The 1021144-nt window shown below is 38.4% G+C and overlaps 4 protein-coding genes and 1 non-coding gene across 8 annotated transcripts; 2 read left to right on the top strand and 3 right to left on the bottom strand.

The window, feature by feature from the left end:
- The first annotated feature begins 132492 nt into the window (after positions 1-132492).
- GPC6 (glypican 6) lies at positions 132493-919202 on the top strand. Its single transcript, XM_072854005.1, has 10 exons — positions 132493-132865; positions 380876-381034; positions 566014-566405; positions 714039-714204; positions 848915-849045; positions 856935-857078; positions 861627-861656; positions 909233-909369; positions 918382-918557; positions 919000-919202. The coding sequence occupies exons 1-10, from the start codon at positions 132493-132495 to the stop codon at positions 919200-919202; spliced, it is 1911 nt and encodes a 636-aa protein (XP_072710106.1).
- A 23728-nt stretch (positions 919203-942930) lies between these two features.
- Positions 942931-960853, bottom strand: DCT (dopachrome tautomerase). The gene is made up of 8 exons (XM_072853993.1): positions 960553-960853; positions 951850-952149; positions 950227-950327; positions 949004-949170; positions 947223-947402; positions 946982-947117; positions 945348-945549; positions 942931-943112 (listed from the first exon to the last, which is right to left on the bottom strand). The coding sequence occupies exons 1-8, from the start codon at positions 960851-960853 to the stop codon at positions 942931-942933; spliced, it is 1569 nt and encodes a 522-aa protein (XP_072710094.1).
- A 12695-nt stretch (positions 960854-973548) lies between these two features.
- Positions 973549-973621, bottom strand: TRNAF-GAA (transfer RNA phenylalanine (anticodon GAA)). The gene has a single exon. It is a non-coding gene; the product is annotated as a tRNA-Phe (tRNA).
- Positions 973622-978013: 4392 nt separating this feature from the next.
- On the bottom strand, positions 978014-993487 carry TGDS (TDP-glucose 4,6-dehydratase). 4 transcript variants are annotated; one of them, XM_072849983.1, is made up of 12 exons: positions 993131-993483; positions 991913-991979; positions 991404-991472; positions 988643-988733; positions 987466-987608; positions 985724-985822; positions 984803-984862; positions 982978-983021; positions 982530-982695; positions 981571-981629; positions 979573-979670; positions 978014-979177 (listed from the first exon to the last, which is right to left on the bottom strand). In XM_072849983.1, the coding sequence occupies exons 1-12, from the start codon at positions 993358-993360 to the stop codon at positions 979077-979079; spliced, it is 1227 nt and encodes a 408-aa protein (XP_072706084.1). In that variant the 5' UTR covers positions 993361-993483; the 3' UTR covers positions 978014-979076. The 4 variants fall into 4 exon arrangements, 3 of the variants coding, with proteins under 3 accessions (XP_072706084.1, XP_072706085.1, XP_072706086.1); XM_072849984.1 differs by having other exon boundaries at positions 993108-993387; XM_072849985.1 differs by having other exon boundaries at positions 979073-979207; positions 993131-993486.
- A 182-nt stretch (positions 993488-993669) lies between these two features.
- Positions 993670-1020308, top strand: GPR180 (G protein-coupled receptor 180). The gene is made up of 9 exons (XM_072849982.1): positions 993670-993869; positions 996384-996542; positions 999827-1000021; positions 1003489-1003669; positions 1003875-1003924; positions 1007532-1007689; positions 1013970-1014161; positions 1014519-1014596; positions 1016276-1020308. Exons 1-9 carry the CDS (start codon positions 993734-993736, stop codon positions 1016432-1016434), a joined length of 1308 nt encoding a protein of 435 aa, XP_072706083.1. The 5' UTR covers positions 993670-993733; the 3' UTR covers positions 1016435-1020308.
- The last annotated feature ends 836 nt before the right edge of the window (positions 1020309-1021144 follow it).

The following is a 1021144-nucleotide window of genomic DNA, read 5'->3' as shown; positions in this document are numbered from 1 at the left end:
ACCTATTGAAGATTTCAGATTAACATTAATATTTCCATAGCATCTTCTCAGGAGCATGAATTAAAATCAGTGGTTGAAGCTATCTCTGCTTAGGTTTTTTTTAAGTTCAGTTCTACTCTGAAATAATTGTGTAAACAAGAATCTTATTCAGCAAATTATGCTTTTTTCTATGTGCTCTGAGTCACAACTGATTATAATAGAAATAAAAAAAAGTTGTTTCTAACTACATTAGACTAAAACGCTAATGTAGCTCTATAAAACCCAGATTCTCCTCTTGCAAATCTCAGCAAGTTATTAATAAAGCTCTAACTCATCATTCTTTCTTCCTGGTGATGCATGAACAAAAAGTCTGGCTTGACAGATTTTGCCAAACAAAATTTGCATGTCTGGCAGTTGGAAGCTTTACCTTTTACTTTATTTTGAAACTTGTAAACATGAAATGCTAGAGACAATATACCTGGTACCCCGTGAAGCTCTTTTACCAGCTCACATTGAAGAGGAATAACATGCTGAGCTTCTGTGGTTGGGAGGACTTGGTCGATGCATCTCATCACCCCTTACAGCACAGAGGGCTGTGCTAAGATCACCTGCTGTGCATGTCTAATTTAGGTGTCACAACTAAGTCTCTCCAGGTTTGTCAGGCAGTCTAAATCAATTGTTAGTCTCTTGAATTTAAGTCACATGGAGGTTTTTCTCAGTGGAAGTTTCTGATTTTCCTGCTTCTCTCAATGTCACTCTCTTTCCCATTCATGCTGCTACAAGAGTTTATAGGACCATGCAGTGAAACTGGCCAAGGTATTTCTGCCCCAAAAGATCTCCTTAATCCAGTTCACCTTGCATCTCCACAGACAATGGCACTGGTACAACGGACGGGGTGGCCATAGTGCGCATGGAAGTTTAGTCACACTTTTATAGCAAGTGGATACAATGTCAGGTACAACAAAACATTTTAATAGCATAAACACATAATGCAAAAAATTGTTTTCACAGTTGCACCTTGTGTAAGGATTCATACTTCAGAATCTAAAGCAGGATATGGCCACTAAAAGAATCTTAACAAAGTCTGATTTTATTCATACACATGCTGCACATGAAAGACTGTAACAGATCTCTTTTGCTGATGGGCAAAAGCATACTGCTCAATACCTACATCACTGTACCCTGAGCTGTTTCCCTTTGTTTGTCCCCTGTAGCTGTGTCTGTAGGGGATTGGTATTGTAGGAGAATGTGCTTTCCTGTTTACTTGTAGTTTACTTTACTTATCTATATAGCTAACACCTTTGTGCTGGCTGTTAACAATATTTTTCATGTCTGTTCACACTCCTGCTTTTTGGCGGACAGAGGTGTTCATGAAATCCTTGTCTTTCACCTTTTTATTTTTAAAAAGATCAGAGGTTTATCAAATAAAACAAAATATGGGATACCAGGCCTTCAAAAAGGTAAAAAGCAACATGATCCTGAAGAACAAATGTTGCTTGTCATGTATATCTTTAGTAAGCTATAAAAAATACTGTATTTGTAATTTCAGGGCATTGGTGGGACGGGTAATCAGTGCATGGGCCAGGTTCTTCTTTTAGACATTTGTAATACTACTGAATTCCATGGATATAACTGCAAACATAGCTTGACTTTGTATTATCTACATGCAAAACTGAGCTGATACATTTAATACAATAAGATTGTTTTCAGAAAGGCATCACAACATTACAGATAATATCAATTTGTATTTCTCTGCTCTATGCTGGTTATACATATACCATGACAAATAAAAATTTAATTTAGCAAATAAATATTTATATTGTGAACTCTTACTGATATGACTCTAAGGAAAAAATCATGTATTTTCCTATGAAATATGTAACTTGATGATAAAATTTTCAACATTTTAGTAATCTAAGCAAGGGTAAGAGGAAACTACTTGTGCTCAAATATGTAAGTAGATTTGCACTCTAATACCTGGTTAAAACGAGTATTTTGAAATACTGTCTTAATTTCTTTAATTTCAATCTTTTGCCCTGAAAATCCTGTTTCTCTATAACACTTTAGAAAACCACTAAGACCAAGGACAGCTGTTGACAATGGAATTTCTGTGAAAATTGTTGAGGTATACTCTTGATAGGCAAAAAGGTTTCTAAAGTGTATCACATTAGTTAGGATGTTCTATGAATAAAAAATACAAAAGATCAACTTCATGGAAAACTGTAAGTATCTGTGAAATTTCAAATCCTAGGAAACATCGCATTATGATAATATTGCATGATTAAAATAAACAACATAAAGCAACATTGCTTTAGACCGATCTGTTTCTTTAGGCAGTGGGAAAAAATAATCTAAACCCATGCATCTAGAACTTAAACTCTCACTGACTGACCCTTTTCTGCACTCTGGACCAGTCCAGTTGCTGAAACATAGGAGCCTAGTTTTACACTTAAAGTTTTGTTTATGGACAAAGAGGAAATGCACCATACATATAAAGCCAACAATTTACTGTTGGTATAATTAAAATCTTAACAATCTAATTCAAGAATCATTTTTAGTCTAGGTCTAATTATTACAGAAAAAGAAAGAAAGCATAGTCACCTGGTTAGAATATTTCTACACTGAAAAATTCTCAGTAAAAGTAATAATACAAATAAATTGTAATACATAAACTATGTAGTTTCTATCTCTTTTTCATAGTTTTATGCTCAGCCTTCCACTGTTTGTCTGGGTCTTAAAACTGATAGTTTCAGACTGCAGAAGAGGGATTATGTTGGGTCATCAGCATGTGGGGTCTTTCAAAGGAAGAATATGATGTTGATGGTTCATTCTTCCTCACCTCAGGATTCACTTTATGTCATTATATGTTTGCTAACATGCTTTTATACCTTTGCTTTTCCTTCATTCATCTGTTGATCCAGATTACATCTGAATTTATTATATATGGTGCCATTTACATATGTTAGATACTATCTCTTGGTTCTCTTTGTTACCCTTAAAACCAGTTTTGTCCCACTCCAGGTCTGCATTTCTTTAACTGACCAGGGGTCAGTTGTTTATAGCCATGGGGTCCCCAGTACCAACCTGTGCCCTGTCCTTTACCATCCCATGCCTGTGCTCCTCTACATCACACCCTGTGTCTGCATTTCTCAAGGCCTCTGCTACTGCACTAAGCCTGTATTTCTCTACATTACATCATTGTGTTAAAGCCATAAATATCTCATTCTACATAGAATAACTGCTTGTTACTACTATCTGTATAAAACTATGGTTGTCTCACACAAAGATACATGAAAATAAGGCAAATTTGCCATAGTGACCTCATAATGAAAAAAAACTGCTGTCACAGCTAAACCAAGCAAAACAAAGCTGCAGGCAAGTAAGGAAAAATTCAGACTGCAAGTCTGATGGGCGTCAGTCCGGAGGACTTGAAAACTCAGTACAAAGCTGATGGCCAGTCACTAGCCACGGCAATGCCATATCACAAGGATACGCAGTTACACCAGGACGGTCCAAGACACCTGCCCCTTTCTGGCGCTGCAGAGAGGCAGTGGCCTTCTCAGCCATGTCCTGTGTTGTTTCTGCCAGCTCCCAGCAGATGTCTTAGGCCATCTCAAAAGGTAAAAACAGCCTCTGTGTGGCCAGCTGAACTGAGCCCTCAGGATCAATGGAGCAATGGATCAATCAATCACCTTGAAAGAGTGATTCCTCTCATCCTAACAAAGGTATCTAAGGTCACATAGGTCTCTCTTGCAATGAAGAGATTAGTTCAAGGATATCTAATATTTAGTATGTGAAGTTACAAGAGATAAATTTCCTAATTCCTTCCAGCTTCTCCTTCTAGAAGAAAAAAACTTCTAAAGTGTTACCACTCTTCATTAGCTGCACAAGGAATTTGGATACTTACCCTAGCAGGACTGGTCTTCTACACCACCTGATATTCAGGTACCAACTGGATCTACCATCTAGTCTCCTACTTCTGCAGTAGCACCCAACAGGCATGATGGGAAGAGCCTCTTTACTTAAACTATGTAACCTGTAACCTTGAAAATGAGTGAAAAGAGTTATGGGAGTGTTTATTTCTTTTTAATTTGGGGGATAAAGCCAGGGAGAGACACCATTTTTGGTGAATAAAGCCTGTAGGTCAGTTAACCCTTTCTAAAAGAACTGAGCAGACACAGTACTGAGAGGGTTGAGTGGCACTGGAAGAGACAAGTAGAGAAGTTGCTGTGGGAGCAAGCAGAGGTGAAGGCAGCAACAGGCCTATCTAGCCAAACATGGCCTTGGAGAGTCCTGGCCCAGAGGGGAACTGAGTTAGAGTCCTGGTTTCAGCTGGAATAGACTTAATTTTCTTCCTAGTAGCTGGTATAGTGCTCTGGTTTGGATTTAGTATGAGAATAATGTTGATACCACCCTGATGTTTTAGTTGTTGCTAAGTAGTGCTTGCACTAGTCAAGGACTTTTCAGCTTCCCGTGCTCTGCCAGGTGCACAAGAAGCTGGGAGGGGGCACAGCCAGGACAGCTGACCCCAACTGGCCAAAGGGATATTCCATACCATATGGCATCATGTTCAGTATAGAAACTCGGGGGAGGTGGCTGGGGGGCAGCGATCGCTGCTCAGGGACTGGCTGGCACTGGTCGGCAGGTGGTGAGCAATTGCATTGTGCATCACTTGCTTTGTATATTCTATTATTATTATTATTATTATTATTATTATTATTATTATTATTATTATTATTATTTCACTTCATTTCAATTATTAAACTGTTCTTATCTCAATCCATGAGTTTTCTCTTTTACTGTTCCGATTCTCTCCCCCATCCCACCAGGGACGGGGAGTGAGCAAGCGGCTGTATGGTGCTTGGTTGCTGGCGAGGGTTAAACCACGACAGTTTGTTAGGTGGAAACACTGCTACAGAATTTACTTACTGCCAATAGCTCACATCTAATGGACAGTTAACATTGATTATGCTAGCAAAAGAGGGTACAAGCAGTTCAGGCTGTTACCACCCATGAGACCTCTCTGCTCAGTGGGAAAATGGGAATTGTTGAAGCTGAGAATGGTAGGAGAGCCCTGTAAACCACCTCTTTCAGCGGCAGCAATTGGACCCCTTTGTTTCATGGATGGACTTTGCTAAGAGGAACAGTTGGAGCATGAGGCTCGTCAATAGACTGTGAATAGAAATCCAGAAATGGACTGAGAGAGTAGTGATTGCCTTCCTTAGCCACCATGCATGACTTTGCAAGTGCACTTTGGAGAATAGTAACTTCGTCTTTCAAAGATTTCTGAGGTTTGTCAAACTGATAGGTTGTTTACACTTTGTTTCTACCTTGACCTCATTAAAGCCCTACTTAAGTAAACTCTTTTATGTAACTTATTGCTCTCTAGCAGGCAAACATCGTTCATTGGGCACACAGACAGTGCAAATGCGTTTTCCGTTCTCCTGGGTGGGTTTTTAGCCACACTTACCTATGAGTTTAATGAAGAGTACTATAAATTGAATCTGGACCTTTTTGCTTGGAATATGTTTCTGTCAAGATTAATATTGCTATAAACAACATAAGTGCTAAAATAATTTCCTTCTATTTCACCACTAAATTTCATCCTCACCTCAGTTTCTTAAGTATCCTCCTTGGCTAGTTTTGCATTTGTATGACCATCTTTGCATCTTTTCCTCATGAAACTTCACATATGTCAGCTTTTGCTGTACAAATCACAGTTCAGTATTCACACAAATGCTTTCTGATGTGTTTTTCTTAGACGTCTTTTTCTTCTTCCAGCAATGATGAATGCCACACATACAGAGATGAAACACATCTAATCCAAGGGATTTACTTTATTAAGAATGAAGCTTTTCAGACACCACATGCATGACAGCAGGAGGTACAAAAGCTAACAACCCCACCAATAAAGAGCAAGAGAAAGAATTCTAGATTATTTTATTCTCTGTTCACTCCAAATTTTAAAATTAAGCTGAAGATAAGAACAGTTTGGAAAATAAATATATTGTATTGAGCAAATTGTGATTTAGTTCTACAAAATCTTTTCCATTTTTGAGCAAATTTGAGGGTGAAAACAAGACTCCTCCAATAACAAAGTTGTATAGGTATTTGTGACAAAGCTATAAATCACATAAAAGCCATCTACTTCTATGTTTCTGGAAAATTACTGGAATTTCAGATCATATTACTTGAGAGTTTATAAACCCATGAACATACTTACTAATCTGAGCAATGATCAATTCTGTTTCAAATTTTGATAGTGTAATAACAAAGAAAATAGACCACGTCAAATTCTGTGGCTTACCAAGGAAATGCAGATGAAATTTGCTTGTGTCTATTGAGATTTTATCTTCATTCTTCTGTTAATTTAATACAAAAGCTTGAAGCCAAATTCACTGATTGTCACTCAATAAAATCAAAGCCAAAACAAAACAAAACAAAAAGACAAAAAGAGAAAAAAAATGAAAAAAGAGGGAGAATATTATATTAGTCCAATAGTTAGAAATCTGTGATGGAAGTCCTGAGAAATTTCATTCCTCTTCCCTAAGTGGTTTATGCTTTTTAAATATAATTGTTCCCAGATAAAATACTGACACGCTCTAGAGAGAAGACAGTAAGATTTCAGACTGTCTGTAAGTAAACCTCACTGTCTGTGAGCTCTGATGGTGAAGCAGCTTTTTTGTTATGTGCCTCTAAAAGATGTTGTCGTCCCCCTAGAAGATATGGTGTCTGCTCCTCAGTTGCCACAGCTTACAGACTAGCAATTTGCACAAATGCATTAGGGTCTAAATTGCTGTGGAAGGCCAAACACTCACATCACTACTGAAAAGGCAGCAATCTCCAGGAGAGAAGAGCCAAGACCAGTAATAGTTTCCCTGGTCCTAGTGGAAACTCTCTGCTAATAGGAATCAGAATTCTGAGTGCTGAAACTCTAGCCAAGTACCACTTTCAGCAAAAATAAGAAAAGGAAAATTGTGTGCTAACTTACATTAATATATATAAACATGCATTTATACATAAACAGGCACGTGCTAATGTATAAGCTAGGGATCACCAACACAATCTTTTCTTTTTTTTTTTCTTTTTTCTTTTTTTTTTTTTTTTAACAGATGTGGTTTCTTTTCCTTTGAGTAATAAGAGGATTTGGGAAGAGCACCTTTCTGTATTAAAAAAAAAAAAAAAAAAAAAGGCAACATACAACTGACTGAACGTTCAAGAAAGAAAGGCAACCTAAATGTTTACTTTCACATTTTGATCTCTAAAGAAATAAGCATACTTCATAGTTATCTCTATCAGGTGTCCATGTCCCAGTCTTCAATGAGAAACATTGGTTATCTGTGCACTAAAACATCTGGTTTCAAAGACCATAATTCGACTCTGAAAAAGATCCGATGTCATCAATATCCATTGTTCTTTTTTTTCCCAGTTAAACTTAAACCACACTGGGCCAAAGTAGTAATTAACATGCAAAACAATGTTACCCTAAATGTTTTCTAAATCCCTGCATAACTATAAACTCTGTCTAGTTGTCTAGCAATACAGATAAAAGCACAGATGTATAACTACTGACTAGTATGGATATAGTTCATCCCCACAACTGCATAATCGTTTTGTTATCTCTTTCACATTATACCCTGTCGCTCCTTTTGCATGTTAATTTTATTTAGTATTTTCTATATTTGTCAATTTTAGCATTTTATTTCTAATGTGACTGTTTGCAGAGCAGATCTGTTTCTTTCTAAGTTTGTTCATGGCCTACTGAAGGGGAATCCCAATGTTATTCAGGTTTGTAAACCCTGCTTCAAAAATTTATGCTTAAAAAATATTAATGAGGGAAAGCCAATCAAGACATCACGTACAGCATATTATTGCTGGTATGCAAAATTCAGTCTTTGCTTCCAGACACATACTTTTTATTTGGCATCTGTTGGTAATTTTAACAGATTTTAGACCAGAAATTAGAAGAATTCTCTAAATTCATAAAACTGTGAATTTCTTCATCAGATTTCCTGATGAAGCAAGTGGGAAAAACAACAAAACCCAATCTTCGTGCTTTTCAGATAGGCCTGGATATGTTTAGGGCAGTAATTATGTGATTTGTGTTGCCTGAGATAGTGGGTAACTGCATTTCATGAATCAAGAGGTCCCTCCCAGTCCTGTGTTCACAACTGCTTTTCACTCCATGATGCAGCATCCATTTTGCATTTTCTGATTCTCCTACAATGACTGTCACAAGATACTTTATTGCTCATAAGTGCTAAAAACCCCATAATTAAATAAATATTGAACCCTCAAGGGCAGATCAAGTAAGGCTGAGGAATTCCAATGAGTTCAGACACTTTTCAGTCTCAGAAGGAAAATAAGATTTATTCATCCACTGCTAAGTGGCTAGATAGGTTACACTCTCTGTATATCCATCATACATATCTTTGTAGGCAGTAATGTTTGGCAATTCTGTTTATATACACTATCTTCTTCATCACAGTCATCTTTTCCACTTTCCCTTTACTTTCATTTATTAGGGTGATAAGACATATCTTATCAGACACTCTACCAACCAGAAGAACAAATTTACTTCTATGATATGCCAGACTTTTCCAGGGAATTTAGGCCAATTATCACAGGAGCTGGATAAGCCAAGGAACTGATAGGGTGCTTATGAGATGTTTCAGTTTTAGACCGGTTATACAATTTTAGGCAAATTAGCAGCAACATCATTTGCTTTATTTGCTAGCTTTTTGCTGGACTATATTGAAGAACACTGCAGTTTTAGACATGTTGCAACTAGTACATTTGATTGGCAGTTTCAGCAAAGAGGCAGAGGTTTGAACAAGCAGAAGCTGAACTGCACCAACCTCTATCACTGATTCTTCCAAAATGGAGCTGAAGACGATGCTTTGACAGGGCAATGTCACGAAGCCTGCAGTGCTGCTGCAAGTGTTGTTTGTTCAGTGTCTAGATAAAAGACATTAGATTCTTGCACTGTCACTCTGACACATTTCAGAAACACAAAAATGGCTTGTAGAAAAGACCCATAAAGCTATCAAATGTTAAAGCAAAATTATATCTACATTTCATGAAGGTTAGTAATTATAATTTCTCAAACATTGCTAGCTGGTTTAAATAAAATATTCTTGAAGATTTGTGATCTACGGTGCATTGTATTGAAATAGCTTTACATCAAAGCCTGACACTGTTTTTTCACCAAATTATATCTTTGCTATATGATGTATGTGCATGGAGAGCCTCTCAAATTGTGAGGTTAAAAACAAAACTCTTGCTTGCAGACCTAGCTCTGCCCTTTATTTCTCTACCCTTCAGGCTGTATCTCATTTATTCAAAAAGCTTCAAAACAGTGAGTCTCTGAATGAAATTGAATTTTCCAAATTCAAATATCCCATCTGAATGTTGCCCTACCCTTTATGACACAGTAAGTACATTGTGAGATCTTATATTCTTTCTTTCATAGCAAGAATCAAACAAACAAGTTGAAAAAGAAAATCCATAGCGCAGTGTAAGCAATGGCCAGTTTCTTGTGCAGAGAACCTCTAGTAGATAAAAATTCCTAAAAGACTCCATCTTATCCCCTCCAAGAGAAGAAACTGTTAGAGGTTCACTCCTTGATGCCATACAGGTACATGGCCCAGGTTTAGATGATGAAAAGACTTTTTTAGGAAATTACTCCAAACAAGCATCCAGGAGGCCACACAGAATGTTATAGCAGATTTTTTTTCCACAGATTGAAAACGGTTGTACCAATAACTTGCAACGCCTTGTATAAGGACCTATTAATTTCAGGAGGTATGAATTTACTAAAATGTTACTTGTGGGATATGGGATTTTACTTAACTGATTAAGTCTTTAGACATAAGTATGTAATACTTGGTGGTTCCTCCCGTGGAAAGATTGAAAATGTGTTATTTGTGCCTTTGTGGTGAAGATCATATTTAGTCCTTAATACTGCATGCCTGTAGTCAGTACTGAGGATTTGTACCATACCTCCTGATCTGTTTTATGTTTCATGTTTTAATTAAAACTTTGAAAGTATGCTAAGGCTTCTCTCTACCTTTGCATGTTAATTTACATTTATGTTAGGACATTGTGAATGAATGCCCATTTTAAAATATCAGAATATTCCCCTACTCCCAGCTACACCTAAAAGTTTTTTGAGAAATAAAAATAGTTTAAAAAAACCCTTTATCCACTACTTCCTTTGAAAATAACTTTATAAATAACTTACAGTAACAGGATCAATGTAAAAAGTTTCTGGCTTCCAGGCCTATGTGCACTAGATCATACTACTCTAAATCTTTCTGGATATTATTAAATCCAGACTTCCTCCAATGCACAAGGTGCAGCCCAACTCACTCTGAACCTTCTGTCTGTTCTATCAGCAGTGTATACAAACTGTCAAAGGCATATAAGTTTCCACTGGCACACCTGAAAAACGAATGAGTGAAAAGATCCATAGTCACAAATAAGAAATATCAGCTTAAATTATAGCTTTTTTTCTGTACTACCTTCTTTTTCTCAAAGAGGTAGTAATACCTTAGCTAATGGTGAAGTTAAGAAGACTTAATTTTGAGTTCCAAGGGGAAAAAAAAAATCTCAGCCTCTAGCATTGAAGAAATGCCTCATTCTATGATAATTAGCTCAAAAAAGATGGGGCAGGGGGAATTAGGTAAGAGGTTTTAATTCTTCTGGTTAGTCTTAATCTTAAAAAAAAAAAGGAAATGGCCATTATTGAACATAAGTCTAAATACCTCCAACTCCATGCAGAAGGAGACTACTATAAACTGGAGCATGTCACATTCACAAGCAAATCCCTAAGACTATACCAGAAGACGCAAGTATAGATCTAGGAACTCTTCTAATGTATTTTCTCCAGTTGCTAAATCTTAATTTAAAAGATGTAATCATAATACAGAAGGAATTATCTAATAAATGTAAGACACAAAACAGACAGATACCAATATTCTGCTGTAACCTTAAGTATTCACCTGTTGCACTTCCACAAGTGCTGACAGCTGTAAGTTCCCACATAAAGGAAATAATTATTTATTCTGAATAACACTTCTTCCCCAAGACAGAAAATGTAACATAATTTGAGATCAAATTACATATTTTGTCATTGATTCTAGAAGTAACAGCAGTCTCTGCTTCCCTTGCAGGGAACTTCTATTGCAGAGATTCCAGCCTTTTTCATCTGTTCTGTCAAAAAACATCGGCAAGAAAACAAACCTGACTAAATTCTATGAGGTTTTCTTCAAAAAACTAAAAGTAGTATAATGAAATCTATTAGTATCTTGGAAGACAAGTACCGTTCACTGGACAAAAAATGTGAGCTATTGAACAAAAACTTTGAGAAATAAATTCTAACAGGAAAAGTCGTAATTCTTTTCCACCAAATATAAAAAAAGGTAGTTTGGACTTTTGTTTTAGGATACATGTATGCTCAAAGGAAGCACACAGTCCACAGAAAACTACCACAATAAACCTTGTATTTTTAAATCTTTCAATGAATACCCAGCCAAGACCTTGCTGGGAATGTAAAATACGTTGAGCTTGTAGGCAGAAGAGATAAAAGTCATCTCACCTAAGCTCAGTCTTCTAAAAGAAAAGTGTTTGGTCCAAGCCTGTCCAGACACTCTCTTAGTCATCTGTGAGACATTTGTAGTACATCTCATTTTAATATAAGCTTCTATGACAGGAAAAATGAATTACCCTTTGGAGATGTATGTCTTCCTCAACTCTCTGTAAAAAGAGCTTAGATGACTAAATTACATACGGTACCTATGCTTTTAGATAGCAAATAACAAGTCTCATCCCCAACTCAGGTGTCCAGCAGGAGTGAAAGAAATAACATTTACCTTAATCAACTCTTTCCTTGAACTAAAAGAATTCTAAATACAGTTACAATTATGAAAACCTTTATTAGAAGGTTGAATATTATTATGTAAGGAAATTAAATTTATAATAAGCACACAGATTAAAAATGTTGATGCCTTTCCAAGGTCTAGAGACTAAATAAAAAGCATAGGCTTAACTGCATGTATCAATACAGTTATTTTTCCAATGTGTTGATTCCAACCAACTGACACTGCAGCTATATCAGCCCTGTGGCAGGAATGAACTGGCAATAGGACTTTGGATTGGTTATATTCATAGGTCCATGATTAGACCAGGCAAAAAAAAAATTAGAAGCAGAAAGTATCATTACCTGGCCTTAGAGCTAACAATTATCACTGCTACAAACTCAGTTTGACAGGAGCACACATAAATTCAGATTTCTGCTACTAGCTGTAAACTTCAAAAACAACAAAGTCATCTCCAAGGGATATTAATGGAGATGATCTGGACATAAAAAGAAAGTTTGGTGCATTTTAGATCTTTGTTAATGAAATTAATGAACAAAGCTATAATGTCTAATGGATTAAATATTACATTAGCAGTCCATTTCCAAAGGATTGATGAGTTCCTTGCTTGTTTCAGATTGTATTTATAACTGACAAGTAAGACTGGCTAGCAATCTGAAGATCTGAACATCTCCGATTTTGTTTACTAAAACGCAATATAAAAAGCACCAAATCCACAACAACCACCACCACCACCAAAACAGCAATAAGAAAAGGCTTTTGTTGGTAAACTTCTGCGTGAAGGCAAGACTACGGAATAATGCTTCCTCAGGATCTGACTCAGTATCACAGATGCCTTATATAAAGGCTAATGAGCCTGTTGCCAGTGCTGAAAACATTATTTGCCAGTGGCAAAACTAACAGTAAGTCTATATTACCACTAATTTGCTGGCTATTTTTCTTCATTCATTACCTCATAAATTCCAACAGTGTTGCTTCTAGGGAAATATCAATTATTATGAAAAAAGGCATGTAAATATGTCATAACTCTAAGTGCTTTTGTGACAGGATTATTAATATTTGCAATTCACATATATCACTGAAGATACGAGAGTTAAACTTTTCTAAAATATTGACTCAAGGAAATCTGTTTGCTTGGATTTAGAAATGAACAGTAAAGAGGACTAAATGGCAATAAACAATCCAAGATTGTTGTAATATCTTCAAGTGATTTCTAGTTTAGTTGCTTGAGAGGAAGAAAAGCTAATGGCTTGCCTACTTGTAAACACAACAGTTTTCCTGAAAATACTGCTATACAAATAGCTTCTAATAATGCTCAAAGGGTAAATAAAATATTTATTTCTGTGGAACGTAGTTTTGTCAACTATTATTATCTTTATTGATGGAGAAGCCCTCTTAAAAAAGAATATAAAAGTTAATGGCAGGAAGTTTTGACTATATCGAACAATTGTTGTTTTACTATGACAGAGTAGAAGTGAGCAAAGGGACCCTTGTATTTATTTGCATTAGCTTGTGTTTTATCTCCAAAAAGTTTTATCTGAAAACAGTCAAGATCAGCTTGGATAACAAACATGATCTGAATTTAATGATACATAGTCAGGTATAGATTTTTTATCGAAACAGCTTGTTTTAAGTCTAAATTTACAGAAACATCTCTGCCAAAAAGTACACTTGACAATGTGTTTTCTTCCTTACCATAAAAGTTACGATATCTCCAGGGAAATTTTCTTTGTAACATGTATTAACAGCTGTTGACAAGTGAAAGAGAGGTGGGGGCGGGAGCAAGAGGACGGGCAGGAAGGAGAGAGGGAGAGAGGGAGGGAGAAGGAGAAAGAGGAAGATTGAGAGTGAGGATGGAGCAGAGAAGGAAAGAGGGAAAGGGAGGGGTGGAGGGAAGGAAAGGAGGAGTGAAAGAAGGAAAAGAGGACAGAAAAAGAAAAAAAGAAAAGAGAACAGAAAAGAGAACAGAAAAGAGAGAGGAGAGGAGAGGAGAGGAGAGGAGAGGAGAGGAGAGGAGAGGAGAGGAGAGGAGAGGAGAGGAGAGGAGAGGAGAGGAGAGGAGAGGAGAGGAGAGGAGAGGAGAGGAGAGGAGAGGAGAGGAAAGGAAAGGAAAGGAAAGGAAAGGAAAGGAAAGGAAAGGAAAGGAAAGGAAAGGAAAGGAAAGGAAAGGAAAGGAAAGGAAAGGAAAGGAAAGGAAAGGAAAGGAAAGGAAAGGAAAGGAAAGGAAAGGAAAGGAGAGAAAAGAAAAGGAAAGGAAAGGAAAGGAAAGGAAAGGAAAGGAAAGGAAAGGAAAGGAAAGGAAAGGAAAGGAAAGGAAAGGAAAGGAGAGAAAAGAAAAGAAAAGAAAAGAAAAGAAAAGAAAAGAAAAGAAAAGAAAAGAAAAGAAAAGAAAAGAAAAGAAAAGAAAAGAGAAAGAAAAGAAAAGAAAAGAAAAGAAAAGAAAAGAAAAGAAAAGAAAAGAAAGAGGAAAAGGACAAAAGAGAAAGAAAGAGACAGAAAAAAGAGAAGAAGAAAAGAAAAAAAAGGAATAGGAAAAGGAAAGGAATAGGAAAAGGGAAAAGGGAAAAGGAAAAGGAAAAAGAAAAGGAAGGAAAAAAGAAAAAGAAAAATAAAAAGAAAAAGAAAAAGAAAAAGAAAAAGAAAAAGAAAAAGAAAAAGAAAAAGAAAAAGAAAAAGAAAAAGAAAAGAAAAAGAAAAAAGGAAAAAAGAAAAAAGGAAAAAAGACGGAAGGAAGGAAGGACAGACATTTCTTTTCTCTTGACCATCTATTTAAGAACTCTGAATATTGTTGTTCATATAAACATCCCACTCACTGGATTTTGCTAAGATTTTGCCTCGGTGGTGTTATGGACAATAAAGTCCATTGGTTGATAGTACATTTGATTAAAATAATTATTTCCTTGCGTTTAAAGCTAATAACATTTTATAGGCAACAGTAACTTTTCTTTTCTTTACATTTTTACACTGCCAGAGAAGAGAATTAAACCTCCATTTTCCTTTTTCAGCTGCCTTCACAGGCAGGATAAGCCTCTTAATGAACACGTGCTGGCATCTTTTAAGTATTTCCCTTTTGTATCTTCACTGGCTGGCTAATGTTGCAAGATGTCAAGTAACATGGCATTAAGAGAAAATGTAATAAAAAAGGTATTTAAATAATACAAAATAAGGTCTAGCAGTTTGTAGAGAGAGGGTAAGACTTCATTTAATATTTTTGAGGATGAATTTAGCATGTGTATTATAGTTCATATTCCAAACTCCTGTAAAAAGCAACTATAAAATCCTATAGTTCCCTAATGAAAGGGAAGCACAAAAGTCTGCCAGAAATCACTGCAATAAAAGTATTTATCCTTGGATAATAGGCAAAAACTAGCTATATTCACTTATTTTCAGGTAAAAGAAAAATCTCTGCTGAGTTGCCCAATACTTTAAACAACATGTGCTTTGCCTATTTTCCATTTACCTGAATAATGGCTTTTAAAACCTTTGTAAATCCTTAAGTTTGGATTTCCTGCAAGGAATATTCTGATACAAGCAAGCTGTGTTAGATAACATGATGAATCTCATAAATGCCCTCCATTTCTTGTAACCAAGATGTCTAGAGATTCCTCTAAACAGCAGGCTAAATGGAGATCACCAGTTTGATTGAAAGCATACTGGGGCAAAATGCACTACCTGGAAATGCAGCGCAAGTGACACTTGTGAAAAATACTGCTGAAAGCACTTCTTTCTCCTGGGTGGCATCCATTTTTCCACTAGTGCTGGTCAGCACACTTCAGTATATTCATCTACAGATCTGTGCTTCTTGGAAGAGCCAAGTCATCATATGGCATGTTAAAGATCTTGGTTAATAAATCTACCTAAGGAGACCCTTCCTTCAAATTGTTTGTTTGTTTGTTTGTTTGTTTTATAATACAGTTTCCTGGTTTTGCAAACATCTGGGTCTGACAATGAGGACACTATATTTTGCAAAGAGATTCTGGGTCTCTATTATCTGCATCATTGACTTTCAGTGTTAGGAACCATATTTTTCTACTGATACATATCTGTCTTTATGAGATCCTGAAAAAAGGAAATGTAAAACAAAATGTGTTATTGGCAAGCAATTAAGGTATGTAGTGTTTGTTTGCTTTTATTTTTTTATTTTAATTTTTTTTCTCTTTCAAGTGTCATTCAGAAGGAAATTCGCATTCTGATTATAAAGCCAGAAGTTAAAAGCAAGTGGCAAATTAAAAAGAAAAGGATTATTAGACAGGATATACATTAAGACTTCCATCAAAACTAAACAGATACAAGCCTAGGATTTCCAGGACAGCTACTCTTTCGTATAACATCTGAAAAATATATTTTTTATATGACTTCCAATTTGTCTTATATTCAAATGACCTGCATGCACCTGTTTTGTAAAACCTAAATGGCCTCTAGGCAGTCATATAACGTCCATTTTATGTGGAGAAACTATAGCTTAACACCTTTGCTGCTACAAATAACTCTTATTTCTTTGGGATTTAAAAAATAAATGCTAAACGAACAATATGCAAAACGAACACTATGCGATTTCATTCTTTAATAGAAGACAAATCAAGCACAGTAAATCAAATAAAATTGATTTTCAAATAATAATGAAACACAAGAGTCTCAGGTAGTAAGACTTCATGGGTCTGGTACAAATACTGCCACATACTTGCATATCTTCATAGATTTCCCTACATTCTGGTTCTGGGTGTCTCTGTTACACTGTAAAAGGAAATCTCTGTTCTCTGGGTTTTCTTTTATTCACCTATGAAAATACAGCAAGGTATATATTCCCGCAGATATTTCTCAATTCCCGATGCACAAACATAAAAACATGTAGGTTTTTTTGTTGTTGTTCCTTTTTCTCTGTAAGGCTTCCTTACTGAAAGATTTCAAGCTGTGTGACACTATCTTTTGTACTTACTGCTATTTGCAGCCATACCAGTTGTTTCTGGTAACTATCCACCCATTCCACATGTGCCCCCTCATGTAGTTCTGCTACTCTTCAATAAAGCATAACAGAAAATACTTTTGTTAAATATGTTGTTCAAAATACACCAACTTCTAGCATTTGCTTTGTTGTTTTATTTCTGTTTTACTATTTACCTCATTTGTTCTTTTCTCTTTTCCTTTCGCTACTTGTTCAACATGATAAAACGGGATCTGATCTCTCCCTGTCCCCACTAGCAGTAAGGTTTCCTGAGTGCCTCAAGCCCATGTGGGACAGTGCTATGCTGAGAGTGCCAACCTCCCTCCCCTCTGTAACTGCACATTCCCACTGCCTGCTGTATTTCAGCTAACCATGCAGTGAGGCAGATCAATCTGTCGATGCTGCTGGAAATTTATCCAGCAAAAAATCAACATTTGTTTGCAGTCTCGGTGCCACTTGCTCTAGCAGCAACTGCTTGCAGGAGCACCACTTCAGATCAAGAAATGCACAGTATCCCCATCTTAGAAGTGGCTGTAGCTTGAAAATTGGGGTGATGAGGACACTCTCCCAGATCTTAAAAGATGTGAAGTTGAACCTTCTTGCTCTGTAAAGGTAGGGATCCTTCACTGATCAATCATTCTAACTGCTTCACTGTTGCATAAGAGCGAACAGGCTGTTTAGCCAGGTGGTGCCCAAAATGCACCTATCATCTGTGGCTCATGAAGAGATAAAAGTGCACACACACACAAACACGTACACCTACAGCCCTATGGGACGCTGGGATTTCTGGTACATCTCTACCATCATCATTCCTACCAGGCAGTTCCCTGCACAATGTGTGGGATCTGAGGTCTTCAGGTATATTGCGTGGGGAAATTAGCTACTCAACAAAATCTGCAGTCTTAAATGTCAGGCCTTATAGAGAATTTTTAAATCTTTAATTGAATATTGTACTCCCAGACTCAAGAACTTGGTATTATCTTTGACTTGTTTCATTTATCATTCTTCATATCAGTCCCTTACTAGAATGCGATACAATTTTCTTTTAGAGTTCCTTCAAAACCTGAGGGAGGAAAACACATCACAGCTAAAGCTCTTGATGCTGTAGCTATTTTCTGCCTTAAGAATTGTGATCTTTTCATCAGCGTCTATCTTTTGAGGTCTGACATGCTGCCACTAAAATTATCTTCTGTTTTATCATTTGGAATTTGTTTTCTACCTTTCTGCAATCTGGTCACTGACTCCCCTAATTTAATTTCACATGCACCCTCTTTAGAGCACTCTATAGCTCCACCTTCCCTGCCATCTCTCATTTTGTTTCTTTCTATTAACAGTAGAGAATCTTCCTCCTGACACAATTCGCCATGCACTTTCTATTAAATATCCCTCTGTATTGCAAGAGCAAGCTGGTAATCATCTGCTATATGACCTTCTTCTTTGTCAAATTGCTCCCTCAACCCCACTTACACTGTGAGAACTGTTCTCATTGCTAAGTACATTGTTACGGGTTTCCATTGTCCATTACTTGCATTCATTGCAATGAATGTACCTTAATGTTGTATACAGCAGTACTGTAATGAACACATTTTTTGCATTTCTTGGCTTTCTCTGTGATCACTGAAATCAGGTTTTGGTTTGTTTTTTTGTTTTTGTTTTTGTTTTTTTCTCCAGGGATTTCAGTGCTTCGATGGGCTTTGAATTAGGACCCCATATTGAGTTTTCATGAACAGCGACTTTGTCTTTTGGATATGACATTTGCGCTCAGTGTGCTTTTAAACACTGGGCATGTTACCAATGTAGTAGGGGTAGGTCATCTCAACAGAAGAGAAGGAAAGGAATTATTCTCTCCACATTTTGAATGAAACCCTGTTAAAGAAATGGCTGAACTTGCAGGAGGTTTGTAAAGGTCTTAGAATATGAAAAAGTGCTGCATGGTTAGTAAGAATGATTGATGACAAAATTTAATATCAGACAAGTTAACTGCAGCCACTTTAGAAGAGACCAGTTTCTGTAAAAGTTAAGCATCTTCTTGATATACCAGCCCAGTACCACTGGGTCTTTTCAGCTGCTCATTGAAGTGATGCTATTATGTTAAGTGTTGGTACTGATGGTATTACTATAAGTGCTACTGTTCGTAACATTACACCATGAAAAAGAGAGGTGATCATCAGGAGAAGACTGAAAGGAGAAAAAAACAGGAAGGGGAAAGAATAGTTATTTAGTGAAAATGTTAATAAATATTCAATAACTAAATAATTACTTAAATGAGTGATTTAATCATCATCATGATTTTATCTATAACAATTTCTGCTTACATTATCTAGAATTGTCTACAAAATACAGAGGAGTTGTGCCTGGTATCTATTCCTAGCATACGCCCATCAATTTTTAATATTTATAAATTCTTTTAAGTTCATTTTTGGGAAAGGTTCATTTTATATTATGGTTTTGCTTGTTTTCATACAGTAATTTTAACAAGGCTTGGACTGGCACATGGTAAACCTTCTTTCCTTGAAACCTATCTTACTAGAATAAGTGATTTTATTTGATGTTTTGTCGGAATACGGTTTAAAGTAAGCCCCAAAGTAAACTGTACTTAACTTCAGAACAATCTAAGATCAGGCTTAAGCATAAGGTCAATACCATAAGACAGTTTCTTCCTCGTTTACAACAGCAATCATTTATTTAAATGGAGTGTAAAGTAAAATTTCTTGTACCATGTGTGCCTAGAAGCAATCTCTAGTTAATATGATTGGTTATCCAAATCACTGTGTTTTCCTTGTCCAATTTATTTTCCATTCTTTTGGAAAGTTATACTGGAACAATTTTCCTGGAGAAAGATCTAGTTAAGATTTTATGACATGGGCAACTTTCAGAATTCCTTTTGAGCTTTGCTAAATTGAACATGTGAAAATAAAGTTGTCAGGTGTAAGGACAGTGGAGCATTTTGCTAGTCTGGTTTGGAGGATGAAATCACATGGTTCTGTCCTGGGAAAATTGATTTTAGTCACTGTGAAGTGCATCATTATTATTCAGTCTGATTGATCAAGGAAAGTATTCACTTCATTTAGAACAAGTAAAGCCACAACCAAATTATTCTGTACACAGTCAGGTGCATGCCTTCTATCTAATCTAAACCAATGTAATACACTTTTTCATTTTGTGACAAAAAGTAGGCTGGTTCCAGCAACGGAGAAGTAGTAAGTGGATGATAAATAACTCAATGATTGTCAGGCTGTATGAGCAGAAGAGAATGAAATAATAAAAAAGAAAGACAATTGCTAAATCTTGCAAGTTACATGGAAGGAAGGACACATTTCATTTGATTTTATTTGAAATAGTGTTGGTATCAGATAAATTAGATATACCTTCTGCCAAACTGTTCACTCAGTTTTGGAAGCAGATGGAATATTTTTATATTTTCAGACTGACTAGGTGAGAAATAGTCCACTTGGCCTATTTGTAAACAACTCTAATTCATTCCATTATTTTATTAGACAACTGTCAAGAGACTTAACATGTCATGTGATTTGTTTTTGGATGTGAAGAGGAAATTCCTGAGCTCCTGGAATGCGGAAACGAGAGGCAGTTGAACTTACAAATGTGTTTTTACAAAATTTTGCTTCATATATTTTTTAGATTCTTTGGCAAGAAAAATATATGCATTCCGAGATCTGTAATGCTCTATCTTTCATGCATCACAAGAAAGTAATTTCATTTATATTATTTAAAACAAGGTTAAAATGTGATGATGCCAGTGAGAGAACTTCACCTGTGTGGTACCTGCACATGCATTTTCTGAACTCCGTTTAAAACTCTAGTTTTAAACTAAAAGGGTGGAATGTATATAAAACTTTATTATTTGCTATATATTGACTCTGTCCTTAGCTATGTGTGAAAGAGAGCATGATTCATGCTCTAAGAAACCTGCAATCAATGAGCTAAACCAGATCATGGCCAGAGCCAGTTTCTGAAGAAAGAGAACACCTCTATAGATCAATGTGAGATTTGATCCCAGACTTTCATCCACCTACAGCAAGAACAGTATTTGAACCATTTTATCAGATTATGCAGCTTTTGCTTTTCTGCAACAGTAACTGATATTGCTACACAGTACAAGGGAGCAGGAACACAACTTCACTTCTTGCACCTCTTTAGGGTTCATCATGGATATTGCATATAAATAGACAATGCTGACCCTCAGCCAGTGTTTTTTAGTTCTGCATTTTGAGACAGAGTTTATAATATCCCAACTGACAGACTAATAATGAAACAACCATAGAAATAAATTCTACTGGAAAGTAATTATCCTGTTTTCAGAACAAGGTTTAAATAAGTAGTAAATGTGGTATAGGGCACACATTGAAGAACAGTGAGAGTAAGATAAATTATCAAATGGTCATTAGAGTTCTGTGGAAGGTTTTTTTCTGTTGCAGTTATACAATATTATTATGACTATGACAGCTGAAAGGAAGTGCCAAGCACGGTGAAATCTTTGTAGGTGCTTATCCAGAGTGTTGGCATTAACACCTTTGTAAAAATGTGTTTCCTAGCCTAACTCATTAATTTTCTCTGAAAATATGGCCAATGAAGAAGGATTAAGCAATAGCAATGAACTTTATAAGCGTGGAGAAGTCATTCAAGAAGTTTGAGGAGGTTACTCTTTCTCCCAAACTTCAATTTATTCCATGCCATCTGCCATCTCTACTACTGAAGTCAAGCCATGGTGGAGTTAAGAGTGCAAGATTCATGAGTACAGAATAAAATCCAGATCCAGAAAGCAACTGATTCTCACTGAGTATCTTGGTCCTGCCCACAAGGTTGCTACATATTTTATAGTAGACAGTCACTGAATACAATACAGTTATACTTCAGAAGCAAAGACCAAACCTCTGCCTGCCATGCATGTTCAAGGCCATAAGCACATTTCTCCAAATAATTTCAAGATCTACTACCTGAACATGAGGATTTGGGAATTTTTAGTGGGATTTTGGACTGGAATTTAGGCATTAAATTCCACTTTTAAATTCCTGTATTTTACTTTAAGCATCTTTGCAAGTGGTAAATTTTCTGAATAATAGAAGAATCCCTGTATGATCCAGCCGTTAAAGCATATACCTCAACGTAGAGGACCAAATGATGACCCACAGGCAGCTTTAATTCTAACCATTTGTATCTTCCTGAGTACTTGGTTTTGTAACTTCAACATTTTTTTAACACAAACAAGTTTACATATTTAAAGTATGTATTTTTGAGTGGCAAATAAAATTACTGGAATTTAAAAAAAAAAAAAGGCAAAATCATTACAGGAGCTAAATCCAAGAAGGATTTGTTTGATAATCCCATTTTATAAATAAAGAATGGGTCTCTTCTATCCATCCATCATATTATCAATTCTCTCATTAGATAGGAATATAAGACAGGGATATCCCAGTCCCCTGCTATTGCAGGCAATTTGCTAGCATGGTGATTCAAAGGGAAACTTCCTAAATAGATTATTTCTTCACAAAGATTAAGGAAAGTGTACTCAATGAAGCAGAGAGGTATAGCGAACACTGAGGATGGCAAAAAGAAGGAAAGGATTTAGACTTTATAAGAGGGCTTAAAGTGAAAATGCCTGGGAGATTTCTGATGGTGGTTATACTTATAGGTGAAATTTGTAACACAACTTACATTTATGAAAACATGTAGGAATAAAAATACACTTTCTTATGTATATTTAAGGAAAGGAGGGCTTATTTATGCTCCCCTGCTTGGTCTGGAATATTGAGAAAAGACTTCTTCTGTTTCCACTGTGATGAAGATGATGTGGATTTGACAGGGAATGGACAGGAAGGGGCCAGGAACCAACCTTATAAATGCTAGAAGATATAGCTGGTACAATGTTTAAAGAAAGTTAACTAGTCCAGGAAAGGACAACTTCATTTATTCTTACCCAAAACATGTGGGAAAACTGGGAAGAACAATGCACAGTACTTTATTCCAGGCAGGTGGTAAAGATAAAATCTATACACAAAGGGCCTACTTGAACAATTAGCTAATGATTAGTCGAGATTAGTCAAGTATAACTGGGTGACTGATTTTATTTAGTTGTGATATAGACACTACCTTCTCCCAACATCGACCGTTGGTTGTGATCCATACACATAATTAATTTGTTTCATCTAAGGATGTCCTTTATTATACATCATCCCCTACAAATTATCTTAAAAAAACAAACAAAAAATGAAAAAAACAACACAAATGCAAGTTTATATAGCCTATGCAAAAATACCCCAAAATAAGTAGTTCTACAAAAGCCAACCAAAGATAGAAATGGTGTATAATAGATATTGTTTCAAGGTTGACAATCTTTCCACAGTTAACATTTCATTTAATCAAGATGAATACATAAATGACTTCTTGCATTATTTACCTTTTCTTGGTCTTCTGGCATGACATGACTATTGTTAGATATAGAGCTTCCATTAAGGGACTTTTTCATGAGGTTTATCATTCTGAACTTGCTGCTGCAACTGCTAGCACTACCAGTGAACAGCAAAATTGAGAATGATATAGCTGATAGGTTTTACTCTTTATCAGCTTCATGCTAATTTAATGCAACACGGAATATTATTTGCATTACTTCAAACGTTAAAAAGATACTTCCTGTGGGATTACATCACTATTAGACATTTCTTACTCTGTGTGAGTCAACACAGCATTCAAAACAGGGATTGTACAAACTTCATTTGTGATAATAAACTTAATGAGCAGCACTGAGAAATGTCTAAAGAACTGAATTATGATGACATAGTATTTGCCAAATAGAGCTTTGTATTTTTTTGTGTATTGTTTCATTAAAGACACACTAGCTCTTTTGGCATGCAATTGAAAATGAAAATAGCAATGTGCATTTTAAACATCTGCCATGCTGGGCAATTACTGGAAAGGGAAACAATCTCCAAAACAGATATAAGATGTAAAATTAGAACACTCAAACTTGTTCCTTATGAAATAAGATGGTTATAGTGTTTTGTTATGTTTTCTTTTGCCAAATCAGTAAAATTCCTCAGTTTTAGTGTGCATTATTGACAGGGAAAGGGAGGAGGGATCAATTTATAAGACCTATTTCATTAACAGATGTAATTATAGTAGCCCAATTTAGTATCAAAGGGAATGGCTGAAAATGGTGGTACACCAACCAAAATGAATGGCACTTAACTTGGTCATTATATGCAACCACAGCAGAAAAGGAAGAAAAAGTCTTATAAGGCTTCATACCTACAGACTGGGTTTTGCCTGGTACCCAATAACCTCTCTGGACACAAACCTGAAGGACATCCTCTTTATTCACTAGCTTCCATGTCTGAGAAATTTAGCATCTGGAAGACATCATTCTGAAGAGCTACTCTAAAAGAAACTTACCCCAGGAAAGAAACACAACACAAACTTAAAAATGAAAGTAAAGACTTAATAGGAAATAGATTTGCCTGAAAAGAAACATACCACATTTTGCCCTAAGGGTATCATCTGAGACTTCTGTATGGGTCTAATAGTTATGACAAAAGACATACAGGAGACTCTTGCCCTCCAAAGTGGCATTTAAGAGCACAGAGATACACCAGAGAATGACAAAAAATTCAACTAAACTCTTACATAGAAAATTATGCAGATAGGGGGGAAAAAAGACACAGAGACAAGCTATATTAATTCTGTTATGAACTACAAGAGTTTCTATAATCTCTCTGGAAAATAATAATGCATGTCAGGAACATGAGAAAAAATAGGATAGATACGTCCCATATTTCAGAATTCATACTGAAACTATTTAAAGTTGAAAATGTCAAAATATTTTTACTTCTATTTTTCATAAATTGGAACTTTTTTTAAAAAAAAAATCCGTTTAATTTTTTGTTTGCAACATACTTTTTTTTTTTTGCTTACCTTGTCTGACAGTCTTTCTTCTGTCATTTCATTTTCTGTTTTGATATTTATCACCCCACTCTCACTCTCCTCATCCTTTTTTTCCCATCTCTGTCAGTCTGCTCTCTATACACATAAGCACATCATCACCTCTTTACTCTGAATGAAATAGCCAGCATGTTGGGCCTTGGGCATGTCAATAATTCATATTGCACAGCAAAGAGGATTTGAAAAATACTTGTGATCTCTTGTAAATCACCTTGAAATCTGATTATATCTAGGATGATAGAGATAAAAATCACCTGTGAAACACTGCATTTGGGGACAGAAAGGTGAGAAGACAGTTTTCCTAGTATGAAGGACAAATATGTATTTATTTATTTATTTTGTAGAAATGCTGGTGCAACTTCACCTGCATAAGGCTTTTTTCAGTTAATTCTGATGACCAATATTCAACTATTTCTAAAATAAATTATCCCATTTAAAAAAAAAAAAAAGGGGGTAACATGAAGGACAATTTCAGACTACATTGTTCACCTGGGATTTCATTGCTAGATAGGTACATCTTCATTTTTTCTATTTATGCTAGCTTTGCTCCACAGAACTTTGACAAGGATGTATATGAAGAATCAGTGTCTCCTGTTCGATGCCATATGTTTCTGAAAACTATTTATTTGTTTACCTTCATTCGTTAAATCCTTTAGGCATTTTGCTTAAAACAAATTGGTCAGTGTCATGTAGAATGTGCTGAAGATAAAGAATCCTTGAGTGGGATACACACAAGGTAGTCCTACTGAAACATAGCAGAAGGTTGTAGCAGATATTCGATGGGGAAAACTCTGAAGAAGCAGGAGTTGTGAGCAGAAGTTGTGAGCTACTTCTGGGAGCTGTGATCTGTGTGATCTATAATGATGTTCTTCAAAAGCCAGAAAGTGTTGTAAAGTTATAAATATGTGTTATAAAGTAACAATCATAGTTGACACTATTGATGGTAATCACAAAAGAAAAGCTAAAAGCTAAACAGAATGATGGAACAACTTGGGAAGCTTGCTTCTCTGATTCAAGGCTGAGATCATTTGGCAAATGTCCCTTGTTATTTGCATTGTAAATATCTCTGCCCGTGTTACAGTGATAAAGGCCTTGAACTACAAATTTTTCGTTTATTTCATCACCAAATTTCATCTATGTCAAGCAAATAGAGGCCATGTCTACACCGCCATACAAGACAGCTTTTCTGTGGTTCCTACGTCTTGGTGAATGCCCAAGCCACATCCCAGCCACACATTAGGACAAGTTATCAGTATGTAATAGCCCTTTCCTGTACTCCCAGTTACACAAGAGTGGACCTTTGGAGCACAAGAGTCATCGCTTTTGTGAAATGAGTACAGGTCTGTATATGTAGGGTACGAGGCCCAGGAACACACCATCAAGGCTAGTGCCAGCCGTAGAAAGCCAAAGACAAGGACCACTGCTGAAAAAACACAAAGATTTCTTTTTTTTTTTCAGGATTTCTACATAGACTCTTTGAGTCTATTGTAAGACAGAGTGAGAGCAGAAGCACTTCAGAACTCCAGATTTAATTAGCTTCAGTCTGAAAATAAACAAGGAATGGATACAGGCTGACAAAGAGAGAAAGTTAATCTATGCTACAATGCAGTCAACTGTGGGCCAAAGGTTCTTTAGTTAATAAACTGATAATTTGGACAGACTGTGTCAAGAATTCTGTGGTATTTCTGTAGTGCAGATTTCTCTAGTGAAGGTCTCCCAGATGCATGCAAGTGGAAAATATTCAGATGCTTTTTGTCAAGTAAGAAACCATTTCAAAGAGGACTCACTGTATGAATGTCATACCTATATCACTAATTTTGCTGTAATGTGGTTAGCTGAAAAATAAATGTCTCAGTCCAAATTTGTCCTATTCAATGAAGTACAATAGTCATCCTTTTTAACCTAATATTTATCAGCTGTTTAACAAACATCAGCTGCCAAAACACTGCTGTTACTTTTTTGTTCTCATAGTCCTTGGATTTTACAGTACTTATATAGAAAAAATTGTAATTTCTTACCACTGCAGGAATCATGGAGGAAGTTCCTGCTTGTGCCTAACTTATTCTAGATTATTTTCAGACTCTCTTTTTATCCTTAAAAATAATCATGGTATTCCAAACACCACTTGTTGTGGTTTAACCCTGATAGGCAGCTGAGCCCCACAGAGCCACTCATCTACAGCAGGATGGGGGAGAGAATCACAAGAGTACAAGTGAGAAAACTCATGGGTTGAGATAAAGACAGTTTAACAGGGAAAGCAAAAGCTGTGTGCACAAGCGATGCAAAATAAAGAATTCATTCACTTCTGCCTATCGGCAGGCAGGTGTTTAGCTGTTTCCAGGAAAGCAGGGCTCCATCACGTGTAACGGTTACTTGGGAAGACAACCATAACTATGAACATCTCCCCTTCCTTCTTCTTCTCCCAGATTTTGTTGCTGAGCATGACATCATATGGTATGGGACATCCTTTTGGACAGTTGAGATCAGCTGTCCCAGCTGTGTCCCCTCCCAACTGCTTGTGCATCCCCAGCCTACTTGCTGGCAGGGCTGCGTGGGAAACAGAAAAGGCCTTGACTCTATCTAAGCACTGCTCAGCAATAGCTAAAACATTGGTGTGTTATCAACACTGTTTTCATCACAAATCCAAAACATAGCACCATACAAGTTACTATGAAGAAAATTAACTCTAGCCAAACTCTATTGGCCAACACCAGTACACCACTTTATAGCAGTTAATGATAAGCCCTCACTCTTCGGTAGGGACCATTACAACGCTGCATTAGCAGAATACAATTTTTGCAGTCTACACTGTGCTTAGGGACTGTCGCTATAGTCTAGCAGGAGCTAAGTATTTCAGACTATATACAACTTATTAACTTCTTGGTCCATCTTCAAACCTGGTTAGGGGAAATGTTTACAAGAATATGTTGTATTGCTCCGCTGCAGTCCACAGAGCTGTTTTGGAAGAGCTGTTGCCTGGTTTGGTGCTGCATTGTGCTGCTAGGACAGGTGAAAGAGGAAGGTGAAAACAAGTGAGTAGTTATAAATCAGCTCTAATTGAGCCTGATCTTTGAAAATGACATATATAAAGGTTGTGAACATATAGAAAGTTTAAATCTTGTTTGAAAAAACAAATAGGTAATGAAAAAATTTAAAAGGGGGAAGTGATGATCTATTTCAAACTATTTTAAAAGATTATGTCAATAACTCTTAACAAGGTAAGTGTTTGAAAGAATCTTACTGAAATGGTACAAGAAACATCATAAAAGAAATTTATTTTTCAAATAACCATAATATCAGGCTTTTTATAAGGTGGGTCTCCCCAACAAAACATATAGTCTTATTTTCTGCTATGAGTAAATATCCTTTTCGCTGCTATACAACTGATAATCTAAGTGTTTCATGTCATTAACATATGTAGAAGTATTTAGATAATCTTGACATGAATTTTGCAGCCAAAATTAATGAAGCTGATTTTTTTCATTCTTGGCTTTTGTTGAAATAATAATAAAAATTATACCCAACAACCTTAATACCTCAATTCGTAAGTTTTTGCTTTCCAGCACATCAACCCATTTTTTGGCCCACATAAGTACATGAAAACTGAGCTACACTGTCTCAGTATAATGCAATTCTGGGAAGCCATCCAAATCTGGGAATGCTGTTTTAGGATCAGCACATCAAAAATGGATAGATAATTCATCTAAGTCAACTAAGTCTCATCTATAGTCAACTAAGAAAAGCATACAACCAAGGAGTTTGAAGCTGAGATTTTGTATTTTATAAAAATGATGCAAGAGACTTTCCTGTTTCCTTACTAAGAGTGCCAGGGTTTGTACTCTTTGAAAGATCCTTTTCCATTTACAGCTGTTTTATTAACAGGCAATGTAGTCCAAATAGTCTTTTATGCAGCCAAGATTTCTTCTATGCAAATATTAAAGATTTGCAGACAGAACCACAACACAGAGTGGTGTTGTCTACTGTGTAAAATCTACCATAGCAAAGCTGCAATTAAACAATGTCTCATTTCTTGCAAAATCTTTCCAGTCTAACAGTCTTTCTGCTTCAGTAGTTTACTGGTTTTCTCACCCTGGAATCTGAAGGTTATTTGAAAAGAAACAGACAGACAATTTGTCTTTGCAGGAGGAGTAGATTAGGGAAACAGTTTAGAAAGGATGAACTCTGGAAGTAGCAGAGCTGAGTGTCTAAAATAAATTGGAAATTGTTTTCCAGTGCTGTTTATGTTCTCTGGCTTCAAGAACATGCAGTGCAGGATGATGAGTGTCAGCTAATAAACATGACAACTCCAAGAGGGAGTCATGAAATGACAGCACAAACACCTGGTAAGTACAGCAGTACCCAGAAATCCCAGAACTTCAAAATCACAGATTTGTAACAGCTGAGGAAAGTAGCAAGATATTAAATGTGCAGCCATTCTTTCACAGGTCTGTAGCAGGTTACTTGCCATGGGAAATAACCTGCAAGTCAGGTTTTCTTGTTGTTGGGCTTTCCGCCTTGGTGATTTTGGGGCTTGTAGGATACCCAGAACACAGTCCTGCATTTCAGGTTATATTACCATTTACAGAGCCTTTATCAATGAATCATCTTAAGTAATATACTTAGTTTTAGGTACAATGCAGACTGATTGGCAATGGTTCTCTTAAAATCTTCTCTTTAACCTTTAAGCTATTTCTTGCAACTAAATGATTCTATTTCAAAAGCAAGGTTCATTATTATATCAGGTGGAAGAAAATGCTCATTTAATCTTCTCAAGTACAATTTGCTCTGTGCAGATCACCCCAAAAACTGTCAAAAGCTGAAATGCATCACACAATTTTTATTGTTTTTGCTAGAGATTGAACAACAAAGTCCAGGCTTAATTACAGAGAATAAAGTCCTCCAGAACGGTAAAGGAGCAAAAGTCACAGGTCGTCTATACTCAAATATTTTGGAGCAACAGGTTGAGCATAATAAGCACACACACAAATAATCCAAAAACTAATAAATTCCAATAAAGATAAAATCTGAAGTCTTTATTTGGAGACATTTAATAGAATAGAAAAGAACAAACCAGTTGGATGGACGAACTTGAATCAAAACATCCTTCACTCCTTGTCATGGAGTTTAAATTAAATTCAAATCAATTTCTGATCTCGTCTGCCCATCACATTCTGTGCAGACATTTCGAACCAGAGGCTAAAATTGATGAAACAAATAATTTGTAGAACAACTTGCCTTACCTTTAAAAATGCTTGTGCATATCAAAACAATAAAAAGAAATAGGGCTAGGGCCAGACGCAAACAGGAGAAAAGAGGCAGTGTGGCAAAAAGCTGTGTACTTTGCTGTTCTTCAGGAATGCTGTTTTTATATTAAATTTCATCTCACATAAATAAATGTCATTCAAAATATTGAAATGAGGGACAGGTAATGAGAAACTGTGCCAGCTGAAAGGGCAATATGACTAAAGCAAAAGAGGTGAGGTGGGGCAAGGCAGCGAAAGGGAAAGAAGGGGAAAGGGAAGGGAAGGGGAAGACGGAGGGAAGGGAAGGGAAGGAAGGGAAGGAAGGGAAGGAAGGGAAGGAAGGAAAGGAAAGGAAAGGAAAGGGAAGGCAAGGCAAGGCAAGGCAAGGCAAGGCAAGGCAAGGCAAGGCAAGGCAAGGCAAGGCAAGGGAAGGGAAGGGAAGGGAAGGGAAGGGAAGGGAAGGGAAGGGAAGGGAAGGGAAGGGAAGGGAAGGGAAGGGAAGGGAAGGGAAGGGAAGGGAAGGGAAGGGAAGGGAAGGGAAGGGAAGGGAAGGGAAGGGAAGGGAAGGGAAGGCAAGGCAAGGGAAGGGAAGGGAAGGGAAGGGAAGGGAAGGGAAGGGAAGGGAAGGCAAGGCAAGGCAAGGCAAGGCAAGGCAAGGCAAGGCAAGGCAAGGCAAGGCAAGGCAAGGCAAGGCAAGGCAAGGCAAGGGAAGGGAAGGCAAGGCAAGGCAAGGCAAGGCAAGGCAAGGCAAGGCAAGGCAAGGCAAGGCAAGGCAAGGCAAGGGAAGGCAAGGCAAGGCAAGGCAAGGCAAGGCAAGGCAAGGCAAGGCAAGGCAAGGCAAGGCAAGGCAAGGCAAGGCAAGGCAAGGCAAGGCAAGGCAAGGCAAGGCAAGGCAAGGCAAGGCAAGGCAAGGCAAGGGAAGGGAAGGGAAGGGAAGGGAAGGGAAGGGAAGGGAAGGGAAGGGAAGGGAAGGCAAGGCAAGGCAAGGCAAGGCAAGGCAAGGCAAGGCAAGGCAAGGCAAGGCAAGGCAAGGCAAGGCAAGGCAAGGCAAGGGAAGGCAAGGGAAGGGAAGGCAAGGGAAGGCAAGGGAAGGGAAGGCAAGGGAAGGCAAGGGAAGGCAAGGCAAGGGAAGGCAAGGGAAGGCAAGGGAAGGCAAGGGAAGGCAAGGGAAGGCAAGGGAAGGCAAGGGAAGGGAAGGCAAGGGAAGGGAAGGCAAGGGAAGGGAAGGCAAGGGAAGGGAAGGCAAGGGAAGGCAAGGGAAGGCAAGGGAAGGCAAGGGAAGGCAAGGGAAGGCAAGGGAAGGCAAGGGAAGGGAAGGCAAGGGAAGGGAAGGCAAGGGAAGGCAAGGCAAGGGAAGGCAAGGGAAGGCAAGGGAAGGCAAGGGGAAAGGCAAGGAAAGATGTCTTTTCTAAGTGAGAACATCTTTTGCTTTCTAATTCTGCTTCGGTTGAATTCTGGACATAACAAGGTACAGCTAATGAAGTCATTTCATGTAGTATTTGAGACTATACAAGACACTCTGACCTCATTAGAGAGGAAAAATCATGAATTAGACATCTGTATGGTGAATTACAAGGTTGAAGAAAATTGTGGCAGATGCTATACAGCATTACATGGATGGAATATCATTTTAGCAATATAATTAAAACTGCAGATATTATAGCCAAACGGAAAGTTAAGTATGCCAGTTACAATTTCAAAGGGATAGAACGAAGCTGAACCTGAAGACTTTATTTGCACATTAATTTCTGAGTAGTTATCTATACACTGCAGGGGGTGTGCATGAATACAGGATTCTGAATCCTGTGTTATGAATCATTGCATGCCCTGATAAGCAAGGTAGAGATGGTGACTAATTGTTATATATAAATACATATGTCTTTTTTAGTAATGACAGAAGCAATAAAATGTATATATTAGTGAAAATACAGGTTATCATGTGGAAGATACATACATCACTAAAGATAAATGACAATGAAAGTTACAGTACAGAAGGAAAACATGATAAGGTATGTGCATCTCAGAAATACACTGCAGAATGAAATAAGCAAGATAGCAAGTGCACTGAATATGTTAATGGTAAAGAATATAAGTGATGTCCCATCTGCTATTTCACATCAAAACCCCTTCTTCTCTCCCCGTCTCTTCCAAACTTGTCTTTATCAAACACTCTTATGTACAATTTCAAGATGCTGAAAGAGGAGTTACAAACTTTTCTTCTGGAAATAACTTCAAGATCCAATTACAGTAGTCCAGGCTATTAATTTGTGTAAATTAGTCAATGTTCCTGAAAAAGAAACAATTTTGTTGTGTACTGTGTACTTTGCTGTTCTTCAGGAATGTCATTTCTACATTAAATTTTATCTCCCAGAAATAAAGGTCATTCAAAATATTGAAATGATGGACAGGTAATGAGAAACTGTTCCATTTGAAAGGGTAATATGACTAAAGCAAAAGAGATAAGGCCTCTTTTGGCAATTTTGTTGATTTACAGTACCTGAGAATCTGATCCAGTATGGAAATTTTTGTTTCCTTTTGTTTGCATGTCCTTGTGCTATGAAGAAAAAAGCATGGCAATCATATGGAAAAAAAAAAAATTACAAGTCATCCAGACTCCTATTTTCTCCAGATGTTGCTCAGGAATGCAGAAGAAAAAGAGAAAGAAATCATTTGTTAGCAATAAGGAAATAATTTACAAACAAAAGAGCCAAAACTGCCATTCCTACATAACCCTGCTGCAAAAGTTTGGCCTGGATACAAACTTCTGGGTAGTCTGAGATTGAACAGTAACTTCAGAAATATAGAAATAAACATCAAAGTATACTTGAGGCTATAGTGTTAATCATGCTACCAATCTCATTTATATTTGTCTGTTGAAAAGCTTTAATGGGACTGACGTTGTTATATTCTAAGAGACATGTTTTAGGCAGTAGATTCAAAAGCAGCTGAGCTTGCTAAAAATCACTACAAAAATGTTTTTTCCTTTTTCTGAAAGCAGTTGGATTCAATGGGTGTACTGTTCCCATGCCTTGCAAAGCATGACAATAACTAGTGCTAGCAGACAGAAGGAAATGTGGCTACAGGCAGAAAAGAAGGCTGAATCACTTCTTTCAGTAGGAGCACTGTCCTAGTTCAGCATAAGCTAGTTGTGAAATCAAACCCTAGGACAAGTAGGGAGAACTGTCCTCTGAAAGTGCTTAAACAGGTCTATCAACTATGGAATGTACGCAAATGTATAGGTCAAAATTATCTAATTCAGGTGTCACACAAGATTACCTGAGCAAAATTTGGTTTTCAACCTCAAAATCAAGGCTTAAGTGGTTCACAACTGGATTGCGTTTTTCCTCTTTCTGTCCTGTTTGTCTTGTCCTCCATGCCATGATAACAATTCAGAGAGCATTCACAGCCCTGAAAAGAGAAGGGTTTAAGACATAGACTTCTCATCAATATTTCCTGTTAATTAGTTTGGGCTATAAATTTAGCACTCTGCCTGCTGTAAATTTCAGTGCAGGTCATTGATAAAAATGCTTCTCCTTTAAAAGCTTTCTTTCTGCGTATAAGAATGGGCTAAGGTGATGCAAACTTAATGCAGTCCATTTTATGTTCCTAAGTTAGGTACTACCATACTTGCAAAGTAGATGTTAGGGTGAGCCATGGTGATTCTGACAATCTAACTCTGCTGCCTAGGTTCCCCATAGAGTCAATATGCAGGAAATATAGCTTTGATCGTTGATTGTTTTGGGAGCCTAAGCACCTGTTAGGTTGCTAAAATGGAATGACCTAGGTAAACAACTCTAATAAATTAAAACTCAGAAATCATAAAGGTTATTAAAATCACAATCTGAAATAATGCATTTTGGTAAAATGTCCAGTTGATTTTTAAATATCTCTGAAGATGCAGGTTCCACAACCTCTCTGGGCAACCTTTTACAGTGTTTGACCACCTTTATGGCTTTTTTTTTCCCTTAAGTAGAAGGATTTTATTTCACTTCCTTATTCTGTGTTCCAGCTTGTGTCTGTTACCTCTCACTTTCCACTCCGCACCTTTGAGAAGTTTGTCTCTGTCTTCTCTACTTCCTCACATTAGATGCTTGTAGGAGGCAATAAGATCCCCCTTAGCCTCTGTTTTCCAGGCTAAACAAGCCCCATTCTTTCAACATTTTCTCACAGGGCAAGTGGATCAGCCCCCTCAACTATCTTGGTAGCCCTCTGCTGATCTTGCTCCAAAATACCTTTCCTTATGCCAGCTCTATGAACAGAACCTCGTATATACCATTGGCCCATTCTATGTATGCACCTGCAGTTTTCTTTTCTTAATTTAAGTAGAAAGAAAATATTTGCTCTTTTAATTTGCATCCTGGGTTGTTTACGAGAAAGATACTCTGCTCACCACTCCCTCTAACAGAACAGAGGTCACACATGCTTGATTATTATACAATCAACAAATGTCACAGAAAACTCTTTGGAACAATTGCCTCACAAAGTATTTTGAACAAATTGTGATGAATTAGTAACTTCTCTTAATATTGTATACTTTTAATCCTCCAGTTGCTAGGCATATAGAGCAGAATATATTATTCCCTACATACATACATATATGGACCACTTTAATTTGCATTTTCCTTTATTTCCAGGGTAAGTAAGCTAGAATAGCTCAGACTCCTTGGAGCCAGAATTTAATGAAGGGCTATAGCTTAGGCTACTTTCTTCGTTGATTCTAAATTTAGCCCTGGTACTAAACTAAATACTGAAGCAATGGGGCTTTTTTATAACATCACATCTCAACTCTTACAAAAGAAATTATTTGTACCAGTCTACTCAGAACACAAAACAGAGAACAATTAAAAAAGACTCCTTTTTACAAGTCAGAATTTATTTTAATGACCACATTTCTTTAAATCAAGACACTACTCCCATTTTGTAAGATTTCTGTATTGAGAATGCTTGGCATATTTAATGAGTTATGAAACTTCATAAATTATAGAATGGAATCAGACAATCACAGAATGATTTGAGTTTGAAGGGACCTTAAAGATCATCCAGTCCAACTCCCCTGCCATGGGCAGGGACATCTTTCACTGGAACAGGTTGCTCAAAGCCCCGTCCAACCTGACCTTGAATGCTTCCAGGGATGGGGCATCCACAACTTGTCTGGGCAACCTGTTCTAGTGTCTCACCACCCTCATTGTAAAAAATTTCTTCCTTATCTCCAAACTAAATCTACCATCTTTCAGTTTAAAACCATTGCCCCTTGTCCTGTCACTACAGACCCTGGGAAAAAGTATCTCTCCGTCTTTCTTATAAGCCCTCTTTATGTATTGAAAGGCCACAATAAGGTCTCCCCTGAGCCTTCATTTCTCCAGGCTGAACAACCCCAACTGTCTCAGTCTTTCCTCATAGGAGAGGTGTTCCATCCCTCTGATCATTTTTGTGGCCCTCCTCGGGACTTGCTCCAACAGGTCCATGTCTTTCTTGTACTGGGGGCCCCAGAGCTGAACACAGTACTCCAGGTGGGGTCTCATGAGAGCAGAGTAGAGCAGGAGACTCACCTGCTGGCCATGCTTCTTTTTATGCAGCCCAGAATATGATTAGCTTTCTGGGATGCAAGCGCACATTGCTGGCTCATATCCAATTTTTTGTCCACCACTATCGCCAAGTCCTTCTCCACAGAGTTGCTCTCAATCAATTAGTCCACCAGTCTCTATTGATATTGGGGATTGCCCTGACTCAAGTGCAGGACCTTGCACTTGGCCTTGTTGAACTTCATGATGTTCACATGTGCCCACTCCTCAAACCTGTCAAGGTCCCTTTGGATGGCTTCCCTTCCCTCAAGACTATCAACTGAACCATTCAGCTTGATATAATCTGTAAACTTGCTGAGGGTGCACTCAATCCCATTATCTATGCCATTGATGAAGATATTAAATAGTGTTGGTCCCAGCATGGACCCTTGAGGGACACCATTTGTTACTGGTTTCCACTTGGACATTGAGCCATTGACTGTAACTCTTTGGACATGGCCATCTAGACAATTCTTTATCCATCTAACAGTCCATCCATATCTCTCCAATTTAGCAGCAAGACTGTTGTATGGGACAGTATCAAAGGCCTTACAGAGCCCAAGTAGATGACATCTGTAGCTCTTTCTTTGTCCACTGATGCAGTCACTCCATTGTAGAAGGCCACCAGATTAGTCAGACAGCATTGTCTGACTCTAATCACCTCCCTGTCTTCCATATGTTTCCATATGTCTTCCAGGAAGATCTGCTCCATGATCTTACTGGGCACAGCGGTGAGTCCCACTGGTTGGTAGTTCCCAGGTCCTCCTTTTTACCCTTAAAAAAAATGGGTGCGATAGTCCCTTTTCTCCAGCCATTGGGGACTTCTCCTGGCTGCCATGACTTTTGAAATATGACAGAGAGTTGCTTGGCAAATACATCAGCCAATTCCTTCAGGATCCTGGAATCCATCTTGTTGGGTCCCATGGACTTGTGTACGTTCAGATTCCTCAGGTAATCTTGAACCTGATCTTCTCCTACAATGGGAGGGACTTCTTTCCCCTAGTCCCTACCTTGAGGTTTAGGGACTTGAGACATGTGGGAAGAGTGATTACCAGTGAAAACTGAGGCAAAATTCGTTGAGTACCTCAGCCTTCTCCATGTCAGTTGTCACTAGTTCTCCTGTCTTATTTATTGGGAGTGGGGTATATTTTCTTTAATCTTTCTTTTTTGAGCAATGTACCTGTAGAAGCCCTTATTATTATACTTCATATTCCTTGCCAAAGTCAGCTCCAGCTGTGCCTTAGTTTTCCTGATCCCATCCCTACACATCTGAGCAGCATCCCTGTATTCTTCCCAGGATAGATGTCCCTGGTTCCACTGCCTGTGCATTTCCTTCTTATGCTTTAGTTTGACCAGGAGGTCCTTACTCAGCCATGTTGGCCTCCTGCCTTCCTTACCTGATGATAAACATATATGTTATTTTGCAAGACAGAAACCAGACATTATTCAAAGGAAGAAAACTCATAGGAAAAGAAGTTCAACAAAAAAAGATTCACCAATACAATTAATACAGTCATTTGTGGGACTGTGATTTCGAATCTCAAAACAGGGAGTATGCCTAAAATGCTCTTATGTTTTCAATGGCAGATTATTAATGGAAGGAAAAAGAATGCATCAAGCTCAGGAGACTATGCTTAAATTTATTGTATTTCAGTATGTTTATAGGAATAATAAACTGATTTGCTAGGAACTGAGAGGAAATTTTGTATAGTTCTTATGTGGCCACATGTTCCATAAAAATCCCTCTAGGTATTCATAAGATTTTTTCTAAGATATTTTTATTTTTATGACTAAGGATTTGGTTTGCACAAAACATTGTATTTCTGCTTTAGTGGCCATGCTGGGTTGGGTTCAGTTGCTTAAACATAAGCACCTAATGCCATCTGAGGTGCCACAGGTATCCAGGTTGTGTGAGTAGGACTGTCAGCCAGGTTCCTGGACTTTCAGAGATATATGCCTTGCTGGAAGAGGTGCTGGAGACCAGGTGGGATGCCTCACAGCCCCTAAAATAAAAGGAGACACCTAGATGACTAAAACTAATCTCCAGGCTTGTTTTGTACTTGTGCTCTCTTAAATATTTTATGTCTTCTTTGAATACATAAAATAAATGGAATTGATTAGCATAATGCATGGCAGCTTAAGTAATAATGTAAACTGCTTTAAAAGTCACTCAGATGTTTAACACATGCAGTGTTACAGGTTTCTGATATAGTTACTTCAGTTAAAGACCTTAAAGTAAATGCAACAAATCTGACTCCTGTGTTTCTGTCTTTGACACATCTGTCTCTCTGTTCACCTCTCTTTCTCATCATCTGTTGTTCTTGTGACAATTTAAGTGAGCCATATACTTACATACACACCCCTAAACAGTCAGTCCTGTCATACAGTCCTCCTGTAGAATTCGTATAACTTACCTATGAATAATATCAGTTATCCATTACTCCAGTAAAATGCAGCAGGAAACTGAGGTTTTTATAAAATATATTTGTTGCTGTTTTTTAAAAACGTAGCTAGACTTTAGACCCTCGTATTCTTAATACTTTATTTTACTTCTACTGTACAGTTTCTGTTGAAGCTTTTATCTACTATCTGTTGTGATCAATGTGTTACTGTCTCTAAAGTGATGCTTCAAATTTGTTCTGAATTTGCAAGTCTGGTTGTTTAGTTGTTTATATCTTTTTATTAACTGACTCTACTTCTGTAATTGTTATCTGCATGAAAGTTAAAAAAAAAGAAGCATTTTGTTAAAGTCTCTTAGCTTCCTTTCAATGTATTAGACACTGTATCAGGCAATTAAGTAGTATGATCACCCCATGAGACCTTCATTGCAGTTCTGTATCCCAGACGATACTCCAGTTTGATCACTGGTTATAATGGAAACCTCTAAGTATTGACTATGAATTAAATGTTATATTGATAATACTAAATGTATCATCTATCATAACAGAAGATCTTCAAAGAGTTCAGACAACCATAGAAAATCCAAAAGTTTGATTTAGATCTCAATTTTAATTGAGGGCGGGTATAAGGTTTTACTCCTCAGTAATATGGAACACAAATGATTCATCAGCAAAATGAAATACTAAAAAAAAGTTAACAATGCTGAAAACATTGTTTACACGCTATGAAAAAAGTTGTATCATCCTATTTGGTCAAGCTTTGAATAATCTATAATGGCAACATTTTTTTTTCTATGTTATATTCTTCACTGGACAGAAACTTGAAGCACTGCCAAGTGATAACTTGATCATTTTGTGCAAATGAAATATTTATCCAGTCATTCTGGATGGTTAGGCTGGGATACATCCGATCTAATTTTGGGCAGATAATCAAGGTTCTCCCTCTTCATTTGATGACCATCCTTTTCATGACTATACATGAAGGGAGTACAAATCTGATGCTTATAGAAAATGTTAACTACCTTTGGCTCTTCTTCAGTGGTCTGGACAGAGAGGTGGATCCCAGAACACTAAACCCACAACAGTACGATTTGTAGACAAGATTTGCCCAAGAGAGCTCAAGAGCGTTCAGTTTCTAGGAAATTAATTTAGAAAAACAAAATTGAAAAGTAAAATTAAATGTAATAGAAGTTTAGGGACCTGGCACAAGCACTTGATGGTCTTGGATATCAAAGGACACCTCAACTCAACTTTTCTTCAAGAAATTGTTTCAAGAGTATCATTCATATAATAAAAGCATGCATCTTCAAATGTTCTACTTGCTCTTAAAGTCAAAATGAAAAATCTCTAATTCGAAGACAAACATGGTATTTCATGAGACCAAGAAATGCAAGAAGGCATAATAAATAATGGATCATTTGGATACACAGCAGTTTCAAAGCACTAATTCCAGACACAAGTCAGAAAACCTTTTGAGAGAAGCAAACCTTTCATTCTTTCTACCACCTGTTTCTTCATCTCAGGTTTAGAAAGGACAGGTCATTAAGTACAGAAGGAAGCCATTACATTGCAGCTACTCCATAGAGCAGCTACTCCATAGAGCATATTGCAGCTACTCCCACAGGAGAAATATCTAAAGCTAGTTGCACAGTACTAAAGCTCAGTATTTAATCTTTTAAGACCTCAGTTAATTGAAGTCAATGAGAAAGCTGAATGTTTGATAAAGCTAAATATTAGGTTACTGAGTCATGGTTGAGCATATATACCTAATTAAATAAATATTGTGCACTATATATTATACCTATTAAAACTATCATAATTTGCTATGAAGTGGCTTAAATAGTTAACATTCATACTGAAATGATCATTTATATATCTAATTACTGATAAAGGATGGCAAAAAAAATCTAATTTAATCAGACTGCTTTATTTATGAATAAACTTTTCATGCCATTTTTGCTGTAGCTCTATTTCAGAGATTTGATGGAATTTCAATGCTTTTTGTTTTATTGACAGATAAAAAAGATTTTGAGATATAAAAGTAAAAAATAAAGAAAAGCATTTAAGATGACGGGTATTTTATGGAATGTTAATTTGATTTTAATGCAATTATGTCAATTTTATTTAATAAAAAATTGTTTCTCTATGTTAGATTACTTTTTTATTTTGCAGAAATTGCCATCCTATAATTTTGAGGAAAAGCATAAATAAGAGAGATTAGGACTAAGAAGGAAATTTGTAAAAAGTTATTAGACAAATGAAGTAGCTGGTTTTTATTGCCATTTCTGTTTCTAGAAATATCTATGTATTTCAGGGCATTCTATCTCACTGCACTACCTGCTTGTTTTTATTTTGGTCAGCCTTTCAGTAAAATAATCATATAGGACTGAAATCCTATATATAAGCTGGCTATCATGGGACTCATTGTAGACTGCAAATAACATGGGTTAAAAACACTTTTGTGTGAGGAACAAGAAGGCAGTTTCCTTAAGTATCATATAAACATAGCATCTTCCCATTTTCAGGATCTGTGTGAGACTCCCTAAGCAAATAAGGGTTTCCTATTTGAATACTGAAAACATGCAAAATAAATCTCTCTGTAACTTAACATAGTATCAACTGAAAGTTCATAATTTTAAATTAAATTAATTCAAATTACTTCTAGGCTAATTCATGTAAAAAGGTATTAGTCTGTAGATTCCATTTGAACAGGTATTTATAAGAATTTGAGCCTCACTGACTAAGTTTTGACAGGAGAGAGTCACTAAGAGAATGTTTTTCCCCTCAAATGAATGCAAGTAATTCATATAATATTGTTTCCTTTCACCCATTGTAAGACCCATACCAATCCCAATTTTATGATTATTTACTGTTGACCCTGCTTGGAGCAGGAGGTTGGACTACACGACCTCCTGAGGTCCCTTCCAACCTGAATTGTTCTATCATTATTATTCTATCATTATGTACAACTATACAGGTTAAGATTAGTCTCATTGATTGCAACATGTTCTGTTTACAGCATGTGACTTTAGTATGAGTAAATACATGCAACAACAATTTTTTTGACACATGAATTCAGTTACATGTTTAATTCAAAAGTTTTCTTCCATAAAATCTTCCTACCTACACCTGTTTCCAGAAAACATATATAAAGATGACTGGGAGGTAGCTGATAAGGAGACAAGAGGTCAATACAGAACAAGCAATTTGATTAAATGATTAAAAAATTAATATATGCACTATGTGTTCCTCATGCATTTTCCCAGCTTCTATACAGTAAGCATCCAAGAAAACTCATCATTCAATCCAATATTTTAAAACATTATTGTTATAGTTACCTTTATTCTTGTTGTATGTTTTTGTCTCTTCAATTATTGGCAGCTCTTCAATTATTACAGTGTTTGTTTAAATGAGTGATCTGAACTTTTAATCGTAACTCCAATTACTCTTCTTAAAAGATATTGTTATTGCATCTATAGTAAGAGATTTACAGTTTCATCTAAGAGCTGCCTAAGACACTGATGTATTGTTTAAAAGAGCAAAGCTTTAAAAAAATAAGGCATTCAATAGCAGGAGCAATCTGTGTTTTTTAAGTAGAATGTCACATATTTTTATAGTATTAATATTTCTGTATAAGATCAACCAGATGAAGAGCAGAGGAAATGAGACAAAATATGCCAAATAACTCTGATAATTGGCTGAAGTAGCAAAGAAATTATAAAAAAAAAAAAAAAAAACCACATAACAAAGTAAATTAAAGCAGTTTTAAAAGTAGGATGTATTTTAAATTGCCCCCTAATTTGCAATTCCATTTTCTAAAGAGCACATTTACAACTATCCAGACCCCCAGCTAAGAAATAAATGTAATAGTCATTGCAAAAGTCTTCAGTTAGGAAGAAAACTGATATTAATATCCAAGTTTAAAAGTAACTGGCTTCAAAAAATTACAGAATATATTTGCAGAGGTCAACAAAAGTTATTAAATATCTTTATACAGAATGTTTTGTTTATGTTCAGTAAATTTTTATTCTATCATCATCTAGTTCATATAATTATAAATATTATAATTATATAGAGAGTTATATATATTATCATATACGTTAAACAGTTTTATACACAAAATTAAAAAAAAAACAAACCCAACTTTCTAATCTGTGCTTTGATTAATTTTCTTTAATTAGCTCTAGGAAAGGAAATATGTTCTCCCTCATGAGTCTTTTTTCCCCAAATGATTTCGGAGGAACCGTTGTTTGCATGCAGAGGCTGTGGGGGCTGTGCCAGGATGCTGACGATCCTCGCCCTGATTTTCAGCTAGACAAACTAAACCTGGTGCCTCAGCACTGCGGCGGGACAGAGGGTACCCGATTGTGATTGGCTCAGGGCCACACAGTGCCTGGCGATTGGCTGTCACCATGGCTGCTCACTGCCCGCCCCTCGGAAGGCTCTTGCGCGGCCATTTTCAGCTTTGTTACAGGGGACTTACTGGCTTGTAACTGCTCCTGGCCCTGCCAAACAGCTGTGCAGGCATGGTTTGCCCTTGGTAAAGCCATACGGGCTGTTCCTGATACCTTCTTGTCCTTCACGTGCAAGGTTTCCCAGAGAATTTAGCCCGTAACCTTCCCAGGGATGGAGGTGAGGCTGGTGGCCTCCTTCTCACCCGTCTTAAAAAGGAGTGTGAGTGATGTCTGCCTTTTTCCAGTCACCAGAGACCTCCTCCAGTTACCAGTTACCCTTGAAGACGATGACAGCTGCCTTGTGATGGCAGCCAGGTCCCTCAGCACCCTCAGGTCCATCCCCTCCGGTCCACTGGCTTGCTGTAATGGTCCCTAACTGGATCATCTTCCGCTGTGGGAAACCACGCTTTAAAAAATCCAGTAATGCTGTAGCTATGACAAAACAAAACATTGTTTTGTGTGACTTATTCTGTCTTCTCTCTGCAGCAATACCCGTTAAAAGATCAGGGCTATCAGATATCCAGAACATTTGGGGTTTGCAATTCTACTTAAAGATCCTGTGACTGGCAGGTAGGAAACCTGTGAATATAACGTGCAGAATAAGGAGAACAAATAGTTCTGACTTGAGTAAGCAGTCTATTCATTCAAGCAGCTTATACTAAAGTAAAAAAGAGAAAATAGAAACTTGATTTGCAAGCTTATATTTCTGGTTTACAAGACCCAGTAACCACAGAGGTCGTATCTGAGCTATCTGGGAATGTGTATTGGAAGCCCCCAATGCCCACAGTATTGATCACTGCTCTAATGTTATAAAGTTCTCCTTTATTAAAATCTCCTAAAAGTTCAGAAGCCATTTCAGATTTTGCAAGAACAAAGCCCTATCAAAAACTGTTTTCAAGCTAAAAAACAACAAAATAAAAAAGGTTGATTTCACTCTCTTTTTCCTGCAGTGGATAGTAAAGGTGAAAGGAAAGCCTCTCTTTTGTCTGCCTGATGTTGCAAAGTCTCCTACAGTATGCTAGTCTTGATGAAACCCTTTTATGCAGAAACATTTTGTGAAAAAGTGCAACAGTAAATCCCTTTCCTCATCTTTCAAGATTAAACGTGGATTTGAACTAGAATTCAAAATGGAGATAAGTCTTAGCAATGAACATCATTAAATTCTTGATTTCAACATTAGAATCTGTGGTCTATAGGTTCAATAAAGCAGGAATTTCTGACACATTTTGTCTGATCTTCAGAGCTACTGCAAAAGTAAAAGCAGAGTTTCAGAAAGGTCCACTTTGTTTTGTGAATGAGCCCTTTGTGGTAACTTAGGAACATGTGAACAGAACACAACATAATTAAATTCTGTCCATTGTATGCCATGGCTAATTAAAAAAAAAAAATTCTCTAATAATATGCAAAAAAAGGAAGTATTGTTAAGGAAAGATACTGTTGTCCAACAAGTTATATTTCTAATGGACTTTTGGAATAAAAGCATCAGTAACAATTTGGACATCTGTAGATGCATCAGTACATCAGCTCATTTCAAGGACCTCCTGACCTCCAGAATTAAGCAATGTAAGAGAAATCTCTATTCTACATATTTTCTTTTAAGGAGCTGCACTAAAATGTATGTACTTATGTAATAATGTATTATATTTTATATAGAATTTGCATAATGTATTAAAGGAAAATGAATGCTCTTAAATAATATATAACTCAGTGATGCACTCATTTATAGACCTAATTTTTAAGAAAGTGGCATTACATACATACTCTGTCTTTTAGCTATATACTTTATTTTTAAAGCATTTATTCATCTAGTGCCAGGAATATTTAGCTTGATTGTACATCTCAGTATATTTCAGATATCAAAAAAAGTTATGTCTCATAGTAACTCCTCTGGTAGGTTTTTCATTCTGCACATTTGTTAGGTTGGAAAATAAAGTTGATTTACTTCAGACAGACAGAGCATCTCAAATTGGACTTTGAAGGCAAATTAGTATCTAAAGGTTTTGTGCATTTTGTAGCTTTCTACATAAAGTTTCCTGGCTTTAGACTCTTCTCTGTACACAGTCCTCTTTACATCTGACACATTCTCCTCTGACACCTCTTGACGTAGTTCCACTTCAGCAGCACACTCTTATGAGAACTGTTAGCATTCTCATCAACTTTAGAGATAAGGTTGCATTTACTCACCCATCTGTGGTAACAGGGTGTTACATCCAGTCATTCTTCCAAAAGGATCACATGCATAACTGCAAATATTCATCAATTCTAATTCTGGAGCTTGTTTTTTTAAGTTTTCCCAACTTATTTTTTTTCCTTGAAATGCATTTTGAAAAAAAATGCATGCTATCTGAGTCACAAGCTATCAATAAGTTTGCAGCACTCTTACTGAGCAGAAGTAAGCTATATTTATAGAAGCCCATTTGCAAAAGATAATAAAATGAAAGTTGGAGCTCCCTGAAAAAAATATTATTCTAGAACGTATTGTTATTTTTGGCTACAGACCAAACTGATATTGCTTGGTTGTTTTTTTATTTTATTTTACTTGTTTTCATTTCATTTATGAACTATGATTGCAGAAGAAGAAAATGTGGATAATGACGATAAGAAGATAAGGATCAGCAAAAAGAAGCAAAGAAGAAAACAAAGAGGAACAGACCTTTGAGTCTTTTCTTTTTCTTAAAAGACACTGAGTGCAGGTGAAAATGGAGAGAACAGAAAAAAGAAACAGAATTGTGATGCAAGAGGAAACTGAAAAATCCCAAACCATATTTCTTGTTGATCTTATTGACTGCTAATGTGAGCAGTTGCATCAATATTAAGTGGACTTTCCATAGTATGTATTATTCTCAGTGTCAAGCATTTATAAGATTGATTCCAGAAATTTCAGTTCCAAAATTTAGTTGCAATTTCGCCTTAATGATCTGGTCTGCAGCCGCATTTTGGAAATGGTATTAGGAAGCAACTACTAAGTGCAGTATTCAGCATATAGATAGCACGATAGCAAGTGAACTAAAAATGCAGTGGAGAGACACAGTGTCAGTCCTGGATTAGACTGTAAAGGGGTTGTGATTAATAAAGAATGATGACTATTTTTTGCTGCCTGACACAACACACAGTGGAAGCAACTCACTGAAAATTTTCTGTAAGATTTCCGATTGTCTCATCCCCAAGGAGCTTAAATTTTGAAGAATGTAGAGCATAGATACATAGTACACCAATTTCTGCCTTGTCTGTTTCATTAAAAATAAATAAAACCTCAAATTACTGTAAATATGGAGGCCGATAGAAAAAATTCTTAATTTCTTTATATGCTTTCTACAGCATACCAGAAATGTGAAGTACTGAAGAATAATTCCCCAGTTCAAGACCTAAGCCAAAGAACCCTCTAAAATTTGGCTGTTACACACTAAAAGGCAGTATATTTGAAAGCCTGAAACACTTGTTGTATTTGACAAGTAATGTGCATAAACCCCAATAAACATTTAAATACATCATGCCATGGTATGGAAGTTACAGTGTTTCTAAACTATTTATCTTCTTAAATCAAAGGCTGTTGATTTGAATTCCACCTCTTTCCATGACCAAACTACATTGTTTATATGCCAAACTCCCAACCAAAAAAACACTGGAGAAGAAAATGGGAACTGTATTTAATCTTACTATAAACATTATGTCTTTTCTCACGCATTTTCACTGCTAATTCTTAGCTTTTTTTGTCCTTTACAGGAAAAGAATTTCAGCTCTGTGTCAGAATTTTCTAATAACTTTGGACAAAAGTTCTCCATTTATTCAAACTAAAATTTTTTTTAAAGGATCAGCTCTTAAAGGTCTCTCCCTTTTAAAAGCATCAAAGTTCTGAAATCATCTCAGTTTTACTTTTTACTTTTTCTATGACATGTTTAATTTTCTGATAAAACTTAATTTTTAGTTTGAAAAATCAGTTCATTTTTGAACACAAAAAAATTACAGAACCAAACAAATTCAAAAATCCCAATGACATAAAAGAATGATGCAGCTACTTTTTCATTTGGAGGTTTATCAATAATTTGAGATTTTGACGTTCCATCTTTCACGTCAACCACAAGAGTTGTGGTAACAGACACAACTGGGTCAGAGAAGAAGGCTGAGTTCAGCTATAGGATTTGACATTGAAAATGTGATTTATTCACCTAAACAAAAATATGTAATTAATTCCAGCAGGTCTTGTATGTTCATACATCCCCATATGGAGTACTTCTGCAGATAGCAGACACAATCAGTATCAGACTATAAAAACTGAAGCAGAGAGTGATGTGAAATAGAGTTCTCATTATCATGGGCAACTTGTAAAGGAGTATTATTCACTGAAGAACCTGAAACTGAAGTTACTGCAAGTGAGGGGATTCTTCAGCCACCTGCAGGAGTGCAGCAGAGTAGCTGCTACACAGTGAGTAGTTCAAACACAACTGTTCAGGCTTGCTGAATTCGGGAGCTGACAGAAGTGGCTGCTGCAGCTCTCTGTCCCCAGGTCCAACCACTACTGAGGATGAGCATGGGCTCTCAACAGGTACGCATGGACGGACACACACACTCACACACAAAATTCACACACACGGCCAGTCACCCTATGCTAAATTGGGTGGAAAATAGTGCCTTCACCAGCACCCACATAAACTCAAACAAATATGAATAGCATGGAAAGCCTGGTCCTATGCCACTTCTCCAGCTCATTGGGATTGAAATCCAATGGTGGAATACACACACACACACACACACATATATACTTATATATACATACATGTACAAAACCAAACATGGATCAGTCCAGCAGCTGGCCTTAAACACTCAGTCTATCCAGTGACTGGCCCTTGGATTCCCTGGTCTCCCCAGCTGCTGGCACTTGAACCTATGTGCCCCCATGGTTTTTGTCTCACTCACCTCTTATACATTTGTTGGCTAATCCATCTTGAAATTGGCTAATTTTCACATATATGCAGTCAGAATAGAGAGCATGCCCACACAGAACATAGTTAAAAATATTATTTAATAAGAATATGGGCTAGACTGCAGTGATGAAGTGCAGGGCCCAGATGACCTGTTTATACTTTTACCTTGTATTTCAATTTCGCTGTTTTCCCAGGCTTGTTCCATCCCTTTCCTTGCCTTCGATCCTTCCAATAAAGGTTCTACAATAAGCCTTGCACATTCTCACAGTCTCCTGAATATATTCCACAATAAGTTTTAGACAGTCCTGAAATGCTCTTTCCCCTGCATCCCATAGTTAATCCTATACCCCTCTTCAGCAATACCCCCATTCACTCCACAAGGCATTTGGGGAGGAAGCTTCTTTCCTTGACTTATCTTGGGGGATGAACACCCAGCACTGGGCTCATTGTTCTTCTTGGGCAGACTTGGGACAAGCAGAGTCTTCTTGCACTCATGGATTTACTGGGGTCCTTGGCCTGTCATTGTTCCTCTGCTCCTCACCAGGCCCTAGTGGCTGTGGTGATATAACAACCTAACACACACCGAGTAGTAGTCAAAATACTAAAAATCGAAAGATTATATGGTCACATTGGAAGCACAGGCCACTCAGAGTGTGAGCAATATGCTTGGGAGGCTTGGGAGCAGGAAGGTCAGCAAGGGCCAGTGCTTTAGCTGTGAGCTAGGAGCCATTCCCATGAAGAAATGGCTAGCTCATTTTAAAAGGAGCCTAAGAGGAAAAGAGTTGAATCAAGGTACTCTGAAACAAATGTCTCAGGGAATGAGGGTGGCTCCCTGGGGCACATGATGAAGGCGGCAGAGGTTGTCACAGCTGGTGCAACTGTCTGGAAGGAGCCATTTACCTCCCCTTACCCCAGTCCTCTGTCTGAAAAATGGGAACAATAATATTGCCCTATTTTAAAGGCTGGAAAAATGCATAATATCTGACAGATACTCAGAAGTCATGCCACTACTGTAACAAAAGGAGAAAGCATTTCTAATGGTGAACAGTGTTTCTTTATCCAGGTTGTAAAGGCTATTTAGGTCTTGTATACTAAGTCTTAGAAGTCCTGTGGCTCCTTCTCTGTCTGCATGTTTGATTTCCATCTGAAGAACAGCATGGGGCAGTGCACTTTCTCCATTGTTATTTCAATATGCAGTTGGTATTACTACTAACAATGTCAAAGGATTTGGAACTGGAAAGCACTCCCCACACCAACAAATTATGATGTGCTCTTCAGGAACTTAAAACTCTCTTCTACATGTAGTAAGTAATCATATGGCTCAGCTTCGAGATATTTTTCAGAGAAAGTGACAGCCATAGTAAGGCTGGGCTCTACTATTTACTTTTTTTTTTCCCAGCTAGAGAAAGAGAAAGAATAGGAGGCAAGATAATCTTTCTTTAAACCACAACCTTGAGATACCAAGACTTTCAAAGGAAGGATGACAATTGTGATGTGTGCTGTGAATACATAGACTTGTTTAAATGACTTACTTTCTGGCATGCTGAAAAAATTATGTCCTGTCAAGAAAGATCAAACAACTTGTTATAGAGCACTACAGGAGACAAATATAACAAATTGCCTTGCAAAGTAGCATATCAGGGAGTTCCTCTGCCCACAGCAGTTAGAAAAACACAGCAGGAAGTCAGGAAGCAAGCACCTGGTTTTAGGACAAAACCCATTTTCTTTGGATAATTAAATAAAGTAATAATAATTATGCCGTTAGAAAAGTATCATGTTAGTGTATATTTCACACATACTACACTGAGATTTAGGAGAAGCAGCTGATGTCAAGGTTAATGTAGTGTATGCCAACCCAATGAGATAAAAGTTCCTTCTTTGTGTCTCATAGTAGTACTGTATATTGTGACATCTGAAAGAAATATCATAAATTGAAATAGTCACAAATTTTCATCTGGAATTTTTCAATTTAAAAAGTCATGATTTATTGAAACAATCTCTTAGTAAGAGAGCGTCACTGAATTTTCTGGGTAAAAATAAATGTGTAACTGTCAAAGCATTTATAGCTTTTTAAAATCTATTTTCTGTTCTTCAGAAGAAAAAGACTTTTAATATTAAAGTACAAATACATTTATAAAGTGAAAAATAAAAGCCAAAACTGAGATGAAATGTTTTAGAAATTACTGCAGCAGAATGTTTTGATTAATCTTTACAGATGTTTTTCTTTCTTGCATTTTCATTAAGATATGTTTCTCATATATTCAGTGTTTGTTTCCAACTCAGAAAGAAGCAATTTAGTTGCTTAAAAATGGGCAACTAATGCCATTATAGATGCTCTAATGTTTTTTCAGATAGTTGCATGGAGCTAGCATGTCTGACCAAGGATCATGGCAGGTAAGGGACAGTAGATGGGTACCTCAAAGAGCTCTGCATGTCTACATTTAGGCAACTGAATCCTGCCTTTTGTGACCCTGCAAGCCGAAATTATTTGATAAACTTATGTAAACACAACTTCACATTCAACTATGCCACTTCTTTTGACTTTTGTTTGCTTCTTGCCAGAAACCAGGTGAAAAACTCCACTATCCTTAAGTCTAATGCAAAATAAACAAGGGAATTTGCAAAAAAAGATTACCTACTTTTACTCTGATCATATAAGTTACAAGAACATTTCATCTATTTGGGGTTTTTTAGTAAGTTCATTTTATTGATCCCAGGTTTGATGGGTAGAACTTGCAAATGGAAACTTTAACATCTCAAAGCATTGTTCTTTATAAAGTAAGAGCGTAAACAGGAATTAAGGAGGAAAAAGAAACTAAACTCCTCTGAAGAGTGTTGCTCTGATTTTACATTTCATATCTATCCATAATTTGATATTATTAAATACAAAATTTGAATGCACAAGGAAATCAGTTATTAGACCTTTCTTTGATGTTTATAGGGAGAAAAAGCAGTAGAAATATTTGCACTAAATCAAGTAAAAAAAACCAAAATAACTGGCATTTTTGTCTTTAGTGGTTAGTGTTCTGATCCATGGTTCATAAACCATATTTTCCTTTTGAGTATCTGAAACTGAAATTGGGACATTTAAAAAAAATTTGATTTTATGCTTACATTCATGCTTGCTGCAAATCAAGATTGCCTGAGACCAATACTCATATTTCAGCCATAGCAAAGTAGAACATAACACAAATACAACATAAACTGTAGAAACTTGTTTTCATTTTATCCTTAAAGCTACTTTGTTTCTAGTAGCTAATATTTTTAAGGGTTTATCTAAACCTAATTCTAAACATATTCTTTCTTTCTTCTTGGATATGTATCTCAAATACAGACATGAACACACATACACTGCCTCAGTAAAACATTTACAGCCAGTGCAATTAGAAAGAATTACAACAGTACTGCTAGAGTATCTGGGTCACTTAGCAGAATAATGTAATTGCAGAGACCAGCATTATAGTTCCTTAGAGCTAGAGGAAGTACAAAAAACATGGGCAAAATGTGAAGAATTTGTTAATTTTTTTCTTCTCACTCCTTGGAAAAGAAATACTAATTTTTTTAACATTTATTCATTGTTTTTCCTGATCAGTTTGAGGAGATCAGTGAATTATGCTCTAAAAAATTAAGTGCTTCCTCCATATTTGTTTCATTCAAATTAATGATTGCTCTGAACCAAAATCCCAGATTTTAATATATATTTACTTTCACTTTACATAGATTTGCAACTTGACAACATAGTTCCTAATCTCCATCAGAATCTCCACAGTTCTGTATCTCAGCTCTTACCAGCTTTGGATAAATGAGGACACAGCACAACTTTCTAGGTCTAACTCCCTTTACAAACTTTACAATAGTGATATATTCAGAGATCTTCACTAGTTTTGAACTAACAACAAAAAGAAACATGTATTTTCAAAACAAATAAACTTTTTTGTAAATATAGCCCCTTTTCTAGTCAGAAGAACATAGTTTCAACCCTACTAGCATTTGTGAAAGGTTTTACATATTAATGAAAATCATGAAAAATCTTGACTGTGAACAATAAAAGGATAGATGCTTGACAATATGCACAGTTATGTCTGTAATGACAAAAAAATGCTCCTAAAAATGTATGGTAAGTGAACTAACTTGTTGAAGGACTTGAAGGTCAGTTTGAGACAAGGGACTTAGTAAATGGAAGAAGTCACATTGCCCACAGAGCTGCCCTGTCGTACAAAGTATTTGCTTCCAGAACTGACTCAAAGACACTGCCTTTCCAACACAATGCATTCTTGATTTGTCAGGAATGTGACACACACTATTAAAAGTGGATAATGGTAAGTATCTTCACAGAGCAAGTTCTGCTGAACAGCCTGCAGAAGTGCCACATTTTGTTAGAGCTGCTACCCTGTCCTCATGTCACATTATGCGTGGACAACTATACTGGAGGGTATCAGTTAATGAAATTAATGCTGAAAATGAAACAAAACCTGAGGTGACTGCGTGACAATGCCACAATACATCTGCCCACTTTAGAACATGTTACAAAATAAAGGTACAGCTCTCACTATTTCAACTGGCTTCATTATATTATAATTGTTTTTGATGTATTTGCAAATCACTTTAAATGGCTGCAGAAGGAACATATTACTTCCGTTGTTTAATTTATGCAAACATGTCTGAATTTACTATCCTCCTTTCCCTCTCCCTTACATTACTCTGTCTTTTTAACCTCCTGTTATGACTTGTTAGACAACGATTTCTTCCAGTCTCTGCCTTCCTTAACTTGTCTATGCTGGCTTGAATAATCTGAGTCTAAGATGCACAACCCACAGGCACTATTCACAATATACATAATAGATAACAACAGATAGAAACTGAGAAAATAATGGAAAATATAGGAATTAGGGGTCCATCATACAGTTCTAGTGACACTAACATTGTTTTACCTGAATATTCTACATGGCTGTTATGGAGTTTTTCATTCTTGAAAGAAGAATCTGTCACTGAAGCATCTGCTAGATCATATCTAAGACAACATTTATGCTGTCTTTAGTAAGTAATGCCAGAGTGTTACTAGAGTTCCTGAGCAAAGTGGCATTCATCAGCAATAGCTGCTCTTTGGAGCATTTAAGCAAGGATGTGTCCTCCAGCATCTCTAATACAACAGCGGAGTCCTGGAGGAGTATAAGGGAGTCCACTGGTTGCACAAAATGGGTTGGTTTGTATGGTCTTCCTAAATGGCAATTCCTACTGCTCTTGGAGAAAAACACTGGGATAGATGAACCATTGGTTTGACCTGGGGGAACTTTTCTTATATTCTTGTGATAGGGCCAAACTCAAATCCTCCCAAATAACTTCCTCTTTCCTCTGCCCCTCCATTTGGAAGGTTAAATGGGAAGGGAAAGGCAAGCACACAGACGAGTTTCCTGTTGAAAACTCAGTACTCAACTACTAAGTAGAAGAGATTTTCAAGATAAGAGGGATCTTGACTTCACAGTCTAGCGCTTAAAGAACTCCATCAGGCTGTGGAGTCCTGGATTATGCTCCCTGTTTTGTGTTTTACATTTAAGAGTCATTGATTTTAAAACACCCATAGTAATATAACGGACTGATTCCCATCTGGGTTTCCTAGCCACTAGGATAACTTATAATGCTTTAGGCCTTTAGCTCTGAAGAGAGGCAATGAAGTATTCTGGGACAGTTGTTAAATAACAATATAGATTCTTTAAGTTTTAAACTTGGATCCTACATGGCTCAGTCCTACAGAGATAATAATTTATGATAGTCATAATCTTTGTTATCATCGTGCAATTCATTTCAGTTTCCCCTTAGCTCAGCACTCATGATTATAAGTTTTATAAAGTAATTTCAGTCAATATTCTGCAGGACCTTGATTCACAAGGGCATGCAGGGATGGGGAAGAGGATGTAATGTATCACATAAAAAATTACAGTTATATTTTTCTTGGTATTGTTTAGCTCACTTCCTTTTCTACTCAGTCAAGATATGTATTCTGCTGAATTTTTTTTTCTCTCTGTGTCAGGAAAAATGGAAGGGAAGTCATTTCATAGTGTACAACACATTTTCACCTGTTGTTTCTCAGGTAATTAATAAAATTATGCACATTTGGCATTTATTTAGATTGCTCATATGTTAGATTGTACTTTCTTGAATAATTCATTATGCTCCTTACAGTCACGTAGACAAATTAGGATAAGTAAGGAGTCTGGGAGAGACATGAAACTGTCAAGGAGTTGCTATGATCTGAGCAGAGGTTATGAAACAAATCTGAACCTCTAGTAAACTAAATAATGTAAAAATGGTGCAGAAATGCAAGATCTTTACTATAAAAGCTATACGTTGAGGAATTCACAATATAAAACTTTCAGGATGCAATTCTGTTAACAGAAAGGTAATAAGAGATTAAAAGATGGCACTACAGAAACACTACACTATAATTGTTAGACCAGTGCCTCACAGCCACAGGCTTTTTTAATCAGAAAGCAATCTACTCTTCTAAAAATACAAAGGCTATCTTGTGCAATGTTGGCAGAATGGTTTTCATCTTTTCATCATTTTCATTTTGATTGTTTCCTTGCCTGTATGTGAACAGGTATCATTTCACGAACCACTTGCTCAGATCCTACAGATCACTGGTAATCCAGAGATCATCAGCTGAGAAACAGCCTCAGATTTGGCTGCTCCAAAAGGTTCTTTGTTTAGTCCTTCTACTCAGACGAAGTGTCACGAGTAACACTAGCTGCTATACTTTAGGAGTTAATCTGTTTTTTGCTAGAAGCTGTCTGATAAAGCAAGGGACCAAGATCAGTGTCCTGTTACATCATTAATGTATACTGTCCATCTTCACACACATACACAAATACACATACACACATGAACATATTTTACAATGTTTTCCCTTGAGGTTTGATGGAAGTTAGTTAGTTAAAAAGATGTTTTTTGTGGCTTGATGCTAAGACATTAATGGTCTCTCTGAAGGTGCTAAGAGCCTAAAAGGTGTAAAAGGCATTGATATCACATGACACCTGATCCTGTGTCTAGAACTGTATTTCTGCAGCCATGAAATCTATTACTTTTCCTACTGACTTCAATGAAATTTGAACTGTACCTTTATATTGAAGTAAACAGGGTTAGCAGAAAGACTGACATTCATGTGAATTCATAGATGACTAGAAACTAATAATTATTTCATTCTATGCTCAATATATTATGAGATGGGGTTTTGTACTGTTTTAACTAGTATGAAAGAAATGGCATGAGATAGGGAAATAGTCACTGTTAAAATCCCCATGGAACTCATTATAAAGACGAATTGATTACAATACTGAGAAAAGAATGAAAAATTAGACTGAAAACAAAAGTGAATATCACATGGGTTTTGGCCTTATGTTTTAGGGCTTTTTTTAATATGCTCTTCTTTCATTGCATTTTGACATTTTTGTTACTTGGCCATCATAGAAAAATTTTTTGTGGTGCCAGAGAAGATTCAGAAAACAGGAGAAAGGCTGAGAGAAGTGTAATAGAACTCAACAAGTTGAACTGATATTTTGGGGAAAAAATGGATTTTCTTGTTGCTCTTCAGCAAAACTTTCATTTGGTAATTCTACAAAATATGATCCTTATTGCAGCCACAACGTCAAAATATGAGGAAAAAAATGACAAAAAAAAAAAGGTCCTACAGAATTTTCTAAGCACAAAACTAACTCTCAGGTGATAAGGGTGAAGTATTTATAAGCTTTTTTTTCTGTTTGTAACTTTGGTTACAAGGTCTTGGGCAACTGGTTCTAGGTGACTCTGCTTGACCAGAGGGGTTGGACCAGACGACTTTCAGAGGCCCCTTCCAACCTCAAATATTCTGTGATTCGATGGTTAAAAACTTTACCATCTATGTTTGACCCAAGTCAATGAACTATAGAATACATTTTTTTAAATTTCTCTTTAAGTTAACTATAGGGACCATTCAGAGGGAAATCAGATTTGTGTCATTCACTTTGTTTCTTCAGAAAGAAGTGAGTACCTAGGCAGTGTAGCTGAGCTTATTTTGAAGATGCCTGTCAAATCCATAAGAGACGGAGTTTAGTAGGGTACAAGCATAGTGTTTTCACTCCGGTGGAGTAGTGAAGTATTGTTCAGCAAAGTGAAATGGTTTGTGAATGCCAGAATCTCCCTGCCCCATTCCCTTGCCTTAAACCCTTATAATGACTTTACTTAAAGAGATTCCTGAATTGCAGCAATGTAGGAGAGATGAAAATCAATCTTACAATGCATCTATATGATCTTTGGAAGGCAAGCATAACTCTCATCTGCCTTCCTCTAAATTGGTGTCAACTTTTGTAGGCTCAGCCAATCCACACACTGTGTTCCTGTTGTTAACATAATGATTTCTCAAGCTAATGTGATAGTGAGTAGTTATATTCAATATATGTATAAGCATTTAAGCAACATGTGAAAAAAAGTAAAAACTGTTTTGACTCAAATGATGAGTTTTCTTTTTATGCAGATTACTTTTTCAAATCAGCTATGGGAATATTTTGCTTAATCTTAAATGATTTATTCATTGCATATAAAATTGTATTTATTACATTGCATTACAGTTACCTGGTTATGAATGAAGATTTTAATATCCTTAGCCATATCTAAGTGTACTTTTTCCTTTTTGTTTCCTATCAAAATTAGTTCCCTATAATCACTAAGGGAACCAATGATAAATAAGATCAGTTCATACTAACATATTAAGAATGTATCCTGTTTAATGTAGTAGAGTATTAACTCTTGTTCTAAATCCAGGTATTGAAAGATTTTATGTAAGTGCAAAACACAAACTTTCAGGGTCAGTTCCAGTTGACCAAACATAGATCTCAAGTGCCATTTGAGCTGCTTTGGGATATTCCTCCTGGTCTACAGACACCTCTTTAAAAGCACATGGGCTATCCATAGATGTCATGTCAACTAGCCCTGTGTAGATAGCTGAAATGTCCATGAGTATCCAAAATGGTACTTGGAGCCTGTGTACAGGCACTCAAATCTTACTCCAAAGTTATTATTCACCTAAGTGCCTACCTTCCCATTACAATCAAATGAGAGCTTGTATAATTTCATAATTTGGATCATTCTGTAGACTATATTGGCTACATGACAGTTGATAAGACATTGGTGACTGGCATCATTTGAAATACCATATGTTATTCTATTCAGCCCATACTCTTCCAGAAGGATATGGGACTTCCATAGATCTTGTGTAAGATCTGCCGATGTGTGACATCTCAAAAGGCACCAAAAGGCTTTGAGTAGGGACCTGAATCAAGTCTAAAATCTTCCACAAATACAGTGGCATCTTGGATACTAGCTTAGAAATGGATACCTAAATGTAGGTGTCTAAATCTGCTTTGCAACTTGTCCACATAGGCGATTGTCTTGCTTTCACTATAAAGCAGAGCACACACAACAGCTGTTTTAAAATTGATATTACATTTAATTTCCCTACAGTGCATGGTGTTTGTGTTACTTTTGTGCAGTCATTGGCTAGCAAGGCCTTATGAATTGAAAACAGAGCATCAGCTGACATTGCACGTAATTATCTAAAGGGCAAAAATTATAATAATATCAAAAAAAAAAGATAATCAAAACTGTTAATAAAAGTATCTCTTTTGCAGGAAAAAGCTTCCTTGTAATGCAATCTAAATTGAGATACTGTTGATTACAGATCCAAGATTACACGAAGCATTAAACATAGAGACCTTCTCAATTACTTTGCATTAAAATTCTCAATTACTTTGCATTGAAGTCCCTATTTGTAGCTCATGGCATTTGTGCTTAACAATATCTTGTATCTGTTGGATTAAAAGCAAAAATACTTGTTTCCTTTTTTATTTTAAATAATTAAAATATAAAACTCATCAATTCACATTTTAAATTTCCTGTGTAATTGGAAGTAGATAGGAATCTGCAGTCTTTTATCCATTATGCTAGACAGTCCCCACTTTATATGCACCACAAAAGCTTAAGTATAGTAAGTACCTGCAGCTGTTTTGTAGCAGATGGCTACAGTCAGCATCTCTTTTTTTTTTTTACTGCTATCGAGTGTACAGCACTTGATTCAATGGCCCAATTAAAAAAAAACAAAAACAAAACCCACTGACTGTTTTAGAAGATATAATTTGTCTTTTCTCTCCTTTTGCCTTATAATTGCCATCATACTATCTCCTCAGCTTGGTTAAGATTTTTTGGGGTTGGTATTTTTCAAGACTCCTGCTTGATAGTTGTTGAATTAGCATTGTATGTACCCCCTGCAGACATTCTCTCCTCTGAAGGAAACTTTTGCTGATAGTCTTAAGACTTCGTTTCACAGCTTCAAAAAGCTTACAAACATTTCAGTCTTGTTTGGAGAAGGGCTCGGAATCAGGAAGGTAATAATCAGGTGAGATTTTTCCAAGCACACTATAAACCTAAAAATTATCCACTTGGTCTGAAACACCAGAAAATGAGACAAATTAGTCCAAGCTACCTCAGGCAACTTCTAGCCCGTTGCTCTTGGAAGGGAGGAGGGACCCAGAGATTATGAGGGGTTGCTCTACAGGCTTCTTAAGCTACAGTCTGTAGTCCACTGCTGATCAGTAATGACAGTTAAAGCAGATCAGAAAAATATTGTCCTAATAACTGCTTTTTTTTTCCCAATGAAGTTCAATGCACAACTGCCTATAAAAGTGTATATATGTACACACACATATGCAAGTCATTAAGAATCTTTAACTGGACAATAAATAACCCTCCCATTAGACTGTATTTATTAATTTCTAGCTTCATGATGACCCTGATATTTTATGCTAAAGCTACAGAGAAATATATTTTCATTGAAGTTCCTTTGCTGTTCTTTACACAGATTTAGTAGGCTCTTCATGGAGAAAACTGCTCAGGTCTGGCACTTTGAGTTTCTAAAGTTTTGGTGAAGGTCAGTAATTTCTGCACTGCACTGAAGAAGGAACTGTTGGAGGCTTTGCATTCAGGAATCATATCAAGTACAAGGAGACAACTACTTCTATAAAGCTAAGTTCTGCCTCTGTAAATTTTAGGATCTTCATAAGAGCAAAGTCAGTATATCCCAAGGGGACATATTAGTGGAGTCTTCATGGATCTCTGATTAACATATAGTTTCTGTTAATCAGAGTTTGGTTAATCAGCTGTCCACTTGATTCTAGAATAATTGATTCTAGGATAAACTGAGAATTATCTAAGAAGTCTCTCAGAAGTATCTTAGAAACTACTCATATTTTGCAGGTTGATTGGTAGATACATTAGGCAGCCTTAGGCTTGCTGTTGCAGTCCTTGCAAACAGTATTTTCCTTTTCTCATTTATACTTCACTTTACAACTTGTTCTAATGCAGTCTAAGCTAGTGTGAGCATCATGAGAAAGGACAACAAAGGGAGCAACTCCAAATGAAAATTCTGCAACTGTTTTATTCTAGTCTGTAGCATACTGTCCTGGTTTCAGCTGAGATAGAGTTAATTTTCTTTATAGTGGCTGGTATGGGGCTATGTTTTGGATTTGTGCTGAAAACAGTGTTGATAATACAGAGATGTTTTAGTTGTTGCTGCACTAGTCAAGGACTTTTCAGCTTCCCGTGCTCTGCCAGGTGTACAAGAAGCTGGGAGGGGACACAGCCAGGATAGTTGATCCAAACTGACCAAAGGGCTATTCCATACCACATGATGTCATGCTCTATATAAAGCTGGGGAAGAAGAAGGAATGGGGGGACATTTGGAGTGATGGCGTTTATCTTCCCCAGTAACCATTATGCATGATGGAGCCCTGCTTTCCTGGAGATGGCTGAACACCTGCCTGCCCATGGGAAGCAGTGAATGAATTCCTTGCTTTGCTTTGCTTGCGTGCACAGCTTTTGCTTTCCCTATTAAACTGTTTTTATCTCAACCCATGAGTTTTCTTACTTTTGCTCTTCCAATTCTCTCCCCCATCCCACCAGGGGAGAGTGAGCGAGCGGCTGCATGGTGCTTAGTTGCTGGCTGGGGCTAAACCACGACACGTACAGAGGCAGATGGTCTGATAAACACAGAATTAAAAGTGGAAGAAAATCATAACAGAGACGAAGTCATAAGATCTACAAACCTTACTGAATAAAATATCAGGTGAAGTGTTTGCTTTAATACCAGCTCTCCCATGCAGATTATTAAACAGAATAATATCTTGATAGCTGGAACCCAAGGTATCTTAATTCTATCTCGTTTCAACATCATCTCTTACAGTCATTTCAAAGTTGCTTGGAGAGTTGAATTATTTCTCCCCTCTCCCACCTAGCAGGTGAACTAACTAAACATACGGAGAAATCAAGATCAGGACTCCATTATGAAAGCTGCTGTAACATAATTTGGGAAAAGCTACTTTAAAAGACAGTTGTCATACTATCACTTGGGAAAACTTGGCCGTGCTTTGAGTGGCATTTTGGAGAAGATGACCTCCAGAGGTGCCTTCCAAGTAAATAATCCTATGAATCTGTGATTCTAAAGCCTGTTTTATCTTTCAAGGAGTTTGTGGCTTAATTGAAGACAGATCACAACAGCCCAGCCTGGAAAGAAAGTAAGGATCAGAGCAAAACAAGACAAACTACCATACTACTATATCATGCAATGGTCCTCACACACAATCAGGAGGAATGATTACAAGGAGAGTGAGCTATAAGACTAATTTGTCCAACTGGAAGATTATGTCACTAACTGTCCCCCACTTAATTCAGGGCTTATGCATAGTTGCAAGAAGGGCAGACTTCAGTGCGACATGTTATGGAATCAGAGGATCATTAAGGTTGGAAAAGACCTCTAGGATCATCTAGTCCAACCGTCAACCCAACACCTCCATGCCTGCTAAACCATGTCCCAAAGTGCCACATCTACACGTCTTTTAAATACCTCCAGGGATGGTGACTCCACCACCTCTCTGGGCAGCCAGTTCCAATGCTTGACCACCTTTTCAGTAAAGAAATTTTTCCTAATATCCAATCTAAACCTCTCCTGATGCAGCTTGAGGCCATTTCCTCTCGTCCTATCGCTAGTTACTTGGGAGAAGAGACCAACACCCACCTCACTACAACCTCCTTTCAGGTAGTTGGAGAGAGCCTTAAGGTCTCCCCTCAGCCTCTGCTTCTCCAGACTAAGCAATCCCAGTTCCCTCAGCCGCTCCTCATAAAACTTGTGCTCCAGACCCTTCACCAGCTTCATTGCCCTTCTCTGGACATGCTCCAGCACCTCAATGTCCTTCTCGTACTGAGGGGCCCAAAACTGAACACAGTATTCAAGGTGCAGCCTCACCAGTGCCGAGTACAATCACTTCCCTACTCCTACTGGCCACACTATTCCTGATACAAGCCAGTACACTGTTGGCCTTCTTGGCCACCTGGGCACACTGCCGCCTCATGTTCAGCCAGCTGTCAACCAGCACCCCCAGGTCCTTTTCCACCGGGCAGCTTTCCAGCCACTCTTCCCCAAGCCTGTGGCATTGCATGGGGTTGGTGTGACCCAAGTGCAGGACCCAGCACTTGGACTTGTTAAAACTCATACAATTGACCTTGGCCCATCGATCCAGCCTGTCCAGACCCCTCTGCAGAGCCTTCCTATCCTCATGACAGGACTACTTGTTCCAGGACTACTGAGAGCTGTCAGGCTTATTACTTCACTGATAAATCCACCCAAACACAAGACTGCTGCTTCCAAATATGTAAGTACCCTGATAGACATCACTGCACTGGCTATCCTTGATACAGGTTTTTAGTGCTTTCTGTACTGTTGTGTGGGTTAGAAACTGAGCATGGTAAAGGGAAATTTTCCCTTCTCTTCATACCTTTCTTTTGTCTTCTTTAATCAAAGGTAGACAGTTCAAAAATCCTTCAGACCCAGAAAGTAAAACCTAAGCTTAGGTTTTAATCTGCCCTTGGAATTTCAAAGCATGATGAATGTAATAGAAATATTTTTTTCTTTAAAGTACCTATCGTAGTTATGCTGTTCTAATGTAAAGGATATAATTTGCTATCTTGCACAACAGCACTAAACCACATTGATCTGCTTGCATTGTATCTCCCCATCACTGTCTATTTAAGAGTACACCGAATAATTTCATTCTGTAGGAACAGACTTATTTGAACATGCTTCTCTGAAATTGTTATGGGTGCTTGAGTGATAACTGATTGGATGACCTACCTACACTCTAATAATGAACAGAATATAGAAAGTAATACAGCATATTAAATTGAGAATATAAATCTCTTTCTATTACTACTGTCTTCCACAACACTAATGGAAAGTTCAGCTTTTTATGGCAGCTTAAATAAGAACTGGAAAATGATGAAGCAGGCAGGATTAATTGAATGCCCAGGAGACATCACTATTGCTGGTCTGCTTCCTCTCTGTTGGTCTCCTGCACTCACCCTACAGTACATCTATGCGTTCACCCTCCATTTATGTTGCATATTTGTGGCAGAATGGGTTTAAGATTTTTTGCTTTGTTTGATGAGATGATTAATTTTCTGCAAACTACAGGGGCCATTCTTGTGTTGATGTTACATGTTTGTGCATAAAACTCAAAATTTCCAGCTAGGATGCTTGCCCAGTCTGTAACTACAACAAATCAGTAGTGTCAGAACAAAAGCCTTGTTGCTAAAAAGAAGAAGGCTGTGCTGGTTCTGTGTCCAGTACAAAAGCGTGTCTCAATCATTTCCCTTAACCTCAGATGCGTAAACACTCTTTGAAACTTAATGTTCTTGGGTTTAGTCTGCATAATATCCCACCTGATGTGCATATAAATTAAATTAACTCTGTGAAGAAAAACTCAACTTACAAAGTTTAAAACAAACAACTATATCTGATGTTGACAGTTTACTGTTTTATAGAAGTCTTGCAGACCTGGGTTTTTTTCAGAGCGAATTTGGCTTTGGTAATAAGAAAGAGAGGTTTTTGTTGGCTTATTAAACTCTTTTGTTGAAGTATATTGACTTAGGGTTTAACACCAATGGTCAAGATAGAAGTGAATTACTATTCAGTACCTTTAATTGCAAGCTATGGTTCAAATACCTCAGGACAAGGTAAAGCAAATAACACTTGTCACCAGTAATTACAGCCAGTTTTCACCACCCTGCCTTGAAGGCACTGAGCTGCTGCTTTCTTAAGAGGTCAGATAAATGATAAAGATAAATGAGTGAAAAGGAGATCACACTTCTAAAACATCCGAATAACACTTCCCTTGGAGAATTCTTTTCTTTATCCCCAAATATTGCTTGTTGTTCACCTTTAACATTGTTTAGGCCCAAAAAATGCATTTAATTTCTATTCTTTTGTTGTTAGGCATTCCAGGAAGTCTCTGTATCATTTACTTTTGCTTACTGTGTAATACTCACAAGGTCTGAGGTTAGGAATGAGTTGATGGTTGTGCTTTTTTTTTTTTTAACAAACTCCCATAAAGACCTAGTAGGCAAAGTACACCCTTGTAAGCAAAATGTGCAAGAGAAAAATAAACAGAAAGCTTTATAAAAATGAAATGGTCAAAGGGAGACTGTAATTGCTTCTAAAATTCACAGATACCTCTTTTTTTTCTAAGCAATATGTGTGGAAAACATAAACAAGTAAATGGAAGAAGAAAATTTACATCAAGCTGTTTCTTAATTGAGCTCTAATAGATCCCCTTTGAGACCCATCATAACAGAGAAATTCATATGTAGTCTGATTTGCATCTGTGCATTGAGCTGGCTCACAGGTGTTTACCTTTGCTATCTAGCAATAACAGCCAGTTTTTAGGACTGGCATGTGATCTAAATCCTCCTCTCATCTCTTCTAAGCAACACAGCCCAGAGCCTCAAAAATAAGTGTGCTGATAATTCTCTGTGAAACTGCATTTCCCTTAAATATCTGCACCTAAGAAGTACTATTTTTAATCTTTCCTCACAAAGTTTCTATGATGTATAAGTGAGTTGGATAGTTAAGAGTAGAAGATAGAAAGCATAAAACCAAAAAATGTCTCTGCTCGACAGTCCCTACCATCACCACCAGCTTTAGCTGCTTTCTAGTGATTATAGATTGTCACTGAGAGAAGTAAGGTGAATGTGTGGTTTCAAGACAGTCTCTCGTGAATTAGCAATTATATCACAAAATTCCTATTTACAATGTATTCGTAATTTTCATGTGTATGTGGGTGTGCATTCATGTGCACACACAGTAATGTAACCAGTTCTCCAAAATGGATTGATCTGGGAAATGTTCACACTGTTGAGAGATGAGATATTGCAAAGAGATGAGTAGAGCTTATATTGTCATTGAAACTACTCTATGCCTAAAGAGAAGGCTTTTGTTTCTGGTGCTGAGCTTCACTCACTTAGTGACCACAAACTACGTGAACTGCCTGGAATTATTGGCACCTTCCTATGAGGCTCTTCACTGACTTTATTCAGATCACTCAGGTGAGTTATGGTCTGCTAAGACAGGCTCTAAACTGCTGCTGTATATAAAAGGGATCCTAACTTTTGGACTGGTTAATGCTCATTCTCCTGGGTCATTTCTTCCTCAAATTTTCATTGGCCCCTCCTGCTCAGCTGTAGTCAGAAGTTAGTTGCAAGCCAGTTCAATGGACACTTGTTTTCTTCCTGATGGGTCTCCAGAGGTCTCTGCGTGAAGCCTGCATATGCTGCCATGTATGAACTTAAGAGGAGTAACAAGACATATTGACAGCTTCAGAATCAAAATGTTCTCTTACATGGGATCTTTTGTGTGCTTTTCTTCAAAGTTCATCATCTAACTTTGTTTTGAGATGATTTAGGTACTTGAGATGTTCAAATGTACAGTTAATACTTTCTTAGAAAGGGACTCATTTCAGTCAGTTAAATAACCCCTATGAAAGTCTTTTTGACACAAATGTAAATTGAATGTTCAGTAGAATTGCTGTCCTCAAATTCATTTCATAAACGTAGGAGTAGACTTACAGTGATTTGGAGTTGTGGAGCTCATTAGGTTAATAAATAAATATACGTATGTACATATGTATGTATATAATCTTATTATGTCATATATGTATATTCTTCTGATTTTATCAAAGTTTCCCATCAAAAAAGAAAAATCATGGAGGGTTGTCTGGGGACAAATGAGCAGGGAAGGACACACATGAAAGTGTGGGAAGAAAGGGAATGTCTGTTTACCTTAATAGGCATTTCAATTATGTCATTTTGGGAAAGATGCAGATGATCAGATGCTTACAAGTCTAAGCGTGAAGTATTTGAATGAATCAGTTTATTAAAACAGTTGCCTTCAAATGATTGTCAAAGGCAAATAATATTGAGTTTTAACTTCAGTGGACAATCGGCAGTCATAGTTTCCCAATATGTCTGAAGAGCCCAAGTATTGAATCCCCTCAACAGTTTTCATTTAAGTAAAAAAATGATCACAGAAATTGAGATATAAGCCAGAAGTTCAGGAAGTAAATAAGGTGTCTGCAAGAATTTTGAGGGCATGTTTCCATCACAAATAAATGAATGTGCTGAAGGTGCTAACCCAAAATCCTAGCAGTAGTCAAAGAAGAATGTGTTTTAGGTACTGCTAAAGATGTATTACAATGCCTCTGCCAATTCACTGCTTAGATAAAGGCTATCAGATTCACTATTTTCTCAGTGAGTAAACAAATTATATAAAAAAGACAACTTTCACCTTCAATAATGTGTACCATGAACATGTTTTAGAGACCTAAAGGTATCTTGTGTCCTTTCAATTTTCCTGACTTTTTATATAGAGACAATCATACATAAATTGCCAAGATCTGGACAAATATCAGATTAAGAGAGCAAAGAAAACCTTGAAAAATAAAGGGATTTAAGATGGCAAGCTAGTCCAGGACTATGTTTTACTTCTCTTCTATCAATTTTTACGCCCTGGAAGTTTCTGTGCATCACCTTAGCTGTGTGAGACTCCTCAGCACCCACAGCAAAGTAAAAACTCGGGGTGGCTGTGGCAGTGCATCAGATGTGAGCAGACAACAGCCATCAACAAACCTGAGCTGATGTCTTCATCACTGGTTTTGTTACACCAAGTGCTTTGTCAGCAGAGCCCCTAGCGTATATGCAGAGCATGGCCCCAGAAAGTGCTTTTCTGCCACCATAGTCTCACTAATCCTCTGAATGACATAAACTAAGTCTGACAAAGACTTTCCTCTATCAGCATAAATGTCTCCGCATAGGGTATTTTTCTGAAATAACAGTGCCCGTAAGGGGTGAGATTTTTTCCACACCCTCAGCTATGAAAGCTTTACTGATAAAAATTTTGAGTGTAATTTAGACTAAGACTAAGAAATCAACATTAAAATCCCTAAGAACCTGCTCTCCTTTGTGTCTGTGTGGAGGAAAAGCTGAGATGGCAGGAGCAGGATTTGTGAGCCACAGAAGGATAACATCAGGAGTTTGATGTGGGGCTGTAAAATTAAGTGTTCATGTCACCTTCGTTCAAAGATGATGTCAAGGAGTTTGGGGAGAACTAAGTAGTGTTTGGGGACTGTAGTGATGTTAATCTGTGATGTGGTTATCAAGACGCCACTTTCGGTACAGTGATATACTGGAAAGATGTTTCTAGGAAATAGTCCATGTAATGGAGGTTGTTTTCCTTTGCTTTCTATAGGATGCTACTGGACCTGTTGCCATTGCTCTTAGTCCAATGTCAGTGACAGTGCCCTGTAATATAAACTGAATTTATTATGAATAATATCAGAAATTATATTTCATACCTTTCCCTTCTCAGTTACCAAAAATGTGCTACTCTAATGGATACATAACAATATAGGCAAGTAATGTGCATTATATACACCATGCATACAGGTACATACATACCTACATATAGCATATACCACTATATTATATTCAGTATATGTAAACATATTGATATATATATTCATATTGTAATTAACCCGTGCCTTGAGATGTTACATTTTAGCTGATTGTTTGGACTTATTTAGTGAAGCATAAAATACAATTTTACTGGAAAAGCCCTGATATGCCACTCCCTCCAGTGACAGATTCTGAGGCCATTAGAGACACTCTAAGGTCTGATCTACAAAATTTGTGCATGTCAGTGAAATGTTTGCTTATCATTACCATTATACGATTATACAGAGATATACGGTCTTGTTCCAGTATATTCAAGATAGTCCAATTTCTTTATGAAGGTAAGGCCTAAGTTCAGGACAGCTTCTTCTCATCTAACTGTTACATTTAATTTTAACCTATAAAGTATCCCTGGAATAATTCTAGCAAAGTTCAAGCATTTTGTCCTCATGTTTGCAATTATAGTTCATAATTAATGGTACTATTATAAGGGATTGCTTTATTCATATTCAATTTTCAATTCTCTCCAGTGTTTGCTTTTGACTTCAGGTGCTTCCTGTTAACTATTTGTATTTATTTAATTTGGCATGGCTGCTTTGTCTGCAATTCATATACATTTTATTACTGCAACTAGGTAACTGAACTGATGAACTTGAACTTATCACGTAGGCAGTAAGTAACAGAGATTTTCTGGCTTGAATGTTTTTTTCTTTGAATGTTTTCTTCTGGACTGCATATTTATTGCCTGAGTAGTTGTTATCTTCATTGCTATTCTCTTAAGAGTCTTCTGACACTACTGCTAAAAGTTCATTCACATGCAGATCTGACTTCTGATTCCTGTTCACTAGGCAGTCCACACTTCAGACAGTGCCCAGTTGTATAGAAGTAATTTTTACTAGTTCTGTTTGAATACCTCAGTCAGACCATATAACCAGGGCTTCTCCCCTTGCTGTCCGTCCCTCTGGCTCAATGTCTCTTGTATCGCTGGTTACAGAGGGAAACACGTTTTCAGAAGTGGAAAATGAAAGTTCTTTCTCCAAAATACTCTAATACTTAGGGTACTGCCTTAAGAGGTGAAAGAAGAGACTGAGACTCCTCTAGGGAAAGCTGTTATTTAAAAGGTGGGAACTTACAATCTTTCGTGAGAGTTATTTCAGTTCCTCATGCCTGTGTCTGGTTAGATAAATGAATCTCATCTTTGGCTGGTAGAATACACTATATAGTATCATATAACTGTAGTATTGATCCAGTTAAATTAATATATTGTTGTCAAGAAATTATTGCCTTTCAGGAAAAATGTACAGTGTTGAATACAATACCTAGAAGTCTTGGGTAAAATTTTTATTTTAGTGTAGCAACTATTTAATCTGTAACTTTCCTTACATTTTTTTTGTGTTGTATTCCTAGATTAAAAGACATAATTTTTTTTTAGTTCTCATCTATAATTAATTAGTGTAGTAGTTTAGATAATACTGCTTTTATTGTTAATATGTAATTATTTTAATGAAATGCTAATCAAAACTAATTATATTAGCAAAGACTCAGCACTTGCACAGCTCAGATCTTCTTCAGGGATGTATAGGTGCTTTCTTTTCATTAGATTTATCAGTGATTTTAGCATGAACAAAATCTCAAGTGCACCAAGGCTAACATTAAGTTGCTGTGGCCTGCATTCCAGGTCCAGTTTGAAGTTACAGAAAAAGAAGAGAAAGGTGGAGTTAGTCTTTTCAGAACCTGGGGACAGAAAGAATAGGGAAGGGCTGTCCTCAGATCAGGAGCCTCTGGTGTTTGAAGACTGTGGACGCTGCTGCTACAGCTTTTAGGCACACGAGCACAAAGGGCATATATTATATATTACTCATCCCCTGAAACAGAGCTGAACAGGAGGGTCCCCCTGAAGAGCTCCCCACATGTGAGAATTTGTAATTTGTATTCGGACAGTGCAGCATAATACAATGCCAGGCAGAAGCTGCATCCCAGCTAGTTCTGAAACTGGAGGCACCCTCATGCTGTGCCTGTACCTGTGAGGGGTTACCTTAGTGTGCTTATGTTGCTTCCAAGGTCTAATGGAGCATAAATCTGCAATCGTAGTATGGTACCGCACTGTGCAGCCACATTGCATCATTTAGAGCTAGCTGAGGTGTTCCTAACAGACTGTGGTATTACTTCTTGTAAGCATGTCCTGAAAGCCCTAAGAGCTTGGACTGAAATCAATTCATCTGAGATAGTTGACGCCTCTAATGGCTACAATGACAATCTTATGCTATAGTGGTTATGGTATGGCTGAATGCAATTTCTTCCTAGAAAGCAGAACTGGCAGTTCCGCGGATGGACGTTGCTCTTTGGTTCCCAAAGGAACATGTGCCACATTAAGATGAATCTTCAAAACCAAGGACTGTCAGTGCAAAAGTGGTTTCCAAACTGTGCAACAAGGATTTGAAAAGCAAAACTCAGCTAACAGCTTCCCTATGACTGAGATCAGGCACATTTTTAAATCCATTTCAGTAATTTCTCAAGAATACATAGATTGTCTCCTCTTTTTCATGTGTTTGCAGCTCTGAGATGTCCATGCTATCAACGTCTTTTCTATTTCTTGAATTTTATAACTTTATTAGACTCAGTTATCTATCTGTTCTGGCCAGTTATAATCTAAGTATTGCAAGAGTATTTTGATTTGTTTCTTCTAATCACAGTTTTCTGGATGGTATCCTTGTCAACATCTCTGTATATGAGACAGTCAATATTGTCTTGAATTGTAACAACAAAATTTCAGATAGTTCACTTTCAATGCTCTCTCTCAGGCATCATTTCTTATAACAATTACTTAAACAAATTTAATATTCAGTTTCTAGAGTTATCTGTGTTTTTTTATTTATTTTCACCCTGATGGACTCTTGTTCTTGTTCCACTAGTACTGGGAACATATTTCATAGCTTTTAGCTCCAGCAGCTGGAATTTCTACATATAATCTAAGAATGTGATACCGATGATCATGTAATTGATTTTTGTATGCATAATTTCAGACAATAAATAGCTTAGCAGCTACTAAAACCTTTATAAATGTTTCCCAATTGTTTCTTAGCATGCCATGCAGTACCATTTTTTAAATTAATGTTTTTCAGGAAGCCGAATCTCTTTCACTATATCTAAACATCGACAACTACTACCGTTTGAGACTAGGTGAAACATTTGCACAGAGTTGGCAGACAGAAGGGTGGGAAGGTAGAGGATGTATAGCGGACCTGTGCCTCTCTGGAGTGGCAATAACAGACTGGGCAGCATGCTCTAGGATTATAAAAATGGCTCCAGACACCTATCTTTAAGCACCTGAATCATTCCCTAGTTGAAGTTTTGTCATGTATATAAAATATTTGAATAACTGTAGTTTCAAAACAAGATTTAAAAGTTTAAATCTCTCACAATCTATCTCATACATTCAAAAGCATTACCATAAAAGAAATTTTATGGGCATTTTTTATGCATTTAACACTTATTTTTCCTACAGATTTTATTCAAATATGCAGGACAATGTGTAGTAGGGTCTTGTGTGAGTATATGTGTTAACCACTTCATGGAAAAGCATGCACAGACTATTTCTGCAAAAAAAAAATTACACATCTGAAGGGACACAGAACTGAGGCTCCTTTGAAAAGTAGAGAAAAAAATTAGAAATAAAACTTAGTAACCATTTAGTTCTGTGCGACTGCACTTGTACAGGGACAACTGAGAATAAAGTCTTTCCTGTGAATATTAGTCGGAAGGTGATGAGATGCATTATGGATTTAATAATTATAATTAATTTTTTCCATCAATTAAAAAGAAGACTCCAGGGAAAAAAAAAAAAAAACAAACAAGGATTTTTTTTTGCTTTTGCTGGCATAAAAGTACAGCTGTCAGCTCCAACAAGAAGAAATTCCTGGCCACAATATATTCAGTATTTGATCTTGCTGTCCCAATACTGCACTGAATTAAACTTATGGGTCACTTAGCACTTCTGAAATGAACACCATTTATACCTGCAACAATGGTCTGTAATTAAGCTATTCCATGATCTCTATTATGTGCCTTACAGAAAAGTTCAGGAGAGTAATTAACACTCTTCACTAGAGCAAAAAGAGTTATTAACCAACACTAAAATAAACACATGGAAACAATTGTAAATTAATGGCTTTGTAAATTAATATGTTTGCAATGTGACGACAGTAAAGTTTAGCAGCCATTTGACAACTTACTGTAAAAACATTGCAGTATTTTTACGTTCCTAACAGCAGAGGTGAACTTTGTCTATCTTGTCTTAGGTAGACAGATAAACAATTCCAACCTAAAAATTTCAACACAGAGATGAACGTCGGTTTGAATTTGCCATCTGATTTGATAGCATTATCTCAGCTGGTTTATTTGCTATTATAGAGGATAATTTTTGAATGGTTCTTGCACCTCTCAGTAGTCACATGGGATTTATAATAATTTTGAACCAACCTGTAGGTATAACTGTAGGTATAATGAATGTATCAGAGTTCAGCTTCTGACTTGACATGTTTAATTTCTTTTATAAAGTTTGATTTTTCAAGATTTTTTTAATAAAATCATAGCATTTTTAATCTACAGATTTTTCCTGAATTTTTTGCTTGGCTTTTCTTGGAGACTTCATAGAACAAGGGCAGAAGGTACCTACCAGCCACTTACTGGTGTTAAGTGCCCTTCCTGTGTTTTAATGCTACCCTGAGTCCATTGCCCATTACAGGAATATGCCCTATTGTTTCATTAATGGTATTATTGAGAAAGGCTGAGGTTGGTGTCATGGGCCTGAATTCGCCCAGGGACTCTACAGCCCCCCTCCCTCCTGGAGGTCAGATTGCCTGTGCTCAAAGCCACCTAATCTTGCAACAGACTGCTGGGAGAACAGCTTGGGTGGCAGAAGGACCTCATGGAAGCCTTGCTGGAGGCCTTTGCCCCATCGCTCCGAAGCTGCACTTATGCTCAGGCCCTCAGCCCTGGCCCTTGCCTGAGCTATGCTGCGGGTATGACCATGCCCAACCTGAGCCCAACTTGCTGACTCGACTTCTTAGCTCCACCTCAGGCTTGAGCTCCAATCAGCTCCACCTGAGGCTCCACCTCAGGCTACTGCAGACTTGCCCACTGATCACAGGGCTCGTGGCTGACCATGGTGACCATCACTGGTCCTGCTCTGCTCTTCTTGCTCACATACTGCAGGGAGGTGCCCTTCCCAGCAAGAGCCCACTGCTCTGTCCACCTTGTTGTTGCCTTTGGCACCATGTGGTGGGAGTGGAGACAGTGACAGAATCACAGAGTCACAGAATCGTATAGGTTGGAAAAGACCTTTAAGATTATGAAGTCCAACTGTAAATTTAACACTACCAAGTCCACCACTACACCATGTCCCTAAGCACCTCATCCAAATGTCTTTTAAATACCTCCAGGGATGCTGACTCAATCACTTCCCTGGGGAGCCTGTTCCAATGCTTGATAACCCTTTCAGTGAAGTAAAATTTCCTAACATCCAATCTAAACCTCCCCTGGAGCAACTTGAGGCCATTTCCTCTCACCCTATCACTTGTTACCTGGGAGAAGAGACCGACCCCCACCTCTCGACAGCCTCCTTTCAGGTAGATGTAGAGAGCGATAAGGTCTCCCCTCAGCCTCCTTTTCTCCAGGCTGAACAACCCCAGTTCTCTCAGCCGCTCCTCATAAAACTTGTGCTCCAAACCCTTCACCAGCTTCGTTGCCCTTCTTTAGACACCTAAAGAAGTGACGTTCAGAGGAAGCCACCACTGCTGCTGAGCTTCCTCAGGTAGGGCAGCACAGGCTGGATCAGGACTGCTCTCCTGAATCAAAGGGGCTCCTCAGTTGAAGGCTGGGTACAGGCACAACTGCAACATTGCACGGGCAAAGAACAAGGGCAAGGGCTTAAATACAGCTCCTGAGCAAAGAAACGGGGATTCCCTGATGGGCTACCTGGCAGTTAGCTTATTCACTATCCAGAACTGGGGACCACCTTCTCTCACCATAATGATTTGCCAGAGCTACTACCTTTTCTTTTAACCCTTTATTGAAGATGTGTGCTTGTTTTCTCAGCTCAGGATGAAAGAATCAGTTATTACTGTTGATACAGGGTTATCGACCACTGGCACTCAAAAATCACTCTGAATCACAACCTAAATTTAAAACCAGTTCCATTAGGGTTTTTTTTTGCTCTCAGTCTTCTCAATTTATGTATTCAAGCTTTTCTATCTAATAATTTCATACTTTCATGTTTCTTTGCCTCTTTTTAATTAAAAGGTCACATTCTCAGGTAATGATGCAGAAGTTAGGACATATGAAAAGAAAATAATTGATTTTGTGGAATCTGGTGACACTGAGCAATGGTTTCATGGACTGTCATCTGAACCAAGGTTGTTTGTATAGTGAGTTCAGAAAAATCCTTTACCCACAGTTATACAATGCTTCCCCCTCTCCTCTATGTCATATTGTTAACATTATGAACGAAAACCTGAGAAACCTTCCAAAATTTTCTTTGAAGTAGTTGGCTGTCCTACGCACTGGCATTCAGCTTGCACAATGGTTGGTGTTGCAAATGATTCCTTATGTCTCTGCAATTCAGTTTGAGACCCAATCAGCTGAGTAGACCACATTCATGTAGACCAGCTGATGATGTCGGTACAAGGAAACTTATTTTTGCTTTCAACCTCACCTCATACACAAGGTAGCAGCAGCTCTGCCAGCCAATACAAATGTCTTGGAAAGGAGTGTAAAACTGGCAGTTTTTACAACAAAAGTTGCCTTAAAAATGTCCTTCTGTAAGCAAGAAAAGATACACACAGAAATGAGATGTTAAATAGCTTCCATTACATTTCTTAGAGCATACAATGTATCAGTTTTATCTCCCTGGAGCAGTATAAAAAGAAAACATAAAATAGTTTTAAAACTCAGACAAACACCGTAGATACAATTACTGGACTTTGCGAACAAAATTATTATCCATTATGAACATGTCACCTGAACAAAATGTTCACCCCTCTTCTTTGTTTTTTACAATAAAGGCATACATACAACACATAGGTTCATGTTTTTCTAATTGTGTTTTTATCAGCAAATAGTTAAACTTTTACTTGGTCATGAAGAACTAGGAAAATTAATAGGGAAAACAGCAAGTCTCCCACAACATCTAGAAAATTCTCCCTTATCCTAAAAATGCCGAGCAAAAGCAACAGCAACTTTGCTCACTCATATCTTATTTTTACCAGTAACAGTAATCCAGCATCCTGGACCGCTTTGGGAGAGCTGGGTTCAAATGTTCAAGCCACACAGGGGACTCAGATTTCCACACCAAGGCCACACTGAGCAGGGACTGGACTGAGAGGAGAACAGAGATTCCTGTTACAATCCACTAGTGCACCCATTTTCTGCAATCCCATTATGATCTGTGGCTGCATGAACATGCTCCCGTTTTCTCACCCCTGCATGCAGGTCAAGGCTGTATCTGCCTATGTACTATTGAAAAGAAGAAACTGATGCCATATAGCAAGTCCCAAAGGACCTATCATTGAGATTCACTGCTGAAAGGGCATAAATGCATGCAGAAAACAAAAAAAAAAAAGTCAATAACTGTAATCCTAAAAAGTAAAGCCTTACATATTCATCTGTGCATACTATAAGAATGAAAACAATGTGCCATGATTTAAAAAAAAAAGTATTTAGATTGTCATGTATTCTTTCCATGATTTTTTATCACTGCAACCCTCTCCAGGCAATAGCAAATTTCCACACACTGTTCCAGATTGTTTAATGTCCTGACTGGGGTGTTTTGTTTTTTTTTTTAAACGAGAAATGTGAGTCTCCTAGCTGGCTGATGTACCTTTTTCTGAGGTGCAAAAGGTATTCCAGCAAAAGCTTGCATCTGTTTAAGCTGCTTTGTTTTATTTTTTTTTCTTTTAATCTTTATGGGGTTATTTGATTAGGGGGGTGTGGTTTTTTTGGGAAGGGATAGGTTGTTTTGTTGTTGGGGTGGGGGGTGTTGAATGATCCAAAATAGCTGAATATCAGGGTCACTTATGAAATACTATCTTTTATTTTTCTTCACAGGAGAATTTTAAATTTTCTACAAGACTGTTTTATACTATATTTTAAACTTTATGTCTTTTTCTGTAGAAATTACCTAAAAGCAATATAATACTAATGGGGAAGTACAACTGAGAAAGGATTGGAATATTTATTTCATATAATTAATGCTTGAACTCTTTTTTTTCCTTAATAGAAGTAAAGCCAATGGTAAGACTCCTGATGAATGTAAATCTGATTTAAATATGAACCAGAAAGTTTCTGGCCCCGTGACTTTTAAAAAAATAATCTGTATGACCAATATTCCTAGTTTTCTTTGATCTCTTAAATTTATTTTTATTACCAGAGAGATTGCTTTGATACAATAAAAACTTTAGGGATAATTTAATCTCTTATTTTACCTGGAAATCTTTAACGATTTACTTCCTTACAAATCAGTCGATGACAGTAGATACAAATTAAAATCATTAATCTCTGTATAATGCATGCTGAGTTTGGACTGTATCCAAGAAGTATGTTACTTAAATATACTGGTCAAGACAAAAATCTTTGAAAATTATTCTGACTACAGTTTGGATACAATAAAATAAGAAGCAGCTGTCCCATTTCTACAAATTAACAGTGAAGTCATATATTTCCAAAACCTTCATGTCTAAATTCAGGTACAAGCTTTATATTATTTCAATGTCTTTCCACTTTGCTCTAAAAATTCTGCTTTTATATAAAAGGGATGGGTAAACAGTTAAAATAAGTAGCATCATAGATCAAAATGTGTACAGAAGATGCAATAATGCTCTTTGTTGCAAATAATCATCATCTGGATGACTGTATTCATACTTATCTATTTCCTGCACTTGACTAGGGATTTTGGTTGTTTTTTTTTTCTTTTTTTTTCAGATTTTTTAAGCTTTTTTTCAGGAATTTCTCTCCTAACCTTGTAGATCCATGTAAGATATCTGTTTCCAGATCTGGGATTCCCAGGCTCCTGTGACAGAAACGATCAAGTGTTTCTGACTTCAGACATTGCATCTTTGAGTTTTACTCTCCTTTTGCGTATGGACGTGCTCACATTTCCGTATGCTGTCCCCACATGTTTTATACCATCTTCCTGAGAGGAAATGGAGGAGGACAGTATATTGGCTTTGGCAGAGTGCAGTGCTAATGCAGTTGGACTGCTTCTGGTGTATGAGGTAGCTCTGTCCAGCTGTATTTTTTCTTGATTCACAGATATTTCTAAAGCTAAAATGGCTTTTGGGTTTTGTTCTTATTTCACTTGCAGCAGTCTAACTTGGACTTACTTCGGGAAATTTATACCTACACTTATGACTTTTCTTTCCTAACTAGTATTTTCTTTCTTCCTCCCTCCAAGTTTACTCCTGATAACCTTACATTTGATTTTTTCAGTCTGGAAAGGCCATGATGCCTTTCCACAAGATTTTCCAGGATACTGATCATTCTTTTGAATGTGAAGGAGTCCTGGAATTTCTGTGAATCAATACCCTTAGCTCCTCTGTGCAGCATCACTAATTCCCTAAATTCATTGAAATCTGACCACTTCAAACCAAGAACTTTTGTTACAGAACTCCTTTTTTTTTATAATTAATTTAAATTTAATGGTTTAATGTTATTTTCTATTAAATCCTTACAAGGATATCCAGATCAGTATAAACTTAGCACCACTTCTTGTTGATTCATAATGATTTAGCAAAGAAATCTGCCAGCTGTCACAAATCTGAGTAGCCCAGGCTATTCAGTGCTAATACCATTATTAGTCACATTTGTTCTCCAACACAGTATTTAAGAAGTTAAATACTTCCGTAATGATACCGTTCCTAATTTGCCATCTGTTGAATGATGATTGGTCTTTATACAACCCTTACAGCAAAATTAATATTGAAGTCTTCTATGGTGATTAAAAAATTAGTTTCTTGAGACATCAGCTATACAGTTTCACAAATGTGTCTTCAGAAAGATAAGAGTGAGAAAACAGCCTAAAACCTTTAAGAAGATTGTAAACAAATTGAAGAGTACAGCACAAAATGTAAATTGGGAAATGCTGGTGAAAAAAACTAAAAGACCCAGCCTAAAAACCTCAAGAAACTGAGTAGGATTATCCAAAAGCCCAATCACAGAGAACTAGGAACAAATTCTTATAACAGCAAGTTGAAGACTTTAGCTTAAATATGTTAGAAAGAAAAAGAGAGACAGCCAGCTTCCCAAACTAGCTAAGAGATACTGAGGCATTTCAGGAAGTACTTTAAGGATGATCTGCATTTGTATTTTCTTGCCCTAAGGTTTCTTTTTTAATGTTTTCCTTAACATAATGATTTTTTTTGTTTTAATCCCTGTCAGGCAGAGGGCAATTTTTAGGAGATCTGACAACGGTAACTGGGTAAATGAAGAATGGTGGCTGGGTAAGCAGTGAACCTGTTCTCCAAGTAGAGGACTGACCCACTGCTCAAGAGGCTTTTCCTAATTCATGTATTTGTGTGCTTGCAGGCTTACATGAGAAAGGGGATTTCTAGAGACCTGGCACATCTGTATCCAGCTGCAAAGGCTCATTTTGGGGTGGGACCTCCGAAATGTCTACGTTGTAGAGGGCTTTTACTGCCGTTGCGACAGACAAAAAGAGTATCAAAATGACTGTGGTGTGCCTGATTGTCATGTTGGTCATCATATCCAGACCTGGCTCAAGGGACAAGAGAAGACTCCCAAAACAAACCAGTAAAATCTCCTTAATTATTTTTTTCTGTTTGGTCCCCAAAAGTTTGTCCACTATCCACACCTTCTGTGTGCTGATGTCTCTATGGCAAGTAAGATTCCTACAAGAGAGTTTCTGATAAAAGGAAAAGAAATATTTAACAGAAGCATCAGTTGGAATGGGTGATAGAGGAACATGCATATTTTCCAGAGCTAAATCTTTCAAGACCAAAATTCCCGAAACAAGCTAATTTATCTTCAAAAGATGCATAAAACATAAGCCTGTACTATTTTCCAGACTCAACCTCTGTGTCAGACATAGATTTCCTAACCTGTTGTGATAAAGCAATTAGCTCAAGCTTTGAAGTCAGCTATAAGAGAAAATGTTTAAGGATTCCATAGTCTGGTGGAGACATCTGGCTGGAAGACAGAAATTAGTGCAAATTTATTGCACTAAGTTAAGATGAATTCCAGCCAACAGCCTCAACAAGGTACCTGATGCTTTTTAAAGATGAAAATATATTTTAAAAAATAGAATGTCTGTAATTACAGTGGATGTTTAGGCCCTAAAAATAAATGAAACTATCCACTTCTTTTGAATTGTCTAAACTGCCTTACATTAGGCAACAAAGCCACCAAGATGAACTGTTTAGTAAAATGTAAATATTATTTTTTCATTTCTTCTTTTACCTGTAATTGTTTTGTCCTTTATATTTCTTAAAAGCAGACCAAATTCTATTCATAACATAGGTGAAAATCCTCATGAAGTATTCAGTGATTTTCAGATCCCATAGGTGGGATACATCATTCTGAATGACCTTCCTTTGCATCACTTATGAATGTAAGCCTTCATATATAGCTTAAAATAAATGCATCATTTTCAGGGGGTTAAAACTGAGTGAGATGGATTGCACCTTTACTGATTATTTTGGTATTTGTAAATTTTGCCAGATTTTCTTTCATATTTCCATTAGCATTTTTCAAGATGCTTAAAACAATATATCTTGATTTTTTTCTTTCAAAGAAAATTAAGAGTCAAATGATGCCATCTGTTAAAGGCAATTTTCAATTTAACCTTAACTTCCTTACTTATTAAAAATAAATTTCAAACTGTGCAGAGGCACTAAAAAAAACCCCAAATAAACCCAAAACAAAAAAAGCCCAAAATTATTTTCTTAACCTGCAAATACACTCATATGGGAAACTGAAAGGTTTTCCTATCTTCATGAACAGAGACATGAACCGTTTTATCTAAGCAAATGAATGGGAATCATGAGATTAGTAGATGTAACCTACTAGATTTCCTCTTTACCTTCAGATTTTAAACCTTCTTCAATCCTTAGCATAATCCTAAAATTACATCCTTTTAACATTCACTTTCCATGTATTTTTAACTTGACTCATTTTTTTTCCTATCATGAATGACTCATAAAATAAATGTTACTATTTTTTCTGTTAAATTATCTAACCCCTTCTAAAGCTTCTATTGACACTTAGTGATTGTGACAGGACTGTACTAGAGCCTTCAAAGAGATTATTTCCTTTGGGTGGTTACCTCTTCAGAAGTAGAATACCTAAATCTTTACTTTTTAATTTAGTGATTAACCTTAGGGGTTTAGATAGCAGTTTTTTAAAAGATTAATTCAAAGTCCTGGAGTTTGTTCTATTTCCAGTACACAATAAATTATTCAGTCACACAGTTCTGACAATTTTGATGGAAATTATTTTTTCTTAAGGCAAAACCCCTATTAATTTAATTAAACATAATAATATTCATAAGGTACTTGTTTAAAAACTATGCTTGGTATGATATACCAGCTAGGTGATATTGGTATGTTGTAAGTATGCTTCTTTCTTTCTGATAACAAATTATTTAATGAACTTTTCCACTGGAACTTTAGATCATCTATTTTTCCTTTGAGCTCCATTTACATAGTCTTTGCTGACACAGAGAGCAGTTGATGTGCAATTAACTCTTCACTTAAGGCACCTTTGAACTTATCACCTCGCTATCTTAACAAGACTTAAACGATAGAACAATAAAAAACTGACAGTTTTTTCATGCTTCTCATAACACTGGTAGTAACAAGAGAGGTACACAAATTGACAACTGTGACAGAATCCCTGTTTTCAGAAGTGACTTTCCGTTGACATTGAATCATGATGAATGGGCTTGATTTCTAAAAAGCATTATGGACATTTAAAATAAATGTTAATCACTTCTGAAAATCTATGCCTTATTACAAAGAGTCTAATGTGCTTCCTTGAAATTAAAACTTAGCTTTCCATTCCTTTAATTTTTAACTATGTATGTATACTGTGACGTCTATTACTCCAAGTGATTGACATGCTACTGTCAGGCTGAAAAATACAAATAATCTTATTAAATTTGATCTTTTAAAAGGAACATTCATTTTTAGATCAAGAAGAGTTAGGTATTTTCATGAATTGTAGAGGCAGCATGTTATAAATGTCTGACCTTTTGTACAAAATTGTATTCTTCTGTTTATTGGGAAGACCAGAAATAAAGAACAGTGGTAAGGTACTTAGGGGCTAGCAAATTGACATCTGGTTTAAACTAAACTTATAGGTTTTGACTCCCCAGTAATTTCTAATGAGAAACTATATCTAAACACTCTGTATTGACATTGTGGTTTAGCATTTATATTTTCACTTCACCTGGCATCTAAGCTCTGTGTACCTGCTTTGACAATATAAGTTGTATATTTGCATTTCCGTAAAATATAGAACCAGTAAAAAGATAAAAATCTTCCCTCAGTTAACTTTTAGATATGACAAAAAAAGAAAGCATATAAAGAAGATGGGCAAGGAGATGAAACTAAAATGGTTTAGTAATATAAGCTTGTTTACATGATTAGCTGATCCTGCTTTATGAAAATCCTTTTGCCAGTAGGAGAGAGAAGGGGTTGTGAGGGCTAAGACAGCTGACTGAAATTTCCCAGTATACACTGATTCTTTTTTTCCCTTAAATGCTTTTTTTCCCCTTTGATTTCCATAACTTTAAATGATACTCTCCAATGAAAAGTAGGCACCTTTTTGTACCGAAAGGATGAATATATACAGTGATGATACAAGTGACTGTTACTGTCTACATGGAGGTAATATCTCACAGAATAAGAGGTGAAAAGAGAAAAGCTTGAAGTATACATAAAGGCTGGAATCAGGGTGAGGTTTTGGACAAGCCTCTTATGTATTTTATTGTGTGTTCGCTTTTGTTAAAAGGCAAGTCTTCAGGGAGTATCTCAACAGAGCTAACGAAGTCCAGTCCCTCGTATAATTGATTGAGAAAAAGGCAGGATCCTGCTTTGAATCATGCTCTGGAAGAATCTAACTTTATAGACTAAATTAGCAGCTGAGAAGCCTTTGTCTCTCTCCATTGACTATTAAAGAAGAAATTAAGATCAATCTCTCTAAGCACAAATTAATCCTTAAGACCTTTCACTTAATTGAATCATGCCTCTAGATGATGTCACATCACAGGATGGTTCTTCAAGTGGTTCCTCAGTGCAGGCAGCCCTGTGTGATAGCTGGCTCTAGGGACAGAGATGCAAAGACAGGGGGTAAAGGGAACAGTTAGCAAGCTATATCATGGATAGAAAGCAAAGGAAAAACCCAGGATATTTCAGAGTGGGGAGAACAACAGAGTTCTTTGGAACACAGGACTCATTTAGAAACACAGGAATTTTCTTGCTCCAGATTGTCAAGCCTTTCTGCAATTTTATTCCAGCTGTGTAGAGAGAAGCAGGACTGTGAACATATTTTTTTCTGAATAACCAGTACTGTACTGAAGAAATACACAGTTGCTATTTCCAATTGATCCAATCAAATATAAATTAATTGCATAGGCTTATGGCCAATATTTTCAAGATAGCTGATAATCTTAAATTTATGTTGCATAAGATTTTATGAACTTGGAGCTGTGTGGAGGTAGGTTTTGTTTTCCTACATGTTTGGAAAGTTTAAAAAGCTCGGCTTTGGAGGTTGTTTTCTTCTGAGACAGCTGGAATCAGATGCATTTCTAGTCAGTGATACAGATATTTGGAAATGAACTGAACGTGCACTCCGTTGCACAGAGAGGTGAAAGCTGCTTTCAGATAGAAGCAATTTTTCTCCACTAGCACTCGATTCTGCATTCATATGAAAATACAGGGATAAATGCTTGATGTCCATAACCAATCTCCTTAATCATCCGTGTCTCTAAGATAGATACAAAACTTTTGATACATATTTTTCTCTGTTAGTATATCCTGACAACACACTCACTGATGACTTACTTTCAGAAAATAAGCACTTCACTAATAGCAAGGTCACTTGTCTAGAATTGTCCGTATTTGGTTAATCAATGCTACCATAGGCAAGCTTTAAAGTAAAACAAATTCACCAGATCATTGTGTCCGTGATTCGCCCACCAAAATGTCCTGTGGAACTGTAACATTACTAGCAAAATTTGGAAAGTTTCGCTTGCCAAACCGATACCCAAACCAGCCAGGCTGTAGTTGGGTGTCCCACCATATCAGGCTACAGCTTCTAGCCACCCGCTGTGGGAAGCAGAAGCAAAACATCAAGCCCGCAGCACCTGAGGATCCTGTTTTAGACTCATGGTTCTGCATCGGCTGGGACTCCCTGCTGCCCAGAAGTGAGCTGGGAACAGTTCGCTTCAGAACTGACTGGGAACAGGGTTGCATTCTGACATCCTGAAGTGCTCCTATTGCTCTTTTCTGCTCAGCTCTATTAGCAAGGTAATTTTGTGCCAAGAGAATAAACTTTCACAATATAAGTTGCATTCACAGCTATTTAGAACACATTTATACCTATTTAAACTCCTAATTGTACAGGAGATATACACACTACAAAATGATGATTTATATACTTTTGATATTAATTACCTAACAAAAGACCAAGTAAATCACACTTCAGTCTTAAAATGTGTAAAGGATATAACTAATGGTGCTAAAACTTAATTATAATTATTTCATTGATGTGGGACTTTTTATATTATGCAATTCTTTATGTTCCTCAATACATCCCTAATTTGCTTATAGTATGATGTTTGCACCTTCACCAGTAGGAAGAACATTGTAGCAAACTACAAAATGATTATTTTAAAATGAAAGTTGTAGCTGGAATTCAAAACCAGACATTGTTCTGTTCCAAACCGGTTCTTTAAATGGTGTGTGTGTGTGTGTGTGGGGGGGGGGGGGGGGGTGTTATTTAGCCCAACAGTAAACATACCTGTACAACAAATCTCAAGTGAAAATTTCAGTTATTAGTAATGCTTATACTTATGGCAGTATTGTGAACTTTCCCTATTAATATCTCAATTTGACTGGAGTTGATCAGTTAATCCAAGTGTGTAACCATAGATAAAACTGGGAAGCCTTGCACAGCAAAAAAATAGTCCTCCTCTAAAGAGATAATGCTCATGATTAACTGATTAACTAAGATCAATTCATTGAAATTTAGCACAATGACATTTTCTGAGTTGATTTATGGACATTGACTGGTTTATCTACTTCAAACATCTAATGACCACTCAGTTTTTAAGTAATTAAACAGCATTTGAGTAAAGGAAGTAATTTTTAGTCTATGAAATGCAAAACAGTGGGCTAAATTCCCATTTCCCTGATACAGAAGATACTCATTGAAATCTGGATAAGTTTGTATGAGTGTAACTGGGAAAAAATAAGACAATAAGGCTAGAAATAATGTCTGTAGAAAGGATGAATATAATGTGATATTTGATTCTTGGCTATTTTATCAGATATATGCCCAAGCCAAAACAAGAGCTGTGACAATGACCATATTAAAAGTAGCAGTCCATCCCATTTGTAAATTCATATGTTAATGTTTGTATTACAGACAATCACTTTATTTCTAAATATTAAATGTTTTATAGCATATCTTTAACAAATTTTAAAAAGACTATATATCAAAGCTGTTTCGGGACTAACTTCTCTTTTCACAGCAGCCACAAGCCACTTTTTAAGAATTTATGAGTACAAAAAAATCATAAAGGTAATAAAACCTGAGCATATCTCAGTGGAGATGAGTAAAAGTCAAGCCAATGCAACAAACATTACATTGAACTAAGTACAAATTCAAGTGGTCTCATGCTGGAAACACTTGGAAATACACATGAGAAGTAATTCAGTCATATTTCAGTCTCTACTGAACTACCCTTGATAATGGCAGAAAAACTCCCTTTGGTATTGCTGTAGGGTACCAATTCTCATACAACTGGAGTCAAAATAATCAGGACTATTGCTGACATGAAGATAATCCATTTGCAAGCAACCATTCACACGTACATCAAGCAACGGTGTTCTTATAAGGGAAGACAATAATGTCATGAATATCTCTGTTCACATCTCCAAGCCATGATTCAACTCATCCTAATACAAATGTCAAAACCAGGTGAAATGAATTCATTCTAAAAGTGTCCAGCTTGGACTTAGACATCCAAAATTAGGAAAGGTATTTCTCATCCTATGTGATTTCAAAACAAGATCTGTTTAGGCTGTTCCTGTTGCTGAGTATCTACCAACAAGGAAGCTTTCCTCAGTAGTGAAACGTTTTGTCCTCATGGGTAGGATACATCTCACTTAACTTTAAACAACTACAATTGAACTAATTTGCAATGCTCCCTTTAGAGTTAATAGAGATAAATAGGCATCTTGAATCAGACTCATTGTCTATGAAGACAGTCTGGACAACTAATCAAATGTAGACATCCTAATATTTGAATCCCAAAATACATTGCTAATTCTAGATACAATGTTTTCAGTGACAATCAAACACATCTCTCGCTTTCCCTTTTCTCTCCCTTCACAGTTCTTATTCCTCACTATATTATGAAGAGGCTTTGCAGTCCTATTAAGAGTGATTAAATACTAGTTTAAGTAGATAATCAATGTCTGCTAAGACAGATCACCTTATTAAAGAGAAATTTAATTTTAGCCATCTCCAAAAACTGGGACATAGTATATAATAAAAACTCAGGGCAGTTCATCAAGGTCAGGTTTAGAAAGAAATGTATCAGATCAGGCAAGAGCAGAAATAACTACACACAAACAGTCAAAGTAAAAGTAAAAATCACAGATGTAGGGGTAATTTACGTCTTAACATAGGCAGAGCAGGACGATGTTTTATGATTCTCTTGCTTAACCTTAAATGACCTGCTGACTCTGCACTTAAATTATCCAGAAAGAAAGAACGTTTACTTCACTATAAGAGGGATTTTTTTTTTTTTTTGCTATGTTAATGATAAGGCCTGTAGTGAGAAATAATCAGTTACTTCAGTTGTCTGCTTGAATTCCAAGTATTTTCTTCCTTTCTGACTAATGGAGGCTCCACTTTTCTTCATTTTTATGACTTCATATATCATCTGATCTGTTTCTTTAATGATGCCAAATTGGTGGGCTATTTTGCCACCTCTGGTGTACAGGTGGCTCCAGAAGAAAACTTCTAATGATCCCTAATCTGTATTTAAAAAGCACACACCAAATGATGGATAAGAATTGGTGCACCATAAAACACGACAAAACTTGAAATTTTCTTTGCTCATAATCCTTGTGGGCATTGATAATACTACCAAGGGAGACCTTGAGCAGGTAAAGGGTGGCTCTAGGGGCTAACGTGAAAGGTATAGCTGCCCAGACAGTATCCTCCTTGATCCTGATGGTCAAAAGGAAAGGATTGCATCACAGATGATGTGTCAGAAAGTCAACTCCTAGCTGCTCAGCTGGGGGTCACTGGCAGGTCTTGTCTGCACTGACCATTGAGCCCTCTTCAAGGGATGAGAACTTCTGCAGAGAGAAGAGACAAGATCCACCCAACGAAGGCAGGAGACAAGTTTATCTATACCAGCAGGATTGCTGACCTAGTGAGAAGGACTTTAAACTAGGCTCGGTGGGGATGGAGGCCAAAAAAACCCAGAGAAAAGGGAGAACAGGGATGAGGGGAAGCTCTCTGGGCACAGCATGATGGAAAAGGGTCTTACACTCCCCTTGAGAGGGCAAGGTGGCTGCAAACTCATCTCAAGTTCCAGTAGCCTATGAAGTAATCAAAAGAAATCAGAAGCCTGTACATAGCTGCTGAGCTCTGATACCACTGGGATGAGAGGGATGTGGCAGGATAGCTCCATCACTCCATCACCTGGAGTGCGGCAATAAATGGACGTGGACAGCCTCTTACATGAACATAGGTGGAAAAGACACACAGTGTGGACCACTCCAGACACAAAGGAGCAACTATGGAGCACGGACCTCTGCTATGGAGCAGCCTATTGAGAGCTTGTGGTTCAGGATCAGAGAAGAGCCTGTATTAGGTCTGGCTGGGAAGGAGCTAACTTTCTCCATAGTAGGTCTCACAGTGCTGTGCTTTGTATTTGTTGCTAGAACAGTGTTCTAGAACACCCATATTTTGGCTACCGCTGAGCAGTGCTCACACAGCATCAAGGCTGTCTCTCCAACAGCCCCACCCCAAAGGCCAGTAGGTGAGGGGTAGGCAGGAGGCTGGGATGGGACAGAGCCAGGAGAGCTGACCCAAACTGACTAAAGAGGTATTCCATACCATGTGATGTCGTGCTCAGCAATAAAAGCTAAGAGAAGGAGGTGGGGGTGGCAGGGGAGGGGACAATACATTTGTTATTAAGGCATTTGTCTTCTGAAGCAACCACTACATTTGCTGAGGCTCTGCTTCCCAGGAAGTGGCTGAACATCGCCTGCTGGTGGGAAGTAGAGAATAAATCTTTTTGCTTTCTTTGCTTTGCTGCATGGCTTTTGCTTTTCTTTATTAAACTGTCTTTATCTCAATCCATGAGTTTTTCGTCTTATTTTCTCCCCTTGTCCTGCTGAGGAGGGTCAATGATAGAGTGGCTTGGTGGGTATCTGGCAGCCAGACAAGGTTAATCCACCACAGAGCCAAAAAGCAAGACGCTGTGGTCGGCATCTCATATAGTCTAAGCAAATCAAGAAGAAAAAGTGGATAATGTCTTCTTAAACTGGCAGAAAAAGTGTCCCATCACAGGCCCTGGTTCTCACAAATGAGGAAGAGTTTTCTAGGTATGTGGTAGTCACTGGAAGCCTTGGCTGTGGTTGCCATGAAATGGAGGAGTTTAAGATCCTGGGAAGAATACGGAAACCAAGTAGCTGACTACAAAACTGGACTTTGGGTGACCTGATTAACTTGTTCAGTTAACTGGTAGGCAGTTGTAGCAACTGGAAGATATCTTGAAGGGCAAAGGAGCCCCAGATAGTTGGTCAGTCTTCAAGAACAGCTTCCCTAAGGCACAAGAATGGTTCACCTGCATTTGAAAGCAGAAATGAAGACAGAGCAGAAAGCCAGCTTGGCTGACTGGGGAGTTCCTGGCTGAGCCCAAATCAGAGAGGATCCTATAGGAGGGATGAGCTTCACAGGCAGAGGGTAAAAGCATCACCTCTCCTATTTTCTGGGGTTAATGTTGACATTTATGCACAGAATTGAGTGTGCAAGTGAATGTAGATTAAAAAATGCAGTACTTCCCATGTGTACTTCTTGTGTCTACACTGTTGGGGTGCATCTACCTTAGTGATTTAGCTCACAGTAAGAGTCTCTTTTGATGAAAACACCCTTGTGGCTTTTCTTGTGCATGTTCAGAGCGCTTACATGCACCTCAATGTGCAGATGCTCATTTCCTTTGTGTGTAATAAAGTCAGAATGCGTGCATTTCAGTGCCATGTAGCTAGAAGTACTGCTGACAGGGACACAAGGTACAGAAACATGAAATAGATTGTGTCAGTGCTGAGGTCCACCAGCACTGTCTGATGGCACATGATTTTTCTACTGTTCCATAGGACTTGAGATTTTCAAAAGGCTGGAAAGGAGCTTAGTCTTTTGCCATTGTTTTGGCATTTTGCGTGAGACAAAGCATTATGTACGTCTATCACAGGAGCTTTCTGTGGTTGTATTTTTGGAATTAATCTTTACTCTGCATTCAGTACTGCCAAATTTCATTTCCCCAAATTTTCATCTCCTGTGTAGCTCAAAGCCTTGCAACTTCTACACCTGCAATTAGATGTGACAGCAAATGAAGAAATGAAAATCAGGAGAGGTATCTCTGTGGTGCCACCCAGACACCATCTGAGATTCTCATGCCTTTAAACCTTTGTGAAGAGAGAGTGTTCAGGGGTAGTGCGAGAAGGGAACACAGATCACAGGGCAGGATGCCAAAAATGCTAAACAACTGACTGCCATAGGTTATCTGAAGACTGATACTGCATAAAATTTAGATAGAAGAAGGTTGTTTTTCTAGAGACAAGGGGTGGCATACATGACCAAAAATTTTAGTCCACAACTTCCCCACTTATTTTGGCATGGATCGCTGTAGCCTCTGACACTTTTAAATGAACTATGGCAAAATTACAAAAAAAGCCATCTTTTGTCTCTGACCTTTGTATAACCTATGTTATCCTAGAACACGGGTAGAATCTTTTAAAGGGTGAGAGGTGGAAAATGGTTTTTTGTACCTTGCTGCTGTTCCTATAGCTTATTTCTATAGGGAGATGTATTCCATCTGTGCTTCTGCCTGCAGAACTACCACCTTTACACAGATTTCCGTGATACAGAGCTGTGTTAACTGGTAGACCCATTTCCTTTCAATCTCATGTACAGCTGGGACAGAAACTTTTGTTTTGTAAGTTTAATACTTGGAATAACAATATCGTATTTGAGTCATACCAGAGTCACAGAATAATGTGGCCATATATGCACTAGAATACTGGCATCTCCTTCTCCCCCTCTCCCTGCCCCCAACATCTGCCTAATTTACCTCTTTATTTCTGTATACTTTATTTATGTTGTTACCAAGAAGCAGACTGTGTCTGCTTTTAGTAGGCAGAGGATGGGAAAGGCAGAAAAGACTCAATTTCTACAACAATCAGGCACACAGAGTGATTTTTCATAAAGTTATGAAAAGGAAATGTTTCACACATTTTAGTATCATTTATGAGTAGAAGCATGTTGAGCAATAGACAACTATGGTCTGTTGTCCAACGAGTGAATAAAATAGAGGCAGATGGCAATACATTAACTCTAACATGTTTATTCCAAGGCACCCAGTGCCAGCTGCGCTCACCAGAACTTCCCAATACCAACTTCCTTCTCCTTCATTGCCACATGCCACCTAGCGACTTAACACTGAATCACGGCTTAAAAGCTATTAATGACTGGGAATTACAGAGTATCACAAGGAGAGTCTTGTTTCTGAATGTTTAAGGATGTAAAACTGGCAATGGAAACAGCTAAAGGCACTGCATGAAGCATAGCTTTAATTCTGAGTGCAATTTCTCTTGCAGAACTCCAAGGACAAAGAAGCAAAACAAAAAAAATCAGATGTATCCGAATGACCCAATTTTGCCTTCCATTATTTGTGCCCATGAAACTGAAATACTAAAACAGAGATCAGGTCATGCAGACGTTAAAATAAAAAATAAAATTGTAAGACAGTATGTTTGCTAAAAGATCAAGCAATAAATTCAGTTAACGTATAAAAATAACAAACATTCCCTTCTTCTGACTTAGGCTTCTTAAACATTTTACTTTACTTTCTTACTTATCTCTGCATATTTTCAACTTTTTAAAAGTCATGCTTTTATTCATATGAGTTCTGGGGTGTTATATTTTTTATTTTCTAAGAGAACACAGAAAGTGGAAGAAAGAGCCTCTTTCTGACTGTGAGCTAAGGCCATGTTAGAGATGTTTTGATTTTTGAACACAGCATCACATTTCTTACATAGAATAGTGAGAGTATGGTCTTTGTCTCAGAAATTAGAGATCTGTAAGACATTATTTTAACAGATTTACCAGTAACAGCAGCCCTAGAAACTTACTAAATGTTGTAATTATAATAACTTTAAAATCAAAAGTTTTGTGCTTGAGCAGGCACATCTAAGAAGAAATGTGGTGATCTCTGAAGATGCTTCCTGCTTAGGAAACAAAAAAGCAAACAAAACAAAACTATGGGGTACTCATGATGCTTATCAAAATACTGTGTCTGCTTTCTCTCGAGTGTATTTTGATTGAACACTGTCTGAGAGGTTCTTCATTACACAGGCAGGCCAGACATTAGAGATTCAGCATGACTTTATGTAATGCAGATCAGAAAGCATTTGATGGCAACTTAATATTTGAAATGTAATGAATAATTCACTGTGTGGATCCAGAACATCATTCTCTAACTTGCTGTTAATAAAATTACACTGCAAAGAAGTATCTTCTCAAAACAAAACAGGATACCAGACCAAATCAAAATTACATTTATCATACAAGACTGTTAAAAGGTCTTGTAAATGAATACTGCAATGTATTCTCCTTTAAGAGAGGGTTACTGTGTGACTGGTAACATAATAATTATGCCATGTTTACCTATAGTATTTTTTTCGTCGGATAACTCTTGACCTGTTGGAAGTTATCCTGTTGGAGTTATCCTGTCGGATAACTCTTGACTTGTTGACCTGTTGGATAACTCTTGACCTTGTACTGAAGGAACTGGCAGATGTGCTCACCAAGCCCCTTTCCATCATTTACCAGCAGTCTTGGCTAACTGGGGAGGTCCCAGCTGACTGGAGATTAGCAAATGTGATGCCCATCTTCAAGAAGGGCCAGAAGGAGGACCTGGGGAACTACAGGCCTGTCAGTCTGACCTCGGTACCGGGGAAGCTGATGGAGCAGATCATCCTGAGTGCTATCACACAGCATGTAGAGAATAACCAAGGGATCAAGCCCAGCCAGCATGGGTTCAGGAAAGGCAGGTCCTGCTTGACCAACCTGATCTCCTTCTACGACAAGGTGACCCGCCTAGTAGATGAGGGAAAGGCTGTGGATGTTGTCTATCTAGACTTCAGTAAAGCCTTTTACACTGTTTCCCACAGCATTCTCCTGGAGAAACTGGCTGCTCATGGCTTGGACGGGTGTACTCTTTGCTGGGTAAAGAACTGGCTGGATGGCTGGGCCCAAAGAGTGGTGGTGAATGGAGTTTACTCCAGTTGGTGGCCGGTCAGAAGTGGTGTTCCCCAGGGCTCAGTTTTGGGGACAGTTCTGTTTAATATCTTTATCAATGGTCTGAACGAGGGGATAAAGTGCACCCTCAGTAAGTTTGCAGATGACACCAAGTTGGGCGGGAGTGTTGATCTGCTTGAGGGGAGGAAGGCTCTGCAGAGGGACCTGGACAGGCTGCATCGATGGGCCGAGGTCAATTGTATGGGGTTCAACAAGGCCAAGTGCAAGGTCCTGCACTTGGCCCACAGCAACCCCATGCAACGCTACAGGCTTGGGGAAGAGTGGGTGGAAAGCTGCCTGGCAGAGAAGGACCTGGGGGCGTTGGTTGACAGCCACCTGAATATGAGCCAGCAGTGTGCCCAGGTGGCCAAGAAAGCCAATGGCATCCTGGCTTGTATCAGGAATAGTGTGGCCAGCAGGAGTAGGGAAGTGATCATGCCCCTGTACTCGGCACTGGTGAGGCTGCACCTTGAATCCTGTGTTCAGTTTTGGGCCCCTCACTACAAGAGAGACATTGAGGTGCTGGAGCGTGTCCAGAGAAGGGCAACGAAGCTGGTGAAGGGTCTAGAGCAGAAGTCTTATGAGGAGCGGCTGAGGGAACTGGGATTGTTTAGCCTGGAGAAAAGGAGGCTGAGGGGAGACCTTATTGCTCTCTCCAACTACCTGAAAGGAGGTTGTAGAGAGGTGGGGGTCGGTCTCTTCTCCCGGGTAACAAGTGATAGGACGAGAGGAAATGGCCTCAAGTTGTGCCAGGGGAGGTTTAGACTGGATATTAGGAAATTTTACTTCCCTGAAAGGGTTATCAAGCATTGGAACTGGCTGCCCAGGGAAGTGGTTGAGTCGCCATCCCTGGAGGTATTTAAAAGATGTTTGGATGATGTGCTTAGGGACATGGTATAGTGGTGGTCTTGGTAGTGTTAGGTTTACGGTTGGACTCGATGATCTTAAAGGTCTTTTCCATCCTATACGATTCTGTGATTCTGTGATTCTGTGATTCTGTCTCCCCAGAAGAAACTTCCCCTAATCTGCATAGGGGAAGTTAAGTCAAAAGAAACAAAGAATCTGTTAATGATTTTTCTGTTGCCTTATTCACCTGCAACTGTACAGTATTCAACATAGCCTGTCTTTCAACAAGATTTAGGAATTCAAATCTGAAATATATTTTCTGCTCTGTGGATTTTTTTAAGGTTCATACATAGCATGACTCCACAGTTTTAATGGTACAAAGTATTCCTTTGCCCAGCAGCTGAATGCTTACAGAGATTTCAGGCTGTATTCAATGAACAGCAGTATCTATAATCCTATCCCGTGCCAAGATCAAGTGTAACTGCATTTGAGAATTTGATCACTCGGTCTGTTTGCACTGGATAGGACCAACCAAAATTTCTTTCATTATAGTATTTAAGCTCCAGTCTTCCTCGCTTATGAAGTCTAAGATTTACAGACATAATTCAGACATGCAATTCTGAGATTAACTGGAAAAGTTTCAAAAGTCTAAACAAAGAGCATGTTTTTAATGCTGATAGTACATGAAAACAAACCTGGACTGGTGCTACAGACCTGGGCTGGTGCTTCATCAGTCTTTGACAAAAGAGAGCAGGGGAAAGGCAGTAGGCTTGAGTAGGCTTAGGCATTGATAGCAAACATTCAAAATGCTCTTTTAATTCAGGGGCTAAGTATTCTTCTACAACTGTTGGTTGTCCTTCAGCCTGTCATGGATATCAGCCTTGATAAACAGGAGGATGGGAGTGATTCATCCTTCCTAATGCTGTGCACTACAGCTGACCTCAGTCTCTCCTGAGAGTTCCCAGAGTCTGCTGAATTTATTGGTATAACCTATGGCTCATAACTAAAATTTTGAAATAATTTTTTACTGCAATTTAAATATATTACATATATGTATCTCAGTGAAGTGATATCAGAGAGGGTAAGGAGGGCAACTACATTGCGAAGGGAATCTGCCTTTGGAAGGCTGTGTTCATTTGGTGTTTAAAAACCATCTGTTTTACAGGGGAAGAAGGGAGCGCAGAGTGTAATACACCATAGGCTGTCAGTGCTGTATTTACTAGAGAAGGACAATGCCAGACAAATTTTAATGATAACTTATTCTGGACAGCTTCCTCCAGCTTCTTTGCAGGTGTGGCAGTTTGGAGAATATCTCTCAGGGCTCGACAAAGTAACGGAGTTGTTAATAATGTCTTCCAGAAACCTTATGGAGGCAGAGAGAAAGAGTGAGAAAGAAAGAAGAAGAAGAAGAAGGAAGAGAAAGAGGAAGAGGAAGAGACAGGCTTTGTGGTTTAATGACCAACTCTGGCAGGAGAGTAGGATCCTGAGCTCCTTGAAGGATATTTGCCTAAACATTGGAGAGTTTTACCAAATGGTAAAGAAACTGTGGCAACTGTTGCTTGGGGTAGGTTATTTTTTTGTTCATGAAAGTAGCAGTTTGCTGCACTGAATCTGCTGAGCATTCCCTGTTTACCATGTCTCATTTACACCCTCAGAGAGATGAAAGATAATAATCCCTCTGGAAGTATGAAAATGTACGCTAAAGCTATCAAGTAATCACTATGTTGGCCTAAAAGGGTTGCAGACCTTTTTACAAGTGGGTAGTAGGTTCGTAGCATGATTCAGGCCACCTGTATTCTCCCAAGTCCTAAAGAACTGCATGTTATCTACATTGTAAAGCAAAAGAGGCTAAGGAGCAAACTCAAGCACTGGCCCCTGATTATCCCACCACATAATTATAACTTCCCCACTATCTCACTATCCAACTATCCCAGCTAGCTTTTTCCAATGTTAAACCTGAGCTGGATGAAGGATATAGTCAATTCCCAAAACCATAAAGATAAGACTATACCAGGATTGATTTCCTCCACTCTCCACATCCTCCAACACAATCCAAAGACACCTTGCGGTCTCAAACATACCTGAAGACCCTTATCCCTTCCCCAGGGCATGCAAGTAACACCCTTAGTTTCACCCTGAGACACCATTCTGGTGAGCTGCATCACAGCCCTACATTATTTTGGACACTTAATGGAAACAGAAGTGGGGCAGTGCAGACTGTATGTGTAGGCTGTATGTGTAGGCTGTATGTATAGACTGTAGGACCATATCATATAGGACAGTCCAGTGTTCCCTTTCATAAGACTACCCATGTCTGGAGCATTTAAAACAAATGAACATGCCATCATGCTGCACTTTAGGAAAATGGTCTTGCTTGAGCTATGTTGCAGTTCAGTGGTGCAAGTGCAGGAGCCTAAACTACTCTTTAGTCTCTGGTAGGGTAAAACTGGCAGGCACAAAACATGTTCACGTGAAGTCTAACGGATCCAGGCAGCACAAAAGGCACAAGTGACTCTGCCAGTCACTGAGTAAACAGGGTCAGAGCAGTGTGGGGAAGGCACGTCCTAAAGATCTAAACTTTGTTCAGGCAGCAAGCTTGGAGTTAAGGAATAATTCACTCTACTGCTAGTGACCTGCTACGTACAACTTGTACATGGAACATTACCAGGCTGTGTGCTAAAGCAAGAATAAATTGAAAATGTGGGTTGTGTACAATCTAAAGAGTATTAAATTAACTTCTTCTAACCTGACACATTATTAATAATTAATGTTATATCACTACCATGTATCATTCTACATACACATTAGTAATCTATACTAAACAAAATCAATAACATAAATCAGTTAAGAACTTTAAGTGAAATCAACATAACTCAATCATGAGTGTGTGTTTTTTTTAAATGCAATAGTTTAATGCAGTTCAGCCAGAGGAAATTGAACGCAAAAAGTAAGCAGAGAAATAGTCTATTAACTATTCATTTACAACCCAAGATGCTTACTATATCAAAATACGGTAGATTTCAAAGCACAGTCAAGGGCTTATACAAATGAACAAGTCATTGTGGTGTAACAGCTTCACACACCTCAGCTGACTTGTGGCAGCTGCCTATATACATGCTCTTAGCTTGTGGTAAAATAATTTGAGCTAGTTTATCCTACTTTCATTAACTTCTTACCCTGTGGGAACTTCTTCATGTATTTAAACTCTCTGGCTGACACCTAACTTTCAAACTAATACATAACACTGAAACATCACAACCATCCTGGTACGAAAGCCTATCCAGATTTGAAAATGTGCACGTCATTTTAGCCTACACTGATGGAAAGAAGACTTCACAGGATCACACGATTTTCTTTGTATCTAAATAACATAATCAAGCCTTACTACAAAGTGAAACATCCAAAAGAAAGTGAAAAAAATCCAGATGCATATACTACACGTATTTTACCAAACAAAGGGATAGCTTAGTAAGAGCAGCATTCTCTAACACTGTTAAAACTCTTTCACCTTATGAAGCTGTCTTCAAGGACACATCAGCTCTTAATCATTGTCTGGCTGACTGATCTATTGAGAACCCTTTCCTTCTGATCCCTCCATAGTCTTTTGTCAAAAATGACTGAAAACAATAATAAGAATAAAAAGTTAAACAAAATAATTAAGTAAAAAAATATTCTTAACTTTAGGAGAGGGGGGAAAAAAAAAACTTTTTCCAAATGAACCCAATACCTCTAGTTTTATTTGTATTAAATATTTTATAAATATTTTTATTTTTTAATATTCCCTCAAAATAAGAGTTATTTCCTGCTCAGTTTATCCCATTTTCACAAACGACTTACCTATTTTTTCAAGTTCTACTGCTTTTATCTGGTTCATGGAAGAACTAGAAACTGTCTCTTCTGAGTCCCTTTAAAGCTCTTTATTCACAGTCCTGCTCCTCTGTGCTTCATGGTGCAACCAGCTTTGGAAGGGTTGAAAGCAGAAATGTGCTTGGTGAGGAACAATACCCCACTTTGAAGAATGAGACAGGTGTGCATACAAGTCTTTATTTTATGAATATAGGTGGGAGATGTGGAGGGAGGGGTATTATTCTCACCTGACTATAGACATCCAAAATGTTACTTAAGTCTGTCATCATCAATTTTTATTGATGACAAAGAGAAAGAGAGCTCCAAAGAACAATTTAGCTCACCCTAACACAGACACCTAAGACAGGCCAGATTAATCTGAAGGTGCCTGTTTCTTTCCATCATCATCAAAAAGAATTTAGGATTACTACTTCTGACTTAGACACCTAGCTTTCAGACATCTAAACTGTGAAAGAGGCAAATGTTGCCTTTAGAATTATTCAGCCTTACTGAACTGATTAATTTCACGCTGCTGAGGGTAATATGCAACCAAGTAAGAATGACTCCCTTTCGTAAGCATTCTATAATGTACATACTCCCAGTATTTTAAATAGCCCGTTGTTTCCATAATTTATTTAGACAAGTCACCCAGTTACCTTTTAGACTGATTTCCATAGCTTCCCTTTCTTGCCCCATAAATGCAGGCTCTTTTTTTCTACCAGACTATTACATCTGAAATAGTTTTTGATATATAGCACCCTCCTTTTAGCATCCCTCAATTAAAATACAATCTGTCTTCATATCTTATTTGAAAAGGGCATTCTCTCTGCAGTAATCTTAAACTGGCATCTATCAACTACCCAAGAAGTTTGGAAATTTCCCATCATAACTAAACTATTTAAAAATATCAATTAGCATTAAGTTAACTATATTTTAAATATGTATTATTTTAACTACTTCCTCTTATGATATCAAGAACTATTTTTTAAAGATAACAGTTCTTTAGTGTTACCTCTGTAGAACATTTCTGTAGCTATTCCTTTAAGTAAAATGGACACCATCCAAATGAAAATATGTATGTGTAAGCGGGACCTCACAAAAATATATTATGTATGACTAGGAAAGGAAAAATGAGCAGGGCTTGGAGGAATAACAGCAACAAGAGATATCACTATCAGAAATGAAATTAAATGTAGACAGGAACATCAAACAAGAATGTTGTATTATAAATAACCATGTCCCTAACTGAAACCATAAATCAGACTTCACTTATTTTTAATCTCTCTCTTGAGCATTGTAGATGTAGCTTCAGCCACAGATGTAACTACAGCCCTGACTGGCATTTGATCCTGGGAGAGTCCAGTCAGCCTTGAAGCAATGCATTCCACCTCACATTAATCCACACCCTGAACCAGATTTAGGCTTCATTTCTACTCTAAGCCATATCTCTTCCCAGGCTGCTTTTAAATGGTTCACCTTGAGGAAAATTTTGAGAATATGCATTCTATACGATTCCCCAGCAATTGTGATGCAGCCAGCGTAATGTGCCCTGGCACTGGCCCATTAAGGCTCCAGTCCTGCCTCCAAGGTCTGTCCCTGCCTGCATCTCACCTGCAGCTCCCACTTCAGCCCAACTGCCTCTGCCAGTTGCATGAGCCTTGAAGGTCACCTGGTCAATAAAAAGATCAAAAGTGAATATTTTAAGACAGGTAAAAATCACGAAGTCTAAATGTACAAAAAGGCAGCAGAAGAAAGCAATACAATTGTACTACCGGAAATAACTAACACAACTTTTGCAAAAGAAGTGGATACAATGTTAGTTATAGCTAATAAATATATGACCGCCTTTATGACTTACGGATTTCTTATGCATAACGTTTCTAAGTGAAAGCCTTTCATATCCACCCTCAAAAGAAAACAAGTAAACAACTTGATTTAATTTTCATCTCTCACTTTGATTAATTTAATTAATTTTTTGCCTTGAAAATTGCAATATCAGCCAAAAGCATCCATTCAAAATGCTCTTGCAAAGATCATTCTCCTTGTGCTCAGCTTGATCATATTGCCTGCTTCTCTGAGTCCCTTATCTAACTGTCCATTCTTAGCTCAGCTATAAGCTATTTGTCTTTAAAAGGGTTATATGTGTACACTCAACTGCATATTGTGCTTTCTTGAATACCTACCCATTAATACATTTGGGTGACTCAAACTAAACTTTTTGAGAGATTTCTGTTTGTTTCTTAAAATTGTCTAGCTTTCAAACAAGTAGTTAGTTATTGTTGAAATACAACCAATTGAAAAATGAATAATAAAAATAAAGTAAAAGTGGAGGGAGGAGAGTTTAGGAGACAATAGAGCTAAGGAGAAGTCAAATCCAAAGATTTTAGCTCCTGTGGTGCACTACCTATTGTAAAAACAAACAACATTGACATGCTCTTTTTACATGAAAAAAAATTGAATGCTGCACAACTTTTGGTATAAAATTATTTGTACTAATTGCACCACAATTTTAATAGTAACACACCTATAAATAACCACACTGAAATTACACCAAAGTAAATTAAATATGAAAAAATAATTCTGATTTATAAAATCTTTAACTAATGAACTGCTATAAAGTCATAGAATAGAAATAGTGATTGAGCTAATAAATAAGAATGTCATATGTTAAAATGTCAAAGAGAGGAAATCAAGATGAAAAAAGGATTATGTATACTACACCTAGGCTCATTAGTTTTTAATTTAAATTGATAAATATAATATGCATGGGTTTAAAACAATTATTTTCTACAGTAAAACAAAAAATAATCAGCAAAATATGGGTGCAAAAAGTAAGTACCTCTATCCTTTTTCAATGACTCCTCTATACTGTCCTGACTAATCTGCAACATCATTGTGGTGAATGAGTCAAGAGGGTAATATAAAATCAAGGTATTAGTTTTTGAGGAGTGCTGTAAGCAGAAGTTATATGAAGAGTGTGACATGTTGATGGAAGAATTTGAGAAACAAATGTAAAGAAGAGTGGCAGTACTCAGAATCTTCAAAGCTTATAATGTTGGGGGATTGAAGAAAACAGGATGTAGAACAAGACTTACAATCTCTTAGTTTTGTCAAGCCAAGTGCTAATGAGAAAAATGCAAACCATGATAGATGCATACTTCAGCTTTATGTATCAAGAAAGAAATCTAGCAGCAGGATTACCCTGTCATTTAGCATGTGCTATGACCTTTGGGGATTCTATTTAATTTCATTCCAAAATCAAGTTAGCTATTTGCTTTCCTAAATAAAGTTGTACCTGTCTTGTGCGTATCTTCCACACAACAGAAAACAAAGATGGTGTTTCCCAGTGTGATTATTATTAATAACAAACATTTATTCAGTGATCAGTTTTCTGTAACTGTTACTAAAGCAACATAGTGAGAAAGGCTGCCAGCAATTAAGATGTTTCATCATTAGTTGGTTTGAAATAAATAAGTGCAGGAATAAGGCTTCCAGAACCAAAGCTGTTGATGTAACTGAATGCCCAGGGTTGGACATCATCTAAAAGTGAACTGGAAGAATTATTTCAGGAAACTATGTGTCCATTAATCACACTTTGACAACATATATGTGGATATTTCCTAAATATATAATTAAAATCAATCTTCACTTGTTGCATATTCTATGGAGCAGATGAGTTTGTGCTGAAAGACTGGAGATTACATCAGTCAAAATAAACTGACTGGTCATCTGCCAGCTATATTCCTACCTTTTGCAAAATATTTTTTTGCATAAAACACAAGTAGAAAAATATATTTTTTGTCTTTTTTTGTTTTGTTTTGTTTTGCTTTATTAGTGCAAAGTCTTGCATTGGTATTTGAGACAACAGACATCAAGAACGTTTCAGCCAAACAAGTTGTCACGGTGGCGAACTGCAAGAGACTTTAATTCCTTCATGGAAAAAGTGTACAAAGAATTAAAGAAAGATTTGCGCCAAGTTATTTGACAAGTGAACAGCAGTCAACTCCTGAACTTGGAAGTCGAGCATTGTAGTTGCTGTCTGGGCCTTAACATCCATGACTGCTGAGTGCTCGTTCAGTTCATTTCAGAAAATTCAGGACAAAAGACTAATTCACTTCTCTTACAAGCACTTTTGACAGTTGAATAGGTTTTATTCTAACACAGACTTTAAAATCAACTACGAAAACTGAACAGAAGAATACTTTTGACTGTCATACAGACAGTTGTTCTCTGATGGCTCCAATTCTAATTTGCAAACGTCCTTATTGCAGACATTCAGTTTCTTTACCATTTTATTTTGAAGATTAATTAACAAACACATATAACAAATGCATAATTAACAAATGCATTTGCTTTTATGTGACTGTAGGTACAAAACTTGAGGACAAAGCCATAAGTTTATTGTAAATGTTATGGAACAAAAGGGTAAGCACATACTTAAATGTCAAAAATTATTCTCAGTGTGTCTCAAGGCAGTTTTAAATGCCTGCTTTTTGTTAATGTGATTAATGTGTTACCTTTGAAAAGATATTCACAGAAGAAAAGTGTGGCAATAAATTTGGTTACAAATAACCAAAAATATTTCAGGTTTTGTTCTTGATTTGCATTAAAATAAATGGTAGTTTCTATAAACTGTAATTCCTGACCAATGTATGTCCTTTGAAATTTCCAGAATGGAGATTATTTAGTCTCCTCAATGTTTAAATTGGCACATTTTCATAATATATAAAATAAATCTTCCCTTTCTGAAATTAAACCTCACATAGTCTGTCTACAGCAAACACGGAAAATGCTTTTCTTCACATCTAGCATTCACAATTGTATCTTACAATGCTTTCATTGCATTACAGGAGCATTTAATTACAGGAACATTACAACTGCAATCTTCAGGACACTTTCTACCTGGTGTTTATCTACCCTACATTGCAGGTGAAAGCATTTTAGCCAAGACCATATAAGAAGGAATTCTACCAACAAAAGCAGAAAGGGGTACATCCTGTGCCTTTGAGACAGTGTTCCTATTTATATATCCTGATAATAATCATAATTACATTTTTTGCAATTGCATGACATTAATCACTGTTCTTTAGCTTTGATCCTGATCCTTTTTTGCACAATGCTACCTAGCCTATCATTCTTATCTTTGTGAATTAGTGCAGAACTTTGCATTTGTATTTGGAGAATTGCATCCTGTTCAGATTGAGGATCTTTTTCCAGATTATTTATCCAGTTTATCAAGACAATTTTGATTTTTAATCTTATCCAACAGTGTGCTTGGAATACCTCCTAGGTGATAAAGATATATTCTCTTCTATCATCAAGTGTTTCAAGGCATTCAAATTTAAACACTTAGGATTGAGAATGTATTTTTCCAAAATGTAATATTCAGAGAAGATTCTCAATAACAGAGGTAGAAATGAATTAAAAAGAACTTTGCTGACACAATGGATTATTGTGTTGATGTATGATCATTGTCAGTGCTAGATGACAATTTTTGAAAAAATACTTAATTCAGCAAGAAGTGACATTTTGGAGTAATCAAATTCATTTGCAAATTTAGTGAGGAGTTTAAATAAAAATATTAAAAGATATATTTTGAGAATGAGTTGTTCTGTCTTCAAAATGAAAAATCATTTCTCTTTGACATTTTTAAATTAAACATTTTAATATATTGTTTCTTTTGGATATTTATCTCCATTAAAACCAGAAAGGGCTCAATAACTTGAAAATGAAACCAATATTTTCATACGACAAAAAGAAAGTATTTGACATTAGTCAAATTGGCAGAGTTTTCACGTTTCAAAAAGAAAAGGGAGGAGGTGTGGTAGTTTGACTCACAAGAAGTGTATTTCCCACAGCTATTTGGGGGAAGTATTTAGTATTAAACAAAAAATTTTTTTCCTATCTTATTCATGTTATATATTCTACTTTCATCGTCAGATCATAGGGTTGAAATCAGAATATTTCCTTTCACATTTCAAAAATATGGATAATTGTAAAATTACTTTTCTAATAAACCATGTCAGATACTTTAAATAATATTTTAAATAAGACAGTTCAATTCTAGGATCAAAGATTAAGCCAGATACAACTAAGATAATTCTTCATATTCTTCTCCTCAGCTCTCCCAATAAATATTCCGCCACTGCTACTCCAAGATAAATGTCATTTTTAATCAAATAAATGTATAAGCAATTGTATTGGAATAAATTGAAAAAATATAATAAAATCAGCCCAGTGTGCAAACACTGCTGCACCTTTTCTGGCAAGTCTTATTTAATTATGGGCTGACTATTCAGCTCTGGACAGTGATCAACAACAACTAGTTCACCACAGCAAGATTAATTCCTCCTCATTAGTTCCTTTCATTCCATTTCCTCTGATCTGAGAACTTAACTGCCTGAACATCCAAGCAACTATCTCTCCTTCCAGTATTACTGTTAGAGCAGCGAGACCTCTTTTGGCTGACAAATGACAACAGTGCTTTTCCCTCACTTAAGCGCAGTAACGTAGTCACGTAGGCTACAATCCCCCTGTGAGACCCAGGAGTCCAGCATCTTCCAATTGCATGTCTGGGCAAGAGTTAGGCACATTCATAGTCCCTGGTTCCTACGATTCCCATTGGAGGACCATCTTTTGCAACCACAGGTGCAAAAAAGAGACTTCAGTGTGCTCTAACAGTTCTTTTGGAGAGAGGCCAGGACTGCAAAATGAACTGGGGAGCTTCACTACCAACAGCTCAAAAGCAATCTCAGACTTTGGAGTTGGTCAATGCATTCACTTATGCATTTTAGTTTTATAATTTCAAGACAGCATTTTGAAATTCCAGCCAAGTTTGTCTACGTGTAATAGGTTTCAGATGTTTGCAAGATGACTGCAGTGTTTCTCTCCGGTGACAGTGAAAAGAGGAAGGCTGTAGGAGCACCAGCCAGTAATACCGCTATTGTCTAGAACTGAAAAATTTACCACGATTTGTTTACAAAAGCAGATGTTTACCAAGATTTTAGGGGACAAGTCCTCACATAAAAGCTTGAGCAAAGGCCTTCATTGCAACAACACAGGCCGAGACTTGGCCGGGGACTGTACAGTTACTGTATTATAGATAGTAATATATGGTTATTCCCAAGAGGAGCAGTCCAGGAGCTTGGAGACACACTGTACCACTGTGTGACAATAATTTATTCAGCTAGTGTCTTATCTGAAATGTCCTGTTCTTTTTTGAGTAATGCTGATACTGACTGCTTTGGGTTGTTGTCAGGAAAAAGACAAAGGACCATTTATAGTTAACCAGTTATGGAAACGAGAATTGTGAAACCATGAAATTAATTGCTGAATTCCTACATTTCACTTCTCAGGTTTCAACAGCACCCTCTTTTGAAGCTACCAGGAGCTATGTAAGAATTTGTAGCTATCATCAACAGATCTTAGTCCCATATAAAAGGCAGAACTGTCTCCCATTATGATTTCCTCCTGGAAATACTCCCTGCAGGAAGATAAACATATGGTAAATGTGAAAAAGTTAATTGGCTATATATTGGCTGTAAAAGTTAATTAGCTGCATAGTGTTCCATATATTGGTATTTTAACAATTTACCTTCAGATGTCAAAACTGGTCCTTTCATTTTCCTAGGTCTGTTACCTCAAAATTAGCTTTCAAAAAAGTTTGATGCAATAAACAGATCTTTCTGTCCAGAGGCTGTGTGCACATTATAGAGATGTGTTATACTCCTATGTTAGTCATCCCAGTGAAAAGAAGTACATCCTTGGGATTCCTGCTGTCTGAATTTGTGAATGGACAGTCAAAAGCTAACCTGAGAAAAAATGTAAGTTTTAAGCCAAGTCAGCTCCCTGAATCAATTCATTGTCTTGCCACACAAACGCAAGGGCTCAAGAAAAGGGGTAGAACAATAGTGTCAGACATGATTTGGGTGGCCTTAAGCTGCCAATAAACCATGGTTTAATTCTTCTCATATTCTGTCACTATGACTACTCCACTTTTTAGCCTCCTGTGCTCAAGCTTAAATTTGTACTGTATTTAGGCTTTGAGCAAGCTTCAAAACGTGGTCTGTGGGGGAGAGAGGGGAGTTTGAGCTCCAAAGATCCCTTAGGACAGTGCATCAGGGACCTAACTGAGATGTACAGACACCTGGTAATGGCCATAGCCACACTCTGTCTATTTCTAAATTTCTCATACTGCCTACAGATGCAACATGTGGCTAATGTCAGGCAGACAAATAGGTCAGACTTCTTCATTAGAGGTCCAGTAGGACAAACCAGAATTTTGAATTTCTTTGTAGCTGAACAAAATCTGTTGGTATTACCATGTCATGGGCCCGATTTTATGCTCCTGTGAAGACCTGCTTATGCAGAAAGCTGTAGATTCTACTGAAGATGCCAGATACTTGAAAGTCAGGTGTTAAATTATCTCACACTAGGCCTTTTATTTGGTTTAGGCCCTATCATACTCCGGAGTCTGAATTTTGCTACAAGATTGGCACTTTGAATTTTGGTATCATGCTGAACGTCACAGTGGTCGAAACTCTGGGCACTGCTAACAAACACTGTCAAGACAGAACTCAAGACCTGAACTGCTGACCACTGTGCTTATATTTTAACTTATTCCTTCGTGTCTGTTATGGACTGCTCCAGCTAGCTGTTTCCAAGGCAAAGCTGCTGTAGAGACAGATAGAACCAAGCAGTCTGGAGGCAAGATAGTGTCACTTGGATTTGAGGTCTTTTTTAATTCTTATGATAACTTATTATAATAGTATAATAATAACAACATGTTTCTCTTTTACTTACTAGAGACTCTGGACCTGACAGTGAGACCACTGAAATCTTCAGGTAGCAAGAACTGGAAAGCCTTGAGGAAGCCTAGTAAAATTAGATCTATGGGAAGGTTCTTTACTTCTCTCTCTTTTGGGCAAAGGAAAGGTAGAAAGGGGACTGCCATTAAAAAATGAAATTATTTTTGCTTTTACAGAGGTTTTTTTATGCAAAAACCTTAAGGTATTTCTGAATTTCCTGTACTCATGCAACTTGCTCATGAAGGTTAACTTTTCCAGGTCGCTAAGGGTTCAGAAGACAGCTAGCTTGTCAGTGGCAGAATATGTACTAGATCACTGAAGACACTCCTCCTGATGCCAGTTACCTAATTATTTCATAAGGAAAAAACCACTGAAAGTACAAGTTCTTAATTTGGACTGTGGTCTCAAGTTTCATCAAAGCTGGAGCTACATTTGTAATAAAATTTGTAATATTCATTAGAAATTCCCCTCATTATGTCCTCAAGTCTTCTTCAACTTCATGTGTATGATCTCTTACACTATTGATAGGTGCTTCTGCAGTTACTTTTCAAATAAAAACGTCCTTCCATCAGAATCTGAATACTCAAAGACTGATAATCTTTTTCTTTCCATTAGGTGTCTTAGTTGTCATGAAAATGAGAAAAATAAATGACTATCAGTAAATGACTACCAATGACTACCCAGCTCTTCTCACCACTGCTTCTAGTCTGACTTAATTGGCTAGTCATTCCATGATGAATGCTTTTTTCAGATTTTAATTCCTTCTTTCTATGCAGATTATTCCCAAAGAAACAGTAGAATTTTCTGGAGCATGTTAACTCTTGTTTATTTCTGCATATTTGAAACAATCCTCATTGGATTTTATATACAATTCCAGTAAGCTTTTAAATGAGAATTTACGTAGCCCAGAAAATCTGCCTTTTTACTGCTCCATTGGCAAAACTGGAGTAGTGTAAAATGATCTTGTGATGGTCAAACAAAGCATTGACCTGTTTGTTCAATCGATGTTTGTCTTTGACAAAAATCTGAGGTGTTAAACTAGAAACAGTTGAATAGAAAGACAAATCTGGACCAGCTTCAAGAAAGGCTTATGCTTCTTAAGTCAGTATAAGGCAAATTTTAAATGCCCAGGTGCAACACTAACAGCTGGCCATCTCTACAAGCATTTACTGCTGGGCACTTTGTCTACATCAGATGGTTTCACCATCGTTTGCTTTGCAGCAGCAGCACTTTAGATCCCTGCAAGCATGATAAAGTAGGTGTGCTTTAAACACATCTAATACACAGGCCTTACTAAAGGCAAATTATTTTCTTTTTAAAATACTGAGGATGAATATGCCCACTATCTTATCAAACAGATGGAGGTGATCTAGATTCCTCTCCCTCCTCAGACTAAGGGGCCATAAATCCACACCCTAAGGCTACTATTAGAGCATCAAGATAAAAACTAGTTTCTTTTCTATGCGATGAAGCTGTGGCAGTGTGTGTTGAAGAATATAAAGTTCCTGGGGCCAGAAAACAAGCAAATCAACATGTCCACTGGGAGATGAGGCTCCAATTTCATTCTAGCTGAGCAGGGAATAGAATTCAGACTTTTTATTTTGTGGTTGAATGCTTTACTAATTCTGTAAACAAGTCCTGAAAAGTGGAAAGTGTGTCACTGCCATGTTCTCCTGATCCTTCATCAGCTTACTTCAGTCTTTCAGTGCACAGTCATGTATGTGGTTTCCAGGATCTGGATCCTGTGTGGTGAAGGTGTTTGTGCATTTTTCTCTTTAATTTTGGTTTCCTAAGAAACTGGTAATTCTAAAAGAATTGGAATTTCAGATATGGGTAGCTATTGGCTACCTTTAGGCCTGCCACTGCTTTAAACATTGACATTTTTATTCTTTTTTTTTTTTTTTTTTTTTGATGGAGTGGACTTTCTCCTCTTGGCTGTATTAGGATTCCACTTCTGAGTTCCTCTCCAGCAGAGAGGAGAGAACAGGCCTTCATGGGGTTTGGCCTCCATCTCTGGGAATGATGAGTTCAAGGAATATTCAGTTGTACTATGGTACCTGAAAGTATGACTGACTAATAGTCTTTCTGAATGAAAGGGAACTTCCCTTTATCCTGTCTCTGTAACCAATACACATGTTAAAATCAGCAGGTCACTGCATGCACATCTGTCCCAGTCTGTGAGATCTGGAACTTCCTCCTAGTCCATCCCAGGTACGCTGTGAGCTTACCTCAGACGTGCATGACATCTCCCTTCTACACAGCCTGTTTTTTTATGGGAAGAAGGAGTTGCACTGCGTTCAGGTGAGTCCCCTAATCTGGAAAAAAAGATCAGAACTGTAATGTGCTCAGGGAAGACATCTGCCTCACCCTCCCAACACAGGGATAAAGTCTGCCAACAGGGAGCCTGGTTAGGACCTGTATACAATGTTTTATGTAAACACAAACCCCCTAACTTTGTGTACAAGCTACCTACCCTACAGATGGGCTGAGAGATCCTGTACGTCACTTGCTTGTGAATCGCTCCACACAAACCTATTTGGAGGAGTCTCCAAAATGCTAAAAGTTGCCCACAATGTTTAGATGTCCTACATTTGTATGCGCCAATGTTCTGAAGAACCGGGACTGGTTCTATGTTTGAGTCATATGAAAGCTCTTGCAGGTTTGCCAAGTCAATCTGTCCATCTTCAACATGAAGGAAAGCTCTCCTTTTTCGGCCTGGATGAAATCCTCAGATTCCAGTGTATAGTTTCGTGACAGATGCCAGGGACTTGAGAGAAGCTTTTTGACACCTCACACACATTGTTAGTTTTTATGAATGTCTCCACAGCTGGTATACAGAGGGCAACTGAGCCTCATTACCAAATCAGGTAGGCAGGCACAGCAGGTAGCCACAAGTCTAGCTAACAAGCCCAGCATCAAAAATGATAAAGGATACTAGGCTGGGCAGTAAAACAGAGATGTAGATCAGAAATGTTGCCTGAAGAGGCCAGAAGCTGTGTCTTGAGGGAGTTATTAGTAGACATTTGTACATTGTTTGTTTCCCTGGAACATAACTGAAGTTAGTAACGTTACATACAGTTGGACTAGTGCTTGGAGACTTTGATACTGTGAACTTCAGAAAGCTGCCAGTGGACTCTGGGTCTGCTATTTCTTTCCTTGCCTTTAAGTCTGAGTATAATGTAGCTATTGATCCTTGCTGGTTTTGCTTATTATGGATAAACATGATCTTATTATAAACTGCACTATATTTGGCTTAGCTGTCTTTCCAGAGTGGAAGCTGATCTTTGCTGTTTAATATCCTTTTGCTGTTTATACTTTTATATGCTATGTGCTTTGGACAATACAACTGCATAGTACTTGAATTATGGAAAAAGTAGTCAAATAGACTTGTCCCAAGACATCCATCTGTAAATCATAAAATATAACTTGTATTTATGCTGAGAAACACTTGCATATTCTTACATCTGAGAACTTTAATTGCTGAAGTATCATTACTTTCCACATTGCCTTTTTAACTCCTATTTTGTCGTTTTATTGGTAGACAGTAGTAAAATGGTTAGCAGCATTGAACCTCTGTTCCTAATGCTTACATTCCATAATCACTCAAAGAAACATATTTAGATCTAATTCTCTTCTTTACTGCCTTTTTGCCTATCACCTCATCCAAAGCAGCCACATTTTCCAAAGACATATGTAAATACAATGGCACTCATATTGATCCTCTGTTCCAAATGCTTAAATCCCATAATCATTCTAAGAAACATGTTTAGATATGAAAAGATCTCTGCCACCCCCTGATTTGATTTGGGGGCAGGTAGTCTGGGATTTTTTTCCCAGTTCAAGATGAAAAAAAAAAAAATCTAAAATATCAACATTTCATAGATGTCTAAATAAAACACTCTCATTCTAAAAAAAGAATGTGCATATGCAGACAGCACAAAAATGAAAGAAAAACATGATTTCAATTCTTGTTAGCTTGACAAACCAAAAATAAGTCACTCTCAAGCTAAAATTGTTTATGTATTAGTTAGGGGTAAAATCAATGCAGAACTGCGAGTAGAAAAAAAAACCCAGAAGCTCGGAACCAATTTCTTTTCCAGAGTTGAGGAAAATGGAAAACTGAAATAAGGGGTAGCTTATCATAGGCAAAAATTTGGGGTTTTTTATTATTATTATTTTTATTTTGCTGGAATACACAACTCTTCCACCCTCTTTTAAACCTGCTGACCTCAGAAGCTCACAGAATTATTCTAGCAGACTGCTTTTTTTTATGCACACTTTTGAAGTAACTTCTTGGACAAGAAAGTTGTGTCCATTTAAACTAGGGCTGTATTTAGAAACATAAAGCTGTCAGACATAGGACGGAACAACTTAATTGTTGGTATACTGGTTTATCCTTCCTTCTAAGTGAAAAATTCTATTTGCTCCTACAAAAATTAAAACAAAATTCCTAGGGCATGTCTATGAGACTGTACATCTGAGATGAAGGGGATCAAGTTGTGTCTTGTATTTTTCTTGTTTAAGGGTTTTGGAAGTTCTCAGAGTTGGGGTCAACACTTTTTCCAAAAACACAGAACTGATATAGAACTCGAACTGAATTTTGCAAGTAGTTGTGGCACACTGCTGATGAAAGTTTGCATAGCACATTGATTGCTTATTGTACTACACATCCTTTTTCATGTTGATTTTTTTTCCAGCCCTTTCAAATCACAATGTGATGTATTTACTCCTGTATATTTCATCTTTCTTTTTTTTTTTTTTTTTGATAAATGAGGAATTTTATAAAGCTAAAATAATAGATATAAGGGAGTAGGACAGTAAGTTTGATTTTTGGAGGCCAATCTTATGGTCATTTCAAGTTTCAATAATGTGTCTTGATGATGAGTTTTGGATCCAAATCTTCAAAGGAATTACACTTTCAAAATACTGATTTTGTACTTTCTGAAGGGCAGTCTGCTTTTAAAAAGTTCACAATTCAGCAACTAAAACCATTACTCTTTACAAAATTTAACACACATGCATAGAAATTCATATTTGAGTAAAATATTATCTCCTAGCTTTTCTGCACTTCCAACTAAAGGCAATGCATGAGTAAACAAGCCTGACAAACTTCTGTGAATATTCCCTGATAATATGTTTGTTCTGTTAAGCCAGGGAATTAACTCAAAATAGCTATTTTTTCATATTTTTTCTTCAGGAAGGAGGATATTGCTACATACTGAACTCAGAATTCTGATGAGTTCTAGCTGCTGTAAAGATTGGGTTTATTTTATTTAAACAGTAAACTGTGCTTGTCCCTTCGGAAGACAGGTTCTGTCAAAGAACTTGAATTGATTCAAAATCAATTCCAAATGGGAGGAAAATTAAGAGTGAAGGTGATGTTGAGATTCATTTTCTGTATATACTATCCTGCACATTATAAAAAAAAAATAGAAAGTTTTCTCCTTTTTTTTTAATGTAGAGTCAATGTTTTTAATTAGGTTTTCTGCTTTCTAGAGATAGACTCAGGTTAATCATTTAGCTGAAGTTTAATTTATAATCTGGTTATGTCCATTTTGCATATTTGGATACCATTTGCATAAACAATGCAGCTACTATTATCAGCTTTTCCCAAAAGATTACAAAAATACTAATTAATCTAATTTACATGAGGATAAAGATAGTTACCTGAGCTCTTTTTCTATTATTTTTTCCTTTTTTTTACCATAGTAAAATGCCGCTTTTTTTTTTTTTTAAGATTCACACTGTACCCTTCTAGAACTGTGTTCCTATAAACATTGTTTGAAGTTTTCAAAGATAGGGCTCAGTTCCCTCAAAACAGATTATTCTGTGATTATATTCCCTGGATATTAACTGATACCATGCACTCATTCAGCTGAAAATGAAATCTTGGGGTTCTGAGCACTCTCAGCACTATAAATAGCCTCCTCTTTAGTCTTGTATTCTCACATGCATGCTCATAAATGAAGAATTCGTGGAACAGGATAACCCCACTGCCGTGTTTGCCTTTGAACACTGAATTCCTCTTTTTTTTAACCTTTGTGCTTCTGGGTATCTCTATATGCATGTTTTCTTCCCCAAAAAGGAGATGCAAGGCTATTTTAAAGTTTGTGTGAGTGAAAAATCATTTGCTTAGTTGAGTGGCTAGCAGGGTTCGATAGATTTAAATCCCTAGATGATTGACAGGTACATTCTTCGCACTCAGTATCATTGTAGTCAGTGAGCTAAAGGGTTTCAGAGAGAGTGAAAACAAAGATCATACCCAAAGGATTGCTTGTCCCAGTACCAGCAATAATAACCCTGAGTTTTATCCTTAGGTGACACACATGAAAAAAAGGCATACATAAATAATTTACAACTATTAAACATTAAAACAGAAAAAGTGTTTTTTTGGGGAGGGTATGATGTGTCAATAAAATAAGACAAAAGGGAGTAACAGCATACTTTGCTGTACTCTCCTATTGACATCCAAACTGAAGGGAGGGTGGCAAGGACAGAATTTCCAAAGATTGGCTGTGAGTAGTTACTTGAGTTGTAAGTGTGGGCATAAATTCATATAACTAAATTCTTCTGTTATCTGTGGTATAACTTTTTTCCACGTGGTACACAGGTCACATTGTCCTGTGGGTTTATGGGTTCTCTCATCACTTTCCTGGTATAATACAATTACTATGGCTGAATAAGTAAACTTTCCTGATTTTTTTCTATTGCAAAAAATAGACATGAAGCAATCATCGCGATGATTTTATCACGCAATGTAGAGGTGGAACAGTTGCACAGGGCTCGCTGCATACTGTACTATTTGTGGTGGCACCAGCTACAATTCCGTTGGTGTCAGGTTTTCTCCTTTTGCCTACCCAGACAACATCTCCCAATTCCCATACATTTGGGTCAGACCTCATGTACAGTCTCTTGTCCTGTGCATCCCCATGGTTACCATGATGGTCCGGGTCTGGCACATGGGACTCTGCAAGGATGCTGGAGCAGATTGATGAGGCAACTGTCCTAATGCCAGTAGGAACAAGGTTTTCTAAGGACGTGAGAACAAGCAAAAAGCTTAAAATATCAAAGTGCATGGCTATGTTATCTTTCTTTAAAGGTGAACTTATTTCTTTAGACAGTGATCTTGTTTGCCCAAACTAGTTCATGTGGCTTTCTGGGCAATTAAGCGTGAATCTCTTCAGTCTTTGGCTTTTCCTTTGCCTTTAAATACATCAAATGTGTTTTCTTGTATGGCTTTCCTTAAGCTGCAGCTTATAATTCCTGCTGTTTTCCTGAACTTTCTGTGGACTCGCTCCAATACCGTGTGCAGTACCATGGCATTTCAGTCTCGGTCCTTCAGAGATGCTGCACTCTTCTACCTGTTCCCTCTCCCTCCTGCCCCAAATCGTCCCCAGACCCCTCCCTTTTGCTAGCATTTTTTCAGAAGGAAGGTGAGAAAATTAGTTTTCAGTGGGAACAGGTCCCTGAATAAATAGGCATGCTGCATTATTGCTGATGGACTAATACACAAGGAAGTAGGAGGTGATGGAAGAATGATCAGGTTTTGGCAATTACGTTGCAAACAAACTAGTTTTCAAGTTAATAATTTTTCCATACTGCATTGTGGAGTAGCTCCACGTTTATCAAGAAACTATTCTCTTGTCTGCTCAGTAAAAATTACTAATGATTTTTCATTTAGTTTAATGTTGAATGAAACAGCTAAAATTACTTTGTTTTAGAATAAATATAGATTACTTAATTAGAATAAAAATAAAGCAAGGATTTTGAGATTTTTTTAAGATCGACTTTATTTATAAACAATGCATTTTCATGCAGCAGATGTATTTTAAGGTTTATGTGTTGTACAAAGACTCATCCCTGACATATTATCTCAGCATGCTTATTGGTCTGCCATTTCTTTTCCTTGTTTTAAATGCCTCCGTGAAGTTTCAGCCTGCACTACATGAAAAAGCCACAGCATTTGAAGCCAAAACTTTCATAAAATATGAAGATGAATAATATATAGTCAAATACCAACAGGGCAGAATAAGATTCAGCTTCAATAAGATTAATTTTCTCCTGTTCTTTTTGACCATAGTTTTAGTCATGCTTTAATTGATTAAAAGTTTTAAATTTTGGTCCTTGTCTACCATTTATGCTAAAATGAAAGAGCCAAAAGAAAGAACCCTACCTATATCATGATTTTTAAATGGTATTATTTGAAAAAACAAATAAAAAAACCAAATCAACACAGCTCCATGACTCCTTGGAGGAACTAAGAATGTTGTAGTCATGGAGTTTTGGGGGTTTTTTTAGTACTAAATTATAATGCTTTCAGAGTCTTGTCTTGTTTTTAGCCTTAAGGTTGCTCTAGGACAGTACAGAGCAGCACAGTAACCAACGAAGGCCAGACCTTCAGTCTCTTCTCTAAAATTCTCCCTGACAATCCTGATGTTGTCAGACATTCGTGGGAACTTGTCATTATCCATGTCAGTTGGGCTGCAAGTGCTCTCAAGAATGCATATACATTATGGTAGCAAATAGCGCTCTGCTTTTGAATGTGGACAGTACACTCATGACTGCCCCTGAGCAGCAGCTGCAAGGAGAATGACTAGAAGGCTTTGAGATACTGAAATTGCTAGGCATGAAACAGGAACTATGTGGTCTGAAAGCCAGCAAAAATGCTTATGACCCTTGAATGAGAAGCATGGTCAAAACTAATAAAGCAATAATGACAATGTTAATTTTACATTTTATACTGCTTTAATTTCCATTTCATTTATTTATAAGAAGAAAAAAGAACAAGTGAGAAAAGGTCTGAAAAATTCAGATTCAAGTGAATTATACAAAACTTGAAGGCTGCTTAGACCATGAGAAATAAGGCGTATGTAACCTTTTCAAATGTATCTATTAAGTACTCTTAAGAGAGAAAGACAAAAGAAATACTGACCATTTTATTAATATCTTCTAGTCTTAAAAACATGAGGCAGCTATTAGTGCCTCATTTACTGATTTCAGTATGATAATTTCATGCATGCAATGTGTGACTTGTACACATACAATTGCTTGGAAATTAGACAGAAACTGTGTTGTCAACTGTTGTTGACAAGTTATTTCTTACAGCTTGGTGTACGCTGAGGTGGCTGCAAGTTTGGCAGCCAGAGTGAACTGTGAGCTTTAGAGCAAAATCACTGGGGTGTTTGATTTACAAAGTTTGAGAGACTTTACTTGGTGTAATGAGGTGATTTAATAATGATTTCATAATGTATGTTTGCAATTATAAGCATGAAAAACATAGCTCTGTGTTCCCAGATTTCCTACCTGTCCCAATGAAAAATCAAGTCCTTGGTTTTACTCACTACAGATTCTGTGTATTTTTACAGAATTTGCATTATGCAAGTAGGTCACTGATAACCTCAAAGTTTCTGTGCTGTTTGAATGCTGTTGTGTGAATGTAAAATGGAATTTCATTTGAAGATATGCAATTTGCTAAAGGGGTTTGGAGAAAATTATGAAATTATACTAAACTATTGTGCTGCACTGCATCCTTTATTTTATGCTCCCTCTCCATTAGTGAAATAAGCTTGAATGGTCAGCATGGTAAATTATCTGAATCAGCTAATATTAAATTTCTGTTAATTAAACTAATTTATAACTTCACCTACTTATTTTTATTAAGGTCAGCTCATATGTTTTAGTGTTGTTTGATTAATATTCTATCTCCCCATTTACTAAATCAATTCTGAACTGTTAGTAAAAGGACATATTTCAAAGTATTCCAGTTATATCTTTTAAATCCCCTGAGTCTGTTTAACTGAATCCACAATGTATTTTATGTCAACAAGTGACAGTCTTTACAACCTCACAATACAGTCAAGGATAACAAGTTGCATTGATATAAAGTAAATTGATTTGAAATATTGTTCTGTTATGGAAAGAATGAGTTACTGGTGTTTCTCTCAAGGGTTTGCTTCTGTATGTTGTCATATGCTACTGATGTATTTTTACATTACATACTGCCCAGTGAGTTGTTTTCTTTTCTGTTATTTTTTTATTACTGACTGAAACATAGCAAGGGCTGAGTTGAAATTTTATCATGTCAGACTGGATCAGGTGACTGAATAGTCTCTTTGTTGTTTTTGTTGTACTGGCCACATATTTGAACCCCAAATGGTAAGAAACAGGATAAAGAAATCCCAATCTCCAAGAGTATTAAATAGTCAGAAAAAAAGTGTGGTCTCAAACTGCAGAGAATCTGAAGCTGCCCAGGTGGTTTGAATCTGTCTCTTCTCTGCAGACAAAAGGTAAGCAGTACTGTTTAGGATAATGAGGAGTAGGTGTGGAAAAAGTTTTCTGATTTAGGATTATTGCTCACTCTAAAAAGTCTTTCCTATAAATTTTTAATACATTGATTATCACACTTCTGTTCAGCTACTGTATGTCTGTTAAACTATATTCCATGAACTGATTGATCTGATAAAATCTGTTTTGTAAAGGATAAGCACTTGCTCTTTTAACCTATTATCATTAACTCTACAGAGGTTACTACATTAATATGTGACACATTAATACAGTCTGATAATGCAAGCTGCAGCCACTGCGGTTACAGCAGGGAGAGATGCTGCCCTGTGGGGAACAGGTTAGGGAGGCAGGGCATCCCTGTCAGGAGCATGCTGCCTTCGCCAGACCACCCAGGGCAGGAGAGCGTGCTACAGCAGGTAACGTGTGCTACAGAGCTTTGGGTGGGAAGAGGAATTATCCTCTCTCCCATTATAATGGCTACTGTCTGTCATGTTTTCCTTCTGCGTGGCATTTTGTGACAAAAGGGGACCCAGGGCCACTTGCCAGCTACGTGTGGAAATCCAGCCTACATAAATTATGATGCATCTATTGCAGTGGGGTGTATGCATGCCCCCATATTTTTGTCCAAAGTTTCCTGGATAGAAACTTTGGGATGCAGCCCCACCCTCTAGAATCATAGAATCATTAAGGTTGGAAAAGACCTCTAGGATCATCTAGTCCAACCATCAACCCAACACCTCCATGCCTACTAAACTATGTCCCAAAGTGCCACGTCTACATGTTTTTTGAACTCCTCCAGGGATGGTGACTCCACCACCTCTCTGGGCAGCCTGTTCCAATGCTTGACAACCCTTTCAGTAAAATAAATGTTTCCTAATACCCAGTCTAAACCTCTCCTACCTTTCAGGTAGTTGTAGAGAGTGATAAGGTCTCCCCTCAGCCTCCTTTTCTCCAGGCTAAACAACCCCCGTTCCCTCAGCCGCTCCTCATAAGACTTCTGCTCCAGACCCTTCACCAGCTTCGTTGCCCTTCTCTGGACACACTCCAGCATCTCAATGTCTCTCTTGTAGTGAGGGGCCCAAAACTGAACACAGGATTCAAGGTGCGGCCTCACCAGTGCTGAGTACAGGGGCACAATCACTTCCCTCGTCCTGCTGGCCATGCTATTTTTGATACAAACCAGGATGCCGTTGGCTTTCTTGGCCACCTGGGCACACTGCTGGCTCATGTTCAGGTGGCTGTCAACCAACACTCCCAGGTCCTTCTCTGCTGGGCAGCTTTCCAGCCACTCTGCCCCAAGCCTGTAGCGCTGCATGGGGTTGTTGTGACCCAAGTGCAGGACCTTGCACTTGGCCTTGTTAAACCTCATACAATTGACCTTGACCCGTCGATCCAGCCTGTCCAGATCCCTCTGTAGAGCCTTCCTCCCCTCAAGCAGATCAACACTCCTGCCCAACTTGGTGTCATCTGCAAACTTACTGAGGGTGCACTCGATCCCCTCATCCAGATCATTGATAAAGCTATTAAACAAGACTGGCCCCAAAACTGAGCCCTGGGGAACGCCACTTGTGACCGGACGCCAAGGGGATTTAACTTCGTTCAACACAACTCACTGGGCTCGGCCATCCAGCCAGTTTTTCACCCAGCGAAGAGTACACCTGACTAAGCCATGAGCTGCCAGCTTCTCTAGGAGAATACTGTGGGAAATGGTGTCAAAGGCTTTACTAAAGTCCAGGTAGATAACATCCACAGCTTTTCCCTCATCCACTAGGCGGGTTACCTTGTCGTAGAAGGAGATCAGGTTGGTCAAGCAGAACCTGCCTTTCATGAACCCATGCTGGCTGGGCCTGATCCCCTGGTTGGCCTGCACATGCCTGTTGAGTGCACTCAAGATGAACCGCTCCATAATTTTCCCTGGTACCAAGGTCAGAGTGACAGGCCTGTAGTTCCCCAGATCCTCCTTCCAGCCCTTCTTGTAGATGGGCATCACATTGGCAAGCCTCCAGTCATCTGGGACCTCCCCTGTTTAACCAGGGCTGCTGATAAATGATGGAGAGTGGCTTGGCAAGCTCCTCTGCCAGCTCCCTCAGTACTCTTGGGTGGATCCCATCTGGCCCCATAGACTTGTGAGTGTCAAGTCTCTACTGTCTTAATAGCCCCTTTCCTTGCTCCTGCATTGTTGGGTTGCCACCACTTCTTTTCCCAAAGAACGGTCAAAGTTTGGGTCATTTTACATTTGGTTTGTTATATTATGCAACTGGAGAAGGACATCAGTGGGCAGAGCAAGTTGTGCTGGTGACCCACAGAGTGGAAAGAACATGAGAGCAAATGGAACATGAGAGTAATGAAAACTCTCCCTCTTAATGTTCTCCTTGAGGTAGAGTGAGCTATACAATTACATCCTCAAGAAGGATGAAAAAGAGACACTTCAGAAAGATTTAAATATCTAGAAAGACATATCTAGCAGAGTCTGTCCAAGTTCTATAGTGTACACAATATGACAAAACTAAAACCCGCCTCTTCTAAAAGACACTAAAAAGTAGGACATCTCCCAGAATAAACCATGCTTTGTCTCCCAGGCAAAAGTATGAGAAAGAACATTGATTTTTTTTTTTTTTTTTCATAACAATCACTTTGCATCATGCTGGATTGAACAAGTGAGAAGAAAAAATGTTGAGAGCCTTCTGCTGATGGCGGCATGTTTCCAGTCACTGATGCTCCCACCTGCTCACTGTGAGCACATCAGAAGACCTCGCTGCCAGGTCGTAGATGCATCAGGGAGAGAGAATGCATTTACATTCAAAGGTTGGAAAGACCTTTAAGTTCATCGAGACCAACTGTAAACCTCACACTACCAAGTCCATCACTAAACCTTGTTCCTAAGCACCACACCTACACGTCTTTTTAATACCTCCAGGGATGGTGACTCAACCACTTCCCTGGGCAGCCTGTTCCAGTGCTTGATAACCCTTTTGGTGAAGAAATTTTTCCTAATATCCAATCTAAACCTCCCCTGGTGCAGCTTGAGACCATTTCCATATGTGTATGATGAATTATGTTTTCTGCATGTAAAGAGAACTACTAGGTTCACTGACAGTTTCTGCCCCAGCTCAGCTATATGCAAATGAATGCTTAAAAATAGGATACAAATTTAAATATCAACATCTCGACCCTGGATAAACCTCATAACTGCATAAGATCCCACCTAATAATCTCTGTATCCAGTCTATAACTTCCATCATATTTTTAAATACATACAACTGATTTAAAGATTTTCAAGTGATAAGGAATCGACCACCTCCCAGTGTAAGCTTCCAAGGATTAAATAACCTTATTGTAAAAGAAAAATCTATGGTCTCTGTTTAGATTTGTCCAACCTCAGTTCCCTAGCATTGCACCTTGCAATGTCTTTGTCTCTTTGAGCAATCTATCTGAAATCTTTTCCTATATGGATATAGGTAGACTGTAATCTAAAACTCTTTTAACTTTCTTGTAGGTAAACTGAAGAAATGGAGCTTCTTAAATCTCTTATTATGAGAGATTTTTTTTTCATGTCCCCCCCAATCCTTTAATGATTCCATAAGTATCCTGATGGGTGAATACCAGAATTGCAGGTGGTGTTCCAGCCAGAGTAATTTATTCCCAATAACAGCTTCATTGCATAGGATATGTTTGTAAATAACTGGATCAAGCATTGTAATAAATTACCCTGCATGGTTAAAAAACACAAAAGTTGCTACCAATGTTTAAAAACTGCAGTCTTGCAGTTCTACTAAAGTCTATTCATTTTATGAAAAGGGGCCTTAAAACTTACGTTAACATACTTTAAGTATATTTTCATTTCCTTTCCTTTATACATCATGTCTTAGGATTTGCAGTTTTTTCAATCCAATAAAAGTAAGTAGGTACAGGAGAGTAGGCATAGCGTCACAAATGTGTTTTTTTGTTTAAATGAAGGATAAGGAAGGATTTTCTTGAAAACAGAAATGTTAATTTATGCCTTTAGAATCTTCTTTTCCTGTCCTCTGCTTTTTTCAGGGACAACTTAGAAGACCTTTGAATAGTGGTGAAAGCAGGAAGAGTGATGCCACTGTAAAATTTACATACTGTATCTCCTGTATCACAGAGATGGGATGTAATCTTTAAGACTTGTTCCTGTGTTGAAATTCTAAATGCTTTGTAAGCTGGGATTCAGTACGTTAAACCATCTCAGATAAGTAATAAAATTGACATGATTAAATAGTATGTACTTTTGTTGGCTTCTTTAAATAGGTAAATATTTGTCAGTAAAACTCTGTCCTTCTCCAGCATCTGGAGAATTATGCTGTGGCTCAAATGGCATTATTCTACCACCCACAGAATGTTTTTGCTCAGAGTTCACAGAGAGATGGAGATGATAAAAACATATTCTAGCAATGAATGTGCTAGAGGAAAATTTCTATTGCAAGGATGCTAAAAGTTGACTCAAAGGAACATCTACTTTAAGCATTTCTTTCAAAGAATATTATTTCCTTCCTTGTTTTCTATAAAGCTCTAGTAAAAGAAAGGATTTATTCATCCTGTATAGTATTATGGTTGTGGAATAAACATTCTGTTTCCCACTTTCCTCCTGTTACCTAAAGTTTTGCTTGCTTGCTGTGAATATTCATTGTGTATATTTCCAATTGTAATATTAAAATGAATATTGTTATTACTCTGTCAACATTTCATTCCCTCAGCATACTCCTTAGTGAGAAATAGTGTCTTGGATGAATCCAAACCAGTTAGTTTTATAAGGGTTTTTTCTTCCTAAAAAGAGCAGCTATCTTTGTTTTCTTTAAGTTGATGTGGATGAAATTTGTATAGGTGTGCTCTGTACCTTATGGTTAGTGGCATTCACAGAATATTGTATATAGGAAAATCAGAAAGCAGAAAACACTAATATGATGAGGGGTGGCCCCCAGAAGGAATATTAGTTCCACATATATTACGAGCAGTCTTTTCCTTCCCAAAGTAGCAGATGGGATAACTGATACTGGGGGCCTCATAGGTTGAAACAGTTTTCAGTTTTATATTTTGTGGGATCTTTGAGCTGAAAATGTCTGGCTTCACTCATCAACTACAATCACTAACATTCTGGATTTGCCCTTTTGGAGATTAAGATGTATTTAGTGGCTAAACAGATAAGGTAAAGCAGAAATATATGGGGTCACTGAAGAAGTCACTAATGTTTTGTTAACAATCATTTAAGCTGAGGTCACCCTCTTTCTATTTAGAGACTTTGTAAACATCATCCTCCCCCGCTGAGCTTAAATATTCTATTTCCTTTGGAAAGTAACTATCTTGTAAAATTCTGAGGTGCTAATACTTTGGCCAAGATTTGCTAGGTTCAGAACATCTCGCCTATTGCTAAACTGATACCTCCATAAATATGTCCCTTGTACAGATCTGATGGTTATTTTACACTGAGAATATTTTTGCAGTGATCCCTGTCAGGAGAGGTAAGGTCTGATTAACACTGGTCACCTTTGCTAGCTGTATCTTTAATCACAGACTCTGCAATAAACAGAGAAATGTAATCAATAAAGTTGCAGATACAATGAAGAAATATACATGGGGACTAAAAGTCTATTGATAAAATCTGGTGATTATTTCCCATCAAGACTTTAGGCTGTTATCTTCTTTACCTGTAACACAAGCCAGCAGAAGTGAGTGGCCAATTACTAATAAACATAGCCGAGGAAAAAAACATTGAAGAAGTTCCTCTCAGGTATGTTTCTTAAACCTTACTTTTATTTACTTGATCTTTTTTTTTTCTTTAAGTATTTCTTATGGCCCTTACTATGTGATTATTTGGTAGGCAAATAATTTATGCACACTAATTTGAAGTTTGTATCATTCCTCATTATAATTTTATTGTAACTTAACTTTTCAGATAACCAAATAACTTAAAGCATTTCTAGAAAATGATGAAATATTTTTATTTAACAAAGGGATCATGTTGTTTTGCTTTCCAGTAAATAGATAAGGAATGTTACAGTATATAACCTTTTTATAAAACCACAATCCAAGGCCCTTATGTTAAGTAAAGTTCTTAAGCCTAAATTTTCTCTTTTCCCCCCTCATTTTTTGTAAAGTTTGGAGGGAAAAAACCCAAAACCCAAGCAACAGTAAAAAAAATCAAACAAAACCCCCAAGTATTAAATGTGATAAATGAGATTTGGAGTTACAGCTCTTTTGTTTCTTTTTGTAGAAGTTGCATACAACTGTCAAGGATCTTCAGGGGAAAAAAAAGGGTATTTGTCTTAAGTTTGACTTCTTTATTAGCCCTAAATTTAGTAATAAATCTCTCTATGTAACAAATGCCTAAACTCAGGTCATAATCCAAAGTATATGTGCATCACATATAGAACACATGTTTGAAAACGCTAAACCTAAAGCATCATTTTAAAGAAGTAAGTTTATCATTCAAATTTCCTTTCAAAGCAAGGAATGGCACCATTGCTCTTGACGGTCAGTGAACAGATTCAATATTTTCTTGATTTTTTTATCAAATAGGATAAAAGTATGATAAATATGTCTACTATCCCATAAATTCATGATAAACTGTCATTCTTTTTCCCAAAACAATTTATCATTGGTAAATTTAAGCTAGCAACTGCAGCATAAACTTCTTGGGGATGAGCATAGCTTCTATAAAGACACTTATTGCCTATTTGCAGTTTTCAATATCTTGTCATTAATTGTCTTTAAAACAATATCCTATTTTTATGTTCAAAAAACGTACACTATCTCTGCAGTGCAAAACAGATTTCTTTCTCATGTTATCAGTGCTTACTTCCACATATACTTGGAAAAATATGAAGTAAGTTGTGGTTTTCAAATTCAGATGATCTGCCACTTTTATGAGAGCACATAAACATATTTCTAGAAGCTTTGCAAAGATATTTCAGGGCTGAATTAAAGATGACAATAGAGTTAGTGAGTGAAAGTTTTCTTACCCACCACAGCAGAAAATGTACACTGCGTGGTATTCATCCTGCTCTCTTTCACTCCAGTAACCACACTGTATTTCAAAATGCCAGTGTAACTCTATTACAAACTGACAAAAATGAGAAGATCATGTGATGCACAGATTGCATATGGAGTACGGAAATGTGCTGTTCGCCTAAATATTTGCATGTGCCTTACATGTCCCCTGCATTAAGACTGAAATTATTGAGTCTCCTGATTAATCCTTGCATTTTTGCAAGTTGTGTGTTGTTTAGTATTCAAGCGATGTTCAGACTTGTAGATTACAGATATGATGCAGCAAAGCTCTGCCCCAAACTTGTCTGACAAGATTGTATGAAGTTTTTAGCTTGCACGCAGATTAAGTTCTTGGGTAGATGCACAGAGAGGAATCACTAGGACGTGGACAAACACAACTTCAGGGGCTCCTTGAAGCTCTTGGGCTGTAGCACAGGGTACTCGGGGCATGACTCTTCTTCCCTACCAGAAACAAGGGTTGCCTTTTGGACTGGTTTGCAACACTAATCTTAAATAACCTGAAAGAGTGCACAGACTCATTAATAAGAGGAATGTGAAAATTCTAGCAGTAGCAAGGAATCTTTATGGGTTTTCCTTCACTTTTTTTCCTCACATATTTTATTCTACGGTCTAGTTAGATATCTAAGGTGCATTAGTCCTTTCTATATCTGTCAATTGTTCTAGTTGTTACTATCTATTGTTTGGCAATATGTTTTAGCATGTTATCAGTGACCTGAGTTGATTTTTCTGGCTATTGATCTGGAATTATCCCACAGCTAGAGTCATGACACTCCAGTAAATCTAACCTAAAATCCAGACAAAAGGATTCTGCACATGGATAGACTACGCATGTCTAAATGTAGCCTACTGCACATGGCTAGACTGACTATACAACATTTAGCATACCCATTTAAACATATGCAATCTGTATACATAAAGTAAGCTACAAGCAGGGACAGTATGTGTAAAGAAATCAACTGCAATAGTTCTACTGAGATTAGAGTAATTTAATACCTTTTTTTTAAAAAACTCATGGGGTTTGGAAGAGCTTTGCTTAGTTGTTTGAGCTTTGCATTTAAAAATAGGTACCTGAGGTAGGAAAAGCATCAAGTGACTGTTTTGTAGCTCTTCTCTGGAAAAAAGGGAAATCAGATTTACAAAAGGATCTGCATAGTGTATGTGCCAAGATACCAAGGCTCACTTAAACTGACATTAAGACACCTGTGGTTTCTAAGAAGGTCTCCAAAGGCACTCTAAGAATTGCGAGTTTTGTCAGATGTATATTTTGTAAATATTTATTGTGATAGGATTTATACACATTTTAGCTTGAAAACAAGCAGCAGGAAGCCATTTTAGCTAGACAGAAGAATGTGCTAATTAAAGAAACATAGAAAGGGTATGAGCTAATGCTTATTCTTGAGCCGAGATGAGTCCAGCCACTACACATGCACCAAAAGACAAGAGGAGCCAATTAAAATGTCCAGGAAGAAAAGAATACAGAAGATTGCATTCTAGGCATAGACATCGCAGAGTTGCTGCTCTGCTCAGCCTCGAAGAAGTACATCCAACTTTCAGTCCTCCCAAGCCACCTTTGTTGTTCCATTTTGACAAGCAGCAAGAAAGGAGTCGTTGCTGTCAATAGAGTCATGCTCATGACTCCTATAGCTGCCATCTGTCCTATGGAACCACAAAGAAAGATGAAGCTTGGCGCCAAGTTCTTTTCAGAGATCTTTTTGTTTTTTCTTTGTATAACTTCATTTGTCACCCAAAAATCAGCATATCACATTGAGGTCACAGAGTCATAAAATAATTTATGTTAGAAGGGACCTCAGAGTTATCTGGTCCCACCACTACTGGAAGTAGTGATACTAATGTGTAAGAATTCCAAGTTTTTTTTCTAGTAATCACAGAGAACAGTACGAATAGGCTTATAAATGACCTTCTGCATATTCAGCTATCTTGGTATACAAAAGTCCCACTGGAATCACAGATAACACAGAAAAATGTCTTTTACATTTCTTCTGTTTATTCTAAAGGAATTGATATCTGACTTGGTATTCTGACTCTGCAGAGAAACTTATCTTCAAAGGTTTGAGGCTGAAAGTGACTCCCCAGTCACTGATTTCCAGGCTCTCTCTTACTTCAGCACCTTCTCTCTTCTAGGGAAGGCAGGGCACAAGCCTGCTGTCTTCACAAATACACCACCTTAAGACTTTATCAGATAACAGAAATGTTTTAGTCAATTATCTGCAGCTTGTCAGGTTAGGCAAATGGTCTTTCAAAGGCTGCCTGGGGGCAGCTGGCCACCTGCCATGCTGCGTTTCATGCCTATGGGGTCATACACTCCTTAGGTATCACTGGGGAACAAGCCATGCGTAAGGAGCAGGTAGACTGCTGGATCCTATACAAATATGCACACCTTTATCTGCTGGGTTGCCACAGTCTCTCTCCTGTGTTTTATCTGTTTTGGAACTGATTTTATTTTTAAGGGTCACAATTTTGTAGTTGCTGCAGAGGAAACTGCAAAGAAGTACTTGCAGTGGGAAAAGAAAGTGTCCTGCTTATTTTTTTCTTGCTTTCTGCAAATAAACTCCTGCCCTTCCCACTCCTAGCACTTTTTTGAAATCCTAACATTAAGACTCTGAGCTTTGGAAAAAAAAAAGAAAGATGATGATATGATTATACTAATGATAATTTTGCTGACAGAGGTAAAAAGTATCAAAGGAAGATACACTGAAGCATCTTGATGAAGGCTTCATGTGGTGGTAATGAAAATAATCTCCAGAGAAAGAGGCATTCTCCTAAAACCTGTGAGCCTGGAAATAAAAATAAAGCATCTGAGTTACTTAACAAATACACATTTTATAATTAAAGCCAGCTACTGTCTGAAGACTGGAGGGAGTCTGAATACAATACCTAACTTTCATAGAAGAGTTAAAGGCAATGCTGGGAACTACAAAGCAGTACTGAAGCAGTACAGGAAAAGCTAGCTGCCACTAAATTAACCAACAAAGAATTGAATAAGGACAGATCAATACCCATATCTGATTTTTCTGTACCAAAATTGTAAATCAACAGAACTCCCTGAACATGAGTATTGTTAAAAGAATACAGTCGTTTCTTTTGTAACATCTGCAAAAAGTGTCCTGAAGGAAGTGGGGTAAACTTCTCATGAAAAAAAAAACTTTTTTCCCTAAGCTTGGATTTGTAGCTTGCTGAACATGAACATAAGGCTATAGCAGACAGGTATTTATCTGAACAGTAGGTGGGTAAATATCGTAGAGAGGTTCTGTGAACTTTCCTCTGCCTAGGAGGAGTTATCCTTTTATTCAATTAAATATGTGGAATTTAGTGTCCTGAGGATAAAAAAACCTAAGACTTTTACACTGATATTAATAAAATCTTAGCAGTTTTGCCATTTAAAGGTCAAATGGACATGAGCTGTGTTGAGTCAAACTAGAAACCACTGCTGGGACTGAAAAAAATTTCCCTCCTATGGAATACCACTCAGTAGCAAGTCAGGGGGACTTACTGGAAGGGAGGGATGGGAGGGAGGGAGAGAGGGAGAGACTGTGCTTTCCTATAAAGCAGAACATACTTTTAGAAGGAAGATGCTGTATTTGTCCAGTCAGTGATCTTCTAGAATATGGTAATTCCCGTGAACTGCCCTGATTGTGGGGAGTAGAAAAAAGTCAGTTTTTGACAATCTCAGTAACACTTGCAGGGTGCGGCTGGTAAACCGGAGGTTTATGGGGGATTTACAAGGCGTGCACACTTATGGGGGCATCTGCACTGCTTCCTGATGGAGGTCTGAATTAATTGAATGCATTTTAGAAACTGGTATATTTCTCCAGACCCAAAGAGATAAGCATTTATATTGTGTTTAGGTTAACTTCTGTTAACCTAAGGTTAGGTTAAGGTAAAGGTACATAAGACCAAAACCAAATTGAGACTATAAGATACGAATGGCCGTACTGGCTTTGGTCAAAGGGCAACCCTAGCAGGCTGTTCCTTCTCCGACAGTGGCCCAAAGCACGTGCCGATGGGAAGTACAGAAAAGGACAAATTTATAGAGATAATGTGTCATCGCGAGCAACTGGTTGCTCAAGTTATTCCTGAGCCAGAAGTTGACCTTGTGTATTTAGCAGTTCTCAGCTAATTTCTTTTCCATTAGCTTGTCTAGTCTCTCCATGAATCCATGTAAATCTGTATTAAACATCCATGGGAAAGAGGCCAAATTATCCATTCTTTCACATTCTATACAATATTCTCTTTTGATTATTAGGCATGCTATGCCCACCCCATGACAAGAAGGCAATGACATCATTCTATTAAAAGTGCCAAGAAAAATGAAATTATTTAACTGTGTGTGAGATGTATTTTCCTCTAATCCTCACAAGAGGTTTCTTGCCTATCTTTCTTTACCTAAGAACCTGGCCTTTCTTTCCTCACAGTCTTCCAGTACATGTGCGTGCGCACAGGAATGAATGCACCATTGCAACCTCCTCCTGCACTTCATTCGCTGATATTCCTAAAAGATGTTTTTTTTCAGAAAACTAAAACACCCAAGAAAGCTGACAAGGTGAGCATGCCAAGCAATGAAAAGAAAATTTACTCTCCAATAAAATCTCAACTATTATCATAATGCACATTCCAAGTCACGTCTAAGATGTCCCATATTTTTGCTGAATGTATAAGCTTGTGTGATTCGTTAGGCTCCCATTCATTATGAAAATAGGCCAGTAAATTACATCTTTTGCAAATGGAATCATTATAGCTGTAATTTACAAAATATATTAAGCCCTTTGATCTTTGTCAGAGAACATACCATATACTTTTAAACACATTGCTTGGAAATTGTAATTTAAAAACTATAAACCTTACATTCACAGCTTTAATGCATATATCAGACTATACTTTTCTACCAAAAATAATGTCCATGTTCTGTTTATTGCTGTTCAACTTTCAGCTGAACAGAAAAAAAAATATGATACTTCAAATTGATAAGAAATTAACAAAAATTGTCACCAATGGACACCTGTTGGCTTTTGCATTACTCAGTCCTATGATCTAAATAAAGCTAGTATTTCTAGTGATAATCTATTGCATAGCAAATATTTTCAACTCTGTAATATTGCTACAATATACACTGCAGTTTGGTATCTGATATATGCATGTTTAAAAATAAGTAATATTTCTCAAAAATATTACTCTACAGTCTAAATGCTGTTTGGTAATTAACATTTTTCTTTGACTTTGTATATCAAGTGCTTTTTTGTTTTAATTGTTACTTTCTAATGATAATAAGATGGTGCAGGAAAACAACAATAAAAAGATGCTTAGCCATTTTTAGGAATCTTTAAGGTAATCTTCTTGTACAGTTGAGAATCAGAACAGGTGTTACATCTTATCCATGGATTAACTAGAGAGGAGCAGATTCATAAAAATGTATGTTTGAAAATGAACCTGATTTTGTAGGTATTTGTTCTCATGAAAAAGATCTAGTATAATGTCAAAATCCTGCCTGAGCTGGAGACCAGTCACTTAGAAGGAAAGCATCATAACAGCACAAAAGATGTAGTACATAATATTTAAAATGCTATTCTTTGGTCAGTGTAAGATCTACACAAATATATAAACAGTTGGATTTTGGAACTTTGCTAACATTTATTCAAGCTTTAAAAATGTTTTGGACTTCAGTGAAATTGAGCATAAGAACAGAATTCATCTATATACGTGCACTTCAGTCTGATGGTTTCACTGTTTATTGTAATGAAAAGTTATGGTCTTAAACACCATTGCAATTTTCCCCTTTTTCTGCAGGTGGCCTTTTCTAAGGTAATACAAACTGTAGGCATTTTATTTAAGAGAGAATGCCACTGTGGTCCATTGTTTTTATTAAAAATGGGCAGATTAAATGACACTACCTTAAATAAATAGATATAAAAATCTAATTTTTAAAAATTATTATTATTATTATTATGAACAACAGCCCTGGATTGTTTGCTGTAATCCTCACCTAAAAGGAGCAATGGTTCTGTCCAGCCTTCACGTACTGTTGCTGCAAAGCCCAGGCATTTTGACTTGCCCATTCAGTTGCTATGCATAAACTTCTAATATTTGTTCACAAAAGGTTTCATAAAATGAACAGCTAAACTAAAATGCTGCTATTTGCCCAAAATAGCATAGCCTGCAGATTTCAAGAGCAACCACTACTGCTTATAATTAATATGATATCACTGATTACCACTTATAAACCTTTTTTATGGGAGCTTAAGCCTGCTATGTTATGCGTAACTGAGCATATGGAATCTTAGATCATTTTTTTACCTTCTGTCTCTGAAAATTTTCAGAGGAAAGAAAGTTAGTTGTATTTCATTATTCTGTATATTTAGCAGGTCTGTTTTCTTGGCCATGAGTCTGAAAACCTTTTCTAAAAGGACTTATCTAGCAGCTGTGTTGACAATTCTATTTTTGAGTGCAACTTCAAGAGCAAGATGAGTTCTTCACACCTGTGCCTCTAGAGCTTACTTTTTGGAAAGGACTGGGCTTTGCATTAATTTTGCAGCAAATACCATACAGTGCAAAGAAAAAAAAAAGTTTCCCCTCCTAGCACAGAATGATAAGAAAGAGCAGTTTGTGCTGTGTTGAGGAAGTTTTTCTATGAACGCTCTGGACACAACATGAAAAAACAGTTAAAAGCGACATTTTGATGCTGCAATGTGTATGCCTTCATTAAACTGGTCTTTGGAAAGTTTTATTGGGACAAATTGATAGCTCAATTTCATTCACAGAGTGTTACCTCATCACTGTACAATTAATGATTTCTGGGCTTTTAAAGAACCACGTCCACCTGGAGTAGATACTGTAGACCTAGAATAAGAACATTTTCTTCATGTAATTTCTTCATACTCTTGTCCACAGAGTTTTACAGAAAAAGAAGCATGTTCCTATTTCCCTGTTGGGGTGTACAGCCTGGAGTGTGGGTGACTTGGTCCTCAATAACAAGGATGTGTTCTGTACTCTAAAAAAATGCATCGGAAACCTGCGTGGGGATGGATGTCCCCCTAAGATGAGGTCAGGATCCTGCCAGCCCCCACAGACAGAGCTACAGCTGCTGCGGTGCTTCAGGGCCTGGTAGCGCCGACAGGGACTAATTGCACAGGAGCAGTCCTCCTCCTGCAGAAATCAACTGAAACATCAGAGCCACTTCACCACCAATAATTCTATCGGACATCCGAGAATCTCACCAATTATTGCCTCAACCCGTGAAACCTTCTTGCTAGAAATCCATTATGTGAGAGCTGCAAGTCTGCGGAGCACATAGATTTAACGGTGAATGTAGGAGTCAGCTTCTTTTTTTTGTGAAGTTGAGTTATAGAGCGTTTTGACATTTGCCAAAGCTTTATTGTCAACTCAGGTGAAAGATGCTTTTGTCTATGCAGTCCCCTTAATACCCGTGACATCAATGAGAGTTTTTTTATAACACCTGATAATAAATCAGTGTATCTTTCAATGTAACATCATTTATCCTGTTTCTAAAGGGAAATAACTCAAAAATATGAAAAAAATGAGCAAAAATTCCATGTACAATCTCAGTCTCACTCCTATATGCTACATGTTGTAGTGTTTAAAATCCATAATCATGTGTTTTTCCACCGTGTCTTTGAACAGTTCAGAGCTCAAGATGATGGCTGCTTAGCAAATGATGCAGCAATTCAATATTTATTTTTGTCCTTATTGTTTAGAGATTCCATAGCTCCTTTGCTGCACACCATAAAACTCCCTCAGCCATGTGGGGCAGAGCAATCCAGTGGTTGGAGGAATTAACGCTGGTTGCTGCTCCACTTTGCCTTGACATTTTTAATATGATGGGGTGTGAATGATTACTTTTAATCCATTTTTAATAGAAGTATTTGGAAACAAAGGTTAAAAATCATTTGTCTTCCACATTTTTGGCACAACTTTAGCAAAAAGTTTGCAGAAAAATCAATCAGTAGAACTTGGTATGGATGAACACCTTCTATTTGTAATAACTTAAAAAAAAAAGTCCGCTTGTGGTAAACTTGGTCAGTAGATGCATTGCAAAATCTTCATTCTAAGCGATCATCTATGTTACTACATTGAATGTGTTTGGTGGAGGGGACTCTCCAAGAGGGTAAATGATTGATTATCAGTCTGACTGCCAAGCAAGCAAAAGTATATAAAAAAAAAAATTTAAGTGCTATTATTTCTTTCCACAGAAATGCAAAAGAAGCAGAAATTCCCTGGTGATTAAAATGTTCAATTTAACTAAAAGAAAATGTTTCATTTGGTGCTTATGCAAATGAACATGGTGCTTCCCAAAATTAATGTAGGAAAAGCCAGCCTTTTACCCAACAACTTAGAAGTCTGAGCACTCACAGATATGCAGCAAGTCAGAATCAAGTCCATCTCCGGAAGACACTAATCACCATGTCAAGGAGGAGGATGGAGGACTTTATTCACCATCTTATATACATGAAATTGTTTCTAATTCAGCAACAAGTGGTCACTTGTGCCTCCTTCTGAAAGAACAAATTAAAGAGGTATTTTCACTAGTTGTGAGGTTTTATGAGGTAGGACAGCTGAAAAAGGATGGGTATGGTGTGATCACCTCAAATAGCCTAATAGTGTGGGTCCTGAAATAGGAGAGCTTTTAGCTCATGTCTATGATGTGCCTGGCAGAAGGTGTTATGTTTCCAAGGGACTGCTAAAGCCACTGGCTTAGAGCGCGTTCCGACCTGGGCTTTCTTTGGAGCTCTTCCACTTTGTACAAAATTAATTACATATGTACTGAGAACACACAATGTTTCTCCCATGTGATGAGTAGGAGATTTGTTGACGCGATAGAAATATCTGTGTTTAAACGTGAGCTCTTGGGAGAGTAAGGTGTTCCCTCAACACGCAGGACTACGATGCAACCGGCTGTCTAGGCCATTTACGTCTGAGGCAGGATTCAAGGGTGGAAACGAGCCTGATTTTCCCATAGCAGGTTTCCCATGTTATATAAAGGTTATATCATGCTGTCATCACCTTATGTAATAGTGCTATCATATTACCAATGGTATGAATTCAACTGGTATTTGCAAAAAATGCAGGGGTGAATAAGCCCCATTTTTCCTAGCAAATGTACAATTTTCTTAAAAAACAATTACGTAGATGCACTCCTGAGTTAATCACAGAATCCCTTTTGCTATTTTACGATGATTTGTGCACTTCAAACCAGTTTGCTGATTTTCTCATTTGCATCTTTGAATTTGTGTCAAATAACTTTCCTGTGGGTTGAAGAAATGTTGAAGAAGATTGGATTGCGGGGGAGTCTGTCATGCTTGTTATGTGGTAAGCTAATTCTCTGCTTTGACCACAATGTAGAGGAAAGTTGGAGCAATCCAGAAGAAATGAGGTATGTGTAACGTTTGTAACACCCTCCTGATCCTATCTCGGGGTGAACGGTATGTATGTTACATAGTCTCAGTGTAAGTGAGATACTACATATGGATCTGTCAGAACTTTTCCACATAGTAAATACACGGACCTTGCCTAACTTTTCATTAATATGGGGTCACTAACACGTACTAACAGCTTATTATTTGTAGTGGGCTGGTAACGTGGAGTTCTCTATTTGTGGGTTGCTACAGCAGTGACTTCCATCCTGTCCTCCAGGAGATGAGGCTGCGTGATAGCACTTGACACTGTTACAATACTGGTCCACCAGCTGCCACTCCCCCAAAACTAGTGCTAGCAAGGATTGTGGTATATAATTAAACCTTCCAAGCTAGCAAGTCCATGGAGCTTTAAATGGCTTCTGGACTGGGAGAAAGGAAGGAAACCTCTCTCTTTCGCTAACCTCCCTCCCAAACCTTTGCCTTCCAACTTGATCTCACTGGGGTTTGGCACCTGTCCCCTAGAGACATCTCACCTTAGAGGGAGGTTGTAGGGAGAGGTGCTAGCCGCGTCTTTCTGACCAGATTGCAGGACTCTAATAAAATCCACTGCTCACCCACCCCTTCCTGCCCGCCCGGGCCCTGGACATGCAGGAACTTTGCTAGGAAGAGGGGGGACAAGGGCTGCACACACAACTGCTGTTTCTCTGCTGTGTACACAAGCAGTGCCAGAGCATCATCACTCGCCTGGTGGGGAAAAGGGGAGGGAAGAAGAAGGAATGACAATGTGGGAGAGGGAAAAAGGTAAGGGAAAAAGGTAAGGGAAAAAGGTAGGGGAACACACAACATCAGGTGGGACCAGGCTGCGTGCGCTGGCCCAGACCTAAGACTAACACTGCAGTTAGTGTGACACTGCAGCAGTATTGGCACCTAATAATTTCGGTCTAATTTGAATGCATCTTGAATTATGATAGTGTTATGGTATGCTCTGTGGCTCCTCACTGATAAGTGAGGGTCCAAGTTGATGGTCTTTTATCTCTTCTGTTTGCCTTGGTCACTTCATCCTGGGCCTGCTATCCCTGTCTGTATACTTTTGACAAAATATCACACTTCTCTACAGTACTTATAAAAAGCGCTGCAATAAATCCTTTAAAACTGTAACTTTGGATTTTACTATAAAATACTTAAGAATGGAATATTTTTTTCTCTCTCTAAGCAGAGACTGAATTCACCTTGCAGGAATTTTCTTCACTTCCCCCTTTCAGCTCTTTGCAGATGCTCATTTGCAGGAGAGAATTTATGGTTTTGTCCCCTGCTCTCCTCTCCTAGGGTGGCACAAATTACCCAGGTCAAGGACTGCCTTTCTTGTTTCCTCCTCATTCTTCTCTGTCTGATGAAACATCCTTCCTTTTCTCTCCTTTAGACGATAGACTTACCCTTATTCTAGCTCTTCAGCTCGGGTATTTATGTGTGCAACAAATAATAACTAACAAAGAAAAAAGTATTTACAGGGCGCACTCCAAACCTGGCATTACAGAGAGCAACACCGCCGAAGAGTATCTTTTTTGACTTCTGGCTAGCAGGCAATTTGTAATTTTGGGTCTAGGAGCGGCTGGATTCGTGGTGAGGATTAAGTTTTCGGGGTGGTGGGTGCTTTTCCTTCCTTCCGCCGGCAAACAGCGATCCACGCCAGGATTTGCTTTCTGCTCCTGTATTTCGGCGATGCAATGTGTAGCACGTTTCGCTCTGTGTGTGTGTGTGCGTGTGTGCGTGTGTGTGTGTGTGTGCGTGTAGCTCTCCCTCGCTGTGTCTGTCTCCAGGATTTCTCCCTGCCTGGCTCGGGAGGCTGCTCCAGCGCTGCGCGGAGCAGAGGTTTCCCCGGATCCCGTAAATACAGGCACACGCACCCAGTGCACCACACGCATGCACACACACACACACACGCACACACGCACAGCCACACAGGCACGCACAGAGCCGCTGTCCAGTCCATCCCCACGCCGGCTGCTTTCCCCACCACCTCCAGCCTCGCAGAGGCGGCAGGCACAGCTCCGCGGCGGATCGCGCTGCCGCTGGCCCGGGACTCCGCTCGCAGCAACGCGCCTCGGTTTCAAGCTTCACAACCTACAGCCAGATTTTTACCCCCCTTTTTTTTCTTCCCCCGCCTTTTTTTTTTTTTTTTTTTTTTTTTGCCGGGGGGCGAGAGCGCTTTGCATTTGGAGAAGGAGCCGGGGGGACGAGGCTGCCGCTCTCCTGCCCCCGCCGTGCGCGCATGTGTGTGTGTGCGCGCCCATCTCCCCCCCGCCTCGCAAAAGTTTGCCTCGGCGGCCGGGGGGCTCCGGGGCCGCCGCCCCCGCAGCCGGGGGGCGCGGCGGCGGCGGCGGGGCGGTGCGGCGGCGGCGCGGGACTTGCGCGCCGCGCGGGACTTGCGCGCCGCGCCATGCCGGCGGCGCAGGGGGCTGCGCGGCGCTGCGCGCTGGCGGGGCTGCTGCTGCGGCCGCTGCTGCTACTGCTGCTGCTGCTGCTGCCGCCGCCGCCCGCGGCCGCGGGGGCCGAGGGCAAGGCGCGGAGCTGCGGCGAGGTGCGGCAGGCTTACAGCGCCAAGGGCTTCAGCCTGGCCAGCGTGCCCTACCAGGAGATCGCAGGTAAGGGGCCGGGCGGAGCGGGGCGGAGGGCCGCGGAGCGGGGGGGACCGCCGCCGCCCGGCTGCGCGCACTCCCCGCGGAAGCGGGGCCGCGAATCGCCGCGTTGTCTGCGCGGCGTGGAGCGGCTCTGCCGGCCCGGGTGGCAGCGGGGGGCTTCCCGGCGGGGCGTGTGTGTGTGTAAATAAACGATTAAATAAACATAAAAACTAAGGAGGGGGGTTAAAAAAAAGGGGTGAAAAAAGGGGGTTAAAAAAAAAGGGGTGAAAAAAAGGGGGGCGCGGGCGAGCCTCAGCCTCGGATCTGTTCGCCGGCAGAAACTTCTTGAGAGTTGCAGCCGGGCTGCGAGAGGCAGCAAGCGGTTCCGCAGTGGCTGCTGCCCCCGCTGCCGCCGTGTGCGGGGGCATAACTTTGCCCTCTGCCAGCGGGGACAGGGGCCGAGGGAGGCGGAGGAGGGTGGGGAAGGCAGTCCTGCCCCCCTCCGCCCCCCCCGGACCCCGCCGCTGCCGCGGCCCCGGGGAGCGGCGCGCCCCTTCCGAGGGGGCCAGCCCAGCCGCGCAGCCCCGGGCCGGGCAGCTCGCCCCTCGGAGCCGCAGCCGGGCGCCTCCGCTGCAGCCCAAATCGAGCGGAGGCATCGGCTGCTGGAGAGAGACCCCCCTCCATACACACCCCGCTCCGCCGCCGGAGACACCAGGCAGCCTGTTACTTAGCTCTTCCTTCTGCTGAGACATGCCTACAACAGGTTATATCTCAATCTGCCTACGAAGGTGTTGGGGTTGGTTTTTATTGTAATTTTATTTTCCTGCTTTTCCCTACGACCTTATCCATATTGCATCTTCGGGACTGTATGAATAAAAATATGTCTGGGGCAGATAATCCTTTAGCAATCAGAGAGCACGACAAAAAGAGAGAAATGATATGGCAAGGCATGCACTTGGGCTGCTTAAATTGGACTGCTCGAGCCCTCAGGAAAGATTTCTGCTTTGCCACTGGCACTTTGCTGTTAGATTCTGCTGTTTGTAGAGTGAATTAGATGCCCCTTGGTTTGCTTGCTTCCTTTTTAAAGTTGGAAGCAGTAGATTTATCTTCCTTGAGGTGAAATAAAGCCACAGTTATTCACTGTGCAGTATTTAGCACTTTACATGAGGAATGATAAATGTGGAAAATCTCAGGACAGCGAGGATGTAGTTCACAAAAATACAGGGAAGGTTGTTCCACGGTGCCAATGCAGAACAGACCAGATCTCTGCATAACCACGTTGGTTCGTTTGGACACATAGGTCTGACCCACTGATGTGCTTTAGGACAAGGCAGGAGAGTAAAGGGCCTGTGCGTGTAACTATTCCACAGGCACCTTCGTCACTCAGGCTCACCGATTCTCTGGTCCTTCTGTGCTCTTTTTTTAAAATTTCTCTTTAGGTTGCTCGTAAGTTATATCAAATCATGGAATCTCTCCTGTGAGCCGCAGACCCTTTCAATATGCAGTCATGCTTTCCCTTCACATACTGTTACTCCATCTCCTTTGAGACAGCATGGTAGGATATGCCCTGTCCCATTAAAAAAAAAAAAAAATCCAGTGAATTTCAGACTTCTAATAACTTTGGGCAAACACTTGTTGCTTTCAGCTCACAGAGAAGTTTTATTGTTTTATTTATTTTTTGAATGTACAGTGCAAAGTTGCTGTGCATTTTTTAAGGAATCCCAGTATTTGCAAGTTTCTGCTACCATGTATCAGTACAGAAAGACTCACGATAGCTAAATATTTAGTAATAGTTAAATCCGAAGTTACTCTTCAGTTTCCTGCTAAGCTTCATAAGTAATATCTACTGATATGGTTAAGAAGTACATGATTTATGCAGAGATGAGTTATTTTTTCTGAGCTTCCTATTACAAGTTGTTTGTTTTCTTTGTGGTTTATCTGCCTTGTTACTAGTTGGTGTATCAACTTTTGAGCAGTTCTGTGTGTAGCTATGCAAGCTACTCAGTTGTTGGAAGGCTAGGATTGCTTTAAGGTGTGTTTTGGGGTATGCTCTGCTCCAACGGTGGCGAGAGGTTGTGTAATAACTGTTCATGCAGCATGTGCTCTTGTTAATGTGAAAGCTATGTATTTGCAACCCGGTGCCATGTTGGAAGTTTAATTAAAGCAATCAACATACAGGTTTCAGAATAATTTTTTTTTCATTCTGTCTTTTTCCACCATACTGACTTGGTTAAGGAAGCAATTTGTTACTGTTATGAAAGAAGTGTAGTCTGTCAAATGCCTCATGTTTTCAAGAGTTCAAAGAACTTTAATTACAGTCAAACGTTGAACAAGCATTGTGTTTTCAAAAGATTTTGCATCAATGGCTTGATAATATAATGGAAAATAGTAATACGCAGTATGGTTTATGTGTTTTGATTTAACAGTAGTCGTATGTTTTCATTTGTCATTTGTTTAAAAGCTACTTTCTAGCTAGGACTGTTGAAACTTGATAAACTGAAGAGGTAGTGTGTATGTACTGATGCAAAGTGTGTACGTACTGATGCAAAGAGCTGAAGAATCTGTTTAAATTAGAGAGGCTACAGACACAGAGGTACCGCTCTGCTGAATGGAACTGCAAAGCCAGCTTGTTAGATAACTTCTGTAAAATTATTTATACTGGCACTCACTTTTGAATAGAGAAGGTAGAAGTTACAGATTTAAAAAGCTGTCTGTTTTTGCACTGTAAGGCAAGGTTTTCCTACAGTATTTTGCTGCACGTGAAATGTGTTGAAGTTGGTAATAACGTGGTTACGGTTGTCTGTTATGCTTTTATAACAATGCTAAATTGTTCAATGTAATAGTATAATACTTAGTTGTAATCAACCTGCTGCGCCTGATGTCTTGTCTGACCACCAAATTCTGGTGCTGTGACCTACATTGGAGTACAGCATATAAAGCTAGTTTCCAGCATAGGTTATCAAAGTAAGTCCTCAATAAAGGAACTTTGTCTGGGAATGGGGGAAGGAAGAAAATTCAAAGTGAATGTAATATGCTGCTGTGGGCTTAATTCTATGCATCAGTCACACGCAGGGTGGGTAGCAGTAGCTTGTGGTGTACGCTGGGCTATCCTTGTAAAATCCGCCCTCTCGTAAAGCTGCTGTGGGGTATCCTGCATGTGAAGAAGAGTTGAACTGTCAGACTCACGCTGCCGTGACCCAGCATTCACGAGCACTGAGTGGAGCTTCTAAGGACTTTGCAGGAAATGTTTTGCTGTAGGAAAATCTGTCACTTGAAAGTCAACACAAAAGAAAAAAGTCACAGCACATATCTGTTAGCATTACTTGTCTAACTCCAACCATGATTTCAATAACTTACAGCATCTTAGGGGAAGCCATAAAAATGAAACATCAAGGTTAAAGGTGGAGTGTGTCCTTGCCTCAAAGTTTTCCGAATGAAAGTGAATGTCTGACTGTTCAAAAGTAGTGGATGTGTCTGATTTGTGCCTTTCCACTTTCAGTTGATCTAGAGATTTTGAAAGGTGAAGGGTGTGGGTTTTTTGTGGGTTGTGGTTTTGTTTGGGTTTGGCTTTTTTTTTTTTTTTTTACTAGATGCTGAATAATAAGTGTATTTGGAGAAAGACCAGAAGTGTTCTGGTAAAGCGTCCAACTGTAAAGATGCTGAATTCTAAATACTGCATGAGAAGTTAGTGAGCTTTGTTCTCCTGTGCAGATGATGAACGAGGTGAGATTCTGGCAACACAGAGACACCGTAGTGAAAGTAACTGAAATGAAAGCAGAAGCAAACCCTTCATTTTGAAGGTCAGGAGTCACTTGAAATTGTGCTTTGATGAATGGGCTTCATACTGGCATAACACAGAGGCGTTGACTGAAGAAAACTAGCAAACATAACACAGTTGCTTGTAGCTCTAAAGTGGTAATAATAATAATAAAAATAAACTCAGTAGTCACTCATGCAATTGAGCTATTAGTCCATGTCAGATGTTCCCAAGGTACTCTTTCTGAATGTTTTGCTTTCCTTTAAGTAGCTTTAAAATGTAATGATAGATTGACAGGAGAACAGCAGAAAATCCTCCTGACTGAGTCTGTATCAAAGCTCTTGTTAATTAATGCCTTCTTTTACTCTTTCTCTACTGCTGTCACTGAGAGTTGGGTGCAGAAAGTGCCTGTAGACCAGGAGGCAAATGGGAATTCACAGGCACCTTGTGTGGTTGTCTCAGGAGGGTAAAAAAAGGAATAGCCTTACTGAAATCAATAATATAATCAATGCAAATTTGTGAAATCTGAATCGGGCCATTAGAGATCAGTTCACTCCTAATCTCAGTGATGACAATTGACATGGAAGATGGACATGGAATTTCATGTAAACTTGGTACTTTTCTTGTTTTAGTGCTGTTGTAGTAGTATCCTCCACATTGTGTACGACTGCTCCTCACCTCTGTCTGCGATTTCAGTAACCGCAGCATCTGAAAGGGTGGTGGCTCTCTGGTCACCCTCCCTTATGGCCTCCCTTAGTTTCCCATTGTGAGTGCATGGTGCATGCTAATAAACCGGTGTGTGCATTTAGCTAGGAGGAAGTACAGCTTTTCTAAGACCTGGCTTTGCTATCACTTTTGTACATATTTATTGGTTTGTTTGTGACTGATGCCATTAAAGGGAATACAACTTATGTATGCACATCTAAACTTAAAGGTGCTGTTTGTAAGATCAGGGCCTTTGAGGAGAAATAGCATGTTTTTAATGCTTATAAATAATTCATTTTTGACTGAGAATTTTAAATCTCAGCATCTGGAGTTTCCCGATGTGACTTTATGGTAAAGTATCTTGGAAAGAGAGACTTTAAAATAGAAAAGGTGATGCTTTAATAATTAGTATAATGATGAATTTCAGTGTATTGTACTCTAATCATCTTTTTCTTTCTGTCGTCATTTGATTTATAATGCAAAAGCATACCTAAAGCTATAATATTTCTTACACTTCTAAGTGTTCATGTGTTAAACTGTTCTAATGCTGTATTAGTACTTATTTCATCATATGCTATTGTGAAATACTCCTGAGATTAGGTGGTGTTCAGACACTAGAGAGGTCAAGCACTATGTTAAAAGCTCAGGCCATTCTTTTTATATTACTGCAATAAAGAATATATTCATTTCATTTATATTACCACTTGGCTCTCATAAAAGGTCAGTTTCAGCTGAATGTACAATTACTTGCAAATGGCAAATCTTATAACAAGTGATCAACAATAAAAGCTTTTCTGGGTAATTTGTCTTTAAAATTACCACCTGCCATTTCTTTTGAATGACTTGAGCATCTTGCAGTATCACTCGGAGATCTCTGTCTTATTCCCCACGATACATGTAAGAAAACTATGCATACTAATCTTCCTTTCTGCTTAGTAAAGTAAAAATGCATAATTACATTAAAGGTTCTAGTTGAAATAACAAGCTTGGTGCTTAAAACTCCATTACGTTATCAAAGTATCAGCACTCCCATTACTAGCAAAATGAAATTACGTTTTCAATGAACTATGACTATATGCTCCCCTTCGTACCTGGCTAATGGGTGCTATCTCCCTGGGAAGGGAACCTTCAGTCTGTGGTTTTGACTGTTCATACTACCAGGCATAATTATTTTAGCAGCTTAAATACGTGTAAAAGAATTAACACTTTTCCACAAATTCCTAAGAACAGCATATAAAGGTTGGTGTTTAAAGGCAGAATAGTTATTATGCTAAACAAAGAGAATACATTACAAGATGCAAAAGGAATTTAAAATGTGTTGCAGATGGCAGGGAAACATATGCCTGGTAAAATTCTGAGCACTTTATTCCTCTCTATGTAAAAACAGCCTAAACCCGACTGAAACTAAGGTTTGCTTTCTTCGCTACTTATTGCGCCAGAGCTCCTGCACACATCCAAAAAATAAGCTTCCCTAATAAGAAATTTTTTAGCTCTCGTTATAGGAGGCTGTCACAAAGACCACCAGCTCTCTCTGATGAGCTTCTTTCGCTAACGTGACCTTTTCCTTCCAGCAAAGTGAAACCATAGTACTTTATTCTGTTGAGCGATCGCAAAACACAGAAGGCGCGCGGCATTTGAAGGCAGGTGCCGCAGAAGAGGTGCCTGCGCTCCCGCTGACTGCAAGGGCAACAGCAATCCGGGCCCTGCCGCTACGCCCGGCGGAGCGAGTCTCCGGTGAGCAAAGTCAGGAATTATTAATAGCGGCGGGAGCGTTTGCGTCCCGCCAGCCCGCTGTAGAAACCCGGGTGCCCAGGAGGAGGCTCTACAGCACAGCTCCAGCCCCGGGATGGAGACCCGTCCGCCGCTTGTCCTGGCCTTGCTTTTCAGGGTTGGGGACAGGAGCCACTTTCGGTCCGTCAAAAAGCAGCAGCGAGGGCTGATACTCCTAATGCAAACAGCAAATTGCTCTCTGGCTCGCCTAGCCTGCGAGGTCTGTCACCTTGAGCTTCTAATGGCCTTTTAACCGCATCTCCAGCTGAGCAGCAGATGTAAAGGGTACTGAGCATCCCGAGCTGGGGTTTTTTTTCCTTCTGAAAGAGGCATTTCTACAGATGCTCGACTAACAATGGAGCCTCAGACCTGCTCGCTGACCTGTTGGGTTTAAAATAGCAGGGTAAATCTCCTGAAATAAGTGGAAGTCTCGACTGCTTTTAACAGGTGCCTTGTAGGCTGTTACATTAAATTAGGTACGCGTACAGAGTAACACAGCCGTACCTGTGCGTGTGTGTGCATGTGTGTGCGTGCAGGGGTAAAATCAAGGCTTTTACCTGGAGTGGCCTCAAAGTCACATTTAAGCCCTGAAAGAGCTAAAGAAGCTGCACATTACCAGGATAGGTATTTGCAAACCAGGTTGAAACTTTGTTTTATGGGCCCCATCTGAAAAACACATGTGCAAACACACATGAATGCAAACATATGCACAATAAAAAACTACACAGGGCTCAGTTCATATATGTCAGAAAGATCAAAGGCTAAGTCAGCCACACTAATCCTACTGTTTGGGGAGTCCAATTAGTTCAAGCCTGATGCTTGACTAAGCAGTAGGTAATATAACCTGCCCTCTAAGTCAAAAGCTAGACCTCTCTGTTGCCAGATTCTTTGTCAGTCTCCATAGCTGTAGCTCTTGGTCATAGCTGTAGGTCTATGATGGTAGCCACATATTTCTCTGAGAGTTTTGGCCACGTCTCTCTGACTTATGTGCTGAGTTTCTAACATACTAGAGACTATGGGGACACCCGTCTGGCTTTTGTCTGGCTTTGTCTTGGAGGGAAGACAACACTTGGGATGAAGCTGTTGCACATCTGGGTGTCAGACGGTCGTATGGTATAGCGTGAGGATGTATGTGGATACTGCCATGGGTGTGAGAACTATGGAGGTATGTAGCAGATCTGGCAAAATATAGTGTGTGAATGCCTTACTACAGTTCTCATGTCATATGTCTGCGGTTGGCCTTTGAGTTACGGTATCCCTTATGACCTGGAAGTTTTCCTTCGAGAGCCCATAAAGAGTAATTAATACAGGAAACTAAAATTACTTTCATAAGTGGAATTATTTTTTAAGAAGTGAAGCATTACATTAACGAAAGGATCTTTATGCACAGTTATCCTACCAAAAGTCCAATGGTGCTGTTTGATGGTCACAGCCAGGGAGGCTCCCGTCAGGTCCTGTGTACAATTCCTGTAGGTTCCTTTCAGTTCAGGATTCAGTTTCCTCTCTTCAGGAAATATTTCTCTTCGAGCTGCTCTTTTCTAAATTTCATTTTTCTGGTGATATCAATCAAGTAGTAGAGGTAACATTTTGGATAAAGTGTTGTTATTTATGGTTGTAGCATTTGAATCCTGAACAACCACTTCTCTTGCCCAGTAGATGCCACATTGATCTGTGTTTTGGTTTTGGATAGTCTTTTGTGAATGTAGCAATCTGTGGCTTTGGAGTCCAAATACACAGCTGTAGATAGAGGTAGTAAGGCCAGCAAAAACCTGACTCAGAGAATCGGGCAGAGAATATAGCGTAGGATGAATTGTTGGAGAAGGGACTGTTACTGGAAGATGAATGAAACATGAATGGGAGTACTTCTTTCTCTCATTGCTTGAGTCACTTTGCATTCATTGCGTTAGGTGTTAAGACCTTTCACGCAGTTAAAGCCCTAGGAGAAGGGAAAAAGACTGGAAAAGTGCTTTCAGGCCTTCATGCAAAGATTTGGATGAATAGGCTACAAATAAGGAGGGAGGGAGCAGAGATGCTCCATTTCTTTTTCTTTTCTTTTTTTTTTTTATGCACCACTTGGTCTTGGTCTGTACAGTCTATAGATTTCTCCTTTTCCTCACCATCTAAGTGGTTAAACAGCTCATCTCAAACAGATTGTGGCGACCTGACTGATCATGCTCCAAAATGGAAGAAGTTCTAATCAAGATGTATTGGCATTTCTATTGTTGAACGGTTCCTTCAGAGCTTGTTGCTCTGCTAAGTGGGCAGTTCTAAATAATTCAAGCTCAGTATCTAATATGTAATTGTCTTGTTGCAGAGAGAACAATGCACCTTTTGTGTGGTTCTATCTCTCATCATAACTTTATGTAACTGTGCTCCATAACCTGAGAGAGCAGACTACGAGTTTCTGGCTTATACTTCCTTTAAACCTAAAAAAAGTTGTAAAAGGCTTGGGTCCAGACTACTGAAGTATGTTTTCATTTACACCTCACCCCACTGCATAGGAGATGGCTGTCAGCAAAGTTGTGTGTTCCCTGTTCCTGCCTCTGACCTGCATCAGGTCTACCCGTCTGACACGCTGACCTGGACCAGCAAGCTGATCTGATAGCTAACCCACCAAAAAAGATCTTGAAGTTACTCAAGAGGGTATGTGGGAACGTGTGCCTGAAGTCACGATGAGAAAGTGAGGCTCACCATTTGATGGTGGCTTTCAGGTAGATGTCTTACAATTATGAAACTGCAAGAGGAAGACTGCCCGTCTTTTCTCATGTGGCAGCAAAATGCAATGCGGCAGTAGCATAGTACTCTTATGGTATACTTGAGAAGAAACTACCAGCAGCTGAGTGTTCTTGGTATTATCCCCACTTTTGCACTTGACTGTCTAACTGCATCACCAAAATTTGACAAGCCATACTAGCAAAGTCATCTGTTCTCCAAAGCTGCAGGAGCTGAACAGCTGCCTGGGATGAGGGACCATACTGAGTGCTTCACTACCATAGGGAAACTCTCTGCTTGTTATCATGTCAATGTGCGATAGTTAATGTGGTCCCTTTAGTGGGTGTCTGCTGATTTTATGGCACATTGAAATTTGGGGTTTATGAGGCAAATGGATTGGATTATTAGACTGCAGGTTTATATACTGCTATTCATTGTCGTTTTAATGTTTTTAATCTTATTTACACCTGAGGGTACCCATTCCCAGCTATATGCAGCTTTGACATAGAAAATAAAATTGTGCTCATAGTAGTGCTGAAATATAAATTGTTAAAAGTAGTGGCAGGACGTTTCTTTGCATGTCATAAGTATCCAGTCGCCAGTCATCAGACTTCAGAAACTGTTGCATAATGTTTAAATGTCTTTTAGTTTCTGAGTACCCTCATTTTTAAATGTGTGCTAGTCCCTAAGAAGCTTAAACAATGCAGTGACAAGTCAAAGGCAAGGGATGGTGGGCACCCAGCGTCCGGTGGCTAAACCTGCAGTATTTTCCATCTTTTCTCTTAAACTGACACAATATTTCACAGAGAAAGGAGCTGTAAGTACAAACAGTGACTGCATCTTACTTGGTTACACAAAATTGATTCACAGTATAAAGACATAATATAAATATTTATTTCTCTGATATTAGCTTTTGGCTTTACAACTTAAACATATAAGATAATACTGCGTATGAGCAATTTAGGTTCCTTGGATGAAAATAGCTATTTATCATTTTGTCCGTCAGCATTATCCGTGTTGTCGAGAAATATGGAAAATACCTCTTGAACAGTTTCAGACTCAGACCATATTCTCTTTAACCAGTTAGAGTCATTGCAATTTACAGTATTCTTATCTGGTCTAAACTTTGCATTACATGCATTTAAAGCATTTTCAAAAAAGTAAAAGAAGATGCCAAAGCTGACCCACAGTAAAAACTTCCTTAGTAAAATCTTCTTTTTTTTTATTTTGTGAAGCAGTCTATCCTCTGCTAGCAGTCCAGCTGCAAAAAAGCAGGGAAGACAGATCATGCTAATCAAAATTGCAAAATAGGTTTTGTTGGCTCAACAGAGATTTAGGTATTTCTGAGCAGAGAATGAAAATCTAATGTAAAAATGAAGGTATTTAAAAGAATGGTGCAGGGGAGGTTTATTTAGTGAATTGGTGAAAAGCCAGGAGCAATATTCCTTGACCGCTGCTGTTCCAAGATGGTCCATCATGCTGGCTATGGGCTGGCAATGAGCACTGTTAATTGAATACCTGGAACATAACTAAAATGCATTGATTAAATACAAACACCTGCCTTTGCAATGTAGCATGGCTGATGAAGTGAAAGGACTCCCAGAAAGAGCTTCCTGAAATTGAATGCTGAAACAGTGATTATTTTGTTCTTAAAGCTGATCTTCAGAAGTCCCGTACCATTCTTTGAATGAGAACTCCAAAGCCTCTTTCTTCTTTAATTACTGAGCCAGCATACTAAAAGCTGTGTATAAATTAACTGTAATCAGATTGGTTATGGGGCATGTGCACACTTCTGTTAGTAGTGTTTTGAGTTAAAGACCCCCAAACCTGATTTTTGCCTATCTATCTCCATTGAACGCAGCTGATGGCAGAGTTTGATTGAGATTTAATTGCAGGTTTTCTTACAAAAGTGAGTAAAGCAGTAAATGATCAAAATTCAAAATTACAATTTAATTGTGTGAAGCACTGAAGCCGTCTGCAAAGATCTTCCATTTTGTATTTATGCCAGTATTTCTTCATGAGGCTTACACAATCATAATGTCATAGTTAGGTACATACTACTTTATTCTATTACGTAAACAACAAATGTAGTACAAATACATATGCTGCTTAATTTTTTTAATTGTCCTTATGAAGGACACCAGCTTCATATCCCACTGGGATTACTACAATAATTGATGGATCCTTTGTGGAGGCATCTTTTTGCCTTGTTAATTAGTAATTTAGAGTCTGAGTTTGCTTTTTAAAGGAGCTCCAGCTGGACACTGTAAATCATTGTCTAGAGCACAATCTATGCTCAGTACAGAAACTGGCCAAACCACAAACTCTTTGCACCTTTTATACCGAAATCTGGTTGCTGACGAATACTTAAACACATAAATACAGATTATTGCTGAAGTGGAGCTTTTCCATATCTGATGAATGAATTTCAATTGCTCTTCTCTCACAATTTGCCCAAGAGACTAATGCCTTCTCTTCAACTGAGAAGAATGCACAGAAATACTATGTCCACAGTGTGTGGACATATGTACATACATTCATATACCCACGTACCTGAACAGCCTCTTACGTTCAAAAAGTGTGCTGAAATTGTATCATATAGCAGACAGCTTTTTTCCAAGGTATATTATAACACTGTGGATACTTTTGGATTATAAGTGAGGTCCAATTTTCCTTTTAATATTTGAATAATTTTCCTTTCATTGTTAGTTTTTGCTTCTTTGAGTATTCCAGAGTAATTTCCATTTTTCTGGTGATAGGATGGTCATTGCCATTACCTTCATGCCTAATGGACCTCTCAAGCTAAATCTGCTTTTGACAGAAGAGGAAACTGCAGAATTTCCTTATCTTTTTTAGCTGAAACACCAGCAAAAATCAAACTCAAGATGAAGAAAATTATATAGTTAAGAGCAGATTCATCCAGATTTTAGTCTGTAATGCTGAACAAATCTGTAAACTCCCGTTGGGCTAACGAATCATACATGTAATTTTGCTATTGATTTATATACTTTTAGCTTATTTTTTATAGTCCTTTCAACGTCATTATTACAGTTATTGTACAGCACAGACAATAAACATTTCTAGAAAGACTAATGGAGTTGGCAAATTAGGATCATCATCATTTTAATGGCTGATACATAAGTGCTAATCTTTTTGTTCCATTCTGTGGCTTCCCTGATGTTGGGAGCTGATCAGACTGTTGCGTGCAGTGACTGTTCAGATGAGTCATGTGGAAAGGACTGATGTAGCAGAATAAAACTTCTCAAAACAGTACTTAAGTTTCTACACCTTTGTGTTAATTCAATAGAGAGATACAGAGGTACAATCTTAACTAGTATAAATTGGCAAATATGAGATGAGTTATTTACAATTTTCAACAATAAGCATCTTGGGAAGATGATAAATAACAGCTAGCAGCCACATTTTCTGATTAATAGATATTCATGTTTTTGACACTCTCATATGAAAGGCAAATTCGTAAACATTACTAATATTTATTCCACAAATATTTGCCTCATTTTTATTTCACCCTGCTGTGATCTGCAAGTGCTAATCATTTGGACCCCTTTGGAGCAAAGGTACATACTAAGTTGTGTTAGATATAGCAGGAAATCAATATTCAAACAAATTTTTGTTGAAAAAACGTCTTGGTCTAATTTAACAAGAGAGCTGCATGCATGCCTTTCAACAGTGAGGAGTTAATTTGCAAAGGCAAGCTAAAGAATATATTCTGAATATTTTCTCAGTTGCTTATGGGGGACTCCTCTTGCTTTTCTTTCTAAATTATTCCTTTCTATTCTGCCCAGAATTTTTCATGTTTAGGCTACACAGACACATACATACCTCCACATTTCAAAAGAAGAAAACAATAACAGATAATTAATTTTTTAACATTACTTGTGTTTGCTGGAATACTTATTTCTTCCACAAAGAGTTAGGCCATTGCTGTAGTTACTGTACAGACCCTTATTTTTAGGCAGCTTCCTGCCTTGCAGGAGAAAGTTTTCATACAGGTGCTTAAGGCTCCAGGGTACAATGCACGGGCAGAGTTAGTCACAACTGAGTAATCAGCCAGTGAATCTAACCTAGGAGAAAAGTCCTGCGGGTGATGCTGATGAGTGCAAAAGTTGAGTCCTCACTCCTCATCTTTTGGGCAAATATCTTCAAGGCCCTTTTTGGACGGATGCATGCGCTCTTTCCTTTTGAAGCAATTCCACTGTGCATAAATAATAGCACGTTCACTAAGGCAGAGAGGATGTTTGTTTTTGCGCCGCCTGCTTGTTAGCACATCAGGGGACGCTGTTTTGAAAGAGCTGAGACGTCCTCTCAGCTCCAGTCCAACAAATGCATAAAAATTTTTGTGTAAGGTAGCTACTGGAAAACAGACTGAAACCAGCATCCTGGATCTGCAACCCTTCTGTGAGGTGAGGGCAGGCTGCACTCAGCTAGACAGTTTCTTCACTCTGTTTCTGCCCAAGAAATAATTATTGCATGCAAAGCGAAAGTATTGTAATAGAAAAGATTGAGAGCAGGTTGCCAAAATTATTTTTCTTTGCCAAGAAGAACGCTGTCTATAGTAAATCTATTTAAACATAAGGTAGCTTTGAAGTAGGCTGGCCATTGCTATTTGATCTTGAAGCGTTTCTTAATAAAAAACTTCATCAACTTGAAAATTGATCAGCATAGAAGATTTTTTCCCTTATTTTTTCCCTCTTGAGGAATATTTAAACAATTCAAATTTTCTTCCTGTGCTGATAATGTTACTTAAATTATTAGTAACCAAATAGTAGATTGCAAGCAGTCATAGATTGCAAGCAGTCAGCAATAATCTAAAAGGTGTTTGACAAATGCTTTGGTTTATGGCATAATCTTCAAGGGATTTGATGGGAAACTCATTTCTTGGGCTGTTATATCCTTAATTACACAAAGTACAATGAATTACGTGTTCCTGTCACCTCATCATTTGTCAGTAGTGGTAGCAGGCCTTTTTTCTTTAAGTACTCTAAAGGAACAAACCACAGTGAAAAGAAGCATCCACACCTTGAACTGTGAGGTTCTGTAGGGGCCAGTTTGGATTAACATGATTCCTGGTGTAGGTGGCTGCTGGCCCTTTGGCTTGTGGATTCCCAGGCGACCCAATCCCTTTTGATATATCAGTTTTGCTCCAAGCAAGCGCGTGGCCTCAGAAGGTACGTATTAACCTGCTCCCACTGTGCAGGATCCTCAAAAAGCAATGCCGAGTTGGCATAAGAGCCTACGCAGAAATAGTTTCTCTTTTCTGCAGGAGTGAGTCTTTTGTGAAAAAGCAATAGGTGTAACTATTGGAAGTGCACATGAATAATGTTAAAGGTGAGTTTTGGGTAGGCTGTAGTTCCAAAAATGGGTTGATTGTTCCTCAAACATATGCACGAAACAGGACGCATTCTTTGAAGATGTTTTTATTTTCCTGTTAGTGCGAGTGGGCAGTGGGGCAGAGTGGTTCCTCATAGACCCCTGCTAAAGGATTTAACGTTTTGCATCCTATAAATATGGGTTTTTTTAAGAATAATACTATAAAAACAAAAACCCACCCCTATTCCATGGAGACTCAGCAGCAGAAATCTTGGTGTTCTCTGCTGAATATGAAGCCATTCTCCTTCTAAGATGTTTCACTAAGGTTAAGGTAGAAGAGAGAGGTCTTGAACATCCTGTGGGTTCTGTCTGTTTCCACTAGAAGTTTTATTTGCTTTCTGAGCCTAGATACAAACTCGGCAGTGGGAATAACAGCTGCTTTAAAATTTTCTCCTGGGGAAATTGCTTGACTTCAGAAGCACCTTAGAAGGTTGCAAAGGTATGGCTGGCCAACAGGCACAAAATAATTTGATACAAAACTGAGCTCTAAATTGCTGTTGGAAACCACCAGGATAATGAGTCAGTTTCAGAAAAAAATAGGTTCATTATTTTTTAATTGGGCTGCTTCTCAAGAAATCCAGGGGCTGCTCATCAAAATGCAAGAGGTGTTCCAAATATCATAAAGTTTAAGGAAATTAAGTTCTGATGAATGCTGTATACCTGACATGATGAATCTATCGATTGTACACTGCTGACCTTCACTAGTGAGTTTTCCTACATCTTCAAATGTCTTCTCATGTGAAAAACAACACAAACATCAATTTAAGCAGTATATAAATACGAACTGAAGTAAGTACTTAAAATGAAATTTTAATAAGACCAAAAACATTTTGGCAAGATTATTTCAGGGAACAGTTAAAATAAATGAGAACAGCTTTCCTTTGTGATTAACACCATTATATTCTCATTCATTTAGGACATTATATTCATTCAGGACTTACACAGCAATTTTCAGAGGAGCTTTGTAACAACAAAATGAGGAAAGCAATAAAAGACATAGAACTAATAATATATTTGATTTTCAGGAAAAGCAGGATGCAGAGTGGGCTAGGAGGACTGGGGTATGTCTACGTTCAGCTTGCTGCAGAACTGTGATGTAGGCAGATGTGGGAACTAAAGAAGCATTTCTCATGCAGTTACATAGATATAACCATGACTGAGGAGGTGGATATTTGGTGGAATGCTGATGGGTGGACTTAAAAGGCTTTCTGAGATTGTTTTTTTGCTTTCACTTTAAGTATGAATTCCCTCTTTATTCCCATCAATCCCAAAAATAAAACTGGAATTAAACCTCCCTTGCTAAGAATTTTGTAGTCATTTGGTAGGAGCTTAGTTAATACTAAACTCAAAAATGAACATGACAGATTTATCACTTATCTTTGACTATGTGTTCCTGAGTGACTAACAACTGTATCAGTCCATTCCCTTAGGGTCTTCCGTTTTCCCTTCCTTAAACATGCCATTAGTTTTCAAGATGTCCATAGCCCCCTTGGCACATCTCAAAAAATTTGACACAGTCTCAAAACACTCTTCCCTCTGCACCCATCCTATAAGGAGTCCTTTACCTGTGTAGACAATTACCCTGTTTCATGTGCACAGCATTATGGGGGGAGACTTTCTTTCCTTGACTTATTTTTGGTTTCCTATTGGATACAACAGTCTCATCAAGTGATCATTCTCCTTGGGCAGTCATAGAAGTAGCCGACTCGGTGTCCTCTGGTTTTCACTGACTAGGTTACTGGAGTTCCTTCACCTGTATTGTTTCCCTGGTCCTCACCAAGATTTTGCATTTAATTTGTGTTGCTTTTATCATAAAGATAACCTGTCAGTAAATGCTCAGTAGCTTCACTCCATGCTGCTTTTTTCCCAGTTGCTCAGTCTTTTACTAATTTTTTTTTAAAATTGTCTTAATATTCTGCTTCTTCAAGTCCAAACTGTAGTTTTATCTGCCAGTTACTCAAAAGAGGTGTAATTGAGTGTGGTCTTCTTACATTCATGATTTAGCCTCCTTTCAGTGCATTTTCTGTCAGCCTGTGTTGGGAGTACTTTTTTACCTTGTCAGGCACAAGTTTGGTTTTATCTGTCTTTCAGGAATCATCTCTTCATATGAGAATATGATCCTTCATTGCAGCTTTTCGTGACTGGTGGATACGCTGCTGGTTTTACCAAAGTCTATGTCAAAACTCTGTTGGATTTTAGTAGGGCTGGGACTTCTTTCTTTGCCCAGAATTTTCTTTCCTGGACTGCTTGTTTTGGGAGATTTTAGTTATTTGCTCAATAGTTAAACCAATATGCAAGAAACTTTTTATCCTTGGGAATATGGAGGGAAGAGGACTCCCTTCGGTCTTTGTGAAGGAACAAAGGGTTGAAGAGCAAAAGCATGAGGTACATACGTTTGCTTCTGCAGAGCTGTGTGAAAGTAGAGGAACACAGCCCAAGTCCAGCAATATCTGCAGGAAGAAAAGAAACAATAACTAAAGTAATCTTTTGTAACTTTAGTATGTGTGTTACTACAGCAGTTTGCTTCAATTTTTACAGCACCAGAATCTTGTTTACAAACTCTGATTTTATGACCCCTCTATACTTAGTCCCTGTATTTTATTCTTAGAGCATGTCACTTAAAACCAGTAAGTTCAACCAGTAAGTTCCCATCCTTTGTCAAAAGGGATCTGAAAAGCCGTGCAGCCCACTTGCAAATGATGTGGAGTGGCCCAGGTAGGATGTCCCACCTGACTTGCAGCTCAGGAGCCCCAGGCTGGCAGACCTGGCATACATACATACATAAGTGTGTTTCTGAACTTCACAGAATGTCAGGAATTTAACCTTAAAAACACCCTTAACCACTCCTGTGCAGAATATCTTTACTTAGGTTGAATAATAACACCTCTCGCCTTATGCAGTAGTTTGATACTGTGTGGAGAATAATGCTATGCAGAGTAGAAGAGGGTATTAGGATTGGTCTGAATTTGGATAGGACATCAAATGAGGATGTTAAGAATGAGAGGTTTATTACATTTTTTTTTTCCTCACGTTTGAAGGAGGGAAAAGTATTAATAGCAAACAGCAGAACAGATGTATTTTTACTTCTCAATCATCAGCAGTTTGGGAAGAATATAGATGAAGGACAAAACAAGAAAACAGAAGTAGCAAGACAGAAGTGGTGGGATGTGTTGAAAAGGCACTGTCTTGGTCATACTGCTGCAGTCAGAAAAGCCAAAATCCACTTCAGAATACAGGCATAAAAAATGACAGTCTGCTAGACTGAAGCCTGACAAAATTGCCATGAAAATAAGCTAGCTCCAAGCAAGACACTGCTCATCTACCGTTTACCATGGTGTTGACTTTTAAGATAAAAAGTATGATGCTATATTTGGGGAGTGGAAAATTAATGTTTTCATTAGCATGGCAATTTTTAATGCCATTATTTCATAATTACTCCGCCAAGTTTGGAGCAGAGATGTCGAGCATTGCCAACAGCTTTTTCATCCTGTTGAATAACACTGAAAAATAATCAGCGGAATCAAATCCAAATGTAAAATTAATATCAAATTGCCAAAGCTTTGGCTTTTTATATTTTAAATAGACATAAGAGCTTTGAAAAAAGCTTCATTTGTAAAAAAAAAAAAAAAGTATAAATGCTCTCCTTTTATTACCAAAAGGAAAAAGTGGAGTTTTTGACACAAAGGAGACAATTTCAGAATAACGCATGAAATAAGCCGTTGCTACTTAAAAGTGTGGAACACCAAAGGCAGATGCAACCTCAGTCTAAATCAGGACTGTGCAAGCACACAGTGTGTGGCACCACAGGGCTAACTGATCTGCTTACTGCTACTTTAATCTCCTGGCCTGCACGTGGCCAGGAGAATGTTAAGAATGAGAGGACAGAATAAAAACTGTGGTTTTAGTAACAGCAAGCAAATCCAAATTTTAGAGAGAAACACCAAAACAGTTTTTCTAATTGTGTAAAAAAAAAAAAAAAAAAAGAATTTAACATGGTAGCATATTGTGATTATAACCTGAACCCATGTGATGTGAGAAGTATTGCATCGGCAAAATTGCAAAATTATTCTTACATTATATTCTGGGGTTAACATTAGATCGTGGTGGTATTCCCCACCGCCTTGTTCACCTATGACTAATTTGCCTTTATAATCATGATATAAAAAATACATGGTCAAGGTACAGCTATTTTAGTAACTCAGGTAGGCAGAACAGCCTGGAGTTCTGCTTTTTGGCATCATGCTATATATCTGTAGAGCAAGGAAACAGTTTATTTAAAAATTAAAAATCCACTTACTCATTCCTTGCAGAAAGTTGGTAGTTATTACTGATTCAGATTCTGGGCACAAACGATACATATACACATCTGAACCAGGTACTGTGATCACTATTGTTTAAAACTATTTCTTACACTACCATTCATGAACAGATATTGGTAGAAAAAGTTTTACTCTGAACAGAAACAGAGCTGGAAAAAAAATAGGAGAGGGAAGCCTGTGAATTGGACTGAGATGATGGTTGGATTTGTATTTCTGTATGATGCTAGGGACAAGTAAAAGAGGCAGATCCAAACAGAAATATACTTGGAAGGCCATTGGCAATAAGATCAAAAGGAAAGCAAATGGGAAATAAAGAGGACAGGGAAGGGGAAGAGGTGCTCCACAACAATGTACAGGAGCACGTGGAGGGAAGTGGAAGTGAAGAAAGTGTGGCATGTGGTACCTTCCCTTTGGATGTGAGGCTTTAATTTGGTTTTGCTTGTTTTGCACATGAATTCTGTAGAGTTGTATTATTTGCTTTAAAAATCTCATCAGGCACAAGTGCTTGTTGGAGTATTTCTGACAGTATTCCTGGTCTCTGAACTTCATAGTTGTGATTAGTTCCTTCAACAAGTCTTCCATGCAGTTGCTTTGATTCTTATAATTAATCACTCTCAGTCAATCAAGTACATTTTTCAAAGACTGAAATTGTTAAATATAAATTCTTCATGATCCCATAAAGAAAAGGCAATTTTAAAGGTTTTGATTCTCAATATATGTTCCTGCTATGAAGAGAACATGACTAACTGAAAAAGAACAGAGCACCATGTTCCAAGATACTCTCCATTTAAGGATAGGTTATGGGATTTTTTGTAATACATTCTTAATGGGTTAAGATGCCAGTCAGTTTCCAAATACTTGCAAAATCCTGGAATTGATTTATTAAAGATGGAATTCTGTATCATATTTGTGAGGGGTATATATATATGTATAGCTCTGTATAGGTGGTTAAAGCAAAGCTGTTCATTTGCTGACATTTGTGAAACAAGATTTTCTTACTACGCATGTGAGATTGGAGAGTCTCAGCATATGAAATGATGTGTGATGCTAGCAAATGGAAAAGCAAGTAAAATGAAAGGTGTTGTTCCACCTGGAAATGAAGGCTGGAATGGAGGCTGTATTGCAAGTGTTTTGCATGCAAATCCTATAATCCACTTATGCAGGACCTATGCAAATGCAGACCTCCTAAATTGGAATTTAAAAGGACTTTATGCAGAATTTAGATATTAAAATCTTAGAGAGCACTTGAGGCAGCTTTTTCTCAAGAACCCCATGGCCTCTGTAAAAACATAAAAAACAGCCCCCTGCCCCAGACAATTGCATTGTCTGTTTTGGGGCAGAAACTTCAACTTGCTAGCCATTAGGCTACTGAGACAGAGGAGTGCTATTCTCCTGCGTGTGTTTATCACCCAAAAATAAGTGTTTGCCACTTTGAATCCCAACTGGATTTAGGTATCTGCTTAATCAGGTTTGTCAGCACTCCTGTGCCTGGTGTTTTGGCATATGGATACCCTGAAGTTTCCCTTGGAAGTATATAGGTTTCTGTGGTCTGTATGTTTTCTTTTTTATTTTTATAGTGCATGAAAAGAAAATATAAAATATATGTCTTTTTTTCCATTGTATTTATTTGTAGTCAATTGAGAAGGGAAGACTTCTTATTAAGATGTTCTGCATCATTCCCTGGAAGCATTCAGAGAATGTACCTGCCTTAGCATTTTGGTATGAATTAGGAATGTGCTTTTGAAGTAAAGCTCCCCATTGTATCTACTTGCTGTGCTTGGATTCACATCACAGAGCAGTCTGGGAGAACGCAAGATAGACTTTTTGTTTTGAATAACCAGAAGATGTGCTCCAACCGCTGCCAGATATGCAAATCCACAGGCCCAGATCAGAATAGGTCCAAAGCCTTTAATATGTATAGTGTGGATGTCAGGTTCTCATCACCAGTGTTTTACGCTAAGGATTTGCTCCTATTGCACGGCACTGCTTGCTGATGTAGATACAAGCACAGATTTCTTCAAAGCTTTCTCTCTTTTAGCTACAGGGTGAGTCTGGTCCTCAGCACAGGCGATCTGAATCACTCTGCTGCAGTGAGGTGCCTAAATTTGAGGCACTGAAATGCTCACATTAGCTCTCTAAAAGTAGATGGTATAAATGCAGTTCATAGTGTTCATATGATAAAATAGAGCAAGCCAGCACAGGCAGCAGCTGTGTATCACTTCTTACCTCAGTCCCCTTCAGCGAGTTGTTCTCCCCAGGGGAGAATGCGATGGGGATTGCACCCCATCTATGCCAATCCAGCTCTTGACTGTTTGTTGTTTTAGAGGTAAATGATAATATTACAAAAACCACGAACCGGTAGAAAATAGGCAAGAAACCCCCTAGATTTTTGGAGACACATCTTTCTCCACACTTGCATTCAGCTGTTCGTAATCACTTGGCTAGTACGAAACAAATAGTTCGATCTTGTACTAGGACTATTAAGTAAAACATCTAAACTGTTACTAGCGTTAACTCCTGTTTCCCAGCTTGTTCTCTCGAAAGCTATTTGGTAAATCTTGTTTCCTGTCAGTTTAGACATTGTTCCTCCCTCCCAGAAAACATAGACCTCTCCATTCATTCAAAGAATAGTTTACCAGTACACATTTCTCATGTCAAGGCCATAATAAATCAAGTACAGAATGGTACAGGTGTCGTGGTTTAGCCCCAGCTGGCAACTAAGCACCACGCAGCCACTCGCTCACTCCCCCCTGGTGGGATGGGGGAGAGAATCGGAAGAGCAAAAGTAAGAAAACTCATGGGTTGAGATAAAAACAGTTTAATAGGTAAAGCAAAAGCCATGCATGCAAGCAAAGCAAAGCAAGGAATTCCTTCACTGCTTCCCATGGGCAGGCAGGTGTTCAGCCATCTCCAGGAAAGCAGGGCTCCATCATGTGTAGTGGTTACTTGGGAAGACAAACGCCATCACTCCTAATGTCCCCCCTTCCTTCTTCTTCCCCAGCTTTATATACTGAGCATGACATCATGTGGTAGGGAATAGCCCCTTGGTCAGTTTGGATCAACTGTCCTGGCTGTGCCCCCTCCCAGCTTCTTCTGCACCTGGCAGAGCACGGGAAGCTGAAAAGTCCTTGACTAGTGCAGCAACAACTAAAACATCTCTGTATTATCAACACTGTTTTCAGCACAAATCCAAAACATAGCCCCATACCAGCCACTATAAAGAAAATTAACTCTATCTCAGCTGAAACCAGGACAACAGGCTTTAGTGATGTACTTTTCTATAACTTATTGATTCTCATAAGCATTTTTAGCATATATTTCTATTTAAAACACTTAAAAATACTAATTAGCTCATATATGGCTAAAAAAGACAATATGCTAGTGTATTATTAGAAATTTAGAATTGTAACATCAAGCATTAAAAATTTAGAGAAATAAGATCGTGGCAGGAGCTTCAGTTTAACTCCCTTGTATGTATGAATAAAGATAGTTCTAGTGGTATAATCATGCACAAATCCTCGTACACAATCAATGGTGCTTATACAATTAATGATTTTCTTTGTCTTATACTAGATTTTATTCAAATTTTGTTCTGAAGACAAGACAATAAATATTCTCATAGCCTGTTCTTGTATAACTACCATATCTGGAAACTTAATTAAACCCCTTTATTTTCACAATACTTTCTGAGATGTTATTTTTCTTTTATAGGTGAGAAAGAAACATATTTTTAAAGTTTCAGATGCTCAGCTTGTGTTGTAAGAGTACTTAGCACTTTATATTTTCAGAGCATTACTAATACTGGTTTCAGTTGAAGTCTCTGAGTAGATCTTCTGCATATCAGGCTCCCTAGTGTCTGGTTTTGGACACCAGAAAGTGATTAATATAAATGGAGAATAATTTGTGAAAGTTTGGCTGAGATGTAGGAAACTATAGCAAGAAGAATGGTACAATGCAGTTCTCCATGGAAATGCTCTCGCCGTCATACTCATGAGATTATCCTTTCTCTAGCTGCAACTCCCATCTCCATTCACTAAACACTTTCCAAGTTCAGCAAAAAAAAGAGACTGAATAATACTCACTCTCGCTTATTCTAAAACCAGTTTAGTCCTATACTGTTCACCATTGTGATGCATATGCACGCAGGACAGAAGGTATGGTTTTATTGTGTGAATGTTTCATTTCCTAACTTTCATTAGTTTCAATCTTTAAACATTCATAATGAACACTTTAAACAGGACTCCTTAGATGCGTGTAAAAGTTACAGTGAAGGTACTTGAATTTAGACTTTCTTATTGCATGTAATCTTTCTGTATAAAATTCACTCCACATCTTTTCTCCCTGTGGTCTTTGTTCTGTCCAAATCACATCTTGGTTCATTAAAAGAAAAGTCCTTTATAGACCCTTTGTATTGTGATAAATTTCCCTGATATTCATATAGTAGTAGCTTAGAGAGAATTGTATTAAAGTGGACAAGGAATATGATGACTTTCATTGAAGAATGTGAGATCAGCTGCACATTTAAGTATTTTGTGACTTTGACCGGTTGATAAAAGTGGGAGATTTTCTTCAAATGATACTCAAAACAGCACCACTGGATACAGTGTGTTACTCTTGCTTTAGGAAGGTTAGGAGGAACCTTACAAGGACATTTAGGGGGAAAAAAATAAACAGCTGGTGTGCAATTGGATTCTTTTGAGCCTCTGAGTGGGATTCAGGTCCATACATGCAGGAAGAGGGTGGTTTGGGATTGGGCTCACAGTTCCGCTTCTTTGTGAAGCCTGTTCTGCTCCAAGACTGTTTGTCAGTAGGGGACCAAGAGACAACTAATAAGAAAACAGATTTTGCAAGTGGAGCAGACTTGTCAGCAGAAAGGCTGGGGAAGGCACAGTTGAAGAATGAATGTTTGGTTTATGCCCGAGCTCTTCCAGAGAGGGGAAAAATACAGTTTGTTCAGATCAAGTGGCAGCTGTTAAAGTACTGCTGTAAGCGTATTGAAGCGCCAGGTTCATATGGGACACAGACTTATTTTAAACACTCCACAAAAATGAGAACAATTCTTCAAAGTTGAAAGCTAAAGCATTCATTTATTTCAAATGTTTCTCTTAGAATGATTTACTTTTAGTAGACTGGACTCTTAGTTTACTATTGAGTAGTTTATTATTTTCTGTTTCCTATTGAGAGTTACTTCGGATATTGTACCACAAAGTTCAGGACCTCCCTGAAAAGTCCACAAGAGAGAGAAGCCTGGCTTATCTCCTCCTCCTCTCTTGTTAGTGAGGTTACAGCTACAATTGAATTACACGAGATGAGCAAGTGGCAAGGTTTAGGAGACATACCATGCTGTGATACCCCTCATCCAATGCGTTTCACTTGGTACAAGCCTCTCCGCTGTTATCAGATTACCACTTTTCCCGTTTCACATATCTGCCTTGAGAAGGTTTTTTCCTACTATTATTTCAGCCTTGTGAAGATTTTGTTTTCGTAGGTCTCAGGAACATTTTTCATTATGCTGAAGTTTGCAGCATTTCTACCTGCAGCTCCATGACCTTGTACCAGCCAGCAGTATGGTGTCAGTAAGAGATGTCACTCATTGGCAACAAATGCTCCTCCTTCTCCATAATTTTACCTGTCTCCACAGCAACTGACAGCTCAGATGGATTTCCCAGAAGCAGATCTTGCGTGTTGAAGGCTTAATTTCAAGGCTTAATTTTAAATTCTAATTCTAAAATGTGTGTGCTGCCCACATCTAATTCCATTTGTGCCTTCCCTGTGTGCTGAAAAAATTTCATCTTCTCTCTTCTCCCTCTCCTGTCTTCTGACATAATTGTAGTAGCTGGTGCCCCAGTAGATTTCGGGGAACATACTAGAGGCAAAACCCCAAACAAACAAAGCAAAACAAAATAAAAACCCCCACCCTAATATGTTTTTCTCCTATTTAACTTCCATCCTCAATCCCTACAATCACATATAACTGAATATAGGCAGAGCCTGCATCATCATCCTGAAAAGGCAGGACTAAATCAGACAGAACTAGATGGTCTACTCCAAGACATGCATACAGCAGACAATATTCCTAAAATAAAATCTATATTTTTTCAAATTAAAGTTTCTTAATCTATTTAATCTTTTCAGATATTAAGTACAGAAGCTTTTCCTTATGTTGATTCATTGTGGTCTTCCTTCTCTATACCTTTGCTGAGTATACCATCCTGTTGAAATTGTTGTGTAGACGTTGTGCATTGTAAGGTTATATAGTAAATAATTTTCTGTTTTGGTCTTGGTTTCCTATTGCTTAATTCCTAAAATTGCATTTTGTTTTTAACTGCTACTGGGCATGAAGAACAGTAATCAAAGGGTTTAAATTGACTGTTAATACTAATGAAAGTTATAGGAGTCCATGACTGTTTATCTGCAGTTAGGGCTGTCCCTTCTTGCCTTGCATATGCAGTACTTTGCAAATACCTACTTTGAATTTCATCTGTCATTTTTTTGCCAAGTGACTCAGTATTGTGAGATCCTTGTACATCTCTTCAAAAGCAGCTTTAATTCTTCCTGTTCTAGTTCATTTTTTATCATCAGACTTTCTCTTCACTCATCATCCTCTTTTCTCAAATGCCAAAAAAGGAAGTTCAATGGCACGAGAACCTGAGAGAGATTGTTGGGAACTCTTCCTTCTCTGTTGTGAATACTGACCATTTATTTCTAACATGCTTCCTATCTGCTAACCAGTTATTAAGCCAGAAGAGACTCTTCCCTCTCCTCCCATGACAGCCGGGTCTAAGGCCCTTTGAAGGACGTTACCAGAAAGAAGGCTTTGGGAAATCCAACTACGTTTTGTAAATCAGTTGCATCTTATATGCACTTTGTTTATTCTTTCAGAGAACTAATAATTTGTGAGACATGACTTTTCTTGTTATAATGCATTCAAAAATTTTCTATTAATTTGATTCATTAGACAAACTTCTGTTGATACATCTGATACAGAGGTTGGGATTCGTCTTCTGGTGTTTCTTAAATCCTGAGGGAGGAAAAAAAAATCCTTCTGTTCCAACTGCACCCTTTCTCTGGCACAGAGCTTGATTTAACTGACAAAACGGGGTGTGTTATGTGCTTCATTGTGTTCTAGACTAGGTTGGAGTGCAATGCAAGTTATGGGAAAGTGAGAACCAGAGATGCCTGAAGAATTATGAAACCACTGTTTTGTGGAGTAACTGAGCATTACCAGAGGCCTCACGCTGCAAAGAGAAATTCTTCATTCAGAGCCATCTTAGTTCAAAGAGAAAACTGAACTCATCCTAATCGTGAATCCTAGAAAGGCATAAGCAATCCAACTCTTTATAGAAAACCCAGAACTGTGTGCTAATTGCCACGATAAATAAACAGAAACACAGTTTTTAGAAGACCAGTAGGAAGGACGTGTTGTGGTTACCTGAGTTAGCACAAAAGCAGTAAGTGAAGTTGGTATACTGTGTTATCAGCATATTCAAAGAAAAGCCTCTTTCCTAGAAATGCCAACATTAAGTTTCTTCTTAGGGTTACTTCTTTTATTTCAGACCAGAAAAATTAAGAGCTTGGAACATTATTCTTACAGACCCATGAAGATCAGAGAGAGAGAGCTTTCCAGAGATACCACTGTAAGGAGGTCTGTTTGACTAGAGAAGTGTCCTGGTTTAACCCCAGCCGGCAACTAAGCCCCACCCAGCCACTCGCTCACTCCCCGTGGTGGAACGGGGGAGAGAATCAGAAGAGTAAAGGTGAGAAAACTCATGGGTTGGGATAAAGACAGTTTAATAAGTAAAGCAAAAGCTGCGCACACAAGCAAAGCAAAGCAAGGAATTCATTCACTGCTTCCCATGGGCAGGCAGGTGTTCAGCCATCTCCAGGAAAGCAGGGCTCCACCACGCGTAAGGGTTACTTGGGGAGACAAACACCACCACTCCAAACATCCCCCTTCCTCCTTCTTCCCCCAGCTTTATACGCTGAGCATGACGCCATATGGTATGGAACAGCCCTTTGGTCAGTCGGGGTCAGCTGTCCCAGCTGTGTCCCCTCCCAGCTTCTTGTGCACCCCCAGCCTACTCACTGGTGGGGTGGGGTGAGAAGCAGAAAAGGCCTTGACTCTGTGTAAGCACTGCTCAGCAATAACGAAAGCATCCCTGTGTTATCAACACTGTTTTCAGCACAAATCCAAAACATAGCCCCATACTAGCTACTATGAAGAAAATTAACTCTACCCCAGCTAAAACCAGCACAAGAAGTACACCCACAATCTTCAAGCAAACATCTTTTTTGAAGCTAGAAGCACTTACCAAAAAGATATGGGATTGCATTATTAATTCAGACGAGTACTTGTTATAACTCACATAGGGTTCATTTTCAAAATAAATCCAAATAGCTTTCTTCCTTTCAGGTAAGCATCAGAACTTTTATAATGGCACTATCAATCTGAGGCAGAGAAGTCATGACTTGTATTTTGAGAAATACAAGAATACGGGAAAATAGAAATTATATATAATATATAAGGTTTATTTTGAAATTCCATATTTAGAGTATGAACTTGCTTTCCAAGCAAGATAGATCTTTCCAAGCTCCTAACTGTGAAAAATTGCACAGTAGTTGATTTATGCACCTTAGTTTAATGGAAGGTGGAAAAGCGTAACCGTGCTTACCTGGACATTTCCTTTCTTCAGCAATAAAAGTCCTCAGATCAGAATATTCTAGAAATGCTGTGTGGAAATACGGAGATTTATGTCATTATGGTGAATTCTTATGCTCTGCAGTACTAGAAATCTTTTTTTCCTTTTTCCTCAGTGCATTTATTTGAAACAGTCTGTTACTTAGGAATGTAACACTGAATTAACTTGGTTGTGAAAGTTTGCTGATATGGATTGAAACTTCAGGGAACAAGATGGGGTATCACTTGTTTGATTTTGCCGTCTTGTTGCAAGGACAAATCTGTGCCAGTCTTGACAGACGTGTGAACTTTGTAAGAAAGGGAAATTTCAACAGTTTGCTGTCACAAGGATGGAGATTTCTATTCTTTAGCCTGTTTATTGAAAAAAACCTCAGATATATATGAGGCCCATTAAATAACCCAAGAATATTCTGTTTTGGTTTTTTTTTTAAGTGCCTGAAATGTTGACACTAGAAGACATATTAAACTTTCAAACATACTTAGATCTGCTTTCTCCGTTCCCATTTCCCCTAACTCCAGGCCCACAACTCAGCTGAGGCATTTTATTACAATATCCACTTATGGTGTGTTTGGGTTATTTAAGTTGTTATGATATGGTTTGCATATATGGTATATTTTTCCCTGGACTTTCACCTTCTATCCTCACCTCATAATGCAATATGTTGAGCTGTGGGTTTTGTTAGCCAACAGTAATGGTAGCCTGCTTTCGGTGTGTTTTTTGTGACCACATTTGAAGTGCCAAAAAAAGTTGAGTCCCACAAGATGAGGACATAAAAGATGCAAAATTCAATCCTCTACCTCATAGTCTTTTAACCACAATATTCTTTGAATCAAGGACACTATCATTATGTGCCATAAAACCTAGTATTTTTAAAGAGTGTTTCCCAAAGTAATTCTGACAGATGGGACAGATGTAATCTTTTCACCTGGTCATCACCTACCAGGGGTTTTTAAATACCTATATATGTTGTAAGAAAATAGTAAAAATGGGACTTATCACTGTAGATACTAGAACAGCTAACATGGTGATCTGGGCTCTAGATGAGCCTTTCTCAGGAGTATTTCAGCACAAACCAGTTGAGAAGCTATTGTGCTTACCAGAGATTACTGAAAAGGGATAGCTGTGCCTTGCCTATATCCTAGTACAACAGTCATGGATGGGTCTCGGGCTAAGCCAGAAAGATTTATCTTGAAGGAGTCTAGTTAAGGCAGTTTAAAATAGTCTTGGAGAAAGATGCTATTTAAGCACTGTAGAACTGGTGCCTGAGCTCATTACATAGTCCTCTATTTTTTTTTTTTTAAATACAAATGTTAAATCCCAAATATTTGGAGAACACTACTTGGTGATGTAGTGGCCCTCATGTCCTTTCCCAAAGTATCAGCACTGAAAAATATCCTCCTTGCTCAGCACTGTGATAATGCTCCCACTCTCCTCCCTGTGACAGTCAGCTGAGCACTCCCTCCCCCAGAGGAAATCAGTCCCTGGGTTTGTTTTCTGTGGCTATCAGTATTAACTCTTCCCTTGCAGCCTCTTCTTTATCAGGTGTCTTTTCTGCCTGCCAGTAGATATAGCCTTGATCAGCATCCAGCCAGCCCATTTCCAATGAGACTTCTCTCAGCTTAGTCCTCATCAACTTCTTTAACATCAGCTTCTGGCGACGGCTCATTGTGCCTTGTTTGTAGTCTAAAATCAGTCTAAAATCACTCTCCAGGCACTGTGGAAGAGTTACACTCATTTGGCCCATATTGTGAGGGTAAAAGGGGTCTTGGGGTGGGACCAGATACCCCTAGTGGGTGGAAACTACACACTTGCCCCCAGTTTGTAGGGTCTTGGGACCACAAGACGGCCCTTGTATAACCGCTTGTCCTGAACTAAAATATCCTAGCCCTAGTCCTAGCCAGCAGGACCACATAACTCTATGCTAAAGATGTTCCCAACCAGTCTCTGAGGCTTAGGCATAGGTATATATGTGTTTGCACATGAATAGATAGATATAGCTATATATATACACAGCTATATACACCTATATATCTAAGTATGTACATATACTATAGATATATACTTCATCAAAGGATAACGTTTGCCCCTGGGATGCCTCTGGCCACAGATCAAATGCATTAGGAAGGTCCCCCTCACCAGGCTGAGAAAATAAATGGCTATGAACCCTTTTTTTAAGGTAGGGAAAATGTCCAAGAAATTCCTCATTCTTTCCTGGACTCTCTTTTCCCTAACTAAACTTTCTTACATAGGGGGCTAGTCTGCCTCTTCTTCTGGTGCAGGTCCCTTGCATCTCCTTTAGCCAGCAGTCACGGTTCCTCGCTGATTCCCAAAACCTGCACATGGTTTGCTGTAGGATCAAAGCTGGCTGTTTCCCAAACTTCTTTGAGGGACGCATGTGCACTGCTGCGCTGACCATTACTGAAAGCAAGTTAACTGTGAAGACTGGGTCTTCCTCAGTAATGAAATTACCAGTTTTCAAGTATATAAATTATTTGAGAAAAATGGTTTTAAGCTGTAGTGTTTTTGTGAGCAACATAAAGCTTACACGTGACAGGGACTGTGCAGGCAGAGCAAATATAGCTGATGTGTTGTGCTCTCAGTGGAGCAGCATGGATGCTACAGCTGGTGACTACAGAAAAGTGTGAGATCTAGTAAAGTGAGGTCTGGTAATGGGACTGAGGTCAGAGAAGTGAAATCTAGTTGGACCACTTATGTTGCTTGCTAAAAGGCTGGACAGGATTTAAAATTCTTGGGTGGGGGAAAAAAAAAAGCTGTGCACGTCTCAGAATTTTATTAGTTTGTTTTCTTTTAATCCTTTTGTCATACACTAGCTTAGTTTTCAAATGTGCTCTCTACGGCTATGCAATGTGCTGGAGAGTTTTTCCTCGCTATTGACAGGAAACCATTGGAAAATGCTTCTTCCTTTCCTGTTGTTTGTGGTGCTGATTCTTAAAATATCCCATTCCAAAGAAATGTATTTGTTATTCCCTGGATGCCTGAGAAATAGCCTGTTGGGGGGCTGGGCACTTTTAAGTGTTTCAGTACCTGTGTTTAAAGATTTGCCATGTACTTTCTTCAGGAATGTCTTCTTGTCTGTCAGGTCATCCAGGCAATGTTCCCTATTTAAGAACTAAATAGCATGTCTTTAAAATATAAATTTGCATTAATGGGACCTGTATACAGAATAATACAACAACAGAATTAAGACTATGCTTAACAATAGCAACCTTCCTTGGCTGCTCCAGCCTCTCTGGAAAGTTTAATCTCTTTTGCTTTTCTGTCAAGCCAGACACTCCCTCTATTAATTGAAGCTTATCTGCAGACTCTTTTTAGTTTGCTTACAGTGAAGAAAATGTCTCCAAGAAAAAGCTAGCACTTTCCTCCTCTGCCATCCCCAAGCTAGAATGCTCCCGTCTGTTTACTCGTCGTGTAAGAAAGGCTCTTTCTTCTTTCCTCTTTGCTGAGCACTCCTGGTGATGACTACCCCTGGCACTGATGAAGAGGTGAAGGGATTACTTTACTTCCTCCCCAAGGTTCTTGGAGTAATGCTTCAGTGGCTGCTTGCTTCAAAGTGGTGAACGGAGCAGTGCCTGATGGAGACGTGTGTGCTTAATTTGTATGAGAACCATTCCTAAGAAGACTTATAAGGATTTGCCTGGGATCAACGGACTTTATAATATGCCTCTCATTTACAGAAAAGTGAATTTTGTGCCTTTTCTTTTGTATTAGAAATATATGACTCAACAGGTGTTTCAAGCTTTGGGCATAATATGTGATTTTTTTTAGGACACTCGGAATATATAGCTTTAGCTTTTATTGTAGCTTAGACAACAAAGTGTTAAAGCAAGTGCAAAATCTCAGACTGGAAAAATAAAACAGAGTAATGTAACATAAAAAAAAAGTCTGAAGTGCAAAAGTTGTAAAGATTTGTGCAATGTACATAAATGCAGAAACAATTTTTAATCTTGATAAACTATAGGAGATTCAGGTGTTGTAACTGCTGTTTTCCATATCTTATTTCTGAATATTGATAAATCATTTTAGCAATTGGGAAATCTCACCTTCGGCCACTGTTTTGTTCCTGTGTATTGCTTGGGAGAGATTCCGTAAATGAGGTCATAAAAATTCATCCATTTTTGTCTGGCAGCTCTTCAGAAACAGCAAGTCCACAATCACAAGAATACATGAGGCAGTCCCTGATCATTGATCCTACCAATTTAATTCATGTCATAATAAGCTATTTAGGAAACCCACCTTGCATCCCCTGTGTATTTAGGTTAGGCAGATGCTGGTACAGTTCAGCTTATCACACTAGATTCAGAAGAATTGTAAGACTGCTGTAAAGGTTTTGATTTCAGCCAGTGGGTCTCTGAATGGGAATGTCACCAGACAAGCAATATTAAAACAAGACAAAACAAAACAAACTTCCTTCTCCACCAACAAAAACCATCTAGGAACACAGATTTCTCACAAAATGGGAGTGATGATCTAATGGTAGTTTTTACAACAAGACAGGGGATAAAACATACCCTAGAGGTACGTTTTGATCCCTTTCAAAAGCACTACAGAATAGATGTAATTTCAATAGTATTTTCTGCTATTGCTTGCTGTGAGTAGACTGCACTCCCTCTTCTAAATGGGAACAAACTCTGTCCTTTCATATACATGTGCAGTTCCCCAAGAAAGTGATGGCTCTATATAAAGTGGTTTCTTGAAAAGGTTTTCAGCTGCTGAGAGGCTTAGGTGGAAATGGTTGAGGTACCATCACTGCTGACCTAAAAGCTATACTTTCAGGATAGAGTTTTCAAAAGCTCTTATTGAGGACCTCCATAAAACTCATGGGAACAACTAAAGGTAATTCTGTGCTGTTTTGAAAATTTGTCCTAAACATGTGAGCTCTGCAGGTGCTACATGAGAATGTGAATTGGGCTGTCCTGTCCCCAAGAAAAGCCCCTGTGACCCCTACTGATATGCCCTTACTCTGTCATGGGGGCATTTCTGCATTCTGCAGGCAGTGCAGAAATGGGAGTTGCTATAGCATCCAAGGACTGTCATAAAATTAAAAACTAGCAATTGAATTCACGTGGAATCAACTCCATTTTCCTTTATTTAGTTCAGTTTTCTGGTTCTGTCTAACAATAAAACATGTTATTCCTTCATGAGAATGTATTTCCACTGCAATTCCTCTAGCTAAATGGTACTAGATAGGTACCGATATAGGATAAAAACACTGCTAAATTAGACATTCAGGGGCACGCAGACATTCCAAAGAGCCCTGGGCAAAAGTTGAAATTGTGGTCTTTTCTAAATTGGGATTTATTATTGGTGTCATCACACAAAGCTCACTGTGCCTACTCAAAATATTGCAACCTGTCTTTCCTGCTTCCTCAGCCTCATCTCCTGGGCAGCCCTGGACTGTATTTATGAGATACTTTTTTTTACTTTTTTTTTTTTTCCCCCCTGTTTTAAACTTCTCAGTATCGTTTTTCAAACTTGAAGTGTGGCCATTGCTATTGAGACAGCGGAGTACATAGTGGAATGGTCACTTGTGGTTGGATTTAATAATAACTGGGAGGACAATGTGAGGTCCATTTATAAATTATAACAGCTTGAAATGCATTGGATATAATAGCTTGGGAAATACAGCAGATGTATTGCCCAAGTTCAAGAGCAATTGCTTAAAATACTATCAAGAGAGACGTACTTATGAGAGTGCAGTAACTCTGAGTCAGTGCTTAAATTCTGTTTTCCTGACTGCTGGATCCAACTGTAATCTCTCATTGTCTATATGCATCATAAAAGCTACATGAATGTGTTGCTGTTTCTCCCAGCCTGATGAAGCCTCATGCTGTGACACTAGGTTTTATCAAGATACAGATAATAAAGGTAACTTGCATAGATTTCATAGATATGGCATCACTTTTGGTGAGGATCAGGTCATTCATTTCATTGCTAGACTATGCTTCCTGGTTACCTTTTAATTCCTTCTCATGCTACCTGAAGTCTTTTATCTCCTGTATTATATATTGGGTTTGAAATACTATGCTAATAAGTATTTAAATATTTTATAAAAAATACGAGCTTTGTAGTTAATATTGTTCCTGCTGTTGCTGCTAGTTGACGTATTGTTCGTTCGTTCTAGATCTGAGGACAGTCTAGCTCTTAAGATTAGTCACATGGGCTCCAGTGCTCAAATGAGGTCCACAAAATGCAGAGGAGGTTCCCTGGAACTTAGTAAACCTGCCGCTTAATCACGGGGAAAGTGTACTGGCTGTGACCTGCCCATCAGCACCCATCTCTCACCTATCCTTCCATTCTAAGTAAGGTCAAATCGAGCGTGCAATGAGTTAAGTACGGTATCTTACAGACCTCAGTGTCTGTAAAAACCCTGTCTGCAGATTCCTCTTTCAGATTCCATTGTCAGTGTCACTGCTTTTATATCCTTGCCACCCCTGCAAGTATATATTTCATTTCAAGCCTTCTGTACTTTTCATGACTGCTAATTTTGTCTCTTTTATAATGCTGTTATGTCATCTGTTTCTTTGGATGGCCTTTTTAAGGAGGTTAGAAATAAAGTTGCCTTTCCAGTCATTAGAAGAATTTAAAAAAAAAACACTAATAAAAATAAGATTTAGCTACTGAATGCTGAGCATAGCTACTGACTAATCTTTAAATGCCAAGATTGGAAATTATATTAGGCATCACAGCTCTTTATCTCGTGCATGAGAATAGCATAGGCTGCAAGGGTGAGAACCGGGTGTGAGCCAGAATAACTGCTGCAGGGCAAACCGCGAGTTGAGCATTTCAAATCTGCCTCAGGAGTGGTCTAGTTCCTTATGTTAATCAACTGCTGAATACATTTCATAAATAGTTATCATGGAAGGAACTGGAGCATACTTCTCTCTCACCTGGCTGCTCTGCCCTCGAAGCTACAGAATCACGCTTTTTGCTTTTTCTTTCTCCTCTTGACTAAGGAAAAGGCTGGAGGGGGCTCTTTCCCAGCCAGAATAATGTACAACCCATTTGTGAAGACACTTTCCAGGGAAATTGGATGTCAGGGATAAAGCTTCAGCTCTCCCACCTCAAAGAAACACCAAATCCATTAGACAAGTGTATATAGGGGAGCTGGAAACATCAGATGGATTTTTACCGGTGCTGCCTAAAGGAAAAGAGTGATCCCAAGTACATTTTTGAAAGAAGGGGTTTCTTCTTCTTAGGAAAGATTTCTGCCTTGTGTATCTCTGCAGAGATCTAGAGAGGGGTAGCTCTTAAGGTATATATGGGTCTGCTTTGCTAATTGCTGGCTACTTCCAGGGTAGTTTCAGCACTGTTCTCTGAGGTTAATTGGATCCTCCATCAGCCTGGATTGAGTATCTACTTCTGTGATAATACTGTACAGTGTAAGGAGCTGTGCCACCAATACCTGATTTCTTACTCAAGTCACATAGCCTGATGCTTTGCATAACCTGCAGGGCAGTGGGAGACAGGGGCTTGAATTGCAGTAGACAAAGAAAGGGGCTGAACCGTCATCTCTTGAAAATATCCTGAGTATACCCTTGACCCACTGAATCAAGAGTTTGAAATCTTTTTTTTTTTTTATACTACTGTGGCTGAGATGTGTATCCGTAGCAAACTTAAGTCTATTGATCACAGGTGTGCTCTTCTTAGTTCTTTTTTATGGATTACACTGAGATAGTCTGTTCTTGTCTAATGCCTGCAGACTACACATTGAAAATAGGTTAAGCTATATTCAGCTATTGAAAAACAGGGAAAGCTAGCACTTCATGTTAGATTTTAAAAGTGTTGGTTAACACTGTTCTTTGGAGGTGCTTGATCCTGGTCCGGTGTGTCATAAGAACGTATAATGAATTCAGTTCTTCATGAAAGGTAGGCAGGATATTATCAACCTGATTTTTATGTTTCGATTTAGCTAAATGCTGACTTCTCAGTATTCCCAAACCTGAAGAAAATCTGTGTATGTATGCGTTAAATTAAAATTTTAGGCACCTAGGAACTTTTCAAATAGTAAAAGATTCCTTGAGTAAACTTTCATCTGAGTTCAGGTCTTCAGGACTACATTCTTGAATATAGACATCTCTGTTTTTACTGAGCCTACTTTAAGTGCCTGATTTCCTTCTTTACTTCTTTTAGTTTTTCCCATTTGGACCAACGTGGATTAACCTTACCGTGTGCCTACAAATGAGTGAGTTAATACCCAGGCTATGCCGCTAATGGCGTTGCATTTACTGCTGAACTAGGAAGGAGAATAGCTACCTTAGCATCTGGCTGCCTGTATCTGGCACCAGGTTTAATTGGACAGCAGCAGCTCCTTGAATTTAACAAGTCCTACTGGCAGCATGCACCTGATTCCCAGCATGAGCAGAGGAGATGCAAGGGAAAAGATAGCTGACGCTATGGACAAAAAAAAAACAACACAGAGAGAGATGTGGCTGCAAAAATGAGTGAAAGCAAAGCTCATCTTTTTACTCTTTTTTTCTTTTTTTTCTTGAGAATTAACAGGTAGGGATCAAACATCAGTTATATTTCAGGAACTGCTAGCTGAGAAATACTTTCTAGATTTTGAAATTTTTTGGCTGAGAACTTGGAATTTGTATCTTCTGTCTTGAGAAATCTTGGAACAGAACAGTCTTATTTATAGTAAATACTGGCAGAATATTGGACATGTAATGAAGAATTATGCTACTTCTTTGAGTAACAAATAACTTGTCATACCAGTTTCCCTAGTCAATGCATGCATTTCAACAATGAATCAGTGAGTATTTGATGGCATTTTTTGACGTATTTTTGAACCAGGCAAGGAGAAATTATGGCATAGATAATTATGCTAATAATTATGTCATAACAAATCACCAAAGAGCTGTAAAAATGGGTTTGGTGGAGGAATCCCTGTTCTTTAACCATTATGTTGCTGCTTGGCTGTAGAATATAGGAAATGAAAAGAAAATGATTTTCAGCTTTACGTCATGTATCTGCATGAAGAAGTTGGGTCATTCAATATGTTTAGTTGGTCGCAGCTAAAAAGTGAAGCTCACAATCTCCTGTATGTGTATTTGTGTGTGTGTGTCTGTGTTTGTGTGTAGGACTTCTGAACCTGGTAAAATTGGAAAGGGATTTAAATGTACCTTAGTACATAACCTTAAAAGCTGTCCATTCTTGTACCATGGTAGCTGATAAACTCCTTATTCCACCTATTTACTCTTCTCTTTTGCTACGATATGGATTTTGTATGATTCTGGTTTTCATTTAAACTGTTCCTCCTTGTTTTATTTTTTCCCTCATCAGCCTGGTATCTTGGCTGTCTAGTTAAAAGAGAAGTGCTAAAAGAACGAGAACTGAAGAGGACCAGTTTCTTATGGATTTATTTCTCTTGGTTAATAATTGAATTATAGAGGTCTTCTTTTATCTCTGAATATGCATATAGTCTGGTAATGGTATGCAGGCTGCCACACTTGACAGCAGAAATGGGCTGATAAGATTGTTAGCACCCTGCATGTTAATGCTAGGATCCTGGTCTCTCTTCTCTCCAGCAGCTGCCACTTTCAAAATTTATAAGAGCGTAACTATCTTTGAGATTTCTATCTTCTCAGTCACATTTGGTCAAAATTGGGCTACTTAGTTCAAAAATTACAAGGAGGGGACACACAAACTGTATTACATTGTTGCACAGCCTTGTTTCCATAGGAAACCAGGCTAAAAATAGCCTGATAAAAGTCAGCTTTATCTTCTGCCCCAAAAAATCCCCTCCCAATTTGTATGCTATAGACCTATAATGTAGTTGAGGATACTCTGAAGCAATTACTTTTAAGGAAGATAGTATGCCTAAGCACACATGTAGCAATGCCAAATACTCACCTTCTGTTAGCAAGAAGCTTTTCACTTGAGCAGGTGTAGATAGGAGTCACTCAACTACGGAGAGCCTTCTCTGCCCAAACCTGCCCCTGCTGTCTCCTATGGATGAGGGTTGACAACTTGTTCCATGCCTCTGTGAGGAGAAAAATTAGATGAAGGAAGGGAGAAGAGGACTACAGGAAGGTAAAACGTTGTTTCTTCCCTACCTGCCATTGAAGATCTGGATAAGTCTTTTCTTCTGCCTGCGCTCTGCCTCTCTGCTCAAAGCTTCATTTCTCTACAGGTGTGCAGGGAACATGATGAAACTAATTGGAAGTACATCATGAAAGAAATTGGAGGTACGACCTTCCAGTTGTATATTGCAGCAAGAAGAAGCCTTGCTTGTGGAATTTAACTGTTACATGACAAAGTGAAAGGAAGAATATTTGGCTAAATCGTAAAAAAACTATCAAAACCCGGCATCCTGTAGAGATACATGATTCAGAAAACAGGAATATTTAAGAATAGTTTCCCCTGAAAATAATGTTATATACAAACCACTATTGAATTGTTTAATAACATGACTTCACACATCTCAGAAAATATTAACTTGTCAGGAAAAAAACCCCCACTATTTCAATTATAAAAATGAAACTGGATTGCAAAGCAGTCAGAGTCTATTCACCAAATACAGCTGAATCAATAAATAAGAATAGCATAACCTTAACAGTGCAAAATTTGAAGAATTTTGGCTTGGCAGACTTGTCAGAAACTTGACTAAGTGTTTGCTCTTGTTCTGTATGCTAAAATATTTAACACATACAACAAGGGAAAATACGTCAGCTCTGGACTATTAATGAATTATTGAGCCTTTGGGGTAAGTACTGGTCACTCAACTCTCTCAATGATAACATGCATTGTATGTCCAGTACATGTAAGAGGCAAGGTATACATATACCAGCTTACTACCTTCACAGATATGTGCAAACTAAAGGCTTGGTCAATAGAAAACATCTCTATGTTTTTAGAAATCCAAATAATGATTGTTATATAGTAATATATCAGGAAGTATAAGTTCTGGAAATGACCTAGTACCTGTAACTGAAAGCTCTCTTAAATTGAATGCAGCCATAGATAATCCATCTCATTTGTACTAGACGCACAGAGTGCAGTAAGTTGCTTAAGGGTTAAGCATCAAGCCTTAAGTTAGTTACCTCAGCTCCCTCTGTAGTCAGTGGCGAGAAAGGGGCATCTCCAGAGTGTGGTTCATCCCATGCTAAGTGTATGACTGGCATAAAAGTGGAGAAAAAATGAAGGAAAGAGATACTCTCATTCTGAAGATAAGGAGTGTTTAAAAAAATTGTCACTGATCTTAAAGCATGTCTTTCACTTTCAGAGCAGCGCTTCAGACACATGCTGATTTTTGTTGCGACATTTGCAGCATATGACATACAAGCATGTTAAGACGTGTTTAGGCAGTGGCATAGGAACTGTGCCAGGTGAGGATTTTTTTTCTACAGCATTTTGGAAATGGACCAAGGTTATGACAAGATGCAAGGTAGGATACATCTTTCCCTCCAGTTTGCTCAGAGATACTTTGATTGGCTTATTGAGTTCTAAAAATCCTTTTTGCTCTATTATTATTTAATCAGGCTTAATACTAGCAAATATATTCAATAGCAGTTTTACCATCTGAGGAGCAGACTCTGATTGCAGATTCCCAGAGTAATGTATCCAAGAGATGATGTTATGACAACCACCATTTTTATTTCATTGATTGAGGACATTAATGAGGTCAAAATCATACATCTAAAACTGGTTCATTTAAGCCTCTAATGAGCTGTGTGTTATGAAAGCTTTTTTCATGTCTTATAGTATAGACACATACTGTGCAGTAAGAAAAATACAGAAAAGCAAAACGTCTGAAGGAAGTACATAATTTCTAAAGGCTACAGAAATAGTAAGATCATAGTAGTATGTTTTGAATTTGTTAGTCATTTTAATAACATAAAGGAAATTTATGGTTGATTAAGGAGTTGCAGTGCAGTAACTTGAGGCTGCAATGCCACATTGGCTTGCAGCCAGAAATTATTTGCCATCGTCACTGGAGTAAGGCATGTGCACTGAAACACATGTTTATGGAGTTTGTTGCTGCCCCCAGGTTGCACTGTGTATGGTCAGGGGTCCACTGTGTGTGAAGACCTCAGGAGATGCAGATCAGGACAGCGATGCTGATTAGAGTTGCAGTCTAATTTAAGATGTGATTGAAGAGGTAGGAAATACTTCTAGAAGGACAACTGAGAGCAGGAGGCTTGCAGTACCGGACGAACAAAGCCATGGAAACTAGCTCTGTGCAACAGTCTCATATGCATGTTTATATTCGTTTATTTATCAGTGTTCTTATGCCATTTTTAATTATTTTTCAAAATTTACTGTAAAATCATAGGCACTTACTTGTTTGTACCCATTAAGAGACAAGTGTGTTCACATACCAAATCCATACGTACATGACATTTCAGGTATATCACTTGTCTTTTACAGAACAGCATTCCTTTGGTTTGCAGTTTCTAATGGCCTGACATACCAGCTATCGATAGTGTAATACATACACTTTAGACTATAGTAGTTTGCAGTAGAACCACAGATGTGTGTTACTGTCTTAAGAGCTCATCTTAAAACAACCCTTCTTGTGGTACCTTGCTTCAAACCACTGAATCTATGGGGTGGAAAACAGTCTGTGGAATTAACCACAGCTAAAAGAGTTGCAATTCAGCCTTATTGTGTAGGCTAAAACCAGAAAATATTTTTGTTAAAGACAAAGATATAAATTATTTTCTTTTTTTTTTTTTTTCATTCTGCATTTATTCGTGCAATATAATGGCTACCTAGGAAGTCTGGTCTACTAGTCCCAACATACTAATGGTTTCATTCCCATCTTCCAAATCCCATGAGCAACAAGACCAGAAAATAATTTTATTTAGTTGATAGTAGTTTCTCTTTATCTTAAAAGTAAGTACTGAACTTCTAGTCTTAATAGTTATAACAAGAATGATTAAAAGAACCCCAACCCAAAACCCCCAGGCTGGAAACTTCTCCAAGTCATAACACTGTTAATATCACATCTGCCCATATTTGTCTATGATTAAAATTATTTCATATGTTTTTAAATATAGTATTTTATTCAGTATTATCTTCTCTTCCTCTTACTGTTTCTCTCTGTCTTCTAGGAAGATCACAATCTCCTTATCCAATGTTTTTTCCATAAGTGGACCTGACATTTTTCTTTCTCAGTAACTCATCTTTATACTTTTTTTTAAATGTATTTCAGGTAGATATTCTTAACATACGTTGTTTTCTTCTCAAATGCCAGTTGTAGTGTGGAGATCAAATTAAAAAGCATTTAAATTAATTCATGTTGATAAATGAAGGACAACAACTGTTTCCCTCACCTATTTATTTCCTTCAGATGATATACTGTAATGCAGAATATGTTAACTGTTTCAGCAGTGTGATTCAAAACAATTGCATTACATTCCCATCCTGAAGCCTGTTTTTTACATTTAAAAAAATTCCCGTTAAGTCAACGCCAAATTGACTGGATTTAAATCTTCAAAGATGTCTCCTGAAAGACTTATCTTCTGGTGTAGAGCCAGGCTGTCACTACTGTTTGTGTTATACTTGCCTCTCACTGATTTTTGTGGGACCACAAATAAGGCATTGGAAGATTTCTGTCCTTAGGGAGCATACCAGCCATTATTACAGGATCGTTCTATTTATTTCAGCCTCTTCCAGTGTTTTCTTCTCTGAGTCAAAGTTACCAGCCTGACCTGCCACAGAGACCAAGCAGCAGTTTGGCCTTCCTTTTCCTTTGCCCTGTATCCAGCATCTCCTCTTCTCAGGAGATGCTGGATACAGGGGCAAAGGAAAAGGAAGCAGCCAGAACCATTGTGACCGAAAGCTACGAGACGAGAAAAAGTGTTGCAGTTTTGGTGGTGGCTCTTTTTTTCCCATTGCCCTTTTCTTTTTTCTTTTTGAAAACTTGTTAATATTTTAAGTTCATTCTCATTTCTATCCTTGGCTCTTCATGCCTGGAAAAGGAGAGGGAAAATTAAGATAATTTTGAGCCCCCTTCCCTCCAGGCCTGAGAAGAGGCCCAGGATGGGCATGGATGAAGATGGATGTGCTGAAGGAGCAGAGCTACTCAGGAGGCTCCCATGCATCAGTTACCCACTTTCTTCTCCTTACCTACCTGATACAAGGCTCTCCATCCCTCCCCAATATGTTTAGTGTTCCTCCTCATCTTCCACTTCTCTTACCCAGTCTTCCCACTCTTTTTTCTGCCTTTTTCTTAGGTGTCGTTTCCATTAATAAGCCATCCGTGTTGGCCCCATGCACCTTTCTTCCCTCCTACACCTCTCTCCAGTTTACCACATCCATGTCAGCTTTCCTGTAGACTTTCCACCCCCATATATGTTTAATTCCAAGCTGAAAGCTGGGCCCAACAATGGATACTTGGATTTTTGTTATAGTGTCGGGCATCGCTCACATTTCTGAGAGCCTGAGCGGTGAGAAGGTATACCCCAGGGGATCATACAATCATAGTACCAGAATAGTTTGGGTTGGAAGGGACTTTTAAAGGTCATCTAGTCCAACCTCCCTGCAATGAGCAGGGACCTCTTCAACTAGATCAGGTTGGTCAGAGCCCCATCCAACCTGACCTTGAATGTTTCCAGGGATGGGACATCTACCAGCTCTCTGGGCAACCTGTTCTAGTGTTTCACCACCCTCATCGTAAAAAATTCTTCCTTGTATCTAGTCTGAATCTACCCTCTTTGAGCTTAAAACCATTACCCCTTGTCCTATCACTACAGGCCCTACTAATGCCCTGCTTAACCACCGTAGTCTTGAACCATGGCACATTCAGGCACTGAGGGATTTCTTGGAGCATCGAGTTGCCAAATTCATTTCAACGGTGTATGTCAGGAGAGAAGTCTTCCAGAAGAGTTTGTATTTTGTTCAGAGTCAGTACTTTTTTTCTAGGAACCACAGAAAGCAGCTTTGTTTACACGTTTCAGTTTGCTGCTCCAGAGTGTGAAGTGATAAGTTATCTGATGAGGCTGGAGAAGGAATTCGTCAAGCTTTGGCAAAGCAAATCTTTTCCTGTCTTTCCCTCTCTAATTTCAGTCTGGAATGGAATATCTGAACAAGTTTTGCATACTTAAACAACAAACCTCAACCACATAACAGGTGAAAGAATTTTTTTGTTGAAAAATTATTGGCAAAACTGGAAATTCCTGAAAATAGGGAATGTCATAGAAAATTCTGAGCAACCCAAGTGCTGAAACCTCTCATCTCCTGTAAATAGCTTCAAGGTTTTGCTTTTAGCAGTGTCTCTAGAAATAATGAGAAATAGCGCAGAAGATTAATGATAGTGCCATTATCATAATGCTGATTATAATTGGATACATATTATAATAGCTTCACACCATGATTAGCTGTTCAGATTAGGATTATTGTAGGTTTAGAGTTTTTGAATTTTACAAAGGTTTACCATGGTAGTTAGTTGCTTTCTGTGACAGATTTTGTTATAGCTTTACCAAGATTTAACAGGGAGAAGTGAAACAAAAAATGTTCTTCCTTTATGCAGACTGCTGTTATTTGACATTCTGTTTATACACTTATGACAGTGTCAGGCTTGTAGACCAAGAAAAAAAATCCTATCTTACATTTTAAAGACATTTGTAAAATTACTGCATGTTAAATCCTTCTTAATAACACTATGTACAAGGCGTAACAGGACTATTACAAGACTACTGTTAACAAATAGTCCACCTTCCAGCTCCTTTGAACTTGCTTTTAACATGTGGATATGCATATAAATTGGTACTAGAAAAATCTTTCCTGTTTTCTAAGAATTGCTGGAGAGAGGGAATGAGCAATACAGACAGACAGGTGGACAGACAGGTGGCTCTAATATTGCACAGTTTGTGTTTGATAGTCACATACCCTCCAGCATGGATCTGGGATATAATTTTTTAATGTGTTCAGCATAATACAGAGTAGATGCTGTTTAATACACATGGAAATGCTTTTTATGTCCTTTCCTCAGATGTTTTCTTGCAGAATTTTAATTTAGTTATTCATAATCCCCGAGTTCCTTAGAAACCAGTATATTTTCAGCTACCATTAATCTCTACCAGTTTGTCTTCAGATTCCTGTGTTTTTCAAGGGAAGTCCAAAAAACCAGCATAAAGTTTAACAGCCTCATCAAAAAACTAATACTGTACAATACAATTAATTTTTACATAGAGATACCTCCACCAAAGTAATACTTCATATGAAAAAGAATAATAAAGTGGTAATTCTTTAGTGAGAAGACACCATGTTTCCATGCAAAAACACTTTTAAATGAAAATACAGTCCTTCACAGAGTTTTTGTTGTTAATAGTTTGTTGTAATTTAGAGGAATATCAGGAATGCATATGAGGAGCAAAGAGAATTTTAATAATTTGCTAAAACCACTGTATTACTAGATTATGCCTCCTGACTAATCATGTCCAGTATCTATCACAGTGAGAACATCTTGCAGTCCCTTTTGTAAATATACTCAATCGTATTTTAAAAATAATGAGCATATTTTGCCCACTTACTTTTTTTATCCTTCTTGCTTACCCCATTCACCCATGCACTGTTTCATTTTCACTTAATCTTGCATGGGTATCAGGCAAAAGTATTCCAGACAGGGTGCATTACGAAACAGCACAGACTCCTAGGATAGTATTGTACTCCTTTTTGTTTGGTTTGGTTTTGTTTTGTTTTTTTTCCATCTTGTTTGCACCTCCTAATCTTCTGGGCTGGATTTCATAACGTCTAATCTGAGTGACCTAAAAGGTGAGCATCCAGTCTAAAATAGTTGTTGAAGTGGAGACAAAAAGGCATCTAGTGTGTGTGATTCATCCCACCTAAGATACCAATTTTAGTTCAATATGAATCATGAGCTAAAGATACTCTCCACTAACCGCAGAGAAATCTTCAATCACTAGTTTAAACTAGACATCTTTTAGATGTCTGAACTGGGTAAGTTGAATGTGATAGTCTGTGATCACTTGTACACAAAGACTTTTTCTTGCTTCTCCTGGTAACAAAGAGACTTCCCTTGTGCAAGAAGGCAATAGAAACACTTGTGTAAAGTGTACTGCCAAGGAAAAAGCTATGAAGAGCCGGAGGATCATTGCCTTTCTTCTTGCATCTCTTCCCTTTTCACAAGACCATATGACACCAGCTATGCTGGAATTAAGTGTGACTCCACTGAAAACATGATTACTGTCAGATTTTGAAGTAGCACACTACTGCTCTAATAAAATGAATTCTTCTGTCTATACAGTTTCCCTCCAAAATTAGTCTTGGGATAAAGCGGTGGATTTAATCTAAAATGACAGCCTGCAAAGAGCTACACGGGAGGATCGAATACTTATATCTCAGCAAAACTGAGATAGCAGACTTCTTACTATGAGAGCTGTGAAGAAATATCAGAAAGAAGTTGCAGTAGTAAAGTGGAACGTATAGTTAGAACCCTTCTTGGTATGCACATTCTGAATAACTGAATTTATTAAGAAGAATCTACATCTAGAACTCTCCAATGGCTTTCACATTTTTCAAATTTTTCAGTCTTAGTGATACCTCATGTTGCAGAAACATTGATGAAGTAAAAGCTTAATTTTTCCTAATGCTTTATATTGTATTACCAACCTCAAATATAGTTTAAAATATCTTTTAAACTTAAATAATTGTTAGAGTGTTTAAAATAAAGTTTTAACATCGGTAACTGTTGAATAAGTTACTGACAAATTTTTTTTCTTTTTACTCTTGGAGAGCTCATTCTTGTCTTTATGAGCCTGGCAGCTTGCTTAAACATTGCCAAATGATTAACTAACCTCCCAATTAAAATCAGCATTTGATAGTTAAATGCTGATACTACGTTGATATCCAGTTGTAACGTGAAATGACATTGCAGTTTTTATACATAAACCACCTTTCTTTATACCTGATGATGGCATTATAAAGTATTGCTATTAAAAGCTGCAAAATTTTAGAATTTGGGGGGAAGTAAGAGTTTTTATCTTAATATTTGAAACATTCATTAGATGTAGCAAGAATTTCCTGTTGAATAATCCCCAACCATTACATAAACATTCTTTGTAATATTTAAGGTGTGTGAAGACTTCACAGACTTCATGATACACACCAACAGGAATTTCTGAGGGCAAAGTTGAAGTCAGTGCCTACTTTTGTGTTGTGGGATGTATTATTACAGATAAAAACTATAAGTACTGTAAGATTCAAATATAGGATATAATTCTTTTGGGCAATATGATGTACAGGTTATCTAAAAGTTGTACAAATACAAACGACTACATCTTAAATATCAGTTAGCCTTAGAGAAGCTCGTTATAAGGTAACTTTAGAAAACAAATTAGTAGAATTCTAATTTTTAGCTGGTTTTCTTGTCATTGTATTTGTTATCAGTTTTACCAGTTACAAGGATCATCTTATTTCTTGCATAGCAACCAAAAAAAGTCCTATTTGTCTTCTAGTAGCAAGAGATAATTATGGGCTGGTATTTCCCTTTAATCTGGGAAATGTTGTCATTCCCAAATTAAAACGATCTCTTATCTATACTCTTCTAAATTTCCACAGGTTTGCAAATACTTGTTTAAAGTTTAAAGAAACCGTAGCTATGTTTCTTGAATCTTTTATGCTCAGATGATGGCAGGAGATCAAGACACCAAAGCTTCATGACTATTACCTGTCAAATGAGCTATGGGAACTGATCATGAATCTGTAACTGTAGCCATCTGCACTTCTGAAGTAAAATACACGAGCTTAAACCAGGGCCACTCAACCTTTCTAACTGAGTGGACGATCTTATTATAGGGCCCTAGTGACTTCTGTCAAGAAGCACCCATTAGGTGAACAGCATCAGTAGAAACTGGGACAGAAGAAGGCTGAAGTACTGGAGACTTCCCAATGGCCATAAAACATGGTAAATGTTTTGATGACCCAAGTGTTTGCTTAAATCCCTTGGAGTAGGTGGTGTCAATTTTAGCTTTTAAGTTTGATACCTGAGTAAATGAATTTCTTCCGACTTCCTAGCAGTTTGCAGGTGCCAGCTTCTACTGCCAGACTTTTTTACATGGTGTCTTTTGCTGTTCACTCAAATAAACAGTGAAAAGAGTCATGCAAACCTTAGTCTTACTAGCATAGGTAAAATGTGATGGCATGAGTTTCAGCACGTGCTGTGTGAGGCTGGTGGGATCTCTACCTGCTGGGCTTTCCTGCCAATGCTGATCTCATGGCTACCATTTCTTCACTGCTATTGCTACAGGGTCACCTGGATTAAAGCTGATGTGAGCACTCCTGTCCCGATTGTAAGTACAGCTGTGTACACTGTGTACAAATGCTCTGTTCCTGGTCGTGGGTCATCAGCTTGTCTTTCATAGTGCTGTGGTGGGGAGAATTGTATTAGTACATGGATAGTTGGTATTCATGGGATGTGATCATAAATGGCTCTCCACTTTCTGCATCAGAAATGATTTATTTAACTTTTATGCAAGTTTAGAATTTTTTGTCGTAACTGACCTTTGCCACGTGCAATTAAAAAGCTGTGCCTCTACCTGGGTTTGTGGGTTTTTTAATTTCTTTTCAAAGTCCTAATTCCTTTTATTCTTAGAAAAAAGAACTGGTATGTTTTATGTACTAGTGATCTTTTTTAATTGCTATTATTTTCATTTTAGACCATGTCCTTAACATTTCTTATGCAATATTGCTGTTTCATGGAGATGTGAGAGCACTCATACTTTGAACAATCAGCTACTCAGTCATCACGCATGTTATACTCAGTAAAAGAACTTGATTCATTTGACTCTGCTTTTTTTTTTCTTAATTCATTTGAGCCCTTGGGTGAAGCTAGAACCTCCATAAAGATATGTTGCATGTCTTTTCAGAATGAAGAGTATTTAAGTTCTGTTTGGACTTCTTTTTTTTAGAGAGAAAAATGTAAATATAACCATGCAAATAGAACCACAAATTTGTTGCTTTTAAGGCCAAAGTGGTGGGTGTGTTGGACCATCTAGAGTGTCTGCCCAGGTGACAGAGAGTATTCCCAGGAAACCTGTTTGAGACAGCTTAAAAACTAACAAAGATGAAGATGAATGCTGTACTGATACAGAAAAATACAGAAACAAACTTATAAAGGAAAGTTCTGGACACTGACATTGGTGTAAATGCACATAGTACTTGTGCTTTGCTACCAGTAGATGAGCAGGCAAATTACTGCAAGTGTGATGTAGAACTGAGGGACACAAGGAGAAATATAAAATAGTGGAGATCATTCAGCATGACTTTTGTGGAAGGAAGTTATGTCACTGTCTGCTAAAAGTCTTCTGAAAGAAGTAAAGGAGCATATGGACCAAGGCGCATGTAGTTAATATAGTCTGCCTAGATTTACAAATATCTTTCAGCAAAATTCCTTACCAAGTCTTTAATAAGAAATTAAGCTTCTGTGGAATAAGAGGGAAGATCTTTCTGTAGTTCTATGTTTAAGGATAAGAAGGAAAGAATAATAATGAAATTAAAGAATAAAAATGCTCAATATTTGCAATAGTAGAATAGTGGAATTCCACAGCTATTTATCCCAACAGAGTGAGGTGCCAAAGTTTTCCAGTGAAACTGAACTATTCAGGGTAGTATACTCAGAAGTGAACTCAGGTTTTAAGATACTGAGTCAGTAGGTGATAAAAACAGCCAATGAAATTCAGTAATGATAAATCCAAAAACAGGCGTGGAAAACCAGTCTTATCTATTCATATACAGGGACTGTCTCTAAAACAGCTGTTAAAACTGTGAAAATGCATTTTCAGGCTTGGTGGTTCTATAAAACATTGGAGAGGGATGACAGGCTTGATCACAGGTATGGAGCAGTGTCTGGGCAAGGAGATCTAACTCGACTAAGGCTTCAGTAAGAAAAAAGTGACTAAAGGTGGATAAGGTGAAAGCATATAAAATCATTCTGGGGTTGAGTAGGAAAATGATTATTCACTTTTTCTCATAAGTATCATGGATCATTAAATCAAATTAGCAGGTAGCAGGTATAAAATGAGGAAAAGGAAATATTTTTCATGCAGCGCATGATGAATTCATGGATGTCATTTCCACAGGAATTTCTGGAGTCCAAAAATACACAGAGGATCAAAGAGTGACTGAATTCATGGAAGAAGATTCCCACAAGGAGTGTCAAACCCTGAGATGCAAATCTAGTTTACAAAGTCCTGAAATCACACATTTCTGGGAACTGGGAGCAGATGTTGTGGAAGTCTTACTGTGGGATTGTTCTGCATTTAGTAGATTTGTAATGATGGTTATATTCATTATACTGTTTCAGACACAGGATACATTGAAGGGTCTTTGTTCTGGCCCAGTACTCCTGCTCATACAATCCTATAGCCTCATCTAGCTGCTTGTATTCCGTGCTTTTAAAAAGAGTGATAACCCTTGGGTACCGGATCAGACCCGGTGTCCACCTGCCCCAATCTCTTGTGGTAAATAAAACCCAGCAGGGGATGCTTAGAAAAGGGTTTAAGGTGTGCACCAGCACACAGTTATGCTTCCAGTCCTATACACTCTACTGGCTGCAATCTGTGGCTTGGAAATTTTCAAAACAGGAGCTTTTTTCTTTTTTTTAAATAGCTACTGTTGGGTTTTCTCGATCTAAATGTATCTGGTTTTGAACTTACACTTTTGGCATCTATAACCTCCTGTCGCAATAAATTTCAGCATTGCCCAGATGCTGTGAGAAGTATCTTCTTTTTCATGTTGTGGGTGAATGACCTAATAATTTCATTTGGTATCCCTCTACTACTTGTACTGTAGTGCATAGTTCTTCAGGCACATAGTTTCCTATTCACCATCTCTATAATGGTATTGATTTTACATTTTTCTTTTCCAGTTAAGTGTCTTTATTTATCTGATGTCCTCTCAAACAGAAGCTGATCCATACCTTTGCTTACCTTTGCCATCTCCATCTTTGCTGTACATTCTCCAGTTGTTCTGTAGCTGCAGAGGCACTTCAGACAGATCTTATGGTGGGTTAACGTTAGACAAGTTTTTGCAGTGCTTGCTAGCAATGAATAAAGAGAAGTCTCACCATGCATCTTGTATCACTTGCAGGCAGGCCCATGGACTTTACTAGGAGCTCTTCCAGAGCAAAGTAACTAAGTGATGTAAACTAAGCAATGTAAAAATGCAGAGATGTCTTTCACTACTCTGGGCAGAGATAAACCCATACATATACAGTACTGTCATCATGCCAAGCTTTGCATCAACAACAACAGAGAGGAATGCAGGAGTAGAATACAAATAGCTTAACTGTCTTCATGAAAACAAATATTTGGAAATAACTTTTTGTCTCAATTTTTGCAGTTACTTCTGGTAATGTAATTACCATGATTTGAAATGTAAAATGCATGTACAGGTCAGTGGAGATAAGGGTCCAAGGAGTGTTCTCTTCTGTCTTCATATGGCAGTGTACTGGCCAGCCATGGTTTCAGATTTTAGTGAGGTACAAGTATAGCTGGTTTTTTTGGTCCCATAGGCAAAAAGGCAATGGCTTAGAGTGCAGCTGAAGAAGAAGCTCTTCTGCCCTTCTTCTTGTACCTGCATAGGGGTGTCATGGGGAAGGTTACTGAGATCCCTTCTTCTCCAGTCCACGGCAGAGAAACTGCTGCTTGTTGAAGCAAGTTGTGGCAGACTGAGACCATAAACAGTGTTCTTCAGTCTTATGTTATATCCTGTATTAAGTCTTATATCATACCTGAGCTAGGATTAATCTTGGCCAGCCTGGGGGATAATGATGTTCTTATATTTCTGGTTCTCATCTGCATTGTTAGCTGTACTTACCTTTATGCAAAAGTATTATTCTTTCCTTATGTTTTTGTGCCTTCAGAACAGTATCTATCAGGAAAAAAAAAATCACTTCCTTTCCACTTGCAGCATCCTTTGCACTCTAAATTATCTTCTTCAAATCCATTACAAGATCTGTAAAATCCTTCATTGCAACATTAATCTTTTCATGGTTTCTTTTTTCTGATTTATACTTCTTTGCATTTTTGTATTTTCTTACATCGTAGGTTTTGGGATGTAACAATATAGTCAAAAGTTACAAATCAGAATCCCATAATTATGAAATTGTTCTAAAAACCACTTTAATGTTTGTAGTGGGTGTTTTTTATACATGCTTCTTAACGTTTTTTGGGTTTTTTTCCTTATAATAAGGGTGGTTTTTCAGATGAAAGTTGAGTCTTGAACAATTATGTTTAAATGGATATCTAAGGAAAATGCTAAATAATGTAAGACTGCTGATGACACTGTATACCCTTAAACCACTGATGATATTTCATGATCTGTTTGAAGTATGTTTTACATTTGCACTCTGCAAATTTACCATATTTATGTAACAGAATAAAAATAATGGATACGAGTGGAAGTTTAAGGTTTGCAGACAAGACTCTTCTTTTAATCAAGATCTTTTTAATTTGGATACTCATAAGAATTCAGATAATGTAAAGATATTCAGTCACCTTAACAATGAAAAAGAGAAAGGCTGAACGTCCTCTGTTCGACCATTGGCTCCAGAGCAGGTTTCCTGACTGACTTAAAATGTTGCTTGTGTGTTTTGGCCCTCAAATGCTGGAATGCTTTCTCTTTTCATTTTTATCCTTTGAGGAGGAAAGACATACAGGGTATATAAGGCACAGTGGAAAAAAGTAGACATTTGGATCTGTTAAGGAAAGGGTTAGAGACCTGTTGGCACCAAAAGTGAGTGTTTTCTTAAAGGCATCTTTTTCCATATGTGTACTTTTAGAGTAATAAATAAATTCATTTTTGATATTATAAAGGGAAGTAGTCAAGATAAGATTTAAAATTTTAAATCAGTTATTTTGTGGCACACCATCATCAATTTATTTTCAACAAATTACTGTAAGTATTTTTATATACTTGCTAAAAATGTACTCTAATTATATGCTAGGATAAATTTGAGGGGTTTTGCATAAATAATACTCCTTATAGAAAATTTATATATTACTTTAAAATGAAACTTTTTCTTTTACATTTGATTTACTGCATTTACTCAAACTGACTAGGTACTTTAAACATGTAATTAAAAATTATTTTTTTTAATGTGTGCAATTTAAGCAAAAAGATGGAATGATTCCCAATCCATATATCCTCTTTGGTAAATGTGTACAAATATTATGCTTTAAAAAATAAATTACAACCCTGAAAAAGTAAGATTGTTTCTTCAGTTTTTCAAAAGATTTCAAACCTGATATTATATAGGTGTTCTTGCTTTAAATAATGTTATCTGTGAAAGGTGAACAAGTAAAATGCAGGAAATCTAGTGTCAAGACTGATGCCCTACATTTATGGCTTTGTGATACTTTCTATTAAATTATGTGAAAACTAACTTTTTCTCAGAGATTGTACTGACTTTCCAGGAATTTAGACTGCTTTCTTTAAGAAGCAATTATTGTGAAAGTATCAACCCATTGCACTGGTCCATTCCTTGCTGACCCTTCTACTTATTTTTACCTCATACTCAATTTGAACTGAACAACACAAACCAGATTTTATAACATGAGTAAGAGGAAATGACATTGGGGCAGGGGGAGGATTATATTACCTGCAGTGGTACCAAGGTAAATAAACACACTTCTGATATTTTTTCCTTTTTTTTTCCTCCCATTAGCTTTCACTGCTTCATGATTTGTGTCTTACAGTTTCAAAAAAAAAAAAAAAAGCACAAAAACGCCCCTAACAAGCACAACAAAACCAGCCTATAACTGCAAGTTCAATTACTTTCATTGTGTACTACAATAACAGTAGTTATTGGTTACGATTAATGCTCTTAGGCAGTAGACAGTGATCTGCCAACATCTCTGTTGGTTTGATGTAAAGATGAGAACACAACTGTTACTTCGAGTAAGTGGAGGGAAATTAAGAGCTTCCCTTTCATAATTTCAGTCACTGTGAACTCTACAGAAGGAATTTAACCTCTAAAAAACCCCTTCTTTGGATTGGTTATATAAAAATAAATTAAACACTGATTTTCTTGAATTGCTTAAGGTTGTTGCAGCTTTTCTTTTTTCCCAACTGCAAAGAAACACACTTGTTGAAATGGGCATTGGACTTTGTGCGCTGGATTTCAAACTGTCACGCTTAGCAAAATGGTGCACTGAAATGCAGTGCCAAGATGATGTCTCGATGCCTGGTCTGATAAGGTTGGGATGGCTTCCACATATAGAAGATACTGAAGCCCACTAGAGGGTTCATGAAGTGTTTGAAGACACTGAGTTTTCCTATAGTGCCTATTCTTTCCTGCAGGACCTGACAGTGGGCCTGGAAAGCACCTGCTAGCATCTGGAATATAAGTGTAGTGAGTAAAAGCAGAGAGCTCTCAAACTGTTTTAAGGACTACTATCATCTACAAATTCCCAATATTTTAGTGTATGCACCAAGCCTCTGTAGTACCCTTATACAAATGGTGCTCCCTAAGAACCAGATTCTGCACATACTTGTGCATATGTGCGTTTTCATTTGCCAGGAGCAGTTCAGTTTTCTACTCTGCCTCCCAGCACATGATTGAAAATTCAGTAGAGATTGGATTCAGCTTCAGAATAAACACCTCAACACAAGTATATACTCCTAAGTTTGAACTAGGGGTCCAGGCTCCCCATATAGACAAAGTAGTTTTAGGCAAAACAGTCATGTGGCCAGGAACACTATTCAGCCCACGTTAAAGTTAACACATTTTATGTGATTCAGTTGGCTGTAATGGTCCCATTTGAGATGCCCAGCTGGTTTACAGATGCTACTTCGGAAGGTTACAGGCATCCTGTCTGCCAGCCCCACTGGAGCAGTTTGGATGTGCTGTAAAACCTCAGATGGCGCAAGGCTCCTGGGCAGGCAGCTGAATTATTCACTTTTGGTCAGCTGAGTAACTCTCAACCTAGAGTAAGTTACAACTTTCTAGACCATTACGATTAGCAGAATATCTATCTCTATGCATGCAGTTTTTAATGAAAGCCAAAGCAATTTCTCCCTATTGCTTTCCACAGAGAACAAATGATACGTGTGCTTAATTTATAAGGATGTTTGGTATAACTCAGTCTTTGTGTATTATCAAAGCAAACATTACTGCTGGTAGGGTGAGAACACTGGTGCTCCTTATCCCTCCTATGCTGGGCCATCTTCCCCACAGGACCAGGATGAAGATTAGCCGTTCTTTGGAGAAGACTTTCTGTTTCATTCACGATGGCTATCCATAATACAAGTGCAGTGGACTCATCAGGACTGACAATATCCTAGTACCCTTGCATTGTATATCAGCATAGTTTGGCTCTCTTGACAGAGTTTCTCTTTTAACCAGGAAAACCCTATATATCCTTTGAATAACATTATTTTAAAACCAGTAGTACCAGAATAACTCAAGGTCATCAATAATCCCCTGCTTCTATCTGAAAAATTAAATGTGAGTGTTTGGAAAAGCTATAAATGTTGATAAGCATCTAAATCTTGAGAGAGATATATATAGCATCTCATACAGAAGGGTACTACAATACAAATACCAGTGAGACACAATAAGCCATCATTAGTTTGTTCCGACTGATACTAATGATACTATTTTCATTTTTAAAGCTTTTTTTTACAAGTGGCTGCTGTGTCCTTAGGAGGAAACACAGCCTATCTTCTTAAATATCTTCTCAACAGTTTCCACTTGAGGAAGTAAAGGATTTCCAAGCCCTGAAAAAGCATTTGGAAGCACATAGCTCAAACTAGGATGAAGTCAGGGTAATCCTCTGTCCTTTATTATGCAGCAGGTCAGATTAAAGGGTCACAGAGAACTTTATGGCTTTATAATCTATGATTAACTTATTAATTTTTAACTGTGTGCTTTGTTCCAGTTCTTTACAACAATACATATAAGCATGTCTTTCTTTGGAGCAGGTGGAGCTGAAGCAGGGAGTTAAAATTAGGCAGATGTTGAAGTGCTTTGCAGGCTGGAGCTTGAGTCCTGACATCCTGAGATCTTTTTGTCTTTCAGAATGTTTGTGGTGAAATGTCTTTTTTTGACATGGTGGTCTTCATGCTTTCCACTTTACTTTAAAAAAAAAAAGAAGGTAAAACTATTAAGGTTACAGTACTTTTTCTTTGCCTAAAGAAACAATTGTATTAATTAAGTAATGCATTAAAATAAGCTTTATTTACATGGAATAATCTGCTTCTTCCTAGGATTGTTTTTTTTAAAATTGACATTTTCAGACAAAATACATATATCTCCCATAGAAATATTTTAAAAGTTCAATTTTTCTTGTGGAGATACATTAAGATAATGTAAATGACAGAAAATTAACATTATCAACCTGATTTCTGTATTTCAGGATCTAAATTAAATCTATGAACAGTTATAACACAACTAAATAATATATCTTACATTTCTAATAACCTGTTAAAGTTTTGAAAAGTAATGAAACTGAGCATATGAGATTGATATCATTCTTAGTTAGTTAATTAAACTTCAACAGTAACATTGAACTTAAATATACTGACCCCTGAAGAATATATCTGACAGCAGTAACATGAAGTAGCTGGCTTGCAAAGTGCGACTAATTCTCCAAATATGGATTGGGGTCATTACTTCCATTACAAAGTGCCTGGGCCAGCTAAAATCAATAAATTCGTAGCAGTGTGGTACACCTTGAAAAGTATTGAGGGGAGAAATAATAAATACATATGCCTATAATAAAAAGGACCTACATCTTTCTGTAGGAAGGATTCATCTTTCTATCTCTCATCCCAGCTCCCTTTGGTACTGTAGTGTACGTCTCTCCGAATGTTTCTATTACAAGTAGAGTTGCAAACGTAATTCATAGACAATGATACGATCAACAAATTTCTTTCCATTTGCAAAGTTTCTGTCAAGTTTTCCTGTATTGATTTGTTATTCATACACCCAGTACTTCCAATAACATTTTCACATGCTCTTGTCATCAGTCTTCAGGAGTCTCAGCTGTGTTGGGTTTACTGGTTCTCAGCCAGTTTTCAGCTGCCATTCTCAGCCCTGCCAGTTTTTCAGTTACTCAGATGCGATGAGTTTTGCTGGTAGGGTAGCTGCATCTACTCTGTTTCACTGGTGAAATACACCCTTTCTGCCTGACTTTGTAATTTCTGCCATCCTAGAATTCCCTCACAGTTCTTTCTTTCTTCTCCATCGGTCTCCCCTGTGTGAGTGTTTTCATGCTGTGCCTTTTCTTTCTCCCATATTCATTCCATTTCATCTCTTCTGTCTGTGCTTCCACTTGCCGCAGTCTCTTTTCTGAAACCTCATTTTCCTCCTTGCTTGTTGTATAGTTTCTCTTCTGTGTACCATTTTGCTCTCTGCATAATTATCAAGGTTTAAAGTGTTTTGCCACAGACAGCTGTAACTGTTGACCAAAAAACTGTTGACTAAAAACCAAACCGACAGATGACCAGCAAGACAATGACTAGAATTTATATAAAAGTGTGGGTGATTCCAGATGGCAGGCTGATTTGGAAAACCACCCTGTGAGAGTCTTAAGACATTATGGTAATGAATAGTTTTTGAGGTCCTGTTTCTCCTTGCACAAGCAAGTTTTGGGGTTTGAGCTGGCAAGCTGTATAATTGTCAACTGAGATGTTATTTAGGACTATGCACAGGCAGCGATGGGAAAAAGAAAGCATAAAAGCAGCAAGAGGGTTTGTCCTGGTCTGTGCATGCCTCTACCTTTTGGCAAAGTTGCACTTTTACAGTCTGGTGGCAATGTTAATTTGCAGTTCTCGGCAAGTGTACATTAGCTGTCCAAAAGTCTACACCAGAGTTAGAGTTGCCAAGGGCACTTTCAGCTCTTGAGTTCAATTACTTTAAAATCTCATACAATATAGTAGTGCATTTTAGAGCACCAGAAAGTGATGAATTAAAGTAATGCTGACTTCAAATTATGAAAAATACTTGCAGGTATGCCATAAAATATTCTAACACTGCCCTTCTGAATCAGGCAGTAGTTACTGGGAACAGTAATAATTGTACAATAGTACAGCTAAGTAACAATGGAATTACTTGTGTTGTATGCCAAGTATTTGAGTTACAGCATATGCCTTGGTGCTCCATCTTCCATTCACAGTATTAAGTGCAAATGTACTGAATAGTGGGGGATTGGTTGAAGGAGGTTGTTGGTGTCGTTGTGAATGATGTATTAAGACCATAGTAGAAGCCTGAGGCTGGGATTCAGCACCAGTTATTGTCACTTAAATATAGGTGTCTGCAAGTAAACTTTGTGAGGAAGGGTGGGATTGGACTCGGTTACCTCAGTTTACGCTATTTGAGATGTCCTGGCATACCTGAGGCATGCACGTAGAGCTAGTGAATGTGACCCAGGCCCAAATGGATATTGGAACAGTGTCTTCAAGAACATTGAGGGCAGAATTTGTTTCCTGAGTGCCATTTGAGCTGGCCTAGTGCATCCCATTGATGGCAAACTAATAAATACTAACAAAGCTTACAGGTCTTCTGTAGAGCCTATGTTGTATCTGTGGTGTTTCATCTCCATGCGTGTGTCAGTGGTACCTCACCATCTTCTCAAGTGACTTTAGATGCCTGTGTTGAAGTAATCAATTCTATATGTAACTCCATGTTTCCAACAGTGGGAACGTGTTCATATTTAGACACCTAAATGTATCTCAATGAAGAACTGAGCGTATCTCACTTTCAGTACTAAGATTCTACGTGACTGAGAAAAACAGGGTGGCATTTAGTCATCATGATGGATAACAAAATAGTGATATAGATGATACAGATCAAGGCAATAACGACATGTGAATAAAGGCACTTTGGGAAAAATATTCTTCTTGTACAAGGGAGAAGTGATGAGGTTTGCACGGGTAGGTTGTTTGGTAAGTAGTAGATTCAGAGATAGAGTGGAAACCATACTTAAGTGGATTCCTTTTAGCTTGTGCCTAATGCACTCGTCTTGCTTTCACGTAATGCTTTCTTTTCCCATAATGCTTCTATACCGTTCTGTAACATCTCCAGCAGACATGTTCTGACCCCATTATTAAAGAGGGCAGAGTTGCAGTTAACATTCTTAAATCTTCTTTCTTTGATTTTTTAGAGATTTGGGGATATTTTAGTTCAGATTGTGACACTAGCAGGTGACCCTGACTATGCATGAGCTGGTGAGTTATACCTTGGCCAGCAGCCAGATGCCCACTCTGGCCTCGCCACAGAGGCCACCCCAGCAGCCCCACCACCCAAAACCTTGCCACCTACACCTGATACAGTCAGAAACAGTAATTTCCTTTTTGTGCCAATGAAAGGAATATCCATTCTTCCCTTCTGCTGCCTGTAGTTGTTTGAAGATCGTTCTGCTGGCCAGAATTAACCCTTTTCCTACTTTATCTTATTCTCTCTTTTATCTGTACACATTGTTTGACCTTCCTCTTTTGAGATAAGGAAGTGGTGTGAGTAAGTAGGGTTTGATGAGCTAAAAAAAGAGACAGGGAAATTAGAGAGACTGAATGAGATCAGATACTATTTGCAAGAATGGAAGGGAAAAGGAGATCGTTGTGACGTACATCCCACCTGTGCAGACTTACTCCCCTCTTTATACTGTCCTGTGTTGTGCTGGCAGTACTCCTTATCTCTAGGAGTATGTTCGCTAGCAATTAGAATCATAGAATCGTTAAGGTTGGAAGAGACCTCTGGGATCATCTAGTCCAACCGTCAACCCAACACCTCCATGCCTACTAAACCATGTCCTGAAGTGCCACATCTACATGTTTTTTGAACTCCTCCAGGGGTGGTGACTCCACCACCTCTCTGGGCAGCCTGTTCCAATGCTTGACAACCCTTTCAGTAAAGAAATTTTTCCTAATAGCCAATCTAAATCTCTCCTGATGCAGCTTGAGGCCATTTCCTCTTGTCCTATCACTAGTTACTTGGGAGAAGAAACCGACACCCACCTCACTACAACCTCCTTTCAGGTAGTTGTAGAGAGTGATAAGGTCTCCCCTCAGCCTCCTTTTCTCCAGGCTAAACAACCCCAGTTCCCTCAGCCGCTCCTCATAAGACTTCTGCTCCAGACCCTTCACCAGCTTCGTTGCCCTTCTCTGGACACGCTCCAGCACCTCAATGTCTTTCTCGTACTGAGGGGCCCAAAACTGAACACAGGATTCAAGGTGTGGCCTCACCAGTGCCGAGTACAGGGGCACGATCACTTCCCTAGTCCTGCTGGCCACACTATTCCTGATACAAGTCAGGATGCCATTGGCTTTCTTGGCCACCTGGGCACACTGCCGGCTCATATACAGCTGGCTGTCAACCAACACCCCCAGGTCCTTTTCTTCCAGGCAGCTTTCCAGCCACTTTTCCCCAAGCCTGTAGCGTTGCATGGGGTTGTTGTGACCCAAGTGCAGGACCCAGCACTTAGCCTTGTTAAACCTCAAACAATTGACCTTGGCCTGTCGATCCAGCCTGTCCAGATCCCTCTGTAGATTCTTTCTGCCCTCAAGCAGATCAACACTCCCGCCCAACTTGGTGTCATCTGCAAACTTACTGAGGGTGCACTCGATCCCCTCATCCAGATCATTGATAAAGCTATTAAACAAGACTGGCCCCAAAACTGAGCCCTGGGGAACGCCACTTGTGACCGGACGCCAAAGGGATTTAACTTCGTTCAACACCACTCTCTGGGCTCGGCCATCCAGCCAGTTTTTTACCCAGCACAGAGCACACCTGCCTAAGCCATGAGCTGCCAGCTTCTCCAGGAGGATGCTGTGGGAAATGGTGTCAAAGGCTTTACTAAAGTCCAGGTAGATAACATCTACAGCCTTTCCCTCATCCACTAGGCGGGTCACCTTGTCGTAGAAGATCAGGTTGGTCAAGCAGAACCTGCCTTTCATGAACCCATGCTAGCTGGGCCTGATCCCCTGGTTGGAATCCTCCTAATCCTAGGAGTTAGGAAGAGAAAGGGAAATTTGGAGTTCTTTCCTCTAATCACAGAGCAACAAAGGATCCTCACATGAGATACTGAAACAGGTACTGAAATAAAACAGGAATTATGGGAAAATAGTATTTGTAAAGGAGTTCGTTAATGGATGAAACAAAGTCTCTTGTCTCTTTCTTAATATTTGTAGTTCTCCTTTGCCACAATTCCCAGAAAACAAAGATCTTTATTCATTGATGGGTCTTAGAAATACAATATTTTTGAAAATCTACTTCTTAATTAAAGCTATAATAACCATATCGGATTCTCAAGAACATAACAAGGAATATCCATAATGCAAGTACTCTTGAGCCCTGACTCACAGCGTCGGTGTGAGTCGTAAGTCAGGTTCGCGTTGAGAGAAGAGTATGATATTGCTCTGTCAGTGTTGTTACCCATGTGGCAGTGGAAAATTATGTCTTTTGAAAGAGATTTAAACTTTTGAACTTAAAATCTTGAACTTCAATCTTTTAAATTAAAAAAAAACCAAAGAGATTTCAAGCTACTTTCCAAATTGTGAACACCAAAATTAATGTAACATTTCAGTAATGTTGTAAATATGTCTTAATACATCCAAAAGTAGTATTTGCTGTCTTAGCTGCAGCATCACACTTTAAATACATGTTTAGTTGGTCATTTATACTTAATTTTAAGTCCTTCTCAACTTCACTGAATTCCATTGAAATTCTTCTGTCGTGTGAGTATAATCTGCATTATCTGAGATGCAACTTTGAATTTAAGCCTCTGAAATTCACATTGGTCTAGATATTCCACATTACCAAAGAATCTAAGTTTTCTTTATAGTTGACCTATTTCTTCATTGCTTTGTGTCTCCAACAACTTTGGATTATCTACAAATGTTTTCTGTACTGATTTTGTAACTAGTAAATACTTGTTCTTATCCAGGAACTACTGGGATGATTTCTGATATTGCACTGGCATGAATACCTAGAAAAACACCCAAGTTGAGGGGAACTAAAATAAATTCTAGTGAAGTAGAAAGAATTTTTTTTTTTTTCCAAACAAGTAGATTTTCTCTATTTATGTTGTGTCATTTAGGTGTGTTTCTTTAAATATATTCCTATATTTATGCAGTTTTGCTGTGGAAGTACTTTGTATTTATGTAGAAAATAACTTATGAGAAAAAAAATTAAAAACCATAAGACGAATCCAGATTTTTTTTAATCAGCTTTTTAAAATTTGAAATTTCAGATACTTGAATATGTATGCAACACTGAGTACTAGAATAGTTTGAATGTTTAATCATCTTCTTTACTGCATTCAGTTATCTTGCTGAGAAAAACAGTATGTTTATGTACTGTGGGAACACAGTATGTGGGAACAGGGATAAAAAACTTCAATTTGAATCTAGAGAAAAAAAACCCATGTGTGTACAGCTATTGCATTTTTGCTGGTTGTGCCTTAAAATATATATTTTTGTACATCTTTCACTAGAGTATTTCAGCATCAGTACATTAGTCAATCATACCAGCTGAGGATATAGCCTATGGTCTCAGGTGATTGCTGGCATTTTCTCCATACTCTCAGAGATAATACAGGGAACTTCAGTAATTTACTTTTCACACAAGCAGGATTTTCCCATCAGTAGCTTTACAAGGTTATCTGTTTATACTCCTTCCTCACTTCTTGAACATAATTTTGCTCGTAACGCTAATGTTGAATCTTCTTGTAAGGATTGTCTTCATCTTTTGTTACAGGGGTTTTAAGTAGGGTAATAAAATCTAGTGATGTGGTCATTGTCGTATACTAAAAGCCTATATTCAGGCAACTTCTGCCAGAAGTGAAATTGGAAGCATTATCAATGATGATGTTTTGTAAGATAAGATGGGTTTAATTATGTTTTATAAGCACCGATGAGAAAGAAGTGTACTTGTTAACTACCATTTCATCCAATTTATTCTCTACATGTCCTCCAGTGTACTGTATACGTTTCACAGGAAGCTCTCCAAAGACAATATTTTGAAATTAATTATTGTTATGACTTAGTCTTTTTGCTTTCAAAAAAACAACACTGCAGAGAATCCCTGGACTTCCCAAGGGCGCAGTACTGGGAGGTCTTTTGATGCAAGGAGGGTCGCAGGACAATGAGAATGCAGCTTGCACTTTTCCCTGTTTACAAACCCTATATGAAGAAGAGGATCAGTGAAACTATTGCTTAATCTGCTTGCTGGTCCATCTGAATTGTGTCCCATGAGGGTAATTCCTATGCCTCCTTGTCAACAAAGAAGAACTATTTTGTTGGATTTTATTTTTGTGAATTGGTGATGTACTTCTTGGTTTATTTTTTTTTCCTTTTGCCCTTGAAAACACAAGGTCTCTTAACTGTTGTTTGGTGAATACCCTTGTTACCCTCTTTATGTTCTACATTGTAAAGCTTGCAACAAAAGGTCTAAAATCCTCAGATAATATAAACATTTTTAGCAGGGATAAAAATCCACTGGGGACCAACAGTAGGTCAAAGCCCTGATTTTTCTTCTTACAGCTTGGTAAGTGGGTTAAATTTTAAATTCTATCTTCACAAAATATTCCCAATGTATTAGTTTATACAGTGCTCTTCAGAAGTACACTGCCTTTTCCAGAAGCTCACCTTGTGTTGGCTGAGAAATAATGGTGGCAAAGTAGCAGGGACACAAAAAGAGTTCTTCTTACCTGACTTCAGATGTCCGCATCATAGATGAACAGGGCAGTAACTGTAAATGCCATTTAATGGAAAGAAATAAACACTTCTCAAACACTGTTAATCTGGTCAGCGTTAGGATTAGATGCCTACTTCTCTCCAATGACTAGAAAAAGTGCCTAGGATGAATTCCTTAGAGGTAGATCTCTATGGTATAAACATTGGGACAGATAAATTCCCATTCAGAACATCTGTCATTTTACACTGATGAAAATACAACACTTCATTAATGCTAACTGATATTTTGCATAAATAGAGGCAAATATACATACATAACCTACATTTTTGGTATCATTTAAGGAGATATTTTTCTTCTAACTAAAAATTCTATTTAAAGATGAGTGGTTCTGAAAATCAGTTTTCAGCTTGTTTACAGGAGGATTGATTGAGTTGAGCAGATTCTGCATTTAATGACAAAATAATGTAAAGTTGTAATATTTTAATTCCAGTGTAAGACTACTTGGTAAAATATTTTAAATATGATTGGAATGCAGAAGGAAGATATTATTAAATGAATTGGAAATGTTTTAGTGATACAGAAGCACTAGTTACTAAGTGACTGAGTATATTTAGGGAACTAAACCAAGATCCAAGCTGTTTTTCAGGATATGTAAAACATTACAAGCTCCTCATTTTCAAACATTTATATATTGAGTTAAATGCAGTATGAGTGTAAACAAATCAGCAGTTTATATGACTTGCATCTTCTGAAAACTTAAGGCCATATGCCAAGTATATGCCAAGAAAATGACATATTTAACTTTGAATTTGAAAAGATACCTCAGCAGATTGTGATTTTTTTAAAAACACTTTTCTTTTCCAATACTTTTTTGAGGGAAAGGAGTGGTTTTGATATGGAATAATTTTAAATTAGAATATTTGAGTCAAGTACAACAAATTAAATTCCACGATACTATCTGATACTTACAGAAGGTAGTAATAATACTCTTCAAACAGGGACTATGAACTGAAAAACATGTTTAAGGAAAGCTATTGCTCTGATTGGTAAGGCCATTCATGTGTAGATAATAGATACCAAAGAGGTCACATTTTTAAAGTAAGTTTAGTTTAATAGATATGTCCAACAATTTGTAATTTCTTCAACAAATTGTTCAATTTAATTTTGTGTTCTGAGTCAGTAATTTTCAGGAACAGCAATTTTCAAAACATCTTCTGGTTAAGCATGATGTTATGGTAAATCCTCATATATATCAATAATGATCTGCTATTTATAGGCTATTTTTAGTCTATCAAGAATAATCAGAACCCCTACTTGCAGGAAAAAAAATGCATAGCTTCTCCCAGGCCTTCCTGGCTTGCCAGGATAAATAGGGTATGAACCAAAGGCCATGGACATTATCAGAACGATTCTCCTATACCTCATCACCTTGGATTTGGCTTGCTGCCCCTTGACTGTTCCGAACTAGCTGCATATTTTAATTATGGTTTGTTCAACTGCAAGAAGCCTTTCTGTGTGATGATGAAGAGAAAGTAGTAGCATTACTTCTGCGGCAGGGCCTGCTTTGCTGTCCGAAACATACTGAGCTATTCATCTTTCAAGAGCTATTTCCAAGCCAAGCAAAACGGTTGTAGTGCTGACAGAGGCATTAGTTTTCTTGTCAGACTGTGACATGCATCTGTTTATGGGAAAAGGGGATAATAGATGAATGTGGAGTCTTCCTTCTCTACTTCCTTTGGACCTTCCTTGGCTTTCTGGCAGCTGACTACTTTCTGAGTTGGGAAGGAGCATAGGTGTTTAGTTCAAACCTGACATTGATGGTTCATGTTTGATTTTGTGTTTTTAGAATCACAGAATCATACAACAGCCCAGGTTGGAAGGGACCTCAAAAGACCATCAGGTCCAACACTTATACTAGAATCCCAGATTGCTCCACTTGGTTTCTGTAGACCTGCAATACTGATTGTTATCAAAAACACTGCTACTGACTGATATTTTTGTACCACTTGTTGAAAAGACAGAGACTGCTTTCTAGGGCAGCATCAAGGATCTTTTCACAGTCACAGAATGGTGATTTTCCACACCAGAATATGGAAGCATGGCCCTCAAGCCTGTGGTACCCAAGCTGACCCAACATGAGTTGGTAGCATCATACAAGATTGTGTAGCAGCATGTGACTGTATTAGCTTGAATCTAAGCCTTCATTGGGTCAGTTTTGTGCCCCAGCTGATAAGCGTTAGTTCTTCATTGTTGGTCTCACCAGGCAGATTGTTGCAGTTGCAGCACTGCGGTAATAAAACCATGCTACCTCTGGCTCTGCACCTTGTGTAACTACTGTGGCAGCTGGCTTGCGCTGGCCATTGCATTTTCATTGACAGTGATACCTTTAGCTCATGTATGTCTACAACTCTTAGGGAACTCCTCATTTGTGGTATCCTCAAGCATTTATTTATTTATTTATTTAACTATTTATTTATTTATTTTATTTTGCATTTTGCCTTTACTGCTGGTGGATGTATCATCTTCTAAGCCGCAATTACTTTCATTAACAATTATGTACTGTAAACTGGCAATTACATAAATTGTGACAAAATAATTAGTTGCAAAATGTAACTACATGTTTTAACTTCCTTTAAACAGCACTAGTGAATAGAAATATTATTTTCTAATTTTAAATACAATGAGCGGAAGTACAGAAAGATTAAGTGCTTTGTCCGAGGTGACTTGACACTGCAGGTCTTCAACAGACCTATATCTAGGATCCGGTTAACCCAGGAAACAGTTCTAATGCATCCCAGATAAGTTTTATGCTCAACTGAAAAACCAGAGAAAAACTAACAGATTTGAAATCCATTACAATATATATATATTTTAAGTAGATATAAAAGCAAATTGTAGCTAACTATTCCTTTATGACATATGGACTTTGAAATAGGCAATAACATAATAGTCACAATCAGAAAGCTGTACAGGAGAAAGCTGATTATTAAGCTAATGTTTACAGTAGAAGTGCAGGATTATGATACAGCAAGAGAAAGTCTATAGGGTAAATAATGGTCTCTAATAGTGTGGCTTCATATGATTAAGGTGACATTCTGTTGGCTGTAATAACTATTATGCTCTGTATGTTGTTTTGGGGAATATTTGTGTAGAATACATAAAATGCAAAACAATATCATGTGAAAGTAGCTTTCAGAGAATATTGAGGTCCTCTTTCTTACATATTTTATTTATTTTTGTGTGCTTTTATATAATGCATAAGAATAAATTTACTCACATTTGAGAGTATAGTGTATCATTATACAATCCAAATATTTCTGTAAAATGGATTACAGAATAATAACAAAAAAGATTAAAAACATTTTTTGTGGTGACTAAACTATGAATAAGATAAAGATCTAGGAAGTAGAAGTTCTAAGAAAGGTGCATTTACTTAATTGATTAAGTTGCAAATTGAACAATTATTTTAGATTATGAAAAATACTAGGTTTTATCAGTATTGTTTACCTAGAAACCATTGTGGAACACTTATGCCTGCTAAACAGAAAGTTCCCTAAATCCTCAGTACAAATAAAAATATTCAGCCACAAAACTGTATGGGAACTGAAATTAAAAGGCTGGTGCTCTCTGATGAAGGAGAAATTTATAGAATATTAAATATATGTTTACTTTTCTTTCTTGATTATGCCATTAATTAAGAGAATACAGATAATATTTTCTTTATGCAGTCTGGGCTAGTGAATGAAAAATATACCTGCTTAGGGATCATTCTCACCCCTTCCCCCAACACCAGTAGAAGACTGAACATTTTTTATAGAGTTAGTGTGGTTTTCAGTCAGATGTGCTTCCTAATAATCGATTACATGTAGCTAAGCATTTTTTCACTTGGTTTGTTTGAAGGTTTCTAGCGTGAATCTTGTTCATATATGGCCTGACAATAAATTGGTTTAAGGAAGGAAAGGGACATCTGATATCATTGATAAAAGCTTGTTGGTTTTTTTAACAGCTGAATACTTCAGCTACTTCAGATGAATGCTGCCGTAATTCTCGGGCCATTTGACTGAAATTAATAGGCTTTCCTCCCAAAAGAAGATGACAAATATGTTGGAAGGCAGACCTTAATTTGCCTGATAAGATGAAAATATATCATTTGTTTTATACTTATTACTCTAATTCTCCAAATATTTAGTGAAATAGCAATGAACCATACATCTTTTAACAGATTTTACTGGTGCGTATATATGCTTTGCATGTATATTTGTGCAATTAGCTGCTGGCGGTGGGCAGTAAAATGGCTATTACACACTCTCCTTTCCATATGGGAATGAATTGCAGAATTAAACTTAGCTTACTGCAGAGGAAATGTGCTCATCCACTGGCAGAAGAATGTCATCTGTACCAATGACTGTCTGCTCCTCAGGAGAGCCGGGGCAGTGGTAGTGCTGACACCGGTGCCCGGCAGGTGCTGGCGCGGCAGCCAGCAGCAACACCTGGGAAGCCAGGTTGAGTTAGCCTATACTGTGTAAGTTTGGCCTTCAAAAGGTTTTACGCCTTTTTCTGAAGCTACTCCACTCTGGTTTGTCAAAAACGGAGTGCCCTTAATTTACACCAGTAACTCCTAAAAAAATTTCCTCCATGTTATGGTTTAACTCCAGCTGGCAACTAAGCCCCACCCAGCCGCTTGCTCACTCCCCCCTGGTGGGACGGGGGAGAGAATCAGAAGGGTAAAAGTGAGAAAACTCGAGGGTTGAGATAAAGACAGTTTAATAGGTAAAGCAAAAGCTGCGCATGAGCAAAGCAAAGCAAGGAATTAATTCACTGCTTCTCATGGGCAAGCAGGTGTTCAGCCATCTCCAGGAAAGCAGGGCTCCATCACGCGTAACGGTGACTTGGGAAGACAAACGTCATCACTCCAAACATCCTCCCCTTCCTTCTTCCCCTGGCTTTATATACTGAGCATGACGTCATATGGTATGGAATAGCCCTATGGCCAGTTGGGGTCAGCTGTCTGAGCCGTGTCCCCTCCCAACTTCTTGTGCACCTGGCAGAGCATGGGAAGCTGAAAAGTCCTTGATTTAGTATAAGCACTACTTAGCAACAACTAAAACATCTCTGTATTATCAACACTGTTTTCAGCACAAATACAAACATCCAAAACCAAAACTAGCTACTATAAAGAATATTAACTCTATCCCAGCCAAAACTAGCACACTCCATCAGGAGTCCTCAAGCCACTAACCTCAGCCACTGCTCTCACTATATTCAAGGAACTGCATTGCTGCAAATCCCACATCTTTTTCTTAGAGGAATGCATTTGGAATAGGAAAATGTATGGTTTTTATTTGATACTGTTCTAATGTTTAAGCTACTTCTACAGAAATTCTGCATCGAAAAAAAAAACATTTCACAGTAATGAACAGATGAAATAAAGCACATCAGAAATTATGTGCAGCTCCAACGATGGGGTAACCATTGTTTATTAGCCTTGCATAATAAACTTTGTAGTGGTGTTATTTTTTTAAATTATGAGTTAGGCGTTTGTGATGACAGTACTGACAATGTTTGTCAACAGAAATCCTTTTTTGATACATCCAGCCAGACAGAAGACTGAATGGTTCACAGGATTAGAAATAGGATAAAGAACAGTAAGCTTTGCATTCCTCATTCAGGAATGTTGTGTTATTAGTACCTATTAATTGGTATCCTAGAATTTGGTGTTGTGGCTAATTTGCAGTAGAGCTATTTTTTATAAGCAAATATTAATATCACAACTCAAAAATTTCTCAGACAGCTGAGATCATTAAATCATGGAAATGTAAAGCTTGCATTGACTTGAAGAGATCATCTAATTCATCACCTATACTGAAAGCAGGATCAAGTACATCCATATGTGACAGATGCTGGTGTATATTCTGTTCTTAAAGTGAGAAAGCTTTTCCTGAGATCAGACATAAATCTTCTTTGCTGCAATTTAAGATAATGTCTTCTTAGCCATGGCCACAAGGAACAATTGATCGCCGTGTTTTCTATGCCAACTTCTGCCTACTCCAGTTGAACACCTCTCCTCTTGCCCCTTCCCGCTGCCACTTCCTCTCAGCTGCACCTTGTGGGCTCCTTTCAGCTTTCCTTCATTAAAATTACATATTTTGGTCTTTTAGTATCTTCTTGTTTTCATTTGGGCTCTCCAATTTGTCTAGACTAACTTGCTCCAAAACACTGACAGTTCTCTGGAAAAGGTCCACTAGTGCTAAGTAGAAGAAAGTAAATACTTCCAGTGTCTCATATAAAATATTTGTTTGTTAACAAATCCAAAGCGATACTGCTTTTTTCCCTACAGCAGTGTCATGTGTACAGTATGTGATGAAGATGAAGTCATGCCGTGCCCTGTGAGCTCTGTAAGCAAAGTCTCTTCTGTACCACTCTGCAGACGCTGGATGAAGCTGGGTCCAGGACAAACTTCTGTAGAGTTATGGTTGCCCATTGTCCCACAGGTCATTAAAGAAACATCAGCAGCATTTTGTGTGTTGTTTTTCAACATGTTTTGCACCATCTGGGGTTCAACTTGCATGTCCGGTGTAGACATTAGATCTGTTTGAGACATCCTGTGTTTTCTACTTGGCTTCCAGCTGCTAGGTCTTGTGGTCCAGCAGGGTGGGGTGCTCCCGAAAGGTCTGTGTCATAGCTATGAGCCTTGCATCAGGAGACTCACATGTGCCTGGATACCTCTCTCTCTTACGCCCCATGGCTTTTCGGATGTTTCTCTAGACTATTGCCTTATTCTTCCTTTTGCCTCTGACCCTATTTCAAAACCAAATCTTTGGTATGACCAGACTTTTGATTTCTCTCAGCGTCAAAATATACATAAATATGTATTTTTTTTCTGTAGGCTCTTCTTACTGGATTTCTTCAGACCTAGCTGTAGTCTTCCTTATTGATTTTGGGAGATTTGGCATGTTTTCTTATTTCCCTCAGAAGTGGACACAGAAAGAATCCTCTGCTTCAGGTTTCTTTTCTTACGCCTTTTATTAAGATCCATCAGTAAAGCTTTTTCCAAAGACATTATTCCATTAATTTGTTAGAGTCACATTAATTCAAAATAAAAATTATTTGGTCCAGCAATTAGAAATACACTTTTTATCCCCTCAGCTGTAAAGGGAAGTCATCATGTCCAAAATATGACAGCAACCCAACTGGAATATTGTTAGACTGCAATGTCAATATGTACAGAGATGTCATACATAAGTAAAAGATTGGAATCATTGATATTATATACATTTATATTTTTGCAATTTTAATTTTTCTTTATGTTTACAAAGGATCAAGTGCTTTCAGAAGAGATCCTTTCAAACTACATATAAGCCCTGTGTAAAGACAGTCAGCAAAGCTGATAAGGATAATTTTAGAAATGAAGCTGAGTGGCTCAGTTTTTGCTACGAAAGAGATGTGTAACCTCAATAAATGAGAACATTTATATTTGGCTCGCGGGAAGAATCATTTGATTTAGTTGAGGCAGTTGTTGCTGATCTTACAGTTTCATTTTTTAATATAAATTGAAACATTCCCAGTAATGACATATATGTTGATATTAAACCTTTCACTGAAGATAGTAATCATATTGATATAAATACATTGCACAAGGATATAACACTTGGAAGTAGCATATTTTATGTTAATCCAAAATGGATAGCTAGAAATAAGTTGAAAACCCTTCTTGGGTATCATTTTTCAACATTATTTGGAACAATGGGGATTGTTTGAACCTTTTTTATCAGTATGGCTCCAGAATATATGCATTTATTTTAGTTCCCTTTGAAGATGATTGCCACAGGAAATTAGTCTTTATTATTGCATTGGCCTTATGCAGCAGAATGAAGCTTGAAAAAACAAAGTTCAAAAAAGAAAAAAAGTACTTTGCTTACTACATCTTAATTTTTTTCTCCTTCATTTTTTTCAATGGAAATCATTGGTTAACTTATGGTGAAATTAATTCCTTCTCACTTGGCAGTGTTTCTAAATTATGTTTGGGATTAAGTGAACTAGCTATAGATTGGGTAGATACTGCTGAGACTTAGAAGTTGGATATGGATTATTTTAAACATTTAAATGAACTCCTATTACTGAACCTGAGAAATCTTTGTCAAACACTAGGATTTGCCATCCACATAAAGAAATTTTTACCTTCCCAAACCCTTTTCTTTTGCATTCAAGAGTTAAACCTCCATGTAAACTAAGAAAAAAAACAAATAGCGGAACATCTGAAGGAAAAAGCATGTTTGCTCCTTGATATGTTTTAAGCGATGGCTGAATTTTGTTTGCAGTATCTTTATCATTTCTGATGAAAAATAAATGTTTACAGACATTTTAAAGACCTTGTACCACAGACACAAACTAACACATTTGGATTGTTGTAAATTAGCAAATTCTGAGGACCTCTCCACAATGTGCTGGGGAAGCCTTCATGAAAAAGAGAGGGAGACCAGATGTAGTTCAAAGGACAACTTCTGGCTGCCTTGACAGGCTCCAGCCCTGATTTGAACTCTCTGAGCTGCAGTGGAAAAGTGTGATTTATGACTGATGAAAATGATTAATGCTGCTGTACCCAAGGGTATCCAACAATCATTTTGTCTGTGGAGATACTGGCCTGCACAGTCAGACAGTTGCTGTCAGTGGTGGGGTAGAGAGCCGCTGGGATGCACATTGTCCTGACGGAGAGTGATCAGCCTCCCAGGCTGTCTTCAAGTTGCTGGGTCCACCCTCACTCCCATGTCATTTACTTTGACTTGTGTTCTTCATTCATTTATTTCCAGTGGTTGGCAAAATCCTTGCAAAATACCTAAAGCTGTATATGTGTGAGGAAAAAAGTAAGTTGACATGATGCTTCCTAAAAAACCCCACTATATCATGGCATTATAAAGCCTTTATTCTGGTTCTAGTGCCAAAGTGAATATTCAGTTTTACAAAGAAAATAAAACATCTTTTTATAGCAAAGGTAATTATGCATTTTAGGTATGGGTGCCTCAGCTATACCTCCTTCATGTGAGATTATGCCATAGAGATTACGTTTTAACAAAGGTATTTCAATAGTAAAGTCTTTTTTCTGGTGTTTTACTATTGGTTTAGGTTTCAGATGAAAGTTAGAAAATTAAGTTCCTCTTTGCCATAACAGGAGCATTTTTGTGATGAATCTCTAACATTCTAGCCTCTGGCAGGTAATGCAGTTGCCTGGAGGAAATTTTAAAAGCTTTTTGAAGTGCAGCGTTATCGGTAGATGGTTTGCAGTATCCCAGTTTCTGTTTTAAGACTGACTCAGAAATGTACAATGTTCAGTCATTATGCACAAGAATATATTCTAGTTTACCTCTAAAGCAAATGAGGTTATATGGAACAAGTTAAGCAAAAAATTCAAACGGATGACTAGGAACTTTGTAGAAGTGTTTGAAATAGAGAGGGGAAAATGAGAAGAATAAGAAAAAGTGATCGTCTTGTAATAGAAACAAACTCAATTAGTCTGAAACTAAGTTTTGTACAGTGAGTGGCAAATAACAGTAGCAAAAATTTCATTAGGTTTACAGTTTTAACATTGAAAATTAGAAGTTGATGAATGTGACCTCCCTGTCCATGGGGATGAGGATGTTTTGTGAACAACTATTTGAATTATCCAAAGCATAAATTTTCAGCTAATGGCAAACTCCAGCCATCTGCTAGGAGAGCAACACAGCAAGATGTGGAAGTGCTTGCAGCAAAATGAGTTAGGCAACATGGTGATGCGGGGCAGGGAAGAGACTGGGGTATTCAGTGCCTTCCTTGTGCTGGATCTGTGCTGGCAAGGCTTATCTCAGGTATATCAGGTGTAGGAGCAAAGTTTTCGGAGAAAGGTGCTGTCCAGCATAGATCGGGATCAAGGTAAGGAGTGGACAGCACTAAGGTGAGCTGGACAGACACAAATCCATGGTGGGCACCTGGCTGATATTATTGTGAGGTCGCTGTATTTTTGAAAGGTTATAGCAACTGGAGGACATCCCAATGAGAGAAAGGCAAATGTTACATCAATTCAAAAAAAAAAAAAAAAGGAAAGAGTATCCGGGGAGCTATACACCAGTCAGTTTCACCTCAGTCCCTGGAGAAAATATGGAGCAAGCCTTTGTGGAAACCATTTACAGATACATGAAGACAAGAAGATGATTTGGAGCAGCTGGCATGGATTTGCCAAGTGAAAATCACATTGAAACAGCCTGATTGCCTCGTATGATGAAATGGCTGTCTCTGTACGAGAAGAGAGCAACGATTGTCATTTACCTTAACTTTAGAAAGGCTGTCTACACAGTATCCCATTAGCCAAATCAGGGCAGCATGGGCTGGAGGGGTAGACTTCAGGGTGGGGGAAAAATTGCCTGAACCATCAGGCTGCAAGGGCTGCAATTAGCAGTACCAAGTCCTCTTGTCTGCTGTGGGTGTTTCTCGTGGCTGAGACTGGGGCTGATACTGTTTAACATCCTCATCGGCAGCAGTAGGAAGTGCATAGCCTGCTGTTGACAGGGACTGATCGATCCCTCTGCTTGACATGGGTCAAACTACATTTGGGAAACTGTCCAATTTTGGACCCTACTGTAAGAAATACTGGCAAACTGGACAGTGTCCAGTGGAGGACCCTTGAGACTGTTGGTAGGCTGGAGAATGATGTACAAGGAGAAGCAGAGAGAAATGGTTTGTTCAGCCTGATTAAAAAAATGCTGAGGGCAATCTAACTGCAGTTTGCCACTACCTGTAGGACATTGTAGAGAAGATGAAGTTAGAGTCTTTCAGACGTGCATAATGGAAGGACAATAAGCAACTGTCACAAATTGCAATACAAACTATTTCGACTAAGTATAAGGAAAAACAATATTTAGAGCAAAAGTGGTTTATCAGAAGAAAAAGCTGCCCAGAGAGGTGGTGGAATCAACTTCAACCTTTTCCTTGGAGGTGTTCAGAAGTACACTGACTTGAAGCCCTGAGCAATCTGATCCAGCTTTGCAATTAGCCTTGCCTTGAAGAGAAGCTTGGACTAATCACCTCTGGAGGTCCCTCCCAACCTCAGTTGCTCTGTGGTTCTATGAAGGCAGCTAGCAGGAAGCCCCTAGAAAAAATGTACCTGAAAATACAAAGGGGGTTTACTCTCACTTTTGTTAACCTGCTTAGTGAGGACATAAAATGATTTATTACATCAAGGAACAGAAAGTGCAGACCATAATAAAACCAATATACTATAAGAGAACAAACTAGTAGGGCTGATGAGTCAGATCTCACTGAAAATAAATCTAAGGGAAAAACATTTACAAGCACTGGCAGTTCCCCCTAGAAATTATATTTAAGGGAGAAGCACAAACCATCCCAATACTTGTGAAGCCTAGGAATTAGCTCAAGCTAAGTAAGCCTTAACTTCAGTGGCCTAAGGCTCAAGAAAAAAAAAATCCCTCAGAAAGTGGAAACTAGATCAAATTACCAAATTAGTGTAAATGAAGTAGCACTAATATGAAGGGTGACAAAACTGGGAAGGCCAAGGCACAAAATTATGCATGCCATAAAAAAGGACATAAAAGGGAACTAAAAGTCATTTTATAAACACGTTAATAATAAAAACAAGAAAAAAAAAAAGGTTGATATGCTATCAAACAGGGAAGGAAAGAAACTGAAAAATGGTATTAAACCTGCAAAACTGTTTAATATCTTTTTCAGTTTTCCTTAACTGGAACTCCTGTACTCAGTTAACACAACTACTAAGCCTAAGAAAGGGCTAAGCTGTCAGATTGGAATGATAAAAGGGCTTCTGAAAAAGCACATAGAGAAATTAGATATTTTTAAATGAGCCGGGTTTAATGAATTTTATTGTATAGTATTTAAGTAACTAGATGAAGCATTCTCAAGATCCATTAGCAGTTCTCTGTTGTGGAGAATGGAGGAAGTTTCAGAAAACTCAAAAAGAGCTGACTCAGTGCCTGCCTTTATAAAGGAGAGGAAGGAAGAGCTGGGGAATTACAGAGCCATCAGCGTAATTTAAATTTTGCAAAAAAAAATAGTGGAACAAATAATCAAACCAAATGAACTGTAAGCACCTGCAGAATAGCAGGGAGATGAGTAATAGCCAAAATGAATTTATCAAGGAGAAATTGTGTAATACCAGTCTAATATCCTTTTTTGACAGGGTAACAGTTCTTGAGAAGAGGATGAACCAGGAGATGTCATCTGTCTTGACAAATAAAGCTTCTGACATTATCTCACATGACATTTTCATAAGAAAGCATTAAAAAAAAAAGAAATTATGCTACTATTATGTGAATGTGTAGTTAGTTGGGAAACTATGCAGAATGCATTTTTCCCTGTCAAGCTGACGTTTGTTCTGTAGGAATCTGTCCTTGATCTTGTACTATTGCACATTTTTAGTAGTGACATGGACAATGGAATAAAAACTAGTCTAATTAAATTTCCACCAAAATGGGTGGGAGGGGAGGACGAGCTGAATCAGCAAGCAGGATGACAACTCAAAAATTGATAAGTTAAAAAAAAATCCAAAACCAAAATTCTGTGATGACAAAGGCAAGTTCTTATTTTAGGTGAAAAGAATTCCTTATACAAATACAAGGAGAAAAATGTTTAGAATTGAACCTTAGATGACCTGGGTTTGTCCTTTACAGTCACTGATGTGACTGTTATTTCCATGATTGTAATAATAATTCTTGGTCTCTTTTTTTTTTTAAGTTTCAAATAATGTAAATGAGATACTTTTACAGTACATAGTTTATTATGAAGGTAAATATGTGCAAATTTCATATAGATCTTCCAATATCTTTGACCTCTTTATAAAGTTGTTGCTAGCAAGAAAGATAGAGCTTACACTTTTGAATTTTAGGAAAATATATTTTGCTTCTTTCCAAAACTTAGAATCCAGTACATTTTCATTCTGTCTTATAACTTCTTGATTTCTAGGTAATAATTATAATTTTTCACATGCTCCTCTGGAACAATTGTGCCTGGTTTATAGTCCATGGTCATGACTTGAGACTACAGTGTCATAATATTTTTGGTAACTAATCCAAAAAATCATGCAGCGTTTATAATGTTTTCAGCCAAGAGTTTTCTAGAATATATTCCCAAGAAATGTTAAGGGCCCAGTATTTTTATCAAATCCTCATAGATGCTTTAGAAACTCTCTCTAGTGGATGCAAACGTGAATTTTAGGGCATGGATTTTCACCATTAGTAAAAGACTGTAATGATCTTCTGTATCAGTTACAAACCCATTGGAAAGGAATCAGTATTAATGTTGTTAAAATGATATTTTTATAGGTGTGGTTATTGTAGACTATTTATTATTTACATTTTTATTAACACTGCCTCAACTTTTCCATTTCCACACAGATAATTTTTTTGCATATATTTTTTCTAATTTTCATACTATAGCCATCTTATAGGTTAACGAAGTGTATTTCCAAAGGATGTCTCATATAAAATACAAAAGAGAGAGTAAAAAATACATATTAAGTTCATCTAGACTGAAAAAGGTGCATCAAATAAAATGATACAATTTATTGGTGCTCTTAAATTTTATTGAAGCTAAGCTAACCTTACTCTAAGATGAGTAAACTGAGAAAACTTTCAAACTAAGAATTCTGTGATCTCTGCTCAAAATACAAAGGAGCTAATGATAAATTTAGAAAAGAGGCATTATCTCTGGTTCATATTTTTTAGTTAAATACCACTGTGTTCTTTAAGAGGAGAGCAAAGACATTGAAGTTCCAAATGCTTGATTTCAGACACAGCATTTGGCTCTAAATGCTCCAGATTTGAAGCTGGGGGGAAAAAAACCAAAGCAAGCTGAGTCAAGACATTTGCCTCATACTTCCTATTCCAGAACATTTGTACGCACAGATAGTTTAACATTTTTAAAGCTTTGAGCAGGATATGCAGAGGACCAAGAAGGGAAACAAGAAGCTCACCACTGAAGTCAAGAAGAATTTTGCCAGATTAGTGACATTCAGGTTAAACTCTGGGACCTGGATTTACCTCATGTAATTTTAGACATCTAAGTATCACACCTCATTTATGTCAACTGGAAAATACTGTCACTGGAAAATACTTAAAGCACTGGACCTCAACTACTTCACCTAGATAAGATCCTGTTCGTAATACAGCAACTCTTCAGTCAGCAGTAATCTTATATATTGTATTGCATACTTTATATTGCAGGTTATTTATTCTACTACATCACCTTGCATACAAAGTAATGTGACTTTCAGATCAATCAGAGATGAGGTTTCAAAGATACAGCCCGGAAAGCAGGCAAAAACCACACAAATACATAAAAATAATAGTAATGCTCTACAATAACAACTTAATCATTACCAATTCCTTTGGAATTTGTTTTAATAACATTAATCATGAGGTACTCATTTGGGATTAATTTGGATGAAGTACTTAAAGGATTTCAGTGTTAATTGACCATTATTTTGAAATGTTCCTACATGAATTTTGAACTTGGCAACATCACACACTGAAGATGATTTGGTAGTAAGGTAGCTGCAGAGCTACAGAGGTATGTTCTGTATGACCATATGATTTAGGTCTGGGGATGGTTCTGCATCCTTATTGCGCAAACTGAAAACTGCACGTAGCATCTTTTGTGATTTGCTTTGGGACTTCACTAAGTTGCTGAATCAAGTAGTGTAGACCTATTTAAATCAGTTAGTACCTATGCATAAAAAGACTAAAATTTTAACCAGCAGGAATGAAGCATTTACAGCTAAATTGCCTCCATTTTGGGTAAATTATCAACCATTGGCTTTTGAATGTTGCTTTGGTTTTAATAACTTTATCTTGAAACTAAGCCGCATAGCTTCAATAGAGATTTTTGAAGTGTTAAAATTGTGGTTTTGGTTCAGGACCAGCTTATTTCATACTGAGCACTTGTCAATGGGCAGTAGATTCAAATAATCTGAAAGCAAATGGAACAATGGTGGTAGTAGCTGCAAGTGGTGATCTTTATGCTTGCAGATTGGTTTTCTATCTAACCTCCTTGTTTTTATTATCTCTTTCTCACAACTTTCTGAAACTGTCATCTTTTGGACTGCCCAAATTTATTTCTTCCTGAAAATATGTTTTCAGTTTCTGCTTTGGAAAATCTTCAGTGAAGTTTGAGGTCTTCCTGTGAAGTGACACCTTTGACTCAGAGGTTATCATTCATCTTCTGTCTTTTATAATCTCTACTGAATTGGGAAATGTATGCTTTTGTCTGAATTCGATCCATTTTTATAAGAATAGCTAAAGGTAGATGCACACTATGTAGCAGAATACAGACAAAGGTTGCTAACCTAAGTCTGACTTGCATCTACCGTGTGTCACTGTGCAGTACTCTACAGAGGCACTAGCTGCTGTCCCAAAATGCACATTAACTGAAACAGTTAAAATAGCTACCCTTTCTCACAGAGGTATTGAAAGAGAAATGAGTTTTCAAGAACTAATGTTGAAAAAGGAAAAAAAAAAGATTCATCCCCAAAATTCATGCCTGGCAAGTGATTAAGGGGATTGCTGGAGGGTGCTAGAGAAGCAAACAGAAGAGGTTATCAACCATGTTACCCAGAAGCCAGAAAGGTTGTGTGTTACCTCTCTCCATTGTCTGAAAGGAGGTCTACAGTTTGTCCGTGAGCGAGACTAGGTATGGTATTCTGGTTTTGGGCTGAAGTAACGGAACCTTGCTTTTGTAAGTGAAAAAGTCAGAAAGTAAACTAAAACCATAAAGCATTGTCATTGTTTTGTTTTAAATCTCTTGGTTTTAATCATATCCTTTGTGAATGACAAATGAGAAGAAACTTGAGCAAAATTCAGCACTTGCCATGTTGTAATTAAAAACAAAATCAGAAGCTGAAAATTACACTTGCTCAAGTTTTTCTCAGTTGTCAAAGTCCACAGGCAGAGCAGACTGAGCTGTCCATTTTGTCAATAGACAAAACAATAAATACAAATCTAGTCCAGGGTGACTAACTCAAGTTTAGAAATTTTAGACAAATAATTCAGGTCAGATATGCTATTAAAAAGAAAATTTCTTCTGTTCTTTCACTAGAGTGTGAAATACTATTTAGGAAAACAGAGAGCATTATTTATAGTTTTGCAGACTCGCTACTTTACTCATTTTGCTAAACTTCTCTACTGTAACATGAAGCAGTAAATGTTTCTGGGTAGACTTTATGAAGAAATGAAGCGGTAAATTGCATTATGTTTTGTATTATCTCTGTCTGCCACTAAACAATGCAGCGTCAAATTGAGCTCATATGTACAACAGCTTTTACTAGAAAAAACATCAGTTCTGATAAACTCATCCTGTAAATAGCAAGTTTTCTCCCTCATGCAATCTCAAGTTGGTTTTGTCTGCACTCTTTGAGTGTGTTGCACAGGACTGCAAGCCCAAGTTCATCAGTTTTTGAGGTCTGTGAAGATACTTCATTTAGTCCCTCAAACCAGCTATGTCCAGTTCCTGGGAGCTGCCTGAGATGGGGAGGGAGGATGCTGTGATCCAGCTGAATCGTGCTGGGCTGTGGCACCCCACTGAATGCCCTGTTACACATGGGTCCCTCAGCAGCCCGTCCATGCTGCAGGTAGCACACACTCAGTATAGGCATCAGTGCTAACAGCTCCAGTACTGCACGTGGGCTGCAGCCTTGGTCATGTGTCAGGAAAGGGGCTACAACCCACGGAACTCAGCTGCTGCTAAGAGAAGGTATGTGGCTCTGAAAGTCAAACCAGCTGAACCAAGAGTAAGAATTTAAAATGCATTAGTTGGGGAATGCTAAGTCAGTATCTGGATATTTTGGTAAATTAAGTGGTCTTTCTTCACAAGAAACTGGTCTACACCTGTGTGGTCGCATGCAGACATGTATTTAATACGTATTAAAGATACACCCATGGTCAATTGGCTTCACGTCCCATCTAGAAAAAAATTATTTGTTTTGGAAAAGAAAAGGTATAGAATATCAGACTGCTCAGTGATTTCTCTAAGCCCCTGCAAAGGTTAGAGCAATCATAAAGCACTTGTTTGGAGTTACTCCTTTATCTGCCTCTGAGCAGGTCAGTCTCTTCTGGAGTTAAACTACAGCGGTTATACTAATGGCAGTAAAACTCAAAGAAGATCAGGACATACTCCAGGCAAATAAATAAATAAGAGGAGCTGGAATTAAATACCTGACTGTGATATACTGTTTAATATACACTCTGTTCATGGTGAGTCACAAGTTAGAGCTGACCAATTCCAGTCATCACAGAGTTCATTATTCTTCATTACCACCCATTTAAAGATCATTATAGTGTAAGTAAAAAGCACTTTTGGAAACAAAGAGAGATGAATGCAACTTAAAATGGTAAGCACCCAGAGGTTTTTATGTTTCCCTGCTGTGTGCCACTTTTCAGTGGCCCTTATGGTATTTTTTCTTCCATTAAACAAATCACTTCTAAAAATTTGCTACATATTTCACCTCTAAAAATGAAGATGCAGTGCTCTGCATCTTTTAGCTCACACAAAAGTAGCTTGAAAGCTTTTCCTTGACAAAATCCCTTTCAACCTGTGGGAGAGGAAGAGTATGAGATGAAAATAAATGTTCTGTGTCATTGGTCTTCTAAGAATTTGAAGGAAGCCTTCCTTTTCGGCTTTTTGCTGTGCAGTTCATTTCCACAACTTCTTTATGCATGTTTTAGAAACTTGTCTGCTTTAACTGGAAGGACTTACTTTGAAGCTGATTTACTTCTTTTAATGTTTGCAGATAGTTAAAAAATTCTGAGTAAAGAAGCCTATCAGAGCACAGAGATTGGCCAGACATTGTACAGATATTATTAAAAATTAAATACAGGATTTGAGAAATAAAAACCTTGTAGCAAAATTGTGCTCCAGAAGCTGCAGTACTTGTGTAACAGAACTCTACTGATGTGAAACAATTTAACTATAAAACAGCTGTGTGCTCTGATGGCTGAAGAAATTCCCATTTTAGTGTAATGGCTCATATTGTTGAAAAACTCCACTAAAGATGATGAAAAAAAGAACAGTAAATGTTTTTTATTATAAAATATGATTAACTTTTCACATGATTGAGCCATATGAAAGAGATGGAAGAGGAAAAGGTAATTTAAAAAATAATTAAAATTGATATTTGCAAAAGGTTTATTACCTTGATTTTTATTAAGGTTTTCTGCTAGCTGCTCTACTCCCTGCTGCTCCAGATTTGTCTGCTAGAAATCCATCATAGATTTTAACAGTAATTTGCCTGTCACCAGGAATTTTAATTGTCAGTGTGATCATTTATTAAAAACCAGAGCTTGATCTGCCCTCTGCTATGCAGCATGTATTTCCATAGATTCAAATTAAAGCAATTGTGCAAGCATGTGTTATACAATAGAAATAACACTGCAGGAAGAAAAGCTGCTGTGTATTGGCAATTCTCTAGTGCTAATAATGCTGAAGGTGTAGATACCACTGAAGGGTTTAGTACTATGGGCTATGGTATAGGCTAACTTGGAGGAACTTCTTTTGTAGCACTGGGGATATTTGAAAAGTCTTTTCACCAAAGGAGTCTGTGCACTAAGAAAAAGGGACTTTTAAAGAAACTGCCCTTTATCCCAGCTCTGCTCCAGGCAGCAATGGAGCAGGAGCTGGGTGGGGACAGCTGGTGCTCTCCTGGAGTAATAGATGCTTGGGGTTGGAAATGAAAACACATGATCCTGTCTAAGAGGCTACGTGGTTAAATTTACATAGTTCCTCATTGATAGAGGCTGGAACTAAGTTATTTTTGCAGCGTGGAAAAAAAGGAAGACCCATAATGAATGGTAAATCGAGATCTATCTTTTAGGAATTGTGGCTTCTAGTCTTGTTCTTTAACTGTGGGAAAATACTGTTTCTCCTTTGTGTATATGAATTAATATCTAAAGATCTAATTTTGCTATGAAACCTATATGCATAAAGAAACATGAGCTCTTAATTGTTGGCAAGACAGGCCAGACATCCTTAACTTTACTTTAGGCACCTGCTTGAGGCACTGGAGCTAGAAGGGTAGTTGGCTACAAGCCCTCTACAATTAGAGTGCTAAGACCTGGACTGCTCTGAGGAAGAGTGTGTATATACTTCTTCATTGGCTCTAGAGGGAACTTCAGGTCATTAAGCTTCAAACTTAGATATTTCAGATTTCATAAATGTTGGACATTGTAGCCACATTTGGGGCACGGGATTCTATGGCCCTGTGTTGAAACCTAGTCTTCTCTGACATTCTCTACCTCTTTTCCCAGTTTTCCTATATAGTGATAGGTAACATTCAGGGAACAAGGAAGTCAGAATACAAGGATATATAGGTGGAGAGAAATCTTATTTACTGATTTCAAGACTACACGTATTTATACACATTGATGACTTAATGAAAACTATGCAAGTAGCCCTGAGTGCAAAGTGTCACCTTGCTCCCATATGAATGGAGAATCCAGCATGTACATCCAGCCAAATAAAGACTGAGATTGACTATGAAACTTGTTAGTCTATGTAGATTGCTGGTTCCCCTCTCACATTCTCCTTACAACAGTCTTACACCGATCTGCTTCTGTTAAATCAGATGGAATTTGACTGAAGTGGAACTGCAGCAGCACTCATCCAATCCAACACAGTCCTTCGAAATCATACAAAGGTACTTATTCAAACAGGTCACTTTTTATTAAACATGCAAATAAACAGATGTCATGATTTAGTGACCAAGAATGGCTTGGCTTTTAGCATAGTTCTCTGCCCCTGTGGATGTTGTAGCTTTCTCTGGAAAAAGGTTTCCTTTCATTGTGGGCTTGGTGGAGTCTTTCCTATGATCCAGAAATCTGCACTGTGATAGAAGGAGGATGTTGGATGTAAAGGATGAAAGCACTCCTGACAAGTTCTCAGAAATGTGTATGCCAAGGACAAACAACCTAGACCAGAATTCATTGCATGCCTACTTTGTAATATCTGGAAGTAGGAAATTACGGGGACAATGTGATGTTAAAGCAGAGATCTCTTTCAGATCTTCTAGGTATGGGAGAGGGCAAAGCTGCAGCCACACCATCAGCTAGGACAACTGACATTCGAGGTCTTTCAACAGGCTGATTATGAAGGAGTTCCACCAGGAACTTCTTTCAGAGGTTTGCTTTCATCAGAAATCTCCCACCTCTAGCAGGGAGGATTATCTAGGCACTAAAATGTAACTGCAGTATGAAATAGAATAAAACTTGTTCCCATGTCCTGCATTTACCAGGTTTTGGCTAGCAAGATATTTAAACTGGGGGGTTTAAAACGTCCCTCCAACAGAGATTTATGTTAGACTGGCAACACTGATACCCAAATAAAAAAAATACTACTGTGTGGCATGATGTCTGGAGTCCGCAGAATGCAGAATGAGTTCAAAGAGCCGAGGCTGTAATTTTCTCTTCTCCTCTGGACACTAACCAGGTTTACGTTTCCTTCTCTCTTGGTAAGGACGCTCTTTTTTTTGGTTCTTTTTTATTCTTTTATGCCTCATTAAGGTTTTCTTGCAATATTTACTGAGGCCAGGTTCCCACACACTTGGGTGACTGCCAAGAATTCAGAATTTCACTTAGCACCAAAAATTAATCTAGTTGTGATCAAGAAAAACACTTTATTGATGGAAGTGATAGTTGGGTAAATTCTAAAAGGTAGAATTTATTAAACCTTCTCCTTTTCAAAGGCTGGTTTTAAATTAAAAACAAAGGATTATGTAATCCATTTTATTATTTGTATGGAGCATCGCTTCAGTTAAAAGGAAATGCTATTAAACTAAGCAGTAGTCTAAGTCATTTTTATATGACTCCTAGCTCTTAATAAAAAGATAGCTGGTCGTGTAACTCAGTATAACGCTGGATAGCAATAAAATGTTTTCCTCATTACAATCAATACCTATGAATAGCAAAGACCTGCAGTGTGCCACAGCCTTTCTCAACAGGCAGCCTCACTTGGTGGTAAGGAAAATTGCTATCGTCTTGTATGAAACTATTTTAGCATCACCCTGAGCTTAATAGAGCAGTCTTTCATTGCCTGTTAACAAGCTGAGCTATTGCCAGAAAGTGTTTAAACTGACAAATGTTGTCAAGAGTCTTTCCTTGCAAAAATTTTTTTTTTGGTGTATTTAGTGTGTTAACATTAGTTTGAATCCTGTCAAAACATATGTTGATTATTTTATTTAACAAACCAATCAGTCCATTAGTTCAGGGTACAGAAAGTCTCTCAATAACAATAGCTGGATATCAGTGTACCTGTGGTAAATCGGAGCCAGTATGTTTGCAGTTAATTTCATCATGGTTCCAGCTGCGTAAAAATGTGGAACAGATACAAACGTTAAGGGTTGTGTTGTGTAGCCCAGCGTTTTGCTTGGTAGTCAGTCGTCGTTCCTATGCAATATATAAGAGTGCTGTTACAGCAACAACCCACATATATCAAATGTGATGGAATGACAAACGTCTCATAAAGGCCAGACATGCTGATATTCTACAGGCATTTATAATCATATATGTACTTGCAGCTGCATATGATGCATACTGATAAGAGCATGCAAAAAATAGGACAAATGAAGGTACACGATTTCTATAGAGATTTTGTGTAAGGTGAATGGTCACGTGAAGAAATTAAAGAACAGGATCGTTCCATTGTTCTGTATTCTGGGAAGGAAAAGATGAAACCTAAAACTGTCCAAATTTGTTAACAGGAGAAAAATAAAACATGAAGGCTTTTTGGGAACATACATCAATTTTATTATTTCAGCAGTTGGGAGTGTAATAAAGAGGCATTATTTGTGCTGCAACGACTTTCAAATTGCACAAATGCTCAAGCTGGCTTTGACCACCTGCCCTCCATTTTTGTAATGCTTTCACGGGCAGTTAGAGACAGGAAGAGGCAAGAGGACACGCTGAAGAAGGAGATAGGCTGGTGTATGCTGCTGTAGGCAGCTTCCTTCCTGCTTTATTTTATTTCAACCTCAATTCTATAATTTACCACAAGGTAATCCACTTCATCCTTCATGGCACAAAGCTCTACAGTCGCCTTGTACTTATCCAGCTGCCTACTTTGCTGAGTGCACTTCAGGTAGACCTGGTGGATGATATGTATTATTTTTTGAGTGTCATAGAACTAGTAGTGGTTTTGCTTGTAAGCCTTGCAGTTAGGATTTTACTTTTCAGTAAACCTGATAAAAAGAAGTCATAGTTTTTATTTTATATGGGAAATGTACTCATTTCATTCTCTGTGCCTCCCTGGGAGCCTGTAGCTTCACCAGATTTCCTAGACTGTAAAGTGGAGTTGGATGTGAAGGGGAAGGAAGACACAATTGTTAGTCCGAACCCTCTAATTTCAACTGGTTTTCAGGAAATAATTATCAAATTAATTATGTCTCTTGATTTGAGCTGGAACAAACAGTTATTAGGCTCTTCAGATAAAATCTTCTATTTTCATGCAGTCCGGAAGTGACCAAAAAGACCCTTGAAATAAATTAAGGATCTTTCATTGAGAGTTACTTTTTCACCCCTCTTTCTAATATGAACTAAGTTGTAGCTTTTCTGCGACATGTGGTTAATGTGTGGGGAAAAGTAATTCTTTAAAGATAATTGTTTTTCTTTATGCTCTAAGGAATGGTTGAAATACTGTAGTGATTAAAAAGGAGGAAAAAGAACTAATTAAATACCTTTCTTATGCCAGCTGTGGGTTCAAATCCATATTTCTTGCTACTTTTCTCAAGATACCCCGACCTACAAATAAAGCTTCAGAGCAAGAAAAAAATCTAAAAGAGATACAGAATCTCACAAAGGGGGGAATTGTCTTCCTTTCATACTTGAAAAATCACATGGAGTCAAAAGGAGGACAGAGCAGTGCTATACAGTCCCCTGAGAAACAGTCCTCCTCTATATCCTGGGGAAGGAGGATTGTGCATCAAAATCAGGCTCATGCTACAGCAAGCCTCAATACAAGCACTGTATTAGCTGAGACATGGGCAAAACGAGAGGAGGGAGCAATCAAAAGGGAAAGATACAGGAAACTCCCACTTCATTTAAAACACTTCCTAATTGCTAAGCTCCTGAAATAGTGTTTGAGACAACTCTGAAATTTCATGCATTATAATTACGTACAGCAAAATAAGATACAGGTTTTTCAAGAATCTAATCTCCATTTTTCCTTTCCATGTCTGTGAAATGCCAGTGATGGTTGAATGTACAGCCCTCTAGATCAGGGGACCAAGTTAAATTGAGTGCTGTTACTGCATAATAACTATGTTCTTCTTAACAAAATGTTCGTTACATTATGGGCCAAGGGTTTCCTGTTTCCCTGAGCGATGGGATTTAGCACAGTTCTGTTAGTGCTGAGAATTTTATGCAAAACCCAGTAATTTCCAGTAGCTATGCTTCTGATGTCATAGAGATACCATAAGTTTTAACTAACTACACTTTGTGCAGCTTGTGAGAAAAATTTGGGCACACATAATTTAGTTTCTAGTTCTTCTTCCTAAGCAGTGTTTGAAAGGCACTTTCTAAAATGCCAGACTGATTTGGTGTCGTGGTTTAGCCCCAGCTGGCAACTAAGCACCACGCAGCCGCTCGCTCACTTCCCCCCCCGGTGGGATGGGGGAGAGAATCAGAAGAGCAAAAGTAAGAAAACTCATGGGTTGAGATAAGAACAGTTTAATAATTGGAACAAAATAATAATAATAATAATGAATTATAATGAGAAGGAAAACAACGAGAGAGAGAGAGAGAGGAACAAAACCCAAGGGAGGGGAAAAAAGGGAAAAAAAAAAAAATTATACAACCACTCACCACCCGCCGACCGACGCCCAGCCAGTCCCCGAGCAGCGATTGCTACCCCCCGGCCAGCTCCCCCAGTTTATATACTGGGCATGACATCATATGGTATGGAATAGCCCTTTGGTCAGTTTGGATCAACTATCCTGGCTGTGCCCCCTCCCGTTTCTTGGGCACCTGGCAGAGCATGGGGAGCTGAAGGAAAAAAAAAAGGTCCTTGACCAATGTAAATACCGCATAGCGACAGCCAAAACATCAGCGTGTTATCAATATTATTCTCATACTAAAATCCAAAGCACAGGACTATACCAGCTACTAGGAAGAAAATTAACTCTATCCCAGCTGAAATCCGGACAGTATCTACCCCTTATTCTATACCATTTACGTCATGCCCAGGTTCTACCCTTTCTAATACAATTAATCACCACCACTTTTCCTGTCTCTTGATATATATATACATGTATATATATATATGTACACACAGTTATCATTCCCTTGGTCTATGGGCCATCCTTCTAAAATGTTTATTAAGTTCATTTAGTCCATGACTTTGGGCTCCATCTGTCATAACAGTCCTTCATGGCAGAAGAGATGGTGTGTGGTGTTGGATTGTTGCATGCTGAAGCCACTTCTGGTTCCATCACCACTGCACTTTGCTTGCTTTCATCGAAGTTCATTCTTCACTAATCTGGGTGATCCTTATTGAAATACCGTTGATATGGTGTATAGTAACCATAAAAGTGATGACACACAGTATTATATAGCAGTTAACATCATACCATTTAGTTCATTGGCTATTCTCACCCAAAATCAAATCCCCTTGAGGTACACATCGGGCTTCCCCATCCTTTCTCATTACCCACCAAGTGCACCCGGGTCCTTGAGCAAAAGCAATCCCACGAATGGGCTTGCCTTTGCCTGAGGCAGGAGTAACCCAGACTGTCTTCCCCAGCATGTTTTTTATGTGTACTACAGGGACCTTATCCCCTTCTACAGTGCATAAAAGTTTTGATTGGGCAGGACCAGCTCGATTGACAGATCCTCTAGTGTTGACTAACCAGGTGGCCTTTGCTAAATGTGTACCCCAATGTTTGAATGTCCCACCACCCATTGCTCTCAGTGTAGTCTTTAACAGTCCATTGTATCATTCAATTTTCCCAGAGGCTGGTGCATGATAGGGGATGTGATATACCCACTCAATGCCGTGCTCTTTGGCCCAGGTGTCTATGAGACTGTTTCGAAAATATGTTCCGTTGTCTGACTCAATTCTTTCTGGGGTGCCATGTCACCACAGGACTTGCTTTTCAAGGCCCAGGATGGTGTTCCAGGCAGTGGCATGGGGCACAGGATATGTTTCCAGCCATCCAGTGGTTGCTTCCACCATTGTAAGCACATAGCGCTTGCCTTGGCGGGTTTGTGGGAGGGTGATATAATCAATCTGCCAGGCCTCCCCATATTTATATTTCAGCCATCGCCCTCCATACCACAGAGGCTTTAACCGCTTGGCTTGTTTAATTGCAGTGCATGTTTCACATTCATGGATAGCCTGTGCAATAGTGTCCATGGCCAAGTCTACCCCTCGATCGCAAGCCCATCTATATGTTGCATCTCTTCCTTGATAGCCTGAGGTGTCATGGGCCCACTGAGCTATAAATAATTCACCCTTATGTTGCCAGTCCAGATCCACCTGAGCCACTTCAATCTTAGCAGCCTGATCCACCTGCTGGTTGTTTTGATGTTCTTCAGTGGCCCGACTCTTGGGTACCTGAGCATCTACGTGATGTACTTTTACAACCAGGTTCTCTACCTGGGCAGCAATCTCTTGCCACAATGCAGCAGCCCAGATGGGTTTGCCTCTGCACTGCCAGTTGCTCTGCTTCCACTGCTATAACCACCCCCACAGGGCATTTGTCACCATCCATGAGTCAGTACAGAGATAAAGTACTGGCCACTTTTCTCGTTCAGCAATGTCTAAAGCCAGCTGAATGGCTTTTACTTCTGCAAATTGGCTCGATTCACCATCTCCTTCAGCAGTTTCTACCACTTGTTGTATAGGACTCCATACAGCAGCTTTCCACCTCCGATGCTTTCCTACAATACGACAGGACCCATCAGTGAACAGGGCATATTGCTTCTCATTTTCTGGTAATTTATTGTACAGTGGGGCCTCCTCAGCACGCGTCACCTCCTCCTCTGGCGATATTCAGAAATCTTTGCCTTCTGGCCAGTCCATAATTACTTCCAAGATTCCTGGGCGACTGGGGTTTCCTATCTGAGCCCGTTGTGTGATCAGTGCAACCCACTTATTCCACGTAGCATCAGTTGCATGGTGTGTAGAGGGGACACTTCCTTTGAACATCCAGCCCAGCACCGGCAGTCGAGGTGCCAAGAGGAGCTGTGCTTCAGTACCAACCACTTCTGAAGCAGCTCAAACCCCTTCATATGCTGCTAATATCTCTTTCTCTGTTGGAGTATAGCAGGCCTCGGATCCTCTGTATCCCCAGCTCCAAAACCCTAGGGGTCGACCTCGAGTATCCCCTGGCGCTTTCTGCCAGAGGCTCCAGGTAGGGCCATTCTCTCCAGCTGCGGTGTAGAGCACATTTTTTACATCTTGCCCTGCCCGGACTGGCCCAAGGGCTACTGCATGAACTATCTCCCGTTTAATTTGTTCAAAGGCTTGTTGTTGCTCAGGGCCCAATTTGAAATCATTCTTCTTCCGGGTCACTTGGTAGAGAGGGCTTACGATCAGACTGTAATTTGGAATATGCACTCTCCAAACCCCCACAATGCCTAAGAAAGCTTGTGTTTCCTTTTTGCTAGTTGGTGGAGACATGGCTGTTATTTTGTTAATCACATCCATTGGGATCTGACGACGTCCATCTTGCCATTTTATTCCTAAAAACTGGATGTCCTGTGCAGGTCCCTTGACCTTACTTTGTTTTATGGCAAAACCAGCTTTCAGGAGGATCTGGACTATTTTCTTCCCTTTCTCAAAAACTTCCTCTGCTGTATTGCCCCACACGATAATGTCATCAATATATTGCAGATGTTCTGGAGCCTCACCCTGTTCCAGTGCAGTCTGAATCAGCCCATGGCAAATGGTGGGGCTGTGTTTCCACCCCTGGGGCAGTCGATTCCAAGTGTACTGAACGCCCCTCCAAGTGAAAGCAAACTGTGGCCTGCACTCTGCTGCCAAAGGGATTGAGAAAAACGCATTAGCAATATCAATTGTAGCATACCATTTGGCTGCTTTTGACTCCAGTTCGTATTGCAGTTCCAGCATGTCCGGCACAGCAGCACTCAGGGGCGGCGTGACTTCATTCAGGCCACGATAGTCTACTGTTAGTCTCCACTCTCCATTAGACTTTCTCACTGGCCATATAGGACTGTTAAAAGGTGAACGACTCTTACTGATCACTCCTTGGCTCTCCAGTCGATGAATCAACTCATGGATGGGAATCAGGGAGTCTCGGTTGGTACGATATTGCCTCCGGTGCACCGTTGTGGTAGCAATTGGCACCTGTTGTTCTTCAGCCCTCAGCAACCCCACAACAGAAGGGTCCTCCGAGAGACCGGGCAAGGTAGATAGCTGCTTAATGTCCTCTGTCTCCAAGGCAGCTATACCAAAAGCCCACTGGTACCCTTTTGGGTCCTTGAAATACCCTCTCCTGAGGCAGTCTATGCCAAGGATGCACGGAGCCTCTGGGCCAGTCACAATGGGGTGCTTTTGCCACTCATTCCCAGTTAGGCTCACTTCGGCCTCCAATACAGTCAGCTGTTGGGATCCCCCTGTCACTCCAGCAGTATAGATGGGTTCTGCCCCTGTACAGCTTGATGGCATTAGGGTACACTGTGCACCGGTATCTACTAGAGCCTTATACTCCTGTGGGTCTGATGTGCCAGGCCATCGAATCCACACAGTCCAGTAAATCCGGTTGTCCCTTTCCTCCACCTGGATGGAGGCAGGGCCCCCCTAATCCTGGTCATAATATTCATTACCCATTTCTTGTATATACGAGTCAGGAGTTTCTTCATTAAAATCAGAAGTAAGATCAGCCCTTTTACTCTGCCTGGGGAACTGTCCACTGGAAACCGGAGCAGCAATTTTCCTGGAAGAACCCCCTTGTGTGATTGTTTTTCCTTGCAACTCACGTACCCGTGCCTCTAGGGATGAGGTAGGTTTTCCATCCCACTTCCTCATGTCCTCTCTGTGGTCATGCAAGTAAAACCATAGGGTGCCCCGTGGTGTGTACCCTCTATATCCTCTCTCTTGAGCAGAAGAACGCTGACTCCTAATAGCTGAGACACTGGTCCATATAGGTGGGGAGTAGGACATATCTTCTTTGAACCATTGGAACTCCTGGGACAGTTTCTCCACAGCTGAGACAAGGGAGGAAGAGATACTTTCTTCATATTCCCGGAGGTTACTAGCAGCTTCATTCACTGTTGGACCATTTCCATCTTTCCAGGTCAGTATTGCCAATGAGTTGGCACACGACGGTGGTGCGTTTCGTACCAACTTCCGCCACATAGGTCTTGTGCACTGGACCTCATCTGGATCTGTGGGTGACCGCACGTCGTCCAGGTCACCATAAATCACTTCCAGCACAGCTAATTCCCTCAGGTACTGGATACCTTTTTCCATGGTGGTCCATTTCCCGGGGCGATATACAACATCTTCCTTGAAGGGATATCTTTCTTTTATAGCTGACAGGAGTCGCCTCCAGAGGCTGTGGGCTGGTTCCCCTTTTCCAATCGCTTTGTTCATGCCCCCTTCCCTAGAAATAGATCCCAGCTGCTTGGCTTCCTTACCCTCCAATTCCAGGCTACTGGCCCCGCTATCCCAGCATCGGAGCAGCCAGGTGACAATGTGCTCCCCTGGATGACGGCTGAAATATTTTCGCATATCTCACAGCTCACTCAGGGATAGGGATCGGGTGGTTTCTGTCTCATTTACGAGTTCTTCCTCTTCCTCTTCCTCTTCCTCTCCCTGTGATGGCCCTGCTCTTTCATCTTCCCTTTCTAAACGAGCTGACTTTCGCTTCCAGGATTTCTTTTTATGTATAGGGGCGACTGATACTGACACGGGTTCGTTCCCTGTTTGAACCGCAGTGCTTGTAACAGAGTTGTCCGGAGCAGCTGCAGCTGCAGTGCCTGTTGCAGGCGGGGCTGGAGCAGCCCCAGTGCCTGTCGCAGGGGTAATCGGAACAGCCGCAGTGCCTGTCGCAGGGGGAATCGGAACAGCTGCAGTGCCTGTCGTAGGCGTAATTGGAACAGCCACAGTGCCTGTCGCAGGGGTAATCGGAACAGCCGCAGTGCCTGTCATTTTGTCACCAGATCCTTGAGGGTTCTGAATAGTGTTGAACAGGGCTCGGTAGGCATGGGCCAGACCCCAGCACACTGCAGTGATTTGTGTCTCCCTAGAATTGCCAGGGTGACAGCATACTTTTTCCAAATAGTCTACTAGTTTTTCAGGTTTCTGCACTTGTTCAGGGGTGAAGTTCCAAAACACTGGAGGTGCCCACCGTCCTAGGCATTTGCCCATGCTATCCCACACACCCTGCCACTCATAACTATCCAGCCTTGGGGCAGATCTCTGAATTATATTCTTAAATTGCTTACTAACCTTGGACAAGATCGAAACAATATTCCCAAGCAATACCAATAGAAGTATCTTAACTACCCAAGGTTGTTCAAAATACTGAAAAGTTATTGTAATGAAGGAGGAAGCATTGTAGAAGAAAGTAGTGAAGGTACAATTCTGCATTTCCTCCATAAAAAACCTCTCAGAGGAAGAGGTATAATTGCGAATTGTCTCCATAAGATGATACCCAACATACAATAACGGTTTCAGTACAGCACTTAGATACCAAAGTAAACCCAAGGACAGTGTTTTAATAACAAATCTCACAGACAAAACATCACCAATTAAAGCAGAGCACAGCAAACTGCAAAAACCAACACCGATCTTTAACATGTACAGCAAAAAAATGAGCATGGTGCAGATCAGGTAAACCAATGCTAGGAACAGATGGATCAATATCACGTCCCACAACTACTAACAGATCTGAATTCCTTAATACGCTCTGGTTAATCTGTTATTATCTCAAACCCTTTGTGCCCCACGTTGGGCGCCAAAAAGGACTGTTGTGGTTTAGCCCCAGCCGGCAGCTAAGCACCACGCAGCCGCTCGCTCACTTCCCCCCCGGTGGGATGGGGGAGAGAATCAGAAGAGCAAAAGTAAGAAAACTCGTGGGTTGAGGTAAGAACAGTTTAATAATTGGAACAAAATAATAATAATAATAATAATAATAATAATAATAATAATAATGAATTATAATGAGAAGGAAAACAACGAGAGAGAGAGAGAGAGGAACAAAACCCAAGGGAGGGGAAAAAAGAAAAAAAAATAAAAATTATACAACCGCTCACCACCCGCCGACCGACGCCCAGCCAGTCCCCGAGCAGCGATTGCAACCCCCCGGCCAACTCCCCCAGTTTATATACTGGGCATGACATCATATGGTATGGAATAGCCCTTTGGTCAGTTTGGATCAACTGTCCTGGCTGTGCCCCCTCCCATTTCTTGGGCACCTGGCAGAGCATGGGAAGCTGAAGGAAAAAAAAGTCCTTGACCAATGTAAATACCGCATAGCGACAGCCAAAACATCAGCGTGTTATCAATATTATTCTCATCTTAAAATCCAAAGCACAGCACTATACCAGCTACTAGGAAGAAAATTAACTCTATCCCAGCTGAAACCAGGACATTTGGTTTTGGAAATAAAATACATTTTTGTTAGTTTATTTATAACCTTTTACCTGAGATACCTTATTTTGAATGTGTAAATGAAAAATGTCCCAAACCAAATGATCAAAAATAGTGCCTATGGGTACATCAGGCAGATAGAATGTAAAAGGTTAGTATACTGTAATAAGTTTGCATACCACTGGGGATGAGAACAACGTTTTTGTCATCTGGTCCTCATGACTATTTAAAAAAAATGCAGAAAACATTTATATACAAAGTACCATAAAACAGTTTGGAAGCAGGAATCTTTTTCTTCATAATCATGTAATTGTACTTCTGCTCCAAAATATGTTTATCCATACTCGGAAGTTTTGGAGTCTAGTTTGTTGTAAGTTCTGAATTGGACTTATAAGCATTTACACTTACTTTGAGCAGATTTTAATTTTTGGAGAAGATTCTCAGTGCTAAACAGAAGCATTTTCATTAAAGATTGCATCTGCTGTAAAGGAACAGCAAATGGGTGTTAGTATCAGTGAAGATATTTGCACATGGGGGCTTTTTTTGTTTTTTTGTGAAGTTTGCGTAAAGTCTCTGGAACATTTCTCACCTTATCTTCCTGCACCAATACATTAAAGCCTTTCCAGAACAGCAGGGATGCTTTCTTAGAGTTTGTATTGCATTCATAAAATTATCGTCAGATTTCTTTTGTTCAAGATCTCACATGATCTTTCTGAATAGCTGCAGAAATAAAATCAAACAGCTTGCTGGCCGCAAAAGGAAAGGATTTGCTGGAAATCTGAGGGTGGCCCTAGCAAAAGAGTAATGCTAGGGAGTCCGAATCCAGATCAAATAACAATCTCAAAAGTGTGGGGAACAGGGACAAACATAGGGGCTCTGTCTTCTGAGAACTGGACTGAATCTCTTTATTAAAGGCTGCTATGCTAATTGCTTAAGAAATCCTTGTTAGATTGCTTTTGGCTGCATGCAGGTGAAACTTCATTACTTTAAAAAAACAAATGAAAAAAAGCCCTTTGCAGTTTCAAGTACTTTGTGGTCAGTCTGTGATTTATGCTGTTTTATGCATTAAACTATAAACAGCATAGTTGGCTGAAGAGAGGGAAATGATCCTATGATTTGGAAGCAGATAACTGAAATCTACAATATACATTTATTTTCCTGCTTCAGTCATTCAGTCTCTTTTGGAGAAATAATTTAAGTGTGATTACAAGAAAATGTATGCACAATTTAATGTTAACCAAGGTAATGCTGAGGTCTGCTAGGAAGGAAGAGGATTTATTTCAGAGTCTGTTTGTAAAAATGCATCCTAATCAATATCTCAGGATTGTGTCTGGAATTTGGTTTCCTGTTTTGACTTCCAGTTTCACAGGATCTGCCTGCGTGAGAGCTGAATCTCTTTAAAATGCTGACATTAATTTTCAGGCTTTGAATCCAATTTTGAGGGAAACTTTTACTGTGGGGAGTTGAATTAGGACTTATAAACTGTATAGTCTGTGATGACACACCAAAAAGATGCAGTAGCTTTTTCTAATAAGGGCTTGTGTTTTCTAATACTTGACACTTTTTGAAGCTTTATAAATGCAGTCTCTTCTTTTAATTGCCCTCTGAATTCTTGCCACCCTATGCAAACCTTGCCAGGACAAACAAAAATTCTGATCCTCTCTCTTCCTCTGGAAATACTGAATGGAAACTCATAGGTAAATGTCCAGGCTTTCAAACAGGTTGTGGGGAGAAGTTTAAGGGCCAGCCTTGCGCTGACAGTTTGAGTTTAGTGCTGTTAAGGAGCATGCTATCTTCTTGCATTGCATCTAGAAATGGGGTTGCACTAATAAGCCACAAAACCTCTGCTGCTTTTCTGTTCATTTTCATGTAAGGATTGTGTTTTGTTGCTATCTGGAAATCTGCAGCTTTCAGTTCTCAAGCAGATTTTTGCCCTTCATATAGTCTGCAGTTTAGCTGTGATAGTAGAAGTATAATTTATTAACATGAATATGATTTTGAGCAATGATCATGCTGGAAATCCTTGGTGGAACTGTGTGACTACTGGGCTTCTGATTTTGCTGTCTAAAAACAGAAATTCACATCAAGTATCTTCAAGGTCAGACATTTGAAGCAGTTATAGCATTTTGTGTTAATGAAATATTGCAGTAGTATATAAATGATGATTAAGTGTTATTGACAGTCGTTGGTAAATTATTGGCTTGCGTTTGCTGCTACTGCTAGAAAAGTTCAGTTTCTGCAGACTTCCTACAGCACAGGTAAACAATTTTACATAAAAAATCAGTGATCACATAGGAGCTGCTTACAAATATGTTAACTAAGGGTTAAATTGTGTCTCATTTATAAAATATGAAAAGGCAGTATTTTGTATTGCGAGATTCATGCTTTTTTCTAGGGATTTGTGGAAATGAATTCACAATACTATCAGTTCACTAAACATGCCAACAAATATATAATCTTATTTCAAGCACAAAAATAAGTTGTCCTTTGTCTTGGAAAACTGCTTAGTCCAAAGCCTATTAAACTCAGTGGGAGTCATTTTATTGACCTTTAGCAAAATGGACTTTTGCTTCATACCTTTTCAGCTTTCCTCCCCAAACCTTCTGCTTTCCAGGCACTCCATACCTACCATAAATGCACTGCGTCTTCCATGATTATCAACAGATTCACATACTACATAATATAACAAAATATTCTTCATGCCTCTTCTGCCTGTTGTCCACTCTTCTTTTACTCATGCAGTCTCTCAGAACTGTCCGTTTTCTGGTATTTTCTAGGTAGGTCACATTTGTTCTGACAGATGTGCTACATCTGCACTAGAAGTTGGTGTGTCGAATCCTTTGCATGATTCACTTTGTTTCTTAAATGTAGGTGGTGTCAGAATTAGCCAGTCAGAACTACTGGATATGTTCATTAAACCCATGATCATAGAAATGCAGTGAGCAGATCTTTATCCATCTGTCAAGAAAGAGATCTAAAACCAGCTCCTTGGGAATGGTTTAGATTCCCCAGTGCAAAGTTGTGTCACTGAAAGACACGTCTTCATCCCTCAACCCTATCATGGCAAGCTCTGAAGCTGATCCAGGTATTTTCTAAGGAGAGAATGGTTTGTTGCGCTTTGGATATTCTGGAAATTGTGCCGAGGAGATAAAGCGCTTGTTAGCATGTTGCAATACCCACTTATAAATCTGCTAAGCAGTCCTGGATGAAAAATCCTGGCAATCACCCCTAGCTCAAATCTGTTGAAAATAAAAATGGAAAAAAAAAAGTTACCATTCTATTTTGCATGTCGTAAATGTTTCTAAAAACTGATCAATAAGTGAAAGAAAAAAATGCTTTATTTTCTGACATCAAGATTAAAACTGAAAGGTGTCTCTATGTCTGTATGCATTACATAGAGAATTATATTTTCTACATGCCGTTCAGGTTCATTTTGGGAAAGAACTGCTTCTTGGCGGGAGTGTTAGCTTTAGAACTAATCTCTTTTCTTGAATGTCAGTAGGACTTTGGATAGATTTACTTGTTCTCCTTCAGTTCTTTCTGCCTTATTAACTTCTACTTTTGTTAGGACTTAGTTTTACTGTTCTTCCAACTGAAATAGACATTTTCTTAAGGGAGCAAAGACAACTTTGACGGGTCAGGTATCAATTCCTGCATTTGACAGTCACCTCTGAGTGAATAAGGTGGGGTGTCACACTGCCCTCCTATCCGGTGACCTGCTGAAAAGCGTCTCCATCTAACAAACATCCACTTACGTCTTGTATCAGTCTATATGCTAAGAATACATTTGATGCAAACATGTATAGGGAATAATGTATGTAGTCATTACTGAGTCATGACTGTTCCTAGACACAGTGGTAACTAACCACTTTGAGAGGACAAGGAATTTATATCCTTGTCGATCTCCGCCATATTTTTTCTAACTATACCACTTCTGAATCCCATAAGCTAGTAATGAATCTAAAACCTACGAGAAAGCTGTAAGGTTCATAACACTGAGGTGCAGGTCACCACAACATATTGCGCTTTCCATAGTGCTAATGAGAATAACCATAATTCAGTCTAAAGGTGTCACAAATGTTTAGACACGAAATAAAGCCATAGCTTCACTTAAGCAGTAAGAGCGTGAAAAAAAGGTCTCAACAAGACAGATGAGGGAGACTAATGCTGAATGATAGCACTAAATACAGTAAGATTCAGCTGGAGAGTGAAAGAGATTACAGCATCTTTTCTTTCTACTGTCCCTTCTTTCCTTTTTGCCTTTTTCTCTGCCAGCCGGGTAAAACAGGAGCATCCATGTAGTGCATTGTGCAGCCCTGTATTTCCCACCCAGTGCCCCCCGCCAGTCAGTCCTGTAGCTGGGTAAATTCTGCCATCTGTAATTATTCTTTCATTATCTGTTATATGGGAAACGCTGCATTCCAGCCAGTAAGGCATAAAATTCTAATTAATTACTTTACTGTTTGTGTTGACAGAATTACCCTCAGATTAATATTATTTTCAGTAGGATAAAAGTTCTACCAAGGAAAAATGAGATTTTGTATGCCCTCAGACTCTGAAAATGAAGACTACTTTTAAGTAGAGTTTTTGAGAAGATGACCCTTAAATTTACTAGGGATGAAATTTTCTCAAATTTTCCATCTGGTTCCTATCCTTTAAAAAAATTTTGTTGGCCAAGAGACTCTCATTAATGACCTTATATATGATTCTGAATCTTTGTAATGAGCAGATGGTAACTGATACTTATGTCTGGTCATAAGTCAAGAATATTATATTATGCTACTTAAATATATCAGAAAGTTTTGGGAACCGAAGTCTACTTTAAAATTATGTTCATTGTTTCTCTGTGATGGATCTGTACCTTGAAATCTTGTGATAAAAAGCTTTTTAAAAGTTACGTCTTAACTATGTTGCTGGAATTAATTCTTCTGTAAATGGTACAAGAGTGTTAGATCCAGTATTATTTCCATTGTGGGTTTTGTGTTGTTTATTATTATTATTATTATTATTATTATTATTATTTTCTCCAGACTTCTAATAAGCATGCTGAGGTAGATCTCATTTTCTTTCATTATTGTTCCATGTACAAGACACAGTATAAAAATGTGTGTCAATATAAGGAAGGCAGATGGCTTCAAAGATGTTGAATAGCAGGTACAGAAATGCTACATCATAAAAATAGAAAAAAGTGTGATTTTAATTAATAGAATGGTTAAGAGTTGAGTGACAATAACTAGTTAGACTGAATTTTTGGATCAACCTAATGCTTCAATTTAACATGGCTCAGTTGGTAAAATAGGTGTGATAACACAGTTCTGTAAAAATACTCTTCCAACCAACTACGCAGCATCATTTTCTGGATTGCATAGTAACATAATTGTATTTCTAATGACTCAAGTGACCAAAGAATGCCTAAGAATGAAGCTCCAATGACATTGAAAAAGAGATGGTTCATCATCAAGGTGACTGAAGAAAGATGAGGCTTTCCCAGTCATCTGAAGAATGGAAAAGTCTTACAGAAGCACAGGGCCTAGACGTGTATAGATGTTTTTGGAAGGATATCTATCCTATTTGAAAAGTTAGGTTATAAATGAAACTACAGTTTTTTTCAAGGAATGCTATCATGTACCCGTTCCTAAGTAGCAGATGTGAATTTAATTTGGATTTGCTGAGGACAATTTGGTTATTACCTATGGAGACTGCAGTCAAAGATCATGTCTGACTACAAGTTTGGGAAGATACTCTTTGCCTTTGCTATGCCCGTATAACCTGGGAAGCTGGAAAATGACTGAGCTATCCCAGAAGTAGTTGGAAACATCTTTGCTTCAAATTTATACATGAAAAAAGCAAGGAAGGAATAACACTTCTGGTGATCTGAGGGGGAAAAAGTTCACTAAATTCTTAAAGTTAGTTTGAATTCTCATGAATGCCATCAAGTGCCCAAGTACTTAAATTGCATATTTTAGGAAGACAGTCAATCACATTCCAGCAGTGCTTCAATCTGTACTTTTCACTTTATGCTCTAAGTAGAGGAATGAAGTTATACTTAAAGGAAGACTATAAACATTCTGATTGCCTGTAATGGGAGTGATAGATTTTATGTTGTACATCTTTTCAGAGAGTTTTCTCAGGGACCCTTCCCCTCCACGGTATTTTAGGATTTTATGGATTGATTACTAAAGCCAAAAAAAAAAAAAAAGGTCTGTTTTGGGACCATTTTTGCTGCATCTTGCTCTTCTGTCAAATTGATATATGGACTTTGTAAAAGGAACTTTTGAGATATGTGAAAAAGGACTCTTCAAACTCTTCCTTCCCTAGTGTAAAGTGCATACAATTATTTTAATATCTCTTTGCTTGTTATAGAGAAGAGTGTTATATTATAGAGAAGTGAATAAGCAGGTGAAACGGCATTTATAAAGGTTGGCGAGAAGGATGGTGTACCAATGAAGACACAGATTCAGAATCTGGGGAATGCACAGCCTGTGTATTTGGATATGAAAGGCTGTGTCTCTTAACAGGTTTGCTGACTCTGCAACGTGGATATATATCCTGAATATAAGGAAGTAGAGCTACCACTTGAGATAAGTCTTAGGTTTTGTATCTGAGGAGGAGGCTGGAATTATTCACAGACATATAGAAAAGAAAGACTAAAGAGCTCTCAGGCAGAACAGTAAAATTAAGCGTTCTCTTTAAGCCATTATTAACTTAAGCCAATAGTTAAGAACTTCTTGAAACATATCAGAGTGTTATGTTAAAGCAAAATTAGAGAAGTAGGAATAAAAGCAGAATGGAGTGATCTCAGAAGCTGAAAGATGACTGTATTTCAAGAGAAATCTTGTGTCAGAAGTATTTGAAAAATAGGAGGGTGAAAATTAAATCTTGGTTCTGCTTTTGGCTAAGAAAAAGCACAGGGAATCTTTCTGGGAAAGCTGTGTCCATGGAATACAAGTACAGAAGTCATGCTGAAGCAGAGGAACTCCAGACAAAGTATAATTAGAGAAAAATATGAACTCAGAGATAACTGTAAGAGAATATTTAAGATGCTGGTGTCAGGGAATGTAGGCGGTTGATTATTACTTGTTTCTGTTGTGTTTTTTTGAAAAACAGAAATGACTGAGGGTTTGGACAGATATGCTCTGTCTAAAGAAATTAGTGTATTTATCTTTTGTCTCACTTCCATTCTAACACTATAAGGAGGAATAGAAAATAGCTTATGCAAGTCTTAGTTTTCATTATATTAATATTGCAGCTCCAGGGTCCAGTGTAGTATTAAATACAGTAAGATTAAAAAAATATATATATACATATATATATACATACATTTATAACCTTATCTACAATAAGAACATAAGAGTGATAGCACTGGATCAATCCAAAGAGACATGTAGTATAACACTGTACATCTGAGAGCCACCACTATAAGATGCTGAAGGAAGAGTATGAGATCAAGGGAGCATACAATGATGTCCTTGACTACTTGCCCAGACTCCAACAATTTATAGGTCTTGCGTCTTTCTTTTTTAGCAGTTCTTCATTTAATTTTCTTCCATGATTTAGGCAACATTGCATTTCACATTACAGTAAATTCGATGATGGGGCATAGCCTGACATAATCCTTTCAGTTATTTCTGTATGGAAATACAGCTACAGGTAGAAGCTGACATCTGCCTCAGTTATGATGCTACCTAACCTCTTGTTGCCACACAGAACTTTCTCTTACAGATGCTTGACTTAATACATTTCTCTTTGCATGATTTCCTTGTATAAAGTACTGTTCTTTTTTACTTACTATTATTTGCCATGATCAAAAAAGGCAGGAGGGATGACAAGATTTCAAAGGGTGACAAAAGATTAGGATTTTGTGCCTTTGTTTTGTGAAAGGTGAGAAAGTAAGGAGTAATTCTTTCTGGAAAAGATTCTGTCACCACATGTTCTTTTTTTATAGCTTTATAGCTTTGAACTTTAATAACTGTGTGGTTACACAGCTAAGTACCTCTCAGATTTCAAGGATTTGGTCTGAGAATCAATATTTTAGTGTCGGACTTTCAAACCTATTTCTCAAATCCCAGGCCTTAGAATAAAACCCCTAAACAGTTGCATGACATAAGGAACATTATATTGCTCCTGTCTTGAAATGCTATGAATCATCTTTTTTTAAAGGGATTTTGAGTGTGTCATTGTAAGATTTTTAGGGTTTTTAGTTACTTTTATTTTTGAAAAATCTGTTAAAACTTAAGCTGTGGCATTTCTCACAAGTGATTTTCTGAGTGTCTTTTTGAAAAGCAAACCCATTATTTTTTCTTCAACCAACTGGCTTTCCAAGACTTGGTATTCTACTATATAATATTCTACTATGTAATGCATCTAAAGTGCCTTCTGAGCACATGGCGCTTGAATATCATGCAACAGCAAATTCTTTCTTCTATCTTATTTTGGTGCAGGTGATCTTTTTTTTTGACAGGGAAATTAAATGTAGTTCATTGAAAGTATTATATAGTAAAGACTAGGAGGGGTGAATGCCTGCTTTTGGAAGTCTGCCATTTTAGCATCGTCTTTGCTTTATCATAAAAAATATGTGTCCGTTGCCCCCAAAGTCAGGATTTACTGACAGTCTGACTTAGTATCTTAAGGATTACTTAGGATCTTCTGTCAGTGAAGGCTGTAGTGGGCTAAATTAAAAAAAGGTAAGTCCATAAAACCACTCAATCCCTTTTGAGCAAGATGTGACAGAAACAGTGCTAATCCATGTCATTGATAGCAGATATGCCTGTACTTGAGTGAAGTTCAGACATTCATTTTGGTATTGATAAACCTAGTCACATTGATTATGAAAATTTTTTCAAGCCATACGCTTGCAATTTTGACTTCACTCCCACTACTTCAAAGAAGCAATATGGCTAATGCAGTCAGAAGAAGATTGCTTTGCTTTGCTTTGCTTTGCTTTGGTTTAGTTTTAACTCCCTGAAATACTAATTCAGTCATGGAAAAAAGGGCTGACTTTAGCTAAGTTATATCCACATATACACTCCAAGTTAGGTGATGCAGAGAAACACCATGTTGAACAGTAAATCTGTTTGAAAAATATACCTCTCAACATGCCAAGGACCAAAATTCCAGTTGTAACGTGGAACAGGGAATCGGAATGAAAGACACAAATCTAATGCAGAAAATCTTAAAATGCTCTGGGATTCATTCTTTCACAAAAAAAACCAAAACCCTCTTTCTGTAACTTCAGTTTAAGAATCTGTATTTCTGATCCAAATAATTCTTAACAGTAGAAGTAAGGAGAAAGCAAATGTAGTGGGGCATGCAGATACCTTAGGGATTAAAGATTACTGTATGACTAACATGACCTTCTTTAAGTGAGCATGAAAAATGTGACTCCCAAATTTTGCACTCACTAGAATGCAAAATAGGCTATGTAGCTGGAAAAATACATTACCAACAGCAGAAGTAAAAATCAGTGCCGCAATCTAATGTAACAGTCATTGCAAAATAATTCTTGAAGCTGTCACAAAGGAAGGATAATTTCTAACATACGTAAGTTATTTGAAGTGCCTCTAGTAAATGTTTGTACTTACAAGAAAAATGGAATTTGGGCCCATTTATTTCCATATATCTTAAGTTCATTCTTTGGTGATATTGAACCCTTCTGTAGTTTCACTATATTCAGCCTGTTTCAGGGCATTTTTATGTTAGCTGCAAGACAGCACTTTAAATTAGTTTATGCAAGTTGATAATATTTGGTTGTATTTCATTTACAGAATATGTTTGATTTATAAATAGCTTTGTTATGAACACCATGGCAGATATAGTCTGCATTTATGATATTGTTTTTTCTCCTTGAGTTATATTAAACAATTATTTTACTGTACTGTGTACAGAATCTGTAAAACTACTAACCTACAATTTGATGAAATCCTGAAATCCTTAGGAAACTCCTTACAGGCATCAGAGAACCTGCCAAAGCCAGTGAAGAGTCTTACCACACCTGGAAGTAGTTTCCTGAAGGCAGGCAGCCTTCCAGCTTGGTGAAAATGATCTGAAACTGTAATTGTGATTTAATGTTTGCTCATGCCCCTTTTACAATATTTTATAACCTCTGGAACCCAAAATGGTAAACTAGAGGAGGATACTAAGGCCCCCGGCTCATGTTAGCAGACATTTTGCAGGATGACTAAAAAAGATTTTTGTTTTCTCCTTTGCTGCCATACCTAACACTTGGCTTTACTAATGTAAAGTACTGTTGTTTTCAGTTCAGAAAATGCACAGGGCTGTGAACAGCAGTGGCATAGCAAGGTTTCCCTTTCTGCTGTTCCTCATGTAACTTCCAGCAGAGAGAGGAGCGTACAGCTTGGACGGTCACCGCTTCAGTGGTTTCAACATGTCCCATTTTTGCAAGCATTCACCATGCAAGCCTGAATCCTAGTTTTTAACTCCCTAAAAGAATGCTATGGTTTTGAAGGATGCTGAATTCTCAGGCTCTCTCTACTCTAGTAAACGTACGTTGAGGGTCATTCTGTGGCACTGATGCCACCAGCAGAGGAAGACCACATCCAGGGTATCACAGCCCAGTTCTGTGGTCACATATGCTCCTGGGGAGCTGGTCAGGAGAATGCTAGCTGGCACAGGTGAAAGCCATGACAGCAGCCATCCTAACCCTTTCACAGCATGGGCAGTCAAGTGATCGATTATTTGATAATTTCCAAACCTGAGTCTCAGCTAATAGTTATTAGCAATAATTTCTAGACTCCAGCTTTGCTTTATATATTACATGAGCATACTAGCAGAGTAGAAGACATGCACCATATCATGCACTGCATACTTCAAAGTAATGTATGGAGCACTGAGAGATGGCTTTAAAATTTGGCAAGCCTGTAAGGGTGAAGTCTTGTTGTCTATCACATTTTTCAGCCACCAAAAATGATTATATTGCCTTCTTTTTTTTCTTTTTTTTCTTTTTTTTCCCCCACTAACAGCCTCTAGGGAAAATGTGTTTATTTAAAAATATATTTGGAGGAACTATTCAAGGTTAAAAAAAACCAAAACAAACAAGCTACACCCAAAAGACTTTACTGCCGTTACACATAACGATAAAGTCTTTCCTCCGTTATTTCAATGTCCTGGCAAGTAACAGGTTAAACAATACTCTGCTTTCTGCCCCAGAGTCCCAGGCCTGAGAGGTTTTAAAAGGCATTTTATCTGTTTCAGGTGCTAAAAATTGTCCTTGAGCTGCTCAGAGTGGATGCTCTAGTGACTAGGTCTGTCTCTATTGCTAAGAAAGATAATTTCCTTCCTTCCTTCCTTCCTTCCTTCCTTCCTTCCTTCCTTCCTTCCTTCCTTCCTTCCTTCCTTCCTTCCTTCCTTCCTTCCTTCCTTCCTTCCTTCCTTCCTTCCTTCCTTCCTTCCTTCCTTCCTTCCTTCCTTCCTTCCTTCCTTCCATTGTGGTTTAGCCCCAGTCGGCAGTTAAGTACTACACAGCCACTCGCTCACCCTCCCCCCAGTGGGATGGGGGAGAGAATTGGAAGAGCAAAAGTAAGAAAACTCGTGGGTTGAGATAGGAACAGTTTAATAACTGGAACATCATAATAATAATAATAATAATAATAATAATAACAACAACAACAACAACAACAACAACAACAACAATAATAATAATATATTAAGTAATAATTAACAATATTTTGGTATTATTATTATTATTATTATTATTATTATTATATTGTAATGAGAAGGAAAACAACAAGAGAGCGAGAGAAGAACAAAACCCAGGTAAAAACAAGTTATACAACCGCTCACTACCCGCCGACCAACGCCAGCCAGTCCCTGAGTAGCGATGGCTATCCCCTGGCCAACTCCCTCCAGTTTCTATACTGACCATGACGCCATATGGTATGGAATAGCCCTTTGGCCAGTTGGGGTCAGCTGTCCTGGCTGTGCCCCCTCCCAGCTTCTTGTGCATCTGGCAGAGCATGGGAAGCTGAAAAGCCCTTGACCAGTGTAAGCACGGCTTAGCCACAACTGAAACATCAGTGTGCTATTAACATTATTCTCATCCTAAATCCAAAACACAGTACTATACCAGCTACTAGGAAGAAAATTAACTCTTATCCCAGCCGAAACCAGGACACTTTCCTTCCTTCCTTCCTTTGTCTTGTCTTGTCCCTTCATTTCCTATGAGAGACAGGGGACACTGTTCGTGACTGAGTAATTTTCTTCCCTCTTACTTACTGTTTCTCGATAACATTTTAGTATGTATGTATATGTTTATGTATATTTTATACAAACACAACTATATATATGACGTCATATGTTTATATAAACATAAACGTACACACGTATGTAAAACATTATGTGTATAAAATTATAAATATATATACACAAAAAAGTCCTGACTTCAGGCTTCTTTCCCCCGTAATTCATTTTCTCAAAATGAAATCAACATTTTGTATACTGTATCATGAGGACTGATAAACATTGGAGCTAATTCCATTGACTTGCTGTGCCATATTTAGTCTGTACGCAGGAGCCAGGGCAGGTAGGAAAGAGCAGTTAGGTGTGCAGTAAGAAGTCACCCTCATCCACTCATATTTGCTGTTAGTTTGGGAGCTCTTTCTGCAGACTCTAGGAACTAGAGCAATCAGACAGACTGGATGAAGACTGTATTGATTATAAACCGAAGGATAAGACGTAGGACTAGGTGGAATCTCCTTCTGTGCCATATGTTCAGACTACTATAATGAGAAGTTTTAAGATACCAGGAGTTCTCCTCCATTTTCTGGAATTCTTGGAAAATGCACCTCAAATTCTCTCTTAGCTGAAAGTACTTGGTCTAAACTTTCTAGACTTCATGCCACCTTAATCATGGATATCATAAGCAGTGCTCTGTTTCTTTCCATTCATTAATGAATTTTAGTTTTTGAAGTATAAAAAAATCATCTAAGTAATGAGTTCAGTTGCTTCTGCAGATTTGCTGAAAAGTGTAAAATCAAATTACTAAAGAGTCAGAGAAGTGTTGAAGTGTTAGAAATTACTTGTATTTCTATATCTCCATCCTAAACCAGAAGATACGCTTTGAGAAAATTGTCTGCCATCTTATCATTTCTGTTTGAAATGATAAAGTGTAGAATAAATAAGTGGCCATAAGAAAGGTGAAGCATTTAAAGCACTGAAAATCTTTAAACAGGGATCTAGACAAACCAAATTCATCTGACTTGTAGTCATAAAAACTATTGAGTGCTACTAAAACAAATGATCTGAAAAAATGAAAAAGTATAGATATGGGGCACTGACACGGCATTGAAATTGTCTTGTGAGGTAACTTACTTGAGTTCTAATTTCCATTTACAAAACTGAGTGATTATTGCATTTCTACATATTTGGGAGTTGGTAAATATGTTAATATATTTTTTCCCAATGCCGTGCTGTAGCGGATTGATGCACGGACTCCGATCGAGGGATAAATCGAAGACCCTTTATTGAACTATTACATGGCTTATATACTTTCTAATTGTTTGTACATGCGCTACTGAGAGAACTCTTATTGGTTTATGTCTTGTTCATGCGTCCTTCATGCGTTCCTTCAGCTAATACAATTGGCTATCTTTTTGCAACTTTGCAGTTCCTTTCTTCACTACAAAAAATCACGTGCGCCTTATCTCTCTCCAGTGCTATCCACTCCTACTCCTGACACACAGCCTCCTTCCCTCAGGCATAACCCAAACTCTCAGTACTTCAATCTTGTTAACCCTTTCACTCCTGCTATGCCTAATTCCTCCTCAATTCCCCCTTTTTGTTTTTCAACAACATATGTTTTTTACACCATTTTCTGCAGCATTCCTTGGACACGTGACAATAAACAGGGTAAAAGCAGCAAGATAAATAAAAATATACCAATAACCAATAACCAGTTTTTAATAATGATTTAAGCCACCCACTTATCTCAATCCGCAAAGCGGGTGCTAACATTACTGGTGGTAGAATTACATTTACCTGCAGCTAGCACTCCACTTGCTTCTTTTTGTATTAACCCTACCTCATCTATAGGCAATCCTACAAGACATGTATGGAATGGTTGTTCCAGTTGTTCCCTAGATACACAAAAAGCAGTTTGATTCAGCGTTCGCGCTAAAGACACCCATATGTTGCTACTGTTCTAGGTTATCATTGACATGGGGTTCGCTGCTGTTACGGTCGTCAGTGTCAGCAGTCCCTATGTCATTAGCAAGGGCAGGCTTGTTGGTGTCTTCATGATTCGCTTTTTCAAGGGCCAGTCTTACACATCGAGCGGGATGCCGACACCTCCTCCTCGCTGCTTCCTCCTCTTCTTCCTCCAAAGGCGCAGGGACAGGCAAAAGTCTTCGCGTAGCGCGCAGCAGCTCTGCGGTCGCGGGACGGCCCTGCGCGTCAGCCCCTGAACATCTCGAATTACAGGACACGCTATGAGAGCAGCAATATCCTGATAGCCACTTTTTTCGGCTTGTTGCCGCAACTCCTGCCAATGTTTCCTTGGATTATAATCTGTTTCAACACATTCAAAGTCCCCTCTGTTTTTCTCCTTGTACGGGTCCTCTGCAAATGACAAATCCATATTCATAGGTGACGGTGGCGGTGGAAAATCGGGCGAGGGAGGTGCAGTGGGCGCTAGTTCGTTAGCTGTGGCAGCCACCGCTTCTTTTTGTCTTTCTCCTACAGTGGCTGCTGCAGCAGCAGCTGTTACAGTGCGATCTGCCTTTAATTGCTTTAATGAGTCTGTAACTAAGCGCCATGCCGTTAACAAGCCCATAGCACTGGAATCCCCCCTAGTAGCCGCGTCCCATAAAACCTTTCCAGCTGTTTCCCATGTACATATTTCAAATATCTCAGTCAATTCTGGAGCTACACCTCGGCCTTTAAGCCAGGCGAGCAGCATGCGCAGTTGCGTCTCATCATACTTAATGCCGCGCTTTTCTAGTATCTTCTTAAACATAGTTACCACCAATTTTTCTTCTGCAGACATTGTTGCCCCCATTGTCCCTGGCTGCTCACCTGATCTAGGTGATTACTTTGTCCGGACTTTTCAGCTCTCCAACCGCTGATTATACGTTCAGCCAGGCTCCGCTACCGGTCGCTCTTTCCCGCGATTCTGTCCCGTAGACTTCAAGTTTCTGTCCCGCAGACTTCAAGTCTCCTGTTCGGGCGCCATTTGTAGCGGATTGATGCACGGACTCCGATCGAGGGATAAATCGAAGACCCTTTATTGAACTATGACATGGCTTATATACTTTCTAATTGTACATGCGCTACTGAGAGAACTCTTATTGGTTTATATGTCTTGTTCACGCATCCTTCATGCGTTCCTTCAGCTAATACAATTGGCTATCTTTTTGCAACTTTGCAGTTCCTTTCTTCACAACAAAAAATCACGTGCTCGCCTTATCTCTCTCCAATGCTATCCATTCCTACTCCTGACACACAGCCTCCTTCCCTCAGGCATAACCCAAACTCTCAGTACTTCAATCTTGTTAACCCTTTCACTCCTGCTATGCCTAATTCCTCCTCACCGTGCAAGAATATCCTTTTGAAAAGCATTTTACGCATACCCTCTTGTATGATTTTTAGATATAATTTCTTTCTTCTGGATTGATATCTTTAAGTTGAATTAATCAGAACTTAGAATGAAAAGTAAAATAGTTCTGCATTGGACTGTACCATTTAATAACAAGAATAGAGAAAATAACTTATTTTATTCCACTCTAGCTGTGCTGAAATAAATGTCCAGTTTTACAATATCTGCATATATTCAAATTTTCTGAATATTTAAAAAAATATATTTCCTGGAATTGCTATAAATTTTAGTTCAGTACAAGGAGCCATTTCAAAATGCAAAGTGTTGGTGTAAACATTTGCATCAGAGACGAGGATAAGCAGGCCTCTAACATGGCCTCAAAACATTATAGTACCTACAATTTATTTTCATGTTTGTGGAGCTATTGAGATTACTTTAGGGACGTTGTTAGACATGCGCTTAAATTTTATTTCTAGTAATGCTGCTTTCTAATCTGACATGTACAATACAATCTTAAAAACACTACAAAGATACATGTCTACATGAGAGTACATTTAATATTATTGTGCATACGCTGTGAAGCAGATGGTACTTTCAGTAAGTTATTCATGAAGGTTATGCTTTGCATCACCACTTGAAAGAATGAAGTATCTTGTTTGCTAGTCATATCCTTTTAAAATCTTTTTTCACCCTTTTGTTCTTGGCATAAGTGTCCAATGGGATAAAATTAATCCCTTCAACCATATGTGTTATACAGCACAGAGATCATAATATGATTTTTTTACTTTTTTAAAGTAACTTTTATGATTTTTTTCTGTATATAATTAATGATTTAGTGAGCATATGGTAGTTGAAGCCCTACAACTTTTCTTTTTGACTAGTTTTAAATTAATGTCATCCTTTTGATCATCAAAAATCCGAGAGATTCTGAGAGAAATTTGAAAATGCCTTATTCCCTAGCAGTGTTTTCAAAAAAATGCTATAAATTGATTTCACATCTTCTAAACATATTGTTAAAGTGAGTAATATGATAAAGTGAGCTTTATTGCTAACCTCAATATATGACTTTTAGCAGAAAGAGCAACAATCTGTCGAATGTGGATAGCTAAAATACTATAGGCTATGTAATATGGTGATTTGAGAAAGCAACACTATCTGGGAGGTTTAGCTAAATAGGAACGTACTTCTATAGTTGAAAGAAAGTCTTAGAAAGCTTTGGTTAGTGCCTTGGCCAGGTGTCCTCTGGTTGTGAAGTCCATTGCATTGCCTCCCACTGCATGAATGAACCCAGTTTCCTTCTGCGAGCTGCACTACCTACAGATCTCTGCCAGAAGCAGATCTCAACCTGCAGGACCTATTACCTGCAGCAATAACCAAACATAGTTGTTATCATCTCCAAGCAGAAATAACGTGCCCTTTCCAGCTGTTTTATTTGGAATGACAGGTTTCAAGCTCAGTGTCATCCTCTGTAATTAGGAGGCCTTGAAGATCTTAGCCTGGGGGTTGTTCAAGCAAAAGGTATTCTCCAGCACAAATATATTTTACCTCCAATAAAAGTATGATTTCGTGGTCTAACTGCAGTTAGTTATTATAGAGACATACACATTTAGCTTTGGGCAAACACTGTGAGCAGCATTTGTATTCAAGACAATAGGCACTCATCAGTGTAAATTCCTGTCGGCTATGCAAGGTGCATCTTTTTATCTTTTAGAAAGAGATGGAAAATTGGATGGTATTTGCAAAAGTCTTTCAGCGGAGAAATGTCAATAAAGTAATCGTGTTGAGACCAGTACATGGAATTGACTTCTTGGCGGGGCCACAGGGATGGTTACAGGTGCAGGAATGAATTGTGTAGCTCTTGATTACATAGACCGAAGTTCACAGATGAGAAATTGTGCACAGGCTCAGTGTCTCGGGGCTGTACCACAGTTTCTCATTTGACATGGCGAATTGGAGTGGAAATATCAGGATACGATTTTTCACACTTTTTAATGCAGTGTGTATGGAAATGCTTTATAAATACTTTGCCTTCAGCACACTAGTAAATACATAAAGGCAACAATGAAGTGTGATTGCACTGTTATGGTTGGTGCATGTTAACAAATGGGAGTAAATGCATAACATAATTTCTTAGTGAAACATTCTTTCACAGTCCGGCTCCCCACAAACACTCTTCCTCTGTGGATTTTTCTAAACTTGCAGTGTTTAATGTGTCCCTCTGCAGGTCACTGCTCCCTATCCACACTACTTCCGTAAATAAATAGAAATAATTGCCAGTGGTTTAAAATGATTATCGTTCATCTATTGCATGTGTTTGTTGTTAATCCATTAACTGGAAAACATTAGTGTTGTTTTAGTTTTTTAAAATAAATCTGGAAGAAGCAATCTAATGAGTATATGTAAGTCTTTTGTCCTCCTTCTTAGACATCGCTGCTTTGAATGCAACATTCTTCAAAGTTTATTCTTTTAATAATCCTGTAAAAATGTCGGGATGTTTGTGAAGTACAAACGCAAGTGCTGTACTCAGTGCAATATTGCAGAATTGCCAAGGTAAGCTGATAGTTCATTAAAAGGCTGGTTTTAATATAGGAGAGAACTAATCAAGAAGTGGAAATGAGAAAATAATCCAAATGGAAATACAGGGGAAGGGGGAAAAAAAAGGCTTAAGGGAACATGTAATATCAGTGCTTCCTTGCTAAGGTGAGCATATTGTATGTAGGAAGGAGAAGGTGGTAGACTCGTGAGTCCACTGCTAGAAATACAAAATACAGGTTTTCCTGATATCAAATCTTCAATTTTACTGATTAGATATGTCTTCTACGCTGTTCCTGGAGTAGCCAGCAGCACATAGAAATTTAACAGTGCTTACCTGAGCTGCGGAGAAGCACTTCAAAATAATCTCTGTTGTTTGCACATTAGTATCTTCCTATAGTTTTCAGTAAAGTATTTCTCAGGAAGGGATGCTACAACAGCTACTGAAGATACATATCTACATATCTAAATATGACATCTAACACTTGAGACTGACTTTTTTTTTGGCAATACAGGGCATCTTTTTGGCTATAGGATGGACCCATTGGTTCTTTGAGATTTTCACATGTGAGTTCTGGAATAGAAATATTTCATATTTTTATTTTGGTTTCTGTATTAAAGATAATGGTTAAAGAATAGCAAAAACCAGAAGATAGATATTGTTTTACAATACTTGGAGATTTCAAAGCACGAGACAGTGACATAAGAATATATGTAGCATATCAGATTAGACCAAATGTTCAGCCAGTTCATATCTTGACTAAAACAGATTAATAATAGGGTATTGACAGCCTAGGGAAGAGTCTAAGCTGCAAGCAACATTGCACAGAAATTTTCCCAGGACTTCCTGTGCCATAATGGTAGGTTTGTATTTAATGATTCCCAAATGGGCTTTTTTTCCATTAATTTGACCAGTCAGTTTTGGAACCTTTGTAAAAAGTTTACAAAGAGTTCCTTACCTTAACTTTGTGTTATGTGAGACAAGTTATGTCTTCCTTACTTTCCTTCTTTCCTTCTTTCCTTCTTTCCTTCTTTCCTTCTTTCCTTCTTTCCTTCTTTCCTTCTTTCCTTCCTTCCTTCCTTCCTTCCTTCCTTCCTTCCTTCCTTCCTTCCTTCCTTCCTTCCTTTTTTTGGGTTGTTTTTTTTTATGTTGTTGTTGTTTGTTTTAATAGTAAGTAATTCCCTTACTCCCTGTATCAGAAAAGAGAATGAACAGTCTATATGCACCTTCTCCAGACCACTGAGAATTTAATAGACCTCTATTATATCTCCCTCTCCTCTATTTATCTCTAATCCAGCTGGAGCATCCTTGACTGTTTTATAGTTCCAGATACTGAAAACCTGTAAAGAAGCCTAATATGTTAAGTGCAGTTTAATAATAAAAAAAACCCAAACTGCGTATTTTAAACAGCTGAATAGAAAGAGGTCTCTCTGGACTTCTAGAGTTCTCCCAGGCATTAGCTGATTTTGCTTATTTGAAGTTTACTCAATACTTTGTTGCTCATTTAGGAAGTGTATACATCTTTGAGTCTATCCTTTATAATTCTTCCTAGAAATATAGGTTTGATAATAAGAAACAGCAAATCTACATGATTTAAATGTGATCTTTCTGCTAATTTAAAATTCAAAAAAATCAGAGTCCCTTAACTGTGCTCTTTGACATGCACGTACCCAAATAGGGCAAGATCACCTTACATGCATTGAAGTTTATTAACTGATATGGTATGCTATTAACTATGACACTTCCAAACATTATGTTACTGTCAGGGGCTTTATTAATTCAATTATTCAGACTTGATTTTTGGAAACTTCTGTCTGAGTTCGTGTGAAAATGTAGATGGAAATTAATGATGAGACTAGAAGGAGTGAAAAAATGGACTTTATTGGCTTTTAAGGTTTGGTCTTTTTTTTTTTTAGAAGACAGAGTAAAGCAGAATTAGGGAGATTACATTTCTTGGCAGATGTCACACACAGGATTTACCATTTCCCAACTCCTAGCTTTGTGCTGAATCTTGTAAAACAAATACTAGTTAGCTCTCGGTTTGCAATTTTGAGCTGGATTTTAAATACTTTGTTGCCAACTCTTTCTATATATAATCTTACAGTTTTATGGATTCTGTGGAAACCCAAACTATGGGAAGGTGAGAAATAGAGTTAGTCATTCTGCAGTTCCCGTCTTGCTGCGATTCCTTACCACAACACATCCTTCTTGGGTGTGCAGTGGAAGAAATAGCATTAACACCCTGCCCCAGCTGTTTGGAGAGCTTAGCCAGATCCACACCTTCTCTGAATGATGCTTCTTTGATGCTAGGTAATTGTTGCATGGACAATTATGGACAGACTACTTGCTTAAAAAAAACCACTTTGGACCTTGGCATATGGTAATACTTGTGTTGGGAATGAAATAATCCAAACAGTTGATCGCTGTGTGGATGGGAATGGGAGTCTTCATTGGAAGGGTCTTTGCAATAGCATTGTTAGATTGGACAAGACTCCCCAAACAATTCTTCTAGTGGCTTGTGGTGCTACTTGAACACTCCAGTGCATGCATGGTCCATTTTCAGGAGCTATCTTAAATGACATAGAAAACATCTTCTAACCATCTTAAAAGTATGTGCAAAAGACTGTCCTACATGAACATTTCTTCATCTGCGGCAAGTTTCTACAGGCTATTTTCAAGTGGGTTACCTAGGTACAATTTTATCAATTCCCCAGTAGGAGCTGACTGGGACACTCTACTTAGGACGTTAATCAAGACATTTAAGCTTACAAATTGAACGAGGCATGGCAGGAGCTGCCTGGGGGAATCTCTACAACTCTCTGAAATTCCCACCTGGAGAGCTCCTGTAACTGTAGCTCCTCAGTAAAATAATTAATCGTGACAGAAGGTGGCTCGAAGTTCAGTCAGTCACTTAGCTTCAAGTCAGTCCCTTGTCTCCAGCCAGTCCATTAGCTCATCTGTGCAGAAGACTGGCCAGGGAAGTCCTGGGCCACTCAGTAAATTCATTACTGGGTGTGCACACAGGCACAGCCATGATATCCAGCTACACCACGGTTGCAACTGTGGACAAACTTGAGCTTCATACTTGGAGTTTATCTTCCGTAGCCCATGCCACAGAAGAGCAACAGGGGAGGTGTCTCAGCTGGAAGGGACATGGAAAGACAACAGTCATGGGCTTTGCTGCTCCCCCAAACTCTATTACTTCCTGCAAACTGTTACTTAATACTTGCAACCAAATTGCTCCTCCACCCGCAAAACCAAAATATTTTGCCCTCTTCCACATACTTATGTGACAGTGTTTCTGTTCTTAGCAGCTGTAAAAAGTCTCAATATCCCACCAAATTCTTGCTGTAGGACCCTGGGGCATAAGGAAGAATTCTGGATACCTGATAATACCACTGGCATTATTGGAGGTCCGTGTTCAAGTTTAGGGGATTAATTAGGTAATGGCCTGTGGTTCTTTTTGCTAGATTATGTGCGTTTTGCCAGTTATCAGTAGTAGGACTGGGCCTAGTGGGTATAGAAAACTGTGGTATGAGAAACAGCAGTGAAGTCTTTTACTGCTATTATGTCATTAAGAGCATGCCTCCTGGCTTGTCTTTAAAAAAAATTTGGATTAAAGTACCCACACAACATCACTCAGAAAACCCGATAGTATATCTCTCTCACTAGTGAGAGCTGACAGTGCCACAGTTCTCGGGTCAGTCACCAGTCTGTCTGGTTTGCTTTCATAAATTTAAAATACCCCCAAAGAGCCCTACAACAGTTAGACCTACTCTTCCGTGTCCTCTTGTGTTAGTGAGGATACTTCAACCATCAAATTAAGCTTGGTTTTGAATCATCTGCCTGGACTGACAGCTTGACATCTAAAATGAAATGTTATCCCATCAGAATAAATATTTTAAAAATATATCATTCAGTTTGCTAATGTCATGATTTAAAAATTAAAGTATAGGGTCAGCACTGTTTCAGAGAGCTCTTTTTTTGCTTTGACTAACTAGCCCAGATAGGTTGACACTTAGATTGTTATTATTATACTTTAGCAATACCACTAGATGTTTCTTTCCCATCTCTACCATTCCTGCAAATAAAAATTAAAAAAAAATTTCAATTTTATTGAAGTGTTACACATTATTTTGTCCTTGCCTGCCAGTCTTTCAGTAATGTACAAAATGTCAATGTGGCTTCTTCAAAGTTCTTGCGGAGGTGGTGCACTTTGAAATACATTATTCCAGACGATTGTCTCCCTACTGAAATTTGAACCCCATTTTATCTGGGACTTTATTAAAACCTCCAAAATCCCATTTACTCGAGGATGCTACTTAAAATGACAGTTCTTTAACTGTTAGATTGGTGACAAGATGCCACAGATGGAATATTTGGTATCTCAAAAAATATTTTGCAAACCTTTTACCCCTCTGGGAACGTTAGCTCCTGTTTACTATGCTGAGCTTCAGAAGCAGCTAGTAACATGCCTCAGCTAAATTATCCTCAGACATGAATGCCGGTTAAGTGCATGCCTTCCTGTCAACAATTTTAGTTGACACAGTAACTTTTTTTTTTTTAATCTGAGCAAAATTTAAGTTTAACATAACCTGGAAAGTTGACCCCTTCCTAATTGGCAGATATGCCTGGGAAATGCTGTAGCTTGTATGCCAGGGAAAGAACACGAAGACTGCAAATGAATATGAATATAAATTGATACGAACTACCACACATTTGCCTAGATTAAGAGTATGTCTGTGATATATTTAAGCAATTAACTACGTGTCTCAGTTTCTGGTCCAAAGGCCTTTATAGATTTGTCTTTTTTGTTTTGCTTTCTGTTGTTTTGTCTGACCAGTCTCTTTCTGGTTTTTTTCTTTTTTAAATAGATTATTCCAGTCTTGCTGCTGTGTCACTAATTGGTTTTGTTGCTGAAGTAGCATGATCTAAAAGTAAAACATTGTGTACTTGAAACAAGGACCTCTCACATATGCTTCACTATTGCTGGGGACATATTCTCTTACAAACCTGTACAAACCTTTACTTTAATTGCCAAAATCTTTTGAATTAGTGCAAAATATATTCACTGCTATGTAGGGCTTTTTCCATGACTGATTTTTGCGTATGTACTTCTAATGACTTGTGGTATAGAGGTATTAAATCTTGGTGACCCAGTTACACAACATTTTATACAAAATGTTTCTAGAGTGTCCCATATTTCAAAACTTGGCTCATAACTTTTCATAAACAGGTTCAAACTCACTGCCTGCAGCCAGAACTCCTTGCATTCATTTGCTCTCTTCCTCCTCCCCTATTCCATATTATTGCGGCCCTCGTGCCATCCTTCTAACTCACCAGGTTTTCTCCTGCAGCGGTGAAGCATCTCCTCATTTCCAACCTCTCGCTCCTGCATTGGTGGTGTTTGTTCCTTCACTGAGGCTAGCAGCTCCACCTATGCGTCCATCCATACAGAACTATTTACACCCCTTCGATTTCCACCCTCCCCACCTCTTTTCAGGGGTCTTCTTTGCTCCCATATTAGGATGTCAGCAAAACTCCAATGTGCCTTCTGATGGCAGCTTTCCCTAACATGGATTCCTGAGTCTCCCTCACCCAGGACATCTGGAAATCTCCTATTCCCCACCTCCCTAGTGATGGTGGCCATGCAGGGTAGGCTTGCAATGTTCATTCAACAAAAGTAAAAAGGGTTTTCTTTGGACAACTTCTTTCCTGTGGCTGTTCCCCTCTTTTGTCCATTGGGAAGCCTGTGTTAGTGCCTTACTTCTAGTTTTAACTAAGACACAGTTTTCCTTACTGAATGGAACTTTTTTCTCTAAGCGAAAATCATTCACAAGACATTTTATTTATATTAGAGATACAAAATTTAAGATATAACTGATTAATCTATACAGTAACTTCTTAAAAGTCATGGAAATATCAGAAATGTGAGCAAAAATGGGGGCTTTATTTTCCATCTATGCTTATTTTCGTTAAGCTGTTTTCATTGACTAACATCATGTGAGTAACAATATTTGAATGAAATTGCAGTTGTTTTTCATAAAGAAATGGTAGAAAGTCTGGTCTGGATTGAACAGCCAGAAGAAGAGACAGAGTAGATTAAAACTGTATGAAGCAGAAATCCATACAGGGTGACAGGAATCGATCAGACACTTATTGCCAGAAATATAAACATGAAAATGGCTCCCACAAACACATCTATACTTGCAAATACACCACAGCAAATATGTCAGCATATAGTACAAAACAAACTTTTTTTTTTTTTTTAACTGGTGGAAGAGCAGTTGTTCAGAATACAGATTATCTGAAAGTGCAATCAAGACTTTTTTCCAAGGCTAATCTAATCTTGCATTGACAGCACTGTACAACTATACAGCACAATGGTAGCTACTGCAGAAATGCTGAAGCTGGAAACATCTCACACCGACTCTGGAATCATGGAATATAAATTACAATTAAGTAATTTAAAAGCAATGCAACTGCATTTGTATGATGCCGTATCCAAACTGTATTCCTACTGAGAAATGTTCTGGTTTAGGCGTAATGTTGCATTTTTGTTAGGATATGTGCATCATGCTGAGCTGCCTCGTGCAGACATAGGATCTTAGTCAGCATTAGCTTCAGGACCTCAGTGATCTGCAGTGTGGTGGAAGGATGCCCTGTGGAGTCCCTTGTTTACACATAAGAAAAGTGCTTTCCCTGACTCTTTAAAAAAAAGATGTGTCTATCGAGCGTGCCACTGAGAAGTCTGTGCTATAATGACTTCCCTTGACTTTCATGTTTACGATGAATTATAAGTTATCAATATTCTCAGCAGTTAATTGCTGTTAAAAATCTTGGAGTCATCTAAATCTGCAGAGAAACTTATTTTCTGTGTTCCAGCAGAACATCCATCTTTGGTCAGCTACATTTCAGCAAGACCTCTTGAAGCTGAGAATTGCAGTATTTTTCACTTACAGGACAATGTCCCACTGGGAGACATCAGCAACATAAATACTGTACTGGGAAAAAATTAAAACTTAATTGTTGCTCCTCATGTTGATATTAAGCTTTGCATTTGTCTTCTCCCTTCTAATTCTCAAATTCAAATTTCTGTGCCTGTCATCAAGCATACAATGTACAGAATCTTGTAACACAACAAACTGGTATGTGAATCAAGTTGTGCAGAGAGCCAGGCTGTTGTGCTGGGAGAGCTGTTCCTGAAGGACACACCAATTTGTGCATTGTGCTTGTATGTAATTCTGCCGTGACTAGACAGATGGGTGGCTATAAATGAAGTATCTTCCTATTCCCTCTGAGATGTATGCGGTAATGTCCTTCTTTAGATGTTCTGTCATGGCAGTGCACACAATTAGCTACAGAATATTAGTTACTCTGCAGGATGCAAATCAACATCTTTCTGTAAGTGTAGTAAAGGCACAAACCTATCAAATGGTATCAAGATACCAGATTTTCACATATACCCAGCTTGTATTAGTGATTTGGTTGGTCACCAGCTGAGTCAGGGGAAGAGAGTATAATGAATGGACAGTCTTATGTTTATTTGTAATGAACCACAATTTAATGTTTTCATCTCCTTGCCCATTTAAATGCAAAAGAGTACATTTCACTTTGTAATGAACCACGTATACTGATGTACAACTTCACTGAAATATCAATTTCTTCCAAAGCTTCTCATTGAGATGTAATAGCTTCACAGTGGAGACTGACATTGTGGTTTAACACCAGTAAGAATCTAAGTCAGAAGTAGACTCTTCTTTAATGTCCTTTATATACAAAAGAGAAATACATCCTGCTGTTAAATTTAATTCTTTTTCAACCTGGAGGATTTCCCTGAAAGTCTTTGTGACCTTACCTACACCAACAGGTGTCTGGCTATCTGTTATGAGTTTGCTGAGTAGATTGCTTTAATTAAACAATAGATGGGTCTGGTTAAACACCTTAATCTGATATGTGCATATAAAGAAAGACCTAACCTCTGCCAAGGATCATCAATAGACTGAGGATCTATCGTTTTGTTCTTAGATGTGAAGTCTAACTCATTTCTCTTGCAAAATCCTGCTTTGAATCTGAATGTCCAGTGGGTGCCTTGCACTGCTGAGAATCAGGCTCTAAACTGGGATTTGAAACCTCAGGACATGACATAATTTTGGAAGCTCAAAAGAGCTTCGATAGACTCTGTAAAATGCCTACCTTTCTCAGTCATGGTGCAAATGTGGCAATTCTGTTCACTTATTTTATTGTGAGCCCTGTTGTGGAAACATCTAGATCATTCTTCTTGCATCACTTCTGTCTTGAGCAGTTAGTCATCTCACATTTCTCAGACAGAATAAAATTAATAACGCTCTGGAGGAATCCATTTCTCTCTATTGATTCTATGGTAGCATAGGGATGACCGGCTAGACGAAGGTGTCTGAAAGCTTGTTGTGCAAATTAGTGTTCCATAACCTTACCCTTAAATACAGCAAAACCTTTTAATGATTACAGTCTATGTTTTTATAATTACTTTCTGTTAGCATTCACTCAACAGAAAAATACATTTATTCTAAAGCTTGGGTATGGCTTTTGGAAGGACTAAGTCACCAGTAATTTTTAAAGCATAATACAAGTTCATAACTTTCTTTGTTCACATACACTTTTTTCACTGCATTCAGCTAGTACCCATACCCATAAACAGAGCTTCCTCTCACCTACTCCTAGATAACACTTCTGTGTGTTCAGATCTGCTTTATTTTAAGGTTTCTCTTGATATGTGATGAAGCACCACGAATTTGCATCCAAATCTTACAATTTATCGCATGTTAAGCCCTTAGAGAAGACCGACAATATTATGTTGTTAACCATCCGCTTCTTTCACATTTCCACAAGAACTTGCTGATGAGCCTTGATGATTCTGTAAAAGTAGGAAAGAGAAAATATATCCATAGCATTTAAAATGAAAAAGCCTTTGAGAAAATGAGTCTTCAGCATGATATGCCAGGAATGATCTTGAGTGTTGGCTCAATATTTCTGGAAAGCCAGAAAACTGATCTCCATATTGAAGTCAGATAGAGACCTTTAACAGCAATGCAAGCCAAATTTTAAGACACTTCAGAGAGTCTGGGAGTAGATTAAGCAGTTCATGTAGATATCCCTACTATACTCTCCTGTCACAGTTGGATATGTTTGATTGTGTTACTCATGGTAGATTTATCACTCTGTTTTCCAAGCATTTTTTCAGTCATTTTCTAACAAGTCTATTAGAGTTGTGGCTTTTTTTTGTTTTGCTTTTGTTTATTTGTTTGTTTGTTTCATACCTACTTTGCAGCAACCTTGCATTTGTTTTGGAAGAATTTTCTGTTCTGTGATTGTTAAGTAGACCTGTCTTCTGGAGCGCAAGTGTTTCTTTTTATGAATTATTTGTTCTTCTACTTAGGGAAGTATTTATGGTTGTCCAGTGGGGAACTACTGAAGGCTTTAGCATTACCCCACTTGAACTCAATCCTGTTATATTACTGCAACACTGCAAAATTTCTAACCATCTGTTAAGTCCTTTCTGAGATTCCTGACTCAAGAGAGTTCTTGAAAGGGAATAAAGCTCACCCTGGCCCCAAGCTTCTTCCAACATAGATAGATAACACCGAAAACAGTTTAGTGACTTTGACATGACCATCACCTTGTAAAAAAAGGAAAAAGAGAGCAAAAACCCACCCTCAAATCCAGATATTTGTTGGAAAGATCCATTGCCTTCTCATGTTCTTTTTCATTCTTGTGCTGTCTTCTCTAGTACATTTGTTAAGCTCTAGGAAGGTCTCAAAAGCAGGAATGCTAAAACAGAAGCACCTGCAGGAGTTCTCTTCAGGAATGAATTTTCTCTGCTGATAACAGAAGTGGTTTCTCACTCAATCTCTGCAGAAATGGATGTAATCATGGCAAACCCAAATATGCACTAGTAAGATTAGAATCATATAAAGTTCTTAATTTCTCCAACGATCCACTGGATCTAGCTATTTTATACCACCTCAGTGTTAATTTTGTGAGTGTAAAGTCAATGTGGATTACTACTTTGAAACAGATTAGGTTTATTTCCATTCAGTTTGAAGATGGGTGAACAGCCTCACACAATTTTTAAATATGTTCCTTCTAGTATAGCTAGTGTACATTAGCTATGTTTAGGTGTAATAACCAGGCTACAAGTAGCAAGTCATCCTGTAATTCTTTGTTTAATTCTTTAAATGCACATAGGCTGGTAGTGGGTATACCATGCTTTTGTCAGTACAGCCTTTGCATTAATTTCTCTTGCCTGACAGCAGCTTCATTCTCTTGCTTGGGCTTTGGCCAACTCAAATTAACTACTTACACTAAGCATGTATTACAAGGATTGTGCCGGATCTGCATAGTATTGGCAAGTTTTTGGAGAAAGCCTTGTGCCCCAGAGGTCTAATGTGTCTAGCCAATTTGGCGTGACTGTTAGGAACCCCATTCCTATTCCCTACAACCATTCATTCTGTCTGTAATTCCAGAAAAGCTCTTCCTCTGCCTGAAAGAAAAAAGAATTTTTGAGTTGAAACAGACTGATATCTCTTCCTTTGAGTGTTGGTATATTATGAATAGATGTCTTATATATATAAAATCACTTAAAGTATTATGGCAAGCTCAATTTTGTATTCAGATGACTGACTGACACTCTGTTTGTGAAACATGATTTCTGAGCTTTTAAGTTCAAGTCATAGGTCACTTCCATTAGTGAATTCAGAACAAAAGTTTGACTAGCATTGGTTATTTCATGGAAAACTTTTTAAATTATGACAGGCAGGCTGGTGGTCACTTCATCAGTTCCTCTGATGCTTTTCTACTGAAGCCTTTGATAACTGCTAATCCAACAAAGGTTTAACATTGTTTTTAAAGTCAGCTTCTTGTGTTCTCAGAAACCACCAGATGCTGCTTTGATCCCCTTTTGCACCTCTTGTCTTTTAGCCTTATTTAAAATTACTGTGTCCTTTTTGGAGTTTTTTAAACATGCTCGCATCTGCTCTTTTGTGGCTCATCAGAAAAACCTGCTCACAATTTTATCTTCTTGAAAATAAATTCTGTGTCTCCTACCAGCATTTCCCTTTCTTGAAGTGAGAAGTTAGCTAGTAATTAGAGTCCCGAGGATCCTTTGTGTTAGAGGAGAAAATGACAATGAGGTTGAATCCCTCTTTGTACTTACTTTGTGAAATAAATAGGGTTGTGTCAAAATACTGTTCCTGAAGCACAGTATGGTAAGGAGATGTGCTTTTATTCCCAGATTCGGTTCTTCCACCTGGCTGCTTTGTTGCCTGCTGCCTCTGCTTCTCTGCATTTTTTTAATCACCCTGCCTCAGAGATAGGCAAGCCTTCATACAATCCAGCGGAGCTGTCAAAACACCCTGCCCACGTCTGCCTGGCACTGGCCTTGGGACAGGGAAGTGGCCTGGGTTTGTTCTGTCCTGAAACTCCTGTTTCAGCAGTCTCCTTCCCTGGAGCTGCTCAGGGGCTGTCCCAGCCGTCTGGGAAACAGAGCGTTGGCAACAGCCCCCCCATTTCTGAGTCATTTAGCCAAAGCATAACCTATTAATACTTGCTAGCTGACAAGGTAACTGGAAGTGCTTTACGCATTTGGTAGCATGCGTAGATGGTTTGGCATCAACTTCTGCTTTGTCTTGGGCAGTGTCTGTTTTGAAGGAAGAGGTGTGGTAGGGCAGGGTAGAGAAAAGCCCTGCATTCAAAGCTGTCAGGCAAACCCTTCTGCTACTTTTACTTTGTCATTTACTCTTGCTAATTAACATCCATGAAGAAAAAGGTAATTTCATAGCCTATATAGTATGTGGAACTGACGTTTTGTGGTGAATCACTTGTTGAAATAGAAGGAGGAAGAAGATGAAGAGGACATCTGAGAAACTGTGTGTGAAACACAGCTGGGGTTGAGTAAGTTGACCTGCAGAGGTCGCTTCCAACCTTAACTAATCGCTGATTGATTCTGTGATTGTGAATAAACTCTGTACAGAAATTCCCAGATGGGAAACGTGGTGGCCCTCAGCTATCCACAGAAAAAGTGGAACTAGATACACATCTCCAGCTAATGGCCCACCAAAGATCTAATTGCTGTCTGTAAAACACTGCCTTCCTCCTTGTTGACAATAGTGGAAATGTCCCAACTACCTCTCTGCTAACACTTCACTTAGGTTGTATGACTGTCCCTTGATCCCAGGTATAGATGTAGGTATTGGAGGAGAATGGTTTGCATGAATTTGAAGCAATATCTGATTTTAAAAGACATGTATATTTGAAGGTTTCCAATTACACACTAGAACGAAGGACCTAGAAGCTGTCTGTATTAATTAATCTTATTTTGATCTGATGACTGAACATGTCTCCATCCCTTCCTTCATAACTGAACATTTTACTACTATAGCACTTTTCGTTGTATTCTACACATGTTTTGGTATTAAGAAATTGTCTTAATCACTTTGAGTATTGGAACAAAAGAAAGGCAGTTGCTAAAATCTAAACTGTACAATAAAGATATGTTCTATTTTTAATAGACAATTTAGGGTATAAATTTATATAGAGTTTGATAAACATTTGTAGCATGAATTTCTATTTCATAATACCCCTATCTGAATAATTTGGAATAGAAAGGAGAATGTAAGTCATACAATTTTTTCTGTATCTGTAGGCAATATTTAGGTCTTGAAAACAGAGCATGAAAGGAAACAATTTTTTCACTCTTAAGATACCTCTGGTATTTCAGAGCTTTTCCCAGTACTGTACTGGTTTAAAACCAGTATATTTTGGAATGAAATCAAGAGTATAAAGATGAAGTTGTACATCTGAATCAGGGAGAACACCAGTGTGAACCTGTCTCTCAAACATCACATATGAGCTTTGTGACCACCTGCCTCCTGGACATAGGAAGGTGGGGCCTGTGTATACATGTTCCCTTTCACAGATGATGACCAGTAATTCCATCTTTGCTAAAAGCAACACCACTTTTCTCTGGAAAACTTCTGTCCTCCAAATCAAATGAGAAATAATTTTGTCCAAAAATTCCAGCCGCTTTCATCTGCAACATTTTCCTTTGAAATACCAACCTAATTTATCATAGAAAAATGGAGATCCATGCTTTTATCTTTTGTTGCTTTTAAATACATTTTAAGTATTAGTTTCACACGTTACTACCTGAAAGAAACACAAAACCAAAAGCTTCTTCTTCAGATCCCCTTTTGTAACTGCTCCTCAGTCTTTCACTATGTTTTTAGTCAGTTACTCTGTTTCCATGGAGCTGTACGAGTTAGTAGACTTCTGGGTAGGGAAACAGGAAAAAAGGCACAAAACTAGAGTGCATTTTTTCAGAAGAAAAACACTGTGTTTTCTTTCACTATCAGGAATGTAAAAATGGACACATTTTGAGTGTTTTGAAAGTTTCGGTTACTCTTCAGGCAAAAGTATCATTACTGGAGCACTTCAGCAGAGCTCTTTTCTCGCCGTTGAATTGTAAACGTTCAGCAGATTATGGCAGCTGCAAGAGGGTTTAGATTTCATCCCTTCTTTTGTTGAGAGCAAAATAATTCCCTTTCAGTGAAAACAGCATTAACAATACTTCTCTATTTTTGTGGGACTTTTATCATCTTTTTGTGGTTGAGGTCACCATTCGTAACACAAGATTTTCCTTGTTGTTCAGGTATGCTGTGGCATGGTCACAGTTAAAAGATTAATCAGTCAATCAATCAATCAATCTCTGTATGCCTCTACAATGACTCATCAGTTAATCAGTGTGCTAATTTAATTGCTACTTGCCCCTTGCCAGGTCGGTAAAGATGCCATTGTGGTCCCCATAAATTAAAAATAGTATTGTGCTAATGTAATAGCAGTTGCAATTAATTATTCATAAATTCTTATTTATGTGATTATTCTTTTGACTGTGATGTAAATGATATTTAAACCCTAGGCTCTATTTTTGGAAAACTTAATGGCAAATTAAGAACTGCCACTTAATCTTAGGTGAATTGAATCTCTAAAGAATAAAGGGTGAAAATAAAAGGAACTGTGATCCACATCCAATTCTTTTCTTCAGGTCCATGGACCATTACATAGTGAAAAGGTTAACAATTTGCCTCTAGAATAACAAGCTTCAGATTGTTCTGCTTTAAAAATGCATTTTTTTATCTTCTCAAGTGCTGGAAACTACCTAGACAACTTTTATATCCTTATAGCCCTCAAGTAATTCTGAGACATACACAAAAAGCAAAAAGGTGGGAGTTGTACCCATTAAAAATAATTCAGGACAGAAGTAGATAATTAGAAGTGACAAAGTAGGACTTTCTGTCTGTGGACTTTTGTACTTTGCAGTGATTTTCTGCTGATTCTAGCAGCAGTATCTCTTGTAGCAAGGTAGGGCTCTCCCTGCTACCCCTACACTTCCACCCACAGGGGATGCAAAGAGACTTTGGGGTATTTAATTACTAACACATATATAAAAGAGAGACACACGATCTCTCTGCAATTTTGAGGTTTGGGGCAATACCATCTGGCATGTTAGAAGGTATTGGAGTTATTCAGGGTGAAAACTGAGCAGGATCCTTCATTAGTGTGGACAATGTGGATCATTTTGTAAGCAGCATTAAGATTTACTGCAGAATAGATCCCTTGACCCTGAATCCCAAGCTGTAGTATAGCTCTGCCTTCCAACTCCCTTCTCCTTTTTCATTATATTCCTCCAGGAAAAATGCCCAAATTTTTACCTAAAAACGTTAAGTGTCAGCTGCTCAAAGTGCTGCATTGTAATTGCATTTACTTCTTTGGTCTCCCTAGTTTCTGGAGAATTGTATCAGAAATCCAGGCTGACGGAAAGCACAAGGTGCTTCAGCAGAAGTGTTGACATGATACAAGTAATAGAGAAAAATGCCCACTAGATACAGTAGCCCAAAAAGAGCTGAACAAAGGAAGATGGCAGATTTCCAGCTGCTCCTGAAATTTAGTTTTGCCAACTCTCTTAAGGTGACTATCCACAGCATTCTCACTACATTAAGATCAGCGAAGACTGCATAGTCTGAATCCACGGAATATACTTTGTCTAAGAGCTGGCAAATACTCTAACCAATATAATAAAATAGAATCTCTTCTGGGGGAATCACCAGACGTAGAATGAGTAAATTATTTTTGTGAAGAATCTGCAAAATCCTATTTATTTCTGGGATTTCCTATTTTCTTTGGGTTGCTATGATAAATACATACTGTTTTTGAAAGAAAATGAGTAATATAGCTATGTTATAGAAAAAAAGGTTTTCTCTTTTTGATTAAAAGCAACACCTCACATTTGTCCTGCACTGCCCCGAAGTGCAATTGCAAGCACTTCACGCAGTCTTTTTTGCATTAGAAGCACTACATCCCTTCCCATCAGGAACATGAGACCAGTGGGGTTTGGGTTTTTCTCCTTGTAACTGTTAAAAAGGAGATGAACTCTTTTCCCCAGCTGCAATTTAAGGGGAAAAAATGAGGGATATAATGTAATCACCAGCACTGGAATCTCACCAGGATGCTGGACCTTATTTCCTTGAATTCCTCAAAAAAGTGTCATGAGACCCTCTAATTATAAGCAATCAGGACCACAGTTCCATATCTGACATGAAAGACTCTGCCTCCAGCAACACAGAGCATCCGTCTGGGCTTTTGCTCAGTACTAACTCAAAAATGCCATCTAATGACTCATAGTAATATTTTCTCATTTTTTTGTTGTGGTTTTTTTTTTTTTAATTTTGCTATATACCTAAAGCTTGTCATAATATCTTGATAACCAACATCTGTACATTTTACAACACTCTGTTCTACAGTCAGTAAAATAAGATCAGCCAGTACGTATAATCCGGTCTATACTCCTTAACACCATTTTGTAAGAGAAGTGTGTGGAAGATATAGGGCAATATTTTTGTCTTTGTTCATGTGATTTCATGTGATAGAAAGTAGGATAGAGATGGTATTTTAATTGCAAGGAGTTTTAAAAATATTCATGTGTGATAAACAGTTACAAATTCAGCAGAAAAGAACTGTACATTAGAAAGCAATGTCCCATCATACTATCCTGGCTACAAAATGTGTCACAGACTCTGTTTTACAACTCACTGAGAAAAGATATATCCATACTCCAGTTTATGTGACGAAGCTGATCAACATCTACCAATGAAAAAATTTACTTCACGTGAAATTTGAATTTCCTCATAATGTTGATTAAACAAGCCCTGTTACTCTTGTGCAAAAAGGAGTCACTGGTATTTTCAAAGAGAAGGATGGTAAACTCAAAAAAAAAAGAAGTTAAAAAGGAATTTGAATGGGCTTGCTCTCCCAGAGTTATTTTTACAACATACATCAAATAGTTGATGAAGATAGAATAAATGGATCATGGTTCATGTGCCAGTTTAATGAAATAACTGTAAATTCCTTGAGTTGAGGTGTCTAAGTGGAAGGAAGCGTGAATGTGTGAAAATCTTCCCATCCCAAACTATGAACAGCTCTAGTTTTTACTTTCGGAAGGGAGAACTGGTAATAGATATCAATTGTAGGAAGCATAGAAAATATCTTTATTCACATACTAACTAATTAGAAAAAACACAGAAGTTATTAGATAGAATGTATGTAGCTAATTTTTAATTTATCTCATTCCCATTTATGTGCAGGGGATGTGGTGAAATCAATGATCTGCATGGGTAAATGAAATCAACATCAACATGTTGACTTCATCAACATGAAAACAAAATCAACATCAGTGCTGCTTAGTGAAATCATTTTGGGAATGACTTTGATTTCTCAGGTTGTTTTCCGTTTTAGAAATCATGCTACTTAGTCTTCCTTTTCTAAAATTCCTGTCAAGCTGTTAACTTTATAAAATAGAAAAATCCCAGCTAGTGGGTGCCTGGAGAGAGGGAGGTGGACATCTCCCTTATTTTCCTGTGTCAAGGAGGAGAGTGCATAAAGAGTTTCCTTTCTTCATATGAGGAATCTGTAACGATTTTAAACCTGTATTTATTCTACTTCATCTAGCACTGAGTTTAGCTTAAGCCTGGCTTGTCTTTGATTTACACTAAGTCAGCTCCTATGTACTGTAAGGCAATAACAACATAAGGTTGTATAATAACCATTTCATAGAAGAGTTTCACCACTTTTGGACAACTGGTTTAAGTCATTAAAGTCATATTGTTGTGTCCAGTGAGATTAAAGCCTGTGTGGTTGCCTTGAATAACTCTTGGTTTTTTGTCTGGTGCTCAGTGCAGTGAGAGCCTTTTCGAAGTGATGTTGAAGCACAGTGGACATCAGTACCCTTAAAAACTGGTCACATAATCTTTGACCTCAGAATTTAGGAGGATCAGGCCCCTAGCTTCGTTACATACAAGTTCCTTTAAAGAAGCTTGCATGTGTGAAAATAGGACAGAATAAGACAGACTTTAATCTGAATTTAATAGTTAATTTTGGCAGAAATTCACCTGTAGCAATGGGGTTATCCAGGCAAATTCTTGTCTGTTTGTATCAACTAAGTTTAGATTATATTCCTCTCTGTGGGGATGTCAAGCTGAAAGCAGGTCAGGACAGATGTATTCACAGGTGTAATTCTCAAATTTTCAGGATATATGTAGGTGGCCTCCTATAAGGGAGACCAAAATTTAACAAGCCAATAAGAGATGGATAGGAAAAGTGGCATTCAACAGAAATACCATTACGTGTTTTTAAAATAAAAAAAAAAGTTTAATTAATTTAATTAATTTAATTCCTAATTGTTTCTAATTTATTTTCTAGTTAATTAAAAATTACAATTTTAATTTGTAATTTAAAAAATTAGTAATCTGAAAAAAGAAACCTGACAAGATGTTATAGAGAGAGTAATACCAAGTGCCTTGGTATGCTTACTTGAAGTAAGGGTGGTTGTTGTTATTGCTACATTGCTAACTTTTAAACAAACAAACTATAACCCAGCTCTGGAGTATTACCTCAGTGATGCTCCAGGGAATGATTTAAGTGGAACAAAGATATATTAGTCTGTTAATCGTTAGTGATTTAGTTGTACTTGTGAGATATTACTTTGCTGGACAAAGTAAGGCAAAAGAAAAGGGCAAGTAATGAAAGACATGCTTTTACTGGGAGGACCCACCTCCTCATTTAGTCAGTCAAGGGCTGTTATCCCTTTATTACCCTGTAATTTGAGGGCAAGTTCAGTGACCAGCTGTGGAGGCCATTAGGAGCTGTCATGGAGAATTTATTTGCCTTTGAATGGAAGGTGGAAGCAGTACGGCAGAGGCTGTGCTGCTTCAAAGTGGATAATTCTCCTTTTGCAAGCTTTTTAATACCGTGTTTATTGTTTCCTAGTATGTCTCCCTAGACTGTTCTTCGTTGCCTTTGCTGCTCTTGTCAGGAATAAAATTTATAGAAGTGTGGCCCAGGAGAACCAATCTTATTTTGTGTAGTGACTACACTAGCAGCCCACAGTGTGTCTTACTGGAAACTTGTAGAAAACAGTAAAATCCACACCTCTTCAGAAGCTAAAGGTCTGGTGAAATTTTTTTTTCTTCACTGCTGTAAAATACAGGTAGTTGTGGTAAAATAGACACACTGTGGTGAAATAAAACACTTTCTTACAGTGTTTTAACTCCAGAGCAAATCTCATCAAACTTTGTAAAAGCAAATTAAGTCAGTTAAGTTTAACATCCTAGTTTAACAGTGTAAGCATCTGACTTGCTATGAAAGCAGTTGTTGCTCTTGCGTTCCCTGAAGTGTAATAGACATCTTGAACACATGAAAAAAATCAGGTCCTTGCTTCAAATAATGCATTATATGAACTTAAAAGGCATAAAAAGATATGTTAATTTAGAGAAGAGACTGACAGCAATAAGATCATCCAGTTACAAACGTAGGGGACATTTATCCTGGAAGAACCGGTGCTACTCAAGAAGTGGAACCAACAATTTTGCTCCGACTGTGTTTTGAAGGTAAGCATGGGAGAGAGGGAGATTCTTTTTTAACAGACACTGTATATTAGACGTGAAAGATATCTGTAAGTAAAGATACAGTTTCCAAGCTCATGTCACCAGTACTTTATGTAATATTCACATATGCTATGGATGTGCTGTGTTACAGGAGTATTTGAGGAATGTATGTTATTTATTCTAGGTGAAATCAATCCTTGGGTTTTGAGCCACTTTATAGGTAAGCAATTTCCTTACCAAGGTTCCTCTTGCAAATGTCTCTGAGAAAGAACAAAGTCAGCTAGTGGGTTCAAAGGCCTTAAGTTCATGGTCATCTAGGGCTAGGTTTGAGTCCTGTGTATTTCTCTTCCCCAGTTCATGTCCCCATTTTTATAATAATTTACCCATTCTTCTTAATACTTTATCAAAATAGGGATTTTTAAATGGATGTCTGTGCATTCACTATCAGACTTACTCTCTGAATTTAAACACTGTTTTGTTTTCCTGAAAAGTGCAGTGTTCTTGAAATACAACTGAATGAATCTAAATTCTCTAAAAACTGTAGTTAATCTAAGTCTGCACTGTCATTCATCCGAAAAAAATGTTTACAGATACACAAAATAATTCCTGTTCATAGCTCTATTTCTTGCCCAGTAATACTCCATAATTATAGCATGAACTCTTAATAATGTTGATATACCAAATCTTCTTGTCCAGACAGAAGAACACAGTCCCAAGTACTTTATTAACTGATCAGCTGCATCAAATCAATTACAAAGGTTCTGGCACTAATTATTTTTTCCTCTTAGTTGCTTTATTAAGAAAAAATAATTAATATGAACTTTTCAATTGGGTATTTCCATGAGGCATGGACTGCTTCCTTTTATAAATACATAGACGTTATTTAAAGCATTTCTTTCAACCATTGGCTTTTAAGGCATACATTTTCATTCTGCTTTTCTTCTGCTTTTCTTTCCTTCTTTCATCTGCAGGGTTTTAAACAATTCCTAGAGGCCCTAGCAGAGGTTCCTTGTGATGTTATTGATAGCCTAAAGGGCATTTTATGGAATAGCAATAGTAGGTACATCCTAAGGTAGAAAAAAGGTTGGAGCAAAGTTGAAGACGCTAAATATTTCAAAATTGAAATTACATGATCTTCCGAAGGACAAGCAATAGTCATTTACTAACCATCATTTATTGGTGGAAAGGTTGTTGATTTTTTTTTAATTCTATCCTAAACTCTCTGTGGCAAACAGCTGTGAAAATGTAGCTATGTAGCTGTTATCCTCTATGTTTAGTTCTGGTGAACAGCAATTCCTTGGTGAGCAATGCGCTCGCCTAGTGGTAAATGATTAAATCAGTAATGGGAGAAGAAAAGAGAAACCTCTAAACATATGAACAAGCAGTATCTGACACTCCCAAGTCATCATGAGTCTGGGCTTACCTTTCGCATACTCATTTATTCAGCTGCTGTCATTTGTAGGCTACATCTACAAGGCTAAATGAGTGGGTTCCCAAGCGTTCTCCGACTCCTCAGTAGAGTGATGCAGGGTGGTCTGGCCCACGCTGGTCACGGCTAGCCTCCACTGAAGGGGAGCGATTGTGTCGCGTAACACAGTGCTTGGCTATGGGGGGTCTGCAGAGCCCCACGTAGTGCACATGCCATCCTGATACATTACTCTTACTCGTGTGTGTACAAGCATGTGTGCACAAGCATGGGTGCACGTGGGTGGTGGGGAGAGGCGAAAGCTCTTTTCAGTTCAAAGTATTTGAATTTACGTGATGGGTATTTTGCATTCCAGTATTTTTATAGCATGATATAGAAGGTATGCCATGCTCAAAGCCTGGCAACCCTCTTGTTCCCCATGTTGAAAGTAGAATCCAGTTGCTCATGTGTTACTGCGCATTGTGCAAGAGCTGGCAGTATGCTATATCCCTGTTAGAGGCACAGAGTTACCTTCATGGTCTTTATGTTTTTAAAGAAACAGTACTGGACCTTCACTACTGGTATTCATGTTCATACTTCCCAATCAGGCTGCTACCCTGAGGGGAGCAGTACTTTACATCCACGCGCTCTCGCCTGGCATGGTTCAGAGCAACAGGAGATGGCACTTCCACAGTAACAGTCTGAGCAGGGTTAGAGCTGCCAGGTGAAGCTCATTTCCATCATTACCAGTGACCACAATCTTAACTGCTGTGGCATCGTTCCCCCACCACTGGCCCTGTCCTTAGCTGTGCAACCCTCTACTCCTACCTTCACATTTTACAGAACTGCTGGCACACCAGATGTATACTTACACAACCGGTTCCTGCAGCTTCGGTGGAAAAGGACGCTTTGGATGTGTTGGCAATGTCAAATAAATCAGCTGCTTCTCTGTGAAGTGGTAGATATGTTACTTAATTCCCAGGCTCTCCAGTGAAGCAAACCAAAGTGTTTCCTCCCTCCAAGGTGAACCCAGCTGCAGTTCAGGAGGTGCTTCATTCTGAGGACAAATTGTTCCTCAGCCAGGACCATGCCAGGTTTGGTTTCTTCTGCCCTGCAGAGTCCTCTACACTATCCCAATGGGCCGTGTACTTTCAAACACACCATATGTTCTGATGCCGTATCCTTCGTTCCCTTAGCAGCATGCTGTGTACACACCACTCTGCACTGACAGATTGCATGACAGCCTTCCTGTTATTTCAGGTATTTGAACTGAAACAACTTAAAAAAAATCAAACATTTTTGTCTAACGGCCACAAAGACACTGTGTGAGGGAGTGGGACTGGACTGTACGCCACTATACTACCTGTCCAACCAAGAGGGAGGTTATTCACTGCATGGCCTGGGGCCCAGAGATGATTAGCAGTATAGATGTAGTTTTGTCCTTAACTGGCAGATGCAATTAATCCATCTGCTGCAGGATATTTACTTGCACAGTGTAGCTATGTTAGCAGAATGATGTGAAAAAGCGTATCATGTATCAGAGGTGGAATAATAACCTTACAGTGGCTCCTTTTTTTCAGCTGTCCACATTCCAGTGTAGGTGGCCAGTATCAGAAAGGTCTTCTTAGACCTCTTCACCTCCATTATGTCAGTGTGAAGAAGTAGGATTTGCAATCAAGACCTGAAAGAATAGCTACTTTGAAGTCATGCTCACACATTACGCCTTTTAATTGCCTGATTTTCACAGAATGGGTTGCTCTTGCATGTCCACAGGGCATACCGGTGTCACTTTATGGTGCATCATAGCTTCGTAGTGCACTCAGAGGGAAAACCGCTCATTAAAAAGATGAACAGTGCCTGCTTTTCAGCGCCTATTACTATCAAGACATGTCTGAAATATGCAATGCACAGTCTTAATGGGTACTGACAAAGTACTTTTAAGCACATTGATGTTTTAAATGTATATTTAGACTAATGAACAAGATGTAGCTGAAGATTAACCTTTTGAGTCTATCAAATCGGTAGGATAGCCTCCCCTGCTCCTGAATCCCACTGTTTTCTTTCTTAATGTTTTATCCATACAGTGATATATTAGGGAGATAGTGAGGTTCCAGCCCTCCTTGAAGCATCCCAGGTCATAGAGAGAAAGAGTGGTAATTCACCAGGGTAAAAAAGAACTGCATAGTAATGACATAAAGGACAGAGCACAGGCAAGCTTATTGAAGGTATGATTTTGGCCTCAGCAGTGACTTTGCAAAAATGGCACTGTAGACTCCATATTTAATGTGTGTCTCAGATTTTTCAGCTAAAACATGCTTAGTTGGAGAGTGAAGCAATGTTGCTCTTCCAGACCTGCTATCCCTACCGACCCTGCCTTAGCTCTAGTGTCCCAGCCGCTTTCTCTGGCATAAGCCACTTCAGCAGCAAGGGTGCTTCTACTAGTCGCCACCCACCCATGTGTAACCTTCACCTAAGCAATTATTTTCTGCAATTCCTGTGAAAGCCCACCAAAAGGCTATGACCATGCTCTCGCTGCATTCAATGGGCATGAGAATAACAGGTTTTAGTCATGCCATGAGTAGCGCTAGCAGGCTCCGGGAATGTATAGATTGAAGGCCAGGTGACATTGATGACAACGTATGATGGGAGCAATCTGTCTGGGATTGTTTCCTTCTGTGCAGGCTAGACTGAGGGCACAATTTGGTCTGTCCTGGCATGCAACCCATAAGCACCCATTTAGTTAGGAAAGAAAACAGAGCTTTGATTACTTGACAGTAAAAATAGGAAGAGATAGATATATTCCTGTTCAATCTGAAGTACTGGTTGCTACAGCAGTCAGTGTAAGAGCTGAGTGTTAGAGTAATTTTGTTTAAACCCTGGTTTGGTGGAAGAATATCCTATCTCCCTAATTTCTTTCCCCTGTTGTTGAATGCTCAATTGTTTCTTCTAGTTCCTAGATCCCGCTTTCTGATACAGTTTACACTTTTCTGTGCCATGTGTTTGTAAAACACATTTTCATGTGTTTCTAAAACATGTCATGATGGGACTTCTAGGCAACAGGTTCTAAGTCCTTGGATCACTTGTAAATGCAGGATCACCCACCAAGGTAAAATGTTGTGGGAGACTCCCTAGATCATAAATAGTATTGGAGTTCAGAATACGTAGAGATAAGCCTTGAAAATATATGACTTGGTTTACTTACCTTTCTACTCTATTTATTGTCTTAGTAGCAATTTTCATCACACCTAGCTTTAGGAATATTCTTGATGTTCCTAAACTAGCAGATTATTTGCCCTAGGCTTCCTTAATAATAGCTGAGGGAGATAGACATTTCTAACAGACAGATCTTCATGCTTAAATGTAAACATTAAATCTTATATTTTCTTTATCACTGCAGAGAAAGAATAAAAGTGTTTTTAGAATAGGAATCTATTAAAATGTGTGCCCCAGAGACTCTAATGCTAAGACTTGCTGTGCTGTATCATCTTTGTGTTTGAATTCTCAAGGATACAGAAATATGACTCTTCTGACTTAGATAGATCCCTCTGAATATTAGTAAAATAACTCATAATATATAAGTAGCTGCTTTAACTGTGTAGGTTTTTTACATTCACTGAGATAATAAAACATAATCATTGTAATTAAATACCTAAACTCACATATACCCATATATGTGATGTTTTTATCCATTCTTTTTTTAAAAGTATGGAAACAGTAGGGGCTTCAGTAGCATTGTATACACTGGATGTTTGGAATTTGTATTTGCAATATTGGTCTTTATTTCCAAAAAAGCCTCCCACATACTTAATGAACAGTTTTCCTTTATGTAAATTTAGTAAGAAGAAAATGCTTATGCCTGCTGATAATCTCTGTGTTTGTAAGCTTTCCAGATTTTAGCTGAATGTTTTGCATGTGACAGCTTGATCTCCTAATGAGTGGGCCATTCAGGCCAGATTCTTTCTTTCTACCTGAAACTATCTTTCTTTTCTTGTATTGACTTTCTACTTAGTTACCTGTTGCTTTTTCCAAATACATGTAGTTCCTCAAAAGTGTGGGATCCAGAAGACTAGAAGTAGTGGCAAAGGTCTGCTTTTTGGTTGATGCAGAGTTGATAGCTTCCATATGACTGGCATGTGTCCTTCTGGGACATTCAATGCTTCAAGTTAACCCAGTATGAAGGTTTGACAAAACCTTCTTAAAAGGACTTCAGAAAAAATGTGGTTTTCCTAATAAAGTGAAGAAGATAGAAGGGTTTGATTCCAACCCCATTTGCCTTAGCTTACACTGTTTAGATCAATAAGAACCAAAAGAAGTGTCCTGGTTTCAGCTGAGATAGAGTTAATTTTCTTTATAGTGGCTGGTATGGGGCTATGTTTTGGATTTGTGCTGAAAACAGTGTTGATAATACAGAGATGTTTTAGTTGTTGCTGCACTACTCAAGGACTTTTCAGCTTCCCCTGCTCTGCCAGGTGCAGAAGAAGCTGGGAGGGGGCACAGCCAGGATAGTTGATCCAAACTGACCAAGGGGCTATTCCATACCACATGATGTCATGCTCAGTATATAAAGCTGGGGAAGAAGGAGGAAGGGGGGACATTTGGAGTGATAGCGTTTGTCTTCTCAAGTAACCACTACGCGTGATGGAGTCCTGCTTTCCTGGAGATGGCTGAACACCTGCCTGCCCATGGGAAGTAGTGAAGGAATTCCTTGCTTTGCTTTGCTTGCGTGCACGGCTTTTGCTTTACTTATTAAACTGTCTTTATCTCAACCCTCGAGTTTTCTTACTTTTGCTCTTCCGATTCTCTCCCCCATCCCACCAGGGGGGAGTGAGCGAGCAGCTGCGTGGTGCTTAGTGGCCAGCTGGGGCTAAACCATGACAGAAGCTAGAGAGAAAAGGGCCTTAGTGAGCATGCAGATTTCATTGCAATAAAATTCTATTGAAAACAATGTCAGTGAAAGGCTTGTTAATTAGTTAAAAATTGGAAGAGAAATAAATATGAAATTTGGATCTTCCAGTTTCTTCTCTATTGCATTTTTGAAAAATTGTTGAAATCTGAAATTCAGCTGAAGAGTTTTGTATAACAAATAATCATATTATATACCACTACTTCTTAATTCCACAAAATATCCTTTTCTTTTAAAGTTACACATGTTGTTTCCTGATAAGCTTAATGTAAAATCTAGATAAATGTCATATTTAAAACTAGAAGTCTTGGGCATTTTTTCCTGATACAAATGATCATTTACTTTACAAGAAATTGGTGTTTCTCATTCAATCTCCTAACTTGTGCAAATCTATGTGAAGTTATTTACAATCTTCCATACTTCATTAACTGAAATTATCACCTGCAGGCTTCAACTATTTAGTCAACTTTCTCTTCCAGTACACTAATGAATAGATCTACTTAGCATATTGATGTTAACAGTCTCTCTTTCAGGAGACCATTATAGAGTGTCTTGAGTTAACCACAGGATTTTCATTTATTTATTTATGTATTTGATAAGTGACCCTCTCACAGGATTGTGATTTTTAATATTCTTTTGCATGCTAGGCCATATTTTGTTTGCATCCTTTTCTAAAATGAAGCAGACACTCTACTATTGACTGTAGTCTACAGTACTCCATATACTGACTGCTATGGAAAAAGGATTTTTTCCTGGTGCTGAATATGTAGACAAAAAAGATTTTCAATGAAATAAGGCCATTAACACATGGTATTTGCACAAGTCAAGAAATGTGGTTTTGTTTGGTTTGGGTTTTTTGCAACTGTACATGCAAGGGCTGCTCTAATTTGGCCCAATGTCCTGCCTTGGGAACTGTGGGCAATTGTCCTTTATAGTGATGTTGCTATTATATTCCTTCCATGATTTGTGGCTTCATGGCATAACTGCATCTATAGTGAATAACCTTTTTACAGAGCTATCCAAGTATCTGATTTACACTCAGTGGTTTGTTGCACTTAGGATTCTCCCTCAAGATTTCAATTTCTAAGGATCAGTTCCTGAAAAATGTCTTTAGGAGAGCACGGCAACTCCTGTCTCCTTTTTTAAGACTGACAGGAAAAAAGAAAATTAGCCACTGTGCTTTTTAACCATCTTTTTTTGGTTAGTATTTCTCCATTTGAATTGCATTTACCATATTTTCCTAGGTGTATTTAAAAAAAATACTTACTTTGTCATTATTTTCCTTTTATTGTTTGTCTTATTAAATACAGTAATGTGTGATGTCCATTTTCCATTATCTCCATTGCTCTTGATGAAGCTGTATATCTGTACACTTTTACTTTCTCCTTTCCACTCCAGGCCTCATTAAGAATTTCAGTCTGTGCAGTAATTTTAAGGTGAAGGAGATAGGAAGAGGGGCCAGTTGTGTCAGTGCTCAGCAGCAATCTCCTTATTAAGGCAAGAGGAGAGTAAGGCAAAAGCAAGTGTAGTAGTTGCTGTTGTCATACTTCCATCTGTTTTTTAAGGGATCAGTTCATTTGGGAAATAATTTCCTCTCATTGGAACAGTACCCTCTCTTGCAATGAAAGAAACACTGAATGTGTATGCATTTTGCTATTATTAACTTCCTAATGATCACTCGAAACCAGGCATCATCAGAAATTTTTAGATGGAAATTACAAGTCCATTGCACATATGTTATGAAACAAATTCATGTGTGCTTTATTTTACTCATCCCTGCATTTTTTAGTTTGCATTTTCTATTTAATGTGTCCTAGCTGGGATGGATGAAGGAGGGGAACTCTATAAAAAATATTTGACAGTTTAATGTCTTGAGCAGTTATTTCTTTCTCTACCTCACCCCAGTACATTGCTGATCTGATCTGAGACATGGCATTTGCATTTATCAAGTTGAAAATATATTGTAGGTTGCACTAATGGTTCTGAGGCCCACTGGGAGAGCAGCTTTAAAACCCACCTGGGATTACACAGGGGTCTCACGCATGCAGGGAAGAGGCAGTAGGTCGAACCTTTTCTACCAACTCTGGTTCAGTCTCTTTTTGGGCTTGAACTAGTCAGTAATGGGGCTTGTGCCTACGCCTTGCACTCTCTCTCTAGGAGAACTTTTGGCATAGATCCTGCTGCCAGGGGCCTTTGTTCTGCTGTCACAGAGATTGAAATCTGCCTATAAATGTGACAAATGTCTCCCGGGCGTAATTCCCCTGGCTTCAATACAGTTACACAAGGGATTATTTTGGACATTTTCAGCAGTACTTTGTGATTTTAATACCTGTATGCATACAGTTGGAGCACGTATTTAATCTGCACAAGCAATTTGATAGCTGTCCCAGAAAGATGAGCCACCTTTTGTCAGAATTATTGCCCTGTATATTCCACAGTTAAGAGACTATTAAATCATTTACTCTAAAAGCTTAACATACTCCAACTTTGAGACTTTGCTTTCTTCAAGGAAATATAATGTCTAGTCCAGCATTATGTAAATTTTTTCCTGTTGTTTTTTAATAAATCCTTGAAGAACTAAATAATTAATAATGCTGCGGTTGGTTTAGGACATAAGGCAAATACAGTTTACTAGGCCAAAGACCAGAAATGTGAAAGCTCTTTTTCTCTTGGATTGCTGCATTTCCAGGGTATTTGTTAGACTGTGGCCTGATATCCACCAGTCTTGTGACTAATTCCAATAGCTGTATCAAGTCCCCCGTATATGACCAGAGCCAGGAACGACCTAACAATTAAGCAATTAAGTGGGTGATGAGAGTTCCCATCCTTGAGCTTTCTCCTTGCCCTTTTTTAGTTTGCAGTATGGATATACTCAATTATTCAATCACAGAAGCTTTTAAGCTAATTGTATCTGGATACAGTCTGCATTTTTAGGTCTATGAGGCCAAATCTCAGGTTCAGAAATCCTTTCAGAGGCCCTTTGTAACTATCACTGAATAGCACTGCCTCAGCTCTGAAAAATAATGTCTGATGCATCTTGGTACTCCTTCGGGTTGCAGTCAGGCTTTTGGCACTCTGGAAATCCAGTCTGATTTATCTATTTAAAGATGATCTGCAGTAAAACAAGGCTTAGCAGAGGCCTACTCACCAGGACTTTTCAAAATATCCCATATCCTTCTGTTGCCGGCCCTTCAGTGAGTGTGATGTTTGGAGTTTGGGCAGAGGTGACTCCTGCCAGCCCTTGCTTTTATACAAGTCTGTTGGGCAGCCGGCAGTGTTTGGCTTCTGTTGAGCAGAGGACCTGCCTTTACAGAAGATATCCCTCTTTATGACCAGCAGCTTTAAATTTGGGAATGCTCCAAGCAATCCCATTTGTAATCTTATCATTCCCTATGCAGCCATCTATACCACAGATGCTTTTTTGATTTTTTTTTCCCAGTAAAATTTTAGTAGACGAAGAACAGTAGTAGCTTTTGAGCTATTCCGTAGCCTTTCCATAAGCGACCAACGTGATTTCCAGGGTAGAGAAAGCCCTTGAGGTGTCTTCAGGCTTGTGCAGGCCTGTAGAGTCACAGTGTCCCAACATTTCTAAACTCAGACCCAAAAGAGATTACAACGCAATTGAGAGGATCTGTTCTGTAACAGCTCTCCATATTGATGTTACAGCCTCTAAAGCACCGTGAGCTGGTGGAAAAGTGAATGTGCTTCATCCAGATAGGGGTTGTGACAAGTGGTAAAAGTTTATTTTTTATTTTGCTTTTAGCGAATTTTTCTTTGAAAACTGCAGAGGAATGGTCCTAGAAACATGAGAAAGCACTTAATGCACGAAATGCTTACAAGAAGGCAAAGCCGCCTGAGCAGAAGTAAAGGTTTCGTTACCATTAGCAGCAGCAATGCTAACTATTCATTAGGATTCTCCGGCACACTGGTACACTGCGTGAGAACAGTTTATTTTGTATTCTGGGTTTAATTACCGCATTAGACCTTAGACCTCTCAGTGAACGAAAGCTTCCTGCCATTCTGACAGCTTATTTGATAGCAACGATTGTTAACCTTGAAGGCACCTCGGATGACATTTGAATAGTGTTATGGATTTATACCGCGTGTCATGCTGTTTTGCTCACTCTCCATTAAACCAAACAGGACACCTCCAGAAGGCTGTATTGATTCTTGACCACAGATCCTGGCTCTGCAGGGTACTAGTCTATTCTTCAGAAAGGTCGTGCTCTCTCAGAAATCTTTTTTGCAGAAAATACATATTGCATTGCAGCCAAGAGCTGTGCAGATGACCACATAACCTAGTTTTAATGAAGGTTACTGTCCTTCTGCTCCTGCTACATCAATAGTGCAATACCTTTTGCAAAATTTGCAAACATGATTTTTCAAAGTCAGCTTTCTTAGTCTAACAAGTAGCAGACATATTAAACCCATCGTTGTTTTGTGTATGCTTCAGTGAGTTCTGCCTGCATTTTAGAAATAGAAACGTCTCATTTTCTTTTAATGTTTTTCTTCTGTTGCCCTTTACCTCTGCCAGGTAACACCTCCTCCTATGTCTGTAATCTTTTCCTGCTTATGTTCTATTTCTTCGCTCTTGAGAAAACACCACTGGGAGAAGTCACTACTCTGTTCACTCTTGACTCACCTTACAAAGGAGATGAGCCCTAGGTGTACCTTTATATCTTCTTTTGTACTTTGGAGAGGTCTGAAGACTTTTCTGCTTTAAATGTACCCCATAGACATTTTCATCTAGCTTCCTTTAGACTTTTTTTACAATTAGAGGGAAGTCCATGTTCAAATAAGTGGTCTGTGGAACATGTTTTACCATGCAGCAACCCATAAAAGCAGACAAAGCAAAACAAAACAGACAATCATATTAATGATAAATATATTTCTGGGGTTTTTATTTCTCTATGTTCAAACTACATGCATTTCAGCCTTGTAGCCTCAGCCTTTGTTTCCTGTAAGAGGTACTGCATCACCCACTCAGACAGCTCCTGATGTATTGTACTCAGTATAAAGCTAACCCCTTGTTTCCACAAAAAGATGTGACTTTGAATTCCATTGTAAACTGTCCAGAAAGTTCTGATGGACATTTCAAAATACAGGTTCATTTTTGGCTTTCTAGGCTATACTTACCAGTTGAGAAAATGATCTCTTGACTTGCAGAGTATAGATTCTGCTACAGGTGTCTAGATAATGCCATTTGCTAAACGATTTTATAATCCCATTGCAATAAACCAACATAACTGAGACCTTCTGTTGAAACCAAATTAATATAATTTTCAGAACATACTAGTCCTTGAATGATTTGTCCTGATTGTCTATTCAAGTTGATGGTGCCAGTTCATTCGTATATGTACTCCTGAATCTGATTTGCAGTTGCTGGAATATAATCTAGAGGATTGGAATTAGTAATTCTTATAGGAACAGGGTAGTCTGATAAATTCCAAAGACTGGTGAGAAATGGACTGACTTTTGGTTACAACTCCAAGGAGAAAAAAAACACTGACTGCACCGCTGCTTAATATAGGATCAGAGGATTAATAGCAGTACCCAGGATGTTAAAAGTTGATCTTTGGTTGGCCTCAAGGTGCGCCAGGGGAGGTTTAGATTGGATATTAGGAAATATTTCTTCACTGAAAGGATTGTCAAGCACTGGAACAGGCTGCCCGGGGAAGTGGGTACCATCCCTGGAGTTATTGAAAAGACGTGTAGATGTGGTGCTTAGGGACATGGTTTAGTGGTGGACTTGGCAGTGCTAGGTTAACGGTTGGACTTGATGATGTTAAAGGTCTTTTCCAACCAAAACAATTCTATGATTCTGTGACTCTATGATCTTCAGAATGAGTGCTAGCTCCCAACTCCTGCCAGTGCTTTTCACCAGGCATTATCAGTATTTTTAGTTATGATGTTAACGACAATACTAAGCTAATCATTTGTGAAACACTTTATTTTCTTTAGTGATGTACCAGCATTTTTTCAACTACTAGGCAGCAGTGGGCTACAAGCTGGTCTGTTACATTTTTCTGAAAATTGTGGGTGGTCTTTTGCTAAAACAGGATCCTGAAAAAGCCCTTCTGTGGATGGTGAGGGTTGTTTAATGTGGCATTTTAGAGCCACTGAGGGCATATGCATTTGCAGTTCTCTTGTGCTAATCAAGAATGACCTCTGGGACTTTTTAATTGTGTTTATCAAGCTAAGTCCTGAAGTTTTGGTGTAAAGCAGCTATTAAGAATGAAGGCAATGAACAGAAGTGTGTAGGTGTTGATGCATAGTAAAAAAGTTGTCTACTAGGCAAAAAAGATACAGAAAAGCATTTTCTAGAACATGTTCAGGTTAGTTTTCTTATTTTGATGTTATAGTCAACAGAAAAACTTTAAAAAGATGCTTCAATTCTGAATACACAAGTTCACGATGCTTGATGGAAAACAAAGCAAGAATCTAGAAACCTTCTAAGGTTATTTATTCTTTAAAAAGATATTCCAAAGCAAATTATTTTTTGGACTGTAGTCTTTATCTTTTGCATCTGCTATCTATTTAAATATGTGTTCATTTGCTTTGATGTTAATGACATCATTTCCCTATTTATAATAATCTAACGTAATAAGTCTAGTGAATCACGGACTTTTATTTCCCCAAGCTCCAGAATTCTTTGTATGTAAACTGAAGCAGTTGCTGATATAAACAGAATAATCAAAGCTATGAATCTGAACATCAGGCCTGAATTAAGGCCATTAAGTAAAACAATGACATTAGAGAGCTGAACTGTAATTTACTTTAAATTAAATTGAAACCGTTAGTGTTATTATACTGTAAGAAATTAAATACTTCTACCTTCTAGACATGCACAAATACTGGTGAATTTTTCTCATTGCTTTTTATTGTTACATTTTAGCAAAAATGCAATGCAACATGCATTATTTTTTGGCTCACTGAGTATAAAGGTTTCAAAAAGCAAACATTAGAAGTGACTTTCTACTAATTGAATAATGATATTGTAAAAAGACGTAAAAAATGGGGAACAGTAATAGATTACAAATTGTTTAAACAAAATATTCTTAGAGGAAAATGTAATTGACTGTGTTCCTTTTCTACATAGTGCTACTAATTACTGCCTAAAGTTAACAAGAGATCATTAGAAAATCCACAATTTTTCTTTTTTAATTTCAGATTATTGGGAAATTTTGAAAAATGGGAAGTATGAAAAGTAAATTCATCATTCTCTTGTCTTTTGGTAAATTAAAATCTTGTCTTCCACATTTAAAACACTTCCACTTTTAAAATGTAAACATATGAAATTAAGTTATTAAATAATTATGAAATATAGGAACATGTTCATATTTACTCTAGCAGTTATTTTTCTAACCAAGAATCACAAACATTTTGCAAACACATTTCTCAGATTTTTTAAGAAAATTCTGGAAATTTTTCAAATTTCTGAGGTATTTGTTTGGAGTTTTTTCTACTTCAGGGTAAAACATCTAATTTTTAGCTTATTACCTGACTATTTAGAAAAGAAAAATGTTTCCATGCAGAATTCAGAACCAGCTGTTTTACTAGTCCTTCCCAGGTTCTGCCTAGTGATAATGCCAGAGTAGCCAGCCTTTTCCCCCATCACTTCTGTGCTTGGGAAAATCAGTGTAACTGTCGTGTCGAAAGGATTGATCCTTCTGGCTCAGAATTTGGCCATGCTGCAGACAAACTGTTTATGTGAGTTGGGGACAAATATCTGTGGAGATTGTGTTGAGACAAAGGGACTATTCAGCTGCTATCACAGGGCTGCTTCTGCCCTCCCACTGCTTTTCCTGCTGACATATTTATTTGTTCGAGGCATCCAGTGGTTTATAAAATTCCTCTGGTCTCTCCTCAGTTCTTCACAGCTCTTTCCGAATACGCATGCAGACTCATTTACACACTGAAGAGATGTCTGAGAATTACAAAATGATATTCTTCCAAAAATATCCACATTCAGAAAAAAACCCCACCTCTGTTCATGGAGTCTGTGGTAGCGCATAGAGACAGGTCTTGCACATTGCTTGGTTGAATGGCAACTTATATTGAAGACACATGTACAGATTTTTCTTTTGTTACTATCTCTACTGCAGTTTACATAATGAGCCTACTTCCAATGTTTCAGAAACTGCTAACATCACCGTATTAAAAGGTACAGGTAATACTTATCTGGAGACATTGCATTTGTATCGTAAATGTGGTGGTTATATCCTGAAAATGGATAAAGGCAAATTTGCTGAGCTGAGACAGTAGTTTATTGTTAATAAATGCCTTATTGAGTTGAATCTAAGTAAGCATATTTGCTCCTTTGTGTGAGAAAGGCAATTAAAATCAGTAAACAAAGTATCAACTTGCAATGTTGAAGCTACCATGCATTGGATGTAATAAGTAATAGATGTAATGGTTAAAATGGTATACATGAAGAAGGAATAAGGAATAAGGAATAAGGAAGTATCCTCTTCTAATATTTAAGCATCCAGGTATTCATTAGTATGGTATACTATGTGTTTCTCAGAAGAAACTGAATTGTTCTGGCCTATTAGAAATCAGTCTCTTTCTGGGAAAAAAACCCCAAAACCTTGTTTCAAAGAATATTTCATTTATTTATTTATTCATTAGGCTGGTTATTACTCTTTCAAAGGAGGGAGGTAGGCGCCGCTTCCATTGTCCAATGCTGGCTGAGGTCTCGCTCCCCATGCAGGGTCATGGTGCTCCATGCACACCCCAGACACGTCTTGCACACCAAGCAGTCCCAGCTCATCCTTGGAGCTGTTTGGAGTTATTCTGGTTGCCCACCCAGAGTTGTTTGACTTCATGTGCAACACTTTGTAGTCCTGCAGATACGACTTGGACATTTAGGAAAGTCACTGGTGACATTTAGGAGATCCAGCTCTTCTGGGATTAGCAGCTGGAGGCCATGAGGGGTTGGTTCCCTGGATCATCTCAGATGGCACCAGGCACATACATGCACGCAAGTAAATTGAACACTTGATTAATATTGAGGAAAAAGAAAGACCCTTGAGGCCTGGGAGTGCTCACCTTGTGGCTGAGGCTGCTTTGGGCAGAAGGTTGGACTGGAGACCTCTGATGTCCCTTCCAAACTGAATTATTGTAGGAACCTATGAAAAGAAGTTAAATTTTGCTTTTGCACTGGTTTCTGATTACAAAATATCTCTAGGGTGGAGATGCTCCTGAGATTTAGGTATTAGTGTTGAGTCCAGATTCCTAGAGGAGACTGTCCTTCAGCCTGACTGTCTTATTTTAGTACTCATGTTTATGCATAAGTGAAATTAGTTACTGTGAGATTATGCACGGATTCTACATCACTCGTATCCCCTCTGCTGGGAAACTGAAACAATGGGTTTGTGCTTTTCCACTGAGATCAGAATTATACATTACAATCCTGCCTGTCACTGTTGGAAAGTCCACCCAGGCACCACAGAAAATGTAGGCAAGACCTGCTGGTCAGCCAGTATGGTTTCCTCCCACTGATACAGAAAGTTATCTCAGATAAGCAGCTTGCTAACTCAATTTCTTTTAAGTGTCTATAGAGGAAGATTGCTGTCATACAGCTGAAAAACTACTTGGAACGAAACCATAATAAACTGAATTGAACTGTGTTCCCATCGTGAAAAAACATGCCAATATGACCAGTCAAATATACTTGGATAATGAATCATCACTTGATGAATGCCATCCTTCTGTTCATTTCTTTTTAGCTGAGCAATAACTTGGTCAATAGAAGACCGGTATTTTCAAAAATATTTCTGTAAAAAAATTTACCTCATATCACTACAAATAATTGCGCTAATAAAAGCAGCAAGAATGCTGCAACTGTAAAAATTGTTACACGGAGTAGTACATTGTGCAAGGCAGTAAAGTCAGCAGAAACAAAGAGAGCATACTTAAGTGTTTACAGAGTAGAGATATTTCACACTCCTGGTCATTTCTGGTGTTAGCAATTCAGCCAAGACATGTACAGAAAGGCTGTGTAGGGATCGCCATGCAAAGATCTCAGGAGGCTGAGAAGATGAGCTGGGATCATTTTAATGCCATGGCTATTGTCTTCAGAGATTCCTTCTCATCGCTAGGGAATGATGGATTATGAAATAAATAATTCCTATCACCATTCAAAACAAATTTTGAAACACTGTTATGGACATCTGTGATTAGATGTTGATTATTTGTACAGGGGAATGTCAAGAAAAATATAAGCTCTAAACCACTGGTTGTTATATTTGAGATTATAGACCTTGATGAAAACATTCTCATAACTCGAGAGAAAAAATTATAATAGTTATTTAATTAAAAAGACTGTTTGCATTCTCAGCTTTCAAATAATTTAGAGCTGAATATTCCTTTTTATTGACATTTTTAAAAAGAAATGTATTAAGAATTTGTTTTTTCATAGTGGTGCCAGAACTGCCCATCCAGAATCATGCAGATTTACTACTGTGATAAGATAAGAGTGCAATGTGATCCTTGTATAATTTTGCATTATTTACTATTCTAGGAAATTTCATGCAATGGTGTAAGACGGATACATTTATGGAAGACATTCCTGTTTGAACACTCTTAAAAAAATACAGAAAGTAACATGCCCATTCTAGCAAAAGTTGACAATTCTTACTCATACGTTATTATTTATCAGACACTTATTTTGAGCTTATTTTTTGTTTTATTCTAACAAGTAAGCTTTCTCATTACATTAGTGATAAGTCTTTTTAAATTTGAAATAGTTAATTGTTAATATAAACTTGTTCTTGTGTGCTTCTGGGTTTTGTTATACCATAAAAATATATTGAGATAGAAAATTATTTTAGTAAAGGTAAATAGCTATAATATCTGTAGCTAAGCCAAACTTTTTTGGATGGTTAAATTATTTTTTTGCAATATGCAACTTTGAGCTCAATGAAAGGATTCATGAATTTGGGCCAAAACTGGTGAACAGATAAAATAATAAAATAAAATTTAAAAAATCTCTAATTTTCTAAAGACACCTTGAATTTCCATATAAGAATATTTTTAACCACTAACTAGCTAGTTTATTTCATTAAAAAATCTTTACACAAAGCTTTTTAGGGAAATCAGTTACAGCAGATGTTGGTTGGAAATGAAATATGCGGGAAAGAATTTTAGCTGTGAAACTGAAGAAAAAGCTATCCCCATGCTGCAATGAAAATTAAACAATGCTTGTTTATTTTTTACTTATTTTAGAATCACAATACTTAATAACATTGAGCTTTTACCCAGAATGTTCAATTAGCAGATCTCAAAGCATCTAGAGAGGATTTAATTGCAATTATATTCATTCCACCCAAGACCTTTGAAAATAATCAAGTATTAAAAATCTGAAAACACAAAAGAAATCAAGGAAATGTCTAATGAGACATTAAGTCTACCTCCTGAGGGAAATTTCTGCCTCTGACAAGTTTCGTGCAGAGTTTTTGTCTGAACTCTGAGAAGCAAAACCAAAAAGTATTTTGTCTTTTTAAAACCTACTTTATCAGTGTCTTCAGGCAAGGGCATGTACATCAGAAGATCTGTGACCAGACATTTAGTCTTTAAGGCATTGATCGTAAGTTACATATATAAGGTTAACCTACTGCCCACATTGCACTGCTTAATGTTCTCGGTTCTTCTGTGCTGGAGATACACTGTTTACTTTCCATACTTGTAAATATAAACTGTTATTCATCCTATTTACCAATTACACTTGATACTTGTAAATAAAAACTATCATTTATGTTGTCACTAATATAGGCACTCTGCTTGACTGTGTGGTCTGTCAGCACACCATATTGGCAAAAGCAAGAGAGCAAATTGACTCCAAGAGTGTAACACATACAAAATATTGCTACAGGGTTAAAGAAACTTGTAAATTCTGTTCTACTACAAGAATAATTTGGATAAGCAAACCATATTTCTGCTTGTAAATGTTGTTTCTAGAGATCTTTCATCCAACTGTCATATAAGGGACAAAACAATTAAATCATCTCCTCTGCTGTCATATTCTGAACTTTGGTAGTGTATGAAGACTAAGGCAAATAAACGTAATGGGAAACATTCAGTTTATCATTAATATTTCTTTCTCTTTTAGGCTACTCAAAGGCTAACTTACATTTATTCTTAAAGTTTTTTCTGACCCACATCTTTGAGTAATACTCACATGCACTATTTAGCTATTCAGGATAACTGTCAGATGTAATTACACCTCTAGCTAGCTAATTTGTTTCTTTGTTTCACTACAAATAACAAAAAATTGCAAATCAATATCTAGACAGAGATTTTTTCACAATATTCTTGGGATATTAGTACCAACAGTATTTTTTGTATATGTTAGAAGCTTCAGATAACCACCTTTAAAAAAACCTAACTTGGCGATGCATTTGTTGCTTCTTTGTAGTGAAATCATAGTGGTCTTATTTTAAGGTAACGTAATTTTAGAGAACTCTGAAAGGAGGTTTATGCGATCACACAGTCTTCTCACCTGTGTCTGTTTGGAGGCCATTGACTAATTTCCACATGAGCTTAAAGGACAGTAGAAATCTCACAGACAAATTCACAAACTTTGGGGAAAATCAGTGGTAGGGAATAGGAGAGAAACCAAAATTTATTTTCTTGATGCAATATTCAAGAGAATTCAGCTTGGCAGTGTCTGGCTGTGTAATTTTGTGATAACCCGCAGCACTGGTCTTCCTTGCCAGTGGACATAGAGAAGGAGGTGAAGCTTACTGTGGTGAGGGAGAAAAGAAAAGGACAAATATTCTTTAGTTCCTAGTGCTTGCAAACAGCGTGTTGCTCTTCTGCTGCTCTTTTACAGATGTATCACAGAGGTGCAGCTGGCACCTGGCTCTAATATTTATATGGAGTATATCCATTGGAGTGTGAACTATATGATGGGTGTAGAGCAGTCCCATTGAAGAATGCCGCTGGCAGAAGTTTATTAATTCAGGACTGGGCAATTCAGGAAGATCAATAGGTTCCTGACCATGTCATTGATTGTGGGAGCACCAAAACACTATGCTCAAATACTATTTTTGTTATCATCTGCCAATTTTAACAGCTTCTCTGGGCAGTTGACTGAAAGCCTCTTTAAAAATACAGTATAGGTTACAATCTGCAGGTCTTTCACAAGTGAGCACCCGTTGAAATCAATGGTAAAGGCAGAAATAGATTTCCTTCAAGGAAAAAAGGCTAATGAAGAAATGAGAATAAAAAAAATAATCTTTGTTTCACAGTGATATTTTATATTCAATAAAAACTGTGGTGTGGTTGGGGATGAAACAAGCTTCATACACAAATATATCCGCAATTGTTCTGATAGCTAGTTCATGGTATTTAATGCGCTGGAGAGGTAAGAAAACAATGAAAAAGTGCCTGTGCCTCTGTCGATTAGAGGAGATATACCTATTGTGCTATTCATAAAGCAAGCATTATTGGTGAAAGAGGTAGTTATATATTAGGGAGCTCATAGCCTGAAGACCTGGTGTAGAACTGTCATTAAAGTGAATACTAAATGAAGTTCATTCAGCTTAGTTCGTACATGATGCTGATGATTGATTTTCACAGTCAGGCTAATAGAACAGTTTTTGTCAGTCCTGCAATTACATGACTGTTAGAGCATTCTTAGGTTTTTTCCTTTGGTATTATGGTTTTAATAGAATTTCTGAGTCTCTTTTGTTGCTCGTAAACTTAGGTTTAATTGGATCTTGAAATCTCAATATTGAAAATTTCACCTTTTATTCTTTGGAAGAAGAACTGCTTTTTTGTATTCCCACCCCCTCAACTGACTGACCTCAAAAGGATAATCGATGCTTTCATGGTGGCAGATATTTCAAAAAAAGAAAATGCCTAAGTGGCTCAAACTCAGTCGTATAATTTATCAATGGAAATGCTTTATGAAGAAAAAAATATGATAATGTGTCTCTGTCATTTTAAGTGAGGTTAGAAGTCTGCATGTTTATATCACAATTTATAATGAGAACATATTTTGTCATGTTATTTAAGTGAACCACAGACATTGAACAAATAGTGTTTGTTTTTAACAGTTTTCCTGAAAAAGCTTTTCTTTTAAATAGCACAGATCAGACTGGTCCCTAACAGAAAGATACAAGCGTCCAAACAAAAAGAAATAATTTCAGACTGATTAAAAAATTCACAATGGTGCCTGTGATGTTGTTAGCTCTGAAAAATCAGACATACACAAATGGGAAGAAAAGAGAGCAAGGCTGACCAGTCAATCATGTTATATCATCAGGTACATACAGTTGGACAAGTACTTGCATATTTGTGTACTGAAAAATTGGCAGAAAAAATTCTGTTGTTACATTGCTATTTCACATATTGTATTCTTACTAAGAGTCAGTCAATAATCACGTCATCTTTTAATACAAAGTATTAAAAGCAAGAGTTCTCAAAGTGATGCATAGTAATTAATTCACTGAAATAATATTGAAATAGTATTTTGATTTTTTTTTCTACTTCTACTTGAAAAATATTTCTAAATGAAGCTGGAGTCATGTGGGTCAATGCACAGGCATCATGAAGCAAAGCCAGATCTAGAGGCACTATCTGTAATGTTATCACTATCCAAAGCACAATTGGTACACCCTGCATGGTCAAACAACAGAGTGTCTCCTTTGGAGTCACTTGATCTCTGTGGTTTATAATCCGTGAAAGCCAAGAAAATGCTGAATGAGAGGGGAATGTGAGTATGCATTGAACATAAACTCTTCAAAGTGAATACAGATTATGGACTTGTTTGTGCAAGAAGTACAAATGATCACCGAAGAAAAGATTTTCATATGCTAAAGCAAAAGTCTTTTGTGCTTTACACTATTGACCCTGACACAAATAAGAGGGTAAAAACAAAACAAAAAGAGAACATGTTTTACATGGTAATTTTTAAAATAGCTGGAAGTAGTTCCTATTTTATTTTCAGGTAGTTGGCCAGAAATGGATCCCAGGATGATTGTAAGAAGCAGCCATGTAAATACGCTGGGGGATAGTTTGTATCATGTAAATTATGTGCCTGGTGCAAAAGACATAATCAGCTGTACATTTGCCAGAAGAAGCAGCATGACCTTTTCAAAAAGTATTTGGGTCTGCTCCCCAGCTACTAAATCTCACAAGGCCGTCTTCATGTGTATTTACACATTGTATTTGAAGGTGTCTAAAATTACAAGAAGGTCATTGGTTTGAAAAATAATTAAGACAAAGGCATTTAATCTTTTGATGCAAAAAGTTGCATCTGCATGATGCAATTTCAGAAGGCTTAGTGTGAATAAAAATATCACAAGGAAAAAAGTAAATGCATTTTTTTGGTGATTACGTGTCAATCAAACCTAGAAATTATTGGGGTTCTTTGTCCAAAAATATTTGTAAAATGATGAGAGAGGGCACAGGAGTTCAAACACGATAAGTAAAACGGAAAGCCCTTATTAGCCTGTTTGTATTTTCTGTGAGTTCCCCTATAGCCATCTCTCCATTTCTATAGGGGTCTGCCCCAGGAGGAGATCTCTGTTCTCTAGCCAAGGGATCCAGAGAGCCTTTGTGTGTGCGCTGAGTGTGACCAGGAGGAGGAACTGTGCACTGGGACCTGTGTCCTTAGGCGTGATGACTGTCGCATGGGTGTTTCTCAAAGTCCCTGAAATAAAGTAAGGGCTGAACTACAGCCCAGCAAAGTGATATTTTCCTGGCAGGATGGTCGGTGTTGCCTTGCCTATCTTGGGATGTGGCCTGAGAAGGGCAGTGGTTCAAGGTCTGATGATATAATGTCAAAATGTAGTGTATAGAGCACGGGAGCCGCATCTATGCTTCCAATAGGAAGATCTCCGTCTAAGTGAAGTATACCAAGGATGGTGTCTGGGTTTTGGTCTTGGAGGGAGTTACTTGGTTCACTACGAAAGATAGATAATACATTTAAACTGCTGATTACCATACGACAAGAATCCAAAAGTGAATTGAGGGGTGAAGTTATTTGACCCAGTGGATTCTTACAGTGTTTATGACAGTAATCACTGTTAATACTAAGTCATAGTTTCACAGGTGATGTGTTGTGAAGGGCTCTAGCACCTGAATCTCTGTCTCCTTCTCTTTCTTTCTGTCTTTCTTACGTGATCTGGAAAATTTCCCTGCACCATAGAAGAGGTAAATCTAAGAAGAAGATTTTTCTTTATGAGGGCTTATTTTTGCAAACTCATAAGTACTTTGGGGGATCCAGCAAAAGTTCAAAGAATATTTTTAACATTAAGTGCATGACGTCATTACAGATTATGCTAATCCCTCAAATAGATTCATGTTCAACTATAGACCATTAGCACAAGATGTTATTGTCAGACTCAGGCTAGTGATTTATTATAAACCAATTGCATAAAAATAATTTGGGGGGGTCTGATTAAGATGGAGTGTGTGTATCTGACATTTATGACCCATAAACTTGAAACAACAAAATGGAAATGTGTTTTGTAGTACAAACTCAGGTTTTTATATTTCAGGACCGTGCAAAATCAGAAGCTAGTCTGAATTGTTTTTAAGGGCTTTGATAAATTTATAGTCAGCAATGACATCTGAAATTATTCCAATTCCTGAAAGATTAATAAAAGTTTAATTTGATGCATAGGAGGGAAGCTTCACATAAAACTATTTTAGAACATTGCCAATATGCATCCCTGCTTTTGTCATTATACTAAATTGCTAGACCCAGTGATGCTCGGATGCTGTCACTTGACAATGTACAGGTCAGATTCACTTGACCAAAATACTGTTATCATGAATGTCTGCTGGTTTGCAGCAGAAACAGGAGGCATGAGCTTGACACGCTGATCCTAGTCAATAGCCTGTGGAATAAAGAGGAGCCGCCTGCTTCCCTCTCTTCTCAGCTGTATCTCTCTTCAGGCGTGATGCCTGTTTGGATATTTTTTATGAGGCTCAATGTCACTGTTACTTCTGAGAAGAGCTGATAGGTGACGGGTGATGAGCTGCTTTGCGCTGATGAGAAATACTGCTGTGCTGTGGCCCTGTTGGTGTTTCTGAGCACACCGGACCAGTCGTGGGGTCCAGTTCTGCTCTGGTGCTGATGAAAGGCAAGAATAACTTCACCAGTTTATGTAATTGCATTAATTTTAACTTTGGGCAAGTATATCATAGGCAGGCTTCTGAGTTTTCTCTTACGCTTTTCTTAGCAGTCATCTTGATGTGTCGGGTATGGACATTTGTGGTTGTAACATCTGAATATTCTAAAATGAAAGAGTATTTTTATGTGAAGGGAAAAATAACACTGCAAGAGTTGTAAGAGTTTTCAAGCAATCAGGTATTGTGTTTCATAGTATGAGACAGATCACTCATTGATTTGCTGTCAGATACATTATTATTCTTATGCCTACACACCACTATAATATCATGCTCTCTGTTTTAGGATAAGTATTCAATACAAAAGTAAACCAACATTTGAACAACTGAGTGAATTTTTGAAAATTCAGCTAGTAAAACGATCAGACATTGTGTGTAGACAGTCTTTCAATCACATGAAATAACGTCCTCCTGACTTCACTAAGAATGGACGTCATAAACAACTCAGTGTGAGATTCTAGTCTATTCTTTAAGAAACCTTTTTAAAATAAATGGGCACGCATCACATTTTGTAGAAGAGTCTTGCCTGTGTGTTGAATGTAAGTGATTGTGAGAGGCAAAACCAATCATGAAGTCAGACCAAGGCTACAGAGAAAATTCACATTTTAATTAAAAATGATCCAAACACCCACTGTTAAGGGCTTTTCTCAAAGCAAGCTCAGTGGGAGTTAAAGTCCTTGACATACGAGTTATCTCCCCTTAACTAGAATGAAGACCTATTTGTCATTTTTCACTTGTCAGTACTTTTTCTCTTTTGAGTTTTTAGCAGTCTGATAACTAGAAGAATTAACGTAAGAACTTTTGAGATCAAATTTTGTTTCCATTACTGAAACTTTCCATGACCCAGTCTGTTTGTCTGTAAAATGGAATTGGGATTTACCAAACAAGGGTAATAGAAATAAATTTACTTTTTTAAGCCCAGTAAAAATAAAATGTGATAGAATATGTAATCAGTGTTTTGAACATTTTCTTACATTGCAGTAATATGCTCAGTTTCCTCTGAAAAACTTCTTCAATATAATTTGAATGTCCTATGAGTAATTTTGGGTAATCTGGGACCTTTAAACACTGATTACACCTGAACTGTTTTGCATAAATGATTTTGCATCGGTGAATGCCTGCAAGTTGGGTACCACAGGTATGTGGTCTTCAGTGGGTTCATCTTCAAAAAATAAGAAGAAAGAAAAGAAAAAAAAAGACAACGTGCTTCATCAGTGAGCCCAAAGTCTTGGTTCCTTGATATGCAACATCCTTGCACCCCAGCCGTGCAAGAGCTAAGTATTCACTGTCTCTGAATGTACCCTAATTTTCTTCAGAGGTTTGTCTTGTGTGGGCAGTAAGGGAGCCAGGATGTGACCCAATAAATGGGGGGTGGGTGTCTTGCAGAGTGCCCGTGCTCCCCGTGGGACACAGTGAGCCGGTGAGCGTGCGGCACGGGGGTCCGCAGCACAGGGCAGCCTGCGCCTGCCAGCCTGTCTAGCTGCAGACAGGGTATTCACCCACGTTAGTCTGATGGCAATTCTTCAAGAAGACGAAACAGGCCTGACACTTTTGTATCAGCTGGCTAATGAAGTTAAGCCCTCGGCTTCTGTTACTCCTTTCCCATATCAGAAGTTTCTGGCAGAGCTGAACACGCTCTTCTTGAAACGTTACCGTCCCTTGGCCGCTGTGCAGCTTACATCCAGTTCTTGGGAGGATCCCGATCATCCTTCCTCCAGGACTGGGGGGAAGGGAGATCCCATTGACTTCACTGGCCTCAGTGGAACTTAAAGATTAAAAAAAGAATAAATAATCAAATAAAACCCCAAGATCAATATAAAAAAAGAAATATGTGGTTATTTGTGCAGCCCATTGTAACTGTTTGCCATAGGCCATTGTGGGTAGCAAAACTTTACAGGAGTGCAAGGGGCAATCCCAAAAGTTAATGAAATAAATGCCATTTAGAGTTCCTAAATGAAGAGCTGTCATCCCTGAATCGGGAAATCTGTATGCTGTGGAAACACAAGGACCGACTAAGCGTTACAAAGTGTTTCCTTATATGCTTACCTTATTCATATACTTTCATTTTGGTCATTGCTGGAAACAGCTTATAGGGCTAAATACAGTGGTTTATGTTGTTATTGTGCTCAACAGAGCCAAGGTTTCCTCCTGTGTCTTTTGGTTCTCCGTGTAGGAGTGTCCTGTGTTACCCGTGTTCATTTTTTGCTGGCTTTAAGAGGAAATTACTTACCTGCATCATCAAGAGGAGGATACCACAATTATTATTTAGGAACAAGGGCAAGCCTGATGGCTGTACTAAAAAGGCTACAGAATCCTGAGTCTGTATTTCTCAGTTTTCACTGGGAACGGGGGGGTGTTTAAATTAGTGAAAACACATCTCTGTGGGGAGTTAAATGAGGAGCAGAAGCTGTGAAAGCAACAATTGGTCAGCAGCAACTCTCATAAGCCTTTGGGGCAACATTAGTGAAAATCTGCTTTCGCACGAGATAGAAAGCAAGTGTTAAGGTGAAGAGAGTTAAAGGGACGGGAATTTTACAGAACATAGAACAAGTAGCAATCTTATTCTTGCTGTTGAATTTTCAGAAAAGATGTCTTTATATGTCTTGTTTTAAATCAAGTGTTTCAATTACAATGTGAGAAGTACAGGACATCCTTTAACTCAAAATATTTACTAACAAACTTATACTTTATATACATTCATTGTGGTAGTAGTTGTAGATTTAAATAGCACTTGTAGTTTTACATAATGATCAATATTGGTTAAAATGTAAAAATGAAATAAGTTTACAGTAACGGCAAGTTTGCAACAATAGATCTTTGGAAGGAATTTTTGAAGGTATTTTTGAAGCCATCCAAAAGGAAAGTTAAGATTAAAAAAAAAAATAATGCAAAGTACCTTATATCCATGAATTCTCAAATATCCTGAGTAATTATAATTTTCCATAACACTGTGTGAATATTACAAGTGCACAGCACACCTGAAAATCAAGTGTCTTATTGAAGACATAATTATTTTGGATTTTTGCAGCAGGTGACATGTACAGCTAATTTTTTTTTTTTTCCATGTGACAGAGCTCACTTCATGAAGATTGGTAAAATAATTTTGTTCAAAGTTTTCTGTACTAGTTATGCACCTAGATATGTTTTTATAGCTGCAATTGGCCACTACAGCACCAATAAAATAATCATAACAGTCTTCCTATGTAAAGTACTTTAAAGTACTCTTGAGAATTAAAGAAATCACGACGTAAGTGTAAAGTAATCCATATGGTCACAGGACAAACATTTTGTGATAAAAATTGACATTTCATGTGTCCACAATGAAAATATTTGGTCTTGCTTTTGGAAGGCCTGTTCAAACATGGTAGTCATGGGAGCTGTGAAAAAAATGGAGGGAAAAGAGAAAAAGAAACTTTCAGGTTAAAATTCTAAGAGCATGTTTCATGCAATGGAGATTTCCAAGAAAGTTGCTTCACTAGAAAACAGAAGCTAGAAGATGATGGCAACAGACAACAAGATTAATAGATACAATTAACCACGGATCTGAGGGAAAGTAAAACGAAGGTATATGTGCGGTTTCCAGAGCGTAACAGTAAAGAGCGAGCAGACTGTCAGGGGGAGTACATGCTCTGAAAAACGTGAACTGAGAAGGACTGGAACTAACTTGAATTTACTGCCTCACAAAATGAGCTGCTGCTTTGCTTTTAATATTAAGAGGATATAGTTATAGCTCACTTTAGGTAATGTAGATGTTGAGATAAGTTAATATAATTATATTGAAGCCTTAGCGAAATGATAAATTATAGTGCTTTTAAAGTAGCCATTTATTTGTGTATTTAAAAGCAAAACATAGATGTATAAAGGGCAACAGACTGTTGTGTAATTTAAATATAATAGCAGATATTTATTTAGGAGAAATTTTTTTTTTTTTTAAAAAAGAAAAACTGGTTTCTGAGAATGCAGTTGTAAGTATAGGTCAGGAAGGCTCTTTGCAAACAACTCTGTCAATCCTTTTCATCAGTTCCAGTCCTCAACTCTTTTCTAGGAGAAGCTGTATTTTTTTATTTTTAATATTGTTTTTCTGTAAATATCAGAAATGTACATTTGAAAATTAGAAGATAGAGTGTGCAAGAAAGATGCTCTGGGGCAGTGGGACAGAGAACCAAAATTGGCTGTACACTATTTCCTATGCTGCCAAGTTTAGCTGGCCATTGAAGCAATTTATCTAAGGTCGGTTTATGTTTCCATTTTACTTTATTTTGAGTAATATAATTTAAAATCCATCCAGATAGTTTTTCTCTGACATCAGAGGAGGAAAGGCTAGGTAATTGTTTCATAGACCAGAGGCTGATATCATAAATTACCAGCTTTAGTAAGGTCAAATAAAACCCCTGATATTCAGACTCAGGGTCTTCATCTTCCTGCCAACACTGCAACGCAGACGAGTTTGGAAAGTGCCTGCCTGAAAAAAATGCGTAGAAGTTACTGTATATGAAACATCTACTTGTTCTCACATCTTGTTAAACCCTCTGCTGGTGTCTCCCCCCCCGCCGGGTTGTTCCCACCCCGCCTTACGAACGCTCTGAAGGGGGAAGGTCTGTGTTGGAATGCAAAAGATCTCATGGTGCAAATGCATTAAAGTGTAAGCTTCACCTTTTCGCTTCCACCTTTGCTTTGGAGCAGTCATCTCTGTCCTCAGATCTTGGTGGTTTGGATATTTCAGGTGAAATTGCTACTCATTTAGTGTTTTAAGGTAGTTAGTGAGGTTTCTTTGCTCATTCAGCAAGTGTTTGTTCAAATGTTCCTTCAAAATTGTTTTTTGCTGCGAGATACTATAGCCCAGTGCTACAAAATGGACAGCACTGTAGGATACAATATCAGGCTACTAGAAATTGTGTTACGTTGACAGAGATATATTTAAGACAATCAAAATTTTGTAATCTAGGAGAACATTTTATAAAATCTATATGAATTTTGGCATTTTTAAAATATTCTATTTAAAATGTCTAGCTTGTCTAAAACAGCAGTCTTTAAATGCTGGCTAACAGAGTTTGAATCTTTACATTGCAAATTGATGACCGTTTTTACAAAATGGCACACTCATGGTAACTAACAATATTTATTTTTCTCGGAAAAATCAGTAGCTTTTCAAGGTGATCATACAATCAGAAGGGATTAGTTCCAGCAAAGGACTGTGGATGTGGTAGTTCAGCAGTTTGAGCTTTGCAAAACACATGAAAACTAATAAGTCTTGTGAATCCTTACAATTTGGAGCTTCACTTTTTGATTCAATAACACACAAACATTTGTGAGCAAGGGGAAAAAAAAAAAGATGAACAGTTATTTTCTGGAAATTGTTATTCACAGAAGTCCAAGAAACCTTTTCCTCTTCTGAAAATCTATGGGGAAGCTTGACCTTGTTCTCTAAGACTATTTAATACAGTAAATTTGTTATCTGTATTTTCGTAGTGTTTAATAGCATGAACTGAGCATCATGTTCCAATTTTAATTGGTGCTGTAAAAACACAGATGGGAAAACAAGGTCCCCAGTATATGCAGAAGATAAGAACTACCAGATGGACAAATTTCAGTTGTGGAATACAAGGAATGAGTTAGCCAATGCAACTACATATTGCTGGCAGTGGTTTCATTGCAGTCTTTGGTTAGACAGTGATTTCACATGAAAGTTTGTTTCTGATCTGGAAGTGCAGTTGATTGGGTTTCGGTGAGTCTGAAGGTTAGGCCAGTGAATCTGGGTGCAATCTTGCTGTTCAAAGATTATGCGTCTGCACTGTTTTAAAATTTATGCTTTCTAAGTTCCTGTGGTCTTTCTAATTGTTTAAACGGTTCCCTTGCTCATGTTTCGTATTCAGTTTACCACATGGCAGGAATTAGTAGTAAATAGAAGAAAGGTGAAGGTTGCCTGAGTATTCTGAAGACAAAATGAAGTAGAAAATTAAAGATATTTATCTCCATTATTCTCTTTTAAACTTGTTATTAACAAATCCAAAATACAAAGAAAGTGATAAATTATTATTCAGACTCTGAGAGCAATATATGTTTTAATGGGAGGAAAAATAGCCTGCTGCTTGCATATCGTGCTCCTTTCTTTCTTTTCTGGAATAAATGAGGTTGCAGCTGTTCTGTGGACATCCCTGCCTATTCCAAGCAGTTGGTAGATTATATGATGTGCTTTTGTGGCAGACTGTACCAGTTGGTGCCAGCGGAGAGGTCAGTAATAACCAAAGCAGATTACCAGTGACAAGAAAACATGAATTGCCTCTCAAGCTCAAACTATTAATGACATTAAATTAACCCATTAATTTTTAAATATTAATAATTGTTAGATAATTTTTAAAGGAAAAAGTCTGAGATACCTTAAAAATTACATTCCTGAACATGTGATGTGTTGGATGATGTGCTTTTAGCTTGCATTTGGTGCTGCTCGCCTCATAAGCTTCACTCAGTAAAGAGCTTTTCATCATTTGGTTGCCAGCTTTTTCTCTGCCTCAGAAGAAAAGTTTGACCGCTTCTCTGATATTTGTATCTTTAAATCATGTTTGCTGGATAAGTTTACAAACACACGCTACAGCAGCCAGCATACCAGACTCTCTCATACCAGACATTGATGCCCGTGCTGTCCTGGCAGGACCCCCAGAGCCCTGGCCATGCCTCCGGTCCTGCAGAGAGGTCAGAGGGAGTTGGGCATTACGGAGGAGTCTCCAGGACATGAAACCAGGCCCCAGATCTCCTTTCTTTCACTTGCTGATTCCTGTTATTAACTGCAGCAGGGTGCAGTATGTGGGCGAGTATTTGGTTCTCCAGTAATCCCCAGGAAAAATGTTTTTCCTGAAGGATGGTAGTCATGCGGATTATAAATGCTTTGAGCTCCCTGGGGCCAGGTGGCTGCCGGACTCTTTTCTGTCTCCCTAGGCTGCACACCACTCAAAGAGAGAAACTTGGATCACTAACATAAATAACTGGAAAGTAGTGCTAGGTTTTACCAGCGGCAGTAGTACTCCTTTCTCTGAAAAAGAGTATTAGTAGTAGCTGTGCTTAACATATACCTGTTTGTTGTCAGTTCAGCTGGCTTAGCTGGCATACACTTTATCAGTGATTAGTGTACATCAACTGCCCAGCTGTAAACAGGGGTTTTTTTGGTCAGAACAACTATAGGAGTAACCCCTAAAAATTGTTTCAGGTCATATTGTACCAATTAGATTACTGCATATTGTATTTTCAAACATTCTTTGTTAACTTTGGTTGTAATGCTCCGTATTAATACTTTAAAAATACTCTAAACAAATTGTCGGTTGTCCAGGAACATTGGAGTATCAGGTAATCCTGATGGATTAGCATGTTTGCTATAAGTGTAATGAAGTGTATTTTACCTGAAAAGGTTTTAATTAGGAAAGTATCAGAGATTTGTATAACACCAAACCATTAATCTGAAAATGGAATTATAGCAAAACCAGATGAACACACCTCATCAACTAAAACCAAATTTGTTATAATTATAGAAAATGACATAGTCTGTTTAATACGTAAATTGCAAGATAATGAAATTAGGGGTCATCTACTTGAATAATAGTGATTGTTTTTGGAAAAAAACACACTACTGCACATAATGGAGTGGAAAAGGGGTTATGATAAAAGCTTTTCAAACAGTCTCTGCTGATGATCGTAAGCTGAAAAAGACAAACATGATCTTGAAGAATATTTCTAGAAAGATGGACATTAAATCATAATAATTTTGTAAGATACTTTTGTGCTCACAATATGATATATTTAAGAAGTTTTGGTAATTCTAACACAAAGAGGTATTTAAAAAGGTCTCAAAGTTCATATTCTGCAAATTGTTTTGTATTCTTTTTCAACTTCTTTCAGTCATAAAATGTACAATAAAAGGGCAAAAATTTCCCTAATGGAAGAAGTGACTTTATGACAAAAGTAGCTCTGTAAGTAACTGACTTTAAAATGAGAAAGGTTAAAAGTATTAATGATAACAGTTAAAAGTCTGTCTGTTCTATAAACTTAGTATTGTTTACTTATTTAATGAAAACCATGTCTGTGAATATCCAAGCAGATCCCAAAGTAGTTACCATTATGTATAACCAAGAGAGTTCAAAAGACCTCAAATGATTTGTAACTTCATATTATCAGAGATTAACTGTTCATTAACTTTGTTTTGTAGTTTTCATACATCTTTTATTAGTTTCAGAAAACTTGGTGTATTTTTGCCTCTAGCATAGATCTTTAAAAAGTAATAACACATTTTATCACTTTTGCCTAGGTACAATGTCCTAGGTAAGACAAATGATTCAGCTTATGAGCTCATACAAGGTTTTCAGTCATCCAGTTACAGACTTTCAGTAATCCTGATGCAAAACCAGATTCTGAGCCACCATTTCCTTTTTGCACTAGCCTAATGGTCAGTGCCCAAATCCAGATGTTCAACACCTTTACATCTGTACTGCTAACATAATCAGCCTTGTATTTTATTTTAGAGGATGAAAGTAGAATATAGTATCTGTTACTGTGGACTAACTATTATCAGCATTACTATTATCAGCATTGCCTAAATTTGGCAGTTTAGCAAAAAGCTTAGCAAACAGCAAAGGCTCTTGATAGGTTTTGACCACGTTCATGACAAATTCTGACTGTAGCTGTATTACCAGCTGGAATCCAGCTACATGTTAAAGAAATGTGCAGCATATGTGATATCACTAAATGTGTAATACTGATTATCAGATTCCTTTTGTAAGTTACAAAGTGTAACCAGATATACAGCAAGCAAATCCTCAAAAAGAATAAAAATGCCTTGAAAGGCCTAGGTTTCATTTCACGTTATGATAGATTAGTAGATCACCTTCTGAAAGTACACGTTGTTCATCAGAACAAAAAAAAAGTCCAGTGTGGCATCAGAATTCAATCTTTATAGATAATTTTTACCACTTTTAAAATATGTAAGAAATATATACATACATATATATATGTGTGTGTATATATATACACACACGCACACAAGCTTATCTAAATTAAGAAGTAAGACTCATTAAATAGAGATCACAATTTTGAGATCACAGTTTTGAGATCACAATTGACCGATCAGGTAAGATACAAGCATGACACCTAGAGACATTAAGAAGTGTTATAACCTATGCAGTCTGGTTTCACAGAAATCACAGCAGCTCTGCAAACATAATTGCATTAACATTCCTGGACACAAAAATGCCACCTCAGCCATTAATATTACTTTACAAAGAAGACCTCTTGCCTTGTAGTATTGTTACAGAACTGCCAATGCAGTATGTTCTTTGAAAATACCTTCCTTCAATATTTTGTATGCCTCAATGATTCATATGTCAAATGAAATTACATGTACATGCTGTAGCATAACATCAAATATTTTGTTCACATAACTTTTTATGACAATAATTCAAATATTTGCATGAGTCTCAGGTATGAGAATATTAATTCACAGGTCTATGTCAGTCTTAACATAGTTGTCTTTCCAAGTCATACTAATATTATTAGTTGAAACCAAAATCCAGGACAAACTACATCATAGATTGACTATTATTATTATTGGCCTTGGTATTGATATATCCATGATATGTGTCATGTACGTATCTAAACTTTAGCAGATATATAGGATTACCTGTGCAAGCTGTGCCAAAATACTATTTCTGCCTGCTGTATCCCTAAAATATGTACCACTGAGCAGCATTGTGTGTTCATATCGAAGCAGAAAAAATGTAACACTCACAACGAATTCTAGTTTTCTCTTCAAGCGTGTTATTTTCCTGTATTAGAAATGGGATTCAAAAACAGATCATAGCTACCTGTGTAGAGCTGTCTACTTTGGGGTAAGCCAAATAGGTGTCCAGTCTCCTCTGAGTATGTTGATCAGTCACTCTACTAAGCAGACAGTAGTCTAATGCCATTTTGATTTCCTGGGGCACCACAGCTGGCCTCCAGCTGCCAGTCGAGAAAGTCTTGGTGCTCATGTCGCACCTCTGTCATATCTGTGGCTGGCTCAGGTACTCCAGGGTCTCTCAAATGGCACTACATGCCTATATTTAGGTAAATGAGTCAAGCACTAGGGTTTGTAAGCTGGAGCTGAATTGTCCCCGAGATGACATTAATTTGACACACATTGCATTAGTCTTTACCAGAACCAGATTTGTGGTCAGGCTTTCTGCCTCAGTCAGAGATACAATTTTACATGGGGTTTTGTGTATTGTTTGTATTGTTTTTATGTAACAATTTTTTTCCCACAGTGATATGCATTGTGTAAGAACTTAAGCAGATATGGAAAGAGAATACAGTTACATCATGCTTGGGAAAACTAATAAGAAAATTGTAAGGCAGCTAACCTACAGAAATATTGAATAGACACAACTGCTTTGAAAAGGACTGGGGTTTCTTGTTACTGGACGCAGTTGGGTTCTTTCAGGTTGCCTACTTTAGGCCTATAGTAATTCTAACTGTTTTAGATTATTTCATCCCCATGTGCTTCAATTTTAAACATGAACAGTAATATAGTTTCTATTTTTCTATTAACTGCAGCATCTGAGAGACAGAGATGTTTAGCCTCAACATCGTGATTTTGGAGAAATTTTGATTCCTTCAGTCATTAACGGAAATACCAAGGAACCCCAAAGGACACTGAAAACTGATCCAGAATATCCAGTTGCTGTCTTTTTTTTTTCTTTTTTTGGTCTATTTAGGGAAATCAGCCACCTTTACATAGTGATTCATTTCTCCTGAGTACCAAAAACTGGACCAGCTAAGGTCATACAGAAAAAAGTTCAAACATATATTGGTGCAGAAAAGAGAGAGAAGTAATATTTAAATTATGTTAATTATTATGTGAATGTAAATTATTACATTCTCTAAGAATATTTTTTCTTCCTTATAATAAATGTCATAAATATTATAAGAACTCTTAAATGTAGAGAGCTGCTTCAGAACTTCATTGTGTGTGTGTTTGTCCCTAATGCCTTCTGGCCACAGTGTTAATCAAATGAACTAATGTTTATTGCTGCTTTAGTTTTTTCTCATCTCATTTATGTAAGGAGATGTCTACTGCTCACTTACGTAGTCTAGCACCTCTAGGCTAGTGCCATGTTAGAGTCACTACAGAAGTGTAATAAAGCATATGGGTCCACAGCAGCTGCGTACTCTGCATAGTATTAGACAAATTGATTTTATACTAATTTTTTTTTCAAATCAGCCAGAGGATATTTATTTCATTATCTTTCCTTGAAAGTTACATAAACAGAGAGATTCTCAGTCTCAGCTCTATAAGATGGTCTGTCCTTTTTTTTTTTTAACTTTGTTTTATTCTAGATTGTAATAAAAAAAGTTTATTTTAAAAAAAATCTGTCTTGCTAGATGGTAATTCTGTGCGTCTCATCTTTAGATTAAAAATTCATTTTCTATTCCTGTGTATTTCTAATGTTAAATTTTCTATTAGAAGCAGGATTTTAGGTTAACATTAAAGAAGACAATGCATCATGAACTATTCTAAAACTGTTGGGCCATCTTAATCTTGTCCTTGGCCATGAACAGCTTAGCACAGATTGCAAAACTTGCCTAAGAAGCAGGTAGACTCTTCATAATGCACTGTGTCTTGTGTCATCATGGCTAGATTTGAATACAAATGTGAGCTATATCTTGGACTGCAAACCGTTCAGTTATATTTCTTTACTGCTCCATTCAATTCCATTTTCAACCATCTGGAACTGTGTGCAAATTCATATCCATTATGAATTAAAATTTGACAGAAAACATTAACTCTGTTATGAGAAAAGTTTTGTGTACTGTGAGCTGTTCCTCAATTAGGCTTCTATACACCAGTTTCCTCCACTAATTTGTTAGGGGTTTGCATATGTAAATGCCATCCTCCAGTAAGGTCTACAAAAATACTGTGCATGGGTCAACCAGATATGCATACTCAGCCTTTCCTATCAATCAAATCTGGGATAATCAAACCCTCCAAATTCATGACTGAATGCTTCATGGACACAATATTTGTTCATACCCTTTCTACCATGAAGTTAATTTGTCTTCACAACAGTAATTGAAAACATGTCCCAGGAACAGCAGCTAAAAAGAGCATGTAATCAAATAGCAACATTTTAGAGTTTTCTCTCAAACAAGAATATTCTCATGTCTTTAATCTTCTCCACATGTCCTCCCCACTTTTTCCCTTCATGACAGTTTATGAAAGACAACCAGACAAAAAAAGAGAAAGGAATCAGACAAAGCCTACATTCAGGGTCTTCAAATTTAAACCATTTGTGAATCTACATAGAGAAAAACTTCATAGCAAATGCAAAGGGTATAAAATGAAGAACTGGATAATAATTAATATAACTGTTTACAGATATTACAGAAAGTCAGGAATTTATGGTCCATTTGAGGTCATTTTAGAACACACCCTAATTACAGAGTAGCTATGAATCAAGAAAAACAGATGAAACAGCACGATTCTTTAAGCAGTCTAAAATTACACAGTGTACATCAAGATGGGATACTCATCATCATTCATATTGTTGTATTCATGGACGTAGTTCAAGAAAAAAAAAGTTTCTATTGACAAAAAAGATTTTATTTCTTCTTATTTCAGTGAGTAAAATATAAATAACAGCTCTAGCAATCCTTCTAACCGTAAGTCTATTCATATATATGAAGTCTTTACATAACGATGAAGTCTCAGAACTTTTGTTTATACATAATATAGACTGATTTCATACTAAATACACTAACACTAAGCTATCACTATTAGAGGAATGTAATGTGAGGAAAAATTTCACAGAATGGTTCTGTATAATATTAATAGTGAAATTAAATTATTCAGAATGACAGGATGAGGCTGCAAGGTGTGAAAATTGTGTGTAGTCTGGTACACAAAAATGTGAGTGTCCATAAATTCGTTATTTTTCCCCCCTGATGTTTTTCATTGAAGAACAGTTCCAAAATGCCTAAAGTGTTGTCAAATGTAACTCAAAAGATTTGAAAGGATCACCACAAGGTATTTTTTCACTTTATTTCTTAAAGCTTCAGAAAATGCTATGGATGCTGGTAGACAACCATTATAATACTCTTCCAGGATGCAATAGTATTATAAGCATCATTATGAACAAGGGTAGACCACATGTAGTCATAATGATGTTTTGCTGCCAAAGAAAAGTGTAAGGGCAAAGGTAGCTGTTGGATACACAGACTTGGCAGTCTCCTGGATGTCAGCAGTAGAAATATCTTTCGTGGTATATGTCAGGCCTTTCAGACTATCCTGAATATTCCAGATGGACTGAGAAGACATTTGGATTTCACACTTTCACTGTGAGAGGTATTTTTAATGTCTTTTGCTAGCATTTTATTGAGGCTATTTGTCTACTCACCTGAGGTTGGAGAAGTTCTCAAACCTGTTACTCACGAAACTCTACTCTGAAGGCATGATTAGATAGCTCCAAGAAATGAAAGATGTAAGCAGTGTCATAAATGACTACTGTCTCCCAAGACATCCTCATTTTGCCAGAGGAGTAGAATATTGCAACTGGACAAATGCAGCCTCATTCTTGATTTCAATTGGAATGACTTACAAATATAGGGAATAGGTAAACATGCTGTGTCTGGAGGGCACATAAATATGACCTAGTAATAATAAGCAGCAAATCTCATTCACTATACCTCAGAAATACAGTTTTTCTTTATAAAAATTCATGGTGAGATAACAAGTGGTAAAATGCCTGTGGCATCCTTAAGGATGGTACAGTATTTTCTGTTTTTCCATTTGCTGGGTGTGCTAACACAGACTTCTAAATTTACAGATTTGCTGTGTCCTTGGTCAAAATTAGAGATTATATGGCCTGTAAACTCTGATAACTATTCATTCATTAAATACTTTTCTTCCTTTCTTCATTTCTCAAAATTGTCGCTTAAGTGGCATTGTACCTTTTCTTTTCCAAAATAAAAGTAATTGCTAGAGATTAAGGATAAAGTCCCAGCCAACACAAAATTGTAAGTGACTTCAGTGTACCTAGGATTTACATCAAGTCACTGAGTCTTCCTTGCTGTCGGGACATAAGGGCAGATTCTGAAGCAATTCAGAGAGCGCTACTAGGTATTATAAATGTAATTTATTGCTGGTAGCAAACTCGAACCCTGTTGAATGCACTAGAGAGAAAAAACATGCAAATATTAAATTTCCTCAGCTTTATCACCCTAGGTAACTTGAAGTATGGAGTTCTTTTTATCTTAGAGGGGGGTTTTTTGTTTACTTTTCAGTCTTTTATCTGAATGTATTCAGCACATTTTCAAGATTTCGGGGTTTACATTCAGGCCAAAGATCATGATTACTGTGTCTGTTGCATTCAGCACTTAAAAGCAAGTGTTTTTAATGTCATTCAGATAGAATGGGAACCAAAGCAAATTATTCATTCTGTAATAATATTCCTAGAAAATCTGTGACCTATCAGAAATACTGACATTGGACTCACTATAGCAGACAGATTCTGAAAACCAGCAGGAAAGGTTGTTTAACAGATAGTTTTAAGAAAATGTCTTCTGATGAAATATGAGCAAGAACCAACTCAGCCTTAAACAACACTAATTTAATTCTATAAAAAAGTTATTTTTAAAGTTGATATTGTACTTTAATGACTTGTTTAAAAATCTGAATTTGGTTTCCTGTAGAAATATACCTGAAAACATGAACACCAGAATTGCAGCTTTTTAAGACTTTTATCGTCTTTGTTGGCTTCATAATATGAGAGAAGTCTATGAGGTTGAACACTCTGCTATCAGAAAACATTGTATTTTCTAGTTGTATTTTTAAAATGGTAGCTGAATTTAACACTTCTGAATTTGAGAGATTAATAAATAGCACAGCCTTGAAATGGTCCTTACGGATCTCCCCATCAGCTTTACTGGTGTTCCCATTACTACTATTCTGAGCTGCTTTTGAGCAAAGACTGATTATGGGAGTGGTAGTTTGTAGTCTGTGAAACTTGAAGCAATCAATCAAAGCACAATCAAATGCATTTTTCCCTTTTTCCTCAAGGCCTAAACTTCTCATCCAGAAGCATGAATCTGGTATTCTCACTCTGTAGGTCTCAGTTATAATGTCAGGAGACCATTTAGTGATGGAGACTCCGCTTCCTAATGTCTGGGTCCTCTTATGGAAGTTGAAGCTTTATACTGTTTTTCACTCAGCCACAGAAGTAAATTACCAGACTGATTTTCTGTGCTGAAGGATGGGTAGAATGAGATCTAAGAAAAACTACACATGCACACTGTGCATACAAGTGTCCTCACATGACAGTTCCAGATATCAAAAGGTTCTTAGAGTTATAATTTTAGTTGGGAAAAAAAAAATCACTGTAAATACCATACAATTGCATACACATGAAGAGATGTCAAATGAGAGAAGCTGGCCAATACATACATGAGGAAAATTATTCAAGGACACTATCAGTTCACAAAAATGAGCTAGACTTGGCTATTCACACTCTGAAGTCAACTCTAAGTTTTTTTAGCCAGTAGCCTCCGGACCCATCTCTTGAACCAAATCACTCAGCAATATTTTGGGTTGGCTTTTATTCTGTTTTCCCTGCTTTTCTTATATTATTATGTACTGAGAAGGGAAAAGAAGAACTATGGAACAGTTACTTTCCATGACACAGAGCAGTTGATTTTTGGTCCATTTTCTACTGTATTCTCTTTTTTCTACTACATTGACCACTAAAGTGATATACAAATAAAAATACTTTCTTCCAGCAAAGCCAGAATTTAAGAAAACGGTAAAGGAACTTTGCTCAAATGAATGATGAAAGTGTCCTTTTTGTCTGTAGATTTTAATGCTAAATCTTCTTTCTCTTTTTCTTTCTCTGTTCTTTGACATTTAGCTGTTACATTCAATAGCTATCATTAGGACAAAGGTACTATTTCCGAAGAAGAATGTGACTCTTATTTTCCTTTTGCCTTAAGATTTGACACTGGCATTATTTATACTTTTATCCAATAAAGAGAAGCTTTCTAGAAAGTGATTCATATTCTGTCTGTTTAAAGAATGCGGAGGCATATACCCCATTCAAAGAAAAAAAAAAAGATTTTTAGGCCTTTTTTTATGTCATGTCTATCCTTTTTATATCATTTTAATGGTTCCTTTGGTTTTTATGGAATGGAAGCTTTATTGACTAGTCAGCCTAAAATACACCATTTACGGTGGTAAATATTATATAATATATTATATATATATTTTGCCAACTAGATGTCTGAAATATATGAAACTCCCCATTGTGATCATCTAAAGAGAAAGCTCATTTAGTCTCTGAAGAAACTATAGCAATGTTACTTCCTGGTTTTGTTGGCATTTATTGCCAGAAGCTAACGGAAGAAGTATAAAAAATTCACATCTGGGGAGAAAAAACAATACTTTAGGAAAAAATATTTGTTACTTTGATTGAAATAATAGTTCATTCCTTCCATTTTGTAAGCAATTTTTTAGATGACCCTTTCTCCAGTAACCTGAAATAGGCATTGGGCTGCAGAAGGGAAATCCGTTCTTCCGTAGGATATATCCCCATGGTATAGCAAAAATTAATATTGACTCTTTGCATGTTGTTTTCCTTCTCCAAAAACACCTCTTAAACTGGCTATTTACTTGCAAATGCTAAGGAAATAAAAGCAGCCTCCAGATGCCCAACATGCTAAGCTTGTTCTAACCCTTGAATTGCCGTATTTCTAGAGTTGTAACAACTGTAGTTGTCCTTAGGACAGCAAAGCGAGGAAAAGATTTTCCAGCTAAGGAGAGGGAACTCATGCTAAAAGACTAAAGGCTACTGTAAATAAGGTTATTTGCAGATGGAGGTTAGGTGCTACTTATGTGCAGGAGAATATATTTTGAAGTCTTTGAAGGTCTCACTACTAAAATTTACAGCTGCAGTGTTGGTGAAACTGGACACTTGGCTTCTGTCTCCAGAATCAGAATACCAGGCAACTAGTAAGATTTTTAAAAAGTTGGACCATTAAGAGAAATTTTTCCTTTTTAGGAATTTAAAATTCACATTATCAAGTTTTGTTTACAAAACTTGAGTGATCTTTTTTTCAAGGAAAGCTGCAGTGATTATGGAATTATCTGACTGCAGGTGTCAGTGGGTCTAAGGAAAACATTAAATACTATAAAACTCTTGATAAACCCACAGCAGTGACTACCCTACAGCTGAGACTGTGAGGCCTGAGCTACATTGTTGCAAATAAGGATTATCAATCAAAATGATTTCCTGAGCCAGAACATGCCTTATTCTGCTGAAGAAGGAAAATTCACATCCATTTGCAAGATAATAGGAAAGGAGGAAAAGAGAAATGGCCAAGGTTCACGTGAATCACAATAGGTTCTTTAGGAAATTACAGAATATTTGAAGTTGGAAGGCGCCTCTGGAGATTGTCTAGTCCAACCCCACTTTTCAAACCAGATCAGCTACAGCAGGTTGCTCATGTCTGTGTCCAGTTGGATTTTTAATATCTCCAAGGATGGAGACTCCAGTCCCATCGCCATTTTTGTGGCCCTTTTCTGGCCTCGCAGCACAAATAATAGTTAAAGTTACTCTATAAACCATAAGAGGAATAAGGCAAATTACAAACACCTACTTATTCAGGAATCAAATGATCTCTTCATTAAGTTTTAACGTATGGATAGATTTTGGGTGCTATTAACCAGTCTCTTGTCACTTGGAAGGCCAAAAGAATGACTGGGGGAAATTTGTCTGAGAATCTTTTGTGGCTGGGATGAGGCAAAGCAAAAATCATTAACTCATCTGATTAGCTACAAAAGAAGGTGGGGCCCAGACTTAGCACCTTTGAAGCTATTTCAAACTATTTCTTCCTTCCTTTTTGAGCAGTACTGAGTTTTCTTGCATCTTTTAAGGGCCTTGAGACAGGTCAAGTTGAAGAATGACTGCATGTAATGTCTCGACAACAGGCACATCTATATTAGCACTTTATTTAGGATGAAAAGTATTCTCTTGAAGATGTTCTGACCATCCCACCTTTCAGTGTTTTCATTACTATCATGGAAACAGCGCTGGAGTGTAGAAAGTGAAGGCTTTTTGGATGAAACTTAACCAAATGTGTTTCTACAAATCTCATGTGCACTACAAGAATGAGCTAGAATGAGCCTGTAGTAAAAACTCCTCAAAACTCAGAAAGTGCTTTGTTCTACAGAACCCTCTATTGCAGTGCACTGCTTGCTAATGTAAAGATAACCCACAATGCAAGCACAGATACAAGCCCAGGAACTGATTTTCTTTGTCCTTCACAGACAGCTAGACCATTTTGAGGTGGAAAGCCCCATCTTTTTAAGAGAGAAGTTGACAACATGATGAATCATTTGTAGTAACAGCTTCTTTGTAGCTGAACCCATACAAAGTGTTTAGATGGAGTTTGCAAGTTGCAGTTCAGCCAGCACAGGAGCTAATTTCACAGCATCTGGGCAGATGTTTGATTTCCTTCAATGCTGGTGTTGTATGTATGGGGATATGATTTGTTTCTTTGCAGATGTTGACACTGTTAAACTAATGGTCTGAGCAAACTTATCAAATATTAATGTGTACACACACACACATGCACACACAAACATATACACACACACCCCAAATGTACTGTAGTGTTCATAAAGCTCTGTACTCTACCTGCCTTCCTTCAAGTTGTTTCTTACAGAAATCTGGCTGAAGGAACTTTTGCTGGTACACATGTAAAAAAAATCAATGTGTCCTCAAACAGCTGTTTCTATGTAAAATACATTAATGCAATTAATTAGTATTGACCTTTTCGAATATTCATCATGCCATTGCTTTATTATCCTGAAAGTTCACTTTAAAGGAGGTATAGCTAGTCCTGCAGGGAGAGGCTAAAAGAAATCTCAGTTGGGTTTTATTTTTGTGCTAATGTTAGAAAAAAGTAAATGGTTTCTGCTGGGTAGCCTTAATTTGCAACATCATTACACATACCGTATTTATTTCATGTTATTGTAAACTTTCTTAGATTATATTATTCATCAGATGATTACTTGGGTAGAACATGAAGGTTATTTGTACTGAAATTGCTTAATAGTCATACGTTAGCATATTTTATTGCAGAAAAAAAAGTGTCTTTATCCAAATAAGCAAAGTAATAACAATCCCTCAAATACCATTGCAAATCCGTTGATTAGTAATTGCAAGTACTATTAGGGACTTTTTAATACAGTATATGAATGATTTCTTATAAGTCTTCAGTCAGTTTGTGTAAAGATGTATAAGATTATTGTTGTTTACTTGAGTTTCCATGTTTTCTGTTAATATTTTTCTGTAGCTCTACTGTGCAGACTTCATCTGCTGTTTTATGAAGAAACTAAAATGTGATGAACATTTGAAACTCAAACATGATTTTTAACAGTAAGCCTATCAAAAAAAGAGCTGGTGCAGTTCATAGCCATGGCTGGTCATTTTTGTACTCCCCCATTTAGTCTTCCCACATGAAAAAGAAATAGCAATCTCCTGATATGTAGTTTCTGTATCTGCAGTATCCAAGTTATAAACGTGGGTGGCAAGAAACAAACTTAAAATCTACATAAAATATACATGTTTTTGTTTTTTTTCCCCAGAGTTTTCAAAGTGCTAAGATGTACTCCTCCTGCATTTGAGGCTTGCACCTTGCAAAACCCTAGTCTGGATTTCTACAGTTCAGAATGTCTTTCAAATTCCTGCTGTTATATTGGGGTTATTCCAGTGTTTCTTACTTAACTAGGTGCTGGCACTACTGGATTTTCCAGTTTACAAGTTACTACGGTACCTACCAAAGATAGGTTTAGGGGACAGTCACTCTAAAACAGCTGCCATCTCAGCAAGGTTAATGCAAGTGTTCAATATTTATCTATGAGGTCATGTGATGAGCTAAACACATTTATCTCATTTTCATATTAGTATCAAGTGTGTTTGATAATCTCCAAGTTACCATAAAAAATGCATCTGTTTTTATAAATGTAAATGGAGTCACTGAAATTTTTGCTCTGAAATTTTTACACAGGCTGGAAAAGGAATTAGTACATAAATCAAAGAGATTGTAGTCAGTCAGTCAAGTGCAGGAAGCAACACTGATTCTGCCGCATCAGTGCTTGCATCTCTACAGCAGCAGCAGGACCACCTTCCTTTGGATGGGAGGGCTGTCTAAATCATCCCTCCAATAAGCTGAAGAGCTAAATAAATTTGGGAATTGGGAAGAATTGAATGTGTGTGTAACTCCCAGAAAGCACCTAGAGAAATAGTCTATAAAACCCAGTATGTTTCAGTAGGAACAGATGCTCATTAAGGACGTGCAACAAGAATACAGGACAGCAGAATTCCTGAGGGTGTCTCTGGGAGCTGGATATATAGAGAAATCTTGTAGGTTTGACGTTCACACATCTATTTTAAGTATAGATTACTATAAACATTTGCAAATGTTTTCTATTTTACATTTGCTTTTAAGGGCTTTTTATTCTACCTTAACTGAGTTAAAGGAAATGTTGAGGTATATCAAAACACTCCTCACCCATTTAGGGGAGAAAGAATACAAAACCCGGACTGCTGGAGACACTTTTACAATCGCCTAGCTTTGCAACAAGTTTTTTTCAGGCTTGACGCGTAGAAGTAACTTGGCCCAGTCTGAAAGTGAGCCCCAGAGAAGGCAGGAAAGCGACTTTCCCACTCAGAGATGAGTGACATTTTAGGAAGGCTCTTTAGTGTGAAATTAATAAAAAGTTCACATGAACATCCCAAGTCCCAAAGGTGCTTACAGTTGTACATACAGGAAAATAGAAAGACAGCCCTTTACTAAGTGTATTTAAAAAACTTACCACAGAGGGGCCACGCTTTGTCCGGAGTGTCTGTGTGCTGCTGTTCTGCTGCATAAATCCATTTCTGCTGGATCACACAAGAGTAAAAGTGGGCAATTTGGGCAGAGCTAGGCAGGTAAATACAAGGATGTATGGAGATACCTGTGTTCCCCTGAACCAGATTGTTCTTCAGTGTCTGGTTTAGGTTCCAGGCGCAGGCATCCAATAAAGCATAACTAAAACTCCTAATCTGATTTTGCCACTGCTGTTGTTCCTGCTGCTGCCATTCATACTGTCAAAGGACAATTAGTCTCATTAACCAAACGAAAGTACTGTTTAGGAGAATGCAAATTCAACGAATCTTACTCAGCGCTTGGCCTGTCATAAAGGTAAGCAATCTCTGACTGTCTGCTAAAACTTTACACTTCCCATGGGCAGTGAAGCGGTGAATTTTTAACCAGTGTCATGCTTCTTTCTATACCCGATGATTAATGTGCTGGTAAAAACTTTATGCACACTTAATCATTCATAACCAAACATATCTGATTCTGTGCTAAAAGCTTCAGCATTTATAATTAAATGACATCAGCAGAAAGAAACCGGCTAAATCTGGAACTAGACAGTTTGAAAGCTTAATGATAATGTTTAAATCTTCCTCCATATTGCACTGTGGCATTTAAGGGGGATTCTTGGTGGTTTTTATCATGAGGGAGGGAAGAGATAATAGCAGCTTCTTCACAGTGTTTTCTTGGGTGCACTGTGTTTTCTTGGCTAGGGAGAAAAAAATTGAGGCAGTGCAAGAGCTGCCTAAACATTTTTACAGGAATATATATTACAAAGTATGTTTGAAGCCATGGGCATGAATTTTCAGCATGTAAGTTTGAAGAAAATACTCAAGAAGACAGATGTTGGCCATGAAGATTGTAAAGAGGAGGGGAGGGACAGTCTTGAGATTTTACTTTCTCATGTAGGGACTCTTTTACTAAATTAGGGTGTTTGTCAGAAATAAATTAATGCCAAAATTACAAGACTCTCCCATCTGCCATTCCTTAATCTGCCTCTCCTTAGAAGAGAAGGAAGTTTAACTTTAATCTTGCAGCCTGTGAGACGGGGCTTGAACCTCTGAAGGACTGGGTAAAAGTTGAGGCATTGGTGCCTCCTCGTCAGGCTCTGCTTTTAACGGCAAACAGGGACTGCACAGCCAGAGGGGTATGCTTGTTCTCAGGTCACAGCCTGAGTGTGAGCTCAGTTTAGAAATAACACAGTTCATTACTTTTGACTAGATTGAACTGTCATTTCTCATAGAGTAAATTCAAGAATATAATTTTTCATATTGTTTCTGCCTATAATTTTTGTGATTTATCATAACTCATCAAATGTAACATATCTTAGATCAAAAATTAGTATTATCTAAAACATGGATGTGTATTTACGACAAATACCTATGGATATAAGGTGTTTTCTGTGAATGTTTGGAAGTAGACTTTTTGTATTTTCATATAATCCACTAAACAAATAAATAAATACATCCACTTTTAAATCCAGGTTTTTAAATGGACTTTTCACTGTTTTTTTCAGTTGGGAAGATGTTAAGCAGTAGTAAAGGGGAATAAATTACATGATGAAATGTTTCCACCCTGACTTTTTTTTTCCTTTTTTGTGGTCCCCCAAAGCAGGTGTAATAGATGGATCAGTGGTCTAATTTATTAATTCCCTGAAGCTTGAAAGAGATGTCTTAGGGCAAAAGAATATGGAAGCTATCTGAAGCAATGCAGTATTCAATTATTTATTTGCTTCTCTCCTTAAAGACTGCTTCAGTCCCAGATCTTCCCATTTCTCCTATATAATTAATGGGAAGTATAAAATACAGCTCAGAGAAACTTGGCTGGATTTGAAAGCATGTATGCATGTCATTTCTTTCTTTCATCATAGAGAGTACATAGGCATATGCATACCAGTTTCTGCATATTTGTTCAGCAAATACTTGACATACGTCACATGTTTCACTATGTCCTGAAAGTGAAGACACCTGTTTCGGCAGACAGGTTAGTTGTAAGTCTAATTTGCAGGAAGGTATCTGCATAGATATATAAAATAGATTTCTAAATTTGTAAGTGGTTATATTTATAGTATTTTTTAGGCCTAAACCATTATTTTAATTTAGTAGTACTGAGATAGACCTCAGAAAGCTACATATTCCTATTCATTTACTCACCATAGACAGTGTTTTACAACAGGAACATAAATCTTCACTCTAATTTACCGAAGCAATGAGGGCATCTTCTTGGAAGATAAAAGGTTTAGGTATATTATCCTGGCTGAGGAGAATATTGAACCCAGATCTTCCATTTAAAGTGTAGGCTCTAAGGTGACAACCACCACTGCATTCTTCAGCTGCTTCTTTGCTTCTTTTTCTTGAAAAAAAAATGAAGAAAACAACTGACTGCCTCAAGTGTCATGTGTAAAATCATTGCTAGTTGATTCCAAGTTTTTCATCCCAGTCCTAGCCAAATAGATTCCAGATCCTCTTCTGCTTTTGTTTTGTGTTAGCTTGGCATAATTAACCAGTCAACAGATGCCTTATTCCTAGACACTCTCTTTTTTCCCACCAAGGGAAATGCCCAGATGGGAATAGATAGCTACAAGCTCACACTGCCCATGCTCTGAACCAACTTGGCATCAAACTTGTGAAAAGTAAAACTTTCAAAAATCAGGGGCTAGACTTTTAAAGGTATGTATGTGCCAAAGAGTATTTTAAATATCAGGCTTTGCACAGCTGAGGAGCTGAAGCTCCACTGTTTCATGCCTGTGGAACCTTGGCTCCTAAGTACATAGAGGGTATTGAAATCCATTGACTTGCACATCTATTCATGACAGTAAATTGTAGGTAGTTGTTAGATTATAATAAAAATAAGCTTGGGTGTCAAGTAAGGTTTTCAAAATATAGAAAATGCTGGGGTTTTTTTAAAGATGTTTTGTGAAACAGATAAATGTAATAAAAAATATTTAGAACATTATAATTAGATTCCTTACTCCTGGCTGTCACATGTATTATTAGGCATAGTGAGGAAAAGAGTGTGTGTTTGTGTGTGTGTGTATGAAATTTATGAGCTGATTTCTAGACTAAGAATTCTGCAAGAAATATAAAAACTAAGTTATACGGTCGAACATAGGATATGCTTTGTATTTAGATTCCCTATGTAGTTTCTAGATAAGTAAAATCCAGTAAACATAGCATTTCACTACTGATGAAGTCTTCAGCTTCTAGAAGTCACCCATTTCCAGTAACTGAAGACTGGCTGGTCTTGTCAGGGGCACTTGTATATATCATTTTCCACAACACATATATTTAAATCTAGTGCATACTTATTGCTTCTATCTCGAAACCTATGATATAAAAAAATGTGCCTATGGATAAATGCATTCTCTTTCAGTGCAGCCCTCTCCAGGTTTGTTAGACTGATCTGCATAACTCACAAGATTCTCTGTAGGGAGACAAAAGCTCCATTGAAGTCACAAGCACTACTGTTTTCTTAAAATTCAGATCCTGTTTTACACACTGATGTACTAATCTGGGCCTTTCAACAGGAGAAAACAGATGCAAAAATCATACTATTAAGTGTGGTAAATACAGTGATTTATAGTATTCAGCCCTTGCAAGCTTTCTATACAGAGGTTAACAGAATTATTTATTTCTCTGTGTCTGGAGCTGATTTAGCACTAGAAACCTCAAAGTAAATACCGTTTGCCCTTGAACAGTGGTATCGTTTAGGAACGTAAGGCAGTTTCTTTATATTGAAAACTGCGTGAGCTGTGCGGATAACAGGTTTCTTAATTTGCACACATTAAGTAGACCTTTCATGTTGTTTTTAATGTTTAGTTTACAGTAACCCAGTTCATGATGTGTGACGCTGGAAGCAGGGTGAATGAAATCACAACCTTTCCCTCCTGTTTGTGAGAAAGGAAAGAGTGGGGAGGAAGATAAGTGTCTTAACAGCTGTCATTGCCAAAGATTATTTAAAAGCTGTAAAAGCCTTCATTTGCCTTCAGGAGTTGTGACATATGGTCAGAAACGGTTTGAAGATTTATTGTCATCTTTGTTGGATGAGATTCAAAGTGTTCTTTAACAAGGATCTTGTCCCTCATCATCCTTGGAAAAATCCTTCAGAAATTGTAAAGCATACAGAAAGCAGACAGAGAATAACGAGCCTCAGGTTTTTTCTTTTTTTTTTTTTTTTTTTTTTTTTAAGAAAGGCTGTAAGCAGAGTTTCCAGATGAAATAAAAGAAATATTCGTGGTAAAAGTGAACCTTATTTTTTACTTCCAATTCAGTTTTTTGCATGACACTATTTCATCATATGCATCAATGACAGATTGTTCCTTACCCAGTTAATTCAAATTTCAGGTGCAACTCTGCACACTACACATCACAGGGTCTTTCAGTTGTGATTTGGAGGCATAAAGCTTCTCCATGCAATTACAGCTATCCATTTTGTCTGGACTTGCCTCCCCATCTAGTTAGCAGATGTGGATTTCACATTTTGAAGGCATGATGAGACCTTTCCACCCATAAATCCCATCAAAACTTCTGAGCGACAGGAAGGTACCAAATGACAGGTTGCCTGATCAAGCAAAGTAAAGGCTAATGGCAAAGGGAAGACAATTGCCTGAGCATAGAAATGCTTAGAACCAAAAATAGCCCCAACTGTGCATCTTAAAATGGTAATGGACAAATCTTGTCTAACTTCATTTTCCAAGCTGAAGCTACATGGAGCAATATTATGCCTGCTCTCGCTCCCACTGACTGCTGCACCTGTGGGAATTTAGAATAAAGCCCATCGCGATGAATATTGAAAGGCACATTGATCTCGAGGTATACGAGGTACCAGTGAGATATGGCAAAGGGCACCTTTCTTATCCCTCTTAAATTTTGCATAAGTCAGACTGATTTAAGCTTTAGCTGAATAAAATCCTCCAATTTTAGCAGGCTTGACAAGAATTTATTGTGTTCCAGTAAGAAAATAACACAGAAACATAATACTCCAATCATATTTTTAAAGGTAGCTTCACAGTATAAAGTTATGGCGCTTGCACGGTAGAATTATAGTTACTTTCAGATTCAGTGTCCTTGGTTGTTTCCTAAATAACAATAATATATCACATAAGCGGGAAATGAATCATCTACATACGTAAAACTTCTCACTGTCTCCTAGCTGGGGTTAGAGCAGAGCCGTCACAAGCAGGAGGAGGACAGGAGATGGCCGCCGCGTTAGTGTTCCACTGGTTCATAGTGGGAGGAGGCCAAAGGCGCTATGGAAGTGTTGTATAGCGTCACTTTCGTGACGGCCTTGTGAAGACCATGAGGAAGGTGATCCAGTAGCAGTGACAGGCAGAGAAGCCATGTAAATGCATTTTCACTGGGGCTTCTTGGAGCACAAGGAATCAACTGAAGAGCATTAAGGGGAAGACAGACTTGGCCAGGGAGTTTTATCACTCCCTTGACTTTGTTGCTGTTGTCACTGAAATTTTCTGCTCCTTTTGGGAGGAGGAAGAGTGTCCAAATAACTCTCCGTTTCCAGGCTGGATGAAAGCTCAGCCAGGTTTACATAAAAATAAAACCACTCCTTCCAGCATCTGTTTACCATCCGAGACAAAACAGAAACTCCTCCATCAAATCTGCTGGAAAGTTCTGGCTACACAAGTGGTAGCAGACTAGGCCTGTCCAGAGCTGTCCTTTGGCAGTGGGGCTGTCAGGCATGCCTATTCAGCTCTTTACCTCCAGGTGTTGCTCCATGCAACATGCACAGTGGCTGCTATGTGCCACTCCTAACTCATTTTTTCCATACCTGCCACTGCAGGAAGGAAAATGGGCCATAACTCCCCTACTTCAGGGCTCTTTTTCTGATAATGTTTTAACCTGTTTTATTCTTTCTTCAAATGCCCCAAACTTTCTACAGAGCTTCATTCCTCCCGGCAGGAGCTTTGTTTTCCTAGCAGCAAGACCTTCCTAACCCTCAGGCTGTATTTTTAAGTTTTGATTTGCATAAATTTGCATAAACCCACCAATACAGGGCCTCCCATCTGCTTGCACTATTATCACTGAGTGATAGGAACAACACAAATGTTCGAAACAGAGCTGCCAAACCTGCCTGAGGTGCTCTCCTCTCTCACACAGAGGCTGCTGCAGTGCAGCAACTTGACACCAAACTTCCAGGCATGAATACCACCCACCGCAGTGAAAAATGCCCCCTTCCAGTCTATCCAAGGGTTCAGACTGGCAAATGCTGTTCCTAGAGGAGCACAGAAGCAGTGGGAACGTCACCGGCGGGGAGAAGCCAGGCAGTATAGGTCCTCACGGACTGCCCTGCTACTCTTGGTTGTGCCAGAGGGAATCCCCTGCTGTCAGAGAGGCACGGCTGTGCCAAGTACCTGATCGGCGAGGCAGCCACCACTTCTGCGACCCTGGAGGGGACTGTCTTCCTAGTGCCCATCTCCAAGTCAGGACTATGGGGTGGAAATAAGGAAGGAGTGCATAAAAACAGAGATGTACACTTCAGAGTGGAAGGGGAACCAGCCTTGATAAGGAGGAAAAAAAATTCTTTTCTCCGCACACCTACATCTCGAATAACCAAGATGAGCTATCCAAGACGATAGTGAAGCAGTCTTGGCCTTTTGTGAGAGATGAATCAACACAGGCCCGTGTATGGTGCCTCAGAAATTGCTCCAACAGGATAAGCTTCACAGTATTATTCACAGTTTCTGAGATGCAGAACTAAGCCCTAACAGTTTTCTGAATCACTTGAGATTTGCTCCTTATTAATGCTAATTTAAATCTTCTTGAGGGAGTTGGTAGCAAATCTGTCACAGGCAGAAAGTCTCCTTTTTATTTTTATTTTTTAAGGAAAGAAAGATTATACTTGGAAGCAAATCTTAGTCATTTTCATTTGATTGTTATGTGAATCACTGAGGTACCGCTCCATGACTTAAATTAACCTTGTTGATACAGTTATATAGAAACTCACACTTTTCCATGGCCTTTACTTCCTAGTCTTTCTTCAAACACCTGTTTTTGGACACAGAGCCAAGGCATATATATGACATATAATGGTGCAAATGTATTACTAGGAACTTAAAATATCCTGTCCCATGGATACTTATTGTCTCATTAAATAAGTCATGAAAAGGAGTTTGAATTATCCACACTAAATGATAGCTAGGAGACCTGCGTAATGAATTTATAAGTTTATCCTAATCAAATGCTGTTTTCCAGATATAATTTCTTGACTGAGCCCTGGGCTAAGGACAGCTCAGTAGGGGGCTAATTATAGTGGTGCTACTAGTATGAAAAATAGTTGCTTTCCCTTACGGGAAAGTTTCTGTAGACTACTAAGTCAAGATAATGAAGCACTGTTTGGCAGTCTGGAAAACTGCAAATAACAGTTGCTTTTCTTAGAAGTTGATGTAGAGGATTTTGTTGAAATTTGTGAAATTCTGTGAAATACTTGCCATTACTTTCAGAAAGTGATTCCAGTGAGTACAACAAATAGGCTACTGTACTTTATTTAAGATATTACATTACAAATGTCAGCATGAGAATAACATATCGTGTGGGTGAAGGAACCATTGCTTCTAAAAGGAAATCAATATATAATAACCACTAATATCAAGCCTCTATTCAGTGTAATGGAGGACAACAAAGAGCCTGCAATATGCTGGCAAGGAACATTCACTTAGCGCTCCAAGAATAGGTGCTATAACTGATCTTGCCATTTATGCATCATAATACCCAGTTTGTCCCTTACATTTTTGGTTTTACACAGTGAGCCATAACTCTGTAGATACAGAGGAAAGCGGAACTTTTTTGTAGCTGTACAAAAATAGACAGTAATTTTACTTTTGTGCATATATTGTAAGAAGGGAGCAGAATAACAGAGTTAGAATCTCTGGATCTAGGGTAATAAGCATGTTGGGGAAACCTGAATTATATGGATTACAGAATATTGGGACAATCAGGCTTTTGGCTTAGGCCTTAACTGCTACGTAGCTATTAGCATGTTGCATACCAAGGTCAGGGAAGATTTTATCTTACTTCTTTTTCTGGAGTGAAGACGTATATTTATGTGGTCTCAGAGGAGGAAGAGGCAAGCAGATCTGTGTTTGAATCCTTCAGTATTGATTTAAGTCTCTGAGGCTGGGTTCTGAAATTATTTTGCATGGTTTTGGTTGCCACTGCATCTAGTCTGTTTTAGTTTTAGTTTAGGGAATAGCTTAATATAGTGCTCTCAGTGAAGCAGTTGTTTCCCATTAAACACTGGCAAAATTCGAAGTACAGAGTGTAAAGTTAATGAAAAAAATACTGGTATGTGGTTTTCTAACATCAGCTGCAGTTCATTGTAGTTCTACAACTATGGTGTCTACATGGTGGATGAATGAATGTGCATGGTTTATAATGGCATTAGGTCATATGGATCTTTCTAACATCTTTGATGTCAAAGCTCCACTCTTACCTCTAAGACATTTAAGAAATCAGTCAAAAATTGTGGGAAAACAGCATGATCTTCCCAAGATGCAAAAAGTGTCAGGAAATTTCTTTATTACTATTGGTTTGGTGCTGATAGAATAATCCATATTTTTCTCTCTTATTATTTTATTACATCTTTTGTCATTAAGAACTATTTCTTAGAACAAGTTCTCTGACTTAACCTTTCTAATTGTTATAGATGGTTGGAGAAGTTTTGACTTTCTTTTGTCTTATGAAATGTTGCAAAATTGGACCTTTGAGATGTATGTGTTTTACTGCTTATCAGAGGGTGTAAAGAGAAAAAGGCTGATAAAATATAAGGCCATTCACAGATTGGAATGAAGGGCTGCTTTTCAAATGCAATATGTGACCTGAAGTGAATATGAGGAGAAAAAAATGCACCAAAAGTGGAAAACCACAGAAATACGGTGCATGATATTTGATTATAATCCCAGAATTCCTGTTCTACCTTAGGAATGCTATGAACGGTCAATTTTGCTTCTGTTTTATAATTAATATAACATTTGCAATCCTTACTAGGGACAGACAAAAGCCTCAGAAAAAAATTACTTGTCTAAGTATGTATACATAGGTACATATTTTCTACTATGATGGAAACGTGGACAATGAAGTAACTTAAATAAGAGATGAGGATAAAATAAAGGGTTTGTCTTTGTTTTAGTGCTGTTGAAAGTCTTCCTAAGACTTCACCACACAGCTCTGAGGGTTTCTTTTCTGTAAATTTTAGACCATATGCAATTTTGAAGAATTGATATGGCTCCCTCATCACTGGATTAAAATGCCAGTAAGACCAGTGGTGTATTAGCATTTGACAGTCTAGTTTAAAGAAATTCGAAGGTAAAAAGTGTATGTTTTTCTCCTTGGTGCCCAGGCATAACTGTAATGAGCTTTGGAGATACTGAGTTTTGAAGCAAACCCATTTCCTTTCAAAAGTATGAGAAACAAACTGATGTGCAGGTCTCTACAGTATATGCAAGGTATGAGTAACCCTGTCAGATTTACTCTTTCAGCATTCAGCAGACTACTTAAGGAAAGAGATATTAATTCATTTTTAATGTTAGGAAAATACAGTCATTAAAAAGCAGATAACATAAAATGCCAGAAATGCTTTTAACATTACACGAAGTGCACTACTTGCCTAAATAGCTTGCTACTTTTGGAGATCTAGATATGCTGAGGTATTAAATATTAAAATAGAGGTTGCTTTTTAAAATGCAGTGTTTCTTATCAGAAAAAGAGTTTGAACAAGCCGTGCTGTTGTATAATGCATGATGTTGCTAATAAGAGAGTCATGGAAAATCATTTTTCACGCTGTAAGAGTGACTAGTGTGTTGACTAAGAAAGATTCTTTCTCTGTTCATGTTCTCTTAACATATATATAACAGTGCTGTCTAGCTGCATGCACTTATAAATTTGCAATACATTCTGAGTCACATGAGGTCCATTTGGGCTTTTATTCTATTTTTGTATATTTACTTGTTATCAACTCTGTTAGCAGGCTATACATAACCTTGATTGGAAAGTCATTCTCAAAGAGTAGTTATCAGTGCTTCAGTGTTGGTTTAGATGAATTTATTGGAAGGGTTCTGCAGGGTCTGTTCTATGTCTAGTGTTATTTAATATTCTTGGCATTGATTTGGATGAGACAATAGGAACAATGCTTATTCAATTTTCTAATGACACTAACCTGTTCATGGTTGAACCTGCAGCATTACAGGAAAACATTCTGATATGTTGGAGAAACAATTGGGAAGAAAATAAAGTGAATTTAAATGAAAATAAAAATTAATCTGGGAGAAATAGCAGTTTAGGTGCAGGCTAGGGAATGGTTGATTATGTAACGTTTTAAAGAAAAAGGTTTCTGTGACCACAAGGCATTACAAACTGAGCAGAAGTCAAAAATGGCATGATATTGCCAAAACCCCCCGAAGTACATAGTGGGATGGATGGGCAGGAGCATTTTCAGAAGGATATATAAATATACTCTGTGCTGTGATGCAGGGGCATTTTGTCCAGATTTGGACACAACTGAGAAAGAGCAATTGCAGATAGTCCAGCCAGAGTAATAAGACTTACGAGACAATATAACCTCTGAGAAAAGGTGGAGGAAACTGAAGTTTTTCAGTTAAGAAGGAGTCTTGAAATGTGACAAAAGTAACTATTATTTAAAAAAAAAATATTATAAGTTCTCCAGATTTATTAAAAAAAAAGAAATAGGTATTCAACATCATAAACTTTCTGACACTAAGGCCATGGAAGCACTGGAATGAGAATTCAAGAGCAGATTAGACAAAAATCTTTCAATGATGGCAGAGACATTGAGAAGTGGGAGACGGATGAGAGCTGTGTATTGGGTTCTGAGAGAGATTTCCTTGGCACAAAAAGCAATTCTTGTCCAGCCCAGATACCCTTCTTCATCCTGCAGAAGACAGCAAACCACAGTCTCACTTTAGGATGGACTTGGGTTTGATAGAGCACCCAAACCTTTGACCTTATAAATCAGTGATATTTAAACTTTGCTATGATTTTTTCATGGTAGAAGTGATGTGTTGGTAAGAACCAAGTAGTGTAGCTGTGGGGGGTTTTGGGGTGTGACTTTGAATTTGTATTCAAATGGACAGACTAACATACTTTTTATCTATGTGAGTATTTCTTTTAAGCAAATTCCAAAGGCATTGGAAAATTTTCAGATCAAATAATTAGGGATGTGAAGCAGATGGGAATAACTCATTTGTTACTGTGTGCTTAAGACTATATATTAAAGTCTGGTTTTTGTTTGGTTTGGTTTGTCTTGGTGATAGCTTGCAATGATATGGCTTAAGAGCAAGTACAATAACATTTTCACTCAACATTAAATAATAAATGATCACTGTTATGGGAAAGTGAGAGACTTCAAATAAGGCCATATGATAACATGGAGCTAAATGACTTGAGAGCAAGGGACATCAGACTAGAAGGACCTGGGTACAGTTTTTGCCCTTGACTTGCCACTGACTTTGAGTAAATCACTTTGTCTCTTTCTTCCTTTCCCTTTGGCCCCACTTGCCTTATGTAAGCTAATTCTTTGGAAAGGAGTGCAATGCGTGCCTATCACTGTCTGTTTAACAACATGGCCACCCTTATTCCATTGGGTACTTTAGGGAACTATTATTATTTAATAACAACAACACTGTAAGACAGAAAAGGAAAGGTTGTAAGTCAGGTTCATATGCACAGCACACATCTAGTCTGGTTAGACACATGAGGCCTTGCAGTGAGAGATTAGTACTATTCAGCCAGAATCTGCTTTGCTACTTATTCCCTTTAAAATATTAATATTCATCACTTCCTCTGTTATTCACAGCAACAACAATAAAAGGAACTGAGTAAAAAAATTTCATAACAGTCACTCTAGTAGTCTGCATATATTCCTTGTGTAATCCCAATCCTGTTGTCTTTCATCTCTTCTAGTATTATAAGACTCTTTTTCAATAAGTACTTTAATCAAGAGATATACTTAATGCTATAAATATTAAAATTGGACGTTGAGTGTGATAGCTTGAAGAAGGTAGACATATTATCCCCAGACTATTTTATGCATACAGTGTTTTTTTTACATGTATTTACATCTTGCATGCATTTTTGTTCTAAGTCAGAAGTGTTGATCTGGTAATTTTATAACCCATTGATTTTAAAATCTACAATTCATAATAAATGTAAACTTTCCAGTAATCCATTATTTGCAAGCACTGTAAGGGAAATTTTTGGCTGCTCGTGAAAGGGATTAGGTCCCTTGAGGCAATTTTTGGGTAACTGAGTTACCTCAGTGTCAGGTAGAATAGCTTTTCTGAATTATTTCAGCAGAATAATGCCTCCAACCTAATCAGTTTTGCTGACTTAGGGGGTCCACTCTGGAGCCTATTGTGAGTCACAGCCAAGTTTTTCATATTCAACACACTTATGACTTTATGGGAATCAAAAATATTCTGGATTCTGGTGCATTCTTGACCAGTAGCTTAACTGGAAAACATTAGAATGAACTATTCAAGAAGAAAATTAAAGCTTATAAGACTGTATTAACCTTTCAAGAAAAAAGGTCTAATTGTATCTGAACTATAGTAAAAAAAGTAAATAAATCTCTTAGATTTTATAGCATGTAACATTTTGGGGGGGGATTTGGGAGGGGGAACTCCAGAAGAATAAATTGTAACTTTCAGTACTTGCTTGTAAATTATTCAGTCATTTGTTTCGGTCCAAAAATTAGTAATATTGATACATGGGATGATGATGAATGGAAAGCCTGAGATCTTTACTAACACTTGATTGAATATTTACTACTGCTAATACATCAGCACCTGGAGATCTAAAATCCTATCTAAGCGTAGTTTCTGTTGCAACCTTCAGTCTGCTCATAACTTCTCATGAAGAAGGTAGGGGCTGACCTGCAAGTTTAATTTCAGCCTTAGACTAACTTTTTTGAATTCAATTAAAAAAACAATGACTGAGGAAAACTAGATTTAACCACACTGAGATACTGAGGAGTAGTGTGTTCTCTAAATAGGCCCATTGACACTGCATTCAATAAGACTATATCAATGTGGTAATGAAGCAATGTGGCTTGCAGACCATACTCAGACTAAAGACTTCAAAAATTGGCACATTTTTTAGGGGGAACTATATTTTTATACCATTTTGATACTGCTTTTAAGATTTGGCTGCTACTGCTATGAGGTTTTTGTAAAACAGGCTCACAAAATCTTTTAGCCATTTATAATTTAAATTATTCTCAAATATTTTAATACATTTTTCTTTTTCAGAAAGATTTCTCAGTTACATTTCTCAAGATTAATGTTTACTTTCTGTGATAGCCATGCAGTATAGACTGCTTCAACTTCGTGCTTTTACATGCACATCAAGTGTCAGTTGTTTGAACAGTCTTTTGTATCTTGCAGTCACCATGGATAGCTTTAGACCATAATTTAAGTAACTGAAACTTCAGTGTCCAACCTTGAACTCCCAGCTTCCCTTTACAGTCAAGGAAGAGAGTGATTTCCAGACAGCGATTCATCCCATCATGAAATAGATATCTACATGGGTCAAACACATTTCCTTCTAGTAAGTCTATTTTTTCTCCATCATTGTACGTATCCTAACACTCAAATTTAGCCATTTAATTTTTAGATGTCTGAAATTAGAGGAGCTAAATCTTATCCCATTAGACAATCAGTACTGCACATAGAAAAATATTTATTTAACAGAAAAGTGTTACCTAGAATTTCAAATGTTGTTCTTGATAAATTTCATAAATCATTGGTTGAATTTCCAATGAGATCTGTTTATATTTGTCACATACCTTGTACTGAGAGCAGCCAGCAGTATTCAACAGCTGAGAAACATTTTGATTTCCTGCTTTGAAATATCTGAAGTTACTTATTTGCAAGGGGATATTGTATGCCTGTGTTGGTGAAAATTTTACAGACTTTTTTCATTGGCAATTGCCAAAGGTGAGAAAGTCATACTGTTGTTTCATATCAACAAAAGAAGTAGGATTTGATTTTGTACTGTCTTTCAATTGGTAATCATTTACACGTGTGCCAAGGACAGAACTTTAGCAAGTGAAAATAGTTGGCTTTATGTAATCCAGACCTGTCAAATCTCATGCATTGAACATGAGATTCCTGCCCTTCTCTTTTGATTCCTGTCTCATGCTTCTTTACGGCTGCACCTGTATATTTGCTATACAGTGCCACGGTGTCTCTCGTACTCCATGAATCCCTGCGCAAGAAGTGCTGCACTGCCTGGTCTGGCATCTGCTGACCAGCTGCGTATGCGATATGAAGTCAAGAAATAAATAAAGTATCAACAGTGCTGTAATGCTGCCAGGGCATTTCTTGTAGCCTGGTCTTGTTTCAAAGGACCCATAAGAAGGCACTTTCCCTTTTTGCAGCCCTGTGTGCAGTCATGTCACAGACATGATAACATATAGAACATGTAATCAGAAGTTTTCCATGACAGTATAGAAGAAAGCTAAGAAACCTGTCCATTTGTCTTTACTGCAGAGATGAAAATGGCAACTAAAGGTATAAGACTCTTGTGACTCGGATCCAACCGATTTTCTGAGGTTTTATGGCAATATAGATATAAAACAAATCTGAAATGAAATTCTTGGATTCTCTAGGAAATAGCACATTCAATATATTTTGTCATGTGTCAGTAGCAGTATGTGGCTAAAAGAAGCAATGTGATGTATGACAACATAACAAAAAGAATTTGGTAAAGGAAAGAGAAATCATTACCCCTTAATCCAAAGCGAAACTACTGCATAATCACCCAAGACCCAAAAGCAAAACGGTAACAAAAACAAATCAGTGAAGCCACTGCCTATCCCTTTCAGGGAGAGAAATCTACCCACAAGAAGCATTTGTTTTCCTGTATGCATGAAAAAGAAATAAATGAGACATTCAAATAATGGAAGAATCTGCATATTCATCAGTTATACGGAAATGAAATTTGCTATGTGGACACAATAAGAGTTGCATTTCAGGAGCGTTGAAAAGTGAATGTCAAAGCATACATTTTTAGGAGACAATCTGGTTACTTTGGCAACTCAAGCGTTATTAGTCACTTCTGATAAGGCATCCTTCTTTCATTACCACCTGTGGCCTTTGTCGCTCTGTTTCCTAGTAACATCAAATTGTTTTGATAAAAAGTAATTAACATATTCAGTTGTAACAAGACTATACATAAATTTGATGGCTCTTTATTGTTTCTTCTTGAGGCAGCATAACAGAATCTAAAAGTAAGCTTTGTATCCTTTTCTTTTCTTTATTCCTAACCAAGCCTGAGAGAATGATACTAAATTACTGAAGCATCTATATACCCAAGCCCATTAAAATAATAGAATTAGGTTTAAAAATGCCAGTTAGGATTGCTGCTTTAGATCAGGGGATATTTGATTAAAAAGGGGAAAAAATAGCCTTGAGTTATAATAAAATAGAAAATTATTATTGTGAGAGCTTTGAGAAAATTGCAACAATTCAGTGATAAAGAAAATAGTTAAAACCGCTTTCAAAATATAATTGTGAATTATTTCTGTTGTAAATTACCTTGATTTATTTAACCATGTTTTAAAGTCCTGGTATTCCTAAGTCAGGAAAAACACAAACTTTTTAAAAGTTTTGTACAAGGAATGTTGTTAGGTTTTATTCAGGTGATTACTCATGTTAACATACAGAAAAAAATACATGTTCTTATGTATGTATGTATGTATGTATGTGCTAGGGACTCTGTTTTTCAGGATGTAAGTTTCTTTTCTTGCTGATGCACTTAATATGGCAAAGAAGTCAAGGCAGGGAAACTACATCGCTGGTGGCAACAGCAATTCCCTGAACTGAATTATTGATTACTTCAATATATTTCAGAATTGCAGAATGGTTGAGGTTGGAAGGAGTCTCTGAAGACCATCTAGTCCAACCCCTCTGCTCAAAGCAGAGTCAACTACAGCAAGTTGCCAAGAGTGGAGTCCAGCTGGGTTTTTAATAACTCCAAGGCCCTCCACAACCTCTCTGGGCAACCTCTGCCAGTGTCCAATCACCCTTACAGTAAAAAAAGTTTTTTCTTGTGTTTAAATAGAATTTCCTGTATATCAGTTTGTGCCCATTGCCTCTTGTCCTGTCAGTGGACACCACTGAAAAGTGTCTGGCTCAGTCTTCTTTACTCCCATCAGGTACACACTGAGAAGATCAGCCTAAGCCTTCTCCCTTTGAACAGTCCTGGTTCTCTGAGCCTCTACTCATATGAGAGATGCTCCAGTCCCTTAATCATCTTTGTGGCCCTTTGCCAGACTCCGTCCGGTATTTCCCTGTCTCTCTTGTACTGGGAGCTGTGTCTAGCCCAGAGCTGGACACAACACTCCAAGTGTGGCCTCACCACTGCTGAGCAGAGGGAAAAGATCACCTCCTTCAACCTGCTGACAACACTCGTCCTAATGCAGTCCAGGAAGCTGTTGGGGGTTTTTTTTGCTGCAATGGCACATTGCTGGTTCATATTCAACTTCTTGCCCACCAGGTCCTTGCCTGCAAAGCTGCTTTCTGGCCAGTCGGCCCCCAGTCTGTACTGATGCATTCCTCCCCAGGTGCACAACTTCCCATTTCCCTTTGCTGAACTTCATAGGAGTTCTTTTAGTCTGTTTCTCCACCCTGTTGAGGTCCCCCTGGATGGCAGGACAACCCTCTGGTGTATCAGCTGCTCCTCTTTGTTTTGTATAATCTGCAAATTTGCCTAGGGTGCACTCTGTCCCATCATCCAGGTCATGTCCTTACTGAAGTCAAGATAAAATACATCCACTGTTCTCCCTTCATCCACCAAGCTAGTCATTTCACTGTGGAAAGCTATTGGTTTGGTCAAGCATGATTTCCCCTCCATAAATCCATGCTGACTGCACCCAATCACCCTCTTGTCCTTCATATGTTTAGAAATGGCTTTCAGGATTATTTACTTTACTACCTTCCCAGGGACTGAGGTGAGGCTGACTGGCCTGTAGTTCCCGGGGTCCTCCTTCTTCCCCTTCTTGAAGATAGGAGTGACATTTGGTTTCTTCCAGGCCTCAGAAACCTCCCTGACTTGCCATGACCTTTCAAAGATATTTGAGAGTGGTGTTGCAATGAAAGCAGCCAGCTCCCTCAGCACCCATGGGTGCATCCCATCCAGGTCTAGACTGTGTATGTCCATTTAGTTTACATGATCCTAACCTGAACTTCCTCCACTGAGGTAAAGTCTTCCTTGTTCCAGGCTGTCTCACAGTCTCAGGACAGGGATTGCTGAAGGCCGGTCTTGCCAGTAAAGATCAAGGTGAGGAAGATGTTGAGCATCTCAGCCTTTTCCATGTCCTGTGTCACCAGGTCCCCATTCCCATTCAGCAGTGGGCCCACACTTTCCCTAGTTTTCCATTTGCTGTCGATATACCTGTAGAAGTCCTTCTTGTTGCCTTTCCTGCCATCCCCAGATTCAGCTTCAGGTGGGCTTTGGCTTTCCCAGCTAAAAAAATTATGCAAAATATGCTAGTGTACATGTGGGTGTGTATTTATGTATGTATATTAGTGTGTATATACATATGTGTCTGTATATATTTAATATGACTGAGTAAACATAAATACATTATGTTGGTAAATTCTATTGACCATTCAAACAGACTGAAAAGGAATGTGATCCTATTCCATATATGTTACAGATTTCAGGGGCCTGAAAGAAACGAAACCCTAAAAATTAGTGCAGATAGCAGAACTGAGCATTTGACTGCCTGCCAGATTGCTGGTGTAGAAAGAAGTAACCATTCCTTGTCCTTGAAACATGACCTCCCTGCTCTTGAAAAACAGGTGTCATGGAGGGAGTTACTTGTTTAGACTAATGTTGGTGGAAACTTAGTGGCTTAGGAGCCTATTCTATATAATGTTTTCCAAGTACAGGAGCAGATGCATATGACAGAAAGGTTAAGTATCTGCCAACACCATATATAACCCGAAAGTTTGCATGTAAGTAAAAGTCATGGAATTAATTTTAAATTTAAATATATGTAATCTAATTTGTAATGTGGAGACAGCAACTCAACAACTGATTAGTCAACACTTTATACAACATTACATCCTATGCTCGTGAAAGACACAAAATAGAAAATTTGTGTCTGTATAAGAATGTGAGTTTGCGCTCTGGAGTGATGTGTATTAGAGTGTTGGTGGTATCAATCCCATTGATTACAGTCTAATAGCACTAGTAAATAGCAATTTACAGAGACATGAGAGGAATACTTTTTCAATAGCTGTAACTGAAGGCAGAGAAATTAGACAATATTTTTTTCTGTTGCAATTCAGACAGAGATATTAAATATTTTCAGTATGTGGGGTTTTTTGTTTTGTGAAAAGAAATTCTGAATATGTTCATTTCCAAAATAAAGCACTCTATTAAAACATTGTCAAAATATTTACCATTTTATGATGTCGCATGAAGTTTTTTGTTAGCAGTCATTCACATTTGTTTTTCTTTTTTTCTGTAGATCTATATAGTTGCTGCACATTGTGATCTGGCATTTTCTGATTGACTCTCCTTTTTTTATTAACACTCTGTGATTTTATTTAAGTGTCCAGAAATGTGTCAGTAAGTTCCTACTGAGAATCAGCACTTGATGAATATTGATACTAATTGCCCTGGCATTTTTTGGTATGCAATCTAGCTCTCAAAGATTGAAAAGATTAGAAACCAACTTGGGGGACTCCTGTGAATATTCTATGTGAACTTTAGTCCTCTGTGCAGTTCTCTGTAAGACAATGGCATAAAGTAAAGTAAGAGTTGTTACAGAAATTGCCATTGAGTAGTATTCATTGTTAAGTACCATTTATTGTTTCACTTCCATGATGAAATAGTTTTCAGAAGCCTGATTATGAATTTCTGTGACTTTGTACTATTTTTTCTGGTTAGCTTTGCAAACAAAACTCCATATTCTTTGGAAAGAGTGGAAGGAAGCAGCACATTTTATGTTATAATGTAGGAGTGAGATGATTGCTTGCCATTAGCTTTATTTCATATTGTTAATAACGGGGAATGTATTACAATCATGTTTATAATATTTATTCATTTTTTTAATAACAAAACCAGAAACATTTTCTCTAACTAGATATTTCTCATATTGGACTATTGCTGCAACTGAACTGGAAAGAAGCTTAATGTAAATTGTGAATTGTGTACAAATGTTAGATAGTATTTGCAGAAAACAAAACAATGCAATTTTAATTTTTTCAAAAACTATTCCCTTCACTCCTAAAATAGAATGAAACATTCTAGTCAAAATTTGTTCAAACCAGAAATACTAAAATATCAAATGTCACAATTTTTTAAGAGCACAAAGAAAAATGTATAATGAATTTTCTGTTGCTCAGTCTTGACTGTTACCTTAGAGAAGAGTATGAAGTCTTCACGACCAGAAAAAAGGACAAAATTCATCAAATCAATTATTCATTAAAAATGATTGCCCATCTATAGTGACATCATGGAGAGTAATGCTCTCTTTTTACATTATACTGTTCAGGCCAAATTTAATCCACAAGTGCATTAATATTTGAATTTGATATTCTGAACTAATTGACTCAGCATTAGGAAGTTTAATGGAAACAACAATTTAAGACCTTGCTATCTTCTATCTTGTTCTTAGAAATAGGCTCTTGCACTCATACTAGATTCTTCCCAACCTAAGTCCCTACAGGAAAGATTGGTGAAAATCCAGAGTAATGTTGAAGCTGTGATAAACATGGGAACAACTTTCACACAGCAATTGAATCCAAAATTATTATGTCATTTTACACAGTAAAAATCCTTGGTTCTAGTATCATTGAGATCAGCAGAGGTCCTTACTGTTTGTCACAGTATTGAATTTGTGCTTGGAGCTGTTGGGAATGATTCAAACACACACTAGTGTATGTGCAAAAAGACTTTTTTTCTGAGCTTAGCTAGAAGTGAGCACTACGATTCATCTCATCTAATTTCTAAGCTATTTAAATTAATCATTTTGCCTAAGTTGTCAGCTAGGATGTATTTGTAGGTAGGAGAGACAGTCAAGAATTTCTAGAAGGCAGCTAAATTATTTCCATTAACTACAGAGAAATGACAGTGGTGAATGCACATACATGTGCATCTGGTAGAAGAGAAACAAGAGATGCACTCACATGTGACTTGGAAGACTGGCAACATTTCTTTCAGTAATGTCATGATCATACTCATTTTACCCAGCGTAGACTTCTCTACTTCAGATGAATCCACCCCCCAATGCCACTTACTATCTCCTCTGACATTGAAAGTACTGTAGCTTAGGTGTAAATGTAGAGAGATATATAGTTGGAATAAATAAATCCTACCTTCTTTGTCTCTGAAGTTAAATTATATTTACAAGAAGGGCCACTGCTTATGTTATGGTAGAGTGAGTCAGAAGTTTGGTACCGAGTTCCTTGACTGCCTGGTAGAAGGCACTTGATGAGAAATCTCTGTGACTGCCAGCAGCTGGTTTCAGTTTCTGTAAATGGCAAGGGACATTTTACTGTGACTTTTGCTTTAAAAAGTTATCTGTGGTTATATTCTAGAGAAATACTTGTTACTATGGGGACAAAAAAAAGCCAAAAGCTGAATAAATTTTAGCTTAATTCCTGATCCTTTTGCAGCTCTTTACATTTCGAATAGTGTAGGAATGAATTTACTCACTATCTGCTAAAACACTGCAGCTATGTGGAATGAAAAAAGAACTATAAACTTATATGTGAATTTGCATATATATTTCTATCAGAATCTTGATCTGAAAATCACATATCCAAAGCCAGACCCTAAATACAAATTATATATACTATAACTGTACTCCCATATAAGATGTGTTGAAATTAAAGGGCTGTAAGCATAGTGCAATTTTAGGAATATAATTATGGATCAGGACTTATAATTGGAAGCAAAAATAAAACAAACTTGTCAAGCTCAAGCCAACCAATCTCAGTACTCAAAAGATGCTTCACAAAGAATTCCATCCCTTTAGACTGAGAGCTGTTTGAAAAATCTTTCTCCAACAAATACAGTTTTGTGGCAATAAATTCAGGTACACTTTTAATCCAGAAAGTAAGTTACTTGGATAAAGTAGTAACTATAGTGCATTTCTTTCCAAGGTGTAAAGGGGTGGGGACAGAATTGAATATTTATATATGTGAGGAGGAGTGTTATTAATATTCCATAATTTAATTTTTTTCTCTGTAACCTGAAACCTGATTTTGGAGTTATGTCAATGTTAATAATTCCTATGTTTATGCATTTGAAAATGATAATTTCTACACATGTTTCTACAGAGAGCTGATTAACTTACCTTGTATGTTTGTAAGTCTTATTTCTTTAAAGGGAGTCCATTCAAATGGCACTGTGTGTTGAAGTGGAGATTTGATTTACATGCTATATCTACTAACAGTACTCAGGTTTTCAACACTAAAAATGTGTTATCAGAAAGAATATTTATGCTTTGAAATTATTTTTTTCTCTGTAACTAGAGTATATTTCACTTTTGTTTGAAGCTTGTTTAAATAAGTGAAAGTATTTCAGAGACAATATTTCCACAAAAAGAGCTGAAGACAGCGATGATATCAACATGACAAGAAAACAGTTGCAGTATAGTTAATGCAGCAATATCACCTTGAGATATGGAAGCTGTATTCAGGGGACAGCAGGATATTAGGAAACCTGAGCTATGACTATAAGCAGTTGTTTAGAAAGAATGAGGCCTATGGTAGGAAAACAGATACTCAGCTTTATCCTCCTGTGTGCCTGGGAGTTGATGTAGCGGAACAGAGTACTCTGCTGGGATCAAGGAGAAATGACATGGCCATCTTCAGTAAGATGAGATGCAACTGACTCAAGAAATTCCCTTTGCAAATAAATCAGACTTCCAGGCTAAGAATAGGAAAATAATTTTGCTAATAGTATAGTACTGCAAGAATACAATGCTCCTGTCTCATCTGAGGGTATGGTCAAACTCTTTGATGGGCAGTAAGTTCGTTTAGCTCTACTGACTGATAAGCAGGTGGTAGCAGCTTCAGATAGAGGCCCAACAGATGAAAAAGAGCAAGGCAACAAGAAGTAAAACGTGAATAAGCCTTATGTTTAGAATTGGATATATTATGGTTTTACTACTTTCTGTTTAGGTTCTGCTTTGGCATATTCCTCTCGACACAGTTTTGAAAAACACTCCAGAGGGAAATACAACCAAAAGTGTGAGAACTTGAATTGCAATTGAGTGGTGATTTATTAAAAAAAAAAAAAAAAGAAAGAAACAGAATACTGGTAAAATAGAGCACAGACAGAAGACCAGCAGAGGGCTAAATGACTCTTCATTTTATTTAATTTTACTGCTTTATTTCTGGGGATGGAGTTGGAAGGAACTGCCTCAAAATTACAAGCTGGCAAAAAGTACTGTTAAAAACTAATGGTAATTGTATACCCTGTTGCTTAAATTTCCTCAGTTTCAGAGTAATTGGAGATGACAACTGCAAACTGACTGTTTAAAGGTGACCCTAAAAGACTGAGGGGAATATAGACCTGTTAGTTTCACTTCTCTACTGGAAAAGAAGTTGTAAACATATGTATAATTATGACAGAGAAGAGAATTATTCATCTTTTGTTTACAGAAGATCACAGAAAAGGGATTTATAAAGTTGTTAAATATACTTGATTTTCAAGAAGAAACTTTACTCAGTCCTCCTCAGGTTTTCTAGGGGAGTAATAACCGTTTAAAGGATAGGAGACTAAAGTTAGGAATGAATGGCCAGTTTCTCCAAAGGAGAAAGGTTCCACTCAAGCGTGAGATGAAACTTGTGCTCTTTAACCTCTTTATGAATGACCTAAAGAAAAAAAAAAAAGGTAGCAGAGGGGAGATAAAACTGAAGTGATTAAGTTGTTGATCCTATCAAATTATTAAGGGTGATAAAATAAAAAAAAAAAAAACCTAACTAATCTATGTTATAGTTATAGCTGTATGTAATAATAAGTATGTGGGTGTACAATGATGATCTATATATTAGACACTCCTTTTCAGGAAAGAGCTGTTAGAGGACAGTTATTAAATCTCATTTCTCAACAACTGTAAAAAAGACAAATAAAACTTCAGGAATTTTTAAGAATGGCCAGTGAAAAAGAAGCATCATTCTATTAATGTCCAAATAAATGTTCTGCCCTCATCTTGAACATTGCATTCAATTCTGCTCACCTCTAATAAAAAAGATTAGAAGAGCTTGAAAATGTGCAAAGGCAATCAAAAAAAGATCATCAGAAATACAGACTTCCATACAACCATAGGAAGGATTATTAAATAGATTAAGAGTCTTCAACATTGAAAGGAGATGATTGATTGAGGTCAAAGGAGATGCTGGAGATCTCCATAACATATGGAGAAAATGGCCAGGTCATGATTGGTCACCATGTTTTATTGTACAAGGAAAACTTATTGGCATTCAATTAAATTGTAAGGCAGTAAGTTTAAGAGAAACATAAGTAAGCATTCTTCTCACATGACCCACAACTGTGGAACAAGCATGGAACTCACAGGATGTTGCTGTGGCCAGATGTATAAAATCATTCAAAGAGATCATCACAAAGTTATCAGCACAAAGTCTGTTAAAACTGTAGCAAAGCTGTTAAATGCAGTTATATACAGGGGATCAGATTATCCTTAAACCACAGACTGCTGGCCGTTGGAAACATGTCTAAGGAAAGCATAACTGTACTATTCCCCTGTTCTTATACTTCTCCTCTAGGTATCTGCTATTTACTCTAATTATTATATCTGTGATGCTGAATTAAAGAGGTCTGGGACCCTTAGGGTCTGGAGGTTAAGTAGCTCATGGACTGGCTCCCGTCCATTCTTGCATTAGCCCTTCCAGGCAGATGATTGGCTAAATCTGGCTGCATAATGCTGAGTCTCTTCTCAGCCCCGTGTGGTGCTCCTGCAGGCCTAGCACACAGTTCTTGTTTTGTGTGTGTAGTTTTTTACTAAGTGTGCCTGAAATAACTTGAAAACTGTTGCAGCCTACCAGAAAAGGCTCTTCTAGGATGCTGTGGAGGGTAGGGGTTGCATGCCAGCAGGTATGGGGAAGTGATTATTCGCTCTACTCGGCAACCGTGAGGACACATCTGGAATACTGCATCCACTTTTAGGATACCCAGTATAGAACAGACATTGTCATATGTTGACATGTCGTCTACCAGGACACTGAAGCCATCTTCAGAGCTGCTGCAGTTGCATGTTGTTGTTCCATCCCAGATACAGGACTTGGTGTTTGTCTTTGTCGAGTTTCATGAGGTTTATGATGGCCCATTTCTCCACCTCTCAAAGTCTTTCTGAATAGTAGCTCTGACTCAAGCATATCAGATGTTCCTCAATGTGTCATGTGTTAACTTACTGGAGGTCCGTTCTGAAATATCATTCACATCACTGACAGAGATTCATTGATTCATTCAGTTGATTCATTAGCCTCAGAATCAACTCTTGAGAAATAGTACCCCAAATTGATTGCCAGTTAGACTTTGAACCATTAGGCTTGATTCTAATTTGCACAGCCAGTTTTTCATCCACCCTGTAATTCACACATCCAGTCCATCTTTCCCCAGCTTGGCTACAAGTATGCTATAGGAGATTTTGTCAAAAGCTCTACTAAAATCAAAATAAATGTCTTCCAATGCTTCCTCCCCACCACCTCCACCGTGCACAGAGGCTTTTAACTCCTCATAGAAAGCAAGCAGGTTGGTCAAGTGCAGTTTGCCCTTGGTAAATCTGTGACGGCTGTTCACAGTCACCTCTTGTCCTTAATGTGCTTGGAATTGGATCCATGGGGACTTGCTCCATAAGTTTTACAAAGCTTTCATATTTTCAGTTTAAACAAAGTGAACTATAAACCAAGGTAAAAGTTCTTTTCTAACAATTATTCTTTCATCCCGGTAGCACTGCTTCTGACTTACTCCAGTTTGCATTCATCTTTTTTGGGGAATGACAGATTTTGCATAGAGTATTCTAGATAAGTTTTAATATTCTACCTTACAGAGTTGCAGTAATACTTACCTTCAATTCTGCAAAAACATAGTGTGACACATAACATAGGCATGTTGTAGCCTTCATTAAGCTGGCATCTTTCAGTTATCCTCTCTTCAACAAGTAAACCTAGTTCTATCATATCTTTTGCTATTCCCTCTCCACTTAGTATTTCCTAACTATGTGGCCTTTTTTCCAATTCTGTTATTCCTGAAGATCCACGTATCCCTATATGGTATTCTTATCCTCCTGTCTTGTATCTCGAATAAACTTCATTAGTGTACTCCTGTTCTTTGTGCCAAAATCACTAATGAAAAAATTCTGAAGGAACTCCATGAGTAACTTCTGTCCAGCAAAATATGTTACTTTCTTCCCTTTAACTAATTTTGTCTCCACCTCAATTATTGTAGTAATACATGTTAAACATTTTTATATAAACTAACAACTTTTCAAGTGTTACCATATCTAATGTTTGGGGAAGTCTGAAAAAATATATCCATGATACTTCATATTTTCTAAATAATCTATTTTCTAGATATAAAGCCAGTCTGGCACCTATGCTTAGTGCATACCTTTATATCGTTTTTTCCCTTATCAACATTCTTTTAAAATATTCTTTCTTTCAAAAATTACTCTAAAACATATAATTTTTTAACATTCATCCTAAAGGAATGTACATTTGTATATGTCTTGTTTTCTCTTTCTCATAGGTTTTACATTTGCTCATGTCTAGTCATATGAAGCCCTGTGCAAGAAGCTAAAGTTTCTTGCTAGACAAGTGATAGCATCACAAAAACCTAGATGGAGAATTACAAAGTATCTTCCTACAAACAAATAGGATTGGACAGGAAGAAATCAGTGGGGCAGCTTGTCCCAGATAGCATCAACAAAAAGAGACAAGGCTGCTCACAGTCAACAGACATGTCAGATCTGTTGAGAATACTTGGCTTGTTTTCACTTGCCTTGAAAGGCTGAGAACTATCCTACCTTCTTTGAATATGCATGATGGATGCACCTATTTTTCAGACCCCAGAACAGATTTAGGGGAAGGAGAGAGTATGAAGGAGAGTCTAGCTTTTCCCATTGATGCCTCCAAATGTAGCACAGTAGTGCATTGTGGTTGTAGCTACACAGTTGCAGGGTACAAACTGTGACTGTACCAAGCACAAAGAGATCACAGGTACAACTGCCTTCACAGGGCAGGTAGAGTCACAGGGAAGAAGAGTGGTGTTGTATTGAAAATCTGTGGTCTGTAGGGATGCCTGGGATATCTCGCTCAGGCGCAACACCTGCAACTTAACAGGATCTTGATCCACACTTAGCCGAACTAACTACATTATTTGGCATCCCATATATAACATGGCTATAGTAGCAAAAACCATGGTGCAGGTGCAGGGATACCAACAATAGCATTTTGTCCTTCATTAAATCAGTGTGTTTTACCATTGTATTCAGCAGCTAAAACACAGTGTGATTTTGAAAAACTCACCTGGCATTCAAATATTAACACTTTCATTTTCTGGAATTATTAATCAAGAATCATTAAAAGATGATAATAAATAGAAAATGTGTGAGAGAATTGCCTTGACTACCCTTCCCAGATGTCTTTATTCATTTTCACTTATAAAGAAAGCCAGAAAAAAAATCAAAACATTTCCTTGTGGCTAAGAGAGTCTTCTCTTGCTTTCCTTTCAGACAAAATACGAGCTTATAACATTTACATTCAAACAGTGTTCAGATCAGTGAAGTGGAAGTAAAAGTAACAGGGTTGTTGGGTTCTTTTATAATTGTGTGAAAGGAGCAATCACGTCACTTTATGAACAGCAAGTTCTTAGGTCAGGGAGCATCAGAGACAAGCCATAAAATAAAGAATAATATAGTGAGGATAACAGTAAAATAGTAGAATCAGCACTTCTTACTCTATTTAACTGGAAAGGGATGAGGCCTGCCTTGGGAACTAATGCTTCTTAACAGTATTTGGGCAGAGAGCCAAAAGGAAAATGCATTTCAGAAAGAGAAAGACGGGCCAGTAGTTGGTAGGATAGGTAATCACGGCAAGCCACCCTAAACCAGCTAAATCCAGGATTTTAAATTGAGCATGAATGACACTTTCAAGTCCTTGTGGATGAAACTAGAAATCAGCAGTGTATTTATCAGAGTACTAGTGAAACAGGAGCTTGAAGTTTAGACATTCGCTTACTGTCCAATCCAAAACTGAATTTATGTAAGTAAATTAGTTACATAGAAATGTTTTTATAAAAATACTGAGTTTGATATTCATTTAGGTCTACATGGGCTTTGCATGATGTAACTGGAAGGTGTATTACCTTAAGGATGTGTCCATCCTTGAATAGTCCATGCAGAGTTCACAAAATCGAGTTTTTCAGTTTGTTACTGCTTCATTTTATTGTGTAGTTTGTTTATTTGAAATTTATTGTAAAGGACAATCGATTCAAATAGTCTAAGTGTAAATTCAGTTTAGTGCCCCTTCAGCCTTTTCTTCCACAAGTTGTTTTCAACTTTAATCCAAGGTTATAAATCCTTTCATAATAAGCAGCAAACATAACTCTTCAGGCACATACTAGGGATTTTTTTTTTCTCAAAAGTAATCACATTCTCAAGTTCAAACACATATGAAGAGCTGTTAGAACAGAAATCTGTGTTCACGCTGATGACAATCTTACTATAGTAGCAGTAAGTGCTCTTATGATATGTAAATAGCAAAGCTAAGACCTGAAAACTTCTGATATTAAAAAGAGTGATAATTAAGGTACAGATAATATTAGAATATCTATTTCCTTTTAACAAATATTTGACATTGATTTTAATTTGACTCCTAAATAGTGTCAGCTGATAATTAACTTTGGCATCAAGACTAATTTTGGTTCTCACATGTTAGTCTTTTTAAACAGAATATGTCTTGTATGTCTTTATGATTATTCATATGTCTATTAGCAGCATACAGAAGAAGAAACCTAATGGTCTCAAGTCTAAATCCATCCTTATATTATGAAGGTTAACAACCTGCCAAACATGTTAACTTTCATACCTTTCTGTCAACTAACAAGCCCCTCTAATCTGTTGCCCATTTATCTTCAATAACAGAGTTTAATGATATTTTAGAAGTATATGATTTGCTGTTTGTTCAAAAAGATTTCTCACACCATTGAAAACTATGCATTTTTAAGATATGATTTTTAGACATTCAGTTTGTACTCATTTATCTTAAAAACATATAATTATAATTTTCTTCCATAGCAGAGTTGTAACAGTCCTTCAATCTACTACCAATAGTTCTCTTGTCAGAGAGAGACTCTGAAAAAACTTGAATGCTACATATCCTCCACAGCACCCTGCTAGCCCCTTAAAACCCCAAACTGCATTGTATATTATGACCTAATGTGTTACCAGACTATGATAGAATTTCTCATTTTTATGAGAGGGGGAAAAAAAAGCAACAGCCAGCATTGAAAATTTCACAGCATCTATAATATTTCTTCAGTGTGAAGGTGCAGTTTTCCTTGTCATGGAAAGTGATCTTGTAACCATAGATGTCACAAATAAATAGAAATAAATAGGCATATCTGTCATCAGTTGGTCTTTAGAGTTGAAAGATTCACAATACTGTGAATTACTAGTGATGGTTTTAAATATAATAATCACTGAGTTTTGATTTTAGAACTTGTCCTCTGTTCATTTCAATTTACATCCATAGATATAGCAAAAATATATGTGAGCAGACTTTCTTTTTTGAATAAGTTCTTGTGGATTCATTTTGTTCTTTTATAATAGTAATTTTCATAGTAAATTATATAATCGATTTTAATCTTTCTGCAACTTAATATCCATCTTACGCAAGTCTAAACACTGTTCCTTTGATCTCACTCTTGTGTGTAAATCTGCACAAGCACAGGGGGAAGCTAATGAACAGCTGTGCCAAATACATGTGGTACATAATGGGGAAACTTATGGCTCTCTCTTATGAATGGTGGAGGCATTGCACTCTTTAGTTTTTCCACAAGTAACCAAACAAAAAGACTGAGCAAATACCTGAAAATTTGCTGCTGTGAAGATCTGATGTGACAGTAGGGAATTATTACAGAATCTTTGTCACTCTACCCTCACTAAAAGGCTACTGAGTATTTTCTAGAGAAATATTCTGAAAGATTGAAATTATTTTTAAGCATGTTATCCTCATATTTACTTTTATTTGTCTCATGGCTTACAAAGACTAACAAGACATGAACTGTGCTTTGGTTTGGGAAAAGTATCAAAAAAGCTGCTAATCCCGATCTTAAGTAAAGGTCTTAAGGGATAAATGTACTTAGCTCTCCTGATTTATATCATAAGTATGCTGTAACCTTTCTGCTGAGATCAGCTCTTCTACAGGTTCATCTTTCATTCTTGTCCTAAGTAAAGCAGTAACGAAGTAATTGATTATGGGAGAGTGTATAAACATAGTTAAATCTTGAACTTTTTTACCGCAGCTTCAGATACGTTGTATATATTATGCTGCTAGAACAATACTGAAAAAGAATAGGGTTTAACAACCCTTTCCCCCCATTTTATTTAAAAGCAGTATCAAAATGAGTAATGTGGCTTAATTGCCAATATTCCTTTTGGTTTTAAAATATTTTAAAGGATTTTCAGTAGACACAGCAATAGTGTGCAAAAATACAGTTATGTGTAAAAGTTATGTGTACAGTTATGTGCTGTGAAATGGATTTCACAGCAGTTTTTTGTACGCGTCTGTAGAATAAATAAAACAACACTTTCAGCATGAGAGAAAATGCAAAGTACTGCCCATAAACACTTATTTAAACAAAAGTTCTAATCTTCTAAAATTGTCTAAATATTTTTAAGTCAGTAGCCTTTTCTCCATAGGATTGCCTGTGTATTATAAATGCACAGTTGTACCACAAATGCCTGCATGCTGATCTTCTGAACTATAGAATCATGCCATCAGTATCCATCTTACATAAGAAATTTAACGTATCTTACATGTCTTATGTATGTTAAGCTATTCCACAGAAAATGGAATAGTTTCAGGAGGAGAGACTGAGAGAGAACCAACCTTTGGCATTAAATACCCTGACTGGAATTCATCTCACAAAACTTTAGGTGATGAAGAACTATTAAAGATTTTAGTCTGAAGCAGGAATTTAGTTAATAGGAAGAGTTAGGTAATGTGAAAAAATACAAATAGCCATAAGTTAAATGACTCCATCCTAAAATGGTCATCATGAATAGATTGCTGTTGTAGGTACTGACATTGACAATTAATGACATTTATACAGCTAAATATAGGTGAGATGTATCCAGCAAGTCTAGAATGGATAATTTGAGTACCAGAAGAATGTTGATCAGGTTCCCTCAGGCAGGGTAGAGAGCTGAACTTGGTTCTCTTTCGTCTGGAGTAAAGTCTCTATCCAGTGAAATACTGGCAGAGAAGCACGCCAGGCACCACAGCTCTTGCTCTTCCAAATTGTCTCTGCACCACGTAAACCCCATTGTCTCTTAAAGCGCCTACTCGCTTCGGTCATTTGAAAGCTGGGTGGAGGAATACTCAGTTTCTGAGCCCAACAGTAGTTAGATGTGTGCCAGAAACCTGCCTGCTTACTTTGGTCAGTTTGCATGCAGTCTGAGTGTGCTCAAACAGGGAGACTTTGGTGCTGGAAACACACCTGTAGTAGTTTAGGTACCTGAGGAAGCCATGTACTGCCAGTCTTAGGCAACAGTGCTGCGTGGGTTTTGAGGAGCTTAATTTTTGATTTAGGCATCTGCAAATGGCAACTGAACGCTTATGTCCCATTTGGGAATTTAGTGTAAATGAAATAAATCTGTTCTAGCTCTTTCCTAAGTCAAGTGGGAATACAAAGTCTTTGTTTTGCATATTATTTCTGATTTCTTTTGAGGAGAATTCTTGCTGTACCTTATTGCATTCCCAAAGGATGATCGTAAGAAACTATGTGCTTTAGTCCCTAGGAAAAAAACCTCTTTTTTTAAGGAAGTATATCCAGAGACTGTGAGTATATTTAAGTATGTCCTTAAAAAAGAAACACACAACAGGACAGCTCTTTGCTTTGGCCACTAAAAGCAACAATTGCGTTTTAGTCATTGAAATTGTGTTAATATACTTCATATACTGTATACTTCTGTGTACTGTATGCAGTTACCTTTATGCTTTGAGGTATATAAATGTCTCTGCATGGTACAGGAAACCTAAGAAGCTAATTTGGGATGGTGCATTTGAATTAGTCACCTGAAAATTGGAACACATCAGCTTAACACTTACTATTGCATCTCTTATTCTTTAGTCCTCAGTGATGGTTTTGGAAAAGGGAGGCTGGGAACAGTCATTTAGCATAGATTCTCTATGCTCAAATTTACAGAATGTCATAACAACCTCATTAATGATCCATACCTTTTCTTCTCCCCTCAAATCATTTCATACTGAGTATTCAGAAAGCTAGCAATTCCCCTGCTGATTCTGATTTCTGACATTAATTCTGGCCTCTGTTGCCAACCCAAGGACTCTTTTCCTTGGCTACATTTTCGTTAGTCCTAGACTCTAGTAGCCAATAATAATAAAATAGTATGTATGGGAGTCTGAATGATAAAGAACAAAATAGCATACAGAAACTAATATCTACTGGAGCAGTTCAGATGTCAATATTTTATGCCATTATCTTCTCTCTCAGATCATTAAACAGCTGATGATACTGAAATGGAGCAGAGAACTGCTTTGGCAGTGTTTTGTGTGTAGCTATTATGCTTCCCTTCCTAGACTAACTATTTGTAGAAGCATTGGGTGGAGTTCTTACTTGCCCCAAGGAAAACTTCCTTTACATTTCATAAATAGCTGCTGAATTAAATGCCCAATAATTTTCAAACTTTCTGGATATTTATGGGCTGAGTTATTCTACTCAAAGCTTTACAAATGTACAGACATTTGAATAAAATACAGCTAGTCCCCTGTTTTTTCCATCTTTTTTCTAGAAGAGAGAGTAAATGGGAAGCAACAAATAAATACTCGACAAAGCATGTGTATTATAACATTAAACTGGGAAATGTGAAAACACTAAAGTAAAATGCTACCAAAGTAACAAGAAAGGTAATATTATGCCCGATAACTGTAATAGTACTATAACTAATAGTAACTCAGTTTGTGAAACTGTGACCTAATAAACAGAGGTGAAAATGTTTTAAAATGGGCGTTCAAAAGAGATCTGAGATATACAGTATAAAGAAGTTTAGCCACCTGTATGTTCCAGAAGGACAAAGTGCCTGGAAAGCAGAATTATGGCCGGAATTTAAATAAAATGCCAGTGCATTTTGGGTTTGGATTTAAAAACAGTGCCGGGATGGATTTTAAGTATGCAACAAAGCTTTAGAATATAATTATGTGAGGTTAAAGGATGATAGGATTCCTGCCATATGAACATGGCATTGTCATATAAATTTCTCAAACTGTCAGGGGGACTGCAATGTTTGTATTCTCATGTGTCCTTCCTATTTTCAGTGAATGAGATCAATTTCATCAAATTCTGCTCATCTCTTTCTCTGTCCCATAAGATGCTTCAGAAAGTATCAGTTGCTTTGTTTCTAAGAGGCCTTTTATCCCAATGCAAGCCACAGGTGATGCACTGAACATTCTTCTAAGGCCATACTTACAGCCTTATGACTGTACCAAACTGATGCTATAAGCAAGAGAGAAAATAATAATAAAGTACCAGATAAAATTTGGAATAGAAAAAAAATTCTTTCAAAATTCAAAATAATGAACTAATGTTATAAAAGTGCAGGTCCTTACTTTACAGCTGTTGGGCTGAAGAGATAAATATCAAATAATCAGGAAAAAAAAAAGTTCTAGAAGGAACTTCAAATGTTCATGTTCCCCATTTTAATCCAAGACAGAATCCTATACCTACAACATTGCAGATCTAACCTTTTACTGAGGATGACTATTTCACAATTTCCACAGACAATCTATTCCTGTATTCCTGTATTCAATTAGCTTTACTCCTAGAGAATCTTCATATTTCTTAACTAAATTTTCCTTGCTGGAATGTAATACCATTTTTTTAACATACTGAGGGCATGGAAAGTAGCTTATTTCCTTTCTCTTTACAACTGCTTCTTAATACTGGACACCATTCTTATATTCCAGCGTCAGTCATTTTTCTTCTATGAACAATAAATCTGGCTGTTTCTGTAGGTTATGATTATTAGACATCTGGTTGCTCCTTGTAGGATCTCTCTAATTGTCCTATTTTTCTTTGAAACGCAAGGCCCAAAACTGGGCTCAGTAGACAGAGAAGGCTGTGCCCATCCCAAATAATTATTTCATGTAGCTTGCAAAAAGTATTTCTCTTTATACATCTCAGTATGATAACCTTTTTCCAGTCACCTGGCATTGACAGCTTACTATCAGTTGAGAATTCAATATATGCCTTAGACTTTTCCGTTTACAGCTGCCACCCTGCCAGTTGTTTCCCATCTAGTATTTTTGCATCTGATTATTCTGCCTCTCTGAAGAACATTGTGGGGTTTTTTTTCCATAATGAATCCCATCCTGTTTCTTTCAGACTACTTTGTCAATTCGTTGGTCCTGTTTTCCAAGCTTTTTTTTTATTTTGTTGTGTGTGAATTCAATAGATATATTCTCTATTCTATCACCCAGATTGTCAATGAAGTATGAAGACTATTGAGGTATTACTGGGCCTACATCTGTTGATCGTCATATATCCTTCCGGTCTTACAATGAACTATTGATAACTACTGTGTAAGTGCAGTTCTTAAACCAGTATTGCACATGTCAGAATAGTTTTGTCCGTAACATTCCTTGCTTATAAAAATGTCCTGTGAGGCAATGTCAAAAGTGTTTTTAAAGATAGTATATTTTCTGCTACTCTGTTTTTCATTCTGTTTTCTTACTCTTAGAAGGAAATTGAATTGGATTCGTTCTTGACAAATACATATTGGCTGATATTCATCTTTGTGTTATCTTTCAAGTTGCTAAAATTCTTAATTTCTTCCAGTATTGTTTCAGGAACTGAACGTAAGCTGAGTAGTTTATAATTCCTTGTCTCTTCCTTTTCCCACTTTATAGAGATAAAGGTTGTGTTTGACCTTTTTAAATTTTCTGAAATGTCATCGTCCTCTCCAAATTCTGAAAGATAACCACAAATGCTTCTGACATTGTTGTAGTCAGTGTTTGATGTATTCTAAGGCAAATTTCCCAAGAATCAGTTGATTTGACAACATCTAATTAAGCCAGATATTCCCTCCTCAGTTCTTTCTCTGTTTTCACCTGATTTCTTGCCTCTCTGTTACAAATGTTAGCTGCCTGATAGCTACCTGGTAAACGCAGTAACTGCCCCCTGATTTCTCCAGTACTAGTGAGATAGGCTTGTGCTTAGGAAATCAGTGCAGACTGGTTTTCAATGTTCTTGTATCTTCTTAAACCAAATTTAAACCTCTGCTTACAAATACTTTTCATGCTCAGACAGAACTAATCTCTCTCCAGGTAGCCATCACAAAATTTTCTGAAGGCAGGCAGAAACTTCCATATGGTCCCTGATATGGTGATGTTGGTCTTGTTGGTTTTTTTTTCCCCTCTTCTTTTTTTAACTGAAATTCCATTACAGAAATAAAACTTATGTCTCTAAATTGTCATTAAAGGCAGGATTCAGACTGTGATTCAGACACCTCATTGTGGGGGCTCAATACACTTGCCTAAACATAAATGCTCAGGTCTTTCTGATACATGCTACAATATCCAGAACATCCTTATAACACAGGACTGGCACAACACAGTCTTCATATGTGAGTTCAGTTCAGGTGTCTGGTACCATCTGAAATGTCCTACAACATCCTGCTTGACCTTCAGCTGCAAATTCAGAAGGTCACAGGTCTCCCATATGTCTTCGATCTTATCTGATAGCTCATGCAGTTATCCCAGGTATGCCAGAATGTCTTAGATGGGGCTTGGCACCTCTCTTTAGGCAACTGATTCCCCCTCACCATTATATACATTTAGACACCTATACCCTGTAAATTAGGTGTCTCATTTACAACTTAAATCCCACCCCAGATTTCAGAATAATACAATTATGACTGGTTGGAAATAATCCTGCTTCTCATGAAAAGTGCTTGCATGCCCTTTTCTTCAGAAACAGTTCCGTGCTTATATATATTTCATTCTTTTCCTGTATTCTTTAGTACTAGGAAAATTAAATAAGAACACCCCTCCCCCAGCCTGTTTCTAAGATTTAATATTCTTTCTGCTCTTTTGTATACTGAAGTCATAATCCTCTATTTGTGACATCAAAACTGGTTGCTGTGGAAATAATTGCACTGTTACCAAACCTGATTAAGAGTTCAAGTACAGAAGCAGCAGGAGAAACAAACAAATTCTTAGAAATATTCTAATTTAACATTAATATCGTTGGTAATGAATACAGTATTAAAGCAAAATTGTTTCTACACAGAATTGTTTTTTCCAAAGTTCTCCAAGATGTATGAATACTTTTTCAGCCATCATCAAAATTCTTATTTTTTCCATATTTCTATATAAATATGTTTAATAAGAGCAAAAGAAACAAAACAGAGAATATATATAATACAGTGAACAAAAGTGTTTCTAATATATATTCTGAAGTGGCAGAAAAAAATCCCTGAGCTACAGTTGCTGCTGGCATGCATTATTCCTGCTTCTCTTGCTGCACATTAAAACATCCAAAAGTATTTTTCTCTTAATCCCTTTTTTCACGTTAGTGACTTTTTTTTTGTGAAAGCATATGGTTTTCATTCATGTATGATAAGCTTAAAATTAATCTGAAAAAAAAATAAAATGAAACAAAGTAAAACTAGATCACTTCAATAGAAAAATGCAGTAGAGAAAAAGATTTCTTTAATAGCATCCCAAAAGCACAGCTTACTTTAGGGTAAAGTGAGTAATGTTGCCCATTTATCATCATATGTAAATAATATTGGCAAGCCTATCTCTTGTATGCTGAGAGCTCCACTAAACAGTCAGTCACAGAGGTTTACACTAAAACCCTTTGACAGCTTGCAGACATTTTAACCCAGAGACAAGTATCTCTGTGTGACCATTAATGATTCTGATGCATGAAAAGCAGCGACGGAGCTGAAACAGTAAGAGGAGACAAAGCTACTAAATTAAACGTAACTCTCAGATACTTGAAAGCATTGCTGATAGTTTCTGTAGTAGGTGTACACCCTAATTGTGAAGCGAGAGATCCAGACTCCTAAGTGCATATGATTTATTTGTACTTGAAAAGTAAATCATGTTGATGTTCTGTGCATTACTTTGGCTAAATGGGTAAGTCAAGAGGAGATAAAGTCTGAGGTTTTGTTTGATCAGATGTGCTTAGCAAACAAATGTTAGAGAATTAAACCTGGCAGTAACAATCTGCAACACTTAGCTGAACTGGCTGATCAAGTGTAATTAATGTATCTTGTGTCATAGGTGGAATACAGCTTTAAATATACTGCATCCTTTAGCTGTAAAGCAATATTACATTTGTAATGTGAAAGAGAACTATATTCAGCACTCCACTGAACAGTGAAAGGAGTCTGTTCCCAACACGGAGGAATTTACATTGCAGTCAGGTTAACTTGTTTCCGTTTCTTTGTTCCTTTCAGTTGTCAGTATCTTTGCTCCTCTGTACCGCTGTTACTGTCTCCCGCTTCTATGTCAGTACCGCTCCAGCTGCAGGAGTTGTTTTGCAGACATGCACAAAGAATGAGTCCCAGGGATCCAAGCATACAAAGAAAAAGCAAAATGTGAAGGCAGGGAAAAGAGACAGAATCTAAAAAGTGTGGAAGAAAGAGGGATGTTATGAACCATGTGTGTTTCATCTGTGCGAATTCATATTCTGGACAAGGTGTTAAAGACAAACTTCCTGAAATCACAGAGACTCTTAAGCCATGCTAGACTCTCTCCCCTGTTGCTAGCCACACCGCAAGCACCAGGCTGTATTTCTAGAATCTACCTGCAACGAAGAGTTTGTGTAGCAGCACCTTATCACTATAAATCTGCACCCTTAAGCCCGAATTATGTTAAAATATCTCTTCAAGTTCCAGTTTAAATCACAAGTTTTGTAGATTTATTTAAGAGGAACAAACCTCAGCATTCCTACCAATGCATACAGGCAATGCAAAATTTCTAATACTCATGAAGCAATAGTGACCAATCTCCCTTCCTCAAAGTTTGTAACAGTGCCATAAAAATGTCTCTAATGGTGACATGGAAAAACTCAAGTTTTAACAGATTTCTTTCATAAAATCTGTTTGCAATTGAGTAAGGAAGTTAAAATGTGGAAGAGTTTTCAGCCTACTGACTGCATTGTCAGTCAATTAATATTGCAACACCTTTATTAGGAGCATGTTTGTGCTGTGTAACAATTACAGAGAAGTAATAATCTGAACTAATTTTGATCTGAAAAGTGTAAAATCCTGAGGCCGTAGTAGATCTTGATTTCTCACTTTCTGGTACAACAACATGAAATTATTAGGTCAAACCTTAACACATATTCAGTTGAATTAAATTGAATTTGTTCAGATGAAAGAAAATATTTTCTATTTTAAGTTCTACTCCAAACTTTATTTCAAGCTTAAGAAATGCTTGGTCGTTGCAGCCAGGTTGTTCACATGTACTTTAATTGCTCCCTTGGGATCTTGTAGGGTGTCTTTAATTTGCAATTGCTGGCCCTGACAGTCAATGGTGCCTTTTAAATTTGTGACTTCTAGCACTGCCAAGAGAACATTTATCATTAACTTTCCTGTCACCGCTTTCATTTTGAGCCTTCTGTTAGGTTCTCTTTTTTTCATTTAATTTTATCAAAGTGAAGCAAAACAACTCATCAGTGGTTACTAAATAAGGGTTATGGCTATGTTAGCAAATAACGCAGTCCAGTAAGAGTAGATCTGTAGAGTGAAATAGCTGCTGCTGAGGACGTGATGTCTACATTATATGCATTTCAGGGTGTTTATTTTATTCTAGCTGTAATGGTTCTGTGGACTTTATTTCTGTTAGATGCTGGAATACCTTAGGTAAAGTCCTGGAGTGCACCTTTTCACTTGCTGCAGTTTAATTGGAAAGCAATGCAGTTTGTGCCTACTGTCTGAGACATGACGAGAACCAAAGCACCACAGGTGCAGGCACTGCAAGATTCACTTCAAAAATCTCACTCCTGATCCAAACCAAAATGCTAAAGTAGTACACCCAAAGATTAAAAGCACATAGGACCACTATGAGGCAAAAATTCCTGGGGAAAAACATTCTTTTTCTCAGAAGACAAAATGTTGCATGATTCTTGATCAAACAGTATCAACTCCAAAATGTCCAGCCTGTGTTCAAGGCGCTATTCAGCTGTGTGCAGAGGCATGCAGCAGTACTGAGAAACTTGCTTAACTCGGTATTTCACAGAATCACAGAATCACAGAATTGTATAGGTTGTAAAAGACCTTTAAGATCATCGAGTCCAACCGTAAGCCTAACACTACCAAGACCACCACTAAACCATGTCCCTAAGCACCTCATCCAAACGTCTTTTAAATACCTCCAGGGATGGTGACTCAACCACTTCCCTGGGCAGCCTGTTCCAATGCTTGATAACCCTTTCAGTGAAGTAAAATTTCCTAACATCCAGTCTAAACCTCCCCTGGCACAACTTGAGGCCATTTCCTCTCATCCTATCACTTGTTACCTGGGAGAAGAGACCGACCCCCACCTCTCTACAACCTCCTTTCAGGTAGTTGGAGAGAGCAATAAGGTCTCCCCTCAGCCTCCTTTTCTCCAGGCTGAACAACCCCAGTTCCCTCAGCCACTCTTCATAAGACTTCTGCTCTAGACCCTTCACCAGCTTCGTTGCCCTTCTCTGGACACACTCCAGCACCTCAATGTCTCTCCTGTAGTGAGGGGCCCAAAACTGAACACAGTATTTGAGGTGCGGCCTCACCAGTGCCGAGTACAGGGGCACAATCACTTCCCTAGTCCTGCTGGCCACACTTTTTTTGATACAAGCCAGGATGCCATTGGCTTTCTTGGCCACCTGGGCACACTGCTGGCTCATGTTCAGGCGGCTGTCAACCAACACCCCCAGGTCCTTCTCTGCCAGGCAGCTTTCCAGCCAGTCTTCCCCCAGCCTGTAGCGTTGCATGGGGTTGTTATGACCCAAGTGCAGGACCCAGCACTTGGCCTTGTTGAACCCCATACAATTGACCTCGGCCCATTGATCCAGCCTGTCCAGGTCCCTCTGCAGAGCCTTCCTACCCTCAAGCAGATCAACACTCCCGCCCAACTTGGTGTCATCTGCAAACTTACTGAGGGTGCACTTTATCCCCTCGTTCAGACCATTGATAAAGATATTAAACAGAACTGGCCCCAACACAGAGCCCTGGGGAACACCACTTGTGACTGGCCGCCAACTGGAGTAAACTCCATTCACCACCACTCTTTGGGCCCAGCCATCCAGCCAGTTCTTTACCCAGTGAAGAGTACACCCGTCCAAGCCATGAGCAGCCAGTTTCTCCAGGAGAATGCTGTGGGAAACCGTGTCAAAGGCTTTACTGAAGTCTAGATAGAGAACATCCACAGCCTTTCCCTCATCTACTAGGCAGGTCACCTTGTCGTAGAAGGAGATCAGGTTGGTCAAGCAGGACCTGCCTTTCCTGAACCCATGCTGGCTGGGCTTGATCCCTTGGTTATCCTCTACATGCCGGTGATAGCATTCAGGATGATCTGCTCCATCAGCTTCCCCAGTACCGAGGTCAGGCTGACAGGCCTGTAGTTCCCCGGGTCCTCCTTTTGGCCCTTCTTGAAGATGGGCGTCACATTAGCTAATCTCCAGTCAGCAGGGACCTCCCCAGTTAGTCAGGACTGCTGGTAAATGATGGAAAGGGGCTTGGTGAGCACATCTGCCAGTTCCTTCAGTACTCTCGGGTGGATCTCATCAGGCCCCATAGACTTGTGAGTGTCTAAGTGGTGCAGCAGGTCACTAACCATTTCCCCCTGGATTATGGGGGCTCCATTCTGGGCCCCGTCCCTATCTTCCAACTCCGGGGGCTGGGTACCCAGAGAACAATTGGCCCTACTATTAAAGACTGAGGCAAAGAAGGCATGAAGTACCTCAGGCTTTTCCTCATCCTTGGTCACTGTGTTCCCTCCCCCGTCTACTAGGGGCTGGAGATTCTCCTTAGCTCTCCTTTTGCTGCTAATGTATTTGAAGAAGTATTTTTTGTTGTCTTTTACAGCAGCAGCCAGATTGAGCTCTAGCTCAGCTTTGGCCCTTCTCATTTTGTCCCTGCACAGCCTCGCTAAACCTTTGTAGTCCTCCTGAGTTGCCTGCCCCTTCTTCCAGAGGTCATAGACTCTCCTCTTTTTCCTGAGTTCGAGCCAGAGCTCTCTATTCATCTAGGCCGGTCTTCTTCCCCGCCAGCTCGTCTTTCGGCACCTGGGGACAGCCCGCTCTTGTGCCTTTAGGACTTCCTCCTTAAAGAATGTCCAGTCTTCCTGGACTCCTTTGCCCTTTAGGGCTGCCTCCCAGGGGACTCTCTCGACCAGTCTCCTAAACAGGCCGAAGTCTGCCCTCCGGAAGTCTAAGGTGGCAGTTTTGCTGACCCCCCTCGCCGCTTCTCCACGTATCAAAAACTCTATCATTTCGTGATCACTCTGCCCAAGACGGCCTCCAGCTATCACATGGCTCACAAGTCCTTCTCTGTTTGTGAACAAGAGGTCCAGCGGGGCACCTTCCCTAGTTGGCTCACTCACCAGCTGTGTCAGGAAGTTATCTGCCACACACTCCAGGAACCTCCTAGACTGTTTCCTCTCTGCTGTATTGTATTTCCAGCAGACATCTGGCAGGTTGAACTCCCCCAGAAGAACAAGGGCTAGTGATCGTGAGGCTTCTCCCAGCTGCTTATAGAACAGTTCGTCAGTCTCCTCATTCTGGTTGGGTGGTCTGTAACAGACTCCCACCACAATATCTGCCTTGTTGGCCTTCCCCCTGATTCTTACGCATAGACACTCCACCCTATCGTCACCATCATTGAGGTCTAAACTATCCAGACACTCCCTAACGTATAGGGCTACCCCACCACCTCTCCTGCCTCACCTATCCATCCTGAAGAGTTTATAGCCATCCATCGCCGCACTCCAGTTGTGCGAGTCATCCCACCATGTTTCCGTGATGGCAACCATATCATAGTTTTCCTGATGTACAATGACTTCCAACTCCTCCTGCTTGTTGCCCATGCTGCGTGCATTGGTGTAGAGGCACTTCAGCTGGACTGTCGTCCGTGTTTCCTTCATAGAAGAACACCCCTTGTGTGCTTTGAGGCGTTTCACTGGCATTTCCCTCTTGGCTCCTGTTGCCTCAGTATCCCCTATCCCCTATGCCTCACTATCCCCTCTCCCCTCAGTATCATTTGGTGGATAGTGTTTTGCTCTGCCTTGAGGATACTAGTGGATGTTTGCTAGGCACCACCAGAAAGCCATCTGGCAAGATATAGTTATTAAGCAAACCGAGCAGCTAGGGAACTTTGAATCTCCAAGATCTGTTGAAAGTGAATTCAGGGTACTCAGCTTGAAATAGTGTCCTGGTTTAACCCCAGCCGGCAACTAAGCCCCACCCAGCCACTCGCTCACTCCCCCCCAGTGGGATGGGGGAGAGAATCGGAAGAGTAAAAGGGAGAAAACTCGTGGGCTGAGATAAAGACAGTTTAATAGGTAAAGCAAAAGCCGTGCACAAGCAAAGCAAAACAAGGAATTCCTTCACTCCTTCCCATGGGCAGGCAGGTGTTCAGCCATCTCCAGGAAAGCAGGGCTCCATCACGCGTAACAGTTACTTGGGAAGACAAACGCCATCACTCGTAATGTGCCCCCTTTCCTTCTTCTTCCCCCAGCTTTATGTGCTGAGCATGACACCATATGGTATGGAATAGCCCTTTGGTCAGCTGGGGTCAGCTGTCCCAGCCGTTCCCCCTCCCAGCTTCTTGTGCACCCAGCAGAGCATGGGAAGCTGAAAAGTCCTTGATTTAGTGTAAGCACTACTTAGCAACAACTAAAACATCCCTGTGTTATCAACACTGTTTTCAGCACAAATCCAAAACATAGCCCCATACTGGCTACTATAAAGAAAGTTAACTCTAACGCAGCCAAAACCAGCACAAATAGAAGGTGACTTCATGTTGTGCTTGACAAAAAAGGTATGGTAATGTGACAAGCATGGAATGACCTCTCTACCGGTTTGATTTTCTGATAATCTGCTGTCTGGGCACTTTCTGAGCAGGAAATTGCATCTGTGTCAATATATTCTGTAGACATCTTATTTGTCCAATAACTCCTGAGCCCATTCAGAATTTTACCACCCAAACAGAATATGTGGCAATGAGTCAAATACTGAATATCTACTTTTTAAATTCACTACTTGATTTGATGCCTTCTGCTTTGTGCAACATAGGATATGCCTACCTTACCAAGTAATACAGTGCAATGGAAGTGAATATGTAGAATGAAGCAGTTCATGCTGATGACCTGATACCCTACAATATGTGTTTGAAGGGGTTTTACTTCAAGCTAACTGTAGTCTGGTTCCATGAACACCTGTTAGTGGTTGGATCATTTTAGGTGAGTATCTGGAGTGCATCTTTCAGTTTATTTTCCTTTTAAAGGAATCCATCTCATGTGCACTGAAGCTGCTCTATAGTGTGAACAAAAGTGGATATTTGCTTCAAGTGTTCTCCAGATCGAAACAAAACACTTACATGGATTCACATTGCTAGTAAGAGCTCCCTACTCTTCTCTGTGTTATTCATCATTTTACAGATCTCCTTCACATTTCCTCAGTAATCTCTTTTTCTACCTGATGAGCCCTAGTTTATCTATTTCCTTCTTGTATGAAAGTATTCCATAGTTTTTATCATCCATATTGCCTTCTTAAGTTTATTATCTCCTTGGGAACTGAACTGCAAGATTCAAATCCTTCACTGCTAGGAGAGCTCTCTGACTGTGCTATAGCAGGGCTAAATGAGGAAATTGCTTTGCCCCACTCATGGGACCCCAGGGTCAGTCCCTGGAACTGAAGGCTCATCATGTTCTTGTTCCTTAGGTTGGTATACAGTCACTGTGGAGGAGAAACCTCATTCAACGACAGGGACAAAGTGGAAGAGAAGTGGAAGGAGGCAGTCAGGAAACTGGCAATTTGCAGGACGAAAGAAAAAAAAAAAACTGGCAAGGGGAAATTTGAGTAAATTAAAGATAAGGGAAATGGGAAAGACAGAGTATGGAGGTCTAAAGTCACAAATTTCCTTCAGAATTTGGAAGAAAAGTCAGTATTCCTCTGCAAATATCTGAGGCAAAATAGCATCCTGCTTGCACAACTGGTTCCGTTAGGTTGTGTCTACATTCATTGTTTGCTTTGAGGCAGAGCTGAAGTTCTGGGCAGACCCCCCAGGTCATCCCCACCTGCTGCACATCAGAGACCTGGGTCACAGAGCTGTTTGCATTTTCAGAGGAAACCAATAAAATCTTCAAAACATACCCCCTCCTGAAGAGGTCTCCTCCAGGTAAAAGCCAAATACACTCTGACCCTTCTTGGAGAGTTAAGGGTCCTTACCAACGACTGGTCCTTTGGATAAATCAGTTCCCAAATACCTGGTGGGAACACTCAGTCCAGGGGACTAGATTCAATCTCATCTGAGGTAAAACTTCTGTACCAGATATATCATTGTAAGGACCTCATTGCCATCTGTTTTGATCTGCTGATCCTGTACTGTTGCTCCAAATTACTTGCTAACGTACACATAGCCTGTGAAACTAACTGATAATTAGCTTGAACGTCCAGTGTGTCTAACATTTAGTGTAGAGCTCATTATAGTTTCACAAAGCATTTGTGACATTTACTTTCCTTTGTTTATATACAGCAAAAAAGTGACTTTTAAAAGAGCGATAGAGCCCTGTAAACAGGGTCTGGAAAGGCTGGAAAACCACATGCTCAAATGTTAGGAAATGTCAGCATTATGGTTGCAGAGGTGCCCAGCAGTCACAACTGCAAGTCAAGTCAATTAGACCAATATGACATGCGTTAAGTGTTAATGCTATTAAAACTCAGGTTCTATGTAGCTTTAAGAAAAACAGAGTATATAATTTGGATGGGTTTCCTTTCTCTTTAACAAAGTGCTTATTACTGTTAGTTCTCTAGCACTTTCAGAGTGACTCTGCTATCAGGGATGTGTGCATATATTGTGGCATAGACATATACATATAGCTCTGTGAGTTTTACCATCTTAGTCACTGGTAATCTATACCAAATTGCAATCAGAGCATTTTTGAATTACAGCCAAACTATTGCAGGACTGAGAATAGTCCTAAATAGAAGTCAGGCTGTACTGTCTGTCCTGCTGTGATCGTGTCCACCCTCCAAATGGAGCGGTGCGCTGACGCTGGGAGCGCGTTGCTGCTGGGTCACGGTTTTGCTCTTCTTCTGCAGCACCAGACATAGACTCCACTGGCGCTTCCCATGCCCAGCCTGCTGTTTCTGTTTCAGTAAATACATACTTTTTAGAGGGACTCCCAAACTTTGTCTGTTGTGTCCATGCTTAAAAATGTGATCTTCCTTTCAGATGAATTTGCCTAATTTCATATTCTAGCTGGGATGAGGGGGAGAGAAGAGAGAAATGGACATGGACCTGATACTCTCAGATTCTCTCTTATGCCCTGATATTTTTTCCAGCACTATTGTTAGCTGAACTGACAGTATCATCATGTCAAGTTTTCCATCTGTGTTTACAGACATAATGTGGAATTCTTCTTGAAGTTGCCTAGCACTGAGATTAAACATGGCTGAGTCAAATGTATTGGCTTGCAATTCTCCTGTTGTCTGTAATTTACTATTTGCTCTGATGTTCCCATGACTGACTGCGCTATAGTGGACACAAATTGAAAATACACACACACAAATTTAACTAAATACTTACTTGGCTCTAATGGGTTTTTTTGGGTAGCAAAATACCATGTAAGTCAGGTTATGAAAGGTCTTTTAGTGAGATTTTTTAAATGGTACAGAACGATAATGTGCTTTTTCAGAGACACTTCTAGAAAGATGTTTAAATAAATCTTCTTTTGTGTAGGTTTTATCTGTTTATGTAGTTTTGGAACAGAAATATAAATCAAATTATTCTAAATACCTTTGTAAGTCAAGTAAAAGACAGCGAAATACTTTTTGTGTGGAGGAGATGCTTTCAAATATCCAAGAAATGCCTGCTATCCCATTTTAATTTGCCTTAGTAAATTGACTCCTTTGTTATTTGTTTCTGGTTTGCATAATAGTTACTTCTGCTCAAACTGCTTTCTTCTAAGGAGGGTTTGCAGATGGTATAAGCACATTGATTTTTTGACGGCATATAAACTGCATTCCTTTCATAAAAAGGTAACTTAAAGATAACATTGTGGTAAACATACTCATGCCAAAATATCAGGTTTTTTTGGAAGATATGACAATCTTAATTGCCCTGTCATTGTGAATGTTCAGCTATAATCATTAAAAAAACATATTTTGATTTTGGGGGTTGTTTCCCATTTTAATCCACTATGTGAATAAGTTCAGCAATCCATGTTGAAAGGAAACCAAATTCATAGAAAAATATTGTTACATTTTTCGGTATACCAATACATAATCCAAGTGTCAGATTGTATTGTAACAAGATGCTACAGGAAGTTATCTCTAATAAGAAGTACTTGGTATGTCAAGAATTACACAAATTTTCTTGAACAACTGTTTTCTATCTTTTTTTTTGTTTTGAAATATTTCTTTATTTGTTGTAAAAAAATCTGCTTAAAAGTCTTCTATAACATGAAATTACCACTTAAGTCTGCTTTCTTATAGCACATGCTTTTTTATTATATGCCTCAGTTCTTCACATTCTCCTGCCAGTTTGACTTTCACATAAATCTCAAGCCATGCCGCCCCAGTTTCATCAGTGGCACCAGTCCTAAAGCCCAGCTGCTCTTCTGTCACTTTTGTCGTCTCTTTGCATGCCTCTTCAATGCACTGAATATGTTCCCACTGAAACACATCAAGTACAGCCATCTGCCTGTGCTAACACAACAGGAAAACATCTCTTGTCTTCTTGTTACTTGAAGCAAATCTCCTACCAGATCGCTTCTTCCTTGTTTGTGCAAAAAGTGAGTTGAAAAGGAACAAAATATCCCCAAGTTATTTCCTCCTCGTGTATTCCAAGCTTGTCCATTCTTGATCCAAAGATTTCATGTTCCCAGTGTGGATAGTCCTCCTATCACCAGGGACTACACTGCCACTTGAATAGCAATTTATTATTACCTCAAGTGATTCTGTACTATGTGTAATTCTAAATTAACCTCTTAATCTTCACAACAGTTGTATATGCAAAAATTGACCAACAGGCCCTGGTATAGGTGTTGTGTATCATCCAAGCCATGTCATATTTTCGTGTGCATTGCTTTTACTCATACTCTCAAAATCAGTAACAAACAACCAATACCAATAAAACAAGTCATGTACTATTATACTGTGGACAGAATCACCTGTATTTATGTAATAAAGATTCAGTAATTCTCTGGTAGAATTAAGTGAAGGACTACTATTATCCGAGACTGGAAAATCTCTGCAAAACAGAAAAGCAGGATGTCAAGTTAGGCCCAAATAGGTAGCTATTCAGGAAGACAGTGGTACCCGTGAGCTCAGGAGGTAGCCCTCATTTGTTTTCAGAAAAGTGGCTATGGAGCATCTGAAAAAAATGTACATGGTAGGGAGGGAGAAAATTTAGATTTGAGGGTGCAGTAGGAGTAGATAGATGTCTTGGAGAAGATCTACAGAGGTCCTAGCTATCCTGCTGGCACAGAGACATCCACAACTGTCACCACTTTAGGATATAGAATAACCCACCATTAGGGACGGACCCCTTCCTTAATGGACACATGTTCACTGTCCAAAAGTGGCACGTAGAAGAGCAGTATTTGTTGTTGCAGTGTGTAAATGTCCACATAACTGAGTGATGTGGAGGTCAGGTCTTTGCTTTTGAAATCCATGTCTCAGGGGGGCCTTTGTGCAACAGCTGCCTTTGATCCTTACTCTTGTAATGGTAAAAATTTACTTGTAATAGTCAGGCTATAATCTTAGAAGATTAGCTGAAGTATTTTGAGAGGTAGGGTATGGCAAAAGAGAAGGGGGTCAGTGAGGAGATAGCCTCACTTCATCTGATCCAAAGAAGAAAAGTTCATGCTGTGATGAAGGAATTATCTTGCTGTACAAAAAAATCATTAAATACATGCTTCAGCATGTAAATTTTAGAGTAACCTATGTAAATTTTAGAGTAACCACTGAAACTATTCTTTTTCAAAAAGCAGTGTAGTTTCAAATAAGTATTTTAATTTTTTTATTTTATCCACTTTTCAACAGTAATCTATTTTTTTTTCAGTTTCTGATATTTTATATAATCAATTATATTACATCTAATTAGGTTTAAGTTTAAGTGCAAGTAATCAGAGGAGTAGACCTTTAATTACAAGGTAATTATGAAGCTATTGTGTTGTACAATTACATATTCATCCTCATTAAAACTACCACATGGTGTATGCATAGGCAGAATTTATTTTGAAGTTCCATATTTTCATAATTTCAAAATTTCAAGAATAATTAGTCTAAATTATAGTTTTCATTGCCTTAGAAATACAAAATGATTACAAAATCTGGATGTGAAACTGTAGACGAGTTTCGTTTTGATTTCCTACTGATTCCGTAAGCAGAAAGACCCTTGACACGGCTTCAGGGTTTTTATCTTTTTAAACTTTTGGGTTTAGAAAATTATTATAAAAATCTCTTTCAGGTGAATCAAGTTTGCAGCAAAACTTGAAGCATTGCCAGCACTCAAAATCATGAAACAGTTTACTGTTATTATAGCACTTTATTTAGAAAACAAGCTGCACCGAGCTGCAGGACAAAGCGTAGTGATATGTATTTGGGTGTTCACCCCTGCTTTGGAAGTGTAGAAATGCAATTCAATTCTCAGAGTAGTTGTAACCAGTGATGCTTCACAGCAGCTTCACAAAGCAGTTCCAAACCAGCCCGCTAGCAGATGGGCTTGCTGACTTGATCAGCAGACTAGCCTCAAATCCCTGCAGTCACATCTTCTTGTTTTGTTCCTGCCCACTACTATATTTCATACTATGCTCACAGCTGACAAAAATTTACAGCAAGTGATTAGTGTTGATGAATGTTTCTTATTCCTAATGCTTTGCTGCATGGCCTTATTACATCTCCATTGCAGTGATTCAAGAAAACTTTTTAATTAAAGATTGGAAAGGAAATTATTATTTGGATTGAAATCTCCATTTTATAATACATACGAGATTTGAAACACACAGGGTTGTAGCCTTTTTCTGAATGTGGGAGCAGCGGGAAGTTGAAAGTTTGATGATAATGGTGTCTCAGAAACCTAAGATCTAAGCAATAACTAAAAGAATTTCTCAAACTGTAATCCAAATGGCCAAAAAATAGCTGTAATTAGTAATATTTTTAATTGTCCCTGTAATTTACCTGTGATGAAAATCTCAGTTTTATTTTTTCTGCTTTCTTTATTGATGGTCATTTTCAGAAGAGTAGCCCTCAGGTATCATTTTAAAAGAGCATTTCAGTACAAACCTCAGGGAATAGTCTCATTCTTTGACTCTTTCAGAGGGAGTTAAATTTGACATATTGTGCAAAGAGATAAATTCCCTCATTAAGGAAAATAAACCAAATCACCATATTCCTACTTCTCCGTATACCAATACAAACTTCTGATATGGGACCTGTGTTAGGAACCTTATCATTTGCAGATACCCGGAGAAGAGTTAGTGATGAGTTGTTGATCACTTGAAATGAAGAAATACTCATTTTTTTAATGCCTGCTCATATGAATGAGATAGATACCTAAAAATGATCACAATATTAATGTGACAGGACATCTATATTTCCTGTTTTCTGTGGCAAAGAATGACAAATGAAAGGTTCACAAGTGCCAGAGGGAGCCCACTGAAACATAGGCTGGATAACCATCAGTCCAATGCCTAAATGATGATTATGATTGTTGTTGTTGTTGTCAAACATTTACTTCAGTAAAAGTAGGTATGTAGGTCAGCGAAAACTGTATAAAAGATTTGATCTAACCTGGGAATCATTTATGCTGTGAAAAAAAAAAATCAGAGCAACAAAATGAAAGAAGGAAGGAAAATTATTATTTTTCTTGTTTGACTACCAAATAAAAAAATTCGGTGTTCCCACATTAGAGCATGATCTTTGATATAGCTGATGTTCTTTAGATACTCTACAGATAAAATACTAATGGTAAACTCTCAGCAACTTTTTTTTTCTATTTAAATGGAATAAAGACTGGTGGGAACCTACCCTGCAGCTTTCTGGTTAACATACTGCTAATGAGAAGGGGAGAGTGGATAGTCTGGCCTTTAACATTTTGCATAACATGTTTTATTCTTGAGGAAAAAACTATTTCTTTCAGTAGTCTCACAATGGAAGTTCAAAGAACTAGGAAGGAGAGAAAAAGTGAAAGCAAATCCTTTAAGTAAAAAAAAAAAAAAAAAGCCTTAACAAAAGTGTTCCAAGTAAGTTGCTGGAGCTGTCAGTCAAGAACTATAAAACAAACCAATCATCTACACTAATTGTTTTCCACTGCTTGAAAAATACATTATTTGGAAAAAAACCCGCAAAATCACAATACTGAAAGATACTTCCGGTACCTTGGGAAATCATTTCTTCTGTAAAAAGTTGAAAACGAAGGACCTATTTTTTTAATTGGCAAACACCTCTTTTGTTCTATATTAGCTGAACTCCTTTTGAAATTTAAAGTAATTGAATCTTACTGAAGAAACAACCCCAAAGCTTTAATCAATCTTTTGAAAGGTAAGCCCTATTTCAGTACTACGAAACTTGTGTTTCACTCAGTCTGACAAAGCCCACTGACGGTTACAGCTGATAAGTTAAAGAGCAGATATCATTTAAATTTTGCATTTATAAGATGAGAACTAAAATACTACCAGTAGAGTTTTCTTTTGGGTAGAGAGAGATATTTTGAGTAATGAGCAATCAACTCCTTTTAAATATAAACATATTTCATTTCATTCTGTTTGTCTCTCGGGTACTTTTGTGTCTCCAATAGTATTACTCAATATTTTTGACAGTCAAAACGCTGTAACTTAAATTGACTTTTGACAGTATCAGTACAGAAAAATAATTGGTAATGTGCTACAATCCTTCATGGAATTGTATTTTATTCTCTTAGTAGCATGTAAGAAACTTATAATAAGCAAGTATTTTTCAGTGTACTTATTATTGCCCTAATTAGACCTACAAACTTCTAACAGTAGAAATGAGAAATTGATGATATGGTGAACTGATTATCCTCTGGAAGCAGTGTTTAATGGATCAGTTTTGCTTCAGTTTTCTGCCTCCTTCTACTACAAAACTTACTCATTTCAGGCTGCCTTAAATCCCATAATGATAGAATTCCCAGAAACTTACATATGAACTCCTAGTTTAATTAGAGGATATACACATATACATGTGCACACACATACATACAGATACAGGTGCTCACACACATATATATGTATACACCCCTCAACATACACATGTATCTGTGATCAAAGAGGAAGAACATGAAGAATTTATATTACATCTATGATAACGTTCATCAGCTGAAGTTGAAGATTATCATAAAAGACTGGATGCAAAGGAAATAGTGCTTGTAGTATACAAACTGGTTTGGATATTGATGAAAGCAAAATTCCCATTGTGTGGAAGAGCACTTCTTATTGATGGGAAGAGTTAAATGACTGTGCCAATGTATTGTTTTTAGTTCAGCATCCTCAAAGCAGCAAGACGCATGTAGGAAAACTCTCATGGAAAATTTATAAATAAAGGCAAACCAATTAGCTCACAATCTCTTAGATCCCTGAAATCCATGTGAGGCACTCAGAACTGAGATTTACTGTATAGTTCGAAGATGCCATGAAGTGTGAACACCATTAGCTCAACCTCTGCCAGACTTCCCCAAAACTTAAGGTTCCTACTCTGCTTGCAAATATCAGTGTGGCAGATAATGATATTCCATAAAGACTGGTCTCCTCCTCAATGGAGAATAAATTACACAGAAAAGTATTGTTATTAACTAAATTTTTAAAAGCTTAAAACACTGTGCAAGCTCTGTTTGTAGCCCAGGCCACAGTATGTGTGGTGCTCAGGTTGAAAAGTAGATGAGAATTTCCTGGCTATAAATCAGAACAATAAATCAAGTTGAAGTCCACTGAATTTGTGTCAGTGGAGAATATACACATCAGAGGTAGTGAGCAATCCATGTAAAAATGCATTTGAGCCTGCCTACAAATTTATTGTGGCTCCTTCTTGACCTCTCCAACCCACAAGTGATGTGTGTTTTAAAAAGAACATTAACAACAGCAAACCCAAACACTTGCAACTTCACGGATTTCTGAAGAGCAGAGATCAGTTAAAGGCTTGCAGCTAAACTTCAGTTGTCCTGTTCCTGGAGAAATGCTGAAAGCAGGGATGAAGCATATTGGAGAAGTATTAGCTGTTCACAGGTCCAACTCATAAACAGGGAATGTCCTCTTTTAAAGACAGACACTGATTCTGCTGTACCATTTTAAGGACATCAGCACAGATAGTGATATTTTTGACAATGCTATGGCTTCTCTGTTTTAACTACTGCTGGCTGCTTCCCTGCCATTCATAAAAGGCTATGTTTATTTTCTTCATTTGTAGCTATTACTGTGCCCTATGCAATTTAAAAAATACTAATTTCTCTGAATTGATAACTTTTATCCTTCAATATAATGAAAACAAAAAAGGGAAAGCTGCACACACCTGCCACTTGCAGGCTTAGCTTTCTCTTGGGGTTAGGGAGGTTTTCAAAGTATGTCTCTTGATAAAACCTGAACACTTCAATGCACTAACCGCCAGTATGGCAATTTTGATGTTCTGAGCAAGAATCTATATACATCTCATTGTTCTCAGAAAAATATATTTAATGGGTCACAATGAAATAGAAAATAATCTGAAGAATCTGTTAGTGTAGATGAGGCTTAAGATGGTAATCATTCATATGTATTCTGCACCCTTATCACAGACCATGGAGGAAAGCATTGCTCAGATGCAGTTCTGAGAAGGGAATTTTTAATTTGTCCTCCTTCTACATGTACTTAGAACTGGCTCAGGAAGAGAAAAAAGTATTTTGCAATTTTCGAATGCCCCCATATGAAACTAATGGCAGCTGTTTACTGATGACTTCTATTTACAATACAAAATTGGGCAAATGTGAAATAGAGGGTTCAATTCCTAAGCATGTAGAATATTCTCTTTTACCTGAAGAATCAAAGCACAAACCTGATAGATGTAAAAATGTGCTTTCTATATTTATGCCACATAAAAAGACACTTTTTTTCCTTGGTTAACCTTTTAAAGACAGTGTAGATGCATGCTTCATAAAGAGGAAATATCATATAGTGAGGACAGTATTAAATATGCAGGTTCCCAGAGACTGTTTCTGGGATAAGAGAAATATTTTATTCCCCAAGGTAATAACCAGTGCCACTTGATGACATATGTAGTAAATGGTGTAAAATCCCAGTTTGTGATATTGTCTGAAGTACTTTTTTCCTCACCCGGTGGAGAATTAGTTTTATCTTTTATTCAACACAGACAAATTTAGGAGTCTTTTTTTTTCTTTTTCTGCTCTTAAATCTCAGAATCTTTTTTTAAAACTCTTTTATCATATATTGCATTTCATGGTTTATTTGTAACTAATAACAGGAACAACACTCTGTTACACAATACCTTTGGCTAACATGGATGGTATTTTAGTTTTTGGCAGGCAGAGAAGAAGGAGGTTTTAGAAGCTACTGGTAGCTATATAACAATAGATTCAGAATGTGTGTATGGTTTTTAATTTTAAAATATTGTTGCAGTAACCTTGATATTTCACAGGCTTTTTGATGCCAAGTCCTCTAAATATTCATGTCAGCTGTACAATTAGTCATAAATTTTCAAAACTTTCTATCAAAAAAATAATCACCTCCAGCATTTTGCAGAAAGTGTGGCTATGCAGCTACATCATCAACACTCAAATCAAAGTCCTTATCTATTACACCAGACATCCATTGGCTTAAGTTAGAATAGGACAAATTCGTAGATGAGAACACGTAATTTTCAATCAGGTACTGGATATGGACTGCTCTGCACTGATCTAGCATAAGGAAGTCTTTTATATAAGGAAATACTGTTTTATTTATATATTTAGGTAGTATTGAGTGAAGGCAAAATATTCTTCTCTCATTTTTTATGTTATCTAAATATAGTTTCACACAAGTCTCAAGAGGATTTGTTTATGTTTCCATTGGATTAGCACACACTAACAGGCATCTGCTTAAAATTATTTCTTTGGGAAGAATGACTTTTTTGCATTTTTCCCATGTGTCTTAATTTCCTTTCAGCATTTTCATTTATACAATTTATCCTATATTGTCAAAACAATGAGTACATCCTTCAGGACCAAAATACAAACATGTCAATACAGTGCTATTTATTGACACAAATGTATTTGCCTTATGGTGGGGTCTCTTTTCTTTTTTATCATCTACTGAATAAATTAATAAATAGATCTTTGGCCTTCATTATTTCTTTCTGTACTCTTAGATGATGAGACAGCTATGCAGCACTGTGCTTAGGAAATGTCAACAGTTTACCACTGATAGAACTTCCTGTTCTTCTGAGAATATCCAGGTTTGCATGCAAACACTTATGAACGGAGAGACCATATGTAGGTTTCTCCCAGCTCCCAGTTCCTTGCATTTGTAGTGCAAATTTACTCACATTAAATTTTGACATTTGTAGTGCCGTATGCTTACAATGTCAATATAAATAAGTACATGAACAATGACCTAATTTCTGAAAAAGAGCAGCATCTCAGAAAATAAATTTTCTTATTTCTGTGTAACTCTTAACTGCAAGTCTCTACTTTTCTGCTAAGCTTTAGGTCAAGATTAACATATTTAATTTACAAGGGGAAACAAATGAAAAGAAAAATGTTGCCTAACTTTGAGACTTGTTACAAAATTGGTTGTCAAAATGACAACGAAAATGTATCTTTTGTCCATAGTCACTGAGACAAAATTTTGTAGTTAGACAGTAACTGGTGATCTAGCAGGATTCCCAAACCAGGAAGGTTTAGAAACATCAATGACGCTCTGGGAACTTCCTAAACTGTAGGGAGTTCCCAAAAGTATTCTTGCAGTTGTACTTCGGGAGATGTTCTTGCTTGTCTTGTAACTAATAGAAGTTTCATCTGTTTGAGTGTATGTTGAGAGTATTCGTAGTGGAAAATTGTAATTGAGCATGTCCCAGATTGCATAGGCTCCCAAATCATAGTGAAATGAATTCATAGCCTTCTAAAGTGGTGTATATTAAAGCTGGGCAATATAAGTTTATTTTGAAATATATTTTAAATGAAGTAGAATGAATAGTCCCCCATTAGCTTCTTTGTTGATAGCGCGTTTTGCATTTTTTAAATTGAAATTTGGATATATTTAGGGGCTTTTTTTCCCCTACCATTCCTTCCTTCCTCCTTGTTTATCTAACTCCTCATGCCAATAAATGAATTTGCAGTAAATATGCGATAAATAAACTTTATTATAATGAATTTAAGTGCCTGAAGGAAATTATATTGAAAAATCATGTATTTTTTTATTTTACAAAAAAAAAATCATTTAAATATTAATTTTATACACTGTGAACTGGAAATATCTTAGACTTTCTAAATTTTATTGAAAATTAAGTTTGGACCAATATTAGCCTCTATTTTCTTGCATTTCTGTCCTTGACATAAGTGCTTTGATATGAATCTTTGCACTTTGCTCTGCAGAGATGTAAGTCCTCACAGATGTAAGTTTATAGTTTAAGACTCTGATTGCAGCAAAATGACTAATCTTTTGTCTGCACGCTTGTGAGGATTATTTATCCAATAAATTGAATCCATACAAACCTTCTACTATGTGGTAAATATGATACTTTATGTAAATAATATGCAAAGACTTCTTTCCAAGTACTATGTGCTGTTTTTTTGTTTTCAAGGACAGTGACATAAAACAAAAACAATAAAATAATTTTCAACATCAAAACAAGTTTCTGAATATTTATAAGAGATGTAACATGGGGAGAGGTGTACCCAGTAGACTATCACTTTAATAGACAGCTCATTTTAGTCAGATGTAAAAAAGTTGAAAAAGAATTTAAAATGGTCATATCTTCCTATTATTTAAATGTATTACTTAGACTGAATTAAAGACTGATCCCAAGTGAATATACAAACTGTTGGCTGTTTTCTGAAAGAAAAAGGAAAACAGAGCACTAGGAGTCAGAAAGGCAGCTTTTCTAATGTGTCACACGAAGCAAAATGCATATGGAAAATATTTGTGCAGAAGAGGTTTCATAAAGTTATAGATCTTGAAAACTGGTAAGAGAAAAGATTTTCAGTCTGATGAGTCATTCCAATCATCGTATCTGCAGTCTGTTCTACAGAATTGAACTGAACAGAAGATACAGACCACAAAACTCTCTTTTTTTTTCTGTTTGCATTAAATATTACTCAGTAAAAAAGTCAGCGTACTGAGAATAAAAATATCTTTTGTTTTCTCTCATCACTCCATGATGAAACTGGAAAACATCTTAATTCATTTTGTGAGTAAAGCATCCTAGGTAAATTTGTCCCCTGAAGGCACCTACAACAACATAATACACCCAGCATGTAAATCTTTGCATCTTGATAAGACACCATCCTTACCATGGTTTAACAATGAAAACTCTTGTCTTCATTTTAATTTCTTAGAGGTATAAGATTATGATCATGGAAAAACATTTTTAGCTTGCAGCAGTATCTAAGTGTATTATTTTAAAATACTGTATGATGAGCTGCAGCGTTTTTACCCACAGCTTTTGTGAAACCCTAGCTGCCTTTAGTTTAACGGTTTTAGTTTAACAGCTGAGTTGCCTGGGTTTTTTTTTTTCAAGTTTCTGTCTAAAACTGAGCTTTAATTCATACTTTTCAAGTTTCAGCCTGCTGCCCTTAGATAATTTATAATTTTAAAAGGCTGATTGTCCTTGAACCTAGCCCATGTAGTAGATTTCAGTGAGACCGACTAGTCAGTTCTGAAGACTGAAGACATATATATTTAGGACCATATGAATAAGGAAGACTATATACATGAAGACTTTACATGTAGCATATATCTGAAGTTGTATGCATATATCTAAAGTTGTATGTGTTTGTTTTTGTTATTGTGGTACACTGAGAAATAGCAATGTAGTTGCTATAAGTGCAACTTTAAGGCAGAAACATCAGTCAGTAAAGTAAAAAGATCTGAATGAGATTATTTAAACGAATTCCAGAAGTCTGGAATGCTACAAATTACATCTAGAAAAATAGCACCACATTTTTACTTTTCAGTGTTTCAAAAAAAGGCTAAACTTCATATGAAGAGTTATCTGCTAGCTCTTCTTCAATGATTTCACTCTTCTTTTTCACACTCCATATGCTTGATTTGTCACCCGTACACAGTTATACGAGCTCCTTGCTGTTATCCTCTTTTGGATGGGTTTTGGCATGAAAAAATATGCTAATCAACATAACCTCCTCAAAGTTACTGTGGAAACAAGGGGTCTGTGAAAAAATATCAAGGTATTGCATTCACAGCAAAGCTGTACAACATTGGGCAAAATCTTGAAAGCAGAACAGAATTACCAACTGCAGTGCATGTGTTGCAGAGCGGACCTTCAGGAAGGACGACTGCTGCTTCCTGGAGATGGGCAACTGTAAAGCTTCCATAGATCCAAACCATTCAGTCTGACATTGGATCTTGCTTTCTTAAGAACCATGTCTCAGTTAGGAAGATGTAGAAGACCTGGAGATGTTTTCTGCTTGCAAGCCTGGCTTAACTAGAAAACTGCTAACAAAAGGGGCTGATTTGTAGCCCCAAAGCATGTGGCATAGTCAAGTTCATACCCACATTACTCTACCTCTTCTGGAGCAGAAGTTGCCTACCTGATCCCACATTTCATATTCCTCAACCTTGATTCTCCTGTGGTCCCATAATGCTGTAATGCTGTGGCATCATTGGTGCATTTATTCAGGTGGCATTATTGGTGCATTTATTAGATTCAAAGTATCTAAAATAACGTGAGGGTTTGTTCTGTCTAAAGAATTAGTGTGATATGCTTTTGTATTCTACTTTAGTTGAGAGCTTATGAAAATTAAAATAGCTGTGACATGGTTCTTTCTGGACAAATGTTACATTATTTATACCCTCAATTATTAATATACTTTGTCTGTCTCTCTCTTTTTGTTTCCCTTTCTTTCAGTCCCCCTTTCCTTCTAATATTTCATAAGCATTAGGCCTTTGTTTGACAATTTAATTACACACTATCTAAAATCAAATTGAGACTATATCTAAGGGTTGTGGTCTGATCATGGGTCACAGTTGAGCCTCACAGTTATGCAAACCTATGCATTGAGTAAGCAGGTAAGTAAGGAAAATATGACAAGTTTGAATGAATTTTCTTTTTTAGGTTTGTGGGTTCATTCAAACTTGGAAAAGGACAACTTAAGCAGATCAAAACTGAAGATGATATTAGCTTGACTCTGTGAAATGAAATAGGTGAACTTTGTTTAGTTCTGAGCAGCAGAATTAAAGTGCAGAAATGATCACGCAATGCTATGGGAGCATTTAATAAAGTAAGATGTAGTTACTCAGAGATAACGTGATTCCATTGTATTTCTTTGATCAATCACGCTTTCACCAGTGTGGACATCGCTCACTGTATTACTTCCACCTTTCATCTAATTAATCTGTTCTGATGATACAGCCCCTTGTAAAGGAAATTCTACAACATTGAGAAATCTGATTTGCTCATAAAATAACTGACACAATTTCAGTTTAATCATTTTGTGCTTTGAATGTGTCTTGTCAAACAGGTCTTAGATGGTGTCTTGACTTTGAATGATGCATCAAATTAGCATTAAATCACTGCTTGCTGCTTCTCTTTTCGAAGTCTGTACTCACAGATCTGCAGCTTGACATGTAGTATGCAGTATCTGCCTTTAAAAATGCAGGAAGCTCAGTTCATATCTTTACTCTAGAATTCATCCCTGAAGGAGGCAGTTTGGCTAAAGCTTTGAATCTCTTTTTGTATTACTTATTTCATCTTCATAGCTATACTAAACTGCAAATCAACTTAGAATTATTATTGTGGGACCTTACAAGATTCTGTCACTAGCACACACGCCTAAGTCTTATTATTATATGATTATCAATTTTTTAAACTTTTAAACAGAATTTTATGTTAATAGTAATAGTAATAATAGTTTCAGATTGTTATAGGAACTTAAACCCTTTATTGCACAGTATTGCCAGTTTCTTGCACTGGAAGCTTGCCTTAAGTGTCACTTGAAAGAAGAGGCAGGTGCTTAACTTGATATTTTCTTAGATATCTTAGATATCAGTACATTAAGGTTGTCTCAGTTGAATTTATCACTAGATTATGTATCAGTAGTCATTTAAGTGTGACCACATATTTATATGTTATAATAAGGAAAGGCAGAAGCAAGGACTTTGATAATGTGATACATGAATCATGCCAGTTAATTGTATCCCAAATAAAACTTTACCTAAAAGCCAGTAGGTTTGATTCATTTTCGATCCTGTTTGGCCAAACCTAAGGAAAGCAGAGTCTCAAATTCTTGCATGGAGCTCATGATCATACCCAGAGCTTCCTATATTTTAGAGTGCTATAAAAAAGGGAAATCAATAATTCAATAATCAATAAATGATCAATAATAATTCAATTATAAATTTTAAACCCATAAATTGATAAAAATTATGTACTCCAGCAGCTTGTGCTGCTGAATTTTATTTCTGGCAGTATTTATGGATGAGTAACTTCAGGTGTGTAAGTCACCCCATAGAGCTTACTGGAACTTTCAGGTGCAGAAATTATTGCAAAATTATTATCATCATCATTGTCATCATCATCATCATCATCATTTTGAAAGTTTATTTTGAATGTTGTGGGTAGCTTTTCATATTTTAGGAAGTAATGTTAAACTGAGGTAGTTACTTTACAAGTTGTCAGATAACAGTGAATTATTAAATGACAGCAAGCAGTAGCCTAGATGGCTGTTTTATGATTTGTTTTTAATAGTTTTTATGTAAAGTTTTACAACTTTGTCTTGAGACTTTGCGGTATTAATTTTGAATGGTAACTTCATTAAGATACAATTTTAGCTTTAGATACTTGCTAACCATATTATGAGAGGGCTAAACCTACTCAACCATGCAATGTTGTTTTTAAAAAGCATGCTGTCCAAGCGGAAGGGGATTGAGAGTATTCCTAAAGCGATGTTAAAAGAATGCAAGTACTAATCTGATTTTCTCTTTAGGACATTAATCTTTTAACAGTAGTATCAGCTAAAATTGGCATTGATAATTCAATCACTCAAGAAGTGAATTTGCATTTAGCAGAAAACGGTTGGAAACATCTGCAACAAGTGCTCAAAACTGCTGTTGTGCTGAATGGATGTAGAAAATAGCCATAAAGTTTCAGAGAATATTCATTAAACACAGTATTCATTAAGCAATTTGTGAACTCCACCAAATTAATTACACTGCTTAGAAGTCACCTCCAAATACAGACATTTTTTAGAAAACAGTACATGAGGAAAAACTTTGACAAAATGCTTTTGTATTTTCTATTTAGTGGAAGATGTACAGGATTTGCTCTTCCTTTTTTACGCATAGCTTTTAGTGAAGTTAATAGCACCTGCACTATAATGTTCCTCATTATAAACCTATAAATCTCTTTCAAAAACATAAAATGCTGTGAGAGCTATTAACCGGTAGTATATTGTATTTATTAGGATCATTAATCCCTAATTTGTAATTTAGAAATGCGCCAACTCAGTGAAAAGATTATTAACTGGCAGGTGTGTATATTTTTGTATATGTCTTTTTCATAAACCATTCTGATTTGTTTTGTTGATGACTGAGTCTTAGCTTTTACAGAACATGATTTGTTGCCTTATCTCATAAACCCACTGTAAGCAGACCAATCTTGCTATTTTTCGTCACAGAAGCAGCCAAACTTCACTCCAGTTTTTCTGAGAATGGCTTTCGACAGTTTCACAGAAAGTATATTTTTTCATACTGTGCATTTAATTACATATGTAGTTTTGTGCAAATGTTCATGATTTGTACATGCTATTTCCAGATGGATTGTTTAAATCGCCGCTCTGTAGCAAAGTTCCAACTCCTGGTATCTCCTTATTGCCCATAAATCAAATCAGGAAAGAGAGACTACACAGGCTGACATTCAAGAAGTGTGACACAGTTGTGCAGTAACTTGAAGTCATATAGAAAGAGAAGGACCGTTCCTGTGACAAGCAGTGGAGACCTTCCTTTAGATATTTTACATAGTTTATCAGATAACTTAGGCTTTTTTTCTTTTTTCTTTTTTTTTTTTTTTCCCTCTGTAATTACAGACATTACGTTTACTTGCCAAGGAGACAGATACTCTGGAAAGACTAGAAAAGACAATTTAATGTTGTTCACACATATAGTTTACTAGATGTATTCCTTAACTGAAACTTGTTAGTCATCTTTTATAACTGTATTTGTGATATACAAGGAAAGTAAAATATATATGTCCTCCTTTTGATAGTCTATAAAGACAGAGATAAGGAAAAGCATAATGTGGGTTTTATTAGGATATTTTCTACTAAAAATAATTTTATTGACAGTAAAAGTCAATACTGTTGACTGAAAATATCAACATTACTAGAATTTAGCAATTACTAGTAACTTGTATTTAAAGAAAAACTTCAGGGGTATTGCCTAGTACTATTTTTTCCTCTCTTCAAGTTTTTTGCCAGGGTGACAAAAGAAAAATATTCCAGGCAAAAGATTTTAGGCATGCATTAGTCCAACACAGCACCAGAAAGTACTGTAATATATTTACTACTGCTGCTGTTGGGCCCAGAGTAGAACTATATAATTCATCCAGGGAAAAAAAAACCTCCCAAAATTTTACTCTTTCCTAAGTATAGATGATTCATATTGGTATTATGTGCATGTTGACCTAGCTCTTACTTTACAGATTTATTCTTGCTGTTTGCAGAGATTTCTATAGGTAACCATAGTCATTCCCTGTTATGAGTGTAAATGATCACCGCTTTAGCTCAGAAAGCACTTCTATTTTGGGAAAGGGACAGCAGCACACTGCACAGCCCCACCTTGGTAGTGAGGGCCACAGGGCTCCCTCTGAGGACAGCCTCGCAAGAGGAGAAGGGAGGGAGGGCAGGAAAGCAAGAAAAATTCACACTGTTTAACCCGAGGCACCCAGGGAACGCAATAGGCACTTCCACAGGGAATGATAAATCCTTAGATTTAGACCTTCAGACATAATAAGACCTGGAAGCATTATCACTGCATCTGCAATGCAGACTTGCACATTTTTATGAGTTATACAGTTGTTGGTTTTTTACAGTTTTTGGGGTAAGGTGGGCAAAGTCATTTGAGGTTTGGACAGACATGCCCAGAGATTTCTTTAAATTTCCACCTGTCATTACTGTCATACATCTTACTGTGGCTCCATCCATGCAGCAGAGGCCAGGGTATGCCTTATTCTGAGTAGTTTCTGAGGGAAGGAACCAAGAGAGAAATGTATTCAATGGGCTCTGAATTTAGACAGATGCCTTAGAGTCTTCCTTATACTAAAGAGAATAAGCACAAACAAATATGACATAGTCTGCCTACTTTCTTCCTGGCTCCATCTGCTACAGAACTGCAGAGAGTTTCCTCCATGTGACAAGTATTCTCTTTGGATGATATCTGTCCATATTATGTCAGCTGAAGCGCACAGAGTAAATAGGACTAGAGAATGCCTTGTCTTCTTTGTAGGAAATAGCCCATTCAGCCATAATGAAGAATAATTATCAAGATTCTTCAAGGAAAATACAGTGCCTATCAGACCCAGCATATGATGTTCTTTCAATAAATAAATTAAAAAAAAAAAAAAGGTTGATTGTTGTTTCAGGGCTTTTTTTCCAGAAGTTTGGGCTGTAAGGTAACCACAAGTTAACTAGAGGACACTGCTGTAAGCAGGTAGTCAAAGGCTGTGGTTGTACTGGACAAATGTGCCAAAAAGGCATGTTAAGAAGGTAACAGTAGTTCTCTGAAGGACTGATTGAACCTGTCTAGCTTATTACTGTATCATTCTATATTTAAATGCTTTGATTAAGTCTATAAAACTGCACAGAAGCCTTTTATTTTTGCAGTCAAAAATGTCCATTCAAAAATACGGTTACGTAAGAGAAGACTTCAGACATAGACAGGGATTTCCTTTCAAGCTGATCTTTAATCATAAAGGTCAAACCTCTAACATTAAAACACTTGAAGGGCAAGAAACTGTTACATTCAGTTATTGATTTTGAAGACCCTGACCCTTGCCAAGTATCACAGGCCATGGAGGGCATTGACAAAAGTACAGTAATAAAAAGAGCTAAAAAACTTGTTCAGTCTTTTTTGTGTCTAAATCCAATAACAAAAAAAAAAGGCAAAAAAACTGCCGCACACAAACAAAAAAGCCCACTGTGTAGGATTAACAATAGATTCAGATCTCAAGCACTATTGGGAATAGTGCAAATCTGCAATTGTTATGGCTAAGCTACTATCCTCTTCTCTAAAAAGCTTTGATTTTCCTTTTGGCAGTGATTACTGTGGCTGGCTGATACTATGGAAGCATAGTTTCTGTTAATTAGAGTGAGCTGAAAGTTTTCAGAGCAAACAGTGTTCTGCTAGAAAATATTTTCTTAAAGAAATATCATGATATTGTAAGCAGGTTTTTCTGTTAGACTGCAGGACTGGCTACATTCCCAAGCTTGCAGCATCAGCAGTGCAGGGCACACCTGCCCTGTATCCTCCTCCTTCAAGCCAGAAGACCTCTTAGAGTCAAGGACAATGTCATGCCTGCTCTGCCAGGCTCTCTGAATTCAGAGTCCTTTGACCTCTGAAGTACCCTACTCTAATTGGTTGTTAGAGTCATGGAATCATAGAATCATTTAGGTTGGAAAAGACCTTTAAGATCATCAAGTCCAACCGTTAACCTAACACTGCCAAGTCCACCACTAAACCATGTCCCTAAGTGCCACATCTACACGTCTTTTAAATACCTCCAGGGATGGTGACTCAACCACTTCACTGGGCAGCCTGTTCCAATGCTTGACCACCCTTTCAGTGAAGAAATTTTTTACAAATATCCAACCTAAACCTCTCCTGATGCAACTTGAGGCCATTTCCTCTTGTCTTAAGGCTTGTTACTTGGAAGAAGAGACCAACACCCACCTCTCTACAACCTCCTTTCAGGTAGTTGGAGAGAGCAATAAGGTCTCCCCTCAGCCTCCACTTCTCCAGGATAAACAATCCTGGTTCCCTCAGCCGCTCCTCATAAGACTTGTGCTCCAGACCCTTCACCAGCTTCATTGCCCTTCTCTGGACACACTCCAGCACCTCAATGTCTCTCTTGTAGTGAGGGGCTCAAAACTGAACACAGTATTTGAGGTGCGGCCTCACCAGTGCAGAGCACAGGGGGACAATCACTTCCCTAGTCCTGCTGGCCACACTATTCCTGATACAAGCCAGGATGCCATTGGCTTTCTTGGCCACCTGGGCACACCTCTGGCTCATATTCAGCCAGCTATCAACCAACACCCCGAGGTCCTTTTCCACTGGGCAGCTTTCCAGCCACTCTTCTCCAAGCCCGTGGCATTGCATGGGGTTGTTGTGACCCAAGTGCAGGACCCGGCACTGAGCCTTGTTGAACCTCATACAATTGGCCTCAGCCCATCGATCCAGCCTTTCCAGACCCCTCTGTAGATTCTTTCTACCCTCAAGCAGGTCAACAATCCCGCCTGTCAGGATCTTTGAAAAACGGCTAAGGAATGAGTTCAAGCACTGGACCCAAAATTGTTAGGTCCTACCCTGGCTCTTTTTGACTGGTTCAACTACTTTGCTCTCAGAATCATTGCATACAGAGGGAATTTGCCCTAAGAAACATGGGTGTGAGCTCCTCTGACCACATGGATCAATTGCTGGCCTCTTTTTGCCTAGGGGTATAGCTATAGCCTTTGGATGCACAGGGAAGGGTACAGAAACTTGACAACTTGACCTGAAGCAGAAGCTGAGAGGATTTCTATCTCCTATTATATAAAACATGGAAACCTCAAAGGTTTTCAAAACTGGCAAGTTCTGAGAAAGCCTTGAAACTGTAACAGGAAAGAAATCTCATAGTCCAGATTCAGGAAGCCTTCAACACTTACCAACTTCTGCTGAAGAGTGACAGCACTGTTGTCTGAACCACCTTCAGTCCAAACACCTCCAGGCTTCTATGGAGCCACACCAGCTGCCTCCCTCTTCAGAGGGTTGCCTGTGAGTCCAGCTTGCCTGAAAGTTGGGAGCACCTGGACACCCCAGCCCAGGCTCTAAGAGACTTGGTTATTGAAACTGAGAATCTGATCGCAGCAATGAACAAAGGATTTCAAGAATGTCAGGCTGCATTGCTTAATCCTGAGATTCCTAAGGAAATATCATTTATTGAAAATGTTTCAGCATTTCCTGCTTATTCATCAAAAGTTTGCCTATCTATGGTGTTAATAATAGAATGTCTAGTCTCGTGCTATAGTTGACAATATCCACAGAAAAGCTATAGACTCATACTGATAGTCAGAAGCCTTGTAATTCAGAATGTTTTTATTCATACTTTAATGCATGGGTTTTTTTCAGTTCAGTGAAGCTATATTTGTCACATAAGTGAATCAAAACAGTCTAAAAATAGTCAGAGAAAGTCAATAGAAAAAATCTTGCATAAGAGAACTTTCCATTGGCACAATCTCATTGGAAATCTGTACCCGCACTTCTTCCTCCTGTGTCAGGTAGTGTGCCCCATCACTGAAGGAGAGTCTTTTCAGCAGTGTGAATTTTGGTAGGAGTGGGCAGAAAAAGGTCTGAGTTCCTAAACTGCATAAGATTTACTGTAGGAAGTCACAGAACATTCTCTTGTGCACCTTTAGGAAAGAACTAAATGCTTATTTCTGTAGTTCTGAGGCCCTCTCACCTGAAGGAGATGCCATTAGCAATGAGAAACTTGCAGAAAAAAAGCACCCCCCCTGCTATGGTGTCTTCTCCCACTTGGCCCATCAGGAGTAGCAGCTGGGGAAGTTTTTCCCCTAACCCCTGGGAGTCAACTCTCTCTGAGTCACTGCAGAATATGCACAACTGCAGAATACAACAGTACAAAGCAATCGTTTTCTGGTTACTGCATATAATAGATAACTAGGACTAATGAGCTATGAGGCTAAGCAATAGTATGACTGTCATCGATGATAAGACACCCAATAATTCTCTGGTGACCACACAGTCATCAGTCAGGTTGGGAGTGGGCTGATCTTCTTTGTTGCTGGGTTGCCAACCTCCAGTTCATCACTTTTTTTCCATGGGGTATTATACCTTCCCATGTCAGTAGTTTTTCTCTTGAACCCTTTAACTCCCACAATCCTGTCAGTGGTTTTGCTTCCAGTACCTTGCTTGGCTTCAGCATGGACTTTCTCACACTGTAACAGCAATTGGATCCGTTAAACCATGCCAAGGACACACAAGCTTCCACCAAACTTGGCTCACAGACCATGGAACTCCTGCACAGGGGTAAATGGACATTATTTTTTGCATGTTTTGGACTCTCTTGCATTGAGTGATTTCTCTGTCCATTTTACTTAGGGCCATATTCTTAGCATGCTTCTCTGGGGAAAAAAAGGGAAGGTTTTTTTCTCCCCTATAAAGTCAAAGACAAACAAACTTGGAGAAAGTGCTTTGCTTTTTGCCTTACAACTTGTGTCACAGCAAGATTAATACTTAGGAGCTGGTAGGGGCAGTTTGTACTTTACAGTGGTTGGTTCCAAAGAGAAATGAAAGGAGAGGTGCCAGAGTTTCTGGCCCTGAAATTTCATGAGTAGACCTTGAGCCAGTGTGATAACAGGACTCTGAAGTCTTTATAAATTGTAGCCTCCCTTTTTGTACCCTCTTTTCCTTAAGCGACTAGGAAAGAGATTAAGCTGAAGAGTATCTCAATAAAGAGCTTGTGGCAGAAGCACCAAAATCTTACCACTGGTGTACCCATTACAGCCTCTGACTTAAGACCAACACGACCTATATCGTGGTTGTCTTTGTGAACTGTTTCTATGACTAGCATTACAGGAAAGCATGTAATTATCAATCAGAAGGCGGGAAGGTAGATTCTTCTGTTTAATGGTAGCATGAAAAGGTTTCCTTGGACTGACTGAAGCCATATGAATACGAGAAGAACACTGTGATTAAGGACTTTTAAACAGTTGTTGCTAAGTTTAGTATTTTAGAAACATGGATTTTATACATGACAATACAGTGATCAGCAAGGGATCTGCACAGCTTTAAAATATACTTGACAGTGCAATCAAATGACATGACTGTAGCTCATGCAGCTTTAACTTCTGCTGCATGTATATTAGTAATGGTGTAACTATCTTAAGGACTTGTTTTGGCAGTACAGCATACCCGGTTAGCCTCAGGTAACTCACTCCACTCTGTCCTACTGTGATTGTATTTCTGGGGGTACATGAACTAAGTGGAGTAAATCTGTCTCTGATATATCATGTTCTGCAATCACAACTTTGGATTTCAGTTTTATGTGACGAATGTTGATTAAAATCTTTATAAATGCATGAATGTGTACAATCTCATCCTGTTATCTTAATAATAAAATTGTTCTGAGAGCAGCTGAAATACAAAACCTGCTTGCACTGTGTTTTATGGTCATGGTAAAATGATGTGCTGCTTGTGTTCTACTTCTCACTATAATACTATATAAGATATTTCTGTTATTATCATAGGGGACATAATAAACAGCAAAAATCAATTGGGAGGGAGGGGAAGGTGGCTGCCATTCCCGGGTGGAAACATGCTTTGAAATCAGAAAATCGCAGCCATGTAGCCAGCGAAACGATGAAACTATACAGTGCTGAATCACAGCCTTACTGTTTGCTTTCCACAAGGCACTGAGCACAGTGCCAGTAATACGCACCCCAAGAGGTAACTAAAGATTCTTCTCACAAACTATGCTATCAAAACCCAATTGTCTGACTGTGTATGCTTGGAAAATAAAATGAACCTGAGTGTTGGAGTAGTGGTACTGCTTCTAGTAGTTTAGTTAGGAAGACTCTAGGGACTTCAGCTCTTTCTTTACCATCTGTATAGTCCTAGTCTGAACAGGTTTGCCCTGGCCACCACTTCTGTAACTTATTACTGAGGGCTTCCCAAGGACAACAAGGTCAGGGCTTCTTGTAAATGAATGTTCCCTGTGGGACCTGTAATGAAGAGACTGTTAACTAATTATCAGTCTGTTTGGAAGGCATTCATTTTTTAATTGACCTCAAAGCACTCAAGGAACAAAAGGAATCTGAGCAAAGATTATTTGGGTCCAAGGCAAACAAATGAGTCATTTTCTTTCATGGGGTAGTTGCACGGGTTTACTGGAGTCCACTGCACATACAAGTTTTTCAAGTTCAATATTCTGTTGATTAAAATTAGGAGAGTTGTATCTGACGATATGATCTGTATGTTACAGACAGCTTTCCCTCCCTTCCTTCAGCTGTCATTTTCTCTGCAAATATTGCTCCCGTCATAACTTGTCAGGCCAACATTACAATGGAATTAATTTAAAACGTGATCTGTTTCCTTTTAGTTTGAGTAGGAAAGTTCAATTCTGCAACTTGAATGTCATGTGCAATTTTACAGAGGCTGCTTGCAGGGCTGTTATACCCCACGGAGAAGATAATTACGAAGTCAGAAGGAGCCTTAGGACTTTTTGGTTAGGGAAGAGGTTTTGTCCAACAAAATTATGTTTTAATTTTCACTATTTGAATATTGGCTGAAATGATGAAACTTATGTTTCTAATTTACTTTAACTGCTAAATAAGTTAATGCAGAAAACATGATACTGCTGTTTGGGTTTTTTTTAAGTTAAAGATGATTGCGGGTCAAATTCTTCTACAGCACTGTTTTGCATATATTAGTGACAGAAGGGTATAAGTGTACTGGAGGAGAATAGCTTTCTATAATAGGAAATTAATAATGTGATCACTAAGAGTTCTTCCATGCTCCTGATTTCACCAGTAGAGCACTTAAATTGAAAACTTCAAAAAACAGGTGTTCAGAAATATCATTGCCAATACAAAAAAAGATCCAAATCTCAAAACAGTAGGCAAGGATTAAAGCTGAATAAGGTTTTTGTTTTAACGCTATTAAACATATTTTTAAAATAATTTAAAATAATATTTTAAAATAATTTAAAAAAATACAGAAAATGAGGTGGAAAATATTAATTTAGAAACAAGGCATTGTGGGAAAGGGAGCCTAGACAGGATTACCTAGCACCCTGTCCAATCACATCTTGAAAGCCTCCAGTGACGGGGACTCCACCACATCCCTGCAGAGGTTGTTCCAGTGATTGATTGTTCTCACTGTAAAAAATGTATTTCTTATGTTGAGATGAAACCTATTCTGGTGCAAATTGTATCCACTGCCCCTTGTCTTCTCCATGTAGCTCCTTGTGAAGAGCGAGCCTCTGTCCTCTTTATAGCTTCCCTTTAAATACTGGAATACTGTGATGAGGTCCCCCCTGAGCCTTCTCTTCTCCAGGGAGAAAAAACCTAACTCCTTTAGTCTTTCCTCAAGGGGCAGTTTCTCCAGCCCTTTGATCATCTTCATGGCCCTCCTTTGGACGCTCTCCATTCTGTCCACATCTTCCTTGAATTGTGGGGACCAGAACGGGACACAGTACTCCAGGTGCAGCCTGACAGCCACTGAGTAAAGTGGGATGATCATGTCTCTCTCTCTGCTAGTAATGCCCCGGCAGATACAGCCCAGTATGTGATTTGCCTGTGCTGCTGCCGCAGTGCACTGCTGACTCATGCTCAGCCTGTTGTCCACCAGGAGCCCAGGTCCTTTTCAGCAAGGCTGCTCCCCAGCCACGCAGATCCTAGCCTGTTCTGGGCTCTTTGGTTATTCCATCCCAGGTGCAGGACTTTGCACCTGTCTTGGTTAAACTTCATACTGTTAATAAATTACACTGCCTGCTCCTCAAATGGCTGAAGATGAGCAGGTGTGAAGAAGGTATTTCTAATTTTAAAGAACACGGTTAATGACAAAGCCCAATCACATTAATCTGATCTGCAGGATGAAGGATGTAGAGCTGTCATCTTTTCCTTTAGCCTCTGTTGATGCATACAGGGTGACTAAGTTTGAAAGCACACCTTGAATTTACCCCTTTTATTTATTAACATTTATTCATTGCTGGATTTATGAAGTAGTGTGGTGACTGTATGTTTCTATTCTCACCAGTCATATAGTTAGTCCTACCATTCTGTCAACAGAACAATATCAGTTTTTTTAATTTATGATTAGGGTAGAAACTATAAAATATTGACTGCTTCAGAAAGAATTGTTTCTGAAATTGTTAAACTTGCAACATGATCCATAAAAACATTCTGGCTGATGTAAAATATTTTATGTGATCATGCTTCCAATTCTAATAATGTAACCAATGCTTGCATCAAGTTTTCAGGAAATCTGGCAGTGAAATTGTTAAGGATAATGTTATATTCCATAGGGTTTACTGCTCCTTCAGATTGTATCTTCCGCAAGTAGTTACCATGCTCAAATCAGTTCTGGCATTTTGATACACAGTAGAAGCATTTATTCTGCTTGAGAGTTGTAAGTTGCAATTTTTTAAAGACTCTGGTGAGGTTTGTAGCATGTTATGGGGACACCAAACTGCAATATATCTGAATATAAAACAAGTGCTTATAAATGGTTTTATCACACTTCAAAGCAACATGCTAGCAGGATTGCCAAATTCAGCTGCAAAACTTGCCAATTTGGATCATGTGAAGGCAGGTGTGAGATTACAGCTGTAATAAAACCGAAATTGAATACTGGTAGCTGAATTTGTAGTAGGCAATTGACTTGATTTATATAACATAAGCCACATGAGGAGACATATGTAGGTCAGCATCTTCAGCTGGAAACAGTGGTTAGAAGAGTTGTGGTAGGTTGCTGGGAACTACTGAGTTAATACTTGTTTAGTCTGGCAAAATGCTGGTGCAGCGTAACTACATTCTGTCAAACTTGTCTGGGGAGACACCATTTACAACAAGGAAAAACTAGTCAGTTATATCCAATGCCACTTGTGCCATAAAAATCTTTGCTAAAATTAGCATAAGAATGTAGACCATATGGAGTTTCCCAGGGCAAGAATTGGTACATTAGCTGTGAGCACATTTTCAGCCTGCAAAATACTTAAGGTGTGCAAATACACAAATCAGTGATTAAACTCCTTTTAGAGTAATAGAACAATATATTACAAAATGCAAATGGTAAATTATCCTGTTCAGGGAAACAGAGGAAGCACAATCAAATATAGCCTGCAGAGTTATTTCCAATCCAAGCAGTCTGTTATACCACAGATTTGCACAAAAAAAAAACCCAAAATCCAAAATAAAGCACACACCCCTTAATTAAAAAAAAAAATCATGTCCACTTTTTTTGTCCAAGGAGTGAACTAATGACCTGGTGATTCTAACATGAGTTGATGGTTTAATAAGAACAAACACAAAATGGTAATTGCTGCTTTTAAAAAGGAAATTGAGATTAAGCATACAGAAATTACTGTTTGTCAGAGTTTCCATTCGCCATTCCCAGGAAAGGGCCCAAGGTTTTGTCCAAGTTGTGAGCATGTGGAGACTGCAGCCAGTCATGATCAGTACAAACATGCTAGGGCTTATGAGCCACAATTTCTAAATACTTCATCTTTGTAAATTATACTTGAACCTCTTAGGCCTACAAACACTGCATTGGCACAGAGCAATGGAAGATGCTTTTGCTTTATCTATAATCTCACCTGAGCCTCCAGTGCAGGAAACAGGAGGAGGAAAAAAATCTTGAAGGAGAATATGAAGAGTAGCACAATATTTACATTATTATTTCTTTCTACTAAAATGCAGGGAGTATATGGCAGGGGAGGAGAAAAGAACTAGAAATGTTGTTTTAAAAAAGCTGATTATAGTTTAACAAAGTTTTTGTAATGAAGATGGTTGGTTAGTATAGATGATGTAGAAAGTTACATCATCAGGAGAGGAAAGCAATGAGGTGGTGTAGAAGTTGTGAGCATGAGTTTCATATTTCAGCAGTCAAGAGCCTCATGAATCACTGAAGATCCAATGAATTTAAAAGAAGAAACTTAATGAAAATACATGTATAAGAAATAAGTGCAATAGGAATCTGAATGAGTTGGTAGCAGGCAAGGTAGAAAGTCATTTTTGTAGTAAAGAGAAAGACCGTAAATAAATAAGTGTGAGAAAAATGAATATTGCTACAAAAATGACTGCTATACTGAGTTCAATATGCTTTAATTTGTCATAATACTCAGCATAATATAATGTCTTCAAAATCTAGACCCATGGCTGTTACTCACTAAGCACAGTGCCTTGATGGTTAGCATTAATTCAGCTGATAGTCTGGCAATTCTGAAAAACAAACAGAGCCAGACAGAAGAGAAAAAAAACCTGAACAGAGGAAATAAAACTGAATTTTATAAAAATTTTTGACTGCAACAACACCAGAGGACATTATCATTATAGAAAGCATAAAATACCACTGTGGCTGGAACTGGGATAGTAGGTCTACCCAGTGCTTTCTAATGAGCAAAAACCCCTGGGTTTATCAAGGAAGGGGGTTACAGATGTTATGAATGGGGCTTATTTTTATTTAATCAAGCACACAGCATTGCTTCTAATGACACAACATTTCAGTTTTCGTTGTCTTTCTGACATCTAATAAAAACTCAGAACATTACTGTTACTAAAATAATTCTTATTGTGTCTTATTACAGTACGTCCACAGTCACGTTACCTGTTGTATAGTTTCACTTTAATGTGACAGCAATGTAGAGGGTAAGGCAACCATTATTTTGCCACTATCATTTGTGTTTGACAGCAGCTGGCTCACCAGTCCCTGTATGTGTTGTTTATGACTTAGATGTGTGATTTTGAGAATGGAGAGGAATTAATTTATTGTGTTGGGAGGGTGTAGTAGACATGGGAAACATTCCTTACAATATTTTGATGGTCATGGGGTATCTCTTTTTCCAGGTTTATACAATGTTTTATATCATGGTGCTTTTGGACATGACTGGGACTTGTAGGTAGTACTGCTGAACAGTAACTGATAAGTATTGCTCTGAGCTTTTAAAAAGTCTTGAGACTGCTAAAAGAAGTCTCATGGCATTATAGTTCATATATTATGAACTCTTGCAGAAAAAACAAATTAAGATGGGGGTGATGGGTCAAGGTTGAAGAATGACTAAATTTCAAATTAAAAGACTTCATTCAAAAACTGAAACAAAAATTGGAATACGGTGAGGGCAAACTCAAGACAACGTTTATTCTAAGCATGTGCAAACCTGTTTTTGATGCTGTTTTCAAAATGATGCAGCAGCTAAATGTATTATACCCCTGGGAAGAATAAACCTTAGGGCCTGATTCTCCTCACTACATAATAAGAATGGTGAAAAGTAGTCTTAAAGTAGGTATAAATTGCATTTAAATCTTCTTTACGGCTCAGCAGTGGTAGAAAGGAGCCTCAATATAAATGAGAATCAGGTCCCCAGTATTTATTTAACCCTTGGGCTTTGTATATCATTTTATTTGCACCTTTAAGAGATTTGCAGAGGGATTTTTAATCAGGATTCAGTGTACAGAGAGCTAAATGTTTTCATTGCCTTACAAGTAACTTTAATCATAGAGGCAGATCATTCTTTTTATTTCTCAAGAGGGAATGGTAGGATTTCCTGCCTTTGTACAAACTGAGCTAAATGTTTCTGACACCCATAGTACAGTGTCAATTGGAAATTCACATTTCATGTAATAACAGACCATTTTAATTTCATGAGGTAAAGAATTGGTTTCCACTTGCAAATTGTACCGAAGAAAGCAATATTGTCAGAAGAACTGGCACAGTGCTTCAAGAGATAAATCTATTGAATTAAATAAGAGGCTTTCATTACCTTTTACATTGCATTTCTGTATAACATAAGCATTAATTAAACTCTTCATTGCTTTCGCCTATTCAGCAGAGTACTTGCTTGGTCTGACAAGAAATGCTGCCCAAGAAAACATGTGGCACCCAAACACAGTCATTAAAATACACTTACTCAAGCAGAAGGGAAGGAAGGGTAGAAGGGGAGAATGTTTCAGTGTGTTTGGGCAAAGAGGGCCTATCTACAGAAATACATAATTTCTGTTTTTCAGGTTTTGACAGCAACACAGCTCCGATGGCTTGTAACAGGCCATCTCACTAGGTATTTCTCGAGGCATTTTGAATACAAATGGAAAGCAAGCAATTGTCTTTGAATTTTTAAGTATATGTCTGTTTATGAGGAAGGCTTCTCCAGCGTGAAGAATCACTTTTGTCATGAGACAGTCCTACCTTTCGAAGTATCAAAACAACTCTGCAAAGTGTGTTTCCTCTCCTGTGTGAGAAATGCCCAACTATGGCAAAGCTGTTGATACAGATTCAAAGTGTTCCCAATCAAGGAGTCAAGCCTTAAAGAGCTCTTTGCGTAGCCCACCTTCCTTAACTGAAGAGCCATCATGTATGTTTGGTTCTGACACATTTCTATCTGTATTCAAATATTTCTAATTCCTTTTTTCTTGTGATTCCAGGGGAACATTTGAGAATCTGCCCTCAGGAATATACATGTTGCACCTCAGAAATGGAGGACAAGTTAAGCCAACAGAGCAAACTGGAGTTTGAAAACTTAGTGGAGGAGACAAGTCACTTTGTACGCACCACTTTTGTATCCCGGCACAAGAAGTTTGACGGTAGGCTGGATATAATTTACTTATTTTCAAGGTTATGGGATTTAAAAGTCAGTTATCCATAATAAATTCCAATGCTCTTTTCTTTACAATTAGATATCACATTTGCAGTTGTCAGTTTGGCTAAGATAAGGGTTAACTTACAGCTGGTATGCTTATCAGCCTTGTGAGTATTGCCTTTAATTACAATGACATCAAGAATCGGACTGTTAAGCGCCTGCAGGCTTGGCTAATGTTGAAAAAAGAGATTAGATATGCATAGGGAGGTTTATAATTTTTGTCTCCTAGTTTCAAATGCAAAATTTAGGTTTGCAATTATGTTCACTGTTGCAAGATGAACCATGGGTCTCCCATGATTTTTGTTACTGCAAAGCAGTTTTTTTGTAGTCTGCCTTTTGTAGCCTTAAGGCTGTAGTTTCTTCTTGCATGATTTTCTTGTGATGTACAGTCTCCTACAGGGCTTCTGGCTTCCAAACACTGAGGCCTCAGTTGCATTTGAGAGGGAGTGTCATGCAAACCACTTAAGCAGTATCGAACATGTCTTTTATACCTAGAAAGAATTGACAAGGACAGTTTGGGGTTTTTATTTGTTTCTAATCAGTACTCCAATCTCTTCTGGTCCTCAGCCTTTGTAAGATCTTTGTAAGATCAAGGGTTCAGTGTCACAATTTGCTAAATGCTTGTCTTTAAATAATGAACATTGAGCAGTTTTTATGGTTGTGTCCATACGTACAAATCATTCTGTTGAGCTTTTCTCATAAACTGCAGATTAGCAAAGAGTAAAAGAGCTTCAGAATATTCAGTCATGGCTTTATCTAAATATGAAATTTGTATGTGTGTTGAAAGTGTCCCCCTAAGAATTTCTGCATATGTGTAAGTTGGAAAGGGTCTGGCACTGAGAGGTGTAAATCAGCATTGCAAAGAGGATTGGAGAGCTGCATCTTTCCATGTAGGTAAAAAGCCTGCAAACAGATGCAGTAAAGCTGGCTAACCCCAGGTAACGGGGCATATGCACTCATGTGGGAGAATGGTGGAAAGGTTATCCTTGAAGTTGGAAGCTTACTTTGAAACTCTGAGGTTGCATTCAGGAAAAAAGTGAAGATGTCCCTAACTCCTTAGGGTAATTCTGCATCATTCTCTTTATCCAATTAAAGATTTTTTTTTTAATTAAAGATTAATAAATTAAAGATTGTCTCAATGTGACACAGAAAGGAAGATGAATTATAAAGGGAGGGAATGGGAAATGTGTAATATGAGGAAGAGCTGGAGAAAAGTCCCCAGCAGCAGATCAGATGCTAATATAATCCTTGGAAGGACTGCAGTGTGGATGACTGTGCAGCACTCTGCATTGTGATTGCTTCGCTTTTTAATGTGAAGTTGGAACTTTTTGTGTAGTGGATTTAAAAACTTTTATTTGGCTTCAAAGGACCTAAAAAACACCCCAGAAGTTGTGAGCAGTATTACAAGATGAGTATGCAGGCAGAACAGACATTTCAAACCATCTATGGCACATATAGGGCTTTTCTCTTTTTCTAGAAGGAAACCAAGATGATCACTGCTGTTCAGTGAGCAGTGCAGTTTACTGAAAATGCTGGGCTCATTGACCACAGAGCTCAGATACTACCTTACTAATTCTTTGGCAACTTGAGGCCTTTTTATATTGCAATGAACTTAAGCACATTATGGCTTTTTCAGTAACCTGAAATTCTGTATCTTAATACTGACGGTAAGGTATATAGCTGAAAGTTACTGACCTGTTGTAAATATTGCATTCTGGGATTCTTATGGATCTGCTCTGCAGGAAGTTGGATTAAAAGACTAAGTGGTTTCTTCTGGCTTATCATTGATGTTTTAAAGGGAATTTGCAATGTGAAGTCTTTTCAAAGAGCAAGTGAACTTTGTGTACACTTTCAGTATTTTAATGCTATTCTAAAACTATTCAAAAGTTGTTCACTTATATGGAAAAACTGCTTAATCTTTCTAGAAGGGCAAATACATTAATGGAAAAATATATTCACCTAACAGGCAGTCTTTCAGTATAAAACCAGCTAGATTCGTTGCAGTTTAAAATAGGATGTCATTCTTTGGTGTAAATATTGGATTGTTAGATAATGTCAATGTTTTAATTCTTCAAGAATCATCTTTTTTTTGTTTTAATTTGATACTTTGATTGCACAAGGGAGTTCTAATACATGATTCTGCCATTTGATGCTAGTACACCACAAATAACAAAATAAATACAGCCAATTGTGATGATTTTATGGAAGTTGCGTACAGGACTTGTGTTTATCAAGAGCAGCATATCTAAGCAATAACAGAATATATGAACATTTAAGTAATGTTGAGATAAAGAGTATGTTAGCATTGCTCCCATGAGGAGTTAATTTAAACTACTATTACTGCCAGCCTCTTTGTTCATGCAGATATTTATATAATTTTGCAAACTCAAAGGACATGGAAGGTCTTGTAGATTTTTGCCATTTTTTTTCTGCTGTACCAGGCATGTCGTAGGATAATGCTAATCTTTGCAACATAAGACTTTCTAGGGGTATGTGAACTCTTTGTTGATTTACGTTCTGACCTTCATATGCCTTGCCTTTCTTATCTTACTTGATTTCTGTCCCACATCCATACACTTAAGCATAGATGGAATGATTTTCTGATTCCCATTTTGAGAGGTAATTCGAGGTCTGTTTTCCTTTTCAGGATTTTGCCCCAGATTCCTATTCATGATCTAATCTACACGGAAACTCAATCTGGTATAACTTAAACATTGTCTCTTTAGCCTCTGGTCAGACACACATTCTTACACAGAGTCACAGAATCAGAGCATGGCTGAGATGTGAAGGACCCTCTGGAGATGGCCTAGTCAACCCCCCCTGCTCAAAGCTCGGTCAGCTACCACAGGTTGCACAGGGCCATGCACAGGCAGGTTTTTAATATCTCCATGGATGGAGACTCTACAGCCTCTTTGAGCAACTTGTGCCAGTGTTGAAAATCCTTACAGTGTTTTCTTGTGTCTAGATGGAATTTTGTATTTTTTAATTTGTGACCATCGCTTCTTGTCTTAACACTGGGCTCTGCTGTGAAGAGCTTGGGTCCATCTTCTTTAGTCCCCCCACCAGACATTGATACATATTGATGAGATCCCCCTGAGCCTTCTCTTCTCCAGGCTGAACAGTCCCAGCTCTCTCAGGCTCTGCTCATATGAGAGATGGTCCTGTCCCTTCATCATCTTACTGCCCTTTGCCGGACTTGCACCAGTATGTCCATATCTCTCTTGTATGGGAGAGCCCAGACCTGGACCCTGCACTCCAAATGTGGCCTTACCAGTGCTGAGCTGAGTGGAAGGTTCACCTCTTTCAGCCTGCTGGCAATGTTCCTACATCATTTCTATCTCAGTTTTATATTTCTTTTTACCTAAAGTGCAGTACTTTCCAAATCTACAAGAACTAATCTCTATAAAAACTATAAGCAGAAGCAGATAAATATGAAATTCATAACAGACAACTTTAGAAACTATTAAGTGTTTTGGAACCAGCTATGATCAGAAGAAATGTTGTCTTTCTTTTAACTGGCAATCAGTTCTTGCATCCTAAAGCCCTGTAAAACCCATTTCTTGTTCATTTGCCTTCCACATTTCTAAGGGGCTGTCACTGTGTTGAGACTTTTAACTGCTCCATTCTTCTAGATTCATTTTTTCCTAAGGGTTTTATTCCTCATAGTATGTGAGGTTCGAAGATGTCTCAGACCCAAAGATCTGACAATAGTATTTTTCATTTGGTTTCCATATTCTAGAGAATCGGTGTGAATTAGCATGAGTCACTACACAACATAATACCAGCTGCCGACTGTTTCTTGGCTGAGCTTTAGGTGCAGATGTTTACATCTGTATTGCCCACATCTGTATATTTGCCATTACATTGCCATACTGGATGGTCATTTAAAAAAAAATCAATATCTGCAATGTCAGTAATGGGTGCATAGGGATCCAGGGAATCTTCTCCTGAGAATATTGCCCGAGAAAGCCAGCCTTGAAATGAGAAAAATTCCTTTGAAACAGTAGGTGCTCAATGTTCCTTGCAAAGAATGCACTATCTGTTTTAGCAATGGGACTCAGAAACCCTTCCAAAAACCGGGAAAAGGAACAAAAACCCTTCCAGCAGACAGGAAACACATAGAAAGTGAAGAGTTCCAGCAGATATGGATTTTTCTTTTTCCTCAAGGCTTTGGGTAGGACTAATCCAAACAAGCAGACATGTAATGAACAGCTGTTTCTTGTTCCTACCTATAGACAAGCAATCGTGATCCAGTTCTTGGACCCCCACTGCATACCTCAAAGAAGCTTGAAATATATTATGCTCCCAGTGTAGCTGTAATACTATCATCTTATTATGACCGATTCCCTTGCATAGTGGCATTGCTGAGCAGCTGTTTCACAGACAAGCCAATTTCTTGTAAGTATTGCTCCATCAGCAGCTGAAACCAGCCCTACCGGAAGGTTTTGTCATGAATGTTAATGAGGAGACATTAGCTGTTCAGTGACATTTTCTCACTAATCCTTTGAATTAGGAAAATCATAGCAAATAATTTTAATTTAAGCTAAATAGATCTGAACCTGATAAAAGAGACACTGTCTCCTTGTTCTCATTTAAAAAAGTACAGTAGTAGTCTTGGTAATGGAGTTAAAAATGAAGGAATGTCTAAGAATAGCTGTCGTGAACTTGAATGGATATGGGTAGCCATCAGCAGAATGTGTGAGGCATGATGCCATTTAAGGAAAATAACCTGAATAGCATAAGAACCGATCTGCAGCTGCATTGATCTGTCTTACAGGGTCATCATTCCCCATGCTCCTTTTTTTTTTACAGTCTGGGAGAACAGTGATCCATACCCATTAGTGCTGCTTATATTTCTTAGAGTCATTACCAGCAGTATCTGTGTAAATTACAGGGCAGGAAAGAAAGTTTCAAAGATAATCCTCCAAAACAACACCTGCAAGAATAGCTAGCATCCCAGAAACCCTGTATTCTTTTTTCTTTTCTTGCACAATTTATGAAAGAACTTGGAGAAAAATAATGTTTCTGAATGTTTCCTTGATATTAGAGCTGACAAAAATGTGTTTTGTGAAGCTGCTTTCCAACAAGTAAGAACTCTTCAATGAGATGAACTCTTGTAGCTAGGTACAACTCTCTCATTAAACTTGGCAAAAAAAGCGTGGAAAGTAAAATAAGGGAGATGCTGGAAATTGGAATACACTGAGGTTCAGTCGTGCGGCCAATGCAAGTCTTCTGCTCTCTGCTCTCCCTTCCTCCCACCCTTGCTGCCCAGCTTGCCAGCCCAGCTTGAGCCCCAGCTCATGCCTGGAGCCACACTGACCTCCATGGACTTCTGCAGAGGAGAGGGAGTGCCACAGCACAGGAGCCCACTTGCAGTCTGGTGCTGTCGTGGTCAGCAGGTAAAGGATGGACTTTCAGCAGGTTATTTTTTTCATGCTTTGCTTACTTTCAATGTGAAAGGACATGGTTTTCACAGGAAGAGTTTTGCTTTGTTTCTTTGTTTTTTGGAGGCAGGGAATCAGAAAGGTCTGCCTTTTCCACAGACCTGTTTGGGAGGCAGGAGGCTTCTAAGGAGTGTGGGAAAGTCAAATAGATATAGCATAATCTGTGTACTTTATGCAGCTACTCATATTATTCTAGTGCTGCCATGTCTGCGACAGAACGTAGGCTCCGCCATATGAAAGCTGGCATACCAGATATTTTGGTTTTAGTTCTGGGCAAGGTGGTGGTGTTTTGTTTTGTTTTCTTTGTTTGTGTTACAAGATTCCAATGTCGCTTTGCAATGTGTTTCCCATCAAATGCAAAATCCATTGCAGGACAGGTGGATTTTTAAAACTCCACAACTGTTCAGCTGTAACAGTGCTAGCAGAGCCACAGTTTCCATATAATTCATCTACTGTTTTAACACACTACATAACTTCTGCACTTGCCAAAATACAGGCCTTAGAGCAGTTAGAAGCCTTGAAAAAAGGTAACATCTGCTGGCTTGTAGTAACCGCTTGCAAGCCTTCATTGGACATCTGGCGCAAGTTTCTAAACTTTACAGAGATTCTTGATAACAGATCCCTTACCTTATATTTGACAGGAAACACTAATTTGAAAATAAAATATTCTACAACTGATTCAAATCCTATCAGAGTTTATAACAGCCTAAGAGGAATCTATTGCCTACAAATGATTTTAAGGTCTAATCCCGTAAGATTTGCGCTGAGATTACTCTTTATCAGTTTCACGTATTAAGTCAAAATTTGTGAATTACATTAGATCAAAATAAATTATTTTTTTTAAATTAACCAAAAAAGGAGGGATGGCAAGCCTACAAAACTTGGAGAGGAAGGATTGGCCCAGTAGTAAGAACAGGTTCCAGCCAGGGGTGCAAATTCCTGTAACCTGGTCAAGTCCTATACTGAAAGGCAGTGCTCTGGAAACTGGTGTCTTCTGCACGCTCCCTGCAGCTGGAAATGCACTTCATGCATTTGGATGGCTTGTTCTCTCTGCTCTTCCGCAGCTTCATTTGCTAAGTGCGGCTGGTCAGCGGAGCATGTAATCTTCTAACCGGTTCCATCAGGATTATGAAGCTGCGAAGCAAAGGACAAGCTGCTGCCCTGTGCTGGAACAGGCGGACATGACCCACTCTCAAATGAATCTCATTAGAAAGCATGTTGTCCAGATATAGCCAAATCCAAACAGGCTTTGAGAGGGCAGGCATCCAGGGTTTTTCCTGTGAAACAGAAAGCAGAATTTGCCTTGCTGAATATTAGATGTCCATGGTGTAGGGTACTCCTATAGGTTCCCTCAGTAGTTAATAGGGAATGATAGGTGTAAGTCATGCTAGTCTAACGTTTACGGCTCAAATAGGTCAGGAAAAATCTCTCCCTGAAGTGCTTATTTCACTATATTGATTAGAGAGGGCCTTTAGTTCAGACATAGATGCCTATACTGTGGACTTACGCATTTGTTCAGGTAAATTCCACCCCGAGGAACATAATATAGGAGTGAAACATCTAACACACTCTTGAGGCTTTCTTTGTGCTTTATCTACCTCTTTTACAAAAGTCATCCTCTGTTTTTTTCTGTAGTATTTTGTGGGGAAAAAGACCTGAAAAATATTGAGGCAAGTAAGCACTATGGCGGTCAGTTTTTATGGTTGAAAAAACGCTGTCCTGCTGAGTTCAAATTACATCTAATCTTCGCTGAAGCTCTGTACATTGTATGTTTTTAATATTTTATGATGGAAATTGTTTTATGAACTTAGCCAAGCCTTAAAAATACTAACCCATAAGTAAAATTACTGATTTACAAATACTAAAAATCCTGTGATTAAAAAGGTTTCATATGCATATGGACAAGAATAGGATTAATGAAGGACTCAACATCAGTCTTCTGACAATCAGCCATCAGAGGCTCTATTACCCATACCTGATTCTTACTGTGATGGTAGACGCTCACCTGACACACAGCAAGGACAAAACCAGGCTGTAAGAATCAAAAACAAGGACTGTATATAAAAACCAAGGTACAAAACAAGGATATTCATACCTAGTGTCAGCACCCTGGATAATAGGAACTGTAGCCTTATCATTTCTCATTTGTTGTCCTCAACCCTCATTAAATGCAGAAATACTGTTTTTTAGAAGCATCTCTTGACTGTAATACACAGGCATTGTCTTTTTGCTGCCCTTCTTTTCTTAATTCTTTTTCCTGTGTGTCCAAACAACTGGGAAATTAAAAGCAAACTTAAAATAGTATATCATGAAAAGGATCCTGGAATATTTGAAAAATGATTTAGTGAATCTCTGTCCCTGTATCTCTGCTTATCTAAAAGACTTTTTAGAGATTATTTATCTTAAAGTTTCCTTTTTTCCTTTTACCTCTGCTCTGTGGTTTACCAGAAAAATATGGAAATGGCTCTTTCTGGGAGGAGTGTCATAGGAATGTCACTTTGAGCAGTAAGATAGATCCTTTAGGGAGAGAAGGGAACTATATGCCTATGTGCCATAAGAATACTCTTAGAGGTAGTTTAAAAGCAGGCATTTTAAGGTCCACTTGTGCTATACTTAGAGGTAACTATGAAAATTCCATCTATAAATCACAGCTACCAGATCTTCAGAAAGAAAGTAGGAAAGATGTGGCACAGGGATATTGCTTCTGAGGTCTTCTCTGCTTGCTATACGTTAGCTCTCATTCTATCCCAACAGCTGAGAGGTAAAAATAAGCATATGCTGCCTACACTCCTATAGTGCAATCTAGCTGCTTGTCTGTATAGGTGCTGGTAGAAAGGAGCAGCAGTCAGTCTCTGTGTGGGCAGCCCCACTCGGTGCTGGTGAGGGCTGACAAATGCTGTGCGGGCAAGCTGGTTAGCGTAACACCATGCTTGCAGCACAACAGTTGTTAGATGTGACACCACCGTAACGAGAGCAGTTGCTGCTGCAGACTGCTACAGACAAAATAAAAGCAGATCACCAAGATATAAACTCTACTAGAGTATCTGTACTGCAGTATTTCTTGCTTGTTGGTACTGTGTTCGAACATTCAGGTATCGTTTCTGAAATCTTGGGACTTAAAAAAATGCATGGCTCAATAGGTAGAGGCACCTAGATTATTGAAATGTTCAAATTTTCCTAAATATATTGGATCACTAAATTTCACTGATTCTCCATAAATTTTTTATGGATTCTTTTTCTGAATATTACTGATACAGTTCTCACTCTTTCACTTGGGATATTTACATAAATTGGGATCTTTATTTTCAGCTTTCCCATCTTTTCCAAGTTATACTGAAATGGTTTTGCTTCATGTTTTTATTGTATATGCATCACATGCTCACTTTACCCTGGGGTATGTATAGATTCATTTACGAGCTTTATCAGAAATAAACTCTTTCATTTTCTTCTAGTTGTAATCTGTGCGCTTTATGCATTCGGAATGATGTATCACTGAAACGTCAGCTGAATGTTTCAGCAATGTGCAGGTCAGTTACCTATCATTAACAGCAGTGATATTGCAAGGGCAATTGTAAGGAGATTAGCTGGGAAAGGGGGGGGGGGAGAGAGAGGTAGGACCAAAAATACTGTGCCATGAGCTATCTATTATGACTATAATCATGTAAAGGACAGTATATATCTTACAGGAGCAATCTTAGATGGGTAACTTGATGCAGCTTTTGTGGAAGATGGTCTTCGTATTAGTGGAGAGACAGATGGTGGACACCATTGCTACTTCAAGTGTGCTTTGAAGCTATAACAAGAATTTTAATAAAATGAACAACAAACCTTAAGGCCTGAAATATATCTTCTTTAATATATGGCAGGTTATTAATTTAACATTCTTAGGGGAAATTATTTACTGTGAATTGATACTTTTTGTGGTATCATGGGAGCATCTAGAAGCCATTTGCGATTTCAGAGTTAGAAAATTCATCAACACACAGCTAAAAGGCTGTCCTTGCTCTTGAAAAGCTACACTCATAGTGAAAACATTAGACATATGTGAAGCAGGAAGGAGGTGAAAACAGCTCATTTCAGTAACGTAGGACATTTTCAGTCAATGAAATCTCAGCAAGATTATGGCCAAAAAAAGGCAGCAGGAGGTAGTTCTTGAGTACTAACTTCAGTGAGTAGGTACAACGTATGTGATTTAATTTTTACTCCGATAAGAGCAACTTGACTGCGCAGGTACTAAAACTGCGCTGAGGAAATTAATTCTTTTCTTATCTGCTTTTTCCTTCTTCTCACACTGAAGCATTTTCATAGGGGTGTGCAGCTTAAAGAAGGCATCAATTTATGCATACTTGTATAAATGTTGAATCAAAGTTCGGTAGCACAATGGAGTAACCGCTGGAAGATGAGGTGATCTCTGCTTGATGTGAACTAGTTTTTGGAGCATGTAAAATCTCTAGAGGGGAAAAATATGACAAGCTTACCTGTGAAGGAATACAGACTAGGAAATTTACTATTTTCTAAGAGCAATTAACTATTAAGACTAAGCAAATAATGACTGTTTGGGTTGTTTAATTTTCAAAAGCTGGAAGCGATTGCTTGAAGAAAACACTTTGTTTCAATCACCACACAAAGCAAGAAGCAAGATTTGAAGTTGAAATATGTATTTCATGTCAACAAAATGCTATACAGATTTAGTTTTGAAATTCAGTAAATTCAAGTATTTTGAAGGATTTTAAATGAATGGTAAAGGTTATTTTCAACTGAAAACTCCAACATTGGCATTTAAAAATGAGGAAACCAATGATTATAAACTTTTTTGCAATAGTATATTTTATGGCACAGTGAAATTCTATGAATTTGTGAAAAGCATCAGCACTGCATTTTTAATTTTTACAAGTTTCTGATGTTAACATTTTGAGCAGCTTTACAAGCAAATCTCAAACACTCCCAGGAAAGTAGTGTTTTTTCGTTGTCTACTGTTGTGTATATCTCCATAACTTTCCTGGCACTCCTACAAGTAAATAACATATTAATTTAAGCTCTCATTAAATAACTTGCAGGGGGAACCTGTCTCACCTTCTCTGGTGCCTAATGAAGTTTCAGTACTGGCCATGAGCTGAAGATGCTTCTAGGCTATGAGGAGTGGATTGCAGAGTCTCAGAAATCTCAGGATCATTTTTGGGCTCTACCCAAACCCAGCTAGCTGGGATCTGCTGCCTAGTGAAAAGAGCTACAGCTAGTGGAGAGCTACAGCTGTGAAATTAGTCCTGGTTTTAGTGCGATGCCCAGAAGCCATCCTCTTCCTATATGTAGTCTATCTTTGAGAGTCAGCTTCCTATTTTGATACCAAAATATACATGAGCTGATATTTTAAAAGGCCACTGTGCACTTGTAAGCATGTTGGTATTCAGCTCCTAAAAGTTATGATTTATTTATTCACACATTGGATTTTAAGTCTAAGTAAAGGTATACTGGCTTGACCATTCTCATCTAATTGTATATCAATAGGAGAGGAGATTCTTTTTGTTTGTTTCTTTTAGCTGGAAACTTGAACCAGTGAAAATTCCATGTTTAGTGAGGTTCATTACATTACCACATCCTACTTGGTCCAGTTTTACCACATTAACCCAGAATCTGATCATTCTTGGAGTTTACTTTTTAGACTCTTCTTCTAGCAGTGCAGTCAATGGGAATGGTGACATTTCAGACAGAGGCAAGATGCTGCTAAATCAAACAACCTTCTTAACTACTCCCCAGTTGTGTACTGCACCCTATACCACACGTGGCATTTTTCTGTGCCAATGTGGAGCTTGAAATGCCATGTCTGAAAAATCACAGCAGCATGAGAACGGTTTGGAGGTAGGGGAGAAGAAATGGAGAGCTGAGTGATGCTAGTAACACTTTTCCAAATAAGCTATTGAGGTATACCCAATATCACACATCCCTGTCTCTAGGATGCTTCTCGGGATTTGTTCTTGAAATGTCATTAATAAACAGAGCCTTCCAACACATTCGTCCTTAACCACTCTTTTAATGTTTTGGCATAGCCATCATTTTATGAATACCAATTATTAAGACATTGTAAAGATTCAATTTCATTCTGTTCAGTCTATTGACTTAAAGATATTACTTAGCAGATACACAGTTGTACTATTTAAATATCAATCAATCCATGTCTATGTCACACTCTTTACACTGGGCATAGATATATCCCCAAATGCCACTAAATGGATTGAAACAAATAAGTTAGTATTCTGTGGAAGCTTGTGTCCAAGTTAAAGTTATTTTAGTGTATTACATTTTTTTCAGCAGTCCACTGCCAGAGACTACTTTCTCAAGCAATTTGTATGGTGACATAATTAAAGATAGGGATAAAATAAAATGCCTTGCAGGATGGGGATCCCTACGTGACAGTTTCTCTGTTAAATAAAAATGAGAAGTTAAATATCAAGTGATCATTAAGGAAATTTAAATTAAGAATTTGTACAGCTCTTATACTGGAAATTACCCTACAACAGACTTTTCTTCCCCTCACATTTTATAGTCACAGTATCACACTCCTTGAATAACTATGGGCATATCTTTGGTATTTTTAGCAGTTTCAGTGTCATGCATTCTCTGTATAGATGTGATCATTGGATCAGGGCCTGCCTTATTATATCTACATACCCTTGTGTAAGTACTTCTTTTTATGCCAAAACAAAATATCATGAAAATAGGAGAGGCTTTGGAAAGTGAAAAAGAAACAGGAAAAAGTTTTCAAATGGCCCTTTAATAATGCTCCTTGTGGAAGGAAGGTACTGCTGGTCTGAGGAGTCTGAGTGTACCTGAATTCTATTTTTCTCTGATTTTACTTAGTTCTTGAAAAGGAAAAAGTATATTAGTTCAAAGTAATAATTGGCCAGTTCTAACAACAGAGCCAGGGAGACAATACTATTCTTGCCAGGATAATATCATGCTTAACTGTTCAGAGGGAAGCCTAAAAGCATAGGGATTTATTTGGATTTTCTGGCATCTTACATTCCTACATTCTCTTCCTTAATGTGACTGCTTTCTTTCATATGCGCTGAAATCCATGACAGTACATAAAACTAGAAAAATCCCTCTTCAGTTCTTAGCCCAAGGATAAGTCTGTGCTGGACCTAAATATACGCAGGCTTAATGCCAGGCCTTTGCATGGGGATCCATTGCATTTTCAGCTAATGCATAAAATAAAATGCAGCAAGCCAAAGCAATGTTGTGCCACCATTTTTGAAAAAGCACTTTAAAATAAAACTCCTTATCCTCACCTTCACCTGGGCTATGCTTGGGATCTATGTAGTTACATTGCTGAGAGATATGTTTCTCTAGCATGATCTGGTTTTCTACTTAGGCATCAGTAGGTTGCTTGCTAAAACTTTATCACTGTTGTAGCAGTGTGCCTAGGAGGAAATTGTTTTGTTCATCTCTTTCTAAAGAAGCGCATGGAAGAAGAGCAATGCAGAAGAGGAAGGGAAGATTAGAGGTGAGAGAAGGACAGATGAGAACTGACTATACTTTTATGGTGGCCTTAGTCCCATGAAAGGCTGGATAAGCTTTGAAACCTGGTGGCCTGAGGAAGGCTACCTCAGCAAAGGTCTCTCACGGGGCAATATGCAGGGCTTTATTGCCATTTTAGTCAATGGATTTATTTATCACAGGTTGCAGGATCTGGTAAATCATCTAAAGGTATGAGCAGGAGAAGGCGGCTGTTACTGAGGATTGTTTACCAGCAGGAAGTTTTTGTTGTTGTTGAGTATTATGTAGTATGTAAATCTGCCCTCCTCCTGGCACCTGCTTTTCCTCTTCAACTCGAAAGAGACTTCAGATTGCAAGGAGTATCTGTAATTAGGCCTTCAAATGCACAGCTTGAAAGGAAACAATCTCAGCACAGCACAAAAACAATAGCAGTTTCCTGGTTTGACTAAAATTTCTAAATGTCTTAAATTTGCTCTTCTAATGTTGCTTTCTACAAATTCCCTAAATAGAAAATGTGTTACTATGCAGACTGGCAATGCCCTTATCGATAACCTATATTGTATGTATTTATTTTTACTACTTTAAGCATACCCAGTAAGGCTATAATCCATATTTAAGTTAGGACTAGCAATGATGTGAGAGGTTTTTTATGTAATCTCTGGAATAAAAACAAATACAGCATTAGGGGGGGAAAGCATAGACCCAGTGACCATTTACAGGGATGATTTGTGCATCCCTAATGCAGTGCTATAGGTGTGCAAAAGTAGGTATCCCTGGACATTCTATTGGCAGGTCTCAAACTGAGACTCAGGCAATAATATTGCTTGTGAGTTTGTGCGGTGCTGTTCATGCCCATGTGAAAGTAAGAAGTTAATACTGTGGCCATGTCTTATTTCTTGTTTGTTGCTTGCTCAGTATTTTTGCTGGTGGCTTACAGAATTTTTTTTTTTTTTTTTTTCCATAAGGAGATGAATATCGATCTTGCATTCTAAGTGTTGTACCATTACTAGACATACTGGTAGCAAGATAATGTTCTGATGGCTATAGGGTGCACCGATAAAAGGGCAAAACAAGACATCTTTGTAACAAGCACGTTTTTAGATCAAAATATTAAAAATCATTAAGAAGAATAAATTGCTAATGAAAAAGGAAAATTTTAAATTACTTCTGCTTGCAAAGATTTAAAAGATACTGCCTGAAGTTACTCTTGTCTGAATGAGTGACCTTTGCTTTCCTTGCATACAACTTGTATACAGGACCTCAGTGTTCCTAGGTGTGAGTTCTTTCCTTCTGTCTTTTTTAAATGATCCTTTGTCTACTCAGACCTTACATATGCTTCTCACTTGAAATTTCCTTCATTAATATGATAAACATGTTTAGGCTGGTTATAGTTAAACTCATATTGTTCAAGAATTTTAGATGTTGAAGTTTAGGATCAACCACAAGGTAATCTTACTGTGATGGTCATGCGTAGCATCAGCCAACTAAATTGGTTTAGCTTGTTAAATCAGCAAAAATGTGCTGCAGTTTCTTCAGATATAAGAAAGGGGAAGAAGGGGTAGAAAGAGAAAGAGAGGTGAAAATTCAATGGTCTGGCCATGTAGTATGGCAAGTAACTCTTGGGCATAAGAACAAAATATTGTCAAGAGAGTAACAAAATTAGGAGGTGGAAATTTTGAGAAGGAGGAACTCAATAACTTAGTGCTTGGCCATCTGCTTATGTTCAGCTGTGACATAAAAACATCAAAGTACCGATGCAGATTTCAAACTCCTAGGAACGGGCCAGACCCTGCTCCCACCAATGACTTATCACTTAGTCTATTTAAAAGACTTTATTAGACTACCCAGTGAAACAGCACACTATCAAATTCACTAATAGACCATCTACAAACAAGTGCAGCAAGTTCTGCAACAGCTAAAAGGTTTCTTCTCAGCTTCTGTTTGCAAAACATGTGTGAGTTAATGGAGTATCACATTCATATAGTGCTGGGGCATTGACCTGAAGTCTCTTCAGGAAATAGATCTAGGGTTTACCTAGATGTACTGTGCTTTACAATGGAAACAGCCCACATTTTCTAATAAGACAACAGTGTTATTTGTTCATTAAATAATAAAGGTGGATGACAACTTTTCTATCCCTGAATCTTTAACATCTATGCATTACTATGCTATTCCTCCTCGGAGGGAAGTTATTATCCAAATAAGTCTCATTTCTCTGTGTTTGTCAACTTAATTATTGAGTAAACCAGGGCAGCTCAAAGTTTACAGTAATGATCCCAGTTTGTAAGACTAGGGGAAAGAAAATAATCTGGTTTTGTTTCCAAAGAGTTCAGTGCCATTTGGGAAGGAATTTAGGGAATGGTTTAGAAATGCCTAGAGAGTAGAGCACTTCTAAGGCCACATTCCTTGTGAAAGCATGATTCTGAGATTAGTCACACAGTTAATTGATAAATAGAACTTTTTCTGATGCTGGTGTCAATCTATCTGCCATATTTTAACTGTTGAACATAGAACATGCTTATGGATTGTCAGGCTTTCCTGTTAATGTTGACATCTCTTCTTAGATAACGTGAAAAAAGGCTGAAAACAGATTTAGCAATTAGAATTCAGTAGATAAATTAACATGGTCTGAAAAGTACTGTCCCCTACTCCATCCACTACCAAAAAAGACAATTATGAATTGCATATTCATTCGCTGAATGGCAGGGCTTGTTTTCAAATCTGCATCTGCTTCAAACATTTCTGAAAGTAGACTCAAGACACTTTGCTGAAAAGAAAATTTGTAGTCAGATTTTGCAGAGTTGTCCTGCATTGTCATATTTTAACCAAATACACAGTTCTCTCTAGCCACGTAGAAAGACTTCACACATATTATTTACAGGAGGATAAATATGCAAAGGATCGTTGTCCCAGAATGACAGAGATGGATATCATAGGTGTTAAATGAGAATGTAAATCACATATCCCTAAACCTTTGAACCACAAGGATGCTAACTCATTCTTTCAAGCAGTTTAACCTATCCAGATCTTGACAGTTCTTCTGTATGTAGAAGTATCTCAGATATATTTTGTTTTTCACCCCATGTATTTTCATTCTACTATTTATATTTTCTCTTAAGTTTTTTAATAATTTAAATAAAGATTGGTTAAAGTCTTGCAACTTCTCTGTGAACTAAGAAAATATTCTTATAATATTCATATACCTATAAAGATGATGAAGATACTGAGGCACATAAAGGCAATCTGACTTTCCTGAGGTCACACAATTTGGTAGTGACAAAATTGCAAATGGAACAAGGGCTGCTTTTCATCTGCATTGTCTTGGACCCTTAGATATAGCCTCACCTTTCTTGATGTTAATGCCATAAAGTTTTTCAAGTCACAGTTTTTCTTGATTTTCATTGATCCAAGCTTTTTCTGTAAGCAATAATTCTTTTTATTTTCTCTCATGAGTTTAATTTTCTCTCATAGTCACTTTTTATTACTTTTTTGTAAATTTCTTTCAGTTCAGGTTTTTGGTGCAGAAGTGTCCAGACCTATACACAATATTCAGTGAGTGCACCATGTTGCCACAGAAGGGGTTTCTGGTTTACAAAGTCCTTTGCCTTATGAATTGGAACTGATTTTTTTATCTTCCTGCAACATTGTGTAACACATTCACATTACATTTATTACCCTCAGGTAATTTGTCCCCGGGTATTCCTGTTGAATTTTTTCTTATTTGTCTTAAATGCATTCACTTGTATTTTTCTAGATAGAACCTACTTCACTACTGACTGCCAATTTTTATTTTCAATCACTACAGGGTTTTTGTCTTACCTCTATATAAGTCGTTGCAGCACCTCCCATTTTGGAATCATCTACAAATTTAATTAATGTGCTGTTTACTCCTTCTTCCAGGTTATTAATAGATGATTCATTTGAAAAGAACACCCATTCTTTATCTGACACGAGCTCTTTGGGATATACTACTAACATAACTAATTAGACTGCTGAAATACTGCCATAACCTCCTCTCATCATTGATCTTTCAAAACAACAGTGCTGTCGTTGTATCAAATTTCTGCTGTGGAACTTCATGCCAGCTTCCCACAGCTAAAGTGGATCATTGAAACCCCGTTATTTATCAAACAAAGCAAGACTTTTTCTTCAGATCTGTTACCAAATCGCAGTAGACTTGTGGCCTTCTTAGATTCAATGTTCGTAAAAACATTTAAGGTTGGCTGGCACTAAAATTGTTTCCATGAGTACTATTACTGTATTGACCACTCCATTTCCTGTATCTCACTGGTTGTTAAGATGCCTAGTATATCTCTAAAACAGGAAATAACTGCTCATCCTTGATTTCCTAAAATTTTCTCCAAAATTAACAAATAAATATGTTATTTCACTAGACCTGGCTGGGTTTTGATTTTAACCAGTAAATTCTGTCCAAGGCACCAAGCACCATTCTGTAGTGAGCTAACTATAAATAATGAATATTAAATTTCAGCATATTTTGCAGCACTTCTTATCTGTTAAGCAGAACTTCCTGACTATAGATTCTGTAGGTAAGGACTTCAAATACAGTTTCTCTATTAGAAATTTTGTTTCAGTTGCCAAATACTTTATATTTACCGTATTTCCATACAGAACTGGAAAACCAATGTTATCCTCATGTAATACCTAACAGTGAACAACAGTTCAGCTCAGTGGTACCTACTAATTCCTCCTCTTAAGACTATGTCTTCTTCATAAAGGCAAGACAATGCTGCCTTTTAGGCTGGAGAGAGGTTTTATGCTGCTTTCTTCTGGCCTGTGCATGATTTCCAAGAGCCAGCTTTGCTCATAACTTTCAGAAGAGGAAGAAGGGTAATGCTTACAACACATGCACTTAGTAAAGTGCAAATTCATTTTGTGGCAGCTTCTGGCTTTTACTCTTTCTTCCTCCTCTCCGGCTATGCCACATTATTTGTCCTCCAGGAATGTGTTCTGATATCACAGGTACTGGAAAGTGGCAGCTGTTGCTAAATAATGGTGTTTGAATGATAAGGATACTCTCTGATAGAGTTAACTATTACAATCACTGTTTACAAGATGTGATATAAAGAGCTGTAACTGCATATCCAGAATGTCAGCATACCTGTATAAAACAAACAGACAAACAAGCAAACAAAAATATGTACAGGTAAAAACAATAGAAATGGAGAAACTAACCATTGCATCTCCTTAGGACCAGAAGTGAGTCCAGAGGCAAAAGCACAGGTACACCTAGCATAGTCCTATGGACAGAAATATTTAGGAAGAAAAGATATAAACAACCAGAAAGCTGGAAAAAGAGATGTATTCTATGTCTTCAACAGATGAATATGATAGGAAATTTGTTTGCAAATACTACAAATACACTTAAATGTCCATTCCTTCAACTGACAGTGTACAATACATGTAATTAGTTTGCTGGCTGGCCTAGCACCTGCCTGTTACAGCAGTTAGCTCTGAGCTATCCAGCATCTTAAAGCTCTGTTCTCAGAGGACTGATGGGAATCAGGATGTCATCTTGAGTCTTTTCTCTTGAAATATCTGTGCAGAGAATACCAAGGTAAATGTTCTTCTATTCCTTATACAGCTATTGCTTGAAGACAGCTTATTAGTGAAATGATTGATTTATGCTTTGACCTTTACTGTTCAGTAACTGATCTGTTTGTCTTTGCCTCTGAAAGACAGAAATGCATGTCTTATAAGGCAGCCCTGCCACGATTTCAAAACATGCTATTTTAAATGGAAACAATGAAACCTGGTATTTGAAAATGCTGCATGTGGAATATCTTAATAGAGATGATTGTATTGACAAAAATACTAACAGTAATTACTGTGAATATACCTTTATGTGACCTGGGAACCTAAGATGTACGTGTATTGTGTATAGCTGTATACCCTTGTAAACACAAATAGATGTTATCATTTATTCACAGAAGATTGCAGTAAGGAATGCTTTTAATTGGATGTCTCGTAACTAATGTTTAGAACATCTGAATGACTCTGAAAACACTTTATCTGTTTATTACTCAGTAGTTTCAAGTTAATTTGATTTAGTTTTAAGGCTTGATTTGGGAAATAAAAGACAGCCCCAAAGAATGAGATGTGGAGGTATTTAGGAATTTAATATTTCTGTTATTGCTTGTTAATTTGCAAGTATGATCTTACAGAGTCTATTGCCATCCCTAGAAACAGCGCTCTGAAAAAATGAATACAAATCTATGATGTCCTGAAGTGCAGCAGGTGCTGGCTGTGTCATTTCAACATCAGTTTGGGGTTCAACAGCCTTGCAGGACTGAGATTGTCAGTTTGCAGGTGTTAAAATTAAAAGACTGTGAGGCCAGCTGCATTCAGGCACTACAAGTGTTCACGGCAGGCATTCAAGGGCAAATCATGCTTGAACAACCTGATTGCCTCTCCAACAAAATGACTGGCTCTGCGGATGAGAGAAGAGCCATGGAGGTAATATACCTTGACTTTGGTATGGCTTTTGACACTGTCTCCCACAGTGTCCTCATTTGGTAGCTGAGGAGACCCTGGCTGCCTAATCTGACTGCTGTGTGGGTAGAAAATTGTCTGGGCTGTCAGGCTCGAAGGGCAGTGATCAGTGGCTAGATGCCCAGCGGGCAGCTGCTGAAGAGAGGGTACCCAGCATGCTAGGGGACGAGTGCTGGGGCTCATAGTGTTCTGCATCGTCATCTGTGACCTCGATGGTGACATAGAACGAACTTTTTACATGGCACAAAGTTAGGGAAATGGCTGATGTGAGGAATGTGAACTTTGGTCCAAAGGCTTATCAAGGCAAACATGGATTAACTTGAGGACTAGTCAACAGGAATCTCATGAAGTTCAATGAGGAGCAGGCAAAAGCTCTGCATTTAGGAATGACAATCCACGTGCAGGCTGGAAAGCAACTGCCTGAGAATTAGCCTTACTGAAGGGACCTAGGGGTCAATGTGGATGCCAGGCTGAACATGAATAGTTTGCTTTTTGTCTTATTGTAACAAACACATGTAGTGGGATATATGAGGAGAAGCATAGCCAGTGGAGAGGAATTATAACCCCCATTTACTTGGTGCTGCTGAGGCCACATCTAGAATAATCCATCCATTTTAGGCTCCCACTTCAAAAGAGGTGTGGAGAAACAGGAGAGGGTCCAGCAGAGGGTTACAGAATGGTCAGGGACCTATATTACATGTTATACAAAGAAAATCAGAGAGAATTTAGTTTGTTTAGTCTGACAAAGAGGAGGAAAAGGGGAGCTGGAATAGCTGCTTATAATTCCTTAAAGGATATCTAGTGCCAAACATAATAGAACCAAACTCTCTTCAGAAGTGCCAGATGATATAACAAAGGACAATGGACACAAATTGCAGCTTGACAGCTTCAGGTAAAAAAAAATTCTCTAGGACACAACACAGCCCTGGTGCATGTTGCCCAGAGAGGCTGTGGGATCTATACCCATGGAGGTTTTCCTGGTCTGGCTAGACAAGGCCCCAGTTGGCCATGCTTTGAGTGGGAGGTTGCGTTAAATGACCTCTAGATATCCCTTCCAACCATCATTTCTGAGATTCTCTGGTTTGTCTGGTGGCAATCTCTGGAGTAGCCAGAACAACAAAAACTTCAGATATTCTAAAGATTTAAAAATCTTAAATAGGAGCAACAGGCAAATGGTGTATATGTTAAAAAGGAAGCAGGATATTCTTAACCAAATATGTAAGGGAGCTGTATGGGTCCAGAAGAGTTAGCCTTGTGTGGAAAGCTGGGGAAGTTTCCCTTCCTGTTGTGTTCTAGCTTCAGTGCTCTATGCACATTTATACCTCTCTTTTCTTGCTTTCCTCAGGCTTGGTAATATAGTTATTCAGAGTGTTTTCCTCTGTGTCTTTGGCAGTTAAATCTATTAATCACCTTGTTCAGTTCTGAATTATGTCTCAATGTCAATCTGTCCGTACTTTTTGCAATAACATTTCAAACACTGGCCTCTCACTTTCTATTAATTGTGATATTTATGTTGGTTGCTGTTGTTCCCAGTTCCTGATGATTCTTCTTCTTCTTTACAGAGGACTTAAATATTAAAAGTTAGTCCTCCTGATACTAGGCCTTTTCCATTTAGCTTAGTTCTTTGTGCTCTGCATCTTTCATACCTCTCCCTCTCCCTCCCTCTCTCCCTCTGTCTCTCCCTCTCTCTCTTTTTTGAATGGGGATGTCAACCAGTGCATGGATGACTTCATTTGAGCAAATTGTCTTGACTCCCTTGATAGTCAGTGGAAAGAAATAGGAACTCTCAGGGCACAATATATTTACTACTTTAGAATAGGTTAGATCAATACATCTTATATGTGGCTCCTTTTCTCTATTGACTATACGAGAAATGAAGATTAAGCCCCCCAGATGTATGTCACAGGTATCTAAAGTTAGGTAAGATGATATCACAATAAATCAGAGTGATCACAGCCAGAAAGAACAATGCTGCCACTATCCCACGGTAATAGGAGCTATTCCTTCTTCATGTTTTAAGAACTTGTCATTCCTTCCATGTTCAGATTCCTCTACCTAAATTTCCGTGATGACTTTTGTGTTTCCCCATATTTTTAAGCTTTTTTTTTTTATTAAAAGGAGGGAGACGTTACTCCCCTCCTTTTTGTGCAGCATCTTGTATGTGCATGTATCAGAAGGTTTCAGGCACTGAAATCGCTTTTCACACTCACAAAAATGATCGAGGGATCACAGTACTGGGTACCTCACTGTTGGATTTCCAGATGCAGATTTCACCCAACAGAAACAGAAAATACTTTTTTTCTGGTTATTTTCTTTCCATCTTTTACATTCCAGTTAACTTATTGGCCTTTGTTATGTTGAATACCATCAATGTTCCCCAATCTGAGAAATATTATAATGTTACTGGCTGGTACAAAATTCTCCTGCTGTGTTTTAAGTATAGCAATATACGGCCAATGAGATTTTAATGGCTCTTTATCACAGCTGGACTATAGTAATAAATGCATCAAGACTTCAGACACTTACATTCTCCTTATATATGACTGAGGACATTGAGGAATCCAAATACAGGGAAATATAATCAGAACATTTTGATTTACAATAAAGTAGCCAATGCAGTAGCACTATTTTCAGTCTCCTCAGATTAAACTTGGTTCATTTCTGATTTTAATGCACCAGAGAATCAATATTAGGCTAATTTTATAGACATAGCAGCAAACCTCCAAATTTTTTATTTCCAGATATTAATGAAATCTCTGGTGACTCTTACAAGATGAACTTTTCCAATCACAAGCAATAATGAAGCCATCTGCTTTAGAGATGTAAGATCATCAGGTATCAGGTTTCCTACTCTTCCAGATTTCATTAAAACTATGATTTAAAAGAGGAAACGTTGACCTAAAATTTGTTTATTAATTTGGTTACTGACTTTTTTTCTCCTTTCTTCTTACAGGCATTTTCTCATTGTTTGACAATCATTCTTGTAGCACAAAATGCAGCCAAGCAATTTGCATGCCTATGTGAGCATAAACTTATGTATATTATTAAGTAATATTGCACAAATATGGACACATTTGTCTTTCACTTGTATTGAAAAGTATAGAATTGAAAAGGTAAACTTGGAGCAATTCTTGGCAAGCAAGTTATTGTATGTTTTAGGTCACTGAAATGAAAGTCACTTTCAGTGACAGTGTAAACAAAGTTAAATGTGAAGTTAAATGTGAAGGAGCAACTTAGCTCTCTTCACACTGCATTTTACAAAACAGCCTGATAAAAACAGTTTTTTTCTAGCTATTATGAATTTCAGATGAGCAGCACAGTCAGAGACAATTGCAAGTCACAGAAAATACAAGACAATCTCCCGTAAAGGAAATTTTCTCATCTTTTTCAGTAAATGGAAATAACTTTACCTCTGAGGACACCATTCTCGATGTCCCATTCCTGTTTATCTCACTGAGATATTAGGACCAAAGGGTCTGCTGTTATTCATCCTGCACAAGCCTCCCTATTTTGCATTTGGTTACTTGATCAAAAAGTTTGAGTGTGACAGTAGAAAGAATGTAGTGCTGTAATGCTGCTCTAGTGTAATACTGGATGAACTATACTGGAGGTGTTTGATCTGTATCTTTCTCAGGAACAAAGATGCATTTGTATATTTGGGTTAGCCCCATATTTTGTTTTTGAATACTCAGGAACTGTCTACATTCATATTGTCTTTGATTTTCACTGCAGAGAAAAATCCCTCTTCACTGAGTCCCTATCTGCATCATGCATACATGAATCCATATCCATCTCTCTTCTGCATGATAGTGTTGCCTAGATTAATAATTTCTGATTTGTGTGGGGTTTTTTCACATACAACTGGTTCTGTAAAATCCACAGAATAAGCCTATTCTTTGTATTTTAAAAAGTATTTTAACTTTTCTGCTTTGAGTCAAATGTGATGCCCCCAAGCAGTGGTGGTGGCAAGAATTTAAATGTTATTGTTGTGGTTTCTCCAGCCCATTCTGTCTAGGAGGGTTTCCTTGTTCATTGTAAGGGTGGTCTGCATTGTGGAAATGGGAGGACAATGCTGCACGAGCTTTGTGCTCCAGAACAGACACTGACTATTTCGAAGTTCACACTCTACTAGACAAAGTGGTAAGCGAGTATTTTATAATAGGCAAAATGATAAGTCAGTATTTATAACAAAGGTGTAATAACTTGAGTTAACCACGATGCTGTTTCCTTACCACTTCTTAAATAGCTGAGGTGCTTTATATGACTAACACCCCAGTCTGAAGCCCATTTTCCCTTCCCTTTCTGACTATTACATACTGTTGTAGGTAGTTTTACTAGAAGTTATTGCTTAACCACAGTCAAGTGTTCCTTTGCAGCATACACAAGTGGGGGTTTTAGCATATTTTTGAAAATGGTACTTTTGTCTCTTTCCCCTTGAAAAGCAGAATGAAAACTTTCTTGACCCTGGTCTCTTAGCCTTCCCTTTTTTTTTTTCAATATATAAAAACGTAATTGAAAACAAATCACTACACTGCTTCTGCCTTCAGCCAAAATGCCTTTCCAGCATATTCACCATGGGTTAAGAAGAGTTTGGTCTTTTCAAAAATATGTACTTGCATGCCAAACATCTGCTATTAGATAGATTAGACTTTGTTGTGAACATATCCCAGTAACATCTCTCTATGGTCAATCTTAGGCTGCTTTACATGGCTTATTATGGCATCACATATGATTGTTCTCCTTCAAAAAGAATGATATGCCCATGGAGAATGAATTAAATTTATAAGGAAGCAAAATTTGCTTAAGGGCAGAGAAAATATGTTTACCTATGGTTATATTCACCATTTATTCCTTTGTGATTATGGGGTTAGAGGAGTTTATTGATTACCTCTCTTCTCCAAAATTAACATAACAAGTTTTTGTCATAATAAAATTGAAAACAAGAGTATGCTATTTTAACTCATTTGAGCCTCAAAATCCTTCTTTTGTTTCTAAAAATTTTTTATGAATACATTGGAAATTTAAGTTATTTGGCCTTAAACCAAAATTCTTGGGTTTTTTAATGAAAATGTGTATTTAGGAACAATACATTATAATTACATTGTCTTGTTATCTGCTGTTTTCTGCTATTCTAAATGGTTATCAAAGTTAACCAAATATGTTTAAACTATTTTGTGGAGAAAAATGTGCCTGTGGTTAGCTTTTATTCTTTCAGACTCTCAGGGTAGTAGATTGTACACCTCCAGATTGTACACCCCGAATTGCAAGGGGGGGATTCATTCACCTAAAAATAGACGTTTGCCATTTGAGATGTTTCAGAATTCCCAAAACAAATGCAGAGGTTTGGCAAATATGGTACAGTATGTGTGGGAGATGTGGAGGGGCAGCTGGACGCCGGAAGGACCCATCTCCCAGTGTTCAAAATAATACTATACCCTTATATTTCAGCAACTGATTCACATGCTGAATGTCTGCTTATGAGCAACGTTTCCTCCTAAATGCACCTAATGCCATATGAAATCCCTCCAGTTTTCCTGCCTGGCCTTCAGCTGCCCCTTCAAAAGGGCATGGTTGACCCAGAGGTGGTATGCCAGCCTTGTTAGCTCTGTAAGGATGTCTTGCGTGCCCTAAAACACCTCACATGGCACCAGACCCCTCTACATGGATAACTGAAGTGAGCCATCAGCTTTTTCAAGTGCAGAATAAGGCTAAGGCAAGGAGATATAGACTGGAAACCTAGGAATTATGGTTTTCTTTAAGAGAAATGGAAAAGGCAGTGTTTCTGTTATCAAATGACAAAGAAAAGACACAGCAGCTCAAAAGACAGTAGAAAGAGTTTGTGAGTTGTCCATGGAGCAGTCAGGTGTGTCAGGTCGCTTTAGCAGAGCATGGCAGGCACAGCACCGTAGAAGTTCATTGACATTTGTATTTTGAATTGGTGAGCGCAAAAGGTGTGATGGTTTCAGCTGATGTCTGCAGAATAATTATGTGAATACCATGGAGTCCCATCATGAGGATGTTACAGTGAATCAAAGCTGGAGTTGTCTAGGCTATGGTCAAGAGCTGGAGCAGCCAGGGACATTTTGCCTCCTGCTATATTGTGGAGGATGGAGAGGAGAAAATTAGATACCTCTTTTAAATATAGAGAAAGTATGATCTCAAAGTCACAAGCCTTAGAGGCCAGGAGGATATATGGCTTAGAGCAATACGCAATAGTGATAAGGCAGAGGGAAAGTAATAAGAAGATGACAATTTGGATGTTTTGAGACTTTTTTGTCTGTCAGTAAAAAAAATAGCAATAAAAGAAATCCTCTTGGGAAGGTGGGGTTGCTCATCAGTAGGAAGCTAATTCATGCTTGATTAGAGGTAACGTTTTTTCTTCCTGAGATTTTTTTTTTTAAAGCAATGTTTATTTTCCTGCTCTTATTTCAAAGAATGCATTTTCATTGAAGTAAAAGTCAGAATCTGCATATAAATGGAAATCCTTCAACACCATCACAGGAAAATTTCATTTTCTTGTGCAAGGATAATATTATTATATACACTTCTTAATACTGAATGAAGTGTAAACCAGAATATTTTATTTAAATGTAAATTTTGAAGAATGAATGCAAGGGTATTTCTAAGTTGATTCAGCATCAAAGTGCTGTTATTGGGTAAAATGAATAAACAAACTATACTTCTGCTTCTCTATGTATATCTTTTTATAACAAATTTTTGAATGAGTCTAAAAGCAATGCTACTCGACATTTTTATTTATGAAAAGTGATTTGTGACAGGTAGGACATAAGTCTAACTTTTTAGTTTGCTTCTGGTTTGTGTTTGAGAAAAAAAAGCAAGAACTTTCAGTGTCCTCCTCACATAAGATATTTATCAAGGAAATTACTATTGGTGTGGCTGCCAGTATGGTGCAAGAACTCTGCTTGTCTTAATCCCAGTTTCCCTACAATTAAGTATTACTACATACTTTCCTTGTTCTAAACATCTGCTATTGTATACTTGCTGTTGGAGACAATACATGGAACTAGACAGACCGTTTTAGTTTGTTTTGCATTTTTTTCCTTACTTTTTTATTTAAAGAAAGAACTGTTCTGGCTTGTTGAATCCAGAAGAGGATTCACCCAAGAGCAATAAAATGGTAGTGCCCTACTCTTTCTTATTTCCTTTTGCCGTAAAAAAGCTGATTCAATAATAGTTTCTGGTATATTAAAATTAAAGTAAGGTACTGTTTTCAGGACTCTCTCTTCTTGCATCCAAAGAAGAGCAACTAAACTGGTGAAGGGTCTAGAGCACAAGTCTTATGAGGAACAGCTGAGGGAACTGGGGTTGTTTAGCCTGGAGAAAAGGAGGCTCAGGGGAGACCTTATCAGTCTCTACAACTACCTTAAAGGAGGTTGTAGCAAGGTGGGTGTCAGTCTCTTCTCCCAGGTAACAAGTGATAGGACAAGAGGGAATGGCCTCAAGTTGCACCAGGGGAGGTTTAGATTGGATATTAGGAAAAATTTCTTCACTGAGAGTGTTATCAGGCATTGGAACAGGCTGTCCAGGGAAGTGGTTGAGTCACCATCTCTGGAGGTATTTAAAAGACATGTAGGTGTGGTTCTTAGGGACATGGTGTAGTGGTGGATTTTGGCAGTGTTAGGTTTATGGTTGGTCTTGATGATCTCAAGGGTCTTTTCCAACCTAAATGATTCTATGATTCTATTCTTAGTTATGATACACATTCAGTGTGTTGTTCACAGTCTTACCTGGCAGTTTCTATTTGCCGTTTTAAAATCGGTGTAGTATTTAGTAACTTTATTAAGCTCATGACACACCTGGTCTGAAAGAGACTGCTAAGTATTGCCAGTACCTTTTTCCTGGCTTTAGCAATTAAAAAACCTACAATTTTTGGTCACTACGGAGAACCAGGTTGCTACAATGTGATGTTTTACATCTGTAAACAGTAATTAAACATCTGTGAATAATTGTACATTAACAGACTAGCATTGAATTTTAAAAAAATAGAAAAATGTCATTAAAACACAAACTGTAGCAATACACAGTTATAAAATTCATCACTGTTGTAAAACAACAATAACAAACCCCAGCTCCCTTTCAGAGGGATTAGTGTTGATGCCATTACAGCTTTCTCACTTTCTCTGTTTTGCAGTGATGTGTGGTGGTCCACTCACTTTAACTCTTCATCTATCTGCAGTACTGGAATCTATCGTACACCAAACCTGAGTAATGCAAATCCTTTTAATGTAAAATCAATAAATCACTAGGTCAACCACCCATTCCTGCAAGTAGAGACACATTTTATTTAGGAAACAAAGCCTTCAATAGATGGCTTTGAGAGCCTTAGAGTCTGAGAGTATCCTCCGGTTCTTCTGTATTCTTCAAGGGTAGGAGGATCAGCATCTGGATCCATTAGATATCTGAGAAGGTCCATTGTCTAGGGAGTCCTTATGCAAGAAAGATAAATAAATGTCTCACTGCACCATGAGGGAAGTTTTACAAAACCAAAAAAATTAAGTTAGAAAAACACTGCCTGACATGATGAATATTGTATGACAAATATTCATCTTCTTAATAGCAATCTTTTGGAGAGCTGCAGTATCATATGGTTCTCTCCTTTAATTTTTTTTTTCCCTTTCCTTCTCTTTTCTTCCTTTTAAAAATCAAAACCAGTGTTTGGATCAAGTAACGAATAGATATATTTGAATAGCAGTATTTGCCTGACTACAATTTTCAAATATCAGGTAGTCTTGACATATTACATTTCTTAGAAGCCTATTATAACACAAGGAGTGAGCAGAAGTTAACAGAAATAACAAATATGCAGTGAAAAAGCATATAAATTGACATTAATGGATGTCTTTGGGTATAAGGAGTCTTTTTGTTGAGAACTCAAGTCCAATCTTTTTACAGTCAACAGGAGCCTTTCCACAGACTGCAGTGAGTTATGATTTATTTCTTGCTATACAGGTATGAAGAGACAATATTAAGGATATCTGTGCTTTAGAAAGGGACCTTTCAAATCCACAGGGTTTGCTTTCAGGTTATTAGGATAACACAGATTAATATTTTAGCCAATTGTAAGCTGCTAACAGCATCCGTATTATAAAAAGTTCTGCAACTTATTCTTGAAAAACTCAAAGCTTCATACGCTCTACTTAGTGAGCTCTTATTCTCCTGTTAAAAATTACCGACTCCGGTATTATTGCAAATCCAAGTAAACTCCCTGGTGATTACAGATTACAGTCACAAATCCAAAAGGTACAACACAATATACTTTTCATAGCTAAATTAATTATTTCAGTTCTGGGCAACTCAATAGTAAGAACTGAACCACCAGCTGGCTAATATGTACAGTCAAAACATTTAGCAGCAGGTTTTTACATTAGTAACAGCAAGAATCCATTTCATGGAAGACAACAGAGAATAAATGATTCTCATTTTAAGAGTCCTTAAGGCTAAAGTGCTTTATCCTCCTTAAATGTTCTGACTAACTAGCTCCCCATGATGTCATCAAGATTAATTTTATGTAGGTAGTTTCTACTGCAGAAATACAGTAGAAATGTGTACAAGGCTATAGGAAGTAGGGGAGACAGAGCAGAACAACTCATCTAAAACAAAATTTTCCAGTTTCATAACCAAGCCTTACAAGTCTTGGTTCTCTTTAGAGTGTGACAGAATCTCCTTTTTCCAATTGCTGATGTTGTGATTGTAAACTCAAAGACGGAATGTACTAAACTCCTCCCTACTCTCAGAAGTTTTCTTTTCCATGAGTCAACATGTAGGCTAGACATTTTTAGAGACTAATTTGCAAAGAAGTGGTGCCAACATTCTTCTGGAAAGCATGCAAAAGACAACATATCTAGGAATGTGCAATGTTAGTTTGCTATTCAACTGGGCCAGCAAAGATATACGGTAGGTTGGGTTATGGTGGGGCTTTTTGGTTCTATCCCCCCCCTGGAAAACACCTTTTATCATGTAGTTTGAGGAAACTATGATAGTTGTTAAAAAACATCTTATTCAACAACACAAACAGTAGTGCTTTAGCTAGCTGAACTTCCATTAAAGTCAAAGGAGGCACAAATCAGTTACTTAAGCGTCAGTGTCTAGTTTCATTGGAGAAAACCCAGAATACCCAAAATGTATCTACCAGAGTAGCAGGTATGACACAAGACTTGTTAGAGACATTGATGAGTCTGCTTTGGTTTGTGTTGGTCTTTTTCATGAGAACTCTGATCCAGGCTTGTTGCAATCAACAGGAATTTGTCCATTAATTGCAATGGAAAGATATGACACAGGACATTTTGGAGACCCACATTCTTCTGGTGTGACAGTTTGAGGCCAGGGAGATTACAGTAATGCATTTCAAATGGCACTGGATGCCTGTGATAAAGAAGTTGCAATCTAGCCAAAATCATCAGTGGATGCTGGCTTTTCTTCAGCTATCCAGTAGGATAAACTGAGTAGCTCTCCATATCCATTGAGTTTATTCATTTGCCTGAACATAGTTATCCAAACACACATACAAACATTAGACAATTATCCAGTTGCTTGTGTCAAATTCTATGTGAGATGTCCTGTATGATCCAAGATACATCCTCGGTTGTATTAGTTTTCAGCAACTGATTTTCAGAAATTAACTTGAGACCCATCAGCTTCCCAGATCTTCAGTCAATGTAACAGGAGGCTTTCCCATTCCCAGAAGATGTCTCGAATATGTTAGGATGTTTTGAATTAGACACTATATTAGATACTTGCTCTGGAGACACCTACATTTAGATTTTTCCAGTCTGAAGCTAACACTTGGGGTGGGCACCAAGAGATGCGTTTGGTGACCTAATCTGGGAACTTAATGCAGGATTTGATGTTCCCTAAAATTCAACATAGTGAGGAAAGTAGGATCTTCCAATGGGAATTTCAGAGTAGGAGCTTTAAATAGATGTTTTTCCCTCCATGTTATGCAGGTAAACTACAGCTGGGGTGGGCAGAATTCATTTGTCCATTTGGGCCATTTGAGGTTCCCTAGATTATCTGTCTCATCATCATGGGGCTGGCAGATAAACCCCAGATACACTGGAGATCCACAGCATTCCAGCATGGCAGCTGAAAGCCAGGCATAATATTTTGAGGCATCTCAAGGTGCTCTAGACGCTATGTCCAGGCATCATTTTTTCTTGTATGAGCAAATTCTATTGTACACAGAGAGAGACTCGGCAAAGAATGATATATGCCACTTATGAGTGCAAAGTAATTATGTGCTGGCTAATACACACAACAGATAGGTAGGACTAATGAGCTACTAGGCTAAGCATTAATATGATTGAGCAATGAGATACCCAAAACATCTCAGCTCAGCAACCACTCAACAGTCAGGTGGGGAACAGTCTGATGTTCAATATTGCTGCGTTTCCATTTCTGCTTTTTTCCTTTGGGTTTTATAGCTTCCTGTGTCAGTGTTCTTTTTGAATTCTTGATCTGCTAGCCAAATGCTAAGCAATTGCTCAGCTGTCTCTTTCTTTGCTTTCCTTATATTGCATGATGTAGCTAATGGACTTTCTCACACCTTCGTAACAATTTTCTCCATCAGGCTGAGCCAAACCAGGCTTGGCTCACAGAGAGCAGACCGCCTGGGCTGAGGGTTACAGAACTGAGCACAAGATCTCCAGAAGACTTGCAGTCTTCTGGGGAGGTAGCTTGAGACCAGAAAGGATACCACACTGCCTGAAATAATGCTCAGTTTGGGCAATTAAGTCCTTCACAGGTCAATATTCCTCCATAGCCTAGCTCCTTGATAAGTGCAGTCCTAGTGAAGTCACTAGTATTTTGTCCAGCCTACAATTGAAACTCTGACAAATTGTGTCTAGAAATCCTAATTTTACAAGACATCAATAAATTAATTGTGCAATTTTGCTTAGTGAAAATAATTGCAGGAATGAATAAAAGAAATTATTTTTTTTCTTTTTTTCTGAAGAACACTACGTATGTTTTAAAATCAAGACATGTTACAGTGAGAAACAGTGACAGAGAAGAAAATTGAAATATTTCTGTGGCACACAAATGCACAGACATCTGGAAGATTATATTAGAAACACTATTTTCAACATTTAACTCGTATTTCACATAACCCACATTCCTCTAACTATCCATGAAATATCTCTACAGACATTTTTTCCAGACAAGGGAGGGAGGACTCTGCTTTGTCTGTTGAAAGAAAGGGCTGGGAAGATTGCACCAAATGCCAGCACAGCATATAGGATTACATTCTTGCTAGGAATAGCAAGAACTGGTATATTATCTGCTCATTTTTTATAAACTTGCCTGTGTATTATCTGCATGGAAGCATATTAAAATATTGCCAAATTAAAAAATTTTCCACAAGTAACTCACTGGCTAAGAAATTATGATAAAAAAGTGTATTAAATAACTTTCTTACAGAAAATTAGAAGACTGTTTCAGAATCCGATGGAAGCAATTTATTAAAATATTTTTCTGGCCTACTTCTTTAACTCTTTGATGACCTTTTTTTTCTTTCATCACTGGGAGAGGACATTCTTCCACTCCACAAAAAGTGGAATGGAAATGAATAGAAATTTCATATTTTACTGTGGTGGAAATTATTTGTAATATTGTCATAATTATGGTGATGATATTATGATTGTTCTTTCTTTTTCTTTTTTTTTTTTTAATCGATAGATGTAGAATATTTTATCTAGACATCCAGATAACTTTCCGAGTTGGAGAAATGAGGATGCTTAAAATTGTTTTGGTTTGCCCAGGGACCAAAGTTCTAGGACAAAATGCATCTGTGTTTGTTTCTTAAGCGTGCACTTTTATCTCACTGGAATTAGTGGGATATAGAAAGGTGATTAAAGTTAAAGTATTGCTTGCATGCATTCCTTAAAGGCAAAAGATATAATTCTGGTCCTGTCCTGTCCTATCCTAATCAGGTTTATAGTTTTCCTTTAACTTGAAAGTTGATTAGACAAATCAGAATAGGTGAGGGGAGGATATATCAGTTGAATACACAATGTTTTCTGCAAATTTTTAATGAATCTGAGAATTAATATATTTAGAATGAAAATTTCAATTAAAATTAAACATTTTTGTGGAGATTTGGGGTATTTTAGTGTGTTTCAAATAGCATTTTAGAGAAATGACAAAGCACAAAATAATAATAGAATCATAGAATGATTTAGGTTGGAAAAGACCTTTAAGATCATAGAGTTCAGCTGTAAACCCAACACTGCCAAGTCCACCATTAAACCATCTCCCTAAGTGCCACATCTACACTTCTTTTAAATACCTCCAGGGATGGTGACTCAACCACTTCCCTGGGCAGCCTGTTCCAATTCTTGACCACCCTCTCAGTGAATAAATTTTTCCTAATATCCAATCTAAACCTCCCCTGGTGCAACTTGAGGCCATTCCCTCTCATCCTATCACTCATTACTTGGGAGAAGAGACCGACACCCATCTTTCTACAGCCTTCTTTCAGGTAGTTGTAGGGAGCGATAAGGTCTCCCCTCAGCCTCCTTTTCTCCAGACTAAACAACCCCAGTTCCCTCAGCTGCTCCTCATAAGACTTGTGCTCTAGACCCTTCACCAGCTTTTTTAATCTCAACTTAAAAAAAATAATATCCCACTTTTTTTTTTCCTGAGTTGACTCAGTTAAATTGCCCGAAATTCACAAAATGGTTTGTTTTAGGTGAACCCTATATTTTTCACAAAATGAAAGCTGAATCCAATGTTTATATTTTGCCACTTTTAGACAGGGATATCAAGTAAGCACGTGCTGAACTAATTTGCTGACTTGATGGGTCAATGTTTCAAATATCTTAGGTATTGAATCCCAAAGTCAATTTTCCAGATATTTGGGCAATAAGACATTGTGAAGGAAATTCAGAATTTCACTAGGAAAGAAAAAAAAAAAAAAGTAAAATTAGTGTTGTGATTGCATGTAAAATATTTCCAAAAGTTGAAATAGAAGACGGATGAGCACCAGAACAAGTTGGTGCAGAAAATTATAGTAGAAAGAGGTTTAAAGCAAGAGAATAACAGTAATTGTATAGTCAATTTGTCCAATCATATATGGTTTATTTGATATGATTTCTCATTTGCAGATAAATGAGCCATCAGAAACCCTGGCTGGAAAGAGAGACATAAAACAGTAAAATATAATTTTAATAGCAAAAATGGTAATGCCAAATATAAGGAAATCTAAGTATTTATATGGAAATTAATATGGGTCTTGAAATAATGTAATATAAATTCATCTTTGGAATATACCATTAGGAATACTTTGCAATTATAAAAATAATAAAATGTAATCACCTCTTCCAACAAAGATCACAGTTAAGGAATTGTTTTCAGTTTGTTTTCATAGGGCAACATCTTAGTAGGGGTTTGAAAAAAACTTATGGAAGGATATCCTGTCTACCCCAAACACTATGTGTATAACATTATTCTTTAAAAGTGAACTTACAGCGTTTCACAGAATGGCATCTCAGGGCTGTTATTACCTTTAACACGTGCAGTGTTGCATGCAAAATTTTGTTATGGTCAGAAAAGGAACACACCTTTTATATAGATCCAATGATCCAAGTCTAGTACAAATCTTACCAGTCTAACCAAATAATTATTGCTAATCCAGGTCTAATTACAGAAAAGAACATGATCTTAGAAAATAGTAATACAATTAAAATGTTATACTCATACTCCCATGTACGTGTGTAACTGTGCCTCTTTTCCCTGGGGTTATTCTCCTCTGGTTCTTATGGCCATCAGCACCCATTTTTCTCAAAAAGGAGGTGGTGGAGGGGGTGTTGTGGTGAGGTCTCAGCATCCCAGCTCTGTTTGAGCAGAAGGCCACTGCTGATGCTGGGCAATTCTTTGTCCCTGCTCCTGGGTTTGCTTGGGAGGATCTGCTTGCAAATTTTCCTAAATCTTCTGTTGAGTCTGCTTGCTTGTTTTTCCTTCATTAGTTCCCAAAGCAAAGCTGTATATGAGGTTCTACATAGGTATGATTGATCTTTGATCTTTGTTGACCTTGAACGAAACCCAGTTTTACCCCTCTCCCAAGACTGCATTGCATCCCTGTAGTGACCAGGAATTGGCCACTGGTGATTTATTCGTAGTGTTGGGGCCTCTATTATCCTCCTATGTCAGCACCTCCACAGTCTATGACCCTATCCTACGCTTGCACTGCTCTACATGACATTTTTATTCTAGAGCCAGAGATACTTAATTCTGTGCCATTTTTGTTTTAAAGCCATGGATAATGTTCATTCAATACAGAATTACTACTTGCTGTTACTATCCTTTAATTACATATATATGTGTGTGTGTATGTGTATAAATCAAAGTTACTATAACTACTTCTGTGCCACCACAGAATTGCACAGAGCTAAAGCTAGAACAAGTTAAGTCATAGGAACCAGGTTGTTAGACCACTGCTGTTAGAGATAAACCAAAAGAAGGTCCAGGCCAGAACAGCAATGCCACATCAAATGGAATACACAGTACGATCCCTTTGCTAAATGAAGAAACTTAATTTGTAATTGTAATCTAATCCCTGACTTCCAGGTAAACAAGTTAACAGACTGTTGTCCAGTTTTGACTCCTCTGAAGAAGAATTTATCTTATTTTTGTATTTTTGGTGTCAGTACAAACAGAGGGAAAAATAAGAAAAAATTCCACTAACAAATGTCAAATTAGCAGCTGCTCAAGAGACAACTAAGAGCAGATGTTGGAAAAAATGCTTTCAGATATACAAAGAGGTCTGTTTTCGGAGTTGGTCTTTACTAGATCAAGGTGGTAAAGTCAGAGCATGGAGTTAGATTGTTTTAAGGAAGATTTGAAAGAATATGACAATTTTGCTCACCACTTATTTTACATAAATACTGAAGATTTGTAGTATGGCTTCTCTCTCCTTCATATGATTGGAAGCAAGTCTGTTACATGATGAATATGTGTGTTACATTATGAATATGTCTTTGTTTCTTGCTGTCACGTAGCACTATGTGACACAATAAAATGATGAACACATGGCTCCATACAGAAAATAAAAAAGAAATTTGAAAATTTCGAGGTAAGGAAAACAAAATGAAAATGTATGGAGTGACTTTTAAAAATATAACACAGGCTTGCACAAAAAAGTTTTTTCTTAAAAAAAAACGGTTTAAGACAAAATGAAAAAGCAAAAGATTTGTATTATTTTGGATATTGGATTTTTGGTTCTTTTTCCATTACTTAACTCAAGTTTTTCATTATTTAGGCTCACATTTAAACAGTCTCACTTTTGGATAAGAGTAGGAGGAAGGCATGGATTTAATACTGAACACAGAAATTTCACAAACATACAAAGTTTAAAGAGTAAAATCCCTTAAGCTCTTTCAAAGGGTCATAGTACTTTAAACTCCAAGAAGTTTAAGCTTTCTGATAGTTTTGACCTTTCGGTTGTATTTCTCCAGAGTGTTATCCCAATGTAATTTGTTTTAAGAAGAATAAAGGAAAACAGGAACCTAGTGCAGCTCAACAAATGGAAGTGCAAAGCCCTGCACCTGAGGAGGAACAACCCCAGGCACCAGCACAGGCTGGGGCCGAGTGGCTGGAAAGCAGCTTTTCAGAAAAGCACCTGGAGGTATAAGACATGGTCATACTGGAGCAAGTCCAGTGAAGAGTCACTAAGATCATTACAGGACTGGAGCATTGGACATACAGGGAGAAGCTGAGCGAGCTGGGACTATTTGGCCTGGAGCAGAGAAGGCTCGGGTTGGGGGTGTGGATCTTATCAATGTGTAGGGAGGGTGCAAAGTGGACAGAGCCAGGCTCTTCTCAGGGACAGGACAAGAGACAATGGGCACAAACTGAAACACAGGAGCTTCCCTCTGAACATCAGGAAACACTTTTTCACTGTGAGGGTGACCAAGCACCAGCACAGGTTACCCAGAGAGGTTGTGGAGTCTCCATCCTTGGAGATATTCAAAAGCTGTCTGGACACAGTCCTGGGCAACCTGCTCTAGGTGGCCCTGCTTGAGCAGGGGGGTTGAACCAATTGACTTCCAGAGGTCCCTTCCAACATCAGCCATTCTCTGGTCTTGTGAAAAAGACATAAGATTCAATAAAGTTCATGGTGCTTTAACGTTGGTGATTTGTGCAACTGTCTAAGAAATGAATAATAATTGGGTGTCATAGGTCAGTATTTACTATCAACCAGGGCTTTATGACAACCTGCAGAGCATCTGTTGATTTTAACTAGTGCTTTCTCTGCTATTGTTTCTTAATTTGGGGAGAGTAAAGTTCATAAGCTGTATATCAAAATAGTAATGAACCAAAAAATAGCTGTATAAAGGGGAACCCCTCTCTCCCACAAATGAAGCACTCTTGTAATCACAGAACAGTAAGTACAAAAGTAGGTTCACTTTAAATACTTTGTGAAGCTGTTGTGAGAATATTTTGTAAATAATGTAAAATAAATAAATGTGTGATTTATTTTCTACTACAGCAATAAATCTATGTGAAAAACTTCTGTCTGACATTGCTGAAGCAGCCTCATGTCGTTTGAGAAAAAGCAGTAAAATTTCTGAAGAGTTTTCAAAAGGCTTTGTAAGAAGTCTTTGCCAACTGTAGACACCTGATTTAGAATAAAATTCCCACATCCCAACAAGGAACTGGAAGGTATTTTATGCGCTAACTTTAAATGTAAAATATTATTATCTCCACAAGTAAAAGTTTTTGCCACTAGTTTACAAAAGAATTCTGTGATTGTGAAAGTAAGAACAAAAGTTGCTGTAAGAGATGTGAAATTCCAAATATAATTCTACATAGTTGGGAGCATGTAATCATCTAATGATCTTTCAGTACTTAGCAGACCGAATTTGAGTTTCATCAGCATTTTCAATTTAGACAAGCAACTTGGGAAAATGCAGTTGTATGGATTGCAATGAAAATTACTTAGCACTATTTTGTAATACAATTGTCATTTTGTACTGTTGTTTTCTATATAGCTGAGATTTTTGTCCGCTTAATTTGTATGAAATAGCTGTTACCGGGCCAGAACAAGCAAAGCCGGAAACTGAACCAGGTCCCTTCCATGACACTGAAAAATACAAGTATTCTCTTTCATCTCATGATTTAAATTCTTGTGAGAAAAGTTTCAAGGAAGTAAGAAATAGACATACTTCTACAGAACTACAAAACAGGTACATTTAACTTTGAATGGCATACAGGAAAAATGCTTTTCAGTGTGTCTTTCAATTCGTGCCAATTTGCATTAGAAAAGTGTCTATAGTAGTTAACATATTTAAATAGAGCTTTGAAGAGAGGTTTTATATTCTGCATAAAAGATAGGTATTCAGCAGTGTTTACTGAATTTTTAAAGCTTTGAGTGTTAAAAAGAGTATCTTTCAAGAAGAAAATGTATTTCTTCACATACGTGCATGAAGTTTTTTTATGAAGACACTATGCTAAATGCCTGAGTTTGAGTTGATAATTTACAGAGACAATCAAACGGTATAAAAGTAATTTTTTAAAAAGCCCGTGTAATTAAGCTTGTCAAATGCAACCTCAGTAGTATTTGGGGTTATATTTGTAGCTGTGTTTATTCATGGAAATGTTGCTGAGAAACCACAAGTATTATACATTTTAAAATTAAATTATGATTAATCTGAACAGTTGTTGAAAGAATCTTTCTGAGACACCAAATTGAATTTCAAAAAAATAATTAGCAGCACCCCACCGGTGTATACCAAATACCTGTGTTACAGCATCCACTTCAAATCTAAATACTATTTTGAAGAAAAGCTTGCACACTATGAGTAGATGATATACACATGTTTGATTGTATCCTGTTGACCCCATTTTGACGGGACATTAACTTCCATTATGCAGTTCACTTGTATTTCACCTGATATGTCAGCCACAGTCTATAGTAAAGACTCAAGGCTTCACAGAGTGTTCAGATAACATAGCCAAGATTTGCTGGGATATCAAGACCAAGTATTTGCTCTGAAGCACATAGCAGAATGGTTTTAGTGTAAATAAAGTTGTGCAAGGAAGCATGAAATTGAGAGAGTTCTTGAAGCCTCTGGGAATGGAGGGAGCTAGTGCTTCTGCTACATTTGACGCTCTTGGTTGGGTGATTTGTCTTCAAAATGGGGTGAAATGGGATAAGAAATCAAGAAGTGCCCATTATGCAGACCCTTTAACTTCTTAGAAGGTTATAATGTTGAGAGCCAGTAAAATGCATGGCCAAGGGAGAAACTATTCTATCAGTAAAAGGTTATGGTGATGTGAAGTGAGTGTATCGAAAACTTTACTGCAGTTTAGTTTTAGCTAGTGGTTTTTTGTTGTTTTCTTTTAAAATAGACTAACTTCTATTACTAGCAAAATTCTTCACTATTATTAGTGCTGCCTTTCTTTAATTCTTTAAAGCAGTTCAAAAGTAGTACTTATAAATTATTTCACAGAACTTTGAACGGGTTCCTTGCCTACTAGGCGTATCACTGCAGCTCAGCCAGAGCATGCAAGAAAATTAATTAACCCGTGTTTTCCGAAAAAAGCAATTTTAGAGTGTCTGAACAAAATGCGTCTGTATGAAGTGATACAAGGTAGGAAATGGGCAGGGTGATAGTTGGAGAGAGCTCATCCAACTGTAGATTTAATCTCAATAGACGTTTACATTGAGGTCCTAACATTTCATTCAGAATGGAGAACCAATGATTGTAGATCAATTGATTTATAACAAATGGGAGGGTTTGAAGCTCTGTTTCTTGTCTTTTAATAAACTGAGCTTATATTCTTAAAGTAGTTTTGTATGAAAGTACAAGATAGAGAAAATATAAATTACTTTGCTGGTCTTCTCTATGGACTTTCTCTCTTTGGTTTGGAACCATTGGCTTCTCAACATTTAGCCATGCATGACTGGGACGGGGGAGGGGTCTAAACTAAAACATCTGTGATCACACTGAAAAAGAAACTGTAGATGGTTTAATTAAAGTACCTATAGTCATCCAGTGCCATTTGAAATGCCATGGGATACTGTTTTTGACCTCCAGATGCCACTTCAGAAAAGCACGGGCCTTGATATATCCCATGGCATAATGCCTCATATCTTGAGTATCCTAGAACATCCCAAATAACACCAGACATCTTTGTTTAGGCTCCTGAATTGACACCAAAGTTATATTACACTCTTGGAGAAGGATACAGTTGCTTAAACATAGGTGCTTGATGTCATTCAAGGCCCATGGTACTGTACATACAAGGTCACTAGAAACTTATGTTTAGGGAACAGTATTCTTTGTATGGGACTCAGTTTCAAACTGGAATGCTTAAATTTAGTTGTATACTATACAGGTGCTTACAAGTGAGCCAAGTGTCTAAATCCCTGTCATAGTCAATGGAAGTCTTAGTAAATACAGACAACAGAGTCTAACAACATGTTTATGGTCCCAATTCAATGTCCATGCCTGACATCTCAGAAGGAAGTAGACACTGCTTAGGTAATTGAACCAAGATCAGGGATTAGCTCTCAAGGCCCTGACTGAATTGGCCACAGACACCTTGTGGTTCCTGCACATAGGTGCTTAGTGCTACCTGAACCACTGCAGGCTTTCTGTGACATTTTTCCAAGGCTGCAGATATGAGACAGCACTTATGTCACTTCTGGAATAGCAGCTGAAGGGCAGGCAGGATAACCTAGAGATTTTCAAATGGTGCTAGATACTTATGTTCGGGCAAATTAATTAAAATTTGCATCCCTGCTGATGATAGTGGGAGCCGGGGCATGTAAATAAATGTAGGTATCTTTACCTGAGAGTTGAATCTCATCCTTCATGTCTGTTTTTTTTTCCCTAATGTAGTTGTCTATGCGATTTGAGACGCCTGTGGTATTCTGCTTGTCCTCTAGCTGCGAGCCCAGAAGGGCATGAATCTCTCATAAGATCTTGCATCACATCAACCAGGATCATGCCAATATCTCAGATAAAATAGGGCATGTCAAAGCGCCCTAGACACTTTAGGTTAGGCAACTGTGGGAAATCTTTAATGTATATGTCAATGAAGTGATAACACTTCAAGAGCCTCAGAATCTGAAAGTGACCCTGAAGTATAATGGCAAGTAGTTTGCAAGCGTAAGTTTGTTAAGACCTCAGAGCATTTGGAAACAGGAGAGGAAAAAATAAAATCAGTTTTACATGTCTGTATTTTAAAAATAATAATTACAATTTCTTAAAGTGTTATCCTTCCAATAAATTAGATGTCAGGTATTCCCTAAGTAAGATTTACTAAGATTTTCACAACAAAAATAGGCATACCATGTAATATATGTGCAATACACATAGTTGTTTATTTTAAACCCAAGATTTTAGGTGATCTGGGAAACAATCAAATCAAAACACTAAGGACCCAAAAGGAAAGAAGCTGATATTAATCACAGAAATGTTACTATTTTAAAAGTTGAGTGATAATCTAGAATACTTAAAGAGGATACTTCTCACCTCAAGGTGAGGAGTAGAAGGACAGCTAATTGTTTTCCCACCAACTGAGGTGTCGAATGCTGCCAGTTTCATTCTTGGCTGTATTTCCTGTAGCATTCTCCATCAAATTACTTAAGCAAAGGCTTGAATCTCCTCTGGGAACATACGAGACATGAACTGTGACTTTCTTAGTAGGTACTGAAACTAAAGAGGATTGATACTAGTATGTTTTATAGAGAAAAGAAAATAATTTGTGTTTCTACTAAATGTTGACACCCATGCATACTTTTTAGTGCACATGCTGTTTTTTTGTGTGTTTCCTGTGATATAGTGTGGCCTTTGTAGTAGCATTATCAGTAGTATGGTGTCAACTAACCGAGAATAGCTCTTTTTTGCTAGTTAGAGAGGGCAAACAAACTGGCAAAGAGCTATTTTTGGTTTTAAAAGTAGAAGTATAGATAGAGCCTTTGTGAAAGGAGAAAAAAAAAAAATCAGATTATGATATGCATAAAAGTAGATTAGAGTATAAGGACATTGGTCTGTTATGGTTCAGAGGTCTATGTCTCTTGCTTCACAAATACTTGCTGCCATGAAGAACTGCCAAGCCGCCACGTCTCTGGCAGATCAATTCTAACCTCAGATGCTCTTTTCCTTTTTTGCTTTGGGAAGTTCTTGAGCACAACCTATTACCCCCAGTAAGTCAGACAAGTCCTGTCCTATCTCTAGTCCTTACTGCTGCTTCGAAGAGTCTACTGTTTGGTTACATTCTAGTGTAGAGCTACTGGAATGCTTTTATAACTCATCATTTATTACTCATCATTTCAAATCGCTGCCTATTGCACTGCAATTAATCTGGCACTAAGTGCCTTAGATTCTCGACTGTCTCTTGCCTTTGCCGTACTTCTTGGCTTTGATCAGTTTGCTAAGTGTTTTCCATAATCCCTTGTCCCTGTAGGTTTTGTTTCTTTGAGTCTGCTGTGTTCTTACGGACTGACTCTGTAGTAACAATTTGGACTTTTTATCTTCACGGTCTGTCCTTAGGTTTCTGGTACCCAGCATTTACCTCGGTGCAAAAGTTTGGTTCCTAACTGCAGCTTCCTCCATTATATAGATAGGATGCAGTTATACATAGCTGCTTATCTGTAGATGACTTTAGGCTCTGAGTGACCGACATTCATAATCAACCATAAACTGAAACAGAAAATTGCCTGGTTTACAAACTGTACTTTTGTCTTTGGACAGAAGTGTCATTTTTATAACTAGACCGCAAATCATATTCTTTACTAATAACAAAGTTTTGGTTCTACAAATGAGGAAAAAGAAATATTTTATTTTACTCCAGAGAGACTAAAATAAATCCACAGTGTTTGGCTCTGATCTGCTAATTTTCTGGTGGTTTTGTTTTGTTTTGCTTTTATTCCCCTAATTTGGCTTCATTTAATACTGAATTAATGTGCTGTCTCTCCCTCGGTCCTAATTTCTGCATCAGAAATTCTGCTTCTAACGCCACACGTTATTGTATTTCCAAACTGCTGCTGTTCTGGGTGATGTGATTTGATACCATGTGTGAAGGACGTGGATCAAAGTAGACTTTTATTTATACAAGGCTGGGAGTCTATATCCAGTGAGACTCAGAGGTTTATCCTTACTCATTAATTTTTAGGTAAATAATTATGCTTTGATACACATTCTTTGAGACCCTTTATTCCTAAGTAGGAATTTAGAAAACCATGCCTAGGCAACTTTGCAGTACGTACATTTTCTGCTTTTTCTTTACCTATACTGCTTAGCAACAACCTATAGCCCAGGTACCTATGTCTGTAGTCTCATTGTTTGGAGGCTTCTGCTACATTGCTATGGAAAGACTGGTTCCTCTGTCCGCTAGCTTTCCATTACATGGATTCTCAGAAAGTATAAGCTGTGATTATACTTAACCTTCTCAATCTCTTTCCTAGTAGAGGATGACTAAAGAAAAGAGTATGTGAGTGCCATGAGATGTGAAAAACTTGTAACCCCTTCCAGTAGGTTTAACTCTGCAGTAACACAATAGAGCTGCTACTGAAGAGGGACTGGTGGTCCTCCGCAAGCTCTGCGTCATTTCAAAACTCACCTACACTTGTATGCACAGGTCTTGCAATTATAAGTACATGGGGATATCTATTGTAAGCTGTAATGAACTTCAAAATGTCGTCTCTAATCTTTTGCAATTGTTTAGCTTTGCTTTGTTTTGCTTTGCTTTGAATGGTATTTTTTAAAGGAACACAACCTGAATTGCTTGCAAGGTAGAGAGACACAGATGGCTGTGAACTGATCTTGTTAGAGTTTGTTAAAATAAAATGACAGATGTACCTTAGAAATTGAATACAGGTGCTGCACAGAGAAAGTTATTACTTTGTATCTGACTTTGTCTGGAGACAGCTGGTGCTGCATCTTTTTTTCTTTTTTTTTTGATAATGGGGATTCAGGCATTTTATTTGTTCTCATCTGATATGTCACTTTCAAAACATAGTTAAAGGGTTCTAAAGATGACTACCACCTGGAATAAATAAAGAAGGACTTTATTTTCAGAGTTGCCAAGTATCCAAAACTCCTACATTTCAGTATGTTTTTTTCAAATTGAGGCCCTCAATCAAAAAAATAAAATGGAATTATTTTGTTTCAAATATATTTCCATATTTGCACCTGAGTCCAGGCTAATCAATATAAACATAGTTAGACATAATGCCTATATGTTTCACAAAGGAAATGATTTTTGATATATCAAAATACTGAAAATTAGATAGTTCTGTACTTCCTGCACGGTACTTCATGTCATATCTTCAACTCCCGTTTACTCTTTACTCTGATCAGAGCTAACTGCAGAGTTATACCTTTTATTATTAAATCAGGAAGATTCTGTGGGACTTTGTGTCCATATATCACCACAATTTACAAATCAGAAAAAAAAATTAAAATCAGGGTCTTTTGTTGTATTGACTGACTGAGCTGAAGAGAAACAGGGCACTAAAGCACATTGTTTAGATGTGGACCAGAAAGAGAAAAGTGAAAAATTAGCTACCGGTTAGAAACAGTTGTGTTCAGTTTCATTCTGCTAATCGGTAAAGCGATTTGAAAGAAAAGGGTGGTTGGCAGTTGGTGAAAGAAGGTAATGTTAATAAAGCTGAGGTGGGAAGATCATTATTCTGCACAGAGCTGACAGAAGCTGGTAGTGAATGCCTATCAAATGTTCAGGGGTAGCTGGCAGGGTGTCACAGGGAAAAATGGAATGTGCAATATCTTTATTCAGTCCATAACTTTTACTGTCCGGTATAATAATGGGTTTTAGTTTCCAGGCTCATCTGTTGAAGGTATTTTATAGGTCTCACTTGACGCTCGGGACAGAGAGAACAGTGATAGAGAGATTGTTCTGTGAAAAATGGTTTCCTCCGATGACTGGATGTTTCTGTCCTCTGCCAATTGGCTCTTCGTTTTGAGATGCGGCGTTCATTTGGTTTCAACTATATGGCTTCTACAAGGACATTCTTTTCAGTGACTGAAATGTATTACAGCCTGGGATGAACAGCTATAGGCATGTAGCTTTTGATGACTCAGTTGTCCAACTAATTAACCATAGTAGCTTAGGAGGTAAATTGAAAAGTTTTACGCTTGTTGATCACATATCACTGATGTTTGTTAATTTGGGGGAATTCTCCCTCTAATACTGTTAGGTGAAGTTAGAAGATGCTTTCTAGGCTAGGGAAAAGCAGAGTGCCAGGAAATTTTCTCCAGATACATGATTTTCTTTTCTGTATAGATTGCAACGGGTTAATTACCTTTTTTTAAAACAGATTTCAGAGTAGAATGATATGTAACACTGAAAACGCTCAGTTAAGCAAGGTTGGAAGGTCTTTTTCATGGCAGGGGTCGGTAGTGTAATAAGGATACGTAGAATTCATGTATAATTCAGGTCTGTTCTAAGATACGATCCTGTTTTGCCAGAAGAGTATTGAGTGGAGGTCATCTTTCAGTTATTAAGGTAGTGTTGTCCTCAAATCAAATGCTCTTGTGTTTGAGAACCTAATTGTATGCCACTTCTTCTTTGACTTGTCTGGGTGGTTGTTGGTGCTACACATGCATAATACTCCAAGAGAGGCTTCCAGGCATTCAGCTGGGTATTGAATTTAAGAAACTTTCAAACATCCTACTAATGCTGAAGAAAGACCTTGTGACACATACTTAACTTGGAGCACCTTAAAATGAAGGCATCTAAAATTATAAGTCCTCTTTGAAAGATAACAGCATGGTCATCATTAATTTACCAAAGTTTCTTTAGAAATTAATATATAGAAATGCAGTGTGAAATTCTTCTTTCATGTTCTAAATTTGCTTATATTTTATCCTTTGGTAGTGTCGTGGTTTAACTCCAGCTGGCAACTAAGCCCCACCCAGCCGCTTGCTCACTCCACCTGTAGTGGGATGGGGGAGAGAACTGGAAAAGTGAGAAAACTCATGGGTTGACATAAAGACAGTTTAATAGGTAAAGCAAAAGTCACGCACTCAAGTAAAGCAAAACTTTACACAAAAGGTATTTTTTGTTGTCTTTTACAGCAGCAGCCAGATTGAGCTATAGCTCAGGTTTGGCCCTTCTAATTTTCTCCCAGCACAGCCTTGCTACACCCTTGTAGTCCTCCTGAGTTGCCTGCACCAAGGTGTACCTTCGAGGTGTACCTTCTCCAGCATGGACTTATCCTTGGGCCACAATCCCTTCAGAGGTATACCTGCTGCAGCACAAACATAACCATGGCCACAGATATTTCAAGATATACCTGCACTGGTGAGGACTCATCCACAGGCCAGAGATGCTTTAGGGTGACCTGCTCCTGCGTGGATTCATCCACAGGTCACAGTACCTTTGACTCGAGTTCACACTGGAGTTCCAGCCTGTCCGGTACAACAGCACAGAAACAGCAGCGATGCCCTGGCCATCTGCCAGCCCAGGTGCATGGCCATTGCTGTTATCAAAATGATCCCAGGCACAGCAGAGTCAGATGATCAGCAGTACAGCAGCACGGCAAGAGGCATAAGCAAAAAGCAGGCACTAACGAGCCCTAGACTCTAATATACAGTAAGGCAAGCAAGCCTCATGGCAAGCACAGAAACCTGACGATTAATAGCTAAACAGCAATAACACCTATAAATTCTACCTAGCACATTCCAATCAAATCTGTCGTTATCTCGAGCCCCACGTTGGGCGCCAAAAAGGACTGTCGTGGTTTAACTCCAGCCGGCAACTAAGTCCCACACAGCCACTTGCTCACTCCCCCCTGGTGGGATGGGGGAGGGAATCAGAAGAGTAAAAGGGAGAAAACTCGAGGGTTGAGATAAAGACAGTTTAATAGGGAAAGCAAAAGCTGCACACGAGCAAAGCAAAACAAGGAATTTATTCACTCTTTCCCATGGGCAGGCAGGTGTTCAGCCATCCCCAGGAAAGCAGGGCTCCATCACGCATAATGGTTACGTGGGAAGACAAATGCCATCACTCCTAATGTCCCCCCCTTCCTTCTTCTTCCCCAGCTTTATATGCTGAGCATGACACCATATGGTATGGAATAGCCCTTTGGCCAGTTGGGGTCAGCCGTCCCAGCCCTGTCCCCTCCCAACTTCTTGTGCACCTGGCAGAACATGGGAAGCTGAAAAGTCCTTGATTTAGTATAAGAACTACTTAGCAACAATGAAAACATCAGTGTGTTATCAACACTGTTTTCAGCACAAATCCAAAACATAGCCCCGTACCAGCCACTATAAAGAAAATTAACTCTATCTCAGCTGAAACCAGGACAGGTAGAAATCTACATCACTTACATTAAAAAACAAAATACCCTTTGTGTAAAATACTAAAAGTTTTTAAATAAGTAGAAAAATATATTCCGGTTTACTGATATATTTCTGATAATGATGCTGGCAGCTCTGCGCAAAATCATACTTTGTGGATAGTACTGTGAATCACTGGGTATTTTGATTAACCACTGGAATAAGCAGAGCTCTTTGAAGCACCAGTAATGCAATGCCTACATTCATATAGTCCAATAGACTTCTATCTAGATTTTGTGTAACTGGTACAGAGAAACAAATATTAGGATGGAAAGGTGCTAATCAGATGGCTAAATTTTTTTTAAATTCACAGTGATGCATTGGTAGTATTCAAAATCTGTAACTGTTAGGCATAAATACATGGCTTGTGATTACTATTTAATTTAACTGTATTTTTCCATCTGGTTTCATATTTTTTATGTTGGAAATAATATTTCCAACTAGAACTGTGGACAAAAGTTTGCTTTGAAGCCTGTTACATTAGTCCCTCTGAATATTGTTGATTAGTTCTGCTTTTTGAAGTGATAGCATAAAATCTGTTTCCTGTCGGGATTATAAGTAAAAAGAGTGAAACTGTTTTTTCAGTAATCTCACACTGTACTTAGTACGTGTCTGAATTACACTGTGAGTATCAGCAGCTGAAGATTTGCTACACTTTGCACTTGCTGTCATGTTTTCCATTGGCCACAATTGTTTTAAAGGATTTAAGGGAACAAATGAGTACATTAGTACCAAAAGCATGAAAAGAGGTTTAATTATTAAAAAAGTAATAAAAAACCCCACCACACATTTGAACCCTAAAATGACCAAAATTAATATTTCAATATGACAAATCTCCTATGGTAAAGGTGTTGGAAATGAAGAGACCCAATGCAATGTTCAAAAATGAATGAGAAGCTGCATGTCTAGGAGGTTATGGTGAGATGTACACTCAGTAACGAGCAACCAGGATACTTCAGACACTGGATCTCTGTAAACGATTAAAGTGGTGGTAAAGGCTTGTTATAGGCCTTTGAAATTATAATGATAATAATCCTTAAATGAGATAGATAAATGGCTAGGGAAAAGGCAGGACTGCATAAAAAGTACGTTGCATTTTTGAGTTTGTTCACTGCATTCTTACACATATCTGTGATGGCTGGGTAAAATTTTTAGCAGTTGAACTGAAGGTCAACAGCACCGATTTAGTTATTCTTGTCCCAGGGAAGGTTAGCTAATTGGACAGGTATCACACCTTCCCTTCCTCCTTATATAGTCTAGTACAAGGGTGGATTTAACATTGCATTCTTGCTTCATGAACTGCATTAAAAATAAAGAGATTCTTATGCTAGAATAGAGCTGTCCATAGCATTTAGATTATGCCAGTATCATTGTAACAGTTTATATCCATGTCTTGTTTTATACACATGCAACTTTCCTAGCTGGGAAAGTCCCTTAAGTTCCTTGATAACTGAGGCACTCCTGAGCCTGGGGCTTCAGGACTCCTGAGGATGCTAGTTCATACGGCTTGATCCAAAGTCCTCTGGAGTTACTGGAGGCCCATTGACTTCAGTGCACTTTCAGTCTGACTAGTATGCAATTGTGAGCCCCTGTGTAATGACATTAGAACAATCAGTTATCTATCATTTTTGCAAGTGTAATGACTGTTGGCATACTCACTTCATTATAAGGAAAGACTGCTTTGGTAGAGAGACTTGAGAAAGCCAGATGGACTTACTCAGATGTTGGCAAGGAGAAGTGGTCTTGAACATTATTCTTTTCCTTCTTTAACTCAGCAAGAATCATTTATCATCTATTGCTCTGCCTTTCTATAATATTATACCATTACTGTAATGCTGAAACACTGTTTGCATACTGTTCCAGACCATGACTGTTGGCAAATCTGTCTTGCTTCTGTGGAATTTGAAGATTACTTTGGAGGCAAATATGTCTTCGCTCCTACTTTTCAAAGTGTTTTCTGCTTTTTTTTTTCTTTTATTTTTTCTTTTTACCTTTTTCTTCCTCTGCTCTGTTATGCAGAGCCAGAAAATTTTTTTTGGTGCCTTCATATTTCATTACTTGTGACAGAGTGTGCCTCGGGAGACTGCATCACTCTAGGTAATTTCATCAGTGTCGAAATGGATGTTAGCCAGTGGCCTTGACACTGCAAGTTAGTCTTTTATGAAAGATTTAAACAGACAACAATAAGGCGTACAGTGGTATCTTTAGACTAGACCATGGAGAACTCAAATGTCAAAAGCATACAGCATTCGCTTTAGTGTTTTCAAATTTTCTTGAAGGTTTTACATTTGCAACAAGACACTTACTTTGAAAAATCAAAGCAGTAGTGGTAATTTCCAATGCGTTGTCAAATTTACATTTCAGAATCTCTCTTTCTCTCCTTTTGCTTGGATGTAATAAAATGCCATAAAGTCTGACAGTCACCCACACATACTAATATATTAAGTTCCTGTGAAGTAAAACCACAAACTTTAAACTGCTGACTTTTAGCTCCTGGAAGTGCCATGTAGTAATCACAAAAACACAGTATTTTATTTGTACAGTAAAAAAGTTAACTTAGTATATGGCATGTGGCAATACTGAAAACAATTCTGAGTCTTTAAGATTTAAACTGAAACGTTGTTAAATATTACTCAGGTTATCTCATTAATACGGAGGATAAAAAGACTTCTACAATGGAGAAGCTTATGTTGTGTGTTGTTGGTAATCAGTACGTTGTATTTCCCATTTTGTAATAAAAATTAGTCAAAAATGTGGCTTATGTAAAATTTCAGAACATATTCAGTAATAATCTGATTTTTTTGCATGTACTCATAATTATTTGGATAAATAAACAAATAAGTGATCTCAAGTTTGTCGTGGTTTAGCCCCAGCCAGGAACTAAGCACCACGCAGCCGCTCGCTCACTCCCCCCTGGTGGGATGGGGGAGAGAATCGGAAGAGCAAAAGTAAGAAAACTCGAGGGTTGAGATAAAGACAGTTTAATAGGGAAAGCAAAAGCCACGCACGCAAGCAAAGCAAAGCAAGGAATTCCTTCACTACTTCCCATGGGCAGGCAGGTGTTCAGCCATCTCCAGGAAAGCAGGGCTCCACCACACATAATGGTTACTTGGGAAGACAAACGCCATCACTCCTAATGTCCCCCCTTCCTTCTTCTTCCCCAGCTTTATATACTGAGCATGATGTCATGTGGTAGGGAATAGGCCTTTGGTCAGTTTGGATCAACTGTCCTGGTTGTGTCCCCTCCCAGCTTCTTCTGCACCTGGCAGAGCAGGGGAAGCTGAAAAGTCCTTGACTGGTGCAGCAACAACTAAAACATCTCTGTATTATCAACACTGTTTTCAGCACAAATCCAAAACATAGACCCATACCAGCCACTATAAAGAAAATTAACTCTATCTCAGCTGAAACCAGGACAAAGTTGTATAAAAATATCAGTATTTCTTCTATACTTGAGTAGTTTTTTTCCATTTATAAAGTTGTTTTTCCATCATATTTTCCACATAGTCCATTAATGATAAATGATCTGGGTACATGAATAACAAGCTATGCAAGTTGATCTGGTTACAGGCTGAAACTTCAATTTATTTTTTTTTAAAGAAATACACTGTAAGAGGTTAGTTTGCCTCCTTTTAGGGATCAGTAAATACGGGAGATGCAGCCCTACCTGATTAGGGCTGCAGATGCAGAAAAAATCAGTTCAGGTAGGTTGAGGGTAGGTTTTTGTTTAAGGAATAGATGCAGATTTTTGGTCTCCTGACTAGATTCTGTTTATACAACATAACTTTATATCAAGGACTGTCTGAGATTTAAAATAATGATTATAATCTAACAAATAGTAGAAAAGCAGTCCAGACAAACAGATTCTATGTTACTTACACAATTGGTTTCTGGGGAGACCTCAGAAGATGTGACAGGATGGTGGCTGAAGGGGCATTTCTTCCAAAGTATCACCTTTTGTATCTGCTCGCTTACTTTACGTTTTGCCCACTTGATTTACGTACTTAAAAGTATTTTTCTTTTTATCAGTTTTGATTATGAGCCTCACTTTATTTTAGGGTCCCTATTTTTGAGAAGTTAATAATCCTCCATCTGTTAGAACTATTAATGTTACTTTAGTTGGTTACCATGGAAAAATTGTCTACAGTCTGGATAGACTTAAAGAGTGGTATGTGCCCATTCTTTATCTGAACAGATCCCTTCTTTGTATTCATTACCCATAGCTCTCCATAGCACTTCTGTAAGAATGCTGAGATCTTGTATTTGAATCTTGGTTTTGGTTATTTATCCAGTAATTCCGTAGTCCCCTGTTACACATTTGTGTACAGTTATGCTATACTTATATTTTTACTATTCTTGCTGTAACATAATCTTTAGATAATTATATCAGTGCTAAGTGTATCAGTGTCCAGTGTTGATCATCTCTTGTAAAAAGGAGAACTTTTTTTTATTTTGAAGGTCACGGAAACAGCAAGAGAGCTTTAAAATGTGCCATATCTGTATCAAAAAGCAAAACATACTTGTAGCTAGTCCTTCCAACAACATGACTCGTACCAGAAGTGTGCAAGAATACAGAACGTGACATGCCACACTGAAACCCGTATCAAAATCATCCATTGAGCAATAGAGCCTGTTGACTGACAGATGAGTGACAGCAGTGAGCGCAGAGGTTTCATGTAATCAAGCCATTGCTGGGGCAGTCTTTTCCTTTGTGACTCTTTTTTATTATTAGATTTGCAAAAAAATGGACCAAACAAGATGCTATCGCAAATCTTTCTTCCGTGGAATTATTTAATTTCTAATGTAGGCAGAGGCATATTACTTGTTGATATGTAATATGTATGCATTTGCAGGCTGTTTGGTGTTCTTCTGGATGAAAGACATCCCAGTTTTAACTCATCCATCCATCCACCCAGTTTTAACTCATCCATCTCTGTATGAGTTGATACGACAATATCAAATATCTATTAAAAATAATTAACAAATAATTAAAAACAAGAAAAAAGGAAGAAGAAAAATGAATAATTTCAAACTATATGGAGGTATTTCCCTCAATAGGAAGCTTCCAATTCAGGTATTGGTGACATCATGTAAACCAGAAATGATTCTACCTTCCCATGAAGAGTTCCAGGCTCATCAAGAGACAGCTGTCAAAGAAGGTTTCTCTCTCAAACCCTCTTCTTTTTTGCATTTCTTATATTGAGCTCTTAACTTTTCAGTGTTGTGGTTTATCCGTTTGATATACTTATGTGTGACAACAGTACTCTCCTCTCTCAGCTACTGGAATTATATATTTTCAGTTTATATATATTGTAATGAGGGAAAGAAAGATACAGCAAAACAGTGTATTTAGAAAGAACAGGAAACATGAATGGGGTTTTCACTTATTTTTAACTTCTCTAAGGATATGTAGGATTCAGTAGCAAACAGGGAAACACTTCCTTATGTTTTTAAACACAAACTCAGGGAAAAAAAAAAAAGAAAACCAAACTTGAAAAGAGAGATTAATCTGCCCAGCCTTGACACATCCAAAGCATGGATGTGTAAATCTCAGCCAGTTCCCTAGGCTTCTTTTAAAGTCAGCAGGGATAAGCATTCCAGAGTGTAATTCATCTTACTCTTCTTAGATGCCTTTCTTAGCATGAGATTAATTTCCCTTTGTGGATTGTAAAGGGGGCCTAGAATGACTACTTGAGACTTAAATGCCCAATCTGGAGGTGCCTAAACTAGAGCTAACTAATCTGTCTCATAATTTAAGGTGGAAGGCACTAAATGTTAGACCATTTAATCTGAATTTCTATCTATTAAATTTCACTCAGTGGCTGAATCCAACAACTTCAGCTAAAGCTGACATGAAGCTGAGTCGATACTAAGGTCAGCTTTAGCTCATCTATTGCAGAGGCTTTTGTCATCCTGTATCAATCTGAATTCCAAAACCTGTATTGGAACAAGCGCCTCTGCAAGAAAGTGGATGGGTGAACTCTCAGCCTTCTATTTTTCTATCTCTGATGCTGAGCTATGACAAAATCTGTCCTCTATGCAAGTGAGCTGGGTTTTCTGATTGTAAATGAAGAATAGAGAGAATTATTCTATTCCAGCTACTAAGACCCTGTTTCATTGGAGTTGATTGTCTTGCCTACCTGTGGCCTGGTTCCAGACATGAAATAATTGTTGCAACTCATTGCTCTGCTTCAGACAGCTTTTTGTTCATTTCACATGCAGTAGCTTTGTTCCCTCCCAGGCAATAACTTTCAATATCCTCTCACTATTTCCATGTATTAGGTGTGAAAAAGTCCCTCTGAATGCTATGGTTTCCAATCTATTTTTGAGAATCTGGTTCTTGCTGCATCTTAAGTTTCATTTTCCCACCTTCAAAATATTGCCATATTGAGACTCAGTTTAATACCAAATGCAGCAGCTTAAATCCTGTCTGATTCCAGTCTGTCTCACTACATTACACCTGTTCAAAAAATCTCTTTACTAGCTTTCTATAAAATTTCTTATAGACTTAAAAGTGGCTTTTTTTCCCCCCTTACTAATGCTTCCACAATAGAGGTCCAGTATGCTGTGGCTCTGACCACCTTTTATCCCGTCACTAGTTCTCCATCTAGACACGTATGCATCAGACTGTTATTTGGAATGTCCTCATTATCAGCTGGATTTAGTCTTTAGCAGCTATAGCTCTGACTGCAGAGTTACCCTGTGATCCAAATTCAGCAAACTGACACTGTCCTGTCTTTCAAGTCCACATTTAAGGAACACAGGTATGCTGGAGATTTTTAATTAGTTTTTAGCCTGTCAAGCACACGGTGTCTACTGTGAAGAAAGCCCTTGATGTCTGTGATTTCAGTACTGAGAACATCTAGGATTTAATTTATGATTTAATAGTTAGCATTCACCAGAGGAAATCACATGCCATGTGATTTCCATGGGTTGGTTCTTAAAATATGTTCAGTTTCAGTAAATCACTGACTTTGCTTGGTTTCTGAGATGAGGGAAATTCAAGAGACTAGACTGGTCATCTAGTATCATTGTCTCAAAATACAGGATAACTTAAAATATGCAACAGTTGCAATATATCTAGAAGTATATCTCAGCTTGACAGTTGACAGTCTTCCTATGCCTGAAGATTATCCTTTTTTTTTTCTCATTGTTTGTCATGTTTTCATACTGATCTGCAAGTATGACAACAAGCTTTTTTTCCTATCAAACTAATTTCAGTCAACTTCTGACTCCTCAAACCAGAGGTTCACCACCAGAATGCTTAGGGAGCACAAGCTGCTTGCAGACATCTATGCAAATCCCAAACAATACACTCTTGCTTTGCATAACTGGGATTTATGTGCTCTTCCTTAGCCTCCTCCTCCTCTGGCTTGCTCACCTTTCACAGAGCAGCTTAATCTTCCCCAGCTTCATCAACCATCACTATCACATGTATACACAGTAATACAGCGGTGTTTACAGCCCTTTCATCCCTGGATGCTATCCCACTTGATAAATACCAGCAACTAAACACACTTGGAGTCACGGCATTCATCAGGGCTCAGATTTCTGCCAAACGTGAGCACTGCAGGTGATATTTATGTGAGTATTGCAGGACACAAGAGGGAAACATTCAATGAAGAAAATCCCCTCCTCTTCAACCTTTGCCATATCTTAATGTTAGTTATTGTTTTTTCCTCTTTTCCTTTTACTCAAGCTCTGGTCTAGTTATTCTGACATAAAATAAGGATAACATCAGTCAGTCAGCAGTCACGTTAGCAACCTGTGCCACAGTGGGAGAGGGTTTTTCCCGTGGCAATTGGAAGTAGAAGGCTCTCGGCTTGATCAGCAGCTCATACTTCCCAGCGGCAGTGGCTGGGGCACCAGTGGGAAAAGTAGATGCGCAGTTATGGAGAAGAAACAAGGATCTGCTTATGACTAAATGAGAAATACGGAAGTTTGAATCTACCAGGCCTGTGTACCTTCAGAAGTCTAAGAAGTCCAAACAGCTACATATACAGCAGAATCACAAGTATGTGGGGAAAGGCAGGGGTGAGGGGAACAAACAACATAGAAATTCAGGTGAGAGTTAGCAGGAGGTTGGCTGTAAGCTGGTCTAGTTAGTTCTTATTCAGCAGGAATACAAGTACCTGGTACAATTAGGAAGTTTAGTTATTTTCTTTGACATAGCAGTTCCCTGTTTCTATCAATCAGTGTATTTTGACTTTCTAGCTTCATCCATTATAGCAAATGTATTATATACTAATATTCAGTCAAAAGACAATGTGCTTCATACTAACCAATGGGAATGACAATCCTAAAATATATTTTTAAATATACTTCCAGATGATTCAGTGAGATTTGCTTATGTTCATAGCTACGCAATATAAACATATAAATGACAGTATAGGTGTATATATACTTTGTGATATATATGTGTTTTACATGTAAGTATGCAAACACTTTTAAAAAAACTATAGTAGGGGACATGACTGAATTTTTACTTAGAATTAGAACTTAGAATACCTAGCATTAGAGAATGCTAAAATTAAGGTCTGCACACATGAAGGATAATACAGTCTTTGCTTTTATGATCACATACATTTTTAACAGAAGCCTTAACCCAATGCCTTGTTCTCTCAGGCTGCATTGAAAGAAAATGCTGTCTGTAGGATGCCTGATTAATTTCTTTCTAGTTTGAAGATGTGTAACAGCAGAGATGGAACTGATGGCTGTGAAACAGGATGATACCATCATTAATGCAGACATGTTAAAAGTAGTATCTTTATAAGTGGAAAAATGAGACAAGCTTTCAGGAACCTATGCCCTTTTTCCATTCTTAAGTTGAAGCAGCAGATTTTAAAGTTGAGTACCCCTGTTGAGAAGAATTGCTCAGATGTCTATCAGTTAGAGCATCTCTGGTAGAAAGAGGTAGCCTATGGAGCAGAGAGCCACAAGAGGAGAAAGTGAGAGGTGACAGACTAGTTATCTCCTAGGGAGAAGAGAGAGACAAAGCTCTAAAGCATGGCAGAGTCTGGAGGGAAGGAAAAGGAAATTCCTGGAACCTACATCTGAATTTCAAAAATATTTCTTTCATCTAGTGCATGAAATACTCTTGTAACAATGTTTCTTACTTTCTGGATACACCATGAAAAATGTGGGGTCAGATTTGCAGAACTGTTGTGTTTCCAATTGTAAATAAAAACAATTAAGACTGCTCTGAATGACCACAATGTTATAAAGTAGTGTATGAAGAAGTCAGGTCTCAAGTGATCAAAACTGCATACCCAAAACTAGCAGGCATCTTAGTACAACTGTGATTGATTTTCAAACTGAAAAATGGCTGTAATAAATTGAATCATAGGAATTTGTATTTATGAAGCATTCATGCACTATAGCAAAAGCACCATGGAAATGATGATGAAGAAAATAATTTTACTTTCAATATGAGGTTTGAATAATGTGTGCTAAATAAGGTATGGGGTCAAACACTGAATAAGGAAAACAACAAAAAATACCACCTTGAATAACAATAAATGCAACTAGAAGCTTTGGGGAAGAAATATAATGAGTCATGTAACTAAAATATTACGACAAATGTGTCAAAGAGGCTGTAAAGTTGCATATGCATAGGCAATTTTTCTGACAAACTTCTGAGTGCTTGGATACGTAACCATGACATTCTGCTCACAAAGGGGTGTGCGTGCTCCAGATTAATAGAATACTGCATATTTCTAACTTCTTACAAAACAATCGGCCATCTGATCAGCTATAACTGTGTTGGTAATGAATTAGGATCATCAGCATTTTTCCAATCACTGCCGCAAACTGCTTCAGCTTCAGGCAGTGGAGTAAAAAGTAGCAGTAGCAGACTGTGCATCCTCTATGTGCCAGCTGCTATGGATAATGTGACATAAGGAATCCAAAGTATAAAAATATTAAGGACCTTTGAAGTTCAATTACGATTTCTTTAATAAAATGTACCTTACTGATTAGAGGCACTTCTGCCCATATAACATTGACTAATCTGGTCCTCTATTTCTATATACCTGCATATCTTTTTTTTCTCTGTCACAACTCCTATTTCTCACGCTTCTGCAGAGTATAGGCAATTGCCTCTACTCTCATTTTACATTTATACCAGGGAGTTATAATAAATAATTTTAGATTAATAGCTGAGCTCCCAGCCATAGCCAGTCCTCTCATGGAGCACAGCCAGGTTGGTCAGACACAACTCACCGTTGGTGATCTTGAGTGGGCTGTTCCCAGACCCCTTCTTGCCCTTCATGTACTTGAAAAAGGCTTCCAGGAGGATTTGATCCATAACCTTCCCAAATACTGAATGGCGCTCATCAGCCTGTAGTTTCCCTGATCCTCATTGCTCTTTTGGAAGCTAGGAGTGGCACTTCCTGCCCTGTGTGTACTGCTTCACTCCACAGACTGGGACACCTGAGAGCAAACCTGGTCAATGGAAACTGAGAAAAATAAGTCATTGAGTACCTTGACCTTTTCCACGTCTTTTGTCACTAGTTTTCCTGCTTCACTGAGCTGCGGACCTCCACGTCCCTTAGCTGCCAATATACATACAGAAACTCTTCTTGTTGCCCTTCACCTCCCTAGTTTGTTTCAACTCCAGCTGAGCTCTGCCCTTCATAACAGCATCCTTTCATGCTTGGGCAGTGCCCTTGTATTCTTCCTGGGTAGCCTATCCCCACTTCCACCTTCTCTGTACTTTGTTTCTGGTTTTGAACTTATTCAAGTGTTCCCTGTCCATCCATGCTAGCCTTCCTACTTGCTTGCTTGACTTTCTGCCCATTGGAATGGACCATTCTTGTGCTCTGAGGAGGTTTTCCTCGAAGATGAACCAGCTGTCCTGAGCCATTGCTCAGATCCCTGAGCAAGACAAATTCTTTTGAAGTTCAGTATTGTAATTATTTGTCTTGGTCACTCCTGTGAGCATTTTAAGCTCCACAATCTCATGGTTACTGCAATCAAGGTTGCCCTTGACCACCCCATCTCCTAATATTTCTTGCTTGCTTTTAAGTAGCAATTCTAATAGACCATCTTCCCTAGTCAGGTTGTCCATCACCTGTGTCAGGAAATTGTCATCAGCATACTTCAGGAGTCTCAAGGGTTTACTTAATGTGCACAGCTATTCAATTTATTCTGTTCTACTTCTATTCTATTCTATTCTATTCTATTCTATTCTATTCTATTCTATCCTATTCTTCTATTGTATTCTATTCTATTCACAGATATTTGCCCTTCCAGCAAACATGAGAGTTGTTATGTACCATAAATAACGGGACCTGTTATTCTGATGCTTCCTCTAACTTTCTAAACAAAGCTTCATCTGTTTCCTCTGCTCAGTCAGGTGGTCTGTAAAAGAAGCACACCATGGTGTCAGCTGTGTCAGTCTGTCCTCTGATCCTTACCTATAAGCTCTGAACTGGCTCATCACCAGTCCCAAGGCCAAGCTCTAGGCGTTCAGTGCACTCCTTTGCACAGAGCTCACCTCTCCTCCTCTCTTTCCCAGCCGGTCTTTCCTGAACAGCCTATGTTCACCCACTGCAGCTCCTATCAGCTGGTGCAAGCTCCCCTGCTGCACCTCCTCACCACACGTGGGATCATTTCAATGGTAATTCCAAGAAATAACCCAGCCTTTTTTAGATGACTTTTGCAACTCCGTGGCTGTTAGGGTAGCCACCAGATGCAATCATTCCTTTTATGAAATCCTGTAATGAAAAAGTTACAGTACTTTAGAGAGTCAGCAGCGATTTTGGAAAGCCATGGAGCAATAGGGACCTCAATCAGTCTCTTAGTTTTTCAGTTGGTCAACAGTACAGGCTTAAAGATTTGAGCTTTCTTAAAAGTGAGAATGCAGTTAATAGTAATTGAAAGCCTCTTTCCAAATAAATAAAAATTCAGTCTTCACATTTCATTAAAAAAATCTCAAATGAATTAACATATCACTAATGGGGCAGAAGACTAGCTTTAAATATTGGACCTCTGAGGTGTCATAAACCCCCCCAACAAGGAAATTAACGGATATGATTTAAACCATCAGATTATTACTATTATAAATTATGTTAAGTAGTAGCTACTTTGTATGCAGCTTGACTGTGTATATTCATTCATTTTACTTCAAAATAGAGGATCTGTCAGTTAAATCACACACTATATTGTAACATGTTGTGAAGGCTGATAAAATATATAATATGAGAAGCTTGCTATTAAAACTTTCCTAATATTATCACATAATATTATGCAAATCTGTGGATTGAGGAAAATCAGAAGAGATAAGATCAAGGATAAATTTGTTTCATCTGATAACTTATGTGTATTCTGGGATATACCATATAGATTTGGCATATTTTGTATGAGTATTTAATAACTATGAAAAATAGGGTTGTAAGGTTGCCAGACTCCATCCTAGTAGACACAGGAAGTAGGGGCGGTGCAAAAGAACAAAAAAAAAAGGAATTTAATTGTGTAATCACAAATTCTGAGATAAAGAGATAATAACAATGTCAACATTTTCGTGCTCATTCTGTTACCTTAAGCTTAGCAATATGGTGGTTGATTAAAGCATATAAGAAAGTGCAGGGAGAGAAAATTAAGATAGGGCGAAAGCTATGTTCTGAATTCCGTGTCATCGGGGCAATGTCATCCTGTTTTGGTAACAAGAATAGTGTGTACTGGGGACAGAGTGTAAAGCATTCCTAAGACTTTAATGGCATGCAGCTGCCCAGTCATCATATATGGCAGTATTCTTTTCTCACCATCACAATTAAAGCCCATTCATCTTGGACAGCCAATGAAGATACATTGAATAAGAATGCAACGTAGCTCTCTGAAGCACCATACTTTTTTATCAGAGTTTTATCATTGTTCCAAATGTCATCAGTTCTCAGATGCAGCAGAATATCAACATAAAGACTGGCTCACTGCCAATATATGACTCACTGCCAATATGCCATTATACCATACAGAAAAAAGCAGTGTGCCTTTACCTTGATGTGACGCTCTTAAAAGAAATGGCTGAAAGGTGATGCATTGTTCAGAAATCATGCTTTATTTTTTATTCTTTCATACTTCCCCTTTTAAAGAAATAGTTTTTAAGTACTCAAAGCAGTATTATAAATTCTTAAGTAATTTTAAAACTACTGGTGATCCTACAGGTTTTGTTGTCCCCATGTGTTTCACACCTCTTGCCAACCAAAATCAGATACTTCATTGTGTTAATCCTGCTCAAACACCTAGTAGACTAAATTCTCACTCTGAAGCCCTGATCTTTGACTCCTGGTTATGGGATATATTAGAATGTTTCTGTTACTATTTATAAGCCTTGGAACACTGCACATTTTACATAATATTTGGTACTATCCAATCATTGTGGGAAATAATTTTTTTCCTTTTTAATCATAGAAACCATCTCTCTCTCTGCCCTTCACAGAGGAGATATAGATTCATAAGCATTTTGTTTGTGTTGTTTTATGGGAGGAGGAAGTTGTACTACATTAAGACTCTTCCCGCTCCCTTTAAATCCAATTTGTATTTGTTTTACTATACGTAAGCAGGGAATTTGTTAATGCATTTATTTTTTTACTCTGTGCTGAGCTATATCCCCTATATGTTGAAACATGTCACAGTACAATAAAAAAGAGACAGAATTTAATTCAAAGAATTATTAAATGTATCAAGTTGCCTAAAGTAATTTCCAAATCTTTGTCATATTTGAGTTACATCTCCTGCAGTGATACACTCTTGATTCAAGCAATATTATAAAGAGGGAAAGTAAGCAATAGGACTAAGATACATGGAGGAAATATTACATAAAATAATAATAAAAAAATCTAGTAACTATTGTGTTACAAATCCACTTCTAAATCAACTGTTATGTCTTTCATTAACAAGGCAACATACAAACATTAAGGGCTGCTTAACCGACACCTACAATAGGTCTGTTTCCATCAGCTTAGCAAAATGCCACAAATCCCAAAAGTCACTGCAACTGTGAGGCAAGAGAGTTGTCTCTAGTATGGAGAGAGATGTGCTGCTAACAGCAGGCGTGTACATTTGAGTAAAAAGAGAGGTGGTAACTATCACTACTTACAGCACAGGTTATCTACTAACGTATCACAGAGCTTAAGCCCAGACAACACAATAAAATATCCAATCTGGCCTTTAGGTCTTTGTTTGGCAATATCTGAGCCTTGAGTAGATCTCAAGACCTCAAATGCAATTCAAATATTCATCTGTAAAGCTATATGTGACAATATAATACCTATGCAAGACATTAGTTAGATAAAACCACTCAAACCTTCAGGAGACTAGGCAGCATGCCAGAGGAAGAAAACAGTGTGCAATCAGAAGTGCAGCAAAGGAAAAAGACTATTTAGATGAGATGTGCAAGATTTGAGTGCGGCAAATCTTGCCTTTTGGAAGAAAGATTAAAAAAAAAAAAAAAGAAACCAAAAAAACCAAATTCTTTGTCTGAAGAGGGGAAGAAATTCCTTCCAGACCCCAAATTAGCAATCAGTATGATCTTGATTTTTTAGGGCTTTTATATGAAGTGTCAAGCATCCTAATTATGATAAGTCAGCAATACTGTATTGAAAAACTATTCTTTTGACAATTGCTTGTAACAGCTGCCCAATATTTCCAAAAAGAACCTGAGGCGGCCTCATGATTCCCTCTGTGTATCTAGCACAAGGAGTAGGTGGTAGCAAGATGTTCCTGAATGCTGTACTGGAATGTAATTTGCAGACATGCATTAAATCTGCATGCCTATTCCTGACCTCCCATGCTGCATTCATTTTAGTGTACCATTATGTTCTACTGGATTAAATTAGTCGTGTTGAGGACCATACTTAGTCAATAAGAGAGGGAATTTAAAAATGAAGAGATTGGTGCTCCAAATTTGAAAATAACTGTTCAGGGAACTTGTGTGTGGAGGAGAATTAAACAAAGAAGGTTACAAATGTGCTTTAACACAGCTCTTCAGTACCTTTATGAACCTTTCATGTTTTCATTTCATTTCAGAACTGTAAAGTTGGGTAAGTCTGATGAGGTTTCAGGAAGGTTTCCAAACCCCTGACATTTACTGCTATGGTCTCTGAATCCAGGTGTAAATGTGCTAGTGTATGTTGGCTCATCTGGACTTTTGGCAATGTCTGGGACTAATTCAGTGCCTCCTCCTATGTGTATTCTGGCAACACCGGGGGGCTGGGCAGCCATATGCTTCTATATTAATTTTGGCAAGACTAGCATTGCTTCACTGCACATTCCACAGCACATTCATAATATAGAGCCTACTGTTGTCCCAGTGGTGCTGCTGATGACATTACTCTGAAATCCTAGAGGTAAGGCAATAGAGGGGTTTTGTTGTTGGAAGGGGGGGTATGATTTTTGGATTTTTTTAGTTTTAAATGTTACAAGTAAGTGAGGGAAAGATGACACTTGTAAAATACTCCATATTTCTATAGGACGTGAGAACTCAAAGTCTTAGTTTTGCCTTTGGATATGAGACACATGATGAGTTAGTGCAGCTGAAGCTAGACCTAGACTGTCTGAGCCAGTTTAGAATAATATTAGTAAATTTCCTGGGTTTTAAGATAAAAATGTCTTAAAGTTTTAGTGTTCATTCTTGTTCCTAATAAAGCTAAAACTCTTATGTTGCTTAAACACCCTTCAACACGAAATAGGCTTCTGTCCATGTACTTTTGCTAACTGAACTGAGTCAATGGTTGTTCACATAAAGTAATACTAATAAAACAGAAAAAAAAGGCATTTTTGATTTTTCATTATTTTACTACTAAAAAAGCTGTCTGAACAGGTCAGACAGATCAAAATAAAATTTTTCATTGATGAAAAGCCAATCTGATTCAGAAAGATTCCTCATCAAAGAATAATTTTGACTCTTTTGGTAAAATAATAATAATTTATGAAAGCAAACTACATAGCAGAGTGGGAATAAACATAATGGACTTGAAAGTTCTTGCAGATTTCTACTTTTACTGAACAATGCATCATAAAAACAAATTCAAGTTGACTGTGGGAACTGTGGTTTATGGCTTCTTGGTCTCTAGGTGTTCATAAAAAGTGTTTTAAGAGAGCACTTTATTTTAAAGGCATTTCATTCTTAGTATGTCTCCTTGCAAGGTAGTTTTTATTTAAATGAGAACGTCCATTTTATTTTATTGTACATGCAGTTAAGAAAAGGGTAGCATTTTAATGCTGTATGACAAATAACGCGACTGAGAAGCTGAACATATACTTGAAAAAACTATAAAAATCTAGTTACTGAGGCATAATCATTTTACCTATTGTCTTGGCTTTTACTGGTATGTGAAGAAACCAGCAGTGCATCTAAAACACTGCGGAGCAGTAAGGGACATTTTAGAAATTACTCTTCTCTACAGATTGCTACTCTTTGCCAGTAATTATATAACATTAATGTAAACATTTTCATGGCTACCCTAGCCACTTCCTTCTCGCTAATTCAAGTTACAGACTGTAGCAATCAACACGGTCAGTAGTATGACCACTGTGGTAAAAAGTAGACCATAGAGAAGAAGAAACATATTATTTCCATTGAAGAAAGATACTCAATTACATGGTTTACTATCCATAGCAGTGAATATTTAAAGAATCTTTCTGAAGCTTCAGAAAAAAAATCTACACTATATTTTTTCAATATTCTTTGTTTATTTCTTCAACACAAAGCATTTGTTTTTAATTTATGCATAATACCGTGGAAGGAAATTTACTCATCAATCCTCTATTGAAGTTGATCTAAATTGTTTGATTCGTGGAATGGCTTGGAGAGGAAAATCTACCTGTCATTTGTCTCTGCAAATTAATGCAAGTTTTAGTGTAGTCGGACAAAACTTAGTTTCCATATATGCCTCATTAAACCAAGAGGAAGTGTAGATCTGTATTTTCAAAAGTGTAAAAAAGTCAAAGAAAAAGTGTGCAATCGTTCAGAGGAGAAGAATGTATAGGTCTATCATCCATAAGAAATATCTGGGGTAAGAATATTATATTAATTTTCCTTCTCCTTCAGAATTTTGCACCACAGACTTCCAGCTGACATTTCCTTGTACTTCTTGCATTTTAAGTTCTTGCTGTTAAATGTATTTTGGCTCAAGACCTCTAAGGAGTGAGGCTGAGAGGGTCATTGCATCTTCCATTTTGGGCACAACAGCTAGAGGTGTATGGTTAGTCCTGCTATATTTCTTCCATTGCATAAACCCACATCTTTGAGTTGATCATTTTTGTTTTTCAACAAGTAGCAATGACGAGGACTAATGGGAAATTCATTCAGAGATGTGTGCTAGGCTAGGTGAATATTTGCAAGAAAGACTTTGGAACCACAGCTGAACCAGTACTTTCCTATTATACTTGAATTTTGATTTATATTATGAAGTAAATCTTGCCACTGAGTGTTGAAAATGAGGTTGTACAGGAAAATATGCCTATTTTCACTGCAGTACTGAGAGCAAAATCAAAGTAAAACCTCTTCTCCATGGCTGGGTAGCACTGACCAATCTAAATGGGTTTGTAATTTACAAAGACAATCATAACACCGAGGAATGAGGAAATATAAAACTTGTTATCACAAACCAAATGGAGTTCATTGAAGGAAGGACAGACTCCACAAAATTCTGTGACTTTACAGGGTGGAAAGGTGACAGTTGCTTGTCTGTAACATTATAGATATTATTCAGTAAGCTAAATCAGAATAGTACTCTGTAAATTGTGCTGAATGTATATCTAGTGTGTAGTTTATGAAGAGCAAAATGCCCCACAGTCAGGTTTCTTGCAAATAATTTAAGGTTATTGTTGAATTGCCTAATTTCTAGACGTGAAGCAATTTAAAAGGGAGTATATTAGGTACAACATTCCCTTGACATTTCCTTTCTCCTTGATTCTGTCCTTATAATGCTACTGCTGACATTCCTTCTTTGACATTTATTTTACTCCCTTCAGTAGTTTTGTAATTCTGTAAGAAATTAACAGATTAACAGATTCCCCCTCTTAGTTTCATTCTGTATTATGTTGTTATTGGCAATACTGCTTTTTATTTGGATGAAATAAGTTTATCTTGTTTCCTGCCCAGAAATAAGTGTTAGTTAAATGAGGGAAACCCAGTGGGATAAACTAGTCTAATTCTCAAATGTTTATATTAATCCAAACAGGTAAATTTGCTTAACCACTGTGATGCATCCAAAGCCTTAAGTTAGGAAGAGTGTGGACCTTTCTCTAATTAACAAGGACCTTAAAAGTCTTTATGTTTAAAAACAGATTAAAGATAATGCACCACTACACTCAGTAAGACATTCTCAGTATAGACAGACAACTCAGTATAAAAATGAGGGTGACATATAATACTTTTTTCTTTAGTTGGTTTAATAACATTGAACATACAGCTTTCACAAATTAATTGGGAGATCTGGAGTAGCACAAAGACATTTTTATTTCCAGAGGTTTGACTGAACTGGATTACCATTTTTTTTTTGCTTTAAATTATGTATGTGATTATATATGGACTGCCCTGTGGGCTTTTCATTTTTTAAAAATATGTGTTTTTCTCTAATTAATTTTGCTATGGTTTCATCTTAACACTGATTTTTGGAACTCATAATTTTGACTTCCAAACCTCAGCAGACATCATTGTCTGTTAAACTGTTGTATTTTCCTAGGCATCATATATAGTTTGATTTTTCAAAGTTTTTTAGCCCTATGAGTTTTTGGCCTTGTGAGGGCAGTGAAATACCTGTTTTCTTATGGAGACAAGGGAAGGGAAGGGAAGGGAAGGGAAGGGAAGGGAAGGGAAGGGAAGGGAAGGGAAGGGAAGGGAAGGGAAGGGAAGGGAAGGGAAGGGAAGGGAAGGCAAGGCAAGGCAAGGCAAGGCAAGGCAAGGCAAGGCAAGGCAAGGCAAGGCAAGGCAAGGCAAGACAAGGAAAAGAATTTTTAAAGAAAAAAATCCCATGATTTTCTGTGCTTGGGATCTCATTTCTTTGCTCAAATATTATATAATATTTGGAAACTCTCACCATTCTTTTCAGAAAAACTACATTACTTATTAGATGTACCTCTGTGTATTGTATTTTACAGTTAAGTGCCATCTTAACTCAAAGATAAAGATTCTGAATATAATTTTGAGGAATATATGTTGGTCAGTATCTGCATCATCCCTATCTCTGAACAGTTTTTTCTATTTAAAAGAATAGGCATTAGCAGTCCATTTATTGAAGATTTTATTTTCTCTCCTTTTATGCATAGAACCCTTTACTCAACTTTCCCAACTGCATCATAAATTGTTGTATCTGAAATTAGGTTCTGAAATGAACTACTGCTCTTATGGACTGTAACATACAGATATTCTAGTACTTGAAACAAAGCTCAATAAAATATTTTTTATTTATGTTCAGTTTTGTCTATTTCTTAATACATAAATACATCAATGAAAAGATATGTTTTACTTCAGTCACCCCAAAAATATATAAAATTATGTTCCTTTAGCATAATTTCAAAGGAAGACTGAAGATTCCAATGGAAGATGGATTGGAAGATTTATTGAGTATCTTTCTGAGATCCACCTTCCTGAGAGGTTCTGATGTTGTTATTGTAGACACATGGGAGAGCTACTGACCAAATACAGCAAGCTGAAGGAAACTCAGTGCCAGTGACTAGAAAGCCTTCTTTCAACTGCCTCCCTAGTCTGAAACTGTTTAATCTCCTTAAGTTTCTTAGAGCCTGTGTAGAACTAGAACTTTATAGGCATAGATCTTCTCCATATCTACCTAGATCTGCTCCATAAATGCTGTCCACCTCTATGTGTGATGGAGAAACAAAATGTTTTCCAGAGACTCTATACTTCTGCCCTTAGAAATTCTCAGAATATGTTTCAAACACAGATAGGTATGACTGGTGATGTATAACATGTGGCAGCACCTTTTATATAACATAGTGAAGCTTACCCAGGAATGAGGGTGTCAGAGGGTGTGCAGTACTCAGGAGGGAACAAAAGCTGACTGGGATGTAAGCTGGGCATGGAAACTTTCCACTCCTCATAAAGTAGTTCCATTGTTTAAAAAATTTCTTCAAGTGTTGTTAAGCTAAAGAAAGCGTATAAAAGGAAATGTGAACCTGTGACCCAGAAATTAAGGAAAGCATCTATAAGAAGGGACCTTTACTGGTGCCTGATGTATGGATTAACTTTTGTACTTTACATAAAATAGTCACAGGAGAAAATATAAAAAGGACTAACCTTTTCTGGCTCATTTAAAATAAAAATAAGTTCTCTGAAAGATTTGCCAAAGATTTGTAGACTGGTGGTAGCAAATGAACAAAGAATTTTGCCTAAAGCCCAGAGCATGGTATCTGAGTCCCATACAGGAAAGGATAAGAAAGGATTGCAGAGATGCCCACTGCACAGTGTTTCTTACAGGCTGGCTCAGGTTGAGCTTCAGCATGCTAGTTGGTTTGGATCTCCTTGGCTCCTAGTATTCTAGTACAGGAATTAAAGCTCCTAAAATTCTCCTTTGGAAATAAGACATAAAGGCAGCTAATATATAAGTACCAAAATCTTCTGTTAGACTGTCATCTTATCATTGTTTGATACCTAACCTTTCCTAGAGCAGGCCACATGTCTGAAAAGTTATGCCTACAGACAGAAGGATTGCTTCTTTAATTTCCCTTTGCGGAAGGGTCTCCAAAAATCTGGAGATCAGAAGTTTAAAAAAACAATCAAGAAAATACAAAAAGTAAGAAATAAATAGTGGAATTGGACCATAATCCTGCAGTCAGATTTTCATGGCTACATAGATCCCCCTCTACAGATGCTGCTGTACAAACAGTGATTTGGCACGGTACAACTGTAAAAGGTGTCATATTTTTTTAAAGAAACAAATTTTATCCTTAATTAGACAAAGTGATCAAATGTAACAAAATCGATCTTAGTGCCATTGAAAATGACCAATAGAAAAATTGAATAAAAACAATAAATTAAGATGGTTACAAAGAGCCTGAAATGTTGCCCAGTTCTTTAAAAAACAGAAGTCAGACAGACTGTCTATGGGGCTGTAGGCTTAGTTTCTATAAGAAGAAACTAGTGGTATTTCAACCAGGTTAATTGCAGATTAATATACTTAACTATTTACATTCATTTTGAATCTGATTGTGATCTATATCTGGTCTCCCAAGTACCTCTCAATCCACTAGGTAGGAAAAATAGCTTCTTTCCCTGAATTTGGGGGCAGGGGATGTACCTCTAAACTTGTCTTGCTCTGACGGGTTTCATATGTGGAATTGGTGAGGATGAAGAATGCTTCAAGTGCTTTTTGTGTTGAAGTTCCATTCCCACATTTATGGGGGATTGAGGTCGCTGTGGCTTGTGGCTTCCTCCACGGGAGAGAATGTATTGCAGTAGCAGGAGGGGTTTCAGGGTGAAGATTGCTTTGACAAAGCAAAAGCATGGATGGAGAGTCCTGTCAAGAAGGAAGTCCTGTCAAGAGTACTGCCAAGAAGTGGACAAGTAGAAAGGCTATAGCACTCCTCCTAAAAAGGCAGTTTGTTTTAAAAAGCAACAACATTTTTTTGTATTAATAAATTCTTGATTAGAAGCTGGATGACTGAGAGGTTACAATAGTGGTGTATTATAAAACAAGACATGAGTGACTCTACATTATTCAATAGCTTTTACTAACCTGAAAGAAAATAAAACAGAAAAAAAAAAGAGAAAATACAAAAAAAAAAGGAGAAAAAAACCCTATGGAATGGTCAGTTATCTTTTATCACTTAAAACTGCAGTTTCATTTGAGGAGTATCTGCTGTAGCACAGTTAAATATAAAAAAATATTTATTGAAATTAACACTGAATGTTGTACCTGCTAGATGTATCCTCAAGTGCAGTGTCGCTGAAAAGGATCTTGAGGTCAGGGTTGAACATGAGTTACCAGTGCAGGACTACAGATAACAAATAGGCTGTAACTACCAGGAGTGATTTCCAATAACCCGAACAAAAAATGGGACTAGGGAAGAAGTATTACTTAGTATGCAGCATCAGTGATATTGTTACTGAAGTACTACGTTCAGTTCTGGTGATGATGCTTTAAAAACTGTTGATGGAGATGAATTACTAGAGGATTAAAAGAATGGTTAAATTCAGATTTATCTCTCATATTATGAATTTAAAGTAGTTCTCTAGTTTAACAAGTAGAAAGCGAAGGGTGGCTCATTCTAAGTCTCCAAATGAATAAATTATTTCTGGCAATAAACAGCTCTATAATATAGCAGAAGTAAAAATAACCTGTACATGGAAACTGAAACTGGATAAAAGATCAGCCTAGACGAAGGCATTATACTTTCATATCTGGTCATTTGGAAAATGTGTTCAGTGATATGGTAGTTGCTCCGTGACTTTAAATTCAAGCCACCGCATTTCTCTCAGACACATATGATAACCCTAAAAGAAATGAAGGGCTTAATTCCTGAATTATTGCATGACTTTTTTATAGCCTGTGTTATGAAAAGACCAGATGACTCTAAGAGTTCCTTCTGGCCTTTAAATCTAAACCTCTGCGAAGAAGCTACTGAAAAAAGAGCTCACTGAAATTGAAGCTGACACTGGAATCTAAACCCCATGAAATAAAGTGAATGAAATATTGCTCCACTGGAGAAGACGAACATTCTCTTGTGTTCTCTGATTTCATCCCACATACCTAAGTTTTTAAATTATAGTCCAAATTCATACAAAGACTGATTTTTGCTGATTGTCAGAGCATAGCAGTATGTAATATTGTCATCTAATTAAATCAGTTTCTAGATCTGCCTTCATTACTTGTGTTCATTACAAAAAATATTGGATTCATACTTGTAACAAAATACCATAGCGAAAATTATCAGATGTTAGATGTGTTTTGTTAAGTTGAATTAAATCATTTCATGTTGAAAATTTTGTAGGAAGATGAGCTGGGATATTTGAAGTTTTTGTCAGGCAGCCATAGCTGTCTAGTCAAACTTGCACTTTTCAGGTGGTTTTGCTACTGTGTCTAACCATGGGTTGTCTAGGAAAAATAATTAGATGTTTTAGAATTATGTTGCTCATGATCCATCCAAGATGAAGTTAGATGCTGTGAATTAATAGTACTAGTTCTTATGGAAAAACAGACAAGTGCTGTAGTATTTATTTTGCTATTTTATATATATATGACTAAGCTACATAAATACTTAAAGCATTAAGTAAGCCTTATGAAGATGAGCTATAGCTCCTCCAGTAGCATCATAAGTACTGATGGAAACCAGGAAAGAGACTCCCATTTTATGTTAATTAAAAATCACCTTGACAACTGAAGAAATCCCTTTATAGACTTCTTAGAATTAATTTACATGTAATTAATCAAAATGTTATTTACGAAGAATTAAATTCATTTCAAGGAAACATACAAGTGTTATTTCCTGTTTTAAAAGCATGTTTGAAGCATTGTATGAAATGCAAATTTTTTGCTAGTGACGCAAGTTTCAAAAACTTCTTTGCTGTGAGCAAATGAAAAAACAGTGGAACATTTTTGTCAATAATCTTTTAAAAATCTTGTTAATTAATAGCTATTTTCTCTTTTATGGAATACTTTTAGCATATTTAAGGACAGAACCAAATACACAGGACCATCCTAAAGATCATCCTATTTGCATGACCACACTTTAAAAGAACAATCAAAGCTATTGTTTCCTACAACAGGAATTACGTTCTGTGCCACTTGTTCACTTTCCACAAGCCCACAATCCACAAGATTGAAAAATCTATTAAGAGTCACATGTGAGTGAACCCACTAGCCTTTAATGTGCAAGCATAGTCATCAGTCATTTCTCTATCCCTTCGTTGTTCTAGTTTTACTCACTGACTAGGATCGAGTGCTGCATGAGTATTATTATACATAGGATTACCTGTTTCAGTGGCTGAGCCCCTTGAAGTTAATACTGATATGTGAAAAACATGCAATGCAAACCCTTTTGCAGTTTTGCAGCTTTGCATGTTCAAAGTAATGTGTGTCCATCCCAGCTTGCTTATTTGTGTGATAGTCCAAGAAATTTTCATAAAGCCTAATCTATTTTATGGTTGAATATAGAATTAGTCTTTTGTTCTTCTGTAGATGCAGTGCACATATCTCTTTATAAGCAAGGCAGGCTTCACTGTCATAAACAGTTTGCAAGTCTAAATCATAAAGGTGTAATATAAACAAATGAGTCAAGAAAGCAGAACTAAAGCTTGTTGGAGAGAGTATAATTTCACGTTCTCTTTAACGTGTCTCAGGGAAGAATACAAGTCATCTTAAGCTCTTTTAGATCAAGCTTTTGCAATACTTCACATTGCTTTCCGATAATCCTATGATCCTTAATCAGGTACTTCATGAGCCAGGGGTATTGTCTTTACATTAAGTCGCTTGATGGATTTTCATTTCCATCAGTAGGGCCCTTTTTGGCCCTATGCATATGCCATTCACAGTTTTCAGATGATAGAAAGGTAAAAAGAGGAAAACAGGAGCTAATGAACATCAGTCAGTGCAAATGAAGGAGAGGGACCTCCCAAGTGCAGGAAGCAAAATTTAGAAAAAATATATTAACAGTGCTTTGTATGTGTAGCCCTTCTGTTTCTAATGAGCTTTCAAAATAAATGAAACATAGGAATATGAAAGCTAAATATAACCGTCTATCGCACCTTTACTGAAATGTGGCTATTCCAGCAGCTCATGTCATCAGTACAAAAGGGTTGGCAGGAACTCAGCTGGATTAACACATCGAGCTGCAACCCAGTGTGTTTTCAGTTACCAAAGGGTAAATTCTTGTATTTGTCTATGATACAAGAATTGATGCCTTTAAATGAAAACACGTAGTGCAGTTTTACTAACTGAGCTTGGCCAGGACTGGGATTGTATTTCCTGAAATATGATGGCCCCCACATCACTGTCCTGATGCCGCTTTCTGCATCTGACAGGTGTTTTATCAAAAGAGAGGAGCAGCCATACCGGCTGAGCGTAGAGGTCTGTCTAACCCGGAATTTGTCTCTGACAGTTGCCAGTAATGGATGATTATAAGAGCGGGGCAAATAGTGATCAGTCACTACCTTGTTTAGGTTTTAGCCTACCATAGAAAATAGCAGTACTGCAGACTAGTGTGCTGCATTTTGACATATTTTAAAGCTAGCGCTTTCTGGTATTAGAAACCACAAGTATCACTTCAGCTGTTTCCTTGAGCAGTAGGAATACTGACAGCAGCTGTACAATGAAACCTGATATAACCATTGTGCATTCCCTGTATTTGTTGAAGTGCTAGCTGCTGGTATTTAGGGACTCCTCATTTCTATTTATTTTTTATTCGATCTGCTTTTGTAAGTGGGCTAGGCTGTACACTGAGTAATTTTCCCCCCACAGCTTCTGGTGATAAACACCAGCTGTCAACAGTGAATGCAGTGACATGAGAAGCATACAATGATTTTCAAGACAAGGTCAAATGACAGGTAGTTAAATAATGTAGAAAGGATAATCTTCTGAACAGGCAAAAATCTGAGGTTGGCGCAATGTTTTTCACAGAATTTACAATCAGCAGATGGCAATGCAGAGGTCAAGTTCCCAGACAGAATATATCATGTACCTGAATAAATAATTTATGTATTAATGATACTCTATGAAAACTAATTTTTGCTATTGAGATACCTACCTGACCTTGTGATGTTACTGTTAACACTCTTTAAATTGTTGTCTGAATTACATTATAAGGTAGTACTTGAAATCATATGTTGCTACTAAAGTCACATTTATATTGTTACACACATATGTTTAAAGGTCTAATAATTTTGAAAGCCTGAAGGCTGTGTTTTCTGTGCTGCTGTGTATCCTTAAAAGTGTCTTATGATGGGAACATGACAGAAATCCTGTTCTTCAGAATTTAAGCTAAACTTAGCTGGTTCTGTGATTTTGTCTGGTTGGTCTAGTGCCTTTCCTTGCATATTCCATTTTCACTTACGTCTGGCTTCTTGTGTTTCATAGTGTCTCTTGAGAGGTGTTCCTTCACATTGTCCAAAAGCCTACATTTAACTGACACAAAATTAGCAAAGTATTTTATACTGCTTCCAGAGCTTAATTTAAATTCTCCCTTAAGCAAGAGGTTCTTTAAATTTCTTTGAATTAAGAGCATCACATACACTTGTTATGAAAAAGTTTAATTGAACTCAGTAAATATCTTCTTACTACTCTTTTAGAACAAAAACAAATTAATGTTTTTCTAAAGTGGACCTCTTATGTACGTTGAAAAAAATTCAGTAAAGTGATAATCTAAAATCAGTATGTAACCATAGAACCCACAGTGAGCTGTCACAGACATAATAATATAACACTAGTGGAAGATTTTTAGTGGAAATGTCAAATACAATTGTATTAATAGGAAGTTAGCTCCCTATGACAATGTAAGTCCTATTTCATTGTCAGTTGGGAGCTTAAAAGATTCCTTTCCTTTTTTATATTATATTTTAATAAAAGAAATTAAAATATCAGTCAAAATCTATGCTAAAATAATGTTAAAGGTTTTAAGGAACTAGGCAATGTAGGAAAATTCACAGATAAGGCTGCCACAATATCCAGAGATTAAAAGCAGTGAAACAACCCCCAGGAATTGCTTGCCTTCCACGAATTGTCAGTTGATTATGAGCTGATAGCAAAGTGAAATATTTCTTCCCAGTGAGCTGAAGGTGTGATATTGACTTTTGAAGGTGCAAAGATAACTTGATTAGACTGAATTTATTCAGAATTCGCTTTCTAGTTTTAAAGAGACAATCTCCCTTTGAGTTAATGGAATACCAGTAAGCAGAACCTCATACATTATATTGTTTTTAACACCCAGGACATTCTCCAAAAGTAAAGAAGCATTTATGAATTACTGCAACTACACTGATTCTAAAGATCACAAAATCTTCTTTGACCATCATGACAGAGAAGACAGTTTTGAAGATGGAGTATACAGCTACCCTACTTACTGTTCTGATAATAATCTTACGACCTTGGTTTTGAAAAGGAAGTTAATACAGAATATGAAGAAGTGGGGGAATTTTTCTCAGGAACCAAAAAATAAATGATGCTGCATTCTTTCTCTCTGCACTCATTTTGTGCTAGTGACATTCCTTCACTGAGCCAGAAAGTGTAAATAAACTGTAGGGTTCTTATCCAGCAAAACAAGAAAAAATGTTATTGACAGCTTGAAGATTATAAAAATTACTGGCTATGAAAGTCAAGTGTTTATGTAACTCAGAGGAAACCTGTTGCTAAAATGGCATTATACTCCAGTTCTAAAAATCTTTTTTGCAATACCACTGTCAGTAGCTACAACTTTTTCATATGCAATTAATTATTATTTTCCTTTTTATAACATTCAAATAAGAGCAAGATCCATCTCACTGAAATAATAAGGATTAATTATATTGTAATATTATATAAACCAAGAGAATCATAGAGGATGTCATCAGGTTCTAATATTGCTGTTTCTGGCATTTGAAGATGACCTCCAATGGTTTAGCATATGATATTTTTATGAGCATCTCTAGGTTGAAGCAGAGAAAATTTTTTAATATATGTCTCTCTCTGGTTTAGCTGAGAAGGTTTGGAACCTAGAATGGGTTTTTTGCTTTTTAATCCACACTTTTATTATCTTTGAAGTTGTTGCACAATATTTACAAGCTGACATTTCAAATAACCTAATAGCAGTATAATAATCATTTGGTACTGGACATGCATTTCCATTGCTACCATCAATGCTTTTGAAGGATCTATTTATTCGCATAGGTTGGAAATTATTGAGAAGATTGAAAATCATAGCTGTTGTACTGAGAAGAGGATCTGTCTGCAAGAAAGAGGGTTCCACATAAATGTTATTTCTCTTGGCATAATTTACCTTTTATGATGCAAAGTTGCTAGCTGACACAACTTGTGTATCACTGACAAACCTGAGCTGGTAAAAAGCAATTGGGAAGTGAACAAAGGGGTTCAAGTTATGTGTCTGTATCTTGACTTTCTGAATAGAAGGCAGTTTTTAAGAACTGTATTTCCTCAACTGTTACATAAAATATGTGCAGATCACATTTTAAGCTCTAACAGAATTAAGGAATCACTATATTTTTTTTCTGAATCCTATGTCTTCATATCTATTCTCCAACTGAATTTAGCAATAATTATTGAAACAAAAGACTGGAGATCAGGATGCAGTTGTAGCTACATCAGAAGTGAAATTCACAGTGAATTCAATTACTGTGTGAGTATTTTTCCCCCATTTACACATTTTGGTGAACCTGGTGCTCCTGAGACCTTAAGCGATAGTCTTAAGGAATGAAGTCTTCTATTTAACTACAAAATAGTTATAACACAGAAGCAACAAAACATGTGACACATAATGATTGAAATGAATTTCTCTTCATTGCAGTACCTGCTAAAAGCAGTGAGAGAAAGCAATAAGAAGGAGCGTTTAACACAATAGCATATCATGCTTGGTGAAGCTGAGTATAATTAGAGTCTGATGCAATGCATGCTTTTAAGAGTTGTTAGCTTTTGTAAACCTTTCTTGTATAGAAAAGTGACTAGGGGAATACTTACCAGCAATTTTGCAGATTATGTTTTATATAAGGAACATTTCAGCATCAGATTGCCATAGACATTTAATCAAGTAAGTCGGTGGGGAAAGATCAAGAAAAGATTTTGATCTGAGATGTCAGGGAATTCTTCCAATCCCACTGTCTTAAAAATAAACAGTAAATATTGTTAAAGTCTTTCTGTTGCTCCAAAGCAGATTCTTCAATGCTGCCAATAATGTAAAATGTACCGCAGGTGGGGTGCCCTTACAGGGAACCGTAGTTCTCCTGTCACCCAACTTATCCTTATCTTTCATCTCTTCCACCAGAATTATGTCTTGTCTGATAGTCATTTTATATGATTCATACCATAGTTTTATAATATTTTCTGATCATAATTTTTATCCAAATACATTACAGTTTGTGTTTTTACTGAGTTGTCTTCTAATCAGGTGTAATCTAGTGTAAAAATAGTAATGTATATGTTTTATCGTGAAAGCACTCTGGAGATGTCAATCTTTATTGACTGAAAATGAAGCCTACATGATCAGTTTTAGGTGACTGCCGCCTGTTATAAGTCAAGTATAATTAGCAAAAGTTAATCCAAACCTGTGGTGTTAATCAATGTGCAACAATGTGTTTCCTTTGAAACTTGAATCTCACATAGAAAAGAAGTTTTGAAAGGAGTGATTCATATCGGTATAAACATATCCATATATGAGATCTTTAGTTAAGATATTATTAGAATATTTTACAGATCTGTTTTTAAGGGTAATTTAATTATAGAGAAGATTTATCTCCTACCATTTATGATAATGTTCATATCAGAGTTTCACTGAGATTCTTTTAGGGTATTTTTTCTCAGGATTTTTTTTTCTTTCATAGAGCTACACATTTAGTTTGGACATAATGGTTCAGTAACATGCCATATATTGAAGAAGTAGCCTTCTACTATTGTATAAGCATTCTGGGGTTTTACATCTTGCAAAAGAAAAAGATGAGAGCAAGTAAAATATTTTACTATTGCATGATGAGTTTAATAGCTATGTGACTTCCTGAATGTTTGAAGAACACAAAAATGTGAGTTCCAACCTGCTATACACAAGGTGAAGCTACAAAGAGCTAGGTAGTGTCCTATGTTATCAGTTCAGAAATAGAAGATGACAAACAGCTGTGAAATCAGGCTGATTAACAAGGTTAAGGGTAACCAAAATAAAAATAGTAGTTTCATATGAAAAATGTCACATTAATCATGAGTAGGTAGGTAAAAGTGATGCATTTCTAGATGTGCTTATTGGAAAAAGTGTTTTGCAAAACAAAATTAAAAATGGAAAAGACTTATATGGTTTTTGTTTCTTCTTATTACCACATATTCAGATGAAACTGAATATAAATTAACTTGAAAACAACTGAAAACCAACAACAAAAAACCCATAAAAAGAACATACCCCAGAATCATACAGTTTAGAAACAAAGCCACAACACCATTCCATAATCCTGTAATGCAGCAAAGGTGAATGAACCCAGTGGCATCACACTGAAGTCTCAGGGGAATGCTCAGTCTAAACTAGAATACAGTAAAACATATGCTGGAGATTATCAGACAAAGCTAAATTGTTCTTTTCTTTTACCATTTTCAGAATACGGCTCGTATGCTTGGTTTATGCTGATTTACAGGATAGGGTTTTTCAGGAACAGTAGTCCTGCCATAGTGATGATTCAGCTGTCAGAAATGTTTGCACTATGTAGTGGAAGGGATGTGGTCAAGGCTGCATAGAAATGCAGTGATTAGGATCACACTTTTTGTATTTTCCAGGGAAGGAGAAACCGTACAGTCAAGCTACAGTTTCCACCTTCATTTTCCTCTATGGCAAAATCCTGGAGAAAATGTGGCTAATATTTTACTTTATCTTTCACTCTGGGACTACTATCTGGAACACAGGAGATAGATAGCATGGGAGGAGATGTACATAATTTGTGCTGGATATGATTCTGTATTTGAAGATAATCTATAAGGAGAAACGAAAGGATGCAAGGAGGAAGTCTCAACTCATTTCATACACAAAGCTCTGTCTTCACGTATCTTCTTCAGAAGAGAAAAGTTTTTAACTGCTTATCTACCTTTAGCACCAATTAGTGGTTAAACATGCTAAAATTATAACACATGCATGAGCTCACCTCTGACTGAATACATTCTGTTCGGCAAGCTGCCTTCACATCCTTTACAGTCACATTTTTTCTATGCTTTAAGTGTTTTTAGTTGTGCATGGAGGACATTAATGTACAAAGATATCCTTGTAAAATGGATAGTGCTCTTTTCTATTTTTGTTCCTTTAAAACACTCTAAATATAAATATGTAAAAAATAGAAGTAAAAAGGCACAAGGAGAAGAGAAAGCAAGTTAAAAATACTTCAGGAGCAAAGAAGATATTCAGTCAGCAAAGTGGAAGTTATACTTCTTGTCATACGTCACTTTGAATCTTTGGAGAATACTCAGATACCATTGTGATGGGCATTAGCATAAAAATACGAATATAATTGCTGTTAAAATGCATCAGTGTGGGCAGGACTCAATTTCACTTACATAAGGAACTATGGAATAATTTATTAGCAAATTCTGGGCTGATAAGGAGGTAAGAGAAAAGAGAAGAAAACTCTGTTTCTGTCAGTCAGGATTGTAGTTGTTCTAGGGAACTGGGCAAAGACCCACATTTCGTTCTCATTGCCATTTGTAAATATGTAATTACTCAGTCTTTATATTGCAGTTGTTAGTGATATCCAAGTAATTAAATAGTCTTAGCATGTGAGAAAACCAGAGCATCCAAGAGCATATTGGTTAAACAGTTATAAGAAGCTCTTAGGGCACAGATCTAGGACATGATACAAGTAAAATGTATAATGAAAGCATGTAATCATACACTATGGATCCAAAACAAAGTAATTACCATCACATATGTAAATCATAGCTTTCTTCATGTGATTTTTTATATGTTGGTATGGACTGCATGCAATTAGTGAAAGCCATATACTTTACATGTTGGTTTGAAAGAATGTATTAGTCTGAAACTGAGTCACTGCACCTGGTGCATTTACACGTCACAAAGCAGCATTTACAGGAAAAACTGCAAACTTTATCTAGGCCACTGTCAGGGAGTGATGAATGAGGTCAGTGGTGGGGTAACCCCAATTCTTTTCCCATGGGTACAATTGGCTCCCTTGGAAACATTTGCTAGCTGGTTTCAGAATATGCAAGGTTTTCTACCGAATATCTGTGGACTAATAGCTTTTACAGGGCTTCTGAAAAGTTTTCTTGTCAATCAGGAGGGAACAGTGTATGCAGTGGTGTACTCTTTTTAACAAGCTATACAGTACTATATGCCATTAATAGAGGTAGAAAGTTGTTTGTTGATGTAAGAACATGTACAGATTCAGTCACCTATCAACTTTAAAAACTAACATTTGAATTACAGTAAATCAGAAATTTGACATTTGAATCATTTCTAAGCAGTCTGCTATACTGCCTCTCATGACTTTTTGAAATACCAACTTTATGCTGGAATCAACGGAGACATGGTAAAAATCACAGAGAGTAACTGATATAGCAAATTTTCTGTAACGGTACCTAATGTACATTTTTCTGAGCTGTGAAAAGTAGCAATTAACTGTCCTATTTTCTATTTGATTTGTGAGTTTCTTTGATAGCAAGAGGCTATATTTGTGTAGTGGCATAAATGGACTACAGACTACTGTGAAATTAAGGTTTAATTTGCATTTTGTCAGTACTCAGATCAGAATTTAAAAGAACTAATAGATGAGATTTTTAGGACCTTAGGACCTTAAATATAATGGTCCTTTGTTGTGTTGATTTCAGATCAGTGTAATTCTCTCAGTGAAATGGGCGTTTATCTCCAGAACAGGCAAGGAGATAAAGGACTGTGTTCTCTGACAAGTCCTATGCTGGACTAATGTATTTCATGTTCATACAATTTACTTCCACATAATGTCTTTCAAAAGCATCACTAGTATATATAAAAATAAGGAAAATATGTGATGTAGATCTATGTTTGTGTCTAAATTCTAAATTCTTGTGCTACTCAACTTTGTATTTACCAATGAATACCAATGCTCCCTACCTCTGCTCTACTGCTAGGAATGTTTTTATCATTGCCAAAACCATAGCTTTACAAGAAGAAAACAAATCAGATGATTAAAAATTAATGCATTCATTATAGTGGCCTTTTTCTCTCCTGACTGAAGAAATCCAGCACCTGTTAATAGTACTTAGACAAAGAGGAAGAGGGATAGAAAATGTAATTTCATTGCACTATCCATTAGCAGCAGTTTTTAAATCATCAGCAGAAAGATGACAGTATCCTTTGATTTCCTCCATGCCTACGGAGGAAACATAAGAAGTTTACAGTGAAATCAATATCTCTGATTATATGGTGATAATCTAGTTTTTGAAAAGGAGCTACCCTTATCTTCTTTATTCCAAATATGAAAAAAACCCCCACCCAACAATACAAACAAAACCCTATCAAACAAACTATGGAAGTCAGAAGTGATAGAAAACAAGGACTGATTTTTAACAGGCTGGAAAAGGACAAAAGTAAGTTGCTCTAAAATTATATCAAAAGGCACATGGCATTTTAGTTCCCACCTGCTTATTTTGTAAAATTTTTACCTTGTAGAAAAGAATGAAAAAATAAAAAAGAGGAGAAAGAAGGTAGAGATGGCTGGCTGGAGGCCTGGGCTAAGTACTGTTTCTGAAGCACTTCTGGCTTATTCTGCCCATTAATGACATGCACTGTCTATCCAGATCACAGCTGATCTTCAGCAGTTAACAAAATCTCATACTCTGGTAGTCTCATACTCTGTAATGCATGAGGCCAAGTGTGATCACGCTGTTATCCAGTATCAGCAGATTTAGATGTTAAGTGCAAGAAGTACACTGAAGTCTTGCTTTCCATGGCAGAGTGACAAGAGGTAGCAGCATCCTTTAGTGATGCTCAAAAGCACATCCTCCCGCCAACATCTAGTAAATTCTGCTCTGTGAATAAGGTATTCAAAATCATTAACACCTTTTTTCCCCAACTCCCCTTCTGTTGGTCTTATTTTCTTTTGTGAAAATGGAATAACGCACCCTACATTTCCTTTACAGGAAGTTTTTATGTCTTGGCAATGTCAAGACACTTTTTCTTGTTTCCCCCCGAAATGGCATAGGGCTTTGCGTCATCATCCAAGCTCTTCAAAATTCTGTCACTGGGAAATGTTTGCCTTTGGTTTCAGCCTCCTCACTTTTTACTCACTTCTGAGGACATTTAGTAATGCTAAATATTGATGGCAAATAGTTTCCTTTTTTACTCTATAAAAAAACCAGATGCTTGTGTTCTCAGTTCATGTGCTGTTTCTCCTAAGAGTGTGCCCATACTTTTGTGCTGTCTGTTTGTATAGGTGTGTGCATATATGCAATGTACAGTCAGACAGAAAGCACAGAACTAAAAGACTTTGTTCAATCAAATTACTGAGATGATTTGTTCATGTATGCTAATGTTCCCCAGACTCTTGTCATATTACTTCCATCAGTGTACGATTTGCTTGATGTATAATTTCAACAAGCGTTGTAAAAGTTTCAGGAAACATTTAGTAATCTAATGTATTCTGTGAGGAGATGGTATTTAAACTTTCACAAGACAATCTGGTGTCTGATGGTATGACTTGCTTGACCCTTTAATTATGCCCTTACACCTAGCTTCAGAGGGCCATTGATGTCCACATCAGCAGCTGCAGCTGGCTCATTTTCCCAGGCCTACCCAGAACCTCCCAGCTAGTCTCTTCAGCCAGTCACATCACTCCACAGTGCACATCCCTACCTCAAGTACTTGGACACCTTTCAACAGATGAAGTTTGGTTGTTCCTACCACAATGGCTTGATTCCACACCAGCTGCAATTTCAGCTTGTGAGGCTCCACAGTACGTATATGTATTTCACCTTGCGTGCTTACTATACTTCAATGTACTTGTGTGCATTTACATCTTATGTGCACATTTTGTGGCTATGATGTCTTAAGGACTAATAATACAGAACTCTTCATAAAACCTAGAGGAGACTTCATAGGATTAGAAAACTAGCTGGATTTGGTAACCTATTAAGCCTTTCCCATCTCTAAGTTTGTAGTTGCAGGTCCTGGTAGATAGCGTGTGTTTTCATTAAACTCATATGTGTTAAAACAATCTGTAGAGCAGAGAGTATCCATTCTGCTGTTATTGAACAATTTGGAAATATTAGCTCTTCATTTTCCAAAGCTGTGCTTAGATAAGACATAATAACTTGGAATGAAAATAAGGAGACCACTCAAAGAAAAAATGAACCAGTGAAGCAGACCTCCTAATTTTGTTTAAGAGAAAGAGAAAAGAAATCTGATTATTAAAAGGCAAAGTGAGATCTTCACCATTTCCTGCAGCTACAAGTTTATGTTCTCCTTTGTTGAGAATACGGACCTGTATGAGCACCCTGCTTCACCTCACAAAAGTTTGTCAATCTTCAATGACAAAAATATTATAATAAAGGGTCAGGGCAGAATCAAATGTTTCCATCTGGAAGAAATCTTGTTATGTAGGTCTGTCTGCAAAAGGACCTTCTACAACTTCAGTAGCAGCACTAGCTACATGCACGTAAAGAAAAATTCCCCCCTCTACGACAACTTTTCCTTTGCTGCAGGACATGAACTGTTAAGCTTTAAACATTGACATGTACTCATCATAGCAGTGAACGTACTGTGCTTGGAACAGCACGTGCCCTAGGAAATTTTCTTGCAGGTAGCATCTTTGTTATTGATCTCTCCTTTGTAACCTGGGACACAAAAGTTATGGTGCATTTGATTAATCTGCAGGTTTTAGAGCCTCTCTTATGCACAGCTTTGTAGCCCTGAATGACACCAAAATCTGCTAGATCTGGCCAAGGTAGACCTTTTCGGGGAAATCACAGCTATGCACTCAGAAAACTGGCCAGCACTCCTCCTGCCTATGGAGTAATGGTGACATGCAGAGCACTTTGTATGACCAAAGACAGCCAAGTTTCAGCGTCTTCATCTAAAGAGTCTTCAGTTTCGTGAGGATTTCTGCAACTTAAGGGTTTAGGGAACACTCTATATTTCATTTATGGGTACTGTAGCCAGTTTGTGTTGGCCAGTAAATCCAGAAACTTCCAACAGTTCTCTCTTATTCCCACACATTTTATTTTCCAGCACTGAGCTCATGTACCAGTAAAACCTCTTGCCCACCTAATCTGAACAAGTACAGTTGTTTGCTTGTTCTTTTTCTTGAGAGAACTCACTGAAAATATACTGAATGTTTTTAGACACACATAATAATGAGTATACGTAGAAATTAATTACACAATCTTTCTGAATAGGATACTAGCAGATTAAAACATAATTATGAAGTCAAATATAATTTTCAGTATATAGATCAAGCTTTAATTGCTAGACTAATTACAGAAAGACAAGAGACCTTTGAAATTATTTGACTGAACAATTTATCAAATGTGGGGTTTGTATTTTTTCCTCTGCTCTCCCTGTTCCTTTGCAAGTAATACCAGTCTTCACATAGTCATGTAATAAAAGCTTTTTATTTAGTCATTTAGAAGTTTAACTTCTTGGATAAGACTAATGAACCATTGCATTAATATGCTAATTGGTACTTTAAGGGGTCTGGAAATGATTAAAGTCTTAAAATATTTATTGCTGTTTTGCTTTCAGCCAATGTAGGAAGTGAGCACACAGTCTAAGTTTAAAGATTTTTTTGTGAAAAGATTCTAAAATGGAAAGAACTTTTAATAGTATTAAGAAAAATATTTCTGATTTGGATATTTCAGCCCCTTTCAGCCCCTTCAGTCAGATATTTTTGACTGAAATAAGACATTCCCTGTTGGGTATAATTTCATTCTTTTGGGATGTTTTTGCTAATTAAGCCAGCTGAAATGTGAGACAGTGTCATTCAGCAGCTCAGACTTTTTCTCCGGCTATGAAAAATAATACAGAATGTTAAGGACTGACAACGTCTATTCTAATGACAGGCTTTTCCATCAGTCCAGGAATGAGAGTCTATGGGGGCTCTGCTACAACTCACGAACATCACAGAGTATCAACATGAAACATTATACAGAAGTATTTATAATTAAATTACAGAGATAAGTTTGAACATAAAATATTTTACAGCTACAGGAAAAGTAGCTGCCTTATGAAAATCAGGATTAAATTGAGTTTTGAATTTCTTAAAAAAGTGAAAATCAGATTTTATTTTCAGGTACTATATTTTCTATAATCTGTGACTTAATGGTATGTTCTCTAAAACAGGAAATAAGTATTTAAAATAGGATTCATTTTTATTAAAAGGTACAGTATAACGTCCCCTAATCTGGTTACATAAAACCATCTCTACAGAACTGTGTGCTTTCTGAACCTGTTTGAAATAGTACACATAATATACAAGGAGCATGCTGCAGCTCGTTGTGAGGTGGTTTGCTGGAGGTGTCTTCTTTTGGAGGGGGAAACAGGTGTGTTGATTTTCAAATTACAAAGGGGGAAATACAAGAGACAGATGTTGACTATGATAAGGAGATGATGATGTATATATGATTAATATATCACTAAGTATGTTTTGGGACAGTTCTGTATGACCTCTTTATTCAGATTAAAAGTATGTGCTCTAAATAACAGTAGGCTTTTAATTTAATCAGCATTTGCCTTTTTACTGCCAGGACTCAAATGGAAATGTCATGGGCATTTAGGTTGATGAGACCTTGCAGCTACTATATCATTCTTGTTAAGGACAGTAAATGACTACATATTTGACCTTTCCGGTTATACCCAGTTACACTGTAGATTGAAAAATTATAGGAGCTGTAAATGTTGTCATTATGTGCCTTGCTAACACAGATCAAATCCTATTTTGTGAATATCTTACTTCATTGTTATTCTTGAATACTATCATTTGTTGTTCACATGGAATCATAGCCCACCCTGCTTCCATGAGACTAAATTTAAACTTATATGAAATATATTGTTTAACATAAATTCTGCATACCAATTCTGAATGAAGCCATATATTAGAAGTTTGATATCACAGTACCAGATTGTTCATAAACCCAGCAGAAATTCCATGCCTTGGAAATTAAATTCCATGCCTGCAACTTAAAGCCTTGAGTTTTATTGAAACACAATGTAAAAAGAAAGCCAGAATATATGTTTTCCATCAGACTTCACCTTACCTCAAAGTGCATATAAGAGCATGTTGTACATGACTACATTTTGGGAAATTTTTTTTTCTTATTCAAGGATCATTCAAAATCTGTCTTGATAAACAGCAAAAGTCCAGTCAGCCTTGTTATACGTTCTGAGAGTTGTACCGTGATATTGATACATAATGCAAGCAAGAAAACTACTTTTTAGAGGCAAAACACAGGTAGAGCTCTGGTGGTCTAGTGGAAGGCAGCTATGCATGCACTTCTATGATAATGCAGCCTACTTTTAAAAACCTGAATAACAGTTTCTGCAGTCTTGCAATGAATCACTACCCTGGACTGGATGGAGGTGCCTAAAGGTAAATGCAAACATTTGAATTAAGTGTCTAAATTATGTCACAGTTAATGAAAATCTAGGATCAATTCAGTTACCTAACTACAAGATCCAATGCCACATGATCTGTCCTCTGACACCCACTTTCACACCATATTATTTCTTCGTGGTGTTTTTATGGATCTTGCATCATATCTACTAGTCCCATGTGACTATTCTGGGTGTGGCAGGGCTTCTCATATGGCATTGGAAGCCCATGTGCTACCTTTATAATCAAGAGAGTGACTCATCTACTTGGTAATGGGAGAAATGTTGCCTGGAAATACTTCTAAAATCAATAGCAAGAGATGGGTAACATACATGACAAACCTACACATGGGCCTACATTCTGGACAGATCAAATTTGAGGAGGTGTAGCCTATCCTTTTTGCTTTTTTGTTGGCCTCAAACTTTTTCATAACAGTAGACAACATGCAACTGACCTAATCACTTATTTTCCACCCCATGTTATAGAAAACGTTATGATTCTTGAAAGAATTGAGTTCACATCAAGTGAAATCTTTGTACAATAGAATTTTTTTTTAATCACTACCGAATTCCTTTGATTAAAAAAAAAAAAGATGCTTATGCAATTCACTTTCACTTTATACCTGCTTTCATTTGTGTGGCTTTCATTTGTAACCCTAATACAGATAAATAAGTATTTCAATCATGATGCGCTGTTGTGAAATTCCAATAAGAAAAAAAAGAAAAAGGAAATTTAAAGTTGGACCACTGATCATAAAACATTTAGCTACTGAGAATACAAACAGAATGATCACAAAGAGAGAGAAGGGGACAAATCACTTTTCTGAGCTAAGAGTTTCCGTTTTTCTGATCTAAGAGTTCTCAGAGGTAAGAACAGAGGAGAGGGTTTCCCTGGCCTTTCTGCAAATATAGATATTACTTTATTTGATAAAACATGCAATTTTAGCACTCAATCTATTTTTCCATAATAGAGTCTCCTGGCATTCTTCTGAGCTTCTTTTTCTCTTGAGATGATGTACAAAGTCACTGTGGGCAATGGGACTGTCAAGTGGCTGTGTATCCGATAAATTAAAGTATAGGAAAATAGACTTACTCTTGAAATATCTGAATAAATTTAATAAAATTTTCAAAAGAGACCAGAAAATATACTACAAGTAATTGAAGCCTTTAAACAGTCTTATAATGAAGTTCATGCAGGCCTTAATTATACAAACCTTCTGTGAGTGTTTCCAGGCTAAATACCCACTACAGTAGGGGTTTTTTTAATGTAATGACATTTGGAAGAAAAATCTTTTTAATGAAATATAGAAGCATGAGTTTGTGAATTTCAATTCATTTCTACTTGTCAAAATTATTTTATGTTATTTATTCTGAGAAAATAGTCTTCCTAATTGCTTTAATGTATAGACTTTACAGTAGGTTTTAAGAGCACAGACCTCTCTGTAAATCTGTTTATACAGATTGCTCAGTTGAAATTAAATTTGGAATTGTGTAATATAGAGAAAACTTCAGTGGTTTTGCCAAAATACAATAGAACAGATGCAAGTTACATACTGACCTACTGTAAATCAGGAAAATATTCTCTAAAAAGGCAATGAATACTATATAAGTCTCGATCAGCAGTTTGAACCAAAGCTATTCCTTTTAAAAGGTCTCATTATAACAACATCTTTCATTTTATTACTGTTTACAAAGTTTAGCTTTTCGTTTACTGAGGGGAATCTCATCGGTTCTTTCCTCCCATGCTTTTGAGTTGTGATAGACATGAGCATGAGTATGTGTCCTGATGAAAAAAAGTTATTATCATCTGCATGAATAAGAGGTAGGTCAGGCTTAGCACAGTAATGGCTAGCTTGGGTATGTTGTATCCATATAGATGCAGAGTGAATACATACCTTTATAATAATGAAGTGAAGAGCAAAGCAGAGTAGCTACTCCCATTCCCCTTACTCAAACTATGCCCATTCCCATTCTGTGGCACCATCCTATCTGACCCTCTATCCTTCATCTATCCACAGCTAAGCTTTCTAGAGCTATACTAGAATTATACCAATTGATGGCTTCATAATAATAGAGGAATCATTTTTTCTCCCTTTTGATTAACTTTCTTCAGACAGATCTTGACTCACAGCAATATGAATTTTCTAGCTGGAGAACTTCCAGTTGAAAATGTGTTCTCTCAATCATTGTAAGATGAAATAAATATGGGAGAAATAAAAGTATAGGACTACAATGTGGAAGTTTTTAGTTTAACACCATAGAAAGGTTTGATGAATACAGACTGTATCATCTGAAATAGTCTTCTGTTGCTAGGTTTCGGTGCAGTGGGCTGTTTTGCTATGCTTGTCACTAAGCTTTCTTCTGCCATACAATTAAGTATGGAGCAGGGAACTGCAAAGTAGCACTGACTTAACTCGTTCCACAACTGGAAGCAATATAGTCGTGCTGGTATAGAACTGCATCCGAACTCATCAAAACTCCTTCTAGGCAGCAAAGTTAATTAGGACCACGCTAATGAATTTAGACTGCTTTTGGGACCTCAGGTGTTTTTTTGACCTGGTCCTGCACCAACTTTATATAATCTGTCTCCTTTAGGGATGTTTTGCATGCTTCTATACCACGCTTCACTGAAAAATACAGATACGCTAAACAAAACTGTATGAATTAGGTGCTCACAAATATGTTTGTCATAGATTAGAATATCAATGCATGATGAAATATTGCTTTAAGAAAAGTAATTTCTGTTCTCTGTTCATTAAATAAGACATGAAATGGTTTTGGTTGATTTATGCAGTTCTCTAGAATAATATCCAGATGTGTAAATGTGTATGTGCACAATTTGTGGGTGAATTAATGTAACTGAATGCAGATATCTAAAATATAGATGTCTTCATCTGAGTTAATCATACTTACTTCCACTTATAATCAGTGGAGAACAACAGAACTTCTAGAGTGTGATTCACTGCATCCTAAAATAGACTTCTAAATCTGACTAAAGGATTACAGTGCCTGTTCCTCCCCATTGACTATACAAGGATCCTACAGTGACTAGCGCAGATATAAACTACATTGCAGATATCTTAGGTCAGGAATGCCATGCTAAATGACCAAAATAAATTCTCTCTTAGCACGTACTATAAGGATCTGAGTTTCCCTGGAAATACCATGATAATGAATAATCAGTGTAGGCATTAAAATACCTAATTAACTTTATAATGGTAACATCCCTACTGTGTGTTTGTCAAAGTGCTTATGAAAATGATAAATACGTTTAACATTCTCTTAAAATAAGTGGTAGGTTTTCTTCAAATTGTATTAAGAAGTTCCAGAACAAAATTGCTGTACCACATTGTGTCAACGTGGTATTGCTTTCAAACAATTCCAGTGGGTCAGCTTGAGTAAATCTGAGTGCCTACAATGATAATATTGAAAATAATAATATGAGAAAGTAATAATAGATATGAAAATTTGAGGAATTGTTATACAAATGTGTGGTAATGGACTGTGCAATTTTTCTATTTATCTACGAAGTGTCTGGACCAAAGGATGGCTTCTCTGTTAGCAAAGCGAGATTTCTGGCTGTACTAAAGCAACCTAGCACTAGGCCATTTCCTATTATTTTTTCCATTTTTTGTCTCTCACATAGCTTTCTAGTCTTGAAATACTCGATTCAGGAGATCATCTTTATGAATAACAGCACATTTTTATCAGAAGAGACCAAGGAAAACTCTTCCTAAATTACCTAATAGTGTTTATGAATGTACTGATCATTCTTCCAGTATACAGAATTATCTGACTTGAAGGTATTGTTCCAAATTCGTGGGAGAATGAGGTTTTGGAAGAAAACCCGAGATCTACAGTCCCAATGCCAAACACCTGTTTCTGGTCCTAAATATTGTGGGACAGTATATATCAATATATAAGTATGTGTACATATAAACTGTCCTATAAAAAAATGTGCAGCATAAGGATGGTAGAGGGCTAGGTATGGGGAACATTTAAGGGTATTGCTTAGACCTAATGATAGCAGTCCCCAAGCCTAACAGATGCCTAGAAGTTTGAAGTCTGAACTTCAGCTAATGACTGTAAGTTTTAAGGTAGTCATCTCTAAAAGCCTTCCACCTTTTGGACCCTTATTTTAGGATAAATTATTTTGATTTTAGATTGATCTATTTGTCTTCAGATATATGAGGAGGGTTTAGGTTACTAGTTCAGTTTTAAGTGGTTAGCTTACATGTCCATATGTTGGAAACAGCATGCCCAAAGCGCAATTCAGCTGCCTAAAGGCCCCTCAAATCAGTAGGAGTCAGGTCCAGACTAATTTGCAGATGTATTATGACTTTCTTCTGCAAAACTGAGTTGGGCTGCTGCAAAAATTATGCCAAGAGCAAAGTGATCAGACTCATAGCAGTCAGACTTGTAAATTAGCCAGAATAGGGCATGGGCTACCCCTTGAAGCTATTGGTTATATTAGAGAGTTTCTTCTGCTCCTCCATCATAGGATGGAGGCCTTATTCTTTCTTTCTCCTGTTCTGTGCCCTTTTCAAGCTTAGAATTATCTACCTACATCTTGCTGTGAGCTACTTTTCTTTTGTTGTGCTGACTGTAGTTATCATAATTTCCTGGGATCCTCTTCTATGAAGGACAACTACATTACTGTTCAATATACAGTCCAGTAGTGATTTTGTACTCTTCAATTTAAATATCTTTATATCTTATATCACTGTCTGTTATGAGAATTTTTTGGTAGATAAAGCATAAATGGGAGTTTTAAACATTGCTCAACATACTGGTGAAATCCTTAACACTGGAAATATAAACAAGCTGTCTTTCTGGTGAATATAAATCTCAGGGGGTTGAACTACAACTATGACATGTTAGCATAATCATTGCATAAAAGGGAAATATGATAATACTGATGATAAAAGAAGCCTCTGGAATAAATGATAGCTGAAATTATTTTAATCTCTGTTGTTAAGTATTCTCTCAAACTCCCTTTTTAACACTTTTTCATAAATCCTATACACCAGATTGGTGCAGTGAGGCAAGAGCATTTTTTAAAAGAAAAAAACCTTTCTGTTGTAACTGATAATGTAATAAAAAGTGACAGAGATTGTCTCTTACTTTTGACCAATCTCAAGATATAATATTTATACTGCTTAGTGCCCAAGCAATGGGCATGTCAGTTCAGTGAATCTTCAGCAGAAATCAATAGCTGCTTATGTATACAGAGGTAAATGTAAAGAGGTTATGTATAAATAAACTGAGTACTAGGAGTTATATGGTTGCTGGCTGCTTTTATTGTAGGCAGAGCTGACAGTGATGCTAAAGCTTCCTATTACAATCAGTGTTTTCAGTAGGTTGAGGAGCTGTGAGACATCAACCAACATTTGGTTCCTGCTAAAGGCAGATATTAGTCTTTTAAAAGTTTTATTCAGCTTTATTTATGGCACTTTCTAAGCCTTACATTCTTGAATTTGAAGTATTACTCTCCTTATAAGAAGGTCGGAGGTTTTCTCATTTTATATACAGCATAATTCAATAAGCAGGAAAATACCTTGTTAGAGATAGCTATCAAAATATGTGCAGTGTTTACTATGCACTTTCCTACTGCAATACCTAGAAGACTTGCACACTTGATTTCAAAAGAAAAAAAAAAGTAAAAATATTGTTATAAATAAATTTGTAGTGTCAGAATATTTTACTGTATATTTTTTATTCTTTCATGAAGATTTGTGTAGTAGCTTCATTAAGACATTGAATCAAATGGAAAATTTTAACTTTTCTTACTAAAACCACTTACTATACTTTGCCCCTCTCTTGCACTCTCTTTAAATGCCTATCTTCAGTATATAGATTCTATAGACTTATTTAGATTTTCCTCCATTTATCAGGCTCTATTCTTGCAGCTTGAAAGGATGACTTTGCAAGTGCCATGCTGCATTGCTTCTACCACTCACAGCTTTGGAAACCTCCTTCTCTAATATAGGGTTTTCATTATTTATTGTAGCTGATATATCAGTGCATAATGATACAGTAATAGAAATGCATAAATAGGAAGATCTTTTTGCCTGGCAAGAGATGGAAATATTGAAAGAAGTAAGGCTTGCCTTTTGTGTTGGAATAAAATACCTTACTGCTTCACAAAAACTCCTGTAATTGTTGTATGTGGTAACATTTGAGGGGTAAGAAGACATTTCATCTGGATATGTTATCAAAGGGACTTTGCTGATATTGTAAGTGAAAAAGAAGGGAAAATTACAGTGAAATATTAGAAATGCTAAATTTCTTCTGAGAAATATAAAATCAGCTTACTCATCTAATGATACTTGTGGTTAATCTTGGAAAGAGAAGTAAATTAACAAATACAAAATTCTTCTGTAAACTGAAATGTCCCACAAATAAATACTTTCTTGTGGGTAGATCCCATTCTTGTAATAGGAAGGGGGAAACAGCCAGTTCTGTGGTATAGGGATGCCTTTTCTGCCTAAGTGGCCAGAGTATTGTGTTCCTCTCATTAACTCTTACCACTGTTCAGACATACTGCCTGCACAAGGCACAGAACATCAGGTAACCTATTTTCCAAATTTTATTTGTTCTTTTGTTGTTGGTGGCATGATATCCTGCCTGATTTCAATGGTCATAGTAAATACTGATTTTTTTAGGGAATGAAGGAGAAATCCAACAAACAGATTATCTTCTTACACCAATCACAGGCAAGCCAGACTAAAATATGAAGTGGTTTATGGAGCACTAAATTGAAACTGTCTTGGTTAAAATACAATCAAATGACAGTGGATGGGCGTGCTTTATTTTAGTTCATTTCCAGTCTGTCAGGAAAAATTGGGGATATCAGTCCTCCTCTCTGTTTGATTATTCTATTATCGAAAGAATGGGGAGTGCCAGAAACATACATGTTGATTTAGTATTGTGCTGATGAAACCATTCTGTTTGTGTGATGTGTCATTTTTCATTGCTTTCTTATCAAGGTGCTTCAGCTGCACCCAACCCAGGTCTTGTAATTGCTTCGGTTGCTTGTGGCAAAGTTATGTCAATGTCAATCGCTGAATAACTTTTGACTGCTTCATGCTGGATCTGTTAGAAAGGAAAGACAGTGCAGGATGGACTTTTACATACTGGTGGTGTGTCACTCCAGATTGCAAAAGAAGGCTTTCTACCAAAGAATGTGGCTGCTAGTAAATATATTAAATGTAAAGTGTTAAACATGAAACCCTGATACAGGGTTTAGAGGAGTGAAAAAATACATTTATATTGAAAAGAACTATAAAGCCAAGAGGGGATCGGATGACACATTCATAAAATATCAAGTAGAAATCTAAAGGCAAACCTTGTTATCCATACTAGGTAAAGCTCCTGAATTTCAGCAAAAGATATGTCCCCAGCTGAGATTCAGTGGACACGCAATGCTCACCTAAAGGCAGAGGTAACACCCATTTGGGTACTGTCCACAACCGTTCCTGCATTTTGTTGAAATGAGATGGCAGTGCGATAGGGAAGGACTGTGTGTCAGTGGTAATTAGCAGTTACTGGAATGTGGAAGCTTGTTCCTCCTGCTGAGTAGACAGCTGCTGAAGCAGATTCAGGAAGACAACACGATTTTTCCTGATGTCTATTAGGTACAGGGAGTGAGAACCTCAGATTCTTGTATCAGCCCTACATTATTTTAATATCATATATCAAAACAAAAATGGACTGAGTCTGAAAATTAAATGTGCCATGTGTCAGACAAATCAATGCAATATAGTATTTCTCTCTTGAAATAGTCATGTTAACTATTTAACTTACTACAAGTACATGGTCATATGTGTACATGTAAAATATAAGAGAGAGACAAGCACAACTAGCTGTTTTGTTGTGTTACAAGTTTGGAACAAAAAGTTGACCATCAATTCTCAAATTACATTTTTCAGTAACTCTATGTCCAGAAACCAACTGAAACATATTTCTAAAAATAATACCACTTTTTTACCACTCTGAATTTTTCATATCGATGACATTCACTAACTGCTATAGCTCAGGTAAGACCATGCTCAGCTTAAAGTGATTAAGTTTAGGAGCCAAGAAGCTCTGACATGCCAGGAACTGGGATCTCAGGCTGTTGTGAAGACATGCAGTAGAAGCAGATATGGGAAACTGGGGTGAAAAAGATAGGAAAAAAAGGAAGGGGCAATGGCAGATTGGTTTTCAGTATCTGCCTTTGCTTTGAAGATATGCTTTGGAAGTACCTTGGGTGCTCTGGAGTCAGAATGGGGTCCAAACCAGAAAGAGAAACAGATTTATTGACATGACCACCATTGGTGTGACCATCAGCACCAATCAGTGACCTTTGCCTGTAACCATCCAGACTTTCTCTACATCCTGATTTTGGCATACCTTAGGAATGAAAGCCACTCAGTCTGTGTCAGAGAACCTGAGGACCCTGAAAGATGAATCGCTGAGTTTCCGGGCTGATCGCAAAATAAAAATAATAAACAGATATTACCACAGGATTTCTAGGTGGCTTTGCACCCTGGCTTGAACAGGAGTGAGCTCCTACATGATGGAACCTCCAGGGCTTCCTGAATACTGCTCATCCATGTTTTCTTCACATCCACTGGGAGACACTACATTTACAAAATAGCTCTTGTGTCCTTATTCTTACTGTGAACTTTGGAACTGATTAAAGCAATATGACTCATGAATATGTGCAAATGAGATCACAGCTAATTTTCAAAGAGGAATAGAAAATGGTTTCCATTACACAGACTGGACAACACATTCTGGTAGAAGGAATATTTCTTGGCTCTGTTGCATTTCCTGAGGCTGAAATCACTACAGACATTTAGTTTTGCAGAATCTGGTCTTTAACTCAAAAATAATGTTTCCTACACACACACACACAGGGCACTACAACAGAGTTTACCTCCTCCTGCTTGCCTGTCTTCTGAGGGAGGCAATTATGAAGGTGTTGTACCTACTCAAAAAGGCTCTATAATCCATGCTTTGATGGTGGGTGCAAGAGCTATCTAGTGGTATTCCCTGGGGAATACTCCCTATTATACAGGCTTTCTTTCAGCCAGGTAAGGACCAGTAAAGATACAGGAGATAAATTCTTCAAGATATGGTACCTATGTGAAGAGGTCAGTGCTCCTAAGCCATCCAGGTGCTCCATCAATATGACAGCATTGCCCTCAGTATCTGTACTTAGCAGCCCAGTTCTGCTGCACAGAGCAGGACAAATGATCTGATTTCAATTTCCTGACACCACCAGACACATATTCTTCTTGATTCCCCCAAGTCAAATTAAGCATCTTCCAGAATCCATTAGCCTTTCTGTAACCCCACCCACCCATCCGAGTTTTTGTTGCTATTGTTGTAAATTATTATTGCACGTATATTATCCCCTAAAGTAAAATCAGTAGAGCCACCAAAGATAATAACATAAAGATTCAGATGGTATTCAAGATCCTTGGGTAAGGATCCATGTTTGTTCTCTTTTGAAAGAAAAAGGAACCATTCCAACTTCTCCGCATTGGAACAACATTAGAGATCCAGTTGCTGTACGAAATAGTGACATTTACTACTTAGATGATTTATATTTGCCAAATTAACATGAAAAGGGGCCTGCATTTCTATTGCCAACTCGTCGGAAAGTTAATTTAAACTTTAATCACAGAAAGACATTTTAAAATTCCTTTAAAGCTTTTTTAATTTGCTCTGAATGATAGTGGTGTTATTTCATTCCAGAGATGTGGTTCTAGAAAGGATATTCTTCAGGTTTTAACTGAACAGAAAGTAAGTATTTCAGACCACCTCCTTTGGCAGGATTTTATTTCTCTTTTTTCATTTAGCATTTCTTCTGAAGTCTTCAAAAGTCTGTCATTTCTGATCCATGAGATGAGTATAGAAACAAAGCAAGCTATGTCTCAGTTGGATCAAAGCAATACAATCTTCCTTTCTTGGTTTTCAAATTTTTTATTAAATAACTATATTTTTGTAGTCTCAGAGTTTCATGATAACCTACCTTTCAGATTTTAGAGCATTTAACTGTCCCATACATTGATAACCTTTGTATGTTTCAGTGGCTTCCAGGCTATTTTTGTGTGCTTTATTTTCTTATGATTGCTTTTGATACTTTTATATTCACTTAAGTCCAGTTAATTGCACTGATTTTTTGAGTCAATAATTTTAGAAGAACACATTTTCAGTTCTTTGCCTGAACAAACTTTTTTTTCCCTGGTGATTTTTAAATGCTACCTTTACTTTCATGTGCATAAATTTGTGCGTGCTCCAAGATGTTTATAAAGCTGTTGGAGACCAAGAGAAAATGGGAGATGTAAATATCTCTTTCTAATCTGTACCTGCTTCTAAGCTAAAGAAGCTGTCAGAACAATTTAATTAAGTTTATGTTTTGTTTCTTAGACACATTTCGCTGTGCAGTATCAATAGTTTACACACAGGCAGTGAAAACACTTCAACATTTCAAAAATGTTGAAAATATTTTATTTTAGTTGCCTGTCTTTTACTTAATATACACTGCTCAGCTGCTCAGAGTGGTTGGTGTGTACTTCTACAGCAGATGCCTGAACTCCCCTTTCCTTTTCACAATCACTCCACAGTTCCAGTTTGTCATTATCCTGCTTCTGAGAGGGAAGCATTTAGAAAGGTGTAAAATGTGGACTGTTGTGGACATTGATGAACCTTAAATAACCATAACTGAAAGAATAAAACTTTGTTAGAAATTAAATATTAACCCCCATTTATAAGATAGATAAATATCAAATATTGTTGTAACTATATTTATAACATCATATTTTGAAAAGAGGGCTAGCTAACTTTCAGATATTGTGTCTATCACTATAGATTCCATAGGAGATGGTCTTGTAATTGTTGCAAACTGCAAGATAATGATAGCTAAATATATATTTATAATGCATATGCTAATGAATTCTTGAGGAGAACTTTACACCATTTTAATTCTGATTGGAGTCATGCGTTATAGCCTTCCTTCAAGCTCAGACGGGAGTGATGTGTGGTGAAAGGAGTCTGTTATGCCAGTGGTATGGAATTATGCTGCTCTCACAAAGGCTGAACCTACACTGTCAGTTTGAATCATTCAATTTTTCAGTCCAGAAGCCTGTTCTTCCTGATTGTTCACACTTCATGCATGCGGAATCACTCCTGAAATCCCTTTTGGAGTAGACCAACTGTGTCTGTCTGCAGATAAGAGTCAGGAGGGGCTCTGTGCAGACTTGTCCAAGGATTGGTCCAACAGGCAGGAAGGTTGCTATGCCTTTCGGCACACAGCACATTCTTTCAGCTTCCTGCCGTTGAATCAAAAACTTGACAGGCACCAAGGAAGCCATTTAGCTTGTGCATTTCATATAGAAATATTAATTTTTAAAGAATTGTAAAAATACTGCTACAATGTTTCATACCCTAAAATTAAACTGACCTCTGTTAAGCCCTTGATGAGAGCTGGTGTCACACGGCGAGAGAAATGCTATGTATGGTGTGCTGAGTATGTTGAAAAGGCTTGTGAAATACCTATTACATCCAAATTATATATAGCCTGAAGATGCATCCAGACTAATTTAGAAAGAGAAGGATGGGCTTGAATCATACAGGACTCATTTAGTTAAGGCAAGGGTCACTCCCTGGAGCGTATCACAAAGACCACATAACCCAAATGTGTACATAGGGTTATCTATATGTACACTATGTACATAGGTACATCTATATGTATGTATATGCATATAGACAGAAAGACAAAGTTTGGTTTTGAAAATCTAGAAATGTGGCCTAGTTGCAGGCATGAGAGAGCAAATGGTTCTTTTTCTTTCAGTAGGACTAAGGTGTCAGTTTTACAGACACTATAAAAGTCATAGTAATATAAATATGAATTACCTTCTTAGAGAACTTTTAGATATTTTCCCTTTCACCTGTAATTTTGCTGTTAATAGTATTCATTTGCTTATTAAAGGTAACAGTAGAAGTTACACCAGATTCATTAATTTATGATGACATACTCATTTTACCTATGTAAACTGGACCAGAACCAGCCCCCAGACATCTAGAGAGAAAACAGTCTCTCTGGGAATGAGAACATGGACTCATTATTGGATGCAGAATGGTGGGTTTTTGGCAGAAGCTTCAAAATTCATATTAAAATATACACTTCTTTTTAACTACATAAAGCTAACATTAGAGCTCCAATGAATCTTAGCAGACTATTAGTACTGCTCTTTAAAACACAGTGCTGAGCAACAGCAGTATATATCACTTCTAAATAACACAAAACTGTTTTAACATTCAGTACTAACAATTAAAAACCATTGTATAGAAAAAAAATATTGAAATTAGGAGGAAAACAATGAGGGGAAGGCTGCATAGACTTTCCTTAAAACACGCCTATGACAGTAGCTGCCTAGCTCTGATTGCTGAGGCAATATTATTTTCAGGTGTCACTCTTTTGCTTTATATCCTTATGTTACTGCATATGTACTTATGCCTCCCTCAGTACCCTGACTGAAATGACTTATTTATTGCCATTCTTTAAATTTCACTAGACAAAGTGTGAGCTCACACAATAAACATCTTCCTGAGCTGACTAACCATAACACAGTATATTCTTTTTCCTATTTTATATGTATGTTGATCTTTTCTTTTCTACATCAAAAAAGATTTCTTTCATAAAATTTTATATATCGACCTTGTACTTTTTTTTCTGGGAACAGATTACTGAATCTTAATTAAGCACCAGTCAAATAGTTGAAATGCTAATGGAGAGTGAAATTATAAAAAAGATAAACATGATACTACAGAATGCTATGAGTAGTGTCTGGAGAAAAACAAAACCAAACATTCTCTCATTTCTTGTTTAAAGACCTGTAATAGATTAAAGTGGTGGATGAAGAGAAACTTGACGGCATAATCCATTTTCACCTTGAAAGAGACTCCAGTGAAGTCCTTCACAAGTGGCTGTTAGCAGTAGGGCATCAAGGACAAGATTCAGAAGTAAGCTCAGTGATGTCTGACTAGTAATTTAGAAGAAAAATTTCCATATTTGAAGGTGATACAAAATTTTTCAGGTTATTCAAGAAACAAAGAAATGGGTAGAACCTCAAAGAAAACTAGACAGATAAAGAAAATGGGATCATGGTTTCAGATAAGTTCACTGTTGAGAAATGCTAGGAAATGTATTTAAAGAATATGTGAGGTGTTTAACCAGCTCAAACTTAATTGCATAGATTCAGGAGAAAGGGGAGACCAAAAAGACTTAATAACTTCTGTGAAGAAATCAGAGAGAATAATGGAATGGGCAAGAGCTGATAAAGCTACCGGAAAAAAGAAAAAAAAAGATTAAGGCTTCTCACTTGAAACATACAAATGAAAGGATTAAAACTCTGCAAAGGGAAGGGCAGAAGTGATAAAGACAGGTAGAATACAGAAAGTTGATCAGACACTGTGGACAAGGTACAATGATCTGTCCTACACTTTAGAAGTTGCAAGAAACAAAATTGTAACATTTGGTACAAGAAAAAGTAAAGATTATATCAACCTATAAGCTATATAGGTACATTTTCTTTCATGGTCGCCCAAGGAAGTTGAATTTACAACTGCGAAAAGTGTGTGCAAATGCTTGCAGAAATCATCACACTAGAAGTGGTTTACCTAAATTCTTCTCTCTGTCTCTTTTGCTAGCCAGCCTGGGAATTGTAGCAATCTCTTGTGATGTTCATGACCACACAAGTAGAAAGAACAGCAATTTGTTGCATGCTACAGAGAACAGTTCAGAATCTAGTAGGTAGAGATATTTTTTTTTCAGAAATATCCAAGAACATGATACATATACATATGTCAGCTTAAAAAGATGAACTTTATTTGCAGATAAATGCAAAGTGAAAGAGAAGTTACATTTATTTAGTAACTTGGTCACTTTAAATGAGAAGAATGCTTTAACAGTAAATAACCTTCCTAGTATGTATTCACTGAAGTTGCACATGAACTGAAAATATTTTTATATGAGTGGGAAATTGATAAAATTTCCTGCTTCATAATTATGATTTTTATGTCTGTGCATTTACCCTATTATTTTCCCCTTCTTCTGTTTCTTTCTTCCCACATCCACAGAGGAAGAAAGGTTTGGGCACACCATCAGTAAATGTGGAATGTGGTGATATTTTCCATCCTTATTTTAATAACTCTCAAGAAAAAAAGTACGAAATGATGCTTGTTGGTTCTTTGAATAATTCCTGGCGCTTTTTATCACTTAAAAGAAAATCTTAAAGTATGTGCAAGAGCACAAGTAGATGTATAAATATCTAAAATCATATAAAAGGAGTTTGCATAAATCTGTATATCAGTTTATACTCATTGATTCCTTTTTAAGTTTCCACAGGGACTTTAACAATAATAAGAATAATAATGATAGATAGATAGATAGCTGAGTCCCCAGCTTCGCTTTTTACCCCTTACTTCTATTGTGCCTGAGTTGAATTGCTTTATTATTTCTGTTTAGGGAGATGTTGCCAGTCTCTGTGTGATTGGTAAATGACAAAAGATCTTATTTTTAAAAGTTTAAATAAGGAGTTAGGATAAAGTAAGTTTATTCTGTCTATGAATAGAAAAATGTTTATAGCTATGAATAACTTCATCAGGTTGTGTTTTAAGTTATTTGTTCCCTTTTCTTTTACACATAAACATGAAAACTGTTGCCATGATGCACTCATTCTTTACGTTGTCTTCCTTGTGAATCAGGATGGACAATGAGAATGTACTCAGAAAGAAATATCCTCTTCATGGTTTATTATTTATTTGGAAGCACAGATTTACTTTTCTATTAAACACCTTGAACCCTGGAGGGAAGGCCTGGTGTTCAGTTTGCCCTTGTAGCCCCAGGACCGTACACCTACATCTTCGCTTGAAGTGGCATTTGCACCCTTTGCTGCTCCCTGGCACGTATCATGCACAAGTACAGAGCCAGCTGCCAGCACACCCTGCATCCACCCTGCAGCTGGGTATCATGGGGCCTCAGCCTGGATTTCCACCGGCAGGGAAAACACTTGAATAAATCAGTTTTGCGTGCAAGCATGCACTGCAAGGCTGCAGACCAACTGTAGACACACAGGAATTTTTTACCAGAAAGGAACCCTTTGTGTTCCTTCTTTATCACCCCTAAAAATGCAGTTCTGTGAGCAGACTCCAGCTATGAACTGTAGTGTAGTGTGTGATAATAGTCTACCACTGGAATTATTAAGTTTACTATATATTATGTGTATATATATGTACTTTTAACATACATGTTCATGGTGCCCATCACTGTCCTGGGAATTTTTTATTAATACTCTACTAATATGAAGGGATATACAAAAGAAACATATTTTACATACAGAAATAGTAATTTTTTTAAAAGATTACAGTGTTCTGGTATTGTAATGTCTCTCCAGTGGGACTGAAGTTTTATTTAGGAATGTTAATTTTGCATTGTTTCATTGTGGTTTAGGAACTGTAAAACTGCATACGGGCTAAGGTGGGTTTTTCTTCAGAAAAGTCTGAAGGACGTTTGCATTCTATTAATTTTAATGGAAGATGTGTTTAATTTTATGAGGGCTGGATTTGTTTAAAATAAGCCTTTGTAGATAGGAGGAATGAAAATTGATGTGATATCTGAAGATTAACATGTATTGTTCTCTACATCCATTTTGTAGAAATAACAGAAGACTTCATGTCTCATGCTTTATATTCTGCAAATTTAACCAATGCACACTCTCCAAGCCTTCAATTTGCTCTTCTCTGTAGGGCACAAAGTGGAGAAAAAGTCAGAAGAAACTGATAGAAAGATCACTACAAACATCAAAAAGTTAGAGGTCTCAAAGGCCAGGTCCACATAAGGAGCAAAAGTGTTTATGGAGAGAGAGAGAAAATTTTTAGGGAAAAAACATGTACTATTTCTGTCTTGGGAAAAATATGATTGAGAATTGATAGTTCCACTGTTATAAAATTGCTTTTGTTACCATGGGCTTGTATGAACCAAACTTGTGAGAGGTCTAACTCAAAATACCAGGGTTTTTTGTTGTTAGAAGTTGAACATTTACAGGTAAATGTTAATTAGCAGAATAATTTCTCACATAACCCCAGTAAAAAATTCTTCAGTGTTTACCTCCTCCTTAGACATCGGAAAAGCTAAGTATAATCAGGGTGGTTCACTGAATGTGGGTCAATGAGCTTTCATTATTTTTGTCTATTTTGTTTGTCTTCAAAACTGGACTACATTTCTATTTTAAAAAAGACAGGTCATGTATGCCTAGGAAACCCTATTTATTTTTAGTGTTTCCTTTAAATATTCTGAGTGGTTCAGCATCTAACAATCTTTTTAACATTAAAATATTTTCATTTCTACTATATTTTCCAGGCTTTAAACATGATACAGACTTGTTTGTGAATGACACTACCAGAATTGTATCTCCTCAACAATTAAAAAAGCAAACACCTATTTTTCAAGAGTTTATTTGTTAGATAAATGTTAATTTACTGGGTCGATCTGCTGTATGCACAATACAACACAATTAAAATTCGTTTTAGATTCATTACACAATTATTTTTCTTCATGCTGTAGATAGTGGTTTTGTAAACTATTTTATTAAAATAGGACAAGCTTAGGAAAAAAGGTTTCTTGTTATTATTAAAATTTATATTCAAAAATGTTAATCTTATGCTGTTAATACTCTAATAGCTGAGGCTGAGGTATTTTTGTCTGTGAAAATGTATTCAAAAGCATGCAGTGGTTTGCTGCTAGGCTTAAGGTAAAAGAGTTTCTGAACATTCTGTAATGAGAATGTAATCCAGGAAAATTATTCATTCTTAAGCATAGGTTCTTTAATACAGTTTTGTAACCTCCTGAATATGGTGAGTGTACTTGAAAGGACAGAAGTCATTATTTCCCAGAGATATACATGTTTCTCTCACTGCGACTGGGAAAACTTTGAGTAATTGGGGATGAATGAAGTAGATGGGAAGTCATAAACTCATCTTTTACACGCAGCTTAACTTGCACAATATATTTTTTAACTACCTGGAATAACTTTGTGGAAAGGACACATTTTAAGAAGTTAAAAGTTTATATTAGTATACAAGTTTATATTTACATACAAGCTGGAAGCACAGTATTTGTAAATATACTGATTAAGAAAAATATTCCCACTGAGGAAAGCATATGCAAAGGTGCTTAAAGTAAAGCTGACTCTGAAGTTCAATTAGAGGTAATTTAAGTGGAAGCATGTCAGTAAATTCTTCTCTGTTTTAGGGAAACACGTACACCTCTGCTTTACAGTAAAATATACCATGAAGTTCTTTGCCAAACAGGGTATGTGAGCCGTCATGTGTCTAAACCAGGAACTTCTGTCCGTAGACACACCATTGTGTACGGCACTATACACATGAATTAATTAAATTTATTTTGCTGCTGTTTTTAAGGACTGAAACCATGCATGAAAATGAACCATCTTCCCAAAAGGTGTAAAGCTCTCAGATGTGACTTTCAACAGGATAGCACTAAACTCAGTTCCAAACCACGTTATGCCATCAGATTTAAGGAGCGTTTCTCTTTTCCTTGACGAAACTTGTTCCATTTCCCTTTCCAGTCCTGATGCTTGCCAAATGCTTCATGTTCAATTAGGTAATCCTACAAAAAAGGAGTTACTATCTTATGAATCCTGGAAAGTCATTTGACTTTCATAAATTTTTATACCTGCAAATATTGCTCCCAAATGAGTACTCCCAAATATACTGCCAAATGAGTAGATGTCCTGACAGCCATGAACAATTTTTGATAGAGATGATGGAATAAGTAATCCTCAGTTAAATCAAATAGATTTTTTTCTTAGAATGGCTTTGAAGGTTACTAAATAAACAAATTGTTGAAAGGTTAAAGGTGTGCTTATCAAGGTGGCATGTTCAGAATGTGACATTTTATGTAGCTGGTATCATGTCCACTGCCTTTGATTGCACATATCAGATAAGTTACCCCTTTGCTGCTGAGTCAATATGAAGTGGCATTTGGGAGGCTGCTAGATCCATTTCTACTTTGTCATTTCAATATTGATTGGAATTTAACTGTGCATTGTTTTGAAACTAGCAATCAAGACTTCAACTATGAGGACATAGTAAAAGGTGACTGTTAACATTTAATAGTATTTAATGTCTCTGAAGTGCCATTACAAAGCCTTCTAAAAATTGAACTACCCAGCATAGTATCAGCCCTATAAAACTAATAAATTAAAAAAAAAAAAAAAGATATGTTTGGAGAGAGTTGAGCAGATAATTTGTTTAGAGACTGTGGGGATGGATAGATGACAGGCGGACAGACAGATAGGCAGAGAGAGATATATATGCATACATATGCAAGCCCATGAATTCTGCTAGATGTCCATTTGTGTATTTCACTGTGGCAGTTTGTGCACAGCTCTCACATCCTCTCCATGTGTCAGGATCTTTTGAAGAAATTAACTGCATGGAGACCACAGAAGCATTGGTATTTCCTGTTAAAAAACAAGTTTTAAAGTTGCTCTTGTCTGAGAGTTTGCACTTTCTGATTTTTATTGGGATTTATATGCAAAGGGGTCTGTAAGCCTACTGTACACAGGTCTATGACTGATGGGTAATAGAGAAGGGGACTGCTAAGAAAGCAGGTCAGCAATGCTTAAAGCTGAAAATAAAAATAATCTGTAATTTATTATTTCTTCATATATTTTGGACTTTTAATATATTTAGGGTCTTGATTCTTCATATTTCAAAATATGCAGTCAGTTGTGTTCCACCTGCAAGATTCTTACTACTGTGTAAACCAGAAAAAATCAAAACCAACCAAAACTAGATCAATTTTTTTTTTTTTAAAGTGCCCCATTTACTAGGATTTCCATTTAACCAAAAAAGGACAGCAGTCTATAATCTCATATCTGTTTCCAAAGTTTTCAGGATGAAGAGCAGGAAAAACATTGATATCAAACACTTACTTAACTAGCCGCTTCAAACAATAAAGACTGAGGATAGGACAGCCACAGTATGTATAAGAAATCATAAGATCTGATCCAGACCATTGTCTGCATTTCAAAACATTACAAATGCTAGTGATGGTGCACAGGCAGACCCTGTGTCACTTTCAAGTAAATGGCTTGGTTGCACCCATCTTTATTATGTATTCCGCATTAGCTGAATTCTGCTGTAGGAGAAGCTATTACTTAGTTTTAGGTGAGATCGATCCCACCCCAAGCGCTCCAGTTCTGTTGCTGTACACTCTTTTGTGTGTTTTTTTGTTTTGGTGGGAGGCGGGATTTCTAGGGGCTTTTACACATAGTCTTTTACAATGGCTAGCTGCATCTCCCCTGTTGGGAGAATTGTGCTGGTTTGGGAGTATTCCTTCAGAAAGTACATTATATACTGAAAGTCTGCTGGAAACTTGTATTTCTGTGTTTGTGCACCAGAAGAGAGTTTGCCCTTGCTTGAGAAAGGGAAATTCAGGAAACAATTTTCAAATTGCACTGCCACAGGTGTTGAATCTTATCTTATTGGAACAAATGTACAGATAAACCCCTACAGTGTGATCTCAGGTTCAACAAACAGCTTAGTTATTAAGGTTAAACAGTGCTCCTGATAGATATGCTAATGTCCACCTTATTTTTAACAAACATAGTTTGAATGGTTTTGCAGTCTGAAGGGACACTGGGTTGGAATGGCTCATACAGGGATGATTAATGATTGGATCTAGCACTGGAAAGTAATAGCAACTTTTGAGAAATTATTTTTAAAAAATGGTTTATGTAGGAAATACCCTTTAAGCAAATTGTTAAAAATTGACTGCATTTTACTTAGTAATTAAAATATATTGTATTTTTTTCTTAGTCCAAATAAATACTGAAAAATGTACAGCTTCATTAGAAGTGATTCTTTTCAAGGACTACATTTCCAACCAAAGAAAAAAGTCATTTTTCCTCTAGTACTGAAAATGTAATACAGTTAAATACTGGCATAAGTTCAAAGTATGAATTGAATTAACAGTTAATGTAGTTTAAATAATACATCGATTTAAGATTGAAAAGATTTAAATACTGAATCTGTTGTAAAAAGTAAAAGGTTTCCTAATATTTCTGCTGTATCAGTAGTGGTATATAAACCCAGAGCAAAGCTATTGCAGCAGGTAAAAGACAAGTATTTAAAAGCTTTTAACATAAAGGTATGGTGTACCTTATTATAGAAAATATAGCAACACTCTAACAAATATTCATAACTTCAATACTTAAATAGCATTCTTTTGAGTAGTAAATCTTTCTTTAAAATATTCTTGGCTAAAGGGAATGATATGGCAAATTTTTAACGTCTAATGAAGCAAGTCATTCTTCTGGCCTGGACAAATGACAGTACAAATCACTGAAGAGCAACCAAATCTTCAGTAGTGTAAAGACTGTATATAGGTTGAAAAGTAGTTTGCAAAGGCAGCATGAGGAGGTTCAGCAATCATCATGTCTTACTGTTTTTCTAGACAAATTGGTCTTTTTGCATTAAAAAAAGAGGTGGTTTTGTAATTGTCAGAACTGCAGGATAACTCCAGGCCCTGGTCATCCAGGTGAACTGTCTTCCTGCCATGCACCTGCTGCCAGAAGACAGCAGAGCAGTTGCACAGGTTTCACCAGGGACATATGTTGAAGACAAGTGTTGCTTAGCTGTAAGTTAGGCATTATGTAACTGAAGACTCCCTCCTACTGGAAGGATGAATGGGATGAAAAATATCAGGTTTGGTTGTCAGATCACGTGGGAACATATGTAACCAGGTAATATGCTGCATTTTCATTTGCAAACTGTGCAATTTTTGTGCAGAATGAGAAACGCCAATGTCCAGAAAACAAGAGAAAGTTCATTTTAAGGTTCAAAACTCAGTTTAGGATTTGTGTCCCCAGAAACCGTCTTAAAATCTCAGTGCTCAGACCCAGGAAACATAGTGAAACTGGTTCTCACTTGATGTAAATCAAAGTGACAATATTTAAGTCCATAAAGACAGAAGCATAAACATGAGATTATGCTGTATATTTCAATTCATTATTAGCCTTAGATATTCACTCTTCCAAAGTATATTTTGACCTAAACAATCAGGCTTTTAAGCAGAGACATTAATTCATTTGTTCTGATGATTGTAACATCAGATCAAGGATGCAAGTGAATGAACTGTAGCAGCCCTGTTTCCAAATCTGTAAGTGATGCTAGCATCACTCTTAGGGGAGCAAGCATCCACCACATGCTATGCAAAATGTCATGGCTTTGGAACTTTCACAGCAATACAGCCATAAATACTATAAATCAGAGTTATTTAAAGCTGTAATTCCACACAAAAAGACAAAACTACAAAAAAACAACTGGTCAGATAACTTCAATATCCTGATGTTCTGTTGTTTTACATGTATGTTCTCTTACCGTGTGTAATGGCATAGTATAAGGATGGATATTTCATACAGTTCAATATATTTAGGTTAGTTCTATAGATAATCTCACCATCTCGTTCATTCTGTGACGGTGTGACATTGCAGTTGTGGAAATAAGAAAATATTTGCTAGTAGTAGAGTTTTACTATTCTGATTGTCAGTGTGAAATTTATAGCATGTATTTGTTTCCAAAGCGCTTGAATACTTTATGAATGTAACTGAGTAAATTAAAAGATATATTGAAGCAGCTTCTCTATAAATGATGTTAAACACAAATAATCAACACAAAGTAAGTAAAGTGAGAATAATACTAGTACAGAGTTATACTTTGCGGATCAGAAGTTTCTTCATAAATCCATCAAGGTAATTTCTTTCTCCTCCCAGTGGAATGAGAACAGTACATACATGTTTTCTCTTTATTTGCAAACAATCATCATCTCAGAGCAGAGCTTTTGTTCTTTCTTTTTGCAACAATCAAAGAAGGACAAAGCTTTGGGTGTAAGGATGTGTATTTATGCATATATGTGTAAGAACAGGGATTGTCTGTGTCAATACAGCTTCTTTTTTTAACATCAGAGTCACTGTGAATAGACAGAAAACACATTAGACAGAAAATGCATTAGATAGAATGGGCAGTGTTATATAATTTGTGTAAGTGAAAAAGGAACTATGAATCCTTCCCTTAAATTTAAAAAAAGAAAGAATTATTTTGTAAAATGTCATCATCGTACAAAAATGTAGAGAATGCAAACTTCCTGCACCCGGCTGGAAAATCTTGGATGCTTTCATAATGAAGTCAACTGCTTTAATTAGGATTTTTCACAAGAAAATAGTAAATATTATTCTGTACCAATGTATATAGATTTCCAGTTAATGACCACTACAAGATAGAAGAATCCTCAATAATTAGAGTTTCAAATAAGCAGAATATTGAAGAAATTGGGGAATTGGGGAGATCTTGTTAAAATCTGAATAATTTATTTCCTTTTCTTGCCCTGTAGACTCTCATTTCAGGAATTCAAAATGTTCATCACTATCATCTGTTATCTTATTTAATGAATGGGATTTTTTTTTTTTTTAATCAAAAAAATAGGTACATATAACTCTGATGTACCAAGGTAAAAGAGGATGAAAACGAAAACAACTGGACACATGTTGGTTCTGATCACAGCTTGTGTCCTGGTTGTGTTTGCAAATTTCTCTAATTATTGTTGATAACTATCAGTTATTTTCTCTAAGGGGGTATGTGATAATCCCTAGATCCTCTGGCATTTCACTTCAGATCCTGACTAATCCTTGAGAAAGCCTTCTTAGCTGCCCAGATTATATTTATGCTTGTCTCTGATAGTTCTAGAGGAATCAAAGTTTGACTACAGACTTTGTCTAAGAGTTTGAAGTGATTTACTTAACAATGGCCCAGACCATTTGGTATTCTGAAGTCAGGAAATGAGGCTTTAAACTTTATTTCATAGATGAAATGAGGAAGATGTGGGAGATCTGTTTTATTGTTCTTGAGTAAATGACTGTGCTGGAGACGTGACCTGCCACTTTTTTATTCTTGATGGATTTGCTTTAGTGATGGAGGCTTCCTGTCTAGAGAATTTGTGTTGCTGAAGTACAGTGGAGAGATAATTTCAGAACAATCAGATGATGTCAGGTCATCATCTACCAAAAGCAGAATAGATTCTTCTCATCAATGAAGAAGACATTTTTCATTCATTTATGAGCTCTTCTTACCAATGAGTAGTCTAAGAGTTTTCCTAAACTGTGGCTCAAGCTGACCAGTTGTGGGCATGTGCCTTAAAAGGAAGGTAATGATTCCACAGCTAATTTTTTCCTCTACAAATTTCCTTGGCATATTACTCACAGTATGCATACCATTCTTTCCCTGATAATATGATCTTTTTCTGAGAGCCTTTGTTAATTTAATTCAGTCCAATAAGAAGTGGGGCATGAGGGTGTGGAGAAAAGCTTTAAACTAAAAGTACAGTTGAAGGTATATGACTCCTTAATCTCATAAATTATTTATTTATGGTGCTTAGCTGGAACAAACCATCCATTTTATTGATGCACCTTTTAAGAATGCTTAATAACAGCTACAAAATATTTTCAGAAGGAGTACACAGGTTTCAGAACAATATCTTAATAACGTATGCCTTGGGATGCTGAAAAGGACACCTGAGTGGGAAGAGCAGTTAGCTTCTTCAGGGTAGCAGCCATATTTCTTCCATGTTTATTCTATCAAAGGAGAACACTCATGCAGGGAAAGCTTAGAAGAAACACTTGTAGGAGAGATTAATGAAATAAATCAGTCAGTAGCACTAATTGGAATTTAAAAGAATGAACAGATGGTCTTTATGTGGCTAGAAGTATCAGGATAAAAATTATCACATGTGTTTGCTAAGACAGCTCTGCTCCAAGAAAACACACCTGTTTACTTTTCTGATAACAAAAATATTGTTAATACAATTTTTATTTACAGTTATCTTTGCAGTTAAATTACTCTGCAGTGTTTTAGTCCCTTTTGTAATCAGACAGATAATCAGCTTTAAACTACTTAATATTATGCATATAAGTGTTTTTCCCCATGGGTCCAATAACATTAATCATAACATCAAAACAGCAAGGTGATCTTTCCAGTTTCCTTAATCCTATTTATACCATATGGAAAACACAGTCCAACTAGAAATAGAACAAATGTTGTATCCTCACAACTGGAAAGTAGGGTTTCTTCCAAGCAATAACAAATGAAATCCAAGTTTTCGCTGGAACATATTGGTAGTAAATCTCCATATTGCTTATCTTCCTAACTGCATTGGAATCAAAATGTAGCTACAACAAACTTTTCCTACATTGCCTAAAAAAGGAATGGGCATTTTTCCTTAACTTAGCCAAGTCACAAGTGGTGCTGTGACAAAAGGGTTCACCCTGTGTCACCTTCTGACTGCCCCTTCCTAAGAAGTGTCTGTCACCAAAGGATTTGCTATGGCAAGACCTCAAACCAATTCTTGGAGTTTAGTGGGAAACAAGACCCGATTACAAGGACTCCCAAGCTCGTTTTGAGTTTCAGAAACACAAGAGGTGTGGCTGCAATGTGGCTTTATTTGGAATCTGAGAAAGCAGATTGCCTTCGGTGTTCGGATGGCCTTGTGTACTCATTGAACAAGTCTACTAAAGTGAAAGCAAACTTGATTATAAAACAAATATCTAAGGATTTAACTGCGAAGTATGGAATGCAATTGTAAAGAGGAAAATAAAATAACATGAATCTCTGTGTGTTCTCACTGAACTCACTGAAAATCTTCTTTTGCTGCTTTCACATTCCTGGTAATTTTGAGAGAATTGGCATCTACAGTTTTCTGAAACTGCATTTTCTTACTGAAATTGTTCAGGATATAAATATCCTCTACTATCTTACTTGTGCCTTTTAAGAAATTTTTTCTAGTTCATCTTTATTCTATAATTCAATCAGAATTTAACATTACTAGACCAGATCTCTTAAATAAGTATAATTTAAAGTTTTACCCAACTCTGGGTTCTTTTGGCATTGGTGTTTAAAAGGGAAAATGCAAATGCATCATTCCCCTCTGGCTAGGGAACTTCCTTGAATGTACCTTTAATCATATTTCTTAATTAGCCTTTGCATGCTAAGCTGTGTTCATACTACTCAATACATTTTCAAATGTATTAAACAGCAAATAATAATAAATAATAAGTAATAAAAATAAAAATTAATTAATTGTATATTTTCAGGAGAGTTGCCTGTACATATTTCATAATAAAATAAAGTTCTAGTCATTAATGACTACAATTAGATGAAGACGATATCTGCTAGCCATAGAATTAACCAATTAGGCATGAGAGGATACTTTCCCTTTCCCTGCCTTCTTCCATTCCTTTTACCAGTTTTAAAGCTGCTGATGTCATGAGATACATGTGAGTGCTGCAGAAAAACAACTGGTACAATTCTACATTCATAAAGATTCTCTGATTCAGGACCAATCAGAGACCTAATTCAGACCAAAACCAAAAATCATGTTCTTTGACCCAAAACTCAGTAGATAGCTCAAGTGACAGGGCTTGTTCTTGCATTTTGCATTTAAAATAATAGCCCTTGCAGGCATGGTAGCTGGGAATGATGGAAGGGAATGGCACTGAAGGAAAATAATACCTGGTGAACCATAAGTAGCCTGTGAAATAAAAGGAATCATAGAATCATAGAATCATTTAGGTTGGAAAAGACCTTTAAGATCATCAAATCCAACTAAACCTAACACTGCCAGGTCCACCGAAACGTTGTCTAACGTTGTTAGTAGGTCTGACTTCTACTGAAAGATCTTAAAGACTCTCTGGTCTCTAAGGTATTTTCATACTTGGCTTATCAATATTGTATTGAAATTCAGTAATTGAATTGATAAAATTCAATAAATAGTGATATTAAAACCTTTTCATGCAGACTAGCTTTTATTACAAAGAATGTGCCCATGCCCCTATAGTCATTTTATCGTATTTATGATTGCATATGAAAATCAAAACTAATGATTATATGCAAAAGTAGTATGGGAATGGCATTTAATGTATTTTTAATGGCAATTTAACACTGAGAAATGAAAGAACAAAATGACTGTCTACAGGATGCCCTGTAGACTAGGGTTTTGAGAATCTACAATCCCCACAACTAGGATGCATTCTTGGTCCAGGTCTGAGCTCTTATATACATTACAGTGAATGGAAGAAACTTGAATCTTAATATAAATATTTTTTCTGAGATAGTGTATATATTTAAAAAATTATGAAAACCCAGTACTTTCCAGCTGCTAGAAATTCTTCAGTTAGAGAACAGTTAAAGCTAATTTATAACTAGATCAGTAGCAGTTAACACAGCAAAACTTCATGGTTCCTTGAATAGTTGGTCCCATTTCAGGTAAACAGTTCAGAAATCAGGTCAGAAGCAAATCAAAAATACACGTCATGCCCTCAAAGCCAAGAAACGTTTGCTATATCATTTACAAAAGCTCATTAAGTTACTTACAAACCATGGGTAGCAAGTTATAGCAAAAAAAGGTAGAATAGAACAAAAGTAATTAGAAGATAATTTAGCCCCACATATGCCCCACAGAGCTTAGCAGTTGGAGATCAACCCACACTGTGAGTGAATTTCATTTAAACTTCCTTGTCTTGCTTTGGAAATTAGAGAGTGACAAAAAAATACCTTGTTAATCGACATCAGACTACACTTCACCCCACTGAAAATTTTCCTTCTCGTGTGCTAAATCTTATTATCCATATGGTTGTCATTTAAGCCACAGCTATCCCATTTATCTTTTATTGTTCTTTAATTTTATCCACAAATAACAGAATTTCAGAAAACTTAATTCTTGTCATCTATCACTATATGTAACAAGCATGAAATTAACTAAAGAAAACCGTAGCTTTGCACAGATGGTCAAGTGCTGTCTGATAATGGTTCACATGATGTCTTTCATCACCACCTGGATATATATTGCTGCTTAAGTAAAATATACACACATATCCCCCTTCTTGTTGAAATGCTCTCATCTGCCTGGCATGAAACCTGATTCTAATACCCAGATCAGCTTCTTTTTATTCTCTATCATGGCCCCAGTTCTACAAGACACTTAAGCCAGGGATAAAATTAAGAATGTGAACATCATTTGACTCTATGGGATTATGTATAGACCGGAGGCAAAATATATTCCAAATTGGAAGCTTTCCTTTGAAAGGGTTTGGATCTTGATGTTAAAAATGCCCTAAGTGTTTTGCTGAATCAGAGCTGCTAGGGAGAAGTTCAGAGGGTGAAGAAGTGATTACTTCCATCTTCTAAATTTGATACCATACCATTCTCTTCTACACAGCAATTGTTGTGATGGCTTGCAGGAATTCTTGATAGATAGATAACCCATTCAATCAATTAAGTAGTTATCATCTCATCATTCTTTGTTTCACTTATGGCTCATTTTAGAAAAGAAGTTTGTATTTTCAGTCTCTTTAAATGCTTTTAGAAGTGCTCAAAAGATGTTCTTTAGCAATTTCCCATGGGAGTAATTTGTACTTTACGTATTATTTCCATGGTAACTTCAGAGAACAGGAACAGGGTTGTATGCTATGTTACATCCATCTTAATTTAGTTTAGGACATATTGTTTTTTTTTCCTAGGGTCAGTTTTCATTTAACAAAATATTAAACAGCCTGTAAAATGAAGATTGAAAAGGCAAATGTCCTTTAATATAATACTGTACTGAAGTCCTTTTTCACAGTACATTAGTTTTCATCTATGAATAAAATACCAGGGATCTTTTTATTATTATTATTTTTAGCAAAGCAGCAACTGAAATCTGTTATAAGTTTTCTGTGATAGAACTAGAATAAAATGATGTGGAATTTATTCTGAATCACTTGGAAACTTGCTTCCTGACCTTTTTGCGCTGTGCTATTCCTAGTTAATGAAAGTACTAACCATGGACAGAGGCAACTTTTTTCAAGTGAATCCAAGCAGCTGATTGGTTTGATATATCCTCAGGAGACATCCTCAGGTGCTTCTGTCTTTGCTTCTTTTTAAATTACAATGTTGAAGCACATTTCTCTGTTCCTACCTGGCTCCCCAGCCCACACATGCTGTCAGTATAATTAACAATTTTTGTGCTCTGTATCCTCTTTAAACCAAGCAAACAACAAACATGCTTTGATTGACCACAATGCTTTTATAATCTTTTGGTTCCCAATTCTGTAAATTACTTACATATATACATATATATAAATATATAAATATATATATATATATAATTACACACATATATATCACTAAATTAAACTTCCTATTCAGCTAGTATTGTTACTTAGTATTTTTGCATAGGTAATGTAATTCTCTCCAGAGTCAGACTTCTTATTGGTTGTCTTCATATTTATATCCTTTGGCCAAATATGTATTAATTTCTACGTAGATTACATAAGAAGTATCGAGATAATGAAAGATCTGTAATAAATGAAGCTACGAGAAATGAAAACAGCAGGTACTACTGTTGGGGGTAGTGGCATGCTAGCAAGAGACGTTTATTAAAAGATTAGGTTTCATTTCTCTGTTTGAGTGTGTGTCCTCCTAAACATTAAGAAATACTATGTAAGACACTGTACAACTTCATCATGAAGCTGTCAGGGTGCAAAAGCACGCTTTCCAGATCCTGAAATATACTGGGTGGGAAGTATTTTTACAAAATATCAATAGAAAATATACTTCAGGGAATAGTTGTGCTGTGTACAGACAGAATTACATTATAGTCGTCTCCATTAAGATGTCAGCAGTCACCGATTGATTCCATGAAGTCATTTCCTGTTTGCAGCGGGGGGAATAGCGATCAGCTGTATGGTGGAAACAATTGGATTTAATTATACATAATGTTAACTTATCAGCAGTTAAATGACAATCACTGTATCTCAAGTACAACTTTAGAATATTTGCGTGTTTACTTCACAGTGGGGCCATTTTTTCACTGGAAGGCCTTGAGGTTTTAAATATAAAATAATTCTTCATTTTGAAATTCTCAGTGGTTTAGACTAGAAATTTTCAAGAAGGGTAAACAGGTGAAAATTGAAACAATGTTTTCAACAAAACTTTTCAAAACTGAATGTTTCTATTAGACTCCTCTTATTTTTCTAATTTCTGTAGGGAGACTGACTTGAATTTCCTGATTTGTTAATTCTTTTTTTCCATCTTTGAAATGTTCCTATATGTTTCTCACTCACTGCTGGTTTAGAGTGTATTGATTTGGGCACATGGTTTCAAGTCCATGAAAGAAATAGGGTGCATTAAGATTTGGCTGAAGCAGAGAAAAGTGGAAAGCAGAGAAAGTAGGATTTTGTAGGAAGTGTTTTCTGTAGCAAGTGTCACCTTCATCTGTAAAGATACTTTTGGCTCTCAGCTCCCTTCTCCTACTCCTCACAGCCTCTTCTCACTTTTTACAGTTGCTCCCACTGTTTGCTCAACTTGGTGCTTAGAAGAGGGAGATGGAAAGGCTTGAGCATATTTTTGCTCATTACATGCCCTTTATTGTGTGTTTCCTTCTCACACTGTATTTAGGATTTAAAAAAGGATAGAAAACTACAGCTGACATCCAGGCTCACTTTCCTACGGAAAAATGATCCCTCCTGAGTAGCTTTGAAAGAGGGCATTGAAAGCAGGGTCATTGCATCTCTATAACTGCGATTTCAAAAATGAGAGGAGAGAATTGAAATAGTTGGTTATCAGTGGAGGCACCAAGTTCATATATTGTGCATATGTTGCAAATCCCACCGGACCCACAAGGTTTGGATGTTGTGGTAAAACAAAAATATTAATAGCAAACACTGTAGCAGAATCTCAAGGTTTTTTATATCTTTTTCTGAGTCCTTGTGAATAATTTTACTTCCTATTCAGAAATAATGTCTTCATTAATTAAAAGAAAATTTCAACATAAGAGTGAAATTAACAGAAAAATAATATTTTGTCCTTTTAAGTATAATGTTTGATTTAGCTATTTCTTTGAAATTCATGTTTTGTTGTTCAAGTGCAGGCAGACCGAGAATCTAAGTGAACTTTCCTCAGTTTTGTGAAACATATTTTTTGTTTGTTTTGAGTTTTTATGAAATCATTGTTTGATAAGAATTATTAAATGTTAACCAAGGTGGCATTAAAACAAAACATAGGATCACATTTTGTTTGAAGTAAATGCAAGCTGACTACAGACATCTCCCAAAGATCACCTCCTTGAAATAATTTAATTTGACATAATCTTTGCCTTTCAAAATGACTGCCTCGCTCTTTTCTTTCAAAAAGCTGTTACATCAGAGGAGGCATCTGATCTCTTTTGTCATAGAATCATTGAATCATTTAGGCTGGAAAAGACCTTTAAGATCATCGAGTCCAACAATCTAGCATTTAGGATGTGTGCCAAAAAGTAGCAGACCTGGGTTCTCTTACCTTCTTATTTTATGGGGATTTAATTTCATATTTCCCAGGTCTAGGGCAAATTCTTCTTGAAGCTGGGTCTTTGTATTGCCAGAAATGTAAGGCACAAGGGGCCATGAAGTGAAGTCTCAGGAAGCCTGACTTGGTAGCACTGTATGCAGGTACCAAGATTGCCTTTCAGTCTGTGAACCTTCACAGAAAAGAATAAGGGATGCCTGCAATGCGGATCATAACATAACATGGCATTTCTCCATGGGACCCTTTCATTCTCATTACTTATCCTTTTTGGTGCATGCGTTCTGTGAAAAATGGTATGCTTGCATGTAAGGAGACAAACCTTAACCAGCATGTTACTGCATGTTCGAGAACAGTGGACAGAGGAGACCTCTAAAGTCAACCTGACCTACCCACAGCAACCCTGAACTTCAATTGGAGAAAAAGTCCTGAGGAACTCTGCATTGTACCATGCCATTGTAGACAAAATCTTCTGAGAATTTAGGAGTCAAAACCTAAGCATCTGCTGAACGTACGAGAAATGTAATTTTTCAAATCCCTGCAATTTTGACTGAATGTGGGCAGATCTGTGTTAGGAGTGACAGAAATTACTCACTGGCACAGAGGCTATGCAGATGACACTCTGTATTCTACTTGCACTAGGTTGTGGAAGTGGGGCCAGTGTCTCAAGTTTCAGCTTTTTCTTCTAACTTTTAAAATGATTTCTGCTCTTGAACATTTTGTGTTCTAAATCAGCTTTTGGGGCCATTCTTATGTGCAGTGCAGTGACTGTCTGCCAACTCTCATTAAGGTATATTTACTATCATTTGCAAAAGTAAAACTAGGCCATTAATCCTTCCTTATAGTGTGACCTCATTGTATATTGAGATGGTGCTGCTGCTGTTGCCAGTATCAGTGCTTTCCTCCTGAAGGTGGCAAAATGCCTTGAAGATGCTAATGAAGTAGGAGTCCCAACACTCCAGCAAGATAATTAGGTAACTTTATTCTGCATTCTAGATGGAAGAAATTCAGGTGCACAGAGGACTGATGATTTTCTCCAACGGGCATAATATTTTGAGACATACTAATTTACAGGGCCAGAGTTGAACAAAGGTTTCTGTATAGCACTGTTCACTCCTATCATAAAAAGATATTACAGTGGCATATTTTCAGTGTGAGAATGTGTGCTTTCTGCTTTTCCAATCATCCCCTGCAAATTCAAATATATTTCAAGATGGGGGTTTGAATTGTCAAAAAATTAAACCTACTTCCATAATTCTTCTTGGGTCTAACTTAAACAAAATCAAATAAATCTAGGTAGCATCTCCTTCTGTGGAGACTTTCAAAACCAGACTGGATAAAGCCAAGAGCCCAGAACCTCATCTGATCTCATAGCTGACTCTGCTTGGAGCAGGAGATTGGACTAGAGACCTCCTGAATTTTCCTATGCATCAATGTTTTTGTGCTGTTTACTGCTAGAAACTGCATGCCCATGACAATTACATGCATGTATCATTAGCATATTATTGTGTGTAGGAACTGAATATTCAAAATAAGATTAATGGAGAATGCATTCTATTTATTGTAATATAATACCATAGCACTTAGAACTTCTTAGCATTAAAGGAATGATGGTATCTTGTAGAGCCTCTCCTGCATTAAATAAGCAAATTACTTAATTATAACTAAAATGCTTCCTAATAGAAACAGATAATAGTCATGGGAGTTGGAACTAGAGGATGCAAAATGTAAATGGCTCAGAAACTATTCTGGGTACCTGTAGCGCACATTTTCAAGTTGATTTAAAAGATATTAAAAATCTGAAATCAAATTATGATTCATCTATTGCTTCCATAATAATTGTAAAATATGTTTTGTCTGTGAAATTACGAGAAGTTACGCATAACATTTATACAATGAGTATAACTGAGTTTACATTGAGTATAAATTTATCATTAGCTTGCACCATCCAAACCCTAGAAGCCTAGGGACTGCAGCCTAAATACCATATCCTTTCTGCAGATTAATGCATTAATTGGCACACAGTGTATGTAAGCTTGTTTATTTAATGAAGTTCATGATGGTCTCTGTGGGTGAATGCATGCATTAAAATATTACAAAGCATGCCTAACACTTTTTCTTCCTTTAATTCGTGGAACTTTTTTGTGTTAATTCTTGATTATTTTCTAGACTCTTCAAGCTTAAGGCAGAGGTAATCCATAATTAGGGAAATCTAGGGAACCCCTGAAATCAGGGTTGTGCTCTCTGTCTCTCAGCCTGACTTGCACTGCATCAATAGTTTGCACTGCAAACTATATGCTCTGTGAAGCTTTGGCAGATGAGAATGCTGCCCTTTGTGTTTGAAAGATTATTTCACCTCCTGCCTGTGTAGGCAAGCTATCTTAAAAGTCGACTGTCTGAGGATGAATAACTAGATCCAGGCTCTTTTGCAAGGTCTTTTCACAGACAGGAAGACAAAGACAAAGACCTAATGCCCCCATTTGAATGTGCAGTTCACAGTGCAAAAACTGCAGCCTGTCAATCTAGTAAGAAAAATCTGCCAGTGAAGGTTGCTACAGAAATCAGTACAAAGAGACTGCTAGAAAAGTAACTTACTCCAGAAAGTAAGAATAAAGGAAAAATTAAAGAAACAAAAATGTTGTACTAAGAAAAGCATTTTTTGCCAGCTGCTGTAGCACGTTACTTGTAAAACTTGATCCAGAGGTCAAACCCATTTAGTGGTGACTGCCTATAGGTAGTGTCAGGATCCCTTCCTCAGTGTATGACTGTAAAGCAACAGCATCTAAGAAGGCATTAAGAGAAAAATTATTTTGACTCTGATATATCTGAACTTTATCATCTCTTCTCAATTGTCCAAGTAAAACCAAAGAGCATGATCTGACTTTGTTTCCACCAAAGACTATATTAGGAAGAGGTAAAAGAGAATAACAGAATGCAAAGCAATTGCCTCCTTTGATTTTACTTACATGAAATATTTATAACTTGCATTCACTTTCTGTTTTCCACTCATGTTGAAAGCATACCACTTAATACTTATGTGGAAAGCATACATCTTAATATTTGTCATCTTGTGAATGGACCAAAGCAGCAACCTGAAATCTGACCTTCTGTCTGTTGTCTGGCTACTTAACTGGAGCTGTTGTGGGACAACTCTGCATACTGAAAAGTGTTCGAAGTACTCTATTTTTTGCATGTATTACATATATTTGGTTATTATATTATAGGCAAGACTGTAAATGTAGTGGATAAGCACAGTCCATATGGCCACAGGCCACATGGCCATACAGCTATGGCCAACTGGAAGCTTCTTTTTCCTAAAGGGAGGAGACATTTGGGTGCTGTGGCTCCCCTGATCACCGCGTGCTCCATGACAGAAGAGACACAGCGTTCAGGCAATATGTTGACTGCCCAGCTCAGGTATCCTATCCTGTTCATTAGCTATTCTCTGAGCACATCTGGACAATACGGATATTAGTCCTGCAAGGAGCACGTACATGTTTAACACTTAGCAGACTTTCAGGGTCAGGTCCAATTAACTTAAAACCATGGCAGCAGCTAACAAGAAACTTGTGCTGGGGCATTGACTTCCAGCATTGATAACATCAGTGGACCAGAACCAGAATCAGCAAGGAAGGCTAATTTTAAAGAAATAGTCCATAAACATGACCTTGAGGAGATTTGCTACACAGTGTGACTTACCAATTTTTTTTTTTCCTCAAGGAAGAGCAAGATAACAGGAGGTGAATACAATTAATGACAAAATTAATCTGCAGCACAGATTCTCTTTCACGTTTCTCCTGACACAGCTGCACCAGCCAAAAGAAACTTTTCTCCTGCCACCACCGCTCTTCCCCATCTCCCAGATATAGCTCTGGCCACTGTGTTCTTCTGCCTTCCCCAATTTACCTCTTTTGCCTTCCCCTGTGCATGGGGAGCATGCATAGCGAATTGGGTCAGCCTGGCTGTGCCTTATTTCTAATTCCTTCAGAAGTGGCACCCTTGTAACAAATCATATAGTGGGGTTTTATTCCTCTGAGTGATAATGGGGAGCCCTCTGGGTTTGGAATACGCAGCCTGAGGAGCCTCCTGAGTCCTGGTTGTTTGCTAGGTCTTCAGAGAGCAGACCAAGAGGGAACAAGAGGCAGCAGAAAGCTCCAGCCTGCATACTCTCTTCTTGCAAGGTATGTGGTCACCACCTCAGTCTTGGGGATTAGAGGATTTTGTCAGTATAGCCATAATTTAAAAAGTCCCTTCACGGATCTGATACGAAGGCTTTGCAAGCCACACATAGTGATTCTATGATGGTGCATGAATCTTTCTTGCTTTCTTTCTGTAGCAGCCAGCACTCTCAATACAGATCAATACATTTCAATTAGCTACAGAGGCTTAAAATAACCAGGCTTAAAATCTGTAGAGCAGCCTTTAGATCTTTCCTTTGTCATTTTTTATCTTAAAAAAACTTAGTGAAAGTGAGGTGGAGAATATTAGTATCATGCAGTTAGATCAAAAAAACAATCTTCATTTGGGTTCTTTCGGTCTTTTAACTGGTATGATTTTGATTTAACAAGATACAACTGAGCTCCTGTAGAAAACCAGCATGCCCAAGCAAGCTATTCTTTGCAAGCTGTTGGGCTTGGTGGATGCTTTTCTGTTCTCTATTGGGATTTAACTTGAGGTCAGATTACATATGGGCTAAGCTGATACTTCATATACAATACTGTTGGACTTTTTGCTGTATCAAATATTGCTGATAAGGAAGGTTTAGCAGGAAAATTGTGTATGTGTTTCTGCAAAGAGATTTCTGAAGAAAGAGAAAAATAAGAAGTAATCAAAGTCCAACATTTACTGAGACTGTGGGTGACCTAAATTCAAATCTCTCATTTCCTGGATATGGGAGCTTGCATTTATATTTCCCTATATCCTGGTCATACCCCCGACTTTATGGACATTCTTATAAAAGACTCTCTCATTCCTTTTTTGGAAATATCTTTATTAATTATGAACTATTTCTGAAAGCACCAACTTTGTAGCTCGGCCTCCTGCTTTTCATAAGTTTTCCCTACCCACATGGATCTGTCCATCCAGAAACTTTCGAAGATCATAGGTTTCAGCACAAGGAAGAAGAAAGAACCTGAGGGGGGAAGGTGTTTTTTCTTTTCTATAGAATGGGAAACTTTTCCTTCTCAGGGATCTTTCTTCATTGTTGGATATCCCACTTGAATTAGAAAGGCAGAAGCTTAAATAACCTATAGTGGTAACACTATATGACTTAATGCTTCCATTCCTACTTTTTCCTCTTGAATATATTTCAAAGTTCATATAAGATTACCATATGTCTAAGTAAATTTTGGTATATAGAACATTGGATCAGATCCTGTCCCTTCCAAGTTCTCATTATGATCCTGTAAATTCAAAGGGATCCTTTGTGCTTAGTGTTTTTTGGAATACATAAAAAATAGGGAACAGTTCGTTAACATGGAAGGAGTGCATTATACTGGTAAAAATTCCCATATTAGCTGGCATAATTTAAATCAGCAAGTCACACATCCATTCTGATCTCAGATGGGTGGGCGAATAAGGGTGACATGATGTCCTTTCCTATCGTCATCTGAAATCCATACATCACATATTTTCAATGGCTGTGTCTATTAATATTTACTGTTGTTGCACAGTTTCTGTAACATTGGTTTTGGTAACATTGGTTTCAGTCTTTAATAACTCACAGTTAACTGAATCATCAGTCTGTCTTCTAATGCTCCCTTATCTTTGTTAAGAAACATGCACACTGAGGTGTTATTTCTAGTATACACTAATATGTTGTTTCTGAGATGCTTTGATTTGCCATGCTGGGTGAAGTGCCAATTGTTTAGAAAACAATCTCTGCCTCCCATGGCAAAAAACCACTCACATAAAGAACTGCCTGCAATGTGTGGATAGATGGGCAGTGACCAAGCCAGACTATACATCAAATTTATGTCTCAGGAACTTTACTATTAATAATTTTTACTGTCAACTTTTAATATCAAAGAAGAAAGTACAGCACAGTGTTTTAACACACTCCAGAACACTTTATTAAACAGCATAGTGGTATGTTGTTGTAAATTGAGGTCAGAAGGAAGGGTAGCAGTACTTTACAGGCTTGGGAACTCGATACTCTGGTATACCACTGGGCTAAGAGTCTCTCTTCCAAGGCTGTTTGCAGCTGACAGTGCTATCAACAACTCCAGCTCATTAAGACAACAATAACAATAACAGGGTGGAAAAAAAAAAAAAGAAGTAAGTATCAGAGATATAGATAAAAACAATGATTTTGTTTATCTCAAGCAAAAAAGTCAACCAAAAGGGACCCCTGGGACACCTGAGGGAAGAAACTCTAATGCTAATTGACATGATTTAAAAAGATGACTCTGTTATTGCCAACAGTCTAATTTAGTCATTAGCTCCCCAATGTTGAGGCAATCAAACCAGTTGTTATAATTTTAGTAGATGGATAACAAGGTATGCCTCAGTGTACAGATGTGTATGCTAGAAGGTAGGCTAAAAGAATGTGAAAAGAGCTTTCCAATAAATACATTTTGTATATCTTTTTATGAAACACCACTCCTTGATGTTATTTGTCTGCTGAATGAGCTTCATTATATTTTGTGCAAACATGTAGTAGTAATTTGTCATGAGGCCACAGAAAAACAGCAAAACCAAACAAAACTATCTATATCCCCTTAATTTCACCATTTCTCAAATTAAAAGGTTTACATTTTTAGATAAAAATAAATATTAGTTAGAGGGAAAATGGTTTGTGGTTTTTTTCCTCCCTATACTGTATGCTTGCTTTGCAGCAAATGTCCATGTATTGAAGAACTCTAGTGTTCGCCTGGAAGTTGTCAAGGATGTAAGAATTAAAAAGCAGTTGTACTTACATCCATGGCACATGTAAGTGGCTATCTGAGCTCAAAGGTTTGCTGTGATACTGTCCTCACATCTGTTCCCTGAGTACCCTTCCCACTCTGAAAGTGTCTTATCAGTATCATGCATTTTTACTAAATGATGTGACAACGTCCTGTAATGGGTTACACCTGCTCTAACCAGCCTCTTTGCTAAAACGTACATGGTTCAAATGAAGAGTGAAGGGGGAAAAAAAAAAGACTGTATATATAAAAGTGTCTTTCCAGACCTCCCTGCTGCCCAGAAAAGCTCTCTGTGCCTCTCATATAATGTTGTTGTCCTCTCTTGACTTTTCTCTTTAAACTTGCTATAAACTTTTACCTTTTTCAGTAAGTTTGCTGCAACACAAAATGCCTGTTGTCATAAGAATAGGCTTCAAGACAGGATGCTGATACTTTGAATCAAGACTCTTGTCTCAGTAACAGGATTAGGTCAGTCAAGGAACGAATGTCTGAGTGAGAAGGGGAGTAGCCAAAAGCTCCAAAGATGAGGTGTTCTTATGCCATGTGGAGATCAGAGGTTCAGTCTTTACTTTGAGTCAAGCAAGGTATGAACAAACTTATATACGAATGTCCCTGTTTCCAAATTCCTTAAATGTAAAATTTTGAAAGGTCTATACGAAAAGTTCTAAGTGGTCTTTTGAAATTGAAGGGAAAAAAAAGTGCAACACTCAAAAAAGTTGAACTTTGAAATTAAATGTTTAATACTAATAACAGGTTATTTTTGCTTACACTTTGTTTTGGGCAGAGCAACATAAAAATACTAAAGATGAGCTTTTGAAAAAAAAATCTCGTTTGCTTAGCTGGTATCTGCCAAGAGTTCTAGAAAATTCGATAGAATTAATGCCCTTCCATGACATTACTACACTTTATCCCTAGATGGTATAAATGGGCTTTAGAAAATGACACTGCCAGGAATGGATTAAGAGAATTAACTTGCATAAGAAGTCAAATCTCTGACCTCTACTTTGGTTCACCTCTCATGAGTGCCGCAATCCACTGGGAGAAAGATGGAAGTGATAGCCATTACAGAGCAGAGCAGATGAGTGCTCTTGTATGCAGAAGGGCTTTTGAAGAGTTGGATTGCATGTGGGTCAGTCCAGTCACAATTTACTGCTGTCTACTGCTCTGGCAATTTGCATAGGGGAGATTTTTGTAGAGCTTGTTAAAACAAGTGTAAGGGAATCATTGTAAGACAGGAGACTACACAATGGGAATATTAACAAGCCAGCAGTCTGTCATTTGCTGTCTGATTTTTTTTTTCCTAATAGTATCTTAAAGTATAAACTAGTCATAACCTACAGTGTATAGAATGGGCGAGTGCCATGCGATCCCTCCTTCCACACAAATACCTCCAGCTCTGTTTGGGAAAAGAGTAGCCTCACAGCAAAAAGGAGCCAGTACGGCAGAAGCTATGCCCAAATGGTAGTTCTCTATTTCACTAAAAAATTTGCCTGTGTGCTTTGCTGGTGCATCCAAAGGGAGAAGGAGAAGGACTAAGGACAGGAGGAGAGTTCTGCAACTGTAAGCACCGTCGTGAGTCAGGGTTGAATTTCTGTGAGGTTCACAGTTCTGGAAGTGTAAAAACATGCACGATGTGGATGTGAAATCACAGTAGTTTTAGCATGAATTAAAAACAACCACAATTCACACCTGGATGTCAGCAGAGCATTTTTACCCCTTGATGTTAATATATTTTCTGTAGATGGCGTGTGTGTAACGGAGGGCTGCAAAGAGTTAAGAATATACTTTCTGACATTTGAACCATGCAACACTGTGCCTGATAAGGGAAACGTGTCTGTACCTCAGGTAGAAGGTGATTAGTAAAGATTTCTCTATTGGCTCTTGGGTAGGGTTGTAATGAATTATAATTTTGTTCAGTATTGAGAAGGGATTGAGCTAGGACTTGGATCTAACAGTTCTGATATTTGTAGTTGTATATCACAACCACAGCTGAATTTTGGCTCCAGGAAACAGTTTCTCAATTTATTGAGAACAGACATCTGTGCTGCTGAAAGGAAATGTGCGTTCCCTGGGCAACGGAAGCCCTTGGTGGTGCTTGAAGTTACATGCCCAGTGGACCCTTGATGGCTCTAGAGCACACCTACCCTGCTATATTTTTGATTATACAACTTCTATGTAGGAAAATGCTGTTGCTTTGGTGAGCTTGTTACTTTATTTCTCTATTCAGAGCAGAGCAATCCTCACGTGTTAGTGCTGTCACTGCTCACTTGCCCCGTGGCTGGTGTTCCCAGTGCTAACCTCTGACTCACACAATGCACACCTCATACTATATAAGTGGCTGCACACACTTCTAAACCTATCAGTTAGCATATACTGTGAATGGCCACAATACAGAAACAAAATACTTTCCACCACCAAAGAAATTTCTAAACCTGTCATTCAAAGCTAAACCATGTTTGCACATAAACTATGTCTGCTAGTAGCTTTCTTTCACTTATTTTATATGGAGTGCCATAGACAAAAAAGCTTGGGCTTGCTGAGAAAGGAAGGACACGAGACCACATTAACTTGTAACCATGAACTGTTTGCTACAGCTTTCAGCTTTCTGGTACAGCCTGCACCCTTCCTGTACCCCGTAGAGTATCATACATCTCACCAAACTCCTAGATAACCAATACAGTTCTGCACTGCTTAGCAGTTTTGTCTTTTCCTAATTGCACTTTGCGATTTAAATATGATGTGCAAACACGGAGAATGGGTCACTCATTCACTTTTCAGAAGTGCTCTACTCCAATATAGCCACCTTAATGAAATGCCAAGCACACCAGTCCCGTTGTTGTCATAGAGAGTTAGGTGATTGTATGAAAATATGCCCTTCTATAAAAACCTGTCTAAATTATCTTCCCGGAGCTTGTATGGTATTACTGATGATGAAAAAGGCGAAGGAGAGTTTTTGAGGCTTATTTTTTTCATAGAAGTGCTTAATCGGGAAAGAATTAGAGCTCATTGCTTATATTATTCTTTATGCAGTAAAGCCTGTAGGAAGACACTCATATCCTAGATCATAATTTTGAAGGAGAAAATCTCTGCAAAATAGGACTTTAGAAAACATTTTTTCTGGGACTGCTATTAAACAATAGAAGTACTTTTTGCCTGGTTTTGATAAGGGGTCATATATTAGCCACTACCAAGAAGACATCAGTGTTTAGTGTACTTTAGTCCTCAAAGTCTCCAGTAATTTACATTTTAGCATTAACATTTGTACATAAGTATAATGCCTTCAAAGTATGTGAGGGGCTATATAGGCATGCAGTAATGATTCTGCCTTGGAAAGTTAAAAATCCATCTGGGTGCCAACAAGTAAGGGACAGAACAATATACTGAAACCAAGGATATATGTATTTATATCTATTTTTACATTTTAAACTTACAAAAATTTTAATACACTTCAAAGATCTGTAGTATACCTCTAAAATGATATTTTTTAGAGTACATAGGATAATGCAATTTAAGTCTTACAGTTAAAATACAGGGCTCCTTCTGAAAGAAGTCTGGTTATGACAATGACCTACCTCTTAAATTAGTTTTTTCTCAACTACTAATATTTCAACTGTCACCATTTGTACAGTGTCTAGAACAGTCAGGGCTCCTACTCTGTAGGTCCTTAAGCACAGCAAGAATTAACATAATTAATCATGATAATTATAGGAGGTGTACGCTTCTTAAGCACGGTGCAACAATTGAACGACGTGACAAAGGGACTGCCAGCAGTAAGGCAGTAAGCAAACAAATGGGGCAACAGCCTTGTTTTAATGTACTACATTATGAGATGAGAAAGATAAGCCTGAGTGCAAGTAGATAAACAATCCAATACTCCAGTGGGATGTTGTGCATTGGAGACAGAATACAGTGCAGATCCTTTGAGATAAGAGTCGTCTGATCATATTTCTTGACTCTCAGCAGAAAACAAAGAGCAGTATTTTAAGCATGCAGATTGATACGCTGAATTTAGGAACTGAGTCGAATGTCAGCAAGAAATGGGTAAGGTAGAAATATGAAAGCAGGGAGAACATGACACTCTCATTTTGTCATCCCACAGGCATTAAGGTAGAAGAAAGTCTGACCCCATGGCTATATTCATCTGAGAAATATATTTATTAAGAAAAAATGCAGTGTTCCATATATATGAAAATCTGCAAATAATCACAGACCAGCTGCACCATTTTAGTGTATGGTAGATTAAACCATATATTTAATCATTAAGATTTTCAAACATTTTATTTAAACAGTGAATTGCAATACCATTTATGAGATATATTTGGAAAAAAAAGCCACCAGTTATACCTTGGTAGGCCTTTGAATTTTTAGCTGGAATTTGTGCTAATCCAATACAACTACAGAATAATTTTATGGTTTGATGAAGTGCAGGGCAAAATGACAAAAGAAAGTAATGACATTTCTTCACATTTTCCTTGTCATTTCCTCCATAAGAGGAAATTTGTGACTATTAGCTGTTAAAGTGACCTGCATATCTTTTTAGAATATCATCATATCCATAGGACCTGATACTTATTGCCAGTAAGACACTGCAGATTATTCTCACATAAAAGGTTAATCATGTGCATAAGTGTTTGTGGGAAGAAGCTATTAAAATGTGCTCTGTACGTGCCCCAGAAGCAAGGCAAACCTTGAAGAAAAATGAGACAGAAAAATTCCATTCTTTAGACCTTACTGCTTATCTGGCAATTTTTAGCCTTCAGCTCACACAGCCACAGTCTGGAGGAATATCAAACAAAAGGAGAGAAATCAGCATTGCAATTATTTGGAATATTTCATATCAAAGCTTATAAAATGACTAGGAAGCAATCAGGACCAATGTCTCACTGCTAATATGTGAGTTGGCCCTTCAAGGTGGAATGCCCTTTATTCTCAGTGATATCAGAAACAGGATACTGAATTACCTACCTTTTGCCATAGGTTTGGAGAACAGTTGCTGTGCATCAGCTAATACACTGTTAACATTCTTGCATGCTAAAACCTTCAGACACTGTTTTCAACCCACTGCCCAACAGAAGCAATCACACAGTCCATTCTCACCTGCAACTAGCAGTTCCCTCACCTTAATTTCCCTCCTAAAATGTTTTTAGAATCCCCAAATCCACCAAGCAAACTATCATTAATTTTCTATTTTGAAATTAAATTGAGAAATTCAAAGCCACATGTAGAAGCATGAGCTGCAAAAGCTAGGAACAGATTGCCTTTAATTCTAGTAGATATGACAGGATTTTATGTAATTATAAATATTTTCATTGCTCCTTTTCTTATAATCAGATCATAAGTGGAGGCTCAGTCCTACGTCCTACATTTCTACCCTTGGAGTACTCACATGAGGAACGACACGATAGCAGAACATGATAGCGTATGTCGGGCTAAAATGTTTGATTTCTTAGTTGCTATGAAAGATCTGTCTCTCTTGGTACCTTGTACACAAAGCATTCCAGCCTTCAAGTATTTTCTGAATATCTCTGTGTCCTAGTTTTATTGGCTTGTTTGGTCTGGTTTGGCTTTGAAACCAGTCTTATGAAATATTTTTTCCAAATTAAGCTACAACTTTCTCTCTCCACATCTATACTTGACTGAGGAAGTTGAGCACATTAGTTGATTTATATAATGAAATATCTAGGTAACACTGTGCAAATCTTTCCAAACGCTTCTTGTGAATCTGCATTTGCCAGACAAGGTTTGCTTTCCCTTTGGGTGCACTGCCTGAGCCACCACAAATACAGGAGCATAACTCGACTGTGGACTCCAGGCAGAAACTAGTCTGGGTAAGGCTGCAGGGTCTTAACATAAAAAGCCTAAGCCCAGTGCAGCCAGCAGGGATTTTCCTAAGGCACTTACAGCCCTCATCATGCTAATATATTGCAGGACACTGAACAGCATTAGAGGCAGCACAGTTGTCGTTACGCAGAGAGCAGAAGTCCCCAGTACAAGAGAAGATGCCATATACTTTCTGATGGCAGGAATGGGCTCAGCATCAAACTTTTTTTACACAGCTGTGCCCACACAACTGAACAGCTACAAGCACTTCAGATTCAAATACCAAGACCTGAGTCTGTGCAATAAGCTCCCACCATGAAAACCAACTTTTCATTTTTATTAAACATGCAAAAAAAAAGAAAGAAAAAGTCTCAAGTGGCTGAAAATGCACGATAATCAATAAGTCTTGCAATTCTAATGACCTCGATAGTTTCTAGAAAAAAAGTCCTTTCTGCTCCACAGTTTTTAGATAGTAATGCTGATGATAGTCATTACTGAGAAAGGTTAGCTGAGAAGGACTGCAACCTTCACTACTCCAGTTCTGTCTTGTTTCCCTGAAGACAACATAAATCAAACACATGCAGAAGTGAGAGGAACAGATAGCCAGAGCAGAAAATACAGCATCAGTGATGAGGGCTGAATTGTGCATCATTGCTTTTGAAAAAAAGACAGATATTACACACAATCTAGTCAGCTAGTCTGACACTCAGCAAACTTGTGGCAGTGTCGAGCTCTTTGAGATATTATCATTAGCTGCCTTTCTAGTGATAAGCTTATTGCAATCGAATAAAAAATAGAACGTTTTGAGCAGCCAAGGCTAACAGACTTGCAATGAAATGGATTAGAAGTTGTAATCTGCGAAACACATCTGTTTAGACATTCCCTGTTAACAAAGTGTGACCACTCATGGTGTAGCTGTGGTAGCTGTAAAAGAGGTATTTCAGCTATTAGCAAGAACCAAAACCTAATATGTTGAGTGTTTCTATCCTCCAAGTCTATGAAGTAGAGCCCTACTCTGGGGTAGAGTTCATCAGATCTATAAGTCACTGAGTTGGTGGACATATTTGTACAAATACAGCTCTGGTCATCTCTCTCTTCCTTCCTGTTTTACTTGCACTTAATTTTAGGTCTGTTTTCTACTGCAGTGTTTTTCATGTTGATGGAGAACATGCTAGGGGTTGCTGGTGTGGGTTTGCAACTGGAAAGGTTTGAAAAGAAGAAATAGTAAGTGAAGATGAAAAGGATACATGAAAGACAGTGACGTTAGGAACATAAGTGTCACGTTTCAAATAAAGCTTGATATCTGACTGAGGACAGGGAAAGTGATGATAGCTTCTACACGCCTTTTCAGTTTTGTTCTGGTTAGGTCACTTCTGCGGGTCAGGATGAAGAAGAGTGGTGTTAGGTTGGGGGAGGAAAGAGACAAGAACAAACTCCAGGAGGTGGCACGGTCTGTGGGTAATTCTCATTCTGTTACTGCCAGGCTATGGATCCTGATGACTGGGACACTCCCTCGTCCTTTTTATTCTGTTCACTAGTTAGGTCCCATATTTTATATCAATTTAAAGTAAATAACTTCTGATCTATAGTACATATGTTCCATAGTTACTAGGTGATAGATGTAGAAAATTTAGCTTTGAAATGTTCTGGTTGCATATTGTAATTGCTGACTGACTTAATCAATCCTTTATGCAATTAGATGAGTCGTATGTTTTTGTTACCTTGGACAACTAAGATAAGAATTTTTAAAAAATATGGTGTCTATTAGTTCTCCACTGTGAATTTGTCTACAGCTTCATTGGAATAAAGTTAGATTAGACACCATTTCCTCTGTAGTCTCTCTAAAAGACTTGGAAAGAATCCAACCAAATCCAAGATATAACTACTGAACAAAAAATAAGCTCAAGTTTAGCATTAATTAGGTTAATGTAAAATTGACACAAACCCAGCATAATGGCAGCCCTAGGTATTGAGTTAAAGATGGAGAAATACGCCAGCAGGATAATGTTGGGTAAAGCTGAGAGAAAGGGGAGAAGACACCGAGAAGAATATCCTGATTGTACTCCAAGGCACCTAACCATCAACTCCTGCAGGAGGTCTTGTTGCCTTGATGAGTGAAAAGGCTAGGAAAAAATATTACCATTATAATTCCCCTGCTGAAAACGGCAGGGAATTCTCCTCAACGAAGGTGAGAGAAGACCCCATGTCAACTGGACAGAAGCAGACTCATTAAAAAGTCTTTAGTTTATATGATATAACTCACTGGACCCTGGAGCAGTTATTTGCAACCAAGTCCAGAGGACTTGTAAAATGTACAGAAAGGATAGAGCACTATTTCCAGAGAACGAAAAAGCTAATAGAAACCTGGAAGAGTTATAAAGAAACTATCAGATGGAGAATTGTAATTGTAGTGTAGAAGAAACAGGTTAATTGCTAATCCCCTCCAACTAATAGAAGAGAGAGACTGAAATTGAACATCAACATGCTTAATTTATTTTTTTAAATTATTGTGGCATTTTGAATTCTTGTTTCTATTACTTATAAACGTTTTATGAAGTGGGTCTTGGGTATATATTATACTCCTAGTCATTATGTTAGTACATTTAATATTTAAAAAAAAAAAAGAAAAAAAAAGTCAATTATTTCTGGACAGGATGTTTTGTGACCTGTTTAAGAACCTCTTAAGACTAAGAGTCTTCTGGAATTAAATGTGGCTTTTACCTCTTCCCCAAACAGACCCGAGGCCTGTTCTGTTTCAAGCCCCAGCTGATCAAATTCCTCTCTAGGCAAGCCTGAGACTTCCTTAGGAATATACCTGATCTTTCTGCTCTCCTTGATATTATGTCTCCAACTGCAAGCTGTATTAAATTCCCTTTTTAAAATCAATAATGATAAAGGAAGCATGCAAAACTGTATCATCCAAGTTGCACTCCATTGAAGCACCCTGTCCTTCTATTTTCCTGTGCATCGCTGCCTTCAATCTCAACAACTTGAAGTGCCATGTCATTAAGGTATCATCTGACTCCTTCCTTTTTCTGAAGACATGTAAGATCTGAACAAAGAGGTGAGATCTATAAGCAGAGGCTTCTTCATGGCGAAGTCCAAGAAATCTTTCTGCTAACAATGATAAATAGGGATTCCTAACTGCTTAAAAAAAAAGGAACTGATGGGATTTTGAGAGAGAAAATGATCTCTACTAAAAAAAAAAAAGTTTGAAAATCCCCAAGCTTAAAGAGGCAGAAGTCAGGTCACTAAGAAAAAGGGTTAGCCGTAAAGTAAATAGTAATTCCAAATTTTCTGGTTACTGAGAAATTAATTAAATAATTGAAACCCTGGCTCACTACAAGTTTTATTACCCCAGTAAACAGACAAAAGCAGATTTGGGGTAAAAAAGTAAAAATCGGTAATAGCTTATTCCTATTTCTACAAGAGCCACTGGAAAAGCTGTCAGTTCTGTGTCCACTAGTGAATGGAATGTGTAATTAATTTGCTCTTTTTGCTTGGAAGAGATCATCTTTCTCTGTGACAGTTTTGATCAGAACAAACCATCAGACCTCTAAATCACCTACTGCTGTGAATGATTAACATGCAGAATTTTAATAAAGCAACAAAAAAAATATGAATATGTTTTTCATAGCTTTAGCTTAGCATACTAGCCTCAGCTTACGTCTTCTGTCATATTAAGGGCTATATTTTTACACTTACAAGTGTCTCACAATTTTGACAGAATCATAACGAGCATATGCAAAATTTATTTTTCATTGTCAATTTTAAACACTTTTCAAAGGTGTCAGACTGGATGCTTGTTCAATGTTATAAATATATGGAAATCAAACTTCAACATTTTTAATATTTCTGTTATTTCTTTGAAACAATTGTATTGTGCATGACTGGTGTAGAGCAGTATTTTTCCACACATTTCAGTATAAATGCCTAGTTAGTTGTGCAAATGCATGGCTACTCATAGCTAACATTATGGCTCTTTGCTTTTTTGTTGGTTTTTTTTTTTGAAGAATAGTATCTTGGTGTTGACTTCATATCATGAATACCACAACATGGTCCCAGATGGAAGTATTGTAAAAAGAGTCCAATATAAGGATATAGTCTCTGTACCATCATATTTAAAAAAAAAAAATCTTTCAAATCATACATTTTTAGTAGTATTGTATAGTTCATGTATTATGTGTCAATAATTTATAAACACTCATATATTTATGAATATAAAATTATTCTCAGATGGGAGTTAAAATCATCAGAACTATGTTATTCTGCTTCACTTTAGCATCTAGACCAGTATTACCTTCTTTAAAATTCAATTAAATGTTTTAGGGCATTAGAAATTACACACATTTTGTCACTGAGATAAACCAAGGCAAATAAATGTGTATTAATGGAAACCGACTCCCAATAGAATCTATCCATATTGTTTCATTAATTGAATAAAGTACTAAGCATTACAAATTGTGATGGATTTTAAAAGCTACCTTAAAATAGAAGTATTATATTGCAAATGGTGACATCCGTCCTTCGGACTTTATCTAACGTGTGTAATCTCTAATGCCCAAAAACATTTAATTGAATTCAGCTCAGCTGCCCACACATACAAATTCTGTATTGGCTGAAATGCTTGCTGGATCAAACCATTGTTTGGATTGAATTACATATTCAAATATTTGTCATTTTGTTGCCAATTTGTTTTCCCCAGTTCCTACCAAATATACCACTGAAATACCGACTTTATTTACAGGCCTTTTGCCATTTTTTCTATTTCACATAAAATAGTGTTATTTACATAAGTTTAAAATATTTACACTCCTTGAAATTGAATTTTACCATATGATGTGACTTTCTAGAACCGCATGCAGTAAATAAAATTTTAATGCTCAAAGTTAAGATGGCATACATGAGGGTACCCATAGCATCAGGCTTGGTGTTTGTTCTTGTAGAGGAATAACAGTAATTCTGTTTTCTAACTTGTATTTGAGTCACCGTTGTGACTATCAACAGGGAGCTTGTCTAATTATTCTCTGAATTGACATGCAGCTTGGGTTTCCATTGTACAGCTGATAGAAATTCACCATGCTAACATTGTAAAATAGAGGCGCTATTTCTAGTATTAGTTCTAATCAGATGTTTGTTCCCTAAACCACATATACCTGCTTCTTACAATATAGCATTCCAGTTGCTGAAAGACAGAATTCCGTTTACCTGGTCTCATCATCCTGATTTTTGTAAATATTTCCAAATCAATTGATTCCTTGTTTACAGGCTCTCTTACACAGCTTGACCGTAAATCTTCTCATGTGATTCAGATCTTCTGTAAATTATCACACATTATGATAAGTATAAAGAATTGACTAATGTTCATTTACACTGCAGTCATCTTACATTCTATTAGGCATATATTAAAAATCTCACTTGGGCGCTCTTTGAGAAAGTCAAGGCTGTAAGGTCACAGATTTCATGTTGAACAAACCCCACGTTAGTCACAAAAGACACAGCCTGTAGCTGTGCAAGATCTTGTGGGTTTGGTTTTTTTTTTGAGGAGACCAACCACTAACATACAGTATTTGCATCTTGAAACTTCATTCTAGCAATGGTATCTTAAGGTTAATCTGTACTGAAACTGAGTTTTCTTCAGCTAATTGATATTCAGTGAATGGCCTGACTTGCACTGCTGAAGAATCCTTAATCAAGTAGTTTTTTCATTCCAAGTCATGATGTTGTGAAAAAGAACCTATCAGTTTTGAAAAGGAATTTTAGATTATTTTCTCTCTCTTCTCAGGACCCGGTATAGAAAGATAGGTTATTCCCAATCCCATCAAGGACCGTGACAATTACTGGCTAGATACATACTTGCAGTGACACAGTTATTGGGGTAATGTTACAGCGTGACTGAGCAATGTACCTGTCAAACCTACTACTGAAGTTTATGAATTAATGCTCAAATCAATTCAGCAAATTGTAATACATTAACTTGTAACTGATCTTAATGTTAGAAATGGAATTGGTCCAGGAATTGTTTTGTGCATATTAGAAGTGGCCAAGAACTTCCTGACAATGTTTTGTTTGTTTTATTTTAGCTGGAAAATCCAAGTAATTGAAACAGAAGCTCATTATTGGTTTGTGCCAGTATAAGGCGGCTTTTGCTGGCAAAGCCTTCTCGGCTCCCTAATGGAGTTACTGTTCAAAACCAGTAGTGAGAGAGAAACTGGATCTAATGTGTAGGGTTGTGGTCTCCAGCATGAGAAGAGAGTACCATGATGAACAGGTTATTCATTATTCTGGATTAGTCTTTTTCAGGTTTTCCTGATGGAGCTGTTCCACTTTGTGTGACTAATTATGTATTAATTGATGAATCAGTGTCAGCAATGTCCCAAGTAACTCCCCTGCCTACTGAATTTATCCTTAATAATTTTATCCAAGGTAGAAGTTCTTCAAAAAGGGACAGGCATAATAAATAAGATCCAAATCCAGTAACTTCATCAAATGGAGCATCTGTGAACAGGGAAACAAAAATGGACATAAGCCAGCCAGAGCCAACAGGAAACATTGGTATAATTCAGAACATGTTGAAGGCTGAACATCGCACGTCCTCCAGTCATCAAAGCAGTGATGGCAGTAGGACTGAAGCAGAAAAGTTAACTCATATGGAGATAATACTGTATGACACCTGAGATAGCAAAGAATTAAACTCAATTCGATTCAACACTGTTCAAAATTAGTCCACTTAGTAAGGATCCCTAGGCACTACCCTGCCTTCAGCAATCACTCCTCAACTGAGGATTGCTGGTGCATATTATGTCCCCAACTTTATTTCTCTTCCTTTCTTTCTCAACATTTTGGGGCATTTTTGCTGCCACCCACTCATCAAGATTTTTACTCTGCTCACATGCAACCAAACAGAAGAGAACTTGAATTTCTGGGAACTACAGCTCGAGGTAATCCACCTAGCGGGTTTAGTGGAATGACTGCAGGATCCTGGCTGAGCTGCTTCCCCAAATAATGACTGTAGATTAGATGTCATAATAACAGCTGTCAACAATCAGCGTGCAAAAGAGTTTTTTGAAGTCACAATTCCTTGACAACCTCTGTTCCCCTCACATACCAGAAGCATGTTTGATGTGCCGTCTGTTGCCCTCCCACCTAGCATTACCACTGCTTTGGGCACCGTACATGCCTGCTATTGCTTGCAAGATGAGTCACGCAGCTCTGCAAAGCCTATACTTCAGCTGTGGAAAATGAATAAAAGTGACACCAGTGTTCTGGCTACATAAGATGCACTTAAACTAGTGCCTTTTCAATTCAGCAGAAACTGTTTTCCGTTACATTTGGGATTGGTGTTGGCAGGAGGTTGGAAGTGACCGCTCTGTGATAGCTTTTGTCTGTAATTGGCCTTTACTATCCTGACATAGTTGATCTCAGTGGGAATAATTAATCTTTCACCCACTCAGTATATTGACTGGGTAGTTGGAGCTGAGAGAGATCAGCTAGAATTGTTCTGAGTCACCAAAAAATTGGCATGGGGAGAGGAGGGATGAGAAAGGATAGAGGTCCTCTACGGTCATGAATGTAAGACCACGCAGGGAAAGAAAATAGTGCATTCCTTTGCTTTCCTTACAGAGTAGCTGATCAAAGTGTTTTCTAAATAACAATATAAAACATTGTATTGATTAAGATCTACCATATGGAGAAAAATATTATTTGCTCTGTTTAGAAGGCAGATATCTAATACTGAAAGGAGAAACAAGATTTTCCTGCCTTAAAATTGATAAGTTTGTTACCTAAAAATAGGTTCCTTGTAAGATGATTTTTAAAGAAAAATATACAAAACCTGTTAGAGCTCCAGTAACGTATTTTCTTGCTGTTGCTTCTCTCTGCATTTAAATTTCATCATTTCAAGTCCTTTAAGTGGTATATAAATCCAGAAATCCAGTATTCTGAGAATGCCTAATGTGCATGAGGATACACATTTTGACAGTGCAGTAAGCAATATTGATTCAGCCAATTCTTCACAAAAAGCAAGTGCAGAAGGAAAAGTCTCTCAAGTGTTGCTTCTTGCGCTCCCCATGTTTCAGTTTTAGGTGTAGGAAAGCCATTTGTGGGTGTGGGAATTACTGTTTCGGGCCCCTGTTAGAGCTCCTCACGTGCTGTGAGCAGCCAGAGGTGAATAAGAAGAAGAGAAAAGATGGGTTTTTTTAACCTTTAGCTATTGCTGTATCCCAAGGATGAGGCTACCTACCCTTTCAAGTGTGCTCAGTGAGTGGCACATCTTTTGCACTGTCTGAAAGTCTTAGGGGAATTCTGGAAATCAGAGCCTGAGCCTGGCCCACACTGTACTGACTATCTTATGTTAAAATTCTGTTTAACTCTTCATAAGCCCAGCGGGACTTCCATACAGATTTAAATGCATGAGGAAAAATTCAGGACATCAAGTCAGGAAAGAGTTACCCACCTTTCTCTCTTCTAGAATTTGAATGCACTCAGAAGTCCTCCTTGTGACTATGGGAATTCGGACATAAATTTAGTTAAATGTTTTCTAAACCAACCCTCCTGTCTGACTAAATACGATTTTCCATTCGCAGAGTTTCAGGACATACACCCCCCCCCCCCCCAAAAAAAAAAAAAAAAAAAGAAATTATTCAGTGTAAGCATACACGGCAGAAAAGGAATTGATTTAGTTCTCTTTGTAGATAATACACCATTAAGTTTGACTTAGAAGCCACGGCTGGTCCCAAACTGTGAATTTTCATTTTGAATTGTTTTCAGTTTTCTGTTCCAGATTATTTTTTATTCAAAATTTCTTTTATTTTTATTAACTGAAAAGTTGGAGGTTTTTATCAAATGAGATCTTGCTTTCAACATGAAATATCTTTTTTTTTGTTTACTTGATTAAAAATTAATATTTGGTCCAAATTGATTTTCCATTTTTTTCCCATGCTGTGCCAGCAAAGCACAAAAATATTGTTTGCCAAGCTCCAGTCACAAAATATTTAGTGTATCATACAGAAATAGTACAATGTGATTTTTACTTTTTCATAAATTTGGTTCTGAATACATTAATCTTTATATTTCCAGGCAAGTAGCTTAAGTGCATGTAAAATACTGTTACAAGAAATAGATATTTTTGTCTTCTGTTTCCCTCATACAAATTTCATGATCTTGCTAGCTGTACTAATGTTAACAAATTACCACGCACTGATAGGTTTGGATTGGGTTGGGGAGGGTGGGAGGAAGGAGGAAAGGTTTGATTCTCAGACCTTAGACACACATTTAATTTTTTTTATTTTAAACAATTCAAAAATTATTTTTAGTGGAATGATCAAATGGTTAAACCTTCTGGATTAACTCTTTCAACTAGGCAAGTATAGATCACATATAGGGGTAGTTGCATAGTGGATTCATGTATTTTCTATGTGAAAGCCTTACAGTCTTCATAAAGTAACAGATAATTGTAAGATACTAGATAACAACAGATGATTGTAAAAAAATCAACTAAAGTTGTAATGATAAAAGAAAATACAGTAGTATACAGAATTCAGTTATTTCAATTTATAGCATCTTCTTCTGTTCTACTTTTCTAAGTTCTGATTAATAGAGCTTCTAAAAAAATGTTAGACATTTTAAGACTGTCCTCCAACTAAGAAAAGATGTTTTGTTGAGAACTCAGAATTTGGCCAGGTTATCCAGGGTTCAGATGAAGCTCATGAAAAGTGAAACTTTACCTCAGCTATTTTTTTAAGTTTTAGCAACATCATTTCTTTACCTTTTTGTCTAAGCTTCCTTGGAGATCTTGTTAAAGTTTCACAACTTGCTCCTTCATCCCTGATGAGTTCTATTGTTTCTCTGTGCATTTAACAAATAAGGTTTTGAAACTTTGGGGTTTGGGATTTCTCTAGGGTATGAATTAAAGAATTCACATTTCTTTCCAAAATCTTCTCCATGGACATCCAGCAACTTGATGCTATTGCAGTTTCACATCTTCCTTTACTTTAAACAGCAAAAATTTGAGTTTTATAGCTGCACACTATTAAAGTAAAGAAAAGAACATGCTAGAAGATGAAAGTTAGAAACGAGATATACCCTATGGCCATGTCAAAACTATTAAATCTCCATCATAAAACTAATCTTTTGCTGCTTTTCCCCTGAAGCAATAGACTCTGATCATATTGTGCTTTATAAGCTAAGAAAGGTCAGGCCAGCCTCCCCACTCTTTGGACGAATGAAATCCTAAGAACTCATCTGTGCTTAGGATGATGCTGATTAAGTTAGTGCAGAGACAAACAAGATCTAGCTAGAACAGTTTGAATTTACTTTTCACAGCTGTTTATTGCTGCTTCTCTAGGTAATCATTACAGCCCCTGCAGCTGAGGCCCAATAACAGTTTGTGGGAGTCCTCCCACTCAGTTTCAGTGCAAACCTGCTGTATTTAATTTAAGTCATTGTGGAAGATGGCTCAGGTTAACCCAAATAGTGACTTATTAGTGCAGCTCAACATGGAGATGATGAGGAACAACCGTTAATACTGAGACCTAAAACTACTATTGCTGCCTTCAAAGTCAGTACTTTATGGTTCTCTAAGCTACACTGCTATGGAAAGGTAATGGCAGGATGGAGTTCTAGAGTATTGCAAGTTGTTTTGGGTGATATGATTCTTATTTTTGAGAGCTTTGGCCCTTTAAAACTCCACACTGAAGACTTTCTGTGTAATTAACAGTGTTAAGTGCCAAAGAGGTTCAAATAGTTTCACAGTCTTCTTTTTGTCTATAAAAATGGGTCCTCTCTTTCTCTCAACTTCAAAAAAATGAAGTGAAAAAGAAAAAATTTTTCAAGTGAAATTAAAATTTCTTAATTCATATTACATTGGATTGATTATTTTTTTCTCCATGCAAATGCAAAGCAGTGCTGTTTAATAAAAAGAATGAATGGAGCTCATTTCTTTACAAATAATTTAAGTTTCTCTTACATATTTTTTTGTTCATGAGTAATACTAATTTTCTGATCAAATTTGGACTAAAACACAGTTTAGGGGTTTTTTTTGTTTGGGAAATATCAACTTTATTTAAATGGGAAATATTATTTAATACTTCTTTTTCACACTACTCCATACTGTTGATAAATGCTGTTAGACATAGCCCTCATGATCAAAGATAACAATATTGCTAAATAAAAGAGACCCAGGAAATCAGCTTGAGTCTTCAACCTCTGTTCATCCACACCATTTGTTTTTTAGGTCAGCCTTTTGATCTGTTTTGGACCTCTCTAACTAGCTCTCTCTGATAGCCCTAAGTGTTGTGGACACAAACCTCATCACTTCACAGAATCACAGAATCACAGAATTGCACAGGTTGGAAAAAACCGTTAAGATCATCAAGTCCAACTGTAAACCTAACACTACCAAGACCACCACTATACCATGTCCCTAAGCACCTCATCCAAACGTCTTTTAAATACCTCCAGGGATGGAAACTCAACCACTTCACTGGACAGCCTGTTCCAATGCTTGATAACCCTTTCAGTGAAGTAAAATTTCCTAATACCCAGTCTAAACCTCCCCTGGCACAACTTGAGGTCATTTCCTCTTGTCCTATCACTTGTTGCCTGGGAGAAGAGACCGACCCCCACCTCTCTACAACCTCCTTTCAGGTAGTTGCAGAGAGCGATAAGGTCTCCCCTCAGCCTCCGCTTCTCCAGGCTAAACAATCCCAGTTCCCTCAGCCGCTCCTCATAAGACTTGTGCTCCAGACCCTTCACCAGCTTCGTTGCCCTTCTTGGGACATGCTCCAGCACCTCAATGTCTCTCCTGTAGTGAGGGGCTCAAAACTGAACACAGGATTCGAGGTGCGGCCTCACCAGTGCCGAGTACAGGGGCACGATCACTTCCCTAGTCCTGCTGGCCACACTATTTTTGATACAAGCCAGGATGCCATTGGCTTTCTTGGCCACCTGGGCACACTGCTGGCTCATATTCAGGTGGCTGTCAACCAATGCCCCCAGGTCCTTCTCTGCCAGGCAGCTTTCCAGCCACTTTTCCCCAAGCCTGTAGCGTTGCATGGGGTTGCTGTGACCCAAGTGCAGGACCTTGCACTTGGCCTTGTTGAACCCCATACAATTGACCTCGGCCCATCGATCCAGCCTGTCCAGGTCCCTCTGTAGAGCCTTCCTCCCCTCAAGCAGATCAACACTCCTGCACAACTTGGTGTCATCTGCAAACTTACTGAGGGTGCAAAACTTGTTTATTTTTCTTTTCTTTTTGAACACTGATATTTTAGGATAAGCTAACTGACAGAAGTTACACAATCGGTTTATTAGACTATTTGTGCATCTGTTTAGTAAAGTTCAGCTCTACACTGTTCTACAATTTCTGATCACCTTTTTTTCCTGAAGTTTCCTGAAAATCACCTCTTTCCTGTGACACCCCTTGCCTCTACATATGAAATTATTACTTACAGAGAACAAAAAGGGGGAGGTAAAGCTTTTGTTTAGATCATTTGTGTGGAGTCAGGGACAGATAATAGCTCTTTTGACTGTCACAGATGACTAAGTATATGCAATCTTTGCAGTAATATCATTACTTATTATTTATTACCTGAGAGAGACACCAAGCCTCTAGCAAATGAGGGATTGAGTTGCTGCCAGTACCATCTTTCCACTGGCCATTGCTGGGGGACACAAAATATTTCCCCCTGGGCTGTTTTTTTTGTTGCTGCTTCTTATGCAAGGAAACTAGAAAAAGTTATCTGATATGTTTCTCCCATTTGATCTCAAAGATCTTTACAAGACCCTTGGAGAGATTCTTAATTCCAATTATAATGACTGAATTGCAAATTCTGAATTACTAAATGGTGCTTATACAAACATATCTGAGTGCATAAATATATGCATACACATATACATATCCACGCATATATCTGAGAAACTGCATTGAAATCAGGGAAATAAATGTTTTGTAATAGGCACTCTCCCTTTTCTCCTAAACAAATTTTAAAATAACTGTCAACAGTAGCATATGATTAACGCCACCATTCAATTAATGCTGTAGTTTAGAGATGGGTTTCAACTAGAATTGCATTAATTTATTCTTATTCCTCTCAGACTAAGGAGAGGGCCTGCAACGCTCCGTGGATCATTTTATTACTTTATTTTGGGACACTGATAAACAGCAGCTCCATGATCCACCTATGTGGAAAGGTTCATATTAATTATGATTCATAAATGTTATCCTCCTGTTGTGCTATTTTGGAGCAACACTCAATCCAGGTAATTATGGTCCGCTGCCTCCACTGAAAGCAGACACTATATAAATCCTTCAGCCAAGGTGGGCTTGTCAGGGTGAGAATAATGTGCAGGTCCCCAGAAAGGATTTATATTCAAGGTCCATTTGGTAGGTGTGTTTTCTAGTTTTTCATTTCTCAGAACTGACAACAAACCGAACTAGTTGGTTATTCCCCACCAATGCTGTTCTAGTGATAGGATGATCGACAATCTGTGATTAATTTAGAGTCACTCATATGTTAGTACTAGGCAGTTTCGACAGCCTTACTTTAAATATCGATTTCTTGTGTAATTCACAAAAGAGAGGCATACCAGATATGACAATGCTTTGGAAGTTGTTTACATTCTTCTTGTAGACAATCCCCCCCACCAGAAAAAGCCCTGTGGTAGGAAGTTCACTTGAGTCGAATACTTACCCCTGTTAGGGAACAGTCTTATTTTGTTTCCTCTGTCTTTCATTGATGATGGATTTAAATTCAGCTTAAAAATAAATAAATAAACAAGTGTCTGTCCCAGCAACACAATGTCCTAGTCCCATGTGTTCTGGATTTACAAGGCCTCGCAGTCTCAAGGGCTGAGAGATCAAGGTGTGTTTTGCTTTGTTATCCATTCAAACAAAAGCCCTTTTTGGTCAGAGTAACTAAGGAAGTACATAAGGCCATTTAACAAAATATATGCACATTATGGTCATATTTTAGATATAGTAATGTTTTCTTTGCCTGGGAAAACGTATAGTGTTAAATTCAGTTTTCTTTTTTTTTTAAAAAAGCAGTTTCCATTGAAATCAATAGCATTATTATGGCTGAAAAAAGGGCTATTGGTAGTATATCAGGGCGTACAGTTGGAGCACATGGAAGTTCATCTTATGGAAATGAAGGATAATAAAAATTGTAGTGGAGAATCCAGGACTTTTGCCCAGTAAAACACCATTTTAGATAACACCTTATATTTGGAAACATCAGACAAACGGTTTGGAAGGTTTAATGAGGCCTAAGGATAACAGTCTTTAGTATATGGAAAAAAATAGTGAGTCAGTTATAGCAAGAAAATATTCCTCTCTGTTAATTGTGATAAACGATTCTTTGAATAGTGGGTTAATCTTCCCTGACATCTTCAAAACTGTGAAGATTTTTTAAGCAAATAGAAAAGATTTGTGGTGAAAATGAAACTAATTCACTTCCCTTTCTTACTACTGAAATCATCAAACTGTAAGATATGTTAATCATTTTGCAAAAAGAATTGCCCCTTGGGAAATTTGCTAAAATGTATTTATTTAATTATTCAGTTTCATTAGAATAATGATATTATTTACATGAAGCCAAATCATAAAAAAAACAAAAACCCCTGTAACTTTATATGAAAAAAATGGACACCAGTTTAACAGAAGATCAAACAAATGCGCTGCTGATAATGTTAAAAACAATGAGCTCATTTTCTGGGTGTTTTTTGGATTGGCAAACTGCCCTGTGGGACACAAAAAGAATACAGGAATAAACTAGTTTGGGGTTGGTTTGATTGCTTGTTTGTTTGTTTGCTTGGGCTTTTTGTCATCAGATACCAAGCTAAGTATATTAGTAGCTGTATTCCTGCTGTCAAACTAGGTATATTCCATATAGCACAATGCACAATATCACACAAACAGCAGGTAAATATGCAGCTGTATATACAAGATGAAATCAGAAAGCAGTATGCAAAGCAACCTTCCAAAGCCATTGAGAATACAGATGCATTTAATGTGATCTGCAGAGCTGACATTTTCAGCAGGAAAAGGGATACATTTTCAGCAAAGGTGCAGCGTACACAAAAATACGCATCTCACATTGGCTGTATCTTGTGACTGGTTTTGATTAAATTTTCTTTTGCCCACTCTTGACCAAACTGAAGGCATCAACCACTCAGCCTAGGTGAGAAGGACAAAGGCTGCCTAGTACAAAGGCTGCTGTGTGCTGCTGCAGAAACAGAAAGGTCCCCCCGTCAGCAGCTCGTGGCAGGAGGGTGGTAAAAGAGTTTAAAATACAGTTTTGTGATTATGGCTCTCTCAGGAGTAGAGCAGCTTTAATTCTTTCCTAGGTGAGAATTTACCCTCAGTTTTGACAAACGTGCACATCTCAGGTGATCGAGGCTGTGCCTTGTGTCTGTGTGGCACAAAGCAAGCATGCGCTAGAATATTACCCACTTTATTTTAAAATATTGTGACACAAATTCCTGTGTTATAATGGTAAGTAAGGGCATACTTTGTCCACATTTTGCTGTTTATTATGTATGATATCAACTCTAAGGGTCTGATCCCACCACCATTTGCCATCTAACATGGTGATAACGTAAAGCAGCACCGCGAGATATTGTGAACAGTAGGGAAACTTTTCAAAGAGCTTCACTTAGGCCATATGTATTTTAGAAGGACCTTACTAATAGGAATCCTTATCCTCCTCATTGATGCACAGAAGCCTAGGTTTATTCCAGGTAATTTAGGCATCTGATGAAATATCTAAGTCAGAAAACATTTTCCCTAGAATCCCACAAAGTCAACAAGGAGCAAGAGATGCAATTCCACAGATTCAGATCTTAAATTTCAACAGATTGTAGAAAATTCCATATTATGCAAGAAGTCTATAGAAGTTATGCCTCTTCATTTAAACTCCTAAAAGGAAGACATGTGAATCTGGTACCACTGTACATTGATCTATTTTGAAGACCCGTACTTATATAACTTGCAATAACTGAAATAATTTGTAGGAATTAACCAAAGGAATTCTTAGCTCGAATCACACTGAACATAAGATACATGTCAAAATTCTGAAGAAGCAGGCATGTTTCGTATGCCCCACAAATTATCCTGCAGAAGGAAGAGTAAACTCTCTTACTAATTTACATGCGTACTCAGTCAAACAATGTATGGTGGCCTTGAAAGAATCACTAGTGAGTGAATCACTAACAGGTCTGTGAAAAAGTGTAAGTCAAATTTTTCAGAACAAGTGGGTTAAACTGTCAATGAAGTTGTACTTTATGTTGTAGGGGGGTTCATGGAATTCATGAAGAAATGAGGAACCTGGTTTATTGATTTCCATCGCAGACCTGATATTTTTCTAGTTAGTATCTGTTACACTAGCAGCTGCCTTTGGCTTTCTTCACAGCCTGCTTCTGGGGGTTGGACAGCTGGGTAAGGGATTTGCACAGGCATAGGAAAGGAAGTTAAGGGTTATGACAGCAATGACCACAACAGCATGAAAATCCCAGGCAGGGAATTTCATTATAATGTTAGATCATATTTAGTGCCATTCCAGAATGTTTTTATTTTGGTTATTCCTGCTCTTTTTCATCCTAAAGCAAAGGAAAGCATGGGATTCTGCATTTTGTTTGCTTGTTTGTTTGTTTGTTTTTTCAAGTCTACAGAAAATACAGTTAGTGAAAGGGAAATGACAACATTTAAAAGGAAGATGGGAATGACAGGAAGGTTAAGGAGGCTTTTACCTTCAACATGGGTCCAGCAGCCAAGGTACTCATGGGTTAACACATTTACCAGGTTATGCAAGTGGAAGTCCATCTGATGGCTCGGTAATGAAATGACATGCAATATTCCATGATTGCCCTCAATTACCCTATGCAAAGCAAGAATTAATTACTAGCATTGAAGAAGTTCACCTTTGTCCTTCATTTCAGGCTCTCATTTATACTGAGTGTTTCTCAGGCAATATTAATAGAGGTCCAAGTACTTGATAGCTGGTTTTTTTCTTCTTTTTCCTTGTAATGGGGCTGATCCTTTTACATGATAACTGTAGTCTAATCAATCAATGGCTGGAGTAAGCATTAAGGTATATACAGAGCATTTTAAAAGTGCTGAACCCACCCATGTACTGTTTGGCACTTTGTTGTCCAGAATTGTAGTACACAGGATGGTTAATTTGATCCATTTGTTTTGCAACAAAGACTGCCACCACCAAGTTATTTTAATGTAATGCTATAAATCAATTTGAAGGCTGGATAAATAAATAAATAAGCCAAATAAAAACAACCTAGAGATTCATCACATTTTGTCTGTTTTTCCTTGTTGAATCAAGAGATGCATTTCTAAAAGAAAAACAATGCTAAATGATCATTACCCTAGGCTCCCTTCGATTCCCAAGTTGCCAATATAGTATTATATTGGTGGAATGAACCGGCTGCTTGCATGTGATTTTAAAATACATTCTGTCTGTCCATATTTAGTACAGGTCTAGACATAAATGCAGAGCCAGAACCAGAAATTTAAACATAAATGACTCAAAAATTTAAATTATGAGAATAATCATATTCCCTTATATCATATTTATTTTACAGTGAGGTTGACCCTTTATTCAAGTCTAATTTAACAGATAGAAGCGATGCTGTAGTAATAAAAGAGAGTGTAGTGATATAGGAGAATAGACACTAAAATCTTTATTTGGTTCTAGACATTTTCTTGCAAATAAAAAAGGCTTAGGAGGTGTGTATCCAGACAGTTATGAATGATACTGAGGTGCATTAAGATTTTTTGCAGGTGCTGGTATAACATTCAGGTGCATACTAAGGCTGAAGACAAGTGCATGAAGAGTAAAGGTAGCGGATGAGAAATCAATTCTAGAGACTCAGTTACTTTGAAAATTTCCACTCCCCAGTGTCAGCTGGGGAGAGCTGGTAGCAAACTGCTAGTGAAGTGAGAGCAGCTTCCGAAATCAGTTGTTCAAATTAACCTGCTTGACTCTGCTGTGAAAGGTACCGTAAATACTCATTCGCTCAGGAAAGAGTGGGAGGAAGTTTCAAAAGCACTCTCTCTTCTTTCAGCAAAAATCCATGGAAGGAGGCCTGTCATCTATGTAGACATCTATAATGTGTCAGCAGTATCTGAAGTGGTCATTCAAGCTTCCTCTACAGAAGAAGAATAGGCACTTCTAGAGTGCCCTTTCCCTCATTTCTTCAGTAGAGATCTGATACAGACAACTTTAATTGCTCTCTGTAAGTTCCTACTTCTCACTACCACTAAGAAAGGAGCTCTAGAAAACTAAATCTGTTGTAGGTGTCTACAGAGATCTACAGGTGGATGAGATAAATCCCATCTCCAGTAAGTGATTTGTGAGTGCTTCAGTCCTGTTTGGTGCTAAGTCAAACTGGTTATTTTGAGTGATAACTAAACATTTAGGAAGCTGATCCTAGCCATTTCCAATAGTTAGAAAATTTCAACTGAAAAACATTTAAAATGTTTAAATTTAAAAGCTGTTCACCTTAGCATTGAAGTGGACTGGAATATATCACACACCAGCTATAATCAAGAAATACTTCAGAAAGCATCTCCCATCGAGCAAGTGGTATTTGACTGTAACAGAGTGGGTGGGCATCCATGTCAATTTGGCATATTAACCAGCATATTGTGAATGAGTTCAGGATAGACGGCCAAGACACCTAATCATGTAAATGTATTCTTAATTGCTTCCTAAATAAACAGTAGCAACAGAGGTGCTCAGGCAGCACAGAAACATGATCAGACACTAGTCAAAATAAAGACTCACTCACTGAAGATTAGCTTCATTTTATATATATACACTGCATTTTGTCTCTTCTTTAGCATTTTTTAGTTTGTTGTTAGCAAAAGATACAATTTTTCCAATGTTTTTTTATTTTTCCAATAACTTAATATTTTCTTCATACTCTATCTTCTTCCCACTTTCTTACTTTCCAACTTAGGGGACTTTTTTTCAGGAATTTTTTCTGCTGAAGGGGAATTTATTTTTTTTTTTTTTTAGAAAAGTTGAAGTATATAAACCCAAAGGATTATAGAAGTTAGTCCATGACTCTGGAGTTGGGGTTGCATTTTCACGGAAAGAGGATTAAAATCCTTCTCTTTCACACATCTGTAATTGAAGTAAGTTTTTAACCTAAACTGCAGCCTTCACAGAAACACGATACAGCTGAGGAAAAAAACAAGCTCAGATGTGCACATTTTGCTGCTGTTGTTGTTGCTCCCCTTGTTTTCTACCTATATTATTATGAAGCTAAACAGAGAAAATATACACCCGAGACTGTTAGTTGTTTCATTGAGCTGCGATCTCTGCAGAACAGCTGTCCAGTGGTTTACACTGCACTGACCACCTTCACAGCTAGACACGCTAGAAGCTTTGCTGATCTGTAGCATTTTTAATGGAAGCACAGGCTCAGAAAAATAAAAAGATTAACAGAAAGAACTTAAATCCTTGGGTTTTCCATGCCTGTGACAGAATATCCCCAACACAGTAAATTGTAGTTCTATACAAGAAAGTCATGGGTCTATGTTTCGTTCCTGACTTTAGTTAATAAATAGAGAACAGTTGTAACAGCACAGCACTGGGCTTGGTGAGAGAACCCGGCTGACACACTGGTTGACGCAAGCTTTTGTGTTAAGAGCAGTGCTAGCAGAGAGACTTCTAACAGAGGAGATACAGCGGGTATCAGCAGAGCATTGTGTAAGAACACTGATGCTGAATGAGTCAAAACCACAGTGCTTTTTCCCTGGGCAATACATAGTGTTAAAAGCTTCTTGGGTAATCCTTAGAATAGGGTGAGAGAAAGGAGTGAAAGGACAGCAACTGCATATATTCACAAAAGCACATGGCTTCGTGGGGTAGGTCAGTGGAAGCCTTTTGGTTGTTCTCACCCTGCTTAGAAATCCAGCAATGCTGAGGCCAGAAGAGACTTTCACAGAAAACCTGATGATGTTAGTGTCTGAATTATTCCTTTTTTCAAGACTGTATACGCTGGTGGAATGGTAGGAGGCTTTGTAGGATTCTAATGGGAAATAAGTGTTCGCAGATTTTTGTTTATGAGATCATTATGGTTTACAGGGTAATGAACAAATTTAAAGTCTGGTCCTGAAGCTGTAAGCAATAAATGTTTCTCTGCCCTTCAAGATGAGACTAAGATGAAACTTTAAGGAGAAATTAAATGTGTCATTAGAACATTCATAATATCTGACTGTATTTGATCTGTAAATGAATATGTTTCTACATAAACAACTGGTAAAAATAGGAGCTGCTGAAAGAATAGATTTGTTTTCCATTGGTTTTCAGGAATCTTTATATGCAGTGAAACATCCCTAATGAATATCCAATCTCAACACAAAACAGTTAAATGAGTAAAAGCTCAGACCAGTAAATTGTGGGCTACATTGATTTTTCTGACCTGCATACACAGTAAATTTTTCACATTGAGGCTACCCACAAAGTCTTTTGTTTTCCACTTCTCAGATTTCAGTTTGAAATAATTGAGAGGAAGCTTTCAGAATCTCCTTTCAGAGACATCTTTTGGAGGTGACCTTTGACTTGGAAGGGACAGTTAAAGCAGCTCTACAAATATTGCAGAATTACATTATTTTCAGGGAATTTTTTCTGTTTGACCTAGTAGCTAAGATGGTGAAAATATAGTATTAAAATCAAAAGTGTCCAGAAAATCAGTAATTACTTGGTTTTTTAAATTCCTTGGATGACGATTGAGAAGGAATTAAAAAATGCAATCTTCTTACTGAAAAGTCAGGAACCCTCCAGTTAATATGCTTGCATAGTCTGTTTGTCATTGACACAAGGGTTCTGTACATAAAGGGTTTGGTAGGGATGTAGATAAGATTGAAACACAAGAAAAAAATGGATACCAAGGCAGAAAGCAAAAATTTGTATGAATGCTTAATGTTTCAAGAGAGGCAGTTACATTCCTTCCAAGATAGCAGTAGTCTTTTTGTGTTTGGGTTTTTTTAGGGAAGGGAAGGAATAATGTGAATAGTGTGATTCCAAAGCGTTTCATCCCATTAAAGCTGGTAGGAAGATAGGAAGCTTTGTGTTTGGTCTTCATACTACAAATAACCAATTTGGATCTGGCTGCTCAGAGCCAGCTCTTTTCCTATGTCTGTTTAACTTTTGGGAAAATAGCCTGCCATTTGCATCACTGACTTAAGATGCGATTTTTGACAAAATTACATGTTTTCAGTATTTTTCAGTCTTCACTTTTCATTGTAGGAAACTAGACCTCAGGAATTCCTGAGGAAGGTGAGAGAAGGAAAAAATAAAACTAAAACTGAGCACTGAATGCCTTATCTCCATGTGAAAACTTTTTCCTGTATTGAAAAAAATAGTGATCCTTGAGACTTACAGCACATTTTCCATGCATTTACACTCTGATTTGGTGGGAGAGGACATTTAGGGCTAGTCTGGTAATCAGATTCTTTCTAGCAGAGATTGTAAACATAACTTAGGGCTTCACTGCCAAAAGCTGGGTTGTTATCATGAAGTAACTGTCACACATCAGATGCAAAGTATAATATTGAAGTAAAGACAAGACAGTGTTATTTTATTTGGAACTAAATTAAGTGAGAGCTCTAAATGCCTCATAATTAAAAAGAACAGTAGCTCTATCAGGTATTCAAAAATGGTTAGTGAGGAATGGTATGTGAGTATTCCCATGTTAAGGAAAAAAAAAGACCCTTCTTTTCTCCAGAAGACAGGACTAGACCACAATGGAAATTATTTTAGTGTTGCTATTTTTCTTTAGTCAGGCTGAGCCTAGACTGATGCTGATAGCAAAGAACTGCAAGTTTTGGTTAATACCTCATAATAGTTTCCATGGTGTGAGTAAAATTTTCCACTGAATTAAAATGAAAAATAATTCTTGCAGCTATACAAACATTTACTAAAAGAATTCATCGTGTCTTCTCATGGCCACATCCTAAGACGGACAAAAGCTTGAGGCCCAGGGCCTGAAACGCCTCCAGCAAACAACAATTTCAGCAGCTGCTGGCAGGATGTCCCCTTCCCTTTACCACTCCCAGTTCTGATGGAAGACTCTTACAGAGCCTCGCTCCTTGGCTGCATTTGCTATTAACTGCGTTTCTGTTTCCAGATCAATTTATGTCCAGTTGATACTTACCTGGTTTTGCACCAATATGGAACTTAAACTTAAATAGTTCTTTTCCATCCCTCTCTGAAAAGTTATATATCCATAGAACTGTAAATATGTTACTTTCTACATATATATGTGGGTGTATATATATTGTACTTATGTGTAGTGTAAAGCACAAAAATGCATAAAACATTTCAAGGTAGCAAACTATTTTTACGTTTGAGAAATCAGGGATTTAATACCTGTGCACTGTTTGTATTTTTGGGTATGAGTCACAGCTAGGAATTAGTCTGCAGCTAGCAATTAACTGTTAGCTGGTGAAACAGCTTATGCAGAAGGGAATCTTACCTGCACTTGGTGTTCATGGGTGGCACTTCAAAACTACATATTGTGCAGCAGAAACATAGTATTGCTTTCGTCCTGGTTAGCTTCTGAAATGTGTATCTTCTCAGGCTTTGATATGCCTCTGAGCCATTTGGACTAAGTCCAGGTAAAATATTTTCAATTCAGCAAATCAACTTCCTGCTGTGGTACATTGTTGGGAAGTACTGAAAGGTGCTTTCGGATTTTGTAAATAACAACAGATCATATAAAAATGATTCTTCTATTATAGAAGTCTTTATGTAAACCAAGGTATTAATTTCAAACTTTGGATAGGTATGGTGATGTGGGAGAGAGTACAAACATCTGGACAGCCTTGTTGATAAGGGAAAGAAATCCTACAGATTATATTGTTAAATGTAAAAATCACTAGATTTTAATTTTTCATTAAAAATTGTCTCAACTCCTATGCTGAAAGTGATGTTTCAGGAGTATAGATGAGCAGACAAAATATGTTTATTAAAGCCATTCCAAAAGAGAACAAAGAGAAGACGATGGAGTTTGGCAGCAGACTTTTGAAATACAAAACTATACTTAATCTCTGTGCTGAAATTTTCACTGACTGTACTACAGGTCAAGAGGGTCTCAAAGGCATAAGAAGCGCCATAAGTTTAATAAAAATTATTACACTTGTGAAGAACAGCTATGCCTTTTGAACATTTCATAATACTGTTTTCCACTAGTCCTTTTTTAAACTGATGGTATCGTATAAAATAAGGTGAGCAAACCAAAGTGATTTTCTCTTGCAGAGACCAACCCACTGGTGAAAGTGTATTAGACCACGATCCTATGCCTACTTATAAAAGATATGAATTGCACAGCCCCCAGATGCAAAGTATTGATGTTGTTATTTCAAGCTGCTATGCTATACTTTTTTTTTTTACTTTTTTTTTTAGCAAGTTCCAATAAAAGACCTAAGTAGGATTTGGACAGTATTTAAGCATATGCATGCAAAATTGTAATTCTGAAGTTTTGCACGATTTTCCTGCCCTATACTTGGAGAAATGGATCTTCCATCGCATGCACCCTACTTTCTGACCTTAAACTTTTGCACTTCCACACCACTGAATAGCACAGTGTCCCAGACCAAGTCAGAATTGCAAAACATAGGTCCTCCTCTGTCCAAATCCCTGGAAGCTGCATCTAACAGTTATTCCTGGAGCATCCCTAACAAAACCTTTACGATGGGCTTCCCCACAAAATGCAATGGTGATTTCCACTTCTTTTCTTCGTACGGGAGGCAGAAGCAGCAGTAGTCACCATAGCAGTGCTGTCTGCTGTAAATGTTTGTAACTAATTGAAGCACTCTCCCAGAAGGACCTAGCTTCTGTATCTGCTTTGGTATACATGGGTACAGCTCTGGATTACTCAGGTCCTGAGGACATTCATGTTTCAATACCAGGGTACTGATGTTTCTCCTCTTGAAGCTGTGTGGCTGCAAAGAGTCAGAGGGGAAACCTACGTATAGGGAGCCTAAGTCCTCAACGTTTTCTACAGTGGGAAACATTTGCCTAACTATAGAATCCTCATGTAATTTTTAGTGCTGTGAGATATCCCGCTTGGTCTCCAGAATTCTTGTGCTCTGTCTGCTGGACTTGGCTTAGGTGTCTCAAATGACAGATGAATACTGCCCATTGGATTTACCATTTATTAACCTGATAATGAGTAAGGTTACTTGGACCCTTGCTTATATAGCGTTTTGCATATCATTTTCCAAAGGTGTCAGTTCTCCCACTGTGGGTAGCTGGATTTTGGATCTCTCTACAAACCTTCCCAGGACCCAGCCCTTGAGTCTGGAAACCCTCTATTCAGTTCATTCAATATTCCATAGGCCTAAAGAACAGAAGTGCCCATTATGATCAATTTGCCTGCATTCGGGATTTTTTTAAAGGCTTTTTTTTTGAGAAAGGGTAGTTGCATCTACTTTATAAGTATATTTTAAAGCTAATTACAGTTGAACCTGAATAGCTGTCAACCTTTTCAAATAAAACACTAGACATAAACTTGCTTTGTATTGAGAGGAACCTGACCACACTGTAACCAAAAGTAGTACTTAGCACCCTTTCTTATCTTTCAAAAATACTTTGCCATGATAAACGTACAAGAAGTATTCTTTAATTTGGACACTATTCCTGAATATCTCAGTCTGTTGTGTTTTTACTTGAGTTATTAAGACACGAAAACTTGTTACTAAAATTAATTTATTCCTCTTTTGTCCACTTTACTGATCAGAATATGAAAATCTCTGTTGACTTGGAGACATTCTGCCGATTGCTTAGATTTTTCAAGGTAGAGGTCACTCAGTGTTACTTTTGGACATAAATCAAACTAGCTTTGGTTTGGTTTTGGTGCTAAAAACTTTTTTGTATTTTGGCAGTGAAGAACCACTTATAGGGAAGACAGTACAAGGAAATGCTCCACGTAAAACAACTTCCTTTTGTTTTCAAGCAGGTTACCTCTTCAACGTTCACTTCACTGTGCTTCCCACCACCCTAAAAGTATTTTTAAGGAGGTGAATATGAAATGAAGATGAGGACTGAAAAAGGCCGCTGCCAAACACTTTCTGTTATCATGCTCTCCTTTAGAACAGTTGGTTTGAACCTTGAAAAGGAGAAATATTGTTCTATGTCGTTACCTTTTGACACTATAAATGTTTTCTAATGTTGCCAAGCATGTTTCAAGAAGGAATATTTGAGTTATTTGGATACTCTAGGGCAGACAAACACAATGACATCCAAGACTGAACCCATTAAATTAATGTACTTACAATGTGAAATCACATAACAGTAACATTAATATAATAGAAATGGATGTTGCTCTTGCAGCTCATTCAGTTCTTGTCTGTACAAAGCATCTTGCATCTACAAACTCCTCTCTGCTGAGACTTGATTCACAGAGGTGAGAGAAACATTCAAATTGATAAGTATCTCCTTAAAACGTCAGTTTGCAGCCATAAACTTTTCTAGGTGACAAGTGAAATACTTTTGCCCACTCAGAAATATCAATGAAATGGCTTAACAGACAATATTTTCATTAAAGAAGGAAATTCTAATGAGATCAATAGAAAGGGTAACAAGAATTAGCTCTTAAAGCAGAACTGTGACAGTTTTTCAACTTTCTTTTTTGCTTTTGGGAAAAGAAGGGAAAGGAACACAGTTCATAAACACATTGTATAATACCCATCTTCACTGATTTGGGGGGGGTTCATGTAATAATGGTAACTTTGTATTTTGTTTGACGTGCAGCACAGGTTTACAGACATGTTTCAAATAACTAAGGTATAACTGATGGAAGGGATTAATTTGGCTTAATTGGTTACATTAATAATATAAAAATACCAAGGGCCACTTCAGGATCTTAATGGACCTGATACCTCTGACCATCATCTGCTGCTTGAGCTGTAGCACAGTCTTTACATGAACTAGAAAGGACCTTCCCTAGGCTAGAGCAATTTGAGACAGTTTCAGTATGTTCTTCTGACAGTCTTCAATCCCAAACTGTAGGTGTCTGCATTTAGGTATTTAAAAGTAGGTGTCTATATGCGATATTGTGTCTGTGGCCCCATTTTAGTCAGGAGAGACCTGGGCCTTGATTTGGTTGCCTTTCTTGGCCATTTATGCCCATTTGAGGTGCCTTAGTGTATCCACAAGATTGGCAGATGTGCTAGAGCTACATATAGCACAGTAGCTGTGACCTATGATGTCCTGCGCAGTGGAAAGGCCAGACAGAATAGCCCCAGCTGTCATCCATTTACTGTAAAAGGGCTTTGGACCCATAGCTGAGATATAAAAACCTAAATGTAGATCTTATTCTGAGAGCTGAATGCTGCCCTTCTTGTTTAGCTCTCAGGTTTTTATAGGGAAAATAACGTAGTGACAGACATTATTATGCTTGACTGGTGGGGAATTCTGGGCTGTAGTAGGGCTTATAAGGAGCCCTGGGAGCCAGTGGCAGATTGGAAGAGCTAACATGGGTACAGGAAAGGGGTTCTTGCAAGACTGCATGAGAGTTTCAGGATTCCTCTGAGCTGACTGCTTGAGCAATACCAAAAGAGTGGGTAAATTGGTTCACCAAAATGGGGTAGTGGAGAGAACCTGTGTAACAGATCACCTTTGTAGACTTATGCAGACTTTAGAAATAGTTTGGAAAAATTTTACCATTATATTTACTACAAATATAGCCTGTTATTGGCTATATTTCTTGGGTGTAGTCCATTTTAAAATATATTTCTTCAGCAAGAGGAGTTGTATTTCCTTGTTGAGGTTAAATCTATGTATCATGTCTGGAATTATAGTAGTGAGTAGATAATCTGATATACTGTGTGGTTCAGCTACAGTCATGCATTCTTAAAATAGGGACAGATAAATAGGAACAGAAAAGCTGAAATGATTCCTGATAGAAGTAGAGATTTTCTATGAGTGGCTGTGTCTACAACAGAGCAATAGGAGCAACACATTTATGCTTCAAGAGCTCTGCAAAAGATGAGACAACAAAACACATGGAATGAAAATTAGTCAGTGTCAAGAGCTACTTGAAGTGTAGCAGAACTAGAGAAAATCTATATTATTACATTCCTTGTAATATACTTTGTTATTTTGTATTTTTGTAAATGTTGTACTCTTATTGCAGGTTATATTTTTAAGAAAACATATCATTCTAACCTTATATCTTATCTTGAAGTGGATTTTTAGTGATTTACCACAACTCGGCATTCTATCCCTGCAAGTTTTCAAATCCTTAGAAACCAGAGTCTGAACAGTTGCAATCAAAGAAATCAACACTTTTACTCATAGTAAAAGAAGAGAGCATCTCTGAATACACTGCCATGGGAGCTCATTTCAGGATAACTTGGTTAGATGGTATGCTATCAGGTTTGACTGTCATTCATTTAGCATTTGATATGGCATATGATGTGCAGCTGGAGATCCTTTTGTGCTGCCTATTTCATAGGATTATAGTATCAATAGCTAGGAGGGCTTAGAGTCCATTTCACTTCTTTATGTACATGCATTTCAGCAGTATTTACATTAAAGAAAAAATGTTGAGATATTTTTTTGCCTTGGTAATTTCGCTGGTTTCCCTCACTCAGTAAGTCTTGCAATTGGTGAAAGGAAGAAAACTGGAATTATCAAAAACAATGCATGCTGAGTGGGTTCAGGTACACTGAGGATCTGTGCTGAAAAGATTTGTGTGGAGAAATGTTTAGGGCTATAGAAAGACGTGATAATTTACATATAAATTGATTTTTTTAAAGGAAAAGGTTAGCTTTCAGGAATTTGAGGGAAGAGGCATAATGCAAATTATATTTTGTTGACTGCTGAGCAAGCTCAAAAATTAAATTATAAAAAATGAAATTATAAAAAACCAAAGACATTTGGAAAGACATGTTTCCATAAAAGACACGGAAATTAGTTGTTAAAACAATAGGCCTCAAGTTTCAGAACTTTAACAAAAGTAAAAGTTCAGAGGTTTTCTTGTGTGTGACTTTTCAGGAACTGGGAGGAAGATGTTTTAATATTGGTGAAATTTGCAGTGAATAGCATTTTGTTTTCTGTGAAGTTTTAGGATCATTCTTTCTTTTTATAATACATGGTTATGTTTAATACATGTGTTCTGGATATGGTGCCAACTCAAAACAAAGCTCTCAAACTAATTTTTTTGTTGGAGTTTTCCAAAACATTTCTATATTTAGGGATGTTGATTGTGTCTCTGTAAAAGAATGTCTTGTGAAATACAGAAGATGGGGCAGAGGGTGTGGTACAGAAAAACTGATATCCCAGCACCAGTCCTCTATTCCTTGAGAAATAAAGACGCAATATCCAACAGACTAGCAACCCCTCTTTTTCCTTACTGGAGGACATGATCTTTCCCTAGTGTCACTTTAAGAACATGTGCCAAATCATGTTACCTCTTCCTGTACCATGCTGTACATTTACTATGTTTAAAAGAACTAAGAAATTTTATGTAACTAAAAAAAAATTTAAAAAAAAAAATCTCTCACTGCACAGCTAACATTTGTGAGGCTTAACTACTAGGAAAAGCCTTTTCTCCCCTCCTCTGTTTCTCCTCAGAGCAATCATCTTGTTTCAAAATGTCAGTGATTAAGGATTTAGCAAATGCTGCATTGCTTTTTGGCCTGGCCAGAAGTTCAGTTCTCAGTGAAGTGTTAAGCACCTTCAAATGGGCAACAAGCAAATTTTGCTGCTTGATGATTGCTGAGAGCAAATTATGGCTTCCCTCAAGGATTTTCTCTCCCATAAGGGAGGAAAGCAGAACCCAGCTCCAGCAAGCGAGGACCGGCTGAGCACCCCGCTGCAGCAGGCTCGGAGAAGATTAGCTGTTAGCTGTTGTCTCGAGTAAAATGCACCAGCAAAGCTGCTTCGCCGGGGCCATTTCTTCTTTGTGTGGAAGGAGTGAGACAGCCCCAAAGTGTCCCATGCAAGTTAGGGGGTTAATGCGTATTTTAAAAGAAATATTTTTAATATTTTGCTGGCCTGTGTTTCTAGGCTTTAAATTTCTTTTAATTCCTGCTTCTTTTTGTCGGCCTCTTTTCCTGCATGGCATATCGCCCTTCCAATTCTCTCCTGTCTTCTCTCCCACTGTCTCCCTCTCTCCCTCCTTTCTTTTTCTTATCCTTCATATGAAGCCTTCATGGTAAAGGCTTGATTCCTCTGCCTAATAACTGGAGAACTTGAATGAGCAAACAAAGTCAGATACTGAAATGGGAATAGGGATAGTTTTTCCAGGTAATATCCATGCGAGAAGCCAGCTCCTGCTGCCTTCTGCCACGACCACCCTGTCCAGAGAGAGAGGGCACGCTCTTTGCTGCTGCTAGCCTGGGTTTTGTTTCTTCACAACAATTTTTGGCCAGCAAGTACCAGAGAAGCACTATCTTTTCCAAGACTAATCTGATCCTTCATTGGAAGCGATACAATTCTTGCTAAGGGTTGATAATAACCCAGTTCAGATGATCCTTGTAGACAGGTCTGCATGTGGACTCCCTAGCTCAGGCCTTAAAACGTTATGGTTTCTTTCAACTTCACAGTGACGTTATAAGAATTTATTAGTGAAAACCTGGGACAGGACCTTATCCAGTATTTATATGCCTAAATCAGAAGGAAGGATTAATGTTCTGCATATTTAAGAGCTAAGACTTAGTGTTCGACTTGTACTCAACAGGGAATGTTCCTGGGATTAGTTATGAATTCAAACTTTGGTGGAAAGGTGTGGAAGTAGGAATGCCCTTTTTATACCAATCATGAGCTGCTTGCAACACAGTGCTTTTCAGAAAATCCTTTGGAAAATTGGAAAATTGGAAAATTGGAAAATCCTTACAGGACAGTAATATTAACTTGGAAAAACAACCTATTTTAAAACAGATTCACTCAGGCAAGATGATAGTACTAAGAGTTGCAGAGAAGCATGTTTAACATAGTCCAAAGAAAAAGATGAGAAAGAGGTTTTAAGGTAGAGATGGTGACTGGATAAAGACACCTAGCTCTGTAAGCAAAACCATTTTCTGTGCTTTTTGAGCCCTGTGGTGCTTGCAGAAGCTCCTGCATTTTTGATAAATAAACAGGACTCTTGGAAGAAGCACTAGTCATTATGTCTTTCTTTTGCTAATGCAAACAATTCCCCCCACCTCTGAGTACCAGTTAACCCCCTTTAGTAAGAACAAAAGTCCTGAATAACTGCTTTCAGTTTCTGATTTCTGAGTAGGAGTAAAATGAAAAAATAAGATTCCTACCAATGCAGGGTTGTTATTTCCCCACAGCAATTTCAAGTAGCACTTCAGAAAATATTGGGCTAATTATTCTGTTTTATTCTCCCTCATTTATCTAACCCGAACCTTGAGATCTGTCTGTTATTATTGTTGTACACATCTAATTCCAAGCAGGACAGCTTAAGTTCCTAATTACGTGTTCAATACTCAGTTTTCAATTGCACAAATAGCATGTAATGTTTCCAAGTGTGTAGCCATATAGGTCTTTCTAAACATGACAGGAATGAATACTCACTGAGACTGCTAATCTCAATGACTATGCAGCAGATCTTATTTCCTCTCCCTCCTTCAAAGCTGTGAACTTTAGAATTACTACTAAGGATAAGAGGTTTGAGTTTTAAATCCCTTAAAATCAGGTCAAGAAACCAACACCTTGTAAAACCAAAATTAAACAGCAAGTGATAATGTTTAATCCAATTCTGTTAGATTTTGCACCAGAAGAAACACATAAGCAATATAAATCTTGTGCTGCGTTTTACTCCAAGGTCCAAATTTGCTTGCTGTTCCTTCCCCAAGCTCTATTAAAAATATTAAAGCTTGGCTAAATTAAATGTTTGTATAGTGCTTAACATTTAGTTTGCTGAAGTATACTTTATGACTTCTGTCACTATAGTACGTAAGTACTTCATAGATTGGTTGGATATGTTGTTAAGGCTTTCAAATCCTCGCTGAGGCACGCAGTCTGATTAGCCCCATTTTTCTGATGAGAAACTAAAGCATAAAGTTATGTATAGCTCTCTTGCAAGCAGACACCTCACTCTGCTGGACCTACAAATAGCCTCCTTGGTGGGATCTTTAGGAAAAGTTAATGCAATTCGCTTCTACAGCATCTGCCGAACCAGAATGCAGACAGATATCACTTGACTCTGCTTGCAGGAGGTTGTGTGCTCTTATCTTTAAATAGTCACAACTGCAAAGAAAATCAGAGTAAGAGCTAGGATTTCAGCCTTGAGCACCTACATTTGAGGCTACCACATGAATGTCTAACATCATTGTTTTTCTCTGATGTTGCTTAAAATGAGACAGAGGTACTTACCCCCTACTGCACATGCTGTAGTACCCATAGTCATTTAGTACTGAGGGGCAACGATATGAAATGCTGCATATAATGGGATTCCCATACCTCCATCCATTGAAGGAATGAGTTCGGGCTTTTCATGGTCAATACGTGCTCCGGAAGTGTACAGAAACATCCTTTCCCTATCCAGTTACCATGATTTCACTCACTCTTGTAATGTAGCAAGTTATTATCTTCTCTGAAGACAGTGACCCAATGATAATTGAAATAACATATGGAATTCCAGCATAAAAGGCCTTTCCATAGTTACAGCTTATTTCTCAGACAAAATCACTAGTCATCACCATTTCTTTAAATTTTAAACCACCACTGCTTACATGGGCTGCCTAAGTGCTTCTGGTTTTAACCACACAGTCAGAGATCCGGGCTTTTTGGCTTCTCATGATAGTACGTCAGAGACACTTAGTAATGATAAATAGGTATCTGTAACATGCATCACAAAGCTTAAAAATTATTTAAAAAGACAGAAAATTTGTATAGTGTTAGACATTTCTTGTGCTAAGCTTTGACTTTGTGCTATAGAAGAAAAAAAACCCAAACCTTCAAAAAATGTAGAATTCAGGAACTAATCCATGTCTCTTTATGGCATTTCTTTATTTCCTTCTTGTTCATTGCTATTCTGTCTACATGTTGATTCTTAGTAGCTTTTGTTTTGGGATGTATGTCTTTGGAAGAACCAGATGTTGCATCACAATTGCTGTTGATTTCTCGCAGGGTGTCACACTGTTGTAAAATCCTAATTACACATGTTTTTCACAGTTCCTGAAGCTAAATGATGATTTTTTTCCTACTGCAACTTCTTTGTATCTTTCTTTCTTGCATGCTGTGGTAACTTAACTTCTTCCAGCAAAAATGTACTTGAAATATACAAATTTAGTTGCATACCTAAAAAATGTAAAAGACTGTTTTCTTGGCAGAGGTCCCGTAACCAGTTGGAGCCCATTAACTCTGCTCGCAGAGAACATCTTCTGGTTTGGTTGCATTTCAAAGGAATCTAGTCGCACAGTCCAAGACCATCCTGCCATGTGAAAGAAAGCATGGTTAACTGCACCAAAAGTACATGCCTGATCCAAACTAAAACGTCTAATGTAGATTCACCCCTGAAATGTAAAGAGCAGTGTCCTCAGACAGACACAAACTTCCTCCTTGTGGAATCTGCTAACTTATCACAAGTATTAACTCTTACAAGTAATGATGGTTTGGGATGGATGGAAAAGTAAGTGAGATCCCTAGGTCACCTACCAGATACGGATGACATTACCTGAGCATGCTATCAGTATGCTCATTGTTATGTCAGAAAGTAGCTTAAGTAAATATGTAGGGCAGAAAGAGGGGATTCACCTGCAAAAGAGATTAGAAAAACATGGCGATGCTGCCTTATTGAAAAACTAATTGGTACTGATCCAGAATATTTTATGAAATGGTAAATTTTCTAAAATATCTTTTGCCTCACTTATACCTACAAAAATGCGGGTTTTTTTCTTGTAAATTATTTTATCTGTAAACCAAGTATGTGAAATATGTTTTGTAAAATAAGGACAATTCAGTGTAAATAAAATCTGTGTTAATGTTGGTCATTTGTAATGGATTATTTTGTATAGATGATATTCATCAATTTTCAGTGTAAATCAAAAGCGCATAGGTCTTCCATGTCTACAACATGAACTTCTTTTCTTAAAAGCCTTCCTCAGCTTTATTGCCCAGTTACTTTCATTGGAAATTTGTTGCAGAAACTCTCTATTCTGTCTAACAGAAATCATCTAATTCCTAGACAAGCTGTATTAATGTCCTTTTGTTCTTATGCCTATTTTATCCATCATCTTAAAAAGCTCTTTTTTCTCCCTGGTGTTTAACACTCATATGTACTAGAGAGTAATCATATCTGGCCCTGGCCCAACCTTCATAATGTTAGGTTAAGCATGACAAGCTCTTTTAGTGTCCTGTGGTATGTTCTTTTGATTATCCTAATGGTCACATTAAAATGACCAATGAATCCCTTGTTGATATGTTTAATTTGCTATTATATTTCTTTTCAAAGTGCTGAGAAGACGACCATAAATAAATGAAATCCATTCACTGCATGTTCCTTCCAATGGTCCTTTCTGCCTGTCCTTATTTTAATAGAAAACCAGATTCCCTAACTAGCAAATAACCCCTAAACGCAATTATGACATTCATAAGCTGTGGTTATAATCAAATGAATGTCAGGAGGCAGCTATGATTCACCAGCTTGTTGCTGCCCACTGGGACTCCTTGCTCTTTATCAGCCATCAAATCAGCAGTTACAAGAGCGGTTCACACAAATGGAACTCCAATATACTATGTTCCACCTTATTTTAAGCCAGCCCCAGCACAACACTTTGCTTGACAGTTTGTTTCTCAAATTGCTATCACCCACTATGCTTTTCCAGCTACAGGTTGACAAGGTCTGTTCCATGGAAAATCCCAAATCTAATAGTTACCCTGAAGTTAGAAGTAATGTTTCTGTTCCTTGGAGGGAATGGCTCACGTCATAGAAGAAGACTTGTTGGTCAATCAAACCGATTAGCACATGCCAACTTGCCTTTCTCATCTCCCAGGGTTTGCAATGTGTCCTGTCATCCTTAGACATATTTACCAGCAATGTGCTTATCATCTTTAGAAATATTTACCAGAAATGTGATTGCCAGAATCAAACTCCAATGGTAATGGCTTAAAAACAACATACAGATCTGCCAGAGCTACCATTTTGGTTTGAGGTGTTTTTTTTTTCCTTTGTAGAAATGCCTCAGAAGCTCCCATAGTTGAAACATAGTTGAAAACAGCTTATAAAGTGCTTTAAGACCTCTGGATGAAGAACAGAAAATAAATGCAAAGTATTAGTTCCTTTTCTTTGGGCTAGCATCATGCATGATAGTATTATGCTTATTTAGGAGGTAGAAGAAGAATTTCAGTACAATATGCAAACTAAATATCATATAAATACTATGGGACTGATATAGATAAGGAATGATAACATATGGAGAAAAATACTGGTTTAGTACCCTAATATTTCTTTCCTGTTCTAATTTATATAAATGGCATGAAGCTCCAGAACCCTCTTGGAGGAGAAAATTTGGGAACACTTGGCCCCTTAACATCAGCCCAAGTTTTATCTGAGCAATCTGAATAGATTAAGTGATTAAAAGGGCTGAGCAATGCAACGGTGAGATAATCACAAACTTATCTTTTCAAACAGGGAGAGCAAACACTGACTGTGATTCACATGACCATGTACATTGTAGACATCTTCATCTGTATTAGTCACTCTTGGTATTTTTATAGTCAATGAAGAGAAATAAGCACTTCAGGGTGCGGTTTATATGTCCGTAATGTGCACTCCACATTAGGTCAAACCAACTGTATTCTAAGAAGCACTAATCCTATTCCCTAACTAAAAAGGGACCCTACTGTGACCAGTTTGGGTACAGTTATCAGCACTGACAGCATCCAAAGTTAGATGACATGAATCCAAACTTTTAAATAATTAAGTCACGAATCAAACTAGTTGGAGGCTGCTGCATATCTGTTCCCAAACTCACTCTTTACTTTGCAGTATAAAACATAGACTTGTGAAAGTGAATACTGTATTACCTGTGCTTCTGTGTCATGAATTGTGACAAAATAGTGAAAACAGCATTTCCAGACCAGTCAGAGAGCAATCATGTCTTTAATGAGCTGTACAAAATTAGCAAAGGCATCACCCACCTTTATACCTTGTCAGTGAAGGAGTGCACACATACACACCCATGAAGACTTCTCTCCCATGCAGCACAGTTTACACTAGCTGAACACGTCTGACCATGGGTAAATTCTACTATGAAAGAAAAAAAAAAAAAAAAAGGAAAGTTTGTGGGTTTTTTACTAGTTTCATCAGTAAAAAAATAGGGGTTTACTAATTTTTACCCCTACTAAATTTATCAGGGTTTTTTGCTTGTTTACAAGCTGGCCATTGCAACCTGGATGCTTTGTAACTATAATAAAGAGCAGCTTAGGGAAGTGCTCCTCTCTATTGCAGTCATTAGGTATTTCTCCAGAGACAATTTAGAAGTGCTGTATTAGGAAAATAAACATTTAGAACAAAAAAGGAAAAGAGAGTCATAAGAGGTTAAGAACTCAATAAAAATGTAACATTCAGTCATTGACTATAAATATTTAAAGTACCATCGGTGGTGATGAATGAAGAAAAATGGCTATCATGAAATAATGGATCAGTCAGAAATTCTGACTATGTATTTGTAGAAATAAACATTTTCCTGCCAACTAGGCACTTTTCTGGAAAGGAATGCATTTCTTAGTCTATACAGTTAGAAGAGGCCTACAATGCATGTTATTCCATAGCAGTTAGTTTAAGTCAAGATTTTTACCATTATTTTTATTGTGGCATGAATAGATATGCACTTAAAGTTTACAAGTGTGGATCTAAGTAATGGTAGTCTTAAAAGATGGCAATGAATCGGTAATCATGTCTATTTTTAACAGTTATAGATTTATTACTTTCTGAGGTTTTATGAGAAAGATCTAGAAATATTCTGATTGATGCACAGTTCTGTATTTTATGTACACTTACTAAAGATTGCTGTGGCTAAGTACATTAGTGTGTAAAAAATGTGTAATACTGACTTTAAAAGTTACATCTCTAGCACATGCATAAACATGCATACATGAGAGACAGCATAACATGGAAGGTATATAGTAATGTCAGGGTGATTAGTAGGTTATTATCTGTTTTCCCCAAACTTTAAGAGCCACGTAATCTTATACCACTGGCTTCTTTAATGGCGTAAGTGATATGTCAGAAGTCATGCTGAGAGGGAAAAGAGAAAGAATCAGCTGCTTTGATTCTATGACTGCACAGTTCAGGTTGATTTGGACCTCTTCCTCAGCTCCTGGGGTTTTTTGTTTGTTTATTTGTTTGTGGTATGGGGTTTTGGGGGGGTTATTTTTTGTGTGTGGAAAGGATCAGTCACACGCTTATTTAAAAAACTAAACATGATTCTTCTTACTTCATGGTGATCTTCACTGTTTTGGACAGTGATGGGTGTAACCTTTCTTTCAAGGTTTCACACCTCCAGCTCCAAAAGGACTGTGTGAATTATCTTCTTGCTACAATTTGGTATAAACATTTGCATTTTATTTTCTTTATGCTTTTCTTTTTCCTTCTTTCTATGCACATCTTGCATTGTGAACATTTTTAGCAAACTGTCATTGAAAAGAAAACTGTGTGCTCTACTCAAAATTAAGAGAATCTGATTTTTATATCACATTTGAAAGTGATCATGCTAGCAATGCAAGCAGTTAAGCACGTTTGACAAGAATTGTCTACTAAAGTATGTGTTTGTTCTCACATTCAGACACTCACAGACAATGCCTTTAGAGCTTGCTGGAGTAAGGTTATAATAAATAGGAACAGGGAAGAGAATTATATTAGTTCTGTGGCCAGCCATGAGTTACTAACGCCATACAACTTTTTTAAAAGGTTATCCAAAGTGTGTATTATTATGTATATTTCCTTAATGGCCAAATGTGAAAACCTAGTAAAACTGCTAAGAAAACTCGAGGTTGTGGATGAATGTATCCAAGTGTTGAGTTTTGGTGCTTTTTTTAATCTGTTTTGACACATGACAGTCTTTTTTAACCATAGGCACAGCAAGTTCACCTTTTGGGACAGTTCATTCTCCCTACACTTTTGTTGACCTATGTCTTCAATGCAGAGTCTAGTTAGATAACAAGAGGGCCAGCCTTCGATATCAACAGCTACATCTCCAACCCATACCTGACCAACCATGCTTGCGTTGTTATACTATATGTGTATGTGAGTTACTACACTGGTTGTAGCGCTCAGTCTGAAAAACCCATGTAATCATTCTGTCATTTCTGGTGAAGAAGCATGGGGAACTGAAACTCGGTCTTGGTAGGTATATGGAGAATAAATCTTGGCAGAGGTCTATAATGGTTGCTTTGTGTCCACATGGCAAAGTGAAGAGACCGCTGAGGTTTTAGATTGTATTGCTGACCTTGTAGCATGCGTGTTAAAGGTAACCTGACTCAGGCCACAGGACTTCATGTGCAAATGAGAAACAGAATGAGACAGCAAAGAAGTAAAAGATCTGATAACTTTGAAGGGTAGGAAACATTTCTGGCACTTCAGAAGACCAGCAGCTTCTCTGGTCCTTCAGAGCTTCCCTGTCCTTTCCAAGCTAATCCTCAAGGTGCATGAGAGACAGTCTCCCACATCGTGTCATTAAGACTCACCTCAGGAATTTAAAAGCCTGTCATTAGCAGTTTCCTGAAATAGTGGATAAAAAATAAAATAAAAATCAATTCAACTGCCAAGGTCAATGCCTTCTTGGACAAGATAGGAAAGAAAAGGAAATAGTTTGCTGGACACTTTTTAGTTTTTTTCAGAGAATGATATGACAGTTTACAATAGTGAAAGCACTCAGTTTATTTTCCTTTTTAAACCTGTGTTTAAAATCCTCTTTAATAACAAATGCTACAATTACTTGTTATCGTAATGGATTGTTGTCATTTTGTAGTTCAATCTAGAATAGACATATCATTTGAGGGGCAGCAATTTGTCATCAGATCCATGTTTGTTCATTTGTTTATTTATTTTCTTAAATTATGGATTTAGTAGTTTAAGAAATCTGTACTTGGTTTTTGTTGTTGTTGAAGTTATTTGAGCAGCCAAAGTTGTATCAGACATGTGAGCCTAAGGTGATATGTTCCTTAAGCACAAGTTTACTGGTAATGTGCATTTTCGTTCAGCAGAACTTTTTCCAGCATTTGCTCAAATGCCTGTGGCCAAAAAAAAAATTGATGTCAGAATATTGTGCTAACAAGAAGCATTGCCAAATGATAAAATATTAATTCTTTTACTTTATATGCAGATATGAGAGAAGAAGCAATTACCCCTACTTTAATTGTTTCATAGATGAGTACAATTATGATGTTATTCATTCCGTTTGCAGACTGAATGTAAAAAATAACATCCACATCATATAGTCAGAGATTTCATTTTAAAGTAAACCTTACCAATGTTAGATATATTAAAGCAATAAACCAAGAGATTAAACTTTCATAAACAGTAAGAGCTCATTGTTTTGTAAATGGATGCATAATAACGTCTTTGTAGCTCAAATGAAACCATAAAACTGACTGGGCGCTTTAGTCTTTCTGCAAACTTTTGATTTATCTGTTTAATCACTTGTTAGCTTTTTTTATGGCAATTAAACATTGAAAATGGGCTCCAGTCTTCTTGCCGCATTACTCTTCTCTTATTGAACTGCTGTCATTTCTTTACGATGACAAGCAATTTAGAGGTGCAAAAAAACAATTAAACTGTATGTGGCTCCTGCTGCTACAGGTGTTTGTTACTAATGAATGAAGTGATAGCTGTTGTTGGAGTGTGAGATTTATCTTTCTTTGTGACTTGTGTAGCAGAGGGTGGGTGGGATACCTTTGAAAAGCTGGTATAAACAGTCCACAATCACAGAAAGGCTGTAGCTAGAGTTTATATCAGTCATACTAGAGTTAATGTTAGGGAAAGGTTAACTAGATTGGTTAAGTAGATTGTGATTTTGAAGCTTGCTGTAGCTACAAATAAAAAAATGTGTTACAACAGGTGTTATGGTCCATCCGTTACAGGTACCTGCTAGTGTTCCATCATTTTTTTAAAAAACCCACCTAATACTTAGATATAGATCATTAAGAAAATGCAACATAATGAATGATCAATACCATAACTGCTCTAAAAGAATTAAACACTCTATAAAACTCCTTGCACATGTACTGTAACAGCCATTGATAGCAGTAGCTATATGTAAGATTGGGAGGCAGCTTCTGGAAATCCCCAATTATTTCCAAGTTCTCCAGCTATGTCTTACAATCAACCATTTTCTTTTTTTTGAGAGGGAGAGAGAGAGAGAGACTGTTCATGCCTAACAAAAGTTACTAGGACCCTCTCTGCCCCCCTCTTGTCACATTATTGCTTCAGGGCTAACAGGACTAAAGAGTGCTAAGAACATATTTTGTCATTGAACGAAACTGTTGACTCAAACTGCCATTTTTTATGTGGCGACTTCTGAGAGTCAAACAGCACCCTAGAGAAAACTGCTCTCTGGAAGAAGAAAAGTAATAACAACAGCAGAATTTCATTTCTCATTTCCCATTACAGTCCAGCTACTTAGAAATATTATCCATCTCTGTACCCAGTTCTCAACGAGGAGAGAATTGTAACCTGGGAATGTTTCAGTGCTGATAGGATTGAGTCTTTCATATTTTTAAATGCTAAATGCCCTTAGTGACTTTTTGTTTCTTCCTTTGCTTTTAATTTCCTACATCCTGTCTTCATATTTTTTACTAAAGCATTTATTGAATTTCACATTCATGTATTTAAAATGAATTATTTTAGTCTGTTACATCAATTACTATCTGCATTCATTAATGATTTTTTTCTGCCAAATACAATCAATGTGGCTCTGCAAATAAACCTGACCTAAAAATAAACCAGAGAATTAACATCTGATATCATGGAAGAAGGCAGTAAATCCTGAAGTAGCATCAGCTTCGAATTCTTTCTCTGTAGATGATTTTCCATCCACAGCTTGTGTCAGTCAGTCTGTGTGTTGCTAGGGTACACCTACTGTACAGCATTCATTTAAATACTTTTAGTTGTGTGTTGTTTATGTAAAATGGAATGAGCAAAGGAGAATTCCAGGGCTAAGTCTGAGATTTTTGCTTTCATTTGTTTAAGCTACCACCACGATTTGCATGTAGCTTTTGTGGTATAATTGTTTGGTTTTAGTTCTGCTGACATTGTGGTGGGTTAGCAGTGCAGATAATAACAGATGACAGTTCCTTTTGTGGAAGTTAAGAACGAGCTGATTAATTGTTATTATGTTACACTCTAGAGGAAAACCTTGTAATTAAACCACAAAAAGCTACATTAACATAATGTTAAGGGTCTGACTTAATCCCACGGAAGCAAGAAAATTCAAAGTTAACAATGAGGAGCGTAATGTTACATGTTTTAGGCCAAGTGCTGTTCTTTGGAAAAGAGCTTAGTCTGACTATTGTCATTGTTTCTGTGCGTGATTAGGGCAGCTGCATTTAAATCAAATTAAGTCCTTTGACTTTTCTTTGTGTGTGCTTGCAGATCAGGCTTTATAAAAAAGGTTATTGAGCGCTCAGCTCAGCAGTTATATTTGGAGCTAGGTCTGATGCTAGATTTCATGCTTCCAGGTAGCTAGTCCTGGCTTTAAACCAGAGGATGAGCTCCTCAGTAATTCTTTTATTTTCAAGTATATTTCCTGAAAGCCTACCAGACTAGTATTGGTATATTTACATGGCATATTTTGATTTTTAGTAAAACACCGTTTCTTTACTTGTATAATTGGGAAGAGGGACCTGGTTTATTTGAAGAAGTGCTTTTCTAGAAGCTAAAATCTCACAAATTTTAATACACACTCTGTTCTGGAGATAATTTTAAATTATTTTCACGGTCACACTTCCCTGTCTTGCTTCATGTGTCTTCAGCTTTTTTATCTCATCTGTATCTACTGACTGAAAATTTCAAACCCTGTAGAAAAGTCTATGCAGACATACTATTGGCATGAAAGGTACTGCTAAAATTTGTGTAGTTAAATGTTTGAGGTAAGTCAGTGATTAGGCTGATCACAGTGACTGCTTCCTCATCTCTCCTTCCTCTATCCCAGTCCTTGACTCTTGGAGAGTTACAGCATCTGCCTGCAGCCTGGGTTGTTAGTTGTCATACCCTTCTCCATGGCAGCTGATTGGAAGCTTTGATTTGATGTAGTCCCCTTTTGTGTGAACAATTTAGGTAACACAGACCTTAATTCTCTATTCTCTAGCCTGTATGATCCTGTGGCAATTTCATAGCCCGTTTTACATCTATCATGGGTAGATAATTATGCATAGGCTGATGGAGTCGGCAGTGAAGTGGCAAAGACAGATGATTATCTGAAAAATTCACATCCTCTAACAAAAAGACTTAACTCCTCAGGTATGGGCATCCTCCCACCTTGTATGCCTAAAGATTACTTTCACATATATTTACAGAAAATTAATGTCCAATGCTTAGTACTGAAACCAGAGAAAGTAACACATAAGTGCACAAGTTCCTGAATCGGTCACAAGATTCATGTGTAGTGAGTTATTTCTTGGCATTTTTAAAAACATGTATCATAAAATTAATTTCAAAAGCTTCTTACTATAAAGGACAATAATGACAAGTGAACTGTGTATATTAAAACTTTTTGAAAACAGAAACAGTTTTTGAAATATTAAGAACTCATTCAATTATGAAATTTAAACAATGTAAATGGGCTCCAGAGATATGACTGCAATTCTAGGAATAGAACTAGTTTGTGAGCTGTCACAGCTAAAACATTGAAAGTGAGAATACATTTTTCATGTAGTTCTAAGGCTTTAAAAACAGTAAAAAAACATCTTTAACTTTATTTTCCAGTTTCCACATTTTAGATGTAGTCCAGTACACATTTTAGATGCATATTCCATCAGATCTGTCCTACTTAGTTACCATGCGAACTCATCAACCACTGAATTTTAAATATGATGTAGTCATCCATGTTTTAGGAAGCTAAAAGAATGCAATTTTACCTCCAAAGGGTTTGTTATTCTAAACTCTCACCCCTATAAATATGCAAGAAGCAAGTTCTGTAGAAGAAAGACATGGTTTAATATTTTTGAGCAAATTTTTTTTTTTTTAGTTTCTAGAGCATACTCTTTTTCAGTGCTGTCCTAGATCTGAGCATACAACATCCCTCTGACTGTCTCTGAGCTTTCCTGGCTCCCTTTATGTGCGCTTCTGAAGTGCTTCATTTGCTTTTCGTCCCCTCTCTCCCTCTCTCTCCTGAAGAGGAGTCCAGCTGCTAGTATCTGTGCGCACAAGCCAGCTCCCAGCTTCCAGCCTCCTGGCTAACTCATGGAAGTGCTGTAGTTTGCATGCAATTGATACACCTGCAGCTTTAGCTGTCTGGTTTATATGGGTCTTTTAATTATTTTTATCCTTCTTCTGAATGAAGGCCAGACATTATACTCACTGGCTTCAATAATATTTGTTCTCTAAGCAGACTAGTGAGAGTAATTTAATTTTGCTTTACTAAACCACAGAGCCAGGTTAATGGATATTTTTGAATAGGTGCAATCTACAACCTTAGAGGTTGCAGAAGATTTTACCTATTTTATCCGCATAGGATCCTAATTGATCTATGTAACACCGAACACCAAAACTGTCATCTAGAGGAATCTTCTTTCAGCACCTGTAAGAGCCTTATCTTCATGCCTGTAGATTTCTGACTTAAATATTTGATTTGTAAACACTTTTGCATAGTTGTGTTTGACAAGCACATTAAAAACGGTCGCTCATGAGCTACAAATCTCTTAACTTACAGCTACTGCATATATTGCACAGCTGGCTGTCATGATACTAGCAAGATTTTTGGCTCCATGATCAAACATGGAGTTTAAAATTCAAAGCATTCAAGATGCTTATCATTATTGCCATTTCTATTCCTTCCTGAAAATGCTAAGAAAAACTTTTCCATCATCCAAGCACCACCCACCTAAGATGCACTTTTAGCAAAGTTGCCAGCTCCATGCTGAATGAGTACCTTGCTATTTTCATTGAAGCTAGACCCTTGCCGAACTCTGCCTGTTGGGGCCCACTTAATTTGAAATAGTTGTAGCACTGCACAGAAGCCAGACGCAGAAGGACACAAAAACTACATTGGCAAATGATCTGTCAAGTGACCCATGAACAAAATCGAGATTGAGTTGCCCTTTGAAATAAACCTATTTGAATTTTATTATCTCTAGAGCACCTTGTGTCTCTAATCTTGTGAAAGGTTAGTATTCCATCCATCAGAGCAAGATTAGCGCTCTAGTTGATGCCTGTGCTTGATGATAACTGAATGCAGCAGTTGGGGCTGGAAGAAGGAGATTCATTACCATCAGCGGTTCAAAGAAAGATTGGGTAAACAGACGCTCAGGGAAGCAGGTTCGCAATATAGACCATATATATTCCAGGTCAGGATAGCAGGAATCAAAGGAGCAGAATGTCAGCAAAGACTTAAACCTTTTAACAATAATCCAAGCAAAGCAATGTTACCTTATTCCCATCCTTTTATTTCGTGTTGCAGATTAGCAGACCCAAATGGCTGCTGCCTACTAGGCTGAAATGCTAATCACTTCCTCAGTATATCTATCAAGAAAAAGCTAAGACTGAAGGAATAAATGAGAAAACAATAAAAGAAAAAAATCCAGGACTCATGACCAGGTTAGTGTCCAGCTGATATGCATAGGCAGAAGCAAAGAATGCAGATTCTGTGATGTTAAAAAATAATGCTCTGTTTTTATTAATTCAGAAGTTCTCCCACTCCTACCTCAGGTAAAAATCATTTCTCAAGTGTTATGTCTTTTTAAAGCTTACCTGACATTTTGAAAAAAAGTTTAGTGAACAGGCATCGTTTTTCCATGTCCTTGTTTGCCTGAACTTTCTAAATTTTATATTATGCTCTGAATTATATATATGATTAAGTTAATAACAGCAGTGACCTTACTTCTCATTTTAAAAATGAGATTAAGTAAGTTCTTCATTGTTCTGTGGCAATGTCAGCTCCAGCCCTATGCACTGCTTCAAGGATATAGGAGTAATCCAAAGGATTAAAATGTGTATATTTTTCTAATCCTTTAGTTCCTCCTGGTGGGTATGGATTTGTGCCTCTGGCTTTTCTATCCATCCAGAGCAGACCATGTATTTATGATCTCACATTTGGCTTTGAAGGATAACGAGAGGACCTTCAGACCTGATGCCAATGTACCAGCCAGCAGCAAAATAACATGAGACTGGATTTTTTATTTGCTGTCGAACTTCATAACATCACAAAGGAAAAAGAAATAGAGGATAGGTCTGAGATTTTCCAGAGGCAGAGGTATGTTAAAGCAGTAGAAATGGTTGTATGCAAAGTAGGAACCTGTTTAGTTCTTAGGTAGTACCCACAGTGTAGTCACAAAATTAAAAAAAAATAAAAAATAAAACAATGCCAAAATAAATTTCAATTTGTACTAGATTATACTGATGCTCAGAATATAAGAATTCATGACTTTCAGCTAAATCAGAGCCTGTGATAGAATATACAAGCTTTAATGGCTCCTCAGAATAAGTAAAAAGGTTTAGAAGAGGCCACTTTTAAAGCAAAAACAGGTAGTAACAACAACAAAATCCAGGGTATTTATGGTGTTATGAAATATTTCTATACAACTCTTGATTCCGGAGACAAAAGCTGCTGTTTCTGTGTAATCAACAAAAAAGATTTTTCAGTACTCTCTACAGCTACATTTTCAGCTACTTAACTAATTTTGACTGTATTAAGGGACTAACACTATAAACTATACATGGATGTGTAACACTAATTAAAGTGCTTAATGACTAAATACATAATAGGTAGGCTGTATGGCACTTATTGCAATTATTGTGACATTAAACATAAAAATTTCATTTGAAATGTATTATACATACACATATTATGGGCAAGTCTGAGTGAACACGTGGTCTTTACAAGAGAGGAACATGTGACTGATAAAGCAATGTTTCTTCAGTGAAAGTGGAGAATATTTTCTAGGTAATGGGTTGAATGAGCAATATAATTTAATGCTGAACCCTAATATAAAAGTCACCTATTGGAAACACATTTCGAATTATATGGTTTGTAAATGTGGAAGCACTTAAAGTATAAGGCCATCTAGGCTACATAAAATTATAATGTACTTATGAAGTTTCTTATTATGGAAAAGGAACAGTGTAATTAGTGTCACCTAATATGTAACACACCTAATGTTTCCATTTTTCAGAAGTTATCACTGGTTTAGTGTGAGTTGGAAAGTCTTCTCACAATTTTTTAGGTCCTCATTTGAGGAAGTATATTGTATCTATTTAAAACCAGTGTGCTGGTTTTGGCTGGGATAGAGTTAATTTTCTTTATAGTAGCTAGTATGGGGCTATGTTTTGGATTTGGGCTGAAAACAGTGTTGATAACACACTGATGTTTTAGTTGTTGCTAAGCAGTGCTTATACTAAATCAAGGACTTTTCAGCTTCCCATGCTTTGCCAGGTGCACAAGAAGTTGGGAGGGGACATGGCTGGGACAGCTGACCCCAACTGGCCAAAGGGATATTCCATACCATATCATGGCATGCTCAGTATATAAAGCTGGGGAAGAAGAAGGAAGGGGGAGGATGTTTGGAGTAATGGCATTTGTCTTCCCAAGCGACCGTTACGCGTGTGTTCTTTCTTGTGTCCTTTTCAAAGAAATCCCTATTTTTTCTAGCTGTACTAAGATATCTGCCCCTTATTGTGTTATATGGCTGAATATTCCTTCCAAATGACTAAGTATATATACATTTGGAAAATGTAAATAAAGAAGTTATTAGATAAAAAGTTTACAATAATCTCTTACAATAAGTATTCATTTTACTTCCCTATCTCACCAGACTGCTGAAAACTTTAGTCTTTCAGATAATGCAGTAGTAGAAGCCCTAAAATCACCTTATCAAGCAATAATACATGTACACATATGTGTATTAAATAAAATACTAGCACTGATCTAGCGGGGTTGATAGGAAGAGACAGGCTCCTGCAAGATGTGAAGGGGAGCCCCCATTTTAGAGCCCAAGCCACACTTCTGATCTAAAGCCTTCATTCTCTTCCTGTGGAGAACATAAAGGCAGAGCTGGAGCAAGGATTCATGCTGAGGTTCCTCTGTCGAGTATCTGAAGTTAAGCAGCCTGTAGTCTGGATTGCAGATCCTCCTGCGCTTAACGAAATATACAGTTTTCGGGACTCTTGTTCTGCCTGTGTGTTCACAGGAGGTGGTTTTAGCGGTGTTGAGAGACTGTATCTGAGGAACCTCTGGAAAACCAAAGTTTAACTCTCTTCTTATCACTTTCTCCCTTTTATTCAGTTGCCATTTCCCTGTTTTTCTATCTTCTCTCCAACTATTTTTGTCCTCTCTAGCTTTTGCTTTCCTGTTTCACCTGTACTGCCTCATTTGCGCTTGTTTATCCTCCCATATTTGAATGTTTCTGCAGTAGTATCGTGCAGGAAAACAAATATAAGGCCTCTAGTCAGCATGGGTCACCCTGGACCCTTCACCGCCTGCTGCTCAGTAAGGCTGATGAGCTTCTCGGCTTGTTCCTCAAACCCCATCTCAGAAGGCTGTCACTCTCAGCTGGCAAGATTTACGTAAGAACAGTTAGTGGGGGTTTCAGCTCAAATGTGACACAGTGTTAATGTTATGGCCAAAAAAACTGGAGAAATACCAGAATATTACACAAGTGTCTAGCACTAATTTTAGGCACTGAATGGAAAGACTTTGCCACCAAAAGTGACTCAGAATCTCCGCTCCACTAAGATCAGGAGGAAGCATTGGACACCAATGAGGAAAACCTGGCCTATGCCTACAATCCCCCATCAAGCTGTCAGATAAAAACCATGTAATGTGAGGAATTACATCTGTCTGAGAGAGAGGGATGAAGATTTTATAGTAAGGAGGGCAATTGGGTCTCAGGATTGCAGAGAAGATGGAAGAAGCAGTAAATGGCAGAAGGCCTGGAAGTCCAGTGACTTTGCACCAAAAAAACCCAATAGACAGACAAAGAAAAAAACCATACAAAAAAATGGAAATACATTCTAGATCTCCTAGCTCCTGCTGAGCCACACCACTTCTTTTCATTGCAGAACCATAGGAAGGAGTCAAAGCTATTGTTTGTTTGCTTAGAGAGTCAACAGTTTGTGGGTTCATTTAAATATTCTTGTCAATATATTCAATAGATTCAGCAACTAATCGACAGACCAGTGTGGAAGCACAAAACTTTGGTATCACTACATGGCATATCCATTTAGATGGAAATATTATATGCAATACAGCAGCTAATAAATGAGAACAATTCCCCAAATAAACTTGTCCTAGGAGTTTTAAGGCCATTCTTGTGTAGTTCAGTCAAAGAAAAAGTAGATTATACTGTTTGAAATCTAATGTAACCCTAAATATATACCAGTCTTGCAAAGATAGTTTTTCAGTTCATTGTACCGTATCTTATATCTAAGTTTCCTTCTGACTGGAAAACTTTCCCAGTAGACACACTTAGGAGAAAAAAAGGTTTCTGTTGAGAAGGTAGGTCAGATAAAAATCAATCATGCAGCATCTTGATCCAGTGAACTGGTGTCTGCAGATGAAGATTTGTGTTGACTTTAAAGCTATTCAAATACAAACTTTGTTTTTTAATCCCTGATCTTTGAAACATCCAGGTAGGGAAGTTTATTGACTTCACAAAGCCCCGTAGGGGAACCAAGGTCTTTCTCCCAGCACATGAACGCAGATCCAGGATCTGAAAGACTGTTTTCTTCAAAAGTAATAGATCTTTTCCCACATTTGTAGCTTCTTTGAAGCCAACTGTATTATCCTTAACCTTAATCCTTAACCTTATCCTTAATCTATGATTTTATGCATTGCCTTGTTTCACGTCACTGATTGCCCAAATCTGATCTCTAGGACCATTGTTGCTCTTTAACTTTCCTACTATTACCTTAGAGAAAAAATTTAATGCCTCTAACAAACTGAGAACATTTAAGTTGACTTCCTGATGTTTGTTAGCTTAGTTTGATGTCACAAAAGAAAAAAAAGTTTGCTGCTTCAGTGAAGTTTGATCATGTAGCTCAATTTACAAGCAAGAAATTCAATCATACCTCTGTATTATCACAGTAAGAAATAGTACTGTGTGCAGTGTCCAAATAGTCAAGAAACAACTGGGAAACCAGCCTGGATTTAATACTGCTTGGCCTTAATGGTGCATGGGGTTCCTTTGAGTGTGTATGTAGGAAAATTGGATAAGCTCAAAAATAAGTAAATTATCTTGGAGGTAGTTTTATCTTTTTTGTTAGTGGTGTTAAACCATAACAGAAGTTATTAGCTGCATTCAGAGGTGTCTGGAAAAAACATTAACATGACTTCATTACCTCTTAAACTGCAGACTTATATGCAAAATTGATTTTATGTATACAATGATTTCAATAGGAAGTCAAACTTCAAACTGCTCTTACAGCAGGTTTCTGCCACTTAGCTCAAATAGAAGCCTTCTCAGTTATTGCAGTACTATCTGTCTCAGGTCTCACATCTTAGAGGGGTTTTTGATGCAATATACTGATTTCTTTATAAATACTAAAATGAGCTTGTTTCAAAGAGAGAGAAAGGTGAAATGAGATGAAAAGGAAAATGGCAATGCATTTACAGCAGTTACATTATATAAATACAACTGTGCAAATATTTCTTAGCTCTCTGCACTTGCAAGTGTGACATGAAAGTAGCTGCAGTTCTAATTTTAAACATATCATGATGCATCCAGTCTGAGCTGTTTGATGCACGTTTTTCCACATTGCGATTCAGGAACTGTACTTCCTACTGGGTACTTTGCCGAATGGATGTGATCCAGTAGATGCTTCAGAAAACACCCCCTTCTTGAAGCTGAAGAGGGCCCAAGAATCGGTTTTCAAACTCCTCAATGACAGCTCTTCACGGTAGTCTATTGTGTTTAAAATGGGAGGAAGAAACAAAAAAAGACACCATTCTAAAAGAGAAGAAGCAGCCTTCCTCAATCCCATATGTGCCTAAATCCATGTTGAGATTTCTGCCTCCGAAGCCCCGTTCCAAAGTGTTGCTGCTGTCAGGTTGTGGTTAATCACCACATTGTAAATAAAAGTCAATGAAGATTTCAGTGTTTTCCTCTGGCCAGCCAGAGCTTCCTCCCAGATGAATGACTCCTGCCCTTAGTCAATTCAAGCTGTCTACTCTGAGAATAGGCATGAAGGCGTGCAGTGACTTCAGTGCCACATCCCTCCCCAGCACAACACCTGACCTCTGAACACCACAGGACTGCATCTAATGATAGCAAATACTGCCTCTGGTCTGGGACCTGCTTGTCAATAAAATGACTACTTTTTTTTTTTCTTCAGACAGAATATATTAATTATTCTGGCTTAAATCAGTTTTATCTGGCTTGTAGCAAGGCAATTTATTGTTAATTTTCCCCTATGTCTTCTGGTCCACCTTACACTTTTCTGTATTAAAAGACAACAAACTTTTAATACGTTTAAAAGATTGTTGTACATTATAGGCATGGAAGAGAATTTTCATACAAAATGTTAGATGGTAAATCTCCTTAACTATTGAACTGGATATTTAATAGCCTCTAGTGGTGCATAGGGAAAAACAGAACAGTCTCTATATTTTAAAACAATTGTTGCACTGAGTCCCATAGTTTCTATATTGTTAATATCATTTTCATGAAAGCTTTAAATGTTTTTCAGAAGAAACTGTGGTGAGCCATGAATTTTTCATGAGGCATTATGCATTTTTATGAACATATGATGTAAAATTCATCATTCTGAAATTCACGGATATCCATGAAATGCTACATGTCTCTCTTTGGTCATGGATATTCATGACAGTACTACTGCTGTAAGCATTTAAATGCCCATTCATAAATATTCTAGAATGTCGCCTTCTGATGCCATGTAACATTTTGCTTACGTTTTATGAGTACTTCACTTGGGCATTTTCCACTTGATAATGAAAGTAGAACCTTCAGGGACAGTTATTATTGTATATATAAATTATGTGTAAAGCTATCTCATTGCTTTCTTTTTATTCCTAGCATTTTCTTTCTTGGTTATTGCTATAAGTTCAATGAATTCTTTGAGGGGATCTTGGGAATTTCAGGTTTCATATTTATAATCAAGGATACATCATCAGTATAAAGTACCAGATGCAACAGAATATGAATTGAGATTCTAGACAGCAGTAAAGATTCAAAAATTATGTGTTAATATCTAATTTAATAGTTCTCATGTGCAAGTGATGTGTTTCATCTGGTTGCAGGATTGTCTGCATAGAATCAATGGCAGGATCAAGTCTCCCTTTTAGACATACTCAAGTGTTAGTAAATGACCTTTTGCAGTGAAGAAACAGTAAGTTTAGCATTTAAAGGTTGCACCTGCATCCCCTGAAGTTGTTGGTAATGTTCTCATTGATTTCAGTGTTGCAGAATAAAGTCTTACAGATCTTTATCAATGCATGTAATCAGCTTTGAGTAGATGACAGATCCTTTAACTCTATATTAATGTTCATTTGTGCAATAACTTCTTTGTACATCGGCATTAAATGCCTTAAATTCTTTGTCAGATTAGGTTCCCATTGTGATAATGGCATTTGATGCATAAATATCAGCCTAGCTTTTTTTCCATTTGCCTGCACCTGATCTAGCCTGTCCAACTCAGCCCATGATAGATGTGTTTGTGTTTCCTCCCCATCATCATGTCCCTCGTTTTAGTGCAGGACAGTGCTGTTTGCATTGTCTCCATGCTCCACAGCGGGGAGTGGTTAAGGATGGAGCCTCAGTGGTCTCCCCTGGGTCACCTTCCTTCCTTGCAACAGCCTGACCCATAAGGGGGAAGAAGTCATAGACTCTGGACAGGAGGCAAGGAAGAAGATTGCAGTGAATTATCTTCTATTATCAAGTCTTGCAGTAATCTGAGAAATTGAGAGATTAAAGCGGGGAGAGAGACCCTCATCTTTACTCACAGCCTTTGAGACTGCACTGGCTTCTAAAAAATTTAGTAGCATCCGAAAGATTTCATAATGTCATGATATTTACAGGTATAGCACATTCTAGAAAGCTATCGGTATCCATTAACAGCTAAATCATTTTACCCATAGGTGATTTTACCCAAGACATAATAGAGGATGTAAATAACCTATTCTGAAATTTGTAATTATAGGACACATTTAATTATCTGACTTGTATTTCTTAGCTTTAAGTGTAACGTGTATATATTCAAAATGAGTTTAAAAGGGATAGCAATTTTCAACAGACCACATCACACTGCAGCTTTTGTTGTTCCTAATGGGAGCTGAAATTCATTTCCCAGTTGTGACTGTTGAGTGTTTCTAAAGGTCAAAGCTATAAGGGAATTTTAAACTTAGTTATTCAGGCTCACTAAAAAGTAATACCAATGCACTGGTAGCCTTATGCATACGATTTGTTCACTCCTGAATATAAATACAAATGTAATGTCAAAAATAGGAAAAAAAAATCTGCTGTAAGTATTCTCCTTACAGCAATTGTTTCGCAATCAGGAAGTTAAATTGAGTTCTTTTTGCTTTGTAAGGTTAGTTATTGTTAGAAGAAGGTCTCTGGAAACCTAAAAAAAGCAGTTGGAAAATGAAAGGGCATAGAAACCACAGAGGTTAATTTTACTTGAATTTCCTTGAGATAAATCACAACTTTCACTAATTGATACCATTGTGGAATATCTTTTAAAAAAGAGAAAGAAAAAAAAAGCCTTTGCAAGAGTCCTGCAAAAAGATGAAGAGTTCACCAAAACATTTTTTTCATTAATGACTTCATGACGAAAGAAAGAAAGACAGAAATAGGGCAGTGGAAAAAAAACCAAACAAACAACAAGCTGCCATTGATGTATGTCATGAATGTAAGTATCTGTACCTAAACAACCCCCAAAGAACCTTTCTGTCCAAAAAGGCAGTCAGTTTACATGAATTCTAATATCCTTCTTACCATCAACCTCATCAGGCCTGGGAAATCCAAAGATGTGAAATGAAGTTAGGTACCTAAAGTCCACATAGGGTGTAGATGCATGCACATCTTCACAGTAAATGGTAGATCACTAGAATTTGTATGTCTAAATCCTCAAAGCTCTTTGAAAATCAATGCCCACACGCAGGACAACAAAGCTATAATGGGGAACTGCCTGTATGTTTTGGGTAGTGTTAGTCAATGATGGATGAAATCAGTATGCCACCCTGAGCGATATTTTCCATAAAGACTGATGTAAAATCAAATATAAATTCCTGTCCAGACCCTTTGAAGAGCTCTGTGCAGCTGTGCTGTTTTTTCTCGGGTAGCAGTGAGACTGCATGTCTAGTGTATCAGATGCACTATAGTACAGCATTGAGATGTCAAGTTCTCCTGAAAAGGAAAGCTGAGCAGAATATATGGTAGTTAAATTAAATTTCCTTTTGGTCTTAAAGCTCATGCATATCTTTCTGGTTTTAGGAATCGGACAACAAACTGTTTCTAGCCTTGCATCTTGTCCTAAAGTCAGATGTTGGTTTTGCTTAAAATACAGATGGAAAAAAAAATAGAAGGGAATTTATCAGGCTGGGAATGATAATAGAACATCAGCTCCAACATAATACAACTTTGTTTATCTAATAATTGCCTCTAGATGGTTGTGATTATATTTTGTTGAAGGCAATTATTACATCATGTCATGCTGCAATATTATCCCCAATCCTGCTCCACTGACTTATGGTCACAGCTGGTCATCACTTTGGAATTAGGCTAGCTCCCAGGTTGAAGGCATTATGACACTAGATTACCTATGTTAAAATAGAGTGAGAAAGTCAGCTTTCAGTTGTCAAGGTAGCGTGAAAGCTAACAAGACCCTATTTTTAATCTGAGAGCAGTACCTACCATTCAGTAAGACTCTAGCAACACATTGTGTCCTTTCACTTTGTAACTGAGTTGTCTTATCACAGACAAAATGTTTAACAACAAGTCAGAATTCATTTGCAGAAACTGTTATTATCAGTCTTGCATCCTAAATTTACAAATAATGTTTAAAATAAAAACTAGCTTAAGTGTTATGCATTGACTTGAAACCCACCATTTAAGGCTATATAGAGCATATAATGGTTTGAAATAGTGATCTTTTCTCCCTCTTTTCAGTAGCTCAGTGTGCCTTAGACCTTATCCTTTTCAACTACCTCATAAGCAAAACTGAATGGGCTTCCTGAGACCATTTGGCTAATAAATGAAAGCTGTATAAAAATGTGCTTGCAACATAAGACATACCCAGGACATATTCTGTCATATAAATGAATCACCACTTAAAATTAGGAAAAATTATTTCCAACATTAACACTGCTCATGACAGCCTATTTTGGCAGCAAAAAATTTCACAAGATATATATTTTAAAACACTGCGCAGCTCTGTCTTATATAGATTCTCCTCTCCCACCCTAGTACCTGAGTGCCTTCCAGAAGCACATTAAGCAACATGACTAATGTCTGTCTCATCTTAATTCTTTTACTTTGAGATGAAATATTACATTATTTTTCAAAAGCTACCTGCAAGTTGATGAAATATCATCTTTGCAATGAACATAAAATCTTTAAATAACTGTGAAGACCGTGGAAAAATTCAACCTTTGCGGAAGCAAGTACAGTTTCTCTTGATGTAACTGGACAAGTGCCCAGTTATGGCAGGACACAGTTTCTGTACATAAGCATCGCAAAGCAGACTACCTTCTTGATGTATGGAGGATTTGTTGACTAAAAAAGCAAGTGATCCTTCACAGCAACATTAATTTTGCTGGACGGGAGTTGATTGACAATTTTTCTAATTAGTACAAGAGGGAAGATCTCTTTCTCTCTGGAACTACAAAGGTATCCAATTTTGTGGTTGTTGCTGCTTTATTATCCTGATCCTGCATAGGGTTACTGATGCAGATAACTCTCTTAAACTAACTGTCTTTTGTATCAAAGCATACAGAAGACTGACGGTCTAACTTTTTAATGGCACAATAACTTACTCTAAGCAATAGCTCTCAAAGACTAGAGACCTATGAGAAGACTAAAAATTAAATAAATGTACTGCTATTTAGAAGACATTAGCTTTCCTACAGAATTCATATGTATGGTGTCACATTTAGACTAGCATGAAATTTAAGCTTGTGGAGTTACTGATAATGTTAGTACTGCAGTATAAATAAAGATTGCAACCAGCATGGACCACATTGTGCTAGATGCTGTAGAAGCACAGCATAAATGTCTACCCCTCCCTGAAAAGTTTGGTTGGCTTCCAACAAACTGACTGTGAGTTGCTACATAATACCCCCCACAAAGAAATCATAGGCTAACAATCTCAGACAAGAGGAGCTGTCAGCAAACTCGGTTATGCTTTTCTGTGACTGACTTATGCAATGGCATGCTCTTTTAAGATAAAGAGTGGGATTCCCAGTATAGCTATAGATTGGGAGAAGCCAACATGCGAATTGCTTACAGCAGCCCCCCAGCATACAGAGCCTTATGGGAGAGAAGTCGAGGGGCCTGGATTCACTGCTTTAGTGACTGTCTTTCCCAGTTGTCATTCAATTGCACTGGTCTGAAAGCCTGGCTTCAACCTTAAAACAAATTTTAATTTGAGCCCCAATTTCTCTGCCATCTTTTTGCCTTCCAGATTGACTAGAGAGCTAGATGTATTCAACAGTATAGCCAGTATACATTATTTCTTAGAAGAAGAAATGCTGAGTGTATAAAATATTAATCAGGATGATTCAGACATCAAGGTCAGGGTTAGGGGTATAAAACAGCTTTGTTTTGCATTTCTCTAAAACAGCTTTTTCAGAATTAGTGGATAATTTGGAAAAACAACAGAGCAGACTGTATGTTGTTAACCTCAAGTTATTGTATTTCTTTTTGGTTGTGGGTTTTTTTTGTTTGTTTTTCCCTACATGAACTATTTGGCAAAAGCATATTCTTTTCCAGATGGAATTTATTGCACATGAAGAGCTGTGGTTTTAATGACAGTTTAGACATTGATACATTCATTAGAATATATTTTCCCTTTAATAAGTACTTTGATGTAGCAAGTATGTTCTTACTGTTCTGTGTATACATTTTCATGATAACCCCTTTGCAGTTATCTGGGACATCAAAGACTGCAGCTCTGCACAATTTCTGCCAAAAAGAAGAGGCTCTTTTCTTACTGAGTCCTTGTAGACAGGTCCACAGTGTTTGGTGGATTCTGCTTTCAGCTGATCACAGTTGCAAATCCTCAGATTTAGTGTAGATTTTTTCTTACATAGTCCTGATTGCCATCCTGTCTTTAGCATTGCAGTGATTCTGCATTTTTATGAGTTACCGTAACCACAGCAGGGCCCTGTGTTAAAAGAGTATTCACATTATAGCATTAGCCAAGACTGTAAGAAGTCAGCACATCCCTGCAGTTAGCACACGCAGATGTGTCTATGGGCAATGACCACATATTTAGACTCTGGTATCCTGGAGTTGGATGCGTGATGACTCCTGCATCAGTGCAAATCATTTAATGCCAGCAAATATACGTGTTTTGCTAAAGGCGTTGCCATCTCTGCCTTACTGTCTGCAATGCCCCATTTACAGGCCACAGCAGTCATTGAACTCTTTTCCAAAGGAGCTTTAAGAAGGTTGACAAGCGGACCCTGTAGGAAGATGGGATCTTCTAAAAACCAGGAGAAACTATGCCTGCTTTTGTCAGATGTGTTTAAAGAACTATTGTACATGCTCAGTGAATTTCTTGGGAAAATGTAAGCATCACATGGCAGTTAAAGGATCTTAAGAGATTATTACATATTTCCAGTGTATCCCATGGGCTCGGTTTCCAGTAAGCATAAATTCCACAAGCCAAAATTTAGAAATATGTTATGGTTTGGGCCTGAGTAGATAAAAGGCACTGAAGCAGTAAAGTCTGAAATCCTTTCAAAAAAATTTAAGGTCTGCTGTTCCAAAACCAACAACTAGCACAAACTGGAATTAGTAGGCTGGCTGTGACATGACTGGTGGAAGGTTCTAATACTGTTCTTCAGGAAAGTAGCAAATTACTGAAAATACTAAAATTTTCTTAGCATTACCTAGATGCGTAGTACTTTTAAGAGGGATTCTGCTCATTTCCATTCAGGTCTCTTTCAAGTGCTCTTCAAGAATATTTGCAAATAAGTTTTCAGATTTATTTCCATTGTGTTCTTCTACATTGTAAGAACTTCAGCAAAGTGCAACTTATCATCATTTAGCTATTCTAAAATCATTACATTTTCAGTTAAATCGTTATATTAATGACTTTATGTTTAGCATAGAAGATTTAGTATATTGGCTATGGAGGATATTGCAAGGCATGGAGATTTCTATGTTCAAATAGTACATGAAGAAGAAGTGGAACTACCCTCACTGAAGTTCTTTTAAATGGGCTTTTCATGTTCAGTGTTATAGGTTCTACATCTTTCTACCTTGTTGGGGAATTCAGGTTGTAGTCTATTTTTCTTTACCTCTGAACAAAACTATTACCTATCCAAATAGATGAATTTCACTAGTAAAGCACTGCTGCAACAACATATTAGGACAAACTTTACTAATGCTAACACAGGAATGCAATCAGAAAAGCCTTGGTGCCTTACATCCAGTTAACACCTGCTTGTTTTCCCTGCAGAATTTTTCCGAGAACTTCTGGAGAATGCGGAAAGATCCTTAAATGACATGTTTGTCCGGACGTACGGCATGCTGTACATGCAGAACTCGGAGGTGTTCCAGGACCTCTTCACAGAGCTGAAGCGGTATTACACAGGAGGCAACGTGAACTTGGAGGAAATGCTGAATGATTTCTGGGCTCGGCTGCTGGAACGGATGTTCCAGCTCATAAACCCCCAGTACCATTTCACTGAGGACTACTTGGAGTGTGTAAGCAAGTATACAGACCAGCTGAAACCATTTGGAGATGTACCCAGGAAGCTGAAGGTTCAAGTGACTAGAGCGTTCATTGCTGCACGGACCTTTGTTCAGGGGCTGACAGTAGGCAGAGAGGTTGCAAACAGAGTATCCAAGGTAATCTAAAATCAGGGGATTTTAAGCTTGATTTTGTTTCAAATTTACTAGACAACTGAAATCTGATTGTGTGCTTTTTTTTAATGGGGGGTTGTTTGGTTGGTTGTTTTTTATGTCTACTGATATACCCATCCTAAGTTTATAAATAAGGGCAACAGTTGTTTTAAATTCCTTCTGGAGATATTAAGGCAATACTGACTGGAAAGCATTTCTCTGTGCTTAGGACACAAAGAAATACCAATATACATCAATGTTATAGCATGGTAGTGATTGTCATTAGTAGTTCAAAACCAGCTACGTATATAAAAGATTATGATTATGATCAGAATTTAAATGTTTCAAGCAAATTTATGCTGCTGTTCATTAGGGCAGTACAGCCTTCACAGCATTCATTCATCATGCAACTGGGGGATAGATTTGTTAGAAATGTCTAGTCATGTTTTTGATGAGAAAATAGACGAACAGTGACACCTCTGGAGCTTGAGCTTTCCCAAAGGACGGTTTGGCTCACATTTATTTTAGTTTTAATTGTTTATCTATGCAAATATTTAGGACGATTATAATCCTTGAGGGCTTCCCATAATTAAAGCTATGTAAGAAAAAAACACACACAAAAATAACCCATCTGGGTACCAGAAATGTGCCTCAATGACTTTCTCTTACACAGTGTTTCAAACTCAGGTATATTTTTATGAATTGCTGTTCCAACTAGATACTTGTCCTGTGACCTGGCTATTTCACAGTCCTAGTCTGTACTGTGTTTGGACCTTAACTATATTCTGAAGTGCTCTAGGGAGATCCGCTATGAAATGCCCAGATACTCACTTCTGGATGCATGCATGATTTTGACACTTGCCCCTTCCAATACTTTCCTGCATTTACAAGCCTAAGCCCTTCCTCTTCATCAAGAGGACTGGCTCTCTTGCTTCATTTAAATCACAACCAGAAGGTGAAGTAGAGCTGATATATTGTACAGTAGACTGCAATTCAAGAGCTCAGCAAGATGAGGCATCTAAACTTTTCTTATCCTGTATGATGTGATATTTTGCAATTACAAATTCAGAAGCCATGAAGCTGGAGATGTGGTCAACAAGTTAGAGCCTGATTTTATGCCCAGGAGACTGCATGGAAGGAAAGGGTCATATTGCACTTAAAAGTCAGTGAATGAAATACATGATCCTGGTTACCCAGCTAGAACTGAGGTCTCTGCCTCCCAAGTTACTTCCTGGGCTACAGGGTTGCCTTACCTTTTTTTCTGGCACTGTCAATTCTTGCGGTCCTTTCTGAACAGTGGCAGGGCATCGGCATGAAATCCCAGCCCTCCTAGTCTAGTTGGGCACAGATATGGCTGTTTAGCCTCCAAGTGTGCAGAATGCATATATCTACAGCCCCAAATTTCCTCTGAAAAGTGGTGATGTCCCCGAGGGTTAGGTTTTAAGTGAAAGTGCTGAGCTCTGATGTCACTGTTGTCAGTAGGCATTAGGTCTTGCTGCATTGACTGGATCAGACTGTAGGGAGTAAACTATGTAATTCGTGTAGTAGATGTGTAATTTGTGAACAGATTAAGGTATGAATTGTCTGCTGAGATATCACTTTCCCTGTGTATATACATGATTGTACAGGATGTGCAGGTGTCTCCCCTCTCACATACCCAGGAAATGTTTTCATCTTGTCTGCTGGGTTTTGGGCACATAAGCCCTTTCAAGAATGGAGCTTATCACAAGATCGCTAAATGATCCTATGATCCTATAATGAGAACTACTAGGTCTGTAATCATAAAGTGAGCCTTTTTGTAGTATCACTTGAAGATGATAACAGTAGCTCAATAATGCTTCTGGTTTTGTCCTTTAACATGAAAGCAACACTTTAAAGTCTTTAAAAGTGCTTGGTGGTTGGTGCAAGATACAGTCCAGGTTCTTCATTTTGCATATACATAAATAGTGATACTCTATTAGACTACATCTAGAATACTGAGTTCAGTTTTGGGCCCTGCCCATAGAAGAAAGACATTGACAAACTGAGGCAAGTTCAGTGGAGGCCACCAGCATGGTCAGGACTGGAGTACTTGCCCTGTGAGGAGAGGCTGTGGGACTGGAGCTTGTTCAACCTGGAGAAGAGACAACTTCAGGGGCACCTGGCAGCAGCTCCTGGTGCCTGTAGGGAAGTCATCAAGGAGGTGCAGCAAAGATCTTCACAATGGGGCATGGTGGGATATGATGGGCATGAGTTGAAACAAAGGCCAGTTCAGACTAGTTATAAGGAGAAACTTCACCATGAGAATGCTCAAACAGTGGATCAGTTGCCCAGAGAGCCTGTGCAGGCTCCATCCATAGAGGTCCTGATTGTACAAAGCCCTTTGAGATGACCAGGTCGTGCTAGTCTGAGTTCAGACCTGACCCTACTTTGAGAAGCAGGTTGGACTGGAGATCTCCTGAGCGCCCTTCCAATTCTAATTATCCTATGATCCTATCAAAAGATTAATGAAATGAACATTTTTACTTAAATGTAGTATATGCTTTGATTGCAAGACTGACTTTGGTATTAAATTCTCAGTGGCTATATTCATACCCACAGCAAATGGTAAATGATTGTTGGGTTTAGGGACTTTGTGTCATATGCAGCCTGGTGAGGCAGATGCGAAGAACCCCAAGTGACATCAAATGTTCAAGATTAATAAATATCCTGTGGAAAGGCTGTGATTACTCTGAGATCCAAGCTTTTGTGATTATATCATAACTGTGTATTTTTATATTGGTCTATCTACTGTAGAAAACGATAAATCCTTTTCTTTAAACATCATTTTAAAAGACTGCAACCATTCGTTAGAGTTAGCACACAACTTTGCAATCAAAAAAGAGTCAGGTAAATATTTTTTGTTGCTGTGTTGGAAGTCATCCAGATTCAGCATGGATTTCATTTTCATTGTACTCTAATACTGAAAGATTATGTGATAAGAATGCCACATCTGGGTAAGTCAAGAGAAATGAAAAGAAGAGATAATGAAAAGAAGAACTGTTGCAGTTCTTTTACAGAAATTTTTGTCCATTGTCTGCACTGGCTGGGAATGGGGGGGATTTCCTAGCTGCAACATCACAAGCTAAAAAGATTTTTTGCTTTCTATTTGTGGACCCATTATCTCACTGAACTGCCACTGTCAAAGGCCACTCACATAGAAAAAAGTTGAGCCTACACCTTAAACACCATGAGAAAGAGATTTATTAATGAGAAAGTTGGAAACAACATCTCCTTTGGGCCTTTAATTTACTTTCTCAGCCTCTTCTGGCCCGTTTCGGTAAAGGAGTTGGTGGGTCACACACTCAGAAGAATTTGTTCCCTATCTAATGTCAGGGATACATCCTTTCTGAAGATTTCTCTTCAGAGAGGGTGTAATGTTGGCACTGACTGAAAATGATGCAGTCAGTGTATTCCTTGCAAAACAGCTATACTCCCCTCTTTTTCCAATGAAGTATGCAGTCAAGCACACTCAAAGTAGGCAACACATATCACAAACATTTTCCTCTTACAATAATATTTTGCTATTTGCTTATGTCAGTGAGATTATAATTTAGATAAGTCCCATTTAGATAAATGGGGAGGGAGGGAGGTTAGGACATGTCTTTTTTTTGTAATTTTTTCTAATATTATATTTCAGTTGTAAGCAGACATAGTTGATTCCATCTATCTGAAGTTGTGCAGTTTTAGTTGAACAGTGTTTTCATAATCTCAAAGTCCAATTGCACTTTTTAATTTTCAGAGATTTTAAAACCTTTTTATTTCTCATACTAATGCATTAAAAATTTGTCAGTCTATGTTTGCTAAGGGCTTGTTAAATCTTCACTCAATGCAGTGTATTTCCACTGGCTTGAGTAGACTTCAGCTCACTAAATTCCACATATGCTTTGTAAAGCTGCATATGCATATGAACAAAATGTATTTTGTACGGTATTTCTTAAAGTGACAAAAATGAAAACTATTTCTTCATTAATGTAAAAGAATCGTAGAATCCTAGAATATCTCAAGTTGGAAGGGACCCCTAAGGATCATCAAGTCCAACTCCCTGCTCCTCACAGGACTACCTAAAACTAAACCACATGACGAAGAGCATCGTCCAGACGCTCCTTGAACTCTGACAGGCTTGGTGCCGTCACCACTTCCCTGGGGAGCCTGTTCCAGTGAGCAACCACCCTCTCAGTGAAGAACCTTTTCCTAATGTCCAATCTGAACTTCCCCTGACGCAACTTCAATTATAATGTTCAATATATAACATAAGAACTGCCATTTTGGGCACACCAAAGGTCTGTTTTAGTTGATTTTTACCTCAGTGCCCCGTAGTTTAAAGGTCAGTACAGGAGCAGAGCTTCTCACCTAGTATACTTTCTTAAGCTATAGCTAGTAGATGTTTATGGACTTTCTGAGCTACAGGCTCAGAAATAACTGGTAAAATTTTCTACCACCTGTTTTTCTACTGATTTCTCAGATCCTAAAAAACTGTAGAGTAGGCTTTTCTGCTTTGTTACCATTTGGTGGAAAAAAATGTGTTATTCTTTTATTTTCCTCCATAAAAATATAGCATATTCAAATGTCAATGTTTTTAAATGTATTTTGGTTTTCTCAACTTTTTCCTGGAGGAAAAAAACCAAAAACCCCCAAACCTTCCTGACCAGTTGTGATTTAGTATTTAATGTTAAACTGAAGAAACTACTGAAAATATTTCTGAAGTTGTTGCCAGCTGTGATTTCCAATAATGTGATAGAAAAGATGTATGCATATTTTTCATGTTCATCTTTTACTATGTCTGAGCTCTGGATACTTTACAAGTAAATAATGCTAAGTTATTCTCTCTGACTCTAAACAAAACATTCCCAGTGATCACAATACTCTCTTTGAACTATCGCTGAGTGGTGGAAAATGTAAGCAGAAAAAAAATGAGGAGGATAAAGCAATTAAAATTTAAAAAAGGGAGGGTCTTTATGACTTTCCAGGAGCTTATGATTCCTGAAATATTTTTCCCAAATATATTCATAACTGAATGACAACAATTATACAGCTTGTTGCACTGGAGAATTTTTTTATTAAATAAGGAAGAGTTCTGGACCAAACACAGTATGTAGAAAATAGAACTCGTTCCCGAGAAAAGATTAAGACTGAAACTGAGGGTATTTCAAAAGATAGTGTAAATCCCTAACTGCATGCAAATTTGCCAAAAAAAATATACTAGTTGTACAGGCGGTACTGTTTCCCTAACAGGGTGTTATCCCATCAGGATAGCATTCCATCCAAAGAAAATTTTTCCTGGAAGCTTTTTCTTTTGATATACTTTTCATTAAAAGCTGTAGAAATCAGTAGGAAAAAAGCACACAATTTTTATGTTTCATGAGCATGACTTCTCAAGCCTGACTTGTGCCAATGTCACGTTTTAACCTGGGTAAATTCACATTGAGAACATAAGAGTTTAGCAGAAAAAAACAAATAATGAAGTATGACTGGTCAGTCCTATCCAAAAGCACAGTCATTAGCCAGCTGTCATTACCCCACTGCTGCTCAGAGCTCTAATTTAATCCCAGGCAGACAGTTACATCTTCATTGGCTCCTGCACTGAATCTGGCTCACTAGGAACAGCAAGTGAGTGCAGAGTACTCCTCTTTGCACAGATCTGGGGGTTTAGTTATTGTTTGCTAGTTTTGCTTTTCTCAAAGTTTGGCTGTTTTGTGGTTTGTTTTTTTTCCGAATTTGACCACTTTCTTCCCATTATATACTGCGATAAGGACAAGAAGAATTGTTCTTAGTTTGACTTTCCCTTTCACACTTGCAAATTCATGCTACCGGCAACCAAAGTAGTTTTTATACCAGGAGTAAAGTGAAGCTTAGCTCTGGGGCATTATTAGGAGCAATTAGTGATTTGGTTAGTGGCATAAACATCAAAGATTTGTGACCCAGCCACTAAGAACTTATTTCATTAATGCATTTAAATATTAATTATCATTTATTGCAAAACAAAAAAGGCTGTTACAATAGTTTTCTCACTGTGTGGCATAGGCTATATGTCTCCCTTTTTTAAACCAATTAAAACCATTCTTCCCCTGAATATTATTAAATTATGTTAATATCAGACTTCTTATTAGGAACCCGGTGATATATGGGCAAAGTGAAACAAATTCAGTAATACAATTATAAGGTTAAACCCAAGATTAGTAGTGAAAAGCAGTCTCTAGTAATTGCCCATGATTACTTCTACTCACAGAATGCCAGGCCACTGCTTTTCTAATACGCTGAATCAATATTCTTACAAACTCTGCTTTTCATAGTTTATAAATAAACATTTGACAGTTTGAGAGCCATAAATAAAGGTCAATATTGAATGTCACACTGATTCAGAATGTAATTATTGGGGGGGGGGCTGGGGGAAATATGACATGCTGATAAGTCAGGTAATTAAAAGCCAAAACGAATAGTACTTTAATACTGGAAAATGTGATTTGCGGGGTGTGACAGATAAAGAGCTACATGTCCTGTATATTTTAACTTCATTGGCTGAAGAGATTTGGCTTGTTAAAGTCACAGAGGGAAAGGAGATCTAAAAAGGACTATGATTTTCACTAAACTTTAATCCTTAGTTCAAATTGTTAGTTTAGGAACAGCCCAGCTGAGCAAGCATAGCTTTTATGATTGCTTCTGTTTGTTTTAAGGTTTGTTTCAAGGTTTTTTTTAAGGTTTGTTTTAAGGTTTGTTTTAAGGTTTGTTTTAAGGTTTGTTTCAAGGTTTCAATTGTTTTAAGGTTTTTTTCAGTCATTCATTCTTTGAGTTTTAATTGAATTGATATATCTTTCCAAGAACTGGATCATACCATGCCATGAATGGGCCACACGCTTTTTTCCTCTTCCTGTCCCTTGGTGCTCCTCAGGCAGGGAGTCCAGGCATTATCCAGCCAGGGGGGTTTCAGGGCTCAGAGATGTCTGTGTCATAGAAGCAAGAGTGAATGGCATCTATGCTGGAGCGCTTTGTGGGAATTATCCTTTGAAATGAGGTTCTCCAGCTATGCAGGAAATCTTTCCTCCTTTCTTGGAAAGAAAAGGGACATAAGCCGATATAGTTAATTTGCAGATATTTCATGGGAAAATAAACCAGATGCTTTTCAGATGTCCCAGACTTACTGCAGGTGCACTGATCTATTTTCCACTTTGTGTGCACTGGAACATCAGATATCCCAGAAGAGTAGCTCAGGAGAAAAGGCCTAAAATGAAACAGCGACTCCAACAAAATGAAAAAGGAGGTAGGAGGTCTGCAAAAGCTGTGTTCCATGTCCTATCTATTAGAATTGTCAGATATAATTCAGCCTGGCCTCTCCATTTCTTAGGCCCTTAATTTCATTCAGCTAGCTTTGTATTGACCTTAATAACCCAAGTTTAGAGGAGTCATACTGCTCAGTAAGACATTCAGTCTTGCTCAGTATCCCTTAAGTAGGTCTACCAACCTGGTTTATTCCTACTATGTACTACTTCACATCTCAAAATTTGCACTAGTCCTGTCTTCCTGGATTCTTTGTATCATTCATGAGCAAAGATCTTCTGATTACAGTGCTTGTGCTCAGTTTGTGCTTTTTTTTAAATACCTATGGCACAGAAAATACCCATTAGTTCAGCTTTACATGAAACTTCTACCTATATATTAAGAACCAAAATGAGTATTTTAGTTTAACACTGTCATTAAACACTGCCATAACACATTAGAAAAATAATTATTCAAATCAAGGTTTTTCTTTAGGGTTGCCGAAAAGCACATTTTACACACAATACTTCAAAGTTTTCATACCAGTTGTATTTCCCACCTATAAAAGCTGTTGATATGGCACCTGCAGAAGCTATGTAAAGAGAAAATGTAGAACTTTTTCAGAGGAATTCCTAGACCAAAGGATGTATCCTAATGCATGTCATGATACACAGCCAAGTCATGATAAAAATAATGGTAAAGAAGCAAAGCTCACCTAGGAGCTTGCTGACCCTGCTAGATTTAGACCTTCTCTGTAATTAATCTTACAGCAGGTTTTAGGTTTTTGCTGTTTTAGCACAGGAGAGTAAAAGAAAATTCAGAGAATCAAATGGAAATAGGAAGGACATTAAAAAGTCTGAAGGTTAAGCAATGCCAGGAGATCAATATCATCTTACAACATGCTGACTTTTTAGGATGACTCTTTTTACAGGTTGTCTTCTGTTTCGAAGGCAGTCTATGGAAGCACTGTTTTCCAATCACAATTTCATAAAAGCAATTCATTTTATTTCTCAAGTGAGCCAAAAGCACAAAAACTAAGAGGTTCTTCTGCCTTCAGGTTTCTACAGAAAACATTAGCCAAGGAAATATCTGATTTACCTAAAACTTGTCAGGAATACTAACTGGAATATAAATGCATATCTGCTTAAGTGTTATAGTCAACAAAGTCATCAGCAACACACTGAAAATGTCAAATTTCTTTGAGACTTTAAAATAATGAAGTCTGAAAACAACTATGTGGATCTAAGTTCAATTCTCAGTTATTCAGAGGTCAGTGACAGTTGGCTTCATTGTCTGCTTAAGTCTTGCATCTCAAAATATATCTCAAACGAAAGATGGTATGAATATAGGAATACAAAATGAAGTATTTCGTTGTCAGGAAAATAACAGCTCTGGTTATCTGTAAAATTTTAAACTTATCCCCATCCTCCATGTGGCATAAACTCCTTATGGGAGTTTTTTATGCCACAAGCTTGCCAAGTTTTTTCCATAATCTTTTCTGAAGAGAAAATGTCACTTTTGCTCAGTCCACATGTCTAAGGCTATCATTGCTCTTTTTCTTCTTCTCTTTTCCTCCTTCTCCTTTTTTCTTTTTTAAAGCTCTTAGGAGGAATTCATTTCCTGAGTAAAAACTAAATGTACCAGACAGAATGGAGGAAAAGTAGAGCTTTGAGGAAGGTTAGGAGGATTTAGTTGACCTCAGCTATACACATCTGTCACCATTACATGGCTGAGAGCAGAAACTAAGTGTATATAGAGAGGATTGTAATACAAGAAATGCCCGCTTGTCCTTCATAACAGTTTGCCATCCTTTGGCAGCTGGCATAGAAGACTTTGCCTTTCCCCAACACCTCAGCACAGTTTTAGCCTGCGAACAGCTTCCCCACTCTTGAAAACGGTTTTGCTTTTAAAACTGCCAGAGATGTTTTGATGTTCAGGTCTGTCCTATGCAAGTTTGACTTCTGATCTTTGGCTTCAGAATGTTTACCAATTTTGCATGAACTTGCCATTGGAGAAATTACTGGATTTATTCAGGAAGCATGTACAGACTCCCCACTTCATGCCTGCTTACGTGATTTTCAATATCACCAAGCAACAGAATTGCATCTACACTTACCTTTTGTACTTTTCATCCCATGATTCTTGCATTCACGTCCGTATGTTGGCATTTCCATGGATCCAAAAGCAAGTGTGTATAAGGCAATATCTGGCAAGCTGACAAAGCTAAGCAGGCTAGTGCACTTAATTCGCATTTCCTAAGTGCTCTGCATGCTGAGTTGTTACGCCAAAGCATCAGCAGTTCTCTCCACAACAGAAGACACTGATCTAATTGTTCTATTTCCAATGGAGGTTTTATGCATCCAGTTGGTAGAGGGAAGCTTGAGCTGCCAAAGATATGGAACTGAATTTTACAAAAGTAGCCATCAGTGTTTAAGAACAAAAAAGAGAGAAATTACAAACTGCATTCTTCCTTCAGCAGTTTGCTGGCTCAACAGTACTGCCACGCACTGTGGTGTTATGGCACACTGTGGCTGCTATGAACCCTGTTTTTCAGACGTGACCCAAAACAAGTGAATGCATATGGATCTAAGCACTTGGTCTTCTCTGTCTGGGGAATGCAATAATTGAACAGCTTTGGTCTGTGGCATCTAAGCTGTATGAACTCAAACCAGCGCAGGCCTAGGAGCCATGGAAACATATAAGGAAAAGCTTCTCAGCTCAAACACCGTCTTCTTTTAGCTCTATGTTCTTCAGGGCTGATGGAACAGGGAATTAGGTCGGAGCAAGTCTGACCTAATTCTCACCCATATAGATGTGGCCATCAGTGCTTAACTGTCCCCTTTCACTATGCTGGAAACCAAACCCGTATTAGGTTACAAACTCCTCCTTGTGAATTCCACACCCAAAACTGGTAGTCCCTTCCCATGTTTCCAATTTTCCCTATTAGATTGCTATGTTCTTTTCAGATCTGGCCACAACACCTTTTATACTTGCCTATTTCCCAGTGGAAGAGGGAACTGTTAGAGGCATTTATGTGTCTAATTTCTTTAGGCTAAATTTATTATTTTGTTGTTGTTGGCTTTACCTGATTATATTAATATTAGAGTGCCAGTCAATTAATCGTTTATTTGAAACAAAAATTTAATTTTGTACACTACTGTGTGAAGGATAGCCTAAACAAAAAAATCAGTTTTCTTCCAATCTGAGTGTTAGTTTTGAATTTACACTGACATTTTCTTCGGATAAATGGTGGCTATTTTAACAGTTATTTTGAAATCCAGCACAGAGACAACTCAAGGCACACTGTGGCCTTTAGTCCTGGAGATCTTAAGGTAAACTTCAAGAGTAAACCTGCTACCGCATAGAGTATAGGAAGACAGAACCGAAAGATGCCCAGAAAGCTCCTGGCAACCTGTCCATCCTGGCAACCTATCCATCATGCGTAAGATGTAGTTTTATAGGAAAGATAAGCACCTGTGTATCTTTCATCATCACACATCTGTTTGTAAAGAAAAGTGCACATCTCCTTTTCAAGAAAAACATGTAGAAACCAAACCACAGGACAAAGCGCTGTCAGAAACTTCCACACTGATCCTCAAAACTGAAGTGGTTTTGGGAGCTCTCAGGATGTTTCCTGGTCATAAGTATGAAGTTAAAGAAATCTCTTAATTCGATACAACTTTTTTATTGTTAAATAATTCACTATATGTAGTGTTCAGCATTTAAAAGTAAGACAGAATGTACCAACTGGAAATGAAAGTAATTCAGGTTTTCACTTAAATCAGAATTAAAATTTTGGGTGAAGACTGAAGGTTAATTTACACTCTGGAGTCTCCAAAGCTCACAGAGGAAGCTGACTTCCAGTCTCTACTACTATATTTTTCTTTCATTTTATTTTATTTTATTATATATAGTTACAGGAATATTAAAAAGTGTCCAAAATGTGGGGAAAAAAAATATACAATAAAGTTTATTAAAAATTAAAAAGGGAGAGGGAGAACAAGAGAGGTAAATGTTAAACCCAAAATGGCTTGACTGTCTTATTTTTACCCTGACCCCCAAAAAAGCATCCTGTGGCCATATCTTATTTTCAGTCTGATTCCCCAAAACTGTTTCTGAGAGAAATGTCTTCTAGACTTAGCCTAGTACTGAAGCACTGTGAATGTATGTGTATCGGTACAGTGCATACTTGTATATGTAAAGGTTGATTCTCTATTTAAGATTCAGTCTGTGCCTCCCTCTCCCTCTTCCCACTTTCCCTCCTGAATAAGTAAAAAGTACCTTAGCCATTGACTTCAATCTGAACTTGATTAGGGTCTAATTGTTCAGATCTGTATAAAATCAGGTAGAAAACAAAGTTTATTAAGGCAAAGGCCTCTACAGGGAGTCTGAAGAACTTACTGATGGAAACTTATTGCTGAGGAAATTTGGGTGGAATAACAGGTTTTCAGTCAAGAAATTACCATTTTAATGCATAAGAATAGCACTACAAGTTAACATAGGTTAAATGTTTATAGATTATTAGTATATGTAGTTAAATTCACATAAAATCATCATCAGTGAAATTTCACCCATGTGATTTAGTTTAAACATACTGTAAAAGTTTAATATGTTTCTGAAGCGTGTAGCATCACCTGCCACCAGAGACGTATTCCAAACTGGGGAACTCAGTGTTGACAGTCCCTAAGGGCAATTCCTGTGCCCTGTGGCAATTAATTACAAATAGAAAAACAGAGGAGATTACATACATGAAGAAGAACATGAACAAAATTCATTTCTCCAACTGACTTGGTAAATTCTTGCTCGCTCTAGTGAGTGAACTGTCTGCCAGGGTTTGTTTGCTACCTAAGGACTGGTACAGGCACAACATGTATACAAAGCACTGAAAAGGGTATATCTATGAAAAGAGATTGAGATCCATCAGCTGCTTTTTATCCATCAATTATTTATTTGTAAGAAAGTTTTTTTCTCTATGAGTTAAAATGCTCTGTAAGCCATTTTTTGAACAATAGCTATAGAGTGACAACACAAAACACTATTCAAAAGAGGTGTTGGAAGAGAAAGCTCTGCTAGAGACTGAACTTTTTAAAGTTTTGAACATTTCTCTTTTATCATCCCATCTGCAGAGATTCAGTGCTACAAGGACATTCCCTTAAGCAATATCAATACAGTGTGGAGGTTTATGAGCCAAGATACACATCAAAAAGAATTTTAATAAGCCTTGACAGATATATTGCATTAATAGTGCTGATGTAGTGAGGTAGGACCTATGCAGTGGGGTGTGTAAAGCAGTAAGGTATTCTTACTGCTGGCTAAGATATAACATAGAACAGACTGTCACTTGGTGGAAGAAAGAAATGTGTTAACTGAATGTATTTAATTATTTCCTTTTTTCATGATCAAAATTCTTTTTCTGGTGACTGTGTATTGCTCCTTAGTAGCAGAAGTAAGCACCTATCAAGGAAAGATTAGATCTCCATAAAGTGAATGAGCTTACTGCCTAATCAAGTGATGATCCTTTACAACACTTTTTTCTCTTGTCCTGTCTTCACACTAATGCATGCATGCGCACACACACACACACAGATTCACGAGTACCATGTTGGCAGCTAAAGGAGTGGGAGAACTCATCATGTTATATGAGAGGTGAATTGGACTATCTTCCTTTGCACAAATTAAGAGTTGTTGAGGTCCACTCACCTGTGTTTACGCTCAAATATATTTCAGCATACAAACAGAAAGAGAGGACTAGAGTGTGTATATGCATATAGGCACACAATCTAACTGCAGGTAATAGCATACAAATTTTACTATTTGAGCTTGTAATGACTAGGTGTTGTTACCATCCAATGGATATTTATTGCAGTATGTGAAATGTTGATATGTATGTACATAGATGACAGAAATCACTCTTTGGTCCACTATCTTTGAAAGCAATCTTAATACAGAGGAAAGCATTCAGTCAACACATACAGAAAATTACTTTAGGTTTTCTGTACCATGTAGATTTAACTTTTGTAACTTTAGTTTTGTCTTTTTGGGTCAAAGCTGAAGCAATGCTGAGAGTCACATTTTCTTGCTCATTTTTATCAGTGAGTAAGAACTCGAATCTGCTATGCTGTCAAGTTAACATCCTTTAAAAACAGTGAGAATAAACAAATGCATTCTAATGGAGCCATTTTTCACTGTTATGCTTTTACCTACATGTATTTGCAGCATGATCCAAAAAGCTTCAGAAGTAAAATGTTTCCTAAATGCTCTAAGATACTCAAATATAATGCTATGTTTAACGTGAAAGTGGCAAATGGACAGGCGTGAGAAGAAGAATGGAAGTTTTGGCAGATGAAAATGCTCAGAAATGTGTTTATTAGCAAGAAAAGTTAAAGGCTTATAGTGCAGAGAATATTAAATGAGTTGAGAAGTTGCTAAGAAGCAGAATGCTTGATGTGGAAAAAGTAGAAGAAAGGTGTTCTTGGAAGCTAAGATCAAGAGTGATATTTAATAACAAGAAATTTATATTGCCTAGGATAGGCACTTATCTGAGGTAATTAAGTTAAAAATAGAGTGACCTCATGCTGTTGCCACAATCCCTGGAGAAAAATAGGTACCTCTAGGGGGAATTCATGACTTGTGCAGGTTGAATCATGTTCTAGAGCTGACAGTTTTTCTCCAGCGAAGGAGAGGGAACAGAGAGAACCACCAGTGGCCGTTCAATGCATGGACCAGCCTATAACTAGTCCAAGGTAAAACTGCCTGATAATGTGGACATCCCACAAACTTAATGAGACTTCCATTACACCCAAAGATAGGAATTACCTGAGACGTTCTTGCCAACATTTGTAATAAAAGTCTTACATTCTTTTCTTTCCTTTTAGCTCAACTGCAGAAAACACACCTGTGCATTTTGCTTGTAATATTTAATTTTTTTTAAATTAAGTTCTAGTTCACATTTTTAAATGACTGTTTAAGTTGATATTTATTTATCACAGTTAGGATTTCATTAGAGAAGTCAAGAATAGTGATGATGCACTCCTTAAGAGCCCAGAAGGTTACTTTTTGCCTCCCACATAGATCTATAGTAGTTATTTCTTACCAAAACCAAATCTGATTAAACTCACAATTATAGTTTCTTCTTGCATAACCTGTATTCATCCAAGTATACAATACCTCAGTGATCAGAAGCTAATTTTGCAGATGATGGATAAAGATTAAAATAAGACAGAATCAACCTTAATTTCCTTTATATGTAAAATGTGGTGCTTCATAATTCATTTTCCTGAAGTCAGACTATAAAAAGTGGGACTGCTGTTGAATTGAAATGGAAAACGTCCTCTTTAATCTGTTGCTCCAGGTGTATGTAGATTATTCATTGTTAGAATAAGGATACCTTGTAAATTAAAGAACAGGCAACACGACAAAAGAGGAGAGGAAGTCTGTGGTTTATAGAGTTCAGCTGCTATGCATACTTATAACAGAATTGCAATTTGATTTTTTTTTAGCTATCATTAGGGAAAAGAACATTTAAGTTAGTGACATTACAACGTAACTACAAATGTAATAGGTAAGAAACTTACAGCTGTTGGTTGGTACCTTCTGAGACAAGAAATGCCTGATTATAGAAATTTCAGTCTGCCTATTTAAATTTTTGTCAGCATTAATATTATTGACTTACTCTTTTCCCAAGATAGGAATCTATATCCTAATGCAACTAATTTTGTTCTAATTGCTGTCAAAGGTATTTCCTGATTTTTTGGCACAAGGTAAAGGTGAGGATTTTTGAGCAGTTGCCTTGGATGAAATCATGGTCAGAAAGCAATAAGGGGGGTGTGGGGGGGGACGACTGAAAATGTCTCTTCCTTGTGCCTTTAGTGTGAGTGAAGTGGGTCAGAAATAGACTTTGGCAGGTATTAGGCGTAAAGCATCCAATAACTGCTCCTGTCAATATTCAAATGGTAGGGTTTGCCGCTGGTAGGATCTGAAAACAGGTGTAATTTCAGGAGAATAAAGCTGAGCTATTTGTAAAAGAGGGGTTTTTTTCTGAGTGTCAGATTATTTAAAGCAAATATGCACACTAAAAAAAAAATGTGCACATAAATGTGTTACTTGAATATCAGTACAGTTCTGCCTTGGCATTTTGTAGTCCCCAAATAGTTATGTTCCATTTAGCCAGGTAGATTTGCCTTTGAGTATTATTAATTTGGAGAAGGGGAGTGGTTGTTTTTTACCCTGGGACCATAATTTTCATTAGGGTGTTTGGGGTTTTTTTGTTTGTTTTTTTTTCAGAGTTGATAGATTGCTGGGTTTTCCTTTTTGTTACAGAGCATGAAATGAACCTGGCAAAGGAGTTACTGCCTCAGTAAATATGAAGAGCCATTTTCGGGATGTGCCTGAGCATTTTAATGGGTCTCATCTCAGAGCATGTGGTTTAGCTAATGAGAGAATTGACTTCAGATTGTTCCATAAATTATATTCTGGTGTAGTCAGAAAGGTATAAACTGATTTACTGTGAGAGAAATCTCTTTTGCCTCAGGAAGCTGTGGAGATGGTAGGCTGTGTAATTTCAGCCCCCTCTTCACAAGGTTCAAAGGGGAGCTGTAGTTGGAAGTAACAGCCTGCACTAGCATGGCCATACTGCGAGGGGAAAAAAGCTGTTTGATCATGTAGTGTCTTCTCTGCACCCCTATCAGTCACCCTACTTCATGATGTGGTGGACTTAAGAGCACTTAAAAATTTTTTTATCAGTCTGATATTATATATGTACAGTAATAGAATTTCACCCATGTACTCAAGAGGTTAAAACTTCACATTGTGTCAAAACTTACTTTCTGAGCTAGAGATTAATTACACAAATTGAAAGATTTCTTACCTCTTTGTTTCTGTAACAGGAAAAAAATGCATTCCTGTTTCTCTTATACAAGTTTTATACTTTTTACACAAGTTTCAGTGTATATTTCTCATCAGAGGAAAAAATATCTCAGAAGCCTTACTAAACTAAGAAGTTAAGAATTGTAGATGAAAGCTGACCTTTACTGACTTATTTATTTTTATAGAGATTTATTCAGAATCACATTTCTCCGAACATGGAGGCCCCTTGGGTTAGCTCAGCTAGTCTGGTTCATTAAGCAGAAGAGTGTTACTTTCTTCAACAGAATTTCAGATGATCCTAACTTTATGTTAACCAAGGTATGTAGGTTTGGAGTGTATTTGCCATAAGCTTCTTCAATAAACAATGAAAAGAGATAAGCATCTCCAGAAAGCAGTTCCCATCACCAGTCACACAAATTGACCTCAGGATGTTGCTGTCTTTCTTTACCAACTGTAGAGGAGAAAATAACTCTTACAAGTAATATTTTCTTCCTTTAGATTCTTTGGTTATGTGCATGACATTACATCAGAAAAAATCCAGCCCGTCAATATTAATATGCAATATAGTATTTTGTAACTATTAAGTTAGAGATTGTTGGGATTTTATCATGGATTTTTGCATTTAGCTACTCCCTTTTAATTAAATTACTTAAATACAATTGTTAATGACATTTTATTCAGTATTTATTAGTTAGTCATTGTGGAAATTCTGGCTAGAACTCAGGAAAAAGAGGAGAGTCTATGACCTCTGGAAGAAGGGGCAGGCAACTCAGGAGGACTACAAAGGTTGTAGCAAGGCTGTGCAGGGAGAAAATTAGAAGGCCCAAAGCTGAGCTAGAGCTCAATCTGGCTGCTGCTGTAAAAGACAACAAAAAATACTTCTTCAAATACATTAGCAGCAAAAGGAGAGCTAAGGAGAATCTCCAGCCCCTAGTAGACGGGGGAGGGAACACAGTGACCAAGGATGAGGAAAAGGCTGAGGTACTTAATGCCTTCTTTGTCTCAGTCTTTAATAGTAGGGCCAATTGTTCCCTGGGTACCCAGCCCCCGGAGTTGGAAGACAGGGACAGGGACCAGAATGGAGCCCCCATAATCCAGGGGGAAATGGTTAGTGACCTGCTGCACCACTTAGACACTCACAAGTCTATGGGGCCGGATGAGATCCATGCGAGATTCTGAAGGAACTGGCAGCTGTGCTCACCAAGTCCCTTTCCATCATTTACCAGCAGTCCTGACTAACTGGGGAGGTCCCTGCTGACTGGAGATTAGCGAATGTGACGCCCATCTTCAAGAAGGGCCAGAAGGAGGACCCGGGGAACTACAGGCCTGTCAGCCTGACCTCGGTACCGGGGAAGCTGATGGAGCAGATCATCCTGAGTGCTATCACATGGCATGTAGAGAATAACCAAGGGATTAAGCCCAGCCAGCATGGGTTCAGGAAAGGCAGGTCCTGCTTGACCAACCTGATCTCCTTCTACGACAAGGTGACCTGCCTAGTAGATGAGGGAAAGGCTGTGGATGTTGTCTATCTAGACTTCAGTAAAGCCTTTGACACGGTTTCCCACAGCATTCTCCTGGAGAAACTGGCTGCTCATGGCTTGGACGGGTGTACTCTTTGCTGGGTAAAGAACTGGCTGGATGGCTGGGCCCAAAGAGTGGTAGTGAATGGAGTTTACTCCAGTTGGCGGACGGTCACAAGCGGTGTTCCCCAGGGCTCTGTGTTGGGGCCAGTTCTGTTTAATATCTTTATCAATGATCTGGATGAAGGGATCGAGTGCACCCTCAGTAAGTTTGCAGATGACACCAAGTTGTGCAGGAGTGTTGATCTGCTTGAGGGTAGGAAGGCTCTACAGAGGGACCTGGACAGGCTGGATCGATGGGCCGAGGTCAATTGTATGGGGTTCAACAAGGCCAAGTGCTGGGTCCTGCACTTGGGTCATAACAACCCCATGCAACGCTACAGGCTTGGGGAAGAGTGGCTGGAAAGCTGCCAGGCAGAGAAGGACCTGGGGGTGTTGGTTGACAGCCGCCTGAACATGAGCCAGCAGTGTGCCCAGGTGGCCAAGAAAGCCAATGGCATCCCGGCTTGTATCAAAAATATCATGGCCAGCAGGACTAGGGAAGTGATTGTGCCCCTGTACTCGGCACTGGTGAGGCTGCACCTCGAATCCTGTGTTCAGACATTGAGGAGACATTGAGGAGCAGACATTGAGCGTGTCCAGAGAAGGGCAACGAAGCTGGTGAAGGGTCTAGAGCAGAAGTCTTATGAGGAGCGGCTGAGGGATGTTGTTTAGCCTGTTGTTTAGCAACTGGGGTTGTTTAGTCTGGAGAAAAGGAGGCTGAGGGGAGACCTTATCGCTCTGTACAACTACCTGAAAGGAGGCTGTAGAGAGGTGGGGGTCGGTCTCTTCTCCCAGGTAACAAGTGATAGGATGAGAGGAAATGGCCTCAAGTTGTGCCAGGGGAGGTTTAGACTGGATATTAGGAAAAATTTCTTCACCAAAACAGTTATCAAGCATTGGAACAGGCTGCCCAGGGAAGTGGTTGAGTCACCATCCCTGGAAGTATTTAAAAGACGTTTGGATGATGTGCTTAGGGACATGGTATAGTGGTGGTCTTGGTAGTGTTAGGCTTACGGTTGGACTCGATGGTCTTAAAGGTCTTTTCCAACCTATATGATTCTGTGATTCTGTGAAATTATTTCGGAAAGGAGAACAGACTAAGATAAAGATTTTCTGTAGAAATCAGCTGGTTTAAAGGCAACAAATATACAATTTTAATGCACTTCAGTGTTCTGATGCATTAGCAGAGTTGACCGAATAATAAAAAATAGATCGTTGAATACATTTGAGTAAAAGTAGACCAATTTTACTTTATCGGAAGGACTATTTCTGAAAATGCTTTGAAATCCTTAGTTTTGTAAATTGTAAATGAATTAATCTCAGTAATTATGTGAGGAACCTGCTGTTAGTTGGTCAGCAGCTGAAGAATTTTGTTTTTCAATAAAAGCTCTAAATACATGGCTAACTAGTCAGGCATACAATTATCAAATTAAAATACACAGTCTGTAAATAAGTCAATGGTAAACATAATTTCTTAAATTCTGGTGTGCAAATGCTGTTGAAGAATGGAGACAGCAACAGAAATAGAAGTTGATCAGCATTAGAAAAACGTCCTGAATCTCATAACCTGTACAACTTGCAATGATATTTCATCAGATATACTGATTAGGGTTATGACATAGAGTGCCTACGTGGTTCTAGCCATGAAACTTGTTGAGTAATATATTTTCTGGTTTTATCATGGTCTGTATCTCACATTCTCCTTGTTGCTCCCCCACATCCCAGGTAACTCAAACATTAATTAATTAAGCTGCCTTTTTTTTAAGAAAGGACTTGTTCACTCAACCAAATTTAGATGGCTTTTTGACTAGGAGCTCAGTACTTCCAGTCAGCAGTATAGATATAAATCGCATGGACCAATGTTGATCAACAGCTGCAGGAAAGTCATGAAATGGATCAATCTCAAGACATGGGTTTATGCAGTACTACTGCAGTACCCCACTTGTTGATCACATTGAAAGTGCTTAGATTTTATTCATCTTTTTACTTCTGACTTCTGATGTGTTCGTGGTTAACATTCTGCAATTAGCACAGAGGTCTCTGTAGCACTTACATTAAAAGTATAACATTAGCATGAGTATTAAATATCCTGGGAATACAGTTCGTGTCTGTACAACTTCAGAATTTATATTGCTGGAAAGGTTTTTAAAACACAACTTTAAAGAGTTATATAAAAAGTTATGTAAGCACATAAAAGGATACATAACTTTGGTTGGCAGAAAAAGTCATGACCAACAGGAACTGGAAACATGACTAATGTGTGAATCATGTACCTACTGAAGTTGCTTTTTTGATACCCATAACCAGTCACAGCATGTGCTTGGACTAACTCAGTTTTCTCAAGGCAAACGTAATATGTGAATCCTGGGCTCTGTTACTCTAGCTTATCAGTGCTTGAGACCATTTTCTGCCATAAATATATGTTGTATGAGCACTTCAAGATTGTACCGTTTGCAGCATATGCTGGACACCTGTGTTCTTCATGGGCTGCCCAGGGCACCTACAGCAGTTCAACCTCTCTCTGGCAAAGTCAAGTGCCTGAAACCAACACGTCATCATCTCTTCTGTTGTCCATGTATCTCATTTTGGCTTGGGCATTTGGCACTGGTACACCACTCTCTCAAAAAACAATGCTGTTCATGCAGATGGGATGGCCTTGGCAGTGCAATATACTCTCCCCACCTCAACCCACAGTTGACTGGCAGCTGTGTGCTGGAAAACTGGCATATTACCTTGCAAGGGGCATATTGCCATCCATAGATAATCAGGAACCTCGGCAGCAAAATGATCACAAATGAATATCAGCTGTTAACGTTCAAGAACTGATTCCAAGTCATTGGGGTTGGCTGGAAGTGTGAAGTCTTTATTCTCTTTATTCCTAAATGCAGAAGTCTCTGTTGCACACAGCCTGCTGTCTTTCACATAAAGTGAAAGTCTAGATTGAAGAATAATTCTCCATACAATATTTACAGCACAGATATCTGTGCTCTTTCATAAATAGATGGAGATATACAGTTTTCAGAAATATTTTGAATTGAAAAATCAGAAAATATGTTAAACATGTTTGGCTTTGATGTCTTATTTTACCCATGCTTCTGAGAAGCAGTCTGTGGTCTGTAGTGAAATAGACTGTTATCAGGGTTAATAAATGAATGTTACATACCACTGCCTTTTCAGAACAAAAGAATGGAAAGAAATGAATGATCTGAGTCTTGCCCATAGTCAGGGGTGCAGACCATACCTTCCTAATCAGGGAATCAGATAATGCAATAAAATAATGCAATAAAAAGCATATGTCAGGCAAACTTAGCTACCATTTAAAAATGTGATTTTGGTCAGAAAAAATATGTCTGGAGCCATGTTGAATTCATTTTTCTTTATTTAGAAAAATAAATGAAATTTTTCTAAATAAATCTTCACAGATTTATTTATCATATTTAGTCCATTTTAACAGATTTCTTAAAAAAAAAAAAAAATAGAAGGAACTTTGAACTAGTAAACCTGAATGTTAAAATAGGCTGTTTGGCTCTTATGAAGATTCATGGACCCAGGGTCCCTACATAGTTCTGTTTTGTCTCCAGCTGGATGGGACATTTGTAATGAGGAGCAGGATGCTGCATTGAACAGTTGTGGAGACCTAGAAGCAAGAACAAAATTTAGTTCATTCTCCCATAATTCTGTGCAGTTTTTAGTGCTAAGAAGAGTAAAAAATACTGGTCTTTGTTTTTTCTTACCAGACAAATATGATACTGGATGCATGTAGCTGGCTAGAATGTTAATAACATGATGACATTTTTGCATACTGTATTCTCAGACTGGAAATTAATTTTGATTTATCACACAGTTTTTAGGGCAATTTTATTTGACCTTTTCTAAATACTACCACCATTTATCCCTAGGTAGCTGACAAAGTCTGTTTTCCTTGTGACATGGTATTTGTTAGAAAATATGAAAGTCAAGTTTGGTTTTAAATTACTGGCCTCACACATTTAGTTATATTATGAAAAATTTGGGTCAGCCTTAGCCTTGTTAAGCAGACTAATGAACTGCCCCCCTAAATTTGTTCCAATATCGTTAGAGCACTTTAATTGCTTCTCTAGCACTTTTCCCAGGTGCTTTTAGCCAGTCAGACCCAGCAACATGGATAAGACAAAGGGACAGGGGACTGAACCCTGGCTTCAAGGTTAAGTGGCACAGATTAACTCACATTTCCATGCCTCTGTCACTATGTAGAGTGAATGGTGCCTTCCACATTCATGCAGAAACTAAATATCTTTTTTCTAACAGGGATGAATAAGCTTGCATCCTGGAAAAAAAGGGGAATGTTATGTGCTCTCCCTCTTTTCACAGGAAAGTGTGTTATCATGAACATCGTGTCAAGTTTCGGCTGGCCTCTGTGTTGTAATTGCCAGCAGAGTAGTGATACATAATAAGCTGGCTGCCAACTGGGCTGAGAAAACTCACAGCAGGGTGGGCAAGTACACAAGAACCCCACGTGGAAGGACATATTCAAAACACTGCTCTTGTCCAGCCGCTCTGAGAGTCTCTGGAGCGCAGTCCCTCCAGCTGCAGATTTCTCACAAACACAGTGCAAACAGTCTGAAATCTTTGGGCATTCCAGCAACTGACAAATTGAAAAAAGGGAAAGAATATGCTGTCAGCACTTTGCTCACAGCCCATTGTAAGGTTATGAGAATTCAGCATTCTCCTATGAAAACATAAAACTGGCATTTTTTGAAAATAACTCGAATGTCAGTAGGTGGAGGTGTGCAAGTTTATGCCCTTTTGTTTTATAAAGGCAGCCCATATTACTAAGCCGACAAGGTGAAGTCACTATGAGAATTAGCATTCAGTGTTTGCCAAGTTTTCCAGGCCTTTATTTCAGGGAGAGGAGATGGTGCTAATCGCAGAGAGGTGGCCGTGCACCCGAGACGATGTGGGAGTGATATTGTGTGTGGGTACCTATTCCACATCCTAATGGGAAGGTTAAGCTTTCTCTGCTCCCATCATAATAAATCCATGTCTGTCTGGGACACTGAGCTGCTCCTCCAAGAGAGACGTCATGCCTATGAATAATTCTGGCAACATTTTAAAGAGAATGAGTTTGGCTTTATGGCGTTTTCCACACTATCTTTGCACAGAAAGGATTATGGATGTCAATTATTTTATTTTTTAAAGAGAGAGATGAGATTTTCCATGCACTTCTTGATCCACTGCATAGATGGGAATGCTGTTACCATGAGTTTACAAGACCTCTAAGGCTGACTAACTGCACATAAAATAGTAATATGAGCGAGCATCCTGTTAAGAACAAAGAAACTATAAAATGGTCCAGATGCAGCTGCATCCCAGAATTACTTCATATGCTGGCTGTTAAACATCTTGCAAATGCTGTTGACTCCTCTTGAATGCAGTTCTTGTTAACTGTATACTAATCCTATTTGTATGCAGTGGCTATGTAAATTTCTTTTTATAAGGATTTTTTTTCCCTGGCAAATTGGACTGGTAGACAAGAGTTCTTGATCATGTTATGATTCATAGGAGGAACCAATGTATTACACACAGAGAGGCATGACAATCAGTGCAAAACAATATTATGAATCTCAGGTGGATGTCTGAGACCTTCTCACAGCTTAAACGAAACAGAATAATCTCTTAATAAACTTTTTCTCTGAATATGAAATTCAAAATCATCTTTTATTTCTCTATCCATTGAGCACTCCGTGCTTTTTGTATTTGCTGTTCTTTTACTGTTTGTAACATATCTCAATATGTTGACTTTGTACACTAGTTCTGACTAGGCAAAAGACCTAAAAAAATACTCAGCTTTAAATTAGAAGTACTAATTCAAAACTTAAATACTTTTCTAAATCAGGGCCATGAGCTCCACAAATAAAATGTAATATGAATATTGAATTTGCAAAAATGTCTTTTTCTCTTTTTAAAGTGAATAAGTTTTGTTAATGTTTCCACACAGTGGTTTTGGAGTGTTTAGCTACTATTCAACAGAAAACATGTAGAAAGAATACGTATTTTTTCTACAACCAGTGATTCATGGCTTATAGCACACCAGTACAAGATGACATCCTTATCAGAATTAATGTTCAATAATTAGTGCCCAGAGAGTACTGTCATGCTCATTCTTATGACAGCATTAGTAGGGATTAAAGATAAAATTTTTTAATTTAATTTTTTTTAAAAGAAAAAGAAAAAAATATTGCTAAGGCTAAATCTTTCCTATTTTAAATATAAACAGTGGTTCTTTTTGAGACTAATATGCCCTAGAATCAGGACTAATATGATATTTACAATAAACTGATTGAAAAAAATATGATTGAATTATGTAGACTGATGTTTTGCTAAAATGAAATTATTCTAATTTTTGAGAGAAGCCTGCATCTCTCTAATGCAAGTTGTTACTCTTTCATTGCAATCACTAAATTAAGATTCACTTTTGCATATTACATAGATGCCATTAAGGCTAAGAGTTTTAAAAGCAACTAGAAATTTGGGCAGTTCAGTCTGAGACACCACAGAAGTGGAATTCCCTGAATTCTGAAAGTACTCAGCAGTTTCTAAAAATTTGGACTCTGAAATGTTCATTGTCTGGCCATTTGGATCCCCTAATTACTTTTCAAAATCTTGGTTTAATGTTTAATAGAAAGCAGACACCTCAGAAATTGCTCTACTTTACTAGCTTGAGACAGGGGTGATTTTTTTCCAGAATATGTAAATCTTGCTTCAGGAAACTCCAGGCTATCCAGAGTCCAGGCATGCCTAGACTTCTGATCTATATTTGTTTCATTAGGCTTTGTGAGCTGACCTGATAGCTTGGGGAAGTTCTCTTTCTCCTTATTTTGAAAGCATTTGCATGTTTACACATAACAGTCTCACAGCATTTTTTTTTTCCAGGGCAGTTTGGTAGCATGCGCACCAGGTTGGGGTGTTCTGAGAACCAGCAGCTTGGTGATTAGAGGGGTAGGATCTTAGAATAAAGCTTGTTTCTCCTGAGTTTTCCTTTCTGGCTTGTTCTCTTTGTTTGGTTTCTCCTACATCAACAAAAGCTAAAAACATTTAATTATTATTGATTAATTATGAATTGTCCTATCTGTAAAAATAGGGCTAGTAGCCTTAGAAGAACAGAGTCAGATCTCTGTACAACAGAAAGTTTATGACACCACAGGTACAGCGCTAGAAACATGGCTTTTCAAATGGTTATCTGTAAAATACAGGGAAAAAGAAAGAAGGAGCATAGAGAACTCCTTTGAAATATATTAAAAGTTCAGAAATAAGTATTTTAAGACTAAGTGCCACATTCTGTACTTCGGTTGTAACAATCCCATGCAATGCTATAGGCTTGGGGAAGAGTGGCTGGAAAGGTACCCTCCAGAAAAGGACCTGGGGGTGTTGGTTGACAGCCAGCTGTATATGAACCAGCAGTGTGCCCAGGTGGCCAAGAAGGCCAGTAGCATCCTGGCTTGTATCAGAAATAGTGTGTCCAGCAGGACTAGGGAAGTGATCATCCCCCCGTACTTGGCACTGGTGAGGCTGCACCTCAAATACTGTGTTCAGTTTTGGGCCCCTCACTACAAGAGAGACATTGAGGTGCTGGAGCGTGTCCCAAGAAGGGCAACGAAGCTGGTGAAGGGTCTGGAGCAGAAGTCTTATGAGGAGCGGCTGAGGGAACTGGGGTTGTTTAGCCTGGAGAAAAGGAGGCTGAGGGGAGACCTTGTCACTCCCTACAACTACCTGAAAGGAGCTTGTAGCGAGATGGGTGTCAGTCTCTTTTCCAAAGCAACAAGCGATAGGACAAGAGGAAATGGCCTCAAGTTGCGCCAGGGGAGGTTTAGATTGGATATTAGGAAAAATTTCTTCACTGAAAGGGTTATCAAGCACTGGAACAGGCTGCCCAGTGAAGTGGTTGAGTCACCATCCCTGGAGGTATTTAAAAGACGTGTAGATGTGGCACTTAGGGACATGGTTTAGTGGTGGACTTGTCAGTGTTGGGTTAATGGTTGGACTCGATGATCTTAAAGGTCTTTTCCAACCTAAATGATTCTATAATTCTATGATTCTATGATTCCTGACTCAAAAAGGCTGCACTGGATGAAAAAAGATTGAGTATTGACAAATAAACATGAATTGATCATAAAACAAAAGCATAAAATTACTCAGGTTCAAGTGGGTGTAACTGGGTTGTATTTAGTTCAGTCTGAAAAAAGATTTGGCCACAGCCTGTGTTGACTTAAAAATGTGGTGCCAGTGTCCATGTGTCAGCAGTCCAAGAAAGATATTGAAACAGTGATGAAGACTCAAAGTAATGTCAAAATAATATTTAGAAGTAATTAAAATATACTCCATAGGAAGAGCCTGAAGGAGTTAAGTCTATTTCTTTAAGAAAAAAACAGTGTAAAAGGTGATTTAATCATGGCTTTTACACACATATGTTTGGAACAGCAGTTTGATGATCGAAGAGGCTTGCTTCTAATTGACTAAGATACATGAAGGTCCTCTGGCTGGCTGGAAGCTGAAACTAGGCAAATTCAAGCTCTATTCAGTACACACATTTTTAATTGCAAGGGTAATTATCCATAGAAACAGCTATTCAAAGGTTATGATGGCCTCCCTAGCACTTGAAATTTTGAATATTCAATTAGATATTTTTCGAAATAGCTTTTTCAAAAAGCTCTGCTGTTTTTTTAACCTAGTTATTAGACTTGAAGTAGGAATTCATTCCAAGAAGACTTATTTGTTGTGTTTTGCTAGTCTTTAAGCCAGATGACTGCAATGGCCCTTTCTGGGTTTAAAATGCTATCAATAAAAAGGGAAAGAACTGAACAGAACTACTTCAATAAGCTTATGTGAAAATTTAGCCTGATCACTCATTTACTAAATATTATGGCTGTACTTTCAGCACCCAGATAAGACAGCACAGAATAGGTTCAGTGCGGGAGACTTGTCTTGAAGTCATTTTTGTAGTATTTTGATCCTGTGCTCAAGGGAATTGAAAGACCCTCACAGAATAATTTAACAGTCTGTAATTTAGTGGAAGGTATGTGACCTATGTGGTCTGCCTAATATTATTATTAATGCTGATAATAATAATAATAATCTAATTTTATAATATATATAAGCCCTCAGTCCTAGACTACAGACCCCATGTGCTGGGTCCTGTACAAATGCAGATTTTCCTTTCCCAAACTGTGTGTGAGAAGGGACAAATCTCATCTTGCTTTGTCCACATAACTACACCAGGACAAACCAAGTCTCTGCAAAGCAAACCCTATGCCTCATATTCTTTCTAATTCAGGGAGATTGTTTCTCATCCAGGCTAAGTGGATTTTATCAGCTGTGCCCAAGGCCCATAAAAGAGAAAATCCCTTCCTACTGCTTTTAATTTCATAATGTAATACAGATCTTTAGATCAAGGAGGGCATGATCTGTAGGACCTCGTCTCCAGGGTAAGCCTGGTGATAAGATGTAGGTCCTTCCTGTTTACCAAACAAGAGCTGCAGAGCTGTATCACAGAGTATAACCTAGATTAATGCAGCAGAATACACTGTTGGAAGTTTCAAAGCATATGCAAGTTTGGAAATAAGATTTGGGAAACTGTACCATCCAGAATGCGAGGCATGTGAGGTATGCCTCTGTATTCACAAAGAAAGCATTAGAAAAATAAACTTTTTTTGACTTTGAGATGGCCTTTGCTTGAATGAAAAGGTAGAACAACCTCTCCTGTTTCAGTTCTGCTAAACCTTTTCAAGAGTTTAGTCAAATGGGAAATGTCTTTACTCAAATTCTTCCCACCCTTCAAGGGGACTAGTTAATAAGCTTTCTTTGGAAAAAATCATGTTGCTACTTTAAAAAACCCTGTGTTGTCTAGTGAGGCACACATATTTCTTGTTCAGTGAGTCAGTTCTTGCAATGTGGTACACAAACTGCATCTTGGACTTAAAAGGGTAAGATGATTAGGGAGTGAACTAGGCTAGAAAAATGTCTCCCTGCAGTGCAGATTAGTTTAAAAGATATTTTAAATATGCATTTAGCATTGGTGACTGGGCAAACATAGATATTTGAATCAGAGGAACAATTTGTTATTTATGAATGTCAGATTACATAAATAATTTGAATATCATTTATGACACTAAGTTTTAAACAAACACCAACATAAATGTATGCCCAAAAGTCCTCACGAGCATTTAAATAAATGACACCATCCTCGGTACTTCAAAAAATGAGGTCACTTATTTCAGGACCAATAATGATATAAAAGATTTGAACGAGGCATTCGTTATTAAATACCCTGCATAGGATATTAAAATTACTTATGTAAATGGCATTTGCAAATACATCTGGATATTGAAGCAATGTAATCCATACAGTAATGTGTTATCTTGTATTGTGTTGAACATCTTGTTGCATTTACCTCTGAGTGGGAAGCATGTAAAACTTTCAGTCTTTGCTTATCCTTTTTAGCACAAAAGGTGTATCATAATAAACGATGATTTTATTTGGATTGTTTGCTGAGAAGCAGCAGGGTTTTTTCGTGTTGAAAGCAAGAGCAAGACAGAGACAAGGCTCTGTGGGATACTGTAGACACTGAATTATCATATATTTGGAAATACTCAATAATCACTTGTGTGCAGGCTTCTAGAAAGCTTTTGTGAATGCTCTAGGTGCAACACAAAACAGCATTTTCAGTCCTCTGCTCATTGTGAAAGGGAATAAAAGGTTGAAATTGTTGAAAAATATGCAGTTGGCTTCATAACAGTTACTCTTCAGTGCATTTAAAAGCCAAATGTTTGAAGTGTCGTTAAATATTAGCAAAGTAAAAATTCAGCTGTTCCTTACAGGGCCTTTGTTAAGTAATCCAAAGAGAAACAAGATAAGAAAAAAAGGCAAATAGGTAACTATGTTTGAGCAATCAGATAATGTAATTTCAGAAACATTCATAATTGTTATATATTTATGTCGTGGTTTAGCCCCAGCTGGCAACTAAGCACCACGCAGCCGCTCGCTGACTCTCCCCTGGTGGGATGGGGGAGAGAATCGGAAGAGCAAAAGTAAGAAAACTCAAGGGTTGAGATAAAGACAGTTTAATAGGGAAAGCAAAAGCCACGCACGCAAGCAAAGCAAAGCAAGGAATTCCTTCACTACTCCCCATGGGCAGGCAGGTGTTCAGCCATCTCCAGGAAAGCAGGGCTCCATCACGCGTAATGGTTACTTGGGAAGACAAACGCCATCACTCCGAATGTCCCCCCCTTCCTTCTTCTTCCCCAGCTTTATGTACTGAGCATGACGTCATGTGGTATGGAATAGCCCCTTGGTCAGTTTGGATCAACTGTCCTGGCTGTGCCCCCTCCCAGCTTCTTGTGCACCTGGCAGAGCACAGGAAGCTGAAAAGTCCTTGACCAGTGCAGCAACAACGATAATACAGATAAACATCTCTGTATTATCAACACTGTTTTCAGCACAAATCCAAAACATAGCCCCACACCAGCCACTATAAAGAAAATTAACTCTATCTCAGCTGAAACCAGGACAATTTATTTATTTTCTTCTGCATTTGTAAGGTTGAAAAATAGTGCTACTGAAATACATGCTAAGGCAGGGTACATTGCTAAGGGAAGAGACACTGGCTGATTTGATGTAAATCCCTCCCAGCAACCAGCTCTGTGATAAAGCTTACAATTTTGACCTGTACTATTCACAGAGCCTGTGCTATTTGCAAGCTATGGAGGCTCATGTTCAACACTAGCACCTTAAAAGGCAGAATTACAATGTGCTGTTAACTTGTCCACCGCAGGAAAAGGAAACAGCATCAGATAACTTTTAATACTGCAAGATGTGATTGCACTGTTCCTTAACCAAGGTGCAGGCTGAACTTCTTATATATGCTTGGGACCCTTCACTGCCAAGATGCCTCTGGACAAGAACACTAATTTTGTTTCATTATCCTAATATGTGGCTCTGTTTACATCCTGCTTTTGAGCAAAGGTTCAGCTGTGGGCTGTGGCCCTACCAGGTGGAAACGCATCCAAAGTCAGCAGGGAGGCAGATGGCAGCGGATTCTCCAGGTTGTGGCAACCATTAGTAACTGTCACTTTTCAGCTCAGAGCTGCATAGTTTTCTGATTCCAGATGGCTTCATTTAAGCATTTGGGTTTAACTCTTATTCTTGATCACCGAGGTTGCTGGTTTATTCTCAGGAACGGTGTGGGAACCAGGCCTTTGCACGACGGGGCTCGGGTATCAGCCTGGATGCTGTAAAATTAGTTCCCAGCTGGGACAGGAGCCTGATGATGCTCATCCTCTTCCTCTGCTTTGTGCCTGGAAGGCCTTTCTGTTTCAGCAATGGTCTTAGATTAGAGAAGAGGCAATTAGCAATCGTCTCCCACGAACAGAAAGGATGGAAAGCACTCCTGTAGCTGCATCCTCTTCTCTGCTGGGAAAGGACAGATGAGAGCTGAGACTTTCCACCCACTGTGTGCATCAGAGCTCAACATGGATGGCAGGCTTGCCTTGATTGCTCCAGAGATGTCAAAATAGATGCTTAAGAGCTTAGCAATCAAACAGGGTCCATGCTTAACAAATTAGGATTTAAACCCAAGCTGTGGCCCACTGTAGATATATTATACTGTGGCAAATATTATAAAACTATACACATATATATGAAAAATTATCCACATTATAACATTGCAACAGTCAGGTAGCCTTTAGTTCTCAACCAGGACTTTTCTCCCTTCCAACATTATTTTCTTTTTTTCTTGCTACCCCCCATCCTTCACATTTTTTCTTCCTTTTATGTGAGTTTTATCAGACACTGAATCCTCTAAGTATTCCTTTTCCCTTACCCATCTCAGCTACACCTCCAGCCTTATCTCCAGCTCTACTTTTTTACCACTTTTGTTCATCTGTTATTTTCTCTGCCAGTTTATTCTTCTCTCTTGACCTTGACTGCAAACCCTCTGTTTGCAACTGAAGAGTATTTTGGAAAGTAGCTTTCACACTGTGAATAAGCTGTCTTACAAGAATTATTTTTCAACATAATGTCCTTTGACATTGGAATTATTTTATATTCCTGGAGTGCTTCCTTGCCCACCCCTCTGTTTCCTTTCTGCTATGATACCATCCCTCTTTAATTAAGATTTTATGCCCTTTGTCCTGTTCGTTTCTTTTCATCCAGCAATTGATCATTGTTGCATTTATCCAAATAAATATCAGTGTGGCCAGTGTGACAAGTAGGACATCTTAAAGTCAGTAACAGATTCTCTGATTTCTGTTCTTCCACTGTCTATACCATTGGCATCATCCTTAAATCAGTGTTTCCACATTCATTTTGCAAGCTATGAATATTATTCTTTTCCTATTGTCTACATATACTTTCACTTTGAGAAGTTAGACTCTTTTAATTCCTTTCTTGTGGACTTCTCAAGAATTACCTTACTGTCAAGTGCAGGATTCTGCTCTTAGCTTCAAACACCAGAAAACACTTCAGCGTTCAAATCAGTATCACTTTTCTGTGCTCCAGATGCATTCCCCTCATGCTGTATAGATTGGCAAGGTGTTGGTAAAGAAATCGGAAGTAATTGCTATTATGCATAGATATACTGTGGACTTCGCTTCTTTGAATTTCATCTGGTCAATTGGCAATAGATTCTCTTTCAGAAAACTAGTCCTACTGTCCTCACTGATAATTTTGTACAAGTGTTTTGAGAGGGGCTATTCTTCATGGTTGTCCTGTGTTGAAAACCACTGTGATATTTACAGGTTTCTTTCTAGTGCTTTTTTTAAGGTTAACAAAACTGGTGCTACTACATTTCAGTCAGAACAACTGTGAAGATAATTTTTCTTAACTTCAGGATAAAACTATTTTTACAGTATCAGTGTGAAACACTTTTGGTCTCACTTTATCATTTTCTGCCCTTCGCTGGAAGAAAAGGCAAGTAACATAGTATTGCCATCCTGTTATTCCTTCCTCCTACGAAACATCTATTTCTACTGTAGGTGGCAGTTAACATTGTCCCACTTTATCTCGATTAAAGTAGTGGGAGGAAATCATGTGTCCTGGGGAGCTGCTGTGTATATAGCCTCTTTCTCTATTAGGCTAGTGAGTGGGTTGCACTTGAAGTTATAACATGCTTTCTTTCCTCGACTTGAAGGTCAATGGGACTGCCTGATTGTTAGATAATGTCTTTGTCCACTACCCTCATGCAGGTCAAAAACCCACTTCTCAGAAGGAAAGAAAATCAGGGGCAAATTGAGTCTGCATCTGTTTTTTTAGCCTGCCTTTTTGATGAAGAACAGTAAATTATTGTAGTAAAATTCTACCACTCAGTTAAATTATTAGTGCTACTTGCAAAGCAGATTGCTGAACAGGGATGGCAGAATGTGAAACGTTATCTGCAGAATGAGAAATACATCATGGTCATCATGACTCTGTTAAAACAAACCTTCTAGTAAGTAATAACAGATGCACAATGAAATCATGTAAGGAGCTACTCAGATAAATGGTCAGAGGGCTGGGGACAGACTTTTTAGCAGGGCCTGTTGCAATAGGACAAGGGGTAATGTTTTAAACTAAAAGAGGGTAGATTCAGGCTAGATATATAGGAAGAAATTTTTTTACAACGAAGGTGGTGAAACACTGGAACAGGTTGTCCAGAGAGGTGGTCAATGCCCCATCCCTGGAAACATTCAAGGTCAGGTTGGATGGAGCTCTGAGCAACCTGATCTAATTGAAGATGTCCCTGCTCTTGCAGGGGGGTTGGACTAGATGACCTTTAAAGATCTCTTCCAACCCAAACCATTCTATGATTCTGTGATAGAAAACTAGAAGCCAAAACAGTCATTTCCTAACATTTCTAAACAGAATAAAACCTAACTTGCTAAAAATTATTAATATTAGCCACTCTTCAGATTTTCTAAGCCACTTAAGTATGAAAACAAACATGTTTTTCTGTTCAGTAAAGGGTAAGGAAACAAAACATAGTTTGCCCTCCTCTATTTGGAGTGGATATTTAGATTTTAAAGTCTGCTTTGTATATTTTATTAACATAAGTACTATCTATATTGATATCAGATGAAGATGAAGATAGCCTCACAAAAATAAACTGTTAGTGTCTTACTACCTACAGATTATAAGGTATGTTAAGCATGTATATATATATATATATAAAAAAATCCTTGAATTCAAACTTTAATCTTCTAATTAGATGTTTATGTAAAATTATCACAGTCCATTAAAATAAGAATTTTCCCTTATTAATTTTTCTAAATTAAACAATTTTTATTTCATATTCTGTATTGGTGAATTACACCTTCAAAACCAGATACACAGTAAGGTTAGGAAAGTAAGAAAATACCTGTAAAAAATAATATAACTGAACTACAAATAACAGGTAAGGCATCACTTTTCAAACTTTGGTGTCTAAGTTAGGAGGAAAATAAAAGCAGTCTTATAAGACAAAGTAAATGTGACTTGGTTTTCAGAGGAATTGAAAAGTTGTCACCTCTGATGATCAAAGAAGCTGGCAGGACTCAACATTTTTGAAAAGCGGGACATACTCATTTAGGAATACAAGTACAAATTTAATGTCTGTCTTTCTCCATCTAAGCAAATGGTGGAGCCAAAGAGTGGTTCTTGCAGAATCTCATTAAAGCTTACTATTTGTTTTTATGCATTTGTGACTGTAGCATTCTTCCTCCTGTAGAAAGCTAACTTTCACATATTAGGGTTCTGACCCTGCGAATGGCAGAGCAGGTCTTTGGATCTTGAGCTCAGTGGTTATTTTATAAGGCTAGATCGATATTCAACGAGCAGATAAAATCCCCTACCATGGTACCTGGGACACAGTGAGTGGTCACCAGGATTGGTCACCCAGTTAGAGCATGCAGTGAAATCTTGCTGAGGCACTCTGCCTCCTTCTCTTTCTGTGGAGAGGAATGGAGGGAGGGGAGCAGAAAGGGAGAGGGAGAGCAGTGCACAGCCAGATCTTCCCTCCCTGGGTTCACCGTCAGACATGGCAATTTCAGTATGGGAGCTCCCGTAGTGCAGAGGTAGCCTTGATGCCATAGAATCATAGAATCATTGAATCATAGAATCATAGAATGGTTTGGGATGTAAGGACCCTTAAAAGACCATCTAGACCATCCTGCCCATCTGGGCAGGGATACCTTCCCCTAGACCAGGTTGCTCAAAGCCTCATCCAGCCTGACCTTGAACACTTCCAGGGAGGGGGCATCCACAGCTTCTCTGGGCAATCTGTTCCTGTGCCTCACAACACTCACAGGCAAAGAATTTCTTCCTAATATCTAACCTAAATCTACCCTCTTTCAGTTTAAAACCATTACCTCTCGTCCTCTCACTACACTCCCTCATAGAGTTCCTCCCCATCTTTCCTGTAGGCCCCCTTTAAGTACTGGAAGGCTGCTATAAGGTCTCCCTGGAGCGTTCTCTTCTCTAGGCTAAACAATCCCAACTCTCTCAGCCTGTCCTCATATAGGAGGTGCTCCAGCCCCCTGATCATCTTCATGTCCCTCCTTTGGACCCGCTCGAGCAGGGCCATGTCTTTCTTATGCTGGGGGCCCCAGAGCTGAACACAGTACACCAGGTGGGGTCTCACAAGAGAGGAGTAGAGGGGGAGAATCACCTCCCTTGACCTACTGGCCACACTTCTTTTGATGCAGCCCAGCATATGGTTGGCTTTCTGGGCTGTGAGCACACATTGCTGGCTCATATTCAGTTTTTTGTCCACCAACACCCCCAAGTCCTTCTCCACAGGGCTACTCTCAATCCATTCATCACCCAGCCTGTATCCATGTTTGGGATTGCCCCGACCCAGGTGCAGAACCTTGCACTTGGCCTTGTTGAACTTCATGACGTTCACACAGGCCCATGTCTCTAGCCTGTCAAGGTCACTCTGGATGGCATCCCTTCTCTCTCCCACACCACTCAGCTTGGTATCATCCACAAACTTGCTGAGGGTGAACTCAGTCCCACTGTCCATTTCCTCAACAAAGATGTTGAATAATACTGGTCCCGATATGGACCCCTGAGGGACACCACTCATCACTGGTCTCCACCCACACATTGAGCTGTTGACTGCAACTCTCTGAGCCCAGCCAATTCTTTATCCACCGAGTGGTCCACCCATGAAATCCACGTCTCTCCAATTTAGAGACAAGGATGTTATGTGGGACAGGGTCAAATGCTTTGCACAAGTCTAGGTAGATGATGTGAGTCACTCTTCCCTTATCCACCAATGCTATAACCCCATTGTAGAAGGCCACCAAATTTTTCAGGCACGATTTGCCCTTAGTGAAGCCATGTTGGCTGTCATCAATCACCTGTCTGTTTTCCATGTACATTAGCATAGTTTCCAGGAGGATCTGCTCCATGATCTTGCCAGGCACAGAGGTGAGACTGACTGGCCTGTGTTTCCCCAGGTCTTCCTTTTTTCCCTTTTTAAAAATGGGGTTTATGTTTCCCCTTTTCCAGTCACCGGGAACTTCACCAGTCTGCCATGACTTTTCAAATATGATGGATAGTGGCTTAGCAACTTCATCTGCCAGTTCCATCAGGATCCTCAAATGCACCTCATCAGGTCCCATGGACTTGTGCACATTCAGGTTCCTTAGATGGTCTCAAACCTGATCTTCTCCTACAGTGGGCAGTATTTCATTCTCCCAGTCCCTGCCTTTGGATTCTGTGAATTGGGCAGCGTGGCTAGAGCACTTGCCAGTGAAGGCCAAGGTAAAAAAAATGTTGAGTCCACATTGTTAATGTCCACAGTGGACATTAAGAAACTCTAGAGATAGTTTCTTTTAACATATGTGTATTGTCACACATATTTCTACTCACTGAATGTCAAACTTCTGCAATCTGGGGGGGATCTCACTCACCAACTTATAAAGAATATTTTGCAAATTTTAGCTGAAATAATGTGTTGATTGGATCCTGTGTTATGACATCTGGAACACTAGCCCCAGCTGTCTTTGGAACCAGTGTTCATGTGGCATCAAAATTAAGCAAAGCAAGCTTACTCATTTACATATTTTGCATATTTATAAAAACACCATTTTCCTGTATCAGTAAAAATCTGGATTCAGAGACAAATCAGCCCAGCTCCATTGATTTTAAAGCATCTGATGTGATTGACACCAGCTGAGATTTTGGCCTGCTGTGTTTAGCTGTGGTTTACATTGAATCACATAAAGCCAGGAAACATGACATGGCAAATACGTAAAAGTGTTTTAAATCTTCTCTTCAGAAGCTTCTGCACAACAGCACTAATTTCAAACCCATGAAACTTTACAAGCAAAAGAGCTGGGATAAAGCAAAAGCAGCACTGGACCCATGAAATAAGCCTGAAAATTATTTCTAGCAGAGAGTATTGGGATGTAACAAGTAAAAGTTGCCACAGTATCTGAAGTACACTGCTGTGGCCACCGCATAGGTGGAAAGGTACCTCCAAGATACATTTCTGCTGGAATATTATTTCTTTATTTACTTTTCAGCTTCCCCTGCAGCTGGAGACTCTCCATCAGTTTTAATGAAAATAAAAACACAGCTGGGTAGGAACATCATCTCCTGGAAAACAATGAATTCTTCACACTTCATGGAATAACATAAATAAAGAAAATCCACAGTAGGATATCAAAGATTACACAGAGGAGTCAGTGACTGGCGGAAATAAAGGAAGGAGCTCCAGCTAAAAACACAAGTGTGGGGAAACACAGTCTCAGGGAAGTTTTTTTCTGAGGAATAAGGGGTGGCTCCGAGCGCTGTTTCCTGGGCAGGGGATGGGGTGTATAACTCCAGCTGCACCAGTGTGCATGCTTACACTGTTCTGGTCACCTGCAAAAGCCAGGACACACCTGCAGCATTTGAGGAGGGATTCAGGCACGGTAGCTGTTGGTAACCATATAACTAATCCTAATGGACTTTACTGCAGAAGTTTTCTTATACACATTTTCTTATACGTGTTCACCTGTGTGCATGTACGCAGGTATTATATATGAACATGCACATGCCTGTGCATTAAGATTGTTTGTATGGTTACCAAAAGTTTAACAGTGTTATGTTAAATAAGTGGAAGTACTGTGTTACTGACATAACTGTTTGATATGTTAATAGATTTAAATATTGTTTTTATAAGAGGACATCATCAACTTGAAATCTCGCTTACATCTGAAAGTACTTTTGCTGTTTCAAGACATACATAGAGTTACAATAACTGTAAGGTAATAGAGGTTGAAGTATTCCACGTGTTGTTCTGTTTATTTAACATGTTTGACAGCATTTCACATACGGTGGGTTTCCCCAGCTACTCGGTGTCACCTTTAGTTGTAGAGATCTTGTTGAAAACAAAGAGAAAAATTGTTCTCAAGGGGAAAATTTTTCTGCCTTTCTCTCTTTACTACCTGTCCCTGATCCAGGAATATTTTAAAAACATGGCTCTAAATGTAAATGTGAAAAAAGCTGGGGAAAATTATATTATTTGTATGCTTTAAAAAATAACAGTTCTGTAAAGTTCTCCACTAGATCAGGCCCCCTGCCAGGGTAATTAATGGGCAGATGTAGTCCTTGAAACTACTTTTAACTTATCTCATGAAACTGATTCCATTTTAATTTGATAATCTCCCTTTAATGGTGTTTATTGTACAGTCAGTGCTAGTTAATAGGAATATTCACTTCTTTGCCAGGAAGAAGTTTCACGTAAGGTATTTAATGGATATTTCAGACCTCATGCGAGATATGAGGGATACCTGAGAATTTATTATTATCTTCATACATGCAGTAGTCCCTTGAATAATATGTTTGAAACTTGGAGAAATGTTGTGTTATTTTTCAAATATGTGGATATATCACAGAAGGAATAGTGCTATCATTACAGATTTCACAATGCAGCTTATATTTCTTCCATTTTTAAGGCTGAAAATGAGCCCTGTTCTACAATTATGATATCTTCTGATCCTTTTTATGTGACAGAAGGGCATATTTGCATTTTATCCATCATGATGAACTAAAAGTAAGCCTCAGGAAATGCTTGCATTTGCTAGAGATGACCTTTGGTTTACACTAGAAAGAAACTGAGGCTTTGGTGCTCCAAGGATGGATTGCCTTTTATAGGCGGAGCTGTCTCCGTACAGCTGTGTTTGAGATTTGGGTTGAGCATGGTAATGATTAAAAAATGTAGAGGAAAGGAGGCAAGTGATTCTGAGAAGGAAATGGATTGAAGTTTATTTTTTCTTGAAACAGTGTGAGATTTGGCTCTGCTCTGTACCTCCACAACAGAACCTTTATTATACGCTCAGGAATGGCAGTTTTACAGTCAACTTCCCACAGTCAGTTTTTCAGCAACATCTCTTGTTAGTTTTCGTCTTCTTATTTTTAATAGCACTTTAAAAGAAGACTGCCAACACTTTCTAACCATATTTAAAATTGGCAGGTCAAGGAAATAGAAGAAATAATTTATTTTATTTTCCCCCTAATTTTATCTCTCGTCTTGAATTTTTGGCTCAGTTTAGGCAAAGTCTTCCCCAAATGGTGGAATATTACGTCGTTACTTGTAAATGGAACAATTGCAGTTTGTCAACCAATTAGTTGCAAGCAATTTGTTCAGTAAGATTGTGGGAGGAATGACCGTGGAGTGAATGAGCTGCGTGGAAGAGAGCAGTGGCTATAATGGGAACAGGCTATGAATTACTTTGTTGTGAACAGAAAGGCTTCTGTTAATCTGTTCAGAAAAAAAGAGCAAAGCAGTCTATTTGCCACTTCCTATATGGTTTCCTCTTTTTTTTGAGACGTAGTTCAGATCTCAGAGACTGTTTGCCCTCTTGGCTTTAGTTAATGTCTCTATTTTATCTCCATTATTTCAATAATTGACAAGTCTCCAGAGTTCAGGATAGTTAGCAAGGGGCTTGAATTGCTTCTTGGTTTCAGTTTGGCTTCAAAATAATAATAAAAAAGTGCAGTGTTTCATTAGTTACATAGCAGTCAAAGTACTGTCAGACAAAACAAGAACTTAGTGTTCCAGGATCAACTTACATAATAAAAAAAAAGAGAAAACAGGAAATACATATTTTATTAATTTGTTATTTAAATGGCACATCTTAAAAGACTGTTTGCTTCAGTCGTCCAAAATATAATTTATATGTTACATTCGCTTTATAGCATTAGGCTGCCTAAAGCAATAACACCCAACAGCTGAAGTAAAATGTGTTGTCAAGCAAATAGTGAAAGAGGGAATTAAAGGGAACACCTGTGTCTTGTTATTAGAAATCATATCCATATTGGACTTGTAATAGCCTAAATAATATAAATTTAGCTAGAAGTAACAAAGCAGATGGAAACATCTGTATATTGTATGCAGTGACAGTTATTGGATGGTAGAGTATCTGTCCCTGGTTTTCCCCTCAGTAAACATTATTTGCATAGTAGTTTTCATCCTTTGCATCTTTAGCCCTTGAAAAACGTTGATGTCTGATGAAGGTAGCATAGTTTATATTAGAAGATTAGTACAGGGAGACAGTCTGGTCCTGATATATACAGACAGGTACAGATATGTCATGTAAATGTCCAGTACAGAAGTACAATGAAGATAGTGATTGGCATAAGTGGAAAATAAAACATTAAAACTTCCTTGAATGTACCATTTTCTCACTAAGTGAAAAACTCAGAGGAAAAGATGTTGCGATGTCAGGTATGGCTGGGATAACAAACAGCACATCAAATGCAGCCAGATTGCCACATCATCATAAGTCAAAGCTTAAGTCAAAGGAATTTAGCTCTCCCTAACATGTGTCTACACTGGAGGTACAGAGCATGCAAGCAAGGTGTCCTGTTCTAGTCAGTGCAGTCAAAGGAATGGGGAAACCATTCAGCTGGGCAGGTGTCAGTATCTATTTTAGTGTGAGCTGAATATCTCTGCAGCCTCCATCAACTGTATTGACTAGGTCCTCCTCTGGCTGTCATGGGAGCTTGGACATTGATCTCGCTTACAGGCACTTAGGCTGTAAGACATCTTAAGCCAAGTGTCTGAAACCCAAAGCTGAATCCCACTTTTGTAGTTCCCTTACACACAGATTCAGTTCCTAACATCACAGCATCTGCAGTACATCAGTCACCCTAAATCTGTCTTAACTTTTAAGAGAAGTCTGTTAGATGCCACCTGACCATGGTGGGAAAAGATTTTTTTCTGCTAGAGTCACACGTTTTTGTACATAATATCTTCTCCAGCCAAGATTTCCTTGGAGAATAGAAATAAACCCAAAAGCAACAATAAAAACAGATCATACACAATCTGTGAACCATACAGGACCTTAAAACGAAATATTTGACTCCTTGTAAGATGAATTTGAGCAAAAATTCTGCAAAAGATAATTCTTTAAAAGTGTCCCCTCTTTAAAAATACTTAAAGAAATCCAGTGCAATAAATCTCTTAGATCCAGATTTTCTTTTTCATCCTTCTAAGATGTAGCATTAAGTATGATTTCTTTTTTTCAGCTGGAAGGTGCTCTGTACTTTGTCAGCAGGCTGAGATTGTTGCACATTGGGCACGTTGGGCCAGAATAGCTCTAAGATGCTACAATGGCAGATGCTAAACCAAACCTTGAGGTAGATGAAATTAACAGTACATGGGATGATGAAAAAATACTTTTCTGGGAGTGCTTAATGACATGTCTTATGCTTTTTGAGACCTGGAAGCGTTCCAAGAGGATATATTTGGAGTGTGACTAAGAACTGACTTCTTGCCTGTATGGACAAGTGAAGCTTCTAATCTGCTGTTCTGCTTCACTCTGTGGTTTACATCTAATGCTTCCAAAGAAAATGTTGCCTAATGCACCTATCCAATTGTGGACCGTCCTCCTGACAAAATAATTTCTTCCTCAGACCATCTATGCAATCCATGATTGCATTCATCTTTCTGAATTCATTTTTGTAGCTTTTTGACATAGGTATAACAGCTTTAGATGTTACTGCTCTTTGCATAAATACAAAAATCCTTTTTAAATTCTCACAGTGTAGTTGCCTCAACGATTTCTTACAGATGATCCACAGAGGTCCCATTTTGCTTAACTTGATGGCTTTGTGTTGTCTTCTGGGGGTAGCTATGGCTAAGCACACTCATTGTTAGGAGATTCTTCTGATGCAAGAACAGTAGCTGTAATTGCAGAAACAGTAATTTATTTTACTCTAGCTTTTCCCTTCATTCCGCTGAATTTATTAGTAAGTAAGAGTCATGCACTCTTCTATTCTTCATCCAGCTATTGAGCATGTTATATAATAAAAAGGAAACATACTACTAATGAAATTACATTTCTTAATGTATTATTCACCAATCTCCAGGGTTTCAGTGCTATTTTGTATTGCTAAACACTTACTATATTCATTATTTAACATGCAACAAAAATGCAGATAAACCAGGCCATTTGGGTGGTAGATCAGAAGGCAGAGAATATGAATTAGCCAAGGAATGTCTTTTCATGTCAAATCTTATTATGCTCTACCACCAAATTTTCAGAAACACTGCAAAGAGCAAATCTCTATTTAAGAAAATGCCTTGCAGACCAGCTTTCCCTAAAATAATCTGTTGTATTCTCACCTATTTATCTTCTTCTTCATTTGGAAGGTAGCCATGGCTCTGTCCCATCTTTAGGATCAGAGACTACCTCACTATTTTCTGACCTTCCTTACTCTGCATTTCCAAGATACTAAACACCTTCCTAGATCTCTTAGTCTCTGCTTGTATGTATGTCGCCCATACATATCAATGACAGTTGTTGTCTTGTTCTGTGGCATAATGCTGCCTGGTGTACTTTGTTGACAGATTCTGCTTGTCAGCCTTTGTGTACTGTTCTTTAAATCCTTGGTGGTGACCAATCTGGTAAAGCTGATGAAGGCAGGAAAACTATAGAAAAGGAAAAAGAATGAAGAGAAAAAAATAGTAACGCTTTCTCTAATCCAGTGAAGTTTACTGTTGAAAAAGGAAAATTTAATGTCTTCTGTGTTTTGTACCACTTGTGTATGGCAGAACCCAGGGTTCATACCTCACATACTGCCTAAATGTCTCCAGTAATGACACTGTCCAGTTACCCCTTTTATAGAAACTTGGGTTTCCATCTAGACGCTGTGCCATTGGTTATGGATGGGCTATGCTCGCTTATGGCTTTAATAACCGATCTTTGTGCTTCAGTTAGGGTGTAACACTCCTTCAAGGACTTCGGTCTTCCAAAGCTTCACGATACATTGAGACATCCATGGTAGCTCTTGTCCTAGACACTAGTATGACATTTTTTATTCATTTAAGATTCAAAACTCCAAGATATTTCTTTATGAAGTCACTATAAAACCTAAAATTATTTCCACCTGAAAACTCTTTCCCCATGAGATGATCTGACTGAGGCTGTCATGTTCCTTTGTCTTCAGAAAAACTCAGGGCAGAGTGCCATGCCATTCCCATATCCACTTTCTTTCTGCCTCAGCTTGTCCCACCATTATATGTTCATGTTCTGGTTCGTATAGTGCTCTGAATTACATTTTACTCCTGTGTGTGCCCTTTCCTGACCTTGGTGTGTTTTCTAAAAATCCAGTGTTTGTTGTCATGTGTGTCAGAATAGTAGCTTTCACCTAAAAATAATATATTTTTAAACTTGGGGGGGGGGGGGGGAAGGGGGGATAAACAACCCCAAACCACAAATTGTGGCCCACCTAAGCCCCAGAGATTCCGAAACCTGAAGAACAAGGCCCCAGAGCCATCAGTGTATTACGCAAATGGGAAATATAAAAAACTGTTTAATAAAAATGAGCCTGATTTTGGAGGAACTGACTCATGACTGCTGAAGGCTCCTGGCTAGCAAGGCAGCAGTGGGAGCACCTGCAGTGGAGCCCCTGCTGTGGAGTTAGCCTCCTGCCAGCTTTTCCCCATGTGGTGATAGCAGCAGAACCCGCAAATGCTCCACTGGGATTCCTGTTAGGGAAGTGTCAATGTATTTCATTTTGCAGGTGAGCCCCAGAGCAAATTATACTAATAAGGATTCCCAAGATGGGTATTTGGGAAGGACAGCATTAGAGCATAATGATGGATATTGCAATGGATATGTTAATACTTAATTAGATAACCTACTTATAGACATCTCTATAGCACTTATTACCAGAGCAGCTGTGATCTGATTATATCAGCAGTCTGAACTTTATCAAATCATTAACTTATGGCATTAACAGTTTGGGAAGAGAATCACAACATTAAATGGCTGGCATTGCCATTACTGTAATACATGACATAGCACAGTTGCAACTGATAATTAACCATGTGATCAATCCTTATTAAGGTTAATACCTGAATGTTTGTCAACCATGGAGCATTATAGTTTTAAATAACACGACGCTTAGAGTGTGATACTCTGGCTGAAATATAATCTCTTGGGAAGAAGCTTTATAACTGTGAGTAATCTTACGCTCTTTTGGAAGCAAAGTGCAGTGTATGTGTTACTGTGTACCTTGTGACACAGTTGCCTGCTGCACATGAAATAACAGGGCCCCTGTTTGACAATGCCACCTGGAATAGGTGCCAGAAAACATGTGCTTGACGGTCTGTGAAGGAATTCACACAAGCCAGGCAGGACTCGTGCATTCCTGAAAACAACTAAAACGTGTCTGACACTGCTATAATTTAGGAAGTCTAGAAGGACACGGATTGAAAAACACACTTCTTTCACCCGCTGTCAGCCGCTGTGAAGAACTCGTGTTTTGCTGTGCTGACGGATAGTGCACTGGACTGGCACGTTAGAAATTCTGGTTAGTACCTACCTGCATTGGGTCTGGAGGGCAGCACCCACGTTAAGTAGGGCTGAAATCTAGATAGCGTTTGTTTTTCAAAATCAGTTGTGTAGTTATTCAAGAACAATTTTTTCTCACTCACTAGAACTGAATGGCCTAATTTAGGGTTACAGATTGAGCCAGCTTTCTGCTAACATTCCTTGAGTGAAATGTACTGCTTCTGAAAGGGTGTTAGACTGACAGCAGTAGCAGCTGAAGTGATTTGCTTATCCACAAAACAGGTTCTGTGGAATCAGTGTCACAACACGTTTGCTAACACATATATCTAGTTGTGGTTTTGTTTTGTTTTTTTACACTCAGAAAGCACGATGTCTAAAGTGAATGGATTTTTTCAGCTTCATGACCCATAACCTGCTGGTCATTCAACTTCGAATCTGCAGCAATCTGCACCTGGTTCTTTTGTGTGAAACAAAAGAAGCTGATTCATTGAACTGAGACCATCAACTCATTTTATGTATGGCCCCAAACAAGCCTTGCTCACAAATATCACTAGAGAACTAAGGTTGTGAAGGCATAAGTCACATTATTTATCACTCTCTCTCAGCAGATCCAATATTTTTCATGTTGTCCTGTTTGTAACTTCTCTAAAAGAAGAATCTGAAAAGGACAGCATGATTGTTAGCATATTCCCAATCTACATCCCGATTCAGGTCTTTTTCATTTAATTTTTAATATCAATTCTTTTAATCCAGAAAAAGACTGTCTTTCCTGTCTGCACTGCCCAAAAAATATTAATTCAAAATCACATGAAGGCAAAGACTCTAAGTTACTCAACAGGAATAAAGGTATAGAATCCCAGTAATTACATTCTCTCTTCCCAGCACTGTGGTCCCCCAGTCAAATGGAAAAATAGGACATTCCAGTGGGTCCCTTATAAAACCACACTAACATTACAGAATCCCAAAGGCACAGGAAAATGTGATAAAACCGTAAGATAAAACTTATGTTTTATCTGTTCATGAGAAATCCATAGATGCCTGTGACACTCAGGATTTTATCTATCTTATGCTTCAAAATACTTCTCTCCTTGGAATCTAGCAGAACATTTCTGACCGTCATTTGGACACCTCAGCGTACAACTGAAAAGACTTCCTTACATATCTCAGACTGGCAGAGCTTGTTTTGTGGGTGACTGAGCAAAAGTGGTGTCATTTGTTGTTTTCCTATCTGGTTTTTTGCTTGGTAACATTTTGGGGGTTTGCAACTCTTGTTGTTTTGAGTAAGTATTTTGTGAATGTGCTTCAGTTTAAATGAACCAAAGGCACTCACTACTCAGTGGATGTTGTGGTGCTTGCAATGACACTGGCAGGTTTTTGTGATTTCGTGTCATTAGCATGCATATTAAAGAAAGTCTTAATGGCCCTGATCCATTAAAATGTTAATAGGAGTCTACTAACATTTTAACGATATAAGAGCCAACATTGTCTTACTGATTTCAGTAAGACAATGCAAAAATTCATTGTTTTCTGGATTGAGAGTAGAATGGATTGCTGCATTTGGCATATAGATTGGACTGAGATACATTCTCCATACTTAACATTATTTTTAAAAAAAATTATTAACATTTTTGTGTACATTTCTGGGGAGTGAAGAACATTTCTAGATGCCTATGCAAACATTTTGTTTTGCCTAAGATATTTTCTAAGAAAGGAAAAAAAATCAAAACTACCACACCCCAAATTAAATTTACAGTTTTCATTCAAAAGGTGCAAGAGGATTATTTTGGTGCTTTTACCACTAAACTAAAAGCTAAGCCGTCCTCTGCCCTATGAAAACCCACTATCTCCTCATGTGAAGTAGGTGACTAAATCCATGAAATGCGAGGAAAACTATTTAAAAAAGGAGGGTGGTAGATAGCCTGAGAACCAAATTCTTGGTTCCATTCAGCTGCCATAAAAACAAAGAGAAAGAATATGGCTATAGGCAGAATATCTCTCAGTTTACACTCATGAAACTGAGACCAGGTTCCTCTTAAGATTTCATTTTTATTTAAAAACAGAGAAAGTCATCTTTTAGCACCACTAGGGACAGAGGGGTTTGGTTTTTTGATGGTGTCCAACTCCAGGCTCAGTCCAGAGAATATTTTGTGCATACTCTTATTCCCATTAGAGGGATTAAACAAGCTCTTTAAGTTGACAGGTATAATACAATGCTAAGTAATTTATTACTTTGAGTCAAAATGGAGAATGTCTGAGCAACTCTTGAGCAGGATACAGGAAAGAAAGTTTTGCAGGTGCCTTCCTCCCATACATGTTCATCAAAAGATGGCTCTGAGATCATTAAGGGACACTGTAGAATAAGTAAGCATGTTAGGTATGTTTGAGCGTTGATGTGAGGGGCGTGCATGGAAACTCAACACCCTTCACACTGATCAGCCTCTAATTCACTGTACTTTACAATAGGAAGAGAGTTCACCACATACAACCATAGGAACTGACTGGATTATTTTGTAGTCTTTACTCCAAAGAAGAAAGAAGATTAATCATCTTGGAGTAAAAATGACAGTTGAGGGGGTGACTTCTCTTTAAAGATGCCAAGACACAAGGAACACTGTGCACCCTTACATTGCAACAGGCTTTGTGGGTTTCTTTTCCTTCTAGCACTTGCATTTGTGTTGTTAGTTTGCCATCCATCCCAGGTGTCGCTGCAGAAATGAGCAGTTTGTGAGTGAAGAAAAAAGAAAAGTTATCATCAGGGAGGTGGCACAGAAATCCAAAAATATGGAATGAAATAAATGGCAAAATCTTCTCTTTGTTTAGGTGCCAAATTCTAGCTAAAGAAATCAACTGCAGCTTGAAAAGGGTCCTGCCAGAATTTCTCTGCAATCAAATCAAAATTCAAACTTTGTCTTGGAGACCCTGTGATTTTATTGCCACTCATGTGCATCCCAAGTAAGCCACTAGTGTCTAAACATTTCATACACTGGGCAATTTGTCAGATTCTGAAGATGACACCATAATTCCCATAGCATATTTTTGTATTGAGTAGTGTTTTCTGCACGTTATTCAGTACAGGGTGTTCTGCATACAAATAAGCTCCAACATTAAATGCTTTGGTGAAGTGCTTTTCACCTTATTTGTAAATAACTTCAGAACAATAGGGACAGGTGGGGATGAGTAAGGGAAAGAGCTTCTGTTTTCAGTAACTAACATATGAAAAATGCAATCATCTCCTGAGTTTCTCTAGACAAACAAATTTCCTTTCATGTTCACTGAATACCAACTTTGAGCAATATTGCCACTGGGACATTATGCAAGGCAGACCAGAAGACCCCAAATAGTAGATAGGAGGGGACAGCCCCTCAAAACTCTATGGGAAGTGTTTTCCCATACAGAGGAGGAATAGATGCATCTTAAATATCATAGCACTGCTATGTATTCATTTCTGGGATTGATTATCAAGCTTTCATTCAGTTCAAATATGGCCTTAAAAACAGATCAGTGTTCATGTGAACAGAATACAATTAGAGCACATTTCAGAGTCTGTTGCAGACATCTTTGATTTTGGTGGCAGTTTTGTATTTTTCGGATTAGGAACCAAGTTTTAGAAATACAAGGAGAGTTTCATGAACAAGTCTGGTTTCATAATGACTTTCTCCAACATCCCTTTCAAAGGATGTCATTACTCTGAGTTACCTCTGTTAAAATGAAATTATTTAGCTTCATGGCTGACCCACAAGATGGGTCTTTGTGTTTTATCATGTTTCTGGCAGTTTACCCTTCCACCTTGGTGTGCAGCAGTTGTAGGACTCGCACACACCTTCTTCCTCCTTCAAGTAGAGTAAAAGTTGCAATTTTTTCAGGCCATAAAAGTAAATCGATAAATTATTATTCTTTCCATCGTGGCAATGCTTACCTGCAAGACTACAATAAAACTGTAGGAAGGAATGTAGTCTTCTGAAGTTTACAAATATGCTTACTGGAATTGAATGAATTCAGATTTTCCTAAGCAAAATTGTTTTCCTATATTCTAGTATGAGAAACTGCAAGGAATTTTAGTTGCTAGGAACATATACATCTACGTATAGTGTTCCAGTGTTATTTTGTGGCTTTAAAAAATGGAACATCCAAACATGGTTAGGTATTTGGTATGAAACAGCTGGCAAACATCTTAAAACCTTTTGCATTCCCTCAAAAAGTTATGGTAGGTTTTGAAACAACTCTGCTCAAAACTTTGCACATGTAAGTAGAAATTAAAAACAGAGTCCTTACAGAAAAACACACAATGCAAAACAGAAAAATAAAAGGTTAATCTTGTTTCCATATGAGAGGGTTAAAAAGCACTGAAGTGAAGTTGAGTGAAAATGTTCCATTTGTGTTAACTTGTATATTTTAACAAAAAAACTCTTTTAAGGACTGCAGTTTGGTAAATTGTAAATAAAACTATTAATTATGAGAATTATTGTAGTCTATGTTACTGTGGAGATTACTTGAGAAAAGAGAGATAAAATTATATCTTGCTTTCCTTCAGGAATTGAAAAAATGGTTATGAAAAACCTTTAAACGAATTTATTCAATTACAATATTTAAAAGAATAAAGTAATGGAAAACATGTATCTACTTCTTCACAGAATTTCACAAAGTGAGGAGATCTTGATGACAGTTATGTTTTTGGTGATGGGAAAAGTAGGCATCTTGTATTTGTCTAGTTAAAACCAATGGAAGATACTGTTAGTCTGCAGCAGTGGAATATTCAAAAACAATTCATAGGGAGAGGTTTGCCAATCCAAATAATGCTTATGAGAAATTGTATCTGGGGCTATTTTCAAAGCTCATTTATTAGCTTGATATTTATGACTGCTATATGTACTCTGAGAAATTATTTTAAATGGAAAGCCCTAGTTCAAAGAGGACAGAAGTAGATGAGAATTTTTTTTTTAAAGGGTGTTCTAAGTAAATAATTTGTAGGCTTAGCCTGTCCATATTCAGTGGCATAAAAGGCTGCAAGTAGCATAATGTTACATCATTTTATGTTTTCGTTTTCTCTTTACGCTTGGTAGAGCAATATCTCACTGTTCACCGGAATAGAGTGTGGGAACCAGTGAGTAGTGTGACGAAGGGATACACATCTGAAATTAACACATGCCATTATGAGATGCAAAGGTGTGAGAAGGGAATTTGGAGCAAAACTAAAAGTAAAAGAGAAGAGTGAGAGGAAATTTATAAAAAGATGGAAGAGTGAAAGTTAGAGAAAGCAAAGTAAAAGGAAAATAAAAGATAAAGTTTTATTGAAAGCTATTTGAGTCTTCACTTCTGCAATGGTCATTTCTAGTCTTTATTTGGCTTTGATGCTTTTTTCAATGGACTTTCTCTGTGCCAGTTCTCTTTCTTGGCTGTTCAAATAGCTCAGAGATGCTTCTCTCCATTTTTCTTATTCTGTTTTCTTGACATCTGTCATCTCTTTTCTGAAGAAAAAATGTGGCTCCTGAGGATATTTCTTCACTTGTTTTTCAGGATTCTATTAATGAAAGGGTGGTTTCTTAGAAGCTCTGATAACCAAACCTAATTGTTCTCATGCCTAGTTTTCTACCCCTTTTCCAACATACTTTCACTCTGGATGAAAGTTTCTGTTATTGCCAGTATGGCACTGTGTTTTGTGTTCAGGCTAGTTTAAGGTTATGGTCTTTCCAGTCCTAGTGGTCTTATAAATTTTGAAGAGGACTTAGGTAAGAGTGCCAACATTCCTTCTCTGGAAGCCACATACTGAAAAACTGAAGCCTGTCTTCTGGTTCAGACATAAAGACCATGGGCACAGCCTGCATGGGGCAGTTAGGGAAAAGAGAGCGCCAGAAGCATTTCCAAGCCAGAGAGGACAGTGATTCTCATGTTGTCATACCGTGACACTGCAACAGGGGCTGAGGGCTGGGCAGGGGTTACTTGGGTCTCCGGATGACCAGCCCATACCACTGTCATCAGAAGCCCTCACTGTCTCATGTCCTCCTGCAGGTGTGAATGACTTTACCCAGCAGCACATGGCATAATGGGAGCTACACTTGAACATCTTTGTGGGAAGGGAAGAAGAGCACATACAAAAAGCTTTATATTTTGGCCAAAGTTTCATCAGTTTAAGATACTTCTTGCCCACTTGGTAGTTCAACTGAGATGAAGTAACCTTTAGTCAAACCAAATCATATAGCTTTGTATTTGATAGGGATTAAGAGTATACACACACACACACACGCACAGAGTAACAGTCACTCAGCTGAAACAGCAATCTCGTTTTCCTTATTCAAAATGTAATTTATTTTGTATTAAGTTTAACTTTTCCCTTGTCATAGATGGAAACAAATTCAGTTTAAGACAAAAGATACCCATTTAGTCACTTTGGTCACTAAATTTATCCCTGCAGCTTCTTTATAATCTTAAATTGGGGTAGCTCAGCACTCTTTTGAGAACAAAATGCCAGTCAAGGAGAGAATGAATTTTGAGGCACTTGAGAGGGAAATAACTGAAAATAGCTATGAAAAACACAGAAAAGGAAATGCAGTGCAGATGAGCGTGAGGTACTTTACATTCAAAGCAGAGATGAAAGCATTGTGAATTTAAATTAGTATAATGACCTACAGAAACTACGGCAAGGTCTCTGGAATTATTCAGCCCTGGCAACCAGAATGTGTTCAGATTTTGTTTTATTTAGAGTTCAGGTTAAGCACAAGCACTGCTAGCAGTCATTTCACCCTTTGCGCGGAGGAAGCACTGCGGAGAACTTTGTTTTTCTGAGCAGTGCCTGTTGCAGACTCCACATTGTGGTGTTGGAAAATAGTGTTACTCCACTTTTCCCCCCTTTTTTCTTTTTTATTTTTTCCTCTTTCTTTTTTCCCTTTTCCTCACCCTTTTCTCTTTTCTCTTTTCTCTTTTCTCTTTTCTCTTTTCTCTTTCCTCTTTCCTCTTTTCTCTTTCCTCTTATCATAGAGTCATAGAATCAGTCACAGAACAGCCCAGGTTGAAAGGGACCCCAACAGATCATCTGGTCCAGACTTTTGTGCGAAAGTGAGCCTAGATGAGATTATCTAGCACCCTGTCCAATCACATCTTGAAAACCTCCAGTGACAGGGACTCCACCACATCCCTGCAGAGGTTGTTCCAGTGATTGATTGTTCTCACTGTAAAAAATTTATTTCTTAAGTTGAGATGAAACCTCTCTTGGTGCAACTTGTACCCACTGCCCCTTGTCTTCTCCATGTGCTCCTTGTGAAGAGAGAGCCTCTGTCCTCTTTGTAGCTGCCCTTTAAGTACTGGAATATTGTGATGAGCTGCCCTTTAAGTACTAGCATACTGTGATAATACTGACTGATCCTTTTCCTCTCCATGGAGAAAAGACCTAACTCCTTCAGTCTTTCCTCAAGGGGCAGGTTCTCCAGCCCTTTCATCATCGTCATGGCCCTCCTTTGGACCCTCTCCAGCCTGTACACATCTTTCTTGAATTGTGAGGAACAGAACAGGACACAGTTCTCTAGGTGCACACCTCTTTCTTCTTTCCTCTTTCCCTTTCCCTTCATTTTATTACTGAAATAAAGACTTCTGCTTGATTCTCACTCTTTAGTTTTATCTTCTGGTGCTTTTCTTAGTCTTTTCCCCCCCCCCCCCTCCAAAATGAGTGGAAACTCGCACTTTTAAGGCATCTGAAAGTGGATAACAAGTAAGGCCATCCACTCACTATTACAGCAGTCTGTTGAACTCTTGTTAAGAGTCTTGCTTTTTTTTTTCATGAGTTGTGAGTCTCTGGAGCCTAGTTCACAAAGTTTAAATGGATAAGGTTGGCAGTACTGGGAATCAAGCTTTTGAAATGTTTCAAAGAGGATGATTCTTCATTTCTTAAGGTCTATCTTTGAAAATATAAGATAAACATTTTTTTCAAAATAAAGCAAAATGAATCAGACTGTTATGATAACATAATTATACTTGTTTTCTTTTAAGCCTAAAAAGTGCAAATACTTTTTGCATTGAAACCGAAAAAGACATCTCGGCTGGGAAAAAGTTTAGAACTTAGATTTGCTTCTTTCCCGAGAAGATTGTATCCCTGGATAACCAACCTGTAATTAGCAGCATTAAGGGGCACAGTACCCAAATCAGTACAGAAAAGCTGTTTGGAAATGACATCTACACTATTTGTACATGTGATTAAGTTCTGAATTAGCTGTAATCTCTCAGAGGAAAAAAAAGATTTAAATGTCACTGTGGACAGTTCAGTGAAGACATCTGTTCAGTGCACACCTGCAGTCAGAGAGGATGTTATGTGCCTTTTATTTCAATGGAAGCTTTGCACAAGATAGAATGACAGGAGCAGGCTCAGGGTGCTTAACACCTGCTTGAGATGTCTTGTCTTTGGCCCCAGTAAGAGAGAGGATATGAGACTAGACAACCCATTGTTTCATCCCAGTATGACAATTTCTCTGTTCCCATAATGAAAGAACAAAATCTTATGTGCAAGAAAGAACAGAGAGATCTGCAGATAATAGCCAATTAGTGGATCAAAGGCTAATTAGGTAAGTTCTAAAATAAAGTTTTGAAGGTGATACAGGCAGCTAAGCAGGTAATTGTCATAGGAGAGGATAATGAGATAGATAGATAGATATATATATATATACAGAGCTCAGGAAAGGACAACCACAGATCTCAGTGATGCTTGAAATAGTAAGGAAAAGAAATATGTTTAGATAAACATACCAAAAAGAAATTTCTTAAAAGAGTGGTTCTGGAAATCACTGGTGGAACTTGGACCAAGTGAATGATGAGACTGATGTATTCTATTTTAAAATAGCTCATGTTCTATTGTTTATTTCTTAGATTTGAGAATAATCAACTAACAGTAGAACATGAGCTATTTCATAAATATAAATATAGAGAGATAGATATGCACGCACAGATATGCACACACACTCACATACACACCTTGCCTGTAGTTGTTTTGAAGTATACTATTTGAGACTGAAGGCATAAGGCTGAGTTCGATCCTGAATTAATAGTTAAGTGATTGTATAACACTTAGAGAGGTGCTCTACTCAAACAGGAAGGTAACTTGCAGATTGATTTATTCAACTTTTGCAGAGTCTTACTAGTTTAATTTATCTACCGGAGGGTACGAATTTTGAAAGAAAGGAAAGAAAGAGGGATGATTATGCCATGTGCAACTGCAAGTATTAAACGTCCAGGCAGGTATAAAAGTTGTTCGAGGCAAGTAGTGCCTAAATCAACAATGAAGCTATAGAAAGGACTCCTGTATGCATGCATTGCCTTCCTTCATCATGTACACACTCCTACATAAGTACCCCCTCTCCCAGCAAACACGGGCACGCTTCCTTAGTGAGAACCAGTCCTCACCACGCACCTCGGGCAGCCCTTCTCCCACTCGCTTGAGGCTGGCTGCTGGAAGCCAGCAGTCCCCCGCTCAGATCCTGCTGCACACGTCTTAGCATTTGCGAGGCTGCACTGCGTACCAGAGCAGGGAGCAGACCTGCTTGAAAACTCAGCTTTTCTGCAGGATTGCTTTTCAGACAGAGTAGCTCTGTGGTCATGCAGTCATGTCAGCTGCAATGCCAGCACAAAGGAAATGATGGGAATCAGCCATCAGGGCAGGGCTGTTGCTTTCTGTCTGGGTATGAATTGTCTTCAGCAAATCATGAAATGTCACCTTTATGTGTTCTTCCTTCTTTAGCCTCCCAAATTTACAAACTGGTTTCTTTTGCGTACTCTGATTCCTTTTCCCTATGTGCAGCCAATATTTGGGTTTTCACATGGTAATCCCCTTTATAAGAAGCAAATAATGGCATATATAATATTTATGAGTTATTATAGTCTGTCTCCAAAAGTCACCATGTGAATTAATGTCCTTCCTGGTTCAGTGCTACAGCATAAACTACCAAACAGCTTAAATGCTAATATACATCAGCTTTCCATCAAACTAATAACCAGAGATACAAAGCAAGCTGAATTACATTCAAACATGCTGAATATTTCCCTCACTGGGAATTATCTTTGGGTGTCCTAAAGCTTTGCAAAACTGGGTTTGTGAATTTTATCTTTGTTGCTGTGTTTTGTGGTTCACACCACTATTAAGTTCATTCCTTATTAAAGAGCATGTTACATCGCAGAGTGTGTGGAATTGCTCTTCTTTCTAGGCAAGGGAAGGACTTACTAATGTGATCCTGGGGTCACCAAGGACAGACAGTGCTTTCAAGTTGTGGCCCCCTGTATCTTGCCTAAATGTCCTTGTGACTTTCAAAAACAGCTGCTAAAATATACTATATAGATAGAGTGTTCCAACATTACTTTTTTTTCACATTCAAACATAAGAAAATATTCAGCATTAGGGGAAATGTACCATCTGAGCTGGCAAACATGACATGCTCAGAAATATACCTATCACCAACACTATGCTTATTTTTTTTAAAACACCCAACTTCTGTCACAAAGGGCAGGCTTCATCTCACTTAACTGTCATAATCTAGAAATTAGACATTTAGTAGGGTACACTAGTTATCTATGCTTCCTGCCTCGGTGATCAGAGCAAGATGGCACGTCCAAAAGCAATTTGGTTAATCCTAGTATAGGCGTCTAACAGAGGCGGAAAGAGTTGTCTTCTGGGATCATGTGTCTCATAGAGGGCTTAAATTATGTGAAGCACACTGCTTGCAGTTAACTGTCTTTTCATGTAAAATGTTTTACTGTCAATGGGAAATAGTAAAAATAGGGTTTATTTGGAAAACAAAGGGAAAAACTACTTTTGACAATGAATTAAGATATATTATAGTCATAGGACAATACCAATAATGCTGTATTTCCTTTGTTTTTTAAAAATGTTGCCAGATTTTTTTTACACTTTAATTACAATCTGTGTGTATTTATTGTATATGTATGTTGATTGTTAATTTTTGTAGACCTCTATACAGGTTCCTTAGAGAGACTTTGTATTTTTTTAAGGGAGACAGATTATGCATATTATCTAATTAAATAACATCTCTGTAATTTTTCTTTTTTTGCAAAGTACCCTCTGAGCTGATGTCTAGAAAGCAAATACATACTACCAGTAGCTGAAAATGGATGGGGCTTTGTTGTGGTTAAAATTTGGGCAGGTTCTGCTTTTTAAGTTGGAAAGCTCTAGTTTTCACTTCATATATGTCATTTAGACAACAATCATGATCATTACTATGTTTCCTTTTCTTTGTCCATTTCATCTTTCATTAAATTTTACATAGTGTGTCTGTTTTGGGGTTACTTTCTTGAAATCTAGATCCCCTAAAGTGCAGTTTAGGAAAAACTTATGTGCTGAACATGATACCAATGCTTGGATTCTTTCATAAATTTTTATCCTACAAATTCCTCATGTACATTGTAAGTACATATTCAGGTGTACATTCAGGTGACGTATTCCAATGTATATGAGCAAAGTTATTCATGTAGGATAAAGCCTAAAGGTGTTTAATGCTTTGCATTCTGTATATGCTGAGAAATCCCCTAACATCTGTTCCAAGATTTTTAATGTATAATATAACTCCTCCATAGTAAGTTCAGATGGTTCTAGCCTCATCCAGTAATGCTACAAATTATTTGCTCACGCCTCTCAGAATGACAACAGCTGCAGCAAATGTATTATCAGTTTTCCAAGGCCCTGGACACTGCACAAACTTTTGAAAGTGAATTTGTGCACTTTGGAAGGTGACGGAACAGCGTGCACCAAGGATGTATCATAAAAGATGCCATTATCCTGCAAAGTAAGTTAGATGTATTTTCTTGTCATGAGAAAAGAGATACATGGCATTCTTAATGTGTTGCTCAATTCCAGTGATTTTATGGAGCATTGCAACTGTTTCAGTGTAGTGCTTTTTCATTCTGAAATATTATTTCCTTCTTTAGAAATATGCCATTGATGGCCTTTCCACTGCCACCCTCTTTTCTGGACCAGCCATAATTACTGCTCTCTTTTATGGAATGATTACAACTGTTCTTGAGATGCTTTCACCTTTAAAAACTGTTTCTCATTTTCTTAACCAAATATTTAAACCTCCTACCTTTATATGTGTTATTTGAGAAAAAATAGGGAAGTGACAACTCTTATTTTAAAAGCAGAGTTCTTTTCCACAGTTCTAGGTTAAGCAGCTTCACCAGAAAAAAGAAGAGAAAGAGAAACCCTGAAATCAAACTCAACATTTAAGAAGCTCAGGAAATAAGGAAAAACTAAAGAATAAAAGACATTGCTTCTCTTTTGATCATTGTATACTAACTGAAATTTTAGAGATCTAGTGTAATACGATGCTAAGTTTTTGTAGAAAAAAATAGCTTTTAAATTAGTGAAAGGGGTCATGGTTTTCCTCAGTCTTCTACTTTAAAGAAAAAATAAAGGTCAGTTCAAAAATATAATTACTTTTGATTATTTTTTTTTTAAATAGGACCATAAAGCCTGTTGTAAAGCACTGTTAGCAGAGGGGGAAAAGAAAAAAAAAAAAGAAAAAGAGAATAAATAAATTGGTTTTTAAGACAGAAGACTATTTAACTGAAAGAGAGGAGAACAAGGCAATTTTGCATCTTCATCTTGGAGAAAAATCAATGATGTAGCTGAGGTCAGTACCAAGTAACATACAGGCTAATGATCTGGATGAGAAAGTAGGCAATGAGTCAGATGTTTATTAATAACAGTGCTGTAAGTTGTTTTACTTAATTAACATGACTGGCCAATTAAAAAACAAAGCTATATAGATGTAGGCACCTCTGTCCCTGAGCAGCATGATGCCTGTGAAATTCAACCAAGCTGAGTATAATGCTCATGGGTGAAAATAACTGAAATAACTGATTTTTAATTTTTTTTTAAATCTGAAAAATGAGAAGTCATGAGAGGAGGATGGAGAGAATGGCTCTTCTAAAGAAAAAGTTTTCTTGTGGGAGTTTTCTGTTTGACACTATTTGTGCTGTTTGTGACAGTTTAGCTAAAAAATAACCCACAGAGGATCTTCTCAAATAAGAAAATGAAAAAGCCAGAAAGCGATAAAGTCATAATGATGGCATTGTGAACAAAATAATGTTACTCTCTTGCTTCATTATGACTTATATCTTTGATCCTATGACTTTAAGGCAAATGTTGCTGTGCCTGAAACAGCTGTCTCACAAAGATATATATAAAGTAAATAGCATCACCCAAGAATGTCCTAGTCTAATGAGGAGCTATTACATAGCTAAAAAAAAAAACCAAAAACAAAAACAAACCAAAACAAAACAAAAAACAAAACAAAAAAACCCCCAAACCAACCAAACAAAAACCCCTCACATAATAAAAGCAGTCAGAGCTATGGAGAATGAGGGGAAAAAAATCAATCTTATTTATATTATTGAGTGGGAGGTGGGGGTGTTACACTACTGAAAGAACACGAAACCCTTTGGTAAACTTGGCTGGGAAGACTAGGACACACTGAAGGCTACAGGAGGAGACACCGTGACAGTTTGCCCCAGACTGTCCTCAGATCTTGCACTCATTGATATGAGCAGTTTCGATTTCTGTGAAATCAAGCTTTTATGCATGAGCCACTTTGCAATACTTGTTTCCACGGTGGGAAAGAAGAATCAAGTTGAATAAAGAGCACATGTCTGGTTTTACTTATAAGTAATCCTGACTTGATATCCATTCGTTCTCTAGTTAAAGAAGCGAAAGCAAAGTCATAATAAAATCTTAAGCTTCGGGGAGATAATCCATCACCTACAGAGGTCAGGAAAGAATTTTCTCTCCCCTACGAAGAATATTGCCTTGGGTGCACTAGGCATATTTTGTCTTGCTCAAGAGCATGAAGTGTTTGATCATTGCCAGTGGCAGGCAGAGCACTGTCATAGACCAGTTGTCTGATCCAGTCTGACAAATGCTGTGTTTCTAGGTTTAATTTATTCAGGTTTAAAGTTTGCTTATGAAGTTGATAGCGGCATAGCAACTAGCGACACAATATCATTTAACTTGTCCTGGAGAAATGGTTACAGTTTCAGAACACATAACCTCTAATTAGAGTAAATTACTCCTGATGGAATAAGCAATCTGAGAAAAGGGAGAAGAAAAAGTGAGTTTAATTTCTAATGCCACAGGGAGGTCTTGACTGTTCAAAAACTGTCTTTAAATCTTAGGAGCTCTGCTTTGAAGCAATAGGTAATAGCACTGGGCAGGAAATAAACCTGATTAACATTTTGTTAGTAATGCTGAGCACAAAAGTTGTACTTACAACAATAGCCAAGATTTATCATCTTCAACTGAACTTGAAATTTTTTTAAGAAAAAACGTAAATTGAAACCATTAAAATGACATTAAATAAATTAGGATATTCATTTTGTACATTGCTTATCACTTTCTCATTTTAAAAAATATGTTTGGAGATCTCCAGATCTAACTAAGGGGGAAGGGTTAACATCATTGATTTAAACGGGTTGTGACACACTTATATACATGTTATTCATCAGTTAATATTAATTCATATCACAACAATCTCTGCTGCACTTTAATACAGCAAATCAATCAGCAATATCTACAATAAAAATGCTGGGAGAGATGTATTAGGTTTATTGCAAGCAATTTACATCTGTAACCTTAAGGCTTTATTCCACAGGATTGATCTGAATTCTTTTCAATGCATGAGGCAGTAGTTATGATTTTTTTTGCCCTACAGAATAATTCAATGTAAAACATGGATGGGCCACATCTTTTTCTCTTTGGATTCTCGTGGTACCACTACAGAGAGTAGTTGTAAATGGATTTGGGAAAGGAAAGAGGTTTTCTTGTTGCGGTTGATTTGGCTTTTGGTTTTCATATTTTTAATGAAAATATTTCAGAGCAATTGCTTTTCTGCTTGGATTTTTTGTTGTTGTTGTTCAATATCTGTTAGCTCAATTTTGTGTGGAACACAGAAGACAATAAGGGAAAGCTCACAACAGTGAAGAGAAACAATATTTACCCCTGCATACAGAACAGAATAATCCCTTCAAAACCTATAATCAGTATGTCCAAAAGGCATAAACTTTTTGTGAGCACACCGCTTAGTTGTAGACATGGATTTTCAGACATTCAAACTTTATTTTAGGAACGTATTTTGTAGACTTTTGTAGACAACTCACTTTCCTGTAAAGAAAAAAAATTAAAAAAAAAAAGAGGAGGTTGAGAAATAGATGGAAAGGAGTGTAAGTGAAAAGCGTGGAGGTAGATAAATACTAAGGTATTCATCAGTGTGAGCTTTTTCTGGGGGTTGTTTTTTCCTTACTGCTTTACAGTTTCTCTGGTAGTTTTGCTGTCACATGGGGTTTGCTCTGAGTTGTTTTCAGTAGGCTGAACATGATTAGCTGTATCCCCTCAGTGTCCCCAATTCCCCTGGCTGCCTGTGGACCATTCATTTCTGTCTGGAGAAGGCTGACTGGCAGGAGCAAGAAGCTTGTTGTTGCACTCAGTAACAGGCAGCTATGTACTGATAATAATAGATACGTATTCCTCTTTAATGTGGATTTCATAAGTTTTATATTTTATTTTTGGCTTTATGTATACGTATTAGCATATGATCTTCTCCAGGAATTTCTTTCCTAAGACTTGTTGTGGCTCAGGTGTGCAATATGCTGACTCTGTTCAAGTCCTCCATACCCCAGAGACAGGTTTGTTTAACCTAATCCTTCCATGCTCAAACATGAGCTTTCCTAGCCAGATGTTCAAATCATTGGCTTGAAACACTTAGAGGACCCTAGAAACCCATTTTTTTTTTCCCCAAGTATTAGCATTTCTTTTATTTTAAATTAGTGCCAGGTGGTTTGTAAAAACACTGACTCCTTCTGTTTCAAGTCATTAATTATTCAAGTTTCATTCATTTACTTTATATTTCAGTCTAAAGGAGTTCTGATTCCTCAATAAGGAAAGGGACCACAGAAAAAGAGAACTGTTGGTATAAAACCAGTATTTTTTACTACTCAGTACTGCAATCTGTTCAGAGAAGTGGGTGCAACTGTGTAACCTTATTCCTCCTAAAAGAATTCAGAAAGCATACAGCGAGTTAACTGCTGAAATTTAGCTTTTTGTGATTCAGTGTTTTTCAGCTCTGAAGAAATTATGTCCAGAAAGCACATATCTGGGAATATAATCAATAGCTTGTATGTGTACAGTATATGTATGGTGCCCTAGGGCCAGTGAAAGTTCACTCTGAGTCCCACAAGGATGCTTTTAAACAAACTTTCCAACTGGCCTCTAATCTCAGTCAACATCGGTTTTGCTCTTATGTTACGAATTACCAGTATAAATAAGGATTTGCTCTACTTTCATATATCCTTATTTAAAAGATCAATACAGAGCCGGAAAGCCAATAAAATTGAGTAGTTTTGACTTGGTCATGCACTAGAAGATTATACCTCCAGACATAGACCAAAGACTGTTTTCTCAGATGCCTAGATTTAGATTTAACCTGACGTATTGCTGCCTTGCTGAAAATAGCATGCTCGTTTGCCAATATGTGAACAGTTTCACAAGTGCTATATGCAAGGGTGTCCGTATGCAGACTTCAAAAGTTCAAAGGTTATATTAATTTCTTAAGGGGAAATGAATCTTAAATTGTTCTAATGGATATCATCAAATTGTGTGTTTTGTATTGTGAAACAAAACAATAATCCTGTATTCTGTCCTTGTCTATCTCAGCTGCACTGAGATGCTTGAAGGGAATAAAATTTCTCCTTCTTACACTTCTACTCTTACCTCCAGATTTTGAAAAATATTTTTCCTCAGAATATTTTGCCTTTTGCTCCCAGCTTAGTAATAAAAAGAGTCAGACAAAGCTGACCCAAAATCTTCAAGAATGCTGGAAGTGTTATATTGTAGGATACTGGTAGCTTAACTTGAGGCTAAAACCTGCCCTGGATGAGATGATAGGCACTAGCTGTATCAGGGGAGAAGTGAGGATACAGCCTCTATAGACTTTGGCCCCTGTATTAATATTGCTTTATTGCAAAGATTCTTTCCCCTAGATTCTTTCTACCCCTACTCCAGAAGGATGTACCATAGACTTCAAGGCTGGCTAATTCACAGATTTCCTTCCTGGATCTCTGTACCTTAGGGCATGAAAATATATATCCTTTGCAAGCAAAACATATATTCTATTTTCTATTTTCAGAAGATATCTATTACACTATCCTACCCATAAAGAAAGAAACATCCCTCAAAAAAGAAAGCGTGCAGATGCAAGTTCAGCTTTAAACTGCAGCATTTAAATTCATACCTGGTGATATCACTGAATCAGCGATTCTCTCAATAATTGTAAATGCTCAAACAAGAGGATTCCTATTTGGGGCTATTTGTAGACCCCTTGGAGCATGAATGCTGGAAGTCTCTTGCACTGGTCCTAACTTCTAGTTATTCTCTCCAGATCGGACATGCCCTGGGGTCAGAGTAGAGTGAAGGGAATGTTTTTTTCTAGCACTTTAGAAAACTAGGAGTTGGATTTGTTTCCAAGCTTGACCTTTCAAAAAAAGGAATTGGCTGTCCTCCTTACTGACTGTAGGATTTTCTTAACAGAGATGGATCAGTTGGGTCAAAAGGTGAGAGATACTGAGGCATATAGAACATGAATGAGAATCAAATATCATCATCGGCTGCTTTTCTCCGTTCTCTTGCCTTGCACTAAGAAATCAGTCAGCAGAGAGTCTCTGCAGCGCACAGAGCTGCCAAATTCTGGGGCTATGCCCTTTTTATTAAACCAAGCATGGGAAATATGAGAGAACAGGGAATCCAGAATCACTTTAGTTGCTGTCTTGTTTTTCCATCTCAGACGTGGTAATGTCACCTAATATATGCCTTAAATAGTTTAACCATTCTATCGTACCTGCTTGGATAGTCCATCACATTCCCAGATAAGTGAATTGTGATTATATTTCCCATATGTCAAAGTCAAAATATCTTTTCTCATGTCTTGTAAATGCATTCTAGGATTGTGACTACCCTGTGAATTGTCTGGCTCTTCGGGTAAAGCAAGAAAGAGTAAAAGCAGGCGTTAAGTCTGCATCGCATGATGAAGCCTGGAGCAGAGAGCTACCTCCAGAGGCAGGAGCAGCACAGGTGTAGCTGCGCCCCACTCTGAGACAATTAGCCCCTGGAGAGGAGAGCTTGTTGGAGAGGAAGGCACAGCATCAATTAGGGAGACACTGCTGGTTTTATTTGTTTCAGTGCCTCTTATATATATCATTTTATAGATATATAAAATATTGAAAGGGTGTCTTTTTTTAACTTAGGCAGACACTACTTTGTTAGTGCTTATATATGCAGTTCCACAAGGGCTGGAGTTGATTCCCCATTGTATTCTCTATATCATAGCTCTGCTAAAAGGTTTGGGAAAGCTTTTCTATTCTGTTTGCCTCTCTTGGTGTTAATAAGATCGATCTTTTCCTTGCTTTCATTGCATCTCAGACATGCAGTGAGCAGCAGTAAGAGCAGGGAGAGAAAGAGGACAGTTTTAAAGACATGGGTCGTTTCCTTCCCAGATGTCTATGGACCAACATGTTTTCTCTTGATGACCTGGAAGGTCTAATTACAGCAGAGTACAGTGAATAAATGTAGAAGATATTAGTCTGCTTTGGAAAAATAATAAAGTTTAAGAATTATCGTTAACACCCTCTTACAAAAAAAAAAAAATATTGTAATTCAAAACCAGTAGGAGTCTCCATACTAAAAACTCTCTTCACTCTCCAATCACAAATTAACAACTGATACACCTTTCGGTGGAAGTGGAAAGTTGACAAATTCAATCTATGGAAGTGAGAAGCAGATTTCAAATAAATCCAGCAGGAAGCTTTCTATAACTGCTGTCAGTAAAGTATAACATTACTTTTGTAAGAATCTGTTTATGAAACAATTTATTCTTATGAATGTTTGCACAAGCTTGTGTGGTAGTGATTAAATGGCATGCATAAATAGCAAAACAACACAAAGATTTAATAATAATAATAATAATAATAATAATAATAATAATGCTGTATAAGTGGAGATTGAGGACCCTTCTTCAAAGGCTGCTGTTATTTGCAAGCTTTCATTTGCAAACCTTAACTCATGGATAGCAAAATAAAGTATGCAATACCTAATAGAATTTTCAATTTTTAGTTTAGAATTTTCCATTTAAAGTTCCTGAACAAAATTTCTCGTCTTTTCTTGTTTCATGTTTTTCCTGTGTTCACCTCTGTCTGTGTGCTCCCCCATCCATCAGACCTTTATACTTCTGTCTTAATAGTGTTTTCTATAATCTCTGTGTTTTATTTTTCTTTCTTGCTGTTCATCCCAAGAGGAAATCTTTGCACTGCAGTTTAGTTTGGATGATCAGTTATTTCCCTTCTCTTGTTGACATACAGTTACTGAGGGGATGCTACTTTTGCTAGAGGTATAAAAGCCAGATCACTTAACCTCCTAGCCAATTATAACACAAATCCAAGAGAAGCACAAATGCTTTCTTTCCTTCTTGAAGAAGCACATGACAGGATGCCAGAATTCTTTCCAGTATTAGTCCTAGCCTGTTATATGGTGGTCATACTGGAAGCTTCTAACTGGTCATTGATCCATCTATTGAACCCCTTCATCGTGTCACTGCTGACTTATACGTGTCCAGTAAAGGTCACATACCACCTGACAGGTTGCTCTGGCTAAAAAAAAAAAAAGAAAAACCTGTCATTTCCTCCCTTTCAGGCCAGCACTGATATGAACAGTGGCTTGACCAAGGAGATAAAAATAAAATAGTTACAGTGCCTTTAAACTATGCACAAACATTTCAGAGTGCCAGTTTAAAAAATTTAGATTTTTTTTTTTTTACTATTGCAATTTATCCTGAAATAAAGCAAAAGCTGTGAGTAGGAGTAAAGGACTACATCTACAAGCAGTATTGGGTCTACAAGATTAGTAGACAGCAAAGAATTTCCACTTATTTTTGATGTTTTTCTTCTTTTTCACCATTAAAAATTGAAATGTATTTCACTTAGTAGACAAATTTGATTCTGAAAATGCTCATGATCATATATTCTCTGTATTGGGCATACAAGGAAGAGTAGTTTTCCAGCTGATCACTTTTTAATCCATGAGTGCATAACAATAAATAACTATTTTATTCACTTTTTTATTTGCCTATTTCACCCAGCTATGTTTGTTGATATGACGTAGAAGGAGAGGCTGAGAGAACAGTGTTTGTTCAATTTTGAGAACAGTGGGCTTTGCAGGGATCCTATTGTTGTCTACAAATACGCAATGGGTGGTTGCAGGAGGGAGCCAAACTCTTCTTAAAGGTGCACAGTAGGATGAGAGGCAACAAATCCCAGTTGCAACATAGGAAATTTTAATTAGACGTTAAGATTTTTTTTTTCCCATGAGGGAGGTCAGGCACCAGAACAGGTTGCCTTGGGAGGCTGTGGAATCTCCATCCTTGGAAATATTCAAATAAAATAAAAATTGAAAAGGTTATCTCAATTGAGTAATAACACCCTTAGCGACATAACAGCTGTATCTTCAGTTCTCTGGGCAATATTTTATAGCTGTCAGCTATATTTTTGGCACAGTTTTTTCTACATCAGATAGATAGTTAAAGTAGCTTCAAAATTATCACTATATTAGTTGAGGGGATTTGGAACTGAGCTAACTTAGGCTTTATTTAGAGGTGCTCTGGAAATGAAGTAGTTCACCGATTGCTGCTCAGTGATTATCTTCAGGCCACTGTAAATAAACAAACAGTACATTGTGATTAAGTCATACTTTTTATGCATTATCTCCTTTAAACTTTAAGTACTTAGTTTACAGAAAAGGCACGGGTCTGTAGCTTGCCACCAAAATCAGGAGTCACTAAGCAAGCTGAGCACCTTTGCACATCAGTAACAGAATACCTAGTACAATACAAGGCAGATATTGTTAGTGGGATTTCTCTAGAGCAGTAATGGCAATTTTAAGGAGTCCTCATAACTTGATACACAAGAGGCAGGGAGTGCCAAAGGCAACTGTGCTTTTCATGTGAAAGTGAACTGAGCTTAAGAACTGGCATTATTTTTTGTGTCTCTAACTACTTTAATATATCCTAAATATTAAAAATTAAAACTGCACCTGAACTAACCAAGGAGGTTTTTTTGTAATATCAGTAGTACTGGTCTCAAACGCTTTGCTGAAGACTGTCTCTGAGACTCCAAATCTGCTTGCACTGGCCAAGCCTTGGTGTGACCCCAGCGTGTTACGCTTGCCCCTGTGCAGCTTGCACTGATTCTGCATCAGTAGTGAGCACAGAGGGGTCTGTAATGAAGCCTTGCAAATCCTTCCTCCTCTTCCCCTATGCCATCTGTCTCATCCTGAAGTAGGTGTTTCAAGGAGAAAAACATATGATGTCGCAGAGGTGCCTTGGACTATCCACTGACTACTCCAGATACAGGCAACTACACTGGAGACATCAGAAATGAGGAGCAATGGTCCTCAAGGGAAATGAATAGATAAATGCTTAATCAACTCTAGAAACACCAGTCAAATATTACTGTGTCAAGCAGCCTGTTTTGATCCATAAAGCAAACCAAAATGGGGTCGGAGGGAGAGGACAGAGCTAGGGGAGAATGGAATTAAAACTATAGGAGCAAACAGTAAAAAGTGATATATATTACAAGCTCCACAGGCCACATACATCGACAAGAATAAAAAATAAGCTAGAAGAGGACTCGGCTTAGATTTATATTTTACAATGCAAGGCAATAGAAGCAGGCGGTAGAGCTGTTCTGTACAAATCTTCATAGCTGTCTCATATGTTTTAATCATATCTCATTTTGGGAAACACTATGTCTTACATCCAAATAAAACCAACATGTTTTTTTAATTAGCTACAATGACTTTAATTGAATGTGAACAGAAAGAACACAAGATGACTGCAGAAATGAATCAATCCAGCCGAACTTCATCAGGAAGTTGCCACTGGTGCGCTTCAATCCGAAGGCAGCCTGCAGCTAAGCAGAGGCTGCCCCTAATGGCATGGTTTTCGTCTCCACCACAGAAGGCCCTGCAACCATCGCCACATTTCAGGCAGGAGAGGAGAAAGAGCATCAAAAGAATCGGTGCAAATTGTTGTTATTTGCGTGTGAAGCAGGCCGAAGCAAAAGCGGCCCTTCACTTGCAGCTGCACTTTGGTTGTGGTTCTGGGAGCGCGGGCTCCTGAGTGCCTGTGCCCTGAACTGAAACCGTAAAAGGCACTCCGTGAACACTTAGTCCTTAAGAAGCATCCTTTCACTTCGGTGAGACTCCTTTTCTTGAAATGTTCTTTATGCATTATACATCATCAGTACTATTTTTGTTTAGGCACATCAGGAATCATCCCACAGCGATTAAAAATCATTATTCCATTAACTTTCAAGCCTAAAAAGAATTAATGACTCCATGAATCATAATTAAGGCTTCCACTTCTTTTGGCAAGCAGAAAGCCAGACTTTCAACAAACCTTCTTGTTATCTATTTTGGCTGTTCTAATGCTTCATTTTTCATCTTGCTTTCATGCTAACTGAGATCTTCATGCTTTTCCTTCATGTTTCTTTACTGTGCTTGGCTGTAAAGCTGTTGAGCAGCAGAGCAAAACTGATGAAGGAAAAGCTGGCTGTGTGGATAGGCAAGGTACTTTGGGTATTCTTCTAGTATTTTACAGGAAAATTTAGAAACAAAAGGTGTGGGGTTTCTTTTTAAATTTATCTTTAAATGTCGGGTTGGAAAATGTTCACTGTATTTTCCCAAAAGACAAAACTGATAATTTGTCTTACTCTTGCCCTGCTGGTTTTCCCCAGCAATTGGCAGTTTATCAAATACATTCATTAGCAAGGTCATAGTTATGCCCAATGAAAAGAAGTGCTACCACTTGTGTATGAGCAGGTAACCAGTCATCTTAAAACAGTCTTCAAGTTTATTGACTTAAAATATTTGCAGGTGTTAATACATTCTTCTAAATTAATTAGATGAATCACCAACTAAATATTAATCAAAAACTTTCTTGAAAATATTTTCAGGAAAATCATCTATAGCCCAATGTGGTGAGGTGTTTGGAATTTCAGAGGAAAAAACATGTATATTCCATTTAAAAAAAAAAAAAAAGTAAAGGGATATTTATTTTTTCATAACAATCCAGGGAAAAGTGTAATAAATATTATCGCATATAATCACTTGATTTGCCACAAATCAGATATTCTTGAGAAACAAAGTAATGTAACTTGTTGGCTTTCACACAGCTAACCTGTGCAATGATCCTTTCCTCTTGAAACCTGGCCCTTCTTTCCTCTTCAGTTACCGCTCTGTTTACCTTCTGCATCTTCCTCCATTTTCTGGTAGTCCTGTGAGCCCAGCCATTTCAGCCTTCTTTAGGGTAATCGCTGGTGAAAGTCAAGCACTAATAATGCAACCCCTAACACAATGGAGGCCAAGAGCGGTAGTTGCTTGTAAATAGTAGTGCTGTGTTTCCGAAATAATGGGGATAACCACAGTGCCTGAAACGGAAAGAGCTTCCCTGCAGAGGAGGCATCAGGCTGTTACCTGCTAAAGATCAACTTGCAGTTGGAATTCTTGCATTTTTCAGTTGCAGTGTAGGGCTTTTTTTTTTCCTAAAGCATTATTAATTATAATGCATGTGTGTATATAATAAAATTCTGATTATGTAATAATTACACAAAATAATTAGTTATAATAAGACACTGGTGATACTGGCAGAGGTGGGGTTTCTTCCCTGAAGCATTTTTACTTGTGGATGGCAGGAATCACTCATTTATCTCAAATACCACCTTCTTGCCATATTTTTTACCCAGCGTAGCAGACCGAGCCTTGCAGCATGGCAGAGGTATGACACTACACTCTGCTAATCGTCTACTTCTTTATCTTTTTAGCTCTTTTCTTTCAATATTTGAAAGAGGCTATTTTGAAGGTAGTCCTGCCTTCCTTGATTCAATCGTCAGCTCTGTCTCTCTGCTAGCAAATAATACTCCTTGTGTCAGAAGTATTCATATCTAAGACTTTTTTTTTTTCAAACTAGCAACAGAAAACATCCTGTGAAGATACTTCTTTCTGCTGAAGAAGGTATTGCAGGGACCTCCTCTGCTCTGCTGTTACAAATCCTATTTCCACATTAATTCTGAAGAAGGAGACTGCTGAAAGAACTGTTTGTTAAAGACCGGTTCTTTGTCATTGTTGTTTTAGTTGGTGGTGATGCAGGCTTTTTTCCTGCAGTGTTCTAAGTTGTGAATACAAATTATTTGTGTTCTTTTTCCCAAATGCCCAGTGAATCTACAGTAACAAACTCACTTTGTCTGGTCAACCAGCGATTTACAGATCTACCTTTGTAGCACCATCGTGAGAGCTCTCTGTGTCCCAGGTGATGTTCAAAGATGTCCATAATTCTTAAGTTCCGGTTGAGAGTTTTTACAGACATTCAACACCTCATCCATGAGTCTTAGCTCCTGTGTGACAAAACACATGAAAGAGTTTGATTTACTTACCATCTGACAGTACTTTTTACTGGCAAGTTAAACAAGCATTGCCAAAATGTAGAAGAGATCAAACCACTCCCGTGCCTGAGTGGAGGTACAGTCTGGTCACAATATGGTTTCCCAGGATGTTTGGATTTTGTCCTGTGCTCATTTATCATTGGCACCTATTACCATCTTGGTGGGAAGCTGCCACAAGGTTTGACATCTTCATCCCTCTTCCTATTCTTCTCAGACTTATAAAAAATGTTTACAGTATGTTCAGTGAAAATCTAGTGCCAAAATTGTCTGTAGATTTAATGAGAGAAATCTAAATTTAAACAGAGATAACAAACAATAATTTATTATGTCAAGTGTGGAAGTTAGTTGTTAGCATAGTCGAATATTTTTGTTATCATCTAGTGTTGCAACTCAGAGAACTTTTTTCAGCAGTAACTTGAATAAATATTATGAGCAGCAAGTTGCAGTCTCTTTCCCTTGGGGACAGAAAAATCTTGTAAAGAGCCTACCATACGTATTCCTATAAGCCGCTATTCAGAAGGGAACAATACGCTCTAAATTCTTTGGAAGATATAACAATGCCACAAAATAAAAATGAACAGTAGGACATTGAAAGACCCCCCACCCCCCACCTTCTCTCCCTCCCCCAGTAAAGCAGAACATTTTCTAAGTTTCATCACAGCAGCTTTCAGCAGAGATGATTTCTTGCCCAAAGGCACAGGAAGATTAACCAAGTATATCCAACTGCTCAACCAATAACTCATCTGAAAAAGACTCTAAAGAGCAAATTGTAAGCTTCACAAATGCAATCAGTTTATCAAGGTCAGATAAGGACAAGAGCCTGAATAGGCATGATTCAGGATAAAAATTGAATAGATACTGATACTGTATGATTAGAACAAAAATGAGGCCACCTGCGGAATCGCAGGGGTGAAATACCACATTCTGCAAAAATTCCCTGTCACTAGAGCATACACAGGCTGAAATCCCTGCTGATGATGAGAAATTAGCTTTGTAGTCAACAAATTTATTGATGCTTTCCTTTTACAAATGTACAGTGGAATTACTGGTGAGATTAGGAGGAAATTCATAACGTATAAATGAAGAGCTTTTAGGAGCATTTTCTATTGTGTCAGTGAAATGACAGTAAGCCTCTGAAAATGACCTCGGTATAATTATCATTAGTGACGGGTCAAGGTGGCATCTGCTGAGAGGCTAGCACCTGACAGGTGAAATATGGGTATCTTTTATGTAATTGAGGGCAACATTTTAATGGAAAAATGCTGCATAAATAAAATAAAGTCAGCAAAACAAATTGCTCTACAATCTTGAATGTGTAAAACCTGGAAAGAAGTGGCTTATTCTCCAGATGGTGTGAGGGAAGAAAGGAAGTCAAAGGGGAGAGCTTTGTCCCAGGATGAAACCTGAGAAGAAAGAACATGCTGTTGCAAATGTGCCATTCAGCAACAGCAGAAAACAACAAACAGGCCAAGGCAAGTTAAAAATATTTCTGATCTTTGCAAATCTTATCAGTAGAAATCAACTGCTTCATTTTTGTTGTCACTTTTTAATTTATAACTCACAAGAACAGATGGCCTGGTATTTCCTAAATAAAGGTCCTTATACTTAGATAATATTTTTGCTGTAAAGTTGATCGTCCCTCGGGATAGTTGCAAACGAGCACTTAGGCTGTCAATTTGCTGTGGTGCTGTGCTCATATATGTGAGTCACTAGGACTTAAGGGTTCAAACTGCACATTTTTTGCCATCACAAAAAAATAAATTATCTCTAGGAATCTTTCCCTGAGAGTTTTTTGTCTTCCTGAACATGTGGGTGGATTGTAGAAATGCACGAGAGAAGCTGGCTCAAGATTTAAGTCAACATTGTCTTTCTTCCACCCTGCTGTCTGGGTGGATAGCCACCTGTATTCCCCCAAATGTTTCATGTTTTGGTGGAAAAACACAGCTGAAGTCACCTTTATGTGGTGGCATAAAGGTATCTTCTCCAGAGATGTGAGACTTTGACACCACTGAGATTACTGTGAAAGAAACCTGTCTTCAGCCTAGTGTTTTGGTTAAAGCTTACAGGGTTTTAGAAAGTAGAGGTGAGGTAACTGCTAGCCACTGCCTCCTACTGTTTCACATTAGCAATACCTACTCATATATGGACAAAAAAATCACCATCTTAAGACTGTTTTAAAATAATGTAATGTGTTCTTACTACTTAGTCTTGCAAGCCAGCAGTCACTTTAGATGCCTATGTAAATAGATAGACATTGAGTATGATCAACACCTTTTTTATTGCTTATCTACTAAGTTTCCCTATTTTTCTGGAAGCACTGGTAGTAAGCCTACAGTTAAGTTTTCTGTTGATCTTTACATATGATGTGCTCTTAGTTTCTCAAAAAGAAACATGCTACATGAAGCTGTTCTTGAATGCTCTTTAGCCAGGTTTGTGTGTACGTATACATTGTACGTATGGTACAGTGAGGCTGAGATTAGTCAGAGATTACTTTGACAAGAGGTTGTAGAAATCAGAGGCATTGAAGGAAAATATTTCCTTTCCACTGTCGTTTGGTTCACATGCTTGTTCTCCTTTCCCTGTCAGTAAAACCTGGGCCATTACAATATTTTAGAAAGTATTCCCATCTTCATTTATATATCAGCTGCAGAAAAATTGATAGTTCTTCATTCACAATGAAGCATATCGATCTTACAAATACTACATAAAACCATGTGAAATATGTTTTTATTCTGTCCCTCTTACATGAGAAAAATGATAGCTTGCCAATGTGTAGGTGCTCAGTCGACTGCAGTTCTTAGCAATGGTTCCTCCAACTATGCCCTCCAGAAATAGTCCTGCTGTATCCTTTGGACCATGTTTATGCACAAAATTGTCACTCAAGCAAAAAAACATAGTTAAACAAATACATAGAGCATTTGTTTGGGTGAAGCTTCTGTTGCTCTTATTCTACTCATGGATAAAATACTACCCACTGCCACAAGTGAAAAGAGTACAATGAATATGAGCAAAGGAACAAACTTAGGATTTACCTATTTAATTTTTACCTATATACTTTTTAACCTATTTAATTTTACAAATAAGTTTCAAATGGCTTTCAGTTTTTAGTGTACCCAAACACTTTCACAAATTTTGCTTTGTCTTTAAGAAAGATTAAAGGATAATAAATGTCCATCAGTTAGTTTACTGTCAATAAAACATAACAAGGACTGGAACACATAGAAAGTATATTTGTAGACACAGAAGACAAAATCTCAAACTTGGATTATATTGCTGCAAGAAAAAAAATAAATTAAACTGAGCTTAAAATGTCCAGAAGTAGAATTAGATATCTGAACTCTGAGAAGCTAGAAACAGTGACAAATCAAATGTCATGATTTAAAAGTGGTTTTTTCCCCAGAAGTCCTGAAATAGTGCTGCAAATTATTTTTTGTATCAGACAAATATGGAATATGGAATAAACCTCAAAAATTACCTTAGTAGAACACTAGGAAAAAGAACCATATAAGGAGTTTAAAATCCAAAAACTGAGATTCTCTAGATCTTTACCAAAGGATACAGTCATAATGAGAAAGAAGACTGTATAGTTCAGTCAGAGGTTTGCAGGTATATCTCAGCTACGTTTTGATAGCCTTCACACTTCAAAGTACTGGTGCTCTGAAAACTTCCTTAGAAGCAAGGTTGTTTCAAATACTTGGTAACATAAAGTGATATCAATGAGTAGTTGCATCAATGTAACCTAACACTGCTGTTAAGTTTTTATAGATTGACATGATTCACTTTCTGACTAAACTTGATGATTTTTGGAAAAATGCAAGGGCAATGGTTTCTTGTTCATTGGAGTCAAATAGTTTCAAGCATGTATGGAAACTGTCATATCCATAAGTAAATTAATTTTTTGTTTAATTTAGTTTTGAAAATTCTAGATTGACTAAACCAAGCAAAGAGAAAGGTTTGGCTGGATGAAGATCTGGTGCTATGAAGAAAATAATAGGAATGTATATACCATAACAAATAAAAATTGTTAGAATAGAAATATACTACTTAAAACCCCCTACTTTTTAAAAAGCTGCAAATATTTTAATGTCTTCGCATACATGTGGGCCAATGCTTCAGCAGAACCAGGAATAGGAACACTAAAGCTTAGCCCTTCATTTGCAACAGGGGCAAGAGTCGTGTGGTTTTTTTCTTTTTGTACAGGTGCATATTGTGTATCAGACAGAGATAAAAGCAGAACAGATATGACAGTTTCAGTTAAGAATAGAAGTTGATGCTTTGCGCAGTGGACTGATGCTGATATGGTGGTAATCAGGTGTCAGACTTGTGCTGTGCTAGTAAAATCATTGCTATGCTAGTAAAATCATTGCAGTCCTGTACAAAAATGGTATATAGTGAAAAAATAATTTATGAAACAAGCTCTAAGTGCATATGAAATTTGCAGGCACTGCAACAGCTACCATTCAGTGTGCTGTGCACAGCAAGGGTGCTTTGGGTGTAAAAAACAGATCAGATCAGTGCACCCAAAGCAGACTTGGGTGAATTTTGTAGCAACAGGTGATCAGATAGTTTTTTAAATAAAAGATAAGAATAATATTAGCTTAACATAGATGTTGTTATGAATTCTTTTTTATTATTATAATTATTATTTTTCAGGATTTGAACTTTTGTCTTGTGCACGACATTTCCCTCTGCCCTATAGTCTTAGATGTAATATCCTTATATGAAGAGGAGAGGCAGGTAAAAAATATCGGGAAATGTTTGTGGCAAGATGGACCAAGGGTATATAAACAAATAATGTAGCTATTAAGACCTGTGCTTAAGCTGGTTAAAAAAAATAATATTTCTAATACTAAAAAGGAATTAAAAGTCCTTGATCCTCTTCCCATAGACAGTGTAGTCAAATCCAACTCATGGAAGAGCACAAAAAAGGAGAGAACAATGACCTGAAGCCAGATTTACACAGATCTTTGTGATAGGATTTCTGCCTTAATTTGTGCATATAATTGCTCTGTGTCTATGTCCCCCTTCAAGTCAATTGAAGCTCCTTCCAGAGTTTGATTCATCATCTCGTAAGATAGATCAGATAAATAGCTAGAAAGAGAGCCTAAGGTAACTCGCTCACACTTAGATGTCTAATTTTTGAGCAGCTGAACCTCACTTTATGTTGCCAGTGAAGTAAGATCACAGAGTACATGCTTTGCAATTGCCACGCTGAGCTATTTGCCAATTCTTTCCTGTAACCTCTAATCCCACTCTAATGAAACAGCTCTCATGAAAATGATCTTTCAAAGCTGAGTTACACTATGAAGACTTTATTTTTACCTTCTTCTATCTTTCCCTGACTTTCAGCACCTCTATCTTCTTCTTGAAATCTTTTCAATCTCTTCTCCCAGGCCTCTGTTCTTTTCTGATTCTCTGCTTCTTTATTTCCCTTCCAATATACTAGTTTTAGCTGAAGGCCCTCTGGGGCCCATCCTGGTCCATTCCCTCCTTCCACTATGCCACACCTCGGGGTAATCTCATCTAACAGCAATCTAATTTACTATTTTTTCTACTGGGAAGGTATGTAATTTACTATCAATACCAATCCTGTTTCTTTCCGCTTAAGCTAAAACCTTGTTTCTCTTATACCTCCAGGTTACTTGTTCTTAAATTTACCTGCAAAATCTTTCTCTATTACCTTTCTCTGTAGCATTTTGAACAGCAACACCATCTTTCCTATCAGAAGGTCTTATATGTACTGCAGATATTAGTCTCCATTTGGAATTTCCTCCAGGTTGCACCCAAGTATTGTAGACTAATTGTACATTATATCAAATATACACCTTTTTCCTGCATTGACATGCTTTTAGACAGGCTTCCAGCATCACATCATCCTTTTCTGTCCTTGACCAATGCAATCTTGCTTTTGTTTAGCAATCTTGCTAATGTTTCCTGAATGCTGTAAAGATTGTTGTTCCAACTTTTTGCTTTGTTGTTGTTTTTTTTTTAAATTTCCCTTTGCAGTCCTCCATCGGATCCCATTTTTTACTAAATTAAACGTAAGCTTTCTGTTACGTTCACAGCTTATCCCCTCCTCTCATCAGGTCACTTCAAACATGTAGCTGGCTCACAACCAGCCTCTATCATTGGTCTGCCCCTGATTCTTATTAGGAGTATCCTGGAGTAAACCTCTTTCAAATCTGCTGAAATGATGTCCACAAAGTAACAGCAAAATTGGTATCATCTGTGCTACTTATGTGCTACATTCTATTGCCTATTATGCTTAGCAATTTTTGGTTCACTCCTTGTGAACAACAGCTTCTCTCCATTCTTCTGTTATGCTCAGTCTATATGCTTTCTTTTGTCCTGTTTTTTTCTCAGAGTCTTTTTTTACAACAGGGTCTTGATTTATGGCTAGAGTTCATGGTAGTAATAGTAACTAAAAGAAAGAAAAATAAGGGACAACTGCAGGATTTGATGTAATATAAATTGATACACTGTTAACAGGGTGGCACTTTTTGCAGGAAGTACTAGAAACTAATTTGGTTTTATATTACTTAACAACTTACAATTATGTACTTTTGATGGTCAAGGAATATTTAAATTATTTTGCAATATTGTAGTTTCATTTTTCTCAATGAAAAATAAAATAATGCAAAAATGAGTGTATGCAGATCCATAATCTTGAAAATGAGCATACAAGGTTAGAAGTGATCATGTGTTCCTTTGAACATGGTATTTTGATGAATGTCATAAATTTATCACGTCCCTCATAGCTCCTGAAGGGGCAGTATTCACTCAGGCTGGTTGACAGTGGATTCAAGATTTTATTCCATACAGCTCAGCTGTATTGTGTTATATCATTAGTAACTTTAAGCTTACAGGAGATTTCTGTGTGCATTAATATATAGTGTAGCAAGAACTCCTTCAGTCAAGAAAAGAGTTATTTCTGAATTACCATTCTCCAATAACAGAATTCAGCAACCATGCTTATTAAATCAAAACTTTAGAAAAGAAAGCATAAAACCAACAGTCCATACAGATGAGAAATATGTTTCTTAAGATTTGAATTGCTCAGATGTGAAAATCAGTGCAAGCTATACAATCACTCTTATATTGTGCTTATAAAGGGATTTTTCATAACAATATGAACTTACCAATTGCATGTTTTATTTCTTCAGGGTAACAGCACTGGCTAATTTCAAATAATTTGTGGAAGGTGAAAATATAAATCCAAAAATCTTATATTTTGTGAAGCATAGGGAAGGATTGCATAACTGAAGCTGCTTTACAGCAATGGGTTACTCCATCAAATTAGAGAGGTTTTTTTCACCCCTCAAAATTTGGCCAGGAAGCTGTCAAGCTAATTTGAAGTTTTGGCACACAAGCCTGGGAGACTTAGATGCCCAGATCATAGTTTGATGATTTCTTGGAATGGACAAACTGTTTTTCTCTGCATCTGATTTAAAAGCATAATTTAACTCCCAATTTTCTCATTTTTTCTAGTTTGTAACAGGTAGATTCCTACAGATGACATCTCCTTACTGTATTAGCTTTTGATTAGAATTCCTTCTTTCCCATTCCTTTTTTTCCAGAGGCATTTTTAATATCCATGAAAAGCCACTTTGCATTGGAGTCAAGCTGTCAAACAACAGAATTCAGATGGCCTTGAAAGAAGGCAAAACAAGCTAATTTGTTTATTTTACAAACTGCCTATGAACAATAATTCTAGCAGATGCAAACTGAAAAATCTAATGGGCTATGAAGGCAGGCAATTCTCCAAATCTATGAAAAAAGTAACTGATTTAGTCATGCTCTAAATAAAATCTTACAACCTGTTTTAAGCATTTGTTTTAATAAGTCTCTTTTTATGTACTATATCTATGCTACAGGCTTGTTTACATAAAGTCATATCTCACAGTCAGAGTATTACAATGTCTGATTCAATATATTAGAAAAAGAGATGTCAGTGAAATAACTTTCGTCATCTCCTTACTGCACTGTTTGGTAACTACAGCTAAATTCTCTGCTACAATCATTTCGCTTGCCCATCTGAAGATTTCTTTGCATTTACCCCTCTCTGATATCTGAGGATTCTTTAAAAAAAACATGTGCAGCTGCATTCTGTAGGGAAAAATTATCAATTTAAAATTCATGTGCTAAAAATTAAAGGTCCTCATTGGTAGTGTAAGTCCAACATATGATTCTAGATTACTCTTTTCCTAACATACTTTACCATTACAAGCACTGTGTAGCAATTACAGTTACTCGTCCATCTAAACGTTCATAATGAGCTAGCAACAAAATACAAGGAAACAGTGTGTGTGATAAAGGCTATATTCTTGCAGACACCCTATTCCAGCGTGCCTGTTTCCTTCCTGCCTCCCCCAGCTCCATGCCCTCAGTATCCCCAGCTGCAGGCTGGTCTGCAAAAGATGCTCCTCCTGAGAGAAGTCCTTGTCAGGGAGTTGGGAAGATAGCTGGAGCCACTGTCCTTGGGGAAGATCAAGCCCTAGCCCTTTTTTATTTCACAAACCAGAGAGCTCAGGTGGCTGCCCTTCTGCTCATGTAGCACAGCTGATCAGCTTTGCAGGGACAGGGAACATTTTCAGTAAGCATGTCGTGGCGTAAGGTGGAAACGGGGAAAGCAGATGAAGTGTTGAGGACTCCAGGGACAGCAGTTTTGCCCTGTTGGTGTATAAACAGTTTAAGAGGCTTCACATAATACTCTGTATTTTTCTACTGCTGTGGGCCTGTGAAACACCAGGAATACGACCTGTCCCTTCACTGACACGTTAGCCCATTGCAAATAGTAACAAGTAAATGTGTTGGGAGGAATATTCCAAGCAAATATAAAAATAGAGATCTTACATTTGGGGTAGGATGTTTGCTTTAGAGAAGCTTCAGATTTAATTAATTCCAATGCCCTGAAAGTAGACAGGAAATCACAAAACATCGACTTTGGTATGTTTTGTGTGTTTAGTCTGCCTGAGGCTTATGCCTAGGGTTTTTAAAGATGCATGGAAATGTTAAACCACAAACCAGCAAAAGCAGTGAAAAAAATAATTCTAAAGAACGTATGTGCTCTGTCTTTTTCTCTCCCAGCGAGAGAAGTGTTTTAAACTGAACTGTCCATACTTGACTTCTGCAATTCTTACCGTAACAACTAACCACTGCTAACAACACTGAATATTCAAGGACATTCCTCTACCTTGGACTAGGTTGGGTAGTTTTAAGCTTAGATTGTTCATATGGTATAGAACAAGTGTTATAGAGAAAAAAATAAAGTAATAAAACCAAAAGAACAAACAACCAGTCTTAATTCAAACTGATTCTTCTTATGAATCCCTTTTAGAGTTATAATTTGTCTTCTTTATAAGGAAAACTTTTTAATCCAAAATGTTTCTTTTTTTTTTCAGTTAATTTAAAAAGAGTTTCTAAACAAACAAATCCCCCACAAACAACCCTACGCTAAGGTGTAGAAGGGAACCCCAAAATTTAGAATTTTCTAAAATCTTTCCATATCATACTTGGACTGTTGTTATTATTTACTAAATTGCATGCATAGAAATTATGAACCTATTGAAAACTATTCACAGACTTACCTCCTAATGAAAAAGGAGGTTTTTTAATTTTGGCAAGGGTATAAATAAAAAGGGGTCTAATGTAATGTTTCTACCAGCTATCCTCCCCAGGGATCAAGCAATTGTGGGAAGTGAAACCATTTTAAGGAGGAATTATCACAATTGCTATACATTCCATAAGAATAAGGACAACTGTCCCTTTCTGACATTGCCCTGCTGGGTGACAGAATATTACACAATCCTGAAATGCTGTGACTATTAAACTCTACAATCCTATTCTTACAGGTCGCTGAAAACCCTTTGACATGTTCTGTTATATTTCAGCCACAAATAAATGAAGCAGAAAATGACTTTGTTAGAGACTTGTCAATTAAAGAAGAAAAACATCTTCTTTTCCTTTTCTGCCCTTGTTTTGACAGATTTATTGTTGTTTCTCTAATAGAGGATTTTTTTCTCAGAATTTAAAAGACTGAAGAAAAAGCTTATATGTGGAAATGAAACCCTCAGTTTTGAACAAGGGAATAGAATTTCTGCTTAGAACAAGCATGTGAGGTTTGCTAAAATATTTTTTCAGTCCTCTCAGTGGTAGTGTTTTACTTCTAAATTGTGTTGCCTGATGCATTAAGGAGTAAGGTACATGTGTTCTGTGCAGTTGCTTTGAATCTTTGGCATACCAGTAAGCATTTTAAAAAATGTACCTTGGGCCAATATCTATCCAACTGCTTATCTTATCGGGATATGCACAGTACTAAACTACAATCCACACCTGAACTGCAAACAAAAAGTACTTGTACAGATGGAGAAAGATACTCCTCTCCTCTCCTCTCCTCTCCTCTCCTCTCCTCTCCTCTCCTCTCCTCTCCTCTCCTCTCCTCTCCTCTCCTCTCCTCTCCTCTCCTCTCCTCTCCTCTCCTCTCCTCTCCTCTCCCCTTTCAAATTTTCTGAGTCACTAATTTATAACACATTACAAGCCATTTTTAGTAAAAAAACCCCAACAAAACAGATATTACTAGTGTAACCCATTCCTATGAAAGGCACAAGTAGTTCACAGTTCAATATTTGTGTTCTCTTGTTAATATGGAAAACCGCTAAGCTTTCCACCTTTCCAGCTTTCCAGCTTGGGTGCATGGACTTGGGACTTAGAACTTCATGAGTGAGGTTGGAGTACAGCTTCCTTCCTGATTTTGAGCACGGGTTGAATATGATCTGTGTGATATGATTTTTACACTGCTAAATGCCATGAGATTGGTTTACCGGTTCCTTTAGAGCGAAGAGGGTTTTTCACCCCTTGGCAAGTTCACTGTTACTTGCCATGTCTAAAAAGAACATTCCTGGAAGTACTTCTAAGTCATCTTCTTGCTAGATAACACTGCAGTCACAAGTCTATGTGCAAGAAATTTCTTTTCTCACAAAGTAAGGCTTGGAGGATACTAAAAACAGCTACTGCAAGGTTAAGTTTCCATAGTTTCCTACCTGCTCTCCCCTCTACGGTGTGTCCCATGCACCAGTACACTGAAACTCTGTCTGACAGGAGACTGCAGGATTCATCAAGAGGAAGAAATACTCTTTTCCATGTCTGATCATGTGTATTTTCTCATATAGGTTTGAAGATACTGTGATACGTTGCAGGATTTAAAGATGAAAGTCTCACTAGAGAAGTTCCACTGAAAACACGAAGTACAAGTGACAGATTTTAGCCTGTTTTCAAGAAACAGAAACTAATTATAAATGAGAATTACATACACAGTTTTCTCTGTTTTCTTTCAAAAACCAGAATGGCAGAAAGAAACTAAGTTTCTTGCAACAGGCAACTATCTGTTTCTCCTCACTTCAGCCCATTTCTATCCCATTGAGATTATGTGGGTCCATTATCTATACATATTCTGTATTAAGATATCTGTGTTCTGCATGTTTTTCTATCAAAGAGTGAGGAAATCATTTAATAATACTGCCTAGAGCTTTCCACTTAAATTTTCCTTGCACCTGGGAAAGCTGCTAAGTGAACGAACATTGACTTTCTGAGATAAAAATAAACCTATAGTGCTTTAATTTTTTGGCAAAGAACCAGCATTTCATAATTTCATCCTTTTGGTTTGTTATGGGCTATAACTCAACTTTAATGATCTGATTCAATGAAATGATAAAATCCCAGCTTCGCTTCAGCTTTTTTGCTTTTTAATAGCCAGATTTATTGGTTCATACACATGTTTTCCCATCTGCAGGTCAGACACTGTCAAATTGCTTAGGCCAGGGTATGTGTTTGTTACTTGGGCACAAGTGAACACATAGATTTCTGTATTTGAATTATCGAAAGACTGATGATTGTATCACTAGTAACATAGCAAGGTTCATGATTTTGTCATTTGGAAGAGACGACCATTTGGTCATCTGCCAGGTTTTTTACTTGCTTACTTCTTAGGTAGTCACCTGTATGTTTAGCACAGAAGAAAGCAGTTTTATCAGAACCAAAATGGACAGTCTGGGATTGCTGTTTGAGGAACTGATGAACACTTTTACATATGTGAGGAAGGTGAAGGAGATAATTCATTGAATATTATAGTTTGACTTATGCTTGTTTAGCAAATGTGATAGAAATAATGGAAATGCCCAATATTTCAGTGAGACAGAAAAAACAGTTAAGAGGAAGGCATGGAATAAACCTGTTTTTGCACTCAAGATTGAGAGGGAAATTGTAGTTGTCAAAATTTACTTCCCTCTTGACTCTCTTTTTTCCTTTTCATCAAATTAGGGGTAGAAGGGAAGGGTAGGAGTAGAGGGGAAGGGTCACCTCCCTTGTCCTGCTGGCAACTATCTTCCTAATGAAGCCCAGAATTCTGTTCACCTTCTTTGCCACAGGGGCACATTACTGTCTCATGTCTAACTTCGTGTCCAACAGGACTCCCAGAGCCTTCCTTGCAAAGCTGCTTTCCACCTGTCAGTCCCCAGTGTGTCCTGGTGCATGAAGTTATTCCTTTTCACAAGCAGTACTTTACATTTACCGAGCAGGTGGTCAAACACTGGAACAGGCTTCCTAGAGAGGTGGTCGATGGCCAATGCCTGTCAGTGTTGAAGAGGCATTTGGACAATGCCTTTAATAACATGCTTTAACTTTTGGTCAGCCCTGTGGTGGTCAGGCAGTTGGACTAGATGATCATCCCTTCCAATTGAACTAGTCTAGCCTATTCCATTCCATTCCATTCCATTCCATTCCATTCCATTCCATTCCATGCCATTCCATGCCATTCCATGCCATTCCATTCCATTCCATTCCATGCCATTTCCCTTCGTTGAACTTCATGAGGTTCCTGTCAGCTCATTTCTCCAGCCTGTTGAGGTCCCTCTGAACGGTAACACAAACAACTGATGTATCAACCACTCCTCCCAGTTTTGTATCATCTGCAAACTTGCAGAGGGTGCACTCTGTCCCATCATTCAGGACATTAATGAAGAAGTTAACTGTACTGGCCCTGGTATCAACACGTGGGGTACACCACTGTCAACTTACCTCCACCTCAACTTTGTGCCACCAGATGCAACCCTTTGAGCCCAGCAGTTCAGCCAGTTTTAATCCACCTCACTGTCCACTTACCTAGTCTGTACCTCTAATCTGGCCTTTCTAAGATAATCAAGAGTAGCCTCGCAAAGACATCAGCCAGCTCCTTCAGCACCCATGGGTGCAACCCATCAGGTCCCATGGACTTGTGTTCGTCAAGTTTTTTGTTTAAATGTACTCTAACCTGATCCTCCTCTATCGAGGTTAAGTTCTTCCTTGCTCCAGACTTTTCCACTGGTCTCAAAAGCCTGGGATTCCTGAAGGCTGCTCTTACCAGTAAAAACCAAAGCAAAGAAGGCCTTGGCTACCTCAGCCTTTTCCACGGCTTCTGCTTCTAGGTCCCATTCCTATTCAGCAATGGCCACTCAGATTTCCTTTAGCTTCTGTAGACATCCTTTCTGTTGCCCTTCACATCCCTTGCCATGTTCAACTCCAGATGGGCTTTGTCTTTCCTAACCTCATCCCTGCCTGCTCAGAGACCTACACCTCCATATGCCTCCTGGGTCATCTGTCGCTGCTTCCACTTTTTGAATGCTTCCTTTGGGGATTTGAGTATAACCAGGAGCTCCTTGTTCAGCCATGCAGGCCCCCTGCTACCTTTGCTTGGCTTCCTGCACATGGGGATGGACCATTCTTGAGCTCAGGTAAGATAATTCTTGAAAATCAACCAGATCTCCAGAATCCATCCTCTTTCCAAGCCTACATCCCCTGAGATTCTTCCAAGCAGGTCCCTGAACAGAGGGACCAAAGTCTGTTCCACATCTAGATGGAATTTCCTTTCTTGCAACTTGTGTCCATTTTCACCTGTCTTATCATTACCCATCTCCAAAAAGAATCTGGTCCATCTTCTCCACAATTCCCAATAAGCAGTTGTTGACTGCTTTTTCTTCTCCAGGCTGAACAAGCCCAGTTCCCTCAACTCAGCCTTTCCTCATACATCATATGCTTCAGTCCCCCTTACCCTCTTGGTGGCCCACTCCTGGGCTCACTCCAGTATATCAATGTCTTTCTTGGAGTGGGGAACCCCAAACTGGACACAGCAGTCCAGATGTAGTCTCACAAGTGTCAAATAGCAGAATCATCTACCTCAACCTGCAGGCTACACAACCCAGTATGCACTTACCATTCCTTGCTGCAAAGCAAAGTATGAAGGAAAGTTAAGAGTTAGCAGCACAGGCAACAAACAGGAGGAGCTGGAAGCCATTATGCAGCTGAAAAACTGATATAGTTGCAATCATGGAAACATGGTGGGATGACTTGCACAACTGGAGTACTGCAATAGATGGCTATAAACTCTTCAGAAGGGATAGGCAAGGAAGGAGAGGCGATGGGGTAGCCCTGTATGTTAAGGAGTGTTTTGACTGTCTAGAGCTTAATGATGGTGATGATAGGGTTGAGTGTTTATGGGTAAGACTCAGGGGGAAGGCCAACAAGGCAGATATCATGGCGGGAGGCTGTTATAGGCCACCCAACCACATTGAAGAGGCAGACGAAATATTCTATAATCAGCTGGGAGAAGTCTCACAATCACTAGCCCTTCAGGGAAGGGGAACTTCAACTTATTTACCAGATGTCTGCTGGAAATACAATACAGCAGAGAGGAAACAGCCTAGGACGTTCCCGGAGTGCGTGGAAGACAACTTCCTGACACAGCTGGTGAGTGAGCCAGCTAGGAAAGGTGCCCTGCTGGACCTGTTGTTTGCAAACAGAGAAGGACTTGTGGGTGATGTGATGGTTGGAGGCCATCTTGGGCATAGAAATCATTAAATGATAGAGTTTTCGATTCTTGGAGAAGTAAGGAGGGGGGGTCAGCAGAACTGCTACCTTGGACTTCCAGAGGACAGACTTTGGCCTATTTAGGGGCCTGGTTGACAGAGTCCCTTGGGAGGCACTCCTGAAGGGCAATGGAGTCCCGGAAGGCTGGACATTCTTCTGGAAGGAAATCTTAAAGGCACAGGAGGAGGCTGTCCCCATGTGCCAAAAGACGAGCTGGCGGGAAAGAAGACCGGCCTGGCTGAATAGAGAGCTTTGGCTGGAACTCAGGAAAAAAAGGAGAGTTTATGACCTTTGGAAGAAGGGGCAGGCAACTCAGGAGGACTACAAGGATATTGTGAGGTTATGCAGGGAGAAAACTAGAAGGGCAAAAGCCCACCTAGAACTTAATCTGGATACTGCCATAAAAGGCAATAAAAAATGTTTCTATAAATACATTAGCAACAAAAGGAGGGCTAAGGAGAATCTCCATCCTCTATCAGATGGTGGGGGGAAACACAGTGACAAAGGATGAGGAAAAGGCTGACGTACTTAATGCCTTCTTTGCCTCAGTCTTTAATAGTCAGACCAGTTGTTCTCAGGGCACCCCACCCACTGAGCTGGAAGACAGGGACAGGGAGCAGAATGAAGCCCCCATAATCCCAGGGGAAATTGTTAGGGACCTGCTACACCACTTAGACACACACAGGTCTATGGGGCCAGATGGGATCCACCCAAGGGTACTGAGGGAGCTGGCAGAAGTGCTCACCAAGCCACTTTCAATCCTTTATCAGCAGTCCTGGCTAACTCGGGAGGTCCCAGTTGACTGGAGGTTGGCAAATGTGATACCCATCTACAAGAAGGGCCAGAACGAGGATTGAGGGAACTACAGGCCTGTCAGCCTGATCTTGGTGCTGGGCAGGTCCTGTTTGATGAACTTGATCTCCTTCTCTGACAAGGTGACCCACTAAGTGGATGAGGGAAAGGCTGTGGATGTTGTCTACCTAGACTTTAGTAAAGCCTTTGACACCATTTCCTACAGCATTTTCCTGGAGAAACTGGCTGCTCATGGCCTGGACTGGCGTACTCTTTGCTGGGTAAAGAACTGGCTGGATGGCTGGGCCCAAAGAGTGGTGGTGAATGGAGTTTACTCCAGCTGGCAGCCGGTCACAAGTGGTGTTCCCCAGGGCTCTGTGTTGGGGCCAGTTCTGTTTAATATCTTTATCAATGGTCTGAACGAGGGGATTAAGTAAGTTTGCAGATGACACAAAGTTGGGTGAGAGTGTTGATCTGCTTGAGGGGAGGAAGGCTCTACAGAGGGATCTGGACAAGCTGGATTGATGGGCCGAGGCCAATTGTATGAGGTTTAACAAGGCCAAGTGCAAGGTCCTGCACTTGGGTCATAACAACCCCATGCAATGCTACAGATTTGGGGAAGAGTGGGTGGAAAGCTGCCCAGCAGAGAAGGACCTGGGGGTATTGGTCAACAGCCAGCTGAATATGAACCAGAATTGTGCCCAGGTGGCCAAGAAGGCCAATAGCATCGTGGCTTGTATCTGGAATAGTGTGGCCAGCAGGACTAGGGAAGTGATCATCCACGTGTACTCAGCACTGGTGAGGCCGCACCTCAAATATTGTGTTCAGTTCTGGGCCCCTCACTACAAGAGAGACATTGAGGTGCTGGAGCATGTCCCAAGAAGGGCAACGAAGCTGGTGAAGGGTCTGGAGCAGAAGTCTTATGAGGAGCGGCTGAGAGAACTGGGGTTGTTTAGCCTGGAGAAAAGGAGGCTGAGGAGAGACCTTATCACTCTCTACAACTACCTGAAAGGAGGTTGTAGCGAGGTGGGTGTCGGTCTCTTCTCCCAAATAACAAATGATAGGACAAGAGGAAATGGCCTCAAGTTGCACCAGGGGAGGTTAGATTGGGTATTAGGAAAAATTTCTTCACTGAGAGGGTGGTCAAACATTGGAACAGGCTTCCCAGGGAAGTGGTTGAGTCACCATCCCTGAAGGTATTTAAAAGACGTGTAGATGTGGCACTTAGGGATATAGTTTAGTGGTGGACTTGGCAGTGTTGGGTTCACAGTTGGACTCAATGATCTTAAAGGTCTTTTGCAACCTAAACAATTCTATGATTGTATAATTCTACTGGTCCATTTGGCAATATCCTTCCTCAGTAACTGCTGTTATTAACAGTGAAATAGGTAAAATACTCAGGCTCCAAGTAGAGAAAACTACCCATGTTCTTTATTACTTTTAAACTAAGAGAGACCTAGACCATAGTTCCACAAGTGTGACATCAGAAAGGCCAAATGCTAAAAACAGGGTGACATAACTGTAGTCAATTTGTCATAATGGGCTCTGGATGAGGAGCTGCTCATAGATCTCTGATCAGAAAAGAGTTGTATAAAGCAAGGGCAGGGCATCCTGTGCTCTGCCAGATCAGCTAAGACTGTTATCAGGAAGAGGTTTATGCTGATCTCCAATGGCCTGCAGCATGAGTATGCTTTTCATCTCTGGGTGGAGAGTTCCCCAGAGTTTACCTTTCTGGATGTGTTCCCACATTAAGGCAACTGCTAACGAGCAGTGTGATTTGCCAACTTTTAGAGGCTGTTGGATTCCGTGGTCATCAGGATGCAAGGGATTTCTCCAACATCAGTCAGTTGGAATTGACTTTGGTGGTCTCTAAGGCACAGGGGACAATTGGGGATATTTCAGACTAATTAGGCAAAAATGTGGGTGGTTGCTTGGTTGGTTCATGCCTGGTCCAGACCTATTTTGTACTGCCCTAGTGATACAGCAATGCTCAGACTTGATATTAATGTGCATGGAACCATAACCTTAGCCTCATCAGTGTTTCCCCTGACCCTCTCCAGTGGGAAGACCAGCTTTCCCATAGCTCTAGGGGCTAAAAATATTTGCTCCTAATGGATACTTCTCTTTAGGCTTATCACTTTGCTCCACTTATGCTTTTGTGATATGAAGAAACTCTTTTGTACTATGCTGAAGACTAATTCATCAATGTCGAGAGATCAGATCATACTTGCATTCCCAAGGAAAAAAAAAAGTTATGAAAGAAAAAGCTTAATGCAACACTTTGTATTTACATAGTCAATACAGAGAGGGGCTATGTTGCTCCTATTCTTTCAATGAAGCACTCCACTCCCCTGTAATTTCTGCTTCACAATATCCTGTGACTAAAAATTTCATAAACAAGGGCTGGGGGCTTTTCCCCTTGACTTGTAAGTAATCTTTCAGCAGTGACGTATGTAGGAGCAAGGACTGTGCACCACTGAGTGTGTTTAATCTTCAAATGATAGAGTTAAATCCTAAAATCCATTTTTCTGCAGCCAGTGGAAATCATGCATTCAGCCCTTGCAGTCAGCACTTGCATTTTCAAAATTAGCAAACATTTTGAGATAGCTGCACAGATATCAACAACTTGTGTGTCTAATATCTGTCTTTCATTGAGTAGTGTTTTATTTTTAGCAGGCTATTCTTTTTTCTTTTCAGAAATAGAATTTCAACACAGAAGTCACAAAGACTCCCCATCTGGCAGGTGCAGACACCTGTGCACTTACGCATGCATGCATACATGCACTTAACACATGCTGTGCACACTGCATACACATTTTTGTCATTCAAATATGAAACAGAAAAGAACATCAGCAGGGATGTCTCTCAGTAATTAGCTATTATTGAACACAGTATTAGGTTTTCCCAGAGCTTGCTCGTGGATAATTCTCATGTACTTTGCAAGTGTGTGAGTTCTCTAGTAATTTCCCTCTTTGTTTTTGTGCACCTCCATTCTTTAAAATGGGGGAAGAAACAGGCTTTTGGGGGTCCATTTAACAGATTCATATCTGAGGAATCAAATGTTTGCAAGTCAGAATGGTTGACAGATTGAATTTCCATTTCAAATTCAAAGTCAGCTTCATTCTTATTAAATAAGTATTTATTTTCTGCAGAGAAATTCTAATCAGAATGCTCCTGACAAAGGAAAGCAAACTGAGTGTAGAAGAGGTGTTCTGTGAGAGAAGATAGGATATTTAGTGCCTCCTCTCTTTCTGAAGAGGAATATGATTTTTGGAGCTTTGAGCTTGATGTCCAAGATTCCCTTCAAAACAAAGTCTATGAAAATAAATACTGAAATTTTGGATGCTTTTCTTGCTATCTAGGTTTTGTAGTAGTGACATACTTCTAACTACAGTGACTATTATAACTGTTGCAGTCATGAATGCTTTTATGAGGTTTAAGGCCAATCCTTAAATCTAATCTCCTTTTCCCAGGAGCTTTGCATAAGATCTGGAAAATACTGGGAATTCTTGTTTAATACTGGAAGAAGGTGTAGGCAATTCACAGAGGTCAGAGTGAGAAGGGACCACTAATATCAATGGGGTTTGGTCGCGGAGTCAAGCTGCTGTAGAACTTGCACCTAGTGACGGATCAGCCTCACCTCTCTGCTTAGAGCAGGGCGTTATTTCAGATGACTTCCAGAGATCCCCTCAAACCTAATTTTTTCCTTGATACTATGATAATTGATGAAAACAAATCTAGAGTACAGAACCCAGCAGTTTCCAACTCTGCACACCTGGTCTGCATCCTGGCTCCATATCAAGGTAAATTTTCGACATGCTTCACTCCTTCCTCCATTTCCTGCCTTTCCAATTTCCATTTGTAAAGACCTGGTGAAAGCAGCCGTGTGATCCAACACGTTCCAGCTTGTCAGGAGCACAGAACTAAAAGGTTTGTTTAGCAGAACCACGTTTGTCTGTTGACTGTTGCCTTAACGTAATGTATTTCAGTTTTTCTATCTAAAAAGTATGACAAATCACCTTCCCAGTGGCCGTGGCTACATGGTATTTGTAATCATGGTCAGCAGCAAAGAAGTTAAAAGACCAGAAAAATGCAAACTGTCACCCTGCCTCGCCCCCCACCAGAGGGCTTTATGAATGGACTTTTATGAATGTTGTTAGCTTTCCAGCTACAAGACATTTTAAATGATGGATGAACAAAAGCATCATCTGTGCAAACACTGGGATGTTTGAACCCAGAGGAAGGTTCAATAATTAGTCATGCAGAATATTAGTAACGCCCTTTGGTCATACTCCAAGTTCCTCCTGGATTACAACACAATGTCACAAATCATCAGCTGCTGTGACTGGTATTTTCACAGAGGAAAAGCTTCCTGGTGGTAGTACTGAACCTTGGAATAATATTTAACTCTGCTTCTTCCCTAAAAACTGGTAGTATACAGTGATCATTTCATTCAGCAAAGAGATTTTTCTGCTTATACTCCTGGAAAATGAACTATTTTTTTTCCTCTTTCCTTTCCAATCGTGTTATCCCTACAGAACTGACTGTGTTCAGCAATAGAAAGCAGGATAGTTTTCTACTGTTTATATTATCAACATAACTATGAACAGTTAAATAGGCAGAGCCCTCTCTGTTGTAGCTTCAAATGAGTACTGAGATGCACCTTTCCAGCCCCACTGTGGGCCCTAGGCTACATGGAGGGAGGTAAATGAGGGCAGGATTTGAAAGCAATGCTTTGTCTTTCCCAGTTGTACCCGAAGGAAGCATTTGCCCAGTGGAAAGGTTTTCAGATGATATTGTGCATGGAAGAAACAGCATAGTTTAGTTTCCAGACTACAGGAAGGTTTGTGGAACAGACACATAGATAAAAATGACCTTTCAGTCAGCAAGCTAAGAAAATTTAATCTGGAAATCATTGGGATATAATAAATGTGGAGCTTTATGCTACTGCTTTTTGCAAAAGCACTTTTAAAGTAGGACTGCACTTTAAGTCATTCAGTCTCAAATAGAATTGGACTGTAGGGACAGTATGGAGACAGAGATTATGTAAAGAGCAGCAGAAAAAAATAAAATGTCTTTCTCTTCAGCTTCAAGGTTCTCCAGCAACTAGCAGATTTCACAGTTATTGTTATTGACAGCAAAGGTCCATATGGCGTTAAAGATACCAACACAGTGCTGCACATTACTCAAAAAAAAAATTCTATTCACCTAACATTCTACCTTTAAACTGGCTCATTGTGCACTTAGTATCACTTCAAGATAAAAAAAAAGCAGTTTAGGCAGACAAGTTTAAAGTGGAACTCAGTCAAGCACACTTTCCTGGATAAATGAGGCTAACTTCAATGCACACGTAGCTGAAACCTCCTGTGATTAAATATTGGCTCTGTATGGCAAGGCATTCTGGCTGTGACTTCAATTGTCTGTTTTAAAACACAAGCCTCCTGCAGAAAAAAGATTCTTTAGTTAGCTAAATAAAGTGCTTGTTGAAAATCCAAAGAAATCATTTGTGTGATAAATAAGGTTGCTTATTACCAAGCTAGGATGATTATAGCTATTTTATGAAATTTTAATTACATTATGTGGCTGCTCAAATATTGGTTTTGAACATTAATCAAGTTACTTGGGAAGCATTTCACAGAAGGGAAAATAAAAATGAAATGGCTTATTTACTTATCCCAATGTATTAAAAACAAAATTCAGCAGGGAAATCATGAAAAAGCCATCAGGGAGAAAGTACTGCCTAAGAGTGTTCACAGTCAATAGAAGTCTGAAACAAATTTTCACTTGAATGATTCACCAGCACTGACTCAGTAGTATCTCCATGCGCCAGACAACACAGTATCCTTAAAAAGCCATGTGTATAATTTTATAGGTAAGTTTATAGCCTGAAGCATACAGATATTTTACATGTTTAGAAAAACATAAGATATTCTCATGTTACTAGAGAAACAAGATGTCTACCAATTTTGTTATTCAAAACATAAAGCTACTTATGGGTTCCGAAAAGTCAATAAAAATTCTTGGTCAGAAAGAGAGTTTGCAGCGAGGAAAGGTGAGTATAAGTCTGCATTAACTAGACAGATACAGATTGATGCTGAACTGATGTGGCAGGTCCCATGTTTTGCCATTGCATATGTTTCCCGTCTCAGTGATTTATTTCCTGTGGTAAATTGCACAGGACAGAGACGTCACCACAAGTCTGCTGCGTTATTTCATTTTATGTTTTTATTAGCCTTCAGAAACATTCCAGGTTTGTATTAACATTGCTGTCTGGAATAGCAATTCCAGGGCAGTATCTGTGCATACAGTTGTACTACGTAGAGATCAGCACTGATGGTGGCAAAAGCCTCCTGATGGCGCTTCATCACTTGCATCCATGAACTCACAGCTGTATTCAACAGAGCCCTTTAAAGAGATGCAGGCAAGAATCTCTTCTGTACTGCATGATGAAAGAGAGTACTAAATGTGACCTAGCTCTGCTTTTCCCTTATCCGCAAATGGAGCGATGTGGAAAAAGCCTTTTCCCTTCCCTTTCTCCCTCGCAGAAGCTGAATGAACGCCCAGCAGACTTCTGCCCAGTTAGCCCAGGAGCTGCAGCTTACTGGTTTCCTCAGGCCCAGAGGGAAGAGGGAAAGGACAAAAACGAGACAGCAGATGCTGGTTTGCATTTCTGTCCAGCTGTATGAAAAAAACATGCTTTGCATCTTGAAGGTGGTGCAGTGGTACACATGCTATTCATTCATCAGGAGCCACAAAAGCTGTTGCTTTACTCAGTTACCTTCACAGCGCACCCTTGGACATCCTTTTCCAGCCAAAGGCTCCATTTAGAAACACTCCAGTATGATATTGTTTACATTAAAGGGATGGCATAATGTGAAGTACAGTCAAAAATACAGCTAGTCACTTTACAGTAATTTGATTTTAATTTAAAAGAGTGGTGTTTAGTTTTCTTGTGTAACTAGGTATGCAAAGGTGATTGCGGGTCACCAAAGGTGATGAGAAAAATAATAATAAGGAAAGTATCATAAATTTTCTTGCACGGTAACATCAAAACTAAGTATATCAAAGTTATTTCTTAAGGCATGTCTGTAGTTTTATTTCAAACTAGTTGATATTTGTATGCAAATAGTATCTTTTAATGAAGAAATTATAGCACTACATTAGACTTTGGCAATGAAAATTCCCCATTATTACAAGCATTGTTCTCAAGCCCTTTAAAAGTAATTCAATGTTCTTCCCAAAAGCATTTTACTTGCGTTGTACAATATATACCCTATCAAGATAAAGTATTACAATTTATTGATAATAATTTCGACACTAATATCTGATATGATTTGCGGTATTTCTTTTCCCATCTGACAAGACAAAATGCCTGAGGAGAAAAAACAAAGTAGAACAATCTAGAGTTCAGATAATCAGATAATATTTTGAATCTGAATATTTTCCTTGCAACAAAGGATAAAATAGTGTGAAAAACCAAGGGAGAACCTAGGTACTCTAAAAATGCTTTAAACAACCATTGAACCCAGAAAACCCTGGCTATTTAAACTCTGTCCAAAGACTGACTGTCAGCTGTCTGTTTATCTAGATCAAAATATTATTTAGATCACTTTGAAACTGCTGCCCAAGTTTGCATTTTCATTAGATACCAGCTCAGACCTTCTCCACTGTTAAAGATAGTGGTATTCAGGATTGGACATTTGTATCACCAAAGCATTAATATAGTCTAAATATGCAGCTGGGATAGTGTGTATATGAATCTCCAAAAACATAAATTCATTTTCCATCTATTTCATACAAATTGCCTTAAAGTGGCTTTGTAAATATTCATCCTACCTAAGAAGCCTTACCTAGCTTTAGTGACAAAGAAAAACTATTTTGTGCCCATCTATGTAAGTTTGTCTCCTTAGTGGAATTTTAACTCCCAAAATGAATGTTTGGATTCAGTGAGATCCAATAAAAAATTTCTTGCTTTTGTTGGTTTATTTTTAGTCTGAATTGTTTACTTGGGTATGTCGAGCAAACTCCCCATACTTACCTGAATTATTAGCATCCAGAATTTTGATTCCAAGAGGAAAAAACGTTTTGAGCTCTTATATTTATGTGTGTTTCAGCTTTTCAGCTACCTATTTAGCCAAAATGAAACATGGTAAATCTTACAAGGAACACAGTAAAATAGATTTGCTGAAGACTGCTGAGGGCTATGCAGCATTTCATAACTTCTGAAGACACCATTAGAGATAGTACTTGTTCCATTGCATTTCACCTGGGTATGTCTTAAATTAACTTTGAATAGTGGGAGATTGAGGGAAAAGAGATAATTTCAAAAAAAATTGACTTTTCAACACAAGGACCATCCAGGTCCAAGGACATCCACATTTCTGTATTTTGCACTGTTTAAAGTTCAGCTGAATAAGAATTGAGTAAGAATATTTTATGTTCATATAATTATGTAATTATTTTGTTTTATGATACTTTTCATTCTAAAGAATCCCATGAAACTTCAATATTCCTACAAAGAAACTGGGACATATTTTGCTGAAGGATACTAGACTATAGCTGGAGAGCAAATAGCTTTTTGTCAAGTCAAAGTTTCAGGATTTAAAAAACTGTTTCTCCAGTCTTTTCCACTCATTAGGTTAGTGACCAATGAACTCAAATGAATGAGAAAGACTGTGTTTAATTCATGTTATGTGTACTTTAGCCTAAGTCTTCTTCATCCCAAACAGAATTCATAACTAAATGTTTATTTACTACTCTGAGAGGAAAGGAAAGGAATGTGCAGCCTCTCCTGTTGGAATGATTCCACCTTGGATAAGTAATGAACCCTTCCCTTGAAAAGGTACTTGAGCCTTTGCTTCCACTAGGACCCCAGGACAAGGCTGTAGCTGCTGAGAGTTGGAATTAATCTATCTTATGCTTTCTCTGCACTATTGTGCATGTAACTGTACGTATTAACTAGAAAAAAAATCAACAAGAGGGAGATTGTCAGAATTGATTGGAAAAGGAGGAATCCCCCACTCTCTTATTTTGATATAAAACCTAATCTTTGACTTCAAAATATTCTTACTATAACTGGTTTATCAGTGTGGTGGGTTGACCCTGGCCAGCAACTAACCACCCACCCAGTCACTCATCCACTTGTCTTCCACCAGGATGGGGGAGACAGTTCCACGAGCAAAAGCAAGAAAACTTTTGGGTCAAGATAAAGGCAATTAAATAAGTGAAGGAAAGAGAAAAAACACAAAGGATGAAAAGGTAATCACTCCCCACGCCCACAAGCAGACTGATGCCCAACCAGTCTCCAAATATCTCTGAGGTCAGCTGTCCTGGCTGTGTCCTCTCCCAGTCTCTTGCCCAACCCCAGGCCTACTCCCTGGGGAGGCAGCACAAGAAACAGAGAAAGTCTCAATGCTGTGCAGGAACTGTCCAGCAATAGCTGAAACTGGTATGTTATCAACACTGTTTTAGTCTCAAATCCAAAACACAGCACCATACAGTCTGCTATGAAGAAAGTTAACTCCATCCCAGCCAGACCCAGTATAATCAGTTAAGGCAAGAGATCTCAATTTTGATAATTCAGCATTTCCCAATGGAAAAGCTGGTTTACTGGAAAAAATCTCAAATTCCCAACCAGCTATATACTAATACATCTGTTCTAAAAAGTTCCATGTACATGAGAACAAACTTTGATTTCCTTCCAAGGAAACCACACAAAGTAAAGTGTGTGGAAATTAATTTACCTACTTTCAAGTGACAAAATTGCTCAGTTGAGTTCACTTAGATTGAAAGTCATCATTCCCTAGAATCTAGGTTTCCAGAATTTGTAGACTATGCTACTAAATTATGTCCTTCAGGATGTTTCTCATAGTGTTGTATTCTCAATAAAGGGGCATGAAAACTAAGGAAAAAATGAGGAAAATATAAAACCATAGGATTATATATTTAGAAGAAATACACTTAAATTAGTAGGTTGCTCAGCTTGCCAGGGTATTTTGATTATTTTCTGTCTTTCTGTTATTTGTTGCTATATTCTTCACTATATAACTCAGTATTCTGTAAACTCAGTATGATCGGCATGCTCTTTTAGTAGATATATTACAGAAGATAATATTTTTTAAAGAAAAAAAAAAAAAAAAAAGTCCCTCATGCTCAAAGAGCTCTGGGAGATTACAAAGATAATATATTATAAATAAGAAATAAGCACCAGATGTAGAAATGAAGTTGGAAACAGCATTTTCAAATACGTGATTTGGAGCTATGTAAGGAGAGATAATGTGCCACAATACCTAAACTGGAATTAAAATTGTAGGAGCCACAGTAACATTCAGATCCAGGAAAGGTCACATTTAGAGCTGCTCTTTGGGCTGTGCTTAGATGTTTGGAAGCCAGTAGAATTACACTTGTAAAACCTATGTGAAAGGGAATCACATTACACAGAATATGTAAGTAATGTGGTATCAATACTAAAACAGAGCAAGAACCCTGTCCTCCTTAATTTAAAAGCTGGTCTTTTTTCTTTCTCACAAAGAGTTTCACTGTGGATCCACCTTCTCCTTCTCTTTCCTTCACCTGGGACATTCCCTATGTTTCATTTGCTTTTCACAAGAGCCCTATGCACTGCACGTTCGCTCTGTGCATTTGCTGAAAGACACAACTTGTTTTAGTTGTTCAGATATTTGAATCACAGAGGACCTTTCTATGGCACCTTCAAATCCTACTTTTCATACAAGAGAACCTTATCTCTGATATCCTTCCTTGTAACATTTGCTTCTTCATTTATTTTTTTTTTCCCTTGAGTCTAATGCAATTGTGCTGTTTGCTTTGCCTCCCTCTGGATTTTGAATAAGATCTCCAAACATTTCCAAACAACTTGGTAAGGTCTCAGTCCCACTGAAATTCAATAGAAGGTAAGCACTTCAGTATCTAAAGATGTTTTGTAAGTCATATTCCTTTTTAAGCTATTTTCAAAAATAGTGTGATGCCTCTGAGATGGGAGAGCTGTGAGCCATGGTGACTTACTTCCTAGGCTAGATGTTTATCACTAGGCTAATGAAATATACTAATGCAACAATAAAAGCCAGGATAAGTTTTCAAACATTTTTAAGTCCTATAACATAGAGCCAAATAAATTGCTAATCTGAAATAGTTCTTAGCCCAGAGAAGATTATTCTCTGAGATTTTCTCTCAGTTGGTTTAGACGTCCTAGCATCCCACTGATATGACAAACCTGGACATCTCTATCTCTCCCATTTCACGTTTAGAGGGTCTCAGGTGCCTAAATCAACATTTTGAATTCTGCTCCAGAATCAGCATGTTGGTTTTGCAAAGCGACATTCAAATCACTTCCGCTTTGTTCTCCTGTGGAGTAGCCTCATTTCCATCTTTAAGTTGCCTACTCTGAAGTATCTATTATCTTTCTCAACATCTTCTCCAAGCTGCTTTTCAAGTAGAAGAGTCATTGTATTTCCTTGAACAATTTTTTCAACAGAAATTGCTTTTAAATTATTCTTGATTATTCTGTGAAACTTTGTTGACAAAAAGAAACATTGAGGTAGCATGCCTAAAACATTTGGCTTTGAGAATATTTTAGCTGAAAATGAACAAATTCAAAGAGTGAAAGGGGTAGCATCTAGGAGAAGGGAGACATGCAAGGACAGAGGGGATTAATCAAGATTCACATTAAAGTAGGTGTTGTCCTATTTACTATTTCCATTCCAAATTGTGTTTCTTGAAGAATGTCGTTAGTTTTCATCTGTCACTGTATTTGCTCCATTTGTCTAAACAAGAAGGTGGAAGAAAATGAAAATAAGATTATAGCTTATGATAACGCAGAAAAAACCCAAGACTATTTTTCCTTGTTACACGTTAAAGATTCATATTTGATCCTATGAGTTAGGTGGAGTCTTGACAGCTATTACACAATCTTATTTCAAGAAAATGGGCAAAAAAAGTTGAACAAAATGGTCTTAATAGCTTTTTATGTTACCCTAAGCTTCTAAACACTTTCCAAATATTCTATCATGGTGAGTTCTTATGGCTTCAAATTTGAAGGGGCTGCACTTGTTGCCTTTTAAATTTCCTTGTGTGACCTGGGGAAAGATAAGGCAGCTACCAGCTCAATACATTCTATTTATTGGAGTAGTGGACATTTTTCCAACAGCACTACTTTATTGGGTCTCTAGTGTGGTAGCCATTCTCCTTGTATAAAAGAAAGAGAAAATACTCAGCTCACTCACTCAAATGGAAAGGGAACCTTCTTCATTTGAGTTCTCTGGGTAGCATGGGATGGATACATTCATTGTAACTTAGGCAGAAAGAGCAAACAGCACCAGTGATTACATCTATCCTTCTTCTTAATCATGTAACTTACCACTCTTGTAGTAGTTAGATTTTAAACCAGCATCACTTCCTGATCTTCAAGGACAACATGAAGGCTTATCCCTTTAGATATAGCTCTTACATCACATTACTTTGTTGAAAGGACAGCTATTTTCTGTATAAGAATGATGATTTTTTTTTAGAAATCATGGTTGGTTGAAGTTGAGCTCCTTTATTACACATGCATTTGCTTTTGATATACAGTCATTCATTGTATCTCTACTGAGAGCAGTTGATTTGATAAACTTTTTTTTATTTTCTGAAGAAAACATCTTCTCAAATCAGAGAAAGGAAAGCCCTTAAAAGAGTTGCTTAGTTTTCTGCAGCATGTCATAGAAGGAAAATGCCAGGCCATCTATCACTCCTATCAACTCTACTGGATCAAACCATTGTGGGCAAACATTCAATCCTTAGCAGAATCACTTTGGCAGGTACTGAATGGAGCTGTTGATACTACTTTTTCTGGTAAATTCAGTGTGATCACATAGTACAGGGAGGTAGAAGGTCAGATCTCATGTGGCTATCTCTAGCATTTCAATTTCTTTTATTGTGATTCAATTTAGATCACATGCTTAATTCCACACTCCTTGTTATTCCAGTTTTTTATTGTGTTCTGTGTTGTAACTTGTAGGGTCTTTTACTGATAATAAGGACTTATTCCATGCAGATTTAATACAAGAAGCAATTCAGTATTAGTTAGTCAATTCTCGATGAAACCAGAATTAAAAGAATCTTGGCTTATACAATAACAACTTGCTTGTATCTTCTTACAAAATAAGATTTACTGTGAAGATAAAAGGACAGTTTTTTATGACACTATAATTTCTATGGAAAACTTAGTGTTTCAGCAGATTTTCCACATAGCAAGGGTTTTCTTTGTTTCCCTACCTTCCCATTTTTTTTGTTACAGGCTCTTTAATTTTTCGTCTATCATAACTTCACTCATTCTTATAGCCCTGTTCAGGGATGTGTTCAGTATTTATAGCTATATTTCTTATTGTGTGTTAAATTTAAATGTATTTTCTATAAATTCCCAAATTCTCTACAGGTTTGTTCAGATTATTTACATTCTTGTCTGGACCATCTTCTTACTTTTTGCAGGGCTTATGTTTAAATGGATACTGAAGAGATAAAAATATATGAACAGACTTTCAAAGATGCTGAGCAGCCAAAGTTTCTATTGCCTTCAACAGGAGCTTTGTGCAGGATCTTCAAAAAATGTGTCAACAGAGTCCTAGTTGAAGAAGTGTTTTAGTACAAGTTATTTAAAATTTCAAGACTGTACAGAGTATTTGAATGTTAAGATATTCAGATAAGTGACTTTTGTAGTTTGAGAAGGTGGACGAAGCAGTAGATGTCTTCTGCAACTATGGTAACCACTAGAAATGGAATGGTATCTTATTTATGTGAAGTTGGAAGCTGGATGGGTTTTTACTGTGTATGTGTAAAATAAGTTAGTGTTATTGATAGACCTATTCCTGACATCTTTTTGTAGTTCATGTTGTTTCTCTCCATTTTGTGGCAGCCCTTGACAACCAAAATTGGGTTTACTTCATCCATCCTTCATATCAGAGAAATAAAATAGCGAGTACTGACAAAACCAAGACAAGTTTATCTATGTGATATCAGTTGTCTTTCATTTTGATCTGTCATTTTGTTTTCATTCCACACTCATCTTCATTCCCAATGAAGAGATACACATAATGCAATAGTTGTGCTGACTGAATGCAGAAAGCTGAGTTTTGTCGTCAGTTATGCCACATCTTGCTCAAATGATGAAACACATTTAAAAACATGCTTTGAACTCCATTTTAAAATATGTTTTTCCTAAATGTGTTTCATGTGCAGTGTGCTTACTTAAATACTATCCATTCATTAGTATTGGCTTTGATGTCAGTCTGTTTATGTCAGGTAAATTGTTAGAGTTGTTGCTTATTGTAGAAGTCAGAGGAATTGTTATACATTTCACAGTACCTATGACTATTTCTTTACTATACCTACAGTCTTTAAGGCTGAATTTTGAGAACAGAACAACAGCTAACTGCATGTTTGTGTGTGTGTGTGTTTATGGTAGAGAGCAAGAGTTAGAAACCTGACCTACTATACACTGTACCTGACTGATTATAAGTTAACTATTCCAACTACATTTCTCATCAGTTAAGATCTTTTCTTTTATGACACTAACATCATCATGATCATCAGTATTGTTCGTAGGAACCTTTGCAGAGAATTCAGCAAGAACAAGTGAGACTTTGATACCATTTAGAAACAGGCTTGAAGTTTGCCATTTGTTCCTACTGCATGTATTCACAGAGTCAGATTCAAAGTGACTGGTTTATCTTTTTTATTTGTTAACATGAGGACATAAGAAATGAAATCAGTCATCACAACATCATCAGGTATACTCTCAAAATTTAGATTGGGTCAGTATCAGTCATTAGCAATCCATCTCTGCATTAGTGAAAATCATTATACTAGATGTAAAATTACTAGTTTGTGGCATTATATTATATCATATTAGTAAATCGTAGCATAGAATAATGTTATCATATCAGTTAGGGTGTACACCCAGAAAAAAATTAAAATGTTTCATCAGAAGTGGCTTAAAGAGAAGTTGACCAAGTTACAATATTAAGGGTGGAGAATGACATACCGTAGAAAGGCTCCTTTGCAACAAGTTGAGCTTTGTTGATTTTTTCAATAAAGTTGAACTTTCTACTATAATCTCATGTGGCCATGTATGTTTATATTTCACTTCACATTCAAGTGAAGGCAAGTATAATTTTTCCACTCCTGTGCCACAGATCACTTGAATTCTAGAAGACAGCTAGAAAAGCAGACAGATATTTTAGGCAATTTAAGCAGAAAACAGTAGCATTTTTTTCCTGCTGTATGGGAACATAATCAGGAAAACACGGTAAACGTTTAAGCAAAACTTTGTTATCCTTGGTCCTGCTCATATATAAGCCTTTTGTTTAAATATAAGCACAAGGGTTAAATAAAATATTGATGATTATTGTGTCATCATTAGACCACTCCTCTTGGAATTTTTGCTGTTGGATGAACTCCTTTTGGTTCTATGGGTGCATTACCTAAGTCACTTATACTATACTTTACCTTCTAAGGAAGGCAAAAGAACAGACACATGATCTAAACATTAGTCAAGCAGACAAGGTAGCTGCCTGCGTGCTTCTGGAATTACTTCATGAAGTCCACTGTGGTAATCTATAATGGCCAGCAGATTGAGTACATGTAAGAAACAAAGCAAAATTTATGTAACCTAATGAACATTATTTTCATTACACTTTGTTTTAAAAGGTCTGGATGGTATAAATGAAAGGAAAATAAGTTTAAGCCTCCGTCTGAACACTAGATTGTATTGCTGTTCATTTATTGTATCAATTAACTTTAAGTTTTAAACAAGAGTGAGGGAGCTATGTTGGCAATCAGTTCTCCTTGTTTGCCTCTTTAATAACAATCTTTTCATTGTTAATATTTTCATTAATTGCAATGTAAATGTTTCCTTGAGCTTTATTTTGCATGTTTGGAACATACTGTTGATTTTTTTTTCCAATTTATTCATTGTCATGTTTACATTAGAAAATGCATCAGAGATGTTTTTCTATCACACGAGAACTATACTGATGAAAATTTACATTTGTGGACATTTACCATTGCTGCCAGGATTGGCAAGGAGAACTAGTTTTTTTAAACAGTTTTCTTTAAAATAGAACAAAGACTTCCACATGCATAGTATTAGAAAATGAAAAAAAAAGTAATCTAGCTGAGTCCAATTGCAAGTCACCCTGTAGTCTGTTAGTTTGCTGGAGGTGTTCTTGGCAACGCAGAGCTATGCATTTTGCCTGTGTTTGTCAAAAATACTTTGAAAGAAATGGAATCACTCTAATCATTAAAGCCTAACTTCTGCAAGCAACACGTGTGAGAGGCACCATGTGATGAAAAACATATTCCATATTTCCAAATGTCATGAGCTCCCATGGTACGAAGTTCAAGTAATATCATCTGTGGCTTTAGCTGATGATAGAAATCCATACAGGAAATTCTGTAATTGCTACTATCTGGGTGTTTTGATAACATGTCAGGAATTACAGAAATTATATACATGTGTGCAAACCCACACACTTGTGTGTGTGTGTAGTTTTTGTGCTGATGGATTTTATGTTTAGAAAGATACATGTTTGCTTTTGGATCATCTCCCTTAAACAGATGGTATCTTTGTGATTGTTGTGACTCTTCATTGTTGCTGCCGGCTGATGACTCACCGAAGGAAAATCCCAGCACACTCAGTAGGAGAAAATAAGGCTGTTTGGTGTTCTCTGCTACATCTAATTTTCTAACAGAATTTCGACAGATGTGACAATTTTGCTGAAATGTTGTCAAAATAATAGCAACAAGTTGACAAATCAAATCTGGCTCATGTTCAGTCCCCTGGTATTATACTGGTTCATCTGCAATAACAAGGGAATTTATACCGGTGTCATCCTTGACAACTTGATCATTTTAGATGGCACATTATCAATTTTTTGTCCTTCACCATGCCTTGCTTTTTGTGCTGTATGCTATTCTCTCTGGTATTTTTTACAAATAAATATTACCAAAGGTAAAATAGTGTTCCCTGGTTCCCAACTGGCAAGAAAAAATAAGGAAATCATAAGCATAGGAATTTTAAATCTGAGGTCAAGATATGAAGGAAACTAAGCTTTAGTAGAGATTTTTCTCTTTTGTGCTATTGGGCCAAAGTAAAACTGGGAATAGCAATAGCAGAAATACTCAACAACTGCAGTACTGGAGTCCTACACTTGAAAAGTTCCAAACAGAGATCTTTGGGAGTACAGTCTGGCTATGCCATCTAATGAAATATGGTAAATATGCTTTGTGAGAGAAGTTATTTTACTCCACCAAGCATTCCTATGTAAAGATATTCTAGTGGCTCCGGAATGAGAATGTTTTTATGAAACTTTTTCCTCTCTTTGCTGAATAGAACTGATTTTGGCAAAGATTTTTGTGAAACGACATAAGGGAAGAGATAGAAACCAAAAGGATGGATGACCTCTTTGAAGAATAAGTATAAAGATCCCTGCTGTGTCTGAGTCTGAACAGAGAAACACCAAAATCTCACTGCCCAATGCCCAAGTAAGAGATTTGCAATGGATTCACTGCTTATATAGTCTACTTCTCAGCTTTGTAGCTGTTCTGTTTTACATGGGAGATTAAACAGTCATTATTCACAGGAAAAAAATAAAACCTTACTTCATAAATTGGTGGTCATGCAGAAGAGGGATTTGAATCCTTAGGCTTTCAGGCTCTGTCTCTCTGCCTCTCAGGGAGCTCTTCAGTATTTTACAGGCTCAGTTATTCTGTGTTGTGTTGTGCAAGAGTCATAAATGTACTGTGTGAATGTGCAAGTTCACAACAGATAGCATGTTTAAATGACTAAAAGGATATAAATTAATCAAAACTCCCCACATAAAGTACTGTTAATTAATCAATAAGACATTTGAAAGTATGAAGCTTGATCCCGATATTGGCAAGAGAACAGAACTTTTCTTAATTTCTTTTTTTCTCTGCACGTGTTGTTTTAAAGTATCAGTGTGAAATTTGTTATTTGTAGGTAAAATAATCCAAACACCAGTCTGAAGCCTGATGACTTATCTGGATTCTTTGCCCAATGTGATTTACTTTCTGAAAGAGATTACTGCATTTACAGCAGTATTTTGCAATTTAGTAAACTCAATAAGCATTTATATGAATTAATTCTAGTAGGCTATAAACTATTCTGCTGTCAGTCCAGGTCTCAGTGCATAAACATCAAGATCAAAAATGACACTAATTGGTACATTTGTTGTCACCCTCTGTAGAAAGGTTAAGGGCTAAAAAGTCATTCCTATCTCACAATCATAGCGGTAGCCTGATTTTCAGGGTATTTTGACTGATTCACCATTTTGCAGCAATGAAAACTGAATGCAAAACTTTAGAGAAAACAGAAAGGAACGCTGACAAATCTGAATGAGGCAAAAAGTATGCTAGGGAAAGTGTCATGTGAATTTTAATGTCAATGATGTTCTGCACTCGGAAGATATAAGAAGGGAATGTGAGAAAAACATAGGCAGGTAGAGAAATTGACAATCCGCATCAGGAGTGAAAAGGAGAGTGAAGCTGATTAATATGCGGCATACTTTCTGTAAACAAATAAAAACCTAGTCCTCACAGTTGACAATTTATTACTTTATAAAATAACTGTTTTGTATGTAAAATACGAATGAAGCATTAAAACAGATCTGATAGTTGCCTTTCTACAGCTGTCATGGTTTAACCCCAGTTGGCAACTAAGCACCACGCAGCCACTCGCTCACCCTCCCCCCTCCCGGTGGGATGGGGGAGAGAGTAGGAAAGGACAAGGAAGAAAACTCGTGGGCTGAGATAAGAACAGTTTAATAACTGAAATAAAATAAAATAAAATAAGAATAAGAATAACAATAATAATAAATTGTAATGAAAAGGAAAATACCAAGAGAGGGAGGGAGAGAGAGAGAGAGGAACAAAACCCAGGGAAAAACAAAAAAACAGGTGATGCAACCACTCACCACCCACTGACCAATGCCCAGCCAGTCCCTGAGCAGTGATTGCTGCCCCCCGGCCACCTCCCCCCAGTTTCTATACTGAGCATGACGCCATATGGTATGGAATAGCCCTTTGGCCAGTTGGGGTCAGCCTTCCTGGCTGTGCCCCCTCCCAGCTTCTTGTGCACCTGGCAGAGCGTAGGAAGCCGAAAAGTCCTTGACCAGTGTAAGCACTACTTAGCAACAGCTAAAACATCAGCATGTTATCAATATTATTCTCATATTAAATCCCAAACACAGCACTATACCAGCTACTAGGAAGAAAATTAACTGTATGCCAGCTGAAACCAGGACAACAGCACACTGGGTAATGTCAAAAATATTGTTTACAGTGGTCTGGCACCTCTAAATGTTGTTACAGTGTACCATTTTCTGTATAACATCTCCTGACCAGCTGAAGTCAATGTGATCATGACTCTGTTGCGTGACGACAGTCAGCTAGGGGTAGCATACTAACAAAATTGAGGGGGAAAAGAAATGACTCTAAGGATCAAATTTGGAAAAAATAGTCTTCTGAAATAATTGTGCTGATCCAAAATAAGGATTTTAACTCTACATATTCGGGCCCCTTCCCTCCTTTATTAGGATTAATTTGAAAATGTAATTTGAAACATGTGAGAGATATACTGATTAAAATATTTATAAATGAAATATTCTTTTATTTAAAAAAAAATATAAGAAGAACAAGTTTGGGTTAAAATTAGATCCTGAATTCAAGTCAGATTAGACTTTATGACCACAGTCACAGATGGCATTATGTGCAGCATTATTATCCCTGTCTCCAAGCGCTTCCAAAAGCTGAAAAGAAGAGCAAGCCCAGCACTGGAGTCTCAGGCTGTTTGTGCTGCCTTTCAGCAGCAGCGTTATGGAGAATCTAGAAATAGTCTGGTGCTGGTGAAGATGCTCAAACATAGTCTGGGCCTTGAATAAAATTTCCAAAAGTGTTCCAGTGAGTTGAAGCTTAATCTATCAAAATTCAATGGGCTTTAGATTTCTAAATTACTTTGAGCCAAAACACTTAAGCTCCTCAATGGCTTTGTAGATTTTCTCATTGGACACTTTCGGACATTTTCTCCTTTTTTTTTTCTTGCTCATCAGCCCCTTTGTCCATGCAGACAGAGAGATCACAGACAAGCCATTAACAGCAACTTAATAGCAGTTGCAGTGAGGGTGCACCTTCACCGGAGTTCAAGGACCAGAACCTCAGCCTTTGCAAAGAAACATTTTGTTCATTCCAGTCAGCTGAGAATAATGCTGCATTAGTTCTGCAAAATGCCTGAAAAATGCCAACCTAAAAGAATTACACATGCATAGCCTATAGAGTGTTACGAGTTTATAAAAAAACCTTTGTCTTGGTAGCAATGGGGTTTATATTCTTTAGAGGAAAATAAAGATATGTAGAATGAAAGGCACTTCCTCCCAGCAAGATAAGGAGTCCCTTTTTTTACTTCTGAAATTTGGTATGGGTTAGAGCTGGATTCCTTCTCCCCTTCCTCTCCTGGTGCAGATTATCACTCTCTAGATCCCTAGACCCTTCCTTCATTGCAGAAGAGCCGAGGTTTTCCTGTAGGTGCAGATTATCACTCTCTAGATCCCTAGACCCTTCCTTCATTGCAGAAGAGCCGAGGTTTTCCTGTAAGTGCAGATTATCTGATTACAGGTAATTGGAAACAGTGGGGGTTTTCTTCTGTTATGAGGCATCTGAGGAACTAAGTATATTTGTGCAATACAGTACAAGGAGTTATTTTCCTTCTCTGTTTTCAAATGACCGTTTCACAAATAATTTCCAAAATCCAAATGCAGAGGTTCTCCCAGTTACATAGTGTAACAGTGATTTGCAATATATGTAGTTTTATGGTACTTTATGTGAAAGAAATATTATAAAAACAAATAGTCTAGCATTTTACCTGATAGCTGTATTCTGGCTCAGAATAGTTAGTATAAGAATTCATACATTTGCAGGGTCGAAATTCATGGCATACATTTCATTGTGCTCCAGCGTAGCTGATGCAGTGGTCAAACGCCGTGGATTGTGGCATTTTGAAAGCTTTAATCATTATTAAAAAGAGAGAAAGACTTGTGTGAATCACTTTGACTCACAGAACCTGCTGTTCTGGTCTCATGAAGCACGGAGGAAAGTCTGTGTTGTTTTTCCTCTAGGAGAAAATAAATATTTTATTTTTAACAGCATTCTTTAAAGACCTGCCCGAAACCATCAGGCTTCATGTATCAGTTTTCCCTCTCCTTTTCCTTTTCCTTTTCCTTTTTCTTTTCCTTTTCCTTTTCCTCTTCATCAGAAAACAACAGTTGCTGTCTATATTTATATCTAGGGCTTTTTGAATTACCTTTTTTAACTCCATCTTGTGTCTTACTCATGACGATGATCATTTAATTGCAAGGTATTGCAATATGGCAGAAAGTAATGTTTAAATAGAGAGCTAAGGCAAACATTATACATGGTCTCTTGAATTTCATTTATGTCAGAAGGAAAATCTTCATAATGGAGATGATGCTCTGAGACCAGCTGAGGATGCTCTTTCCCTGCATGGTAGAGCTGGGAGGAGGGAGGAGGAAAGTGGCTGGATCATGACCTCTCCTCCTCAGGGTGCTGACTGTGTGAAATTAGAAGTCTTCCCTTGTTGGCTAATCCTTGAAGTGACTATGATTGCTCAGAACAAAGTGAAATAGGTCAGAGCATTGGTGACATTGAGGGGGGAACTTTGACTGACTCCTGATTGACCTTTGGGCCACACCGCAGACCAGGGCTCAAGTCTGACCTTGAGTAGTTCCGTCTTTTGCCGTATACCTAAAACATAAGGTTGCTCTGTAACGATAACATTTACATTAATAGACATACCAAAGGGATATATTTGCCAAAGCCAGGGGCAGTGAACTTACCTGCCTTTTTCTAGTTCTTTACTAATCTGTATTTATGTAGGCACTGCAGGCAAATCTTTTGAGACACGCAGACTCATTTACAGCAAAACCATGCCAGAAGCACTGTGTGATTAGTAACCTTCCATCTCAAATCAGAAAATTTAAAAGAAATACAGATTGAGATATGTTAAAAGCAAATATACAAAATGCAGTTTTGCACTGACTGAGAGCTTAAAATAAAGCAGGATTTCAACACAGAACGCTAGTTATTGCAGTTATTATTTTTACAGCACTTGTGGTATGCTGGGCACCTTACTGTCCTCACAATAAATCATATTCCCTGATCCTGTAAAACTTTAAAACAAATTTCAGCTATTACTCAGTGAAAAGATGGAAGGAATGAAGTAGACATAGGTAGGCTGCAGCAGGACAGTAAGGAATGTAAAGGAAAGAAGGATGCATCAGTCTGTATTTTTTCCAAAGCCTTATCTTCATATTAGAAGTCCCAAAAAAACCAGGACTGATTTAGGAACAGCTGCCTTTAGTGATTCAATATGTCTGTGCATAGGCCCACTCAGAAAACTGAGATGTATCCCAGTTCTACGCTGCTCATATTGTAAATATGTGTAAAGGAGCTGCGGGCATATCCTTGACCATGTTATAAGTGTACAATATCTTTCAGAAGGCTATTTAGCTTAGATGATAGTACTACACTGCTACTAGTTCCAGAGTTTAATTATCTTCCAGCTCTAGAGCCTCCATGCTATGCTTTACTATTTACTTCAAGCATATACCTAAGCAATCAGCATATGTTAACAAAAGTAGAATTGCAAGTTCAGTGGATTGCCAAGTCATAGGAGAAGATGCAGCCCTCTGGAGTGCACTATTCATAAAGATCTATCCTGGAAGTACTAAAATTAAATTGCTTTAAAGCCAGTTAGTAAATTCTGCTCTCCATGAGAAAGCTTAGCTTGGTTATAACCAGTTATGAGTTTTAGATCCAGTAAAGATCAAGTGAACAATTCCTGATATATCTCCCTAGATTGATTTCTCTAAATATCATGAACCTTTGCAATGGTCTGTATGTTATCCTGAACACGCTGTGAATTTCATCATGTGTTACATTGCCTCTCTCCTCTTCTGTTACTTCTTTCACCACCAAAACATGTTTACTTTTCAGCTCTGTATTAAGCTGGCTTGTGTTTGATCTTAAAATGTAAGAAAAATTTTCTTATTCCTTTATCTTAAAATACAAAGAAGGAAGCAGTAATTTAAAAGCGTGTGAGAAATTAGTCTAACTGGGAAATAAGGTAGAGTTGATCATGCCAATATTATGATTTGTTTTATTTTACATGTGCCTGGAAAGAGCAAGAATGACAATTTTCAGTCAATAATGACCTTGTTTGAGTGACCTGTAAGACAAAATGATGGGTTATGCAGAGCACCATTTCCATCTCTGTGTCTTCTTTTTTTTATTTTTTCTCTTTTTTTTTTTTTTTTTAATTGACACTTCACAGCACAAAGTGACTAAAAGCTGCTTGTGAACCTCCCAGTGCAATAGATCCATAAAATCAGGACACCTTCAGGTGACACCAAATCAGAGGAAACAGCTCATGCTGCACTCCACTGGTAGCACCTACATTCCCACTTGAGGACAAACACCAAGCAGAATGTGATATGTCCCCGAAATCCTGGAAACAGTACGCGACATGTAAAACCAGATACTGCTGGCAGTTGCCTGCCGGTGCCTGGAGTCAGGAGCTGTCACAGACATCCCTCTTCCCCCTCTCACTGTACCAGGGTCACTGCAGGGGATGCTTGCTGGCTACCAGGAGCTGCTACGGGCTGCCCCAGCCCACTCCCTCCGGCCAGGGCTGGACTCCTGGTGCCAAGTTTTGCAAAGAAGTAGCTGTTTCCCTTCCCGTGCTTGAGCTTGGCCCAGGAGGTAGAGCTAAACTCCTCGATTTAAGTGTGCCATGCTGCAGAATTTGCTTCTCTTGCTGAGGGTCACACCATTCAGGTGATTTGCAAAGGTGGAGAAATGCCCTTTTTTCCTCGTAATATTTTGGGGAGGTTATAAACTGAGGAAGCAGACTAGTTGATGATAAGAAAATATGATTTAAGTGGGACTGACTGCATGATTAGACTCAGCGTAAGGGAGCCAGGATCTGGCCATCTGTTGTTATGACTGGTGAAACATGCGCATGCTGTTGGAGTGGTGTAAGCAGCTTGTGCAAGTGGTGTGTTTTGAAAAGGACATTTCAAAAGGGCTGTGGAGGAAGTGGAGGGAACAAATTTGGTTTTCATTTGACATTAATATAAAGATAAGAAAGAACTTGAAAAAGAATAAACTGCATATTCCAAGATAAAAATTCTGACCTTTCACATCTGGAAGCTCTTTTAAGGGGACACAGTCTGGTGTCATACTGAGTTAGGTAGGATAATTGGTAAAAACACTTTGGAAGTTTTTCATCAAAATGCCTCATCCATATACAAGTAATATGCTCCGTTAGACAGTGTCACCTGACCTTGTTATGTCTTATTCATTCCTAATTAGAAATTAGGCATCCAGATGTGAAAGGTCATTACACTAGTTTCTATGACACCTATCATGGTGTATTTGTGTCACCTCGATTTTTATTAGAAATGCACTGAACAAGGCCAGCTCTCTCTGCCATATGTTTATTGCCATGTTCAAGGACCCGCAGGTAAAAAGAATATTTTGTCTACCCAGATGGTTATTGCCACATTTGGTTTTTAACTTCCACAGCATCTCATAGTGCTAATTGGTTCACACTCTGATGCCAGCTTACAGAGATGTTATTTTTGGTAATAAAACCATGGATAGCAATTCCTCTGTAAGGAACAACTCTGTAAGGAATGCAAGAAAAAATTTAGGGACTTTCCCAGGCAAAAGCAAAGGTCTTTTTTTTTTATAAATACTAATTCATATGAAGCATATTTTGAGTGTACTCAGGAGTGTAGGTTCTGTTTGGTGTTTTTTTTTCCTTTTTCCCTGTTGTAGTTTTTTGAAAAGTCATTTCATACATGTTTATTGAAGTGCTCAGAAGAAAAAAAGCAATAAAATTACAAAAAGGCTCCTTTAAAAAAAAAATCAATTTACCTTTACACAAGAGCACTTATGTTTAAAAAAACTTCATTTTGTATTTCAGTGTATATGAAATGTCTAGTAGTCATCATATTTTCATTTTCAGTTATGAAAGGTGACTTCTGATATCCTATTTAGTTGGAATAGTTTCTTATTTGGCAACTAACACCATGAAAATCAATCACACCACTTGCTAAAAAAGGCACCATTCCACCTGAATCCAGGATAACAGAATGTGGCTGAGAATTTACACTGTCAAAATTGATTGATTGCCCTTTTGTCTCAAACTCACTTAAATACCAAAAAAATCTGGGGCTTTTCAAAGTCCTGAAAAATATGTGTATAATGGCTTCATCAGTCTCCAGTAATGACATGTATAAGGGGTATTTTTTGTTAGTTTGGAAGGAAAGAGCTATGATCCAAAACATATACTGTTGCACGAGCACCGATACACATCGGCAAGTCAGAAAATTACTTATCCATTGCTTATGTTAATGTAAGGGTGTTTTATTACCTGCACAGTAGAATTAAGTTCTCCTTTTTCCTTGAAAACAAAGATAGACTCTAATGTCTGTAAGGATTGCCATGTATCCATCTATTTTTCCCAAAGTAGCAGAATGTGATTTGTGACTGAATTTTCAGGTAATTTTCAAATACATCTGTTCAAATACATTTTCTTAGGGCTTCAATATGCAATGAAATGACACTACCCGTTAATCTTTATTACAGCACAGCAGAGAATTTCAGTTAAGACACCCAGGCTCTTGCTGTAATAAAGTTTATGTGTTATACGTATACTATGTATGTGTGGTAACAGAAGTCTCAATGGGACTGAACATGTTTCATTCAGACAGCATGTTTACAATTTCTATCCCTAGTAGTTTAGCAAGCTCTACTGAGGATAGGACAAATGATAACATTGCCCTGTTTGTAGCTCAGTCAAATCTGAACAGATTTTCCCAAGGATAGCCACAGACATTTTTCAAATCTCTTCCAAATTTCAGATATTATCCACAAATGATAGAAGTCTGCTAAAGACTGCTTTGAGGATTTTTAAAAGCCAGAAATATGTTTACAATGTCAAGGGTTGGGTAACCTGACCAGGAGGCCTTTGACCGTCTGTTGTAAAGATTAACCTATAAAACCAATGTCATTTTCCTATCAGACCATAGATGATGGTTTGATTAATTTTTTTTTCTGCTAAATGGCTAGATCACTTGCTTTTCATATTAATTTATTGGCAAGTCTTCTGAGATGGTCAACAGACATAGGATAGACTACACATACCAGGAAACAGGTTCAGGGACTATTCTCTAGCCTGTAGAGGGTGGTGGCATGGAATAGCTCATGCCATAAGGGCTAAACTCTTTTCCACCCCAAAGCAGCCTGGCCTTTTCAAAGGTGCCTTTTGGGAATAGGTATTGTCTGGTTAAGTTCCAGGCAATACAAGCCATAGTTATTTTTGCCACGCAGCAACTGTGTTAACAGCTGGGCACACTGAGGCTTGTGCTAGCCCTCACCCTGACCAGGCTCAGGTTGCAGTACAGACTGTGACTCTCTGCCAGAGCGCTCCCTAGGATGTGCCAGGATACTGTGCTCAGGAGATCTCATCTCCCAGGCATCCAGACCACCTCCTATCCCCTTGCCTGGGTTTCTTTAGAAACTGGAATTGCTCCTGGAATCGGTGATAGAGATGCCAAATAATGGCAAATGTTTGTGATTTTAATGGTCAAAGACTGCATCAAAGAAAAAGTTCTTCCACATTTTTTTTTCAAATCAGTGTACAGTACAATAAATTGAGAGAACTTTTATGTGTCAGTGTTGTGGTTGCCAGTCGGCAATTAAGTACCACATAGCCACTTGCTCACCCTCCTCCCTCGGTGGGATGGGGGAGAGAATCAGAAGAGCGAAAGTAAGAAAACTTGTGGATTGAGGTAAGAACAGTTTAATAATTGGAACAAAACAATAATAATAATAATAATAAATTGTAATGAGAAGGAAAACAACAAGAGAGAAAGAGAGGAACAAAAACCAGGAAAAAAACAAGTGATACAACCGCTCATCACCCGCTGACCAACGCCCAGCCAGTCCCCGAGCAGCCCCCCGGCCACCTCCCCCCAGTTTCTATACTGAGCATGATGCCATATGGTATGGAATAGCCCTTTGGCCACTTTGGATCAACTATCTTGGCTGTGCCCCCTCCCAGCTGCTTGTGCGCCTGGCAGAGCATGGGAAGCTGAAAAGTCCTTGACCAGTGTAAGCACTGCTTAGCAACAACTAAAACATCAGTGTGGTATCAACATTATTCTCATATTAAAATCCAAAACATAGCACTATACCAGCTACTAGGAATAAAACTCTATCCCAGCCGAAACCAGGACAGTCAGTAACTAAACAAACCCATGTACATTAAAACTAAGGGGAAAAGGTGATATAAATCTTAAGGTTATTGTCTAAAAATAAAACCAGATGTAATGGTAAGGCAGAGACTCTCCAGTGTTCTAAATGACTTCTCCACACAACCTTAGCTTGATGACTGTTATATGAAAGATCAATAATTTCTTACCCATATAAAGTGAAATTTTAAAATACAAAAACTTCAGCCATGTATTTTATTGTTAGCAACAGGAATTGCTCACCCAAATTTGTTCTCTCTGATATCAAATACCTCAGTTGTAGATGAGACCTTGTGGCTGTTCATTATCTGCTGTCTCTAGGCCCACCCTTCAAGAAAAACTGGACACAAAGACTGAAATGCAATTTTGCCCAGGTGAAGATTGGTCTTGAGTGAGTGATTTAAATGAATAGAAGTTACATTAGCTCTTCAAACAATTAAAATTTTCAAGAATATTGTGCTATGTAGTTAATCTGTGAGAAATTACATTTTACTACAAATGTGAAAGGTAGACCTTCCTCTGAGCACACACTATTTACATTAGTCTAATTTCTGAATTTTAGGATTTTCATATTTCTTAGTGTTTATTTTAAACTACTCATTTATTTTTAACAAAACCTGTTTAAGAAATCTCTCAGATGTTTGAAGAACTTCTGTACAAATTTTAAGTTATTGACTACAGTAGCTTCAGGGTTTTTTAACTAATTTTCAAACATCATTTGGGTTTTCTAAGGACATCAAAATGTTGATCTTTCTGACTGAAGCTTTCCTTTGCATTTCCTATTCCCCTGGGGTTTGGGGGGGTGAGGGGGGAAGGTGGGGGAATAAAAAGAAACATGACTTGAATTTTTATATTACGTAGTGGGGTCAGAGTACCATGACTTGTGGAGACTGCCATAGCACTTCTGGGTAGCTGATGTGTTATAACCGCAGGTCAATTTTTTGTGGGTCAGAAGTTTGTTTTTTAAACATAATACTAAAAATGAGAAGGGGAGAGGAATTACTGTCTCATTTGTTTGCTTGGAGATTGTGATACAATTGATGAAGTAATAAAAACAATTACTTTTTTGCTGCCACTAAGCGTATCAGCTATATATAGCAGGTATTTCCTGTGGTGTGAATTAGTTTGGTCTAAAGCAAATGCTCAGACAGAGTGCAAGATCAGGGGGGCAAGGCAGAACGAAGTCAGTATTGTTACCAAGTTGTATGGCAGCCTGGATTCTCTTAAAAAAGGAAATTGTAGTTCCCCTTCTCTCCTAGCTCCATTCATCTTCACTTAAAAGAAAGTTGTGTTAGTATTGGAACTGGAACTTAGTTAAAATACTGGATCCAGAAGCAGCAGGAATGTGAGATCTCTATGTTGGCAAATAGGAAATTATTTGTTTTAAAACAAGTTTAACAGCCTCTAAATTATTGTGTTTTGTATAAAATGTACATTTGTACATTTCCTCCCAGACTTGAAGGCTGAGACATAAGCACTCACTTGCTGGTTTTCCCACCATCCACCTCCTCAGTAGTGTTATGACAACAATCAGGGAGAGACTGGTCATGTCAAATGGCACAAGCTTTACCGTTTGCTAACTTTGCATAGAGCAAAGTTTGTTATGCCATATATGGACAGCTTAAGGTTTCCAGAAATCGGCACTGTAATTTGTACTCCTTCATTTTCAGGCTCCTTGCTCTTAAAAAATAATTGTTTTGCATGGATTTTCCATGGGTAGAAACATGAGCGCTCCTCACTGCCCAAGGAAAATGGGAAGATGTAGAGCACAAGGCAAGATTTTCTTTTTCAGTCCTGGTGAATTAATCTTTTGTTTCCGTGGATTTGGCTTTCAGATTCTTAAAGTAACTCTTGGAAAGCTCTGTCCAGAATTTGCACAAAATCCCATTTCCCATTTTTGTGGGTTTTTTTCAGAAGCAAGTTCTACAGTGGTAGAAATGCTAACATTGAAGGTGATTAAAAACCTTTCATTTTTCCATAGGTGGGACTAGTGCTGCAAAATACTTCATAAGGGTGGAAAGAAGATAATGTTATGAGACCCATCAGCCTTTGTGGGCTTTTTATTATTAATCATTATTAATTTTTTGTTATAAATTGTCATATTTTAACTCCAGCTCTAAAAGGAGACAGCTTTCACAATTTGCTCTGTAATTCCTAGTCAAGTGACCTGAAAGTGTTATTTTAATGCTTCTTAATCCTTTCATATCAAATCTCTACCAACTTGAAATAAAAAATTATTGATTGAAATGCATTATAGGAGACTTTGTATGTTCAGCTGCTCTGCAAACTAACTTTGAAAACATTAGCATATGACATAGTGCACCTTCTCTCATTCAAGACTTAGCCAGGTTCCTGCTTATCTACATGAGGTGGCTAACTCATCGTCTGATACCTGGCATAACTGCAGGTGGAGGACATTAGAGTCTTCTTGGCAAACAGCTGAGCAAACTGAATATAGAAATTATTAAAGAAGCGTTGTCTGGATGGAACATATGTTGTAAAAACTTGGCAAGTATTTTATCTCATTTTCTTTTCTGGTTGCAAGCTGTCCCGTAGTTACAGCAACCATAGTTTTTTGTCCAGGTTTAAATGTGAAAAGATAAGATGAGGTGGGAAGGAAGAGCAGGAAAGGTGTTTCTCCCATCATTGCACAAATGCTATTTCAGCTCTCTTTGTAAATAAAGTTATAGGACATATAAGATAGTTTTAGGATAAGTAGGTCACTGGCATTCAGTGGCATTTCTATTCCATGACATCTTGATTATTATTATTATTACTGATTGAAAGTGAGATGAAGAAATTGTATTTTGATGGCAGTCACCCACACTGGTTCCACGTTTGCTCAGAAAGAATGAGTTACATGAAGTTTACCTACTGATTCACAAAGACCTTACCAGTGTATGTTCATTTTTCTCTGCTCCCAAGTATAACCACTCTATCACCATGTTGGAAGCTGGAGATGCTTGGGGAAGCAAGCAACAGACCCATTTTTCACAGTGGACCAAAGCTTCCTATTGTCCATCTGCAGAGAATAGAAAGAAACTCCATGTCACTATGCCCAAGCATTAGAACAGTAAAATATATACATAAAGAATTAAAATATAGTTAAGGTTTAGCACTTTTCCCATGGTCTATCCTTCCCCTTTTTACATTTGAACCTGTGCATAGATATCCATTGCTTGATGAAATTGTCTGCTATCATCAGAATTTGAAATTATGAGCTTTTGAGCTGATATGCTGCAAACTTAAAGATTTACAGTATTTATTTAGCACTTAATCTTCTTAACTTCTTGGAGTTTTGGCAAGTATTTCTGTACGATGGTAGATGCTATGAAATTGGGGCCAAGATGTTAAGGAACAATGATCGCTGACATGCTATATGGGTGATTATTCCTAGTTACATTCTCATCACATCAGTTTTGATTTAGGACCTCATTAAATATTAATCTGAATGAATTTGCTCTTAAGTTTCTACCTAGTTTAAGTAATAAGTGGACCTCATTTTTCTTTATGTGTTTAAATTAGCTGATATACATTTATCTATGCAAATAAATTTCATTGCAAATGAACATTTTGTGAAATCCTATGAGCAAGTATTAAAAGCAGCATTAGGATCCTAAAGAGGCTGTGGCAATCTTAATTAGTTTTATAGACTGAATCCAATTATTCTTTATTGGATGCCATGCTGTGTAATTCCAGTGCTTGCTCTTGGTAAAGAGTCTACTTCACTATTGCAAAAAAGAAAACATCTTTAAGAGGTTATCAAAATATTCTTTACGGAACTGGAGAACTGTTTGCATGAATGTGATGCCTGTCATTTTGACAAAACACCAGGGACCTCCAGGACTGAAAACTGTAAACAGTTACAGTTTGAAAAGAAGAGCCAGGGCCATAACAGTGAGGACAGTCATGCCCTGTATCTCATGCAGACCAACACACAGCAGCAGCGCACATTCTCCAGTGGGTCATCTTTTTGGCTGCTCCAGCAGTGTTTTCTCAGCACTTGAGACCTACCGCTCACCTAATCCCAGGTGATGTCCCACTCAGGAGACTGCCTGATGGACAGCACTAGGGGCTGAAGCACAGATCTCCAAAGCTAGCAGCACAGGTCACTGCTCTTGGGTGTAAAACACGCTGAGGGTAGGAAGGGGTGAGGATTAGTATCAACTCTTGTCATCTGTTCAGTAGCAAAACCAGTGGTTTACACAAATGTTTGCAATTCTAATGAAGAAGGTATGATTGCATGTAATTTAACAGAGACCTGATCAGCCTTGTTGTCCCTGGGTAGTGAGAATTCAATCTTTTGCTATTCAAATACTAATTAAAAAAGTCTTCCACTGATTCTAGTGATAATAATTTCACTATATTTCTTTTCTTTATAGGGCTGAATGTCTTAACATTTAATTACTGTTAACAAGACCTTTATGGGCAGAATAGAAAAATTCATGTACTGTAATAGCATTAGCATATTAAATGTAATTGTCAGGTGGCCCTCTTAGGATTACTGCTCCTGATTGAAGCCTATTCAGCTTTTTTTTCATTGTCATTTAACGAGTATAGAAATTCATTCCTTTTACTCCTTTCCATGGCAGACTTGCAGTCAAAGTTGTGTAAGCAGATAATTCATTTTGTTTGATTGATAGAAATCTGATCTGATTGCATTCTGATTTGGAATGGTCTGAAAGACAAGTTAGATTTTTTCAAAGTCAAAATAACCATAGAAATAGATGTTCTATGTAGAAGTAAATAAATTAGAAACTATTATATCTTTTTTTTTCCCCTTTTCAAGGTGTTCATATTTATGGAAATTTGCCCTTAAGTGGCTGGAGCTTAATATTGCTTCAAATTTCTAATAATCCACTTATGTTTTGGAAGGGCAGCCCTGATTTGTATAAGGAAGCAAATTTTTAAAAGTCATTCTTAAGGTCATAAAGCATGACCAAAGTTGATATTTTACAGCATCAAGGCTCCTGTTACTAAGTGAACACTGTTCAGCTTTCCAGAAGTAGTATAGTAGTGAATTTCACTGCTTTTCTGGTTAAAATAGCAAAAATAGGATGAGAAACTGTTTTCTTAAAAACAGTGTGTAATATTCCCCACGTTGCAGTACTGTCAAGAAGCTTCTGACACTTGGAAGAAGAGAACAAAACATTGATAGCACTCACCTTTATTACAAGAGGTTACTTTTCAGCTGTTCTGCCAGTAATTAGGATTAACATCTAACCATTATTTTGCATTGTTTTAATTGGCAGTTCTACTAAGATTAAGACAAAAAGCAGCTGATGTTGCCATGCATAGCTGCTTTGCTACTATTTTTCCTAGTCTCATTTACTTTGTCAAAGAATAATGTGTAGGTCCCCTTGGCCTTGTGACACAAGCATAGCAACGCACATTTTCAGGTGGCACAACACATGCTGGTTTACAGCAATGAAATATACACATCTTTTTTACACCTGATTTGATTTGCACAGTTCATGATGATCCTTAAGGAAGCAGTGAATGCTTTGCTTTCAGGAGATGGCGGCTTTGGAGCACGAGGTCATGTTTGTATCAGGGAAGCATTCATATGGGGCACCGATGATGTACCAGCCTGCAAAAGCATTGCGTGCGCAGACAAAAGGTCTTGACTTTGGTGTCACAAAAAGAAAACCCAAGATGGTGCAACACATGCTACAACTTGATAACAATAAAGCTTCCTTTTTTTTCCCCTCAGTCTTAAGGATTTGTTATTTAAGCTTATTTTATTTAGTGCTTTTTGTAAATAAGCCTTTTCTTTCTGCAATTCATTTTGACTTTGTCATTTGTATCTTTGCACTGTAGAGAAGAAACATTTTTTAACCCAAATGTTAATATTTGATTGTACAGGAGGCACAAGCTTGTTATTTGTTCCTCTCTTCTTATTTAAACTTTTCAAGATGTGTCAGTTTGAGTAAATGTGACAAAGACTGATGGATAAAACAAGTTACCTTAATTATATAGCAAGTGTCCCATTCTGCTACAATCACAGAATCATACAATCATAGAATCATTTAGGTTGGAAAAGACCTTTAAGATCATCGAGTCCAACCATTAACCTAACACTGCCAAGTCCACCACTAAACCATGTCCCTAAGTGCCACATCTACACGGCTTTTAAATACCTTCAGGGATGGTCACTCAACCACTTCCCTGGGCAGCCTGTTCCAGTGCTTGATAACACTTTCAGTGAAGAAATTTTTCCTAATATCCAATCTAACCTCCCCTGGTGCAACTTGAGGCCTTTTCCTCTCATCCTATCACTTGTTATTTGGGAGAAGAGACCGACACCCACCTCACTACAACCTCCTTTCAGGTAGTTGTAGAGAGTGATAAGGTCTCCCCTGAGCCTCCTTTTATCCAGGCTAAACCCAGTTCCCTCAGTTGCTCCTCATCAGACTTGTGCTCTAGACCCTTCACCAGCTTCATTGCTCTTCTTGGGACACCAAGGTTCTCCAGCACCTCAATGTCTTTCTTGTAGTGAGGGACCCAAAACTGAACACAGGATTCGAGGTGCGGCCTCACCAATGCCGAGTACAGGGGGATGATCACTTCCCTACTCCTGCTGGCCACACTGTTTCTGATACAAGCCAGGATGCTATTGGCAACAATATGGCTGAATAAGGAGACAAAGATTGCCATGAAAATATTCATTCCTTTTAAGTGGAGAAGATGGAGATTATTATTATCTAGTTATTTTATATGACATGCCATCAAGACATCACAGGGTTGTTTCCCTCTGTACGCACTGATGGCTGCAGCTCAGCCAGGCACTCGTGAACATCAGCCAGACCTTCCTCGACAAGCCAGAGCTGGTGCCTCAGCCTTGGCATGGACACCACGGTGGATGTGGCGTTTCACATTTTCATCGTCTTCACTAGACTTGGTGAAAATGGACAAAGCAAATAAACAACTGAAACTAACAATTTTGATTCACCCTGCTCTTTTCACCTAAGCTAAGGGCACTAATCATAAAAGTGATATGATACATTGGACTGTAGTCCAACAGCCTTTATCCTGGAAATATCCAAAGCCTTTTGGGGATTCACTTTGGTTCTTTTTCCTGCAGAGTAAGTGAGTAAAACGCAGCAAGGTGCATTTGCCTACAGACAAAACACACACAACTGCCCTTACCATGACAAAAAAGAAACTATGTCCCAAAATGCCGCATTTATGAACATGCCCTAGTCTACTTGGCAAAACAGTCCAATGTGCTTCACCTCTCACTGTAGCAAGAAAGGAGGAATTTGCCTACAGGGATCATTCTGGAAAATTCCTTGTCTCTGAGCTCCTAAAATGGATGCTACCAAGAAATTTTGTTAGGAGGAAATATAAATAATTGGTGGTTAAAAGTTTAAGGGACCTGAAAACCACCAGTGTAATGTAGTGTTCTCCTGAATAAGCACAGGAAAAGGGAGCAGCAAATCCATGTATGACCATTAATGCTTCAGATCAGTATTCTACCTTGTAAACAGGTAGGTAGAAGCACAGAGGACTGGCCCTGTTTTGAATGTGGGCTGTGGTTACTGAACAACACTAAAAATACATTATTGACATTAACAATACAGTATTGAAGGTGAAAAGATTTCATTTATTAGCTCATAAACACCTTATTTATGATCAATTCATAGATTGGAGGTGAAGAAGGAACGGACCAGGAGAGCCTATTATGCTAACAAAGTCAGTTCTGTTACAAAAGTATTTTTCTAAATTATCTCAGAGATGGAGTTGACAAAGTGTTAGTGAAATCTGTAGGTGTCATAGCCTGGGAGAAAGGCTGAGAAATAGTTAGAGGGAATAGAAAGAGATTGATAACATGGGCCAAAAGTCTTTTTCTAAGGGTTCATAAGGAAAATGAACGATCACACACCCAAATGAAACAAAGAAATCAAATTCCCAGGGAAAAATGTTGAAGTTAGAGTTATTTAATGAACAATAGAAAGATATAAAGTAATATTTATTAAAGAAGAAAGAACAAGCTAAATGAGCATGAGTTTACTAGATATGTTAGCCAGAAATGTCTAATGTAAAGAGCTAAATTTCCAGCAGAAAGATGAGATATTTCATAATTGTCAAAAGGGTATAAAAACTAGGTAGAAAAATATAATTCAGAAAAGGAAACTCTGCTTCACACATTAACTAAAACTTTATATCTAGCTTTGTACTAGCCTTCCAAACAAGATGAGGAAATAACTTCTTCCTGCAGGAGATGGATGGAGAGGAATTGCACTGAGAAGAACAATCTAGATTCTCAAGAATATGCACTAGATGGCGAAAGTTTTTTTGTCTATAGCTTTAGTAGTTTTCACGCAAAAATATATTTTCAATAAAATACCCTAAATATATATTCAGTAAATTATAATTCAGAAATAGTAGAAGACAACCATCTATCAATAAATTTCTACTTTACAGAGAAGGTTAATCTGTAGTTTCTTTTATTTTATTTTATGGTTATTGTAAAAAGCTATGCAGAAACTTCAAAGCAGGAAAGATTCATTTCACCATCCCAGAATTCTTTGCTATTTTTTTCCCCACAAATTGAGTTGTAAGACATTTTCAGGTGGTTTCCCCGATAAGCTTAGGCAAGTGTAATTTCATGCAGTGCAATTCAGACTTACATTCCCACTGTGAAAGAGAGCTCATCAGTCTGTCTTCTGGACAGAAAGGCAAAACCCTTCAGAATTACTTAGTGTCAGTTATATTTTCTTTGCAGTGCAACATAACTCTTTCCTGGGAATGGAATATACCTTGTGCCTGTTTCCATGTATGGCCAAGAACAACCAATATAATTTTCACAAAGCTTTTATAAGTATTTAGAGAACTACGTACTTATGAACAGTGCCATATTAATATCACAGAGAATTAAATGCTTTGTTTAGCCAAAGAATGAAGGAAGCAGTGAAAGTTTTTATCCTTTTTTCTGGAGATTGGCATGGGTACAAACTGATTCAGCAGCCACAATATAGCTTTTCAGTTTAGTTTGCCAGCAAGAGCACCACTTAATGAGAAACATGATGGTGGTGGTGAGGTGGACAGAGCTTGCTAACTTGTATCCTTACCTCATGCAGGCCACCAAACAGCCCACAGACAGTATGAACAGAAGCCAGGATCCTGCAGTGATCTCTGCATGGAGAGAATACTTTGCAGTACTGGGGCCATAATATAGCCATTTTCAGTCTGCCTTCAGATTGGAGACTGAAAATTAAATAGTCTTTATTTTCTTATCCAAGCCCAAGATGTCAGGGCTGCTTGTGGGAAGATTTTGTTTGTTTCTTGTAAATCATACGAGAATGAGGAAAAAAGAAGTTGATCACATGATTAGTCTTTTAAATGGTCAATGTTTGGGGAATTTTGTCAAGCTGATACTCCTATTTTGTTATTGACTTAAGAAGTACCAGTCTTTTGTAACTCTTAAAAAGACTACAGAGAGAGTTCATTCCACATTATTTTCACATTGCTACCTTATTTTAATTATTGTAGTAATCCTCATTTCATTGAATTACTTCATCTTTTATTCTAAAATCTCTACTATTAGAGGAAGGGCCATAATATCATAGAACTTCAAGGCAGAAGGAAAGAATAAGAAATTATGGTAGAGGCTTTTCATTTTATGTTTCAGTATTATTTTGATTACCACATGACATACATAAAGCAACAAACATCTATTTGAAGATTAATTGCCTTTCAGCCAATAGCCTTGTAAAGAGACAAAACTGCCAAAATTTTGAGAGGAAAGAATTGTTGTCATGAATCAGTCATCCTGATTTTGTTCTCAAACTATTAATAACATCAGAGTGTGTGTTGAGTGAGTTATCATAGATCCCTCCAGTATTGAATTATGAAATGAAATTTCAGTTTATGAAAACTACATTAATATAAGAGAATTACCTGTTAAAAAAATGAATTCTCTGAAGTTAAGAAAGTTGATTAAGTGGTTTATTTGCATGAGACATTGGCAGGAATGAGGAAAACCTACAAAGGTTAGGAACAATCATGTAACAAAAGTGAAGAGACAAGGCAAACAGAGATAAGAGTTGCTTGGTAGGATATTGTGGCACAGAGGATGGATTCACAATATGAAGACTGCTATTTGCAATAATTTTGTCATTTGGGTTTAATTTCTTTGTGCTCAGGAAAACATTTTTATACAGTTGTTTGAGCTGTTTGAAAATAATTCTAAAAATGCTTGTAGTTCAAGGCAAGTTCTATGTGTTTAATTGTTCCCTAGACTTTTTCCTGGTGCCTAATGGGCCTACTGCTACCTTAAAACATAATGAGCACTAACTTCCCCATCCCCCACTCCAAAACCTCCTTATGTATGTACAACGTGTGAAAACAGCAAGGAAAGAGCTGTCAAAAGAGCATTCAGAAGTTACAGTTCTGCTACTGGACTTGAAGAGGGCTTTGCGCAGGAGATCCTCTTGGCTTCAGGGACTGGGATGGGCAAGAGGGGTGGGGTTCTTTAATTTGGACAAAGATAGATTAAAGAGGTTCTAGACAAAAACAGCTAACTGCATAAGTCTGCACACACTGCAGTCAAATTACTCACCCCCACAACTATATAACAGTTTCACTTCTCTGCAAGCTATTTTTTTACTTCTTGTTGCATTCCCATACTGTTGTCATTGATCACTTACCTCCTATATGTGCAATCACTTCTTCTACTGCTTTATTTCTCTCCTTTTTCAGGGAATTTTTATGAAATTTGTGGCATCACAAATGGTTATATCACTCTCAAAAACACTTTGCCTTTGTATTATAGTAGCCTTTATTACATTACAGTTCATTGCACTCTAAAAGTATAAAAGCTTTCAAGGCAGTTGACTCTGTTAAGGTTGCATTTGCCTATTGCACCGGACATTGTACATTTATAGGATAAAGCAGCAGATAAGTATTTAGACTAAAGTGGTCTTCATCTTTCTCTAACTTTATGTGATACTTCTATTGAATGCTTTCTCAGTTGTCTCAAGGAGTTTCTATGTGTCGTTCTTTGTTGTGATTTTCTTGCACCTTTAAATAATAGTCCTATTTTGAAACTCTATAAAGCATTAAATTTCTTTTGCAATGGATAAAAATTGCTTACTGGAAAATGCTTTTTTTTCCTCTAGTTTGTTTGTTTGTTTGTTTTATTATAGGAGCCTGATGATAAGGTCTCAATCCCATATTTAAATTCTTAAGTTTAATCACCTAGTTTTCAGAAGGGTTGAGCAGACAGTCTGTTCCATGCAAGTTAATAGGATTTGTTAGATGACTGGTCATTTTGAAATTACCCAAAGACTCAATTTTGTTACAGGTTCTTAGTTGGAGGGTTTTTTTTGAAACCTTGGCCCACATACCTAGCTGAATTTTTCACATAAATTAGGAGTTGTAATTTTATGGATAGCTTGTAATTTATCATCTGTTTCTCTTAACGCCCACCTTGTGCTCATCATTTACAAATGATGATCAAAAAAGCACAAAACTTGGCATCCAGTATAAAGACAATCAAATTTAAATTAAATAACACTAGAGGGAAACTGTTATCGTGCCAGAGAATTCAAAGAAATTGGGCCTGTTAGATGAGATGAACTAAATATATACAGTAGCACTCTCCAGACAAAGCTCAAAATTTGCAAATCTTTTTTCTTGTCTTTGAAGTATAAGTGTATTTCACTTAAACAAAGAGATGTGCTTTTTATCTTCTTTATGAGGTGTCATATGCATTGTGTAATGTAAATGAAAAATTGTACCATATGGGTTCAAAATTCCTTTTTGTTTCCTGCACATGATGTCTTTTCTTCCGAAATCTAATGCAAATAAATAACAATATCAATGAAAAATAGCAATCAGCACCAAAAAAAAAAGGGGGGGGGGGTGTAGGAGGTTAGAATGTGTATGAGAAAAGGCATCTTGTTGACTTTAAGAAACAATAGGACTGCTTTGTCCGGTGCTGAGGATCTATTCCCCTTTGACTCAGGAGGCACTTCTGCTTTAATTATTTACCTTCAGAGCTCTTTTTTAACAGCTTAGGTGAATTTCCAAGTGGAGGTGGAAGTCTGGCCCTTGAGGCCCAGTGATGTCTTCCTATCAAATTCACACAGATCAGGATTTCATTCCTAGAAGCTGTTTGTTGCTTCTGGTGGTTTTCGTCTTCTGTGAGTATGAGGACTTCATGTTACACCTGTAGCGTGCAAATACTACCAGCAGGGTTGTGGTTATCTTTCAAAACCTGTGTCCTCTTTTGTTACAACTGTTTCTATTCTACATGGGATGCTACATGAGATGTGAGCATTGGTATGTACGGTACAGCTGCTAGTTTAATGGCTTGGATGGTATTGTCACTTGGGAATCTCATACTTCTAACCCATAAAAGGGCTGGGTGGGTCAACTATTAGGTGTTTTTCTAATTCTTCTCTTAGGATTTCTCAATTATTTTTGCAACTGCTTCCAGGTTAATTATCTCTGAATCAACAAATATTACTGGATGTTGAAGGTGTGATTTCAGTCACAGCTCTTTTAGCTTCCAGACCTAATGAAGACTTCAGTTGCATCGCCACTCTTGGCATTAACTTCTATCTATGCTCAACCTCAAGCTTTCAGCAATAGTTCATGCCAATCCTAGAAAAAGGGCTCACACAAGACAGTGGTCCATCGCCACCAAAGCAGACTGTCTGATGACTGCCACAGGGAGACCTCAATCAGGACAGATTGCTCTGAGCACAACTGGTTCAGTCTCAGTGATCCCCCTAAGCACAAATAAAGTATTGACTTGTATTAAGAGCTAGCCTCATTTTTCACTTCAGGTGTGAAAACTCCAGCCTTATTGCTAATCTTCTTGTTTGACCATGGCCATCAAATTCATGTCATAAACCTAGAGCAACTCAGACACTGGCAGCTGTGTACAAAGTGAGCCAGCTGTGCATTTGGGGCATTTCAATGTCTGGCAGAGTTTGCCCTACGTTTCCTGTTATGGGCTTGCAGCTTTTTAAAATCTGCTATTGTCATGGGTTAGACTGCTTATACAGCCACTGCATTTTCTTCAAAGGGAAACCTCTCATTAAATAGCTTCCAGGCATTGTAACTGCGCGTTAGCTTGCAGGAGAGCTCTAGCTCTCATAAGGGAACCCAGAGGTAGGTAAGCCCTGTGAAGAGAGCGGTACATTTATTTCAGTGAACCTGATCTTCAGGCCACACGCAAAAAGGCTTTGCAGGAAGGAGAGCTTTTCAGTCACTAGAAATTAAGCCCTCCCTTAATGTTTCCTGAAAAAGGACAGACTTACACCGTATTGTCTTCAGTGAGCAGTTCAGTTTTGTATCTGCAGAATTAGGATAATGGAGATGATAACAACGTGAATTTTAATTTAGAGTTTGTGAGGCAGAAGCTATAGTGCTCAATTCCACATAAATACTGATGCAAAGATAGAATTTATATTTCCATATATGATAATCAGAAAGTTCTTGTAGTCAGGTTTCTGCTGTTCATCTTTTTTAAAAATATTTTACTAGCTGAAAGTTTATAGCAGAAGAATTATTATATGTTTAGAAAAGCTTGTTTGACATGAAATCTCATTCAGGAGAACAAATCTTTTCTATAAAATTAAAGTTGAATGTCATGCCAGTTTCATAGATTTTTCTATTATTATTATCTTCATTTACTTTTCATGGAGTTAGTGTATACATCACAATGGGAAAATAGACTCTGGCACCTATCAGTGGTAGAAGAAATGCACTTACAGGAGACAATAACAAAGATTCATAAGGAACTGCAGTAACACATTTTATACAAATGGCCTTTCCGTAAGTTTGTTGCTTCTTGCTGAATAGCAGTCATTAACTGCAAGACATGGCTGGCTTCATGAAGAGTTCTAGGAAGGCTTGATTCATTGTTGTGACTTTATTAATAAGAAATCATGAACCTGAATTAACCAACCAATTTAGATAAGACCATCTGTTGTCTAATAAGATGTGACTGTAATTTGAATAGTGGTTTTGTAATAAGTGTATTATGGGATGAAGGACAAGCAGATATTAGCTTTGTCTCATTAGCTTCCTGGAAAAAAATGTAGTTAGTTTGCCAGTATGGAACATGGAATATTTTTTTCTTTAACTCTTAGCTCATCCTGTGTACAAGTAGACTCCCCCGTCTGTATCTTCTCTACCATATAATAATGTCAAAACCAAAAAGAAAATGGGGTAAGAAGCACCTTTTGGAACACCCTCGTGATCATTCATTAGTGGCAATAAATCTATTTTGTTCTTGCTTGATTCTCCTTGGTGTTATAGGATATCCTGACTGCTGTGAAGATGAAATGGCAGGCACTAGCTTATCAACATTATATCAATGTTACTTGGTTTTGCTTTGTTTAGTTGCCCTCTCTGGGCTAATACAAGAAGCTAATGTCAGCTAAGTACTGAGAGTGCTGGAAGGCGGTCCTTTTATTTTTGGATGTTTGGCAATAAGAAAATGGACAAAGCACATGTAATGCTGACTTGTCAGCGCAAACTCTCCTAGCAGCTCTCTCAGTTTTTTATATGGATGTTAAATAATACTGTAGAGTAGATTAAGCTTTACTACTCACTATCATGCTTTTATTAAAACTCTAAAACTGAATTTATAGAAGCATTGTCCAGTTAAGTAACAGGGATAAATCTTTTCTTTGGTCATACAAAACCAGGCATTAATCCATATGCATGAAGATTAAGACAGAAATAAGTACAGATCTGTATGGCAGTGACTTTTCTAAAACCACATTTAGGAGAATGTTGTGTATTTTGTACCAGTTTCTTTTTGAGCTGTTGCCTTCTCTTGTGTCTGAGTGTCCTTGAATACTGGAAAGCAAAACAAATGGTTAACAAGGAATATAGTACTACTAATTAGAAGATTGTATTAAAAAAGTAAATTATGCTGGATGAAACACAGCCTTTCAAAAACTTGTTCATATACCCTTAAGACTCTGTGTCATTTGGAGTATTCAGTAGATCCCAGCCAGCTGAGTTCCTATTTGCTTAGTTTTGCAAGTTTAAATTTAGAAAATGAAATGAATAATGAGTATTGGGAAACTCGGCAAAATAAAGCAGACTGGAGTTTTACAGTTAGTATGACATTGGCTTGTGTGTGATACTGTGGGTGTTGGATGCCAACACAGCAATGCACCCTGGAGTGGTAATGGCTACCAATACCTGAGGATTACCAAGTTCTTGAGTCTCTTAATAAGTGCTGTTCCATCATTTATTTATACTGGTTTTTATAATTCCAAACTGCCTGAAACAGTAGCACAATATATTACAATATAAAACTGCTATGAAACAAACTCATGAAGGAAGCCTAAACATACAAGATACTAAACTTCCTTTCACTCCTCATAAGTGAGTTCCTTGCTATGGATATTATGATGTGAAAAATTATGTCAACACCTTTTGCAATTCCATGTTTCACAACACATAGATACAGGAATGTAAAACAGCAAATGATACCAAGCTCTTCAATCTCCCTTTCCCTCTGCTCTGTTGGTGCCGTCTTTCCAGTCTGAATGCTGAGCTTCAGGGACCAATGCTGACACTGAAAACTAAGGCACCTTTTAGGTAAACAGCTGGCTATCCCATTTCCTAATCAAAAGCAGAAAATAATCCCGTATCTTGCTGAAAGCAACCTTGCCAGATCTGGCACCAGGATCAAGGTGGGCTGTAATATGTAGGATGGGGCCCTCCATGGACCTCAGACCGAGAAGATGACAAAGGCACACTGAGCCCTGACGCCAGGGTGCTTCTAAGCCTCCAGGAAAGCAAAGAATCTGAAACCAATTCTTTTAATAAAAAGATCCAGTTATTGTATTGACTTTTTCAGAGGGGGAGGATAATGAGCTTTCTGTTAAGCAACTTAATGAAGTATCACCAGAGAAGAAATTACATAATATGAAATCTTTAGACAGGATTGAAAGAGCACGTTTTGTATTTCCAGAACAATAAAGATTCATTGCAGCTTCTCATTTCTTAACAAACCCTAAAGTGAAAATGTTGTGTCTCCATAAATCCCAGTCTATCAGTCTGGACAGAGAGATGCTTTATGTTTGCATTCATACTGTTTTAAAGCTGCAAAATAGTATCCACTAAATTTTCTGAAGCAATTCATTTTTTAGTAAATCTGTAAAGAGATGTAAGGAGCAGGAAGCCTTTTGTATTTGCAGGAGCACAAAGTCTCAGCCAACAAATACAATCCAGGCAAAATGAAAATGTATTGCAGGTGGTGATCGCCGACTTGCAGAAGATCAGAAAGTTCTTTGCACATGAGAAAAAAAAGATACACATCAACAGTAGGCCCAAAAACTTACAAATAATATTGCAACATTTTAGTCATGTTCGGTTAGTTTTCTTTGTATCTTGCTATGTTGTTTTTTCTAACACATTTTTGGATTTATGACTAAGATCAAAATGCAGTATTTACTTTGAAGGAATATGCAAGGGTTAAAGTAAAAGGAAATTCTTTTTCAGCAAAGGCTCAGATAAGTTAAACATGTAACAGTTTTCATTATGTTGTGGAAGACATTTTTGGGCAATGATTGTTACACGTGTTATGCCTTTTAGAATTTAAGATCATGTCTTGTATATGTGAATTCTGCTGAATATGATTAATCCCAGAAAGCAGCCATTGAAGCCTTTGGAGAGGGGAAGGAAAAAAAAAGCTTCTATTTTAAAGCCAAGGTTATAGTCAAGGTTAATTCAGGGTGTCACGAAAGTGTGACTGTGACAAGATTTAGTGACGATGTAAGGGCAAATTAATGCAAGATCAGTGGCCTGACTATTGATTCTTATCACGGGATCCTGTTGAAATGAAGTCATTATTTAATTACACTTTTACTTACACTATAAATAGTTCCTAGAATAGACTGCACTCGATTTTGATGTCTGCAGCTCCATCTCCGCTTTTTTTTGTGTGTTCGTAAGTGAGTAGGGAATGGGAATAAGCACTCAAGAAAATCTTCATTTATTATACTTCACATGCTGTCATTTTCCCACAAAAAGCAAGCAAGCAAATGTTTTCATTCTTCCATTCAGAATAGTCTATGATCTCAAATAATTCTGAGTACAGGAAACATGTCTTGAAACCTCTGAAGATTTTAAGATCAAAATTTCTCTAAATTTCATTCAAACAAATCAATGTTCGAATGGTTTTCTTGCTCTTCTTGAGTGGTTTAATTTTTATTTTTTGCTGTCTCTAGAAGTAGACTCTAAAATTACTCTTCATAGTAAAGCAAGTAACTTAATTGGGACCTACAAGAAGTTAATAAGTACTTTATAGGGACTTAAGATACAACAGCAAGGGCTTTGCTATAGGAATCTATCAGGAAAGCTCAAGTATCTATAAAATGATACCAACATTCACTGAACAACCAAAATTACGTTGTTTCCCTATTGTATCCTTGATTCTCTTGATTCTGAATCAGATCTATTTGGCAAATTTGTAACTAATAAAAAGTTATCATAAATTCAGGTTTAATTTGTCTTGTGGACCAACCCCCACATTTTGTCAAATTACACAAATTTGAAGACTCAACAATTAAGAAAATGTAACTGGTTGTCATTATAATGTTATTGTCTGAAAAACAGTATGTAAAAATGGGCAGAATTCACATTTTAAATGCATGGTTATGTTTGTCATTTTAGAACATGGAAGCATCTCATTCTGTGCTTGTATAATACATAGTACAGTGCAAATACAGTCTTGCTCAGGACAAGAATCTTAAATAAATAATTATTGTGTTGAGGAAAAAATCACAGCTCAGTGGAACTCAAGTGTCATAAAAAGTTGATGAGAGATTTAGATTCCAATTAATCAAATAAAGGGAGTAAAATTAATTTTTTTGTTTTGGATCAGAGTAATAAGTAAAAACAATCTGCAGAGTTTAATCTGATCCTCATTGTATCTCCCCATATTTATGAAAGCTTCATCTCCACGGCCTGTTTTTTGTCTTGTATACTGTATTTTTACATTACTTTTAAATAAAAGAAAAATAAAACCATTTAATACATAAACATAAAAGATAATAAATGTAATGTATGAAACAAACTCAGCCTTCTCCAAGACAAGGTACTGTACTCTTAGTGAGATGATAGCCAAGCATCATTTAGTCCATGGTGTGGACTTTTCTCCTGCAAATGTTATTCTCATTTAAAAATTTTTCCTGAGACAGAGAAAGAGAGAGAGACATAAAAAGTCAGCGTATTAGATGAGTAAGTAATGTAATAGCTTCCTGTAATAACCATCTCTAGTTGCCACTTACTAATCAGATATTCAAAAAATAAACAAATAAAATGCAGTGCATAAGGGGTTTGCTTGCTAGTTCGGTATCATGTGATTAGCCATTAAATGATGATATAGCAAGATCATTATTTAAAAAAACAGAAGATTACAGAAATTTCTCTTCTCTCTTGTGCACCTGTGTTCATAAGTAATAGTGTTAAAATTTTCACATCTATTTTCAACTACTACAGAGGTAATACATACATTTAAATTGGAGAGAAAAGATATAAAGGGTTTTGTTAATGCTTTTCCTCTGAATGAAGAAAATCAGTTATAGCAAAATTATTTCTGGTTCAGGTTGTCTTTCAGTGGCCTTGACAATTGAAGGGTTTGAGAGGGAGAGAGAGAGAGAGGGGCTGCTTTCTGTGCTTCAAGATTTCAGTCTTGGCTCAATGTGTTTCTAGTTATCAAGTCATTTTTTTTTATTTCTTTAACTTTTCCTCATCATAATAGGTGCCCAGCAGTTCTTTTCATCCAGTCTCTAGCAGCAGCAGTGTCACTGATCTCACTGTTTTCTGTGTTCACGCAGCCAGTCAGAAGCGGGGTGGGTAGAAGGGGAAATGGGAACATGGGTTGTAAAGGGCTGATTATAGTAGGAACCCACTTGCAGGAGTCATTTTGTACAAGGAAATATTTCTGCAGCATTATTTTGTACTTTGTTATTCCAATGTTATTTGCCAAAGCTGTCTTTGGGTTTTATACATGCAGTTGTAACCAATGGACAGAAGAATAGCAGGATCAACTCTGGTGTTTTGGCACATAGCAAGGGGCAGGTCTGGGCTTGTTACTAAAAATTGACCTTTCTATATTAAGAAAAAAATCGGCCACCCTCACAGCTCCATTTTCTATTCTCCTTGAAATCCCAGATGTTCTCCTAAACAAGGAGAAAAGGAACAAAGTCTGGGTGAATGTGTTTCTGAGGCTGGAGGATAGTCAACAGCCCACTGACCAAGGCAGCAAAGAATAATACAGGAAAAGTGAAGGCAAATGTATATAGTTTGGTGTCGACATTAACACAACTCCAAGCTTTTTCATTTGTGTCATTTATAATAATTTCCTGATTGTTCTAACTAAAATCTGAGACACATATACCTACGTAAATCTAAGATTGACTAAGCCCTGTGTTTGTTTCTCTCCATTACCTCTAAAAGGGTTCCAAATAACTACATCAGATGTTGATGCCTAAATTGTAGATAAATACACTTAAGTGAGATTAACCCCACATCTGTCTAGCTCAGAACTGATGGTAGGAATGGTCCATTCACCTGCTGTAAACCACAGACCATATCCACAGTGAACGAAGCATTCTAGGGCATGGCCCAACATAACCACTGTTCAGACAACCTCACTTATGAAAGGTGCTTCAAGTGCTGAACATTTTCAGGTTATTTTTGTGACCTAAGGACCAGCCCCCATGATGAGCACATGTAAAGTTCTGTGGCAGATGACAGAGTCTTTTGCTTTTGACTTTTTCCTGGGCATTGTATGCTGTGTTCCTCCATTCTTGCTGCTCTGGTTGCACAAAAGCATCTGAGCACACTCAGGGCAAAAGGCTTCTGGCACTGCGGGGACAGAGAGATGGGAGACACTCAGGAAGATGGGGAGGGATGCTGCAAAAACCAAATGGATGCAATGAGGGCAAATTTTCCTGCGGACTAATGGGATACCTCATCACTCTCTACAACTACCTGAAAGGAGGTTGTAGCAAGGTGGTGTCGGTCTCTTCTCCCAAGTAACAAGCCATAGGACAAGAGTAAATGGCCTCAAGTTGCACCAGGGGAGGTTTAGACTGGATACTAGGAAATATTTCTTCACTAAAAGGGTTGTCAAGCTTTGGAACAGGCTGTTCAGGGAAGTGGTTGAGTCACCATCCCTGGAGGTATTTAAAAGATGTGTAGATGTGGTGCTTAGGGACATGATTTAGGGGTGGACTAGGCAGTGTTGGGTTTACAGTTGGTCTCGATGATCTCAAGGGAAGGGTCTTTTCCAACCTAAACAATTCTATGATTCTATGACTAGTTGCAAGTAGAAACCAATTTTACACTTGCTAGTCTAAGTCAGAAGGAAAGTTTAGCCTTTCAACTGATAGCAACCATTCCTTACCTATGCTCTTTATTTTGGAAGGTTTGCTAGCATGGAAAATTTCACATTAGAAGTATTGTTTTATAAGCTCTAAAAACTGTTGAAGTTCACGTCTCTTTTCTTTTAGCCTGTTTCTTTTTTAATTTCACTTATTTAAGGTCCATCGAGATGATAGAACAGTGTCCATCAAACAAAACTTTTGAGAAATCTCAGCGTATATTATCTGATTATTTGTCTGTGGGCTGTTCATGGTATAGGTTTGTGGGACTGTGGACTGAGGTGCGGAGTGGTGGTGGCAAAATTAGATGTAAAAAAAGCAATGACAGCAAAAAAGGACTACTTTTATACTATGATTTTTCTCTGTGAATTGAAAAACTGTCTTTTGATGAGAGAAGAGCAAACCGGATGTACCCAGCTGAAACTGACCTCCATAATTAATTTTGAGGCCATCCATCAGATGGCATTTTACTGACATGGGGAATGAGCAGGTGGTCCAAGTTTGCTTCTTGGGCCAGAGATACTCGTGCTGCAGAATCCAGTTACTGCTGGCTTTAATTGGCTGTTATGTTTCAAGTATCTTATGTAGGGATTCTGAAAATCAAGTAAGCATAAGCAAATTTACTCTTTCTCTTGCTCTGGAAGCAATCCTTTAAATCCAGGCAGTGGATTGGATGTCTGGGAGACCTTGCACAGCTTTGAAACTCTCTGCACTTGCCCATGTAAATAAAAACTTGAACCTTCATAGCTGTCGGTGCAGCATCTATTCCATTCACTCCGGTGCTTAAGAGAGAAAAACAGGTATCTTCTACCTTCTAATTTTTCATTATAAATGTTTCAGCAGCCTTATAAGGCATAGATCTTTAAGAACTAGTATTCTACTTAGGACATTTATTTCTAGAGATATTGTCAAGAAACAATGTACTATTTGCTGAATGGACAGGCACAGTGATATTGTACTTTTTTACAATGGTTTGTGGTATGTAGACCAAAGTTGTCATGTTCAGAATCTGTTCCAATATCCACCTTTAGATACACAGGACACTATCAAGTTTGTGGCATTTCTCATAGCCACTGGAAAATTTGGCCTCTCTGTCAAAGGTTTACAGTAGTGCTAACTTCACAGTGATATCCCTGTTGTCTTTTTCACTGAAGGTGAATGATACTACTGCACTGATGAGGAAATCTCTCCCAACTTGTGAAATACCTTTGTGTTTTGGACATGACTGAGACTTTCCTTACTTTTAAAAGGTTTGGAAAGAGGTTGTGGTAGTGTATCTGACAGTTCAACCATACCGGAGATGGTAATGATGAGACATCTTTCAGCAGGCATTATAAATGGATATCTGGCATTGAGAGTGCCTTTATGGTTTGAGCATGTTTATCCTTGCGGTTATGGAAACCAGACCACTAGGTGGATTATATTGCTGTATATAAATTGTATTCCAGCATGTTTTATAAATCAGGTGGCTTAATCAGATAAAGACAAATGGCAATGAAATAGCATAAATACAAATTTACTGCCAGGTAGCCATTATACAGTGCTGTATTTTACTTTTCCTGGATTTTCTGACTTAGCTGGCAGTAAATTCAGTCATTTGCCACTTAGAGACATGGGTCAAATTGTCATTCAGTCCAATCTGTGTGGTCCTTTCAGGTTCAGCATGAATGAGAGTTTTGCCATCTAGCAAGGACTGACATTTTATTTAACAAGCTATAGAACATCTTTCACTTTGTTAAAGAAGAACTTGGCATGCTGGGGCAGAAATACAAAAATCCCTGCCCTGTTCTGGCTGCAGATGTATTCAGGACCAGTTCAGTCCACAGCACAAGTCTGTTCTAACTTAGTTTGGAAAGTCTGTGAAAGTCTGTTGGGAAGAGTGACACCAGCAGGGACAAGGGTGGTCACAGTTAGAAGCCTGCCCCATATACACTGGATCTCTGACCCAAGATTTCATGAGTCCTCCATGAAGAGCATAGCTGCAGTGGCTGCATCAGCCCTGTGGAGTACATCAGGTCTACGGGATGGGTGGTGTTGTAGCCGTTGATTGCATCACCAGAAGATCTGTGGAAGCACCACAGATCCAGATTCCACCTAAAAAAAGACCAAAGCACACAGGGTGGTTTTGTGCACAGATATCACATCCTGACCACGCAGTCACGATGCGGCCACGGTACCTGGAAGCACTGCAGTTTTGAGTTGATGCATGGAGTGGATGGAGGAAGAGGTTACTCCTTCCCTTGCCCTCCAAATCCATTTAATATAAAATCTTCAAGCTGAGAATGTATTAGATATTGAAGTGATAGGAAAAGATGATGCACTTGATGTTAGCCAACGGCTGGGAAGTATGCATCTGGGACAGGGGCTTCAGTGCATACCGCAGAGCACTTCCATCCCACTGAGGATGATATAGGATCAGTGCTTTCAAGGGCTGTTGACAGATCTAAATTATAACACATAAATGAGTGATTTCTGCACCTGAGAAAGTGAGAACTGCAAATCAAGATACTTACAGTAGTTTGTAGTGGTAACTGAAATTGTTGGGTTTTAAATAACTATGGCAAAATGTCTGAGCAAAAGAAAATAATCTTAGGCTATCTTTTTTCCCAGTTTAATATCTTCTTTTAATTTTCACATTTATAGATCTGCTGCCTTTTAGGTCTTAGTCAGTCCAACATAGAATGCATTTTCTTGCTCAGTTTTGAATAAAGAAAAAAAAATTAAACAACAACTTACCTGCTGAGAATTTATGAGGAACAGAATATTAAAAGGAATGTTTTCATATGCTTGTAGACTCTATTTCTGTTTTGTACATCAACCTAAAATTCATGGTAGATTAAATGAAGATTTAATAGTAAATTTCACATTTAATATACCTCTACATAAAAGGAAAAAGCAAATCTGATTGTCAGATATAGTTTTGTAGTGTAGGCTTTGATCTGCTTCCTGCAAGTTTGAACAAATAACCAGTTTAAACTCAACAAATTTTCTTTCATTGTGTACTTGCTTATTTCAAACCAGTGCTACAATGTCCTTACTTTCCATTAGAATGTTTTCCAACACTTATAGTACCTAAGTTATAATTTTATAATACTAGGTATAATAGAGGCATTTTGCTGCTGCAGTTCACCCTTCTATTAACTACAGGGAATAAGACAATGCACCTAATTTTACTATATATGTACATGATTTTAGGTTTTGTGTGTTTATGTGGAAATGAGTGTGAAGGAGGAGGAAAGTTGGATCTTTTACACAGGACTAGTTTGTTTTAATACTATTCAATAAAACATTCTCAGGGAAATTATATACTTGACTTCATATCATATAATCATCCAGTGCTAGTACTTTGGACCATGTTTTTCTGTAGCACACAACTCAGAGACAAAACAGTGAGAAGAATCCATGTTCCTACTGCAGAGACATTAATTTCCCTAACTATTCTCCCTTTAATCACCTTCCTATGTTTCTCTTATAGTGACTTGGAAGTAGGACATGCAGACACTAGTGAGGACCCCTCTGTTGTTACATTTTGTGTCTATAGGGAAGGAGTTATTAGGAAGAGAGATAGAAAAGAGAAAAGAAAAGAAAAGAAAAGAAAAGAAAAGAAAAGAAAAGAAAAGAAAAGAAAAGAAAAGAAAAGAAAAGAAAAGAAAAGAAAAGAAAAGAAAAGAAAAGAAAAGAAAAGAAAAGAAAAGAAAAGGAAAGGAAAGGAAAGGAAAGGAAAGGAAAAGGAAAGGAAAGGAAAGGAAAGGAAAGGAAAGGAAAGGAAAGGAAAGGAAAGGAAAGGAAAGGAAAGGAAAGGAAAAGGAAAGGAAAGGAAAGGAAAGGAAAGGAAAGGAAAGGAAAGGAAAGGAAAGGAAAGGAAAGGAAAGGAAAGGAAAGGAAAGGAAAGGAAAGGAAAGGAAAGGAAAGGAAAGGAAAGGAAAGGAAAGGAAAGGAAAGGAAAGGAAAGGAAAGGAAAGGAAAGGAAAGGAAAGGAAAGGAAAGGAAAGGAAAGGAAAGGAAAGGAAAGGAAAGGAAAGGAAAGGAAAGGAAAGGAAAGGAAAGGAAAGGAAAGGAAAGGAAAGGAAAGGAAAGGAAAGGAAAGGAAAGAAAAGAAAAGAAAAGAAAAGAAAAGAAAAGAAAAGAAAAGAAAAGAAAAGAAAAGAAAAGAAAAGAAAAGAAAAGAAAAGAAAAGAAAAGAAAAGAAAAGAAAAGAAAAGAAAAGAAAAGAAAAGAAAAGAAAAGAAAAGAAAAGAAAAGAATGCCAAAGTGATGGGATGAAGATGCAAATTTACTTTCTACTATGCAGTTCCAAAAGCTGCAAGTGCAATACTCAGCAGAAATGTGGGCACACATCCCATAAACGGGTCATTCCAGACCATAGTCATCATCCCAAGGTGCACTTGAGCATCTGTTAAATATTTTATATATGGTATTTATATTTACAAGTAGCTTTGTGAAAATCTAACAAGAGCATTTGAAAGACCATAAAAGAGGAAATGGTAACATGGAGCTATAAGGTGATCTCACATGATTTGGGCCCACATAATGCAGTGGGCATTTATGGATCCTATAAATAGACAGTGAGCTATTTATAAAGCATTCCTCTGCTTCTGTGCTACCCTGAATATATTACTAAGACATTGTGTATTGTATTGAGGAGCCTGTGGTTGATTATTAGAACCGAGCAATGTATCTGACTAGATCTTTGCTGGGATACCTTAAAGACCTGACACCCTTCTTCACTTCAGAAGTCAGAAAAATAGTTTAAGATGTTCCCTTTTGATCTCTGTACTTGCATATGATCCACACAGACGTTGTTTTACTGTCCTGTCTATTGTGCTTCATTCACATCATGAAATGAAACAGGAGCATAGCAAAGCATTATATTCTGTTGTGTCTCAGATAACCAACATCTTGCTTTCTACTGGGCTGGAAGGTCTTCAGCAAATAGTCAGTCTTTAAAGCAGGCTTTGCATTCCTTGCTGAAGTGATGACTGTATTTTTGTACCCATCTTGCCTCTGATGAGGTGTGACCAGCTTATTGATAACAATCAGATTGAATGTTTCATTTCAAAACCCAGCACTCTTTGTTATTTGGCCTTTTGAATTTCATGGAGAAGGATAAAGAATATGGGCAACTTGAAAAATCATGGTTTGTTTCTATGGACATTCCTTTGCTTTTTTTCCAAATAGCCCAGGGCTACTTATGGGATTTTACCCTTTGAACTCACTTGAAAAATGTTCAATGTAGGAATATGATGAAGCTTATCAAGTAAACAAAGCTATCAATGTTGGAGTTGCCTGCTTCGCTATCCCTACAATTTTACTTCTCTCTCTAGTAGAATACGCTACTTTTAGTACTAGTCCACCCAGTTCCTACCCTTTAGTCGCTGCCGATATGCAGTCCAGAAAATTCATCAGTCATGCAGGAAGGCACCTGTAAGGAATCTGCATATCCTTACTTGCTGTGTCCAGGAGATTGCCATTGTCAACAAATTCAGATAGTGATCACCTTCCTATAAACTTTAAAGTGTCTTTTGCATCATGACTCCATGTTTCTTAGAGCAGGAAGGAGCTGGAACATATTGGGTCAATCTGTTGTCACTTGTCACCTCAAATTATTGCATAACTCATCATTGACCAAGACTGCCAATATTATGTATGCATTTATTTCTTTCTCATCAGGGCTAGTGTGTTCTTGCTGACACCGCACAACTAAGACATCCCACAGCCCTCTGCACCACTCTGAGCTTCATGCCCTTTTTAAGTCAGTAAAATAATTCACAAGTCAGTGAACAGCGAATAAGACTTACTTGTGAGTACTTATGAGTGATCAGAACAGTTTTGCTGTTCTTTCTCTCTCTATTTGAGAGAACTGATTTTCTTCTCAGGTGCTTTTCTGTTTTGTACTGTGAATCATAGATAGGCAGTCAGCAAGACTGCTCTCAGGGGTGTAGTCTGCATTTCAAGCTTCTTGGGTGTTGTAAGTAGGACTGATTTTGACCATTCTTCACATCATTTTCTTATCCAGCTACTGCTGCACAACATGTCTAACTGCTCGATTTGATCATTATCTCCTGCTGTGGCAGTTCTCTTTTTCTATCTCAACCCCTTCTCAGACTTTTCCCTCCTGCTTATCTGAGGGTTTGATTTCCAGATTATCAAGGACCTCCCTTCTATTTCTGATTTGTACCTGGGCAATACTTAACCTACTTCTCTGCAACATTTTTTTTCCTCCCAGTGAGCACAAAGCCACTTTTGCTTGACTATGCAGAGCCTAGTCCAGCATTTTTTCCTCACCATTCTTTCTTGATGCCTCTCAACTTGTCTCTTCTTCTGGCTGTTCTACAAGGCAACTGTACATCATTGCTCAGTAACATCCTCCTGCTTTTCTAGTTGGAAAAAACAGTGGATTCTTCTTGCTTAACTTTAAACATATGCATGAAAAGATATTTGCACATGGATTAGTCGTTACAGCACCACAAGAGAGAGTAATCAGCACCTATTTTAGATGCCTGTTTTTAGGTTGAAGTGAATCTGTTTTGTAAGGGAGCATAGGTCAGATTTTGATATCTGTGTCTAGTCAAGCAAATCATACTAAGGACCTCTTCTAAAATGCTGGACTTTATAGATCTTCTTTTTGCTCCCCAAATGATTTGAAGTAGCCAGTTTCAGGGCATTTTCTGACTCTGTTGCTTACAGTCATGTCTTATTCTATTTCCAGCCCTGGAAAATTTAGCACATGCTTTCCTCTTAAACCAAGGCCAAGGCCTTCTTATCTGGTGGAGGCCATAGACTTTTCTACATGAGGCTGGAAGAAAGGAGCACAATACCTTTTAAGTGAGATGCAGTGGGGTTTTTGTCTGGGAAGAAAGCAGAGGAACTACTTTTTATTAAAAGAATGTCTTAAAGTTTATGTTCCAGAAGAGATGGTGGGATTTGAAAAGCCTAACAGCTGTGAGATTCCTTCTTTATTTCTGTGTAACTGAAAAATTCTCAACTCCTGGGAGTAGAAGGAAGAAATTATTTCAAGGATTTTTCACCTTAGCTTTGCCCTTGAAATGCTGGGAAAATAACAGATGGAATCCATACCTCAAATTCTATTTAATGTGGGCTTACTCTAACAACAGATGAGAAAGATAAATATTTTTCCAGAAAATTTGCAGGGCAGATTTCTCAGCTCAGTAATATCTCATGGGATGTAAACCCCCATATCCTGGAGTATTTTCTCAGCTTGCACTATTTTCAGTCTAAGAAATTCGCGTTTTAATCATATTTATAATCAAACAGCATTTTTCCACCCAGTTTGTTTGAAACTGATTATGCCTCTGACAGGTAAAATGGGATTTAAGAAGAACGTTTTAGTATTTATATCTGAACATTCAAACATTTTGTTTTGTAAAAACTTAAATTTTTTAAAAATTTGTTTTAAAGCATCACTCGGAAGTGATTCAATAGATTAAAAAAATAGCTTTACACAAATATCCTTGTGACTGCAGCTTTTCAAGAGGTTTTCTAAATTTGGATTTTCTGTATTCAGATAATCGGATAAGTAATTTTCCTAGTTTCCTAAAAATAGGAAAAGCTGTTCTTTTCCTCTGTAAATAGAGGTTCAATCTCACCCAAGTAAATATCTGAATATTTTGTCCTCATGGTTTTTTGCCCTTGACTTCTGTGGGGAAATTGTGAAATTCCACAATTCATCTCCAACAATGATTTATTATTTGATATACAACCTTCCTGATGTAAATCACTTAGAGACTTGCAGTCCTTATCTTCCTATAGCCAGTTTCAGAATTACTTCAGATAACTTAGGCAAATCACAGATGAGAACCATACTTATGAGCAGTGTTGAAAAATTCTGGTGCATAACTTTTAGGGTTTTATCCATCTAAATACCTTTAAAAATTGCTTGTGATGTTTCATTTTTTCACCTGTAAAATGGAGGAGCAATATTTGTCCACCTTCCAGAACTATACACATACTGGAACACAACTATAGACATACTGAGATGACCAAATAAGTATGAAAAATGCCTCAGATTTTAATAAATGTTGGAAAGAAATCCAGTTGCCATATTTCTCACGATTTCAAAATCATAGATAATGGAAAAGGACATCTCAGTTGAACAAGAACAATGGCTAAATGTTCCTCTTTTAGAAAAAAATAAGGTGGTTCCTCTGAGTTGCAGTGGGGTAAGTGCTTAATGCTGCACAGTTTGTATCAGATAGTAAATGTGTAATTCCTTTTTTACATTATAAAACTTTTCTAGGGTTCAACTATATTGCCTTAAAATTGTTTCTAATAGTTTAATTAGCATATTGAACTGTAAATTATATATTTTCTATAAAGTATTTTATTGGTTATCAAAATATTAAAATCAAATTTGCCATGTTTTATCTCATCATATTCTCGAGATATACTATCCCAGAATTGTGGGAATCTTGCAGCTGTTTAACTGGCTGTAGTGTTTTACTTTTATTTTTGTTAAATTCAAGCACAAAGTCAAAGACACTAGTACAAAGCTGTAGTACTCAAACCAGGTCTTCTACCTTTCAGTCATCTGGGATGTTATGAATTGTTAAAAAGATAGCTATTTTTATCTTTAGGAAGTTAGTATTAACTAGGCTTTTGGTTGATATAAGCAAGTATTCTCAAACTGATCTTCTACAAAATAAATTCCCAGTTAAGTATGGCTGATGCAGTATTTCCATTTTTATATCAGATTGTGCTATAAAAGCAGTGAACTGAGACCTTAGCATCTAAGAGCCAGACTGAAACAATAAGAAGTACTTCAATAAAGCATTCACATATCTTATGAATATTTCTATGTAGTTCTAATTAGATACACAGAGACATATTTTCAGCTGAAATCTGCTGAAAAGAACTTCCTTGATATCTAGATTATTAAATGAAATCAGCAGTAACACAGTGCTCATGAAAATAGCCAAAATATGGACAAGGAGAAAAATGAATCACTTGGATCCAACAGTGAGCAAATCTTGTTTGAAGAAAAGAAAGAGCAAAAGGAAGAAAAACATCATTGCCAGCTAAGCTTTACCCGCTTTCCCTAGTGAAAACAAACAACAACAACAAAAATCAATAGGGATTAATTGTAACATGTTGAGAAGATAGCGTCAAAGATAGATGATGAAAAGTAGTGAGTGATCGGACTGAAGTTTAGTCTTTGTAGTGAAGTTAATTAAAGATGAAAGGAAAGAAAAAAGGACCTGTAGCTCTTAGGATGGGTGATCCAAAGGGTTGTGGCAATCCTGTGTACCCTATAAAGTGTACTTCACGATACGTCTCAGTCTGATCCCAGTTACCTCACTGTTACAATGGGTTTACACCCATTTCATGAGATCAGAAAAGACGTTTTTGTGCTTAGGAAAAGTTTCCTCAGTTCTAGCAGGTTGAATGCAATAATCAGCAATTCTTAATTAAAGGTTTTTATTCTTCCTTTTCTTCTGAAATCACAAGCATGAACTTCTAATCCTTATGTCCTCTTTGATGGTAAATATAATTTTGGATAGAAATACTAGAATTATACTGTGGAGCTTTTTGGACTATGAGTTGTCCACAGAATTGGACTATGGAATTGTCCACAGGTATATTAACTTTTTGGTGGAAGAATGTGGGTGGACTGCTACTCTTAGTGGAGTTTACATTTCTCCCAGAGTTGGTCGAGACATGCCAACGTATTCCAGATCAAACTCTGACCTGGCCACATATGTAAGCATTTTGTTATTATTGCCCTAGTCCTATTTGGAACTCTTGAGATAATTAGGCTATGAACAAAATTATGCTTGGGAAGCTTAGCTCATTTTTCCATCATTAATTTGTAGATGGGCTACACAGAGATCCAAAAAGTGACTTAAGGATGTCAGTGCCTGAGTTTCTCAGACAGTGCATCATGCCTGCACAGGACACGCAACATCAACTTGCTGAGTGGGGAGCTGGATGATTTAACCAGCACACACAAGTGCTAAAGACAGGGATTCATTTCAAAACTCTCTCCAATTCTGGACGATTTACATGGGATTGCAGGAATATACCTCACCCTCTTGTATAAAGCAAAGCATTTGATACCTCGTCTTGAACACCAAATGGCAAAGAAGTAGAAGTTTCCACTTTTTATCCAGCAGCCTGGTTGTTAATGCATTCGTAAAGCTTGTGAGAAATAAAATGCAATCCTCTTCTCCTTCCCAGACTATGGGTTTTTCTAGTGTAGAGGTATTTTAAAAGAGTATCTAGTACTTGGACCAGTTGGCTAGGAATCGACTGGTTCCTTCCAGCAGTTTTCCCCCAAGGTCTTCATGCTAAGGAGTGATTCCGTGTGATTCTAAATAGGATCAGTTCCTTTGGGTGCATAGGAAATGTAGGAAGGAATTGTGTCCCCTGTTGTGGTCTCTGGGGTGGCACTCAGTTTTGATTCATTTTTCTCATATTTGCCCAATTTTATTGTATGCCAAGAAATGACGGGAACTGGACCTAAGTATGGCTTTATGCTGTGAGTTTAGGTACATTCAGTATTACCTTGGAAGAACACCCCTACTTTATTACCAGACAACATATACCAGCTACTTCGGTAAGAAATCTCCTATAAATACAAGTAGAGAAACTGCATGTCAGTGCATTTGATCCTTCTAAAGGTGACCAGTTGTTTAATCAGTTTGTCTGATTCTTTGTGTCAGAAAAAAGATTTATGTTTGTGTACATGACAAAGCCAAGGCTTTTTGTTGTAAAAACAGGTCAAATACATAACAAAGCAGTCTTTGCAAATGCAGCTTTACAAGAGAGTACAATTTCATGGCTTTTACCCAAAGAAGTTCTCTCCTCAATTATTTATATTTGCAAGTTCACCATTGCAAAATCTGTCTTCTAGATGAACTAATATTCCTCCTAGACTTTCTGAAGGGGGAAAACAAGTGTTCAGTAATGAAGCCCTTAAGAATATTGCTTTTTGGGTTTTTTGCATGTATGCAAAAGCATACATTTAGATAAAGCTGAAGCTGTCAGAAAATGTTACAAAATGCAGTAATGTAACATGTCCTGCAGCTACTAGACTCAATCAAAGCTCAGAAAGGCTCTTTTCTGATGTGCTGCATTCCACGTATGCTTATACAAAAATGAAGATGTCCTAGTCAGTCAGGTAGACAGCATGATATAATTAATGACTCCTCTATAGCTGTTTCCCCAGTTATGTCATTCAGTGTGATCAGATTGATTTATAACATATGATTTACATAAGGACTAGTTATTTCTAAATTTTGAAGTCTATGCAAATTTCTCTGCTGCAATTAGCATAGAGCCAATTGCAATGTATTTTAAAAGACAAAAAAGAAAAAAAAAACAAGCTGTATCCATCCTCAAACGTTAGTTACAGAAAAACCATTGAAACTCCTGAGCTGAGGAACAGCTCTCCTTAGCAAATGCAGGTTTTGAATACTTCAGAATGAAATTAATATCTCCGTGACTGGTCTGCAGAAAAGTATTTTTAGAGATTGAATATTTTTTTTAAGGTGGGAATGAGAAATGGGCTTTGAAAATACATTTCATAGAATTTGCCAGCAGCAAGAAGTAGCAAGCCAATTATAGGTGGTTGAAAATCAGCTTTCCGTGATAATCTTCAGATTTCATGTGTTCATAGCTTTCTGAAATACTCACACTCTAAGCTGAATATTTTTTATGTTTGTTTTTTTACCAAGATTTCAGAATGTTAGAGCAAAATTTGATTGTTTTTTTGCATGAAAGATACTTCAGCTGTTGTTGAGGGAGGAAAAAGACCTGACTGTATTCTCTGAAAACAAAGGGTACAGAATAAACAGCTGAAGCTGAGAAGTGAAACTTGGCTGCTCACTGAAGGCTAGATTCACAAAGATTCACTTAACTGTGCTCAGGTCACAGCGTAATTGTTAGCCCTCCTCCTGGATGTGTTTTGGACCTCTCCATCTGTCTCTCTCCACGCAGTGCCTGTGCACTGTTTGGAGGACAGAGACTGCCTCCAGAAAGCCGCATGAAGATGCCTGTCTTGTTTTGGTCCCCTCCCTTCTTTCCAACGCTAACCCAAGTATAGTCTAAGCACTATCAAACTTAACCTCCCGTCTCACTTCAAAACATGCAACATTATATTTAGCTTCCTTTTACTCCCATTGCCTGCAGTACTGCCTCCTATTGTTGCAAACACTTTGAGATTAAAAATAACCACACAAAATAATTATTATGTATTTTAGTCACTCAGGCACCAGGTGGGACCCAGAGGAGATATAGTGCCAAATACTATATAGTAGTATGGTATGTGGCCAGCTTGGAGTAGAAGGTGCTAGCAGTAAGCAATGTGAATGTAAGCCAGTCCCTGCCACTTGGCCTCAGAGACAGCAACTGATCTGTGCTTGTATTTTATTTCACCAGCGTAGCATCTTCTGAAACAGAGGTCTGCAACATCCAGCTTGATCAGCAAGGAGCTGCTTGTGTTGGTCTTTGTCAGAGGCTGATATAGATATGTCAGAGGCTTCCACAGAAACTTTCTCCATCTGCTTTTTGCTGGAGTCACAGCTTGGCCTCTTATCTTAAAAACTGTATTACTTCTCTATAAATAAAAGCAGGGCACCTTCCCTTTTTGTAAAATGCTGTTGATGATGCCACCATTTTGTACGGGGGATATTAAAACATTCAGACAAGATATGAGACACCGGGGTCCCGCTAATTCTTTTTGAGTAGTAAGAATTTATCCTGACTACTTCGCAGTGGACTGTGTCTGGGAGTACTCTGGTTACAGCTGTTCTGTAATGCAACAAAAATTCAAGATTCACTGGGCCAGCGTAAATAGATATTCTAACTGGACTTTAGCGTCCTGTCCTAGCAGATCATGGATATGATCTGGACTTCTCACAGAGAAAGACATGATAGCTAGTTACCTCTCAGACTACACTTGTGATAAAATAAGGCTCACATAAATATTTATGATATTTGATTTATATAAATATAAAACTCTGCTCTGGTGAGACCCCACCTGGAGTCCTGCATCCAGCTCTGGAGCCCTCAGCACAGGAAAGCCATGGACCAGTTGGAGCGGGTCCAAAGGAGGCCACAAAAATTATCAGAGGGATGGAACACCTCTCCTATGAGGAAAGGCTGAGAGAGTTGGGGTTGTTCAGCCTGGAGAAGAGAAGGCTCTGGGGAGACCTGATTGCAGCCTTCAATACTTAAAGGGGGTTTATAAGAAAGATGGGGACAAACTTTTTAGCAGGGCCTGTTGCAATAGGACAAGGGGTAATATTTTAAACTAAAAGAGGGTAGATTTAGACTAGATATAAGGAAGAAATTTTTTATCATGAGGGTGGTGAAACACTGGAACAGGTTGCCCAGAGAGGTGGTAGATGCCCCATCCCTGGTAACATTCAAGGTCAGGTTGGACGGGGCTCTGAGCAACCTGATCTAGTTGAAAAGGTCCCTGCTCATTGCAGGGGGTTTGGACTAGATGCCCTTTAAAGGTCCCCTCCAACCCAAACTATTCTATGATAATATGAAGACAGGGACTGTCTTCTCTCCTCTAGCTATGATTTTCAAGAATGAAATTGCCAGGAAGTTTTTGTGCAAGGTCAAGATCCTATAGGTATATGTGCTGTCAGCACAAGTATCAAAGTGGGCTTGGGAAGGTGCGGATGGGAGAACATGTGGATTCCAGCTGAACTTAGGGGTCAACCAGGTGCTGACAACTTTGCATTGACAAGACTTCTGGGCCTGGGAAGAAGCATAATTTAAAGCATGAAAGGAACTTTGCTGACAAAACTCTCAGTGCCTACAGACAGAAATATCTCTGGCTTTAAGCAACAATTTCAAAGTAAATTTGAAGATTCTGTTGTTGACCATAAGTATATGTATTCTGCTTACGTCCCGTTTTTGATGTTAAACTTCTTGTAAAAATGGGTCTGTTCTAGGTTTGGAGGTATAAAGATAAAAGAGTTGGATAAGTAATTTTAAAAAGTAGTTCTGAGCAGTGGAAATAATGAAGTCCAGCTTTCCTTGTATTTGCATTTTCTGCTGTTTAATAAGGTGAAAGTTCCCGCTGGTGCTTTTTTAACCCATGGGTCATTCATAGCATCATTCCTCCACATGGATTCTTTGATATCTGTGAGGAACTGACCTCATGCTTCAGCCTTTTCCTCAATAAAGGTAGTAATAGAGCCTCTCTCCTTTTCTTCTCCCAGCTGTCTATTTTCAAAAAACTTGTAGGATCTTAATGTACTGAGACCTGAAGTCCTCAGTCAAATTTGATTGAAATTGGCTGACAGTTCAAAAGCTATTGGAAAAGGATGGATAAATACACCTTCACACACACCATCAGAGTGTTGTGCTAGTAAAGTGCATTTCCCTAGGAAACCGAGGCAAAAATCACTTCTGAGCATACACAGAAGCATCTGCTATATCTCTTAACAGAGCCATTTTCATGTAAAAATGTCCAATGTAAAGATTATGTTCTGCATAGTTCTCTAAAAATCAGTGATTTAACATCAAGAAGGAAGAAATTCCAGAGAAAAAGAAAAGAAGTAGCATTTTAGTACAATCATGATAATACAAACCACATTAGTCAGTTTAGCACTTACTGTTATAGTGCAAAGTCAGATTCATGCTTTCAGTACAAGTTACCATGAATACAGAAAAACAGTTTAATCCCTTCAAATTCATATTAGAAGGGTTGCATTTATTCATAAACCAACAGAATGAGTGAAAGGAGTGCCATTGCTTTGCACCCTCCCGTCCAGGAATTTTGAAATCACTGTAGCCCTTTGTCATTACTCTAGATTGTCACTCCAGCAAGAGAAACTTATGCTTCATTGCACCATGACAAGATGCTGTTGCAAGTAGTACCTAAAGTGCACTTTTAATCCAAGACAGAATTTCTGGCCTGAAAATGTACATTGTAGTAGTACATACAATTTTAAAAGTCTGAGATGAAACAATTAAATATGGAAACAAGAGGGTGAGGGAAATAATATTTACCCAAGGAACTTCACATGGTTGTCAAATGTGACCAATTTGTGTGGTTTAAATTTAGATACGGAGGATTCAGTGGATGTCCTCCAGAAGATGATTTATCCTACCCTTCAAGAGGTGGGATAAAGAAATGACCTAAAAAGGACCTATTTCTCTCCATTGAACATGGAAGGCACATTGCTGAATAGATGCCCAGCATTTTGATGACTAAAAAAGATGAGGTGAAGGATCATTAGAAATAATGGAGAAGCATTATGCAAAAACCTTTCCCTAACCTCCATGCTCCCTCTCCAGGAAACCCATACCCTTCTAGTGCAAACTGTAACACATATCACTAAAATTTTATATCTACACACTACTTCCTTCTGTCAGCCATGCCCAGTGTTAATGACTTTGACTGAAAATCCTAAACTCATTGGGTGTCTTTCCATTGACCCTGGTGGCTGTTTTAAGTTCACCATGTGCAGCCATGTTGTGCCATGCTGATGTGTAAATTGATATGCATTAGACTGTTGTCTATGATGTTTTTTGTCACTCAAGATGTTGAAAGCATACAAAAAAAACCCCTGTCTGATCTCTTTATGAAATTGTCTGAGAAGACAGAAGGGTATTTTGTCTGAAAACAGAATGATATCCCTTTGTCATGGTGCAGTTCTGAATAATTTTATAGAAATCGTCAAGATTATCCTGGATTTACTGTGCTTTAATAAAGAGGAGAATCTGATCTAGTGGCGGTGTGACCGACAGTTCTAGCTTGAGTAGGAAGAGCACGGGGTCTCCTCAGGATCCTCTGCGTTAGGATCAATCAGTTACTGTCCAGCTGATTCCCTGGATGTTTTTCCTTTGCTTTCCAGTAGATTTTGTGTGGGAGGGCTGGGGAGGCAAGCACTGCCATCAGTAGGGGAATGTTGATTTTTGCATTCCTGAAAATCACTGCTGGCTGTGCTAAATGAAGATAATTGGCAGGAATCGATTAGTCTCATAGGAGGGCGTTATTAAGGGTTGAGCTCTTTTCACAAATTGCCCCTTCTGCACTTATTGCTTGAGAGGCATAATCTCAGCGATCCCAAAATTCACAGAACAGGAGACTGATTTCCTCCTTTTTCTTTTTCTTTCCCCGCCTTAAACTCTGCAGGTCAGTCCCACCCCAGGGTGCATCCGGGCGTTAATGAAGATGTTGTACTGCCCTTACTGCAGAGGACTTCCCACTGTGAAACCTTGCAACAACTATTGCCTCAATGTAATGAAGGGCTGCCTAGCAAATCAGGCTGATTTGGATACTGAGTGGAATCTGTTCATAGGTAAGAAGAGTTTAAATATTAGTGGAAGGAAATGCTGGTAATAGCAAACATCGGCAGAATTTTGTGAGGTTAGAAGACACTGTTGGTCAATATGCACAATGAAGCAACTGCAGATGCACCTCACTTTCTAATTGACCTTCCTGGCTTGCAGTGAGAAATGACTCTTCCCGCCCTGAGCCAGTCACATTTCGTATTTCATATTTCAAAAGGAATGGTGTGGTGTTACGGCTTCTGAGCTGAACTATTACATGATATGTGAAATGTTGAGAAAGATTTGGTTAAGGATTTGATAACAAGCTTAACGTGGCAGAAATAGTATTTATTACAGCTGAAAACTAGGCTCTTGCAAGCTGAGAAGAAAATAACATTATATAACATCCAGTCAACATAAATCACAACAGCTGCTGTTCTTAATTCTGGTAGTATATAGGAAAAAAAAACTTTAAAAGTTACATACATGAGAAATTATTAATTCTTTGTTCTTCATTAAAAAATGTTAATGTCTCCCTTTCAGTGTGTGGAATAGAAAGTACCAAGCATGCAATCAAAATGTTAGAATGGAGTATAGAGTATGTATTTAAGAAAAACTGCTATTTCAGTTTTATTCACATAATTCTTCACTCAAGTAAGCTAAGAAAAAACAAGAAAGAAAGCTCCTTTAAACAGCCGTTCAGATATCCTGTAGAAAAAAAACCTCCCACAAGAGTAACATTTAACAAGACATAAGAGCTTCAGGTTGCTTTTGATGATACGCAGGATAGGATGAGGAATTAGACAAGGCTAATGATAATATAGAAAGAAGAGAAACAGCTAGTTACACCAGTCACTAACGAGCATCATAGCCTAGACTGGATTTCAGGAAAATAAAAGCAGCTGGAAAACATGGGATAAAGTTCTCTTTATTGCAACCAAGGAAAGGAAATGTTATTTTCTACCTTTGGAAAGACAAAATATGAGCAATCTCATTTTGCTTAATTTCAAACCCCACTGAGCAATGTGACTTTGAAAATTTGACTCTGACTCATTCATGGATTTTCACTTTACTCAGCACAAAGGTGGTGCAAGATGGATAGGGAGACGAAAACAGGATGAAAAATGAATCAGAGTATGAAAAGTGAAAAACAGCATTGACTGAGCTATAAAAATAGCATAAGCCAAAAATGCAAACAACAATAATAAACAAATGATGCAAATAAACATGCCTTCTCAGTCCCTTGTACTGGTTAAAGGAGCTGACATGGGAAGCAGCGCTGTATGGAAGGACACCCGTGGGATTACTGGTGTGAAAAGAAGTCAGTTCATCATCAGAAAGCTAAGTAGGAGCTGATGGGAAAACAATACCAACCTGTTAAAGACATAGCATAAGCTACTTTCCCTTTGTCATTAAAGAGTAAGCAAGAGCTGAATTGTCAGTAATTCTGATCAAAGAAAATAATGTAGGCTTTTAGAAAAAAAACACTTTAACTAAAATAAACAACAGAGTTTTTATTAAGGCAAGCACCTGTTCAAATCAAAAGCTGGAAGGTAAGATTTCAGGTCTTAAGAGAAGATTTCCTTTTCTGGTGCTTTAAATTCAGTAAGAGTGCTGGGCAGGGTGAGGTACGTGTTGGAAAGTGTGGAAATGCTTACAGATTCAGACTTTCGGAGTCTTTGATGCAGAGCCCTTGTCTTCATCAATGTCTTTCAGGTTTTGATTGTTCGTGCTCTCAGAAAAGAAAAACTGCATGAAAGCTTGTACATTATGTTAAAACATAGTGTTAATTTATTAAAGACTGTGTAATAGACTGTGTGCTTCCTGAAAGGAAAGCAGGCTGCTGTGCAATTATCCCTTCAGGTCAGTGATGACAAGGCAGTATAAAGTAGAAATACATCAAGACATATTTCCTCTTTCTTCTACCTATACAGCTTCCCCTCTACAACTTGATGGGGAAGGGAATAGAGAAGGAGAGACAGAGACTTTCCTGTGTTGGGAAAAGGTATTCTGTTTTATCCCATTTTTGAGGCCTCTGACAGCTTTGCTGAAGATGAGGGTCCTTAGTCCTTCCTTTATGAAAGATTGAAATGTGGCAAGTTGTCTCTGTCTCTGACAGCTGTCAGAGGCTTTCTAATACCACATGCAATTCCCTTAGTACTAAACACAACAAAATTTCTACTCATTGAATTAAAACGAACGGCAGCACTTTACAGCACTGCTGAGCTATGAAAGATTGGAAATTATGCATGGGCACTTTTTATCCCTGTTCCGATACTAGGAACCATGCACTAGGAAAAAAAAAGACAATTTTGTGCACTAACAGTCTCTGCATAGGCAGGAATCCCAAACGTTAGTGCATATTCATACACAACAAGATAGTTTTGCTTAGCTCATAATCTGTGTATTGTGAGGTTGTTTTGGCAAAAGTTCGTACTAGGAGAAAACTCTCAGATGTGTTTGTCAGTAACTACATAAATACTGTAGTTTGGACTGCATGTTCTGGTACTGTTCTGTAGTTACTGTAATCGTCCAGCAACACCCAGGATCTACAAGTGAGGAGGAGCAGAGGAAAGTAAATGGGCTCTCTGACAAGAGGATGTGTTACATGTTCCACCTAGTTTATAAATATAAAAGTCAGCACAGGAATCACATTTATATAGCACTAATAAATCTTGCATCTACTTTCAAAGCTAGGGAGAGTGGGACAGCTTCCCCTAAACATCTGGTGCTTTCCAAGATTTTATAGACTGTGAAAATTGGTAAGAGGTGAAACAGCTGCAGCAACATGACACATTGTTTATTATATTTTTCCTGTTTGTATCACCTTAAGGTCTGTGTCCTTTTTGTGTAACGTTTCATTATAGGCTTTTTGTATTTTACATTCAGTATTGCACAATAAAAGCCAAATGTAGCACAAGTCATTCTAGCAGAATTCCTCTGAAACTCAGAATTTTGCCTGAGAAAGGAAGACAGTCTTTAATAATTATATTATAATTATAAAACTATAATGAATAAATGCTTCTTCCAGGTATCTATATAAAATATTTAAGAGGTATTTAAAAGTCAACCAGCCTCACTGACTTTGAAAATGTGTATTTTGACAAAGTTTGCGTCTGATATTTTGCCTGTCAGTTACCCCTCATAATCTGCTTTGCACCAGTCTCAAGCAAAGTTAGCAAATGCAAGATAAAGAGAATGAGTAGAGGAACTGTACTGCTGAGGAAGGGGAATGCCTCAGGGGAGGAGCTGACTGATTCTGTGGAATGGGGAAAAGGGGATTTTCTCTGTCTCATGGCCCAATAGATATAGTCAAAATTATGCTTCTCTCCATGGAGCTATACCAATTAACAGCGATAAGGATCAGGGATCCCACTGTTCATTCTGTCACAGAAACACAGAAGAGATGGAGAAAGCTATTCCCACTTACAAAGATTCAAACCCCATCTATCTTAGGGAATTACATTCCATTTTAGCAATACTGTTACTCCTCTTTCTCTAGCTACCCTATATTTCAGTCCCTGTTTCTATCTTGAGATTCGACTTTCTCTAACATTAGCTTTCTCTACAATTGATCGTTTATTTCCCTTTAACTGCTCTTTTTCTCAAGCAGGAATGTCAGTCGAGGAATGAGCTCCCCTTAGTGGGCACCACACTTTCCCTTGGTGCCCTCATTCAGCTTCAGAATCAACACCCGCAAAAAGATTATTTCCATTAAAGGATGTGCATCTCATTCTGACCACTGCCTTATCCACAGGTTCAGGATGGCAAAGTGGCCATAACCCATTTGTTTTTTGCAGGATTTCTTTCACAGTTAGCAGTGGGGTTAACTTTCTTCTGTCTTGAGACAAAACATAGATGATACTAAATCTGAATGTCAAGCAAGATTGTGAGCCAAATATGATAGTCCATACTTAAATAATTCAGAACAACAGAAGAGTAAAAATCCAGGTAGTTGTTTTAATCACAGCAATGACTGTACCTGGGCTTTTTTTATGGACATCTAAAGTAAATCATAAATGCTTTGTTGCTACATTTAGTGACAAAGTGTACACTAGTGTAGTGCCTGTGTAGTAGTGTAGTCCATGGATTGCTTTGCTGCAATCCACGGAGGTTTGCTGCTGCATGGCTATTTATAGCAGCAGAAATTACAAGTAATTTTTTTTTCCTAGAAATTATTCAACAGTAAATCAGACACACCTTGACCTTACCCCCATGTTTTAATGGGTGGGAGATTGTAGAAAACATTTCAGAAGTTGTGCAGTAACAGAGATGTGCAAACGATTGTGATTCTGACAGCTCGGGATCGCATCCCTGTCTGTGAAAAGGAGCCAAGGGGCTCCTGCACTAGTTCATGTCCACAGCCATCCTTCTGCTCAGGCTGGAGAGCAAGTGGCTTTGCTAGCAAGGCAGATCAGCATGTGGTGTGTTCACACTGTAGTATTCAAGGCCAGCAAAGCTGGCATCCAGGCTCAGAGAGCCAGAGCCACCTCTTGCTGCCACCGCCCTGCTAGACTTCAGCCACAGGAGAAAATCGTATCTGCAAGGTTTCAGCAAAAGCTTCTTCTCCCAGTCTTGAAGTTATTTCACTTAGTGTCATTACAGCAGCTCTGCACTACTAATAAACTTTCTCATTATTGTGCTTTAAGAATCCCTCTTTTTTTCTTCCCATCAGTATGACTCAGACACTTATCTTAGTAGACCTCTTGAGGTAGAGCATACCATGTAGTATCAATTATAGCAACTCAATCATTTTAAGTAAAACTCCCCATCAAAACCTTAACTACTTACTCCTAATGAAAGCTTTACAGTGATGAAAATACGCAATTGGTTTTATTTACTGCTTACAAAAGCCCTCAGGACTGTGTTTTCTCTGTTCCTTGTGTAAGCACAAGGATAAACATTTTCCTTTTAATGCTTCAAGAGACCACCTAGATTTGTCTTTTTTTAATGGCTTATTACAAGAATAACTGTGCTCTTCAAGACTCACTCTGATTCATGGAAAAATCAGTCTATAATTGTAATAGTAATCCTTTACAATTTTCTTGTTTCTGTCTGTACAGCTACTGTAAATAAACACAGACACAGCTGTGTAGGCAACTTCATACTAGGTTCATGAAAATAGGGAACCTCTGAAGTGTATTGAGATAACATTCAAAACAGATTGGGTTTTTTGCCCCTTCTTTCTCTGAAGTGTACAGCATCTGTCACTTCTATTTACCCTTACATACTACAGACCAAAGGCTGGCAATCTGTTGTAACTCTCAGTAGGCAAAAGTCTTGCTCCTGCTTTATCATGGTAAGTAAGAAGTAAAAACACGGATTTTAGCAACCTTGGTTACCTGGCACTTGAATTTCTTCCCTCTGCCACCCTCCTCCTCACATTATATGAAAGTATGTTGTGATATTTATTATACGTTAGCCTCTCTTAAGGACTCTGGGAGAAAAAATAAGTTATATTATTCCCTCCATGGAGAGGCACTGCAGAAGGTTCCTGGAGTCCTGGGGTGCCATTACTCCAAATTCAGAGTTTCTGGTAGAAATTAATGAATTTTGGTTTGATGAGCATAGAATGGGTACTTGCATGCAAACACTAAAATTTCATAACGTGCATCTTGTGCTCATATGAAAACCGATAGCATTCATAGTTAAGGCAGCCTAAAAATCAAAACCTGTATATAAAACCTTATTTTCAGTTAGTGTCAACTTAGCAAACATTTAATTATTCAGGCTAAAATCAAACTTTCTTCCTTTCTTCCTCAATGAAATGCATCATGACACCTCTAGTGAAACCATCTTTGCCACCCATCGGAATGAGAATAGGGAAAATTACCTTAACCTAATGCTTTTCGTCTTTTCTACCCATTTCTTAGAGAAACTTTAGTGCCTCCAGAGTGTGGAGAAGTAATATTTTCTTTAAGTCTCTTGTCTGTACAGACTATAGTAATTATTATACACCAATGTCTATTCCCTTAGTTGAAGTGGCAGGGTGTGGTGGATGGCTCTAAGGGTTGTGGAGCCCCATCCTGATTATATATGAAAAAACGGAATCTGTAGTTTAGAATTATTTTTTTCCAGCTTTAGCTTATGTTTCCCAAAAGCAAGGGAAAATGAGTACTCTGTTGTGTGATACAACGGCAAATTCAGTTGCTCAAAAGTTGAGAACAACCAGATTTGTGGATGTAAATCTAATGTTGTTTATGAAAAAAACCTTTAGTGTGCTTCAGACCCACCAGTCTCCACAATGCATACGTAGCCTACGCAAAGGAATTTGCAGTGCTATCAAAAAAACAGACTTAACATAATAAAACAATTACATCAGTTCAGGATAAAATTATGTAGTTGCACAAACAAAAAGTGAACTCAACTTGATGATACCTAATTAAAAGATTACAGTATTATCATTTTAAAATTCTCTAATAAGCAGTAGCATCCATGATCCCGTATTTTTCCCTTGTTTTCCAGTAATAGTAGAATCACTGCCTACAATTTAAATACAATACCAAGACCTGATGGCTTAGTCAGAGTATATAGGAGCACCCCTGAAATAAAGGGAACATCACCATTCAGTGAGGTAAATAATGCGTAGTAGAGGGGAACGGTATTTGCTCTTTCCCTACCGTTTCTCTTCCCTCAGAAGTATAAAGGATACACAACCTGGGCATGTAATTCCTCAAATGGTAACGAATTCAGCCTGAGAGAAGCTCTCTGAAGTTGTGGGACTGTCAGCAGCATGCAAATGGCACGAGCACTTGCCTGCTGCTTAAACTCTCCTTACCCTGCTAAATCTCTGTGCCTCCCCCTGGGGCAATACAGTTTCTTGCAAGCAGCTCACAGCATCCATTGCCCTGTACACTTGCTTTAGGATGCGTCACTGAAGAAGGAGGTTTCCTTCTGTGGGACGATGGGGATCTTCTGCTCCAGTTTCTGGCTCTGGCTCAAGAGGGGGCTGGGACTCATCTGGCCTGATCTTGCTGTTCGCTGACACCATTCACAGCTTGTTACTAGGAGGATGCATCCTGGAAGGATACTAATGGCTTCACTCAGGGTGACTCCTGAAACTGCAGCTCCCGAAGAGGGGCTGTGGATTTCTGAAGGTGCAGATGCTTAGCTGAATGATGGCACCAAACTTCTTGGGCTCCTGAGCTTTGACATGACTTGTGGAAATGAAGTATGGTGATTTAACTATGTCGTTTTTGTTAAGGATAGGCAGATATTAGTGCATGTGAAACACATCACCCATCATCATGTCATGTGACAGTTACAAATGCAGGATTGAATTCAGCAATTCTAGAATTCTGCCTTTGCCATCTGTAGACAATACTCTTGAACTGGAAACTGCAGGAAAAAGCTTCTCAAAACCTGAAGTGGTATGAGAGCCACATACTCAGCATTTTCACTAGGCACAAGAGAGCCCTAAGTTGACTGCAGTATTTAGATGCTACACCACCTTTTGAAAATAACAAGGCTGATCGGCATTGTCAAAAAAGTTTAGAAGATTTTATAATGAAACCATTGGACCCAAATGATGACTTTTTAGTTCCATTTTCATTCCTCATCTCCAGCTACTTCATATCATTTTACACCAAAGTGAAATGACTGGCTAATACACATGAGCGCAGTTTGGAAGTTGCATAGAATAGCAAATTTCTCTGTGTTTACATTCAGGGGAAGTGCTGGGGAAGCTGCTTTGCAACTGCCTTTCATAATGCTATGAATGAACACAGAGCTGTTACATGAAACATCTCTAGAAACAGGAGAATACGTTAATTATCCATTGCTCGAATAGTGCGTGAATCAAGCATTATTATTTTGTACTTTTCCAAGTCCATAGCTATGCTCTCTCAAGGGACCTCTTTCTTCCAGGAGTGCAGTAAACAGTACTGCTCTTTCTGACCTAGGTTACCATGTATATTAACACCTCAAAAGAATTTTCTCTTCAGTGGAGGAACTGATCTTTCAATTAATTATGCTTATGTAGGGTTAAATCTCTGTTTACCTGTAGGGGCATCCCTCAGGGACTTCACTGTGCTCATCTCCCTGTTTCACAAGCCAGGGAGCAGCTGCAAAATATTGTGCCTCTTACCTGGTCTGGTTTCCCTTCTGGTTTGGGGAGGTTTGGGGCATACAGTTTCTCTGGCATATGAAATAAGGGTGTGAATGGAGCACACACCCAGACTGCAGAACTTGGCCATGCTCTTATGGTTCAGCTACCTGAAAGAGCTACTTCTATGCAGTTGTTTTCTCAAGGACTACAAATCCAAATTAAGAATGTTTGACTTTTTTCATTTTTCCCAAGCAGAAATAAAAATAAGTCCACTTTAAGAAAAGTTTGGTTAACCTCTAATGTGCATTATTTTGAACAATATAAAGAGATTTCATTCAAATATTGTGAGCAGGAGGGGTTAAATATCAATTTCATTTGCTACTTTGGCTGTACTTAATTGAGGCAATACTGTATTACACTAGGAAGCGTGACAATTATGTTAATAAAGATATCTTGTTACATCATCATTTGGCTTGGTCAGTATTGATAAACTTCAGATTATCTGAATTTTATGTTTTGCAGACACTCTTATTTTTAAGGGAAAATATAATGACGTAATAATTTGAATTTTGCCCAGAGGAATACTGAAGGTTATATTTCAACTTTTGTCCCTGTGCCCATTTTTCTACATTTTATTTTTGCTTGTATTCAGCTGTATTTAAGACCATATATCTGAGAAAAGTATTTTGTTGCACTGCGACACCATTTTATACTTTTAAAATATTTTGTCTTGGAATCTGCACCTATTTCAGAAAACTGCATAAATAAGAATCAGTTTTCATACACTAAAAATAGAACTTGAAACTATGTAATATTTTAAATTATCTTTTCTTTCTGATAGATTGATTTACCAACTATTTCAGATTCTCTAAACTTCATATTAGAAACAAATGTCAAATTATGTTCTCCAGTATTCAGGTTAGTGTAATGGAGAGATGCATGTAACTAACTCAGAGCAAATTTGTCCTACAGTAAGAAACCTCCCTACCTTACTACTATCAAAACACTTGGTTATACCTGAAAATACTTTGCTGAGGTTATTATACAATATCAATAAGAGGTGATAGGTGCAAATCCCTTACCGCAATGATGTCAAAGCAAAATTGACATTGATTTGCTTTGTATTATAATTTTGAGCTGTTGCCTGATGAAGGCTAATCTGTTTATGATAATGTCTTAGGTAGTATATTATCTTTTTACAATCATGTCTTATGACCTTAAAAGGAAACTCCACATATTTCTTTTTGAAATACAGAAACAAAGTATTGTTGGCAACCAGCCTTAATTTCTCCTTACAAATAAATCCTAATGCTGTACAGGAACAATACACAAAGAGATTTTGGGTTGTATCTGCCAAATTCCATTAATGATACATTTGGGGGTTTCTTAGTATAATTTCCTTATGGTTTTTTAGTCCTTCATTTTCAAAGCAACTTTCAATTTGATGTCTCTTGAAGAATAAAAACTCAACCCAAAACTCAATAAAAGAATTCAAATGTGTAGATAATCTCAGTCTAAATCACTAAATTTTCTTTACTTTTTAACTGCTTATGCAGGTCTTTTTTGAGCCATACATAAATGACCCCATATTCCCAAAAGCTCCAAACCTTATCAGCAATATGGCAAAACCTACTCAAGTATACAATTTTGTATGGATATTATATTAAGTACATATGTTCCTTAATGTCAACAAAATGTGCTTTTTTTTCTAACGAAGCCACATAGGTATATAAAGGCACAGATTACACTCGGTCAACATTCTTGTTTCAGAAAGACTTTTTAAGGATAAGCTGATAGAAAAGGCTAAAGAGTGGTTGACTGAGCTATAAATTTCTCATGACTTGGCAAAGAGACTATGATAAAGATCCCTACACAGCACCCCATATCAGTGTCAGATTTAGTGGAGCAAAAACTTAAAACCATTAGAGAGATCAGAATTTTAGTAAAACAAAAGATTCAGGAAATAATTATTTCTTTCTGGTAAGGGTCCTATGGATTCCCTTCTTGCAATATGTCAACCCTCCATTTCTTCTGTAAAGAAATCTTTTTTTTAGATGCAGAAATTATCAGGAAAAACATAGATTTTTCCTCCTTTCTCTCTGCCTTACCAACAGAAAGTCTTACCATTTCTATAGTCAAGAGAACTAGTCTGGCCCAAAGTGTATGACAGAGCTGGTATGGCCAAAATTCATTGAGCATTTTTGCAACAGTGAAATCTGAAAGTGTTCTGATGCATTTGGAAGATTCCAATGTGTTTAGAAGGTAATATGAAGGTAATATGAAAAACTCAGCTCTTATATTTCTTATTTCTCTGTGTTACTCAGTGTCACCTGCCCTGTAATATAACATTCAACATCTCTTAATGTCATTTATATTGCAAGTTAACCTATGGGAGTTTAAACTCCCATGACATGTATTTTTCATTTAGCCACCAGAAGCATATACTGAACTTTCCATGTCAGTAGGAACTCACCTTCATAATATCACACTTCAATTTGCAGCTGCAGTAAAGAGCCTTTCTATCTGTCTTGTCTTGTTAACTCTTAAAATACAGATAACTATGTAAGAAAAAATAGCAGCTTGAAAAATAAAGAATACAGTTTTGGTTCCACTGGATATTTGTTGCTGTCCTCAAAAGACAATCCAGTTTTTCAACCAAGCTTTACGTCTTACTGTGATGTTGCGAAATGAGATGAAGGTCAGTCTTTGCTTTCAGTGTGCACGTTACAACAGCATCTTGCACTTAGCTCAACTGTAGGATGAGATGAAAACCATCACTAAACCAAATGATGTATCGTAGGAACAGACAGTGCCAAAAAGGCAAGAAGTTATCCTGAGCACGACCCAAAAAAACATAGAGCATTCACAAGTTGCTAACTTGAATTTAATAGATGAAATTATACAGAAAGTATTCCAGTAGATTTCACTGTTCTATTAAAACATGTAGGATCATACCCACTGGCATTTAGTTATACTTCAGCATCCTTATTTTAACACATTGGTTAAAGGAAGTTGATAAACAGGATATAGACTCTCTACCATAGGAACATAAGAGTGACAGTTCTGGCACACAGAGCTACAGTTTGTGATATGTGTTTCATTTATACACTCAAAAGAAGGGGTTTATGTATTTCTTATGACAATCTAAAAATGAATCCATGAATATTTTGTTAGTTGAAACTCTGCTGATATCTGCAGTGCTGGAAACATACTCTAAATCAGGTTCTCCTCTTTGTACTGCACTTACTCTGGTTAGCTTTTCATACCAATTAGAAAATGAAATGGTTGTGTTTCCTTTCTAGTTTATCCTAGGAGATTTTCTGTCAGGAAAACCTTTCTGTGGGAGGCATGAGAGATGGCTGCTCCAAGCTATGCTGATGGCTAAAAACACATTTCAGTAATACGGAACTCTTCTATTCCAGATATTAATGACTGACATTCTCTTTTTAGCACATTGACTGCACTCAGATAAATCACTTCTAAATTATTAGACAGTTTTGAGTCCTTTCATAATACTTAGTTTGACTGTCTTCTCCATATATGATTAATATATTCTTACAGTATCTTTCAATCTTTTATTGATATAAGTGCATATTATATTTGGTTTGTTCAGATGCAGCTGACAGAAGAATACATATAGAACCTAGTTGTCTGACTGATGCGTGTTTTGAAGAGTGTATATATAAATTAATATTTAAAAAATTAAAAAGCAGCAAAACTATTGTAATGTTATATTAGTGCCTTTTTAAGAAGCCTTTGACATTTCAGTTGTGGTCAAACTTTTCTATAGAAGTTTAATAAAAGTATAATAAATTACTCAGATTGAAATTAGGAGGAACAGCATAGCAGAACTTTAGCTGATGCAAATCATTTACTAATGGAAATATGGCAGTGAACAATACATGAAGATCTAATTCCACTGATATCAAATGTATCTCTAAAAAAAATAATTCCAAAACTAATTCATTTTGTCAAGTTATTTGTTGCTGACAGATGAGGAAAGCAAGTACTTATTTTTCTTTGTGAAAGCACCTTCAAGCTCCACGACCCCCATTCAGTTCAGGAAAAGAAAAGTCTCTTGATTCTAAAATTTGGGGAGATTTCTCTCCCCTTACAAAAAAGAATTTGATAGTTTGAGTATCTAGTTATATAGGCCATGAAGTCAAAAGCAGAGCTGCTGTATAAAGGCCGATGGGTAGGGTAAGGGTAGTCTTGTGTAACGTTTCAAGTTGGATTCACATTTGTTTGAACTCTGACAATATTAAACCCAAGCATAAGCCCAGACAGAGTTTACATGAACCTACTTCTGTTCCAGTCTGCCTTGGTACTATTGTCCAAGCAGAACAGGCTACAAGGCATGACCTCTAGACAGCTGCTCTTTACAGGGAAATAAACCATCAAGTAAACATAACTTGCACTTTTTGAAGAATAAACGGTCTCAGAGGGAAACAACAGGTTACAAATAGCTTCTTCCAAAGTACATGACACTGAATTATAATTTTCATTTTCTCTTCATTTCTCGCTCATCTCATTTGGCCCAAATGGGGCCAAACTGTGTAAAGTTCTGTGTATAGACTGTGTATAGGTCCAAACTGTGTAAAGTCTTGTGACTTTATAGTACTCTGTAGGTGACAAGAATGCAGTCCTTTTCAGCTGATGTCGTAGTTTCGTTGTTGTTCGTGGGTTTTTTCCCAGTTGTGCTCACCTCTTAGTTTTTGGTGTTCCATATAAATATGCAAAGCATGTTGCATGCAGGAGTCTTGTACTATTGCTTAATCAGTGCTGTACGAAATGTGTTTCCACTTGCCACAATTCTTCACTTATTTTTCTAAAAACATTCTATTTTGTTGTAGCTTTCACCTCTGTGGACTTCTGAAGCAAATGTTTAAACTGAAGAACTCTGCATTTGCTATGGATGAAAATAATAAACTTTTATGAAGAAGGCTAATCTCTCTTTTAATTTTTAACTCTGTCACAAAATCTATGTGTTATCAGAAGTCTTTTTTGTTCAAATTTTAGAATGTTTGTCCATAAACCTACACGAAGCTTGAGATATCTGGAAATGCCATACAAAGTAAATAGTTCTGCCTGAAATCAGTCTTCATTTATGTCATGTGATGTTTTAGTATTCCAGCTCAGTTTATTTGCAGATGTTACCATAACACCTTTTTCTTGGAAAATCTGCCTCTCAATATATCCTACACATATCTGCTAAGCTGTTGTAAAAGAGATGAAAGACACTCAAATGTCTGATTTTCTGTGTTTCAGGAGAGGATTTCTTGGGGGGAGGAGGGTAGATTTTCTGAAATTTTTCCCTTCAGTTCAGAGTAGAGCTCAGGGTAGACTGCAAGACCTTCAGGCATAAAAGTATTATTCAAAGCATTGAAGATCCCTAATGCAAACATGAAAAAAATAATTAGCTTTTCCTCTAGACCAAATTGCTTTTCAATACTTGTAAAAATATACTCTTTAAAATAAAAAGTAAAACTGGTATTGAATTAGTAGTTACTGGATGTGCACTCTCTCCTTTTCATTACTTTTTACTGAAATTCTATTGAAATTAATAGAATAAATAGCTATTATATTGCCATAGAACTCCTTGCAGAAGAATTAGAATTCAAGGCAAATGGGTTAGTTATGAAATACCATTATTTTCAATGGAAACTGGGTAGCTATTGAATTTCCTTCATTTCAGTCTGAATTCCATAGCTATTCATCTGCAAAGAGCTTTGGTTACCTATCAGATCCCTTTAATTTGAACAGATACAGATAAGGTAGAAAATTCCTTTTGTTTGATTTCTATTTGATTAGTGGGTATTTTGCTGAAGCGCATAAAACAAGTTCACCAAATCCAAACTATTGTAGGTGACCTCATTAGAGACAAAACTGGAGAAGTTAGGTAATGTATGTGAAAGGCAAGAGAAAAGGTGTAGAGTTGTGCTATTCCATGTTGTATACAAGGATGCATTTTATTTATTGTTCTTATTTAGTGAATGAAAAGGTATGGGAGCTGAGTGGGTTCCCAGGAGTATGTTATGAGACTTTTTAATAAACAAAACTTAAGAATATTAAAATGTTCTTACATTAAAAAGCCATATTTAAGCAGAGGCAACAAGCTGCTCCTTGAAGAATAGCAGCTGTATTTTGTTTATTTGGGGGAAATGAAGCAAATGCCTTCATAGGCTTTAGAGAAGTGCCTAGAATATGAATGGGCACCATCCCAACCAAAACATCTTTTTACAATACTACTATTTGAAAGAAATAACGATTCAACACTCTGCAAATGTATGTGTCACCTTTCGGTGAGTTAAAGAAACAGAGAGATAAAAAACAGGCCTTTGGGAATCACAGTTTTTTCTTTACTTGACCATAGGCCAACGAAACAACAGGTTTCTTCCTGTTTTCCTAATAAGTAAACTAGAAAATTTTCACAGCATTCATGGAGTCGTGTGGATGATCAGTAACCCAGGCAGAGCACCTGGATTAACACAAACTATTTTCTAATTATTGCAGTAAATTGTGGGGTAAATTGCTGTAATTTGGGGCACCTAGGAGCACCATGATGACCTAAACATCCCTTCCCACTATTTGAACAATTAAGTATCATCATTAAATGGAAGATTGTCTGCCTAGTGAGAGCAGCACCTTTTTTTATCAACTCATGTCTATTCCCACAACAGCTTGCTGATGTAGGGGAGTTTGTATGGGTTGGAAATTCAGGTGACACCAAAACAGTGTTATTACTAAATGAGCAGTAAAACACAGATATCAAGAAGATGCTGTGCCACATGTTTTTACTGCGGTTAAGGTGCAACCTGAGCTTTATTTAGTTTAGGTACTAATATCTGGTTTATATACTAATTACAATATAAAATAGCAGCACAGAATTGGGCCTAGGCTTGCTGTCTGTATTTCCCTGAGCTCTCAGCTGAGTCTTGTAACTTGTATTGAGCTTAGTGGTGGCCCAGCCATGTCTATTGGTACCTGTGAAGCTAGAGTGCATATTCCCAAGTAGTATACCATCTTCCCTCTTGCTTCAGAGACTGAAGGAATGGGTTAATTGCCTTTTTTTAAGGAAAGAAATACACAGGCAAGAAGAGATGTTGAATAACAATCTTAATCTGTTTGATTTCCAATATGTACAATTCCTGCAGGTATAAACCTGAAAACAGATTAATTATCACAGTTTAGGGCTTATGTACTCATAAACTGCTACTAAGGCATCTCAAAATTCCCAGAATGATTCAGACTCTGTCTCTACATCACTGACTTTCAATCTGAAAAGGCTTATTCAATTCCCAGTTTTTAAGGCCATAATTTTTAGATTTCAGTATACATTCAGGTAAGTTATAATGACTATCATGAAATTTCATATAAATGTGGAGAATTGTGCCTTTAGGAAGCTCTAACCTAAGACAGCTGAAATTATTTGTTCCTCTGCAGAGACTCACTGTCTACGTAATATATGTAGCAATGTTCCATAAGAGCATAGGAAGCAAACAATAGAGATCTCATGGGCTCTGAGCAGCTGCTGACCAATGCAGATTGCACCCAGGCGTTGGAGTAGATGTGCATTTTACAGGCTTTTTATGCAGAATTCTGAATGTTGCCTGAAGGTGTGGCTTCATTATTAGCTGACCTAAGTTGATCTAAGCCGATGCTGCTTCAGAAAAGAGTGATGCCAGATGCACGTCCTTGCACTTTCCTATGTTCCAGTCCCAGCACTGGGGGCCAGAGAGCTGATCTCTATGAAAACCACTTTTCCTTTCTTTTCTTTTTTTTTCTTTTTTTTATTTTATTTCAGTGAGTGTGTTTAGCTGAGTTTGTTCTCTGATTTGCCTCTCCCTGCGACCCAGTGAGTTCTGGCACCATGGCAAGGGAGGGGATGTGTGGTGAGCTAGGAGACCTCAATAAACAATTAAACAGCACCCTAAGATGCTCTGTGTTCTAATTTCTTTGTGTTAGTTACCCAGGTTTATAGCCAAAAAACCCCTCGATTTTTAGTTTAAAACCTTTTAATCCTTTTTCCTCACAATAGCAAAGGGTCTAGCCAGACCTTCCTCAGGGATTCACTAGGGTGACGGGTAGTCATAGCCCAGTGACCTTTTGACATTCAGGAGTCAATACAATACCCGAAAACTAACAACTGATCTCCCTCCTCTTCCTCAAAGGAGACAAGGACAGCATGAAAGCCTCCTCCTGTGGGTCCTCCTGTGTGAAGGAGCAAGGATCTGCCACTGCTGTTACTACTGTCTCGTATGGGAGGGGGGATTGGGGCCAGTGCCATGTTTTCTCCTAAGCATATGGTCTGGCACAGACTGGGAGATGTGACAGAAAACACTTCTAGTCCTATGAAGGCAGCATCTGAGTAAGCTACATTTGGGAATCTCTGTCTGGCCACGATTTCACATTTGGCACCCATCCTGCTTAAGCCAGTTAAGGCAGTCCCCACGTGGCAGCCAGCTGTGTGTTTGTACCACTGTATCATCAGCGGTCCCCTGATCTTGTGATCCTGCACACAGATCAACAGCACTGCCAACACAGAGTGGGGACAGGCAGCACGGTGGGAACGAGCCAGCGGGAGAAGAGCATGGCGGGGAGAGAAAAAGAGCCCCCGGGGCCAGCAGTGTCAATAGAAATACCAGCCAGGTTGTGCTTTAAGAGATTAGTTTGAAGCTATGGGCAACTGCTGTGAACCGGTCAGTCACATTTCTGTCCTCGCCATGTGTTTCTGCCATGTCTTTTCCAGCAGCAGTGGAGCTCTCAGCCTGCAGAGAGCTGAATGGGACCAGAACCAGCAGGAAGCTAACCCAGTCACAAAACTGGGATAGGCTTTCTGCTGCCTCAGCTACCTGAATTAACTCATATGCCACAATGTCACCATATGTCAGAAAGAAATAATTCAGGACAAGAGGTAGAATGTTAATTTCATCTCTTCATCAGTAGATCTTTAGGTGGATTTAGCAGTAACATCCCTAAGGTGAAGCATCCAGAGAAGGCTGAGCCAGTCTGAGCTGGAAGCTACCGAAAGCAGAGAACCTGTTCCCAGACATGTGCTCCTTCTGCTTCCCTTCTCCTGACCTTCTTTCTAAGCTTTCTCCAGCCTACTAATCTGGTAGAAAATGAACCATGAGGGGAAAAACTGTTTGAAATTCCCAGTGAGATTCGTGAGCAGCATCAACTCAAGGAGTGGTCATCTCAAGTAGAAATGTAAATCGTAACTTTACATGAGATGGCTGAGGTCACCATTGCTGAAAAGGTGTCTTGTCACTTATTTCTTCTCCATCCCTGTGACCTTTTATATCTGCATAGGTGCACTGATTCCTTTGCACTCACTTGGATGCTGATAGGAGATTTTTGTGAACAAGACCATTGCCCAAGCATGAAATAATCCCCCCACCCAATCTTTTCCTTTTTTTTTTCTTTTTTTAGCCAGTTTAGTTTTCTGGTTGATTACTAAGTTGTCTTGGCTTATGGTCAATTGGATCATCATCCAATGCATGCTAGAGCCATTGCAAAATAAGGTGTGGGTGCTCATAATGAGGAACATGGATAAGATGTGGGGTGAGAGAGTGGGATCTGCCCCTATCCTTTTAATGCTACTAGATTGGTAAAAGCTCTTACCTGTAGCTCCACTTTAAGAGTCTGCTTTCAGTTCTTCACTAGAGTTATATGCAGCACAATGCTGAAAAACCATGCATCTCCTTAAAGAAAATAAACTGTCAATTACTTTATATGCTTGCCATATATGTCAGTTTATATGCTTGCCATATATGTCAGTTTATTATTCTAGTTTTAATGATTGTTAGATAACTCCTGGTTCTCAAGCTCCCTTTTACAAAGGAGAAAATTAATTATGTATAATTTTATACTTCTGGATTTGTGCCATTGTTCTGTTTCATGCTCTAGTATGAAGAAATTGTGATTTTGCTTTATTTTAGTTTTTAACTGATCTTATAAAAGACATCTCACAGTATCATACTTATCGATGCAATTGCGATGTATACTGCATCCTCCTATGTGCAATGGACAAAAATGTTTGAGAGACTTAAATACATTTATGAACTGGAAATAATGAAGAAATAGGTGAGGAAAAGGGCAATTAAAGTAGTGGAAAAGGATAAAAAAGATGTTTTCTGATGTGATTTTGAATAGTGGACTGCTAAGCAGAGATATGTAGGAAAGCTGATAGAGATGGCAAAAGTTCTATTTAAGAAGGCGCCTGCATGACTAATGGTAATAAAATGAAAAACGACAGAGAAGACGATGGTATTAGACAGAAGGAGTGGTGAAATATGAAGCACAGACAAAGTCTGGGTGGTACCTTGCAGTAAATGTGTCAGAGTATTATGAGAGGTCAGCTTTAATCTGGATTCTGAAATTAATGCCATTTTTAATATATTTGTGTTTCATTGTATCCATAAGAAAATAGCAGGGTAGTTGTGAATACAGGCCAACAGTGCAGAAAGCTCTGAGGAAGACTGCTTCAGCCCATCTCAGAATTGTGTTGCCAATCCTCCTCTTTCCTTGTGTTTTTGAAGTGTTTTAGTGAGGAAATTAGAACTCCAGTAGTAGGTTTGGGTAATGAGCACTGACAGTAAAACTGAGGGAAGGCATTTATAAAGGAGCTGAAGATGAAAACTGTGATTAAATTTACAAAAAAGTTATCATTTAGGAAGAAGCCCTCTCCATCTTCCGGATTATGAGTATCTCAGGTAATGAAATGTTATTTCCTCATAGCTGTGCTTTAAATAACTGGGTTGCTTTTTGTGTAGCTATTAGCAGGAACTAGAACACAATGAGAAGAGTTTGTGCACATGAGGAAACATCACTTTTGATGAGGCTTACTCAAGAAGTGCAAAATACAATTTATTGTCAAAGTACTCAAAGCACAATCCTGAGTTGTTACAATATCTGTCTCTTCAGAGATGGTTAAGCAGGAAATGGGGATTTCCATGTTCTGTAGGAATGACCTAGACTATATTGGTGTCGTGTATTTTTTTTTCTTACTATTAGCATATTTTCCCTTTACATAATAAAGCCATGGTTTCAGCCTGATTTTTAATATGAAAATTTTTAACATTTTCAATGTTTTATTGAGCTATATGTTGTCTTTAAAAGCTTTTTGTATGGTTGGTATGTTGTTACAGCCTTTTAAATCACAGTAATATCACATTACGTTAACTACAGAGAGCTTCCCAAATAGATATTTTAGTTAACAGAGTGTTCTATGTTATCTCCTAAATAAACATGAGGTTTTCTGTTACCAGAATGTTCAACAGTAGCACAGTTCTGAGATAAGAGTAAGCACATGAGGAGGACTGTAATTACAGCAATTATGGAAAAGTAATTTACTGGTTGTATAAACTGAACAGCTTTGAAAGAGAGTGGATCAACCATAAAAAGAAGTTCAATATTGAAAATAAATATTTTGGGATCTGTGAAATGGTTGTTATGCGAATAAGGAAACTGTAAACATTTTGCCTAAAGTGCATGTATTTTCATTTTGGAGGCCCTTATAAATATAAGTTTGTGTTTTTATAAAAAGACTTAGAGATGTCAGAATTACACAGAGATATGCAGATCTGTCATTCCCCATCTGGTATATACCCAGGGCTTACTAAAGAAACAAATAAATACGGCTGAATTTACATGTCTTTGGGGAAAAAGAACAAAACCCAAACTTTTACATTTTGAAACAAGCAAAACCATCATTTATTTAAAAGGAAATTAATAGATTAATGCCATAGCATGCAATAAAGAAGAGTTATCTAGAGAGAAATTTGAACCAAATACTTCTCCCAAAATGTAGATGCAGCCTTACACTATATTTAGATGTCTCAGAAGCCAAATCTACATGTAAACAGTTATGTTCTAGCCCAGGAATATTCAACCTTAAGTTTTCAATGCTTGGTCAAGAGAACACCTGGAGTTTGTCAACTATTTCTGAAGACCCCACAAAATGGGGTTAAGGAAAGCAAGTCCGTGTATCCAATATGAAATTTCTAAAGAGGTTTGCACCTTCACCGCATGGAGTACACAAATTTTAAAGAGTATGTAAATAGAAGGATGACAACAATGTTCCAGCTAAGATTTTTATTAAATCAGACCCATTTTTGCAGTGGCTATCTTTAAAGCTAGGGCCATACTGTGGATAGCTGTGCTCTGCAGCACACCCCAGCATCCTGCCCTCCTGACCAGAGTGCACTGTACACCTCTGTGCCTCCATCCTTGCCATGAAAATCAGCAATTAGGAAGGAGAGCTTTACACCTCAACTTCATCCCAGATGGAGATGGGACATGGCCTGGATGCACCCCTGGGGCCTGAGGGACACCTCAGTATCTCATGTTTAAACAAAGCTCAAATGGTTTACTTGCAGTGAGAATGGCAGCATTTAGATCTTGCTAACCCATCAAGCCAGAGCAGCTCAAAACCTAACGTAATTGATTGGATAATGATAATAATCTTTCTTTGATCTGATGCCTGAAAATGGATGGTCTTATTATCAGTTGCCTACTACCTGCACATTGCGATTTTGCATTCACATTTGTCTCTGATTAATAGCATCCATTACGAGCACTGGCCATATTCCACAGTCAAACTAAACCACATGGCAATTGTATGTTCCATTGCTTTGTAGTAAGTCACAGCATTTAATTGCATTATTACAATACTAAGCCATTACAAGCAAGTCAGAAGCAAATAGCAAGGCCCGAATAACTATGTACAGTCATTCAAGCTTCGAGGACTGTTACCTAAGAAACTGTCACTTATGCTTTGCAGGGAGAAAATTAAGATTTCTGTCTATGAGTTAAATGCTATTGAAAACTAAAGGGCTGGGCCAAAACCATTATAGAAAATAAACTGCTTTAAAAACAACCCTGCTGCTGTAAATGCTTCTTTTTATATGAAGCATTTGACTTAAATGGATTGCAGTTACTCTTGACTGTGTGAAGGAAGGTACCCTGAAATGTTTTAAAAAGCTCTTGTATACCACCTTTAAAGCTTTGGGGTATTAACTTGGCAGAAAATGGCTTATAAGAAAACCTTACTTACATGAATGACAAAGCTGAAGAGGTCTGTGTGCTAGGGGAAGAATACATCACTTTGTCAGTGGGAGAGGTACCAGTGAGGGCTCATAAAATGAAGGAAGAGTTTGCAAAGGGATGAAACACCATAACCCTTGGTCTTTTATTTTGTAGCATGTCCAGAATTTTTCACTCCTGTTTATAACCCATGTTTTTAAAATCAGTGAAACTGAACAAAAGGGAAAAAAGTAAAAAAGGATAGCTATTTGTACCTTGCTAACAATTCTCATTCAATACATCTGATTTCTTAACTGCATCTTCCTGAAATAGTCCTGAAGAACTGAGTAGGTGTTGAAGTACCAGGGCTCTGCAGAAATCTAGCAGACATTTGTATACAATTCTGGAGATCCTACTTAATGAAATCGGCAATACAATGTTGCTGACTTTAACAATCTAGCTTTAACTAGAATTAAATTCTACACTGTGAAAGGTATAAACGAGGTTTTAAAAGATATAGGATGGCTCAAAGCATTTATGATTATTCCAGAATGGAAATTCTTGTATTGTCTTTAATGTATATTTGTCATCTTTAGATTATTTGCTTTAAAGTAACTTCATTCAAATAAAAACTACTCTCCTACAAAAATAGTCTTCTAATTAAACAAAATATAACTCAAATAAAAATATACACCAGGAAGATAAGCCCAAATCTATAGCAGAAATGATCTTATGCTTTCAGAAAAATACAAAAGCATAAACAAATCTCCTTTCATATCCAAAAATTTTACTATTCTTTTAAGAATACCCTCCCCAAGTATTATGAAAAAAGCATTGAACTTTTTCCAGATGTCTAGGGCTCAAGAGGCCAAAGGTATCCATAATAAAATAAAGTTTTAATTCCATTTGAGGAACCTTAAAAACAATCTTATTATCAGCAGCCTCTTCTAATGTTGACCGTGGTTTTTATTAATAGATTTCTGTGATGGAAGCAAATGAAAAGGGTTGCTATGTGTTGCTTTTGAAAATTATGTTCTTGCATAAAATCCTGATGTATTTTAAGTCAAATGAAAAATAAGACACACATTCTTGCAGTGGAGAATTAGAAAATATGTTATTTCAATTTTCTATTTCTTCTCTGAGCAGGAAACTCATTCTGTAAAACCTTATTAAAAGAACCATTAAAATAAAGATAATTTTCATGTTTAATTCATTCCAAAAAATGCAAAGAGCGAGTAATATGGCTTTGTATCATTTTAAATTCAACTTTATCCCAAAAAATTATTTTCTTAACAATGCAGAAAAGTATGTACCAAAAATTGCAGGAAGTTGTTACAGAGTTAGTTTGGGGTGCGTAAGCAAACATTCATTTGCAGGGTAAATTATAAGGAAAAAATTGAGTCGAGATATTAGGAGGCATATATGAAGGGGAAAAAATTCTGATGAGGTTTAGAAAGGTATGAAGCTGATGAGATGGAGAAATGCAGAATGCTGTGGTAAATGCTAGCAGGTATACAGGACACACTGAATGCTGGTGTAAAGTGAGAGAAATACAGTGAGATTTGGATAATGGGAGAAAAACAACAGAAATTGAAAGTAAGCATTTTAGCTTAGTGTTGAATAACCTGTCACCATGCTGAACAAATCTTTAAGAGTAGCTGTGGTTCTGAAGGTCACAGTTCATCTGAGATAAAGGAACTCACTGCTTTGTTTGGAATTACCTCTGCTTATTCCATCTGTTGTAGACAGGAGAGGTTACTTCTACTCTTTCTCCCAGACAGAATTTTTTAAGAGCAAAAAGTCTTCTACTTTCTTTTCACGTGGGAAAGACCACCAAATGAGCTTCCCTTGTCTCTCTGTGACACAGACAAGCAATAATGCATCAACCAAGTAGCCTAGTGGGGTGTCTTTTTACCTTTGTGTATCTCTATTGTCTTGGGCTGTCATATGGCCCTGAGAGAGTCAACTAGGCAAAGCAGAGCAAGTTCATAGGGAGCAACCTTGCCTTGAGCTTGAAACACATTCAAAGATGGGTTCCCTGTTCGGTGATAGTGATAATCTTTGCTTTCTTTGTGCATCTTAAGACAAGCAATGCCCTTGTCTGGCACATGGGAAAACAAGAGAGGTGAGCTAAGTGATCAAGTCTGTGTCTATGCTGTGGGGAGGGTGAATACACCCGTGTCCCACAGCCAGGGGCCCCCCAGCAGCCTGGGAGGCAGGGCAGAGCACGTGGCTCTGAGGGTGAGGAGGGAACAGTGCTGCAAACCCGGGCTACATCCGATCACAGTATCAGCAGCTAAGTCGCACACCTGGAGGTGGAAAGCATTTCCAGTCCAACAATATAGACATAGCCAGAATGAACATACAGGGTAAGACGTGAAAATTTCAAAATGCAAGTGAGATCAAGGCTTATACAGAACATATGGATGACCTAAGAAATACAAAGTCCATCTGTGTACTGAAAACAAGAGCAGAATAAGTAGCATGAGGAGGATGACACTCACGTGATGTAGTAAAGAGGCAAATTGGAGGGAGAATAGTATTTCTAACCTATTTAGACAGTAAACACATTGGGGAAAAGATTGTGTCCTCTAATGGATTTATGAATTATCTTCCCTGTCATCAAATTATCTGCTTGTGGAATAAAATTGTTACAAAAAATGAATAATAAGAACATCAGCATTTACAAGATGATTAAAACACTCCAGTGGCATATCAACAACCAGCCAAAAGCCTTTCTTTCTAAAGAGTCAAGGTAGCAAATTTGAATATAGGTAGCTCATGGTGGGAGAAAAGAGATTTCTTATACATTTCAGAATTGGTCAAGTTCATAAGAGTCATGAGCAGTTTTCTCAAGGGCTTATATCTCTCTAATGGAATTTTACTGAAGATTGATTACACTACCTTAATAATTAGAAGGTTTAATAAGCGGTTTACCTTTGATAAATAGTATTGTTAGAAACTACCCTACTATTGTTGTAAGCTAATAAGGTTGAAGTGTCAAGTTTTAGAACACGTTTTAATCTTGGTGTTACATGGTAATTAAAGGTAATTAATAATCCAGAAATAATCACCAACAAAAAACTCCAATCCCTTTTCCTTGTTTAAGAAATTCTATACAGAGTATAGATGAGGTACTCACATAACAGAAAAGTTCATAAAAGGGATAAGACAGTTTCCCTCATTTTGAATCAGCATGGTGGGAAAAAACTGAACAATAGGACCAGAAGCCGTGACCAAGGGCTCAACACAGAAAGCTCTCTGGAGAAGCAGGGTCTGCAGTGAGATCCAGAGGTAGCAGGGCCATGGGCTGAATCGGCACACCTCGCACATCTCAGGGCTGTGGAGTCATGAACTACCCCCGCATCTATGATGTAGCTGCGCTGCTGGCTCCTGGGCTGGACGAAGCCCCATTCCTGATGTGCAGACTGTGTTACAGATTCTCAGCTTCTTCCTAAGGTGATATATCTGCCTTTCTAGGAAGGACTGTGGACCATCTTTTCTGTCCAGCATTGATCATGTAAGATCACTGCAAAAGCAAATAGACAGATGCTGCCCAGAGCTCTGGGATCACCCACATACTGAGTGTGTTTTTTAGGGGATATGTGAATTCTTTCACAAGAACTATCCCAGTTATCCGAAAGGCAGCCCTGAAGACACTTCCGCAGCACACAATGTGGAGAGGAGGTGAATTTGGCCTTGGTCCTAGTCTTGGGTTTGCTTCTGTACACCTCCATACAGAAAGGCATTACTGCAACAGTTGCAGCTTTACAAAAAATCCAAATGGGAGTTGGATTTGGGGAGGGGGGATAAAATTGGAAGCCTGGAACTGGGTTCTTAAGAGCGCGCCCATTCCTTAATCCATCTTGCACCTCATTGCCTAACAGTGAAAATGTACTTTTGGACATGCTCCCACTTGAAGTGTGTAATCTAGGTATCAAATGTTTTTAAACAAGTAGAAGAAAATATTCATCATCCTATAGCAGTGTGAAATAAAAGTAGTCCCCCTCCTCACAGGAACACCAAGATTCTTGTGCAGTTCATAAAGCAGGTAGTCACCTCTTGCAGTAATAAAATATGTCTTAAATATTAAGTAAGTGAAAAAAGAATCCATCGCAGGGTAATTAAATATGTTCATTCCCCTTGCTGTCCCAAAGGGATTGATCATGACTCTTTAGTGGGCAAATTTCATTTACATTTTTTAAAAGCAGAAGCAGTATAATCAATGTTAAATTTCCTGATTAACCATAAAAGCCCTGTTTGAATAAGTGATCCCTGGCATTTTAATAGGTTTTGATATAACTACAGTGTGCAAGCAGGTTTTATTAATACCATAGGACTGGAAGCATAGTGTGATTTGGTTCCTGTTTTGTATAAATGTTAATATCCTGTGTAGATGACCTTGCACCTCCTTTCACATACATTTTAGCTCAAGGCAGCAAGTGAAATTTAAAGCCTAACTACAAATAACAGTGTGACAGAAAAAGTAATTTTGATTTGTGAGGAATCAAAGTAGAATTTTCTCTCATTAAGAATATGGATAAATAATTACACATCTTAAAAGCTAAACTGTGTAACAAAGATAAGGTAGTGAACATAAAAAGAAGTAGACAGCATTATAGTTTCACTAAATGTGTGCACTAAATATGTGCATAGTGTAACCAAGGCAAAGAGTTCCCTAAATCTTTGGGATTTATGGGCAAGCAAGGCAACTCACTTTGCAGGTGGAGGGTCACATAAAAGCAGTTTCAATAACAACATTTTATTTTAAAAGCTTGCTAAATTTTTTTCTTTAATGCTGTTGCTGTGATATACTCTGTGTGGCATGACTGAAATATAATAGCGCATGTTGCTGTAAAAGTTGTTTTGCCACTTGTTTGGGATGACCTGCATAACTCACAAGTGGCATACTGGCAGTAAAACTTTTATAGCACTCTACACAATTACTGATTCTAACTGTATGTTGATACATACACTTATGTATATCATAAAGCACAGGCTGTGCTTTAGCATACTGCTTAATAAGACAAATATCAATATAACTTAACAATAGCGACAAACTTTACCAACACAAAATCTGTAAACTTTAGTTTAACAGTATAAAGCCAGCTGGAAACCTGGCTGAGAACAAATAGCTAAGATCAGTCTGGCCCTTGGACTGAGTTAGGTAGACTATCTTAAGAAACATTTTATCTGCACTTGCTTCTCTTGCAAAGCCTTATGCCATTGCAGATAGATGACTTATTTTAAAATAAAAGATTTCAAATGTTAGCAGTCCTGTTTCCATTCTCATGGCAAAACTAATCCCAGGAAGATCAGGCATTAGAAGTGCTAACCTAAAGCTAGGCTTGTGGAAATACTGAGGAGGAAGGATCTTTGATTCTTCATCCTCGCCACAGAAGGGACTGCAGGAAGAAGATTCTCCTTCCCCAGGAGTGAATCCGCGGTGAGGCAGAACACATGCAACCCCATCTTGTCCATCGTAGCACTCCACAGCCTCATTTATCACTATACACAGTTGAGAATTGGGTGGAAAATTCATACAGCTTGAACATCTCTCCTTTTTTTTTATAATCAAGGTATGTTAGTTCATCACAACTGCATTCTTTTGTGGGAAGATGCAAGCTTCTATGAAACTGTACTAGTATCTGTTCTGATAAGGGCACTCACATCAGGTGTGCGGGACTGAACTGAAGTCCATCCTTTGTAAGAAGCACTTAATAGCATGGTGGGATTTTTCTTTTTCTTTGTTTGTGAAAAGAGACATGAAGTTTCAGGACAATCCCAATGTGGAGTGATGAAATTTTTGAAATCATGAAAATTTACATGCAATGAGGAATTAATTTTCTATCTATTTCTAGTAATCTCTCCTCGAATTTTCCTGAGAGGAACCGATTAGTGAGGGTACAGTTCTCGCAGTGAGGAATTTCCTTGCCAGTAGCATGATGATCATGATGATAAATATCCTTATCTGTGGATGCATCTTTAATTACAAGTAAATACGTGAAGGAAATAACTGTTTCTGGAGCACTTAAAATGGCTTGTTTCAATGCTCGTGTGTGTATAACATAAAGCATATCTTAGGTAGCACAGTGCTGTCACTTGTTACCCAGTACATACTTAATGAGACAAACAATCAGAGGAACGTAGCAGTGACAATATGTTTCGTCAAGGTTATCAAGAAAAGTTAGGGAAAGGAAACATGACTAGATTAATTGTGCATTCATTAACACACTGCAGTTCCAAAGACACTATGCCTTTTATCTTCTACAAATATTGGTAGAAGAGCATATGTCATTACTAAAGGGAAAACAGAGACAGCTAATTTGGAAACCTGGAGAGCAACAGTGACCTAGACTACAGCTAGGGTGTTGCTTTGGTTTTCCAGACTTCTTGATTTAAGTCTGTGGTTACGTTAGTGATTTTTGCTGTCCTACTCATTTGGTCTTAGTTATTTAGACTGTGAAATTTCAAGGCCAGCATGTATTCTAAATAGAATGTGCCCAACCATGCCACTAACTCATTTTTGGCTTCCTGCTAATATGCTATAACTAATGTTTATGTACTAGTGCTCAGAATCATGTTTTTCAAGAAAATTCAAACACTAAGGAACTGACAAAGTCAATCTTCTAGCTTTATGATTTCCTGCAAACCTGTATTGCAGCTTTGGTCTATGGCATATCTGATATTCAGTGGGATGTCACAAGGGGTTTAATGGAAAATATAGATGTCTTATCAGAAGTAAAGGATTGCCATATTTCCTAATTGTAGTTCAATCAGAAATAATAGTAAAATGATGCAGTGTATGCTTTAGTCTTAGGCACAGAGTTTTTCTTTTCAGACAAATAATGCAAATACTTTTCATAAGTTGGATGCTGGCATGCCTCCTCTTCCCCATTTCCACCTTGATATCATTCCTTTTAAGTTTAGGTACTGTGGTGGGTTAACCTTGGCCAGCAGCCAGACCCCCACCCAGCCACTCGCTCACTCCCCCTCCTCAGCAGGATGGGGGAGAAAATAGGATGAGAAAGCTCATGGGTCAAGACAAAGACAGGGAGATTGCTTACCAATTACCGTCGTGAGCAAAACAGACTCAACTTGTGGAAAATTAATTTAATTTATTGAGAATTAAAATAGATTTGAGTAGCAAGAAACAAAGACAAACATTAAAACAACACCTTTCTTTCTCCCTTTCCCGTGTTCAGCTTCAGTCCAGACTCCAAACTCCTCTATTTCCTCCCTGAGCAGCACAGGGGGAGTGGGGAGGGAGTATGGTCAGTGCAAAATGATTTATCTCTCCCCCTACTTCCCTCTCACGTGTTTCTCCTGCTACAGTATGGGTTCTCCATGGGCTGCAGTCCTTCAGGAAAAAGCCTGCTCCAGCATGGGTCCTCCACGGGCTGCAGGGAAGGTATCTGCTCCAGCACCTGGAGCACCTCCTCCCCATCCTCCTTCTCTGGCCTTGGTGTCTGCAGGGCTGTTTCTCACTCTGTTTTTTCCTCCTCCTCTGCCCATCTGGCATTCTTACCCTTTCTTAAATACGCTTTCCCCACGGTGCCACCATCATGGCTGAGGGGTTCAGCTGTGCCCTGCGGTGGGTCAGTCGGAGATGGCTGTGTCTGGCATGGGGCAGCACCTGGCCACTTCCCACAGAGGCCACCCCTGCCGCCCCCACCACCACCTTGACACCTACACCCAATATAGGTACAAAGCTGACAAGTTTATTTTAGCTTGTAGTCTTCCTAAATGTTCTGTATAAACAATGGAGACAGATGGGCATCTCTGAGGGGTAATTCAAGACTTGGGGAATCACCCACCAGAGGTGTCCACGTCTCTCCTGTTTTTCTATAATACTGCAATCGTTTCTGTTAAATTGAACAAAGTAGGTCTCCAGAGTAAAGCACACAGTACCTTCTGAGATCTATTTATCCCTTGTACATACTTCAATGAAACAACAAAAAATTATAGACACTGAACTGGATGACACAAAAATACCACTGAGCTACCTTAATCAAACATAATTATATCTTTTTATTTGCTTTAAATTTGCCTAGAGGCGCAACAAAATAAAAGCATGTATGCAATGGAGAACATTTGTAATACTAGCAGGGATGACAAGTGGGCTGTAAAAAACATATAATAGTTTTCAAAGCACTGAACCAGATTAGCATGGATTAACACATTTGTTTGAAAACCATGGCAGGAAGCATTATAAGTGCTTGGCACATCATCTCTTATTACATTGCTTATTTTTTCAGCAGTACAAAATAAGTACTGCATGAAAATAAAAACATTTTGCTGCATGTTTCAGTTTCCCACAAAAGGAAACCGGTAAAGAAGATGAGGAGGTCATTGTCTGCAATACTGAAAATACAATAGTGACAGGTCCATGGTTTACAGTCCAAACGCTTTTTAACTGGTAAACAATGGAATGCCGTTGTGGTTGAAGATAAGAGGGTTTGCATTCACCTTTGTTCTTCTAATTTGAAAAAGAAGCGACTAAATATAGAAAAGATAAAAGACATTTTGAAATTGCAAAATCAGGCGGCAGTTTTCAGAACGTTATTCATACCGTCTGAATTTGCTCACCTTTTTTCATCACATATTTTCTCCAAAGCAGAGACTCTTGCCATTCAGAGGATGGGTGGTGCTCCAGAAAAGAAGGAGATTCTGGGAGCCAATATGACCAGTGACAGTCTGTGGCAGCACCTCTTGATTTGCTTTAGCAGTTGGGAAAGGTTCAATACAAAACTCAGTAAGTAATTTAGAGGAAAGAAACTCTTTGAGCAGGTGTGCTAAATGTATTAGTGTTGCAACAGTTGCACTAACTGACAGATTTTGGTGCATCAGAGCTGTTCTGAGAGGATTTTAGCCAGCTGAATACTGAAAAGTATTATCATTTGGGTTGGGTTATCAAGCACTGGAAGAGGCTGCCCAGGGAAGTGGTTGAGTCACCATCCCTGGAGGTATTTAAAAGACATGTAGATGTGGCACTTAGTGACATGGTTTAGTGGTGGATGTGGCAGTATTAGGTTTATGGTTGGAGTCAATGGTCTTAAGGGTCTTTTCCATCCTAAATGATTCTATGATTCTATACATTCATGTGATGGCAGTAATTTGCATTCAGTAAAGTTATGTCCCAGCTAATAATCCCCAACCAAAAGCATGACTTGATGCTGAATGAATATCGATATCTAACATCCAGACCCAAACTGATCTCATGGTCCAAGATAAAGAGGCACCAAATGATACAAAGCAGTCTTAAGTGTAGGTTCTAGGTTGGTTCCTTTTTAGGTGTTTGTTTCTATCCCAGTAACTTTAGTTGGATGTTCCCTGTGCAAGGTGCCAGAACATTGGATCAAGTTTATCACTTAAAAAAGATTCAGCACACATGGTTTTGTGGTTGATATAGATTTTGATTTCAGGTTCACCAAGGTCTTTTTTTCCAGTCAGCTCTGGAAACTCACTGAAAATTTTCATTTATCTGCAGGTGACAATTTCCTCATCATACTGCCCTGAAATCATGTAAAGCAGCATTTTTACAGGTTGCCACATTGTGCCCTGAGCTCCCAGGTACTTATTTTGATATCTCCAGGGTTTTACAATAGAAATGAAGAGCTCACCTTACTAGAACCTAAGATATTGTATGTTATCAAAAACCACCAAGATCAATTCATAGAAGAAAACTGATGGCTATTAAGAAATAAACGCCACCACTTATACATCAGGAAGTCCCAGAGTGAGAAGTCACTTGAGACCGAAAGTTTATCCAGAAAATATTACAATACTTACGAATACAATGTATTTATATCACTATAGGCTTGTCCTATCCTTAGACTTTCCTGTTGGCTCCCCAAGGCCAGAGACAGGGTGCTGTCTCTGCAGAGCCAATAGTCCGATCTGGTTTGAACATCCTTATGTTCATCACATTTGAAATAAATGTATCATGTCTGAACACATGCCTGGCAGTCAGGTGATCCTAAATTATAACCCTTCATTTACTGCTGAGCCTATGTGTTGCCCTTGAAAGACTCTCTCCAGCTGTGAAATACATAATGTAATATTAGAGATGAAATGATAGGTCACAGGCTTCCAGGTTCTGGAGAGATGTACAGAAAAGCTTGTAAAAGACTGAATTATAATTTCACAAAAATATTAAACCACTTCCTGAGGGAGTATCTTGAGCATTATCCATTGTGCACATTAGATGAAACAGGCCTCCTTTGGGAAAAATAATATGTGGGCATGGCATTAAAAGTGGTCATGCCACATGTGCACAGGGGGCAGCAGTAGATTTAAAGTTTTATGTGTAACTTAAATTATGAAATTTCCTGATTTTCAAGTTCTTGTCTTTGCAGCTTTAATACTTTATAACGTAGTTCTACATAAGCAGAAAACAAACACACAAAACCATGCCTTTGGAGAGCTGCAGAGAGATTTTAGAATCAACACACATAAATGTGAATACTCTGCAGGGAGGAGAACCTTTTTTTTCAGGCATGGTAGTGCAGTCTGTACATCACAACTTGAGTTGATGATATACTTTCATTTATCCTTTTCAGCCATTTGTGTGAAAGCTACAAATATATCTTATATCCTGCAGATGCTTGATACTACTTCTAGAATAAGTAAGAAAAAGTAAAATTAAATGATGGTATAGGCAAAACTCACACCAGGCTGTTTTCTCTGGTGCTACCAATAAATGACAGCCAGTAAAGTGGGAAGCAGGAGTGCTAATCATAAAGGGGAAGCACTGAGAAGTGATAGACACAAATGTGGGTGGAAGGGCTCAGAAAGAGAGAGGCAAAAGGATTTTGTTACTTGGGGCTGCACTGTTCTTTGATGCAGCTTGAGAGGGGCTGGATCCTTCACACACTACCACTTTCCTAGGTCCAGCATAGACCTGAGCAGTAAACATAAGTACCCTTCTAGCAAGGTCACAAAGCTGGCCCTTATGTTTAAAACTAAGCAAATGATTTGTTAGATCAGGCTGCTTTTTTCTTGGAACAGAGCCTCTCTGGCTCATTTCTATTCATTCCTTTGGAACGTTGTAAACCCCACTTTCCAGTACTGCCAGTGTTGCATACCTCCTTTGTATCACTCCTAGGTCTCTATTTACTATCCTTTCCAGAATGGTCACATTCTCTCCTTTTTTTTTTTCATGTTCACTTTGCTTGCAGATGTTCTATGGCTGTCTCTACTTGCCCCTTTCATATCTGTAAAGCAGATTAATTTTGAATACGTTTCTGGAAGGGACCACTGAGTTATGGAACCACTCTCCTACAATCACTGGCAAACATAGCTCATATTCCTTTTCATAGTCACAGAAATTAAGAGCATTGTCCAAGCTAAGTTCTTGGGCTGTCTTGGTATGGAAAAACTGAAGAATGAAAAGCTTTTTGGTGGAAAATTCCTCCTTTTACAGCTTTCTCTGCCTGTAAAACACTCATGGGCTCTAGGTAACAAACTTGGAATAGGTTTCTAATATTTAATTGCTTAAAGACAATCATTGGGATGGATAGACTCTGTATCTTAATCAAGGTGTGTCCAAAGAATGCTTCCTTCAGTTGCAAACATCTGTATAATGGCTTCATAGATTAAAATGTGTGTTTGTTAACGTGCATTAATCAACTTCACTTCAAACTGGAAAACAAAGTTTTAGTCTTGGCAGAGGGAGGTCTAATGCTTCTAGGTTTTCTAAAAGCAACCAGTGTTTCTTAACCTAGAAAAGTGGCCAGTATGCCAACCAGTACTTTCCTCAAACCAAATTGTAGCCGTGACTGTGCACATTATTTTGAAGTGCCAGTAGTCATAAATGTTTTTGAATTGCTGGAAAAAGCAGTAGTACTGGCAACATCAAAAGTGTGTATTGACAAACTGTTGAAACCAAAATCAAAGCTCTGGTAACATCTGGTGTTTCATGACTGTCAACCAATACTTGCTAGGGGCCTCCAACCAACATGGAGGAGTTTGTTTAAAAGTACAGTCTGAAATTAAATAAAGTGCTGTAATGTTTATAAAGTTCCTAGTAACATGACACCACTTTATAACACTAGAAACTGTAAGACTTATTTTTCCAGTAGGAATAAACTAACCCTAGCACAGAGAGTTGGACTAAAGGGAATAGGTTACTATAATTGCAACACAGTATAGATTTGGCAACACTTCTCTTTCCATCCCTGACTCCCTTTCCTTAGTTCTAATACGTATTTACTCTTTCACCTGTAAATTAATCCTTTTCAAAGGTATACTGTCAGCACTCCATGAACTCTTCCCAGTAGAGCTTTTATTTAATGTTGAAATGCCCATTTTAATTAAAAAGAAGTGGGTTCACAGATCCAGTATTGCAAATTATGAATGGTTTCTCAAACTGAACCTGAACTTTTAATTTCCTTTACTGTTCTCAAGATGCAGGAGTTTTAACTGTATTTATTTTACTTTTAGAGTCCTAAAATTTATAGGTCAAATGTGTTTGAAAAAAGAGCTATCCCTTAAGAAATTTTGTGATTCCATTAAAAAACACATTTTTCATTTATTGGATCCCCAGTTTAATATTAATTCATGTTGTGGGTTGACCCTGGCCAGCAGCTAAGTACCCACACAGCAGCTCATTCACTCGCCCCACAGTGGGACAGGGGAGAGAATTGGAAAAGCAAAAGCGAGAAAATTTGGGGGTCAAGTTAAAGACAGTGAAGGAAAGAGGGAAAAAAACCACAATTATCCAATGGCAATCACTCACTACCTCCCACAGGCAGACTGGTACCAGCCAGTCTCCAAGCAATGGCCACCTTGGAAGACAAAACCCCCCAGTTCTATTGCTGAGCACAATGTCATATGGTATGGGATATCCTTTTGGTCAGTTCCAATCAGCTGTCCCGGCTGTGTCCCCTCCTAACTTCTTGCCCACCCCCAGCCTACTCACTGAGGGGCAGACTGAGCAATGGAGAAAGCCTCAACACTGTGCAGGCACTGTTCAGCAATAGGCAAAACACTGGTGTGTTATCATCAACACTGGTTTAGCCTCAAATCCAAAATGCAGCATCATACAGGCTGCTACCAAGAAAGTTAACTCCATCCCAGCTGGACCCAGTACAGTTAGCTATTTAAATAAATAAGAAATAATTATATTTATTAGTATTTCCTGATGGTCCTTGCGTACTTTCACTCTTACATTTCTTTTTTTTCCTTTTAAAAGCTGTCCTGTTTTAAGACAAATTGGTTCCAGACTAATTTACTAATTTGCTTAAGCAGCCAGGACACTGTACCTGCAGTCCAATCTACAGCCTCAGCAAAGGAGACAAAATCCGTACAGCACAATATAAATTATACATATACGCACTGATTGTATGCCATTTCATGTCCATGCATTAATCACAGAAGTAAAAGACATATCTTTTACTTAACAAATTTGGAAAATCATACAATGTTTTAAAGAAATGAGACAGCAAAACATTTGGAGGTGGCTTTTTTCTATCACATGCACCATTTACACTTTCATATGGTTTGCATTAATTGAGGGAAAAAAGGTATACTGAGCTCTCATTTAAAAATGCAACTTTTTAATGTCTTTGATGCTGTTTTGGTAAGGCTGGTGGAAGTAAAAAGAGAACCCAGAAGTACAATAGGAAAAGAGCGAATGCTCAGACTAAGCCCAGCAACATGAAAGCACATTAGGGGTTTTTTTTAAACAACTGAGTAATCCCATCTTCATTTAGTATAAGATTTTGCAGATGAATTACTGGAGAGAAAGTTCCATCGCAAAGATTGTTTCTATTACCAGTTGTGATCATTTGCCTCTTTTTCATTTTTTCTTCTGAATTGTGGCAATATTCTTAGAAATAGTGAAGAAATCAAGAGGACAAATAGCACTGAATAGTAGAAAAGTTGAACCAGTTCATATATAATAAGCTACCCTATTTTTTTGCCATATAAAGCATTTGAACAGATTTTTCTTCATTTGAGAGGGACCTAGAGAGCTGAGAAAACAAGCTAAGGCACTCATCCTCTGGGAACTATTTTAGAAATCAGAATATCTAGCATAATTTGCTTGCTTCAGGGTTAGTGAAATCTTCATAATCCATCCTTGATAATGGTTTCAACAGTACTGTGGTGATTGCCACTTGTCCTTGCTTAAAGCAAACCTCCATCACAATTAAAGCAATTAAAGCAAACCTCCATCACAGCCATTTGCAATGGATCCTAGAAGATCTCTCGATGGGAAATGGGGAGATAGCCACTCAGCCTTTGAAATGTGTTTGCTTGGCTACAGAAGTGATGGACAGCTGTGTCGACTGTGACCTAGTTACACAGTTCTTCCAGGTTTTTCTTGTGTGAGATTGGCAGATTGTCTTTCTCCTTCACATTCTGAATTATCTACCCATTTTTGCATGAGTCTTAACCCTTCGGAAGTTATGCAAAACCAACAGAACAAATGCCGGGCACACTTCAAAGAAAATCGGAAAAGTGTCTCATCTTAAGTATATTGATAAAATACTGGACACATGTCTGCATTTTTCTTCTTGGTAGCAAACTTTTTTGTAGGTTAAAAAAAAAATGGAAGGAAAGGATAAGGAAAATTTTCAGTGCATGCAAAAGTACCTCTGAATGACAGGCAATAAGGAAATAAGACCTTTCCATGCAGAACTCCACAAATATTGTCTGGACTAATGGTGTCTAAAATTGCTTTGAACACATTGTAACTTTTAATTCATTTTTAAATCACAGTCACTATAAAAACTTCTCACACCATTCAAACTATCCTAAAATGAAAGCTTTTTCCTGATATTTTCCCAGAGAGATTTTGTCATCAAATAACCTGGAGGTATTATAAATTGTCACTTTCCCCCTTTCAGTGGCATTTTAGGGTTTATATAACATGACAGTCTGATTCACAAGGTGAACATAAAGAGGCATTTAGAACAGTCCTGGTCTTGTTAAAGTATACAAATAAGTGGCCAGGTTTTCAACAGTGCTCTGCATGCTATTCTCAATAGCCTCTTTAGGACTTGCTGAGTGCTGGCCATGTGAACTGAAATGATAGCAATTCTAAAGGCGATGAGTTCATGTGGATGGGAGGGCCAGGCAAATTTTGGTGCCTGCTTAGCTACCAACACATGCATCCAGTACCTGCATCAGCAGCCTGATTTTCAGGAAAGACCAACATTCACGGCTTCTGTCAGATCCGTCTGACAACTTTCAAACAGCTTGCCACTTCCATGCATCACAGCTGTGGCAGTGGGTCAGAGGGGTCCTTCTCTTTTTAATGCCTGTAAGTGGCATATGTTTATCCGTTCAAGCTTTTACTTTTTCCTTCCCTCTCTGAATCAAGCAATCATTTTTAACTTGGGGTAAATAGGGTTGTATCTGGGATACAGTGCTTTATCAATGGACAGATTCTGTTTCTCCCGCTGGACAACAAAGGAGGTATCCTCCTGTTCTTAATCCAAACTCCAAGCCGATGAATGAGTATTAGTGCATTTTAATCTTCTCATTACAAAATATCAGTGCAGTGCAACGGGATAACGGAAGAACAGGAGGAACAAAAGGATATGCCTGGTGGAAATAAGTTATTTCAGAGCAGAGATTTTTAAAGTGTGGCATGCTTTTACTGTAAAAAAACTGGATACAATTTCTCCTCCTTGGATAATTATAGATGAATCAGAATCTGTACTAATTTGTTCTTAAAAATAAAATAAAAAAAAAAATACATTATGCTAATGCTAGCACCTGCTTCTGTAAAGGGAGATGTATGACGTTGGTACATACACACTATTGCTAAACTGCCTTGAAAATTCAAGAAAAGGACTCCGCATTCAAGCCTAATTATACCAAAAGTAGTGTCAATGACATCAGAGTAATCTTGAACAGAACACTCACAAAAAATGGAGGTGGTGTTCTGGGACCTTCGAAGGTATTAATAAAGGTTTCATCAAATCAAGAGATCTTATTAAAGAGATGTGCTGTATATATCTTAATGACAGACTATTTAAGAGCTTATCAGGATCCCAAATGAGAACGGCAATTACCTTAATGGGATGCTGATTCTTTCCAGACATAGGACACTAGCTGTTGGAAGTAATGTCTTTGTTTCCTAATTTTTTTACTTACTGTAATAAAATAAGAAATGCAATTCCTGTGACTATAAAAACAAAAATAATCACTCTTTTAAAATTTAATCACTGTAGAGCTCCATTAAAGTATCTGCACTAAACTACTATTTACCTTTTTTATTAAGTCTGGGTTGAGTTTAAATTGAATTTATTGGATGGGATATACTGCTAAATTGGTAGGGACAAAGGCTATTGTTTCTGTGACTGCAGTTTATGTCTTCTTGATTCTCTTAGAAGGACCTTCTGTTGTGCTCAAGAAAATTCCAGTTTTATCCCAGCAGTCTATTTTTTTCTAGTCATGTATAATGTACCTACTAAAATGTAGGTTATTTGAGGAAATGGCAACTAAATCTGTGCTAGAAAGCTACTATGAAGGTATTTGCAGAAAAGGGTCTGAAAAGATAAACAGGGAATATGACTGTCTGTGCAGATATCTGTGTTTAAATATCCTTTACTAGCTATCATGCTTCTTGATTCATCAGGTAACAGTTGTCTTGATCAAATTGTTTGTTTCACTGAAAAGATCCAATCATGAGAATTATGGAAAAAGCAAGAATAAGAGCAAGCCCTTTCCTTTTTTTTTCCCCTCTGAATTGAGTAAAGCTGTATCTGATCTCCACATCAAGAAACCTCCAGAAGAGGAAAGCTGCATGAGTAAACCACTGATACTAGACCTCTCCTGGCTGTAGGTGATAGGTCTGCTGCTTCAAAGAAAAGTACTTATAAAGTTCTCCTAAGAAAGTACCTTTAAATATGAAAACAGGAGAGGTCGCATTGATCAGCTTTTCCTTGTGGGTTTGAGTGGGGCTGTGTTGCTGCTCATTAAGCGACCTCTAATTATTAAAATAGGGACAGAGTTATCTCAGGCCCTAGTATCACTGACAAATAAAAGAAGGCCAAGTGGCATGGATTGGTTTGGATTTCCCCTGCTGAAGAGTAGCTGTAGTCACAGAGGGCAGGCCTTGTCTGCAGGACATACTATTAGGCTCTCGATTCCATTTGATGCTCCTCTGACCTTAGGATACAAATCGTGTGTGTGTGTCTCAATTCATAGTGTCTGATATGATTTGAGGCCTCTATAAAAACATTGTGATATTTCTATAGCATGAAAAATGGTTGCTTTGCATGACCAGTGGCATATCACCTGGCATGTTTGAGAGCATAAAGCTTGCTGGAGGAGTGCTGTATGGAGGAAAGCCAACTCCGGTGCAGTTTTGCCTTAAAAAGTATTGACTTTCAGAAGAGAGAGCAGAATGAAATGTCCTTCGAGCAGTGCTCCAGCAGTGTCTTAGGGACAGCTTGTTGAAGTAATCCAGATCATAGACAGGAAAGTGAACTATTAGTTAAGAAGCATAGATGGTCAAATGGTTCAGATTATCATTTCTGTATTTGTTGTTCTTAACAAAAGATTTATTAAGCTCTTAGAAAACTGAGAGCTGTACATAGCTATGCCAGAAATACCGTGGCAGCTGCCATACAGGAGGAGAGGAAGAGAATGTTTTTTGAAATCCAGTTCACTCATACAATCCCTTCCTCTGGTTTATCATTTGTTGAAGTCATTACAGTCTTCCCAACATTCAAGCAGCTTTAAAAAAATCCTTTGCAATCCCATGAATGTGCTTGGGACAAATGAGGAAAATATTACAAATTCTGTTATGAGAGTAAACACACAGTAACTTTGTTAAGACCATGTTTATCCAAAATATCTTCACATTTAACCTTTAATTCAGGAAAGGTTTCCATTCTTCCTCTTTCTCATTTCTGAAGACCTGCAAATTAGGGGAATAGGCACTAGTGGATGAGAACTTGCAGTGTAAAGCTGTGTTTTGCACTAAATTATCTTCAGCAGCTGGTGACAGATGAGAAGACCAAAAAGAGTTGGAAATCATGTCTTGTATGGAAGACTAGTTTCCTTTACATAACCCTGCATAACAGTACAGTATCTGAGACTGCCAAAAAAGCTGCTCTTAAAATATTGTGATAAGGCTACGTAGCTACTAATTCAAGAATGTGTAAGGTGAAGATGCAGCAGCATTTTAACTGACCTCAAAAATACCCTCATTTAGTTCAAACCAAACATTAGTAGTCAAGAAATTCATGATTTTTTTTCCCATGTCCATGAAGCTAATCACCTGTGACATGGTTTTTATGAGAATATCATTTACATTTCATCCTCAAAATTTCATGTAGTCATTACTCATTAAAATATGACAGCAAAGGTGCTGATTAGAAGGAAGAGCTGCCTGTATGCATGTGTTTCTGATCTAGGTATTGACCAGCTGAAGTGAACTGAGGCCCTTTCCTCCTAATCTTAGTAATGACTGGTTTTGCAACGAGTCACTGAATTTCTAAGAGGAGAAACAAAACACAATTCCTTTGAAAAGCATCTTTGGCAGAGGAATGTTCAAAGTTGCAAAGAAAAGCGCCACTTGCTCAGGGTGGTATTACCTCTGCACTGGTGTCCTTGTGGGGCATACTCAGGCTTACTTCTCACTGCAAGTTGTCAGTCAGCCCCAGGAAGTAAAAAATGAGACAATAAAAGTGTGCGTGGACCCCAGCTTCTTCTGCCTCCTCCTTTACACTGCTAGAGCTCTGCTTCCCTCTTCTCTCCACCTTTTTCTCAGACTGTTTTATGGATCATGTACTTTATTGTCAGCTTCTCATTTGGCTTCACCAGCTCTACTGTTTTGTGGGGTGGGGTGGGTTTTTTTTTCTGGAGTGACTGTGCATTTGTTCTGAAGTAATGCAGGAAACAATTCGGTGTGACTGATTTTCCTTCACTCTCTTCTCAGTTAAGGCATGTGTATATTGATAATGATGGAAAAAATGGCTGTTATCTGAGTTGTGGTGTTGGTTGGTTGCTTGGTTGGTTCATGTATTTGTTTTTCTGATGCAACAGGCATCTGTGTATTGATGTATTCACAGCCGTGCTCAATCAGTAGTGCAGGCAAGATTACAGGCTGGGTTTTTGCATTCGGATAACCTATTGAGCTAAACACTTATTACTTATCTGCAGGCTAACAGTATTTCAGAAGCGCCAGCTTGTTTATACTAAAGGTTATATTGGAAGTTTTGTGCTCTCTTGTTTACTGCTCACTCACCGACGGACGGAATTACTATTTACACATGTTTACTGGTACTCCTAACCTCATCCTATAAACCTCGTGCACCCTTTCATGATCCTGACACATCATGCCTACCTACAATCTCTTGTTACAGCCAGAAGTTTCAAATAGACACAGATTTAGATTGGTCTCTTTCATGACTGAAAGATGGGAATAATATTCTTCTAGAAGCTACTATTTTTTTGTCAGCTTTGTACCATTTTCTAAATGGGCAGAAGTAATTGTATGAATGGATATTTATCAGTCAAATATCCCCAGCTTGTCTCCCTCATCTGACAAAAAGAGTATAAGAGACAATCATTGTGACACGGAGCTATGATTGATCAAGTCAAAAGAAGAGTTAACCACAAACAAGACATGATTAAAATCTAGCTGGAATATGTTACTCTTATTCTGAGAGTATTAGGACAGGTCTATGTTCAACACTTGATCAGGTGGAATTGCACAATTTCTGGCCAGAATGGCTCTTTCTTCATCTTCCATGGGTCGGGGTTTTTTGCATGATTTTTAACCACAGCTTTATGTGGGTGATATTTTTGTTTGCTGAAGGCCACCTCAATTTCACACAAATCATATGATGTCAACAAGCATGTCATTTTTCTTAACAAAATAGCTACCATTAAAAGATTCTGAAAGATGCAAAAGAGAACTTGGTCATACTAACCTGTAAGGTGTTTGATTCTTCATCTTTATGTTGACCCATCTTAGGAACCACTAAGGCTTTCCTGGAGTACATTTTTTGCTTATTTGCAAGGATACAATTACAGAGCAATTTTATTCTGAGGCAGTAGAAAGATGTTATGTAAGCAGAAGGTGGCAACAGCTGAAGGTTTTTTATGTGGTTCTGTAATTCACTAATTAAAAAAGATCATTCTAGCAAACAGAACTGCCTCTTGAGATAATGCTTAATGAACATTTCAGTGACTGGATACCTTTAAACTCTGGTCAAGATTGCTGCAGTTCATAAGATTGCATTCAACAAGACTGCATATTATAGCACACAAATTAGTTTTAGCTTTCATCAAAGAATTTTGAAGTGTTTAGCATATTTATATCTCTTGTATTTATATTTGCTGAAATAATTGAATTTGTAACAATTATAAGCCTGCACAGATCTCTTTAACTGTGTGTATTGATTGTTACACGAAATCAGTTTTACCTCATTTATAATAGAGTCTTTTGACATAATGCCTCCATACAGACACTGTTCTCATTCTTTTGGGTATAATCTGTTTTGGGAGATATACCCAGGACTCCTTACAGTGTGACATGTACAATGCTGACAGACTGAATCTTAATAAAACCAGCTTTCTGTGAGCGCAGCCTGAGGCTTTGGGAAGACTCCTTGCAGAAAACTCCTGGTAGGGTTTGACGAGGTTAAAAAAAACCTCCTCAGGAGCACTCACGAAGATGACTAAACTTTCTCGATGATCTTCATAGATTCCTCTGCCTCTTGGAGGGGAATTAAGAACAATACGCTGCCCAAATTAAAAACATAATGATATAAAGCCATTGGCCATTAATAAGCCAAAGCAGCTGTTCTTCTCTTCTTCTGGGATGCAGTCTGGGACTCAGCAGCTAATTGCTGATATTGCACCACTACCAGAAAGAGCAGGGGATTTCTGTTTGTTCAGATTATAGAATCCCTATTTAGGACACAATGATCTTTAACATTGAGGAGCTGCGGATTTTAACATATCATGGGCTGGTAGTTGTTGCCATGGTGGAGCCTCACCACATGCTCTCTCTTAGCAACAGGATCTGTAGGATGGTGCATATAGCAAGCCCCCAGTGAAATAATTGTGGTATGATCTACACTTCATCAAGGGGGTTGGAAAAAAAAACAAAACAAGCTTATTAGGTGCAATATATGCAGAAATTTGTCAGATCAGTAGTGACTGAAGATAACTGTTATAGAAATAATATGATACTAATGTGGCTGTTCTTTCTTTTATTGTCAGGATAATTGAAATACTTTAAAGAAAAAGCAATCTCATGGGTATGGAAGCAATGCTCCAATTTTAAGACTCTATTATGCTTCATCTCTTTTTCCTTTTTTTTTCCCTTTCTTCCAGAGCTCCTTATGTCTGTGCCTAGAAGGGTTGATACAAACTTGGTATTCAGTCAGGAAAGTAGCACATTGGAGATAATTTCCTTTCTAATTAATTTTTTATTAATTTTCATCATCAAGATTGCCATATTCCTGAAGTTCTTTGGTAATGGTTCTTCCCATTCACAGAAGTTTTGTAATAGAGGACCATATTCACAATGTTTTGGGAACTTAACAGTAAGTCCCACCAAAGCACACAGGCACCAATAAGTTAGGATTCTCAGTGCTTTTCACTTGAGCATAGGGAATTTAAGATGCACAAATAACTTAAATGCAGCGAATATCATTATATCCAATTTTCAGGTGTCTGGCTCCCAGGGTACCACTACCTATACAGAGTATATAGAAAAAGACACATGGAAATGTATTACTCATCAGCCAGCATGCCATTAGCTAGATGTCTGAATTGCTTGAGAGAGATTCTTCTCTTTATGGATAGTGCTTCAAGCCCCTACATTGCATCAGATTTGAGATTCCTCTTCCCTTTGATTTAAATGGACCATTAATTTCAATTGGATACAGGCATCTCAGGATAATTTTGGGATTTAGGCCTAAGTGCAAGACTGTTGTTTCGTACTGCATGTTTTGCTAGATGTAAAGTAATGGCAGTATGAAAACTATTTGCCTCTGCAGTTTGGCTTTGATGGTGGTATGGAAATAACATTTGGTTTTGGAGCCCCCATTTGTGCTGGTGGTTTTGTTTTGTTTTGTTTTCCTGTCATAACACATTAAATCACACTCTCCTAGCTTGTTCTAATTTTCTTTTTTCTTTATCCACATATTCTCTACCTTAATCCTAAAAAAGGCTTAATATTTGCAAATAAATTGCTGATTCTAGGTTTGAAAAAAAAAAATTAGGGTAAAGCTTCACATTTTCTTCAGTTTCACATGTGCTTTTAATTAATAACTGTTTTAACATGAATAATTTCACCAGAGCTGGAGATTAAATAGAAAAAATATTAATTAAAATGGTATCAAGTACACAAGCATAATGTTTCCTTATAAAATAAAAAGGCTGAAACAGTAAAGAAAGATAATAACTGGAAATTATTCTAGAGTCTGCCATATGAAATTATGTCCATTTTAATAAAATCTGTATGAAAACAGCAGGAAACTACGTGAAGCAGTAAGCAGCACTAACTAAGGAGTCCTTCAAATAATAAGTTTGCACTGTCCCAGTCTAGTGCTGCCTTTTGTTTCTGGCCTTGCAAAGTGCATGTTATTTGGGACAGTGCTTTCTTAATTGGGTGGGACATTCTGCTTTTCACTCAAGGTTGAAGCTGACTTTTTTGAATCAGAGGCTGAACAGAAAAGGGACAGGAACCGCCCTTATGACTGCACTTCAGGAGCACGCAGAGCCCGATTTTCCTCTTTCCCGGGCTGACACTTGATACGTGGGCAAAACAGGGTGAAATCCAACATGCATCACTTCACAGTCTTTCATGCTTGCTTTATATAGCTGCCCACACGTAGGTCAGTGGACATTCAGACCTGTTCTTCACATGACAGGGGGAATGATAAAAGAGCCTGGAAGAAGCAGGAAACCTTGCCTGCATTTTGCTGGCTGGACTCAGGTCTGTGTCCCCTGTGTGACTCAGAGCATCTCTCCCAGAGCCTCCCCAGGCCAGAAGCTTTCTATGGCCATGGCTGGTAGACAATGAGCCACACGTGTTCCTCTTTTGCCAGAGCCTCCTTATGCCACTTTTTATTCCTTCTGTGAATCTTTTTTAGTTTCCTGCTTTGTCACTTTATCTTGCTGCCCCGAATGGAAAGTTTGCATTTTTAGGTTTTGCTCCCTTTTACAGAGAAGGAGGAGGAAAAAAATGTTTTTCTACATTTAACTGGCCTCCTGAGCATGCCTGCTGTGTAGAGAGGGTGGTCATTAAGGTTAATGACTCTTCATTGTGCCTAATCTGGTGAGTGGCACAGAGCTTTTCAGAAAATGACAAAATTCCCCATCCATAGATTGAAATAAAAAACCACAGACTTTTCACAACAATTTTATACAGTTGAGTAGATCTCATAAATTGCACATTGGCAGAATCCCAAATCATCAAAGCAAAGAAATCTGAAAGTATTTCTCTGAGATAAGAGGATGCAAGTGCTTTCTGCACTTCAGTTCTCCAGGAGATGTTGGGTCACTGGCCGTTTCCAGTGTTTCCCACTGCCGTTTTTAAACATTGCATCTATAAAATTCCACAAAACGTATTTTGGGTGCTGAGCATAAAATGGTGGAGTTAACAGAGGATGGCTAGATTAATTCCCTTTTGTGACACGGCACTGAATATAATTATGTACAGTGAACTTGAACTCAGTATATAAGAAGTAGGAGACTGAAAATTATCTTTGAGATTCAGTTTAAACTTACAGGGTCTTGAGGGAATATACTGAGAAGCACTTGTCAGTCTCACAACATCTGCAGCAAGGATGCCTGAGCAGAAGGGCAAATTACCTTATCTTCTGAGAGTGTGAATGTATCTCAGAGTAGCCAAAGACGTACAGTGTTAAGAAATGCCTAATAAAATTCAATCTAAATGTGTGTAATCCATTAATCATCACGGTTTTTGTTACTTAGGTCAGGATGAGCCTTCAATGCACTGAAGAAGAGTTGTCTTTGCCTTGAAATGAAGATTATGTGCCAGTGATCCAAGTCAAACAAACAAAAAAAAGACCTTAGTGAGCAGTGACTGAAGATAAGTAGTTTGGATTCTGCTTAGAATTTGGCAGCTTTGAAAGACCAGATCCTTTGCTGTTTGGAACAATATAAAAGAGCCACCATTTGTGCTTAAAAAAATTTCATGAGAGAGAACTGCGAGACAGATTAATTACTTACACTCATCAGACACATAGTGTAGGAGATCCTTGCCCCAGCTGCTGCTCTGGGGAAATAAGCCAGGAGAAGGGATCAGGCTAACACCTCTCCCCAGGGCGCTGTGCGTAAGGCAGCTCCTGGTGGGTCTGTGCTGGCCCACGTGTGGGTCCGCCCCACTCAGTGCTCCCACGCACTGAGACTGCAATGCAGAGTACAGGAGAGACATGGACATACTGGAGTGAGTCTAGCAAAGGGCTGCTGATGTAGTTAAGGAACTGGAGCATCTCCTATGAGGAGGGGCTGAGAGAGCTGGGACTGTTCAGCCTGGAGAAGAGAAGGCTCAGGGGAGAACTCATCAATGTATATAAATACCTGATGTGGGGGGAGTAAAGAAGACGGAGCCAGGCTTTTCTCACTGGTGCCCAGTGAGACACTGAGAGGAAACAGGCACAAACCCAAATACAGGAAGGCTGTTGAAGAATAAGAAAAAGCTCATTTTCTGTGAGGATGGTCAAACACTGGTATAGGTTGCCCAAGAGGCAGTCTCCATCCTTGGAGATACATTCAAAACCCAACTGGGCAAGGTGCTGGTCAGCCTGCTGCATCTGACCCTGCTCTGAGCAGGGGCTTGGACGAAGGGATCTCCAGAGGCGCCTGCCTGCCTGGGCGATCCTCTGTGATTCGGTGCACCGGGCAGCATGCTCCTCTTCAAATACAGGTCCTCTGCAGGAAGGCGGCCAGCCTCCCCCCTCTGCAGTGTTACGGACAGGCTTCAATCGGAGGACAGAATAAGCATGTAGCAGCAAGGAAAGAAAGGTGGTGGGTACACAGGTACATATCCCAGGTGCTGCAAGTAGGTTTGAACTAAAGAGCAAGACCTGCAGACGGGGTCTGAGAAAGCACCGATCTGCTGTTTCCCAGAGAAAGGCTGTTGCTCTTCACAGAACCCATCTGTAAGTATTTCATGCTAGGAAGAAAGCAGTGAGATGGGATACTCTGTTTCCTTCTTTCTGCTCCAAATCTCTGCCCCAGAAGAAAAACGCTACATATGTAGACGTTCTGCACATACATACATTTTTCAAGTTGTAAAAAGCAAATACATTTTTGTTACAGCAAGCAGGTAATAGTGAAATCTTTAAGAAACTGCTTCTCAGAGAGATAAATGGCACAGCAGGATCCAGCAAAATCCTAAAAGGATAATTCAGCAATAAACATTCTAGAGCATGAGAGTTGTTTAATTTTTAAATTGCTATCGCAACTTTTTCTAACAAAAAAAAGCTTTCAGATTTTCAAGCCTGTTAAATAAATCTTTCCTGTGTCTCAGCTATATGTGTTGGAAGTGCTTGAGAGATTTTTCAAATATTCCTCACTTCATAATTCACCTGTTCACTGATAGAAATCTCAGTGATGGGAAGCTGAAACCTTTGTTCACGCAAGCTGTCATACTGCTACCCGCAGAGCTGTCTGTGTGTCAAAGGCATTGCGCTGAGGTAAGGGTTTGCAGAACAGGGCCTCCTGAGACCCATGAAAAGCAATCCTTTCAGAGTGATGTACAGAAAACTTCTCGATAATCTTTATTTTACTGAAATATTTCTGATTTGGCATAACCACGGTAATCTCATCTTCTGAAACAAAATCACTGACAAGATTTTATATGTCACAGGGAAATTACTTTAGCAATGAATAGTTCAGTGCTGTTCCAGGTATGTATGAGGGTAGGAGTATGACCCTCTTTTCCAGTTCATGCCACTGTTTACAAAGATATATTTAGTAAGACAAAGGATCCAATGTTATTTCTGAGAACTGATTATTATTTACAAAGTAATTGGCTTGTGGCAAATTGTTTATATAATGAGCAAACTGAGAAAGGAGAAACATATAATCCACCCACTTTGCGACCTCATCCTGACTTTCCAGGCCACTTTTTGACTTTTGCTGTTGGGTCCTCTCATTCATTTGCCAATGATATGAGCCTTCTTTGTTCACCTCTCCTGCATCTACCTTCTTCATGATTTATCCCTTGCTTCTTGCTGCAAAGCAAATGCTGCCCCCGCTGCTCTTCGCACCCCAGGGCAGAATCACATATAACAGCACATAAAAAAGCATTTATAGATATTTGGTAGTGTCACGAAATAATCTGAACATCATTTTGCCTACAAATCATGAGTAAAATCCTAGCACTACTGAATCAAAGGAATTTTTCCCATTTACCTCAGCTGAGCCAAGACTGTAGTCCAGGTACTCCCATATCCATTGGTTAGATTCACTACTCACAGAGAGCCACAACTATTTAAATCCATAAAAAATGAGGCATCGACTATTTTGTCTAAGAAGAATATGAAATAAGTAGCAATGACATAATAGAAAATGTCAATGGAATACTAGACTTTAAGTTCACAACAGTGTTTTTAGACCATTTTCTTGTTTTATTTGGGGGGGGGGTTGTTAGGTTTGGAGGGGAGGTGTTAAAATGGTCTGGCTTCTGGTACTCTGGTTTCTTTATGCATTTGATTATGCACATCTAAATATGGAATTCTATTTGACAAAAGGTCTCAAGGTGCCATAAAACAAAAACTGTACCTCTTCTACACAGGATACTTTTGTAAAAAATAATGCATCTTTGTAAAAGGAAAGTGAAAAGATACATTATTTTTATACAGTATGTCGAATCAGTTTGATTTTCTTATAATTAATCATATTTCAGTTTATTCTGTAGATTCTGTATATCATTACTGAATACAGAAAACCTGTTTTTTTATTATTATTGTTGACTAATCAAAGCAAAACCAGTTCTGCTTAGAAATAATCCAAATTTAACAAGCAATGGTTTCTCCCCTGTACTCCCCAGCAGCAGGGGAAGTATACATTTAAGAGAGTACTATAATCTAGTTTCAGTATAAATAATAGTGAAATCACTTAGGAAATTAATCACTGTTCTCAATCTTCTTTTAAAGAGCTGTCTTCCCCCTGCCCTAATATACTGTGCTCAATTGCCTTCTGGTTTTGAAGGTTTTTTTTCCTATCAGCTCATGTATCCAGTTGGAGAAGCTTAGCCATCTCTGTACTCAGAAAGGATGTTTCACATATTGCATTTTCACTCACCATAAGTAGACCATTGCAGTGATCTGGCATTTGAATTTGGACAAATTATGCTGAATAACAAATATAGCAATTAATCAGAAGCTTCCTTAGGAAGCAAAAAGATGAGGATAATCAATCTTCAAACGTTCTACCTTACCTTGCAGTTTTGCACTTTTGATTAACAAATGCACTGCAAACCCCTGTTGTGCCTAGAAAATCTGTATTTCCAAAGCTATCCAGCAGAAGTGGGACAAAATCTCAAAGATCCAGATTTGCTTATGCAAAATTCAACATCTGTTGAAGCTCCTGAATTGGGAGCCAGGAGTCTTTTTAAAATGTGAGTCACCCCTAGAGATAGCTGTGTTTCTAGGCTGCCTATGGAAGACAACTGTATTCCTAAATTCAGTAGGTTCCTACAGACTGGCTACAATTCACTTCATAAATTTAGTTGCAATGAATTTGAGACCAACTGTCTTGAATTACATTTGAAAATCCTAGCTAGTGTCTGAGTTTCCGAAAGTCACTTTAAAATTCAAAAACCTGGAGACTGATCCCTGTTGTGATCTATACGCCATTCCTTCTCCTCCAAGACTGGAGAGATATCTTTATTAAAATTTGGGGTAGCTTTCTTAAATCAGACTCAGACATCCAAAATTTTCACAGCTGGCACTTCTGTTCTGCATTGTAGTTTTTACTTGGAAATTATGTTAACTGAAGCAACGTATTTAGGAAACAATTTCATCACAATGTGAAAATTCATCCAAAAAGTGACTTGTGAGACAGAAACTTACAAATGCATGACATTTCTCTTTCAACTTAATCCCAGCCTTCTCTGAACTTCAAACATATACTTTAAGTTTTATCCTTCATTTAATTTATTAATTCAAATTATACTGGCTTTTTTATTTATTTCTGCCTATAAAACGTTTATGAAATAACTAATTTATATATACGCAGTTACTCAAATATGATTCATGCTTTACATTTTCTAATTTGCGTATTACACTTTTTCAAACCAGATTTCCATTCTAGCAGTTGAGCCAGATTCCAAAAGAAAATTCAGATTCCTGACTTAAGATTTAGCAACCTTATCATTCTTTCCTTTAATTAAAGTACCAAGACAATAACGATTCTCTTGTCAGGCAGCAGTGACCTCATTTTTTTTAGCACCATGTGATTTTGCTGAAATTGGATTGAATCTTTGACAGTAAATAATGACCTTCACTCAAGAACATTCCAAAGTCTTTGTTCATGAGGATCTATAACTTATTCTTCATGTTAATTGTGCAATTTTATGCCTTTATTTTCCATGCCCCACAGTTTTCTTTCTTGGCATGTAAGCTATTGCGCTTTCTTCGTATAAAACCTTTCAGGTTGGTTTCTACCAGCCTTTGCTCTGATATCCATGAGATGTAGTTTATGAAAAGACATTTGAAATAAAAGAAGACACAAAGCAACAGCACTTCTATTTTATTTGCTTGGAAAACAATACATCCAAAAGCTGTATTGACTTTTCATTGCTTCATGCAATGGCATTAAGCACTACAGTTTAACGTTATGGTTCATAGTTACCTGTTCAACCTAGAATGGAAACTCGTGTAATCTATATTTATACTTTTGTTTAATGCCAGATATGTCAGTACAACTAAAGAGATTAGTATTTGGTAATAAAGAAAGTCATGATTATTCAGACTTTTTATGATTTTTTCCTCTATTTTCAGTATTAGAATTAGGTGGACAATGTTTCTCATATGCAACTAAATAGTCTAAAATGTCCTAAAAAATACTCTAAAATGATCTAAAATGCTTCTCATTTTACACTGAAATAAATTTCAGGGGTTTTTACACCATTGTTGTGGTTTAGCCCCAGTCGGCAATTAAGTACCACACAGTCGCTCGCTCACTCTCCCCCCCAGTGGGATGGGGGAGAGAATCAGAAGAGCAAAAGTAAGAAAACTCATGGGTTGAGATAAGAACAGCTTAATAATTGGAACAAAATTATTTTATTATTATTATTATTTATTATTATTATTATTATTATTATTATTATTATTATTATTATTATTATTATTGTAACGAGAAGGAAAACAACAAGAGAGCAAGAGAGGAACAAAACCCAGGAAAAAAAACAAGTGATACAACCACTCACCACCCACCAACCAATGCCCAGCCAGTCCCTGAGCAGCCATCACTGCCCCCCAGCCAACTCCCCCCAGTTTCTATACTGAGCATGACGCCATATGGTATGGAATAGCCCTTTGGCCAGTTTGGATCAACTGTCCTGGCTGTGCCCCCTCCAGTTTCTTGTGCACCCGGCAGAGCATGGGAAGCTGAAAAGTCCTTGCCTAGTGCAAACACTTAGCAACAACTAAACCATCAGTGTGTTATCAATATTTTCTCATATGAAAATCCAAAACACAGGACTATACCAGCTACTAGGAAGAAAATTAACTCTATCCCAGCCGAAACCAGGACGACCATGGATAATGTAATAAGGAATATAAGAAGCTGTGACAGAGAGAGGAGGGCAGAGGAGCAGAACTCAAAATAACCAGGTAGGTCAGGGAGCTAAACCTGGACCTGCCAGAGCCTGTCAGAGTGCTGTAATGACCAGGACATTAGCTGTCTTTTCCTCTGGCATTGGAGGAAAAAAAAAAAAACACAAGTTGCCCTTGACCTAAGAAATCCCTTGGATGAATTTGCTCAAACTGATTCTTCCCAGGAATCTTTTTTGGTGGAGCCACATTTTCTGATGAAGCAAAACAGTAAAAAACAAAACTAGTTTGATTAGTGAAGTCATTTTAAATGACTGAAGATTTGCTGTAAACTAACTAGTCAACAAACAATATTCAGTTCAGATTAATAAGTATCAAAAGTCACTGCCATCTCATAGATACACAGTACTTTTGCTAAAGGTGGCCATGTCAGTTTAGTTCATTCATTGCAGTGATCATTATCACAAAAGCTGGCAAGACAATTGGGAGGCTTCCCAACAGTAGAAGAGGACTAAAGAGCATGATGGTGTGAACAGAGTAGGTGACTGACAATACTGCAGGAAAAATACAGTGTTGTGACCCCCACATCACGTTTGCAGTCTCCAGCTCATATATCTTGTACCAATTTGTCCTGGCTGAATAATAATGGAATCACAGAACCATAGAATGTTTTGGGTCAGAAGGTACCTTCAAAGATCATCTGGTCCAACCCCTCTGCCATGGGCAGGGACATCTTTCACTTAATCGGGTTGCTCAAAGCCCCATCCAATGATGGGGCATCCGCAACTTCTCTGAGCAACCTGTTCCAGAGTCTCACCACCCTCTTCGGGTCTTTCTTATGTCCAGTCTAAACCTATCCTCTTTCAGTTTAAAACCATCGTCCCTTGTCCTGTCACTACAGGCCTTGGTAAAAAGTCTTTCTCTATCTTTCTTATAAGCCTCCTTTATATATTGAAAGGTCTCCCCAGAGCCTTCTCTTCTCCAGGCTGAACAACCCCAATTCTCTCAGCCTTTCTTCATAGGAGAGGTGTTCCAGAACTCTGATCATTTTCATGGCCCTCCTCTGGACCCGCTCTAACACGCCCGTGTCTTTCTCATACTAGGGGCCCCAGAACTGGCGACAGTACCCCACATGGAGTCTCACAAGAGCAGAGCAAAGTGGGAGCATCACCTTCCGCAACCTGCTAGCCACGCTTTTTTTGGAGCCCAGGATATAATTGGTTTTCTGGGCTGCAAGCGCACATTGCTGGCTCATGTCTAATTTTTTGTCCACCAGTATCCCCAAGTCCTTCTCCACAGAACTGCTCTCAATCCACTCATACTCCAGTCTGTATCAATATTTGCAATTGCCCCAACCCAGGTGTAGGACCTTGCACTTGGCCTTGTTAAATTTCATGAGGTTCACATGGGCTCACTCCTCAAGCCTGGTCTCTGAGCTGTGTTGCTGCACGCACCACCAGTGACAGCAAATGGGATCTGTTTCACATACTAGACAGAGAAAACTGGCACTCGGAATATATGAATGTGCCCTTGGGTATTTTCTGCTGAGAAGTGTTTTTCAATCAGCCTCCTGCACTATGTGTTTACCTCAATTTCTTTTCAACTCTCCCTCAGACTCTTCTCATTGGACTCTTACTCACCCCTTTTTTTATCAGTTCGCACCCTTTCTGCATCTGAAGTCCACTTGTGTATACTCTCCTCACACTAGAACATTTTTAAAATAAATTAATAACATCATTTTTCCTTTCAAAATACTACATTCTGCTGGTGTACTCTATGATTTATCCCTTCCTGCCTTCACCAACATTTTCTTTATCGAATTTCTTTAGAGAGTAGTAGCCAAGAAACCTAGACGGTAATTTTTTTCTGTTTTCTTTGCACAGTGTAGCGTTCAAATGACTAGGGTTCAAATGACTGCCATGATAATATTATTAATAACAAAAAAAAAATTATGTTTTTCATTAGAATTTAAATCTCTTTCCTTTCCTCTTATTACTCATAGTCCCCAAATTTTTCCTTCTGTTTCCATTCAGCTGTGGTTTTGGTTTCTCTTATTCAGTTTGCAAATCAAATTATGTTTGTGTAAGGACTGAATGATCAGAAACCTGATACTTGAACAGGTTCAAAACTGATAGGACCCATTCATAGTCCTGTGTCACTGAACATAAATAGAAGAAGCCTGCTTACTTCAAAAAAAGGATAAATTAAGGAATATTTAGGGATATCTTGAAAATAATGAGGTGGCCTAAGAAAATCAATCTTAGAATAAAAGACATAAAAAAATAAAAGAATAAAAGACATAAAAGAATAAAAGACATACATATTAAAATGAGGAACTAATATGTCAGCCTATACATCAACATCTGTGTAAGACAAGAGGTAACAGGCATGGAAAAAATAGACAGTTTTATCACACAAGGAACTAAAGGGCTCTTGTGTTTCAGTGACCATGCACATTTTACTCAGATCTCAAAGAAACAACTTCAAATCAGGATATAGCATCTGTAGCTCACTCACTCATTTGGATAAATGTCTGTCAGAAATCTGATCCAAGGGGAGCTTTTCCTTCAAGTTGCAAACAAATTAAAAACTATGCAATAAATTAATAATAATTAATAATAACTTAAAACATTAAAAAAACCCTAAACCAAAGTCTCCAACTCAGAGAAGACAGAGGCTTTCTGTTCACAAGGAGACACATGGAGAAGACAAGGGGCAGTGGGGACAAGTTGCACCAAGAGAGGTTTCATCTCGACATAAGAAAGAAATTTTTTACACTGAGAACAATCAATCATTGGAACAACCTCACCAGGGATGTGGTAGGGTCCCCATCACTGGAGGTTTTCAAGATGCATTTGGAGATGGTGCTAGATAATCTCATCTAGGCCCCTTTTCTCATGAAAGGTTGGACCAGTTGATCTTTCAAGGTCCCTTTCAACCTGGGCTGTTTTATGGTTCTGTCATTCTATGATTTGATTCTGACTTTCTACATTATTTTTTTTCCTTACATAATTAAAACTTTAAAAAAGCACAAACATTGGCTTAACTTAATGATGCCTTATTCCCTTGAGGGTCCTTACTGTGGTATTATCAGATCAGGGTCAGCCCTCAGCAGTACTTGGATGGAAAATCCATTGACCAATTTCAGCTAAATTCTGCAGAGAGGTAGTGGTGGGAAAAGAAGAGAGACAGAGACTGAGAATGTGGAACACAGCAGCAAGACGCACTGGTGTATAGAGAAATGCCAGAAAGTAACTGATAGACACACTGGACCTCATTAGTTCTGCTACTCATGAAACAATTGTTGATAGCTAATATTTTACAGTAATGTATTGCTGTTGAGTTAAATAGCTACACAAGAAACTCCTTGTTTATTTGGAATTATATACTGAATTAATGAGTTGCAAATTGTAAACCAATCCAGCTTCAATAAATATCATTATGAGTTGCACTAGGTTTACCTACACAAATGTTCAAAGCAAAATTATTCTGTGACTACAATAAGATTTAGAGCACAGTTATGTTCCCTAAAATGTAAGTACTTAAGGAGAAGCTTACCATATGTTTAAAATTATCTGTAGTTGCATTTATGATCTGTGATAACAGTGCATATATTTTCTGGATTGCAGCACTTTAGAGGTATTCCATTTTATTTTATAGTGTTAGTGTACAATTCACCTCTAGCAATTTATAGTGAGGCTTTAAAAATTCAAATAATAAAGAGTTTCTCTCTATGGCTGTGAGTAGTAATTTAACTTTACATTAAAATGTTCACTACAGAGAAGCCAAAAATAGCTATTGCTGACAAGTTTAATAAACTGCATCTGCACTTCAGTGCAATGCCAAACTCCATGTTGTGAATCCCATTCTAGGATTATCATTGATGTTATTTAAAGAAAGGGAATTTATGGTAACATGTTTACTCATGTACAGTATGCGACTTTATTTTCTTGCCTGAAATCAACAGAGAAATATAAGGCACTGGTAATCTGCAGTTTCTAAAAGTATGTTCCCCTAACCACCTGGGCCTTTGCATAGTCTGGTATGATTCTCCTTCTCTTTTCTCTGGTAACTCTGCACAAAAGTAGGAGGTCAAGGAATGCTTCCACATGAATGACATTACTTGCAAGAACTCGTACTCCACAGAAAGACAGCTATTGCCAGAGAGAAGAATCATCTATCTATGTAGATTTAGCAAGGCTCTGGCTGTATGGAGAATTTCCATCAATGCAGGGCAAGACTCCCCAACCCAGTCTGCAACCCATCCATCTCATAACACTTATGGACAGGCAGGCAGTGGCATGCCAAAGGGTCTCCTCGACCAGGCTCCATCAGCATTTGCCATGCTCACTTGGCTGTTCACTCCAAAACACTACCTGAGCCATGAAGTTAGAGAAGCCTCTCTGTGAGAGAATGCAACTCAGAAAAGTAAACTATGTTGTGCAAACCCAACCACTTAGTATTCAAAAATGAGGTGCAAAATTACTTCAAGAGGTTTGAATAAAATGATGGTGAGTGTCAGTCAGGGCAATGCTCTTTCTCTGGGGATCCCATACAAAATATTGGATCATTGAGATGTAGTATTGTCAGACGCCTGTATTGCTAATTAGCTACTTCACAGCAGTTTGTATTTGTGGACGTTTTGGGAACCAGTCCCAAAGAATGGAAGGAAGCCCTGAAGGCACTGCTAGAGATCTTTAGTACCAACTGATTGTTATAACAGAAAGGAATCATCCTTTATAACCTATTGGTCTCGAAGGCAGATCATTATGTTCAAGTAGCCATTTGTCCTTCCTGTCAATGGAGATAAACAGATAGCTTCAGCGGGTTGTTAAATTATTCTTGAGACAGAGGTCTGAGATAGGTCAGGTGAATCCCTTTTAGGAAGCATTTATTTCTTTCTGTCATTAATCATGAAAGAAATCCAAGTTGTGTAACTCGCACCTGATACCCAACGCTTACAGATCTAGAAAGAAGAAGAGCTGAATCCCCCCTGAGATCTCTGTTGAAGGCAGCAGGAGTTTAGTCACATTCACTAATTCACATTAACACATCTACGTTGTATATATGTATGTATATATAAATTCCACCTAAGGCATCCACGAGTGTGCCTCAATGGTACAGACTAACAACATAAGGAAAGATATCTTCAATGCTAGAGTTGTTTCAGTGAAATTAAGTATTTTAAGATACCTGTCATGGTTACTACCCTGGGTTCCTTGCCGCCTCGTTCATATCTGCTCGGTTTGTAACTATTCAAGAAAGATTCTGATCATTGAAAAATAGGAATATGCAATATTTGGGAATTATAAAACCATTAGATTCTAGATTTGCTATATTTTCACTTACAGAAAAATACCACTTTCATTTGTATTGATAAGAGATGGCTTTTTAAATAATGTATTCTTTTCTGCCTTTGATTCATATGCTGCTAGACTGAAAATGGCACTTCAGCTTCAGACTGAAAAGAGAGAAAAGATATTTCTGATAAAACATGAAATGTCTCTAAAATATTCAGTTTTTTTCTGTAAAGTATCCATCTGATAAAGAATATGTGATGAATTGATGTGGCAAGAAACTTTTATACTTTCTTGTTTGAGATGAGTTTACAAGGTGTTCCTGAATTCCCCCTTAGGAACTGTGCACCCATTGATAAATACATGATAACTGAACAGATTATGCCTATATTATATGCTATATCATGGAAGTATGGACATTGAGCACAGACACATGCAGATTAGATATGTATTTATGGGCACACCTTAATGTTCAGAGGAAGACTTTAATTCTTGTGCAGACTGCCAGGGGTTCTTTCTTCTGTAAGTTAAATAACTTTGTATAAACTAAGGGTGAATTATTTTGTCATTACTAATGAATAAGATAAAAAGACATCACTGTCCACCCATGGAGCAGTCTGTCTTCTCCACTTTTTACCATCATTGAAATTCAGTTCAGCATCCAGCCAGAAACTTTCCCCCAGAGTCTATGATTAGGAAAGACAGTATTCTGCCAAAGTGTTATTTAAATTCTCTGTTTCAACTTTATTATGTGATATCAGACAACTTCAGAAATCTTTAACACCCAGCTTAACACTTCATAATTGTTCTCTGTGAGTTTGAGCATTTTTGTAGTTCTCTCCACAGGAATTCCTCAGGCATCCCAAGGGCCAGATTAACACATGTATTGATGGAAGTCTTCACCTGCCATAGTGTTTAATAGTGCCCCATCAAAATCAGAATGTGTAGTGGGATATTTAGGAGACTATAAACCTTTATGCCCTTAGGATACAATACTCACTTAATGTATCTTTGACTATAACAGTTATGTCCCTTCTTTATCTCAATTATCTAATTCCTTCCTGTGAGCAATGTTTTTTTGCTGTTTTTGTTGGAACTACACTAACTACAGAATCTTGATGCTCTGGATTTGCAAGGCTTTTTTATTGTACTTCAATGACATTTGCATTGGTCTTTCTTTTTCTTTTACTTTGCCCCTTACTTTATTCTTCATTTCAGAGACAGTCACACATAAGAAATTCTACTGGCACCTAAAAGGCTGGATGACTTTCATGAAATTAATTTCGTGAGAGTGCTTGTGCCTTCCAGCCTCTATGATAAATCTAAAGTACAGAGATGCATGTCAGTTTTCTGGTAAAAAAATAGTATTTTATATAAATAAAATCACAGAGTGCTGAAAAAAAATTAAACTTCATTCTCAATCCTTTGTGAATCAGAGTAGGTATAACTATTTAACTTTGGTGAAAACAGGGTCCTGATCTTAAATCACATTAAATTCCTGCCACTTCAGTGGATTACAATCTCTGTTAAGGCAGATATTTGCACAGGTGTAGTTCTATTGGTGTGCATAACTACTGCATGAACCAGGGTCCTCAGCTGGCTGAGTAAATAAAACTAATACTTTCAAAATCAGGTCCAAATAGACTCGTTCCCCAAAATAAGTAGTAAAACAGGAAGGAGCTCCCAGGAGCCCTACCTTAATACACTCTGTAAAGTTGCTGCTATTGTTTTCCAGGATCTAAATAGCAGACTTCATTTGTTGGTCACCTCTTCTACCCCTCTGCACTCTTCTTCCCCAGAGAATATGAAAGCTCAGATATACCTCCCCATTCCTCCCCCAGTGAAATTAAGAGAAGGTTTGCTGTTAGCTTCAGTGGGACTTGGCCTTTGCTTTGTGGCATCCAAATTTAGGTATGCTGTCAGTCTTTGAAACATGACTCTGTTTTTCTGCATTGATGATCCCTTTTTCCCCCAGTGCTGATTGTAGGCGGTTTTAGTGGCATTTCATTACAGAGTCAGAAGGACATGTCCTCCGAGAGGCTTTTGTGTGTGTGTGTGTTTATGTTCCAGAGTAGACGGTCTAAAGATAAAGCAGCAGAAAGCAGCGGAAGGCTAGCTTGAACTGGATATTCCTGAAAGTCGCATCCCCCCTTGCCCGAGCCGACACAATCATCTTTTTCAAGCAAAAGAAAGTTCTTAAAACTTTAAGCTGGCACTGATAATGAAAAAAAAAAAAAAAAAGATTTCCTGAAGGAAAATGTGAATGTATTAGCATAAAAATGTATAAAAGGAATGCTGCAAACTGGAGCTGTCCATCTGCTTTCAAAAGCAGGCTAAAGTGTTTGGACAGTCACATCAGGTAAAAAGCCTGCTGCAGCAGCTGCTTTTATGGCTCCTACTGCTGCTCCTTTGAGAAGTCATTAGGTAAAACTTGCTTCATACTCCTTTTCTGCTCCTTTTTCAGCTGAAATATAGTGCTGACATCTTTTCTATTTATACTTTTTTTTGTTTCTACTAAGACAATCAGCTCTTCTGGTTTTCTTGAATTTGTTGTCCCAGGCACAGGGGTACCTAGACAGAATGCAAGGGACAAGGTTTAATTGGATCACAACATTACTATTTAATTAATTTGCAGTCCATCAAGCAATAAATTTTCCAGTGCAGTTCCTGACTGGCTTCCAGCTGGTGGAGCTCAGATGTCTGCTTGCAGCCCACTGTCCTGCGTCCTTTCACAGCTAGCCTGTTCTGAAAATGCCTTACCTTACTCCCAATTTTAAGGTTAACAGACTGAGGAAAGAAGATTATATCAGACAATAAGAGCTCATCTCCCTTCTTGTATTCTCTAGGGGATGCATTCTCCCTAATCCACTTCTGTCAGCTAACAAAGTCTCTCATACTGAAGGCCTCTCAGACATCGGTGACGACCTTGAGTTCCCCTATGGCTCATTATAGCTTGTGGCTTCTGCTCTCTCCTACTGTATAGATTTATAGATTTATAACAGGGTGTTTGGAAGGGTTGTGAGGTTGTGGTTTGGGAGGTAAATGGAGTTGATGTATTACAGCGTTGTCTTAATCAGGGCTGGGAGGGCACAAGGATGACAGGAAAGGATTCAGTGGCCCAAGAAATGCCTTTCCAGCTGAACACACCTCTATCAGATAACTGCCTGTCACAAGCAATAAAACAGCCAGGACAACAGGGATCTCGATTTAAGTTACCACAGTTTAGCTGCTCTTCAGGGCTTGTTATAGACTGATACAATGGAAAAATCTATTCTTTATTACCAGAAAGCCTGTTGTGATCAAGAAAACGTTACTGTGACCAGAAATATCCCTTAGGATAATAAATACTTCAGTGTACAGAATAATGTGAGACTTGTTAGAGTTTCTCTTCTGCCTTAACATCCTGATGCTTATTTAAGTGTGTTTTATCAAACACTCTCAAAGAGTTTTTCATATGGAAGGTCCTATCATTCAAGGTAGAAAGATGTCTTAAATCAGTCAAATGTCTCTGTTTCAGCTTAGAGCTTCAGATCTTCTTCTGCAGATAGAATCACAAGAACACAGAATCATAAAATAATATCCATACATAAATTGGTACAAATAATAGTTCCAATAGTGGGACTGTTTTCTACCAGCTTTCATAGTTATCTCAGATATTCAGTAACAGACCATTTGACTTAACAAATAGTGAACACTAAATATCATTTGTGGTTTTCACCTTTGGAAAGCAGAAATCATTCACTTTTAGTCAGAAACAAAACTATGATCTCTCGGAAATCCCCTGGCTGATCCGTTCCTAGGAAAAGCTGCTTTATTCCAGATGTTACAGAGCATATGTGTATATGCACAGCACAGCAGAGAAGATTTGTACAATATGTCACAAATTACCAGGGAAGACTTAAAATGTCATTACAGGATATCCTTTAACCTTTCTGATTTCATCATTAAATTGTTTTAAGTATCTTCTTTAGAAGGCTTTTGATACAAAGTCAACCCAGATATTTTATTTTGGTTTTATGCATGTACCTCTATATTTGCCAAAAAGCCCATTTTTTTAGATTCATAAATACTACTAGAAATCTTTAAGACTCGTTAGCCTCATGGCATTTAGGCACACCAGGAAATCCATCACACATTCTCCAAAAAGGACAGCTGTCTGTACTTTTTAAGCACACCTGACTTCATTTACATCTCACCATATCATGACACTCTAAAACAGCAAAAACAGCCATATCATTGAGTAGAATCCCAAACCAGTAAGTAAATCTAACCCTGTTTTGGTTCTTCCCCAGTTACAAGTGCCTAGGACACCAGCAATGCTTTGAAACATGATGGAAGGTCAGTCTATCAGTATTTTATGTGATACTAAGCAACAGGTGCTGTAGCTAGTACATACAATCCAGCATTCGTCTGTAAAAGGTAAGAAAGATTTAGCTGAGCTAACTTTCACTGGTAACTAAAATTAAATGACCTATTTTCTGAGATATCTGTAACATTATGAGAAACAGAAATTGTCTTAAAAAACACCAGCTCAGAATGGGAACTGCATCCATCTCATTAAGTACGAGCCTGTATTGTGATCTTCATGTGTATGTATGATCTTCCAAGAAAATGTATCAGTAACATGAGTGCTACATCCTGATCTAAAGATGAGGTTACAGAGCATACTGAGGTACACTTGTGGACAGGGAATGCAGTGTGTGCTGCTTAAAAATGCTGAGGTAATTTAAGTTATAGGCAATGACAATAAGTTTAGAAATAGTCACGAGTTAAATCTACTTTTACTCGGGGGTTTTTTTCTGGGTTTGGTTTTTGTTTTTTTTAAGAAAAAAGTAACAACATGAACATAACTGTACTGTTACAGACTTCACTCATGCGTTAGGGCTCTGTTTGCTGTCTCTTTGTGTTCATGGCAGCACCTAGCTAGACCTAATTATTTTGGATCTGGTGATCTGGCCCAAAAATTACGGGGATGTTTGATTACCTACAAGCCTACTTATGTAACCGTGAAGTCCTAACACTTTTTGGCTAGGTTTCCAATCCCATTCACTGACTGCGTTAAGTGGCCCAACTGTGCAGAAACCTATAAGCCCTTTCCCCTAGGGATCAACGGCTAATTAAAATAGTGACTGAAAATTGCATCTTCAAACAAAGCAGTATGTGATTTTGAAGGGGATTTTTTCATACACAAAACAGTTGCCCTTCCCCAGCCCCGCAACCATAATAGATATATTTCTAATGCTTCCTCCAGCATCTTCTCATTTTGTCTGTCCTTGCCAATCAACTCCCAGTGACAGCAATTGCCTTGTTCCTGAGTCACTGTAGTAAGTTTAGGTTTAGCACCTCCTAATTGCTCCTAAGACTGAACCTTTTTTAGCCAGATGAAGGTAAACATAGAGTTTTCTCAATTAACAGCAAAAGCTTTATACTGTTTCTTTGAAAAAGTATTCCATTGTTTTTATTTTCTTAATTGTTCTTTTAGCAAACACTATGATCTAAGTGTAGGCATTCATCCTAGAAGGTGTAGCATAGATAAACTGGAACATCTATGAAATTTATTTTAAAAAATACATCCCTATTCTGTATGTTTATAGAGATTAGAAAAAAGGAACTCCAGACATCTAAGACTTGACATTTTATACTTTTCTTATTATGCAAATTAGTTTAATAGTTTGTGATCCTGTTCCCTGAATATTAGCAAATTAAATATATGCTGTATTTCTGGGTCTGATTTTGATCTCATTTTTACGAGGAAGAAGTGAATCTACTGAAGTCAGTGAAGTGTCACAAAAGGAAAGCTAGTGCAGATGAAATCAGTTTAGTTTTGTCTGGAGCTGTCTCTACATTCACTTTAGAATCAGCTCATGCTAAACTGCATCAGTAATCTCCATGAGATAAAAGCTTAAATTTAAGAAAAGGAAGCTTCAGATGAATAACATCTGGAAATGTTTAATGACTCCTTGTATCTGAATGAAGTAAAGTAAAGCTTCATATAAAGCTGTTCAGCACAGCTGAGTTGACTTGCTGCTTAAGCTCCCTGAGTGAAACACGTTATTCTACAACCATGAACTTGAAAGTGTTCTCCCTAACCACGGCATATATATTGACAGCTACTGTGCACTATATTGGCCACTGACCAAACATCTTAATATTTACATTTATGGCTTTTTCCCTTGTAATGGTATAGAAATTACTCTCAATTAAATTTTATGGACCAGGGTCTAAATTGTATACACACAAAATCTGACTTTCTTGGAGCAGCTACCTTTACTGACATATGGTCAGAAGAAATTGGCTCAATTTTGGCAATTAAACCAGTCATATTTCAAATATGGTTACTGGCCATTAGTACAAATTACCTTGGACTGGATACATTTACATAATACATTTTTTTGCCAGGAAAATCCATTACAAGAAACAACTTGTTTACTAGGTTATTTAGGGTATGAAAAGAAGCATCAAAAAGTTACTTTATATAAAAGAAATGAAATTTAGTTAATATACCTGTGATAACTTGTCTGTGATGACCAATAAAGCAATAGACTAGTAGTGCACAGATAAGTCACAATTCCAATCTGAACCCAGTTGTTGCAGCAAGTTGAGTGATTGCCCTGCAAATGTAAGATGATTTGAAAATTGTCCACTGAAGCTGAAGAGGTCAATAAGAAAGAGTGTGCTCGGAAATTTGATTTTTTACCAGATTGTTCTAGGTTTATATCTGCAGTGCAAATATCTTTTAAAGACTATTGTATAATTAGGCTTCAAGTAATGCTAAGTTTCTAGAGGTCTTTAATAAACCTTTCTAGTGATGACAGAATTTTGGAAAACAAACCTAATGCAGATAAAAAGGTGTGAGTATTACCAAAGGACTTCTCAAATCATGCCAAACAAAATGCCCTAATAAATGATACAAACAGTGGAACTGCTCCAGTATCAATCAGAGCCACTGGTAACATTTCCATTCAATTTAGTGGGTGTTGGATCAAGCCCATTTGCAATTTGGGAGCAATGTTAGACAATAGCAGTGTTAAATCAGTCAAAGCAGTTAACAAATTTTAGCTAAGCCAGTCAGGCCCCAGGGATGATAGGAAAAAATTCAAAAACAAACAAGCAAAGAAACCATTGAAACACAGATCCGATTGCTGATCTCAGTGCACCTCTGTTTTCATGTTAAATTTTTATTTCATTCACATCTCAAAATACTTATAAATTCACACTTTATTCAGGAAACTAAATGGACTAGCTAATGCTTCCTACAGAGACATTTCAGGGTTTCATTCACTTTTTAGTTCTGATGCAACATATAGTATGAAATGCTTGACCTGACCCTTTTACTCTTTTCTTACCTAGAATATTATATGTTATACGGCATCAAGCTGTCTTTGTTCCTGCATGATTAAGTAACATAATTTGAGATACTTACAGGTCATGACACATTACTGAAAGATTAAGATACAACATTATAAATGAATAACATAACTATAAAAATAGCTTAGTTTTACCCAATTTTTTGGACCAAAACTATAAATCATAATATTCTGGCAGAGCTAGCATAGCTATACTAATTCAATTAGTAATCGCTGTATTTCAATTATCCTTGTGAGGAGAGATATGTAACAAAATTAGAAGTGTTTCCCTCCCATGAAAGGCAGAACAGTACTAGACCATAACAGCTTCTTTCTTGTAACTAATCAATTCTATGAAAATTTATAGACCTAATGTAATAAAAGGCCAAAGGTAAGAAAAAAGAGCATAAACTAATGAAACTAATAATATTAACAAAGTATTGAAGCAATCAATTATTAAAGAGACATAAAGGTTAACTGCCCATGAAATGAACATACTAATTCAATGTTATTTTATGATGTACTCACGATTTGTTTCTAAATTTACTTGAGTGGCTCAAGAGAAAATCTACTTACTCTTACTTGTGCTACACTAAAAAATACCCACCTACAGGTCAGGTTTATGGTAAGCATATACGCTGGTGATTCTGACAGCACTCTGTTTGTCAGGGTAGAAGTATACCCACATTACAACCTCAAGGTCTGAGCCGCTTCCCTCTCCCTTTGATATCCAGGCAGCCTGAGTCAATTTTGCTCTTAATTAGGTACCTAGCTTTGTGTGAGGTCGATTCAGGCCCAAGCTCTAAAAGCTTCCAACATCTCCACTTAAGAACTGCGCTCACGGAGAGTTGATCACCTCCCTCGCAGCAAGGAACAGACTGAGATACTCGTAAATATAACAAAAGGGTCCTTAAGTAAACTTATTCTCCTGGGTGAAAACTGAAATTACTTACAAAACTATTCACTCAGGTTAATATTATCTGCCTGGGACAAGAATGCCAACATACTTGATGGGCTGATTGTGTTTTGGTTCATTTTCACTTGAGATGCTGTTATCTCAGTTTTGTGGAGATTGATTCAAAGAGAAGTAATGACAATACATACTAAATTTGAAAAGCAGAAATTATAAAATATCCTTGCCAAATGAATGAGGTATTGAAAGATATGGACATCTCTGCTGTCTTCTATCTGGTTTCACAGGATCACCCGGACTGGGAAGGACCTCAGGAGGCCTAGTCCAGCCTCCTGCTCAAAGCATGGTCAGCTGTGAGATTACACCAGATTGACTAGGGCTTTATAGGGCTCCCTTTTACGTGTGTAATATATTGAACATACTTGTGTCTCTCAAATACACTTCGGCTGTGAATTCCCCTTTTTAAAATGAAATATGTGTTATAAAATAAGTATGTTATGGATGAATGAAAAAAAAAAAATAAGGTGTGCATTTTTATATAATTAGCGTACATGTAATAGATGGATAGATATGTACACATATGCTAAATCAATGCAGCGGCAGTTTGTGGGTTTGATTTTGATCAGTAGTCCACTGCCCTCACCCTGGAGCCTGGCCTTGCACATCACGTTTTTCCACCGAGGACAAAGTACGGCTGAGAGCGCTGCCTGAAAGAAAAGAGTGTGTGCGGGGGGGTGGGTACACATTTAATGAACTGTGGGGGGTGAAAGGATGCAAAAAGGCAGGAACAGCTGCTAAGTTCAGTGTGAAAGGTAAGACTGTCATCCCTGACCAAGGAAAACGTTTACCTGCCGTGCCTTCTCTGTTATCTGTGGTTGTTTAGCTGGGCACTTAAGAAAATTAAGGCTTCCTACATCTGTTTTCCCCAAAGATCTATGGTGCTGAGTTTTTTGATAGCTTGCATCCAATCTTTTCTTTCTCAAAAATGAGATAAATACTGCCAAGGTTGGTGCTTAGAGAGGGCCCTGGTGACTACTGTACCTTTGCCATATAATAAACTAAATGATTGCTTTGGCTTGCCCGTGTTTTTTTAGGTACTTGAGAAATAGAAAAGCAATGAGTGCTCGTGTCTTGGGGCTGAGTGGAGCAAAAATACTACAGATTAGTGACAACTCTGAAAGGCCCATAATTGCAAGTGGACTTAGTTTTTGAGTATCACCCATTAACAGCAATGCACATAGACACTGCTGGTTTCATTTGCTTTTTCATTACAGGCGGTGGCAAAAAGGTGCACCCTCCCAATGGCCATGAGTCTGGCAGCATAACCGTTTTGATTGGTTTTGTCTCACTCTGGGTCTCACAAAATGTTACACATTTCCAGCTTGTACCAGCTTTCCTGTTTTTACTCTTCCTCTGACTCCTCTCCCTCCACAACGGAGGGAGCTGTTGCCGTCTCTCTCAAGAGATGTCCAGGCAGCATTTCTTTTTTCCCTTACCTTCCTTTCTCTCTCCCTTCTTATTGAGAGGAATTGGACCTGGAAACTATATCATGTCTCAGATCGTTCACCTCTGTGCTTCCTGATTTGTGAGCATTTTCTCACTCGGGTCTGGCAGTAACATTTGTTCAGCTGAGGGGAGAGGCACAGCACATCACTGCACCGCTCCTGGAGTGTAATGGTAGGGCATTCGCCCCAGAGTGAAGTTCCCCCTCACCATCTCTCTGCTGTGAGAAATCACCCCATTTGTATCCCATCACAGGATAACTCCACTACTATACGCCATTTACCACCCCTTCAGTATCATTTTGTTTCCTGAGGAGATTATCACAGAAGGTGCTTCTGCCTTCACCTCTCTCCCTGCCCAGCTCTCATTATTCATTTGGTCCAAACCACGTCCTTGAGCTGCACTTCTTGACCAGGAGGGGAACAAAAAAAGATGAGTTACTTATGTGAAATGAGGATAATCTGGTTTCTAGCAGGAACTAGCATCTTTTCAACGTGACTCCCTTGTGCTGCTGTCTGAGCTGCAGACAGCCTGCACTAATGCCCGCATAATTCCCTTCCCACTGAGTAAGTGTAGAAACCACTAGGTCTTTGAAAGCTGATACCGTATGATTTGCAAGATTTCATATTTAGCCAGTTGCCTCCCTATTGGTAATTATTTGCAAATAGATTTACAAATCTGATTATGCCCTTTCCCATTTTACAATAGCGGGAGACCAGCACTACATCTTTGCTCTCTAAGCCTTTTAGGTCCTCACCTAAAGCAGAACTTGCAAGTTCTCTCCTGCAAGCACACAGAGAACAACAGTGAGTGCTTTTCTTTGCAAACTCTTGCAACCTTCCTTTCTCATGACTGAACTATGTAAGATTTTTTAGTGTACCAGTAGACTTGTTGGAGCCAGAGAAACAGTCAACTCAATTAGTACTTTTCATCAGAGGTTGCATTTCCAACACAAAAGCTTCTAGGTCTGGTAGTTTTTCCCATTATCCTTGTTTCTGCAGCAGAGACAGGTGGATTGCACAGGCACAGATGTCTGGCATCTGGCTTTAAATGGGCTCATCTATTCACATCCAAGTGAGCAATGCATCCCAATGAACTGAATTCAAAAAGAGCAACTCTAAACGGAAAGATTGAAATTTCCTCCCATTTCATGCTGCCACTGCCTACTGTAGAGATCACTGATTTGTACCTAACACCAAGGGGGTGGCACAGGCAGGTACTGGATGGTGGAGTTTGGAGCTATAGCCTCCTAAGACCGACCCTGGGAGAGAAAAGCAGTGAGTCTCTTCAAGTTCTCCAATTCAGCAAAAACAGAACAATAAGTTAATGCCAAGAGAATGGATCCTTTGAAAGGTAGCACCTCTTGGCCCGCACCTAACAAATCTCTAATATAATCTGGCATATGACCTCTGAAAGATTGTCAGCCATCAGTCTTCTTGGGTTAGCTGTGGAAATTGCATACTTTTTCCAATAGTTTAGAGGGTTGGCTGTTGGGGGGTTTTTATGTACTAAGGAAAGCCTTTTCATTTGAAGTTGAGGGATTCTATAGAAAGCCTGAAATTCATTTTTTCTCAGCAGGTTTTTGACCTGTTCAACCAAAAAGCCCTTGAATGACAAGTAAAAGCTTGATCAAAATGAAGGCCTTTCTACTGTCATTGAAATGTCTTAGAGGGAGAAAAATAAAATTTACCCACATGTCTTCTGTTTGTTTACTTCACACAGAATGTTTAAACTTTCCCATGGGGTTTTTCTTCAAGAAAGTATGGCATAGGCCTTTTGTAGACATTTCAGAAATAAGTGCACAAAGTCGTCTACTTAGCTTCCAGCTGATAGAAAGGTATACTTGCTATTACAGCAGAGAATGACTGCAAAACCTGAAGTGAAAGCTATTTCACAATGGTCAGCAAGTATGAGTTTACATTTCATAGCAGGATTTTTTTAATCAAACAAATGAGCAAGGAAAATGTCTAATGTAGTTCCTTCTGCAGAACAAAATTAATACAATCTGGTAGTTTTTAGGTATCCCAGGCAAAGCTGATTAACTTCACAAGTCAGTCACAGCGTATTTCCTAGAAACCTCATAAGAAGGGACTCAGACTAATTCTGTGAAAAAGCGCACAGGCACAGGCACTGTAACTGCACAGTGTTTATGAAAGAGAACCTGAGCTTTGAGATGGTGCATAGCATCTTTTGACAGCAACTGCATAGCCACCCAATCATCTGACTTCTGCTCCAGACCAGGAACTTCGACAATAAATACCCCGAGAGGAGGAGCTCTGCCCTTTATCTCACCCACTGTTTGAATGGCAGGCTCTAGTTCTCCATCCTTTGTCTCAGACCTGAACAAAGGCTAGCACTACCTAGAGAAGGATTCATCTCCTTAAACTTCTTCAGCCATCTAAAACCTGGATATCTAGTCTAATGTGGCCACCTGGGATGCCTTCATAGTAAATGGAGATAGAGAGTGTGTAAGACTGGTGAAATGAATTATCCTCTGGAAGTGCCACTCCTCTGCTTCTTCATTGTCTGTAGAGAGAGCTTAAATGATGCTTTTATACTAGACATAACTTTTAGAAAATTAATCTTAGCAGAAAGAGTAAACAGTTAATATGCACAGCACCAAATAGGCAGTCATTATAACCAGGATTCTTTTTTAATGTTGCAACATCAGATTGCCCTAAAAAGTCTTCCTCAATATCCTTTGCAGTTGGAGCCAGGGGAGGTTTATGTGGCAGTATGTTCTGTATTTTCCTGTAATAAGAAGAGTTTATACCTGCCAATATTCTAATGAAGAAATGGTAGGTATCCAAAGTGTCCATAAAACCACCTGTACATGTGCTGCCAATCTGGTCTATACTGTACGTGCACAGATCTGCTCTTGCCTGTAAGTTCCAAATGATGCTACTCTTCATGTGGGTTGATGTTGCATCTACACTGAATTCAAAGTGTCCAGGTTGTGTTTGATTTGGTGCACACAGAACATGGAGTTACTTTGGGTGCAGATAGTGACTACCTGTTTTACATTCCTGGATGACCAGAAATCCAGTGCATTGCACAGTCAGAAATCTGGTAGGTTGTTGCTGGAAGTCATCAGATGGTACATTATTGCTAAATGTAATAAAACTGACATTATATGTGGAAGATAAATTTCTGTCATCAAACGAGAGAACTGTGTAAGTAAAAGAATTGTGAAGAGCAACTACTTTGCAGTAGTAGCATCCTGGAAAAAAAGTTCAGCTGTGTACTGGAAGTGTATATAGTCTGGGAAGAGCTGCAAGGAATGGCATCTACCTGAGATGCATGAAGAACAGGGACACTGAACCTTGATGGGTTTTTATGAATCCAAGTGGAATAAATATACAACATAAGCCAGAAGGTATAAAAAACTTTTAGCAAAATCTAAGTGGAGTTTAGATGCCAACTAGGCACAGAAGATAAAATCTACATTTTTGTCATTTTGTATTCTGTCATTTTGCAAAAGAATTCCTTCCTGTTAAGCCAGTGCAAGTCCAGCATATCAAAACGAAAGTAAGGTCACTCCCTAACACTGCATGAAACGCACAGTGCCGAAGTCAGAACATGGTCTCCTCTCTCAAATACACCAATTCCAATAGTTAACACCAATTCAATACATAGTAAATCCCAAGAGTGATGATTTGTCCTACAACAATTACTCTAAATTGCTTGGTGGTCACTGCTGGGATTCACCAGCTGACTGCAGCTATCTGAGGCAATTCATATTACTGACATGGGAAAGCATATTGAATTAGGGAGCAAAGAAATACTCATGCAGTGCAGTTCAGTGTGCTAGCCTGCTATCCGCCTGCCCAACATGTCACATGAAGCAGGTTAGGAGTGCAAAGCAGATGGCATGGGAAGCTGCAATGCAGTGGACCTCTGCACTCAACAGATGGCATCAACAGGATGCAAGAAAATCATCAGTGTCCTTGTGGACTTGAGAGCACAACAGGAAGGTTTCCAGAGATAGCTACTGGGGGTCATTGCACCATATTAATAGCCAGCACATGTCATGGCAATTCAGCACCAGCTGAATAACTTTCAGAAATGAGTTCTGTATACATTCCTCCTTTATTTGATATAAACCTTTAAGAACAAATGTCCCTGTTCTTTCAGAAAGTTGGATCCAGATCCAAATTTACAGCTTAAAATTATCTTCACGAGCTGTTCCTTTGTCTTTTGCAGCTTACTACAAATGGTATGTCAGTATTCCCAGCTGTAGAATAATTTTTTCCCATGTAATTCCTATTCACTTCTTGGCAAGTTCTTGACTTGTTCCTGTTTATCTACAGTTATCCTTAACTCTAACTGCAATAGTTGCATTTTCATCTGTGAAAGCTATTTTTTGACATATCCTGACAAAAAGAAAAGCAATGGTGGGGGTCACGCTGTTGAAGAGTGAGTTTGGTATGTTTTCACTAATGTTATATTCACATAGAGGCATACCTAAGATGTTCTGGATGGTTTGTAGGCCAATGGTTCTTAACTGGTTTCAAGTGAAGGACCAGTTAATCTTTTCTGAAAACACATTCTGAGACCATCTCACTGTGATTCGTGGGAGGGAGTTAAAGGAGAGATAATAAATAAAATAATGAGAAATTAACTAAATGCAAATCATTTTAGAAAAACATGGTGTTCTAATTACAAAGATTTTAATTGCAAGTATTGATAATAAGAAAAATAATTAGCGATGGAATTATGCCTGAGGATAGACACCACCACCAGTCAGAAGTTATCTCATGACAATATCAGTTCACAAGAGAAGACTTAGGATAAATGTTGGATGTTCAGTGATTATTATATTTACTCCCTTTTTGCTTTCCCTGCTTGTGAGGTGTTAAAGCAACCATATTTGCAGTCAGACCACATAACATCCACTGATGCAATTTGATATGCAGATTGAGAGGATAAAGATACAATCCCTGCCTCAATAAATATAAGATCACTATTCCAGTCATGTAGCAAGTAGAAGAGTATGAGGCTTTGTGTGCTTGGTAAATACCTTGAAATTACCTTTTGGGCACACTATTATCTGCATAACAAATTTCTGAAATGATTTTTCATAGATACATTCTCACAGCTCCTCCCATCTAAAACTAGTTCAGTAGGACGTGTGGGTGTTCTCAGTGTATGAAGTCTGGATGCTTGCATTGTAAACACTGCACAGATAGATTTTATTTAGATTTTTAGTTTCTTACAAGAAAGTTTTTTATCACAATGTGCTCATAAATCACTTAGCAAAGCGGCACTCCAGTCTTGCGTTGAACCAATATCTACAACTATAATATCAGGAATAATTTATGCAGATAGTCAAATATGTATTGTTCACTGAACATTTTCAGAGGTTGATCCACACTTCTAGCTTTGACATTTGTTTCTTACAATTGGTTATATTCATGTTCTTCACCATATGCTTGGTTGGACCAGACTTTGTACCAGTATCTCTGGAGATACTTACCTCTCCCCATGGTTAGGGAATTAGGCAATCTGCAAACTGGAACATTATCTTTTAACTGGAAGATTATATCTTGCTAAATTTATGCTAATCCATAGTTGGATTAGAAGCACTGAGGCTAAAATTGTGAAGCTTTCAGAAACACAGTATCTTAAAAATTACAGTGATTTCATCAGTCTTTAAAACTGCCATATAAAATGTTTTCACCATATTTAATGGCTGAAGTGCTAGAGCCTCAGTGTGTATTTTTGCCAAATACACTGAAGGCCAGATGTGTCTCACCTAATTAGAGGCTCCTGAGTCAAGACCATAATTGCTTTTGGTTCTCACTAAAGCAAACCCAGCAAGAATAGCTGTACGAATGAGTCTTTTGGGAAGTCTAGGAGTCATGACTCTGCTCTTGGAAGTCTCTGTCTTTCTCTCACTCAAAAACCAGTTTCAGGTGAATAATGTCAGTGTGGGATGAAAGGATGTCAGTGTAGGCTTTTCTGTGTTTCTTGTATCTGTTAACTACTAACCTTCATGCTACCACTCTTTTTGGTTAGCAGTTTGGTGGGGTTTTTTATAAGTAGTAAGAGTAATAAGTAAGTAATAAAAGTAAGAGTAAAAACAAAGTTGTCTTTAACACAGCCTGAAAAAATTTTGAAGTACCCTGATCAAAGATGCGAAAGAAGGAAGAATATAAGGTTTCATGGTTGATGCAGACATCTATGAATATGGAGTGTCCTCAGTCCTTTCATGGCATAGGGAGGTACCACTCCAGTCACTACAGTAACACTTTTAACACTGAGGCACTTGAGACCTGCAAGTGAGGTTGTTAGCAATGGTCCGGCATTCAAAGGGGAAAGCAGAGTGGTCATCTGCTGGTTTTAGTAACCATGCATGGGTCTTGTTTTTCTCTGGAAAGACATGGGTCTTGTTTTTCTCTGGAGTTCATTCTAAAATGCAAGATGCATCATCAGGTTTATGATTTTTACAACATCTGCCTTGACAAAAATATGGCTGAAATGAGAATAATATGGTCATGGTGCCAGAACAGTGAGAACAGTAATAATGATAGCCTCTCTGTTTATTATGATCATCATTTTATTCTCACTATTACACCAAACAGTATAATTTATTGCAGTAATATGACCTGGCTATGAGTGATTATACAAATACATATTTTATATTGTTCAGGGGTTTTACATATTCATGCTTTCCTGATGAAAATATATTATGTACCAACAAGAAGAAGGTCTTAGATGAAAAAGAAATAAATTTTTTTCTACTTGGCAGCTATCCATTTGAGATCCAAGCAGGGTATGAGAAATGCATGTAAATGTGACACCTGCCTGTTGATACTAGGATTTTTATGGATCACCTATTAAAGCAGCACTTTGTTATCATCTTCTGCATCCTGATCCTGAACTATGTGAATTTACAGTTAATAACAGATTAATCTAACTTTAAAATATATCCAACTGCTAAAGATAGAAAATAATCCCTCAAGTAATGCATCTCAAATAATCTCTGATTTCAGAGTAAAAAGAACCTGTGTTCATTTACCATCTAAATAGGCTTTAAGGCACTGATCCTTAATGGTATTTCTTCGAGCTTTGGGACTTCCTTTCTATAAAGAAAAACAGCAATTTAGAAAAAAAAACTAAAAAAAAATTAAATTTGTAGCTGAAATATGTCTTCATATAGCAATCTCTGCTTGGTCTCCATTTCACAAAAGATGGACCTAATCCTGAGGCTATTTGAGCATGCAAGTAATTCTGTTCATATTAAAACTGTCTGCAGTACTCAGTGATTCTACTCGTATAAGTCAGAAGCAAGCTTTTTCACTTGATCAAACACTTACAAGATCAAAGTGTCTAAATTACAAAATACCTTAATATAGTATAGATTTTCATTTTGTCTTTTGGAAGAAGTCAATCGTGATATTGTTTTGTAGACCAGATTTTTACAAATTCATTTTCCATCTAAGAAAACAAATTTAAAGGGAGGTAATAAGCTTTGCAGAGCCTTTATAGCAATCTATTGTGTGATCATTTTTTATAAGGAAGAATAAGGTACATGGTGACCTCAGTCATAATTCATGTTAATGCAGTACACATTCTAAGCTCCTCAAAGATGTGAAACATTAAATTTCTTACACCAAAAGGGTCTGGCATCCAAAGGGCAGATTTTAAATATTTTTGAAAGCTATTTATAATCTCGTTATATCTGACACAAATGTATCAATATATTGTAAGTAATGTTTGGAAGGCTGCTGTAACACAGTTATAAATTAAAAGTAAACCACCAAAGTCAAACATGTTAAGTAGGCTTCTAAGTAAATATCAAACTTAGACTTATATGTGACTGCTGAATTTTGCTTGATGAATTTCACACTTCATGTCTGTCACTCTAGCAAAGCACATGTATGTCTTTCCTAAGATAAAATTGTTAGCTGGTTTTTTGTTAGGTTTTATTTTCTTTAATCCTGAGAATAAAATTATGAACTTCTTGCAAATAATACAGCTTTGCTGCAGGCATAATTTTCAGGCGTACTCAGACAGCTTTAACCTGACCATGCTCTCATTGTTGGCAATTGTAAAGCTTTCACTGCAGCAGCACCATGCTAGTCCTGAGAACTTTTGAAATATCACCTGAGAGCTGTTTTCTGCTGAAAAAGAAAAAGATCAGTCTCTAAGTGATGAAAGAAAAAGAAACCAGCTGTTTTCTTAGTTGACCTGAAATCCTTCATGAGGCTCTGGTAATAAGAGAAGAAAGAGATGTGGCCCATATATTAATTAGTTAATGCCTTTCCTCTCAATTATACTGATTTCATACACAGTTCTGGACTGACACATGTGCAAATTATATCAGTTTGCTAGTAGGATGGGTTTTGTGGTCTGGTTTTGACTGAAATTGAAAATGCGTCTTTTCCATAAGGCAGATGTACATCGTGCATTAGCTGATGGTGCACGCTCCCTGACCCAGCTCTCAGAGGACGGGCATCCGGGCAGCAGCAACAGTGCCCAAAATCACAGCGGTGTGAGAGCCAGCAGTGCTGCTCCCAGGGCATCGGATCCCTGCAGAGCATCCTGCTGTGGAGGCACACAGCAGGGCCAGGCCACACCGTTTGGCTTTCCAGAGGTCAAGGTCTTTCTTTTCCCCCCTAGACAATGAAGGATGGTTTAACACATCTTTTATTATATTGTAAAGTTGAACCAAAGTGTTTACGCTAACAGACGTGTTTCTAATAGTGGTTCTCTGCAATGTTTTCAGTCACCACTGTCTTTCTTACAGCATTTCTGACAATTTTTTTTATTGGTGAGCATGTTCCCTGACAAGTTCCTAAACACTGAAAAGGAAATAATGACAGTAGCAATTCAGAAAGAAACGAATGACAGATACATCAGTAGATATCTCTTTGGCTTTGACTAGTCAAAGATACTTCCAACTGCAATTTCCATCAGGCCTCCTTTTGGTCTTTAACTTTCCGTAATTTATTGACTTAGTTTAAAATAATAGCAAAAGTATTAAGAGATGTAGAACATTATTGGTTGTGTTGAGAATAAAAGAAAACTGGCAAATACAGGTATCTGAAAAAAAAAAGGTATTCCACAATGCTTTCTCTTTAAAGATGTTGCAGGTTTTTTTTAGGCATAAGATGAAATTTTGAGAAGCTGTGCATACAGTTGAGAAAACAAACTACCACATGCTTAACACACTAGTCTTAAGTGCTGATATTCACGCAAGTTGAGCTTTGCTGACTTAGAGGCATAGTCCTTATTTCTGTGTTAATTACATAATTGCAAATGTTAGAAAAATCAAGAAACACAGAGGTAATATTTTGTCATAAACCCTTACATGTGTCCATTACACTCTTTAGAAAATGTCTACATTCAAAACTGAGTAGGCTGCTCCCATAGAGAAAAGCTATGCATCCTTCCCCTTCTTTTTTAGACCAGCGCTGCACTAACAAGGTGTTCATTCTAATTACTCTTTAGGGGACAGAAGTGCTGAAAGGAAAAAAAATATGCCAGCCTCCAAAGAGGTGTAGAGGAGTTCACCACTATCTTTCCAGGAATCAAACCTCTCAGAGCCTGTTTCTCTTCTGCAAAACGTTGACAACAATGTTTTTCTCACAAGCAAAATTCACAGGCAAAATGGACAGTTTAAGATACTTACAGCCTCATGTTTCTAACAAACAAGGAAGACAAGCAGGTAGCTTGAGATGCATTATGGTCTGACAAGATTATCATAGGACTGGGACCCTGGAGGATGTACCACAGATGGGTACAGAGCTGGTTGTGATTCAGAACCCAAACAAAAGCCCAAAGTACTAGCTTCGAACTAAAACAAATTGCTTTTCAATGAACAGAGCTTGAGGTTTTCACTCTAATTCAAATTTTCTCATGGCTTTCTGGGACATTACCATTTTATCCTTCTTACTATATTGCAGACAAAAAAAAATTGACAAAGTATGTCAATGCCATACATGCCCATAACAAATGTGGAGGCAAATGACTTCTATGCACTTCAATATTCTTTTCATATAGCTGTCCCATGGGCTAGAGAGTGGATACATCTTGCAGAGGCGAACTTTTTTGGCTTTGAGTCCAGTGTCACTGATACCTCCAGTCCTGATCAGGTATAGGATTTGCTAAGTGAGAGTTGTGAAACACAAATACATTTCATTTAAACCAGGGCTTTTAGGACCTTTTCCCTGTTTCTAGCTGTAGGTTTACACCCTAGCTGTGCAAGTCAGGAGGAAAAATCATTTTCTCTTTCTGTTGCTTGGCTCTCAGTGAAAGAAAAGGCTCTCGGGGTGACACAAGCAAGTACCTTGGCCCTGGGGGGCCAAGACTGCGGGAAGTGCCAGAGCACATCCTGCCCTGCAGCTGTTACTTGCTTGTGTGACAAGTCCCAAATTGCTGCATCTGGGAGTCAGCCTCTTCCCTTTTTATCACTCACCCTGTCCCTGGGTCTTCCTCGCACAATACCAGTAATAATTTTACCGCTTCTTACGGATCTTGGATAAATACATGATGTATCTGAGTGCCAAGAACCAGTCCCTGAGGGAGTTCACTGAAAGGATTTGATGATGAACAGGAATGATTTCAATTTACAATGACATTTTGAGACCTATCAGTTAGCCATCTTTAATCGCCTTAAAATATCCCTTGCAGAACTTTAAAATAATTTTAATTTGTTAATTAAAGTGCCATGTAACATCAAGTCAAATGCCTTCTATAAGTTTAATTCAACACTTTTACCATCTCCACTGATCTTATGACTCATAAAGTATTCAAATTTTATCTCCATAAACTTGCACTGACTGAACAATTACAGTTCCATCTTTTAGCTTTTTACTTACTAGGTCCGTAGCACCCACACCATTATTTTGCCCGAACTATTTCTCAAACTAGCTTTCTTCATATGTTCCGACTTAAAAACTGCTTAAATTTAAATAGAAGTGTCAATTACTGAACTGCTTCTCTACTTCTTTCCCTCTTCCTTTATTATCCTCTTTTATAGCCTTATTTGTTTTACATTCCTAGTTTAAATGTTTTTATTTTCTTAATAAAATTTTCATTTAACATATCTCTAAAATTAGGCAAAACATATCATAGCACCATGATTTTTGAATGTCAATTGTGAAGACTACAAATGTTTTCTACTTAGAAGTGGGAAAAGCAAAATTTTAGAACTTTTCTGATTGGTTGTGATCCTTAAATAAATGTACACAAGCAATTGCTCTTTTTTAAAAAGTAACTGGTCTGAAAAACCTTAAAACAAGTCTTTACAGTAGAGAAATGAAATTATGTCTGCACTGGATACATTTTTTGCACAGGAGGAAGTTGAATTATATAGATTTTTAATAGCGCAACAAAACCTATTCATTACCAACAAAGCACAGTTTTGCAAGAAACATCTGGACTTACCTTTGGCATCAAGTCTTCTATTTTTAAGAGTTGCAGCTCTTCAAATAAATTATCTCCAACTTTGTAATCTAATTTATGATGTGCTGTCTTTTCCCTTCTTGGACAGAGATCATAACTGAACTTGTGTCTGGAGATTAATATACCACATGAAGAATACAAAAAAAAAAAAACCAAACCCAAAACATAGGGATATGTACTTCCATCTATGTTTAGCATTAGCAGTAATAGGAGCTTGATTTTCACACTGAAAATAGAACAAACCATGTGCTTTCAGTTCTGACTGGTGTGTAAATAGAAAATAACAAATTATTCTAGCATAGTAGATAATGAATATCATTAAGAATTTAAAAAAAAAAAAAAAACACAACTCTCTCTCTTACATCCCAGTTAATTTTACACCTAAGCCAGTATAGTGATTGCTCTACTATTTTGGTGCTTAATTTCAGTGTTACAAAATCTCAACTTAAAACATCTGGTATACAGCAACACAAACCTTTCAAATTCAGAGCTGCCTGTGGGTATACTGAAATGATAGAAGACACTGCACTATCCAACCACCTAAACACTGTCAAGTGAATGAAAGTTTCATAGCAGGACTAAGTTTCAGCATTTCATAAAATGACTTCTCTATCACTGTCATCCTCAGATGATTTGCATGCACCAACTTTGATATTACATGTTTTGAAAAAACGTCAGGTCAGGATTTGTCATAGCACTTCTGAGGAAGAAAAAAATGATGTTTGAGAGGTGGCATATGAAATTTCGGGGGATGTTACAATGGAATGCGCACAAAAAATCAACTTATAATAGAAAAGTAGCTCTGTTATTATTTGTAAAATGATTACCTGTGATTCTGTAGCTGAATGGTGTGAGAAAGTGGGGTAGGCTTTCAGAAGGTATCTTAGAAGACAGGAATACAGACAGCGTGCAGAAATGCTCTTTCAAGTCAGCTATTTAAACTGTAGACAAATTGTCTATGTCAGCTCAACAAAAGTCTTAATATATGCTTAGATATTCTAGTAATAATAAGAAGAAATTTTTGTAGATTGTGTTATCTTTACTAAAGCGTAAGCATATTACCTTTTAGGACCTCAAACATACAGAAATAAAAAGAGTATTAAGAGAGGCAGAAATAATCTTATTGATAGACTTACCAATATGTCTTTTAACATACCAAGGCTAGGCAAATCAGTTTCTCTCCCTTTCACATAAAGGATTATTGTAATTTACTCTGCCTAACTCTGTAAAGGTGTATTAATTAAAAGACATCAGCTTGAGTGCCTATATTCTGAAACTGATTTGTCCCACCTAAATTTAGACCCTTAAGTGGAGACTCTAACCACTCAAAGCATACCGCAGGTACTTCCAACGGGCAGTCCAGACCTTGGCTTGCCTAAATGGTCTTCTGGAATACCTGTTTCTCTGCACTGATAACTTCTGTTGCCTCTGTTGACTACTCCCCTAGATGAATCCAGGTCTAAACCCCAGCCTACCAAAACTGATGGAAAGACAGATGAGCGCTTGCATCTTTGAAAATTTTTATCTACAATTGATTTCCTGATAATACACCCTGGTCATGATGGGGAGTGGGTGGGTGATGGCAGCCTGCTGAGGCACTCCTAGTTGTGCCCAGACACCCTGGGGCTGCGGCAGCACGCTGCTCCCTAAGGACAGAGTCTGACTGACACTCCGGTGTTGGAAAAGGAATTAAGACGACTGTTTGAAGGTGAGAAGAGAGGATACCAACTGAGGAAAAGGTGGAAATGAGAATATTGATAACTTCACTGCATGGTCTTGGTCTCAGTTGCATAACTATCAATGCTTAGCGTGAGCTGATCGCTTTAGCTGAACTTGTATGCCTTTGCTTGTACGCAGCTACTTTAGTTGCATATTGCACAGGCATAACTTTGACGATGTCTGAAGACTTTTGTAAAACAGGGAGCTTTGGAGACACAGTCCTAATAGCACTGAGCAAATTAGAGTTCTTTGGCTAATCAGCAGATATCCTCTTGTGGACACCTTGCTACCATTGGGTTAATTAGAAAACAGCTGGCACTGGCTGGGGGGAAGAGGGAGGTGTAGGGAGATGGAGTCTGCCGAATCCCTATCATGTTTTATTATCTTTCTCTAACCTTTTAGCCTTAATTGCCATTTTAGTAAGTCTAACACAACTTAATGAGATGCATGTTTTCTGAGCTATACCCCTCAAGTGGTAGGAAGTGGGTTTGCTTGGGTAAGTGTGTTTAATCCTCTGGGTTTTCCTGTGAACTGTTCAATTTAATTGGATTACACTAGGGTCTGACTGGGTGTGACGAGGGCCCTCTTCACAGGCCCTTGATTGCTTCATATTGTGTTCAGCCTCTTTTACTTCGACCTGGTGAGCTGTAAACTGTGAAAGTCTGTATGTCTTAAGACAGCAAAACATAAAGTTTGCAACTAGGGCAGGATGTGCTGATTTCTGAGGGAAGACAGTTAAGGATACATGCAGTATCTACAACATTAACCGAAGTATCTGACAGTGGTATAGGTTTTTGAGCTTATGAACTGAGTTACCACATTGCCTAGTGTTTAGAACAAGTATTTCATGGCAAGGATATCTGGAAAAGACAAGCACAGTAAGAATAAGATCAAGAGCACCTGGGTTTAGAGCTAGTAAGAGAGGACAGAGTAAGAGAAAAAGAAGGAAGACGCTGAGGAAAGAAAAGCTTAATAGATGCCAAGCCACACACAGAAACTTTCAACCACCTGTCAATTTGGTGGTGGAAGAGGAACTCCTTGGGGAGAGAAGCCTGAAGAGGTAAAGAATTAAAGCCTTCTAGAAACAACCACAAGTGAATATCAGAAGAAACATTATGTGGATCATGAAGTCATGCAAAAAATATATGCCAGGTGGGTGTTTTTTAGTCTAACTCACATGCAATCGTAAGAGATTTAAATGTTTTAGAACATGGTGCGGACACAGCTACACTGAGGCACTGGGAACATGAACAGGGGGAGCTGACACATGCTGTAGTATGGGCAGATGATATAACCCAGTTTTGGGAGCAGGATTTCAAGGAGGAAGTCACACATGCATCATATTGCTTTCTTCCCTCTCCACCTCCCAACACTACCCCACCTTCCTGTAGGAGGTCACTGCACAAGTAGCCATGGTCACACACACACAGAGTGCTATTGCAGCAGTTACTGAAGAGAAATAAAGGCAATAAGGCTGTTATTGAAAATAAAAAATATTAATATTTTACACTGCAGGATTGGATTGGGTTTTCAAATGAAGAGGCTACAAGATTTCAAACAATTCCCAGTATTTTCTGAACTTCAATACAATGTTGGCGAAAAGTAAAGTTTGCAATGAAGTTTCAGGTGAACAGTTTTGAAGTTAGTACACCACTCCCTGTAAGGTTAAAGCTGGTGTCCATGTGATGAAGGCAATCTGAGCTTTTATCTCAGGATCTGTGCATCTTGATGGCTAGAAAGCAATTTGAAGAAAAATGCAGTAGGATAATTTTTTAAGAAACAATAATTTTCTGAACATACGTTTATAAATATAATGGAGATATGAAATCATAAAATCTTGAGTCTCTTTAAATGCTTTCTGGTCCTCAGAGACATAATAGGTGAAAGAAATGACAATTCAGTTGGAGCATACCCTCCTTCTTGCTCTTCAGCTCCTTCCATTAGCCAGAAATAACAGTAAGAAGGAGCTGAAGAGCAAGAAGGAGAGTATGCTTGTGGAAACTATCTACTGTGAGCAAGGCAAAGTTGCTTAAATGAGGAAGCAGAAACAAATATGAAGACAAAACAATGGGGGGGGGGGGGGTGCTGTAGCCATGCATAAGTTCTCATAGAAGCATCAAATATTTGGATCTACCTGCTCCTACTATATAAGTGACTGCAACTTGAATATTCATTACCCTAAAGCTGTACAATAGCCTAGTACATTCCTGAACAATTTTAATTTTTTCCTGTGCATGGCAATTACAATGACTTTGTCACCATAGCAAAGACTCTCAGGCACATACAAACAAAAAAGGTATGTGATACAATTAACTCAAGATTGATTAGATGAATGCTGTGAAAGTCTACAAAGGATTGATACAAAAACCTGAGATAAATTAGAAAGTCTAAGGAGGAGGAGAGGAGAAAAATTTCATGCAGATGTCATTTGGAACAAAGAGAAAATTTTGAATAACAATTTAAGACAAATTAAAAAAAAAAAAAAGAAAATTGAAAAGGAAGATAGGGTTGTAACCTTTTTCTTAAGAATAGTGTAAACAGTTTATATATTAAAATGTGGCAATAGACATCATTTATGATGTTTTGAAATGAGACTAGAGCAAAAGAAAAAAAGGAAACATAAAGAAATTGATAGCCTCTGGTTGAAAAAACATATAGCAACATATAGGAGTTGTAAACACAAAATTACGTGAGAAGAGATAGTAATGTAAAGCAAATTGTTAAAGTTCTGAGTTAGTAAATTTAGGCTCATTACATAAGAGAAATAAATCAAGAGATTTTTTAATTCTGTGGTTAAGGCGCAGCATTATGCTATATATCCAGTAGGGAAAAAGGAAGAATTTAGAGAAAAAAAATCAATCTTTGGCTAGGTCTGTGTGTGGTAAATATAACGGGATTGCAGATGTGAGTAGGGCTTTTTGCAATTGTGTTCATAACCTAATTAGGGTGGTAATTAGGACAGAGGTAAAACCACAAAAGGAAAAAAAAGGATGTTAAATTTCAAAGAGTGAGTTTTGGAAGAATGTAAAAGCACAGGATGAAATCAAGTAGGATAAATCAATAGAGATAAAGGACACAGAGGGAAATGGAAAACATTCAAAGATAAATTAATGTATGCCCAAGGGTTATGCATGTAATCTAGCTAAAAATACGCCAGAAATAAAGGCGGCTAATGTTGATGAACAAAGAAGCACAAACCTGAAAATATCCACTCTAGCTATATCCAAGGGACTGTGTAAAATGAATACAGCTGAAAAATAAAAGGTCAGAGATGAAGCTAGTAGTACATTTAAGAAATAGCAAGAATATATTTTCCATGAAAAAAATATATACATTTCTCAAGGCAGAAAACAAAATATTTGTGGATGTGGAAATAAGCAGAAGATAAAGACCAAAATAATTGCAGGGAGTAGGATATTAAGTGTAAAATGCTGAAATAAATTACAAAAGCTATCAAAGATATTTTGGACTCAGAGCAGAAACTGTTGTGCAAAAGGACTGCAATTCTGATATTTACTTTTTACAATACTTTGTTAGTATACTACAAGAGACTATATGAAAATCCTAAAATTAGTTTTAAATGCTTCTTGTAAATTCAGCCATTTAAACAGCCAATTTCTGGGTGCTTTTATAGGTAGTGTGTACATTATTAGGAGATTGACCTCTTGTTATCATTTATTTCTGTCCTGGTTTTGGATCCAACACCTCCTTAGAAAAATAGCAATGGAAAATTACAAATAGCACAAATCCTCAGAGATACACTGTGTACCTGCTGTGTACGTAACTCTGACTAATATCAGGAGAAGTTGTGAAAGCTCAAAGTCTTCCAAAGTCTCAACTTACCAGATTGAGAAAAACTTTAGAAAAATTTAAACTACATTTCAAGCAAGTGTGTTAAAGGAAAACAGTGCCAGATTTGCCAAAACTGTACTGGAGTTCAAACCAGTGAATCAGTTACCTCTCTGTGTCGTAACGAGCATGGCCAAAACCCAGCCTGCCTGATTCAAGATTTTCAGTGAGGCCACTTAAGATCCCAATTTTCCTCAGAGCCCCTTTTCTCCTTCTACCAAATATAAAGGGAGCTTCTGTACCAGGAAGACTAAAAAGGATCACAACCTACACACTTAGCTGAGGTGCCTAAAGTTGTGGGAGGGTAAATCAGGTCCAAATATAGTTTATTACCATAATTACAAAAACAATTGCTCTCTAAACATAATAATGAAATGAGAAAATTGAATGACTAACTGCCTGAATTAAGTTGATAAATGCATTACAATATAGTAGGTAGAATGGATCCAGTGAGATAGCTGGTTGAAAATGAGTAATTGATAATCATTTTACACCAGTAGTTCTTACTTGCTACAGCCCATAAACTGTTTTTCTGTAATTTTCCCAAGTATACGACCCTCTTTTTTCTTTTAACCAAGTCAGAAAATATCTTGGCTTGACAGAAATTCTGTTCATCCTTGATAAAAAATAATTAAAAAGCTAAAATATAGGGCAAGAAAATTTCACGTGCCAGGAAGAAAGCGTTCAGAAATCTCTTTAGCTGGAGGAAGAAGGAGAGGGAATTAAGTTTATATTTCTATTTTGAACCTGATCCTCTTGGTCCTTGCACCTTTTTTGTTCTTTCATGTTAATGTGCAAAAAAGTCAGTTTTCTTTTAGGGCTGAAAAGAAACTTAATTAAGCTTATAAAATTATTTAATGAAACTCAGAAGAAAAGTAAGTTGGAAATGGAGGGTATTTAGGAAACCCTTTCCAGATGACAAAAGAATCTGAAACAAGTATTTATATCACCTAACATTAAGAGACCTAACATTAGGGTGAGATGAACTCTGCCTTAGCAGTGCCTGTTTCCCTCTATAGACTAAGGGGGAAAAGGATGACAAAATAAATCTGTGTTATGTCAGAGGTATCTCAACTGTAAATTTTTGTGAGATGATGTAGCCAAGCCAATTTCTTCTGGGCAGGGCAAGTGTTCAGACCCGCTGACTGAGCAACTGTCTTTCATCTTGTTATCCATAACAACCACATGACGCTTTTCCCTTTATTGTAAGATTTGTATTACCCACTCTAACCCTAACATTTTTCACAAAATTTGACACAGTTGAAAATCTGAAGCACACGGTTTAAGAGTTCATACTTTTCTCTCCCCAAAGTACCACTGATGCTTTCTAGATATGAATCCTGACCTTACTGTATAAGTCTTTAAAAAAAAGTGAGAAAGTGCAAATGTTTTCCTTGAATAATGGATGCCATTATAATATGTAATAAACAGTAAATTATGATTTGACTTTTTTAGTAGTGTGAACACACCTCTGATGATGTAGACAATATTTTCCTTTTCTTTGAGCTGTGCTGGTCAGAGAAGAAATGGTTAGACTCTTATTCACAGTTACAGGATGAAGCAATCAGAAACTTAGTGTACCTAAGTGTGATCCATTAGCGCAATGAAAAAGAAAACTACAACCTGGGATGCACCAGTAGAAATACTTTCATTGGGGGGGGGGGAATCAAACCAATAAAAGGCAGTTTGTAGTCAGGAAAAAGAGTCCAAAATGGAACTGGTAGGGAATGGTTGTGAGTAGGCTCCAGCTCTAAGAAGAGCTACAAAAATGACGAATGGAAGAGAGTAAGAAAACATTATTGTTGTCTGTATCGGTGGTGAGTTGACCCTGTCCAGCAGCTAAGTACCCACCCAGTCGCTCGCTCACTGTCTCCCAGCAGGATGGGGGAGAGAATTGGAACAGCAACAGCTGAAAACCTGTGGTGGAGATAAAAAATATTGAATAGGTGAATCAAAGCTGTGTGTGAAGCAAAGCAATTCATTCACTACTTTTCATCAGCAGGCAGATGGTTAGCCATTTCCAAGAAAGCAGAGCCTCAGCATGTGTAAGGGTTACTTGTGAAGACAAACACCATAGCCATGAACATCAATCCCTTTCTCCTCCTTTCCTTGAGCTTCTATTGCTGAGCGATGTCATATGGTATGGGATATCCCTTTTGTCAGTTGGGGTCAGCTGTCCCAGCTGTGTCCCCTACCAGCCTCTTGCCCACCCCCAGCCTACTCGCTGGGGGGACAGAGTGAGAAACAGAGAAAACATCAATGCTGTGCAGGCACTGTTCAGCAACAGCCGAAACACTGGTGTGTTATCAACACTGGTTTAGTCTCAAATCCAAAACACAGCACCATACGGGCTGCTGTGAAGAAAATTAACTCCATCCCAGCCAGATCCAGTACATTATGTGAGAAACAAGCATAAGGAAAGAAAAGAGAAATTTAAGTTAAGTTAAAGGATGATGGCACAAGAATATATTTTTTTCTGGGAGTTAAAGAAAGGCTTTGTAAAATTAGAGCAGTGAGATTCTGGAATTGCTTTTCATTCAAGCAGTGAGGACAAAATTATTCCTTTTAAGGTGCAGCCTGATAAATTATGAAAAGCATTATATCATAAGAGTCTTGAAATACCAAATCTCAGTGACCCACATCTCTTCCAGTCCTTTGTTGTTTGTGTTTGGAGAAGATTTTTAAAAATAAATATATTAACATCCAAAAATTGCTTTTACTCCCTTTTCTTTTCAAGAATGATAAACAAACAGTAAATCTGAAGAACAATGTCTGCAGGTAATTTGGAATTAACTAAGCTACTTTATATCTGTTATCTCAGACACTGGTAGCTGTTTAGCTGAAGTAGCACAGCTCAGAACAGTGTGGGAAAAGTCACCCGTCAAGAAAAGTAAAATATTCTGTCAGTTAGCATGCACCAGGCTCCCTGCTGCTGTAGTCTGCCAGTAATTTAGAATGTGTTTAGGTATATCTGCAAGGACTGCAGGTCGGATATCATCTAAAGGCAAAAGAGCAAAGGAACTTCCTTCCCAGCCAGTGCGTGAGCCGGTGTGTCCACTTCCAGGCAGCTGACGCATAAATAGCATGGAGCAAGATGCTCCTTGAGATAGTCCACCCAGTCACACCTCCTCATTGATTCCCAGCTCAAAGCAGGGATGGAAACCATCTCCTTTTATCTTCTGAAGTGTGCAATTTGCCTCCAGTGGTTCTAGACAGCTTCATTCTGTGCACTCAATCTATTTACAGTAGTTGCAATAGGCTGAAGCAATTTAGATTCTTCTGTGGAAGATGGAAATACCTACTCCTCTCTGCAGAGAGAGACACTTCTAAACTACTCCTTAAGCTCTCTGACAGTGTCCTCACTCCTCAGTGACTCCTCTCCATTTTTTCAAAGGGAGGTGGTGAAGCATATCATTTATAAGCTGTTCTAATGTGGTATCACACTGTTTTAAAGAGGACATTTGGAGGAAGGGAAATTGTTAGGGCCGTTTTGTGAGCAAAACCTGACAGCCAAACTGAACTAACCCCACAGATGGGGCGGGGGGGGTGTCCATATTTTTCATGTTTTCTATATTTTTAGAAAGCAAAATTTTTAAAAATACTTTGCAAAGTTAGAAAAGGCTGTATAGCTCTTCATCCCCTTGTTTTTGAGAGCTGAATTAAAGTGAGGTGGGAATTTCCTATGAAGTCTGGCTTCTGTCGAAGGACTTCATTAATACACCTCAGATAAAGCTTACTTTGCTTCCTTAGAAAAGGGCATTGTAATACAAAGCGAAAATATATTCCTACCATATTCAAAAACAGGACAATAAGATCATCACTCTGATTGAAACTGAATACAACAGTCTTTGCCCTGGGATTCTCTTCTGCCTGAGAAGCACTCACAAGAAATATTTGTAAAAAAAAGCTACATAAAATCTCTCTGAATTAGATTCTCCTAGTAGCTTTCCTGGGTTTAGTACTTCTCTCTGCTCTGAGGTGCTACATAGCTTCACAGCTTTGGAAAATCTGTGCTGGAAGGAATGGGAGATACTGGAATTTGCACCCTGGCACTCTTCCAGAGATGTGGCAGAGCACAAAGACTGGCTGAAGCTTCAGACAAAATCCATCCTTCTCTTCACTGAGAGTACCTTGAGCAGATGTTCCCTTTGATTTTGCCAGTTCTTCACAATCAGCATGAGGATTACATGTTAAGAGGGGATCACTCTTTCCTTTGTTGACAGTTGGAAGAACAAGGCTGAAAAATCAGTCACAAAGGCATTTCTTAATTTTGGGTTTTCCCTGAATCTCCTTTTCTCTAAAACAGATAATTCCAGAAACGTGAAAACATCAGGAATGGATAATGGTTCTAGAAGTCTTTTCTTTGCACTAGGATGCATCAGTTTCAAGGGGTATAAGTTTTACTCCAAAGAAAAATTAAGAAATACCCACAACAAAGGAAAAAGCCTGCTATACATATCATGAATGAATACAATAGAAACTTTTCTCAAAAAAAAAAAAAGAAAAATAAGATATCCTTTTAGAGAGAGATATTTTCTAAGGTCACATATATGTGGTACAAAGAGAAATAACATCATGCAGCACATTTCAGATCTCAGATCTCTCAAGAAATCTGTAGGGAGATGTCATGGTTTAACCCCAGCCAGCAACTAAGCCCCACCCAGCTGCTTGCTCACTCCACCCACAGTGGGATGGGGGAGAGAATCAGAAGAGTAAAAGTGAGAAAACTCATGGGTTGAGATAAAGACAGTTTAATAGGTAAAGCAAAAGCCACACACGCAAGCAAAGCCAAACAAGGAATTCATTCACTCCTTCCCATGGGCAGGCAGGTGCTCAGCCATCTCCAGGAAAGCAGGGCTCCATCACGCGTAACGGTTACTTGAGAAGACAAACGCCATCACTCTGAGTGCTCCCCCCCCCTTCTTCTTCCCCCAGCTTTACATGCTGAGCATGACGCCATATGGTATGGAATATCCCTTTGGTCAGCTGGAGTCAGCTGTCCCAGCTGTGTCGCCTCCCAGCTTCTTGTGCACCCCAGCCTACTCGCTGGTGGGGTGGGGTGAGGAGCAGAAAAGGCCTTGGCTCTGTGTAAGCACTGCTCAGCAATAACCAAAACATCCCTGTGTTATCAACACTGTTTTCAGCACAAATCCAAAACATGGCCCTACACTGGCTACTATGAAGAAAATTAACTCTACCCCCGCCAAAACCAGCACAGATCAGTGTTGCATACAGAAATACCTAAGATTCATCATTATAGGATAAGATTCCCAAAGATTCATGTTCCCCTGGATATGCGTGTGATAGATACTCCAGCTTCTATTACAGCAAAAAACTTTTAAATTCAGGGTAGGCTTTGTTTCGTGTAAACTTTTCCCTTCAAGTGTGTTATTTAGCTTTCTCAACAACTTACATAGGACCCGTCACTTACTGATCGCACCTTTGGAAACCTAGTTTTGAATAAACTGGTGTTTGTTAATGCTCACTCAACATTTCAGTACCCAGAAGAATCTATCAGAAAACAGAAAATATTGGAAAAATGAGGCACGAGAACAAGTTTTCCAACACAAAAGCTCAAGAAGTCCACTCAGGAGCTAAGCCAGATCCCTGGCCCAATTAAATGCTGCATCAAATTCAGAGTTAACTTACTCATGGCTGTTGATGTGGAGTTTGATAAAAGGGTTTCATGCCATAAGATGTAATCTTTGAGATTCTTTTCAAGTATGTGCAGTAAATAATTTAGTTTGTCTATGGTTCCTGTACTCCTAAATGGGCAGTGATGCTCATTGGTAGTCAGAGAGCACCAGGTTATATTCTACTTTCTCTGCGTCTGCTCTGGTACGACCCTTTCATCTCTAGAAACAGTAAGGACCTCCTGTCATATGCTCATCTTCAAAACCATTTTAAGCTCATTGTCAAAAAAAGAACAGTATAATTTAGAGATGTTTTAATGGCTCTTGAGTAGCCTTGCTGTACAGCATGTTTGGGATGGAGGAATGCAGACTGCCCACTATGGAGCTGGGGATCAGGAGGCTCCCTTTGTAGAGACTCCAGACCAGTAATGACTAGCTCCCCTGGAAGCCAGATATTTTATGTAACCCTTCTCAGGTTACCCCTGTACTAGGCAAATATTCCAAGTCAAGAAACGCCACTGTCTATAGCAGTAAGTCTGGATCCCTTTGCTCTGTGCTAACAAGCACTCTCCCATTCAATTCCCTGGCACAATTCGGCTGATAAGCTCCAGAAACTTTTCCCAATTTGCATGCAACCACAAAGGAAAGCTTTGATGCAGCCTGTACTGTGCTGGCTGGTCGCATTGCCCAGTTATAGATGCTGTTTCAACATCCTGACAGCTGGACCCTTAGCAAGGACCTGGCTTTCTCAGTACCTCCTGTCTCCCACATATTAAGTCAGGGGTCCAGGAGGTTGGGGAAAATCAGACCCCTAGGTGCTTCCAGGCAGGCACCTGCTACACAGTCAGGAGTGCTAGCTGGAGGTACCAGCCTCCTTAATCTTTTAGGGGAGCATCTCCCGTGGGGGTGACTGCTGCAGTGCCCAGCTCCAGAGGGACAGACATAGGTCTGAGCAGTGCCTGCAAGCAAGCACCCACTCTAATTCATTTAGGAGGAAAATCAAAGTGTCCTGTCTCTCCACAACAATTTCTTTTTCAAAATGTTGTTTCTTTAGGAAATTTCCACAGCTGAAATCAGAAGAAGGGCTAAAACATTCCTGTGTGACATGCCTGTCAGGGTTGAAGAGGAATTTGGACAATGCCCTTAATAATATGCTTTAACTTTTGGTCAGCCCTTAAAGTGGTCAGGCAGTTGGACTAGATGATCATTGTAGGTCCCTTCCAACTGAAATAGTCTAGTCTGTTCTGTTCTATTCTGTTCTAGTCTAGTCTAGTCTATTCTATATCAGATGGAATGGAAATCTGTGACATGACTAAAAGCAGTTTTAAAAAGTTTAGAAAAACTAAATGCTCTTGTTACTCTTACACCAGAAGAATACTTCCATTGAGAAAATATACATATTTTAACCAGAAATTGGGTTTTTCACTGAGAAGAAGCATTTCTTTCCCAAACATTAGTCAATAAGTATCCCCAAAACCCAGCCTTGTTTCAGAAAGGAATTTCGCATCAGCTGGCCACAGGTAAGGAGGACAGTGATACCTGAGATATCCAAAAGAACTGAACAGGCATGAGACAAAGACAGTCGATGACGAGCATGGCTGGCAGAGCCAACAAGGCAGGTAGACCCCAGCTGACTTTAGCAGAGCTATTCAGTTGTCTCTATCCCAGACCCCTGCTCTAGTAGTGTCTATCAGCTCAGGCACGGCACCAGGCCCACGCTGGCTCTTTACATTAGTTCCATCCTGCCTCTTAGCAATAATCCCTTGGACCAGGAGTGCTGCTGGAAAACAGTGCAGAGACATGGAGAAAGAAAGCTCTATGAGCTGTCACGCTGTGCCAGTCAAACTCTTTACCTCCTCTCCAAGACAGCCATGCCAGACTTGAACTAGCTCCATGCAGAGCCATTTGGTTGACTCTGCATGGTGCAGGGAGACCAAGTGGTATTAGTTTAGGCTCTGTAAAGTGTCTGACCCACTTCTGGGCCAACTTGACCCTGGAAACTATATAGTCACCTTCCCACAGCACTGTATATTAGCACACAAGCCCTGCCAGACCAGACCTGGCTCTGCAAGGAGCCAGCTCAGTGTCCCTGCATCTGCAGTTCAGCTAACCCACAACTTGTAAACCACCCACAAATAATTGAGAGTTGACGGGGTAGAATGCATTCCATCCATGCAAATTCTCATTAATCTGCAATTTCTAAGCAGGAAACTGGGGGGAGGGAGGGTAAAGGACATTTTACTGAAGTGAATCCAAGTGAAACATTAAGAAAGTCATTACATTAAATTGCAGGAATAATACATGAAGCAGGATGGTTTTGGAAATTAAACAAGCCTCTGTTCTCATAGGCTGTGGTATGAATTATATCCAGTTATTTTCTGTGTGTCTTCTTTGGTTGGGATAAGTGGAAGAAACTTACTACAAGGACTGGAACAAAGTGTATTCCTTATCACAACTGTCAAACCAAAAATAATCTGGCCAAATGCTGCCACTCATTTAACAACAGAAGTTCTGAAAATAATTCTTGAATTTATTATTGAACAGCGTTCTCTGCTCAGTAGAACTGCTTTACGCAATCACTCAGTTATGTCATTTTTGCGTGTATACGAAAATAACCATTCAGTCTTCAGTGGTCTTATTATTCATTCTCAACAGTGTATTTAAGTGCTTTGCAATGTCTTTCATCTTAGAACAGGGAACATACATAGTTTTCATAGTACCCACTGGCAAGTCCTACTTGGTGTGGCATAACTAGCCAACTGATTTTTAAGAGGTGGTGGTTGGGCAGCTGTTCTCAAAAACACTCAATAAATGGCAGTGTAATTCCTGTTTCCATGGGGATATGGCACTGAAATAAAAACATTATCTTATGTGTGTCAGGCAACAGACCTCAAAGGGAACAGAAGAGAACTTCTGGGATGTTAAGATGTAGGAGAGGATTGACTGGAAAGGCAAAGCTGCTAATTATAAATAAGAAAAAAATGCTTAGCTTTGCTGATCCTCTATGAGAAATAGCTCAGTTGCTAAGAATATATCTGACATTTCATAGGGGCTTGGTCTGTTTATTCAGCATAAAAGGGAGCAAATATATTATTTATACTTTAAAACACCCAAATGGCAACACCTTTGTGCCCTAAAGGAATTCTGGAGAAAGCTAAAGAAAACAAATATATTTGTTTTCTCATTTTGCCATGCTACTTAAAAAGTCTGTCCTGAAAAGAAGTGATAAAGTTGCAACAAGCATTCAGTTGCATTAAATTCCTGGACAGTATCCATTCTAACAACAAGCCACTGTTATCAGGGGGGAGAGGAGTTGGGTGTAGTCTTATGCCAGCAACGTGTTGTCTTATGAAGGTACCAATAAAAAGAAAAAAAAAAATCTAAGTAGACGTTTGCCAGTACATATGGTATAACTTTGAAGAGCATCCTCCAAAGGTTATTTTAGAAGTATCTGTGGGACACAGATTGCTTATGTTAAAGTAAATCCGATCCATAAGAAGTCACCTAAAAATAAATTACTGATTTTTGTTCCAGTATTTCTATTTCCAGTGAAGTCAATGGTCAGACTCATTCATTGGCAGCAGATAATATAAGCATATTTATGAAGAAAAAGTTGGTATTTTAGAAATACCTATAGAAATAGCTACAGAACTAGAGATACTTGTCTTGATATCTCTGAACGGATGAAACCTCCTGCTGTGGATTATTTGTGGGGCACTCATTTTCCTCTCTGTCCCAAAGGAAGCCTCTGACATAGGGCCTGAGTGCTAACGAGTTCCTGCAATTCCCATAACTGGTATAACAGATGCAAAACCCCATCCGAATCAAACATTTGGCTACAGGAGTAGCAGGAAGAAGCATCTGTTTTTTGGCAAATGAAGCACTGCTCAGCATTTCAGTGCAGGAGGAGAAGAAACCACAGTGAAACCCAGTAATAATGTACAAAAGCCGTAGTTATTTTAAAGCAATAATGAACAAGCAAAGCCATATCTCTTAAGAAATACAACTCAAAGCAACTGTGAAAATCCTCTTTCTCACACATGCAGACACTAAAAGCAAAGCCTTTGGATTCTGTGTACAAGACAGCAGCATGATGCAGCTTTGTGTCTAGACAATGCTGCTACTGGCTGGGAACATTTCTGTGAAAACATACAAAACTAGATTAAGAGATAATCAGAAAAAGCCATTTTGATTCATCAGGCAATTATTTTTCAGTTTGAATATGACAACAAGGAAAGGACCATTTTTTAACCTAGCAGTTCTTCTAGCAAAGGTGTCATGACTTTCATATGAGCTCTGGGAAATGTATCATTTATGTATAGCTCTTAGCACTTTTTCACTCGCTGGCAATAGCTACTGATACCCTGGTGATCTGGAAGAACAGAACACCATGCAACCCTGAATTACTACCAATTCAGCTCTGATGAGTTGCTTTACTAACTTATGACACTTTACAACATGATCCTTGCCAGTGTGGAGTTTTACTTGACCAGAAAAAATGTCAGTGCTTGAAAGGACGCATATCAAGTAAGGCAAGCATCTTAAAGAGCTCTTTGGTTTGCATTAGGAGAAAGGATTTGAAAAAGAAAGCTGTAGTTGCAGTCTTAATATTTGATTTGTAAGAACTTCTACCTACTTCTTGAATAGTTTTCCTAAACCCTTATTGAGTTTAGTTGCTGTTATTTTTTCCAAATTCCTTTGGGCTTTTGAATTCCTACTGCTTCAAACAGAAACCTGAATTATTCTCAGTTCAGACTGGATATTAATTTTGCCATTTACTATCCATTTCTAAAGACATTGCTTTTAATAGGTCGTCCTCTGTAATTTATTTTCTAAAGGAAGCGATTTAATTTAATCTTCTGTGAATTCTTGGTATTGGCTTAAATTGAACAGAAACTATAATAGAAGGCAGTAGAAATGTGGTGGGGGGAGCGGGGGACAGGACACACACAGGGGATGTATTTTTCTCCTTGGTTCTAAACCATTCTCTCATTCTCTATAAATTAGCTTCTGTTTCAGTTTAATTTTAATTTCTTATTTTTTTGTATTTCCATTTGCCTGCACTTCAGAACCGTTATTCAGGAATATATCTCTCAGCCCTTTTACAGGGATGTCACCCCAGGATAAGCTGGTTACTCCAGCTCACAGCATGACAGAGGCCTGGTCTCACATCTTATCTTCACAGGATGGAAAAAAATACATATCCTTAAATATGGCCTAAAATAATGTGGAGATGAGAGGAAAGTTTAGAGGGTCCCACCGTTTTTAAACACAGCATAATTAGGTGCCTCCCCACCACTTTGACAGTTTGCCCAAAGCCCATCTTCAACCTGACAGCGCCACAGCCCTTGTCTTTCTCAGCACCTCAACCCATGACCCCACATCCACACACTACCTTCATTTTTCCTCACCTTCTCCAGACCAGGAAACCAACCTTGTTTCTGTTTTGCCCTCTGCTTCCACCTCCATTTCTTCCCTGTACTCCAAACCCTATTCCCACGCTCCCCAGCCATTGCACCATGCACTTGCTAGCAAGCAAGGCAGTGTTACTCCCAAATCCCCAGAGCTGCCAGCTCTTTGACAGCCACTGATAACTGCCGTCTACACGTTCTGCTCATGACTCTGTCGCTGGAAATACAGAATTTCCAGCCCCAGAAATACTGGTCCTCAAGTAGGTCCCTTGACTGCCTGGCCAAGATTCACTCCACCTGCTGTTACTCTAGGTAGCTCCTGTACAGACAGTAGTGCTACTTTCCCTGTGCTGCCTTTATGTTCATGGAAGAGAAATATACACTTCAGGGGTGTGATGCATCATATCCTAACATTGGTGTCTAAAATAGATGAGATGAGCTGGTGGTCCTGTGCAACCAGGACACCTTTAGTAATCTTCACAGAGTGCACATTCCTTTGTAATGGGGGTCATTGGCTCTAGCATAGAATTGTTCTGCTCTGCCTACAGCATCTAATCACCATAAAGCTGTAAGTGTTCAAACTGCTTCTCATGAGCTAAAAGGAGAGGGGAAATGATGCAGACAGACATCTGCCACTATTTGGTGTCTTTATTTTACTCTTCTGAAAGGGGCAGTTACAAGGTTCAGTTGTCTTAGTGAAGGTCAAATCCTTTTGGTTTGATTTGTTTGCTGGCAATATTACCTGCCCTAGTAACCCCATGCCTAACTGCCCTAATTTTCACTTCAGAATATATAGCGGAAAGCAAGAGCTGCAATGAACCATTCTACCGTACAGAATAAGGATATGACTATATCTATACCCACTAGCTTGGCTATAGTTTTGATGATACTGCAAAAATGTTTCCTGCTCCTGAATTATATATATCAATGTTGCTTTTGCAGCATTTTTCCAACCCTATTCTGACTATTTGGCATAATTTGGAATTGTCCATAACATATATAATAGAAAGTACATGTTCGTGTGTCTCATTCATTTTTTTCCAACAAAAAAGACTTGTGAGTGGGTACACGAAGGAGTTCAAGGGCACACACAGTATTACAATGCAGAGGGAGGGAACTGAGAAATGGCATTTCATTAGTTAATTAATTCAGTTAGTGATTGTATGCTTACAATGTCTGTAATTTCTTTGAGGTTGTTCCAGATATGCAACTAAGCCACGATTCCTCATTCTTTCCTGTTCTTTCACTTGCAATGCAGTCTTCTTCTATACAATAAAGATCAAATATAGCTATAGTCAGGGTGTTTTAATACTGAGCTGGGGACATCAGGAACAGAGAGCATATCTGTCTATAACCTGAGCTGTTAGCTATCTCTAGCTACTGGTTGTCAACTAGGCATAATTGAGCACCCGTAACACCCATTGCTCAAATTTGATTATTCTAGCAAAATGATCAAAACAAGACTGTAGCTTCTCTTGTCCGCAGATTTTTTAAAGAAGAAATCTCTTCCTTTTTTGTCTCTTTTTTCTTTAAAGAGTAGAGCTGCAAAAACTAAAGATATTATCACGTTGAATCAAAGTAGTTTACTAAACTCTGCCAAGGAAATAATTAATATGTTGGGTTTCTCTCTAGGTAGTGTGCATACATGTTTCCTCTGCTTCTTTCTCATGTTTAGTGCTACCTATTAAATGAAGGACTGCAGAATATTGTTGCTAACAGTAATGTCATTGCTTTTTCACCACATTTTGTAATGTTTGCAGATGCAAGGGATTTTTTACATTTTTAGGAAAAAAAATTCACAAAGAGGATGGTCAAGCACTGGAACAGGTGGCCCAGAGAGGCTGTGGATTCTCCATTCTTGGACATATTCAGAACTCAATTGGGCTTGGTCCTAAGCAACCTGAGGTACCTTTGAAGTTGAATCTATCTTTGAAGTTAGCCCTAATGACCTCCAAACATCCCTTCAAACCGAATTATCATTAGGACTAACACATGATAGTCTTAATCCAATATATGTAGCTTGTGCTTTAAGTAATTTCCTCTGGAGTATTGGTTCACTAGAACTCTCAAATCTGAGGAAAGTCAGGCTATTCAGGATGATTCTTAGACATACTGTGCTTGGCTGTGTTTTGGTTTTATGGTTTTTTTAAAATATGATCTGTGGGTTGTAACTTTTAGTGCAATTAATGGTGAGATACTGCTGAAGGAGACTTGAAAAGCTCTTGACCTTACCTATTCCTTTGTGTAGTTCCTTCAGCTATGTAACTTGAGGTCTTTTGTACTTCTTAAACTTTGTTTTAAGGAGGGCAATTAATCAAACTAAATATGGATTACTACATATCTAAGCTGGGCATCTTAGGCTTATTTTTAATATTTATATTACAATGTAGAACACCTCATTCTGGTAGAGATGGCTAAAATAAGTCAAATGAATTTTGCTTTCAATGTGTCTGTTTCTGTCAAATGACAACAGAATTTGCCTAGATTAATTGGTTAGCTCAGCTCTAAACACCTACACCACAAGATGCCTGAAATTAGGTGAGATGGATTCCATCTAAGATTTTGGGTAATGTTTAGAATCACGTGGCTTGGGAAAATATGTATTCTGTGGACATTTCTAAGCCTCTATTGCTTAGTTTTCTGTAACTGCCAGGGTGATTCATTTCTGAGTTCAGGAAGTCTTTGGTCACAGGCTGTAGCAAATCGTGTCCAGGAGCAATCTTGCTGAAAAATTCTATTTCCCATTCTTTCTCCTGGGGCATAAGGACTGTTGCATGTTTTAGGAAAAGGTCTTGATTTAGAGGTGCTGAAGACTGAACACAACACTGAAGAACAGAGTTAGACATTTTTATTTCTTTTATGTAAAGGAAAAATATTCTACACTCTGCATTCCAGGCTTCTGATGAAGCTTTTCAGCAGGAATTTAGGAAAGGACTCTGCTTTTGACCCACTTTGTTGGTTATGTTTGCTATCTGTTGGAAAAGTAAGATGTCCAGGTATGGATTGCCTAGTCATCATGCATGTAGTTGTGAGAATCCTTAGAGAATCTTAATGTGGCAGAGAAAGGCTTAGAAACTGGCTGTTTTCCAAAATGATACTGTCCCTGACTTGTATTTGATTGCACCAGCAGATATATCCACTGTCTTTTCCACTACAAGCCTTAGGTAGTTGTTGTTATTTCTGTAAATGTGAATACAGTCAAACCCCTGAACACAGGGAAGCTGGGAATGTAGCTCAAGGTCTTGCTTCTTGCTGTCTGTTGGGGAGGTGGAAAGATACTTAGTTCATCTGCAGAGAGTTGTTCCTTCATTTTAGCTTTGCTTCCCTTTTAGAAGATATTATTATGTCCCTCTTCTATTTCTTTGCTTTTTCCATGCTGCCAGGACTGAAGCTGTGCAAATTCTTCATTGTAAAATGAAGAAATAAATGAAATTTTCCTCGCTTCACATTTCCTTACATAACTGAAAAGTGAACCCAGATAAATTGAAAGGAATGACTCTCCCTTCTCAGTAATGATTTAGGTTGAAAATCGTGGGGAGAGCAATGGTACAGGTGCGAAAAGAAACCAAATTTGGTCCTTTCACTCAGCTCAATATTAAACGAGAAATTTGTGGGATGCCTCTGTTCAGGAATGCAGAACAAAACAGAACAACTGTCTAACTTACTGGAAACTGAATCCACTGAATGCTAGAAAGCTCTAATAGTCATCCCTCTTCCTTTCAACTGCTCACCAATTTTATGTTTCTTACCAAGAAACATGTAAACAGCAGAAAAGAAACACATTTCATTTAGAACTTTCAATGCTAAATAAATTTGCATTTACTTCACTTCTTAATTTTTTGTCTCACTTCAATTTTCTCTCTGTTGTGACAGTAACAGCAGTAACATTAATACATAATTAGATGGGTAGGAATGTGCTCGGAGTCAATAGCTTGTAATAGCTCCTTTGGAGCCATAGTAAAGTGTCTCCTATAGCAAATACATGGTTATGGACTTGTTAAAACAGACATTAGTTACCCAGTAGTCCATTATGGCTCCTTATAGTCTACTATTTGAGTAGATCTATATTTAGAGTCATATTGATCAGTAATTAAGAGATAGCATGGTGGCAAAATGGAAATATATCATAAACAATCTTAAAGAAGTAATTTATAGAAATGGTAAAAACATCAGGAACTGGCAAATGTCTTTTGCACTATTTTTGCTTTCATGTAGAAACCAATAAACTCAATAAAATTATAACTGATATTATGAGATTGCCTTGTGTAGGCTGAGAAGCTTACTTCATCCAGAATTAATTTTTAAAACAGAGCTATTAAAACTAGGAAGGAGTCAGGCAAGTCACCACCATATATGCAGTCTTCACCTACTCATTGTAAAATTATCTTTATCAGTGGTGAAAGTAAGCACTGGTAAAGGGAATTCAGCCACTTTTAATCTGAGCCATCTGGAGCTTTCCCATCTCTCATTAGTCTATAATACCATACAGGTGAGTTTATCCACTTTCCTATTTTCCAACTATATTCACTGAAATACGATTATAATAATTGATTAATGATGAATAGTTAAAAGTCTCTATTAGAATATGCCCAGAAAAGATGTTCAGACACGATAATCTTTTAGACTATTTGAAGTGCCACAGTGGTACTAATCCCTCACAATTTTCACATGGTACTCAAGATATTGGGACATGATTAAATGTAAACCCAGAAAGAACAGCTATTCCTCACTTGGTTTACATTTCCCTTCACAATGGGACTGCGATATTATTACTTGTGTTGTGTGTAATGGAATTGTTTAATTCACAATAGCTCTTGCAAATGTAAAGATTTAGTTACCATGCTTGTACTTACTGAGTAAAAGAGGGATATTCTGCTGTGAGTCTATTCTTCTAATTGTTCCAGTCTCTGCATTAACATTAATTAGCAAATTTGTCTTTCAGTCTCTCCCACATGGGGCATGTTCAGTCAGGGTTGGGTCAGTAGGGAATTTAATTAATTTATCAGCAAATTAGATTTTTCATTAGGTGTCCTTGTTTTGTTTTGGGGTTTTTTTTCCCCAAAAATTGTTGGTGGTTAATATAACTATAGGGTTTTTCATCTACAATTCTCTAATGCAGAGGTTGTTAATGGAATGATATTGAACAGAAATACCTCATTTATAAAGGGTATCAAAAGAGAGGTTCTATCTGTCTCACTGGTCATTTGTAAGCAGGTACTTCTGTTACTGGGAATTTTTTCCTGTGTAGGCTTGCAGTCTAGTGGGAATATTACTTTACAGTAAACTGCCAATAGCTGGATGTATAAATGCCTGATATTTATGGCTTAAGTACAAAGGGTATCAGTGTGTGAGAATTCAATGCAACGAGGCTAATCTCAAATGCAATTAATGTTCACATTCTTTATGTGCCCCTATGGTAGTCTGTTTGCCCAAGGAATTTATTGGAAGTGATACATTTAATTAAACTTCTTGAAACACTTGGGCAATGATATTATTTAGGCAATAAGACGTCACATTTGGAAAGTGGAAAGAGGAACAGCACAACTGTTGTATTCATTCTATACTGCTTTACATTTAATGGAGAGTACGTGTGGTTCCATGGAGGGTGCATGTCAAGTGCTGCTCAGAAAAGGTGATTTCCTCATGTTCTACCAAGCTGCTAAATAAAAGTCAGAAATGTTTTGATCTTGTGTCAATTTTGAATTAGCTTTGGTAAAGTAGTCGCTATATGTACTGTGTGAACAAAGGTGAATAAGCAAGGAAATTTGCTAAACTGCTCATAAGAAAAAAACGTGGCTTGCTATATTTCATTGGGGATTATTACTTTACTAATATGTCATTTTTTCTGTCTATTTAGCAGCCATTCTTTATAACGTGTTAACCATAACAAGTTGTAACCATAGCATAACCAGTGTCAGGGAAGGTTATGGAGCAGATCATCTTGAGTGGCATCACACGGCACATACAGGACAACCAGTGATCAGGCCTTGTAACAAGCAATAGGACAAGAGGAAATGGCCTCAAGTTGCACCAGGAGAAGTTTAGATTGGATATTAGGAAAAATTTCTTCACTGAAAGGGTTGTCAATCATTGGAAGAGGCTGCCCAGGGAAGTGGTTGAGTCACCATCCCTGGAGGTATTTAAAAGACATGTAGATGTGGTGCTTAGGGACATGGTATAGTGGTGGACTTGGCAGTGTTAGGTTAACGGTTGGACTTGATGATCTTAAAGATCTTTTCCAACCTAAACGATTCTATGAGTCTATATATGCATGTATATCGGAAAATTCAGAGTAAGTAAGGTTTTTGCTAGGGTGCTCTAGAGTGAAGTTTTATAATAAGCATGGGAATCCCTTCAAATAGCAAAAGGCATAAACGAACAATACCTAAGTAGTGCTGAACATGCGGTACTTTTACGTCTCTTCAAATCTGTCCAGGCTCAGTTGGAAGAGAAGGTAAATGCTTCTTGAATAATATGAATGCTTTCTCTTCTTTTGCTTATGTACTGACACTGTTTCCATGATACAGAATACCATGGAGAGCTTATTTGTGTTTTAGAAATGCCATATTTCTCCTGAATTTAAACACAGGTTACTGTTGGGGGCTTATTTTCATCTGTAGGGAAATAAACATAGAGAAAGTTTTCATCTTTGAAAAAGTCTCCTAATACTTCATTAAAAAAAAATAAGGAAAGGGGATTAAAGAGACAATAACGAATGGGAATGTATGTGCTAATTGCATCCCAGCATGAGTCCATGCATCTTACCAGGTGTGAGTGTGCCAGTCTTCAATCAATCCGCAGAGCTTCACTGACAGTAAGGTTATAAGGTATCCTTCAGCCTCATTAGTTAGACTGTCTGTTCATCATGGAGAGATGTTGAATGGTGAATTTGAATGAAAGATTTCAGACAACCCAGTAGGGATCTGCTGAAATTACTCTGACAGCATTTTGGTCTTAAGTATTATTCTCATCTATGCAAAGTCCTGAAAATTTGCAAAACATAACATGCAGTCAGTCAGATTTACCATTCCTTTTTTTTCAAGGAGCCAGAGCACAGGTTGGACATGTGCTCGGACCACCCTTGGACCTTCTTAGTTGCACTTCTAGCTCAAGGCCAATTCAGAGTTATTTAAGACTTCTAAACTTTTCACAAATTCTGTGTGATTTCTGCAGGCATAGGACAGAGAAAATTATTTCTCACTGGCTTGATGAGGACTTTTCATTTAATGTAGGGTATTTGGAGGGACAGGGATAATAACATTATCTTCTACTACAGTACTCTGGGAGAGTTGTTTAAAGCCACTTGTTCAAACTGCATAGTCACTGGAATGGTAAAAGAGGGCTATATTACATGAAACAGCCAAGTCTGAAAAGTTTTATCGTTCTTTCTTTTTTCTTAAATAAATACAGATACATCTCACTGCCTCCTAGAAATTCATGAAAAAACAAAATCACTTACTTATTGCAGACTGGTAATGAAGCTTAACATTTGCTTCTATGGTGAAATGTAGAAGTATAATTATACTGCCATTGTAGGAAGAGCATAACTCACCAAGCGGGAGAAATTCAGATATTACTCAGAAATAAAAGCATCCATGCAAAGAAATGTATTGGTAAAATTATCCTAGTAAATATCATCAGAATGACAAGTCATCCTGTCATGGAGGCAGGAATCTTGATTTCAGGAGAGTAACCTGATAATTTGGAGATAAGCTTGAATCAAGCCCTAGGATTCAAGTACTCATGAACACAGTCTAACTGACACCAGCATCTGAATATTGCACTTCATGATGGCCTCTAGTTGGAGTGTGGAACATCATATATAAAAGTAATGACTAGTTCTTAAAAAGAGAGTGAGAAACAGCTATTATGAGAGTTGAATTATACTGGAAAATAAACTAGAAGAACATGAGTTTATAGTCTGACTTTTCTGTAGCTGTATGTTAAGAACAAGTAGATAAATGCTCAATTTCAGTAAACAAATATGGTAATGTGCAGCATTTGAATCTGAGGAACTTGGGTGGTAAATCAGTCTCAGTTAATCATAATTGCGTCTGATACCACTGAGCATCATTTAATGGTATTTTAAGGTTCATTTTATATGAATAATAAATAGGATAGTAAGATGCATATGCATACTGAAACAATTTTACTTTAAAAATTCAATGCCACTTTTTTTACTATATGACAATTTTGGAGTAGAACCTCTAATCCAGACCTCCACATTTTTTTATTTTTTTATTTTTTTTAACAGGTATAAGTATCACACCTATTCGTCATTGTTACTGTCAGTCTAACACCAGTTATAGAAATGTTAATAAAAATAGTTGCTACCTGCTTCTTCGATCAGTCAGTTCAAAGCCTGGGACATCAGTCACCTCGGCTGTGGCACACATCCTCCCAGTTCCTTCTCCCTGTGCAAGCAAGCTGACCCTCTTCTATGCTTTAATTGTTCCTGCACTCTCCAGTGCTCTCAGATCAGCTGAAAGAACTAGAGATGTCCTGAGCACTGATACCACTCCCTGGTGCTTAAGTCAAGGGTCTTTCAGTCTAAATGGTCTAGCTGTTCTCATGGCTATACTAGTCCCAAGGAGACAGAGGGCATACAAGATGTTGATGGGCATACATGGCGTTGAAACATGTATAAATTAAAATCAGTTTGAACAGAAAGCTCCTGTAACTATCGAGAAAGTGGTATAATTCGCACTTGATGAATATAACTCTTGTAGAATGGAAGATAATTTAAATTTATGTGGAAGAGGTGAACCTACATACGCTATTTTTATTAGACCCAGACAATTTTGTGTTTTGATCTTCTCCAGTGCAATCTCAAGTCGAAGTGTTGCAGATGAGATGAGACAAGCTCTCTGGACAAAAGAAAGCTTAAGGTGAAACACAAAGTAGCATATCACTTGCAAAACAATCCCTCAGCATCCCATTGGAGAAAATAGGGCTGTGATATGCCACGAGAAGTTATTTATTCAAATTGTCTGTATTCTTGCTGTCTCTGTAGTAGTACAAACACTGAGATCCTTTAGACCATTCAGGCTAACTGTCCCTAGATTTAAACATCAGACAGAATAAAATAGAGTTGCATTTTTATCACACTTATATCCCTTCACATTCAAGGATGACCCAAAAAAATGAAATTTGAGTTTTCCAATGTCACATGAGAGATCTGAAAATATCTGAGTAATGGCCATACATTTCCTGAACAAGTTTGTCATCTCCCTCTTATGAACCCAGATAACAGAACATCTTTTCAGAGTATAAACAGCCAGTGTTAAGAGTTCTTCCACACAGGAGGAAAATCTTTTGGATAATATGTAGTTAAAGAAAACATCAACAGTATAACATATGGAACCACACTTGAGGTGTGATGTGTTTTATGAAACCTATAATTTGCCACACAGGTAGCTAAAAGCTTTAGATGCAAACTGCAGCTACTCACATAAATTGGCCCTAAGGTCTATAATGTGAAAACGATGAGGTGTTTCAGTAAGTTTGCAGATGACACCAAGTTGTGCAGGAGTGTTGATCTGCTTGAGGGGAGGAAGGCTCTACAGAGGGGCCTGGACAGGCTGGATCAATGGGCCGAGGTCAGTTGTATGGGGTTCAACAAGGTCAAGTGCAAGGTCCTGCACTTGGGTCATAACAACCCCATGCAACGCTACAGGCTTGGGGAAGAGTGGGTGGAAAGCTGCCTGGCAGAAAGGGACCTGGGGGTGTTGGTTGACAGCCGCCTGAATATGAGCCAGCAGTGTGCCCAGGTGGCCAAGAAAGCCAATGGCATCCTGGCTTTTATCAAAAATATCGTGGCCAGCAGGAGTAGGGACGTGATCGTACCCCTGTACTCGGCACTGGTGAGGCCGCACCTCAAATACTGTGTTCAGTTTTGGGCCCCTCACTACAAGAGAGACCTTGAGGTGCTGGAGCGTGTCCAGAGAAGGGCAACGAAGCTGGTGAAGGGTCTGGAGCACAAGTCTTCTGAGGAGTGGTTGAGGGAACTGGGGTTGTTTAGCCTGGAGAAAAGGAGGCTGAGGGGAGACCTTATCGCTCTCTACAACTACCTGAAAGGAGGTTGTAGAGAGGTGGGGGTTGGTCTCTTCTCCCAAGTAACAAGTGATAGGACGAGAGGAAATGGCCTCAAGTTGCGCCAGGGGAGGTTTAGACTGGATGTTAGGAAATTTTACTTCACTGAAAGGGTTATCAAGCATTGGAACAGGCTGCCCAGGGAAGTGGTTGAGTCGCCATCCCTGGAGGTATTTAAAAGACGTTTGGATGAGGTGCTTAGGGACATGGTATAGTGGTGGTCTTGGCAGTGTTTAGTTTACGGTTGGACTCGACGATCTTAAAGGTCTTTTCCAACCTATACGATTCTGTGATTTGGTGATTCTGTAATGCTACCAAAATACAAAAAATAATTACACTATGTCTCTACACACTCTATGCTAAAGCAGATACTTGTTCAGAAGCCCATATGCTATCACTCAGCTCTACATCTAAACTGTAATATTAGCTGATGTTAAACACTCTGTAAAGCTTTGGCTTCTCCGTCTTGAAAAAAGCTTGAGTAAAACTACATGTGATACAGAACAGAGCAAAGAGGATGAACAAAGAAATAGAAATTCTTCCACATTAGGAAAGTCTCTGTGGACTGTACTCTTCAGCTTAGAATAGAGACACCTCCTGGGAGACATTGCAGTGACCTATAAAACCCTGAGAAGCAAGGGGTATGTGCACAGAGAATTTATTTCCTGTCTCTCATAGTACAAGAGGTGAGAATTATCTGATTAGAACAACAGATAGCAGATTGCAAATCAGCAGAAGTGCTTTTCCACACATGGCATGGTTAAGCCTCAGATCTTAGTGCCAGATGGTGGTGTGGTTGCCAGAGAAGTTTACAGGGTTTAGAAAAAGGGTTAGGTGAACATGTTAAAGAAAAATCAGATAAGGGCTTTCAAATACAAAGATGCTCCTCTGGCAGTATGGCACTTCAAGGGCATTTCAGTATGTGCCTGGCCTGCTCTTCCATGCTTTCCTAGGCATCTGCTACTAGCCAGTGTCAAAGATCAGTGAATTACATAAACCTTGGTCTGACCTGATACAGCCATTTACAGCTCCTAAAACTACCTTAAGCATCCACAAAACTTAAACCTCCTACTTATTTATTTAATGCTACATAAGTCAGTGTAGCAATTGTGTGTGTTGTATATAGTGATAAACAATATTTCTGTATCAGCTTTCACTTGTGTGAAACTTAGTAACTCTCTTCCATCCTGTTTTCTATTTCTATATTATTTGAATAGATGTGGCTGCTTCCATTAATAATAGTGGGAAACAACGATGTAAATCCTTATGTACATGTACAGAAGAATAGGCCCCACAGCCTATTATTCTGAAGAACAATATGGCATTACGAAACTGTGAAGTAAACTTATAAAATATTAATTACGGATTGATTTAGTCTGGCTGGAATTCAGCATTAATGGTTTCACTTAGTGTTTTCTAGTTTTTCAAAATTATGGCAGAAGGAGAGGGTAGGGGAAGTCACAAATGGAGCTGTGGAATGTGCTTTAACTCTTCACCTCTAGAAACTTGGGTTCAAATTTCGATTGTCCCATGCAGACATGACTTAGCAGTGTCAACCTGTGCACTAGTGAATGTTAGTGTGGATCATAAAACTACTACACAACCTTGATAGAAAGGGTGAAGTCAGCTACAGGTCAAGACTGCAGTGCACTGAGGAAAGCTTTTAAATTCTCTATTTTTACAGCGGTTCTCAAATGAGTCTGAAAACTGAGAGCTTCTCAGAGTGACTAAAATGAGGTGAAACACAGCCTGCTTCAGCATCCCGTGTTGGTAGACTAGAGAACGACCAACAGAAGTAAGCAACACAGAACTTCATACACTTCTGTTTCTTACTTCTTGCTGGACTTTGTGCCATGAAATGGGCAGCCATGTTAATATTACAACATAGTACTTCTGTTAGCAACCAGTGAAATAAATTAGACCCCCAAGTCCTATTTTCTAGGTATTTGGCTGAAATATCTTTTGTAAAATAGCTGTTCTACCTTGTTCTCTCTAAAGACATTCTTGGTAGTTTTGGTGGCAAGCAGACACACTGGGCAGCTGCACAGGAGCTTCACATTGTGGATCAACCCTTGAACAAATCTATACCATACCAGTGCAAGCAGATGTCTCAGATCCTCTGTCATCCAGATTGGGGACCTGTGGGAATGCACCATTTGACCACTCATTTGACCCCATCTTTGATTTCCTTTCCATGTAAACCAGGGAATAGAGGAGGGCCAAATGCAAGCCTGAGGTTTGTCCTGGTGTACAGCCATGGGATGCAGTCCCAAAATTACAGAAGCAAGATACCAAACCTGAGAAACATTTTGGTTTCAGGCCAAGCTTACTTTTCAATCATAAGAATTAGAGATATTTTTTAAAATGGTAGGTATGTCTCTGGAAAGGAGCCAGGAGGCACAAACATACACCTCAATGAGGGAGCACTACACAACAAATTGTGAAATGCTTTGGCTGAGCAGAACCTATGCAACAAGAGGCTACCCGTAGGCATGCCTGCCCTGATGGGTGCAGACCAACTGGAGTGCTCGCCCATCTGAGAGCTGCATGCCTGTGTTAACATGGCACTGCATGGAGCTGGTGTATCCTGTCTTCATTTTGTAGTTCTGGCAGATGGAGCTTGAGTCTGCCCACATCAGACCTGTTAGGGTGCCCTAGATCCCCCTCTAAGCAAAACTATAGGACCTTCATCTTTACAGGCACCAGGAATGAAAGACTTTTTTTTTTTTCATATTCCTATGTAAGTTAAACAGGATTTTTTTCTTTTTTTGCTTATTTGGCAATGTCTTTATACACAGGCAAAGACCACACTGTGATTGTCAGTATAAATTTAAACACTTTAGACAGGATCTGGGCTGAGAAGTGAGGAAAGACACTAAATAAAGAGTTATAAATCTCACATTATGAAATTCATATGTCAGTTCCTTTTGCAGATCTTGTTCTTTGTTATTTTAGTTCATCATTTTTACTATTTATCTAAAGCACTTGGCTTTCTTTCTAATACTGGCAACATTATTTCTTTTTTTTTCGGTACAGAAGTGCTCTAGGAAAACACATCTGATTTACAGGCAATGGAAGAAACATTAATGCTTTTCTCCATTCCCCAACTGAAGTCAATGGATTGTTTCTAAAGCTTTGCCAAGGTCAAAAAGACTGGCTTTATAATAAAGTTAAAGCATTTACATAGAAGGAAAACATGATGAGGAGTTTGTGCATCCAAATTATCTTAAGTGTTCCTCTAGGAAAGCAAGCTATGTAACAATGAGTAAAGAATCTGAGAACATTTTTTAAGATGGTCATACTTCATCTGCCATTTAACATGACATCTGCAAGGAAAAATTGAAAGAGGGAGTATCTGAGGTAGCCAAGCACACTGACATTAGAATGTGAGTTACTTCCTCAAAGAAAATATACCTTTTCCTTACATAAAGGTTTAGTATGACATTGATTGGATGTTTTACTTTCAATTACCTAGATACTATTAAAATAAAATTTGTTGTCTTGTCTTCTCTTATAATTAACATCAGTGTCCTCTGAATGTAACAGTTATCTTTCAGTCAAATATGAAGTAGCTAATCATTTAGGCAGATATCTTCAACATGAATTGAGTGGGTAGACTGAAAATTTCAAAATGTGTATATTTTACTTGATAATTTAAGAGACAGGGAAAAAAGATTTTCAAAAAACAATTTTAAAAAGTAGTAAAGCAGAAATTCTCTGTTTCAGTTTTGCCATTAAAAAGAATATTTTAAAAAAGCTTTTAAGCCCATGGCTGGAAAGCAATATATGAAAGTATTATTTTAATATATATGAGTCTATAGAGTGTTCATCCTTTCCCCTAAAATGTTTGTTGGTGTTTTTTTTAAATCATAGAAAAAATACTGTGGAACGAAACGATAGTAGCAATACGTTTTAGATGTATTCGGTGCAATACATTTTTTAATCTTACTTTTTGATTTTTATTTATTATGAACTTTCTATTAAAAGAAACAAAGTACAGCTTAAAAGACTTTAGGTAATTAAAAAGCTGTACTCAGTGTCATTATTTATCTTTGGGTTTTGCTTACCTTGTGCTTATAAAATGCATACCGTTATGTTACTTAACATTTGTAGTGAAAGGATTTTCAAAGGGCTTGCGATAATTAAACTGCAAGATAAACAAAATAACAATATATGACTTCATTATTTTAACTAGTAGTTTTTAATCTCATAAAACAAGCAGGGGCTACAGGATAAAGAACATTTTGGTTTACTCTTTTTTTTTTTTTTTTTTTAATTTTATTTTACAAGTTATCTTCAATTGTCTGCATACAACCCAGGATCACAAAATAAATAAAAATAGTCCTGTGTGGCTAATTGTGATATATGGATAACAATCTCTTACTCTTATTACACATATATATTATCCAGAATTGAAACACAGGCTTTCTTGAAATCAACAGGAGTTTAGCTATTTGTTTCAGCAGAGGCAGATTTCATTCTGGGAGTGTATCTGCATTGCAGCTGCTGTTTTGTGATGTAAATGTACAGCAGGTTAGAGCACTCACCCCCGAAAACTTTGTTTTTCTTTCCTTGCTTTACTACGTCTCACAGTCAAAAGTAACTCCCACCAAATCCCTCTTCAGAATTGTTTTGCTTGTTTTCAGACCTTAGCAAATACCATTCAAGCTATCTTAACTGCTCACTTGCTCCATGCCCAATATTAATAATCTCTTTTCATACAATCTTCCCAAAAAATATTACATGAACTTTCTCCTCTTCTTCTCCAGCCATGCAGAACAGCCCTTTGCTTCACCCCCTTTATAGCTAGTTTCTGATATTATTTTAAAACTTGTCTTTTCTCCCGTGTCCTTGGTGTTCTCCCATTATGCTACTTGTCATTTTGACACTTCAGAAGAAATCCTCTATGCCAAACAAAGTGACATTATTTATTATTATTAATTCACCATGACTTCTTCAAGTAAGTCTGTCCTCTTCAGAGTGCTGGTTCTAATAAGAAGTCCTTGCTAGCTCCTTTTCATTAAAAAGAACTTTTAAAAGTGTTTTTCAAAGTGAGTCAAAACCATTTGCATGCAAATATTTCAGTAGAAAAACATGATTGCATGCTTATACAAATTACTATTTTTGCTTATGAGTGAGTACACAGAGAGGAAGCAGAGAGCCAAGCAGTTCAAATAAGTGTATGCAGAAGAGTTTCAAACAGCATCATTTTAAAGACAGGAAAATATCTCCAGTGCAGGCAGTTTCCTTTGGTTGGATAGACCAGCTTTTTTCAAATTAACCTCTTTTTCATAGAAGACTGACTACTCCATTTATCCTTCAAAAACCTCTTTCATAAAACAATGTTTAGTTTAGACCTCAATTTAAATTATAACAGGAACCAGCAGAATTTCTCCCTATTTATTTTCTTGCATTCCAACTAAAATAAAATAAGTTTCCAACCCCAGTGTTGTACATGCACACACACGTCACCAATTCCCATCACATCATCCAATATATATCTGCATTTACAATCGCCCTCCCAGAAGTCAGTGTTGGGAGTCTCTAAATACGTTGGCATTGACACTAAGATTAACAACAGGACTTTTTTCCAGCAGTGGTGGCCTGAGAGAGCTTGTAAAGCATTTTTTAATGACACAAAAATCCATATTTTGCAGAGAAATTGCCCTGTCTTTAAAAGTTTTATGCACTCTTAGCTTGTAAAAGTCTGAGGAACACGAGTGCTATGCATTCAAATAATCAGCATGAAATGAATCATAGATTCAAAACATTGCAAGCACTACAAATGGGGTTTTTTTGCATTTAAAAAGCAAATTTAAAGTGTTTGCAGTTACTTTTTTATCAGAAAGACTCTGTTTTAATTACGAAATAACATATGAACATAATAACATATAACCATCTATTTTAAAGGTTAGAATCTTAAGTTAGAAAAATGCTTCTGCCTAAGACTGTAAAAGATGACTTGCAGCCAGATTAAACTGTGGTCTCAGATGTTTAATGTGTGTATGGTCAGTACTGTTGTAAATTGTCAACAGCATGTCTGAATCAAAATGTGAAATAGCTACCATATATACTTTCAAAATCTGAACTGGGTCTTGATATATATTGAACAAACAAACAGTATTGGCAATGTACGCTCTGCCAGCTCAATAGATAGCTCTGAAAACATACATATAACATTAGTTCCCCAGTTTTAGGAGGATTTACAATAGTAGCTTCCCATACATTTTTCCCCATTAAAAGAGAAAACCAACTTCCATATAAAAAGCCCACAAGAGTTAAGAAAACTTATTTCACCCAAAAGTTTAAAAGGATTAAAAAGGAGTTTGTTCAGCTTCTAATGTTATACTAAAATACTCAAAATACTCCATTTGAAAAGGCTGTTTCCATTTGTCTCTGTGCTGAAACAAGGATATGGTGAGAAGCTTTTTTGTTTAAAAGAACAATGGTCATCCTTTCCCTGAATCAGCTCACGTTTCTGATGGACTTCTGCAGAGTCAGTTGATGGAAAATTCAAATTTAAGTAACATTTGAGGTGACCATGGAATAAATCCTGAATTTATTACAGTGATGATTTCCTGTCATGTGCCCTACTTTCAGAGGCACCTCTCTGACAGCGCATTGTCAAACTTCTCCAGGCCTTTAGGGGAACCAGTTTGTATTGCACAGGGAAAAGAGGGACTGAATCCCCCTCGGGGTAGCTCCTCAGACAACAACCAACAAAGAGATAGACTTACTGTTTATAAAGAAAAGAAACAGCTGTTTGATCATGTATTACCTTAGACCATTTTTCACTGAAATGCCAGGAGCTTAAAAGTTGGCTTGCAAGCCCCCATCATGCTCTGATAGAAGTAGGAGCAACACAGATCTGCACTCCTAAGATTCACCAACTTGAAAGACCTTTCAATATGCAGAATGAAAGGTCACCATCTCTCGATGAACAGGCTGAGGAAGAGAAAGGTAATGTCCCTTTCAATGGATATTTATTCTCTTTAATCACGTATAAACACCATTTGGCTGCACACTGTTTTCTTCTTGCAAGGCTTCCCTGGTTAAGTACAGTTATCAAACTAGAACAATAATTATGTTTTGGGCTGTGTGTAGGTAACTCACTTCAATACATAGAGGTAAGTCCTACAGCTTTGAAGCTCACTTTGATGTTAATAGAATTATTTTATGAGCATAAGTTAGGGAATAATATGATCCATTCTGTTTCATCTTCTGCCTTTTTAGTGGATAGCAACTTTACCAGACCATCTGTTTTCTATAAAATATTTATATGTACATATAAAAAAGAGAGTGACCTAGAGAGAAAGAAGTAGGACACTACAGAAATAGAAAGAGAGTATTTGAGGACAACTTTAAAAATGCAACATATTTAAAACTTTTTGGATAAAACATAAGTATAAATCAAAAGCCAGACCTGAAACCCTTTGAAAAGGGTTTTATTTTATGACCATTGATACATGCTAAAGAAAGTTCTAGTTCGTGACTTTTTCCTTTAGAAAGGAGAAGAATCTCAGGAGTAATATTGATCTGTTGTACACGTAAAAGAAAAGTTAGGGGGAAAATCAACATATTAATATTTTTAAGAAAATTATCAATCTACACGTCTGCTCAAAATAATTAATTGATTAAAGAGAGTTCAAAAGCAGGACTGCCAGCACTCAGTCAGTAAGGAGGCTGAACTCTACTTCATTACAACTTGCACCCAAACTTTGGATATTGATTTAGCTCCTGGCGTAAACAATTATATTCCTTATCTAGACTGTGAAGAAGGCGGCTCTGAAAACCTCCCAGGAGAAATCTTGCCAGACTGGTTATGGTGCCTCTGCTTAGGCAGACAGGGATCTCCTTCTGGAGGCTTCTACTGCCACCTCTCCCCATTGACCAAAGAATGAATTATGTGTACATTAGCCTGAAGTGTGGACCCATAGGGGAAGATCTGCAAAGCAAACCAGTTGGTGCTGAGGACCCAACATCCACAGCGTATGCATTTCAGAGCTCTCCCCTGGTCCTGAGCACCAATGCCCAGTGATGCTGGGAATGCAACGGGTGTGATCCTGAAGTACATCTTCCCATGCAGGTTCCACTCAAAGGGATCCAGTTTGTATGCCCTGAGCCCACGCTGCAAGGTGAACCAAAGCACACTAAGTGAGGACAGACAAGGAATCCACTTAAAAAGAGTAAACTTGATCTGAACTAAAATGCTAATATAAATGCACCCAGTATAGCAGAACTGATTCATTGGACAGCTAAACTTTTTGTGCAAGCTGGATACCTAACTTAGGATGGCATTTCATTTATGTGTTCAAAACTAAACTTGTTGTGGTTGAAATTTCAAATCTTAAAAAGAGCTAAAGAGATTGGGCTTCTCCTTCTTAATCTTTTTTTTTTTTTTTCCCTAGAATATAAGCTTCTGTCTTTTTGTATCATTTTTCAGATGCCTTTATTTCATGTCTAAGGAAAGGAGTATCAAAATTGCATGTAGTGTCTGATCAAACAAAATTACCTTCAGTCAGCAATGGAACAATTTCCATGCCCATTTTATAGCAACTATAAATAAATAACAAAGCTTGCTGTTGTATGGATGCACATTCTAGAGCTTTGTTCTTGGGTATCTTGGATAAAGCCCTTACAGCCCCAACTATCTCTCTCCTCTATATTTCAGTGTGGAGTAAATTTAACAAAGACTCTTCAAAGGGCTACTGAGTGGTTTTATGTATTTTTTTAGAAATTATCTCCTACAGTTTGCAGTACACCCATTTTGGAAGGAAACATCCTTGTATTATATTGTCCCTACATTCCCTCCATTTCTTCTGGTCAAAGCCTCTGCTCCTCATATCCTCCTTCAGAAAAAATCATTCTAATAACGTGTCCAAGAAAGCCCCATTTTACTCTTTTAAAGATAATCATATATGATGTTTGTCCTCTTGCTGGGGACAACACCTAAAAAAGCCAGAAGCTTTCTCTCTTTCAAAGAGTTTCAGGAGGCAGCTGAGTCGACAGCAGAAAAGCGAGGTGGTACGTGACAAATCAGTTTGCAACACTTTTTCTTTCTTTATTCTCTACCTAGCCTCTGTTTAATTAACAGATCATAGAAGGAGAGAAAGAGGAAGGAAAGAGAGTTAAATCTGAAATTATCAGAAACCCAGAGGCTGCAGCTTTACAACAGAAGCAGCTGTTTCTTCTAAAAAAAAATTCTGTAGTTTTTTTGAAGAGGGACCTAACCTGATGAAAGGAGGAGGGCACATACTATTTTCAAACTGGGGCCTCACTTGACAATTTGCAGAACAGATCAGGCTATGAGTAAAGATGTGATTTAACAGGAAAAATCAAGAAGGCAGCTGAATTTCTGCTTGCCACTGCCTTGCTGAGCAGCCCATTCTCACAGCACTCTTGCTGTACCTCTCTTTAGCTAACTTAGCCCAAACAGGCATAGCACTTGGTTTATTTGTACAGTGAAGCATGAGTGCTAACTGATGACCACTAAAATAAAAAGAAAATACCTCCATGCAGTCATTGGTGTCAGTGATTTTCTAATGCGTGCGCTGGTTTAGTCCAGCCCCAAACCTGGGTACTTCAGCTCAGTGCCTAAGTTTAAGCAGGATAAATCAAAGCAGGATAAACAGAAAGCCAGAGATGAGACGGGGAAGAGGAGGAAGAGGTATAAACGGTTTATACCTGGACTCAGCAGGGGCTGGCGGGGAGGCACCGCATGTCAGCTATCGGTACAGGACTTGCGGAGGCTCCCCCTGGCCTCCATGCGGTGGGTGGGCGATCGCCCCTGGCCCGCTGCAAAGCCGCAGTGCTGCCGAGCTCCGAGTCACAGACTTGCGTGGGTAAGGGATGCTCCGGAGACATGCGGAGCAGTGCTTGAGCTGCTGGGGCCCAGGAGGGTCACAAGCTGAGCGTGAGAAATGCCAAGCGGTTCCCATGCACCTGACAGAGAAGGGCTGGGGTCTCGCTGTGCCCAGCCCTCCGGGAGAGCCGCGGCAGCCAGGCACTGCTCGCAGCCCCGACGCATGTGGGAAGGCCAGCGAGGGAGAGGAGGGCGTGAAGAAATATCTGACGTTCTGCACATTGCCCACTGGCAGCAGGAAGCCGCTTGCTTTTCCGGTCAGTGGGTGGCATTAGTTAGAGGTAGCTAATGCCCAGGGATCCTGGCTCTTTGGATGCCCCTCTGGAGCTGGGCTCCCAGGGTGGTGCATCGCAGAGAAACATCCAGCAGCAGCTTGTACTGGCCCAAGATACTAATTCTCATTTCATTACTAAAGGAAGTCTACTAACTCTGTGCCTACACCATCATAGCATTGGAAGAAAATACATATTTATTTAATATTAGTGACTTTAAAGTGCAAAGAGAAGAAACCTCATATTACCAATGGATCAGTCTGACGTTTGACGCTGATCTCCTTTTGACAGTGTCATTTGACACTGATCAGGTGACACTGATCTCCTTTGGACTTCCTTCCCATTGTACATTACATAGGTCGCAATTTCAGCTCCTGCTCGCATTGCCTTCTGCCTTCAGTTAATGATGTGCCTAGTTGGAAAAGTGTTGCAGAGTGGTCATTTAATTCATTTTGATCAAAGTCTGCACCTTGTATCTTCAATCAGAGTGAAAGTGCTTATCCAGATGCAGTGTTCAGTAATCAGTAGGGATAATGTACAAGCAATCCATCAGTGCTTGAAGCTATTCTGTATGGGCCCTCTCAGGGCCCTAAATTGCTTATCACAGGCAGAATTGATGCATTACATTTTGTCCCCAACTTTTCTAAAAAAATTGTGGAGCCATTTCTGGAATTATTCCAATATACCAGACCTGTAACTAGTTTTGAATCAAGGTCGTATTGTATAGTTAAGGTACTGATATTTTGCTATCACATAAAACAACCACTGCATTCCCTCTGCAGCCTTGGTTGAAGACAAGTGTGCGCCCGTCTGCCCAAGGTTCTGCACGCACTGGTACGCACCAGAGCTCAGCCGCAAGGGCTATCATTGCTCAACTCACCACTTACATTACAGTATTTTTTTCATTGAAAACCCACTGAAGGGGAAAAAATGCAGAACTCTGCATCCTGAAAACCTCTGTGAGCAGAAGTTAGGTGAGGACTTCTTCTTGCTTCCCTGCCAGTGTGCCTACTGATTAACATCCATAAGGACTAAAAAAGTAGGTTAATTTTTATGCACATTTGGACATGGTCTTTTTAGAGCTATGCATTGTGCAGCAGAGTGTTGATCAGCTCCCAACTAGACTGAGTCACAAAAGTGCTGACAAAAAGGGCTTCTATGGAAAACACTAGTTTGTCAAAACAAAACCATTTAATCAGATGTTTCAAATAATTTCATCTCCATTTTAAAGTTTTACCCATTTGGATGTAGATGCACATGTATTTCATTCTGTGGGGCTCTGCTTTATGCATGCAGGACTGTGTTCATACACACATACATATATGCACACATATACACATGCACATTTGCCAGCCTGCACGTAAATCTCATATGGCTTATTTGGCTCAGCCCTGCCATGCCGACTACCCGCATGGACATCCCTGCACTCCTGCAGCTCCTGCTCCGTAATCAGGACCAGACACCTCAGGATCTCCCAGCTCTAAGCAGGTGGTTGGCAAGATATTACGGCTTCTCCATCATGAGGCAAGGGATGTTCTGACACCCAGCTGGAGAGATTTCCCACTGTCCCATCCTGTAACGTGTGGAGTCCCCAGGAACTGGAGCAGATAATTGCTCTGTTTTACAAATTATGAAGCTGAAACGGTTAAATAATTTACCTCGTTATTTTCTGTATTGTTTTCCCCTTTCTGTGGGTAGTAGTGGTAAATCATAACAATGCACAAGCAAAAAACATATTGCAAAATGCTTGAATTTTCCAGGGATGGAAACGCTGTCTTTTGCCCAGCTCTCTGCCCAGTTTCTCTGCTGGATTCATGTGCAGGTCAGTTTTAAGCAGTGTAAATAATCAGGCCCTGAAAATGCACAGAATATGCCAATAACATTTCATGTGGATAAAACTGTCTTGTCCTGTCCTTCATTCCTGAAGTCATCCAGTCTCTATTACAAATTTAGCAAAAGAATGGAAGAATAAATTTCATTAGATTACCTTTGTTAAATAGATCCAAGCCAAACTGTGAACAACAACAAAAAGTCACAGGCTTTTTGGGCCTGTATTTTTACAGGGCTGGAAGTTTCTGCTAAAATTCATAAATGTACTATATCTTTTGAGTTTATTTGCCATAACTTGGTACTAGCAACTAGAAAACAGATACTGGTGTTTGCAGCCAGATATGCATCTGTGTGTCTAAAAGGTTTATTTACTTGCACTTTAAATTATGAAATTTGTATGCATGCTGGCAGATGTACTTGCGTGTGCACACGTGTATGTATACAGTCATGCACACATAAAGCACAGCCCTACAAAATACAAGCACATCTACATCCAAATGGCTAAAACTCCAATCTTCTCTATAGAAATAGTTAGTATAAACAGCCAAATCCTCAGTAATCTAAATGATAAAAATAGGTCTCACCAAAGTCAATATGAAGAAGGAATTATTTTATCACCCTTCACTGCACATTTTAACATTAAGTAATAGATGAATCACAGCAGACTTTGCAACTAAAATTCGTTGATCTTTTTCTTTAAAACAAATAATGACAGCTGGAGGAAGACTCTAATGACGTGCCATTAATAGTGCATTGGGGACAGCATGAAACATGAAATAAGAAAAGCATTCAAACAAAGGCATTAAGTTTTTTAAAACTGTTACAAGAAGACAGATGGATCATTACTTGGGTGAAGTCCTCTGCTCTGCAGCTCTGTGCTGCAGGATTCATCAGCTGTGGCTAGAGAGATGCCTTACCTAACAGCTGCAAGACATTTATCCCCATAACATAGCCCTGCTCCATGTTCTCATTCCTGGTCTGATGCATGCAGTCTGCTCCATTTCCCAGCAGAGTCCTGGCTCCTCTGCTGGCAATACTAACAACAGTGGAATGACTCTTTTCTGGGAGATGAAGCTGATGTGAGGCACTTTGGGAGGCCCTCCCTCTCTTGGATGTACTTTTCTCCTGGTTTATCTGCAATAGAGAAAGATTTGTCATCCACATGCCTTGGAGTGCACTGTAGAGAGGCCTTTTATATAAAGCTTAAGGGATGGAAGACACCTGTCTCTTCTGACAATTTGGTATGAAAACAAACACATTAACCTAGAAATTCAATAGCCTTGGATATGTGGTCTCTTATACTTCTCCACTATCTGGAATAAAAGAAGTGTCTATTTATACTCTTGCTTCAAACTCAGTTAAACTCTTGGTAAATAAAATGTCTTTCTGGTGACTGCATCCAATTTGTGCATGATATTTGGGGGAAAATGGGATGTGAAGGAAATTAGTTAATTTTCCAACAAAATTAAATGCATTGTAAACCGGTGATATCTAGGGATCTTTCCAATGCGTGACCCAAGAGGAAAAAATTCAAGTGCCGTCAGAGACTTCTTTCTTTACCCTGAACTACGCTTGCACAATCTGTGGCTTACTGTAGGAAAGTGGTAGGAGCAGACAAGGTGGTGTACATTTTAGATTAGGCCCTCATTATCTTATTTCCCATGCCATCAAGCAGTGTTTTAGATAAGATGAGATTGGAGATATCCATACACAATACTATCCACTTTTGACAGAAAGGAAAGAAATATAAAGCATGCAAAGACTCATGGTTTTTTATTGATGACTCATCTAAGAGTTCATGGAGAATGTGAGCAAGTGATTGATATAAACTGACTAGCTAGGTGTGAAACAATTGAGCTGAATGTGAAAAAGGGTATTTTATCTGATTGTCAAGAACGTGCACAACACAGTGCAATCTCTTTTGTAAGCAAATCCGTAAAACTACTAATCAAAGAGGATGCCATAATGGTAAAGGGATAAATAACTGCATAATGACAGTATTTGTCTGAGAGATGAGATTCTTTCAAACAACATGAAGGTCTACAAAGCATCCACACTTCAGAAACCCTTAGATGTATCATAAATTACAATAAAAATAAAAATCCATCTTTAAATGACCAAAAAAGGTTCAGAACAAATGTGTTTTTAGTGACCTTTGTCCCCATGAATAATTGTTTTGTTCTTCAGTGTGGAAAGGATTGAGATTCCCCTGTATTCTTCCCCTGTATTGCAGATTTTTTTTTCTAATCAGCCAGAAGAACCCATCAATCTGCTATCACAACCTGCTCACCATTTTCTCAGCACACAAAGTCTGTTGGGGAGCTGGAATGAACACAAGCTGGTGTGTAACTCGTTACGCCCTTCCTGATCAGCATTTATTGTTACACCTTCCTGCTTCTCCACAAAATACAAAGGACTAAAAACCATTTACTGTTTAAACCAAGATTGATTTATGGGCACTTTTTTGTTTTAGGAACAATTAATTTTTATATCGGGCATTCACTGAAAGGCATATATATCTTGGCATATCAAGATGTCATTTCACTGTTGATGTTTTCTTTTTCATCTATTCTGCGGAGGCATTCAAAACTTCCTAAGTGCGTTCCAAGCACACGGTGGTTACTGTAGAATAACAAAGGTCTAAGAACAACAGCAGATGCAGGAAAGGAGTCCAAATGAGAAGCAGAAATTGGGCAGAATTTCATTCTTGGCACTGTTTTCACAGTGCTCTGGTGCCATTCTGCCAACCCTTTGCTGTGGCCCATCTTTTGCTGCTGATTCACATCACTGTAACAGTTTTGGCTTTGGCTACAGTTTCCAGCACCATGGCAATCCCCTATTTCAACTTCAGCAAAGCAGACTCTCTCTGATATGCTGTTTCCACTCCATCCTTCTGGAAATATTTTTCCCTGCAGTGTGCACATCCCATTCTGGAGCTGCTCTTGCTGCTACAGAGGAGGTCTGGTACCTCCTCTCCATGGTCACAACCTTCCAACCCACACAACGTGCCTCTGGGTGCACCCACCGTCTAGCCCTGCAGTCACCTCTTCCTGCAAACACCTGGGATGGTGGGCACCACTTGAGATCCTGAAGCAGATGGCAGCACCAGTTTGAGTACCTGTAAAAGCCACTCTAATGCAAGCTGCCTTTTGAAAGGCAACCTCCTTCCCATTCCCATCATCTTTTGGCTGCTCTGCAGTAGGTCACACCCTGCTGAAAATGAACCTGCTTGAAAAAAGGATTCTGTTTCCAACCAGCTCCATCCCTCCCTGCAGCTGTCTCTGCACTCTCTGAGCACCAGTCCTGGCATGGGGCAGGATGAAATTTTGTCCTCAGTGGCGTGGGGGAGAAGAAGTCACTTTTTCAGTTGGCTTAAACAGGTTGTGTGACTGCACCCTGAGCTGGGCAGGCACAGTTGGCCAGTCTTCTGCCACTGCTTTCTCATTTCTAGACTGTCCCTTTGAAGTTATCTCCTCCATGCATAACATCCAAGTCCTCTTTTTCACTACTCCATGTAGATTTCCAGGCTGTATCATGCATCCCGGATAGCAGAAGGACAGGAGAAAGTGCCTGAGGAGACACACGTACACTGTTGTGTCCCTCGTCATTCCTTCAGGCAGCTATCCAGAAGCATGCAATCATGCCATGACTGCAATCGTTATTCACTACATTTCATAGATCAGATTTTATAAACACAAGTGGATTTCCAGTTCTACTGAAGCATTTATACTAAAGGAAACCACAAGTATGAATTATAGCCAATCTGGCATGCTTTTTTTTTGTAACTGGCCACTCAGTTCACAGCAAATGGATTTCCAGTTCTTGATTAGATATTCTAGCCTTCCCATAAGAAAGAAGGAAGGAAAAGCTTTCTAGTAAAAGGCATAATAGAGGTATGGAAATATTTCATATTCTTTCCTTGCCAGAGCCTCTTTCATTTTAAATTAGTGAGATTCCTTCTTATCAAAGGAAAGAGAAAAATAAGAACTGTCTTTTCACATATTGTCTTTTTACATTTAAGTGACTGATGTTTTAGTGAAATTTTTCTGTGTCGCATTTCTGTCAAGAAATTGTGGGCTGGGATGTGTGACAAGGCTGAACAAATTCGGCTGAAACACAGACACAATAATTTGTTCATGAGTAAAAACTCCTCTACAGATATTTGTGTAAACTAACACCAAGCACACAAATATTTGCAGAAAAATAAACAAATAAAAAAAGTTAAGCAATATGGTCAGAGCAAGGGTGAGTTGAATTTCATGGCTGTTATCTTTCCATATATAGAGAGAGAGATAAATGTTTGAAATAATCAAAATAAATATTTCTATTCCATGGCTTGAGTGAACATCACCAAAAGGACAGACTTGTTCCAGTTCTATTTGTGCAACTCACCTTTGAAACAGCAGGTTGTCTAACTTGCTTTCCTAAAAGAAAATATAGATAGTATCTATCTGCTTTAGGAGAAAGGATGTTGCTAGGCTGATATAAGTATTATCAAGGCCTTTCGGTATTCTTTCCTGGTTGGGAGAGGAACATAATGTTACCAAGTTAATCATCATTATTTATATTATTAACTGTTATCTTTCTGTATAGAGCTTGTGGGAAACAGTGAGGACAAAAAATGTGTCTTAAATGTTCCTTTTACTGAAGTGGAACCCAGTCGACAAGTCTTTGGAGGCCTTTTTTAGTTACTGAATGTTGGCAACGTTACGTGCCTGTGGAAGGGTTTCCCCTCCTAGCAGATATGATCCAGTATCCAGTGCAGCATATCAGGGTCAGATGTCACTTTTCCTATTTTTTTCCTTGAAAAAATATGACAACTGTAAGTAGTGTTTTAAGAAAGTAAACATTGCTGTACCAATTTTTAGAATAGTGTTTGCTGTTCTTTTTCTGCCTCCTCACTTTTGCTCTCTCTTGAAAATGTGAAAAACAACTTCCCCCATAGATGCTGTCCTATTCTATTTGACAAACATTGATTTTTCTCCCCCATGCTTTGAGTGAAGCCAAAACTGGCATGGCTTATCTTGTTTAATAGGAACAAAAATATCAACTTAATTACCACCTAGTCCTGTCATGCCAAAACATGTTTCTTTCTACATAGCACTGTCCACAGGTATCAGTACAGCACTGGGAAGAATAGTTGTTCTTTTGCTGCCGTGCACTCAGTTAAGGGGAAACAAAATTGGATCTCTTCTGCAAAACCTGAGAATAGGAATGAACAGCCTCCTCCAAACCAAATTGTTGAAAAGATGCTTTGTGACTTTAGCAGGCCTTGGATCAAGTTCTATTTTCTTGGCAAATATAAGTACTAATAATAATCTTAATGTCTTCATTAAAAGTTATAATGTTTAAAGATTATATCTTTGTTTTTACACTTTTGCATTCAGAAAGTCTGAGATCAATGTTATTTTTGATAGCAATAAACCATGGGTACAACAGCATAGGATAGAGCCTAACGTTTCTTCTTCGTTTCTGTGCTAGTGCATCTGTACCCTGTTCTTGCTTATGCCTGTATGGAACTGGAAGAGCTGCAGTGAAATCAGTGTTAGTATCCCAGAGCTATAACCAGGTTTGCGATAGCAGAATTTCACCAACATTTGTTATTCTAGTAAGCAGAGGAGCTGGATTAAGTGGATGTGCATAAAGTTTAGGAATTGCATGAAAACTGGCCTCGAGCACAGCTCGAGGGGGAGCTCAGGTGGGTAAGGAGGGTGGGACAGAGCTGTGCAGAGGCTTGAATGCAGAGGCATGAACCTGATGCTCTTGGGGCAGCTGCTAAAGAGGGGGTCCAGTGTGAATAAATTCACAACGAACTTAATTCCTAAATAAACTGGGTGGATGGGACCTCTCTCCAGAGTTCTCCAGAGCTGACTACATCTCCTCATTTAGTGGACAGAGAATCAGGGAGGACTGTTCCGCTAAGTGCTTAGAATTGTAGGAACAGGTTAAAGCTCAAAGTTACGGAGAACTGATCCCAAAATATCCCCATACCTCCATAGATTCCCTAGTCTGTTTTTACGGCATTCAGCAGTCTTATGGGGAAATATAGTTAATTCATATTCATAAAGCTCTCTTGGATGAAACTGGAGCTGATTGGATGAATTTTTTTCTGTTGGAATATGCTCATTTTAGAAAAAAATTTTGAGGGAGAATTAATCTGATGGTTCCCTGGCCACTGGCCTGGAAACCTCGCCAATGTGCAGCTAGCCAGCAATCTTTCTGTGAAAAATGTTCCATTTTTAAATTTTTCACCCTCACTTAAAACAAATTTTTTCTGGCTGTGAAAGTTTTAGTGGGAACAGATCTTTTATTTTCTGGCCAACACTGTGTGTTGTTATTAATATTTATGATGATTACAACATATCAGGCAAGTGGCCTTGTGTGATGAACATTAGCTTTTTATATTACTTTGACCTTCTCTAGACTGGACGAACATTTTTACTCTTGATCTCCCAATCATTTAAAAGATCAGGACACAGATAATTTAGAAGAATTAAGGAGCTCAAGTGTAGGATTTTACAACGTTGCCCCTATCCTATTGATTAGTTCTGTTTCATCCCCATAATGTAGTTAGTGCAGCTAGGCAAACAAACAGAAATTGCTCTTTCCTTTCAAGATGAATGTCAAAACAATAAATAGATTAGTCATACCAGCTGTATTGATTTGTGACAAGCTTGATGTATGCAATCGTTTGGGATTACAACATTTATCTGGGGGGAAAAAACCCACCATTTTTATCTGCTGCATTGGGGTTCACTGGGACAAAATGCTGTTAGGCATCTCAAAATTCTCTGCACAGTGGCAGGCTTTTAAATGCAATGAGATATCCGCAGTACATTTCCATATTAATCAATAAGATGAAAGGCAAAAATCAATTTTGTCTGTGCAACTGTGTGTGACACCTCCCTAAGAGCCATACCATTGTGATGGATTCATGCCAGCAAAGCTGGCCATAGGGTGATTGTTTATTTATGGCAAGGAAAGGCATAAAGTCAGCTTCGTGACAAAGTAGCAGGAAAGATGTTACTCATAGGATGTCTATTCAAAAATCTGGCATTGGTACCCGGGAAATATGTATTTCAGATCTTAACAGCAATTATGGTTTCCCACATAAAACAGGGGCAAAAATTTTCTTTGATTCAGAAGAAAAAAAGGCTGAATTTACCAAAGGAACTGAGGAGCATCCAGATGTTCTCTGATAGTCATGGCAACACTAAGGAATTTGCCACATAGTCTTGGGATTAGCAAGGTATCGTCATTGTAACATTAAAAAATTAATAAAATTTGATCCTCTAGTTTCATATTCTATATCCCCCTTCCTGTATGGGAATAGACAATGAACCTTAACACGTCACCATGTCACCTGCAGCTTGGCTGACATCTATTACATCCTCCAGTAATTCTTCTAATTCAAGATTGTAGAATGTTAGATTATGACTTGTGTCCTATTTAAAAGCTTACATTTATAACTTTCTCTGCAGTGCAGTATCCAAGATGGTATTTCACTGTAGATTTATTCATAAATATAAACATGTTTTCTTTGGTGCTCTGTTCATTCCCTAGTTATTCCCGATATTCAGTGCAGGGGTTTTTGATGATTGCTAAACTGATGGTATGGTAGTATGAACTGAAAAGCTTGGTTTTGAGTGACAGTAGTCATCTCAGAGCCCTTCATTACCTAAAAAATGTTAGAATTTATTTCTCTTTTCTTACACTCATCACTTGATTCCATTTTACTGCTCAGTCATTCAGTATCATAAGGTTCTTCTCAGATTTTCTGGGACAGTCTTCATCTTTGTTCTCCTGAACAGTGACACCAGTGTGCTTCTTCACCTCACTGTTTACCCCCATTCCCAGATCATTTATGAAAAGGTTACAATAGCAAAGTCTTAAGCATAGAGTCCTGTGGAGTCTGTTAAAAATGTCTTTGGAGCAAAAGTTATCCCAATCTAAGCTTTCTACAACTAACTCAGATTGTAAACCTAACGTCTAGATAGGTGAAATGAATCGAAGCCCCACCACAGAATCACAGGAAAAGTCTGGGTTAGGAAGGGACCTGTGGAGAGCCTCTAGTGTCCAACCTTCAGTTGAAGGCAGGGCCTTAGATTAGGTTTTTCAGGACTCTGCCAAGCCAATACTGAATATTTTCAGTGAGAGAGATTCCATCACATCCCTGGCCGACCTGTTCCAGGGTTTAATTGTTCATGTGGTGATTTTGGTTTTTTTCTTATAGCCAAACAGAAACCTGTGCCCATTGTGTCTTGTCCTGCCACTCCACATCCATGTGAAGACAGTTTCCCCATCTTCTCCATACCTACCCTTTAGGCACTGAAGACTGATGAGATCTCCTCTGAGCCTGTTCTTTGTAAGCTGAACAAACCCAGTTCATTCATCCTTTCTCTATTTGTCAAGTTCTCCAACCCTTTTATCATCTAGGTGGCCATCCACTGGACTCTTCTAACCCAAAGAATGGCTAAAAATTCATTTATAATCTTAATGCAGCACTGAAGATGCACTACATCCAGCAATAGGGAGACAATACGGAACACAAAAGAATATTCAAGGAAAAGAAAAAATAGAATGAGGACCAATGTCCTTCTGTAAGTACTTCTCAGTAAACTGCCAATAAGAATGGCAAGTCCGTTTGTTAGGTTTAAATTGGGTTTTTACAGAAGATGTTAAAGTCATAGATGCCACCACACTTATTAGTAGAAAGATTATGTGTAGATTAGATGCTGCTAAAGGGTGAAGTTATTCTTGAAATAACCAAACAGTTTCTTGAAACAAACTGCTTATAAAAGTAAAATATGTATCACTTTTCAAGAAGAGATAATAGACAGCTCATTAATTATGTTTTCAAAAGTGTACCATACTTTCTGTCAAGGTTGGAAAAAGTTCTACTGCACAAAATTTAGAAAGTAGGGAATGAAATAAAAACCAGTGCAGAAAATATAATAACTAAATTCTGAAAATGAGGAGACACTTGAAAAAATATGTCAAGACTAACATGGGAAATATGAATTATAAATCAGTTGTGATGAAGAGGGTAAGGAAATCAGATGCATTGGGGGAATCGAGACAGTTTTCTGAGTCAGACATACGGGCCAAAAAGGGCCTCTGCAAAACAACACTAATGAGATCCAACTTCAAAAGTCTAATTAGTCCTAGACACCACAATACCAGAGAGCTCTTTTAAAGGAAATAAAGAAAACAGCAAAAGACCTGAGGAAATCACTTATGAAAACAGAGTAAAAAAATTAGCATGGAAAGTGTGACTGAGCACAAACTAAAGGAGGGTATGATAGATGTCTACAAATATCTGAGGAATGTAAAATCCAAGAAAAGAATAGGAATGTTTAAGATGATATGAGGTAGCTTATTAGAAATAGTGGAGTGAAATTAAGCAGCAGAAAAAATATACTGCATAACTGGACGAATATTCTGGTAGTGATGTGCAGTAGACAATGAAATAGCTTTCTTAAAAAAAAGTGGGAAGAACATAACTAAGCTATTTTTAAATTGGGCTGGACAGGTCGCTAGGGAATGTATACCATGGGTAGTAACACTGCATAGGCAGTGGAATGTCTGAAAAGATCTTTGAGGTTCTAACGTCTGTGACTGTACCAACATAATGCGAGCTATATACTCAGGAGATTTTTCCTGAGGAAAGGATACATTAAATACAAAATTTCAGGCTATGATTTGCTGTCTTCAACCATTTGAGCATATCTCATCGAAGAAGAGTCAGGAAGATGGACTTTTTTCAGTGTTCCAAACCCCACATATCTTGAAAGAATTAGTCTATGTTAATATAAATTTTAAAAACTGACTATAGCAGGTGGCATACAGGCATACAGCAATGAGGGTTATTTTATTTACTAACAACATTTTCTGTGACTGATGATGAGACTATTTAAACATCTCTTGGCATATGGAAAAAGCAACAAGACAAAGATTTTATAAATGTATTGCATTTTATTAATTGATTCATGTCAAATATTCAGACAGAATCCTCAACAACATTTGGCAATAACATTTGCTAAAAGTCCAGTTTAGAAGAACATCTTGCATTCAGCTCCTGTAGGGAACTGGAAGAATAATAATAGTAGACAAGGATTAACATTTTGTCTAGTCTTCGCTACTTTATTTTTGCATACGTGAACAAAAATAAGATATATCTAATAACAGTGCACTAAATTATTTAGAATTGCTCAAAGTTACAGAAAGACAAAGAAGCAAAATCATTTTAATATGGTCATTTTTTCAATACATAGAAGAAAAATGTATGCTATGTGAAATGCTCAAAAAAATCTAGTGAACCTGCAGTTCACCCTACAAAATCCATGTTGTTGCTATCTGCTGCAATAAGATGACAACTGTGTTTCAATAACTTTTTCATACATATATTGTACATGATATTAAACTGATTTCTTGAGCTGCTCTACATAAAAGAGACAGTTAGAGGCAAACCCAGCAGGAGTGATAAAAAATTCTCCGTTATTACAGAACTGGGTATGGAAAACTTTTGCTTATTCATACTGTTGACAATTCTTTTTTTCTTTTTTTGAGAGAAAAGTAAGTGATATTGTCATCAATCAACATGGCTACATAGCTGATCAGAAATATCAAAAAAACACATTATAAAACTTAAATCTGCAAATTCTTATAACTGAAATTAAACGTAGATAATAAATAACTAGATCTGATTACATAGATAATAAATAACTAGATCTGATTATCTACACACATTTTTAAAGTTTGCCTTTTTAATTAATTGGTAATTAACCTGGCAGGGACTATTCTGGGTTCCAGTCCCTCCTGCAAGAACTTATGATGTGCTTTTCATTACATCAGCCTTTGGACATCAGCCCTACAAGCATAAGCCAGAAAACTGGATTCACTCCTTCATAACTGTGTGTCTTAAATGCTAAGATAGAGACTATTCTTTCTGTCCAGGTGAATAGCTAAGTATTCCATAGAAACAGCTTTGAAAGGAGAGCTATCAGGCACATAAGAAAGCAGAGGTGGAGGGTGTTTTTCCAGCAGGTAAAATTTTGAGCCTCCTCACAGCAGGCAAAAAAATTGAAATGAATCTCCCACATCTTGGCTGTACTGTGTAAGGGTAAGCACCTTCAGGACTGCATTCTTCTTCACTACTCCTTTGAAGAACTCCATGCTCTAGCAAGAGCTACAGAAACAATCAGCTCAGAAGGGCTGAGAGGGTGAACAGATCCCTGCCATGAAGTGTTATTAAGCTTTAGAAAGCATTTAAGACTGATCTGAAGTTTGTATAGGGTCCGACTTTGGCCTTGCATATTACCAATGTTTTCTCAGAAAACAGCTCCGCCGTACAGATCAGGATGGGATTCTGGCCGCTGTGGCAGCTCACTAAGGGAATGCAGACCCCTTTATTCACACACGCACACACATCTTGAACCAGCTGCCTTGAACCATAGCCTGGACATCAAGACCATCCAGACTCTGCACCCAGACCAAGACGGTCCACCAAGTATCCCGCTTAGACCTTAGGTCTTTCCAGCTGCTGGTCTCCTCATACTCACCAGGTAGTCCAGCTTGAAGTTTGCTAGCAGGACATTGTTCACACACACACAGAGAATACGCTGCACACCCACACTATTATTCTCAACCAGAAAATGGTTAGGAATAGAGTTTAATAAGAATATAGAGCAGACTGCAGGGATCAGGCAGCCAAGTTTGCTGACCAGCAGTGCCTCCACATGGATGGCCTCTTTCAGATGTCCTCTTCTCCCCACTTTCCCATGCTTGTTCTCCAGCTCACCTTAATCTATCTCTTTCTTTGCCCTTGTTTTCTCCCATGTGAACAACCCACCCCAGGTACTTTTTCCCCTTTACTCCCTGTTTTGCTAACCGTCTGTGAAATCCTGTCATTCTTCATGGTGCTGCGACTTTTGTTCAGCTGCCTACTCTGTTACTTGTTACCTCCAGGAAAATCTCACGCCATGTCAATCAGTTCCTCATGTTTTGCTCACTTACCTAAACCTGAGGCAAGGACTAGTCATTTGCCTGCATACCTTAACAGATAAGCTTAACTGGATATTGATAACTGAGTATCCAAATAAGGAATATTAAGACTCCTTTTACACAGGTGCTAACATGAGTTTTAAGAAAACTACTTTCCCCCCACAAAAAAAAAGAGCAATAATTAGAGAATTATAATATTATTATGCCAATACATATGTGGAGCTTAATGATAGTCAGAGAGGAAATCTGTCAATTAAGACTCATCAGAACAGAACTGTACAGTGTTCTCACATGAATAATAATGTGAAAAGGGGACTGTGGACCCTAAGAAAAACAGCAGTTTTGGCATCACTGCCATGCCTTACTCTGATTTCCTGAGAAAAGAGTTCTTAGCACCTCATTAAACGTGAGGTGGAGTTTTACTTTCCTCTTCCTGAATTTTTTTAGTAAATCATAATCTAGCAGTAAAAGTTTTGGCAGAGTATTACAGGGATGTATTTCCACTGTTATTATATTTCTGAAAAGTCAATATGTACCCATATTTCACTTTTCAATTTTTATTTTGTTTCATTAATTTACCATCTAACACTCTAAAGATTTTAGGACCACTATTTATATTTAGTGTCATGATGGAAAACTCACTGAGTTTTGCCTACATGACATAGTAAATACAGCCCAAACTCCCGTCTCCCCTTGCCCTTGGTCAGAAGGTTGGGAAGCTATCAAATGAGCACTGCTTTGCAGCCCAGCATATTAACAGTTATATCCTTTTCCAAAACAGTCATTGCCACTCTCAAGGTCATAGTGAACTACAATAAGTTGCTCAGTCTGTTTACAACTGATTCATCTTCTCTTCTTCTGCAGTACATGGACTTGTCCATAGACTAATCCTTTGAAGCTTCCCAAATAAAAATTTATCCTTACATTCTTTCACAAGCAAGTATGTAAACAAGCACTTCACAGTTCCTCTTAAATAAGTGTTAGAGCACATATATGGGACTAGAAAAAATAGAAACCTCCTGATAGGAATTTTAAAATAAGATCTTCCTCCCTTTTTTCCCAAAACAAAATATACCTTAAGATTTTGTGAAGGACATGCAATTTAGTATTTTACCATTCTTTGTCTCCCTGAAGAAACAATGTTTTTAGAGACTTCATCCACAGATGCTTTTCTGAATTTCCCTGGGGAAAACTCAGCCACTGCTGGAATCTCACTGATAATTTAAAAGTAGAAGAACAACAAAGTGTGCATGAAAGGAAAAAATGATGTTACAGCCAAACTAACACAGACTCAAAAAATGCCTTCCCTTATCAGCTCCCTGAGTCTTCCCTATCAGCTCCCTGAGTCTTCCCTATCAGAACCTCTTTACATTTTCTTGATGATAGAAAGGTGGCAAGAAAAAGGAGGCACTAATTGTTTTTACAGGAACTTCATGGTTTGTTAGCGACTAGTCTAGTTTGGGGGTTTTTTCACTTGTCAGATGTCTCATAAATCAGTGTCCTTGCCCCTGCTCATTTTGTTTCAACCTGGGATTTACTAGGAAGCTTTCTGGAAACCTGCCCTGAAGGAAATGCAACATAAACAGGAAGACATCACTTTCAGTATCAAGATAAGTCAAAAAGGCAGTGACTTGATGCAGTTCCTAGGAAACAGAGGCAGATTCTTGTCTATTTATATTATTAGTCTATCCATTATTTTGCCTGGAGATGATCAGGGTTCACAAAACATCATTGCATCTTGAAATTCACAAATGGCCTTTTGAATTTTTAAGTTATACAATAAATCACTTCTATCATGGTGATCAGCTTTGTCCGCATGGCACAAAACATGGCCTTAAAATGGCACCTATAAAACTTAAAAAAAAAAAAAATCCATGAAGTAAACCAAAAATTTCTGCAGGATCTCTTTCTTATATATTGCTTAAAATGAAACAATGTCCTTCTAAGAGCCACTGTCAAATATCTATGGTATTTCTTGGTGTGGACAAGGGAATATAAAGCAGTTAAACAGAGCTGCTGTGCTCAGCCAGCAGAGACATTTTGGGGCCCCTGCAACTACACCCTGGGACTCCAGTAGACTTGGTTTTTTTAGCGCATCAGGAAGGTCTCCACTCCTATTTTGAGCAACACACATCTAGCAGGAGAGGTCGAGAGCAGTGGCACTGACCGCGAATCTAGTGTGCCATATGCTCTGCACTTTCTCAGGACTGTTTCGCAAGCCCATGTCCTCAAGTGAGCAATTAGTCATGTTTATTGTTTCCGAGTCGCTAACAAACCCGCAACGCAAGAATGACTTACCTAAACTGAGCTGCTGGTCCACTCACCTGGCAGCTAGATGCCAGCTTTTTGCCAAGTGCTGTAGTATATGGAGAGGGAAGACATGTACTTAGCCTAAGCAAAGCAGATTTTGAAAAATGTAAAAGAGGTAAAAATAAAGAACAAATGTAATTGAACAATACAGTCCAAGTGTATTAACAACATAAAAACAGGTAGTCAATTAATCATTCAGTTTTCAGATTTTTATAGCACAAAATAATTAAGCTCCCAATATCTACTATTTGAGCTAATTGAGAAATTATTAAACCCACACAGAGTCCCACTGAACTGAATTAGGCTTTCTTTGAGTTCAAAGGTCTGTTCTTGAGAATTAAGATTTCAGGACTAAAGCATATAGATTTTCTTAACTTCATTTTGAAAGCTTTCCAGCTTCTCCTGTAATAATATTCATAACATTTTTAGGAGAAAAAAAAGAGTTGGGACAACAGTGTTGTGTTTTTTGTTACATGATTATAGATTTGAAGAGCTACAGTCTGGGAAGCACCATTACATCATTTCGACTGTCCTGTCATAAATGTCAGATCACTAAATTTCATCTGATTTTCACTATATTCAGCCTAACAGCTTTTATTTCATTCAATTGCATAGGATAGCTGGTGTGTGTATATTGTATGTGTCCTTACAAAACTGTGCGAGTGAATAATAAGGTTTAGCACTGCAGTGAGGGTTAGGGCTGGCAAAGAAGTGGATGCAACCTAATGAGCTGAGGAAATATTTTCCAAGAGAGGAATTCACCTTAAGACACTGTGGGGTTTTTTTTCCTAGAGATCAATGTTAAGGATAGGAGATTCAGTCTGAATTTTAATCTGAGGGCTAACTAAAAAATCAGTAGATAGCAGCTAGTTAACTACAGTAGTGATTATGTTCCCAAGGGGCCTGCACACTCGCAATAATATGACTGCCTTGCTCCTCAAGGCTTCTCTCAGTCTAGGGCTGTCAGATATCACCTGGATGGGTTTGACTTAATATTAGGGACAACACAATGGTTAGGGAAAGGGTAAAAGGAAGAGGTCAGTGAGACAGGCTAAGAAAATCATTTTGGAGTTCATAGAAGTGGCACTTGCTCATCCTCTTTTGCTCGACTGAGCTTGTACTCCTGCAAGAACGAGACAGGAGTAACCCAGCAGTCCAGTCACTGCTAAATCAGCCATGGCCCCACTCCCCTGCTGAAACTGAAGAAGATAAAATGAGTCCTCCAACAACATTATTTTTCCATTTGTGCAAGAGCTCATCTGAACTGTGCAATTGCCCAAGACTAGTCTGAGCTGAGCCCTAAAATGAGCCTTAACTGGAAGCACAACTTGTGTCAGCCTCAGAAATAATGTTGCAGGAGGAACCTGGTTTACCTTAGCCCTTCAAGCCTCTCTCATCCCAACATGATGATTAATCCATTTCTCACTCAGACTCTGCCTCTTCACTTATGTCACTGTATAGGCCTCTAGTTTAACACTAGTCCTGTCCCACATTCTAGCTCCGAAACAAAAATACAGACTGCTGATATAAAGATGTACCTGTCATCAGTAAAGGTGTGGATATTTCAAATTAAACTTCTCCCTTAACCCCTTGGTCCCTAGCCATATCCTTATAGTGCTAACTAAATAAAAGATTGCAGGGCTCCAGTGTCAAGTGATACTGTTGGCTCACAGCCTCACTGCTTCAGGCTAGCTTCTCCGCAGATTTGTGTTGTGAATAGCTGCCTGGAGTGGTCCAGAGTCATTCCAAGCCAAAGAAGGAGATAGCAATTAAAGAATATGGACAATCTGGGATCTGCTGCTTGATTTTGCTCTCTATTCTTTTTTTTTCTTTTCTTTCCCTTTTTTTTAGCATAAAGCTACAGCCCATGTGATTGAAACATAAACTTGACTCTAACCTTAACTTGAACCCAAGCTCTTGAACCTACCATCAGACCTATACCATACTATATCAACCAAGGAAGCTCAACAAAGCAAAAAGCTCAGAGACCTTTGGCAGCCAGGAATTACCCACATTTCTCAGCATTTGCCCACTTACAGTACAAAAACTAAGGAAAGACTAAGTCTATGGATAGGGTTAAGGTTCAGAAAATAGAAGCTGATGAACTAAAGGATGTTTTTTTCTAAAGGTACAAACTGTCTAAGCCAGGAACAGATCTTTAGTTTGCATCTCCTAGAACTATTAATTTTGAAGTTGAAGGCACTTTGCTTGAAGAAAGCCTGTTCTTACAGTTAAAGCTCTGGTTCTTGTTCAGTTAAGGATGATGCACTTTTCTCTTCTGCCACGTAGCTGAGATTCCACTTCAAGATTTAATTCAGAACTAGTGCCCCACGCCATCAGAAGAAACAGCAAGTAGACTCAAGCCACCACCCATTCTCATGAAGGGTCTCCAGAAATTACCTGTTTACTGTACTCTATTTCAACACAGTCTCTTATCTGAAATAGGTATTTCAGCTTAGCACTAGACTTGTCCAACCTGCTAGTTCCCAAAATAAAGTGTGCTCGTACAAAGAGGCAACTGTCCTTAACTTAAGCTGTGGGCTACTCCTACCAAAAAAAAACCCCCACCTTGTGACTGTTTTATGCATTAACCCTAGTCTTAACCCTAATCCTGAACTAAACCACCAAAATCCAGCCACCAAAACCTGTGCCCTAACAATGCCCAGTACTGGTTGTGGCAGCTGGGATTTAGGCTGACCACATTGCTCACAAAGTGCTATGGCATACATGTTTTATACAGGCATTCCGAACGTGTGAGGAAGAAAAGCCTTTATACTAGTCTACACACAAATTCTATTTGCATGTGGAAAAATTGCTAACTTATTGCAAGGATCTTTAAGTGTATGTGTGTGCATGTGTATATGTGTGTGTGTACATTTGTGTGTACAAAAACTGTTTTGTTTCCTCTATCAGAGCTAGACACTCGATCAGAGCTGTTTTCACCGAGTTTCCCACTGGAAAGCGTTTAAACTAAAGAATTTTAAAATAATGTACAGCCAAAATAACACCTCTGTTTGAAACCAAATTCCTATAATCTCACCATTTCTCACAGTTAGCAACAAGTGCTACACACCCCACTCCAAATAACTGGCATTACACTCTTTCCAGCCTAAAAGTACTGTGAGATATTAGACCCAAATTTGCAAAAGTGCTTAGGTACCACATGCCAAGTAATTTCAGTTTCAGTGGGATTTTTAGGCATGCATTGACTCCGTATAAACAACATATTGTAGCCCTTAGGTCAGGCTGTGCATGGGAGTCTGTCTCAACTGCTAGGGTGAGACACCAGCCTCTTCTTCCCATACATCCATGCACATATGCTTCTGTGGGGAGGGAGAAGATGGCCATGCAGGCTAGAAAGAAGCCCCAGGACTCCCCAGCCAAGTGTGGAGCTAACACTGTCATCAGGGCTACAGGGTGCTCCATGCCTTCTCCACTGCTGCCGTGGGACAGGTGCTTACAACAGCAAAGCATGCGTGGGGTCTGTTTCGGAAGGAAGTCTGGTTAACACCTTTTGAAGCCTAAGTCTGAGGGATAAAGAAGAGAGCATGTGAAGATTTTTGTTTATCATGTTAAAATTGCAAGTGGCATCTGTTGAAAGCTAATTAGATGCTGAAAATTTTAAATCCTAACATACGAGACAAGGACCAAATATGATTTTCAAAGGTATTGTATAAATCCAGCTTATCGCATGGCTATTGCCAGAGAAATTGGGATGAATCTGTGTCTGTGTATAGACAAACATGTGATGTATGGCAAAACCTTTTTTACTGTTATTAATTTCTGTTCAGTTGCTTGGGTTTTACTTGTTAATGAAAACAAATAGATAAAATTATTTTGGAGAGGGGCTTTAATGTAAATTAAGCAAACAATTGTTTTTAAAATCCAAAACATACAAAGAATATATTTTTCTGCATAAGACTTTCAACCATGTTTTGAAAATGTAGCAAGGCAAACATGGTTTATACCTATATGCTATGGCAGAAATCCAATATTCATCTGCTGTTCATATTGCAAGAAAATGAGATCATTAAGGTCAGAAAGAACAGCTGCTTTAATTATAACACCCTGATATATCATATCAAAGTTTTCATCATCTCACACAAACTCTAAGAACATACCCCAGGGATTAATTTCTATCATCCTGCTTTTTCTCGGGAAGGAGACTACATAAGTACACTCCAGAGCACTGGCTGCTTTGAGTGGTGGGATGCTGTGTAAAATAATTTTACCCCAAGCTCGATAATTCTATGGCAACTATTATTACTTTTATTCCTCTTTCTGTGATGGCAGTGGTAGGGGAAGATAATTTTGACAGCTGGGAAGCTGCCCTGCAGGCTTCATGGTCCTGCTGCCACACATCCCCACGGGCTCCTGCTTGGGAGCGCTTGGTACCCACGCCTCCGGCTGGCAACGCTGGTCTGCCTGAGGCACCCAAAGGTATCCCTTCTTTAAGGGAATGGCTGCTTTGTGTTTTAACAGATGCTATGCTTCTGGTAGCGGAGAGATTAGAGGGACCATTCAACATTGAATCAGTCATGGATCCTATTGATGTCAAGATTTCTGAAGCCATCATGAACATGCAAGAAAACAGCATGCAGGTGTCGGCAAAGGTACTGTGTGAGTCGCGCCTTCTCTGTTGCTGAATGTCACAAGCAGGGGGAAAAACATCTCCACTATTTTTCTGTCCAGACTTTAAGAAAGATTGTCCAGACCACTAGAAACTGCTTTTGCTCGTTCAACAGTTCACCAGACAGCGTTTGAATCCTTCATCTAGTTAAACAAGCTCGAAGTTTTCCAAAGGGAGTGGCAGGGAGAAAAGTACTTGTAGTACCTTTAGTAAACTCCAAATTATAGCTGTTGAGACAGTTAAGGAAAACAGAGAGTGCTGAAAATTAGTGGTAACTCCGTAAGCAGTATCCTGCAGAGTACGTTTGGTAACTTCTGCTCATGTCTCATCTGTGATTCTCCACATTAACTTCCAAACATATTTTGATTTGTTTGGGTCAGACTGAAGTACAATGTGTTTGAGATGAATACACAAAATGTTCCATTTAACCTCCTTTAATAGCCACTCAAGGGAAATATCATTACATTGGACAGTTTCTGATTACCAGACCTCAGTTTGATAGAGTTTTGTCTGGATTCTGACACAAAGATAAACAGAGTTAATGATACCAGCTTCCTCCTTTCCATTTTTAGTGTGTGTGTGTGTGTATATACAGATCACCACCACCTCTGAACCTCATGTTAATAAGATCCTTCAAATTCAGTAGCAGGTGCTGTTGAGACAATAGTCAACAATTAATGGCTTTTCCTTAATATTTATCAGTGCACTGCAGTTCAAAATCTAGAGTCAACAGGTTGCCAGGTTCTCTGCATTAGGAGTTTATACCTCCTATTGATCTCCCAATAGTCAGTCAGGTGCTGGCTAGACTGCCATCCAAACTAGTGAATTTCCATTGCTTGGAAGGAAGCTGTCGTAGCTGGGAAAAATGTGGGGACAAAAGGCAGGAGGCTGAGGTTAATATTCTTCCTGCCAACCCAAAATTAGATGCTTTTTATGGTCCCAGTGCTGCAGGTTGCTAAGGATTTCCTTCAAGATGCTTTTTACTTTCAACCTACATGAAGTTACTCGGATTTTAAAAGCAGTCTACATCCTGCGCGATGAGACTTTGTTCTGGCAGCAGTGATCAAGGCATTTAACAGCCAAATTCTCTCAAATATTTTGGAATTAAAGGCTGGCTTCAGCAAAATCAGCCCATAACTCAAAAAAAGAAACAAAAAATATTTTCACTGAAAACTCACCCAAGGCTCAGGTGTATTTCATTTTCTTATTTACTTGCTCAGTTCTCACAGTTTTTTGTTGGTCAGGAAGCTGCATCCCCTGCCAGAGTCAAATGACATCACCTTGGCACAAGCTCATCTCACTACTCGTTTGTAGCAGAGCAGATCATTTCTACTGTCCCTCAGAAATATTTTATTTGCTGTAAAGTTTGATAAATCACAGCAATTCCATTTGCAATGTAAAGTTTTTCTTCTAAGAGAAATTTTAGCCAATATTTTTTAAAATATTGAGAAACAGAAACAAAATTTTACCAGTGAAATTTATTTTATTATATTTTCATATATAACAGAGCTGTCTATCCTTGAGGGGCCTTTGTAAATTTCTGTGTAGACCGTTATTCTCCTGAAAAGTGATTTCCTTGTTTTCCTAGGTTATATCCATCTTTTTTCAGGTCCTAACACATGGAAATGCTTTATTCTTAAAGAAAAGTATAAGAAGGCAGACTTTGGGTTTAGTGCTGTGTTCTCCTATGTCATGTCAGATCTGTAGAGATGATATATGAGCAGACTTCGAATCAGACATCTGTCGTCTAATTTTTCCCCCTTATACATACTGACCACTTAGAGCTTCAGTGAAAATGACAGATACCTAGCCAGATGTAATGGGGTGCATGGATTGCAATAGCAAACCTTATGTAGGAGAAAAGCCACGCTTGTCAATTATTCTGAGACACCTCTCAGAAAGCTTCAGACAGGGTGCCGAAATCACGCTATTTTCTCTTTCTTCAAACAATTTTGTTTCTTGCATTTGACTGTACCCACTGAAAATGTGGTGACTAGGAATCACAGCTATTTTTCCACAAGTCAGTCAGTGCATTTTTAGAATGGGAAAATGATGATGCTCTAATAATGTTATGCCTGCAACACCCACATGCACATAGATTATTCTTCACCACTGACATGCAGCTTTTCTAACCTAAAAATCTGGTTGATGTCTGGGAGGAGGTGTATGCTGTATTTAGTAGAATTTGGGGCCATTTTGTGTAATGTTGTTCCTTTTTTAAAAGGAGTGGATCAAATGAAAACAAACAGTTTCTTCCTGAAGGACCTCTCACTAATCTCATCCTCTTTGCAGGCAGAAGACCCAGAGTTCATTTAATCCAAAATCCAACCCTCTCCTGTTTCAAATATTTATATAAAATTGCCCTATTCCAAAAGTCACTTGCATTAAATTGCACTATCAATTTGTCTTTGTATCACAAAATAATGTTTTGTATTATACCAACTGCAATTATATATTGAAATTTATTTGAGAAAAATAGAAGTATGTTCGACATAACACATTGACTGTACATTACTGTGCATATGGAGGCAAAATTAAGTGAGCAACAGTGTACATTTTCCAACATAATAAGTGTATGAAAATAAGTAAGAATGCATGCTTTTATGTGAATGATGAAGTCTTCAGTTTTAGACATCAGCAGAAAAATAAATCATGAGCTTCCTAAGTCTCCATTTTTATGGTTTGTCCCTCCATTCTTCACTTGATGTAGTACTGAAGGTTTTGTCCAATATCTTTTTCCTATAAATATGCACCTCCTATTCAGCACTATTCTTCTGAGAAATAGTCTTCATGGTTACAGTCATACTAATAAATAAAAGGGGGACAAGGACCAGTGCCTGATCTTGAGGCCAAATGTCACAGCCTGATTCATTTCTATACTGCTGAGAGCTACCTTCTCTGGAACTGTTTCATTCTGCCAAGGGCAAGTTGGAACAGTCCAAGAAAAATCCAGTGAGTTAACAATCAATGCAGACAGTCAGGGCTTATTGCTTGAGTTCACGCCTTGGCTTTCATTTCCTTAGAAGACACAAACCCTCTGTCTCCAGTCTTGATGGGTGCACATCAATATCGAGACAAAGAATTATAGAGGTGCCACATGTACCCCTTCTATCTTTGTACTTCCAACCAAGGACATACAGACTCAGCCATATGCCAGTACCTGTCACTGCATAAAATGGAGCATCTCTGTTCCTAGGCCATTAACTTTTCTTGATTGGGTGCTGATTGTGGTTGATTCTTTTAGCACAGTTCACATTAACTAGGTACTAGTATTATGTTAAGATCCTCCAACGCATCCTGAGGCTGGAATCTTTCTCTGTTTTCTTGACATTTCTCTGCAGTCTGTATTCAGCACTGGCTGTCTAGAAAGTCTAACCACAAATCTCTAGGCTTCATACGCTGCTCACCTTGTGTGGCTGTCATGTCCCTGAACAACAACCACACAAGGTCCTTATTTTGCCTCAGGGAAAGTCACATCCCTGACAGCTGCAATATCTGGAGATGCTTTTCAAAAAGGAGTAATGGTCTAGAAAGTCACACCCCAAGTCCTTTCTGCTAGAGGAATGTACATGCTCTGAATCAGACCTGAGTTTCCCTTCCCTTGAGTTTCTCCAAAAAGAGGCAAGGACTGAAGATCATCAAAACCAACTTCCATAGCTTCATCATCTAACACCCACAGCCATTCTGACAGAGTACCTTCTGCAAACCAAACCACACGGAGTGCAAAAACAATCAGTCTGGGCTGTCTGAGATGCCTCCCAAGACATCGGCACTTTTTAACAGTAGGCTTTGCAACCTGGGTCTACCCAGACTTCAGTGGTGTTCCCTGAAGGTTGCCTCTGGTAGAAGTCAGGCTGCAATAGATTTACCTTGCGTTTCTCCTGATAGTGTCTGAGACACGTTATCTTCATTATTGAAATCTGTTTGTTATTCGCCAGTGATGCCTCTTTGGTATTTGAACATTATAGTGCCAAACTCAGTACTCAGCAACAGCTTGATTATTTCTCAGGTAAAAGTTTCATATTCTGTATATTGTTTCCCACGGCTCCGTTCATATCCAAGATTTAGTCATAGCATACATTTACCTTATTCTTATTCTCATTCTCCCTGAGGTAATTCAGGGAGTCATATTCAGAGTCATAACACATAAATGCTCATTTCAATCCCGGCCAAAACAAAAGTGTTTTGGGAGCCTTCACAATCTTCCCATAAGGCTGTCAGTACCATTACTTTTGATTCCTGCTTCAAGTCAAAGATTAAATCCTACATCTGTTCCATTTTAACAATATGAATGTTTAGTAGTTAACATCTGTAGAGATTGCTCGTTCACAAGAAGTGGAGGAAAACTCAAAAAACAGCAGAAAAGATGTTATAACATCCATTTTTCTTCAAAATTGAGACAATTCCTAATCTGGTTGCATCAGCACAATTTTGTCTTCATTGCTACTCAAAACACAACATACTGGACTATTTTCTGCATTTTAAACAGTCTGATTCTATACAGATATGTTTGGTTGCTATAAATGTCATTTGGCTGCCATGCCAAGATTTTTCCACTTTCATAAAGGCTATCCCATAACTGAGTCTCCCCTTAGTAAGTCTTAAATCTACTTTTATCTGAGCTGATGGATGTGCCATTTTAACCCATAGATATATGTTCCTTTTTGGCAATTACTTCAACTAAAAGGATGAATGAGCTCCATGACATAGCAGACTACCTATGCATTATTTATAAGGAGGAAATCTTCATAAAAGTACATCCCAGGTTCTTCTTAAAATAGCCCCCGAGTTTCATATTAACAAAACCTCTTCATTTATCTATGTTCTTTCCAGAGCCCTGTGCAGGAAAAATATAATGGCATTTCAGGAAAAAATCAATGCTATGCTATCTGAAGATGAGAGAGTCAATGGAGCAGAGTCATATAGAGACACTCAACACAAAACACTGAGCACTAGCACATGTCTAAATAACAGTATGACTCAAGGCTTCATAGAGAACAAACTATCTGCTGGGATTCAAAACCTCGAGTTCTCCTGGAAAAAGGACTCTTTTTTTTACAGTATCTACTTCCTAGTCCTGAAGTAGATACCTCCATTTAGTCAGCTCGATAGATGTAATTCTTCACTGGCTCTGTTGACCTGATCTCATGGCTTGGTTCATATTCCTGACCATAGACATCTGGTGCTCTTTGTGACATCCTAGGATACCCCATTTGAGCTTTAGCTGCAGTTCAGTGGGGAATGGTCTTGTGCTAAGACAGTCCTAACAGATGTCTTAGATATCCCAGGACATCACAAACTACCATAGATGCTGATGTGAGAGCAACTGAAGGGAGCTTTTGATCTCCACTGTCTAAAATGGGGGCTTAGATGTTTAGCTTAAATATAGACAGCTACATGTACACACCTAAATTTAGGTTTCTTAATTTCAAATGGAATCCCTTGTCTAAATTCAGATGAAACGGACTACACCAATTATATATCAAATGCAATTTTTTAAAGAGAGTGGATTTATGCTGCCAATTCACAGCATGCGTAATGAAACACCTGAATATTTTTCCAGAAATTGCTCAGTATCTCTGAGTAGCATTGTGAAGACAGTATTTCATGTGCTGCTTCTTGGGAAGCATTTGTTAATTTCAGGTGTCATCTTTACATTTTCTGTTCTGTCAGTTAATACCTGGACGCAAATTAGAAAATGTCTCTTTTTAACTCAGAATTCAGTTACTGAATATTGCACCTTTACTGCATTTCTGCCAGGTCATTTAAAAAGTAAATTATTTCTTCTTCTGTGATGTAAAAATTGCTATCTAATTTTCATCTCTATTATTGTCTGGCTGTATGTAAATTTGTTCATATAAAACTGCTTGCTACAACTATTTGTATGAAGCTAAATGCCACAAAGTCGATGTTGGGTTTTTTTCAGTATGTCATAAGAAAAATGAAATATAAATTTTGTAGACTTGCAGTTACTCCACATGGTCATACAAGTAGCCTAAGAGTCACACACTGTGAAATTTAAGGAGAAGATTCAGTATCCTCACTTTCCTTTCCCCTGAGAGTCAAGTTGCATGTTTTGGATAATTGTCACTTGTCTTTGTAAGCAAATACCTGATTGCTTAATTGACTAAATGGGATTTCATAGATACCTAAATAAACGGTTATGTTTTCTGTACGTAATTTATCTTCAGTCAGAAGAAATATGAGTAAAATTTTGTAAGCATAACTGATGCCCCCAACATACATATTTGGCCCTTTAAAATGTACAGTATCATACACAATCATGTATAAATCCTGAACATTAATCTTAGTCAAATTTTCTTCACAGAGGAAAAATAAGATTCTTTCCTGCTGAAAAACTGAGAACTTTACAAGCTAATATCATCTTTCCTGTTTGATTAAATGAATTTGTTGTCCAATAGTCCTCATGCCTAGGGAGGCTAGAAACTATTAAAAAAATCTTACAGATATTCTCAAACCAGACCAAGCAGTATTCCACTCATAAATTAAAAATCCCAATGGCCATACAACAGCTGACTTGCTGGACTTTGAGCCAAAACAGACCTGATGGCTGGACATAAATTTAGTATGAATCAGTTTCTTTCAGCAGATTTTGAATCATTTAGGGCCTCTAAATTATATCGGGAAATAGTATCGGGAAACCTAACTATGAGCCAATTGTAATGTATCCTGAAAGCAACAAAAGTCACAACATCCATGGCTACTTCAGAGAGAACTACTCAAGGCAGAAAATCTAAAAGTCTAAAAGTGAAACATGAGTCTTTTTGATCACTGGCTCACAACATAGCTGCCACACAAAAAGGAGTAATCTGGTCCTGCAAACAAAACACAGCACCTGCATAAGAGTTTTCACCTCCACAAAACTCATTCAGACAGATAGTTTGTGTCTGGCATTAGGGTTTTGTAAAATACATCTTACAAGAAATTCTGACATTTAATTTTTTTTCTTCTGAATGAAGGCAAAATGTTGAAACAGCCAAAATACAATGGTCACAAAAAAGAAAGATGATTCCAGAACTGAAAAAGTTGGTATGAAGGCAAACACTAGGATCCTACTTCATCAAAGCACTTGAAAAATTTAACTCTGTGAATATTCTATTTCCTTTCAGCTGAGCAACTTCTGTGAGATTTCCTCTGGGATATATACTTGATATCCAGTAGTCAAAAAGTGTCCTCTGTGTCCTTTAGTATCCACAAGATATATGCTACTGAAACTTTTTTCCAAATGGAAGTATATGAAAAATTTCATAACCCTAAACATTATTTTTATACCTAGAAAACAAATACACTAGCAGAAAATAATTCTCACTATTGCCCACTCAATATGCCTCACCGCTCTTCTAGGGAGAGACTTGCTAGGGAATAAGAAAGTAATCCGGTTATAAGACTATTTCATCATTGACCTTTTCTCTGAGACTACAAACAAAATTACCAGGTAGGAAGAGCTGTGGGTAGGGATTATGAAAGAGCTGTGATTCTGGGTAAATACCACATTTTAACAAAAACTAAAACAATTATCAACTAAGTCCTGCCACAAAGGACTTCCTTTAGCTCATTTCTCTTCCTGGAAAGATAGCAATTAAAATGCTTTCAGATGTTAACTTTTTAGAATAATCAGATTCCTAAATTAAGGGTTTTTTAAGGTCCCTATATGTTTTTATATCTTCTCTGAGTAATTAATAATGCTTAATTATTAATCTGAGTTTTAATGCAGGGCAAGTGCTCAATTCACTATTATCAAAATTTCAATCAAAGCTGGTTTCAAATATATGAAAGAGAGGATAAAGAGGCTGTAAAATACTAGCTTCCCTTTTTCTGTGATTGTCATATAACCTACAATGTCTTTTTCAGGTTTTCCAAGGATGTGGCCAACCTAAACCAGCACCTGCCCTGAGATCTTCCCGTTCTGTCCCTGAAAACTTCAATACTCGGTTTAGACCATATAACCCAGAGGAGCGACCTACAACTGCTGCTGGCACAAGTTTGGATAGGCTGGTAAGGCAAAATATATTCCATTTTTGAATTAGTAGAAATGGCTTGGTAATATAGTACAAGAGTGATAATCTCTTGACAATTTTTTTTTAATAATTTCATAATCACTTTACACAGTTTCTATGCCAGCTGTTCCAACATTCAGTAAATCTTTTTTTTTCCATTGGAAATGGTACAGAATTTCATTGTAGGAGAATAATATGACTCAGTTTTTATGTGTTAGAAATGTTATAAGAGAATAAGCTCTGTCCTGCATGCCAAAAAACAGATGAGTCACAACAGGTACTTTGCAGTATAAATTCTCTTTGAAAAGTGATTTATAGCAATATTTTTTTTTTAATTTTATTAAAAATTTTTTTTATGTATTAAAGCAATTTTTAGCAGCTAGTTCTTTAACATACACACTCGCAAAGGCACATTGATTTGTTCCACTTCCTTACTTAATTATAAAATTACCACTGCTTTATTTCCATCCGTCTCAAAAATTGACTTTTATCAGCTAAAACTTCAGTGATCATTAATCTTACTTTATTTATGCAATCATTTTGAAAACAAGACTGTAACATAAGATTATTTTCTTTACTACCAGTCATTGGATTCACATTTCAGACTTCGATGTTCTTGCTATTTATACATCTATAGATTTATAGTGGACTAATTATTATAGCTGTTAACACTGTCTCAGCAATCATCTCGAGGTAAAGCCAATGAGCAAAATTAAAGAGTTGTAAAGCATCTGAATCAAAACAGACTGTATCTCATACCCTCCACTTGCCGAGCTTATTGCTGAACACTTGCATAGCATTGGTCGTCTTGCTGAAGAGACTCGTGCTCAGGGCTGTAGCAAGAGTGAGGGGAGAGGAGTGCCCAGCTGGAAACAGCCACCGTTAGTCGGGGGTATGAGGTTGCAGTGAGCTGCACTCCCACTGGGTACCAGGCAGGTTCTGGCTGCACTAGGGTACCAAAATGTCTTGCTATGGTTCTGATCACAAGCCTAAAACGTCTAAAAGTCTCTCCGACACGCAGCTTAAATCACTAAGCAGGAACCCAAATATACTAATTCAGATAAGGACCTGGGTATCTCCTTGACACCATCATTCAGCAAATTCCTTTGACGATCACAGGAGTTTTCCACAGTACCAAGTCTTTCCAGTCGCCTCTATATATGCTGTATTCTATCTATATACTGTACTCTGTCAACATTCATTGCAATTCAACTAAAAAAATACCATGGCATTTCTAGTCAGGACCTGGGATTACAATGTTTGTTAGTTCTCTGCTCTTCTGGAAATAGTGTAGCCTGGTTATCCTAAAAGGAGAAGCAGAAAAGATGTTTACCTCCATTGTAGACTTAGGTCTTTCTACCACAGCAGATTCACAACCCAGGTTAGCACCTCAGGCTAAAAATCTGGCTGGTAATGCTCAATCCATTTTTGACAGGTTCTTAATTTTACTCTTTCACTTTAGATTCAGAGAACCAGTCCTTGTGTACTGCTCAGTGCAGAGGCCTGGATCTTGATCTAGAACTGGCCAAGGTAAAGTGAAGGGTCACCAAAGCCTGTAGGTTTCAGCCATGCTCCAGACAAAGCTAAAGGTTGCAAACAGAGGAAGTGGGAGGAAACGCATACAAAGGAGGGCTGGTAGCACAGTTCAGCTTGGATTACTCTTATGTTGTAAGGACAGTTCAAGCATTTGTGCAATGAAAAAGATAGGTTTCAGAGACTTTCTGTATTTGCATAAGGAGAATACTTCTAAACACATTAATATCTTTTTTAAACTACAAGCTTCCAAAATACTGAGCAGCATCCTGAATAAAGCAGAGATGTGTCATATGCTGCCGGCCTTTAAAGGCTGTAACTAATGAAAATTGACAATGCAGATAATCCTTTTTAACTCATAATAACTTGTAGATTTTCAAAAGGGAACTTGTCTCCATACAATTTAGCTAGGTTTGTTTCTGCATTATTTCAGAAAAACAAAGAGCTTAGCATTGCTGCTGTCATTTTAAAAAGTGTTCAAGCCAAACACCTACTTGTTTTTCTTGCTGGTGATATTTAAAACAATAACTATTCATCACCTGTTAACAATGAGTGTTGGTATCAAATCCATCTACAAATGGCAGTGATGCATGTGTTATCTCCTTTTGGGTTGAGACCAACAATCCCTCAAGTTAGAGATGGCCGCTGACTTCAGACAGAGCAAGAAAAGGCTGTTTATGTGGATTAGAGCAGAAGGCCTTGTTTCAGAGCTGTAATCCCTTAGCAGCACTTGGGAAAGGTCACTGCCTGCAGCTCACACCAACTTGGGTAATTTTATCCAGAAGGATATAAATGTTGCACTCCTGCCTCGCAGGAACACCATTCAACCTGCCTACATTGGATCCTTAGCATTTAATGTCCTGAATCATTCCCTGAATCATGTATCTCTCTTCATTAACTATAGACAGAGCCTGGAGGACCAGCTTCAGTTAGATCCTCCTAACCTTTGCAATGCAAAAGGACGTAAGGAGAATCCCACTCACAGCAGTTTTCCAGTCTGCACATTGATCATTTGCTTGCTTAATAAAAACATACAGCAATATTAGTATTTTGATAGTAGTGTCAAACAGTTAAAGCCCCTTTTTATTATTATAGATATAAGAAACAAATCTTTCCTTGTGAGTCAGCTGACTGTTCAGTCTTACATTAGTGCTTTTAGAAGTCTGTTCTGGAGTTTGTATTCATAAAACACTGTCAGACCACTTAACTTTAAACTGTCATCACAAAGTCCAAACATGCAGCTATGTAAACCTCAAAAGAAGTGACAAACAATTCTGCTTTCATCTGTCTTTGACAGCATGTCCTCAGAAGAGACCAAGTTTAGAAAATATTTCCTCTGCATCTCAATCTTATACAAAAGTAGCATATCTGAACCAATTTTTTTACTCCTGCTCATATCTCCCATAATCTGCTCATATTTATAAGCTTAATTCAGGTGAGCATATTTTATCAGATATGTTGCACAAAGCAGCCTTCATAAGAAGCCTACACTGAAACCACTGGGTCCTGAACCCTTCTGAGAAACAGCTCCTTCATCTTTGCCTGAACTTGTGTGATTAATCCAGCTATTCCATTCCGAGAGGGAGAGCAGTTTCCCTGTGTTATTGTCATAGCTATAATCAGTAAGGCCTAATAAACAAGAAATAGATCAAAATAAATTGTGAGAAATATGAAAAAAAAATTAAATATCCCCCAAAAGCAGTGGTATAGCTGGTTTAAAATGCATCAAATGTATTTAGGAAGTTACACAGAGCTTGAGAGAGTTGTCTAAGCATAGATGTAAAGCACCATCTGAGACACCCCAGAGTATCTGAAACATGGGACTGGCAGATATGGCACAGGACTAGAGGAGACCAATATAATTCTGGAGAGGTGTGGGGAACTGGGTAGAATATGCTGCAGCATCTCAAGCAATTCAAGATACCTATGCTCAAGCAATTCAATCACGTCGTCACAGCACAGGGCCTAAAAGTCAGACTCTTTCTGAAGTCAATGGAGAGAGACACACATCTTTGGAGAGTGATTCACCCCATCTGTCACAGACACCTCTCATACACTGGGAAATGAAAGGCTCAGCTAGATATCCACATGCAGATATGCAACACTGAGATGCCTCGGAGTATCTAAGACATCTAATTGAGCTGGCAGATAGGACAATCCTTTGGGATGCCCATGCCCTCCTGGACTGGCAGCTGAAGGCTGGGTAGGACACCCTAGAGGATGCCTACTATTGGGCATCCAAGTGTGAGAACAGAACTGAGCCTCAGCTTTTCTCTGCAGGTCCCTCTGGGTGGAATTCAGCTACATAAACATAGTCACCTAATGCTATTTGAGATGCCTATGGTCTTCAAGATGTCCAAATGAGAAAGCAAAGTTACAGGATACCTGGATGGAAGTGAGATAGAATACCTCAGAGCTACTAAATTCACTTTCTATGCCCATATTTAGGTAACTGGATTCCATCCTATTTCTCTACTGACTGTAACAGAAGCAAAAGTGAGGACTTTTCTGATTCAATATAGAGATCCATAGTGTAAATACCTATAAACAGCTATCTAGATCTGGAGTCTAGATGACTGTAGTTTTTACTGTGAACAGAGAGAAATAAAGGTCTTTGTTCAGTTGTCTAAAGATAGGTTTAGGCAACTGAATTGAGATCAAATATTTCTAAAGCATGATTCATCTCATCTTAAAGTATACGTTTAAACAGCTCAGAGAAATCATTCCCTATCCCTCTACTAGAAAGTGCCAAAAAGTAACAACCTTAGGCTAGGCATCTAGCAATTACACCTGAAGTTCAGCAAGATAAATACTGTCAGAAACTAAATAATTTTAACCACTGAGCTCAGCTGCTTCTGTAGAGCATGATCTAAGATTTCTCATTTAAAATCAACTGCTTATAAATACACGTTATCTTCTCTGTGGTTGCCTGTTTGGTATAACCTGTGGTTTATTTTGTTTTGTTTTGTTTTGTTTTTCTGTTCCCTGAATCTGTTTCCCTCTTGCTTCTCAGAGGACTATCTGGAGGACAATGCAACATGGTGTAAGCTTTGGTATTCTTATTCTTCACCTTCATTCCCATTTGTCTCTGTACAATGCTGGGCAAAACACTCCTTTAAGTTTCATCTTCACCATCTTTACTTTGTGTGTGTCTTGTAGGCTAAAATGCTAGCAGTTCTTTCTGTAATTTTGCATTCTGGCTGATTTAATTCTGCCCAGTGTCCAGAGCTGCTGGCTCCTTCCAATATTTTTCTCCCACTTCAAGGATGATGCCTCACACCCAGAAAGGAGTATATGTAGTCCCTCAGTGAGCTAAAAGCTGGCGTAAGCGTCCCCACGGTCTCAGACCCTGCATATGCACGTGCAGCAATGCAGACACTGCGGTGGCATTCAGCGCTGAGTCCTGTGCCTTGAGATAGCACTGGAGCAATGGAAACAAGCTCCCAGGCCTTCCTGGGCTCTCTCCCTAGAATTGCCCCTGTCTTGCTGTCCGATCTCAGGCAAGTCACTGAGATTCTCTGGGGGAGCTTGATAAAGTAGATTCCCTTATGCTTTCCAGCTTCGTAAGTTTTTGTGAATGTTAGAGGTCCCCGGTTTCGGACAGAAGGCCTCCTCGGCAGGGTTCAGCACAGCCCAAGGGGAAGGCAGGAACACAGCACTACACAGATATGCATCCCCTCACTTGTGAAGTACCTCAAAGCATTTAGCTTGGACTATTATATCCTGCTTCTTAGCAGGACTAATTAGTCTACAGAGAGCACCATGCTGATATAGCCGTACTACCTCCTGCGTTTGAGCTGCCTCAAATACCTCTGTATCCACCGCATCACCGTACAGCACAGTGCTGCCTTAATTCAGCTGGAATTTCTCCCGAGAACATACTGCAGCCTGACCTGGCTGGACGTGTATAAAATAATTCCACATTTTCTTTCAGGAGGACGTGGAAGCTTTCTTGATTTTCCACAAGGGAGCTGATGCACTATTAACCATATAATACATAATGCACATGCATACTATGGAGATAGGCAACTGAGAAATTGGCCGTGGCATTTTGCGAGTGATTTACATTCAAGTATGGTATAGTGGCTGCATAGATAAGTGGATGAGCGTGCACCCAGTCTGAAAAAGAAAACCTCTCATGCTCTTTACCCTGGGGAGGGGAATATATTGTGTCACACTTTGTAGGAAAATATCCTTTTATCTTTCCTCCTGCTTTCCTTAAAAGTAAATAAATTCTCAATTTCCATGAGCAGAAGACCCTGAAACTTTTTTTTTAGGAATAAAGTGGGATGCATTTTAAGTGTCCATTCAGTCATATTTTAATTTTTTTTAATTATTCCATTGTGTAATGATTTTTGTTACAATAAAAAAATGCAATAGTAACCTAACAAACCTGTTGTGAACAATTCCTTCCCAGTGCTCCAAAACTACATGAAGTAGAAAATATGATTCAAACAAAATGAATCTGCTTTGCATTTTAGCTATAAAAGACTAAAATTAACAGGACAGTGTACTATGAAGACACTGATCTGAATTGCCCAGGGAATCCTCCGGGGCACTCCTGAAAGTGGAGTTTATGTTTCAGCTTTGTTAGAATCCATTTAGTCCAGAGTCTAGAAATGTTAAATATATGCAGTGATAGCACAATTTTCCTGAGATAGGATGTTTATTCTCAACATTTTACTTCTCAAGAGGTCCTAGAATAAAATCCAGTAGGTATAAATCTTAGAGGGTTTAAAATACTGAGATGAATTTTTTCAAACACTTTCTGCTTACAGAGGCCATAGGGAAAGATACAAACAATGAGCCTGTAAAAGACTTCATAGCTCAGGAGGTATTGGTCATGCTCTTAAGAGTGAGGATGACAGGCTCATGCAGGTGTTTTAGAAGCCCACTGACTTTCCACAGGCTACTCCCCCCGCAACCCTTCGATGCTGTGCTGTCGGACGTGCCATTTCACCCTCTGTCATGTTAATCAGCAGATAACTCCTGTAAAACATAAGGCGTACAGCTCCTCCAGTTTTAGGTTTTGTGTGCTTAAACAGAGTCCTGTTTCATATTAGCTGTCTGGATACAATACGCACAATGAATAAATATGTTTTGCAACATTTGTCGTGGTCATTTGGTGTCAGATTTAGGATTTGCTTGGTTCTCCAAAAATAGGTGTTTTCTTAGTGTCAGGTTTTGTTTATTCTCAGTTTCTGTGTCACAGCAACATCTAAGTAAGTTTAAGTCTGTGCGATCACTTTTTCCCTCATGGTTAATAGCAGTTTCAGGTGGCAAAGGCAGATGAATGATGGTGGCTGTCAGAACCCTCCTGAGAGACCTGCCAGAGTCCTGTTTTTAAAAACAGCAATATTATTCCGTACCCCAGCTGAATGGTTCTGCACGCTGTGGTATCTGATGCATTGCATTCCTAATGTGCGTGAGGCGGTTACTAAGAAAGAGCTTTATTACAGTGGTTGCCTCTGTCTTCAGGTGGAATGGGTCTGCCTGCTGTTCGGACTCTGCTTAGTAAGAGCAAGGAAAGACCATCTTCCAACGGTAACAGGAAAGACAGCTCTCTACCTTAATTAGTTGTCCAAAAAAATGCAGTCTTGATTACCATGCAGTGTCTGCCATGCCTGAATAGTGATGTGTTTCCTGTCTCATTGAACACAGTGCCTGCTTATCTTCTAAAAATGTACTTGTTAGTACTGGTGGAACTTCCTTTACCTGATGGGTGTGAAGACCCACTGAGGGTCATCATCTCATTTCCAGGAATGTCTTAGGGGTATGAACAGTATCCCTGTTACAGAGATGGGGGATACAAAACATGTAGGCAGAATCCACTCCTGATTACTAGACTTGTCTGCATACAGTAAGATGAAGAAATGGCATAGTCATGGATCTTCGGTTGTTGTACATTGAGAAATTATGTGATTCCTGAGCTTAGCTCTTAGGGTAAAGAAAAGCAGGATGTGTAGGCCAAAGTTTGTACGTCTGTGCCATACCAAACCAGACTAAGATGAAGTGGGATTTATTTGCCCTAGCTTTTCATGTTTCTAATGTTGCTATCAAAGTCTGACCTATCACCTCATTCCTTTATTAACTGATGGAGAGAATTAGGCACGTCCAGACCTTGCTTAAGATACTCATTTGGAGATGACAAGAATCTGAATTACCCTCTGAATTACCCATTTCTCCCCACTGAGTATGAAGATAATCTGGATGATTAGCTCAGACATTCAATTTGTAGATGTCTAAATGTAACCATAATGCTGGGCTTTGGAGTTAGGCTCTATGAATCTAATGCGCACAAAGGAGATTGTGGTCTATAAAATATATTGATAGATAGTTCTAATCATACTTCTAATTATACTCATTGTCGTGGTATCATCAGGTACCCAGAAGGATTGCTAGTCTCCAACAAAAATAGTTCATTCCAGAGGCTGCACAAGTTTTATTCAATGGCAATTCCCCCTTGTAAATTTGGATGAAAATCCACTTCCTTCCATTTGATGTTTTAGCCTCTGCTCAATAAAGACTAGGGGTTTTTTTCCAATATACAGAAGGTTTGTATTATCAGCCTCTGGAAGATGAATCTAAGGAGAAAATACATCAACACTGCTCTTTCAGCTAAAAGATAGATCACATTTCATTTCACGTGTCTGTGCATGAATCTGTGCAGAAGGGAAAGTGAATTCTTAATGTTCTTGTTAATGCTAAAGAAAGATAGTGACTATATAAACATCCTCTGCACTTTAGCATTTTGACATGATATTAAAAGAAAAAATATGGTTTAAAAATTGGTAGCAGGGCTTGTGTCCCCACTTGCAGTGCATAAACCATGCTCATTTAGATGCTTCCAAGTAACATGACAGTAACAACAATGACTGACTACCTGCCTGAAAGGTGTTACACTGTGATGAATTCTTGCATTGTTAATATGAGTACAACCAACAAGTTCTAGGTTTCCATAAAAAATGAATTTTGTAATATATCACCAGTTCATTTACCACTAGAGAATTAGAGGGTCCTTTTGTGCAAGTGACTACAGACCATAAAATGTCTTTTCAGCAACAAAGTTAGTTGTGCACAAATGTGGATACCAACAGAGAAATTAATTTCTGAATTAATTGCAAATAATGATTCTCACTCTCTAAAGAAAAATACGTGTAATACTTTACTGGCAATTAGTTTTCCCCAGCCTTTTGCAGCTATTTTTATTTTGCTAGACGGCAGTACACAGATATATTGTGAACTCATAAGAGGAGTGTGCAATGCTGGACTCCACTTATAACAAATGGTAGGTTATAGCAGACTGAAAACTGATTTCCCAAGCCAAACAACTCATGTATTTTTCTTTGGTTGTAATAGACAGAAATTGACACTTTATGGACTTTTATGTGTATTACTAGTAGTTAGAGAGGAGATAAAATACAAGGACTAAAAAGGTTTACCTTCATACAAATAGTGACCCTTTTGTGAACTTTCTTTAGTCAAAACCAAATATTTTACATTAGGAAAGATTTCCTACATTTTCCTCCTGCTTTTATCTCCCATCCCCCAATCATATCAATGTATCAGTCTAGGTTGTTGGGACAGCAATACAGGATGCTTCTATAAAGCAGCTGCCCATAAACAGCAAAGCTTGAGTGGCTAGTTACAGATAATTATTGATGGGAAAGCCAAGACCTTTAATAATACTGGGGAAGGGGGAAGGAAAGGATTCATTGTATCTAATTTTTTCCACCATCAGCTAAGGACTAGTCTAAGGTTGTGCATCTGTTAGCAGACCCAGAAGCACTTTTTGCATCCTAGGTCTAGGTATAGGTCCTAGCAGCATCACAGCTTCACACTAGGGCAAAATGCATAGCCACCATATTACCACTCCAGGTACTTAGTCACTGTGGAAAGTAGGAGAACACCTGTGAGATGCTTAAGCACATACCACTGTGGACACTGGCCTGTACTGAGGTACACAGTAATAGAGACCTCCAACTACAGGAGTAAGAGTTTGTAGTATAGACTCACGCCACAGCTGGTTAAGAAAACAGCCATTTTCAGAGTGCAATTCTCACAGTCTAATGTAGCCATCTGCCAGAGACTGCATTAATAGCTCTCTAGAAGTGCCAATGTTTCTCTGTCTACTATGAAGAACTTTAGGCTTGACAAGATATTTAGCTTACAGAGGGCTAGAGCTGAGTTAGAAGAAGCCCTGCTGAGCAGTCAATACCTTACTTCTCCACAGATAGCCCTATCAAAGTGAACGTGACTGAGACTATTAGAATTTAGGACTTAGCTGTACGATTCACTGGGGACAGAGTAGATGCTCACAAGTTCACCATGTTCTGGTGGCTTTGCAGTCTGGTGGCAGTAATCATAAATGACCGTCGTCTACATGTCTTTGTTGGTTTTCCTGGGTTTTGCTTCTTCTGCACTGAAAGCATGTCATGTACTTGTCACTTTTGGTACATAAGTGGAATTCACTGTGTCTTATTCAATGTCTATAATACAGGTACTATGTGGAGCCAGGTTTGTTAATCTCGCACGGTAGCAATGGAGAGCTAGTCAAGGTGGTCAAGAACAGGCAGAATTCACTTGCTGAAACACAAGTGCCTCATGCTAAGTGAGATGCCCTGAATTATCTAGGCATCTGCAGGGAGCTAACAGATGTGATAAGGGCCTTACAGGAGTTCTTCAGTCTTCTGGATGCTCTAGAGGACTCCAAAATGGCATTAGACTAATTTATTTCTGTATTGAATGAGGGATCTAGGAGCTACTCATAAGATCCTAAATTAGACCAAAATTAGGCAGTTGGCCACCTGAATAACTCCCTAGACTCCACTGACTATGCAGTCAATAGACTGCCCAGAGAGAGGCATCTAGGGCCTTCACATGAGGGTCTCAGATATGGTGTAGGACCTACTGGAGACCTGTACTTGCATGTGGAAGAGAGGGAAGGCCTCCAAAGGCTTTTGGACACCTGTGTGCAGGCAACTGAATCCCACTCCAGGACTCCACTGTCTGTGGTGGGGCTTTGACACCCAGTTCACATGTCAACACCCACACTGAGAGCTTTTAAATTCAGGCAGGACTAAATCACTGCCAGAGCCGGATGGACAACTGACATCATTGCTATTCATTTGTATGGGAGCAAACCACATTGCCTTCGCTTTAAAGTGCTGGGAATTTTGCTTTCCTATTATATATTTGGACAGCATAAGTACTATATAGGAACCCAAATGAAAACAGACTGGAATGAAAACTGTTTTTCTCCTTAAACATTCAAGCCCATAAAAATTTCTAGTACATAATAATAACTGTTACCTAAATAACTGCTACAGCAACTAAAGTAAAAAGCTAATTGCTTGAAGCGCATTGCCTTTTTTTAATATAACGTACCTACGGTGTTCATATATTAGAAGTGTGATTATATATGCAGAAATAACATGAATTTGAGAAATGTATTTGTTGTGCTGAAAAAAGCAGCAATCACTTTTAAAAAAAATTCACAGCATAATAAATGAACCTGAAAGAAACTTCCTTTCTCCATGATCTCACAATGAATGTTAATGGGCTTAAAAATCAGAGAACGTTTATAATGTTAGAAATAATATGCACATAAAAATCCTCTCAACTGTTATTCATTCATTTAGATGAAATCCAGTTGACCAAATGGAGGTATCTAACCCTAGAGCTAGCCAAATAACGTATCCTTTACTGTCAACTGAAAGAAATAGGCACTTTCAAGGCACAGTTGATCTGAGCTACTTTAAAAATCTCTATTGGATTAAGATGCACTTGCACCCTTCAGTTCCTGTTTCTCACCATTAACTACAGAAGAAGAGTTTGTAGCTCGGACATGGACACTGTCATCCTGTGAGATTAATTTCATTCTCAGACTCTGTCTTGTGGAGCTCACGGTCTACAAACCTGGACAGACTGTGAAATTACTATCATACACCTTGACGGTATTTCTATGCCATTTGTTTTGGCAACAAGGGGTCACCCTGTGCTAGGCACTGAACACGTGTTAAAAATATGTTCCTGTCTTGAACACCTTAATGAGATCTTCCTTTCAGGTGTTCTTTTCTTCTGAAGTAGAAGATGCATGGTTCCCAGTCATCATTTATTCTCTCTGTACAATTTTCTAACCATCCATTTGCACTATGGGAATGGAGTGATCCAGAAAAATTAATCAGCTGCTTCTGTAAAGGATGAGCTTCATAATATTCAAATTAACAAAGTCTGAATCGGTAACCTGTTTGCCCCATGAGGGAAAGAGGAGAAAGTTGACATAGTCTTCCCCTTGTCATTTATGGTTGGGCAATTCAGTTCAGATTACACCTCCAAGTGCAGAGTAGTACAGAAGCAATGCTGTCCAGGGTATAGGTCTCCTATAGAGACTGTGAATACCCTTCTCTTCATGAGGTACAGAGCACTTTCTCAAGTAGTGACAGGACTGGGAAACCATGGCTGGCTTTATCCGCAACCCATCTCTCCCAGGTAGCAATGCCCACCTTGTTGGGAAAGAACAGGACAGCTCCTGGCTCAATCCCACCTGGCTGTCACAAAGGCCACTCGTGCTAGCACAGCTCCTTATTCCCAAGCCAGCCAGAGTTCACCCAGGTAAAGACCTTTCTTGTTAGATGGAAAATGCATCTGCCTGCAGAGAAAGGCCCAGCTTCACCACGCTTTTCATCAAGTCACCCCTTGCTTGATAAAAGTCAGTGTGGCAAAACTGAGTCCCTTAAAAACCTCTTTTATTATGAAATCAGCTGGATGTAGACAGATAGGAGAAGGACTGATTGGAGAAAAAATACTGCCTGTGAAACGTGCAGCAGCTCAATCAGGAATGTGACCAGCTTCAAATTGACTTGGTAATGTCCTGGGACAAAACCCCTGGAATTCTCAAGCTAGCTGTGGAAGCACTTTTAAAAAATCCTATTTCCCTCAGGTTGTAATACTGATTTATTTCTGTGCTAAAATGTGAAATAACACGGCTGGCAAACACTCCTTCAGAAATCGAGAAAATAATTAATGATATATAGGGACATATTGTTCAATGTCATTTGTTCCTTAATGCCTCCGCATGGCAAAGGCACCGTAATCACTTCAAGGCCACACATCCCCATGCTAAAACACTCTTTTGCCTCTCTCAGCCATGTACTTTATCAGAGAGAAAACAGAGATTAAAAGGGCATCATTGTAAGAAAGAAAGATAGTTCCGTGTCTTATAATCACCTAAAGATTTAACTCTGGCCTCCTGGACCAAATGACCACAGCTGCCCTCTCACTCCAGGATGTGAGCCATACTCTGCTGGTACTCAGTGGATGCTAAGGACATGGGCAAGTTGCTGAGCTTTGCACCCTGACAGCTGCCCACACACACTCTGGAAGCTCTCCAGCGAATGCAAGTGAACTTACCATGCTTTCAGGAAGGGCTCAGGTACTGCATGTTGACCACACAGCTGAGTTTAGATCCACACCTACATATTTTTTCCCCATTTGAAGCACTAGAGTGTCTGACGCTTAGAAAATCCAAATTTGCTTTGCACTTGTTCAGGTAACCATGCCCTAAACCAGCCAAGAAGTTTTTCACTATTAATAGTGATAAATAACAGGATTAACAACACTAAGGTCCTCTTTAGGATTTACTGCACTTCTGAATGCAATGTTATCTGGTTTTGAGACCTTATCCCACTAGCTGTTGGCCTGCTGAAGTGTTTTCTAACAAAGAAAGCAATACTCACACTATAATGCAGGCCAATGACAAACTTCCAGCAAGGAGTCCAAGCCTTCATTTGCACAATTCACCATTTAATTTTAATGGATTAAATTGCCTAGTCAGGGGAAATGTGCACTGATAAGAACATACCTGTGAATGCTTCATTCTTGCTGCACTGGTGGAAGTTGCCATAGTAACTCATCAGGATAAGTTAATCGAGCTTTGCCTGTTATCAGAAACCAGACGGAGCAAAGAATCCCAACTATGGATCTTTAGGCAGCTGTTAAAAGTCAGATTGAAGTTCAGCTAGAGGTAAATAGAGAAAGGGTCTGTCAGATAGAAATCATAGGCGTAATATGTTGGTATAAAGGAATTACAGAGGAAAATGGGGAGATGAAGCAGAGTAAGGAAACTGTTTTAAATTTGTATTGCTAATATTTAAATGTTTTTCTGGTTTAGAAAGTGTGTTTATTTAAATAAGATTCTGACATTCCATATGGTTTGCTCCACTCCTTATATGACTACCATATCATATTTGCTTAGTCAAAGCAATTTTTCTTCTCTGCTCAGGGTCAGCCCAGTGTAGGAGAATCAAATTGTCCTAATTCTCTTTCATATGCCATCATTTATAACCTCCAGGAACCTACACTCACTTTCTTTTACAGTACCTGTCTACTGCTGGGTGGCGATTTGTGAACGAGAAAGGCAACATGATTTTCATGGGCCTATGTGGGGATCCATGCTAGACTGGCAAAAAAACTTGTTTCATGGAGTATAACAGCCAGCAAGGAAGTGATGCAGAGAAAGGTGTTGGATTTTCCACCAAGGGTGCTCTGGAGCACAGGGAGGAGAGGAACAGTACGGAGAGGCCTGACAGGTTTCCCCGTGTTGCGAATACACAGGCAGGGAGGTTCGAGGTGGCCAGGAATTTAATTTCTGGGAATTGGCTCTATGTTTACGTGCAGGTTCAGGGATGGTCAAAGCTCTTTGCCTTGGGAACACAAAGTGTGTTCTTGTCTCCTTCTATCCCCAGCAGCCAAAGAGGGCAAGCAGTAAGGTCTTCACTTTTTCCTGTATGTACAGTTTTTAATTTACCTGTAGGCTTTGGGTGTGAAAGGCCATGATGGTGTGGCCAGTGCAAGAAGGTGCCTAGTGCCCCAGGGCTACTGGCCTAATATGATAAGGGACGGCAGCATAGTGCTGCAGCCTGGTGAATATATCCTATGGCTTTGGGTGCAGAGCACGCCATGCTGGCTGCCACCACCGGAGTAAGCTGCTACTCTGCACTGCAAATTCAGGGGAGGGGGGCCAAAATCATGAGCCTTGGGTAGCCCACTTATGAATACAGAAGGAAAGCCAAGAGGTGTTTTTTGCCAACACGATCACCAGCTTTTAGCCTTTGGGGCGCATCATACAAGACAGCTTGAGCTAACTTTGCTCTTCATCAGAAGACATACTAATCCTGAAAGGATCCACAGGCATCAGATTAATTTGAAATTCAACAAGCTACTTAGAAAGCCCAAGGTTAGCCTGGCTTGGGAAGGTACTAAGCATCCATCTAGTTTCCATGAAGAGCGCTCCTCTGCACATTTTTCTTTTGATATTTTGCCAGGTTTTCCTAAGTAGAAAAATAAAATGAGATAAAATTGCTAAAACTACCTTGAAAGGAAGCATAAACATCGCAGAGATTTGGCTTGCATAGTACATTTCTTAAAGGGCTGGAAGCCATCTGTGGGATAATGTGAGACAAGTTATATCTTCTTAAAATAATTGAACCCAAGAAGCATGTCAACATAAAAGGAGGATGGGTAAGCCAGTTCAGATAAAATAAAAAGTGACTCTACCTTTTATCTCACACCTGATTGCATTCAAACATTTTGTGCATTGAAAAAATCACGGGACTTTTTTCTTATCTATTTTTACGGATACAATCCTTTTTAGGGCTCCTGACAAGACAAAGGATCTACTAATCTAAGAACTGTACAAACACATAGCTTTTGCACCAAGAACTTGAGTCACAAATGAATTCAGCTTCTGACCACCCCAGCCCTTGGCCATCAAATCATATTTCCTTTGAAAAGCAGGCAGGAGATATGAATAAGGCAGATAATTCCTGTATGTTTCTTCTTTATCTGGTTTTGGTCAGGACTAGAAACAGAAATAAGCAAATAAATGAAGTACAGTAAGCTTCTGACGTAGTCTGCTATCTCAGGTTGAGGCAGAATTGCAGCTGTATTTTACAGCTTTCAAAGGTTCAGAAAAGTGAAGTACTCCAGTTTTGGGATGGTTTTGAACTGCATTCTGAAGTGGAGCTTTAAAAAAAAAAAATCATAGCTGGGTATCTCCTTGCTTTGATGCATAACACTGCAGAAGCTGGAACACATCTGTAGGTCTGCATAGTCCAGGCAAGGGTCCTGGAGAATGTCATTCCCAGCTAGAGACAAACTTGCAGAAGGATTTCTCAGACTGAGATCAGTCTACTGATTGTTGTGGTGCTTTCCACATTTCCAGTTCTTCCGTATTTCTGCTGTTTGAAGGACAGCTTTCGGCTTGTTTTCTTGCATATTGTAAGCCAAATCTTAAAGAAGCTATAGTCACAATGGTAAAGTTCTCCTGGATTTTAATGATGTAAGCTGTGGTGTCCTTCATTTTTTTTTTTCTTTTTGTATCTCTTTTGACACAGCTTTGCCTTCCTTTTGAACCTGCAGTGGAGTTCTAACCCTTTGCTTTTTCCATCGCAGGCTGTAGCTATGCATATGGTAGCTGAGTTATAAATTCAGCTTCATGAGCAGTTGTACCATAGAATAAAATAAGACAGGCAAAGCATCTATAAGAAACAAGACCTGTTTAGATGTAAGTGCCTTTGATCAGCAAATGTGGCAAGGGCATGGGGAAAATAAATAGACTTATCTTAAAATAGGACATAGTTTAAAGTCATTCCCAGTGTGAAGTATTCTATTGCACAGCTGAAACATAAATGATGTAGGATTGATGTTAGATGTTGGCTAGGCTATTCTAAAAAGGAGCTTGTAGAAACTGCGCTAACTGATCACCGCCAATGACTTTACTTGCTGTATGCCTCAAGACAGAGAAATTGCAAGAACATGTAAAACTAGGAGCAAGTTGATGAAGAAATTAAACTACAAAATGATAGGAAGAAGACAGGAAATGTAATGACCAGTATAGGCTGGTTCAACTGGTTGTTTGAATTAAAATGATGATATATGCAGCCTCAGGAAATAAAAGCTCCCATTCCCTTCAACACAGTTTATAAAGTTTTGCTCCAGTAATGAAAAATGGAAATGAGCCTCTCTAATGAATTATAGCAATTATCTCTCTGCTGGGGCAAGGCAACTCTGAATCCTGTCATATTCCCCCAAGAAAAGAAGAACTGTGTGCTTTTATTCACCACACACCTCAATAAATTCAACATTTTCTTCTTATTGTTTCTCTGAAGCATGAGGGTGCTCAACTGCCAGCCCATGGCACTTCTGGATTTCACGCTGTGAGTAGCCTTCGACTTCACTGGGGTGTGTTTGCACAGGGAGCTCTCTGTGTACGAGCAGCTGGTTGACACAGAATTAGATTGATTTCTGACACTGTTACAAGGCAGTAATTTATTCAATGATTATGAATCTGGTTAAAATAAAATCCAAGTTGTTTCTCACTTATGGAGCTTAGCTGACTTGTGCAAAAGGAAATGGGTGCAAATCATATTTTAAATGAAAACATTTCTTTTCTATGCCACTTGTCATGGAATGTAGGAAAAGTAATGCTAGTGTGTCCTTGTTAGTAGGACGTTATCTAGATTTCCTGGTTGTTGTTATACAGATGGCATAAGTGATGTGTCAAGATGAAAGGACTAGTACTAAGATCAAATCCATCTGTACTCATTCCTCTACAGATAGGAAAGCTGTGAGTACTTCATTTTACCATACATGTACATTTTTTCACACACAAAACATTTACATTCAAACTGGCTCAAATGCATTTTCGTTCAAAACCATTATCTAAAAATTGAGGAATTTTCCCATTAAGTTATACTTGAACTGAGCAAAAAGTGAACTAGTGTGGGTAAATAGCATTCATTGCATGTCAAAAAGTCTGTTATCTCTTGGACTTTTTTCCAAAGAAAAAGCATATTTAATGTGTCCGCCCCTGCAAAATTAAGTTGATGTCTACCTATATTAATAAAAACAGAAATATATTGTCTGGAAGATCACTGTTGAGGGATTAATACAAGCTCTTCGTTTGCGATGCACCACAGCTATGCTGGAGCATTATTTTTAGGCAAGATGTTATGTTAAACCAAAGGCATTTGGAGCATCTGGGACGTCTTTATCTGAATGTTTTTGTGTGATAAAAGTATACTTTTATTTGTATATCTGTATCGTATAGGTATATCGCATATACATATAGCTGAGTTTTTTGGACTTGCAGACTGAAAACTTTGCAGTCTCAACAGAGATGTTTTGAGCACCCAGGAAATAAAATTTTTAACATCCCATGCCTGTACCTACATTCAACAGAGAACAACCTCTACGATTAACTGTTTAAAATGGACAGAGCCTGTTTTCTCTCTTTTTTTTGACAGTGATAAACTCTTTGCTTCATGAACAGCCCTAGCCATAAATCTCACTTAAGGCCAAAGCTGTGTATCATCTCATTGTCAGTATTCAGCCACACCACCCTGCACTTGTGGGCTCAAATCCCAGGATTCATAGTCACTCATAAAAACTGCATCAGGAGCTGTTGTCTCGACACACCAGGATGACCCTGATTCCTGAAGGCAAGGCAGGCTTCATCCTTCGGGGTGCGTGTTCCCAAATGGTGGCTGGGGGAGCTGCCCTCCGGGAACCGCCTGTGGCCACCAGCTAATCAAGAGGCTTATAACTGCCAGGGAGCAAAAAACAACAAGCAGAAGAGTTGTCTGCCTCGAGACTTTGCACAGTTCATTGTACTGTGAAATGGGGAGAGCTGAGAAGAAAGAATGAGACTGGCTAACTTCCAGTTCATTTCCATGATACCTTATTGAAATGAAAATATGCCTAAAAGCTGCACAGAGTAGAAGAGGGGCAGACCCCTGAGGCTTTCATATGAGGAAAGCAGAGTCTTTGTAGGACAAGACTTCATCCTGTGGCCGCTGTTTTATCCCTGTGGGTCTACTTGTTATTACTGCCCACGAGTAACCTAGTGGCAAGTTGCCATCTCTTTCAGGTCTCTTTTTTTTTTCCCCCCTCCCCTTATGCAAAGTCTTTAATGGTTTCTGATCACTCAAGGAGATATCGCTGCTCTTTTCCCTCCAGTTTTGAACTTTACAATTAAAAACGCGTCATGGGTCAGCTCTGTGCTCTGCAGTAACACAGACTAAAAAGTCAGAAGCCAGCTCTGAGTGAGCTGGTGTATCTTCGCCACCCAGCACTGTGCCACACTGTGGGAAGCTTCCAGCTTGGGTCCTAGAGGTGATTAAGACATTTTAGCACCATTCTGTACCCCTTGACCTGCCTCTCCACAGGACTAACTGGTTCAATTGAAATGCTACTGCCATCCAGCCCCCAGGCTTGTAATGAGCTCGGCTAGGGTTAGCTCGAGGATCTCTGACTGCCACGTTGTACCTGTGCCCCTTGTCCATCCTCTTCCCCATTCATTCCTCTCCAAATAGCACAGGGCTTTCTGTGTCAATTCTTTCTCATTTATAGCTTTTTTCTTTCCTAGAGGGACATATTTCATGCTGTTGAGGTTGTCTGTTAGCAGGCAGTTCTGCACCCAAACCTGTATTGTCCAGGGCCTGGTTTTGATGTGTCCAGTTTGATCTGTAAATTACAAATGAACTCACATAACTTCAGCAGCCTAAAACATAAAGATGAGCTCCAGCTGGGCATCTAGGCTCCCTGTAAAGTCAGCAAAGGCAACTGCACGGCCATCCAGTCCATGTACTTTCTCAAGATAGGGTGAACTGGCCTCTAGAAATGTCTACAGTGGGAGTCCAGACAACTAGGCTAGCCTAAATTTTTACTTTTAAAGTGACTAGACTTAGGTGAGATGAATGCTGCTTCTAGTGAATAGCAATAGCATACAACAACAAGTATCAGTTCTTTAAATGCCTTAATCCTCTAAACAGTGCCTTTAGAGGTAGTATGGCTGTGGCTACGTTGCTACCTTAATCACATTTGGGACTCTTCTCTGGTGCTGTAGCCAGCTGCCTCCACTTGCCATGTTGTGGGCATCACCAACAGGCTGGCTTTTTCCATAGTCTGAGATAGGATCACAGAGTTGCTGACTCAGGAAGAGCCCTGTAGAAATGTAATGAGCTGAGAACTTGGAGCAACCATGGTGCTAAATCTCTTATCTTCCCAAGCTTGGTGGCCTCGTGAAAACTGGTTTTGGGCATGGTGCCTGGCCTATAATAATTCTTGAACCATGGCAGAAAATTGGTCTGGGGAGCCGGCCCATGCCAAAACTGTTCCCAGGACTGTCCTCACAGTTTAGCTGTATGGACAATCAATTTCCAGTGGATCCAGGAGTGTTACTGGTACTCTTAACTTATTGAAGAAAAAACTAATAGACTAAGCCACAGAATGTAGGTGTGGAGAAGTGTGCTGCTGGATCCCTCATGCTTCAGTGATGCTTTTTCTGTCCCATGTTTCTTCTTCTTAAAAAAAAAAAAGGCCAAACAAGCAAGCAAAAAAACACAACAAAACAACCATCTGTAGATGAAGGCAGTGTCCGGGGATCTTAGTCCACAGATGCAGTGAAATGGGGCAAAAGCAACAATGATCTCTCTAGTGTGAATACTGTAGGAGTCAGTAGAAAAATAAAATTGCAGAGGGACAGATATCTGGTGATTTTGAAAAAATAGATTTAGCCCAGTTATATCAAAGTACTGGAGAGCATATAATAGGTCGTCAGATAAAGACTGAGAAAAGTAAATGTACAGGGAGCTTGTGAAAATCTTACAGAATTTTCTCCCAAGCTAAGGTAGACAACTAAGAGTTTTGACTGCTAAAATCAAAAATAAAATTAAATTATTTCTGAATATACAGCTCAATTATGTAAATCAAAAGAGCATTGACATGGACAAGAAACTAAAATTACAATATTAAGCATATGAAATGAAGCAACCCAAAATAGTTATTGACAGAGGCTGATTTGACATTAAAATATATACTAGAAATTACTGCACCACTAGAAGTCATTTCTAAAAAAGAAGTACAGCAACTGTGTGATGCCATTTAAGCAACAGAGTTACTTCCATAGTCAGAATCCCTACACAGAGCTTATGGTTCAAGGACAACCTTGTAGAAAATGCAAAAATCTTGTGCCGCTCTCTACAAAAAAACCCCACAAGAATGATGCCCTGAAGGCAACAGTTTGCAGGTGACAACACAGAACATCTCTGCCAGCTATTGTTTTTCACAGAGGTAATCAGTTGGTTTAGTAATACAGTTTAGTAACACATCCCTGTTATTTGAAGTGACAATACTCAACATTCTGCTTTAAAATCTTCCTCTATAAAACATGGAGAAAACCTGTATTAAAAACATAAAGAATGGAGACAGATTTTTGAAGATACATAGGCATTTCCTGTCCTTTAATTTCCAAAAGAAGTATCTGGCCTTACTAGCTGGCTGACTTATCTCAGCAAATAGAGGGAATCACCATCAAAACATTATGTTTCCACACAACTGTGGTCCTCCACATAACCATATCTTCCTGTGGGACTCTGTGAATACCAGTGATAGGTCTTGCAGCTTTCAGTGTTTTTACTGGTAGAACTCAGTATGAGTTTTGCAGGTAGCACAGATTGGTCACATAATAAATATTTTGTAGAATAGGACAGCCCAAGAGAGTGATCTAAGTCATTTATGATTTTAGTCCATTTAGATAGAATATGTTTTGATAGAGCCTGATACAAGGTCATGTATCTAGGAACAATGACTACCTGCCAGACCTAAAAAATGTGAGACTGCCCTGCAAAGGAAAGCCTTAAGAGAACTGGGGAGATAGAAGGAAAAGGCAAGGTAGAGACTTCCAGCTGCTGTGGCAAAAAAGGCTAGCCATCACATATATAATGGTGAGGAGTACTAAGGATTTATGTTGTTGTCTGAATATGGAACTGATGGGTCCACTTACATCACTGAATAAGAAAGGGCTGGAGTGTGATCAACGGCTGGACCATTGATTGCCCACACTGCCTACGTGTTAATTCATTCCCCATCACTGTTTTGGCCCACACCGATAAATACCCTCAAAGACATGGACACAGTTTGAAGGATATCAGGAACCATTTCCAAAGCCAGCAGCTGGGGCACAAAGTCAACGCACTTTTGACCTCCTCAATCCAGCATACTCCTCCGACACTATCTTAGCATCTGCTATTCCAATATCACCCTCAGAATACTTTGCCCAGATACCTGGCACACCTCAGGGCACGTAACACATGGGCCATGGGAAACCCTGGGGCAATAGCTGTGTAGAACAAATGCAGGGAGTTTCTGCCACCTGGCATCAGGGTCAAACTCTTGAGATCATTTCTAGAAAGAGGCATGTATTTTTTAAATGCAAACTTTAACAAGGATGGTGAAAAGTCAGAACAGTATGAACCATATGTAAAGGCTAGAAAAATGCCTTACAATGAAAGACTTAAAACTTCTCCTCTTACGTTATCAGAAAAGATCAAGAAGTGACTTGGTGGTTGTGTGTATGTGCCTCCAAATGGAAAAAGTCCAAATGCTAAAAAACAATCTAAATAAGAAATAATAAGTGCCTATGGTTGGATGGTGAAGTTAGAAAAATGTATCTTTGAAATAAGGCATTTGGTTTAACAGTGAGGATGACTAACCACATGAGCAGACTCCAGAAGGGAACAGTGGGTTCTCCCTCTGTCATTTTCTGGTCATTTTCCATCTCTAGTAAAATTCAGGGGCAATGGGTGAAAGTCCTCTTGCAAGAGGTTAAGACTGTGTTCTGTCTGCCTGCAACATCAACAAATCCAGGGCTGTTAATTCAGAAGACAAAGAGTTAACTGGGAATATTCTTTCCAGCAGAATGGATAAAACTTGAAATAGATCTTGATAAAAGGCTCACTGCTTATATATTAGTACAGCACATCCTAAAGCAATGTGTAATGTGTTCTTGGCATAGCGTACAGCTTAGTAAGCAGTGAAGCAGTGGCTCTATTCCGTGCTTACTCCATTCTCCAAGTCAATTCAGTAGGTCACTCCAGATAGAGTGTGCATTACAGTAATCGAGTCCTGAGTTCACAAAGGTATGTGGCAAGGTTTTATTGGAGTGAAGAGGTTGTGTTTGCCTTTTCAGGCATAGATGGAAATATTATTTGGGGCTATAATTGCAAGCTAGAGATGCAGGAGATTCTTAAGATCTTATAACACACTGGAATGGCCACCTGCCACCTCCCAGAGTGCAGTCGCACTCTTTCAATTTTGATGCTGATGTAATATTTGATAGCATTCACACCTGCTCTTCCCAGTTCACCCAAGTTGTCTCAGGTGATCTGTAATACATCTGCAGACAGCTAATCATCTTCCAGCTGTCTCGCTCACAGGGGTACTCAGTTAGTTGGCTCATTGCACCAGCTGGAACCAATGGGACAGATAGGTAAAGTTTCATCAACATGCTGTGTGCAGGCTTCCCGATGCCATCTACTGACTCCCCCAGTTCCATTTTGAGCTAGCTCAGTTGTTTCTTTATTGTGCCTGTAAAGCAATTCATTTGGAGCTGGAAATAATCCCCAAGCTAGAAATAAAGTGCTTGACTTTCATATTTCAAGGGAGGGCTCCTAATTAGGTAAAAATCTCACACCATTTTATTTATATAGAAAGCAAATTTGATTTTGAAACCACTGAGAAGCAATAACCACAGAACTTTATGATGTCACTGCTAAAGAGATGTTTTTCATGCTTTATTTATGGCCTAATTTTATACAAACTACCTGCAGTGTTGTGGGCATATAGGAATACCAACTAGGTGCAGGGAAATCAGATGCCATCTGAAAAAGTCATCTGTTCTGTGGTCACCAAGGGCTGGTTCCAATAAAGAACTCGTGTACTTGCAAGTTGTGTTGCACAACACCAAACTTTCAAGCAGCTGGATCCCAGTGTTGAGTCCAAATAATGGAGGCAAATGGATTGGCACAGGAAGCCAAAGAAGCTCAGAAGTATGATTTAAGATATGTGTGCTGAGTAGGTGGTGAAAGTGCATTGACAGGTAACAGAAAATTTAAGCACTCGAGTATATCCAAGCCTACCACACTTTTGGAGCCAAGCTGCTTTCTGAGGGTAGAAATATACATCAGGGCTCACTGTTTCTGCTCCAAATACAAGTGCCACCTTGCCATAGCGACCACAGACGTCAGTATATAAAAATATACTAACAACGGTTCAAGCACTGCCTTGCAGAGTGGGGACATACCCACTGTGCCCACATTTCTAGTTGGCTAGGTTTAGGTGGCTCCACCTTCCACAGACAGGATTTTAGGGTAGCCTTTGAGACACACCTGATTTTCTTTGCTGATTTGTGTACTGCAATCATGGCACCTCAGCCCAGCTTGCTCACTCACCTTCTGGGGCCAGGCAACTATCACCGTTTGTCATGTTACGCTGAAAACAGCAAGGCAGCCACACCAATTCTCATCCAGATGCCTGTAAAAGATCCTTCTAGGGTGACTATGCCTCTTTTTAACCGGACCTTGAATTATTTCTGAATGGCAGTACTAAACAATAGAAGATGGATTAGTATCTTGCTGAAAATTATTCTCCCTCACACCCCAACTCCAGGCCCAGGGTCCACTTTCCATTCATCCATTAGCAGCAGAAGGGATGTAAGTGCAGGACATACAGCTCTGCAGGGTGGTTGGACCATATCTCACAGCTTATGTTGGCCATCAGTAGCCTCCTATCACACATACCCCACGCAAAGTCAGCTTTCCTCTGTGTAAGGTCTCAAACAGTCTGGGCGATGAGGTAAATTTCTCCCAGTTACATCATGCTGTAACACCTTGGAACCATCCAAAGCATTCTTTTGATTTTTCAGCTTTACTTTTGAACCTAGTTAGGTTATTTGGAACCTGAAAGGTAGGTACTTCTGGCAATGCTTAAAATTCCTTGTCCCAGGAGGGAGAACAAGTCATCCCCCTCAACTCCACTCAGGGCAATGTTCAAAAGTTTTATTTATATATACATCAGCTTAAATCTCAGCTTCAAGTGGTATGACCTATCTGCAAAACCTGCCAACTCCCAGATGTTCTTTGTCTCCTGCTGTATACTTATCTCTCGGAAGACTACCCTGGGTCAGAGGATGCCAGTGATTACCCGTATTTCTTTCCTACGTTCAAAGCAATCATTTTAAAGCTGCACGGTCTTTCTCACAAGCCCTTGTCTGGGTCTTGTCTAGGTCATATATTACTACTCAGTATGAAAACTGCAGAGTCTTGCTAGATTGACTATAAAATATCCGCAGGTTGCTGCAGGTTTTTGATTTGTTGCACAGTACTAGATGAAAATCCTTTCAGCTAAATATGAATGAAGACTCAGGGTTTATATAGAGGTCATCCAAGAAGAGAAGGTCATCATAACTCTACCCTCTGAAAAGAAAATGAGGGCTAACGGAGTGTAATTAAGGATTTCTTCTGCAAGTAGTAGGACAGCATTTAGTAAGCTCTGCATTTGAACAGTTTAGGGTAGTGATGGCAACCACTGACACTTATGCCACATTTGCTGCTGACAGGTATTGGGCTGGTCCCAGCAGTAATGAGCCCCAGAGCTTTTTAAAAATAAATTTGTCACCAGCTGACAAAAAAGTTGCACTATTACTGCTTTAGGAGAAAGGGAATGGCTTACAATCCTTGTAAACCTGAGAGAGACTCTGTGCTCTTGTTTTTGAGGATTTATCATCAGAACCAAACACAATGCTTAATGACTATATTGTGAAAAACACTAGGCAACATATGAAGATCCATCACGTTGGTAACACACACAGGTAACTAGGGCAAAGCTACTCCTTCCCAGGCTGGTTGGCAGCACATTTCAGAGGAGGCAGGAGGACTCCTATCCAGCTGCAGTCCAACCGCCCCCATGCAGAGAGAGCGGAGGGTTTCTGGAGGCTTTGCCTGACCTGCTCCTCAGGACCCATGGCACCAAGGCCTCTGTGTCGACACACAGACTTCTTCTACCAGGCAGATTTTTTTCCAGTTCTTCACCCCCCCACCTTGTCCCAACACTCTTCTTACACATCCAGACAATCTCAGATACATCACAGAAGAATAAATATCGCAGATTTGGGCTGGATTTATTTTTCATAGCTGCTGCCACCAGCTGTGTTTGCTGTACAACCTGCTGGCCACAACCACCACCCTGCTGAGCTATCTCTACCCAGCAACTCCCCCACAGGGCTTCAGTTCCCTTAGAACGGGATCATTAGCAACAGAATTTTCATATAAGCTTCACAACAAAAGAGAAATTTCCTTTGCCCTTCTTAACAAAAACAAAATAGCTACAAATTCTGAACCCTTTTAACAATGACTGTCTCATCCTACCAATTAATGCAGAATATAGCAGATATTAAGGTGCATTTGGTTTGGTTTGGCTGCCAATATTTTTTTAAACGCATGGGCTGCAGCTCTGTTTCTGCCCCTAAATACCTCAGTTGCCACTAAAGCATTAACACACCTTACCTAGTCTAGTCAGAAGCCTACAGACCCACTAACAGTTCTCAGGGAGCTCTCTCCCATCCCTGCAAGAAGTGCTGCCACCCAGCCTCTTTGCTCTTCCAAGGCTTCCAAAAAATAGCTTACACAGAGAGTAGAAAATTGACAACTTTTCGTGTTTATAAAGCACCTGGGTGGTATAATTCTCCAGAAGGCATTACCCACACACATGAAATTAATTTCATTCATGGATCTAGCTGAAAAATAGAGAGCAAGTTAGATTTTTTTTTCTTTTCAGATTTAATTTCTAGGGGGGGGCAAAAGACAAGAGGATGATTATTATAGCATTATTATTCCCACATCAAAGAAAACTAAGACCTGGTATAACTCCAGGCGAGGACATAAAGCCTCTACGCACTCCTTCCGTACCGTATTTTTTATCGTCACAGTGCCTACATACAGACACAGGAAGTTTATACTTTATACAACTCAAACATGATAATCTTCTGGAAAGAAATCAAGTAATTGGACTACTTTGGAAACAAATATGACTTGTTAGTGCATTTTCAAGTTTCTATTTCAAATTACCAATTGCTCATGGCCAAATGTAAATTCATTAAGTATGACAAATTAATAGAGTTCAGTGATAACAGCCTTAGGAGATCAGTGAACAAAATCATCACAGTCACACAGAAAGCTGTTGGTGAGATCTTCATGCCAAATAGCTTTGAATGTCTTCAAAACTAATTTGTCACCTATACAGACTACATAACAGTGACAGTATCTTCCTGGCTACTGTATTCAGACATTATCAGAAGTGTAGGTGACAACAAAGATACGACCTTGCCAACAGCAAATCTTTTCAGAGAGAAGTCAGACAGTTCTTACTACCTGTTAAAAACTACGCTTCATTTTTAGGAGGATTCTATGTCTATGAGAAAAATTAAGTCAGGTAGCGTATGATCATGCTGGTGACAGAAAACTCTTCACTCCGTGATCTTCCTTTGACTCTCATGCATTAACATGAAAATGTCAGGAAATGCAAGAGACAGATGGTCTTTAATGGTTATCCAGCTCTTCTGGCATTGCAAACTCATGTACTGGACCTCCTTTTTGTCAGAATCCCTCCAGAATTTTGTCAGAAAAATTTGTCAAAAAAATTCTGAGATACAGCTTTCATTCCCTGCATTTTCACTCCGTAGTAAGTATGCTTGCATTAAATTTTAGCAAGTAATATCAAGTAATATCTATTCCTTTAATTTTCCTATGCCCTTTTTAGGTTTCTCACATGGAGAGTGTGGTCTTTTCTCTAAAAGTATATAACTGAACTATATCCTTCTCATCTGTCCCCATTACCCATCCTGTCCAATTTCCTTCTCCTCAGGAAGAAAGAGAAGTGGAGGCCATTTTACATTTCAGACACTAAGTACTTTGATTGACTGTTTGAGGTTCAGATTGATCACTAAGTAATTCTTCTGCTAGGTCGGGGAGTTTGGTTTGGAGCTCTTGACCTCAAACATGCACATTTTCAGATAGATATAAATGCTTTTGGTACGATTTGAGTAGACATCTGCACTTGTGTCTGCTGGTGCTTGTGGCCCACCTGTATTTCACAGGACTTGGAATTGTTTTAGCATTTAAAAGGGTCCATATAAGGAGCATTAGCAATCAATAAACAGATTCTTTCAAACTTCCCTCATGGTAAATGAAAAGTGTGTAAAACTCTTAAAAGGCATTGGAGCAAAGTTTAATCCTTGGACACTATGCATATATTAACCTCTACAAAGACTTTGATCAAATCCTTAAATGTCACCAGCCTCTTTTCTGTTTCTTCTGGGTCATATAACATCACACACAACATAAGAATTGACCTTTATTGTTTGCAGGCATGCCTGAAAATATTTACACCATCCAGACACAGCCCAGAGATGCCAGTCTCTGTTCCTTAAAAGACCTAAATAACTCACAGTGGATGGAAAGCAGAACTGCATAGTCATAGAATAATTTAGATTAGAAGGAACTTCTGAAGGTCATCTGGTCCACCCCCCACCTCCCCTTCATAGCCCCATTCAGTTCAAAGCAGGGACAACTTCAAAGACAGCTCTATCCTCAAGTTAGATCAAGTTGCTCAGGGCATTGCCTCAGTCAAGTTTTGAGTACCTCCAAAGATGGAGATACCACAAACTGTCTCAACAGCCTGTTCTGATACTCAGCCACCTTCACTGTGCAAAAAATTTTCCTAACATCTAATTGGATTTTCCCATATTGCTGCTTGTGTCCACTGTCTCTCATTCTTAGGCTGTGGACCTTCAAGAGTCTGGCTCCATCTTCTTTATAACCTCCCATTAGGCAGTTGAAGGCAGCAATAAGATCCTCTCTTTGCTTTCTCTTCTTTAGTCTGAACAAGACAGCTCTCCTCTCCTCGGACGTCATGTGCTCTGACCCCCTGACTATCTTGTAGTTAAAGGTTTGTACAGGAACTCCCTTCTTCCTTCCCATGCCAGTGAAAACAGCAGTCAAGGAATGGATCGCTACTAGGATAGAGAACCCACTTGGTTGGACATGTGAAAGAGAGCACAAATTCCCCAAGCGTTATTGCCCCATAGCAGCATTCAGTACCTGGCACAAGCAGCTTTCCCTCCTCATCCATTAAAATCAGCCCTTACCTTAAACCTGGACAGCATGGAAATAGCATATTCATATACAAAAGCAAAAGCAAAACCAAAAAGCAGTCTCTTTAGTTTTATACCAAAGCCAATGCTTTCATAACAGCATATGCACTGTAAGACCACTCTGTCAGTGGTGCACATGCTGGCCATGGAGAATACCAGCTGGAAATCTCCACAAGCATTTTCTCCACAGATCGTGAATGGGAGCTCTGAAGTCTGATTATTCTGTTCATTTTTTAGAAATGGGGGTTTCTAGCCATGAACCCCTCGGTTGGCAGCACAAGCAAGATGTGTCAAATTTTGCTCAAGGGACATCAGAGCCAGAACATCTTTCTAATGCACTGTCAGGTCAATTAATGTCTGCATCCCCAGTGGTTTCCGCACTGCTAGGAGCTCTGAGAAAAATCAAATGGGACAGAACAAATAGTTCCTCCAGTGTGGAACTCAAAACTGTCTTGCCCACAAAGCACCTGACCCCTCAGTGAGTCCTGTGGGGCCCCAAAAGATGCCTTCTCTGCTTCCAAATGGATATGCAGGGGAGCCAGCTCCCATTCAAATTAATTGTTTCTTGCTTAAAACAAGAGGAATGTGAAACCCACTTCACTTACTGCTATTCATACGTCATTAGTGCTGTTGCTCTCCCCTGCCAAGCAGGCACTGCTGGGAAAGAGTTTCCAGTGAGTAAGTGCATGCACACCCCCCCATCCAGAGCAAAATGCATACAGAGATAACGCATGTCAAAGACCTCCAATTACTGAACAGGTAAGTAACTTTCCTCTTAGCACACCGCATGATTGAGTCCTAATTGAGCATCACATTCCTCCTGGATGCAAAAGCAAACCATTATGGACAAATGAGTCAAAAAGCCAAAATAAAAATCAGTCAGATAGCTCAAGCACGCCTGACAGAGCTTTTTAAAGGATTCTGACCATTAGCTCTCACCTCAATGATATAACTTTTCATACTGACATGAAAGGTGGCAGAGGAGCTATTTTCTCAGTCTCTTGCTTCCTCAAAAAAGGAGACAAACATCAGGCACAAAATATTCAGAAAACTGTTAGCTGTCTTTGTCACCATCACATCTTCACCTGTCTCTAACTTTAGTGTTGGGTTTGGGGGTGGTGAGGGTCCATGTCTGAACAGCCAAATACTATTTTTAAGACTTTCAAATAATAGTCTGTATATGCAAAAGATGTGTCTACATATGGATGATTACACTGATTTTTAATGTGTGGGCCCCATATAAATTTTGCTGATGCAATAAAAAGACTTAGACTCAGGTATTTAAATGTATGTATTGCATCTTTTCAATGTATGTGTTTTATGATACAGTTGTCAGCGAGATTGTGATGGGCATAGGTTTTCTTCCTTTGCTGTTATCAAAAAAGTGCTGTTTCTCAAACCAATGGTATCCAGTGTAGTTTGATGCCTAGTTTTACAAAAAGTTAGAGAACACAATTCAAGGTTGGTTTTGTTTCAAATTAAGCCATTCCTCAGCATATCTTGTTATCTGAGTCTTCCTTTACACCAAAAAAAAAAGTCTTCACAGTAATGCCTTTCCTTTTAACTAAAAAGAGGGCAAATACAAATAGCAAGTCTTAATCACTTCTCTTATTTGACTCTTGGCTGAAACTCCTCCTTTACTGAGGTTATGTCCTCTCTCTCTCAATTTATATTCTTTTTTTCCTCTCAAACAATGAGGTATTGAAGTCTTCTGTTATGAAAAGTAAATGTTTTCCTTTTTGTAATTTAGCTCTTCAGTACTGTTCAATGGAAACACCAGTGATACAAATTTGAATGACAGTTTTGGGCTATGTGTATCTATCTCTTCATTAGGACATGGCCCAGTGTCAATAGCAATCTTCCCACTGCTGTCAGTGAATTTCAGATCAGGTCTTTTAGGGCTAGCTGCAAAAAGAATGGACGTATTGAGTGAGCCCAGAGCTGAATCCAAATCTTTGAGTCAGGCACTTAGCGCTACTTGTATCATATCTGGGGACAGTTTTGTGTCTCATTGTGAGATGCAAAACAAATTCCAGAACTTAAACCAACAGTCTGCAGGCTTGGTCCTGGAAACAGTGCTATTTACAGTGTTTTCAGTAAAGTGTTTCTAAGGAAGCAAAGTTACCCAGGGTAAAGCTTAAAAGTTAGCAGTGACTTTTTGGCTGAAAAGGTTTGGGAACCACTAGGCTAGAGATAGCCAGTCACTGCTTAGGGCAGGCTAAAATTTTAGATCTTGACTTTCTTGACATGTTTGGTAATTTACTCATCAGTACCAGGAAGCACCTCCACATATAGCCTGGATCATATACCTATGTATGTTTGGCATAGCTATCACCTTGAACCACTGAGCAGAGGTCGTCTTCCAAAACACACATCAAGCGTGACAGAGCTCATTATCACAGCATTCACCAGCACATGGAAAGTCTGGGTTTAATTCCTTTCCCTGGCTGAAGAGACTCCAACCTCCCACCTTCCTAGAAAGGGCCTTATGCATCACCTGTTGTCCATCCTCACACAGTAACATCCTCCCGGCTGAATTCAGTAGCATGCAGGAAAGACGTCGAAATGTCTTAGGGCAAAGTGTGGGAGCGCGACTGAGCCTGGCTGTGAAGTGCAGTGATTAGAAATCTCACAACCCTCCCAGTGCCTGTTAGTGTGTCACTGAGGTGACTCCCCCTCATTTCAATTTACCACTGTACATTGGTTGTTGGTCTCTGTGCCAACAGCTTTGTTTGCATTTGATGTAAGAACTGATGGCTCAAGCACATAGGCAATCCTTAGGAGCAGATTACACACACTTTACTACCACCCCTTTTAGATGCAGTATGGAAAAATATAGTACAGCAAGAGAGACAAATCTGAAGGCTGTTTCACTGAAGAGTTTCAGAGGCAACATTAACCCTGAAACAGAGGTTGCTCCTCTCTTTGAACCAGTGCCTCTTTCCTAGTGAGTCTTACCTTGGGGTATTCAGGCAGCTCTTCTTCTTCTCCACTGAAGGTTTATTTCTGTTTTTTCCTTCTACATCCCTGCGTAAAGAACCTTTCAATCTCACATGGAAGTCCTCCTTTGACTGTCAACACAGCAGCCTTCTACTTTTTGTCAGTGGAACACTGGTCGTTTCAGTGTTGTAATTAAAGGATATTAAATCTTGCCTATAAAGTTTCTTATTTGTTTGGGCTTGGAGGGAAGCTGAAATATGTTACTAAATTGTGAATGCATCATCAGTGTTGTCTATTCTATTAGAACTAATGATAGGTAGAAAAGATACGGAAGTGTAGCATAAAAATTATATCACCCTTTTTTGACAAATTGTAATTTTATGGTACCTGTCATTTTGGAATGCCTTCAGTTTTGAGGAACACTAAAATGAGGTCGTTTACACTATTATTGATTCTGCCATTATGGCATCAATCATAAGTATTTAAAGCATTTAACCCTCCATGAGGAGCTTTGAACTATAAATGGCTTTCTGTAATAAGGACAGCCTGCTGTTTTATAGTGGTGACACCAGATGTGTGGTCTCTTTCATGGCTCCCTCTTATGACACAGTAACTTTTCTGATTCTCACGTTGCTTGCAACAGCAGTTTCATTGAAGACAGTGAAACTACACTCATGTTAGAGATATAGTAAGCATCTTTATTGTCTATATACTTGAAATCTTTTCAGCTAGATTGGACTGTCTTTTCTGGAGTGATGTTAGCTGATTTTGGAATCACAGTGAGCAAACTAACAAACTCTTGTCCCAGGTAAACAGGAGGTACAGAATAAGTATTAACACAAGACACCATGTTCCTTTACTAGAGCCCACAGTTAGGCTGATAACACCATACTGAGCTTTTTCAGCAAGGGGCCTTGTTTTTCAGCAGGTCTGAGCACCCAGACTGTTCCCGTGATTTTGCAGGAAGCATCTGCTCATTCCTCCAAAGGGCATAAGTGTGGCCATAACAGACTAACTCAGATACCCTCTTAAAACAAACCTGGGCACGATGTTCACAAGTCAAACTGTATACAGAAAAGAAAATCTACAGCCTAATATTAAGTCCAGTGAAGTCAATGGGAAAATTTCTGTTCATTTTGTGAGGTCTTGGGTGAGAGTCACAAGGCAGATTCTGTAGGTGTTCAGAGGATAAAGTCACAGCTTAGAACTAGTTCCAGTCTAAATTTGAACCCTCAAAGCACAAACAAAAATAATAAACGCATTCAATTCACAGATACTTTTTTTCCTACCACTAGCCCTTTCAATTTAAAATATACCAGCAATTAAATTTTTATCCAATTTTGCCTTGAGTAAGCATGATTTTTGTACCATTTAAAATTTCCAACTCTTTGTGAACTTCATGGCTGCCTGGGAATACAGCTCTCCTAAGTGTGCCCATCTGTACTCTGTATCCAGCCTGTAGACCATTGCTTCAGAGTTACTGGAAGAGAAGCACCTCCCAGATGCTGTTCATCAATGTCAGATAAGCATGAGTAGTTTCAATTCTTCTGTGAACTACAAAGGGATGTTCTAGCATTTAGTATGCACCTAATTTTTTAGCTGTCAGAGTTCAATGCATTTGACTAGATATGGCACCTACTGCCATTTGAAATGATGTAGGTTATGTCAGGCATCTGCATGGGGCTAGCACATGTGACACAAGATCCGTGTCACAGCGGTGCTTCAGCATGATAGCAGGCACACACCCTTCGGAAACGACAGCTGAAAGCCAGGTAGGGTTCTCCTGGGCAACTCCAATATCAATGGCAGCCTACATTTGGTCAGCTGGACCATGTCCATCAAGTTAGGCAACAGAGTTCCCACAGGTAGTGTAAATGGCAACCTGGCCTATAAGGGTACATTGACACCACTAAACAGGAAGAGAGCTAGGATATGATCCTGGCATCTTGAGGCTATGCAATGTAAACTGTGCCTTGTTCACATTGCTGAGGACTGGTTTCCACAGAAGCAAACTGCCTGCATCCACAGACCACACCACTTGGTCTTGGATCTCCTGTGGGTCTCACACTGCGTTGCTGTACTCTTGGAAAATACTGTTTGTGTGTGTGTGTCTTTCCAGTTCAAAAATCTGAAATAACGTGAGATCTGTGGTGCAGTCCATCAGTGTGGTAGCATGAAACTTAGCATATGTCTCATACACCCTTGAACAGGTATATGGTTGTGCAAGAGAAGGCAAAGCCTGCCAGGATGGCATCAGAGAGCTGCACAGGGCAGAGAGTATCACAAATACGCAGTCTCATGTGCATTGCCTGCTGGGAGCAGTCCCTGGAATGAACTCTTCCCAAGGCATGCCAGGACATTGTGATGGAGAAAGTACTTGGAGTGGTCCAATGCAGCGCCAGGGAACAAGTTGTTAATTTAGCACCATGAACCATTTGAGGTCCCATGCTTGTGCCTTCTCCTGCTTTTATTTAGTAATGTAGATCTACCTTCAGTGTCTAGTCGTTAATATTGCTGATGCTAGAGTTAAAAATGCATGCCTTTACAAATATACTCACATTTATAACTTTTCAAATATAGGAGAAATATAAAGTAGAGTGTGCTTGAAAAATTGATATTATTTTGTGCTAGAACGACTGTGTCCAGCTTGGACAAAAGGACTTGGATGAGCAATTCTGCTCAATCTTCCTAGAACTTCACATGCCAGCTCCCTTAGCACACCATACAAAGCACCACATTCTATAGCATTCCTGCCTAAGAGGTGTGAGATCAGTATATTCATTGATGTAACCTACATCCCACAGAGAGTAGATGGTCTGTGGATAATGTGCATGCCCCCAAAAACGAGAGTCAATGAGAATTAAGCACTTAATACTGGCTAAAATCTCCTCCTGGCTACAATAAAGCTAATCCAAATCAGTACTGCGATGCACTACTACTTTCAGTTTCAGTGGCTTTCCTGTTGTGGGGAGTGAGAGGGCTCTGGGGAAGCAAATGATCAGGACATTGATTTAATATCAGGTCTGATTTAAGCTTCTTGAAACAAAGTGGGTCATGCTGACTCTCAGCCTGTGTGTGTTGTTATTTGGATTCTAAATAAACAAAATAATGGTTCGTTAGAAAGACATTAGCACTTTTGTTTTGACTTCTCGGGGCGGGAGGAGGGAGGACTATGCCTTACATTTGTTGTTATTTTTAAAATTTTAAACATTGAAAATCATAGGTAATTTTTATATGATGTATTTCCCTATAAGCTCAAAATACACTTCATGAATACTGCTGCTGATAGAGGAGCCATGCTTTCATATGGCTGTGCTGTTCATAAACAAGTTTTCTTTTTACAAGTGGGCACACGGATCATTTTGTGACTACTGTACTGCAAGCTCCCATCAGCAAACCTGAGTATTTGTGGCTTTCACAGTATCATTACTTTTGCATGTGAAGCATCTCATCCACAAATGTCTGCAGGACTTCAGTCTGCCTGGTATTTCGCATGTTATGAGGAAATATCTCCTGGATTTTCTAGGATGCTTTAATCCCCAAGTATGGATTATTATTTTTTTCAGTAGTACTTTTTTGTTGCTGAGGTAAACACCTAGAAATCATCCGCCTGCTGAAAGAAAGTGTGTTATCTTGCTGTCCCTAAGGATGACAACCAGAGCTATCTGCTCCCGGTACTGTATTGGCAAAATTCTATTTGTGATGAAAATAAGGTTGGTCAGAGCTGTAATGCAAGCTACCGCTCACTGTTTTCGAGCAAGACCAGCTCTTGCTGTTTGGAGTCAAATTAATGTGAGAAGGAGTCATTTCAGCACACTGTGAACTTAGTCTGAACAAAATAATTTTGTTATTCATTGTATAGGAATACAGGTATCCATTGTAGATTCGCCAAAAGGAAATTTTAGTTCTATTCCTAGAGTTATCAGGCATGTCTTTCTTTCTACAATTGAATTTATTTTCAGTTAGCCTATTGGGCTTGTCCCTGTGCATTGTTTGCCCCCTCCCCATTATTATAACCTGTTGTTTCTCTTTCTGGTAAGAATACCGTGTAGATTTTTCATAAATCTGTGCTATCCTTAGAGGGGTTTGTTCAGTTTATTTTTCTGGGATGTTTGGGGTGCTTTCTACCTACTGAATTCCTTTTGAATTTCAGAGGAAAATAAGATCTTAGCACTGATACCTGCCTGTTGTCTGATTTTGAAGGAAAAATGAAATCATCTACAAACTGTCCCTTGAATCTGAACCCAGCCTAGGCAGCATCACTGAATCTAACTTGTCAGGTCTTTAAAAAAATTAAATTATACAGGTTTCATTTGGCTTTGTTTTGCAATGAAAGTATTCCAAAGCAGCAACTGTGACAACCATGGTGTTTTGGAAAACCAGTTAACAGAAACATCACCAAGATTACATTGCTCTGAAATTCTTGTTCCACTGATTTTTTATGAATACAGCGTGATCTTCCAATGGACTGCTATGAGAAGAGAAACTTAAAAATTGTATTTATTTTGTGCACAATGGTTTGTGCTGCTCCTGGAACAGTTTAAAAGTAGGATTTTCAGTGCCTGTATCTTCAAGCCATATTCAAGGGCACCTTGATTTAAACTGTAACCGGTGCCCCAGTGTATAGTCACAGGGTTATTTCTGTTCTTTGGGGAGAAAATCAGGCTGCCAATGCACATGTCCTTCATGGCAGAATATCTGTCTAGAGAGAGGAAAGCAGATGTATGTATAAATCTAAAAATCCCAAATATAGCCTCTAAGAGGTGTGATAATTATTTTCAGGAAAAAGTGATAAGATGCAGTTTAAATCCGTGGGGCACATTGTTCCAATGACTGTGTAGTGTATTTATTAGGGTACTCACAGGATTTATGGCTGCTCCAAAGAAGTACATCTGCTCTATGACTACAGGCAACATTAGTTTCTAGGGAAAGTTTCTTGAAACTTTTTTTAATATGCTTTAACCTCTTGCATGCTGACTTGATATATCTAAAAGTGAGTTGCTCCACTTAGTCCTCGCTGGCAAAGGCAAGATGACAGCTTCCAGCTGCTCTGGATGCTCAGGCTGGGGTAACTCCTCTGGCTTAAGTCCCAACTCCAGACTGTCAAGACTCAAGTACACATCACCCAAAACCTGTGTAATTCCTGGTTTCTGAGAAAGGAAATCCAGGTATAAAGACTGGATGGGAATCACAGGTCTCCAGTAGTACCTGATTTAGGCAACCAGGGGTTGCAGGACACACCATGGCATGCAGCAGCAGTTAAGTGTAGGGGGGTATATGTCTACGTGCGTATATAGAATGAGCCGCTGGTCCTGAGACATGGATATACTAAAAGAATAGCCCAACAAAAGCTCATGTCTACACTGCACGCTTGGCTTACCCCTATATGTACTCAGTGCTTTGACTCAACAAATCTCCTGCCCCATAGCTGCGCTCACGCTGGCAGGCTCCTAGCTTGGAGGTGCCGAGGAAGAGTCTTTTAAACCACCTCCCATCTCTGTGCAACTGCACAAGCACTGTTCCCCTGTTCACTGCCAGCCAGGTATCGAGCCAACCTGTTTAACATCCTGCGGGGACAGGGGGAGCACACACAGGCAGCTGGGTACGAGCAGGAGGCAGCACCCACCAGCTGAAGGGTAGTGGTGGAAGCTGTTCCTGTTGCCCATCTCGCATGCCCAGCCACGGTGCGGGGGACCATCCTCCAGACTCGCAGAGCGTGGGAGGCTGTCAAGTCTCACCCAGGGGGGCCAGCTCCCCTGCAAGTGTTTACAGACCAAAGCTAGAGCTACCGCAACCCTGGGAGACGGTTAGCAAGCTGGACCACAAGCTCAGCATACCCCAACTGTGCAGGACAGACAGAGCCAACTCTGAGACAGCTGAAGAGGGAGATTCTGTTCTACACAAAGGAAGAAGGAAAGGGGAGAGAGACAAATGAGAAAAAGAAAAAAAAAAGAAAATAACCCAATGAAATGAGAAGGAATGAATTTTTCATTGTATTTCATGGCAAGTCATTACTGCTGTGACAAAAATGTTGAACCTCATCACCCCTCCCCATAGCCACTGAATTCGTATGACCAAAGCTGCATGACCATTCTTCCTCGTATGTGCCCATTTGTGGCGGAAGGTGTGAACTAAAGAGAATGTAACTATTTGCTTGATATTTAGGGCAGAGCAGTCAACAACTGTTAGTTCTGCTGGCAAATGACCAGTAGGTCAGGCTGTTACTCAGAAATATCACAGGATGATGTTGCCAGTCAGTGCTGACTAAGGGAGAGGAGGAATGCCAAATGAATGAGCAATCATCACCGTGTTTTGCTTAGGATGGAAATCTCAATTAGGATTCTATACTTCTCCTGCTTCTTGTTCTTCCTTGTGGCAATCTTTTTACACAACAGCAAGATGTTAACAGTGCAGAATAACAGGCATGCTAATAAGTATAATTTTCTTTTTTTTTCCCTTGAACACCGTATTTGCTTCATGTTCTTTCTTCCATTGTACATAGGAACTAAATAAAGAAAAAATGGTGCTGGGCTGTTTCTTTCCACAGGGCTTCCAATTTTTTTCAAGCCACCCCTCTCTGAGCATTTGTACATTTGAGAGCAACGGTACATTTGCTCCCTTTCCTCCACAGACACCAGGTCCCCTCTAGGAACCTGCTGTTCTTGTATGCAAAGATTTAAGAGCAGTGGATAGCAGCAGAACAGTCTGTCTGAAACACATTCTCATCTTTTTTTTTTTTTATCCCAAGCGTTATCTCATTCATTATAAAAGACTTCTGTTCCTCTACTTCTTTTTTTTTTTACTTTTTTTTTCCCCAAAACTCCCTGTGTCTACTCTTATTGGCTTTGATGGACAGATGAAGTATGATAGCCCAAGACACATTTGACAGAATATGACTCCGTCCTGCATAAATTACTGTCAGGGAATTTTAAGGGAAGTACTGAAGTAAATTTGCACTGACTAAAAAATGAGTTATAAATTATAGCATAATCACTGCTGCTGAACAATTTGATGGGTAAAACAATTAACTGAGTTTAGGTGAGTCCTCATAATTTTTCCTTATAGTTTAACTTCTCAAACTGCTCTGAGACCTGTGGAGGAAAATAATTTAGAAGGGGCATTTTCCCACTACCTTGCCAAAAATCATATTTCTTTCCTGTCAACATTGTGTCTTTCCTCTCATAGGTAACTCAGAAATGGCAGTTTTTGCCCTTTCCTCACATACCCATATCAGCTCCTATGGGGGGGTACCTAGGACCCTTCCACCCTGTGCCAGTACCTTCGTGATCCGTTTCTACTCCATGTCACCAAATCCCAGGCTTTTCAAACGACATTCTTGAAATCCTCCAATTACAAGGATAAGAAATGAAAGAGTTTGTGAAGCTCAGGATTCTTATGGGATGCTCCTGAAAATATACTTCAGGCAGTGGCCTATATTTTATGCATTCAGTATTAGTGGTAGCTTTGACTCAGTGAGGGTAATCTCTTCTGCCTGGTGAAGAGCTCCTGACTGGAAAAATATCACTGTTTTCATAGGTAAAATAGACAGAAAATGTGAATATTTCTATTATTATCTTTATGTCATTTGTGACACTACCCTTTGTGAGGCTGTATTTTTTCCATTTTGAGTTTCTTCTACCCTGTAAAGAAGTTTAGGTTTAGTTTTTATAGACAAAACTGCAAATTTTCTAGATTTTTCACCCCATGTCTTGTGAAACTGCTTTTCTTAAAATCTGCAGTCTTCACTGTTATGGTAAAACAAATCCAATTTTCCAGCCTTTGTGACTATTACCGAATCCCCCAAAACATGAATTCTCAAGCTTCTAGATTTTGGAGGCAAATACACTGCAGCACTTGTTACTTTTATAATGTCATTGTTTTCATGATAGGCTCATGACTGTGGGAACACAGCTTGTGATCACCGACTGCCTGGCATGGCCTTACATGAATCCTTGCTGAAATGTAGCAGCCGGCTAAGGTGGGGAAGGCACTTTGGAAAAGAGACAAATAAATAACCAGTGCGCAGCTGCCTGAATCCTGAGGGTGCTGGCACCGAGGCTAGGCTGCTTTTAAGCTGCCTATGTGGAAGGAGCAAGCATCGATCTTCTACTTCTTCCAAGTACTTGCTTCCATCAAGAGGGGTAGCCGGCAGGATGCTGCCTGCCAGCTATGGGCAGCTCTGCAGCAGGCAACGCTCAGTTGTACCTGTTTGTGCTCACAGACAGCTGTGAAGAGCTGACAGGGGATTGCCCAGACTTTGAGGGAAGAATGAGACAAGAATATTTTACCGTTCCTTGTGAAGTGACTCCCTAGCTATCCTTTGCAGCTCGATTGCTTCGGGTCCTGTAGCTTTGCTTTCACCAGCCCCCCTGCCCTCACAGCCCACAGCAGAAGACGCAGAGCACCTTCTTCCCGCATCCTGTCTGGGCCCCACATATCCCAGTGACAGCGTCCTTGTCACCGCAGAGCCGTGCAGCCTGCCCTCCCTCTATAGCCTCTGTGGCACAGGGGCCTCTTGCATTAGCACTGAAGGTAACGGGAAGGGGCAAGCACAGCAAGGTGGTCGGTGCCCGTTGCCGCTTGTGCCTGGTGCAGCAGGCAGGCTTGGCCATCGCTGCTGCCGCTGCCCAGCACATGCGGGGCAGCACCCAGAGCTGCCTCCCTTTTCCCAGACCATCAGGAGCAGCAGCCACAGCTTCACGTCCTCCAGCTCTTCCCAGCTCTGTCTTGCTTGTCTTCCCATCCAGCCCTGGGTTGGTGCTTGCCCTTTATTCTTGGGAGATAAATCACTTTTATATATGCAGCTGCCTGGCCCAGGACACTTCACTTGGCAGCGTCCAGAAAGTGGTGTGTTCCCCTCAGCAATGCGGTGATATAGAGTGCCCAGATGCCAGCAGCACACTTGCAGTGCCAGGGAGATGGATGGCAACCTACAAAACCTGCCCGAGAGCCACAATAAATACTCGAACAGTAACACCAAGTCTAGTTGCATGCTGTGTTTACCTGCTTGATTTAAATATAGCTTGAACTGTGCGATATTGTCATGACTGTTAGGTAGACATATCCTTGGAGGAGTGAGGAGGCTTATTACCTAAAGCAATACCCAAGGAGGGAGAACAGACTTTTCATTATAAAGAAGGTGCTAGAGATGTAGGAGTAATGCTTTGCCTACCCAGTGACTCCCTGTTTGATTTCAAGTAATTTTATTTGCATATAATTATTTTTCATATATATATAAAATAGGGGTATTCCTTTCTGCTCTCCCTTTTTCTCTTTGGAATGAAAACTCTTTGGGACAGACACCTTCTCATTCCAATTCACACAGTATGCCTCACGTGCTTGCTACTGTGCCCATTCTTATCCGTACAAAATTTCTCCATCGGTGTTTGCTCTTTAAATTGTCCAGATTAGATTCCACAAATGGTCTTGCAGAGTGTATTGAATTTATAGCAGAGGTGAGCAGTGCACCTTCAATTCATACTGCTCACCAAGTCACGAGGCTCAGACTCCAGAGTCCAGATATACCCATGTGCTGGCACTTTTAGCTTCAAAGTGAACCAAAAACTAGAAGGGGTCCATTTCCTGATGCAGGATCAGATTGAACACCAATCTTGCAAGAATATCTACATTCATGACTTTCCACTCGGCTGTGGCAGAAAACAGGAAATCGATTAGTCTCATTAGATTTTTGCTGCTTTAGGATAAAATCTTATGAGAACACCTCATTACTTTGCTGTACTTCAAACGGGACTTAAATTTTCTCCCTCTTTTAGAGTGGCCCTTAAGCACTAGCGGCAGCTGGACCCATACCCAACCTCTATGTCTCCTGCCTATGTCTGCCTGAGTCCCTGGCAGCCCTGCGGCAGCTGTGTGCAGTTGTTCTGTTAGGATCCAGTAACTGGAGTACTTAACTCTGTCATGAAAGGACAAGAGAGTACAACTCCACATCAGCGGAGGATAACCCACCCTTCTCCTCAGTAGGAAGGCAACGAAAGTCATTAGTGTATTGACATAGTAGATTTACAGTACAAGGCTCTCTCTGACTCTGATTGTTTTCCTGATAAGCACTTTTCCTGCTGAGCCTACTTGCCTTGCCAGAAATGTCTTTTAATAAACCTTTCTATCCGTGCAAATACTATTGTTTTCATTCTAAATCTTTTGTGATTTGCATTTTGGACTTAGATGTTTTAACGAATTATATTTGCATGTCATATAACACCAATTTGTCGAATCCTCTCTCATCTCTGAAGCAACTCTGAAAATGAAATTGTGCATCTTCCTCGGAGAGCCTGGAAAGAAAATTTGGCAAAAAATAAATACAGGACTCCGTATCACCACAATCAGCACGTGCAATGCCACAAAGCCTCTACGCTGACTTCTAATTCTTTCCCAAGTGTATATATTCACCACTTGCAATAATGCATATTTGTGTATTTGGATTACAATAATGCAGAATGCAAATATCCAGGCCATTGAAATCAAGCTCTAGTTTCAGTTAAGCTGAATGACTGGCAACCAGAAGCACTAGAGGAGGGAAACCTAGCAAGCACTAATTTTGGATGAAATGAAAACGTAATATTGGAGGAAGCAGAAGTTTGCATGCCGTGGCTGCAAGTTTGGGGTGTTCCGGTAAAACGTTATGACAGGTTATGATGCGGAGAAATCCTTTTTGCCAGCTCTAATTCCTTACTCCTCGCAACCGCCCTCCCTTGGGCTCAGCCTGCGGGGCCTGACGCTTCCTCCAGGACAAGAGGGTTTGAGCACCGCCACGGGCGCCGGGCCGGGCTGCCCGCCCCTGCCTGCCTGCCCGCCCCTGCCTGCTGCCCGCCCCTGCCTGCCTGCCCCTGCCTGCGTGCCTGCCCGCCGCCCCTGCCCGCCCCTGCCTGCGCGCTCCTGCCTGCCTGCTCGCTCCTGCCAGTCCGCTCCTGCTCCCTTCTGCCTGCTCCTGCCTGCCTGCTCGCTCCTGCCAGTCCGCTCCTGCTCCCTTCTGCCTGCTCCTGCCTGCCTGCTCGCTCCTGCCAGTCCGCTCCTGCTCCCTTCTGCCTGCTCCTGCCTGCCTGCGCGCTCCTGCCAGTCCGCTCCTGCTCCCTTCTGCCTGCTCCTGCCTGCCTGCTCGCTCCTGCCAGTCCGCTCCTGCTCCCTTCTGCCTGCTCCTGCCTGCCTGCTCGCTCCTGCCTGTCCGCTCCTGCCCCCTCCTGCCTGCCCGCCCCTGCCTGCCTGCCCGCCGCCCTTGCCTGCACGCCCCCGCCCGCTCCCGCCTGCCTGTCCGCTCCCGCCTGCCTGTCCGCCCCTGCCCGCCCGCCGCTCCCGCCGCCCCTGCCCGCGCCTCCCCGTGCAGCGCCGCCGCGCAGCCCCTTCTCCCCGCCGCGCTTGGCTCATCGCTCCTTTCCCTTCCCTTTGCAAGGCGGGGAGGAGGCCGGCACCTACTGCCGAGCCTGCAAAACTGCAGCCGGAGCCGGGTGGGTGGAAAGGCTCCGTACCTGCCCGGTTCCCCGAGGGGCTCCGCCGGGAGGCCGCTGCTCCCCGCGCCCAGCGGCCCGGGCTGGGGGGAGGCAGGGCTTCACAGCCCCGGCCGCGCCAGGCCTGCTCCGAGGCTGCGGAAAGTTACTCGGCAAGGTGCGGGGATTCCCGCAGGCACGGTGTGGCGGGAAGGGGAGTTGCGTACGTTTCTCTCGCAGCGGCGCACATGGCAAAAGAGGGAACCGCTTTCCAGTAATCGTAACATCAGGGTGTAATGGGCTGAGAAAGGTGCTATAGTCTGATTAACTAGTTAATTAATCACTTTGCAGCATAAGAACACCAGTCATGGAAGAGCAGGTGCTTTTACACCTAAAAAGCTTTTACACCGTAAATTCAACTCCCTCCAGAAAGAGGTAGCTGGGCACTGAAAAATGGACAATGCCAAAATATCCCTGAACTGTACTGGTTTTGATATTGTATGGAAGACATCTCAAATGTTTTATGACAGTGTACAGTAATTTCAAAATCTTAAGGTGGATCCTTCATCAAAACTCACACTTGCGTACTCTGGCTTTACACGTTTCTTTGCTTTCTGTACTTTCGGCCACCTTAGCACAGCCTTTTCTCCATGGCTCTGTCTACTCTGGGCAAACAGCTGGATGTGCCACTCGTAGCTGAGGGAGAGGAAGGTCAGATGCCCAGAAGCTGCTGCCAGGGTAGCCTTCATCTTATTGCTGAATCTTGAGTTATTCCAAGGCATTGAGTGTCCACTGAGAGCTTCTTCAGTTTGGAAGGCAATGGCGCTATGTCAAGAAGTAACCACTAGAAGAACTGAAGTTAAATGTAAGGCTACTTCAAGTATGAAGTACAATTATCCTTCTTGCTTTGTTATGAAAGGACGTATCCCAGCTCTTGCTGCCCTTAGAAATCATATACTTCTCACAGCTGTTGGGAGGCTTGAACTACTTGTCTGTTATAACACACGCACTTCCGCGTAAACCCTTGAGCTTTAAGAGAAGAAACAGCCACTTCACTACTGGTACCAGATGAACGTTTCCAGGACAAATGAAAGTCTGTATAAGCTTGAAATACTCTATCAGTAATTGTTTACATTAGCTATTAACATTTTCACTTGCAGAGATGAAGGACTGTTCTCAAAGAATCGGTGCTTAACGGCTAAGCCTTGCCACAGGAAAGCCTCTGACATTTTATCTTTAAGATTCCAGCATATTTCTGGTGCTACTTTTATACTTATCTGCAATAAAAAGCTGATTCCTCTGAGTGGTTTGGATTTGCTTGAATCAGATTTATAGACGAGGTTTTTATCACGGCTCCCAGGTATTACAGGAAAGGGGAAAGCTGCTTCAAGTTCCTACAGATGTCCATTTCAGGGTGCTGACATTTCCAGTAGCTTCCACTTTCCAAAAGCAATGTTTTTATTTACTGGGGAGCCAAGTGCAATGAACTTGGCCTGACATACCTACTTAAGGAGGTGGACTGGTTGTGCAAATCAAGCCAAGAGCAACGGCCAGGGTAAATGGGCACATTTATGGAAAGGAGTAGAGGTTTAGCCCAGGTTGCTCCACCATTTGAAGGACTTGTCCCCTTCCTCTCTCCCCAGCCAAAATGAATGTTGAATGTGGGAAGAGTTTGGTGTCAGGCTCTACTGCCTGTAAGCAATAATGTCAGTGTTTTTATTAAAAAAAAGTCTCCATTTGATGGTGTGAGGCAGTGCTAAGCTCTCTGCAGATCTGTGGAGACTGCTGGAGGTAGGATCTCCCAGTGAAGATTAAGACACAAAAATACGGCAGTCCCATAAGAAACATACTTGCTTTGCTCCTATGATTTTTGAGCACGGGGCCATCAGCTCTGAGCAGCGACAGTCCAGCCCCTTACACAGGCAATGGCACCTGCCCCTGGAGCTGGCTAACATGCAAGGTTGTGGCACAAGCATGGCCAGGCCACAGATGGGAAGGAGAATTCTGCAAGCGCATGCAAGCTTCATGCAGACCTGTAAATTATTTTCCTTAAATAACATGCAATAGGCAACCTGGATTGCTTTAAAATGTGTGCTTTAGATCAAAGCTGAATGAAACAAGATGGAACTAGGTCATCCAAGACAGTACACCGGGTGGTCACATATGACTCACAACATACAGGAGATTTGCCCAGCTCACTGCAGGCATCTCAAATGGCACTAGAAACTTAAGTGAGTCAATGCTGGGTTGCTGTGGACTATACTGTGAATGTAGATACATAAGTGTAGGAGTATTAGTATGGGAGCTGAATCCACCCTAACTCTCTAAAGCTATATATCTGTTAGTCTGAGAATTCAGTAGGGCTAATAGTCATTCTTTACTGTTATTAAAGGCCTTAACTTTTTTCTTGTCAAAGACGTGGATAGCCCTTAGAGACAATGAAGGCAAAAAATCCTTTCATTTCACTTTAAAATACTCTGGTGAGAAAAGTCTTGCTTTGGAAAGTCGCCTAGCTCATTTGTTTTATTTCACAAATTACCCAAGCGCCCATTTGTGCTTTATAACTGGGATTCAGCGTTAGTTCTTGATTAGAAGAGCTGTCATCTGCTTTTCTGTGCAGAAACATGAATCACGAGCAGGCAGTTATTGGTAAAGCTCCGGACCATTTAAAGTCGCAAAGTCAAATTAAAAAAAAAAAAATAGAGAGAGGCAGAAAAACAAAAAGCATTTTTGCAGAAGAAGACCCAGGTGAAATTCTCAGAACTTATCTGCGCTGAGAAAGTATCAATAACCGTAAAATTTCACAGCCCCCTTTCTAGAACCGCAGCCTTAACGTTTTGTAGGGGAAGTAAAGCTTTGGTTAACCTTGGCACTGGCAGACCTCATTAAAATAACAGCCTGTCACTTTCGAGTTTAAAATAACAGGGTTGTCAGTTTTATACTCAGCAGAACAATCTACGGTCTTATTCTCTGGGAAACGCTGCGGGTGCGCGTGGGGGGGCCGGCAGCAGCGCGAAGGCTGAGCAACACTGCCATCTCCAGGACCCCCCCATCCCGGGTGCTCCTCGGCAGCTGGGGGGACACGATGCTCAAACCCCACCGAATCCGTGCCGTACGCACTTCGCTTTTTAAAAGGCTGGAAAATAATCCGTGGTCAGGCGCGTGGTGGTTCGGCAACCGCTTGGCATTTAAATTTATGTTGCAAGAAAGTGTAGAAATGTATAATGTATGAAAAAATAATCTCCATATAGAGCAAATACAGTTCTGCTTCGCTTGTTCCAAATCAAAGCACGGCACCCTCGCTGAGGTACCTAATGTGCATTGAAATTTTGGGCACCTAATGAGCTGTTCTAAACAAAAATATGCACCTAAGCTCCCTATATCTAATCAGAGGAGAAATGGAGGTGCCTTAAAAAAAACTCTGAGAGAGAGATCCTCTTTAGCTGAATTCAAACAGCTGGGTGAGAGAGAGGAAGCCCAGTTCAGTTGCTTATACGTAAGTGCCTGGTGCCTCAGACGTCTATATGAGGATAGCAGATGTAACAAAGGACATACAGGAGACACGTCTTTCTCGAGGGGCAGCCCCTAAAACTTAGGGCTCCAAGGTAACTGCTTTTCATTAAGCCCAGTTTACAAGGAAAACTGTGTGTCAATTAAGATACCCAGCTGCCCTATACTAACCTGCTTGTGACATATGATTCTTGCCCTGACTGTGACACCCATATGTAGCAGAGACATAAACATAACAACCAGTTAGAAACAGTATATAACATGTGCTTGCTGACCTAGTCCTTTTAAACAAATTGTTGGCCATTAGTCTTAGGAGGCTTTCAGATTAAATCCCTAATGAACATAAATACTGATCAATGCATGAAAGTCTGGCGCAGTTTTCTGCTGGTAATGGCACAACGCAAATCAGATTGTGATGATCTGTGTGTTCTTCCTACCTGGCCATGCCCATGACGAAGGGCATGCTCTTCGCGATCCCACATGTGGCTCAGGTGGTCAAGCGCTGTATCCATAAATCTGTTATCAAGCTGCCCATCATTATACAAGCTCAGGATCATTTTTAATAAAGCCTGCAAGGGTGCTGGGTGCGTGGCTGGGTATGTTAGACACGTCTGGGGAAAGCAAGCAGCAGACAGTTGAAAACTGCCTGGTTTTCCACCTGGAAATAATGTAGCATGAAGAAGTGACATTAGTTAAATGTTGCTTGTGAATTAAAGGGCAAAGGAGTATGTGACTAAAGAAACTACACAGACACAAACGTGGCTTGCGATGGCTGCTTTCATGTCTTTTCTCTAAGACAAAACCCCAGGCCTCTCTCTAGTCACTGTAGCTGTTCTGTTAGTTCAACACACTGGTAGGATAGGCTTTACATACCCTGAAGTCCCTGAAATTACAGCACCTCATCACAAGCATCCACTTGAAACATCTTCCGAGTGGCTATGCCGCCACATACCAACCCACAGGACATCATCCAGAGTGGCAACCCTGGTAAACCAGAGAAGCAACATCCAGTGAGCAGCCAGAGACATTTGTACATTTTCCCAGGGCATAAAGGCTTAACTCTGAATGGGACTTTGCATTGAGCTGTTTCCGAGCATCCCCAGGGAGAAGGTGTCATCAGAAAGGCAAGCTGAATATTCTTCTTGCATTTCAAAAGGAAAATCTTCCCAAATTGCACAATAAACAAAAAAAATGCAATGAAAAAACATCAGGAAGAAGAAAATAAGGTTAATGAGAACCATTTCTTCTTAATACAAGCAAGACTCCATATTATTTTATTTCATTTATTGCATTGAACCTCAGTCAGTTTTGGATGCATTCCACCATCTTTGAACACTATTTTAGCATCTTCTGATATTCTCTGTCTGCAAGAGTAGGGATTATATTGTCGGGGATGATAAATCTGGATGGACTTGCCAGGAGAGGACTTGGCAGGAGAGGAGGAGGAAAAAAAGGAATTTACTTTTTAAAAATTATTTTAGTATTTTAAAATTATACCACCTTTAAAATTTGCTTTTTGGCCCCCATTGCTTCTGGGTGCACATTATCCCACTGCCAAAGAAGGGCATTTCCATTGGAAATTAAACCAAAGTGGATTCCATGGGCAATTGGCTACCCACTTCACAAACAAGTCTTCTTTGGGTCTTTCATGCCTTATAAAAGGTAGTCATCTCACTTTTAGTTCTGCATGGTATTTTCAATGCTTTTTTGAATTCTCCTGGTGAGTCTTTCGATTTATCCAGACGTCCTGAATTAAAACAAGGAATGCTAAGGTCTGATTCCTGCTAAAATGAGGGACTTGCTTTTTAGATCACTTCATTACTTTGGAGTGCAAGGTGAGTAAAGAAGACAGAAACGTTGGTCAGCTTTATCTACCTGCTTATAACTGAGCCCATGCTGGTAGGACTGGAATGGAGCTCGTGGGTGCTGTTCCAAGATCTGCTGAGGAATTGCATGACGTATGTAACTGCCTCGGTCACACAAGAAGTCAGTGGCAGAAATAAGAAATAAGAGATGAACTGTATTTCTCAATGTAGGGCATGTAACTATACCATTTCTATAACTCTGGATACGAATTTCTTTTTGGAAATGATGCAAATATTTAACTTTTCTCATCTACACAGTAACGCCTTTCTTCTGTTAGCAATTATAGATGAAGGCCAGGCTATTTTAATATCCTTTTCTATATATCCCCCAGTAAATTAAAAATGTAACTCTTTGCATGGCTCTTGCTATATCCTTTTTCTTATCAGAGAGAAAGTATTGCAATTCAAAACAAATTTAGTACCTTCAAAGTAGCTGAAAAAAAGTAGTTCAATATAATATCAGGGCTACGTCAGGAAGATAGCTAGGGAAAGTCAGGCTAACTACAGCCAAAGAGATCTGGCTGTCTTAATCCAAATAAATCTCTGCTAGAGAAAGTGGAAAGGAAATATGTAAAATATCAAAATTGCATATGTCTCGTGTTTCAATGTTTCCACAGAGTCTAACTGAGCTTGAAAGTTAATCTTTAATTCAAAGACTGGAAATACCGAGGAATAATTTACAAGGCCACAGGTCACTAGGGGGATACAGTAGTCTGACTTTGTAAATCACAAGCAAGCAATGTTAACTGAATCCTTAGTGTCTTTTATCTCATTTTCAAGGGACTGTACATCTGTTACATATTTTTTAAATGCTGGTGGTGATCAAAACGATGTATGGAGGAACATGCGTAACCATAGGGACTACTAAGAGACTTTCTGTGGTCACGCTTGAGGAGATCGCAGAACTGAAGCCACCGAAACCCACAGGCAAAAGTTTTACATGGTATGGCAGGCATTACATCACCTAATTCTATTCTGCATTTAAAGTTACATTAAAAGTACTGCAAAGTCGTTGCCTGCCCGAACATTCATCATGCAGAAGTGAACATGGCCATCAGGCTACTCAGGAGGAGGTTAATCAATCGGTGTTCGTAATTCCTCTTTCAAGGCCATCAGAAACCACACTGCACTTCCAGAAAACCAGTTTCAGTGTGTGGTTCAAGGAACTGTTTATGTAGATGTGTAAACTCCACTGCCAAAAGCTGAGAGGGTTAACAGACGTCCGGTCACACAGCAGGAAAGAGCAAGACTTCGCAGCTGAGTCCACAAGTTGTTTAAAGCTCGATGGTGAAATAATGCAATAGGGAGGGGAGGATAGCTATGAAGGGAAAATCTGAGCCAGATAAAAAGTGTTAAAATGCACCTGAACTGGAGACATCTAGAGAGGGCCGCAAATGGTAACCTGTCCCTCAGCTGTATTCATTTTTGCTATTGCTGCTTTTTGTGAGTCATGTAAATGTCTCCCTCCCCCCCCCAGGTTCTAAAATGGGAATGACACCTCAGGGGCATGTCTGAGGTTTAATTAGCTGTCATTTACCAACAATCCTGGGTAAAGTAAGACCATCTTACTTTACCAGGTGCACTTCTGAAATGCAGAAAAAAAATGTTTATTGTTATGAAATTTAATGATTCGTTATCTATATGCAGTACACATATAGAGTATGTAAACATCATTTATTATCTTCAGAAGTGACTGGGGAACGGGAGTCCTCATTTTGATTCTCAGGGAGTATCTGGAGAGCCTGTGCAGCATGTGAGCTGTGAGAACCTCTCTCCGTTCTTTTGCTGACTTCTATGAAAATACAAGGTTGTACTCCAAATTACAGCCCTTACAAGGGGTGTTGACTCACTTGTGGTTCAAAACAGAAGTCCGCAGTCCTCGAGAACCAGCTGTAATTTGATTATGGTAGAAATCTGAATATAGCTCTAAACATCTGAGTTCTGAATAGGTTAAAACAACTTCCAGATAGTAATGAAGTTCTTGCTCTGAAAACTAATTACTCATCGCTGACATCAATCAGATTGCTTGTATAAATAGTTATCCAGGAACAAGAAATAAATGAGAAAATCTGTCCCTTTGACTCTCATGTTCCCCAACCGTATATGGATGGACCCTCCTCCCTACAAACCCTTCCCCCTACATTTTCTATAGGATTTTTCCATCTAATTTACTGCACAGTGACCTAACAGGAGTTTACATATCTCTCTGTGAACAGTGGGCAGTTAGTGAGTTGCTTGTGCTGGTTAGCTGTACCAGTACGGGCCCTGGGGTTTTTACCCTCAGCATGGGTGGAAGGGGAAGAGGAGAGGCTGCTGTCTGCCCAAAGACCCTGGTCCCATGGACCAAAGACATCAGAAAGGGCAGGCATCCTGGGACCATCCCCGCTGCTGCTGAAGGCTTGCCCACAGTCTGTAAACTGGAATTTAATTTTTGGCTTGACAGGACTCCCCTGTTGAGGCTGTAAAGGCTTGCAAATGCTGCTAGTATCTCATATGAAAAAAGCAACTAGGGCTTGGCAAGGGGTGTGGAAGAGATTTATAAGGTGTCTATCATGGCAAGAAACACTGTCAACAACTCATGCAGGTAAATACTGTCCTACTTATTTCTTACGGATGAAAGTGCAGACGGTGCTTCTGAAATAACATCCTTGGCTGTTTCTATGTCCTGGCTTATAAAGTGACATTCCACAGAGTTTAAGCATGGCAAAGCAGTGTGGGCCGTTTGCTCAGAGAGCTATCATGTCTTCAGAACAAAAGATAAAAGAGATAAATAGCCAAGTACAATATTGTACCTCAACAACCTAAAAGCCAATCTCAAAACTGAATGGAAGAATGGAGAGCTTTTATTTATTGGTTTTTTAAAGAATAAAGCTCAGTGATTTCCTTTGAAAGCTATTCAACAAGCTCCCCTAAATCCTATTGCAACTTAATGCGAAATGCATCTGTTTCCATAAGAACAACAGTGGCACCATTTATCCTTAGTAGTCTGTCCTTTGTTGTGTTTTCTATCTATTCTTGTAAATTTTTCCACTCTAGTAAACCAAATGCAAAACAAGAACTGATAACATTTTAGCCATTCATTTATTAAGTTGATGCTGGAAATTCAGTTTGTTCCTGCTTGCTGCCTGAATCATGCCAAAATAAATTACTGTTCAAGGAGTTTATAATGTAAAGAAACTGTTTCGATGCTGTCCCAACATTTCTTGAACGTGAAGTCTGTATCCAGCTACAGATATTTATCTGCACCTAGCAGCAAAGATGGATAGAGTCTCTGCATGCACGTATATACACAAACTTCTCGCTGTTACTGAGATCCAAAGGTACTGCAATGTATTCAGCCTGTGTATCTTAAATCAGTTCAACATCAGCTCAGCACTGCATAATTTTTTTAAAACCTGCACATGTAGCTCTAAATATAATATTTATCTAAGGCATGACCAAGTTGGCGGGTGAGACATTTTGTCTGATGTACACGGTTTAACTGAATTTACATTCAGCAGACTGTGAGGCATATTAATTCTTGGAAAGATGTATATTTAGAAAACCTTAGACAAATGGAGACTAGAAAGAGCAAGATGTAACACACTTTTTATTAATGTCTTGCCTGTGGAAAAAGGTGACTTTGATTATTTGTACTCTCCAAACCCAAATGCTGAGTGCCTTGCTCGTAAATATAGGAATTTAAGTTTTAGCACCTTCAGCCCTTTTAACCTTCACCATCATCACCATTACGGAATTAAACAACCTATTATTTAACACGATAGTTAGCATGGCTGATGTTTTTAACCTCTTTTCCCTCTCATTGTCTCTTAATCAGGTAACAGACATTAAAGAAAAGCTAAAGCTCTCTAAAAAGTTCTGGTCAACATTACCCTACACAATCTGCAAGGATGAGCGAGTGACAGCCGGTCCGTCAATCGAGGAGGACTGCTGGAACGGCCACACCAAGGCAAGGTGAGGTGGACCCCTCTCCACCACACTCGGTCCAAATCCCCATCCAGCCTGAAGCAATCACGAAACCGAGGGCATTTCACTACGCTGTTTATAAGAGCGAAACGGAAATGGGGAGAACAAGTAATTGTCCACACACAGCTTGTAGCCGAGATTGCTTATTGTCAAGGTGCCATTAAAGCCAGAGTGTGAGTCAGGGTAAATGTGCACAGCATGTCAGCATGTGAACACAGAAAATGTTCATTGGTTCAGCTCCAGAAGGATAATTTATACTGAGATTTCAAAGAGCTCTTTAGCTCCATTTAGCATCCCTGTGTTGGGACTGACAGCTTGTGAAGCAATTGCACTCTCGGGATATCATACTGGGATGAAACAGAAATTGGAAATTCGGCTCTATTTGCTATTGGCTGGCAAAGCTTAGGGCTATTTGCTGGGGGAAAAAAAAAAAAAACCTGAGAAATAGCCAGCAGAGAATAAATGTAACACTTCTACTTATCTTGTGTAGAAGGCTTGACCTTATGTTACTTCATCAGAGATACTGTGGTCATCTGCCCTTGTTTGTGATGAGTTTTCTGTGAGTTTTAATTGTGAAGTTTGCTTGGCTCTAGCTGTGGCAGGGCTGGAGCTGGCAGATGAGCACGTGTCTCCAAAGATCCCAGTGTGGATTCATCAGCTGACAGAGGAGAGGCTCTGATCATCCCTGCTGAGAAAGAGGGAGGAATTGGCTCCAGGACCACAGCAGGGGCAGTCAGGTTTCAGGTCTGCAGCAGAGGCCTGTGCTTTTGGGGAGACAGGAGGAGTGGAGAGGTTGGAGTGTCTGGTGAGCGCTGAATCTGGAGAGCAGTGATGCTTTCTGGCACTCAGGGACTAGAATCTTTATTTTCCTTTTACCTGATGATACAAATGAAGCCAGAATAAAAAAATGAGCCAATAACAAAAAAAACCCCAAACATACAAAAAAAAAACCCCAACAAAAAAAGTGAGACAAGCACATAAAATATAAAAACTCAGTGAAAATAAGACAACATGGGAAAAAACTCACAAACCTGTTAAAAGTAATTTTGCATGGGTGGACGGACAGATACATAGATAGATTACACCCACCCCATCATCTAACCCTTTTTATAAGGCACACACTTTACAGGGGGAGGTTTTGCGCTGAACGCACACTTTTTCTCCTAGCCTTTCTACATAATGCTCAAAAGAATTCACTTCACAGATGAGAGCAGAGGGCTGTTTAGGATGCTGCTACCCCACTGAACCCACTTTGAGATGCACATGAACATATCTGTCCAAAAGCATGGGTCACTGCTCAGTTCCTAAGTCCCAGATCCAGAGAAAGTCCCTGGGGACTCTGCGAAAGACAGCTAGGAGGAGCATCTGGCTATTACAGGACTCATCACAAAGGAACAGTGTGAAGAGAGGAACAAAAACGTGGTTTTATCTTCTTTATAATCTCTTTTCTTGTCGGTGGGCTTTGTAAGGTATGAGCCCAGGCTGACATGCTGCAGCAGTTAAATGGAGTTTCCAGGCCTCCCAGCTGGATGCCGTGCATCACATCAGGATGCATGCATTAATAAGAGATATATATGCTACTCTTTCTACTAAAGAGCAGTCAAACCTGCCTGCTAATATCCCTCCTGGTTGCCATGACCAACGCTAGTGTTTGTACCACATCTGGCCAATACTTTTCAGTTGTCTTCTGCTCCTGCACTGAAGGGTCTGGCACAACTTCCACATTTGTTGGGAGTTATGGAGGTGCATTTTACGCATGTAGTTTTTCACCCTCCTTTTGCACTATTTATCTTATGAGAAGCCTGGTTATTTTCATGATGCCTTCTGAGATTAATGTTCTGGAGCCATTGAGAAAAGCTATCCTCTGCTGATAATCTCCTTGATAATTTAACACAGACATTTCCCTGGATGTGGAATCACAACCTCAAAGCATCACCTGAAAATACCGTCTCAGCAGGCCCAACCACTGCTCCTCTGTCCAGTTTCTATTTCATATCCATTCACAAAAGAAATGTATAGTCCTAGTCTTAATAACAGAGTTCGATAAATGCTTCAGGTGGAGAGAACAGTAGTAAATCAGAGAGATGCCATAGAATGCCATGACCTGTATATGAAATAATGTTGAAAATATTATTGAAAATAACTAGCTTTAGTTGCAAAATCACCTCTTGGCTGGTGAACAAGGACATTTACTGCAGCATAAAGAAAACCCATAAATGTTTCCTTGATCATACTGATTAGTATCTGATATAAACGCTAGTTCGCAAGAGCAAGGGTGGCAAAATCTGGCCAATATGCTTATATCTATTTGTGTTCACTGTGTCACCCGTCATAAGCACCCCTGTGCTATATGAAGAGTTGCATTTTGAATTCCAGGGAATATTACAACAGCTTATGATAAATAGGAAATAGAAAAAAAGGAAATTTAGCCACCTCCTGTTTTCCTAGACATTAATACTACAAATAAGAAGACATCATGGTGTTGGCTACTGTTGGGAAAGGAGATTGTTGCTGGGTTTTGATCAGATCCTGTGGTGATATAAAGACTTAGAAACTTTGAACTGCCAGATAGACATTACGCCTCATGTTTCATTTTACGTATCACCTTTCAATGCTGCCTTTACAGGCGAAAAGAGTTACAAACCTGAGATCACAGAAAATGAAAGCTAGGCTTTCTCCTGAGAGAGGCATTACACCAAGGTCACTGTGATTATTACAATCCCCAGATATCACTTTGCTACCATGATTAATTTACAGTGATACCAGGTCGCCAAATGAAGGTCGCCAATTCACGAATAATCATGGGGTAACAAGAGTCATCCATTTGGTGTTCTGGAAGGGCGCACTCAGCTCGCTGCTGATCTTGTACGAAGAATGGTTTTAATCAGGTCACATCAGGCAGAAACCAAGTGCTCTGGAAATGGGAAAACATTTATTAGATGGATTAATCTCTTTTTTTAAAAAAATCCGTATTAAAAATAATAATAATAGCTACTTCAGACAAAGTGCCTTTTAGAGAGATGCCCAACAGAACTTCCCCATCATATCTGTATTCACAAAAGAACTTGAACATAATTTTATGTTTAAAGAATTAATGTCTTCTGCCAGATGCACAGAGACAGATTTTTTAAAGATATTTAAGATCTAAAAAACATCATTAAGACCAAACTTCAAAAGTTTAGCTCCTTCCCCATATGCAGATAAATTCTTAACAACAGCTGATAACCTCTTCACTGTTCTCCAGAAATTAAGGAATTTTCCCAGAATGATGGAATTCAGGCTTTAGGAGTTAAACCAAATTCAAGGTATTAGCCCTTGAATAAGTGACTTTTACTGAAGTGAGAACAGTAGCCAAATCTGCAACCACTCTGGTGGTCAGAAGAACCTTGAATTGCTCCAACCAACTCAGCCAACTCATTTCAACCAACCCATTGTGCTCATGCACTATCGTCCTGGTGCTCCTGCTCACCAGGGCTATAGACCTACTAATATGTCTTAGCTCTGGAAGGCTGCAACCTGTGGAAGAGATGAGACCTGCATTCCTTTCCATGAGGAACCTATCACTCCTCCGAGTACAATGAAGAAGAAATAGAATTATATATGAGACAGACAGTAACTATAAACAGAAAAAAAAATAGAGAAAGATAAGGAATAAAAGGAAAAATGAACACTGTAACTTTCAACATCTAGCTCAAAACTACAAGGTATTTCACCAAAACGAACACAGGATAGAGTCTCAGCTGGCCTGAAATTTTCTTCTTCTCCTGCCATAGGTAGGTGAGTGCCTACTTCCCCGGCAGACAGCCTTTAATTCCTGGTGAAATTCAGGTGGGAAGAAAGATTCACCAGACCAGTGCCTGCCCTGGGAAAGTTGTTCATTGCTGACCAGCAAGGCTTGCAATGAGAATGAGTTGAATGTCCTTTACCTGGAGTTACGCAAAGATAACCATTTAGCACCACCAGTGAAAGTGTGAATAAACCACTTCTCAGTAAGTGCGAAAACTGCCTATTCTTAATTGATGACTCCAGGGGTTTTTTTTCAGCTTCTTCCTTCCAACAAACTGGCAGATGAGCCATTTTCTCCCTCTCCTTCTGTCTCCTCGAGCTTTTCTCCAAAGTGGAGGGGGAAAAAAAAAAAACCACCAACCCTGAAAATATCCTATGGGGATTACCTCCTGAGCAAACAGAATCAGATGAGGTGATCTAGTTAGCCAAACAAGCCAATTTTCCACTGCACTTATCTTTCTCGACCAGATGTGACTGCCTACCCCCAGCCCAGCCTGAGTAAGCCTGTGCTGTATTTTGTACTCTATTGCCTACAACTCTGTGCACCTGGAAAAACTCCAGTACTGCCTAGGTGGGATGCTCCAGTCATACTGTAAGCAGCTGCTGCGGCAGCAAAATATGGAGAACACTGCCCTTGAAGGCAGATGTCTTTTAAAAACCAGAAGATTCCTCCTTTTTTGTTGTTTTTTCATAGCTACAGCCTTTATACGTATGACCTGAAAGATTCATCAATCATTTTTAGACTTGAAAAAGAAGCAGACACCCTGGAACATTAACTGGATATAAAAAAAAAATTAAAAAGTGGTTTTAAATAGGCGTTGCGGTGCTTGGCTATCATGTGCCAAAAGACATCTTTGTTGTGTCTGCTGAGACAAGCAAGAACTGTGGAAAGGCTAAGAGGAACAGAAAGCATTAATATTTTAGAAAACAATGTAAATTACACTAAAATCCTGACATAGCTGAGCAAGGAGCAAACAGCAGAAAACAAACAGTATTGTTCAGCTTCTCTATACTCAGAGGGCTAAGAAAGCTGATTTTTTTTCCTAGGAGGATGCAAAGAACAGACGCTGATTCAGGTTGGCACTTCATTTCGTTTATAATGGCCATACAGTTCTTGTAATGGCCAGGCGTACAAAGAGATCATTAATGAGAGCAGAAGCAGCAGCAAAGCTTAAAATTCACAGGGGTGTCTCCACTTACAGAACTGCAGCAGAAGCAGCTGTGTTCAACAACTTTGCCCAGCCAGGAACAAATCTTCTGTCAAAAAGTGGTCCCAAGACATGGCTTCCTATTCGGTGTGACTTAACCCTACCCCACACACATCAAAATGCTTTTGTCAGAACATGTGCCGGGCTGCCTCTCAGAGGCTGTCACTCATGAAACACCTTGGGCTGTGTCTTCCTATATCTGTACTAATCCTTTCAAGAAAGGAAAACAATTCAAAGATATTTACATTCAATATAGGCTCTTCTGACTTTTTTTTTCCCCCTGAAGAAATAGGTGAACTAGTTCAGTAATGAGGGCAGAATCCATCTTCACATTCGGACATGTAAATTCATGCATTTAAATATAGATGCCTGTGGGTGAGACAATAAGGAATCATTTGTGTTGCCGAGCAAGAGTAGTGTCATTTGAGACCCTCTGGCATGTCTGAGATGAGTGTGACACAGGACACTACCTCCCATCTGGACCAGAGCCTGGGCAAGAACTGCTAGAGCATTTTAAAAATCATCAATGTTAAGGTGCCTGAAGAGAGCTTCAATATCCTGTCAGTGTAGTCAATGAGGCAGTTTTCAGCTGCCTAAACACACTTATCTACTGGTATGTGAGATGGTCTGAATCGTCAAGACACCTTCATGGAGCTGGCAAATAAGACACTGGACCTACGGGATATTCAAACCCTACTGGAGTGGCAGCAGGACACCAAGCAGCATATCCCCCAGTGGCTAAAGTGGCACTCAAAACTCAATTTGGCCGCCTAAAGAAAGACACCTAATAGCATTTTAGATGCCGCAGATGTACAAGATCTCCCCCTCAAGCCTGTAGATATGATGCAGGACCTATGGGAAACCCACAACTTTCAGGGCTAGTAATGAGAAGAGGAGGAATAACCAAGAGCATTCAAATGGCACCAGATGTCTATGTTTGTGCAACTAAATCCCAGCAGATGAAATCTAATGAACTAGTCATCTGGCCAAAGGCACGTGGGACTCCAACAGCTGTCCCTGCTCCACTGACGAATAAACTCCTGACTAGTTTTGACTAGATCTTGTGTTCACTAGATCTGGCAAGAGTGGGACTCTGCTCATATGCAGACACTTGCATTTAGGCATACAAGTTTTAGTATCTGTATAAACCTAAAGATGAATCCTCAGCCTCTCTAATTCTTTTGCTCTTCTGCTCTAAATACCAAGAGGCTCATTCGCCTGGGAATTTAAGTATCCACCTAACCTTTAGGCAATCTTAAGGTAATGGATTTCTTGTGACCCACATCCAGTATGGCTCCCTTACACATCTAGGTGAGGTGCACTGGACTGTTCTCCTGAGAGGTTAACCCCTCCGTGCGAGGAATGCTTTGGGGATCACCAGATCCTGAGGCAGATACTGGGGGGTATGTGACAGATTGACTGAATCAGTTCCTACGACTGAATGGGCTGGCCCTTTTAAAGTCAGATGGTCTTCAGAAGGACACCAGATTCACACTGATCACAGTGCAGAATATGAACCTCAATAAAAAGCACACACCAGAGCACTCTCAAACTGCTTTCAATCTCCAAACTAACTCATATTCTCTCCATATGAAAGGCTTACTAAGAAGTGAGTACATTCTTCTTTTATTGTTGACGATAAGACAAGGTGAAATCAAACATAAATCAGTCAAAGAAAGCCTGTGAACTGCCGTTCAGAGCTAGCCATAGCTTCTCATGGATGGCTCACTATAAAGAGCAGCTAACCCTTCATAAACAAGGAAAGCAATCCACATGAACGCTCAGTGATTTCAAATCACTTCTAGCTGCTAACTGCTATGGCCATTGTCATGGACAAGATACCGGGCAAGATGGACATCCTCTCTGAGCTGGCAGGGCAATTCTTACATTCTTACTTTTTTTAATCAACTGCACCTTGAAATCACTGATTTACTTCTAGGCTGAGTAATTTATCTACAGCAGCCATTTCATTTGTAGAGACGTGTGACAGATGGAGGTGCTGTTCCTTTGCAGCCCAGAGCTTCCCTGTGTGCCAAGGTCTCCATCCTGCTGCCTCCAGGCAGCCCTGCAGAATTATTTCCAATTTCTATCTCTGGTGATTCATAACACTGCGGTCTGCAGTCCTCCGTACTAGGGGAGGTGACTCTGTATTCTCAGCGCAGTTAAGCCTGTAGCACAGGAGTCTGGATGGGATCCCTGCAGCATTGTTATTTCTCGTTACGGTAGTAGTGAAACAACAGGACACACAGTTTGAGGCTGCGTATTTTTGGCAGTCATGTTTTGTTCTTATATGTTCACACTCCCCCAGGATTATTCTCATGTAAGCTTTCAAAGGCCACTGATGACAAATGAGTCTCATCCTGCAAAGAGAGTACCTATTATGATGAGGCTAAATCCTTCCCTGGTGCAGCAAAGCAGTCATCATTTTGTGAACCTCCAGAAGCAATACAAAACTTGTCTTCCCTTAACCATTACTTCAGCAGAGAAAGTCCTTTCTTCTCCCTTACTTTCACATTTATTTTTAAGGGATAGGTTTATTTTCCAGACCAATATGAACATAACACTGGCACCAGCACCAAATTTGAATATTGATAGAGAATTGGGTTGGCACAAATGAGAGCAGAGTAAAATACTCTTAAACTATATTTGGTACCAGGCGTCATGAAAGTTTGCCATTAGTAAGCTAGATTGTGCTATCATTACTTGGCTGAGCACATACATACCCACACAAGGAGTCCCACAAACATCAGTAGGGTAGCCTGGTATGCAAACTAATTACGAAATAAATCATTTCCTGATAAAGAATATGAGCAAAGGGTAGATCTGCCCGAAATCCCTTGCAGTCTAAATATGAGACAAAGACAGTAGGTAAATAAAGACAGACGAGAGAACAGGGAAGCAGTGATACACTATTTTCTCAGGATACCATGGAGCACAGAGAAATAATGATGTCAGCCCTTTATCAGCCTAGCAGCTGTAAAATGCACAGATAATTTTTAACAGAGATTCAAAGTAGGAAAAAAGGTAGCTTTGCAGATGCCTATAAGGAGAGTTTCCTGAGGACAAAGAGCAGCAGGGGACAAAGTGTGCGCATTGAACAAAAGATGATGAAGACTTTTACCATAGGATGATTGGAGGCACGGGCTGATTTTTGTAGGGGAGAGATACCTGCAAAAGCACACTTGCTGCCTGTGAGCAGCCTAAGACTGCATTTGCCAAGGTCAGAGAAGGGAATGCTGCAGTAGTCAAGAAATTATAAGTTAAGAGCCCGAATAAAAAATTCAGATGTGTGGATAGACAGGAAATGCCATACCTTAAATACGTTATGCACAAAGCACATGGGAGATGCAAGTATAACCTGTTCGTAAGGAATAAGGACCAAATCAAAGAGAACACTGGAGTTTGGTCAACTCACACCACCATTTATGGGCCTGGATGTCGGACAGGCTGGAGATGTTCTTCACAGTGGTCAAAAAAGGGATGGAAGGAAGAACTGGAGAAGAAAATTAAGTGCTTCCTTTAAACAAGGAGAGCCATAATGCCTCAAGATAGCCTTCTAAACTATCTCAGAACAACAAATATGCTATATATAACAAAGGAGTTCATAATTTTTAAGCAGAAAGAAATAAAAACAGAAGAATGCACTCTTAGATGCTTAATTTAGTGTGCAACCATTCATATCAGTAGAGGATCTGAACATGCAGTGACTTACTGCTGGCAGGTGAACCTCTTAGTTCACAGAGCCAGTGCACTTGCTGGGGAGTATGTGGGGAGTTAGGAGGCTGGAGAGCTTAAATCCTTTCTGCTCTCCATGCAGCTGAGCTACTAAAAGAGCCTTTAGAGTCTGTAAAATTAAAAACCATATTTTAAAAATGGTTTCACTGGAGCTGTTTAAGAACTGTGTAATCGTTATCAGTGTCAAATTGCTTAGCACAGCATTTACTGTACAGTCTTTTATTTCTGAAATGTATTGCATTTTAAACTAATCATTCATCCTGCTATATAGATACCTGCCTGAGATTATGAACGATGGCTTGACCAACCAGATCAACAATCCAGAAGTAGATGTGGACATCACAAGGCCAGACACCTTCATTAGACAACAAATCATGGCCTTACGTGTCATGACTAACAAACTGAAGAACGCATATAATGGAAATGATGTCAACTTCCAGGATACAAGTAAGAAATCATAAACTGTCATTAAATAAGTATATTTTTGAAAGACACTTATAAATCTCTTCCCTTAGATAGCTTTCTTTGGTTTTTGTGCTCTGTGCTGCTGACAACATAAAAAAAAGTCTTTTTCTGTCCCATGAAATTCCAGTTATATATTTGTTTCTTTTGCTTCTCTTGCTTATCTTCATGCCAAATGCATCAAGACACTGAGGGCTTTCCATAATGCCAGCAGTCCACTCCTTTTTCAGAAGGGCATTTAAGCACCTAATTAAATCACGGTGGCTTTCATTTGGATGCTCTGCTGAATGAAAGTTAGCACCACCAACACTTTCCCATTCCCAAGGTGTTCATCCCCACCAGGGTGCCAGGTGGAACGGGAATGGAGAAAAGGGACAAACACTGTAACCCGTGGCCCTCATGTGTTTCCCTCGCTCCTTTGTGCCAGGTGACGAAACCAGTGGCTCAGGCAGCGGAAGCGGCTGTACGGACGACATCTGTCCCACCGAGTTTGATTTCATCACCACCGAAGCGCCACCGGTCGACTCCGACAGGAGGGAGGTGGAGGCTTCAGCCACGCAGCCTGGTCAGTCACTGCAGACGTTCCTCATCGTCTTCATCAGTCTCGTACTGCAGAGACAGTGGAGATAATCCTAGATCTGGTCAGAGAAACTGTGTTTTAGCTACAGAAACAGTCAACTTTCTTCTTTTCTTATACTCTTGGACAATGGACCATGCCACAAACACTTGCAGTTTTCTACGAGAAGAGAGCAGTACTGCAACCTGCTTCCCTTTTTTGTTTTCCCAAAGAGTACCAGGTGCCAGACTGAACTGCTTCCTGCTTTTTTCAGATATCTCTGAAGACGATATCCACTCTTGAGAGAATTCTTTCTCAAACCTTTATTACAGGAGACTTTCTGAGCTTCATTTCCTTTTATGCTGCAAAAGTAAAAAAGGATCTTATGGTGTGTGTTTTTCCGTAACAAGAAAAAAGAGGGGGGAAGAAAACAAGAAAACAGTTTTCTTTCTAAATCAGGCCTGACTCAAGGCTGCTGCATTTCAACAGAATATCAACAAAACAAAAAAAGACAAGAAAGTAACAAAAAAAATGCAACCGTTCTTCACTGACAGCCAGGTTTCCTTTAGGAACTTCTGTAGGATGATTCAGGTCATCAGAATTATCATTGCTATAGGGAGGAAGTCTGGATTTTTTTTCCAACACAAAAGTATGTCTCAACGGTGAATGTCTTGCACTCCATCAGCCAACCACATCAGACTGGTATGAACGTAGAGAAGCTGAAAAATAAGTTTATCTTTTAGTATGATAGTAACTCCACTAGCTTCAGAATATCATGTTACAGTTGTTTAGGATTTAAATCTTAATGCCCAGTAAAAAATTGAGTAGTAGCACGATTTCACCTAGCTTCTTTTAGTATTTTTCCATGTTATACAATTGGCACAGATTTCCACTTAGCTCACCATCAGCCGTGGTGGTAATGCTAAACAACGCTCCTGACAAATCTCCCCTCAAGGGTTCAGACAGAAAATAATCTCTTGTGATATAATCTCTTTCCTTTTGTCACTTTCTGACATGGATTAGGACTTTCTGCTACTATGTTCATTATCCTACCAAGACGGCAATTCTCTAATGGACTAACAGCGATGGGATCAATAGTGTGTTTCACATCTAACAACATCTTTCATATCAGTTAATTTCAGTATCACAAGGATTTCTTCTGCAAAATTTCAGAACAAACAAATATATAGTACTGACATGGAGATTTCTTTCACTTTTTTAGTCTTAGTATGATCATCTATTTTTATATATATAAATATATATAAATCACAGATTTTAACTTCTTAATTACAAGCTCAGGGTTGACACTTCTTTGTAAGAAAAAAAATGTTTGGTCAACCAGCTCTTCTTTTTTTGTGCTGCTCTGAAAAGTAACCCTTTAATGACTGGTGAGCACGAAAATCAAAGAAGAGAATTTTTTACATATCCAGTTGTCCATTTCTTAACAGGTTTGCAGGGTGGGGGAGAAAACCTCTCTCATATGTGTGTATTTGTGGGAAGCATGTGAGTTTGTGTGATAGGCCTAGAGAAGGACACGGATGTTATTTGTGATGGCAATTGTACTCTCAAATTCTTCAAGGATACATTGCTTTAATAATCATTGCCTAAATAACCATGGTCCTGGAGAGACTTTCCCTAACTTGCATCTGGTCGTAAGACTGGAGGTGGAAGCTGTTTAAATCCTGGACAAATGAGTGTCAACAATTAGATATCAAAACCTTCCCTCTTCCATCGGCCACAGACAAAGGGCTTCTGTGACAATTCTGTGTGGTGTTGAAATGATTTGTCAGAAATTTATTTCCTGATTCTTACGGTGACTCTGGAAATGGTATAGACAAATTATGGAAACACTGTAAAGCCAGCCAACCACATTACAATTTAACAGCAGAGCAGGTAGATCATACCCATTGCAATCTCTTTTTCTTGTCAAATTATAATTAGCTATCGATTTAGGCATGAAATTAAAGTAGAAAACACACAGCACATTAGGATAAAGTATACTTAAGCACTTTTACCAAAAAGTATTTACAAACTATCTATATAATATGTTTAATAAAAAAAGGATAGGTTTTGAGCCACTTGTATTCCATTCTTCTTTTCTTATTTGTTTGTTTACTTCAAAGTACAATGATCTATTCTTCTTGGCCCAGCCTAGTGTGCAGGAGTCGCTGGCTAGGTGTTCAGATCACGCATGTTTTACACCGCCCGTAGCAGTGCTTCCTGCTGCTCTGATGGTTCACTCTAGAGCGGATGTCGTGATTCAGCATTTAATGCCTTCAGGAAGTTAAACAGCAGAGTTTAAGCCAATTTTCACAGGCTTTTTCATTGGCCCTGGTACAGCAGGTACCAAGCAGAGGATATTTTCTTTGATGTTTTTTCCTGAACTTGCATATGCAGCTTTCTACAAGGAGACCCCTTTAAAACTCTCCCCTGGTCCATCTCTTTCTACCCATCTCCACACCCTTTCTATGCTTCTCCTCCTCAGCAACCTTGTTTCAGGAAAAGTTGAGTGTCATTTTGATTTTTCCTCTTGTGTGTTTATTCAGTGGTAACTGATACTGTTTCCACCTGATTATTCTGGGTCCGGAAGCTTATTGACAGCTAACAAAGTCCTCTGAGGCAAGTCCTCTGTTGTACCTGCTCCACACTGCTGGCTGAGGAGCTGATGGACTCCTAGGGTCTTTGTGTTAGCCTCAGCCCACATTTAGGTGATCTGATGACTGTTTTCAGCTGGTGCAGCCAAACTGGGTGTCCAGGGTACTCTCAGCCATTTGTAGACCTCCACGGACTCGTGGGCAAGGAGTAAGAGGGATCCCTAAAATCCAGGGGGTTTGCTGAAGGCTATTCTCACTCGGGGAGCTTGCAGGAGGGGCCCTGCTCTGCTTGGACTGGATCTTACAAACTGCCAGTGAAACAACAAACCAGACTAATCTTTGCCAAAATGTGGTTGTCTTATGCGAGTTCTGCCAGAAATTTATGTCTTCCATATTATTTCTCCTCTTATTTTCCTACTATGCATGATGATATCTTGTCAGGAGATGGAGATCCCTTTGCATGAGGTATTAGGCATACGTTTCTTTAATAGCCCCTAAAGGCTGAATACGCTCTTCATACATTGCATTTTTCTGAGATTAAGAGAGCTATTAAATCTACAGAGCAAATGAAATTGGGAATGAAGGAAAGAAAAGCAAGAGCATTCATGTTCATAAATGCAAGAATCTACATAATTTCCAATGCTTCTATTTGCACATCCTTTACATCCATTAACTCTTCTTCTAAGGCAATTTTTTGGTGTGCCACAATTTAAATATTTCTCTTCCGTTAGCAGTCGGTAAAGTACGAAATGATAAAGAAGACAATTACCTGTTCAAGAAAGAGGACCTAAGTCCTAAGGAAAAAATCCTTTGACTGTGTAAACCCTTTATGCTCTGCAGTCTAGAAGTTCTTGCTATTTTCTGTCCTTTTACAGCGGAGGCTTTTAAAAAATTAGATGCAATGAATAACACAACCAGTGCTGTAGAACCCTGTGAGGTTTTCCATTTTAATATTAATTACATTGATTTTACATTGTTCCCAAATTTTTAGTGTTCCCTGTACTGCAGATTTTTCTACTGATGACTCGGTACACACTACTGTAACTGCAGTACAGAGTACCTGAACTCTGGCTAAACTTAGGCATTTCAAAAAAGACAATCAGAAAGAATTGAAAAGAGAGGGTAAAGATTTTCTGCTAAAGGGGAAGAGCAGGGGAGCCTGTGCCTCAGGGTTCTGGTAAGGGCTGATCTATCCCAATTCCCTGAGAGGCATCGCAGAGCTCTGTCAATGGAAAGCTCCCAAAATCTGAGTCTCACTCATACAAATTATCCTCGTTCTGTGGGATTTTTAGGAATGATGATTCCCACAGCTGTGTGAACTAGTTTGAGCTGTTTCCATGCAAAATGGCTGTGAGCTAGGGCTGTTCTTGGGAAGTGGACTGTGCGTGCAATGTCTCAGCAGGCAGCAGTTGCCTTCAGTTTACTAACCAACCCAGAATCGTTATCAAATGTAACTATACTTATTCACTGAGACTTTTTTATTACTTCAACATGAAAAATAAATTACAGCACCAATGCAAGTTGTGGTTTTTGTTTTTAATTTACTTGCAAAGATAATCCATTAAAACTGAATACAGAAAATTTTTGAATGATTCTGCTGGGAAAATCAGGTTTCTGCAGATTTCATTATGGAAACAAATGTCTGAACAAACTTCAGATATTAAGAAGAAATCCACATTTCAAAGACTACAAAGTTATATTTACTATATTAACCCATAAATTTTCAAACCTGCTGGATGACAATGAATGGAGGTAACAACAGTGGAACATCATATAGAACTGCAAAAACCCTCATTTCAAAGGGAGATTCAACAGTCAAAGGCTAAGACTCAGCTGTGGGGCTGAGAATATGTTGTCAAAACACAATAGACACAGCAATGCATACTTCCAAGAAAATTAGGGCAGGTGATGCACTGAAGAGGGCAATGTTTCCATTACAGCCACTCACATGGACTGTGAGGATCATATTAATGTGTAATTATGACCCTTTTTTGATAAAACAATGATAAAGACCAGAGTACCATGGTAATAGGGGACATGAAAGATAAACAATATAATATTAACCATTTTCTCGTCTGTTAAAAAGCATAGGAGACCTAATGGAGAACCAAGAACTTTGAAACTGATTTTTAAAACAAACTTCTAGCACCAGGCAAGAGAGATGGTCTCAGATTAATTCAGTCAGAACATTTTCCAACAGTCTATCCTATTCAAATCTGCTGACCAATATAATCACTTGAGAGTAATTTGCCAATGTAACACGAAGTGTTCACTTACAGTACTCACTGCTTTTTCTACTAAACTGACTACATAGTTTACAATTCTGATTGTTTCCATGTGTTCGTATAACAAACTTGTGCATTGCACCTGTGTGAAATCCCGTCCCCGTGGCAAAGCAAATGAGAGCTTTGTTGTTAACAAGGATTTTGATGATAATCAGGGATAAAAAAGTAAGTCCTTTTTTCTGGAAACTGTTCATATTTGATTTCTTTCTGACTCTCAATAAAACAGCAACATTGTCCATAAAAGAGGTGACATTAGCATCCTCACCTGTACGTTTCCAAACTTTACTCCAAAGCAGTTGCAGTCTTTCTGCCTGGCTTCCCCACAGCCAGGGTCTCTGGACTGTCCAGAAGTTGAAGAAAGTCACATAGGTTTGTCCATTGCTTAAAATCTACGCAGTTAAATCAAACCGTTTCAAGAAAATGGGTCAGTATTTCAATCAGCTCTCACTTCACCTTTATTTTTAATTATGTAGCATTGATACTTAAGAGTGTAACATGCATGAAAGGCTTTTGTCTCATGGTGCACTGGAAAAAAAATTTCTTCTTGCTTTTCCTCCTTTATTCTGGTACCAGGAAGTCTGTGAAGCGTAATACTTTAAGCACTAGGCAGCATCCAGTGGTGTAGTTTGTTTATCAAACTAAGAACAGCTGCATTCCAAAAGAAGTTCTCTTTTTTCTTGAAAGGGATTAGGGAAAGGGATTATCCATTCATCATTAGCAAAAAAGAGGTACAGAATGGCAACTATTTACTATATAGTGGGGTACCATCTGTCCGTATCTCTGAAGACCTTTTAAAGCCAAATTTTCAGGGAAGACAAATCTAGTTCCTCTAAAATAGAAATCAGTATGATTTTCTGCCTTGAAAAAAATGCAAAGTATATGGCTTTCAGCTCCAAGCGTTGGGGAACTTGGAAAGAAATTTACCTTCTTCGAAGTGAGAGGCTAGCCATTTAGGCATTTCTGCTGCTCTCAGCTCCTGGAGCTGCTTTTATACATCTCCAGGGTTCTGCCAAGCTCCCACGCAGATCACCTGAAGCAAGGAGCCTCCTGGGTGTGCAAGTTGTCCCTGCCAATGGTGGAGTATGTTCTTCCAAGATAGTTAGAGAGACAACTGAGGAACGAGTGAGGGGAGCAGCAACTTCACAGTGAGACCCAGCAGATACATGACCATGGGGGATTAACAATAAAATCACGTGGGGACAGCTGGTGCTCCTCACTGCTGTCCAGCTCTTCCTCTCGACCTACTGTCTGTGAATTTTCTGCGTAATCTAATTATAACCCTACATTTGTGTACATAGCAAAGGCCCAAATATTGCTTCACCAGTCAGTGGTGTTTCTGTAGTCTGCTGCAAGGTTTCTCTCTCTTCTTAGTTTCCAGGTACGCTGGCTAATTCTGTGTCTTTCAGTGTGTGAGGAAGAGCTTACTAACTAAAACAGACTTCTATGTGTCAGTAGTCCTTTTTCCTAAAAATATACATTATTTAGGCACAAAAGTCCTTCACATGTCTCACAGAAATGACTTGATTCTACTACACATCTAGTGAGTTTTCTTCTCAAGCCTGAGGAGGTCACTCATGGGGGCTTTGGAGAAAGCCCAAACTCCCGTCATTCAGTCAAGGTTTTGTAGAGGTCTCCCATGTTCCACTAAACACCCCAAACACCAGGTTACAGGTGGGCTGTGCTCCTTCTCCTCCCTCCTCTCCTCACTCCTCACCTCAAAATATCATCCTGGGCCTGAAAAATCTTTCAAAATATATGTTTCATCAAAGCTAGTGCATTCTAGCAAAAAAAAAAAATCCTTTTTGGAAAATCTGTGTTTCCTGATGATAAACACTTCTAACTAAAGGTTCCTGTCCGGCTCTCCTCCTCCCATGTGCCACACATCCCATCTGTCTTTGAGTCACCAGTGTCCCTATGACCATTTTCTTCTCCAGGCTGAACTGTCTTTTCAGTCATTTTTAGCTCACTGGATTTTCTATCTCCCTTCCCCAGATCTCTGTGCCTTTGGTAGCACTTAATGCTTCTCTTTTCAGACAGAGGATGTAGCAACAAAGAGATTTGGTGCACTTATTTTGGGGTTTTTTCAGTCTTTATCAGACCCCCACCTTTAGCTTTTATTCTCTATTCTAAACATGTTCTGCCAGGTGTATGTTCTTGATCATCTGACATAAATCCTGATTACTCTTTTTTCAATCATCTAGTGTATTATTAGAGTTTATAGACTACATTTTGGCTCATTCATTCAGTTGCGGCAAAATTCTGTTTCTTCCTTGTAACTATAGCACATAGTTTGTGTCTTGTTATCGTCTGCTGTGCTGATGAGCCAGCAAGGCAAGAATTTGTGGATTGTCTATACAAGATTAACTGGTCAGGTAACAACATCAGGAAACAATTCATGTCAGTTCTGTAATTGATTGTTTTGAGGTTTGGTGTTGGATTTTTTTTTTCCTTTTATTTTATTTTAACATTCTGGGCTTCATTTGATTTACTTTCACATTGGCTATGTGTATATTACATTATACGCATGTAAAGTAATTACAGATTAACTGTTTCAGTCTTTAGATAACACAGACTAATTTTAAGTAGTTGGTCAATCTTAGTCTTCTTGTAAGAGCTATAGAGTGATGATCGCTCTTAAAAATCTTCCCAAAGAGAAGTCAGAGGAGTTCAGATTTCAGCTATGTGCTATTAGTTGAGTTTGAGGCTGCAAGAATATTTTGTAAATAATTTGTGAATATGTATGTGTACTTGAGGGGGGAGAAGGGAGCACTTGCATCTCCAAAATATTCTGAAGCTTCTTTTCAACTTTTACCTAATCTGAACACGAATTTACAAATGAAGAGTTTGCATTCAGACATTCAGGGATGTCAAACTACATAAATTGATGGACATTTATATACCGATTCCTCCCAGGTTACTTTATTTTGTTGGTGAGCAATATCATTTAATTTCCACTAGCAATTTTGTTACATTTAGCAAATTCAAAGAAAGGGTGTTGTTTAAGTAGGTCAGATGTCTTGATTTGGGTATCAATTGACATTTATACTTGCTTGTTAAACTTTTACGACTCCAGACGTATGAACATCGCTTGAAAGCATGCAAATTGTTAGGTCCAGTTTTGATGCTGTAGTTCTAGATTAGTATTTAACGTAGTTAAATGTGAATTGATAGGGGTGATATTTGAATGCAAGTCAGGTTTAGAATAAACTTGGTTTTAGACAGAAGTAGGGTTGGGTTGAAAAAATCTCATTAAACATTAAACCTGCTTTTCTACAGATCCAATTTTAACATTTCAGCCTAATCTGACACAAAAAAACCCCCTACAGATCCTGTTTATAGACCGTACCTGAAACTAAATGGTATAGCTTCCGTTGCGAGAGTTCCAAACAAAATGAAAGTTAAAGAAAAATTCTAAGTTCTCCCATCTCCAAACGCTACTTACAAAGATATAGTATTTAGCAGCATATGGCAGTGTGTATATATAGCAGTGTAGCAAGGCAGAGTTTGAACTTTTAAGGAAAAGATTCTTTATGGCTTTGTAACTTCAGAGAAGTAATGTACCATGGACAGAAACAGAAAAATACATACAAGCATTTTGATACATTTGTGAAATAGGTTTCACAGAGCCCAGTATTTTTTGTGTAAAATGCCTTAAATCACTTTCTGTAGGGCTAATGCAATTGAATTTGTTTCTGTATATAGCCTTTTATAATAATAACTTCGGATGCAACACTAGACTTTTCTTTCCACTACAATCATATACAGCCTTATGATTACTAACTACAGTAGACAGACTATGAAAGCTCTGCTTTATTAGCTGTAAATGCACTTTCAGTCCACTTGTAGACTTAGAGCTTGGAAGCAAGAAGAGGTGACAGTGCCGAGAGCACCGAGACCTTCCTGATGGGCAATCCCTATGTTCTCTCAGGCTTGAAATCCTTTCCCACTGACTCCTTTTCCTCTCACCCCATCTGTCTTCATGAAAACCGGCTGTGTCTTAGGGCCTTGAGTCATCCCACCTAGCACTAGGCACTTCAGGGAGCACATTGCTCAGCAGGGTTGTCTTTCTAGGTCTCTGCAGTTAGTCAAAAGAGACGGGCACCTCTGTATCTGGGAAGGAGCTTACCTCTCTTCCCCGCGCAGGCAGCCTGGGATGACAAGGCTTGTCATTTAGGCACCTCACTTAAGTGCCTGGAGGTAGATGCCACTGGTGAGACTGGGGGGATCCAGGCTTCGCCCAGACTCCTTCCTGTCCTTCTCCTTGTTGGCACAATGGTGCCTCTTTGTGCCAGTGCTGGAGTGAGGAGCCTGGAGAGGGATCCTGTTTGGGGAAGTCGTAGTATGACGGCTTCATTTCTGGGCCAAACCAACCCTGATGTAACTAGACATACAACCAACGTGCATTCGTTTTTCTGAATGCTGCCCAATGCTGTTATGTTTATATTCTTCTGTATAAGACTTTTGAACCTGTCAACTACCCTAGCTACAAACACGCAATGCGACGGCCTTCAATGCGCATATGCACAAGGGATGGAGCTCAACAGATCTCTCCTGAAATCCCAGATGCCTTTCCAAGGCTGGTGAAAGCAGTGCACAGGGCTCAAGCCAGCTCACAGAGTTAGCGAGGAGTAAGGTGCACATCGCCGAAGGGCAGAAAGCAGATTAATACAGTGCCTCAAGAGTGAGGACTGAGATAAAGATACCCTTTGGGTTTAATCATTAATGCACTTAGTCGTTTGTTAGTCTCAGCCCTTACTGCATCAATGAAAGGAAAATACACATTTTAAAAGAGGTCAGCAGAGAAAGCAAGGTTAATATACACAGGATAATGCTGACAAACCACTAACACACCTCTTGCAAAATAGCTGATTGTTATGACAGAAAATAACTTTTTAAAAGCTGAAAATAATTAAGTGCAGCTTCCTCTGTATCCCCTGTCATCTCTTGGGACTCCATAATGAGGAAATCCTTTTTCTTTCCCCAACATACTTTTTGGGGGTTGGTACTTGAAATGTGACAGAAACCAAAAGCCCTAGCTGTAAAGCAACCATTCAGCGTCTAATTTTCTAGGTCTCCTGCTCTTCCACTTTGTTTTCCTTTTCACATATCTGAGAATGGCACACTCCCATAGTATATGTAAGTGTGCATCTTTCTCCCTGTATACACATTTATTTACACATATACATACATATATATCTCTATAAATACAGCCACAAGCCAGTAAATTTCAAGTGCATATGCTATAAAAGTATTGGAAGGACTCCATTTACCACAATACTTGACACAGACCTAACGAGGACAGTCCCAGGCAGGGACTCCTGCTTTAGAGATGATTATAGCTTGTGTCTCCGTAAGTGTTGCAATTTTCTGAAATAACTGTGGAAAAGGGTGAATCTGCAGAAGTTATTTGGCAACATCTGCTGGTGCTAGTAAGGAAAATGCAGAAAAGACAACTATCCAGATAGAAACAGCAACCTAGATGGTATCTCGTTCACAGTACTTTGGGGCTTTACTGTTATGAATTTCATTATTTCTTGTTTTTTACTTGAACACAAAAAAACTGGTAAAAGCTCACTGAGCTTTTCAGAACCCCTACCTCCTTCCTTTCAGGCTACAATAATTCTTAAATGATGACTTTTCTACATTTATGAAAATATGTTCTTCAAAAATGAAGTGGGTGAAATACTGATGATCAAAACCATCATCCTATTTGGTGTTCTTTTTTAAAATCAAATTCACAATCCACAGAAAGTGGTTCTTGCTTCTAATAGTATCATCTGACACCCACCCCCCCTTAACTGAATTACAGATTCATAATCATACCGGCACTGTCCATCACCCAAGAATGACATGACACAACAATACCCCATGGATTACCCCCGCAGCCACTGGGTCTTTTTCATCACATCTTTCCCTTCCACACACTTTCCTCCAGAAAGTTTTGATTAGTAGAAATGCATTCAGATTTCCCTGTGGATAAAAAGAAGGGAAGTGTTTGACATTTTCAAGACAATCTCAGATGGTACTGTTCGGCCCATTGCTTTTCCATTTCCCCTTGAGTCTTTACTGAGTCCAGTGCACAACAGTTAATGTGGTTTTCACAAAGCAGTGATCAGTAATGTAAATACCATTTCTTCCCCCAAGACTTATAATGCATTCTGTGCTTCTTAAGCTTGTTTCTTTCACAATTTGTCACGTCAAGGATGTTAAAGATGATATTTGGAAATCACAGAACAGTTAAACCATAAACTGCTGTGTTCCTGTCCATCAGTAAGAAAAGTTTGACTGCAGGGATATTTTGTTGGAAGGGTTGTATTAACAGTCATTTACATATATATATATATATATTTGTAGTGCTGCACCTGCTTCTTTCATGTACCTTAAAATTACTATCAGATAATGAATGACCTCCTATTAAACTCATTTTTTGTAAAGCATCTTCCTGAAATATAGGCATTAGAAGACCTTGCTGCTCAGCCAAGGCAGTTTTGCCTGGTGCAATATTATGTTACTAGACAAAGGCATTTGAAAAAGGCCATACATTTTATTTTCTAAATCAATACTTTCTTTTGCTGCCTACTGAAAAATCCTTTTTTAGTGCTTACAACACATTTGAGAGTTAGGATAGGATTGTAATATTCAGTACTGTCTCAGACTGAGACAATAACTAGCATTCTTAAAGATTAATTTTATTTGCCCTGCCTTTTGCCTGCAAATGTTATCCACATAATGCTTTTCAGACAGATTGTACCTTGTTAGCTTCCCTGCTTCATAGTATACATATATTAATGAATACGTATTTTCATTGACGACAGTGTAAGGCAAGTTATTTCTCTCATAGTGTTATTCTACTGTTTATTCATGTGCATATTTTAAATTTGCAATGGCTTGTTGGAAAGTCTAATTGATTGTCACTGATTACTAGCCAAAGTTTTGCTTTTGTTAAGACACCATTACATAAAATTCTGATCATTACATGAAAGTTTAATTCTGATTATTAGATCTTAAGGATATTCTTTTCAAAATCACAGCAAACTCTTTATCAGTGAATCTCCACAAAAGCACTGTGTTAAAAATGTTAGAAAACAGTTTTTCCAGTTGTCTTTATAATGAGAAATAAAGAGACTTTTCTCAGTTAAACTAGAAGATATATTGACCTTTATATTAATCTTGCTGTAATTGGACTAGTAAAGCATTGGAATATAGAATCCACAATTAACTAACTCTCTGTGCAGAGAGAGCAATATCTCAGCTAAAAAAACATCAGATTGCTTGCCAGGAAAGTCTTACTGATGCAACACACAAGATCATATGCAGACCATCTACTATAGGTATCCAGCTGCAGCAACTACTGCGGCATGCAACGTCAAGAAAGCAATGAGGGAGTCAAACTATCTGCCACCCAATGCCATGAGATCTCAACTGTCTCTACTATCAACAGACAGAAACAGGGAAACATATTCCCTCCACCTGCTGTAGCTGCATATATTATATGTTGCTCCTACTTCTCTCCGTTGACAGTACAGAGGATCCTTGGTCTGGCATCATGGTATAATAAGCCGTGTGAATGATTCATGACCATCTTCAGCTTAGAAACCATTACAGACGTGCACAGTGCCATAGTGGGTGGTTTGCACACAGCCCATTAATCCAAGTGTTAAAGATAGGTGATCAGAAGTAGTCATTTTTGGTGAGGTAACTATTCCCAAGGTGTGTGGATAAGCACTCCCCAATGTAGCTTCTTTCAATGCAAAATTTAAAAGTGTCACAGCAATCTGGACAATGTAATTTACGCTGTGTGAGGACTATGCAATGGAGGATCAGAAACGCCTTTGCCAGCCTCTCTGGTCCTCCTCCCACTGAAGCTAGTGAGAGTTTGCCATCGGCTCCAGTACCAGGAGAAGCATATCTAACAAGTTTGATACTAACCATTTAAATTTGCGCTTATATCCTCGGTGTCTATCTCTCAAACCACACTGATGACACTTACTTTATTAGTTCATAGTTACAACAGTAATAAAGTCTGGGGCGATCTTTTACACTGTTGCTTATTATTCAGTACTGTATGTATATATATACTTGACACCTCAGTGAAGACTTTGACATGCCTTATTCATTCTAGTTATTTTTATGGTATTGGTTTTGTTAGATTGCTTTACCATATAAAGAATAAAACTATAACTGCTCTGACTTAAAATTGTCCAATTCATTTTTGTCCAAGATGTGTTAAACAAATCTAAGTCATGTTCATCAGTTCTTCTCACTCTCATCACCCTTCACTCACACCATGAAGGCAATGTATATTGGTGGTTTGAAAACAGGGATTTGATATTCTCTGATGGACTACAATAAATATCTGAAGTAAGTACCTGCCTCGTGTCTTGTGGTTTCTTGGCTTCAAAATGAAAAGTGCTCTCTGCAGGCCAGAAATGTTAATCCCATGATTGTCAGCTACTGGAGAATCATGAGGTAAAATGAATCTTTAAAATAATTTATGAGGAGTTCATTCTACAGCATTCTTTTTCCAGCTATATTTATGTGCCAGCCATGTTCCCTTAAAATCTGTCAGAGAAGTGAAGAACATTGTGGAAGTGTCAAAAGTCAGGACATCTAAGGATGAAATTTCAGGCAGTAGTTATTTATTCTCGTGCAACAGGTGAGAGCTTTCTGTGACTATTGGGTAAGACAGTTTAAAAATGATACTCAATTGTTATTTTGACTTACTTATTACTTCTGAGTTAATCAGATTGAGAGCTAATTTAACGGTAGCATTTTATTGCAACTGTTGAACACCATGGTTTTTTACATAAAACTGGCCACGATATAGGAGTCTTAAAATGTAAATCAATGTTATTCTTTAAGAAATGTGGGATCTGGTGAATGAGAGGGATCTGTTTCTGCATTTTAATTTGACTTATTCTAATGCCTGCAGTGGATTCTAAGATTTCATACGAGGTCTTTAAACTGTCAATATAGACTCCTTAAAATTCTTCTGTTGATTCGGTCCTAAGCTTAAGGAGCTTGTTCAGCTGCCTACATATTGCTCTCTGGTGTCACTTGAAACAGCTTAGGCTAGCCAAGACATCTACCCAGAGCCAGCAGACATGGCACAGGACCTGCAGAGGCCCTGCACCCTTCCAGATTTGGCAGCTGGAGGTCCAGGTGGGGTGGCCTCGAGAACCTCAAATGAAACTAAAGGCCTAAGTTTAGGCAACAGAATCAAGCTCCTAAATTTGGGTATGCTGAATCCCACCCTAACCTGGTACAAACCTAGATTTGGGCAAACTGAATCTCACCATGAGGTGGGGTTTTGTTGCCTAAATAGAGGCATCATTGCCATTCTGGGTACTGCAGCGTTCAGTTCAGCTGCCCGCTGGATCTGTTGTATATCCTGTGTCTACATCTTCTAGTCCTACTCGTTATGCCTTGGATTTTCTAGGATATCTCAAATGGCACTGGACACTTTTGTGGACCTCATTGAGTCACGGCTTGTATTGCATCCAAGATATCTGTGTGTAGCTGGCAGATATGCAGAGCAGCAAGAAACCCATGCCTTTCTGGGGTAGGGGCTGGAGCCAACGCATGGCTCTGCTGTACATCTCCAATGGCACTATATTACCTACCTCTGGGTACCCACGCTAGGTGTCTAAGACAGATGAAGCCTGCTACATCTAGGGGTGTCTGTTGCCAAACTGAGAGAGACCAGCTCATTTTATAACAGTACATGTGAACAAATTGTTTGAGCAGGGTTGGGAATGCACTCACTTGTTTAAAGCGGACTGCTGTGTTCCCCATTCTAGACCAAAACACTGGGTTTTCAAACAAAAAATAATATTTTGCAGTTTTCAGCCTCCAAAGAATGATTTCCAAGTTTTAATAATTTTGCAGTAATCTTTACTTTCATAATGCAAGGCAAATCTTGCTGTGCATGTTTCATGCTATACAAGGAGGAAAAGACAATTGCCTATCATAGAAGAGCTTAGTGGAAGCACCAATTTAAAATTCTGCTACTTGCCTGAAAAGACATTACTTGCAATTACTTCTGTGAACGATGGAAACCCTGACAATTAATAACTCCTTTTAATTATTATTCTTTTCTCAGGCACCTACCACAAGGTTCTATTAATTAATGGTGCCTTGCTTTAAATCCTGCTGGAACAGAATGAAAATGTGAATTGCTAGAGATTTGATTCAGTTAAGTGTCCAAAATCTAGCTGCCTATTCAAAAACCACTGAATCCCTTTAGTCTAGAAATACTACGACGACCATTTTCTCTGCCAGATTTCTGATATTTGTTTCATGACTGTATGAAGCATTGCAAGTCTATTATGATTTTTTGTCGCATCAGAATGCAAATAAAATTCAAGGAGAATGAAATGTGAGAAAGTATTAAAAAACAGTGAAAATATAACTAGCTAACTGTTTGAAAACAACAGATGCTTTTATTTGAATGGCAAGTAAAGGTTCTGGTCTGTTCTTTTACCTGCTAGAGATGGTATTTGAAAACCACCCTTTAGCACTGAAATGATATTGATATACTGAATCTGGGGCTTTACTAAATTTATTAGCACACTCTTGTTTTAATACACTATTGGACATAATATCATATTTGCATCTATGAAATGCATATCCATTCACTTGAATGTTTGGGTAGTATAGATGGCAAACTTTAATAAATCAAATCAACTGTTGTCACTAATCCAGGAAAAACTGTGGCCTAAGAAAATGTTTTCTCATACATTGCTAAGCTTAGACATACCAGAGAGCCATCAAATACAGATGCCAAGCTAATATAAAAAATGTGCAGGTGTCAAGTATTTGCAATATGATGTAAATGCAAGAAAAAACTCCCCTGGAATTGGGATCTGCATGAGGAATGATACTGTCTTATAAGCAGAGAGACGATAGCCCATTTTTGTGCAGCTGCACGTGATGGATGGTGCTCACTTCTGAGATCAGCTTCACCTAACCAAGCCCGACCCATGGGAGGGAGTGCAGGGCTGGGCAGCCCACACGGCCAGGGGCTCTGGGGACGGGGCAATGAAAAAGCGTTAAAAATATGAGGAGCTTGGAGAAGGGACTAGCCTACTGCAGCAAGCCAGCTTTGATGCTTGTAATTACTGCAAATAAATTATTTTATGAGATGGTGAGTATGGGAGAGAGGAGAGAGGAAAACAGAAGTCCAGGAGCCACAGAATAATATTAAGAGGAAAATTTTGATCTGAGTATCAGTAAAAATGTCCTTAAAGTGAAACAGATAAAGACGCCGAGTATGGCCTCTGATTTTGGTTTTTGGTATGAAGTTTCTCTTTCTTGCTTTTTTTTCCTGCTTAATGGTTTTCTTCAGTAATGTATTTATTCAGTTTTGGTACAGACATTAATTAATACAAATCAATCAATAAAACCATGTAAATACAGAAACTCTTCACAAACTCTTCATTAGATATTAAAAACTTCCATCTTTAACTTCTGTTAAAAACATCCAACTGTAGCCCTGACTATACTTCACTGAGAGTACATACAATACAAATGGTTAAAACATGGGAGAACTATTTGTGCTACACATTTTATAACGCTTTTTAAAAATACAGCTAGGTTTAAGCCTCATTCTACCTTCTCCCACTGTTGTGAATATTAACAGGTAAGTTAGAGGAGAGTGAAATAGATATATTTGCAAAGCAAGGCAGAAAGAGCCAAAAGGACAAGACAAGCAATGCGGAAGAGAGGATGGAGACTGGAGAAGTCTCCAGAGGAACCAGCAGAGGTGAAATCTCTGGGCACCTCCCAGCAGAAAACATAGAGCTGGGACAATCCTGCACTGCAGTGGCAACACATCAGAAATTCAGATAGGCTTTTTTTTCTTTTCCCAACTGTTGTGAAGCTTGGAAAACTTTGTTTCCCAATTCAGTAATTCTTGCTGTATGTGCAGTTACAGTGTCCTGAAATGCTGAAACGTTTGGGGGACCCTAAACAATTGCAAAATTCCCTAACCATGCCACAGCCACAACTGAAAACTAAGGGATCTCTATTCTAGAGAAAGCTGCTCCGCTACACACTCCATGAAATGTGGAAGGAAAAAAGTCTGACGTTCCCTGGCTGCAAAATGAATTTACTGGAACTTGTCAGGCAAAGGCAATATTCCAAGTAGTCATTTTGTTGTTCAATAAATTTCCATTCCCATTCACCTTGCTCTTTAAAACCTGCCCTTACTGTGCTTCCAAATGAAATAAATCATGGAATATTAGAGAAAAGTAGAGGGAGCAATTTTGTACAGTGCTGCTAAAGATGTGCTTTCCAGATAGCAACTATACTGATTTGAATGACTGACAGCAACTAAGGCAAAAACGAGCATGAGACAGGCTGTTGTGATGAGCTGACACAAATTCATCTGTCTGAATAATGCAATTAAGTATACATCAGAAAAACATGACTAGGCAATCCCCAGACCAAGATAAAAAATTTAGATACAGGCGGGACTGAAATGAAAAGTACCACTTTTTTTCCTCCCTTTTCAGTTTTAAGTAGAAATATACCTTTTATCTTTGTGTTCATCTGTCCTAGCACAGCCACCAGGGTATACTTTTTCTTACCAGCAGATAGACATAGCATAAATGAGCACTGAGCTCTGTCATCTCTCTCTCCATATGTCATGTCCCTGATCAGGTTTTTTTTAGCTGGGAGGTTGTATTTAAAAACAACAAATTCTACATTAAAAACATGCCTTCATTGTTTCTGCAAAATCATAAGTCTTGTCCTAAGATTACACATGGAAAGAGCTGGGAAAAGAAAAGGAGGTAGGAAAGGGTGTACTTGGCCTGAATAAAAGGATGATTTTTCCTTCTGTAAAAAATCCAGCTTTTTCTTGTCTCAGGAAGGATTGTGCTTTGCCTTCACAAGTGGTATTTTTCAAAGCTCCAAGCTGAATTCTAAATCCATAGGGTTTGGCACACCGAGTGGGTGTACACATCTGCAGAAGAAGCAGGCTTTCTACATCTCGTTGAAGCTCCCATCTCCAGGCACGGGGAGGAGATGCAGCCGCCTTGGGATGTGACACGAATCTGAACAGTCTTAGAGCTGCTCTAAATGAAGCCATTTGTTCGCATCTCTGCCGGACAGCTATGCCAAGGACACCGGCGAGAGCGTAGCATGCCAAGCAAGAGTGCACCTGCTAACCACGAAGCCAGTTGCTGACGTAGGTCCTAAGGACTGTAAGTAAATTTGACGTGCATCTGCAAGGGCTGAGCACACCGGCTCTCCTCGCGATGCTCTCGCCATGTACAGCCAACCGGAGCAACACAGAAAGAAGCAGCTCTTTGGCAAGGTCTCCCCACCCTGAGCAGCTGCTGACCATGGGATGGTAGGACATGGCAGCATGAAAGAAGGTGGAAGAATTTGTTGGTAAAAGCCAAGCTGGAGTTTGAAAGTCTCCAGTTAAAATGAAAAAGGAACCCAAAGGAGAAGGCTTAGTAAGCACTTCAGGCTCTATCTGAAATTGGCGGCAACCAGCCCAAAAGAAGCCAGTCATCAGCCTTATTCCCAACAACAACAGCTTCTGAGCATTTAACGTGTTTAGTAGCTTTTCAGTTAACTCAAGCAGAGGAGGCAACTGTGAAACTGTTACAGATATTTGAGCAATAACGCCTCCACATAAAAATGAAGCTGCTGAAAGATGTTTTCAAGCAAAAGGCACCAAACAAAAAAGCCAGTGAAACCTCAGGAGACCTTCTTCTAAGGCAGAAATGAAAAAATGTGCTAAGAGACGGGATGGACCAAACCCTCAGTGATGGATGGCAGGGAAACAGACCTGGAAGCATCCTGGGATGCAGCAATGAAATCACCAAGTGAAGGAAGCCGCAATAGGAGACTTTGTGGCCACACCACTGAACGTTTAAGCACCTGTCTCCCAGGCATCAATCCACCTAATGCAATTCACCATATCCAAAACAGATAGCTGAGCTTTCTGCTACATGACTGAAGAAAATCAGGAACCACAGAAGGAGATCCACCACAGGCAGAACCACAGTGCTGAAAAAGGCGCTCTGTAAGAAAGCCTGACGGCAGAAATAAGGGCTGAAAAGACTTCTTCTGAGCTGGAGATCAAGCGACTGCCTCCTTTACTCAGGCACTTGGAAGTGCTACCAAGGGCAATGCTTGGAGTCAGCCCATGCTTTTCTTCCATCCTGCCTGCTGAAGTTGCTCCAGGGTTCATGGATTTGTCAGCAGGCCAGAGACAGCAAGGCAGTGAAGGGAGGAGAGACAAACAGGGAGGGATCATCTGCTGTGGAAGAGACCGGACAGCTTATTCCCTCTCTACTGAATAGCTTGGTATGTTCACGTTTCTCACTCTCATCGTCACATTTACCAGCTTAGTTGCTATCTGCAAATCCCATCTGTCCTGCCACAAGGGTGGCCTCAGGACCCTTTGAAGGGGAAATACATGGAGATGGTAACATCACCATGAGCGCAGACAGGATCGGTGAAGAAGATCGGAACAGGCAAAGTGAACCAGACCTGCAGACACTGCAGTTAGGTGCATACCTGGAGCCCTATTAAGTGATAGGTCAAGGATCACATTTTCTTCTCACGTTTCTTCCTTGGAGGGCCCCCCGCTAGTATCAGAGCATGATTTTGGACCTATACAATGCAATGGCTTATACATTTGCTTAATCTGAAACCCAGTGCAGAAGCAACTTTTGATGTCCATGGTTTTTCAGCCTTTAGGAGAGGAGGTAGATGCCCCCTGACAAGAAGAGAGAGCTGGTGTGTAAAAAGATGGCCAGCACTGGTACCACTTCTTCTGGCCACCCAGGTCTTGGAAAGCCTAGTTTTAGCAAAGAGCTCTGGATAATGAATATCTGCTGTGTCTCAGCTGCAGGAGCACTGAAGTAGAGCAGGATCATAGATGCAGCCTTGTTCGTAACCTGACTTTCTCCAGGCAGCTGTGTGCAGGGCACTTAACTGGCTCCATACACTGCATAAAGGGCCAAAGGGGCTACTTTAGGAAACTCAGTTTCCTTCCTGATTGCCATCAGCCTACATACCTGGTTCTGTAAGTGTACAACTTCACTAGGAAATTTAGCTGATAGTCTTTGAATCTGCTTTTCTTCTCTTTTCTTCCCATCACAAGCATGGGCACACAATGTCTCTCCCAAAAGCAGTGTAAAGAAAGCAGTTAAGAGAAACAAAAGGTCAGTAATGGCATTGCAACTTCCGGTTTTACAATAATAGCCATGAGATGTGGTTGCTTTACATTGCTTCTTTCCTAAATCAGGGGCAGAATCAGAACAGATTCCTTTTCAAGCATTCAGCTAAACAGACAGCAATGAGATTTAATTTAATTCAGAAAACAGGTTCTCACTAATTCCTTCAGAGAATGTTCATGATAATCATTTGCACAAAGGCACAGGCCATGACTGACAGAGATGATGTGGCTGCCACCAGCTAACTACAGAGCCAAAAAATTAGGCACCTGACCTACTGGATGACTCAGAAGGAGGCATTAGCTGCCCACGGATCCAGTACAGCCAACTGAGAGAGCAATTAACTAGTGACTAGAGAGAATTAAACTCCTCAGAAAGATAATCCACACAAAAGCCCTACACGCAGAGCTGGAAGCTGCATAGGTCTAACTAATAAAAAGGCTGAGAAAGGAATGGTTTTGAGCACTTCTCCCTCTCCGGAGCTTAAACATTTCATTTGCAGCTGCGTGTTACATGCTCCTGCGTGATTCAGAGCCTTTTGTCAGAAGAAAGCACCAATTCAGCAGGAATTATTTTTTGGGGGGTGGGGGGGTGGATGGTGTTGATTACACCCATCTCAGCTTGAAGTCATTTGGGAGTGCACCTCCCATCTGCTAGCAAAGTGTCTTGAGTAAAAAGCGATCAGAGAGATGGATGTGCTGGTCCTCCATCCTTCCTCCCTGGGCTGGGTGACTGCTCAGTTATGAATGTGAGAAGAAAAAGTGATGAGCAGAGGTGGTCCATGGGCACCAGTGACCCCTGTCCCGGGTGGGCACTGCCCTCCCTGTCCCCATTTCGGTGCCCGCGCTGAGGCAACGGTGCCAGCAGCGTGAAGGCAGGGCACCCCGGTGGGCACCGCTCCATGCCCCCACCCCACACTGACTCCAGGAGCTGGGGTCACGCTTTGCACTGATTTGTAGGACCAAAATCCCACGGTGTCCTGGGCTCTGTGGAGATTGGGGATGGTGTGTTTTCAGCATTGTTCCCCTCCGCTTAGGAGTCTGTGGGAGTCTTTGCCTCCGGTTATGGGACAGAAGAGTCCCTTTTCATCTCACCCTGGCAGTAATTGCTTCAGTACAATTTATGCAACAATAGATGGTAGGTATTTACTAACACCTGCATAAACCAGCAACAAAAAATGCCTTTCCTGTAGTTTGGGATGAGTGGAACATTAAAACATGTAAAACCAACCTTTACAATCAGACTTGCTATAGGATTTCCTCCAACTGTTTTGTAATGTGCCTATGCTCAACTTCCTTCCTTTTTAAGCATTTCATATAAAGTTTACTCGCACTTCTTCCTTTCACCAAGGACACAACTTTCCTTGGTTGCTAGACCAAGGCTGTACTTTTTAAAAAGGGAGAAAAACAGCTTTCTGGTGTCACCAGGTAATTTTCCAGTAAGCCGCGAGAGGGCAGGTTGTGTTCTCTATACAGCTTGCTTCAGCCAGATTTTTACAAGCAACTCTTAAGACCAGTCACACAGTTTTAAAGCCCTAATTATTAAACTAAGGCCCAGCGAGTGGAAAGAATAATGCATGGATCTCTGACCCTAGTATTTTTTATGTGCATAGTATCAATCTAATGCCCTCATTGCTTTTCTTCTAGAAAGGAAAGCACCTTTCTACTCAATTTACAAGTGAGAATTGAGTAACTCCCCCTTGTTTTACCCACCCGCTCTTAGGCAAAATCAGTTCTAACAAGGTAGCTGTTATGCTACATTTTTTACATTTCTCTCCTGGCTCCCCCCTTTCTCTACCCCACTGCCACTGCCACTTGCCCATAGCCAGGGCAGCTTGCAAAGCAAACATTTGGGACAGCAGTATCCAAGCCTTCAAGGCGGTGAAGCTAGTTAGGCACACACTATGCCCTGTGAGCCCAGTGAAAAATCTCATTCACCCTTGGAAGGAGCAGCCTAGCCTGTCTCCTAAACTTTGGCATTCGCATCACACGAAGGACAAAAAGGTGTCAATCTCCATACAACAGGATCTCTCTACATCAGTATTCAGCAGGAACTGGTGCATGTGAAGACTCATAGTCTTGTAGTGCTGGAAAGTGGCTGACATCTCCTCCTTGAGAAGGGCATGTGGAGACCTCAGAGCTGGCCGCAAGCTCAGGCTGATCAGGGTCCAACTGATCTGACACATGCCCAAGCCAGGTCTCTGGAGACCTCAGCTGATGTCCTCAGCACCAAGTAACGCTGGTCCCTACACGGCAAAAACCCCCAAAAGGCAACGTGAATTGGGAGCTAGGGTACTGGGCTGAGCGGCTGTACAAAGAGTGCTCCAACCATTGACATCTTGGGCATCAGCCAGGAACAAGCACGCTGGGACCCCCCAAAGGCACCACAAAACAGCAGAAACGGCAGCAGATCATTGTCCACCTGATGCAGCAAGGGCTATCTGAGCGTGTGGTGAGCAAATCCTAACTTTTCTTTGCCCCAAAAAGTCCGCATTTTGGAGTTTTGTGAGTTACACATATTCAAAGCTAAGTATATGTGAAGACCTACTTAGATCTTCTTTCTAGTCCACATGGCTAATATTGAGCAGGCCTAGAAGAAATATCAGAAGTTGTTACTAACTGGGATTTTTTTATTCAAGGCTACAAAAGCAGAGTTTTTCTAAAACTCAGGACCTTACAAAAGGCAAAATCTGAGCACTCCATTAATGTAATATACTAAGCACCAAAGCTGACACAATCTGTTCAGGCCTTCATTTGCTGTGTAAAAACCCTGTCTCAAGATAACATCAGAGAGCCACCCAAATGTGGTCCAAATCTATGTCTAAATAAAGAAATATATAAGGAATGTATAAAGGAATGTTTATGACAGGGTCTAGGGAGTGCCACATCCAAACCTGATCCCCCACCTCCAGACCTGTTTAATGCGAGCTCTCTCAGTCTTGTTACCTTGAGTCCTGGGTCCCAGACTTTGGAAATTTAAGTCTAGATTCATGAAACAGTGTAGCAGAGCCAAAAGAGAGAAGGATGAGCACCATTTTCCACTTCTGTCACAAGTCCCTAACAGAGAGGTAAAACACAAGCGTATACCTAGCTGTCAGGGAACTCCTGCTCTTAAATTTTAGGAGAATTTGAGTTTGGAGGTTTACCTACTGCTAACATCAGCTTGATTGGAAATAACATATGGAATTGATTACGCTTCTGAAATAAACTGTAACCAGGGGGCTCCTATAGTATTTTGTCAAAAAACATGAAACATTTTGAACCTTAAAAAAAGACTATGTTATTCAGAATATTTATTGATAACTGCAAAATAATATGTTATTCAAATATACATGTAGAGTTAATAACTTTCAGCACATCTCTGAGCTGCTAAGTGAAATCAAAACCACATTGATTGTGATGTGAAAAATTAATTTGGTTATTCAAGTTTATTTTCTTCTATTTGGATTCTCAGCTGTCTTGATCTAAATCTATAGAGGATGCCTGACAAGTGTCACACACTCCAGATAATGTTTGGTAATGAAAAAAGTCTGGCCTGTCTTGGGCCTTGCACATATGTACCCAGAGACTTCATATAATACAATTCACAAGATAACAGGAAAACCTGAATGAGAACAACATAGTCAGCTGCCGAAGGAGTGTGTGATAAGCTCTCAGCTAAGATCTCAATAAGGCAAGCAAGGTCGCTTCCTACAAGAATAAGCAAAGAAACAAAGCGAGGGCACTAGGCCTCTTCCATGTACTTCTTGGGGCTGAAGCTCACATTCATCAGTGGTTCAAAACCTCTTCTCTGCCTTCGGTGCTGGAAAAGTACAAGCAGCAGAACGAGCATGGCCAGAGCTGTAAGTGCTCCTCCAATTGTGGATCCAACCATGACAGCCCACGCTTGGGTTTCTTCAAGTGAATCTGGAAATACGAAACATCTGAAGTGAAGACAGCCCATAATTTCATTTCTCAAGTCACAGGGAAGAAAGAAAATATCCCACAGCCTGGTAACTATGATTACTGGTGTGGCTTAGAGACCCACTGGCCACAGGGGAAGCTGGTAATGCACCGTGTAACCAACAAACATACCAGAGCCAGAGATGTTTCCTGCCAGAGAAGTCTATGGCTGAATTTAAACTTCAGCCTTTCGTACAAATTCAAGTATTCAGAATGGGAAAGATTAACAGTGACAAGACAAAAAGATCATTCTCTTATCTAATTTGGCGAAAATTATGAACGATTTAAGCAATTCTTTCTATAATGACATCTCAGCATAGCTGTTTCCAAGCTATTTTGGTCAACAGAAAACCCTCAAATTTTTCCTATAGACCACAAAGCAGCCCATTGTCAAACTTTTAAGTGAAAACACTACTTAGTGTGGTTCTGCCGACCGGCTCCAGATCACATCCTCTGATTTTGAACCACTTCTGGGCAACCACTTCTGTCTTCTAAGATAATATTGCCCATTCTTATAACAACCCTGCTCCACTTGGCTGAATAACTTTATTTTGTGTTTTCATTTATGCTTTCAGAAGCAAAAATTCCCTGATGTCCTGTTCTGAAAACTGCTACGTATACCAAGATGGCAATAACTACATTTGCCTAAATATTCAGAAAAACTCTCAAAAGGGCTTAAGTTATTTAGAAGGTACTTAGACTTATGGGCCTAAATCCAGATGGCTCAAGGAGATGTCACACTGACTATAAAAGCAACTAAAAGTTGCATGCCCCAGTCTGCAGTCTCTGTCAACAAAAGAGTTGAGGGCAATCATGCCCAAGTTCGGTCAGGTCCCAAAATGAATGGTTTACCACTTTACCATTTCTCAAGTAAGAGCCAGCAATGTATTACATATGTTGATTTCTAATGTGGTTACACATAGCAGAATTAGCAAGTTATATATTTAGATAAAAGAGAAGGGTTTGGATGTAAAAAGTTTATCGTCTGAACACTGACCATGCAGACGGGGATAGATACGCTGCTTCACAGCGAGCTAACCATTTATTTAGGTGGGAGTTGAGAAGCAGCAGAATCACAAGCTGCCTTTTTTCCTCTCAGGTACCTCATGCCCAAGGGGCAGCAGCATTTCCAAAGCAGGAGGGGGGACAGTGGTCCAGAGGGAGGAAAACTTAAATTCCATAAAAAAGGAAGTTTACATTTTCAGGGGAAATGCTGGGGACACCCCTGAGAAAAGCACTGCAGAAGCAGCTAGCATGCCTCCACAAGTCAGGGCTCCCCTGGATGAATGCAGCCTGAGGACAAGGGTTTCAATCTTTTGCAGTCTATAGACCTTTAAATAGTCTCCACAGATTAAAACCACAGATATGTGGTAAGCATTTAGAAGAAATTTCTGGCCACATAGGTTAGATAAGCACCCACTGCCTCTCAAAGGAATACAGAGTTGGAGAAAGAAACTGCTCAGATTTAATCTTTGGTAAAGCATCTGAAGCACGGTTTTCATGCATTTCTTACTCTTGTGCCTTTTACAAGTATTTGTAACTTGTGTTGCAAATTTTGGATTTTGTGCATAAATACTTCGCTTTCTTGGTTTTTGTCTTTATCTGATTTGTGCCAAAGGTAATTTCAAATGAATAGACAAACCCTAAGGCGCATCACACCTATGGACATGGAAAATCTTTAAAAATGGGGCTTTACAACACAAAACACCCAGGTACATCTCTCCAGGGTATCCAAAGATTAATGGAGTTCATCTCTAATGAGATTCACTGCGCAGTATTATTCAGGGCCCTGTGCAAAACAAGTATTCTCCAATGACCAGCATTAGCCAGACGAGCTCCCTGGCAGAGTGCCTGACCTCTGACAGGTTAAAGGATCCTGTAACAGGCATAAACAGTGCTGGGAGCAGGACCCAAAATCAAAGACTCCTCAACCTCCAAGGAGCACCGTCGTCAATGCTGGAGCAGTTCAAGTTGATCTATTTTGCAGCAGAGCAAACTAAGTATGCGCACGCTTGTAGTTACCATGGCTTACCTGGTGAGTCGTAACTACCTGTGCTACAATATGAGATTGCTAGCGAACAGGTGAATAGACCCAAGTGTTTTGTGAAAATTGCCTTATTTTCCAAATGCCTGGGTCGTTGCAAACATGAACTGTCTCATCTCTTGGCCTGGAACAGCCTCCACACCTCTGAGACGTACCTGGCAGGTCAATGGCATAGGTGTAGCCGAGCTGCTCCGCAGTTTGGAAGAGCTCCTTGTTGGTCACAGGAGGGAAAAAAGGGACCATGTTATACAGCCTGTTGTGACCGATGGGGGCCAGCTCCTCCGGCCAGGCATCGTCAGGGGGGCTAAACCGCTTCATCCACTCGTCAAAGATGGCATCAGTAAAGGAGTGAAGGACCTGCAAATCCAGGCATGGGCACGCACGTTTATTAAGCTCTTTCAGAACTCAACAGCATTTAAAACACTCTCGCCTAAGGTGGCAGTGGCTTTTGAAAGAGAGAAGAGAGTAATCTAATTTAGGTGGGATTTACAGAATGGGAAACCAGGAAAGCTCATGAGAATGGAGTAAATTGATCTCCTGCATGGGACATTTTGCTGTATACGTCCTTGTTGCTGCTTGTTTATAATAAGCTCTTTCTCCAGATGGTTTAATATCAGCTGGCATTGAATGGGCAGGTCCGTCCTCTCGGGTGAGGGCCCACTGAGCTCTTTCAGGTGAATGTACCTCTCAAACGTATTTTAATCTCTCTCGTCTCTGAACAGGTATGGCAAATTGTGGGAAATTTGACTCCTTCATGCACATTTTAGAGCATGCCACCAGCTCCACAGCTCCAGGTACCCATGAATTTGATCAGGTCTTGCCCAGTGAGTTTATAGGTATATAAAGCACTAATACAGGAAAGTTGTTTCCAAGTTGAGTTCAGACAACTATTACACATCTGGGGCAGTTCACATTAATCTCTGATGTACTCATGTTTTTTAATTATCACCCCAGAAAAAATTTAGAAAATATCTTACAGAAAATAATCTTGCATATAAAATTACAGCATAATGAAATGAAGATTTCATTGTGTAAGAAAGGAATTAATGTAGGAATTCAAGAATTATTAAGGAAATAAGCTGGAGAACCACTACACAAGTATTTGGGCTAATTTCACTGACAAAAGATTGCAATCTTATAATAAAGGTAAGAAAGAAATTAATTGTATTAGAATTTCTCTATATAATCACTGTGGTTTGATCTGACAAAGAGGAAAAGAAATTGGCATGAATTTATTAGGAGAGAAAGATGTGTAAGCAAAGTCAACTGTTTCATTTGCACATTGCTGTTTGTGCTGCTCATTGGTGCAGCACTGTACCAATGCACCAGTGAAATCACATTATTTCTATTCCCCGAGAGACCCTGAAATTAGATGTGCATCCTTTTAGCCTGTGAAGTTTTAAACAAAGAAACAAACTACTCAGTCTGCTGCTTTAAAATAATTAACCCCACTTTCAGTTTTTCTCGTTGATGTAAAATTGTCTGGTATAAGCCATTAAATTTAGATATCACCTAATCAGAGGATTCAGGGCAACATGACTTGGAATAGCAGCTCTTCTCCCTCAAAACTTATTTTATATTTCACAAATGACCCTGAGATTTCTTCCCTCTTTATTTGATCATTATGCAGGCATGGCAGTGTTCAAGAAAAGAGAAAAGATTTCTCCTTTTCTATTTAAAAGACTTATTTTTTAGGGAATTCACTTGACTTCTGTTCTGCAAATCTCTGGTGAGACAGCCGTCCTGGAGCCACAGCCACTGCCACTCAGGCTGGAGGAAAAAGACATACCACAAAGATGGGATCGTTGGCGGCTGCGTGAGGGAGAACGCTGGTCCCATTCAGGAAAGAGTGAGCCAAATTATGAAGGCTCAGCATCGGCGAGTTAGGGACTCCACCTGGTTTATTGAAGCCCTCCAGCGCATTCCTGTGGATGGGTAAAAGCAGCATAAAGTAACCCTATTTTGCTCACAAACGCGCACGTAAAGAAAACCCATGACCCAGCCGGCTCTGGAGGAGCTGAAGGACAAACCTGAAACTGAAACTGGAATTGCGGAAAAAGGGGGGGCTGTCGAACTGCTGCAGGGAGAGGCACCTCCTGATGTCCTCCGCGGTGGGCAGCTGCTCGCTGGAGCCCGCCGGCGGCCGCCGCCGCAGCGGCCCTTCATCACTCCCGTTGCACAGCGTGACCAGGCGGTTGTAGTCATCCAAGCTGAGCATGCAAGAGAAAGAGGCACAAGTTAGAAGAAGGTGACAACGCCTGGCTCGTTGGCTTTTTCTCCCGTAGGATAAAAGAGGCCTCGGCTGTATGTGTGAGAGAGCAGGGGTTAGGGACTGACCCCCCCTGGGGCATCTCGGTTCACCCTCCGTGGCCTGGGAGCTGAATTTATTGCAGGACTGCCACCATGCCATGACTTTCTGTGGCTCTGCAGCCTCTGTGGACTGTCAGTCATTGGGACCAAGACTCTCGGGGCTCGTCCTCCACAGAGAGAGGATGCACAACTCCCTTCACACCTACTCCCCTCCCGAGGGCTTTGGAAGAACAGTTTTTGCCAGACGATCTAAAAGAGCCTTTTGAATTTTGAATTCAAAAACTTTCAGGCCTGAGCAAGGACTAGTTTTTTAACTCTTAACAAAGAAGGAAAAAAACAGGAAAGTCCCACTGTGGGGTGGGCTAAGGAAATGCAAGGAATGACAGTAAACAGGATTTCACTTTCCATCCCTCATCCCCTTTAGAAGAAAAGCAACTGCAATGCATTGCATCCTCTTTTTCAGGCCCTGGAGGACATCCTGCTGTTGCAGGGGTTGCCCACTAGCTAATGGGGAGCAAGTCCTTTATATCAGGGAGAGAAAGAGGGAAGGAGGAGGAGAAAAACAGTGTAACACTTGTGAAAAAATTCTGTGCTATTCAGAAGAAAATTCAGAAACTCCTGAAGTAAACAGAAGCCCTTCTCTGTTTGACCTTGGCAAAGCAAAAGTTTAGTCGTTTCAGTTTTCAAGAAAAAAACAAAACCCTATTTATCTTAGAGGAAAAAGTAGAGGCAAGATTTAAAGCCAACTGGTGCCTAAAGCTAGAATTTCAAGTAGTTCTTTAGGAGAAAGAGACTCTTTTGAAAAGCCCTGAGCTCTCGGTACCTCTGTCTGACTGACTGCACGCTGCCCGGAGCTGACAGAAGAAGGTTGTATGAGTATTGGAACCAGCAGCATCTTATGTCGCAACACCCCAGTCCTGCACGTCAAAGCCCTGCCCTCACCTGAATCACTATATGCCTACAGACAGCTGGCAGCAAGCACGGGGCTGTCTCTGTGTTGCTTTCCATGTGAAATCTCTGCCGCTTTGAAGTCAATCCCCAAACTGCACTAAATATATCAGGGTTAAGATCTCACCCAATACAAGGGAACAGATTTTTCAGCCTATCTCTGGCTTCCTATATGCCAAAACAGTTTCCTGTTTCTGCTGCCAAAATCAGTTGGGTGTTTGTTACAGAGAACCGACACGCAGGCATTTCTTCTTTAAAAAGATACTTGCCAATGTGCAAACTCTTCAGACTTTTGGCAGCCTCAAATTGGCTGAATCGACTAAAATCCTGTACCAAAAGAATCATCTTTAAAAAATATACTTCCATAATACCAGGGGGGAAAGTTTACACAGAACCATCTACACACAAACCAACCGTGATTCCCAGTTTTAAAAAAGACGTCTTGGCTATTTTCCTGCTGCTCGCTCACGCTGAGAGAGCAGCCCCATGCTGTCAACACTGAATGAAAGCAAGGTTTGGTCGGTATGCAAGCTTGCCCTAGATATTCTCGTACCTGTTACAAACTATTTGCCACTGGGAGAACCTGGAGCTCGGGCTGATCAGCCCCGGGTCATCCGGCCACGATGCTCCGAAGAGCTGGTCTGTGCAGACATCGCACTCGTTTCTACCTGTGGCGAAGTTCCAGTAGGGCAGCGCGAAGGAGTTGTTGCCCATCAGTCGCTGCAATGGACAGAAACGCATTAGCAGGGAATCACCTTCAAAGGGAAGAGAAAGAAAGGGACTCCTGCAAGTTGTTTCACTGGGTATTCATTCGATACTTCACTGGATATTCTGCTTTTCATTCCGCATTTCAACTACACACACTTCACAGTGCTGCTCCAACTTCTTTCAAAAGTCCTAGCAAAGACATTGTCACTAGTTATTCCACTGTTGGCTTGCACTTCTTTTGGCCATGTTAGGCTTTCTACCAACTCAAGAGACCAGGCAGGAGAGCAGGAGCAGGGTTGAATCAAGCCTTAAGGAACTAAGAGGCGTTCTGAGTGATGTAAGTGGGCAGTGGGTAAAATTGTGCATGTGTTTTGCTTTCGCTCCAGAAAGACTAGTCCTGGGGAAGAACCTGAACTTGTATTAATAGGGAAATAGAGTCCATTTGCTTGTGCTTGCTTGTTAGATACGAATTCATGCAAGCAAGATCCTGCAGCTATTTTGATACCAACCATTTTCGTTAGAGATCTGCTGAAAAGGCTGAAATACAGTAACATTGCCAATGTAGAAGTAATGCAAATGGAAATGAGTCAATGCTTCAACAACTGACTGTCAGGCACATTAACGTATATTTCTTTAAAAGATGTATTGCTAAATACATGCATTTATTAAAGGTATAGCATGGCACATTTAAAGGGGTTAATATTTAGAGTTGCTTTCATTAGGAGGGTATCTTCAACATCAGCAGACAATATCTGTTACCAAGTTTTACATGTAGGTGTTGCTCTGATTTTATTAATAAATACTGTTAATTCACATCTTCTGTCCTCTGTTGTGGAGATGAAGAAAAAAAATCTCCATGATAACCTTCACATCATTGTTCGTAGTAAGAAACTGTTCAGTCCTCAGTATTGAAAGCACTAATTTCACTTTAAACAAAAAAGGATCAATGAGCTCCTGGGAGTTTGGGTAACAATCTGTCCTAGGAAATAGCTTACCCTTGGCTGGCTCGACAGTGACACAGCAAAAGAGAGAAGCTGCAGGAGGAAAGGGAAAGGCTGTTCAGCTAACCTGCAGGTCTCTCTCCAGCAACAGCAAATGGTACCTATGCCAAGTAACAAAGGCAGGTCCTTGATGGGAGAAATCAATACCTGTGAAGGGGCGGCCAGGTCCTACAAAGGGAAAATAAAATAAGGACTTAGGCAACAAATGAGGCTCAAGAGGAAGAGAGCACCTTCTTTATTGCCTGGAGTGGAGTTAAACAAAAACCTGCAGCTCTGCACTTTTGGAAAGAGCGCACACATCAGAAGCTACAACACTTAGATGGGACAAGTGAAACAAACTCCTCTGTGGATGTTCACTTCAGTACTTCTCAAAACTTCACATTCCCCCAAAAGTTGGATACTGTGAAGATTTCTTATGACTTCAGTGGATTTTGGTTTTAAGAAGCAGTCTTATTGTCTAAAATCTTAGCTCCTTGCTAATATGTACCATATTATCTCATTGTCTAAAATCTTAGCTCCTTGCTAATATGTACCATATTATCTCATTCTCTTGCTCAGTGGCAGGACTTACAATGTGTATCTATCAAAAGAACCTCAGCATTTTCCATAACCTGCCAACAGTAATTCAACATGTCCTTTGCCAATTTTCTTCAAATTGTGCTTGTTATTTCTTGTATTGTGCTCTTGTTATTACACATGAGAACTGAAATGCTAGGGGCTTCAAACCACATATGGATTTGTTTATCACTGCAGCAAGCTTCAACCCACATATGAATTTATTTATCACTGCAGCAGCACTGGAAGTTGCCTCTTTCCCTTTACACATGACCGTCCTGTCCCCTGACAGACCTTTGCTCTTGCTAAGCCAGAGACTGCTTCCTTCAGCCCTGCAAAATGGAATCGTGTCAGAAGGGGAGACTGAAGAAAACCCCACTGCAGGGTAGCAGATACCTCTAGCAAGGAGGTAGATATGGGCTGTTCAGTTTGCACATAGGACTGCCAGGTAGAAAAGCTATACTGCTGCCTCCTCTTGCGAGAGCTGGGCTTTGCGAAGTGGGGCTGGCATAGGTACTTCTGTCTTGAAGAGCAATGAGGACTAGGAATCCTGATCTGGGAGAAAGCATGGGGTTAGATCCCCAAACCTCTAACCTGGTTTGGTTTTAACAGCTGGCTGTGGTTAGTCAGGCAAACCCCATCCTTAGTGACTTGCTGAAGGCCCCGGAAAGCAGTAGCACTTCAGTCCCCAACATCTCTGCACGGTCTCTGCCTTCACAACTGCAGAGCCCCTTTCCCGCTGCTGCTGCATCTACCTTGTCCTGTGGACTAGGAACATCTTTTTGAAGTGAATCACTGCCTGACCACACTCTGGTTCACCCAGCAGTGGAGCCTGTGTAACTGCCTCCCTGTCAGATGGAAGATGCACCAGGAGGGCGGCTGATGTGCTCCAGCTGCCACGGGGCATTCGGTTGCAGGGACCAGACCACAGCAGGTCTGAAGCAGACCTGCCTCAGCTGTGGGTGGCCACCAGCTCCTCAGCACCAACTGTTTCATTCCACAGATCTGCTCCTACTGGGACTCACTGCTCGCTAAAGTAACACAACTGTGTTAAGCATACGCACCTTTGCTCAGCAATGATACTTTTCACCCTTTCCTTTACCTGCAGACCCCGTTGGATAAGAAAAGCACTAACCTAATAGCGTGTCTCTGACTGAGTAGTAATGAAGCCAAACAAAGTAGTTATAAATACTACAGTTGGCAATTTGCGGTTCCTCTCCGGTGGGGCCAAGCAGACTTATCCAGTGCTGAGTTGCAATTACATAGTCTGGGTGAATGGTTGTCTTTGCACGATCTAGAGCATCCAAGAACTGCTCTCTCTCCTCTGCCGTCAGGGAGTGGACATCCTTCCTGACAACTAGTGGCTTCCTCACGTTGCAGTCGGGGCCGGTCCAGCCAAACTTGCAGTCACCACAGTTATAGCCGGCAAAGTTTCCTGAATCAAGAGGGGAAGAGCAGTCATGACATTATGAATCAGAGACAACTAACAGTGAAATGCAGAAGAATTAAGAATTAGCGCTCTTTTTCCCTAAAGATGCCAGTTCCTGGAAGGGACAGCAGCTGAGCAGACTGGCAGCTTTGCCAATTGCCTAACCAGAAGGATGCCTCGCTTCCCAGAGCCACGGCAGGGCCAAGAACTGCACTCCGCCGGCTGGGGAGGTGAAGCGCTAGGTAAGGGGCTTGACGCCTCGAGGTGCTCAGAGCTCTGCGAAGCCCTCAGGCACGTGAGGAGTCTCACTGAAGAGAGGGCTGAGCACTTCAGGTTAAGCATGCGATGAAGTGCTTTGCTCGATTGGCTCTCAAATACTCCCAGGCTTCCAGGATCAAACCCAAAGAAGGGTCGGCTCACGTGGATCCTTAAGCACAGAAAAAAGTCCCCACACAAAACAGTTCTCTTAAGGACAAAACTTAGGAAAAACTAAAGTCTGTTAACAGTGTATCTGGGATCCAACACAATGCAGGACAAGCACCAGGGGTGCTACAGGTCAAGCTTTAAGCATTATTAAATGGTGCTGCAATAAGAGCCTGAGAAACACTGCAGTACCATCATTCCTCGCTGGCATCGTTCCTAAGGCAAGTAATCAGGTCCACTCTAGGCTGTTAGCTCAGGCCCTCTAATGTGGTGGAAGAGCCCAGGAAAGCAGAGCTTGCTTTAAGCATGGCCTCCCACCCACCATGTCAGACTGCCAGTAGCAGCAGAAAGGCCCTGCTGCAGCTTGCTTTGCCTTTGCCAGGGGAGACGGGGAAGGACTGTTCCTGCAGCGAACATCTGCCTCCTGCCCGCAAACAGGCAGGCTGCTGGCGTAGCAGCGGTGCTGGCGTAGCAGTGGGCATGGCTGCCAGGGGAAGGAGGCAGCGGAGGGGCAACCAGGGCTGCTCTGGGATCTCCTCTCAGTTCTCCAAAATCTGCACTGAGACTCCCGAACCCCACCCTCCCTCCAACCCCACGTACACACTCACTCCACAACAACCATGCCACTCATCTTCCAAAATGCCACAAAATCTCACTGCTCCCCTCACATATTGGTGCTGCTAGACCCAGGACAGGCTTTGGGCCAACGTGGAGATGGGGAATTAGCTTATGACATGTTCCTGGATGGGCAGATGTCCCTAGACTGTAGGGTTGACTCTACGAGCAGAACAACAGTTAACACTAAAGTAAGATTTCAGATTGTCAGGGGCTACAGGACCTATTACCAATTTCAAAGACCCAAGGTGACAAGGGCTGTTACCAAGAAGGCTGTGTAGCTTATGGCTAGCTCTAGGATAAGGGCTGCTGAGCTCTAAACATTTGTGACAGACTCCTGTGAGACCTACCAAGAGGACATGAGGACTCTTAACTGTAGGTTTGGAGAGATTATGGTTATTCCGGAGGCTCTGAGATCTATAGGTTTACATATTATCATGAAGCTTAGGACCAGTGCTAAGGTTAGGGACCACAAGGGTGAAGACTTCGACTAGGTTTTGGGCCATGCACAGCCCGATGGCATACCATGAGGACAGTTTCCAGGTGTATGGCTTATATTTCATCCCGATGCAGGTAGGAGCAGCTGGGCTCAGTTGCCATGTTCCAGCTAGGACAGAAGGCATCCAAAGCCAGGGGTCTGCACGCGTTTAGGGGGATGAAGATTTTGCCAGAAAAAGCAAGTATTTTATAGTTTTATGAAAGAAAGAAGATTGCATGGATATGTTATTATGATGAGGGCAGAGATTAAGATGGGGGGGAAGTAACATGGAATCAAAACATTGATTTTATCACGATATCCCGAGAGTCCCATCAGAAGAACACGATTGCTGGTGTGAATTTGGTGTACTCCACTATCTGTATACTTGCTCATTCTTGACAGCTCAGCCTAGGTATTAGGACCCATCACACACTCCAGCCTGCACTGACCAGATTACAAATATCAGGAATATCTTGCAACATTGCCTAATTAGGCCATGTATATTGCACAAGTTTCAGTACATGGACCATGAACTTCTGGAAAGCAGCTGTTGTCCCCTCATGCCCAAAGGTACAATTCAATCCTTTTTAAGAGAAGGGGGACAAAGCAGAAATTAACCATGAAAAGATGTGTCAGAAACCTTTTTTGAGATTGGCGGTCACACTTCCAGTAATTCAAGTGACCCATCTACTCACAGTGTTGATAAGCATCACATTGAAATATAGCACTAACAGAACCAAAATTAGTGCAGGACCAGATTTGTTCTGTCTGGTCTTGGTACCAGAACAAGACTCCACCAGTCACTTGTTGAGGCTCTGAAGGTGCCTGTTCCTCTATCAGTGAGGGCCCTTTGAATCTACACAGCTCTTGATGTGTGAGATCATTTTATCAGACAATATCCATATTTTACTCTGTGTGCCTCCTCAGGCTATGAAAAGATATTTGCAAAAGCCTGAAATGATGAGTCATCTTTGTGGGAAAAAAGCTTTTCTCCACCTGTATGGCATCTGGAGCCAGGTGAACCAATGACTTCTCACCTGTTTCCCTTGGGCAGGCACTAATTATATCCAATTGGTGCTCTTCAGGATTTTCTCCCTTAACCACCTACTCTATGAAGTAATCCAAGGGGTCCATTCTTTCCACGACTTCACCAGACATTTTTCAATGGGATATGAGCTTTTACTGAGTAAGAAGGAGGACTACAGTGATGAAGAGACTTGCAAACAGGAGGAGCTGATTTCTAGGCAAAGTGGTATTTCACACTGCAGTATTTCTGCTGATTGTGTTGAACATTTTTGTAACATCCTCAGGTCTATTTGGCAATGTTCTCTTGTCAGAAATGCACACAACAACACTTCATTAAATTGGAAGTTGCTTTTTGTCATTTTCTTTCACTAGACTCCGTGCATCACAGGACCGTCATTATGCAGTAGCTGAAATGGTGAGAAGTTGATGGAGGTCTGTGGGCTTTCCCACATTGCAAAAAGGAATGACTGCAGTAGACAGACCCAGGTTTTTTATGTCCCACCCAAACCACTTTTTCAGCATTTGTTTCTAAAGCAGCCACTGGCCTGGAAATGATGCACTGCTGTTTTCAGAAAGTTCATTTACTGCCTTGTGGAATTCCCATGATAGCACTGCGAAATGTATGTCCCAGTCTCTTACAACTTAACTTCCATGTCTGCTACATGGAAGTCGACTGCTGTCATCTGCTACGCTGGTGATGGTGGACTGCAATGGTACAGCTCTAGGAGAGCAAGAAAAGTAATCTCACATTATCAGGATATAGCACACAGTAGACATTTTCAGTAAGACAGCAAGACCCTTTCAAGATCCTTTTGAACAGAGGGACCACAGGAACATACAATGATTCATGCCTTATCATTTTTTTGCTTTCAGTGACTAACATGTAGCAACTTACTGTACTACTTCTCTGAGGCTATGCCAGGAACAACTGAGGCTATTCTTGCCTCTTGTGTTTCCTAGAGAATATAGCATGGGAGGTCGTTCTGGTTCACAGACAAGAGATCATGTCACAGATGGGGTCCAGATGCTCCCTCCTTGTTCCACTGCTTTCAGGAATGACCACTGTACTGCTGCTGGGCAAAAAAAAAATACTAACCACTAACCCTTTTGTCTGGAGATGGGATCGCATGCCTTGGGAGCTGTCTTCTTCCATGCCTAATCCCACCATCATTAATGGTGCTCTTGCCCAGTCAAGTTGGGTGAATCTGGCGGTTTCTGTAGGCACTATGGCCATGCTACTTCTCACAGTGGGTCAGTCCATGGGCATGACACTGAGAAAAAGATACTTCTTATGACACAACACTTAGTATGTGTTAATACACATCACTGGTGTATGCTAACACCAGTTATCACATACCACTATAGCTGCTTCTCAACCCCAGTGATTGCCTAAGCTCACAGACAAGGATTTTTCTACCTCTGAGCAGTCATAGCATGTAGTTGGCCTTCAGACACTGAGTGTAACACAAAATAATAACTCCATCAACTCAGTGTCTTTTCTTCAGTAAAAAGGAACCCATCCAACACTCACCGTCTTCTGCCTCGTTTTATTGTACCAAGATGAAAGCTGAGCAGCCTCTTCCTTCCACAGAGATGGGCTTAATACACATCATTTATTGAATGGGGAGAAAGGAATCCTTTTCAGACTTCTTTAGACATTGCATTCAAACAGGAATTACATTAGATTTGAAACACCAGCATACTGTAGTATCCCAAGAGTAGGATCAGGATGGCCACCGTGTGAGACAAATGGTTAGCTCTTCTGTCTCTTCTAGTTCTTCATTTGGACATATTGTTAGGCTGTAGGATGTGAAAGATCTGTACCTAGCACAGACTCTAACAGGGTCATCAAAGTATGGTTGTAATTCAATACTATCCTACAGCCACATTGCCTTACAATAAGTAAATGAAGTATATTTTACAACTACTTCAAAAGCTCATTTTTACCTAATGGGAGTGCCGCCATATCAGCTACATGGCTTAACTGGCAATTTGCTTACAGCTAAACGATAGAATTTAAACCTTCTGTCCCCAGAGTGATTATATATTGCACAGGAATGTGAAACATTTTAAATACTTTTTTTTCTCAAAAAACTTCTATGGAAAAAAAAATGTAATGTTTAGCACATGTCCACATGTCAACCTTAGAAAGTGGCAGAAAAAAAATGAATTATAATTATGTTTAACTTCTCAGTGAACTCAAACTACATCATTGTTTAATCACTGTCACAATCTGTACTAGCAACCACATGACTGACTGCAGTAGTTTTTTCACAATAATCTTCTGTACTGAGTTTTTAAAATGCTATACCAGATCTGTATCCCATTAGTACAATTTTATCCTTTAGAACTCAAAATAGCATTTAGTTCATGTCTTCTAAAACAGTATTCTTCTAAACCAAATTTAAGTATCCCACTGAAATACTGCTTTGTTGTGTAATTAGCTACAAGTGTCAATTTTCAGGGTTTTAATGGTTTCAGTGCATCCTACATTTTGTCTAATTCAACACATACACCTTATGAAAAACAAATTACCATATTCCCCTTCACATAGTACTGCATGCTGTCAGGAACTGTCATCGGGTCACAGAATCACAGAATCACAGAATCGTATAGGTTGGAAAAGACCTTTAAGATCATCAAGTCCAACCATAAACCTAACACTACCAAGACCACCACTATACCATGTCCCTAAGCACCTCATCCAAACGTCTTTTAAATACTTCCAGGGATGGTGACTCAACCACTTCCCTGGGCAGCCTGTTCCAATGCTTGATAACCCTTTCAGTGAAAGGGTCATTTCAGTTTAAGAAATTATATAAAGTGAATAAATATTAGGTGCACCCAAACCAATTGTAGAACACATACAATGAATTCAAAACTGAAATTAGGCAGAAACTAAAAACTCTTTGCTACCTCCCAGCTACATTCATGCCATAACCACATCTTTTTTCTAGAGATTCTATTTATTTTTGCTGCCACCAACACATTGAGTGAAATGTGCAGCAAGCAGCATCCTGACAACAGGCTTACAATTGTCTTATTGACCATGGCTCTTTGTACAAGCAGTTGGAAGTAAAGCTGGATCTTTCTGTTGTACTCATCTTATTTTGTTATATTCGTCCCCAGTTAAAGAAAGGCTAAGGTATATTATCTGCTAAAGCCTAGAAATGAAAATGGGGGGGGGGTAATTTTCCTTAGAAAATTTACATTAATTTGAGAAAAAATACAAAAATAATCTGACCCCACAATAACCACTCATCAATATTTGCTTGTGTTTGTGATTTTTTTTCTTTTTTTTTTTTCTTCCAGAAATATTCAGCACCAAGACCTGGATGGATATGATTTTAAGACATTCTTCCCAAGTGAACAGCTATAACAAATGGCCAAATTTTCAGAGTTCCTTTTATCCTTAGCTATTAAGTTTTTAGCAGAAAGCTTAAATGGATTAATTTATTGAGAGAACTCCAGAATCCCCCCTTTGGAAATTCCTGGCCCCTATTCCTGACAGCTACTCCAGGTTTCCTACCATACAGCCATCAGCTATGTGACACGTTTAAGTGGCACTGTCTAACTACATATAATCAACTACATGGCAGTTGGAGTTCTCATACCTTATCATTTACACCACATCTAAACTATAAATTAAACAGTGCCAGTGCACTGGAACACGACCGTTTATATTGTTAAAACTCCAGAAAGAGCTTTGGCATGGGTTGGAGTTTGCACAAGCCAGGAACCATTTCAAATAGGCAGTTTGCACATAACATTCACTTGGAAAATACCTCATCTACCTTAATAGTAGAGATGTGCACTGTTCCATGTCCCTTTGAATGAGCATATTTAATTTATGTTACCTACCATAGGTACCATAGCCCTAGATGCCTAATAAAGACCACACATCACACCGCTTAAAACTCTGGTGTGCAGACAGCCAACTAGTGTATAAAACAGAGAAAAAAAAACCAATAAAATACTAATTGACACAGACACATGATCACCAGCATTGTAAAAGCATCAGAACTAATTCAAATCCCATGCAGTTTTGAACTTCTTGGCGTTCTCCTAGGAATGGCTTTGCATCCAGCATCAAGCTGACCACAGCAGAGTAGAGCCCAGAAAGCCTTTCTGAAAATCATCCTTAAGGATGCCTGCCACCTTAATGTTTTATCACTGGTATATTTAGATAATAAAGACGGCAAGGAGACAGAGGAATACAAGTGAAATAGAAACACAGCAAGAGAAACCAGATTCAAAGAGCTGAGGAGAGCAGACAGCTCAGCAGAAGTAAGGCTGAATGAATGGACACTACATTCTGGTCACGTAACTTGGGAACCAGCCCTGCAAATATCAAATACCGGTGCTTACCTCTACTTGGACAAGCAAATTAATATCTGTCTGTGCAGACCATGTCTGCCTACACTGCTCTTCAATTTACTCCCAGGTTTTGATGCCCTAATTACTTAGACTGTGTAAATATTGGTGTATGCCCATGTGCTTCAGTGCTCTTCTGACTCAGGGTCTGTGCCTGTATGTGATACCTGACTTTACTTTTGGAGGTATATAAGAACCTTTAAAATTAAAAAAACCTACATCCAATTTTTTTTTAAATGTCTGGAAAAGTACTTCCACACAAGCATCTGAAATATAGTCAAAGGACGAGATAAAAACGAATTTATACTCTAAAGTCTGCTGTTATTACTTTGAGGAGCTTCAATAACACCATGTATCCATTTAAGTCACCTGCCACTACCTCTCTGCTTTAAGTTGATAACAGCGTTGGGAAACTTAACCTCGTGGGCTGAAATTTTCTGCAGTGCTCCCTTCTCAGATTGATCTGGGCTTTTTTGATAGTGAGAGCCAAGGTATATTTTAGACAAAACCGTTCAGCTAGTTCTAAGAACCAGGTTGAAGGAAAGCAGGCTATTCTTCCCATAGTTAGAAAAGTCAAACAACTTTACGTTTCCAACAAGAAATCCCAGGCTGCATTTGAAACCTGCCTAGCAGGTGTCTTCAGAGCTTGAGATGTGCCTTTTGCCCAATTCCCGGTACCATCTCCTGCCAGCCCTGCAAAGCAGCCTGGGCTGAGGCTGCGGTTCCTGCTCCTTTTAACCCTCCTTCAACCGAGGCTGCTGCTGAAAAAGGGTCTGTCGCTTTATGGTCAGGTCCCCTGACCTCACCTTCCTATTCCCTCCCTCCTGCCGGCACTAGTGAATTGGTCTTATTAAAACCTGATCCCTCCGGACAGGTTAGCCTTCAAGCACATCTCCTCCCTGACCTGTTTCGCCTCCCGCATGTGAACGCGGAGGCCCATGTAAAGTCACGGTGGGAAGGAGTGGCTGCAGATGGGGAGGAAAAGGACAGGATGGCCTCTTTGGTGGTTGTACAGACCCATTTTGGATCAAAGTGAGTTGTAGACTTAGTTAACGACCCTGGGAAACACCCTGGCCAGACATCCACACATTTTCAGCGCACAGGAGTATATCATGTTGCAAAGTACTACTCCAAGAGGAAATCTCTGATCCATGCACACTGATCCAGGTTCACTGCGCCATGATTAGCAGTGACAGAGGTTTGAACGCAGCACTGAAATGTCCAAAACCCTGCGGGGAAAGGTGATGGGTGGCTACAGGGACAACTCTAGGGGCAAAGAGGAAAACCCAAAAGTCCGCACGGGAGAAAACGCTTTTTCAACTCCATTGCTCTGAAAAAGTGCTGACAGTATCATGAACATGATAGTATTTTAAGGAAAGTGCTAATATTTGAAGCCTTCTTGATGCCTTATGTCATCAGGGATGTTTCTGGCCTTCAGAGCAGGGTTAGCAGACCCATCCATCCCTGTCCCCTCAGCCCAGCACCCCTCTCACCTGCGCACCGACAGCTCTGGTTGAAGAACTTGAGGGGCCACTGTTCCCGGTCATCCACATTTCGAAGGGTGTAGGGGCCACTCCAGGGCTGAGTGTCCGCCTGCACCCCCTGACACCATCCCCTGCCCTGCAGGGACCCACAGACATTGCCTGGCTCCGTCCCCAGGGCCGGGCAGCAGCGCTTCAAGCGAAGGGCGTCCACCGTCATGCAGGCACGGGGGAACTGCGCCTGCGCCCGGGGGGGACAGCAGCAGCTCAGGTAGCCCAGCCCGGCCCAGAAGAGCCACCTCAGGGCGCCCATTACGGCTGGGTGCAGGCTCTGCCTCTGCGCTGGACCTGAGCGAGCGGAGCAGGGAGATCTCCGTCGTGGGACAACCTGGCCTCGCCGCAGCTCCGTGCCCCGGCCAACTGGGATAATCCCTCTCGCTGCTGAGGATGCTGGTGTCGGGTGTTTGTTTAATCCCGGTCTCTAATTGCCTTGAACGCGGTTCAAAAGACAGGCGCTTTGGCTCTGCAGTGCCTGCCCAGCAGCCACGGCTTTGAGCGGAGTTTATATAGAGGTTGGGAAAAGCCCTCATTAGCAGGATTAGCATGGCGCAAATCCTCGTGTTTTGCACATGACATCAAGGGCAGAAAAGTCGCCAGCGTGAGAGCAAGTTCTGCAGGCTCTGGCAGCTTGTCAGGAGAGTGAATGCCTCGGATTTATTTCTCCAGGCCTTTCATGAGCTTTGAGAAATTGATGGCCTCATTTTAGTTGAGGTGGCTGGAGAAGCAGGTTTATTCTTTTAATCAAATCCCTGTAAACAGATGATAAACAGAGGAGGAAACCCCTTCTCTTTTCAGTTCATTCACTGCAAGATAATACTTTCCACTAAAGCAGTAGCAGTAGAAAATGCACTGGAAGCGTAGAGGATATAGGTGCATCATTAACGAAAATTAATAAACCTGGTAGTAACAGCCTGTGATGGAGACTCCACCTGCTGACTGCAGAGCTCCAGTGCTTGTACTCTAAATATCTAAGTGGCAAGTGGAGAAGGGTTCCCTTCTTAATAGCCTTTTTGCATGCAAAATAAATTATTTGTTTTTAAAGGGTGAGTGGTCCTTGTTTGCTCTCTAATCCTTTCCCCATCATTACACCAGAGGTTGTTTTGGGGCTGGTCTGGGTGCTAGACTTTCAGAACTGTCACAGCTGAGCAGGTATTGCCCACCTGGCAGGAGACAGTCTGTGAGATCAATACACACACCAGACATGCAGGCAAGTGGTTTTGTTCAGGACATCGACAAAAATTACTTTTAAAAGCTGCTAGCATGCAGCAGTTCTTGCCCACAATGCAATTCCTATATGCTAGAGGAGTAAAATGAATAAATCAAAATAAAGTAGTGATAAGTCATGAAGAAGTGAGGACTCTGAAGCAATACCTATTAGTTCAGCTCCACCATACTGAATAAAAACTGGCAACTCCCTCTGCTTCACTGAAAGCTTTCTCTACCTCCCCCCTCCAAACCTCTATTGTTTAGCCATTTTTGTCAGTATGTATAATGAAAACAGCTGTGGTTGTGTCTGCACTATTCAATATTTTTATGGATGTTCAACCGCACCATTCTGGCACAAGAAGTCTATTATCTATGCAGCAAACTTACTGCCGTCATGCAGCTAAGGAGTTCATCCACACTGCAGACGCTGTCATCAGCACTTTCGGGTTCTTCAATCTTTATATAAAAAATTTATTACTTACCAGACAAACTAAAATATGATTCTACTTCACTTTTGGAAGTACAAAGCCAATCAGCAACACCATGTGCTCCGAAATGGGTTTCAACTCATCTCCCTTAGGATTCAATTTACCTGGAACTGGCTTTTGCTTGCTGCTCCCAACACAACGTGAAAAAGACAAAAAGTGAGACTAGTTGCTGGAAAAATATGTTGAAGAAGCTCAGGAGTTATAAATGGAGGTACTAACTGAAAAACACTCTGAACAACGCACCTCCCTATACTACTCAGCACCTGAAGACACCTCTCTGGTGTGGGAAAGACCAGGCCTTGAATCTAGGTTAGACAACGTCTTGAACCAAAGTTACCAACATAACATCTGAGAGCAATTAAAGTGAACACACATTTATCAGCATCACCAAAAACAATTTAAAAATATGGACAGGATTCAGCTAGCTGACTAAACCCCTGAACTGAGGTGTCTATATGTAAAATATGTGTCTATGCAACCATTATAATCAAAGCCGGCTCAGTTCAGACACCCATAGGAAGGTAGCTACTGCCATTTGAGAGCCTATATGAGACAGAAAGAGTAAGCACAGAGAAAGGCGAGGTACTGAGGCAGGCAAGGCAAGGTAAGGCAAGGCAAAGTGCTTCTAGTGTAGTACATGAGGAAAGAGAAATGTGTCCTTTTCAGAGAAGTTAGAGCGTGGAGAAAAGGAATAGCGAATAGATGATAATATGGAGATTACTAAGTTAGCAGGGGAAAGAAAACTGTGAGTAGCAGAGTGGCACATATGTAGCTTTTCTTATGAGTACTTCATCACAACGACACAATTTTACAAACCTAGGAGCATGCTACAGCATGCAGTACTAGTATAGATGTAGCGCTAGTCTCTGGTCCTCAGTAATGCACCAACATTTTAGGAGTGCCCTCCCTGGCCAGGGGGGAGCACCTGGACAGACAGAAAAAGGACGGACGGATCCCACATCCTGGCATCACCGTGTCAGTGCTCGTTGCAGGCTTGCTGGCATCGGCAGCCTCACACCGCTGCATGACACGCCATGCAGAAGACACCGAGCAAAATTACAAAAAGAGGGTTGTCTTTCAATTAGTCATTGGGAAGACAGCAGGCACTGTCCGTTTCTTAGTGCCTCACTGTTCAGAAGTTCCTGCAGCTTCCCCGCGGCTATTGCACTTAAAGAAAGGAGCTGTTGTTAGGGCCACACAATATCAGCACTATAGCGGTTTACAAAATAGCATGCTGAATGACTTTTTATTTACTACGGGGTTTTACTATCTCTTGAAAAAAGAGTAGCGCTGTGTGTTGGCACTACTGCCCAGAACTGCTTGCTTTCAGCTGCAAGGACTTTTCAGGCAGTGAATCTGAGCACACGAGCAGTGGCTGAAGCCCCCTTGATCCAAACTGCGACCGCGCTGCCTTGTCCACACTTCTGAGCTACCGAGTTAGGCTACCACACCTGAAACTGTGTTAAATTTCTTAGTTAAAATATTTAGGCTTTACGCTGAAAGCACAGGAAAACAGTATTTCAGCTACCTTGTAGTCTGGATTCGTGCCCAGGTTCACCCCTAATAGCAAACTTCTCAGCCTGTCGTCAAAAGGCGGCAAACAAATATACCCATATGGATGCCAACGCATTTTTGGGATTAATACGTTCACATCTTTTTTTGGCAAGAGAGGGAATAAAGAAAAAGAATACTCAAAGGTACAGGCAAAGAAATCACTGAACACAACTCACCGAAGTAATACAGAATTCCTGAGCAGTAAGAAGGCAGTGGGTTCACATTTTTTTTCTCAATGACAGTATTGTTTCTCGGGCTCCTTCTACTGTACTCAAGCACAGATTAGCATCAAGCCAGAAAAGTATTTAGCCTTTGGAAGTTTGGAAAGAATTTTGACCAAAATACAACATTCTACATATAAATTTATGTGGAAATCTATAAAGAGAATAAACCACATGGTAATTCGTAATGGCAGGTGATAATTCTGGAGATAACAAGAAGAAAGATAATTCTACAAGGAAAATTGGAGACAAGTAAAAGATCAAGGTCAAAGGGGAAAGAAAAGAGACAGGACAAGCAACACCCAAGCACCTGCTCCACAGACAAAAGAATTTTCAACTCACAAAAAAAAAACCAACCCCACCATATGATAAGCAAGCTCACCAGTCAAGTGAATCCATGCTCTCTCAAGCTGAGCACCCAAAAGAGATGAGTACTTCTGGAAATTTTGGCCATTGTGAATATTTTTCCTTTTCTTTTCTTTGAATAAAATATTACATCTCTGATTCCTTGTTCTGCCAAACCAGCTGTCCTGGTTTCGGCTGGGACAGAGTTAATTTTCTCCCTAGTAGCTGGTATAGTGCTGTGTTTTGGATTTTAGTATGAGAATAATATTGATAACGCGCTGATGTTTTGGCTGTTGCTAAGCGGTGTTTACACTGGTCAAGGACTTTTTCAGCTTCCCACGCTCTGCCAGGTGCACAAGAGGCTGGGAGGGGGCACAGCCAGGACAGCTGACCCCAACTGGCCAAAGGGCTATTCCATACCATATGGCGTCATGCCCAGTATAGAAACTGGGGGAGTTGGCTGGGGGGTAGCGATCGCTGCTCGGGGACTGGCTGGGCGTCGGTCGGCGGGTGGTGAGCAGTTGTATCTTTTTTTTTTTCTTCTTTTTCCCTCCCTTGGGTTTTGTTCCTCTCTCTCTCTTGTTGTTTTCCTTCTCATTACAATTCATTATTATTATTACTATTATTTTGTTCCAATTATTAAACGGTCTTTATCTCAACCCTCGAGTTTTCTTACTTTTGCTCTTCCGATTCTCTCCCCCATCCCACCGGGGGGGAAGTGAGCGAGCGGCTGTGTGGTGCTTAGCTGCCGGCTGGGGCTAAACCACGACAGTCCTTTTTGGCACCCAACGTGTGGCACGAAGGGTTTGAGATAATAACAGATTAACCAGAGCATATTAAGGAATTTAGATCTGTTAGTAGTTAGGGGTATTTACATTGTCATAAACCTCACGTGAGAAAGAACAGATTCTACTTCTGTCAAGCAAAATTTCAAAGGCTGGACAAAAAGAACTTGGCAAGAAACTCAAATTGTGATACCTTAGTACATTTTTCATTGCTCCAAAGATCATGTAACATACCTTTATCTTATGCATGACATGAAACTGGCCATAATAATAATGTTTTGAATAGAAATTAACCCATGCTAATCTTCACCCAAAGCTTACATCAAATCCACTTTTTTGTTCCTGTTTTAAGTGACAGATAAATATTTTGGCTGCTGATTTTAACTGATTTAACTGATTTATGTGCTCCAGATTTCATAGAGTAAGAAGCATGATCTAAGGCGTGTTTTTCCAACACTGCCACCAGGAATGTATTACTTGAACACTTATGAAAGTCTCTCATTGGAAAATGTATGAAGCAAAGCTATTCATTACACAAGGTGGAAGTCAATTCAAGACTAAGATACCTTCATTATGCATCTACCATGTATGCATCTATCTAGGAGCTACGTGTCTTTAAGTTCCTATTATGGCAAATAGACATCCTAATCGTTATAGTCGATGGAGCGTAAAGAGTAACTCACCTGCAAGAGAGAGATCTCAAAGACATAAATTTCCTAGGAGATTCAGGAAACCTAGAATACTCTAGATGGCAAGTAGAAGAGAGAGCTGTTAAGTGCCCCAGTAGAAGTAATGACTTCAGTGTGAGATTATGCATTACTAGACACCAGAGACTACACAAGTAAGCCATTTGGCTCCACAACAAGCCATTTTAAGTAACCTGACAAAAGAAAAAGCTTGCATCTGAAAAAAAGCTCCTCCTAAATACTAAAAGCAGCCACCAAACAGAAATCCATGGGAAGAAAGGCTTCCCTACATCTGTTGGTCTTGTTTTTATTTGACTCTCTGAGTCACCCAGGTGCAACCAGATCTACACAAAATCTTGTAAGTCATTAGATCTGGAAAAAACAACTCAACACTTGCAGAAACAATTTTTGTTCTCTTAGGCTTACATCTCAAAGCAGTACATCTCAGAAAAACAGTTTCTCTAATATTTCAACATTTTCAATAAATTGTAATAAATTGCAATAAGGGATGACCTAAGAAGAAAAGAGTAGTTGCCACTCTGTTCCCTCATTTGTTCATCCACTACCCATGTAGGTTTCTTTATGCTTGCAAGATTATCTTTCATTTCTAGTAAACGTGACGATAATTTTTCAAACTTCAGCATCCTTTTACTTAGGCCTTTTGATTCCTATCTCTATGCCGGAATTTTCTTCCTTTTTACTTTGCTACTTACCTGCTCATCTCTGTTCTCTCCCGCCCTCCTTCTGAGTAGACACCCTTGAACCTTTTCTCCCTTCTTTCTCCTCTCATCCCATTCTGCTTTTTCCTTCTCACACAGGCTCTTATTCATTCATGTCTTCTCTCTTCCTTCCTCCAGTGTGGACCACTGCCCTTTCACAACCTTACCCTTTGTCTCCCCGTCCTGTTGCTGGGATAATGAGGCCAAAGTTTGGGCACGCAGAGCAGCTCTGGAGATCTCATGATCCTGTCCTTGCATAAAATCCCTCCTCATAAGAACAGTCTCATCAGCTCCTGACTTCTCATATTTATGTTATTTATCCAGTTCCTTTCTAATTTGTGGACTTCTTTTCCTGAAAACCAATTTAGACATCTATTGGTCACAGATATCTACACTAAACTGGTCACCCAGGGCTTCCTTTATAGGATCTTCTCTTAATGGTGAGAAATAGATGGTTTTAGGGTGCAATTCACTTGGCCTGTTTTTTGTACCCACATTAGGAGGGGATGAATTGCATCACACAAAGGTCTAACCTTCTCCATTTATTTACTGTAAGGGGAGCCTAGGGTTCGGTAGTACTCAATATACATGAGAGGTCTACATTTAGACAGATGAATCCCACCTGGATTCCTCACTGATTCCTCACTGGGCCTTGCAATCCAGCTGAATTTACCTCCCACAAGTCTGGAGTTGACTGCAATGGGAAATCCTCACTACTTAAAGACATCTGCTTCCAAAGCTCCAAATTTGATGGCACTTGGCTTCTCACCTCTCCAAGGACATGTGCTAGCTGAAGCATGTACTATATACAACTTGCTTAGAAAGGTCCTAAAATCATACACTGCGTTAGTATGGCAGACACCTGTGTCAACTCTGCTAGATCTTTCCACAGCCTTAAATAAACTTTATTTAGAAATTGCTGACATATTTTTACACTTTTGTCAGGTATTGCCTTAGTGTAGTTTTATTCATTTCTGTAGAGATAATGAATAAGCACTTCTATTTCCTTTAAGATCTTTCTTCTGTCCTATTCCCTCATTTAACATGTCTGAGAAACCTCTTCAGAGATCATGAAGCAGTACCATCATTTAGCTAATGAGACTCAGCACCATGTCACTTTATACCTAAACAAGCATACTTCTTCCAGTGTCCATCATATGTAGGAACACAGATGAAAGCTTAAGCTACTTATAGTTTAGGTAAATACAATGCTGACTGGCAGATGAAACCATCCTGAGTAAGCAACACCAATTATCTCAGCATCTTCAGCTGGCAAAGGATGTGTAAATAGTGTCAAAGAGATCTACCACTCAAGAGCCTCTCTATATTTGCCTCTGCACCAGTGCTATGGCGACCACCTGTCTGAAGGCTGTCCAAAGACGACTTCGCCTCCAGAGCTATTTCATCAGCTTCTAACCTGGGCTAACTGTAAAGGCAGTCGTAGAATATAAAGTATGATTCACTTAAGGAACCCCGGCATCTGGAAGGTAAGAGATCTAAATCTCAGTTATCCTGTGGTTCCCCAATAGTCTATGAAGGGAAAGAAGCACCTCCATGGGACGACTCATCCCATTCTCAGACAGGCATCTTGGCAAGGTCAGATGACCTCTCTCTGTCCTAATTTCTCTGCCTTGACCTTAAAAGGAGGTGAGGGTAACTAGTTCAAACTTAGACAGACACTGAACTTTTAAATGTCTAAAGTGAAGTGAGATGAATCCCATTCCAAATGGCTGTGGTAGGAGAGGACCTGATTTACATAGAGTAGATTTATGCTGATTGACAAAAAAGTGAAGTGAGATGTAAGCTGGTTTAATATCCTAGTTTTGGCACATGTGGAGCTTTGCAGATGTTGTGCAAAACCTGTAAGGAGCCTGCAGCCTGGCTAGCATGCAGGCTGCCTTTGTGGCTCATCCTTCAGCACCCAGTCAGGAAGGCGTGAGCCAAAGACCTCATGTGCAGCATGGAAGGGGTAGGACGGAGGAGGCTCTCATCTCAACAATTCAGCAATGCAACAAATTGTCCCAATCACAGGGAAAGAAATACAAAGAAGGAAATCCAGATTTGGCTCTGTACCACATTAAAAGAAAAAAATATGAAAGACAGTACAAACACAGCATTTGAAATAGTATCAGAAATCTCTAAAGTCTTGACCTTACATTAGTCCTTCAAGAGCCAGTTCCAGAAGATATTCTTCTTTCACAATTTTTATTCAAAATACTAAAGCTACTACTTATCTCAATGGAAAATATAAAATGGAACACAAGATATTCATCCCTCATGTCATGTGGGCTAAATCCCAAGAACATTGTTGGGCAAAGTCACAAATGCTCCCTTGCTTTAAGCAAGTAGATGTATGTACATCCAAACAAAAACATAATGTTTCCCCCGAGGTTCACTGAGGAATAAAGACAGCATTGATAACCATAGTAGGACTGAAGGTTAAGATTTCACTTAACTGTCACAAATCTGTCTTGTTAACTATACCATAAATTCTATATTTCTACATTACTATGGAATATGAGTTCTGTATTCCTACAAAAGCACAAAGCAGGAACCCTGGGATATATTGCTGGGGGAAAAAAAACAACAAAAACCCCAAAACTCCCAAGGAACTGGATCAGAAAAAGCCTCCTTACACGGGGTTCCTGTGCTGAACTCAAACAGGATAAAGCTCTCCTAACTTGCTCACTCACAGGGAAAAAAATGAAAGACTTGAATGTAGAGTGCTAGATTCTAGAAATGCATCATCAGCTGAAAATTTTGTTTTTCTTTTTAAATGCATTTCTTTCCTAGAAAGTTGAAAAACACAATTCTAGTTCTTCTACAATGGAAGATAGACAATAACTAAGATTTATTATTAAAAATATACATAAATCATAAAAACTAAATTTTTTGTCATTCTGACTCAGGTTTTCTAAATCCCTTGTATTGATCATACTGCATATCTAAATGAGGTTTATTGGACGTGCAGGAGACAAAGTCAGAAATCTTTTAGCGAAGAGACAGAAACAAATATTTTCTATCAACCAACCAAATTTTCAATCCAAAGAGAAGGAAATTTTACGACATGTAAGACTGAGTAACATTGATTCACTGCTGAGCGGCAGGCAAGACAGCAACAAACATCAGGTGCAGAAACTGCCTGCAAGGACAAGGAGGGGACTGCTGGGGACATGAAGGAGGAGGAGGAGCGTCTCATCCGAGGAACACCTGAACTTGTTAAAACCCTCAGAAAGCCTACGGAAAATGCCAGGCACAGCAAGCTAGTCCCACCGCTGTCAGAAATACCAAATAGAGGTATTTCAAAGTAAAGCTTTAAGCTTCTTCATGCTTTGTCATGTTCCGTGGTTGCAAGTTGTTGCAGCTTGCAGCAGAGCTCGGATGTGTGGTTCACCGCTGGCTGAGCTGCTCCTTCTGCTCCAGTTTTCATTCACTTAAATCAGTGACTCAGTAGCCAAGGATGGTCACGGAAAAAAGCATGTGAACCAAATCCACCGGATTTTGAATATTTGAGTAAGGCTGAAACAACACTGTAAAATGTGATTTTTTCCTCTGAATCCCTGTGAGGTATTGTCGTGGTTTAGCTTCAGTCAGCAACTAAGCCCCACACAGCCGCTTGCTCACCCTCCACCCCCGGTGGGATGGAGGAGGGAATCAGAACAGCAAAAGTAAGAAAACTCGAGGGTTGAGATAAGAACAGTTTAATTATTATTATTATTAATAATAATAATAATAATAATAATAATAATAATAATAATAAATTGTAATGAAAAGGAGAATAATGAGAGAGAGAGAGAGAGGAACAAAACCCAGGAAAAATAAACAAGTGATGCAACCACTCACCACCCACTGGCCGATGCCCAGCCTGTCCCTGAGCAGCGATTGCTGCCCCCCGGCCACCTCCCCCCAGTTTCTATACTGAGCATGATGCCATATGGTATGGAATAGCCCTTTGGCCAGTTGGGGTCAGCTGTCCTGGCTGTGCCCCCTCCCAGCTTCTTGTGCGTCTGGCAGAGCGTGGGAAGCTGAAAAGTCCTTGACCAGTGTAAGCACTGCTTAGCAACAACTGAAACATCAGTGTGTTATCAACATTATTCTCATACTAAATCCAAAACACAGCACTATACCAGCTACTAGGAAGAAAATTAACTCTGTCCCAGCCAAAACCAGGACAGGTATCAACTTCAGTATGGGATGGTCATTTAAAAAAATATATGTAACCACATCTGTAGTGGCAGAGAAGTTTCCCAGTTGCAGAGAAGGAGCCTGGTGACTAAAACATAAAGGCTTAGACAGACATGAAAGTAGCCTGGATCTGCTTCCTAGCAGGGGGCTCATCTTGACAGAACAAGCTAATAGAAAAATAAATGGAAATGGAGATGCTTGCTGGCAAGAAGAAACCTAGAAAGCAGCAATGCTAACAAAAAGATGGTGTAAAGAAGATAAAGCTGAATGAAAAATGCCTGAATATTGTGTGACATAAAAGCAATAAAGCAACAACACTTGGGGTTACTTTCCCAGAACCTGACAAATCACATTAGAAACCTGCATCAAACCTGCAAAATCAATCAGACAGAAGTTTAAAAATACTAAAATTAAGCTTATCTCTTAATTTTATCCTCTTCCACATAAGACCCGAGGCCTTATTCAGTGTGTGCTATCCAAATCCCATACCGAACAAAAATGAGATTTTCTTCTCAGTGTCCCCATGGCTATCACCCTTAGTATTTCAGTGCTCCACAAAATTTTATTTCTGACATCCAAGCTTGCTCCATGACCCTCTTTTCTTCAGCAGTGTGGAAATAGCCAAAAAGTAAACAGTCTTTCTTTCGTTTGCCTCTTTGATTACACACCTGCAGGAAATGAATACCTTCCTAATTCATTCCCAAAGCACCGTTAAAGTCTTTGATGAATAATTAAAAGTTTTTTGGAAAAAAAGTATTTATTTCTGGTATCATATGCACAAAAGTACAGATGAGAAGTCACAAGTAATCTTCATTTTAACATTTCCTTCTATCGCTGAGTACTCGAGTGTGCAGTTGAGTTGATATTCACTTAATATTCGCTTAATATTCTTTGATATTCTCTTAATATTCTTTCAAAAGCTTAAAAAATCTTTAGGAAAAATAGTAATATAAGCAGTTATACTATCCCTTACCTGTCTTATTAGTAGGGGTCTAAGCAACACTTCTCCTGTTTGTACTAATAGGATATTCATCAGGAGTGAGTGCTCCTTGGATCGGACAAGCAATTCAACAGCAACGCTTGATGTGATGCTGTGATTAAAAAAGGACCAGTGATACCTTTTCGTGAATAGATGAAAGATTGCTGAAGAGAGGTAAGGAGCTGATTTACTGCTCTGTTTTGCACTGGTGACACCAATACTGAAAGACTTTTTTCTGTGCATTGTTTTGGTGTCAGTATACTAAAAAGGTTACCAAAAATGACCTGAAAGCAGGAGAAAGTGTCTTAAAATGAGAGACTCGAAGAGTTTGATTTCTTTGGTTTATCAAAACAAAGCTGGGTGTTGAGTGCTTCATGATGACCAGCTGCCAGGTACTGAGAAGATCTTTGATCTAGCAGAGAAAAGGCTTAACAGAAATAATAGCTAGAATTTAACAGACGACAGATCCAAATTAAAGGAATATATTTGAAACAGGTGCAACAAACTACCAAGAGAACTAATGAATTTTCTGCCTCTTCACATCTTCAAACCAAAAACAGATGCCCTCCTGAAAAATATGCTTAGGAAAAATCCAAGTGATTTCTCCCAACTTAAAAGTAAAGAAAGGAGCAGGGGGGGAAATACATGAATGGTAAAGACTAGATGGCATTAATTACCAGAGTTTCTGGCCTTGAAGCTATTCCTTAGCCTTTCTGTGAACCAGAAGTAGTTTCAGTTGACAGCAGAGGAATAGTGAGGTCCAGGAATTTTGACCTCCGCTCCAGATTTTGGCAAGAAGCAATCTCTAATTCTTCTGTCTCTGCCTCCGTCCCCGTCCTCCTGAGAGCCTCTCTGCCCCCCTGCCCCTGCCCTCCCACGCCATCCCGCTCCTCTCCACACAGTTTCGCTTTCTCTTCTGGCACCCGTCCCTTCTTCTGTAGCAGGAGGCGGGTGAAGGGCACAGAAGGGACCAGGAACGAAGCTTTTTGCTTTCAGTTCTCCCATCATAAATAAAAAGCTTAAACTTAGAAGAGCTAAAAAGGGAAACTGGAAGGCAAACCCTCCCAGATGCTGCATTTCCAGTTGCCAGGAAGGACGGCAGGCACACGCGGTGCTGGCTAGGCATGAGCTGCCCGGCATTTCTGTGATTGCATGGCTTGCTTTGCAGCGTGTCCTCCTCTCTTCTGCAGCACCAAGCACTGGAAAAGAGGACGGGGAGGCTCAACGGCTCATTCCCCCCCACCTCCTTCGCAAATCGCCTCTGCATGGTTTTTTCATGCCCACACCACACGTATGAAATGCGGGATGACCAAAGGTTACCGCTTCGCTGGGCTACTAGAGATTGGTTTTGTACATAGGAGGCTCTGCAGAGCGGTACGGGTGCATCCATGCCATCACCTGGCAAGCATCAACGTGCACGCTTAACAGAGGTAAGTAAAATGGCATTATTGCCCTGAATCGCACCATTGGAAATGCCTCACTGCTTTTAAAAACAAAAAAAAACCCCAAGCTGAGGAAGACAACAGGGAATTTCAGGCCCAGCAGCCCAAACCCCTGGCAGAGCACACCAGCTGGGGCACTCACAGAGCGCGCTCGCACCAGCTGCACAGGAAGGGTCACAAATGACATGTACAATGTGACGTCAACGGTGACAAACGATCTGTCATGAGCGACACGGTCGCTACCAGCTCGACAAAGCAGCTGCCCGACGGGGAGCCCGGCGCCAGCAGCAGCCGCCCGCCACCTCCCAGAGAAGGAAAAAAAAAAAAAAAAAGCTTTTTGCCGAAACCCGGGATCGAACCAGGGACCTTTAGATCTTCAGTCTAACGCTCTCCCAACTGAGCTATTTCGGCTGCTGCCGCAATTGGCCCTAAGTGACACCACTAAGCCGTCCTTCCCCACCCATCACCGGGCCGGTATTCCTGCGTGACGGTTTAAATAGGACAGATGTTGTTACCCGTCCTGTGTTGCCGGGTACCATGAACACCACGAACGAATTGATGACGGGTGTTTGCAAATAAAATTGGCGAATTTTATTCGCAAATAAAATAAGGCGAAGACAAATACAGCAATAACACAAAACTAAATGTATATGCGCGTGCACAATACCTAAACTACATGCATTTAGTATCAGGATAAAGGTGTTTTGGCTGTGGCTCCCTGGATTATTTGGGGGGGTAACAGGAACTAGAATATTCTGTGGGACTCAAGACTGTTAAATTGACAGTATTTTCCTTCAGTTTTCAGGGACTTTATTTTGAAGTCTGACAAATTCTGTACAGAGCTGATGTACCACAAGTAAACGTGAATAGAAAGGGCACCTCCATCCTCATTTTTCCCTGGTCTTGCTCAGAGACGTACATTCCACAGGGGAACATTATGTCTCTGTATAAATCACAAAGCCTGACTAAGCGTAGTTACAAGAAAAAATAGTTTATTCTCACATTGTGGGTTAGGCATTTATTTCAACAGGCGACTGGTATCGCACTCCCCTGGCTACAGGTTAAAGGTAGAGGATGCGCCCGGGCGCACACGTCAGCACGTGCGGCACTGCTGCGGGACACGCACGTCTCACGTTTGTGTTCCTTTGCACATCCCATGGCTCTGGACAAAGCCACCTGTGAGAGCATCCCCTATTCATGCTCCCTGCGTGCTGTGTGGGGAGAAACGGTGCTCTGCAAGATCGTCCACTGCTTCTTCCCCCTCTTAGTCAAAAAAAGCCAAACCAACCTCTCTCTCTTCCACAGTAATAGAGGAGTTTAACAAATCCCCCCTTTTTTCCAATGTGGAAGAAGCAGCCTTTTCCCAAACTAGCCCTGTGAATATTTGGTGACATACACACCCATATTTCCTTTTACTTTCAGAGTACGTTTTTCTGCAAGCTGTCCCAGTTTTGGAAAGTCTTTTGTGAGCAACCACTGTTCTTCAAGAGCTGACATATTTTCAGAAGTCAAAATGATGAGGACTAGGCCAGCAGTTACTTAGTGACTGAAAACAAAAACTCTTTAACAAAAAATTTCAGTTAGGGAGAGGTTAAAAAAAAAAAAAACGCATACCATTGAACTCAAGAGGTGTGCCAACAACATACTGATATAAAATCTCATATTCTCATGATTTTCCATTGCCACTGGCAATGATTGTTTTGCTGACAAATGATGAATGTAATCACTTAATGAGCATGTCTCCTACTGATGTAGCTAACAATCTTGTGATCTTTCATGCCAATAAACTCCAAATGTGCGATGCCATAAGGTCAAAACCCTATCGACTTTAGAGTTTTCATACATTACCACAGAAATCAGAGCTACTATGGATCATCAGGTTATTCTAATCTTCATTGGTTTTAGAAACCTGTGCTTTGCCAGGTGAAATGGAAACGGCAATGGAAATAAAAACTAAAGGTAATGCAAAAGAAAACTAAACAAAAACAAAAGAAAAGGATGATTCAGTGTTAGATATAGTATATTTAATAAAACAGCCACTTTTTCCCCCAACAAAACTTGGGGTTTTGTATGAAAGTTCCTCTTACTGAAAATTAGAAACATATTACCATTTCATGGCTATTTAAAGAGCAGAAGAACACAGTTTTAGCAAAATGGAGCATTCCAAGCCCAGCCGAAGCTATTCGCAACTTTCTCCTAATGGGAAACCAAATTTGTGCTATTTTGTACCTCTCCAGAATAGGGGCTGGAGTAAAAAAAAAATTTCACCCACAACCTTCCTCCTGTATCTAGTAAAGGACAGGGTGGACAAACAAAAGCTATTTCCTAGTCCTCATATTATGACAATGTAAACCAGCCTCGACCACAGCTGGCACCCTTGAATGCCAAGCAGCATGCAAATGAAAGCAAGCGGGTGCCAAGGTCAGACCAGAGAAAGCCTTGGAGAAGGCAAGGATGGCCTCCACCACACAAACCGGGACCGATACACACGCAAAGGCCCCACCGGCCACGACTCGCAGGGCAGGGGGGCTGCAGACAGCCCTGCCTCAGCTGCCCACTTAACCGTCTTCCAAATTCTTTCAATTGCTGCTTGCAAGGGATGTGCTGAATGGCAGGCTTGGTACAGCAAGATAATGGGGTAGCAATGCGGGGTCTCCCTAATGCACGAGGGATTTCAGGAGCAGCTTCCTGAAGATCTGATCCAACCCACAACAGTAACCCCAAACTGACAGCTATCCCCAAATAATTTCCCAAGTGTGAGCCTCTCATCCATGATGGAAGCTGGATAGAAACCCTTCACTGAGGGCCAGCCCTTCTCCTTTAGATAGCTTTAGCAATTTAAGTGACATGCACATTTACTCCCTTTATTTTCTTACTGGTGTAACCTCAGTTTGTTCTGTGACACAAACCTTGAGAAAAGTGGACTGAAAGACTGCTGTATGCACAGTATTTTACAACACTACCTTTGCCTTCTGCAGAAATGCTTCTTCATCTCTTCCAAGAAAAAAAAAACAGTGAGAAATAAAAACTAAAGGCATTACACTTCTCCACATTAACAGTTCACTAGTTGATCCTTTGTCCTTTTCTTCCTACAGAAGCCAGAAGGCTAAAGGCAAAATAAGCTGTTTTCTTTAACAGCAGAAAGACTTTTCCCTGTGAAAGGAATGCTCCTACCAGAGCACTCACTTGCTAAGGCAGCCTGATTTACAGCAAAGTAGCTCAAAGCAAAAGCCTCCTAGATTAATTTTAATATATATATTTATATATTTTTTAAATGTGCTTGTATGTATTTATGTGTGTGTGTGTGTGTATATATATATATATATATATATATAAAAAGTAGGAACACCAAGCCAAAAATCTCAAACACTTGAAGGATTAGATCTTCAAAAACACTTAAATAAACTAGAAGAGTTTCCACTAAAAAATAAAAGATCCTTTCGAAAAATCCACTCCCAGTAATATCACTTGTTTGGACAGTCACATAAATGTTAAAGCTTGCATCTTCAGCATCTAAAGATTCAAAACAACCTTCAAAAGATCTATTCAATAAACTAATCACACACTTCTGCTTTCTTCTGTGTATTTCTGATCTGATAACACTATCATAAGTTAATTGGTTTTTAATGTTCCAAAGACACAGTACCTATTTGTAATGTTTAAAATAATTTAATAATCTATAATATCTATTCCTAAAATTAACGACACATCACATAACCAGTATTCCAGCATGAGCAGATGTGAAAGATACATGCTTTCATGCTGCTCACCCAGAGCAGCTGCCACAGTACACATTAAATAGAGCTAAAACGGGTCTTTGCAGTACTTCAGCTATTTCGGGTATTGATTTTTTGTAAAATACAAAACAGTAAGATGGATAAGTAACTCTCTACATATTGTAAGGAAGCTGTATCTCAAGAAAATATAAAAATTAAGGAAATATTTGAATGTTACCAGCAACGTGTGTTTGACAGCGAAATTTAAGTGATTCATCAGTAGAAGCTTAGCCTTAAGTACCTGGTAAGCCAAGTATTCTAATAGACTAGTACATAAAAAGTCCTGTAACTTCTGTCCTTCCCAAATGGAGGTTTTGACTACCAAACCAAGTATCAGAAACCTCAAAAATACAAGTGCAACCCAATTCTAGTATAGTATTATTATCCCACTTTGTCCCAGAAAATTCACCTTCAGTAACATGTTCCTAGACCTCAGAACACATACTTGGTGCTAAGTTAAGCCTCAACACTTACCGTTTAGCCTTCTTTTAAGATGCCTCTTCCCAACCAAGAGTGGCATTTTATCATCAACAGCACCGTGCAACACCAGAGGTGTGATGAAGGTGGGAGCATTGCAGGTCCAAAGGAAACACTATCGGCAGGCCATCTGGGTCAGTACTATTAAGTTTTATGTTCAGTTACTACCAAAACTCTAGTGGGGCAAAGCTAAGGCAAATGCCCCAAGCTCCATTCTTCCTGCGCTTGGGGTGATGAGGAAAGGACTTCTGCACATACCTGTATTTGAGACTTAACTCCCCATTTCCAAGAGACTTTAGAAGTCGCAGCAATTTCCGAGTACACCATAGCATCCTAGCCCTATGCTTCTGCAGCTCTACCCAGAGGCAACAGAAGGGTCTGGGACTGTGCCAAGCACAGAAGCTAAAGTGACAAAGCCAAGAAGAGTTCTCCCTTCTATGTCTGCCACCTCAAAGCAAAAAAAGTAAAGACAGTTCTTCCTGTATCCTGAAAAATTTAACAAATATAAAAAGAAACCCACCATCTACTTTGTCAACGTGTTTACTTAATGAAATCAGTTACACCATAATTTTTATTACTAAATCAACTTTGAAAAAGATTCATGGACATATTTCTAGAGTTGAAGTTTCCTCACGAACTTTACATTAAAACTCAAATATTGTTTCATCTTTAAAATGTAAAATGCTTGTCACAAAAAAAAAAAATTGTGAAACACTGCATTGAATAAGGTCTGCCAACGCACAATTCACAGGAAAAGAAGTGTTTAAAAATTTTCTGCATAAATAGCCTTCATATCACAGGAAATAACATCACTGGAATGTTAACAGTGTTACAGTATTTCAAGTTGGTTACAATTACAATTAAGAAAAGGAAATTAACATGTAAAAAGACAATAATACAGTAAAAAGATGACATCTCAAACAGAACAAGGTTTACAAAAATGCTTCTGGAAATCTCAGCGAGAACAGCTGCTACTTCTTGAAACCTTTCCCCTCCCTACCCCCCTTAAAAAAGGGCATTTAAAGTTATAGAGTAGATAACAGTTTAATCAGTCATCTACAGAAGGTAATACTGCACCAACAGAAAAGAGGACTGAACCATCTGGGTGCCGTATCCAGCTTTTATCAACAGATTTATACTCTCCAGAAAATACAGCATTTTCCCCCTTGATTAAAAATAAAACATAACTCTTTAAAGTGACAAAAATAATATATTACACGGTAAAAACAGACTAATACAGATGAACGATTCCAGAACGAAAACAAGTTTCATTGAAAGTCCCAAAAGCTGTAATTGCAATTAATTACTCTAAATTAATAAGGCAGATTTGACATCAGTTACACTAATTTATGGCGTTATAAATATTCTTCACCCTGCACAGTTCTTTAAAATCAATAACTAGTGAGAATATAGTATTGCACCAAAAGCTGAAATTAACAGGTTCTACCTATAAAGTGCTGAAACCCTTCCAAAGTTGTGCCGTACTGTAGTTCTGTATTCATCATGGTTCTGTATCTTGAATACATTAAGAGTTCAGTGTGGCCACTTGATTGCAGGCTTTCAAAGAAAATACTGTATGAGGTAGAATAAACTCCTTCAGGTTCTCCGCCACCCTACGGACCACTGAGCTGTGCAAATGGCTCTGTCACAGGAAAGGCCTCCAAAGCTTTCTCTGAGTTTTTCCAGTTGTGAAAGTTTTCTTTGTACCATTCAACTAGTACGAAGAGAACGTTGATGAGTCAAGCTGACCAGAGGTAACAGGGAAATTCAAATATTCAACAGATATCATAAGTAACAACATGCTAATAGTTCATTATGCAAAATTTTAACCTATAATATTAAAAAAAAATAGTTTAGATTTTATAAATTCTTTATGCTAGACTTATTCTAGCATTAAAGAGTAATTCATTCTAGTACCTGATGCTACTTTATTGTGATTAACCTTTTTTTTTTAAAATCAGGTAAATTCACTACTTAAAAGCAGCCAATTTTATGTAAAATTAAAGTGTTAAATTAATTCTCTTTAGCTTCTCATTAATTAACCTATATACCCCCTTTCTCTCCTCCCATCATTTCTAAATCAATTAGTGTAAAAGGCATCAGTCTTACTTGTTTTCTTTATTCCTTCTTTCCAAGGCACTTTAGGTCTCCATCCCAAGTTATGCATTTTTTCTGAATTCATTGGGTATCTCAGGTCATTGGTAGGTCTGATGAAGTATAAAATGCACATGGAAAACAATTTGGTTAGACTTTTTCATTAGAGATGCAGTACCTCACATAGTCTTCAAACCAACATTAGGTATGCTTCAATTTTGAAAATTCCAATCAATATGAACAGATTGTATTGCCTTCAAAAAATATGCGGCAGTTGAGCGAGGCTACAACAATACAATTCCGTTTGTACAGTCAGCTACTTGGAATTGACTAGAATAAATATTAATTAATATCTTACTGGCATAAAAATGAATGCAAAACTCAAATCACTGCCAATGCAATTGCACAAATCAGTGCATTTGCAACTCTTTAGAGAGTCACTATGCAAACCAGTGTTTTCTAATATCAGCATTCACATTTTTCATCCTGAAAGCCCACAAATTTTCACATACTTCAGATTTGAAATACATAGACTTCCAAAGCATTGTCATTACAGTGCTTCATTAGCTACGCAAACTTAGTAATACTGAATATGTAGAATCCCAGGCTGCAAGATTCAACGCAAAGAGATTCCCTACATTTAAGCACGGCACAAATTTTCACTTGCACAATCTGGCAGTTAGGTAGTGTAGTCTAGCATTCCTGCATTACTGGCGCTAGCATACTGAATAGTTAAGCTACATGTGCAGACACAAACCAGCTACTTACTACTGTTATAAAAACATGCTAACCTGAAGCAGAACTAATTTTTCCATGGCAAGTAACCACCATGACCTTCAAGTCGCTCATTATAGAATTAAATAATCATTAGTTAGGTATCTTAAGATTCTTTTCTAAGGCCTCAACAGTCTTTGAAACATGTATTCCTATGTGGTTTGTTTTCCCAAGCCCATTTATGTTTAAACATTGGCAGACAGGGCCCAATACACAAGAAGAAACATCTCAATCTGAATTACACTGAGATCTACTGAACACTCGCATCACATGAGCCAAAGGCAATTTGTTCAAAGTCCTGTGATACACTCAGGATTCTGAAGAACGCTTCCTTTTAAAAACAAAAATTAGTACATTTAAAGACAGTTCAGTTGCCATGATAAGAATCCAAATGTGGACAGAAAGTGAGAATTCTAAAGGCCATATTAATACTTAACTGCTATCAGCAGATATGCCATTTCTAATCACTCTGGAGAAAGAGAGTGATATCTAAAGTAAGCAGAGACTCATTGTTGCTGCAGAAAAGAAATGGAGATAAAAGAACAGAGCCAAACCAAGCCTGAAATTAAGGATGGAAACACACAGCAAAAGCATATTTATAAAAGCTCTCCATGTTTGCCGCCACCCTAACTTCGGCACCTCAGAGTTTTAAGTTTTTAAGTTTTAAGCTGAACTTAAGATAGATTAAGCTAAAACACTCCACAGGTGCACATTTCTGCCTGTGGAGAGTAGGTAGGTCTTACCTACAAAGCACGTCTAAGTCTGAACTAGTCACATTAACATTAAAATACAAAAGCTAAACGAGAGAGACGATGGGATTCATCTCACCCAAGTGATGTTGAATACAAAGCACTGAATAAACTAACTACCTTTAAGAAAAGATTTAGCTGCTGTGTAAAACCTGTCCTTTTCCCAGAGCAGACTTCAGTAGTGAGAATTCTGAAGCAAGTTTGAAGACAGACAGATCAGCATATACACACTCCCCTTCAAGACACATACTCTGACCTAAAGGTCCAAATAATAAATGGAAATCCTGTTTTGCTATAAAGTGTCCTGTATAGATCACAGATGTCAAATCCATTAGCAAAAAAAAAAAAATTAAGAAAGCAAAACAGCTCTTACTCCCTCAAAAGTTTTCCCTTCTGCAGAGCAGAAACACTTTCACAAAACACTATTTGGCAAGAGACCCAGAAACCTTCAGGATAAAGCTACGCTGCATATGCTTCGCTATTTTCTTACCTGTCTTTGACATAATCCATCCAGTACTCCATTTCAGATTCCGAACTGGTCTTCTTTATCTGTAAAAAAGAGAAACAAAAGAGACCTTATTGCTCTCTACAGCTAACTGAAAGGAGGTTGTAGTGAGGTGGGTGTCAGTCTCTTCTCCCAAGTAACTAGTGATAGAACGAGAGGAAATGGCCTCAAGTTGCATCAGGAGAGGTTTAGATCGGATATTAGGAAAAATTTCTTTACTGAAAGGGGGGTCAGGCATTGGAACAGGCTGCCCAGAGAGGTGGTGGAGTCAGCATCCCTGGAGGAGTTCAAAAAACATCTAGATGTGGCACTTCAGGACATGGCTTAGCAGGCATGGAGGTGTTGGGTTGACGGTGGGACTAGATGATCCTAGAGGTCTTTTCCAACCTTAATGATCCTATGAAAAATCACACCCCCACATCTTGCAAAGAGTTAACATACATTTAAAAACAGATTTTTTTTTTAAACAAGATTTAAGTCTGTTAAAAAAAAACAAAACACACAAACAGAAATGGTCTTTTGTCTAAACTGAGTTTTCAAACTACTGAAATTATCAAAACTACCTAGACTAATTCCAGTACTTCTCCTTCATCCAAGCACTGCCTAACCATTCATAATCAAGTTATTATATTTTAATAGTGCCACATTCTCAGACCAAAACTGAAGCAGCCAGCATGATTAAATGCCATTTGGTAGGGTTTTTTCATTATGCCAGTTATGTCCCAGTCGGGATAACTGATGCAGCAGTGCAACGCACAAAAGCCTGTACTGCAAACTTACATAATACAGCTGCCATAGAAAGGGTAGCACTTCATTCTGCTACAACTGTCTTCTAAGACCCACCGCAAGCCTGAGCTCTCTCAGAGCTACAAAAGGTAATTTATAGTAGAATTGTTCATATGTGCAATGACTGGTAAAGAAAAGCATCAAAACTGTTTACTCACTAAACGGATTAACTCCTTAGCAAGCTGGGCAATGGACATCTCAAAGTTAGTTCCAATGTTATAAATTTCACCTGGCTTCCCCTCCTTCAGAACAGTAAGGAATGCTTCTACTACATCAGTTGCATAAAGGAAATTCCTTCTTTGAAGTCCAGAACCATGAATACAGCTTAAAACCAGGAAAGGGCAAGAAACTTTCGTTAATCCTTAAATAGAAGCATTAAATTTATTAGACTGTGTTTTAAGCAGTTTTGCTGTTAGCAGTTACCTGAAGGTACCTTAAGTAGCTGACATGCAAACAATCCTTTAGTTTTTTAAGGAAATCCTATTATTAAAACAAGCAATTCATAACTTAGTTATGAAATTATCATTTTATAAACTATACCACGTATTTATAACTGTAATTACAGTTTTATAGCACAAATACCACACAAAAAAGCAAATTACATACCATTTTCTGTTCTGTTGCAACAAAGATATAAACTTTGGAATAACCTAAGGAATTGAACAAAAAAAAACATTACTCCACTATTTTAGAAGCTGTTACTCTGCAAAGAATATGGGGCTTCACCAGTAAGTATCATTAAGTTATTTATCAAGATCCTTTAAATACTTTTAAGTTTTCTTAAGTCTAATCAAAGAATGCATCAAGTCTAGAAACTGCAAGGATTCTTTTATCCTGGTGTAAGTACAGTATCTTTTATACTATATTGTCTTTTCTGAAGTTCACAGGAAATCAAGGTGTTTGTGTGGGGTTGGTTTTTTGTTTGGGTTTTTTTGGGAGGGGGGGTTAAGACTGCATGCATCTATTGTGCTGTAAAGCTTATCTTTCTGGTCAACCACTACAAATCAGTAGTTACTAATGTAACATTTTTACAAAAGAAAACAGTTCCATTACTTTTCACACACAAAAGTGCACTAGTTTAACTAGGGATGACTACTGCAAACAGTTTAGAACACGGTTTAAACATCCAGCAAGTTGCAGTAAATCTATAGCCAAAAGTACGAGTCATTAAAACAGTTAAATTCGGAAGAGAACCAATAGAGAAATTCAAGATAAGTAAATATGTATTAAGTTATAGCCACTAGCTTGCAGCATAAAGACTTAAATATTACGTTCAGCTACAAGCTTAGATCCGTTCATAATGTCGCAGAAACTTCAGAATGGTCCTGCTACTAAGTTTTTAAACTGAAGCAATTACAAAGCTATTCCAATTCTTTTGATTTTGTTAACTTACTACTCTAAACATAGGAGCAGACATACTAGGTAAAACTAAACATCCATCTAGCCTAGTATTGCGTTTTTAGCAGTAACTAAAAGTGGATACTTGAGGAAAAATATATATAAGCTGAAAAGCAAGGAAATAGTGATACATCCCCTGAATATACTCCTAACATCATGCAACCTGTAGCCAGACATTTCCCAAGCCACAGTTCAGTTAAAACATATTTTAAAAACCATTGCTTATCCACCCGCAATAACATAGGGAAAATAAATTTATTTGCAAAAACACTCAACACATAAAAAGCAATGCAAATTAAAAAATATCTCACTAGAACTGCAAAATATAGCTAATTTCACACAAGCTCTGAACTCCAAAGAGTATGTATGATTATCACTATCATTCAATCAGTGTATTTCCATTCACTAGCATAGCAGATCTTGGTATTGCCTACAAAGGCAACTCCTTCTCACTAATAACCATTTTAAATAGTTACCCCACAAGGTATGTGTGGACATAGGCAGAGAACAAGTCACTTTGCGCTACTTCTCACCATATATCTGATTGCAATAGCTTTATCTTATCTATTTTCTGTACAGGTTGGAACATCTCTTTCTATACCAGACATATTGCTCTCTCACAGTTTACTTTTTGAAACGTTTACCTTAGTTATTAAACATTCCTAATTACAGCACATGACATGTGAGTTAATGTAATTTGTAGGGGAACCCTGCCAGACACAGAGCAGTTAAATATCCTTTGGAAACTAAAAAAAAATTACAACACAAAGTCATTGCAGTAAAATTCATGTAAATAACTAGAAAACTCTAATTGAGGCTTTACTGACAACGAAAAAAACCATGCGTTCATTGTGCTGATGGCAAGACATGTTAGTGTGAGATCAAAGTATATAATCACAGGTAAGTGTGGACAAATACACTCACAAGACAGTGCTTTTTTTCAAAAGACCATTCTTACGAGAAAAAAGTAAGATCATTACAACCCTAAATTATGGTATACTGAAGCTCAGAGTAAAGCATAGGTTTAACTTACTTTTTCTGGATACTGGTGTGGTCCATAAACATTACTGCTCCGTGTGATAACAACTGGGAACTTAAGAGCATTAAACATGCATGTGATTACATGAGAAAGCACATACCAGTAAAAATCTGTAGGCTTCTTGCTGATCAATAAATAATAAACTGACAGACCCACAGTGCTTATTCAAAAATCTGCAAGCCCTTACAAACATTAATAAATTAAGCTATCCTTGCTTCTGTCAAACAGGCAAGGGCCTCCAGCCTTCTCAGTCTGTTAGAAGCACCGTAAGTGACAAATTTTTGTAATCTCTCACTCTTGCTATGGAACCACCATAGGACATCACATACGTGTATCTGGTTGACTGAAGACTGGCTTACTACTTCTTATTCCAAGAAAGTGTTTCACAGTCATTAACATCTTATTGTAAGTCAGTTTTATGTCAAATGGAACATTGCAGAAGGACATGTCAAGAACAAAAGATGAAAGTATTCAAAATTTTAAATATTTTTCTTTAAACAAATCTGAGCAATAGGGTTTTTTCCTTTCCTTTTTTTGCTTTCACTATAAGCCTAGTCTTAATACAATTTGAACTTTGCCTATTCTACTTCTGCGTAAATGGATTTCCTTCAAGCTTAACATTATTTTTTAAATTGCTAATATTTTCTTTGACCATTTTATCAAAGAACATTTTTACACATTACAGTTCAGATTTTCAAACAAATTTAAAAACACTTGATCTCTCCCCACTGTCTTGCAGTGTATCTCCACCAATAAGTGATGGACATCCTCCAAACCATCCAAAGTACAAGACCAGCAATCAGGAAAGAGGTGGCGCTGTGTGGACTACTACTGATTTTCCTTTTATACTGTTATATACGTGAGACAGACACTTAAGTATGAGCTTCAGAGTTTTTGAACCTTGCATTAACTTACTTGGTACCTTTCCCAGTACGACTGAACAAAACACTCTGCAGCTGCTTTGGAGGAGGCATAGGGATTTGTTGGACGTTTTGGTGAGGACTCATCAAATTCCTAAAGTGAAAAGAAAAATTTGCATTACTCAATTTCTTTTGCCCAGATAAGTCTTAAAGTTACAAAAGCTGCAGTTGCAACCAAAATAAAAATCCCTAAATATCCAAGCAAACCAGTATGAGAAAGTCATCCTTCCACTTACATCAGAAGACCAGTAACAAAAGACAGTCTATTTATCAAACACAGGAGGCAGCTAGAATAACAGCAGTAATATTTGTATACTTCTAGCAGAGTACTTCACAGTAGCAGGTCCTTGGATTTTTATCTCATAAAATAACCGCTGTTGCCACAGGGAGGTTCAATTCTTTTCGGGCTCATGTTGCCTCAGAGTGCCGTTGCACCACAGCTAGCAAATTGACCTTTCAGTCCTAAATAAAAGGAGTTCATTCTCCCTTTTCCATAAACTTTATTTCTATAAGAAAAGTAGAATTTCAACCCAAAGTCCTCCAAAGCAAGGCTTCAACAATTCTGACCCGTTCCAGAACAGGCAGCTTCATGGATACCCTGCCACTTCTATCAACTTCTCGCTTGGGGGGGGAACAGCACAATAATGAGCCAAAGAAAGAAGGGATTCTGCACTGCCTGAAGTGCAATTCATAACACTCACCTTAATACATGATTAAAAGACTCACTGTTCTTGTCTGACCTTTGCCTCTGAAATTAATTGACCCAAATTTACTTTTTGGTCTTCCCGCCCCCAAAAAATCCTTACTTCAAGAATTTCTATTATGATTCACACAGAAAACAACAAACAAATTAAACGAAAGTGCTCTTTTCAAGGCCCAGAGGCAGAAAAAGTTCACTTGAAGTTGTCTCAGGCAAACCACTGGTCTACATGCAAGAAAACAACATCCTTGGGTATCATAAAAGTTTACAGATTGAAGTTGTGTTGAAGGAACTGATAAAGACATTGCAACAATAAGAAAGCGCACATGACATTTCTGAAATACATTAATATTTTCATGGATTATGGCACAAGACTCCTTGGCCATTATTTATGCCTTTAGAAAGATGAGCGTGCATAATTTGTCTTTTTACTCAGCTAAATTACATTTACTGAATTAAGGTCAGGCATAAATTGGCAAGAATCAAAAAGATTTCCATAGAACAACAAGAAACATCTGCATATTTCTTCCAGTAACACAGGAAGTGAACTGTTTCCTGTTCAAACTGTCAGTACCTACAGTTCTGTTACTATTTTAGCTAGCATGTCAAACCAGTTCCCTGCCTGACAAGTTCATAGTCAAGGTAGAGCAGGAATAAATTAAAAAAAAAAAAGGGGGAAAAAAAAACAACAACGTACTGTGCGCATTACTGAAGTCTCATGATGCTCCAAGGCAAAATTTGCATAATACATTCCTTTGATACTATCTCTGAGGAGTATCCACATGTCGTCAAAGACCCCAATCTCACTGCTTTACGTAATACACATTTAATATAAAACATGCCTCAAAAAAAAATTCAGGACAATTTTGACACTTAGCTTCCTAGAAACAACCAGTGCTTTTTTTACAAGTCCCAGTACTGTCAGAAATAGCTTGAAAGGCATACATTTACAGAGGCCAAGGAAAGTTAGACTTATTTTGTTTTCACTATTAAAAGCAAGAAAAGCTAGAAAAACCCTCAAGTGCTTTCAAACTCACCTCATCAGTGCTACCTCCGTATACTTCATCTGTACTAACGTAGACAAACTTCTCCACGTTGGCTTCATGAGCAGCAGCAACCAGCACGTTAGTGCCATAAACATTTACATAGGTGAATTCCAGGGCATGCCAAAATGAAAGATCTACATTAAAAAATCCAGACAATGCTGATTAAATTTAGGCAAGACGTGGCTTCCTATTGAACCATAATATTAGAGGCTGCAATATACACTGGGACTTTATCACTAGTTCTTTGATTGTCAGATAGCAAAATCATTATTAAATGAAGACATTTTCTACACTTACTTGAAGACAAAATTCTTGCTCTCAACAACAGGCTAGAATCATGAGTGAAAGCTTGTTGGCTATGGATGGTTCCATTTGAAACAGCATTATCTAACTTTATTTAAGTGGCAGCAGAACTACTTCCCCTCTCCACTAGGAAGGGCCAAGCTCAGTCAGAGAAGTTTCATTCAAAGAAAGTTGTAAGATGCAGTAATATATACTTATTACTGTTAATTAACTAGCACCTGTTTTAATTCTTAGAATTGTCCCACTGACCTAATGACTTTGGGCTATCAAATCTGACAATTTTGAGAAGTATTTTCCTGGAGAATTCTTCAGGGATTTCTTCTCAACATGAAAGGAGTATGGTAGGGATAGTTCTCATTAACGGTGTTAGTGAAGAGTGGTAATCTGAAATAGGCACTTTTAAGTGTAATTCATTCTCTCTTTTTTTAGAATCCAGGCAGGATTCTGAAGGCAGCTATGCCTAGTCCTTTAGCTTCCACACTGTGTTTTTTCCTGCAAGGTTGGAGCCAATCAAGTAAAAACTTAAGACTATGTACAAACTCTTTTTCCATTGTCTTCATGACTCCACCTGTACACTGTCAGTTAAGTGTATGTCTAGATGGAATGTAAAAGTGTAATGCAAAAAAATAAAAGGGGCATTACCATTTATGCACAATCAAAATAGACAACAGTCAGATGAAGCACTTTTTAAATTAAGGCTGTGAACCCCTTCAAGCTAAAAGGGCCACTAGACCTTGAATCATGTAGTTTGTAGAGATAAACTGTATCCTTGTTTTATATGAAGGGAAGAGACAAAAAATATCAGAATATATTTCAAACAAATATACTCATGGAAAATACTACCAAAACATGCAACAATGCTCACCTACGTGTGTCTGGGCTGCAAAATGAAGGACTATATCTATTTTCTCAGTTTCAAAGAGCTGTTTTATAAAATCAGGTTCACAAATGTCTCCCTAAACAGGAAAAAAAATCATTAACAAATTATTTTTGATAGAAAATAGTAAGTTTTCATTTGTACCAAGAGTCACAAACTATTACAAAGGAAGCACAGGATACTACCTGAGTTTTAGCACCACCAACTGAGTTTTGGGCAATTTATCAATGCCATGTCTAAAATAAGACCAGATATAAATTTAACACATTTTGAGCAATAGCCTCCACGAAACTTACTTCAGGATTTATATTACTATTTAACGTTAGAAACAGCATCGCCCCCAAAATGTACACAACAGAAGTAGAGTGTGTAGCTTGAATAATGAGGTTGAAATGACAAGTTCCCACAGCAAATAAGAGTTACTGGAGGCTGGCTAATGGACAGTAACATCTAGTGGCATTATAAAAGGTGAAGTGGATTTCCACTTTTGTCAAAACAGAGGGGTGGGTGTCTTGCAAGGATTTTGGGTTTTGTTGTTTCTTCTGGTAATTTTTTTTTTGTAAATTTATATATTTAGAAAGGAGTCAGGCATCAACACACAAACCATTCTTTAGTTTGACACAGAAGCAACAGCAGCTTTTAAAGGTAAATGCAAGCTGAGAAAAAGCTTTTGATATTTATCTGTTGGCTCAACTTAAACAAGATAGTACCTGAGAACAGGTGTCTTGGGGAGGAAGACTTTTGTCTTTTCAATAACAAGGCAGTTAACTAAAAATAGTTCAAATGCACCAATGTTTCAAGAAGTTCCCAAGCAACAAGTCTGAACAACAGCCTCAAAGGAGTACTATATTTCAGAAATGGGAGGAAGATGAACTTATTTTCCTATTTCTCATCCCTGAACAGAACTGAAATGCTCCAGTAAATACAATTCTGGCTCATACATTATTTTGAACTAAATGGTTACAATTACTGACTTTTTTTAAAAACTGAAATTCAAACTCGATACATCTGTGCTGAGCAACAACAGAAATTGTGATAAAACTGTATCTTTCATACAGCCCCTTTTGCAAATTTTCTAAACTTTTACTTCTCTACATTCTAAAACAGGCTTCTTTTCTACAGCACCACTAGAGCATTTATCCTTCCTGCTCCCTCCTAAGGCCAGTAATAGTGTTACAGTTCTAACTGTAGGACTTGTCCATCAAAGAGTATCTTTTCCAGTGCATTTTTTCCTATCAGTGTAAACTGCTTGGCTGCATACTAGCTGCATATAAGATCTGATCAACCTTCCCCCCGGCCCCCCCAAAAAAAACAACCCACAAAAAAACCCCAAAACAAAACAAACCCAACCAACAACTGAAAAGTTGAAATGAATTATACTGATGCAAGTTTTGTGAGAACATATTCCTACTCTAGCTCAGAAGCAGTACAGCTACATCACTCCTTGTTACTATCTCCCTGCTTCACATAGGGATCTGGCTGTTTACAGGATGCCTTCTAGAACTCCATGCTATTCCCAGCAATTAAATGTTAATATATATCCAGGTAATGAGTCTTTTCTACAGCATTCATACATTTCATATTACATACTGGAAACTGTCAAAAACATTAGGAAAAATAACCAAAAACCCAGTTTGGGCATGCTGAAGCTGCATACATTTGCTTAGTAGACATCTCCTTTCCCCTTATGCAACTTTTATCCCAACAGTTCGGAGATAATCACTTGCTGAAATAAAGAGATAGGTTCACAAAAATGTAAACAGCCATGGGGGTCACCAAACAGGCGAGGACAAGTTCAATTCCCAACCTTGCCTGAATCTAAGAGATACGTTTAACTTACATCTACCACCTCTGACAAAGTTGTCCCAAAGTTGCTATTTCAGAAAATTAAACTATATGCATTTCTCTGATGTCCTGCAACCTCAGGTAGCCCAGCTAGACAGAGAGATCAGCATCAACACTGACTTTCATACAGAAGAATCGCCTCAGCATACAAACCCAGCAGTCAGAATGTTTATCTGAACAATAAATCTGAATTCATCTCCTGTCTGAAGACAGAACTGTGGAAACAGTAAACTAATTTAATTGGCAAAATTTTAAGAAGAAAAGGCATGCCTTGAATGTTCCCACGAGACCCTGTTCCAAAACAGCTATGAACTACACAGCATCAACAGCAGCAAAAGCAAGAATGTAGCCTGATGTCTAGTGCTAACAGAACAAGAAAGAGCATGTTGCACACCACAGAATATGACAAGTGGCGGTGTTTGAAAGTGTAAAATCTAAGATAGCATCAGAGAAGCATGGAGGAGCTGAATCTGACTACACCTTGTCCATACACCCATCAAAAGTGAAACAATCATCCCTAAAACCACTCATCTCCATAATCAGGCTTTTACCAATTCTGCACCTTTATTATACAATAAAACATATCAACTTTCAAAAGACTACTTCATGTAAGAGACAGAACATACTGCATATTGTCACAGACTTCTGTCAGTGAAATATGAAGTCTATTAATAAGGTAAACAGATGAAGTAAATGCTGTTACATCCATCTGATTGTCACATACATTGGCATATTACATACACTGACTCATTCTTGACAACGAATTAGTAGAAGTAATTTCAACTTTACCATAAATGAAAGCAGTGGCTTCTAGTCTGGAGAGCTCTGGAGACCACATTACCTTGATAAGAAGGCATAAAAATCAGTAAAAAGTCAAGTTTCCTAGAAGAGAAGGCTTTATCACCTGGATAAACTTGTAGTTTTCCTTCTCAGAGACAGTTTCAAGATTCTTCAAGCTTGCACAGTAGTCGAGCTAAAGAGAAATACCCACACAATATCATTAAGTGCGCTTTGTGAAAGTAAATAAGCTAATTCAGATCCAACCTAATTACTAAAAAGTTTGAGAACAAAGTAAAAACTTCTTTCAAAAGAAAAGCTATTTTGCAAGCAGACATGATGAAGCTTTAAAAACACAAAACTCTGAAAGATATCCTAACTGCAAAAATTCTTAAACAGAAGTTTAGAACTTCAAAAGCTTCCTTCTTTTTTTTTTTGCAAATATTTATTTCTGGTGGGCACAGGACTGTAAGCATGAACAGCAGTTGAATTTTTTTTTGTGCATAGGAACAAACAGATAGTCAAACAAAAATGTAATAAACAACAATAATCCATATAAATTTCAGCATGCTATAGATTGCATTAAAAATAATTTAAAACAGTTTTCCATATCAAGAAAGAAAACAAGCTACTTACCTTATCTAGATTTATAATCAGATAGTTTGGATAGTTTTTCACGAGAGAGACAACTACATGTGAAGCACTGCAGGACAGAAGAAAAACATATTTTACAATTGTATAGTTAGCTTTAAGGTAACAAAGAGATGACAAATTACAAATAAGTTTAGCAATATCAAAAGGCTTTGGGGGAAGGGGGGGCTGTACTCAGCTCTACTGAAGACAGGAGAAAGAAATTCATAGATGTATTTTAAGATATGTCAACATTATTCTATTGATAATGCCTATAACTGCATACTGTTCAGAAACTAAAAATCAGATTAAAAGTTCATGCTGTAACAGAAGAAAGCAGCACTGCTCACAGCTACCTAAAAAAAACCCCAAATTGTTATATGCTACATTCAAGTGCCATTCTAAAATACTTTCATACTCCTAAGTTTATACATTAGGTATTCAGGAGAACTAAACAGCGAACTCTCCTAATTCACAATACTGACTCCCAACACTCAACTCTGCTAGGTGCTGCTGGGTGTAAGAAGAAATGACAGCCTGACTACCAGGTGGCACTTCTCTTTGGTACAGTCTTGTGTACAAGAAGCTCACCCTGAGAATTCAGGTTTGGCAGGGCTTATTCACATCTCCAGCCCCCCAAGCTGGGGGTGCACACAGAAATCTAATCCTCTCACAGCTGCAGATTCTGAGCACGCTGACGGGCTCAAGCTTAAGATGGACCCGAACTTTCTCTGCCTCGAGCAGAGCCCACAGCACTGGGGAGCGGTGCTGAAAAACAGCAGTTGGCTCAAAGGACAGGCACCCCCCTACCCCTCCCCGGCTGAGGCCCGACTCCCGCCATCAGCAGTGGGAGGCCCCTTCACCGAGCACCCTCTCCCTCACCACGGGCGGAGGACAGCCGGGCAGCAGCCCAGCTCGCTCCCCAGCACTTACCGCCTCAACCCCCACGACACAGAAGAGCCACGGGCAGCCTCCAAGGCGAACCCGGCCCTGCAGACACGGCTGCGCCCACCACAGCCTGCGCCTGAGCGAACGCGGCCCGAGCCAGCCGCGCCACTGAACCGCCCCAGGGAGGCGGGCGAGCGAGGCGGCACCGCGGGACCCCCCCCCCGCCCCGGCCGCTGCGTCCCACCCGCGCCCCCAGAAAAGAGACCGGCGGCCCCCGCCCGGCCCAGCGGAAAGGCGAGCCCCGGCCACTCACATGAACCCCGCGCCGCCCGTTACCAGCAGCCGCTTCTCGAAGACCGGCAGCTCCGCGGGACCGGGCAGCCCCGACATCGTTCGCGCTGTACGGCGGCAGCCCTCACACCCCCCGCCGCTGCCTTGCGCCGCGACCTCAGCACTGCGCATGTGCAGCAAGGTACGGAAGCCGTAGTTCTCCCGGAGGTTTCACGGGCAGGGCCGCAGCGACTACAAGAGCCTGCGTGAAGAAACGCCTTCCTCTCTCCCCGCATGCCCGAACAACGGAGCTCGCCGCTTCTGAAGCAAGCGGCAGCGGCGCGGGGGCTAAGGCTTTGCCTCCGCCTTCAACGGCGACCGTCGCCTTTTACGACGCTGGGTCTCAACTTACGGCCGAACCCAGCAACGGACACGTTGTAGCAGAGGAGGTGCGGAGCACGGTGGCAGGGTGGCAGGGGAGGGGCCGGCTGTTTCGGCCCCGCCCCCCAGGGTGGGCGCGCGGCTCCCATTGGCTCTCTTTCCGCTCCTGCCCTCCCCCTCGCCTGTCCCGCGCCCGCTGGTAACCCAGAGGGGTGGGAGTCACGTGACGCGGCGGCGCGAGCCGGGGCGGGGGCGGGCAGCGGCGGCCGCCGCCGGCGGGGCCCGAGGATGAGGTGGCGGCTGCTGTGGCTCCTGTGCGCCGCTGGCTGGTGGGGCGCCGGGGGCAAGACGCTGCGGGGCGGCTTCGCCAGCGCCGCTGCCCGGCTGGAGCCGTGGCGGCCCGTGGCGCGGTTCCAGTTCCACGGTGGGTGCCATGGGGAGGGGAGGGGAGGGGAGGAAGGGGGAGGAAAGGGGGGAAGCGAGCGGCTGCGCGCCCCGCGGCCCGGCCGCGCCGTCCCTGTCCGCCGTCCTGAAACGGGGGGCGAGGAGCCGTTGGGACGCGTCAGAGCGGCGCGCGGGGGGGAACCGTTAAGGCGGCGGCCTGAGGGGTGCGGGGAGCGGCGGCGGGCAGCGGGGGCAGCCCGCCCTCCGCCGGGACGCGCAGCAGGTCCAATCCGCTCTGCGGGCGGTGAGGAGGCAGCGGCAGCGGCGGAGGGGCGATGGGAAGCTCGGCCAGGAGCGGGACCCCGCTGGACCGAGGCGGGGCTGCGCCAAGTCGGTGGAAACGGGAGTTGGTAGCAGCCCGCCGTACTAGATGAACAGCGTCGCTATTCATCGGAGAACGGCAAAGCGCTGTTGTGGGTACTCGGCGCTGTGCTTCCCGTCGCGTCCCACAGCCTGACGTGGCGGGAGTATCTGGGAGAGCGGAGGCATCTTAACTTTCACATGCACCTCTCCTTCCCTCCTGGAACTCCGCGAATGAGAACGACGCTTAACATTGCACGTCCCTTTCACATTGCTGGAGTTTTTTAGTGTCATCAGAATGTAAATTCTCACCTGATTATTCCCAATGGGTTTTCTTTCCTGTGTTGTTAACTCCTTGTTAGTAATAACTCCTGACTGTTAGTTAAGAGGCCTAGCAGTGGGCTAGAATCCTGTTAGAATGACCGCTGCAGAAATACAGGTTGGAAATGGCTCTCCTTGCTACAGAAGTTTTACTTTGCAAAAAGAGATATACGCAAGCATGGTGAGTGCCATATACAATGAGGCTGTGCCGGTCAGCATGCTTTTCCTATATCCTCAGTATTTCAGTAGCTGAGACTCTTTACTTTCTCAGTTAGTTTCATGGCAGAAGAGTTCTGCGGAATGCTTCGAAAGACAACCATGAAGATAATACTTAATGTACTTACACAGGCTTTCTCCCAAACTGGAGGAGTAGCATGAGAGGAAAACAAAAACGTTGCAAGAAAAAAAAATCTAATGGGATGAAGGAAAATGTGATAAGCCAAGAAAAGTTGGAATGTGACCTTCCAGCGCTGAATGAGAGATGATAGATAGGGTGGGGATAGCTTGTGGAGTGACTTGAAAGCAGTTAATTATCACTGTCCTAGAAGATAATTGTAGAAGCACTCTAAATAGATCTAAAGAAAAAAGTGCACTGCTTAAATCTGAGAAAAGAATGTTAAGATTCAAGATGAGTGGTTTAGGTGTTCAGATATAATTTATTCTACAAGTTGACGTTGCGTATTTCCTTAGAAATATTCCTCTTTCTGCATTAATATCCACAACTATACGTATTTTGGGTCGTAGTGAAGCCATATGGGCTTTTTTAGAACCTTCTGTTAATTTTTCAACATCTTTTATTAGCAACTTTGGTAAACTGTAGTCCATATAACATTTTACAGATCCCAGGAGATCACCTTTTTTGAGGTTTTATTGCAGGACTGCTATCTTGCAGCTGGCTCTGAACAGGCAAACCTTCCTGGCAAAGTTTATTTGGAGCTGGTAGTAGTCTATTTACTCACATCCAGCTGGTGCCTAGGTTAGGTGGGAAAGAAGATTGCTCTGACAGTTTAAAAAACATACAAAGCTTGCTGAAATTTGAATGAGTTTGTGCTCTTGCAGTACTGATTGTTTTTTCTTCTCCATTAAATCCTATCTTTTAATTTAGGATACTGTTACATTAAAGAAGTCTATGGCAATATATAATGAAAGAATTTTTCAAAATAAGTTTGAGGATTGTAGAATTACCCAGACAAGATAAATTGTGTCAAATGACCTAGTTCTAAAATGGCTAAAATATTTCTCTATGTCAAGATGCAGCCTATAGGTAGACTGACACATTAGAGAACACTTTTGAAGTTTGATTTTCTTTGTTTCCATTTGACATCTGTCATCTATAATTAAGTATTTTAGCTCTAATCAGTCCATAACATGAAGGTCCATTTACATAAGTTCTTCTGGTATTAGACTCAAGAGCTACCCTATGATGCTCATAATCGTGCTACAAAGGTCATAAAATACTAGACTTTGAATCAGTTATTGAGACTGATTGAGGCACTGTCTTTACTTGAACTTGAGAAAATAAAATTTGGGGTGGGAGGAAAGAAAAAAAAGGTTATCTGGAAGTCTGTTTTTAAAAAAAAAAAGAGCGGGAGGGAAGGCTGTTTGTAGTAGAGAAGGTTAATGACATTTGGGTTATGGTAAAGGTTTGTTAAGTACCATCACAGAGAATCGTGCATGCAGTATTGTGTTAATGAGATGTATAGAAATTGTTTCTGAAAGAGTGTAAAGACTTTTAAGGGAAGTAGTGGTAAAAGTTTAAGAAATAAAGTGAAGCTTTAGTGCTGCTACTTATAAAAAAAACTATGCCACGCTAGCTTTTTGTTTGTAACTGACATCAAGGCAGAGTAGTTGATTTTATTTTTTAAATATCAAGGTGACCATGCTGTTCTGTGTGTCAGAATCAAGAACGTAGCAGTAGCTGTGACAAAAGCAGCTAGACTTCACCTGTTTCAAGCAGAGGAATGGCAGAAGCTGCAGAACAGTATCCAAGATCACAGCTGTACAGAGAAGTTCTCTAAAGCTCAGCTGACAAGTGAGTTGCTACTTTTTTGCCCTTATGAATTAAGTTATCTGTGTATTTAGAACCCTGTTAAGTTATCTGTGTATTTAGAATATTTATTTCAGTGAATTTGGACTTTGCATCAACTTAAGTAAAAACAGGACTTCAGCCTTCTGTAATTAAAAATTATTACAAGGAAATAGAATTGCTGTGTTTGTATCACTTCAGAAGACTTTGTTTGCAAGTTATGATTTAGTATACTGCTGGAAAATGAACAATCCCTGACAAATAATGACTTAAATGCAAACAGCCAAACTTTATGACCAGTTCTAGTCTCATGCTCTCACTTGTACACAACTTGGAAAGGGTACAAGTTTGGCTGAAGTTTCATTTACTCATTCAGTACAGAGATTTTCTTTAACTCTGCTTGGAGTAAAAGTCTGTCTTTTTTTTTTAATCTCAGACTTTTCCATAAAAATAGATTATGTTGAGTATTTGAAAGAATTTGCAAAAAATGCCATTGTAATATGAAACTGAAGAACGTGAGAATCTGTATGTTTGGGACACTCAAATGTACAGTTTGAATTGTGACTTTCATTGCAGTGGAATGAAAAAAAATTAGAGGCAAACTGATGGAGCCTGCTGCAGTTACCTCTAAACTTCTGAAGTGAATGCTTGTAAAGTGGGAGTATATAGCCCAAGTACACAGTAACAGGGTAACTTTGTACCTGAAAACCTTTTTTCTCTGTTGTTTTTTTTTTTTCTTTCACAACCTCATAATCATTAGCTTCCTTCTCCCCGCGTCTGTAAGGTCATCTGCGAAAATTAATCTGGGTTATGCTGCCTTACTTTATAACTTGCCCACACTAATATTTTTTCACCCTTCAATTTTGTAATTTGGTATTCATCACTGAATCTCCCATTCAAATGTTTTTAATATTTGAGCTGATAGTTATACTGGTACAGAATATAAATGTTATCTTATTGTCTTTTGTTTACGGAGGAAAATGTCTCATTTGTCAGGAGGCTCCTGTGCTCCAATTCCATGGAAATGGCATTTTTCAAAGACGAGAAAACAAAAATAAAAGGATATTTTCATTTTCACGATAGCACAGGCCTGTGACTCTTTGATGTACAAAACATGTTAGAAAATTTTTAATAGAATATCAAACACGAGCTAATCACGATAAAGCTTAACTTGAGTATCCATCTAAATTTAAAAGAACAGTAAAACATTGAAGCATTCAGTTATGTAACTGGAAGACAAACATGCTGAAATAATCATTTTTGCACCATTTATTGGTCGTATTATTACAAAACCTTCCTAAAGCATAAATTTTCCTTTAAGAAATTAAATTAATATTAGAAACTTCATTCAAATACATCTTAAGTGAATACAGCTTCTTTTTAAAATACGTTTCTTCTGTGCGGCCAGAATCCCTAGAGTAACAAATTGATCTCCTGGAACATTGTCATAACGAAATCTTACACAGATGTCACTTCTAAGGATGTAGTTCCCTTACACTTGATCTGAGCTGAACATGAAGTGCTACTGAAATGACTAGCAGTTGGTCAGTCACTCCTGTCTGCCCCAGCAATGTTCTCGCTGTTTCCTACTGTGTTTAGGAATCATATGACCACAGGGTGAGTTGGATCTGTTTGCTGATCTTGGGCAAAATCAATTACATTTTTATTTTATCTTACTTCATTTCTTTTGAATTAGCTTGCAGATTTGATGGAAAACTGATTAAACACGCTCTGTGTGTTCCTTAGTCTTGATGCAAGTAACACTGTGTCAGAACTCAGCTGAGAGTACAGATGGAGAGTAAAGCCACCTGTCAGCTGCAGTTTGCCTTTCATTTGGATTAAGCACCATATGAAATCCTAAAACTGCGTTTTTTAAAAATCTCGATTTTTTGAAGGGAGCTGTTTTACTTTGTATATTTGATTGATAAGATATGTAGCTCCAGAGTGGAACGCATACTCGCCATTAGCTACACAAGACAGATCGCCTGTGTTAGAACACTCTTTTTTTCTGGTTCATGTGTTGTCCGAATTTGTACTTCATGACAATTGCTGCAAAGAGACACATCATACATTTCTTCCTGGACCCTAATGTTGATCAGTTCGTGCCTTCAGAGAACAGAAAATAACTTATTGAAGTTGAAACAAGTTTATTTAAATTATATAAATGTTTTTCACAGGTAGGCTTCAAGTTAGAAATTAGTTCTAAATTTTGTCTACAAAATATTTAGGGACAATGAGTTTGCTAAGGGTTGTTTCGTATGTATGTTTGCACCTTTTTCATATAGAAAGGCCTTTGCGTAAAAAAACAGAAATAGTTTGTTTTGTAGAATTTTAATGACATTTTTCTCTTTCTTCATCCTTAGCCATTGTCATCTTAAACCATTAAGGTGAATTAATCTACAGTCCAGTCGTTATATTGTTATTTCTTCTACAGAGGTGACTTTCATTTATGGTTGAGCTGATTAGCACTCAAGTTCAGTAATCAGTGTAACAGTATTTACTGTTTTTATAGTTTCACCCAAACATACAGAGCCACAGATTTCATTTTCAGCAAGTGTTTATTTTGGAGAGATTGTGCATTCGTTAATAGTTGCTTTTAGGAAAAATAGTGGCAAGACCAATGAGCAGATGAAACTTCAGTCTCTTACATAGTTGGTTTTAAATGTAAACTGATTTGAAATACGCAATTTTATTAGACAGTGGTCTCCGCCCTTAGCTGTCAATTGAAATTCAGTCTGTTACAGTTTGGGGAAGATTTTGTAAAATATGCTAAGTTGCACCTTGAAAGCATGCACACTATTGTTTATCAATCTTGCATGTGGCTGTTCCTGTTCAGTGCTCTAAATGTCTTTGAAAATAGAGTAGAATAAATTTCACAAAGGTATTTTTCATATTGCAGAAGTATCTGTTGGATAATACAAAATAGCTAGTCCCATCAGTACAGTACTAGAGGATGGAAATGTGCTAAGCATAGGAGACACGGTTTGCAGTTACTGGCTTCTGGCAGAAGGGAGCCCTCCCAGCGAACCCAAAAGCTGAGAGATGGAATGCAGTGCATACCCTCACCGACCCTTGCCTGCACCTATTTGAAACAAAAGGCAAGGATGGAAGTCTGGCCTCTGGTGTTATGGCTAGCTTTCAAAACAAAGACTGTTTTGTACTGTGTGTGGTTTGTAACCTGTATATGATGTTGTGGATTTAAATTTTATCTTCATTCAGAGATGAGTTTTCTAAAAACAAACTAATCGAGTATTTACTCCTTTTTTTTGTTTGTTTGTTTTCTTCCAAAGTGACTGTGAACCACACAGAGCAAAATCTGACAGTGTCCCAGATTCCTTATCCGGAAACATGGTATGTGTTTTATGTAGACAAGTTTACCTGCGAGGAGAATTATTCTGAATCCGAGGATATTCAGTTTGAAATGGTCTTACTAAACCCAGATGCAGAAGGGAATCCATTAGATCACTTTAGCGCAGGGGAATCTGGTAAGATTTTTTTTCTTAAAATTAGATTTGTAAGTTAAGGATCTGATCACCCAAACAAATCAGTACTTACTATGCTTGGAAAAGTGTGGCACTGGGGAATGGATAGCAGAGTCTTTTATATTTCAGATTCTACTTTCTCACAGAGAGTAAACTTTAATTCATTTTCTGGTATTACAGAAAAATCCTTCCCTTTCTCTAGGCTGACTTTCCAAAACTTACCTAACTGGAAGCATAGATGCACCAGGAAAGATAGTGTTGACATCTTTGCTAATAGGTATTTTTCCCCTGTTGAAATTGTAAGCTTCTGCTTCAATGTGAATTTAATCCCTGATTTTAATGAATTTGCTTATTTAATTCGTGAAATTCCTTATCTGTGTAAAATTTGATTCTGTGCAACACGAGTACATGCACGATATAACATTTCACCAATACAATTTCAGTTCAATGTTTAGGTCTTTCTAAGTAGTTTAGTCACAAGCCACAGATTAGATGAGATATTTGTCAGTCCTGATTTTATTTTATTTAAGAAATGCAAAGAAAAACTTCTAGAAGACAGCAGCTAAAGAAATGCCTACATAAAACTATATGCTTTCGCGATCCAAACCAACCTAATGTATGCTTCATTGCAGTGCTTAGCTTCACTGCTCTGGGAGGCCTCATCAACATGTCACTAACCTAGGTCTGTAGTAAGGGAAGAGCCCAATAGGCTTAGTCTGCCTTCATATACAGATTTAACCTACATACCCAGAATGAGCCTAATTGCTATGCTCAGAATCGTGTGCCCTGCTGTCATTCTTGGTCTCAAGAGGATATAGGGGGAACAAAGGCAGCTCCCTTTTTGAAGGGGAAAAAAATAGTCACTGAAACATTTAGCAGAATCTGTAAGAAAGTAGCACTGATAATCATCTGTTTTTCAAGGCTTGTAAGTTGACCTCCCTGGCTCTTTAACTTCTTAATTGTGCTATAAACTTAGTTGGCAGTTTTTATTTGGTGAATTTTTTATCCAGAAGTGAATTCTAGGTTAATTTACGTATTCTCAAAAAGCAATAGTGGCATTCTTTTGCTAAATCAAGGGGCAAAGCAGCTATAAGATGTCATGTGGTCCTTAAAAGTAGTGTACAGACCTCCTAGAGAGGCATCTCAGCTCTATGTTAATTTTGTAGGAAGACTTTGAGCACTCGGAAACAGAACTCTGAACAGCTTGCATGCTGAGGAGGGAGGTGTATAACTGTGTTGGATGCACGTATTTAGATCTAACAAGTAGGAAACAGGATGAGCTTTACATGCCATGTCTTCCATGGTTGCAGAGGAACACCTCTGTTTATTCAGAATTAAAACATGCAATACTGCCATGAATCCTGAAGTTACATGCCTGTGTCTACTTTCAAAGAACTGACGAGGATTTCTTCTCTCTCATTCTCTACTTTTTTTTTCTTTTTTTACTGCATCTTTGGGGAATAATTTTTGTCCTTTTTCCATAGAGATGTGCAGTGCAGAATATTAGGGCATCAAAGAAAAGATCCAACTTCATTTCTTGGTTCTTTCACTCGGGCAACTTAAAAACTACATAGTTCCAGATGGTTCTAGTTAGGTCACCCTTCACTTTAGTTACTAAAGTTGTGGCCTGACACAGGAGATCTCAAAATTAAATGGACTGTAAGGAAAGTATAGGAAAGAACTTGAGACTGTAACCTTGTGATTAAGATGTCTGTCTTGAGAGAGGAGGAGGCCTGCCTTCTGATCCCCAGCAAGTAATCTTTTATCATTTTATATGGTAGGCTTTTTTACGAAAGACGTGGTACCAGTGGAATGTAGGATTTCTAAGGGCAGTTGACCAGGTAGACAGCATTTTGAAGATCTTTGAAGTTAGGTATTTCAAATTAAGGTACATATGTTTTATTTTCTCTGTCAAGTCTAGGTTACTTGAAAGTCAGGAAACATAAAAAAGACAGGTTGAAAGTTACCCTTCTGGTTTCTTTATAGTTGTATTTCAGTGCAACTTTCTCTTAAATCCTTTTAGTCTCAAGCCAATCATCCATAATCTGTCTTTGGTTGGAAGAAGCTTTCTATCCTAAATGTTTTAGTGTTTAGTAAAAGTTAGTTGATTTTCCTAAAGAGTTTTCCATGTGTACCCACTCATCATGATGAGAAATAATTTATCTACAGAATCCTTGCCAACTTCAGTGGGTGTCTTTTGAAGCAGAAAGATAAAGAGTGAAAGGAAGAATAAAAGATTTGATCTAAACCGCATATTTTTGTCAGTCATAAATCATGCTTTTGTATAGGTATACAAGAGAAGCAGAGTGGCCCTGAAATTTTTGTTTTATGAGTCTTTATTACCTTACACTCTTTTTCTCCCATTTCACTGTACGTATGTCCAGCCTGATTAATTTTAGCTGTAGAAGTTCTAGTACTAGCAACTGTTGAGAACTCATCCAGTTCTAGTGTTTTTCAGCTTAGAGATTGAAATGTGTGTAACTGCTCTGTTTCTAATCTCTGAGTAGAGCTGGTTGAAGTTTTTAGCAGAATTGTTTTGCTGCTGGAGGAAAAACATTGTTCAGAATCTGATTCTGTGGGCACCACTTGGTTTCAAGGAAGGTTGGAGAAGAAAAACAAAAGTTTTTTGTGAGAAATTTCTGTTTACCCGGTTTTGCTTATAGCTCACTGGCTTTGACCCTTTGGGAGCTCATATGGTGGGTTCCAAAGCTCCCGGACAATAGAAAAGATTTCCAGGATCCAGGTCTTCAGGGAAGCATTTTACCAGACTACTGCCAGACTGAAAATTAGAGGACTCTTCTTTTGTAAATAATATCAAAAACTTTGGGCTTTTTTTTTTTCAGATTGGTGCAAAAAAATCCACTCTATGAACTTGTTATTTTTCTCTGTGCTATTTTTCTTTCCATTTTTCTTTAACTAAAAATTTTTCTGTCTTGGTCAACTGTGCTTCTTGGACTAACTGCTTTATGTGGAGGAAGAGTGACACCCAGTGGTTAAATAGATTCAACAGAAGTCTGTTCTAGGCTTCTCTAACCTCAGATTGTGCCTTTAAAAATTGAAGGAAAAAAAAAAGAGCTAAAAATGAGTCCTTTAATAAATATATTCCTAACTGATCAAATGGGCTACAATTATTTTCTGTTTATCAAGAAACTGTATGCCACTTTATACTATTTCAGTAATTGCTACAAAGCTATTTGTATTTGAACAGAATCTCTCCTACGCTCAGAAAAGGTATTGTGGAATAAAAAATACTTTGTCAGATCAACCAATAATCAGCTCTCTGAAAAAAGTCACTGACTTTCTTCGGTAAAGTAGGCTCTGATTTACTGATTTTATCTGTACTACCGCTTTTGGGTGACAGTTACTAAGTATTTCCCAGTGATTATATTAAAAATATATTTTGTTTTAGTTATTTACTGCTAGTAGCAACAGTTTTTTATAAAAACTAAACTGCATTTCTTTTTTCACAGGATTACATGAATTCTTTTTCCTGCTTGTCCTAGCATACTTCGTAACTGCTTGCATATATGCACAGTCCCTATGGCAAACAATTAAGAAGCATGGACCTATGCATACTGTATTAAAGGTGTTGACAATTGCATTACTGTTGCAGGCTGCTTCAGCTTTTGCCAACTACCTGCATTTCTCAAGGTATCCTTGCATATTTTTGCTTTCAGTCTTAAGACTTGAAGAACATCGTGTTGTAAAGATCAGTACATAATCTTTCCTGGCGTGATTGTGGCAAAACATAGGACTGACTTTTTAGAACTACATCGTTGCCTAAATGTAATTTTAAGAGAGAACGCACATTTAAGACTCACTCACTTAAAAATATCATCTTTTGTTCTTTTATCAGTTATTCTAGAGATGGAATAGGAGCACCTTTTATGGGAAGTCTGGCAGAATGTGAGTTTGCTTGTCTACTGTTTCTTACATATTCCTACACATTAATCTGTATAATACATTAGCAAATGCTGTTGTTGGACTGTATTATGATCTTGGACCATACCACTGGATTTCTAATATAAAATATGAGAAGTTGCCCTTCTAAAAAACAGGTTTTATTCTGGATGTCTACAATAGATGTATTTAAAGTTATACAGTTGTGATATTGGTTCGGATTTTTTAAAAGATTTTCTTGTCTGAAGATTCCATCCTACAAACACTTAAATATGTGCCTATCACGTGAGTAAATGTTTCAATACGTTGAAGGGTTTTGCGAAGTTTGCATGATCTAGAGTAGCGAAGCTTTTTAGGAAACTTAATCATACTTTATGGAGTGTGTCATTTTACTAGCAAATTTAACATTTATTATAACGAAAAAGTAAGTATTTTACACCACAAGTTGATAGGATTGGAGTGATGCAAAAATGCTTATGTAAAGAATTGATGATAACAAAGCATTTTTCTCCACTCTGTAACGATATTCTGAGTTCTCATTGGAACTGAATTCCTATAACATCCCTTGGATGTTATAGGAATGCACCAGTGCACTAAAATGCACTAATTTACTCCTGCTGGATTCTTCAGGGTTAAACATTGTTACGGTTTTTTTCTGTAGTTCACATTCAAAGCATTGGGGGGTCATTTCTAAGCAAATACATTGCCTTTTGATTGGCTTGAAGCCCCCCAAGAAGGTAGTACTGTGGTAGTGAGATAGCATTGGAGAGTAACATCCTATATAGAAAAATATTTCCCTTCCTAGAGTTCATTTAGAAGCTTGCAATTGGAATTAACAGCCTCTTGATGGCACTTGGCACCACAGTAATTGCCTCTTTCTTGTTTTAACCATTTGAGTTAGCAGCTCCTTGCAGCCTCTCTAGCAACTGTATTATTAAACTTCCCCTCTCATCTCCTGAAATTAAATTGAGAATATGGAGGTAGTCATAACTCCTCCACAGTGAGAAACCCAGTGTTAACTACACAGCCAGAACTTCAGAGCTGCATGTTAGATTTTCTGTGTATGTATATAGTGGACAGCCCACTTTTATTTGCTTGAAGCAAAGGTTATTAAGAAAAAAATAATATTTTTTGAATCAATAGCTGAATTTCTTTAATTCAGCTAAGAGAGTTTTCCTTTCCTACTGTTTTTAAGATTCATGGTTCTCAAAACAGGAAAAGAGCAGAAGTAATAGAAATGTGAAACATTCAGTGTCAATTACAATTCTGAAGAATGGCTGATAGCAAGTAGTATAGTTTGAAGATGGAAGTTGCTACCATTTTTCTTGTATCAGAACAGAAATCCGAGTTAAAAGTAAATGGTAAAATTTCTATTGACTTCACTGGGGCCAGAATTTCTTTCTAGAAACCCGTTCAGATACTATCCCTAGCAATTATTCTTTTTGTACCGTAATTTAGTCTTTACCATGTATAAAGACCTGACCCTCAGTCTAATTTATTGCCTAAGTTAATCGCATAAATCACACAAATAATCCTGGTACTCAAAAGCATCACAAATAGTGATCTTTTAACTTTTGATAAGATCGAAATGTGAAAAGTCAAACAATATTATTATGCCTGTTGAACAGCCAAAAAAGATGAATTGTCATGAAATCAGACAAATGTAGTATCGGCTCAGTAGCATGTGACTTTACACTGACCCTGGATATCGTGGGCTTATTGTAATTTTAGAAATTTCTCTCAACCTTCTTACTTTCTGGCAAGGTGTATGAGATGTCAAAGATTAAAGACGGTACTGATTTTTTTGTCTTATACCATTTTGTCTGGGAATCTACTCGAATTGTTGCCACACTGAAGCAGAGTAATATCTATATCCAAGATGTCATTGAGAGATGATATCTGGCTGTAACTTATAGGGCAAGTTATCTTAAGGAGTGACAGAAAATAAAATGGTCTCTAGAACATCCAGATTTGTTCAGTCATTTCTCTAGCTTGGATTTGTGACACTGGTTTGGCATGCCTTGAGTTCACATTAACAATTTTTTCTAGCAAGTACTATGTCTCCATAGCTAGCATTGTAAAATAATTCCAAGATCATTTTGCCCAAAATCAGTGCCAGTTCATTTTATTAAAGAATGAGCAAGTTTGTATTTACTAAAAGCTCTTGACATTTCTTAAACAGCAAAGGCATCTGAATACATTAAGAAGCATTTAAGCATATAAACTGTGAGAATATTAAATACATTCCAGGAATAATGTGTTGAAATCTGGTTTATATCCATATTTTTCTAGTATTGCTGAGCATCAGGGAAATATTGTAGCTGATCTTCGTTTGACACACTTCCCTTGTGTGCATATTAATCTCTGTACAGTGGCAACATTTTCTGTGCCAATATTTTTAGTAAATGTGGAAGTACATTTATCTTTTTTAATACAGACCAGTTGTATAAAAATAGAAGTTTGCTTTTGTGTCATAGAAATATTTTTCTTGTAGCTGATAGTGTAAGTGAAAGTTACAAATAAGGAACAAATTTAATTGAACTGAAATATTAATCAAGTGAAAAAGAAAGCATTGTTGTGTGTAGTGCCCAATCTCTAGTTTCTGAACCAAATTTGCAATTTACATAATATAAGAATCAATTTTTCTTGTACATCTCTGCTACACCAGTACAATGGGCCAGTTTACTCTCAAGTCCAAACACCAACTTAAAAATTGTTCGATAAGTTTAAGTCAAAAACTTATCAGGTCTAAAGCTAACAATCACCCAGAAAGAAATCTTCAGTTCTTCCTACTGTCAGTACTACTTCAGCAAGGCTAACAAGTAAAGGCTTTAATATATTCTAGCTTGAAGTTTTCTTTATTCAGATACAGCTTCAAACGCAGGTTTGAGACGCTGATTAAGAATGTAACTTTATGGAGTATGTGTTAATTGTTCCCAAACAGAGCAAAAAAATGGACATAGCAAAATGAGGCAAAGGTAGTTTGCATTTAATAAAATGAAATACAGGCCAGTTGTTGCTCCAAATGAAGTTTGTGTTAGGGTATTCATTATATTTTCCCCTTTAAGTATCTGAGAGTGGAATTTGTCCTAAATATTTGTGCTTTCTCTTGCAAGGTACTGCATCCTTAAGACAAAGTGCAATTAATTTAAAGTACAATGCAACTATCTGATTTTTGAACAAAAGTTTTCAGAGCAAAGAAAGGAGTTCATTTCATTGTGTCATATTTGCAGTGTCGTTACTATACATATGATTTTAGTTCTTTAGCATTTATAAGTCTATTTATGCAGATGGACTCCTGAGCCCAGACTTCTTTGACACAAGAGTGGGATTTGGAAGGATGTGGCGCTGCGCCCATGTTGTTACAGAACTGCAGCGTAACTAGAGCAAAGCTGATAGCGATCTGTTTGGTCACTGGAAACTACTCAAAATATCCATGTTTTGTGGCAAAGCAACTTCAGCTAGTCAAACTATCATCAAAATTATGACTAAAGGTGATACAGAGGCGTAAATGTCCATCCTTCATTTGTAGCTATATAGAACATTTCTCTTTGCTTTAGAAAAAAATTTATTTTTGTTGTGACTCTATTTATTTTTCTTTTGTTTTCAATAGTGTGTGACATAGTCTCACAGATACAAATGCTGTATTTATTGTTGAGTCTGTGTATGGGTTGGACAATAGGCAGAATGAAGAAATCTCATGGCAGACCTCTTCAGTGGGATTCCACTCCAACATCTACTGGCATTGCTGTAGTAGTTGTTGTTACACAGGTTTGTATTTTATATTCATTATTGTACTGAAATATACAGCTTCTATTAAGTATGACAGAACCGTGAACCAACTAATTTCAATATTTTATGAGGGAGGGAGTATCAAGACTGGAAAAAAAACCCACGGCATAATGTGCATCCAGTATGTCTAATAGGTAACAACACCTTCTCTTTACTTTAACAATTTAAGGTGTAGCTCCACAGTACGTTTTTGTTCAGCAGTAAAACCACTTAAGAAGTTCCCACAGTTTTCCAAACTCCTTTTTGTGCCCATTGTTCGTAGCATTATACTGTTAACCAGATCAGTGGAATGATCTAGATTACAAAAAAAAAAGAGAGCGATTTCAGCACAGTCATTTTACTGATCTGATTTATAATGTGGTCCTATAAATAGTTGTAATCAGTACAACTGAGAGGTTGTGAACTACATTGTGGGGGGTGACAACAAGGAGCATGAGGAAAGATGGGAGAAGCTGCTGTGAGAAATTCTTTCTGTCACCAAAAAAAATTGAAATCCTCAGTGTCCTCCTCTTAGAACCACTCAAATAGGATGTATAATGGTCTTTTCAATCAATATAAGGGAATTCTTAAAAGGCTCATGTGCAGGATTGGTCTTGCAAATAAACAAATGGTCTGACACATAATTTCATTCAAATATTTTCCATTAGTATAAATTAGAAAGTCAAGTAAACCAGTAACTTAAAAGTAAATTGTAATGGAGATCATCCAACCCTGGTGGTGCCTTTTGTAAACAAATTTTTTTAAATCACAGCATAAAGACAAGAGAATCTGAAAGCCATTGAGAAGGAGAAGAGCAAGGAGAAACTGGAGACAGTAATGAGGAAGAGATTATACTGAAGATTTTGTGCCATTTGAGTAGTATCTGTAATTAGTGCTGCTTCCAAACTAAATAAGTGGACTGCTAAAACATTAAGAGTAGCTGGGAGCTGACATTTCTTGCTAATTAAGAATATAAACCAAAGGCTATTAAGGTCAATGGGACTGTTGAAATTTAAAGATAGGTTCATTCTGCCTTACTTTGACACCCATCTAGCACCAGAAATTTTATATGCTGGTAGTAAAGAAGACTTCTAAAGTATTTAATTTTATTCATGCCTCTCCACTTGTACATACATATGGGTGTGTTAGTACTCTGTCACTTGAGACTGGAAAGTTTTTTGTTGTTGTTTCCTTTTTACTATACATAGAAAGGACACTCAATATCATCAGCTTGATCTTTTTTTGGTTGTTACTTGTGGTAAAAACTGGGGCAGGTATCATACATATATGCTGCTTCCCCCAGTAGTGGTCCATTACACATTCGTGTTGGCTCTTTGAGCACCACTGGAGCGTTGGCACAAAGTTGGCTGTCTTACTTTTTACCACAAAGGCACAGCTCTACCACGTCTGTCCTTCTGGTACCATTGGGAATGTCAGGTTTGGCAGGAGTCTTGTAGGAACAGAATATGGATATCAGAGTATGTCATTGCCTGGGTGGTTTTGCACCCTCATCTCAGTGTCTGCTGTCTCCAGCAAAAGTTCCCTGACACCAAGAGTATCCTTGCCCCGTCTGGAGAGGATGTTTTCCATCTCATGGTTCAGTACATACACATATACCTTCTGCCAGACGACTTCTCCTTAATACAGAATGTGGCTGTTGAGCTCAGGAGAGCAGGATCCAGACAGCATCGCCTCTATCAAAGTGAGCTCAAGACTTCATTCTCTGGATTAGTCTGTTGTTCACTGGTCTGTCTAGATTGATGTGGGTGTTGGACCTGCTGTAACAGGGCAATCAATGAGCACTTTTAATGATTAAAAACCTAGAATAACCTCCTTCCTGTCCTGCTCTTTCCCAGAGATTCTTATGGGAGAGCCAGCTTGCTCCCATGCCAGAGGCTGGACAGACTTACATGGATAACAGAGATGTTCTGAGGACTTGCTGTGGAGAGTGCTGGAAACCACATGCATTACCCTAACGCAGCAGATAGAGATTGCCCATGTTAGTTTTATTGACGTTCTACACTGCCTGTCCTCATCTCATCTTCAGGGAAGTCAAGCAAGTGAACAGCCTGGGAAGACATGTTATTCTTCAACTTAACTGCAGTTTTAACTGGCAAACTATCTGACCCTGCTTGCCCTCTACTAGTTCAAATTACTCCGCAAATTTTCAGGGAATTTTCTCCTCTTTGTACTGATGCTATGGATTCTTTCTTTTTGTTATTTCAGAAACACTAGCAATTTTCCAGGCTGTGTTTACAGGTTACCATCAGTGTAGGGTGGACACAGCCTCCTAGTCAGCAAATCTCTTGTGGTCTTTGCGGCTGCAAAGAGGTAGCATCTCAAAGGAGGGACAAGTCTGCCACTCAGCATCTCCCTTTGCCTTAACTTGTTCTTTATTTCATCCTCAGAACAAAAGATTCCCAGGCTGCTCTGTATTCATTAAAGATTCCACTCTCTGCTGCTGAGACACAAACTTTGTTCAAAACATTATTGATGGCAGGAGTTTCCCATCACATAGACCTGAGCAGTTTCAGCTTTCAGGGCTGATCAGAGTGGAGGCAATGATTCTAGAAAGATAGTTGATCACTTTGAACCTGACCAAAATGACATAGAATCTTACTGCATTAGACATCATGCTTCATAGGGGTTCTTAGTTACACCCCAAAGGTGTGCTCAGAATGAGCTCTGCCTCTGACCTTAGATCTAAACCATTTTTACTGTACTGGCATTGCATGATATCAGATACCCAAGTACTAGATGCAGTTAGAAGCAGCCTAGTTAATCCACTTTGCCTTGCTGCTACTTTTAATTTCCCTTTTGCTTCCCCCTTCCCCTTGCTTCTCAGAGATGATCTGTCCCATGAGAACCTGCCTTTACTGGAGATTGATCTGTTATCTTGGCTTGCTATAAAGTCAGTGTTGGTATAGTGAAGGGGAGGAGGGGTTCTACCATAATTGTTTCCTCATGCCAAAAAAGAAGAGTGTCTGGTTCTTCATTGTGTGGATGTGAAGGTTCAACTAGTATATCTGGAACATCAGGATGATGTCCGTGGCAAACCTTCTTCTAGCATTTGAAGAGGAAGACCAGTACTGGGCAGTGGTTGGTGTCCACTGTGAACCAAGATAGGTCAGAAGTATGTGCAGGTGAAGTCAGGCATTTTGAACAGTGTCTTATGTAAACAAGGAAATGGTCATTCTCCTTTACTTTATGACGAAGCAGTTGTGACTTTAATGTTGGACATAGCTAGTGCAAGTCAGCTCTTCAGCTACCTAGCTCATCCAGTTGTTTTGTCTACAGCCTAAGCAGTGTTGTTGTTCTGGCTGAAAATTAGGAGTTCCCCCCTGATTTCTTCTCAGAGCTCAAACATAGTTCTGCTCACTGCCAACAAAAAAAACATCTCTGGTATCCACTTCAGCAGGTTGGTGTCTGGGTGTTTTTTCAGCTTGTTCCTGATCTTGCAGCCAAGTGGCCTGTTGTATGCCTTTCTGTGGTGAAGGTAAGGGACTTCAGGGCTTATTTACCTTGATTTCTCAGGCATAGCCAGCCAAAGAGATTTTGACTTCAAGATCATGCTTGTCTTTGAAAGCTCTTCCTTCATTGAGAACAGACTGCCTAATCCATTGTAACCTAGAAACACTCCATAGCACAGATTTCTTTTTTAGAGGATCCTGCTTTTCTCTGTTCTGTGAGAACAGTCCCAGCTCATAGTAAGGGCAATGACACATATTCACCTTGTCCAAGTTTCCAGTGTGTTGCACTGACGGTTCCATCTCTGCCTCTAACGCCTCTGCCTTCTGCTTATTTTGGAATAATCTAATGAAACTGAAGGAAGCTGGACTTCTGTGATGTTACATTGCTGTCACTACACACAGTCTTTGATCAACTGATTCCTGTGTTGTTTACACAGTTTAGACTCTTTAAAGGGCTAGTCCAGAGCATACCCTGCTGTCAGACACTATTTTCTCAGGAGGATTTGAACTTTGTTCTCATGATTCCTTTACTCCAGCTCTTTGTCATCTTCTCATGAAAGTGGTTTCCTTCATTGCTTGTTACTATTGGTGTAGGTTAAGGAAAATTCAAACCCTCATGAGCTCTGCTCTTCAAGGTTAAGCTATCCCTGGGATCTCCCTAAAGTTTGTTCTTAAAGCAGTATCACAGTTCCATCTCCATCAGCCTATATTTCTTCCCCCCAGATGCATGCTTTTGTCAGGAAGATTCTGTACTAGGTGGACATTTTTTTTAATTTTCTCAGACAGTGTATGTCCAGTCCAGGGAAGTTAAATACTCTGGCTATTCCCAAGCATAAATGTCAAAAAGGAAAATGCTCTGTACAAGACTGCAGTGATTTTGTAACTGGTAGAACCCTTGTTTGTTGCCTGGGCACATTCTACCTGGACTGAAATAACTTCTGTGATAGGAATTCATCAATTTCATGACAAAACTAGTGCTGTAGACACAACTTTACCAAACACTCTTTTATTTCAGTCTTACTCCTTGACAGAATTCTCAGTCAAGTAATCTGATCATTTGAAGACATTTGCTTGGACCAGAAATGGAGTGTTATGGTGGGAACATTTGAAGCATGTTGGTCAGATTGTTTACTAATAATCAGTGATGTTCAAGATGTGTATGCTTCACATCTGTCCCTCTCCTTTCCTTCCATTTTCCCTCCAGGTAGTTGAAGAGTGACTGAAATGACAGCAGTCATGCTTGCTGTGTCATGGCCTAGGTGAGGGAGGGGGAAAGTGAGAGAGTACTCTCTAAGGATATTCCAAGTGAAAATGATCCTGTCTCACCTAATGAGACTCAAGGACACCCACCTTTGGAAGGCACAGGTGGATTACACAGTTTAAAAAAAAAGTTAATTTCAGTAATCTTTTTGTCTTTATGTAGTTAATGTAGTGAGAGAGCCTTTGAATGTGTTCAGAAAGGAATCTGACTAATTCAGATTCCTAAATTGAGGCATACAATGTCTGCTTCTGAAGGCCTTCAGAGCCACCTCACTCATATAAATCAAATTTGCGTACCTTTCTTCAGAAAGCCTGCTTCATTAGGCACCTGAAACCTAAGTGCAAGTTAGATCTGTGCAGTAGGTGAACTGGATTCCAGTGTATATTCAAGTCTTAAAATGCCATTCAGCTGCTACATGATGCTGGGAGAGTCTAAACTTCATGGGTATTCTAATTTATAACGTTAACATTCCCAAAGTTTTAAAAAGGTATCTTCAGCGAGACCCAATTTTTATGCAACAAGTAGGCACCTGCCTGCTACTCAACTAAGATTCAGAAACTAGGCACTTCTCAGTCTGTTTTTCCTTAGAGAATCTATCAAAATTCTTTCTCACAGTGCTCCTACAAAATTGGATTCTGCAGCAAATGGATACAGTGCTGAGAGTTAAGGACGATTACTATCTTTCGTGTAGTTATCTGTTGGCTAGAGCACTTGTCCTGATGTTGGAATGGCATTTGAGACCTGTGACGCTCCCTTTCCTAGACCCTAGGAGGCTTCCGAGCCGGTTGCTTGCAGAGTCAGGCTCGCTCGCAGTTTCTGACCTAGCTGATGAATTCTTTTCTCCACAATGGCACAGCTTCAATAGAAGGGGTGGAGAGTGGCCCACCCAAGAACAGCCTATAGCCTGGCAGTTGGGGCACTCTCCAAGGAGGTGGGAGATGTGAGCTGGATATCCTTTAGGCAAAGAAGGGAATTGTGGGAGATCCAAGTTCAACCTGGGTGAATGCTTGAGCCTTTAGGCTATTGTATAAAAGGGGCAGCAGCACCACCCTCTTACTTCCCCATCTTTAAAAAGAAAAGTGAATCCTGTTAGGATTTTGAAAGAAAAGGCGTAGTCGCCTGCCTTTGAAACAAGCTTTACAGGTTGTGGATCCCAAGTGGAAGGAGACACCTCCCTGTAGCTCTGTGGAATCATTTCAGTGGGCTTCCTGCTGAGTAGGCCGACTGTTTAACTAGGTGATTATTTTAGATCTTATGCTAACATGCCACATTCCTTCTATCCAAATTGGAGGAAACTTTAACTTGTCAAACTTTCTAAAAGTTACAGAATGCAAGAAGTGAGACTCTGTTCCTGCTAGTTGCACTTGGAGTAATAGGTAGGGCCAAAAAGCAGTTCAGGCTAGGAGGTTTTTGTGTAACATGGCGGTCTCCAACAGAGTGGAGCATGACCAGTTGTGCAGATAATTTAATCTGTGATGGGAAGATTAATTGAGGTTTAGCGTAACCTTGTTTATTCTAAATGTACTTTGCTGTTGTTGTTCCTTTCCAGAGCTTTTTATTAATTTGGGAGCAGTTTGAAGATACGAATCACCACAGCTACCATTCACACCATGGCTTAGCAAGCGGACTGCTTATTGGCCTCAGAGTTTGCCTAGCTTTGTCACTGGCTGCTGGTCTTTACCAGATCATCACAGTGGAGAGAAGCACACTGAAAAGGGAGTTCTATATCACCTTTGCCAAAGTATGGGTTACATCAGGGAAACTAATCCCTTCTGCTCTAAATATAATTGTGGCATGCAGTTGACTGAAGCACTAAACTCTTTTCCTCCATAAGAAAGCTAATGTTTAAGTGTCTGATTTGATTAAACTGCACCCTGTCATCATACTCTGAGTAGTCATTTTAATTTGACAAGGAGTATAGAGCTTTTTTAAACAGAAATCCCACCTTTCATTGTGTGGTTTTCGTTCTGTTGATTGAAAATTAAACAATGGGTTCATAAAATAGACAGAAATGTAAATGCAGTTCCTCTAACTGTCATCTCTTTCTTCTAAACTGGCATGTAGTCATTTTATAACTTATACTCATCTTCTCTTTCAGGCCTGCATTCTCTGGTTTTTGTGCCACCCATGTCTTGCAACCATTTCTGTAATATTCAGAGAATATCAAAGAGAAAAGGTATGTACAGGCAAGATAAAAGAGATGGAATTTGAATAGTAGTTGTTCTTCATGTTCAGTGTTTGTTAGCAAACTCATGCTCTTAGGCTGTTAATCTTATGACCCCAAAGCAACTTGAAAAGTCTTAGTCACACAGCTCTCATTGATGCTAATGTGAGTCATATTTTACAAAGGCGTACAGGGTTTGAATCATCTAAGGGTAATCATTCCTAGGTTAAGGGCGGGCGGGGGGGGGGGGGGATTGTTAAGTCAAAGGAAAATGTGGAGGGGTGTTTTGGTTTATTGTTTGCTTGTTTGTTTTTTAATTAAAAACACCTTGGGGATTCTTTTAACAAAGCTAGTAGAAAGATAAATCCGTGGATTTTTTTTGTTGTTTGCTTTTTAGTCTTCATCCTTTAACAGCTTTATGTGGCTAAATAGGTCAGGGAACCTGTAGCTGAACTGTATTCTTTAGATTAAGAAATCTGTCCAAATATGTAGTTTGGTTTGTAAGCTCTAAACAGTTAAAAACAAAGGTGGACTCATGGGGTTTCTTGGTTGCTTAAACATATTGGGAACTAGAGAACTAGTGTGTGGAGCCTGCCATGTTCAGATAAAGTGCGCTACTATTCTCAGGTGATTGACTACCTCATTCCGTGGTAGAGTTTGCTTCTTTTCTGTATGGTTATAACCATCTGTGCATTTTTGGAAATTGAGCTTTTATTTGTGTAGAGGTTATGTAAGGGAAAGAAAAAGATTCCGCTAAAAATATATAGTAAATGAAATACCATGTTTGGGGGGAAAAAAAAAAAAAATCCAAGAAATCTAGGGAGAAAACAGACTCCTCTACAGCTACTAATGAAGAGACTTTTTGTTGTTCCTTGATGAAAACATTATCAGGGCAGGGGAACAATCTATAGAGGCAGGATCAGTAAAGGAAATTTTTGCAATATTTTGAGATTTTTAGCTTACTGAAGGGAGATTACAGTTGCTCTGCTCTTGCGTTTGGGCAAGTTTAACAATTGTGTGCAGCTGCAGTTCCTACATTATGTTAATTTAGCTGTGTTCCCTTCTTTAAATGCACTTCAATATAACAAAGAAATGCATGATCAATAAATACCTTATTTGTTTAAGAAAAAACATCTATTTTAAAAGACTCTCTTGTACATAAACTTAGACTTTTGCTTTCTCAGAAACAGTAGTTACCGTTATGCATTTGATAAATACTGCCTTACACATCTTTTACAGATGAAGAGACTTGCACTGAAAAGAGGTCTGGCTAAGTGAGACTGATAAATCACTATCCTCACAGCTCCATGATTGTGCTAGTGTAAAGTGTTTTCAGGCTTTTTTTTTTCCCTGCTCTGTTTGTTGTAAGAATAGAATATCTAAACATCACCTCTGCTTGTGAAACTGCATGGGTGGTGAATTGCAAGTCTGAAATTCCCCAGAACAGAGACCGCCAGAAGGGTTATGTGACTTGCCCAGGGCTATCTACTGATCTAAAAACACCCAGGTGTGAGAGTCTGAATCCTGGACTTGAGATTCATGTTCAAGTGTTTTGTAACTGCAGCAGTATTAAAAGGTTTAAAGTTAAACCTCAAGCACTGACACAGTATGCTGATAGAAATTTATTTTGAGTTGTTTGGTGTTGGGTTTTTTTCACTTACTTTTTCCTTTTCTCTCTTTTTTGTCTCTAGATTATTACCATAGGTGTTATCCTCTGTCAGTGCATCTCCATGGTTATTCTCTACAGACTTTTTCTATCTCATAGTCTATATTGGGAAGTATCTTCACTGTCGTCAGTGACGTTGCCACTAACAGTATCGTCTGGACATAAAAATCGACCTTACTTCTGAGATGTTTAGGAAGAATACATTATGTAATAAATGTGCAATAATGACCTAAATATACAGGTATTTTTGTCACAGCTGTGTGATACATTGGTTTCACTGGAAAACTGAGTGATAATATCAAAGCACTTCACAGACCTTTGGTCTGACAAGGTCCCTAGATTAATCTGTTAAAAGTATTGTGGAGTGGAAAAATCCATAATTTGAATAATTTTATAAATATTGTTTATGTGTAGCATGTGGTGCTGAGCTGTATCACAGAAAAGTACAATGAATCTTTTCTCTCCCGTTCACAGCCACAAAAATGTCCGTACTTTATATCAATACTAGGTTTGAAGGTCTTATCAAATGCAGTTCTTAAAACATCTACAAGCTCAAACAAGTCCGAAATAGGCCAGTTGTGAAATTGGTGTGATGCGTAACGATGAGTACAAGTTCTTTTATTTTTGTGCTTTAGAGAAAATGCATTTTATGTGTAAGTATAAAAGAAGAAGAAACCAAAGAGGGAGAGTCCTCTAGAAAACACATGTAAAATGTTAACAACTGACTGCGAGAAACTTTCCTTTATTATTGGTGTAAAAGAAAAGCCTTTTCTGCAACTAATGTTCATACTGGTTAAAATTTTATTAGGAATGAAAATAGGGTTTATATCTGCCTTTTTTTTTTTAAATAAATGTAACTAAAAATTTCATCCAGTAATGAAGGTCTAAACAGTATTTGAGGCTTAGAAGACATAGCAACATAAAGGTAATTAAAATAGCAGGCTCACATCTTGTAAAGGAAAAAAAAAGGCAAAGAAAATGGAATGGGTGATGTGGTACTAGAATTTTAATCCTGATATAATTCATTTCTGTTACATTGAGGATTCAATCATAATTAAGCCATATACACAGATTAAATTAACAGAAGCATTTCAAATAAATGTTGGTTTCAGTCATCAACTACCCATGAATTCCTGCCCAAGGATACTTAATCAGGATTAAATTTTCTATGAATAATTGAAAAACAAAATACTCACTGGATTTGTTATAATCCATGTTGGCACTGGGTTCTAAGTAGTTGCCATCTTCCATCCATTGTAATAAAGCCATACTACTTTGCGATGCCCTAGCATTCAGAAAGCCAGTGTAAATATATACTTTATTGAAGTGCCTATTTATTGAGTGTGATTAAATCATGCTGACTTTTTTTTTTTCCTTCATAGTAAGAACATACCTATTGCCATTGTGACTGAAATCTTTCTTTTTGGATTTAGTTTAGTATTTGTCAAATTTTAGACTTCTTTTCATACATGTGTGTTTCTTCACAACACGGATTTTATTTTCTAGTAAACGAATGTTTGTTTCTTCTTAACAGTGTGTATTTAATTATGTCTCTGTGAAAATGTGAAGACACCGGGGTTCTAGCTTTAAAATAGCCCAAACTTTTCCATTCACATTTGCCTCAGTTGCGAGCATAGTTGAAACATAAGTCTATTCCATTTTAGTTCAGAGGCAAAACTAGACATTTGCCTTTGACTAAGGCAAAATGGCAACATGACAAAGTTGCTCATTAAATCATCTCCTTTCTTATTGTTTGTAATTCAGATCAAGAATGGCAGGTTGAGGCTGGAAAAGATGAGATATTATGATTTCACACAATCTTCAGAATGATTAAAAGATTAATTATTACATTCCTCTGATAACCACACAAAAATATTATTGGTTAAAACTTCAGTCTTTATTTCCCTGCTTATCTCTGTACTTTTCATCTTCTCAAGAAAAAAGCATCCTGTTTTTGATAAGTCTCCAATAATGCAGTAGAAGACTTCTATCTGTCCTCATGTGAAAGACATGAAATTCACGCAAAAAATAGAATTTGCTGATAGACACAAGAACTACTTCACAGTTTATGATCCATCATGGTAAAAGTTTTAATCTATATGGAAAAAACTGTATGTGACTTTCAGAAGAGGCACTCTCTTTGTTTTATTTTCCAGAAGTATTTTCTTACTTTCTGTAGTCCCTCTGACTTCAATCTGTCAGTATTAAGGTAAATGCTATCTTAATTTCACCTTATAAATATACCCTACAACAATTCATAAAATGAATTCATGGTAAATCTGAGTGTAAATATGAAGCATAAGATGTTGTCTCTTAATCTTTTCCAGATTGCCCCATAAGTCAACAGGTAACATTACCCTCTCTTAGTTTGGCATCGAATCCAACGATTTGAAAATACCGTTTTAATTTTGCTATTAATGTAACCGTAGCAATTAAGTATCACTTTCTCATGGTAAGCGGTACAAAGGACATGCATTTCTGCCCAGGTCTATTAGCATTCTTTCATAACCAACACTCACCAATTTTATGTTATTAACTCATTAATGCGTGCTGTAGCAGTAGGTCAGTATGACAGCAATAATATTAAAGATGTCAGTTAACTCGGTACAGGGTATCTTTGGGGGGAGTCTTCAAGTATGACTAATTTACAAAGCTTTATACTTACCTGTACTCTAGCTCGAAGCTTACTGCCTCTGGATCTTGCCCGAAGAGTGGTTTGCGTATGTGAAAGCCTGTCTCTTCATCCTAACTTACATCTTCTGTGAGACCAGCTGATAAGACCCTGCTTTTTTCATGCTTACTCACACAGTTACCTATTTTATCAGTTTGGTTTCATAACCTCATCTGAAAGAATAGCTTCCAGCCTTCTTTCAATTGTCTTCGATCAATGCATCCTGACTGGAAAACTTTTTCTCTCTCTTTTTCTCACACACGCTTTCCATCACAAAAAAAAAAAAGTTTTCTGTCACAAACTGGGGCTCTCGTATACATCTGAGGAACTCACGATGCACCCTACGTCAGCTATGCGTTAGGTGACAGCAGTGGACAAAAGCACTCCGGTACACCCGTAGCCCTGGTGTGCAAGTGGTGTGGGTTTGTGCCCGCTGAAAGCTGCCGTGTACCCGGGGAATTCTCGGGGAGAGCTGCGGCAGCTCCAGGCTCCCTGCCGCCTTGCCGCTGCAAGGGCTGAAGCGTGTTCCCCCCGAAGGCAGCGCTGCCGCTGCTGACCATGGTGAACAGCACCGTTTAGTTGAGGTCGAATGGCGACATCTCACTTGAGAGTTTCTGTGTGATACACGGTTCTGTTTTAAATAAAGTTGCAGTTACAGAGTATACTAATTTTATTGCCCATGCGTTTCGGTGCTCGGAAAAGGTAAGTGTGTATTGACAGGACTGCAAACTGAAGTTGGTTGTGCTCTGAAGAAATACACTTCTACGTGTGAGAGGGCATCTCCTAGCCAGCCGTCGCCTTTTCTACTGGCACAGATGCCGTTTTGCGTCAATGATGATTTATTGGTTGGAGGGAGGATCGCGGTTCAGGAGAAATGAGGGTGAGATCACCAACTCTGTCTACGAGACCCCCCACAAGGTGCGAGGAGGGATCGTCTCGCATTGCCCCCGACCAGCAGTGTGGAGGCTGGAACACAAGACCCCTAAGGTATTCGCTCCCCTTCTCTGTAGAATGTGTTTATTGTACATTTATTTAAAAGTGCTTCAGGTAGGAAAATGAATATTTACAATTAAATATATGTAAATAGAAGTGGAAAGGCTTGATTGGAAAAATATCAAGTTTCTAATACATATTACTATACTAAGACCTCCCACGCAAGACAAACATTTATAGTCAGATCTAATGAATATTCCTTTCTGGTTCCTGTGCCAATGGAGAGCCATGGAAGTATCAAAGTCTTTTTGTTTGCATCTCGATCCTCTACAGAACTGGAAGAGTACTTTATTTGATTTGGCTCTAGTTTATTCTGTGCAATGTTATGCCTCTAGTTGACACAATAGATGTTTATTGGGCTGGCCAAAGCTGATGTTATGCTGTACCTTTTAACTCTTTGTGTGACTATGCAATGGTCAAAGGGCAGGTGATCCTTGCAAATGTCAAACATTAAAAGAGAAAGTACTAAACTGTTTTTCAAAGGTTCATTCTTTTCTAACCACACTGATACAACTAGACTGTGATTTTCCAGTTAACAGTAAGTTCTGATTCCAGTTTTTCTTAAACCACAATTTTCTGCAAATCTTTTTCCTGCCTTGCGAATGCCATCTCTCCCACTGCACTGTGACTCTCCCCTCCGCTCTCCCCCTCTCTCACACATATGATTTTGAGCGTAATGGGTGTCATTTCTCTCTATCTCTCCATCTGTTCCCACGATCAACACTCACAGTCCAGCCCCTACTTTGCATCTAGTATGCGTATTCTCTTTATCCTTGGTCTGTTTTGATTTCACGCTTTTCCTGTCTCTCCTTTGCCCTCCCTACCATGTCTTTAGTCTCCCTAGCCATCAGAGACCTGAGAGTGTGGTTTGGGATCACAGCTAATTTGGGTTAACTGCTAGCTGCCAAAAAAAGGGTGTCCCTGTTCCCCTGGCTGCACGCTGCTCTTGCTTCCCTTGAGCTCGCACTGGCTGTCACCTAGCAGTTTACGTGAGATGGAGTTGAGGAGTTAAAGTGGTGGAAAACTCAGCCTTTAGCAGCAGCAGAAGAAAAAACAAATTAGTTCTCAGTGGCTTTAGCTCACCGAACCAGGTCATCAGGATTTGACAAGTACCAGTGGCACTGCTGGGGATGGGGTAGAAAAGGCACACTGAAGAGGGGCAAGATCCCCTTTAGAAGGGCAGCTGCAAGGTCAGTCAGTCTTTTGCAAACCATCAGCCTTGTAACTCCT

This window comes from Ciconia boyciana, chromosome 1 (genome assembly GCF_034638445.1).
Source record: "Ciconia boyciana chromosome 1, ASM3463844v1, whole genome shotgun sequence".
Classification (NCBI taxonomy): domain Eukaryota; kingdom Metazoa; phylum Chordata; class Aves; order Ciconiiformes; family Ciconiidae; genus Ciconia; species Ciconia boyciana.
Note: the sequence above shows the minus strand (reverse complement) of the source record. Positions and strands in the feature narration are given on the sequence as shown.

Coding starts and splice junctions, on each gene's coding strand:
- GPC6 (XM_072854005.1), top strand. CDS start 132,493: ATGTGTGTGTGTGCGCGCCCATCTCCCCCCCGCCTCGCAAAAGTTTGC. Junction 566,406..714,038: donor TTGCAAACAGAGTATCCAAG/GTAATCTAAAAT, acceptor TAAACTCTGCAG/GTCAGTCCCACCCCAGGGTG. Junction 909,370..918,381: donor AACGGCCACACCAAGGCAAG/GTGAGGTGGACC, acceptor CCTGCTATATAG/ATACCTGCCTGAGATTATGA.
- DCT (XM_072853993.1), bottom strand. CDS start 960,853: ATGGGCGCCCTGAGGTGGCTCTTCTGGGCCGGGCTGGGCTACCTGAGC. Junction 949,171..950,226: donor TGCTGGAGAGAGACCTGCAG/GTTAGCTGAACA, acceptor TGTCCATTGCAG/CGACTGATGGGCAACAACTC. Junction 945,550..946,981: donor CCAACGATCCCATCTTTGTG/GTATGTCTTTTT, acceptor CTGGATTTGCAG/GTCCTTCACTCCTTTACTGA.
- TGDS (XM_072849983.1), bottom strand. CDS start 993,360: ATGCGGGGAGAGAGGAAGGCGTTTCTTCACGCAGGCTCTTGTAGTCGC. Junction 991,980..993,130: donor TCTTCGAGAAGCGGCTGCTG/GTAACGGGCGGC, acceptor TCTGTCCTGCAG/TGCTTCACATGTAGTTGTCT. Junction 983,022..984,802: donor CACACCAGTATCCAGAAAAA/GTAAGTTAAACC, acceptor TCAATTCCTTAG/GTTATTCCAAAGTTTATATC.
- GPR180 (XM_072849982.1), top strand. CDS start 993,734: ATGAGGTGGCGGCTGCTGTGGCTCCTGTGCGCCGCTGGCTGGTGGGGC. Junction 1,007,690..1,013,969: donor TAGTAGTTGTTGTTACACAG/GTTTGTATTTTA, acceptor GTTCCTTTCCAG/AGCTTTTTATTAATTTGGGA. Junction 1,014,162..1,014,518: donor TCTATATCACCTTTGCCAAA/GTATGGGTTACA, acceptor CTTCTCTTTCAG/GCCTGCATTCTCTGGTTTTT.